General features: G+C 45.3%; 2 protein-coding genes and 3 pseudogenes across 6 annotated transcripts; 2 read left to right on the forward strand and 3 right to left on the reverse strand.

Moving 5' to 3' along the window:
- Positions 1 to 9,920: 9,920 nt before the first annotated feature.
- On the reverse strand, positions 9,921 to 10,039 carry LOC135052235 (5S ribosomal RNA; annotated as a pseudogene).
- Positions 10,040 to 89,115: 79,076 nt separating this feature from the next.
- Positions 89,116 to 89,234, forward strand: LOC135053503 (5S ribosomal RNA; annotated as a pseudogene).
- Positions 89,235 to 122,208: 32,974 nt separating this feature from the next.
- HSPB1 (heat shock protein family B (small) member 1) lies at positions 122,209 to 160,045 on the reverse strand. The gene is made up of 3 exons (XM_063953956.1): positions 159,562 to 160,045; positions 124,370 to 124,433; positions 122,209 to 122,492 (listed from the first exon to the last, which is right to left on the reverse strand). Exons 1-3 carry the CDS (start codon positions 159,956 to 159,958, stop codon positions 122,303 to 122,305), a joined length of 651 nt encoding a protein of 216 aa, XP_063810026.1. The 5' UTR covers positions 159,959 to 160,045; the 3' UTR covers positions 122,209 to 122,302.
- A 114,438-nt stretch (positions 160,046 to 274,483) lies between these two features.
- Positions 274,484 to 923,454, reverse strand: SRRM3 (serine/arginine repetitive matrix 3). 5 transcript variants are annotated; one of them, XM_063953958.1, is made up of 17 exons: positions 923,213 to 923,454; positions 749,895 to 749,925; positions 737,778 to 737,896; positions 640,663 to 640,758; positions 589,838 to 590,091; positions 439,720 to 439,821; positions 396,346 to 396,480; positions 377,693 to 377,773; positions 366,209 to 366,277; positions 362,623 to 362,658; positions 347,095 to 347,145; positions 338,867 to 338,971; positions 335,698 to 335,881; positions 298,674 to 299,005; positions 298,191 to 298,412; positions 286,061 to 286,198; positions 274,484 to 277,735 (listed from the first exon to the last, which is right to left on the reverse strand). In XM_063953958.1, exons 5-17 carry the CDS (start codon positions 590,059 to 590,061, stop codon positions 277,540 to 277,542), a joined length of 1,875 nt encoding a protein of 624 aa, XP_063810028.1. In that variant the 5' UTR covers positions 590,062 to 590,091; positions 640,663 to 640,758; positions 737,778 to 737,896; positions 749,895 to 749,925; positions 923,213 to 923,454; the 3' UTR covers positions 274,484 to 277,539. The 5 variants fall into 5 exon arrangements, with proteins under 5 accessions (XP_063810028.1, XP_063810027.1, XP_063810030.1 ...); XM_063953957.1 differs by lacking the exon at positions 749,895 to 749,925; XM_063953961.1 differs by lacking the exons at positions 274,484 to 277,735; positions 749,895 to 749,925 and adding an exon at positions 277,757 to 279,401.
- LOC135051705 (5S ribosomal RNA) lies at positions 919,469 to 919,586 on the forward strand (annotated as a pseudogene).
- Positions 923,455 to 1,153,433: the final 229,979 nt, after the last annotated feature.

Below are 1,153,433 nucleotides of genomic sequence, written 5' to 3' on the forward strand. Positions count from 1 at the left end.
GCTGCTAATATAGACTGGTTGATAAAGAGATGTCGTAGTATGTATGTATAAAGAAGAAAGAAAAAAAAACCACGGTTAGGTGGTATACAATTATGGACGGACTGCCGAGTGCCGACACAGAGGTAGCCACAGCCGTGAACTACCGTACTGTACTGTGTCTGCTGCTAATATAGACTGGTTGATAAAGAGATGTCGTAGTATGTATGTATAAAGAAGAAAGAAAAAAAAACCACGGTTAGGTGGTATACAATTATGGACGGACTGCCGAGTGCCGACACAGAGGTAGCCACAGCCGTGAACTACCGTACTGTACTGTGTCTGCTGCTAATATAGACTGGTTGATAAAGAGATGTCGTAGTATGTATGTATAAAGAAGAAAGAAAAAAAAACCACGGGTAGGTGGTATACAATTATGGATGGACTGCCGAGTGCCGACACAGAGGTAGCTACAGCCGTGAACTACCGTACTGTGTCTGCTGCGACTGGATGATAAATAATGATATAAAAAATATATATATATCACTACTGCAGCCGGACAGGTATATATATTATATAATGACGGACCTGCTGGACACTGTCTGTCAGCAGAATGAGTTTTTTATAGAATAAAAAAAAAAACACCACACAAGTGAAGTCACACGACGAGTGTTTAACTTTTTCAGGCAATCACAATATAGTATACTACTAACTATACTGGTGGTCAGTGTGGTCAGGTCACTGGTCAGTCACACTGGCAGTGGCACTCCTGCAGCAAAAGTGTGCACTGTTTAATTTTAATATAATATGTACTCCTGGCTTCTGCTATAACCTATAACTGGCACTGCAGTGCTCCCCAGTCTCCCCCACAATTATAAGCTGTGTGAGCTGAGCACAGTCAGATATATAATATATACATAGATGATGCAGCACACTGGGCTGAGCAGTGCACACAGATATGGTATGTGACTGTCTTGTACTCCTGGCTCCTGCTATAACCTATAACTGGCACTGCAGTGCTCCCCAGTCTCCCCCACAATTATAAGCTGTGTGAGCTGAGCACAGTCAGATATATAATATATACATAGATGATGCAGGCATGCAGCACACTGGGCTGAGCAGTGCACACAGATATGGTATGTGACTGAGTCACTGTGTGTACCGTTTTTTTCAGGCAGAGAACGGATATATTAAATAAAACAACTGCACTGCTGGTGGTCACTGTGGTCAGTCACTAAACTCTGCACTCTCTTCTACAGTATCAGCCTCAGGTCAATCTCTCTCTCTCTCTCCTAATCTAAATGGAGAGGACGCCAGCCACGTCCTCTCCCTATCAATCTCAATGCACGTGTGAAAATGGCGGCGACGCGCGGCTCCTTATATAGAATCCGAGTCTCGCGAGAATCCGACAGCGTCATGATGACGTTCGGGCGCACTCGGGTTAACCGAGCAAGGCGGGAAGATCCGAGTCGCTCGGACCCGTGAAAAAAAACATGAAGTTCGTGCGGGTTCGGATTCAGAGAAACCGAACCCGCTCATCTCTAATACAAGCCTTCTAATATATGTATAATAATCACTGTTTCTTGATCATTTCTCACACAGTTTCAAATCCTGAAAATAAAACATCACAATTTGCACCACGTCCAGATCTGAAACAGAAGAAGATATATGTTATCCATGACCTGAATAGCCTAGCACTAAACGAACGCGTTAAGCATTGGCTCTGAGAGATACTTATATGTATCAGTACCCTGTTTTTGCTCGTAGTAAGAAATTACTATTATTAATCACATTTAAAATCTATTTTTCCCTGCATGTGTAGCACCAGCAGAATTTTCAAAAAAAAAAAAAAAAAGTGTGAGACAGAAGTTTGTAAAAGTATATTAAAGCAGAAAATTCCTGGATCTACTAGTAAGTCTTGGTTTCAGAGGTGCCAGCTGGTTCCTTTAGATGGTCTATACAGATGGTCTATACATATCAGTAAATAAATAACCAGTTTATATCAAATATAAAATAAATATTACCACAGCTAATTGGATACCTCCCTTAAATCGCTAGGTACAGTATCTTCTATTAATGAAACAGCTATGTTCCATGGCTGTGTGATCTATTGGTATACAGTATCTGTATAGTAATTCAGTAGTGTCCCAACATACATTTTCACTGGAATTCATACATACATACATACATACATACATATATACAAATATAGAAAAGGGGGAAATACAGCGCCATTTGTGAGACAAAATTACCACCAGATATTCAATATGGTAATACCACCATAAAAACACACCTCCCCTATATGTGGGTGTCAGCCAGCTCCTAAATAAATAACAGCACAGGTATAGTACTGCAGATAAGAGCAATGGATAAAAAGAATGGGGGTTCGGCGACTAGTGTAGTTAAATGTAAACAACAAGTATGACCACTAAAATGGAGCCTAAAAAACAGTTTAAATATAAAAATATTTCTCTAACGTCCTAGTGGATGCTGGGGACTCCGTCAGGACCATGGGGATTAGCGGCTCCGCAGGAGACAGGGCACAAAAATAAAGCTTTAGGATCAGGTGGTGTGCACTGGCTCCTCCCCCTATGACCCTCCTCCAAGCCTCAATTAGGTTTTTGTGCCCGTCCGAGCAGGGTGCAATCTAGGTGGCTCTCCTATAGAGCTGCTTAGAAAAAGTTTTTAGGTTTTTTATTTTCAGTGAGTCCTGCTGGCAACAGGCTCACTGCATCGAGGGACTTAGGGGAGAGAAGTCAACTCACCTGCGTGCAGGATGGATTGGCTTCTTAGGCTACTGGACACCATTAGCTCCAGAGGGATCGAACACAGGCCCAGCCATGGAGTCCGGTCCCGGAGCCGCGCCGCCGACCCCCCTTGCTGATGCCGAAGATGGAAGAGGTCCAGAAGCAGGCGGCAGAAGACTTTTCAGTCTTCCTGAGGTAGCGCACAGCACTGCAGCTGTGCGCCATTGTTGTCAGCACACTTCACACAGCGGTCACGGAGGGTGCAGGGCGCTGGGGGGGCGCCCTGGGCAGCAATGTATAATACCTTTTTATGGCAAAAAAATACATCACATATAGCCCTTGAGGCTATATGGATGTATTTAACCCCTGCCAGATCTCACAAACTCCGGAGAAGAGCCCGCCGAAATAGGGGGCGGGGCTTATTCTCCTCAGCACACAGCGCCATTTTCCTGCTCAGCTCCGCTGTGAGGAAGGCTCCCAGGACTCTCCCCTGCACTGCATTACAGAAACAGGGTAAAACAGAGAGGGGGGGCACTTTTTTTGGCGATATTACTATATTTAAGCTGCTATAAGGATACAACACTTATATAGGGTTGTTCCCATATATATTATAGCGCTTGGGTGTGTGCTGGCAAACTCTCCCTCTGTCTCCCCAAAGGGCTAGTGGGGTCCTGTCTTCAATAGAGCATTCCCTGTGTGTCTGCTGTGTGTCGGTACGTGTGTGTCGACATGTATGAGGACGATGTTGGTGTGGAGGCAGAGCAATTGCCGGTAATGGTGATGTCACCCCCCAGGGAGTCGACACCGGAATGGATGGCTTTGTTTATGGAATTACGTGATAATGTCAGCACCTTACAAAAATCAGTTGACGACATGAGACGGCCGGAAAACCAGTTAGTACCTGCCCAGGCGTCTCAGACACCGTCAGGGGCTGTAAAACGCCCTTTACCTCAGTCGGTCGACACAGACCCAGACACGGACACTGAATCTAGTGTCGACGGTGAAGAAACAAACGTATTTTCCAGTAGGGCCACACGTTATATGATCACGGCAATGAAGGAGGCTTTGCATATCTCTGATACTACAAGTACCACAAAAAGGGGTATTATGTGGGGGGTGAAAAAACTACCTGTAGTTTTTCCTGAATCAGAGGAATTGAATGATGTATGTGATGAAGCGTGGGTTAACCCAGATAGAAAAGTGCTAATTTCAAAAAAGTTATTGGCATTATACCCTTTCCCGCCAGAGGTTAGGGCGCGCTGGGAAACACCCCCTAAGGTGGATAAGGCGCTCACACGCTTATCAAAACAAGTGGCGTTACCGTCTCCTGATACGGCCGCCCTCAAGGATCCAGCTGATAGGAGGCTGAAAACTACCCTAAAAAGTATATACACACATACTGGTGTTATACTGCGACCAGCCATCGCCTCAGCCTGGATGTGCAGTGCTGGGGTGGTCTGGTCGGATTCCCTGACTGAAAATATTGATACCCTGGATAGGGACAGTATTTTACAGACTTTAGAGCAATTAAAGGATGCTTTTCTTTATATGCGAGATGCTCAGAGGGATATTTGCACTCTGGCATCGAGAGTAAGTGCGATGTCCATATCTGCCAGAAGAAGTTTATGGACACGACAGTGGTCAGGTGATGCGGATTCCAAACGGCATATGGAAGTATTGCCGTATAAAGGGGAGGAATTATTTGGCGTCGGTCTATCGGATTTGGTGGCCACGGCAACTGCCGGGAAATCCACCTTTTTACCTCAGACCCCCTCCCAACAGAAAAAGACACCATCTTTTCAGCCGCAGTCCTTTCGGTCCTATAAGAAGCGGGCAAAAGGACAGTCATATCTGCCCCGAGGCAGAGGAAAGGGTAAGAGAGGGCAGCAAGCAGCTCCTTCCCAGGAACAGAAGCCCTCCGCGGGTTCTGCAAAGCCCTCAGCATGACGCTGGGGCTTTACAAGCGGACTCAGGAACGGTGGGGGGTCGACTCAAGAATTTCAGCGCGCAGTGGGCTTGCTCACAGGTGGACCCCTGGATCCTGCAGGTAGTATCTCAGGGTTACAGGTTGGAATTCGAGAAGTCTCCCCCTCGCCGGTTCCTAAAGTCTGCTTTGCCAACGTCTCCCTCAGACAGGGCGACGGTATTGGAAGCCATTCACAAGCTGTTTTCTCAGCAGGTGATAGTCAAGGTACCCCTCCTACAACAGGAAAAGGGGTATTACTCCACGCTATTTGTGGTACCGAAGCCGGACGGCTCGGTAAGACCTATTCTAAATCTGAAATCTTTGAACCTGTACATACAAAAATTCAAGTTCAAGATGGAATCACTCAGAGCAGTGATAGCGAATCTGGAAGAAGGGGACTTTATGGTGTCCCTGGACATAAAAGATGCTTACCTGCATGTCCCAATTTGCCCTTCACATCAAGGGTACCTCAGGTTCGTGGTGCAAAACTGTCATTATCAGTTTCAGACGCTGCCGTTTGGATTGTCCACGGCACCTCGGGTCTTTACCAAGGTAATGGCCGAAATGATGATTCTTCTGCGAAGAAGAGGCGTATTAATTATCCCTTACTTGGACGATCTCCTGATAAGGGCAAGGTCCAGAGAACAGCTGGAGGACGGAGTAGCACTAACCCAAGTAGTGCTGCAACAACACGGGTGGATTCTGAATTTTCCAAAATCTCAGTTGACCCCGACAACACGTCTGCTGTTCCTGGGAATGATTCTGGACACGGTTCAGAAAAAAGGTGTTTCTTCCGGAGGAGAAAGCCAAGGAGTTATCCGAACTTGTCAGGAACCTCCTAAAACCAGGAAAAGTGTCTGTGCATCAATGCACAAGAGTCCTGGGAAAGATGGTGGCTTCTTACGAAGCAATCCCATTCGGCAGATTCCACGCACGAACTTTTCAGTGGGATCTGCTGGACAAATGGTCCGGATCGCATCTGCAGATGCATCAGCGGATAACCTTATCGCCACGGACAAGGGTGTCTCTTCTGTGGTGGTTGCAGAGTTCTCATCTGTTAGAAGGCCGCAGATTCGGCATACAGGACTGGGTCCTGGTGACCACGGATGCCAGTCTGAGAGGCTGGGGAGCGGTCACACAGGGAAGAAACTTCCAGGGAGTATGGTCAAGCCTGGAGATGTCTCTTCACATAAATATACTGGAGCTAAGAGCGATTTACAATGCTCTAAGCCTGGCAAAACCCCTGCTTCAGGGTCAGCCGGTGTTGATCCAGTCGGACAACATCACGGCAGTCGCCCACGTAAACAGACAGGGCGGCACAAGAAGCAGGAGAGCAATGGCAGAAGCTGCAAGGATTCTTCGCTGGGCGGAAGATCATGTGATAGCACTGTCAGCAGTGTTCATTCCGGGAGTGGACAACTGGGAAGCAGACTTCCTCAGCAGACACGATCTACACCCGGGAGAGTGGGGACTTCATCCAGAAGTCTTCCACATGATTGTGAACCGTTGGGAAAAACCAAAGGTGGATATGATGGCGTCTCGCCTCAACAAAAAACTGGACAGGTATTGCGCCAGGTCAAGAGACCCTCAGGCAATAGCTGTGGACGCTCTGGTAACACCGTGGGTGTTCCAGTCAGTGTATGTGTTTCCTCCTCTGCCTCTCATACCCAAAGTACTGAGAATTATACGGCAAAGGGGAGTAAGAACGATACTCGTGGCTCCGGATTGGCCAAGAAGAACTTGGTACCCGGAACTTCAGGAGATGCTCACGGAAAATCCGTGGCCTCTACCTCTAAGACGGGACCTGATTCAGCAGGGACCGTGTCTATTCCAAGACTTACCGCGGCTGCGTTTGACGGCGTGGCGGTTGATCGCCGAATTCTAAGGGAAAAAGGCATTCCAGAAGAGGTCATTCCTACACTGGTTAAAGCCAGGAAGGAGGTGACTGCACAACATTATCACCGCATTTGGAGAAAATATGTTGCGTGGTGTGAGGCCAGGAAGGCCCCCACGGAGGAATTTCAATTGGGTCGATTCCTACATTTCCTGCAAACAGGATTGTCTATGGGCCTCAAGTTGGGGTCCATTAAGGTTCAAATTTCGGCCCTGTCGATTTTCTTCCAGAAAGAATTGGCTTCAGTTCCTGAAGTCCAGACTTTTGTAAAAGGAGTACTACATATACAGCCCCCGGTTGTGCCCCCAGTGGCTCCGTGGGACCTTAATGTAGTTTTGGATTTTCTCAAATCCCATTGGTTTGAGCCACTCAAATCGGCGGATTTGAAATATCTTACATGGAAAGTAACCATGCTACTGGCCCTGGCTTCAGCCAGGAGAGTGTCAGAATTGGCGGCTTTATCGTATAAAAGCCCATATCTGATTTTCCATTCGGACAGGGCAGAACTGCGGACGCGTCCTCATTTTCTGCCTAAGGTGGTGTCAGCGTTTCACCTGAACCAGCCTATTGTGGTGCCTGCGGCTACTAGCGATTTGGAGGATTCCAAGTTGCTGGACGTTGTCAGGGCATTGAAAATATATATTTCAAGGACGGCTGGAGTCAGAAAATCTGACTCGCTGTTTATACTGTATGCCCAACAAGCTGGGTGCTCCTGCTTCTAAGCAGACGATTGCTCGTTGGATTTGTAGCACAATTCAACTTGCACATTCTGTGGCAGGCCTGCCACAGCCTAAATCTGTCAAGGCCCATTCCACAAGGAAGGTGGGCTCATCCTGGGCGGCTGCCCGAGGGGTCTCGGCATTACAACTCTGCCGAGCAGCTACGTGGTCGGGGGAGAACACGTTTGTAAAATTCTACAAATTTGATACCCTGGATAAAGAGGACCTGGAGTTCTCTCATTCGGTTCTGCAGAGTCATCCGCACTCTCCCGCCCGTTTGGGAGCTTTGGTTTAATCCCCATGGTCCTGACGGAGTCCCCAGCATCCACTAGGACGTTAGAGAAAATAAGATTTTACTTACCGATAAATCTATTTCTCGTAGTCCGTAGTGGATGCTGGGCGCCCATCCCAAGTGCGGATTGTCTGCAATACTTGTACATAGTTATTGTTACAAAAAAATCGGGTTGTTCTTGTTGTGAGCCGTCTGTTCAGAGGCTCCTACGTTGTCATACTGTTAACTGGGTTCAGATCACAAGTTGTACGGTGTGATTGGTGTGGCTGGTATGAGTCTTACCCGGGATTCAAAATCCTTCCTTATTGTGTACGCTCGTCCGGGCACAGTATCCTATCTGAGGCTTGGAGGAGGGTCATAGGGGGAGGAGCCAGTGCACACCACCTGATCCTAAAGCTTTATTTTTGTGCCCTGTCTCCTGCGGAGCCGCTAATCCCCATGGTCCTGACGGAGTCCCCAGCATCCACTACGGACTACGAGAAATAGATTTATCGGTAAGTAAAATCTTATTATAAATTTAATGAGAGTACTAAGATAAAAACAAAAATATATATGGAACCTAAAAGAGCATGACGAGCTTACAATTGACAAAAAAAAGTATATATATAAATATTAAAAACAATGAATGCTTAGTCAGAAAGGTATAATATGGTTAAGAACTTATCTCAGTGCAAAGTGGAGGTCTATTTAGGAGATCCCAATGCATTTCGTCCTATCCGGACTTCATCAAGGGGTGATCTGGGACTGGGCTAAATTTTATACCCTCACCTAACAGGAATACATTATGACATCATATCCTGTTTGAGTAATTAGGGATGTAGCATAAGACCAAGGAAAGAGATGCAATAAACAAGTATATAAAGGAATACATCTATCTAAGATGTTAGGTATATGTTACATGTAAAAACGAGCGTCCAGCAATAAGTATACAAGATATAAAATTTCTGGTAAAAGCGGTGACTTCCGCCACACTTCCGGTCACATGCTGATAGTCGCGGCAAACTTCCGCCCCACTTCCGGCACGTCAGAACGCATGACTCTAACAGTCTCAAGATGTACTGCGGATGTCTGGTGGGCTGCTCTCTGCTGGAACGCACTCTGGAACACATATCGCACTTCCTATTTCTCCTACTGTGGCAGCATGTCCAGTGGGCTGCTCTCAGCTGGAACGCACTCTGGAACGCAAATCGCACTTCCTGTTTCACCTACAGCGGCAGCCATTTTCTTATAGATAAACAAATATCAGCTCGAATTGCCTGCCCCATAATATGGATCATTGAGGCTCCAAAGTCACATATTACAAAATAAAAGATTATATCAGTATTTGATGGGTGTAAGACACTAGATATGTTATGAAACTAAGATAATAAACAATGGATATTTTAAGTTAAATATGAGTAGAGACCACTCATAAGTTGTAAAAATATTTGTTTGTGGGTAATTATATTTGAGGAAAACTTAGGATAAATTTAATTTCAAATTTAATACTAGAATTGAGTATTCAAACAAATGTGAAAATAAATATACGGGGGGGGGGGTGTTGGGGGAGACAATGATTTACTATATCATTGAGGTGGAGTCACCAGAGAAAGTGAGTCTTAAAAGATAAAAGGTGATAATATGGAAAAAGATTTTCGCAGCGCAGCGATCAGGTAAAAAAATGGCAAAACTGTGCATGCGTATGCACTGCAATGCGCACGTGCATTGTACGGGTACAAACCGCATCGTTGCTGTGCAATGCTTCTAGCGACAAGTCCATTCGCACAGCCGAACGCAAGGAGATTGACAGGAAGAGGGCATTTATGGGTGTCAACTGACCGTTTTCTGGAAGTGGTAGCAAAAACACAGACATGACAAGGCACTTGCAGGGCGGGTATCTGACGTCAATTCCGGGACCTCTGTCGCTAGAATCATCGTACAGGATAAGTAACTTCAGGGCTGGTCTTGTTTGCACAAAATGTTTTTGTACCACTCGGCTGCACATGCGATCGCACACTTGCAAAGCGAAAATACACTCCCCCGTGGGCAGCGACTATGCGTTTGCACGGCTGCAAAAAGTATCTAGCGAGTGATCAACTCGGAATGAGGGCCAATGTGCTAAGCCTTGTGCATTACGTGGATATCTTAGTGAGTATAGGAGAATTAATATAAGTAGTTAATAGCCTAGGTCCCAAGTGCATGGTGTTACTATACAGTGGGACTATTATGTGCATGTGTTATAAAATATGGTACATAGCTACTGAGTGCAGACAACTGGGACTAATTATACTCAAGGTGTCTTACAATATTACATAATTCGATTAGTCAATTTTCAACGTCATCCGTTGTCCTACAGCACCTGATATTCCCAGGTGTTCTACCTTCCTGGTACTGATCAGGCCCACCACTGCTTAGGTTCCAAGATCAGACGAGATTGGGCGTCACCAGTGTGGTTTGACTGTACATATTGTTGGTAGACATCATGACAACAGAAGACTTATGGTTGATTCTTTATTCATATAATACAAGTGAGAGTACAGGTGCTAAAGATAGGATTAAGTGAACTATACAAGGATGTGTGGAAGAACAATGAAAGAAAGGGGGTGGATTATTACTGCACCTCACAGGAAAGGTGCAATCTCATATCCTTCATTGAGGCCAATAGGATGTAATGTTCGTAGTTGGAATATCCAATACATTTCTCATCTTGAGACTTTGTTTGCAAGGTCGCCTCCTCTCTCCCCTAGGCTGACATGTTCAATGGCCTTGAAAGTTAAATCGTCAGGATTTGAATTGTGTTGGGATCCAAAATGCCTGGGAACTGCACGACTGTCCACTTTATTCTTAATACTTCGGATCTGTTACTGGATCCTCATTTTCAAGGGTCTTTTTGTTTTCCCGACGTATTTAATTTTGCAAGTGCACTCTAACAGGTAAATGACGGACGTGGTGTTACAGTTCATAAAATCCTTAATTTTATATTCCTTGTTCTCATCTGTGTCACTAAACGTCTTTCTATTATGGTGTAAATATTTACATTCATTACACCTGCCGAACTTGTATGATCCTGTGCATTTAAGCATGGGGTCATTCTGGACTGTCCTTTCTGTCAGCATGCTAGGTGCCAACAGATCCTTCAAGTTTCTAGACTTCTTAAAGATGAGCTGTGGTTGGGAAGGCAATATATCTTTCAGCACGGGGTCCATTAGGAGAACGTCCCAGTGGGTCCTGAGCGAGTTTCTGATATGTCTCTCATGTCTGCTGTATGTGGTGATGAAGGCCACGAGTCCTTTTTCTCTTCCCTAGTCTTGTACGTCAGCTAAGCGTCTCTGTCCATAGATCTGGTTTTAGTCATTCAGAATGGTGGTAGGATACTGCTTGTCTTTGAAATGATTACTATATATCTCCAGTTGATCCTCACAGTATTGTGCGCTGCTACAGTTCCTCTTTATTCCGCAAAACTGGGAAGCAGGAATGTTGTTCTTCCACCTTACTAGGTGGTTGTTCTTAAAGTGCAGGTAACTATTCATGTCGACCTCCTTGATGACAGTGCCATTTTCCCCAGTCAGGATCAAGTCCAGATATTTTATGGACTTGTTATTCGTATTGGACGTAAAACCAAGGTTCATTTCATTGACCCCGATGTACTCTAAAAATTAATTAAAAGCTTCCAAAGTGCCGTCCCAGATTATTAAAATGTCATCGATGTACCGACCATAAAAGATTATATTGTCCTTAAAAGTATTAGAATCATAGATATAAATTTTCTCCTAGCATCATTAATTATATTTACTGTTTCTGACTAGTATTATAGTACTGAGAATCTAATTAAAATCTGCAGAATCTGGATTTGGTGACAAATATGGAGGCTGGTAATAGGTTCTGATATTGCAGATCCAGGTGTAGATGTACTAAGCCTTGGAGCGTGAGAAAGTGAAGAGAGACAACCAACCAATCAGCTGATTGGCTGGCACTTATATCTCTCCACTTTATCTCTCTCCAAGGCTTAGTACATCTCCCCCCAGTGTGATGTGAACAGATTTGCAGCTATAATTATGCCACTGTGGCCGGGAGGCCACATTGCCAAAAGTCAGAGGCAATAGTCACCACCTGACTACCTGGGTGTAGGCTGGTTGTCAGGTCCAGGTTTGCAGTGTGCTGAGATTCACAGCCAAGCAATCAACCCACCTGTGAGCTGGAATAAAGCTTTGCTGCAAACAGTGCACAGGGCTCCTGATGCCGGACAAGCTGGCCAGGCGATAGGCCGGGATGGTGGTTAGCATTAGGATGCCAGGACCTGGATGGTCCATAGATCTTATGTATGCTGTCTGTGAGCCAGAGTGGCAAACCTGGTACCATGTCTGATTTATCTGTATGGTGTTTGTGACCTGCGGTAATACCAGACTGGATACCTGTTGTGCAGTGGCTGCTAAACTTATGCGAATAAACACTCCACTGTTTTACCATACTGCTCTACGTGATTCTTCCTACCTTGTGACACTGCTTTAAATAATTTCTTGATTTTATTTGTTAGGTTTATTATATAGTGCAGCATATTCCACTGCGCTGTACAATTGGAACAGCAGTAATAGAACAAAACTGGGTAATACTGTAACAGGCAGACATAGAGGTAGGAATGCCCTGCTCACAAGCTTACAATCTATAGAGAGATAGGCATTGATACACAAGGATAGGTGCTACCTATTGCATAGTGGGCCACTGGATTGCAAAGGTTCTTAATAGTCTGTATGATATTGTCACTCAGCAATGTTGTCCAAGGGTCAGGAGGATTGGAAAGTGAAGAAAGACAAAATACATGAGGTCATGTGGGGATCAGCATGATTTACTGGCAGCCGGTATGCCAGCCGTCAGTATACCGACAGCAGCATCCCGGTCACCAGTATGCCGGCAGGGTGGCGAGCGCAAAGAGTACCCTTGCGGGCTTGCTGTGCTCAACATGCGGTTGGCACAGTGGTAAGCTGTGCTCTTCACAGGTTTTATTCACACTCTGTGGGTATATGGAATAGCCCCTGTGAGCCGGGATTCCGGCTGGAGGCATCGTTGGCTGTCTGGATTCTGGCCTTTCGGTATCCTGATTGCCGGGATCCCGACAGCTGGCAAATTAACTGCATCCCGTTATGTGTACTGTACAGAGAGGTTGCAATTAGATAGGGAGGCATTGAAGGTTATGTGGGTGAGTCCAGAATCTGATAACTTGTCTGAAGAGGTAGGTATAGAAGGTTAGGAGACTAGAGGTGAGTCTCATTGTACGTAAGAGGGCATTCCACAGCGTGGCTGCAGCCCGGAAATAGTCCTGTAATTTTGAGTTGGAACAAGTAATGTGTGTGGATGAGAGACGCAGATCTTGTGCAGAGCAGAGAGGTCAGACAGGGAGATACTTTGAGATGAGTGAATAGATGAATGTTGGTGCAGTTTGGTTAAGTAAAAATATTTTATATACTGTAAAATACCGTTGAATACCGGTAACCAATGGAGGGACTGACAGAGGGGGTGATTCAGACCTGATCATCTACACTGACATGCGGGGGGATGCCCAGCACAGGGCTGCCGCCCCGCATGTCAGGCCTGGCCCCACCACACAAGTACAAAAGCATCGCACAGCGGCGATGCTTTTGTACTTGAAGAGTAACTTCCAGCCAGCGCAGCTCCTTTGTGCTAGCTGGGAGTTACTCGTCGTTGTGATGGTCGCAGCGGCTGTGTGTGACGTCATGTAGAAGCTGCGGCCATCCCTCCACATGGTCCGGCCATGCCTGTGTTGGCCGGACCATGCCCACAAAATGGCGGCCAAACGTCACCATGCCACCCCCTCCAGCCCAGCGACCGCCTCTGCCTGTCAATCAGGCAGAGGCGATCGCTGGGCTACAACAGCCGTCAGCTGTCTGGCATGCGCTGGCACACTGCGGCACCGGCGCATGTGAACTTCTGATCTAATCGCTGCGCTGCGATGAACAGCAGCGTGCAATCAGGTCAGAATGACCCCCAGAGTGGATCTGCAGACGATGAACATCTAGCGAGGTAAAACTGCCTTGCAGCTGCAGGAAAATCACTGAAATCCCACTAGTTTCGTTATCTTGGAACCTATTACAAAACCCCCCATAGCTTTATGACATTTGTGTTTTAGGCCATCCAGATAACCATTGTGTATCTACCATCTTATCTCTGCTGGCAGCTTCCATTTTCTCTGTAATACTGTATTCTTTATTATTGGCTCAAATCCAACCCACAGAGCAGTGCCTTGTAGATTTTGTGAGGTTTTTTTTTTTACCTTAAAACTGCAATGATGGGGGCTGTTAAAAAACAAAAACAATGTACCTGCTTCCACTGGTACTGCCACAAGTACAGTACTTTAGGGGATGAGGTGGTGGGACTTTATATTCCTCTATCTCCCCCATCCTAGAGTCCGCTCTTTCAAAATAAATATGTCTCAATAAAAGTTTATATCTAGTGATCAGTGTGATCGCCAGACATTAATCCATACACTACAGAAAAATAATAGAGACAATGGATGTGTTAGTACCTTACCCGATGTTACAGAAACTATATACAGTATTATCCATATACAGTATGCAGGAGAGGACCATGTCACTCCATAATTGCACCTGTACACGTAGGCTCATCTATGCCTGAAGATGTACACCTTATGCCTTAGTAACTTTTGTCTAGTGATCATCTCTAGAGATCACGAGCTACAGAAGGATTACTGTAAATTTTCCTGTACACGAGCGGGCACCTTTTTTTGAAAGTGGAGTTCCCTCTGTCAAATAGTGCCCTCCCCCTTTGTAGTTATTTTCTGCCAGTCTTTTGTCAAATAAAAAATGAATCTCTTCATTTAATTGTGGTAGAATATCTAATTTCAAAAGTAGTGGACTACCATATTATTCCCACGTATAATAAGGATAATGCATCATTGTTTATAGGAAAGGGAGCAGATATTGTGAAAACCTACACATATAGGATTCTGCTTTTGCTTTTTTGTAAAGGTGGATAAATGTAGCATAAATTAAAAAGTACTTCTTTGCAGATAAAAAAAAATTAGAAATCACTTATGCTTTTAAAATGAAAGGGGGGGGGGTGATTTGTATTTTATTTTTTGCACTGATTTTGTTTTTGGGCTTTCCAGGTACCACGTAGCCCATTTTTTTCAGCCCCCCAATTTCTGCACTGATTTTGTTTTTGGGCTTTCCAGGTAGCCCGTTTTTTGTACGCCAAATTTTTTTCCATTTTCGGGCAAAAATGCATAGAATCCACAAGAAGTCGCTGACCTATGTGTTTTTTTGTGACCGCTATCGGGTAAAAAAATGCAAGCTTATTGTGGATTTGGTTTTTGAAAAAAGCATGGTAAATGCAGGCATTTGGATACCCCCTATGAGCGCCTTCCTGCTTTATTTCATAGAGGAATGAGAGAGAGAGAGAGAGATATTCAGTTGGGTCACCATTATAGGACATTATGATGATTACAAATAATTTTCACTATTTTTGTTAACTTTAGGAATTATGTACAGTATATAGGAGGTTTTATGTACAGAATATATGGGAGGTATATTATGTTTTTACTTTACTATTTACAGTATATATGTAACCCTGTGGGTAAACTAAAAAAAAAAAAATTGGATGTGTCATAAATTAGCCTAAGTAGCTGTAAAAAGTGGTTGTGAGAGATGGAAGGTTCTGGGACACTGGTGATCGGCCCGCGAGGACAGAGGCAGCGAGAGTAAAAGTCGCGAGGCAACAAAAAACGGTTGAAGGTGCGGGTGAAGGAGAGACGGAGAGTAATAACGGCGAGAAGGATAGAGGGGACGGCACAGTGAGAGCAGGGAGGTAAGAGGAGAGAAGCCTCTTCCAGGGACTGAGTGAAGCTGTCAACCCCCGGTGGATCATGAAGCGGTTCGGAGGAGTCACCGAGAAGCCACCTCACAACCCTCTGTGTTAAAGATCCATCAGCAGCTGTGACCTCTGGTGCGATGGATCAGAAGAAACAGTGAAGGTGCTTACCAGCGCAGATCTCCGGTGCTCCGTGGCGGGGTACGAGGGACATGATCGGCCGTGGTTACAGTGGAGGACGCTGGACGGAGGAGTGGCCTCAGAATTGACAGCACCGCTTCAGAAGAATCAGACTGGGCAGCGCCGATCATCCGTCCCCAGCACACGCCCCGTGGGCCGGATAAGACAGGCCACACCAACCCAATGGGGACAGCTGTGACGCAGCAACAGTGAGTGACAGTAAAGGGGGAGTGAGAGGCGGCTCCAGGCACTTCATCACAGGTGAGGAGTGGTCCTGTATAGACAGCATCAAGATAGGAGCTCCCTAAATAAGGGATTCATTACCATAAACCCTGATACATTATACATCAGTAGCATCCCATTTAGCAAACTGACATTGAAAGGGGAAATTATTCCATTTGGCATTATAGACTATACCTCCGTGGTATCCCACAGAAGGAGAGGTTAGCACATCACTTCCATTCATCTTCGTGAAGGGAATTATAGCAGCTCTTTATAATTCCACCCTGGTTCAACCAACCGTGACATTTATCAAGCAAGAGAATACGATACTATTAGTGACTTGAAGTAACAGGATTTTCATATGCTAAGGATATAGTTATTCGGGAAAAAGTTGTAGATTGTGATAATTCAATGGATAGACTTAACCCTGTTAATCCTTAAATAGTCGCATATCCATCCAATATATGGATACCAACTTCCATAAAGGGGGAATGAAGCAGCCCCAACATATATCGCTAGCATAAAATTAACAAGAGGGCCAAGTCAAGGGATGATCCTGGAGAGGCAGTCGGAAAGAGAAGGAGACGCTTTTGTTTGGTGGTAATTAATTGATACATAGTTGCAATAAAAGGGACCCTATAACTGAGAAGCTAATTGAGCCGCTAGCATGACTGTCAATGGGAAGATTGCTGAAGTGAAGAGCAGTATCTAGTAGGGAAGAGGACTGCCCCATTCGATTATAAGCCTCTATCTTCGTGCCAGAGACTTGGTGACATAGACTGAATACGCCATTATTAACTGGATATATCAAACTGCGGAGAGAGAGATTATAATTCTATAGCCGCTGATTATCATCAGACATATCTACTACCACTATATAGTGGGCAGTGTAGTCATTCATTAGAGGACATTATAGAGAGAGATATTGTCCGTTACTACTCATTATTCTACTGAAAGATATAGGCCCTACAGGGTAACATTATCCACCAAGAGGGGGATACGACACTTGGTATTTCACTTTCGTTAACGAGACTATAGTATTGATATGAAGGAATGAACCCTATTCACCTCGGGACTATTTATAGCTTAATTATAATTTACTCTGAAGCCAAATTATAAATGGTAATAGGATATGGATATCCTATGAGTGTAGAACTGTCATGACTACATAAGTTGATTAAGAGGTCCTGAGTTTGAATAAATATTATTATATACCGAACATTTGTACCAGTTTTGGAACCTCCCATATCGACTTTCCAAGATCCTATTTGGTAACAGCATACGTGGAATATAGAGGGACATCTACTACAGGGACAATCGAGGAGCGTTCAACTAAGGAAGCTTGCAATAACTTAGTGTTCTGCTGTAGTCATTAACCCGTGTCACAAGCTTATAACCAGTAGCCGTTAATTGTAAAGGATATCCATCCCGTCTTGATAACGATCCAAGAAAGCGCAAGGTACATCACCATTCCAACTTGAGTGGGACCCCTTCCGGATTTAGTTGCTTTCAGGAGAAGGACTAGTTGTGACATGAATATTACTGGAGAAAGTGAACAAGACTTTTTCCAGTCACCTAGTGTAAATTGATTTAGATATTAAGGGTAAACACTGAGCTCAGTTTTATTGGTACCTAGGTACAACCAGTTGTATTTTTTTGTATTGCATGCAATTGAGCTTGTATAGGCCCAAAAGTTAATTTGTTAATCTAGCCTATGTGTGTCTAAATATATATATTTTGCATTATACTGTTCAACGAGAGAGTCCGAATTCATTGTTTACAAATACTTACCAGGAAGTGGATCCAAGAGACGTCATCCATAGAAGAGCTGAAATACACAGAATAACGAAGGTATTAATAGTAGTAAGAGTAATATTATTGGGTATAAAGATAACTATTCTATCTTTATAGGCTTTCCCAAGCAAGCCTGTTTATGTTTAAAGCTTGGGTGGAGGCACGTAATAATATTTAGTATCGGGGCCCTACTGTCATTACTCGAGGTATCCAGAGGGGTTACATCTGGAGGCACTGCTGAGATTCGAGATCGGAGTCTCCTGTTTGCCGGACAGGTATGATGGAGGGGGTTAGTAAGGAAGATATTTTTCGTTGGTGTAGTGAGAAGGAGATAGATGTAGAATCTAGCTTCGGAATAAGCGGAAATTTGACCAGCGCCAGTGAAGACAGTATACTTACGGCTGTAAAATTTCTTTATGGAGTTAGTGAGACGAGTATTGTGGACCGATGGAAAGGGTCAAAGGGTACTATTACGGCTGTTTTAATTACAAACAAGAACCCACTTGACCCAACTTTGCTTCCCAGTATGGTGGTAGTTGATGGAGTTCCGGGGTGGAAAGTTCATTTGATATGCCCCGAAAGGAAAGATAGTGGAGAAAATTATTGTCCCGCCAGTGAGGAACATGGAACTGGAGAGCCACAGCCTAGATGCTGTTACAATGCTACCAATACTGACTCGGGGACCACCAATCATAATGAGGAAGTTGTGGAGAATCAGGTGGAAACAGTTGTAGACAAGATGGTTAGTTATCTAGAACGATGGCACTTTGAGGGAGGATATCGTCGTCTTAGAATCTTCTCGGGAATCATCCCAGTACCAGCTGGAGAAGAGACCTACGAGTTGTGGAGGGAGGCTGCCACACAGCATTCCGAAGAATGGCAATGCCCTGAACATATCAAACGGCAACGAGTAGTTGAAAATCTCTGAGGGCCAGCTATGGGAGTTATTCAAGCCACCCGAAGGAGTAACCCGACAGCTACTTTGAAAGAATACATAGAAGCACTAGATTTCTCCTTTGGCACTCTGGAGGATGTAGGGGACTTACTAGCGAGACTCAACCATACCTACCAGGAGCCTGGAGAGACCTTGACTCATTATGTATATAGAGTTGATAGATTAATTTACAAAATCGTAGATAAAGGAGGTATTGAAATGGACGCTGTGGACCAAAGAAGACTGATCCAAGTGCTAAAAGGGGCATTAACCAGCAGTACTGTAGCCCAAAAGCTTAGATGCACCATGAATACTAATCAGCCTCCCTCTTTAAATGAGCTGGTAAGAGAAGTGAAGTTGGAGGAGGTGCAAATCGAGAAATGGGAAAGAACCATGAAAAAGGTCAAAATAGTTTTGCCAACTACTGAGCAACCATCTATAGATGAAAGGTTGGTGAAGTTAATAGAGGAGCAAAATAAAAAAATTGAGCAGCTCATAGCGCTACAGACTAATTCCTCTAATAGTCAAGGAATGAATTCGGAATTTGGGAGAGGAATAAGGAGAGACAATAGATTCCCCATCATTTGCTACAGTTGTGGACAATCGGGTCATCGATCATTCGAGTTTCCACTGTATGGAAATAGCAGGAGAGGAAGTAGTAATAACCCAGGTTACCGGAGAAGGCCCTCCCCACCGGAAAACGCCAACGGGAGCGCTGTGAACCCCTCACACACTCCCCAATAATTACAGTACACGCTATGGGGAGTGCTCACTGGTCCACCGAAATTCCAGATAGCCTGATGGGCCAAGCACCTAGAATAAGAGCCATGATCAATGGACATGATTGTACAGTCCTTCTGGACAGTGGCTCACAAATATCTATTGTCTTCGAATCTTGGTATCAGGCTCATTTAACTGATGTACCCATCCATCCTCTGAGTGGTCTTACCATCTGGGGGTTGAGTGAACAGAAATACCCCTATTTAGGATACATAAGCACTCAGATAACTTTTGACCCTGGGTTGATATCCCCTAATGAAATGGTCCCTTTTGTGGCATTAGTTTGTCCGGATTCCCCAGGAGATAATGGAGAGCTGCCAGTAATTGTAGGAACAAACACCAATATGTTCAAAAGCCTCAGCAAATGGTGTGATAGACAAAATTCCAATGACTTAAAACTACAGATAGACATGCACACGACCCAGTGTAGACACGTTGAAGCTAAATCTGAGAGTTGTGCGCCCCTTCCTGAGTCATGGGTGAATAAACTGGAGTCATGTTTCCTAAGTAGTGATATAGATACCCGAAGCAAGAGTCTGTTATTGGAGCAATTGCAGTTAAGGAAAGAGGTATTCTCCCAAAGCGAATGGGATTTAGGAACGGCCAATGATGTGGAACATCGTATTAAGTTAACAGATGATACCCCATTCAGGGAGAGGTCGCGGAGATTGGCCCCTGCGGATTTCGAGGAGGTGAGAAAACATCTCTGGAGTCTGTTAGAAAACCAAGTAATCGCCGACTCGGAAAGTCAATATGCTTCGCCCATTGTAGTGGCCCGAAAGAAGAGTGGAGAGATCCGGCTATGCATTGACTATAGGACACTAAATAGGCGTACAGTGCCGGATCAATATACAGTTCCGAAAGTTGAAGAAGCATTGGACTGTTTACAAGGAAGCCAGTGGTTTTCCGTTTTGGATCTTAGATGCGGTTACTACCAAATCCCTATGAATATCGAAGATAAGGCTAAGACCGCTTTCATCTGCCCGATAGGGTTCTTTGAATTCCTAAAAATTCCACAGGGTATTACTGGAGCACCCGCCACCTTTCAGAGGACAATGGAGAAAACGGTTGGCGATATGTGTTACCGAGAAGTCCTCGTTTACTTAGATGATATCATAGTATTTGGAAAGACCCTGGATGAACATAACGAAAGACTTTTAAAGGTGTTGGACCGACTTCAAGGTCGGGGGCTGGAGCTTTCTATTGAGAAGTGCCAACTTTGTTAATCTACAGTGAAATACTTAGGGCATATTGTTAGCCGAGAGGGGGTTGCCACGGATCCTGACAAAGTGGCCACAGTTCATAATTGGCCCCGACCCCGAAACCTTAAAGAACTGCGGTCATTCTTGGGATTTTGCGGCTATTACAGGAAATTTTTGCCACAGTACTCTAAGTTGGCTAGACCATTAACCAACCTAACTAGAGGGTATCCCCCGATTGCTCAGAAAAGAAAGCCTCTCTCAATTGAGACAAAAGAATACTTCTGTCCTCAAGAAGCATTTGGAGATAGTTGGGATATCGCGTGTGAGGAGGCCTTTATTACTTTAAAAGAGAGCTTGTCTCAGTCGCCGGTGTTAGCGTATGCAGATCCTGAGCTCCCATATGAGGTTCATATTGACGCTTCGCTGGAAGGCCTTGGGGGAGTACTGTACCAATGGAAGGATAAACAACTTAGGCCTATTGCCTATGTTAGTCGAGGTCTATCTGGGAGTGAAAAGAATTACCCTATACATAAACTGGAATTTTTGGCCCTTAAATGGGTCGTCAGTGAAAAATTCCACGACTACTTATATGGAGCTGTATTTACTGTACATACGGATAATAATCCATTGACCTACGTTCAATCAACTGCTAAACTGGATGCCACGGGTCATAGGTGGTTGGCCACTCTTTCTTATTACAATTTCACCATCAAATACCGGGCAGGGGTGAACAACCAGGACGCGGATGCTCTATCCAGGAGGGCCAATAATGAGGTCAGTACCTCTTGTAATGATGGATTGAGGTCCCAGCTGCTATGGTGCGGGGACTATGTCATCAGGTTCGAACCACCACTCAGTTACCAGTGGCTGCGATAGTGGCCACAGGAGCCTCTGTACAATCCATCCCTGCATCCTATTGCTGGTTGAAACCGTCTGCATTGAATGGATTGGAAATAGTACGGCCGGATAAATTATCCCAAGGATAATACATATTGGTCCTATTATACAACATATCGAACAACCCTCTTCCAATGTCCTCAATTCTAGTCTATTTTACGAAACTAAAGTTCTATTCCAACAGATTAATAAGCTAAGGATAAAGAAAGGATTGCTCTATCGAGTCACTAAAAAACCGGAGGGCACTACAAGATGGCAGATTGTATTACCTTCCAAGTACAAGACTATGGTATTAAAGGCATTACATGATAATCATGGTCATTTAGGGACAGAGAAAACCCTAGGACTAGTCACCGAAAGATTCTTTTGGCCATTCATGAATCGTGATGTAGAGCATTTTTGCAGGTCCTGTGGAAATTGTGTGCTGAGGAAAACGATACCCCGGGCTGCAGCCTCTCTAGTCAACATCAAGAGCTCGGGACCATTCGATTTAGTGTGCATTGATTTCCTGTCACTGGAAGGACCGGATGGACGCGACAGCCAAATATTGGTAGTCACCGATCATTTCACCAGGTATGCACAGGCCTATGTAACAGCTAATCAACGAGCAGTGACTCTAGCTCGTACTCTGTGGGAGAAATTCTTCGTTCATTACGGACTACCAGTATGGATCCACTCTGATCAGGGACGAGACTTTGAAAGTCGCCTCATCAAAGAGTTATGTCAATGCTGTGGTATAAAAAAATCTCGGACCACCCCATATCATCCACAAGGGGATCCGCAACCGGAACGGTTCAACCGCACTCTGTTGAATATGCTGGGAACCTTGAATAAACCTCAGAAGCAGAGATGGAGACAGCATATAACCTATCTGGTTCATGCCTACAATTGCACCAGGAATGAGGCTACTGGGTATTCACCTTATCTACTCATGTTTGGCCGAGAAGCCAGGTTACCAATTTACGTGTGTTCGCCGACGCAAATTAATTCTTCTTCCTGGGGTTCTCATTCTCAGTACTTGCGAAAACTCAGACATCAATAACATGAAGCCTACAATTTGGCACGAAACACTGCTGACAAGATGGGAGAGCGGAATAAAAAAAGGCATGACCGGACCGTAATCGAACATCACTTACAGCCTGGAGATCGAGTTCTGATTAAAATGCTAGGTGTTCCTAGAAGGCAGAAACTCAGGAATAGATGGAAGGATGAACCTTATATAGTATTGAAACAACTACCGGATATTCCTGTATATCAGTTAATTCCTGAGAACAGAGAGGGGCCGATATTGACTTATCATAGGCAACACCTTTTGCCTATTGCGCAAAACATCAGGTGGAATGAGTCAGAGGCGACCATGAAACATGGGGGAGGATCCAGAATCCCTTGATCCCGCTCCCTGACTAAGATCTCCAATATTGAGGATAGTGAAGGAGAGCTTGAAACGGAACAGTTTGGACAAGGGGTGTATTACAAAGAGAATGATGGTAGGGATACTAATAATTTGAGTAAGCCGAACCGCGAGCTATCAGAAGTGCAATTAACTACACAAGACTGGGGGATAACCAATATGGACAGTAGCGTAGAATCTGAGTGGGTGGAGGATAAAGTTCCAGAAAAGGATAATATTGGTGGTGCTAGTGAAGTCAGTACCAGCGATGAAGACAGTGCAAACCTGAATAACACTGTGGATAGCCGACTCCAGCATCCAAGACCACAGAGAAAACGGAAACCGCCCAGAATACTTACCTACGAACAACTAGGATCACCTACGGAGGTACCAAGGGTGATACATCCCGTGTGTTAATACCGTGGCCTTATTTTGGATGCGGGATCTGAAGTGATGAGGAACAAGTCTATATAAATGATCTTCATACTATAGGGATGATGATACCGATGCGGTGCATTTCGGAATCCCCAGGGGGAGAATGTAACCCTGTGGGTAAACTAAAAAAAAAAAAAAATTGGATGTGTCATAAATTACCCTAAGTAGCTGTAAAAAGTGGTTATGAGAGATGGAAGGTTCTGGGACACTGGTGATCGGCCCGCGAGGACAGAGGCAGCGAGAGTAAAAGCCGCGAGGCAACAAAAAACGGTTGAAGGTGCGGGTGAAGGAGAGACGGAGAGTAATAACGGCGAGAAGGATAGAGGGGACGGCGCAGTGAGAGCAGGGAGGTAAGAGGAGAGAAGCCTCTTCCAGAGACTGAGTGAAGCTGTCAACCCCCGGTGGATCACGGAGCGGTTCGGAGGAGTCACCGAGAAGCCACCTCACAACCCTCTGTGTTAAAGATCCATCAGCAGCTGTGACCTCCGGTGCGATGGATCAGAAGAAACAGTGAAGGTGCTTACCAGCGCAGATCTCCGGTGCTCCGTGGCGGGGTACGAGGGACATGATCGGCCGTGGTTACAGTGGAGGACGCTGGACGGAGGAGTGGCCTCAGAATTGACAGCACCGCTTCAGAAGAATCAGACTGGGCAGCGCCGATCATCCGTCCCCAGCACACGCCCCGTGGGCCGGATAAGACAGGCCACACCAACCCAATGGGGACAGCTGTGATGCAGCAACAGTGAGTGACAGTAAAGGGGGAGTGAGAGGCGGCTCCAGGCACTTCATCACAGGTGAGGAGTGGTCCTGTATAGACAGCATCAAGATAGGAGCTCCCTAAATAAGGGATTCATTACCATAAACCCTGATACATTATACATCAGTAGCATCCCATTTAGCAAACTGACATTGAAAGGGGAAATTATTCCATTTGGCATTATAGACTATACCTCCGTGGTATCCCACAGAAGGAGAGGTTAGCACATCACTTCCATTCATCTTCGTGAAGGGAATTATAGCAGCTCTTTATAATTCCACCCTGGTTCAACCAACCGTGAAATTTATCAAGCAAGAGAATACAATACTATTAGTGACTTGAAGTAACAGGATTTTCATATGCTAAGGATATAGTTATTCGGGAAAAAGTTGTAGATTGTGATAATTCAATGGATAGACTTAACCCTGTTAAACCTTAAATAGTCGCATATCCATCCAATATATGGATACCAACTTCCATAAAGGGGGAATGAAGCAGCCCCAACATATATCGCTAGCATATAATTAACAAGAGGGCCAAGTCAAGGGATGATCCTGGAGAGGCAGTCGGAAAGAGAAGGAGACGCTTTTGTTTGGTGGTAATTAATTGATACATAATTGCAATAAAAGGGACCCTATAACTGAGAAGCTAATTGAGCCGCTAGCATGACTGTCAATGGGAAGATTGCTGAAGTGAAGAGCAGTATCTAGTAGGGAAGAGGACTGCCCCATTCGATTATAAGCCTCTATCTTCGTGCCAGAGACTTGGTGACATAGACTGAATACGCCATTATTAACTGGATATATCAAACTGCGGAGAGAGAGATTATAATTCTATAGCCCCTGATTATCATCAAACATATCTACTACCACTATATAGTGGGCAGTGTAGTCATTCATTAGAGGACATTATAGAGAGAGATATTGGGGGTCATTCCGAGTTGTTCGCTCGTGTTTTTTTTGTCGCAACGGAGCGATTAGTCGCTAATGCGCATGCGCAATGTCCGCAGTGCGACTGCGCCAAGTAAATTTGCTATGCAGTTAGGTATTTTACTCACGGCATTACGAGGTTTTTTCTTCGTTCTGGTGATCGTAATGTGATTGACAGGAAGTGGGTGTTTCTGGGCGGAAACTGGCCGTTTTATGGGAGTGTGTGAAAAAACGCAACCGTTTCTGGGAAAAACGCGGGAGTGGCTGGAGAAACGGAGGAGTGTCTGGGCGAACGCTGGGTGTGTTTGTGACGTCAAACCAGGAACGACAAGCACTGAACTGATCGCACTGGCAGAGTAAGTCTCGAGCTACTCAGAAACTGCACAGAGAAGTATTTTCGCAATATTGCGAATCTTTCGTTCGCAATTTTGATAAGCTAAGATTCACTCCCAGTAGGCGGCGGCTTAGCTTGTGCAAAGCTGCTAAAAGCAGCTTGCGAGCGAACAACTCGGAATGACCCCCACTGTCCGTTACTACTCATTATTCTACTGAAAGATATAGGCCCTACAGGGTAACATTATCCACCAAGAGGGGGATACGACACTTGGTATTTCACTTTTGATAACGAGACTATAGTATTGATATGAAGGAATGAACCCTATTCACCTCGGGACTATTTATAGCTTAATTATAATTTACTCTGAAGCCAAATTATAAATGGTAATAGGATATGGATATCCTATGAGTGTAGAACTGTCATGACTACATAAGTTGATTAAGAGGTCCTGAGTTTGAATAAATATTATTATATACCGAACATTTGTACCAGTTTTGGAACCTCCCATATCGACTTTCCAAGATCCTATTTGGTAACAGCATACGTGGAATATAGAGGGACATCTACTACAGGGACAATTGAGGAGCGTTCATTTAAGGAAGCTTGCAATAACTTAGTGTACTGCTGTAGTCATTAACCCGTGTCACAAGCTTATAACCAGTAGCCGTTAATTGTAAAGGATATCCATCCCGTCTTGATAACGATCCAAGAAAGCGCAAGGTACATCACCATTCCAACTTGAGTGGGACCCCTTCCGGATTTAGTTGCTTTCAGGAGAAGGACTAGTTGTGACATGAATATTACTGGAGAAAGTGAACAAGACTATTTCCAGTCACCTAGTGTAAATTGATTTAGATATTAAGGGTAAACACTGAGCTCAGTTTTATTGGTACCTAGGTACAACCAGTTGTATTTTTTTGTATTGCATGCAATTGAGCTTGTATAGGCCCAAAAGTTAATTTGTTAATCTAGCCTATGTGTGTCTAAATATATATATTTTGCATTATACTGTTCAACGAAAGAGTCCGAATTCATTGTTTACACATACTTACCAGGAAGTGGATCCAAGAGACGTCATCCATAGAAGAGCTGAAATACACAGAATAACGAAGGTATTAATAGTAGTAAGAGTAATATTATTGGGTATAAAGATAACTATTCTGTCTTTATAGGCTTTCCCAAGCAAGCCTGTTTATGTTTAAAGCTTGGGTGGAGGCACGTAATAAGATTTAGTATCGGGGCCCTACTGTCATTACTCGAGGTATCCAGAGGGGTTACATATATTCTATTTTTGTTCCCGTTAGACATGGCTCAAATTAATTAGTGATTTTGGCTTTGATAACTTCACGCAATCTCTAGATATTATTTAGCATACTTTACATGATGACATTCAAGCCATCAAAATATTTTTAAGTGATTAATGGGCCCAAGGAAAAGATCACAATACAGGGCCCCATTCTCATTTGGTTCTCACATATTCTGTTTCATTACTAAAGATTGCCTTTATGCACTTTACATTATTACTACTTATCAATTTCCCAATAATAATTTGTGACCACAATTTACCATCTGTAAGTTCCATCTGCTTTCTCTGTCAGCAAACTTCAATGTGTCCCTAAACCTTGTTTCTCATTTGCAAGAAGGATATTGGGGCAGATGTATTAAGCCTGGAGAAGTGATAAAGCAGTGATAAGTGCAAGGTGATAACGCACCAGCCAATCAGCTCCAATATGTAAATTGACAGTTAGGAGCTGATTGGCTGGTGCGTTATCACCTTGCACTTATCACTGCTTTATTACTTCTCCAGGCTTAATACAGCTACCCCAGTGTCTTTTCCTTTTACTTTGTTATCTTTGCCCCTGTCCTTTTTTTATTGTTTCAAATTTCTATTCATCAACTAATTTTGTACAGACTCTGTTAGCACTTTAATTTTCTACTATGGTTTTCTTGATGCATAAATTAGGGGTGGCCATCGATCACCGATGATTCCAAATCATTGAGGCTTTATAACCGATGTCAAATGCTTTTGCCAGCGATGGTAGAGAGCCAGACGATTTCCCGCCATCGATGGCACAACATAAACGAATATATATACATTTTTGCAAGATGGCAAGACTTGGAGCAGAGCTCCGCCCCCGACACCAACAAAGCCTTACCCACAGGCTTGTGATTGGACCACGGGTCATTCACTGAAGTAACAGGGATGACTATTGATGAGTGAAACCATCGATGGTTTCCCACAGCATAGTTGGTGACCATCAATGGCCACTCACAGTTTTGCCATTGATGGCAAACACATCGATGGCCATCCCTAGCATGAATTGTTGGATGAAAGCATTTATATGAGACTCATATTGTATGTGTGGCCTAATTGCAAGAGGTATGGTCAAACCAATAGGATGTGGCCTGTCGATGTTGCAATGCAGCTAGATGTGGGAGTAAACAGCATGGTGTCTACCCATTGCATTAAAGTGACAGTGTTAAGCCGGGTACACACTAAACGATGTGTGTAACCAGCGCAGCGATATCACCGGCGATGGGATCCAGCGGGTGCTGACATCAACCCATGAGTACACACTTGGCAATGTTGGTAGCGAAGGAGCAGCAGTGGGGGATGCTGAATTTGACAGCATGGCATCGCTAGCATCATCCCAGATTGAGGTGCATGTACAGCCGACAAAGTATTTAGCTAACGACTCGCAGGAGCATGCATCTTTAATGATCTAGTTCCAATTCATCAGAATCAGCCATGTTGTTAAGATAATCGACTAGTGTGTGTCCAGCTTTAGAATATCCTCCAACCTCTCCCTTCAAAAACAATGGCAGGGCTGAGTAAACCACTGTACAGTGCATGTGGCTTCCCCTTTCAAATAGAGCAATGTGAAGAGGGGACTTACAGATGTGTCCTCATACATGCAGCCTCAGTAGCCCAAGCAGTGGAAGGTGCCTGCCACGAGTGAGCGGACAGGTCCCGTTGTACTACACTAGCATTGGGTGTCTGTTTTTGTTGAAATTGCATCACAACGCGATGCAATTAGGATGCACCAGCAGACTGCGTTAATTAATTTGATATGCAACACTTGTAAGTCTCTGTCCTAGCTAATCTTTATAGGTTTCCTTATCTGCTGGTGTCTTAAGCGCAGTTGCTGCTTGACTGGGTACTGGCAAGCTCAGCCCCGTTTGGTAAAAGAATAGAAAATATTCACCAACTGGACAGTGGAACAACAACTGTAATAAGGGCCTAATTCAGCATGGGTTGTAGTTGCACAACTACAACCCTTTACATGAGCATTCGGTGGGACACCCAGCATAGGGCACGTCTGCCCCGCATGCCGACCCTTCAACCCCTGCCAACATGCAGACGCTTCACTTAGCAGCAAACAAAGTGATCGCTTGTTATGGGTAGCCCTCTGCCCCCCCCCCCTCCCCGCCGGGACTCTGCTGCCGGGACACCAGGGTCAGTATGTAAAAGGGCTCTACCTGGCGTAATATGTAAAAGGGGACTCTACCTGCCGTACTGTGTAAAAAGGGCTCTACCTGGTGTAATGTGTGTGCTACTGTGCAGCGTAATTTGAATAATGGAGATTACTGTGCAGCGTAATATGAATTGGTATTATTTTGTGGCCACGCCCCTTCCTCATGAAGCCACACCCCTATATTTTTTGGCACGCACTGGCCCTATTTAGATAGGGCGTCAATTCTGTTTCTTGGTTTCTTGCACACAGCGCTAAAAGTTCTAGTTACGGCACTGCCAGTAACGACTGCTCTGCTACCGTATCTCCCTGGTGATTGGGACAATGCAGTCCCACTGAAATCAGGATGATTGGTATCTTTCTTTCGAGGAAGATTTTTTCATGTAGTATACTAGCATCCCCATGTCAATCACACTCCTTATTGGGTTGCTACCACCTATTGGGTTGGTTTTGAAGTAATACTGCATTGTGGTGATACAGCTCTGTGCATAAGCTCTTCAAAAACGTTTTGAAAAAGTACCATATGATGAGACATTACACAAGTTGTTTGACAGTATTATCTCATAGTATGCTATGTTCTTTCAGTATGATATAAATAAATGCTGAATATTTAAATTTTAGATCAAGTAATAAAATTACCAGCAAAATGAATCATTACTGCATGCTTATTTCTGTTAAATTAGATTTTCTCTTTGAAAAACATCCACTTACAGACAATACTTCTTTTTTACGACAGCCTTTAAGGACCATAAGTTGGGATTTACCAGTAAAGAGTATAAAAAAAAAAAGTATTAAACAAACATGTAATTTCCCCACATTTCAGATAGCGGTTAAATACAGTACTGTATGTCAGTGATTTACTTCATAGATAGCTTGTGAGGGTCACGCAATTTGGGGAAAACAGGTGCTTGGCATAGAACAGTTAGTAATTAGCCACATGGGTCTGTACAATATATAACCTCATATAATCAAACGTAAATGTATTATCTATCTTCATAACATATACAGTATATTAGATAAATTATCACAAGACAGAGGAAAGCTTATAGCAGCATAATATTAAAAGGGTTTTATCAAGCATGAGTTTCTGCAACGGGGTACACTGGTATTCCACAGGGAATAACATCGGGGGTGTAGAGTAGGATCTTGATCCAAGGCACCAACAGGCTAAAAGCTTTGACTGCTCCCAAGATGCTCAGCGCCTCCTCTATAACCCCGCCTCCGTGCACAGGAGCTCAGTTTATAAGTTGGTGCCTGCAGAGGCACTTTAGTCCTAGATATCATTCTGATATCTCCTGCTGCAGATCCATCACCTCCCCCAGCAGCGCTGTATACTCCCGGGTCCCTGGTTGCCGGGAACTTACAGCGGAGGCTCCGGTTTTTCAACCAGGGCATACACACTAACCGAAGTTCTCCGGGATCGTGTGGCTGCACTCAGGGAGGAGGTAAGAGGGTCCCCCAGACGGGACCCGCTGGAAATCGCAATCTTCCGCAGCCTTTAGGAGGCAGGCCGCGTGCGCTGGCATGGACACTGTGGCAGTACAGGGACCCCACTAGACCACCAGGGCAAGGGCACAGGTCGGATTACGCTATAATCCAGTTTATTAAGGCCCGCAGCACCCGGTGGTAAAGTCCAGCAAGGGGATAAAGTTCTGGCCTGTAGCCCCTCCCCCCGCCCCTGGGCGCCATTTAGAGTAAATGTTTCCGCCCTGGAGCTGCATCTCTCTGTCTCCCTCACTCCCTGTCAGCGTTTGGTCGCCATTACACACAGCTGCGCTGATTCTGGGACTGCTGGGTGATGTCTCCTCTGTAAAGCCGCCTGCATCATCAGCGCTGTGCATTTACCAGGCACTTGAGTATTCTACATGTCGTTTAGACAGTGTTAGTTAAGAACAAGTGCATACTTCAGGGTTATTTAGTACAAGTACCCTGTGATAGTCATCCAGTTTTTACTGTGCATTGATATATCTGTTTATATACATAGCTTTACTAAGTTATAGTATTGCTAGTCCAGTGCAGTTTTATTGTTTGTCATAATTCCTGCATTGTACATGTGACTGTGTGTGTGTGACGTGTGCATATAGCTGCTGGGTGATCTCTACTCCATGTATCTCACTCCTACTGCTATCCCTATATTCTGTAACCTGAGGTGGCTCCGTGCGTCAGGGTTATTAGATAATATAGGAATTTCACAGGATATACGTATTTTGTATTTTTCTTTGTGTTTTTCTGTCACATTTTACCTCAGAAATCCTCTGTTTGTGCTGTCACACTGCATGGGGGATTTGTTTTAGGTAGCAGAGCCTTAACTAGACTTTTTAGTGCCCTGTGCCAGAGAAAGAATTGGCACCCCTTCCCCCCCATTTTTCCAATAGGGACATAAGACGCATGCCTCATGGGGAAGAGCATGAGAAGATTGATCCCAGAGAAAGGCCATTGCATTTGAGCAGATCTATGTAGTGTGCAGCCACACATCCAATCTCTTGCAGCCACACACTACATAGATCAGCCACAATGCTGATCATTTTTTCACAAAGTACAAGGTAAGCTTCAAATAATTAGAATCTTCTAGCTTAGAATTATCCACTTTTTTATGCAAGGGTAGATAGCTCAGTGACAGAAGGAAGGAGAAAGGGTTTGAAATGCCCTATAGTGGTGCACAATTTTATATTAAAATGTAACTTTTATTATGATATATAGTAAAACCAGCGAATATTAAGAAAAAAGTAGAATAGTGTAAATAGAAAGAAAATCGTGATAAAAAAATAGAGATGCTGCGCTTTAGATGTCACCGGATTGACTCATATCTTATTATCAAAATTGATCAATTTATAGTCAGAAGTGTATTGGGAATATATAATTCCTGTATATCTGTAGTTTTACGTCTATACTACTCAGTGGCAAACGCAGGATTTTCATGGGGGGGTTTCCGTAGGTATGTATGTATGTACGTACGTACGTACGTATGTACGTACGATTCTTTATATATATATATATATATATATATCTGTACTGTGTGTACGTGTATCTCTCTCTCTATATATATATATATATATATATAGACTTAAGTGCCTGGCGCGATGCTGTTTCTGCCGTACTAAGGGCAAAAAACAGAATTATGGCAGTAGTTTTGTCGGACTTCTGCTTGCAAGAAGAAATCCTCTACTCGGGTAATAACATTGCGCTGAACTGAATAGCTTCGGGAACTCCTTCCCAGTGCTATTCAATTCACGTAGAATTGAATCAAACCCATTGAGAGGTGCAGCTATGTTTTGCTAGAAGCACAGAATAAGGGTATATTGTTAAAAAGGAAAAAACATATATATATATGTGTATATAAATTTCATGTGGTTCAGCTCTCCCTGTTTAGCAAATACTCGTCCGGGTGCCCTCACAATACATGTGAAGGTAATGGGTCCAAGTGCGGCACTCACATGACCAGGGCCGGTGGAAGGTTTCTCGGCACCCTAGGCAAAACTTAAGCCTACCCCCCCCCCCCTCCTTATTCACGTTACGTTACAGTAGTGGCTCTTATTGATGTTGCGTCACACAGTAGTGCCTCTTATTCACGTTACATCACACAGTAGTGCCCCTTAATCACGTTACATCACACAGTAGTGCCCCTTATTCACATTACACCACAGTAGGGCTCATTTACATTAAACCACACAGTAGAGTCAATTCACATCCTGCCACATAGTAGTACTCCTTATACACATTATGCCACACAGTAATAGTGCCCCTTAGAACACTATATGCCATAAAGTAATGCCCCCTATACATTATGCCACACAGTAATGCCCCCTATACATTATGCCACACAGTAATGCCACTTACATTATACCAGACAGTATGAGACGAAAATCACATTATAGCACACAGTATGTGTTAGGTTCCTGGTGCTCAGAACAAGGGAGATGTTCATGAAGTGAGTCCAGAGCACCAGGACGTAACGCTGGGAAAGGGGAATGGAAAGGGAATAGCCCCTGGCGCCCTAACTCTGTTGTCTCACCCGTGCTGTCAGAAATCCCTTGCGAGACTATGGTTTCTTGAGCCCTTGGCAGCCGCGTTTGAAGGGCGGATTATGTCTGCCCAACTCCGATGCCCCCCGGTCTTAGTGAGAGACAAAGGGAAATCCGAGACAGGATGATAACAAGAGGCCCTCTAACTAAGCAAACAGGCCAGGGGCTACAAGCTAACTAAAAACCTAAAGTATGTGCGGAGAAACCGCCAAAAGAAAATAACAACAAAGGAAATGCTGATCACACGCCGACACAATACCTTTGTGTACCGGCGGTGACAGCATAAGTAGAACCCTCTGCAAAACACCAGGGACAGAAACAATAATGAAATACAGCGGCCTAGGCCAACGGACGCGGCAGAGCCGCTACTCACGGAACCGGTACGAATACTGGCAAACGGACAGGAACCCTCAATGATGCCGACACACACTCTCAGAACTGGAGGACAGGCAGAATCCCAAACGACAGACCGGTGGACACCAGGAAACCAGGAACTTGACCAGGGATAGGCAAAGCCACTGGACCTCAGGACAGGAACGCCTCACCGCAGGACACGGGATCAGACACAGGAATCGACACAGGGACTGACACAGGAATCAACACAGGAAGCAGCTAGTCAGACACTGCTATACAGGAGCTCAGGGACTGGCAGGAACCAGGTCAGACTTCAAGCAGACTGAAAACCAAGAAATATCACCAGCATCTGTGAATTGCAGTCAGCCAGCATATAACAGAGAGGCCTAATTAATAATCTCGTGCAGCTGCCCTCTAGCATGACTCCAAACTGACAAGATACAATTAGCAGCCAGGTGAGGCTGAACACATGGGAACAAGCTGCAATTACACAGACCCACCAGTGGCAGCAGACAAGAGTATTCTAAAACAGAGCAACGGGAAATCCTGGCATGCAAGACAACTTTATAAACATAAAGTAGGAATGAACCACTACCTGTGGTTCATAACAGTATCCCCTCCCTAAGGGTGAGCTCCGAGCACCCCATGACACCCACGGGGAACATAAACAGAAGTAAAACCTAAAATACAGAACAAAAATGCAAAACAGGAATGAGCCACAGCCGTGGCTCATAACATTACCCCCCCCCCCCCTTGAGGAGGGGTCAAAAGACCCCAAAATTCAGACTATCCAGAACAAGGGATAAAAATAAAATAAAACCTGACACACTGGTCTAACAGACAAGAAAACAAAAAACAAGCTGTAGCAACAACTTGTAACAGTGCCCTCCCCTTGATGGTGGCCACTGGACACAAGACAAGGAAAAAAAAAATCTCTTTTTTTTTATTAAGGCAAGAGTCAAAAATTATTTCTTTTTCTTCTTCTTTTTACAAAGCTCTTTAGGTCTGACCAAGGTAATTCCCCAAACATTGTCTGAACTGATGGTACCACCCAGCAAGGCTGCGTTCAAATCAGAGACAGGTCTCTTACCCTTGGGAGCTGAACTTTCTGGTAAAGTACTATTATTAGAAGAAGTCAGAAAAGCACATCCTGCAGTCAAAACAACGGGCTGGGACTCTTGTGCCGAGTTTACAGTATTTGGTGGACTCTCAGCAGACAAGACGGGTGACTTAGAGGAACCTGAACCAATTTCTTTGGAACCATATCTTTTAATAATTGCATCACAGAATGCTAGGGGATCCTGAAGAATGGGATCTTCAGCTTTCATTAGGCTGGTCGCCCACTCAAAAGGCTCTCCTCTAAAAGAATAAATCAGATAGGGCCCAAGGTTTTCTGAAGTGATGCCCAAAAATGGTCTAGACAACATAATAGTGTAATAGTGTTTGAAAAGCGCCAGAAATTGGGCTAAGTCCCCATCAAAGGTTATGGATGTTGAGATATCAGAGTCAGGATCTGTTTCCTTCTCATCTGACTGACTGGAGTGCTTTGCTAGGACCTGGTCACTATTGACCTTACTCGAGGCTGAGACTCTCTGAACCCCACCCGGGGCTGAGACTTTCTGAACCCCACCCGGGGCAGTGACTTTCTGAACCCCACCCGGGGCAGTGACTTTCTGAACCCCACCCGGGGCAGTGACTTTCTGAACCCCACCCGGGGCAGTGACTTTCTGAACCCCACCCGGGGCAGTGACTTTCTGAATCCCACCCGGGGCAGTGACTTTCTGAACCCCACCGGGGCAGTGACTTTCTGAACCCCACCCGGGGCAGTGACTTTCTGAACCCCACCCGGGGCAGTGACTTCCAGGAACCCCGCTGGGGCAGTGGCCTCCGGGAACCCCGCTGGGGCAGTGGCCTCCGGGAACCCCGCTGGGGCAGTGGCCTCCGGGAACCCCGCTGGGGTCAGCACCTCGGATTCTTTTACTGGGACCGGGCCGTTGGCCTCCCTGACTGGGATCGGGCCATCGGCCTCCCTCTCTGATTCGATAATTATCGAAAGTTCTCCCGGGACTATGACTTCCGGGACTTTTGCTGAAGCAATAACGTTCAGATCCTCCACTAATGCTATGCTTCTTAAGTTCTTTCCTGGGGAAGCGACTTCTAGACCCTTCTTTGGGGCTGCATCTCTCGAGACCCCACTTGGGGATATTACTTCAAAGATCCCTTCTGGGGTTTTGCTTCTCGAGTTCCCTTCAAGAACTATGGTTTTAGAGACCCTTTATAGGGTTGCGCTCTTCAAGTCCCTACCTGGGGTAACAGCTTCTGAGACCCCTTCTGGTATGGACACCTGAACTACAATATTTGATGTCCCTCTATAAGCTTGGGCATCGGGTACCGCACCAGCACTCTGGGCATCGGGTACTGCACCAGCACTCTGGGCATCGGGTACCGCACCAGCACTCTGGGCATCGGGTACCGCACCAGCACTCTGGGCATCGGGTACCGCACCAAGATCCTGAGCTACGGGCACCACTCCAGGACCCTGGGCTACGGGCACCACTCCAGGACCCTGGGCTACGGGCACCACTCCAGGACCCTGGGCTACGGGCACCACTCCAGGACCCTGGGCTACGGGCACCACTCCAGGACCCTGGGCTACGGGCACCACTCCAGGACCCTGGGCATCGGGCACCACTCCAGGAACCTGGGCATCGGGCACCACTCCAGGAACCTGGGCATCGGGCACCACTCCAGGGGCTTGCAACTCCGCTTCCACAGGAACCTCAAGAGAGGAGAGAAACATTCTCTTTTGATTCCTGAATCTATAATGGGGCTCCCTTGCCCAAGGACCCCAATTATAGGACAGAGAGCTTTTTAGTGTGGGTTGTGTGACAAGTACCTCTGCCACAGTAGAGACAGGAGTAGGTCTTGTATCCTGACTCAACTTGGCCAGAGGGCAAGACTCGTCACCACACTTTGGCTTGCGCAACTCACAGGTCTGCAGATAGTGGCCTAAACCCCCACAATATAGGCACAAGTTTAAGTTTCTGCGACGCAGACGCTCCTCTTCTGAGAACCTGGGCCGCAGAAAACTTTTAAACCTTTTCTCTTCAATTAAACCAGAGGATTCTCTTGTCACCATACTGTGAACAAGAGTCTCTTTAGAGATAGATGTACTCTCAACGACTTCTGGCAAGATGAGCAAGATTTTAGTCAGAAGGTTTTGCAGTTGCTTTAGGGATTGCTGCAAAACTTCTAGTCGCTCTGGTCTCAAAGCACTTAAAACAGAGTTCAGGGCTGCGAGAGATGCCTACAGGGCTTGCATAGTAGACATAGGAGGATTTAAAACTAGACAAGACAAGACAAGACAAGGCAAGACTAAATTTTTGCTAAACAAAACAAGACTTTTTTTTTTTTTTTAAACACCGGACTGGATTCTAAACACCGGACTGGATTCTGCACACTGAATTCTAGACAGGACTGGATTCTAAACACCGGATTGGATTCTGCACACTGAATTCTAGACAGGACTGGATTCTAGACTAGACACTGGACTGGGCCAAAAAAGAAAAAAAGTTTTATTTCTTTTTTGTGGTATGGCTGGTGATAATGTTAGGTTCCTAGTGCTCAGAACAAGGGAGATGTTCATGAAGTGAGTCCAGAGCACCAGGACGTAACGCTGGGAAAGGGGAATGGAAAGGGAATAGCCACTGGCGCCCTAACTCTGTTGTCTCACCCGTGCTGTCAGAAATCCCTTGCGAGACTATGGTTTCTTGAGCCCTTGGCAGCCGCGTTTGAAGGGCGGATTATGTCTGCCCAACTCCGATGCCCCCCGGTCTTAGTGAGAGACAAAGGGAAATCCGAGACAGGATGATAACAAGAGGCCCTCTAACTAAGCAAACAGGCCAGGGGCTACAAGCTAACTAAAAACCTAAAGTATGTGCGGAGAAACCGCCAAAGGAAAATAACAACAAAGGAAATGCTGATCACACGCCGACACAATACCTTTGTGTACCGGCGGTGACAGCATAAGTAGAACCCTCTGCAAAACACCAGGGACAGAAACAATAATGAGATACAGCGGCCTAGGCCAACGGACGCGGCAGAGCCGCTACTCACGGAACCGGTACGAATACTGGCAAACGGACAGGAACCCTCAATGATGCCGACACACACTCTCAGAACTGGAGGACAGGCAGAATCCCAAACGACAGACCGGTGGACACCAGGAAACCAGGAACTTGACCAGGGATAGGCAAAGCCACTGGACCTCAGGGCCGGAACGCCTCACAGCAGGACACGGGATCAGACACAGGAATTGACACAGGGACTGACACAGGAATCAACACAGGAAGCAGCTAGTCAGACACTGCTATACAGGAGCTCAGGGACTGGCAGGAACCAGGTCAGACTTCAAGCAGACTGAAAACCAAGAAATATCACCAGCATCTGTGAATTGCAGTCAGCCAGCATATAACAGAGAGGCCTAATTAATAATCTCGTGCAGCTGCCCTCTAGCATGACTCCAAACTGACAAGATACAATTAGCAGCCAGGTGAGGCTGAATACATGGGAACAAGCTCCAATTACACAGACCCACCAGCGGCAGCAGACAAGAGTATTCTAAAACAGAGCAACGGGAAATCCTGGCATGCAAGACAACTTTATAAACATAAAATAGGAATGAACCACTACCTGTGGTTCATAACAGTATTCCCTCCCTAAGGGTGAGCTCCGAGCACCCCATGACACCCACGGGGAACATAAACAGAAGTAAAACCTAAAATACAGAACAAAAATGCAAAACAGGAATGAGCCACAGCCGTGGCTCATAACAGTATGAGCCACAATTCACATTATACAACACAGTATGAGCCGAAATTCAAATTATAGCACACGGTATGAGCCGAAATTCACATTATACCACACGGTATGAGTCAAAATTCACATTATAGCATACAGAATGAGCAAAAATTCACATTATGCCGCATGGAAAGAGACAAAATTCAAGGAGAGTGACAGCAGGGAAATAGGAACAGGGAGAGTGACAGGGAAAGTGATAGCAGGGACATAGGAACAGGGAGAGTGACAGAGGGACAGGGAAAGTGACAGCAGGGACATAGGGACAGGAAGAGTGACAGAGGGATAGGGAAAGTGACAGCAGGGACAGGGAGAGTGACAGAGGGACAGGGAAAGTGACAGCAGGGACATAGGGGCAGGGAGAGAGAAAGGCAGCAGGGTAAGCAGTGGCGTAACTTTAGCTCAATTGCCCAGAGGCAAGAAAAATGTTGTGCCCCACTTGCAAAAAAATATTTGTATTTTACTGACCCCTTCCCCTGTGTGAGCCATGCCCCCCCCCCCCCCCCACACACACACACACACACACTTCTCCTGTGTGAGTGATATCACCCTCTTCCTCCTTTTCTGAGCCATGTCCCCCTTCCTACTGTGTGAGACAGGGAAAGGGAGAGAGACTGGGAAAGAAAGAAAGAGATGAGGGAGAGACATGGAGAGAGAGACAGAGATAAGGAGAGAGACAAGTGAGGCAGAGAGGGAGAGAGACCCAGAGACAGAGAGAGAGATGAGTGACAGAGGGAGAGGAGGGAGGGGGAGAGAGAGATGAGGTAGAGAGACAAGGGAGAGAGAGATACGAGGGAGAGAGGGAGATGAGAGAGAGATGGACGAGAAAGAGAGAGAGACAGGGAGAGACAGATGGAGAGACAGACGGAGAGAGAGAGATGAGGGAGGGAAAAAGACGAGGGAGAGACAGAGGCGAGGGAGAGACGGAGATGGGGAGAGAGGGGCGAGGGAGGGAAGAGAGACAGAGAGATAGATGTAGAGACAGGGAGACAGGTACACGGAGGGGGTGATAGAGACAGTAGAGAGAGACAGGGAGAGACATGTAGAGAGAGAAGCGAGGGAGAGAGATGCAGAGACAGGGACAGATACAGGGAGAAGGAGAGAGACAAGGAGAGACAGGGAGAGGGAGATAGAGATGTGGACACAGACAGGGAAAGGAAGAGAGAGAGACAGGGAGAGAGAGACAGGGAGAGGGACACAGAGATGGGGAGAGAGAGAAGCCAGGGAGAGAGATGGAAAGGGAGAGAGACAGGGACACAGACAGGGAAAGGGAAATAGAGACAGGGAGAGAGAGATGAGGGGGACAGACAGGGAGAGATAGGAGGAAGACAGACAGGGAGAGACAGATGGGGAGAGAGAGAAGCGAGGGAAAGGGGGAGAGAGTGAGAGGGAGAGAGACGCAGACAGGGAGAGAGAGAGACAGAGGGAGAGAGATGCAGAGACAGGGAGACAGAGCCTGGAGAAAGAGAGAGACAGGGAGAAAGAGGGAACAGCATACGGTGAGGTGCATGGAACCTTTGCCGCTCTGCGGGACTCTGGGTGATGAAGATGGGCACCAAGGGTGCCACACACTGACGATCCTCCTTATGTGGCTGGGTGGCTGTGATCTCACCTCTAGAGTTTCCTGCACAAGAGCCGCAAAATATCTGCACAGTCCACACTTACCCTCCCTCCTTGTCCGTCATGGTGCTCGCTGGTAGCTGCGTTGCGACGCTTCTTCCAGCCTCGCTGTCCGGACGATGTACCCCTCTCTCAGTCAGGGGGCTGGTCGTGGGGGCAGCTCCTCCCCGTGTCCACAGTCTCCGCTCTGCTCCTCCCGCTAATGTTCCCTGCCTCCCCATGTCTCGCTTATTCCGCAGCCCTCTCAGCTCTCAGGCAGCCACTGAACGGCAGTGAGTGGGTCCTTTTATGTGTCCCCACCCGAGATGAGGTCTTTTAGTGACTCCTTTGCCCTGCTGTGGTTGGTGGCACAGTGGGTCCTATGACCGCGGTGCTACTATTTTAAATCTGTCGCGGACTGGCAGCCAAGCAGGAGCGGTCCGCAGCAGATTTGAAATAGTAGCACCATGGTCAGGAGCGAGAGTTCGGTGCGGCAGGGGTCTTCAGACACAATGCTCGAAGAAGTCTTCTACATCTACAACTACATGTATAGTGAAACTGGTAGCCCAGAGGGTCCCATATTCTGTCCTTGAGCATATATATATATATATATATATATACACACACACATATATATATATATATATATATATACACACACACACATATATATATATATATATACACACACACACACATATATATATATACATATATATATATACATACATACACACATATATATATATATATAATATACATATATACACACATATATATATATATATACACATATATACGTGTGTATATATATATATATATATATTATTGTTGACTGTGTCTGGGACTGTTTGTCATACTGTATATGGTCTGGTCATACTGTCATATGTCATCCTGTATATGCGGGATAGAGCCGGCCAGGGTCAGGTAACTACAAGGGTGCCAGGAGCAGAAGGGCGGCAAACAGCGTCGGCTGAAGGAGCATGGAATGCCGGGGACAGCAATCGGACCTCCCTGCCTACGGCTGCAGGGAGAGGAGGGAGGGATTGAGAATGATGCTGCTGCCTGTCCGTATTTAGGACACAGCAGCATCGCGCTGCTTCTCCTGCTTGTTGCCGCGGTCCGTCAGCAGAGGGGGCGCGGCAGACGCGGCTGGCCGGGGGTGACTGATTGTGGCGGCTGCCGCTGCGGCTGGTCAGACCCGCACTGCGGTCGCCGCTAGCCAGCCCTGCACATGATTTTTAGGTAAAACTAATTCAGGAGGGATGTGCCGCCCTCCAGTGGCCGGCGCTCATAGGCAGCTGCCTAAAGCTGCCTAATGGTAGCGCCGGCCCTGCACATGACTTACAAACTGAGACTTAGGCAGGCGTATATAGTAACGTTTCAGTGCCTATTTATTCACATCACGGTATTTACATCAGACATGTGTGACTATATACGCCTATGCCTATATACGCCTGCCTAAGTCTCTGTTTGTAAGTCTGTGAGTGCCACACCTGGACCCATTACCTCTATATATGTGTGTGTGTGTTCACACACACATACTTATGTACACGTACATACACACAGCATACATTCTAGTGTGCACAGTAACAGCCGGATGTCCCGACTGAGTCCCTGTAGAACTGCAGCAACAAAGTGCCTCCGGACCGAAGGGTCCCATCGAACGGGGGGGGGGGGGGGGGGGGGGGGGAATGCTGGAAGGAGACAGGCTGCCAGAACAGAGAGAGCGACAGAGTCAGATGGCAGATCAAGGACTAGTACTGTGAGTGGGGAAATACACCTTGGACTAGTTGCCCTTTCTTCCACAGCAACTAGTCATTTCTTCCACAGCAAGTAGTCATTACTCTGGACTAATTAACACGCATGTGAGCAGATAGAAACGTATTATACTGGTATAATAACTAGTGATGTGCACCGGAAATTTTTCGGGTTTTGTGTTTTGGTTTTGGGTTCGGTTCCGCGGCCGTGTTTTGGATTCGGACGCGTTTTGGCAAAACCTTACCGAAAATTTTTTGTCGGATTCGGGTGTGTTTTGGATTCGGGTGTTTTTTTCAAAAAACCCTCAAAAACAGCTTAAATCATAGAATTTGGGGGTCATTTTGATCCCATAGTATTATTAACCTCAATAACCATAATTTCCACTCATATCCAGTCTATTCTGATCACCTCACACCTCACAATATTATTTTTAGTCCTAAAATTTGCACCGAGGTCGCTGGATGACTAAGCTAAGCGACCCAAGTGGCCGACACAAACACCTGGCCCATCTAGGAGTGGCACTGCAGTGTCAGGCAGGATGGCTCTTCAAAAAAATAGTCCCCAAACAGCACATGATGCAAAGAAAAAAAGAGGCGCATTGAGGTAGCTGTGTGACTAAGCTAAGCGACACAAGTGGCCGACACAAACACCTGGCCCATCTAGGAGTGGCACTGCAGTTTTCTAGCGAGAGGATGAGTGCTTCCATCCTCATGTGAAGCTGAACCTCTAGCCATGAACATAGGCCAGGGCCTCAGCCGTTCCTTGCCACTCCGTGTCGTAAATAGCATATTGGCAAGTTTACGCTTCTCCTCAGACGCTTTTAATTTTGATTTTTGGGTAATTTTACTGAACTTTTGTTTTTTGTATTTTACATGCTCTCTACTATGACATTGGGCATCGGCCTTGGCAGACGACGTTGATGGCATTTCATCGTCTCGGCCATGACTAGTGGCAGCAGCTTCAGCACGAGGTGGAAGTGGATCTTGATCTTTCCCTATTTTACCCTCCACATTTTTGTTCTCCATTTTTTAATGTGTGGAATTATATGCCAGTATCAATAGCAATGGCCTACTACTATATATACTGCGCACAACTGAAATGCACCACAGGTATGGATGGATAGTATACTTGACGACACAGAGGTAGGTAGAGCAGTGGCCTACTGTACCGTACTGCTATATATTATACACTGGTGGTCAGCAAACTGTGCAAAACTGAAATGCACCACAGGTATGGATGGATAGTATACTTGACGACACAGAGGTAGGTAGAGCAGTGGCCTTCTGTACTGTACTGCTATATATTATATACTGGTGGTCAGCAAACTGTGCAAAACTGAAATGCACCACAGGTATGGATGGATAGTATACTTGACGACACAGAGGTAGGTAGAGCAGTGGCCTGCTGTACCGTACTGCTATATATTATATACTGGTGGTCAGCAAAACTCTGCACTGTACTCCTCCTATATAATATACTGGTGGTCCCCAGTCCCCACAATAAAGCAGTGTGAGCACAGATATATGCAGCACACTGAGCACAGATATGGAGCGTTTTTCAGGCAGAGAACGTATAATACTGGTGGTCACTGGTCAGCAAAACTCTGCACTGTACTCCTCCTATATAATACTGGTGGTCCCCAGTCCCCACAATAAAGCAGTGTGAGCACAGATATATGCAGCACACTGAGCACAGATATGGAGCGTTTTTCAGGCAGAGAACGTATAATACTGGTGGTCACTGGTCAGCAAAACTCTGCACTGTACTCCTCCTATAATACTGCTGGTCCCCAGAATAAAGATATTTGCAGCCCCCTGAAACAAAGTGAGAGGACGCCAGCCACGTCCTCTCACTATCATTTCCAATGCACGAGTGAAAAATGGCGGCGACGCGCGGCTCCTTATATAGAATCCGAATCTCGCGAGAATCCGACAGCGGGATGATGACGTTCGGGCGCGCTCGGGTTAACCGAGCAAGGCGGGAGGATCCGAGTCGCTCGGACCCGTGAAAAAAAAGGTGAAGTTCGGGCGGGTTTGGATCCCGAGGATCCGAACCCGCTCATCACTAATAATAACTGAAGTACAACACTTCTTCCCTTGTAACACTTCCATTTAAACTACGGACAAAATAACTTTAATCTATTTTTTGCTGAATTTTCTATCATACAGGCTGCAAGCCACTGATCACGAATAGATTGTGACAGAATAATCAGCTGTTTTAATGTGCATATATACATTGCAAATTTACGTATGGTCATTGAGTTGCTGTAGAAAGAGTTTTTTAAAACTGATGTCAGAATTTTATTAGGGTGTTTTCTATTTTAATAAACATTGTTTGATTATTGCACATTGTGATTGGACAGCACTTCCTTCTGTTTTCAAATTTACACAGCATACATATTATACAAACACACACCAGACAGAAACAGACACACTTAGAGCATACATACTCACTGTAGACACACACACACAGCATACATACACACATATAGCATACATACACACACAGCATACATACACACATATAACCTACATACACACATATAGCATACATACACACACAGAATACACACACACACATATAGCATACATACTCACTGTAGACACACACAGCATACATACACACATATAGCATACATACACACACAGAATACACACACACATATAGCATACATACTCACTGTAGACACACACAGCATACATACACACATATAGCATACATACACACACACATATAGCATACATACACACACAGCACACACATGCATACATACTGTACACAATACTGCAGTGCAGACACACACTAATACACACATACACAGCATACATACACTGATACACACAAACACAAAGATAGCATACATATACACACAGCCACATACATACTTTTCCATGTGAAACACAGGGCCGGCTCCAGGCCTACTAGCACCCTGAGCGAAAACATGTAAAAGCGTCGTCCCCCCCCCCCCCCCCCCGCCAATGCGCGCGCGCCGAAGGCGCGCGTGCTCCAGGAAAAGTGGGCATGGCCTCTTGGAAAGTGGGCGTGGCCTCATAACTTCATATTATTAGACTATAAATAAATATATTTTCACACACCCTCTACGCACACAATTAGCAGCCTTACACATAACAGCCACAGTAGTGTTCCTTACACACAATGTCTCCAGTATAGTGCCAGATAGACATGATATGCCCCCTAGCAGTGGCAGCTACACACAATATGCCCCCCTAGCAGTGCCAGTTACACGATAGTGTTCACTTTTTAGGGCAGGGAGGGCACATTTTTAAGTTAGGAGGGCAAAATGATGTACATACTGTAATGCTTGGTGCTCATCTACCTACACAGCAAAGCATGGACAGTGCGCGCCGAAGGCACGCAGCAAAAATTTAGGGGCGTTGCTTCGTGGGGAAGGTGCGTGGCCACATAATAGTGGCAATTCGCATTACACCACACAGTAGTGCAGTTAATACACACTGCACCAGGTAGAACCTCCTAGACACTTTGCGCCAGGCAGAGCACGTTAGACACTTTGCGCCAGGCAGAGCACGTTAGACACTTTGCGCCAGGCAGAGCACGTTAGACACTTTGCACCAGGCAGAGCACGTTAGACACTTTGCGCCAGGCAGAGCACGTTAGACACATTGCCTAGCCACAGACGCCTAGCGGGAACACTATATGATATGCTCCCCAGCCGTGCCAGCTACACATGACATGCCCCCCAGCAATGCCAGATATATAAATGGCCACACAGTGCCAGATATGTAGATACAGAAAAGCCCCCACAGTGCTAGATAAATGCCACCACAGTGCCAGATAAATGCCCCCACAGTGCCAGATAAATGCTCCCACAGTGCCAGATAAATGCCCCCACAGTGCCATCCATAAATGCCCCCACAGTGCCATCCATAAATGCCCCCACAGTGCCATCCTTAAATGATTCACCCCCCCCTCCAAATAACTGCGGCGTTGGAGGGTGAGTACTGCTGTCCGGGTCCGGGTGCTGGCGTGCTGGCGGGCGGGCGGCCGGGTGCGGGTGCGGGCGGGAGGGCGGCCAGCCAGGAAGCGTCCAAGGCGCTTGTGTGCGCTGTGTGCGCTGCGCCGGCGTCTGACGTTAGATACCGGCGCCGCTCAGCGCGTATAGCGCACACAAGCGCCTGCAGTGACCAGGGCCGGCTTCATGTTCGAATATGGCGGCGCCAGCGCGCGGCGCCCATTAAGGGTGGTGCCCTGCGCGGCCACTCTATTCGAACATGCCTAGAGCCGGCCCTGGTGAAACATCACACATATCCCCCACCCACAAACAACAGGAGAGTGAGTGCCTCACTCGTTCAGCATAAGTAAGCAAGCCCCGGCATATGACACACCCACCTCTCCTGCTCAGCTGCAGAGGACTGAGGATTTTAATATATTCACTGCCTCAGCGACTCGGCCGGCCAGCTCTCTTGTAAAGCCCCACGTGAGAACTGCCTGGGAGGAGCTGCATGCTGTCTCTGCAGCTAGCTCCCCTTACGTTCTTCCAGCGGCCAACCAACAGCCTGCCTCAACGTAACAGGAGGCAGCTGATGGGAGCCGCAGTTTGCCTGAGGCTACTTTAAAAAAAATAATAATAATCGGTCAGCTGCACAGAAGGATCGGCGGGCGGGGGGGGGGGTTCTAGGTACTCAGGAACCCCCCCCTGCGTGCGCGTATGCTACTGAAGGGAATCCTAGAGTAAATTTCCAAAATGTTTCCAATCCCTCCCAGGATTTAAGAAATACAATCATTCAGGCAGGGTTTACCAGATGTCATTATGTATGATAATGATATAACTGTAATAACTTATTATGTGTGCTGTTGAAATGATTCAAAATAAAGTGATCAAACAAAAATGTGTGTTGTATTTTCACTATTTCTCGGCTGGTGTTGTCATCTGCTCTGCGTGTCACTACCGTCACTTCTCTCAAGGAGCCGACGGATACGCTTGTGGAGGGCTGCTTAAAAGCTATCTATATCCTTGCAGGGGCCGCGCATAGGCCCACCATTGCGGCTACTTGGGACGCAGAAGCTATTGAGGTGTGGGCTCAGGAAATAGAGGCCGAGTTTCCCTCCAATTTTTCTGAACATGCCAGACAATGTCTCTCTTATATTGTCACGGCATCTGATTACATTATAGAAGCAGCTTCAGATGCAGGTATTCTGGCGGCCAAGGCTGTTACGACATCCATTTTGGCTTGCCGTATCCTCTGGTTGCGGTCCTGGTCGGTGGACTTGGACTCTAAGAAAACCCTGGAGGTGCTCCTATTTAAAGGAAACATCCTCTTTGGTGAGGATCTCAACAAGATTGTCGCTGACTTGGCGTCTGCTAAGACTGCATGTCTACCTAGTACTACTCCTTCGGCCCCGAAGGCTAAGAGTACTTAATTTCGTTCCTTTTGCCCACCGGGTAAAGCAAAGGGTCAGGTGTACCCGAAACAGTCTCACACTTCCAAAACCACCAAGCCTAAACGTGCCTGGGCTGCCCGTCAGCCGGCTTCCAAATCTGACAAGCCTGCGGCATGACGGGGCGGGCCTCCCCCTGGGGGATCCCAGGGTGGGAGGCTGACTTCTACAGTTCCTCCAGGTATGGTTGAAGACCACTTCAGACGCTTGGGTACGGGAAGTCGTCACTCACGGATAAGCTATATCCTTCAAGACACGTCCCCCTCCTCGCTGTTGCCTGATGGACATCCCCTCAGATCAGGTGAAGGCAACAACTCTCCATTTAGTGGTACACCGGAGTGGTAGTGCCGGTGCCTCTGGCTCAGAGGAGCAGGGGGTACTATTCAACGCTGTTCCTAGTCCCCAAACCGAATGGTCCTCTCGGCCCATTCTCAACCTCAAATCTTTGAACAAGTTTGTGAGGGTCTCCAAGTTACGTAAGGAGACCCTTCGCTCCATTGTCTTGGCTTTGGAACCAGGGGACTATATGGTATCCCTGGATATACAGGATGCTTACCTGCATATCCCTATTGCCATGTGACATCAGCAATACCTGCGGTTTGCTATTTACAATCTCCATTACCAATTCCGGGCCTTGCCGTTTGGTCAGACTACGGCTCCGGGAATTTTCACCAAGGTCATGGCAGTTATGACGGCTTCACTCCGCCATCGGGGCATCTGGATCCTGCCGTATCTGGACGTTCTGCTGATCCTGGCCAATTCCCCAGAAGTTCTCCTCCGTCATTTGGATCTGACGGTCCAGTTTCTGCAAGCCCATGGGTGGCTCATCAACTGGAAGAAATCATCCCTGGTCCCTGCCCAGAGCATGGTGTATCTGGGAGCGTTGTTGGACACACACACAACCAGAGGTTGTTTTTGTCACAGGAGAAAGTCCTGAAGCTTCAGGACAAGATAAGTTGCTTCCTCTCTCGTCCGCGTGTGTCGATACACTCGGCGATGCAAGTACTAGGCATCATGGTGTCGGCTTTCGACATGGTGGAGTATGCTCAATTTCATTCCCGCCCTCTGCAGAAACTGATTCTTGCCAAGTGTGACGGCCTGCCTCACCGGATCAGGTCTCAAATGATCTCCTTGTCTCCGGAGGTCCATCTGTCACTGACCTGGTGGCTGCAGGACCATCGATTGAGCAGGGGTCGTCCCTTCTGGATCTCCAATTGGATCCTTCTAACGACAGATGCCAGTCTGATGGGTTGGGGCGTGGTGTTGGAGCAACACTCTCTTCAGGGTTGGTGGACCAGTGAGGAGTCTCTCCTCCCGATAAACATTCTGGAATTGCGGGCAGTGTTCAATGCTCTGAAACTGGCCCAGCATCTGGTACTGAACAGGCCTGTTCAAGTACAGTCAGACAACGCCACCACGGTGGCGTACATAAATCATCAAGGCGGCACTCGACGCCGCATGGCAATGTTGGAAGTATCCAAGATTCTTCAATGGGCGGAACGCCATCTGCCAGCCATATCGACAGTGTTCATACCGGGGGGTCCTCATCTGGGAAGCGGACTTCCTCAGTCGTCAGGTCGTACACGCCAGAGAGTGGAGCCATCATCCAGAAATATTTCAACTCCTAGTGGACAAGTGGGGCTTACCAGATGTAGACCTGATGGCGTCTCGACACAATCACAAGGTTACGGTCTTCGGAGCAAGAACAAGGGATCCTCAAGCGGCATTCGTGGATGCAGTGACAATTCCATGGAACTTTCGCTGCTGTACGTGTTCCCTCCGGTGTCACTCCTGCCCAGAGTAGTGAGGAAGTTCAAGCAAGAAGGAGGAATCCTTCTTCTAAAAGCTCCAGCGTGGCCCAGATGGCATTGGTTCTCAGACCTACAGGGTCTCTCGCTAGAGCGTCCTCTTCTGCTTCCGCAACGACCAGACCTTCTCGTTCAGGGCTCTTGTGTTTACCAGGATTTGGCCCGACTGGCTTTGATGGTGTGGCTCTTAAAGCTTCCGTACTGAGGGCCAAAGGATTTTCTGAGGCTGTCATTCAAACTACGTTGAAGCCCCGTAAGCCGGCTTCTGCTCAGATTTACCATAGGGCCCGAATTCTTACTGTGCTTGGTGCGCATCTAATAATCATGACGCTTACAAATTTAGTACGGCCAAACTTTTGGCCTTCCTACAACAGAGCCTGGACTTGGGCCTTCGGCTGGCCTCCCTCAAGGTACATATTTCTGTATTGTCAGTATGGTTTCAGAGAAAAATTGCGACTATGCCTGATGTTCATACCTTCACTCAGGGTGTTTTACCGAATCAACCTCCCTATGTCCCACCTGTGGCTCCTTGGATTTGTCCGTGGTTCTGGAGGCTTTGCAAGAGTCTCCGGACCTTAATTGGCTTACTCTTAAGGTTTTATTTCTGCTGGATATTGCCTCTGCTAGACGGGTTTCAGATTTGGGTGCCTTATCCTGTCGGTCCTCCCTTTCTGATTTTTCACCGTGACTGGGCGGTTCTTCAGACACGACCTGGTTATCTACCTAAGGTGGTGTCTTCTTTCCACCTTAACCAAGAGATTGTGGTTTCGGCCTTTATCTCTCCTGAATTGTCATCCAAAGAGCGGTCTTTGGACGTGGTACGGGCTCTCCGTATCTATGTGAAGAGGACAGCTTCCATTCGAAAGTCTGATTCTTTCTTTGTCCTTTTTGGTTTTCACAAACGTGGAGGGCCTGCGAATATGCAGACCCTGGCCAGATGGATTAGAATGGTGATTGCACATGCTTATGTACAGGCTGGCCTTCCAGCTCCTGCTACCATCAAAGCCCATTCTACTCGGTCTGTTGGACCTTCTTGAGCGGCCCGCCGTGGTGCTATCCTTGAACAATTGTGCAAGGTGGCTACGTGGTCCTCAGAGAACACATTCATAAGGTTCTATGCCTTCGATACTTCCACCTCCCAGGAGCATCTGGACGCTGGGTTGTTGTACCCGCTACAGTGCATCCCCTCCCATAAGGAACTGCTTTAGGACATCCCCGATATTATTCCCTGTGGAATACCAGTGTACTCCACTGCAGAAAAGGAGATTTATGGTAAGAACTTACCCTTGTTAAATCTCTTTCTGCAAAGTACACTGGATTCCACAGGGCGCCTACCCTGACGCACTTAGCTTCTTTGGGTTGGTATGGCATTACCTGCTGATACCTTCTCATGTCGTGAGAATGTGGTGTACGTGGCTACTAACGGCTGTCGTCTCTTTTGCCTGCTACTGCATTGGACTGGTTAACGAAACTGAGCTTCTGTGCACGGAGGCGGGGTTATAGAGGAGGCGGCGTTGAGCATCTTGTGATCAGTCAAAGCTTTTAGCCTGTTGGTGCCTCGGATCAAGATCCTACTCTACACCCCCAATGTTATTCCCTGTGGAATCCAGTGTACCTTGCAGAAAGAGATTTAACAAGGGTAATTTCTTACCATAAATCTCCTTTTACTTACTAAGCTTAAGCTCAAAATCAAAACAAATGGGTAAAAACTAGAGTCTTATTGTACGTGGTAGGGTATTCCTCAGAGTGGGTGCAGCCCGATGAAAGTCCTGCAATTGTGAGTGGGAGCGAGTAATGAGTGTGGATGAGAGACGCAGATCTTGTGAAAAGCGAAGAGGTCGGGTTGGGAGATATTTTGAGATAATCGAAGTGATGAACGTTGGTGTAGTTTGATTAATGGCCTTGTGTGTGAGTAAAAGTATTTTATATTGAATACGGTAAAATACAGGTAACTAATGGAGGGACTGACAGAGTGGATCTGCAGAAGATGAACGTCTAGCGAGGAAGATTAGCCTCGCAGCTGCATTCATAATGGATTGTAGTGGTGAGAGTCTCATTTTGTTAAGACCAGTTAGGAGACTACTGCAATAATCAATGCAGGAGATAATGAGAGCATGGATTTTAGTTTTAGCAGTGTCTTGTGTAAGGTATGGTCGTATTTTGGATATGTTTTTTAGGTGCATGTAACATGATTTTGAGACAGATTGAATGTGCTGAACAAAGGACGGATCAGAGTCAAGGATGACATCTAGGCAGCGAGCTTGTGGGGTAGGGTAGATTGCCGAGTTTTCAACAGTGATAGAGATATCAGGCTGAGATCAGATAGAGATACAGCATCATGGCGAGGGGACCTAAGTCTAAGCACAGAATGCACTTATGTTTCATATACACCTTATACACACAGCCTGAAGGTAATTTTAGCCAAAAATTTTAATAACTTTGTGCATTAAACAAAGTATGTGTGCACATTCACACAATTCATTTATGTTTCATATACACCTTATACACACAGCCTGAAGGTCATTTTAATACAATATTTTTAATAACTTTGTGTATTAAACAAAGTTTGTGTACATTGAGCCATCAGAAAACAAAGGTTTCACTATCTCATTATGACTCAAAAAATTCCGTATTTCGGAATATTCCATATTTCAGAATATTTGGATATGGGATACTCAACCTGTATATACTTAACAAGGGGCCCATACCATGCACTCTCTAACGGTTAGCCAAGCCTCTGTGGTGGCTGGCCACACCCTCTCTGGAGAATGACCACACCCCTAATCATGGCCCCTACCACTGCATTTTCCCAGTAGGTCTTTCATGCCCCAGTCCGACACTGGACACAGAGAGTGACAGCAGGAACACAGAGACAAAGAGTGATGGCAGGGACACAGAGAGAGAGAGAGAGAAAGAGAGAGAGAGAGAGAGAGAGAGAGAGAGAGTGCCGGCAAAGACTCAGGGACAAAAAGAGGAAGCTGGGGCATAGAAACAGAGAGATGCAGCAGGGACATAGGGACAGATAGGCATCAGGAATGTAGGTAGAGAGGCAGCAGGGACTTAGTCAGATGCAGCAGGGATATAGGAACAAAAAGAAAGGCACCAGGGACGTAGAGCAGCATGGATGTAGGGACAGACAGAGAGATAGCAGCAGTGGCGCAAGTAGAAAACATTTCTTAGTGGTACTGTTTGTGCGCTTCCCAAAAACATGGCCACAAGGGGCGTAGCCACTGAAAATGGGGGCATGTCAACACGCCACCCGTTTCTCGTCACTTTGAGAACATTTCCATTCCAAATGCACCTTACATAAATGGTGGTATCTTACAATGGGAAACTATGAAGAACTGTATCCTCCCTGGTCAGATGGCGTCTTCAGTCGGTATTCACTATTCATGTAGGAAATCACATGGTCCGGAATATGCCTGTTCAGGAGCAAACGTAGGATTTACTTGGGGGGGGTTCCGTTATTTAAATATATATGTAAAATATACATATATAGGAATCGGTGTTGGCGGCACTCAGGAAGACTTTTCATTACCTGAGTGCCACCGACACCACTTGCTATATTTAGGCTCCTGGCACCATCGGAAGGCATCGGGGCTGTTATTTACATATGGGAGTGCTGCCACATGGACTCATATATATATATATATATATATATATATATATATACAAATCAGTCCTTGCGCACAAAGTCCTTCAGGCTTCAGAGTTTAAAATGTCCAAAATGTCACTCTGAATCCTCCAATCCCTCTGAGTATCGCAAGAACAACTGGTAAACAAATGGAGAGCGCACTTGTAAGTGGTTAAAAAGTACAATCTTTGCTTAAAATATATGCTCACGCACATTCCCCCTGACGAAGTCCCCAATTGGACGAAATATGTTGGGCGTGGCCTAGACGTGGATGCTGTCACGTCATCTACCGAGACCAGAGCGGACGCTGAGACAAGTCTGCCTTACATCCGGAGCAGCTAAATTGCAGCGATCCATTCATGATGTTCATTTTAAATTTGAATGTACGTGAGAAGATGTTTTAAGTAAAGTTTGTGCTTTTTAACCACTTACAAGTGCGCTCTCCATCTGTTTACCATATATATGTATATATATACACACACACACACACACACACACACACACACACACACACACACACACGTGTATAGCACTGTGTGTGTGTGTGTGTGTGTGTGTGTGTGTGTGTGTGTGTGTGTGTGTGTGTAAAAAAATCAATATACAGTATAACACACACACATACACTGTATAGACACACTGACACACACACACACACACACACACACACACACACACACACACACACACTGTATAGGGGCCAGATGCACACTGACACACACACATACATGTTGTACAGGGGGAGCATACCTTCTCAATCATTATAGGCCAGCTCCCCCTCGTTCAAACGCTGCTGCACTGTGTACTGTGTCCCTCCCCCTGTTCCCATCATGGGGAGGGCTGCTGTGTTTTCAGAGCTTCCGGAAACAGGCAGTGTCCGTGAAGGCTCCCATCAGAGGAGCCTGTAATATCCAGCACGGATTTCTGCAGCAGGAGTGACTGTGACTCACGGTCACTGACTGCAGTCCGCGCTCTACGCCGGCCGCCGAGGGGTGAGTGTGCCGGCTGGAGGAGGCTCTCTCTGTGGCTGCCGGTCCGTTCTCTCTGCTGGTGGGGTTTCTGATGCTGGCCTCCTTCCATCTAGTCCTCCTGTGCGCTGCACGTGCGGCTGCTTCCGGAAGTTCAGGGAACTTTACAACACTAGCAGCGTGCTGAAGCTGTGATCGCAATTGCGGTAGCGGTCGCGGTTTGTATTGAGACAGAGACAAAGCTGTCTCTGAAAACAAGAATTTGCCCTAACAGGAGGGGTTTTCTGGGTACTCAGAGATCCCCGCTGCGTGCGCCACTGCTGTTTGTGTAGGAATATAACCAAAGTCATCGTCATACAACAGACGTTTAACAGACTAATGCCACCTGTGTCACGTTCTACCCCCTGGGTCTCCCAGCCACGCCATCATCTTCCCCTTCATCTCTCAGCCACACCATCACCTCCTCCTGCATCTCTCAGCCACACCATCTTCTTCCCCCTGCGTCTCTCAGCCACACCATCTTCTTCACCCTGCGTCTATCAGCAACACCATCATCTCCCCACTGTGTCTCTCAGCCACACCATCATCATCCCCCCTGCATTTCTCAGCCACACCATCATCTTCTCCTCTGTACCTCCCAGTCACACCGTCATCTCCCCCTGCTACTCTCAGCCACAATGTCATTTCCCACCTGTGTCTCTCAGCCACACCGTCATTTTCCCCCTATGTCTCTCAGCCACACCATAATCTCCCCCTGCTACTCTCAGCCAAAAAGTCCTCTTCAACCTGCGTCTGTCAGCCACACCGTTATCTCTCCCCTGGGTCTCCCAGCCACACCATCATCTTCCCCATGCTACTCTCACCCATACCGTATTCTCCAACCTGCGTCTCCCAACTACACCATCATCTCCCCCCTGCGTCTCTCAGCCACACATCACCTACCCCTGCTACTCTCAGCCTGCCCCCTTAAAAATCTGTGTCTCTCAGCCTTTCTCTTAATTCTGTGTCTCTCAGAACATTAAAGCAAAGCACATCCACTGCGAGACAGGGAGCGTGGCGCAATGTCAGCTCCTTCTTGGCAGCGGCGAAGGGCAGTGGAAGGCGTTGTCATGCCGCGGAGCACTCTGGCCTTTCTTGGTGGCAGCTTAAACAAAACTGACACCCTAATGGCAATTCACGTGGGAGGGCGGCACCTGGCCGTTCTTTGCGGGTTGGGGAGTAGAGCCACGGGCCTAGCGTTATCTGGGTGCAGGGAGAGCTGCGGGCCCTGGAAGTATCTTAGGCCTTATAGCAACTGCACCCCCTGCACCCTCGGTAGTTAAGCCACTGCTAGGATCATTGCTTAATCAGGGCCTTGTCCAAAGGGGACATAATACAATGTCCTAGGGATGCAGAATACAAGGATTTGCAAACTGTCCCTTTTGTATCATCTCACACATTTATTCTGTATACGTATCTTTACTATTATGAATATATCCACCCCTACTCACAATCTCGGCCACTCCCTCGACCTTGTCTTCACCCACCGATGTGATCTCTCTGATTTCTCAAACTCTTCCTTCCCTCTCTCTGACCACCATCTGCTTTCTTTCACCCTCTCATCCTCCTTCCTCCTCTCCACGCCCAGACCCACCACCACCAGATGCAATCTCGGGTCTCTCAACCCCACTTTCATGTTCTCCCTCGAGACTTTCCTATCTCCTCTTTCCACTATAACTTGTCCCAACCAGGCAGCCTCCTTCTATAACTCTTCCCTAACCGCTGCTCTCGACTCTGTGGCCCCCCTCTCCTCTGTCCCCCTCCGCCGCTCCAAACCCCAACCCTGGCACACCAAAGTAACACGATTCTTACAAAATTGCTCACGCTCCGCTGAACGTTCCTGGAGGAAATCTCACTCTCCGCCGGACTTCCTCCATTTCAAGTTTATTCTCTCCTCCTACAGCTCTGCTCTTTCCCTCGCCAAGCAATCTTTTTTCCAAGCACTCATCTCTTCTCAGTCCTCCTGTCCACGCCGTCTCTTTGAAACTTTCAACACTCTCCTTCGCCCCCCTCCTCCTCCCCTCCCATCCTCCCTCACTGCCACTGACTTTGCCTCTTTCATCTCCAAAATTGAGGACATCCAACACGACATCTCCCGTCGTCACCCCTCTGCTACCCCCCTGCCTCCTTTATCCCTCCCCTCACCATTCAAACATGCTCTGGTCTCGCCTATTCTCAAAAAACCCAACCTCAACCCCTCACCACCCACTAACTACCGCCCCATCTCTCTTCTCCCTATCGCCTTCAAATTACTTGAACGACTAGTCTACAGCCATCTCACAAGCTACCTCTCTGACAACTCCATCCTCGATCCACTACAATCTGGCTTTCACCCACTCCATTCAACTGAGACTGCCCTGGTGAAAGTCACCAATGACCTGCTTTCGGCCAAATCCAGGGGCCACTCCTCTCTGCTGCCTTTGACACCGTAGATCATCCTCTCCTCTCCGCACACTCCAAAATGCTGGCCTCTCTAGCACTGTCCTTGACTAGTTTTCTTCTTACCTCACTAACCGCTCCTTCTCTGTGTCTGCCTCCAGCACCACCTCACACCCTTCCATCCTTCCTGTTGGTGTCCCTCAGGGTTCTGTCCTTGGACCCCTTCTGTTCTCCCTGTATACCTCTTCCCTGGGTGCGCTCATTAACTCATTTGGCCTTCAATACCACCTCTATGCTGATGACACACAACTCTACCTCTCATCTCCTGATCTGTCCCCCTCTGTCCTCTCTCAGGTTTCCAGCTGCTTCTCCGCAATCTCCTCCTGGATGTCTGAACTCTCTCTAAAGCTCAACATGGACAAAACTGAACTCATCATCTTCCCCCCATCCAGAGCAACACCCCCGACCAATATCTCCATCATTGTTGACAACACCACCATCTCCCCCGTTCCCCAACTCCGCTGCTTGGGCGTCACTCTTGACTCCTCCCTCTCCTTTGCACCCCACATCCAAGCTCTGGCACAATCCTGTCGTTTCCAGCTACGCAACATTGCTCGTATCAGGCCATATCTCTCCCAGAGTGCAACTAAACTCATCATCCACTCACTGGTCATCTCACGACTTGACTACTGCAATGTCCTTCTCACTGGCCTCGCTTGCTCCCATCTTGCTCCCCTCCAATCTGTCCTGAACTCCGCAGCTAGGCTTATCTTCCTCTCCCGCCGCACCACATCTGCCACTCCCCTTCGACATAATCTACACTGGCTCCCATTCCCCTACAGAATCCTCTTCAAACTCCTCACCCTCACAAACAAGGCCCTCTCTAATTCCACTGCTCCCTATATCTCCAACCTCCTTTCCCTTCATACTACCTCCCGCCCCCTACGGTCGACTAATAACTGTCGCCTCTCCATCGCCCTGGTCACTGCTTCCCATGCACGAGTTCAGGATTTTGCCCGTACTGCACCCCTTCAGTGGAACGCACTCCCCCGCTCCATTAGACTCTCCCTGACCTTGCAAAGCTTCAAACGGGCACAAAAACCCACCTATTCATCAAAGCATACCCTCCCGATGCATAACCCAGTGCTGAAGCCGCACCTCCACCCCCCTGCCTCATGCCGTGAACATCTCAGCTTTGCTTGCATACTGCCATCAGGCTACCTCCCACTTGCCTGCACCTCTTGTCATCTGTCTGTCGCCCCTCCCCACTAGATTGTTATCTCTTCAGAGCAGGGCCCTCTTTCCTCTTGTTATCTAAGCCCTCATCTCGACACATTTCACTCGCAGCTCTCCCCTACTCAACGACCATCTTTATCCTGCTAGTAAAGGCTCATATCCATCTATGGCCACCAGCCTCTAGTAGTACGATGATCACTCCATCAATACTTACATCTTAGCTGTATTATGTCTTGAGAATGTGTGGTGCTCTGTTACCGGCACTCTATTTCTGTTATTTATTTACTGTAATGCAATGTTTTGTCTCCCTGTACTGTCTTTTGTACGACGCTGCGAAACACATGTGGCGCCTTATAAATAAAATGTAATAATAATAATAATACAGGTTGAGTCTCCCTTATCCAAAATGCTCGGGACCAGAGGTATTTTGGATATGGGATTTTTCCGTATTTTGGAATAATTGCATACCATAATGAGATATCATGGTGATGGGACCTAAATCTAAGCACAGAATGCATTTACGTTTCATATACACCTTATACACACAGCCTGAAGGTAATTTTAGCCAATATTTTTATAACTTTGTGCATTAAACAAAGTGTGTCTACATTCACACAATTCATTTATGTTTCATATACACCTTATACACACAGCCTGAAGGTCATTTAATACAATATTTTTAATAACTTTGTGTATTAAACAAAGTTTGTGTACATTGAGCCATCAGAAAACAAAGGTTTCACTATCTCACTCTCACTCAAAAAAGTCCGTATTTCGGAAAATTCCGTATTTTGGAATATTTGGATATGGGATACTCAACCTGTAATAACAACAAATTAGGAGCCAGCACAAAAACAGATTTAATACAAAATCATTCCAACTGATAATGTACATGTTATTTATTGTGTATATAGTATATTTAAAGCGTATGTGAGCACAATGTTGGCTCTAGCTGCAGATGACACACCCCGTTGTTCACAGATGAGTGCATGTGCCAGAAAGCGGGAATATAGACTACCACCTTCCCCCTCCACAGGACCATAAACTATCACCAGCCCACCCTAAACCCAACCCACTCACCAGTGGCAAATTAAGGTCCACATGGGCCTAGAGCTGAAATTGATGAAGGGCCTATTGTGTGCCACCACAGAGAGTGTGACCAGTGCTGTGGCGGTGTGACTAGTGATGTAGTGGGGTCCTGTGCTGTGGGGCAGCATCCAGCGGTGTAAAATCATTTCAATGGCAAGTTAGAATTTGCAGCTCAGGTGGTCTTCTATGTTTGTATGTGACTACTACAGTATGCCTGTATGTGCTCCCCTATGTCTTTATGTGCCCATGTCTGTACGTGCTCCTCTATGTCCGTCTGTGGATATGTCCATATGTGCCTATATGTGCTTCTCTATGTCTTTATGCACCTATGTATGTATGTATGTGCTCCTCTATGTCCGTATGTGATCCTCTATGTCCGTATGTGCCTATGTCTATATGTGCTCCTCTATGTCCGTATGTGCCTATGTCTATATGTGCTCCTCTATGTCCGTATGTGCCTATGTCTATATGTGCTCGTCTATGGTTTGGGTATAGTATCCCGACAGGATGCCGGCAGCCAGAATACAGACACTTCTTGGTAAGTAAACTAACCCTACGCCTTACCCTCTCCCTAACCCTCCCTCAGCCTAATCCTAACTCTCCCCTCCCGCAGCCAAATTCTAACCTCCCCTTCCCACAGCCTAACCCTAACCTTCACCTTAGAGCCTAACCCTAACCTTTCCTCCTGCAGCATACCCCTAACCCTCCTGGGCATACTTGCATATAGGAAAGGAGGGGGGAGGGGGAGAGAGAGGGGGGAGAGAAAAAAAGGTGTGAGGGAGAAAGGGGGCAATAAAGAGATAAAGGGGGGTGAGGGAGGGAGAGATAGAAAGGGGAGAGAGAAGGCGGGCAGACAGAGAGAAAGAGAAAGGGAGACGCGTGGGAGAAGAGGGGGGGCACAGGAAGAGAAAGAAGGGGGAGAGTGCTGAGAGCGAAAGGGGGGAAAGAGGGAGAAGGGTAGAGGAGGAGAGTGAGAGAAAGCGGGAGAGAGAAAGAAGGGGGAGAGAGAGAGAAGGGGGGAGAGAGAGGGAAGAAGTGTGAGAGAGTGACACAGAGAGAGGGTTGAGACAGGCATCCCTATCCCCCCAGTACAGGTGGCTCTATGTACTCCCCCCCACTCCCCTGTCCCTGTGTAGCTTTGGCAACAGCGGGTCCCCCGATCTTTAGCACCGCAAACAGTGGGTCCCCACGTCATCACCGCCACAGCAGCGGGTCCACCCGTCTTCAGCACTGCAGCAGCAGATCCCCCTGTCTTTAGCGCTGCAGCAACGGATCCCCCCCGTCTTCAGCGCTGCAGCAGTTGGTTCCCCCATCATCACTGCCGCAGCAGAGGGACCCCTTTCCATATGATTTTCACGCCGGAACCAGTCACTAGATTATGACGTTGAGCCCCAGCAATAGTCAGCGAGGAGGAGGTAAGAGCAGAGGAGGGGGAGGAAATGTGAGGGAAGGGGCTGGAACGCCTCCTTCTGTTTTGTTTCACTTTCAGCATGTGGCCCCGGTGGAGTGTATGTGGGCACTAGGTGGGGTGGAGGGGGTTAGGGAGTGAGTGGACGGGGCTGTGGATGGCCACTGATGGTGACAGAAAAAAATATTCTTGTCACCAATGTCTAAGCACCGTCTGGGCCTTTATTAATGGGGGGCCTGAAGCTGCAGTTCCACCCGCCCCATTGTTAATCCAGCTCTGCCCCCCACAAAAATGAACTACTCACCCCTCAGGACATGGACTAAACCTTCACACAGTATGCCAATATGCTACCTCTTATACGGCAGTATCACTGGACTCATACACCAGTACCACTGGCATTATACGGCAGTACCATTAGACTTATACGGCAGAACCACTGGACATATATACGGCAGTATCAATGGACTGGAATTATATGCCATTCTGCTGGAATTATACGCCAGTACCACTGGAATTAAACGGCAGGATCACTGGACTTATATGGAAGTACTGCTGAACATATACGGCAGTATCACTGGACTGGAATTATACATCAGTACCGCTGGAATTATACGGCAGGATCACTGGACTTATACGGAAGTACCGCTGAACATATACGGCAGTATCACTGGACATTTACAGCAGTATCACTTGACTGGATTTATACGCCAGTACTGCTGGAAATATACGCCAGTACCACTGGAATTATACGGCAGAACCGCTGGATTTATACGGCAGTACCGCTGGACATATACGGCAGTACCACGGGACATATACGGCAGTATCACTGGACATATACGGCAGTACCATTGGACATATACAGCAGCACAGGGACACCACCACTGGACTGATGCAGGATAACACAGCACCACTGCAATGGACTGGACTTATACAGCAGCACTGGACATATGGCAGCAGAGGACACCACCACTGTGACTGGACTGATGCAGCACAAGTCACTACCACTGGACTGATGCAGCACAACACAGCTCCACTGGACTGGATTTATACAGCAGCACTGGACATATGGCAGCAAAGGATACAACCACTGTGACTGGACTGATGCAGCACATGACACTACCACTGAACTGATGCAGGACACTGAGGACGGAGACACGTCCTCTCTCTACACTCTCCAATGCTGGAGTGAAAATGGCGGGCTCGGATCCGGGCTCGGGTAGTGAAGTCTGGTAGGGTTCGGTTCTCGGGGGAACCGAACCCACTCATCTCTATTTATTTATTTTTATGTATTTTTTTTACAATGGACACTCCCGCTGCTATCTCTCTGCCTCTCACAAGTTACTGTATATTCTAATCAAAGATGCAAAATTTATTTTTCAAAGTATTTCACTTCCAGCCTTTGGCCAGCTGCTGCCTCCACATATTTAGAAGTATGCCACTGCTGTACAGTACATTCTACATTTGACTAGATTCCAGACATATTGCTTTTTATAAACTAAGTAGACTGTTGCTGCCATACTTCTGTCTGTATGCAGACATTTTGCTTAAAAAAACAAAGAAGCAGATGTAGTAACCTGTAGAAGGCATAAGGAAGTTATAAACCAGTGATAAAGCAGTGTTAAGTGCAAGGTGATAATGCACCAGCCAATCAGCTTCTAACTGTTAATTTACATATGGGAGCTGATTGGCTGGTGTGTTTATCACCTTGCATTTATCACTGGTTTATCACTTCCTTATGCCTTCTACAGGTTAATACATCTGCCCCAAAATGCAGTATGCCGCTGCTATACCTTTAACAGTAAGCCTGACATTTCACTTTTTAAAAATAAACAGTCTGCCACTGCTAAGCCTCTGTATGCCAAACGTTGATTATTTTAAAAATATAAGCAGTCTGACATTGCTGATTCTATTTGTATGCCAGACATGTTGCTTGATGTATAACAATCATCTCCATGTCACAAATACATATATGCTGTATAACAGTGAAAATGGCATATGTTGTTTTATCCAACCATTTTGCTTCTGGGTGAGACCCACCTTGGAGTCTTTTCTCCTAAACTGACCCATTCTATCAGCCACTGCTCTGCCTGTATGTTTGATTGGTGTGATAAATTGCCATGCGTTTGTGTAAGGATGTGCCCTGTGGGCACATCCATGCTGCTGTCCCTAACTGGGGGCCGCGCTGGGGCAGCTTGTCTGTCCCCAGCGCGGAGTGTGCGGCGGCGGGGAGCGGCGCGGCGGCGCTTTAAACTTGGCGCCGCTCGGGCCGCCAATCAGAAGCGCCGCCCGCGGCGTTTGAATCTTGGCGCCCTCCGGGAGCCAATCGCGGCTCCCGGAGCGGCAGCCAATCATGGAGAGACGCGGCGAGCCAATCGGCGCTCGCCGCGTCATAGGCCCCGCCTCCGGCGTCTGACGTCAGACGCCGGGCGGGAGCCTGAAGTGGAGGCCGCGCCGAAGAGCGGCAGAAGACTCGAGCGGAAGAAGCGAGGACGGACGTCGGCGCGCCGGAGCGCAGAAGATCCCGGCGGCAAGAAGAAAGAAGACGGGCTCGGAAAAGAAGATGTCCAGCGGCGGCTGGACGCGGCGCGACGACGGCGGCGCCGCTGGCCAGGACGGGCCAGCGGCCGAAGATTGAAGAAGAGCGCCGGAGAGGTCACCAGGGGTGGGAAGCGAAGAGCTGACGAAGCTCCCCCCTGGTGCCTCTTCCAGCGGGTCAGGTAGGCCCTTGTCAGGTGCCCCTGTACCCGCTTTCCCCTTAGACCACCGGGTGTTCGGGCATTAGGCCCGTGGGCACAGTCAGGCCCTCCCGGCCTGTGGGCACGTAGTCGGGCCCTCCCGGCCCGTGGGCATATAGTCGGGCCTCCTGGCCCGTGGGGGCATTTAGTCGGGCCCTCCAGGCCCGTGGCCCAGATAGGCAGGCACTAGGCCTGGGGGCACATGTTGGGCACTAGGCCCCTAAGGTTAGTCAGGCCACCGGCCTGTGGCACCAGTTAGGCGGGCATTAGGCCCGAGGCACAATCCAGGCACTAGGCCTGTGGGGCATTAGAGGGCATTAGGCCCTAGTGGATTTTGGCCAAATAGGTACGATAAGGTGACCTTGGGCACAAGGCCCAGGTCACCCAACGGGCAGCAAGGTAGGCGGGCGCTAGGCCCGTGGGCAAAGTCACGCCTCCGGCCTATGGGCAGTTAGGGGGCGCTAGGCCCAGTGAATCAGCGTTTCCCCGAGGTGAGTAAAGGTGGCACTGGGCGTTAGGCTCAGGCCACCCTGAGAGTACGGTAGGTGGGTGAGCTGTGCGGTCCCCACTACTGGGTGTTCTGAGTCGGGTAGATAAAGGGACAGCACCGTTTTATGTTGTAACTCCGATAGTGTGATATATGTTGTTACCGTGCAGGGCAAATTGCTGTTATGAGGTTTGTGCTAGTTATGTTGCACCACACCCACAGAGCTAGTTTGAGGGCTCTGCTGTTGTAGTTAGTATAGGGTGTGACACTAGGTCAGAGTTAGGCCCTGCACGGCTGTTTCTCTTTGCCTCCTTACAGGGACCTGTAAGTGGAGAAGATCGGAGTGCAAGACTTGTGACGGTGAGTAGCATCCGTGTACGTCTGTCCCTTGTTTGTCCCCGAGCGCCGGAATCGGGATTGCTCACGGACGTGAGAATCCCTTTTCATCACACTACGTGCGAAAGCGCGAGTGTGTGAAATCTGGGTAGCTGAGGCTTTGTGCCGGTGATGACCATTCACCCAGCCGGTGAAGGTCGCGGCCACCCCTGGGGTATCCCCTGTTTCAGCGGAAGAAGGGTCGATACCCCCTTTAATGTAAACCCTTCTCTCCTCAGCTAGGTCGTCGGTCAGCTCCGAGAGGGAATCGCCGTGTCCGGATCCGACTGAAGAATTCCAGGTCCGTTGAAGGTTCCGGTACCTGAAGGTGAGAGAGAGCGGCGCCTGGTGAGTACCGAGTCTACACCTGCACGGCAGCAGGCACCACCACACGCACCCGCAGGCCCCGCACCTCTCACACTTGGCGTAGTCGGCAGGATAAAAGAGACCGGATCACGGACACGATGTGGAACGCCACCAAGAACACCTCCCTGCGGACGGCTCCGGAGAAGACTCACCCCCGGATGTGTGCGGACCAGAGCGACTGGGTGACGGTGTCTGGGGCAGACATCCTGAAGATGGTGCAGCGGTCGGTCCAGCGTGTAAAAGAAGAGCGCCGGGAGAAGGGGCGCAAGAAGGCCGCTGTGACGCCCTGCAAGAAATGTCGGCAAACAGGACACTTTGCCAGCGAGTGTACTTGGCGAGAGACGTCCCCAAAGAAGGTGGTCCAGGAAGCGGACCGAAGACGTCAGAAGGGCCAAGCGAAGAAAGAGTCCCGATGTTTGCTCTGCGGAAACTACGGGCATGAGCACAACAGTTGTCCCTGGGACGAAGAGTTGAGCGAAGACGAGGTTGATTCCCGGTGTGAAAGCTGTGGAGATCCCCGACATCGGCTCCTGGAATGTCCATGGACGGAAGACGGGACGGACTACGAGGCCACGGTGAAGCAGATGACGGAGTCTCGTCAGCAGCTTTGGGATCGGGTGGCTGCAGAGCCTGTGTGTGCGCTCTGCGAGGCGAGAGGACATGCGCTTCCCGATTGTCCGTGGAATGAAGACCGGATGATTGCGGATGGTCGCGCCCAGAGATGGGAGGAGGAAACCAGGGAGATGGAGCGGAAGGCCTTGCTTGAAGTTAGTTCGCAGGTGCCCATTTCCTCTGAGCCGGAACCAACGGGTGAAGATTCCCCAGTGAAGGAGGTGGACCAGGAACCCGTCTTGGAGAAGGTGGCAGTGGCCCTCCCTTGTTGGAAGTGTCGGCGACCAGGACATGCGGCCAGTGAGTGCCCCTGGGAAGATGCCGCGGACCTACTCTGTCCCAGGAAAGTGACCCCAGTAAGGCAGAATCCTTTCCCGCATGAGGCGGAGGTGGACGACTGGGAGGTGGAGAGACCACGCTGCCAGGGAAAGCGTGAAGACCCAGTGACTGAGACGTCCGGAATCTCTCCACGATGGAACCGTCCACGACCAGGACGTGCGGAACAGGAGTGTCCTGGGTACCAAGAGATGCCAGCGGAAGCAAAGGAGTACGCTGAGGAAGTAACGATGCCAGCGGAAGCGAAGGAGTACGCTGAGGAAGTAACGATGCCAGCGGAAGCGAAGGAGTACGCTGAGGAAGCAGAGGTGCCAGCGGAAGCGAAGAAGTACGCTGAGGAGGAAAGTAATACCCCAGTCCAGATATCGGAGGAGGACTCGGACTACGGTGAGCTGTCCGCCGACGAATCCCTCCCAGAACAGATGGAGGACGACTCTGGCGTCGGAAGCGTCGACGAGAGTGACTGGCAGGATCGGGTGGAGTCATGCTCCCAGTTGAATGCCCTCCGTGAAGAGGAGGAGATAGTACTGGAGCAAGAATACCTACCGGGAGTGCCGAAATGGACCGACGTACGGGGACAGGACTGTGATGCCGTGGGAGGACCCGTTCCAGAGGAAGAGACAGGACCTTTGGAGATGCCCCACGAGGAAATTCGACATGTGGTGGCTGTTGCCCGGGAGGAAACGGATGCCCCGGAGGATTCCGCTGTTGGGTGGTGGTCGGTACCACACCCGGAAGACAGGGACGAAGCCACAGACGATATCAGAGGCCAAGAGTGGGTGTCTGTTGTCCCCGTGGAGGAAGATTCCCCTTGGTGGCCAGCGTCAAGCGATCGTGAGGAGATGCCACTCCCCCAGAGGATCCGCCGATGGAGGTCAGGGCGTAAGAGGAACCCGGAGCTGGAGGAGGAAGGATGTGGGGTCACAGCTGGTCCAGGCTGGGCCCCCGAATGCACCCTCGCCGGAAGGACCTTGGAATTCCCTGACCCGCGGACGATGGACGCCGTGAGGAACTTTGTAGGGACTACAAAGGAAAAAGGGGGGGGAATGTAAGGATGTGCCCTGTGGGCACATCCATGCTGCTGTCCCTAACTGGGGGCCGAGCTGGGGCAGCTTGTCTGTCCCCAGCGCGGAGTGTGCGGCGGCGGGGAGCGGCGCGGCGGCGCTTTAAACTTGGTGCCGCTCGGGCCGCCAATCAGAAGCGCCGCCCGCGGCGTTTGAATCTTGGCGCCCTCCGGGAGCCAATCGCGGCTCCCGGAGCGGCAGCCAATCGTGGAGAGACGCGGCGAGCCAATCGGCGCTCGCCGCGTCATAGGCCCCGCCTCCGGCGTCTGACGTCAGACGCCGGGCGGGAGCCTGAAGAGGAGGCCGCGCCGAAGAGCGGCAGAAGACTCGAGCGGAAGAAGCGAGGACGGACGTTGGCGCGCCGGAGCGCAGAAGATCCCGGCGGCAAGAAGAAAGAAGACGGGCTCGGAAAAGAAGATGTCCAGCGGCGGCTGGACGCGGCGCGACGACGGCGGCGCCGCTGGCCAGGACGGGCCAGCGGCCGAAGATTGAAGAAGAGCGCCGGAGAGGTCACCAGGGGTGGGAAGCGAAGAGCTGACGAAGCTCCCCCCTGGTGCCTCTTCCAGCGGGTCAGGTAGGCCCTTGTCAGGTGCCCCTGTACCCGCTTTCCCCTTAGACCACCGGGTGTTCGGGCATTAGGCCCGTGGGCACAGTCAGGCCCTCCCGGCCTGTGGGCACGTAGTCGGGCCCTCCCGGCCCGTGGGCATATAGTCGGGCCCTCCTGGCCCGTGGGGGCATTTAGTCGGGCCCTCCAGGCCCGTGGCCCAGATAGGCAGGCACTAGGCCTGGGGGCACATGTTGGGCACTAGGCCCCTAAGGTTAGTCAGGCCACCGGCCTGTGGCACCAGTTAGGCGGGCATTAGGCCCGAGGCACAATCCAGGCACTAGGCCTGTGGGGCATTAGAGGGCATTAGGCCCTAGTGGATTTTGGCCAAATAGGTACGATAAGGTGACCTTGGGCACAAGGCCCAGGTCACCCAACGGGCAGCAAGGTAGGCGGGCGCTAGGCCCGTGGGCAAAGTCAGGCCTCCGGCCTATGGGCAGTTAGGGGGCGCTAGGCCCAGTGAATCAGCGTTTCCCCGAGGTGAGTAAAGGTGGCACTGGGCGTTAGGCTCAGGCCACCCTGAGAGTACGGTAGGTGGGTGAGCTGTGCGGTCCCCACTACTGGGTGTTCTGAGTCGGGTAGATAAAGGGACAGCACCGTTTTATGTTGTAACTCCGATAGTGTGATATATGTTGTTACCGTGCAGGGCAAATTGCTGTTATGAGGTTTGTGCTAGTTATGTTGCACCACACCCACAGAGCTAGTTTGAGGGCTCTGCTGTTGTAGTTAGTATAGGGTGTGACACTAGGTCAGAGTTAGGCCCTGCACGGCTGTTTCTCTTTGCCTCCTTACAGGGACCTGTAAGTGGAGAAGATCGGAGTGCAAGACTTGTGACGGTGAGTAGCATCCGTGTACGTCTGTCCCTTGTTTGTCCCCGAGCGCCGGAATCGGGATTGCTCACGGACGTGAGAATCCCTTTTCATCACACTACGTGCGAAAGCGCGAGTGTGTGAAATCTGGGTAGCTGAGGCTTTGTGCCGGTGATGACCATTCACCCAGCCGGTGAAGGTCGCGGCCACCCCTGGGGTATCCCCTGTTCCAGCGGAAGAAGGGTCGATACCCCCTTTAATGTAAACCCTTCTCTCCTCAGCTAGGTCGTCGGTCAGCTCCAAGAGGGAATCGCCATGTCCGGATCCGACTGAAGAATTCCAGGTCCGTTGAAGGTTCCGGTACCTGAAGGTGAGAGAGAGCGGCGCCTGGTGAGTACAGAGTCTACACCTGCACGGCAGCAGGCACCACCACACGCACCCGCAGGCCCCGCACCTCTCACACTATGCCACAGTTCTGTCAGTAATTGTAGTCAGACAATGGGGGTCATTCCGACCTGATCGTAGCTGTGCTAAATTTAGCACAGCTACGATCACTGACACAGACATGTGGGGGGCGCCCAGCACAGGGCTAGTCCGCGTCCGCCCCGCATGCCCCACCGCACAAGTACAAAAGCATTGCGCTTTTGTACTTGTAGAGTAACTCCCAGCCAGCGCAGCTCCTGCGGCTGGCCGGGAGTTACTTGTTGCTGTGACGTCACGCAGCCCACCCCAGCACGGTCCGGCCACGTCTGTGTTGGCCGGACCGCACCCCGAAAATGGCTGGCAAACACCGCCATGCCGCCCCCTCTCGTCCAGTGACTGCCTCTGCCTGATTGATCGCTAGGCAACGACAGCCACCTGGCATGCGTCGGCGCACTGCTTAGCCGGCGCATGCACAGTTCTGACCCGATCGCACCGCTGCGAAAAACTGCAGCGTGCGATCGGGTCGGAATGACCCCCAATGTGCTGCAGCCTTTGGCCAATATATGGATATTTTGAATGTGGTCATTAGAAAAGTCACTGGAATAACTGTAAATTCATTTTCATTATATAAATATCAATGTAGAAATAGAAGTAACTATAACAGATTACTGCAGGCAAGAGTCCCCATTTTGCACATTACGTCAGGCAAGAGTCCCCATTTTTGACATTACGTCAGGCAAGAGTTCCCATTTTACACATTACGTCAGGCAAGAGTCCCCATTTTGCACATTACGGCAGGCAAGAGTTCCCATTTTACACATTACGGCAGGCAAGAGTCCCCATTTTGCACATCACGGCAGGCAAGAGTCCCCATTTTACACATTACGGCAGGCAAGAGTCCCTATTTTACACATTACGGCAGGCAAGTGTCCCCTTCTACAAAGAGAGAGAGAGAGAGAAAAGAGAAAGAGTGTGTTATACTCACATTTGCAGCAGCATCCGCCGGCCAGAGGTCCTCTTCCATCCCGTTCTTCGGCCTGCGCCTGCCCGCCTCTCTCTCCTCCTGGCTTGACCACCATGTCCTGGCTCCCCCCTCCTCTCCGTTATCAGTACTCCACTTGGGGGTGGAGTTTCGTTTAATGATGCGTTTGCATCATGACATCACAGTGCAAACGCGTCATTACACGAATCTCCGCCCCCCGAGTGGAGTAGTAATAACGGGGAGGAGGGGGAGCACTAACTAAGCCAGCAAGAGCTGCGGCGGGCGCCCCGTGCAAATGCACGCCTCGCCCGCCCCAAAAAACAGCTCTGCCACAGGCGGTAGGGGGTGCTCTATATTTTGCTCTGCTCAACATGTAGGACATGGAGCAGTAATTTTTGCTAATTACTCCTTTACTGCACAGATACTGGGAGATGGGGCGAGAGGGAGAACACTAAACTGTAGAAGGGGGCATTGGGCTGAATGAATGTGACCCGGTACATGACTTTAAGGGTGGTAGGGGGTGTTTATAAGGCAGGGGAGGGGTGGATAGTGGAGTGGGCTTAATATTCATAATTTTCCGGTGGGATAGCAGCATGCTTTACTGTATATATCTTCAGTTCCTGGAAACAGATTGCTTAGCTTTCAAAGGGATAAAAAAAAACTAGAAAGTCCCATCTTTCAGGAGGTACTGGGGACTTGGGGGATCAGAGTTCAGGAGCTAGCGCAATCCAATAACAAAAATATAAAACTGCATACCAGGCGTGTGGAGCTGGAACAGGGACCAGCTGCTGGAATATCTTGCTCACATCAATATTGATCACAAAGATATCTATATATTTGTAAAGAATTTAGAAGGAAACCACAATGCTAATAGATAAAGCATTGGTTCCCAAACTTGATGCTATGGTACCCTGGGGTGCATTGGGGCACTTGTAGGGATTGGTGGTCCATGACCAATTCAATTAATTTATGGTGATTGATTTGTAATAGGCAAAACCAGTGCTGCGGCCACCAATCATAAAATATGTGGACAAACAAAAGCAAATCCTGTCCCTCACCCATAACTGAATTCTAAAGCTGGGTACACACTTGGCGATATGCACCCAATATATCGTCTGACGAGAAGCAAACGGTATTGTTCATACACACAAGTGATATCGTTCTGTGTGTATGAACGATGTCGTTTGCAGGGAGAATCTTGCATGATGTCACATCTGATGTGATATCAGCAAGTGTGTAACCAGCCTAAGGATGATATATAAACACAATGTATTTCATTTTTTTTCCTGAATTTATCAATAATAAGTAGTTTTTGGCTAGGGGTGTCATGAAATTTTTTTCTAAATCTCTCGGTAGCCGGGATTCAAAAAATGTTTGGGAACCATTGGGATAAAGTGTAATTGTTACATATAAGCAGGGCTGTTGAGAGCCACGCCGACCCCCGGTAAAGGCTTTGGTGCGTGGCTTATTAAGTGGGCGTGGTTATGCCCACTTAATAAGCCACGTTTAAAAATGTGTAAATAATAAAATAATTGCGGGCCGCTTACAATGGGGGGGGGGGGCACCGTTTTAACATTGGGGGGTAGGGTGATGGCACCCGCTTCCTACCTTACTTGTTCTGAAAGTGGGTCCCTCCTCCCCAGCCAGCGCCATCTTCCCAGTGATATTTGGAGAGATGACGCTGGCAACTAGAGAGCAAAGATGTGCCAGAGTCTTGGCTTTCTATGTGTAGTACCATCTTCCCGAAGATATCACCGGGAAGATTATGCTGCAGTACAGGTAGGTGGGGGAGGGGGTTAGCAGTAATTTGTACCCTCTCCCCCTGCCTCTCGGCACCACTGCATATAAGTCAATGAAGACTGAAGAATTGATAATAAAGGCTCCTGGGGCTGCAGCTGAAGGTGATTTCTTTTCAGGTACAGACCCAAAAAATGAATTCCACAATAAATAGCCTGTTATCTATGGTCCTAATTAATGTGTATATGTAATGCACGCAATGGAGCGATTATTGTCAAACTGAGCATGTGCTGTGATCGCACTGCACACTCACCAAGGTGCCGTTACAATCAAGCTTGTACTGAGATTTTTATCGCAGAGTGATTGACAGTAAGGGACTGGGGAGTTAATGGAAAGTGGCGGCAAAAACGCAGGCTTGTCATGGCTACATTCAGGGAGTATATATGCCATCGGCTGCGATCATGCACATACAAAAACATAGCACCTGCATTGCTACTGCCGTGGTCAGTCTGTGTAGCCATAGGGCTACCATAGCAGTTGATGTACCTCATTATTGTGTATAGTCTGCGTATGTGTACGCAGTTGAGTTTGGGATGGCTCCAGTGGGCACTTTCTTCTTTTCTCGGCAAATGGTTCTAGACTGCACACCCTAGTGGTTGTAATGAGAGGCGCTATCTGTGATGTTAATGTATTAGAATGCTTAATATTTGTAGACACTCCCTTACTAACATGTGTAAGCCTGAATCTTCAGTGATGGTCCCTGGGACCAGGGGGATGCTGGGAAGTGGGTGGTCCAGTGTGCAGTGTGCCTGGAGTTGGTGATGGAATAAAAACAGCACAGCAGTGAACTCACACATCTCTGTGTCATGATGACTGGATTTACAAACATATGAACAAAGCATGGTGTCAGAAGAAGTTTAACTTGGACTGCTAGTGCTCTCAGAGTGTGAAAGAATCTTGCAGCAGTCTGTAAGGCTGTGATACTCAGTGTCTGCGAAGCCTGCCATGTGCTTTTCTCTTCAAACAGTGACTAACCATGGATAAACTAGCTCCTCCAACAGGCATGCTGATGTCTGGTAACTTGTCTGAAAACTGGAAAAGATTTAAGCAAAGGTTTAATATATATCTTGCTGCATGTGGAGCTGATACAGAGGCTGACAATACTAAGGCATCCATTTTCCTCCATGTGATAGGAGAGGATGTGCTGGACATTTATAATAGTTTTCAGTTTGCTGAGGGGCAGAATATGGTGCTATCTTCTATAATGCAAAAGTTTGAAGATTACTTTGTGCCAAGGAAAAATGTGACATATGAAAGATATAAGTTTTTCACATGTGATCAGAAGTCTGTAGATGGATTTGATCAGTATGTTACAGAGCTGCAATCACTCAGTAAAACCTGTGAGTTTGGTGATTTAAGGGGTTCACTGATTAGAGATCGTATTGTCTGTGGAATCCCTGATAATGGACTCAGAAAGAGACTGCTGAGAGAGCAAGACCTAACACTAGACAAGGCAGTGACTATGTGCAGATCTGCAGAAATAACTAGATTTCAAGCCAAAACGTTACACAAGGAAGTTGATGTTGATGTACATGTAGTGCAGACAACAGAGCCAAGCAAACCTCCATTCTCAAGAATGAAGCAGTCTAAGCCACAGTCTAATACTGAAATGTATAGTAGATGTGGAAATGCTCACAATCCTAAAATGTGCCCGGCTTATGGTAAAACCTGCATGAAATGTGGTAGACTTAATCACTTTGCCAAATGCTGTAAAATGAAAAGTGAAGCCAAAGTGCATGCTATTAAACAAACAGAGGAATCCTTTGTGGATTGCATTGAACTTTGCAGTGCAGATAAGAAAGAATGGATTGTCCCTTTAACTGTGAACGAGATTGTCATTCCCTTTAAGCTTGATCTGGTGCGCAGGTGAATTTAATATCGTTTCAAGACTATAAGACTTTTAGAGTAAAACCTAAAATTCATCCAGCCAAAGTGAAAGTTACAGGGTACACTGGGGAGGAAATTCCTGTGAAAGGTACATGCTTAGTGACATTGAAATATAAGGGACAAAATGTGCAACCGATTTTAGGATTAAGTTCCTGTGAGAAACTAAGCTTGCTAAAGAAAGTTTTTATGGTGACATCACAAGTAGAAGATTACTGCAAATCGATGTTTACAGAATACAGAGACTTGTTTGAAGGTCTAGGTTGTTTGCCTGGAGAGCATAAAATAAATATAGACATGCAAGTTTCTTCAGTGATACACCCCTGTAGAAAAGTGCCGTTTGCGCTGAGAGAAAAACTGAAACAAGAGTTAAATCGCATGGAAGCCTTTGGTGTGATACAGAAAGTTGATGAGCCTACTGAATGGGTAAGCTCCTTAGTAATTGTTGAAAAGAAAAATGGGCAACTCAGAATATGTCTAGACCCCAGAGATTTAAACAAAGCTATTAAACGAGAACATTTCAAACTACCAACCAGGGATGAAATCATGTCGCAATTTGCGGGAGCAAAATGGTTCAGTAAATTGGACGCATCTTCAGGATTCTGGCAAATAAAGCTAGATGAGGCCAGCTCAAAGCTTTGTACATTTAATACACCAGAAGGTCGATACAGATTTCTTCGACTACCATATGGAATATTGTCTGCTCCAGAAGTATATCACAAAAAGATACACATGATTTTTGAACATATTCCAGGTGTTGAAACAATGATGGATGACATTATTGTCTGGGGATCTACAAAGGAAGAACATGATTCTAGATTGAGACAAGTAATGGAACTTGTCAAGAAAGTGAATCTAAAGCTAAATAAGGACAAATGTGAATTTGGCATGAATACCCTTACCTATATGGGCGACGTGGTCTCGGATCAAGTTGTAAAACCAGACCCAAGGAATATATCAGCCATAGTGAACATGGAACGTCCTAACAACAAAGATGACGTCAGAAGATTCCTAGTAATGATTACTTACTTAGGAAAGTTTATTTCTCAACTCTCTGAACGAACAGCCTCTCTTAGATGGTTGTTGGACAAAGATAACGAGTGGATGTGGTCACATGAACAAGAAGAAAGTTGGCAAAACTTCAAACAGATCATTACAGAGCAACCAGTGCTAAAATTCTTTGATCCTGCGAAAAGAATAAGAACTTCAGCAGATGCTTCGCAATTTGGCCTAGGCTCAGTGCTGTTACAAGAACATGAGGATACATGGCAACCAGTAATCTATGCATCAAGAGCACTGACAAGTGCTGAAACAAGGTATGCTCAGATAGAAAAAGAACTTCTAGCGATCACATATGCATGTGAACGATTTCATCAGTTTGTGTATGGTCAAACATTTACAGTGGAAACTGACCACAAGCCATTGGTAGCTATCATGACTAAATCATTACATGACTGTCCCATGAGAATTCAACGAATGCTTATCAGACTACAGAAATATGATGTACACTTGCTGTACTGTCCAGGCAAATACATGTACATTGCTGATACACTTTCTTGTGCTGTGGACAAAAGGGAAGGTTCCAAAAGTCTGATGGATGAAGAGATAGAAGCCTATGGTAATTTGATCGTAGCTTCTCTAGCAGTGTCTCTTGCAAGACAAGAACAGATTAGGAAAGAAACTGAGACAGATGACACAATGAAAGTGTTGAAAGATATCATTCTGAAAGGTTGGCCAGCAGAAAAACATGCATGCCCGCTGTCTATCCATGATTATTGGATGTACCACAGTGACCTTACAGTTGTCGATGGTATTATTTACAAAGGCAATAGGTTTGTCATACCTGCACGACTAAGAAAAACAATGCTGTGCAAGATACATGAAGGCCACTTAGGAGAAGAAAAATGTAAGCGGAGAGCGCGTGAAGTTATGTATTGGCCAAGAATGAACCAAGACATAGCACAGACTACAGCTACATGTGAATTATGTCTTACGTATAGACCTAAACAACAAGTCAAGCCACTGAGTCCTCACGCAGTGCCAGAGAGACCGTACTAGAAGGTTGGCGCAGATTTGTTTGATTGTAATGGGAAAACGTACATTGTCGTGACTGATTATTACTCTAACTACCCTGAGGTGAAGACACTACATACAACTACTAGTAAAGCCGTAATCAATTGCATGAAGTCAATCTTTGCAAAGCATGGTGTTCCTATGGAAGTGTTCACTGACAATGGTCCTCAGTTTTCCAGTGCTGAATTTAGACAATTTGCTGATGAGTGGGAATTTGTCCATACTACGTCACCACCGCTATCCACGCTCAAATGGGTTGGTGGAAAGTTCAGTAAAAACTGTAAAGAGTCTCATGAAAAAAGCTCAAGAAGGTAAAGAAGATTTCTACAAAACTCTTTTAATCTACCGCAGTACACCTTTACAGAATGGACTTTCTCCTGCACAAATGCTGATGGGAAGGAGGATTAGAGCAAATCTCCCGATACATGATGAACTGCTTAATACACATAACTCAGTGTTGGTCAGACTGAGTAAGGAACGTCAACAGACGAAACAGGAACTGTTCCATGACAGGCAAGCAAAAAGCTTATCTGATCTAAAATCGGGTGACCAAGTCCGTCTCAGAGATCACAAAAAAGGTATTTGGGTGCAGAAAGGTATTGTGCAAGCACAAGTAGCACCAAGATCTTATACTATACGTACAAAGCATGGAACGGAAGTAAGAAGAAATCGGGTGGATTTAAGATCTCAACCTAACCATAATGAAGACAACATGACTGAAGAATACCCTTCATCTGACATGTATGATGATCCTCATAATTGTGAACAAACCACGATTCTAGAAAGGTCCAACATGGTCGATGAAACACAGACTGTGTATGAAAGACCCAAAAGGGAAATACGCAGACCTGAGAGACTCATTGAAACGTGTTAGATGATGTTCTTAATATGACGTTGTTAATTGTTGAATTGAAGCGTACAGGGCTTATCTTTAAAGAAAAGAGGATGTGATGTTAATGTATTCGAATGCTTAATATTTGTAGACACTCCCTTACTAACATGTGTAAGCCTGAATCTTCAGTGATGGTCCCTGGGACCAGGGGGATGCTGGGAAGTGGGTGGTCCAGTGTGCAGTGTGCCTGGAGTTGGTGATGGAATAAAAACAGCACAGCAGTGAACTCACATGTCTGGGTGTCCTGATGACTGGATTTACAAACATATGAACAAAACACTATCTGCTGAGATTTTACGGTAATACAGGGGAAGAAATGGGTGCAGATGCACTATGCAATCATTACTGTAAATTACAATATATAATATATAATAAGAGGTTGTTAGCATATAATTGGCCAATGATATGGGCTTGCTCACTGCGTCGAGGTCACCTCTATCGAGCAAGTCCCTAACACTTTGGGGTTCACATTGGGGCGCAGGGCACCCCCAAATCAGCCCAGCCATGAACCCCCCAAGGCATCACACTAGTAGAAAATCATGAGGTGTAATAAAGTATAGGAGAAGCATAGGTAGTTACTGAGTGTAGAAAGTGTTTTAAAATTAGATATAAAGTGGGTGAAAAAAATATACAGTACATGGATAAAATAACACACATAGGAGGTAGCTAAAAAATAGTGACTATAAGTGTTAGGGTGTGATGCCCCGGAGTGGCCCAGACAGAACAGTTCAGGGGACCCCACGTCCCAATGCTTACCCCCAAATAGACTGACACTATATGAAAATAATAGGACTTACTTTGTATTACGCCTTTGTATTCTTTTCTGGGTGGCAGCTTAACTTGTGATGATTAGCAATTCCATAGCCTTAAGATCTGCAGTTGTTTAGGCAAGTGCGTGCAAACATGAATTAGGCCCCATGTTAACACATTGGTCCGGGAACTTATCGTTGATTCTATGGGGGGGATTCAGATTTATCACACCCCCTAAAGTGACAGGAGAAAGAGGGGCGATATTCAAATGGGCCCCCGTTATCGCGCCCATTACAGTCGGGTTTATTCACGCAAAGCACCTAAACCCAACTAAAGTAATAGGCGCGATCTTGAAAAACCTCTTTACGTGCATTTCAGCTCGGGGGTAGCGAGCTAAAATGTACTTGTCACAGCTGTTGGCAGTAACATTAGAATACTGCCAGTGGGCGCGATCGCGGTCGGGAGGGGGGGAATCTGGCCCTATATGTTAACGCCCAGTAACAGGGTAATTTACCAGGTGAGAAAAAGGGCACTAATTGAATAGCCCAAAACGTTAAACCTGAGGCTACCACGTTTTTTCACACCGGTAAATTACCAGGTCTAATTGAATTCCCCCCATCTCCTATATAATAGCCCAGATCTGTGACTTTGTGACTCATTTGCTAACGCTGGGCGGAGTCACCACAACACTGGGCGGAGTTAGTCAAATGAGTCACAGATCTGGGCAAATCTATAGGAGACTAGGAGCAGAAGCAGATAGTATGGGCATGGCACAGGCAGGGGTGCATACCTCCCAGCTTTCTGCAGGCAGAAGGAGGGACACACATGCAGTGAAAAGGGGCGTGGCAAACAAAAAGGGGGCGTGGCTTCACGGGAGGGCCCCCGTTTTCGTCAGTGAGGGGGCATACCCAGCGCTCTGTGAGCTGCTGGCATGCCTCCAGGGGCAGATTATGAGTCCGGGGGGCCCAGGGCACTTAAGACAGCGGAGCCCTATCTCATTGCTGTGCCTGCTGTAGGGTTGGGGGCGTGGCCTAATCGTGCCCGCGTGGCCATGCCCCCTTATGCAAATTCTGGGATTTTTTTTTTATATGGAATTTTGGCCCCTCAGCTAAGGCTAAATCCAGAGGAGGTGGTCGCTCCCCCCTACACACCCGCACAGGCAGAAGAAAGCAGGGAGACTGCTGCCTCCCTGCAACACCACAGTCCTGCCAACACGCAGCAGCGTGTGCTGACTGTAGCACAATACTGCCGCTGTTGCTGGCAGGACGGGGAGCTTCTGAGCTGGGACAGAGCTACTCCAGCCGGGGGGCCCCCTAAAACTGTGGGGCCCACGGTACGTACCCCCTGGCCCGCCCCCTTAATCCGGCTCTGCTGCCGGAACCCCGGGACAGTTGGGGGGTATGGGGGTGTGTGAGGGGGTATGCCGTACAGACAGACGGGCACCGGCTCACTGTGTGCTTGACCCCCACATCAGCATACTCAGCGGGGTCTTTCTGGCGCGGAGGAGCATCACTTTCTAGCACACTCCACGCTTCTTAGCTGCAGTTTTGTGGGGCACCTGCCGCTGTGCAGGTTCCGTACTGCCTCTGTTATCTCCAGCCCCGGCAACCCCACCACAATCTGCAGCGCTGCCGCCCACAGTGAGGTGCGCCCAGCTCCTTCACACACTTTAGCCAGTGGATAGCGCTGCAGCAGTCCGAGCTGCTTGCAGGCTCCGACCCCCTCCTCCCTCCAGCCGCAGCGTCTCCTGGGAGCTAACCAGTCACTCCCAGTCTCCCCTTACCACAGTGCCCAGCAGCCGCGAGGTCCGCGCCGCATGCATGCTATGACCCCCTCCTCCCTCCAGTCGCAGCGTCTCCTGGGGGCTAACCAGTCACTCCCAGTCTCCCCTTACCACAGTGCCCGCCAGCTACGCGAGGTCTGCGGTGTGTGACTGAGGAGGGGGGGAGGGATGCTGATGGGCAGAGGAAGCAGGACTCCAGCCTGAGAGAGTCAGCCATGCCAAGTCTCCACCAACAGCAGATCCCAACAGGTTGGAGTGGAACAGCAGCAGCCAGCAGCAGTGACTCCGGTAAGACACATCTGTCTGTCACCACTGTTTTTTTCCTAATACCAATCTCTCCCGTGCCCTGTGTTCTGTCATGTCCCCGTCACCCCTGGCCTTACCCTGTCACCCTTATCCTGGCCCTTTCACCCTTATGCTGGCCCTGTTACCCCTATTCTGGCCCTGTCACCCCTGTGCTTGCCCTGTCAACCCTATACTGGCCCTGTCACCCCTGTCCTGGTCCTGCCGCCCCTACCCTGGCCCTGTCATTTCTGTCCTAGCCCCTATCCTGGCCCTGTCACTCCTGTCCTGGCCCCGTCACCCCTGTCCTGGCCCCGTCACCCCTGTTCTGACACTGTAACCCCTGTCCTGGCCCCGTCACCCCTGTTCTGACCCTGTCACTCCTGTCCTGGCCCTGTTACTGCATGCCCTCCAAAAACCTTTTTGGCAGGTACAGTACCCGCAGCGCCTCCAGACCCCTCCTCAATGCACCACACCTCCGCACCTTCCCCTCCACCACATGCGACACTCCACCCCTCCCCCACACGCTGTGCCTCCAGACCTCCTACACCACCCTTGGTTCCCACTCCTATGCCCCTCCACCACCCACAGCACCTCCAGACCCCTCCACCATCCACCCCCCATATATGTCTCCACCCACACCTGCCCCCCTCCACCCGCAGCATCTGCAGTCCCCCCCTCAATCACCCCTCCCCCACCCATGGCACCCCCGCACCTGCCGCGCCTCCGGACCCCCTTCCCCATCCATCGCACCACCCGTACCTGCCCCTCCCCTACCCACGGCGCCTCCGACCCCCTACCCCACCCCCGGCACCCCCGCCCCTTCCCATCCCACAGTACCTACGGAACCCTTCACCCATCCGCAACATCCCCGCACCTGCCCCTCTCCCACTCGTGGCACCCCTGCCACTCCCCCACCTAGAGTGCCTCCGGACCCATCCCCCATCTGCAGCCCCCACTCCTCTGCCCCTTCCCCACCTGCAGCACCTCCCGACCCTTCCCCATCCGCCCCCCCCCCCCGCTTCCGCCCCCCCCTCCACCGGCAGCATCTACAGACACCCTCCACCATCTGCAGTCCCCCCTGCAGGTGCTGTTCACGCCGTCGCAAGGGGCTGCGCCTCCTTCATCATCGCACGCCCTTTCATTGTGCAATATTTAACCACTAACAAAGGAATGCAGGTAATACTCCATATAATACAAATATTGAACCCCAGAAAGGCATGCAAGGGTTAAGGGGGCGTAGCCCCTTGCGATGGTGTGAAGAGCGCCCGTAGGGCGCGATGAAGCACCTAGTAATAGCATAATAGACTGATGACAAGAACAGAGTACTGTAAGATGACTTTAAGAGCTGCTTCCCTTTATCAGCCCATGCATGTATAGTGCAGAACTTTCAAGTAATATCAAACAATTTACTGTAAAAGCTTTTCAGACGTCAAACATAATTCAGTGGAACTAAATTTAAGAAATTTTAAAAAACGTGTTCGATTTTCAGCTTTAGAAGTATTGATTCACTCATCTCGTCCAGTGTTTATGTCATGTTAAGAGATGTTGTGCACGATGTCCACCTACAGGCAGCTATGTGACATGCATATATAGTCACCTGTCTAGCTACTGTAAGCTGTTGGTAGTCACCGTCAGTACTCACATGCCGGTGACAGTGTTGTAAAAAAATCAGTTAATAGTCTTCTATAATATAGGCTACATTCATAAACGTTGGTTTCTGACTGGTTACTATGGCTTGCAGCACATTTACAATGTGTTAATAAATAAGCTTTTGGCACCAATACTAAATACATAAGGGGGTATTCAATTAGGGCTCTTTTTTCGTCTAACTTTTCGCTATTTTTTTGAGCGAATGAGAATTTGTCCTATTCAATAGCAGGCACGTTTTTTCGCCTAGGCGAAAAATTCAGCAGGAGCAAAATCCTAATTGTTTTGCTCCTGCACCAGTGAAAGCGTGGCCCATTTACGCTGATTTTGAGGCATTGTTTGCCAATGCTTTTTCACACAAAAAAAGTGAAAAGGCATTAGCGAAAATGCTTTAAAAACAGGCGAAAATGGCCTGCAATTGAATACACAGGGTGGTGAGTTCGATAGCTCCGAAATTGTCGTAGCCAATTGAATACACCCCTAAAAATGTTTGTGGCTTCCCTGTTCTTCCTATATTTGAAGTGAGCATGCTTGGGTTACTTTGATAATTTGAAGAGACAGTGCTATAAAACATTGTACTGCTATTCAACTGTAAGCAGGACTAAGTCTGGGCTGGGCTGCTCAAGGACATTCACAGAGTTGTCCTGAAGCCACTCCTTTGATATCTTGGCTGTGTGCTTAGGGTCGTTGTCCTGCTGAAAGATGAACCGTCACCCCAGTCTGAGGTCAAGAGCTCTCTGGAGTAGGTTTTCATCCAGGATGTCTCTGTACATTGCTGCATTCATCTTTCCCTCTATCCTGACTAGTGTCCCAGTTCCTGCCGCTGAAAAACATCCCCACAGCATGATGCTGCCACCACCATGCTTCACTGTAGGCATGGTATTGGCCTGGTGATGAGCGGTGCCTGGTTTCCTCCAAACATTACGCCTGGCATTCACTCCAAACAGTTCAATCTTTGTCTCATCTGACCAGAGAATTTTGTTTCTCATGGTCTGAGAGTCCTTCAGGTGCATTTTGGCAAACTCCAAGCGTGCTGACATGTGCTGTATACTAAGGAGTGGCTTCCATCTCGCCACTTTATACTAAGGAGTGGCTTCCATCTCGCCACTTTACTATACAGGCCTGATTGGTGGATTGCTGCAGAGATGGTTGTACTTCTGGAAGGTCCTCCTCTCTCCACAGAGGAATGCTGTAGTTCTGAAAAAGTAACCATCGGGTTCTTGGTCACCTCCCTTACAAGGGCCCTTCTCACCCGATTGCTCAGTTTAGATGTCCGGCCAGCTCTAGAAAGAGTCCCGGTGGTTCCGAACTTCTTCCATTTACGGATGATGGAGGCCACTGTGCTCATTGGAACCTTCAAAGTAGCAGATATTTTTCTGTACCCTTCCCCAGATTTGTGCCTTGAGGCAATTCTGTCTCGGATGTCTACAGACAATTCCTTTGACTTCATGCTTGGTGTGTGCTCAGACATGCACTGTCAAGTGTGGGACCTTATATAGACAGGTGTGTGCCTTTCCTAATCATGTCCAATCAACTGAATTTACCACAGGTGGACTCTAATTAAGCTGTAGGAACATCTTAAGGATGATCAGTGGAAACAGGACGCACCTGAGCTAAATTTTGAGCTTCATGGCAAAGGCTGTGAATACTTATGTACATGTGATTTCTTAGTTTTTTATTTTTTAATACATTTGCAAAAATCACAAAAAAACTTTTTTCACATTGTCATTATGGGGTATTGTATGTAGAATTTTGAGGGAAAAAATGAATTTATTCCATTTTGGAGTAAGACATAACAAAATGTGGAAAAAGTGAAGCGTTGTGAATACTTTCCGGATACACTGTACGCAAAAAGCATGATTCACGTTTAAAAACAGGGCCAAAATGAACCTCTACATAAATGGATATAAATCATTTGTAAGTATGTTGGGAAATAGATTTTAAACCCTTAAATATACTAATTAAAATGAAGATCATAAAATATTGTGACCCTTAATACCCCTATAATCTTTTACCTTGAGTAGCACACACAGTAATGCAATATTTGATTGTAGGAATCTAGTACCATATATGATTGCAGCATAAATACATTTCTCTTGTTAGGTCACTGTTCTTTCTTCTCTCTGCTAGAAAAGATTTGTGTGAACCTGCAAGGAGTGGCACAATTCAACTGCAGCAAAGCATCACATTGGTCTGTTTCCAAATATTTTCATGCAGTGCCACCTACTGGTAAATCACTGCATATACAGTTTCCAAATGTCAAGGAAAATATGCAAATTGAGATGGCAATTTGCAAGTAAATCTAAAATTTGCTATTTTATCACATGAAAATGCCACATGCTCTTCATTGTCATTAAGCTGCTTATAACCAAAATGTGTTATGTGATTCACAGATCCTAATAGCAATTGGTTGGAACTTTATTCTCTCCACTTTATCTCTCTCCAAGATTTGATAAATCTCCCCTCAAAGTATACTTGCACCTGTCATAATCTAGTTACAAAAGATATATCTCCTAACAGGAGAATTGTCACTTCAATGCAGTTCAGCAGTGCCGTAACTAGGCATTTTAGCGCTGTGTGCAAGAAACGACAGTGGCGCCGCCCCCCCCCCATGTAAGACAGGGGCAGTGCGCGCCGCAGGCGCGTGAAAAATTTATAGGGGCGTGGCTTCAGGGGGAAGGGGCGTGGCCACAAAATAATAGCAATTCATACTACGGTGCACAGTAGTCTACATTATTCAAATGACGCTGCACAGTAGCGCCACTATACCAGGTAGAGCCCCTTTTATACATTACAGCAGACAGCGTCCCCCTTTTTACACATTACAGCAGACAGTCCCCCTTTTTACACATTGCGGCAGCCAGTCCCCCTTTTTACACATTGCGGCAGCCAGGCCCACTTTTTACACATTGCGGCAGCCAGGCCCCCTTTTTACACATTGCGGCAGCCAGGCCCCCTCTTTACACATTGCGGCAGCCAGTCCCCCTTTTTACACATTGCGGCAGCCAGGCCCCCTCTTTACACATTGCGGCAGCCTGTCCCCCTTTTTACACATTGCGGCAGCCAGGCCCCCTCTTTACACATTGCGGCAGCCAGGACCCCTTTTTACACATTGCGGCAGCCAGGACCCCTTTTTACACATTGCGGCAGCCAGGCCCCCTTTTTACACATTGCGGCAGACGGTGTCCCCCTTAGAGAGAGAGAGAGGGATATACTTACCTTCTCCCCGCTGACAGGCTCCTCGTGCTGGCATCTCCCTCTCGGTGCAGGCAGTGAGGTGAGAAGGAGGATGAGGGAGGGGGAGCAGGGAGCCGCAGCAGCGCTATTTCATTGGTAGTAAGCGCCGCTGCAGCATCCCCCACTCCTTCCGTATTGGCTGCCTGGCGCTGCTGTGGATGCTGGGATGAAGGAACCGCATCCTAGCATCCATAGCAGCGCCGGGCAGCCAATACAGAAGGAGAGGGGGATGCTGCAGCGGCGCTTACTACCAATGAAATAGCGCTGCTGCGGCTTCCTGCTCCCCCTCCCTGCTCCCCCTCCCTATTCCTCCTTTTCCGCTGCCCGGCGCTGGTCTCTTCTCCCTCCAGCGCGGCGCACGGCGCACACAGCAGAGGCGGCATGTAATGAGTCAATTTGACTCATTAAATGCCGCTGGCCGTGCGCCCTCAGGGCAACTGCGCTGTGTGCCAAGCCCACTTGGCACACACGTAGTTACGTCCCTGGAGTTCAGCACAACCCACATATGCATGTACACACCTTTACTGAAACGCGCCAATGTGAGAATGACCTGTCATACCCCAGTTCCACCTCATTAGCCAAAAGGGTATGACTCTATAGCTGTATTCACGGTGTGGAATGAGATGGAAAACCAGCCAGGGAAATTTATGGATGCAGCCCTAATGTGGATGGGGTTTGTTGAAGGTGTGCGGTTTGTCAAGGGGCATGGCATCCCTGATTTTGAGTTGGACGCAGTTGCAGCCTTCTTGCTGCAGTTGCCTTGGCTGCAGTTGCGTCTGTTCCTTTATGCTAATGCAACGTCCTTTCGTCTTTAGATGCCACTTTTGGTTGCACCATTGAAACTTACACCAGCCCTATGCTAGGTGCAGATCATCCATCTTAGTACAGCCTCCAATGTGAGCAATACAGTATCTCTGTACGCAACCACTTTCAGCAACATGCCCGTGCCACTCCAATTACATGACTATACTATGCTACATGTGAGTCTGGTTAGCCAACCCCCTGTAACAACCTGGGAATGTCCAACTTTATGCTAATGCTCTTCACTGGTGTACATTAGTGCATCCGAATATGCAAGGACTAAGATGTCCACTTTTACTGTCTACAGATGTTGCAATCATGCTTTGTACGTCTTTAGATACCACCAGCGGTCACAAAATTTTAGCTTTCACCAGCCCAATGCTGGAGTATGGCCTACAATGTAAGCAATTCAGTGTTATACCCACCCACTTTCATCAACACGCCCATGTCACTCCAATAACACGCCCACATCTGATTAGCCAACAGTGTAGGAAATCCCAAGAGATTATTAATACACTTCTTGGCACGTGTGTCTGAATCTGGGCTGCAACTCGTGCCCCCCAGCAGTGCCAGCTACACGATAGTGTTCACTTTTTAGGGCAGGGAGGGCACATTTTTAAGTTAGGAGGGCAAAATGATGTACATACTGTAATGCTTGGTGCTCATCTACCTACATGGTAAAGCATGAACAGTGCGCGTCGAAGGCGCGCAGCAAAAATTTAGGGGTGTTGCTTCGTGGGGAAGGTGCGTGGCCACATAATAGTGGCAATTCGCATTACACCACACAGTAGTGCAGTTAATACACACTGCACCAGGTAGAACCTCCTAGACACTTTGCGCCAGGCAGAGCACGTTAGACACTTTGCGCCAGGCAGAGCACGTTAGACACTTTGCGCCAGGCAGAGCACGTTAGACACTTTGCGCCAGGCAGAGCATGTTAGACACTTTGCGCCAGGCAGAGCACGTTAGACACTTTGCCTAGCCACAGACACCTAGCGGGAACACTACATGATATGCTCCCCAGCCGTGCCAGCTACACATGACATGCCCCCCAGCAGTGCCAGCAACACATGACATGCCCCCCAGCCATGCCAGATACATAAATGGCCACACAGTGCCAGATATGTAGATACAGAAAAGCCCCCACAGTGCTAGATAAATGCCCCCACAGTGCCAGATAAATGTCCCCACAGTGCCAGATAAATGCCCCCACAGTGCCAGATAAATGCCCCCACAGTGCCAGATAAATGCCCCCACAGTGCTACGTAAATGCCCCCACAATGCCAGATAAATGCCCCCACAGTGCCAGATAAATGCCCCCACAGTGCCAGATAAATGTCCCCACAGTGCCAGATAAATGCCCCACAGTGCCAGATAAATGCCCCCACAGTGCCAGATAAATGCCCCCACAGTGCCAGATAAATGTCCCCACAGTGCCAGATAAATGCCCCCACAGTGCCAGATAAATGCCCACAGTGCCAGATAAATGTCCCCACAGTGCCAGATAAATGCCCCCATAGTGCCAGATAAATGCCCCCACAGCCACAGTGCCAGATAAATGTCCCCACAGTGCCAGATAAATGCCCCCACAGTGCCAGATAAATGCCCCCACAGTGCCAGGTAAATGCCTCCACAGTGCCAGATAAATGCCCCCAGTGCCACAGTGCCAGATAAATGTCCCCACAGTGCCAGATAAACACCCCCACAGTGCCAGATAAATGCCCCCACAGTGCCATCCATAAATGATTCACTCAGCCGCCCCCCCCCAAAATACCTGCGGCGTTGGAGGGGGAGGAGTACTGCTGTCCGGGTGCGGCAGTGCAGGTCCGGGTGCGGGGGTGCTGGCGGGCGTGCGGCCAGGAAGCCTCCAAGTCCAAGGCGCTTGAGTGCGCTGTGCGCGCTGCGCGGCGCCGGCATCTGACGTTAGACACCGGCGCCGCTCAGCGCGTATAGCGCACTCAAGTCTCATGATGCTGCAGAGCAGGGCCGGCTCCATGTTCGAATATGGTGGCGCCAGCGCGCGGCGCCCATTAAGGGTGGCGCCCTGCGCGGCCGCTCTATTCGAACATGCCTAGAGCCGGCCCTGCCTAGAAGGCTGGGCGGAGAGTGGCAGAAGTGTATGTTTATGGGGCCAGGGGTTAGGGTAGAGTGGTGTGTATGTTCCAAGGGCTGGAGGGTGATTTAGATCTATGGGGCCATGGGGGACAGGGTGGTTAGTATACAGAGGCGGATTGGCCATAGGGCTCACAGGGAAGATTCCCGGTGGGCCGGCCTGTTTTGTTTGAGGACATGAGGTCCTTTTTATAGACATAATGAATAAGATGCAAAATATTTAGCATATATGAAAATTACTTTGCCACTTAGCCTGCGATTGCAGATGATCTAGTGTATGCTCTGTCTGCCTGCTTGGCTGACATATAAGATTGAGTGAATAGTGATTACGATACGGTTGGTGTAATAAGCAAGAAAATATATCTTTCTAAAGAATGATTTAGTTTCCTAAATTCTGAAGGTGTATCATATGATGTGCTCATAATATTTAATTTTATTTATTTTTAACTTCCCCCTTGATGCTGGACATGTCCACTATCTGGAAAGTCTTGGGGGAAGGGTGCTGCTGCCATGGCCCATGGCTAGACCTTACACTTCTGGTGCTGCCCAAGTAGGGCCACTAGTACAAATTTTTCCAGGGCCGCTTTTTGTTCCCAATCCACCCCTGGTAGTATATGTACCTGGGCTAGTAGTTTACTGTATTTCTAAACAGTGGTGTGAGGGGAGGGTGTGTTCCAGAGTCTGAGGGGGTAGGGCAGGTTACAGGTGTGTTCTGGAGGCCATAGAGTAGGGCTGGTTAATTATAGCCCCCACCAGGGCTAGCGTCTGTATTTAAAACTTAAACTCCGGCACCGCTGCTGCTCCCAGCTAATGGCATCCAGAATTGCCAGCTAACCAGAGCAGATGACATCTTTTAGGTTGCGTTCCAGCAGTTCTTCGAAGTGTAACGACCAGAGCCAGCAGCCAGTGTTGGCTGGCCTGGCAGGCAGTGCCAGCCAGCCTGCCGGGATCGGGGGGGAGGGGGGGCATGAGACTGGTCCAGCGGGAACCTGCCTACTACCTTGGTGGCCTACTCTGCCAAAGGTTGTATTTGCTAATGCAAAAAAAAAGTAATCTCCTACATTTCCTTGGGATTCGGTCTCTAGGTCGACACTTTCTAGGTTGTGGGTTACCCACTATTGGTCGACAGTAACTAGGTCGACAGGGTTTCTAGGTCGACAGGGTCTCTAGGTCTACATGTTCTAGATCTACGGGTCAAAAGGTCGACATGAGTTTTTCACGATTATTATTTATTTATTTTTTAACCTTTTCATACTTAACGATCCACATGGACTACGATTGGAACAGTAATCTGTGCCAAGCGAAGCGGTAGCTGAGCGAGGCACTTGCCCGAAGCATGGTGAGTGAAGCGAGCCGTGCGATGGGACACAGTGCACTAATTGGGGTTCCCGGTCACTCTACGAAGAAAACGACACAAACCCCCCCATTAAAAACTCATGTCGACCTTTTGACCTGTCGACCTAGATCATGTCGACCTAAAGACCCTGTTGACATAGAGACTCTGTCGACTGTCGACCAATAGTGGATGACCTAGACACTGTCGACCTAGTTACTATCTACCTTCCATACCACACCCCATTTCCTTTATGTACACTGCAAATACTGCCTGCATCAATTCCCCGCCAAGTTTTCCATCCAGCACCTTCATGAATCATCACCAATGTATAGCTGCAGTAAACATTTTTAAATGTTAGTAGTACATGTGTTTTAGTCCCAGAAACACAATTTAGATCACTTTTCATCAATTTAAATTAGATTTTTTTCATTTTATTTGACCTTTAGTAAATAAACCATTACTGTATCTTCTTATTGCCGCATCATGGACTCCACCTCAACTGTTCTTTTTCTTTTCCTGCCCCTCAGTAGACAATAGGGTGCCCCTAAGATGGCTGCCTCATGTAGTATTTTCAAGGGAAGGATAAATAACCCACTGAATTATCTATTCAGTGGGTATCTTGTTCACTATTCATTTTTTCTTTATATCTCTTATCCCCATGTAGTGCTTATTTGCACACTTTAACCAACATAGTGCAACCAACATGGCTGCCTCGTCTGGTGCTCTGTATAGAATGATAAATGCTTGGACTGATGAACATGCAAGGAACTTGCCAAGTATTTCTATCTCTCCCATTATGTGTCATCAGTCAAAGCATGGCCTGTTCGGCCTGCCTGGTGTAATCCCCGGTAGTGCGCCTAAAATGGCTGCCTCTCCTAGATCCTTCTTGAGTAGAATGAATAATCCTGCAACTAATGACCCAAAATGGCTGCCTCACCCTTTGTATTATCTCAATGGTCTTTGTATTTCATGCAAAGCTAATCCTTTATTATTATTATTATTATTATTATGCTCATATTATCTGTTAAATGCCTTGAGTCCTATTGAAGAAAGCTATATATATATATATATATATATATATATATAAATAAAATAAATAATAATAATAATAATAATAGTTATTATTATTATTATTATTATTATTAGATGTGTCAGACGGCATATAAAAAATATAAAATTCTACATTCCTAACCCTTAACTGTGGTAAATGTAGTTTTAGAAAAATTGTGTATATATAAGATCATTTCACAGAGGAATCCCTGACGTTCCATGCATTATTATCCATCTTCATGCCTGTATGGCATGATGGCATCTAATGCTCATATTCTGCAACTTTGTCCAAATTCAATAACAGTTTTTTTTCTGATTTTATACAGAAATGGGTAGGGCTCACCTAAAAGTGGGCATTTTGGGGCAGATCTGGGCTGCCAAGTTTTGTCCAAATTAAGGGCATGGTTTAGGTAGATTGAGTGCCGGATTAGGCAGATACTTAATTTCATAATTTCTTCTTATTGTTTTACCGATTAGAAGTGAATTTATTAATATATGCACTGTACCCACAAAAGTTAACATTCCATATATTGTGGTGATTTGGAATGTTTTTAACTGTTATTTAACAATCTGGGCCGGGGTCCCAAGCAAAAACCCTTCTCCTATGTGGAGGTTTTCTCCCCCTCTCCAGTAGCCTTATGCTGCCAATGAGGAGTCCAGACATTATGGGGCCACAGTTAGAGATGATATGGAGGAGGTCCTGCTAAGTCTCTCCAGCTTTGCAGGTCCCTCATAAGAGGGTATAGGGCAGTGGTGTCCAAACTCTTTTCTTGGAGTGCTGTTGTAAGAAAAAGATTTTGAACAAAGGGCCTCCTAGCTATAATGTAAGTGTTCTTTGCTAAAAAAAAAAACAAAACAAAAAAAACCCCAACTAAATCTAATAAAAACAATCTTGAAAAAACATATTTTAGATGATTTTGGATTCTCTTTCTATGCCTACTGCAAGGAGATGCATAATATGCCACCCAGCAGTGCCCATGATTCCTAATATGGCACACAGTATGCCCTCAATTGATAATAAGCCACAATGTAATGTCCCCAATTGCTAAAATATCAAACAGCAGGGCTGTAGCTAAGATTGTGTGAACAGTGCAATTGCCCAGGGTGCAGGGCCCTGTGTTGGAAATATGTGTTTACACACGCTTCATAATGTGGCTGAGTTTCTGTATACACCAGTGGATGCCCTAAAACAATTGCCCAGTTACTTAACCAGTGGAGTGGTTTGTGGAAGGAATAATGGGTACAGCTGTACTCACTGTTATAAACGCTAGTTGGAGCAAGCGGAGCAAGGTGTCGTTAAGCTCACAAGTCTGTGAGTGTATGTATAGGTGCACTCTCATTGGTGTACTATCATAAAAATTCTCTACTATCATACCACGCTGCCAATGCCCGATCTCGTCTGATCTTGGAAGCCAAACAGCGTTGGGCCGGGTCAGTACCAGGAGAGGAGACTTCCTGCGAATACCCGGTGTTGTAGAGTTGGGACCATTTCCCTTCATATGTGTTTGCGACGCCAACAGCAGTATCACCACTAAGTCTCTTTTCCCCTTTCCTTTTCCTTTTTTTCTTCTTTTGAGGCTTACTACTAATTTTTGTGGCTTACGTCAGAAAGTCAAGCTCATTTGAATGCAGGAGACCAACCAACTTTGAATAAAGTAGCCCAAGTGGGGCTTACTTATCAAATAACTCTTATGATCACTCCTTGGTTCCATCAACACAGATATTCTGTGCTGGTCAGGGGAATTGGGGGTAAGATTAATCAATGTCTACAACCATTCCAATCACCAAGTGTGATTAAACCAGACCAGAACATTTTTAATAATTCTAATTATCACATTTTTTTCTTTGATATGGATCATTTATATTGGTATTTTTATTACAAATGTCAACATTAAAAGTTATGTTTTAAGTATCTCTCTCTACATGTTATAGGAATTTTCCTTTCCTTTCAAGAGTGCGCCCACACAAGAGCCTTCTTTCTCTCCTTTTCTTTAGTGTATGAAGGTTGCAGGTAGGGGTGTAGGGTTCTGGAACAGTGTTTTGGAAAGCAGGTAAATGCAGGTCTCATCTCTAACACAGTGGTGAGATGATGCTGTGTATGAACAGTAATGAAGCCTCCCTGTAGGAGCAACATGGAGTCTGCACAGTAGTGCACTCCTCTTTCAACAGCTTGCAGGTGGCATCTTTGCTGTCCCATGACACCTGCATTTGGTTTACATGATGTCTAAATGACACCCTGCAGCCAGTAGAGCCACCCAGAGCGCCCTAAAGACAATCTGTGCAGACAGTGATCTACTGTCTTGTAATGGTGCCCCTGCCCAGTGCCGTAACTAGACATTTTAGCGCTGTGTGCAAGAGAGGGCATTGGCACCCCCGCCCCCTTGTATGCAAAATAGGGGCAGTGCGCACTGCAGACGCGCGCAAAACATATAGGGGCATGGCTTCATGGGGAAGGGGTGTGGCCACAAAATAATACCAATTCATATTACATATTATAGTAGTCTCCATTATTCAAACTACGCCGCACAGTAGCGCCACTACACCAGGTAGAGCCCCTTTTACACATTACGGCGGACAGATTCCCCTTTTTACACATTACGGCAGACAGCATCCCCCTTTTTACACATTACAGCAGCCAGTGTCCCCCTTTTTACACATTACGGCAGCCAGCGTCCCCTTTTTTACACATTACGGCAGACAGCGTCCCCTTTTTCACACATTACGACAGCCATATACACCACAGCCCTCCACCAAGCACACATATAGTACACCACAGCCACCTCTCACACACTCATGTACACCAGCCCTGCACTCAGCACACATACAACAGCCCTGCAACCAGCCACCTCCCTCACACACTTAGCCAGCCCAGTCACCTCTATGTCCTGTTAGCTGCAGCGGAGATGGGTCTCTGGACCCAGTTCTGACGGTGTTGGAGCCGGAGGTGCATGTGCTCTGAAGGGGGGCGGGGCTACCACCAGCCGATTTGTGAGGAGCAGAGAAATACAGCATGGTTACCGGAGGATGGGACACACTATTCCCCTTCCTCTCCCTGTGGCTGCTCTTCTGCTCCAGGCTCCGCCCCGTCCCATCTGGACTCGCACATGCGCTGTCCGGATTCACGATGGGGCATTAGGGAATGCGGAGGATCTCTTCACCTTTGCTGGCAGCGTTAGGCAACTATGACGTGCTGCCAGCGGTTCCGCTGCAGCTGTCCCTCTCCTTCACCTTGGCTGCCCGCGATCGCTGCCTCCCTGCTACCTGGCGGAAGTGCGCCAGGAGCAGGGAGGGAGAGATCGCGGGCAGCCAATGTGAAGGAGAGGGACAGCTGCAGCGGCGCCGCCACCAATTAGAGTGCGTTGCTGCAGCTCCCTCCTCCCCCTCCCTCCTCCTCCTCTCCTGCGGCTGCCCCCGGAGCTGCTCCTCACCGGCGGCAGTGCTCGCACACAGTCACAGGCGGCTTGTAATGAGTCAAACTGACTCATTACAATGCCGCTGATTTTAGGCAAAGGATGCGGGCAGTTGTGCCCTCAGGTCAACTGCGCTGTATGCCAGGCTCACCTGGCACACACGTAGTTACGCTCTGGCTGTCGCACTGGAAGCAATTATAGCAAGTAACAGCCCTGGCCAGACCAGTACTCAAATCACATGTGAAGATAACAGTGCGGGTCCCCAGGGCTGCTGTTGCAGTCCTTGAAAACACAGTTTAGTAATAAAAGACTTACTAGCAGTAGTTCTTCTAACACCACGTCGCTAGGCAGCAGCTCCTCCGGCGGCTATGCTTTACAGCTGGGGGCGTTACTTCGACCATCAAACATGAATGAGTGTGTGTTTGGTTGGCTGGGGCGGGGCTTTGAACAACCAGCAGCATGGTGGGAGGTTGAATTGGCAGGGCTTCGGAAGGCCAGTGGATTTGGGCTTCAGACAGCCGGAGGGGTGAGTGGGCGGGGCTTCAGCTGGCTGACTTTTAAGTTCAGACAGCCGAAGGGTTGAGTGGGCGGGGCTTCGAGAAACTAGCGTGCTTTTAAGTTCAGACAGCCTTGGGAAGGTGGGGGGAGAGGGCGAGATGAGCGCAGTGACTAGTGCTGTAAGCTCATATAGCTGGCGGGTTTGAGGGCGGGGCTTCGGTTGTCCAGGGCTCAAATTCAGACAGCGGTGTGTGAGTCGGAGGGGCTTCAGGCACCTGGCACCAGGGTGGGACAGTGTTGGGATTCGGATGGATGCTAGTGGTGACAGGAATTTTTTTTCCTGTCAACACTGCAGCGGATCCTGTGGACCTATTTCCATGGGGGGCTTGGAGCTGTAGCTCCATCCGCCCTATTGTTAATCCGTCTCTGCCTGATTGATGGATAGCACCAGCCATCCACCAGTGTTTAGATACTCCTGCGAACTGTGATTGGTGGATGGCCAGCGCCATCCACCAATCGACACTTGTATCACGCAGCAGTGGAGCCGCAGCATGACCATGGACACTGACAGCTCCTGGGTTGGCAGTGAAATTGTGTATAGCCCAGTGACAGTTAGCGGCCGGGAGGCAGCAGGAGAAAGCTGGCCGCTGCAGTTGTGGCAGTGCGGGAGCCAGAGGAGCAGCCAGAGTGGCAATCAGCGGAGCACACGGGGCAAGAGGCGGCCAATCGGGGTGTATGTGGAAGGTGCGCCCAAAGTGCAAATGCGCTGTGGGCAATGCACCTTCTGCACACACCTAGTTACGGCTCTGCCCCTGCCAACTTGGCCTGACAGAACAGGTTAACAGGTGGGTATAGCATAGAGTTGCTTAGAGCCCTACTCTGGCCCTGCCACACAGTAATACCCCCAACTGATAATATGCCACATAGAGACACTTCATTCATATCCCTTTATATGCCAGTCTCAGAGCCCCTTTAATATCTCAGAAGCCTCTCAATCATACCCCTTTAAAAGCCTGCATTAGAGTCCCCTGGTATAGACCTCTATATACCTCAGCCCTCATCGCCCCCTTAGTCATGGTCCGTTAAACGACCAGAGCCCTCTCAGTCATGCTCCTCTGTATGCCTCAGTCTGTAGAGCCCCCTCATTCCCTTATATGCCTGGCCATATCCCCTCCCCCCCACCACCCCTTATAGCCTTGCCTTACTTACATCACCAGTGATTCTAATCATGCCTGCTAATTACACACAGAAGGGCAACATGGACTGCAGGAGGAGCAGTAGAGAGGGCCAACCAAGCATACATCACCTCCAAACTCTGGACAGAGCTTTCCTAAGGAATCCTGAATGATTGAATGGAGGTCAGATTTCAGCAGAGAGCGGACCATAGTTTGGCTATCTAAGTTATATAGGGGCACATTTATCGCAATTCGCGGATGGGATGTGATCAAGTTTGCAATACGATAATTGAATACAGATGTGTCTCTATACATCTTTGCCTGCGATGCGTCCGCATTGCGGGACAAAGAAGCACCATGTTGTGGCGTTTGCGGATGCACGCTCCTGCGAACACTTTACAAACACAGGAGCAGTACAGCAGCAGCGGCCTGGCAGCAGGAGTAAAAGGCTCCCGATGCCGTGTATAATGAGTGGGGGCCTGGAAGACACTGTGGGGATGGGTAGCAGGAGGATTTACTCCTGATACCAGTATTTATATGGACCATTCTGTGCATGTACGCACATTCCCACGTTCATTAGCATATTAAAGCAGCCATGGTGGTGCGCATCACGGAAACGTCATGCCATGGCTGTAAAAACAGTAAAGATGTGTCCGCACACATCTGTAAATTGCAGGGATGTATCAATTTTCGCATGCAGGGACAGAGCTTGCAAGAAATTTCTGCCCCTGCATATTCATTTACCACAAATCTCAGGGTATTTTTCATGAATAATACCCTGAGATTGAGTTTGCTCACGCGCCACCGCTTCGCAGCATCACTTTACTGCACCGAGGGGGTCACAGCAGGAGCACAGCAATCGGATGACTGGCTGCCCTCACCGGATCATCAATCACAGGGCCGGATTAAGGCTTGGGGGTGCCCGGGGGACTTTAAACAAGGGGGGCCCAGTAGAGGGGGGGGGGGGGGGGCTATAAATAAGATTGTGCATACCTCCCAATATGACCCCTTCCAGGAGGGACAAAATGCTCTTTACATGGACTTCCTTCTTAATATATGATTGTAGTCACCTGTGTTAAACTATTTAATTGATAAGAAAGGTGTTTAAACACAGGTGATTGCAATCATAACTTAAAAAAGAAGTCCAGGTAGAGAGCATTTTGTCCCTCCTGGAATGGGTCATGTTGGGATGTATGGATTATGTATATTAAATTTAGCTTAATGGTGTATATTAGATTTAAACTAAACACCTAATTGAAAGACAACTATTTTATAAAATGTTCTTGTAGTGGAACAAAGACAAATTAAACAACCTTAAAATACACATAGAAAAATAAAATCAAAAGTTTATCTTGTCACATGCAAAAATAGCAGCAGCCTCTGTAGTACTTACACACTGAGAAATGACTCAACACTCATTAGTTAACAAGTTACACAGGACTCAGGCACCCAGGTGTGGAGAGAGCTGTATGTGACACTGGGATCCCACCCTGTGTCACTTACAGCTCTCTCCACCCTCCTATCTCTCCTCTGGTTGGGAACCTCCATCGATAGTTCATGAAACCTGATATTCCTGTGTCTCTGCCTGCACGGCATACTGTCCTGCTCACAGTCACACATTCTGGCTGTCTGGTTCTGCTGCTGCATAAGAGGGAAAGCTAGTGATGTCAGTGTGCTCTGGCCAGGGGTCCCCCTGACAGAGGGGAGCCCGAGGTACAGTATGCCCTGCATCCCCCCCCCCCCTTAATCTGGCTATGACCGGTCACCAGTCCGTGCATGCTGGTATTACTTTTTCTCTGACGTCCTAGTGGATGCTGGGGACTCCGTAAGGACCATGGGGAATAGCGGCTCCGCAGGAGTCTGGGCACAAAAGTAAAGCTTTAGGACTACCTGGTGTGCACTGGCTCCTCCCCCTATGACCCTCCTCCAAGCCTCAGTTAGTTAGTTTTTTGTGCCCGAACGAGAAGGGTGCACAGTAGGTGGCTCTCCTGAGCTGCTTAGTGAAAAGTTTAGTTTTAGGTTTTTTATTTTCAGTGAGACCTGCTGGCAACAGGCTCACTGCATCGAGGGACTAAGGGGAGAAGAAGCGAACTCACCTGCGTGCAGAGTGGATTGGGCTTCTTAGGCTACTGGACATTAGCTCCAGAGGGACCGATCATAGGCCCAGCCATGGATAGGTCCCAGAGCCGCGCCGCCGGCCCCCTTACAGCAGTGACGTGCGGTGGGGTGAGGCAGGTGAGGCAGAGCCTTTCCTATCATACTTACGTTTAAACCAGAGTTTTGACTGACTAAAGTATATGAAAAATACTAATAATTTGTTTGAAATATCTTCTTTGCATTATTCTAATAATTTTTAGAGCCCAATCTCTGGGGTAAAAAGTCTATGGCAGGTGAGGCAGTGCCTCACCTGCTTATCTTTTCCACACATCTCAGATCAAAACTCACCAAACTTCCATGAGTTTATACTGCTGCACCTGTGTATAATGCCCAGATGTACCCTTTGGCTCATATATTGCATGTAAATCTGGCTCTGGGGTCAGCCAGTGCCTCCTGAGCCATTTAGCTCACCGCACGTCCCTGCCTTACAGAGCCAGAAGACAGAAGAGGTCCGGAAAATTGGCGGCAGAAGACGTCCTGTCTTCAACAAGGTAGCGCACAGCACTGCAGCTGTGCGCCATTGCTCTCAGCACACTTCACACTCCGGTCACTGAGGGTGCAGGGCACTGGGGGGGGGCGCCCTGAGACGCAATAAAAACACCTTGGATGGCAAAAAATGCATCACATATAGCTCCTGGGATATATGGATGAATTTAACCCCTGCCAGAATACACAGAAAAACGGGAGATAAGGCCGCCGAGAAGGGGGCGGAGCCTATCTCCTCAGCACACTGGCGCCATTTTCCCTCACAGCTCCGTTGGAGGGAAGCTCCCTGGCTCTCCCCTGCAGTCACTACACTACAGAAAGGGTTAAAAAAGAGAGGGGGGCACTAATTAGGCGCAGTATTAAAAATACAGCAGCTATAGGGGAAAAACACTTATGTAAGGTTATCCCTGTATATATATAGCGCTCTGGTGTGTGCTGGCAAACTCTCCCTCTGTCTCCCCAAAGGGCTAGTGGGGTCCTGTCCTCCATCAGAGCATTCCCTGTGTGTGTGCTGTGTGTCGGTACGTTTGTGTCGACATGTATGAGGAGGAAAATGATGTGGAGACGGAGCAAATTGCCTGTAATAGTGATGTCACCCCCTAGGGGGTCGACACCTGAGTGGATGAACTGTTGGAAGGAATTACGTGACAGTGTCAGCTCTGTATAAAAGACAGTGGTTGACATGAGACAGCCGGCTACTCAGCTTGTGCCTGTCCAGACGTCTCATAGGCCGTCAGGGGCTCTAAAGCGCCCGTTACCTCAGATGGCAGATACAGACGCCGACACGGATACTGACTCCAGTGTCGACGGTGAAGAGACAAATGTGACTTCCAGTAGGGCCACACGTTACATGATTGAGGCAATGAAAAATGTTTTACACATTTCTGATAATACGAGTACCACCAAAAAGGGGTATTATGTTCGGTGAGGAAAAACTACCTGTAGTTTTCCTGAATCTGAGAAATTAAATGAGGTGTGTGATGATGCGTGGGTTTCCCCCGATAACAACTGATAATTTCTAAAATGTTATTGGCATTATATCCTTTCCCGCCAGAGGTTAGGGTGCGTTGGGAAACACCCCCTAGGGTGGGTAAAGCGCTCACACGCTTGTAAGAACAAGGGCTCTACCCTCTCCTGAGATGGCCGCCCTTAAGGATCCTGCTGATAGAAAGCAGGAGGGTATCCTAAAATGTATTTACACACATACTGGTGTTATACTGCGACCAGCAATCGCCTCAGCCTGGATGTGCAGTGCTGGGTTGGCGTGGTCGGATTCCCTGACTGAAAATATTGATACCCTAGATAGGGACAGTATATTATTGCCTATAGAGCATTTAAAAGATGCATTTCTATATATGCGTGATGCACAGCGGAATATTTGCCGACTGGCATCAAGTGTAAGTGCGTTGTCCATTTCTGCCAGAAGAGGGTTATGGACACGACAGTGGTCAGGTGATGCGGATTCCAAACGGCATTTGGAAGTATTGCCTTATAAAGGGGAGGAGTTATTTGGGGTCGGTCTTTCAGACCTGGTGGCCACGGCAACAGCTGGGAAATCCACGTTTGTACCCCAGGTCGCCTCTCAACATAAGAAGACGCCGTATTATCAGGCGCAGTCCTTTCGTTCCCAGAAGGGCAAGCGGGCAAAAGGTTCCTCATTTCTGCCCCGTGACAGAGGGAGAGGAAAAAGGCTGCAGAAATCAGCCAGTTCCCAGGAACAGAAGCCCTCTCCCGCCTCTGCCAAGCCCTCAGCATGACGCTGGGGCTTTACAAGCAGACTCAGGCACGGTGGGGGCCCGTCTCAATGAATTTCAGCGCGCAGTGGGCTCACTCGCAAGTAGACCCCTGGATCCTTCAGGTGATATCTCAGGGGTACAAATTGGAATTCGAGACGTCTCCCCCTCGCCGTTTTCCTAAAGTCGGCTTTACCGACGTCTCCCTCTGATAGGGAGGCAGTTTTGGAAGCCATTCACAAGCTGTATTCCCAGCAGGTGATAATCAAGGTACCCCTCCTGCAACAGGGAACGGGGTATTATTCCACACTGTTGTGGTACCGAAGCCGGACGGCTCGGTGAGACCGATTCTAAATCTAAAATCTTTGAACACTTACATACGGAGGTTCAAATTCAAGATGGAGTCACTCAGAGCAGTGATTGCGAACCTGGAAGAAGGGGACTACATGATGTCTCGGGACATCAAGGATGCTTACCTTCATGTCCCAATTTACCCTTCTCACCAAGGGTACCTCAGGTTTGTGGTACAGAACTGTCACTATCAGTTTCAGACGCTGCCGTTTGGATGGTCCACGGCACCCCGGGTCTTTACCAAGGTAACGGCCGAAATGATGATACTCCTTCGAAGGAAGGGAGTTTTAGTTATCCCTTACTTGGACGATCTCCTGATAAGGGTAAGATCCAGAGAACAGTTGGAGGTCGGTGTAGCACTATCTCAGGTAGTGTTGCGGCAGCACGGTTGGATTCTCAATATTCCAAAATCGCAGCTGGTTCCGACGACTCGTCTTCTGTTCCTAGGGATGATCCTGGACACAGTCCAGAAAAAGGTGTTTCTCCCGGAGGAGAAAGCCAGGGAGTTATCCGAGCTAGTCAGGAACCTCCTAAAACCGAGCCAAGTCTCAGTGCATCAATGCACAAGGGTTCTGGGAAAAATGGTGGCTTCCTACGAAGCAATCCCATTCGGCAGATTCCACGCAAGAACTTTCCAGTGGGACCTGCTGGACAAATGGTCCGGGTCGCATCTTCAGATGCATCAGCGGATAACCCTGTCACCAAGGACAAGGGTGTCCCTCCTGTGGTGGTTGCAGAGTGCTCATCTTCTAGAGGGCCGCAGATTCGGCATTCAGGACTGGGTCCTGGTGACCACGGATGCCAGCCTGCGAGGCTGGGGAGCAGTCACACAGGGAAGGAATTTTCAGGGCTTATGGTCAAGCCTGGAGACATCACTTCACATAAATATCCTGAAGCTAAGGGACATTTACAATGCTCTAAGCTTAGCAAGACCTCTGCTTCAAGGTCAGCCGGTGTTGATCCAGTCGGACAACATCACGGCAGTCACCCACGTAAACAGACAGGGTGGCACAAGAAGCAGGAGGGCAATGGCAGAAGCTGCAAGGATTCTTCGCTGGGCGGAAAATCATGTGATAGCACTGTCAGCAGTGTTCATTCCGGGAATGGACAACTGGGAAGCAGACTTCCTCAGCAGACGCTCTGGTAACACCGTGGGTGTACCGGTCAGTGTATGTGTTCCATCCTCTGCCTCTCATACACAAGGTACTGAGAATTATAAGATGGAGAGGAGTAAGCACTATATTCGTGGCTCCGGATTGGCCAAGAAGGACTTGGTAACCGGAACTTCAAGAGATGCTCACGGAGGATCCGTGGCCTCTACCTCTAAGAAGGGACCTGCTCCAGCAAGGACCCTGTCTGTTCCAAGACTTACCGCGGCTGCGTTTGACGGCATGGCGGTTGAACGCCGGATCCTGAAGGAAAAAGGCATTCCGGATGAAGTCATCCCTATCCTGATCAAAGCCAGGAAGGATGTAACCGCAAAACATTATCACCGCATTTGGCGAAAATATGTTGCGTGGTGCGAGGCCAGTAAGGCCTGACGGAGGAATTTCAACGGGGTCGATTCCTACATTTCCTGCAAACAGGAGTGTCTATGGGCCTGAAATTGGGGTCCATTAAGGTTCAAATTTCGGCCCTGTCAATTTTCTTCCAAAAAGAACTAGCTTCAGTCCCTAAAGTTCAGACGTTTGTAAAAGGGGTACTGTATATACAGCCTCCTTTTGTGCCTCCAGTGGCACCTTGGGATCTCAATGTAGTTTTTGGGTTCCAAAAGTCACATTGGGTTGAACCACTTAAATCTGTGGAGTTAAAATATCTCACATGGAAGGTGGTCATGCTGTTGGCCCTGGCCTGGGCCAGGCGCGTGTCAGAATTGGCGGCTTTATCCTGTAAAAGCCCTTATCTGATTTTCCATTCGGACAGGGCAGAATTGAGGACTCGTCCCCAGTTTCTCCCTAAGGTGGTTTCAGCGTTTCACCTGAACCAACCTATGGTGGTGCCTGCGGCTACTAGGGACTTGGAGGACTCCAAGTTGCTAGACGTTGTCAGGGCCCTGAAAATATATGTTTCCAGGACGGCTGGAGTCAGAAAATCTGACTCGCTGTTTATCCTGTATGCACCCAACAAGCTGGGTGCTCCTGCTTCTAAGCAGACTATTGCTCGTTGGATTTGTAGTACAATTCAGCTTGCACATTCTGTGGCAGGCCTGCCACAGCCAAAAATCTGTAAATGCCCACTCCACAAGGGAGGTGGGCTCATCTTGGGCGGCTGCCCGAGGGGTCTCGGCTTTACAACTTTGCCGAGCAGCTACTTGGTCAGGAGCAAATACGTTTGTAAAATTCTACAAATTTGATACCCTGGCTGAGGAGGACCTGGAGTTCTCTCATTTGGTGCTGCAGAGTCATCCGCACTCTCCCGCCCGTTTGGGAGCTTTGGTATAATCCCCATGGTCCTTACGGAGTCCCCAGCATCCACTAGGACGTCAGAGAAAATAAGAATTTACTTACCGATAATTCTATTTCTCGAAGTCCGTAGTGGATGCTGGGCGCCCATCCCAAGTGCGGATTGTCTGCAATACTGGTACATAGTTATTGTTACCAAAAATCGGGTTATTGCTGTAGTGAGCCATCTTTTCTAGAGGCTCCTCTGTTATCATGCTGTTAACTGGGTTTAGATCACAAGTTATACGGTGTGATTGGTGTGGCTGGTATGAGTCTTACCCGGGATTCAAAATCCTTCCTTATTGTGTACGCTCGTCCGGGCACAGTATCCTAACTGAGGCTTGGAGGAGGGTCATAGGGGGAGGAGCCAGTGCACACCAGGTAGTCCTAAAGCTTTACTTTTGTGCCCAGACTCCTGCGGAGCCGCTATTCCCCATGGTCCTTACGGAGTCCCCAGCATCCACTACGGACTACGAGAAATAGAATTATCGGTAAGTAAATTCTTATTTTTTTTTACTTTTATTGTTACAGTGGTCAGCTTGTGTGTCCATCAGACTCACATGACTGATCACAGTGGCCAGATTCGAGTATAGCCTTCACAGCCAGCAGACAGAGAAGGCTGTGCTAGAGTAGGGGAACCAGAGGGAGGCCCTGGGCTCCCCCCGGTATATTTTTACAATTATTTTTTAATTTTTTTTGTGAATTTGGACAGATCACATTTCCCATTACAAGTATGGGAAATGCAATCTGGAATGTGAATTTAAGGGCTTGGAGGAAAATTTTGCTAGTTCTCCTCCAATTGATCTTTAGTACATTCTGGTGATACTAAAATAATGTGAAAAGGTTGTGAAAACAGTTTTTTTTACATTATTTTAGTAAAAATAATTTTGACAAATATGCCTGGTAGTAATCTTGGTAAGTAGGATAGATTCTACAGTTCCCAAAGCAGACTTTGGTAGACACAGCAATCACTGTAAAAAGAGGAGCTGTAAGAGAAATCAGTGATTATCTGCGGCATCCCTCTTCTTAAATAGGAGGAAGCGGTAATGGTAAAAAGGAGGAAGGGGTTATCACTGTTTCACAGATAGACTTCATTACTCATCTTGATCACATACTCTATACAGTATACTACTTTGATGAAGCCTTAAAAAGGGAATAGACAATTGTACTACAGTAATATTGCAGGGATGTTAATGTTCTTGGTGTCAAATTAAAAAAAGCAAAGCAACTGAAGTGATGTCAGATCTAAATACAGTAAACTTCTCTAAGCTTGCCTGCCAGAATCTTTTGGGACAATCATACAGTCACCTGTCACAGTCTTTTCACATACATTTCCGCACCAGAGTTACAGAAGTGGAAACACTTGACTAGCTTATCACAACCCCCAGTACAACCACTACAAGTGAACAGAGTGATAGGGGTAAATTTACTAACAATTGTGTTTGCCCGAGATTGCATTCTCATCGTGTTTGTCAAATTTTTCAATCACAAAAATGTACTAAAGGCTAGCATTGGAAGGTTGTAAGCTTGTATCAAATCGGATTTACAAACACTAACTATCACACAAATACGAATCAATACATCATCGGCCAAACTAGCATGTAGAGCTGTGCACCGGACATTTTTCGGGTTTTGTGTTTTGGTTTTGTATTCGGTTCCGCGGCCGTGTTTTGGATTCGGACGCGTTTTGGCAAAACCTCCCTGAAAATTTTTTGTCGGATTCGGGTGTGTTTTGGGTTCGGGTGTTTTTTTCAAAAACCCCTCAAAAACAGCTTAAATCATAGAATTTGGGGGTAATTTTGATCCTATAGTATTATTAACCTCAATAACCACAATTTTCACTCATTTCCAGTCTATTCTGAACACCTCACACCTCACAATACTATTTTTAGTCCTAAAATGTGCACCGAGGTCGCTGGATGACTAAGCAAAGCGACCCAAGAGGGCGGCACAAACACCTGGCCCATCTAGGAGTGGCACTGCAGTGTCAGACAGGATGGGACTTAAAAAAATTGGCCCCAAACAGCACATGATGCAGAGAAAAGAGAAAAAGAGGTGCACTGTGGTCGCTGGACGGCTAAGCTAAGCGACACAAACACCTCAATATCACAGGAATTATTCATTCTAATCAATGGTATTATTGGTCCAAATCACTGGAAGAAAATGACAAAATCACTGGAATTATTTGTTCTAATCAATGGTATTATTGGTCCAAATCACTGGAAGAAAATGACAAAATCACTGGAATTAGTCGTTCTAACTTCTAATCAATGGTATTATTGGTCCAAATCACTGGAAGAAAATGACAAAATCACTGGAATTATTTATTCTAATCAATGGTATTATTGGTCCAAATCACTGGAAGAAAATGGTATGGATGGATACTTGCAGTGACACAGAGCTGCAAGATACAGCAATGGCTTACTGTACAACTATATACTGTTAGTCACCAAAATGCTGCACTGTAATACTAGAAGCTATAGAAAAGTATATATATTATTGTATATATCAGTACAGTATACAGTGCAGTATAGAAGCTATAGAAAAGTATATATATATTACTGTATATCAGTAGTAGTACACAGCGGTATAACTGTGACACATGTGTGTCCTGACAAGCAGTATAGAAGCTATAGAAAATGATTTAAAATTATTGTATATATCAGTACAGAGCAGTGTAACTGTGACACATGTGTGTCCTGACAAGCAGTATAGAAGCTATAGAAAATGATTTAAAATTATTGTATATATCAGTACAGAGCGGTGTAACTGTGACCCATGTGTCCTGACAAGCAGTATAGAAGCTATAGAAAAGTATATATATTACTGTATATATCAGTACAGAGCAGTGTAACTGTGACACATGTGTCCTGACAAGCAGTATAGAGGCTATAGAAAAGTATATATATTATTAAATATCAGTACAGAGCGGTGTAACTGTGACCATGTGTCCTGACAAGCAGTATAGAAGCTATAGAAAAGTATATATATTATATACTGGTGGTCCTCAGTCCCCACAATGCAGCACACTGATCAGATATTTGCAGCACACTGAGCACAGATTACGGAGCTTTTCAGGGAGAGAACGCTGCCACGTCCTCTCCGTTCAATCTCCAAAGCACGAGTGAAAATGGCGGCGACGCGCGGCTCCTTATATAGAATACGAATCTCACGAGAATCCGACAGCGGGATGATGACGTTCGGGCGCGTTCTGGTTAACCGAGCAAGGCGGGAAGATCCGAGGCTGCCTCGGAACCGTGTACAATGGGTGAAATTCGGGGGGGTTCGGATCCCGAGGAACCGAACCCGCTCATCTCTAGTTTCAATAGAAATTTACTAAGAATGCATGGTTAGAAACAGAGCAAACTCAGGACAGAATACAAGTGAGCTGCCTGTTTGCAAAAGCCTGTACAGATCACACTGATCTGTGCAGTGTTTCTGTGTGTAAAAGTACTGAAATACCTGTAGTTAAAAAATCTGAAAACAAAATGTGTTAGTTACCCTCAGCCAGAGCCAACCTCTCTGGATTCCTGCCCGGTGACCCCAGCTACCAATAAGGTAGGGGTCAGTTCCCGGGTTTCTGGTGTGACTGGCTGCTATGACAAACAAAAGTTCAGCCCTACACGATATAGGGGTCTGATGGGGCTGGCATATATAAATAGATACTGTATAGATCTATAGTTATACTGTATATATTTGATATATATATATACACAGCATATATATCTTCCAATTCAGCCAGCATTCAATAATAATAAATGGCCCCGGTGCCTTAATCCAGGAAAATAGCATACATCACCAAGAGACGGATAAATGATGGCACTCCAGAGGCAGCTTGTACAGATGCAAAAACCAGGTCTTTATATCAACGTTTCGGGGATTAGACCCCTTTTTCAAGACATACCAGGACAACAGTACAAGGTGACCACTTACCGCCTAATATACCTGTCCATAGTGTTCACGCTTCCCGCCGCATCCCGCACGCCCACCGCGGCCAGCCGGAATTACATCAAAGCCGCACTTCTGGGTTACACGTTACGCTGGTTACCGTAGCAACCCAGTGCTATGCATTCCACAGGAGGTCGATGTCAGTACCTGGGTGGTATCAGCGCTGCGGGGAGAGGACACAGGGCATAAAACACACTGACACTAAGCATAATATTACACCATAAAGACAAGAGATATATACAATATATAAAGCTTAGAGTTAAAAAAATGGGAACAGCACAGATAAGTGCTATATAGTATGCTAATATGTGACATCATAGCCTAGAGTGTTGGTCAAACATATAATACAACACCAATAATATAGTAACAAATTACTTAACCAATTATCTCAAAACATCATATAATACTATTCCAGTTAATTTTGTCATTTAGGCCATTCGGCCACATCGTATTGAGTCTAAAGATCCATCGGGACTCCAGGAGCAAAGATAGGGGGATGTGATCAATCATATAATACCGTAACATGGACAACGTATGTCCTTTTTCTTTAAAGTGGTGAGCCACTGGCTGATCCAGACTTCTCCCGGCCAAATGTATCGCAGAGCGATGGGGAGCCATCCTATCTCGGAATCTGCGTAAAGCCTTTGGTCAGCAAATATATGTAGGCAGGAGCAGGGGTTTGGGCCGAGCTCAGCACTCTTCGTTGGCTCCCTCTCTCTAGCTGCCGTTTCCTGCCACCTGCTCTTCTCCCGGTCTTGTGGCTCCCCAGGTGCCGGGTATCAGAGATGAGCTCTAATCGTGGCATCCCAGCTAGCCCAGCGGAGGGCCACTGAGGGACAACAGGACCTGCTGCCAGCAAGGAGGAGGCACCACTCTTCATTCTGCCAGTGCCACTGCCTGTCATACAGTATGACAGCAGCAGCCGAAAGCAACAGTGGACACAGCAGCAGGTTAGCAGACTGGGGAGAGCACCTCTCCAGCCTGCCCCTATGCTTAGCTCTCTTTTAACATAATGTCATAATAATAATAATTATAATAATTATTATTATTATTATTATTATTATAAACCTCCTATCGGCTGAGGATTGCCCTGTGTTCCTTGTGAGGAAACCACGCTTCACTGGGATGGTGGTTACCCTCTGTGGGATTCAATTCACTCGGGCAGATCAGAATATATAAAAAATAAGTCTTTATTATGACAGCACAACACCATAAAATAGTCACATGTTACAGGGTAATTGGTAGCACATATCCTCCAGCAGCCTCTTGCAGTCAGCATCCATAAGTAGCAATAGAAGTAATCTGTATCCTTACCACTACCTCTTGCTAGACAGTCCTGTGTCCCCCAGCCTGGGGTACTGGCTCACACTGACCCTGTCTTGGTAGGGTTTCCTCTGGTGGCACAACGATGCCCAGCTCAGAGTGTTTCCTGCTGATGTCTGATTCACAGGATCCACCACAATAGACTCTCTTCCATTGAGACCTGCTCTCCTTATATACCTGACTGGCAGATCCCCTCTGGTGCCAAACAGTCTACTCAGGAGGTTGGGTCAGGATATCCCAAGGCTATGTCAGCCAGTATAGTGCTGTGGAGAGCCATTGTACATCCTCTGGGAGTTCTAACCTAATTACCTCCCAGATGACCTGATGACCTAGATACATAACTTGGGCTGGCAGCTAGCTATCTTACCAGTCACTCAGTCATTGTTCTGATTACATTACCAGCAACACCTATCACACCTCACACAATGGACTCACATATGTGATACAAATGGTAATGAACTAGCACAGCTGCCTGGCTCTCCTCATGTCACACACTATGGCCTGTCCTGCTATAGTCACACAGTATGGCAATTGTCTTTATATCTCCAATACATACCATATTGCAGGTAATAGCAAGGACAATAAATACCTAATAACATGAAATAACAGTATACATGATACACCTAGGCTCTGGTGTATATACCTAGACTGGGCCAAGGATTAAAAAGTACATTATACTGAGAGAAACGAGTGATGAATATAAAGGTTCTCAGTCCAAGTCCATCTCGTTTCGTTACATTCCTCAATTATAAAAACCAACATAATACTTAAATATTAAATGAAGACACGGAGACATGGATTTGGCAGAAAATTGTCAGCTATTTATTTAAATGAACTAATGTAATTTAATGACTGCATGAGATATTAAAATTCAAAGTATGGTGGCAACGAAAGAACGGCTAAAACAACCCTAACCCATGAACAAATCCCACTCTATAGAAGCTGAAGCAAACCGTCTTAAACACAAAAGGTATCCACTCAACCATCTTCTTGACTACCCACCCGTAAAGGTGATGAGGCTGCCCCCGTAAAGGCGGTCCAACAGATGTAAACCAGTCAACGAAGGTGAGCGCACCTAAAATCAACCACCAATCGAACTCCAACCAATTTCCTAATCCAAAAACAGGTAACTTGCCGTTCTTTCCCGCCAAAAGCGAGGTTCTGCTTACAGAAAACACGCTCCGCCACCATACCCCTAACTCAAAGTACCCACAACCGAAAACAGATCCTCAATGAATAGACACAATCCTTCTCTAGCTAAGTGAACCCCGTCTGGTTTAAATAAGTAAAAATATCGAAATGTAATTCTTTGGTGCCAAACCACTGTACCTCCACTAGCTAATACAAATTTAGCTACAGATGAATTGACTTTCCTCTTAGCCACATCAATTGCTCTACAATCGATCACTCCTCACCAACATAAATGGGGCACCATACAAGACCACACCACTCTACAAGATGGCCAAGCCCTCATAATCTCTGCCAAATCACGTAGCATAGACAACCGCAGTTCCACTGCCTTCCTTTAACCCAAATCCTTCCCACCTAAGTGAATGACCAAAATCCTAGGCAAACCAAAAAGTCTAGCTTGCTCAAGATGTTTGGCCTTCAGCTCCTGCCACAGCATACCCCTCACTCCTATCCATCTCACATCTGCTGATCTTGGAAAACACTGAGCCCCGCCCGAGGCCATAAACTTAGACGCCCAAAAAATATATGAGTGACCAATCACCCAAATGCCAAACCTATCATCCCGCAAACCTATAAGGAGAGAAAAGGCAAAGAAGAGAAATTTAATTTTGAACAACCAAATAAACAATAACAGAAAATAAACCGCTACTAAATTGAGGATCTGCCAAAGAGAAAAATATTAATAAGGAATAGAAATTTCCTTTGGACAAGCTTCAAGCCAATCTAAGCAACAAAGATACAGCAGGATCAGCCAAAATAATAAATAAGGCTCCCTCAGCTTGTCGACCTTGAAGCCGGCAAGCACCTGCAATGGTATCAATCTAGATACCCAGGAATGACAAACAAGAGAGAGACCCCTCTGTTTTGTCCTCAGCCACAGGTACCGCAAAATGCCTAAACAATGCTCGCAATGAGAACAACAGTTCACTACAACGAAACAAATCTGTGGGCCCCACACACAGGAAGTCGTCAAGATAGTGTGCTATCCCATGACCACCGCAAGAAAACTCACACACCTATGTAAAAAGTTACTAAACCTTTCAAAAAATGCGCATGAAATGGAACACCCTATAGTCAAGCACTTGTCTATGAAGTACTCCTCACCGATGCGGAAACCCATGAATCTAAACGACTCCAGGTGTAAAGGAAGTAAACGGAAGGCTGATTCAACATCAATCTTAGCCATGAGAGCCCCGGGGCCACATCCCCGTACCATACAAAGAGCATCATCAAAAGACTAATAAACCACGAACAATACTCCGGTGGAATAGCATCGTTAACAGATGACCCCGATGGATAAGATAAATGCTGAATGAGATGGAATTTCCCTGGAGCTTTCTTGGGCACAACCCCCACTGGGGAAATGATTAAGTACCCCACTGGTGGCTGTGCAAAGGGGCCCGCCATCCTTCCTATCTGCACTTCCGACTCGACCTTTGCCCGAAGAACCTCAGAAAAATCTTGAGCTGATTGCAGGTTCCTGGAAGCCCGAACAACAACATCGCCCTCAACTGGCAACCGAAAACCAAACTTAAAACCGCAAAAAAGAAAATCAGCGTCTTCCCTATTTGGATACCACCCCAACCATTTGTACATAGCCTCCAAATGTATTGGGGTGCCCTAGTTAGCGGCAGCACCACTTGCTGCCTTACTAGCTGCGCCGCCAGCTGTCTTAGATCCATGTCGCCCAGATCGAAAACAATTGGTTGCGGGGTGGAAACCATTGCAGCGCATGCAGAGGTGTCGAAAATGACACCGCTGACCAAGGGGGCATGCAGAATTCTTGAATGCAAAGCATTTCCCTTTTGACGGAGCTTGCAATGCTAACTGGTCTGATCCCCCAAAGCGCCGTGCGGAAGAAGCCCCAGAACCAGCACACACAGAACTAGCCACAGTGTGCTGAACATCTGACCCTCCCTTAGGGGCCTGCTTCACATCCTGATGCGACCGTGTTACATCCAGCCACACCTCTACATCCTTGCACCCAAAGTCGATGACTTGCAAGCAATAATGTTTTCGCCTGAACTGCTTGTCATAAACCCACCATGCAGTGTCTTTTGACTTACGCTGCATGTCATGAACCAGGTGTATGTACCTGATCACGTTCATATGCTCCTCCAGACGATCTTCTAAATAACAGGCTGCAAACACACAGTACCCCGCCAACCAATTGTCGTAGGATCGGAAGGCTTCAACACCTATGCCATCCTTCGCCTTCACTGCCTTAAACTCTTTCTTAGCATCATCCGTCAGCATAAAAATATCAACATCCTCCCCCCGCTGAATTTTCTTCCTACAGCTCTCGCACAGCCCTCCCAACACAGCTGTGTAATCGCAATGAACAACGCCAGGCAAATTACGACACCTTCTGACCCTACCCTTACTACTAGCAACCCTACTTCTCTTGCTCCGCCTATGCGCCTCACGCCACGCATATTTACAAGCTCTCTTCTTGGCCTTCACTGCGCTACTAGCTGCCGATTCTACAGAAAAGGACGAAGATAAGGAGGAAGATCTTCTCGAACCCCTGGATGAAAATGAAGATGGACTCCCAACCCTCACTGAGGTCCCAGGCCCAGATGATGATGCTTCCCCCACAACAGGAATTTCACAGAGGTCTTCCTCTGCTGCAGAATCTGAAAAAGATGGTAGAGCCGCCTCTGGAGCCGGAGCCCCACTGAAGACAAAGACCCCCCTTGGGGTCCCTAACACCTTCTGCCAGTGCCCTGCCTTCTAATAATGCTGCGGCAGACCCTAAATCATGACAAGTCCGGAAGTACTTAAGAGAGTAACCCGGTCCACTGCTGCAGGAAAAGCTTTTCCACCCCACCCCCCCGGGGACAAAGCTGACATAAAAGGGGCAAAAGCAGAGGCCAGAGCAGACACCGCAGATGCAACAGTAGAGGGGTCAAAGACATCAGATGAAGCTACTCCAGCCCCTACATCCACTTCTACTCCTTCAGAAACAGCAACATCACCCTTGCTCAGAGCACGCTGCCCTGTCTACTTTCTAAGATACCTGGAGCCAGCTGTAACCCGATCCCCTTCACCCCCTCCTGATGCATCTTGCCTAGGCACCCTGCCTCCCCTAAACTTCACCTCTCCTCTAGCTGCAGAGAAAAGCAAATGGCCGCCACCCCCTAACACATCAGCCACATGAGGCTGCTCTACAGTCCTAGTTATACCCTGGGAACTCCTCCTGCTAGACTGCTGAGAGCTCCCAGGTAAAACTGCTGTATTGCGGGTCCTCCGGCATGCACGCCCCCGCGAACCCACAGTAGAAGGGGAATGGTGGCTACCAGGCCTCCTCCTGGGCTCACTAGTCCCCCCAGCCGTGGATGCCTCCGCACCCTGTCTAGAGCCGGCACCATCACAAGCTCTGCCCCTCACGTGTTCTCACGCGCACACCTGCCCACCCGTATCCAGAGGGGGATGACCGCTAGCAGGCTCCCCCACTGCATTTCCGCGTCGGCTGCTTACAGCCACCTCCTGCTGCTCTCTGCTCCCTGCCCCTCCGCGAACCACTGCACCGGAATGATCATCTGGCAACTGCGGGAGCAGAGGGGGAGACGAACCGCCACGCGCCCCCATACACGGGCACCAGCAGCAGTGCCACCAGAAGTCGCAGCTCTGCCAGAACCCCCAGCGCCCAGATGCTGTGAGCTCTGGCCAGTGGGGGCTGCCACACCGGGACCTGCATAGTCCCGGTACAGGGTGGGGGTCCGGCGCAAACATTGAGGTCGGGATATGGCGGCCAAATGCTCCAGACTCAAGTAAATCCCCACAGTAAAACTCCTAAAACTCACAAACACTAACTGCACTAAGGGGGTCATTCCGACCTGATCGCACACTATTTTTTGCAGCGCTGCGATCAGGTCAAAACTCGGCAAAACTGCGCATGCGTATGCATCGCATTGCGCAGGCGCGTCGTACGGGTACAAAGCGGATCGGTGCTGGGTGATAGATTTAACGAAGAATCCATTTGCACAGCCGATCACAAGGAGATTGACAGGAAGAAGGCGTTTATGGGTGTCAACTGACCGTTTTCTGGGAGTGGTTGGAAAAATGCAGGCGTGTCCAAGCGTTTGCAGGGCGGGTGTCTGACGTCAATTCCGGGATCGGACAGGCTGAAGTGATCGCAGCGGCTGAGTAAGTTCAGACCTACTCAGAAACTGCACAAAACTTTTTTGTACCGCTCGGCTGCACAAGTGTTCGCACACTTTCAAAGCAAAAATACACTCCTCCATAGGCGACGACTATCTGATCGCAGCACAGCAAAAAATAGCTAGCGAGCGATCAACTCGGAATTACCCCCTAAAACTCCTGAAATACTGGGAGATATTCTAAGCAATGGGGAGAGCAATGGAAAAAGCCTTTTAATTAGAGCACTGGGACAACACTTACCCAACCTAGATTGAAACAAAAGAGGCTGACCCAGCCCCCTCACCAGACTCAAAATACTACCAACCACCAGAGGTGTAGCAAGGTGTCATGGTGCCTGGAGCGAAGTATGTTTCAGCGCCCCCCTCCCCTGTACTGAATTGGGGGCGTGGCCACCTGGTCCGGTTCTAGACCTTGTGGCACCCAGGGCTAAAGTTTCTTTTGGCGCCCCCCCCCCCCCACACACACCCATACCCCTAGGTCAAACATAATGCCCCCTGTAGTTATGAACCCAGTAGTTGTGCCCCCAGTAGCTGTGCCAGCTGTAGATTTGCCCCTGTAGTTGTGCCCTCAGTAGATTTGCTCCCTGTAGCTGTGCCCATGTAGATTTGCCCTTAGTAGTTGTGCCCCTGTAGCTGAGCCCCCTGTAGATTTGCCCCCAGTAGCTGTGCCCCTGTAGCTGTGCCCCCTTGTGCTGTGCCCCTTGTAGATTTGCCCCAGTAGTTGTGCCTCTGTAGCTGTGCACCCTATAGATTTGCCCCTGTAGTTGTGCCCTCAGTAGATTTTCCCCCAGTAGTTGTGCCCTCAGTAGATTTGCCCCAGTAGTTGTGCCCCCTGTAGTTGTGCCCCTGTAGCTGTGCCCTCAGTAGATTTGCCCCAGTAGTTGTGCCCCCTGTAGCTGTGCCCTCAGTAGTTGTGCCCCCTGTAGATTTGACCCCAGTAGTTGTGACCCTGGAGATTTGCCCCCAGTAGTTATGCCCCCAGTAGCTGTGCCAGCTGTAGATTTGCCCCTGTAGTTGTGCCCTCAGTAGATTTGCCCCCAGTAGTTGTGCCCCTGTAGCTGTGCCCTCAGTAGATTTGCCCCAGTAGTTGTGCTTCCTGTAGCTGTGCCCTCAGTAGTTGTGCCCCCTGTAGATTTGCCCCCAGTAGTTGTCACCCTGTAGTTATGAACCGAGTAGTTGTGCTCCCTGTAGCTGTGCCAGCTGTAGATTTGCACCTGTAGTTGTGCCCTCAGTAGATTTGCTCCCTGTAGCTGTGCCCCTGTAGATTTGCTCTTAGTAGTTGTGCCCCTGTAGCTGAGCCCCCTGTAGATTTGCCCCCAGTAGTTGTGCAAGCAATAATGTTTTCGCCTGAACTGCTTGTCATAAACCCACCATGCAGTGTCTTTTGACTTACGCTGCATGTCATGAACCAGGTGTATGTACCTGATCACGTTCATATGCTCCTCCAGACGATCTGTAGCTGTGCCCCCTGGTGCTGTGCCCCAGTAGTTGTGCCCCTGTAGTTGTGCCCCCTATAGATTTGCCCCTGTAGTTGTGCCCTCAGTAGATTTGCTCCCAGTAGTTGTGCCCCCCGTAGTTGTGCCCCTGTAGCTGTGCCCTCAGTAGATTTGCCCCAGTAGTTGTGCCCCCTGTAGCTGTGCCCTCAGTAGTTGTGCCCCCTGTAGATTTGCCCCCAGTAGTTGTGACCCTGGAGATTTGCCCCCAGTAGTTGTGCCCCTAGTAGCTGTGCCCCTGTAGATTTGCCCCTGTAGTTGTGCCCCTGTAGCTGTGCCCCTATAGATTTGCCCCCTGTAGTTGTGCCCTCAGTAGATTTGCCCCCTGTAGTTGTGCCCCTGTAGCTGTGTCCTCCGTAGATTTGCGCCCAGTAGTTGTGCCCCCTGTAGTTGTGCCCCTATAGCTGTGCCCTAAGTAGATTTGCCCCAGTAGTTGTGCCCCCTGTAGCCGTGCCCCCTGTAGATTTGCCCCAGTAGTTGTGCCCTCTGTAGCTGTGCCCCTGTAGCTGTGCCCTCAGTAGATTTGCCTCAGTAGTTGTGCCCCCTGTAGCCGTGCCCCCTGTAGATTTGCCCCCAGTAGTTGTGCCCTCTGTAGCTGTGCCCCCTATAGATTTGCCCCCAGTAGTTGTGCCCTCTGTAGTTGTGCCCCTGTAGCTGTGCCCTCAGTAGATTTGCCCCAGTAGTTGTGCCCCCTGTAGCTGTGCCCTCAGTAGTTGTGCCCCCTGTAGATTTGCCCCCAGTAGTTGTGACCCTGGAGATTTGCCCCCAGTAGTTGTGCCCCTGTAGATTTGCCCCAGTAGTTGTGCCCCTGTAGCTGTGCCCCTATAGATTTGCCCCCTGTAGTTGTGCCCTCAGTAGATTTTGACCCCAGTAGTTGTGCCCCCTGTAGTTGTGCCCCTGTAGCTGTGTCCTCCGTAGATTTGCGCCCAGTAGTTGTGCCCCCTGTAGTTGTGCCCCTATAGCTGTGCCCTCAGTAGATTTGCCCCAGTAGTTGTGCCCCCTGTAGATTTGCCCCAGTAGTTGTGCCCTCTGTAGCTGTGCCCCTGTAGCTGTGCCCTCAGTAGATTTGCCTCAGTAGTTGTGCCCCCTGTAGCTGTGCCCCCTGTAGATTTGCCCCCAGTAGTTGTGCCCTCTGTAGCTGTGCCCGCTATAGATTTGCCCCCAGTAGTTGTGCCCCTGTAGCTGTGCCCTCAGTAGATTTGCCCCCAGTAGTTGTGCCCCCTGTAGATTTGCCCCAGTAGTTGTGCCCTGTAGCTGTGCCCTCAGTAGATTTACCCCCAGTAGTTGTGCCCCCTGTAGCTGTGCCCCCTGTAGCTGTACCCTCAGTAGATTTGCCCCCAGTAGTTGTGCCCCCTGTAGATTTGCCCCCTGTAGTTGTGCCCTCAGTAGAATTGCCCCCAGTAGTAGTGCCCAGTGTAGATTTGCCCCCAGTAGTTGTGCCCCCTGGTTTGTGCCCCCTGGTAGCGCCGCTTACACACACTAAAGAAAAAAAACAAAAAAACAATACTCACCTGCCCCGCTCCTGCTTGCCATTGCTGCTGCTCCGTCTCCGCAGTCCTGTGGAGTCTGGCCGTGTCTCCACCCGTCTGGCGTCTGACGTCATGACGTCAGACGCCCGTGCATTACGGAGCACGGAGGGGTGGAGGGGAGGAGGGAGAGAGCTGATGCTGCTAAGGCTCGCAGCTGTCAGTGACTGACAGCTGCAAGCTCCGTGCGGCCAGGTTCCGGCGGAGTCGAGCTGCGGCGCCCTGTACTGTCTTGGGCGCTTGGAGCTCGAGCTCCACCGGAACCGCCCTCCCTACGCCCCTGCTAACTACCCCCACCCTCTACTCCTATAGGACAACAAAAAACCAACCCATAATGTCTCCCACAGGCCCACCCCCAGCCTATGAGGTTTAACCCACTCCTTTCCTATGCTGTAATTTAGTTTTCCTTATCACTAAACCAAAAACAAGCCTATTTATTTCAGTATCTCAGTGAGTTAAATATTTTATATAAGACAAAAGACACTATTCTAGGTAGAACAACAAATGTGGGAGCATTAGTTTAGACCTTATAAGTTATGAATTATTTTACATGATTTTAATATATAGTGTAATGTACTAACTACTATATTAGATGATAGATCTACACTGTCTAGATCAGCAGTTTTCAACCGTTGTGCCGCGCCACACTAGTGTGCCGCAAGCGGTTGCCAGATGTGCTGCTGCCCAGGAGATGACTGCTGCCAGGTCACGCTACTACTGCTGAGGGGGAAAAAAAATGTGCTGAAATTACTATGTAGGACAGTGTGTGGTGGGATTACTGTGGGGGGATAATGTGCTGAATTACTATGGGAGACAATGTGTGGTGGAATTACTGTTGCAGGCCAATGTGTGGAATTGCTGTTGGGGGCCAATATATTTAATTACTGTGGGGGCCAATATGTGTTTTTCCCCTTGGGGGGTAATATATGTTTGCTTTAATTCCCTGTGGGGGCCAATGTGTGTGTGGGGTTTTTCACAAGGGGTACTGATGGTGTGCCTTGGCAATTTTTAAAACTTGTTCAGTGCGCCGTGTATTGAAAAGGTTGAAAATCACTGGTATATTATATGGTTATATGGTATATTATATTATATGGTATATCACTGGTATATTATATTAGTGTGAAGAGAAACTTGATTTTGAATATGGGAACATCTTAGATGAGGCAGAGTGCCGGTCCCAAACAATATGGTAGTGTCCGGTGTATGCTCACCCAGCCTGTGGCTGCAAGTTATCTCTGGTAACAATGGTGTCAGTGTCCAATTCCAATGTGCGGGATGGATAGCATACCTTCTCTCCGGTTGGAGACACCCGCACCGATGGATCTGCTGTATATAGCCGCCGCTTCCAGCTTACTGACACTGCACATATATGATGATAAGGTGCCGGACCGGCACTCTGCCGCTGCTCACTTGGCCCGTCTCAGCTCCCGAGTGGTGGGCGTGATTGTATTCAAATACCAGCCGCAAATTGCTCATGAATGGAGCGTTGTAACAGTCCGTGGCTCTGTGGATGTCCGTTTGACCGACAGGGATGACATCAACGCGTTTCGTCCCGTACAAACTCGGGACTTCCTCAAGACTATAGGGCTTGTAATTTTTTAGCCGGGTGCGCCTCTGATTGTAATTATAAACACCTGTTAATTCTAAATTACCATGTATGCCTCATCTAAGATGTTCCCATATTCAAAAGCAAGTTTCTCTTCACACTAATATAATTACCAACACATATAATGAGGGCATGCAAATAAATGGATAAATGAATATATATTAATACATAATAATCATCATAAATATCCATTCTTATACCTTCCATTAAATTCATATCTATCTTAATAAATATAACAACTTTATAATCTCCTGTACTTTAACAAAATGTGTTCAGTGTTATAGAAACCATTTTCTCCACAAAAACATTATATTATATATTCTGCATTTTATATTAATATGAATCCTGTATGGAGTGCACTCACCAGACTGTTAATAGAGCCAGCAGGGGTTTTATTGAGACATCAAGTACAACATCATACACCGACGTTTCTTCAAGGTCCAGATAGGACCGAAACGTCGGTGTATGATGTTGTACTTGATGTCTCAATAAAACCCCTGCTGGCTCTATTAACAGTCTGGTGAGTGCACTCCATACAGGATTCATATTTATTCATGGAAAAAGGTATATGCCTGGACCTATTGAAATTTGAGTGACACCCCAGCAACCTCATGTTTTACTTAGAGATGAGCGGGTTCGGTTTCTCTGAAACCGAACCCGCACGAACTTCATGTTTTTTTCACGGGTCCGAGCAGACTCGGATCCTCCCGCCTTGCTCGGTTAACCCGAGCGCGCCCGAACGTCATCATGACGCTGTCGGATTCTCGCGAGACTCGGATTCTATATAAGGAGCCGCGCGTCGCCGCCATTTTCACACGTGCATTGAGATTGATAGGGAGAGGACGTGGCTGGCGTCCTCTCCATTAGAAATTAGATTAGAAGAGAGAGAGAGATTGTGCAGAGTCAGACAGAGTTTACCACAGTGACCAGTGCAGTTGTTGTTAGTTAACTTTTATTTATTTTAATATAATATATCCGTTCTCTGCTATATCCGTTCTCTGCCTGAAAAAAAACGATACACAGCAGCAGCCAGTCACACAGTGTGACTCAGTCTGTGTGCACTCAGCTCAGCCCAGTGTGCTGCACATCAATGTATAAAAGGCAAAGCTTATAATAATTGTGGGGGAGACTGGGGAGCACTGCAGGTTGTTATAGCAGGAGCCCCCAGGAGTACATAATATTATATTAATTTAAAATTAAACAGTGCACACTTTTGCTGCAGGAGTGCCACTGCCAGTGTGACTAGTGGTGACCAGTGCCTGACCACCAGTATAGTAGTATATTGTTGTATGTATTGTATACTATCTCTTTATCAACCAGTCTATATTAGCAGCAGACACAGTACAGTGCGGTAGTTCACGGCTGTGGCTACCTCTGTGTCGGCAGTCGGAACTCGGCAGGCAGTCCGTCCATCCATAATTGTATTACAATATATACCACCTAACCGTGGTATTTTTTTTTCTTTCTTTATACCGTCGTCATAGTGTCATACTAGTTGTTACGAGTATACTACTATCTCTTTATCAACCAGTGTACAGTGCGGTAGTTCACGGCTGTGGCTACCTCTGTGTCGGCAGTCGGCAGGCAGTCCGTCCATCCATAATTGTATTATTATTATAATATATACCACCTAACCGTGGTTTTTTTTTCATTCTTTATACCGTCGTCATAGTGTCATACTAGTTGTTACGAGTATACTACTATCTCTTTATCAACCAGTGTACAGTGCGGTAGTTCACGGCTGTGGCTACCTCTGTGTCGGCAGTCGGCAGGCAGTCCGTCCATCCATAATTGTATTATTATTATAATATATACCACCTAACCGTGGTTTTTTTTTCATTCTTTATACCGTCGTCATAGTGTCATACTAGTTGTTACGAGTATACTACTATCTCTTTATCAACCAGTGTACAGTGCGGTAGTTCACGGCTGTGGCTACCTCTGTGTCGGCAGTCGGCAGGCAGTCCGTCCATCCATAATTGTATTATTATTATAATATATACCACCTAACCGTGGTTTTTTTTTCATTCTTTATACCGTCGTCATAGTGTCATACTAGTTGTTACGAGTATACTACTATCTCTTTATCAACCAGTGTACAGTGCGGTAGTTCACGGCTGTGGCTACCTCTGTGTCGGCAGTCGGCAGGCAGTCCGTCCATCCATAATTGTATTATTATTATAATATATACCACCTAACCGTGGTTTTTTTTTCATTCTTTATACCGTCGTCATAGTGTCATACTAGTTGTTACGAGTATACTACTATCTCTTTATCAACCAGTGTACAGTGCGGTAGTTCACGGCTGTGGCTACCTCTGTGTCGGCAGTCGGCAGGCAGTCCGTCCATCCATAATTGTATTATTATTATAATATATACCACCTAACCGTGGTTTTTTTTTCATTCTTTATACCGTCGTCATAGTGTCATACTAGTTGTTACGAGTATACTACTATCTCTTTATCAACCAGTGTACAGTGCGGTAGTTCACGGCTGTGGCTACCTCTGTGTCGGCAGTCGGCAGGCAGTCCGTCCATCCATAATTGTATTATTATTATAATATATACCACCTAACCGTGGTTTTTTTTTCATTCTTTATACCGTCGTCATAGTGTCATACTAGTTGTTACGAGTATACTACTATCTCTTTATCAACCAGTGTACAGTGCGGTAGTTCACGGCTGTGGCTACCTCTGTGTCGGAACTCGGCAGGCAGTCCGTCCATCCATAATTGTATTATATACCACCTAACCGTGGTTTTTTTATACCACCTAACCGTGGCAGTCCGTCCATAATTGTATACTAGTATCCAATCCATCCATCTCCATTGTTTACCTGAGGTGCCTTTTAGTTCTGCCTATAAAATATGGAGAACAAAAAAGTTGAGGTTCCAAAATTAGGGAAAGATCAAGATCCACTTCCACCTCGTGCTGAAGCTGCTGCCACTAGTCATGGCCGAGACGATGAAATGCCAGCAACGTCGTCTGCCAAGGCCGATGCCCAATGTCATAGTACAGAGCATGTCAAATCCAAAACACCAAATATCAGAAAAAAAAGGACTCCAAAACCTAAAATAAAATTGTCGGAGGAGAAGCGTAAACTTGCCAATATGCCATTTACCACACGGAGTGGCAAGGAACGGCTGAGGCCCTGGCCTATGTTCATGGCTAGTGGTTCAGCTTCACATGAGGATGGAAGCACTCAGCCTCTCGCTAGAAAAATGAAAAGACTCAAGCTGGCAAAAGCAGCACAGCAAAGAACTGTGCATTCTTCGAAATCCCAAATCCGAATTCCGAGCCCACCCGCTGGCGGTGATGCAGGGCAGTCTGGAGCGACTGCTGATGCTGACATCTGGTCCGGACTGAAGGACCTGACAACCATTACGGACATGTCGTCTACTGTCACTGCATATGATTCTCTCACCATTGATAGAATGGTGGAGGATTATATGAGTGACCGCATCCAAGTAGGCACGTCACACAGTCCGTACTTATACTGGCAGGAAAAAGAGGCAATTTGGAGGCCCTTGCACAAACTGGCTTTATTCTACCTAAGTTGCCCTCCCACAAGTGTGTACTCCGAAAGAGTGTTTAGTGCCGCCGCTCACCTTGTCAGCAATCGGCGTACGAGGTTACATCCAGAAAATGTGGAGAAGATGATGTTCATTAAAATGAATTATAATCAATTCCTCCGCGGAGACATTGACCAGCAGCAATTGCCTCCACAAAGTACACAGGGAGCTGACATGGTGGATTCCAGTGGGGACGAATTGATAATCTGTGAGGAGGGGGATGTACACGGTGATATATCGGAGGATGATGATGAGGTGGACATCTTGCCTCTGTAGAGCCAGTTTGTGCAAGGAGAGATTAATTGCTTCTTTTTTGGTGGGGGTCCAAACCAACCCGTCATTTCAGTCACAGTCGTGTGGCAGACCCTGTCACTGAAATGATGGGTTGGTTAAAGTGTGCATGTCCTGTTTTGTTTATACAACATAAGGGTGGGTGGGAAGGGCCCAAGGACAATTCCATCTTGCACCTCTTTTTTCTTTTATTTTTCTTTGCGTCATGTGCTGTTTGGGGAGGGTTTTTTGGAAGGGACATCCTGCGTGACACTGCAGTGCCACTCCTAGATGGGCCAGGTGTTTGTGTCGGCCACTAGGGTCGCTAATCTTACTCACACAGCTACCTCATTGTGCCTCTTTTTTTCTTTGCGTCATGTGCTGTTTGGGGAGGGTTTTTTGGAAGGGACATCCTGCGTGACACTGCAGTGCCACTCCTAGATGGGCCCGGTGTTTGTGTCGGCCACTAGGGTCGCTTATCTTTCTCACACAGTCAGCTACCTCATTGCGCCTCTTTTTTTCTTTGCGTCATGTGCTGTTTGGGGAGGGTTTTTTGGAAGGGACATCCTGCGTGACACTGCAGTGCCACTCCTAGATGGGCCAGGTGTTTGTGTCGGCCACTAGGGTCGCTAATCTTACTCACACAGCTACCTCATTGCGCCTCTTTTTTTCTTTGCGTCATGTGCTGTTTGGGGAGGGTTTTTTGGAAGGGACATCCTGCGTGACACTGCAGTGCCACTCCTAGATGGGCCCGGTGTTTGTGTCGGCCACTAGGGTCGCTTATCTTTCTCACACAGTCAGCTACCTCATTGCGCCTCTTTTTTTCTTTGCGTCATGTGCTGTTTGGGGAGGGTTTTTTGGAAGGGACATCCTGCGTGACACTGCAGTGCCACTCCTAGATGGGCCAGGTGTTTGTGTCGCCACTAGGGTCGCTAATCTTACTCACACAGCTACCTCATTGCGCCTCTTTTTTTCTTTGCGTCATGTGCTGTTTGGGGAGGGTTTTTTGGAAGGGACATCCTGCGTGACACTGCAGTGCCACTCCTAGATGGGCCCGGTGTTTGTGTCGGCCACTAGGGTCGCTTATCTTTCTCACACAGTCAGCTACCTCATTGCGCCTCTTTTTTTCTTTGCGTCATGTGCTGTTTGGGGAGGGTTTTTTGGAAGGGACATCCTGCGTGACACTGCAGTGCCACTCCTAGATGGGCCCGGTGTTTGTGTCGGCCACTAGGGTCGCTAATCTTACTCACACAGCTACCTCATTGCGCCTCTTTTTTTCTTTGCGTCATGTGCTGTTTGGGGAGGGTTTTTTGGAAGGGACATCCTGCGTGACACTGCAGTGCCACTCCTAGATGGGCCCGGTGTTTGTGTCGGCCACTAGGGTCGCTGAGCTTAGTCATCCAGCGACCTCGGTGCAAATTTTAGGACTAAAAATAATATTGTGAGGTGTAAGGTGTTCAGAATAGACTGAAAATGAGTGTTAATTATGGTTATTGAGGTTAATAATACTATGGGATCAAAATGACCCCCAAATTCAATGTTTTAAGATGTTTTTTAGGGTTTTTTGAAAAAACCACCCGAATCCAAAACACACCCGAATCCGACAAAAAAAATTCGGTGAGCTTTTGCCAAAACGCGGTCGAACCCAAAACACGGCCGCGGAACCGAACCCAAAACCAAAACACAAAACCCGAAAAATTTCAGGCGCTCATCTCTAGTTTTACTGTGAGTGCAGACAACCCTGGTTTTTGTTCTGCATTTTATATTGATATCCAGAAACAGAACTATACCCCACCTATACACTAATATGTTATTCAATTATATATGAACCTAGTAAAGGTTTTTTATTAAAAGCAAGTTTCTCAATTATTCAATGAATCCAACCACATTTACCTATTTTAGTTGACATATAGATAATCAATTGTTAGCACATCGAGCGCACACATTTTGTTGGTTTGCTACTATCCACGTGGACTACAATTCGGAATAGTAACCTGTGGTGAGTGCAGCAGTAGCGGAGTGAGCCACCTTGTCTGAAGTGTGGCAAGCAAAGCAAGCGTTTCTACTGATAGCCAGTCACAGAACATGAAATATACAATATGTGGCAAAAAAAACAATAAAACATGTGTTGACCATTTTAGCTGACCATTGTCATGTCAACCTTTTGTACCTGTCGATCTTAAGTACTGTTGACTTTTCATCAACCTTTTGTAGCTGTCGGCCTATTGCAGGTCGACCAAATGGGGTTGACCTATTGACTGTCTAACTAGACACTGTAGATCTACTATACCAAACCGCCTATGAGCGCAGTGTTAAAATGTACGTATACAGCTGCGTGCATTGTTGCCTTATTGCTCAGTAAGATCTACTTGTCTGCTTGTTAATGAAAAGACACCGATACTTTTCAGGACTTGTCCATGAATTGTGTTCTACTCATATGTAGTTCCATATAAATGGCCATGAGAAACCTGGGCTGAAATGAAATAGTCTGCGAGTTGCAGGCTGTGCAGACTTTGGACCTCATTAAGGGATGGACGCAGATCTTTCTTCCCACATCTGCATCCATCTGCTCACATGCTGGGGGCCGTCCAGCGTGTGTGGTGCTGCCTCACAATGTGTCCGCAATTAAATTACGGACGCAATGATTTAAGGTTGACACCTGCCTGTGTGAAATGAGAGTTCCCACCCCCCCACTCACCTCCACTCGCTCACCACACATCGCGCTGAGTGCTGAGCGGGGGGAGAGATGTGTGCGGAGTGTTCTCTGCTAGATCGCTCAGCACACATCTCTGGGAGAAATCCCCCCCCGTGTGTGTGGCCCTTTACTGCTTTGGGGCTCAGTTACATTTGAATGTTAGTCAGTTTTACGGCACGCCTCTCAGATTGAGCAGTACGCATCCGCACTTATAGGTGTTTACTTTCTCCCTGAAATGCGAAATGAGATACAATCCACAGATAAACGTGTATTCTGCAACTATGATGGTCAAAACTATACTAGTGATTCATTTACGTTTTCAAATCTAGAAACACTACTCTATTCATGGGCAAGCAGGGCTGGCTCTGAGACATCTGTGACTGCTAGTAAATATAAGAAATAGAAAGAAGGCAGATGTTACTTTTATTTTTCTACATTTATTTTTCAGAACTACTTTATGTGTAAAAAGATGTGATTGAAACAGAAGCACAGTGAAATAAATCCGGTCCTCTCATTTCTTGGCAGCCTCCTCCGCTGTCTTTGCCTCGGATTTGGCAATCTCAGCCCGGCTTTGGAAAGTTACTGGAATAGTGATCTCTGCAGACTGGATTGCTGGCTTGGGGAGAGGTGCTTCTACTGTCAGAATACCGTCTGGAGATAGAGATGATGCCACAGAAGAAATATCTACACCTGGTGGAAGACTGAATAAATAGATCACAGTTAATTTTGTTGAAAGATATAAACCACTTGGCAGATACTCCACATGTCATTCCAATATATGCAATCTCTTATCTAAGGGTGTCAGTTACATAAACCCTGCTTGTTATTTATATGCATTGAACAACTGACATGCCCAGTCAAAAAATCCATATATTATATGATTGCTACATTCTCACAGTAACACAGTGATTGCCAACCTTTCTGGTCTTATGACACATCTAGATAAACTTGCAATGTATTGTACATACCACGCCAATAATAGGCCAAATTAGTAAATCAAACAAATTATTGAAACGTTTAAGTACATTTACAGGTATTTTTCTTATGTCACTTCTGAAGTTTGCTCGATAGCTCTGCACCTGTTTACAAAACTGTGCAAAATAGCCCAATTATTTATTACACCTGGCACATTCCTTATCAGAAACTCACCCCTGCTCTCTATACACTGCATGAAATCTTGAAATGATATTTGGGGGTCCCTACCAATTTAGTTGCCCCAAAGGACTTAATGTCTTGCCCATCTTTCCATTTAACAACCCTTCCGAAATACAACAGTGAGAATGATTTTCTGCTCCACAACTGCTGTACCACTCCTGAAATCCCTACACTGGCTCACTGGCTACCATTACATTTAATTCCTTCAGAGACCTCATCTGTTCCTTCCCTTCATACAGCACTGATCTCATATACTCCTTGCCTTTGTAATCTGTTTCCTACCTACACCTCCTCTCTTGGAGCCACCTATCACTGCCACCTCTCAGACATCTCCCATGCTGCTCCCCACTTTTAGAGCTTTCTTCCCTGTGATCAGTCTCCTTCAATCATCTGTTTCTCATGCACTCTCTTACAATTCACATCTTCACTACAACCTATCCTACCCACAACTGGTACTAGTCCCTCTGCATGTTCCACCACCTACAGTGTTGTGTCTACTTTATATCACAAGAGTTCCTATTGTCTCAGTTATGCCTTCTCCCTGTAGGATTTAAGCTCTCACCAGCAGTGCCCCTCCCCCCTCACTATACCCTATGTATCTAGCCCCTGAACCTCATTTATCAACCCAGGTGTAGTTAAGGGTGGTATTCATGTGACCGGCGGTCGGGAGACCGACAGTCACATGACCTCCTCCAGCACCCCGACCCCTCACTATCCCGATGGTCGGCATGCCGACCAACAGGGACTATTTCCACTCGTGGGTGTCCACGACACCCATAGAGTGGGAATAGAACCCGTGGCGACCACAGGTCGCCACCGAGCCCGCAGCGTGGTGAGTGCAGCGAGCCCGCAAGGGGCTTGCTGCACTCGCCCCTCCCCGCCGGGATCCCGGCGTCGGTATGCTGCCGGGATCCCGGCGTCGGTATGCTGACCGGCGGTCTCCTGTCAGCCGTACTACACCCGTAGTTTAAGAGAGGAAGAGGGTCGTGTGCAGTCTCCATCTGTCCAAACTCGAATCTATATTGCAGAGTACACATACTGCTGCCTAGTGTTTGTGATCTACATGCAAAAACAGCAATAGTTTACCCTGCATGCAAAAGCAAAAAATAAAAATGTATTTGCAACCCTTGCATGGTTGGCCAGGTGCACAGTTACTTGCTGTTTTCTGCTTTACTCTCGCATCAGACCAGGCTGTGTATGTGCAGAATGGCCTAAATGTACTGTACCTGGTATGATGAGTGATACAATAATGTGTTTGGGATTTATCATATGACATGTTGAAAAGTATGTGAGCCAGTAGCCAATCCCAGCAGACGGCTGTGCTTGTACGTTGTATATATGCAGGTAATGGTATATTGCATTTTGTTCTGTTAATGGAAAGAATCAGAAGGATAATTATATTGCATGATGGTGGACTACTCACGTGTATTTTCTGGTGAAACATCTGGAAATAAAGCCATGCTCATCTTGTTTTTCCTCATGTTTTCCTACAAGAAAGCAAATATTTATGTATTCAGCATTTCCTTAGAAAAGAGAAGTTATATAATAAAGATAATAACATAAAATTGATAATATATTTCAGTGTTCCTAAATGATGCTCACCAGTGTCGGACTGGGTCGTGAAGGGCTCACCAGGGGAATGCAGTGTCAGGGGCCCATGCTTAGAGGCTTAGCTAACCATTAACGAGTGCATGGTCTGGGCCCCTTGATAAATATATATATAGTAAATACTGCTAGAGCATGCATGATAATATACCAGGTTAATAACAGCAATGCACTGTAGAGAATACACTGTGCAGTATAATGTAACAATGTATAATTCAAGTGCACTGTCTAGAATCAGATCCCTTGAGGAGGGAGTGGGTGCCAAGGCAGCGGGACCCACCAAGGGTTTCCCTTGGACTCCTGTGGGCCAGTCCAACCCAGATGCTCATGGTGCAGGTGTTCAGTATGTTCTGATTCAGCAAGGCAAGATCATTCTTGCTAGGTTTATTAACGTAATATATGTTCAGAACGGGGAGAAAGGTCCAGGATTACTGAAAATCACTGTTGACCAGAAATGAAATATTGGGACTGATGCAGTTGAACGTAAGTCTATATGCTGGGCATATCTTTCTGTTCTCACTGCATAGGCTCCAGAACCAAGTGCTTGTAACTACTGGTGTTGTAAAGTCATATGCAAACCAAATGCATCTCCACTTGCTGCTGAAGCGGAGTAACTGGTCTGCACTGGAACGTTCTCATGTAGAACATACCGACGGAACTGGGTTGTGCATATGCAGTATTCTGTCTGGTTTCTGATGTATCAGGTATAGGACTGGCACAATTATGTTATGATAATGGTGACAACTATGACAAAAAGCACAGGGATAGGGCCAATCCAGCTGCAGAAATATGTACAACGCCGCATATGGGCAAATACTGTAGAAGCATTTAGTTCTATTCATGAAATGTGGGAGCAAACACATCCAGTAAACTCTGCGGTATCTAATAAATAAATGGTTTGGGATTTTCAGCGCTGAAAACCCAACGGCACATGAAAAAAAATAGATATTCACATGTTCGGTGCCCTACGGTAGTCTCCTGGGCTCCCGGTGGGCTCCCCTCCATCTTGCCACTGGGTAGGGGGCTGCTGGGAGGCTCGGGAGGTGCAAGGGCTACTGGGAGATGTAGTTCTTACAGTGACGACTCCAGAGGGGATGACACTGCATGGGAGATGGGGAGGGGGGGGGTGGTCACACATAGCGGGGGTCACTCACACACATACACACACTCATGCACACTTATAACCCTTTTCCACTAGCTCAAAAAACATGGGTAAATGCACGGGGGCGCGCATTTACCCGTGTTTTTTGCAAGTGGAAAAGGGTCCCCCCGTAAAAACCCGGATCAAGTGACCCGTGAATCTACCTGGGTAGGACACGGGAATGATCCGGATAGGGTTGTAGTGTAAACGGGAGCCGTGTTGATGCGACATGGCTCCCGTTTACACTGTATGGAAGGGCGGCGCTGGGAGATTATGTGATCTCCCAGCGCCGCCCATGCCGAATAAGTGGGCGGTAACTAACTGAACCAATCATGATCCAAACAGCACTTTAAATGACATCCACAACAGCAGGAAGGTAATCCTAGAAAAAGGCTGTTAAGCTGAAACGCGTTGGAGACCTGCACACCACAACTACCACAGCACGCTGATACACTCCTTTCTCCGGCTGGAGAAAGTGAGAGACACAAACCCGGAGTCCCATCGCCCGCTCACGTGACAACACACGTGACGCCGTCACCTGGGAGAAACAGACGAGAATACGGAAGGAGCAGAGAGAAGCGGCGCCGACTGCAGAGACGGAGACCGGCGCCCCTGCTTGGACACATCGAGGAACAAGGAAAGCGGACACGGACTGCAGACACCGGCGGCAGACGGACAGTCTCGCCCCCGGCGGTAAGTGAGAGCTCACAGCCCCACATCCGCTATCCACAGACAAAGAACATACGGCATAGTGTGACAGGCGGGACGCCGCAAACTGTCACACTAGAGATACACATGAACAAATCAACCAGAATCACATAGGCTTGCTACACCTATGGTAAAGGTAACCTACTAAGGTATACCTGACATTCAACCCCGGCAGGGGCCCTCTGGGAAGGTATACCACTAGGAAGGTATACCAACAAAGGGTAGTCTGCAAGACACACCTGAAAGTAGCATATGGACACAATACAGAAAGGGCCCTAACACAAGTGTACCACTAAGGAAGGTACACACAGAAAGGGTAGTCTGCAAGACATACCTGAAGAGGGTCCAACATATTGCAATTTTACATTTAATAAAATCATAAAACCAAGTCATGGTCTATAGTTCATAGATATACAGATCAGCAACACTCAATAGATACAGTACGCTCATCCCTGTAGCACATACAGATCCCCCATCTTATCCTTATCATCACCCCAGCCCCACCCGACCCCCTAGAGCGCGCTGACCTACCATTTCCAAATACATGTATAGGAGGTAGGACACCTCCAGGTCAAGCAGCACTCATCCCCCACCTTCCCCAGTGAGCGCATTCTCTCTCTCTCTTCTCTAATCAATCAAGACACATGTAAGAGAACAATGATTGACAATGCCAGAATGAGAAGGAACCAATCGAATAAGTGGGCGGTAACTAACTGAACCAATCATGATCCAAACAGCACTTTAAATGACATCCACAACAGCAGGAAGGTAATCCTAGAAAAAGGCTGTTAAGCTGAAACGCGTTGGAGACCTGCACACCACAACTACCACAGCACGCTGATACACTCCTTTCTCCGGCTGGAGAAAGTGAGAGACACAAACCCGGAGTCCCATCGCCCGCTCACGTGACAACACACGTGACGCCGTCACCTGGGAGAAACAGACGAGAATACGGAAGGAGCAGAGAGAAGCGGCGCCGACTGCAGAGACGGAGACCGGCGCCCCTGCTTGGACACATCGAGGAACAAGGAAAGCGGACACGGACTGCAGACACCGGCGGCAGACGGACAGTCTCGCCCCCGGCGGTAAGTGAGAGCTCACAGCCCCACATCCGCTATCCACAGACAAAGAACATACGGCATAGTGTGACAGGCGGGACGCCGCAAACTGTCACACTAGAGATACACATGAACAAATCAACCAGAATCACATAGGCTTGCTACACCTATGGTAAAGGTAACCTACTAAGGTATACCTGACATTCAACCCCGGCAGGGGCCCTCTGGGAAGGTATACCACTAGGAAGGTATACCAACAAAGGGTAGTCTGCAAGACACACCTGAAAGTAGCATATGGACACAATACAGAAAGGGCCCTAACACAAGTGTACCACTAAGGAAGGTACACACAGAAAGGGTAGTCTGCAAGACATACCTGAAGAGGGTCCAACATATTGCAATTTTACATTTAATAAAATCATAAAACCAAGTCATGGTCTATAGTTCATAGATATACAGATCAGCAACACTCAATAGATACAGTACGCTCATCCCTGTAGCACATACAGATCCCCCATCTTATCCTTATCATCACCCCAGCCCCACCCGACCCCCTAGAGCGCGCTGACCTACCATTTCCAAATACATGCCGCGTCACTAGCAGCATCACCAACCTGGCAATATGCCGGGTTGGTGACTGCTGATGGGAAAGGGGCTGAGCATGGGTTGCAGCCGGGCAGCACCTGTGTCAGGCTCCCGGCTGCAACCCATGCTCGTAGGTTGAAAAGGGGTATTACACACACTTGCAAACATTCACACACGCCACACACTACATACTCACCACTGCTACAGAGGACTAGCTCCCGACTTTGGAAGTAAAAGACCCCGCTTTGGATGGTGCGTAATTACTGACTAATTAAGCTACTTACAAAATGTCAATTGCTTGATTAGTCCTCGGGTGGGAGGGAGATTTGCCGCCAGGGTCCCAGAGCAAGTCCCAGTGATCTTTCCTTAAAATAACGATTTTAGGAAAAATCAGACTTGCTCTGGAGTTGAGAGAAGAAAAAAAAAAGATTAAAAATTACTGTGTCCTGTTTTCAGGGCATCAGTACGTAATCCCGCTGGACGGGATTCCGGCGGTCGAAATACCAACGCCGGAATCCCGACCACACAATCCCGACAGGGGTGGCGAGCGGAACGCAGCCCCTTGCGGGCTCAATGCGCTCGCCACGCTGCGGGCACGGTGCCTCGCTCCGCTCGGCACACTATTATATTCTCCCTCTATGGGTGTCGTGGACACCCACGGAGGGAGATTATGTCGGGATTGTGGCGGTCGGGATTCCGGCATCGGTATTTCGACCGCCGGGATCCCGTCCATCGACCGCATCCCGTTTTCAGTCCTGCAATTGAATACAGATACCCCACAGCTGCAATTTGATTCCTCCCATTCTCTTTAAATACAGTATGTTTGTTCTTTTTCATTAGTTCATCTAGAATCTACTGTTATGTTATAGGCTGTGCTAGAAAAATGACAGAAGCTGATTGGTTGGTACTTTTCTCTCCCCAAGATTTGATACATTTTAACCTATATATACTCCATCACAGTTTTATGGACAGATTTCTTAAAGATTAGGGGCCTAATGTGGTAGTAGGATAGAAAAAGTTCATATGCTATGCCTTCGCTGTGTGCACTTAAGAAAATGTGTATAAACTTGTCTGCTCACTATGGGTGGGGTGCATCAAGCTGTATTTTGTGGTCAAACCCCCAAAAATGCAGTTTTCTGAGGTTTGTCTGCTTACTGCACATGCACCAAGCTCCAGAATACGATACATTCAGTGGTGCAAGTGGGCGGGTACGGGTGGGTACGGCGTACCCGTAAGAATTTAGCCGTGGGTACGCCGTACCCACACCGACGGGCCGCCGCTCCTCGCACCGCCGCTGATGTGAGGGAAGGAGAGCGCAGCCTGTGCCTCTCCTTCCCCTCAGTCTCCGGCGGCTGTCATAGTTTAATTCAGCGCCGATCCGTGAGCCAATCAGAGCTCGCGGTGCGAGCTCTGATTGGCTCACGGATCGGCGCTGAATTAAACTGTGAGACACCCGCCGGAGACTGAGGGGAAGGAGAGGCACAGGCTGCGCTCTCCTTCCCTCACACAGGACGGCAGCGGCCAGCGGCAGCGGTGAGCAGGGAAGGGGGGGGGGGTGTTATACCTGGCACTGGGGGATATCTGGCACTGGGGGGGCATTTCTATCTGGCACTGGGGGATATCTGGCACTGGGGGGCATATATACCTGGCACTGGGGGGCATATATACCTGGCACTGGGGGATATCTGGCACTGGGGGGCATATATATCTGGCACTGGGGGGCATATATACCTGGCACTGGGGGATATCTGGCACTGGGAGGCATATATACCTGGCACTGGGGGATATCTGGCACTGGGGGGCATATATACCTGGCACTGGGGGGCATATATACCTGGCACTGGGGGATATCTGGCACTGGGGGGCATATATACCTGGCACTGGGGGATATCTGGCACTGGGAGGCATAAAGCCTGGCACTGGGGGATATCTGGCACTGGGGGGCATATATACCTGGCACTGGGGGGCATATATACCTGGCACTGGGGGATATCTGGCACAGGGGGGCATGTATACCTGGCACTGGGGGATATCTGGCACAGGGGGGCATGTATACCTGGCACTGGGGGATATCTGGCACAGGGGGGCATGTATACCTGGCACTGGGGGATATCTGGCACTGGGGGGGCATGTATACCTGGCACTGGGGGATATCTGGCACTGGGGGCATATCTGGCACTGTAGGGGCATTTCTGTATCTGGCACGGGGGGCAATGTATATCTGACACAGTGGGGGCATTTGTGTATCTGGCACTGTGGGGCAATGTGTATCTGGCACTGTGGGGCAATGTATATCTGGCACTGTGGGGCAACGTGTATCTGACACTGCGAGGCAACGTATATCTGGCACTCTGGGGGCATTTCTGTATCTGGCACTGTGGGGCAATGTGTATCTGGCACTGTTAGTCAATGTGTATCTGGCACTGTGGGGCAATGTATATCTGTCACTGTGGGGCAATGTGTATCTGACACTGCGAGGCAATGTATATCTGGCACTCTGGGGGCATTTCTGTATCTGGCACTGTGGGGCAATGTGTATCTGGCACTGTGGGGCAATGTATATCTGGCACTGTGGGGCAATGTATATCTGGCACTGTGGGGCAACGTGTATCTGACACTGCGAGGCAACGTATATCTGGCACTCTGGGGGCATTTCTGTATCTGGCACTGTGGGGCAATGTGTATCTGGCACTGTTAGTCAATGTGTATCTGGCACTGTGGGGCAATGTATATCTGTCACTGTGGGGCAATGTGTATCTGACACTGCGAGGCAATGTATATCTGGCACTCTGGGGGCATTTCTGTATCTGGCACTGTGGGGCAATGTGTATCTGGCACTGTGGGGCAATGTATATCTGGCACTGTGGGGCAATGTATATCTGGCACTGTGGGGCAACGTGTATCTGACACTGCGAGGCAATGTATATCTGGCACTCTGGGGGCATTTCTGTATCTGGCACTGTGGGGCAATGTATATCTGTCACTGTGGGGCAATGTGTATCTGGCACTGTGGGGCAATGTATATCTGGCACTGTGGGGCAACGTGTATCTGGCACTATTGGGGTCATACGTGTATCTGCCCCTCCCCCATATGTGTATCACGCCCCCATTTCCATTGGCCACGCCCCATGTGGCATTTGGCCACACCCATTTTTTTGCGCGCGCGCCTTCGGCGCGCGCGCACAGTACCCGTAAGACATTTTTTCTACTTGCACCACTGGATACATTCCAGGCATTGGATGCAGTGGGCAATGCCATCTTTTGATGACGTAGCCCAGTAGAAGCCTGTGGGCTTCTTTTACATTACCCCCTTGAGAGGAATCCAATCGGATCCCTCCCAGCACCCCTGCAGAACATGCGTCACTGGAGACATGAGCAAAAGGACTCCTGGGTCCTAGATCCAGAAATCCTTCTATAGCAAAGGACACCTCTTACCGGGATAGCTGTACTTTGTGATTTTCTTCAAGCATACAGCATTACTAAACACAGTTACGTTAGCGATGAATGGCGGGATGCATTACATTTAAAATTTGATGTATCATGCATCCCACCCTATGTGTTTACTTTGTTTAATGCTAGTCAAAATTGATGGTGCACACTTGCAGCTACCTTGGGCATGGTGACGCATGACAGGGCTTGCTGGGGCCTGCACTTCCCCAGCAAAAATATATATTTCCACACATTACGTAACACCATAACTACAAGAGTCCTAGTGCTTTTAATATGGGCTGATCTTTCCTAGGGCAGAGCTGCTTTTTTTTTGTGTGTGTACCTGAATTCCCTATGGAAGTGGTTCTCCGCTCAACCCTGAAGTTTTCCCAACAGGTCATGTTTTAAGGTTTTTTTCTGTGGAAGCAGGTGGCATAATTACTGATCCAGCAATATGGTTTAACTGACCTGTGCACAATTAAAGAAATCCACAAAACATCACCTGTTGGTGCATACCTCCCAACATGACCCTCTCCAGGAGGGCACAATGCTCTGCTCCTGGACTTTTCTCTTAATTTATGATTGCCGGCAGTTGTTTTGAACAGGTTAATGGAAAAGAAAGGTGTTTCAGCACAGGTGATAGCAATCATAAATGAAGAGGGAAGTCCAGTAGCAGAGCATTCTTTCCCTCCTGGAGAGGGTCATGATGGGTGGTATGTTGGTGTCACGTAGGGACTGGAGTTGAGTACCCCTGTCCTAGGGAATTAAGGGGTTCATTCCGACCCGTTCGCACGCAGCGGTTCTTCGCTGCGTTGTGAACGGGTCGGAATTGTGCATGCGCGGCTTGCGCACTGCGCATGCGCATCGTTGACCGGCAACGGACGCCCAGCGAAAAATAAAAAAATGCAGCGCTGGACGGAAGAAGATTGACAGTAGAGAGGCGTTCCGAGGCGGATACTCACCGTTGGAGGACGTTTTCGGGGAATGGTAAGAAGAACGCAGGCATGTCCAGACGAACGGAGGGCGGATGTCTGGCGTCAGGACCGGGACCTTCATCGCTGGATCCGTCGCACAGGGTAAGTAGCTGCAGGGCTGGTCTTGTTTTGCAGGAACCTTTTTAAGCATAGCAGGGCTGCACAAGCGATCGCAGCCCTGCTATACTAAAATACACTCCCCCATAGGCGGGGATTAGTTGATCGCAGTAGCAGCAAAAAGTTGCTGGCTATGATCAACTCGGAATGACCCCCTAAACCCTATGCTGAACAGGCAAGAGCTGATGGACAAATTAAAGTACAGTTCAATCCCGGGATCGAAAAATTTTCAATCCCAAATCCCAGGATTGAATAAATTGCCCGGGATTGGCCTCCCTAATTACAATGTTTTGCAGCCCAGTTTCTCTGGCACAGATTGAGTAGTGTTTCACTGCGTCCGCAGTCCAAATAAGACACAAATTTAACTAAAAAGTTTCTATGCTACACCACTCAGTGCGGCTCACTCGCGCTGCATGATGTATTGAGGCTAGATGTATGAGGACACATCTGTGTATTTTAGAATTTATCTTTGATATCCTGTTAATATATACCGTGGAATTCATCTGAGCAGCTGTTTTCTGAGGATTTCCCACAAAAATTGTTAATAAATATTCTGTCATTTAAAAAAAAGTTTGATCATATGTCTTATGCATCACTAATGCTCTAGGAAACTGAGACTTCTCTATGCACCTGTTTTAATAAATGTCACAAGTATATTTGTTCAAGTTGTTAATAATGATGTACAGTATACTATTGGTTTGTCCTTGGGAACAAAACTGACAAAATTCTGCAGTCTGACTTTTTTATCAATACCCTCAGATATTCCTGATAACATCTCTTATCTATGATATTTGCGGAGATAATGGATGTGTTTTGGGGAACTCAGATAAGCAGCAGTCCTGGGGAACATAAAGGAAGGAGTTCAGTGATCTAAGGGATTTCCCTCCATACTGCAATTGCTCTTTCTACAGGAAAGAACTGCTAAGGTCTGAAGTTGGTGTTACTGTACTTAAACCCCTTTTCCACTGACATAAAAATCTTATTTGTCTGCGCGTGAATGTGCATCAGCCCAGGACTTTTGACAGTGGAAAAACAAACTACCTGGGACAAAGTCCTGCTACCCTGCTCCCAAACCAGGTTGGGGCTGAGATATGGGAATTTGCCAGGTTGATAGACTCAGCAATTTCCTGAGTCTCAGTGGAAACTGAATATTATCGGACTCAAGCTCTAAAAAGCTAAGCATTTGATAATGGGCCAGAGAATAATCCACACAGCAGTGTGCATTAGTCTGCCTAGCTCAGCAGATACTGGAGATATCTTCTGCATTAGTCTTTTAAAAAAGCCAGGTTACTTCAATCCTGAGGAGCCTAGCTTAACCTTTTACATAGAACACCATGAACCACTCATCAGATTGCTTTAAAAGTTTAATATGATTTTAGTTTCTGGGCAGTGGCACTGGTGGAACTTGCGAGTGGTGGGCCCAGGTGCAAGAATATGCTTTGGGCACTCTCCCTTCCAGGCCCCATGCTGAGTGCATAACCTGATGTCAGCTGCACTGCCCAGAGTCTCCAAAGATGGGGTCGCTGGCAGAGGGTGACAGGCAGAGGATGACTATGAGAGATAGCGGGTGATGAGCAAAGAGTGACAGGTGGAGGCAGACGGTGACCGACAGAACGTGACGGGTGGAGGGTGACGGGAGAGGCAGAGGATAACAGGCAGATGGTGACTGCCAAAAGGCGATGGGCTGAGTTGTCGATAAGATGCAGTGGATGATCAGAAGAGAGTGGCAGGTGGAGGCAAAGTATAATGGGCAGATGTAGAGGGTGACTGGCAGAAAGTGATGGATGGAGGGTGATGGGAGAGGCAGATGGTGACGAGCAGAGGATGACAGGAAGAGGGTGATGGGCAAAGGCAAAGATGCTATGTACTCATTCAGAATAAAGCAGGGGAGGGAAGAACGGGTACCACCTGTGGCTGCAAGTTGTACATGGGCTGCTGGTAACAGGGAAGGCAGTGCACTGCCACCCGACAGGACGTAATCTTCACCCCATCCAGGGTCATTGATCATACCCCACAACTTTTGCTGCTGTAGAGGGAGAACTCTGGGCTGGCTGTCCACTTTGTCTACACCTCTGGATCTGCACCTGTCCTGTACTTCGTTGTGCACACAATACAGGCGGTGAGGGGTAAGCACACTGACTGCAGGCTGCACAGGAGACGGATGACGCTTTCAGTCCCTTTGCCTGCGCCCGTCCCCTAGCTACACCCCTTGTCCAAGACAATACTGCACCGGTAGCAGCTGCTGCCAGCTTCCAGCGCTGTGGACCATCAGTGATACCGATCTGATAAGCGGTGTGGGACCCAGCGGGCCCCTTAAACACCAGGGTCCATGTGCAACGCACTGGCTGCCATATTGTGCCATATTCTTGCTGACTTTTTCTCACAGCTTCTGAAGCGGCAAGGAAAAGTATACCATCAGGAATTCACACATGGGGCAATACCTGCAAACTGAATCACCCAGCAGGCATTTAGGTAAATATGCCCCCAGGAGTAGCATAAAACAGAATACTTGGCACCCGGTAAGATTACTTGTTTATGAAAATTAAAATTATTCTACTTCTAAAGTGGAAAGTTAGATACTTTAAATACTGAGTCATGTTTGTAAGTACTAGTAGTTATTAGAGATGAGCGCCGGAAATTTTTCGGGTTTTGTGTTTTGGTTTTGGGTTCGGTTCCGCGGCCGTGTTTTGGGTTCGAACGCGTTTTGGCAAAACCTCACCGAATTTTTTTTGTCGGATTCGGGTGTGTTTTGGATTCGGGTGTTTTTTTCAAAAAACCCTAAAAAACAGCTTAAATCATAGAATTTGGGGGTCATTTTGATCCCAAAGTATTATTAACCTCAAAAACCATAATTTACACTCATTTTCAGTCTATTCTGAATACCTCACACCTCACAATATTATTTTTAGTCCTAAAATTTGCACCGAGGTCGCTGTGTGAGTAAGATAAGCGACCCTAGTGGCCGACACAAACACCGGGCCCATCTAGGAGTGGCACTGCAGTGTCACGCAGGATGTCCCTTCCAAAAAACCCTCCCCAAACAGCACATGACGCAAAGAAAAAAAGAGGCGCAATGAGGTAGCTGTGTGAGTAAGATAAGTGACCCTAGTGGCCGACACAAACACCGGGCCCATCTAGGAGTGGCACTGCAGTGTCACGCAGGATGTCCCTTCCAAAAAACCCTCCCCAAACAGCACATGACGCAAAGAAAAAAAGAGGCGCAATGAGGTAGCTGACTGTGTGAGTAAGATAAGCGACCCTAGTGGCCGACACAAACACCGGGCCCATCTAGGAGTGGCACTGCAGTGTCACGCAGGATGTCCCTTCCAAAAAACCCTCCCCAAACAGCACATGACGCAAAGAAAAAAAGAGGCGCAATGAGGTAGCTGACTGTGTGAGTAAGATAAGCGACCCTAGTGGCCGACACAAACACCGGGCCCATCTAGGAGTGGCACTGCAGTGTCACGCAGGATGGCCCTTCCAAAAAACCCTCCCCAAACAGCACATGACGCAAAGAAAAATAAAAGAAAAAAGAGGTGCAAGATGGAATTGTCCTTGGGCCCTCCCACCCACCCTTATGTTGTATAAACAAAACAGGACATGCACACTTTAACCAACCCATCATTTCAGTGACAGGGTCTGCCACACGACTGTGACTGATATGACGGGTTGGTTTGGACCCCCCCCAAAAAAGAAGCAATTAATCTCTCCTTGCACAAACTGGCTCTACAGAGGCTAGATGTCCACCTCATCATCATCCTCCGATATATCACCGTGTACATCCCCCTCCTCACAGATTATCAATTCGTCCCCACTGGAATCCACCATCTCAGCTCCCTGTGTACTTTGTGGAGGCAATTGCTGCTGGTCAATGTCTCCGCGGAGGAATTGATTATAATTCATTTTAATGAACATCATCTTCTCCACATTTTCTGGATGTAACCTCGTACGCCGATTGCTGACAAGGTGAGCGGCGGCACTAAACACTCTTTCGGAGTACACACTTGTGGGAGGGCAACTTAGGTAGAATAAAGCCAGTTTGTGCAAGGGCCTCCAAATTGCCTCTTTTTCCTGCCAGTATAAGTACGGACTGTGTGACGTGCCTACTTGGATGCGGTCACTCATATAATCCTCCACCATTCTTTCAATGTTGAGAGAATCATATGCAGTGACAGTAGACGACATGTCCGTAATCGTTGTCAGGTCCTTCAGTCCGGACCAGATGTCAGCATCAGCAGTCGCTCCAGACTGCCCTGCATCACCGCCAGCGGGTGGGCTCGGAATTCTGAGCCTTTTCCTCGCACCCCCAGTTGCGGGAGAATGTGAAGGAGGAGATGTTGACAGGTCGCGTTCCGCTTGACTTGACAATTTTCTCACCAGCAGGTCTTTCAACCCCAGCAGACTTGTGTCTGCCGGAAAGAGAGATCCAAGGTAGGCTTTAAATCTAGGATCGAGCACGGTGGCCAAAATGTAGTGCTCTGATTTCAACAGATTGACCACCCGTGAATCCTTGTTAAGCGAATTAAGGGCTCCATCCACAAGTCCCACATGCCTAGCGGAATCGCTCCATGTTAGCTCCTCCTTCAATGTCTCCAGCTTCTTCTGCAAAAGCCTGATGAGGGGAATGACCTGACTCAGGCTGGCAGTGTCTGAACTGACTTCACGTGTGGCAAGTTCAAAGGGCATCAGAACCTTGCACAACGTTGAAATCATTCTCCACTGCGCTTGAGACAGGTGCATTCCACCTCCTATATCGTGCTCAATTGTATAGGCTTGAATGGCCTTTTGCTGCTCCTCCAACCTCTGAAGCATATAGAGGGTTGAATTCCACCTCGTTACCACTTCTTGCTTCAGATGATGGCAGGGCAGGTTCAGTAGTTTTTGGTGGTGCTCCAGTCTTCTGTACGTGGTGCCTGTACGCCGAAAGTGTCCCGTAATTCTTCTGGCCACCGACAGCATCTCTTGCACGACCCTGTCGTTTTTTAAAAAATTCTGCACCACCAAATTCAAGGTATGTGCAAAACATGGGACGTGCTGGAATTTGCCCATATTTAATGCACACACAATATTGCTGGCGTTGTCCGATGCCACAAATCCACAGGAGAGTCCAATTGGGGTAAGCCATTCCGCGATGATCTTCCTCAGTTGCCGTAAGAGGTTTTCAGCTGTGTGCGTATTCTGGAAACCGGTGATACAAAGCGTAGCCTGCCTAGGAAAGAGTTGGCGTTTGCGAGATGCTGCTACTGGTGCCGCCGCTGCTGTTCTTGCGGCGGGAGTCCATACATCTACCCAGTGGGCTGTCACAGTCATATAGTCCTGACCCTGCCCTGCTCCACTTGTCCACATGTCCGTGGTTAAGTGGACATTGGGTACAACTGCATTTTTTAGGACACTGGTAAGTATTTTTCTGACGTCCGTGTACATTCTCGGTATCGCCTGCCTAGAGAAGTGGAACCTAGATGGTATTTGGTAACGGGGGCACACTGCCTCAATAAATTGTCTAGTTCCCTGTGAACTAACGGCGGATACCGGACGCACGTCTAACACCAACATAGTTGTCAAGGCCTCAGTTATCCGCTTTGCAGCAGGATGACTGCTGTGATATTTCATCTTCCTCGCAAAGGACTGTTGAACAGTCAATTGCTTACTGGAAGTAGTACAAGTGGGCTTACGACTTCCCCTCTGGGATGACCATCGACTCCCAGCAGCAACAACAGCAGCGCCAGCAGCAGTAGGCGTTACACGCAAGGATGCATCGGAGGAATCCCAGGCAGGAGAGGAATCATCAGAATTGCCAGTGACATGGCCTGCAGGACTATTGGCATTACTGGGGAAGGAGGAAATTGACACTGAGGGAGTTGGTGGGGTGGTTTGCGTGAGCTTGGTTACAAGAGGAAGGGATTTACTGGTCAGTGGACTGCTTCCGCTGTCGGCCAAAGTTTTTGAACTTGTCACTGACTTATTATGAATGCGCTGCAGGTGACGTATAAGGGAGGATGTTCCGAGGTGGTTAACGTCCTTACCCCTACTTATTACAGCTTGACAAAGGGAACACACGGCTTGACAAATGTTGTCCGCATTTCTGGTGAAATACTTCCACACCGAAGAGCTGATTTTTTTGGTATTTTCACCAGGCATGTCAACGGCCATATTCCTCCCACGGACAACAGGTGTCTCCCCGGGTGCCTGACTTAAACAAACCACCTCACCATCAGAATCCTCCTGGTCAATTTCCTCCCCAGCGCCAGCAACACCCATATCCTCCTCATCCTGGTGTACTTCAACACTGACATCTTCAATCTGACTATCAGGAACTGGACTGCGGGTGCTCCTTCCAGCACTTGCAGGGGGCGTGCAAATGGTGGAAGGCGCATGCTCTTCACGTCCAGTGTTGGGAAGGTCAGGCATCGCAACCGACACAATTGGACTCTCCTTGTGGATTTGGGATTTCGAAGAACGCACAGTTCTTTGCTGTGCTGCTTTTGCCAGCTTGAGTCTTTTCATTTTTCTAGCGAGAGGCTGAGTGCTTCCATCCTCATGTGAAGCTGAACCACTAGCCATGAACATAGGCCAGGGCCTCAGCCGTTCCTTGCCACTCCGTGTGGTAAATGGCATATTGGCAAGTTTACGCTTCTCCTCCGACAATTTTATTTTAGGTTTTGGAGTCCTTTTTTTACTGATATTTGGTGTTTTGGATTTGACATGCTCTGTACTATGACATTGGGCATCGGCCTTGGTAGACGACGTTGCTGGCATTTCATCGTCTCGGCCATGACTAGTGGCAGCAGCTTCAGCACGAGATGGAAGTGGATCTTGATCTTTCCCTAATTTTGGAACCTCAACATTTTTGTTCTCCATATTTTAATAGGCACAACTAAAAGGCACCTCAGGTAAACAATGGAGATGGATGGATACTAGTATACAATTATGGATGGACTGCCGAGTGCCGACACAGAGGTAGCTACAGCCGTGGACTACCGTACTGTACTGTGTCTGCTGCTAATATAGACTGGATGATAATGAGATGTAGTATGTATAAAGAAGAAAAAAAAAACCACGGGTAGGTGGTATACAATTATGGATGGACTGCCGAGTGCCGACACAGAGGTAGCTACAGCCGTGGACTACCGTACTGTACTGTGTCTGCTGCTAATATAGACTGGATGATAATGAGATGTAGTATGTATAAAGAAGAAAAAAAAAACCACGGGTAGGTGGTATACAATTATGGATGGACTGCCGAGTGCCGACACAGAGGTAGCTACAGCCGTGGACTACCGTACTGTACTGTGTCTGCTGCTAATATAGACTGGATGATAATGAGATGTAGTATGTATAAAGAAGAAAGAAAAAAAAACCACGGGTAGGTGGTATACAATTATGGACGGACTGCCGAGTGCCGACACAGAGGTAGCTACAGCCGTGGACTACCGTACTGTACTGTGTCTGCTGCTAATATAGACTGGTTGATAATGAGATGTAGTATGTATAAAGAAGAAAAAAAAAACCACGGGTAGGTGGTATACAATTATGGATGGACTGCCGAGTGCCGACACAGAGGTAGCTACAGCCGTGGACTACCGTACTGTACTGTGTCTGCTGCTAATATAGACTGGATGATAATGAGATGTAGTATGTATAAAGAAGAAAGAAAGAAAAACCACGGGTAGGTGGTATACAATTATGGATGGACTGCCGAGTGCCGACACAGAGGTAGCTACAGCCGTGGACTACCGTACTGTACTGTGTCTGCTGCTAATATAGACTGGATGATAATGAGATGTAGTATGTATAAAGAAGAAAGAAAAAAAAAACCACGGGTAGGTGGTATACAATTATGGATGGACTGCCGAGTGCCGACACAGAGGTAGCTACAGCCGTGGACTACCGTACTGTACTGTGTCTGCTGCTAATATAGACTGGATGATAATGAGATGTAGTATGTATAAAGAAGAAAGAAAAAAAAACCACGGGTAGGTGGTATACAATTATGGACGGACTGCCGAGTGCCGACACAGAGGTAGCTACAGCCGTGGACTACCGTACTGTACTGTGTCTGCTGCTAATATAGACTGGTTGATAATGAGATGTAGTATGTATAAAGAAGAAAGAAAAAAAAACCACGGGTAGGTGGTATACAATTATGGATGGACTGCCGAGTGCCGACACAGAGGTAGCTACAGCCGTGGACTACCGTACTGTACTGTGTCTGCTGCTAATATAGACTGGATGATAATGAGATGTAGTATGTATAAAGAAGAAAGAAAAAAAAACCACGGGTAGGTGGTATACAATTATGGATGGACTGCCGAGTGCCGACACAGAGGTAGCTACAGCCGTGGACTACTGTACTGTACTGTGTCTGCTGCTAATATAGACTGGATGATAATGAGATGTAGTATGTATAAAGAAGAAAGAAAAAAAAAACCACGGGTAGGTGGTATACAATTATGGATGGACTGCCGAGTGCCGACACAGAGGTAGCTACAGCCGTGAACTACCGTACTGTGTCTGCTGCGACTGGATGATAAATAATGATATAAAAAATATATATATATCACTACTGCAGCCGGACAGGTATATATTATATAATGACGGACCTGCTGGACACTGTCTGTCAGCAGAATGAGTTTTTTATAGAATAAAAAAACACCACACAAGTCACACGACGAGTGTTTAACTTTTTCAGGCAATCACAATATAGTATACTATACTGGTGGTCAGTGTGGTCAGGTCACTGGTCAGTCACACTGGCAGTGGCACTCCTGCAGCAAAAGTGTGCACTGTTTAATTTTAATAATATGTACTCCTGGCTCCTGCTATAACCTATAACTGCTCCCCAGTCTCCCCCACAATTAAGCTGTGTGAGCACAGTCAGATATTATACATAGATGATGCAGCACACTGGGCTGAGCACAGATATGGTATGTGACTGAGTCACTGTGTATCGTTTTTTTCAGGCAGAGAACGGATTATATTAAATAAAACTGCACTGGTGGTCACTGGTCAGTGGTCAGTCACTAGTAAACTCTGCACTCTCTAGTACTCCTAAGCTCCAGTAAATCAAGTGTCTCTGTCTCAATCTCACTCTCTCTCTTCTAATCTAAATGGAGAGGACGCCAGCCACGTCCTCTCCCTATCAATCTCAATGCACGTGTGAAAATGGCGGCGACGCGCGGCTCCTTATATAGAATCCGAGTCTCGCGATAGAATCCGAGCCTCGCGAGAATCCGACAGCGTCATGATGACGTTCGGGCGCGCTCGGGTTAACCGAGCAAGGCGGGAAGATCCGAGTCGCTCGGATCCGTGTAAAAAAAGCTGAAGTTCGGGCGGGTTCGGATTCCGAGGAACCGAACCCGCTCATCTCTAGTAGTTATCACAAAAAGGGAGCAAATACATTTTTTATTTTTCTGTGCAGAGTAAAAACTGACTGCTTTTACATATAGCCCAAAAATTTAATTAGACAGCTTATCTTTTACACTGCAATTTAGAATTAGGTTTGAACACACCCACCCAAATGTAAATCTCTTTACACGTTACATCTGTCCTACCTGCAGTGCAATATGGTTTTGCCCGGGTGTTTGCTATTTTGCTTTAAGCTGGTTACACACTAGGTGATATGTCATCCAATACGGGGCATAGAACAGACATCGAGCATATTGGGTCGTGTGTACACAGTACAGTGCGCTACCACTTGCCGACATCGGGGTTGTCCCATCGGCTGTGTTGAATGACCCGGCAGACAACATCCTGCTGCTGAACGTTGCTATGAACAAAATAGAGCACGAACGTACACTATACCATTCAGTGTGTACTGCTGAACGACATCTCGTCCTGTTGGTCGTACCATCGGCCGTGATCCCGATCGTCTAGTGTGTACCCAGCATCACTTACAAACATGAATAAGGCCCAATAAGAGGATCACACATGTTATGACAAATAGAAACTATTCATGGAAAACCAAAGCAAAAATAAGAATTTACTTACCGATAATTCTATTTCTCGTAGTGGATGCTGGGGACTCCGTCAGGACCCTGGGGACTCCGTCAGGACCATGGGGAATAGCGGCTCCGCAGGAGACAGGGCACAAAATTAAAAAGTTTGACCACTAGGTGGTGTGCACTGGCTCCTCCCCCTATGACCCTCCTCCAAGCCTCAGTTAGGATACTGTGCCCGGACGAGCGTACACAATAAGGAAGGATTTTGAATCCCGGGTAAGACTCATACCAGCCACACCAATCACACTGTACAACTTGTGATCTGAACCCAGTTAACAGCATGATAACAGAGGAGCCTCTGAAAAGATGGCTCACAACAATAATAACCCGATTTTTGTAACAATAACTATGTACAAGTATTGCAGACAATCCGCACTTGGGATGGGCGCCCAGCATCCACTACGGACTACGAGAAATAGAATTATCGGTAAGTAAATTCTTATTTTCTCTGACGTCCTAAGTGGATGCTGGGGACTCCGTCAGGACCATGGGGATTATACCAAAGCTCCCAAACGGGCGGGAGAGTGCGGATGACTCTGCAGCACCGAATGAGAGAACTCCAGGTCCTCCTCAGCCAGGGTATCAAATTTGTAGAATTTTGCAAACGTGTTTGCCCCTGACCAAGTAGCAGCTCGGCAAAGTTGTAAAGCCGAGACCCCTCGGGCAGCCGCCCAAGATGAGCCCACCTTCCTTGTGGAATGGGCCTTTACAGATTTTGGCTGTGGCAGGCCTGCCACAGAATGTGCAAGCTGAATTGTACTACAAATCCAACGCGCAATCGTCTGCTTAGAAGCAGGAGCACCCAGCTTGTTGGGTGCATACAGGATAAACAGCGAGTCAGATTTTCTGACTCCAGCCGTCCTGGAAACATATATTTTCCGGGCCCTGACAACGTCTAGCAACTTGGAGTCCTCCAAGTCCCTAGTAGCCGCAGGCACCACAATAGGTTGGTTCAGGTGAAACGCTGACACCACCTTAGGGAGAAACTGAGGACGAGTCCTCAATTCCGCCCTGTCCGAATGGAACATCAGATAAGGGCTTTTTCAGGATAAAGCCGCCAATTCTGACACTCGCCTGGCCGAGGCCAGGGCCAACAGCATGGTCACTTTCCATGTGAGATATTTCAAATCCACAGATTTGAGCGGTTCAAACCAATGTGATTTGAGGAATCCCAGAACTACGTTGAGATCCCACGGTGCCACTGGAGGCACAAAAAGGGGTTGTATATGCAGTACTCCCTTGACAAATGTCTGGACTTCAGGAACTGAAGCCAATTCTTTCTGGAAGAAAATCGACAGGGCCGAAATTTGAACCTTAATGGACCCCAATTTGAGGCCCATAGACACTCCTGTTTGCAGGAAATGCAGGAATCGACCCAGTTGAAATTCCTCCGTGGGGGCCTTCCTGGCCTCACACCACGCCACATATTTTCGCCAAATGCGGTGATAATGTTGTGCGGTCACCTCCTTCCTGGCATTGACCAGGGTAGGTATGACCTCTTCCGGAATGCCTTTTTCCCTTAGGATCCGGCGTTCAACCGCCATGCCGTCAAACGCAGCCGCGATAATTCTTGGAACAGACAGGGTCCTTGCTGAAGCAAGTCCCTTCTTAGCGGCAGAGGCCATGGGTCCTCTGTGAGCATCTCTTGAAGTTCCGGGTACCAAGTCCTTCTTGGCCAATCCGGAGCCACGAGTATAGTTCTTACTCCTCTCCGTCTTATAATTCTCAGTACCTTGGGTATGAGAGGCAGAGGAGGAAACACATACACTGACTGGAACACCCACGGTGTTACCAGAGCGTCCACAGCTATTGCCTGAGGGTCTCTTGACCTGGCGCAATACCTGTCCAGTTTTTTGTTGAGGCGAGACGCCATCATATCCACCTTTGGTTTTTCCCAACGGTTCACAATCATGTGGAAGACTTCTGGATGAAGTCCCCACTCTCCCGGGTGTAGATCGTGTCTGCTGAGGAAGTCTGCTTCCCAGTTGTCCACTCCCGGAATGAACACTGCTGACAGTGCTATCACATGATCTTCCGCCCAGCGAAGAATCCTTGCAGCTTCTGCCATTGCTCTCCTGCTTCTTGTGCCGCCCTGTCTGTTTACGTGGGCGACTGCCGTGATGTTGTCCGACTGGATCAGCACCGGCTGACCTTGAAGCAGAGGTCTTGCTAGGCATAGAGCATTGTAAATTGCCCTTAGCTCCAGTATATGTATGTGGAGAGAAGTCTCTAGACTTGACCACTTTCCCTGGAATTTTCTTCCCTGTGTGACTGCTCCCCAGCCTCTCAGGCTGGCATCCGTGGTCACCAGGATCCAATCCTGAATGCCGAATCTGCGGCCCTCTAGTAGATGAGCACTCTGCAGCCACCACAGAAGAGACACCCTTGTCCTCGGAGACAGGGTTATCCGCTGATGCATCTGAAGATGCGATCCGGACTATTTGTCCAGCAGATCCCACTGAAAAGTTCTTGCGTGAAATCTGCCGAATGGAATCGCTTCGTATGAAGCGACCATTTTTCCCAGGACCCTTGTGCAATGATGCACTGACACTTTTCCTGGTTTTAGGAGGTTCCTGACTAGCTCGGATAACTCCCTGGCTTTCTCCTCCGGGAGAAACACCTTTTTCTGGACTGTGTCCAGAAACATCCCTAGGAACAGCAGACGTGTCGTTGGGATCAGCTGCGATTTTGGAATATTTAGAATCCAGCCGTGCTGTTGTAGCAGTACCCGAGATAGTGCTACTCCGACCTCCAACTGTTCCCTGGACTTTGCCCTTATCAGGAGATCGTCCAAGTAAGGGATAATTAAGACGCCTTTTCTTTGAAGAAGAATCATCATTTCGGCCATTACCTGGGTAAAGACCCGGGGTGCCGTGGACAATCCAAACGGCAGCGTCTGAAACTGATAATGACAGTCCTGTACTACGAACCTGAGGTACCTTTGGTGAGAAGGGCAAATTGGGACATGAAGGGAAGCATCCTTGATGTCCAGGAACACCATATAGTCCCCTTCTTCCAGGTTCGCTATCACTGCTCTGAGTGACTCCATCTTGAATTTGAACCTTTGTATGTAAGTGTTCAAAGATTTCAGATTTAGAATAGGTCTCACCGAGCCGTCTGGCTTCGGTACCACAAATAGTGTGGAATAATACCCCTTTCCCTGTTGTAGGAGGGGTACTTTGATTATCACCTGCTGGGAATACAGCTTGTGAATTTCTTCCAATACGCCTCCCTGTCGGAGGGAGACGTTGGTAAAGCAGACTTCAGGAACCTGCGAGGGGGAGACGTCTCGAATTCCAATCTGTACCCCTGGGATACTACCTGTAGGATCCAGGGGTCTACTTGCAAGTGAGCCCATTGCGCGCAGAAACTCTTGAGACGACCCCCCACCGCACCTGAGTCCGCTTGTAAGGCCCCAGCGTCATGCTGAGGACTTGGCAGAAGCGGTGGAGGGCTTCTGTTCCTGGGAAGAGGCTGTCTGCTGCAGTCTTTTTCCCTTTCCTCTACCCCGGGGCAGATATGACTGGCCTTTTGTCCGCTTGCCCTTATGGAGACGAAAGGACTGAGGCTGAAAAGACGGTGTCTTTTTCTGCTGAGAGGTGAGTTGGGGTAAAAAGGTGGATTTTCCAGCTGTTGCTGTGGCCACCAGGTCCGAAAGACCGACCCCAAATAACTCCTCCCCTTTATACGGCAATACTTCCATGTGCCGTTTGGAATCCGCATCACCTGACCACTGTCGTGTCCATAAACATCTTCTGGCAGAAATGGACATCGCACTTACTCTTGATGCCAGGGTGCAAATATCCCTCTGTGCATCACGCATATATAGATATATAGAAACGCATCTTTTAAACGCTCTATAGTCAATAAAATACTGTCCCTGTCAAGGGTATCAATATTTTCAGTAGAGATGAGCGGGTTCGGTTTCTCTGAATCCGAACCCGCCAGAACTTCATGGTTTTTTTCACGGGTCCGAGCAGACTCGGATCTTCCCGCCTTGCTCGGTTAACCCGAGCGCGCCCGAACGTCATCATGACGCTGTCGGATTCTCGCGAGACTCGGATTCTATATAAGGAGCCGCGCGTCGCCGCCATTTTCACACGTGCATTGAGATTGATAGGGAGAGGACGTGGCTGGCGTCCTCTCCATTTAGATTATAAGAGACTGAGAGAGATTTACTGGAGCTGACTAGGAGGAGTACTGTTACTGTAGAAGTGTAGAGACTGAGTGGAGAGAGTTTACTAGTGAGGACAGTGCAGTTTACTTTATAATCCGTTCTCTGCCTGAAAAAAGCGATACACAGCACACAGTGACTCAGTCACATACCATATCTGTGTGCACTGCTCAGGCTCAGGCCAGTGTGCTGCATCATCTATTATCTATATATAATATTATATATATCTGTCTGACTGCTCAGCTCACACAGCTTATAATTGTGGGGGAGACTGGGGAGCACTACTGCAGTGCCAGTTATAGGTTATAGCAGGAGCCAGGAGTACATAATATATTATATAGTGAGTGACCACCAGACACACAGTGCAGTTTATTTAATATATCCGTTCTCTGCCTGAAAAAAGCGATACACACAGTGACTCAGTCAGTCACATACCATATCTGTGTGCACTGCTCAGGCTCAGGCCAGTGTGCTGCATCATCTATTATCTATATATAATATTATATATATCTGTCTGACTGCTCAGCTCACACAGCTTATAATTGTGGGGGAGACTGGGGAGCACTACTGCAGTGCCAGTTATAGGTTATAGCAGGAGCCAGGAGTACATAATATATTATATAGTGAGTGACCACCAGACACACAGTGCAGTTTATTTAATATATCCGTTCTCTGCCTGAAAAAAGCGATACACACAGTGACTCAGTCAGTCACATACCATATCTGTGTGCACTGCTCAGGCTCAGGCCAGTGTGCTGCATCATCTATTATCTATATATAATATTATATATATCTGTCTGACTGCTCAGCTCACACAGCTTATAATTGTGGGGGAGACTGGGGAGCACTACTGCAGTGCCAGTTATAGGTTATAGCAGGAGCCAGGAGTACATAATATATTATATAGTGAGTGACCACCAGACACACAGTGCAGTTTATTTAATATATCCGTTCTCTGCCTGAAAAAAGCGATACACACAGTGACTCAGTCAGTCACATACCATATCTGTTAGAGATGAGCGCCTGAAATTTTTCGGGTTTTGTGTTTTGGTTTTGGGTTCGGTTCCGCGGCCGTGTTTTGGGTTCGAACGCGTTTTGGCAAAACCTCACCGAATTTTTTTTGTCGGATTCGGGTGTGTTTTGGATTCGGGTGTTTTTTTCAAAAAACACTAAAAAACAGCTTAAATCATAGAATTTGGGGGTCATTTTGATCCCAAAGTATTATTAACCTCAAAAACCATAATTTACACTCATTTTCAGTCTATTCTGAATACCTCACACCTCACAATATTATTTTTAGTCCTAAAATTTGCACCGAGGTCGCTGTGTGAGTAAGATAAGCGACCCTAGTGGCCGACACAAACACCGGGCCCATCTAGGAGTGGCACTGCAGTGTCACGCAGGATGTCCCTTCCAAAAAACCCTCCCCAAACAGCACATGACGCAAAGAAAAAAAGAGGCGCAATGAGGTAGCTGTGTGAGTAAGATTAGCGACCCTAGTGGCCGACACAAACACCGGGCCCATCTAGGAGTGGCACTGCAGTGTCACGCAGGATGGCCCTTCCAAAAAACCCTCCCCAAACAGCACATGACGCAAAGAAAAAAAGAGGCGCAATGAGGTAGCTGTGTGAGTAAGATTAGCGACCCTAGTGGCCGACACAAACACCGGGCCCATCTAGGAGTGGCACTGCAGTGTCACGCAGGATGTCCCTTCCAAAAAACCCTCCCAAACAGCACATGACGCAAAGAAAAAAAGAGGCGCAATGAGGTAGCTGTGTGAGTAAGATTAGCGACCCTAGTTGCCGACACAAACACCGGGCCCATCTAGGAGTGGCACTGCAGTGTCACGCAGGATGGCCCTTCCAAAAAACCCTCCCCAAACAGCACATGACGCAAAGAAAAAAAGAGGCGCAATGAGGTAGCTGTGTGAGTAAGATTAGCGACCCTAGTGGCCGACACAAACACCGGGCCCATCTAGGAGTGGCACTGCAGTGTCACGCAGGATGTCCCTTCCAAAAAACCCTCCCCAAACAGCACATGACGCAAAGAAAAAAAGAGGCTTTTTACTGATATTTGGTGTTTTGGATTTGACATGCTCTGTACTATGACATTGGGCATCGGCCTTGGCAGACGACGTTGCTGGCATTTCATCGTCTCGGCCATGACTAGTGGCAGCAGCTTCAGCACGAGGTGGAAGTGGATCTTGATCTTTCCCTAATTTTGGAACCTCAACATTTTTGTTCTCCATATTTTAATAGGCACAACTAAAAGGCACCTCAGGTAAACAATGGAGATGGATGGATTGGATACTAGTATACAATTATGGACGGGCTGCGAGTGCCGACACAGAGGTAGCCACAGCCGTGAACTACCGCACTGTACTGTGTCTGCTGCTAATATATAGACTGGTTGATAAAGAGATAGTATACTCGTAACTAGTATGTATGTATAAAGAAAGAAAAAAAAAACCACGGTTAGGTGGTATATACAATTATGGACGGGCTGCCGAGTGCCGACACAGAGGTAGCCACAGCCGTGAACTACCGCACTGTACTGTGTCTGCTGCTAATATATAGACTGGTTGATAAAGAGATAGTATACTCGTAACTAGTATGTATGTATAAAGAAAGAAAAAAAAACACGGTTAGGTGGTATATACAATTATGGACGGGCTGCCGAGTGCCGACACAGAGGTAGCCACAGCCGTGAACTACCGCACTGTACTGTGTCTGCTGCTAATATATAGACTGGTTGATAAAGAGATAGTATACTCGTAACTAGTATGTATGTATAAAGAAAGAAAAAAAAACCACGGTTAGGTGGTATATACAATTATGGACGGGCTGCCGAGTGCCGACACAGAGGTAGCCACAGCCGTGAACTACCGCACTGTACTGTGTCTGCTGCTAATATATAGACTGGTTGATAAAGAGATAGTATACTCGTAACTAGTATGTATGTATATAAAGAAAGAAAAAAAAACCACGGTTAGGTGGTATATACAATTATGGACGGGCTGCCGAGTGCCGACACAGAGGTAGCCACAGCCGTGAACTACCGCACTGTACTGTGTCTGCTGCTAATATATAGACTGGTTGATAAAGAGATAGTATACTCGTAACTAGTATGTATGTATAAAGAAAGAAAAAAAAACCACGGTTAGGTGGTATATACAATTATGGACGGGCTGCCGAGTGCCGACACAGAGGTAGCCACAGCCGTGAACTACCGCACTGTACTGTGTCTGCTGCTAATATATAGACTGGTTGATAAGAGATAGTATACTCGTAACTAGTATGTATGTATAAAGAAAGAAAAAAAACCACGGTTAGGTGGTATATACAATTATGGACGGGCTGCCGAGTGCCGACACAGAGGTAGCCACAGCCGTGAACTACCGCACTGTACTGTGTCTGCTGCTAATATATAGACTGGTTGATAAAGAGATAGTATACTCGTAACTAGTATGTATGTATAAAGAAAGAAAAAAAAACCACGGTTAGGTGGTATATACAATTATGGACGGGCTGCCGAGTGCCGACACAGAGGTAGCCACAGCCGTGAACTACCGCACTGTACTGTGTCTGCTGCTAATATATAGACTGGTTGATAAGAGATAGTATACTCGTAACTAGTATGTATGTATAAAGAAAGAAAAAAAAACCACGGTTAGGTGGTATATACAATTATGGACGGGCTGCCGAGTGCCAACACAGAGGTAGCCACAGCCGTGAACTACCGCACTGTACTGTGTCTGCTGCTAATATATAGACTGGTTGATAAAGAGATAGTATACTCGTAACTAGTATGTATGTATAAAGAAAGAAAAAAAACCACGGTTAGGTGGTATATACAATTATGGACGGGCTGCCGAGTGCCGACACAGAGGTAGCCACAGCCGTGAACTACCGCACTGTACTGTGTCTGCTGCTAATATAGACTGGTTGATAAAGAGATAGTATACTACTAATATTATATATACTGGTGGTCAGGTCACTGGTCACTAGTCACACTGGCAGTGGCACTCCTGCAGCAAAAGTGTGCACTGTTTAATTTTAATATAATATTATGTACTCCTGGCTCCTGCTATAACCTATAACTGGCACTGCAGTAGTGCTCCCAGTCTCCCAACAATTATAAGCTGTGTGAGCTGAGCAGTCAGACAGATATATAATATATATAGATGATGCAGCACACTGGCCTGAGCCTGAGCAGTGCACACAGATATGGTATGTGACTGACTGAGTCACTGTGTGTATCGCTTTTTTCAGGCAGAGAACGGATATATAAATAAACTGCACTGTGTGTCTGGTGGTCACTCACTATATAATATATTATGTACTCCTGGCTCCTGCTATAACCTATAACTGGCACTGCAGTAGTGCTCCCCAGTCTCCCCCACAATTATAAGCTGTGTGAGCTGAGCAGTCAGACAGATATATATAATATTATATATAGATAATAGATGATGCAGCACACTGGCCTGAGCCTGAGCAGTGCACACAGATATGGTATGTGACTGAGTCACTGTGTGCTGTGTATCGCTTTTTTCAGGCAGAGAACGGATTATAAAGTAAACTGCACTGTCCTCACTAGTAAACTCTCTCCACTCAGTCTCTACACTTCTACAGTAAGAGTACTCCTCCTAGTCAGCTCCAGTAAATCTCTCTCAGTCTCTTATAATCTAAATGGAGAGGACGCCAGCCACGTCCTCTCCCTATCAATCTCAATGCACGTGTGAAAATGGCGGCGACGCGCGGCTCCTTATATAGAATCCGAGTCTCGCGATAGAATCCGAGCCTCGCGAGAATCCGACAGCGTCATGATGACGTTCGGGCGCGCTCGGGTTAACCGAGCAAGGCGGGAAGATCCGAGTCGCTCGGACCCGTGAAAAAAAACATGAAGTTCTGGCGGGTTCGGATTCAGAGAAACCGAACCCGCTCATCTCTAATATCTGTGTGCACTGTGCAGTGCACTGCTCAGGCTCAGGCCAGTGTGCTGCATCATCTATATATATTATATATCTGTCTGACTGCTCAGCTCACACAGCTTATAATTGTGGGGGAGACTGGGGAGCACTACTGCAGTGCCAGTTATAGGTTATAGCAGGAGCCAGGAGTACATATTATATTAAAATTAAACAGTGCACACTTTTGCTGCAGGAGTGCCACTGCCAGTGTGACTGACCAGTGACCTGACCACACTGACCACCAGTATAGTTAGTAGTATACTTATATTGTGATTGCCTGAAAAAGTTAAACACTCGTCGTGTGACTTCACTTGTGTGTTTTTTTTTTTTTATTCTATAAAAATAAAACTCATTCTGCTGACAGACAGTGTCCAGCAGGTCCGTCATTATATAATATATAATATATACCTGTCCGGCTGCAGTAGTGATATATATATATTTTTTATATCATTTATCATCCAGTCGCAGCAGACACAGTACGGTAGTTCACGGCTGTGGCTACCTCTGTGTCTCTGCACTCGGCAGGCAGTCCGTCCATAATTGTAATACCACCTAACCGTGGATTTTTTTCATTCTTCTTTATACATACATAGTTACATAGACATCTTCTCTTTATCAACCAGTCTATATTAGCTGCAGACACAGTACAGTACGGTAGTTCACGGCTGTGGCTACCTCTGTGTCTGCACTCGGCAGGCAGTCCGTCCATAATTGTATACCACCTAACCGTGGATTTTTTTCAGTCTTCTTTATACATACATAGTTACATAGACATCTTCTCTTTATCAACCAGTCTATATTAGCTGCAGACACAGTACAGTACGGTAGTTCACGGCTGTGGCTACCTCTGTGTCTGCAGTCGGCAGGCAGTCCATAATTGTATACTAGTATCCATCTCCATTGTTTACCTGAGGTGCCTTTTAGTTGTGCCTATTAAAATATGGAGAACAAAAATGTTGAGGTTCCAAAATTAGGGAAAGATCAAGATCCACTTCCACCTCGTGCTGAAGCTGCTGCCACTAGTCATGGCCGAGACGATGAAATGCCAGCAACGTCGTCTGCCAAGGCCGATGCCCAATGTCATAGTACAGAGCATGTCAAATCCAAAACACCAAATATCAGAAAAAAAAGGACTCCAAAACCTAAAATAAAATTGTCGGAGGAGAAGCGTAAACTTGCCAATATGCCATTTACCACACGGAGTGGCAAGGAACGGCTGAGGCCCTGGCCTATGTTCATGGCTAGTGGTTCAGCTTCACATGAGGATGGAAGCACTCAGCCTCTCGCTAGAAAAATGAAAAGACTCAAGCTGGCAAAAGCAGCACAGCAAAGAGCTGTGCATTCTTCGAAATCCCAAATCCACAAGGAGAGTCCAATTGTGTCGGTTGCGATGCCTGACCTTCCCAACACTGGACGTGAAGAGCATGCGCCTTCCACCATTTGCACGCCCCCTGCAAGTGCTGGAAGGAGCACCCGCAGTCCAGTTCCTGATAGTCAGATTGAAGATGTCAGTGTTGAAGTACACCAGGATGAGGAGGATATGGGTGTTGCTGGCGCTGGGGAGGAAATTGACCAGGAGGATTCTGATGGTGAGGTGGTTTGTTTAAGTCAGGCACCCGGGGAGACACCTGTTGTCCGTGGGAGGAATATGGCCGTTGACATGCCAGGTGAAAATACCAAAAAAATCAGCTCTTCGGTGTGGAGGTATTTCACCAGAAATGCAGACAACAGGTGTCAAGCCGTGTGTTCCCTTTGTCAAGCTGTAATAAGTAGGGGTAAGGACGTTAACCACCTCGGAACATCCTCCCTTATACGTCACCTGCAGCGCATTCATAATAAGTCAGTGACAAGTTCAAAAACTTTGGGTGACAGCGGAAGCAGTCCACTGACCAGTAAATCCCTTCCTCTTGTAACCAAGCTCACGCAAACCACCCCACCAACTCCCTCAGTGTCAATTTCCTCCTTCCCCAGGAATGCCAATAGTCCTGCAGGCCATGTCACTGGCAATTCTGACGAGTCCTCTCCTGCCTGGGATTCCTCCGATGCATCCTTGCGTGTAACGCCTACTGCTGCTGGCGCTGCTGTTGTTGCCGCTGGGAGTCGATGGTCATCCCAGAGGGGAAGTCGTAAGCCCACTTGTACTACTTCCAGTAAGCAATTGACTGTTCAACAGTCCTTTGCGAGGAAGATGAAATATCACAGCAGTCATCCTACTGCAAAGCGGATAACTGAGGCCTTGACAACTATGTTGGTGTTAGACGTGCGTCCGGTATCCGCCGTTAGTTCACAGGGAACTAGACAATTTATTGAGGCAGTGTGCCCCCGTTACCAAATACCATCTAGGTTCCACTTCTCTAGGCAGGCGATACAGAGAATGTACACGGACGTCAGAAAAAGACTCACCAGTGTCCTAAAAAATGCAGTTGTACCCAATGTCCACTTAACCACGGACATGTGGACAAGTGGAGCAGGGCAGGGTCAGGACTATATGACTGTGACAGCCCACTGGGTAGATGTATGGACTCCCGCCGCAAGAACAGCAGCGGCGGCACCAGTAGCAGCATCTCGCAAACGCCAACTCTTTCCTAGGCAGGCTACGCTTTGTATCACCGCTTTCCAGAATACGCACACAGCTGAAAACCTCTTACGGCAACTGAGGAAGATCATCGCGGAATGGCTTACCCCAATTGGACTCTCCTGTGGATTTGTGGCATCGGACAACGCCAGCAATATTGTGTGTGCATTAAATATGGGCAAATTCCAGCACGTCCCATGTTTTGCACATACCTTGAATTTGGTGGTGCAGAATTTTTTAAAAAACGACAGGGGCGTGCAAGAGATGCTGTTGGTGGCCAGAAGAATTGCGGGACACTTTCGGCGTACAGGCACCACGTACAGAAGACTGGAGCACCACCAAAAACTACTGAACCTGCCCTGCCATCATCTGAAGCAAGAAGTGGTAACGAGGTGGAATTCAACCCTCTATATGCTTCAGAGGTTGGAGGAGCAGCAAAAGGCCATTCAAGCCTATACAATTGAGCACGATATAGTAGGTGGAATGCACCTGTCTCAAGCGCAGTGGAGAATGATTTCAACGTTGTGCAAGGTTCTGATGCCCTTTGAACTTGCCACACGTGAAGTCAGTTCAGACACTGCCAGCCTGAGTCAGGTCATTCCCCTTATCAGGCTTTTGCAGAAGAAGCTGGAGACATTGAAGGAGGAGCTAACACGGAGCGATTCCGCTAGGCATGTGGGACTTGTGGATGGAGCCCTTAATTCGCTTAACAAGGATTCACGGGTGGTCAATCTGTTGAAATCAGAGCACTACATTTTGGCCACCGTGCTCGATCCTAGATTTAAAGCCTACCTTGGATCTCTCTTTCCGGCAGACACAAGTCTGCTGGGGTTGAAAGACCTGCTGGTGACAAAATTGTCAAGTCAAGCGGAACGCGACCTGTCAACATCTCCTCCTTCACATTCTCCCGCAACTGGGGGTGCGAGGAAAAGGCTCAGAATTCCGAGCCCACCCGCTGGCGGTGATGCAGGGCAGTCTGGAGCGACTGCTGATGCTGACATCTGGTCCGGACTGAAGGACCTGACAACGATTACGGACATGTCGTCTACTGTCACTGCATATGATTCTCTCAACATTGATAGAATGGTGGAGGATTATATGAGTGACCGCATCCAAGTAGGCACGTCACACAGTCCGTACTTATACTGGCAGGAAAAAGAGGCAATTTGGAGGCCCTTGCACAAACTGGCTTTATTCTACCTAAGTTGCCCTCCCACAAGTGTGTACTCCGAAAGAGTGTTTAGTGCCGCCGCTCACCTTGTCAGCAATCGGCGTACGAGGTTACATCCAGAAAATGTGGAGAAGATGATGTTCATTAAAATGAATTATAATCAATTCCTCCGCGGAGACATTGACCAGCAGCAATTGCCTCCACAAAGTACACAGGGAGCTGAGATGGTGGATTCCAGTGGGGACGAATTGATAATCTGTGAGGAGGGGGATGTACACGGTGATATATCGGAGGGTGATGATGAGGTGGACATCTTGCCTCTGTAGAGCCAGTTTGTGCAAGGAGAGATTAATTGCTTCTTTTTTGGGGGGGTCCAAACCAACCCGTCATATCAGTCACAGTCGTGTGGCAGACCCTGTCACTGAAATGATGGGTTGGTTAAAGTGTGCATGTCCTGTTTTGTTTATACAACATAAGGGTGGGTGGGAGGGCCCAAGGACAATTCCATCTTGCACCTCTTTTTTCTTTTCTTTTTCTTTGCATCATGTGCTGATTGGGGAGGGTTTTTTGGAAGGGACATCCTGCGTGACACTGCAGTGCCACTCCTAAATGGGCCCGGTGTTTGTGTCGGCCACTAGGGTCGCTAATCTTACTCACACAGTCAGCTACCTCATTGCGCCTCTTTTTTTCTTTGCGTCATGTGCTGTTTGGGGAGGGTTTTTTGGAAGGGACATCCTGCGTGACACTGCAGTGCCACTCCTAGATGGGCCCGGTGTTTGTGTCGGCCACTAGGGTCGCTAATCTTACTCACACAGCTACCTCATTGCGCCTCTTTTTTTCTTTGCGTCATGTGCTGTTTGGGGAGGGTTTTTTGGAAGGGACATCCTGCGTGACACTGCAGTGCCACTCCTAGATGGGCCCGGTGTTTGTGTCGGCCACTAGGGTCGCTAATCTTACTCACACAGCTACCTCATTGCGCCTCTTTTTTTCTTTGCGTCATGTGCTGTTTGGGGAGGGTTTTTTGGAAGGGCCATCCTGCGTGACACTGCAGTGCCACTCCTAGATGGGCCCGGTGTTTGTGTCGGCCACTAGGGTCGCTAATCTTACTCACACAGCTACCTCATTGCGCCTCTTTTTTTCTTTGCGTCATGTGCTGTTTGGGGAGGGTTTTTTGGAAGGGACATCCTGCGTGACACTGCAGTGCCACTCCTAGATGGGCCCGGTGTTTGTGTCGGCCACTAGGGTCGCTTATCTTACTCACACAGCGACCTCGGTGCAAATTTTAGGACTAAAAATAATATTGTGAGGTGTGAGGTATTCAGAATAGACTGAAAATGAGTGTAAATTATGGTTTTTGAGGTTAATAATACTTTGGGATCAAAATGACCCCCAAATTCTATGATTTAAGCTGTTTTTTAGTGTTTTTTGAAAAAAACACCCGAATCCAAAACACACCCGAATCCGACAAAAAAAATTCGGTGAGGTTTTGCCAAAACGCGTTCGAACCCAAAACACGGCCGCGGAACCGAACCCAAAACCAAAACACAAAACCCGAAAAATTTCAGGCGCTCATCTCTAATTTTCAGTCAGGGAATCCGACCAAGCCACCCCAGCGCTGCACATCCAGGCTGAGGCAATCGCTGGTCGCAGTATAACACCAGTATGAGTGTATATACTTTTTAGGACATTTTCCAGCTTCCTATCAGCTGGTTCCTTGAGGGCGGCCGTATCAGGAGACGGTAACGCCACTTGTTTTGATAAGCGTGTGAGTTTTATCGGGGTTAACCCACGCTTCATCACACACTTCAATCAATTTATCTGATTCAGGAAAAACTACGGGTAGTTTTTTCACACCCCACATAATACCCTTTTTTTTTTTTGGTACTTGTAGTATCAGAAATATGTAACGCCTCCTTCATTGCCGTGATTATGTAACGTGTGGCCCTACTGGAAAATACGTTTGTTTCTTCACCGTCGACACTGGAGTCAGTGTCCGTGTCTGTGTCTATGTCGACCGACTGAGGTAATGGGCGTTTTAAAGCCCCTGACGGTGTTTGAGACGCCTGGACAGGTACTAATTGGTTTTCCGGCCATCTCATATCGTCAACCGACCTTGTAGCGTGTTGACACTATCACGTAATTCCATAAATAAAGCCATCCATTCCGGTGTCGACTCCCTAGGGGGTGACATCCCATTACAGGCAATTGCTCCGCCTCCACTAACATCGTCCTCATACCTGTCGACACACACGTACCGACACACAGCACACACACAGGGAATGCTCTGATAGAGGACAGGACCCCACTAGCCCTTTGGGGAGACAGAGGGAGAGTTTGCCAGCACACACCAAGGCGCTATAATTATACAGGGACAACCTTATAGTAAGTGTTTTCCCTTATAGCAGCTTAATATATATTAATATCGCCAAAATATGCCCCCCCTCTCTGTTTTAACCCTGTTTCTGTAGTGCAGTGCAGGGGAGAGCCTGGGAGCCTTCCCACCAGCGGATCTGTGTGGGAAAAATGGCGCTGTGTGCTGAGGAGATAGGCCCCGCCCCCTTCACGGCGGGCTCTTCTCCCGGTTTTTTCTGTAATCCTGGCAGGGGTTAAATACATCCATATAGCCCAGGGGCTATATGTGATGTATTTTTAGCCAGTAAAGGTAATTACATTGCTGCCCAGGGCGCCCCCCCCAGCGCCCTGCACCCTCAGTGACCGCGGTGTGAAGTGTGCTGAGAGCAATGGCGCACAGCTGCAGTGCTGTGCGCTACCTTAAGAAGACTGGGAAGTCTTCAGCCGCCGATTTCTGGACCTCTTCTCTCTTCAGCATCTGTAAGGGGGCCGGCGGCGCGGCTCCGGTGACCCATCCAGGCTGTACCTGTGATCGTCCCTCTGGAGCTAGTGTCCAGTAGCCTAAGAAGCCCAATCCATCCTGCACGCAGGTGAGTTCGCTTCTTCTCCCCTTAGTCCCGCGTTGCAGTGAGCCTGTTGCCAGCAGGACTCACTGAAAATAAAAAACCTAACAAACTTTTATTCTAAGCAGCTCTTTAGGAGAGCCACCTAGATTGCACCCTTCTCGGCCGGGCACAAAAATCTAACTGAGGCTTGGAGGAGGGTCATAGGGGGAGGAGCCAGTGCACACCACCTAGTGGTCAAACTTTTTAATTTTGTGCCCTGTCTCCTGCGGAGCCGCTATTCCCCATGGTCCTGACGGAGTCCCCAGGGTCCTGACGGAGTCCCCAGCATCCACTTAGGACGTCAGAGAAATACAGTTTTTTAATATGTTGTAAAACTTTGATTGCAGTTATTATTTCATTCTCATGGATTTAATCATACCTCCTAACATGACCTATTACAGGAGGGGCACAATACTCTGTTCCTGGACTTCCCTCTTAATTTATGATTGCCATCACCTGTGGTGCAGTCCAGGAATAGAGCGTTTCGTCCCTCCCGGAATAGGTCATGTTGAAAGGTATGATTCAGTGTGCTGCTTAGTGCCCTCTTCTGCTGTCACTGACTACATACAGTATTTTGGATAGTTTTTGTAGTCTGTATTATTGCTGGCCGTGCTGTGCAATCTGTGCATTTGGAAACATTTTTTAGTTAACCAAATGACCAAAACTTTTTCTTTTCTTATATTACAGGTTATCCATTCATTATGCACATATGCTTCATGGGTTTTTGATAAACCAGATGTTATTTTTCCCTATATTCCCTTAAAATGAATGGTTAGTTGCACGTACACACTGCATTGCTAAACCAGTTTGATAAGACACTAAGAGGTGCATTTACTAAGCAGTGATAAAAGTGGAGAAGTGAGCCAGTGGAGAAATTTCCCCATCAACCAATCAGCACTGAAGTAACATCTATAATTTGCATACTATAAAATTATACAGAGCTGCTGATTGGTTGATGGGGAAATTTCTCCACTGGCTCACTTCTCCACTCTTATCACTGCTTAGTAAATGTCCCCCTTGACTGATAAGGCCTGCATGTGAATAACCAGTATAAAGCACAACCCATTATTATCAAAGCTAAATAAAACCATATTTTCTCTTTAAGAATATTCTTGCACTTTTGTCCAGTTTATACCTCTGCCAGATTAACATACCTGTGATTTCCACTATTCCATCTTTAGTTTTCACAACCAACTCTTCTGGAGAAAAGTGATTCACATCCAGACTGATCTTCCAGCTATCCGAAGTTTGACGGATCTCTGAGATCCCACTGCTTAGTTGTCGGCTCAAGGCCCTATTGAAATCAGGTACAGCTGCCACAGCAGGTGCTGCAACAGCTGGAGTAGTAGGAGGGACGACATCCATTGACTGGCTTGGAAAGAGACGGACATAACCTGGCCAGCTGGTGCTAGGGAATTGGTGCCAGTCTTCAAGTATTCGTGGCATACCAAATGATTGATCGAACAGTCGGTTTGTGCCTTGGTACCAGTCTCGGAATGGATCCCAGCTTGGGGTGCGGAGGAAAGTGAAGGGTATTCTGCGTTCTGACATGGTCTTGTTCGTCCTGCTTGTCGGTCTATTAGACAAGTTGTCTTTGCTCTGTCTATGCTTCTGTCTGCTGTTGGCTTTTGGAGAGTGCAGCTGCTTTATAGAGAGCAAAGCATTTATTTTTAGCAGCTGGCATGAGTGTTCTATTATTGGAAATAACACACGTAGTTGTGATGGAAAGTTCTCGTGCTTCAGCATAACAATACAGTGACAGGCTATTTATGAATATGTATGTGTCCTCAACTACTGTATACTATAAAAATATACTCCTAAAATGTTTAAGTTGTAACAGATAAAAACATGAGAACTTCTATAGGGATATACTTGTAATACTCCTGTATAGTTTCAAATATTATTGTAATTTGTTAACATGAGATACAGGTATTCACTAGTTCATTAATCTGGGATTTACAGTATGCTGTGTACACAGTGGCCGATATATATCGGCTGTTCATTTGAACAGCCGATATATCGCTGGTCTGTCGGGCAGTGTGTACAAATGATATGTCTGTGAACGATGTTCAGCGCAGCACAGCCGATAGCTGATATACTGTTATCTAAAGATATATTGGCGCATTGTGCTGTGTGTCCAGGCAGTCAGGTGACTGCAGCACACTCGCTGCACAAGCTGGTGGTGATTGAGAGCACAACTGGGTGAGCACATGCAAGTACCCAGTTGTGATATAAGTCACGACTGATCGGGCACTGTGTATGCAAAACACACTACCCGATACGTCTGCAGATATATCTATTAGTATTTAATATTTTGATGGAATGTGACCAAATAATTCTGGTATCCACTACCAGCCAATCAGATGTTTCATTTCATGTCTTCGAATTGTACTAGTTAAATGCCAAATAAAGCCCATTCGATGTTTCAAGTTTACACACAGGGCCACTAAGTGGTGGGTTCCCATGTATAGCTGACATATATACACTTGGGAATAGTAATAGCATTAGCTAGAAGTGGCATTACCAAATGAACACTTTAAAAGAGTTTTATTACCACATTCTAGTGAATGCAAATATCCCAAATTTGGGTTACTATTATTAACTATTTATGCCTCTCACTTTCATGACCCTAGTACATTCTTCCACTAGAACCCAAGGCATCTCTGATTAGGCAAAGTGTTGACATCTGTCAGTTGTTTAGAGAGATAACACAAGTCACTGGGGGTTTCAATGTATAAATAGGCAGTCAGTAGGACAACCACATATGGCTGACATGCAATAGTTCGGTAGGTTCAAAAGGTCAAAGGTAAAAGGTTGACTGTATTTATGGTCGACAGGTACAAAAGGTCGACAGGTTCAAAAGGTCGACATGACAATGGTCAACAAAATATATATATATTTTGAAATTGTTTTTCTTTTTTTCGCCCTTTGCTTCATTTACCATCCATGTGGACTACGATGGGGATAAGAAACCTGTGTTGAGCACAGAGATAGCAGAGCGAGCCACCATGCCCATGCACTATCCCTGGTCATAGACTGTGAAATGGACAAATTTTAGCAAAAAAGGAGATTTATGGTAGACTTACCATGGTTAAATCACTTTCTGCGAGGTACACTGGGTTCCACAGGGAATACATTGGGGTGTAGAGATGGATCTTGATACAGAGGCACCAACAGGGTAAAGCTTTAGGCTGTCCCAGAATGCATTGCGGGGGCCTCCTCTATAACCCCACCTCCAGGCACTGTGAGCTCAGTTTTGTTAACCAGTCCAATGCAGAAGCAGGTAAAAGAGTAGGCAGATGTTAGTCACATAGGACCACGTTCTCACTACAGGAGAAGGGACTAGTGGCTAATGCCATACAAACCCAAAGAAGCAAAGTGCGTCAGGGTGGGCGCCCTGTGGAACCCAGTGTATCTCGCAGAAAGAGAGTTAACCATGGTAAGTCTACCATAAACCTCCTTTTCTGCAGCAGGGTACAATGTGTCCTAAAGCAGTTCCTCAAGGGAGGGGACGCACCTTAGCAGGTATGAGAACCCGGCATCCAAAGGAAGCATCCTGGGAGGCGGAAGTATCAAAGGCATAGACCCTAATAAACGTGTTCACTGAGGACCACGTAGCAACCTTGCACAATTGTTCTGCGGACGCGCCACGACGGGCCGCCCAAGACAGTCCAACAGACAGAGTAGAATGGGCTTTAATAGCAGCAGGACCTGGGAGTCCAGCTTGTGTATAAGCTTGTGCAATCACCATTTTAATTCATCTGGCCAAGGTTTATTTTCAGGCCAGCCACGTTTGTGGAAACCAAACAGTATGAAGAGTATATCTGACCTCCTGATAGAAGCAGTCCTCTCGACATATATATGGAGAGCCCGTACCACATCCAAGGACCGTTCTTTGGAGGACAATTCAGAAGAGATGAAGACTGGAACCACAATCTCTTGATAAAGGTGAAAAGATGACACCACCTTAGGTAAATAACCAGGGCGAGTTCTAAGAACTTGTCGGTCACAATGAAATATCAAAAAGGTTGGACGGCAGGACAAAGCGCCTACGTCTGATACCCTTCTAGCAGAGGCAATAGCCAGCAGAAACAGGACCTTCACTCTGAGCCATTTAAGGTCCACTGACTCAAGAGGTTCAAATGGAAACTCTTACAGGGCATTCAGGACAACAGACAAATCCCATGGAGCCACAGGAGGGACATAGGAAGGCTGAATCAGCAGTATGTCCTGAGTGAATGTATGAACGTCTGATATAGACACAAAATTTATCTGAAACCACACCGATAAGGCAGATATGTGAACCTTGAGGGAGGCCAGAGGAAGTACTAAATCCAGGCCTTGTTGCAAAAAACTCAGAAGTCTGGAAGTACTAAACTTGGAAGCATCATTCTTAGCAGGACACCAGGTGAAGTAAGAATTCCAGACCCTATAATAAATCCGAGCAGAAGCCAGTTTGCGGGTCTTTAGCATAGTTTGGATAACCACCTCGGAGAATCCTTTGGCTTTCAGGAGTGAAGCGTCAAGAGCCACACCGTCAAAGCCAGTCTGGCCAGATCCGGCTAGACCCAAGGGCCCTTAATGAGGAGGTCTGGGCATTGAGGAAGTAGAAGAGGACGCTCCATCGATAGACCATGCAGGTCTGAGAACCAATGCCATCTGGGCCATGCTAGAGTGACTAGAAGTAGTATGCCTCCTACTTGTTTGAACTTCTGTAGTACCCTGGGCAGGAGTGACACTGGAGGGAACACGTAGGGCAGCCGAAAGTTCCATGGAATTGCCAGTGCATCCACAAACGCTGCTTGAGGATCCCTTGTTCTTGATCCAAAGACCGGAACTTTGTGATTGTGTCATGACGCCATTAGGTCTACATCTGGTAGACCCCACTTGTCAACTAGGAGTTGAAAGACTTCCTGATGAAGACTCCACTCTCCAGCGTGTACGACTGAGGAAATCCGCTTCCCAGTTGAGGACTCCCAGAATGAACACTGCCGATATTGCTGGCAGATGGACATATGAAGTGCCGCCAAACGAAGGATTTTTGACACTTCTATCATTGCCATGCGGCATTGAGTGCTGCCTTGATGGTTTATGTATGCCACCATGGTGGCGTTGTCTGATTGCACTTGAACAGGCTTGTTCTGTATCAGAGGCAAGGCAAGAGTCAAAGCATTGAACACTGTCCGCAATTCCAGAATGTTTATCGGGAGGAGAGAGTCCTCCTTGGTCCACCGACCCTGGAGAGAGTGTTGCTACAGCACCGCGCCCCAACTCCTCAGACTGGTGTCCGTAGTCAGTAGGACCCAGTTGGGGATCCAGAAGGGACGGCCACTGCTCAACTGCTGGTCCTGTAGCCACCAGATCAAGGACAGATGAACCTCCGGAGTCAAGGAGATCATTTGAGACCTGATCCAATGAGGCAGGCCATCCCACTTGGAAAGGATTAACCTCTGTAGAGGGCAGGAATGAAATTGAGCATACTCTACTATTTCGAAAGCCGACACCATGAGGCCTAGTACTTGCATCGCCGAGTGTATCGACACTCTTGGGCGAGAGAGGAAGTTTCTGATCCTGTCCTGAAGTTTCAGGACTTTCTCTGGAGACAGAAACAGTCTTTGACTGTGTGTATCCAGCAGTGCCCCCAGGTGCACCATGCTCCGAGCAGGGACCAGCGAGGACTTCTTCCAGTTGACGAGCCACCCGTGGGCTTGTAGGAAATGTATCATCAGTTGCAGATGACTAAGGAGGACATCTTGGGAGTTCGCCAGGATCAGCAAGTTGTCCAGATACAGCAGGATCCTGATTCCCTGATGACGCAGATGAGCCGTCATCACGGCCATACCCTTGGTGAAGATCCGAGGGACCGTGGCCAGTCCAAACAGCAGAGCATGGAACTGATAATGAAGGTTGCCAATAGCAATCCGCAGATACTGCTGATGCGATATGGCAATAGGTATATGCAGATAAGCATCTTGCATATCCAGGGATAAACATATAGTCTCCAGGTTCCATGGGCAGTACAACTGAGTGCAGTGTTTCCATACAGAACGTGGACACTCTCACAAACTTGTTCAGTGATTTGAGGTTGAGAATAGGCTGGTAAGACCCATCAGGTTTCGGGACTAGAAACATGGTCGAGTAGTATCCTCTGCCTCTCTGTGACAGAGGTACCGGCACTACCACTCCTGTATCCAGGAGGGAAAGCACAACCATCTGTACAGCTTGCGCCTTTAACGGATCCAAAGGGATAACCGTTGTGCAGAACTGGCGAGGGGGACGTCTCTTGAAAGAGACAGTGTACCCATGAGAGACAACTTCTCACATCCATGTGTCTGAAGTGGTCATTAACCAGACCTGGATGAATCGTAGAAGTCTGCTTCCCACCCTGGGATCCCCCAGGGGAAGGCCTGTCCCGTCATGCAGCAGGCTTGTCATAGGAAGACGAGCAGCCCAGGATTGTTAGGCCTTGGGCTTAGTGTTTGTTGGGAGCATGAGACAATCTTTGGTAGGCCTGACCTTCACTTTCCCTTAAGGCCGAAAGCAGGGAAAAGTGGCACCTTTTGTCTTCTATGCAGAAGGAGTAGCATTTGGGAGAAATTCAGTCACAGTAGCCGCCGATTCAGATACATTTTTATTAATTAGGTCTTACCCAAATAAGATGTCCCCAGTAAAGTGCAGGGCCGTATTTAGTCATAGCCACGCCCACTTTTGAGCTGAAGAGAGCTCTCCAGGGAGAGCCTGATCCAGTCATCAATCTATTTTGCAGCCCCAAGAGGACGCAATCGTGGTCTATGTACAACACCCGTAAGGGAGTAATAGACTTTAGGCATTCCTCCACACTGTCGGTTCCTACAGTGAGAGGACAGTGGTCAGAGGCAGAGTGGACGACACCCGATGGGTGACACATGAGTTCACTAGCAGTGAATTACCTACTAGTTATATAACTCTGCAGGGGGAGGATATTGAGCTAATGCCCGTTGTAGACAGGGAAATGTCTTCCCTGGATTAGACGAGGAGTCTTGTCTGATGTACACTTAATGGTCAGATTGTGGTAACAGAGTTTTATTTATCCTCTGACATGTGAACATATCAGTTTGCTTAACCACAGTAGGGGAATCCTCTTATCATCAGTGATTTGTAGGATTTGTTACTCAGTAACCACCAGGGCAGTGGTGTCATTTAGCAATGGAAAATCCTTGTCAGAAACACCTAATATAGGGACTGACAGGACACCATGATCCCCCTCTCTTCAGATAAAATATCAGAGAGATTATTGGATAGGGAGGAAGAAGCAGCCCGCTCAGATGACCCGGAGACACGAGAGTGACCTGGAATAGGGTTTTGCCTGACCAAGGAATGAGTCATACACTACAACCCGTGAGGCAAAATTTTCCCGTCCAAAGCGGAGTAACCATGGGGACATCAGAGACTGTAATGTTACAGGTGGTCCCGTAGGGGGCATAAAGCGTTCAACTAGAGTGCCCAGTAGGTTTGAGAACGCAGCCCAGGTTGGCTTCTGATTGATCACAGGAGCTGCGGACTGACTGGGAGATGTATGAGACATAGTACACAGACCATCACACGAACTTCCCCCTCAGGTAGATCCATTGCACATGCTGTGCAGGATGCAGGAATGTCCCCAGATTTACTGCCCTACATGTTAAACATTATACACAAATACAACAGAGAGCGGTTTAGTACAATGAAGCCAGACAGAGTACAATACCTGCGAATAAATCCATTAGTATGTGACTGAGTACCCAATACACAACACCTGCAAATAAATCTGGTAGTATGTGACTGAGTACACAGTAGAATACATGTAATAGGTAAATACTGTGACGCACTATATATTGACCCAGATGCACCTAGTCCCCTAGGGTATAGTATACAGTGATAGATATATCTGGAATACACCGCAGTGAAATCACATAGCAGATGCAGGCACACATAGTCATGTTTGCAATGCAGATAATTATTTTCATGACAAAACTGCATTGGATTATTATATGAACACATATAAATATATATAGATAGATAGATAGATAGATAGATAGATAGATAGATAGATAGATAGATAGATAGATAGATAGATAAAAACAATGCGCTGTCTGAGACCGGGTGTATATATCAGAATACTCGAACAATATATTCTGTCACAGGTACACTTGTTCTTAACTAACGCTGTCTTGATATCGACATGTAGTATACTTAAGTGTAAAACCACAGCGCTGATGTACAGGCGGGTTTACAAAGGAGACCTTGTCCTGCAGTCCCGGAGACCAGTCGCATCTATTTTAGAAAATAGCGCCCAGCGTCTCAGTCAGGGAGTGAGGGAGAGTGTGAGGCAGCTCCAGGGTGGGAACACCAGCAGTAGATGGCGCCCTGGGCCGAGGGAGAGGTTACAGGTCAAGCGCCAGCTCCCTTCTGCTGGACTTCACCACCTGGTACTATGGATTCTTATTAAAATGAATATTAGTATATCCGACCTGTACTCCTTTGCCCTGGTGGATATAATGAGGTCCCTCCTCGGTGACAGTGTCCACGCCAGAGTCGCAGTCCGTCTCCCTAGACTGCGATCAGAATGAGATTTAATGGCAGGTCCTGCCTGGGGGACCCTCTTACCTCCTCCCTTCTGTAGCAGCCATGCGACCGTGTGCCTAGAGCCGAAGCATCTCTGCCGCAAGCACCCGGGAACAGAGCCAGCGGGAGTTTGCGTTGCCACTGGGGAGGTGATGGAGCCACAGCACAGCATGTTACACTGACATATGAAGTGCTGCAGCCCTTGAAGTCTTCTAAAAAGCTTTTTCAGGATTGCCTAGCGCAGTCCCCCTGTTAAGTGACCTGCTTCATGCAGGCACCAACTCTAACACTGAGCTCACAGTGCCTGGAGGCGGGGTTATAGAGGAGGCCCCGCAATGCATTCTCGGACAGTCTAAAGCTTTAGCCTGTTGGTGCCTCTGGATCAAGATCCATCTCTACACCCCGATGTATTCCCTGTGGAACACAGTGTACCCTGCTGCAGAAATATAAATAAAAATACTACGTTGTAGCTGGAGAACAGTGAGCTACTTGGATACCTGTCTTCTGGAATGACCTCCACTGACATTGGGTCCACTATCTATTCCAATACAAGCAATTGTTCAAGAACTTAAATTGTCTTATAAAGGCTATAGGACATTATAGAATCTCCCTTAATGTGCTATTATATATGGCTACATTAGGCCAACTGTGAATTTTATGTCTTCTACTTCATATACATATAACCGCTTTAAACCAAGCTACCTTGTGTAAAGTGTAGAACACCAGAGGCTTGTCACTTGATTTGCTATTGCTTATGATACCTACCTCTGTGGAAGTCCATGTACGGATAAAACATGTAGGGTTGTATCAGACTCAACACCCATTGTCCAATTTCGTTCTGTTCCCACTCTGAGCTCACGCCTGTAAAAAGGTGAAAGTGGGTTCCAACTCCATCTCTCCCAAATTGGCCATGGACTGGTGACATAATTTTTATCCACATGTAAGCAATGTATGCTGTTTTATTCAAGAAATTATTTTCTCTTTTATAAATAAAATATATGGTATATTTTTACTAATTGGCCTTATGGTCCTTTTTGGGCGACTTATTTTTGGTGAGAGGGTATCTCTACAGATTTTGCTCCACCTTTTACCACAGGACAATATTATCAACATTAGAATTTGGAGAGATACTCCCAACATTTATCATCTATAACTCTACAATTGAAAATCCCCTCCATTCATCAACTGTCCACCCTTTAACCACTTAACTGACGATTTATTCCGCCAAAAACCACTCTGAAATTGTCTGTTTTTTTTATGAGTGAATTAGGTGAAGAACATGAATTTAACCCTATCCAAAATGATTTTAGTTAAAAAAAAAGATTTCTTTTCAAACATAGAAACATCAATCGGAAACCTCGTGATGATCGTGGCTTTCATTTTGAAATCTGGGACAGCCTCCAGGTATACAGTGGGGGTCTGGGGGTGGCTTGGGAGGGTTAATTTACACTCCCTGGCGGCTGCCATTGTCTGCAGCCGCTGGAGGGGGGGATCCTTCCATGCTGACCGATCAGCAGTGATCGTCAGCACAGCAATCAGTAGGGGAGAGTGCAGGGAGGCAGGGGGACCTTCCGGTTCCTCTGACAGCAGCAGCAGAGGGAAGTTTCCCTTCCCTGCAGCTTCTAACACTCTCTATCTGACTGGTCGCAGCCTGTGTGCAGAGGTGTAGCTAGGTGCCATGGTGCGTGGAGCAAGGGTGTTTCGGAGCCCCCTGTCCTGTACTGAATTGGATGCATGTTACATTTGAAAAGTAAGAAAATATTTAAAAGTCCTAAATCAGTAACAGGGCTGGTTCTAGACCTTGTGGATCTTGGGCCATCTCAGGGGGAAAGTTTTATTTGGGCACCCCCCTCGTGTTTAAAATAGGGACAGCGTGCGCCAACTGCGCACAACAAAAATTTAGGAGTGCGGCTTCATGGGGAAGCACGTTGCCACAGAATAGTACCAATTCGGATTTCACCGCACAGTAGTGTCCGTTATTCACATTACACCGCACAGTAGTACACTTTATACACTTTACGCCACACACTAGAGCCCCTTATACATGTTACGCCAAACAGTAGAACTGCTTATACATGTTATGTCACAGTAGAGTTATTTTATACAGGTTATTCTACAGTAGAGCCTCGTACACAATATACATGTTACTCTGCAGTTCCTAAAGCAGAGAAAGATGCTATAGCAACTGGAGCAGAGAGGGATGCTGCAACAGCCAGGGCAGAGAGAGGTGCTGCTGCAGCAGCTGGGGTAGAAAGAGGTGCTGCAGCAGCGTGCACAGGGAGTGGTATAGGAGGACAGAAATAACCCTGCTGCACAGCTACAAGCAGACAGTGAGACATTTAAAGAGGGCTTCAGAGCTCCAGCATGTGCTGGCTGTCCTTTGGTGGCGCGCCCACTAACTCGTCTGGTGCCTGGAACTTGCGCTCCATCGGAGCCCCCCTCACTACACCCCTGGGTAACAGGGCAAATTCAATGTATCAGCGAAAAATGGGAATTGCCCTATGCCAACAGCAGAGGCGTAACAAGGGCGGGGTGAAGGAGGCGCGTGCCCTGGGCGCAATGACAGGCCTAGCAGAGGTGGCGCCGCAGGCAACATTATTAGTATTACTGTAATGAGTCAGCCAATCAGTCACTAACACTGACTGCGCTGCGGGCCTTTTAACTAGGAGGAAGCAGTCGGGTCAGAGTAGTCCCTCCCACGGCCTCCTCACCCCTACCCCCCTGGTATAAGGGGGCGGAAGAATGTGCTGAGAGGAATCTGACAGAGCTGCTGGAAGAGGGGCATCCAGGAGGTCGGTGGACCCTGCTGGACAGCAATGTGAATTGGGAACACGTTGCCAACTACTGTGAGTACAGGGGTGTCAGAACGTTTTTTGGTTGGGGGGGCAAGATAAATTCTCAGTATGGCGCCCCTAAATTCTAGCCACCTTAGACAGGTCACTTGTACCTGTACGGAACTCTATGGGCCTAATTCAGACCTGATCGCAGCCGTGCAAAATTAGTTTGTTACGATCAGTTACTCAGACATGCGGGGGGACGCCCAGCACAGGGCTAGTCTGCCCCGCATGTCTGCCCCCCCCCCCCCCCCCCGCACAAGTACAAAAGGATTGCACAACTGCAATGCTTCTTGTACTTGACGAGTAGGTCCCTACCTGCGCAGCCCCTGCGTGCTGGCAGGGAGCTACCCATTGCTGTCCAGGCCTTAGCGGCTTCATGTGGCGTCATGTATCTTGTGACCAACAAGAATTGTGATGTGCTGACCGGAGTTCGGCGGGCGTCCCCGGCTGGAATCCAGCTTGTGCTGTTGAGAGAGACGGTCTGCGGCAGTGGTTATCCGTCAGCGGCGTTTGGTGAGGTGTCTGGTAATCCAGAGGCCAGACATCTCGTTACAACTAAGCGGGTGACCTTATACTGAAATTTATGTGAGCTGTTATTATTGAGTAAAGATCTTTTTAATTATACTCACCTGTGCGCCCTCCATTTTCTTCTTTCTGTGTATATATATATATATATATTTGTTATAAGGGCTCAGTCCAAGGAAGGGTATTGTTACCCCAAAACGTCACATATTAAACAGCACGCCCTGCAGGGCTTTATGCACTAAACCAGCGTTTGTGAGTCTCTGAGTGCCGCCTATGTTTTGGAGAAGATATACAGTATATGCAGGCTAAGCACCTGGAAGGAGGGCGCCTGAGCCAGTTTCACGTAAGACCATAGCGTCGGTTTGTTTGTTAGTTTCTCTCTCTCTCTAAAATGTTATTTGTGTGTTTATATTCATTTGTATTAAATTGCTTTTAAATCAGCGCAGTTAATTTAGATTTTACAATAACTCTGTTTTCCCTGGTGGTCTAGTGTGAAAAAATTCAGCAGGTGCTCACTATTCCCACTATTTAGAGAGCATCTTCCGGCAGCTCTATCTGAAATTCCCTTGTTTTGGGAACCAATAGAGGTCTATGTTGCCATCTCTAGCTGTACCTGTCCAAGGTGTATGATGGTATCTAGCGAAGTCCGGCAGTAAGCGGTAACTTCCTGGATCCCAGTGGACACGTGGGTCAGCAGAGCAGTGAAGAGGCAGGCCGCAGCTGCTGCACACAAATTCAGGGAAGGCGGAGCCGCGGGATGGACAAGGGGACGGAGCTGAGTAAAGGTGGAATCTACAATGGCCATGGATCAGGGTGGTCATTCTGAGTTGTTCGCTTGGTAATTTTCTTTGCATCGCAGCGATTTTCCGCTAACTGCGCATGCGCAATGTTCGCACTGCGACTGCGCCAAGTAAATTTGCTATGCAGTTAGGTATTTTACTCACGGCATTACAAGGTTTTTTCTTCGTTCTGGTGATCGTAATGTGATTGACAGGAAGTGGGTGTTTCTGGGCGGAAACTGGCCGTTTTATGGGAGTGCTTGAAAAAACGCTACCGTTTCTGGGAAAAACGCGGGAGTGGCTGGAGAAACGGGGGAGTGTCTGGGCGAACGCTGGGTGTGTTTGTGACGTCAAACCAGGAACGACAAGCACTGAACTGATCGCAGATGCCGAGTAAGTCTCGAGTTACTCAGAAACTGCACACAGAAGTCTTATCGCAATATTGCAAATCTTTCGTTCGCAATTTTGATAAGCTAAGATTCACTCCCAGTAGGCGGCGGCTTAGCGTGTGCAAAGCTGCTAAAAGCGGCTTGCGAGCGAACAACTCGGAATGAGGGCCCAGGAGAGGAGGAGGTACGCAGCGAAGACTGAGCCTGTAGAGAAGCCATGCTAGACGCTGACAGCGCCACTGCCTGTCATACCATTGGACAGGCGCAGCACCTGTCACATGGTATGACAGGCAGCGGTGCTGTCAGCGTCTAGCAGCAACTGTGGTACACAGCAGAGTTGCAGAGCAGGGAGAGCTCAACCTCGACGCCTCCCTGCTTTACAGACTCTGCTGAGCGGTACACAGAGGGCTCCGCTGCAGCTGGTAGCGGCATGCACAGGCAGGGTATTAAATTAATCCGGGTGGATGGCGCTTTTCTCATGTTTGGGGGGAGCGAGCTGCCCCCTTGCCCCCCCCATTCCGATGCCCCTGTGTGAGTACGACCCATCCAGGTCTGTGGAAGGGATAAGGGATGTGGTGCGGTGGGGTCAAGGATACGGGGCGTCCAGTCTGTGTATTGTTATGCCCAGCCCTGCGACATTGTGTGCGGGATGCTGCTTGGAGGAGATACCCTTGTAACCAGTGCAGCATAATCACTTCCCAGTGCCGGCTGCTGCTGCCCCTATGTCAACCAATAGATCCATGGCAGACAGATAATGGGGGGTTATGATGACACTAGTGTGATAATAAGAATTTACTTACCGATAATTCTATTTCTCGTAGTCCGTAGTGGATGCTGGGGACTCCGTCAGGACCATGGGGAATAGCGGCTCCGCAGGAGACAGGGCACAAAAAGTAAGCTTTTAGGATCACATGGTGTGTACTGGCTCCTCCCCCCATGACCCCCCTCCAAGCCTCAGTTAGGTACTGTGCCCGGACGAGCGTACACAATAAGGAAGGATATTGAACCCCGGGTAAGACTCATACCAGCCACACCAATCACACCGTATAACTTGTGATCTGAACCCAGTTAACAGTATGACAAACGTAGGAGCCTCTGAACAGACGGCTCACAACAATAACAACCCGATTTTTTTGTAACAATAACTATGTACAAGTATTGCAGACAATCCGCACTTGGGATGGGCGCCCAGCATCCACTACGGACTACGAGAAATAGAATTATCGGTAAGTAAATTCTTATTTTCTCTAACGTCCTAAGTGGATGCTGGGGACTCCGTCAGGACCATGGGGATTATACCAAAGCTCCCAAACGGGCGGGAGAGTGCGGATGACTCTGCAGCACCGAATGAGAGAACTCAAGGTCCTCCTCAGCCAGGGTATCAAATTTGTAGAATTTTGCAAACGTGTTTGCCCCTGACCAAGTAGCAGCTCGGCAGAGTTGTAATGCCGAGACTCCCCGGGCAGCCGCCCAGGATGAGCCCACTTTCCTTGTGGAATGGGCCTTGACAGATTTAGGTTGTGGTAAGCCTGCCACAGAATGTGCAAGTTGAATTGTGCTACAAATCCAACGAGCAATCGTCTGCTTAGAAGCAGGAGCACCCATCTTGTTGGGTGCATACAATATAAGCAGTGAGTCAGACTTTCTGACTCCAGCCGTTCTTGAAATATATATTTTCAATGCCCGGACCACGTCCAACAACTTGGAATCCTCCAACTCGTTAGTAGCCGCAGGCACCACAATAGGCTGGTTCAGGTGAAACGCTGACACCACCTTAGGCAGAAAATGAGGACGCGTCCGCAGTTCTGCCCTGTCCGTATGGAAAATCAGATATGGGCTCTTATATGATAAAGCCGCCAATTCTGATACTCTCCTGGCTGAAGCCAGCGCCAGTAGCATGGTTACTTTCCATGTAAGATACTTCATCTCCACCGATTTGAGCGGCTCAAACCAATGGGATTTGAGAAAATCCAAGACTACATTAAGATCCCACGGTGCCACTGGGGGCACAACCGGGGGCTGTATATGTAGTACTCCTTTTACAAAAGTCTGGACTTCAGGAACTGAAGCCAATTCTTTCTGGAAGAAAATCGACAGGGCCGAAATTTGAACCTTAATGGACCCCAATTTGAGGCCCATAGACAATCCTGTTTGCAGGAAATGTAGGAATCGACCCAGTTGAAATTCCTCCGTGGGGGCCTTCCTGGCCTCACACCACGCAACATATTTCCTCCAAATGCGGTGATAATGTTGTGCAGTCACCTCCTTCCTGGCCTTTACCAGTGTAGGAATGACCTCTTCCGGAATGCCTTTTTCCTTTAGAATTCGGCGTTCAACCGCCATGCCGTCAAACGCAGCCGCGGTAAGTCTTGGAATAGACACGGTCCCTGCTGAAGCAGGTCCCGTCTTAGAGGTAGAGGCCACGGATCCTCCGTGAGCATCTCTTGAAGTTCCGGGTACCAAGTTCTTCTTGGCCAATCCGGAGCCACTAGTATCGTTCTTACTCCCTTTTGCCGTATAATTCTCAGTACTTTTGGTATGAGAGGCAGAGGAGGGAACACATACACTGACTGGAACACCCACGGTGTTACCAGAGCGTCCACAGCTATTGCCTGAGGATCTCTTGACCTGGCGCAATACCTGTCCAGTTTTTTGTTGAGGCGGGACGCCATCATATCCATCATTGGTTTTTCCCAACGGTTCACAATCATGTGGAAGACTTCTGGATGAAGTCCCCACTCTCCCGGGTGTAGATCGTGTCTGCTGAGGAAGTCTGCTTCCCAGTTGTCCACTCCCGGAATGAACACTGCTGACAGTGCTATCACATGATCTTCCGCCCAGCGAAGAATCCTTGCAGCTTCTGCCATTGCTGTCCTGCTTCTTGTGCCGCCCTGTCTGTTTACGTGGGCGACTGCCGTGATGTTGTCCGACTGGATCAACACCGGCTGACCCTGAAGCAAGGGTTTTGCCAGACTTAGAGCATTGTAAATCGCTCTTAGCTCCAGTATATTTATGTGAAGAGACATCTCCAGGCTTGACCATACTCCCTGGAAGTTTCTTCCTTGTGTGACCGCTCCCCAGCCTCTCAGACTGGCATCCGTGGTCACCAGGACCCAGTCCTGTATGCCGAATCTGCGGCCCTCTAACAGATGAGCACTCTGCAACCACCACAGAAGAGACACCCTTGTCCGTGGCGATAAGGTTATCCGCTGATGCATCTGCAGATGCGATCCGGACCATTTGTCCAGCAGATCCCACTGAAAAGTTCGTGCGTGGAATCTGCCGAATGGAATCGCTTCGTAAGAAGCCACCATCTTTCCCAGGACTCTTGTGCATTGATGCACAGACACTGTCCCTGGTTTTAGGAGGTTCCTGACAAGTTCGGATAACTCCCTGGCTTTCTCCTCCGGAAGAAACACCTTTTTCTGAACCGTGTCCAGAATCATTCCCAGGAACAGCAGACGTGTCGTCGGGGTCAACTGAGATTTTGGAAAATTCAGAATCCACCCGTGTTGTTACAGCACTAGTTGGGTTAGTGCTACTCCGTCTTCCAGCTGTTCTCTGGATCTTGCCCTTATCAGGAGATCGTCCAAGTAAGGGATAATTAATACGCCTCTTCTTCGTAGAAGGATCATCATTTCGGCCATTACCTTGGTAAAGACCCGAGGTGCCGTGGACAATCCAAACGGCAGCGTCTGAAACTGATAATGACAGTTTTGCACCACGAACCTGAGGTACCCTTGATGTGAAGGGCAAATTGGGACATGCAGGTAAGCGTCCTTTATGTCCAGGGACACCATAAAGTCCCCTTCTTCCAGATTCGCTATCACTGCTCTGAGTGACTCCATCTTGAACTTGAATTTTTGTATGTACAGGTTCAAAGATTTGAGATTTAGAATAGGTCTTACCGAGCCGTCCGGCTTCGGTACCACAAATAGCGTGGAGTAATACCCCTTTCCCTGTTGTAGGAGGGGTACCTTGACTATCACCTGCTGAGCAAACAGCTTGTGAATGGCTTCCAATACCGTCGCCCTGTCCGAGGGAGACGTTGGCAAAGCAGACTTTAGGAACCGGCGAGGGGGAGACTTCTCGAATTCCAACCTGTAGCCCTGAGATACTACCTGTAGAATCCAGGGGTCCACCTGTGAGCAAGCCCACTGTGCGCAGAAATTCTTGAGTCGACCCCCCACCGTTCCTGAGTCCGCTTGTAAGGCCCCAGCGTCATGCTGAGGGCTTTGCAGAACCCTGGGAGGGCTTCTGTTCCTGGGCAGGGGCTGCTTGCTGCCCTCTCTTACCCCTTCCTCTGCCCCGAGGCAGATATGACTGTCCTTTTGTCCGCTTGTTCTTATAGGAACGAAAGGACTGCGGCTGAAAAGACGGTGTCTTTTTCTGTTGGGAGGGGGTCTGAGGTAAAAAAGTGGATTTTCCGGCAGTTGCCGTAGCCACCAGATCCGATAGACCGACGCCAAATAATTCCTCCCCTTTATACGGCAATACTTCCATATGTCGTTTGGAATCCGCATCACCTGACAAAAAGGAGGAGCCATGCTGCAGTTCTGGGCCCAGGACCATGTAATTAACTTGCAATATAATTGTCCTTCACTGAGTGCCCCTGTGACCCTCTCCCTGGCATCACCCACTGCTCTCACTCTCTCCCTAGCGTCACCATCTGCTGTCACCCTGTCCTTGTCTCCCACCACTTCACCCTCGCCCTGGCATCACCCACTGTTATCACCCTCTCCCTGGTGTCACCCACTGCTGTTACCCTCTCCCAGGCATCATCCACTGCTGTCACCCTCTCCCTGTCACCCACTGCTGTCACCCTCCCCCTGGTATCGCCCTCTTCCTGGCGTCACCCACTGCTGTCGCCCTCTCCCTGGTGTCACCTGCTGCTGTCATTCTCTCCCTGTAAACCACTGCTTCTCCCTGTCTCCATCTCCCATCAGGTGTGGAGGTAGGCTCATGCTTTATCAGATTCTGTCTTTTTGAAACCATGCCTCCTCCCTGGTTGGCCCCTTAGCTTTGTCTAGAGCACAGGGATTCCTTTTTTCTTACGTGTGTGTGTGTGTGTGTGTGTGTGTGTGTGTGTGTGTGTGTGTGTGTGTGTGTGTGTTGTTTGTGGGTGGAGGGCAGTGGCGCACCCAGGGGGGGTTTCCGAGCACCCAGAAACCCCCCTCCACCAAAAAAAAATTTTTATTTTTTTTTGCTGCTTGAGTATTATTAATGGCTGTTTAGCGTCCTCTGCAGCCTGCTGTCTTCCTGGTGGCACTTGTAAGTGCTTACTAAAAGTTTACTTTATTTTAATTATAGTACATACAGTATATATCCATGTGCATGCATATATATACACATGGTCAGAGCAATGTGCGGCACTCAGGATTACAGAAGTAAATCAACACCACCAGCGGTCTGTCAACGTTTCAATTTTACTCGAAAATTGTCATCAGGATAAGTAAAACAGTAAAGGAGCTTACCTTATATCCCAGACACCAAAGTGAAGTGAAGTGTGCATCGCTCGTCCGGCGGGGACCCGCTCGGCCGCTGCGGCGCTGGATGATGACGTCATCGCGTATTACGCGATGCACGTCCGTGAACCCATCACCATGGAAACCCGTTGTGTCACTCCTGATTTAAACAAGATAGCATTTGTAACATAGTAGCTGTATTAAACAACAAAGACAAGGATCAAAGACAAGGGCATGTGTAACTGTCATGGGAGCATGCAAGACTGTAATAAATGAAGACAAGTTGTTGAAAAGGATGGGTGCTGCTGCAGATGTTAGGATTCCTACTGTGCGTGATGCTAATATCATGGTGTAGAAAAATATGATGGTGTAGAAAAATATGTAATGCCTCCGTGGTAATGAATCTAAAGTGTCAGTGTATGTATGCTGGCACATATAATGCCATGGAGCTCTACGTTTCTCAGGAACATACTAGGTATTGAGTATCTAGTAGTAATGGATAAGAACACTTATACTGTAAATTAACTACTGCTGTGTCCATATGACTGTATGGACTGTCATGAAACATATAATGCCATGGAGCTCTACATTTCTCAGGGACATGCTAGGTAATGGGTATCTAGTAGAGATGTGCACTTGAAATTTTTCGGGTTTTGTGTTTTGGTTTTGGGTTCGGTTCCGCGGCCGTGTTTTGGGTTCGACCGCGTTTTGGCAAAACCTCACCGAATTTTTTTTGTCGGATTCGGGTGTGTTTTGGATTCGGGTGTTTTTTCAAAAAACACTAAAAAACAGCTTAAATCATAGAATTTGGGGGTCATTTTGATCCCAAAGTATTATTAACCTCAAAAACCATAATTTCCACTCATTTTCAGTCTATTCTGAATACCTCACACCTCACAATATTATTTTTAGTCCTAAAATTTGCACCGAGGTCGCTGGATGACTAAGCTAAGCGACCCTAGTGGCCGACACAAACACCTGGCCCATCTAGGAGTGTCACTGCAGTGTCACGCAGGATGGCCCTTCCAAAAAACCCTCCCCAAACAGCACATGACGCAAAGAAAAAAAGAGGCGCAATGAGGTAGCTGTGTGAGTAAGATAAGCGACCCTAGTGGCCGACACAAACACCGGGCCCATCTAGGAGTGGCACTGCAGTGTCACGCAGGATGTCCCTTCCAAAAAACCCTCCCCAAACAGCACATGACGCAAAGAAAAAAAGAGGCGCAATGAGGTAGCTGTGTGAGTAAGATAAGCGACCCTAGTGGCCGACACAAACACCGGGCCCATCTAGGAGTGGCACTGCAGTGTCACGCAGGATGTCCCTTCCAAAAAACCCTCCCCAAACAGCACATGACGCAAAGAAAAAAAGAGGCGCAATGAGGTAGCTGTGTGAGTAAGATAAGCGACCCTAGTGGCCGACACAAACACCGGGCCCATCTAGGAGTGGCACTGTAGTGTCACGCAGGATGTCCCTTCCAAAAAACCCTCCCCAAACAGCACATGACACAAAGAAAAAAAGAGGCGCAATGAGGTAGCTGTGTGAGTAAGATAAGCGACCCTAGTGGCCGACACAAACACCGGGCCCATCTAGGAGTGGCACTGCAGTGTCACGCAGGATGTCCCTTCCAAAAAACCCTCCCCAAACAGCACATGACGCAAAGAAAAAAAGAGGTGCAATGAGGTAGCTGTGTGAGTAAGATAAGCGACCCTAGTGGCCGACACAAACACCTGGCCCATCTAGGAGTGGCACTGCAGTGTCACGCAGGATGGCCCTTCCAAAAAACCCTCCCCAAACAGCACATGACGCAAAGAAAAAAAGAGGCGCAATGAGGTAGCTGTGTGAGTAAGATAAGCGACCCTAGTGGCCGACACAAACACCTGGCCCATCTAGGAGTGGCACTGCAGTGTCACGCAGGATGGCCCTTCCAAAAAACCCTCCCCAAACAGCACATGACGCAAAGAAAAAAAGAGGCGCAATGAGGTAGCTGTGTGAGTAAGATAAGCGACCCTAGTGGCCGACACAAACACCGGGCCCATCTAGGAGTGGCACTGCAGTGTCACGCAGGATGTCCCTTCCAAAAAACCCTCCCCAAACAGCACATGACGCAAAGAAAAAAAGAGGCGCAATGAGGTAGCTGTGTGAGTAAGATAAGCGACCCTAGTGGCCGACACAAACACCTGGCCCATCTAGGAGTGGCACTGCAGTGTCACGCAGGATGGCCCTTCCAAAAAACCCTCCCCAAACAGCACATGACGCAAAGAAAAAAAGAGGCGCAATGAGGTAGCTGACTGTGTGAGTAAGATAAGCGACCCTAGTGGCCGACACAAACACCGGGCCCATCTAGGAGTGGCACTGCAGTGTCACGCAGGATGGCCCTTCCAAAAAACCCTCCCCAAACAGCACATGACGCAAATAAAAATGAAAGAAAAAAGAGGTGCAAGATGGAATTGTCCTTGGGCCCTCCCACCCACCCTTATGTTGTATAAACAGGACATGCACACTTTAACCAACCCATCATTTCAGTGACAGGGTCTGCCACACGACTGTGACTGAAATGACGGGTTGGTTTGGACCCCCACCTAAAAAGAAGCAATTAATCTCTCCTTGCACAAACTGGCTCTACAGAGGCAAGATGTCCACCTCATCATCATCCTCCGATATATCACCGTGTACATCCCCCTCCTCACAGATTATCAATTCGTCCCCACTGGAATCCACCATCTCAGCTCCCTGTGTACTTTGTGGAGGCAATTGCTGCTGGTCAATGTCTCCACGGAGGAATTGATTATAATTCATTTTAATGAACATCATCTTCTCCACATTTTCTGGATGTAACCTCGTACGCCGATTGCTGACAAGGTGAGCGGCGGCACTAAACACTCTTTCGTAGTACACACTTGTGGGAGGGCAACTTAGGTAGAATAAAGCCAGTTTGTGCAAGGGCCTCCAAATTGCCTCTTTTTCCTGCCAGTATAAGTACGGACTGTGTGACGTGCCTACTTGGATGCGGTCACTCATATAATCCTCCACCATTCTTTCAATGGTGAGAGAATCATATGCAGTGACAGTAGACGACATGTCCGTAATCGTTGTCAGGTCCTTCAGTCCGGACCAGATGTCAGCATCAGCAGTCGCTCCAGACTGCCCTGCATCACTGCCAGCGGGTGGGCTCGGAATTCTGAGCCTTTTCCTCGCACCCCCAGTTGCGGGAGAATGTGAAGGAGGAGATGTTGACAGGTCGCGTTCCGCTTGACTTGACAATTTTCTCACCAGCAGGTCTTTGAACCCCAGCAGACTTGTGTCTGCCGGAAAGAGAGATCCAAGGTAGGCTTTAAATCTAGGATCGAGCATGGTGGCCAAAATGTAGTGCTCTGATTTCAACAGATTGACCACCCGTGAATCCTTGTTAAGCGAATTAAGGGCTCCATCCACAAGTCCCACATGCCTAGCGGAATCGCTCTGTGTTAGCTCCTCCTTCAATGTCTCCAGCTTCTTCTGCAAAAGCCTGATGAGGGGAATGACCTGACTCAGGCTGGCAGTGTCTGAACTGACTTCACGTGTGGCAAGTTCAAAGGGCATCAGAACCTTGCACAATGTTGAAATCATTCTCCACTGCGCTTGAGACAGGTGCATTCCACCTCTTATATCGTGCTGAATTGTATAGGCTTCAATGGCCTTTTGCTGCTCCTCCAACCTCTGAAGCATATAGAGGGTTGAATTCCACCTCGTTACCACTTCTTGCTTCAGATGATGGCAGGGCAGGTTCAGTTGTTTTTGGTGGTGCTCCAGTCTTCTGTACGTGGTGCCTGTACGCCGAAAGTGTCCCGCAATTCTTCTGGCCACCAACAGCATCTCTTGCACACCCCTGTCGTTTTTTAAAAAATTCTGCACCACCAAATTCAAGGTATGTGCAAAACATGGGACGTGCTGGAATTTGCCCATATTTAATGCACACACAATATTGCTGGCGTTGTCCGATGCCACAAATCCACAGGAGAGTCCAATTGGGGTAAGCCATTCCGCGATGATCTTCCTCAGTTGCCGTAAGAGGTTTTCAGCTGTGTGCGTATTCTGGAAAGCGGTGATACAAAGCGTAGCCTGCCTAGGAAAGAGTTGGCGTTTGCGAGATGCTGCTACTGGTGCCGCCGCTGCTGTTCTTGCGGCGGGAGTCCATACATCTACCCAGTGGGCTGTCACAGTCATATAGTCCTGACCCTGCCCTGCTCCACTTGTCCACATGTCCGTGGTTAAGTGGACATTGGGTACAACTGCATTTTTTAGGACACTGGTGAGTCTTTTTCTGACGTCCGTGTACATTCTCGGTATCGCCTGCCTAGAGAAGTGGAACCTAGATGGTATTTGGTAACGGGGGCACACTGCCTCAATAAATTGTCTAGTTCCCTGTGAACTAACGGCGGATACCGGACGCACGTCTAACACCAACATAGTTGTCAAGGCCTCAGTTATCCGCTTTGCAGCAGGATGACTGCTGTGATATTTCATCTTCCTCGCAAAGGACTGTTGGACAGTCAATTGCTTACTGGAAGTAGTACAAGTGGGCTTACGACTTCCCCTCTGGAATGACGATCGACTCCCAGCAGCAACAACAGCAGCGCCAGCAGCAGTAGGCATTACACTCAAGGATGCATCGGAGGAATCCCAGGCAGGAGAGGACTCGTCAGAATTGCCAGTGACATGGCCTGCAGGACTATTGGCATTCCTGGGTAAGGAGGAAATTGACACTGAGGGAGTTGGTGGGGTGGTTTGCGTGAGCTTGGTTACAAGAGGAAGGGATTTACTGGTCAGTGGACTGCTTCCGCTGTCACCCAAAGTTTTTGAACTTGTCACTGACTTATGATGAATGCGCTGCAGGTGACGTATAAGGGAGGATGTTCCGAGGTGGTTAACGTCCTTACCCCTACTTATTACAGCTTGACAAAGGCAACACACGGCTTGACACCTGTTGTCCGCATTTCTGTTGAAATACTTCCACACCGAAGAGCTGATTTTTTTGGTATTTTCACCAGGCATGTCAATGGCCATATTCCTCCCACGGACAACAGGTGTCTCCCCGGGTGCCTGACTTAAACAAACCACCTCACCATCAGAATCCTCCTGGTCAATTTCCTCCCCAGCGCCAGCAACACCCATATCCTCCTCATCCTGGTGTACTTCAACACTGACATCTTCAATCTGACTATCAGGAACTGGACTGCGGGTGCTCCTTCCAGCACTTGCAGGGGGCGTGCAAATGGTGGAAGGCGCATGCTCTTCACGTCCAGTGTTGGGAAGGTCAGGCATCGCAACCGACACAATTGGACTCCCCTTGTGGATTTGGGATTTCGAAGAACGCACAGTTCTTTGCGGTGCTTTTGCCAGCTTGAGTCTTTTCATTTTTCTAGCGAGAGGCTGAGTGCTTCCATCCTCATGTGAAGCTGAACCACTAGCCATGAACATAGGCCAGGGCCTCAGCCGTTCCTTGCCACTCCGTGTGGTAAATGGCATATTGGCAAGTTTACGCTTCTCCTCCGACAATTTTATTTTAGGTTTTGGAGTCCTTTTTTTACTGATATTTGGTGTTTTGGATTTTACATGCTCTGTACTATGACATTGGGCATCGGCCTTGGCAGACGACGTTGCTGGCATTTCATCGTCTCGGCCATGACTAGTGGCAGCAGCTTCAGCACGAGGTGGAAGTGGATCTTGATCTTTCCCTAATTTTGGAACCTCAACATTTTTGTTCTCCATATTTTAATAGGCACAACTAAAAGGCACCTCAGGTAAACAATGGAGATGGATGGATACTAGTATACTTATGGATGGACTGCCGAGTGCCGACACAGAGGTAGCTACAGCCATGGACTACCGTACTGTGTCTGCTGCTAATATAGACTGGATGATAATGAGATGAAATCAATATATATGTATATATAATATCACTAGTACTGCAGCCGGACAGGTATATATTATATATTTATTATGTAATGACTGATGACGGACCTGCTGGACACTGTCAGCTCAGCAGCACCGCAGACTGCTACAGTAAGCTACTATAGTAGTATGTATAAAGAAGAAAGAAAAAAAAAACAACCACGGGTAGGTGGTATACAATTATGGATGGACTGCCGAGTGCCGACACAGAGGTAGCTACAGCCGTGGACTAACGTACTGTGTCTGCTGATAATATAGACTGGATGATAATGAGATGAAATCAATATATATGTATATATAATATCACTAGTACTGCAGCCGGACAGGTATATATTATATATTTATTATGTAATGACTGATGACGGACCTGCTGGACACTGTCAGCTCAGCAGCACCGCAGACTGCTACAGTAAGCTACTATAGTAGTATGTATAAAGAAGAAAGAAAAAAAAAAACAACCACGGGTAGGTGGTATACAATTATGGATGGACTGCCGAGTGCCGACACAGAGGTAGCTACAGCCGTGGACTAACGTACTGTGTCTGCTGATAATATAGACTGGATGATAATGAGATGAAATCAATATATATGTATATATAATATCACTAGTACTGCAGCCGGACAGGTATATATATTATATATTTATTATGTAATGACTGATGACGGACCTGCTGGACACTGTCAGCTCAGCAGCACCGCAGACTGCTACAGTAAGCTACTATAGTAGTATGTATAAAGAAGAAAGAAAAAAAAAACAACCACGGGTAGGTGGTATACAATTATGGATGGACTGCCGAGTGCCGACACAGAGGTAGCTACAGCCGTGGACTAACGTACTGTGTCTGCTGATAATATAGACTGGATGATAATGAGATGAAATCAATATATATGTATATATAATATCACTAGTACTGCAGCCGGACAGGTATATATATTATATATTTATTATGTAATGACTGATGACGGACCTGCTGGACACTGTCAGCTCAGCAGCACCGCAGACTGCTACAGTAAGCTACTATAGTAGTATGTATAAAGAAGAAAAAAGAAAAAAAAACACGGGTAGGTGCTAGGTGGTATACAATATTATATATATATTATATACAATTATATATATATATATATAATATATATTAAACTCATAAACTGGTGGTGATTATTAAACTGGTGGTCAGGTCACTGGTCACACTATCAGCAACTTGCAAGTAGTACTCCTGAGTCCTAAGCAGACAATCACAATATATATTATACTGGTGGTCAGTGTGGTCACAAACAATGGCAGTGTGGCTGGCACTCTGGCAGCAAAAGTGTGCCCTGTACGTTATATGTACTCCTGAGTCCTGAGTTCTGCTCTCAGACTCTAACTGCTCCCCACTGTCAGTGTCTCCCCCACAAGTCAGATAATACAGTCACACTATCTCTCTCTATCACTTCAGCAAGTACTAGTAGTAGTAGTACTCCTCCTAATGCTCCCCAAATTACTACTGTGTCTCTCTCTGTCTCACTCTCTTCTCGAATCTCTATAAACGGAGAGGACGCCAGCCACGTCCTCTCCCTATGAATCTCAATGCACGTGTGAAAAACGGCGGCGACGCGCGGCTCCTTATATAGAATCCGAGTCTCGCGATAGAATCCGAGCCTCGCGAGAATCCGACAGCGTGATGATGACGTTCGGGCGCGCTCGGGTTAACCGAGCAAGGCGGGAAGATCCGAGTCGCTCGGACCCGTGTAAAAAAACCTGAAGTTCGGGCGGGTTCGGATTCCGAGGAACCGAACCCGCTCATCTCTAGTATCTAGTAGTACTGGATAAGAACGCTGATGCTGTAAATTAACTACTGCTGTGTCTATATGACTGTATGGACTGTCATAAAACACATGATTAAGTGGGTGAACTGTTTTTACACCTATAAATGTGAGTAAGAGATCTGATGATAAGTCCCTGATTGTGTTGCATGCTGCTAAGATGGTCAGATAGAAAAATAGGAGATATGTACAAGTTGCATAAGCGGTGCTGAAAAAAGAAGAAAGAAGAAGAAGGCTAAAAGAGAGTAAAAAGGGGAAGCAGAAGAGAATAAGATGATCAGTGTAAAGAAATATTCAATGTTAGTCAAGACCATATTTAGAAAGATCATATTTAGAGAAAACATTTTTAGAAAAAACAGTTTTAGAAAAAAACATTTTTAGAAAAAACATTTTTAGAAAAAACAGGATAGTGGCAATGATTCATTGAGTCCCTTTGGCGTAATTACATCCAATTTATATATCCACCGTGATTCGCATTTTAACAAGGCCTTGTGTCGGTCTCCACCTCTAACGCTGGCAGGTATGTGATCAATCATGCGGTATCGTAAACTCGCCAGAGAGTGTTTGGAAGTCACAAAGTGGCGTGCGACTGGCTGCTCGCTCTTCCCTTTGGCTAAGGCCAGCCTAATGGCCGATCTGTGGGCAGTCATCCTTTCTTTAAACTTCCTCTTTGTCTTGCCAATGTAGGTCAAGCCACAAGGGCAAATGATTTGATAAACCACAAAGGAAGATTCACATGTTAGGTGATGCTTGATGGGTATTTTATAGCCCAGATGTGGATGATGAAAGGTGTCTCCAGCAATAAGATATTGGCACGTTGTGCATGAGCATCTAAAACAGCCCCATTTGCAAGCTATGAACATAACTGGTCTTTCAATTATGGTTCTAGTTGAAATATCTGTTTTGACCAGTATGTCTCTAAGGTTTCTGGACCGGCGATAGCATGGCATGATATTAGTGTCCTGTAAGTTCAATTTATTGTCAGTCTGAATAAGGTGCCAGTGTTTTTTGGTGATTTTATTGGTTTCCTCTGAGGCAACATTGAAGGTGCTTTTCCAAATGAATTTGGGTGATGTAGTGGCCTTGATCTTCTTCTGTAATAGTGTATTTCTGCTCATCGATAGCACTTTCAGTTTGGTCTCATGCAGTTGTTTGGAGTTGTATCCCCGCGAGATGAAACGATTGATGAGCTCATCAATTTGAGAAGCTGCTTTTTTTGTGTCTGAATTGATTCTGTGGATCCTAATCATTTGCGAGTATGGAAGACCCAACTTAAGTCCTTTGGGGTGACAACTCGCGTTATGCAGGAAGGTGTTCCTATCTGTTGGTTTAGTGAACACCGTGGTATTAATGCTTGCATTCTCAATGGAGATCCTAACATCAAGGAAATCTATGGTATGTTGGTCCATTTTATAGACCAACTTAACAGGACTAGAGGATGTATTGTGGGCATCCAATATATCTTGCAATGTTGCTTGCGGGCCTTTCCATATAATAAACAAATCATCTATGTATCTCTTGTATAAGATGATATTGGAAGAAATGTTAACATCAGAGAAGAAAATGTCCTGTTCCACATCAACCATATAGATGTTTGCATAGGTAGGGGCCACGGACGATCCCATGGCACACCCCCTTTGTTGAAGGTAGAACTTGTTGTCAAACAAAAAGAAATTTTTCGTTAATACCAGTTCCAAGAGATGAACCAGAATTTCACTGTGTGCAGGATCCATCTTAAACTCATTCAGCAGGACCTTTTTGACTGCGTGGAGGCCCTCAGGGTGTGGAATAATTGTATATAAGCTGGTGACATCAGCTGTTATCAGCCATGCATCTGGAGGAATGGGTCCTATTTCTCTTATTTGATTAAGTAGAGCTGTTGTATCCATTAGAGTATGAGGGTGTTGTTGTACATACGGCTGCAAAATGGAATCCAGTAATACTGAGGTAGGCTGGAATAATGAACCCCTGGCCGAGATAATTGGTCGCCCTGGAGGGGGATTAATCCCCTTGTGAATCTTAGGGACTGTATATAGGATGGGGACCACTGGGTGTTCTGGGAGTAGCAATTTCATGATCTCCTCTGTGATGATCCCTGCATCACAGGCCCTAAGTAATGCTTCTTTAAGATCTTTCAAGAATATTGACGTTGGATTACCGTTTAGCTTTGTATACACAACCCGTTCCTCCAGTTGATGATAAATTTCCGCCCGGTAATCGCAGATGTCTTGCAGGACGATAGCTCCGCCCTTATCTGCCGGGCGAATGATTACTTGCTTATTACTTGATAAATTATGAAGAGCCTCTGATTCAGATTTGGATAGATTATGTTTAAATGCCTTGTTGATTGCTGTAAGATGTTGTGATTCCAAGTCCACTAAACGCATGTATGTTTTGATACTAGCGTTATTTGATAGTGGATCAAAGGTAGATGGTGGTTTAAATTGCATCAGTTTTGTAGGTATGGTGCTGGAGCTTTGCGTGGGCGACTCCACAAAATGCTCTTTCAGTTTAAGCTTGCGATGGAGTTGATTTTTCGCAACTTGCCAACCTAAATCATCAATTGGGGCTGCCGGAACAAATGATAGGCCTTTGGATAATAAGCTGCGTTCGCTAGAAGAAAGTTCATAATGGGATAAGTTGACAATTACCTCCGCTTGTTTGGCGCGGGTGGTTTCTTTCCACCTGCGGCTGCGTTTGTACTGGCCCCCTCTTCGGGTTGCTTTGCTCTGCGTGGTCTTGCTGTGCGAGTGCCAACTTCTAAAGGGACAGCTCCCTTTGGGCGGTTAGAGGGTAAATCCTGGTCACTATTCGTGCTCTGACCTTCCGCCGATGTTTCTGTGTCCATATCGGTTCGTGGATAACGTCGTCGTCTGAAGAATGGTTTTCTTTTTACACCAGGATCATTACCAGAGAGCCATCTGTAAACTTGATGGTTCTCATAATCCTGGTCTACTTTGTCAAATTTTGCCTTTTTGAATTTAATTAGATCCCGCTTGTAGATGGCTAGTTGGTTCTCAAGTTTTGCCAGCCAGTCATTCTCCAAATCCGCTATCAGTATGGGGAGATGTTTCCCTTCATATTTGTTAATTTTTTCTTTGGAGTTGTCTACCTCCAAATTGGCTTGCTCAATTACCAACAGCATGAGATCTGCTGAACATTTATTCAATATGGAGATCCATTTGCGGCAAAATGCCGGATTAAATCTACCAATAGTAGGACAATTCCTCACCCTAAACCCTCTTGGAATTTTTTTTGCCCGATAATAGTCACTCAATGTAATCGCATGATAGGTGAAATCAATTTCTTTCTTTTTCATGCGAAGCAGGTCTCTGAATATTGCTTCCGGAGCCAAGGCTTCAGCCTGAGTCCATAGTTGTTCTTTGTGCAGTATGGCTTCTGTGTCTGATTCTGAGTAACTGAAGTGTTCCTGTAAAGGAATCAGTGCTGGATTGAATAAGTTCTCATCTCCTTGTAATGGATGCTCCATGTCAACATATATATATACACATGTATATACATACATATAAACACACACACACATGATATATATACATGTGTATATATACGTGTACTGTAAATGATATATATATATATATATGCATGTTTAATATGCTATGTATATGTGTATATATATATATATATATATATGTATATATATATATGTGTATATACGGGTGTAGTATGGTATGCCGGCGGCCGGGCTCCCGGCGACCAGCATATTGGCGCTGGGAGCCCGACCGCCGGCATACCGACAGCATGGCGAGCGCAAATGAGCCCCTTGCGGGCTCGGTGGCGCGCTATGCGTGCCACGCTATTTATTCTCCCTTCAGGGGGGTCGTGGACCCCCACGAGGGAGAAAATCTGTCGGTATGCCGGCTGTCGGGATTCCGGCGCCAGTATGCTGTGCGCCGGGATCCCGATAGTCGGTATACTGAAGACCACCCGTATATACGGTATATATATGTGTAGATATGTGTGTATGTACATATATATATACACAGACACACTAGTTTTACGGACCCAGCATATACTGGGTCCCCTCAGTCCCCACCCCTGTGATTGGCTCCACCCAGTTCTGGAAACCCCCCCATGCAAATCCTGCGTTTGCCACTGGAGGGGTGTTCCAAAAACCCTAGTTATGCCTCAATGGGCCATCATGACACATTCTACCAATGGAATTTGGATTGTGAGCACCAGTTTCTATCTCTCAGTCTTCCCATTTCCATGAAACGTATGGGTAAGAAATTCAAGGTACAGAGAATAATATTCTAATTTTAATATTAGATCTGGATTAATGATGTCAAATCCCTGGTTAACCGCAATAGGCATAGCTCCAGGTCTGAACAATCCATCCTAATATATCTCTGCTCTATAAATATAATAAACCCTCAATGGCTTCTACTAGAGGAAACATTTTTGCTCTCACCAAAACCAGACACACGTAACTTTTATGGCTGCATTTTATATCAGCTCTCTGCTCTACTTCCAACACAGGCTCTTTGCATGTGCACTAGGATTATGTACAACTGTGAGTCCAGGCCGGTGCTTCTTATTAGATGATTAAAGTGTGTGATTCAGAGTTGTATGATTGTAAACCCGACTGTTTACTGATCGGCGCATGCACAGGATTTTGCCAAGGGGTCCTTGACTAAATGCGTTGGAAGTGGCTAACAGGACGTTATGGCGTGGTGACGTCACATGCCGCTCACAGTGCTGTACCTGAGTCAATGGGCTCTTTTGAATTACCATAACTGTGTAAAAAGCCAGGGATCATTTCTGTTGCTGTCCAGAGGTATCGGATGTGTGTCCTTAGGCTGGGAGACAGTACCACACATGCTGTTATATACTTAGATCAGCGGTCCCCAACCCGTTGCTCGCAAGCGACGAGTAGCTCGTCACCATTTCTTTGGTAGCTCGCACGGTGGTGGGTGCATAATATGGTGCCGGCTGTCAGCCAATCAGAGCACGCAAGCTGACTACAGGGGGGCATTACTTGTAGTTGTGAGGCCACACCCACACTTGTGTGACCACACCCACTTTTGCAGGAATGCGCGCACACTGGGGGGATGGGGTAGCTCTTCCAGAGGTTTTATTTTCCGAAAGTAGCTCACACCCCAATTAAGGTTGGAGACCACTGACTTGTATTTGAGCACATATTTAAGCAGGGCCGGCTCCAGGCCTACTAGCACTCTGAGTGAGAAAATTTAAAAGTGCCCCCCCCCCCCCCCCCATGCTCGCGCGCTCCTGGAAAAGTGGGAGTGGTCTCCTGGGAAAGTGGGCGTGGCCTCATAACTTCATATCATCAACCTATAAATAAATATATTTTCACACTCCCTCTACGCACACAATTAGCAGCCTTACACATAACAGCCACAGTAGTGTTCCTTACATACAATGTCTCCAGTATAGTGTCAGATACACATAATGTCTCTAGTATAGTGCCAGATACACATAATGTGCAGTGCCAGATAGACATGATATGCAGTGCCAGCTACACATGACATGCCCCCCAGCAGTGCCAGCTACACATGACATGCCCCCCAGCAGTGCCAGCTACACATGACATGCCCCCCAGCAGTGCCAGCTACACATGATAGTGTTCACTTATTTAGGGCAGGGTGCTGATCACAGGGAGGGCACATTTTTAAGTTAGGAGGGCAAAATTATGTACATACTGTAATGCTTGTTGTTCCCACAACTACACGCCAAAGCATGGACAGGCGCGCAGCAAAAATGTAGGGCGTTACTTCGTCGGGAAGGTGCGTGGCCACATAATAGTGGCAATTCAGATTATACCACACAGTAGTGCAGCTAATACACATTGCACCAGGTAGAACCTCCTATACACTTTGCGCTAGGCACAGCACGTTAGACACTTTGCGCCTGGCACAGCACGTTAGACACTTTGCGCCAGGCACAGCACTGAGACACATTGCCTAGCCACAGGCGCCTAGCGGGAACACTACATGATATGCTCCCCAGCCGTGCCAGCTACACGTGACATGCCCCCCAGCAGTGCCAGCTACACGTGACATGCCCCCCAGCAGTGCCAGCTACACGTGACATGCCCCCCAGCAGTGCCAGCTACACGTGATATGCCCCCCAGCAGTGCCAGATACATAAATGGCCACACAGTGCCAGATATGTCCCCACAGTTCCAGATACATAAATGCCCCGACAGTGCAGATATGCCCAACAGTGCCAGATACATAAATGCCTCCACAGTGCAGACATGCCCCCACAGTGCAAGATACATAAATGCCCCCACAGTGCAGATATGCCTCCACAGTGCCAGATACATAAATGCCCCCACAGTGCAGATATGCCCCCACAGTGCCAGATACATAAATGCCCCCACAGTGCAGATATGCCGCCACAGTGCCAGATACATAAATGCCCCCACAGTTCCAGATACATAAATGCCCCCACAGTGCAGATATGCCCCCACAGTGCCAGATACATAAATGCCCCCACAGTGCAGATATGCCCCCACAGTGCCAGATACATAAATGCCCCCAGTTCCAGATACATAAATGCCCCCACAGTGCAGATATGCCCCCACAGTGCCAGATACATACATGCCCCACAGTGCCAGAACATAAATGCCCCACAGTGCCACATACATAAATGCCCCCACAGTGCAGATATGTCCCCACAGTGCCAGATACATACATGCCCCCACAGTGCCAGATACATAAATGCCCCCAAAGTGCTGCCAGATATACTAATGCCCCCACAGTGAATGCCAGATACTCTAATGCCCCCACAGTGCTGCCAGATACAAAAATGCCCCCACACTGCTGCCAGATACACAAATGCCCCCACAGTGCTGCCAGATACACAAATGCCCCCACAGTGCTGCCAGATACAAAAATGCCCCCAGTGCCAGATAACTGTATCCAAGTGCGGAGAGGAACGGGCGGAGCGCAGTGTTCAGAATGCTGAGGTCTGGGAGCTTTGCTCCCGGGACCTCAGCTACATGCAGGCAGCAGGGGATCGATCTACGGCAGCAGGGACAAGGGACAAAGGACACCCATCCCGCCCTCAACCCCCGGACCAGACTCACCCGTGCGTGACCCACCGCGATGTCTGCGGAGCTGCGGCTGCTCTCCGGCGCCGGTCATCTGAAATATGGCGTCGGTCCTCGAGCCAATCAGAGCTCACGGCCCGGCAACCAATCAGGAGCCACTGCTGCCGGGCTGCGAGCCCTGATTAGCTGATGGCCGGCACCATGTTTGAAATGGGCAGCCACCCTTAAATAGCCGGCGCCCTGTTCGGCCGCTCCAGTCGAACGTGCCTGGAGCCGGCTCTGTATTTAAGTAAAGTGTATTGAAAATGTACTCACTAGTTATTTAAGAGCACATCCTCTTCTAAAACACATCACAAATTAGCATGGGAAAAAGACCTGGGTGTCAATTTAGACGACGGGGAATGGGAAGAAATATGGGAAAACGCTGCCTCTAGCTCTATCTGCGCTAAAATAAAACATAGACGACGGGGAATGGGAAGAAATATGGGAAAACGCTGCCTCTAGCTCTATCTGCGCTAAAATAAAACATTTAGGAATGATTATATCGAAGGTACTATGTACCCTCTAGGTTAAAAAAATGTTCCCGGACTCTTCTGACATAGAGGCATGGTTAACTATTAGAGTGCATAATCTGGGCCATAATCTGGGCCTGTGATTTTCAACCTTTTTTTACGCACGGCACACCAAACAATATTTTAAAATTGCCAAGGCACACCATCAGTTCCCCACAGAAAAAAAAACAAAAAAACACACATTGGCCCTCACAGTAAAAAAAAAAAAATCCACACATACATTGGCCTACACAGAAAAAACAATCACATTGCTCCCCACATAATTCATGTTGCTCCCTACATAAATCCTATTGCTCCCCACATAAATCAATCACATTGCTCCCCACATAAATCCTATTGTTCCCCACAGGTGAAAAATAACAAATATTAGCCCCTTCCTGTCAACTTTCCTCCTCCCTGTCCCTCAGTGGCGGGGGTTCATAGTGGAGTGCTGCGAATACTGAATACCGAGCAGCGGGCGGTCGTGCAGGTGTGGATGTGGGTGGGCAAAGAAAGCTGTGTACGGAGGCAGAAACTGGAAGATGTGTATGCAGGCGGGTGGGCTGGCTGGGTGGTGAGACGAGGCGGCCGTGACCTATGATATCACGCTGCCGCGTCTTCAAGGCACCTCTAAGAAGAGCCCAGGCCAACAGTTTACTTTGAAGGTGCAGGAAGCTGCTCTGGCTCCGCGGCACACCTTGCAACCGGTCGTGGCACACTAGTGTGCCATGGCACACTGGTTGAAAATGCCTGATATAAGGGCTCGAAGTGGGCCGGCACTTTTTTGAGCACTGACCCTCTGCCGGGCCGCCACCGCATCAAGCTGACAGCAGCGTTACTATTTCAAATCTGCTGGTCCACGGCAGATGTGAAATAGTACAGTGCCTGGCTCCCGTCCCTGGACCCCCCTGACAAGTGCACCTGCAAAGCTCGGCTCCCCAGCATGCGAAATTAGGCATTACGCCAAGGCTCCGGCTCCCGTCCCCCTGACAGCTCTGCGACCCAGCTTCGGCTTTCTCCAGATGACAACTCGAGAGGCCGGTTCCCGCTCCACAGCGCAGCTGCCCGGGTCCGGCTCCCATATGGTAATACTCCGGCAACTGGTGAGCAGAGGGGAATTTATAGAAGAGAGTGTCAGGGTGGGGACAGTGTGTGTGTATATATGTGTGAATGTATATGTGTGTGTGTGTGTGTGTGTGTGTGTGTGTGTGTGTGTGTGTGTATGTAGCTGTGTGTATATGTATATATGTGTGCATTTGTATATGTGTGTGTATACTGTATGTGATTGTGAGTATGTACATATATGGCTATGTGTGTGGCATAAAGTGAATTTCGGCTCAAACCGTGTGCTCTAATGTGAATTTCGGCTCATACCGTATAGTATGGGGTCCTACTATTGTTGTGCAAAATGTGTATAAGGGGTGGTAAACTACACTGAAGGCCACGCCCCCTTTTCAGTGACCACACACCTTTTTTGGAGCGCGCCCTCGGCACTCATATAATTACAGCCTTCCCTTTTCCATACCTCCCACTTCAAAATTTCCACTTCGACCACTATATATACATCTATATCTCTCTCACTCTCTCTCTCTCTCTCTCTCTCTCTCTATATATATATATATATATATATATATATATAATACACTGTTGGTGCATGCATGCATGATAATAGGATTTTGGTACTTACCAGATAAATCCTTTTCTTTGAATCCACAGGGGGCACTGGCGTACTCTTGGGGTATGGACGGTACGTTAGCAGGGATAGGCACATTTAAATATTTAAATTAGTAACCCTCCACCCCCTCCTTACTCCCAAATTACCTTAGTGTTTTTTTACTGAGCCGAACAGGAGCGAAAGAGGATGAACAACGGAGAATTACATATAACATTATAACAAACTGACAACTATAAATTTGACACATAACATAACAGACAACTAGAAAGTTGACACGACAATAGATAACAATCACCGTAACATTTGAACAAGTCGGTGAGAATGTGTTACCATAAGATTTACTGAACTTACCACAAGCCAGGTGAAACTGCTCTTGGTGGGTGTCCAGTGCCCCCTGTGGATTCAAAGAAAAGGATTATTTGGTAAGTACCAAAATCCTATTTTCTTTTTCATCACTGGAGTACTCTTGGGACGTACCAAAGTTTCTCCCTTGGGCGGGAGAGCTGATGGGCACCTGTAACACTAGACGGCCAAAGCTAGACGCTGATGCCACAGAATTATGAAATTGCTAAAAGCACAAATATAAACGTGTGCACCAATGACTATGTAGCTGCACAGCAAAGTTGCGTCCTGGAAGTTTCACTACCTGCTGCCCATGATGTTTCCACAGAATGCGTGGAATGCTGAAATAGATGTAGGCGGTTGTAGACTAGCATGAAAGTAAGGTTGACAAATGGTCAGCTTAATCCATCTAGCCAGAGCCGGATTAAAGGGGCATCACAGGGGGTAAATACCCCAGGACCCTCTTCTCTGACTCTCTAAAGGGGCACCACCACCCGCAGATCGGATCTTAATCACCGATCTGTGGCGCCGCAGCAGCTTCACAAACAGCCGTCATACTGACGGCGCACACAGTGCAGTCCTGAGGCTCCCGGCGCCGGCGGGTGTCAAGTGTAGGGTACTAATTGAAAATCTGTGCAGACTCTCACTATATTCAAACTTACTGGCCGCACGGGCCTCAGGGAGGAGGGAGGACCTGGACCAGGGGAGATATCGGGCAGCCGGGCATATCGAGGAACAATCAATGTTCAGAGAGAAGCATACTGCAAGTCGCAGCAGTAAAACATAAACTAGAAAAGTACTTTTTTTTATTATCAATTCCATTTAAATGGACATAGAATATCTGCAGAATATCTAGTGTGTGTGTGTGTGTGTGTGTGTGTGTGTGTGTGTGTGTGTGTGTGTGTGTGTGTATATAATTATATATGTATAAATATATGTATGTGTATATATATATATATATATATATATATACAGGTTGAGTATCCCTTATCCTAAAATTCTTGGGACCAGAGCTATTTTGGATATCGGATTTTTCCGTATTTTGGAATAACTGCATACTATAATGAGATATCATGGTGATGGGACCTAAATCTAAGCACAGAATGCATTTATGTTTCATATGCACCTTATACACACAGCCTGAAGGTCATTTTAGCCAATATTTTTTATAACTTTGTGCATTAAACAAAGTGTGTGTACATTCACACAAATCATTTATGTTTCATATACACCTTATACACACATATATAATACAATATTTTTAATAACTTTGTGTATTAAACAAAGTTTGTGTACAACGACCCATCAGAAAACAAAGGTTTCACTATCCCACTCTCACTCAAAAAATTCCGTATTTCGGAATATTCCGTATTTCTGAATATTTGGATATGGGATACTCAACCTGTATATGTATATATATATATATATATGCGTGTGTGTGTGTGTATATATATATATATATATATATATATATACATACAATAAGCAAATGCCCGGCACTCCCGGGTGCCCTCCGCAGAGACTGATACAATACGTGATGAAAGAAAGCAGCAGCACTCTGTCCAGATAACTTGTCAAACGTGTATTGAAAAAACTACAAACAACAGTGGCACATAACAACCAACGTTTCGGGGTCCTAAGATCCCTTTGTCAAGGCGTGAACAGTGTGAAAGACAAAAGCTCCTTACCTTTATAGCACCCGGTGTGAACCTGCATGTGGAGAAGAGCGGGGCCTGGCGCCGTCAATCGCGGGGACCGCCGGAAGCCCTCCGACGTCTCCAGGAAGTGACGTGGTGTCGGGTGCAGGACGCGGTTGCCGTGACAACCAGCAGCGCTAATCCCGTGGCACCCGCGCCGGCCCTGCAATGTAAACAAGTGTGGAAACCCAAGATTAAAATCCTACATTAAAACTAGAGATGAAAGCAGCACGGTATATAGCTATAAACACCTTAGAGAGAGCTGAGAACAAGCGGAAATTAGTTGAATAAACAAACTGGGTGTGAAAACACACTGAGAAGGTTCAGGACTAATGTACATGGGGCAGATGTAAGCTGAGAGCAGAAGCGTGGAGTGAAAGTATGGAGAATGTTGTGGGGACATGTGTGATCATGGGAAGAGGAATGGCAAAGTGGTGAAGATAGAAGTGGTGAAAGAGATAGTATGGTGAACGAAGAAGACATAACCAAAAGTGTCAAAAGGCTGACAGGGTGGTAAAGATCCGAAGGGGAGGGGGTGTGGGGTGGAAGGGGGGGGTGGGGGGAAGGGGGGAGAAAGGGATAGGGAAAAGGGATGAGTCAAAAGGTGGATAATGGAGAAAATGTGAGTGAAGGGTTGATGAAGTGTTGTCCATGTCATAATGCTAGTTAGGAGTGAAGGTGAAAAGTGAATCGATAGTCGACTGACAGGAATGAGGTGAGTGTCTGTGTGAACTGGATGTGAGGTGTCAGATGAAAGTGGAGCCAAAAAGGCTGGATGTGCTGAAGTAGGTAAGTCCAACAGCAAAAGGAAGAAAGAAGAAAAAGAAGGGGTGATGGTGAGAAGAAACAGAGACGGAAAGGGGCAGGTGTCAAAAAAGAAGAAACGAGGAAGAGAAGAAAGAAGAACAACAAACAAAGAGCAGAAAACCCCTGTGAACAGCTGATTTCTGAAAACCCAGTGAAAGCCTGTATTAATAATACATAAAAGCTATGACAAATATTTTAAAGACTGTTCCACTGGATTTTTTCATTGAGTCCCTTCGGTGGAAAAGTTTCAAGTTTAAATATCCAGCGCGCCTCCAATTTCAGTAATGCGCCACTTCGATCGCCGCCTCTCAGATTAACTGGAACATGGTCGATTATTATGTGCTTGAGTTGGTCTACTGAGTGAGCTTTAGTCACGAAATGCTGCGCCACTGGCTGGTCAGAGTTCCCTTTCTTGATTGCTGCGTTGATGGCCGATCTATGTTGTGCCATTCTGGTCCTGAAGCTGGTGATGGTCTTGCCAACATATCCTAGCCCGCATGGGCAAGTTATAAGATACACCACATGAGTGGACATGCAGGTCAACACATGTTTTAATTTGAACGTGAGGTCTTTAGTTGGATGTTTGAAGGAAGGTCCACTGACCATGTTCCTACAGGTGGTGCAGCCCAGGCATTTGTAACAGCCTGGCTGTTTGGTAAGGAAATGAGAAGGTGTGGAACTGGAGAAGCCGGTGATATCTGCATGCACAATGGTGTCTTTGATGTTTCTGGCCCTCATGAAGCAATTCATAGGCCTTTTGTTTCTGAAACAAGTCAGTTTATCGTCGGTGGCCACTATGGGCCATAGCGCTCGAGTGGCCCGTTGGCCACCGGACTAGAGGTGCAGAACTGGCTTTTCCATGGTATAGTGTTGTCTGTCCTCCTAACTGATGGATGCAGTAACTTCTTCCTGTCCATCTTCATGACCTCACGCTTATGTTTCAGCAGGTCTGCCTTGTTGTAACCTCTCTGTAAAAATTTGTGGATTACTTTATCCAATTGGATCTCCAACGTATCATGGGTACTGTGGATCCTGGCTGTACGTATTAACTGGGATCTGGGTAACCCTTTAATGAGAGGTTTAGGGTGATGACTACTTGCCAGTAGCATCGTATTTTTATCCGTGGGCTTGGTGTATACAGAAGTAAAAATGCTGTTATTACGGATGGTGACTTGCACATCCAAATAATTAATGGTGGAGGCATCACATTGGTAGGTAAATTTGATGTGGACCGCTGCTTGATTAATGTCTTTCATCATATTGGTGAAATCTTCTTGACTGCCAGTCCATAGCATGAAAACATCATCGATGTATCGACAGTACGCAAAAATCTTTTGAGAGTATGCTGGGTTGGTGAAAAAGATTTTCCTTTCCTCCTGGAACATGTAGGTGTTTGCATAAGACGGGGCCACATTACTGCCCATGGCGCATCCCGTTAATTGAAGGTAAAATTTACCGTCGAATAGGAAATAATTCCTCTTTAAAGTCAGTTCCAGTAGGCGTATATATAATGTTCTGTCCACATCCTACATGTTGTTCTGCGCTAGGAAATATGACGCACAACAGGGTACCTGTGGGAACAATGGAAATACCATCCAGTAAATTAAGAAAATCTGTTGTGTCTTTGATATAAGAATGTTGCTTAGTGACCAGTGGTTGAAGAATACTGTCCAGGAACTGTGATATGGGTTGATATAATGAAGATCTGGCAGAGATGATTGGCCTTACCGGGAGGCCTCTGAATGTTCTTGTGTATTTTGGGAACGGTGAAAAAGACTGGTGTGACTGGATGCTCCTGTTTCAGTGTCCGATGCAGTTTTTGAGTGATGTGTTCTTTATCTAATGCTTTGTCAAGAATTAAATCCAGTTTGTAGCCTATGGTGGGATCCAAGGCTAGTTCCTGATAAACTTGAATGTCTGTGAGCTGTCTTAAAGCCTCTGTGCGGTAATCCTCAAGGTTCTGGATTACCAGGCCGCCGCCCTTGTCGGCAGGGCGGAAGATAACATCCCTGGCGTTGCCCAAATTGCGTAAGGCACTTCTTTCTGCCTGTGTTAGATTGTCACGCTGTGTGATAGGAGTGGCATTATAGCGTTGAACCGAATTGTCCAACAGGCGGGAGAAGGTTTTAAGGGATGGATTGGCAGACTGGGGATCAAACCTTGAGGTGGTGTGCTGTCTCACAAACTTGTCAAGAACGGACGTGGATTGTTCTTGAGGTTGATGTTGGAAATGTTCTTGAAGTCGGAGTTTCCGTGAAAAATGATGTAAGTCTCTTTTCCAAATGAATTCATCATGCCTATTGGTAGGAATGTATGACAAGCCCTTGTTTAGCACTTTTCACCTTCACTCCTCACTAGCATTATGACATGGACAACACTTCATCAACCCTTCACTCACGTTTTCTCCATTATCCACCTTTTGACCCATCCCTTTTCCCTATCCCTTTCTCCCCCCTTTCCCCCCCCTTCCACCCCACACCCCCTCCCCTTCGGATCTTTACCACCCTGTCAGCCTTTTGACACTTTTGGTTATGTCTTCTTCGTTCACCATACTATCTCTTTCACCACTTCTATCTTCACCACTTTGCCATTCCTCTTCCCATGATCATACATGTCCCCACAACATTCTCCATACTTTCACTCCACGCTTCTGCTCTCAGCTTACATCTGCCCCATGTACATTAGTCCTGAACCTTCTCAGTGTGTTTTCACACCCAGTTTGTTTATTCAACTAATTTCCGCTTGTTCTCAGCTCTCTCTAAGGTGTTTATAGCTATATACCGTGCTGCTTTCATCTCTAGTTTTAATGTAGGATTTTAATCTTGGGTTTCCACACTTGTTTACATTGCAGGGCCGGCGCAAGTGCCACGGGATTAGCGCCGCTGGTTGAAACGGCAACCGCGTCCTGCACCCGACACCACGTCACTTCCTGGAGATGCCGGAGGGCTTCCGGTGGTCCCCACGATTGACGGCGCCAGGCCCCACTCTTCTCCACGTGCAGGTTCACACCGGGTGCTATAAAGGTAAGGGGCTTTTGTCTTTCACACTGTTCACGCCTTGACAAAGGGATCTTAGGACCCCGAAACGTTGGTTGTTATGTGACCACTGTTGTTTGACGTTTTTTCAATACACGTTTGACAAGTTATCTGGACGGAGTGCCGCTGCTTTCTTTCATCATATATATATATATATATATATATATACATATGCAAATTTGGAACGCACACACCTTCAATCGTTTTGTCAGGGTGCTCGGTCCAATGTTAACATCCAAACGTTGTGACCAAGATCCACAAAAACCAGCACACCTTATGTAGCAATAAACAGTTTACTGAATCCTCATTTTAAAGTGCACCGTGCATAAGATAGTACAAATCGTATACTTAGCAGTTCAATTCACAATGGTAACCCCGCATATTGGCAACTCCAACAGCTGTTTCGGTGCAGCAGCACCTTCGTCAGGGAAAGCCAGCAGTATAACTAACCATCACCAAACACCACACTTATATACACAAAGACAATTAAAAACAATTACATACACCTGTTCATTCTAATCAAGCTGCAAGTCATGTGATCCCATGGTCCAATCCCGGACCAGGGTACTGCCCACCCCTCCGGCGCCATGGTAACAAAATGCAAGTCTGAACAATGTGTGTGCTTAAATGTAAATTATCAACTGATGGAGCATGAGTAGTTCAATCAAATGAATATTGTATACAAAGCACGCCTCACCCACTCTCTCAACAGCTGCAATGGCCGGATGCATCTAAAGCCGGTTACTACCGGCGTGCGGAACTAATCTCATGCGGTGGGGTTGGCGGGGACCCAGTTGTGAGACGCGTCATCCGGAAGTGACGCGATATCGCTGTTGTTGTACCGTTTCCACGGCAGCGGGACGCGTCACCCGGAAGTGACGTAGTCGCGCTGCTATCATGAAGAAAGACCTCCCTAATCAACTGTGTATGTATATTAAAATACACACACACACACACACACACACACACAGAATATGAACAATTGGCGCAGTATATGGGAAGTGGCAAGAAAAATCCCATCACCATCAATCAGTCCACAGGATCACATGACTAGACTGCATATCATAAACTATAAATACATGCTAAATCTAGCAGAAAAATATAAACACAAAGAGTTTTTTTAAACATGACAAAAATGAAATATGATCATGGACATTGTCCCAATAAGGCCAGGCTGACTGTGTCTCTACAGGTAAGTGTGAACTAATAAATCATCACCAGGCTATATCAACATGGAAATAAATATATTACGTCCACCAGACTCATAAAATGACCATTGCAAATCAGAATCTATAGGAAAGGCGTAAAGGACAGTTCTTCATTTAACCCTCTTGGTGTCATCGCATCTAGATTATAAATCCATTTACTTTCTTTTTGTAAAAGAACTTTGTTCCTATCTCCTCCTCTCCGAGCCGGAGGGACTTGCTCTATAGGCATAACTTTCAAGTCCTTTATCGTGTGCTTCGCTGCTGCAAAGTGACGAGCTACTGGCGGTGTGCTGGTATCGATTTTTGTTAGTGCTTTTTTAATGGAACTGCGGTGCATTGCCACTCTTTCCTTAAGCATTCTCTGGGTTTTACCCACATATATCAATTTGCACGGGCACCAAATAACGTATACGACATATTTGGTATCACACGTCATCCGTTGTTTAATTTGATATTTCTTGTCTGTGGCAGGGTTAATAAAAGTGGCCCCGGTATTCATAAAGCTGCAGTTGGTACATCCCGTGCACTTGTACACTCCTTCTTGTAACTGCAGCCAGCCACTTTTAATCATTACTTTTGGACTAATGTCTGAATACACTAGTCGATCCTTCAAATTGGTGCTCCTTTTATAACAGAACAACGGCAAGTTCTTGCAGGCCTGTCCCAGAATTGGATCACTTTGGATAATGTGCCAATGGGAAAGTATTGTCCGTCTTATAGCTCCTGATGTAATGGAGTATGTGCTGGAAAGCATCAATCTGTCGGCTTCCTCTGCCTTCTTTTTAGGAACCAGCAAGTCTTTCCTCTCCAATTGGAGGCATTTTTGTATCGCATCGTCTACCTCCTTCTTTCCATATCCTCTGTCAAGAAATTTCTTGCCCATGTTCACTAGGGCTTCAGGCAATTTATTTGAATCAGAGGTAGTCCTAACCACCCTCACCATTTGTGAGAAGGGCAAACCCCTCTTTAATGGTTGCGGGTGGAAGCTGTCAAATTGTAGCAGTGTATTTTTATCAGTTGTTTTACGAAAAATTTCAGTCATAAACCGCCTTTCCATAATGCTCACCTTAACATCTAGAAATTCAATAGAAGATGGACTACTGTTACAAGTGAATCTGATGGACCCCTCAATACTGTTAAGCCTGGTGATGAATTCGTTCAACTTATCACTACCTCCTGTCCAAATAAAGAATAGATCGTCTATAAAACGACAATAACATTTGACATATTTAGAAAATTCAGGGTCACCGTGAATATGTGCTTCCTCATAGTTGTACATAAACAAATTTGCGTATGATGGGGCCATGTTTGACCCCATCGCGGTCCCGCAAAGTTGCAAGTAAAATGCATTGTTGAATAGAAAATAATTCTTATGAAGTACAATTTCCATGAGGAGCATCAAATATTCTATTGGTGGACCTTTGTAGTTGGTACTGGACGAAATCACCATTCTGATCGCATCCATACCTTCCTTGTGATTAATATTAGTATAGAGACTACATACATCTAGTGTCACCAGCAAACAGCCTTCAGGGGGTATCCCATAAATCTCCAATTTGTTCAAGAAATCTGTTGTATCCCTTAAATAATAGGGGGTATTCTGAACAATGGGTTGTAGGTGCATGTCAACATATTGTGATAAGGGTTGGCTTAATGAGCCCCTAGATGAAATTATAGGCCTTCCCGGGGGTTTGCTTAGTGATTTATGCACTTTAGGCAATATATAAAGAACCGGGACCTTGGGGAAATCTTGGAATAGGAAACTCGCAGTTGACTCATCTATCCAACCATTATGAGTGCCCATGGAGATGATGGAATCTATCTCACGTTTATAGGCACCTGTTGGGTCAAAGGTTAATTTCTTGTAGCACAAGGTATTATTGAGTTGTGACATCACTTCTTCAATATATTCAGATCGGTCAAGGAGAACAATCCCGCCACCCTTATCTGCAGGGCGTATTATGATCTGATCGTTATTCCGTAAATCCTGTACAGCTTTAATCTCCTCAGGTTTTAAATTTTGATATTTCTTTCTCATAGAATTAATAATAGGCAGTGTATCTCTCTTGACCAATCTGATAAATGTGTCAATGGAAGCGTTATTACTCGGTGGATCAAACAAGCTTTTAGGTCTAAACGATCGTTCCCGTGTTTCACCTGTACCTTGTTTACTAAAGAAATCTTTCAATCGAAGTTGCCTATAGAAGCGGTACAACTCAGTCTCCCATTCAAACGCAGTTTGTTTGAATGTCGGTACAAATGTTAACCCTTTTGATAATACGGTCATTTCAGCTGGCGTAAGACTGTGACTAGATAGATTAAACACCACTATCTCCTGTTCCCCTTTGTGTATGTCCTTTCTTGGCCCCTTTCGATGTTTAGTCCCCCCTCTTCTACAGGGCCTTTGCCTCTGCCTACCTTGTATCGACTTCTGGTGTACACTCGATCCCTTAAAAAAGGCTGTCTGCTGGTGGAGGGTTGGTCTGAGTCACTAGGGGAAGTTTGGGAATCAAGGTCCGTATATGACCTGTCACCTCTCCTCCTTCCCCTGTTGCTCTGGCCCCCTCTCCACACTCGCCTGGCACCCGGATTCGTGAGCCAGGAGTACACCCTTAGTTCTTTGTAGTCTTCCTTGACTTTTCTAAATTTGTCTCTCTTAAATGATAATAATTCAGATCTAAAGGAGGAAACACTATCCTCTAATTTGGTGAGCCAATCACAGCCTGCATCAGATTGTAAAATCTCAACACCTGTCAATTCACAGTCAGCCAGCTCCTTCTTGAGAACCTCGATCTCAGTGTTAACCTGTTGAATAACCAAAATCATCAAGTCAAAGCTACAATGATTTAATATAAGACACCACTGTCTACAGAATTCAGCGCTATTGCGCCCAATAGTCGGTTGATTCTTGATACGAAAGCCCCTTGGTATATATTTATCTTTGTGGTATTGTGATAAAGTAAGTCCATGTAATTCTAACTCCGTAAGTCTTTTCTTAAGTTTGAGTAGATCTGAAAAAACTTCTGTTGGACTATCAGTATCAAAAGCCAATTCTTCTGTTGCAGTGAACAATATTTTAGAGATATCCTTTTCCAGGAATCTTTTAGTGCCTGTTAAATCACCGACATCTTTATCCATGACCAAAGGAGGTGTATGTAAAAATAATGTGCTATAGCAAATCCAAATGAATGGAGATCACTTTCATAAAGCTTCTATTATATAACTTAGTGGTGCAGTCCATAAACCACAATGCAATGGTCAATCATCATATGCAAATTTGGAACGCACACACCTTCAATCGTTTTGTCAGGGTGCTCGGTCCAATGTTAACATCCAAACGTTGTGACCAAGATCCACAAAAACCAGCACACCTTATGTAGCAATAAACAGTTTACTGAATCCTCATTTTAAAGTGCACCGTGCATAAGATAGTACAAATCGTATACTTAGCAGTTCAATTCACAATGGTAACCCCGCATATTGGCAACTCCAACAGCTGTTTCGGTGCAGCAGCACCTTCGTCAGGGAAAGCCAGCAGTATAACTAACCATCACCAAACACCACACTTATATACACAAAGACAATTAAAAACAATTACATACACCTGTTCATTCTAATCAAGCTGCAAGTCATGTGATCCCATGGTCCAATCCCGGACCAGGGTACTGCCCACCCCTCCGGCGCCATGGTAACAAAATGCAAGTCTGAACAATGTGTGTGCTTAAATGTAAATTATCAACTGATGGAGCATGAGTAGTTCAATCAAATGAATATTGTATACAAAGCACGCCTCACCCACTCTCTCAACAGCTGCAATGGCCGGATGCATCTAAAGCCGGTTACTACCGGCGTGCGGAACTAATCTCATGCGGTGGGGTTGGCGGGGACCCAGTTGTGAGACGCGTCATCCGGAAGTGACGCGATATCGCTGTTGTTGTACCGTTTCCACGGCAGCGGGACGCGTCACCCGGAAGTGACGTAGTCGCGCTGCTATCATGAAGAAAGACCTCCCTAATCCACTGTGTATGTATATTAAAATACACACACACACACACAGAATATGAACAATTGGCGCAGTATATGGGAAGTGGCCAGAAAAATCCCATCACCATCAATCAGTCCACAGGATCACATGACTAGACTGCATATCATAAACTATAAATACATGCTAAATCTAGCAGAAAAATATAAACACAAAGAGTTTTTTTAAACATGACAAAAATGAAATATGATCATGGACATTGTCCCAATAAGGCCAGGCTGACTGTGTCTCTACAGGTAAGTGTGAACTAATAAATCATCACCAGGCTATATCAACATGGAAATAAATATATTACGTCCACCAGACTCATAAAATGACCATTGCAAATCAGAATCTATAGGAAAGGCGTAAAGGACAGTTCTTCATTTAACCCTCTTGGTGTCATCGCATCTAGATTATAAATCCATTTACTTTCTTTTTGTAAAAGAACTTTGTTCCTATCTCCTCCTCTCCAAGCCGGAGGGACTTGCTCTATAGGCATAACTTTCAAGTCCTTTATCGTGTGCTTCGCTGCTGCAAAGTGACGAGCTACTGGCGGTGTGCTGGTATCGATTTTTGTTAGTGCTTTTTTAATGGAACTGCGGTGCATTGCCACTCTTTCCTTAAGCATTCTCTGGGTTTTACCCACATATATCAATTTGCACGGGCACCAAATAACGTATACGACATATTTGGTATCACACGTCATCCGTTGTTTAATTTGATATTTCTTGTCTGTGGCAGGGTTAATAAAAGTGGCCCCGGTATTCATAAAGCTGCAGTTGGTACATCCCGTGCACTTGTACACTCCTTCTTGTAACTGCAGCCAGCCACTTTTAATCATTACTTTTGGACTAATGTCTGAATACACTAGTCGATCCTTCAAATTGGTGCTCCTTTTATAACAGAACAACGGCAAGTTCTTGCAGGCCTGTCCCAGAATTGGATCACTTTGGATAATGTGCCAATGGGAAAGTATTGTCCGTCTTATAGCTCCTGATGTAATGGAGTATGTGCTGGAAAGCATCAATCTGTCGGCTTCCTCTGCCTTCTTTTTAGGAACCAGCAAGTCTTTCCTCTCCAATTGGAGGCATTTTTGTATCGCATCGTCTACCTCCTTCTTTCCATATCCTCTGTCAAGAAATTTCTTGCCCATGTTCACTAGGGCTTCAGGCAATTTATTTGAATCAGAGGTAGTCCTAACCACCCTCACCATTTGTGAGTAGGGCAAACCCCTCTTTAATGGTTGCGGGTGGAAGCTGTCAAATTGTAGCAGTGTATTTTTATCAGTTGTTTTACGAAAAATTTCAGTCATAAACCGCCTTTCCATAATGCTCACCTTAACATCTAGAAATTCAATAGAAGATGGACTACTGTTACAAGTGAATCTGATGGACCCCTCAATACTGTTAAGCCTGGTGATGAATTCGTTCAACTTATCACTACCTCCTGTCCAAATAAAGAATAGATCGTCTATAAAACGACAATAACATTTGACATATTTAGAAAATTCAGGGTCACCGTGAATATGTGCTTCCTCATAGTTGTACATAAACAAATTTGCGTATGATGGGGCCATGTTTGACCCCATCGCGGTCCCGCAAAGTTGCAAGTAAAATGCATTGTTGAATAGAAAATAATTCTTATGAAGTACAATTTCCATGAGGAGCATCAAATATTCTATTGGTGGACCTTTGTAGTTGGTACTGGACGAAATCACCATTCTGATCGCATCCATACCTTCCTTGTGATTAATATTAGTATAGAGACTACATACATCTAGTGTCACCAGCAAACAGCCTTCAGGGGGTATCCCATAAATCTCCAATTTGTTCAAGAAATCTGTTGTATCCCTTAAATAATAGGGGGTATTCTGAACAATGGGTTGTAGGTGCATGTCAACATATTGTGATAAGGGTTGGCTTAATGAGCCCCTAGATGAAATTATAGGCCTTCCCGGGGGTTTGCTTAGTGATTTATGCACTTTAGGCAATATATAAAGAACCGGGACCTTGGGGAAATCTTGGAATAGGAAACTCGCAGTTGACTCATCTATCCAACCATTATGAGTGCCCATGGAGATGATGGAATCTATCTCACGTTTATAGGCACCTGTTGGGTCAAAGGTTAATTTCTTGTAGCACAAGGTATTATTGAGTTGTGACATCACTTCTTCAATATATTCAGATCGGTCAAGGAGAACAATCCCGCCACCCTTATCTGCAGGGCGTATTATGATCTGATCGTTATTCCGTAAATCCTGTACAGCTTTAATCTCCTCAGGTTTTAAATTTTGATATTTCTTTCTCATAGAATTAATAATAGGCAGTGTATCTCTCTTGACCAATCTGATAATTGTGTCAATGGAAGCGTTATTACTCGGTGGATCAAACAAGCTTTTAGGTCTAAACGATCGTTCCCGTGTTTCACCTGTACCTTGTTTACTAAAGAAATCTTTCAATCAAAGTTGCCTATAGAAGCGGTACAACTCAGTCTCCCATTCAAACGCAGTTTGTTTGAATGTCGGTACAAATGTTAACCCTTTTGATAATACGGTCATTTCAGCTGGCGTAAGACTGTGACTAGATAGATTAAACACCACTATCTCCTGTTCCCCTTTGTGTATGTCCTTTCTTGGCCCCTTTCGATGTTTAGTCCCCCCTCTTCTACAGGGCCTTTGCCTCTGCCTACCTTGTATCGACTTCTGGTGTACACTCGATCCCTTAAAAAAGGCTGTCTGCTGGTGGAGGGTTGGTCTGAGTCACTAGGGGAAGTTTGGGAATCTTGGTTTTTGTGGATCTTGGTCACAACGTTTATATATATACATACATACAGGTACATACATACATTTATATATACATATAGATATGTATCCTCATATGCTGCAATATGCGACTTGTGAGATTAGCGGTGCATGGGCCTAATTCAGACCTGATCGGGCCTAATTCAGACCTATGGGCCTAATTCAGACCTGATCGGTGCTGTGCGTTTTCGCACAGGCAGACAGCCAGACTGCCGATGGCTGTCTCAGCCCTGCAATCGCCTCTGCCTGATTGACAGGCAGAGGCGGGAGGGGGCAGGTTTAGGGGGCGCGGGCCGCGGCAATGGAGGGCGGCCCGTGGCGGCTTCATAACGTCATACGCAGACGCTGCGACCCTCACAGCGAGGAGTAGCTCCTGCCAGCGAGCAGGGAGCTACTCCTAAAGTACAAAAGCATTTCCGCCGTGTAATGCTTTTGAACTTGTACGGGGAGGTCAGGCCTGACATGCGGGGCGGACTAGCCCTGTGCTGGGCATTCCCCCGCATGTCTGTGTGACTGATCGGAGATGTGCTAAATTTAGCACATCTACGATCAGGTCTGAATTAGGCCCAATGTGTCTGGGACTGAGGTGAGAACAGAGAGAAGAGTAGGGACAGAGGTGGGTCAAAGAACGGAGGAGGGATAGAGAATGGGGTGGTGTAGGAGGTGGGAATGGACAACCAAAGGAGAAGTAATTACATTTCAAGTTGGGTACCAAAGTAGGGTGAATCCAATGTTAGTTGTTAATACAGAAAAACAAAACAGTACTACAAACTGGATGGGTTCAACATTCTGCTGGTCAGGATGCTGGCGGACATGCGTCCGACATAGGAATCCCAACACCAGGAGACAGGCGCTGGAAGAGATACATATATATATATATATATAAATATAAACACACACACACACACCGATCAGCCAAATATTAGGCAGCAAATGAACACTCAGTTTGTGAAGTGGATGTGTTGGAAGCAGTAAAATAATGGCCAGCGTAAGAGTCTTAGCGACTTTGACAAGAGCTAAATTGTGATGGCTAGATGACTGTGTCAGAACATCAGGTCTTGTGGGGTGTTCCCAATTTGCAATGGTTAGTACCTACCAAAAGTGGTCCAAGAAAGGCCAATCTGTGAACCGGCAACATGGTCATTGGTGACCAAGCCTCATTGATGCATGTAGGGAGCAAAGGCTAGCCCGTCAGGTCCTATCCCATTCCTGCCTCCACCATCCCATCCTCTGTCTAATCTCCATTCTTTGTCTAAACTCTATCTATCCCGCCTCATTCCCAGAGACATGACGCACTGCTGACTCAATTATTATATATGCAGTGTGTATATAGATAGGTATATACTGTAGGTATAGTAGAACTGCACATCACCGTTGACAAATGGTTGGTTAAGTTAAGACTTTAGAGCAGTGATTTTCAACCTTTTTACTCACGGCACACCGAACAATATTTTAAAATTGCCAAGGCACACCATCAGTTCCCCACAGGGAAAAAAAAAAACACACATTGGCCCTCACAGTAAAAAAAAAATCCACACATACAGTGGCCTACACAGAAAAAACAATCACATTGCTCTCCACATAAATCAATCACATTTCTCCCCACATAAATCCTACTGCTCCCCACATGAATTATTCACATTGTTCCCCCCATAAATCCATAAATACTATTGCTCCCCGCAGCGGGCGGTCGGGCAGGTGTGGACGTGGGTGGGCAAGGAAAGCTGTTTATGTATGCGGTAATTGGAAGATGTGTATGCAGGCAGGTGGGCTGGCTGGGTGGTGAGACGCGGCGGCATCAAGGCATAGGTCACGGCCGGAGCATGACTGATCCTCTAAGAAGAGCCCGGGCCAACAGTTCACTGTACAGGAAGCTGCTCTGGCTCCGTGGCACACCTTGCAACTGGTCGCGGCACACTAGTGTGCCACGGCACACTGGTTGAAAAAGCCTGCTTTAGGGCCTCCCTGTGTTAAGTGCCTCGGGCCCCCCACAGCCTTAATCCAGCTCTGCATCTAGCCATGGTCTGTTTGGAACCTGTCAACCTACTGTTAGGGTCTCCTGCCCTGTGCTGCCACGTCGTCATGGCAACCGGGAGACAAGTGCTAGCGGAGTAACCTGAGCGCAGCTGATACTCCGGTTCGGGTCTTTTGCTGTGCAGTGGTTACAGGCATGGGATCCGGTGCTGGTTTTTGTGCTCACAGTCTGTGAGGTCTGAGGGGGGCGTGGACAGCACCTGCTTTATAAGGCCCCTTCTCAGGTTAAGCAGATGCTGCTGAATCTTTGTTGGTTAGTCAGTTCCTGAAAGTTAGACAGTACTGTGTAGCTTTGTATTTTGTTGTTGCTTACTGCAGATAGGCCTGGGCATTTGGTACTACACTCTGCCAATCCAGACCTAGCAGTAAGACTGGAGTCAGTCGTTTAGCCTGCTGAGGTTCTTTTGCTATTCTGTGAACCCAGCAGGTTTGTGGCTGTACTTTCAGACCTGCCTGCATAATCCTCTCTCACTGTGCAGGGCGTCCATGTGTCAGTTTAGTGGCAGTAAGCTGAACCTGGGCCCTGCAAGTGAGAATTAGGATTGTGGAGACTCTCCTTGTGTCTATTATTCCATCTCTGACCAAGGAGTTTACTGCCACACCCGTTGGTAACCCTTTAGGGTTTTGCTGTTGCCCTTAGCAACAGCATTTCGGGTTCTCTACGTATTAAAACACAACATCTTGCTTTTTCCATCTGAGCATTTCTAATACTAGGGAGACACCCAGTTTCTTAGCCTCTGGGCTTCTCTGTTCACTCTGTGTTGGTTTTGTTACCCTATCACCTTCTGTGTACGTTATGTCATATTTCCCAGTCTGTCTGTGAGTTCATTTGTTTTGCATCCCTCTCTGTTCAGACACCAGTACATTCCTGCAGGCACTGGTGTGTATAACAGTTCAAACACCAGTACATTCCTGCAGGCACTGGTGTGCATAACATATTCAGCAGCCCAATACTCCTGTTGAAATTTTGTGGGAATATGGAGCCTATGCAGATTGGGGCTACCCGCCTCTCCTCGCGTGAGAAGACGCGGAGGAGACAGCAGGGGTTGTGTTTGTACTGTGGGAATAAGGGTCATGTGGTAGTATCATGCCCAGAAAAGCCGGAAAACTTCAGGGCCTGAGGGTGATGGGAAATATCCTGTCAGGCCAGAAGTCAGAATTTCCCAAGAAGACTTTTATCATTCCGGTGACCTTGAAGATCCTCGGTCAAACTGTCAAGACTGAGGCCTTTGTGGACAGTGGGGCCGACGGGGTTTTTATGGACCGCCAATTCGCCCTGAAACACTCTGTTTCCTTAGTACCCTTGGCGTCGGAAATTGAGATTTGTGGGTTAAACGGGGAACCATTATCCCAGGGTAAAATTACCTCTTGCGCTAGCCAGATTTCTTTGTTTATTGGAGCCACACACTCTGAAAAATTGTCCTTTTATGTGACTGTCTGTACTTTTGCCCCATTGGTGTTGGGGTTACCCTGGTTAAGGGCCCACAATCCTCAATTTGACTGGGTCTCTGGGGAGATTCTTAGTTGGGGTACTGATTGTTTCAGGAGTTGCTTGAGCCTTCCAGTCAGGCTCTCGCAGCTAAGTTTGCCAGGATTGCCAGGGTGTTATGCAGATTTTGCGGACGTGTTCTCCAAAAAAGTTGCAGAGGTACTACCTCCCCATCGCCCCTATGACTGTGCCATTGATTTGTTGCCGAATGCTAAGCTTCCCAAGAGCAGGTTGTACTCCCTGTCACGTCCTGAGACTCAGGCTATGGCAGAGTACATTCAGGAGAACTTGGCTAAAGGATTTCAGACCTTCACAGTCTCCAGTTGGGTCGGGGTTCTTCTTCGTGGGTAAAAAGGACGGTTCATTGCGACCCTGCATCGACTTCAGGGAATTGAACCATATCACGATTAAAAACTCATACCCACTGCCTCTCATTTCGGTCTTGTTTGACCAGCTTCGTACTGCCACCATTTTTTCTAAGATTGACCTACGCGGTGCGTACAATCTAATCCGAATAAGAGAGGGGGATGAATGGAAGACTGCCTTTAATACCCACTCAGGGCATTATGAATATTTGGTGATGCCTTTTGGGCTCTGTAATGCCCCGGCAGTCTTCCAGGATTTCATGAACGATGTGCTCAGGGAATATTTGGATAGATTCTTAGTTGTATACTTAGATGACATCCTAATCTTCTCCCATTCCCTGGAGGAACATCGGAAGCATGTACGCTTAGTCCTCCAGAAACTCAGAGACCACCGGCTTGGGGCGAAGCTGGAGAAGTGCGAATTTGAAGTTCAGCAAATCGCATTTCTAGGATATATTATCTCCCCAGAAGGTTTCCAAATGGAGGGTTCCAAGGTACAGGCAGTCCTGGATTGGGTGCAGCCCACTAGTTTGAAGGCGCTTCAGCGTTTCCTGGGCTTTGCAAATTTTTATAGACGATTTATCGCTGGATTTTCGTCTATAGTGGCGCCCTTGGTGGCACTCACTAAGAAAGGGGCGGATGTTGCTCACTGGTCTCGTGAGGCCAAAGTGGCTTTTGCCCGTCTCAAAAGGGCATTTGTCTCGGCCAAGGTGCTGCGACACCCAGATCCAGAGCGTCCTTTTGTGGTGGAGGTGGATGCCTCTGAGATGGGTATTGGGGCAGTGCTCTCTCAGATGGGAGTGTCTGATAATCGCCTTCATCCCTGTGCTTACTTTTCCCGTAAATTTTCGCCTGCCGAGATGAATTATGACGTGGGTAACCGGGAATTGTTGGCTATTAAGGATGCACTCGAGGAGTGGAGACACTGGCTTGAGGGGGCTAAGTTTGTGGTCTCAATTCTCACCGACCATAAGAATTTGGCATATTTAGAGTCAGCGAAGCGTCTCAATGCCAGGCAGGCACGATGGGCTTTGTTTATTGCTCGCTTTAATTTTTTGATAACATGTCGCCCTGGGTCAAAAAACATCAAGGCTGATGCGCTCTCGCGGAGTTTTGCTCCAATCCAGGAGACCACCGAGGAGCCGTTGCCCATTGTGTCCCCATCATGTATTAAAGTGGGCATTACCCAGGACCTCTTGTCATTAGTCCTTAGAGCACAGGAGCAGGCTCCTCCAGACCTTCCGGTAGGTCTTTTGTTTGTGCCTCCTAGGTTAAGACAGCGAGTGTTCCTGGAATTCCATGCCAAGAAGTCGGCAGGTCACCCGGGTATTGCCAGAACTCGGGAGTTGCTATCTAGGGCGGTGTGGTGGCCCTCGGTGGCTAAGGATGTGGATCAGTGGGTTCGGGCATGTGACATCTGTGCCCGAAATAAGACTCCTAGAGGGGTTCCTGTTGGCCCATTACATCCACTCTCTATTCCATCTAAGCCATGGACCCACATTTCAATGGATTTTGTTGTGGACTTGCCCAAATCCTCTGGGATGACAGCCATCTGGGTTGTCATTGACAGGTTTTCGAAGATGGCGCACTTCGTTCCACTGGTTGGGCTGCCATCGGCCAGACGCCTGTCTGAATTATTTATGCTGCATGTTGTGCGCCTCCACGGGTTGCCACTTGATGTGGTCTCTGACCGCGGATCCCAGTTTGTGGCCAAATTCTGGAGGGCATTTTGTTCCGATCTCCAGATTTCTGTCAGCTTGTCGTCAGGCTACCATCCGCAGTCTAATGGGCAGACTGAAAGGGTGAACCAGACCTTGGAGCAGTTCCTCAGGTGTTATGTCTCCAAGTGTCAGACTGACTGGGTTGCTCATCTGTCAATGGCGGAGTTTGCCTATAACAACGCGGCTCACTCTGCTACAGGGATCTCTCCCTTCCTTTGTGTGTATGGGCATCATCCTAAGGCCAATTCTTTTGACCCCCTGGACTCCACGCCTGGTGGTTCCTCTGTCGTTTCGGTCCTTAGAGGTATTTGGAGGAGAGTGAAGAAAGCCCTTGTGTCTGTGTCATTAGTGACCAAAAGGGTTTTTGATAAGCGGAAAAGACCCTGCAGCTTCAAATTAGGAGACTTCGTCTGGTTGCCTACCAAGAATTTGAAGTTGAAACAGCCATCTCATAAGTTAGGCCCCCGGTTCATCGGCCCTTATAAGATCACCAGGGTTATCAATCCGGTGGCATTTCAGTTAGATCTGCCCCGTTCTTTGGGTATCAATAAAACATTTCATTGTTCCCTTTTAAAACGGGCGATTAGTAATCCTTCTTCCAGAGGAAGACCTTCCCCTCTTCTGATACGTGGCCAGAGGGAGTTTGTTGTTGAAAGGATTCTTGACTCCAAGATGGTTCGGGGTCGGCTGTCATTTTTGGTGCACTGGAAGGGGTATGGCCCGGAGGAGCGGTCGTGGGTGCGCAGTTGTGATCTTCATGCCCCCAGACTGATACGCTCTTTCTTCTCGCAGTTCCCCGATAAACCCGGTGGTAGGGGTTCTTTGACCCCTCGTCAGAGGGGGGGTACTGTTAGGGTCTCCTGCCCTGTGCTGCCACGTCGTCATGGCAACCGGGAGACAAGTGCTAGCGGAGTAACCTGAGCGCAGCTGATACTCCGGTTCGGGTCTTTTGCTGTGCAGTGGTTACAGGCATGGGATCCGGTGCTGGTTTTTGTGCTCACAGTCTGTGAGGTCTGAGGGGGGCGTGGACAGCACCTGCTTTATAAGGCCTCTTCTCAGGTTAAGCAGATGCTGCTGAATCTTTGTTGGTTAGTCAGTTCCTGAAAGTTAGCCAGTACTGTGTAGCTTTGTATTTTGTTGTTGCTTACTGCAAATAGGCCTGGGCATTTGGTACTACACTCTGCCAATCCAGACCTAGCAGTAAGACTGGAGTCAGTCGTTTAGCCTGCTGAGGTTCTTTTGCTATTCTGTGAACCCAGCAGGTTTGTGGCTGTACTTTCAGACCTGCCTGCATAATCCTCTCTCACTGTGCAGGGCGTCCATGTGTCAGTTTAGTGGCAGTAAGCTGAACCTGGGCCCTGCAAGTGAGAATTAGGATTGTGGAGACTCTCCTTGTGTCTATTATTCCATCTCTGACCAAGGAGTTTACTGCCACACCCGTTGGTAACCCTTTAGGGTTTTGCTGTTGCCCTTAGCAACAGCATTTCGGGTTCTCTACGTATTAAAACACAACATCTTGCTTTTTCCATCTGAGCATTTCTAATACTAGGGAGACACCCAGTTTCTTAGCCTCTGGGCTTCTCTGTTCACTCTGTGTTGGTTTTGTTACCCTATCACCTTCTGTGTACGTTATGTCATATTTCCCAGTCTGTCTGTGAGTTCATTTGTTTTGCATCCCTCTCTGTTCAGACACCAGTACATTCCTGCAGGCACTGGTGTGCATAACACCTACCTTGACTGCATCATAGAGAACTAAACAATGTATTTGTTTTAAGTACTGTTGATGTTCGGGCTACATAAATGCGAAGCGCACAAACTACACCCAAAGAATCAGTAGTTCCTCAACCTTATGATAAACCGGAACTACAATTAGTTGTTTTATAGAAAAAGAGGATACTACCTTTGATAGAAAAGCGGGATTCGTCCGAAGTTCCGCTCTGTTATCCTGAAACATCAGATACGGTGGCTTTCATGACAACGCACCCAATTCTGAAACACGCCTTGCCAAAGCTACCGCTAATAGAAAAACTGTTTTCCAAATGAGAAACTTAACATCCACTCATTGTAAGGATTGAAAAGTTGAGGACTGCAAAAAAAATCTAAAACTAAATTCAAGTCCCATGGAGCTGTAGGTGGTAACAACAAGGGTTGAACTCTAAGGACACCTTGCAAGAACGTTTGGAGTTGGACTGTTGGCAAAAGAGCCAAATGGTGCTGAAAGAAAATTGATAAAGCAGAGACCTGCACCTTTATTGTCACTAAACGTAGTCTGCATCTAACCCCAATCTGTAAAAATAGCAACAGATGGGATAACTTGAAAGAAGATGTCGAAAACCTCTGAGTTTCACACCAACCAATATAACCTCGCCAAATTCTGTGATAGTGAGCTGCTGTGACAGGCTGACTAGCATGTAACATGGTTAGTACAACCGACTCTGGAATGCCCTCTCGTTAAAAGAGAGTGGTTTCAACACCCACCCCTGTCAAACACAGCCACGCTAAATCGGGGTAAAGAAACAGACCCTGTTGTAGAAGGTCTGGATGTAGCGGAAGCAGTCCCAGATAGTCAGGGAGCAGACCGCGGAGATCCGAGTACCAAGCTCTCAGAGACCAATGAGGCGCCACTAGTATGACTGTCATGGACTCTTGTTTGATCCGCTTCTGCACCAGAGGAAACAGCGGAAACGGTGGAAATAAATAGATACAAGAGGCCATGCTATTGTGAGAGCATCCACTGACACTGCCTTTGGATCTCTTACGCTGGACACACACCTGGCTGTCTGATGATTTTGGCGAGATGCCATTAGATCCACCTGTGGGTAACCCCACCACTGGACCAAGATCTGGACACTTCTAGATGTAAAGCCTATTCTCCTGGATGAAAATCCTGACTGCTGAAATAATCTGCTTCCCAGTTGTCCACCCCTGGAAGAAACACTGCCGACAATAGCAGTTGGTGATACTCGGCCCAATTCAGGATTCAAGGAGCTTCTCATATGGCCATGGGATTTCGAGTCCCTTCTTGTTTGTTGATGCATGCGACTGCCATCGCGTTGTCTGACTGAACAGTCTGAGACTGAAGCATGTGAAATGCGTGTCGCAGCGTGGTGTAAATTGCACTGAGTTCCAGAACATTTAATGACAGTAATCTTTTTCAGTCTGACCAGAGACACTGAAATTGACGATGTAGGACCACTGCTCCCCAGCCTCTGAGACTTGCATCCATCATCAGAATGATCCAATTCCAGACTCCGAACCTTTCTCCCATGGTGAGATTGTGTATGTGGAGTCACCAGAGTAGTGATACTCTGAGCCTCGGAGACAAACACATCATCTGATGAATTTGTAGATAAGTGCCTGACCACTGTGCGAGAAGATCCAGTTGAAAAGGATGTGAGTGAAATCTTCTGAAATGGAGTGCTTCAAAAGATGCCACCATCTTTCCTAACAGTCAACTGCACAAGTGCATAGAGACTATCCATGGTTGAGCACTAACTGCACCAGATGACGAATACATTGTGCTTACTCCTGTGGCAGGTAAATTCATTTATCTACTGTATGCAGAATTCCTAGAAATTGAATTAGTTGAGATCGGACTAGGCTTTGACAATTCAACCATGCTGAACTAGTATATTGTTTATTAGTAAGGCATGTTGAAGGAGTGTTTGTTGAGACGAAGCCTTGATGAGAAGGTCTTCCAAATATGGAACTATTATCACTGCCAGAGACCTGAGATGAGCTATCATCACAGACATCACTTCCGTGAATACACGAGACACTAATGAGAGGCCAAACGGTAGCTTCTGGAATTGATAATGGTTTTGCTGTACAGCAAACCCTAAGTATGCCTGATGCGGTAGCCAAATTGGAATGGGTAAGTACGCATCCTTGAGATCTAGTGAAATCATGAATTCCTGTGGTTGTAGTCCTGCAAATACTGACCGCTGCAATTCCATCTTGAATCTAACATAGTGATTGAGCCCCTGTAGGTTCAACATCGGTCTGACAGAGCCGTCTGGCTTTGGAATTACAAAAACACCGGAATAAACTCCCTGAAGGAAAACTGCTGAACCTACAAGAGACTGAATAGCGGTCTGCAGAACTGCCTTTTTGTTTGCTGACACAGGCAGACCTGTGTTGAAAACCGCATGGGTGGCAGACAATCGAACTCTATTTTGTAACCTTTGAACACTAATTTGTGGATCCACGCATCTGTGGATTTCGTAAACCACGCCAACTGAAACGTTTGAAAGCGTGCTCCCACAACTGAAGATCCGAGACAGGCTGGAAGCCCGTCATGTCACTGGTTTGTCAGCTGGCTTTGTGTCTTTACGATGGTTAGTGATTTGTTGAAAACCACGCCCTCTTACTCAGTACGGTTGTTTCTCGAGCACGGCCTCAAAAGGTGTAAAATATTTGAACGCTGGTCCAGTGTATTTCCTTTTAGAAACTGGTGCGGCCAACGGTAGGAAAACAGACTTTCCTCCAGTAGCCTGATAAATTCACTTTTCCAATTAAGGACCAAATAACATATTGCCAGAATAAGGCAACGCCTCTATTCCACTTTAAAAAAAAACAAAAAACAATTTTTAAGCACAAGCATCGTTAGCATCCAGTACAGCAAATAGGGACAATGTGCAGGACAGATCAATATGAATAACAATATGAGAATTGTTATTGTTAACAGAATAACAATCTTATCACAGGCTATACAAGAATAATCATAAAAAGCATATTACTTGACACAGAAGAGAGATCCACCTGGGGGATATGCAAGGTATACAATATAGAGGCACAAGATGCTTAGCTTCCACTACTCTTAGGCCCTCATTCCGAGTTGACACCACAAATTGGATTCTCATCGAGACTGCCAGACGATACATATGAGGGAATCAGAGAATACCTCACACGCCTGATTGCAAGTATTTTAAAGGGACGTCCACTCAATATATCTTGAACATCTCCCCATTTTCTTATTCCACTGTTTATACATTGTCATTTGGCGCCCAGTACAGTGTTTACCTACTTTTTGCATACTGTTGTTTTATACGGGATAGAGTTACGCCCATATTTCTTGGTCTACACGGTTAAGGCAGCCATCTCCGCGCATTGGAGAGGCGTTCCACCCAATTTCCTCCTCATTCCGAGTTGTTCGCTCGGTATTTTTCATCGCATCGCAATGAAAATCCGCTTAGTACGCATGCGCAATGTTCGCACTGCGACTGCGCCAAGTAACTTTGCTATGTAGAAAGTAATTTTACTCACGGCTTTTTCATCGCTCCGGCGATCGTAATGTGATTGACAGGAAATGGGTGTTACTGGGCGGAAACACGGCGTTTCAGGGGCGTGTGGCTGAAAACGCTACCGTTTCCGGAAAAAACGCAGGAGTGGCCGGAGAAACGGTGGGAGTGCCTGGGCGAACGCTGGGTGTGTTTGTGACGTCAACCAGGAACGACAAGCACTGAACTGATCGTACAGGCAGAGTAAGTCTGAAGCTACTCTGAAACTGCTAAGTAGTTAGTAATCGCAATATTGCGAATACATCGGTCGCAATTTTAAGAAGCTAAGATTCACTCCCAGTAGGCGGCGGCTTAGCGTGTGTAACTCTGCTAAATTCGCCTTGCGACCGATCAACTCGGAATGAGGGCCTTATTTCTTAAGTTTACCAACCAAAATAGGAGGGAGCAACTGCTGTTCGGTGGTTTACTCCCTGGGAAGATTATGCTAGGATAGAAGGCGGGAAGGGGGGGGGAAGGAAAGGGTTGGTTGAGTAGATAGAACATATTATTAACCACTTAGCTGAGCTCAGTCAAATGAAATAAGTAAAGATGGCCCATGAATCATTAGAAAATTACAATTAACCTCAGAACCATAATTACATTTCTACAGATGTAATGAAAGAAGAGCATGAAAGGCCCAAAAACAAGTTATGTACATGCTACATTAGGGAACAAATTTTTCTTAGGTCGACTAAGCATCACAAATTGATGAAAAGACAGAAAACATTATTAGTCGTCCAACTCAGCCAGTTCTATTCCACTTTTTAACTCAGCCTTGGCCTGCCAAGAACGCAACCATAGCGCCCTTCTGTTTGCAATTAGCCCCTGTTGCCGTATACATGGACTTCAGCATGGCCTCCAGCTTGCACACCGATGGGTCTTTAAGCGTCGTTGCAACTGGGACTGGAATAGTTAACGTGTTGGAAAGTTTTTCAACTTATGAATCCACTGGTGGTGGAGTTTCCTGTTTAGTAGTCATAAAAACTCTGACAAACTTCCTAGGCATAGAAAATCGTTTATCTGGATTTTTCCATGGTTCCGTTAACTGCTTAGTAAGAGAATCTGAATAAGGAAAACACACAGTAGCCCTTTTAGTAAATAAAACTGCACATGTGATAGAGGCTCCTCAGTCTCAGCAAAATTTAGTACCTGGCTTACTTCTCTAATGAGATGATCAATGCCCGGGCTATGAGTGACGTCACTATGTGACTCCTGACCCAATTGACTTTCGTCTTTGAGATATAAGATCTGGCATTGATTCATCAGAAGGCAACACAGCTGAAGCCGGTAAATTATGAGACGAACGATGACTACTTTTAGGAATTGAGCTATACATCTGCAAAGTTTGTGACGTATCCTAAGCCCACTTTGGCAGCTCAGACAGTATTAACCTAGAACCAGACCTAGCCGGCTCACAATCTTGTCGCGCAGCGGCCAACTCTGACTTTAACTCAGTCATTATACCTGCCATCATCACCCAAGGGGAATCAGGGCAGAGGTCCATATTTGGACTTAAAGAAACACGACACACTGCAAGTGGAAGTAACACACTACCACAGACATTGCAGACAAGCTGCTTCTTTGATTTAGTATCAGCTTTCATCATGCACTCAGACAGTGATACAATGAAATACAAGTCCGCACGACTCAGTAAATTTAACTGAAGTGTGTAGAATCTAGAAATGCACCTGTGGTACACACTAAGGCCCTCATTCCGAGTTGTTTGCTCGCTAGCTGCTTTTAGCAGCATTGCACACGCTAAGCCGCCGCCCTCTGGGAGTGTATCTTAGCTTAGCACAATTGCAAACGAAAGTTTAGCAGAATTGCGAATAGAAAATTCTTAGCAGTTTCTGAGGGGTGTCGTATGGTATGCCGGCGCTCGTGCTCCCGGCGCCCAGCATACCGGCGCCGGGAGCCCGACCGCCGGCATACCGACAGCGTGGAGAGCGCAAAGGAGCCCCTTGCGGGCACGCTGCGCTCGCCACACTGCCACGCTATTTTATTCTCCCTCCAGGGGGGTCGTGGACCCCCACGAGGGAGAATAGTTGTCGGTATGCCGGGTGTCGGGATTCCGGCGCCGGTATACTGTGCGCCGGGATCCCGACATTCGGCATACAGAAGACCACCCGTTTCTGAGTAGCTCCAGACTTACTCAGCCATTGCGATCAGTTCAGTCAGTTTCGTTCCTGGTTTGACGTCACAAACACACCCAGCGTTCGCCCAGACACTCCCCCGTTTCTTCAGACACTCCCGCGTTTTTCCCAGAAACGCCAGCGTTTTTTCGCACACGCCCAGAAAACGGCCAGTTTCCGCCCAGAAACACCCACTTCCTGTCAATCACACTACGATCAGCACAGCGATGAAAAAGCTTTGTTATGCCGTGAGTAAAATTCCTAACTTTTGTGTAAAATAACTAAGCGCATGCGCTCTGCGAACCTTGCGCATGCGCAGTAAGCGACTAATCGCAATATAGAGAAAATCGGCAACGAGCGAACAACTCGGAATGACCACCTAAGTTCTGTGAAATATGTGCTTCACTGAAATTCATATGAACACCCCTGCCCCCTCCAGTGGCCGAGTGTTGTAGGACTTTCCTGTTAGAAAGAAACAGGAAGTTTAGAAAATGGCGTCCAGCCATGTGCTTTATTTTCATAAATACATTTGCAATAAATACAGGGTCGGACTGGCCCACAGGGGAACAGGGGAAACCACCGGTGGGCCCTATTGCCTGCGGGCCCTCCTCCTCCTCTAGGGTTCAAGTTCCAGACTATCCTAGTTCACTGGATTTATGCATTATACATCTGTTACATTATATTTCACAATAATGTGGTTTATTATATGTTTACCAAAGGGCACAGAACATGTAATGGTTAGCCAAAGCTCTGTGGTGGCTGACCATGCCCCACTGGAACCTGGCTACACCTTTAAGCATGGGCCCCTACAGCAGCATTCCCCCGGTGGGCTCTTCATGCCCCAGTCCAACACTGAATAAATATATACATACAGTACACATAAAGCAATCCCAAATTCCTGCCTTCGAGGCTTTAGAACCTTATATATTCGTGGCCCCTCTCCACTTATGTGAGGAGAATGGTCAGCGTCTCACTTTTGAAAAAGCATTTCAGGGAGATGTGAAAGTAACACCTATCAGCACGGACGTGCACTGCTACATCTGAGAGGCCTGTCATAAAAATGACTTGCATCCAAATGTAAATGAGCCCCAAAGTTAGTAAGATCTACTTATTGAAGAAAAGACACTCATATTTTTCAGGAATAGTTTGTGTATTGTGTTTTAGAAGAGATTCCATATACTGTAAGTGGCCAAGAGACACCTTATTTAAAATGCATGTAGCCATCGTGATCATTGTGCCTTATAACAATGCAGGAAAATGGCACTGATGAACTCATTTGAATGTATGTATCTCTGATTTATTTTTTTACCCCAAGAATGTAAAGTAAAATCAGGGAGATTGCTGGTCTATTCAGGGAGTGAGGGAGATTGCTACTATTTCAGGGAGTCTCCTGCAGAATGAGGGAGGGTAGGCAACTCTGCTTTTGTGACAAAGGACTGCTAGTGTTAACAAGACACACTGCGTGTCTGTGAGGCACGGTGCAGCCCTGCAGGGAGCCTCCAGGTACTATCTCCCCCTTCCCGTAGTGTGCAGAAGCAGCGCAATCTCTGTGAGTTCCTGGTGCTTCACATCTATTGTGGAGCGTTTCCCCCTGTACTGGCGGCCAGCAACAGGGTAGTGTGAGGGAGGCCAGCGGGGGCACCCAGCAGCGATGGTCGCGAGATATAGTGTACTATGGGGGTAATTCCAAGTTGATCGCAGCAGGATATTTTTTAGCAGTTGGGCAAAACCATGTGCACTGCAGGGGAGGCAGATATAACATGTGCAGAGAGAGTTAGATTTGGGTGTGGTATGTTCAATCTGCAATCTAAATTGCAGTGTAAAAATAAAGCAGCCAGTATTTACCCTGCACAAAAACAGAATAACCCACCCAAATCTAACTCTCTCTGCACATGTTATATCTGCCTCCCCTGCAGTGCATATTGTTTTGCCCAACTGCTAAAAAATTTCCTGCTGCCATCAACTTGGAATTACGCCCTATACTGTAATGCTAGGCGGCTGGTCACTGCACCCAGTTATTGCACGCTACTCCATTGCTGCAATTACAGAACTTGCAGCTATACTATCACTGTAGTGTAGTGGCTCACAGCACGTAGGCAGTCTCTGCACTGTACAGGGCGCATAGGTGCAGACACATACACCCCACAGGCACTGCCCGCTCTCTGCATGATAGGAAATCACACAGGACAGGGGACAGAGGAGACACCCACAGGCTGGCAGGGACATTGCCCACTGACGCACAACCCACACACTCCTCTACACAGCGCCTGGCGGCCACACACACACCGCACTCTGACACACTTACACAGCACATGACACACTTTATGACACGCACACGGCGCCATGTCGTTCACATCTTGTGCCCCAGGCCACCCCACTGCTACATGTAGTCTGCAGCCTGAGCAGTCTCCGCCTGACACCAGGATGTGTGCGCTGTGCCGGCAGGGGGTGGGTGTCCTGCCGTCTGGCCCGGCACCTGCTACACTGAGGCTCAGGCATCTGCTGCACCCCCGGGCTACTCACACAGCAGTGCACAGCTCCTCATCCGAACACACTGACCGGACCACCTCTTCCTGTGAGCGCTGCTAGCGCCTCCCCTTCCTGAGAGCGCATTCACGTGCTGCCTCCCCTTCCACACCATATACCGCACATGGCATCCGGCGGGCCATCCCCCCACCTCCTGCTGCTCAGCGCTGCCTCTGCACCGTGTCAGACTCGAGTCTGCACACTGCTATTGAAAAAAATAAAATAAAAGACTTCCGGGTTTGTGGCGAAGTGCCAGTATGCCATACCGCCACATACCGGCCCACTTTGACCACTGAATATATATTTAAATATATTTATATATAGTAGACAAACACTTACATTGGAGTGCTTTACCAGTCTCCTTTAGCAACATACAAGGAACAACAAGTTCTAGAAACAGTAGGGGGGTGCAGTAGCACTTCCGCATCTATATAGTAATCCTGCAGCTGCTGTGCAACTTATTGGGATGCCCACCAACTATGGCGAGAATCTACTGATGCGCCCACAAAGGCACAACATAAATCAGACACTGGGCGCACCATCGGACATTGGAACAACCCTATAGTTACATGGCCACGGGCGCAAGTGGAACTGTGTCTTTCGATGCAGTCCCTGATACATCCGCTGTTGATAGAATGCTCCCCCCCCCCCCCCCCCGCTCCCTTCAGTCACTGCCCAGACCGCCCAGGAACGCCCTTCAAAATTGCATGGATCTCCATGCAATTCTGACCTGCAATAACCATCAGGGTGCAAATGCAGTGCATCTCGGAAGTATGCACAGGAGCAAACATTGGCCATCCACCCAGTGCTGTAGAGAGCTCTGCTGGAAGCGGGTATAATGTTGGTCGCGCGCCCTCATAGAAAACTTTTTTTTAAATATTTGTAGCGCCGTGAAGGGTTTCTGTATGACGATCTGGGAGCCTTGAGCCCCTCAGCTAGGGGCAAATCCAGGGAGTGGGTGTAATCAGTGTGATCACTCTACCCCCACTCACATAGGCAGAGACATATGCTGCTGCTTAGCGTCAGCAGCCTCTCTGGCCTAACTGCAGCCCAGCATACAGCAGCTGGACCGAGGAGATGTCAGGAAATAGAGGGCAGCAGACTTGGGCCACTGCCAGGCCCTTCCAACAAGCTGGGCCTGGAGAATTAGCACCCACTCCCTCCCCTCCCCACCCCCACCCCCCTCTCGGCAGCCCTGCATCCACCTCTGAATCACTCCAAAAGTCACATACACAAAAATGGCAAAAGATTCTGCAGTGTCCATCTCAGAGTCAGACCGTTATAGTAAAACAACCAGTTTGAATTGACGCTATGAAATGACACTACTCTTATGAGGGATGTGCGACTGCTGCAGCTGCCAGTTCAGAGGTAGCACCCAGGTCGTTGTCCCTACGGCATCCTGTACACCAGGGAGGGCATAAAAGGCTTGCTGGCGGGAGTAACTCATGTATTGCATCATGGCACCCTAGGCGTGTGCACGGGGGTGCCTGATGCGCACAGGCACCCCCTAATGTCCGGCACCCCCCACACGCCACGCACAGGGATGATCGCAGATGATCGTGTGGGATTGGACACCGCCACCTGCTGCTCTTTCCTGTCACTGTGCCTCCCCCCTCTGCACCTGCCGCCAGGTCAGGATGATCTGCTAGCACTGGCTGTATATACCGGCGGTCGCACGGGGGGGACTACGTCACTTTGAAACATCCTCCATTCGGGCCATGCCTCGTGATGTGACTCACACCGCGCCTTCTCTTTCCGCCGGCCCGAGCTCTCTGTTTTCTCCTGCCCGTGCTCTCAATACTCTGCGTTTCTCTCAGGAGGAACTGAGCTGCTGTTGGAGGTCACATTCTGCAGGACACTGTCATTGAGACTGTAAGTAACCGCCCAGCGCTGTAGACTGCAGCTGAGCCTGCTCCTGCTGCAGGGGAAAGAGTGGGGCCAGGGCAGGGGGAATAACTTCATCATGTTACACCCTAAAATGAAGTCTCCCCCACCCCCCCACCCCGCCCAAAAAAAAAAGATGTGTGGGTGCACTTGGGAAAAAAAATAAAAAGAGAAGATGGATTACATAAATATATTTGCTAAGTCAAGCATTCAGCAGTTTCGGCTCATACCATGTGGGGTAATGTAAATTTCGGCTCATACTGTGTGGCGTAATGTGAATTTTGGCTCATACTGTTAGTGATGAGCACCGGAAATTTTTCGGGTTTTGGTTTTGGGTTCGGTTCCGCGGCCGTGTTTTGGGTTCGAACGCGTTTTGGCAAAACCTCACCGAATTTTTTTTGTCGGATTCGGGTGTGTTTTGGATTCGGGTGTTTTTTTCAAAAAACCCTAAAAAACAGCTTAAATCATAGAATTTGGGGTTCATTTTGATCCCAAAGTATTATTAACCTCAATAACCATAATTTACACTCATTTTCACACCTCACACCTCACAATATTATTTTTAGTCCTAAAATTTGCACCGAGGTCGCTGGATGACTAAGCTAAGCGACCCAAGTGGCCGACACAAACACCTGGCCCATCTAGGAGTGGCACTGCAGTGTCACGCAGGATGGCACTTCAAAAAAATAGTCCTCAAACAGCACATGACGCAAAGAAAAAAAGAGGCGCAATGAGGTAGCTGTGTGAGTAAGCTAAGCGACCCTAGTGGCCGACACAAACACCTGGCCCATCTAGGAGTGGCACTGCAGTGTCACGCAGGATGGCCCTTCCAAAAAACACTCCCCAAACAGCACATGACGCAAAGAAAAAAAGAGGCGCAATGAGGTAGCTGTGTGAGTAAGCTAAGCGACCCTAGTGGCCGACACAAACACCTGGCCCATCTAGGAGTGGCACTGCAGTGTCACGCAGGATGGCCCTTCCAAAAAACACTCCCCAAACAGCACATGACGCAAAGAAAAATGAAAGAAAAAAGAGGTGCAAGATGGAATTGTCCTTGGGCCCTCCCACCCACCCTTATGTTGTATAAACAGGACATGCACACTTTAACCAACCCATCATTTCAGTGACAGGGTCAGCCACACGACTGTGACTGAAATGACTGGTTGGTTTGGACCCCCACCAAAAAAGAAGCAATTAATCTCTCCTTGCGCAAACTGGCTCTACAGAGGCAAGATGTCCACCTCATCATCATCCTCCGATATATCACCGTGTACATCCCCCTCCTCACAGATTATCAATTCGTCCCCACTGGAATCCACCATCTCAGCTCCCTGTGTACTTTGTGGAGGCAATTGCTGCTGGTCAATGTCTCCACGGAGGAATTGATTATAATTCATTTTAATGAACATCATCTTCTCCACATTTTCTGGATGTAACCTCGTACGCCGATTGCTGACAAGGTGAGCGGCGGCACTAAACACTCTTTCGGAGTACACACTTGTGGGAGGGCAACTTAGGTAGAATAAAGCCAGTTTGTGCAAGGGCCTCCAAATTGCCTCTTTTTCCTGCCAGTATAAGTACGGACTGTCTGACGTGCCTGCTTGGATGCGGTCACTCATATAATCCTCCACCAGTCTTTCAATGGGGAGAGAATCATATGCAGTGACAGTAGACGACATGTCCGTAATCGTTGTCAGGTCCTTCAGTCCGGACCAGATGTCAGCATCAGCAGTCGCTCCAGACTGCCCTGCATCACCGCCAGCGGGTGGGCTCGGAATTCTGAGCCTTTTCCTCGCACCCACAGTTGCGGGAGAATGTGAAGGAGGAGATGTTGACAGGTCGCGTTCCGCTTGACTTGACAATTTTGTCACCAGCAGTTCTTTGAACCCCAGCAGACTTGTGTCTGCCGGAAAGAGAGATCCAAGGTAGGTTTTAAATCTAGGATCGAGCACGGTGGCCAAAATGTAGTGCTCTGATTTCAACAGATTGACCACCCGTGAATCCTTGTTAAGCGAATTAAGGGCTCCATCCACAAGTCCCACATGCCTAGCGGAATCGCTCTGTGTTAGCTCCTCCTTCAATGTCTCCAGCTTCTTCTGCAAAAGCCTGATGAGGGGAATGACCTGACTCAGGCTGGCAGTGTCTGAACTGACTTCACGTGTGGCAAGTTCAAAAGGTTGCAGAACCTTGCACAACGTTGAAATCATTCTCCACTGCGCTTGAGACAGGTGCATTCCACCTCCTATATCGTGCTCAGTTGTATAGGCTTGAATGGCCTTTTGCTGCTCCTCCAACCTCTGAAGCATATAGAGGGTTGAATTCCACCTCGTTACCACTTCTTGCTTCAGATGATGGCAGGGCAGGTTCAGGCGTTTTTGGTGGTGCTCCAGTCTTCTGTACGTGGTGCCTGTACGCCGAAAGTGTCCCGCAATTCTTCTGGCCACCGACAGCATCTCTTGCACGCCCCTCTCGTTTTTTAAATAATTCTGCACCACCAAATTCAAGGTATGTGCAAAACATGGGACGTGCTGGAATTTGCCCATATTTAATGCACACACAATATTGCTGGCGTTGTCCGATGCCACAAATCCACAGGAGAGTCCAATTGGGGTAAGCCATTCTGCGATGATCTTCCTCAGTTGCCGTAAGAGGTTTTTAGCTGTGTGCATATTCTGGAAAGCGGTGATACAAAGCGTAGCCTGCCAAGGAAAGAGTTGGCGTTTGCGAGATGCTGCTACTGGTGCCGCCGCTGCTGTTCTTGCGGCGGGAGTCCATACATCTACCCAGTGGGCTGTCACAGTCATATAGTCCTGAGCCTGCCCTGCTCCACTTGTCCACATGTCCGTGGTTAAGTGGACATTGGGTACAACTGCATTTTTTTAGGACACTGGTGAGTCTTTTTCTGAGGTCTGTGTACATTTTCGGTATCGCCTGCCTAGAGAAATGGAACCTAGATGGTATTTGGTACCGGGGACACAGTACCTCCAACAAGTCTCTAGTTGCCTCTGCAGTAATGATGGATACCGGAACCACGTTTCTCACCGCCCAGGATGCCAAGGCCTCAGTTATCCGCTTTGCAGCAGGATGACTGCTGTGATATTTCATCTTCCTCGCAAAGGACTGTTGGACAGTCAATTGCTTGGTGGAAGTAGTAAAAGTGGTCTTACGAGTACGACTTCCCCTCTGGGATGACCATCGACTCCCAGCAGCAACAACAGCAGCACCAGCAGCAGTAGGCGTTACACGCAAGGATGCATCGGAGGAATCCCAGGCAGGAGAGGACTCGTCAGAATTGCCAGTGACATGGCCTGCAGGACTATTGGCATTCCTGGGGAAGGAGGAAATTGACACTGAGGGAGTTGGTGGGGTGGTTTGCGTGAGCTTGTTTACAAGAGGAAGGGATTTACTGGTAAGTGGACTGCTTCCGCTGTCGCCCAAAGTTTTTGAACTTGTCACTGACTTATGATGAATGCGCTGCAGGTGACGTATAAGGGAGGATGTTCCGAGGTGGTTAACGTCCTTACCCCTACTTATTACAGCTTGACAAAGGCAACACATGGCTTGACAAATGTTGTCCGCATTTCTGTTGAAATACTTCCACACCGAAGAGCTGATTTTTTTGGTATTTTCACCTGGCATGTCAATGGCCCTATTCCTCCCACGGACAACAGGTGTCTCCCCGGGTGCCTGACTTAAACAAACCACCTCACCATCAGAATCCTCCTGGTCAATTTCCTCCCCAGCGCCAGCAACACCCATATCCTCCTCATCCTGGTGTACTTCAACACTGACATCTTCAATCTGACTATCAGGAACTGGACTGCGGGTGCTCCTTCCAGCACTTGCAGGGGGCGTGCAAATGGTGGAAGGCGCATGCTCTTCACGTCCAGTGTTGGGAAGGTCAGGCATCGCAAACGACACAATTGGACTCTCCTTGTGGATTTGTGATTTCGAAGAACGCACAGTTCTTTGCTGTGCTTTTGCCAGCTTGAGTCTTTTCATTTTTCTAGCGAGAGGCTGAGTGCTTCCATCCTCATGTGAAGCTGAACCACTAGCCATGAACATAGGCCAGGGCCTCAGCCGTTCCTTGCCACTCCGTGTGGTAAATGGCATATTGGCAAGTTTACGCTTCTCCTCTGACAATTTTATTTTAGATTTTTGAGTCCTTTTTTTACTGATATTTGGTGTTTTGGATTTTACATGCTCTGTACTATGACATTGGACATCGGCCTTGGCAGACGACGTTGCTGGCATTTCATCGTCTCGGCCATGACTAGTGGCAGCAGCTTCAGCACGAGGTGGAAGTCGATCTTGATCTTTCCCTATTTTTGGAACCTCAACATTTTTGTTCTCCATATTTTAATAGGCACAACTAAAAGGCACCTCAGGTAAACAATGGAGATGGATGGATACTAGTATACTTATGGATGGACGAGCGACTGCCGACACAGAGGTAGCTACAGCCGTGGACTACCGTACTGCGTCTGCTGCTAATATAGACTGGATGATAATGATATAAAAAATATATATATATCACTACTGCAGCCGGACAGGTATATATTATATAATGACGGACCTGCTGGACACTGTCAGCAGCACTGCAGACTCCTAAAGTAAGCTACTAGTAGTAGCAAGAAGATAGAAAAAAAAAACACCACAGGTAGGTGGTATACAATTATGGATGGACGAGCGACTGCCGACACAGAGGTAGCTACAGCCGTGGACTACCGTACTGCGTCTGCTGCTAATATAGACTGGATGATAATGATATAAAAAAAATATATATATATATATCACTACTGCAGCCGGACAGGTATATATTATATAATGACGGACCTGCTGGACACTGTCAGCAGCACTGCAGACTCCTAAAGTAAGCTACTAGTAGTATCAAGAAGATAGAAAAAAAAAAAACACAGGTAGGTGGTATACAATTATGGATGGACGAGCGACTGCCGACACAGAGGTAGCTACAGCCGTGGACTACCGTACTGCGTCTGCTGCTAATATAGACTGGATGATAATGATATAAAAAATATATATATATATCACTACTGCAGCCGGACAGGTATATATTATATAATTAATGACGGACCTGCTGGACACTGTCAGCAGAATGCGTTTATAGAATAAAAACACCACACGACGAGTGTTTAACTTTTTCAGGCAGACAATCACAATATCCTGGTGGTCAGACAGTGGTCACTGGTCAGTCACACTGGCAGTGGCACTCTGGCAGCAAAAGTGTGCACTGTTAAATAATATGTACTCCTGCTACTGCTCCCCAGTCTCCCCCACAATTAAGCTGTGTGAGCACTGAGCACTCAGCACAGTCAGATATACATAGATGATGCAGCACACTGAGGCTGAGCACAGATATGGTATACTGTTACTGTGTCACTGTGTATCGTTTTTTTTCAGGCAGAGAACGTATTATATTAAATAATAATATAATAAAAAAAACTGCACTGGTGGTCACTGGTCAGTCACTAGTAAACTCTGCACTCTCTGAGTACTCCTAAGCTCCAGTAAATCAAGTGTCTCACTCTCACTCTCTCTCATCTAATCTAAATGGAGAGGACGCCAGCCACGTCCTCTCCCTATGAATCTCAATGCACGTGTGAAAATGGCGGCGACGCGCGGCTCCTTATATAGAATCCGAGCCTCGCGATAGAATACGAGCCTCGCGAGAATCCGACAGCGGGATGATGACGTTCGGGCGCGCTCGGGTTAGCCGAGCAAGGCGGGAAGATCCGAGTCTGCCTCGGATCCGTGTAAAAAGGCTGAAGTTCGGGGGGGTTCGGATTCCGAGGAACCGATCCCGCTCATCACTAGATACTGTGTGACATAATGTGAATCTCCACTCATGCTATGTGGCATAATGTGGATCTTGACTCATATTGTGTGGCATAAGGTGAATTGTGGCTCATGCTGTGTGGCATAATATGCATTTTTGACTCATAATGTATGGTGTTATGTGAATGAGGGGTATGGAGACATGTGTGACAAATGCTGGTGTCCTGCAGAGGAGGGGTCTGATGGCATAGAAAGAGGCAGATGTGGCACTGATGGCTCATGCGTTCATTTTAAACTTTACAGTGATACATTAAAACTGAAATGTTCAGCCCCCTAAATATCTTGTACTTTGCAGAGTGGCCCACTCAAAATCATGGTTGTAGATGCTGGGGGGTTCAAGGGGTGGGAGGGTGTAGAGGGAGGGAAATGTATATGCACCTAGGCCCACCACTCTCTAGTTCTGCCACTAGGGGGTCTATTCATGTAGAAAGCGAAAACATAATTGCTACTTATCACTCTACATCGCATCTCTTCGATGCGATGTATAGCTGTGATAAGTAGCAATTCATGTATACTCACCCTTCCGACGATGCGCTGCGGTGTCTGGGGCTCCTTCGTGAGGTCTTCTCCAGCGGTCCCTCCCTGCGATGCGCGGAGTCCAGCGGCGGGTCCCTTTGCGCATGCGCAGTTTGATGACCTCCCGGCAGGCCGCAGTGGTTGCTGGGAGGTCGGGGGGCGGAGCCAGCACGAGGTGCCGAGTAGCGATCAGGGAAGCATTGAGCTTCCCTGACGTCTCCGCACTGCAGTTCAGGTTACGCCGTCCTCAGATGGCGAACCTGAACTCCATGGAGAAGCGGAAAGCAGAGCTTTCCGCACCTTCATGAATTGCACTCACCATACAAAGGTATGGTGATGCGATTCAGGCACAGAGCGGGGGTACCGCTGGAGAAGTCAGAGACTTCTACACGGTAACCGGCTCTGTGAATTGCGGTAAGCAGAGAAAAGCCCTGTTTAACGCAAAACAGGGCTTTTCTCTGCTGCATGAATAGACCCCTAAGTGAGGTATAGGTTCGAGAAGTGTAAGCGATAGGGTGCAGCGGCAGCTAGAGCTGGGTACACACTGGCAGATATATCTACAGATGGTGGTTGTTCATACACACAGAAAGATGCACCAATATATCTTAAAGATATATCTGCTGTTAAATCTATCTGCAGCTATATATGCAGATGGGGATTGTTCATACACACTGAAAGATGCACTAATATATCTGCAGACAGGGGTGGATTGGGAACAAAAAGTGGCCCTGGAAAAATTTGTACTAGTGGCCCCACATGGGCAGCACCAGAGGTGTAAGGTCTAGCCATGGGCCAAGGCAGCAGCACCCTCCCCCCAAGACTTTCCAGATAGTGGACATGTCCAGCATCAAGGGGGAAGTTAAAAATAAATAAAATTAAATATTATGAGCACATCATATGATACACCTTCAGAATTTAGGAAACTAAATAATTCTTTAGAAAGATATATTTTCTTGCTTATTACACCAACCGTATCCCAATCACTATTCACTCAATCTTATATGTCAGCCAAGCAGGCAGACAGAGCATACACTAGATCATCTGCAATCACAGGCTAAGTGGCAAAGTCATTTTCATATATGCAAATTATTTTGCATCTTATTCATTATGTCTATAAAAAGGACCTCATGTCCTCAAACAAAACAGGCCCCACAGGTGCGTCGGCCCACCGGGAATCTTCCCTGTAAGCCCTATGGTCAATCCGCCTCTGTCTGCAGATATATTGGTCATCTGCTGTGTTGCACAGCAGATGCAATATATCTGTGAAAGACGTCTTTCACAGACATATTGCTTGTACACACCTGCAGATCAGCAAAAGATATATTGGACAACCAACTGATTGGCCAATATATCTGCCAGTGTGTACCCAGCATAAAGGTGGGTACACACTATTAGATATATCTGCAGATCAATTGATCTGCAGATATATCTATGTACGGATCGGGCAGTGTGCTGTGCATACACACAGCCCGATCCGTCGGGGGACTGACGTCATGAACTGGGTGGGTGCCCGCTCGCCCCTGCCCAGTTCACCTGTCCATCACCGCCGGCCGCCGCAGCATGTGTACGGGCGGTCGGACGACCGCCCCGTACACACACAGCGACGCGCCAATATATCGTTAGATATATTGGCTGTCGGCTGTGCTGCGCGGCCGACGCGATACGTCTGTGAACGACGGAGTTCACAGACGTATCGCCCATACACACTGGCCGACGGTCCCGCGATGTATCGGCCGTTCAAGAGAACGGCCGATACATTGACCAGTGTGTACGGGCCTTAAGACTCTGGGTTATGCCGTAGTGGACAGTCAGTACCAGCCAGTGTTTACACCATTATGTCTAATTTCTCAGGGGTGTACTATATTTACTTTATTATTAGGAACTAGAGAGAAATCAGATTAAACCATGTGATTTTACTGAATGTAAAATAGTGCTTGATATGTTCCTGGGCGGTGCTAGACACTCCTAAAAGGTGATGGTGGATAGGTACCTTTGGCAGTGCACCCCCTAATAAAATTAGTTGTGCACGCCTATGCATGGCACTACACAACAGCATTTAGGGTATGGCACTACGTCCACAGCAACATCCACATCTCACATCCAGAGTGCCTGCAGTACAAAGTACGCTATCTGATATTATTTTCAGTATTTAAAAACATAGATAGATAGATAGATAGATAGATAGATAGATAGATAGATAGATAGATAGATAGATAGATAGATAGATACACACATGGGGTGATTCAGACCTGATCGCTGGGCTGCTAATTTTTCTGCCCTGCGTTCAGATAGTCGCTGCCCAAGGGGGAGTGTAAATTCGCCGTGCAAGTGTGCGATAAGAACAGACTAATCAGGGCCGGAGCTAATGTCAGACAACCTCCCTGAAAAAGCTTGGGAACGCCAGCGTTTTTTCGGACACTCCGAGTAAACGGTCAGTTGCCACCCACAAATGGCTTCTTCCTGTCAATCACCTTGCGAACGCCCGGGCGATCGGAATTTTCTTGCCATCCTGTCACTGACCGGCGATGGCTGTTGTTGGCCGACACGTGTGCGCATTGCGGTGCATACACATGCGCAGTCTATTGCTGATCGCCCACTGTGCGAAAATGCACAGCAGCAATCAGGTCTGAATCACCTCCACAGAGTATGCAGTATATTGAGTACTGATTTATGGATCGGCGCATGCTCAGGATCTGTGTGGGATTTATATTTCCCTGCCCAATTATGCGTATCTTTTCTCTTGGTTCCTGGGACACAGCTTAAATGACTTGCTTAGGGTTCTACTGAGAATCATTCCTTTTTCAGGGAAATCAGTACACTGAGCTAATACTTCTCTGAATAAAGATTATCTTTCACACAGAAATGTAAGCACCATTACAAAACCAGAAATAATTACATGTCCGTACACTGTGAACTTTGAATAGCTATGAATAAACACCTTAGGATCTACCCATCTAGAACGTTCTACTCCCTTCTGCCAAGCCTTTATATAAATAGAATGTAAAAGTTACTGTCCAGTTCCAGTTTGCTAGAATCTTCTAGAGGGCTCCATCAAATCCTACATTCCAGCTCCACCTAGTGATCAAAAAACGGTACTGGCAAAATTATTTTCTTTTACAATAGATTACAGGTTGAGTATCCCATATCCAAATATTCCGAAATACGGAATATTCCGAAACACAGAATTTTTTGAGTTAGAGTGAGATTGTGAAACCTTTGTTTTCTGATGGCTCAATGGGGGTCATTCCGAGTTGTTCGCTCGTTGCCGATTTTCGCAACGGAGCGATTAAGGCAAAAATGTGAATGCGCATGGTTCGCAGTGCGCATGCGGTTAGTATTTTAACACAAAACTTAGTAGATTTACTCACGCCCGAACGAAGATTTTTCATCGTTGAAGTGATCGTAGTGTGATTGACAGGAAGTGGGTGTTTCTGGGCGGAAACTGGCCGTTTTCTGGGAGTGTGCTGAAAAACGCAGGCGTGCCAGGGAAAAACGCGGGAGTGTCTGGAGAAACGGGGGAGTGGCTGGCCGAACGCTGGGTGTGTGTGTGATGTCAAACCAGGAACGAAACTGACTGAACTGATCGCTATCTGTGAGTAAGTCTGGAGCTACTCAGAAACTGCTAAGAATTTTCTATTCGCAATTCTGCTAAGCTAAGATACACTCCCAGAGGGCGGCAGATTAGCGTGTGCAATGCTGCTAAAAGCAGCTAGCGAGCGAACAACTCGGAATCACCTTCCATGTACACAAACTTTGTTTAATACACAAAGTTATTACAAATATTGTATTAAATGACCTTCAGGCTGTGTGTATAAGGTGTATATGAAACATAAATGAATTGTGTGAATGTGCATACCTCCTAAACTCCCTCCGAAAAAGGGCCGTGGTCTAGGAAAATGGGCGTGGCTTCGTGGAGGACACGCTATCGCGAGCCACGCCTCATTTTTCGTCACTGAGGGGGCATGAACAGCGCTCAAAATATTGGCTACAATGACCTTCAGGCTGTGTGTATAAAGGGGGTCATTCCGAGTTGTTCGCTCGCAAGCTGCTTTTAGCAGCTTTGCACACGCTAAGCCGCCGCCTACTGGGAGTGAATCTTAGCATATTAAAATTGCAAACGAAAGATTAGCAGAATTGCGAATAGACACTTCTTAGCAGTTTCTGAGTAGCTCCAGACTTACTCTGCCAGTGTGATCAGTTCAGTGCTTGTCGTTCCTGGTTTGACGTCACAAACACACCCAGCGTTCGCCCAGACACTCCTCCGTTTCTCCAGCCACTCCCGCGTTTTTCCCAGAAACGGTAGCGTTTTTCCACACACTCCCATAAAACGGCCTGTTTCCGCCCAGAAACACCCACTTCCTGTCAATCACATTACGATCACCAGAACGAAGAAAAAACCTTGTAATGCCGTGAGTAAAATTCCTAACTGCATAGCAAATTTACTTGGCGCAGTCACACTGCGGATATTGCGCATGCGCATTAGCGACTAATCGCTCCGTTGCGACAAAAAAATAACGAGCGAACAACTCGGAATGACCCCCAAAGTGTATATGAAACGTCTGTGCTTAGACTTGGGTCCCATCTCCATGATATCTCATTATGGTATGCAATTATTCCAAAATACGGAAAAATCCCATATCCAAAATACTTCCGGTCCCAAGCATTTTGGATAAGTGATACTCAACCTGTATTATATTATTTTAGTTAATTACATTTTAGTAAGTGCCTTTTTCAAACACCTTTTTAAAATTTAAATTTTTAATTTTGGAAAGCATTTCCTTACACCGGTCCTCAAATGAAATGTTGTGCGAGAAATAGACTCTTATATTAAAAAGTGGGTGCCCCAGGCACGTGCGTAGTAAGTTATGCCGGCGGTCGGGATCCCGGCGCCCAGCATACCGGCACCGGGATCCTGACCGCAGGCATGCCGGCAGCGGGGAGAGTGCAAATGAGCCCTGAAAGGATCATTGCGCACGCCGCACTATGGGCACAGTGGCATGCGACGCGCCCCACGCTATTTATTCTCCCTCGCGGAACCCCAAGAGGAAGAATAGTTGTCGGTATGCTGGGTGTCGGGATTCTGGCGCCGGTATACTGAGCGCTGGGATCCCAACAGCCGGCATACTGAATACCACCCCCAGGCGCTGGCTGGCAAAATTTAGCCTGGGGGGAAGCATGCACAAAGCACTTACCCTTAGTGGCAGTGGAGGAGGAGAAGTCAGAGTGCCGGGTTTTAGACATAGAATGTAACAGCAGATAAGAACTGCTTGGCCCATCTAGCCTGCCCATGTACAGTACCTACACACACAAGGGATAATTTTTCGTCAGGAGCCAATTAACCTTCCAGTATACTGTATATTAGGATTGTGGGAGGTGTAGTATCTATGAAGATAGTTTATGTGCATTAGCTAGATGAGGTAGTGTACCTTTAAGAATCTTCCTGCACAGATGAACATGTGATCAGGAAGTAGAAGGAAAGAGGAGAAGGAGAGCAGCCATGTGGATTTGATGTCCATCTATAACTATGCAAGTATTACTTACCAATAAGAAATAAAACACATAATCTTCATACTGCATATTTCATTGAAATAAAGCATACTTGCCTACTTTCGGAAACCAGTTTCAGAGAGATTCTATACTGTATGAGAGGGTGCATGGCAAGACGCTGAAGGGGCGTGTCTATCTCCACCTATGGGCGTGTCAACTGCCGCTCTGAGTGCTGTCCTGCAGTTGCACACAGGAGTCATTGCCACCCTACACACACACACACACGGGTCAGTGCCACCCCACACACACGTCAGTGCCTCCGTACACACACACTGGTAGTGCCACCCTACACATACACACGCACACACACACATACACGGATCAGTGCCACCTTACACACACACACATGGGTCAGTGCCACCCTTCACAAACGGGTCAGTGCCACCCTACACACACACACATAAGTCAGTGTCACCCTACACACACACACACACATGGGTCAGTGCTACCCTACACACACATGGGTCAGTGCCACCCTACACACACACGGGTCAGTGCCACCCTACCTACACACACACACACACACACACACACACACACACACACACACACACAGGTCAGTGCCACCCTACACACACGTCAGTGCCACCCTACACACACGTCAGTGCCACCCTACACACACACACACGTCAGTGCCACCCTACACACACACACGTCAGTGCCACCCTACACACACACGTCAGTGCCACCCTACACACACACACACACACACACACACACACGCCAGTGCCACCCTACACACACACATACACGGATCAGTGCCAACACACACACATGTCAGTGCCACCCTACACACACACTCATACAAACAGGGGTCAGTGCCACCCTACACACACACATACATACATAGGTAAGTGCCAGCCTACAGTTACACAGAGGCCAATTCCAAACTATGCACACACGCTTTGGGTAGAACCATACACTCACCTTGGGACCAGGCACGCCATCTCCAGCCTCTCGTCCAAGTTCTCAGCCACCTCCTAGCTCAGTCTTCCTGCCAGAGCGGTTCTCCGTGCCTGGCCTGTCACTCCCCTTCCCAGATATCTCACTGCCCGCTGCTCCCAATGTGCAGGGGCAGGGGGGAATGGGGATCCGCTGATGCTGCTGCTGCCGACCCATGTGGTCTCCATGCCTGCCCTGCCTGCACTGGTGAGCGGGAGGGAGATCACCGCTTGTAGGCATTGGTGTGCGGCTACGCATCCAGCGCCGCAGTGTATGGCCGTATCAAACTCCGCCCCCGTCGCGTCAGGACCCAGGGGTCACACATGCATAACCCGGATTTTACATGGGGCTGGAGGATTCCGGGGGATTGAAGGCACTTTCCAGGGCAGCGGTAGACTGGCCGGGGAAACGGGAGCCTCCCGCAGAATGCGGGAGTGTCGGCAAGTATGAAATAAAGAGATGTACAAACTCCAAACAGATAAGGCCATGGTGGAATCAAACCCATGCCCTAAGTGCTGCGAGGCAGTAATGCTAACCATTAGCTGTTTTTCACAGGAAGTGCAGCTTTACAAAAGGGAAGGAAACTGCATAAAAAGCTGAGTGAACAAAATGATAGTTATTTATAAAAAAAAAGGTAACAGTCAAAAAAGCTTCCCTTCAATATGTTTTGTTCTCACCGGGCACTCTGAGGTAGATGTATTATTTGTGTTTATGAGGGAGAAGTGGTATCAGTGCACATTGTATTAATGCAGCGGTGTGTTCAAGGTGACGGGGCATGCTACAAGATAGTACGCCGATATGCCGGCCATGTATAAATGGTCTGTGGCACTCACCATTCCAACAACTGCAGCTATCGATTTTGACAGGTGCAGGTGTCGTTGCTTGGCGCAAATGACTGTCCCTGTCTATCGACTCCGACAACTATGGACTGTGTGTATACAAAACAATAACGTTTTGTTTTGTTTTTTTCAATAACCCCAGGTACTGCTGGGAAAAAATATGACCGGCGAATGCGCACTGAGGCAGGTAAGCCTTTAAGGGGAGCCAATAGTGGGACAGTGTTGATCACTAGACAGGTACTTTAATGCTGTCCCACATCCGCTAGAACTGGTATAATTCATTCCGCCGATATGTAGACCCATTTCACCGCGATCTAGAGGTGAAGTGAGTCACACAGATAATCGCAGCCAGTCCAATAATACATCTACCCCTCTGTATTGGTGTGTCGAGGATGCAGTCAACCTGGGCCTGCACTACATTCTACAGCATCTAGACACTCCCGGTACCTACTTGAGGGTCCTGTTTGTTGATTTCAGCTCGGCCCTCAAAACAATCGTACCCAGCATCCTCCATCCCAAATTACTTTGCCTAGGGGTCCCAGAAGCTACCTGTTCCTGGATAGTAGACTTCCTGACAGATAGGACACAGCAGGGACGTGCAGTCAGGGGAGGCAGTGCCTCCCCTGTCATTACTGATTAAAATAATATAAAGAAGATACTTATGACACATATTCTGTGTCATAAGTATTTGCTTTATATTATCCTAATCGTCCCAGTCCATTGTAAAGTGTTTGGGAGGCACCGATCGTGGTGCCTCCCTGTCAGATAGGGAAAGATATGGGAGCGGGGGGCGGGTGCGGGTAAGGCCTAGCAATGGGCATTAAAAGCCCATTGAAAATACATGGGAAAGCAGCACCATTAGTGGTGCCGCTTTCACACAGGGACGTGCTTTCAACCTATGAAAGCACGTCCCCTGTCAGTCAGGCCACAGTGATTGGCCAGCGGATCCGTCACTGGATCCGCTGTCAATCACTGTTGTGGGTGCGGCGGAGGTGCGGGCGTCGGCGTGGGTGCGGGCGGCGGCGGTGCGGGCGGCGGGGATGCGGGCGGCGTGGTTGCGGCGGTGCGGGCGGCGGTGCAGAGTTTGAGCAGCGGAGCGGTAACCCATTTCAAAAATGGCGCCTCAGCGTCATTTTTGAAATTGAAGATGGCCGCCGCAAGCCAATCACGGCTCGCCGCGTCATCGCTCCGCCCCCTCTGGCTGACTTATATAAGTCAGCGTGAGGGAGCGGCTGTCAGTCCGACGGCGGAGGAGGAGCGGAGAAGAGCTCCTGAAGGTTGAAGACGCCGGAAGTCCTGGATGGGCGGCGGCTATGCAAAAGAGCTTAGCAGCCGCCGCCCACCAGGTGAAGACACTGGAAGCCCTGGGGAAGGCGGCGGCCATGCAAAAGAGCTTTAAGGCCGCTGCCTCCCAGGTGAAGACTTCAGAGAAAGACGCTGGAAGCCCTGGGGAGGTGGCGCCCCCCCAGGTGAAGACGCCTGAAGCCCTGGGGAAGCGGCGGCCATGCAAAAGAGCTTAAAGGCCGCCGCCCTCAGGTGAAGACCCTGTGCAATAAAACTTATTTTTTAAGACTGTGTGGTGTTTTTATTTTAATATTTTCTTTACAGGTGGGCAACAGGTGCCAGCAGGCCATTTATGTCCGGGCATGCTGGCACTTGTGGTTCTCCAAGTGCCAGCATGCTGGGGCAGGCTTGCTGGGACCTGTAGGCCACCTGTAAAGAACAATATTACTATTCTTTACAGGCGGACTACAGGTGCCAGCGGGCCCATTATGTCCGGGCATGATGGCACTTGTGGTTCTCCAAGTGCCAGCATGCTGGGGCAGGCTTGCTGGGATCTGTAGGCCACCTGTAAAGAACAATTTTAACAATGAACCCCGCACCCACCGCCACCAGGGGTGCGGGGCATAGCACTGGGCTATCAGCCCAGTGCTGGTTATTGCTCGGGAGGGGGACCCCATGTTTATTTTTTGGGGTCCCCACTTCCGAGGAATTCCAGCCCTGGGCTGACTGGCTTGGGGGGGTAGATTAATGCTATGGCAGGGGGACCCCATACCGAGTGTCTCCCCTGCTATGGCATTACCTCCCCCCCCCCCCCCCCCCTGGCTGGTTCTGCCTGGTGCTGGTTTTATGAATAAAGGGGGGGCTACGCTTTTTTTTTTCTTCCCCTCTATGGGGGGGGGGGTGTTAGCTGCTTGTGCCTCCCCAGCCACTGACCTCATCGCACGCCACTGGGACACAGGTGGTGAAAACGGGGGAATTCACCTCTCAAGCGCGGTCGATTAGTACAGGGGCCCATCAGGGCTGTGTCTTCTCTCCCCTGCTCTTCTCCATGTACACAAATGACTATACCACAGTCATCGGCCTCATCAAGGACGGGGATGAATCGGCCTATAGACGGGAAGTAGACCAGCTGGCCCAGTGGTGCAGCCACAACAACCTTGAGCTCAACCCCCTCAAAACTGTAGAGTGGACTACAATCTCCCGGGACCTTAAATGGGGGTCCAACGCTGATGCCAATGTTGGGAAAGCGCAGCAGAGGTTGTTCTTCCTCAGACAAGTAAGGAAGTTCAGCATCCTACAGAAGCTTCTACTCCTCCTCTACTCTGCAATTGTGGAGTCGGTATTGTGCTCCTCGATACTGGTATGGTACGGCTCCGCCAGCCTGAGGGACAGATGCAGGCTCCAAAAGGTGGTCAGAACCACAGAGAAGATCATCGGGGCCAACCTTCCCTCCGTCCAGGATCGATATCTGTCCAGAGCTAAAAAGCGGGCAACAAAGATAGTAAAGGACCAGTTACACCCCGGCCACAGCATGTTTAACTTGCTTCAGGAAGGCATTACAGGGCCGTACCCGTCGGGTCCACCAGAAGCCTCAAAAGTTTATTTTCCCAAGCGGTCCACCTGCTGAACTCCTGAACAGTGACTGACTAGACGTACATGTAACTCACTTGTGTCCCTACGGTATACCTATCTGTATTACTTGCCCCCACTCCCCCACCTGCTTATCTGTTACCTACTTGGCTGTTGTATAGCAAACCGAAGACAAATTCCTAGTATACGCAAGTATACCTGGCCAATAAAGCTGATTCTCATTCTGATTCTTTATCAGCCAGGACACACATTATAAAAATAATAATGTATAATAGAGAATATAAAGGGGGGGGGGGGAGCGGGGGCTTGGCAGCAGATGCGGGAGACTTGCCTACCTTTCCGGAAGGCTGGGAGTGGCACCCAATTTTCGGGAGCCTCCTAGCCGTTCCGGGAGGATAGGCAAGTAGGGTGCAAACATGCTCTGGGCATCCTCTCATCACCAGAGATAGTGTGTGGCTCTCAGCACAGTGTGTCTGTGTTTACAATTAGACACATATTTTAAATGACTACATTATACAAATAAAGCAGCCAGTATTTACCCTGCACAGAAACAAAATAACCCACCTAAATCTAACTCTCTCTGCACATGTTATATCTGCCCCCCACCCCCGCAGTGCACATGGTTTTGCCCATTAGATAACAAATTTGCTGCTGCGATCAGATCTGAATTAGGCCCATAGTCTCTATTATATATTATTCCGAGGGGGACCCGACAACGCGTTTCGCGCTGAATCAAGTCATCATAGCTCCGCTCCCCGCTATCCAGAGCCTGTTTCCTTGGCACTGTATAGTGGGGGCGAAGCCATAATGATGAATTTGTGCCACCACGTCCACCGGACACACCCCTTCCTGCCAGATGCGCCCCCTGTTCGCCGACCAGGCTGCCCTCTCCCGGTGGAGGTGACAGCAATGTTGGCAAGTATGGCTTGCACCCCTATAGAGAGCCTGGGCCAGTACTAGGACAGGAAGCTCCCTGCTACAGGGCAGTGCAGGTGTAGGAGCTGTCACAGCTGGGCAGTAATTGGAGGCTACAGGGGATGATGTTTAGGGGGCAACACAGGAGCATGGAAAGTAGTTGCTGCCAGGGCCACTGTAAAGTTTTCTGCTCCTTTCCGCAGGCTGGGGACAGCTCAGGAAAACTTCCCAGGAAGTCAGAACTGAGAGGACAGAGATGGGTGAGACAGGTTGCAGCAGACGGGATGAGGATGACAGGACGAGGAGAAGCAATAGCAGTGCAGCCCGGCATATGGTCTCTCCCATCACCCTTCCTAGGGAACAACTCACACGCTCTAATCCCAAGGGCTCGTGGCAGAACTCGGCCTCCTCCACTCTGCTGACACCCGGTGTCAATGCCAGCAGCAGCAAGAGCTACAATCTATCTTTGCGACAAAGATGGGAGACACAGATCTAGTACTTGAATAGAGCTGCTGACAAGGCAGGGATGAAACAAGGAGTGGGCGGAGACTGGAGAAGAAACCGGGATGCCGGGTATAATAGGCAGAGAGCCGGAGAGTGTGTACGATGCTAGCATTCACTACCTGAGAGGGGGCGGGGACACACATCTGCACTGTACTACTGTCTATCCTTGGACCCCATAACTTTTCGGTAGTGCAGGGGATATTGCCTGGCGAGTACACTGATTCCCCATATTTATAGTTACTATGGTACTATGATGGAGGAGATTTATAGTGACTTAGAGTCCCTCCCCTATATATATATATATATATATATATATATATACAAGGTGATTCAAATTCGCAGTACACCCTTTTGCCACGCTATGTATTCTCCCTCCAGGGGTGTCGTGGACACCCCAAGCGGGAGAATAGTTGTTGGTATCTCGGCGGTCGGGATCTCGGCGCCGGTATGCAGAGTGCTGGGATCCCCACAGCCGTTATATCGAGTGCCTCCTTTTATAAACAGTCCCTAGAAGTATATATTCTTGCATTTATATGCTTTTTTATTATTTGTGTACTATGATTGTTGTTTATAGTAAATATGTATAACCATCTTCTTGTTTCCATAAGAGTTTCTCCACTAGAGGGATAATACAAATAACAAATAATATTTGTATCTCTATATTTGAACCTCCGCCAACGCAGTGTGTTTTATACATACATATATATCTTCTATTGTCTTCCTAGCAGCAGGTGATTTTTTTGATTTCCTGTTTTACCCTTGACTTGCTAGGCAGGATGTGGACTCACTTTTATACTTGAGCAGTCCCCTTCTTTCAATGTCGGTTATGTTCTTTAGATCTACTTTGATTACTTTATGTTCTTCCTTGTCACAGTCTAGCCATGGAAAGTGGAATGTTTAGCTCTCTCCAGTGCATAATGCCTTTGATGTCTGTCACTGGGGAGCTGTTGGTGCCTCTCTTCTGGATGGTTGATGTACAGTAAGCTGCTGCTGTGGCATGTCTGCAGCATCCCCTCTCCCCAGCCCAGCTGCAGTGGGGCCAGGAATGGTTGCCTTGCATGATTAAGCCATACACCTGAAAGTATAAGGGCCCGGCCCAGCTCTCTACGGCCCTGGGAAAAAGGCCATGCAAAGGGGGCAGGGTTGCCAGCTCCAGGATTTACAGCACTACTGAAGGGGTCTGTAAGAGCTGCAGTGTCCATAGGATGCTGCAGTGGCAGTGCAGTAGCGATTCTGGCTGTAGGGTGTGGTTCTGCGCACCAGCACTGCTCGTACACCCCTATTTGTGTCCCTATTTATGGCTCTGACTATAGCTCCTTTTATAAATCTGTGGACATGTCACATGTCATGATGATTGATGACTGGCTTTTTTTCAGTTCCATGTACTGTGGAAAGTCTGATTCTCATACACATTAATTACTCACCAAAATGTTTAGTAAATCGTGAAGGATTTATGTATTCACTTGCAAGCAGTGACTCACTGAAATGAACCAAATTTCAGAATTCATTCACCAATCATTAGCCATATGCGCAAAGGAGGACATGACATAGAACTAACTCATATCTCTTATTTGGATCTTTTCAGAACAAACATTCTGCAGTTTTCAAAATGACCAAAAGGTGTCATCCCTTTAATAGAATTGCAAAAAAACAGTCATTTGAAATGGTGGCTTCAAACAATATTGCGTTATATAGTTCATTGTAAATTGTATTTTTTGGTGCATAATTAAAACTAATTAAAATTAATTGGATCATTTATTTTTGTAAGGTCATACAAATTGCAACAAATAAGCTTCAATTTAAAATGACAGCAATCACAGATACAGTGTGTCCTAGCATTGACCTATCTCTACCTATTTCTACTATTAAATGACATACATGTATTGTTAAGTCATTTTTTAAAATAGGCAAATCAATTTCTGTACTTATACAGTATGTTTCAGGCTTTAAATTTCAACCTATACAGGTCAAAACTATTGAAACGCCAAATTATTGTAGATTTGGTGTCTGTAATGGGTACCACACTGATCACTTACTGGGAGATAAATGTGTATTGGTTTTTCTGTGGAATAAAGCTGAGACGTACAGCCTGCAAACAGTGGGATGCCTCATTCAGATGTGGTTGGAGGTGCTATCACTGCTGCTTACATACAGTAGAAGCAGCAGCAATAGAACTAGGATTGTACACAACAGGAGGCATCACACTGCCTCCGCAGTTTCTTCAAAGAGACCAGGAAATCTTCGTCCCTCTGATGGAGATACTGGTCTCGGCACTCCCCCTATAATGGATGCGGCATATCTGTGTTGGGAAATGAGGTCCGTCCCCGCTTCCATACAAACTGCAGTCTTGTCAATATGGAGACGTCTTCAGTCGTAGTGCATCCAAGGATCCAGGACCCGTACTGCACAAGCACAGTATGTGTCTGGTGCATAAGCAAAGTACAGAACATTGGTTCTTTTCGTCATGCAACTCAGATCTGATGGGAACTGACTTCTGAGTGCTGACACTTCGCATCAAGAATTTCTATGATGAAGCAGAAATTGTGAGGCGATAGCAATTTCTGCTTCATCAACAGGGGGAGGCGCCGGTCAGCATGCTGGGCGGCCTTGCCCATCGATGGGTGGACCCCAGCATGCACTCCAAAGTATAACAAATTCTGCTGATTAGCAGAATTTGTTATCCTTACTGAATAAAGAACTTTAAGAGACCTATTGAACATTGAAACCTAAAGCGGAGTATCTATATTCCTTATCAATCACATGCATTGTTAGTATCATTTGTTTGCACGGGAAAATTGTATTTTCACTTTGTATAAATCTTTTGATTCAGCATATATTTACTGACAGGTACCTGTCAATCAAAGTGCCCATCACTACATTTGCCACCAGAATTGGAGTGTTGATCAATAAATTGCACTGGCAGAAATTAAAGATTGATTACTGCGGTGCATTATTTTTGTTTTTGATCGTAATTAGTGAATGTTACAACTGTTTTACAACTTGCAAAGGTGTTATGCACTGTATACAAAGTGATAATTGCATTATTTAGGAATAGTAATCATGTGTAAGAATATGTATTTAAAACATTCAGGGGTAGATAGTGAAAGTGCAACATGTCCCATTAATTTTGCAGATTGATCCCTCACGCAGAACTCTTGTCTAAATGATAATGTGTTAAAACAACTCCAGCTAAGGGATTTGAATACCAATCCTCTCAAATCCCAAGTTCCCATCACTTGAACCTGAGAGCTACCTTGTCATTCAGTTGCATCCCCTTTTATTTAGTACACATATTTCTCAGTAATGTCATACCTGGGACTCAAACCCAGCACATCAAACATTGGTGTATATTTACTAAAATTTCTATCTCTGCCGATTTCAGCCGAGATCAGTCTCGGCTGACATCGGCAGTGTGTGATTGCAACTTTTTGAGAAAAAAACACGGTAATTTACTAAACTACCGTGTTTTTTCAATTTGAGTTCATGAATGTAGAAGTAACTCGTATTGCCAGCAGTGTTTTATGGGAGAGAATAGTAAAACACTGCCAGATTTAACACAATGAAGCCCAGCCGGATCAGTGAGATCCCTGCAGGGCTGCATTGTGTACAGTATGTGAAATAGTTAAAAGTTCTGGTTGTTAAAATACCGGGAACAAATTGAGTAGGGTTCCCCAGTATTTATACAACCAGCACCAGGCTCTTGGACCAAAAATACGGGGAACATAAGACGTAGGGGTCCCCCGTATTTTTTAAACTCATACCACTAGCTCCACCCACAAGACTGAACTCAATTAACCTTGCGGTTAGCCGCAGTACACAATTTACCCACCATAGATTATAATGGAGGACCGCGATCCTCAATTACAACCAGTGCGCTCCGCCTGATTGACAGGCCAGGAGCGCACAGCCAATCAGGAGAGCGCTATGACATGGCACTCCCTTATTGGCTGCTGGGTCCTCTAGTGACAGCAGTCACGAGGGGTCCCGGCATTCGGGGAAAGGGAATCCATTTGTAAACATGGATCCCCTTTAGTGGCGTGGACCGGGTTTTGTTTGGTTTGGTTTTCTTAACCCTTTTTTTTTAACCCTGTAAGCCTACATGCACAGAAGATGGCCGATCTTCACTGGATTATAGGTGAGTATATTGTTGGGTTTTTTACAGGTACACCAATAGATTCTACTAGACAAGGGGACCGATGGGCTCCGTGCGACACTAGGTAAGTATGTGTGAGTGTGTAAGTGTGCATGTTTGTGTATTAAACTTATACTATCATGGTGTGTGTATCCTGTTTTTAAAAAAAAATTATTTATTTTATTGTGGAACTACAGGTACCAGCGGGCCCGTTAATGCCCCGCATGCTGGTACTTGTGGTTCTCCAAGTACTAGCATGTGGGGGAGGCTTGCAGGGATTTGTAGTTCCACAGCAAAAGACAGTATTCTATTTTTTACATTTTTAAAGGCTATCAGCCCTCCATCCACCGTACAGGGTTGGGTGGGACAGCATCGGGCTTTACCCCTGGCCCTTTTGTGCCTGTAGGCAGAGACCCTTGATTCAAGGGGTCCCCACTCCCCCAGGGAACCCTGGCCGGGGATGACTAGTTGGGGGTAATGCCACGGTCGCAGGGACCAATATAAAAGTGTCCCCAGGCTGTGGCATTATCTCGCTGACTGGTGGAGCCCGGGGCTGGTTTTAAAAATACGGGGGACCCCTACGTTTTCTGCCCTCTGTATTTTTGGAACTAGGACTGGTCCAAGAGCCCGGTGCTGGTTGTATAAATATTGGGGACCCCTACACAATTTCCTTCCCCCCCCTGGTATTTTAACAACCAGGACCAGCTCAAAGAGTCAGAGACTGGTTATGCTTAGGAGGGGGGACCCCACGCAATTATTATTTTTAACTCTTTCAGAAACTTTTCCACAGAGAAGCATGCACGGATCTCACTGATCCGTGCATGATTATCAAAACATGCCAGCCAAAAGCAGTTCTATTTGAAAATTCTATTTTTGTACGAATTCTATGCTTTCCCGGCAGTGTTTGGCTATTGTCGGCAGTGATTGAGAATACAAATTCTTAGTAAATTCCTGTGTTGTATAAAATAACAGCCGCATTAGACTGATGGTCTATTGATTCGTATTTGTGTGGTCGGCAGTGTATCTCAATACGAATGGTCCCAACACTGCCGAGATTTGAGTTTAGTAAATTCCCGAGATGACACTTAGAAAAAAACAACAAACTCGAATGGAATTGGGACCTTAGTAAATTTCCACCATTAAGCAGATAGGTAGTGTGTGGCTGCAGGGCCTTGGATGTGTGGCTGATCTGCTTTCCTGCAATGGTTTAACTGACCATTACAACAATAAGTACGGGAGCTGGCCTGCCTTCCTGTCAGGTGTGGTATGGAAGATCGACAGTGTCTAGGTCGACCACTATTTGTCGACAGTAACTAGGTAGACAGGGTCTCTAGGTCGACGTGGGCTAGGTCAACAGGTCAAAAGGTCGACATGAGTTTTTGATGTTTTTTGGTGTCGTTTTCTTCATACAGTGACCGAGAACCCCAATTAGTGCACCATGTCCCCTCGCATGGTTCAGGCAAGGTTACTATTCCCAATCGTAGTTTGCATGGATCATTAAGTATGAAAAAGTAAAAAAAAAAAAACATTTGAAAAACTCATGTCGACCTTTTCACCTGTCGACCTAGAACATGTCGACCTAGAGACCCTGTCAACCTAGAGATCCTGTCGACCTAGTTACTGTCGACCTAGTTACTGTTGACCTAGAGACCGGATCCCCTTCCTGTCCCACCTCCCACACCACAACAGGACAAAGGACACTGACAGGGAGACCCCGCAGTGTGCTGATGATTCTGGCAGCAAACTAATTCTGACTCATGTTGAGAGTGAAGTGAATAGGTAAACACAGGGAGGGAAGGTTCCAGTTCCATGGAAACCCACCTTCCCCACAGCCTGCCCAGCAGCCATTACATGCAGTATAAAAGACAGAAAGGAGCTGGTGCATATGCTCAGTGGCATCAGATTTTCCTACCAAGTCTGCTGCGAGTGTGTGTGTGCCTATGGATCTGAGTGCTCAATCATTGCACCAAATAGAGAATCTGGGGCTTACCGTGATCATTGTGCCTGCATATGTCTGATAATACTGTATTACATAAGCTGCACTTTGTTTGGGACAGACATTAGCTTACTATATGCTAGTTATGCATCCTTCATGGGCTGGCAACAATCGCTCTAAAATCACACATTGTAAACCCCCTTCCAGAAATCCTGTGTTTGCCCCTGGGACTGCGATCTGCGCTTCCCTCCCTCTGTCCTCTGTTGCTGGATCCCTCCAGTACTCTGACCAAAGTGCACTACTGCGCGGGAGTGGTTTTCTCTTATCTCCTCCATACCGGAGGTAGCCCCTGAGCGTCTCCTGCAAGATATGCATCACACAGTGAGACTCTGCCAGTGTATGCTATATCACCACAACAGGGTATACAGTATTCTGGCTGTATATACAGGTGAGTGCTACATCACCTCCATTAACCCTATATGCTCCTGGCTGGATCTGTAGGAAATACTGCATAGTGTACCTGCTGCATACCAAATAACCCTGCACGTGTTATTCTACCGGTCATTTCTCTGACGTCCTAGTGGATGCTGGGGACTCCGTAAGGACCATGGGGAATAGACGGGCTCTGCAGGAGACTGGGCACTCTATAGAAAGATTTAGGACTATCTGGTGTGCACTGGCTCCTCCCCCTATGACCCTCCTCCAAGCCCCAGTTAGATTTCTGTGCCCGGCTGAGCTGGATGCACACTAGGGGCTCTCCTGAGCTCCTAGAAGAAAGTATAGTTTAGGTTTTTTATTCTGTCTTCTCCAAGGTAGCGCACAGCACTGCAGCTGTGCGCCATTGCTCCTCATGCACACCACACACTGCGGTCACTGATGGGTGCAGGGCGCTGGGGGGGGGGGGGGGGCGCCCTGAGCAGCAATAGTAACACCTTGGCTGGCAAAACTAACACCATATATAGCCCCAGAGGCTATATAGGTGTATATTAACCCCTGCCAGAAACGATAAAATAGCGGGAGAAAGATCGCCGAAAAAGGGGCGGAGCCAACTCCCTCAGCACACTGGCGCCATTTTTCCCTCACAGCTCCGCTGGAAGGAAGCTCCCTGGCTCTCCCCTGCAGTCCTGCACTACAGAAAGGGTAAAAAAGAGAGGGGGGCACAATTTAGGCGCAGTATATATATATTATAGGCAGCTATAGGGGAAAACACTCTGTATAGTGATATCCCTGTGTTATATAGCGCCCTGGTGTGTGCTGGCATACTCTCCCTCTGTCTCCCCAAAGGGCTTTGTGGGGTCCTGTCCTCTGTAAGAGCATTCCCTGTGTGTCTGCTGTGTGTCGGTACTGCTGTGTCGACATGTATGATGAGGATAATGATGTGGAGGCGGAGCAAATGCCTGTGAATGTGATGTCACCCCCTGCGGGGTCGACACCAGTGTGGATGGACTTATGGAAGGAATTACGTGACAGTGTCAGCTCCTTACATAAAAGGTTTGACGACATAGGACAGCCGGCTACTCAGCTTGTGCCTGTCCAAGCGTCTCAAATGTCATCAGGGGCTATAAAACGCCCGCTACCTCAGATGACAGATACAGATGTCGACACGGATACCGACTCCAGTGTCGACGATGATGAGACGAGTGTACCCTCCAATAGATCCACCCGTTATATGATTGAGGCTATGAAAAATGTATTACACATTTCTGATGATACCCCAGGTACAACAAAAAAGGGTATTATGTTTGGTGAGAAAAAACTACCAGTAGTTTTTCCTGCATCTGACGAAATTAAATGAGGTGTGTGAGGAAGCGTGGACTTCCCCAGATAAGAAATTGATCATTTCTAAACGGTTAATGGCTGCGTACCCTTTCCCGCCAGAGGATAGGTCACGCTGGGAAACACCCCCTAGGGTAGATAAAGCGCTGACACGCTTATCAAAGAAGGTGGCACTACCGTCTCCGGATACGGCCGCCCTAAAAGAACCTGCTGATAGAAAGCAGGAAAGTACCCTAAAAGCTATATACACACACACTGGCATTATATTGAGACCCGCTATTGCATCAGCTTGGATGTGCAGTGCTGCTGCTGCGTGGTCAGACTCCCTGTCGGAAAACATTGATACCATGGATAGGGACAATATTTTGCTAACGATTGACCATATAAAAGACGCGGTCTTATACATGCGTGATGCACAGAGGGATATTTGTCGGCTGGCATCAAAAATAAGCGCTATGTCCATTGCCGCCAGACGGGGGTTATGGACTAGGCAATGGTCAGGTGATGCCGACTCCAAACGGCACATGGAAGTTTTACCCTATAAAGGGGTGGAACTTTTTGGGGAAGGTCTCTCAGACCTCGTTTCCACAGCTACTGCTGGGAAATCGACTTTTTTGCCACAGGCTACCCCACAGCAAAAGAAAGCACCGTATTATCAGGTACAGTCCTTTCGGCCCCAGAAAACTAAGTGGGCTAGAGGCTCATCCTTTCTGCCGAGGAGCAGAGGAAGGGGGAAAAAGCTGCAGCACACAGCTAGTTCCCAGGAGCAGAAGTCCTCCCCTGCGTCCGGTAAGTCCACAGCATGACGCTGGGGCTGCTCAGGCGGAATCGGGAACGGTGGGGGCACGTCTCAGGTTTTTCAGCACACAGTGGGCTCTCTCACAAGTGGATCCCTGGGTCCTTCAAGTAGTATCTCAGGGGTACAGGCTGGAATTCGAGACGTCTCCCCCCCGCCGTTTCCTAAAATCTGCCTTGCCGGCAACTCCCTCTGCCAGGGAGACAGTGTTAGTGGCTATTCAAAAACTTTATTCACAGAAAGTGATTGTCAAGGTACCCCTCCTTCAGCAAGGAAAGGGTTACTACTCCACAATGTTTGTGGTACCGAAACCGGACGGTTCGGTGAGACCCATCTTAAATTTAAAAGCCTTGAACACTTATATCAAAAGGTTCAAGTTCAAGATGGAATCGCTCAGGGCGGTTATTGCGAGCCTGGAGGAGGGGGATTACATGGTATCCCTGGACATCAAGGATGCGTACCTTCATGTCCCCATTTACCCTCCGCACCAGGAGTACCTCAGATTTGTGGTACAGGACTGTCACTATCAGTTCCAGACGCTGCCGTTTGGGTTATCCACGGCACCGAGGGTCTTTACCAAGGTAATGGCCGAAATGATGATACTCCTTCGCAAGAAGGGAGTTTTAATTATCCCGTACTTGGACGATCTCCTGATAAAGGCGAGGTCCAAAGAACAGTTGATAGTGGGGGTGGCACTTTCTCAGGAAGTGCTAAAACAGCACGGCTGGATTCTAAACATTCCAAAGTCACAGCTGGTCCCGACGACACGTCTTCTGTTCCTGGGAATGATTCTGGACACAGACCAGAAAAGAGTGTTTCTTCCACTGGAAAAAGCCGAGGAATTGTCATCTCTGGTCAGAGACATCCTAAAACCAGGAAAAGTGTCGGTACATCAATGCACACGAGTCCTGGGAAAAATGGTAGCTTCGTACAAAGCAATTCCATTCGGAAGGTTCCACGCAAGGACGTTCCAGTGGGACCTGTTGGACAAATGGTCCGGGTCCCATCTCCAGATGCAACAGCGGATAACCCTATCGGCCAGAACCAGGGTGTCGCTGCTGTGGTGGCTGCAGAGGGCTCATCTACTAGAGGGCCGCAGATTCGGAATACAGGACTGGGTCCTGGTGACCACGGATGCCAGCCTTCGGGGCTGGGGGGCAGTCACAAAGGGAAAAAATTTCCAAGGACTGTGGTCAAATCAGGAGATTTCTCTTCACATAAATATCCTGGAGCTAAGGGCCATTTACAATGCCCTAAGCCAGGCAAGACCCCTGCTTCAAAACCAGCCGGTACTGATCCAGTCAGACAACATCACGGCGGTCGCCCATGTAAACAGACAGGGCGGCACGAGAAGCAGGATGGCGATGGCAGAAACCACAAGGATTCTCAGATGGGCAGAGAATCATGTGTTAGCACTGACGGCAGTGTTCATTCCGGGAGTTGACAACTGGGAAGCAGACTTCCTCAGCAGGCACGACCTCCACCCGGGAGAATGGGGACTTCATCCAGAAGTCTTCCAAATGCTGGTCAACCGGTGGTAAAAACCACAGGTAGACATGATGGCGTCCCGCCTCAACAAGAAGTTGAAAAGATATTGCGCCCGGTCAAGAGACCCTCAGGCGATAGCGGTGGACACTCTAGTGACACCATGGGTGTACCAGTCGGTTTATGTGTTTCCTCCTCTACCTCTCATAACCAAGGTACTGAGAATAATAAGAAGGCGAGGAGTGAAAACCATACTCGTGGTTCCGGATTGGCCAAGAAGAGCTTGGTACCCGGAACTTCAAGAGATGCTTACAGAGGACCCTTGGCCTCTGCCGCTCAGACAAGACCTGCTGCAGCAGGGACCCTGTCTGTTCCAAGACTTACCGCGGCTGCGTTTGACGGCATGGCGGATGAACACCGGATCCTGAAGGAAAAGGGTATTCTGGAGGAAGTCATCCCTACCCTGATCAAAGCCAGGAAGGATGTCACCGCAAGACATTATCACCGCATTTGGCGAAAATATGTTGCTTGGTGTGAGGCCATGAAGGCCCCGACGGAGGAATTTCAACTGGTTCGATTCCTGCACTTCCTGCAAGCAGGGGTGACGTTGGGCCCCAAATTGGGGTCCATAAAGGTCCAGATTTCGGCTCTGTCGATTTTCTTCCAAAAAGAACTGGCTTCACTGCCTGAAGTTCAGACTTTTGTCAAAGGAGTACTGCATATTCAGCCTCCTTTTGTGCCCCCAGTGGCACCTTGGGATCTCAATGTGGTTTTGGCATTCCTGAAATCACATCGGTTCGAACCACTTAAGACTGTGGATTTAAAATATCTCACGTGGAATGTGGTCATGCTGTTGGCCCTGGCGTCGGCCAGGCGGGTTTCAGAATTGGCGGCTTTGTCTTGTAAAAGCCCTTATCTAATTTTCCATATGGATAGGGCAGAATTGAGGACTCGTCCTCAGTTTCTCCCAAAGGTGGTCTCAGCTTTTCACTTGAACCAACCTATTGTGGTGCCTGCGGCTACTAGGGACTTGGAGGATTCCAAGTTGCTGGACGTAGTCAGGGCCCTAAAAATTTATATTTCCAGGACGGCTGGAGTCAGAAAGACTGACTCGCTGTTTATCCTGTATGCACCCACCAAGCTGGGTGCTCCTGCTTCTAAGCAGTCTATTGCGCGCTGGATTTGTAGCACTATTCAGCTGGCGCATTCTGCGGTAGGCTTACCGCAGCCTAAATCTGTAAAAGCCCATTCCACACGGAAGGTGGGCTCATCTTGGGCGGCTGCCCGAGGGGTCTCGGCTTTACAACTTTGCCGAGCAGCTACTTGGTCGGGGGCAAACACGTTTGCAAAATTCTACAAATTTGATACCCTGGCTGAGGAGGACCTGGAGTTCTCTCATTCGGTGCTGCAGAGTCATCCGCACTCTCCCGCCCGTTTGGGAGCTTTGGTATAATCCCCATGGTCCTTACGGAGTCCCCAGCATCCACTAGGACGTCAGAGAAAATAAGAATTTACTCACCGGTAATTCTATTTCTCGTAGTCCGTAGTGGATGCTGGGCGTCCATCCCAAGTGCGGATTGTCTGCAATACCTGTACATAGTTATTGTTACAAATATCGGGTTTTGTTGTGAGCCATCTCTTCAGAGGCTCCATTTGTTATCATACTGTTAACCGGGGTTCCTATCACGTGTTACATGGTGTGATTGGTGTGGCTGGTATGAGTCTAACCCGGGATACAAAAATCCTTCCTTATTGTGTCAGCTCTTCCGGGCACAGTTCCTAACTGAGGCTTGGAGGAGGGTCGTAGGGGGAGGAGCCAGTGCACACCAGATAGTCCTAAATCTTTCTATAGAGTGCCCAGTCTCCTGCGGAGCCCGTCTATTCCCCATGGTCCTTACGGAGTCCCCAGCATCCACTACGGACTACGAGAAATAGAATTACCGGTGAGTAAAGTCTTATTTTTTTTTATCTACCATAGACTGACCTCCCTCGCACACTGCTGACACCTATTAACCTATTCTGCCAATAACTCAGACATCTGCTTGTGAGTAAGAATCAGTTCACATGTGAGATCATCAGCATGATGTGGCACTCTTCTGGGCATGGTACATTACTACCAGCTGTACCCCCCTAATGGCAGCCCTGTTCACATTAGCAGTGTAAAAAAGATGCATATTTAGCAAATATTGGGGCATATGTAATAGGGTCCAAGTTTGCTGGAGGTGCAGGAAAAACCTACGATTTTTTTTTAAAAGCGCCAATCATTTATAAGGCATGGTTTTGCCATGACAAACTTGGACCCTACTACATATGCCCCTTTAAGTGAAAAAGATAGCGTGCCAAATGGGGCTATTTGACGTGATTTGAAGATAAATGAGTATGGACAGGATACATTAATATACCGACTGTCGGGATCCCGGCATTCAGGAGACCGATGCTGGAATCCCAACTGCCAGTGAAATGCTGCGGGCCGGAATCCCAACAAATGGAGGGTATTCCCACTTGGTGGGTCCATGCCACCAACTGATTGGGAATATAACCTGTGGCGAGCACAGCAAGGGGACTCTCTGCCAAGCTGCCGGGATTCCGACAGACGGGATGCCGCTTTTGGTATAGTGACAGCCGGCATCCATCTGCCGGTAGATCATATGTATTCCGTGTGGACACATCTGTACAGGCAATTTGGCTGGCATAACAAATGGATTGGAATCCTGAATGTTTAAAAACAAAAGTAGAAGTTGAGGCTAAAAATTATGAGATTCATCAAGTAGCAGATTTACAGCGAGCCAACAAAGGCAGCTGCCTAGGGCCTCGTGGTTCATTGAGGGCATTTCCAGGCTCTGGGGGCCTGTTCTGGAGAAGGCAAGTGGGAAAAGATTGGCCGCATGGATGAGTTGGCGGCTTGCTGCAGACTCTATGCGTCTCAGGCTCTGGGGACCAGTGCTGGATAGGGCAAGCAGGAAAGGTAGGTGTGTCTGTATCTGTGCAACTATAGGGGCAGTGTGTGTGTAAGGCTATGGGAGCAGTGTGTATGTGTTTTCAGCTATGGGGGTAGTGTGTGTGTGTGTGTGTGTGTGTGTGTGTGTGTGTGTGTGTGCGTGTGTGTGTGTGCGTGTGTGTGTGTGTGTGTGTGTGTGTGTGTGTGTGTGTGTGTGTGTGTGTGAAATTTCATGCAGATGAGGTTGTGCCAAACTTATACTTCCTTAGGGCCCCATGAGGGGTAAATTCCGCCTCTGGATTAATCAAATTATCACTCTATTATTATATCACACTATTATTAGCACTCACATGAAATAATGGTTGTGTGTTAAAATAATTCCTCCTTTTCTCTGACGTCCTAGTGGATGCTGGGAACTCCGTAAGGACCATGGGGAATAGCGGCTCCGCAGGAGACTGGGCACAAAAGTAAAAGCTTTAGGACTACCTGGTGTGCACTGGCTCCTCCCCCTATGACCCTCCTCCAAGCCTCAGTTAGATTTTTGTGCCCGGCCGAGAAGGGTGCACACTAGGGGCTCTCCTGAGCTTCTTAGTGAAAAGTTTAGTTTTAGGTTTTTTATTTTCAGTGAGACCTGCTGGCAACAGGCTCACTGCATCGAGGGACTAAGGGGAGAAGAAGCGAACTCACCTGCGTGCAGAGTGGATTGGGCTTCTTAGGCTACTGGACACCATTAGCTCCAGAGGGACCGAACACAGGCCCAGCCTCGGAGCTCGGTCCCGGAGCCGCGCCGCCGGCCCCCTTACAGAGCCAGAAGCAAGAAAAGGTCCGGAAAAATCGGCGGCAGAAGACATCCGTCTTCAACAAGGTAGCGCACAGCACTGCAGCTGTGCGCCATTGTTACTCAGGCACACTTCACACTCCGGTCACTGAGGGTGCAGGGCGCTAGGGGGGGGCGCTCTGAGCAGCAATGTAAAACACCTTGGCTGGCATAAATACACCACATATAACCCCCAGGGCTATATGGGTGTATTTTAACCCCTGCCAGATTCCACAGAAAAACGGGAGAAAAGGCCGCCGAGAAGGGGGCGGAGCCTATCTCCTCAGCACACTGGCGCCATTTTCTCTCACAGCTCCGTTGGAGGGAAGCTCCCTGGCTCTCCCCTGCAGTTACTACACTACAGAAAGGGGTTAAAAAAGAGAGGGGGGGGCACTAATTAGGCGCAGTAAAACAATACAGCAGCTATAAGGGGAAAAACACTTATATAAGGTTATCCCTGTATATATATATGTAGCGCTCTGGTGTGTGCTGGCATACTTTCCCTCTGTCTCCCCAAAGGGCTAGTGGGGTCCTGTCCTCTATCAGAGCATTCCCTGTGTGTGTGCTGTGTGTCGGTACGTTGTGTCGACATGTATGAGGAGGAAAATGAGGTGGAGGCGGAGCAATTGCCTGTAACAGAGAAGTCACCCTCTAGGGAGTCGACACCTGAGTGGATGAGCTTATGGAAGGAATTATGTGACAGTGTCAGCTCTTTACAAAAGATTGATGACATGAGACGGCCGGCGACTCAGTCTGTGCCTGTCCAGGTGTCTCAAAAGCCATCTGGGGCTCTAAAACGCCCGTTACCGCAGATGGCAGATACAGACGCCGACACGGATACTGACTCCAGTGTCGACGATTAAGAGACGAATGTGACTTCCAGTAGGGCCACACGTTACATGATTGAGGCTATGGAAAATGTTTTTTACACATTTCTGATAATACCAGTACCACTAAAAAGGGTATTATGTTGGGTGAGAAAAAACTGCCTGTAGTTTTTCCTGCATCTGAGGAATTAAATGAAGTGTGTGATGATGCGTGGGTTTCCCCCGATAAAAAAGTTATTGGCATCATACCCCTTCCCGCCAGAGGATAGGGCACGTTGGGAAACACCCTTTAGGGTGAATAAAGCGCTCACACGCTTGTCTAAACAGGTGGCACTACCGTCCCCGGATACGGCCGCCCTTAAGGAACCTACTGACAGAAAGCAGTAAAATATCCTAAAATGTATATACACTCACACGGGTGTGATACTGCGACCAGCAATCGCCTCAGCCTGGATGTGCAGTGCTGGGGTGGCTTGGTCGGATTCCCTGACTGACAATATTGATACCCTAGATAGGGACAGTATATTACTAACTATAGAGCATTTAAAAGATGCATTTCTATATATGCGTGATGCACAGAGGGATATTTGCCGACTGGCATCAAGAGTAAGTGCGCTGTCCATTTCTGCCAGAAGAAGGTTATGGACAAGACAGGGGTCAGGTGATGCTGATCCCAAAAGGCATATGGAAGTATCGCCTTATAAAAGGGAAGAGTTATTTGGGGTAGGTCTAACAGACCTGGTGGCCACGACAACGGCTGGAAAATCCACATTTTTACCCCAGGTAGCTTCTCAACCTAAGAAGAGCCGTATTATCAGGCGCAGTCCTTTCGGCCCCATAAAGCGGGCAAAAGGCGCCTCATTTCTGCCCCGTGGCAGAGGGAGAGGAAAAAGGGTGCAGCAAACAGCCAATTCCCACAAAAGCCCTCTCCCGCCTCCGCAAAGTCCTCAGCATGACGCTGGGGCTTTACAAGCGGTCTCAGGCACGGTGGGGGCCCGTCTCAAGAAATTCGAGACGTCTTCCCCTCGCCGTTTCATAAAGTCTGCTTTACCGACGTCTCCCTCAGACAGGGAGACAGTATTGCAAGCCATTCACAGGCTGTATTCCCAGCAGGTGATAATCAAGGTACCCCTCCTGCAACAGGGAAAGGGGTACTATTCCACACTATTGGTGGTACCGAAGCCGGACGGCTCGGTGAGACCAATTTTAAATCTAAAATCCTTGAACACTTACATACAAAGGTTCAAATTCAAGATGGAGTCACTCAGAGCAGTGATTGCAAACCTGGAAGAAGGGGACTATATGGTCTCTCTGGACATCAAAGATGCTTACCTACATGTCCCAATTTACCCTTCTCCAAGGGTACCTCAGGTTTGTGGTACAGAACTGTCACTATCAGTTTCAGACGCTGCCGTTTGGATTGTCCACGGCACCACGGGTCTTTACCAAGGTAATGGCCGAAATGATGATACTCCTTCGAAAGAAGGGAGTTTTTAGTTATCCCTTACTTGGACGATCTCCTGATAAGGGCAAGATCCAGGGAACAGTTGGAAGTCGGGGTAGCACTATCTCAGATAGTGCTGCGGTAGCACGGTTGGATTCTCAATATTCCAAAATCGCAGCTGATCCTGACGAAACGCCTTCTATTCCTAGGGATGATCCTGGACACAGTCCAGAAAAAGGTGTTTTCTCCCGGAGGAGAAAGCCAGGGAGTTATCCGAACTAGTCAGAAACCTCCTAAAACCAGGCCAAGTATCAGTGCATCAGTGCACAAGGGTCCTGGGAAAATTGGTGGCTTCCTACGAAGCAATTCCATTCGGCAGATTCCACGCAAGAACTGTCCAGTGGGACCTGCTGGACAAATGGTCCGGATCGCATCTTCAGATGCATCAGCGGATAACCCTGTCACCAAAGACAAGGGTGTCTCTCCTGTGGTGGTTGCAGAGTGCTCATCTTCTAGAGGGCCGCAGATTCGGCATTCAGGACTGGGTCCTGGTGACCACGGATGCCAGCCTGCGAGGCTGGAGAGCAGTCACACAGGGAAGAAATTTCCAGGGCTTGTGGTCAAGCCTGGAGACATCACTTCACATAAATATTTGGAGCTAAGGGCCATTTACAATGCCCTAAGCCAAGCAAGACCTCTGCTTCAAGGTCAGCCGGTGCTGATCCAGTCGGACAACATCACGGCAGTCGCCCACGTAAACAGACAGGGCGACACAAGAAGCAGGAGGGCAATGGCAGAAGCTGCAAGGATTTTTCGCTGGGTGGAAAATCATGTGATAGCACTGTCAGCAGTGTTCATTCCAGGAGTGGACAACAGGGAAGCAGACTTCCTCAGCAGGCACGACCTCCACCCGGGAGAGTGGGGACTTCACCCAGAAGTCTTCCACATGATTGTAAACCATTGGGAAAAACCAAAGGGGGACATGATGGCGTCCCGCCTAAACAAAAAAATTGGACAGGTATTGCGCCAGGTCAAGGGACCCTCAGGCAATAGCTGTGGACGCTCTGGTAACACCGTGGGTGTACCAGTCAGTGTATGTGTTCCCTCCTCTTCCTCTCATACCAAAAGTACTGAGAATTATAAGACGGAGGGGAGTAAGAACTATACTCGTGGCTCCGGATTGGCCAAGAAGGACTTGGTACCCGGAACTTCAAAAGATGCTCACGGAGGACCCGTGGCCTCTACCTCTAAGAAGGGACCTGCTCCAGCAAGGACCCTGTCTATTCCAAGACTTACCGCGGCTGCGTTTGACGGCAGGGCGGTTGAACGCCGGATCCTGAAGGAAAAAGGCATTCCGGATGAAGTCATCCCTACCCTGATCAAGCCAGGAAGGATGTAACCGCAAAGCATTATCACCGCATTTGGCGAAAATATGTTGCGGGGTGCGAGGCCAGTAAGGCCCCGATGGAGGAATTTTCAACTAGGTCGATTCCTACATTTCCTGTAAACAGGAGTGTCTATGGGCCTAAAATTTGGGTCCATTAAGGTTCAAATTTCGGCCCTGTCAATTTTCTTCCAGAAAGAACTAGCTTCAGTTCCTGAAGTTCAGACGTTTGTAAAGGGGGTACTGCATATACAGCCTCCTTTTGTGCCTCCAGTGGCACCTTGGGATCTCAATGTAGTTTTGGGGTTCCTAAAGTCACATTGGTTTGAACCACTTGAATCTGTGGAGTTAAAATATCTCACATGGAAAGTGGTCATGTTGTTGGCCCTGGCCTCGGCCAGGCGCGTGTCAGAATTGGCGGGCTTTATCCTGTAAAAGTCCTTATCTGATCTTCCATTCAGACAGGGCGGAATTGAGGACTCGTCCTCAATTTCTCCCTAAGGTGTTTTCAGCGTTTCACTTGAACCAGCCTATTGTGGTACCTGCGGCTACTAGGGACTTGGAGGACTCCAAGTTGCTGGACGTAGTCAGGGCCCTGAAAATATATGTTTCCAGGACGGCTGGAGTCAGAAAATCTGACTCGCTGTTTATCCTGTATGCACCCAACAAGCTGGGTGCTCCTGCTTCTAAGCAGACTATTGCTCGTTGGATTTGTAGTACAATTCAGCTTGCACATTCTGTGGCAGGCCTGCCACAGCCAAAATCTGTAAAAGCCCATTCCACAAGGAAGGTGGGCTCATCTTGGGCGGCTGCCCGAGGGGTCTCGGCTTTACAACTTTGCCGAGCAGCTACTTGGTCAGGGGCAAACACGTTTGCTAAATTCTACAAATTTGATACCCTGGCTGAGGAGGACCTGGAGTTCTCTCATTCGGTGCTGCAGAGTCATCTGCACTCTCCCGCCCGTTTGGGAGCTTTGGTATAATCCCCATGGTCCTTACGGAGTTCCCAGCATCCACTAGGACGTCAGAGAAAATAAGAATTTACTTACCGATAATTCTATTTCTCGTAGTCCGTAGTGGATGCTGGGCGCCCATCCCAAGTGCGGATTGTCTGCAATACTTGTACATAGTTATTGTTACAAAAATCGGGTTATTATTGTTGTGAGCCATCTTTTCAGAGGCTCCTCTGTTATCATGCTGTTAACTGGGTTCAGATCACAGGTTGTACGGTGTGATTGGTGTGGCTGGTATGAGTCTTACCCGGGATTCAAAATCCTTCCTTATTGTGTACGCTCGTCCGGGCACAGTATCCTAACTGAGGCTTGGAGGAGGGTCATAGGGGGAGGAGCCAGTGCACACCAGGTAGTCCTAAAGCTTTTACTTTTGTGCCCAGTCTCCTGCGGAGCTGCTATTCCCCATGGTCCTTACGGAGTTCCCAGCATCCACTACGGACTACGAGAAATAGACTTATCGGTAAGTAAATTCTTATTTACTGTCACAGTTATTGATATATATTGCATTGCCCAAACATTTTGTTTAGGACTTTTGGCTCTCACCTCAGTAGATTAGACCAGCGATGTGACTCTGACAGGTACTGGAGGATCATTGCACACAGGTTGAAGTGAGTTTCTAGCTCCTGGATCTTATTGGTATCCATGGACAGATACTATGAAATAGCACATGTCAGCAGGCCATTCATGTCAAGATTCTCCTGTAGCTGTGGTCTATTGCAGCAAGGGTGCTGCCATCTTGTCTAAGGTCTAATGAGCACTACCAGCTATTCACAGCATTCATACACAGCACATGACTTAGACATCCAATACTAGAGCTCCTTATTTAAACTACTCACTTCCACCTGTACTTTGCCAGTATACTGTAACAAGTCTCCTAGGACACCTGGTCCCCTGTGACAGAAGTGGTGAGCTCCAGCCTTTGTATCAGTTATCTTCATTATCTACCTGAGTGCTCTCATTGCTGTGGATACAGCTTGTATCTGCATTCACCATTCTGCAGCTAGTGTAACCACTTGCTCCTGTTGTATGTAGGGCTTCTATCAACACCAGGGTGCTGTCTGCATTCTGCTGCTATACCTGTGCTTGCTCCAGTCTGCTTCCAAGCTCCCTGCATGCAGTCTCTTCACTACATACCACCTACAGTATGTTCTTAGCTGCTACTGACTGTCCAAGTTATTCTGCTGCTACTGCATATACACATGTAATAGTGTGTTCACAGACTGATTCATCAGGGACTCATTTAAACACTCAGGTGGTCATTCCGAGTTGGTCGCTCGCTAGCAGTTTTTAGCAGCCGTGCAAACGCTCCCACTGGGAGTGTATTTTAGCTTAGCAGAAGTGTGAACGAAAGGATCGCAGAGCGGCTACAAAATTATTTTGTGCAGTTTCTGAGTAGCTTCAGACCTACTCAGCGCTTGCGATCACTTCAGACTGTTCAGTTCCTGGTTTGATGTCACACACCCGCCCAGCGTTCGCCCAGCCATGCCTGCGTTTTCCCTGGCACGCCTGCGTTTTTCCGCACACTCCCTGAAAACGGTCAGTTGACACCCAGAAACGCCCACTTCATGTCAATCACTCTGCGGTCAGCAGTGCAACTTAAAAGCTTTGCTAGACCCTGTGTGAAACTACATCGGCCGTTGTAAAAGTATGTCGTGCGTGCGCAGAAGTGCCGTTTTTTTGCCTCATCGCTGCACAGCGAACGAATGCAGCTAGTGATCAACTCGGAATGACTACTGTGTTTAACCTAGATTCACCCTCTCTCCTACATTTACATATTGGTTTAACTTAATGAGGAGACTTATCATTCAACCTTCTCATTTCATTCATTCATTCTAGCAATAGCTAGTCTCGCCCTATTTCTTAATATTGGTTATTATCATCTAACTTTTCTTATGGATAGTGGAAGACGCGGCCAAAGGTCACAGGTAATTTGTATCAAGTTCAGTCCAGGCATAAATAATAAGCAGATGGAAGACTTATGCCTTCACCATCAATTGCTGTATCAGATAAAGTCTGGCTGATGAACACTAAAACTTCTCCAAAATTCCCTAATCAATTTATTGGACCTTTTATTGTGTTGTCAGTTCCTTCTTCAGTCACTATCAATGGGACAAAGTCATCCATCCTGTATTTCATGTATCGCAGATTAAAATGTCCACCAGCTTTACTCCTTGCTCTCTGTTTCCCATCAAAATTCAAGGACAGAATGAAAATATAGTGGAGAGGATATTGTATTTCCAAAGACGAGAGACACAGTTGGCCTTTTTGATTAAATGGAAAAGATATGGTGTGGATGAAAATTATATCCTACCAAGCCAGGAGCCCCAGGAAGTTGCTTTTTGAAGAGATGTGTTTTGTCATAGTTAGTTATAGACCCATCTATTCATATTCAATGAGATATAGGTGGGATCTTACCGACCATGATCGCATTCCAAAATGCAATCCTATCGCCTGAATGTATCATGCAGCACAATCAGGGACAGGATCTATGAAAGGAGCCCGTCCCTACGATGTTGTCACAACTGAGGGCCTGAGCTGACGGGAGGCAGCCTCAGTTGTAGGGGCTGAGATGTACCGGAACCTGGGAGGTTGTATCAGACCCCTGGACATGTAAGTAACATGAATAATAACTGCCCGAAGGCGTGACCACGACAACTTGGATAAAAGTCAATGTTGTTTATTATGACAACTCCGCAACACAGCAGCAGTAAAAGAAAACGTAAAAGTCAGCAAATAATAAATACAGTTCCTGGGTACTACAGGATGGCAGGAGCCACAGGGCACTGGTAGTGTGAGATAGTTCTTATGATCTTCTAGATGGAAAGTCCTTACCAGGCCCGACTGTAGCAATGGAGATAACCCAGGATTGTGCCAGCTGGTGTTCCAGGAAAAGCTGGGTTGCTGAAGGTAAAACAGCTGCTGTGGATACTGGCTGGAACCAGACTGTTGTTAGCACGGAGTGGATACTGGCTGGAACCAGTTAAATAATAGATGAACTTGGGAGCGATGAAATATGAACTGAAATGTAGAACTTGAGAGCGGAGAAATAATAATACCGGTGGAGAGTGGTAAAGTGTAGAAAGGACACCGGCCCTTTAAGGGAAGCTGTACTCTGCTGAAAGCTGAGCTGGAAGCAGGTAATGTTGTAGCTGGAAACAGATGAATCCACAATGGATTGGAGAGTCAGGCTACACCGCAGGTGGAATGCTGGTGCGGGTCTCTATGGTGGAAGTCTTGAGACAGGAGCTGGAACCTGGAAGACAATCACAGGAGAGAGACAAACAGGAACTAGGTTTGACAACCAAAGCACTGACGCCTTCCTTGCTCAGGCACAGTGTATTTATACCTGCAGCAAGGAAGGGATTGGCTAGGCAATTATGCAGATTAACAATACTGACAACAGATTGGAGGAAATGATCAGCTGACAGAATCCAAGATGGCTGCGCCCATGCAGACACTTGGAGGGAAGTTTGGTTTGTAATCCATGTGGTAATGAAAACAGTAATGGCGGCGCCGGCCACTGGAGACAGGAGACGCCAGGCTGACAAGTGCACATCCAACCACGCGGACACAGCGGAGGCCGCGGCTGACGTAATCGCCACTCTGACACTCTGCATGCAGAAGCTCAGGGACGGCGGCGGAGGCCGCGGGAGACGCCATGCCAGATGTAATAAGGCGTTACTGTGACAGCGTCTCAGAGAGACAGGAGAGGATGCAGGAATGTGAACATTAGGATAACAGATGGGATCCGGTCCTGGAGCGCTGAGCCAGCCTTAGGAGGCATCTGATGGGTAAGAAATGGCGTCCAGATACCCGGATCGTGACAGCACCCCCCCCTTTAGGAGTGGCCCCAGGACACTTCTTTGGCTTTTGAGGAAACTTGGAATGGAATCTCCGGACCAAGGCAGGAGCATGGACATCAGAAGCATTGGTCCATGAACGTTCCTCAGGGCCGTAACCCTTCCAGTCAATAAGATACTGTAGTTGACCGTAACGGTGACGTGAGTCCAGGATCTTGGCCACTTCATACTCAACGCCTCGTTGAGTTTGGACTTTCGGAGTAGGAGGAAGTGAGGAATGAAACCGATTCAAGATCAGCGGTTTCAACAGGGAAACATGGAATGTCCTGGGTATTTTTAAGAAGGGAGGCAACTGGAGTCTGTAAGCAACAGGATTGATGACTTGTTCAATCTTGAAAGGACCGATATAGCGAGGTGCAAACTTCATACTGGGAACTCTTAACCTCAAATTCTTCGTGGATAACCATACCCGATCACCCACCTTCAGAGCAGGAACTGCTCGACGCTTCTTATCCGCAAACTTCTTGTACCTGAACGATGCCTTGAGCAGAGCTGATCGTACGCTCTTCCAGATATTGGCAAACTGATGCAAGGTGATATCCACTGCGGGAACAGAAGTTGCTGGAAGCGGTTGGAACTCAGGGACTTTAGGGTGGAATCCAAAGTTGGTGAAGAATGGTGTTGAAGAAGATGAAGAATGATACTGGTTGTTATGACAGAACTCGGCCCAGGGAAGTAATTGAACCCAGTCATCTTGAGAGGAGGACACATAGATGCGGAGGAAGGCCTCCAAGTCCTGATTCACCCTCTCGGTTTGACCATTGGTCTGAGGATGGTAAGCCGTGGAAAACTTTAGCTTGACTTGGAGGACTTGACATAAACTTCGCCAGAATTTGGCTGTGAATTGAACTCCTCGATCTGAGATAATTTCTTCAGGAAGACCGTGGAGTCGGAAGATCTCTTGTATGAATACTTGAGCCAACTTGGAAGCTGACGGAAGACCGGTGAGAGGAATGAAGTGTGCCATCTTGGTGAACCGGTCAACTACCACCCAGATGGTATTGAACTTGTTGCACATGGGTAAGTCTGTAATGAAATCCATCGACAAGTGGGTCCATGGTCGACGGGGAACGGATAGTGGAACCAGTTGCCCCGCAGGCGACTGGCGGGATACTTTATGTTGGGCACACTTTGGGCAAGATGCAATAAACTCCAAGACGTCTTTTTTCAGAGTTGGCCACCAATAGGACCTAGAGATAAACTCCAGGGTTTTTTGGATACCTGTATGTCCGGCAAAACGGGAAGCATGGGCCCAATGCATGAGCTTCTTCCTTAGCATCGGCTTCACAAAACTTTTCCCTGATGGGGGCGTAGAGTCCATCCCTACCGTGGAGAATGCCAACGGATTTATAATAGGATGCTTGTCTGAAGACTCTGACTCATTTTCTTGCTCCCATGAGCGGGAAAGGGCATCGGCCTTGCGATTCTGAGAGCCCGGACAGAACTGGAGTTTAAAGTCGAACCTGGAAAAGAAAAGTGCCCATCTGGCCTGACGAGGGTTGAGACATTGTGCGCCCTTCAGGTATAAAAGGTTCTTGTGGTCTGTAAGTATGGTGATTAAATGAGAAGCTCCCTCCAACAGATACCTGCACTCTTCTAGAGCGAGCTTGATGGCTAGCAACTCCTGGTCGCCAATGGCATAGTTGCGCTCAGCTGGGGAGAACTTCCGGGAGAAGAAACTGCAAGGATGTAAATGGCCATCTTTAGCCCTCTGAGATAACACCGCTCCTACTCCAACGGAGGAGGCATCCACCTCTAGGATGAAAGGAGAGTCGATGTCAGGCTGTTTCAGGACAGGCGCAGAGATGAACCTCTGTTTTAAAAGATGAAAAGCTTGCATGGCTTCTTCAGACCACTTGGACGGGTTAGCACCCTTCTTGGTGAAAGCAGTAATAGGCGCCACAATGGTGGAAAAGTCTCGTATAAACTTTCGGTAATAATTGGCGAACCCTAAGAACCTCTGGACCCCTTTGAGGGTTAAGGGTACCGGCCAATTCTGAATTGCTTGTAGTTTCTCAGGATCCATCTCTAGTCCGGAACCGGACACAATGTACCCTAGAAACGGAATGGACTTGACTTCAAAGACGCATTTTTCTAATTTGCAATAGAGATGATTGACACGGAGACGGGACAGAACCTCTTTAACCCAAAAACGATGTTCCTCTAAATCGTTGGCAAAAATGAGGATATCGTCTAGATAGACCACGACATGACGGTATAGAATGTCTCTGAAGATCTCATTGACAAAATGCTGGAAGACAGCTGGAGCATTGCTCAATCCGAAGGGCATGACGAGGTACTCATAATGTCCGTCACGGGTGTTAAAGGCGGTCTTCCACTCGTCACCCTCACGGATCCGGATGAGATTGTATGCACCTCGCAAGTCCAGCTTTGTAAAGATGGTAGCTCCGCTAACTCTGTCAAAGAGCTCAGTAATCAGGGGTAAAGGATAACGGTTCTTGATGGTAATGTCGTTCAAACCTCTGTAGTCGATGCACGGCCGCAGACCACCATCTTTCTTTTTTACAAAAAAGAAGCCTGCGCCGGCTGGGGAAGAAGAAGGTCGAATGAACCCCTTTGCTAGGTTCTCTTTAATGTACTCCTCCATAGAATGCGTCTCAGGCAGAGACAACGGATAAGTTCGGCCTCGAGGTGGAACCTTCCCTGGAACGAGATCAATCGGGCAGTCCCATTCTCTATGAGGAGGAAGGATATCAGCAGAAGCTTTACTGAACACATCCGTGAAATCTTGATATGGAGGAGGTGGAACATCAGACGACCTGGGGGAGGAAGAACAGACAGGCAATACTTTAAACAAACATGTCTCTGCACAGGAGGAACCCCATGCCAGGATTTGCGTAGTCGTCCAATCAATTGTAGGATTGTGAAGACGGAGCCATGGAAGGCCCAGGACCATAGGATGTGTGGCTCTTGGAATCACTAAAAGTGAAATAAGTTCGGAATGAAGAACTCCCACTCTCAGACGAACTGGTAGAGTCCTTAGAGCAATAACAGTATCAAAAATTTTACTGCCATCCACGGCAGTTAAGGAAAAGGAGGAAGGAAGTCTCTCGGTGGGTAGGGACCACCGTTTAACATAGGCTTCAGTAATAAAGTTCCCAGCTGCTCCGGAATCAAGGAGGGCAATGACGTTCCGATAACGTTGAGCAACTTGAAGCGAGACTGGGAGATTACAATCATGAGGAGATGGAGAGGAGATCATTACTCCTAGCCGGCCCTCTCCTGGGCGAGCTAGGGTTTGGAGTTTTCCCGGACGTTCGGGACAGGCATTGATGGTGTGAGACGGAGCTGCACAGTAAAGACAAAGAGACTCAGAGAGGCGTCTTCGGCGCTCAGCAGGAGTTAAACGGGAACGGCCAATTTGCATGGGCTCATCTTTAGATGGTGACAGTTGACGAGGAGGAGGAGCAGAAGATTTTGGAGCAGATGATCTTCCACGCTCAGTTGCTCTCTCTCTGAAATGTAAATCAACTTTCGTGCAGAGTGAGATTAGCTCATCTAACTTAGAAGGTAAGTCTCTGGTAGCTAACTCATCTTTAATAAGCTCAGATAAGCCATGCCAGAATGCAGCATACAGGGCCTCGTCGTTCCATGCCAGTTCGGATGCCAGGATCTGGAACTGTATCAGATATTGTCCTACAGTACGTGACCCCTGGCGTAAACGGAGAATCTCGGATGAAGCTGAGGTTACCCGGCCTGGCTCGTCGAAGATGCGCCTGAATGTTGACACGAATGCAGTGTAAGAAGATAGCAGGGTGTCGGACCTCTCCCATAACGGTGATGCCCAGTCAAGGGCGGAGCCACTGAGAAGAGAGATAATGTAGGCAATTTTTGTACGGTCACTGGGAAAATTGCCAGGTTGTAGCTCAAACTGAATCTCACACTGGTTGAGAAATCCCCTGCAGAATCTTGGAGATCCGTCAAATTTTGCTGGCGTTGGAAGATGAAGACGTGGAGCAGAAATGGGTAAGGTGGGTGGGGTTATAACTGGAGTCACTGTGGTTGACGCACCAGATGCGCCTGATCCACGGAGAGTTGTCTGAATCCCATCCAGCCGAGTAGAGAGATCCTGGAGACAGCGGATGATGTGGCCCTGTGCAGCCTCCTGATGTTCTAGTCGGGCTGCCAGTTCTTGCATCGGCCTGGCCGCTTGATCCTGGTCTCCGGCTGGATTCATTAGGTCAGTGCTTACTGTCACAACTGAGGGCGTGAGCTGACGGGAGGCAGCCTCAGTTGTAGGGGCTGAGATGTACCGGAACCTGGGAGGTTGTATCAGACCCCTGGACATGTAAGTAACATGAATAATAACTGCCCGAAGGCGTGACCACGACAACTTGGATAAAAGTCAATGATGTTTATTATGACAACTCCGCAACACAGCAGCAGTAAAAGAAAACGTAAAAGTCAGCAAATAATAAATACAGTTCCTGGGTACTACAGGATGGCAGGAGCCACAGGGCACTAGTAGTGTGAGATAGTTCTTATGATCTTCTAGATGGAAAGTCCTTACCAGGCCCGACTGTAGCAATGGAGATAACCCAGGATTGTGCCAGCTGGTGTTCCAGGAAAAGCTGGGTTGCTGAAGGTAAAACAGCTGCTGTGGATACTGGCTGGAACCAGACTGTTGTTAGCACGGAGTGGATACTGGCTGGAACCAGTTAAATAATAGATGAACTTGGGAGCGATGAAATATGAACTGAAATGTAGAACTTGAGAGCGGAGAAATAATAATACCGGTGGAGAGTGGTAAAGTGTAGAAAGGACACCGGCCCTTTAAGGGAAGCTGTACTCTGCTGAAAGCTGAGCTGGAAGCAGGTAATGTTGTAGCTGGAAACAGATGAATCCACAATGGATTGGAGAGTCAGGCTACACCGCAGGTGGAATGCTGGTGCGGGTCTCTATGGTGGAAGTCTTGAGACAGGAGCTGGAACCTGGAAGACAATCACAGGAGAGAGACAAACAGGAACTAGGTTTGACAACCAAAGCACTGACGCCTTCCTTGCTCAGGCACAGTGTATTTATACCTGCAGCAAGGAAGGGATTGGCTAGGCAATTATGCAGATTAACAATACTGACAACAGATTGGAGGAAATGATCAGCTGACAGAATCCAAGATGGCTGCGCCCATGCAGACACTTGGAGGGAAGTTTGGTTTGTAATCCATGTGGTAATGAAAACAGTAATGGCGGCGCCGGCCACTGGAGACAGGAGACGCCAGGCTGACAAGTGCACATCCAACCACGCGGACACAGCGGAGGCCGCGGCTGACGTAATCGCCACTCTGACACTCTGCATGCAGAAGCTCAGGGACGGCGGCGGAGGCCGCGGGAGACGCCATGCCAGATGTAATAAGGCGTTACTGTGACAGCGTCTCAGAGAGACAGGAGAGGATGCAGGAATGTGAACATTAGGATAACAGATGGGATCCGGTCCTGGAGCGCTGAGCCAGCCTTAGGAGGCATCTGATGGGTAAGAAATGGCGTCCAGATACCCGGATCGTGACAGATGTGCTATGACAGCTGCCAGAGATTCTGGGCATGTGCGTTCAGCTAAGACCGCACAAGCCCAGAGGCCACATCCAGCGAGAGCCAGCTGGGTGTGATTCATTGGGTTGACCCTAACTAGGTCGACAGTCATTAGGTTGACTAGGTCAACACCTTAAATAGGTCGACATGATCATCAGGTCGATATGTTTATTTTTTTTGGGGTGTCATTGTCTTCGTAAAGTGACCGGGAACACCAATTAGTGCACCATATCCCCTCACATAGCTCGCTTTGTTCGCCATGCTTCGGGCAAGGTTACTGTTCCCAATTGTAGTCCACGTGGATTGTAAAGTATGAAAAAGTATAAAAATGAAAAAAAAAGTGAAAAACTCATGTCAAATATTTCATGTGTTGACCTTTGCCATGTCAACCAATAGTGGCAAACCTAATGACTGTCGACCTAAGTATGGTCGACATAAAGACCGGATACCAGGCCTGCTACAATCGCAAACTGTACCTCACAGGCTACACTGGGCTACCACCATGGCAATAGCTGCAGGGGCCAATATATGGAATGCAACTCATTCCGGATATTGGTAAACCAGACAGCACAGCAACCTCCACAGAAACCTATTGGGGATGCAGCTGTGGGCCACAGTAGAGGGATTGCAGCAGGTATCGGAGATGGTCCCTCCTTCTTACATTCTGGGGATAATTAATAAATGGGCCCCTAAGTGAGCAATTTCAACTCCTGCTGACATGTAGTTTATCTTCCAGATAAGAGGTTTTTGTGCCAATGTATTGCTGTTTATATTCTGTATATATAGATGTGTCCTCATACATCTTGCCTCAATACGCCATGCAGCAGGAGATGCCAGGTGTGTGTGTGTGTGCACTGATAGGACCCATGAAACTCCATTTGCATCGGGCATCTTGTTTTGCCAAAAATGCTTCTTATTTGCATCGCTGTGCGAATAGGACGCACAAGCAGACTCTGCTGATTAAAATGATATGCTGTATTCTCTGTGCATCTGCGGCTGTATCTGTATACAAAATGGTATGTCACAGTATTTTTTAGGAAAACACGGTAACGTACCATTTCGTATGAAGATGCAGCTGCAGTCATACACAGAATCGCATGCCACATTTTAATCAGCAGAAGCTGATTGTGTGTCCAGTTTGTATCATTTTGCAAATAAGACGCATTTTAATAGAAAAAGTTGCATGTAAACACTATCGGCGCTACAGAGCATGCCACGGCATAGAGTGACTAGAAGGGCTCTTTAACGTGCAGGAAGACTAGATGTAAGTGGACACATCTGTACACATATATATATATATTTATATATACATTGAGATAGCCATCTGTAAATGAAATTATATGTGCTTGACCATACATAATCTATATTTGTATTTTACATCACCAGATACCACCACAAATTGTTAGCCCTTCCTTGTTCCCTGCCTCTGCAAGTTTCAATGTTCTTAGTAATTATGAATATTACGGTTTCTGATTTGTGAATTCATTAATAGTAATTAATCATGTAATGAAAAGCTTGGGTGATTACAGATGGCCAATCTTTAGTATATGTCATTTGTGTAAGTGTGAAGCTTGTAGAATCATAGTTATTAGACATACTATGTTTCCAGCAGTAAAAAGAATAAATGTTTTTATCTTCTGAGATGACACGCAGATCTGTGCTTAATGCATGGTCTGGTGAGTCAGTAATACTTTGTGCTAACACTTGTGTTGAGGTCTAATCTGCAGAATACAGAAGACCACTCCACCCTGTTGTGCTGAGCACGTTGGCATACTCATGAATGTCTTATTGTAACAAGGGGCCCAAGTTTGTCCACCCCAAGAACTTGCAGGCAGCTGACAGGCTTCTCAAAATACCAGAGACTTTTGAACCAATCATAAGGGACTTGTCTGAAGAGCTGACTATCGATGACAAATAATAATTGGGACCTGTGACTTCAAATGATGCAATCTGTTTGTTTCTTAGAATTTGGACTGATGTATGTGCCTCATGCGATTTTACAGAAACGTAGACTAATGTAAATATTGAGCCTGAATTCTGTTATGTTACACAACTTTGTGATGAGACCTTTGTGAGGTCTATATCCTTCATGCGTCAAGGGCTGCTGTAACTGCTGTGACTTTTTGCTGACCAGGTCAAGCTTTAAAATTTGGCTCCTGGTATTGGACATTCAGTTATTTTGATTTATCACATCCCTTGGAGGGCACCGGAACAAGTAATTCCTTACATCACTAGTGCCGGATGTTTGCTTTGTTTATATCTTTTCTGTCTTTTTGTTTAAGTAATGACTGTACGTTAGATATACTTCAAACTACAGACACAACTGCTATTTTTGCTAAGTTTTGATAAATGCACCAATTCAACGTGCCTCTACAGCAGTATCATATACAAAATGCAAACCTATTTAACTCCAGGGATTGCTAATGAAAAGGAATAAAGTTAAAATTATAACCTGAATTTATAGCATACAAAAAGTGATCCATACATGGGATATATTCCCTAGCCCGATTTTTAAAAAAATCTATATTTAGTCAAATATTGGCTTATCTATGGCACTGAGTAGACCAGCAGCAACCATTAGATGCAACTTGGGATAATGGGTAATGTCAGCTTGAAATATCTAGGCTACATAATAATAGTTAATATGCCCAGTTTATTAACTAATTTCAATGTAACAATGAATATGTATGGATAAAATTATTCCTCAACAAATATATGTATCCCAGCCTTTAGTTTATAATTTGTTAATGTTTATATGATCTACATGCAGATTTGTATTCCTTTGCAATTCCCGACATATTATTTTCTTGTAAACTATAATGTTGTAAAATGAAACTAATAAGCATTAATCAACGGGGATTAACCTTTATCTTATTACTCCATTAACGTAGACTTAAACCCCCAAAATATTTTTAGATACATTTATTGTCCGTCTTCTCATTGAGTTAAACTCAGAAATTGTTTATTGCATGCTGTCATATTTCTGTGATAATACATCCTCCATCCCTTGTCATTGACTTCAACTGATAACTGTCTTTCAGTCTCCTACAATTATCAGAAGTGATCACATCTCACTGGCAAAGTGTCTTCTTGAGTTACTGTCCCTGACCTTGGAAGAACCAGAAGAGCTAGATTGTCTTCTTTATACTGTGAGTTGAGATATTTGCCATTTCCTTGATGCTTTTCATTTTGAAAACATAAAAAAACAAAAGCCATAGCTGTTAAAACATAGACAAGTTTATGGAAAATGTCAATATCACATCACATTGAGACCTTTCGGAACTTTATGACAGTTACCAAATACAAGATTAGAGATAGACTTCAAATAATATAAGCTATACATTTTTTATAAGAAATAACCATTAGTGGCCATTTGTTTTATGTTGATTTGAACTGTGCATTAACAATGCAATAAAAATGCAAGATATACAAATATGAGACAAATAATTTCTCATATGTGAAGTAATCATCAGTTTATATACGTTACATTTCCTATTATTCAGAAATGTACTGTAGTCAGGGTACTGCAAGAGTAAAGTAAAGTAAATATATTCAACTAGAAGCGGAACCCTCACTGAAAGGACATTTCTCATGTGATATTCCCAAATAACTTATGAGTATAAAAAGTAAAACTGGTATTGGTCAACTGAAGACAACTTGTACAATAAATTTATCTCTGAGAAACTATACAACATATATATAATTCTAATACAACATAAATAAACATAAGTCTTTTGTCCAGTTAAATGTTTCTGCATTGCAGCTTTTTTTGTGATGAAAGTAACTTGTGTTGCAGCCATGTAGCGTCCTCTATAATCACAGGCTTCCGTGCCTTGGTACATGGACTGAACTGTGCATATATCCCAAATTTACAAGGTACTGTAAGCAGCATTCGTGATCTATCCATGTGTACAGAAATATACTGGACAGATTATTTGTTCATTGCGGCTTCAACCCAATAACTTTGTTTTAGAGCATGAAGCAGATAAATACTACAAGGAAGAAAAACATAACGTTTTTTGGAGCCATGGTCTTAAATCATCCTTGATATAAAAAAAAAGGTTATCCTTAATCTTTTAACAGATTGATCTTATCATGTCCATGATTTCTTTTCCAGTTGATAGCTGAAAATCAACAAAGTCTTTATCTAGAAATCAGCAGTTGTTCTTGATGCCAGTAAACTCAAAATAATGTCCTTAAAACAAATAGACTAAATAAATAAATAAATAAAATATACTTTTAAAAAATGCAAACCGCCATTCCCAAAATGGCTAAATAACTTAAAATGGTGGCTGTCATGTATAGAGTGCCTTAATTCTGGTAATATTTAAGTAATGGCATACTTTGTAAACATAGAAAATAGTAAAGGTAATTTTTACACTTATTACATTCTGTAACTCATGTTATTAAATTGCAGATTTCTGCTGATGAATAGCATTCACTTGCATCCAATAATCAAGCTATCTTTTTACGATTTGGGAGAGTGTTTTGTTAGATGTGTTAACTTTGTTTATGTGTTACCACAGGCCAGTGGTACATGATTACATGGTAAGACTTGGGGATGAATTACTGTTGGTAAAGGTTTTTGTTGCTGATGATGAGTCGTAGTGTTCTACTGTCTTCTATTGTATGGTACAGAAAAAATGCACTTTTAATAAAGCTATTATGTCTTTGTACAGTTCATATGTCCTAATGAAGCTTTCAAATTGAACTTTCTGAATAACTTTTCCAAAAACTTCTGATTGATAAACAGGTTAGATTTTTTTAAATTATTTCCTGAACTAGAAAGAGTCAACTAAAGTCTTTTTCAATGCTTAAAATTTATATAAGAAACATAGATGAGGAAACTAATATAGTGCCAAAATATTTACTGAACTTTAGTAGGCAGCATATATATTTAGGGGTGTTTCTAGAGAGGAGGAGGCCCATGTGCAGGCTCTGTCAGGGACCTCTCCTCTCTAGCCGACAGCAGCGCTGTGACTCTGGGAACTAGGGTCCCTAGGGGACCCTGGCACTGTCCAAGAGTCTAGAGTGAATGCGCAGATCTCCAGGAAAACAGCGCGGCTGCAATTTTCCCAGTGATTTTCCCACTGCGCATGCGCAAAACACAGAGGAAATGGTGCTGCACCATTTTCCCAGTGATATTTGCAGCGCTGCTGCTGCGCCGCAGGACACCAGAAGGTATAATGGGTGCAGAGTGTTGTAGTAAGAATGCTGGGTGCTTCAGGGCACTTGCAGGGGTGTCCTATGTTGTGGTCTAGGACCAATTCAAACTATTTTTGGTCAAAGTAATAGGCAAAACCAGTGCTGTAGCATCCAATCAAAATATGTGGGCAAACAGAAGCAAATCCTGTTCCTCACCACATAAGTGAACCTAATGATGACATATGAACACAATTTACTTAATTTTATTTTTGTTTTCTAAATTTCTCCATAAGAAACTTTTGCCCTAGGGTGCCGTGAAAAAAAAAATTCTGATACTCTAGGGCGCATTGATTCAAAAAAGTTTGGGAACCACCGACCTATGGTATAAAGTAATAATAATAATAATAATAATGGCCACCCAATTGCAGAATATGTTTTGTGTCTATATATAATAATAATAATCATAAATACAATTTAGTAACATATAAAAATGAATGAGCAGTATCACCAGTTTTGCAATAAATTACCTGCATGTTACACAGGTCTCATCTTGCGCATGTTGGACTAGTTTTTCTTCGCGCTTACTTTTTTTTACATATATTTAACAAAAAAGATTCAGTTTTATAGGTGCTTTAGTGCCCTATTATAATTCAACTGTGGATTCCCAACTATTCCAACTACTGATTATATGTCCATCACAACTCATTTAAAAAAAAAAAAAAAAACTGATATATTGTTAGAATACTGCACAACCACATCTTAAATATTGTTTATGTGGTTTTAGAAAGTATGGTCAGACAAGCAGCTCTGTTACTTCATTTAGTACTGTGCGACTAGAGAGCCTGCGGCTTCTGTGCTTAGTGGCAAAGGGAAAACATCATATTGTAGACACAATATTCAAAATTAAGGTGAGACTTACATGTTTTGTTTGATCTGTTTAGTAAAGGTAGATTTACACTGGCGTAAACTTATAGTAAATCCTTTGTGTATATATATATATATATATATATATATATTTATTTATATTCTTACACATTTTAACCCTATGAGTCTTCTTGGGCTAACACACAATCTACTTTAGGAAGCAAATATGATTAGTAGGAGAGTTGGCTTGATGTACAGAGGTTTAGAATCCTGCACTCTCAGAGCTGCTCCTGTAGCTAGGACTCCGACTATGGCTGGGAGAGCGGCTCCGAGTCCGGCTATGACTGTAGCTGCTGTAGCTGTCATAACTCCTACTTCGACTGCGACTGTGGGAGTAGCTACTCAAGGAGCTGGAAGATGGGCTAGGACGATAGTAAGGGATTGGGCGCTTCCGGGCACTGAAAGTTAAAGACAACAAATGATAGTTAGATCGCAATTCAAAATACCTTAAGGGACTGAGACAATGACTGTTTAACTACCAGTCTGATTATTTGTTAAGACTAATAGTTAAGAAAAGAAAGTTAGTTAAGAAACAGACATACTGTATGTTAAATTTGAACCAATTAATGTTATATGCTGTTACAATTGTTTGTCTACTTAATAGCATAGTGATAATGGGTGCAAATGTTACCCAATAACAGCTATTTTCAAACTACGGGCCCTAAAATGCTCTGACCGGCTAAGCATCTTGGGAATAGTAGTTCAATAACAGCTGGAGAACGATTTTCAAAGTTTGTTATAAAACATTCAGGTGGACTCAAGTGGTCACTAAGGTGTAATATATAAAACCTGAGATTGTGCTTTGTTTGCCCCACATTATCCACACCCTGGAAATGTAGAAGCAAGTGGTTAGTTGACAATTGAACCTAAAAGCTTGAATAAGTTAGTGTCAAACAAAAAGGGATTGCACTCCAGCTCTTTAAAATGTATGACAGCAAAACATTTCAAATGGATGTTAAGACGAAGGGTTTTATAGAAAGTCTCGTAACAGTCCTTCCAAGAAGTGTAGCGGGTATGCCAAGCAGATGTTTGGTTCTGTTACAGTACCGGTGGCGTTATAATTAGCATACTTACAGACAGACACTCAACAGTGCTGTTAGCCTATACTAACTGAGCAAATTCTTGAAAATTTATTTTTTTATCTGAATTTCAACACAATAAAAATTTATAAAGGTGTTTAACGTTCACAGAAGACGTAGAAGGAGAAAGCAGTGTGATCTTTTCTTTTTCTTACATTTCCATTACTATGTTATTCCATACCTCAGGGTGACAGTGATGCCAATAACATAGCATAAAAGCTATTTGTACCTCTCTTAGAACCGTTTATGTGACAGAGACCAGCCATCTAAAAATGAAAAGATGGAATAAAATGGCATGTCTACTTTTTTCAGCACCTTTTTGACTTTATGCATTTTGAAACCTCGGGCCGGAAATAATGACGCCCAAGATCACCAAAAGTGCGAGATAACAGCCGATCTCAGATGTTTTTCTAAAGAGGCAATCACTTACAAGGCATGGTTTTGTCTTGTAATTGATTGCCCCTTTAAAAAAACAGCTGGGATAATCCACCAGCTCGCACCTCCCATGATCTCAGATGTCATTACACCCGGACCCTGTTTTTTAATTTACATGTGTGGCTGAGATTGAACTGATTTCTCTAACAGCAACAAATCATCTAATATAGTATAGGTTTTTATAATTCATCATCATATATATTACAAGAACATGGGTTGCTTGTCATAACATGGAGTGGAATGCAATGGCTTTTTGTCTTTAAAAAGGTGTCATAGACTGGTAAAAGCTGTGCAGCACATATATCGTAGAGCAGAGAGTATTAAAAGATAAAAGCCGTAATAAGATCCCAATCTGAAACAGACTATACGAAGACACAGACTTTCTGTGAGTTGTTAGTATGTTTGATATAAGGCTGAATCTCTCATTAAACCTGACATCAAAAGAAATGGTGGAACGTCATCTGGAAAAAGGCGGAGTGACAAGGTTACCATAGTAACCAAGCATACTTGCTTTAATGCACGTCACTGGAAGCAGGTCTTCACAAGGAACCTTAACATGGGATGGAATAGCATAAATTTACATGTTAAACATATAGATGTGTGTTCATTAAAACATGTGTAAAATATGTGTAAAACGCAACTCAATGAACTAAACGTTTACAGCAAGATAAACATAGTGTATATTTATAGGCCTATATGAATATACATATATGTCCTTATTTAACTATACATCTGGCTGAACATAATTGGAGAAGCTATGATTAATATTAAATTGGAAAACAAAAAATGGGGGAATTAAAACATTTTCACGGTAAAAATGTGACTTTACTTTGATTTTTATTTGAACACGTTTTTCCCCCCCAGGTAATTCAATTTCCGCCTCTATATGAATAAGATGTTGTAAGCGTTAGATGTGCCAACATTTTTTATAAATATTTTATAAGAATATGTATAAGAAAATAAGAATTTACTTACCGATAATTCTATTTCTCGTAGTCCGTAGTGGATGCTGGGGACTCCGTAAGGACCATGGGGAATAGCGGCTCCGCAGGAGACAGGGCACAAAAGTAAAAGCTTTAGGATCAGGTGGTGTGCACTGGCTCCTCCCCCTATGACCCTCCTCCAAGCCTCAGTTAGGATACTGTGCCCGGACGAGCGTACACAATAAGGAAGGATTTTGAATCCCGGGTAAGACTCATACCAGCCACACCAATCACACTGTACAACCTGTGATCTGAACCCAGTTAACAGCATGATAACAGCGGAGCCTCTGAAAAGATGGCTCACAACAATAATAACCCGATTTTTGTAACAATAACTATGTACAAGTATTGCAGACAATCCGCACTTGGGATGGGCGCCCAGCATCCACTACGGACTACGAGAAATAGAATTATCGGTAAGTAAATTCTTATTTTCTCTGACGTCCTAAGTGGATGCTGGGGACTCCGAAAGGACCATGGGGATTATACCAAAGCTCCCAAACGGGCGGGAGAGTGCGGATGACTCTGCAGCACCGAATGAGAGAACTCCAGGTCCTCCTCAGCCAGGGTATCAAATTTGTAGAATTTTGCAAACGTGTTTGCCCCTGACCAAGTAGCAGCTCGGCAAAGTTGTAAAGCCGAGACCCCTCGGGCAGCCGCCCAAGATGAGCCCACCTTCCTTGTGGAATGGGCATTTACATATTTTGGCTGTGGCAGGCCTGCCACAGAATGTGCAAGCTGAATTGTACTACACATCCAACTAGCAATCGTCTGCTTAGAAGCAAGAGCACCCCGTTTGTTGGGTGCATACAGGATAACAGCAAGTCAGTTTTCCTGACTCCAGCCGTCCTGGAAACATATATTTTCAGGGCCCTGACAACATCTAGCAACTTGGAGTCCTCCAAGTCCCTAGTAGCCGCAGGTACCACAATAAGCTGGTTCAGGTGAAACGCTGACACCACCTTAGGGAGAAACTGGGGACGAGTCCGCAGCTCTGCCCTGTCCGAATGGACAATCAGATATGGGCTTTTGTGAGACAAAGCCGCCAATTCTGACACTCGCCTGGCCGAGGCCAGGGCCAACAGCATGGTCACTTTCCATGTGAGATATTTCAAATCCACAGATTTGAGCGGTTTAAACCAATGTGATTTGAGGAATCCCAGAACTACGTTGAGATCCCACAGTTCCACTGGAGGCACAAAAGGGGGTTGTATATGCAGTACTCCCTTGACAAACTTCTGGACTTCAGGAACTGAAGCCAATTCTTTCTGGAAGAAAATCGACAGGGCCGAAATTTGAACCTTAATGGACCCTAATTTGAGGCCCATAGACAGTCCTGTTTGCAGGAAATGCAGGAATCGACCGAGTTGAAATTCCTCCGTGGGGGCCTTCCTGGCCTCACACCATGCAACATATTTTCGCCAAATGCGGTGATAATATTGTGCGGTCACCTCCTTCCTGGCTCTGACCAGGGTAGGGATGACCTCTTCCGGAATGCCTTTTTCCCTTAGGATCCGGCGTTCAACCGCCATGCCGTCAAACGCAGCCGCGGTAAGTCTTGGAACAGACATGATCCTTGCTGAAGCAAGTCCCTTCTTAGTATCTCTTGAAGTTCCGGGTACCAAGTCCTTCTTGGCCAATCCGGAGCCACGAGTATAGTTCTTACTCCTCTCCGTCTTATAATTCTCAGTACCTTGGGTATGAGAGGCAGAGGAGGGAACACATACACCGACTGGTACACCCACGGTGTTACCAGAGCGTCCCAGCTATTGCCTGAGGGTCTCTTGACCTGGCGCAATACCTGTCCAGTTTTTTGTTCAGACGGGACGCCATCATGTCCACCTTTGGTCTTTCCCAACGGTTCACAATCATGTGGAAGACTTCCAGATGAAGTCCCCACTCTCCCGGGTGAAGGTCGTGCCTGCTGAGGAAGTCTGCTTCCCAGTTGTCCACTCCCGGAATGAACACCGCTGACAGTGTTATCACATGATTTTTCGCCCAGCGAAGAATCCTTGCTGCCATTGCCCTCCTGCTTCTTGTGCCGCCCTGTCTGTTTACGTGGGCGACTGCCGTGATGTTGTCCGACTGGATCAGCACCAGTTGACTTTGAAGCAGAGGTCTTCCTAGGCTCAGAGCATTGTAACTTGCCCTTAGCTCCAGTATATTTATGTGGAGAGAAGTCTCCAGACTTGACCACACTCCTTGGAAATTTCTTCCCTGTGTGACTGCTCCCCAGCCTCTCAGGCTGGCATCCGTGGTCACCAGGACCCAGTCCTGAATGCCGAATCTGCTGCCCTCTAGTAGATGAGCACTCTGCAGCCACCACAGAAGAGACACCCTTGTGTGGAGACAGGATTATCCGCTGATGCATCTGAAGATGCGATCCGGACCATTCGTCCAGCAGATCCCACTGAAAAATTCTTGCGTGAAATCTGCCGAATGGAATCGCTTCGTAAGAAGCCACCATTTTTCCCAGGACTCTTGTGCATTGATGCACTGATACTTGGCCTGGTTCTAGGAGGTTCCTAACTAGCTCGGATAACTCCCTGGCTTTCTCCTCCGGGAGAAACACCTTTTTCTGGACTGTGTCCAGAATCATCCCTAGGAACAGCAGACGTGTCGTCGGAATCAGCTGCGATTTTGGAATATTTAGAATCCATCCGTGCTGTCGTAGAACTACTTGAGATAGTGCTACTCCGACCTCCAACTGTTCTCTGGACCTTGCCCTTATCAGGAGATCGTCCAAGTAAGGGATAATTAAGACGCCTTTTCTTTGAAGAAGAATCATCATTTCGGCCATTACCTTGGTAAAGACCCGTGGTGCCGTGGACAATCCAAACGGCAGCGTCTGAAACTGATAGTGACAGTTCTGTACCCCGAACCTGAGGTACCCTTGGTGAGAAGGGCAATTTTGGACATGGAGGTAAGCATCCTTGATGTCCAGGGACACCATATAGTCCCCTTCTTCCTGGTTCGCTATCACTGCTCTGAGTGACTCCATCTTGATTTGAACCTTTGTATGTAAGTGTTCAAAGATTTCAGATTTAGAATAGATCTCACCGAGCCGTCTGGCTTCAGTACCACAAATAGTGTGGAATAATACCCCTTTCCTTGTTGTAGGAGGGGTACTTTGATTATCACCTGCTGGGAATACAGCTTGTGAATTGTTTCCAATACTGCCTCCCTGTCGGAGGGAGACGTTGGTACAGCAGACTTCAGGAACCTGCGAGGGGGAGACGTCTCGAATTTCCAATCTGTACCCCTGGGATACTACTTGTAGGATCCAGGGGTCCACTTGCGAGTGAGCCCACTGCGCGCTGAAACTCTTGAGACGACCCCCCACCGCCTTTGAGTCCGCTTGTACGGCCCCAGCGTCATGCTGAGGACTTGGCAGAAGCGGTGGAGGGCTTCTGTTCCTGGGAAGGGGCTGCCTGCTGCAGTCTTCTTCCCTTTCCTCTACCCCTGGGCAGATATGACTGGCCTTTTGCCCACTTGCCCTTATGGGGACGAAAGGACTGAGGCTGAAAGACGGTGTCTTTTTCTTTATACGGCAATACTTCCATGTGCCGTTTGGAATCTGCATCACCTGACCACTGTCATGTCCATAAACATCTTCTGGCAGACATGGACATCGCATTTACTCTTGATGCCAGAGTGCAAATATCCCTCTGTGCATCTCTCATATATAGTAATGCATCCCTTAAATGCTCTATAGTCAATAAAATACTGTCCCTGTCAAGGGTATCAATATTTTCAGTCAGGGAATCCGACCAAGCCACCCCAGCGCTGCACATCCAGGCTGAGGCGATCGCTGGTCGCAGTATAACACCAGTATGTGTGTATATACTTTTTAGGATATTTTCCAGCCTCCTATTAGCTGGCTCCTTGAGGGCGGCCGTATCTGGAGACGGTAACGCCACTTGTTTTGATAAGCGTGTGAGCGCCTTATCCACCCTAGGGGGTGTTTCCCAACGCGCCCTAACTTCTGGCGGAAAAGGGTATAACGCCAATAATTTTCTATCGGGGGAAACCCACGCATCATCACACACTTCGTTTAAATTATTTGATTCAGGAAAAACTACAGGTAGTTTTTTCACACCCCACATAATACCCTTTTTTGTGGTACTTGTAGTATCAGAAATATGTAACACCTCCTTCATTGCCCTTAACATGTAACGTGTGGCCCTAATGGAAAATACGTTTGTTTCTTCACCGTCGACACTGGAGTCAGTGTCCGTGTCTGTGTCTGTGTCGACCGACTGAGGTAATGGGCGTTTTAAAGCCCCTGACGGTGTTTGAGAGGCCTGGACAGGTACTAATTGGTTTGCCGGCCGTCTCATGTCGTCAACCGACCTTGCAGCGTGTTGACATTATCACGTAATTCCTTAAATAAGCCATCCATTCCGGTGTCGACTCCCTAGAGAGTGACATCACCATTACAGGCAATTGCTCCGCCTCCTCACCAACATCGTCCTCATACATGTCGACACACACATGTACCGACACACAGCACACACAAAGGGAATGCTCTGATAGAGGACAGGACCCCACTAGCCCTTTGGGGAGACAGAGGGAGAGTTTGCCAGCACACACCAAAACGCTATAATTTTACAGGGACAACCTTATATAAGTGTTTTCCCTTATAGCATCTTAATATGTAATAATATCGCCACAAAAATGCCCCCCCTCTCTGTTTTAACCCTGTTTCTGTAGTGCAGTGCAGGGGAGAGCCTGGGAGCCTTCCCACCAGCAGTTCTGTGAGGGAAAATGGCGCTGTGTGCTGAGGAGAATAGGCCCCGCCCCCTTTTCGGCGGGCTTCTTCTCCCGTTTTTCTGACAACCTGGCAGGGGTTAAATACATCCATATAGCCCCAGAGGCTATATGTGATGTATATTTAGCCAGCATAGGTACTTTCATTGCTGCCCAGGGCGCCCCCCCCAGCGCCCTGCACCCTCAGTGACCGTTGGTGTGAAGTGTGCTGAGAGCAATGGCGCACAGCTGCAGTGCTGTGCGCTACCTTAAGAAGACTGGGAAGTCTTCAGCCGCCGATTTCTGGACCTCTTCTCTCTTCAGCATCTGCAAGGGGGTCGGCAGGACTCACTGAAAATAAAAAACCTAATAAAACTTTTACTCTAAGCAGCTCTTTAGGAGAGCCACCTAGATTGCACCCTTCTCGGCCGGGCACAAAAACCTAACTGAGGCTTGGAGGAGGGTCATAGGGGGAGGAGCCAGTGCACACCACCTGATCCTAAAGCTTTTACTTTTGTGCCCTGTCTCCTGCGGAGCCGCTATTCCCCATGGTCCTTACGGAGTCCCCAGCATCCACTTAGGACGTCAGAGAAATATAAAGAGTATTTTAACAAGTAGGTCCAATTCTGTATAAGCCGATTTCTGAATAATATCGTAAAGCTTATGTTGTGGCATGGCGCTTATTTAGAAGTGACTTGGCCAATGCATATCAACATACACTATAACCTAATAAATACACCCCTTGGACATCTGTGCACTGGAAGAAATTGTATGATACAATTGGTTATCTCCTTTCTATTGCCTGAATAAAAGAGGAAATTGCGACTCACTCTGCCTGCTCATAATAGCTAAGTAGAGTAGAGGCTCTAAAATTCATCATTCATAGAAATTGGTACAGGGAGAAACTGCTGGTTAACTAGATTGTAGCAAATTCAGCGTGTTACAAGCTACCATAGGTACACACAACTTTGTATTTTTTTTCTCATCGCATCAGTAGTTTCAGTAGTGATGAGAATTTTAAGAAATAATGCTAAAAACATTTTAGAAAAAGATGGTTTGATGAATAGAATATTTCTTAGTACAAAACATGTGGATTCAGTATGAATTACCGGCGGGCGGGATCCCAGCTGTCCATATCCCGACAGCGGCATCCCGCCCGTCAGAATGCCGGCAGCGGGGCGAGTGCAAAGAGTCCCCTTTGTGTGCTCACCACAGGATCTATTCCCACTCTATCGGAGTTGTGGACACCTACTGTATAAGTGGGGATAGTCCTGTTTTGCCGGGATTCATAGAAGTGGCACATCATATTCATAACTATATCAAAGGAACATGGCTACATTTTTTAATCGGATCTTTCTGCCATCTTCCTGCCTATAATCATTCATGCTATTTCTGATAATCACATGGACAGACAAGGAATACAAAGCATGCAATTTTTATTTGCAATTTTAAGAGAAACATCATTTATATCATTAACCTTGTAATTCTTCTTGCTTCCATGAAGCTAGGAGAATCCCTCCTTCTCTTCCGAATAGGAGAGTAACTTCTAGAGCGACGTCGAGGCCTTGTTGCTTCTGTATCATTATGTCGTGCTCGGGCCTCACCATCTTTCTCCCTAATAGAAGCAAAAATACTAATTTATTAAATGGACACCTTTTCTTCATGTAGATGGGTTAGAGAAATAACTGGAAATTCAAATGGCTTGTCTTTGACTGCTAGTGAAAGAAACAGCAGTGTCAGGTAAAATAGGATTTTAATACCTACCGGTAAATCCTTTTCTCTTAGTCCGTAGAGGATGCTGGGGACTCCAAAAGGACCATGGGGTATAGACGGGATACGCAGGAGACATGGGCACTTTAAGATTTTAAATGGGTGTGTACTGGCTCCTCCCTCTATGCCCCTCCTCCAGACCTCAGTTATAGGAACTGTGCCCAGGGAGACGGACATTTCGAGGAAAAGGATTTTTGTTAACCAAGGGTGAGATACGTACCAGCTCACACCACAACACACCGTACAACATGGCATTTAACTAAAACCAGTTAACAGCATGAACCAAAAAATCTGCAACAGGCTGATCGAAACCAAAAACACAACCTTTGTGTAACAAAAGCAATAACTATGAACAAGTACTGCAGATAGAGTCCACACTGGGACCGGCGCCCAGCATCCTCTACGGACTAAGAGAAAAGGATTTACCGGTAGGTATTAAAATCCTATTTTCTCCTTCGTCCTAGAGTATGCTGTGGACTCCAAAAGGACCATGGGGTTTATACCAAAGCTCCAGACCGGGCGGGAGAGTGCGGATGACTCTGCAGCACCGATTGAGCAAACATGAGGTCCTCATCAGCCAGGGTATCAAACTTGTAGAATTTTGCAAAAGTGTTCGAACCCGACCAAGTAGCTGCTCGGCAAAGTTGTAGCACCGAGACTCCCCGGGCAGCCGCCCAAGATGAGCCCACCTTCCTGGTAGAATGGGCCTTCACTGATTTCGGTAACGGCAATCCAGCTGTAGAATGAGCATGCTGAATCGCATTACAGATCCAGCGTGTAATAGTCTGCTTAGAAGCAGGAACCCCAATCTTGTTGCAAGCATACAGGACAAACAGAGCCTCCATTTTCCTTATACGAGCCGTTCTGGCTACATAAATTTTCAAAGCTCTGACCACATCGAGAGACTTTGAATCAGCCATGGCTTCAGTAGCCACAGGTACCACAATAGGTTGGTTCATGTGAAACGAAGAAACCATCTTTGGTAGAAATTGTTGACGAGTTCTCAACTCCGCTCTATCCTCGTGGAAAATCAAATAGGGGCTTTTGTGAGACAAAGCCGCCAATTCCGGCACCCGCCTTGCGGACGCCAAGGCCAATAGCATGACCACTTTCCAACGGAGAAATTTCAACTCAACCGTTTGTAAAGGTTCAAACCAATGTGACATAAGGAACTGTAACACCACGTTAATGTCCCATGGTGCCACGGGGTCACAAATGGAGGTTGGATGTGCAGCACGCCTTTCACAAAAGTCTGTGCTTCTGGAAGCGAGGCCAATTCCCTTTGAAAGAAAATTGATAAGGCCGTAATCTGCACTTTAATGGAGCCTAACTACAGGGCCCGCATCCACACCTGCTTGTAAAAAATGTAGAAACCGACCCAGCTGAAATTCTTCCATAGGAGCCTTCTTGGATTCACACCAAGACACATATTTTCTCCAAATATGGTGGTAACGCTTCGCTGTTACCTCCTTTCTAGCTTTCAGTAGAGTGGGGATGACCTCACCGGGAATACCCTTTCGCGCTAGGATTTTGCGTTCAACTGCCACGCCGTCAAACGCAACCGCGGTAAGTCTTGGAAAACGCATGGCCCTTGCTGTAATAGATCCTCTCTTAGAGGAAGAGGCCAGGGATCTCCTATGAGTAATTCCTGAAGATCCAGATACCAGGCCCTCCGTGGCCAATCTGGAACAACGAGTATCACCTGTACCCTTGTTCTTCTTATGATCCGTATCACCTTTGGGATGAGTGGAAGTGGAGGGAACATATAGACCGACTGATACACCCACGGTGTCACTAGGACGTCCACTGCTACTGCTTGAGGGTCCCTCGACCTGGAACAATATGTCTGAATTTTCTTGTTGAGGCGAGACGCCATCATGTCTATTTGAGGAATTCCCCAACGACTTGTCACTTCTGCAAAGACCTCTTGATGAAGACCTCACTCTCCTGGATGGAGATCGTGTCTGCTGAGGAAGTCTGCTTCCCAGTTGTCCACGCCTGGAATGAAGACCGCCGACAGAGCCGCCCAGCGAAGAACTTTTGTGGCCTCCGCCATCGCCGCTCTGCTCCTTGTCCCAGTTTATGTGCACCACTGCTGTTATGTTATGTTGTCTGACTGAATCAGGACGGGCAGACCGTGAAGAAGATGTTCCGCTTGTAGAAGGCCATTGTAGATGGCCCTTAATTCCAGAATGTTTATGTGCAGACAAGCTTCCTGGCTTGACGATTTTTCCTGGAAATTTTGTCCCTGTGTGACTGCTCCCCAACCTCGGAGACTTGCATCCGTGGTTACTAGGATCCACTCTTGGATCCCGAACCTGCGGCCCTCTAGAAGGTGAGAACTTTGGAGCCACCACAGGAGAGAAATCCTGGCCGTGGGAGATAGGCTTATCTTCTGGTGCATGTGTAGGTGAGACCCGGACCACTTGTCCAACAGGTCCCACTGAAAAACCCTGGCATGGAACCTGCCAAACGGGATGGCCTCGTAGGCCGCCACCATCTTCTCCAGCACCCGAGTGCATTGATGAATCGACACTCTTGCCGGTTTCAGAATCCCCTTGACCATGTTCTGTATTTCCAGAGCTTTTTCCATCGGGAGAAAAATTCTCTGCAGTTCCGTGTCCAGAATCATGCCCAGGAAAAACAGCCGTGTTGTCGGAATCAACTGTGACTTTGGCAAATTTAGGAGCCAACCATGTTGTTGCAGAACTGTCAGTTTTTAGTAACTGCTCCTTTGATCTCGCCTTTATCAGGAGATCGTCCAAGTATGGGATAATTGTGACACCCTGCTTGCGCAGGAGCACCATAATTTCCGCCATTACTTTGGTGAAAACCTCGGGGCCGTGGACAGACCAAACGGCAACGTCTGAAATTGGTAATGACAATCCTGAACAGTAAACCTCAGGTAAGCCTGATGTGGAGGATATATGGGGACATGTAGGTAAGCATCCTTTATGTCGACTGACACCATAAAATCCCCCCCTTCCAGACTGGAGATCACTGCTCGGAGAGATTCCATCTCGAATTTGAATCTTTTCAAATATAGATTGAGGGATTTTAAGTTCAGAATCGGTCTGACCGAGCCATCCGGCTTCGGGACCACGAACAGGCTTGAATAAAACCCTTCTCCCCGTTGTGACGGGGGTACCGTGACAATGACTTGCTGTTGACACAGCTTTTGTATTGCAGCGCACACTACTTCTCTTTACGGAAGAGAAGCTGGCAAGGCCGATTTGAAAAATCGTGGGGGGGCACATCTTGAAACTCCAGTTTGTATCCTTGGGCCACAATTTCCAGCACCCAAGGATCCAGGCCTGAGTGAGCCCGGACCCGACTGAAGAGCTGAAGACGTGCCCCCACCGAGCGGAGCCCCAGCGTCATGCGGTGGACTTGGCAGAAGCCGGGGAGGACTTCTGCTCCTGGGAGCTTGCCACAGCCGGCGATCTTTTACCCCTTACCTCTAGCAGCAAGGAAGGAGGACCCTCGTCCTTTTTTTAATTTATTAGACTGAAAGGACTGCATCTGATACTGAGGCGTTTTCTTTTGCTGTGGAGGGACAAAAGGTAGAAAAGATGACTTAACCGCGGTAGCTGTAGATACCAGGTCCGCGAGGTCTTCACCAAACAAAACGCCACCTTTGTATGGCAGAGCCTCCATAGCCTTCTTAGAATCAGCATCACCATTTCATTGATGAGTCCACAACGCTCTCCTAGCCGAGATTGCCATGGCATTGGCCCTTGATCCCAAGAGGCCAATATCTCTCGCAGCCTCCTTTAGATAGACTGCAGCGTCCCTGATATGACCCAGCGTCAAAAGCACGCTATCTCTATCCAGGGTGTCAATTTCAGATGACAAGTTATCTGCCCACTTTTCAATAGCGCTACTCACCCATGCTGCTGTCACAGCAGGTCTGAGCAGCGTACCTGTAGTGACATAAATAGATTTCAAGGTAGTTTCCTGCTTACGATCCGCAGGATCCTTTAGGGCTGCCGTGTCAGGGGACGGAAGTGCCACCTTCTTGGACAACCGCGCTAGAGCTTTGTCCACCGTGGGCGTCGACTCCCACTTTACCCTATCCTCAGAGGGAAACGGATATGCCATAGAAATTCTCTTGGGAATCAGCAACCTCTTGTCAGGAGTATCCCAAGCCTTTTCAAAAAGAGTGTTCAGTTCATGAGAGGGAGGAAACGTTACCATAGGTTTCTTTCCTTTGTACATACAGACCCTTGTCTCAGGCAAAGCAGGGTCTTCCGTGATATGTAACACGTCCGTAATTGCCACAATCATGTACTGAATGCTCTTAGCCAGTTTAGGATTCAATTTGGCATCACTATAGTCGACACTGGAGTCCGAATCCGTGTCGGTATCTGTGTCTGCTATCTGGGTAAATGAACATTTCTGTGACCCTGAGGGGGTCTGAGTTTGTGACAAAACATCTTCCATGGATTGTCTCCATGCTTGGTTCTGAGACTCCCACATTCTGTTCTGCCCCCACACCAGCCTCCTCCTGGGAAGAGCATTCAGCCTCAGACATGTCGACACACGCGTACCGACACCCACTATCACACTGGGCTATAGGGAACAGACCCACAGTAAGGCCCTTCAGAGAGACAGAGAGGGAGTTTGCCAGCTCACACCCAGCGCCTCACCCGGTCTGAAGAATGTACAATGCCCCAGACCTTGCAGCGTTTTTATATATCTCCTATATAATAGCCCAGATCTGTGACTTTGTGCTTCATTTGCTAACGCTGGGCGGAGTCAAAACAGTGGGCGGAGTTAGTCAAATGAGTCACAGATCTGGGCAAATCTATAGGAGACTTGGAGCAGGAGCAGATGGTATGGGCATGGCACAGGCAGGGGTGCATACCTCCCAACTTTCTTCAGGCAGGAGGGACACACGCACAGCAAAAAGGGGGCATGGCTAACGGGAAAGGGGGCGTGGATTCGCGGGTGGACCCGCGATCGCGAGCCACGCCCCTGTTTTCGCCAGTGAGGGGGCATGCCCAGCGCTCTGTGAGCTGCTGGCATGCCCCCAGCGGCGGATTATGAGTCCGGGGGGCCCAGGGCACTTGAGACAGGAACCCTATCTCATTGCTGTGCCTGCTGTGGGTGTGGGGGCGTGGCCTTAATTGCGCCCTCGTGGCCACGCCCCCTTATGCAAATGCCAGGATATTTTTTTATGGGATTTTGGCCCCTCAGCTAGGGGTAAATCCAGACCCCCCCCCCCCCCCCCCACACACACACACACACACACACACGCACACACACCCGCACAGGCAGAAGTAAGCAGGGAGGCTGCTGCTGCCTCCCTGCAACACCACAGACCTGCCAACACGCAGTAGCACAATGCTGCCGCTGTTACTGGCAGGACGGGGGAGCTTCAGAGCTGGGACAAAGCTACTCCAAGCCGCGGGCCCCCTAAAACTGTGAGGCCCGGGGTACGTACCCCCTGGGCCCACCCTTAATCCGTACCCCCTGATGCCCCCCTCTCCCTCTGTCTCCACTAAATAGACGTTGTGTGCATGCTAAGCAGAACAGCGAGTACAGGAGCTTCCCAACTGCCCCCCACCCACCACTGGTCACTGCGACCCCGCGGGTGGGACAGCGGGACAGACCCAAAAAAATGGGACTGTCCCGCTAAAATCAGGACAGTTGGGAGGTATGGGGGTGTGTAGGGGGTATGCCATACAGACAGACGGCCACCGGCTCACTGTGTACTTGACCCCCCCACATCAGCATACTCAGCAGGGGCTCTCTGGTGCGGAGGAGCGTTACTTTCTGGCACACTCCACGCTTCTTAGCTGCAGTTTTGTGGGGCACCTGCCACTGTGAAGGTTCCGTACCGCCTCTGTTATCTCCAGCCCCGGCAACCCCAACACTAGCTGCAGCGCTGCCGCCCGCAGTGAGGTGCGCCCAGCTCCTTCACACACTTTAGCCGGCGGGCAGCGCTGCAGAAGTCCGCGCTGCTTGCAGGCTCCAACCCCCTCCTCCCTCCAGCCGCAGCGTCTCCAGGGGGCTAACCAGTCACTCCCAGTCTCCCCTTACCACAGTGCCCGGCAGCCGCGCGAGGTCCGCGGTGTGTGACTGAGGAGTGGGGGGGAGGGATGCGGACGGGCAGAGGAAGCAGGACTCCAGCCTGAGAGCGTCAGCCATGCCAAGTCTCCACCAGCAGCAGATCCCAACAGGTTGGAGTGGAACAGCAGCAGCCAGCAGCAGTGACTCCGGTAAGACACATCTGTCTGTCACCACTGTTCTGTCCCTAATACCAATCTCTCCCGTGCCCTGTGTTCTGTCATGTCCCTGTCACCCCCTGGCCTTGCCCTGTCACCCCTGGCCTTGCCCTGTCACCCTTATCCTGGCCCTTTCACCCTTATCCTGGCCCTGTCACCCCTATCCTGGCCCTGTCACCCTTATCCTGGCCCTGTCACCCCTATCCTGGCCCTGTCAACCAAATCCTGGTCCTGCCGCCCCTACCTGGCCCTGTCACCCCTATCCTGTCCCTGTCATTTCTGTCCTGGCCCCGTCACCCCCGTCCTTGCCCTGTCACCCCTGTCCTGGCCCCGTCACCCCTGTCCTGGCCCCGTCACCCCTGTTCTGACCCTGTCACCCCTGTCCTGGCCCTGTTACTGCATACCCTCCAACTACCTTTTGGCAGGTACAGTACCCGCAGCGCCTCCAGACCCCTCCCCAATGCACCACACCTCCGCACCTTCCCCTCCACCACATGCGACACTCCACCCCCTCCCCAGACGCTGTGCCTCCAGACCCCTACACCACCAGCCCCTCCCACTCCCCCACCACCCACAGCACCTCCAGACCCCCTCCACCATCCACCCCCCCATATATGTCTCCCCCCACACCTACCCCCCTCCACCCACAGCATCTGCAGACACCCTCCTCCATTCGCGGTCCCCCCCTCACCCACCCACGGCACCTCCGCACCTGCCCTCCACCACCTGCAGCGCCTCCGGATCCCCTTCCCCGTCCGCCGCACCACCCGCACCTGCCTCTCCCCCACCGCGGTGCCTCCGGACCCCCCACCCCACCCACGGCACCCCCGCCCCTTCCCATCCCACACCACCTCCGGAACTCTTCACCCATCCGCAACATCCCTGCACCTGCCCCTCCCAGTGGCACCCCTGCCCCTCCCCCACCTGCAGTGCCTCCTGACCCCTCCCCCATCTACAGCCCCCACTCTTCTGTCTCTCCCCCACCCGCAGCACGTCCCAACCCTTCCCCATCCGAGCCCCCCCCGCATCTGCCCCCCTCCACCTGCAGCATCTACAGACACCCTTCCCCATCCGCAATCCCCCCCGCACCCGCTCATTCTGTACATCGTGCCCTGCAGGTGCTGTTCACGCTGTCGCAAGGGGCTGCGCCTCCTTCACCATCACACACGCCCTTTCATTGTGCAATATTTAACCACTAACAAAGGAATGCAGGTAATACTCCATATAATACAAATATTGAACCCCATATAGGCATGCAAGGGTCAAAGGGGCGTAGCCCCTTGTGACGGTGTGAAGAGCGCCCGTAGGGCGCGATGAAGCACCTAGTATATATATATATATATATATATATGTATATATATATATATATATTCAACACCAAATATGCTGTGCCCCCCCCCCCCCCCCCGTTTTTGCACCCTGTTACTTGTGACAGAAGTGAAGGGCCAGGTCCAGCGTCTCTGCAGCTTGCTGTGAAGAGAAAAGATGGCGCTGTTAAGAGCTGGAAGGATGAAGCCCCGCCCCCTAAATGGCGCGCTTGTGTCCCGCTTATTTTTATACTGGCGGGGGTCTGTATACAGTGCCTGCGCACTGTATACCTCTGTGCCAGATCTTAAAAGAGGTTTTATTCTGCCCAGGGCACCCCCCCTGCGCCTTGCACCCGTGTAGTGCCGTTTGCGAGCGGGAGCAATGACGCGCAGCGCGACCGCTGCGCGGTACCTCTGAGACTGATGTCTTCTGCCGCCTTCACTGAAGTCTTCTTTGCTTCGGTTACTCACCAGGCTTCTCTCTTCTGGCTCTGTGAGGGGGACGGCGGCGCGGCTCCGGGAACGAGCAGCTAAGCTATAACAAGTGATCCAGTGTCCAGTAGCCTAAGAAGCAGAGCCTTTAACTCACAGAAGTAGGTCTGCTTCTCTCCCCTCAGTCCCACGAAGCAGGGAGCCTTTTGCCAGCAGTGCTCCTTGAAAACAATAAACCTAACAGAAAGTCTTTTCTAGAGAAACTCTGTAGAGCTCCCCTAGTGTGTGTCCAGTCTCTCTGGGCACAGAATCTAACTGAGGTCTGGAGGAGGGGCATAGAGGGAGGAGCCAGTTCACACCCATTTAAAGTCTTAAAGTGCCCATGTCTCCTGCGGATCCCGTCTATACCCCATGGTCCTTTTGGAGTCCCCAGCATCCTCTAGGACGAAGGAGAAAAAGGATTGTACATGCACTTCAATGTACATATTTTCAAAGTTCAAGTTCAAATGGTGCATTAAGTTTAAACTGCAGGTATCCCTCACGTAAATGGTGAATTTCAGAATCGGCTCTAGGCATAGGTCATATAGCAAATGCCTAGGGGCATCTGAAAAGCCTAGGGAAATCTGGCTGGCTGGACATTTAAATTCTAACTAGTAGCTTTATTGCAGCAGTGAAGCACCTGTAGCTATATTGCACTGGCGATGGCCAGTGCAATAAAGGTTTCTTTTTGTTCATTGTGGCACACTGTGCGAGTCGTCATGATGTCAAGCAATACCACTGAGACAGGCAGAGCAGAACACAGAAGGTAAGTGTGGCTGCTAGAGATACACTTGTGTGGACTGGGGCCAGTGTGTGCAGGGATCCATTCATGTTGTTTAACATATTATATATGAGGGCAGTTCAACAAGTAAGGTAGCAAGACCTCATTGTGTAAATTTATTCAACTTATTAGTGCGAGATCCATTCTAAATCAGATATATTTATGGATACAAACAACTCTGAATAGCATGCACATGACATGCCCTCAAACACTTTACCTATGGGAGAAGCCCCCATTGCCACCTACTTACACAATACAACCACAAGTGGGATGAATGCAATTACCAGTAGTTGCACATGCTTGGCCACAGAGCATACACAGTTACTAAAAATCCCAGCATCCATCTGCAGCTCTGCATTAGTCCAAAAGTCTGTCTAGGGGTAGGATCCAAAAAATAATAGCATATAAACATAACTTCCACAGTAAATTACAGCTCAGCAAAGCTTAAAAACATCTGAATTTAGACTGCGAAGAAAGAAGAAGAGAAATTTTGCTGCGCCGATGTGTCTCTATTCCTCTAATAAATTAAGCGAAATAGCTTATAACTTGAAAATAAGATCCCAAGTGTCAGAGGTGTGTGCGCTTCTATAAGGAGTAGTGAGTTACTCCTAGATTGATAAACTAAAGAAAAGTGGATATAGAATAGAAGCGCTCAACACTCACTGACCCTGTGATCTAAAATTAATAACAACCAAGGTGTCCTTGGGGATTTTTTTTGAATGTAAAAATATATTTATTATAATACAGTAAAAATTGTACAATAAACCAAATCTATATCTTATCATAAAACCCTTTATCCTCACTGCAATTCTATTGCCAAGAGCTATTCTACATTCACATCAAATTGCAGATGTCAGCTAGATAACTAGCAGCAATATAGTGGTAACAATTGTTGCAATCAGATCTTCAGGCTATCTATTCAACAATGTTGAGTGTATATTCAGACACAATTGTTACGATGTAAAGAAAAGAATTAATGGATGTAGAATGCACTCACTCGCTCTGAATTCAAGAGCTATGTTATGTAACGTCTCAGAGTTCCAGGAGCCGATGACAGGTGTTGGTGAAATAATTGATTACCTCTCCGGTAGGTTGGCTGGTCCCGAGCGTCCTCGGGTATAAGCCAGAAAACTCAAATGAAGCTGCAGAATTTTGAAGCACTGGCCCGTGCTAGCCGGGGTCCCACTGTTAAACCTGCTGTCCCTGGGCGTGCACCGCCCGTTGCAGTCTGTGGGGAAGAACAGGTGTGTGACTGCTGTTGGAGGGAACCCGCTGCAGAGAGAGTACCTTGGTGGAACGCCTCGATCTCCCTGGACTGGCACCGTCCGTAGGATATGTGGGGGGAGAGAGACTGCTGGTGACCACTGGCACTGTGCGGAGAGGAAATTCGGCTGTGTCCTGTCCTGGCTATCGTGCTGATTAATCCCGTGGGAAATGTAGCAGAGCCGTCCGGAGAGTGTCAGAGACAATGATCGGTCAGTGAGGGCAACCGGGGGAGGTTGCCTCACTGAATTTAGACTGCAATTACTAATCTGCAATGTGTTTACTTTTGTAAAGAGCGTATACTGTAAACACTTCAGGAATAGGCGCAACACATGGCTATTCACGTAATGCATTGACATTGAGCGGATGTAAAAAGGACCATGTGCATTGTTTTGCGGAAGTTTCAAAAGAGTTGTCTCAATTGCCTTTTGCTTGCTTTTTTACATGCAGTACTGATTTCTACCACTAAGTGTTTCCACTGATAATGCATGAAACTATATAATAATAATAATAATAATAATTATATATATATATATATATATATATATATATATATATATATAGCGCTCTTTCTCCAATAGGACTCAAGGCGATAAACAGATACATAGCATAATATGAAAAAATTTATAAATAAAATGATGGAAAAATTAATTTCCCGTTCATCGACACCTGGGTACAGTATGTTAAGCTGGTGATGCTATGACAGGAAGATGCACATCGTAGAGTTCCTCATTATGCGAATGAGCCGCGGCCCTGTAAGCCTAAGGTGGTATTTCTTAGGGGACTAGTCTCAGGAGCCTTCATCCAAATAATCAAAAGTGAAATAAAATAAAAATCCATAAGAGGCAAACACAACTTATGGAACCCTATCAATAAATGACACTGCAATGAATGGAGCTGGACAAGCTTATGGCATATCTTTGCTGTGCACACTGCCATATGCCAAATCTACCCAATCTTTACCCAAGTGTAAAGTTAATTTGCATTTTTTAAGCATCTTTGTTTGAAATCTATACACCATCAAACCCAATCTTTTTTACCTTAACACTAACCGCCACTTTAAATCTAGGGTTTTTTCTTGCCGCAGTTGTGTTGGTGTCCACAAATCTCAGGCTATTACATATAGGTCTATGTGTGATCTCCCTTACTCTGGAGAAATAGGGTTTTAATTATGACCTCCAGCAAGGGGGGAATATCGCCACACTTGGGGGCACCCTTCTTTCAAGCAATGTGCCCCCTTAGTAGTAATTATCTTATTTTTCTCTACCACCTTCTCCTGGGAAGCATCTTTCTGCTGGGCTGTCTGTAGTGACAACTAAGCAACATAACTTATGAACATTTTATTCTTGTACCTGTATTGTGCAATAGAAAACTCTACGTTGTGTGTTCATTGGCTTTAAATTACATTTTTCACACATTTGATTATTTGATTATTTATGAAAATATATGTACAGTACTAGACAAGTACAGTACTAGATTTACATGTATAACACAATAATACAATCACTTTTTTATTTAAGTTATAGAAATATCTTTTAATACCATTATATGCAAATTACATGTATTTCTAGGATTCAATAATAAACATATTACCTGTAAGATAAAAAACAGTTTAAGTGAACCTGCACAAATAAAATAGATATCTTCTGTCAGTGGGAAATGTGCCCTCTTTGTTATTTTCAATAAAAGAAAAATAAATACCCATAACTACCACCGTAAATTGTTAATCTAAAATCAACTGACATGATTTAACTAGATATGCATTGCAGTTGGTAAAGTCTTTACCTGTTTAAATTCTTCTTCTGAGAGACCGATCTAGACCTACTTCTTGCTGACCTCTTGTCACGTGATCTTGAACGGGATCGCGAGCGGCTGGAACTCCAGGAGCTGCCTCTGTTACCTGTGCTGCGTGTTGGACTCTTTTTCCTCTCCAAATTTTGTCGAGCATGTTTCACAGATGACTCAGAACAGCTATTTTGTCTACCACGGTGATGCTTGACTTTTTGCCTATGTTATACAACATTCTGATTACTTCCATCCATAATCTTTTAGAACAGATGTAAACTAAATACTTTTGTAGTCAAAACCATAAATTAATGCTTAACACAAAAAATAATGGACTTGTACTGCCTAAATAATGGAAATAAATAATTGACTCATGTACATGAATATTACACAAATTGGTTTTATGCAACAATGATGAAACATTGTTTAATCTTTTATATTACTTAAATATTGTGTTAATATCATGTCATGATGTTGTCTAACCTTTTTGCTGAAGCACCATGGTTCTTTTCTTGTCCAGTGGTCTGTGAAAATACTGATCCTTCAGAATCACTGCTATAGCCTGTACGGCTTCCTGAGTTCACAGAAGACTCTTTCTGAATCCTAGTTCGAACCCTAGACCGTCTATGATGTCTCTCTGATGATGGCGACCTGGAGTGACGTCGATGCTTATCATCTGATGAACATCGGCCACCTTTACTTGATGAAATAGATCTTGGACTCCTAATATCATTGCGGTTATTACCCTTGTGACGGCTAGGAGATGTCTCCACTTTTGAATGTGTCTTTGAAGATGGTGATATCGAATTGAGTCGCTGTAGAGGAAAAGAAAGTGGAAATCGGGGAAAGAGAAAAGACGGGGAGGTGGTTTAGCACGACTTAAACTTTAAATAGCCATAAATGTCAACTCACAGTTGCATACAGCACGTTAACACAGAGATTCTACACTGAGACTATTTCTTTCTGCTTAGCCTTCCGACCCCAACAATGCAGCTCATGCAACTTTGCATGCAAAACGCAACAAAAAATTAAATAAGATAACAGAAAATAATTGTAAAGAGCAGGTGGGGAAGAGATAAATCTAATATTAAGACCTCACGTAAATAAAAACAAAATATAGATAAAGTTATGTAGAATTCAAAATAACATATTGTTTGGATAAAAAAAAAGAAGGAAAATATAAAATAATTAAAATAGTGAGGAGTGAGATAGACATCTGAACAAAACAGCACAAAAACTGGTAGAGATTGAGGAGGGAACAAGGGAAAGTAGAAAAAAAAAGAAATATAATAAAATAAAATTCACAAATGTTACTGAAAGAAAAAAATAAATTGTCTTTTATTCATTTTAGTTTGTCTGTATTCCTTTTTTTCCGGCAGAGTACTGTTGAGCTTTCATCAGCACCCTATGTTTTCAGTTTTGTCACACTGTGATCTTTTTTTGATTTAAGTCCCTCTTGGTTAACATCCACTTACCAAGAAAGTGGCATTTCCTCCTTTAGTAGGTAAGGTATGAAGAGAAGGGAAAAGTGGGGCAACATAAGTGCATCATTAGATTCACAAAAATGCAAGAGAGATAGAGAGAGAGAAAAAAATAATAAAGAAAAAAAAACACACAAACCCACTTCCTGGCCTTGTATTTTGAGAATTGCAGGAGAGGCCAATCACGAGGTTTGAGGGACCTTGATAATTTCAGTGCGGTACCTATGCTAAACTACCTAGTGAACTGTACTGTATTCCCTGGATTGATATGTTCCTCTTGAAAAATGTATTGGATCATACATAATATCCAAAATGTGAATTCTTTATAAGTAACTAATATGGTAATAGTTTATAAATTAGGCAATTTAATTTATATTATCAACAAAAATACAAGAAAAATAAATCAAGAAAAAATGTGGTGTTCATGTTTTGGACATTATTTTTATAACAGAAAAAAATGTCCATCATGCATAAAATGATATACACTGAGATTAATGCATATCTAATATTTAAATAAATTTGAATACAAAAAAAATCAAAATACCTATAAGCTCTAGATTCTATAGCTTATACTACCACACTTTCAACACACTGTACGGATACAACACTATAATAGCAAATATCGCTATCTTGGACTTAAAAAATGAACACTGAAAGCAGAACATGTCAACAGCTTTTGAGGTGACGTGTGAATGTAATGAGAGTACCAGTTCTTAATTGACTTCTTGTGTACCAATTATTGCATACGTAAACTTATTATCAGACAGAATCCTTTTATAACTATATTATGGTACCCCGGAGATATCACTGCAAATACTAGTGCTAAGATGCGTTCTCCTAGGTATTATTTGACTAAGGTGGAATGTGATATACAAAGTTCCTTTTTCGATTACTTTGACTGACACTATAAATTCAGAACTATGCGCCAGGTAATTAGTATATACCTTAGTTTTTATAATAACTTCTTTTAAAATTCCATACACAAATTTTTATATGCAAACATATGAATGCTTGATATAATACATTCCAAATAGACTATAGTGTATTTTGTTCTTTCACCTATGGGTATTTCCATTTGTAGGCTTTAATGTATGCTTCCCATGGTTCACTGCCGTTGAGAAGAGTCACACCTTATGCAGAGCACACATATTATCACAGCTACTCAACATTTTTTCAATATAACAGGAGATTGAGTTTCTATATGAAGCACATCAGAACTTGGAAACAAGCCACGGCTGATACATCTTAGCAGCTTGCCGAGATACACAAGTGTCACATATCACATTTTCAGCACAGTATTCTGGTGTGTCCTAGTTACATCGCGTTGCGACTAAGATGCATTTTCTGCAAAAATAGAATTAAAAAAAGACGACTAACTCTAGCAAAGTCTCACGGAACATGGTATGCCATGAGGGATTAACTGGCTCAACTTTAGCAAAGATGTATGAGGATGTATCCCATATATTATTCATTGTAAATAAAATTAAAAAGGATGAGTTGCTCAATTATTTATTACTTTTTTATATTCCCTACATACTGAGAATCATTGACAATGCAAATATGTCATCATACGACATGCTCATATATATATATATATATATATATACAGTCAGGGCCGGATGAAGGGCCACGTGGGCCTGGAACTGATAATGTTTTATGGGCCCATACTGAGAAGGGGAGGAGCTATAGCCAGTGCTGTGTGGGTGTGGTCAGTGACATGTGGGTGTGTACATTCCCTACACTATCAGACGCACTGGCTCACAAAATACATAAAAATAGAAAAATTGCTACATTTTGGGAGAAAACTAGAAATACAATTTTAATACTTATGATTTATGGCAGATAGGTGGCTTGTTATCATCATACTGTCATGATGTTGGGCCTATTTTTATGTGGAGTCCTGGAGCTGAAGCTCAATTCGCTCCATTGTTAATCTGGCCCTGCTTACAGTACATGCTTACAGAGTGCATACAATTGCCAGGCCTTGCAGCTGTTCTGAGATGGTATAAGAGGGGCAGCAACACCAAGAATAGGACCTAAGCACTGCCTGTCTACTAATACCATGGAGAGTACACAACTAGAGTATATAAGGAGACAGCCTGTCAATTCCTGTCTTTTAATTAAATTATTTTCCTGTAAGCACAAGTGCTAAAAGCAGTGTCTGATTTTATCTGTGGGCAGAACCCCCCCCCCCCCCCCTCTTCCCCTCAGTAAAATCTGCCACCTCAGTGAGACAGTTGCAGTTTGTGACTGCACTGGCTACACTGTGACTGGCAGTGCCCTCCCATTGGAAGTGGTACCTGCCAATCACACACACAACAGGCAGACCCAGGTGAGGTCTTTCCCCCCACAGTCCTATCTGGCGCCGATGCGTCCAAAGAAGCTGGTGTTTTACGCATGTGTGCCCCACTGCCTCTTGTGAGCATGTATTGGTCCCGGTGCCCGCCATCCAATGCACAGGTGCTGTGACCCAGCTGACCGGGTCACAGATACAGGCCGGGCACAGGTAGTGGCAGCCCTCTTCTACAAGCAGAATTTTCAGTGAAAATCCATTATTTTCATTTCCCAACAGGTAAATAATATATCCTGTTTGCTCTGTAATAAATCCATGTGCCCTCTTATACTTTCATGCCTCACTTTATTACTTCCATCCATATATATGTTTTTGCAGGTGCCAAACACCATTAGGATGGACTACCTCAATCCACCCATTCTCCAGCTGAAATTTCTGATCCCCCTCTTTGTGCTCATTTTAGCGAATGCAGCCACAAAGCACAAAAGCAGCTGCAATGACATAATAGATTCTTTATATTTCTGAGCTTGAACAGCAATGCACTGCCATTGCCTGTCTGAAATAATCACATGGAGCAATATTTACCTTTCCTTTGTTATTGGAAGAACTTTGATTAAGAATTAGCTTATAGACACAAACTATAATAAAAATAGTATAATACAAAACTGCTATGTACAAACTATAATACAAAATTATGCATATGCAGTTAAATAGACCAGGGATATATAGCTTCTAAAATATTATTAATATATAATCAACCTGGAAATGTCTTATTTACACCTGCAGAATTCAAATCCAGAAACTATACTCATCAAAACCTCTGTACAAATTGAGGAGGAAGATGGACTCCCACAAAATGGAGGCAGCACGCCTCCCTGCTTCCAAATGGCTGAAAACTGCCAATCACTTGACATCTGCATTGCACTGTGTTCGATAACATAGGCAAAGATGTAGCTAGGTGTCATGGTGCCCGGAGCATGGGTATGTTTTGGCGCCCTCCTCTTATGTTACACTTGAAAAGAAAAAATATATTAAAAAAATCCTAAATTGCTAAATTGGAGTTCATTCTGTTGCATTATTCATAAATACAATACTTAAAGATAATGAGGTGCTGTAGTCTAAATGGGCTCAAAACAATGTGTGAACAGTTGTTTATAACATTTATTATAAAAAGCTAAATCACAAAGAACTTTTAAACAAACACTCATTAAATTAAAATCTTTAACTCTTTTACAGTGAAAATATAATAATAAGTCACAATATACTTTAAAACTAAATGTATTGAATCATTTAAACTCTTTTTTCAATATATTACTTTTCTGGTAAGCTGGGGTTACATTTTAAATAATCAAACTCCTCTGTCCCATAGAACAGTGGTCCTGTTATATGGATAGAAATATTTATGCCAACTTAATCTTTCGCAGCTGCAAAAGTGTCTATTATCGAATCAAAGTTAATGTTTTTGGCAGTCTCATGCTCAATAGAAAGGATACTTAAGCAGAATAAGCGTTCTTGTCCAGTGGTTACTCTGAGATAGTTTTTGATTAATTTTCGCTTACTGAAAGAGCGCTCACATGTAGCAACCGTAACAGGTAAGGTAAGAAATATATGGATGGCAGTAGTGATGTTGTGGAAGGAATCATGGCGTTTGTGTTTATATATATTTTGAAGAAGCTGGAGTGGAGTGAGAGATTGGGGGTGTGGAAATACAACCTTTCCATAACTTTGAAATGCTTCCAATTCACTTAACAGCTCTTCAGAGTCAACATCCTCTTTATACTTCTCACAAAACAGTTGTGCCTTGTGTTTTAGCTCTTCTTTTGTCAGTGAAGCAAGATCAGCTCCATGTAAAAAGGCAAATAACGTGGACACAGACTGCATAGTTGAAAATCTCCAATTCAGCTGGCTTAAAATGGCATCTATGATTTCCAGAACTGACCTTCTCATAGACTCCCTTGCAGAAGGCACTGTATCATCCTTTTGTTCTGATGAGGATTCATCAAAGTGTTTTCTTCTGTTGTAGACTCTTCTCTTAGGGAACGTGGGTGGCACACCAGTTTGGTTGCATATCTTTTCTGCCTCAACTAGCCATCCATCAATGCTGGTTTCATCACTCATTGCCTGTACTGAAGCTGTCAGTCCATGCAAGTGTGATGAGCACTCATTTACTTAAATATCCTGCCTTTGAACAACTTTATTTATCCTATCTATAGTCTTCAATATTTTGTTCCACACCACCATCAGAACAATAAAGTTAAATGATTTTATTTGTTGGGAAAGACGTCTTGCCCCTGATATTGTTTCTGGAGAAAAAGAATTGCTGTTGCTGATTTCCTCACAAGCAGTAATGATGCCGGTGAAATCCTTACAAAGTGCATGTACAGCTTGGGCACAACTAGACCACCTTGTATTGCTCTGAGCCTTAACTGTGATGGATATATGCTCCTTAAGCAGACTCCACCATTTAGTTGAGGATGAAAAAACACAAATAGCCTCAGCACTGTACCAAAAAAATCTGATATCATTGGTGAAACAGGCACTGCATGTGTTCCAACCAGGTTTAATGTATGAGCTGAGTAAGGAACAAAGGTAGCTAGGTTATTTATGTTTCTGAGTCTTACTTGCACTCCACTGTAGGCTCCTGCCATGTTGCTGCCATTATCATAGCCCTGACCATGACAGTTCATGATGTCCAGCCCATCTTTTTCAATTTTATTTAAAATTTCTTCTACAAGGTCTTCCCCAGTCTTTGCAGTGGTGGCTATGAAATCTATAAAGCTCTCCGGAAGTTCACAGGTGCCATCTTCAGTACAATGAACATACCAAATTATTTGGGACTGTTAGTCAGTATGGGATATATCCGGAGTACTGTCAAAAAGCACTACATAGTATTTTGCCATTTTGATCTTCTTGAGTATTGCATTTCTCACTTCACTACCAAGTAAGTTGATAAACTCATTTTGTATCTGAGGAGATAAGTAACTTACTTGGTGCTTCTGGTGTTTCTCGAAATGATATTTTACAATTGACACATGCTTAGATAGCAGCTTCACTAAATTAAGAACGTTACCATCTTCTTTGTGGCCATGCAAAGCTAAATTATTCTCTGCTAAATACATTATGGCATCAAGGATGGCTTTCAGAAACTCTCCATTTTTGTGCTTCACCTGCAATAGCTTTCTGCAAGTCACTATCAATTCCAGATGCTTTTGTAATCCAGTACTGCAACTCCCTCCACTTACATATGTTTATTCTGTGTACTGGGAAACTTTCATGTTCCTGTATGCCGCCTGTATCCCGTTTTGGAATTGGCCATTGCTGAAACTGACTGCTGACCAACTTTACCAAACAAAAGGCAGGGGAAATAAAATCTAGCATTTGTTTTTCCATATACAAGCCATTTCCTTTCCACCATTTCACCGTTGACTGACCATCTGATGAATCAAGTGCTGCAAAATCCTCACCCACTATGCTTACTCTCAGTCACAGCCATTAGACATTTGTTCTGTTGTGGCCCAATCTGGACCAAGATGTCACGCAACTTATTTGTCATAGGATTAGGCCATGTTGTTGGATCTTTTGGATCAACAGATGGACTTAAAGAAGCCAGAATGACTGCAAAGTCTACACTTCCAGATGTCTCTAAATTATCAGTAGCAGCAGCCTGTATGGGGGATGTGGAAGCTTTATCGGTGAGTGCGTGACCTTCAATGGCCACAGTGTGTTCAGAGATGGCGACTCGCATGGCAGGAAGCTGGACTTCACTTGCCACAGTGTGCTCACCAGAGATGGAGGTTCCACTGGCAGGCAAACTGGCTTTACTGGTCACAACATGCTGTGAAGAAAATGAGGTACCACTACTTGAAGCCTGGTCCATCACATCCTCAATCACTAAATCCTTTTCAATGCCTTCACTATGCTGGTTGTTAGGAGGGTTTGCTGTTGTAACCCATTCCTTCATTGATCCAGACATCAATTTTTCTTGTTCTTTTTGTATTTTTGTTTTATTCCTATAGTAAGAGCCTGTTTTTTTCTGTCCTGACATCTTTGTTATATCTGACATGATGAAAATAATAGATTAGATAACATATTACAAAAATAAATACCCTTAATTTAATTACCTAATTAGTACTGTTCAATTTTAGGGCGTGTGAAAGTGTTCATAGTGCTGTACAGAGGCAAAAAGTACAGGGTCATGAATTAATAATTACCAATCAAAAGATGCAGACAGCAACAAGACAAATGAGAAGAGGGCAGCTTGGCTAAAGTGTTTAAGCAAAACTAAGGAGGAATCATGGCTGGTAGATTCAAAGGGGAACATAAATCTCAGCTAAAAATCCCCCACCTCTTGATGATAAGCTCTGGGGCCCACCAAATTGATGGAAGTTGAACCAGTTAATATACAATAATCTACAACAATACAATTAATGCACAAGAATAATAAGTCCTGGATAAATTGATACAATGTGTTACTATGGGGATGTTATGGACCAATCTGATGAGGTTCATCTGGACGCAGTAGATAGGCCCACATTTGCTCAAAAACTGTGCTAAGAAACTTCACTTATACCGTATTCAATATAAAATACTTTCTCATACGTCCTAGAGGGTCACTTCAAGAACCATGGGGTATAGACAGGATCCGTAGGAGACATGGGCACTTTAAGAATTTCAAAGGGGTGTGAACTGGCTCCTCCCTCTATGCCCCTCCTCCAGACTCCAGTTTAGAATCTGTGCCCAGTGAGGCTGGATGCACTCTGAGGAGCTCTACTGAGTTTCTCTGAAAAGACTTCATGTTAGGTTTTTTATTTTCAGGGAGAACTGCTGGCAACAGTCTCCCTGCTTCGTGGGACTTAGGGGAGAGAAGTCAGACCTACTTCTGTGAGTTTAAAGGCTCTGCTTCTTTGACTACAGGACACCATTAGCTCCTGAGGGTCTGATCGCTAGGTACGCCTAGATGCTTGTTCCCAGAGCCCGCCGTCACGCGCCTTGCAGAGCCAGAAGTCAGAAGACAGGTTAGTAGAAGAAAACAGAAGACTTCAGTGACGGCTTCAGAGGTACCGCACAGCGGCAGCGCTGCACGCCATGCTCCCACACTAAGCGGCACTACACGGTGCAGGGCGCTGGAGGGGGGGGGGCTCCCTGGGCAGCATATTAACCTCTAAAAAAGTGACTTGCAAGAGGGGACAAGGTGCCAAACCTCTGTCCAAACCGCCGCCAGTATAAAAATTTTGGAAAATAGCGGGGCTGAAGCGCGCCATTCTGGGGGTGGGGCTTAGTCCTCACAGCTCACATCAGCGCCATTTTCTCTTCACAGAAGCTGCAGAGACGCTGGTCCTTCCTCACACTGCTGTACAAGTAACAGGGTGCAAAACGGGGGGTGGGCAAAGAGAATTTTGGTGCAATATAAGTTATTATAAAAGCGCTGCAGGTCTGGAACATTCTGTAACTGTGTCAGAACCGGGTTTAAGCGCTGGGTTGTGAGCTGGCAAACTCCCTGTGTTTCTCTGACAGGCTTTACTGTGGGTCTGTCCCCTATATGCCCAGTGTGTCTGTGTGTGCTGCGTGCACGTGTGTCGGCATGTCTGAGGCTGAAGGCTCTTCCCAGGAGGAGACGATGTTAGGGACACAAACGGCTGTGGGAGTGACCCTGTTGGCACCGCCGACACCTGATTGGGTGAATGTTTTGAGTGCTCTAAATGCTAATGTGGCTCTGCTAAATAAGAGATTGGATAAATCTGAGTCTCAGAACCAGCCTTGGAAGAAATCCGTAGAGGATGTGTTGTTACAAGTCCAGACCCCCTCGGGGTCACAAAAACGTTCATTTACCCAGCTGGCAGACATGGATACCGACACGGACACTGACTCAAGTGTCGACTATAGTGATGCCAGATTAGATCCAAAATTGGCAAAGAGCATTCAGTACATGATTGTGGCTATAAAAGACGTATTACATATCACTGAGGACCCTACTGTTCCCAATACTAGGGTCTGTATGTATAAAGGAAAGAAACCTGAGGTAACGTTTCCTCCCTCTCATGAACTGAACACGATTTGTGAAAAAGTTTGGGAAAATCCTGACAAAAAGTTTCAGATTCCAAAAAGGATTCCAGTGGCGTATCCGTTTCCCTCTGGGGATAGGGAAAAATGGGAGTCACCCCCCATTGTGGACAAAGCTCTATCACTGCTGTCCAAAAAGGTGGCTCTTCCATCCCCTGACACCGCAGCCCTAAAGGATCCTGCGGATCGTAGGCAGGAAAATACATTGAAATCCATTTATATCACCACGGGTACGCTACTCAGACCAGCCATTGCATCTGCGTGGGTGAGTAGTGCTATCGAAAGATGGGCAGATAACTTGTCATCTGAAATAGATACCCTGGAAAGGGATAGCATTCTTTTGACACTAGGTTATATCAGGGATGCTGCAGTCTACCTAAAGGAAGCTGCGAGGGATTTTGGCCTCTTGAGATCAAGGGCCAATGCCATAGCAGTCTCAGCTAGGAGAGCATTGTGGATTCATCAATGGAATGCTGATGCTGACTCTAAGAAAGCTATGGAGTCTCTACAGTATAAAGGTGGTGTAATGTTTGGTGACGGCCTCGCTGAGTTGGTATCTACGGCTACCGCGGGTAAGTCATCATTTTTACCTTATGTGCCTGCACCACAAAAGAAAGCACACCACTATCAGATGCAGTCCTTTCGGCCCAATAAATACAGAAAAGGCAGAGGGTCTTCCTTCCTTGCTACTAGAGGAAAGGGAAAAGGTAAATGATCACCGGCCGTGGCCGGTTCCCAGGAGCAAAATCCTCCCCGGCTTCTGCCAAATCCACCGCATGACGTTGGGGATCCTCTGCGGGAGTCCGCACCGGTGGGGGCACGTCTCAGTTTCTTCAGTCAGTTCTGGGCTCGTTCAGCCCTGGACCCATGGGTTTTAGAAATAGTGTCCCAGGGGTACAAACTGGAGTTTCAAGACGTTCCCCCTCGCCGTTTTTTCAAATCTAAAAATTGTGTCGCAATCAAGTCATTGTCAGGGTTACCCCGTCGCAACAGGGAGAAGGCTTTAATTCGAGCCTGTTCGTGGTCCCGAAGCCAGACGGCTCAGTTAGACCAATCCTGAACCTCAAATCCCTCAATTTCTACCTAAAAATAAATTCAAATTCAAGATGGAATCTCTCCAGGCAGTGATCTCCAGTCTGGAGGAGGGGGATTTATGGTGTCTATAGGCATAAAGGATGCCTACTTACATGTTCCCATTTATCCTCCACATCAGGCTTACCTGAGGTTTGCAGTTCAGGATTGTCATTACCAATTTCAGACGTTGCCGTTTGGTCTGTCCATGGCTCCGAGGGTTTTCACCAAGGTAATGGCCGAAATTATGGTTCTCCTGTGCAAGCAAGGAGTCACAATTATCCTGTACTTGGATGATCTCCTGATAAAGGCGAGATCCAGGGAACAATTACTGCAGAACATTACGCTATCCCTGACAATTCTGCAGCAACATGGTTGGCTCCTAAACTTGCCAAAATCACAGTTGGTTCCGACGAGACGGCTGTCGTTTTTGGGAATGATTCTGGACACAGAATTACAGAGAGTTTTTCTTCCAGTGGAAAAGGCTCTGGAAATTCAGAACCTGGTCAAACAAATCCTGAAACCGCCAAGAGTATTGATCTATCGCTGCACTCGGATGCTTGGGAAGATGGTGGCGGCCTACGAGGCCATTCAGTTTGGCAGATTCCATGCCAGAGTGTTTCAGTGGGACCTGTTGGACAAGTGGTCTGGGTCCCATCTGCACATGCACCGAAGGATAACCCTGTCTTCCAAGACCAGAATCGCACTCCTATGGTGGCTGCACAGCTCTCACCTCCTAGAGGGACGCAGGTTTGGAATCCAGGACTGGATCTTAGTGACCACGGATGCAAGTCTCCGGGGCTGGGGAGCAGTCACACAGGGGGAAAGCTTCCAGGGAAGATGGTCAAGCCAGGAAATGTGTCTACACATAAACGTTCTGGAGTTAAGGGCCATTCACAACGGCCTTCTGCAAGCGGAACATCTTCTTCGCAACCAGTCTGTCTTGATTCCGTCGGACAACATAACAGCAGTAGTGTACATAAACCGCCAGGGCGGAACAAAGAGCAGAGCGGCTATGGCAGAGGCCACAAAGGTTCTCCATTGGGCGGAAAGGCATACAAGCGCTCTGTCAGCGATCTTCATTCCAGGAGTGGACAACTGGGAAGCTGACTTCCTCAGCAGACACGATCTCCATCCAGGAGAGAGGGGTCTTCATCAAGAGGTCTTTGCAGAAGTGACAAGTCTTTGGGGAATTCCTCAAATAGACATGATGGCGTCTCGCCTCAACAAGAAACTTCAGAGATATTGTTCCAGGTCAAGAGAATCCTCAAGCAATAGCAGTGGACGCCCTAGTGACACCGTGGGTGTTTCAGTCGGTGTACGTGTTTCCTCCGCTTCCACTCATTCCAAAAGTGATAAAGATCATAAGAAGAACAAAGGTTCAAGGGATCCTCATTGTTCCAGACTGGCCAAGGAGGGCTTGGTATCCAGATCTTCAGGAATTACTCATAGGAGATCCCTGGCCTCTTCCTCTGAGGGAGGATCTGTTACAGCAGGGGCCATATGTGTTTCAAGACTTACGGCGACTTCGTTTGATGACTTGGAGGTTGAACGCCGGATCCTAGCCCGAAAGGGTATTCCCAAGGAAGTCATACCCACTCTTATTCAGGCCAGGAAAGGAGTAACGTCTAAACATTACCACCGTATTTGGAGAAAATACGTGCCTTGGTGTGAATCCAAGAAGGCTCCTACGGAAGAATTTCAGTTAGGACGTTTTCTCCATTTTCTACAATCCGGTGTGGATGCGGGCCTAAAGTTGGGCTCCATTAAAGTACAAATTTCAGCCTTATCGGTTTTCTTCCAAAAACAACTGGCCTCCCCTTCCAGAAGTTCAGACTTTTGTGAAAGGCGTGTTGCACATCCAACCTCCCTTTGTGCCCCCTGTGGCACCGTGGGATCTTAACGTGGTGTTGCAATTCCTTCAATCTCATTGGTTTGAACCTTTACAAAAGGTGGAGTTGAAATTCCTCACTTGGAAAGTGGTCATGCTGTTGGCCTTGGCATCCGCCAGGCGGGTGCCTGAATTGGCGGCCTTGTCTCAGAGCAGAGTTGAGGACTCGTCAGCAGTTTCTGCCGAAAGTGGTTTCGTCGTTCCACTTGATCCAACCTATTGTGGTGCCAGTGGCTACTGACGCCTTGCTGGAATCGAAGTTTCTCGACGTAGTCAGAGCTTTGAAAATTTATGTGGCCAGAACGGCTCAGTTTAGGAAAACGGAGGCTCTGTTTGTCCTGTATGATCACAACAAAATTGGGGCTCCTGCTTCCAAGCAGACTATTGCGCGCTAGATCTGTCATACGATTCAGCAAGCTCATTCTGCGGCTGGATTGCCATTACCGAAATTGGTGAAGGCCCATTCTACCAGAAAGGTGGGCTCGTCCTGGGCGGCTGCCCGGGGGGTCTCGGCATTACAACTTTGCCGATCGGCTACTTGGTCGGGTTCAAACACCTTTGCGAAGTTCTACAAGTTTGATACCCTGGCTGATGAGGACCTCATGTTTGGTCAATCGGTGCTGCAGAGTCACCCGCACTCTCCCGCCCGTTCTAGAGCTTTGGTATAAACCCCATGGTTCTTGAAGTGACCCCAGCATCCTCTAGGATGTATGAGAAAATAGGATTTTAATACCTACCAGTAAATCCTTTTCTCTTAGTCCGTAGAGGATGCTGGGCGCCCGTCCCAGTGCGTACTGTATCTGCAGCTATTAGTTATGGTTACACACATGTTGTGTTATGTTTATAGTCAGCCTGTTGCTGATGTTGTTCATGCCGTTGACTTGCGTTGTGTTGAATGCCATGTTGTACGGCGTGCTTGAGGTGTGAGCTGGTATGTATCTCACCTTAGTTTAACAATAAATCCTTTTCCTCGACATGTCTGTCTCCCTGGGCACAGTTCCTATAACTGGAGAGTGGAGGAGGGGCATAGAGGGAGGAGCCAGTTCACACCCCTTTGAAAGTCTTAAAGTGCCCATGTCTCCTGCGGATCCCATCTATACCCCATGGTTCTTGAAGTGACCCCAGCATCCTCTACGGACTAAGAGAAAAGGATTTACCGGTAGGTATTAAAATCCTATTTTTACTCACACACAAGGCCATTAACCAAACTACACCAACATACATCACTTCGCTTGTATCAAAATATCTCCCAACCAAACCTCTTCGCTCTTCACAAGATCTGCATCTGTCATCCACGCTCATTACTCGCTCCCACTCACGATTGCAGGACTTTCTTCAGGCCGCACCCACTCTGTGGAATGCCCTACCACGCACAATAAGACTCTTCTCTAGTTTCCAAACCTTCAAGCGTTCCCAGAAAACTCACCTCTGCACGCAGAGCTTATCAAATTCCAGAACTGCCCACAAAACTTTCATAAACTTTCCTATCAAACTGCATCCACTCTGCACAATCCACACATATCCTGACATGTTTTCACTTTCCTTTCCTCCCGACCCCGGTTCATCATTGGTGTGTGACCACATCATACAGCCCACCAAGAACCTTTGTAATCTGGTGGACAACTATGCAGTAGATAGTACCTATCATTGTGTATCCATGCCTATTTCCCTATAGATTGTAAGCTTGCGAGCAGGGCCTTCCTACCTTTATGACTGTTATTACCCAGTTTTGTTATATCATTATTTCCAATTGTAAAGCACAATGGAATTTACTGCGCTCTATAAGAAACTGTTAATAAATAAATAATACTTTATGCTAATTTTAGAGTTTATCAAAATTATTTGTATTATCAGTATTCTTAGTGTGCACCTGCATTTTTCTTTTTCGTGCTTCCCCCTCTAGCATTTGCATACAGGTTATAAATAATGGCAGGACTCAGCCATCATTTAACAAAGAAAATCTATATACCATAAAGCTATATAAGGCATACCGTCCCTCTCTCAGTGATAGTCTGCAAAAGAAATTATTGATTCGTCCACTGTACTCTTCCAGTTATTTCACATGGGAATCAGATACAGGTAGGCAGTTCTAGAGGGGTCTTTCCAAAAAAGCAAAATAGAATAATTAATCATCTCCCCTTCCAGATTAAGGAGCCTATTTATCAAGTCAGTTTTTCATAAAACTATGCAGATTCTACAGTTTCTGCATAATTTTATGTTTCAATGCTATGTACTAATAGCCTAATGCAGAATATTTCACAAAAATCTCATGCAGAAGACTCATTAGCGCTGTAGGCCACAGTCCCCATTATTATCAATTGGGATTACAAGTTGACTGTTCTACAGATGGAGCCACGCTAATTGTGGCTCCATCTGTGCCTAATTGTGCCCGCCTAGGTGCGCTCATCGCCACATCTGGGGTGCGTGCACGTTCAAGACGCGCACACACCCCATTCACTTTAATGGGAGCGTCTCTGTGCACTCCTGTAGCGGGGCTCGGCACCGGATCGCCTAGTCCCACTGGGAGTGCACGCCTGTGATAAAGCCACACTAGATGCGGCTCCATCTGTATGTAGCAAACCCTATATGGAGGCACAGATGCGCATCCAGAACGCACCTCTTTTCAACTATTTTTTCTTTTGTTTTTAGTGCTTGTTGCTGCGGTGAGTTCAGACACGCAGCTCCTATCGCCAAGTCTCCTCCCCAGCATCTCCTCCAATTGCACGTGCGCTGTGACATCATAAAATCACACGCACAACTCGGGACTCAGGAGCGCGGAGGGAGGAAGCTGCTCACTCTATTACTGAACAGCTGCGGACTGTGCGCCTTCCTATATTTTAGGTGCCCGGAGATTGAGCTCCATCAGAGCCACCCTTCCTACGCCCCTGGATATAGGACCCCTACTGCACATGTGCTGTAGAGGTCCGGCACATGCACAAAGTACCAAACATTGGTATGTTGCACTTTTGACATTAATGTGTCCGGACCTGAATTGGGCTCCTGGTTTGTAAGTAAGTCTCTGCAAAGTAATGCAATAGGGTTTATTGGTTTTGTTTTTTTTCTTTTAAAATCTGAATCACATTAGATACTGTTCAAAAAGACCCATTTATTATTAAACTTACTATGTGTAAGGTAGTTTATTTGTCATGCGTTCATTCGCATGAGACGTGTTTCATAATCTGTAAACAATGGTTCTCAATGTGACGATGTACATTCAGAACTATCCATTGAACAGTAATATGACAAAGTCTGACAAAGTTGGTCCATGCTATAACTTTGTACGATCACACCAAGTGCAGGCAACAACTGCCATCTAGTCACATCAATAGGAGTTGCACATTGTGGCCGCAGCTGGCAGAGGAGAGGGGCAGAGAAACGCGGCTGTGACGGGGGACAATGATTCAGTGCGGCTGCAGCTGTCTATTGGCCGCGGGCTGTGAGTGACGGGAGGAGGGACGGGATCTAAGGAACGAGGTGTCTCTGGTTATGCTGCAGTGAGGAGCCGAACTACAGGAGCAAGCGAGGAGAGAGGCAGCCAGCTGCCGGGTTTAGCAAAGTACAGTACAAAATATATAAATTCCATGGCACTCTTATCTCTCTCACTATCCTGTCTATCTACTCTTTGCCTCCTATCTATCTACCTATCTACTCTATCTGTCTGTCTGTCTCCTCTATTTTTTCTATCTGCTATTTATCTATCTGACTGTCTGTCTACTCTATCTATATGTGTGTGTATATATATATATATATATATATATAATCGTGTTTCTTGACCGGCGCTCCACCTAATAAAGCTGTTACCTGGGTGCCCTCCCACGGACCTCTAGGGAGCAATGCATAGTACAGAAATTTGAGAGGCACTCCACGGATTTTCTAAATAAATCACACGGCCGCCACAGCTTGCTTTGTCAACATTCCAGGTGCTCTTTAATAGCACTTTTCTGTACTATAAATATATATATATATATATATATAAAACAAAAGCCGGCTCTCTGGGATGGATTGCTGCTCCTCTCCTCAATGCAATAAGAACCAGGCGGCACTTGGTCGTTTGCACTACTGCACAGCATAGCACCTTGACAAAAACGCCCACGAGGCGTTGAAACGTTGGTGTTTGAAACTATGTCTGTATTATACATTTGAAAATGATTTAAATACACGCTGAATTGCTTACTAAATTCGTGGAGTGCCGCCTGGTTCTTATTGCATTGAGGAGAGGAGCAGCAATCCATCCCAGAGAGCCGGCTTTTGTTATATTATTGGAGGAAGGCACCCCGGTAGATGCTACAGGACAGTGAGTGCCATTATAACAACTGTATATATATATATATATATATTACAAACATAAACGATATAGCGCTGGTTAATACAGTCTGGAGTATTAGCGCATATGAAATATATATCTATCGAAGTGAAACCACAGCTACTCAATGGATGCTCAATAAGCACTAGATCCTCCTATGAAGTTTCAGGACCGCAGCTCCCCTTTAAACAATCCGAACTCCACTGGAGTATATTTGTGTGGCCAGCACTTTTTAAATAAGCTGTTTAACCCAGCGCACTCCTTTTAACAGCAATCGCTGGAATATATACATATGCCGGAGGGGACACACACACACACGTGACGTCTGCGGGGTCAGTCGGGAGCCGGGACACTGAAGGGAGAGGCAGCTCTGCATCACATACACTCACACTACACCTTGTTCTCTCTCTTACACACACACACTACACCTTGATTTCACACCAACTACACTTTGCTCACACACTCACACTTTCTCTCTCATTGTGTAGGGGCTCTTACTGTGCTGTAACGTCTATAAGGGCTCTTACTGTGTGGTGTAATTTGAACAACAGATACTACTGTGAAATGGTACTATTCAGTGGCCACGCCCCTTCCCTTTGAAGCCATCCCCCTAGATTTTTTACGCGCCTACGACGAGCACCGGCCCTGTTTAAAATATGGGGGAGGGGGGGCGTCGATGCGATTTCTTGCACACAGCGCTAAAATGTCTAGTTACGGCACTGGGCTGTGCACATCATCAATAATTATCTCTATTTACCTCTGTGAGGTGCAAGGAAAATCTGCAGTTTTGGTAATTGTGAGATGCTGGAGAATAGGTCAGATCATCATCTACATTGGCGCTAATTAAATGTGCCCCCACCCCTTTCTCCATAAAGTGTGATACATACAGTAGAAAGTTATGCTGCTTGCTAATTTCGGGAATCTGCTATGGTGTAACTGTGTAACTGACAGTCTATAACAGGTTTGATTTATGGCAATTCTGCCACTTGCAAATCTTATACAGGACTTCAAAAAAATATGTTAAAAAAGTTCATGTTTAAGTAGGCTGACCATATTAGCCCTTTAAACTGGGACGCTCATGAATTACACAGGTTCTGTGGCTGGCTGACTTCAAGCCTGCATGTCACCTGGTTTTAGTCAGTCACAGAACCTGTGTAATTAATGAGTGTCCCAGTTTAAAGGACTAATACGGTCAGCTTGTTTAAGTCCAATTACAAGTTGTTAATAATAGGGATACCGTACACAGAAGCACTAATTAGAGCTGCAAACAAATGTGATATCTCATTGTAAAAAGCTCTATCTGTCTATCTAGCTATCTAACTATACTTCATTGATATATTCATTGATATATATCCCTAAGTTCTAAAAGTAGGGTAACATTTTATGAATGTACCTGTATAATCATCATCATCTCAGATTGCTTTACATTAAAGTCTGTGTAGGAACACAAAGTTTGGGAAGGGATGCTATAGATAGTTGAGTGGTTGGTATCTATATACCGGCGTCCATCATCCCGGCGGTCAGAATCCCGAAAGTGGGATGCCGAGAGCCGGAATGCCATCAGTGGGGCGAGCGGAAAAGAGCCCATGCAGGCTCGTTGCACTCGCCACACTATTTATTCCCCCTCCAGGGGTGTCGTGGACACCCCAAGAGGGAGAATAGGTGACAGTATCCCGGGGGTCGGGATCCCGACAACCGGGATACTGAATGCATCCCATAGGTGAGCGCTTCAGTACTTAAGTTCAAACATTGCAACAGCAAAATGAAAATGAAGTTTAACGATGATATTGTACATGTAGAAATACAGCGTCATTCTCACACTGAAAGTAGGAAGAGGAGTACAGTCCGTGGGTACTTTACATGTAGCTGTACAATGTTTTACCCCTTTACTCCCCTGCTGTTAGATTTGATTGATTTAATTTTGATTGATTCAAAACTAAAAATGACTTAATTTGTTTGACAGGAGGTCAAACAAATTCAGTCATTTACCTACTCATGTTCTGAAGTAAAGGGGAAAGGGATCTCCCCTCTTACGTGGGATCAGACTTTGGAGACAATGGCCATTATTCATTCTTTTTACCCCCTTCTACACCCATTCTGTTTCTGCTGACAGGCGTGGTATAATCATTCCAGCTCGCTACCCCTGGGGTAGCGAGGGCTCCCAACCCTTTATGCAGCTAAACCTGATTACTATGGGCGCGATACCGTGGATCACTGTAGAAAGATTGGGCGTGATATATCATTTGGGCAGCAGTGGGGTTGAGTGGGGAGGGGGGGAAAGCAATGGGGTTGAGTGAGTGCTAGGAGCAGGGCTACTGTGTCTTAATGTATAGGCACACTGGGCAGCTGCCAAGGGCCCAACAATTCTAGTGTCCTTTGCACAGAGGAGCTGGAGGTCGGGGGGATCTGCCCCCTGGGCTCGTGCCTTCTGAGCCTCTTGGGAGGCAGGCTGAGAATGCTGCCTGGTGGCTCTGATTATGAATTACACAGCACAGCAGCATTCTCTACCTGCCTCACAGTCAGATAGTGAATAGCTAGCATGCTGATCGGGGGATGGCTGGAGCTATCCAATCAGAGTGCTGACAGCCATTCATTTTTAAAAAAAAAACATGTTTTTATTGAAGCAACATGTTATACAATGTACATTGTGCAAAATGTAGAGAACAATGAATACAAAGGTCTCATAAAACATTAAAGTTGTTCATACATAAAATATTGTTGTCAGGTTTTCTCTAAAGAAACTATAAGTCTCATTCGTCTCTACCAATAACTCCTGATTCACTGAATAGATATGCCGCAGAGCATTTACAATCCTTCAGCATAGTGTTACTAGATTCAAAGAGCTTTCATTGTCCAAAAACACATCAGAATTATAGAAATACATACAAAATCAAAATTAATAAAGAAAATAAATAAGGTTGTCTGCGCCTGGTCCCCCGTTTCCCCCGAGGCTATGCTGGATTATCCTTTACAAGGTAACTGGTGGATCTCCTCCCAGTGTCCTGGTCATGTACCATAAAGAATTAGTCAGAGAATTATGTAATTGCAATCTTATAGGGGTAGAAAGTGTGGCCAAGTAGCTCTCTCACACCTCAAAAAATGTTTCTACTTTTTTGTCTTTTTCTAACATTACTCCCACCCATTCCATTCTGAATAAGTAGAACAACTTTACTTTGAATAGTGGGATTGAGGGAGACTCCGGCTGAATCCATACTTGCAATATGGTTTTGCGAGCAGCGGCACTGACTGCTAAAAGCAGCTTTTTGCTACCTCTGGACATATTTTGGTTTTTAGGAAAAATGCCAAAGAGTGCCCATTCTGGCGTCAAGGGTAAGTAATTCACTAAATGGTCAGTGACATATTTCTGGACTTTGACCCAAAAGCTCCTAATGAGGGGGCATTGCCAAAGGCAGTGGAAAAGATCAGCCTGAGGTTCCCCACATTTCCAGCAAGCGTGTGAGGATGAAAGACCAATTAGAAATCTTCTACGCGGAGATAGATAAGTTTTGTGAAGTATGTTTAAAAACATCTCCTTGTATCTTGAGGAAGAAAGAGTCTTACACGCATGAGAATGTGCTTTTAATAAATCCTCCAGCTGTATGTGCGGAATATGTGTTTGCCAGGTCACTATACCTTCAGTTCTAGTTGAGTAATCCAAGACTGTCTGAAAATGTTTGTAACCCAGTGAAATGGCCTTTTTGTATAATGGTTCCCTTTTCAACATATCATCTACCGCATTATACCAATCATTCGGAGAAAAATTTTGGTGAGAGATTTAATATAGTGTTGGGCCAACAAAAAGGCAATTGGGTATGGTTCTACCACTGGAAACTTTTCAGCTGCCTCCTGAAACGTTAGCAGTCGTTGGTGCTCACAATCAAGCAAGCTCCCTATGTTAACAATACCACCCACTAACAGCCATTAATTTTATGGAAACATGTGGAGAGACGGCGCAGGGCCGCAGGAGGGATAAGTTATGTTTTTTTTTTATTTATTTATTCCCATGATTGGGTGGGTAAGGGCCCCAGTGCATTGCTTTGTCCAGGGCCTACAATGCTGTTAAGCTGTCCCTTGCTAGGAGCACCTTTGCATTAATGACTGTATCAGGGACGGCAACAGAAGTCTCGGGGCTTGGTACAGTGAGATCTTTGGGGCCCCCTCAGATAATATATATATATAAACATATATACATGTGTGTGTGTGTGTGTGTGTGTGTGTGTGTGTATATATATATATATATATGTGTTTGCGTGGCTGGGCGGGTGTGTGACGTCAAAATCCAACCGCCCAACGTTAGAATCATCGCACACGAAGAGTAAGTCCAGGGCTGGTCTTGTTTTGCACAAAATGTTTTTGCAGGCACTCTGTTGCACAGGCATTCGCACTTCTGCAAAGCGAAAATACACTCCCCAGTGGGCGGCGACAATGCGTTTGCACGGCTGCCAAAAACTGCTAGCGAGCGATCAACTCGGAATGACCACCAGAAACTGCTAAAAGACATGGTGTTACAGAAAGCTGCACAGATCATGTTGTATAAATCATTGAAAAAACAAAAACAAACCATAATAAACAATGTTTTTAAATATGTAGGTTTATAGAGTGATTTTTTTGTTTTTGTTTGCGGGAATAACAAGTGTACCACTTGTCAGAGAGACATTTTGTTTATAATATACTACTAATACCCCTTTCACACCGCACAAATAACCCGGTATCAACCCAGCATATTGCCGGGTCGACACGGGTCGGCGTGCGGTGTGACAAGCCGAAATCCCGGGTCGCCTGACCAGGCAATTCAACCCGGGTATAAAGCAGTGTTATACCCGGGTTGAATACCGGGTCAGTGGCTGCGTAAACGGGCTCCCGAGTCGATGCGACCCGGGACCCGTTTACTAGACAGGGAGAGGCACCGCCTCCACCTCCTCCCGTGCCCCCCACCCCCCTGCTGTTATGGCATATTGCCGGGTTGGGAAAGCCTGCAGCAGCTCTCAATGCCGGATCCCACCCGGAAGGACCCGTTTCCAATTCCCGGGTGGGATCCGGCATTGGCAGTGTGAAAGGGGTATTAATGTGCTAAGCTCCATTACAGTGTGTGTGTATGGAAGACGTTGGGGTGGTGGGGGAGATACATTACCTTATTTTTGTAAAATATGTGTTAGGGAATTAAGATTGTAAACTCCAATAGGTAGGGACTGACATGAATGACAATATTCCCTCAGTGACACAGTGGCTTTATATAATAATAATAATAATAATAATAATAATAATAATAATAATAATAATAATAATAATTATAAGCCACCATATTGTCACAGACTGTAAAATATGTTCTGTGGTAAATATATGAACATGAAATAGATGCCTTTAATGGGAATACATGTTTTATTGGCAGACGGGATGCCGGCTGTCAGTATACCGACAGCGCCATCCCATCTGTCAGAATCCTGGCAGCGAATCCCCTTGCAGGCTTGCTGCGCTCGCCACTCTATGAGCCGGTGGCTTGCTTCACTCACCACAGGTTATATTCCCACTCGGTTAGTGGCATGGACCCACCAACTGAGTGTTAATACCTGGTGGTGGTCGGGATTCCATCCGTCAGTATTTCATCATCTGTCAGGTAAATGCAGTATGATGATCTTGGCTCATGTGGTGAAACCGTGCATAATTTTTTTAGACTTTTTATACTCTCTTCCCTTCTTGTTTGGCCTTTATTTTTTTTTTACTTTTTAACTAACAGTTTATAAAGATTATTTATAACTCAATACTAGTCATCTAAGCTGTAAGATTTCTTCTATTTGGGGGCATATCGATTGTTACACAGGAATTTACCTCCCAGGGTAAGTGCCCAGGATCTATTCAATTAATTCAAGTGACTGCCCCTTTTTATGCAAGTATGCACGGGATTAGCTTCTCCCATGCTAAGAGCCGGGCACGATGCAGTTACTGCGCACCCCTGGCACTTGCGACCAGCCCTGAAGCCCTACTTAACACAAATTTCTGCAGACACCTAAGCAGAGTGCAAGCAGATATCTGTGATAATTACGTCGGGGCAGGTCACAGAAATCAATTGTACAGGCACTTAGCTCAGTAGCTAAATTCCACTGTAACAATTGACTCGCCCCCTTAAAGTCCTCAATGAAGAAATACTGAAGTGCTCCATATCTATATTATCATCTATCTATCTATCTATCTATCTATCTATCTATCTATCTATCTATCTTTTATGTGGAGTAATACAATGTCAGTTAGATTTATACTGTGAACTACGTAAAATGGTTGATATAGCCTAAATATCCTCTTACATACATTAGAGTAGACTTTGGACTGCTAAAATAATATATGGTAAAACTGACAAATTAAGTTTTCCTTACCCAGGGATTCTTATATGTTACTGCACATTATGGGTTTGAATATTTTAAATTATACATATCTTACTGTATATAACAGATTCTAAAAGCACGTTACGATTCATTTCATTTTTTCCATTAAGATCAATTACCAAGCTACAAAAGTGGTGCAAATTACATTTATTATCATGTGCTTGTACTACAGTGCCCCACTGCCCCTTCATAAATTCCACAATCAGATGAGTTCTAAGAAGGTGAAGATTGTGCATTTGGGCAGGCCTTCTATCATTGCGGGGTAGGTAAATTCTTTGACATAGGCGTGCGCAGCACATTTTATTAGGGGGTGCACCATTGGAGGGGTGTGTCTAGCACCATCCACTGGGCACGTCTAGCTCCACCTACTGGCACTCACTGCAAACAAAATAATATAGGGTACAGTGGAGAGAAGCACTGCGTGTAGTCTCTGCTATGCACTAATGAGATGACTCAAGACACAGGCTCTGCAGTGCTGGATGAGATGGCCGATGGTACCCACAATCCCTCAGTGCATGGCCGGCCTATTTGCATACAGGTATTAGTTCTACCTACCCCTATCACAGCAAGTCCAGATTTCAGACAGGACTGTCAGAATCCAGGGAATAAACTTTGCGGGGCAGCATGAAGAACATCAATAAAATGGGAAGGAGGGTTGGAAAGTATGAGGAGCATACTTCCATCTGCCTGCTGCCCGCAGTCAGCCATCCGTGTACATGCTGCTGTGGGGGCGGCCCTGGAGCACTGTAATAGTACTAGCACGGAGGGCAAATGGCGCCTTGTCCCCCAGCCCAGTATGCCTCTGCGACGGTGTGTGACACGCGATCGCAAGCTACAGATGGAGCCACACTATCGCAGAGAGCGTCCCCATCCGGCCGGGCGCACAGGCCCGCGACGGAGACACGCCCCTTTCACTTGAATGGAGAACGTCTCCGTCCACAGGCCCGGACAGAGACGCTCTGAATGAGAGCGTCTCTGTGCACTCCGGGCGTGACTAGGCGGACAAATCGCCTAGTCACACCAGGAGTGCACATTTGCGATGAAGCCACCTCAGATGAGCGCGGGTCCATCTGTAAGTCCTGAGGAAGTGGGAACTGGGCGACGACACACCGTTTTATGCACTGTTTGGGGGACACAGTCCGAACAACGGAGGTATGGGGCCGCGGCGGCTGCATGACATCACAAGCGACCCAAAAGATAGCTGCCCACCGACTGCCTTCGCAGCTAGGCTGCGTAGGCAGGAGGCAACCCTAAACACGGACTTGTCCTGTGCTGGGTGTCCCCCCGCATGTTAGGGTAAAGGGTTGTAGGTGTGTGTTTTTTTCGCACATCTACAACTTAAAGAAATAATACAGGTGCAACTTTAAAGTGAGATTTTTACATTTTTGCCAACAGACCCCTAGAAGAGTAGAAAGAAAGTATTACCTATAATGTGCAAGGCAATCAAATAGTCAAACTTAAAAATAACTCTGCAAATCCACACATTTCTCTTCCCACAAAAGTCTCCATTATAATATCTCTTTTCATGAAAGGTGCACGTTAACTATTTTTATATTACACAAACTGAAGACTACAGCTTAACCATTTAGGAAGATTCATAATAATAATAATAATAATAATAATAATAATAATAATAGTAACATAGAAAATGTAAGTTTGAGTGGAAATTTCTGTATCAAACTACAGCAAGATACATTTTTGCACAATTTTTCTGATGATTCCTTTAAATGAGCATAATTAGTTATACAGTATTTACATTTTCAGCATTTTATATCCCAGGTACAGTATGAATCCTGTTTAAGTAAAATGTCACTAATACAGTACACGGCATGGTAAATGTATTGTGTTACTTTCATTGTCTAACTTTAGGCATTTCTTATTCTTATTTAAGGCAAACTGCATTCATAAGCACACAAGAGACCCAACAGCCAGCAAACTGTCATGAAACCAAAGAAAAAATTAAAACTTACCAACAGATAGAAAACATCTGGAGACTACTGTATATAAATATAGGGTTATGCACACTCCTACTGTTCAGTAAGCTATTACTGTAGACCCATGCCATGGTTTGAAACTGAAAATGGTGACATGTTTGACTTTTGATCATCCACAGTAGGGATGCTATGAGGAAACTGCACAAAGTTTGAAGTCTTAGAGAGTTTGTAAAAATTACAGTAAGACACATTAGTTATGGTATTGTACTGTATCTTACTAAGAAAAAATATCAACTGTATAGAAAAAGCATAAAACCAAAAATGGTAATACACGCAGAAAGTCATTATATAACTGTAGAAGAACTTACAAATACATACATTTTTATATATAACTTATTAAGAACTGTTGCTTTAATTATACATAGTAGGATGTCGAGAATAAGTAAAGTAAAACTATACTGTAAGTAATGTATTTTGTTGTTGTTTTTTAATCAATTTGACAACTTTGAATTATTGATATACCAGTGATCTAACTGAAATTATGTGAAATATGAAATTTAAAGAAATATAAAATTAACATTAAAAAAAAGCTATTGTGGTTCACAGGCTCATCTTCAGATTTTAACGTGCATAGGTAGACAAATACCCACCTTCTTTAATTGTCAGATACAGGAATGGAACAATAACAGAAAAGAATAATCTCCACATTTGGAGTGCAGAATGGAGGAAAAAGACAATGACTCTTTTAGTAATGTGTTTCACATCCCTTCACTAAAATTACTTGTTCCAATCAAATACATCAGCTAATGCACCATACCATATTTTAACTTTGAATTAAATATATTTTAATGCCATTTTTAAGGGAAGGAGAAGGAGGTGAAAAGAAACAGGTATGACACTTTTTGGTTTCATCAAACATTATGTGCATGCAGTGTCACCAGCAAAACAAAGATGTAACAAGTTTAAGGCCTCCTACCAATCTGGAGACCCTCAGAAGGAAGTCAAGAAAGTGAAGGAGAAAGTACAGTAGCAGAAGTGGAAGCCAACCAGAATGAAATGGAAACTTGAAAATCTATTTAAAAGGGAAGTCAACTAGTCCCTCTGTTTGAAACAGTGTACTGCCATATTAGCTCACTGTACTGTGTTACTTGTCGTGTTATTATAGACACATAAACAGTCACACATCTCTAAAACAAACAGGTAGATTACACCTAGACTACACTTATATTACTGGTATTAACTGTATAGCTTGTTGTAACAAAACTGCAGTCATCATACTTTTTTATACCCTAGGTATCAGAGGAATGGAGATAATTCAAATCTTTTTTTATAAAATAACTATCGTCTACCTACTGTACCAGCTTCAATGCAAAAATGAATATTTACATTAAATTATAGGAGAAATGTCACTTAGATTTGATAGATATACAATTTGTATTATATACAGGTGAAACTCAGAAAATTAGAATATCGTGGACAAGTTAATTTATTTCAGTAATTCAACTTAAAATTTGAAACTAATATATTATATAGACTCATTATGTGCAAAGTGAGATATTTCAAGCCTTTATGTGTTATAATTTTGATGATTGTGGCTTACATCTTAAGAAAGCCCGAACATCCAAAATCTCAGAAAATTTAAATATTACATAAAATCAATAAAAAAGGATTTTAAATACAGAAATGTCAGCCCTCTGAAAAGTATAATTATGCATATGTACTCAGTACTTGGTTTGGGCCCCTTTTGCATGAATTACTGCCTCAATGCGGCGTGGCATGGATTCTATCAGCCTGTGGCACTGCTAAAGTGTTATTGAAGTCCAGGATGCTGCAATAGCGGCGTTTAGCTCTTCTGCATTGTTCGGTCTCATGTCTCTCATCTTTCTCTTGGGAATGCCCCATAGATTCTCTATGGAGTTCAGGTCAAGCGAGTTTGTCGGACAATCCAGCACAGTAATCCCACATCACTGAACCAGATTTTGGTACTTTTGGCAGTGTGGGCAGGTGCCAAGTCCTGCTGGAAAATGAAGTCAGCATCTAAAGGCTTGATATATCTCATTTTGGATGTAATGAGTCTATATATTAGTTTCACATTTTAAGCTGAATTACTGAAATAAATGAACTTTTGCGTGATATTCTAATTTTCTGAGTTTCACCTGTAAGTGTTGTGTCAAAATATGAAAGTCTTTAGGTCTTTAGACTCATCGTATCCTAATGGCACAAATGACTGCACTGCAATCCTCACTATATATATGCAAAATGACAGCAAATTTTAGTGCAAAGCAGTTTTTATGGCAGAATAGGCATGTATGCATGTGCCAAGGTACCTTTGTAACTGTACTTGCACTGACATTTTATATGCAGAGTGATTGACAGAAAGGGACCGTTTGGGGGAGTTAACGTGTGAGTGGTGGCAAAAACGCAGGTATATCATTGCCATTTTCAAGACATGTATCTGCCTTCAGCTGCAACCATATAAGTAAAGAAACATGGCGTCAGCAATGCTACTTTCACAGCCGGTCTGCCTAGCCATAAGTTAACCCTAAGAGTTGCTGTTCCACTACATTGTGTCAGTGCTGCATATGAGTACACAATTGTCGAGGATTTTGCAATTGCTCCAGAGGGCGCCTATTATACTGCACAAATATTCTAACTGGTGAGAATAAGCATCAATAGGAAGCTATGCATTTGATAATTTGAACAACCTTAAAAATCCACTATGGGTTTTCAGTAGAAGTGGTTATCTACAGATGTAGCACGTGTCAAATTGTCTTCTAATTTTGGTTACTTTTGTTTTGTATTGCATTCACATTCTGCCACTTTAAGAAAACAAACTACATAGCATCAAGTGCGTTTCCTAAAGCTAAATATTGGACTTCCCTAGAATATTTTTATCTGCCAGTGGATGGAACTTTGATAGAATACTACTACTTATGTCAGAGGGGAAAAAAAAAACACAGGACAAGCATACTACGCTTTGTGACTCAAATGATTATGAATGAATCCCATCTTAAATTAATGAATCAGAATCTTTTGTGGTGTTAGAAGTAATTGTCAATCGTTTGCAGAAATAAAATGAATAAGCAGCTGAATAGTGTAAAGATGCGAGTGACTGACTGACAGTCACTTCTGTTCAGATCAGATGTCCCCAATAATTCCAGTGCTAAACTGGCTGGCTTGGTTTCCACTGTAACCCAGAGGGATCACGTAAAAAACTAGTGAAATTTATTTATTTATTTTATTTTTTGGGGGGAGGTGGGGTGGGAGGGCATACCACTGGGCTAGCAAAGTTGCTGTCCTCATACCCACAGCCCAGTGAGCTCAACTAAAGGGCCTGTGCTCTCAGCGTGGTTAGTAGAAAATGATTATTTCTTGCCAACATGCCTGTCAAGGAATCAGCCCTGTTCTGACCAGTATGGTCTTGATTTTTTAGAAAAAATAAAATAAAAATGTATTGAGTTTTTTTTCAAACACTTGGTTTTGGAAGTGGTGCAGAAAGAAAAAAGGGAAAGGGGGATCAAGCAATAGACCATACGTTAGAGATGTACAAATCACTGCAATGATTACAAAACCTTATATGTAAATAAATTACTACAGGGTGTACCCCATATTGCGCTCCCAGTACAGTTTCTGAGGATTCTAAATGGGATTACTAGTAAACCTAGTAGATAGCAAAAGATGGTAAATCATAGACAAAAAACCTCAGAGGTCAACAGAGGCATTTTAGAGTGGAATGCTAACAGAGACTGGTGGTCATGACACTTGTAATGCACAATATAAAAATACCAAATCTGTACATACTGGAAAAACATTATTCAGAGTATAATGCTTATTCTCGGGGGAACAACCTTTGTGGAAATGCCCAAAAGTCCTTTAACGGTTTTAGAGCAGTGGGATTGAAGAGAGTATGTATTTACTGTAGGTTAGTCTGTCACAGATTTTAATGAAGAAATCACATTGGGAGTCACTTGAATTCCAGACCTCTGTTCTCAGGAGTATATCCAGTGAGAAAAGCAACAGAAATCTTGTTTGTTAGGATTCAATATAGACACAGAGTCTAGAGACGTTTTTACATTGAGCAAGAGGAGTATCTAGGAAGAATTCTTGGTTAGGCAACCGAGAGCCTTCACTCCTCAGCCATGGGGCTGGTTTTTATATAGCAGTAAAACCAAACTTGTTTTCTCCAAATTTTAGTGTAAACAGTACAGTCAGTTACAGTATGTGATGGAACTAGTTGGAAATTTGGGAATGGGGTATACCAATTTCATTATTTTATTTCTTATTGCCAAGTAAAGCATCTGTTGTCTGAGTGGTGATATCTGAGTCACTTGCAAATCTTCACTATTCAGCCGCATTTGTGTTTTTGTTCTGCAAGTAACTGAATTATGCTCAGCCCACTGATGCTGCTGATTCATTCATTTAAAATGTATTTTCCAAATTATTATTCTTATTATTGGTAGCATTTGCAATTTAATATAAACTACTGTACTCAGTACTCACAGCAATTATATTACAAAAAAAATGTATTAATGGTTGATTAATATTAACATTTGCAGTGCACTTGAAATTTGGACATATTCATAATAATAAGAAACTGAAAAAATATCTAAAAATAGTTTAAAAAAAATTAATAAAAGTACTTTATTATAATATATATTTTTTTATTTTTTAATAAATAAATGTAATCCTAAAGATTTTTTTCCAGTATGGGTTCTCTGTTATTGTGATGCTGAGATGTACTTCCACAGTCCTTCTTAAGTACATAGGCTTTGCTCTGCGATAGAGATCACCAAACAGTGGCATGTTTTTTTTATAGATTAAAGGCTTATTTCTTTGAATAAATATATACCATAGTACCGCACTGTTCTCTTTTAAATTGCATATTCTCTTACAAGTGGATATGCCCAACTTTAAAAAACAATTTTAATTATGCTACATTTGTAGTTAGTTTTATGTTTTCCTAGCTAATACAATAAATTAATTTTAAACATTTGTCAATACCAAACATACAAAGTCCATTTTTATATGGAATTCCCAAACTTTGGAATGTTAAAACAGAAGAGGAAAAGAAATTGAAGGACAAGGGAAATTTAATGGACTCATTTGGGGATTGTAGCATGAATGGCTAGTAAAGGCTATAGTGACATATGTATATATATATATGTATATATATATATATATATATACACTGAATATATATTTATATATATATATATATATACACACACACACACACACACACACACACACACACACACACACGTGTGTGTGTGTGTGTGTGTGTGTGTGTGTGTGTGTGTGTGTGTGTGTGTGTGTGTATGTGTGTGTGTGTGTTCATATCTATTAATGACATAGATAAAATATTTTCTTTGCTAAAATAGAGTTATACTTTTATGAAACAGTCACAAAAGTTATTTCTTATTCACTATAAAAAATATTATAATTAAATGAATCAGTTATCTTCCCTTTTAAATTAGCTACAAAAATATAAAAATGTATAGCTTTAAGAAAAAAAATCTCCATTACTACTAAAAAAAAGGCCCACAATGACAGACACACAAAAACAAAACTCTAGAACATCACAGGAAAAAAAGGAAAAATTGCATTTCTGTTATGGGAAAGAAAATGAAGAGATGAATGAAAATACACTGAGATCACTTCTCCCTAAAATAAATTCAAAGTATTACCGCTTTTCAAATGAGAAGCTAAAGAAAAACACAGATGAGATTAAAAAAATATAACTTAATCTAAAGTATATTATTCTAAATACACTAAGCAAGCATGCACTTTTTCATAACACAACCCAGACATTTATAAGGGGCTTTACGAATGCGTAAGATATAGTTTCTCCAAAGTGCAAAAAATGTATTGTGTGGAATCTATTTATCCAGCTTTTAGTGCTAATAAAACAAAAGGACAGCTAAGCATAGCGTATTAGAGAAAGTGGGTGGGTAGAAAAGAGAGAAAGAGGAAGTCTAAATGTATGATACAGTGACGATACAAAGCTTTTGGTATACCCAAAGAGCGAGCATGAATCAGAAAAGTGTAACATAAAAAATAGAGAAACAAAAATAATAATAATAATTAAGTTATAAATAAACAATGATTGAGAAATAGACAAATAATTTTACACTGTCAATATCTTGAGTCATATTTTTGGTCTGTGTTTCCTAGTCATACATATGGAGTCATATAAAACTAAAATAATAACTATACATTATTTTATAATGGTTATAAAAAAGAAAATCATTAAGTGGTAAGCATACTGTTAAACAGTATTTTAATATTGCATCTTGCCATTTACAATTCCTTTCTAGCAAGATGACTGTCATGTTAATCTTAAAAAAGCACGTCATTCATGATGCAGATTTAACATTGTATAATCTGTACAACTGTATAATACATAGGTATATAGTAACACATTATTGCATTATTTTATTTCTAGGATACATTTGCACAATACTCTAATTTAACATATGGCAGTTTGATCACACGATACAGAGAATGCACCGGCAAGGTAGCCGTATATTTTTGTTGTTATGCTTATATGGTTATCCCTATTATAAAGCAGAGAGTGACAGGCACTTTTCAAGAGCTATTGTACTTGGCTTTATGGCAATTTAGATTTTCAGGTTGTTTTCTACGCTCCCATTACTTTCATTTATTTACCAGTATAGATCTTCCTAAAACTTTTTTATATTGATTTATCTTTCTGGCTTTGTTTGCTATGACTTTATATCATCTGACAGAGTTGTTTATTTCAATTGCACTTGCTTCAACACAAATTCCCTTATTGAAACTATTGTATCTGATGCAGAAAATGTTGTGGAGCTACGTAGTTACAGGGCAATGTTAATAAATACTGCTGGTAACATATGGAAAGAAAGAAAGAAAGAAAGAAAGAAAGAAAGAAAGGAAGAAAGAAAGAAAGAAAGAAAGAAAGAAAGAAAGAAAGAAAGAAAGAAAGAAAGAAAGAAAGAAAGAAAGAAAGAAAGAAAGAAAGAAAGCAGGGAAGATAAACCAATGTATTTAGTAAGGCCATGAGGAGCACAGAAATTAATATATTAAATGAATAGCTTTTCTTGGGTCAAATGTGAATCCATGTCAGTTTCTCCATTGTTGTTGGACATACCAAAATTGTTTTGCAGGTGTTAAACTAAGGAAGGAACCAAGAGATCTTTAAATGATACTCTGCCATTATAAATGGGAAATGTTAAAACATCAATTCTCACAATTATAATAACAAACAGGAATTGTTTTCCTTTCCAAAAATATACTATTTTCAAGCGTTAAGTTTTCCTGTATTCTCCTTGCGTAATCACCCTATAACATGGGGGGGAATGTATAGAACTATGGAGATACTGGAGAGTAGCTAAGAAGTTAATACTTTCAGTATGAATCTCTAAACGATGATATTGTTTAAGGGTTTCTTTCTAGAGTCTTTATATGAGAGGCTAATTATAATAGCCTGCGAGCTGCCAGAGGTGTGGGGCTTTGTGCGAGTCTGCCCATATTTTTAAAGCAACACTCATTTAGAAGGCAAAATCAGGTTGGTTTTGCAGTGTAAATGATTGACGCTTTAAAAATATGGGTAGACTCGTACAAAGTCCCACACCTCCGGCAACTCGCAGGCTATTACATTTAGCCCGTGGTCTCACTTAATGGTGTTCTGTTAATGGGCACATCTATTGTAACATTGGTTGCAGCATTAAGGGCATCTGGATGTCATGTGTTATATGTTACTGCATTATATTTTCCACGCCCTGTCTTAGTGTAATTACCTTGTGTGATTTTCATAATAAAAACATAAAAAAAAGTGTTGTTGTTTTTTTAAATAAATCACTTCTCAAATAACAATGGGAAGAGTCCACTGTCAAAATGCAATTATTATTTCCACTTAGTAATAGTGCATGAGGATCCAAATGCTTTTATTTGCAAACAGTGATCTCAGGCTGGGAATTTTCTCTCTCTCTGCATATACTCTGCCCCCACTACACTCTTGCTGCTTGTCGGGTTGGTATATATACTGTGATATTGGTTCCCCATTAGCAAATTGACTAATTAAGCAGGTCGGTGACATTACCTGCAGACTGTCTTTTTCTTAATTACTTTGGCCCTTGTAATTATGAGAGCTATGGTGAAGTTCCTTTATGAACTAAATAAGTATTATTTATAATATACCAACATATGCCAGAGGGTTCACAGTATTGATTTTTACCAATTAGAGTAAAAGAAAAACAATTCAGCTTGACAGGGTCCATATGGTATACTGCAAGTTGTTTTTTACACAACAGTACTAGATTTCTGGCTCTTCAAATTACATTTGCTTCAAACCTGTGCTTGAAACATTTAGTGATATACAGCTAGCAGAGAAAAGCAAATCAATACATTTACAAGCAGAATTTGTTTTGGCCATTGAAGAAAGGGTGCTTGAAAGATCCATACGATGGTACTGATGGTCATGTATTTGTCAAAATTCTAGTATACAGTACATCACTATTTTATTTATTATGATTTGGCCACATTTGCCTAAATAATATGTAGGTTAGTCATCCATCATTCATACAAACTAACCATGTGTCTATTTTTGTGTACTGGAAGAACCTAACTACTAATTTATTATTTGAGTTTGTGGCTTTTTCCCTATAGATGTGAAACCAGGAAATCAAGCATTTCAATCTTCAAATTTGGAGTCTATGAGCAGGATGATCTTGTTTGATTAATGAGTGATAATTGAGCAGTTGTTGATCCCCACCCAACCTAAGACAGGTGCATGTGATTGGGTCATTCATGGGAAATGGGTACGGTATCAACAGCCTTGCAGCCTGTTTTAAACAGATCTAGTATTAAATAAAGAAAATGGCATCATAGGACCATTACTGCCCACAAGTACTCTGGTGCAAGCAAGGGAAAATAAACTTTTTTTTTTCTCATTTTAACTCTTTCATTTGCACACAAAACAAAATGTAACATTTTGGGTAGTGTCATTATTTGCCTGCATGACTACATTATAAAGGAAAACTATAACTGATGTATTTTGAAACATATATGAATTTTTCAATTCATACATACGGGTCAATCCAAATAGCTGTGAGTTGCAGAATGCGAGTTGCCGTTTTCTCTGCAAATTTGCATTGCAAATTCATTTTACAAACCAATTAGAAACTCACAATGAACCAGGCAGAGTAAACTTGCATTTTTTCCATTCGCACTTCACTGAGAGATGGTAGGGGAAATCCTTATTTTAAGGTTAAAATGCCGTGACACAGTGCAGAACCCTTTGAATACCCCCCAAATTACTAATTAGGCAAGTTTCATTGTTTATGTACTGTATTATGTTTAGCATCTTGCATCCTAATGAAGAAAGAGTGCTATATAAATAAAATTATTATTATTATTATTATTATTATTATTATTATTAGTTACAGATGGAGCCACGCTCAACTTGGCTTCTCTGCTGCGCCTAGGCACACCATGGTTAATCCTATTAAAGGCCAAGATAAAGATGGCTCCATCTGTATATGCCAATTTTGGGGCTTTAAAAAAATGGCCTCAGATTGCTCTAAAATCATCTTTTTCATTGCTTTATGCACTCCAACTTTAATCAGAGTATTATTATTATTTTATTAACAATAATAATTGCTTTTTATCTTTATCACCTCAGAGTACCCCAATAGCATCTTTTCTACAGCTTTTTGTTGCATTTTTTTTAAAGTTGCTTTTGATTTTTGATTTTTTAAATGCACAAAACAGCCATTAAACATTGTTTATAAACCTCCAGTACTTTTCTAATGCATACTAACAGCCCTCTGTATGATTCTGCAAACAAAATTGTCACTTTTTCGGGGTCTAGGAAAGTTACCCCACTTTTTCATGTACATCTCTCACATCACATTTGGCAGACAATTTGCAAACTTCCACTGGGAGTACAGCAAACTGGCATTTTTAATTGGATTGGATAATTCTCGGGTGCGCGCATTCATGTGAAGTCTGCGAGTTTCATGAAACAAACTTGCAACTTGCACCCAAATGGATTGACCCCATAGTCTTTGTTAAATACACTGTTTTTCTTTTATTTGTAATTTTATTATAAGTATCTTCTCTAGTATTTTGATTTTAAAACCTTTCAGTTGGCAGGTGACAAAATTATTGCTATCAATGAAGAGAATTAATGTAGTTTAAAAGCAGAAAAACAAAATCACTCCAAAAATACTGAACATCATCAACATGTAGGTTTACTTTTTTTGTAAAATAGGAATTAGTTCAATTTAATTTTACACAATGTTTAAAAAATAATAGGTTTCATTTAAAGGTTAAGAAAAATAATTGCATTTTGGAATATTTTTGTTTGACACAATAACCAAGATCCCACCATTAAAATGGAGGCAATTGCATTTTTTTTTAATGACAGTATGTAGTACTGTATGTAGTATTCCTTAAAGAGGTACAAATATGGAAATCACTATTTATATCTTGCCTGACATAGACTGAACATCCAATTTGTATGTGTTCTTATATTTATTTCTAAGTATGTGGTTTAAAGTAATTTATGGCACCTGAATGTTTATAGTTTCATATTTAAACATAAAACCATGTATTTTAAATATGGAGTATACATACTGTACACAGTATTTTATATGACATTAGAGGTAAGCAGTGCTGTATCTGAAACTGTAATAATTCAATGCATCAAGGTGTCTGTGCTGATTGATGTGCTAGAGAAAGTCCTACAATGAGTCAGTGGAGCTGTATTTGTAAACCAGCATGAAAAATGGCACCCGTACAAGCACGGATAGATATATATATATATATATATATATATATCATAAATATGTGATGTAGGAAGTACTTTATAAATATTTACTCATGGTAATTTCCCTTGTGGTATATAAATGCATACTCCCTCCATGCTGCTATCAACAGTAAGCACAAAATGGCTGAGGCTAAACAGAGGCATCACTGATTGCAGTGACACCCAGTGCGGGAGGGTACATTAAGTGCACGGCAAAACCACGCTCGGCAAAAAGGGAAATGGTCCCACTGTGAAAGGGCATGGCCTCGCGGGCAGGGGGTGTGGCCTCATGGCCCTGAATCCCATTTCGTGACTCTGGGGTCCCAGAGGTGCGGTCTGCCCCAGGGTACCAGTGCAAGTGCAGTGCCGGTTCCTGCACAGTGACAGGAACCAGGTGCTGCACGTAATATCATCCTACTCCTGTCACTGATGAGGAGTCAGCACTTTGGTGACACCACTCGTTGTGACGCCACTGATGCTAAATACTGAATGCCACCGGTAGCAGATGTCATAAATGGGACAGCAGTATACTAAGTTCAGTAACACACCTTCAATGAGTGGGAGACAATTCTGTTTACACTAGCATCTTAAGGTATACTATTTTCCATGTCAATTTTACTGTAGCCAGGTGAAAATAAATACGTTCTTATATAGAGTAAAATGATTCGCCACATGAAACAAAATTCCAAGATGCTATCTGGTGATTGGAGGGGAAGCTTGCATTCACTTTTACTAAAACTTAAATCTAAGATTACATTCAGACATTTTCTTATCTTTTAAAAAATGCTATAGGCCCAGTGTAGGTAACATGTAGCACTCCAGCTGTTGTGGAACTACACTTTCCAGCATGGCCTACCGCAGATTTTGCTAGGATGTGCTGAACCTGTGGCAGGGCATGCTGGAATGTGTAGTTCCGCAGAGGTTGCAGTGCCATACATTGCTTACCCCAGGCCTAAGGCATTAATTTCTCTCAGGCCACATTTAGGCGCATACAAAATGAGGCAGCACTTGGTTTAGTTTTAGTAGCATTTTTGAATCAAAGCACTTGATATGTACCAAAATGAACATCTAGGAATTACTTTAAACTATTTGTTTATGGAATTCTAGATCTAGTTTCTCTAAAGACTGGTCTCCTTACTCCTTAGTACTTGTAACAGGCCTATAATGGTTTAGACATGATATGTGGAGTGCAGGACCAGGGGAGTGTTAGATCACATACTGATAGAGCAGAAAGAGGACGGCAATGAGCCTAGAGTAAGAGCATATAAAAAGGATACATAATGTAAACCAAAAATGTGTACATACATCCAAATGTTTCTCTAGAATGGTGCCATGCCCTTGACTGTGGTGACCATTGTGAATGCCACTCTTGTGCCCATTCTGGTGTGGCGTGGCAGCTCGGCTGTGACCGGTGCATGAAGAGGATTGGCTGCGGCTGGATCTGTGGCTAGAAGGTTTATGATCTTCCTGCCTATGCTTGGGGCTTTGTCTATAAAAGAAAATACAATATGAATTATTTATGATTTCAGTACAGCCAAGAAAATGTTTATTCCAGCGCTGTCAATGTTTGGACACAATTCCATCATAAAAACATAAAGCAACAGATATATTTCAAATAATGTCACTAAATCCAATTTTAAAAATTCAATTTTACTTGAAGCAATGCACTTACAATAATGGTATATAGAAGATGAGTAGCTACCACAGTACATGTGACCAGTGTTTCCTATGTGCTTATCTCTAGTACTCATTAGTGCAGATGCTGCCGAGGATGCCGTAGTATGCATAACACTAATTATGTATGTAGCAGTATGATGAGCAACTATCCCGATGGATAATTGCTGAGTAATGTTATTATAGTGTTCCTTAATCAAAATGCTGTCAAGTTTTAATACAGTAGCACACCAACAGACCTATCATGACAGAATTCCCCCATGTTTATTAGCAACCTGTCATTATACAGGGTGATTCAATAGTCGCAGTAGACCCTTTTGTTTCACAAAGTGTGCAGGACATGGGAAAACTAAATACTTCAGTAAGGTATGGGTGAGGTAGGCTATCTTTTAGGGTATGTACCGAACATGGGCGCCATCTTGAAATCGGGCATCTTGAGTAAGGTTTCCCATTTCCTACACAGTTTTTGAAACAAAAGGGTGTACTGCGACTTTGACAAGTGTGTTCTGCGACTTTTGAATCACCCTGTATTTTGTTTCAATGCATTTTGCACAGGTCAGAATGTACTGACTGAAAACCCTTCCAACAGATGTTTTTTTTTCACCTTTAACTAATAAAAGTAAATACAGAGAGGCAAGTTGTATCTTCACATGACACAGACTGCCATACTGTATATTAGGTTATAATGATTTTGGAATTATATGGCCACCTTTACGCCTTCTGCCGAAGGTATGAGAAACATATGGAGAAAGGGGAGACAGAATTTTCTATAGCAGCTGCAAGTAAAAAAAAAAGCCTCTTACTTTTTAATCAAAAGGATGACAATGTAATTCCGTAAAACCCTTGTAGAAGTTATTTGTGTTGCTACCCTGTTAGAATGACATTCATATTTGTCCATAACTCCAAATGTTATATAGAAAAATAGATGAGAGTGCCTGTTGGAGTGCCACTTATTCCTGAAAAATGTGACATTTGTATCTATAAAAAGTACACTTTGTCAGTACCCTTTGTCACATATTCCACTGACTATATTACAGTTAGTGGTGTCTTGGTTGCTATGCTGTATATCCACAACACTTGAATTACTATTACTCGCTGAAGATGCTTATAAAAAGGTTGCATTAAGTTAGTAAATAAAAACACTGTTTACTTGGAATCAGAGGGCTTGCCATCCAGCGTTGAGATTTATTTCTGCAAAGGGGTTCTCTGTTTTTCTCTTTCCATACTGTATTACCAACTTTTCTTGAAAATGCTGTAATGCTACAGAATCAACTACAGCTATAATGCTTCTTTTTTTTCTAACTGCTCTTTATTGAATATTAACACAATGTATATACGATAGTACATATAGTTCAAGAAATGGATACAGTAACGAACATGTACTGCAATAATGACATCAGGAGCATAACAAAATATCATGCTCAATTCTCCGTCTTTGACACACAGAAAAAGCTATAATGCTTCTTAATGCTGTATTTCTCACAATAAAATTATATACTGTACTTAAAGTTGACATTTAAATCATCCTAATTATATCATCACTGAATTATACCCATTCTGTGTGTGCACTTTCTACATCTGCTGGCTAATGAATACTTACCCCCCCCCCTTCCTGGCATTTGGTAGTGTAGAATCAGGACAGCGGGTTATGGCCCCAGCACAATACAGGGGATGTAGAAAATGCAATTTTCAGGGGAATAGCTACAAAACTCCCCCCTGCCTTCTGCAAATCGGGTACAATCTCCTGATCAACAAAATTCACTCTGCGCTATTTCTGTAATTGATCAGACTTATGAAAAGAGTGTAAACACATGAATCTCCTAATCACTTGGCAGTTCCCTCAAATTTGGATTGTCCAGCTGAAATTCAGATGGTTGGCAGAGATGAACATACATGCATCATATGTTTCCCTGGCTCTAGTGAGGATCAACAGATTAGTGAAACAAGTCTTTGAATTAAAAGTCCTTTAGGCAAAAATGGATCAACTTCTTTCAAAATGACCTAATGTGTGTTTCTAAAGATGGTCAGTCAGGCATCAAAACATGAGCAGAAGAACAAACTTTTTTCTTCTCCAAGTTCAGTTAGCTATAAACATATAATATCCATATGTATTTAAGGCTCAAACATATAAGGTTTATTTAAACATTCACAGTAAAGATTTTATATATATATATATATATATATATATATATATATATAAAATCAGGGTCAGACGGGCCCACAGGGGTACCAGGGAAACCACTGGTAGGCCCCACTGCCTGAGGGCCCACTCCTTCCTCTAAGGATCAGGTTCCAGACTGTGCCCTTGTATTATACATGGTAGATACGTTGCATTACACTGCACTAGACTATTGTGTATTTCAAGCCTCTGTGGAGGCTGGCCACACCCCCTTTGTAAGATGGCCACACCCCTAAGTATGGGCCCCTGTATATAATAAAGGAATCTAGAGATATCCTCCTTCAACTGCTACGTATTCCACAGAACCACGTCTGCTTCATCAGGTACTTATGGAGTACTGCTTTCATACAGTACATTGTATGGATTATAATTACAGAAGGCTTCAGAGACTGAAAAATATACTGGGAACTCTGGTTACATATGGTAATGACACATAATACTGTACTGATTGTATTACCACAAGTGCTTGATTTCTGATAATCTTCCACTCACAGTTTACAATTATAAAAGCAACATACAGTTCTAAAGTTTTAGGTTCCTTGCACATTGGCATTGAAAACCAATGAAAACTTGTAGAAACTCCCATTGGACCATAGTATGAGCCAAATCTCTGTAGCCTACCTGCATGGTGATTTGGAGGTACTGTAATCAGAAGAAGGCGAAGCACTATGAGAGCTACAGCTGCTGTGCCTGTGGGTTCTGCGTGTTGTTGATCCGCTATGAGATCTGCCAAATAATATTTGGGTAATGAAGAAACCGATCCACAATATTTTAAGTTATCAAAAACATATTTTAGTTAAATATTAAGATAACATGCAGTTGTTAAATTGAGTTGGAGTTGTTGTTACTATCTATCTATCTATCTATCTATCTATCTATCTATCTATCGGATTTATATGATGATATCTTAAACAGTACATTCTGTTACTGGATGTACATGATGCATGGGCATATATCATTACAATTTATGTGGTCAAGATATGTAAAATGATGAACTATTGTGTTAACTGTTCAGTGTATCTATATATTTAGCATACTGTGAAATTGGTAACTGCTAAAATAAAGAAATAACTTCTTGAAGATATTTCTATAAAGTCTGCTTATGAGTGAGCTAACAATGTAATGGTAAAAGTGCAGCTCTGCATCATAAGGATCAAATTTGGTGATCAAGAGTCAAATGCTGCAAAGAGGCTTGGGAGGATACGGATGGAGTATGGATCCTTAGACTTTGCTTTAAGTGGGTCATTAATCAATTTTGTGAGCTCTGCCTCAGTGGGAGGAGAAGCTCGACTGCAGAGAACGTGATATAGATAGTTGTATACAAGTCACTCAAGAAGTTTGTATACGGGTGGAGGGAAATAGGGAGAAATAGGCTTGATCGAGAGATAGTTTCTTTATAATTAAGAAGATTACAATGTGTTAAGAGCATTGAATAGTGATAGAATGTGTGACTTAATGCATGTTTAAAGGATGCAAATGTGCCAGTGGAGAGAGTCAGGTTAAAGAGTAAGCTAGGTTGGGACATGCATTGGGGCAATGGAGTTGGGGAGTTGGCGAGAGAGATGATAAGTGCAGGGAATTTGTCCTTGGTTACTGGGAACAATGATATATACAGTAGATGGATTGGGAAGTGTAGCAGAAGGTTCATGAGGGTTCGAGCCGGAGAAAATATCTTAAATGATTTGTATTTTTAGTACAGGGGGGTGATGGCAGTGGTAAATGGAACGACTTAAGGTGGCTAGAAGATTTACACCACAGAGTTAAACTTCACATTTCAGACCATGGATCAGGATCTTAAGTGCCTTGGCCACAAAAAAACCTTACTTGAGCTCTGAACTGAACAATACTTCTATCAAAAATGATCTTGCCTTAGAAAATAAAATATGAACCTCACTCAAATTACAAAAATATTTTCCCCTCTCAACAAAAATTCTACACCTTAGGAAATAGAGCCAGTAACTTTTAAGCTCACAAATATAGAGGGGAACAGGCGAAAAATAGGATTTGTCAATTGCATAATATAGCATAATAAATGTGGAGGTAAATTTACTAAGCAGCGGCTTTTGTAAGCCACCACTACTTTAATTTCTACGTACATGTATATTAAAAGCAAAACATGGCATGTTTTAGAACAATCACATTCAAACTACCGATTATAGGGCCTAATTCAGACCTGACCGCTAGCAAGCGATTTTTGCACTGCTGCAATCAGAAAGTCACAGCCTACAGGGGGAGGGTATTTTAGCTGTGCAAGTGTGCAAAAACATGGTAGCAGAGCTGTACAAACAGATTTTGTGCAGTCTCTACGCAGCTCAGGACTTACTCAGCCGATGCGATTACATTAGCCTGTCCGGGACCGGAATTGACGTCAGGAACTCTCCCTGATAACGCATGGACAAGCCTGCGTTTTTCCAGACACTCCCTGAAAATGGTCAGTTGACACCCACAAATGCCTTCTTCCTGTCAATCTCCTTGCGATCGCCCGTGCAAACGAATCCGTCGCACAAACCCATCGCTGAGCGGCGATCCGCTTTGTACCCATGCAACATGCCTGCGCATTGCGGTGCATACGCAGGCGCAGTTTGGACCTGATCGCCCCCTGTGCGTGAACGCACAGCAACGATCAGGTCTGAATTATCCCCATAGTTATAAACAAATGTTAAACTGTAATTTAAAAATGTATCTGGAAGGCTAAGAAACCTTGTCTCACTAGAAATTGTCTGTTCCTCCCACTGAAACAGGGAGGGTTAGCTTTTCAACATTTAGAGAAGTACCAGATTGCCTGACTCTTGTTTCAATTAATGGACTGACACTCAAGCACACCTCAAAGACCCTGGGTTTCTTTAAAATAGGATTTATTCCCAATTTCTCCTTTGACAGATTTACTTTGTTACCCTTCAAAAATGGACCTACATTATAGATACATCTACACTCCCTATTATTAATGCCAACCTCTGTGTCTGGGATAAAATTACTAGCTTCTTATATGCTTTTACTCTCCAGACACTACAAATTTCCATGATTGTTTTATGCAAATTCAACTAATCTTAATTTGCAGATTTAGCAGAGCAGGTGTATTACTCACTTATATCAGCTCTGTGAGAATTATAACATACTGTATAAAAGAAATTATAAACAATTATATAACCTTCAGTGACCTTTAAAAAGATGTAATAATACATCACTGGCTACATTCTTATTATATAAAAATAATACAGGTGCTAATACACAGCTGCTGTTTAAAAAATAAAACAATAACATTTAAGATATTATCACAGATATACAGTATACACAGGTCAACCTGGGCTATAACAATAATGTTGTGCTGTGGCCACAGAGCTATGCTAAAAACATTTCTTCAAGATCATTTTTTAAATCGTAAGTTGTAAAACACTTTGGAAATGGTAACATACATGTAATATAACTAACGATCAAACACCTCAATTATATAATGCACCTTTAACGTGTAAGCATGTTATTTAGTAGTAAAATTCCATTCCATTCATTTGGAAAAGCTGCTAGGACAAAGATACACTAGTAGGAGCTGCACAGATACTGTATTAGTAGGATCATACTATGGGCTGTGCACAAGAATCTAAAGGGGTCAAAGTCCAAGCTGCATGTATGGACTTTTTACAGCAAGATTCTACCTCTGTCATTCAATGAAAGATTGGAGTTTGATTACAGTACATAGCAAATACAGACCTCCTAAGTGTTCCTATTTAGGTGGTCAGAAGGTTGCGGACATGTCCTGCTCACTGACCCAGGACAAAGGGTGGTCAAGCACAATGCTGACCACACTCCTCCTTCTCATGCACACTCACTACGGCACACACATTCTTGTCCTGAATCCCCAACAAGAAAACTCAGGAGGTATGTTAATTTGCTGTAAACCAGAGTATCAAAGGAGGACTGGAGAGAAGCACCATAGACCCAGTGAATCCATTATTATGCCATCTGGACTAGGAAACGGAGTTGTGTACAGTGTAAAATATAGTAAGGGTAAATTATAAATATATATTATGGGAGAGGAACAAATAAGTGTCGAAGAGGGTCCATTTTGACTTTCAGGAGGACCCGCATAAGATGTTTTTGGAACAATAAATGGAAAGAATGAAGGTAAAGGGGTGTGTTCAATGCATGTCGGATCCTTTCCGACGGAAAGGATCCAACAATGCAGTATTCAATTCTCGGCCAAATCGTGTCGGATTTGGCCATTCCCGACAATGCCAAGTCGACTTTTTTTAAAGTCGGATTGACATGGGTGGTCATTCCGAGTTGTTCGCTCGCTAGCTGCTTTTAGCAGCATTGCAAACGCTAGGCCGCCGCCCTCTGGGAGTGTATCTTAGCTTAGCAGAATAGCGAACGAAAGATTAGCAGAACTGCTACTAAATAATTTCTTGCAGTTTCTGAGTAGCTCCAGACCTACTCCTAGATTGCGATCACTGCAGACTGTTTAGTTCCTGGTTTGACGTCACAAACACGCCCTGTGTTCGGCCAGCCACTCCCCCGTTTCTCCAGCCACTCCTGCATTTTTACCTGGCACGCCAGCGTTTTTTAGCACAACTTGGAATGACCACCATTGTCGGAAACGGGGCTAAAACCTGTCGGATTTGGCAGCGGAATCCGACAAAATACGCCGATCCACGTGTTTTCCGACAAGTCGGAATTGCCTACCTGTCGGAAAAACGTCAGCCCGATTGAATAGGTCGGAACACTATCCGACCTAAAAAAAATCGTAAACTGACGTCTTTCCGAAAAGACGGCAGTTCCGACTTCAATTGAATACCCCCCCAAAAGGGAATGTAAAAAATATAATTAAATTCTAGTACACTTGATATTTGGGAATAGCAATTAATAAGGGGAAAAACCCTATGTATTTACATTTTTAATAATTTAGTTATTTCTTCATTTTATTTTGAAATTCATTTCATTCACCTGACAACAAAAACACAATCAAGTAATGTATTTGATCAATAAACCGATGGGTAAACCAATTTACTTACTTTTTTTAAAGTTGAAAATTATTGGGAAAATTATGTTGCAATGGATTGTGAAAATGTATCTTAGCATGACTTTTATAGACAATACATACTGTATCATATTTTCATTCACAACCCAGGCCATTTTATTGTAGGCCCTGGGCAAAGCAATGCATTGGGGCCCCTACACACCCATTCACAGGAACCAATAAAAAAATAATAATAATAACATTCCCCTCCAGCAAACCTGCTCCGTCTCTCCACATGTATCCATAAAATGAATGGCTGTCAGCACTCTGATTGGATAGCTCCAGCCATCCACCAATCAACATGCTAGCTATTCACTACCTGACTGTGAGGCAGGTAGAGAATGCTGCTGTGCTGTGTAATTCATAATCAGAGCCACCAGGCAGCATTCTCAGTCTGCCTCCCAAGGAGCTCTGGAGGCACGAGCCCAGGGGGCAAATGCCCCCGGCCCCCAGCTCCCCTGTGCAAAGGACCCTAGAATTGTTGGGCCCTACGCAGCTACCCAGTGTGCCTATAGGTTATGATACAGTAGTCCAGCACCTAGAACTCACTCACCCCACTACATCCATAAAGTGAATGGTTGTCAGCTGTGAAAACCATACTTCCAACACTGGTTCACAATGGTAGTTCATAGAGACAAACAGTACATTCCACTGACACTATTTTGAGAGCCTACAGTTTCTGGCATGACTATTTGAGCAGCATGGTGGTCAACATCTCTAAGTCATAAAGTAGCTGTGGGGTTATGTGAGTTGAATTCTGATTAGGGACCTAGTGGTGTGCGGAATGTTCTTTCTATGATTGCACGGGGTTCGTCCAGTTCTTCCCACAATACAATAGTTACCAGTTGGTTAAGTGACTGCTGACTGAAATAGTCTCTAACTATGAGCTGCTTCAAGGATGCACAGTTGCCTGTCCTGATGATGGTCCCTAGTGGACCGAAACGTCGACATTGCACATATGCACTTTCTGCTATGTATTTTTTGTGAGTATATTGCCTATCAATAAAGAACTTTTTTATTCTTCAAATGGTGAGTACGCAATTTAAATGAATTTTATATATACTGTATATATATATATATATATATACACATATATAGGAGAATCATCCACGGCACTGCAGGACTTGCAAATAATGAAAGATTTAATGGCAACGTTTCGGGACACAAAGTCCCGTCGTCAGGCTACAACAGATTTGTGTCCCGAAACATTGCCAATAAATCTTTGCTTATTTACAAGTCCTGCAGTGCCGTGGATGATTCTCATTTGCTGGGGGATCTGGGGAACTATATATATATGGTATATGGACCACCATCCGAGTGGGGATTTCGGTTGGTAGTCGATTCCACCGCAAATTGACTTCCTCCCATATATATGTCATCACATAAAGTGCTGTACTCCAAGAATGGCAATCAGCACCACTTAGGCACCATTATTTCTGTCATCGTTTCAGTGCTTGTAATTAAGCAGCACTTTATAGAGACCATTTCAGTCAGCAGCTACTCCCCTTTGACAAAATCTGCACTGGCTCCCATTTCCCTACAGAATCCTTTTTCAAACGCTTCACCTCACTTACAAGACCCTCTCTAACTCCCTAAATCTTCAAACTCATCTCCCTACATACTCCCTCCTGCCCTCTACGGTTGACTAATGACTGTTGCCTCTCCTGTACCCGGTCACTGTATCCCATGCACAAATCCAAGATTTTGCCCGTGTTGCCCCCCTTCACTGGAATAATCTCCCTCGCTCTATTAGACTCTCACTGACCTTGTAAAGCTTGAAACGACCACTTGAAAACCCACCTGATCATCAAAACGTACCCTTCTGCCACATAGCCTAGACTCAAGGATGCTCCCCAACTCCCTGTCTCATGCCTTGGTCATCTCTGCCTTGCTTACTTCCTGCCAGCAGGCCACCTTACACTTGCTCGCACCTTATGTCACTTGTCTCACCCTCCCCTTAGATTGCAAGCTCCTTGGAGCAGAGCCCTCTTCCCTCCTGTTCTAACAGCCCTCTTCTCTCACACTTGAATTACAGTTCTGTCCTATTTAGCGACCGTCTATACCTGCATCTCCCCTCACTCGTTACCATTTATCTCTTCCAACAGCTGCCTGCCCCTAGTAGTACTCCGATTACTCCTTTGCTTCCTTACATCTCAGCTGTATTGTATACTGAGGCTTGTGGTGCAAATTGTTACCCGTGCTCTGTTTTAGTTTTTCTGTTACTATAATGTTACATTCTGTGTACCCTATATTGTTCTAATGTGTGTCAAATGTAAGGCTCTGCAAACCACTTGTGGTGCCTTATAATAAATAAAATGTATTAGTAATAATAATAATAATAATAATAATAATAATAATAACCAACCAACCAACCAACCAGTAATTATTGTATTGTGTGACGAAACTGGATTGCCCATATGAACCCCATGTAATCATGGGGAGAGCCTCATGCAATAATGGGGAGAATATACAGTACTCCACACCACTTGGTCCCTGAATATATATATATATTTAATGTAGCATAAAGTCCGGCACTCAGCTAATTGCACAGAAGGTGCTCTGGTGACCTCTATGAGCCCCAAAACATTGGGATTCTATTGTGATTTTAATATATTCGATTTCGAAGATCTAAGTGCCGCTGATTTTTCCACCTGTTACATATAAATTATATGTAGCATTCGGCTCTCCAGTACTTCTAGAGCAGGGATGGGGAACCTTCGGTCCTCCAGCTGTTGTTGAACTACACATCCCAGCATGCCCTGCAACAGTTTTAGCATGGCCAAATAGCAAAACTGTAGCAAGGCATGCTGGTATGTTTCATTCAACAACAGCTGGAGGGCCAAAGGTTCCCCACCCCTGCTCTAGAGTGTCGTTGCTAGGTGCCCTCAAGCAGTATAGTGTAAAAAGTCACACTGTGGGCTAGATGCATCATCGTTTGGAAAGTGCTAAAATGGAGAGTGAGAGTGCCAGCCTATCAGCTCCTAACTGCCACGTCACAGGCTGTTTGAAAAATGGCAGTTAGGAGCTGATTGGCTGATACTTTCACTCTTCATTTTATCACTTTCCAAGCGATGACGCATCTGGCCCTACAAAGTGGCAGCACTCACGGTCATAAACATAAGTAACATGCCAATCTGCTTCTATTTTTCAGTTTTGTAAAACACTTGTCAGAAATTATATATATATATATATATATATATATATACACAGATCTATTAGTGTATATATATATATATATATATATACACTAATAGATCTCATGAAACACACCATAGAGGACAGGCAAGCACCACCTTACCTGCTGCTGTGGCTATTTTTCAGGCCATTTAGCAGTCTGGGAGAACAGCCAGCTCACAATTTCCCAACATGCTGCAGTTCCCCCTTGATTTAGCTGTATGGGGTGCTATCTGCCGCGTATGTAAGCTTCGGCAGGGTGGGAGAATGGAAGTGTCACTGGCAGCTCTACGCTTCACTTTGGCCGCTGTGAGCTCCAGGTGGGGGTTGCTATCAGCGACGGCTGCAACCTCCAGCGGGTAGGGGGTTTTGAAGGTGCTATCTGCCGTGAGCCCTTACAATCGTGAGGCCACTGGGCAACTGCACATAAACCCACTACTGTATGTACAAAGTATGGCAAAACGGATATACTCATCTTAAAAGTAATAAAAGTAGAATATGGCATATCTTACTTGCTTAGTATAATGACTGTGTTACTACTGACTTTAAATGTGTATATTGCAACTCTAATCAACAAAATCTGAAGTGATAGATGAAAAAAAAAAGCTGGCAGTTCTGTTTTAGCATGATATGGCAAGCATACAAAACAAGTGAACATCCTTACCTCTTTATGTCTTTAGATTTATCTTTTCTTTTGTTCTTGAGGCTTCTAGATCTATGAAGTATTGATAAATACAAGTCAGATTGATATATACTGTAAAACATACTCATCCAGGTATGAAACAGGAGAGAAGCTATGTGATACATTTCAGTGGAGACACAATACACAAAATTAGATTAACAGATTCAAAGTTTACAATAAAACAAGATTAAGAACATGTTTGTTCACAATTGTATGTGACTTTAATAATTTATTTCAAACCTATGTACATTAGTCCACAATAGATGTTTTAAGGGCCATATTCACGGGCCGATTTGGGGAGAGATGTGTGCTGAGCGAACCGCTCAGCACACATCTCTCCCCCCGCTCAGCACAGCGCGGTGTGCTGAGCGTGCGGGGGGAGACGGGTGCAGTGAGTGACCTGCTAGATTAGCCTGCATGGAGGCCAATCTAGCACCAGCGATAGCGATGCGCGGGGCTGCGCATCGCTATCGCTGTGAGGGGTACACACGGAGTGATCACTGCTTAAAATCTAAGCAATCTAGTCTAGTCGCTCCGTGAGTACCCCCCTTTAGATTTGTCTTATCTACAGTAGTAATCAACAAATAATGGGCCTAATTCATGTTTGTATGCAAATGCAATTGTGATTTTCTAGGCTACGGAACTGCTAATGTTACCAAGTGAATCTGCTGCCCATAAAAAAAAAACAGACGCCCATCAGAGCTATTGAAAACTAATTCGCAACTATGTACACATTCGCAGCCTATAAGCAAAAATGAGGAACATCGGGTCTAAGAGATGGATTATGGTTACACAGACTGGGCATGGCAGTAGCGACGCAGACGCCATGTATTTGTACATACGAGCCCACAGCTGATGGCAGATACACGCCCCAAAAACGGTGATAACATGCCTGTGTTCTTGCAACCACTCCACCTCCAAATAGTCACTTCCTGTCAATCACTTTGACATTATATTCTCCTTGCAAGTGAGATTGCAGTGGCACCTTGACGCAAACGCAGAGCGATCACAGCACATGCGCAATCAACCGATAATCACTCACATGTGTGAACATCAGCCACAGCGTACAAACATGAATTAGGTCCTATACTATATGTATTGCCAGTGAGTACAAGTCTGCATTTCCCATTCATTCAGTGGATATGGAGTACAATTGAAAGAGTGATAAATCTCTAAGTCATATTTACTAATAAATGTCAAATCAAGAACTGTGTAACCACTGCAGTTTCTGCTCACACTGACGAATATCACTATATTATGCTAAAGCATATTATTCAAGCATGAAGAGAGCTAACTGATGTGCTTGCAGACAAAATAATATAGATAAAAATATGAAATGGATAGTGAGAAATGGTCATTTTAATCTATATTCAGCTGCGAGCTAGGCCGATGAGCAGGGTCATCTTAACATATGGGCACCCTGGGCGGTGCCCAGGCCCCCACGATTCTAGTGTCCTTCAAACCAGGGTGGGCTGGGCCAGGTGATATCTAGTGTCTAGTGGTGCCTATGGAGCTTCTTGGGAGGCACGTAGCGAATGCTGCCTGGCTGCTCTAGTGTGCGGCTGCTCACTCTGTGCATAGTACAGCTGGCTGAAAGGCAGGCAGAGAAAGATGCCAGACAGCATTCCCTACCTGCCTCCCAGCCTGTAGCCAGACAGTGAATGGCTGTCAGCATGCTGACTGGTGGATGGCTGGAGTTATCTACAAATCAGAGTGCTGACAGCCATACACTGTATAAATACGCATGTGGGGGGGCCACAGAGGCCCCAGTACATTGCTTTGCCCTGGGCCTACAATGTTGTTATGATGGCCCTGTCTGTGGGCAGGGTGTCATGTGCTACCAGGGCCAGGTCACTTATTGCATGTTTTGACCCAGTTTGCAAAGTAGTGCTTGATGCGTTTTTCGTGTCCTCACTATTCACTGATCAAGCATTGGTCCCACAGAGTTCCTGTAGTCTACATGAGTTCAACAGGACCAATATTGCGATGGTAAGTACTCAGTACTTGTTTATTATATGGACTCCACAATACAACACCAGCGCCACTTCTATCACTTGAACTGCATCTCTGAGGTGATGATTAAGGCAGATTTGAAACAGCAGTTCAATTGGAATATGAGTTTCTGGTGATTGTCAGTAACATCTATCTAATTAACTATTACCAACACAAAATAAACTTTATTTAAATAAATCAAGAAAAAGAAAATTATATATTTTCCTACACACACATATTGCGCTATATATAACTAATAAGTACATTTCTTTATAATTATTAGAATAATTATTTGTAATATTTAATTGAAACAGTATTGCATAAAATAAAGTGCTTTATTTTACAAATAAAGGGCGGGATGTAATGAAATCCGAGTTCGCCCGACGTATGGGAATCATTTACAAGGCAAAACCATGCCTTGTTACCGACCACCCCTTTAAAAAAATGGCCAACCTGGACGTCAGGCAAACTCGGACTCCATTACATCCCGCCCAGAGTCTTTTTTTTTTTTTTTGGGGGGGGGGACAACCTTTTGTAGTAATGCCATCTGAGATTCGCGTTACTAGAAAAGGGAGTACCGCCTTGATGCTTGATAGAAAAAAAGCTTACCCAACGAGAATAATTGCCAGTGAAAACCCCATAAATACATAATGTGAAACTCTAGTAAGCTACGTATTTTCTACAGCTACAGCCTCCTACAAGACTTATTAATCAGCCATTGTGTTATTTGCCTAAACCCACTTTTAAAGGATGCACTGCTATTTAAGGGACAGTACTGTTTGCGTTCTCTGCCAGGCTAATATTTTCTAGTCAGCCTCTGATGATTCCTATTTTCTTGGGCCTCCTATATTCCATCACACAGTAATGAAAACAGAAAGTCAAACTGTAGGTGGAACTCAGTAGAAGCTAACTCTCCAAATACTATACAATGACATGTTAATCAGACAACTGTATGTTCTACTAGGGATTCCAATTCCTGAACCATTTGATATTTTGGGAATTCCGGATTATGGGGATCCAATTTCAGAAACTCGGGTATAATCCAGGAATGTGAACAAAGTGGTTAAAAAAATCAACACATTCTGAAAAATTATATATTTAACTGTTCATGACAACATAGTAAAGTATTTTTTTTGTTTTGTTTTTTGTTAGATGCTTGTCCTACTGTTTTCCCAGTTTTATATACTATGTCTTCTCCCTGCCATCTATCTTCCCTGCCCTGTGCTACCTGCTATCCATTCCACCCTGTCCTCCCTGCTATCCAGCCCCCCTCTCCTTCCTGCAATTCATCCCACACATCTTCATTCTATTCTTCCCCTCTCTCCTCGCTGTTACACATAATCACCCTCTCCTTCCTGCTATCTACCACCCACCCCACTGCCATCTCTGATCCCCTGACCCTCCCCTTTTCTCCACATTCACTTACCATAACCATACACAGTGGGAGCAGTGATCAGAACGGTCTTCTTCCTGGCACTTTTCTGCCCCATTTGCTAGTCCTGTACAAGGCCTACATGTAGTAGAAGAGCTGGATCACATGATGTGGCAGCTCTTAAGGGGACATGTAGCAGTGATAAAAGTGGAGAAGTTAGCCAGTGGAGAAGTTGCCCATGACATCCAATAAGCATTGACGTAACATTTCTAATTTGCATACTATACAATTGTACAGAGCAGCTGATTAGTTGCCATGGGAAATTTCTACACTGGCTCACTTCTCCACTTTTATCACTGCTTAGTACATGTCCCCCGTAGTGATAAGGTCACCATTCAGCTCTCTGCCAGATTATCGATGACTAACCACCTCAGTGGTCTGCTACAGAACTTTGCCTCTTCTACTGCAGCTAGCAGAGGTCTGGACAATGTGCTCTTTAACAAGAACAAGAGCACCTTAATCCACCGCCGCCCAACGACACTCGCCTCACTTCCCCATGATCCAGTTCTCGCCACTTAGGTTTAATATATATAAAGTTGAATCATCTTTTTACATACGAAGGCAGAGGCGTAGCTAGGGTTTTCGGAGCCCAGGGCAAGATGGAAAATGGCGCCCCCCCCAAAAAAACAAAAAAAAAACCAAAAGAAGCATGTGCGCGCGCCTTCGGCGAAAAAAATGGGCGTGGTCACGCTCCAGAAGGGGTGTGGACACGCACCAGAAGGGGTGTGTCCACTGGAAATGGCCCACAGTGCCAGTTACATTGCCCCACAGTGCCAGATACAATGCCCCACAGTGCCAGATACATGCCCCACAGTGCCGGATACATGCCCCACAGTGCCAGTTACAATGCCCCACAGTGCCAGATACATTGCCCCACAGTGCCAGATACATTGCCCCACAGTGCCAGTTACATTGCCCCACAGTGCCAGTTACATGCCCCACAGTGCCAGATACATGCCCCACAGTGCCAGTTACATTGCCCCACAGTGCCAGTTACATTGCCCACAGTGCCAGTTACATGCCCCACAGTGCCAGTTACATTGCCCCACAGTGCCAGTTACATTGTCCCACAGTGCCAGTTACATGCCCCACTCAGTGCCAGATACATGCCCCACTGTGCCAGTTACATGCCCCACTGTGCCAGTTACATGTCCCACTCAGTGCCAGATACATGCCCCACTCAGTGCCAGATACATACCCCACAGTGCCAGATACATGCCCCACAGTGCCAGATACATGCCCCACAGTGCCAGTTACATTGACCCACAGTGCCAGTTACATGCCCCACAGTGCCAGTTACATTGCCCCACCGTGCCAGTTACATTGCCCCACAGTGCCAGTTACATGCCCCACAGTGCCAGTTACATGCCCCACTCAGTGCCAGATACATGCCCCACAGTGCCAGTTACATGCCCTACAGTGCCAGTTACATGCCCCACTCAGTGCCAGATACATGCCCCACTGTGCCAGTTACATGCCCCACTCAGTGCCAGTTACATGCCCCACTCAGTGCCAGATACATGCCCCACTGTGCCCCCCCCCCCCCCCCCCGGTCAGTCACCGCTTGTTGATATGTGAGGGGAGGAGAGCGCAGCGCAGCGCCTCTCCTTCCCCTCACCGCTCCAGGTCTCCGGCGGCTGTGTGGCGCCGGTTCGCTAGCCAATCAGAGCTCACGGACCGGCAGCCAATCAGGAGCCGGTCCGCAAGCTCTGATTGGCTAACGCCGCCGGAGACCAGACACACGCAGCGCTGCTGGAAGCTCTGCTAGTGCTGGCAACGGCGGTGAGGGGAGGGAGAGACGCTGCGCTCTCCTCCCCTCACATTTCGGCGTGACGGGGGCGAGTGGGGCATGATGCCCTGGACGGCGGCAGCGACCCCCTCTCCTGGGCCTGCCAAGGCGCCCAGGGCACGTGCCCCACTCGCCCTACCCTTGTTACGCCTCTGTACGAGGGTATCATAAAAGTAAGTTTCCTAATACCAGCACAGAAAAATGAAATATACAGGATGCAGCCAGGATCCCTGGTAGTGGCATCCTGATGGTAAAAATCCTGATGGATCCCGATGGTAAATACTGGGATAGGATTAGACACCAGGGGGAGGGTTAGGGTTAGGCTGTGTGGAGGGGGGGGGGGGGAGGGAAGGATTATGGTAAGGGTTAAAATACTTACCAGGATCCATTGTGATTTTGAACGCTGGGATGCCGCTGTCACTGATAGGATTTTAGCTGCCGGGATATCATACCCGAACCAAAGAAACAGTAAGACATTTCTGAAAATAATTTTTGATTTACATACCTTTTAGTTACACTACTTATCAATATAACCACCATTAGGGTTTAAACACCTGTCATAATGTGACACCAGTTTTTCAAAACCAGTAGTGTAGAAAAACAACAACAACGTGTCTTTGGATCGGAGTACCGATTTCACTTAGTCTTGACTTCATCATCGCTGTTGAAACATAAGCCACCAAACTGTCATGTGAGCACTGGAAACAGGTGAAAATCGCTCAGTACAAGGTCTGGGGAGTATGGTGGATGACCCAAACAAAAGTATCCGTACTTTACAGCTTGGCATGATTTGCAGTGGTACGTCCATAACTTAAGGTCACTCAGATGACGCTGGCTGCAGTGAGAGTGGCTGGGAGTGGAATATGTTGCCAACATACCCAGAGAAACATTCCTCCAAGCCACTCAGTTAAGCTATTTGCATAACTGTGTTTTCCCCCTGCAATAGAGCAACTTTTAGGTTACCCCCCTTTAATATGTTACAAGTGGCCTTGAGACCAGTGTTCTAAACACCTGAACACATACACACACAAATACATAGTGTTGAGGCTTATACACCAATGCTCTAAAACCTCTGATGTACAGAAAAATATTCGGTAGAATGTAATTTTCCAGAGGTATTCATACAAGTCAAAGTGAGATTCCTCTAGTGCAAGTTATTTCTACCCCACCCCTGAAAGCTTGAGTTCTTTAATAAGGATTTGTGAACAAATGGGACATAGACAGACAGTACTTAAGGGCAGGGGCGCTTTAAGAGAGGAGGATGCTTGTGTGCAGCCTCCTCCGTTCGGGCCCCCTCATCTCTGCCCGGAGCGCTGTAGAGGGGCTCAGACTCTACTGCACATGCGCAGAACGCTGTGAAAATGGCCGCAGCGCCATTTTCACTGTGACTTAACTCTGCTACTGCCATCAGCTAGGGACTCTGGAGGGTGAGTATTCAAAAAAATGGATGCAACGTGTGCGGTGGGCCCCCCCCCCCCCCCCCTCTGGACTCAGGGATCCGTGTGCACCGCACACATTGCACCCATTATAAATACACCAGTGCTTAAGGGGTTATTCAGGTTTGTTAGAAAAAAGCACACTAATGGGCAAAACCATGTTGCACTGCACATGTGCAGAGAGAGTTACATTTGGGTGGGTTATAATCAGGGGCGTTTCAAGCGAGGAGGGGACCCCCGTGCAGCCTCTGCTGCGGGCCCTCTTCTCTCCAGCAGTTTGTAGACTCTGGCATAAGGCCAGAGTCTACTGAGCATGTGCAGGTCTCTGAGAACAAGGTGCCCGCGCCTTGTTCCCAGGGACATCTCCAGTGCGCATGCGCAAATCACTCAGAAATGGCCACGGCGGCCATTTTCCAAGTGATTTGTGCCCGCACTACTGGGACTCCGGAGGGGTAAGTATACTATATGGGTGCAGTGTGTGCGGTGAATGCACTATCATATAGCTAGCCCACCGCAGCACCTGCTTTTGGTGAGAGACTGATATAAGTCTGATGCCCGTCATGCACTGTGTCACTTTAAATATGGTACTGTGATGAATGAGAATTGCGCTGTTAATTTGCACCATGTCACTTTACCTATGTATTTACATTTGTGTACTTTTCATGTGAAATACGACTGTATTTAGTTATTGTATCCAAGCTGTGTTGGATTGTTTTAATAAAATATTATTATTTTTTATATAAATCTCTCTGTATCAAAATATCCAGGGAAATCCGGCGCCTCTATATATATATATATATATATATATATACTTCTCTTTGGTATGCATGGTAATTTGCAAAAGCCCAGAGATGTTGTACAAATTGAAGCTAGAGACGGACAAGCAATACAGTATCACACCAGCAGCTTTCATTAGGCCAAACTGGCACAGTGGCATACTGTAGGTGCTATCACTTGAATTTTAGTATCTTGGATAACTCTAATTCCACATCTTGATACAATATATCCCATAAAGGATTGTTTTCATTCCTTTTCATTCCAAAATATTTTATCTACTGAGAATTACCATTGCAAAAAATGTGCTACAATATATAATATATAGTTTTAATCACTTTTCAAATGAAACATTCTAAGAGATAAAAACAGAAAGTCCATTGGTCTAATACAGGGGTGGGGAACCTTTTTTCTAACAAAAGCCATTTGGATATTTATAAAATCCTTCGGGGGCCATACAAAAATTATCAACGTAAAAATTAGCCTTCCCCCAGTAGTTATGCCCCAAGTCAGTAGTTAAGCCCCCAGTCAGTAGCTATGCCCCCAGTAGATATACACCCCAGTACATATGCCCCCAGTCAGTTGTTATGCCTCATTATATATGCCCCCAGTCAGTTATTATGCCCCATTAGATATGCCCCCAGTCAGTAGTTATGCCCCCAGTATATATACCCCCAGTCAGTTGTTATGCCCCAGTAGATATGCCCCCCAGTACATATGCCCCAAGTCAGTTGTTATGCCTCATTAGATATGCCCCCAGTCAGTTATTATGCCCCATTAGATATGCCCCCAGTCAGTTATTATGCCCCATTAGATATGCCCCCTAGTAGCGCCGCTTACACACACACATAAAAAAAAAAAAGAATACTCACCAGCCCCGGTCCTTCTTCCGGACCGCTGCCCTTCGCCTGGCCGCCCGCTCCTTGGCACTATGGGAGAGCAGTCATGACGTCTCTCCCATAGTACTGTACAGCCTCACACGCACACTGCCTGAGCCGGAAGCCGGAGCTCAGGAGTGAGCTCCTGCCTCCAGCTGCTGCTGAGGGGAAGGAGTCGGGAGCCTGCTGGTAACAAAATCTCAGCTGGCGCCCGGCATCTCCATCAGTTAGGTAAGCCTGGCTGGGCTGGATCAAGTGGCTTTGCGGGCCTTATACGGCCCGCGGGCCTGAGGTTCCCCACCCCTGGTTTAATAGCAAAATATTCTCATTTATACTGTATATCACGTTTACCTGCAGACCGGTACCACAATGCCTGAGCACACGCCTACATGTCCTTCTACATACAACACAATAAGTGCTGTTGCACTACACACTTTTTCAGTTGCCCACTCCTCACATTAAGTAGACATTTCTTTTGTATGAAAGTTCCAAGGCTTACTTTAATCTGATTTTTATTTCAGCCTCATTAGGAAGATAATGGAATACTGGAGGTGATTCAGGGGTGGACACATTTGCAACAGCAGCTTCAACAACATATCAATCACTAACTGCGCCTTTATGTTAATGTCATGGCTGATAGGCATGAAGTCCGCATATGCACAAAGACGCACCATCGCTTTGACATTGGTTGCACCATTGGACATTGCAGCAATCCTATAGTTGCTCAATATATCCATCGGAACATGGCCGCCGATGCCAGAGGAACTGCATCTTTCGACACAGTCACCAATACGCCCCTAACACCACCGATAGCCAACCCAGTCACCGCACAGTAACGCATGAATCTCCATGGAATTGCGATATGCACCCTTGGCAGTAACCATCGGGACACATATGCAGAATTAAAAAGTTCATTTCATCCTCCTCAGAAGTGTTAGAGATGTATGTAGCACTGATCATGGTGTCTTTTCAATACATACCTCCCAACTGTTCTGATTCCAGCGCAACAGTCCTGCTATTTGGACACTGTCCTGCCATGCCACCCATGGGTCGCAATGTCCCGCGGGCGGGGTAGGGGTCAAGTTGCGAGAGACTGCGATCACCACTGCTCTGCTCTGGTGCAGCTGGTGATCACTACATAGATGCCGTGCGCTTACAGTGCAGGGAGGTGAACAGGGAGCTTCCCAGCTGCTCAGGGAGTGCTGGGCACGCCCCCAAACTGACGATTACAGGGGTTTGCACTGCAAAGCCACACCCACCACCTGAGACAACGCCATTCCACCTGAGGCCCCGCTTTCAGTTCTTCAACAATTGGGAGGTATATCAATAGGAAGATATGTCTTGCTGCATCCTTGGGGGCAGACAATACAAATGACTCTATTAGAGCACAAAAATTACATGTTACACAGGATGCTAAATAACAGTTAATTTAATTTATGATTAATTATTGAACTAATTCCAAACAGATATGAAATGCCATCTTACTACAAATTACTGGATGAGTAGATGGATTTATATACTGAAAAAAACAAAAATTATCACAACACAGTAATTAAATTCAAATTTAGGGGGGTATCCAATTAGCCGTGGTAAATTACTGCGGATAAATGATTCCTGGGGGGCTATCCAATTAGCCGTGAAAGCCGGCAGTGTCAGAGATTTTTTATACCGGTCTGCAGACTGGTGAAAAAAATCCCTGATAACTGACCCGTTTTCGCTATCACGACCACGAGAAAATATGGATCCGGAAACTTATGCTGCATCCATGTGTTTTTTGCACAAATAAATGGGATACAATCGAATTGCCTGGTAAGGACCACCTGGCAAAATTAGCAGTAAAAGACCTTTTTTTGTTTGTGAAAAATTTACGGACACTATTGAATTCCCCCATAGCCAGAAAATGTGCTCATATCATATTTACTCCTTTTTAGGTCAGTGACTTTGGCAATGCTTTGCTGAAAGCCAGGACACATCTGCTGAGGTTGAATGCTTCTATCTGCCCATACACCAGTGCTCAATAAACACTCCTTCAGCATATTCTAAACAGCTCAATTTGGAAAAATTGTATGATTAAATAAATGAATAAAACAAAACAAACCTATATGCCAAGAATAATGCACAAACTAATGCAAACTGTTAATACAGAACAAATGTTTGCCATAGTTAATATATTTTGTAGATTAAAAAAAACTGCACAAAAGAAACAGTGATTAAAAATTATGAAACTTTGCAGTCCTTTAGGATGTTAGCAATAACACAAAAATTTAGTTTTTTTTTATTGTTATGTCATAATGTAACATGACTGCTTTAGCTCACCTCGCTATTGGTATAACGTGCATAATCACATTATTATAAATCAGGACAGTTGGGACGTATGGACTGTGGGGATGTAGTCATGTGACCGGCAGTCGGGATCCTACCGGGTCACATGACCGACGCTGGAATCCCGATCTCTGGCCAGCCCGACAGTCGACCAACAGGGGCTATTCCCACGACACCCATAGAGTGGGAATAAAACCTGTGGCGACCGCAGCGAGCCACCGAGCCCGCAAGGGGCTTCCTTGCCCTTACCTCCCCCCCCCCCCCCCACCTCCTCCCACCAGCAAACTGGCGAACCGGGATTATGGGGTCGGTATGGTGACCTCTGGGATCCCAAACACCGGTCTCCCGATACCAACTCGTACTATGGACCTTATTCAGTAAGGATTGCAATTTCTGCTAAAAAGCAGTTGCTGAGATCAAATAGTTGCCGCCCAGAATTAGAGAAAAAATGGGCATTGCAGAAATTGTGAATGCATTGCAATATGCGGGGTGATCACATAACCATACGCAATTCCCAGAACATCGAAGATTTTTCCTATCTGCACCAAGCAAGGTCATCCACAATTCTTGTGACACAAGAAGAAGTGGTCATCGCTGACATTAGAGACCCATCCTAAAAATGCCTGGGCACACCTGCGTTTTTTCAGACACGCATAGAAAACGTCACGTTTCCGCCCAGGAACGCCTGTCAGTCAAACAGCGGCAACATTGTGATCAAGATGTGTACACAATTTCTGTTGCTATTTTTACTCGCGTGTGCGCAATGCGAATGCTGCGCATGTGCAGTCATTCGATAATCGGGCAGCTTACGATTTGCAAATTTTGCAATCCTTACTGAATGAGGTCTTATGTGCCGTCATGGCCACCATTGGAGGGGAGTGTGGGGTACAAAAATATGGAACCCAGACTAACAGTGCTGACAATCCTAGCCAATTACTGCTTCTTATTCACAAGCAGAAATCATTTTTGCTTTCTTTGGATTATACTCCAAAACGGGAATGCATTCCATACAGTAGCTGGAAACACTATTAATTTCAACTATAAAAAAGCCTAAAAACGATTGTACTTAGAATGATCTAAAGTGTTATTTGTATAGTGGTACAGTGAGAACGCCTAGCTATGGTAAATATCCATTGTATTATAAAATATCTTGTCCTGTCTTTCTGTCCACATGCTTCACTTGTACTCTAAAAAAATGATTACAAGCAGCGCTGTTCTACCACTGCCTTAGCACAAAATGACTACTACATTTATCACTGACCAATGCAGCTCAACTACCAGTGGCGGCTGCTGCCCCAGGCTGCAGCTCCGACCACACATTCAGGGGGCAGCCGGTCAGCACATATAAACATACATGTGATATTGTATGTAATACATGTGCTGGCTGTCTTACCCAAGGATCAGCTGGCTGCTGAAGCATAGGAGACATCACTCTGCTTACTTACAGTATATCATTTTCTATAAGCCTGCTCCCGACCCCTGTGAGCCAGTGGGAGTCAGGGGGCGGGTTTATAGAAAACGATAGACATGCAGAGTTATGTCTCCAGTGAAGTGGCGGCAGGTCAGTGATACACATAGCCATACCTCCCAACTGTCCCGTTTTTGGCAGGACAGTCCCGTTTTTTTTATGGTCTGTCCCGCTGTCCCACACGCGGGTCGCAGTTTTCTGTAGTGGGAGGGGGCAGTTGGAGATCCCCCCGTCACTCGCTGCTCTGAGCAGAGCAGCGGTGGATAGATACTGTGCTGAGGGACAGGGGGCATGACCAGCAGCTCTCTGAGCGCTGTTCATGCCCCCATAATGATGAAAACGAGGGCGTGGCTTGCGATTGTGGCACTAGCCGTGAGGCCATGCCCCCTTTCTGATAGGCAACACCCCCTAAATTTTGGCGCGCGATAATGTCCCTCCCTCGTCTGCAGCAAAGTTGGGTAGGCATGCATAGCCCTGGGTAAGGCTAGCCAGCACATGTATTACATACAACATCACATATCTGTTTGTATGGGCAGCACAGACGGTGTAATGGTTAGCATTACTGCCTCACAGCACTGAGGTTATGGGTTCGATTCCCACCATGGCCCTAACTGTGGGGAGTTTGTATATTCTCCCCGTACTTGCGTGGGTTTTCTCCGGGTACTCCGGTTTCCTCCCATGATCCAAAAATATACTGGTAGGTTAATTGGCTCCCTACAACTTAACCTTAGCGTGAATGTGTGTGCGTGTACGTGTGGTAGGGAATATAGACTGTAAGCTCCAAGGGGCAGGGACTGATGTGAATGGCCAAATACTCTCTGTAAAGCGCTGCGGAATATGTGTGCGCTATGTAAATAACTGGTAATAATAATAATAATAATGTGCTGACTGGCTCCCCCTGCAAACTGTGGTCGGAGCCGCAGCCCAGGGGCAGCTTCCGCCACTGTCAACTACTAATGTTTCATTAACACCAGTGGGTCAAATGCTATGTAATGGAAAAACGTGCATTTAGCTCCCTATACAGAGCTGTGTGTTAACACAAGATACACCAAGGTCTGCATTGGTACAGTAGCAATTTATTTTCAGGTTTAAATGTATATTTGCAACTAGAAGCAACGTGCCCCCATAGTCAGAGCAGCTCTACACTGAGTATACCAGTACTCTTTATAAAAAATAAAATGGCAACACCACCCCCATTAATACACCCACAAACAGTGCTGCCATCTTACTGCTGATAACAGTAAAATCCAGGAACAATTAAGTGTGGGGTTCCCTTGAGATTGCCAAAGGGACCAGTCTTCCCAAACACCTCAGGGCAGTTGGTGGAAATAAATTTTGCCATGGGACTTGTATCTACGGGGTTAACAGGACAAGCAACTTCAGTTTAACTGTTTATTTTGACTTTACAAACTGCTCTTATTAATACAGGGAGCTATCATGTATATCTAGATACAGTATACTCTGCAAGCTTGTATCTCTAAACCTTAGTGTGCGGCGGTTGAAAAGGGAAGCACTTCACGAAGCAGTTAACATTTTTTTCCTCAGACCAGTCTTGAAATGAATGGTGCTATTTGTTCCTCTTTTCAGGTACCCTATTTTCCAATTACAGGCAATTTTCTGTTATACTTATCATCTCCTCTGTCATTTACTCCCACCCTTTCTTTTGTAGACTGTTGTTTAACTGTTAAATGTGTGCCGCCTTCTCCTCTCTGTATGTTTTTCAGTAAGTGCTAGAAACTGCTGGCAATAAAACATCCAATGACCTTGACACCATAAAATGAACAGCTACACACACTTGCAATTGTAGAGCCTTTATATTAGCTCAATGAGGCATAGACCATATGGATAAGCAAGGCAAACAGTGCACATTGCTCATCTTATTAAGCACTTCTCCTAATAGTAGGTACTAAATTATATGGAATGTAAGTGTATTCCATCATTTTCTATAGTGCCTTATCCAATGCATTGTGGGTGTGGACATAAGGGGGGTAATTCAGACCTGATCACTAGAGTGCGTTTTTTGCATCCCTGCGATCATCAGGTAGTCGCCGCCTACGGGGGGAGGGTATTTGCTGTGTGCAGGTGTGCGATCGCATTTGTTGGAGAGCTGCACAAACATGAGTTTGTGCAGTCTCTGCTCAGCCCAGGACTTACTCTGCTGCTGCGATGATCGGGGCCGGAGCTGACGTCAGAAACCCTCCCTCCAAACGCCTGGTTCCTCCTGTGTTTTCACAGACACTACTACAAAGCCACCCACAAATGGCCTCTTCCTGTCAGTCACCCGTGCCATCACTTTTTTTGCACCATCCCGTTGATATGCACCGATGCCCGGTGCAGGTCTGAATCACCCCCATGGTCCCTTTACTAGAGCGGACTGTAAAATTTAGCACAACTAATTACTATCAAACTCTTACATCTTCCCTATTCCCTAATCCAGTATATCCAACATAGACCACTAACACCAGGGAGTATATTTACTAAAAGCCGATTTTGATCAATTTTGTGTTTAAGGGTCTAAATCATACTTTTACTAACAGATGATTTTTGACATCGTTTAAAAAAAAAATTTCAAAAATCATCTATTACGAAAAATTTAATCAAGACTCTGAAAAACCAAATTGACCAAACTTTAACTAAACACCGTCCAAACATTGGGCAAAAATCAACCCATATCTATTTTTAGTAAATATTCCTGTATATACCACATTTATTAACAAAAAATTTTTTACATATATTTTTTATAGGATTTCAAAAATCATCTGTTACTAAACGTGTGATTCAGACTCTGAAACACAAAATCAAACCAACATCGACCAAAGACCAATATTCGATCAACATCGACCCAAATATCAACTTTTATTAAATATACTCCCATACCTGGATTTCTTGACTATCTGGATGGCTTTTGCAAAACAATGCATAACTATAATTATACATGACAGTATTTGTGCGCTAGTGCACTCCACCTTTATACAAAGACTACTTTTCTTCTATATACCTATTAGTCTTGGAAGCTAAAAAATATGTATAATCATAGCATATAGCACATATAGTTATATAAAAACAAAAGCTCACCTTCTGTATTCTTCATAGGATAATAATGAGACAACAGAATAAGGTAATACAGGGTTAACCTCAATAGCAGCCTTCAATATAAGCTCTGACTTGCAGTTTTGGTTAATCCTCCAAAATAGTGCAAATTGTAATTTGGGGACTGCAGTACAATGATCACCTTAGATAGGGCAATGCATTCTTCCACAGGTAAATCAGGTGCACAACAGAGTTACATATTTTATATGTGTCCTGGCAGTGGGAATACCAGCCGTAAAACCATCTAGCATATGATGATGATTATATTATTATTATTATTATTATTATTATTATTATTATTATTATTATGGTAATTACAAGTTCCTCACCTGTGTCTTCTCTTCTTTCTGGACCCTGAATTTGACCTTTGAATAAAAAAAGAAAAAGCGTCTTTAAAACAAAAAAACAAATGGAGCAAATATTTGATGGATTTTAAGTGAAATAGTAACTTTTGCTTTATTTTATATTATAGCGATTTTACGTAGTACTAAAAAATAAACTGTTAATAATGTTACAATGAAAATAACATCAAACTTTTACTCCTAAAGAAAATGTTTTGACGATAAAACAAAGCAAAGTTTAGTTTGTACTCAAGTTTAACGTGTTTCATCATGAGTTGTCTTTAAAAACAAATGTATCTTGGCTCCACAAAGTAAGATCCCATTTCTATCAGCAAAAAGCAAATCCCCAGACCTGATTATCATATTATGCAGAATGTGATAGCCGTGTTCATTAGAGATCCATCAGCAGTATATTTCACTTACAAAGCACACTGCTGTAATTGCCTGAATGGGTATGCGACAGAGCGTTTATTCACTTTCTAAAGCAAATGTGTAGCAAAGGGTAAAAATAATGACAACAAATCTGAGAAACCCAAAGTCACTACAGTTATCCTGTACAGCAGAAAAGTCATAAGGAAACCAAGGTAAGCCCTTTAATGAGGATGACACATGCTGTTACATTACACAAGATCTAGGGAATAGAACAAGTGAACAGGAACAGTTTCTTTTAATTGATTGCGGCATCCATGGAAGGATTGGAAACAGTCTGCCCTGCTTCAACATACATCATCAATGATGTTATCACATAATAACAAGAAAATATTAACTCCACTATATGAACAGCACAAAGTATAGGGTCATGAGCAATGTTTCCCCGCTGTTTCCATTTATCTAAATATTCATATTCTATGTATATGCTACAAAATGTTCACATTTACCCATAGTAAATACGTAAGTAAATCGTATTTGCATATCCTGGTCTGGAGAGTCCTACAAGCCACACTTCCTGCAGGGGTCAGTGTAAGACCTTCTGCAGTGCTGGAAATGTCTATCCGTCATTTTTTTTTATAGTGTTTGTTTTCTGGAGTGAAATTGTGGATCCATATATAACCCTCCCGGGTGTCGATCAATGGGTCGACCATAATTAGGTCGACAGTCAATAGGTCCACCCCATATAGTCAACATGCAAGAGGTTGACAGGGTCAACATAATCAATTGATCGAAATGTAAAAGGTAGACACATGAAAAAGTCAACAGTTACAAAAGGTTGACACAGTGAAAAGGTCGACATGGAAATGTTTTCTGGGTGCCATTTATAATTTTAAACCCCATGTTACCCCGATTAGCATTCCACCTCACTAGCCACACTTCGGACAAGGTGACTCGCTGCGCTCAGCACAGGTTACTATTCCCAGTTGTAGTCCACATGGATGGTAAATGATTAAAAAGTTGAAAATATGAAGAAGAAAAAATCTTGTTTCAACAATATGTGTCGACCATTTGAACCTGCTGACCTTTTGTAATGTATATTGGGTGACAGAGTACCTATAGCGCTTCACTTGGGTATGAGCTACCCTTTCAATACGTTTATGGGGTACCCTACCTCACTTCAGTGAATATATAGAAATACATTGGTCGAGTATTGAATGTGGCGCTCCCCAATTGCTGACATAGGATAATTGTAGTCAATATGTAAAATTAATGCACAACTTGTAAAAATATCACACCAGGCATTATGTGATAAAACATAAATACAGAAGGAGTCCAACGAGGATATACGTGTGTGTTCCGAAACGCGTTGACTACATCCCCCAGTTCGACGGTCTTACCATCACCTGGACCAGAGGAGTGATACCTGCCGTAGTGAGGATTTTAAGATCTGGGAGCAAATGCAGGACAAGTCCGGACTTCCCTGCATAAATCATCACCTGCAGCTCCCCTACGTATATCCTCAGTAGGACTCCTTCTGTATTTATGTTTTATCACATAATGCCTGGTGTGATATTTTTATAAGTTGTATGGTATTTAGGATATTAAAGTGTGCATTTATTTTACATATTGACTACAATTATCCTATGTCAGCAATTGGGTAATGCCACATTCAATACTCGACCAATGTATTTCTGTATGTTGACCTTTTGTACCTGTTGACCTATTGACTGTCGACCTATCACCCGGATTCCAACCTTCACTTGACAATCTAGTTTATTTAGTCCAGTGGTTCTCAACTCCAGTCCTCAAGTACCACAAACAGGTCATATTTTGTGGACTTCTTTAACCATGCACAAGTGAGTTAGTAATTATTAAACCTGCTTCCACAAACAGAAGTTCTGAAAACATGACATGATGGGAACACTAGAGGATTCAGAGTTGAGTTTGAGAACCATTTATTTAGTGCATTTAAATTACATTTCAAATAGTGAAAGAGCACTCTTCTCCACTAAAAAATATTTTTTATATGACATGCCTCTAAAGGGGTATACACATGGGTCGATTACAGCCATGATCAAACGGAACGACACATTGTGTACATCGGTCCGTGTGTATGACCGATGCAGATGGCGATGCGCGCACCTGTGGTCGCTAGCGACAGCCCCTGATCTTTTGAACATGAATGAAGATCAGGGGCTGGCTTTAGCGATGCCATGCTGCCGAATGCAGCATGGGCCGTGCGCCCCCCCCCCGCAACGCCGTTCGCCGCTGCCGGCATCTGCAAGTGTGTATACACCCCTCCCGCCGGGCACGATGTGATCGTGCAGTGTGTGCCCAGTTTAAGAAATAAGGTTTATGCAATAACCTGATCTCGAAGCTAAGTAAAATGTACATGCAAATAAATAATGGATTGAAAGGAATTCAGTTCAATGAAAGAAGGTTAGGCACCAAAGTTGCAGAATAAGCATATTATTTTATTCATATAATACTTCGTTAAACAGAGAATTTACTGTATGTTAATGTAAACCAGTTTCTAATGACCAATCATCAAAAGGCATAGGTGGCAACACCAATTACATGAAGCTGTATGACTGGCTGGTCTATATTCTGAGCAGGAAATTCTACCATGTGTATTACCAGAATTCGATAAGGGGGCACAGTGTTCGAGGGGGGGCACACTAGTACTGTGCTACTTATCAATGGCAGGAACATTTCTGGTTTTTTCTAATCAATTACTTTCTTCTATTTAATTTATCTTAAACTGAAATGTCGTTTAGATGAAATGATTACATGGTGGGAAAAGTTAAGAGTGTAATGTTTTCTTAAGGAATAATTGTTGCATAGTCTTTTCTGTCATTACTGAAGATGATTTAAGCTAGGTACACACTGGGACAATGTGTACCCAGTCGATATTTCAGCCCAGGTGGGGCAACATATTGGATCCTGGGTGCACATTGGGCGACATTCATTACTCATGCTGCGGTCGCTAGCGTTATCGCCCAGTTGGCCATGCAGCAGGACTGGCAGGACCGACCGGGCGATGTCGCTAATGACCACGGGCACCCATAATTTGGGCATACACTCTGGGTGATATGCCCAATTTGTCAGGCCAATATTGTCTTAGTGTGTACTCAGCTCCACAATGACAGATCTTTGTATTATTTTTGTCATTAAGTAATAAGCACATTTGCGCTAATATTACCTGTCCCTTTTGTGCTTTTTGCTGCTTTTCTTCTTCTTTTCTTTCCGCACTGGTGATGAACTATCACAGCTAGGAAAAAGAACAGACGCTACAGGGTTAATTCTCTGCCTAATTCCCATTCACTAACAATGCATTTACAAAAGAATCCCTTAAATGACACATAAATGACAACTTGCACACACAAATGATCGGCATTCAATCTTACAGGTACATTTTCAGTTACAGATTTAATAACATGTTTCTAACTATTTGATTGCAGGTATTAGGAAAGAGGTTGACCATATTGGGAAAACCATCTTTTCTAATAGCACTTTGGTGGGCAACCTGATAGACGATAAAGCAGGATACATCTGGGAAATTAGCCTTATTTATTTACTTATTAATTAACAGTTTCTTATATAGCGCAGCATATTCCATTGTGCTTTACCTTTATATCTTACATTGTGCGTTCTTAGTAAAAGCCGTGAGGTGAGGGAAACCCTCTGTTTCTAGCTGCGCCCACTCTTGCTGGGTATGTACCAGCACTATTCTCATCTATTCACATTTTCTCATGAGACTCATGCTATTTCCATCACTATTCCCTGGTATGACTCTCACTTTACGTGACTTACTAACTCATTTCAGTGAAACTCTGCTGTGGCCAAGACTCTTGGCTGAATCCTTGCAGGAATACCACAAAAGTTCAATTGTTCTCATTGAAGTTTACAGTATTTAAACAAGAAACATGCTTATGTGAATTGTGCAGTACGTACTGTATAATAGAACAAGATCAAACCTAGTCACACCTTCTGCCACTGGTGTGGTATGTTAGGTCGACATGCAGCATGTCGATATGCTTAGCATGTCAACAGGGACCAATCGAAAATTATCATGCTTACAGAGATGAAATGTTTATATGACAGAATGTTGACCTCCGGCACTCATGTAAGCAGCAGTTTCAGTGAGTAATTCTCCCCTATCCCAAACCCTTATCCCTGCCCTTAACCCTCCCCATAGTGCCTATCCATGGGTTACGGTCATTAGGTCGACACAACTTAGGTTGACACTCATTAGGTCGACCACTGAAGGTCAACAATGCAATTAGGCCGACATGCATTAGGTTGACATGGACGTTAGGTCGACATGTACTAGGTCAACAGGGCAAAAGGGCGACATGAGTTTTTGACATTTTTTTTTTCATACTTAACGATCCACGTGGACTACGACTGGAATGGTAATCTGTGCCTAGCACAGCGAGGCACCTTGCCCGAAGCATGACGAGCGAAGCGAGCCATGCGAGGGGACACGGTGCACTAATATGGGTTCCCCGTCACTTTACGGAAAAAACGACAGTAAGTAGAAAGTAACCTCACCGCTGACCGCAAAGTTCCCACCATTGGCTACAATGGAGCGCATAGGCGCTACATTGTACCTGTGCCGTGTGCTTCCTGACAGACACTACAGGAGCACACAGCCAATCAGGAGAGTGCCACGACGTGGCGCTCCCTGATTGGCTGAAAGGACCCTCTTTGACAGGAGTCAGGGGGGGTCCTGGCAGTCGGGGAAAGGGGTCCCATGTGTAAACATGGGGCCCCTTTCAGTGCGTGGTCGTGTTTCCGTTTTATTATTTTGCCAAGTACGTGGATTATACAAAGAACAGAAGGTACACTGGATTATGTGAGTATAATTTTTTACACAGGTACCCCTAGGATTCTACATGGAGAAGAGGACCGAGCCTCGTGGGAACATAGGTAAATATGTGTGTATGTTGGTGTGCATGTATGTAATAAAGTTGTACTGTCACGGTGTGTGTGTCCTGTTTTTATTGGGGTATTTTTTTAGTAGTAGTACTACAGGTACCAGCGGGCCCGGTTTTCCACCGCATGCTGGTACTTGTGGTTCTCCAAGTACCAGCATGCGGGGGAGGCTTGCTGGGACTTGTAGTACTGCTACTAAAAACAATATTCACAATTTCACACAAGGCTATCAGCCCCCCATCCGCCGCCCTTGGATGGGGGGGACAGCCTCTGGCTTCATCCCTGGCCCTTGGGTGGCTGGAGGGGGGGGACCCCTTGATTGAGGGGGTCCCCACTCCTCCAGGGTACTTCAGCCAGGGGTGACTAGTTGGGGTTTTAATGGCACGGCCGCAGGGACCGATATCAAAGTGTCCCCCGGCTGTGGCATTATCTCCCCAGCTAGTGGAGCCCGGTGCTGGTTTCAAAAATACGGGGGACCCCTACGCTTTTTGTCCCCTGTATTTTTGGAACCAGGACCAGGCGCAGAGCCCGGTGCTGGTTGATTAAATATGGGGGAACCCCTGTCATTTTTTCCCCCATATTTTTTCGACCAGGACCGGCTCAAAGAGCCCGAGGCTGGTTGTGCTTAGGAGGGGGGAACCCACGCAATTTTTTTCAAATTTTTTAAGACTTTAATCAACTTTTTAAGGTACACAATGAAGCCCTGCACGGATCTCACAGATCCGGCCGGGATTCCTTGTGTTTTGTCAAGCAGTGTTTTACTCATCACTCCCGTAAAACACTGCCTGATATTACGAATCACATCGACATCGGAAAAAATGATTGTGCAAAACTCTGTAGCTTAGTGAATAACCGTATCAGGATTCAAAAAGTTGCAGTAAAATGCACCCGATACCATTTGAGTTGAAAAACCCATAAAAACGGCAAAAACACGAATATTAGTAAATAAACCCCCATGTGACCAGATACTCTTCCTATAATCATACAATGTAAGTATTTTAATGAGTTTTTGCAAACATAGTTATCTTTCTTGAAATATATGCCATTTTGCACTAGATACTGTTGAATAAAGAGCTCAAAGTATAGATTTAATTACATGTGGCTTTGGAGACCAATAATAAGTTTCAAGATAATTTTACATCATATATATCTAGGTAGGTACTAAACTAGGATTCAGTATGATATGCTGACGGCCAGGATGCCGGCCGCCAGTATACTGACAGCGGGTTCCCTCCCACCAGTATGCCAGCAGAGGGACGAGCGCTAGAAAGCCCCTTGTGGGCTCGCTGCGCTCGCCGCACTGCGGGGACGGTGCTCAGGTTATAGTCTCCCTCTATGGGTGTCGTGAACACCCACTAAAGGGAGAATAGCCTGTGTCGCCGGTATTCCAGCATCAGCGTTTCACCACTTGTCGGGGTTCCGGCGTCTGTATTGTGATCGCCGGGATCCCGAATGGCGGTATGTTAACCGATTCCTGTAAACTACTGTATACAATATAACGTTTTATGGAAGCAAATATAGTAAATCACATAATTTGTAGGGATTCTAAAATGCATATTTATTCTTTTCAGGTGATACAAAACTCATTCATAAGCCGAATGGATGGGAACTGTTAATTCATTCCTTCATGGGCCCTCATTCCGAGTTGATCGCAAGTAGCAACTTTTTGCTGCTCGTGCGATCATCTTGACGGCGCCTATGGGGGAGTGTATTTTAGCATAGCAGGCTGCGATCGCTTGTGCAGCCCTGCTATGCTAAAAAAGTTTCCTGCAAAACAAGACCAGGGTCAGACTTACTAACCCTGTGCGACGGATCCAGCGACAAAGGTCCCGGGATTGACATCAGACATCCGCCCTCCAAACGGTCAGTTTACGCCCCGGAACGCCTCCCGCCTGTCAGTCTTTTTCAGCTGGCGGCGTGGCAACGACATGCGTGCGCAATGCGTCTGCCGCTCATGCACAGTTCTGACCCATCCGCACGCTGCGACAAACTGCAGTATGTCGGAGTTACCCCCATAGTGTGAGAACTAAAAGGTGTAGTCAAATATCCTCTGTAATATGGAGTATAACACTATTATAGTATTAGTATAATACCATTGGCGTACTCACGGGGGGTGCCTGGTGCACACAGGCACCCCCTAATGTCAGGCACCCTACTCACCAGTAACGGACCCCGCTATGCAGGTCCAAGGGGCACCGTGACATGCCCGAATCTAAGGAGCCGGCACTACAGTGATCATCAAACTGAAAATAAACTACAGCTCCCAGCAGCCCTTGCTGCCGGAAGCTGTAATTTATTTTCAGTCTGACGCTGTATAGTGCGGTGCGCAGGGGCGGATTGGGCCTCTCCAAATGTCCCTGACCCTTAGTTGCCTTCCGGGCAGGGAATCCTGCCCACCCCCCCGCCATCCTGGCGCCACACCTGCACCACATACCCCCAAGGTTCGTGGTGCTTGGCGTCATGACTATACTGCAGCAGGGAAGCTCCCACTTTGTTAGGGCTGCTTCCAGGAGGACAACTGCGACGCCAAAGCTTCCTGACTTCAGCGTGATGCCTGGCCTCATTGTCCACCAGATCTTGACTCCCAGAAGGTGAGGGCAGCTGGCCGGAAACAGAGATATAGAAGGGGGAGGGACAAACACACACATAAAGACATAGGGGGGGGGAGATGGGCACAGAGAGACAGGGGCACAGAGAGACATAGAAAGAAAGGGGGGGAGGTGACACAGAGGGGTAAATGTATGAAGCAGTGATAAGTGTGGAGAAGTGAGCCAGTGGAGTAACATTTATAATTTGCATACTATACAACTGTACGGAGCAGCTGATTGGTTGCCATGGGCAACTTCTCCACAGGCTCACTTCTCCATTCTTATCACTGGTTCATACATTTACCTCAGAATGAGTGGAGTGGGATGATGAAAGATGCAGGAACATGATGGTTTGGCAGAGACACAGTCGTGAGATGATTATATGGCTGAGAGCTGATGGGGGAGATGATGATGTAGCTGGGAGACGACACAGGGGGACTGTATGGCTGAGAGGCAACGCAGGGAAGAGATGATGGTGTGGCTGAGAGATGCAAGGGGGAGGCTCATACTGTGTGGCGTAACCTGAATTTTGGCTCATACTGTGTGGCGTAACCTGAATTTCGGCTCATACTGTGTGGCGTAATGTGAATTTTCGGCTCATACTGTGTGGCGTAATGTGAATTTCTGTGAGGTGTAACGTGAATTTCGGCTCATACTGTGTGGTATAACATGAATTTCGGCTCATACTGTGTGGCGTAACCTGAATTTTGGCTCATACAGTGTGGCATAATGTGAATGTCAGCTCATACTGTGTGGCGTAAAGTTAATTTCAGCTCATACTGTGTGGTGTAACCTAAATTTTGGCTCATACTGTGTGGCGTAACCTGAATTTTGGCTCATACTGTGTGGCATAACCTGAATTTCGGCTCATGCTGTGTGGCATAACCTGAATTTCGGCTCATACTGTGTGGCGTAACCTAAATTTCGGCTCATACAGTGTGGCTTAATGTGAATTTTGGCTCATACTGTGTGGTGTAATGTGAATTTCGGCTCATACTGTGTGGCGTAATGTGAATAAAGGGCACTACTGTCAGTAGCTGGTGAGCATGGGGAGATGTGTGACATATGCTGTTGTCCTGCAGAGGAGGGTCTGATGGCATGGAAAGAGGCCAATGTGGCTCTGATGGCTCATGTGTAAACTTAAAATGTTACTTCTGTTATGTTAAAACTCAAATGTTCGGCCCCCTAAATCTCCTGTATTTTCAGAGTGGCCCACTCAAAATCAGGGTGTAGGTGCTAGGGGTGCAAGGGGTGGGATGTGTGTGCGTGGAGGGGAATGAATATTGACCTAGGCCCACTTGCTAATTCTGCCACTGGGTCAGGGATAGGTTGAGGAAGTGTAAGCAACGATAGGGTGCAGCGGCAGCTAGGACTCAGGGTTATGCCATAGTTGACAGTCAGTACCGGCCACTGGTTGCATTATTATGTTTCATTTTATTTATCTGGGGTGTATTATATCTACTTTATCATTAGGAACTAGGGAGAAATTAGATTAAGCCATGTGATTTTACTGAGAGAATGTAAAATAGTGCTAGACACACCCCTCCGTCGGTGCACCCCCAATAAAATTAGCTGCGCACGCTTATATATAATACTAGGCAGAGCAGTGATTGACAGGTGACTCCCAACTGTCCCCCCCCCCCCCCACCGCGGGACACTGCGGCCCGCGGGTGAGACAGCGGGACAGTCCCAAAAAAAGGGGACTGCCCTGCGAAAAACGGGACAGTTGGGAGGTATGCAATCATTCTCACATCACCTCCTGCATCACACATCTGAGACCTGCATGCAGGAATTTAAGTTTTTAAACATCCCTTACATTCTTGCATTTCTCGCTTGCATAAAACAAAAATGTTACTAGTAATTAAAAAATACCACAAACATTATGTGTATAAAAGGGATGTAGTTATGGGACCGACGGTCACAATAACTCCCCCTGCATCCCGACCTCTCATAAGACGCTAGTCGGCAAAGCTGAGCATGGCTACATCTGTATGTTACCTTATACTGCACAGGACTTTGGTATATTCACTACAGTGCATCGCTGTTATTAATCTGGTGCATTATCATGCATGCACTAGCAGTATTTTTACTATATATATTTATCAAGGGGCCCAGACCATGCATTCTCTTATGGTTAGCCAAGCCTCTGTGGCAACTGACCACACCTCCTCTGTTGACTGGTCACATCCCTACACATGGGCCCCTACCACTACATTCCTCCGGTAGGTCTTTCAGGCCCCAGTCCGACACTGTATGGAGCTGTAGTTGTTTTGTCGATTCTACTTTTATGGTCAAGCATCAGCATGCAGAAGAAGATTGTAAGATAACTGTACTAAGGGCCTAATTCAGACCTGATCGCTGCTGTGCATTTTCACACAGCAGCCAATCGGGTCTGAACTGTGCATGCACTGGCGCCGCAGTGCGCCGGCACATGCCAGACAGCGCCTGGACCGTGCGGACGGCAGGCCGCGGCGGCTGCGTGACGTCACGCGCAGCCGCTGCGACCCGGACAGCAACGAGTAGCTCCCTGCCAGCGCGCAGGAGCTGCGCTGGTAGGGAGCTACTCGTCAAGTACAAAAGCATTGCCACTGTGCGATGCTTCTGTACTTGTGCGGCGGGGCAGAGCCAGACATGCGGGGCGCACTAGCCCTGTGCTGGGCGTCCCCCAGCATGTCTGAGTAACAGCTACGATCAAGTCTGAATTAGGCCCTAAGACCATTACAAGACAAAGACGATTAACAATTAAAGCAGAAAAGAAAACATTACCATTATAGTAAATAGTGGCTACAAATTATACAAGTTACAATACAGTGCCACCTACTGCCTCTCCAGTATAGTGACTCAAACAAAGCATTAATTAGCTAGGTCCTGCTGTTATATTCCATCACTTCTCAACAGCTCAGGCTAAGGTACAAGTGTAATAGACTGCGATTTGCAGGATTCAGCGCAATTCCATCGAGAAAGTCATTTGACTTAAAGCAGCAATTCATTTAAAGGAAAACTTAGTTTTATCTTTAAATTGATTGCAGCTTTAAATCAATTGACTTTCTTGCCGGAAAATTGCTCCAGCTTCCACAGGTCGAAGGGTATTACATTTGGCTCTTAGTTCACTAATTTCATTTTTCCCTAATGTTTTGTGGTGACTTTTCCCAGGTAGAGATTTTTCAATATAAAATTCCCACATCTGTTGCAAGGTCAGGTCTTGTAGCGATGTAAAGCAATTTTCCTAATGCTTTTATATATTGATTATTATCTGCTAGTGCAATACCTTGGTAATTTATTTACTTCAAGTAGTTAGTTTCTATGGAAGTGCTTAGAGATTATGTGTCTTGCATTTCAAAACCCCAAAACATTAATTTTGGCACCCAAAGCATAATCAGCGATAAGGGGCTGCCGGAGCCGCGATACCACATGGAATCGGGGACTTTCCCCACCGATCCCATGTGTTTTTGTGAGATCATGGGTCTAATTTCGGCCAATCAAAATGGCCTCTAATTGGATACCGTGATACTGACCCTAAGGCTTAATGTTTGTGAATTGGAACATTTTGTCCAGACTCACATGCACATATGGATTGTTATTGGGCCTAATAACACGATGGCCTTGCGAACAGGTAAATAGATTATTTTTTTTATGTTATTATTTAGTTATAACAATAAGCAGAGCAGTACTGCCCCCTATAGCTAATAAAGTATAGCATCAATGTATAGATGCTATATGGTTTGGATACATTTCAGGGGAGACACCACCACTAATCTCAAGGGGGATAAAAGCTTGTGATGTGTCACACATCTTGGCCTCTTTGTAACTGGAGTTGATACGGATTGATGGGGAATGAGAGCCTCATATTAAAAAGCTTTACTGTAAAAGTGGGAAAGTCCCTATATTGTAAAGAGCTACAGAGAAATGTAGATTTACATTATCTGAACTCACATCAGCCATTTAAGGAGCACTCCAGGAAGCAATGTGGATACTGAAGTGTAAAGATTTCTGGAAAGAGGGGGAAGCCTTAGTTCAATGTAATAATCCCAGGAGAACATCTGCAGAGGCAGTATTGTATAATGCAGTGGTTCTCAAACTGTGTGCCGTGGCACCCTGGAGTGCCTCAGAGCATTTGCAGGGGTCCATGACCAATTCAAATTATTACAAGTCAATGTAATAGGCAAAACCAGTGCTGGTGGCTGCCAATCATAAACTATGTGGACAAACAGGAGCAAATCCTGTTGCTCACCACTAAACTGACCCTAAGGATGACATATAAACACAATTTACTTAATTTAATATTTCTTTCTAAATTTCTCAATAAGGAACTTTTGGTCTAGTGGTGCCATCAAAAAAATTCTGATGCTCCAGTGCGCCGTGTTTCAAAAAAGTTTGGGAACCACTGGTATAGTGGCTATAAATACCCCAATGTTCTTTAGGCAGAAAACAGAGTTTATGTGATGACGGAATAAGTCTGCTATTCCAGGAGAAAGGGTGCATAGAGAGCCAAACATACAGGGTCCCCACAAACATGTGACATTATGACAAGGGGGCATTGCCACTGGGATGAAAACAAAGTGCACGGAGCATCCTGTGTATGCTCGGATCATCTGAGCGTGGAGATCCCGTCGGCGCATCCCAGCCAGCTGCAGCCCCACTGCATGAAGCATCTGAGCGGGTTGGGCCCGTCTGCGGGTTAGTGACTCGCTATCTCCCTGTGGACGCCCCAAGGCACTCCTACGATGCCACTCGCAATCAGGAACAGAAATATAGTGCTATGGATTTTTTTATGATAGGGGGGCCCCAAACCGATATCTTGCCTAGGGCCCCATGAGGTCTAAATCCAGCTCTGCTGGTATGCATGTTCAAAAGGGAAATACTGCTTCCAAAAACAGACTTACATCCAACTGTAAATGAGCTCCTATGGATTTGAAAACAAATGATTTTTCCTAAGCTTTTAAATGATACATTTTATTAGCTACTTAATACTGATTTTCTCCAGACATAAGTAATGATGCACTGTACTGTCCATAAATCGAATAAATACTAAAATGTCTGTTTAGCTCGTTTGTTATTTCCATAATACTTATGACTAGCAATGAATGATGTTCACAATGCAGTAAAAAGACTGAGTAATAAAATGTATCTTATTGCTATCTTCATGTCTATGGTGATGCAAGTATTAAATATTAGATCCTGGAGCTTCTTCCTCTATCCAGTGATCTGTGGCTACTGCAGCATGAGATCACACCCTGCATTACAGTTTTGCAAGATAGATACTTTATCATGTGGAAGCCAAAAGCATAAGCACTTAAGCCATTTAAGAAATGCTTGTTAGCAACAGAAACAAATATCTGCAGAAGCATTCCAATAAAATAACTAAAACTGGCAGTGTACAAAGGGGGTCATTCCAAGTTGATCGCTCGCTAGCAGATTTTAGCAGCCTTGCAAACGCATTGTCGCCGCCCACTGGGGAGTGTATTTTAGCTTAGCAGAAGTGCGAACGCATGTGCAGCCGAGCTCTGCAAAAACAGTTTGTGCAGTTTCTGACTAGCTCTGAACCTACTCAGTGCTTGCGATCACTTCAGCCTATTCATGTCCGGATTTGACGTCATACACCCGCCCAGCGAACGCCCAGCCACGCCTGCGTTTTTGCAAACACTCCCTGAAAACGGTCAGTTGACACCCAGAAACGCCCACTTCCTGTCAATCTTCTTGCGGCCGCCAGTGCGACTGAAAACTTCGCTAGAACCTGTGCACAACCACAATGGGCTTTGTACCCGTACATCGCTTATGCGCATTGCGGAGCATACGCATGTGCAGAAATGCTGATTTTTAGCCTGATCGCTGCGCTGCGAACAACGGCAGCTAGCGATCAACTCGGAATGACCCCCAAAATCCACATATTGTACAAAAACAGATAAGGTGCTGTCCCATGCATCTTTACACATAACAAACCCTACACAAAAATGTATGCACAAAGGTTTGTTGAACTCAGCAAGCCACAAGCTGTATGCCTTTTACCCCTTTTTCACTGACATGAAAATCCCATTTTTTTTCACATGAATGCGCACATACCTGGGATTTTTGGCAGTGGAAACAGCTAAAAGTCAAATATCCCGGGTAAAGTGACCTGGGATTTTTACCCTGCTCACAAGCAGGGTTTTTAGCGGCCTTTCCCGGGTGAGTTGCATTGGAAACAGCTCTTACCCGGGATTTTCAACACGGGAATTTCCAAAAAGATGCTGATTGGTTCCTCCAGGGGGCTGGTAGCTTATGTCATCGCCCAGGGACCAGAGCAGACGCTGGGAGAGGCTTGAGTACATGCTGGTCGCTGTTGAGAGCGCTAGGCACAGAGCTGGTCACACCGGCTACAGATTGGCCGCTGAGCACAGTTAAAAGTACACAGAGAGGACGCTGGAGAGGATAGTTTACATGCTAGTCGCTGTTGGGAGAGCTGGGCACACACAGGGTACAGATTGGGCACAGGTGACAGAGCACAGAGAGAGTGCTGGTCGCACAGAGAGAAGGCAGGAGAGTTGCTATGACAACACAGGTTTTATTGTGGTTTCCTGGGTTTTCCCTTATTCAGTAGAAACGATGTCAACCTGGGAAAAATCCGGGAATACAGTGCAATGGAAAAACGGAGATTGGAGAGTAAGAGTTAGATTTTGGTGGAAAAGCAGTATTAAGATACACATTTCAATGTGAGAGAGATGAATTTAGATTCCGAATTCAATTATTTCTTATAGCAAATAAACAACGCTCAAATTTCCTAATTTCTCCACAATTCATGATCAATTCTCCAAAATGTACTGCAACTTGCTTGCACATAGGGCATTAAGTATGTAACTTATTGTGCCTGTGCAGTTTTTAGGGGGGTTAAGACTGAAGGGGTACTAAGATTCGACTATTACTTTAGATTTCATGACAGAAATCATGTTCAGAACTAGTTATTGACAGAGTCACTATTTATTCTTGTCTATAGACACCATCTCCCCATTTGTCTAAAAAACGAATTAGAAAATTCAGGCTACTGCATTGCGGTGCTGCAGTAATAGCTTCTAAATGCTGCTATTTATCATTAGCTTCTCATGGTGACTCTGTAGTAGCTGGTTATTCTGCTTAAATACAGTCACACCGCAAACACTACAGAGATGGATAAAACAAAGACTCACCGGCTCCTCTTACGTCCAGATTTCTTCTTCTTCCTTTTCTTTGGGGGTGGTGATACCGAGCTGCTCAGTCTTCTGCTTGCTCTGGAGAAAGACACATGCACCGTAAAAGTTTAGGCCAGCACTATGGGAAATATGACTTATTATACAAACAACATAGGTTGTGAAGTGTACTCAAGAAAAGTCTTTCCAATGACCTATAATGTTGAAATATAATCGTCCTCTACCTTCTACTGATAAAGTGCACATATTTTCATTGTATCCTGATATGCAGAATATTCTTATATATTATTAGTGTAAATCCCAGAGAACATGGTAGATATATAATTTCTTTGGACATGACACAGGCGTGTTTCCATATTGAAAGCGAGTTCCAGAAATTGCTGCAACGGGCTTTCACCCTATGGGAAGGTAGATGTAGCATCACAAAGTGACTACGTGTCATCTTCTCATTCAGCTGCAGATATGTAAGTGTATTGGTACATCCACTAGTAGGTGATGAACATTGGTCAGCATTTGTAGCTCTGACTTGAACTTGCCCATAAACGATTGTTCACTATGAGCACAAATTTGCAATCTTTTAAAAAGTAATTGCAAATTATCTAAGCTTTTAAATTGCGAATGTGGAAAAACCCCATAGCATCCACAGATATATGAGACGATCTGGATATATCAACCAAATATGCAATGTTAAAGTAGTGTTTGCTAATTGCCCTGTTACAGCACATAAAGGCATAAAGAAGTGATAAAGTGGTGATAAGTGCAAGGTGACTATGCACCAGCCAATCAGCTCATAACTGTCAATTTACATATTGGAGCTGATTGGCTGGTGCGTTGTCACCTTGCACTTATCACCGTTTTATCACTTCTCCAGGCTTAATACATCTGCCCCATAATAACATATGTTTAGCTGGATATCTGAAAGGAATATAAAAGATATATCCCCTATTCTTCCCAACCTTCTCAACAGATTTCTATCCTTTTATGAAAATCTAATTCTTCCACTCCCATCCCAGCCCTCCTTTCTATTCTGCTTATCCTTTAGTGAGCTGCATTAATAATGAAAGTTATTACACGGCAGAGGGTAGACATTTTTCAGCATTTAAAGCATTTAATCAAGACCCGTTAAAAATCAATCATCTTCAGCAGCACATAGTGAGCAGATTTATCTAATCTCCCCTGTGACCAGCAATTTACTGCTTCAATTCCTGCATCTTACAGGAAGACATTAAAACAGACATCTGCAATGGTCAGGCATTGGGTAACTTGTCTTTGTGACCTATTCACCTGAAGGCCTATTTATAAAAGTCTGTTAGAAGAATATTTTTGACATCAGGTACATCTGAAAAACAGCTCACAAAGAAAAAGATGCGCAAAAAAAGATTATCTGGGTTTGTCATAAAGTCTGCTTCGGTATGAATTGCTTTTACTATGCTATTCTGGGTGTCTCAGTAGCAAAAGAACACAATTGACATTGCTAGAAGCAACATTATTTTAAAGTGTGTACATTTTCAAGCAATCACTGCATCCCTGATATGTCAGAGCTACACAGCATTATCTGTGCCATCTGCCTAAATTGCCATCCTGCTCGGTGTCTTGTGAAAGAGCTGTAAATGCAACAAAGTACTCTGCCTTGGCGAGGATTGCTGCCAGCGTTGTATGATGGTGCCCACAGACATTTCAGAAGCACTCTGGCTAATGGCTTTGTGGGAATACTTTACGCCTCTTTGAGCAATTTCGTTTTCATAACTTCTTGCTTCCATGTTACTGGGAAGGTGAAGTGGTATTTAGCATGACTTGTCCCGGACTAGTAAGCGAGAATGTGGATAGTGGGGGTATGATGACAGTAAGGAAAGTTTTTATCCCTTAAAAAATAAAATAATTTCCTTTAACCAATCTGGGCTTGATTCTGTGCCTACATATGTGAGCACCAGCGCATGCAGCTAGGGTTACTACTTTTCATTTTCATGAACAGGAAACGTGATCAGGGAGCGTGACTAAACACCAGACTAGGGTGTCAACCATTTGCCAAATTAAAGACCATTATCAAAGAAAGAGCCTCCCCACACAGCATTATATGAATCAAAGCCCCTTTATGCCATTATATGCCAATGCAGAGCCCTCCTCATACCCGCTTATAGAAATTGAAGGTAAGTGTGGACATTTTTACAGAATATGGAATGTTGTTTTATCACCACTTTGTCTTTCAACCACGTGTAAAAAATATTCTCCTTTTTATATAAATACAATAGAGATGTAGATGATCAATCTTTCAAGCAAAGTACAACATTGCCTCCAAACAGAAAAAAAGATTAGAGAAACTGTCCCGTGCGCAAACAGCTGCCAGTCAGTGTAACACTTCTAGATGTATCCTTTTATCCTCCACCAAGAATACAGGTAACAGAAAAAAATGAAATAAACACTTAACCAGCGCTTTTCCAATGAACCAATGGATAATTTGTTCTCATTAACCGTTCCGTTTAGGAAGTATGAGATATGAAAGAAAGAAATAGAAGATATATAGTGTAACACAGTTTTAACATACACATATAACAGACAATGGATAAAAATGTTCTATGATGAACATAAAAGTGCAGTGCATGGCATAATAAATTATTTTAGGTGGAGGCTTTCCAGTCAAATGCTAACGATGGATAGTTACCAGATGTGTTAGAACTGTGGATTAGACAGTTCAAATCACGCTCAAAACAGGTAATCCCAGGGTGTCCCCGCTGTAGGATCGTCAGAGTTTCCAGCAATGTTCCTGTATAACAAAGACGGCATCGCCTCCTCCACCAACGCGTTTCTTCCCCTAACTGGGGTCTTTATCAAGGTGTGAATATCACACCTTGATAAAGACCCCAGTTTGGGGAAGAAACACCATGCACTGCACTTTTATGTTCATCATAGAACATTTTTATCCATTGTCTGTTATATGTGTATATTAAAACTGTGTTACACTATATACCTTCTATTTCTTTCTTTAATATCTCCTACAGTACTTACTAAACGGAACGGTTAATGAGAACAAATTATCCATTAAAAGTACAACATTGCCTCAGTACTTCATACCAAAACAAATTAGTACGAGACTATTATTTACAAACAAGTACAGTATAATGGTAAAATATATTTTTAAAAAAGGGTGAGAAAAAAGTGTTGAGATAGAGAGATAGTGTTGGTGGAGGTAAAAATTGAGAGAGAGTTTGTTGTGGAGACAGATATAAACATGTTATAAAAAGCCAGACACTGCTGGGCATTACAGATAGTTCCCTATGTTACTGAGGACATGCTATTATTTCTATTGATCTCACTAAGCAGAATTAAACTTCCCACCCATACACACTACAGTCATCCTCCCAGAGATGCTGCCCCCATCCTTCCAGACATGCATCCCCCATCCTCCCAGACAGGCTGCCCCCATCCTCCCAGACATGCTGCCCACATCCTTCCAGACATGCTGGTCCTATCCCCCCTGACATGCTGCCTCTATCCTCCCAGACATGCTGCCCACATCATTCCAGACATGCTGGTCCTATCCTCCCAGACATGCTGATCCCATGCTCCCAGACCTGCTGCCTCCATAGACACGTTGCCACCCATCCTCCCAAAAACAGACTGCTCCCATAGACAACTGCTCCAATAGATGTAATGCCGCCATAGACACACTGCCCCATCCTCCCACAGACACATTGTCCTTTTCTCTCATAGACACTGCACCCATAAACACACTGTCTCCATCCTCCCATTGACATACTGCCCCACAAAAATAATTCCTCCATTCTTCCATAGACAGACTGTCCTCAGAGACACAATGCCTAAATCCTCTCATAGTCTAGACCACAGGTTCTCAAACTCGGTCCTCAGGACCACAAACATTTCATGTTTTCCAGGTCTCTTCACAGAATTACAAGTGGAATAATTAGCTCCACCTGTGGATATTTAAAAATGTGTCAGTGAGTAATGAATACAGTACATCTGTGCTCCTGCTAGGTGACCTGCAAAACATGAACTGTATGGGGTCACATGCAATGTTTCTCTTGGCTAGGCTGAGCCTCAGGTAGTAAGTACCTGGTTTGTAAAAAGAATATACATCCCGCTCGCGGTTCCATGCATCGCTCATCTTCTCTTTGGTAAGGGACTGTGTGACTGAGTGGGTGTGCCTGTGGCCACAATACAGAGAAATACGAGGAAAAGGAGGCTTTTGTAGGGCAGGTTGGAGTTGTAACATCCTGGACACCACCCATCCAGAACTCTGCAGGCTCTGAACTTTGGATAGTACTGCTGATTTTCAGACTGTCCTGAGGAATCCCGGATGGGTTGCAACCCTACTGTCAGCCTATACTGTATGTGTAACTTTGTGGCTTTGTATCTTTGTGCAGACATCGCTCCACTCACTGGTTTTATAGCTGCAGCCACAGCTGTCAGTATTGGCACTTGCACGCACCCCATGTATGGTGCAATCTGAAACAGCCATCCCATCTTGCATGCCTTACATAAGCACAGAAGTTGGGCGACATGTCCTCCATACTCTCACAAGGTATCTGCACGTTAACCCCCCAGTTGCCACCCACAAACGCCCATTTCACAGACCGTGCATGGAGTAAACTGTATGCTCTTGTATCCTCCGTCAAGGTGTGTATGCATGGTGTGGTGAATGTACAATCTGTGAATGCTTTTACATGTGCAGTCTGCTGATAATCACAGAAATGCATCTGTTTTTCATCTTTTGTCTGACTCAGAATCAAGCCCATTATGTCTAGCATTTAATGCTATAAAGATGTATTGTATACGAGTGTGGAAACTGTTTACAACATTAGTTTACAGGTTATAAAGAAATGTTTTGATAGCAAAACTTCCATATTTATTAACCTACATTTTTGGACATCTGAGAATTTCGGAGTGGTTCAATATATCTCCAGAAAAAGTCACTATAAGTAACTGCAACAATTAAATTCACTTTAGAACTTAACAATTAAGGTATCAATATTAACCAGATCTTTAGGTTTTATGCCTTCTAAGTATATATTTTATCAAGACCTATCCCTATAAATTTGCCAATGGTTAATTGGAAAAGGTTGACGTTCAACAATTATCTACAAAGGTTAAATCTAAATTACTTCAAATTATTAGTACGAAAGTGAGAGCATTCCACAAGAAGAGGGGATATAAAGTCCTTAAAATATAAGCTTATGGGTCATATTGGCTAGTAACTTTAAGGAAAAAAAAATCACATGCAATCCTTTGCATGTTGATAGGCAATCACAAAAAATAGAAAATGTAATATTTTGCCTAATTTACAGTATACAGCCATCCAAGAAAACCACTGAGGAAAAGAAGTTGGGAAATGAGGAATGGGGAAAACTACACTACCAGTGTAATGTCATTTGAAATTACTTTGATATTATGTTGTATGTTATATTGTAATAGAGAGAATGTGTTTGGCATATAGTATATGATTGGCATATAGTATGTGATTGACATACTGTACAGTTTGTGACAAGTGTGATATTAACAAAATTGTCAGACATGTCAACTAAACAATTGTCTCAATTGTGCAGAAATTACAAAACTATTTTATGTCAGTCATTTTAATGTGCTTACTTTATCATCCAGGATATGAATAGCCTACTGTTTAAATATAAGACAGGAGCTATATTAGGTAACTGCAGATAAGACGTATAAATATAACAAGATAATTATTGCAATTACGGTATATATAGTTTTTATCTAATAATTAATGTTCAATTGGAGACTTTGAAAAGAAGGGATTCATTAACTTAGAGTTGATCTAAATCTAAAAAACATAATGAAATAATCTATTAGTAATGATTGGAATAGTGTAGAATTATAGCTTACTAAAATGCATGGTATACCTGCTAACTGTACACCGAACAGCAATTATCGACAGTAACAAATGTGCAAAAATGTCTTATCTGCAGCACTATCAGTATAAAATTAAAAATTTTAAACCTAGTATTCATCTTATAACCCTTGTTTCATGTGAAGAAATGTATAGTGAACTAAGAGTATGCCTGGGTTAACACCCCCGCAACCCAATGGCTCCAGTCTGTTCCCCCTCTTTACAGGATGCAGCTGTACCCAGCAGGATAGCTGATTCCATGACTGGACAATTACAATCAATGGGAGAAATAACCTGGGTTGAGGTATCCAAGGAGCTTAACTTTAGATAGATAGATAGATAGATAGATAGATAGATAGACATATAGATAGACAGACAGACAGATATTGGATATAAATATAGATAGACATAGATACGATAGATAGATAGATAGATAGATAGATAGATAGATAGATAGATAGATAGATAGATAGAGACACGTGACAGGAGCAAGATTTGTAGGCGAGGTTTCCATATATGTGCATTGTATTATATATATATATATATATATATATATACAGTATATTTTCTTTTTGTTGGGTCTATAATTTGTACCTTCCCCCACTGCAGACACGCGCACACACCTTTTTCTAGGCTGGTCAAATTATTAATTGTAAAAAATAAACAGAACAACTTTTACTGTGTCGCTGCAGCCCCATACCTGCTGTCGGGATCAGTATGATTGACCACCGGAGAGGATGCCAGCGGTCACAATCCCGATGCCGGAATCCCGAAGTGTGAATTCCCAACTGGGGCAAGGTAAGTATGCTCCCTCTTGTACCCCACCCCCTAAACCTAACCCTCCCTTCCCGCAGCCTAACCTTAACCTCCTTCTTTAGTGTCTAACCCTTACATCCCCACGGTAGTGCCTAAACCTAACACCCCCTTCCCTGCAGCCTAACCCTCCCCCCTTAGTGGCTAAAACTAACCTTCCCCTGGTGGTGTCCAACCCTAACCCCCCCCCCCCCCCCACACACACACACACACACACACACACACACACAGCCTAACCCTAATCCATCCAGGGGCCACCTAAACCTAACCCGCCACCCCTAACCCGCTCACTATACAATAGATACTGAAGACACATCTCTGGTTTCCCTATAAACCTTTAGAGCTGCTGAATAGTTCAGGCAGCTTATATAGTCAAAGTGCTTCCTACCAATATCTGGATGATTACGTAATATGTAATGTGTGAGCAGTAGCTGCGGAAGAGGAGAAAACACTGTTGTTTAACCGATGCAGTGCTGGAGGGGACAGCCACGTACACTATCTTAAATGAAAGGAGTTAATGATTTAGAATAACTTCTAGAGAGAAACAATCAGTGCAGGATTAGCAGAGAAGATGCTCCTGTGCCCCAAATCTTTCTCTTAGAATTAATTAAATTTTTTTGAGAGAAGCTGTCCGAGATGAATTTTCAGATGTAGCATAACTGGTGAAATAAGAGAACTGGAGGTACTGTAAGTAAGAGGGTATGACTGACAAAGTGTGCGCATGCAAGACATCTTAAACGTAACTTTACTGTATATAACAGATTTTCTATCCATTTTGTTCTACAATTAAAAGAGAAAAAGTATTATCAAAGTTTGTGCCTTGTATTTGACCATGGTGGTAAGTAACGGTCATACCATCTGAAGTGTGAAGGAGTTGATAGGCATCTTTTAACCTGCTACTGAGTCTTTAGCTGGTTTCATCATGAACCGTCTTTTGTTCTGTATCTTCCAAGACAGAGTTTTTTTCTGCAATTCAAGGTCATTTACTAAACACAAAATATGTGTCTGTGACACATATTTCTATTTGCACAGATGTGGGCTGAAGTGTCTGACTTGTGCATAACAGAGCACTGTCTCAGTTGGAAATGCCCCTATAAAAGTGCTGTCAGCTACAATTTGTTGGTTTGCAGGTCTAGCTGGAAATATATGTGGTGAAAATAAAAAATAATAATTAAAAATCAATACTCCCACCCTTTACGGCCACCCCATTAATTGCAACGTTCTCATATCAGGTAAGGTCTAATTTAGCCTCATTTATCTCATAAATTAGCCGTATGACTATAAGATGAGGAAACATTGGGGTATTTGAATATTTCTATTACATTAGTTGAAATGTAGAAAAAAACACCTCAGAATTCCTCCAGCACACAATAATGGACCAGTAAATGAGATTTACAGTGTATATGATAGTAGAAATGCAGAGATCTCAGTTACATATATTTGCAGATATGATTAAGCCACCAGCCACTTAACGGTGTGTCTGATATGGTTCTCCTAAAACTCAGGTGCGTAACCACAAATGTGTGGGCCCCATAGCAACATTTTGAAGGGGCCCGTGTCACAATGCTTTTAGAGAGACACCTCTCTGCAGCAGCTGTTTATTTTAACAACTGCCATAATAGTGCCCTAGTTCATTTTCTGAGCTACAGTAGTGCTTTATTTAATGTTATGCCCCATAGTAGTGCCCTACTTCATTTTGTGAAACCATAGTAGTGCACTAGTTCACATGATGCCACATTGTAGGGCTGCCAATACATATTATGCAACACAGTACCCCCCCCCCCCATTTCACATTATGACATACAGTGTCTTCACCTCATATTCTGCACATTACAATACCCAAGTTCATATTATGTAATATAATGCCCTCCATTTCATTTTATACTATATTACAAAGATCAGGTCAAGAGACATACCTAAATATATTGAAGGTCTCAAGGCAATAGTTTATAAGCGCCCCTATGCATCACCCAATGGTGAAAAATGAATATAAGCATGATGACAGGGAAGGTGGGCCCCTCCCAGCTCTGGTCCACATAGCAGCTGCACTCCCTGCACCTATGGTAGCTACACCCTTGCTAAAACTACATAATAGTATCCACTTTGTAAATTTTATTTAATGATTCCTTATAGTGTTCTGGGGGAATTCTATATTGTTTTTTTCTTAGCCCCTGGCTATCTGTGATGGACTAACAAATCAATTTGAGCAACTTGCCATATTTGTGTACCATTAGTTGAAATGTTACATAGTTACATAGGTACATAGTTGTTGAGGTTGAAAAAAGACAAATGTCAATCGAGTTCAACCTGTATTAGAATTTTTATATTGATTAAATGCTGTATCCCTGGATATTTTTTTCTGCTAGAAATTTATCTAATCCATTTTTAAACTTATTGATTGAGTCCACCATTACTACCTTCTCTGGCAGAGAATTCCAAATCCTTACTGCCATTACTGTGAAGAACCCTTTTCTCTGTTGTGTATGGAATTGTTTTTCTTGTAACCTCAGGGGGTGTCCTCTTGTCCTATGTAGTGATTTTTTTATAAACAAATCGTTTGATAAATCCTTGTATTGTCCCTTAATGTATTTATAAATATTAATAATGTCTCCTCTCAGTCGCCTCTTTTCCAGTGTGAACATACCTAACCTTTTAAGTCTTTCCTCACAATCCAGTGCCTCTAACTCCATAACCAGTTTAGTGGCTCGCCTCTGAACCCTTTCGAGTTCCAAGATATCTTTTTTATAGTGAGGTGCCCAAAACTGTACACAATATTCCAGGGGTGGCCGCACCAATGATTTATACAGTGGTAGGATTACACTCTCATCCCTTGTATCCATACCCCGTTTTATGCATGCTAACACCTTTTTAGCTTTTTTTGCTGCATTTTTACATTGCGTTTATTATCGATGAGCACTCCCAAATCTTTTTCAACTACTGTTATCCCTACATTTTCCCCATTTAGTTTATAGGCTGCCTGATTGTTCTTAGTCCCAAAGTGCATAACTTTACATTTGTCTATATTGAACCTCATTCTACATTTATTCGTCCAGACCTCAAGTCTAGATAAGTAATCCTGTAGAAACTCAACATCCTTGTCTGAATTAATTACTCTACATAGTTTAGTATCATCTGCGAAAATTGACACTGTGCTTTCCAGTCCCTCTGCCTAGAAGTGTATTAAACGGGAAAGTGTAAAGGGTGCCTTATTGAAACTATAAGTGAGGCCTAACTTAAGGGATGATTTAATATCACAGGGAACAAAGGGGCATATTCATCATCCTTTAAATGTCACAATTTCTACACTCCCCATGGGATGTACAAATTGTGACATTCATCAAACTCTGGAAATTATTTTTTTTCTGGAGTTTAAATGTGAAAATGTTTGCCATCCTGATATGATAAACAGACCCCGAATCTCTTCACAACTGCACACATGTATGAGCTTAGCTTGTGATCAGTAAGTAAGACCCTCGTCACACTAGAAGATGCAAAAGTGTAAACTGCTGCATGCAGTGTACCTTTGGATGGCACCCCAACAAAATTATAAACTGTTGCATGCAGTGTACTGTTGGTGGCACCCCTGCCGCCCCCTCAGGCTTTACTGTTAGGCTCTACTAGTTCTTACATTATTAGGTGGGAGGTAGGCATCGGAACATCCTTGGAGCTTCAGACTGGGAGTATGGCGCTTTGCTGTAACCTCATCATAGTCAAGCCATACTGCCCAACATCTATTAGAGTAGATTCGAGACTCAAGCATGCTCCCAAAAATGAGGCATGGCTTCTGTGAAAGGAGGAATGGCTTCATGGGAATGATGCGATCAGAAGTCACAGCCCCTTTTTTGTCATTGTGGGGGCATGCCTAGCTCTCTGTAAGCTGCTGGCCCTGCCCCCTCTCTTCTCTCCCAGTCAATAGTTGCATAATGTCTGTTTACTGCTGAGCAGCGAGTGACAGGGGTCCTCCCAACTCTCCCCCCAACCCCATCATGGGACAATGCGGCCCAGGGGTGAGACAGCGGGACAGTCCAGGAAAAATTAGACTGTCCTGCGAAAATCGAGACAGTGGGGGGGAGGGGTATGGTCAAGCACCACACTCCGAGTGCAGCATTAGTATGGAGGAGCAGTAGCCAGCTTCACATGCACAGTAAGAAGATGCTTCATTGTAGGCCCTATACTAAAAACACTGCATGCCACTCGTTTAGTGTTCTAGACACCTGCTAAACATTGACCTTTATTCTCTTAACCATGACCTGTTCCTCCAACTATCTTGCCTACTTATATTTTCTACTACAGAACTATGCGGAGACCAGATAAGCTACTGCTGACTTGCTTTAGGTTTAAATTACAGTAATTTATTCAAACTTGCATAAGAATTTTTTCAATACTCCTCGAAAAATAAGGTGATATGTATATATGAACATGTATTTATCTGAAGTCCAGTGCCTCTTGTGCGGCATACAATAGTTTTTGTTCTTTTTATTCTGACATTTGGTGGGTAATTATCAGTAATTAAAAAGTGCTTTTTGTTGTTGATTCCAATTCTGTTATTATACTGAAAACTAGTATAGTACTACATAAAGTCAAATAAAATGGTTTAAACCATGGTGAAACCGGTGCAACAATAAAATAGAGGTGGGATTAACACAAACAGACCAATAGCTGGCTGGACAAGGGGTTTATTTTTGTTCGTATTTTTATTTAAAATGAGCACTAATTTCAGAATTCCTTAAATAATTAACAAGAAAAAAATAAATAACAGGACAGTGCTTTCAAAGAATGCAGAGATCAAATATACAGTAGGGATGGCCAGGATCCAGAGTGTAGAGTGCATTGCTGGATATCAGTAAAAGGGGTTATAACAATGTATGACCCCACTCCTAAAACACACTGGGGTTCTTTCATGTCCCAATGGGTGGTAGGAAAGCTTATCGAACCTATGTTTTACGTATAATGGTCGTGTAGTTCCTAGACCTCATGACCAAAACAACTAAAAAAATTTCCTTCATTCCGTCCTTCATTACACTGCATGGCACTGCATGCAATACATCCGGTTGGCCATGCAAAATGGCCGATTGGCAGATATTGCTAACGTCCGCAGGAACACGCATATTTTCCATACACACTGAAGGATTCAGACGGAAACAACATGTCAGGCAGATATCGCTCCAGTGTGTACCCAGCTTTAGACCCCTCTTCCTCAACCAATGGATAGGATTCATGGGAAACGTAAATCTAAGTGGATGTATGAGGTAAATGTGTCATGATTCGGGGTCAGATTAGTGGCTTCACACTATCATTTGGGTTTTACACTACAAGCAACAGGAAAAAGGTTTGGATTATGCTACGCCAAGGGCTGCCATCAGAAATTGTGGGGCCCAGTACAGATGTAACAGGTAGCAGGGGCCCCCTTATACTCTCTCCAGCCTTTTGGATGCAGAGGTCCAACGAGCCCTGGTACCCGGAGCAAGTACATGCTATGATGCCCCTACCAACATAACATATATATCTATGTCTATACTATAGTAGTTCTGCACTCACGTTGTCTTATGCCTATATACCTATATACATAGCATTTGGTATGCAGATAGAGCTACAGTGACACATAGAATATAGGCATACCACACAATTTTAATCAGCAAAGTCAGCTTATGTAGCTTGTTTGCATAGTGATGTGAAGAAGACACATTTTCAGGGCGAAAAGCACAAAAAGAAGTTAGTAAATGCGCTCACAAGCAGGTGAAACCAGAAGGGCTGTTTAATGTCACTGCAGCAACAATGTGGGAGAAAACATCTGTATAACAACAATCAGTTTCACTTGCAGTGAAATCAAGGACACTCAGTTGTCGTTTTGGTCTGATCACAGACCTTTGTCAAGGTATCACAACCAGTCAGAACATTGCTTCCAGTAGCTATTAACCAAACAACACCAGGACAGCCTGACACATTTTACTCCCAATTCAGGGGCAGCAGTGCTTATATAGCCATAGACATCCAGGATAATAGCACAACACTGACAGTGGCAGAAGCGAACTAACCCACTGGTTGGCCACTCTTGGACACACAGCATCAAAGCCGGAGTTCTGGTTATATCACCGTATACCATATATCTGAACCCAGAAGTGCATTCTGGTACTTGTAGTTTCATTGCTCCTAACCTAGATTATTACATTTGACTATGGCTTTATCTTATAAATTGGGACAGATATGTTTTATTTCTTTCTTTCTTATTATTCTTTTTCTCCATATGCATTTTATCAGCGTGCAGAATTATATATTTTTGGGCCATTTTAATATATGACAAACTACTTGATATAATTGCATTCATATGATTTTCTATAAATCACATCAATGTACAGTAAATTAGAAGACAATAAATACATATATTTTTATACATATGTGTCTTGATTGACTGCCCTATCAGTGGGACATTTACTTTATTTTTGGTTAGTTATTTCATTTCATAACTACTGTTTATTTTATTCAGTGCAATCCCTACTTTTTTCTTCTTTTTTTATACTTTATTAGCAGGCCAATATGGTCAAAATATATCTGACTGACTGACTAACTTACTTTGATACAGTATCTTGCACAGGGCACCAAAAAGTCAACTTACGGCTCTGCTGTAGGCGGAAAATGGGCACTTGAAACCTTTAGAAGAGGTACCGGCTGTCGGGATCCCAGCATTCAGGATACAGACGCCGGAATCCTGACAGCTGGTAAAATGCCAGAGGCCAGAATACCGACTGCAGCCCGGTATTCCCACTCGGGTGGTGGGTCCACGCCACCACCCAAGTGAGAATATAACCTGTGCCCAAAGAAAGCCGAGCGCAGTGAGCCCTGGATTCAGGCTGGCGGGATGTGCTGTGAGTATACTGACAGCCGGCATTCCGTCAGCCAGTATCACGTATGTATACCCTTTAGCAATTACTCCTTTTGGTCTCCTAAATTCAAATGTCTGCTCAACATGTCTGCAATTCTAATGTGTAATTCTTCATTCTGTCAAGTCTGATTCATTCAAAAGATACTTTCTATTGTATGATCTTCCCAAGAAATTCCATAACAATCAGTCATATAATTTTCTTCAGAGAAACTGTAGAATTGCTTTTCTAGCCATAGCTCTCAGCTGTCCCAAATATAGACAGGAAAATCCAGATTTAAGGGGACTGTTCCATCATCCCCCGCCAAGCAAGATTGAGTGGTGTGTCCTGCTTGCCACAATGGGCATATACCTGCCGATGGTTTGTAAGGCAATAAGAAGGGAGGCAAATTGAGGGGTGGTCTAGTAATGCAAACGCACTATGCATGCGGAGGGACAAGAGATGCCCCATTATGTTGTGGCCATGACCCAGTATGAGTTGTCCTATTCACTGACCATGTTGGGAGGCATGAATAATAATAACAATAATAATAATAATAACTATTATTATTTTTCTTATTGCATTTTGTTTATAAGGTGTCACAAGGATCCTGTAGTGCCACAAAGGGGAAAGGACTGACAGTACGACGAATACAGACAATATATAAATTCACATAACTATATCATTAAAGTATGCACTTAGCATACATTTCTGACCTCACCATGAGATATTGTCCTTCTTGCCTCTTAGGTCTCTGACTGGTGTCTCACCTCCTCTTCAATTAACACCTCTCAACCCCTACGACAAGACTTTTGCTGTGCTGCTCCCATTTAATGGAATTCCATTACAAACCAGACCAGACGGACTCCAATTTTCGGTGTTTCAAGAGCTCTTATAAAAGACAATTCTTCACTGTAGCCTATACTTTCACCATTTAAAACAACTTCAAACTACTGTACTATCAATTACCATCCCATGGGTCCTCTAGCTCATATTGTCTTTGCATTATTACTGTATTTCCTTCTAGATTGTAACTCTCACAAGAAGTTCCCTGTCCACCATTTTTCTCCTATCAGCAAATTTTCTATCAACCTAATACTGTATGTCCTCGTTCTGTTTCTAGGTACTGTATTATTGTAAAATGATGATGCAAACATTGTTTTAGCTTGATGTGTGGGGGTGTAATTAGATTTCACGGAATGTGTATGGGATTAATGAACAAGATGGCATAAAGAAGCATAATTATGCATAAGCTGAGAGGAGGAGCTGGGCTGAGTTATGGTGTTCTTAGCAATATACCAAAGAGGCTTAATATTGCAGAGCACGGTAATAATATTTACTTTTGCAGTGATGCTGTACAATGATAACTGAACAAAAAACAGGAACAAATGGTCTCCTGTAGTATTTTCAACAATTTTAGAACAATGGAACAAATAGTAAAATGTTAACTTGGTGAATGTGATTTTATTTAGATTTATTAAACTATATTTTAAAGTTTTGTGTGTTTGTGTCATTAATTATTAATCCTTTGATATTATGTGCAGAAGTCATAGGGATTATCGGCCATTATGCTGGGGTGATAAAGCTGAAACTTCACTGGTCCTACTCTTGGTAATTGCTCTTAGGGGGTAGGGTCACAGGCACTTTTCAGAATGGGGCTGCTAGCCTTAGGATGGAGGGAAAAGGGCATGCTTTTTATGGCTACTCTCCACATACTGCAGCTCCAGCACTGCACTGACTTTCATTATATATGGGAGAACCCACTGCCATAGTCTCCCTGTTATAGTGAAAACCAAATAGTAATTGAGCTGAGAATTTTTACAGTGGGTAGGTTGCCTGTGTTTAAGTTTTATTTTTTCTTTACACAATGCATCATTTTTTAATTTTAGTAGAGGTAACTGTTAATCACATGCCGTACTTAGTATTCTGCTACGGAAATTTTATTTTTGGAAGTGACTGATCGTTATGCGCAGACAATGGATGCTGCTTATCCATTCATTTTCAAATTAATTTTTTTGGTGGTGTGCAGATGTGCTACAAGGTGGAATCTATGGGTCAGGAGCCTCTGAGAAACCACTTTCCAAACAGATCTGACATAAGTAATAATGGTAAATATAGGCACTACACTTTCATTTGTATACTATAACCCATATAAATGAGAGAATGGGTTAACCATATCAATTTGTGTCAGCCTAAAAGCAAAATAACTGTTGTAGCAGGAGTGGTGCAAACAGGAGATTCTGGAGTCGCTGGTTATAACTAATTGAGAATGCAGTCTAAGATATATAACATAGGCCAAATGCAATTGTAAAGCGCAAAGGAATATGCTGCGCTATATAAGAAACTGCTAATAAATAAATAAATAAATCAACAGTGACATTGTGAATCATACACTTAATAGTCTGTAATAAACACAGGTGAATATATAAAAATAAAAAAGGCTACCACTAGCCTGTGTTTTCTGTTCCATGTTGCTAAGGACTCTAATATATGTGTTCATATATTGCTATGTTGAAACTTAAATGACTTTATTGTCACATGTTGAAGCTTTAATAAAAGTAAATTGTTTAAAATATAAAAAGGCTACTATTTATTGCTTACAACAGATCTCTTCTCAGGCATAGACAAAGGTGTCAGTTAAGTAATGTACAAATGTCTGGAGCTTTGCAATTGCAATCCTTAGCAATGCAAATGCAGTAGGAGGTGTTACACACCTCCTTGCTGCATCTGCGATTGCAGCACCTGCGGCTGGAGTCGCAGTCTGTGATCAAACATTGCAATGGTCATCTGTGATGGCAAGCTGAGTAACCCTCAGCTTACTCAGGCTGGCCGTTGCAGGGCGGCTTTTGAGATCAATGAAACTGCATCTTGCGACACAGTCCTTGGCCTCGCTACTCCCGTAAAATTGGGGCGATGCGCCCCCATTTGTGGAAACGCTGGGAACCCCCCGTCCTTCCCCATAAACGCTTCTATCTGTCAATCAGGCAGAGGCGTTCGCAATATGCACATGTACAGAGAACGGGACTTGCACTTGCGCAATTTCCATATTATCGGGAAACTGCGCTGAGGATCGCTCCAGCTGAATGAGGGCCTTAGTTTCTTTCACAGTTTCAGTAAAAAAAATTATGGCAAAGAAATAAAAAGTGCAATAAAAGTATAATAAAAATGGAACAGGAAAAAAATTAAAAAGATGCAAAAATAAAGCATGGAATGAAACAAAATAGTCTTACAATAGGGCTTATTCAGATGTGGTTGACGTTGTTTGTTGGTACTTTGCAATGTCGGATGCAGCCCGATCGCTAGTAATTGACAGTCTGATGCCATTTGGGGGTGGGGAGGGGGCGGCGATGGCCTCTGTTTCACCAGACGGAGGTGCGTCCTTGCCCTTTAGGGGGAGGGAAGAGACCAGCATCTCTGTCAGAGGACGGAGATTTCCTGGCCTCTTGGTAGGGTCATGCAGCAGGTCCATGTTGCCAGGGATCCGATACTGCGTCCTACGTCCTAGGGAACAGCTCGGCTCAGTAATGCAGCAAGAGGCGTGACGCCTCCTGCCGCATTACCATATTAGAGCTATTGCTGCTGCTTCTATGTAGGCAGCAACTATAGCAACTCCAACCACATCTGAATGAGGGTCAATACGTCACTTTGCAACACATTTCATGGATAGGTAAGGTCCCTTAGGCAGTGCTATATATTGTGTGCTAATAATAACACTAATGCATAATATTTAATTCTACACAATTACTTAATCAGATCAATTAAGATATAATGGGAAATATATCACACAGTTAATAGAGAACAAAAATTACGCAGTTTTCCTATAATATAATATAATGTACAGTATATTGATCAATAGATATAATAAATGCAGAAAACTATATACTAACACTTAAATCGCCTAAATAACACAAATGGAGAGCACAATTTACTAACTCTCAAATTGCCTAATGTAAGTTTGCAGTGTTGGAAGTACTGTAGCAACTAAATAAATAAACTGTTTTTAACGGAAGGTAAAATACGATCAACAGATCAACACTAGATGGTCATTAGTCAGTAGGTTGACAGGTTCAAGAGGTCAACAGAGTCAAAAAGACGACAGTTAAATGGTTAACATAGACTTCGGTCATCAGGGTCAAAAGGTCAACACAAAAGAGGTTGACACATGGTTTTGCACTTGGGAGTTGGTTAGGGTTAGGCACCAGCGGAAGGATTAAGGTTAGGTGTTAGGGGAAGGGTTAGGGTTAGGCACCAATGGAAGGATTAAGGTTAGGTGTTAGGGGAAGGGTTAGGGTTAGGCACTAGCGGAGGGTTGGGTCTAGTGTTAAAATAACACTAAAAATGTGTCTATCTTTGTCGACCATTTGCACATCAAACGTTTGACCCTGTCGACCTACTGACTGAATAACATCTGCTGTCAACCTATTTACTGTCTAGCACTGTCTTTATTTTCTTGTTACTGCATTCTAATTGATCTGAATCATAACACTAATAAATAATATTATTCATTGTTATAATTGGCATGTAAACACTACAGATTTTACTTTTATGTGTTCACCTGTTATTATTGCCAGCTGTTAATTATATGATTCATACATTAATGTTGATTGAATTTATACATTTTAGTAGTTTATATTCTCAATTAGTTATACCCAGCAACTTCATAATCTCCTAATTGCCACCACTCCTCCTACAACACTTATTCTAGCATTCAACCAACACAAATTGCAGGCTAACCAAATCTCACATATATACGGCTACAGTAATATACAGATTAAGGTGTAGTGCTTAGGTTTACCTTTATTACTTGGGACAGATTAATTTGTCATTATTTTAATTCATTGTATTAATTATTTATCATTACCAACATCTGTAATTTAGTAAAGGTCGTTGTTTCTCCCTGCAACCTCATATATTTACAAAGATTCAACTGCAAAATATGCAAAAATACAAGGGATAGCAACTTATGAATGATTGTTTAACGTTAATATGATGCATGAAAAAGTCGTGCTGCATGGGCTACATGATGACAGTAGAATCACCCAGCATTAACGATTTGTTGTTTGCTAAATCTATAGTTATTGACTAACGTGGGTTAAAGGTTGGTGTGCATAGATTGTTATTACCTGTAATCCCTCTGGTTATTATCATCTTGATAGCAATCACTGTGACAGTCACATTCCAAGGTGTAGCCTTCCCCATACACTGAATACTCTGTGGTACTCTCTTCGCCAGGAACCACATAATGGTTTTTAATTACTCTGGTAAAAAAAAAAAATTATAATAATTATTTTTTTTCTAAATCATTATTTTTTTTCAATATTGTATACTACAACATTGAAAGCAAAATGATTCCAAAGTATGGACTAGTAGATCAGATGAGCATTGCAAGGCTTCATGAAAAATGTTTTGCGGTAACAAAATATATGGTCTAATATGTGTAATATTCACAGCATTATCTACCAAGGGATGTAGGGGGTCATTCCGACCTGTTCGCATGCTGCTGTTTTTTGCAGCGCAGCGATCAGGTCACTACTGCGCATGCGTATGCACCGCAATGCGCAGTCGCGTCGTATGGGTACAAAGTGGATCGTTGCTGAGCGATGGATTTAACGAAGAATACATTCGCAAAGCGATCGCAAGGTGACTGACAAGAAGAGGGCGTTTATGGATGTCAACTGACCGTTTTCTGGGAGTGTTTGGGAAAATGCAAGCGCGTCCAAGCGTTTGCAGGGCGGGTGTCTGACGTCAATTCCGGGACCAGACAGACTGAAGTTAGTTCAGACCTACTCAGAAACTGCACAAAATGTTTTTGCAGAGCTCGGCTGCACAGGCGTTCGCACACTTGCAAAGCGAAAATACATTCCCCTGTGAGCAGCGACTATCTGATCGCAGTGCTGCAAAAAGTAGCTAGCAAGCGATCAACTCGGAATGACTCCCATAGTCAGGACCCCAATGGTCGGAATCCCAACACTTACAATGCCGACGGATGTCCTAGGTGAGTATTACAGTTAGGGTTAGTTTTAGGGTTAGGCTGTGGAAAGGAACGGTTAGGGTTAGGCTGCAAGAACGGTGGGAACAACAACACTGAAACATTTTGTGGTAGTACAGAAGAACAGTTGTGTAACTTTTACTGTTCATTCTATATTTGCCCATTAACTGTTACATGTTACTCAAGTGGAATTTGGCCGTTAGAGTTCACAGTCCTACCTCAGCTACACCACACAGCATAATGATTTAAACATTGTTATCCTAGCTCTACTCTTAGGATCAAATATTGCTTATTTTGATTTATAAGCAATTTTTTTTACTAGTCTACTATCCCATGGAGCATAATTTAGGTTCTGATGGAATTTTATGATAATTGAATCTTCCATATAGATTACAAATTCTGGAATTACCTACAGTAACTACGAGAGATTGACAGAGGGGCTTGGAGAAGTACATGGGGTAAATATAATAGCATGCAAACATCAGGCAATCTAAAATGCAAATCCAACCTGGTTTTACCTTTTAAATGATTGCTACTTTAAAACATTGGAACATGCCGATGCCTGCAGTTCAAGGTCTATTACATTTACCCCTATAAAAAAACTAGAGATGAGCGGGTTCGGTTCGTCGAGATCCGAACACCCCGAACTTCACCCATTTTACAGAGGCTGCCTCGGATCTTCCCGCCTTGCTCGTTTAACCCAAACGCGCCCGAACGTCATCATCCCGCTGTCGGATTCTTGCGAGATTCGTATTCTATATAAAGAGCCATGCGTCGCCGCCATTTTCACTCGTGCATTGGAGATTGAACGGAGAGGACGTGACTGCGTTCTCTCCCTGAAAAGCTCCGTAATCTGTACTCAGTGTGCTGCAAATATCTGTGCTCAGTGTGCTGCAAATATCTGTGCTTAGTGTGCTGAAAAAATCTACGTTCTCTGCCTGAGACGCTCCATATCTGTGCTCAGTGTGCTGCAAATATCTGTGCTCAGTGTGCTTTATTGTGGGGACTGGGGACCACCAGTATATAATTATACTTATAGTAGTACAGTACAGTAGGCCATTGCTGTATCTTGCAGCTCTGTGTCACTGCAAGTATCCATTCAATATCTGTGCAGCATTTTTGTGAGCAGTATATATAGTATTACAGTGCAGTATTTTGGTGACCCAACAGTATATAGTTGTGTACAGTAGGCCATTGCTGTATCTTGCAGCTCTGTGTCACTGCAAGTATCCATTCCATATCTGTGCAGCATTTTTGTGAGCAGTATATATAGTATTGCAGTGCAGCATTTTGGTGACCCAACAGTATATAGTTGTGTACTGTAGGTCATTGCTGTATCTTGCAGCTCTGTGTCACTGCAAGTATCCATTCCATATCTGTGCAGCATTTTTGTGAGCAGTATATATAGTATTACAGTGCAGCATTTTGGTGACCCAACAGTATATAGTTGTGTACAGTAGGTCATTGCTGTATCTTGCAGCTCTGTGTCACTGCAAGTATCCATTCCATATCTGTGCTGCATTTTTGTGAGCAGTATATATAGTATTACAGTGCAGCATTTTGGTGACCCAACAGTATTTAGTTGTGTACAGTAGGTCATTGCTGTATCTTGCAGCTCTGTGTCACTGCAAGTATCCATTCCATGTCTGTGCTGCATTTTTGTGAGCAGTATATAGTAGGACAGTGCAGCATTTTGGTGACCAGCAGTATACATATATAGTACAGTACAGTAGGCCATTGCTGTATCTTGCAGCTCTGTGTCACTTCTAATATCCTGATCAGTGCTCAATATCTGCTGCATTGTTGTGACCAGTATGTATACTGTACTGTGCGACGTGTGTTATACACCTGGTGATTATACATCCTGTAATCTGTTCTGAGCGATGTGTGAGATACACCTGGGGATTATACACCCTATATTATTATTATTATTATTATCCTTTATTTATATGTCGCCACAAGGGTTCCGCAGCGTCCAATTACAGAGTATATAAATAATCAAACAGGAAAACCGCAACTTACAGTTGATGACAGTATAGGACAAGTACAGGGTAAATACACATAGTTACATCAGCAGATGACACTGGAATAAGTATCAGGTGGCAGAAGACTGCTGGATGTGGTAGTTGTAAATTATTAAATTAAGACAAAGGATAAGCACATGAGGGAAGAGGGCCCTGCTCGTGAGAGATTACAATCTAAAGGGGAGGGGTAGACAGACATGGGTGACACAGATGGGGTACATAGAGAATGTGGAACAGAGAGTTAGGATGAGATTTGGCTGGGTTTGGTGAAGAAGTGGACCCCCTGAAGGCACAAGTCAATACTTAACATTGCAACATTTTACTGGGCTATGCAGGAGAAAATTAAAAATAGGGGAAAAAAAAAAAGAATCGATAACTTCTACCGCTTTCAAAAAGGTCAATGGAAGCTGAAATAATGGACAACTACCTCATGGAAGCCAGATACAGTATACCAAACAGTACTTAGCAGAGTTAGGAATGAGTGCTTATGAAATGCAGTAACATTTTGTCAAAATATTTCAGAAACTGCATGGCTGGTCTCTTGCACTCTTTTGCTCTAATACACCACCTGCTTTAGGATTTATATTCAAAAACATTATGTCTCCATAATCCCAAAAACGTCAGTCTTCTTGGAAAGTGGTTTGTTCCTTTGTAAGAGAAAGAGAACTAACGTTCTCAAACAACGGTTTCTCAATTTCTTTTTCCTCTGGGAAGGGACTGTGTATTCGCAGGAATATCTGAGCATTTCTGTAATCAGAAAGCAGCGACTTTCTACAAATGTTTACGAATAATTCCAGTGATTTTGTAATTTTCTTCCAGTGATTTGGACCAATAATACCATTGATTAGAACGAATAATTCCTGTGATTTTGTCATTTTCTTCCAGTGATTTGGGCCAATAATACAATTGATTAGAACGAATAATTCCTGTGATATTGAGGTGTTTGTGTCGCTTAGCTTAGCCGTCCAGCGACCACAGTGCACCTCTTTTTCTCTTTTCTTTGCATCATGTGCTGTTTGGGCCCAATTTTTTGAAGTGCCATCCTGTCTGACACTGCAGTGCCACTCCTAGATGGGCCAGGTGTTTGTGCCGCCCTCTTGGGTCGCTTTGCTTAGTCATCCAGCAACCTCGGTGCAAATTTTAGGACTAAAAATAGTATTGTGAGGTATGAGGTGTTCAGAATAGACTGGAAATGAGTGGAAATTGTGGTTATTGAGGTTAATAATACTATAGGATCAAAATGACCCCCAAATTCTATGATTTAAGCTGTTTTTGAGGGGTTTAAAAAAAAAAAAAAACCACCCGAATCCAAAACACACCCGAATCCGCCCAAAAAATTTCAGGGAGGTTTTGCCAAAATGCGTCCGAATCCAGAACACGGCCACAGAACCGAATCCAAAACCAAAACACAAAACCCGAAAAATTTCCGGTGCACATCTCTAAAAAAAACTAAAATAATTTTTAGATATACTTAAATATTTTGTATGTATTGTACAGTTTAGTGTTTTGTTTAATTAATGTTTAATTCACTAATGAAATTATTTATTTGATGGACTATTAACTAAAAACTAAATTGCATCGTATAATAATCGAAAATAAAACCTAGAAAACATAGGTCTGCAAACAACAACATAGGCCTGCAATGATGCAAATAAATTGAAAATCAGAATCACTCTCAGTTCCAATTAGTTTGGATAGTCAGAGTTCTACTGTAGATTATCCTATTTGTGCACTATATAATAATGTAATTAACTATTCCTTATCACATCCCTAAATCATTATTCATAGCCTACATAGGTTTAGTGTCTGCTACATCTGGAAAAATAAACCGCCTCGATTGGCGTTTTCTCACCTCTCTAGGTCCAGACGTAACGAGCTTCTGTAATTTGTGTATCACTCTGCAAGTGTGATTGCTCAAATGAGTGACCGGGTTCTCCCCTCAGGGACTAAACTATGGGTTCACCTTGAACAGGCACTGCTACCACATTACCCTTTTAGGAATCTTCCATGGACAGCTGCTCACATTTGCAAACTCCCATCTGATACACCCCAATCAATAATCGACCCCGTTATGGTGTGGGATCTTATGCTAGTCAGATCTCAATGCCTTGCTGGTACACAGTCCCTACGAGCACTGTCTTGACTGCTCCCAGGCCTAATGGTTATGCATTGGCTGTCTAGTGGGATGATGTGCGTAGAGGATCTTCTAAGCAACTCATCTCTAATCCCCTTTTCACATTTACAAACCCAGTATGGTCTCCCCTCAAAATACTTTTTTCACTTATTGCATCAGTCATTTGGTTAAACTATGTGGCCCTATTTGCCGCCCATTTTGGCCAAATTTGCCCGGGGTAATGCCAGGGGACATATTCATTTTGGTATACTCATTGCCTTACCGGCAATACTACTGTGGGAAATGGATATACGTATAACTTTGACATATTACGTATTACTTTCACGTACCAACAATGGGAATAATTTTATTTGAAGGCACACCAATTGTCATAATCATTTAGAGCTCAAATACAAAATTCTTCACCATTTATACCCCAACTCAATTACACTCTACGTGGCCGACCCAATCCAAATTTTGGTGGCGCAACTAATTTGGAAGTCGGTAATATTTATCATATCTTTTGTGGTTGCCCGTTTCTTTGACCCTTATGGGCTCTGACCTGGTATATAAGGTTTTGAACAATAATCTACCACCATCTCCTGTGCTCACTCATTCCACAGTTATCAATCAGACATGCAGAATGCAGACAGCTATATTTTGGGGCATATTCTTATTGCCACTAAAACTCCTATAGCTCAACATTGGATATACCCGCATCCCCCATCTCTTTATAGGATTGTCCATAAAGTCCACTATGCCTTTTTAATGGAAACTCTGAATGTTCTCTACTCTACATCTACTTTCTCCCCATTAAATAGTTTAGATGGCATGAGTTTCATTTTGATGGAGAGGGGACTGAGTTATTGCTAAGATCTGATCCTACCATAGATTAGGTATCTAGCAAGTTCTATGACTTTCTATATGATGAACAGTCGCGCAAATGTGCACGCTTTGAATAATGGTTAGGTGTGCTCTGGAAATGTTATTAGGTATGTTGTTTGTTCAGCCTCATATTATACGCTCATATGTGCATTTTGTATTGTACCCTTATCCACCACCCCCCCACCCCCAACTTTTTTATGCTTTTATTCTTCTGTCTTTACCTTCCCTCAAAACCTCCTATTTATTGCTGTAAGGTTCTTGAAAAATTCAATAAAGACATTTATGAAAAAAACCCGTAATGTAATGAAGTGTCATACACAAAAGAAAATAGTGTCTGGACGATAGGCAGTTGTCAGCCTGTCAGCTCTCCCCTGGTCAGGCTTGAACGATCAGCTCAGCAGCTCCACCTCCAACATTGTACTTGGCTTAATACGGACTGGCTCCCAGCACACACATGATATGTGCAGTGAAGGGGAGCCCAGCAGCCACCAGGGAAGGACCTTGTCAAAGTCAGGTGCTGTGCAGAGCCAAATCCACCACGTGGATGAATGAGAGTTGTACTGCCGGTGACTGAGAAAGACAGAGCACCCCGGCTACAGGGTGTCCATGCTGTATGGCTGGTGGGTGGCAGTGGGACCGTGCGAGAGGAATCGGCTAGCACCTACTGGCTCTCTGGCTGGCTGTAAGAGTAATTTGATACATGCTATATGGCTGGCAGCAGGGCTTGCCTGGAAAGGGGGGCAGTATGGGGAGAGGGGGGGGGGGGTGCTGATAAGTGTGTCCAAAGAGGATGGTGAGCTGCTAAGTGTGCCCAGGAAGGGAGAGGGGGCTGAATGCTACTGACATGTGGGGAATGGGAAAGGAGGCTGAATGCTGAGGAATGGGGGAGTGTGCGAGGAGGATGAAGCTGGCATAATGGGAGTGGGTGAGTGAGAGGGGATGTAGTTAATATCCCGGCAGTCGAGATCCTGGTGCTCAGAATACCAATGCCAGGATCTCGACCGCCGAGAATACCGACAGCTGCACCAGGGCTATTCCCACTTGTGGGTGTCCACGACACCCATAGACTGGGAATAGAACCTGTATCAAGCGCAGCGAGCCACCAAACTGCAACGTGGTCGCCCCGCTGCCAGCATTCTAGCGGACGGGATCCCGGTGTCGGTATACTGACCTCCGGCATCCCGGCCACTGGGATTCCATCCCCAACCCAGTGAGATAGCTAGCAAGGGAGAGAAGGAGGCTACTGGCTTAAGGTGAGCTAGTGGGTTAGGATGCTGATGTGGGGTGTATGAAGAAAGTGAAGGAGGCTGGCATGAAGGGGGAGGAGGCTGAATGCTGCTGGCATAAGGGGAGTGGGTTAGAAGGCTAGCATGAGGGGAGAGTAGGAGGCTGGCATGAGAGGAGGCTAAATGCTGAGGAATGAGGGGAGTGGGTGAGGAGTAGTGTTCACGCTAGGATTATTTTAGGGCAGGGTGCTAATCACTGGGAGGGCATACCTTTGGCATGCATGCACTACCCAGGAAGGGGGCATAGCTTTGTGGCAGGGGTGTGGCCACATGACACCCCCACCCCCTTTCCATCACTCTGGGGATTTTGTCATTTAAAAGTGGGCAGAGCACTGCGCTAAAATAGCCTAGTGGGAACGCTTGTAAGCCACACTGTAGGATCCCCAATTCATAGTATTCCACACAGTAGGCCCGACAATTCATTGTTAAAAAGATTTCATGCTGCAAGCATCATGTACACAGCATAGTTGCTGCACAGTTAATGCAAGATACATATGCCCAAGGATTGGGCTGCTCTGTACATGTACACAGGGGTGGGGCTGCAATAAACATGTGCCCATTTGTGAGGCTGCATGGTGGATGCACTATACTTGTACCCAGTAGTGTGTGGCACACTGGTATCTGGGGATGCACGGTGGTGTCTTGCATTTTCAAGGGAACACAGCCATATACACCAAGCATAGTAACAGACTATAGTCACAATAAACATTACACACAGTAACAGAACAGACCCTACTCGTGGACACCCCAGCCCTGTGTAAGACAGGTACTGTACATGTGGGCCAGTGATCCCCCCACTATGACGTTGGTATGCTGAAAGAGCTGCCGATACTGACCACTAGGACCCATATAATGGATCAGGTCATCCCACAATAATCTCTGGGAGCTGTCACCACAGGGCTTTTTCTCCACTGCCATTTGTCCACACAGCACAGGATCCCAGCAGTAAAGATCTCACCCTCCTCGACTGTCACCAGGACAACTGTACTGTAATATCACTGCATTGCTTTCTTCTATTACCGGTAGGATGTAACACCGCAGTGAGTACAAAATACCCAGGCCCGGGCTTGCTGGAGGGGCATGACGGGAGTCCCGGTCTGCTAAATCCCCCGCCCCCGTACACCTGTGCTGTGGCCGCCGGTGATGCCATGTTTCTGGTGGTCTCTTCAGGAAAATGGCTCCGCACATAGAAACCAAAGACTCTGGCACTTTGCCAGAGTCTCTGCTCTTTGGTGGCTAGTGTCCTCTTCCCAAATATCACTGGGAAGATTGCACTGGCCAGGGAGGAAGGACTTGCTTCAAGGTCAAGTAAGGAAGGAAGCAGGTGCTGTCCACCACGCCCCCCGCCCCCTAATTATTTTTATACTAACAAGAATCATCATGTCCCTTTTTGTAAGCCATGTCCCCTTTTTCCGGGGCGCGGCGTGGCTCTCTACACCCCTGGCTGCAGGGGATGTAGTATCAGGGAATTAAGTCATAAGTCATAGAAGTCTGAGGGATTTTGAAATGTATAGATCATAGACATTGCTCAGGAGCATAGTTACCATGTTTCCTGCCAGTACATGGGATGTTCCCAATCTCATTAAGGGGTCAGTTATCAGTTATTGGGTTTTAGACCAATAATAATTGTGATTATTATTGGAGCTTTTTGTGGCAAACCCTGTATCATCAAACTCCTCCCTGTAATGAGTAAAAGTAAAGCGATCACTTAACGTTTATTTTCTGGGCCGGCCGCGCTACTGCAGTCTACTGGCCGTGCAAGCGTGAGTGGAGAGTGCTGGAGAGTACTTTTTTCAGGCTGAAGTCTATAGGTTACATATATGGCTAGCTACCAGGGGACAAGATCGGGCACGTAATTTTGGCAATAAATAAGTTTGCTTTTGCAATTGAAAATAGAAGACCTACAGTACATACTGTATATTCGGGTGGAACAATATTTGCGGGTACCCCATAAATATTAATCTACAGTATGCCCCTAATACACATGCATTAGCTGCTCAGCAAATTGCTAATTTTGAGTTGGCTTCCATAAAAATTAAAATAAAATATATGATATATATGCAATACACTGTAAATGGAATATTGTTTATATGGTGTCAGTTCAGGTATCTGTTTAATGTGCAGTTGTGAATAGTTGACAGATTTGATTTATGAATTATAACAAAGTCTTTATAATACCTGTATAATACAATTGGGACCTGCACTAGAAAAAGACAATGACATATTGTTTAATTCAAGATTTATGTCCCATTGCAGAACTGTCCACATGTGAGACCATAAGAGTTTACAGTTATGCTAATTTAGAGCTATGGTAGCACAGAAGCCACAGATTTGTCCTCTTTATATTAATATGAAATGGACTGCCAGTATTATAAGTACCTGCTATATTAACTGTTAATATCTGTGTCATACTGTATGCAGGAACATCTATTATAATAAATAAACTGTTACCAAAACCTTGATTCTTGTTGGAGTAATTAGTGTATCTACAGTACATTGATTTTCATTAACTGAAATCATACTTGCTTGCTCGCCCAGAAGTTGTGGGAGACTCCCAGTTTTTCTGGTAGTCCCCCGCACCTCTGGAAGATTAAACAGCTCTTCTGCATGAACATGACCGTAGTGAAGCAAGCAGGATTGCAGCACCATATGGAGGAGTGTGGCTTACTGACACAATTCAAGTCATTTAACTGCATCCTCTCCCGCGGACCTGCCAATCAAGGCACTTTGTCATGGTTGGAGACAAGGCCTAATGACGTGAGTTTCCAGCCCTGTCCCCCAACTGGCCAGCAGTGTCTCCTCTTTCAGCTTCTCCCGGAGAGGAGGCAGTGAAAATTGGTAAGAGTATTAAGTGCAAAAGATGGTCAAGTAAACTAAAACATGCAAATGTTACTATAAATGCCATCGTTTAAAGCACATATTGTATTTATTTTTAAACAGTGGAATTAGCTGTCCAAGATAATGATAAAAATAGTATTTCAAATTTCACACATGAAAAGGATGAGATCATAAAATGTAGAGATTGTAGATAGAATTCATAATGATTATTTTATACACAGGGCCAAGCGAAAGCATGAGAGGCAACTGCCTGTTACAAATACAACACTGAATACAATCATTATTTCCTACTTCAAAAGACTAGTCTGAAAACTGTGCCTTCAGTGTGATCATCACTGGCAATGAGGAATCCTTATTATTCCATGGCTTGTTAGAGTCATTTAAAGCTACCATACACACAAAATCATAAAATACAGTACGTGCCCTACTCCAGTACTTGGCAATGCAAATGTAAATATGCCATGTTGATGTGCAGAAGCTTAGAAAGAAGGGTGCAATTCATCATTTTTTTATTGGGTAGAATAACAGTTTTCCCTGTCACTACAGACACATTGTCCAACAAATCTAATCTCTGTAATGAAACTTGTATTTATAAAAATTACTTCCAATTTCAACTGCTATTCCACTGGGGAATGAAGTGGTAGGAGCCCAAGCTAAGGAGTGCTGCCAGTCATCAGAAGGGCGAGCGGGTGGGGGGGGGGGGGGGGGTTGTGGATAGCCACCACAGCGGGACTTGGCCAACTATTAGAGATGCTATAGTCACCCTTTAAAGAACAGAGTTTATTTATAATGGAAGTGACAGGATTGTTTCATCAGCACCCAATTTGATTGGCTGGAGGGCTACTCTTGGGCGGGAAATGAAAAAATTTTTTTTTAGTGCGGTTGTAACTAATGCATGCCCAATGGAGCAATTCAATTGTTGCTCCAATTGGGCTAGAGTGCCACAGGCACCCATTATTTCTGCTCGCACCCCCCTCAGATGACAAGCAGAAGTCAGTGCAAAGTCCATCTTTTGGGCACCCGATCAACGGGGTCCCCTCTTTCAAATTATATAGCCTCCATAATATTTGTCTGTTGATGAATTGTGATTCCAATTGAAAAAAAAACCCAACATCCTCTGCACTCTCGCGGCAGCGAGTGACAGCACGTGACCTGTGACTGCACGTCACGCTGCGCGGGGGAGCTGGGCCCTGATCCCTCACTCCCCGGGATTGGAGCTTCCAATTTTGGTACTGAATCCCAGAAGTTTTTGGGCCTAAATCCTGGGACCACACTGATCCCAATCCCGGGATTGGCCTCCCTACATCTGTGCTTTGTCTTTACCCTAGATTATATAATTTTTTTCTCACAATTATTCAATTTTTTTCCTCCTTTGTGATAAATTTTACATCTTATCTTACAGTGTGCTAGGTACTGAGGACTACAGCATACTTGCCTACTCTCTCGGAAAGGCAAGGAGGCTCACAAAGACTGGGTGGCGCTACCGGCCACCTGGATGAGAGGGCAAGTGTCAGAGAACTGGCTCTACCCACCACCCAGCTGCCCGATTACTAAGTGAAGTGGGGGGACCAGACGGACATTGACGTGATTTGTGCTGAAATGCATCATCGTAGGCACGTCCCCCAGTGTAAAAATCTGGTTTTGGTTCGGATCGGATCCTCAAATTTGGATTCGGATTTCTGGAGACCTGAACTGCACATCTCTAATGTAAATATATGGGTTGATACAAAAATAAATTGTATGTCACTCGAAAACCTTACCCGATGGAGAAATGTCAAATTTTTGAATTCAAGCACAAAAAATACTGTAAGAATTAGATAGAAGAAACAGATATTTTCATCCTTATCACATTTTTTCCCCCCAGTGTAATTTGTCATATACAGATGTGACATTTTTCAGCTTACCCATGATGCCTACCCTCCTTCACCCTGCGGAGACTCCTGATTCCCTGCAGAGTCTCCTGCTGCCCCGCAAAGGTCAACAAAACCCCGGATTCCTCACTGCCCAATGGTGAGTCTGGACAAGTCGGAGGCGGGATCTGAGCACAGTTGTGGAGCAATCCGGAGATGTCAGTACGGAGGCAGCGGCAGCCCCACACCACTACCTCCGTCCTCTGCTCCACCTCAGCCTAGACAGGAAGCGTGTTTACTTTCACTTCCTGCCTAAGGCTGAGCTGCCAGACAGAGCAATTGGAGGTGCAGCAGCAGGACCTGCCCCAGCCACACACTGATTGCACAATAAACAAACAAGAGCTGGATGAGAAGGGAGGCAGAGACATAGAGAATGGGGGCTCAGGGGACAGATGTATAGGGGCATGAGAAAGCAGAGACATGGGGTGGTTTTCAGTCATCATTATACCTTCCTGCAGTGCTGGCTGCTCCTCCTCCCCGCCAAAAGCATCCCCACTATACTATATATCATACTTACAGATCTGCTGACTGCCCTATCCGGGAGGGAGCAGCCAGGTCAAGACAGTGGGGGGCAATGCATGAGGGGGTGTAGCAGGGATGAATTATGGCGTATATGGGTAAAACAGGGGGCGTGGCACGTTCACATTGTGGCCCTGTCCCCACCAAAGCAGAGATTACCAGCGTTGCAAGGCAACGGGCGGGCCATGATGCTGCAATTCAGTGTGAATTGCATCACTGGACACCTGGACAGCCAACCTCAGACTGTGGCATGGTGGAGTTGCTGGGGAGAGGGATGCAGGCAGATGGCGCCCATCCGGGAGACTTGGCCACTCTTCTGGGAGGCTGGGAGCGCCAGTCGATTTTCGGGAGCCGTCCGGCTGTTCCGGGAGAGTAGATATGAATGCTATATACATATATATATATATATATATATATCCTGGCTCATCATAATTCATTCAAATGATACATCACGCCCAATCTCCTTTCTAAAGTGATCCCCGTTATCGCACATTTTGCACCCATAGTAACCAGGTTTAGCTGCGTAACGGGTTGGGTGCCCTCGCTATCGCGGGTTTAGCGAGTTGAAATGATTATACAGGCCTGGGCACGCATATCACCGAAAGCGTCCCCGTCCAGTCGGGCACGTAACCATGACGGAGACGCGCCCCTTTCACTTGAATGAAGAGCGTCTCCGTCCACGCACCCGGACAGAGACGCTATGAATGGGAGCATCTCTGTGCACTCCCAGTGTGACTAGGCAGACAGATCACCTATTCACGCCAGGAGTGTTCGTTTGCGAAGGAGCCGCCTCAGATGAGCGCGACTCCATCTGTACCACGCCTGTCAGCAGACACAGAACAGGTGTGGAAGGTGGTGATAAGAATTGAATACCGCACAATGTAACAAATTGATAATTTATTTTATCACAATATACACGAGATAAAAATACCATATAATTAAATATATAAAGTATCTGTTTAGCAGTAGCAATTATCAAAAAAAACTGGGTATAAAATGACAGTTCCAGGTTAAACAACATAAAATAAGAATTTACTTACCGATAATTCTATTTCTCGGAGTCCGTAGTGGATGCTGGGGTTCCTGAAAGGACCATGGGGAATAGCGGCTCCGCAGGAGACAGGGCACAAAAGTAAAGCTTTACGATCAGGTGGTGTGCACTGGCTCCTCCCCCTATGACCCTCCTCCAAGCCTCAGTTAGGTACTGTGCCCGGACGAGCGTACACAATAAGGAAGGATTTATGAATCCCGGGTAAGACTCATACCAGCCACACCAATCACACTGTACAACTTGTGATATAAACCCAGTTAACAGTATGATAACAGAAGAGCCTCTAAAAGATGGCTCCCTACAACAATAACCCGAATTAGTTAACAATAACTATGTACAATTATTGCAGATAATCCGCACTTGGGATGGGCGCCCAGCATCCACTACGGACTCCGAGAAATAGAATTATCGGTAAGTAAATTCTTATTTTCTCTATCGTCCTAGTGGATGCTGGGGTTCCTGAAAGGACCATGGGGATTATACCAAAGCTCCCAAACGGGCGGGAGAGTGCGGATGACTCTGCAGCACCGAATGAGAGAACTCCAGGTCCTCCTTAGCCAGAGTATCAAATTTGTAAAATTTTACAAACGTGTTCTCCCCTGACCACGTAGCTGCTCGGCAAAGTTGTAATGCCGAGACCCCTCGGGCAGCCGCCCAAGATGAGCCCACCTTCCTTGTGGAGTGGGCCTTTACAGATTTAGGCTGTGGCAGGCCTGCCACAGAGTGTGCAAGTTGGATTGTGCTACAGATCCAACGAGCAATCGTCTGCTTAGACGCAGGAGCACCCATCTTGTTGGGTGCATACAATATAAACAACGAGTCAGATTTTCTGACTCCAGCTGTCCTTGCAATATATATTTTCAATGCTCTGACAACATCCAGTAACTTGGAGTCCTCCAAGTCACTTGTAGCCGCAGGCACTACAATAGGCTGGTTCAGATGAAATGCTGACACCACCTTAGGGAGAAAATGCGGACGAGTCCGCAGTTCTGCCCTGTCCGAATGGAAAATCAGATATGGGCTTTTGTAAGATAAAGCTGCCAGTTCTGACACTCTCCTGGCCGAAGCCAGGGCTAGTAGCATGGTCACTTTCCATGTGAGATATTTCAAATCCACATTATTTAGTGGTTCAAACCAATGAGATTTGAGAAAGTCCAAAACAACATTGAGATCCCACGGTGCCACTGGGGGCACCACAGGAGGCTGTATATGCAGCACTCCCTTAACAAAAGTCTGGACTTCAGGAACTGAAGCCAATTCTTTCTGGAAGAAAATCGACAGGGCCGAAATTTGAACCTTAATAGATCCCAATTTGAGACCCATAGACAATCCTGATTGCAGGAAATGTAGGAATCGACCCAGTTGAAATTCCTCCGTCGGAGCACTCCGATCCTCGCACCACGCAACATATTTTCGCCAAATGCGGTGATAATGTTGCGCGGTTACTTCCTTCCGTGCTTTAATCAAAGTAGGAATGACTTCTTCCGGCATGCCTTTTTCCTTTAGGATCCGGCGTTCAACCGCCATGCCGTCAAACGCAGCCGCGGTAAGTCTTGAAACAGACAGGGACCCTGCTGAAGCAAGTCCCTTCTCAGAGGTAGAGGCCACGGATCTTCCGTGATCATCTCTTGAAGTTCCGGGTACCAAGTTCTTCTTGGCCAATCCGGAACCACTAGTATCGTTCTTACGCCTCTTTGCCGTATAATTCTCAATACTTTTGGTATGAGAGGCAGAGGAGGAAACACATATACCGACTGGTACACCCAAGGCGTTACCAGCGCGTCCACAGCTATTGCCTGCGGATCTCTTGACCTGGCGCAATACCTGTCCAGTTTTTTGTTGAGGCGAGACGCCATCATGTCCACCATTGGTCTTTCCCAACGGGTTACCAGCATGTGGAAAACTTCTGGATGAAGTCCCCACTCTCCCGGGTGAAGGTCGTGTCTGCTGAGGAAGTCTGCTTCCCAGTTGTCCACTCCCGGGATGAACACTGCTGACAGTGCTATCACATGATTTTCCGCCCAGCGAAGAATCCTTGCAGCTTCTGCCATTGCACTCCTGCTTCTTGTGCCGCCCTGTCTGTTCACATGGGCGACTGCCGTGATGTTGTCCGACTGGATCAACACCGGCTTTCCCTGAAGCAGAGGTTCTGCCTGGCTTAGAGCATTGTAGATTGCTCTTAGTTCCAGAATGTTTATGTGAAGAGACGTTTCCAGGCTCGTCCACACTCCCTGGAAGTTTCTTCCTTGTGTGACTGCTCCCCAGCCTCTCAGGCTGGCGTCCGTGGTCACCAGGATCCAATCCTGTATGCCGAATCTGCGGCCCTCCAATAGATGAGCACTCTGTAACCACCACAGAAGAGATACCCTTGTCCTTGGAGATAGGGTTATCCGCTGGTGCATCTGAAGATGCGACCCTGACCATTTGTCCAACAGATCCCTCTGGAAAATTCTTGCGTGGAATCTGCCGAATGGAATTGCTTCGTAAGAAGCCACCATTTTTCCCAGGACTCTTGTGCATTGATGTACAGACACCTTTCCTGGTTTTAGGAGGTTCCTGACAAGCTCGGATAACTCCTTGGCTTTTTCCTCCGGGAGAAAAACCTTTTTCTGAACCGTGTCCAGAATCATCCCTAGGAACAACAGACGTGTTGTCGGAATTAACTGGGATTTTGGAATATTCAGAATCCACCCGTGCTGTTTTAGCACTTCTTGAGACAGTGCTAATCCCATCTCTAGCTGTTCTCTGGACCTTGCCCTTATTAGGAGATCGTCCAAGTATGGGATAATTAATACGCCTTTTCTTCGAAGAAGAATCATCATCTCGGCCATTGCCTTGGTAAAGACCCGAGGTGCCGTGGACAATCCGAACGGCAGCGTCTGAAACTGATAGTGACAGTTCTGTACGACGAACCTGAAGTACCCCTGGTGTGAGGGGTAAATTGGAACGTGGAGATACGCATCCTTGATGTCCAAGGATACCATAAAGTCCCCTTCTTCTAGGTTCGCTATCACTGCTCTGAGTGACTCCATCTTGAACTTGAACTTCTTTATGTACAGGTTCAAGGACTTCAGATTTAGAATAGGTCTTACCGAGCCATCCGGCTTCGGTACCACAAATAGAGTGGAATAATACCCCTTTCCTTGTTGTAAAAGAGGTACCTTGACTATCACCTGCTGAGAGTACAGCTTGTGAATGGCTTCCAAGACCATCACCCTGTCGGAGGGGGACGTTGGTAAAGCAGACTTCAGGAAACGGCGAGGTGGATTCGTCTCTAGTTCTAACCTGTACCCCTGAGATATTATCTGCAGGATCCAGGGATCTACCTGCGAGTGAGCCCACTGCGCGCTGAAATTCTTGAGACGACCCCCCACCGCCCCCGAGTCCGCTTGAGAAGCCCCAGCGTCATGCTGAGGCTTTTGTAGAAGCGGGGGAGGGCTTTTGTTCCTGGGAAGGAGCTGCCTGTTGCTGTCTCTTCCCCCTTCCTCTGCCTCGTGGCAGATATGAATATCCCTTTGCTCTCTTGTTTTTAAAGGAACGAAAGGGCTGCGGTTGAAAAGTCGGTGTCTTTTTCTGTTGGGGAGTGACTTGAGGTAAAAAGGTGGATTTCCCGGCTGTAGCCGTGGCCACCAAATCCGATAGACCGACTCCAAATAACTCCTCCCCTTTATACGGCAAAACTTCCATATGCCGTTTTGAGTCCGCATCGCCTGACCACTGTCGCGTCCATAAACTTCTTCTGGCCGAAATGGACATAGCACTTACCCGTGATGCCAGTGTGCAGATATCCCTCTGTGCATCACGCATATAAAGAAATGCATCCTTTATTTGCTCTAAAGACAGTAAAACATTGTCCCTATCCAGGGTATCAATATTTTCAATCAGGGACTCTGACCAAGCTACCCCAGCACTGCACATCCAGGCTGTCGCTATAGCTGGTCGTAGTATAACACCTGTATGTGTGTATATACTTTTTTGGATATTTTCCATCCTCCTATCTGCTGGATCTTTAAGTGCGGCCGTCTCAGGAGAGGGTAACGCCACTTGTTTTGATAAGCGTGTGAGCGCCTTGTCCACCCTAGGAGGTGTTTCCCAGCGCGCCCTAACCTCTGGCGGGAAAGGGTATAAAGCCAATAACTTCTTTGAAATTAGCATTTTTTTATCGGGGGCAACCCACGCTTCATCACACACCTCATTTAATTCTTCTGATTCAGGAAAAACTATAGGTAGTTTTTTCACACCCCACATAATACCCTGTTTAGTGGTACCTGTAGTATCAGCTATATGTAACGCCTCCTTCATTGCCAAAATCATATAACGTGTGGCCCTACTGGAAAATACGGTTGATTCGTCACCGTCACCACTAGAATCAGTGCCTGTGTCTGGGTCTGTGTCGACCGACTGAGGCAAAGGGCGTTTTACAGCCCCTGACGGTGTTTGAGGCGCCTGGACAGGCACTAATTGATTGTCCGGCCGTCTCATGTCGTCAAACGACTGCTTTAGCGTGTTGACACTATCCCGTAATTCCATAAATAAAGGCATCCATTCTGGTGTCGACCCCCTAGGAGGTGACATCCCCATATTTGGCAATTGCTCCGCCTCCACACCAATATCGTCCTCATACATGTCGACACACACGTACCGACACACAGCAGACACACAGGGAATGCTCTTAACGAAGACAGGACCCCACTAGCCCTTTGGGGAGACAGAGGGAGAGTTTGCCAGCACACACCAAAAGCGCTATATATGACAGGGATAGCCTTATAATAAGTGCTCCCTGTATAGCTGCTTTAATAATATATTTTTGCCACAATTTTGCCCCCCCCTCTCTTTTTTACCCTGTTTCTGTAGTGCAGTGCAGGGGAGAGCCTGGGAGCCGTCCTGACCAGCGGAGCTGTGTAAGGAAAATGGCGCTGTGTGCTGAGGAGATAGGCCCCGCCCCTTTTTCGGCGGGCTCGTCTCCCGCTCTTTAGTGGATTCTGGCAGGGGTTAAATATCTCCATATAGCCCCCGGAGGCTATATGTGAGGTATTTTTAGCCAAATTAGGTTTTCATTTGCCTCCCAGAGCGCCCCCCTCCCAGCGCCCTGCACCCTCAGTGACTGCCGTGTGAAGTGTGCTGAGAGGAAAATGGCACACAGCTGCAGTGCTGTGCGCTACCTTTAGAAGACTGAGGAGTCTTCTGCCGCCGATTCTGGACCTCTTCTCGTTTCAGCATCTGCAAGGGGGCCGGCGGCGAGGCTCCGGTGACCATCCAGGCTGTACCTGTGATCGTCCCTCTGGAGCTAATGTCCAGTAGCCAAGAAGCCAATCCATCCTGCACGCAGGTGAGTTCACTTCTTCTCCCCTAAGTCCCTCGTTGCAGTGATCCTGTTGCCAGCAGGACTCACTGTAAAATAAAAAACCTAAGCTAAACTTTTCTAAGCAGCTCTTTAGGAGAGCCACCTAGATTGCACCCTTCTCGGCCGGGCACAAAAATCTAACTGAGGCTTGGAGGAGGGTCATAGGGGGAGGAGCCAGTGCACACCACCTGATCGTAAAGCTTTACTTTTGTGCCCTGTCTCCTGCGGAGCCGCTATTCCCCATGGTCCTTTCAGGAACCCCAGCATCCACTAGGACGATAGAGAAACCATAATTAGCCCATCTGAATGGCATTCAAATGTGTAAACATAAAGCATGACAAGTAAAATCACTTAGTTTGCAAAGAACAAATATAATGTAGTGCTGGAGATGAATAAGCCGCAGGTCGTGTATAGCAGAGTATCTACGGATAATACCCTGCTTGTGTCTCCTAGGCAATCCAGATAAAGGTGAGTTGATTCCACAGGTAGGTTTAAGCATGCACAGGATCAGGCCAATGCGTTTCAAGACTCCTGGGGGTAAATTTACTAAGATGGGAGTTCTATTTCAGATGGGATGGGATAGCAACCAATCAGATACCAGGTATTATCTTCTAGAAGGTGCTAGATAAATGAGAAGTCTGGTCTCTTCTTTAAGGCATGATGTATTTATTATATGGTGGTATTTTTATCTCATGTATATAGTGTGATAAAATAAATTGTCATTCAAGGAGTTATTAACCATTTACTCACACACAACATCAGAGGAAGGTGTACGCATAATAGCATTTCCCACAAATACCCCTCTTGCAGCTCATATGTATTATAGTTCACACAGGTATGGCTGTCTAGGTCGACCAGCAAAAGGTCGACAGTGTCTAGGTCAACCTCAAAAGGTTGACAGGCACAAGGTTGACACATGAAAAAGGTTGACATGGGGTTTTTATTTTTTTGCATTGTTTATTCCGTAAAGTGACCGGGAACCCCAATTAGTGCACCGGGTCCCCTCGCATGGTGCTACCGCTGTGCTCGATACAGGTTACTATTCCCAATCGCAGTCCACTTGTATCGTAAAGTATGAAAAAAGTTGTAGGAAGTGTAATGTCGACCTTTTCCTGTTTCGACCATTGTCAGGTTGACAATTTCTTCGGGTCGACCTTTTGACCATGTCGATCTAATGCCTGTCTACCATTAGTGTGCGACCTATTCCATGTTGACCTAGCATCCAGAAACCGTTCACACTGGGTAGCGCCTATCTCGACACAACTCCAAATTCTTATATACAGTATATATAACCTGCCAATAGTTGCCTACCCACCCCTGGACTTTTCTCCTGGGCTGCTTTAGCATCGTTATCTGGCTGGGTCCTGGCTGCAGAGCACTGCTGACCCCTGCTGCTTTGTGTGATATCAGTGTGTAGCCCTGCTGTTAATGTAGGTGCGATGTCAGTGTGTAGCCCTGTTGTGCAGTGTGTTGCCCTTCTGTGTAATGTAGGTGCGATGTCAGTGTGTATCCCTATTGTGTAATGTAAGTGCGATGTCAGTGTAGCCCTGCTGTGTAATGTAGGTGTGATGTCAGTGTGTAGCCATGCTATGCAGTGTGTTGCCCTGCTGTGTAATGTGGGTGCAATGTCAGTGTGTAGCCCTGCTGTGTAATGTAGGTGTGATGTCAGTGTGTAGCCCTGCTGTGTAATGTAGGTGTGATGTTAGTGTGTAGTCCTGTTGTGCAGTGTATAGCCCTCCTGTGTACTGTAGGTGTGATGTCAGTGTGTAGCCCTGCTGTGTAATGTAGGTGTGATGTTAGTGTGTAGTCCTGCTGTGCAGTGTGTAGCCCTGCTGTGTAATGTAGGTGTGATGTCAGTGTGTAGCCTTGATGTGTAATGTAACTGTGATGTCAGAATGTAGTCCTGCTGTTTAATGTAGCTGTTATGTCAGTGTGTAGTCCTGCTGTGTAATGTAACTGTTATGTCAGTGTGTAGCCCTGCTGTGTAATGTAGCTGTGATGTCAGTGTGTAGCCCTGCTGTGTAATGTAGCTGTGATGTCAGTGTGTAGTCCTGCTGTGTAATGTAGCTGTGATGTTAGTGTGTAGCCTGCTGTGCAGTGTGTAGCCCTGCTGTGTAATGTAGGTGTGATGTCAGTGTGTAGCCTTGATGTGTAATGTAACTGTGATGTCAGTGTGTAACCCTGCTGTGTAATGTAGCTGTTATGTCAGTGTGTAGTCCTGCTGTGTAATGTAACTGTTATGTCAGTGTTTAGCCCTGCTGTGTAATGTAGCTGTGATGTCAGTGTGTAGCCCTGCTGTGTAATGTAGCTGTGATGTCAGTGTGTAGCCCTGCTGTGTAATGTAGCTGTGATGTTAGTGTGTAGCCTGCTGTGCAGTGTGTAGCCCTGCTGTGTAATGTAGGTGTGATGTCAGTGTGTAGCCTTGATGTGTAATGTAACTGTGATGTCAGTGTGTAACCCTGCCGTGTAATGTAGCTGTTATGTCAGTGTGTAGTCCTGCTGTGTAATGTAACTGTTATGTCAGTGTGTAGTACTGTTTGTGTAAAGTAGGTGTGATGTCAGTGTGTAGCCAGTACTGCGCTTTGTAGCTTAGTTTTCACCTGCCACTGCAGGACACACCCCTAAGTGACATTAGATACACCCCATATGTGGAATTAAGCATACCCCTTGGGTGGAGTGTGGCACGCCTCCTCAACGCATTGTGCATTTTAGTGCAAGCTACTATCTCCCTGAAACTACTTTTCAAACATAGGGCCTAATTCAGACCTGATCGTAGATGTGCGAAAAAATGCATACAGTATTACGATCAAAAACTTTGACATGCGGGGGGACGCCCAAATCTAACTCTCTCTGCACATGTTACATCTGCCCCACCTGCAGTGCACATGGTTTTGCCCATTAGAGGTACAGTAAATGTTGTTTTGAAATCAACCTTGAATTAGGCCCATAGGCATGTATGCACCAACCTGAGACAGCATAACTGTATCTTTTTAATTAAAGCATCGAAAAGTTGAAGTTTGCGCTGCTTCATAAATTGATTGACTTTGGTGTCCACATAGTGGGCTATGGCAACTGTGTTGAACAGTGCAAGAAATGTAACAGTGGAATCAGTTTACCTGTTTGTAGTTCTAGAGAAGCTGTAATGCATACTTACCTACTCTCCCGGAAGAGTGGGCAGGTCTCCCGCATCCTGCACGCACCCTAGTGATGTGAGCAGGATGGAGAGATAACCTCCCGCATTCACGGGTCCATCGGGCGGAGAAGGGGTTAAAATGACGCAAATCGCTTAGTGATGTCACAGTCCAGCCCCGCCCCCCGAAGACACTGCTGCGTCTCCTCTCCGGGCTTCTCCCGGAGTGGAGAAATAAAATGTAGGTAAGTATGCTGTAATGACCCTTTTTTCTAGCCAAAAGGCAGGTGAAAGTGGTTATCACCGCTTATTAAATAGACCAACTTAAAAATCACAGCTAGGGCTAAGAGGTTTTACTTTTATTTTGACTAGATTAATATTCATGTTTATTTTGTGCAAAAGCAGGAGTTTATCTGCACAGACAAGGACAGAAAGAAGTATTAACTTCTAGAAAGGATAATCTTCCTGCACATGAGGAGTCATAAGAAAGGATTTATGAAGCCATTATTGTGTTATGTTCAAATCTTACAGTAGAACATGCTTGGGGTTATTCTGGCTGCTGTATGATTATTGTCTTATTGAAAAAAATATACTTCTCACACACACACCCAGACACACACACACACACACACACACACACACACACACACACACACACACACACACACACACGCACACGCACACACACCATATATACAGTAGCATGTAGAACTCCGAATAACAATTAAACAACTATTTTGTTTGTTAAAACCAAATGATCTAGCAACATCTAGCAAAATTGTCAGAGGGCCTTATTCAGATTGGATTGCAAAATTTGAGAATCGCAATCCAGTCGATTATCGAACAACTGCGCATGCACAGTGTTTGCTTTGCGCATGCACTAGGGGAAATAACAACAGAAATTGTGTACAGACCGCATTGCTGTGTAGACACTGCTTGACTGACAGGAAGCCGGCGTTTCTGGGCGGAATCCTGACGTTTTCTGGGTGTGTCTGAAAACACGCAGGCTTGCCCAGGCGTTTTTAAGGAGGGCCTCTGACGTCAGCGATGACCACTTCCAGCCTCTTGCGTTGCCAGAATTGTGGATGACCTTGCCTGGCGCAGATGGGAAAAATCTTTGTTGTTCCGGTAATTGTGTACAGCTTTGCGATCAGACCGCACATTGCGATGCATTCGCATTTTCTGCAATGGGCGTTTTTTTCTCTCTTTGTGGGCGTCAACTATTTGATCGCAGCAACTGCAATCCTTACTGAATTAGGTACAGAGTTTGTGCAGTTTTTATGTCTGCCTGCATCTGTAAATGTTGGATGGCACTGTAGAGTAGTAATGAGTATATCTCAATGCATGCGGTGTGCTTCTGGAATTTAACATCCCTGTATTCTCTTAGCAAAGTTGTGTAGATAAAGTTAATTCCTTATGTACATAGGGGCCTATTCATGCAGCAGAGAAAAGCCCTTTACCGGTGATAATAGGACTTTTCACTGCTTACGCCAATTCAGAGAAGGGGTTACCATAGAGAAATCTCTGATTTCTCCAGCAGAGACCCAGCTTCGGTTCAGGATCACTTCACCATACAGTAGTATGAGACGAATGATACGTAGAAGCACGGAAAGCTCAGCTTTTCATTACGCTTCTCAAAAAAAAAAGTGACATATCAGGATGGCATAAGGAGGCTCCTGATGGGAGAAGAACAGCAGAGACTGCTGTCCTCCTGTTCTCTCCGCCCCCTTCTGTTAGAACAGACAATCACAGGTGCCCCATAATCTGCCTCTGCTCTCCCAGAAGTTCAAGTGACCTTCTTATTGCTCACTGCCCTTGCCTCCACTCTGTTACATATGCCAGGTTACCTCTGATTGCTGACTGCATGCTGCCTCCACTACCCACTGCTACTGCTCTTGTCCCATCAATCCGTGTCTGCCGCCACTTGTGAAACTGCCAGTGCATACGCAATAAGAATAATACATAACGGAATCGCAGTATTTCTGTAAGGCTCATTTGGACAGCAAATTTATCAATTTTTATCAATTTTATCAATTTTATCAATCAAATTTACCGACAGTTTATCGGAGGATCGCTGGACAGGTAAGTTTTCCTGAATGGCTACCAAACATTACTATATATCATAGTTACATAGTTACATAGTTGTTGAGGTTGAAAAAATACAAATGTCCATCGAGTTCAACCTATATTATAATTTTTTATGTTAATTAAATGCTGTATCTCTTTAACTTTAAAATAAATTATTCAAAATCGGTGGCCTTGAATCTTAATGCCCCGCCTGCCATGGTGTCAGGACTTAAAGCAGCACTCCCCTTCACCTGGCACACCTCTCACTTGAAGTACTTAGGGATTACCATTACCAGGGATCTTTCCCGTCTCTTCGATTCTAACTTTACCCCCCTCCTAACTAAACTTCGTGCAGACCTCCAGTCTTGGACTTCCAAGTCCTTCTCCTGGCTAGGCAGACTAGGTATTCTCAAGATGAACTCCCTCCCTAAAATCTTGTACCTATTACAGACCCTACCGATCAAAATTCCTTCCACATGGTTCCGGGAGGTCCAACTGCTATTTAGAGAGTTCATATGGGGGGGCAAGAGACCACGCTTGAAATGACTTGGGACTCTGGAGGGTCGGACAGCTGATGGATGGGGGTGGGGTTGTTTCCTTTTCGAACCTGCAAGAGAAATTGCATTTGCTGCCCAGAGACTTTTGGCGTTATCTGCAAGTGCGCCACTTTTTGTTGTCTCAGGGCTATCCGGGTGGGAGACCCCCGGCCCTCACGCCGTTTGAATGCCTTTGCGACAGTCCGTCGCCTCCGCCCCACTCCATCTCCCTGATATACAACCTTTTATTGACAGACTCCAGCTCAACTCTTCCTCCCTTTACCAAGACGTGGGATAGAGATCTCGGCGAGGCGCTTGGCGAGGACGTTTGGGAGAAAATATTCAAACTGGCCCATGCTTGCTCCCCTAGTACACTGGTAGTAGAGACCCAGTACAAATTGATCTCTCGGTGGTATAGATGCCCTGATATTCTTTCTAAGATGGGTCTTGGCCTCCCCAACACTTGTTGGCGCTGCTCTTCTGGCCCCGGGAACCCGCTCCATATATGGTGGTCGTGCCCCTTGCTCCAACCCTACTGGAAGGAGATACTTTCACTTTCTGCTGAAATCATGGGTGACGAGATACCAACGGATCCCCTGTTTTAGCTGTTTCACTACTCGTCCAAACCCATCTCGGGCTATAAACACTCCTTATTATGCCATCTCAACAATGCCGCCAAGGCGGTGATTCCTATCCGCTGGCGATCCTCCTCCCCTCCAACTGTCAGAGACTGGTTGAATAGAGTAGATCTTTATATGGATTTGGATGATATAATGACATCTGATGATGGGGGCTATTTATCTTTTAGGGATACGTGGGCTCGATGGTTACTTTTTAAGGATTCCCCAACCTTTAGGTCCATCCTCGCCTCCAGTTCCCCCACGGCCTCTTAGACATTTCCTCACCTCGATATACTGCTCTTGTTATGGGATAAGCAAGAGACTCGTGCTGTGGACCGGGTGATTTTGATTCTGATTCTGACTCTTGTTCTTGTTCCTTCCCCCCTTCTTTTTCTCCTCTATCTCTTTCTGTATCTTTTCTTGCTTCTTCTCCTTTATCTTGTTCTTGCTTCAGGTTTAACACGGTTAACAAGATATGTTTGATTATTGAATTATAAAATTTTATGTGTTCGAGCTGTTATAAAACATTGAGTATATGCTCTCCTGTTGTTGACCACGGGAGCTAGACAGGCTTGTAGTTGATCACGTTATTATTTTTTATTGCGACTGTCAGTATGTCAACCAATGTTATTGCTACTAATTTTTTCAATAAAAATATTTTGCACTAAATGCTGTATCTCTGGATATTTTTTTCCGCTAGTAATTTATGTAATCCATTTTTTTTTTTTTAATATTAAATTTTTATTGAGTTTTCATACAAATGTATAATTGCAGTTACAATCAAATTGGTAAATGAGAAATAAAACCAAAACAAAAAAGAAAAAAAAAAGGGGAGAAGACATGTACACAACAGAACTAATAAGACAGGGGGTAGGAAGGGTAGATATCAGGGACATCTTAATACAACAATAGAATCAGAGTATGAAGAAGGGGAAGAGGTCTGAAACCTGTAATAAGTTAGGGGCCATCTTGAATCGGAGAATTAAGCACAGAAAGGTCAGGTAAATCCGTTAGGGCACCGGATATACCCATTTGGCCCGATCTCTCCTTATATAGGAACCACTTAGACCATTTCTTTCTCATAGTGGGTGCCCCTGGGGAAGAATCATCTCCTGCGGTCTCAAACACATAGTGTTGGTGAACCTTTTGTTCTATCATCGATAAGGTGGGGACGACCGCCGATTTCCATTTGGAGGCAATGGCGGCCTTAGAGGCTATGAGAATGTGGCCCAAAAGATATCTGTCACAGTTGGACATTTCGCCACGGTAGTAGTGAAATAGTGCCAATAGGGGGTCAGGTAAGAGGACTACTCCCAGGACCTGGGAAATGAAAAGGAATACCTCCCTCCATAACATCCGGATTGCCGGGCATAGCCAAAAAAATATGAAGGATATCTCCCACCATCCCACAGTTCCTCCAACAACTAGGGGAGACATCGGGCCAAATCTTATGCAGGCGTGCCGGTGTGAAGTATACCCTATGGACCAATTTGTAATACATTTCACAGTGATTTACACATTTAGAAATTTTAAAACAAGATTGAAAGATAGCCTTCCAAATATCTTCAGTGAAGACCGCAGGGAGGTCTTTTTCCCATTTAGTCTGAGAGGGAAATACCCCATGTCGGGACTCAGTCACAAGATATTGGTACCATCTGGAGATGCCTCCCCTATTACCGCTAGGCAACAGAAGGGACATCAGCAATTTAGGGAGGCCGACATGGGGGACTCGGTTGGGAGAACAACTTTGGAGCCAGTGCCTCATCTGCAGATACTTATGAAAGTCTTGCTTAGGTATCTGAAATTGTTCTTGGAGTAGGGAAAAAGGGACTAAAACACCGTCTCGAAGGACATCCTGCAAGGTGGAGAGGCCCTTGTCACGCCAATGGTGTAAGTGTAAGTCTGGGATCAAGGTGGCTATGGCGTGGAGAGACAGTTGGGGGGAGGGCAGAGCCCCGGCAGGGAGGGATCTAAGAACGGTTCTCCATGCTAACAACGTTGCTTGGACCGCTGAATTTTCAGCAACTCTGGGAGGGATAGAAATGGTAGGCAACCAAAACAAGTCCGACAGTATAAAGGGGGATACGGCACTCCGTTCCAAGGATACCCATGGTTTAGGGGTGTCTTGGGTGAACCAATCTCTGGCCTGGGTGAGTAAACAAGCATTATGATATCTCTCTAAATCCGGGTATGCCACTCCCCCATCACACTTCGGAGCAGTCAAGGTGGATTTCGCTATTCTCGGTTTTGAGCCTCCCCACACATAATTGGATAGCAATCTGTTAAATCTATTACAGATATCTTTAGGGAAGGTCCTGGGGATGGTACGGAAAAGATACATTAATTTAGGTAAGAGAACCATCTTCGCAGCTGCCACTCGTCCAACCCAGGAAACCTCCTGCATCATCCAGTCTTTAATAAATAGCTCAAATGTTCGGAAGAGGGGGTCATAATTACATCCCATTAAGTCCCGCCCTCTGGATATCTGCACACCTAAATATTTAAGCGACCTTAGTTGCCATGCGTATTTATAATCTTTCTTTAGACGCCCAAGAGCGCCATCCGAAACATTCAGAGGGAGGGCCTCAGTCTTAGTAGTATTCAGCTTGTAGTAAGATACCGCTGCATATGAGTCTAAGAGAGAGTGTAGATGTGGTAAAGACGATTCAGGCTCACTAAGGCATACTAAAATATCGTCAGCAAAAAGACAAATTTTATGGTGCGTCCCTCCCACCACTGGACCAACAATGGAGTCTAGCGCCCTAATTCTCTCCGCCAGGGGCTCTATAGCCAGCACAAAGATGAGGGGTGATAAGGGGCAGCCTTGGCGAGTCCCATTAGTGATATTGAATGTAAATGAATTGCACCCATTGGTGAAAACCGAAGCCGAGGGCGAGGAATACAGAGCCAAAATAGAGTCAAGTATCCTACCTGCAAATCCAAAGCATCCCAGGGTGGCCCGTAAATAGTCCCAGTGGAGCCTATCGAATGCTTTTTCTGCATCGAGAGAAAGGAGCAAGAGAGGTTCACCTCGAGTCTGGTAGCGTTCAATCAAATTGATAACCCTACGTGTGTTATCTGATGCTTGCCGTCCCAAAACAAAACCTACCTGGTCAGGGTTTATCAAACCAGATAAGAGTGGGGATATCCTATTTGCAACCATCTTAGCGAACAACTTAAGGTCAGTGTTCAGTAGTGCTATTGGGCGATAGTTCTGGACCACTGCAGGGGATTTACCTGGCTTAGGGATGGTAACTATCCGGGCCTCTAACATCTCTTTCGGGAAGCATGTGGAGTCCGAGGCTTCATTGAAAACTGACAGCAAAAGTGGGGCAAGGGTTGGTTTAAAGGTTTTGTAAAAGTTAGAGGGATACCCATCTGGGCCAGGGGCCTTATTTACTGGGCAGGAATCAATAACCGCCTCGACTTCCCTGAGCTCCCATGGCAAACTAAGGGATTCATGGGTCTGAGAGTCAATAGTGGGGAGTGACAACCCTTCCAAAAACCCAGCGATGTCTACCAAAGAGGGCTGAGAGGTATCAGGATCATCTCTGAGGTTGTACAGCTGCGAGTAATATTCAGCAAACGCATTAGCTATCTCTACCGGGTCCGTTACTTTAACCCCTGAAGATGTATGGACAGCATGTATACGTTCCTTAGCTCTGCGTCCCCTTAGTTTACGCGCCAGTAGACGTCCCGCTCTATTACCAAGTCTATAGTATTGTTGATTAAGTCGTAACAAGTTACGATGAACTTCAGATAACGCAAATGTATTCACCTTGTCTCGGGCCGCAAGAAGTCGCTTAAATAGGGCTTTATTATCAGGGTTACTTTTATGTGCAGATTCCAGTCGGGCAGCCTCCCTTTCGGCTGAGGCGTGTCTGTTTCTATATTCACGTTTGAGTCTAGCCGCGATTTGGATTGCAGAACCTCTAACCACGGCTTTCAGAGAACACCAATGGGTGAAAACGGATGTTTCTGTGGGACAGTTAGTAGCTAAATATGAGTCTAAAGATTGTTGGATGGCCTGTCGTGCCTCAGGGCGAGCTAAAAGATACGGGCCCAGTCTCCAGGGGCCATGGGGGACCACCCTCCTATCGGCATCCCAAACTATAACAAGTGGCGCGTGGTCTGACCAAGACATAGGTAATATATCCTTACTGATAGCTGCTAACGTCCACTTATCCACTAATGCTAAATCTATTCTAGAGTACGAGCTATGCACGTGGGAAAAGAAAGTGTAATCCCGTTCTGTAGGGTGTTTGGCTCTCCATACATCATACAGTGCATACTCAGCTAACAATTGACCAAATTTGCCTGAGGGATCCTGGGTCGGGCTGCCGCGAAGAGCTCTGGTTGGACGAGAGCGATCTCTATTGGGGTCCAGCACCATGTTGAAGTCTCCAAGGATCAACAGGGCACCTCTAGTATGCTCCTGAAGAATTCTACATAAGGTTCTAAGAAACGCTATTTGTTTGGTATTAGGCGCGTAACAGGAGACCAGAGTGGTCTCTATATTATCTAGCCGACCCACTAAGATTAAGAATCTCCCGTCAGGATCTTCATATAAGGAGGACAGAACGAACGGGCAGTGTTGTGCTATAAGGATAGCCACGCCGGCTTTCTTGGAGGGTCCATTTGCAGTGTAGCAATGGGGGTAACGTGAATTAGTGAAGAGGGGGGGGGTTTGACTCTGAAAATGGGTCTCCTGAACTGCTACCACATGTGCTTTAAGCTTATAAAAATAGTTCAAGGCTACTCTTCGTTTTTGGGGAGAGTTAAGCCCTTTGGCATTAATGGAGACTATCTTCACCATATTCAGCTACAAATAGAACCGATGACACCGATGACCGGTATCTGTGTTGAAATCGATATACCTGATGGGAAGGGGGAAATACATTGGAGGACATGAGGGGAAACATACAAAAAGTAAAAAAACAAGACAAAAAACAAAACAAAATAGAACTAAATCGATCTCCCATGAGATCGCAGCCAGTCGCCATACTGTGGTGACTGTGTAGGCTAAAGGAGGGGTTAGTGGCATAACTCCCACCCACCGCCATTCTATTTTACCATAAACCAAAGAATATATGGACGTCATGGTAACATAGGAGCAGATGAATGTACCTCTGTGCATACGGACCCTTAAGATCAAGTAAAGCGGAACAAAAAGGAAAAACGTTCCATCATGGGAACGGAACAAATAAATCTAACATTAGAACATTAGAACCAGTCCAGTGACTCATTCTGCGTGTCAAGCTCTTAAACTATCTCAACAGGCCGACATTAATATAAGCAGTTATGTCCGGGGAGGCGCCAGGCACAGCATCCCAAAAGAGGGGGCAACTGATAAAGCAACAGGAGTGATCAGTGAAATTCTTCCAAAACATGGGCACTTCTCCCGCTATACTCAGCGCCTCCCCCGACACACCACGGCCCCTCGTAGGGGTAAAGGCAACATTGATCTAACAAACCCCTTTATCTGGAGAGTCACTGGAGTCATAACAGTAAGAACATAACCGCTATCTAAGGTGTCCGACCCGAAGCAGGCATCCTCACTTCACCGACGACCAGTCCTGCTGAAGTCGACGTGGAGAGGAGTCCGCAGTGGGTTCTGCAATATTCCACGACTTGAGCAACTTTTCTCCTTCATCTGTAGTAGAGATAGAGACAGTGGAGCCATCTCGATGAATCAGCAGCTTGGTGGGGAAACCCCAGCGGTATGGGATATCAGCCTTTCTGAGGGCCGCAGTGATCTGATGGAATGATCGCCGTTTGAAGAGAGTGGCTGCAGACAGGTCACCAAAGAGTTGAAGTCCTTGAAGGGCTGAAGATGTATTAGACTCCGGTCTAGATGCTTTAAGTAAGGCCTCTTTAACGTGAAAGTAGTGCATCTTCATTAGGACGTCTCTAGGTGCATCGCCTGGGGCCGCTCTGGCCTTTGGTAACCTGTGCATACGGTCGATGAGGAAGTCTGTAGATGGAGACTTAGGCAATAAAGCTTTAAAGAGGGCCACCGCGTAATCGTGTAGACTGCTGTGTGACACCGACTCTGGGACTCCGCGTAATTTAAGGTTACTGCGACGCGATCTGTCCTCCAGATCTGTGACTTTGTCCCGTAAAAGCTTCACCTCTGCTTCTAATGCATCATGAGAGTCCAGCAGGCCATTATGGGACCCCACGACTTCTTCCATTTTGGTTTCCAAGTGGTCCGTGCGGCCACCCAGGTCATCTATTGATTGTTGGCATGCCGTCAACGTTGTACGGAACTCCGCCGCCACCTCCTCCTTAAAGCGGGACAAAAGTAGTTTCATGGTGCCCACAGTGAGGGCCTCACCGTCACCAACTCTATCCAAGGTCGTAGCAGGCGGAGGTTTCTCCAGCAAGGGAGGGGTCTGGGGGGCCGCTCCTTTTGTAGAGGGCCCAGCGACATTAGAGCCAGACATTTTCGGAGAGGACTTGAAAAATGAAAGCTGCTGTGCAGGCTTTGACGGTTTGCTGCGCCTAGTGGGCATGATAGGGCCCAGAAGAAGATAGCTCAGCGGTTCCAAACACGGAAGATGGAAAGATCTGATGGCTCCACTTTCTCAAAGACTATCAAGACATCACGTAGATTATGGCAGGGGCAGGAGAAATCTCTTGATTTACATTGACATGAGCAGGGTTGACAGGGCTATGAGGCTAGCCATCCTCTCGTCGATAAAGAATGCCCGGCAACTCCGGGTACATACACCGGGGCGAATCCCGCCCACCAGGAATTATTCTGGCCAGAGGGGGGATGAGACGGCAGGGTCTGGGACCGATTCTCTCCTGTTCGCCCTCACGATCGTGGTATGTCGGGGCCCCACCGTTTGATCTGCAGATAACTGGAGGCCGCAGGAGGCTGTGCCAACCCCCAGCACCACCCGGCAAGTCACCCACAGCCGTATGCGGCCACCCAGAGGGACAGGGCCGCCACCGGGCCCTCAAGCGTCTACGGGAGGACCAGAAGGAGGCGGAGGTCTTCGTCGCCTCTAGGGGGCGGCTTTCTCTTTGAAATATATATAAGCGGCGCTGGTGTGTCCAGAATTCACGGGGGGGGGGGGGGGGGTATCTGTAGGGTATCTGTGGTAGGAGCCGCCAAGAGCCGCTGAACTGAGTTCCAGACAGGCAGAGGGAGGGGGGAGGGGGGGCGGCTGCACCAGCGGTCAGACTCCCGCTGCACGAGACGGGCGCTCAGTAGGGTTCCACGGGGAGGGGGGAGAGGAGTGCTGTTGGCTCGTCCGAGCCTTGCCCTGAAGTCTCACTCACCCGGGGGCCGCCTGTCCTCGCTGCGGCTGTACTTTCCTCCGTGTGCGGCACCCAAGATGGCCGCCGCTCGTGTGACGGAGCGCGCGGCTTGTCTCCGATCCAGGCCCGGAGCACCCCCCGCAGCTTGGTAAGGGGCACTGGGCAGGCTGCAGTGGGGGTCCCGGCTGGAGCAGGGTCCAGGCGGGCCTCTCGAACGTCCCGGGAGGGTAACCGTACGGGTCGCGGGTAGATGTTTAAATTGAGGCCCCGGCTTCTGAGCAAGGAGTAGGCCGCAATCCGCGGGAGCCAGGATACCGGCTCCCCGACTCCGCAGCACTACTTCCCCGCTCTCTTGCTAGTCCGGTGCAGCAGCCAGAGGGTCCAGGGTGGAAATATTAAACGGGAAGGCTTTTTTTTTTATCTTTAAACTCTCAGATCCCTGAGAGCTCTTGTGAAGTGCTGCCTTCTCCTTCAGCCTCCAGGCCACGCCCCCTATCTAATCCATTTTTAAACTTATTGATTGAGTCCACCATTACTACCTTCTCTGGTAGAGAATTCCAAATCCTTACTGCTCTTACTGTGAAGAACCCTTTTCTCCGTTGAGTATGGATTTTTTTTTTCTTCTAGCCTCAGGGGGTGTCCTTGTGTCCTATGTAGTGTTTTTTTGGGGTAAACAAATCATTTGATAAATCCTTGTATTGTCCCTTAATGTATTTATAAATATTCATAATGTCCCCTTTCAGTCGCCTCTTTTCCAGTGTGAACATATCTAACCTTTTAAGTCTTTCCTCACAATCCAGTGCCTCTAACCCTTTAACCAGTTTAGTGGCTCGCCTCTGAACCCTTTCGAGTTTATAGTAAGGTGCCCAAAACTGTACACAATATTCCAGGTGTGGCCACACCAATGATTTATCCCTTGGCATGATTACACTCTCATCCCTTGTCTCCATACCCCGTTTTATGCATGCTTATTATACCTTATTAGCTTCTGTTGGTGCATTTTTACATTGCGTACTGCTACCAAGTTTATTATCGATGAGCACTCCCAAATCTTTTTCACATACTGTTATCCCTACATTTTCCCCATTTAGTTTATAGGTTGCCTGATTGTTCTTAGTTCCAAAGTGCATAACTTTACATTTGTCTATATTGAACCTCATTCTCCATTTATCCGCCCAGACCTCAAGTCTAGATAAGTCATTCTGTAGAGACTCAACCTCCTTGTCTGAATTAATTACTCTACATAGTTTAGTATCATCTGCGAAAATTGACACTGTGCTTTCGAGTCCCTCTGCTAGGTCATTAATGAATATGTTAAACAGCAGTGGCCCGAGTACTGAACCCTGCGGTATTCCACTGAGTACTGAAGCCCATTCAGAGTACATCCCATTAATTCCCACTCGCTGTTCCCTAATAGACAGCCAATTACTCACCCAAGTACTAATAGTGTTTCCAACCCCAAGCTCTCTTAGTTTGAGAATTAGTCTCCTATGTGGAACTTTGTCAAAGGCCTTAGGGAAGTCCAAAAAGATCACATCCACTGCTTGACCCTGATCAATATTATCGCTTACTTTCTCGTAGAAGCTTATTAAGTTAGTTTGACATGACCTGTCCTTCACAAAGCCATGTTGAGTCCTAGTAATAACCTTGGAGGTAACCAAGTACTCTAGTATGCTATCCCTTAATATACCTTCTAGTATTTTCCCCACTATAGATGTCAAACTTACCGGTCTATAGTTCCCAGGGAGCGTTTTAATACCCTTTTTAAATATTGGGGCTACCTCTGCTATACGCCAGTCCTTTGGTATCATTCCTGATCTAATTGACTCGCTGAAAATCAAATATAAAGGTTTCGATATCTCTACGTTGAGTTCCATAAGAACCCTTGGGTGGAGTCCATCCGGCCCAGGAGATTTATTTATCTTAATTTTACTTAGTCTCTCCAGGACTACACCTTCGTTTAACCAAGTACCAAGCAACGGGTTGTTTTTATAGTTTATGTTATGCTCTACTCTCGTCAACCTGTCCTCTTACGTGAATACTGATGAAAAGAATTTATTAAATACATCCGCTTTTTCCCTACCATCATTAATCAAGACATCCAACTTGCCCTTTAAAGGCCCAATATTCTCCCTTTTTAACCTTTTACCGTTTATATACTTAAAGAACTTTTTTGGGTTTGTTTTACTCTTCTTTGCGATTTGTTTTTCGTTTTCTATTTTAGCTGCTCTGATTGCTTTTTTGCATTTTTTTATATTTTCCTTGTAGAACTGGAATGATTCCACCGTTCCATCACGCTTAAATGCTTTGAAAGCACGCCTTTTTTTATCCATTTGTTCCTTGACCTTATTATTAACCCACATCGGTTTGAATTTCCTACTTCTGTTTTTGTTGACCTTGGGAATATATAAATTAGTGTACTTATTGAGCGCAGTTGTAAAAATGTTCCACATTTCAGCTGTATTCTTACCATGAAATACAATTTCCAAATTGATGTCCTTCATTGTTTGTTTCAGCAATATGAAATTAGCTTTCGTAAAGTTAAAAGTCTTAGTTAGACCTTTATATTGTTGTTTTTGGAAGCTGATATCGAATGTGATCATATTGTGATCGCTATTTCCTAGTGTCTCCCCTACTTTAGTATTTGTTATTATTTCCTCATTATTAGTTAGTACTAGGTCCAGTATAGCCCTTTGCCTAATTGGTTCCTCGATTACCTGGGACAAGTAATGATCTTTTAGCAAGTTTAAGAACCTGTTACCACTAGCTGTATTTCCTGTTTCGGTGTTCCAGTTTATGTCCGGGTAATTAAAGTCCCTAACAATAATGACGTCCCCCATACCTGCAGCTTTTTCGATTTTCTGCAAGAGTTGTAATTCGTCAGACACACTAATATCTGGTGGTTTATAGCATGTCCCTATTAAAAGTCTCAACCCATAATGACTCTATGTTATCTCCAGTCCCCTCATAAATAACCTCCTTTAAATATGGTTTTAAGAATGGTTTAACATAAGACAAACACCCCCTTCCTTTTTATTAGTCCTATCTCTCCTGAAGAGGGTGTACCCCTCAATGTTTGCAGCCCAGTCCTGAGAATCGTCCCACCCTGTCTCTGTAATGCTTATTATGTCATATTGGTCATTAAGGGCAATTATCTCTAATTCCCCCGTTTTACTTGTTAGGCTTCTCGAATTTGCAGTCATACAGTTAAGTTTAGTAATTCCCTGATCTGCAAGCTTTGTTGTAGATAACGTTTCCTTAGGAACCTGGGTTTCCCTTAAATTACCATTGCTGACTATTTTTCCATCAATATGATGTAATATATGTAATATATGGTGATATTTTCTGGCAGTCAATGTACATTAATAGACCCCTTACCAGTCTTACTGTCAATGCAGTGGCAAGCTGTAGAACTGACCACTGGCGTCTCAGGTTAGTATAGCAGTCCAGCCTTACACTCCTTATAGTCCAGGGTGACAAGCCTCCTTCAATATGCCTGATTAGTCTACACTGTAGAATGTGCATGATCTTCAGTATGGGCTGTTCGAGAGGGAAATCCTTTACGGTGCTTTGTAACTACTGTCAATCAGTCCTTAGATGCTTGGAGTTCTTGAGACTCAATAATAGCAATCAGCCAGGAGAGGAGGGGAGCCAGGCCGTGAGGCACATCATCCATTGTGGTACATGGCCTTCCAATTCTAGTATTATGAGCCAGGGCAGAGCACACAGGGCATCTCGCGCTGGGCTATGGCCATGGAGGACACCATTACCATTATAATTTAACAGTGGAGCACACTTGTGGCACTACAAGTTTAAGTATGCACTTGACCTATGTGTCTGTAGTTCTACAATCGCCAGCATGCAGAAATACTTATAGATTGTCAGTGCATGGCTGCACTTGCAGTACCAAATACTGTGCACTATATTCTCACAGTATTGTCCTAGTAGTCAATTGGCAGTGGTACTAGGAGCAGCCCAGGGCTAATCAGCATTAGACCTGTATTCTTTATGTGCTGGGGGCTCAATCATTTCTGGAGGCCCCTCTACTAGGGTACCTACCGGTTGTAATGCTGTTTAGTTTGGGCTTGGGAATATATTTATTTTTACATACTTGCAACTAACCTGTCAGTCCAGGTACATTACAAGTCACCAGGATTCCACACATGCAAACCATAGTTGTCAACTTTATAATGTTCCCCTCCAAAAGAGTTCCTGGAGGGAAGATGCACATGATCCTCGTAGGAAAATGCAAATCATGGGTCCAGGGAGGGGCCAAGATTATGTGATTGCTGAGAATTGCATCATAGGATGGGATGTGGGAGTGTGACCTACACTTCCAAGATCTCATGGCACTCTCCAAAAATGTGTGAGTCTTCTGGATGTTCCGACAGACTAGGCAAGTACAGATGTGTCCTCATACAGTTTTGCTGCAGTCACGCCAAACAGCCCCTCTTGGCACGCCAGGTCGTGTAGGAATCTTCTAGCACCAGGCATCTTTTTTGTGTGTCTCTTTTTGCTAAAAATGCGTCTTGGATGCAGGAGGAGACTGTGCTGAAATATGACACTTGTATATATATATGAGACCGAGTCTCTGAATCTGTATATAGAGTGCTACTCTCTTCTGCTCGTTATCCATAGGCGTGCACAGATGCCGACACTGGGGTACTGCTCCGGGACTTCCCCCGTCCACCGCATTATGGTCTACTCTCCCCCCTGTCCAGGACATAGACTGCTTATCTGGGCGGCCCAGGTGAGCAGTCTACGTCCCAGACAGTGTTGGACTGGGGCATGAAGGGCCCATCGGGGGAATGCAGTGATAGGGGGCCCATACTTATAGGTGTGGCCAGCCTACAAAGAGGGTGTGGCCAGCCTTCACAGAGGCTTGAAATACACAATTGTCTTGTGCAGTGTAATGCAACATATCTACCATGTATAATACACGTGCACAGTCTGGAACCTCCTTAGAGGAGGGGGTGGGCCCTCAGGCAGTGGGGCCCACCGGTGGTTCCCCTGTACTCCTGTGGGCCAGTCTGACCCTGGTCCCAAAGCAAGGGGTGGAGGAGGTAGTCTGTTACCCAGCGGCAGGGTGAAGCCACGGAGCGGCACCCCCGCGTTGGCATCTGCGCACGCCTATACAAGTGTCATATATCAAATAAATCAGCATAGTCTCCTCATGCGTCCTATAGTCGCATTGTGTTGCGAATAAGATGCATTTCCAGCAAAAAAATTACGCCTAACGTTACAGAGTTGCGCTGGACCTGGCAGCTCACTCACACTAGGCATCTCGCGCTGCATGGCGTATTGAGGCTGGATGTATGAGGACAAATCTGTATGATGTAGGCAAGTACTGAATGATGCAAACTGAAGTGTTAACTTGGATGTTTCACATCTGGTTTTACCATGCTGTCTGGACAAAAAGTCAAGCAGATTAGGGGTTTGCAAAGCAACACACGTGACATGCAGTTTCAGCTTTCATCTTTAATATATATCATATAAGTACATCTTTAACTTATTCTTCCTACAAAAGGTAAATAGTGCATCTACAATTTGATAAGTGGCTGATAAGAAGGAATATACAAAATGCAAACCTTAATATATGTACTAGGGAATCACTTTGCCTGATGAATTGCTGTAGACAGCGGGCAGAGAATGAAAGAATGTCACTCTCCTGCTTGCACTCAGAGGGGGTCATTCCGAGTTGATCGCACCAAGCAACTTTTTGCTGCTGGTATGATCAACTAATCTCCACCTACGAGGGAGTGTATTTTAGCTTAGCAGGGCTGCGTTCGCTTGTGCAGCCCTGCTTAGCTAAAAAAGTTTTGTGCAAGTGAAGAGTAAGGCTGGAGCAACTTACCCTGTGCAACGAAGGCCCCGGCTTTGACGTCAGACATCCACCCTCTTTTCGCCTGGACACGCCTGCGTTCGGCCGACCACTCCCCAAAAATGGCATCCAAAGGTGAGTATCCACCCCGGAATGCCTCTCCGCTGTCAATTCTTCATAGTCAACGTCGTTGCCTGGCAACAGCCGTCGCCGGGTAACGACGCGCATGCGCATTACGGCCCCCGCGCGTGCGCAGTAGTGACCCGGTCGCAGCTGTGCGGACGAAAGCATGCTGCGATCGGGTCGGAATGACCCCCAGAGTGCAGTAACATACATGTGCACATCAGCCTGACCGATTCTTCAGAAACTTGATGGCAAACCATATCCAGAACAATTATAATATTATACATAGGGGGTTTTTTGTTTTGTTTTTTTTGTCTCCAGAAAGGACATACCAAGCAGGAAAGTACAAGAAAACAACTCAGTCCATTATCATTAGTCACAATTTCAGAAATAGCAATAGGCATAGGATAGGGTGGGAGCCATACATTTATATAAGGGTGCAGGGTGGCACAAATGATTGACTTGCGTTTGATTCACTTCGATTGATCAATCGTTAAATAATGATGTCTCCCTGAAATCATTCAACTTGGTTTATTGAACTTGACATATCAGATCCACATCACCCAGTGTGTACGGGGCTTAAGGTATCTGTGGGCAGTGACTTTTACCAAGAGACAGAAATTGTTTACACTTACCTTACAGAAACTTAAGGTCATATTTTACCTTAAATAATACAGTAGTTCTAGTGGGTTCGGAATGAATTACCGATGGCCGGGATGCCGGCCGTCAGTATACTGACAGCGGCATCCCAGCCACCAGTATGCTGGCAGCAGGACGAGCGCTAGTAAGCCCCTTGCGGGCTCACTGTGCTCGCCACAGGTTATATTCTCCCTCTATGGGTGTCGTCAACACCCATAGAGGGAGAATCACCTACCTTGCCGGCATTCCAGCACCGGCATTGTACCACTGTGTGGGATTCTGGCATTGGCATTGTGATCGCCCGGGACCCCGTACGGCGGTATCTTAACCGCTTCCCGTTCTAGCAGTAAATAATCATTGCCAGAAGAAAGGTGGGCAACTGTTTAGTGATCTACCTCACATTTTCCCAAAGCAATTTAGGACAGCTGTAAGGAATCTGTCACAGACACAGACCCAGTGTCCATCATTGTCCATGCTGTAGAACTGTCAGGGGAGTGCGGGAATGAGTGGAGGCAGGCTGGCCTGTGAGATAAAGCAGGGGAGTGAAGGTTTCTTTGACTTTCCCCTGTTTACAGCAAATCATGATTCTTGCTGCCTAAACCACCGGCTTTCGCTAGGTGGCAAGACACCCAACGAACAAGCATATTTCAGCAACACGACATGCTGTAAGATATATATAAGAAGTAAAAATGTAAGTATTACTGCTGATAACTTAGGGGGTCATTCTGACCAGATCGCTCGCTGCCGTTCATCGCATCGCAGCGATCAGGTCAGAAGTGTGCATGCGCCGGTGCCATAGTGCGCCGATGCATGGCTGACAGCAGACGGCTGTCGTTGCCTAGCGATCGCCTCTGCCTGATTGACAGGCAGAGGCGGTCGCTGGCCAAGCGGGGGCGGTACAACGGCGTTTGGCCGCCGTTTTGTGAGCGCAGTCTGGCCAACTCAATCGTGGCCAGACCGTGCGGGGGGTGGGCCACAGCGGCTGCATGATGTCACATCCAGCCGCTGCAACCCGGGCAGCGACGAGTAGCTCCCGGCCAGCGCGCAGAAGCTGCACTGGCCGGGAGCTACTCCTGAAGTGCAAAAGCATCGCCACTGTGCGATGCTTCTGCACTACTGTGGGGGGGGGGGGGGGGGGGGGTGGCCTGACATGCGGGGCAGACTAGCCCTGTGCTGGGTGTCCCCCCCGCATGTCAGTGTGCCTGATCGTAGCCCTGCAAAGTTTTGCAGGTCTACGATCGGGTCTGAATTAGGCCCATTGTTCTCAGTGGGCAAATATTTTACAACTTTCAGTTTGCTCTTTCAGAAATATTGTAGGTTGCAGATTAAAAAAACTGAAAAAGTTAAATAACTTTAAAATCAACATTAAGCCCTGGCTAAGTAGCTTCTGTAATTTAGTTGACATTTTAGGGTAAAATAAATATTGTGCATTTCAGTAAACAATTGCCTTTAGCTACAATATATAGAATAGAGATTGCAATGTAGACTGTTTTATTTTGTTTTCAAGATTTAGTGGCTAAATTTATGTTGGAGAAATCAGTGGGTTGTGATACTTTTAATTAACTAATATATCAAAGTATGCATTCCACTTCATTCTAAGGGTGTGCAGTGCAGTCTTATTAGGAGGCCTAGGCTAACATTAAATAAAGCATGTACTTTGCAAGGAAACAAAAAATGTATGTAAAACGATATAAAACTATTGTACCAGGTTGAAGTCTGATCATCCTCTCCCTCTAATAACTGAGTATTATCACAAAGGAAAGATCAAATGTTTCCCTATGCAGGGATGTAAACAGGGCTTATATAAGATAAACTTAGACATTTATGAAAACTGGTGAACATAATATAAATGCACTAGCCATATACCTGCTTTTATATAAGCTGCACCAGAAAAACAAAACGCAGAATCTGATTGATTGTTGACAGTTACAGAACGCTTTTTCTTGCCTACAAGTTTTTATAACTTACTTCCATAGATTCTTTTCTCGCACATCTACGATCAAGTCTGAATTAGGCCCAGTATTCATAACCTTGGGCACTCAAAACAAAAACATGCAATGTAAATTATGTCGTATAGGATATTACAAAAACGTACTTAAATTATCAAAGTGTCAATTTGTTTCAAGGGAATGCAACTAAAAAAGGCAAAAGTGTGTTTTCTAACAAGTTTCCTTATTTGATGTATCTGTATATTATTTTTATTACACACTTTTATGGGATACAGTCGGGATCCCGGCAGTCGAAATACCGAAGCTGGAATCCCGTCAACAGTCAAAATGCCGGCAGTCGAGATCCCGATTACCACTAGGGTGATGATCCACGGCACCATCTGGGGAGGAATCGAGCCCGAAGTGTGGTGAGCGCAGCGAGCACGTGAGGGGACATGCTGCGCTCGATGTCAGTATTTTGACTGCCGAGATTCCGGCGTTGGTATTTCGACCGCCGGGATCCTGACTATCAGGAAATCTTACTGAATCCATTTTTATTCAGGTGCAATAATATACATGAAAATTTTTATTTCACCAATTATTTACATATGCAATTCTTCACTGTCCTCACCTTTAAAGCAAAATAGATGTACAATATATAAGAGCTCCAGTTTATACTGCTGTTTAATATACTAGTTTACTGACTGCTTTGGCCAGTTACAACCACTCACCTCTCCTCAGATGTGACAGCAGCTCCCTGACACTGTGGGTACTCCCAAACCAGTATCTTGCCTACGGCCCTATAAGGTATTAGGGCCTAATTCAGCATAGATTGCAATTTTGAGATTTTGTAATTTGTCTAATTATGGAAGACTGCGCATACGCTGTTACACACTGCACATTGCGTATGCGTTTGCAATTTTAAAGCGGTGCGATTGTACATTGATTGACAGGTAGTGAGTGTTTAGGTGTGGTAACAACTGTTTGTGGGTGTGGTGGCAAAAACGCAGGCGTGTCACGGCCGTTTGGCAGGCGGGTCACTGACATCATCTGTGATAACTTTCATTCAACAGCATGTGCAGATTTGTGGATGCTCTGTTTTGGCGCAGATTGAATTTACTCCTTCGATGTTCCTGATTTTGCATATGGATTGCGATGCATACGCAAAACTGAAGTTGGCACTTTTCTATTTCTGGGCGGCAACTACCTGCGCGATTCTTTGCAATTGAGATTGCAAAAAAAATTGCACTATTAGTAGCAATAGCGATCCATGCTGAATGACAGCCTTACTCCAGCTCTAAGTGGATAATACTGTAGTTATAATTTTTATATGAAAATTAATAATACAGTGAAGAAAAATTTAAATAAGCACATAAATTAAAATTGAATAAAATTAAAAAAATAATAGAAAATTAAAAGTGAAATGACATACTTAGTAGCACTTAATAATGACATCAGAGAATGCAGTCTAATATAGAGCATAAATTATTGGTGTATGAACTACGGTTTCCAGACTTTAGGTCTTCAGCTATAGTAACGGAATATTGTTTATTTTGTCCCCAATACATTGTATTGCTCCATGACCCTTCCAGATGTGTGCTCCATAATTGGGGAAATAGGGGAGATGTATCAAGCAATGAAAAGAGTGCACAAGTTGAAAAGTTGCCGATAGCAACCATTCCGTTGCAAGGTATTCGTATCAAGTACATTCTATTACATAAGTAAGATGCTTATTGTTTGCTATGGCAACCTGCATCACTTCTCCACTCTTTACATTGCTTGAGGCATCTCCCGCCAGTATCAGAAGTGCATGGTCAGTGTCAGCACACTCTGCCTGCTCAGTAGTCACTATGAGTGTGATGTACTGGGTGATTGCAGTGCAAGGGGGATCTGTTGTATGTGGATCTGGTGTGGATAACCCAACAGGTAACTTGGGACTAAGGGCCTGAGTTTTAGGTGGACACAACGCTGATGTTTGCAGAGTTGGACGATGTTTTTGCTACTGCGTATATGCGTCATGGTAGCACTGTGCATGTGTAATTCATAAGCAAGTGTAATGCAGCCCATACATCTAAGCGGTGATTACAGGATGTCAATCTGGTCCGCCGATCGGCGCTCCGAATCGCCAAATGATGAACTCTAAAGATCAGTGGTTTCTCCGGGAAATAGTAAAATACAATAATTGAAAATCCCTGACTCTCCAATTCCGATCATTTTTGGGACAGAATCAGTGAATCAAGATCGTCCAGAATGGGGAATTGCTGATGTATGGGCCGCTTTAGATGCAACTAATTCAGCAAGAAAATATAAAGATACAGTTTCTTTGTGTGCCTATGCACAACAGCAATGTGAGTACTTTACACTAAACAAACGGGCTTGTAAAATTACATTATAGGTATGCTTACATCTGACGTCCATGTTGATCTTCTCTTGTCAGCACCCCTTCTTTCTCCATGAGCATTTGCCGAAAAGTCCCTACTTTCTGACGGATTTCCTCCTCTGAGTACCTAGAAGAAGAAAAAGAACAACAGTTACTAGAACTTGTGGTTTATAACCTGAGATGCTGATGCAGAGTTAGGAGCAAAGCACAGAATAAGCACATTTATACTTGGGAAAAAAAATATGAGCCTGATTCAGAGATGGAAGTAGTGAGCATCGCTGTTCCGTCTTTGGATGCAGCAGCGATGCTTACATAATCTAATGCAGGTGGCGTCACTAAGAAAAGGGGAAAAGGACACCTCCTACATGCAGCGCTGATCCAAGTGCAGCACCCAAAAACCACTATCGCAACCATCAGCCACTAACCTGGCCACACCTACAGGATGGGGAGGACTTGCCCCCGTTTTGTAGAATGGTCCCCTTCACCGCTCCGCCCCCAAAACGCTGCTGCATGTCAATCATGCTGTGGCTAAAGAGGGACTCCAGTGTTCACAAAGGACTCGTTTTGCTGCAGAACGGGATCTGCTCGTGCGCAGATCCACAAACATCGAAGAAGTAACTAAACCATCGGGTTTACAGTATATACATATGTATTTTGAGGTTTTATTGTTCTAATGTAGACCACTGTGAATGGAGGTGTTGCAGATCAGTTACTTTGGCCAAGCACGATCAGCACTAGTCCCTGCTCAGGTCTACTTGTAAAATGCTACCAGATCAAACTTATATAACAAACCATTATCTATGATCAAGGAATGTCATGAAGTTTGCTGCAAAATACATCTCACATCAAAGCTATGGTTATAGCTAGAGATAAGCGGGTTCGGTTCACTGAGAACAGTACCCTACCGGACTTCACTTCCCGAACCCGGATCCGAGTCCGGCTCTGGTTTTCCCACTCGGAAACCAGAACGAGGCAAAACATCATCATCCCGTTGTTGGATCCCATATAAGGAGCCGCGCGTCGCCGCCATTTTCACTCCGGCATTGGAGAGTGTAGCTAGAGGACGTGTCTCCGTCCTCAGTGTCCTGCATCAGTACAGTGGTAGTGTCTTGTGCTGCATCAGTCCAGTCACAGTGGTAGTGTCCTCTGCTGCCATATGTCCAGTGCTGCTATATAAGTCCAATCCAGTGGTGCTGTGTTGTGCTGCATCAGTTCAGTGGTGGTGTATTGTGCTGCATCAGCCCAGTCACAGTGGTGGTGTCCTCTGCTGCCATATGTCCAGTGCTGCTGTATAAGTCCAGTCCATTGCAGTGGTGCTGTGTTGTCCTGCATCAGTACAGTGGTAGTGTATTTCGCTGTATCAGTCCAGTCACAGTGGTGGTGTCCTCTGCTGCCATATGTCCAGTGCTGCTAAATAAGTCCAGTCCAGTGGTGCTGTGTTGTGCTGCATCAGTTCAGTGGTGGTGTATTGTGCTGCATCAGTCCAGTCACAGTGGTGGTGTCCTCTGCTGCCATATGTCCAGTGCTGTTGTATAAGTCCAGTCCATTGCAGTGATGATGTGTTGTCCTGCATCAGTCCAGTGGCGGTGTCCCTGTGCTGCTGTGTATGTCCAGTGGTACCGCCGTATATGTCCAGTGATACTGCCGTATGTGTCCAACGGTACTGCCGTATAAATCCAGTGATACTGCCGTATATATGTCCAGTGGTACTGCCGTATAAATCCAGTGGTACTGGCGTATAAATCCAGTCCAGTGATGCTGCCGTATATGTCCAGTGATACTGCCGTATATGTCCAGTGGTACTGCCCTACAAGTTCAGTGGTACTGCCATATAATTCCAGTGATACTGCTGTATAATTCCAGTGGTACTGGCGTATAAGTCCAGTGATACTACCTTATAAATCCAGTCCAGTGATGCTGCCGTATAAGTCCATTGGTGCTGCCATATAATTCCAGTGATAATGCCATATAATTCCAGGGGTACTGCCGTATAAGTCCAGTCCAGTGGCACTGGCATATAAATCCAGTGGAACTGGCGTATAAATCCAGTCCAGTGATACTGCCGTATATGTCCAGTGGTACTGCCGTATAAATCCAGTGATACTGCCGTATATATGTCCAGTGGTACTGCCTTATAAATCCAGTGGTACTGGCATATAAATCCAGTCCAGTGATACTGCCGTATATGTCCAGTGATACTGCCGTATATGTCCAGTGGTACTGCCATACAAGTTCAGTGGTACTGCCATATAATTCCAGTGATACTGCTGTATAATTCCAGTGGTACTGGCGTATAAGTCCAGTGATACTAGCGTATAAATCCAGTCCATTGGTGCTGCCGTATAAGTCCAGTGGTTCTGCCATATAATTCCAGTGATAATGCCATATAATACCAGGGGTGCTGCCGTATAAGTCCAGTCCAGTGGTACTGGCATATAAATCCAGTGGTACTGGCGTATAAATACAGTCCAGTGATACTGCCGTATATGTCCAGTGGTACTGCCGTATAAATCCAGTGATACTGCCGTATATATGTCCAGTGGTTCTGCCGTATAATTCCAGTGATAATGCTGTATAATTCCAGGGGTACTGCCGTATAAGTCCAGTCCAGTGCTGCTGTCTTGTGCTGCATCAGTCCAGTAGTGGTGTCTTGTGCTGCCATAAGTCCAGTGGTGGTGTCCTGTGCTGTATATTATTTACTCCAAATAGAAGAGTTATATACATTACTTATATTATTATCCAAATAATTTTCAGGGTTTGCCCTGTGTGGTGTAGGAGTACGCTAGCCTGTGCTGCATATTATTATAATAGCTCCAAATAAAAAAGGGTTATTATCAAAATTAACTTTACAGGCTTTGCCGTGTGTGTGTGTGGTTTAGGAGTACGCTCTCCTGTGCCACCAATATTGTTCGTGTATTACATCTGGGCAAATTCCAGCATGTCCCATGTTGTTTGTGCCCCACACTTGTGTCGCTTAGCTTACTAATACAGCTACCTCATTGCACCTCTTTTTGTTCTTTGCATGATGTGCTGTTTGGGGCCTAGTTTTTTAAAGTGCCATCCTGTCTGCAACTGTGCAAGATTGGCCAGGTGTTTGTGCCGCACACTTGTGTCGCTTAGCTTAGTCATACAGCTACTAGAGATGAGCGGGTTCGGTTTCTCTGAATCCGAACCCGCCAGAACTTCATGTTTTTTTTCACGGGTCCGAGCGACTCGGATCTTCCCGCCTTGCTCGGTTAACCCGAGCGCGCCCGAACGTCATCATGACGCTGTCGGATTCTCGCGAGGCTCGGATTCTATCGCGAGACTCGGATTCTATATAAGGAGCCGCGCGTCGCCGCCATTTTCACACGTGCATTGAGATTGATAGGGAGAGGACGTGGCTGGCGTCCTCTCCGTTTAGACACTTGATTTACTAATTTTGGGGAGCATTAGGAGTACTCAGTAGTGTACAGTGCAGAGTTTTGCTGATAGTGACCAGTGACCACCACTTTTATTTATAATCCGTTCTCTGCCTGAAAAAAGCGATACACAGCACACAGTGACTCAGTCACATACATACCATATCTGTGTGCACTGCTCAGGCTCAGGCCAGTGTGCTGCATCATCTATATATATTATATATCTGTCTGACTGCTCAGCTCACACAGCTTATAATTGTGGGGGAGACTGGGGAGCACTACTGCAGTGCCAGTTATAGGTTATAGCAGGAGCCAGGAGTACATAATATTATATTAAAATTAAACAGTGCACACTTTTGCTGCAGGAGTGCCACTGCCAGTGTGACTAGTGACCAGTGACCTGACCACCAGTATATAATATTAGTAGTATACTATCTCTTTATCAACCAGTCTATATTAGCAGCAGACACAGTACAGTGCGGTAGTTCACGGCTGTGGCTACCTCTGTGTCGGCACTCGGCAGCCCGTCCATAATTGTATATACCAGTGACCTAACCGTGGTTTTTTTTTCTTTCTTTATACATACATACTAGTTACGAGTATACTATCTCTTTATCAACCAGTCTATATATTAGCATCAGACACAGTACAGTGCGGTAGTTCACGGCTGTGGCTACCTCTGTGTCGGCACTCGGCAGCCCGTCCATAATTGTATATACCAGTGACCTAACCGTGGTTTTTTTTTCTTTCTTTATACATACATACTAGTTACGAGTATACTATCTCTTTATCAACCAGTCTATATATTAGCAGCAGACACAGTACAGTGCGGTAGTTCACGGCTGTGGCTACCTCTGTGTCGGCACTCGGCAGCCCGTCCATAATTGTATATACCACCTAACCGTGTTTTTTTTTTTTTTCTTTATACATACATACTAGTTACGAGTATACTATCTCTTTATCAACCAGTCTATATATTAGCAGCAGACACAGTACAGTGCGGTAGTTCACGGCTGTGGCTACCTCTGTGTCGGCACTCGGCAGCCCGTCCATAATTGTATATACCACCTAACCGTGGTTTTTTTTTCTTTCTTTATACATACATACTAGTTACGAGTATACTATCTCTTTATCAACCAGTCTATATATTAGCAGCAGACACAGTACAGTGCGGTAGTTCACGGCTGTGGCTACCTCTGTGTCGGCACTCGGCAGCCCGTCCATAATTGTATATACCACCTAACCGTGGTTTTTTTTTCTTTCTTTATACATACATACTAGTTACGAGTATACTATCTCTTTATCAACCAGTCTATATATTAGCAGCAGACACAGTACAGTGCGGTAGTTCACGGCTGTGGCTACCTCTGTGTCGGCACTCGGCAGCCCGTCCATAATTGTATATACCACCTAACCGTGGTTTTTTTTTCTTTCTTTATACATACATACTAGTTACGAGTATACTATCTCTTTATCAACCAGTCTATATATTAGCAGCAGACACAGTACAGTGCGGTAGTTCACGGCTGTGGCTACCTCTGTGTCGGCACTCGGCAGCCCGTCCATAATTGTATATACCAGTGACCTAACCGTGTTTTTTTTTTCTTTCTTTATACATACATACTAGTTACGAGTATACTATCTCTTTATCAACCAGTCTATATATTAGCAGCAGACACAGTACAGTGCGGTAGTTCACGGCTGTGGCTACCTCTGTGTCGGCACTCGGCAGCCCGTCCATAATTGTATATACCACCTAACCGTGGTTTTTTTTCTTTCTTTATACATACATACTAGTTACGAGTATACTATCTCTTTATCAACCAGTCTATATATTAGCAGCAGACACAGTACAGTGCGGTAGTTCACGGCTGTGGCTACCTCTGTGTCGGCACTCGGCAGCCCGTCCATAATTGTATATACCACCTAACCGTGGTTTTTTTTTCTTTCTTTATACATACATACTAGTTACGAGTATACTATCTCTTTATCAACCAGTCTATATATTAGCAGCAGACACAGTACAGTGCGGTAGTTCACGGCTGTGGCTACCTCTGTGTCGGCACTCGGCAGCCCGTCCATAATTGTATACTAGTATCCAATCCATCCATCTCCATTGTTTACCTGAGGTGCCTTTTAGTTGTGCCTATTAAAATATGGAGAACAAAAATGTTGAGGTTCCAAAATTAGGGAAAGATCAAGATCCACTTCCACCTCGTGCTGAAGCTGCTGCCACTAGTCATGGCCGAGACGATGAAATGCCAGCAACGTCGTCTGCCAAGGCCGATGCCCAATGGCATAGTACAGAGCATGTCAAAACCAAAACACCAAATATCAGTTAAAAAAGGACTCCAAAACCTAAAATAAAATTGTCGGAGGAGAAGCGTAAACTTGCCAATATGCCATTTACCACACGGAGTGGCAAGGAACGGCTGAGGCCCTGGCCTATGTTCATGGCTAGTGGTTCAGCTTCACATGAGGATGGAAGCACTCAGCCTCTCGCTAGAAAACTGAAAAGACTCAAGCTGGCAAAAGCACCGCAAAGAACTGTGCGTTCTTTGAAATCCCAAATCCACAAGGACAGTCCAATTGTGTCGGTTGCGATGCCTGACCTTCCCAACACTGGACGTGAAGAGCATGCGCCTTCCACCATTTGCACGCCCCCTGCAAGTGCTGGAAGGAGCACCCGCAGTCCAGTTCCTGATAGTCAGATTGAAGATGTCAGTGTTGAAGTACACCAGGATGAGGAGGATATGGGTGTTGCTGGCGCTGGGGAGAAAATTGACCAGGAGGATTCTGATGGTGAGGTGGTTTGTTTAAGTCAGGCACCCGGGGAGACACCTGTTGTCCGTGGGAGGAATATGGCCGTTGACATGCCAGGTGAAAATACCAAAAAAATCAGCTCTTCGGTGTGGAGGTATTTCAACAGAAATGCGGACAACAGGTGTCAAGCCGTGTGTTCCCTTTGTCAAGCTGTAATAAGTAGGGGTAAGGACGTTAACCACCTCGGAACATCCTCCCTTATACGTCACCTGCAGCGCATTCATAATAAGTCAGTGACAAGTTCAAAAACTTTGGGTGACAGCGGAAGCAGTCCACTGACCAGTAAATCCCTTCCTCTTGTAACCAAGCTCACGCAAACCACCCCACCAACTCCCTCAGTGTCAATTTCCTCCTTCCCCAGGAATGCCAATAGTCCTGCAGGCCATGTCACTGGCAAGTCTGACGAGTCCTCTCCTGCCTGGGATTCCTCCGATGCATCCTTGCGTGTAACGCCTACTGCTGCTGGCGCTGCTGTTGTTGCCGCTGGGAGTCGATGGTCATCCCAGAGGGGAAGTCGTAAGCCCACTTGTACTACTTCCAGTAAGCAATTGACTGTTCAACAGTCCTTTGCGAGGAAGATGAAATATCACAGCAGTCATCCTACTGCAAAGCGGATAACTGAGTCCTTGACAACTATGTTGGTGTTAGACGTGCGTCCGGTATCCGCCGTTAGTTCACAGGGAACTAGACAATTTATTGAGGCAGTGTGCCCCCGTTACCAAATACCATCTAGGTTCCACTTCTCTAGGCAGGCGATACCGAGAATGTACACGGACGTCAGAAAAAGACTCACCAGTCTCCTAAAAAATGCAGTTGTACCCAATGTCCACTTAACCACGGACATGTGGACAAGTGGAGCAGGGCAGGGTCAGGACTATATGACTGTGACAGCCCACTGGGTAGATGTATGGACTCCCGCCGCAAGAACAGCAGCGGCGGCACCAGTAGCAGCATCTCGCAAACGCCAACTCTTTCCTAGGCAGGCTACGCTTTGTATCACCGCTTTCCAGAATACGCACACAGCTGAAAACCTCTTACGGCAACTGAGGAAGATCATCGCGGAATGGCTTACCCCAATTGGACTCTCCTGTGGATTTGTGGCATCGGACAACGCCAGCAATATTGTGTGTGCATTAAATATGGGCAAATTCCAGCACGTCCCATGTTTTGCACATACCTTGAATTTGGTGGTGCAGAATTTTTTAAAAAACGACAGGGGCGTGCAAGAGATGCTGTCGGTGGCCAGAAAAATTGCGGGACACTTTCGGCGTACAGGCACCACGTACAGAAGACTGGAGCACCACCAAAAACTACTGAACCTGCCCTGCCATCATCTGAAGCAAGAAGTGGTAACGAGGTGGAATTCAACCCTCTATATGCTTCAGAGGTTGGAGGAGCAGCAAAAGGCCATTCAAGCCTATACAATTGAGCACGATATAGGAGATGGAATGCACCTGTCTCAAGTGCAGTGGAGAATGATTTCAACGTTGTGCAAGGTTCTGATGCCCTTTGAACTTGCCACACGTGAAGTCAGTTCAGACACTGCCAGCCTGAGTCAGGTCATTCCCCTCATCAGGCTTTTGCAGAAGAAGCTGGAGGCATTGAAGAAGGAGCTCAAAGGGAGCGATTCCGCTAGGCATGTGGGACTTGTGGATGCAGCCCTTAATTCGCTTAACAAGGATTCACGGGTGGTCAATCTGTTGAAATCAGAGCACTACATTTTGGCCACCGTGCTCGATCCTAGATTTAAAGCCTACCTTGGATCTCTCTTTCCGGCAGACACAGGTCTGCTGGGGTTGAAAGACCTGCTGGTGACAAAATTGTCAAGTCAAGCGGAACGCGACCTGTCAACATCTCCTCCTTCACATTCTCCCGCAACTGGGGGTGCGAGGAAAAGGCTCAGAATTCCGAGCCCACCCGCTGGCGGTGATGCAGGGCAGTCTGGAGCGACTGCTGATGCTGACATCTGGTCCGGACTGAAGGACCTGACAACGATTACGGACATGTCGTCTACTGTCACTGCATATGATTCTCTCAACATTGATAGAATGGTGGAGGATTATATGAGTGACCGCATCCAAGTAGGCACGTCACACAGTCCGTACTTATACTGGCAGGAAAAAGAGGCAATTTGGAGGCCCTTGCACAAACTGGCTTTATTCTACCTAAGTTGCCCTCCCACAAGTGTGTACTCCGAAAGAGTGTTTAGTGCCGCCGCTCACCTTGTCAGCAATCGGCGTACGAGGTTACATCCAGAAAATGTGGAGAAGATGATGTTCATTAAAATTAATTATAATCAATTCCTCCGCGGAGACATTGACCAGCAGCAATTGCCTCCACAAAGTACACAGGGAGCTGAGATGGTTGATTCCAGTGGGGACGAATTGATAATCTGTGAGGAGGGGGATGTACACGGTGATATATCGGAGGGTGAAGATGAGGTGGACATCTTGCCTCTGTAGAGCCAGTTTGTGCAAGGAGAGATTAATTGCTTCTTTTTTGGGGGGGTCCAAACCAACCCGTCATATCAGTCACAGTCGTGTGGCAGACCCTGTCACTGAAATGATGGGTTGGTTAAAGTGTGCATGTCCTGTTTTGTTTATACAACATAAGGGTGGGTGGGAGGGCCCAAGGACAATTCCATCTTGCACCTCTTTTTTCTTTTCTTTTTCTTTGCATCATGTGCTGATTGGGGAGGGTTTTTTGGAAGGGACATCCTGCGTGACACTGCAGTGCCACTCCTAGATGGGCCCGGTGTTTGTGTCGGCCACTAGGGTCGCTAATCTTACTCACACAGCTACCTCATTGCGCCTCTTTTTTTCTTTGCGTCATGTGCTGTTTGGGGAGGGTTTTTTGGAAGGGACATCCTGCGTGACACTGCAGTGCCACTCCTAGATGTGCCCGGTGTTTGTGTCGGCCACTAGGGTCGCTAATCTTACTCACACAGCTACCTCATTGCGCCTCTTTTTTTCTTTGCGTCATGTGCTGTTTGGGGAGGGTTTTTTGGAAGGGACATCCTGCGTGACACTGCAGTGCCACTCCTAGATGGGCCCGGTGTTTGTGTCGGCCACTAGGGTCGCTAATCTTACTCACACAGCTACCTCATTGCGCCTCTTTTTTTCTTTGCGTCATGTGCTGTTTGGGGAGGGTTTTTTGGAAGGGACATCCTGCGTGACACTGCAGTGCCACTCCTAGATGGGCCCAATGTTTGTGTCGGCCACTAGGGTCGCTAATCTTACTCACACAGTCAGCTACCTCATTGCGCCTCTTTTTTTCTTTGCGTCATGTGCTGTTTGGGGAGGGTTTTTTGGAAGGGCCATCCTGCGTGACACTGCAGTGCCACTCCTAGATGGGCCCGGTGTTTGTGTCGGCCACTAGGGTCGCTAATCTTACTCACACAGCTACCTCATTGCGCCTCCCTTTTTCTTTGCGTCATGTGCTGTTTGGGGTGGGTTTTTTGGAAGGGCCATCCTGCGTGACACTGCAGTGCCACTCCTAGATGGGCCCGGTGTTTGTGTCGGCCACTAGGGTCGCTAATCTTACTCACACAGCTACCTCATTGCGCCTCTTTTTTTCTTTGCGTCATGTGCTGTTTGGGGAGGGTTTTTTGGAAGGGACATCCTGCGTGACACTGCAGTGCCACTCCTAGATGGGCCCGGTGTTTGTGTCGGCCACTAGGGTCGCTTATCTTACTCACACAGCGACCTCGGTGCAAATTTTAGGACTAAAAATAATATTGTGAGGTGTGAGGTATTCAGAATAGACTGAAAATGAGTGTAAATTATGGTTTTTGAGGTTAATAATACTTTGGGATCAAAATGACCCCCAAATTCTATGATTTAAGCTGTTTTTTAGTGTTTTTGGAAAAAAACACCCGAATCCAAAACACACCCGAATCCGACAAAAATAATTCGGTGAGGTTTTGCCAAAACGCGTTCGAACCCAAAACACGGCCGCGGAACCGAACCCAAAACCAAAACACAAAACCCGAAAAATTTCAGGCGCTCATCTCTAACAGCTACCTCATTGCACCTCTTTTACTTCTTTGAATGATGTGCTGTTTGGGGCCTGGTTTTTTTAAGTGCCATCCTGTCTGCAACTGTAGTGCCACTCCTAGATGGGCCAGGTGTTTGTGCCGCACACTTGTGTTGCTTAGCTTTGTCATACAGCGACCTCATTGCACCTCTTTTACTTCTTTGCATGACGTGCTGTTTGGGGACTAGTTTTTAAATCTGCCATCCTGTCTGCCACTGCAGTGCCACTCCTAGATGGGCCAGGTGTTTGTGCCGCACACTTGTGTCGCTTAGCTTAGTCATACAGCTACCTCATGGCACCTCTTTTACTTCTTTGCATGATGTGCTGTTTGGGGCCTAGTTTTTTTAAGTGCCATCCTGTCTGCAACTGCAGTGCCACTCCTAGATGGGCCAGGTGTTTGTGCCACACACTTGTGTCACTTAGCTTAGTCATACAGCTACCTCATTGCACCTCTTTTACTTCTTTGCATGATGTGCTGTTTGGGGCCTATTTTTTAAATCTGCCATTCTGTCTGACACTGCAGTGCCAATTCTAAATGGGCCAGGTGTTTGGGACGCACACTTGTGTCGCTTAGCTTAGTCATACAGCCACCTCGGTGCAGCCTTTTGGCCTAAAAACAATATTGTGAGGTGTTCAGAATAGACTGGAAATGAGTGGAAATGAAGGTTAATGAGGTTAATAATACCGTAGGATCAAAATTACCAACAAATTCTTTAATTTTAGCTGTTTTCATGTTTTTTTCAAAAATCATCTAGATCCAAAACCAAAACACGAAAGGGTGGTTTTGGCAAAACCAATCCAGATCCAAAACACGAGCATGGAACCAGAACCAAAACCAAAACACAAAACATGAAAAGTGCCCGCCGCACATCTCTAGTTATAGCTTGTCATTTTTATTGAAATAGACAGATTTACAGGTCTTTTCTATAAAAGCGCTTAAATAAAATGACTTCTTTGTGATGGATTTAGGTGTATGGTCAGTAGACCATTCAGCTACTGTCACAACTCCTACAAACAATATGGTAATGTGAGAACTGTGCAGACATGAAAAGAACTGTCCATTGTGCTTTTCTCTGAGATGGCATGAGACAGGCTAGAACCATACTTCCACTAAGATGGCCATTCCTGTGTGCACTCATAGCAATCAATCTCTAGATTGAAAAAGAAATTAAAGTACACAACAGCCTCAATAGTCACGCTGTGTTGTTTACAAGGCTTGACATGCTTTATACGAGAATGGTTCTGTCCTGCAGTGTGTTATTTAGCAGTAGTAGTGGCACAACAGTAAGTTTTCAATTATTGAGAGCATGTACACGATGGCGGGAAACAGAGCTGGAGCTTGCTACAGTTACTACTGAAATAAAACACATTACACTTAAGAATACAGATGCAGCCATGCTCATCTTTACTACAATGCAGAATGATGCAACACGGCTTGGGGTATGGCATGCCAGGTAGCAACTATTCACAGCCTGGCAATCGCTAGTCGTAGTTAGGCACGCCATGCAGCATGCCGTGATGCAACATGCCGCATCGCAGTAAGATGAGCATGGCTACATCTGTATGTGTAAACTGCAAACACCACTCAATCAGATACATGAGAATCAATAGGAACAGACCTCAAGAGAAGAAATGAATAAGAACATGAGGGCTGCATGTGACCCCTTTATGGGCTGCATGTAGACTACAGAGGTCCATACATAAGCAATCACATACTATATTAATGATTCACCAAGTCTGCATTCCCCCCCCCCCCCCAGATTTAACGATTCTCCAGTCCATCAATATGCAACAATACATGCAGATATTTTTTGTTTCAAATCACGAAAGTGCCCATTTTAATAGTACAACACTAATAACAGTCTACTAATCGGCTGATTTACCATACACTTGAAGGAATATTTACTAAAGTGCAGGTTTATAGAAGAGAGTGGAGATGTTGTCCATAGCAACCAATCAGATTCTAGCTATTACCTTTTAGAGGGTGATAGAGAAATAAGTAGAATCTGATATGTTGCTATGGGCAACATTTCCACTTAGAAATATTTCCACTATAAACCTTAGTAAATATACCCCTAGCAATATACAGCTCCAGATGGTGAGTGAAATCCAATATGTTGGACAACCTGATAAACCAATTCAATCACAATTTGGTGAACCACGTACATTGCCCATTTTTTTTACGCAATTATCTGTGAAACACATAATTGCCCCAACTGATTACAGATGTATGGGCCCCAAAACACTAATGTCAACTGTAAGGCCTTTTACACTTTATTTGACACTCAGATGTCGTCTTTTGTAATTGCACTGAAAGCTTTAACAGCTACCACACTGCAAGTCCCATATGCACTATAGACTGAAGGTCAGTGGTACCTATGCGTCAGCTACCAACCAAGACACAGAAAAACCTTCAGTGTGAATCAGTATAACACATCAGACACGTGACTAAGTCCTAAAAGGCAATTTATTGTGGTCGTGCAGGGTTGGTATCTGGCTCCAAACCAAATTCCAGTAGACAAAAATATACCCAGAAGCTTTATAAGGCCAGTTTATTTTAGAACACTATGCCATACCTCCTGAACCATCCTGAATTCAGTGGGACAGTCCCTATCTGAATGCCCCATTCCATTGTCACAGTTGGGACTGCATTGTCCCGATCTGCCTGTAAATCAGGAGTCATGACCATTCACGCCGCTCAGCATATAAGAGCAGCAGTAAACTATTGGTGCACACACCTGCCACTGGTGAGTGCAACATAGAACGAATGGTAGGAGGGTGACTAGAGAGGCATATGGAACAACCTAGAGCTTTTGAGAGCTAGGAATACCCTGGGGGTGTGCACACATTCCCTCTGTGACACAGACATTCACCCTAATCAATGTGGCCATGTGCACAGTCCCGATCAACTTGCCCCCCAATCCCTATCAGCTTGCTCCCCAGTGTTGGGAGGGATGTGCTAGGCGATGGCTATATTGTCTATCATAGCAATAATATAAGCAGTCTTTAGCATGAATTTCTCTCTCTTCACCGCAATCTGCAATTCATCTATATGGAGCTCTAGTTTTGAATAATCCAGGTGCTCCTTATTTCCCCAGCTTTTTGTCCGTTGTTTACATATCCAATTTTGCACAGCAATCATGAATCAGAAGTGGTCGAAAAAAAGAAAACAAAATATATACAATATATTTATATATTTTTTATGTAGCGGGGAAAAAAAAGTATAATTCTACAACCATAATATATACTTATTCATGTGTAAACTTGGAGTATAGCTAATAAAAAATGTGCACATTCAATTCAACATATAGTTGTTTCTATGCTTTCAGTAAATGTGTAATTTTCATGTCTTTGAAATAGCAAGCACAAATCCTTTTAAAATGATGGACTGAAATGGCTGGTTGACGCTACCATAGAAACAGTTCAGCACAAACAAGAAAAATAACTGCATACCTCACCACAAGTAATGACTAATGTGTATGAATGTACTGTGTGAAGCCTTGCATATCAGCATGAGTAACTCTTAGTCTAGAACGGTGATGCAGCTATAGAAAACAAACTACAATAAATAAGGCCAGTCTACAAATAGTGTCTATTGTAATTGTCACAGATGTTTTTTCCTGGATGAACAAGAGAAAAACATTGTGAATTAAGGTGAATCTAACTTAAAATGTAAAAAAAAAAATACATAAAAAAGTTGACTAGAAATAGAAGGTAGAGAATGCTTTGGATATATAATTATGACATTCTTCTATAACTAAAAATGTTGTGGAGTGAAAGTGTTGTTGTATTTGTATTCAATAAGGATTTAGCAAAGTTCTTTTATCGCCAGTAGCATTCCCTTGATGTATAGTGTGATGCCCTATCAAGAACAAATATATCCAATTTCACTGGTATCCTGATTACTGTTCTACAGTAAGATGGCTGACAGTAAGTACTGTATGTTGAGATGGTCAATGAACAAGGTAATTAGGTCAACAGTGTTTCGACATGCATTTTAAGGTTAACAGGTTCAAAAGGTCCACATTGAAAATGCCGGCGTGCTTTTTTTTGTTGATTTTTAGGGTTAGGTTTAGAGTTAGTACTAAATGAACAAAAAATGTTGATGTTTGTGTGTCGACATTTTCAATATTAACCTTTTGAACCTATCAACCTAAATGCATGTCTTAGAGCATAGACATAGAATTTTAAAGCAAATAAGAGACACTTGGCCCAAGTACACGCAAACACTTACACTCTCGGGTTAATTTTTTCCGGAGCCAGTTACCCTACCAGTATGTTTTTGGATTGTGGGTGGAAACGAGAGTACCCGGAGAAAACCCACGTAAGTATGGGGAGAATACTCCATACAGTTAGTGCCGTGGTAGGAATCAAACTATGAGCTACAGTGCTGACCATCCGTACAGCTCTTAACATATAAGCTGTCAACATAATGACCATAAGGACATGCTGCCGATCTTCTTGTGTTGACCATCTTAATGTAGACCACTCATATCACACCCATTTTCACCATAAATAGTGCTTTTTTACCTTTAGTAAATAGACCCCCTAATTTCTCTTCAAACAAACAAGACCAGCTCTATCTGAAGTTCTCACACTCATGCTATGACATAGGGGCTGATTCAGAAGTGGAAGTTCAGTGAAAGTTTAAAGTTGTTTTTCTGTGGCTTGTTGTCTTTACTTATAGGTTATTGGGGAATTCAGAAACACAGTCCATTATACTGATATAATCTAATAAAAGAAATATAAGCGCGCTAAAGATCCAATACTAATTTGTCTATTACCACTGTAAACCAGATGCGGTTTCCAAAATTGATGCGCTGACTCTCATATCAAATAAATACAATACAATAAAAGGAAGCACTGTCATTTTATAAACTCATTTTACTTTGAACAATGAGAAAATGAGGTATGTGACAATAAAGATAGCTATGCCTCATTTCCTGTGTCAAATATGTACTTTTTATACCCAAACCATATACATCCAATTTGTCTGTTTGTTCATTCTCCATAACATGTCCATTGCTGCTCAACCAATACTGTGTTTAATCAACCTTAATATTGTTAATATATGCAATTGTGTTATGTTATCTGTTAGCCTTTAGATAATGTATTTATGTTAGACCTAGTTTCCTATTGTTTTCATACACCACAGTGGACACAAAAAGGTTGAGTCATATAAGGTACCATTGTACATGTTTGTTTACTCCCTACTGTCCAAAAGTGGGCTGACCAGACAGGGTGGCTCTCTGGCTGATATAATTACCTTGATTAGAATATGTATTGTATTTCAATGCTGTAAGATCCTAAGTCACAGAGGTCACACACACCCCAGCAATATGAAGCTTCTGGAGGTATAAGTAGAGCTACCCAGAGAGCTGAGGGGAGATTCTTTTTCCCTAGGCTAAGAAGTAATGTTCTGCCAGGGATCTGCTTGGGGACCCATTATATTGGATTTATCTGGGTCTCTGTATTGCTAGAAGAGACTCTCTGCTCCCAGACTAAGAAGTAATGTTCTGTCAGGAGATTGTGGTGGGAATTGTAATATGGAATTGAATTACAGAAGTGTGCTGAGCTGTTTATAACCCATTCTGTTCAATAAACCATGGTTGGTCTTTCATCTACCACCATATGACTGAGTGATTTGGAACCTGGTATCTTCACACAATATAAAATACAATCTAACAAAAGACATATGCACATCTATCTATCTATCTATCTATCTATCTATCTATCTATCTATCTATCTATCTATCTATCTATCTATCTATCAAAGGCAAATTCCACTGACTCATCATAAAATCTCCTGAACCATAAGGACAAGAAACTTGAAATTTGGAGTGGCTTGCTTTTATGACATAGGCACCCACTAAACAAAGGTGTTTTTTTTTAAATTCCACCCACAAAAGGGTGAAAAGTGGTGAGATAATTCCCCCCTCGCAGAGGAGAGTTAAGACAGCCCACCCAGCCAGGGCTATAAAGAATGCATGGTGCTGGTGATACCAAGTCGGAGAGGGGTGAGGATGCAATGCTCTGTTCCTGGGAGGACGCTCCATTATTCAAATAGGGGAGCCACATCAACTGCCACCCATAAACACTGTCAAACATCACTGAGTGTGGCTCCCCTATTTGAATAATGGACTGCTCTAAAACTGCCACTGGCAAGGAAGTGCAGACTTATGGTTCAGGAGATTTTGTGATGAGTCAGTGGTATTTGCCTTTTATACAGTATATATAGATTTCAGAAATAAGTACTTTACCAACAATTTCCAGTCAGGAGAGGATAGTGTCTATTTTATTAGAGGTTAACCTGTCACTTGAGCTAAACATTGCCGAACCTCTCAGAGAGCAATAAGAGGAAAGTAGACATATTTTGTCTATTAAATGCATTAAAGGAAAGCTTGATAGTCAGCAACTGCTTATCTGCTGTGTAAAGGGTACCGACAGCTCTCCCAGTGACCTTAAGTCTTTACTTTTTAACCTAGGAGCCCTAAGGAGAGTGAGAAACTAACTAAAGAGACCTAGGGCACTTTGGAATAGAGTCAACCTATCCCTGCAAACCTTTAATATTTAACATACAACGGGCGGAGCTTGGCCTGTCATCCCAGCATTTACAGCACTGAGCAGGGCAGCCTCAGAGGCTAGACTGGGCAGAGAAGGTGGCAGATTATTCTCATCAGCGTCAGCTTTTTGACAGCATCAATCCAGGGAAGGCCCACATAGAATTGTGGCCTAACAATGATTGGCAGCAACGGGCGGAGCATGCCCTGTTGGAAGTCTAATTAGTTTACCAGGAAAACCTTCAAAATTAAAGTTATATGCACGGAAATACTTGAAATTCCGTAGCGAAGCACGGGTATTCAGCTAGTAAATATATAACAAAAGATCCTAATCCTTAAAGGCCAATTCTGAAAGATTTGGGTTTTTCAAAAGAATATCTCAAAGCTGGGAATGTGGTAATTCTTAGTAACATCAAAATGTCACCACTCATAAGATAAACAGTTGCTATTCAACTACGTGGTAAAATTTGCACATATTGCTGTATTCCACAAACAGTTGACCAGCAAAGTGGTTCTCAGACTCAGTCCTTAGGAGCCCAAACATTTCCAGTTTGTCAGGCCACCTACGCACAGATGTGGTCATTACTCACTGACACATTTCACTTGTGATTCTGTGAGGAGACCTGGAAAATATGAACTGTTTGGGGTCCTGAGGACCAAGTTTGAGAACCATTGGACTAGCATAATGTTCAAACACAATTAAACCAGCTATGAAATTGTGACCAGTGAATACATTTTAAGCTTCAATTAGTTGATGTTAGTTGGAATTTACTTGAAACCCCTAATTCTGTCACACATTGGGGTCTTAGCCTCTCGTACCATGTCTGGCAGTGTCATATCAGTTAAACATCCCATCGATCCAAGTAAACAAAACAACCCATCAGCAAGTGCGCAGCCATGCTGGATCCTGTCAGGTGACTCACCTTTCCATCTGAGCATCCCAGCCATGCATAACTGATCAGCTCCATCAATGAGCATTACCTGCTCCCTTTTTAGACCTGCACACCTGTGTCCAGCACATTGCCAGAACAATGTGTTTCTCTCCAGATTTAGTTCTTGGCTCTGGACTTCAGTGCTTCTGCATTGTTCCTGTCTTTGCTGCTGTTTTCATCTTGTGCTCTGCAGATTGCAGTCAATGCCAGTATTGTGTGTCTGACTTACCTGCACTTTGCTCTCATCATACCCAGTTCTGGGGCTGTGATCAAAGTGTTTGTCCCAGGTCTGTGCAACTGCTGCAGTTGGGAGTCCTGAATTATCCATTCCTGGTTTTCAGTTCCCAAGTCCTGAGTCTGATTCTAGGTCCAGTATTATATTGTTCTGAGTTCTGCAAGGTTGTCTGAGTTCCAGTAATGGGTTCTAACCCCATAGGCCTGGAACCAGGTTACAGGGTTGAGTTCGCCACAGGCTGTTCTAGATTTCCACGTTCACAGTTTCATGTTTCGGCTCCTCTTCAAAGGATTCCAACCAAACCACTAGTGTACTCTGGATACCAGTTTCTGCTACATAAGCAAGAATCTCATAAAGACTTCACGTTTCACTTATGCTGCAGTTACGCCCAAGGGTCCCGAAATTGGTCATCATACATCTGAACTTGTGACAAAAGCCAAACAATAAAAGTCACCAATACGCTCAAGCAACCAACTGCAACAGAATGGGGCTTCTCTCACTTCAACAGTATTTATTCATGGTGAGAGGATATTTACCCACAGTTTCTCCATCATACTGTTTAAGTTGAGGGCAATACCATTCTGTTGCAGTTGGTCTGCTTCAATGCATTGATGACTTTTATTGTGATTGCTGTGCAGATAGTCAAATTAGTTTTTTAATTTCTGTGAATTATGTTTTTTTTTTAAATATTTGCAAATTATTTAATGCAATCCTGGGATTATAATGTATATTGTAATATTATGCAAGGAACTGCCACTGTAGCAATAATAATACAGGGTGAGGCATCGCATCACTCGGCAGGTCATTTCCGGCGTTATCGCTGCAATTTTTTGAGGAAGCTCACTTTCTGGCTGCGTTAAAAAGCAGAATTTTGGGCAGAAAATAATCCTCATCAGCTTTATGAAAGGCCTCTACACAGTCAATGGGGCTACCTGAAAGATAAGGTCTACAAACATCGGCTAAGAACCCTTAATGAAGTGAAAGCTGCTATATGCCAATAAATGACTATATCATTTTCAAAACCAATTAAAAAATATACTAAATTCCTGCACTTTTAGATTATGTACTAAAATTGTGAATAGCATTTACCATGACTTTTTTTTGTTAACCTTTTCAATCGGGGAGGTTTTTGCCTCACCCTGTATGACTTCTAAATGTTATTCTTTGGTTACATACAGTGGGTTTGGTATGATTTGCCGGCTGTCGGGATCCCGGTAGTCAGGAGACTGACGCCGGAACCCCGACAGCTGGAATGTTGGCAGCCAGCACAACAAATCCTGCACTCACCACGCATTGAGCCCTTTGCTACACTATTATACAGTATTCCCCCTAGGGTGGTGACATGGACCAGTGAAATTCCCCAGTGGGAATTCCGAGCTTTGGTCGGGATTCCATCCGCCGGCATTTCACTGGGTGTCGGGATTCTGGTGTTAGTATCCTGAACTCCGGGATCCCAACAGCCGGGAATTTAACCGCATCCCCATACAGTATGTAATACTATTTGTAACGTACTTTACACTGTGCAAATTCATGAACATTTTAATAGCTGTAATGTCAAGTTAAAACACTGTCCCAAATATACCATTTAGTACAGCAACAAACGTAACTACAATTTTAAATTTCTAATAAATAGCAAGTTAATTAGGGTTATTTTAAGACTAGGAATAGTTATCTGGTGTTATTTTAAGACTCAGAATAAAAATATGGATTTTGAAAACTCCTGTGCTAAACAAAACCCCAAACATTAGCAGAGGAATGTGAAAAACTGACAGTCAACGTGACTTTGTCATGGAACAGCTCTGAGAAGGTACGCTTTTTGGAGCATTGTAAGTTAGGCCAGATCTCAGTCTCCAGACCCTTCACTGAGAATAGTGGGGAGGACAGACTATAGAGTTAGTTGGACTCTTGCAGGAGATATCTCTATCTCTTGTGTTAGGAATAGTTTAAATTGACCTAATACCTAAACCATGTGGATATAGCCAGTGCTTTTTTTATGAAAAAGGTGCCAATCCTAATCTAAACTTATCTGCAAGTTGCTGAAGGTCCCATGGCCAGGAGACAACCTCCCTGGTCTATAAAGAAGTAGAATTAAATTGATGAAACAATTTTAGGAGTGTTGAAATCATACCAGCGATGACATGATTCTAAAGATGGTCCAAGTCATTCTTATCTGCCGTCAAATTCTATGTTTCTATGTAACATGATGCCATTGGGGGCTATCAGGAAAAAGCACTGGTTATATCCTTCATAAACATACCCCTACAGTATATCTTTGTGCAAGCATCAAAAGAAGTGCCACGTTAAGTGCAGATTGGTTGAATACGTACATTATTCAGACAACAGTCAGATGATACTACCATGGTAAGTTCATGGTCAGCTTTCACGCTAAGACTATTCTGTACGGGTTCAGTATGGTATGCCGGCGGTTGGGCTCCCGGCGACCAGCATACCGGCGCCGGAAGCCCGACCGCCGGCTTACCACAGTGTGGCGAGTGCAAATGAGCCCCTTGCGGGCTCACTGCGCTCGCCACGCTATGGGCACGGTGGCGCGCTAGGCGCGCCACGCTATTTTATTCTCCCTCCAGGGGGGTCATGGACCCCCACAAGGGAGAATAAGTGTCTGTATGCCGGCTGTCGGGATTCCGGCGCCGGTATACTGTGCGCCGGGATCCCGTCAGTCGGCATACTGAAGACCACCCTTCTGTACTGTAGGTGAATTATCATCTAATACAACAAAGAGCAACACATACAACTTATACCATTTCATTGTCAGAGTAACATTTATGTCATTTGAAAACACTTTACGTAGAGTTATGAACTATTTCTATTCTAAATGCTGTTTTAATATCTTCTAGATTGCTGCTTTTTACACTATAAATTTTTTACAGAGCTATGTAGAGTTTAGTAAACATTGCGAACACACATTTTTATGAAATGGTAACAAATATTGCCAGCTGCCTGGATTTTTGTAATCATGATATTTAACACAGTTAATTAGAATTGTGGCCAGCAAACGGATATCAGACATTAATAATAGATGCATTTTCCCCGGTTTAGGTTGCCAAGAGTTCTGTCTTAGTTTTAGGACCAATAGCTGGTTATTAAACTAATAAAACCTGCAATTGTGCATTGTTAGGTACCCACACATTCTGGCACTGTTTTACATGAAAATTACATCTGTGCTGCTATATTTGTTGACATTAATTCTAAATAACATTTCAACTTGATATTTTCATCTCAAGGGCATCTATCTATCTATCTATCTATCTATCTATCTATCTATCTATCTATCTATCTATCTATCTATCTATCTATCTATCTATCTACCTGCCTATCTATCTATCTATCTATCTATCTATCTATCTATCTATCTATCTATCTATCTATCTATCTATCTATCGGTCTATCTATCTATCTATCTATCTTTCTATCTATCTATCTTTCTATCTCTCTATATACATTTTTAACTTCAACATATGTACCATATTCTTTCCTATGATATCAGTTCTGTGTCACCTGTTTACTGCAATGATTTGTTACTGAGGCACTAAATCCTTCATCCCATGTCTCATTTGCCTTACTAACAGAATAACTGTGGGTCTCTCTCATTTGGCGGAATCCCTGGTGATGATGATGCCTCCCATCATTTATGGACAAGAGATTTAAGGTTGATAACTACCTAAATCTCTTTCAGAAATTGATTGATATGACATCTATTCAATTATTCTCCAGGCATGCCACAGCAAAAAAAAGTAATTTACTCCTGACTGGAGATAACTGCGTCTGGGATTAAAATGGTGCTCTCGGAAGAGCAGGGTATAATGACAGTATATTACTGCATGATTCCAAAAATGTGTAGCGCTTACAGTGCCAAAAGGCGGGATCACCCATCAGCCATTCCTTTGAGTTTGAACATAAAATTTCCATGCTGGTGACTGAGAACATGAGAACGTAGTAATTAATATCCGAAACACCATATAGTTGGTTTCACATTAATTCTAAAAATAATATATGCGGCATATGATGTTGATATTTCAGTCATACATAATTATGCTCTGCCACTTGTGCTCAGAATATTTCTGGAATATTCCACATACTAAATAGTTAACAGTAATAGAAACAAAAAAAGAAATTAATTTATTCCCAACCTCATTCTCAAGCTAACTTAATTGTCCTGTCTCAGAGTTAAGACAGAGACCGTCACACTTTCAGATTATCTATCCAGTCTGGCTGGTTGGAATGAAAATCTGGTCATGTATGAGAGCAAAAGACAATCAATCATTTGCTCCCAAATGCTGGAAAACTGAGAAATTGACATTTGGACAAACTGGTTAAAACAAACTGATTTAACCAATTTCTGAATGACCATTTTTGTCTGTTTTCCAGTGTTTGGGAGAAAATGGTCGATTGTCATTTGCTCTCATTCATTACCAGATTTTCGTTCCAACAAGCTAGATTGGACAGATAATTTAAAAGTTTATAGGCCTCTTAAGTCTTGTTGTATTTGTTTGTTTCTTTTAACTTTAGCTTATTTTATAACTTTATAGAACGTATAAAAATATAAAATATTAGAGATGTGCGCTGACCACCGTATTTTGGGTCTGTATTAAGTTTCAGTTTTGGTTCTAATTTTGCAAGACTACCCTCGTATATGTTTTGGTTTTGGATCTGTATTTTTTTTTTAAATGTTAAAAACATGTAATGTAATTTGGACCTGTTTTTGTTCATACAGTATTATTAACCTCAATAATATTAATCTCCATTAATTTCCAGTCAATTTTGACCACCTCACAGCTCATAATATTGTTTTCACCAATATTGGCCAAAGGTGCAGTGAGCTTGCTGGTTACTAAGCGACACAGCAGCTGCACAAATACATGGTAGTTTATAGCACATCCAGGGCCGGCTCCTCCATTAGGCAGCTTTAGGCAGCTGCCTAGGGGTGCTGGCCCTTGGAGGGCACCACTGAATTCATCAAGCAATAAATTGAAGGATGTCTCTGTACGAGACATCCTCCTTTTACACTGCACTTGCTGCAGTTCTAATCAGGTGACAGCTGCCGCTTTCAGGCTGCGCTTCCTCCGTGCCGACATGTGTATCTTCAAGTCATGTGAAGGCACATAGGAGGCAGATGTAACTATGGCTCCCGAGGGGCGCCTCCACGGTCGCTCCTCATAGCCCTGATGCACCACCTCCAGGCCTCTGGATCCCGTCTCTCCAGCAGCAAGCAGAACCTGACTGCATGTCTGCACCCACCTGCATCGTTTTAATGCTGCTGCCAACTGTAAGAGGAACCATGCCAATGATGAGGGAAAACAACATAAGGTAAGTAACCCATGGGGGACCACAGAAGGTGGGGAGGTATGGGGGGGGGGGGGGGGGGGGTGTTGCACAGCACATTAGAGAAAACACAGGAACATAAAAATATATGTAGGTGCATATATAATATGTATGTATTAAATATGCGCACCAGATGTATATCACTGAGCATAAAAGTGAATTTGGCCTCAGTGTCCTATTCGATTCCTAACATGCCACCTAACATTTATACATATTAGAATATATATTTTCCTTTTAAAAGTCCTTGAGTGTCATCCCTTTTACCTGTCTATGTATAATGATACCTCCGGGAGGTGGTGCGGCGGGGCGGTTTGCAGATTAGGGGGCGCTAGGCTGAAACTTTGCCTAGGGTGCAGAGAGACCTGAGCACATCTATGAAACATTGCCACACAGCAGAAAAGAAACGTGGTGCAAGATGGAATTGTGCTTGGGCCAATTCAAGTACTTCAGCGACATAGACTGACACTTTTGTGGCTGAAGTGTTTAGTTTGTTTGGGCCCCCACAACACAACCTATCAATGAGCTTAAGGCAGCTAACAATGTTGTTATTTTAATGATCTATTCTCTACAGTGTGAAGATGTCATTATCATCCTTATCAGTGTTAACATCATCATCATCATACAATGTTAACTCATCCCCGCCTGAATCTACAGAAGTCTCTGTACTTTGACGTAATTGTCGGGAAAGGTCTTCCTTATGGAAATTGTAGTTCATTTTTCTTAACATCATCTTTTCCTCATTTTGAGGAAGTAGTTTCCAACATCGATCATTAACAAGGTTCCCAGCTGTGCTGAAAACTTTCCATTTTATAACTCTCCAAAGCTTACTACATCTGCCTCTGAGTCACCGTAGAGCTGTCACTAATGTTGCAAAATTATTTGAGACTTGACCAGATGTCAAAATGTCATGTCACGCTGGTGGGCTAAGTGGACTTATTCTCATCACCAGTGGATCTCTGGGAAAAGGTTAGTTTTTTTCCTGGCAGCAGCAGTAGTACCTGGTTGCTGCTCTTGCTCTTCTATTGTCTGATCATGATCCATATCAACTCACAGCGCTAATATTATTAATGCGGCGGCACGGCACCTACTGAGCATTATTCTAACTTAATGCCACTATCTGGCCCTGAACACACACAAGTTTAAAAAATATATATACTTGTATATCTTTTTGTTTTTTTACAAATGACAATAATTTCACACTGACACAATGCTTATATTGGTAAAGTAGTGGCACGGCACCTACTGAGTACTAAGGTAACACAGTGCCACTGCCTGGCCCTGAACACACACACATTTTAATTTTTTTCCATTTATCTTTGCTTTTTATTTATTTTTTTTGTTTATGTTTTTTTTACACATTGCGACTCACACAGCACTGAAATTATTAACGCGGCGGCACTTCATCTACTGAGCATTATTGTAAACAATGCAACTACCTGGTTCAGAACACACACAAATAAAAAAAAATAAAAATGACAAATTCACACAAGATCAGTAGATCACTGCTCCTAAATGACTTTTTTTTTTTTTTATTACACACAGACTCCGTCCGGTGCCACTGCACTCTGCTCCCATTAGACTAAGTTCGGAGGCTGTGATCAGAGTGTGTGTGTTCTAGGGCTGTGTAACTGCTGGAGTTGGCAGTCCTGAGTTCTCCTTTCAGTTCCCAAGTCCTCAGTCTGATTCCAGTTCCAGTATTATATTGTTCTGAGTTCCTGTAGCATGGTTGTCTGAGTTCCCAGTAAAAGGTTCCAACCCTAAAGGCCTGGAACCAGGTTACAGGGTTGAATTTGACAGAAGCTGTTCTAGATTTTCACGTTCACAGTTTCCTGTTCCTATTTAAGCTTGACTACTCTTCATAGGATTCCAATCAAACCACTAGTGTGCTCTGGATACCAGTTTCTGCTACATGAGCAAGAATCCAATAAAGACTTCACGTTTCACTTATGCTGCAGCTACGCCCAAGGGTCCCGAGATGGAACGTCATAAACCTGAACTTGTGACACATTCAGTCAAACAATAAAAGTTGCCAATACACTGAAGTAACCAGTTGTAACAGAATGGGGCTGCCCTCACTTCAACAGTATTTACTTATGGGGAGAGGGTATTTACCCCACAGTTTGTCCATCATACTATTTAAGTGAGGGCAATCCCATTGTGATGCAGTTGGTCTGCTTCAAGACACTGATGACTTTGATATAGCTGTGCAGATAGTCAATTTAGTTTTTTAGCCAGGATAGCAAAGCTCTTATTAACTGTTTTAAATTAAAGTTGACATAAAGTACAAAAGATTATTAAACTACATATTAAATGAATGTGAATATTATGTCCAAGAAAAAGTTGTTTTTTAAAATAAGGAAAAATAGTTTAGCTAGACAAAGTGTCATTTACTTTCCTGCTGTTTTGTTAAAGTGTGGCACATGAGATATTCAGCAAATGGCATGTAATTATTTTAATGAGTGTCCGTATGAGACATTCACATTCTGTTAAAGTGGAAACTTGCCAAATTATTCTTGTCCGTTTTTTGTCTGTACTAACTGAATATCCTGTTTACTATCTGCTGAAGGCTAATTAACGAAACACTTTTTGGCAGACCCTATACTGTAGTTGGTATATGTGGCAACGCTGTGTGATGGAGGTCAGTCCACTTGATAGATAACTTACCCAGGCTTTTGATTATTAACCAGGGTTGCAGGGTGACACAGTGCACAATGCACATACAGTATAATGGATGTTCCAGATCCACCAGAAATGTATGGGACAGCACAAACAGTGTGCGGACAAACAAGGGCACACACCGTGTGTGTATACATACAGAAGGCTGTGAACTATACACTCACTGGCATATGTACAGCGGTGGTGGTACAGTGGAATGTGCAGTCACTGGCCTGTGTAATGCTGTCTCTCTCTGTTATGGAGACTCTTAAGGGCACATACCTTCACTATGGAGGATGGAGTTGAAGACACGTAGTATGGGCTCGCAGGTGCAGTAGAGTACAGGTTGGAGGTCACACCTCATGCAGTTTGGGGTCCTAGTGCCGCTGGACAGAGAGAGTGCAGGGCATTATCTCTTAACAGTACTTACAAGTGTAAGTAGTCTCGTACTCACTGCTTGTAGCTACATTACTATGTAATTATTTACTACTGGATTCTATTTTTTGTTTGCTTTAGCAACATCAAAAAAATGCGTTCAAGAAAATAGATAGGCGCATTGAGAATTCTAAATGTGTTTAACTCCCCTTAATAAAGGTTTTTAGTTTGCATCACCATTAAAAAAAATATTTTCTACATGTAAAAGACTGTTAATAAAGTTATGAAATGGTATGAATCACTGCAGCATGTAATTAGGTAAAACATGCATATAGGGTATATTGTGCAGATGTATGAGAAAATGAAGTAAATGGTAAGCTAGGATGGCATACAGTACAAGTGATTTGATGTATAGAGGCTATTTCACTATGCTGTCATGCTGGAGGTATGGGGTCTAATTCAGACCTGGTCGCACGCAGGCTATTTTTTGCACTACTGTGACCAGGTAATCGCCGCCTTCTGGGGAGGGGGTAAGCTCTTTGCAGGGGTGCAATCGGCTGTGCAGTGAGCTGTACAGCCCAGGACTTACTTAGCCGCTGCGACGATCCGGACAGGTGGTGACGTCAGGAATCCACCTCCGGAATGGCTGGGCACGCCTGCGTTTTTCTGGACACTCCCAGAAAATGGTGAGTTTGCTGCCCACGATCGCCTTCTGCCTGTCAATCTTCTTGCGATCACCGCTGTGATCGCTTTCTTCGTTAGATTTGTCGGTGCCGGTGACGGCCGTTGCCAGCGGCCGACGCGCTTGCGCATTGAGGGCCACACGCATGTGTTGTTCAGACCCGATCACACGGCTGCGACCAAATGCAGCGTGCGATCGGGTCTGAATGATCCCCATAGTGTACTGAGGAAGACTTTTGTACTTACAAGAATGTTACCAAACTTGCAGCTGGGGGTTGATTATGAACTGGGGAACTATGGTGTAAAGGACTTGAGGATTGTGGGTAACTGAGAAACATGACACAAACTAAGCAAAATACACAGAACAGTTGCCAACCTACCAATAACATACCAATACATACTGTTCCCATGCAATTACAGATATACAGAGACAAAGGGTGGTATTCAAGTCTTTTCACCCCCTTCCACACCTGTTCTGTTTCTGCTGACGAGCGTGGTATCATCATTACAGCTTCCTGCCCCCGGGGTAGTGAGGTGGCCAACCCTTTATGCAGCTAAACCTGATTACTATGGGCGCAATATGTGCGATAACGGGGATCACTTTAGAAAGGAGATTGGGTGTGATATATCATTTGAACACCACCCAAAGTATAATGAAAGTGGAATTTTGCATGTGGATGTAATGTAAAACACTGTCTTTTTAGTATATTCTATCTCTAACCCTAATGCTGACCTTAACGGTAACCCTAACACTAATGTTAACATTCTTTTTACATTTTGCAGTTGTTTACATTTATCCATGTCGATATCATGAACGTGGACCGTCTGATGTCGACATTCTTATTGGAGAATGCCGTCCCGCTTAAACGGGACTCTAAAGGGGTAAGTATTAAAATATGGTTGCAGGTTGAGCAGTGTGGGCCCTCTGGACCACACACCCTGCACCCACTATACTGTAGATACGCCACTGGGGGCCAACAGTTCCTGCTCTATACAGAAGCCCCATTTGATTATAATCATGGGGAAGTGGTAAGTTATTGTATGGATTTATAGCTTCCTATTGGTGCAGTTGTACCCACCCAGGTTGCACATACGCCAATGTGTAAAACTGATGGTTGCTCAGTGGTGCATTTTGAAACTTTATTCTTATATACAGCATATGTGGAAGGAGTGGTCGTATATACAATATATATATATATATATATATATCCCAAAAATGTATGGTGCTCAGAGAAGAATACAGTGGCTCTAACTAATTAATTTTGTCAATGGTTACTCCAAATACTATAAAGGTTTTTGTATATGGCCTGTGATTTATTACCCTTCATAATCGGACTGCTACTACAAGCAGAGGCGGATTTAGGGGTGAGGGCACCCTGGGGACAACAGTAACAGCTGCCCTCCACCTGCCTAAATTTATTATTTTTATTGAGTGTTTACAAGCCCTCATTTGATGATAGCCAATTTAATAGAATAATGGGGGGGGAAAAAACACTATGACTTTTTTTTATAATTATGTATACATATTTACTAAGTAGATCAGCTTACAGGGGTAGTCTGTGCATGTCCTACCCGTTTACACTCCATTCAAGATGACATATGGTACAGTACAGTGGAAATATTTTGTAGTTATGGGCCCTACACATTTGTCGATCCATCGCCAAGCTGCCCGACGGCGGTATACGGACGACGGGCAACCTGGTGGCGCGGGGGATCAGTGACGGGGGGAGTGAAGTTTCTTCCCTCCCCCCATCACCCAGCTCCATAGCAGTGCAGGCTAATATGGACGAGATCGCCCATATTGGCCTGCTTGCACAAGCGACGGGTCACCAACGACGAACGAGTGCGGGGCCGCGCATCGTTCATCGCTGGAGCCTCCACACTGAAAGATATGAACTGTATCTTGTTCATTAATGAACGAGATCGTTCATATCTTTCAGTAACATCGCCCAGTGTGTAGGGCCCTTCACTGGTACTGTTTGGGCTGACAGTACCAACACAAGCATCCAAGTGCCGCCCCCAAACAAGTGTCACCCCTAGGCACGTGCTTCATGGAAAATTTGCCACTGACTACAAGCTAATGTACTCCTGTCAGTGTTAAGACAAGAGCAAGGCAATAGTAACTGCCAAGTGTTCTTGCCTTGAATTACATATGAAACTGTATATGCAAAATAAGTGGATTATAGCAAATGTTTGTATTTATCCTGTACTGTAAGTAGAGAATCATCAGTATCAATACTGGTAAATAGACTCTTTAATATGCATCCTGTGTGCACCCATTCTCTTGTATTTCTAAGTAGATAATCTTAATAGATACACTAGTAGGGCGTCCTAATGCTCAGTGTAAGACATTGATTAAAGATTCATTAGTTCTATATTGCTTGACTGACTTCAGTCAGGGCTGACTTCTCACTTAACACTCTGTCAGTTCTTTGTCACGTAACCCTGACACTCTGTACATCGCTCAGTAGTGCTAATGCTTCTAGTGTGAACGTCAGCTCCCTAAGAACATAAAGAAAGGAAAACCTTGCTAGTACACAAATGCATGTATCTGCCTATATTTTCTGTGATGTATCCTCTTTTGTCTTGGTCTTCTGTCTTTGTTCCTTTAGAAGGTATACTATAAGACTGCCACTACATACTGTAGATACTTATTTATATATTTCCTATTTGTCTCTACAGAAAATCACAATGCATCCAACTCATAGTTGCCCATTCTCCCTCATTCTGCAGGAGACTCCCTGAAACATCTGCAATCTCCCTGACTCCCTGAATAGACCTGGAATCTCCCTGATTACACCTGACCCCCATTATGTAGCTGTTACATTCTTGGGGGGGGGGGGGGGGGGAATAACTCAGAGATACATACTGTACATTCAAATGGAATCATCAGTGCCATTTCCCTGCATTGGTTACGGTATAAGACACAATGATCCCTATGGCTACATTCATTTTAAAAAAGGTTTCTGATGGCCACTTACAGTATATGGAAGCTCTTGTAAAACACAATACACAAACAAATCCTGAAAAAAAACAAAACATTGCCTTTTCTTCAACAATTAGATCTTAGTAACTTTGGGGCTCATTTACATTTGGATGTAAGTCATTTATATGACACACCTCTCAGATGTAGCAGTACACACCCGCACAGATCGCTGTTACTTTCACATCTCCCTGACATGCTTTTTCAAAAGTAGGCAAGTGTGATCCAACTAGGGGCGTTAATTAACACTGCATCGCCCCATACTGTACCAAATGCGAAGGGGCCCTGCAATTCAGTGATTCTCTAGATGTAGATTTCAGGCTACACTTAAGTATGAATAAATGTACGATGATATACTGTATGTATCCAAGATTGGTATACATATGAAAGCTTTAGGAGTTATACCTCAGTGATACGAATGTCAAGGAAAGTTATTGTCTTAGTTCTATTTACTAGGGTTATAAAGGTATATACAGTAGTGTTGTATCCTATCATTGTCAAAGTACTAACAGACATGGGCATAGCTATAGTGAGTGCTGGGGGTGCCATTGATATGTGGCCCAGGGGCTAATACTGGCCATAAATGCTACGATTATCTGGCTGATCCTGGGGGTGCAGCACCGATATCACGGCCAATGCACTGTGAGATCTCTCGCAGTGTATTTCTGTTATATCTGCAGTGACAGATAAAACACTTGTTGGTCTGACAGGCATTTTATCTGCCTGTGTATGCCCGGCATTTTTGGTGGCTAATTTTGTGTAATGATGCAGATGATTAATGTTCCTAAATTAAGGCAGGAATTGCAGTTAATGGATTTTGAGGCATGTGATGGGAAATGTATGTTAAGGAGCATACACACAGGTGGTCATTCCGAGTTGTTCGCTCGCTAGCTGCTTTTAGCAGCATTGCAAACGCTAGGCCGCCGCTCTCTGGGAGTGTATCTTAGCTTAGCAGAAGTGCGAACGAAAGGTTAGCAGAACTGCTACTAAATAATTCCCTGCAGTTTCTGAGTAGCTCCAGACCTACTCCTAGATTGCGATCACCTCAGTCCGTTTAGTTCCTGGTTTGACGTCACAAACACGCCCTGCGTTCGGCCAGCCACTCCCCCGTTTCTCCAGCCACTCCTGCGTTTTTACTTGGCACGTCTGCGTTTTTTAGCACACTCCCTGAAAACGGCCAGTTTCCGCCCAGAAACACCCACTTCCTGTCAATCACACTACGATCACTCGAGCGATGAAAAAACGTCACTCGAGCTTGTGCAAATCTCCAAAGCTTTGTGTTAAATTACCGAACGCATGCGCGCTGCGTACCATGCGCATTTTCCACCTAATCGCTCCGTTGCGAAAAACGTCAATGAGCGAACAATTTGGAATGACCACCACAGTGCGATTCTGCCTATAGGCAGATTTGTACTATGCGATTTCCCTTGATTACCCCAGAGCCATAATCCACTGATATTGACTATATACAGTACATGGTGTGATTTTGGCTCTGTGCGGTTTTTGCCATGGTCTCTTTTGACTATACTATGTACTTCATTATACACTTTATAGTAATAATTTACCCGCCTGCACAGTCTATTTTTACTTGCAATGCCGACCCTGCGGGAACGCGCATCGGCATCGCAAGCTGTTCTCCAAAAGAAAACGTTATTTTCTTTGAGAACATAATTGGTTACAAAATTCTCTACATGGCACCTTTTCCAGCACGACAGGGAACCCTCGATCTATTGATACGCCAAGAAAATCATGTCAACATGAAGCCTAAGATTTCAGAAGCAAGCATCTTGAAAATACAATCAGTTAGGAAACTGTAACATTGAAACTACTTCCTGTATAATGCCAGTTAGTTTAACACTTGGCTGCTAAGTAGTAGGATCACTCCAATTGCTTGCAAAGGGTGTGATCAGGGGCACCGACAGCCTCGCTAGGCCCCAGTAATGGGGGGAGGGGTAGAGACAGGGGGTGCATGCCGCACAGGGGGTGCTAGTCCCCTATGCGGTGGGCAGCAAATGGCAGGTGGCAACAGCAGTAGTAAAGGAAGGGGAGAAGGAAGCGGCAGCGGGCAGGTGCGATTGCACACATAACACAAGGGGAGAGATGACTGGCTTCTGCCTCACTCCCTAGCGCATCAAACACAGCAGCGTGTGCCTCTGCAACAGGGAGAAAGGCGATAGCGGGTAACAGGCCCAGGCCAAGAGTACCCCCCCATTCTCAGCGACACTGGGTGCAATGTGCAATTGCCGCACGTTTCAGTGTTAGCAATGGCACCTGATCTTGCACCCTTCGCAGGCTGGTGTCAGTCCGAACTCGCACCAAATTGCTCAGAGCACTTTTGGGTGAGTTTGGGTCACAATAAAGTGCGGTCACTGCTGCGATGACTTGCACCCGCAAAATCATCATGGCTTATTGGATTGACCTCATACTGTTTATTATTATGACACCACAGCTTGCAAGAAGTCTTATGGTGCCCATACACTTGTGAGATAATCGGTGCCAACCTTCAATTTCGGCCGGATCTGTGAGAGAAATCGAAGGATTGCATGCACATTTTAGGTACCTTGCGACGCGATGCGCGGGCACGCCACTCGAATTTCGCATCTCAAGATAGTATGTGCTGCACTTAATGTTTATCGAATCGCAGTATGATCGCATGTGTGTTTTTAAAACACATGCAATATATCGCACTGCGATGTGCGATGGGCACCCGCCAGGAGCGGCCAGACTCCGCTCCCACTTGGCAGTGACGTGCTCATCACGTGATTACCATGCAATCTATCGCATGATCGCATGGTAATCACTTTGGCAGTTCAAGTGCGATTTTTTTCACACCTGAACTGCCGGTGCAATGCCCGCGATATCGTGGCGCGTGGCATCGCACAAGTGTATGGGCACCATTAGTCTACTTCAGACTGGTCTATATATACTTTATGTTTATGATCTTTACAAATCTTTGTTATGTAGAGATCTGAAAATATCCTTTAGGGCAGTCATCTTTGCATTATTAATTGAAGACAATACAAAATTAACATAGACCACTAAGAAAACAATGATATTAAAGATCAATAGTGAGTAATACAATATTGATTCCTCAAACAGATCTTAAGGGTGTATTAAACATGTGGTCCTCCAGTTGGGTTGGATATGGGTGACCGGCGCTTGGGATCCCGCCGGTCACCATACCGACGCCGGGATTCCAGGAATTAGAATGCCGGTGGGGGAGGGGGTGAGAGCAACAAAGCCCCTTGCAGGCTTGCTGCAGTCGCCACGTTGCAACGGACATGGAAATCCAAACACAAGTAAACACAAGTACCTTCACGAAACACAACTTATGAATCTGTGAAACTAAGACTGCAAAGTGTAATCCGGTGTCAATCAGTACTCAACAGAAAACCATAGAGAACATTGCCTAATACACTGCGTATACAGGGCTGTTTCTAGCCAATTTGGCTCTCAGTGCTAATACAAAAAAAAATAATTGCCCCCCCCAAGAGTTATGGGGGAAGGGGCGTGGTATAGCAGAAAATGGGTGTAGCCTCTCTGAAATGGGTGTTGTCTTGCGGAAAGTACTACCTTACACCATATTATGCACTATACAGTAATATCCCTAGCACCATATTATGCCTCACACAGTAATGCCCCTAGCACCATATTATGCCCCACACAGTAATGCCCGTAGCACCATATTATGCCCCACAAAGTAATGCCCTTGTACCTTATTATGCCCCACATAGTAATGCCCCTTGCACCATATTAAGACCCACATAGTCATGCCGATTGCACCTTAATATGTCCCACACAGTAATGCCCCCTAGCACCATGCCTCACTTACTGTAAAATTGGCACTGTACCTGCTCATTGTCAAGGAGTTGTTTAATACTGCTAGCCTGCTCCTTCCGCTGCCGCCTCATCTCCGGCACTACTGTGCCATTTTCTGCCGCCTCCTGCTCCCAAAATGGCAACCTCCTCGTCTAGCATCCCTAAAAACTGTCCTCTATCAGGTTGCAACTGTTTTGGGAGGGACGTTTTCATAGTACTGTATTCTATAAGGGCGGCCAGGCTGCATAGAATACTGCAGCAGTGTGCTCACAATGGCTGCGGGCCGGCGCCCAGTGCAACTGCACGGCTGGCCGGCCCTAAAGCGGTACTGTGTGTATAATACAGGTCATTTACAAACTGCTATATACAGATATGCAGAGCATTTATTTTTGCCAAATGTGCCTGGTAATCTCACATGTAACAAGGAGCATGCACACATTCTTATTTTCTGCCGAATATTTTGATAATTTCCAGCCAGGGACATTTCAAGAGAGAAGAGGCCCATGTACAGCCTCCTCCGTCCGGGCTGACTCCTCTATAGCCTGCAGCACTATAGCGGCTCAGACTGTAATACGCATGTGTATGTGCATACGCACCAAGCAGCAGCACAGCTCCCACAGCACTAAAGAGTCTATTCATGTAGCAGAAAAGCCCTGTTTTGCGGAAAACAGGCCATTTCTCTGCTTCGTGCTATCCATTGAGCAGGTTAACGTGGAGAAGTCCCTGACTTCTCCAGTAGTAACTCTGCACCGTGGCTGAGTCGCATCACCATACTCTAGTATGGTAAATGTGATTCATGAAGGAACAAAAGCTCAGATTTCCACTTCTCCATGGAGTTCAGGATCACCATCTCAGGATGTAGCAACCTAAACTGTGGTGCGGTGACTGCCGTGAAACTTAATGCTTTCCTGCTCTCTGCCCGGCACATGTGCTGGCTCCGCACCCTGACCTCCAAGCAGCCCTTAGGGCCTCCCGGGAGGTTAGCTTGCACAGAGGGACCCACTGGCTGACTTCAACATCGCTGAGGGGCACCGCTGGAGAAAACAGCGTCGCTGGAGCCCGGGATACCGCACTGGTTCACCGGAAGGGTGAGTATACATGAACTGCTACTTATCACAGCCATACATCGCATTGGACCGTATTCATTTTTCGTTTCATACATGAATAGACCCCTAAGGGAGAAGACACAGCGTCTCTCCCACACAGCGTCTCTCCCACACAGTGCAGGAGCCAAGAGCCGGAGGAGGGGACGGCATACAGCTGAGAGCAGGTACGGCTGCACACCCCTCCTTATGCTTCTGATTTCCAGTTCAGGCTTCAAACATTCATGGCAGAAAAATAAGTTTGTTACTTGGGGACAACTACTTTTTATAGCGCAGGGTCATTCACATTTTACTTTCTCACAAACCATGCATACACAGGGATTTCAAATATTTTAGTATCAAGAACTAGAAGAGTGAACTAGAGATATGGAAAAGGGTCAGCCAGGGAATAGATGGAAACAAAAGCAGGCATACCAAGATACATTGGGGCTAATTCAGACTGGATTGCTGCAGCGGCAGCGATCGCAGTCTGAATCTTTTTGTGGAGTGCGCACGCGCAGCAGCCGCACTGCACGTGCGGACCCGGGAGCCCAGTGAGATGCTATGAGCATCTCTGGGCTGCGGTCGCCTCTGCATGATTGACACCCAGAGGTGTGTCTAGACCGTTGGGCGGGCGGGCCGTGGCGGCTGCGTGACGTCACACGCAGCCGCTGCGAACCATTATGCAGTGGGTAGCTCCCTGCCAGAGATCATGAGCTGCGCTGGCAGGGAGCTACTCGTTAGGTACTAAAGTATTGCCGCCGTGCGATGCTTTTGTACATGTGCGAGGGAGGAGAGGGACTGACATGTGGGGCGGACTAGCCCTGCGCTGGGCTTCCGCCCATATGTCAGAGTAACTGGTCGTAGATGTGCTAAATTTAGCACATCTACGATCATATCTGAATTACCCCTATTGTTGGGCAGCTGCAGTCAGCAAGGATCCAGCCAACATAACCCATCGTGAGAAAAATTTTGCTCACTCCATAATCAAAAGCTAAGTCATACCGACATCTAAAAGTGGGAGGGCATTTAAAACAATAGGGGAATGGCATCACGAGTAATAATAATAATAATAATAATAATAATAATAATTACAGAGCTGCATAAAAAAAGGTTACGTGAAATATCTCATATAGTAGGGCAGCTTACACAAATGTATCTTTTTGTATCTTTTTGTACCTATTACCAATGCTGCAGAATAGGTACAGTAATTACCACTTGGATCAAGTGAAAGACTGCCTGAGGATGATGGTAGGTTTACGGCACCCAAGCACTCTAGCCAAGGAAATTCTGTGCTTGTACCTGCCAGCAGCATTAGGGTCTATGCAATGCAGGAGCAACTACAAATTGTATAAGCCCCCTCATGCTTTGCACCACTGTATCTGGATGACCCATCTAGTAGTGTACATTAACATACACAACTAACCTCCTTACCCTTCTGCACATCTAGCATGAAAAGGTGTAAACATGTTCAATGGGTCACTTTGGTAGTATGTAAATGCACTTTTAATCTGAAGTAAAACACATGTCCCCCCAAAGCAGGGTGTATTGGGGAGTTTTTGAGAGAAGCTTTGGCTGGTCGAAGGCAGGACTTACTATGTCCTGATTCTGCATGTCTAAATGTTGGGAGGTATGGCCAAATTGTACTCACTCAATCACATCAATCACATCAGCAAAAGACAGTGATCCACGAGTTAGCCACGTTGTAAGTCCCATATTTTAATGTCATTATGTCAAGCATTAATATTTTCTGTTTGGTAGATAGCACTCACTGCATTTTAATGAATCCCTGAAGAGCTCTATAGTAAGTCACTCCCATTCATTACCATTATAATGTTCAAATGTTTGAAATCATATAAAGCATAAATACAGAGGTTAAATGCCTACAAATTTCAAATCAATTATATAGCAATTACATTAGGATAGAAATATCTTCAGAGAAATTATATCACTTAATATTGTTCTCATTGTCAAGATGAACTTGAGTATAAAACACAATGTCATGAGCAGAATGATGAGCTGTGTGAGAATGTATGATTTTAAAGCAGGCAAATCCATTATTGCTTGTTCTCTAGGACAGACCTGCCTGATATCCCAGAACAGACAAGAGGCTCCTGATTCTCGGGTGGTGCTTCTGGACACACAGAAGAATATTCAAGTCTCCCAATCCAGAGTTGCTACTGTCCACATCCCTCTGGCGCCTTCCCACTTCCCTGAGTGAAGTGAGCAATCCAGGTGGCAGACTGCTTTGCAATACTGGTAATCATGCCACATGCACCGCCAACCCACCTGTATGTATCAAAGTGAATTCAAATTTGAAAAGCTATGTTCCTGTGGTAAGTAGAAAAGTTGAAAATTGGCCTTAGCATATGACAACAAACACCATCTATAGTAAAGATTAAAATGTATTTTTCTTTTAAATATTCAAAGCTATTATGTTGAAGAAAGAAAATAAAGTTGAACATGGTACAGACAGCATCAACAGGTGTTAGGTTTAGGCACCTAGGCACTCCACCCAGGGAGGTTAGGTTTAGGCTGCGGGGAGAAGTTAGGGTTAGGCTGCGGGGAGGGAGGGTTAGGCACCATTGGGGAAGGGGTGGAATGGTTAGGGTTAACTGCAGGAAGGGAGGTTAGATGTAGGCAACACCCGAGGGAGCTTATGGTTAGGCTGTGGGGGGAAGGTAAGGGTCAGGCTGTGGGGAGGGATGGTTAGGGTTAGGGGGGTAGCAGGTTAGGGTTACCATACTTAGTGTCGGAGTCCTGCACGTTGGGATACCGCTGTCTGTATTCTGACTGCCGGCATCCCAAGCGATGGGATCCCGATTCCAAGCCGTCAGAACAGGGTGAAATTTGGATAAAATTACAGTAGATGTGTGTGTATGGGTAGGGATTTTTATTATACCAGATGTTTTGACAGGTGGAGAAAATGTATTCAATCTTCTGTTGACATCAAGATATGCTATCTGTGCTAGGCTAGGAGGAGCAGCACAAAGATTCCGGGTAGGGATAAGAAACATGGCTTTTACCCCTTCATTTTCTTTAAATTCTACAAAAAGATAGCAAAAACTTATGGTGCCCAAACATTTGTGCGATGCCCCGCGACGTAACATCGCGGGGCATCGCACCGACAGTTCAGGTGCGATTTCATCGCACCTGAACTGCCAAAGTCATTACCATGCGATCATACGATAGATCGCATGGTAATCACGTGATGGGCACAACACCACCGAGTGAGTGCGGGTTATGGCCGCTCCCGGCAGGTGCCCATCGCGCATCGCAGTGCGTTATATCGCATGTGTTTTTAAAACACATGCAATCGCACTGCGATGCAATAAATATTAAGTGCAGCACTTACTATTTTGTGAAGCGATATTCGAGCGGCATGCCCGCGCATTGCGTCGCATGGTGCTCAATATGTGCATATAATCATGTGATTGATCGCACAGATGCAATAGAAATCAAAGGATTGTACGCCATATTGTATAAGTGTATGGGCTACATTAGCAGAAACCTTTTCTGGTCTTGATAGATTTGAAAAAAATAACACTTTTCGAGAAAAACATACAATGTTTGACGATAGTTTTTACATTTTTGCGGCAGATATCTAATGCAGTTTAATATCTAACAGTTTAATACATCCGGTGGGATGTAATGGAGTCCGAGATTGCCAGAGGTGCAGGATCTCGGCCGATCTCTACATTTTTTGAAGGGGAAAACACTTACAAGGCAAACCATGCAATCTCAGACTCCATTACATCCCACCGATAATGTAAAAACTAAATTAGCATGAAAACCATGTGTAAAGTGCCTTAAGCCGGGATCACATTACCCAATAGATGCAGCTGATCTGTTAACACTTCCAATCCAACAAATTGATTATTGCTTTGCGGCGCACATGAAAACATTGAGCAATTTCTTGCTCAATGTGTACTTTATTTTGATCTTTAAAATGTGATTGGGGGGTTGATATCTTCTGATAAGAGCTGTTCTTCGCGATCTCCAGGGGGCCCTATACTTCTAGGTTTATGACCCGGGAGACGTTCTGTGCATGTGCAGTGATGGGACGGCCACATGGCATGCTGGGAGGGATCCTATCAGATCCCTCACACCAGTGGTGCAAGTGGGCGGGTACGGGTGGGTACGGCGTACCCGTAAGAATTTAGCCGTGGGTACGCCGTACCCACACCTACGGGCCGCCGCTCTTCGCACCGCCGCTGATGTGAGGGAAGGAGAGCGCAGCCTGTGCCTCTCCTTCCCCTCAGTCTCCGGCGGGTGTCATAGTTTAATTCAGCGCCGATCCGTGAGCCAATCAGAGCTCGCGGTGCGAGCTCTGATTGGCTCACGGATCGGCGCTGAATTAAACTGTGAGACACCCGCCGGAGACTGAGGGGAAGGAGAGGCACAGGCTGCGCTCTCCTTCCCTCACACAGGACGGCAGCGGCCAGCGGCAGCGGTGAGCAGGGAAGGGGGGGGGGGGGGGCATGTTATACCTGGCACTGGGGGATATCTGGCACTGGGGGGGCATTTCTATCTGGCACTGGGGGATATCTGGCACTGGGGGGGCATTTCTATCTGGCACTGGGGGATATCTGGCACTGGGGGGGCATTTCTATCTGGCACTGGGGGATATCTGGCACAGGGGGGCATGTATACCTGGCACTGGGGGATATCTGGCACTGGGGGGGCATTTCTATCTGGCACTGGGGGATATCTGGCACTGGGGGGGCATTTCTATCTGGCACTGGGGGATATCTGGCACTGGGGGGGCATTTCTATCTGGCACTGGGGGATATCTGGCACAGGGGGGCATGTATACCTGGCACTGGGGGATATCTGGCACTGCGGGGGCATTTCTATCTGGCACTGGGGGATATCTGGCACTGGGGGGGCATTTCTATCTGGCACTGGGGGGTATCTGGCACTGGGGGGCATATATACCTGGCACTGGGGGATATCTGGCACAGGGGGGCATGTATACCTGGCACTGGGGGATATCTGGCACTGGGGGATATCTGGCACTGGGGGCATATCTGGCACTGTAGGGGCATTTCTGTATCTGGCACGGGGGGCAATGTATATCTGACACAGTGGGAGCATTTGTGTATCTGGCACTGTGGGGCAATGTGTATCTGGCACTGTGGGGCAACGTGTATCTGACACTGCGAGGCAATGTATATCTGGCACTCTGGGGGCATTTCTGTATCTGGCACTGTGGGGCAATGTGTATCTGGCACTGTTAGTCAATGTGTATCTGGCACTGTGGGGCAATGTATATCTGGCACTGTGGGGCAACGTGTATCTGGCACTATTGGGGTCATACGTGTATCTGCCCCTCCCCCATATGTGTATCACGCCCCCATTTTCATTGGCCACGCCCCATGTGGCATTTGGCCACACCCATTTTTTGCACGCGCGCCTTCGGCGCGCACACACAGTACCCGTAAGACATTTTTTCTACTTGCACCACTGCCTCACACCAGCGCTGTGGAGAGAAGCCCATAGGCTTCTATTAGGTAACACCTGCAAAAAGCTGGCGTTCCCCTCCAGTGGCAAATGCAGGATATGCATGGGGGGGTTTCCAGAACTGGGCGGAGCCAATCACGGGGGTGGGGACTGAGGTGACCCAGTATATGCTGGGTCCGTAAAACTAGTGTGTGTGTGTGTGTGTGTGTGTGTGTGTATATATCTACACACACACATATATATATATATATATATATACATACACACACACATACATATACATGGGTGGTCTTCAGTATGCCGGCGGTCGGGCTCCCCGCGACCAGCATACCGGCGCCGGGAGCCTGACCGCCGGCATACCGACACTTATTCTCCCTCGTGGGGGTCCACGACCCCCCTGGAGGGAGAACAGAATAGTGTGGCGCGCGTAGCGAGCCCGCAAGGGGCTCATTTGCGCTCGCCACACTGTTGGTAAGCCAGCGGCCAGCCTCCCGGGAGATCGTAGTGAACCCATATACACATATACATAGCATATTAAACATGCATACATATATATATATATATATACACACACATACAGTACACATATATATACACATGTATATATATATATATCATGTGTGTGTGTGTGTGTGTGTGTGTGTGTGTGTGTTTATATGAATGTATGTATGTATGTATGTATGTATATACATGTGTATATATGTAGGCACATGGATATATATGTACTATAATTAAAATAAAGTAAACTTTTATTGCACTTGCAAGTGCCACCAGGAAGACAGCAGGCTGCAGAGGACGCTAGACAGTCATTAATAATACTCATGCAGCTAAAAAACAAAAACAAAAAAAATATATTTTTTTTTTTAGTGGAGGGGGGTTTCTGGGTACTCGGAAACCCCCCCTGGGTGCGCCACTGCCCTCCATGGTGGTGCCCTGAGGGCCAGCTGTTAGTACATTCGGATAATGCGGTAAACGGGAGTTTTACTGCATTTCCGGTTAGTACATTCCACCCACAATGCTTCGTTTTTGAGTGCGGAAAAAAGAACCTGATAAAAAATTCTCACAAAGGCATAATATACGATCAAGCAGGGCCGTAGCTAGGTGTGTACGGAGGGGGCACCGTGCATAGCACTGCAGGGTAGGGGGCGCTGTTGGCAGGACTTGTCAATTATCTGTTTTAATTACTTTCACTTGCAACTTCCCCCTTTTTGAAGCCCAGCATCTCCTGACTTACCCCGTCTCCTACCCCCACCCGCTAATACCTATACAGCATTCATGGACTTGACTTGATAGCTTTTTGTTGTTCAGTCGCACTGTCCTTTATTACATTTCAGGATGCTGATGTGCCCTTGATCTGTCCTTGCATAGAAAGCTAGAGAATTCCAAGCTGGAGATGCTGACATATCTGGGATTTAAACCCACTGCCTGTGGCACTGCAGTCAGACAATCTACTAATTGAGCTATCTGTCCTTGCATAGAAAGGTAGATAATTCTAAACTAGAGAATTCTAACTATTTGAAGATTACCTTGGACTTTTTGAAAAAATGATCAGCATTGTATCTGAGCAGATCTATGTAGTGTGCGGCTGCAAGAGATTGGATGTGTGGCTGCACACTACATGGATCTGCTCAATTGCAATTCTCATTATTATTTTTTTACAAAGCACCAGTAGCTTTATATAGTTCTTATAGTTTTTATGCAGGATCAAATAGCTCAATGAGTAAGGTGTTTGATTCAACAGGTTATAAGTTTGAATCCTGGGTATGGCAGTATATTGAAATGTGTTATTTAATAAAGGGTATTGTAACTGAATAACAACGATCTCTCAAGTTAAGTGCATGAATGTGGTCCAAATCCATTTTCTTGCAGTGGTCTATTAATGTGTGTGTATTATATATATATGTGGGAAGGGACATCATAGCATGGGCTTTCTCTGGAATCAAGCTTGTCATGCCCCTTCCAAACGAGGCATGCGTCTAATGTCCCTATTCTCTCTGTGGCACAGGGCACCAAAAAGTCTAGTTACGGCTCTGCGCTCAAGCAATAGAAAATGCACCTATCAGTGACAAAAGTGCATTCACAATCAGCCATTCCCAAGCGGATTGCTAGTGCTGACAATCAGCTTATCATTAATGCATTTACATGTGCAGGTGATGTCCTGCAAATAATACGACTTTCTTGTGGGTACGTGCCAGTCTGCATGTGTTTTCCATCCCATCCCATAATTATCAGAAAATACTGTAAATTCACTGATATATGAACTTTTCTAAAAAATTGGAAAGAACCTTTCTCCGTAAAAGTACGGTGACAAGTAACAGGGAGGAAAAGATTATTTCATTTGGTGCAGCTCTGATTCATGCTCGCATAAATATGGCCGGAAGGTAAATTTTTAAAGCTCTCTTTGAAGATCAGCATGACTGAGCAACGTGAGGAGAATAGAAACGTTCCCTGGCTTGATATTCTGCTCTGTTCCGTTAGATGAAAGGAATAATAAAGAAAGTGTGGACTGCAGCTTTTGATAGGTTTTGGAAAATACTTTGGTGCCAACTAACCCATGTGCTGCCAGGAAGACAAGTGATTCTCATTACTACAAAAGAATACTTTGTGTCCAAAACACTCTAATAGTAAGAAGGTCTTGTTCAACTTTTTCTGCTCCAAGAATTGTGATTAGGGGGCATACATATGGAGCCGCTCATCTAAGGTCGCTCCATCGCAGACGTGCACTCACGGCGTGACTAGGCGATCCGTCCACCTAGCCTCACCGGGAGTGCACAGAGACGCTCTCCCAATCGCTAGTGACGGAGACGCGCCCCATTCACTAGAATGGGAGAGTGTCTCCGTCCGTGGAGCATGTCTGTGATGGAGACACTGACGGAGGCGCGCGCCCCGGATGGAGACACTCTCCCATTCTAGTGAATGGGGCACGTCTCCGTCACTAGTGTGGCTCCATCTGTATCTATAATTTTTGTGGTCTATTCCTTGAAAACATCTGTGGGAGTACCTACAAATATTAAAGATCCACCAAATGTATGAAGGAGGGACTGCAGCAGATATCTCCGTATATTCTGATAGCAGTTGCCAGGGGCTGCAAAGCTGCCGGATTTACAAAGCATTTCACACTTTGGCACCTGCTGCTAATGCCATCTGATGATGGCGATAACCGCTGTGGCCTATTTTGCATAAATTACTGGGAGATGGTCCCTTTTGAACCCTCCCTGGCAATGACAGCTACACGTGTAGTCACTAGTCAGCAGACTGCCAATGCACAGAATGATCTGGGCTCCCAAAGGAGAAGTGAAATTATCGCTTTTGTGATCATTTCACTTCTTCACATTTCAGGGACAGGCTCATTTCAGGGTCCAGGTCCCTGGATGTTATTAATAGTACATTTAGACAATCTATGGGGGTCATTCCAGGTTGATCGCTAGCTGAAAATGTTCGCTGCACTGCGATTAAGGAAAAAAATCGGCACTTCTGCGCATGCATATGCGGCGTAATGGGCACGCGCTACGTACTTTCACAACAAACGATGTAGTTTCACACAAGGTCTAGCGAAGCTTTTCAGTCGCACTGCTGGCCGCAGAGTAATTGACAGGAAGAGGGCTTTTCTGGGTGTCAACTGACCGTTTTCAGGAAGTGTTCGGAAAAACGCAGTCGTGGCTGGGCGAACGCAGGGCGTGTTCATGACGTCAAAACCGGAACTGAATAGTCTGAAGTGATTGCAAGCGCGGAGGAGGTCTGAAGCTACTCTGAAACGGCACAATATTTTTTTGTAGCCGTTCTGCGATCCTTTAGTTCGCACTTCTGCTAAGCTAAGATACACTCCCAGAGGGCGGCGGCATAGCATTTGCACGGCTGCTAAAAACTGCTAGCGAGCGATCAACTCGGAATGACCCCCGATATTTTCTTAATGGCGTGAACAGCAGCAATAAGAAATTATAATTGTTGGGTCTAAAGCATGATAGTTAGTAAATATGCCCCTAGGTAACCAGAAATTTTTAGTTAGTGTTTTACCTCTGGGATTATTATTATAGTACCTTCAATTATGTACAACTTAAATGTTGGGCTCTGCTTCTGTAAGTCTTGTGTCTACAGGCCGCGCTGGAATTAAATTGAGATGATTAATAAATATATAATTGTGTCTACTGCTGGTAGGTGTCCGGTTAATCTTAGCAAGATGTTTAGAAGCTGAGAAGCAAACTGCTAAAGAGAGAGTATGGGAAAGTAAGTAGTTACAGAATTACAAAGCAGGAGCTACAGTATTAAGGTAAGGAAAATGGCATTCTGGCTACAGCTCCCTACTATTGCTCAGCTATTACCAGTGAAATGGAAAACAACATTATGAAATGAACTATTCAGAATAGTTTTAGTTTTAATAGGATTTAAAAATATATATGAAAATAGGGGTTGTGCTATATTTTGCAGACATTCACAACGTCAATGTTCATTAGGTCAACGCGTGAATATCAACATGGTTGTAATGTCACAATGACCATGTCAACATGTTCATAATGAGGACATTCAGCAAGTCAAAAATTAAGTGATGGTTGAATCACAAAAAAAGACTCCTGGCATTACAATATGATAATACAGGTTGAGTATCCCATATCCAAATATTCCGAAATAAGGAATATTCCGAAATACAGACTTTTTTGAGTGAGAGTGAGATAGTGAAATCTTTGTTTTCTGATGGCTCAATGTACACAAACTTTGTTTAATGCACAAAGTTATAAAAAATATTGGCTAAAATTAACTTCAGTCTGTGTGTATGAGGTGTATATGAAACATAAATGCTGTTATGCACACCAGTGCCTGCAGGAAAGTACTAGTGTCAGAACTGTTATGCACTCCAGTGTCTGCAGGAATGTACTGGTGTTTGAACTGTTATGCAAAACAAATGGACTCACAGACAAACTGGGGAATATGACATAACGTACACAGAAGGTGATAGGGTAACAAAATACACACACAGTGAACAGAGAAGCCCAGAGGCTAAGGAACTGGGTATCTCCCTTGTATTAGAACTGCTCAGATGTAAAAAGCAAGATGTTGTGTTTTAATACGTAGAGAACCCGAAATGCTGTTGCTAAGGGCAACAGCAAAACCCTAAAGGGTTACCAACGGGTGTGGCAGTAAACTCCTTGGTCAGAGATGGAATGATAGACACAAGGAGAGCCTCCACAATCCTGATTCTCACTTGCAGTGCACAGGTTTAAGCTTACTGCCACTAAACTGACCCCTGACACCTAGCACAGTGAGACAGGATTAGACAGGCAAGTGTTAGAATACAGCCGCAAACTTGCTAAGTTCACAGAGTAATAACAGAACCCCAGCAAGCTAAACGACTGTCTCCAGTCTTACTGCTAGGTCTGGATTGGCAGAGTGTAATACCAAATCCCCAGGCCTATTTGCAGTAAGCAACAAACAAATACAAAGCTACACAGTACTGGCTAACTTTCATGAACTGACTAACCAACAGAGATTCAGCAGCATCTGCTTACCCTGAAAAGAGGCCTTATAAAGCAGGTGCTGTCCACGCCCCACTCAGACCTCACAGACTGTGAGCACAAAAACCAGCACCGGATCCCCTGCCGTGCACAGAGCCTATAACCACTGCACAGCAAAAGACCCGAACCGGAGTATCAGCTGCGCTCAGGTTACTCCACTAGCACTTGTCTCCCGGTTGCCATGACGATGTGGCAGCACAGGGCAGGAGACCCTAACAGTACCCCCCCTCTGACGAGGGGTCAAAGAACCCCTACCACCGGGTTTATCGGGGAACTGCGAGAAGAAAGAGCGTATCAGTCTGGGGGCATGAAGATCACAACTGCGCACCCACGACCGCTCCTCCGGGCCATACCCCTTCCAGTGCACCAAAAATGACAGCCGACCCCGAACCACCTTGGAGTCAAGAATCCTTTCAACAACAAACTCCCTCTGGCCACGTATCAGAAGAGGGGAAGGTCTTCCACTGGAAGAAGGATTACTAATCGCCCGTTTTAAAAGGGAACAATGAAATGTTTTATTGATACCCAAAGAACGGGGCAGATCTAACTGAAATGCCACCGGATTGATAACCCTGGTGATCTTATAAGGGCCGATGAACCGGGGCCCTAACTTATGAGATGGCTGTCTCAACTTCAAATTCTTGGTAGACAACCAGACGAAGTCTCCTAATTTGAAGCTGCATGGTCTTTTCCGCTTATCAAAAACCCTTTTGGTCACTAATGACACAGACACAAGGGCTTTCTTCACTTTCCGCCAAATACCTCTAAGGACCGAAACCACAGAGGAACCACCAGGCGTGGAGTCCAGGGGGTCAAAAGAATTGGCCTTAGGATGATGCCCATACACACAAAGGAAGGGAGAGATCCCTGTAGCAGAGTGAGCCGCGTTGTTATAGGCAAACTCCGCCATGGACAGATGAGCAACCCAGTCAGTCTGACACTTGGAGACATAACACCTGAGGAACTGCTCCAAGGACTGGTTCACCCTTTCAGTCTGCCCATTAGACTGCGGATGGTAGCCTGACGACAAGCTGACAGAAATCTGGAGATCGGAACAAAATGCCCTCCAGAATTTGGCCACAAACTGGGATCCGCGGTCAGAGACCACATCAAGTGGCAACCCGTGGAGACGCACAACATGCAGCATAAATAATTCAGACAGGCGTCTGGCTGATGGCAGCCCAACCAGTGGAACGAAGTGCGCCATCTTCGAAAACCTGTCAACGACAACCCAGATGGCTGTCATCCCCGAGGATTTGGGCAAGTCCACCACAAAATCCATTGAAATGTGGGTCCATGGCTTAGATGGGATAGAGAGTGGATGTAATGGGCCAACAGGAACCCCTCTAGGAGTCTTATTTCGGGCACAGATGTCACATGCCCGAACCCACTGATCCACATCCTTAGCCACCGAGGGCCACCACACCGCCCTAGATAGCAACTCCCGAGTTCTGGCAATACCCGGGTGACCTGCCGACTTCTTGGCATGGAATTCCAGGAACACTCGCTGTCTTAACCTAGGAGGCACAAACAAAAGACCTACCGGAAGGTCTGGAGGAGCCTGCTCCTGTGCTCTAAGGACTAATGATAAGAGGTCCTGGGTAATGCCCACTTTAATACATGATGGGGAAACAATGGGCAAAGGCTCCTCGGTGGTCTCCTGGATTGGAGCAAAACTCCGCGAGAGCGCATCAGCCTTGATGTTTTTTGACCCAGGGCGATATGTTATAAAAAAAAATTAAAGCGAGCAAAAAACAAAGCCCATCGTGCCTGCCTGGCATTGAGACGCTTCGCTGACTCTAAATATGCCAGATTCTTATGGTCAGTGAGAATTGAGACCACAAACTTAGCCCCCTCAAGCCAGTGTCTCCACTCCTCGAGTGCATCCTTAATAGCCAACAATTCCCGGTTACCCACGTCATAATTCATCTCGGCAGGCGAAAATTTACGGGAAAAGTAAGCACAGGGATGAAGGCGATTATCAGACACTCCCATCTGAGAAAGCACTGCCCCAATACCCATCTCAGAGGCATCCACCTCCACCACAAAAGGACGCTCTGGATCTGGGTGTCGCAGCACCTTGGCCGAAACAAATGCCCTTTTGAGACGGGCAAAAGCCGCTTTAGCCTCACAAGACCAGTGAGCAACATCCGCCCCTTTCTTAGTGAGTGCCACCAAGGGCGCCACTATAGACGAAAATCCAGCGATAAATCGTCTATAAAAATTCGCAAAGCCCAGGAAACGCTGAAGCGCCTTCAAACTAGTGGGCTGCACCCAATCCAGGACTGCCTGTACCTTGGAACCCTCCATTTGGAAACCTTCTGGGGAGATAATATATCCTAGAAATGCGATTTGCTGAACTTCAAATTCGCACTTCTCCAGCTTCGCCCCAAGCCGGTGGTCTCTGAGTTTCTGGAGGACTAAGCGTACATGCTTCCGATGTTCCTCCAGGGAATGGGAGAAGATTAGGATGTCATCTAAGTATACAACTAAGAATCTATCCAAATATTCCCTGAGCACATCATTCATGAAATCCTGGAAGACTGCCGGGGCATTACAGAGCCCAAAAGGCATCACCAAATATTCATAATGCCCTGAGTGGGTATTAAAGGCAGTCTTCCATTCATCCCCCTCTCTTATTCGGATTAGATTGTACGCACCGCGTAGGTCAATCTTAGAAAAAATGGTGGCAGTACGAAGCTGGTCAAACAAGACCGAAATGAGAGGCAGTGGGTATGAGTTTTTAATCGTGATACGGTTCAATTCCCTGAAGTCGATGCAGGGTCGCAACGAACCGTCCTTTTTACCCACGAAGAAGAACCCCGACCCAACTGGAGACTGTGAAGGTCTGATAAATCCCTTAGCCAAGTTCTCCTGAATGTACTCTGCCATAGCCTGAGTCTCAGGACGTGACAGGGAGTACAATCTGCTCTTGGGAAGCTTAGCATTTGGCAACAAATCAATGGCACAGTCATAGGGGCGATGGGGAGGTAGTACCTCTGCAACTTTTTTGGAGAACACGTCCGCAAAATCTGCATAACACCCTGGCAATCCTGGCAAACTTAGCTGCGAGAGCCTGACTGGAAGGCTCAAGCAACTCCTGAAACAATCAGTACCCCAACTAAGAATCTCCCCAGAGACCCAGTCAAATTGAGGATTGTGGGCCCTTAACCAGGGTAACCCCAACACCAATGGGGCAAAAGTACAGACAGTCACATAAAAGGACAATTTTTCAGAGTGTGTGGCTCCAATAAACAAAGAAATCTGGCTAGTGCAAGAGGTAATTTTACCTTGGGATAATGGTTCCCCGTTTAACCCACAAATCTCAATTTCCGATGCCAAGGGTACTAAGGGAACAGAGTGTTTTAGGGCGAATTGGCGGTCCATAAAAACCCCGTCGGCCCCACTGTCCACAAAGGCCTCAGTCTTGACAGTTTGACCGAGGATCTTCAAGGTCACCGGAATGATAAAAGTCTTCTTGGGAAATTCTGACTTCTGGCCTGACAGGATATTTCCCATCACCCTCAGGCCCTGAAGTTTTCCGGCTTTTCTGGCATGATACTACCACATGACCTTTATTCCCACAGTACAAACACAACCCCTGCTGTCTCCTCCGCGTCTTCTCACGCGAGGAGAGGCGGGTAGCCCCAATCTGCATAGGCTCCTCAGAAAATTCCTCAGAGTCTGAGGTTCCCTTGGGAAGGAAGGAAATCTCAGTCTCCCTTTCAAGCCTACGCTCTCTCAGCCGTCTATCCACCCGGATGGATAACTGCATGAGCTGATCCAAGCTATCAGGCAAGGGATATTGTACCAGTTGGTCCTTTATCTGGTTAGAAAGACCTCTTCGGTACTGGTGTCTCAGGGCTGGGTCATTCCACTGGGTATCATGGGCCAACCTCCGAAACTCCGTACAGTAAACCTCAACTGGCCTTCGCCCTTGCTTAAGGATCGAAATCTGAGCCTCGGCTGAGGCCGTCTTGTCAGGGTCATCATACAACATGCCCAGTGCCGTAAAAAAAGCATCAACACTTTTAAGCGACGGACAGTCAGGCTGCAACCCATATGCCCAGACCTGTGGGTCTCCTTGTAGCAAGGAAATCACTATGCCCACCCGCTGAATCTCCGACCCAGAAGACTGAGACCTAAGCCGGAAGTATAGCTTGCAGCTCTCCTTGAAACAAAAGAACTGCGAGCGATCTCCAGAAAAACGATCCGGGAGATTTACTTTCGGCTCCTTAACCCCTGCAGGTGCTGCTGCTGCGGGAGCTCCGCCAGCAGCCTGGGAGGTGTGCATTTTAATGGACAAATCATTAAATTGTCGAGTCAGGACCTGCACCTGATCGACCACCTGTTGCAACGTATTTTGAGGGGTATGCTCCATATTCCCACAAAATTTCAACAGGAGTATTAGGCTGCTGAATATGTTATGCACACCAGTGCCTGCAGGAAAGTACTAGTGTCAGAACTGTTATGCACTCCAGTGTCTGCAGGAATGTACTGGTGTTTGAACTGTTATGCAAAACAAATGGACTCACAGACAAACTGGGGAATATGACATAACGTACACAGAAGGTGATAGGGTAACAAAATACACACACAGTGAACAGAGAAGCCCAGAGGCTAAGGAACTGGGTATCTCCCTTGTATTAGAACTGCTCAGATGTAAAAAGCAAGATGTTGTGTTTTAATACGTAGAGAACCCGAAATGCTGTTGCTAAGGGCAACAGCAAAACCCTAAAGGGTTACCAACGGGTGTGGCAGTAAACTCCTTGGTCAGAGATGGAATGATAGACACAAGGAGAGCCTCCACAATCCTGATTCTCACTTGCAGTGCACAGGTTTAAGCTTACTGCCACTAAACTGACCCCTGACACCTAGCACAGTGAGACAGGATTAGACAGGCAAGTGTTAGAATACAGCCGCAAACTTGCTAAGTTCACAGAGTAATAACAGAACCCCAGCAAGCTAAACGACTGACTCCAGTCTTACTGCTAGGTCTGGATTGGCAGAGTGTAATACCAAATCCCCAGGCCTATTTGCAGGAAGCAACAAACAAATACAAAGCTACACAGTACTGGCTAACTTTCATGAACTGACTAACCAACAGAGATTCAGCAGCATCTGCTTACCCTGAAAAGAGGCCTTATAAAGCAGGTGCTGTCCACGCCCCACTCAGACCTCACAGACTGTGAGCACAAAAACCAGCACCGGATCCCCTGCCGTGCACAGAGCCTATAACCACTGCACAGCAAAAGACCCGAACCGGAGTATCAGCTGCGCTCAGGTTACTCCACTAGCACTTGTCTCCCGGGTGGCATGACGATGTGGCAGCACAGGGCAGGAGACCCTAACAAATGCATTCTGTGCATAGATTTAGGTACCATCACCATGATATCTCATTATGGTATGCAATTATTCCAAAATACGGAAAAATACCATATCCGAAATACTTCTGGTCCCAAGCATTTTGGATAAGGGATACTCAACCTGTAATAATAAAAAATAAAAATGCCCAATTTAAATATGAAAACTGTATACAAGATAACAGCCACATATACATTGGTGCTAATAAACAAATGAATTATATTCCTAGGTAAGTGAAAAGTAATTATCCAATTCCACTGCTTCCAATAGGGAAGATCCTTTCATAGGCGAGACTCCTTAAAAAGTATTGTGTCCTGTATGACGTCTCAAAAGAAACAAAAAGATGTGCAAAAGTGTAAATCTGATAAGATAACAACTGAAGAACCAAATAACATTTAGAGACTCCTACCAAATAACATGGTCTACACACTCTGGTAGACACTAGCACATGCAAGGGAGAGGGCCTTGCCCATTCCGGGTTCTAGCTTTCCACTGCACAACTCCACCCTCTGTTATTGGTCCTGGGGTCCCCTTAGGTGCACATGTAAAGCAGGAGAAAACTACCAATAGTGTAGTACTGTTGTTTGATTTAATAAAAGCACAGAGTAGCCAGGTGGGTTTCAAGTAACCACCACTTCCCCTCCTCATCCATGCGTTTCAATAATCTTTTTCATTGAAACGCTTTGTGTCTCCCCTCAATCCCCTTCACATACAATCTCTTCCCTTTACAAAATGTTACAAAGTACATTATCTGCATCCAATCCTTCATATGCTCTTGCATGGGAAAAAGACCTAGGCTTCACAGTTTCAAAGAAAGACTGGGAGAACATTTTTCTCAAAGCTCACTTAAGTTCCATATGTATACAAACTAGAGAAAGCCAATATAAAATATTAATGCGATGGTACAGACAACTTTCACTTCTTTATGCTATGTACCCCTCTATCTCTAATAAATGCTGGTGTTGCTCCTCCGCAATAGGAACTTTGCTCCACAAATAGTGTGATTGTCCTTGCTTAAAGGCCTTTTGGGACAACGTACTTAAAATTTCCCAAGATATATTGGGCGTCCACACTTCCATAGACCCTGCATTCTGGATGTTGGGGCACGCCTCAATCTCAGTGTCTATGTATGAGAAATCTCTAATACGTCATTTTAGCAACGCAGCCCGCTCAGTTATACCTGCTTTATGGAAATCTTCATTACCCCCTACCCGTAAAGAATGGTTCTCCAAATTAGACTACTTTATGATTATGGAAGGTATACTTCTATCTTCTGCAAACAGATCCTCAGAATTGACAGCTACCTAGTTCCCATGGCTTGAGTATAAAACCACGGATGCATATAAAAAATATATTTCTAAAATAATGGCTCCTACTTAATTGTACAACTTTCAAATGTGTTCCTTCTCATCTTGCCTTTCTTTTCCCTTTCTCTCCTTTTTTCTTCTGTTTTCTTTCTTGTTTTTTTGTTTTTTTTTAATGTTCTCATACTTAAGTTGTTTGTAATGTCTGCATTGTACTATACCAGATGTTTATTGTGGATATCGTCTTGGCTGCTTTTGATGAAACGTTATTATTTCACTTGTCAGTTATGCAGAGATGACCCATCATTTGTGACTGTTCTTCCACCCAATGCATTTAACTTTTTCAATAAAAAAAACATTGCTAGAAAAGTACTACAGTAGGTTCTTCAACGTTGCATGTGTGAACACAGACCAGGGGCCAGATGTAATGCCGCTTGAGTTTGGCGGAATGCGGGATGCCAGATGAACTCGGACGTTTTTTTAAAGGGGCAATCACTTACAAGGCAAAACCATGTCTTGCAAGTGATTGCCCCTTTAAAAAAAATTACGCGTTCGGCCGGCATCCCGCGCGTCACCAGAACTTGGGTGGCATTACATCTGGACCATGGTCTCTGTTCAAACATGCAACATTGAAGAACCTAGCACTGTTCTAGCATTATGATGTATAAGTGAGATGAACTACAGTACTTGAAAAATAATTAAGAAAAGTAATAGCCCTGAGTCACCTGACTACATGCTGTAGGTGACATAGCAAATGCTTTATACATTAGAGAAGAGATCACATTTCCATCTGAAGCTGTCAGGTTACAAGGGCCTGTTTTGGGTTCTTTTGATAGACTGTCTATAGGGGTATCCATTTGGATGGTCGACAGTCATTAGGTCGACCACTATTGGTCGACATTAACATGGTCGACATGGACACATGGTCGACGCATGAAAATAGTGAAACATGACAGGTCGACACATGAAAAGGTCGACATGACCTTTTTTTTTTTTAGGATTTTACTTTTCATACTTTACCATCCACATGGACTACGATTGGGAATAGTAACCTGTGCCGAGAGCAGCGGTAGTGGAGCAAGGCACCTTGCCCAAAGCCGGTCGCCATGCAAGGGGACACGGTACACTGATTGGGGTTCCTTGTCATGTTATGGAAAAAATTACACCAAAATCAGTTCAAAAATCCATGTCGGCCATTTTCATGTGTTGACAATTAGTCCATGTCGACCATGTCAATGTCGACCAATAGTGGTCGACCTAATGACTGTCGACCTTAACATGGTCGACCATTCATACCGGAACCGTCTATAGCAGGGCTGGCCAAACAGGTCCTCGAGATCTACCAACAGTTCACATTTTCCAGACCACCTAGCTGTAGCACAGGTGTAGTCATTACTAATTAAGATGTGCTGCATTCATTCCTAACTGACAATTCTACAGATCTCCAGGAGGCCTGGAAAACATGAACTGTTGGTAGATCTCGAGGACCGGTTTGGCCAGCCCTGGTCTATAGGCTGCCCTTTAACAAATGGAAGGGCAGCATATACGGATTTCTAGTTTTGAAAATCACTTAGAGGTTATATTATGGAGACTTTAAATAACCTATTTATGTACTGGAGCATAATGGCCAGACTCCGTTATCAGCCTGCATAGAACTGTTATAGGTACAGTATGTAAATTCCAAAAGAGATGATTTGTATATCTTTGCCCCTAGTACCCAGTGCACTCTTTGGTTCAGAATGGTATTGAAGGATAGTACCAAACAATTTCTGCATGTTCACATGCTGGTAGTTACCAAAGTAATTAAAATGTGAGCAATATTTTGTTACATCTGAATAAAAACTACATTTGAACTTCCATCAGGGATTAAAACAGCTGGTCAATGAGGACATAGCACAAGCCTGAACAGCTTGGCTGGCACACTTGCAGTGATCGCTCATTCTGCATTATTATTCTAGAGAAAACGTTAACATTAATACAGAAAAAAATCACATTTCTGGATAAGCTTTCCTTGCAGGCATTTCCCTTGAGAAATGTATTCTTTTATAGATAAATATTCAATGAAATCGTAAAGAAGGTTAAAGAAAACCAATACCAATAAAGCAGATGATAGCGAACTATTTCAATACTAATGGAATAGTACAATAGGGCACAATGAGCTCTTAAAACTCAGTGTAAAACATTTATTCCCACTACGTGATAGCAAAAAAAGAAAAATCCCAAACTATAAAATGAAACATTCTAACTTGGTGTGGGAATGGGCAAATAACTGTACTAAGTAAAGGCCCCCATACATCTAAGTGCCAATTCCTCGATCCGATTAGAATAACCGATCGGACCAGCCAATTGCCCATTTCCCTGACCCAGCAATCAGGAAATTGGGACTTTGCAGCAATTTGTCTGTAATGTAAGGGGGTCATAACACATAGAGATTACTATAACATAATGTCACCTCAAATTATTCCATGGAATGTTTTCTGGAGAAATAGCTGTGAAATGATTGTATAGCAACACAAATTCTATGAAGATCGGAATAATGTCCACAAACACCTATCTTTAAATTGCACCAAATAGCCCCCTTTTCCGTACCACGGAATTTGTGGCTTAGCCATGCCAAATTGCTAATACTATGTATGTAGTATATTATAAGCAGACTAAAATGCATAAATGAGGTATAAATAGCAAAACTGAGGAAAAAGTACACAATCTAGGGTAGAATTAACGCTCTAAGGCAGACTTCGTCAATTTAAAATGTATGCTCTCATCCTTCAGTGCTGCCCTTTCCCTCGCTAAACAATCATACATCAAAATTCTCATCTCTACCCAGTCTTCCAACCCCCAGCGCCTCTTTGCCACTGTTAATTCCCTCCTCTGCCCACCACCACCTCCTCTCTCTTCCTCATTGTCTGCTCTTGACTTTGCCACTTATTTCACATCCAAGATTGACTCCATACGTCAGGCCATCGCATACCACCAGACCAACAACCAGTCACCACCCATCCCTTGCCACCCCTCCCCTTTCCTCTCACCAACTCTGACATCTTTCTCCCACGTATCTGGTGAGGAAGTCATGGCTCTTATCCATTCCCCCCCACCACCACCACCTCCCCACTTGACCCTATCCCCTCCCACCTCCTCCGCTACCTCTCTCCTTCTGCCTGTTCCCATCTTGCACACCTTCTCAATATATCCCTCTCATCAGGCACTGTCCCTCTGCCTTCAAGCATGCTCTTGTCTCCCCTATTCTTATAAACCTACCCTTGATCCAAACACCCTCTTCCACTGTCGACCCATCTCTCTCCTCCCTTTTGCCTCCAAACTCCTTTCGTGAATTGTCTATAATCGCGTCACTGCCTTTCTTTCCTCTCACTCACTGCTTGACCCATTCCAGTCTGGTTTCCATTCTCTCCACTCCACTGCCCTCGCAAAAGTCTGCAATGACCTCCATTAAGCCAAATCTAAGGGCCACTACTCTTTGCTTATTCTTCTTGACCTCTCTGCTGCTTTTGACACTGTGGACCACCCTCTCCTTCTGCAAATCCTTCACTCTCTTGGTCTGCATGATACTGCCATCTCCTGGCTGTCCTCCTACCTCTCTGATCATTCCTTCTCTGTCTCCTCTCATGACACTACCTCCCCCCCAGTTCCACTAAGTGTTGGTGTCCCCCAAGGCTCTGTTCTTGGTCATCTCCTTTTCTCTCTCTATACGTCCTCTTAAGGTGACCTCATTAGTTATTTTAACTTCCAATATCACCTCTATGCTGATGACACTCAAATCTACCTTTCCTCCCCTGATCTCTCCCCGGCTCTCCTCACTCGTACCTCCAACTGTCTCTCTGCTATCTCTTCCTGGATGTCCCAGCGCTTTTTTAAACTCAACATGTCTTAGACTGAGCTGATTATCTTCCCACCCTCCCGTACAACCTCACCTCCCACAATCTCATTATCCATTAATGGCATGACTATCTCCTCTAGCCCCCAAGTACGCCATCTTGGCGTAATCCTTGACTCCTCCCTCTCCTTCATACCACACATTCAGCACCTCTTATAAACCTTTCATTTTCATCTCAAAAACATTTCCAGGATCAGACTCTTTCTCACCCAGGATGCCACCAAGACCATAATTCACTCACTGATTATTTCCAGACTGGATTACTGTAATCTCCTCCTAACTGGCCTTCCTGACAATTACCTCTCTCCACTCCAATCTATTCTCAATGCTGCAGCCCGGCTCATCTTCCTCACCAAATGCACTACATCCACCTCCCCTCTCCTACAAGCCCTTCACTGGCTTCCCTTCCCTTTCAGAACCAATTCAAACTTCTCACACTCACTTACAAAGCACTCACCCACTCCTCTCCCATTTACATCTCTGACCTTATCTCCTTTTACTCTCCCACCCGTCCTCTTCGCTCTGCTACTGCACGCCGACTCTCCTGTCTTCTGATTACTTCCTCCCACTCCTATCTCCAAGATTTTTCATGTGCTGCTCCCTTTCTCTGGAATTCTTTACCTCTCCTCCTCAGACTCCCCACCTCCCTACAGAACTTCAAACAGGCTCTTAAGACTCACTTCTTTACCAAACCCAGCCAAATCTCATCCTAACCCTTTGTCCCATGCTCTGTCTACCCCTGTCTGTCTGCCCCTCCCCTTTAGAATGTAAGCTCTCACGAGTAGGGCCCTCTTCCCTCATGTGCTTATCCTTTCTCTGACGTCCTAGTGGATGCTGGGGACTCCGTAAGGACCATGGGGAACAGCGGCTCCGCAGGAGACTGGGCACAGCTAAGAAAGATTTAGGACTACCTGGTGTGCACTGGCTCCTCCCACTATGACCCTCCTCCAGACTTCAGTTAGAATCCTGTGCCCGGCTGAGCTGGATGCACACTAGGGGCTCTCCTGAGCTCCTAGAGAGAAAGTATATTTTAGGTTTTTTATTTTACAGTGAGATCTGCTGGCAACAGACTCACTGCAGCGAGGGACTAAGGGGAGAAGAAGCGAACCTACCTAACTGGTGGTAGCTTGGGCTTCTTAGGCTACTGGACACCATTAGCTCCAGAGGGATCGACCGCATGGAACCGGCCATTGGTGTTCGGTCCCGGAGCCGCGCCGCCGGCCCCCTTACAGAGCCAGAAGCAAGAAAAATCCGGAAAATCGGCGGCAGAAGACATCAGTCTTCACCAAGGTAGCGCACAGCACTGCAGCTGTGCGCCATTGCTCCTCATACACACTTCACACTCCGGTCACTGAGGGTGCAGGGCGCTGGGGGGGGGGGCGCCCTGAGAAGCAATAAATACACCTTGGCTGGCAAATATATCACAATATATAGCCCCAGAGGCTATATATGTGATAAATACCCCTGCCAGAATCCATAAAAAAGCGGGAGAAAAGTCAGTCGAAAAAGGGGCGGAGCTATCTCCCTCAGCACACTGGCGCCATTTCTCCCTCACAGCTCCGCTGGAAGGAAGCTCCCTGGCTCTCCCCTGCAGTCTACACTACAGAAAAGGGTAAAAAAGAGAGGGGGGGGGCACTAAATTTAGGCGCAATATACATATAGCAGCTATAAGGGGATATAATTTAGTTAATCCTTGATTTATATAGCGCTCTGGTGTGTGCTGGCATACTCTCTCTCTGTCTCCCCAAAGGGCTTTGTTGGGTCCTGTCTTCTGTCAGAGCATTCCCTGTGTGTGAGCGGTGTGTTGGTACGGCTGTGTCGACATGTTTGATGAGGAGACTTATGTGGAGGAGGAGCAGGTGCCTATAAATGTGTTGTCACCCCCTGCGGGGCAGACACCGGAGTGGATGGATTTGTGGAAGGAATTACGCGAAAGTGTCGACTCCTTACATAAAAAATTTGACGACATGCCAAATGCGGGGCAGCCGGCTTCTCAGCCCGTGCCTGCCCAGACGTCTCAAAAGTCATCAGGGGCTCTAAAACGCCCGCTACCTCAGATGGCAGACACAGATTTCGACACGGATACTGATACCAGTGTCGACGACGAAGAGACTAATGTAATGTCCAATAGGGCCACTCGTTATATGATTGAGGCAATGAAAAATGTTTTACACATTTCTGAGGTGACCCCAGGTACCACAAAAAAGGGTATTATGTTTGGGGAGAAAAAACTACCAGTAGTTTTTCCCCCTTCTGAAGAATTGAATGAAGTGTGTGAACTAGCGTGGGCTTCCCCCGATAAAAAATTGGTAATTTCAAAAAAATTACTAATGGCGTACCCTTTCCCGCCAGAGGATAGGTCACGTTAAGAAACACCCCCTAGGGTGGATAAAGCACTTACGCGCTTATCAAAAAAGGTGGCACTGCCGTCCCAGGATACGGCCGCCCTAAAGGAACCTGCTGACAGAAAGCAGGAGGCTCTCCAGAAAGCTATATATACACACACTGGTATTATACTGAGACCAGCTATTGCCTCAGCATGGATGTGCAGTGCTGCAGCTGCATGGTCAGACTCCCTGTCAGAAAACATTGACACCCTAGACAGGGACACTATATTGCTAAACGTAGAGCATATTAAAGACGCTGTCTTTTACATAAGAGATGCACAGAGGGATATTTGCCGGCTGGCATCAAAAATAAGTGCACTGTCCATTTGTGCCAGGAGAGGGTTATGGACCCGGCAGTGGACAGGTGATGCAGATTCTAAAAGGCACATGGAAGTTTTGCCTTATAAGGGCGAGGAGTTGTTCGGGGATGGTCTTTCAGACTTAGTGTCCACAGCAACAGCTGGGAAGTCAGCATTTTTGCCACATGTCCCCTCACAACCAAAGAGAGCACCGTATTATCAGGTGCAGTCCTTTCGCCCCCAAAAGAGCAGACGGGGTAGAGGCGCGTCCTTTCTGCCCAGAGGCAGAGGTAGGGGAAAAAACCTGCAGCATACAGCCACTTCCCAGGAACAAAAGTCCTCCCCCGCTTCTTCTGCTAAGTCCGCCGCATGACGCTGGGGCTCAGCAGGCGGAGCCAGGTACGGTGGGGGGCCGTCTCAAAAACTTCAGCAATCAGTGGGCTCGCTCACAGGTAGATCCCTGGATCCTTCAAGTGGTATCTCAGGGGTACAGGCTGGAATTCGAGACATCCCCCCCCCCCCCCCTGCCGTTTCCTCAAATCTGCCTTACCAACGACTCCTTCAGAAAGGGAGGCTGTGTTAGAGGCAATTCACAAGCTGTATTCCCAGCAGGTGATAGTCAAGGTGCCCCTACTTCAACAAGGACGGGGTTACTATTCCACAATGTTTGTGGTACCGAAACCGGACGGTTCGGTGAGACCCATTTTAAATTTGAAATCCTTGAACACATATATATATAAAAAAATTAAAGTTCAAGATGGAATCGCTCAGGGCGGTTATTGCAAGCCTGGAAGAGGGAGATTACATGGTATCTCTGGACATCAAGGATGCTTACCTGCATGTCCCCATTTACCATCCTCACCAGGAGTACCTCAGATTTGTGGTACAGGATTGTCATTACCAATTCCAGATGTTGCCGTTCGGCCTGTCCACGGCACCGAGGGTATTTACCAAGGTAATGGCCGAAATGATGATACTCCTTCGAAAAAAGGGAGTTTTAATTATCCCTTACTTGGACGATCTCCTGATAAGGGCGAGGTCCAGAGAGCAGTTGTTGGTCGGCGTAGCATTATCTCAGGAGGTGCTACACCAGCACGGTTGGATTCTGAATATTCCAAAGTCTCAGCTGGTTCCGGCGACACATCTACTGTTCCTGGGGATGATTCTGGACACAGTCCAGAAAAAAGTGTTTCTCCCAGAGGAGAAAGCCAAGGAGCTGTCATCTCTAGTGAGAGGCCTCCTGAAACCAAAACAGGTGTCAGTGCATCATTGCACGCGAGTCCTGGGAAAGATGGTAGCTTCCTACGAAGCGATTCCATTCGGCAGGTTCCATGCCAGAACCTTTCAGTGGGACCTGTTGGACCAATGGTCCGGATTGCATCTTCAAATGCATCGGTTGATAACCCTGTCTCCAAGGACCAGGGTGTCTCTGCTGTGGTGGCTGCAGAGTGCTCATCTCAGAGAGGGCCGCAGATTCGGCATACAGGACTGAGTCCTGGTGACCACGGATGCCAGCCTTCGGGGCTGGGGTGCAGTCACACGGGGAAGAAACTTCCAAGGACTTTGGTCAAGTCAGGAGACTTCCCTACACATAAATGTTCTGGAACTGAGGGCCATTTACAATGCCCTAAGTCAAGCAAAGCCCCTGCTTCAAAACCAGCCGGTTCTGATCCAGTCAGACAACATCACGGCAGTCGCCCATGTAAATCGACAGGGCGGCACAAGAAGCAGGACGGCGATGGCAGAAGCCACAAGGATTCTCCGATGGGCGGAAAATCACGTGTTAGCACTGTCAGCAGTGTTCATTCCGGGAGTGGACAACTGGGAAGCAGACTTCCTCAGCAGGCACGACCTCCACCCGGGAGAGTGGGGACTTCATCCAGAAGTCTTCCAACTGATTGTAAACCGTTGGGAAAAGCCACAGGTGGACATGATGGCGTCCCGCTTAAACAAAAAGCTAGAAAAATATTGCGCCAGGTCAAGAGACCCTCAGGCGATAGCTGTGGACGCTCTAGTGACACCGTGGGTGTACCGGTCGGTTTATGTGTTCCCTCCTCTTCCTCTCATACCCAAGGTACTGAGGATAATAAAGAAAAGAGGAGTAAGAACTATTCTCATTGTTCCAGATTGGCCAAGAAGGTCTTGGTACCCGGAACTTCAAGAATTAATCTCAGAGGACCCATGGCCTCTGCCGCTCAGACAGAACCTGCTGCTGCAGGGGCCCTGTCTGTTCCAAGACTTACCGCGGCTGCGTTTAACGGCATGGCGGTTGAACATCGGATCCTAATAGAAAAGGGTATTCCGGAGGAAGTCATTCCTACGCTTATTAAAGCTAGAAAAGATGTAACCGTACAACATTATCACCGCATATGGCGAAAATATGTTGCATGGTGTGAGGCCAGGAAGGCCCCAACGGAGGAATTCCAGCTAGGTCGATTTCTGCACTTCCTACAGTCAGGGGTGACTATGGGCCTAAAACTGGGTTCCATTAAGGTCCAGATTTCGGCTCTGTCGATTTTCTTCCAAAAAGAACTGGCTTCACTGCCTGAAGTTCAGACATTTGTCAAGGGAGTGCTGCATATTCAGCCTCCTTTTGTGCCTCCAGTGGCACCGTGGGACCTCAACGTGGTGTTAGGTTTCCTAAAGTCACATTGGTTGAGCCACTCAAAACCGTGGATTTAAAATATCTCACGTGGAAAGTGGTCATGCTTTTGGCCTTGGCTTCGGCAAGGCGTGTGTCAGAATTGGCGGCTTTGTCATGTAAAAGCCCCTATTTGATTTTCCATATGGATAGGGCAGAATTAAAGACTCGTCCCCAGTTTCTTCCTAAGGTGGTATCAGCTTTTCACTTGAACCAACCTATCGTGGTGCCTGCGGCTACTAGGGACTTGGAGGACTCCAAGTTACTGGACGTAGTCAGGGCCTTGAAAATTTATGTTTCCAGGACGGCTGGAGTCAGGAAGACTGACTCGCTATTTATCCTGTATGCACCAAACAAGATGGGTGCTCCTGCTTCAAAGCAGACTATTGCTCGCTGGATTTGTAGCACAATTCAGTTTGCGCATTCGGTGGCTGGCCTGCCACAGCCTAAATCTGTAAAAGCCCATTCCACGAGGAAAGTGGGCTCTTCTTGGGCGGCTGCCCGAGGGGTCTCGGCTTTACAACTTTGCCAAGCTGCTACTTGGTCAGGGGCAAACACGTTTGCAAAATTCTACAAATTTGATACCCTGGCTGAGGAGGACCTTGAGTTCTCTCATTCGGTGCTGCAGAGTCATCCGCACTCTCCCGCCCGTTTGGGAGCTTTGGTATAATCCCCATGGTCCTGACGGAGTCCCCAGCATCCACTAGGACGTCAGAGAAAATAAGATTTTACTCACCGGTAAATCTATTTCTCGTAGTCCGTAGTGGATGCTGGGCGCCCGTCCCAAGTGCGGACTGTCTGTAATACTTGTATATAGTTATTGTTAACTACAAGGGTTATTGTTGAGCCATCCTTTGAGAGGCTCTGTTGTGTTCATACTGTTAACTGGGTATATTATCTCGAGTTATACGGTGTGATTGGTGTGGCTGGTATGAGTCTTACCCAGGATTCAAAATCCTTCCTTATTGTGTCAGCTCTTCCGGGCACAGTATCCTTACTGAAGTCTGGAGGAGGGTCATAGTGGGAGGAGCCAGTGCACACCAGGTAGTCCTAAATCTTTCTTAGCTGTGCCCAGTCTCCTGCGGAGCCGCTGTTCCCCATGGTCCTTACGGAGTCCCCAGCATCCACTACGGACTACGAGAAATAGATTTACCGGTGAGTAAAATCTTATTTTTCTTACTTTAATAATCCTCAACTGCCCAAATACTGCAGTTTTTTGGCCACCTTGAAACTTATCTCTATGTCGTCTACTGATGTAGTTATGCTTAGTTATCCTGTACTTGTCCTATATTGTGTTCAACTGTAAGTCACTGTTTTCCTGTTTTGATTATGTGCATATGTACTCTCTAATTGGGCGCTGCGGAACCCTTGTGGCGTCATATAAATAAAGGATAATAATGCCAATTCCTTTCCTACAAAAATACTAATCCTAAGTACACAGTACACTATAAGCAAAGTAAAATGTGAAGTTATGGAAAAATAACTGAATGAGTAGCTGGAGCGCTACGAATAACACTTCAAGCTGAGTCTCCCCAGGCATCATCCCTTCTATAAAAACAAACAAAAAAACAGCGGTGCAGACTATTTTTTAATCATAATAATGGACACTGTTTGTCATGCCACATGTAAATTGATATATACCACCTTGTCCATCTTCTCTTATTGTAAAACATACAGGGAGTAATGAAACAGGATGTGGTTGTAGTTCCGGGGAGCCACAGAAGCCAGATTAACTATTGTATGCTAAAATCTCTAGGGCTAATGCTGGGCTTTGTGCATCTGCAAGCAGAAACCCATGCCACCTAATGATTTTATGCTGCCTGTCTCACCCATTATCATTAGTATAACACTCAGTTGTTTCAGATTTTCAAACAAAATTGCATATAAGACAAAGAAAACCTGAGTAAACACAAACTACAATTTTAAATGATCATTTCATTTATTGAACGAAAAAAGTTATCCAACACTAACTGGCTCTGTGTGAAATAACAATTCCCCCCTTAGTTGCTCATTCATCCAATGAATTGATAATTGGGTTCAATGAGACTAGACACAATCAGCCTTGATTACTGCTAGCCCTATTGAATCTAAACATTACTTCTCTCAACAGGCAGCACAGAATGCTGCAGTCAAAAGAAATTTCAAAAGATAGTAGAAAGAGAGTTATTGAAAAATATCAGTTTGGAAAAGACTGCAAAGTAATTTCTAAGGCTTTTGGATTCCAGCGAATCACAGTGACAACTATTATCTCCAAATGCCGAAAACTTGGCACAGTGCTGCAATTTCCCAGGGATAGCTGGTCAACCAAAATTCCTTCAACACTACATCGACTACTCCCAGTAAGTCACAAAAGAACCCAGATAAACCTCTAAGGAACTGCAGTTGCCTCAGTTATACCCCTTTTCCACTAGCTAAAAAACCTGGGTTTTTGCACGGGGGCGCGCATCAATCTGGGTGTTTTGTCAGTGGAAACAGCAACAGCTCCCTCAGAAAAAAACCTGGGTCAAGTGACCTGGGAATCCTACCCAGGTAGCTGCCTGGGTTGGACATGGGAATGACCCGGGTAAGGGTGTAGTGTAAATGGGTTACCCGGGTCATCCGACCGAGGACCTCCTCGACCGCAGTGTCTTGCGTGCGGACGCGAGGTTGGGGGGGAGAGCACATGCTGTCAGCGCTGCTGTCTGTCCTACTATGCAGACAGCAGCACTGGCCGGGAAAGTGTGTGACAGAGGCTAGGGGCAGACCAGCAGCTTCCAGAGTGCTGGGCTTGCCCCCAGCATGATGGTGGGCAGCTTCAAATTCTGGGCATGGCTTAATGGGACTGAGGCCATGCCCCACGGGTCCCGATCTGCCGGTTTTCCCGGCACATGGAGATTACGTCATCTCCAAGTGCCGGCCAGAAAACACTGCACCCGGGTGCAGTGAAAACGGCGCCTATTCCCAGGTCGGCGCCGTTGTGGAAAAAAGGTAATGTCTCGAGCCTGACCTGGCTTGGAACCGTTTTCCAAATCCAGGGTCAGATCCGCGACTTTAGTGGAAAAGGGGTATAAATGTCAGCATTCATAATTCCACCATAAGAAAGAGACTGAGCAAAAATGGTATCCATTGGAGAGTTGTGAGGTGAAACCACTGTTAACCAAGAGGAACATAAAGGCTTGGCTCACATTTGCCCCCAAAAAACCCACATTGATAAACCCAAAGATTTTTGGGCTAATGTTCAGGGACTGATGAGTCCAAAATTTAACTTTTCTAAGAGACATAGGTCCCATTACAAGTTAATACAGCATTCCACAATAAAAACATCATAACCACAGTCAGACATGATGGTGGTAATGTGATGGTGTGAGGTTGCTTTGCTACTTCAGGACCTGAGCAATGGGCAATAATTTATGACCTTATGAATTCTCTATGAGAAAATTCTGAGGGAGAATGTACAGTTTGTGATATGAAGCTCAAGTGCAGTTGGGTTATACAGCAAAACAACGATCTGAAGCATAAAAGCAAGTTCACCTCTGGATAGCTCAAAATAAACATTATTAAAGTTTTGGAGTGCCCTACTATATGTCATGAGTTGAATCCAATTGAGATGCTGTAGCAGGACCAGAAATGAGCAGTTCATGCTTGACCAGCTTAGTTAAAGCAATTCTGCAAAGAAGAGTGGGACATAATGACTCCACAGCAATGAGAAAGACTGATCTTTAGTTATCGGAACTGTTCAGTTGCACCTCAGCGCAAGAGGTCCATCAGAAATGAGCTCTCTTTCCCGTACGTATGAGAATTGTATGGAGATTTAGATACACACTGACAACACTACTATGACACTCCCATGGTCAGGGTGGTTACGTGCGATCATGTAGAAGGCAATATGTATACAGGGTTGGACTGGCCCACAGGGGTACAGGGGAAACCACTGGTGGGCCCCCCTGCCTGAGGGACCACCCCCCTCATCTAAGGAGATTCCGGACTGTGCACTTGTATTATACATGGTAGATATGTTGCATTACACTGCACAAGACAATTGTTTATTTCAAGCATCTGTGAAGGCTGGCCACACACCCCTTGTAGGTTGGCCACACCCCTAAGTATGGGTCCCCTATCACTGAATCCCTCCGGTGGGCCCTTCATGCCCCAGTCCGACACTGTATGTATACTAGCTGCAGTGCACCTATGCATTTAGAAGGGAATTATCTTTATTACTTTGTGTTTGGCCGACACTTTCTGATGGCAGCCCTGATTGGGGGTGCTCATGTTATAGTCCCCTATGACTGGAAAAATGCCTTGCGTAGACATATTTGTTTTGTGAATTGACTATTTAAAACCTCATATTCTGAAAGACATTTTTTTTGTTCAGACTTTAGCTGTCATTATTGCTTTCTGGAGAGTTTCGTAATAATTACAATGACTGGTAAACAAAATAAAACCTATAAGTACAAGAAAACCCATATAAGCAAGACAACACCTACAAGACTAGTAATTTGTATTTTGGTAATTTAATTTTCAATATGGTTTATAACTTTATTACCCTTTACATGAAAAAGGCAATTCTTCCATTCTTAATACTTAAATAGAATAATTCCTCTAAGAAGATAACACTGCATGATATGGTATGGTATCTACATATATTTTTAATCTGATATTATTACTGAAAATTACAGTACCTATTATTCACTGGATTATTTTGAAGAGCATTTTGCTTTTGTTTTAGTTTACAAATAGGAATACCTGAGGATAAATGGATTAAAAGTGGGGAAAATACACTAAAAGTTTAGATTCAATGTCCTCGAACCAGTTGTATAATTACAGCTGCTCCTGGGGAGTTTCATAGTAGAGATGTGCGGGTTTGGATTTATCCGGTTCTTAGCACTAAAAAGTTCAGATTTATCTTATTGGCTATCCAAAACACGTGACATCCGAGAGCCATTAAGATGCTGTTTTGAGATCCAGGTAAATCCGAACCAGCACATCTCTACTAATATTATATATATTTATATATATATATATATATAGTGAGAGAGAGAGAGAGAGAGAGAGAGAGATTTTATGGAAATACAGCACCACAGTTGGTGTAAAATGAACCTTAAATAAGTCAATTTGACTGAAAGACACTCCCTGTTGTATTAAGGGTATCAGCTAACCCCTAAAATGACAGCATGGGTAAAGTGCTGTAAAAAGTAACATACTGTATAGCAAAAGGAATAGGGGTAAAAGTGACCAATGGTGTCAAAACTACAGTATAATGAGATGAACAATAGTATTTGTTAGAGATGGGACCATATAGCCAATGTAACATTTTTATATAGACAATTATAGACAGGATAAAATATACATGTATTTTTTACTATAAAAGTGCTATGTATAAAACACTTTTATGACAAAAATCAGTAAAAAAATGAATAAGACTAAAAAATATATATAAAGGAAAACAGATTTTGGAGTCAATGAAGTACATTTTTAGGATAATCAGAAGATTGCTTATCTGAGTATAGGAGGTCAAAGAGGTGGCCCAACATGCTTCATCAGTGCGACTTCATCTAGGGGTTATATATATACTTTTTTTATATATTTTATATATATATATATATATACACACATACACATAAATGACTCTGATAAACCTTTAACTAAAATTGATAAACCAGCATGTCCTGTTAAACCAAAATCTAACTTTGACCCCTATTCTTCCAACATAGCCATAAAAGCTTTCACTAGAACTGTCACTAATTGTATTGATTTATGTGAAAAAGAAAATGTCACTAGCACCATGAATTTATCACCTGCTGAATGGCAGGCATTGCGTGATCTTGCGACCTGTAATGACATAACAATACGCCCTGCCGATAAAGGTGGGGGCATTGTGGTGCAAGACTTATGTGATTATAGAGATGAAGCTTACAGACAGTTATGTGATGATAATGTGTATACCAAGCTAGAGGCTGATCCCACTGCTATGTATCTAAGGGAGCTTGAGGATGTCTTGCTGTCTGCGGTTGAGGCTGGACATATTACTGAATCTGTAAAGAATGCTTTGTGTTGTAATTATCCACGGGTACCCGTATTCAATATGCTTCCCAAATTGCATAAAAACAGTGAGAAGCCACCTGGCAGACCCATTGTGTCTGCCAGGGACTCCTTGTACTATCAAGTATCCAAATATCTTGACTTTTACCTCCAGCCGGTAGTTCAGAATCAATCTACATATCTGAAAGACACGACAATGTTTTTGCATAAACTCAGATCTTTTGGTGTTATACCTGAAGACTGCTGGCTAGGCACTATTGATGTAGTAAGCCTATACACTAGTATTCCTCATGACAGGGGACTCGAGGCTGTACGAAGTTTGATTACCAATAACACCCTCTATCTTGGTCCTAATGTGGATTTTTTCTTGCAACTTTTGAGGTTGGTTTTGGAGAGAAATTATTTTATTTTTAACAATGAATTTTTCCTGCAGACCCGGGGTTGTGCGATGGGATCTTGTGTCGCACCAACCTACGCGAATGCTTTCATGTTCCTAGCTGAACACCAATTGTTCTTTGATGACCAGGACCTGGCCAATCTCATACCCCTATATACAAGATATATAGACGACGTGTTCCTCCTATGGAGGGGCACAGAGGAGGAATTCACTAATATGATGTCACTGGCCAACACTAGGGACAGACACATCAAGTTTACGTGGAACATTCAAAAGGAAAACATACATTTTTTAGATGTAGAGGTAAAAATACGTGGTGTTGACTTCAGTACATCTATTTACCAGAAACCCACTGATTGCAACAATATGCTGCATGCCTCCAGCCACCATCCGAGCTCCCTTAAAAGAGGTCTCCCCTATTCGCAATTCTTACGGGTTCACCGCATTTGCAGTGATCCTGTTGATGAGGTGAATAAAATGGAACTTATGACTAAAAAATTTTTAGAAAGGGGGTACAGCAACAAGGATTTACAATCAGCTAAAATTAAGGCACTCAAAGCACCTAAAGTAAAGAATATCACCTGTCCCAAACCTAATAAAATAGACACTACCATGATTTGGGTCAACAATTACACGGTATCTACTAAGACCATTGTCAGTACCGCTAAAAGGGTTTGGCCAGTAGTCCAAGCAGACCCAGACCTTGCAGAATTGTCTGAAAGTGCGTTACTACCTTGTTATACAAGGGGTAAAAACATCGGGGACCATGTGATACATGTTGACATTGCTAACATGTCACCCACATATCCTAAACACTTCATGACTAAAAAACCAGGAAACTACAGGTGCTTAGGTTGCACTACTTGCACCTATCTGGACACCGGCAATTATATCAGGCATCCACATAGTGGTAAACAGATCAAATTAAAACATGTTTTTACTTGCACCAGCAAATATGTGATCTACTGCATTAGGTGCCCTTGCAGCTTATATTACATAGGCAAAACGGTGTGCCAGTTCAAAGAAAGAATGGCACAACACCGCAGTGCCATTAAGCAGATATTGGAAGGGAAAAACATAGATCAGCCTGTTGCCAAACATTTTAAAACTTGCAAGCACAGTCTCTCCTCATTACGCTACATGATGTTGGACCATGTCAAGGAAGATATCAGGGGGGGTGATAGAGGAAAGATCCTTCTGCAGTTAGAAATTAAATGGATACATCTTTTGAATACCGTTTCCCCGCATGGACTGAATGAAATGATTTCCTTTAATTGTTTCTTATAATGGTTATGTTGCTATTTTTTGTAGTATTGCTGTAAGATCATTTATAGTAATGTCCGTTTGTACAATGTATCATTGTAACCATGGTAACGGTTTTTACTTTCACTTTCATTTTCACTTTGTCCCAGTCACTGCTCAGGCGCCGTCTATTGGTGATGACGTCAGCAGCAGCAGCATGGGGAGTGTTTTTGCACTTACTTTCACTTTCACTTGGTGTTTCTTAACTGCATAAAGGTAAGCTTGATTTCTTGCATTTGTTATATACCTGACGAAGGATAATAAATCCGAAACGTTGTATTCAACCCAGGAGTGTCCGGGTTTCTTATTTGAATTAAGTCCACGAGTGCCGCCTACATACCATACTTATATACACACATACATATATATATACACACACATACATACTTACTTACATACATACATACACACACACACACACACTAGTTACTAGCCCGTCAAAATGATGGAACAACATAACCGTAATGTCAACACCTGAATGAAGCAACACTTGAATTGCTCTGTCGGGCACCATCTTCTGGCCGCCGACACGCATAAAAATGCGTGGTTCAAAAGTAGAGCAATGTGTTAACTTACATTTATTGGTTAAATTGAACAAAATGCCAGCATAATCTTTATGTTTGCTAACCGAGACTTGCAGGGCACATTGTATGTACCGTGCATGTGTGTTTGAGGGGCACAAAAGAGTTAGTGAGCATCCCAGAAGACCTTGTATATCAAATGCAAACAAAAATATGGGAACAATTTAGAAAATTGTTCAAACTGACCATCGACTCAACATCCGAATTATAGCAGAAATGGTAAATATCGACAAAGAAACTATTAGGCAAGTTTTGTATCAAGATCTTAACAGGACAAAAGCCTGTGCTAAGATGGTACCAAGGTTTCATAGCAAAGAAAATCAGAAGCAAAATTTGTATAGATATTTTGAATCAAATTCAAGCGGATGAAACATGGATCTTCGAGTACAATCCTGAAACAAACGCAAGTACATGCCCTGGAAAACACCATCATCATGAAGAATGAAGAAAGCAAATCCAAATTCAAAGCTATGTTAATTGTATTCTTTTATATAAAAGGGTGTTATTTTGGCAGAATGGGTATCAGAAGTAGCATCAGTGAAACAACATTACTGAAAAAATATTCTAGCAAATTTGCGGAATTGCATCGGAAGAAAGAGGCCAAAGTTGGTGAAAAATCCCTAACACTGCACCAGCCCACACAGCTCTCTCGGTGAAGCAGTTTTTGTCAGAGAAACAGATTGCAGAGCTAGAACACCCTCCATACTCACCAGACCTAGCACCATACACCGTGTCACTTTGACTAATGGAAAATAAGAATGCAACGGTGTGTGGATGCAGAAGGGGAGTACATAAAAGGAAATGGAGTTAAAATGTACTTAATACAATTAAACATAAATTATAGCATCAGTCTCGTTATGTAATAGCCACACCTTGTATGTACCACACATTACATGCAGAGTTACATTTCATTGCACTTATGCTGAATAAGCTATGAAGAGTATAGATTGTCAGAGGAGTTTAAAATGATTTACTATACAAGTCTTGCAATATAGCTGCTCATCTAGCTTGTAAGATCATTCATTGCACGAGGCCACATTTCTTTCTGTTACTGTTTCAGTCTGGCTATTTAAAAAGGCAATTCCTCTTCAGCTGCTCCATCTAAATCATGCACTTCTGTTTCAAAGATAAAACTGCAGAGAATCAATAAAATTTGAGGTCCCTATTTCTGCCGGATCCCCCCTTCATTTATTCCAGCTGGATTTCATAGACTTCTAAAGTGTGCAATCAATCATTAAATGCCAAAATGAGAAAAAGCCAAGGTGATTGATAGATATAGTGCTGGATAAACATGCTTTGAGAGCATGGAGATTTTATTAAGTGGCTACAAGTGTTTATTGCATCAGTTATTTGTTCTCATTGTCTACTTGCCTCCTTACAGAGGCATCAGCTACAGACGGTAGCGATTATTTTATAGCTTACGGAAGGCGTAAGATAGCTGTGATAACTAATATAATTTATACATTTTAACACTATATATGAGTCATTACACCAAAACGACATGACTACGACCCTCCACCTATGACTTATAGGATTTGCTTCAACATTTCTTGATGTATACGCTGAAGCCAGGGGTGGATTGAGTCAGAAAACCAGCCCGGGAAATTTCTAGAAGCAGCCCTAATGGGGGTGGGGTCTGTAGAGGGGGTGGGGTCTAATGATGGGCCGAGCATACATTTAGGCGCAGTTCGCCGTGTGACAATATCCTTAGACATAAAAATGGCTTAATCTTGTATGATGTATTTGATACAGGGGTGAAAGCATAGGTAAATAATGTATCTTTAAATCAGCAAGATCTTAAAAATAAAGGAGGTGTTTTCTTTTTCCAACATAAATCACTGTGCCAGGCTAATAGACGAAAATTGGTATTTACCATTTTACCCCTCACACACTCACCTGGCCGCTGTCTCTTAAAGCTACTCAAGAGTGCAGAGAAACATCATTGCCATCAATCCAGCAGCAGTTACATAGTTACCTAGTTGTTGAGGTTGAAAAAATACAATTGTCCATTGAGTTCAACCTATATTATAATTTATTTATTTTTTTGTTAATTAAATGTTGTGTCCCTGGATATTTTTTTCAGCTAAGAATTTATCTAATCCATTTTTAAACTTATTGATTGAGTCCACCATTACTACCTCTCTGCTTGGCAAGATGTAAATTCTACAACTCAACAATGGTCTTAGAGCCTAATTCAGACCTGATCGTAGCAGCAAATTTGTTAGCAGATGGGCAAAACCATGTGCACTGCAGGGGGGGGGGGGGGGGGGGGGGCAGATATAACGTGCAGAGAGAGTTAGATTTGGGTGGGTTATATTGAGTCTGTGCAGGGTAAATACTGGCTGCTTAATTTCTACACTGCAATTTAGATTTCAGTTTTAACGCACCCCACCCAAATCTAACTCTCTCTGCACGTTATATCTGCCCCTCCCCCCCTCTCCCCCTGCAGTGCACATGGTTTTGCCCACACACAGGACATAGGACACACATAGCTGATCACTGGAGCCCCATCCTCCTGTTTAGCTGCTGTAGCCGCTGGGTTCCTGCTCTACCCGTTGCACTCCCCTTTTCCTCCTCTCAGCTCCCAATAGCTGCTGGGCCAAACCTGTCAGGATTGTCACGACAATGTCAATTCGACTTTTTTAAAAGATTGAGATTGTCGGAAACGGGGCCAAAACCTGTCTGATTTGGCCCCCTTTCCAACAGAAGCACGCGGATCGGCGGCTATTCCACCGATCCACGTGCCTTCCGACAAGTCGGAAAGCCCAACTTGTTGGAAAATTCTGGGGTCTACTGAATAGGTCGGAACCCCTTCCGACCTAAAAAAGTCGACGGCAGCTTTCAACTGCAATTGAAAATACCCCATAGGTATGCAGTCAATGTATCCCGGCGTTTAGGAGACCGATGCCGGTATCCCGACAGCCAATGAAATACCGACGCCTGGAATCCAGACAGACCCTTGGTATTCCTACTTGGTTTGTGGGTCCACGTCACCAACCATTTGGGAATAGAACCTGTGGTGAGCACAGGGAGCCACAGGGCCCGATGTGTGACTCGCTGCTGGCAGATGGGATGCCACTGTCGGTATAGTGACAGCCGGCATTCCGTCTGCCGGGATATCATATGTATCCCAATACATAGTTATTGTATAAACATCTATTATGACCTTCCTTATTCTTCTCCAATCTTTATCAACTATTTTGAGAAATTGAAACAAGATTATATGGGAGAAAAAACATGGAAAAAAAGGTAGACTAAATCATAGGAGAACGTAATGAAAAAGCACTGAGCAACGTTCTATATGGGGTTTTGATTCTAGGCCCCTTGCTTGAATATTTGTAGTTCAGAGGCAGAGCAAATCTGAACCTTTTAAAACCATGAGGTACTGTAAAGGAACAAATGTAATTATCCAACATATAATTTTTACATTACTCCACTGTTTCAATGTTCATGTTCCACAGCTTCTCCTAAGTGTTCTAGAGAAAGCTCCAAGTACATGGACATTTTCTGAACAAGACCATGCTCTTTAATGTACTTCACTTTATCACAGAAGAATAAGAGCTAATGCACAAATGTGAATTTGTGAAATGCACAGCAGACATCCAAATCTGTCACAATATATGTACATCTATTCATTTTATAATCTCACATTAAATACATTAGAATGCTAAACATTATAAATGTCAATCATGACAAACTAGATTTGTCAAAACGGCACATACTGTATGCACATGACATAAAATTTAAGGATATTTTTCTTGTGCGTTTTTTTTTTTTTTGTACCTTTGTACCTGAGAAGAGTTCAATATACTGTACATGGTACACTAAAACATTTTCCTCCCATACCATATACTTGTACAGTATGTAGACACTGGATCACTATGTCTTTACTCATTTCCTTTACTGTATACTACTGGTTCCAATAGTTCATAGGGGCTAGGGCTTGCACACTAGTAGTTCTTCAACAGTCAGAATGCCCCCCATTCTTTTAGGAAATTTAACCCTCTGCTGACCAGGCTGATGCTCATGGCTGCCATCAGAAATTGTGGGGCCCAGGACTGACAAAAAGAAAGCCCCCCAAAAATAAATAAATACATAAATAAATAAATAAATAAATAATTGAATAAAATATTAAATACATTTATATATATATATATATATATATATATATATATATATATCTGTATATATGTATATAAAAATATATATATATATATATATATATATAGTGTGTATATATATTCCTGTGCACATTCTTTGAGAAACACTGTATTATGCCCTCCAAAGTAATGCCCCTTGCGCCATAATAAGCCCCCCACACAATTATGCCCCGTCTCCATATTATGCTCCCCACAGTAATGCTCCTGACACCATATTATGCCCCCAGTGTAATGCCCCTGTCACCATACTATGCCTCACAGTTATGCCCCTGGGGTTTTGCTCATTGACAGGGGTTCTGCTCATTGTCAGGGGAATGGACGCCGCCACCATAACAGGTCTGCTGTTCCAGTGGTGGCTGCCAGACCCTTTCAACCTTTTGAAAATGTCCATCTCAAAATGGCTGCTGCCTCCTCTAGTATTTAAAGTAACTGTCTCCGCTGAGGTGGCGGACATTTTGGGAGGGACATTTTCAATACTAAGAGCGGGGGTCCTCTGAGTAGCGGGTGCCAGACAGATGCGGCTGGGCCCTCCACTCTCTATGCGAGCGGCCGGGCCCGGGAAAGTTGTGCCCCCAGCACCCCCCCGATGGTGGCCCTGCTGATGCTAGTTCCATTATGAAAAGTATTACCCCACGCTGTCCTCCATTTATAGTATGACCATTTCATCCTTGAACAGACTGATGCTGTTACAGTTTTTGAGGGGTGGAAAGATCGGGTGTGGTATGTTGGATAGACTAGACTTAGGTTAACAGTGTCTAGGTCGACCACTATTGGTCAACAGTAAGTAGGTCGACATGGTTTCTAGGTTGACAGGGACTATAGGTCGATATGTATTAGGTAGAAATGAAAAAAGGTCGACATGAGTTTTTCACATTTTGTAGGTTGACAATGGTACAGTATTCAGAAAATGTGACCCACACCTTTACTTTACAACGATTCCTCTCCATGCCCCAATCCTCGTGTCCAGATGTAGATAATGTGCTGCAGGTGCAACTTACTCAAGACTACATATCCACATTTTATTTACTGCCTATGAGAAGGAAACTAAACAGAATTTTACTCCTGAGAGTTGGGCTCTAAATGTCCCCTAACATATGTATTGAATTTGTAAATGTAAATGTGTGTACCTTTTGGAACTGAAGATTGCACTTATAGGTCTATGAGTAATCATGACTACCTGAGACAAAGGGCTATAGTTACTAAGCAGCAAGTTTTCAAAGTTGCAGATTTGTAGAGCATTTAAAGTGAGAATAATATGTTGCATTCATTATTATTACAACTTTAAATCCTGACTACTCTCCCGGAGTTTAAGGTGGTTTCCATGACTCTGGGGAAAAAAAGACCAGTCTTTTACATGTCGCTGGCTGTTGACCCCTTCCCGAGTGATATGCTAGGTCCAGGTGACTTGATGATGCAACACGCATTGAATCGTGTCATGATGGCCCTGCCCCCCACTGTACAATGCCATGAATCACAGCTTTATATAGCGGAGATCAGAAAAACACCCATGATGATGCTATAGTGGTGTCAAACCCTCCCACAAATCTCCCAGCTTACATGGCAGAAAATATAATAGAAACATAGAATGTGATGGCAGAGAAGAACCACTTGGCCCATCTAGACTGCCCCTTATATCCGTTAGGTAATCTCAACCCTTATTGAACCTTAGTTCTTTGTAAGAATATTCATATGCCTATAGTAAGCATGTTTAAATTGCTCTACAGTCTTAGCCTCTACCACATCTGATGGGAGGCTATTCCACTTATCCACTACCCAGTAGCGGATCTTGCCACGGGCAAGCAGGACTTTTGCCCGGGGCGCCGCACCATGGCAAGATCCGCTGCTGCTGTGCCCCCCGTTGGTCGCTCTGTCCCGCTGCCGCTGCCGCTGTCCCCCGCTGCCCCCCGCTGTGAAGGGAACTAGACGCGTAGCGTCTAGTTTCCCTTCATGGAGAGGACCTTTACTGTGCGGTGCGCGATGACGTCATCGCGCACCGCACAGCAAAGGTCCTCTCCACGAAGGGAAACTAGACGCGAGCGTCTAGTTTCCCTTCGTGGAGAGGACCTTTGCTGTGCGGTGCGCGATGACGTCATCGCGCACCGCACATCATTTCACTACTGTACAGGGGGCGTAAATGACCACGCCCCCTGTACGAAGCCACACCCCCTTTGCCCGCCCGGGGCGCTGGAAGAAGCAGAACCGGCCCTGCCACTACCCTTTCTGTAAAGTAATTTTTCCTTAAATTTCCCCTGAACCTACTTCCCTTCAGTTTCAGTGCATGTCCTCAAGTTCTAATACTTCTATTACTTTGAAGAATGTTTCCCTCCTGGTATATTTGAAACTATCTATCATACTATCTATCATGTCCCCCCTTTACCTTCTGTGCTCCAAACTATACATGTTAAGATGTTTTAGACTTTCCGGGTAAGTTTTGTGATGTAGGCCATGCACCATTTTAGTTGCCCTTCATTGTACACTCACAGTTTTCCAGATGAGTCCTTACCAAATGACCTATACAGTGACATTATTACTTCCTTTTTCCTAATACTGATTCCTCTCCCTATGCAACCAAGCATCTGACTTTCCTTTTTCATTGCTCTGTTGCATTGCTTTCCTGCCTTTAAGGCACTTGAAATAGTGACTCCTAAATCCCTTTCCTTCTCAGTATTTTCCATTATAGTAAATACTATAATTATCCTTTGGGTTTTGCATATTTTAGCATTAAACTGTAGTTTCCACGTTCTTCACCATTTCTCAAGTCTACCTAGGTCATCAATCATTGTTTTACCCCTCCCAGTGTGTCTACCCTATTGCATTTCTTTGTGTCATCTGCAAAATGGCATACTTTCCCTTCAATACCATTTGCAATGTCACCAACAAAGATATTAAAGAGCACTGGTCCAAGTACAGATCCTTGGGGAACTCCACTGGTAACATTTCCCTCCATAGAATGCACTCCATTTACTACAACTGTCTGTTTCCTGTCCAGCAACCAGGATCGTATCCATTTAAATGTTTTATTGAGTTTATTTAGCAGGCTGCGATGTGAGACAGTGACAAATGGTTTACTAAAGTCTAGATATGCTACATCTATGACACCCCCACCCCCTCCTGATTTGTTTGGCATGATCTCCCACTAGTAAATCCATGATGTTTTGGATCCTGTAAGTTGTTTGATTTAAGATATTCCACAATGCTCTATTTTTATATTTACTTTCCCTACTACTGATGTAAAGCTTACTGGTCTTCCTTGCTTCTACTTTTGTGCAATGGTACTACATTTGCACTTTTCCAGTCCTCTGGAATTGCACCTGTATCTAATGACTGGTTGAATAATTCTGTTTATGGTGTTACCAGCACATCTTTTAACATATTTTAGCTATTTAGTATCCTTGAATGTATCCCATCTGGCCCCATTGATTTATTCAATTTCAGTTTTCAAAGTTCTGTTAGAACCTTCTACTCTGTAAATGTACTTTCATCTACCTTATTTTTAGGAATGTCCTTGCAACTTAACTGTTGCCCCTTTCCTTCTCCTTCTGTAGTAAATACTGAGAAAAAAAATATTTATCTGCTATTGCCTTGTCTCCCTATGAGCCGTACAGAAAAAGAAATGTAAAGATGGAGCTTCACTTCAAAGGTGCAGCAACCCAACAGTCAGGACAGTCACCTTAGTCCCTTAAAAACTTTTATAGTATTCTCGTATTTGCTGTGGTGCGCTCCCTGGGTCAATAAACGACAATTTTTTTCTCTCAATCCAATGATAAAGGGTATATGTTCATCAGCACTTTGTCACAGGGAAACCAAACGACGTAAAATAATTCAAATATCTTCTCTCTCAATATACGAAGGGCCCAAATCTTATAGGAACCGAAGGGCCCAAATCTTATAGGAACCGAAGGGCCCAAATCTAATAGGAACCGAAGGGCTCAAGTTTTTTCTCCAGAGCCGGCCGGCCACAGCTATCATTAGCAGACCCTATTGCTTGGGGGAAGGAGCTAGCAGAAATACCTACCAGTGAGACAAGCTTAGGATAAATGCTGCTTGCTGAAAGTTAACACTGGGAGAGGTTCCTATAAGATTTGGGCCCTTCGGTTCCTATAAGGTTTGGGCCCTTCGGTTCCTATAAGATTTGGGCCCTTCGGTTCCTATAAGATTTGGGCCCTTCGGTTCCTATAAGATTTGGGCCCTTCGTATATTGAGAGAGAAGATATTTGAATTCTTTTACGTCGTTTGGTTTCCCTGTGACAAAGTGCTGATGCCTCTTAAATATTATCTTTTAAAATATGAATTTAAATCTGCAGTCGATTAATATCCGTAACTTAAGGGTTTAAAAACCTAGGACTGTTCTTAGAAAAAAAGAGTTACTTGTGGCAACTACGGGGGATATCTCGCTGTTAGGAAGCACTAAAACAAATAATTTACTGTAAGTTAAAGATTGATTATCACTGCAGCATGAACTGTCATGACATATGTAGTAAAAAACTGCTCAGTAAGACTTATTAGAATCTGCACTGCAGTTAAATCATTTCTATATGAATGGACCCAGAATGTTTTACTGTATTTAATCTATCTAACCTGGCTGTTCAATTGATTGTTATTTCAAAGCTGTAAACCCATTCAGGGTGATGTAATTAAGAAAGCTTAGAGCTGCGCAGCATGTTTGGGAGGCAGTTTCATTGTGTTTCTTTTATTTGTTCCAAATCAGCCTTTTAATAGGTTTCCAAAGGTTCCATAAAAAGTGGAATGCATGCACCGTGCTTGGCTTGTGTCCCAGTGTTAAGCTATAGAGCATTGTGCTCTGATAATGTAATACAACAAATAGTTTTATTAATTTAAACCCTTGCTATCTTATTAAAACAATAATCCAAGACTTTACTATTGATGCAGCCGCATTTAATTGCTTTACCCTTTTTATATCATTCTGTTATGAGGTATATGAATATTTCTTTAAGTTAGTCCTCTAGAAATTATACACGGTTGAGTCACATTATTATGGCCACCAGCTAATAGCCAGAGCAACCAATGTGTGCAGCACGGACAGCAGCTAGACAGGCTGAGTGTGACTCAATAAGGTGCTGGTAGGTTGGCACAGGTACATTTCGACGGTGAGCTACTCCACTGTAGCATGTTTCCATGTGGGTTACATACAATTGTGGCATTTATCCATTCACAATACACCTTCACCGCAGCAGCACGTGAACAGTTCACAAACTGCGCAGTTTCATAAATACTGCCACCATTGGCCTGAAAGAAGATAATCATCCCTTTTTTGCAGCCTGGATAAATTGCCCCTTTACCCATGACAGCAACGAGTGATATATGTGCAGATGGCCTAACGCACACCTTATATAACCACCAAGCCAGCGCACGACACGTGACATACTTTATGGGCTACGCGCTGCAACGTCAAATGTAGGATGTGGTCATAATAATGTGACTTGACTGTGTATAAGATGACTCTCTCTGCACATGTTATATCTGCCCCACCTGCAGTGCACATGGTTTTGCCCAACTGCTAACAAATTTGCTGCTTCGATCAACTCTGAATTAGGCCCATTATCAATACCTGACAGTCCTTAGCAACAACAGTAACCATGGAAGCAATATTATGAATAACTGACAGTCCTTAGCAACATCTGTAACCATGGAAACAATTATTGCAGTACAAAGGCTTCAACAGGCAATTTCAGGCAGAATTCCTAGGTTAGGTGTCAATAGTAATTATAGTAACTAGAAGTACCCAGCAGGGCCGTTTTTACAGGCGTGCGAGCCGTGCATTTGCACGGGGCGCCCACCGCGGCTCATGCTGGCAGCTGCTGCCTTCAGTTTTTTGCTTACCCCCTCCCCTCCGTTTTACTCCGCTCGCTGGGCGGAGTTATGCATTTTGACGCGATTGCGTCCAGACATCATGACGCCGTGACGTCATGACGTCAAACGCCGGGGGTTTATGTAGACGCCGCGGAGGAGCGGGTGGGCGCCATTTTAAAAGTGACAAATCCGTCACTCAGGAAGGCGCCAGGGGCAGGCTGGTGATTTGGCTGCTGATGGTCGTGGAGCGGCTGCGGAGGAGTAGCTGGAGGCCGCATTTCAAAGGTAGCGTAGCAGCACTGACTCACTGACTGCGCTTATTCTGCAGCCAGCAGAGTTACTTTATGGGATTCCATGCTGCTCTCGGGGTTGCCTCACAATCAGACTGCTGGCTTGCTGGGTTTTTTTCTTAGGATGGATTTGTGTATTTTTCCAGGGAGGGTAGGGGGGGGGGGGGGGGGGGGGTGTAGGTAAATGGAGGCTATAGATAGGAGCCTGCAATGTATTTCTCCACCCTTTTTTTTTTGGGTGGAGGGGGGGATGAATTGCAGGCTCCTATTTATAGCCTCCATTTACCTACCCCCACTCCCCCCCCCCCCCCCCCCCCCCCCCGGAAAGACACAAATCCACCCTGAAAAAAAAAACACAGCAAGCCAGCAGTCTGATTGTGAGGCAGCATGGAATCCCATAAAGTAACTTATTTTTAAATAATGGCAATGTCTTTATTTTCCAGGGTGGGTTTGGTGTAGTGCATTTAAAAAAAAAAATAAGGGTGGTGTGCACGGGAGCCTGTAACTGTAATGTCACCTTGTTTTATTTTAAAGGGGTGGGGGATTGTTTGATATATGCAGCCATTGCTGCTTTTAGGGTTTTTTCTTCTTTTTTTTTTTTTATTCCAGGGTGGGGTAATGTGTTTGGAACGCACTACCCAGTGCCGTTTCTTGCGGCGGGCGAGCCGTGCAACTGCACGGGGCGCCCGCCGTGGCACTTTACGGGTCTCAGATTCCCCCCTCCTCCCTTTTCCCGAGTACTCCTGCTCGGGGGGTGGAGTTTTGCGGTATGACGTCAACAGCGGCAATCCGCGAAACTCCGCCCCCCGAGCAGGAGTACTCAGGAAAAGGGAGGAGGGGGAGCCAAGCAAGCTGTTAAGAGGAGGCGCCGGCAGCTGGCGTGAGGAGCGGGGAGATCTTCTTCACATGTAAGTTGTTCATCTCTCTCCCCCCCCCCTCCCTCTCCCTTTCCCCCCCCCCCCACTTGACACTTACCTGCCGTACTGTGTAAAATAGGGACACTTTCCTGCCGTACTGTGTAAAATAGGGACACTTTCCTGCCTTACTGTGTAAAATAGGGACACTTTCCTGCCTTACTGTGTAAAATAGGGACACTTTCCTGCCTTACTGTGTAAAATAGGGACACTTTCCTGCCGTACTGTGTAAAATAGGGACACTTTCCTGCCGCAATGTGTAAAATGGGGACACTTGCCTGCCGCAATGTGCAAAATGGGTATCCGTGCCTGTTGCAATGTGTAAAATGGGCACCCGTGCCTGCCGCAATGTGTAAAATGGGGGCATGTGCCTGCCGCAATGTGTAAAATGGGGACATGTGCCTGCCACAATGTGTAAAATGGGGACATGTGCCTGCCGCAATGTGTAAAATGGGGACATGTGCCTGCCGCAATGTGTAAAATGGGGACATGTGCCTGCCACAATGTGTAAAATGGGGACACTTGCCTGCCGTGCTGTGTAAAATGGGGACACTTGCCTGTCGCAATGTGTAAAATGGGGGCACGTGCCTGTCGCAATGTGTAAAATGGGGGCACGTGCCTGTCGCAATGTGTAAAATGGGGGCATGTGCCTGTCGCAATATGTAAAATGGGGGCATGTGCCTGCCGCAATGTGTAAAATGGGGTCGCGTGCCTGCTGTAATGTGTAAAAGGAGGACTTTTTTTTTTTTTAACCTGTGGTGGCTGGGATGATGAGATCAGATGAGGACACGCCCACCTTAACAAAGCCACGCCCATTTTAAAGAGGCCACACCCCCTTGTCGGGATCGCGCGCGCATGCTTTTCCTCTTTATATCTATGGGGGGGGCACATTTTTTTTTATGTGAATGGGGGGGGGGGGGGGGGGGGGGGGGCGCATTTTTAAATCTCGCACTGGGAGCCAAATTGGCTAGAAACGGCCCTGGTACCCAGCCTAATGATTTAACATTTAGAAAACACATTTTTGTGTGGAATTGGACTTACAACTCAATGTCTGTCTTGCACTTCCACATCATATTTCAATGTATTTTTCAAATTTGTAACAGGCAGTCTTTTACAAACACACATAAAAAGATCGTATAGCACTTGAATTGATTAGGGCGTATACAAATAAAGATATAGTGAAAAAATAAATGACAAATGTTTAAATACATACAATGGGGCTGATCATGAGTCACACGCAATGTTCACATAAGTTGGTGATTTTTTTCCCTTCAAAATGCGCATGCTTCTAAATCCCTAAAAAGTTGCCCACAGCGGGTGTCTCACGAGGTCTTCGAACAGAGTTGCAGGACCAATGGAGCAGCATGGACTCTGGAATGTATTGGAAATTCCATGGTGGTGACTGGGAGCAAAACAAAATGGTGCTTCTGATGATTGCTACTGCAGCTGATGGTCACAGTGGGTGTGCCAGCTCTTCCTCAGCGGTTGCAGCAGCGCCTGACACAGAATAAGCTGCTACTGTACATGATTTACAGCTGCAGCAACCACTAAACTAACACTTAAAATGCCAAGGCTTAATTCATGCCACACACATTAACATTTAAAAAAAGCAATATTTCAATGCGTGCTTTCCAAAATTAAAAAGATTACATTTGGATGGGGTGTGTTCAAATTGAACTCTATATTACAGTGTAAAAATAAAGCAGCCAGTATTTACCCCGCACAGAAACAATAATAACCTACCCAAATCTAACTCTCTCTGCACATGTTACATCTGCCCCACCTGCAGTGCAACATGGTTTTGCCCAATTGCTGACTTTTTTGGTTTGCTAAGAACTCTGAATAACCCCAGTAATTGAAAAAAACTTTCCTTTGCATACACCATATACTTGTAACAAAACCTATTGGTGTAGTGTAGCACCTTAAAATAATTAGCCTATTATTTGTACCACAGACGCAATAAATTAGTTTTAAATATGCACAAAGTCGCATATGAAGCACAACAGAACTTGTCATGGAAAAAAAACTGCGGAAGCTGCATCATAGCACTTTGTATACAGATTCAGACTCATTTTCACACATGTCATATATTAAATTAATTAGTGCAGGCTTGTTAAGTGGTTTTGTTGCATCTGATTGTTTAATTTGTGCCACTATAGCTGGGCATACACTATACAATGATCTGGCAGATAACCTGTGGTTGGAATTAAAACCTGGCAATGGATAAGAGCAACTGACAATCGCATACCTCCCAACATGACCCTCTCCAGGAGGGACACAATGCTCTGCTTCTGGACTTCTCTCTTAATTTGTGATTGGCAGTACCTGTATTGAACAGGTTAATGGATAAGAAAGATGTTTCAGCACAGGTGAGGGCAATCATACATTAAGAGGGAAGTCCAAGAGCAGAGCATTCTGTCCCTCCTGGAGAGGGTCATGTTGGGAGGTATGCAATCGACCATTTGCTCACAAACACTAGAAAATGGACAAAACCTGTCTGTGATTGAACCAATTTGTAAAAACGCAAGGTTTTGTCCAATTTCCAGTGTTTGGTAGCAAATGGTCGATTGTCAGTTGCTCTCATCCATTACCAGGTTTTCAGTCAAACCACAGATTTCTGACAGATAATTGTATAGTGTAAGACACTCATTCAAACGAAAAAGATGCTTGGCGCAAGCTGAGTCTTACAGAGCCTGGTAGGTGACGAGGACACATCTGTATACAATTTGACTGTGAGTGGTCCTAATGTAAAGCTCTCAATGTGGTATACGGCTCATGCGCTCTCCTACATTTCAGCCAGTATTCATCAGTGAATGAGAAGTGCTGTCTCTAGACTGTAAACTCTTGTGAAAAGGGCCCTCTCCACCTCTTTGTCATTATATAATTACGTAATCTGTGGAGTTCATTATGTATATCTGTAATAACCCTTTCACACCGCACAAATAACCCAATATATTGCCAGATCGATGTGCGGTGCGAAAGGGGTAAGTCCCGAATTCCCGGGTCACCTGACACGGCATTTCAACCTGGGAATAAAGCAGGGTTATTGCCGGGTGTTTAGTGGGTCAGGTGCAGCATGAACGGGTTGCCAGGTTGATGCAACACGGGACCCATTCACAGTATAGGCAGAGGCGGCATTAGAGGGACAGGCAGTGCATGGAGATGATCTGATCTCCAGGCGCCGCCTTCACACACGTCACCGCTGATGTCACCAAACTGGCAATTTGCTGGGTTGGTGCCGCCAGAATGAAAGGGGTCTCAACCGGGTCTCACCCAGGAAGGACCCGTGTACAGTTCCCGGTTTTACCCATGAACTCAAATCGACCTGGGCTTTTGCTATGTGTGAACAGAAACAACCCAGGTCGAAATCCCGGGTCGACAACCCTGCTCTGTACAAGGGGTTTTCCCGGCTATAACCCGGATCACCTCTAGAGTAAATACATCCATCTCGGGTTTTTAGACCAGAGTTAGAAGAAAGTGTCTAATTGGCTGTTTGGCTAATGGCTATGACATAACCCAGCTAAGTTTAGACTATTACACAGCAGACTATGCAAATGCTGTATAATTACAGGAAGTTCACACACAAGAGGGGCAGTCCTGAAACTGAGGAATGGTAATGCTGCCTGAAGGCTGTGTTAAGTGTAATAAGAGTGGGAGCACCTTAGTAAGAAAAAAGAAATAAAATATTTAAATATCAAATAAAACCGCATATTTGCCATTAACAAACAGCACAGACTGAATAATATATATGAAAGTGTCAAATTTAAATACATATCAAATTCCAGGGAAGACCCGGATTCAGTGTGAATGCATCTGACCCAAGAGTTTCCCGGGTTTTTGGCGTAGTGTGAATGGGGGACTCAGACTGAAACCTGGGAAATTTCCAGGTTGTTAGACCCGGGTCATACCCATGTATTTCCCAGGTCTTATGTCTGAAAAGGGTATGAGTCAGTTGTGCTCCTGTATGTAACAACAATGGGAATGATTCAGAGTTGTACACAAATGCCCGTCGCAGCTGCAATTTAGTGAAAATCTGCAAATGTTGCAGTTGCCAAGATTTATATTGAGACGCACACTGGAGGCATCTCGGACCTGCTGATTGTGTAAAAACAGCGGATGCACACTGGTCAATATTTGACCTCAGTAACCTAATGATTGTGCAGCATGGCTGACAGAAGTAAGACACAGGAGCCATGGTAACTGCATATGGGATCTCAGTCTCAAGCTATGATTTGCCCCCAAAACATGTCTGCATATGAGCCACCTCTCCCTCATTACCTTCCACTAACACACCTTCACTTTCTCTCATGCTGCGACAGCAGCTGCAAAACCATCATGGGACATGTGCAGTTACTGTATACCACTCATATCACTTATACCACTCATATCCTCACATGTTTTCTCTTTCTTTACTTTCCCATCCTCCTGACCCCTAGCCAACATTGCTGTGTGACCATATCATACAGACCACTAAGAACCGTTGCAATCTGATGGACCGCTATGCAATAGGTAGCACCTATCCTTGTGTATCAATGCCTATTTCCCTACAGATTGTAAGCTTGCAAGCATGTCCCTCATACCTCTACGTCTGTCTGTTATTACCCAGATTTGTTCTATTACTGTTGTTCCAATTGTAAAGTGAAACGGAATCTGCTGTGCTATATAAGAAGCTGTTAATAAATAAATAATAATAATAATAATAATAATAATAATACCTATGTGCAGTGTCAAAATATCACTTCACAGCGTACAACATCGACAACATCTCTAAACCCGGCCCTCTGTCTTCCATCCCTTGTAAATTGTAATATGTATAGTGCTGCGGAACCCCTGTGGTATTTATAATAATAATAATAATAATAATAATAATAATTTTATTTATATAGCGCTCTTTCTCCAATAGGACTCAAGGCGCTTAACAGATACATAGCATAATATAGTACAGAAAATAATGAAGTACATTTTCATAAAATACAGAAGCATGAAGATACTAAAAGGGACATTATGGAAATGCTTGAGTAAACAGAAAAGTCTTGAGTCTACTTTTGAAGGATTCTATAGTTGGGGCCTCTCGCATTGTGCGGGGAAGCGAGTTCTATAGAGTCGGAGCCGCATGACTAAAAGCTCGACCCCCAGATGAATTACGGTAGATTCTAGGTACTGCTAAAAGTCCTTCATCTACAGATCGCAGTAATCGAGTGGGGCAGTAAGGGGTCAGAAGCTGTTTCAGGTACCTTGGGCCTTGGTCATGTAATGCTTTGAAACTCAGTAAGCCAATCTTGAAGATGATTCGCCATCGTACAGGCAGCCAGTGAAGGGAGTAGAGGATGGGTGTTATGTCGCTAGAACGGGGCTGGTTGGTTAATAGCCTGGCAGCTGTGTTTTGCACCAGATGTAAACGCTGCAATTCTTTTGCTGGTAGACCAAGGTAGAGGGCATTACAGTAGTCTAAACGAGATGATACAAATGCATGTATGACTTTTGGCATATCATCTGAGGGAATTAAGTGCTTGATTCTGGCTATGTTCCTCAGGTGAAAGAATGAGGATTTGATTGTGGCTGATATCTGATGTTTAAGTGTCAAGCCACCATCCAGGACAACGCCAAGATTCCGCACACGATCACTGGTCTGTAATTCTGAATCCCCGAGTGTAAGTCCAGTTGGTTGGCTATGCTGCAGTCTTGTCCTTTGATGTTGCGGTCGTATCATAAGGACCTCTGTTTTATCCGGGTTCAGTCGCAGCCAACTGGCGCTCATCCACTCCTGTAGTTCAGCTAGACAGCCATTTAGGGTTGCTATTGGGTTATCAGTGCCCGGAGCAAAGGACAAGTACAGTTGTGTATCATCTGCATAGCAGTGGTAGACCAGGCCATGGCGCCTGATTATTTCGCCCAATGGGAGCATGTATACTGCAAAAAGCATGGGGGATAGTATAGAACCTTGTGGGACACCACATGGCAATGGCACTGGTGGTGATGAGTATAATCCAGATGATACTCTCTGTGACCTGCCTGTGAGAAATGATTTGAACCAGCTTAGGACTGTGCCATCCAGACCACAGAAATGTATCAGTCGCTCAATCAGAAGCCCATTTGATAAATAAAAGCTACAGATGTGTCCTCTTACATCTTTGCTCTGTGCGTTATGTCGTGTTACACATACCGTGTGAGTGCCGTGTGACTCCGCAGCACCAAGCGACTTTTTTTGAGATTTTTTTTCTATGAAAATTAGTTTTACAATAGATGCAATGTAGTACAATAGGACACATGAGCAGCTTCTGATGATAAAATAATATGCAGCACATTGGGACAGATATTCCTTTTTGTACCTTCTCAGAAATATGTAATTGTATGGATGCAATAAAATAGACAACAAAAATAATTTGTAACAAAATAAATGTAGTACGAAAATAGACGGAATACTGTACATACAATATTTTTATTACAAAACTTCAAAATGCATAATGTAATTCCACAAAATAATTTGTGTCCAATAAATGTGATATTACAGAAACAACAAAGCATGCTTTTGTTATATAAAATAAATCTCAATATTGTTCATTAATGTCTGCCATACAGTATTACATAATAATTTCTGTCCATTTAAATTCTTTCAATATAATAGATTTAGCTCACAGATTTTTTTCCCCAAGCAGCCAATGTCAAAAATTAATTATATTATGAGTTTATTAGGGAGTGTAAAGGCTTCTAGCACTAGCCCCTCCCCCACCGCCTCCTTCCAATAACATCACTCCTGTCCTTTTTTACTGGTTCCCGACTATCACTCAAACACTCCTCCAGTTTCTGGAAATTACATCAAAGGCCTCACAGCTCCCGCTGTTTATTTCGTGTATGAACTGTGACAAATACTCACAGTTATAATTGTCTCATAACTCCATTTCACATTCTGTTTACTACTGTAAATGTCGTTTTCATAAAATGGAATAGCAAGTTAAGCTTACAATTAGGATGGCCAGGTCTGCCATGTATGATATATTTCAATACGACTCACAAACTGAATAACAGCTGCAGGCAAAGTTGTCTCTAGTGGTTAAAAAATTACGGGCCTGTTTCGCATAAAAATGCACTCCGCAGCGTTTATGCAATGCCGCTACAAACTCCTTTCCTTGCGTACATCCGTTTGGGCGAATCTGCAAGGACTGAGAAGCCCACTGTCAGTGTCCGAGCACGCTGCTGTAATGCTGCTTGGTGAGTCCTTTGATGCAAGAATCCGTCGTACCATTGAAACTTACACCAGCCCTATGCCGGTATCCGGTCTCTAGGTCGATCACACTTAGGTCGACAGTCATTAGGTCGACCACTATTGGTCGACATGCATTAGGTCGACATGGTCTATAGGTCGACATGAGTTTTTCAAATTTTTTACTTTTTCATACTTTACAATCCACGTGGACTACCCCTGGGAATGGTAAACTGTGCCAAGCGCAGCGAGGCACCTTGCCCGATGCATGGCGGATGAAGCTAGGGGACACAATGCACTTATTGGGGTTCCCGGTCACGTTGCAAAGAAAACAACACCAATTTTTTTTTTAGCTCATGTCGCCCTAATGACTGTGTTGACCTATTTCAGGTGTTGACCTAGTCACTGTCGACCAATAGTGGTCAACCTAATGACTGTCGACCTACAGTGTCTTGCTAAAGTATTCACAGCCCCTTTGAATTTTTCATGTTTTGTTGCCTCACAACCTGGAATTAAAATGGATTGTTTGAAGGTTTGCATCATTTAATTCACAGAACATGCCTACAACTTTGAAGATGTTTTTTTTTATTGTGAGCAAACAACAAATAAGACAAAATAACAAAAAACTTCAGCGTGCATAACTATTCACCCCCCTAAAGTCAGTACTTTGTAGAGCCACCTTTTTGTGGCAATTACAGCTGCAAGTCGCTTTGGATAAGTCTCTATGAGCTTGACACATCTTGCCACTGGGATTTTTGCCCATTCCTCAAGGCAAAACTGCTCCAGCTCCTTCATGTTGGGTGGTTTCCACTTGTGAACAGCATTCTTCAAGTATGACCACAGATTCTCAATTGGATTGAGATCTGGGCTTTGACTAGGCTATTCCAACACATTTAAATGTTTCCCCTTAAACCACTCGAGTGTTGCTTTAGTAGTATGGTTCGGGTCAAGGTGAACCTCCGTCCCAGTCTCAAATCACAGGCAGACTGAAACAGGTTTTGCTCAAGAATATCCCTGTATTTAGCACTATCTTTCCCTCGGCTCAAAACAGTTTACCAGTCCCTGCTGCTGAAAAACATCCCCACAGCATGATGCTGCCACCACCATGTTTCACTGTTGGATGGTGTTCTTGGGGTGATGGGATGTGTTGGGTTTGCGCAAGACATAGCATTTTCCTTGGTGGCCGAAAAGTTAAATTTTAGTCTCATTTGACCAGAGCACCTACCTCCATACATTTGGGGAGTCGTCCACATGACTTTTGGCAAACTCAAAACGTGGCTTCTTATTTTTAACACTAAGTAATAGCTTTTTTCTGGCCACTCTTCCATAAAGCCCATCTCTATGAAGTGTACGGCCTATTGCGGTCATATGCTCAGATACACCAGACTCTGCTGTGGAGTTCTGCAGCTCCTTCAGTGTTACCTTTTGTCTCTGTGCTGCCTCTCTGATTAATGCCCTCCTTGCCCAGTCTGTGAGTTTTGGTGGCCAGCCCTCTCTTGGCAGGTTTGTTGTGGTACCATGTTCTTTCCACTTGAAGATGATGGATTTGATGGTGCTCTGGGGAATCATCAAAGATTTGGATATTTTTTATAACCCAACCCTGACTTGTACTACTCAACAACTTTGTCCCTGACTTGTTTGGAGAGCTCCTTGGTCTTCATGGTGTGATGCCTCTTGCTTAGTGATGTTGCAGCCTCAGGGGCCTTTCAGAAAAGGTGTGTTTATTCTGACAGATCATGTGACACTTAAGGGGGGTACTCACGGAGCGATCACTGCTTAAAATCTAAGCAATCTGACTAGACTGCTTAGATTTTAAGCAGCAATCTCTCTGTGTGTACCCCTCACAGCGATAGCGATGCGCAGCCCCGCGCATCGCTATCACTGGTGCTAGATTGGCCTGCATGCAGGCCAATCTAGCGGGTCGCTCACTTCACTCACTGGGTGAAATGAGCGGCCCCCCGCTCCCCTCGCACGCTCAGCACACATTGCGCTGTGCTGAACGGGGGGAGAGATGTGTGCTGAGCGGTTCACTCAGCACACATCTCTCCCCACATCTGCCAGTGAGTACTGGCCTTTAGATTGCACACAGGTGGACTTCATTTCACTAATTATGTAACTTCTGAAGGTAATTGGTTGCACCAGAACTTTTGAAGGGCTTCATAGCACAGGTGGTGAATACATATGCACATGACAATTTTCCATTATTTATTTATAAAAATTATTTTTTATATAAAATTTTCTCATTTCACTTCAACTTAGACTGTTTTGTGCAGATCCATCACATAAAATTCAGATAAAAAAAAAAGAAAAAATTACAGGTTGTAATGTAACAAAATAGGTAAAAAGCCAACGGGGGTGAATACTTTAGCAAGGCACTGTAAGTGTGGTCGACCCTATGATCCACACCCCCTTATGACAGGTGCAGTTTCTCCATCTGACTGGCCTCCTATACCTGTGCCTGTGCGTCTGGGAACACAGCAGCTTACAATGACATGCCAGAGACACTCCCATAACACTAAATGCACCATTTATAAGTGCTACTCCCAGTACTTTCCTGCAACATTTCTGATACCATCTGACCCGATTGCAACAGCATTTTTGTGGGTACATTGTGTGTAGCACACACGACAAACTGCTATTAGGGTATGCTAAAACTGTGGCAGGGCATGCTGGGATGTGTAGTTCCACTAAAGCTGGAGGGCCACATGCTGAGCACCCATGTTCTCAAATGTCCTAAAGATGACTTTTTGGTCACTTTGCTGTCAGTTTTGACTTTAGTAAATAGCTTGAAAAACAGATGGAAAAACAACCAAATACGCAAAATGGAACTTTTAGGAAATATACCCCTGTGATACAAGACTGAGGAAATAGCAGCACAATGAAGGAAAAACTAGCAGGAAAAAGTAGCAAAATTGAATGAAATGTACACAATCCAAGGTAAACAGGCAAAGGCAGATCCAAAACAAATGATTAGTGCCATGCTTCATTATGCTTAATGTGTGACTTTATATCAATTCCTTTATATAAATTCCTAAGTACCTAGTACACTACTTGCGACCTAAGATGCAAACTAACGAAAAAGTAGCACAATGAAGGAAAAAGTAGCAGAAAAAAGTAGCAAAGCTGAGAAAAAATGACACAGCACGGGAATCACACCTGGTGTGTATTGCGTCAGCATACTGCCGGCTGAATGCTGGCGGGAAGGCGAGTGTATCAAACCCCTAGCAGGGTGGCCGCGGGCACGGTGGCGACCTGCGGTTGCCACGGGTTCTATTCCCTGGGGGCGGGATGTAGGGGGTGGTAATGAAAGATGACTGCAGACACAAACCATTGTTTTTTTCTCCAAATCATCTTAGTAAGATTTTAGCTCTTGGAAATGTTATTTTGTCAGACAGAAATAGATGGCATAAGTTTTATCCTAAAGTCTATATAAAAGTTTTCTTGTCAAAAGAGCAGTTAAACTGCAATACACCAAAAATTGTCAGCACTCACAATGTTCACTTGCCGACCGTCGGGATAGTGAGGGGGTGGGATGCAGGGGGTGGTAATGGGACATAACTACATCCCATCACACCAGGTGTGCAAAAGCGATAGCTGTATGAACACACATCTGTATCTTTACAGCAGTGTGGGGTTATTATAGCACCAAAGGAGAAGGAGGAGTGGGAGCATCAAAGGATGTATGGTCTGAGTCTGATAAATAATTGCATGGAAGTTCAGAAACTGCATAATGCATTGCCAATGTTCACGTATTTGAGTGATTGTCTTGCCACTGCGCACGCTCAAAATTTCCTAAAATCTTATACTGTGACCCAGTGTGTACGTCAAAGGCACTACTTATCCCAGGCTGGCAATAGCCACGCCCAGCAAAGCTGAAGAGGTTTTTCTGGTCTCTTAGCAGGTCCATAAGTTCCAGTAGTATACTACTGTATGTACGGACAAATGTCAGGCTCCCAGTAAGAGAGAAAAAGCTTGAACTTCGGAGCGGGGTTTACGCTGGGTCTGCAAGAGGGGCTCTAGATTGGTATATCCTGTACCAGCACAACTATAAGCATACAAAATACAGTACCAATTATAAACAGGGCCATCACAGTGCTCAATAATTGTCCTGGCCAATGTAATTATCAGTACTGGAAATTCTGGCAATCATTGCTTTATAAATGTTACTATTAATAAATTGTTTTTAAAGAATGTATATTTCCAATGAATATGAATTCACAAAAGTCTGCATTTAATATAATTAGAATAATCTTAGCGTACACAAAGCTAGGTTTTGCATAAACATACAGTAGCTATGCCATAGTTGCCTACCCTCCCTCATTCTGCAGGAGACTCCCTGAAATAGTAGCAATCTCCCTCACTCCCTGAATGGTTCCTCAAACTCCCTGAAAAAAAAAAAGAAATCATAGATACATACATTTAAATGGTATCATCAGTGCCATTTCCCTATATTGGTTATAAGACACAATGGGGCAGATGTATTAACCTGGAGACGGCATAAGGAAGAGATAAACCAGTGATATGTGCAAGGTGATAAAGGCACCAGCCAATCAGCTCCAATATGTAAATTAACAGTTAGGATCTGATTGGCTGGTGCCTTTATCACCTTTCACATATCACTGGTTTATCACTTCCTTATGCCACCTCCAGGTTAATACATCTGCCCCAATGATCCCTATGGCTACATGCATTTTAAAGGTCTTTTCTTCAACAAGTAGATCTTACTAACTTTGGGGCTCATTTACATTTTCATGACAGGCCTCTCAGATGTAGCAGTACACGTCTGCGCTGATAGGTGTTTCTTTCACAATCTCCCTGAAATGCTTTTTCAAAAGTAGGCAAGTATGAGCTATGCTTTTCAGAGCAAGCCTCTCATATACTGTGATTAGAGGACTGAGGAAAATGGAATGACCTTCAAAGATGACTGCAGAAACAAACCATTGTTTTTACCCCAAATCAGTAGGATATTAGCTCCTTGAAATGTTATTTTTCAGACAGAAATAATAAGATTTTACTTACCGGTAAATCTATTTCTCGTAGTCCGTAGAGGATGCTGGGACTCCGTAAGGACCATGGGGAATAGACGGGCTCCGCAGGAGATAGGGCACTTTAAGAAAGCTTTGGACTCTGGGTGTGCACTGGCTCCTCCCTCTATGCCCCTCCTCCAGACCTCAGTTAGGGAAACTGTGTCCAGAGGAGATGGACAGTACGAGGAAGGATTTTTGTAAATCTAAGGGCGAGATCCATACCAGCCACACCAATCACACCGTATAACTTGTGATAAACTACCCAGTTAACAGTATGAACAACAACATAGCCACGGTTCAACCGATAAACTATAACATAACCCTTATGTAAGCAATAACTATATACAAGTCTTGCAGAAGAAGTCCGCACTTGGGACGGGCGCCCAGCATCCTCTACGGACTACGAGAAATAGATTTACCGGTAAGTAAAATCTTATTTTCTCTAACGTCCTTGAGGATGCTGGGACTCCGTAAGGACCATGGGGATTATACCAAAGCTCCCAAACGGGCGGGAGAGTGCGGATGATTCTGCAGCACTGTTTGAGCAAACAGGAGGTCCTCCTCAGCCAGGGTATCAAACTTATAGAACTTTGCAAAGGTTTTAGACCCCGACCAAGTAGCTGCTCGGCACAACTGTAATGCCGAGACCCCTCGGGCAGCCGCCCAAGAAGAGTCCACTTTCCTAGTGGAATGGGCCTTAACCAATTTCGGTAACGGCAATCCTGCCGTAGAATGCGCCTGCTGAATCGTGTTACAGATCCAGCGAGCAATAATCTGCTTTGAAGCAGGAGCGCCAACCTTGTTGGCCGCATACAGAACAAACAGAGCTTCAGTCTTCCTGATTCTAGCCGTTCTGGTCACATAAATCTTCAAAGCCCTGACCACATCCAGGGACTCGGAATCCTCCAAGTCCCGTGTAGCCACAGGCATGACAATAGGTTGAAAGTGATGGATAAGATCTGAGCGACCAATGGTGGCAGCAAATTAAAAGGACTGCTAGTTTTCTTAAAAGAAGGGGGTTTATTAAGGAACAGAAAGATGTTTTATATATAAAAAAGCTTATAAAAACACACAACTGGCCAAACGGGGTTGCAACATCCAAGGTGCTAGATATTAGCACGATGGAACCCTAGGCACATAAAAATTAAAAAACATCAAAATTATTCTAGCAAGAAAACAATTAAAAATTTATACAGGGCACGTAAAAAGTTTGAAAACAAATTGGAAAGCATGGGGTTATTAAAAAATACAATTCAAATGTTAAAATCTAAAAACATGGAATTGATGAGGGATAAATGAAAGTTGGAATGCAATTAAAATAATGGAGATGGATATGAGTAGCTTAACTGAGGATTCAGTAGTATCAGGATTCACCCAACGCGTTTCGTCTGGTCTGACTTCATCAAGGGGTATCATATAAGTGGGACAGATCATCTATATATACCATTATGGGTGAGGAAGTGATTAATTACCTCACTTCCTGTAATTAACCTCACCAAGGATTAGGGACCTAGTAATACATATTCATTGCACTAGTTGCATAGATGGACACTTGGGCATGTAAAACGCCATGTTTGCGTTGTAAAACAAGTGTTACAAAGTAGTTTAAAACTTAAAAGAAGTCTCTAGGTGTGGACTTCCGGTACGGGACGTCGCTGACGTCATTTCCGCCCCACTTCCTGTGTCCGGGAGCCTATGACAATAGGTTGGTTCATATGAAAAGATGAGACCACCTTTGGCAGAAATTGAGGACGAGTCCTCAACTCTGCCCTATCCACGTGAAAAACCAAGTATGGGCTTTTATGTGATAAAGCCTCCAATTCTGAAACACGTCTAGCCGAAGCTAATGCCAACAGCATGACCACTTTCCACGTGAGGTATTTCAACTCCACAGTTTTGAGTGGTTCAAACCAAGGTGACTTGAGGAAACGTAACACCACGTTAAGATCCCAAGGCGCCACCGGAGGCACAAAGGGAGGCTGAATATGCAGCACCCCCTTCACAAAAGTTTGTACTTCAGGAAGAGAGGCTAATTCTCTTTGAAAGAAAATGGATAAGGCTGAAATTTGGACCTTTATGGACCCTAATTTTAGGCCCAAAGTCACTCCTGTTTGAAGGAAGTGAAGCAGACGGCCCAAATGGAACTCCTCCGTAGGAGCAGCTCTGGCCTCACACCAAGAAACATATTTCCGCCCTATACGGTGATAATGTTTTAACGTCATGTCTTTCCTAGCCTTGATCAGGGTAGGAATGACTTCCTCCGGAATTCCTTTTTCCACTAGGATCCGGCGTTCAGCCGCCATGCCGTCAAACGCAGCCGCGGTAAGTCTTGGAACAGACAGGGCCCCTGCCGCAGCAGGTCCTGCCTTAGAGGAAGAGCCCACGGATCTTCTGTGAGCAACTCTTGCAGCTCCGGATACCAAGTCCTCCGTGGCCAATCTGGAACAATGAGGATTGTTCTGACCCTTCTCATTCTTATTATTCTCAACACTTTGGGTATGAGAGGAAGAGGAGGAAACACATAGACTGAACTGAACACCCAAGGTGTCACCAGAGCGTCTACCGCTACCGCCTGAGGTCCCTTGACCTGGCGCAATACCGCTTTAGCTTTTTGTTGAGACGGGATGCCATCATGTCGATTTGAGGCAGTCCCCATCGATCCGTGATCTGTGCGAAGACTTCTTGATAAAGTCCCCATTCTCCCGGATGCAGGTCGTGCCTGCTGAGGAAGTCCGCCTCCCAGTTGTCCACCCCCGGGATGAACACTGCTGATAGCGCGCTTACATGGCCTTCCGCCCAGCGTAGAATCCTGGTCGCTTCTGCCATGGCCACTCTGCTTCTTGTTCCGCCTTGCTGGTTTATATGAGCCACTGCCGTGACGTTGTCCGACTGAATCAGAGCCGGTTTTCTCAGAAGCAATTCATCCGCTTGACACAGCTCCCTCTCTGACGGGGAAGCCGGCAGAGCCGATTTGAAAAACCGGCGAGGAGGCAAGTCTTCGAATTCCAGCCTGTATCCCTGAGAAACAATCTCTAATGCCCAGGGATCCGAAAAGAATATACCTGATGGCGCAATCAATATAAATAATGTTGTATATAATATAATATCTGTCACCTTGTGATCATATGACAAATGGTTTTATTTCGTCAGACCTCAGAAGCCTGTCTCTAATGGCTTCAATATAACAAATACAATTTATAAGGAAAAGAGGTCGCGCTATAGAACCAATTAATTATTCCACACCATTTCCAATTAAAAATATTTATTTAAAACATATAACCATGTAAAAACATAAATGTATATTTTATTCCTAGAGTATTAAGATTTGGTGTGGTCACAACACCCTCGACTGCATACCAATTATAAATTAATATTTCTCATTAATAAAATGTGCTGAATAGTATAATGTCCAGACCGGCAATATATTATGCCACAATTTCAGTCTGTAATAGGATCCTTTATGTTAATTTGCACCCAATGATAGTAGGACACTGATGTTTTCGTCCAGACACTATGCACCACAATTGTAAAGATCACAGGTACCTTTGCTCACTCTGTCCCTTGTGCTTGTAATACGGGACCTGTTTGCAAGTTTGAGGAGCTTATATGTGTGACCCGAGCGTCCCCGGGATTACACAGTATAAAGGACAACTGTTACCTGCGATTTGTAGCGGTGTGGTGCATGTACATATGGCAGTTTCTGTGTCCGTTTAGCAGGATGAAGAAAGGTTTCCGTACGGGCAACCCGACAGTTCCCACGAGGGGGCAAATGCTGTTGCTCAGCCCGCTCCAGCGGTCAGCCACCTCGCTGCTCCGGCTTCCAAAGAACACTGTTCTCTCCGACACCGTGCGATGGTAACTTCCACGGTTTGCTCGTAGCAGGTGCCAAGTGCTCTGGAAATGCCGGGAGAAGGTCTGAACCATTCAGCAGTCAGCGATCACTTAAACAGGGAGTCCTAGACGCGTTTCGTAACATCCAGTTACTTCTTCCACAGGGCGTTGTATATGGCCCTCAACTCCAGGACGTTGATGTGGAGACAAGTCTCTAGATTTGACCAGAGACCTTGGAAATTTCTTCCCAGTGTGACTGCTCCCCAGCCTCGGAGGCTTGCGTCCGTGGTCACCAGGACCCAGTCCTGAATGCCGAACCTGCGAACCTCTAGCAGGTGAGCACTGTTCAGCCACCACAGGAGAGATACCCTGGTCCTGGGAGACAGGGCGATCCTTTGATGCATTCGTAAATGGGACCCGGACCACTTGTCCAAGAGGTCCCATTGAAAGGTCCTTGCATGGAACCTGCCGAAAGGGATGGCCTCGTATGAAGCCACCATCTTCCCCAGGACCCGCGTGCAATGATGCACTGAAACCTTTTTTGGTTTTAATAGGTTCCTGACCATGGCTATGAGCTCCTGAACCTTTTCGATCGGAAGAAAAACCTTTTTCTGGTCTATGTCTAGAATCAGGCCCAAAAAGGTCAGACGCGTTGTAGGGACTAGCTAGGACTTCGGTATATTGAGAATCCAGCCGTGTATCTGCAACGTCTTCATGGACAGAGACACGCTGTCCAGCAACTTCTCCCGAGATCTCGCCTTTATGAGGAGATCGTCCAAGTATGGGATAATTGTGATCCCCTGCCTGCGCAGGAGCACCATCATTTCCGCCATTACCTTGGTATAAATCCTCTGGGCCGTGGAAAGCCCAAACGGCAACATCTGAAATTGGTAGTGACAGTCCTGCACTGCAAATCTCAGGAACGCCTGATGAGGGGGGAATATCGGAACATGAAGGTATGCATCCTTTATGTCCAGGGACACCATCCAAACCCCCCTCCAGGCTGGCGATGACCGCCCTGAGTGATTCCATCTTGAACTTGAACCTCTTCAAGTACAGGTTCAGAGATTTTAGGTTTAAAATGGGTCTGACCGAACCGTCCAGTTTCGGAACCACAAACAGGGTTGAGTAATATCCCTCTCCTTGCTGGAGATGAGGAACTGTGACAATCACCTGTTGAAAATACAATTTTTGGATTGCCGCCAACACTAGCTCCCTCTCTGACGGGGAAGCCGGCAGAGCCGATTTGAAAAACCGGCGAGGAGGCAAGTCTTCGAATTCCAGCCTGTATCCCTGAGAAACAATCTCTAATGCCCAGGGATCCACCTGCGAGTGCACCCAGACGTGGCTGAAAAACCGAAGACGAGCCCCCACTAGATCTGCCTCCCCCCGGGAAGCCCCAGCGTCATGCGGTGGACTTTGCAGAGGCAGGGGAGGACTTTTGCTCTTGGGAACTAGCTGTGTGCAGCTTCTTTCCCCTGCCTTTCCCTCTGGTAACAAAGGACGATCCCCGTTCCTTTTTGTTTTTATTGGAACGAAAGGACTGCATTTGATAATGAGGTGCCTTTTTTGTATGCTGCGGGGGGACATAAGGTAAGAAATTCGACTTACCAGCCGTAGCCGTAGAGACAAGGTCCGAGAGGCCGTCTCCAAACAACTCCTCCCCTTTGTAAGGCAAGGACTCCATATGCCGCTTTGAATCGGCATCTCCCGTCCACTGTCGGGTCCACAAGAACCGCCTAGCAGAAATAGACATAGCATTTATTCTGGAGCTTAATAAACAAATGTCTCTCTGAGTATCTCTCATATACAAGGCAGCATCTCTGATATGCTCTATGGTCATTTGAATAGCATCCCTATCTAAGGTGTCAATCTCCGTAGATAAGGAATCTGCCCATGCCACAACTGCACTACACACCCAGGCCGACGCCATAGCCGGTCTAGCACTAGTACCTGAATGAGTGTAAATGTGCTTCAAGGTAATTTCCTGCCTGCGGTCAGCAGGTTCCTTGAGGGAAGCCGTATCCTGAGAAGGCAGTGCCACCGTTTTGGACAAGCGTGTCAGCGCCTTGTCTACTTTAGGCGAAGATTCCCAGCGTATCCTATCAGTTTGTGTAAAGGTGACTTCAGGCTTTTTCCCTTTATACATGTGTACCCTCGTGTCAGGGACCGGGGGTTCTTCAGTAATATGCAAAACCTCTTTAATGGCAATAATCATGTACCGAATACCTTTTGCCACCTTCGGCTGTAATTTTGCATCTTCATAGTCGACACTAGAGTCAGTATCTGTGTCGGTATCTGTGTCATCGATCTGGGATATGGTGCGCTTCTGAGACCCCGAAGGGCCTGGCGCCACAGGGACAGGCATGGACTGGCTACCTGACTGATCCCTAGCTTCTGTCTTGTCTAACCTTTTATGCAATAGATTGACATTTGCATTCAAGACATTCAGCATATCCACCCATTCCGGTGTCGGCGTTGCCGACGGCGACATGACATTCAAGCACTCCCCCTCCACATTAAGAGAGCCTTCCTCGTCAAACATGTCGACACACACGTACCGACACACTTCACACACACAGGGAACCCCTTTCCTGAAGACAGTATCCCTGTCAAGGCCCTTTGGAGAGACAGAGAGAGAGTATGCCAGCACACACCCCAGCGCAATGATCCTGGAGACCAACACAAAATGTTTTTCCCCAGCAGCGCTGTATAATATGTTATCCGCCAATTATGTGCCCTCCCCCCCTCTCTTTTAAACACCACTTCACCGTGTGTAAGCAGGGGAGAGTCCGGGGAGCTTCCTCTCAGCGGTGCTGTGGAGAGAAAATGGCGCTGGTGAGTGCTGAGGGAGAAGCCCCGCCCCCTCGGCAGCGGGCTTCTGTCCCGCTCAAACTTACAAAAATATAGCGGGGGCTCTTTTATATACATGTACAGTGCCCACCTGTACATGTATTGTATTTTGCCATAAGAGGTGTTTATATTGCTGCCCAGGGCGCCCCCCCCTGTGCCCTGCACCCTTACAGTGACCGGAGTGTGTGAGGTGTATGGGAGCAATGACGCACAGCTGCAGTGCTGTGCATTACCTCCGTGAAGCTGAAGGCTTCTGCCGCCTGACGACTTGTCTTCTGTTCTTCTAGCTCTGTGAGGAGAACGGCGGCGCGGCTCCGGGGGTGGACGCCCAGTAAGAACCTGCATTCACCCCCTCTGGAGCTAATGGTGTCCAGTAGCCGAGGAAGCAGAGCCTATCTTTGACAAGAAGGTCTGCTCCTCTCTCCTCAGTCCCTCGATGCAGGGAGCCTGTTGCCAGCAGTGCTCCCTGTGAAAAAGTAGAAAAAGTAGAGAAAAAATCCAAACAAAAATGCTTTTAGGCAGAGAACTCAGGAGAGCTCTCTGCATTGCACACATCCTGCTCTGGGCACTGTGTAAAAACTGAGGTCTGGAGGAGGGGCATAGAGGGAGGAGCCAGTGCACACCCAGAGTCCAAAGCTTTCTTAAAGTGCCCTATCTCCTACGGAGCCCGTCTATTCCCCATGGTCCTTACGGAGTCCCAGCATCCTCAAGGACGTTAGAGAAAGATGGCATAAGTTTTATCCTAAATTCTATATAAAAGTTTACTTGTCAGAAGATCAGATATACTGCAATACAACAACCATTGTCAGCACTCACACAGTTCACTTACAGAGTGTCTAATAAGTTAAGTGTTATTCAGCTAAAAATAAGATTTTAAACCTACCGGTAAATCTATTTCTCCTAGTCCGTAGAGGATGCTGGGGACTCCATAAGGACCATGGGGTATAGACGGGCTCCGCAGGAGATAGGGCACCTAAAAAGAACTTTGACTATGGGTGTGCACTGGCTCCTCCCTCTATGCCCCTCCTCCAGATCTCAGTTAGAGAACTGTGCCCAGAGGAGATGGACAATACAAGGCAGGATTTAGCAATCCAAGGGCAAGATTCATACCAGCCCACACCAATCATACCATGTAACCTGGAACATTCATAACAAGTTAACAGTATGAACAAACTACAGTAACGGTCCAAGACCGATGTCAACTGTAACATAACCCTTATGTAAGCAACAACTATATACAAGTCTTGCAGAGTTTCCGCACTGGGACGGGCGCCCAGCATCCTCTACGGACTAGGAGAAATAGATTTACCGGTAGGTTTAAAATCTTATTTTCTCTTACATCCTAGAGGATGCTGGGGACTCCGTAAGGACCATGGGGTTTATACCAAAGCATCCAATCGGGCGGGAGAGTGCGTATGACTCTGCAGCACCGACTGAGCAAACGCTAGGTCCTCATCAGCCAGGGTATCAAACTTGTAGAATTTAGCAAAAGTGTTTGACCCCGACCAAGTCACCGCTCGGCAAAGTTGTAATGCCGAGACGCCTCGGGCAGCCGCCCAAGAAGAGCCCACCTTCCTAGTGGAATGGGCCTTAACCGAATTTGGTACCAGCAATCCAGCCGTAGAGTGAGCCTGCTGAATCGTATTACAGATCCAGCTAGCAATAGTCTGCTTCGAAGCAGGAGCACCAATCTTATTGGCCGCATACAGGATAAACAGAGCCTCTGATTTCCTAATTCTAGCCGTCCTGGCTACATAAATTTTTAAGGCCCTGACTACGTCCAGGGATCTAGAATCCTCCAGGTCACTTGTAGCCACAGGCACCACAATAGGTTGATTCATATGGAACGAAGAAACCACTTTAGGCAAAAATTGCGGACGTGCCCTCAATTCAGCTCGATCCACATGAAAAATCAAGTAGGGGCTCTTGTGTGACAAAGCCGCCAATTCTGACACTCGCCTTGCTGATGCTAAGGCTAACAACATGACCACCTTCCAGGTAAGAAATTTCAACTCAACCTTGTTAAGCGGTTCAAACCAGTGTGATTTTAGGAACTGCAACACCACGTTCAGGTCCCATGGTGCCACTGGAGGCACAAAAGGGGGCTGGATGTGCAGCACTCCCTTTACAAACGTCTGGACTTCTGGAAGAGAAGCCAATTCCTTCTGAAAGAAAGTCGAGAGGGCCGAAATCTGTACCTTAACAGAGCCTAATTTCAGGCCCATATCCACTCCTGTCTGTAGGAAGTGGAGAAGACGACCCAGATGAAAATCTTCCGTAGGTGCGTTCTTGGTCTCACACCAAGACACATACTTTCGCCAGATACGGTGATAATGTTTTATCGTCACCTCCTTCCTAGCCTTTATTAACGTAGGGATGACCTCTTCCGGAATCCCCTTTTTCGCTAGGATTCGGCGTTCAACCGCCATGCCGTCAAACGTAACCGACGTAAGTCTTGAAATACACAGGGCCCCTGCTGCAACAGGTCTTCCCTCAGAGGAAGAGGCCAGGGATCTCCTGTGAGCATCTCTTGTAGATCCGAGTACCAGGCCCTTCGAGGCCAGTCTGGGACAACGAGTATCGTTCGTACTCTTCTTCGTCTTATGATCCTCAACACTTTTGTGATGAGAGGAAGAGGAGGAAACACGTAGACCGATTTCAACACCCACGTTGTTACCAGAGCGTCCACTGCTATTGCCTGAGGGTCCCGAGACCTGGCGCAGTACCTCTGAAGTTTTTTGTTGAGGCGTGACGCCATCATGTCTATTTGAGGAGTTCCCAAAGACGTGTTACGTCTGCAAAGACTTCTTGATGAAGTCCCCACTCTCCTGGATGGAGATCGTGTCTGCTGAGGAAGTCTGCTTCCCAGTTGTCCACTCCCGAAATGAAGACAGCTGACAGAGCGCTTACATGATTTTCCGCCCAGCAAAGGATCCTTGTGGCTTCCGCCATCGCGACTCTGCTTTTTGTCCCGCCTTGGCGGTTCACATGAGCCACTGCTGTGACATTGTCTGATTGAATCAGAACCGGTAGGTTTCGAAGAAAACTCTCCGCTTGTCAAAGGCCGTTGTAAATGTTCCAACACATTGATGTGTAGACAGGACTCCTGGTCTGACCAAAGACCCTGAAAATGTTTTCCCTGTGTGACCGCTCCCCATCCTCGGAGGCTCGCGTCCGTGGTAACCAGGATCCAATCCTGAATTCCGAACCTGCGACCCTCCAGGAGGTGAGCACTTTGCAACCACCACAGGAGGGACACTCTGGTCCCTGGGGACAGAGTATTTTCCGATGTAAGTGCAGATGGGACCCGGACCACTTGTCCAGAAGGTCCCATTGAAAAGTCCTTGCATGGAACCTTCCGAAGGGAATGGCCTCGTAGGCCGCCACCATTTTCCCCAGAACTCGAGTGCATTGGTGAACTGACACCCTTTTCGGTTTTAGCAGGTCTCTGACCATGTTCTGTATGTCTTGGGCTTTCTCTATTGGGAGGAAGACCTTCATTTGTTCCGTATCCAGTATCATACCTAGGAATGGTAGTCGAGTTGTCAGAATCAACTGTGACTTCGGTAGATTTAGAATCCAACCGTGTTGCTGGAGCACTCTCAACGAGAGCACCACACTGTTCAGCAATTTCTCCCTTGATCTCGCTTTTATCAGGAGATCGTCCAAGTATGGGATAATTGTGACTCCATGCTTGCGCAGGACCACCATAATTTCCGCCATTATCTTGGTGAAAATCCTCAGGGCCGTGGAGAGTCCAAACGGCAACGTCTGAAATTGGTAATGACAATCCTGTACAGCGAATCTCAGGTATTCCTGATAGGGGGCATATATGGGGACATGAAGGTACGCATCCTTTATGTCCAAAGACACCATAAACTCCTCCTCCTCCATGTTGGCTATTATCGCTCTGAGAGATTCCATTTTGAATTTGAATCTTCTTATGTACAGGTTTAGGGATTTCAGATTCAAAATAGGTCTGACCGAACCGTCCGGGTCGGGACCACAAATAGGGTTGAATAGTAACCTCTTCCCTGCTGGTGCAGGAGAACCTTGATTATCACTTGCTGTATACACAGCGTTTGAATTGCAGCTAACACTACATCCCTTTCCGATGTGGAAGCTGGTAGGGCCGATTTGAAAAATCGGCGCGGGGGCACCTCCTCGAATTCCAATTTGTAACCCTGGGAAACTATTTCCAACACTCAGGGATTCAGGTCCGAACTGACCCAGGCCTGACTAAAAAGTCGAAGACGTGCCCCCATCGGTACGGACTCCCTCAGGGGAGCCCCAGCGTCATGCTGTGGGTTTTGGAGCAGCCGGGGAGGACTTTGGTTCCTGGGCACCTGCCTAAGAAGGTGCTCTCTTGCCTCTGCCCTTACCTCTGGCGAGGAATGAGGATCCCCAACCTCTTTTGGACTTGTGCAACCGAAAGGACTGCATCTGGTAGGGTGTTACTTTCTTTTGCTGTTGGGGAATATATGGTAAAAAATTTGATTTACCTGCTGTAGCTGTGGAAACCAGGTCTGTCAGCCCATCCCCAAACAATACATCACCCTTGTAGGGTAGTACTTCCATGTTTCTTGGAATCCGCATCACCCGTCCATTGGCGAGTCCATAAGGATCTTCTCGCCGAGATAGACATGGCATTGGCCCTAGAAGCTAGCAATTCAATGTCCCTTTGAGCATCCCTCAAAAATAAGACTGCGTCTTTAATATGGGCTAGAGTTAGGAATATAGTATCCTTATTCATATTATCAAATTGATCTGTCAGCTCATCTGTCCAAGCTGCAATTGCGCTACACACCCATGCCGACGCAATTGTCGGTCTTAGCACAGCACCCGTATGAGAATAAATACACTTTAAGGTAGTTTCTTGCCTGCGATCTGCAGGGTCCTTAAGGGCCGCTGTGTCAGGAGACGGTAGCGCCACTTTCTTGGACAAGCGCGTCAGGGCCTTGTCCACAGTGGGGGGTGATTCCCAAATCTACCTGTCCTGCTTAGGGAAAGGGTATGCCATATAAATTCTTTTGGGGATCTGCGGTCTCCTATCCGGAGTCTCACAAGCTTTTCCAAAGAATTCATTTAATTCATGAGATGTGGGAAAGATAATAATCTGTTTCTTTTCCTTAAACATGTGTACCCTTGTGTCGGGGACCGAGGGTTCATCCACAATATGCAACACATCCCTTATTGCCACAATCATACACTGAATGGTTTTAGTCACCCTAGGGTGCAATTTTACTTCGTCATAGTCGACACTAGAATCAGAATCCGTGTCGGTAGTAGTGTCTTGTGTTAAGGGACGCTTTTGAGACCCCGACGGGCCCTGTGAGTCGGTCCAATCTGAGGATTGACCCCCTGATGTCCCCCCTAAATCAGCCTTATCAAGTCTTTTATGTAAAGATGCCACACTTGCATTCAACATATGCCACATGTCCATCCAATCTGGAGTCGGCACAACCGACGGGGACACACCACTCATTTGCTCCACCTCCTCCTTGGAGAAGCCTTCCGCCTCAGACATGTCGACACACACGTACCGACACCCCACACACACAGGGATTTACCTATAAGGGGACAAAACCCCAACCAGGTCCTAAGGAGAGACAGAGAAAGAGTATGCCAGCACACACCAGCGCTTAAAAACACTGGAAAAAATATGTCCAGATAGCGCTTTTTTTTCTTTCTATATATAATATGCCAATTCTCACTCACTGCGTCGCTAATGTGCCCCCCTCCTCTTTTTTCCAGCCTGTGAAGTTCAGCAGGGGAGAGACCAGGGAGCCAGCGTTTTCCTCATGCAGCTTCTGTGGAGAAAATGGCGCTGGTTAGTGCTGAGGATCAAGCCCCGCCCACCCGACGGCGGGCTTCGGTCCCAGTGATTTTTCCATAAAATGGTGGGGGATCATAGATTTACTGCCTCCGCAGTCTAATCCAACTGTATTTGTGCCAAAATGTGAGGTGTATTGCTGCCCAGGGCGCCCCCCCCTGCGCCCTGCACCCTTCAGTGCTGCTCTGTGTGTGTGTGTGACTGCGCGCCTTACCTCATGAAGATCTGATGTCTTCTGCCGCCTAAGATGTCTTCTGCCTTCTCTGTCCGGCTTCTATCTTCGGCATCTGTGAGGAGGACGGCGGCGCGGCTCCGGGACGAACCCCAGGTGAGACCTGTGTTCCGACTCCCTCTGGAGCTAATGGTGTCCAGTAGCCTTAGAAGCAGTGCCCAACTTGACAAGCCAGCTCTGCTTCTCTCTCCTCGGTCCCACGATGCAGGGAGCCTGTTGCCAACAGGACTCCCTGAAAATAAAAAACCTAACAAAATTATTTTTCCACAGAAAACTCTGGAGAGCTCTCTGCAGTGCAGCCATTCTCCTCTGGGCACAAGATCTAACAGAGGTCTGGAGGAGGGGCATAGAGGGAGGAGCCAGTGCACACCCATAGTCAAAGTTATTTTTAGGTGCCCTATCTCCTGCAGAGCCCGTCTATACCCCATGGTCCTTACGGAGTCCCCAGCATCCTCTAGGACGTAAGAGAAAACAAATTACACACAGAACAGCACACACTACTTAGAAACACTGATGGTCTCATTTGTTAAACTGCAAAAGTGCTGAACGTAGCATGAGCCAAAGAGAAGTGCCCTTGTCGTGAAGAGCAAATTTCCTGAAATCTCATTACAAAAGCTGAAATCATTAAGGTCTCTCTGAGGAACAGTGCAGACATATTGCCTTTCAACTGGGCAGGTATGTCACTGGAGACTGTGGAGAGTGTAATATAAATAGCAATTTCACTTGTGGTTGATGATTTCAGTGGCTCCTCCATGATCAGATCTTCATTGATCAGGGGTTGCGCAGGAGTACATTTGTCTGTCTTACTAAACATGAAACAGTAGAGCAAACATGTTTATGGGATACAAAGCATGGGGCAGGGGCATTTCAACAGAAGAGGGGGCCCATGTGCACCTCTGGGTGGGCCCCCACCTCTGTATTGTAGGCTCTGGCATTGTGCCTGAGTCTACTGTGCATGTGCAGGTCTCAGGAAACATGGCGCCCGCCATGATCCAGAGACCAACTTTGGTACTGTGCATGCGTGGCGGCCATTTTGGCTGTGAATTCCGCCGCGACCGCAGCACCCGACTCCGGAAAGGTATTAAAATGGGTGTGGTGTGGGCCCCCTGGATCCAGGGGCCCGTGTGCACCGCACACACTGCACCCATTATAGAAATGCCAATGCATGGGGGCAATTACCTCGACATTGCATACATAGAACTAAATATAGAGTATATACACCCAAATGAGGCATACCTCCCAACTGTCCTGATTTTTGTGGGACAGTCATGCGGTGTCCTGCAGTGGGGGGTGAGGGGGGGGGGGCAGTTGGGAGACCCTCTCTCGTACTGATCTGCTTAGCAGAGGATCTTAGCACATGCACACAGCATCTATTCACCGGCGAGAGGGACAGGTTGCATGGCCAGCAACTCAAAGAATGCTGTTCATGCCCCCGTAGTGACAAAAATGGGGGGGTGGCTGCAATCGCGGCACTTCCCGTGAGGCCACACCCCCTAAATGCGAGGACATGCCCCCTAATTTCAGGCGGAGCAGATGTACCTCCTTGGGACTTCAAAACGTTGAGAGGTATAATGAAGCTGGACCACCTTATCTGTACATTTGGTTTCATAGTCATCATCACTATCAATGCGCACTTGCACAATGCCTATCTTTTATTAAAAAAATGAACTTGAAAACAGGAATACTACATATATATTTACATATACGCACAACTGTGCACAGTCAGCAATTCTGTAGACACGCCCTCACTAGACTGCATGTGCAGATGCGACTAAATTACATACAAACCTCAATCGCCCACAAGGGGCATAGTCTCGGCTGTGGAATGTGATAACATGCAATAACCACCAGCAAACTGACTTGTGTTCAACTCTGCATTTGCCCTATGTGCCCCCCACAGTTTCCATTGAGGCAATAGCCCTGCACTTATCAGCACAGAGCTGGTGCCTCTATGGCAGGTTGACCACAAGTTTATGGTCACCATGTTATGATACAAAACAGTCCTGGGTGTCTAGCACCAGTACTAGTTGAGGATTTTGTGGGTGAGGGTTTGCTGCAATCTTTGCTTCTTTTGTTTTATTCATTCAAAATTTTATAGATTTAGTCGGAAACAGCTTGGTCCAGAAGGCTGTAATCTTGAAAATATTTATGTTCTTTCTATTAGCACATTCAAGACAGTCAGGCTGACACTTGATGCACTGCACCATTTCTATCTTTCCAATGTTAGGTTTCGACAGATTTGGGCCTTTGATGATTTGGGCCTATGATTGGGCCTTTGATGATTTGGGCCTATGATTTGGGCCTTTGATACATAACAAGTCACACACCAAACAGCATAAAAAGGGTTTCACAAATCCATAGTTTAGTAAATCCGAAACTTGGATCATCACATTTATTGAAAATACTGTAGCAGATTTTCATGTATTTACACAAAAATCATGTGCTTACAGTAGCTTTCTATCTGCCCATGGTGTGCTACTATGAGTTATTTCTCCAGAATATTACTACAGATTGAGAACAAGTTAATATATACTAGGGATCTGCCTGCTTACAAATAACAATACAATGAATATTTCTTGATAAGTAGAACTGCACCATATAAGCTAAAGCTATTTTCCCCTGTACTGTACATAAAGCTTCTCCAGGGTGTTTCAGGGACAAAATTCCATATTTACTAAAAGTCGATTTAAAAAAAAAACCATGTTGATGTTAATTGATTTTTAAAGTCTACAGTCATGCAGTTTTTATTAGGTCCAAGACCAAGAATTGCTAACACCAAGTATTGGAAATGCTTCAATTTATCCACTGTCAGATGACTATAAATATGTTTAATTCACGGAGAAAGGTGAGACAGGCATGTCCTGGTGAGCCCATTACTTAGTGTGGGCCCCTTACACCTGTATCTCCCATACCCTCCTGATGGCATCCTTTACTGCGGCTGCACCTCCAGGCCCCGGGCAATAGCCCAACCAGCCCACCGCATCAGCCGTCCCTGATATTGTAGTATGTACGGATAAAATTAATTACATTGAGTAGAGCAGAAAATAATAATATCAACTACAGCTGGAGTTCTGCAGAGATGTAGTTTCAGGATCCCAATCTCATATAAATAGTGGTCAATACAAGTGGTCAATTCAATTAGACACCACTTAGTTGTGTCCACAAATGAGTGTGGCTATATGCCATACTTACAGTACCACCACAGGGCTGCCTACAAATATCCACAAGTCTGGGGCAAGGGCATGGACATTGGCGGTGTTTCCACGCTATTACAATGGCAATTCTCCACCCTCACACCTAATTAAATTGACCCCTAAGTGTATAAACAGAGCATACATCAAAGCCTTTAGTAAAAGCATATATGGCATTAATACCACACAGCTGTACAATATGGGTAAAACCGAGCATGGGCATATTTCTTTTCTGTTATGTTGAACAAGAATCTGAACACACAAGTACTGCTGTAGCTTAACTGGCAGGAATGCAGGTTTGCAGAACAAAAGGTCCCAAGATCAAGTGCTGTGGAGTGCATCAGTGCCTTCTAATGTGTGACAGTGACATATGTAACACACGGATCCACCATAAATAAAATTGAGCTTTTTAAGCTTCTGGGCATATAACAGAAGTGATAGGACCCCTCAGATGCAGTCACTGTAGCAGCAGTCCTGCCCGATATCATGATAGAGCCACACCAGCAGATGGACTATCAGGCCATGGAGAATGATAAGAAAAAAGTGACTTCATCCTAGACAAATGCACCTTAAAAGTTCTAAAATGTGGCAGCTAAAAAAAAAAAAAGATTTCATATTTTTTATGACATTGAAGACAAACCCAACTGAACAATTGTCATTCCATGTTCATGAACTTATTATCAACTGCTACTTTTACTTTTAGGGAAGTAGAATAAATTATCAATTTCAACCACTTGGTCAATCCCCAAAAGAGATAAAAAAGCAAGGTTCTTTTGAAAAGAAGATCCCTTTCAGACATGAATTTGTACAAAGGATGCCTAGGCCGACTTTCATTTTGCTTACAGACTTTATGATTTATTTAAACATGCCTTCAAAGTTTCCTTTTTATTTTACAGTCAGTTCCGTAAATTCTTTTCCTGTTAATCTGTCAGCATGCATGCACTTGGTAAAAGGCAGCATGTCTAGAATATAGAGAAGCCTCCGTCAGACACAAGCTCCCTCTGGTGACCCAATTAAGCTGCATAAAGCTTGTTTTCAACCATCCTATGGTCACATAAAACCATTTGGATTTGTGTGAAATACACTCTGTAGTGGGAAGTATAAAATGAAGTAGGCTTTGAAGATTCTTTGCTTCGGTCCATGTGTGTGCTTCAGTAATAATCTTTTTATACTAATAGGAATGAAAGCGTGCCAGTAAAGCTTTCCATTTGTTTCTAACCCACACATATGAAACATACTGTTAGTTATGAAAATATTTACTAAAAAGTAATGAAATATTTTCTATAAAATAAATATGCAAACAACAGGTTAAAATAATCCTGCCATGCAGCTCTGAAGAATGTAACATTAATAGCTACACCCTGAACACAAGCCTAATGGCAGTGTTCACTTATTAACACAAATGCCATTGTAGACTACTCAACTATGAAATTGCACGCCCTCTCTGTATTATTCTCTTTCATTTACATCAGACAAATGGGCTGTTCTATGGGCTGTAGATCCTACACTAACCCATGTGATTATTCATTAGCATTCCGGATTATTCATAATTTTTTTGCATTGGTAGATAGAGAACTGGGATGGGGGTGTTGCTGTGACATAGGGGGTGTGTTTATGCACATGGCTGGATTATCCATAAGGCAGTAAGGGCATAGGCATTTTTTTTTTGTTTTTTTGAAGACATGAAAAACAATGATTCTCTAACCCAGGGCCTAATTCAGATTTGTATGTAAACCACATGCTGACCGGTGTCTAAAAACATAACATTGGTTGTGATGGTGATCCGAGGAGGACGCAGTACTCGGATCTCACAAATGTATGCAGGAGGCGTCTGCAGGAGATAGACACCTAGTACATGCATTTTCATTACATGGTATTGCACAGCCGCTTCCTTCCAGCTGTGCAATTCCTTGCAAAAATGAATAAGGCACCCCAGTCTCTGGCTGCACATCAGGGATGAGGAAATGATGGGGCATACTCACAGGGTTGTGTCTAGATCCCCTTCAGTTAATGCAGCCTCAGACAGAATCAGACCGTGTGAACCATGGGAAATACCATATGAACCGGATGACAGGGGGATGAGCAAGGTTCAGAACATGGGTCTCAAAGTATAACATGGGACCCATAGTGTACCTTCGTGGTCTGATGATGTCAGAGGCTACATTACCTGAAGAGGATCTAGCCACTGCCATACTTCACAGTCACAGCAACTCCTTCCTGCTGCTTCTCTACTGTGATATACAGTACCTGGGGAAGGGGAGGAGGGTCAAAGGATCATGTGCTAAGCCCTGATTGGAGTAGTCCACCACATATGCTCATCTGACCTGTTCAGGGGGTGGGGCTACACCAGTTGCTCTTCAACTCTTCAGGCCAGGCAGCACAGAAAAGGAGGGAGCTGCTGGTAGGCTTCCCATCAAGGTGAGAGGAAGAGGGACTACAGGGAAATACACTGTTGTGTGCCTCAGTATGTCTGGTTATGTGTAACTCTGCCTGTATGTGCGAGTGTTTGTCTATATGTAACCCTGCCTGTATATGTGTGTCTCTATTTCTAACCCTGCCTGTATGTGAGCCTTTATATTAACCCTGCATGTGTATTTATGTCTTTATCTGTAACCCTGCCTGCAGTGCTGGAATAAACCCTATGGAGGCCCTAGGCAGTCAAAATCTCGAGGCCCCCCTCACAAATTATCTTTCAATAAGTTTTTTTATTTTACCAACCAATAGTCTACGATCTGGAAACTGTAATGTGAATCCGATGTGTATGTTTTATATACTTTAAGTTCAGAATTCAATTAGCCCCAAAAAGCCAATTTCATGGTAAAAACCGTGAATATACTGCAAATCAGAAAAAGTGCCTATTCAATTGTCTGTGAAAATGGATTAGTGGTAATTTTACTGCGAATTTCAAGTCACACCTCTGAGCATGTGATGAACTTTGGGAAAATCCTTATTTTAATTTTAAAATATCTGGATTTGCTTCAGTAACCCTGGGACACCCCCTGAATGATTAATTAGGCACTTTTAAATTATTTTTAATTGGCCAATAAAGTCATGTCATTTTGGTAGTAACAAAATTTAAAATGAAGGAAATTGGGGTGCAAGATATGTGACAGATATATTGGGGTGCTTTATGAGTGGGACAAGTCTTTTCAGGCTTGCAGGTGGGAGCAATCTATTTTTTTTTACTTTTTTCAAAGTGGCACAAAATGACCCAAATATATACTTATACCCATCTTTAAGTACCCCCAATTTAATTGTAGCACTTAATTTAATGTAAAACACTTGACTCATGTGAAGATTTACCCATGTTTCACTTTTCACTGCCACCAACTATTTTCACGGTAATCCTGTTATTCACAAATTCCCTTTTTTCCCTGGGATGGTAGGCAGAAATCCCATATTTGTTAGACGAGTAGTCCTATGACGTGGTGGGATAGACTTCAAGTCTACCTATTGTAGATGAATCACATCAGACAGTTCTTCGGCAGCATAAAAATAAGTGCCACATTCTCGGTAGAACAGGGTAACAAAGAAACTAAAGTTATTGTTGATTGGTGCACCCGGAAGGCAGGGCATTCACACTGCTTCAGCAGAGGGGGCCACCAAAACTATTTGTAATTGGATTCTGGATTTTTTATTGCAGTTTATTATTGTAAGTAGACTATTGCTACTCAAAGATGGACTAACACATTATAAAGAATACAAGGCACAGATAAACTTCTATATTTTTTCTGCATAAATATAAAGGTGATCTGTGCCTTGTATTCTTTAAAATGTGTCTGTCTTTATATATTTATATCACAGGTGGATACGTTTACTGGCACAACAAAGTGTTACATTTGTTGGTTACTGTTTCATAATATGATAACTGTGCCTTGATACTTTGTTACAATAATACCCCGTTTACACCACCAGAATATAACATGGGTTATTGCTCATGAACGTGCATAACCCATGTTGCTGCTCGGTGTAAAAGGGGTGGTGTTCAGTTTGCCGGCTGTTGGGATCCTGGCGCACAGTATACCGGTGGTGGAATCCCGACACCCGGCATACCGACACCTTTTCTCCCTCTTGGGGGTTCACGACCCCACTGGAGTGAGAATAGATAGCGTGGCACGCCACTGTGCCTGCAGCTCATTTGCGCTTGCCCAGCTGTCTGTATGCCGGCGGTCGAGATTCCGGCACCGGTATGCTGGCCGCCGGGAGCCCGGTCGCCGGCATACCATACTACACCCTGTAAAGGGGTCAAATTGGAATAATCCGGGTGGATTGACCCAGTATTCCAACTCGGGTAGTTTGCAGGGTTGAACACAGGCTCAACACAGCAAACTGTGTTGTGTAAACGGGAGCTTCCCCTTTACAGTGAATGTATGGGTGGCGCTTAGAGATCATGTGATCTCCAAGCGCCGACCCCGCTGCGTCATCAGCAAATTCACCAACCTGGCAATATACCGGGTTGGTAAGTGCGGTGGGAAAGGTGCCTGAGATGGGTCACAGCCGGGTAGCACCTGTGTCAGGCTCCCGGCTGCGACCTGCAGTATTTGGTAAAAAAGCGGTATAAGGAATGCTAAACTGAGCTGCCTGTTCTATATGCATTAGTTACTATAGTGAAGGTAAAATATGCTGAAAGACACCCACAGCGGAGGTCAGTCGGGGCGCCGGTGCAGGTAGCACATGATGACGTCACTGAGACTCTCCAATGGGTGGTAGTCACATCGTGTGGTACACTGGGTGATCTATCTCTATTTAAAGGTATGTTTTGCATTTATTTTGTTATATGTCCTGACGAAGGAGGTTAATCCTCTGAAACGTTGATGAGTTGGACAGGCTGGATAGAGAGAAGGTTATAAGTTCCAGGAAATTAGCAGATGCTCTGAATTCTAACCAACAAATCAGGTAGCAGTAAAATCTACATTCCTGTCAAAGGAGGCCAAGGCAATATCCTCCACATGTACTAGTTTATTCTGCAAATCCAGTCAAAAATAAACGAAAGCAAAGGAGGTTTACATTTGACAGGGATAACCACCTTGGTCACATTATTAAAATGCTTCAAGATAGACTTCTTGTATATGGAAATAAGGCAGAGAGTAATGGTCAGGAACCAAAAATCTGGAATGGAAGGGTTCCCATCGCCAAAACAGTCCAAGAAACAGTGATAACCTTCTGCCAAAACAAATTACATTTATGGCATTCCCACCAGATGTGCCAGGGGCTCCCAGAGGAATGGGCACAATGCCAAAAGATATCTGGCAAGCCAGAAAATATCTTGGAAAGAACACTAGGGTGTCTTTACCATCTACAGAGGACCTTGTACTGAGTCTCGGGGTCTAATACACTTTGCCTGGCAGCATACATTGTGGACACAGGAAAAAAAGGGTACCCAAGAAAGGAACAGAGGGTCTTAAACTGCATTAAGCCCCTACCCAAAGAGTTGCTTTTCTGCTTCCAACGGTAATGTCTAAGCTGGAGATAGGTCTAATGGTCCCTGTCTGAGAAAGAGAGGGCAAGGATGGAAAACTCAGTACTAAAAATCTGGCATAGTATGATAAACAAACCTACCACAAAAGCCTGGGGTATCAGGCCTGCTGGGAAGTCAACATATGTAGATAAAGGGGACAGTTTTTTTCCACTGGGGAGGGTAGGAGCAAGTGTAGGATGTGTTATAACAGGCAAGACTAGTGTCCAGGACAAAGATGATATTTTCTGGTTCTGGAAGTATTCCTCTATTGTAATTCATTCTCTGAAAATCATGGGCTTTTTTATGGGCTTTATGGGCTTTCAGATAATATATAATATACTGCTGTGTCATACTGCTGTGTTATAATATATAACACAGCAGTATGACACAGCAGTATGTAAAATAAAAATAAAAACTGTAAAAACAGTCAAAATAAAAATTTTGATTTTGTCAAAGAGCCAACTTTTTAAAATGTTGAAAAAAAAAAACCTACAAAATTGTTCATACCAGTGGTGGATCCAGGGGTGGGGCACTCGGGCCCGTGCCTCCCCTGTCATTTGTGGCCCCATCCGCCCTCCCCCCCCCCTCCGCTTGTGTCACTGAGACACGCTGCCGCTCAGTCCGGCGGCAGCGTGTCTCAGCTGTCAGGAGGAGAGCGCGGCTATCTGGCGGCGTGTTGCGGACTTCAAACCAGCCGCCGGTTCGTGAGCCAATCAGAGCTCGTGGACCGGCAGCCAATCAGGAGCCGCCGGTCCGCGAGCTCTGATTGGCTCACGAACTGGCGGCTAGTTTGAAGTCCTACACGCCGCCAGACACAGCTGCACTCTCCTCCTGACACCCTCAGAGCCAGCCGGGCAGAGAAGCAGCAGCAGCAGCGGTAAGCAGCTGCAGAACTGCTGTGGGGGCATTTGTATACCTGCTGTGGGGGCATTTGTATACCTGGCACTGTGAGGGCAATTGTATACCTGGCACTGTGGGGGCAATTGTTTACCTGGCACTGTGAGGGCAATTGTTTACCTGGCACTGTGGGGGCATTTGTATACCTGACACTGTGGGGGCATTTTTGGATCTGGCACTGTAGGGGCATTTTTGGATCTGGCACTGTGGGGGCATTTTTGGATCTGGCACTGTAGGGGCATTTTTGGATCTGGCACTGTGGGGGCATTTTTGGATCTGGCACTGTGGGGGCATTTGTGGATCTGGCACTGTGGGGGTATTTGTGGATCTGGCACTGTGGGGGCATTTGTGGATCTGGCACTGTGGGGGCAATTGTGGATCTGGCACTGTGTGGATCTGGCACTGTGGGGGCAATTGTGGATCTGGCACTGTGGGTGCAATTGTGGATCTGGCACTGTGGGGGCAATTGTAGATTTGGCACTGCACTATTGGGGGCATATGTCTGTGTATCACGTCTCATTTTAATTGGCCACACTCACTATATGACTGCGGGCATTACTACAGGCAACATTACTACTGGGGGCAATAGGGGCATTGCATAAGGGGCACCACTACTATGGGGTCTATATAAGGGGCACTACCAGTACAGTGGACATTGCAAAATGAGCGCTACAACTGTGGGCATTGTTTCTAAGCGCCACCTCACATGCACCGAAGCCGAACGCAAATGTACTTCCCCTTCCATGGTGCCCCCCCTATCATTTTTTTCTGGATCCGCCCCTGGTTCATACTGTTAATAAATCTCCAAAGTTCTAATATGGGATCATCTGCTGCAAGAGGTTTCCATTTCAGAAAGGGTGTACATAAGACCTGTTGGCATTAATGGATTCACCTTACACAGAATATCTATCATAGGAATCTATAAAAAAAAAAAATGCTAAGTCAGACAGAACCCGAGATATCTGGCTAGAAAGAGCAATTAACAGGCTTGGATGGGGACCACTGCTTTGAAGTCAGATATCTCCGGTTCCCCAGGTCCGAATTTCAAAAATCTAGTACCACTGGAAAAAGGGGTCCCTCATCTATCAGCCTAGGACACTTATACTCCTGGGGCCCTTAGGTAACTGCCCATTGAGCCCATATGAAAAGACAGCCCTGCCTACATCTAGCCTTAGTACTCCATACAGCACGAGATGCCTGGTGTGAGTGAGCCTCCAGGTCCAGTGCAATTGTGCTAGTGTCTGGACTTTTTTTTTTAAGCCTGAAAATGCATCTTAGTCAGACCTTTAATATATGTTTTACATATCAGTGAACAATGTATCACCGAGCACAATAACAAACAGGGCCGGCAACAGAAATCTTGGGGCCCGGTACACTGATATCTCTGCGCCCCCCTCCACCCCGAGATCAAACCTTCCCCCCTGACCCACACATCTGATGCACACTCCAGCCAGCACCCACCATTACACAGCTAATGGCTGATGTGACAGTGTGACACCTCTTAGGGGCGTAGTGTGACACCTCTCAGGGGCGCAGTGTGACACAGAGACACACCCTCCCCAACAGCCGCAATGTGCACCACAAACAACTACTTTGTGCATCACACCTCCTAGCAACACTGACTTTGTCTGGCCTGTGGCTCCCATTTTTCATGTCACATGTAAACAGCAAATGAGTTTAAAACAGAGCACTACAACTAATTGCAACATGGGTGCCAAAGTTACTCACTGTGCAAGTAAAAAACATGGCACTGACAGTGACTCACCACCAAAACACAATCCTGTCCCACAGGTTCCTATCCTGTCTTTCAGGCCGCTGCTGTGCTGTTCCCTTTCTCCTGGAGTGGTCTTCCCACAGCCTACCTGTTCCTCAATGGAGGATACGATGCCACAGCAGGCAGGGACAAACAGGGAAGGGCAGGTGAGCAGTGCTGAGCATAGCGTCATGCGTCACACGACATGTCTCAGGTCAGACACAGGGACTGCTGGGAACCAGGGGTTATGGTTACCGACGCCAGAGGCCGCCGCTGTACTCTTAAACATATTTTTACATGTGATGCATCCATGTGCGGGCCGATGCGCATAATATGGTTTTACTGTCAATGTAGAGTTATTATTACATTATGCTGCTAGTGTGCCCCCTGCACCCTCAAAGCCTCAGGGCCCGGTACAGGGGTACCCTTTGTACCCCCTCTTTCCGGGCCTGATAGCAAACTTTAAAGTGTTGTACCAGCAATGTGGTCCATCCTGATGTGACCCTCTATTGTATTCTAAGCGCGCACAGGATCCTGCCCTTTGAAGTTAAACTTCAGTTACTCTGTATTTGCACTTTAATTATACTGACAGGAGCTACATTCCTGGCCCCATAGCTGCAGTACCCCCTGCAACTGAGGTAGTTCTGCCACCGCCTGCAAATCTATCAGGTTGTTATGCTACAACTAGTATAATTGGTTGTGAAGTTATTTTTATAGCATAACTCCCAACTTCTGTTTGTCGTAAGGAGGGACATTTGCGCGCGACCGCCTGAAAAGGGTGTGTAGCCTATGGAAAGGGGCGTGGCTTCATGGAGGGCCCACGATCGCGAGCCACGTCCTAGTTTTTTAGTCACTGAGGGGGCATGCCCAGTGCTCTGTGAGCTGCTGGCATGCCCCCTCTCCTCCTGTCTCAACTGAATAGACGCTGTGCGCATGCGCACAGCGTCTATTCACAGCTGCTCGCAGGTGGGACAGTCCCAAAAAAATGGGACTGTCCTGCGAAAATCAGGACAGTTGGGAGGTATATTATAGTCATACTACAAAAAGATCATTACAGAAGCTTGCACTTGTAAAGCTAAATGTTTTTGTATTGGGAGATTTTCAGGACTGTTTTACTCTATTATGACTTGTTAGCTTAAAACATTTTATTAACTTCTAGAGATTTCTGATGACTGTAAATGTGAGTGGGTGTAATTACTAGTTTTTGTTTGCTGTTGGTTTTACCAAATAACTGTTGCTTTTAGCAAGAATATAATGCACAGGCAAAAAAATAAAACATAGACTAAATATTATAAATATGACTCACTGCAAAAGAAACAAACAAAAACAAAGCATACCCTGCACCCACCTATTCGCACATTAGAGGGTCCGTCCAACCAGTATAAAGTCTAATATGTTGATTAGCCACACTAATATACTAATCTGACTGCTGGGAAAAGCTCTGTACCTCCAGTGTCACCCCCACAACTGATGTACTGTATGTGCATGCACTTAGCACTTAAAGCTGGTAAGAAATTAGATCACAGATGTGCAAATATCAGGCAGCAGGTACAACATACAACCCTGTCATGTGATTAGCAAGGGGTGGTCTTCAGTATGCTGGCGGTCGGGCTCCCGGCGACCAGCATACCGGCGCCGGGAGCCCGACAGCCGGCATACCGACACTTATTCTCCCTCGTGGGTGTCCACGACCCCCCTTGAGGGAGAATAAAATAGTGTGGCGCGCGTAGCGCGCCACCGTGCCCGTAGCGTGGCGAGTGCAGCGAGCCCGCAAGGGGCTCATTTGCGCTCGCCACACTGTCGGTAAGCTGGCGGCCTCCCGGCGCCGGTATGCTGGTCGCCGGGAGGCCGGCCGCCGGCAGATCGTAGTGAACCCATTAGCAAGCACTATGGACTAGTTACCATATTGATTCCCAGGCAAAACAAGAAAAAAAGAGAGAATTATGGGGCTCCTGTAGAATTGGGCACACTTTGCCCTGGACATACTGTGTCTCAGAGGAATGTAGTTACAATACCGACGCCTGTATCCCGACCCCTCAATATTCCGACAGTCGGCATGACTAACAGCTCACCACCGAGCCAGCAGCATGGCGAGTGCAGTGAGCCCACAAGGGGTATCGTTGCTCTCGCCCCCCACCACACCCCCGCGCGCCGCATTCTAAAACCCAGGATCCCGGCGTCGGTATGGTGACCAGCGGGATCCCAAACGCCGGTCACCAATACCCAACCAATCTCAGATGCACAATATGCCCACCTATAAATTATTTCCTATGTTGTCATCATAATGTAACCACAATAAAAAAAAAAAAAAAAAAACGAAAAGAAACAACTCGTGTGACAGGTTTGTTTGGTTTTTAATGTGAATTTACTTTGATAAAAGACTGATAAAACCGCAGGCCAGGATTCCGTCCGTCAGTATTCCGACCGCAGGATCCCGGTCACGGGTATGCCAGCAGCAGGATGAGTGCTAGCAAGCCCCTTGTGTGCTCGCTGCGCTTGCCGCACTACAGGCACGGTGGCTCGCTTCGCTCGCCATAGGATTTATTCTCCCTCGATGGGTGTCGTGTGACCATACCATACAGCCCACCAAGAACTACTGCAATCTGGCTGGACCATTATGCAACAGATAGCACCTATCCTTGTGTATCAATGCCTATTAACCTGTAGATTGTAAGCTTGCGAGCAGGGCCCTCCTACCTCTATGACTGTCTGTTATTACCCAGTTTTATTTGACCACTGTTGTTTCCCATTCCCAACAGAATATGCGGCACTATATAAGAAACTGCTAATAATAAATAAATGAAGAATTTTTTTAATGGTAGCAAAATATAATTATTAGTGAGTTAAACAATTATCCACTACACACACACCCTTAACATCATAATCCCAATAGGCAGCCTTATCCTACTGGTAAGAAATGATGCCCCATTGACCACTTATCTTATCTCACCTTATTGTCAGATGGTGAAGCTTCCATCCCTACTGGCATTTTATGAAATTTACATGGCAGCTCCATGTCTGCCTACTCTCCCGGAAGTTGTGCATGACTCACGTTTTTTCATGTAGTCCCCCAACCTTCAGAAGAGTATGCAGCTCTCCCGCATCCTGCCCTCTTCTTAGTGAAGCGGGCAGGTTGGGGAGATAACCACCAGAATTAGGGCGCTGTATGGACAGGCTTGGCTTAATGATGTAAATTATGTAGTTTTAGACCCACCCGCTCCCCGCGGACTCACAAATAGAGGGAGTATACGCACCATTCAATCATATGTGCTGCGGATACGAACGCAGTTCATGTTCACAGGTACACTAGTCATGCCCACTTTCTCGCACATATCGCGGCAAATAAGAGCGTGGACACATCTGTATATGGCAAAGGACTGGAGCACCCTAAGCCACTAGGCCCCACAACAATGGCACCCCCTACACCCACTATATATATGTGCAGACTGTTTTGAAGCTCTACATACAGAATTCTGCTTTTTACTATTTAAAAAGGGTGAATTAATGCTAATGGCAAGAACTACAAAGTATTGTTTTTGTGGTATATTCACTTATGCAATTTCAAGAAAAGAAAACATCTTTTTGGCCATTTTGGTCATATCTTATCTGACATATTTGTAAGGGCAAAAAGACTAATGAACTTTTTCTTTAAATGCAGTCTTCGGAAAATAAAACAATAGTGGTATTGATGTTGAAATGTGACAAGTATGGGGCCTGATTCAGGTCCGGCGCATTAATGTCAAAAGCACAGACTACCGATGTTTGGTCAGTTGAACATGCGCCGGACCCCTACTGCACATGTGCAGTATAGGTCCTCCGCCATTGGGCACAGTACAGCTGCAGATGTAAGGCGATTGACAGTCTGCAGTCGTTTGGGGGTGGAGAGGAGGAGGAGGCTACGGCCACCATTTTACAAAATGGAGGCAAGTTTATTCCATTTTGTGTCAGTGCCAAGGCCTGGGTCTCCGTCTTCCAACAGATTTCCTGGTCTCTGGGATGGAGCTGCTCTGGCCCTGGGGGTCACTCAGCCAGCTGATGGTGGATCACATATACACGCAGGAGGAATCTACTTATACCAGATACCTCCTGCTACATTACCATATAAAAGCATAGCTGCTTCCAAGAAAGCAGAAGCTATGCTTACTCTGCCCACATTTGAATATGATCCATGCTGCAGAAAATGGGCTCAGCACTGCAGTGCGAATACCTTCAGTAGCGAAAGTATGAAACAGAGGGGTGGTCTTCACTTTGCCGGCGGCCGGGCTTCCAACGACCAGCATACCGACGCCGGCATACCGACACTTCTTCTCCCTCTTGGGGTCCACGACCCCCCTGAAGGGAGAATAGATAGCGTGGCGCGCTCACCCAGCTGTCGGTATGCCAGCGGCTGGGATTCCGGAGCCGGTATGCTGGTCGCCGGGAGCCCGACCGCCAGCATCACATACTACACCCGAAACAAACATAGGAAAGCTTTTGCCAGAGAAACAGGGTAAAAGCAATAACTGAGTACCCGGTGATTACTTCCATGGGCTGGAGTTTATCATAAATTTGCTTGAGAAATTGATTTGACTTGCATACAGTATGTCATTAACATTTCAATTCCAAACAATTATTTGTTTTTACTTTCTCTGAAACTAAGAAAGGTGACCAATTTAAATACTGTCTTTTCTGTATGACTCGCTAATATGTAATTTACAAATAAATAATAATAAAAAAATATCCTGTCCATATACTGTAGGTATATTTACAAACTTATCATGAAATATTGAACAACTGCATGCAGAAAATAGGATTTTGGTACTCACCGTTAAATCCTTTTCTCCTAGTCCGTAGAGGATGCTGGGGACTCCAAAAGGACCATGGGGTATAGACGGGCTCCGCAGGAACTTAGGCACACTAAAAGACTTTAGACTGGGTGTGAACTGGCTCCTCCCTCTATGCCCCTCCTCCAGACCTCAGTTATAGGAACTGTGCCCAGGAGAGATGGACAGTACATGGAAAGATTTTTGTTTAACTAAGGGCTAACCAAAGTACCAGCCCACACCAAATACATTCCGCACAACCAGAATAACACCAAAACCTTATAACATTTAAATGTAAAACCTCCAGCAACCAGCTGTAACAAACCAACGTCGTGTATAACAACTCAACAGTAAGTAGAATCTCATAATGCAAGTAATAGTCCGCACTGGGACGGGCGCCCAGCATCCTCTACGGACTAGGAGAAAAGGATTTAACGGTGAGTACCAAAATCCTATTTTCTCTTACGTCCTAGAGGATGCTGGGGACTCCAAAAGGACCATGGGGATTATACCAAAGCTCCAGAACGGGCGGGAGAGTGCGGACGACTCTGCAGCACCGACTGAGCAAACGCCAAGTCCTCCTCGGCCAGTGTATCGAACTTATAGAATTTAGCAAAAGTGTTCGAACCCGACCAAGTAGCTGCTCGGCAAAGCTGAAGTGCCGAGACCCCTTGGGCAGCCGCCCAAGATGAACCCACCTTTCTGGTAGAATGGGCTTTTACTACCTTCGGCACCGGTAACCCCACCGAAGAGTAAGCCTGTTGGATCGTATTACAAATCCAGCGAGCAATAGTTTGTTTCGACGCTGGATGTCCAAGCTTGTTTGCCGCATACAACACAAACAACGCTTTAGTTTTCCTAGTAACGGCTGTCCTGGAGACGTAAACCCTTAACGCTCTTACCACATCTAGCGATTTTGGAACCGCCCCAACATCCGAAGCTACCGGAATGACAATAGGCTGGTTAATGTGAAATGACGAAACCACCTTTGGTAGAAATTGTGGACGAGTCCTCAATTCCGCTCTATCCGCATGAAATATCAAATACGGATTCTTATGCGATAAGGCCGCCAACTCCGAAACTCGTCTGGCAGATGCCAGCGCCAACGGCATAACCACCTTCCAAGTGAGAAATCTTAATTCAACCTTCCGCAAAGGTTCGAACCAGGAAGACATAAGGAATCGCAGGACAACCTCAAGGTCCCATGGGGCTACAGGCGGTACAAACGGTGGATTGATATGCATCACGCCTTTCACAAAAGTCTGCACCTCTGGAATGGTAGTTAATTCTCGTTGAAAGAAAATCGACAAAGCTTAAATCTGCACCTTAATGGAGCCCAATTTCAGGCCTGCATCTACCCCCGCCTGTAAAATATGGAGAAAACGACCCAAGTGAAAATCCTCCACCGGGGCCTTTTTAACCTCACACCAGGAAACGTATTTCCTCCAGATACGGTGGTAATGTTTTGCCGTAACCTCCTTCCTAGCCTTAATGAGAGTTGGAATGACCTCCCTGGGAATGCCCTTGCAAGCTAAGATCTGGCGCTCAACCTCCATGCCATCAAACGTAGCCGCGGTAAGTCCGGAAACACGCACGGACCCTGCACCAACAGATCCTCTCTTAGAGGAAGCGGCCAAGGATCGGTCACCAACAAGTTCTGAAGATCCAGGTACCAGGCCCTTCTTGGCCAGTCTGGTGCGACAAGAATTGCCTGAATCCTTGTTCGACGAATGATCGCCAGCACCTTTGGAATGAGAGGAAGAGGAGGGAACACATACGCCGACCGGAAGATCCACGGAGACACCAGGGCGTCCACCGCCGTGGCCTGTGGGTCCCTTGCCCTGGAACAATATCTCGGGAGCTTCTTGTTGAGCCGAGACGCCATCATGTCTATCATCGGAATTCCCCAGCGATCTGTCACTTCTGCAAAAACCTCTTGGTGCAGAGCCCACTCTCCCGGATGAAGATCGTGTCTGCTGAGAAAATCCGCTTCCCAGTTGTCCATCCCTGGCAGGAAGACCGCTGACAATGCGCTGAGATGTTGTTCCGCCCAGCGAAGTATCTTTGTCGACTCCACCATTGCCGCTCTGCTTTTCGTTCCGCCTTGACGGTTTACATGGGCCACTGCTGTGATGTTGTCTGACTGTACCAGAACCGGATGACCCTGGAGATGACTTCTTGCTTGGAGCAGGCCGTTGTAAATGGCTCTTAACTCTAGAACATTTATGTGGAGACAGGCTTCCTGGGGCGACCATTTTCCTTGGAAATTTCTTCCTTGGGTGACTGCGCCCCAGCCCCGGAGACTTGCATCCGTTGTCAGAAGTACCCATTCCTGGATACCGAAGCGACGTCCCTCCAGGAGGTGATTCACTTTTAACCACCATAGGAGAGAGATTCTGGTTCTGGGGGACAGACTGATCTTCTGGTGAATGTGTAGATGGGACCCTGACCATTTGCTCAGCAAGTCCCACTGAAATACACGGGCGTGAAACCTGCCGTAAGGAATGGCTTCGTACGCAGCGACCATCTTCCCCAGAACCCGCGTACAATGATGTACTGACACTCGTGACGGCTTCAGAAGTTCCCTGACCATCGTCTGCAATTCCCAAGCCTTTTCTTCTGGAAGGAATACCTTCTGCACCCCTGTATCCAGAATCATGCCCAGAAACGTAAGGCGAGTGGTCGGAATCAACTGTGATTTCGGTAAATTTAGGACCCAACCATGTTGTCTCAGAACCGATAGGGACAACTCCACACTCCTCAGCAACCATTCCTTGGACCGCGCCTTTATCAGGAGATCGTCCAAGTACGGGATAATTGAAACCCCTTGTTTGCGAAGCAGCACCATAATTTCCGCCATGACCTTGGTGAAAATTCTCGGAGCCGTGGAAAGGCCAAACGGCAACGTCTGAAATTGGTAATGAGAATCCTGCATCGCAAACCTGAGGAAAGCCTGATGCGGGGGATATATTGGGACATGTAAGTAGGCATCTTTTATGTCGACTGACACCATAAACTCCCCCCCTTCCAGGCTGGAGATGACAGCTCGAAGGGATTCCATCTTGAACTTGAACACTTACAAGTATGGATTGAGAGATTTTAAATTTAGAATTGGTCTGACCGAACCGTCCGGTTTCGGCACTACAAAGAGGCTCGAGTAGAACCCCTCCCCCCTCTGAGGAGAGGGAACGGGAACAATGACCCTCTGCAGACACAGTTTTTGAATTGCTGCTAGCACTACCTCCCTGTCCGGAAGACCAACCGGTAATGCCGAAATGAAGAACCGGTGAGGGGGCATCTCCCGATATTCCAGTTTGTAACCCCGAGACACGATCTCTAGTATCCAGGGATCCAGGCCTGATTGAAACCAGACCTGACTGAAACCTTGAAGACGGCCCCCCACCGGTTCGGACTCCCCCAGGGAAGCCCCAGCGTCATGCGGCGGGCTTGGCAGGAGCAAGGGAGGACTTTTGGTCCTGGGCGTTTGACCCTGCAGGAGATTTCCTTCCCCTCCCTCTACCCTTTGAGGCGAGAAAGGACGAGCCTTTTCCACGCCTGTATTTGTTGTGACGAAAGGACTGCATCTGTGGATGTGGTGCCTTTTTCTGTTGTGTGGGAACATAAGGGAGAAACGAGGACTTACCCGCAGTCGCGGTCGAGACCAGGTCAGCCAAGCCGTCACCGAATAGGACAGTACCTTTGAATGGTAGTGCTTCCATATTTTTCTTGGAGTCGGCATCCGCGTTCCATTGATGGATCCACAGGGCCCTCCTGGCTGATATCGACATGGCATTGGTTCTTGAACCCAAGAGACAGATGTCCCTTGCCGCATCCTTCATGTAATCTGCAGCGTCCTTAATATAACCAAGAGTTAGCAGTACATTATCTCTATCCAGAGTCTCTATATCATTTGCTAAACTTTCAGCCCATTTAGCAATGGCACTACTCACCCATACCGACGCCACAGCAGGTCTGAGCAATGCCCCCGAATTAGCGAAAATGGACTTCAGAGACGTCTCCAGCTTGCGATCCGCCGGATCCTTGAGAGCTGCAGTGTCGGGAGACGGAAGCGCCACTTTCTTAGACAAACGAGATAAAGCTTTGTCAACAGTTGGAGATGTTTCCCATTTTTCCCTGTCGTCAGAGGGAAAGGGATACGCCATGTAAATTCTCTTGGGAATCTGCCATTTCTTATCCGGCGACTCCCAAGCCCTTTCACAAAGAGTATTCATTTCATGAGAGGGAGGAAATTTTTCCTCAGGTTTTTTACCCTTGAACAAGCAAATCCTTGTTTCCTGTACTGCAGGTTCATCAGAAATGCGCAAAACGTCTTTTATAGCTACAATCATGTACTGAATGCTCTTAAGTAAACGGGGATGTACCGCTGCCTCAGTGAAATCGACGTCGGAATCGGAATCCGTGTCAGTATCAGTATCTCCCACCTGATTAAACGGCCTCTTTTGGGATCCAGATGGGGTTTGAACCTGAGACAAAGCCTCTTCCATGGACCGTCTCCATACCTGGGTCTGCTCCTCAGACTTATCTAACCTTTTTGACAATGAAGTTACACTGGAATTCAGTGTACTCAGTAACGTCATTAAATCTGGAGCCGGCTGCGTCGACATTCCCAAGTCGAGCCCTGCATCCACTCCCCCATCCTCCGGGGAATAAGCCTCAGCCTCAGACATGTCGACACCGAGTACCGACACCACCCACTACCTAAACACAACTCTGCAAGGTGACAGGCCTACAATAGAAGCTAGACAAGGGACACAGAGGGAGTATACCAGCCCACACCCCGGCGCCTATATATCGATACACACGATATATATATATATATAGCGCTGTTTACACTTAATAATCACCCGATCTGCGGCCCCCTTCTAGTAAAATTGCCCCCGTGTTACATGAAATAGCAGGAGCGTGGAGGTCCTCCGCAGCGTCTCCTCTCTGGCCTCGTGGTGGAGCGAAAATGGCGCCGGTGATCTGCGGACCGAAGCTCCGCCTCCTTCCCGGCGGGCTCCGGCCCGCCAAATTTAAAAGTGCAAAAACTGATTTTACATGCCGGCGGGGGTCTGCGGTGAGTGCCGCAGCACTCACAATCAATATGCCGCTTCTGGACCTCAGGGACATGCTGCCCAGGGCGCCCCCCCCCCAGCGCCCTGCACCCAGTAATATACCGTTGGTGATGTGTGTGGGAGCATGGAGCACAGCGTGACCGCTGTGCTGTACCTGTCGTCTCTGAAGTCTTCTGCCGTCCTGAAGTCTTCTGATCTTCTCATACTCACCCGACTTCTTTCTTCTGGCTTCTGTGAGGGGATGGACGTGGCTCCGGGAACAAGCAGCTAGGCGCACCAAGTGATCGAACCCTCTGCAGCTAATGGTGTGCAGTAGCCGAGAAGCAGAAGCCTTGAAACTCACAGAAGTAGGTCCTGCTTCTCTCCCCTCACTCCCACGATGCAGGGAGCCTGTAGCCAGCAGGTCTCCCTGAAAATAAAAAACCTAACAAAAGTCTTTTCTAGAGAAACTCATTAGAGCTCCCCTAGTGTGTGACCCATCACTCCTGGGCACAAAGTCTAACTGAGGTCTGGAGGAGGGGCATAGAGGGAGGAGCCAGTTCACACCCAGTCTAAAGTCTTTTAGTGTGCCTAAGTTCCTGCGGAGCCCGTCTATACCCCATGGTCCTTTTGGAGTCCCCAGCATCCTCTAGGACGTAAGAGAAACACCATTGCAACGGTCAAATCAGTAGCATGGCGCAAGGAACATATACTGTATGCTGTAACCCAGAGCAACCGATTTTGCAATTCCTTGCACCAAACCGATCAAGGTAAACAAGTGATCAATTGTTATAGGTAACATTGCATTTATTCTTTTAAGTAAACTTTTACTTCTATGCATATATTTCCTTATAACTATTACCATGTGAAATTATTAGGATTGCAATACAATGCACTGAGAAGAGGAATCCATCACGAAGGGTAAATAGCTGAAATGACCCAGAAATAATTAGGGGAAGTCATTGTCATTTATTGAATTAGGGAGATTGAAAAGTTAACAAAGAAAAAGCTTGATCAATAATGGCAAAAGCTGTAAGAACTAATGGATCTGAACTGCAGCCACCGTCAGGCTGTTAAAGAAAGGAAGCTCCAATAAAATGAACACAATGGTCTCATGAGGAAAGGTCAAACGTACTGGCGCTCAATATTCCCTGAGAGTGCTGGAGTCAGCCCCATCTTTTTCTGTAGATTGCAAAATATCAATTCATTATTGTTAGCACTGGTTTGCAATCAACAAGATACTAAGCATGAGATTATGGAAGTCGTGTTGAATAGAAGCCTGTATTGATATATTTTTTATTATAAAAGTCAGTAAATGTGTAAAAATAAAAGACCATCTTTCCTATTTTTTTTTTAAATAATTTGTGCATACAGTAATTTCACCTACACATGGTGTGCTGGCAATTGGGGATGAGCACATTATTTCTTCATAAAGGTGTGCAGACTTTGTATATAATGCAGTAGGCATCCTGGCAGTCAGAATCACATGGCTCAGGCTCACAATGCCAGCGGCGGGATCCCGACAAATCAAAATGTTGACAATGGCTAACAGTAAGAATGAGGAGAGGATAGGGTTAGGCTGCCAAAGGCGATGGTTAGGGTTAGGCTGCGGGAAGGGGCGGGTTAGGGTTAGTTATAGAATACAGCATAGCCAGTATTTTCATGTCGGAAATTCCACTGCCGACATTCTGGCTGTCAGGATTCTGACGATCGGGACTCCATACCCAACCCTCACACAGAACTATACATACTCAAACTTTCTGTTGTTTGTATAAAGGGCTTTGGAAGATTTCAATGGCACTGACAGGTGGGAGGTGTGAGGGGCTTAGCCAGATGAATCATATTATAGCCCTGCACCCCACTTCTCAATGCCACAATATGCGATGAGTCCATGATGACACAGTTCACATTGTTGTCATTAAGTTCCTGGACTTTTAGCCCATCAAGCTTTTTTAGTTGTAAACATTTTTATTACAACACCTCAGAGGTGGTTAAATGTTGAGGACATCCTTTTGCTTAGGCTAAGCCATACCCCTCAAAATCTGCAACTCTGAATGTGGGACTCCATTGCGAGGCGAAGCCTCAAGTGCCCGAAAAAAGGGTTGTGGCCTGTGGAAAATGGGGCATGGCTCCAATTTTCATCACAGTAGGGGCATACCCCTAGGCTCTCTGTCTCCCGCTGAACAGACAGTGACAGGAGCCACCCAACTGTCCACACCTCCACCACGGGACATTGCATCCCGTGCAAGGGACAGCAGGACAGTCCCAGAAAAATGGGTCCGGCCTGCGAATACTTGGGAGGTGTGGCTAAGCACATTTTATACAGTAAGTGCATTAAAAGGGGCACATAAACCAATGTAAATACATATATAAATATATATGAAATGGTGAAACTTGATCTGAACGATGCCTCAAAGAAAACTGTATTGTCAGAAGTTACAAAATATATAAATGACAGTAAATCAGAAGGAGGGTGTTTATATTAAGGGGGTTGTGTGAGGTTTATAAACATTTAAACATAACATTTAAAACAGGTCTCTAATACAAAGCATTTTCTGTAATTGCATAAACAAACTAGTCTTGGGGCCTCTGTGTGGTAGAAGGGTGCATATCTTCTAAAATAATACCTTCATTTGCATCTCTGTTGTAGAGTAAATGATTATTGATAGTTGATTCAGAACATAGACCTAGGAGTCAATGATTAATGTTCTCTCTCTTCAACAAGAAGGAAACAAAAATACCTGAAATTCCATACAATTACTTTGATGTGCAGTTTACAATCTGAGACACTGACTCCACAGGAAGCAAAATGTAGACTTTTTCAGGCTTGAAAGAGATAACAGTATTTAGTGTGTATTGAGGAGATATACTAATCCAAGTAGGAACCCATTTAATGTGTGTGATAACTAGTTTTTGCCTAAATTCACAATGTGAAAATGTAACATTTATTTCATGCAAATTTAAAATGTGTCTATTGCCAGGAGATGGGCTCTGATGAGAGTGATGAGAGCCTGAGCCAGTCCTGGTGCTATCACTCTGCTTCCTGGATCAGGTCCTCAGTAGCTGATGTGCATGTGGAGCTGCCGGACGGCAAATGCGCCATCACTGGCCGATGGATAGAGGTCTGGATGGCATTAGCTGCTGGGCCAAGCTCCAGAATGGCTTGGTAAATTCAACTGCACAACAGCCCACAAAGGAGCAGGATGGAGGGACAGTGGTACATATTGGAGAGACTGAACCTGCTCTATGTTAAATCCCGGGATCCTTAATATTTGTGTTACACCCCCCCCCCCCTCACGAAAACACCCACAAATGTTCTTTTATAATATGCCCCATTGTCTCAGTAGCATTTCAGCTACAAAACTGACTTTCCTTTCTAGTGAACTGACTAGTTTGTTAAACTGCGTGCATGGTCTGTTTATCTTCAGCATAATAGTGGCTGGGGGGACCCAAGGAAAACGTCATCTTGCATTACTTTAAAAAATGCTTAGCTTTGCCTGCTTATGTGGATTAAATTGCCATTTCACTGCCTATTTTAGGCTACGGAACGTTTCTTGAATGTTTTGCATTTCAAAATCTTGTGTGCCAAGCATACGAAAATACAGGGGATGCAGAATCATATGCAACTTAATTACGTCTCTGTTTGTGGCTGAAGTGGTGTAACTGGCTTTTAAACATGGAGTTGAGCGAAAGTTGAAATATATAGTTATGCATACTTTTTTTTACATTTTTAGATGGCTAAGGGATAGGGCTGATGCAAGTACGAATAGGACGGTTTGACTGTAGAGATGTATACACCTCTGCATACAGGCGAATATATGTGGTTGTAATTAAATGTAACTTGCGTTCAACGCTATATCAGCCCCTCCATCTATTTCAGTTGCATCTAATGACAATTTATTGTATAATTAGGAAATGCTGGGATTGTGTACGTGAAACTGTATTTTATATGAAATTGCCATTCTACTATCTAGCTCGGCTGGTCTTTCTTTTTCATTTGAACCCGATGCCACCTTCCCGTACTATTAGGAAATGCTTGGCATTATCCACCTGTATTCTTTATTAAACTGCCATCCTACTACCTAGCTGACACTTTAATTTCATCTGTTTCAATTACAATGTCATCTAACATAGAAACATAGAATTTGACGGTAGATAAGAGCCACTTGGCACATCTAGTCTGCCCCTTTTTTACCATACTTTTACCTCAAACCTTATTTGATCCTTATTTCTTTGTAAGGATATCCTTATGTCTATCCCATGCATGTTTAAATTGCTCTACTGTCTAAGGGGTCTATTCATGAAGCAGTGAAAAGAGTGGAGAAGTAGGCCAGCAGAGAAGTTGCCCTTAGCAACCAATCAGCTGCTCTGTATAATCTTATAGCATGCAAATTATAAATGTTACCTCAACGCTGCGCTGCGATCAGGTCACTACTGTGCATGCGTATGCACCGCAATGCGCAGGCGCATCGTACGGGTACAAAGCGGATCGTTGCTGTGTGATGGGTTTTACGAAGAATCCATTCGCACAGCCGATCGCAAGAAGTTTGACAGAAAGAAGGCGTTTGTGGGTGTCAACTGACCGTTTTCTGGGAGTGGTTGGAAAAACGCAGGCGTGTCCAAGCGTGTGCAGGGCGGGTGTCTGACGTCAATTCCGTCCCCGGACAGGCTGAAGTGATCGCAGCGGCTGAGTAAGTCCTGGGCTACTCAGAAACTGCAAAAGATCTTTTTGTACCGCTCGGCTGCACAGGCGTTCGCACACTTGCACAGCTAAAATACACTCCCCTGTAGACAGCGACTATCATATCGCAGCGCTGCAAAGAAAAATTGCTAGCGAGCGATCAGGTCTGAATTAGGCCCCATGTTCAAAACCACTGCTTAGAAAACTCCCCTCTCTGCTCATATATGCAAAATAAAACATAATTGTAATATACTGTAACTGTCATTTTAGGGGAGTTCATTTATGTAATTAAAAGGCTAAAACAGGAAAGGAAACAAGTGTTTCAGTTGCTGAAGTACAATTTTATGAACCATTAATTGAAGCCTTACTGAGAAAATGTGCTCTGTTAGAGCTTACACCACATGGTGGACAACCTGCAAAGTACATACAAATTGAATCCTTTTGACTTAAATGGCAAAGAAAAAGCAAATGCATATTAGGTTGACAAATCACTCCACTTTAAAATGGCTTATTTCCACATGCTAAGGTCATGACGTCAACACATAGATTAGTGTATATGCTTAGCAAAAATACACTGCATCCACATGAAAGTATTGTAAAACCATTAAAAAAACATTTATTTGTTCACTGCTTTGGTGAATAAGTGGAAGAAAAAAGAATAAAAATGTAATTTAATTTAAAAAAAGGTAATTAACAAATAGGTATAAACTAAAATGGGACATACATGATGCATGGGACAGCTACACAAATTCAAATGACATACTTCTCCAAAATATCAAGATTTTAGTGGGTCTTAAGTTATACGGTAATGCTGCCCATACACCTAAAGATTTATTGTCAGAGCTGGCTGTTTGGAACGAAAATCTGGTAAAGGATGAGAGTAAATGACAATTGACCATTTGCTCCTAAATGCCATAAAACTGACAAAAACAGTCAGACAAATTGGTTAAATCTAATGTATTTAGCCAGTTTGTCTGATTGACCATTTTTGTCTGTTTTCCAGGGGATCCGGTCTGAAGATACACACTGTCTAGGTCGACAATGTTTAGGTCGACCACTATAGGTCGACAGTCAATAGGTCGACAGGGTTGGAAGGTCAACAGGGTTGCTAGGTCGACAGGTAAAAAGGTCGACATGCGTTTTTACATTTTTCTTTCTTTTTTTACTTTTTCATACTTAACGATCCACGTGGACTACGATTGGGATGGTAATCTGCCCGAAGCATGGCGAGCGGACACAGTGCACTAATTGGGGTTCCCGGTCACTCTATGAAGAAAACGACACCAAATACTCATGTCGACCTTTTGACCTGTCGACCTAGCACGTGTCGACCTAGAAACCACGTCGACTTTCCAACCCTGTCGACTTAGTGACTGTCGACCTAGACACTGTCGATCTAATGATCCACACCCGTTTTCCAGTGTTTAGGAGCAAATGGTCAATTGTCGTTTGCTCCCATACATTACTAGATTTTCATTCCAACCAGCCAGAGCTGACAATAAATCTTTAGGTGTATGGCCAGCTTAAGGAATTGGGCCTAATTCAGACCCGATCACTGCAGCGGCAGAGATCGTAGCCTGATGCCCTTTGAGCAGTGCGCACGCGCAGTGCACCCAGTGAGATTGCCTCTGCCTGATTGACAGGCAGAGACGTTCACGGGGCGGGAGGGGGCGTGCCAATGGCGTTAGAATGACGTCGGTGGGGCGTGGTCAGAACCATTGCGTGGCGGGTAGCTACATGGCGGGTGCGAAAGCATCGCTGCCGAGCAATGCTTTCACACCCGTGCGTGGGGGGTTTAGGGGGGTAGGGCCTGACATGCGGGAAGGACTCCCCCCACATGTCAGAAAATCTGATCGTAGATGTGCTAAATTTAGCACATCTACGATCAGCTCTGAATCACCCCCGTTGCTACTAAGCAATTAAGTTTTGATATAACAACAATTTCACTTTCTGGAGAATCGCCCAATAATAGTTTTTTATGGACCCAGGTTACACTGCTGTAAATACAGAAGAGGAAACACTACTGGGAACACAGAAGAGAGGGATCGCATGACTGGTATGATGGACGCAGATGGGGGAGGCTGATGATCAACGCAGAGGGGGAGGCTGATGATGGACGCGGAAGAGTAGGCTGATAATTGATGCAGAGGGGGAGGCTGATAATGGATGCAGAGGGGGAGGCTGATGATGGATGCAGAGGGGGAAGGCTGAGGATGGATGCAGAGGGAAAGGCTGATGATGGACGCAGCTAATGATGGACACAAAGGGGGTTGAGGATGGGCACAGAGGCATAGGCTGATGATGGACACAGAGGGATAGGCTGATGATAGACACTGAGGGGGCGGCTGCTGATGGACACAAAGGGGAGGCTGATAATGGGCACAGAGGAATAGACTGATGATGGACACAGGGGAGAAGGTAGAGAAACAGTGAGGGGGGCAAGCTAAGAGACACAGAGTGAATGGGGTGCAGGCTGCGAGACACAGAATTAAAGGGGGCAGGCTGAGAGACACAGAATTAAAGGGGGCAGGCTGAGAGACAGATTTAAAGAGGGCAGGCTGAGAGCAGCACGGGTAGACGACGTGTGGCAGAGAGACGCAGGGGGGAGATAACATGTGGCAGAGAGACACAGGGGGGAGAAAACATGTGGCAGAGAGACACAGGGGGGAGAAAACATGTGGCAGAGAGACACAGGAGGGAGATGATGGTGTGACTGAGAGATGCAGCAGGGAGATGATGGTGTAACTGAGAGACGCAGCGAGGAGATGGCAGTGTAGTTGAGAGCAGCAGAGGAGAGATGATGGTGTGGCTGGGAGTAGCAGAGGAGAGATGATGGTGTGGCTGAGAGTAGCAGAGGAGAGATGATGGTGTGGCTGAGAGTAGCAGAGGAGAGATGATGGTGTGGCTGAGAGTAGCAGAGGAGAGATGATGGTGTGGCTGAGAGTAGCAGGAGGGAGATGATTGTGTGGCTGGGAGATGCAAGAAAGAAGGTGATGGTGTGGCAGAGAGACAAGGAGGAAGATGATGGTGTGACTGAGAGACGCAGAGGGAAGATGATGGTGTGGCTGAGATACGCAGAGGGGGAAGATGATGGTGTGGCTGAGATATGCAGAGGGGGAAGATGATGGAGTGGCTGAGAGACGCAGGGGGGAAGGTGATGATGTGTCTGAGAGACGCAGGGGGTAGAAGCTGCCACAGGTGGCATGAGTCAGGTTAACCTCTGTTGTATGACGATGACTTTGGTTATATTCCTAGACAAATAGGCATCTTCTTGTCCATGTGATTTCCTACATGAATAGTGAATACTGATTGAAGACGCTGTCTGTCCGAGGATACATTTCTTCAAAGGCTCCCCATTGTGAGAAACCACCATATATGCAAGGTACATTTGGAATGGAAAGGAATGTTCCCAGAGTGACGAGAAATGGGTGGCATGTAATGTTGACATGTCCCCATTTTCAGTGGCCACACCCATTTTTTTGTGCATGCCTTAAGAGCGCGCACACAGTACCACTGAGACAAGGGCCCTCATTCCGAGTTGTTCGCTCGCAAGGCGATTTTAGCAGTATTGCACACGCTAAGCCGCCGCCTACTGGGAGTGAATCTTAGCTTCTTAAAATTGCGAACGAAAGATTCGCAATATTGCGATTACACATCTCGTAGCAGTTTCAGAGTAGCTTCAGACTTACTCGGCATCTGCGATCAGTTCAGTGCTTATCGTTCCTGGTTTGACGTCACAAACACACCCAGCGTTCGCCCAGACACTCCTCCGTTTCTCCAGCCACTCCCGCGTTTTTTCCGGAAACGGTAGCGTTTTTTCCCACACGCCCATAAAACGGCCTGTTTCCGCCCAGTAACACCCATTTCCTGTCAATCACACTACGATCGCCTGAGCGAAGAAAAAGCCGTGAGTAAAAATCCAAACTTCATAGCAAATTTACTTGGCGCAGTCGCAGAGCGGACATTGCGCATGCGCACTAAGCGGAAAAACGCTGCGATGCGAAGAAATTTTCCGAGCGAACGACTCGGAATGACCTCCAATATTTCTACTTGCACCACTGATGGTATCTGTAAGTAGTAGTGAATAAAAAGGTACTATGTGGCTAATTCAGTAAGGATAGCAAATTCTGCTAATTAGCAGAATTTGCTATCCTTTGGATCGCATGCTGGGTGCCGCCCAGCATGCTGACCGGCGCCTCACCCCCTTGATGAAGCAGAAATTGCGATTGCCTCGCAATTTCTGCGTCATCGTAAAAATTCTTGATAACTCCTTCCGGCGCAGGACATCACGCAGCCACCGCGATCGTACCCCCGGCATGCTTCCATTTGCACCGCACCGCTCGCGTCGCTCTGGCCCCGCAAAGCTCCATCTCCTCCCTGGAAATGGAGCGTTGCCCCCCCCCCCCCCGCCCCACGACTGCCTCTGCCTGATTGACAGGAAGAGGCGATCGCATGTTCTGCGCCCCCCCCCCCCACAGAAAGTGAGGCGCATGCGCAGTACGGGCTCTGTGCATGCGCCCGCGGGCCGACCGCAAAAATTCCGTTAGGATCGCATTTACTATCCAACCTGAATTAGCCGCTATATACTGTACAGTATTTATGGATGGGCGAGAGGTATATCAGTGGGTAGGTGTAGTACATGGAGAGTTATTCTAAAGACAGAGGCACTGTTGCAATGAAGCCTACTCTATGCAGGATATGTAAATTTCTATCAGGATGCAAATGTGGTTTCTACTGTTAAAATGCTGAGATAGTCCCTCCCCCAAATCTTGGTTGGTTTTTTTCCATTGGGAGCGCCCAAAGCATTTTTTTGCACCTGGACCCACCGCACTCTAGTTCCACCACTGGCCCTCATTCCGAGTTGTTCGCTCGCTAGCTGCTTTTAGCAGCAGTGCAAACGCTAAGCCGCCGCCCTCTGGGAGTGTATCTTAGCAGAAGTGCGACTGAAAGGATAGCAGAACAGTGCTGAAATTTTTTCAAGCAGTTTCGGAGTGGCTGCAGACGACCTACTCCTTCCTTGCGATCACTTCAGTCTGTTTAGTTCCTGCTTTGACGTCACAAACACGCCCTGCGTTCGGCCAGTCACTACCCCATTTCCCCAGGCACGCCTGCATTTTTACCTGACACGCCTACGTTTTTTAGCAAACTCCCGGAAAACGGTCATTTACCACCCAGAAACAGCCACTTCCTGTCAATCACTCACCGATCAGCAGAGCGACTGAAAAGCGTCGCTCGACCTTGTGTAAAACTGCATAGTTTTTTTGTGAAAGTACTTCGCGCGTGCGCACTGCGGCCCGTACGCATGCGCAGAAATGCCGATTTTTAGCCTGATCGCTACGCTGCTGTCGAAGTCGAAAAATATTGCAATACACACATCACGTACAAACTACACACAGATGGCCTCTGTGCGTGTACTTGTTCTGCTGTGCGTGCACATATTCGCAATTTGCGTATGGTCGCTCCCACGGTCCTGCGCTTTAGCGCGTGGTATGGGTATTTACGGTAGAGTTTGTGAACGCATGGAAAAGCCATCAAAACACATTACATATTTTATCCAAATAGTGCACAATGTACACAGTCTCCCTGCATCACACCAGTAAGTTACAACAGTTTAAATGGTATCAGAACAAAGGGATTCACCTTTACAGGATAGGAGGGGACAGAACAAGGTTAAAAGGTGGTGTTTGGTATCCAGCTGTAGGGTATTTTAAGGGTAATATTCTGGTGTTGGTTTGCAGAAGATCGCACGCTCCTGCGAATAATTATGCGCATGAGCAGAATATAGATATAAACTGTATTTACTGTACATTTGGTATGCGGCGGGAACCCAGAGGAGACCACCCACAAGTGCATCTGGAACAGACATCGCCCACCTATTCAAACCAACCTATGACCTCTCCTGTACTGTAAATGACCATCCCTGTGTCCAACGGACAAAGAGATTACAGTATCCATTGTGTTAAGTTTTAGAAGATTGTATAAAAGAGCCAGCTGCATGCCTGGTCAAACACAGACTCTCAAGGTCATCTACCCTGATGACTGAGGACCAGACTGGGAAGCACAGGCGAAATCAAACAAGTATGTACCATTGACTGTAGCCATTATTCTATTGTATTGCAGTGGCGCACCCAGGGGGGGTTTCCGAGCACCCAGAAACCCCCCTCCACTAAAAAAAAAAAAAGTTTTTTTTTTTTTTTTTTTTAGCTGCATGAGTATTATTAATGGCTGTCTAGCGTCCTCTGCAGCCTGCTGTCTTCCTGGTGGCACTTGTAAGTGCAATAAAAGTTTACTTTATTTTAATTATAGTACATATATATCCATGTGCATACATATATACACATGTATATACATACATACATACATATAAACACACACACACACATATGATATATATATACATGTGTATATATATGTGTACTATATGTGTGTGTACACATATATATATATATATATATATATATGTCAGTGACGTGCGGTGGGGTGAGGCAGGTGAGGCAGAGCCTTTCCTGTCATACTAACGTTTGTGCCAGAGTTTTGACTGCATAAAGTATATAATAAATACTAAAAATATGTTTGAAATATCTTCTTTGCATTATTCTAATAATTTGTATAGCCAAAACTCCGGAGTAAAAAGTATATGGCAGGTGAGGTAGTGCCTCACCTGGCTAACTTTTCCGCACATCTCTGATCAAAACTCACCAAATTTCCAGGAGTTTATACTGCTGCAGCTGTGTATAATGCCCAGATGTATGCTTTGGCTCAAATATTGCATGTAAATCTGTCTCTGGTGCTAGTCAGTGCCTCCTGAGATATTTAGCTCAACGCACGTCCCTGATATATGTATGCATGTTTAATATGCTATGTATATGTGTATATGTATGTTTATGTATGTATATATATATATATGTGTGTGTAGATATATGTGTGTGTAGATATATATATATATATATATATATACATACACACACAGACACACTAGTTTTACGGACCCAGCATATACTGGGTCACCTCAGTCCCCACCCCCGTGATTGGCTCCGCCCAGTTCTGGAAACCCCCCCATGCAAATCCTGCGTTTGCCACTGTATTGTATTGTTTTGTTATTGTAACCCCCTTTCAGTAATTATATGTTGGTGTGTCGGAACCCGGCATTTTAAATACAAACTGGTGTCGTATTTCCTTTCCCTGCTAAGGTTATAAGTGTATTACAATTACATGTGTAGCTGTTAAGGGTTCACGAAGTGTCTTTGGGTGTGTACGCACTGAGTGTACTTTGTACAGCCAGCGCAGCGTTTGTACGCAAAGTACGTACACGGTATGGGGCTCTGTACGCTAATGGTGTAATAAGTACTTAGGTTGAGGATTAAGTATAGCAGCCGCAGCGGCTCCATTTAAAAGTGTATTGAATGTCTTGTTAAAGTGTAGCTTTTAGTCCTGAAAGTAAACCAGCGTTTACAATTGGGGGCATCGTCCGGTTTTCACATGCTCACAGCCTAACAGGTCATAGCAGACTTAATCTATCAGCAAAGGGCGGAAAGTTATCCTACGTAACCTTTTCTTGGTCGATGGATATGCTGAAAACCCTATTTGTGTGCTATTAGATTGCGTCTGCTCTGTCTGGTCTGCAGAGGTGCTGATAGAACCCGTAAAACAGGAAAAAAGCTATTTAAAAATCTGTGAATTTTTTTGGTGCCAAAAAAAAAGCGTACACAAACGGCACTGATACTTTGCATGCCCTCTCACATTGTTGCAGCAAGATTCAGATTGCTAGATTCATTTAGATCTGTGTGAAATCGGATACATTTGTTGCTATATAGTTAAAATTGAAATAACAGTATTTAAGGAAGTAAGTGTAAAGACACAAACGCAGGTCTGCATAAAAGTTTATTCAGAACAAGTTGTGTCTAGTGGGCAATAGTAATTAGTATTGTTCACATTTATAGAGTTGTATGATTTGTTTTATTGTGGATGCACGGTTTTGTACACATGTCTCGGACAAAGTACAGGACTGCGCACGCAGCGTAAAAGACACGCACGGTCGCGTGTTTACGCAAAGTGCGTAAGAGTGTGGACGATAAGTACAAATTACACAATAGTATGTTCAGTTAAAAGGTGGGACAGTAGCTATGCTACAATAGCACATAACTATCCGGTTTCTAAAGCAGATTAGTATAAAACTTTTGTTTAAACTGTATTGCCTCTGGTGGTAAAGCTGCCGATCAGAACGAGTGAAAAATTTTCTGTACAGAAAAACAAAGTGTATTTGGATGAGTGAAAGCAGGAGCGAGTGAGTTGAACCCCGTGGAATTCGGGATCCCGTCGTTCGGTACACCAAGTAAGTGGAGGCTTGGTGGCGTGAGGCGGCTGACTCACGTTAGTATAGACTGAAATACGCAAATTGTGAGGAGATTTGCAAAGGAGCATAATAGGGAATTGTGCATTGTGTAGTATTGAAGTAAAAAGGTTTTTTGTTACGCTCCGGCTGAGGGTCGCAGTTTGTACATCGACTCGTGGTCGTACAGCAGCTGGGTAACAAGTACCTAGACGTCGTGCGATTGGACTGCATGTTTGTGGGTGCAATACATAGCGCAACTTGATACCCCTTTTACGAGCTTTTGCGTAAAATCGTGGTATCATTAGCGTCGTGTAGAGCATACGCAAGCGTGATTTGTGTATAAAAAGTTCATAGGGAGTTTTCGCTGGTCTCTCTCAGGAAAATCTCCAGCAGTGGACATTTGCTGGAAAGGGTAAGTCACTCCTAACACTTCCAGTAAATAGAAATCTTAGGTCGACCTCACTGGGTACGCGGTGGTCACTATTGGAGTGAGTCCTGGTACTCGGTGGAGAAAGAGTGGGTGAAAGCGCTTTAAGAACTTTCACCGTCTATTCGTGTAGTGCAATTGGGGATTGCGTAAAAGGAAAAAGTCCGCGATGGGATCCAATTGCACAAGCGGTGGACGTATGGTAGCCAGGGTTCAGGTTAAAGAGCCGCAGCCCAAGGGTTCAGCGAGGTTTGTTATGTGTGGAAAATATGGTCCACACGCTGAAGACTTTTTGTCTGAATGGGTACGTATGACTGACAACGATAGGGTATCATTCCCTAGGGTGGGCAGCTTTGAACCAGAGGTATTGCAGAATGTAGGCAGTAAAATATGTCTGCTTAAATCCAGAAAACAAAGGATTAGACATAACGAATGTTTAAAATTATGGCAACAAGAGGGAGAAATGCAAAGGGAACAAACCCGCAAAACAGGTTCCAAACCTAGCAGGAACAAGGACACAAACACACCATTATCGACACAGGTCGAGAGGGAAGAGATGGCTACAGTCAATGGTATATCTATGAATGATAGGATAATGCAAGAGAAATGTATTAACCCTAATTTTTGCAAGATGTATCCTGTTTTTAAGTCTTTTCAAGGTTATAGGTCACAGGAAGATGAAGGATCCAGCCAAATCGCAGCTCTCATTCAGGCAGTCGCCTTGCAGGAAACTCAGGTGGGGCCTGTCCATCCAGTTAGAGCAGTAACAGTATTCCCTACTGAAAGAATGGGTGAGGTCACAGCTACCGGTAAGTGTGAGACAGGTCATTACACAGAGACAACAACACCTTACAGCAAACAGATTAGGAACGGAATGGTAGGATTACATCCTGTCTTGGAAATAGTAACTCCCAATGGGGGAGCCGATAGTCAGGGAGAAATCCTCACCAGAAATAATGCATTGTATTGCCCGTGGTCCAGATCTGAGCTGCGGTCAATCATTTCAGAATTCCCCGATCCCTGGAAGCATTTAGCCAGATGTCAGAAGTTTATCAGAGATCTGGGTAATGCTCATGAGCCAGCTAACAAAGATTGGCGGATAGTTTTGCAAGCGTGCCTACCCCCTAATATTGACACCCAAAAATGTATCACTGATTGTAGATTAGAGTCGGATAGTCCTATGACTGATGAACACAATCAGGAGAACGTGGAGCGAATTAACAGGCAACTAGAGTTGTATTTCCCCACTACTGTTAAGTGGAGAAGAATTTTCTCCATAAAACAGAGAGAAAATGAAATGGCGTCTGAATATTTCCATCGGGCTCTGCAAATAATGGATAGATACATTGGGATATCAGATACAGGGAACAATGTGAATTACAGGGAGGTGGCTGTCTCTGTGCTAATGGACGGACACAATAAGACAGTAAGGGACAGGGTACAAACATCTTTGCCTAATTGGAGAGGGGCCACAGTAGCTTGTCTTAGAGGGTGTGCAATTGAACACCACAAGAATATTGCTAGGCGCAGAAAACAACAGGAGGAGAAGCTGATGACAATAGGTCTACAGGCTCTTGCAGCAAAGCCTCATCAGCCTAAACCCCAAAACCCTGGTTATAAGAAAAGACCGATAATATGTTACATTTGTAGAATTAAAGGGCATTTTGCCAGAGACTGTAAGAGTAGTAGAACACATAGCCAATATAGACCCCTAGACAGAGAAAACAAGCCACATTATTAAACACATAGGCGGGATCAAGGGACATATAGTAAGGAATCACGAGCCATATAGGAAACAGATTCGGTTAATGGGAAGAACGGAATAAATGCAACTTTACCCTTACAGTTCAAACGCCACATGCCTACTCGGTCCTTCAGAATTCAGCCCAAATCCAGTATATCTCACCAGCATAAGGACACAAGGACACCAGTATTTATGCAGTGTGCCTGGTCATGCACTAAGGGTAGAGAATGAGAATACTGGTGAAGGGAGACTGTTTACAGACACCAATATGCATGATGGTGTGACAGCCTGTGGTAATTGCCAAACCTGACATTTCCAAACCTGACATTTTCTTTTTTTATTTACTATTTTTCCCCTCTCTTCTCTCATCCAGAGAAGATTTACTTCACACAACTAATAACACACGATAGAAAATTAAAATGCAAAATTTGTGTTCCCTACAGGAAGGGGCAGTCTGGAGGGCAAAGGGGTATGGCCAGGAGTCCTCAGGACTGTGGACAGGTGGACACGGAAAGCCAGTAGCCCCCAGAGAATATCTTCCAAGTCTAGCTGAGGTGGCATACGGTCTGACTCATCTAGGCAAAGAGGGTATGTGCAGGCTGATGAGAGCCTACTGGTGTGCGCCAGGATTCTTTTCTCATGCAGGTAAGAGAGACATGTTTTACTTGCTTGAGGAAGAATATTGGTAAGACAATACCAACAGAGCCATCCCATATCCCTCCGACAGACGGACCTTTTCAGGTAATACAAATCGACTTCATACAATTACCACCCTGTAGGAATTTGAAATATGTGTTAGTTTGTATTGATGTATTTTCCAATTGGGTAGAAGCGTTCCCTGCTGCCACAAATACTTCTACGTTCACTGCAAAGAAAATTGTGCAGGAATTTGTGTGTAGATATGGTATCCCTAGAGTAATTGAAAGTGATAGGGGTACCCACTTTACAGGTGAAGTCTTTCAGGTCAATGTGCAAACTGATGGGAATTAATAGCAAGCTGCATACTCCATACCGTCCACAGGCGAGCACAAAGGTAGAGAGAGTGAACAGCACTATTAAGAACAAGCTGAGCAAATTAATGGCTGAAACTGGATTGTTGTGGCCAGAAGCTTTGCCACTAGTGTTGTACAGCATCAGAACCACTCCCAGGTCTCCACTTAACTTATCAACCTTTGAAATTCTTTTTGGTCGACAACCTCATGTAATGATAGACCCCCAGGATGATTTGAAATGTAATAATGAAGTGACTGTGAAATATTTGGTTGGGGTGAGCCAGCAGCTGAGAAATCAACAAAGAAATTTAAAGCTGGTGATTCCTGACCTACCGAACAATGATTGTCATGACATTGAGCATGGGGATTATGTGATGATTTGAAATTTCTTACGCTCAGGTTGCCTCATATACAGGTGGGAAGGACCATATCAAGTCTTGTTAACCAGCACGACAGCATTGAGGGTCGCCGAAAGAGAGACTTGGGTCCACTCGTCCCACTGCAAGGTCGTTGACCCGGAGAGAACTCGTGACAAAGTAGTTTGGTAACTGTGCTTTTAAAGTGAACTGTGTGTTCAAAGAGCAAGGCAAAAAGACACTAGAGTGTTTGCTCCGGGAAAGTTGAGAGGCAGGACTGTTGAAAGGCACCTGAGCACGGAGAACAACAAGATCTAGGACGGTTGTCGCACCATTTTCTTTTTTTACCTCCCCCTGCATTTTCCTTTCTTATCTCCTTCTTATTTTCCTATCGATCACAAGAGACTGCGTTTCGGGTTCTGTTAGTAATTCTGTTTTTGATCAGGACAATTTGTTTTAGTGACGGTCCCAGAGAGGTCGAGCAGGGATCTGGAATGGGTTCTGATGGCGAGTACGAATTTGTAGGATCTCAGGAGCAGCACATCACTCGAGTAAAGGCTGGCATCAGTAAGCGCTCTGGTAATCATGGAGCTCGGAGGAACTGTGAAGGGTTATTGTCTGATGAATATTGTATTTGTAGGAATTGTGAGAATATAGTAGAGGATGGGTGCATCCAGAGATGTCAGTCCAACCTTAATATCGACATGGACCGCCATCCGTTGAGTGATTACCACTCACTAGTGGGTAAGGTCTTAAACCAGACAGAATGCTGGATGTGCTCACAGGTACCTCAAGGTCAGAGTAAGTCAGGATTAGTACCATACCCTTTAGCAATAGATGAGGTACTCGAATTACGGGGTGGGAGACCGGTGGACAAGAAATTCAATATCTCTAGGTCCCCTAGTTTGAAGCTCCACCAGTATCATGTAGACAGGTCCTTGTTGTGTTTTAATATTTCCAATTACCGAAAACCGGGAAATTGGGAAGTGATGTGGAATAACCAGACAATTACTTTTTCACACAGAGCTGATAGGATACCCATAGACTCTGAACTTGTACGCCAAATAGCCAACAGTGGGAGGTATTTTCGGTATAGACTCTGGTAGGTATACCCGTGGAAGCAAGACCATGTGGGTTGGAAAGGTATCGTCAAGGTACTGTGCTCATATCATCCAGCCCGATACTTGTACTGAGCAGATGGGAGAACTAGGGATTGGTTTCTTTACTTGGAAAATTTGTAATATGGTGATGTTATATTTTGTCCCCTATGTTCTCCCAGATGATGTCTATTTCATATGTGGGAGGAAAGCGTACAAGTGGCTTGCCCCGAGCTCAGAGGGATTGTGTTATATTGGGAGAGTACTACCGGAGGTCATGACCATAACCCATGATAAAATGAAAGACGTTCACCGCAGTGCTCAGGCTCCTTATACTGATACTCACTATGAACACATCATCAAGAGACACCTCATAGATAGGACAGAGCACGCAGCCTCTGATTTGATCCACGAATCCACCGGGATTCAGTTCTTTCTCGCATTAGACATCACCCGTACTGCCAGAGGAACTATAAATTATAAGTATATCCATGCGCTAACGAACTTGATAGATAATATCACTGAAATGTATGATGACACCTTCAGGTATACGGGAAGGGAGTTACAAGCCTACAAGAAGGAACTGATCCAGCACAGGATGGTCCTTAATTATGTCACAGCCGTGACAGGTGGGTACTGTGTTACTCTGGCAACTCAATATGGTGTGAAGTGCTGTACGTATATTACAAACAGAACTGATGATCCCACGGAGATCATCGATCAGAAGATGGACGAGATCTTGCAGTTGAAGTGGGAGTTCAGGAGGAAGCACAACCTTACCTTAGCGACTGTGAGTAATGAACTGACCGGCTAGGTCTCATGGTTGAACCCACGCAAATGGTTCTCAGGTTTAGGAGAGTGGGCTCAACATGTCATTATAAGTGTGGGGAAGTTTCTCCTTTGTATCCTGGGAGTCATCATAATTATTGGTTTGATATTTAGGTGTGTTCAAATTCTAATGCGGTGCAAGCACGGCACAAATTTGATGAGTCTAAGGAGCGAGGGCACTGTTACAGCAGCAGATTTAATTAACGATCCATCCATAGAGACAGTGTTATGATAAGGATTGCAAATTAATTTCATGGCCTGTTTCTTTCACCCGTTTTTCTTTGTCTCCCCCTCTGCCCAGATACATCCAACCGGAAAAGACGTCAGCCCTACCCAAAATGTTTATGTGAATGTATTCTTATATATATGTCTTATCTTCATCTCTTCAACCTCCAGTTAATGGCACACATAGTCGACAGGTGATATCCACATATACTAGCACTCACATATGTTCCCCCTCCATGTATCAGCAACTAAATGTGCACCCCATTTGTTGGAACAAGAAGCTGAAAAGAGCTCGGTAGTGTTTGTTGGCCCATTTACAGACCCTTAATACGGGATGAGAAGGATTTAATGTATACTTTGCAAAACCTCGAAGCTTATTACATATACGGCACGATGATACATGCCCCTCAGACATGGATTCATACATACATGCTTTTTACTATCTCATTAGGTCATACATTTCCCACCTACAACTCTCCCCCGACCATCCAAGCTTCTGTATATATTGTATAGATATTTTCCTGTTTATTGATTAGGTAGTGGCAGTTATTGGTGACTGCCAAAGGGTGGACTGTCGAAGTCGAAAAATATTGCAATACACACATCACGTACAAACTACACACAGATGGCCTCCGTGTGTGTACTTGTTCTGCTGTGCGTGCGCATATTCGCAATTTGCGTATGGTCGCTCCCGCGGTCCTGCGCATTAGCGCGTGGTATGGGTATTTACGGTAGAGTTTGTGAATGCATGGAAAAGCCATCAGAACACATTACATATTTAATCCAAATAGTGCACAATGTACACATAGTCTCCCTGCATCACACCAGTAAGTTACAACAGTTTAAATGGTATCAGAACAAAGGGATTCACCTTTACAGGATAGGAGGGGACAGAACAAGGTTAAAAGGTGGTGTTTGGTATCCAGCTGTAGGGTATTTTAAGGGTAATATTCCGGTGTTGGTTTGCGGAAGATCGCACGCTCCTGCGAATAGTTATGCGCATGAGCAGAATATAGATATAAACTGTATTTACTGTACATTTGGTATGCGGCGGGAACCCAGAGGAGACCACCCACAAGTGCATCTGGAACAGACATCGCCCACCTATTCAGACCAACCTATGACCTCTCCTGTACTGTAAATGACCATCCGTGTGTCCAATGGACAAAGAGATTACAGTATCCATTGTGTTAAGTTTTGGAAGTTTGTATAAAAGAGCCAGCTGCATGCCTGGTCAAACACAGACTCTAAAGGTCATCTACCCTGATGACTGAGGACCAGACTGGGAAGCGCAGGCGAAATCAAATAAGTATGTACCATTGACTGTAGCCATTATTCTATTGCATTGTATTGTTTTGTTATTGTAACCCCCTTTCAGTAATTATATGTTGGTGTGTCGGAACCCGGCATTTTAAATACAAACTGGTGTCGTGTTTCCTTTCCCTGCTAAGGTTATAAGTGTATTACAATTACATGTGTAGCTGTTAAGGGTTCACAAAGTGTCTTTGGGTGTGTACGCACTGAGTGTACTTTGTACAGCCAGCGCGGCATTTGTACGCAAAGTACGTACACGGTACAGGATTCTGTACGCTAATGGTGTAATAAGTACTTAGGTTGAGGATTAAGTATAGCGGCCGCAGCGGCTCCATTTAAAAGTGTATTGAATGTCTTGTTAAAGTGTAGCTTTTAGTCCTGAACGTAAACCAGCGTTTACACTGCGAACAACAGCAGCTAGCAATCAACTCGGAATGACCCCCATTGTTCCGTTTGTTTTTTGTTGTTTTTATTTTAGCTTGTTAGGGTTTTTTTTAGTTTATTTTTATTTTATTTTACTGTTAATTGTGAACATTTTTGTTCCCCTGCATGATAAATTGGTAAGCTTTATTTTATGTTTGGCAGTTTCATGATTTCTATATATTTATTTTAAAAGTAAGATACAAAGCCCACTTGACTTTAAGTGGTGAAGTTCTGATGCTGAGCACCATATTGTCAATGAGAATTAATGTTTGTTTTAAATTATGCTTAGAATTCCTTCTTGCGTGATATAAAGAGTTTGGGGACTTGCCAGTCTATGTAATTACTGTGTGATAGTTGAGCTTTGAATTAGATAATTGCTTACATAGCAGTCCTGCTATCTCTTATTTAATTGAGCCTTTGGAAAAATGCATTCATTGTCTGAACAAAGTGCTGTGTATTGGGGCAATTAGTCTGAATCATTTATGATGTGATACTTTAAAAAAAATATTTTGGATGTCAAATACAACAAAAAAAGGACATTTTCTTATTATCTTTGTAATGTTTCTTTTACACCTGTTCGCCAAATATTCAATAGATGACAGACAATGGCATATACACTAGTAGTCTTGGATAAATGCCTCAGTTAATCCTCTAGTCTAGGACTAACATATTAAATTGCTTTTATTAGGAAATATCATGTTATGTAAAGATGAGGTCTTTAAACGTATATGTTATAAGAATAATACAACCACTGTTCCCTCTAGTGTAAGCTGGGGTCCACCGAGTCCGCAGCGTGGCGAGCCTGCAAGGGGCTTGCTGCTCTCGCCATCCCCTGTCGGGATTTCGCTGCCAGGATCCTGGCGTCGGTATGCTGACCGGCGGTCACGCATCTGGAATTGGTAGTATTGAAAATTTTACCTTAAAGCAAGACTCTAGTCCTGGCCAATCTGTGGCTCTCCAGCTGTTGTGAAACTACAAATACCAGCATGCCCTGGCACAGTATTGCTATTAGGGAATGCTAAAACTCTGGCAGGACATGCGAGGATGTACAGTTTCACAGGATGGCCAGGCCTACTCTAGTCTAACAGATTGTGACTGCAGCCCTTCATGGCGAAGTCCTCATTAGATTGACATTTTAAACATTTCTTTTGCAGTCTTCCCATTTAATAAGGCACACTTAGGACAATTTTTTTTTTGTTCAAACTGGAATAAACACCCAAATATCCACAGCAAAGATGTATTTAGAGTCATGCTGAGAGCAATGTAATGTATCCACATGCATGTACTGTATGTACAGTAACTGACATAACTGCTCTTGCATATGCATGGAAGTAACCCTTTGGCCGTGTCAAGGTAGTTAGTAGGTTAGTATGGCATTTATTCTGTGCATGGTACTGTTATAATATACAAGTTCACTATCGTACAGTAGGTCTGAGAGGTTAAAATGTTTGTTATATGTAGGGCCAAATTACCCCAAGGGCCTGGTTGGTCCTAGTGGCCTATCTGCCACCCCTTGCCAATCAGTTAAATGCTTTTTTATTTTTATGTTTTACAAAAATTTTAAATGGACTAAAGCAGGCAAAGGATTCAGGAAGAAGTGGGCAGACAGAGAGGTTCGATCTTTCCACTACAGGTTCGGTCTGCCCAGAGGAGGACATGGAAAATCCTTGGTGGGCCCCACTGACAGAAGGCCCCTTCCCCTTCCCTATGGGTCAGTTTCCATATTGTGCACTTTATAAACACATTATCAGAGAATCAGAGGCCGGACACACCCTTTAAGCTGTGGCCCCTACTGCCGCTTACCCCTGAGTGCCCTGCATGTCCTCGCCCAAGATGCCACCCGGCGGGTGTTTCACGTTTAGTTGCACAGCTGCAGGTCCTTGAACTATACTGACAGATCAGCAAGGCTGGTCCTTCCTGCTGCTCTATCTCTAGTGACTTATCACATGATGATAGGCATCAAGGGTCAGCATGTGCGTGAGCATATCCTCAAAAAGAAAATGATTAAGTAATGACGGATACCTACAGCTTAAAAAAGCCCTTGGGGCGATGTATGAACTTTCTACAAAGGACATGTGGAGAAGTTGCCCATAGCAACCATTCAGATTCTACCTATCGTTTATCAAGTACGTTCTACAGAATGATACTGTAGCTAGATGCTTGGTTGGTACGGGCAACCTGAGTACTGTTTAGTTGTAGTGCTTAAGCTGTACAAAATTCCAGAACTTTTATTGTGTTTTTTTCAATTTTACTTCATTTGACCTCATTTATCCATAAAATATAGCTTCATTGTGACTTTAACAAGGTGTAATAAACACATATGCAGAAAATGACTCACCCCTGCTCCTCCATCATTTCTTGTAGCTCCATGCACTTGAGTTCTACCCGTCTTTTCCGCTCATGGTCTAAGATTTCCCTGTGGGCCTTCTTGACAGGGCTGGGTTCTGTCACTCTCACTTCTTCTTCAGGTTTATGCCAGGTGCCTGAAGCACTGGGCTGACAAAAGCCATTGGCAGATTCCTGCGGAGATGGAATCCTGCCGCCATTGTTGCAAACAGACATTGCAGTGCTGCTACACAGTTCTTTTTCTTCCTGTGAAAATGCAAACAGATTCATTTGAGCTAACTTGTATTTCTTATCTTTCCCACACCTTTGAAATAAGAATGGTAAAAAGAAATTAGTCTCCATGCTCTGAGCCGCTCTGTTAAATTAAAACTGACGGCTTAATGGGGGAAGAGCTGTACTAATCTGCTTTTCTGCAAGAGAAGAACCAACACTGCCAACCAAGCAGTACACGCAACATTATAAAAGCATCCAATGCAGACACAGAAGTCAGTTCTCATATATTAGGGATTTGTGAGAGCTGACCATGCGTATCACACTGTGAGATAGCCTTACACCCCAACAGGAGCAAATTGTAATAGCTAATTGGAAAAGAAGCATGGGCAGTATTAGAGCTATTATGCACGTTGTAATGTAATTACAGACACACCTTAGGAGTATTGGTGAGAGTAAGCTACTATTAGCTGTATTATTAAACACTGCAGCCTGCATTAAATTTCTTTGCTTAGCATAAACAAAACATAAACAAAAATTAGATTACTGCGCAATGAAACAGCTGGAGCACTAAGGTGATAAAAAAAATCATGCTGGAATATTATTTGAGTTCTGGGAGAAAATCCATCTATCAAACAAAGACCTTTCAATGCTTGTGTACGAGTCCTTATTATTACTAGCTTGTGTTGTATTCGAAATCAGCTTTTTTTGTTGTTGCTGAAGACACACAAATCAGTATAAATATAATTTGGTTAAAGAAAAGAAGACATTTACGTTTTTGGACTGTAACACCCATTTAATAGATGTCATTAGCACTGTTCCCAAATGTTATGGGTAGGTGGGAAATTTGGGTTTTGCTAGTAGAACCTGGCCCCTAGCGTTTTCAGACATACACTAACCACACACCAGCGCAGAATTAATTGACTATTATCCTAGGTGTTATTATACTGTAGGTTATAAATCCCACTAAGTGCAAATTTACATGTACAGTGCAGAACTTCTTAGTTCTGTGAAATGGCCTGCTGCAAAACTGAGTTCATGCAACATATATCTGGACCTATGCTCATCTCTAATGCTGCCATATCTCATTATATAATAAGATCAGGGCCGCCATCAGGGACTGCAGTACCAGGTCTGGACAGAGAGGGAGCATACATCTGCAGTTACAAACAAGGATATCTGTATTAGTAATGTCCTCAACAAAATGGCCGCTGCCACAGAGGAGGCAAAAAAATGACAAAATGGACGAGCGAATACATAGCAACACAAGGAATCATCACGTTTAAAGTCAGAGAGAAGGCAACATTATGTCTGCCGGATCATGGCAGGCTAATTAGCAAACCGGGAAACTCCTGCTGACAGTATTGAGGCAGGGCTACAGTCCCTATATGTGTGAGAGGGAGGTGTCTGGGGTATACTATATGTGTGCGAGATGGAGGTGGCGGGGCAGGGCTGAGTATATATGTATGAGAGGTAGGTGACTGGGGTATATGTGTGTGAGAGGGAGGTGGCAGGGCTGAGTATATAAGTATGAGAGGTAGGTGACTGGGGTATATGTGTGCGAGACAGGTGGCTGGGTATATATGTGTGAGAGGTAGGTAGCTGGGGTATATATGTGTGAGAGGGAGTTGGTTGGGGCAAAGCTGGGTATATATGTGTGAGAGGTAGGTGGTTGGGGTGTACATGTGTGAGAGGGAGGTGCGTGGGGCAGGGCTGGATATATGAGTGTGAGAGGGTGGTGTGTGTGTGTAAGAGAAAGAGGAGGAGCTGTCATGAGGGTTTTATGTATCATACTGAGGTGGCTGAGGCAGGGCTAGGGTATCATATGATAGATTGATAAGTTATAATAACACCCACAGCCCAACTAAAAAACAGAAAAAACAAGAAATGGTTTAAGCACCAATTGATGCCCTACTTCCACTGTAGCTCCATCCACATTATCCACAAATCCAACCCCTGGCGGGATGACCCTGCCTATATTCTCAGTGCTGGGACCCACAATTTCTGATGGCAGCCTGAACAAGATGCTACAGAATGCTGCTATATTTTGACAAACCGAGTTACATTTGCCTATGGCAGAGTTTCTCAAACTACGTCATTACACTCCAGGTTTTAGGTATATTCATGCTTGAGTACAGGTGACTTAATTACAGCATACTTGCCTCTTTTAGATTGGCCGGGAGGCTCCTGAAAATTGGGTGATGCTCTTGGCCCCCCAGAAAGGTAGGTAAGCCCCCCAGAGTTGCCTGCAGACCCTCGCCCCCCGCACTGCTTGTGAAAGTGGGTGGTCTAGGGAGGCCGATGACGCTATTCGTAGTGAATCACGTCATCGTAGTCTTCCCCCCACTTTGCACTCACGTCTCCACACCTCCGGACTGCTCCCTTTTTCAGAGCCCCACCCCTTTTCCATAGCTCCCCTCTGTTCAGCCAACTTGGCTGCTCCCTCCCTCTGCTTTAGGAATTTACTTTCTCCAAAACTTTACTGCAAGAAGTGCAGCTGCTTAAGGACCCAAAGATGACTGGGGCCAGGGAATGTCAGACCACTCTACCATGCTCACCAGTGATGTTCCAGGTGGGGCTTCATTATGTATGCACTTGGACGCTGCACTTTCAGTAGACCCAAGTGGTTGCCATCGGGATGGGTGGACCACCAACTCCCCCTAATTTGCTATGGGCTTGGCAAAATAGTAAATGGATGGTACCCCCAGTGCGTGCTGAAGGGAATCTCTCTCTGTTCATAATTATGTATTATCATGCACAGGTTATACAAACGCATCCAAGATGACCTCATGGATCTCTAGTACACAGAGATAACTGATTAAAAAAATTGGTGCCTGAGGATAAGTTGATGTTACGAAAATAAAAATCCTCAGCACACTGCTATAAACCACCAGAACCATTTTATTTGAACGTAAAATGTTGCACATATATTATGATAAACAAGACCACTAAAATGGCACTGCACTCTAAGGGGGTATTGAATTATCACCAATCCGTTTTCAGCGGGTGAAAACAGCCGGATATCGCGATTAATGACCGATGGTATCCTATTACAGGCTGTTTTCATCTGCCAAAAATTGACCCACCATCACGCGAAAACACATGGGATCGGGGATAAGTCCCCGACCCGGCAGCCGCTTATCGTGGAGCATAATCCGGGATAAGTGCCGGCATCGTGGGGAGGGACCCGGCGCATCGGTGCTAATAGGATAGCCCTTGTCGATACAATTACCCACAGTCATCAACACACAGGGATGATAATAATCAGAGGCGTAGCTAGGGTTTTCGGAGCCCAGGGCAAGATGGAAAATGCCCCCCCCCCCCCCCAAAAAAAAAAAAAAAAAAAGCACACCAAAAGAAGCAAGTGCGCGCGGGGCGAAAAAATGGGCGTGGCCACACACCAGAAGGGGTGTGACCACTGAAAATGGCCCACAGTGCCAGTTACATTGCCCCACAGTGCCAGATACAATGCCCCACAATGCCGGATACATGCCCCACAGTGCCGGATACATGCCCCACAGTGCCGGATACATGCCCCACAGTGCCAGATACATGCCCCACAGTGCCAGATACATTGCCCCACAGTGCCATATACATGTCCAACAGTGCCAGTTACATTGCCCCACAGTGCCAGTTACATTGCCCCACAGTGCCAGTTACATGCCCCACAGTGCCAGATACATGCCCCACAGTGCCAGTCACATTGCCCCACATTGCCAGTTACATGCCCCACAGTGCCAGGTACATGCCCCCCAGTGCCAGTTACATGCCCCACAGTGCCAGTTACATTGCCCCACAGTGCCAGTTACATGCCCCACAGTGCCAGATACATGCCCCACAGTGCCAGTTACATTGCCCCACAGTGCCAGTTACATGCCCCACAGTGCCAAATACATGCCCCACAGTGCCAGTTACATGCCCCACAGTGCCAGTTACATGCCCCACAGTGCCAGATACATGCCCCACTCAGTGCCAGATACACGCCCCACTGTGCCAGATACATGCCCCACTCTGCCAGTTACATGCCCCACTCAGTGCCAGTTACATGCCCCACTCAGTGCCAGATACATGCCCCACTGTGCCCCCCCCCGGTCACTCACCGCTTGTTGATATCTATGTGAGGGGAGGAGAGCGCAGCGCAGTGCCTCTCCTTCCCCTCACCGCTCCAGGTCTCCGGCGGCTGTCTGGCGCCGGTTCGCTAGCCAATCAGAGCTTGCGGACCGGCAGCCAATCAGGAGCCGGTCCGCAAGCTCTGATTTGCTAACGCCGCCGGAGACCGGACACAGCAGCGCTGCTGGCAGCGGCGGTGAGGGGAGGGAGAGACGCTGCGCTCTCCTCCCCTCACATTTCGGCGTGACAGGGGCAAGTGGGGCATGATGCCCTGGCCGCCGCCGGCGCCCCCCTCTCCTGGGCCTGCCAAGGCGCCCAGGGCACGTGCCCCACTCGCCCTATCCTTGTTACGCCTCTGATAATAATAATAATATTACACATCTTTATATGTTGTCATAATCTGAATATAATAATTAATGATATATCACTCGAAAGGCTCATCAGAAGGAAACAAATAAATGCAAATAAATTGCTGCTCAGACTTTTCTGAGCAGGAGAAAGCAATCTGAGTATCCCCAAATGCTGCTCTTACAAAAATGCAATTACCGTTGTCATGGAAACAGTCTCTGACTGACCTAAACCCCAGGCTGTGATGTCAGATTCAATACTAGCAATGTTCCCTGGGGATAACTGGATCGGTGCTCTTCTCTTCCCTGAAACTCTTAACCTACTGAAAGCCTTGAGAATACTTGTTAAGTAAAATAGAAGGAAGGTTGCTGCGTGCCACAAGTGACATCTCCCTTCCACTCTTATTGTTATTAAACTATTTGAAGTTATTAAAAATGTTAAATAAATATAACAAAACAATTTCCGTAAAACAAATTAAGGACACTACTGTATAATAATATGTTAAGTGTTGTGTAAAAAATTGCATCTTGCTACTGTCTAAAACATGACATGTAGACTAATGGGAAAATGAAAATGCTTAATTACAATGAAACCAGATATCAGGGGCTATGCATTCATTTTTCTCACACTCAGTCCTAAGATTCCCTAACAGGTTATGTTTTCCAGATCCGCTGTGGATCTTTTAAAATGTGACAGTAATGAATACACCTGTGCATCCGCCACTGTAGCTGGACAGGTTAGGAGTCCTAAGAACAGGGTTTAAGAACTCCTGCATTAGTACATCACAACTAGATGCTGCAATCAAGGTACACATTTTTTTAAAACACAAGGCAAGATGGCACCAAAGATACCTACCGATATAAATCGCTGTTTCTAATCAAATATATTAATTGAAGACATGTATATAACTTTAATCCATTTGTTATTAGACTTCTCTTAGCTCATTTGCATATACCCCTTTAGACCGCCTGAGGCGGGTTGCACCCGGGAGCCTGAGACGGAAGCTACCAGGGTGCGACCCGCTTCAGGCGCCCCGCCGCCACTGTCTGCAACCCAGCACATGATCTCCAAGCGCCATCCGTCCACACACAGTGAACGGGAAACGGGTCACATTGACCCGGCTCCCGATCACACCGCACAGCGACCCGGGTTGAACTTGAGTTCAACCCTGGTCGCTACCAGGGTTGAAATACCGGGTTGCTCGGTATATTTCCCCTGGCACCTTTCAGACCGCACATGAACATGGGTTATGCGCCAATAACCCGTCTTCATAGCTGGCGGTCTCAAAGGGGTATTAGCCTCTTTCAAATAACCTACATAGGCATTTAATAAACTCTGAATTAATAATCGCCCCTTTAAAACCAGTGGCATAATAGACAAAAATATATGATTTTGACAAATAGGAGCTCATTAAATCTCTACCTATGTAGCCTATATGGATTGATCTAAGACTTTTTGTGATTGTGAGAAATTAAGAGAGAATTTGGTTGGGATGTAATGCCGGTCGAACGTTTTTGTTTTTTTTAAAGGGGCAATCACTTAAAAGGCAAAACCATGCCTTGTAAGTAATTGTCCCTTTAAAAAAAAGTCAGAGATCGGCCAGCATCTCACACCTCCTGCGATCTCGGGCGTTATTACATTCGGCCCTAAAAACTTTTTCAGTGGGCAACAGTATGCTTCAGTCTTTTAGTCTTACAGTCTTAAAGACCCCATCAGTAGACAGTTGTAGTCATCTCCTGAATCCATGCAAATACATGTTAGGAAACCTATTAGAATTCCTAAAAACTGAACCTTTATGCTGAGAATCTGTGTTTACATTGCGGTAGTCTGAGAATTATGTATTTAGCTGGCCAAAAAATATTATTGAACCATTAGTACAACTTTGAACAAGTTGTTGCCACGAAGCCAAGTCAATAAGACAAACACTTTTCTCCCTGGCTCAAGTATTAACATATGAAGCCATTCAACTATAAATGATTACATTGCCATAATCTTTCATTTGTTTGTTTCACCCAAATTATCCATTATTTTACACTTTATCATTCCCTACTGAGAACTTGAAACTTAACTGTCATCAAAGGACCGCAATACAGAGGATTCTTGGATGTGCGCAATAAAAAGAAGAGAGATCAAATTACTTTCTAATTACTTACTAATCAAGCTTACAATCAGAAAACTTTTTCCTCCCCCTTTAATTACTAAATTGCTTGAGAGAAATTTAAGAACATTATAAACCAGCCACAGACAGACACCATAGAGCTATTGCCAATTTTTAGACTGTAGACATAGAGCCTGATTGGCTGTAGAAATGGCTGTGTGAAGTTGCAAAAGCCAGATTTACTACATTAAGTTAATACGAGACTAATAATGGTGCTTGCACCAGTTCCATGCTAAGTGCAAGAGATCTGTCAGAAACAGGCTTTCATTCTCTGTACACATAACTGAGAATGGCAAGGCTCTTTAACTACAGGCCCATGATACTCCCATGAAACATATCTCTTGTGTGTTGCCGCCCAGTCGCTGCCCATTTTCAGCCCATTTCATGCAAAGTGAGATCCAGCATAGACAGTGGCCCTGAGAGGGATGGGGAGCGGGTACTCTTTACTCAGGTCAGGTCTGGTTGGAGAGGCCCGGCGGGGACCAGGGTATGCTGCCCCCTTCCCACACGCACACACTTCCTATTTCAGACATCGGCACTTTGGGCAGGGAGAGAGAGGATTGGCTGCAGCAGCCTCTCTCCCAGCCCAGCACAAGACACTGGCAAATGTGCCCATGTGCTGTATGGGAAAAAATGGTGTTTGTTTTCGTGAGGAGAGATCAGTCTGACTCAGAACCTGGCCCAAAGTCTGGCTCTTCACTATAAACTTTAAGCACTACCCTCTCTCAAACTAGGTCAGAAGTTTATTTAAAATGTAATCTCAGTTTAACCATGTTGCTTTCCTCTTAGAGATTCCAGGCTCTATGACAACAGATGTAAGTTTTCACTTTTCACTGCTTAAACCATTTCACGAAAACCACTTTCCAGATTGAATTTTGATTCTGTTGGCACAAATCATGAAGGAGAAGAATAATTTATTGTACAGAAATAGAATAAGATGTCTGCTTAAATGGAAAGAATATTGGTTAACAGAAAATTCTTGCCAGCCAACACAAAATGTCTAGATTAACTGGAGGGTTTCACCTTAAATATCTTAATAACATAACTCATCCAAAGAACACTCTCAGACATATTTATCACAATCGGCATCTCAGATGTGGATGTGATAAATTAAAAAAACTAAAATGTTGGCCGGGAACTTCACTTCAGCTGACTGGGGTCACGGAGAGAAGGAGCCGAACACCGATCCCTGGCAGCATGCAGGTAAGTTTTATTTTATTATTTAACTTTTTTGTTTCAATGATCAGCCTGTGGTCTATTTTAGAGCATTTAGAGCACTGTTCTGCCTGCCAGAGGGAAGCCTGTATAATGTCCTTATTATGATAGGTTCCCTCCGGTTTCTTTTTTTTTACAATTTAATTTTAGTAAATTTGGGCAGATCACATTTCCCATTACAAGTATAGCGAATGTGATTACGCAAAAAAAAGCAAATTTAAGGGCTTGGAGGAGATTGTTGCTCAGTTGACTGAATTATTCTAGCTATTGGGGGTAATTCCAAATTGATCGCAGCAGGATATTTTTTAGCAGTTGGGCAAAACCATGTGCACTGCAGGGGGGACAGATATAACATTTGCAGAGAGAGTTAGATTTGGGTGGGTTATTTTGTTTCTGTGCAGGGTAAATACTGGCTGCTTTATTTTTACACTGCAATTTAGATTAGATTGAACTCACCACACCCAAATCTATCTCTCTCTGCACATGTTATATCTGCCTCCCCTGCAGTGCACATGGTTTTGCCCAACTGCTAGAAAAAATTTCCTGCTGCGATCAACTTGGAATTACCCCCATTGGACAGTGCCTTGACTTTGACTTGTGTCCAGATCAGTGTTAGGGCGGGATGCACTAAGAAGCGGAATATATTCCGCCACACATTGCATATAGCATATGCACTAGTACTGCAAAGGACAGCTCTTCCGATAAGACCTGGAAGTCTGTCTGCGCATGCGCAGAGTGTTGCAACAGCTGCGGGAGATGCTGGGAGGGGTTCACTACGGCTGGCCGGCGGTCGGGCTCCCGGCGACCAGCACCCCGGCGCCGGGAGCCCGACCGCCGGCTTACCGACAGCTTGGCGAGCGCAAATGAGCCCCTTGCGGGCTCGCTGCGCTCGCCACGCTACGGGCACGGTGGCGCGCTACGCGCGCCACACTATTTTATTCTCCCTCTATGGGGGTCGTGGACCCCCACGAGGGAAAATAATTGTCGGTATGCCGGCTGTCGGGCTCCCGGCGCCGGTATACTGAGCGCCGGGAGCCCGACCGCCGGCAAACAGAAGACCACCCGCTGGGAGGGATCCGATTGGATTCTTCTCACAGCACAGTGCAGAAAGAAGCCCATAGGCTTCTATAGGGTAACGCCAATAAAACCGCACCGAAGCCCGGGGATAGAATTGTGGTAAAAACCCCATTCATTTTTCCTTTAGTGCATCCTGCCTTTAATGCTATCCAGATATTTCAGCATGTTCTAGATCCACTCCCTGAATTTCTGCGTAAGCCAGTCCCTGTATCCTTCCTTGCCAAGTTATTATGTTCCTGCCCAGTAATATAGCTTCTGCTATTGCTGCTGAATTGTGACTTCAGTCACTCACTATACCATTTACTGGCAGTGGCGAATTTCCCATTAGTCACGTACCTAGAGGCGACACTTACTGGGGATGGCACTAGGATACTTGTTTTATTACTTTCAGTCCAAATAAAAATAACTACAATATATTTCCACAGTACCGTACCATATGCAGTCTTGAGTGGAGTGTGTACAAGTAGGACATGTGCAGACCATAGTTTTCAAACCTCCCGCATTCTGCAGGAGATTCCCTGAACTAGCAGCAATCTCCATAAAGGTCCATAGGAGCGACGTCGGCTAATGTTTCTCCTCCCGGGCCGGCCGGGCGGCGGCCGACTGTACACACTGAGCGATATGACAGCTCATATCGCTCAGTGACGTCACGCCTCCGCCAGCCGTGCATGCAGGTCATGGACGACTGTCCAGATCCCACATGCATGCCCTACCAACAGCGACGATCGTTGCCGACCCACGGGGCCGCGCATCGGTCGTCGCTGGCGGCATACACATTTGGCGATAAAATGAGCGACATCGCTCAGGGATGGGGAAAATGAGCGACGTCGCTCATTTTATCGGCAAGTGTGTATGGGCCTTAACTCCCTGAATAGACCAGCAATCTCCCTGATTGTACCCTACCCCCATTATGTAGCTGTTACTTTCTTGGGGGAATACATACATTCAAATGGGATCTTCAGCGCCATTTCCCTGCAGTGGTTGTAAGGCATAATGATCCCCATGACTACATGCATTTTAAATAAGGTTTCTCGTGGCCACTTACTGTATATGGAACCTCTTGTAAAACACAATACACAAACAAATCCTGAAAAATATCAGTGCCTTTTCTTCAACAAGTAGATCTTACTAACTTTGGGGCTCATTTACATTTGAATGTACAGTAAGTTAGTTTTATGACACACCTCTCAGATGTAGCAGTACACGTCCGCGTTGATAGGTATTACTTTCACATCTCCCTGAAATGCTTTTCAAAAGTAATATATAAGGTCACAGCTCATATCTTGTATTATTATATTACATTAATATGAGTGCCAAATGAGTGCTTACTATATAACCAAACCATGATGATATTAAAATGGAGGGGATGGGGGGAGATGGGGTGCAGCCATTACTGTTGTCCCTAGGGGAAACCTGACCGCTAAGTTCACCCCTGGTTACTGGCTTTTCCTTGATTACGGCTCTGTTCCACTTTTTGGTGCTGATTCTACCTTTACCAAGTGCCAAAATGTTTCTGACCATTCCTTGACCAGACCTAAGTCTGTCTTGCTATCTAGGTATTGTGCTCTGTCTTCAGCAACTGTGAAATGAATATATTTATATTGTGTAATTGAGGAAAGAAGGTCCATGAATAGGAAGTTATAATAAACATATAAAAACTTCAATAAAGGTAGCAAAACTAGTAATTCTGGTATAAATAGCTCAGGTAGGACCATGGCATGACATTTACTTTGTTGCACAGTACAATACTTTTTCTGCAGACCCTGCAAATATACACACATCTAATGTGGAGGAGTCACCTGAGAGCAAAGAAAAGACATGTACAGTACCAAGGAGTGCGATGAGAAGACTATAACGGCTGGATTAAAATGATATCGCACCCGCCATCTCCCGTCTAAAGTGATGGGAGATAGAGGGGCAATTTTCAAATGTGCCCCGCTATTGCGCTGATCCCGCTCATTCCAGTCTGGTTTAGGTGCATCAAGCGCATAAACTCAATTAAAGTAATGGGCGCGATCGTGAAGAGACCCGTTTGGGCGTCCAAACGGGTCTCTTTACATGCATTTCAGCTCACTACCTCGGGAGGTAGCGAGCTGAAATTAAGTTGTCGCGCCTGTCGGCAGTAACATTAGAATACTGCCAGCGGGCGCGATAGGGGGAAGGAGGGAAGGTTGAACATTTGAATCTGGACTTATTCGTACACAAGTGCAAATCCAAGCTGTTGCTAGATCATTATTTCAAAAAGGTAATTGATGTATAGTATGAAAGATTTTAAGGGAAGGGCATACCCACGGCTTGCATCTTGTCTGCAGACTTGATATGTTCTGGCTCTGTCATGTTACTTTATTAATATGATTATTTGTGAAGAAACCTGGTTCTACTTTACAGCATATGAGAAAGTCACCCCTGTGCATCTAAGCAAGTAACGTGGTATTCATATCTTAAGAATGTAAGTTGTATTGTTCCTGTTATTGTGTATGGATGCTTTTCAGCTTTTTGTTTTTCCATGTTAGTCCTACTTCCTATGAGGCACCAGTAAGGAAGCACATATTTCTAAGCATAAATAATCAGTGCAGAGATTCTCTGTTCAGCTTTTTTGTTTCTCCCCTGTGTATGTTTCTGTACCATAATGGTGAGGATGGGCATTTCATACATCTCCTCAGCCAACAGACTTTGCCAATAAGTCCACAGGTTCATTCACCTATGTTCAACACCACTCAGTCACATTTCTATATAAGATTTATTCTGTGATGATGAAAAAATAACACTTTTTTTTTTATAATGAAATACATGGATATATACTATTTAATTGCTTACAATATTGTAAATAGTATATACCTTGTTTACATGGACAAAATACTGAAACAATTAAGAAAAGTAATTAACTTGAAATTGCTGAAGCTTTGAAAACCCCCTCCTACATCCACTCACTAATGTCTCAAGAGTGCAAGCAACTCTTCTCTCTGTACTGTATATCTATTTCTTACTTACCAGTTGTGTCTTATCTTGTTGAGCTTCAATAAGCCAACCTTATTCGTTATCCACTGACACAGTTACAATTAAAGAAGCTATGGAGGGAATTATATTAGCCGCAGTGGTTATTCAATTGTCGCAGATAGCCGGCATTATCGGGATTTTGTTTCACCTGCCAAGAGGCAGGAGAAACAAAATCCTTGATAAGTGCCATTTTTTATTTTGCGGCTGCGAATGCGAAAACACGTTGATCCGTGAACTTATCCCAGATCCTGTGTGTTTTTGCATGAAAATGGGTAAATTTTCCCCCGCAAAAAAAAAAAACATTGGGTAAATTAAATTGCCAGAAATAAAGCACCGGTAAAAAAATAGTGAAAATGACCGTTTTGCTGGGGGGATGGGGGGGGGGCGGGGGTTAGCGGGAAAAATTACCACGGCTAATTGAATTCTCACCTGGGGTACTGAGCAAATGAATAAACAAAACACAGTGTTGCAAATAAAAAAATATTCATGCAGAGTATATACTGGCTACTTTTGCATGTAGCCCACAAACGCTCAGCATTTTTATTTTTACACTTCAATTTCAGTTTGGACACGACCCTCCCAGATCTAAACCTTTCTGCACAGTTATATCTGCCCCACCAGCAGATACAAAGTCACTGTACCTGCTTCTTTGGCTTTGCTCCCTACTCAGAATCGGCCCCAATCTGTCTAAACCTTCTGTACTTTTATCATGTAATCTATCTAATATTCAATAGGTACACCAGATATTTTTCTAAATGTCTAAAGGGCATATTTATTAAAGTATATTGGCAGAATATTCTCCAAAAACATTCATTTTCATAGGGTACCCACAAATATAAAGCATCCCCAGGATTCAAGAAGTATCTCCAATATCTGCCACGATCCTTCCATTCCCAATCAGAGAGCAGTCCTGGCCCAGTTAGCCTATAGTAGCCTTTGGGCTCCTATACTGCAGATTATTTTGGAGACTGTTCCAGCTATACATGGGCAGTAAGCGCACAAACGCCAAATGCCAAACCAAGAAGCAGAGGGACAATATAAACGATCACTCTGTTTCCAGCTCTTCGCCAGGTCAGGCTCTTCTCAGAGCCTGTGTCCCAGTAAGAGCTTCTTCCTAAATATATGGGAAAATCTTCATTTTCAGGTTGTGAATTTAGACGATGTCATATCTACACTGCATTTAAAATGCAGAATATGTTAAATAGGACTCTAAGAGGTATATTTACTATGGTGCGGGTTTATAAAAGTGGAGTTATTGCCCATAGCAACCAATCAGATTCCAGCTATAATCTTTTAGAAAGTGCTAGATAAATAAGTAGAATCTGATTGTTTGCTATGGGCAATGTCACCAATTCTATAAACCCGCACCTTAGTAAATATACCCCTAAAACAGATGTTGTGCTCATTAAAGCCAAGAATATATTTTCCCTGTGAACTTACCAGGATTGCAGTTTCCTACGGTAATTGGTTGGCACATGCAGCATGCAGGGCATAGATTCACTTACAGTAACCCTGATAAATAACCAGAGATGCTGGTTTGGTGCAATTTATCGCAAAACTCTATCCAGGACTGCAGAACATTCCTCTGGGGAAACCTCATCAGGACAAATAGGGCTGACTTTACAATATATTTTGTTAGTTTCACATACTTACAATAAGGATAGCTCCAACTATTGACCTATTACAATTTGTTAATCCTCCAGTAGAATCCACCTCAGACTATTTATGGGGTGGCTGAAATAAACAAACACATAATAATAGCCAGCTATGGGTGGTCTACGTGTGCAAAAAAAAGTATAAGTTGTGTAACCTGATAACATGAAAAGTAGATTTATGTATCAGAGCGTGTTAGTCTACATTTGTATTAGTTTTGATCCTCTCATAATAAAAAAAACAACCCTATAAATAACCAATATTTTCTGCAAACTGGTTGACTTTCCATTTCTTCAGTAGCTAATATAGATTAGTTTTACATGAAGTTGTAATCAGATGAAATGCGTTGTTCCTGTTTCTGGTGACACTGTCACCCTTATTTTGGATCTGAGACTTTATACTGGGTGGTTGGTTCCTCCATGACCAGGAGTTCTTCTACCATTATTAGATAAGCTTTTCTACTTTGTTTATATGTACAGGCATTTTATTAAGTACTTGAATAAAATCTGTTGATGTATACTACACTAAAGTATTTTTAGATAATTTTTCCTGAGGTACACTAGAAATCTGTAAAAAAGGCAAGAAGACTTGTGGGAGCCTACGTTTATAAAGATACATGCTCAAAGAAACTATTATTGGCTGAACATCCTATTACACTTAAAGGTGTGACACTGCGTGTTCTCAGACCCTCTTAACTTACTTGGTGCTGCCGATAAACACTGACTGGTTTGTCTATACAGGCCAGTCATCTCAGGGTGTTCTTGTTTATTCAACTTCATAATAATGTTCCTGCTGCACGGGTTTAGCCATCTTGCCTGAGGTCAGCTGATACTATTGCAGCCAGTCAAAAAAGACTTACTTCTCACATGACTCCAGCATCCAATCACAGTGTAGTGAGCCCTATAAAAACCATTCCCAAACACATGTGCTCTGCCAGTTCAACTTGTCTGAAGCCTTCACCTGGTCTTGTGTGAGAAACATTCCTCCGTTCCTGAATTAACTGCTTCTGTTCTATTACTTTCCAGTGGATTCAGAGTGCTTCTATTTCTGCTACTGAAGATTCTATTTGGATTCAACTCTCCATTCTGCAGCAAGGATTCATCACCATTACTTCTGCTGTAATCAGTGCTGATCCTTATCACCAGTGTGCTGTCTGCTCTTTGCAGTTCTACTAGAGTCTCCAGCTACAGTCTGCTTTTTCAGCATCCTGCATGCAGTCTCATACATGCTATTATACAGTACCTGTGAAATGAACTATCACCATTGACTGCCTCCAGTTGCTCTACTACCACAGCAGATACACATAACTCTAATTTCTAAAGCGCTCACATGTTCAAGACTTAACTGTATAGTTACCACTGCCAGGTAGCATATTTTAGCTCAGCCTAGGTTTTATATATTCTCCTTTGCTACACCAGTGTGTTTGCTGCCTCCTGCAGCTAAAACTGTGCATTACTACAGTCTGCTATACCCAGCCTCCTGCATCCAGCTTCCAACACGAAACCTCCTTTGGGTTCACAACTGCTACTGTCTATTCAAGTTATACAGTTGTCATACATATCACTAGTGTGTACTAAGGCAATCTGGTGGTCATTCAGAGTTGTTCGCTCATTGCCGATTTTTGCTATGCTGCGATTTGCAGCTAAATGTGCATGCGCATGGTACACAGCGCGCATGCGCTAAGTTATTTCACTAAAAACTTAGCAGTTTTGCTGGTGTTCGTACAACGCTTTTCAGTCGCACTGCTGATCGGTAAATGATTGACAGGAAAGGGGCGTTTCTGGGTGGTAACTGAGCGTTTTCCGGGAGTGTGCTAAAAAACGCAGGCGTGTCAGGGAAAAATGCGGGAGTGTCTGGAGAAACTAGGGAGTGGCTGGCCGAACGCAGGGCGTGTTTGTGACGTCAAACCAGGAACTAAACGGAATGAGCTGATCGCAATCTAGGAGTAGGTCTGGAGCTACTCAGAAACTGCAAAGAATTATTTAGTAGCAGTTCTGCTAATCTTTCGTTCGCTATTCTGCTAAGCTAAGATACACTACCAGAGGGCGGTGGCCTAGCGCGTGTAATGCTGCTAAAAGCAGCTAGCGAGTGAACAACTCGGAATGAGGGCCTCTATACTGTGTTTACAAACATTCATATATCCAAGTCTGTAGTTTAAACCAGTCCTACCTGTGGTCCCAGTCTTGTGCCAAAGACAAATAAAGTATCTGACAAAATGTTTTGGAGTACACCAAACACAAAACACAGCAGAATGACAAATTGATGAGCACACAAAATTGACATTGTGATCTGCAGATATATAAGAAGTTGTAGGATTTTATATTATTTACCATGTTGATACACTATGTATGACCTTTTGTTTTTGTTTTAGTTTTAACTTAAAACTAAATACTAAATACAATACAGTGGGAGAAAACACAGTATACTAACAGCACATAATGACAAACTAGTTCAGTTAACACTGCAGAACTGTAAGAAAAAGTAATTTGTCCCCAATGTTTACTGGAGGCATTCTAAATTCCAGAGCACATCATTCTAAGTTCAGAATAGAAAAGCTGTAAGTGAAATTATTGGCACATGAAAAATGAAGACACTGCAGTGACAATTTAAATGATGTTGGTGAAAGCAGAATATTTAATGCTATTTTTAGGAAAGCGTTGGTGAAAAGCTGTGACTGTCAAAAACAATGAATAAAACATGGAAACACAGAATCTAATACTAGATATAACATCCAGTATACCTACATTTCTAATTTGTTTCAACATTTCTGTCTAACTACAGTCTGAGCATTAATTAGAATTGAAATTGGCAAATTATTATGGCTCACTAGTTTTATGACCATTGGATAGTAGGCTACTATTTAATCAATTCCTAACTGCATCAGTGAATTAAGGGGGTGATTCAGACCTGGTCGCTGGGCTGCTAACTTTGCTGTCCTGTATTCAGATAGTCGCTGCCTCCAGGGGGAGCGTAAATTTGCAGTGCAAGTGTGCGATCCCATGTCTACGGCGAGCTGCAAAAATCCACTGTGTGCAGTCTCTGAGCAGCCCAGGACTTACTCCAGTGCGATCACATCAGGCTGATCGGGGACGGAGCTGACATCAGACACCCTCCCTGAAAACGCTTGGGAACGCCTATGTTTTTCTGGACACTACCTGTAAACGGTCAGTTGTCACCCACAAACAGCCTCCTCCTGTCAATCACCTAGCGAACGCCCATGCGATCGGATTTTTCACACCATCCCGTCGCTAACCAGCGATGCCCTTTGTTGTTATCTGACGAGCATGTGCATTGCGGTGCATACGCATGCGCAGTTAGTACCTGATCGCCCGCTGTGCGAAAATGCACAGCGGCGATCAGGAATGAATCAGGCCCTAAGTACTGTAGAGTCACTTGCTATAGCACACTGTCGAAGTCAAAAATATTATATAGAGAGTACATGCAATCAATCCAGTGTCCTGTCCATCCTAAGTTCATAAGGAACCCGGTATCTGTGAGATGATTTCCTCTACCTGTGATGGACATGCATCTAGAACAGTGAAATGTAACATTAGTCTTCGTGGGTGTCTAACATACTTTGTACTTCCTGAGCGGGAGCACATTATATGTATATCATATCTAACAAAGCTCCTGTTAAGTTAATCAGGGGCCATTTCTGCTAGGAAAAAGAAGCAAAAGTTTAGAGGCCCCATCTTAACCCCAGCAGGTTTTGTCAAAGGGTAATGTTGCATTTATTTTGTTCTTCCCTTTAGCCGAATCTGTGTTTTCTATATGGCAGTTAGTATCTGATCGCCCACTGTGCGAAAATGCACAGCGGCGATCAGGAATGAATCAGGCCCTAAGTACTGTAGAGTCACTTGCTATAGCACACTGTCGAAGTCAAAAATATTATATAGAGAGAATATGCAGACTACACACATATGAGTCGCTATGCTTGCAAATACGCGCAGCAAGCACAGCGAAATATGGTAACACACGCATTTACACAGACATGCCACAGAGATGGATTCGACACATATTTCATACAGCACATAATTATAACATATCAAGCGCCAGACATCATAATGATTTAAAATTATATAATGGAGTAATGTCATGTATGCGTATTATTGGAGCAGAGCAAGATAGACATGTCATATTTGGTATTAAAGCAACTAGATTAATGTGTAGATTCATTTGATACTTGTTATTAAGTTGTAGGACATTGCTATGAGTAGTTATGATTAAATGTATGAAAGCTAAAGTCACTCTTAATTAGAACAATAGACATTTCCAAGCAGTTGGTGGACAGGAAACTCAGGCCAGCCCTTTTGATGTCTTCAAGGCTGAACCTGGTTAGCATACGAACAGACCAGTGACTCATCATGAATGAGAAAGTTCCCTCCCTTAGACTAGATGTGTGCACTCCCCCAAACTAGGTAGCACATTGCTGATCAGACACACAGGAGTTAGTTGCTGTCCCAGACGATGGTGGAGATGTTGCCAGACCAGTTCCTGTATTTATTTACAGAGAGAGAAAGAGTGATATGGAGGGAAGAATTTATATGAGAAAGATATGGTAATTGTATCGCTGGCCTGTAACTGTATGTATTTTGTATTAACTGCTTACTGTATAAATTGTAACCATGTAACTATACGTATACTGTACATTGTGATATATTGAATACATATCCTTTTAATAACAAATATATACATCAATGAGCTTTGGAACTCAGATAATGTGTGGGTGTATTCTTTTCTCTTAAGGGATGTAGTGTTTTGAGATGTACAGCGCACTTTTATCGTATATGGTAATAAGATGCGCCTGGCGTCTGCAGTATATATTAGAGCAGGCATTTTAAATATTTGTTAGAAAGCAATTTGGTATTTACAACACTCTCAGGGTTTATAGCTATATACAAATGTGTCTGAGTACACGTGTCTGTTCCTGTAACTGTACAGATACCAATGTACAGTATTTACATGTTCTAAACATTAATTGATCTATATTACTATTTGGCAAATACAGGGGCATCTTAAGCGAGGAGGGGGCCCGTGTGCAGACTCCAGGTGGGCCCCCTCCTCTCCATAGCGCTGTAGGCTCCGACACTGAGCCGGAGCCTAATGCGCAAGCGCAGGTCTCCGGAAACATGGCGCCCGCCATGTTCCGGAGACAAAATTTAAAGTGCGCATGCGCGGCAGCCATTTTGGAGTCGATTTTGTGCTGGACGGAGGCGGCTGCAGCATCTGACGCTGGACTCCGGAGAGGTGAGTACTAAAATATGGGTGCAATGTGTGCGGTGTGGGGCCCCCCCTGGACCCAGGGGCCCGTGTGCACCGCACACATTGCACCCATTATAGAAACGCCAATGGGCAAATATGAAAAGTAGTGATATGCCCTTTTTTATGCTAGAAAGAAGTTTCACAATTAATTAGAACTAGGCAGCTCATGGCACAGGAGACACGTTTCCTGTCAAGCCCTTACTTTACCAACAGGACTGCATTTTGCTACCAGGACAGCACATGCCAAGCAAAGCAGAGTGTAAAGATCTGCATAAAATTGATATTCAAATAAAAAACAGTGGTGCAGTTAGATGTATGTGAGATTATCAGGCTCAGTGGTTAGTAACAAAATCTCATGGAGTGTGAAAGTCATATAATATATTTCATTGTGAGAGCTTTCTCCTCATTTAAATAAGCTAATATACATTAAACCATAAAACTAGTCAGCGGTGATATTAACAGAACTTCACAGTAATTATTAAGTATACTTATCGGAACCATTTCTTCAATTTACTATTCATATTTAAATGACCAAAGTATATAATAAGAAATAAGCAATTACTGTTTCGTCGCTTGGTATTAAGACTAGCATGGCAACACAGCCTGCATGAATCTCTGGATGCCCAGGCCCATAAAGGGATGTTATTACATTAAATGTTAATTAAAGCACCGTGGTAAAGGACAGTTCCATGAGAAGAGGTGAATGAGAAGGTTACTTGTATACACTATATATGTATTTGTTCTTTGTATAATTTAACGCGTGTTTAAATGGATTTTTACTATTTAATAAAATGACATTTAAATTTACTGTTGCTTAGAAACAGACAACTGTCTTCATGTTCCTATATAATTTACAGGCTTTCAGTATAACACTACTATTGTATCAGTATTGCATGTGACTTAGAATCAGGCCCAGTGTCTGCAGTTCAGTACAGGGAATACAGATATTAACGGTGAAACCTGACATATCACGTGCCTTTGCCATGTGCACCATGCGCCTTTTAAAAAAAATGTTTTTGACTGCATACTTCTACCACTCCGTGTGGTATTCCTGTCAGGTGTACATCCACTGATTGCACACCCTGTCAGCAGCATCTTACGTAGTGCACTTGAGATGGGCGCCTCGGATAGTTCCTCCGCGGGCAGGATGTTCCTTATGTGGATTGTTCCATACAGGTTATATCATACGATTATACAAGTGTCCATTTTCCCATATATGCATTGGGCCTGTGCATGGCTCACCTCCCACAGTATAACCTTCGCAGTATGCCCAACATGGCTGCCTCATCTGGTATGTCTATGGATGGGATGAAAAATACATGGACCTGATAGTTTTGTTGGGACCCTACGTTAGGATGCTGCAATCACCCCCATTTTCTGTCATCTCTTCTAGGGGTAGACTATACCACACAGGGTAATCCTACTCAGTGCGCCCAAAATGGCTGCCTCACCTGGTACCTTGTGAGGGTGGAATACACAACCCGTGGAAGTTCTTACCCAAAATGCCTGCACCAATCCTGCAATATGATTACTCTATGAGTTCTAGGTTTTCACTTTTATGTCTGTGTGGCTTGTGTATTGCTGTATTAATCTTCTGTATTACGTGCATTGTTTTAATGTCTGTAAAGCGCCTTGAGTCCTGTTTGGAGAAAGTGTGCTATATAAATAAAATTATTATTATTATTATTATTATTATTATTGCGCTAAATGGACTTGATTCAGGTTTGTAAGCAAAGCAAAAAAGCACACACCTGGGCAAAACCATGTGGACTGTAGGTGGGGCAGATGTAACGTGCAGAGAGCGTTAGAGTTGGGTGGGGTGTGTTTAAACTGAAATCTAAACTGCAGTGTAATATAAAGCTAACATTTGTGGGCCTCGTGCAAAAACAGCCAGTATTTACCATGCACAGAAACAATATAACCTACCCAAATTTAAACTTCTCTGCACGTTACATCTGCCCCATCTGCAGTGCAACATGGTTTTGGCCAGTTTTGTGAGTTTTTTTTACTTTGCTTACAAATCTGAATCAGGCCCATTGTAAGCTGACATCTTTTGAATAATTCAGAGCAATATACCCACACTTACAAGGACACGTACAAGAGCTAACGGTTAGGTAGAGAACTCACTGCATCTAGGTAAGTAAGAGAAGATAAGTCACACGAAGGGCGGTTCAGCACTTAATGGGTGACCACACAGTGTCAGAGTTGATGAAAGGGATATGAGAATAAGGTAGTTCTAAGAGTAAAACATGAGGAATAAGGACTTTGCCCATGAGGGCTTACACACAAAGAGGAGTGGTGACCAAGGATTACTTTCAAAGTATACCCCCCCCCCCCCCCCCCATCCCACCCACAGACTACTGTTAAGGCTCTAAATATAATGTATACTTGCCTACTCTCCTGGAATGGCTTGCCTGCCACCAGGAAAAGTATTTAAGTCTCCTGAAGTCTACCCATGTCCAACCGCCCACTCCACTAGTAAAGTGTGCGTTCCAAGCAGCCGATGACTAAGTTTGCTTTGAACTGCACCATCGTAGCTACGCTCTGGCTTTATAATGTCAGCAATCTTGGCATTATATAGAAGGGGCGGGATCATGATAACGCAGTCGATCTGTCAAGCCCGCCGCACCATCCACCTATGCTGCTCCACTCCCCCTGCTGTGCTGACTTTACTACACCCTCCTGGAGGAAACAACCAGAAAGTCATCAAGTATGAGATAATGGCTCCTCCTCTTCAGCCATTTGGTAAATATCATAGCCTGTGAACTGCAAGCATCAGCAGGTTCCCGTCAAGTCTGCTCAATGTTTTAAAGTAATGTAAAACTAAACAAGCTTAGAGGCCAGTTGGTGGTTAAGGTACTTCATATACTTGCGTAGTTTCTCCATTATTTGCTAAAACACATTGCCAGGGACCTCTGTCTGAGTCCCTTCCCCCAACCAAATTTACATACTGTTTTGTTAACTATGGGGTAGGCTGCCTACTGGAGAGAGAAAATATATATTTTGTTGTTTTATTTATACTAATGTTTTTTTTTTTTACACATTATTTTGCACATTTAGAAATTTGAACCAGTCTCCGGAGGGGGTGTGGCCCACTGCCACAGAGGATTTGCTGACCATCAGAGAGTACATGGTCTGGGCCTCTTGATAAATATACACAGTATAGTAAATACTGATAGGTCATGCATGATAATGTAACAGATTAATAACACCAATGCACTGTAGAGAATACACTACAGTCCTGTGCAGTATAAGGTATCAAATGTATAATGTATAATTCAAGTGCACAGTCTGGAACCTGATCCCTAGAGGGTGAGGTGGGCCCCCAGGCAGAAGGGCCCAGCGGGAGTTTCCCATGTACCCCTGTCAGCCAGTGCAACCCCCGGGGGGAACACATGTATTGCACCGTCCAGAGAAACAAATCATTACACTGTGGCTGCAAATGCCACCTTGCAGCTAACTACACCTCCATGCAACCAGACGCAGACAAACATAATGCGACTAGTCTTTTGCATTACATGCCACACGGAGGATAGATGAGCACGGCTACATCTGTATAATGGTAATAGGGGGTATGGTGTGGCATAATGTGTATTAGCAGCCCTATAATATGACATAATGTGAAAAAGGGCACTATGGTTCATAAAATAAGGTACTACTATGGTGCATACCATTAACTAGGTCACTACTATGGTTCAGAAAATGAACTAGGGCACTACTATGGGGCATAACATTAACAACTGCTGCTGAGAGGTCTCTCTAGAAGCATTGAGACAGGGGCACCTTCAAAATGCTGCTATGGGGCCCACAAAGCTCTGGCTATGGCCCTGATTGAATTATATGACAAGCTGCAAATTCAAAAGGACCTAACTGCACAGCCTGTTGCGGAACATTATGCCATTTTGTGCAGAGATCCTCAGAGTGGCAACATGTAATTTGCAACATGAAATTTGGCTGATGCTTGTGTGTGATTTACCTGGAGGCGATTTGTAGAAAATGTGGGTGGGCAGAACGGCTGAGTGCTGCAGAATGACCTATGAGTGTGTGATTGTGTCCATCTAACACATTACCTACTTTGTAATGTCAATCTCTTTTTAAATCTTTCCTGTTCTTTGCAATAAAGAAATATGAGGTCAAACGGCTGAAACAGGCAAGAAATAGTGTGCTAATTCATTTTGAATACAAGTTAACAAAGCTTAAGAAAAGTGACTTACTTCAATGCCATTACCCTTTATTTTGCTATTATTATACAAAAGCACTTATTCATGTCAGACAGTGGTGTGGTGGAGAAGATCTACAGCACATAGATAGACAGCCATTAAGTTGCCCCCATATCGTCGACATGCATTAGGTCGTCAGGATCAAAAAGTCGACAGTACAAAGTACACAATGGGTAAGGTCGGCAGGTACTAAAGGTTGACAGGGTCAAAAGGTTGATATGATAATGGCAACACAAAAAAAGTTGACACCATTTTTTTTTTAGGTATTTGGGTGTCATTGTATGTTTAACCATATCTGAGCACAATTAGTGGAAGCGTGTACCATCGCTGACTCGCTTTGCTCGCCACGCTTCAAGCAAGGTAGCTTGCTCCACTAACGCTGCGCTCACCACAGGTTACTATTCCCAATTGTAGTTCACGTGAATAGTAAATCAAGCAAAAGCAACCTTTTGACCATGTTGACCTTGTGTACCTGTTGACCTAATGTATGTCGACCATAGGCACAGCAGCCGATCAGGTCTGAATTGCACATGCGCTGGCGCCGCAGTGTGCCGGCGCGTGCCAGACAGCCGATGGCCGTCTCAGTCCTGCGACCGCCTCTGCCTGATTGACAGGCAGAGGCGTTCGCTGGGCGGGAGGGAAAGACCGGTGGCGTTTGGCCGTCGTTTTAGGGGCGTGGTCCGGGCAACGCAGGCGTACCCGGATCATGCGGGGGGGCGGGCCACGGCGGCTGTGTGACATCACACGCAGCCACTGCGACCCTCACAGCGACGAGTAGCTCCCTGCCAGCGTGCAGGAGCTGCGCTGGTAGGGAGCTACTCATCAAGTACAAAAGTATTGCCGCTGTGCGATGCTTTTGTACTCGTGCGGGGGGTCGGACCTGACATGCGGGGCGGACTAGCCCTGTACTGGGCTTCCCCCCACATGTCAGGGAAGCTGATCGTAGATGTGCTAAACTTAGCACATCTACGATCAGGTCTGAATTAGCATACCTCCCAACTGTCCCGATTTTCGCGGGACAGTCCAGTTTTTTGGGGACTGTCCCGCTGTCCCACCCGCGGGCCGCAGTGTCCCGCGGTGGTGGTGGGGGGCAGTTGGGAGGCTCTGTCTCTCGCTGCCCTGCTTAGCAGAGCAGCGGTGAATAGACGCTGTGCGCATGCGCACAGCATCTATTCATTGGAGACAGAGGGAGAGGGGGCATGCTAGCAGCTCACAGAGCGCTGGGCATGCCCCTTCAGTGACGAAAACGGGGCGTGGCTCGCGATCGCGGGTCCTCCCGCAAAGCCACGCCCCCTTTTCTTAGGTCACGCCCCTTTTCGGGAGCGCGCCCCTTCGCCGCGCGTGTGTCCCTCTTTACAGAAGGGAAAAGTTGGGAGGTATGAATTAGGCCCTATATCAGGTCAATCTATTGACTGTGAAAAAGACATTGTCGATCTATATACTGGAACGTGTTTATCTGAGAGCAAAGTGTGTGTAGAAATATACACATATTAACATGTCATTAGGCTGATGCTGACAGCATGGCAACTACTAGTATTTCCACATACAGATGTCTGCACCCTCATTGATTGTCTTGTGTTTCATTTCTGAAAATCAATGTGTTCTGCAATCCACGCACTTGTTACATCTAACTACTACAAATTGCATCGCTTTTCCATTACTCTGAGCTAATCTACAGCGTGAGAGTTATAACAGGCAAATACATATAAAAGTATCTTTACACTAGGGAAAATTAGTTAACCTTACTTTACTAATCTATACTTGCAAATACGCTTATTTTGCCCTCAATGTTTGCAGTTTCCTGATTGCTTTGTTATCCTTAAGGGAAGAAGTACAGTACACATGATTTTGATCATAACAGTGAACTTTTGATACTCAGTATTTAGGTTGCAGATTGAATCTAGTGCTGGCCATGTGATTTGCTCACCGTACATCTATTTAAGCAGTGCCAGATTAAGGTCTTAATGGGCCTGGAGCTGAAATTTTTGAAGGGCCTGTTGTGTGCTTCCTCAGGGCTGTGAAGGGGGCTACGGATATGGGTGCGTGACCAGTGCTGTATTTAAATATATATATGCGTGTGTGTATGCGTGTTTGAAAATAAAATAAAAAATCTATCTATTTATATATCTTTATCTCTCTCTATATCTATCTATCTATCTATCTATCTATCTATCTATCTATCTATCTATCTATCTATCTATCTAGAGAGGAGAGAGTCACTGGGGGGAATTTATTTTTTGGGTGCCTATAAGTAATGGGTGCCCAATGGAACTATTCAATTGTATTGCCATGACTGCATGATTGCTGCTCACAGTCTCTTGAGGTGGTGAGCAGAAATCTGTGAAAAATTGGATGTTGGAGCGCCCAAACTGCTGTTTTGGCAGCATGACCAATAGTTTAGACTAGTTTAGACTAGTTTAACCACTTTACGCAGTTTTACCAAGTGCTTCTAAGTGATAAGCAATAGGTGCCCATGGACTTCACTTTCATTTGCATTACAATTGAATAGCTCTGTCGAGCTGCCATTAATTATGGGCATGCAAGAAACAATTGGATTCAACTCACTAAGGGGGTCATTCAGACCTGATCGCACGCTAGGATTTTTTGCTGCGCTGTGATCAGGTCAGAACAGCGAATGCATATGCACTGCAATGCGCAGGCGCATCATACGGTTACAAAGCGTATTGTTGCTGAGTGATGGATTGTATGAAGAATCCATTCGTACAGCCGATCACAAGGAGATTGACAGAAAGAAGGTGTTTGTGGGTGGCAACTGACCATTTTCTGGGAGTGGTAGGAAAAACGCAGGCGTGTCCAAGCGTTTGCAGGGCGGGTGTCTGATGTCAATTCCAGGACCAGACAGGCTGAAGTGATCGCAAGGGCTGAGTAAGTCCTGGGCCACTCAGAAACTGCACAAAACGTTTTTGTGCAGCTCAGCTGCACATGCGATCACACACTTGCAAAGTGAAAATACACTCCGCCATAGGCGACGACTATCTGATCGCAGCGCTGCAAAAAGTAGCTAGCGAGCGATCAACTCGGAATGATCCCCTATGTCAAAGGACACAGTATGTCTAATAAAAATAGATATGTAAGTGTGTGTGTGTGTGTGTGTGTGTCTATGTATGCATGTATGTATATATATATATACCAAACAGAAAACCCAGCACTCTCCTAAGCAGCTTCATTCACCTTAATGTTTTAATATATATATATTATATACACACATATATACTATGCTGTGAGGGCATCTGTGAAGCTTAACCTGTTACTGGGAGTGCCATACCGAAAAAAAACGCCTCACCTCACCTCAGGAGGATCAGTCCGCCTGCCAGGCCCGGGCCACCTTCATGGAGAATCCTGCTGTCAATGCTGCCAGTGCTTCGTGGTGCAGTGGTGGCAAGGCGGCACACTCAGAGCCGGCCCTAACCAGTTTGATGCCCAAGGCAAGATTCTAGCTGGTGTACCCTGGCATCACCCGCTAGTTCCGCCTCTGACCAGCACCCTTCTCCCAGCATCGCACCCATCACCCAACAGTACAGATCACAGCAGCAGCCAGCAACACCCATCACCCCTCATAAAGGGGAACAGAGGGATAGAGAGACAACGGGGTGAGAGAGAGAGAGAAAGAGAGAGGAGAGAGAAAGGGACACAGACAGCAGGATAGAGAAAGCAGGGTGAGAGAGAAGAGAGAGGTGAGAGGGGGAGAAAGAGAGAGGGGGAGTGGGAAAGGGTTGAGAGAGAGGGGGAGCAGGGTGTAAGAGGGGAGGGAGAAGAGAACAAAAGAAAGAGAGAGATAGGTAGAAAGAAGATTAGAGAGAAAGAAAATAGGGAGAGAGAGAAAAAGAGAGAGAGATGAGACAGAGGGAGGGGTGAAAGGAGAGAGCAGGGGGGAGAGAGAGAGAGAGAAAGACAAAGAAATAAAGAGAATGAAAGAGTGGAGACAGAGAGGAAGGATGAGATATAAGGAAGGGAAGGAAAGAAAGAAAGAAAGAAAGAAAGAAAGAAAGAAAGAAAGAAAGAAAGAAAAAGAAAGAAAGAAAGAAAGAAAGAAAGAAAGAAAGAAAGAAAGAAAGAAAGAAAGAAAGAAAGAAAGAAAGAAAGAAGGTTGAGATAGGTGGGTGAGAGATTTGAAAGAGGGAGAGGGGGCAGGGGAGAGAGAATGAGAGGGAGAGAAAAGAATGAAAGAGAGAGAGAGAGAGAGAGAGAGAGAGAGAGGTGAGACAAAGGAGGGGGTGAGAGAACAGGGGAGGGGGAGAGGAAAGAGGTGACAGACTGTGGGTGAGAGAGAGAGAGAGAGAGAGAGAGAGAGAGAGGAGAGAGAAAGGGGAGAGAAAGAGAGGTGAGACAGACAGCAGGGTAGAGAAAGCAGCGCGAGAGAGAGTCGAGAGGAGGAGAAAGAAAAAAAGACAGAGAAAGAAAGAAAGAGACAGACGGTTGTTAGAGTGGGGGAGCAGGGTGTAAGAGAGAGGGAAAGAGAGCAAAAGAAAGCGAGGGAGAGAGGGTTAGAGAGAGAAAGTATGAGGGAGAAAAAGGTGAGACAGAGAGGTAGTGTAAGAGAGAGTGGGATGGGGTGGAGAGCAGGGGAGAGAGACAGGGAGGATGAGAGATAAAGTTGAGTGAGACAGGGGACAGAACAAGAGAGAGGAGCAGGGTATATAGAGAGAGGGGGGACAGAGAAAGTGAGAGAGAAAGAAAGAGAAAGACAAAGAAATGACAGAAAGAAAAGAGAACGAGAGAGAGAGAGGTAAAAAGAGAGAAAGAGCGAGAGAAGGGGTGACAAAGAGGGGGGGGGGGTATAGAATGAAAGAAAAAGAAAGAGGGAAACAGTGGGAGTGAGAGAGACCAGGGTTGAGAGAAGGGAAAGAAAGAAAAAGAGAGAGGTGAGACGGATGGAGGGTTGAGAAAGAGGGGGTACAGGTGGCCCTGTGTACTTAGCTCTGTCCCCCTGCCCCCAGTACATGTGACACTGTGCGTCCCTCCCTTCAGTGAAACGGCACTGTGTACCTCGGGCAGTAGTGGGTCCCCCCTCTCATCAGTGACGGTAAAAGCGGGTCCCCTTTCTTCTCCGGCAGCAGTGGGTCCCTTATTCTGTTTTTTGTTGGATCATGACGTCGGGCAACAGCGTCAGAGAGGGGTAAAAAAGGTGAGTGCGCCTGGATTGGCTGGACCACCTCCTCCTGCTAGTACTGCTGCATGCCCCTTCATGGCACCACACTGCCGCTTGAAAAAAAAAAAGTGGCAGAAACAACATGGGGTGGCTCCGACAGTGCCTCCAGTCACCCCACACAGCCTGTTACCCCAGTCACCCCCCTCCCCACACACACAGCCCACAGCCTGTTCCCCCCAGCCACACACCCCCTCCCAGCACATACACAGCCTGTTCCCCCTAGTCACACACACACATACACACACAGCCACCCCCAGCCAAGTCGTCCCCCCTCCCCTCACACTCACACGGCCTGTTACCCCCAGTCACCCCCCCCCCACACACACACACACACACAGCCTGTTACCCCCAGTCACACACACACACACACACACACACACACACACACACACACACACACAGCCTGTTACCCCCAGTCACCCCCCACACACACAGCCTGTTACCCCCAGTCACCCCCCCCACACGCAGCCTGTTACGCCCAGTCACCCCCCCCCCACACACACACACAGTCACCCCCCCAACACACACACAGCCTGTTACCCCCAGTCACCCCCCCACACACACACAGCCTGTTACACCCAGTCACCCCACACACACACAGCCTGTTACCCTCAGTCACCCCCCACACACACGCACAGCCTGTTACCCCCAGTCATCCCCTCCCCCACACACACACACTGCCTGTTACCCCCCAGTCACACCCCCCCACACACAGCCTGTTACCCCCAGTCACCTCCCCCCCACACACACACAACCAGTTACCCCCAGTCAACCCCTCACACACACACACACACACACACACACACACACACACACACCCACCCTGTTACCCCCAGTCACCCCCCCACACACACAGCCTGTTACCCCCCAGTCACCACACATACACTCAGCCTGTCCCCTCCCCTCCCCCCACACACAAACACACATGTATTCTGTACCTGTGACCTCCAAGTCCCCACAGAGGAAGCAGTGAGGGGCAGGCCACACACAGACTACTGCCAGGAACCAAGCAAATTCGGGGGCGTGGCCTAACATCGGACCCCCGAGGCCACGCCCGTTTTTATGAAGAAAACCATAGCATGCAGCATTATAGCACCTGGCTGGAGGCGGAGCTACCCGGGACTCCGGAAGAGAGGAAGAAACACTGACTGGTGTCACGTCATTGCCTGTGCGGCGCAGGGAGGGTTAGTGACCCCTTCCACTTCGCCGCCCTGTGTATGAAGTTTGTGCCTGCGGTGGCCTTTGTGCGTGGGTGCCACAGGAGGAAGGGAGGTTACAGCCCACTATCGGAGGGCAGGAGGTCGGAGGGTGGCAATTGCAGGCTGCTGTAGCAGGAAAAACGTGGGCCTATTTTGATGGGGGTGGGGGGCCTCGAGCTGCAGCTCCATCCGCCCATTGTTAATCCGGCCCTGTATTTAAGCAGTGTCGTCAAGCAGTAGATTATATTCAGTCTCCCATGAAAAACAGCAGGTAGGACTGAGCCATAAAATAGAGATCTCTACTTAAAATTGGCAGGTCAGTGGTTGTGTTATACTGTAACTGCAAGGGTTTTCTCCAGGTAGCCAGCAGCCTAACGCTATTGGCAAAAGGTCACAGTAAAGGGTGCATGAGGGGCCAGCGGTGCACGTATATAGAAGTTTGACCGGCAGCGCCTCTCTGGTCACTATTGTGAGATGAGATAAGCTCTTTTCACTGCATTACGGCACACTAATGCTGCAGACCGCAGTCCCAATCATTCCAAATGGGACAGGCCCCAATTACCATGCTCAAATACATTGGAGTTCGGCCTATTAGCTTACTCCATCTTTGGATCCTTCTCCAGAAGCTGGACTGTGCAAACGGCTGTGCTTGCACAGGATCTTGCTGCAGGGGGTGTGGTATGGCTGACCGTCAGTCAGGAGACCGCCGGTCAGCATACTGACACCGGGATCCCGGCGGGGAGGAGCGAGTGCAGGAAGCCCCTTGCGGGCTTGCTGCGGTCGCCACGGGTTCTATTCCCACTCTATGGGTGTTGTGGACACCCACGAGTGGAAATAGTCCCTGTTGGTCGGCATGCCGACCGTCGGGATAGTGAGGATGCGGGATGTTGGTGGAGGTCATGTGACCATCGGTCACATGAATACCACCCCCTGCAAGGCATATAGGACGTTTTTCGTGGTTGTATTGAGTTTGTGGCTAAAGGCTTCACAATGGGGGAAAGTTGAATAAATACATTCAATAGGTATAACAAAACCTGTCCACAATGTTTATTTATGTTTATAGTGTGGGTCTATTCAGCTAAAACAGTATATACAGTCATTTCTCTAGTTATTTATGTACTGTATGTGAGGTAACACAAGCATATGAGATCCAAAAACAGCATTTATACTGTAGGGTCATGTTTGTGTCGCATTAATTACCCATATTCAGGTAGAATGTGAGTTATCTAATTACACTAGAATCAGGCAAGGAGTGGTCTCGTGTGTAGTCTCTTTGCAGTTCCCATCTCTCTCGCTGGTGCAAGAGTAGAATTTCTGTGATTTCTCTATTGCAAGCGCAAATCTCCAGGGAAATGGATTTCTCCAGAGAAGTTAATACATACTTGCCTACGCTCCCAGAAGTTGCGGGAGATTGACGATTTTTTGGTACTTTTCTGAACCCCCGGAAGAGTAGGTGTATATCTCCCACAACCCGCCCACTTCCTAGTGAAGAGAGCAGAATGGAGATAATAGGTGGAATCTCAGGTCCATAGAAAGGCTAAAATGTTGCATAATTTTGACTCGCCCCACCCTGCAGACCTGTGAATTGCAGCATTTTAGCACAAACAGGGGTGGGGCCTAGTGATGTGGAGAGCAGAAGCAGCAGCATTTCCTTTCTGCATTTCTCCTGGAGAGGGGCTAAATAAAGTTGTCAAGTATGGGTAAATATAATGCATGGATGCAGGCCTGAGTGCACCACACAGACATTACCCACTATAGATCTGTCCATGACTAGAATGTGATAAAAACATCTGGCACCCAAAATCCTGAAATACATATGACTACACCATGGAGTTGCTTTTGTCCACGTATGGACATTTAAGAAGAGAAGGATATATTGTTAAGCAAATATTTCTAAATATCGAAGTAGCCACCAATGCACCTTTTGGAATAAAGTGATTTCACAACTGCAGAATCTCTTCTTCCAATACCTACAAATACGCCATTCTTCCAACATCAGAGTAGTACGCAAACCGCCGGGTTTGCTTACTACTCTCAATCAGGAACCTGTGGCCATATTATCTCCAGTTCTTGCTATTGTGTCAGTTCTTATTGTGGTAAGAAGTGAGGAAAAGAGATACAGTTAGCTTTCCTGGTTAAGGTTAAGCACTTATATATAGAACACCCTACATCTGCAACTTTTAGTCTGATCCCATATAGAACCTCTGGCTATATACTGTTCAATTTGTGCCAAGTAAATAACTGCACAAAAGTTAAATTATTATTTAGCCCTAGATAATATATATATATATATATATATATATATATATATATATATATATATAATGCAGCACTTTAGTGGCATACAATAAGAATAAATGTAAAAAAGCCGGAGCCCTCCATAAGTAACAAGGTAAATCCCTGTCACCACATATTCATAGCCCAGTTAGGCGGCGCTCACAGCTACTGAAAAGATGACAGGAGTCTTGTTTCCGCTGTCTACCTGAGCTATGTATATAAATCTCCTATATATTTGTCTAAATCTGTGACTCTGTGCCCGTAACGCTGGGTGGAGTCACAGCGGTGGACGGAGTCAGCGAGTTTCTGCTCCTGCTGCCTGTCCATCTCTCTCTCTCCCCTCCCCCCACCCATCAGCAGCTCTGATTCCCCGGCCGCGGCGCCGGCCCAACAACAACGGCTGATGCCGCCCCCGGCATACACATTAGGAGGGACGGGTGGCGCAGGAGAAGGCTCTCATAGCCCTCCCTGCGCGGTGTACACAGACCCGCCGCCTCCTCCGCACAAATCCCGCTGTCAGCTCTCCTGCTGTGACAGGAGGCGAGTGCTGCAGTGACGTCATCTCCTGCAGCACTCTCCTCCTGTCACACAGCCGGCACACACTCTCCAGTCTCCGGGGGCTGCCAGCATCTACAGGCAAGCTGGAAACACCCCCGGAGCGAGAGAGAACAGACCCGCGAGGCCACGCCCCTTTCACAGCAGGTCACGCCCCCTTTTCGGCCGCGGGGGGGGGGAGAGATGTGTGTAACAGTAATGCTGAAATGCTGACCCAGTGACGCCTCTGGACACTGTACTGTTTACCAGCCTGCAGCAGCCGCCCACAGCCCCAACGGTGAGTCCCTCTGGCCATCCTACCCACTGTTTCTATGTCTGCTCGCCACTTTACACAAGTCTCCTCTTCTGGTGCCCTCCCCCTCCACTACTTTCCCCCCTCTCTTCATCAGCTTCCTTACTGGGGACCATCCCTGCCGACCCACGTCTCTATATCCCCTCCCTACCACCCCGCGTCTCTCTATCCCCTCCCTACTGCCCCGCGTCTCTCTATCCCCTCCCTACCGCCCCGCGTCTCTCTATCCCCTCCCTACCGCCTCGCGTCTCTCTATCCCCTCCCTACCGCCCCGCGTCTCTATATCCCCTCCCAGCCGCCCCGCGTCTCTCTATCCCCTCCCTACCGCCCCACGTCTCTCTATCCCCTCCCTACTGCCCCGCGTCTCTATATCCCCTCCCAGCCGCCCCGCGTCTTTCTATCCCCTCCCTACCGCCCCGCGTCTCTATATCCCCTCCCAGCCGCCCCGCGTCTCTCTATCCCCTCCCTACCGCCCGAGGCTCTATATCCCCTCCCTACCGCCCCGCCTCTCTCTATCCCCTCCTCCCTATGCCTCTGTATCTCCTCCCTACCATCCGCGTCTCAGTATCCCCTCCCTACCGCTCTGCGTCTCTGTATCACCTCCCTACCGCCCCGTGTCTCTGTATCCCCTCCTACCGCCCCGCGTCTCTGTATCCCCTCCCTACCGCCCCGCGTCTCTCTATCCCCTCCCAGCCGCCCCGCCTCTCTGTATCCCCTCCCTATCGCCCCGGGTCTCTCTATCCCCTCCCTACCGCCCCGCGTCTCTCTATCCCCTCCCTGCCGACCCGCGTCTCTCTATCCCCTCCATACCGCCCCGCGTCTTTCTATCCCCTCCCTACCGCCCCGCGTCTCTATATATCCCCTCCCTACCGCCCTGCGTATCTCTATCCCCTCCCTACGACCCTGCGTCTCTCTATCCCCTCCCTGCCGCCCTGCGTCTCTCTATCCCCTCCCTACCGGCCCCCTTCTATCTATCCCCGCCCTACCGGCCCGCGTCTCTCTATCCCCTCTATCCACTCATACAAATATTGAACCGCAGCAAGGCGTGCAGGGGTTAAGGGGGCGTAGCCCCTTTCGACGGTGTGAAGAGCGCCCGTAGGGCGCGATGAAGCACCTAGTATATTATATATATATATATATATATATATACACGGCGGCACTCCAAGAAAAAAATAATAGAGACTGCTAGTTACGGAAATGTTTCAACGCCCATAAGCGCTTCTATCAGCGCATAAGGGCGCTGAAACGTTGCTGTAACTAGCTGTCTCTATCGTGTTTTTCTTGGAGTGCCGCTGTATCTACAGTATATATGTGTTTTCCGTCCTGCCCGTCAGCAGCACGGTTTGGAAGGCACCCAGCTGTATTACTTGTGAGCCCGTGAGTGCCGGTATTGGGAGCGTATATATATATATATATATATATATATATATAGATATATATATATAGATATATATATATATAAATAGCTTGACAGAGATAGATAGATAGATAGATAGATAGATAGATAGATTAGTTTTAAAATAGTGATATTGGTTTTGTTATGCATGAGCATTGGATTATGGTATGATATGCGCTGAGTCAGCAAATTTAGTTGTTCTTGACTTGAAAGCATTGTTCTGACCTTTAATTTTAAAGGCAGTTGTTGGTGTTTGTTGCATTATCCCTTAGGCAATCTACTATATATGGAAATGTGTCCTAGGTGAGGTGAATAGTGGTACTGTCTTTATGACCACAGAGGAAACAGGACTGTATTCATTATTTAGCTTTATAGAATTTTAACTAAAAGGTACTGAAATGATGTACTAGGCAGTCTGTTATGTTACAAACCCCCTTCAAACTGTATAATCTTTTGCATTTAATTTACAATCTATTGTACTGCTAACAGTGCCGTAACTAGATATTTTAGCGCTGTGTGCAAGAGTCAGCATCGGCACCCCCCCCCCCGTATATACAAAACAGGGCCAGTGCGCGCCTTGGGTGCGTGGCTTCATGGAGAAGGGGCATGGCCACAGAGTTCCCTTTAACACATTATGGCAGGCAGAGCACCCTTTTACACAGTACAGCAGGTAGAGTCCCCCTTTTACACAGTATGGCAGGTGGAGCTCCCTTTTGCACATTAGGCAGGTAGAACTCATTTTTACACATTAGGCAGATAGAGCCCCCTTTTACATAGTACAGCAGGTAGAGCCCCTTTTATACAATACGGCAGGTAGAGTGCCCCTTTTACACATTAGGCAGGTAGAGTCTCCCTTTTACACATTAGGCAGGTAGAGCTCCCTTTTACACAGTACGGCAGGTAGAGCCCCCTTTTACACAGTACGGCAGGTAGAGTCCCCCTTTTACACAGAACGGCAGGTAGAGCTCCCTTTTACACATTAGGCAGGTAGAGTCCCCCTCTTACACATTAGGCAGGTAGAGTCCCCCTTTTACACATTAGACAGGTAGAATTCCCTTTTACACATTAGGCAGGTAGAGCCCCCTTTTACATAGTACAACAGGTAGAGCCCCTTTTATACAATACGGCAGGTAGAGTCCCCTTTTTATACAGTACGGCAGGTAATCCCCTTTTATACAGTACGGCAAGTAGAGTCCCCCTTTTACACAGTATGGAAGGCAGAGTCCCCCTTTTACACAATACGGCAGGTAGAGTTCCCTTTTACACATTAGGCCGGTAAAGCTCTCTTTTACACATTAGGCAGGTAGAGCTCCCTTTTACACATTATGGCAGGCAGAGTCCTCCTTTTTACACATTACGGCAGCAGAGTCCCCTTCTTTACACATTACGGCAACTGAGCCCCCCTTTTTTTTTACACATTAGGCAGGCAGAGTCCCACTTTTTTTTACACATTACAGCAGCAGAAACCCCCTTTTTACACATTAAGCAGGCAGAGTCCCCTTTTTACACATTAGGCAGACAGTCCCCCTTTTTTACACATTCGGCCAGCGTGGTAACTAGACATTTGGTGCCCTGTGCCAAAAAGAGAATTGGTGCCCCCTTTCCCCACACATTTAAAATATGGAAGTGTACGCCGCAGGGATGTGGCTTTATGGAGATGGGGCATGGCCACAGAATTGTAACAATTCACATCATGCTAGATTCACAGTAGCATCTGTCAGTCACATTATGTAGCATCCGTCGGTCGGTCACATTACTCTGTGCAGCAGCATCTGTTGATCACATTACACAGCGCAGCAGCGTTCGTTGGTCACATTACACTGCCCAGTAGCGTACATCAGTCACATTACACTGCACAGCAGCATTCGTCAGTTACATTACGTAACGTCCGTCGGTCACGTTACACAGCGCAGCAGCGTCCAACGGTCACATTACACTGCACAGAAGCGTCCATTGGTTACATTACCCCGCACAGTAGCGTCCGTCAGTCACATTACACCGTACAGTAGCATCTTTCAGTTACATTACTCCACATAGTAGTGTTCGTCAGTCACATCACACTGTACAGTAGCGTCCATCAGTCACATTACACCGTACAGTTGCATCTGTCAGTTACATTACTCCACATAGTAGTGTTCGTCAGTCACATTACACTGTACAGTAGCGTCCATCAGTCACATTACACCGTACAGTTGCACCTGTCAGTTACATTACTCCACATAGTAGTGTTCGTCAGTCACATCACACTGTACAGTAGCGTCCATCAGTCACATTACACCGTACAGTTGCACCTGTCAGTTACATTACTCCACATAGTAGTGTTCGTCAGTCACATTACACTGTACAGTAGCGTCCATCAGACACATTACACCATACAGCAGCGTCCGTCAGTTATATTACATAGCGTCCATCAGTTACATTACACCGTACAGTAGTGTCCGTCGGCAGTGCCAGATTAAGGTACACATGGGCCTGGAGCTGAAATTCATGAAGGGCCTAATGTGCCGCTGCAGGGGGTGTGGCCAATGTTGCAGGTGATTTTTTTTTTTGAGGGGGCATGTCCAATGGTGTGTGGGCCCTACTGTGTCGGTGGTCTGCACCTGGCATGGCATGTGCTATGGGGTGCAGACAGCACTATGAAGAGCATGCTGGATTGGTGATGGTCTATGGTGGGGTCATCTCATAATATTACTGATATTATATATATATATATATATATATATATATATATAGATAACTATATATATATATATATATATATATCTAGCTAGGGAGATGGGACAGACCTAGGAGAGGAGCCTGGCCTTAAAAGATAGTGTGAGGGGAGGGAAAAAGGATGGCACACCAGTCGGGGGTAGGGAAAGGAGGGGAGGGCAGACTGGGGTGATAGTGTATGGTGGGAACATCTCGTGTCATTACTCTGAGATGGTACAGAAGAAAAAACATTTTTATATATATATATATATATATATATGGATGGGTTGGGTATGCATGACCCGCATCCCGTCAGCGGTATGCCAGCTGGCGCAAGTCACCCCTTGCAGGCTTGCTGTGGTCACCACAGGTTCTATTCTCACTCTATGGGTGTCATGGGCACCCACAAGTGGGAATAGTCCCTGTTGGCTGGCATGCCAACCGTCAGGATTTTCAGGGGGCGGAATGAAGAGGGAGGTGCTGTGACCGGCCGTCACATAACTTCATCCCATATATATATATATATATATATATATAATAGTAATTTCGGAGAGCCTGTCCTCCTGAATGCATGCAAAATGGGAGGGAGGGCATGTGCCAAAATGGCTCTTACAGACAGAACAAAGAGAAGAGTCAAGAACTTGCAGGATTGGCCGGGGAGGGGGGTCTATTTGTGAAAAAGAGCGTGGTGGTGGTGATGGGGACTGAACAGGTAAAGAAAAGAGGATGAGCATCAATCACAGTGGTGGGCAGGGCAAACTAAAATGTCCTGGCAGGTGGTTCCTTTGCCAGTGTAGTTTAAGCACTGCCCACTGGTTCCTTGGCAGAACTCTTGCTAGCTGCTCTGCTTTGCCTGCTGGAACTTCTCCTTGCTGCTAAGCTGCCTTTTCTGAGCTCAAAGGATTAGTGTGCGGGGACAGGTCTGGTGGGTGACAGAGCGAGTGTGGAGGGACAGGTCTGGTGTGTGACAGGGTGAGGGTGTGGGGATAGGTCTGGTAGGGGACAGGGTGAGGGTGCGGGGATAGGTCTGGTAGGGGACATGGTGAGGGTGCGGGGATAGGTCTGGTAGGGGACAGGGTGAGGGTGCAGGGACAGGTCTGGTAGGGGACAGGGTGATGGTGCAGGGACATGTTTGGTAGGGGACAGGGTGAGGGTGCAGGATCATGTCTGGTAGGGAACAGGGTGAGGGTGCTGGGATAGGTCTGGTAGGGGACAGGGTGAGGGTGCAGGGACAGGTCTGGTAGGGGACAGGTCTGGTAGGGGACAGGGTGATGGTGCAGGGACATGTCTGGTAGGGGACAGGGTGAGGGTGCAGGATCATGTCTGGTAGGGGACAGGGTGAGGGTGCAGGGACAGGTCTGGTAGGGGACAGGGTGCAGGAACAGGTCTGGTAGGGGACAGGGTGATGGTGCAGGGACATGTCTGGTAGGGGACAGGGTGAGGGTGCAGGATCATGTCTGGTAGGGAACAGGGTGAGGGTGCTGGGATAGGTCTGGTAGGGGACAGGGTTAGGGTGTGGGGATAGGTCTAGTAGGGGACAGGGTGAGAGTGCGGGGATAGGTCTGGTAGGGGACAGGGTGCAGGGACAGGTCTGGTAGGGGATAGGGTGAGGGGACAGGTCTGGTAGGGGACAGGGTGAGGGTGCGGGGATAGGTCTGGTAGGGGACAGAGTGAGGGTGTGGGGATAGGTCTAGTAGGGGACAGGTTGAGGGTGCGGGGATAGGTCTGGTAGGGGACAGGGTGAGGGTGCGGGGATAGGTCTGGTAGGGGACAGGGTGAGGGTGCGGGGATAGGTCTGGTAGGGGACAGGGTGAGGGTGTGGGGATAGGTCTGGTAGGGGACAGGGTGAGGATGTGGGGATAGGTCTAGTAGGGGACAGGGTGAGAGTGCGGGGATAGGTCTGGTAGGGGACAGGGTGAGGGTGCGGGGATAGGTCTGGTAGGGGACAGGGTGCAGGGACAGGTCTAGTAGGGGACAGGGTGAGGGTGCGGGGACAGGTCTGGTAGGGGACAGGTCTGGTAGGGGATAGGGTGAGGGGACAGGGTGAGGGTGCGGGGACAGGTGTGGTAGGGGACAGGGTGCGGGGACAGGTCTAGTAGGGGACAGGGGTAGGGTGTGGGGACAGGTGTGGTAGGGGACAGGGTGAGGGTGCGGGGATAGGTCTGGTAGGGGACAGGGTGAGGGGACATGTCTGGTAGGGGACATGGTGAGGGTGCAGGGACAGGTCTGGTAGGGGACAGGGTGAGGGTGCAGGGACAGGTCTGGTAGGGGACAGGGTGAGGGTGCAGGGACAGGTCTGGTAGGGGACAGGGTGAGGGTGCAGGGACAGGTCTGGTAGGGGACAGGGTGAGGGTGCAGGGACAGGTCTGGTAGGGGACAGGGTGAGGGTGCAGGGACAGGTCTGGTAGGGGACAGGGTGAGGATGCAGGGACAGGTCTGGCAGGGGACAGGGTAAGGGTGCAGGGACAGGTCTGGTAGGGGACAGGGTGATGGTGCAGGGACAGGTCTGGTAGGGGACAGGGTGAGGGTGCGGGGATAGGTCTGGTAGGGGACAGGGTGATGGTGCAGGGACAGGTCTGGTAGGGGACAGGGTGAGGGGACAGGTCTGGTAGGGGACATGGTGAGAGAGTCTGTGCAGGCAGGTATGGGCACAGGTACAGCTCCCCCCTCCCCCCCCCCCCCCATTTTTTCCTTTCACAGCAACCCCCACCCCACAATATTAACCTTACATTGGTAACCTCCCTTCAATATTTTCTACCACATCACAGTACTTATTCACAGTGTCCTCATCACAGGCAACGCCAGCAAACAATAAAATTACCTTGTAATAAACGCCCCTGCGCCTTCACCAGCTCCCCTGGCAGCCTGGACTGACGTGACACTGAGAACACTGGAAGAGTGGAGATAAGGGAGGCGGAGCTGCTCGGCCACAACACAAACACAACGGCCAAGTACGAGTGCCTCCCGTTCGCAGCCAGCCATGCGCATGTGGCTGCGGATGGCCATCAATATGTGACATATAGCAGTCTGAGGGGGGGATTGTCAGATGGCTACCCGACGTGCCCCCGGCCCAACCAGCCCCTGTGATTCCTAGCCCGGCTCCAGCCTGGAGCTGAAAGCTGGAGGCAGAGCTTGGCTAGAATAAACCCTAGATGCACGGGGGAGGAGCCTCATGCTGGTGCGGGCCGTGCATCTGGCTGCCCCCCCCCCCAACCCTGAGTCCGCCACTGTGGCAGAGGGGAGTATGACGGCCGCTGACAGCTTGTGAGTTGTGACAGGAAAAAGTTTTTTCCTGTCACCACTGTCAGTCTCCTTGGGCCTATTTTCATGGGGTGGCCTGGAGCTGCAGCTCCATCCGCCCCATTGTTAATCCGGCCCTGTCCGTCGGTCACGTTACACCGAACAGTAGCGTCCGTCAGTCACATTATACCGTACAGTAGCATCCATCAGTTACATTACGTAGCGTTCGTCAGTCATATTACACCGTACAGTAGCATCCATCAGTTACATTACGTAACATTTGTTAGTCACATTACACCGTACAGTAGCATCCGTCAATTACATTACGTAGCGTCCGTCAATCACATTACACCGTACAATAGCGTGCATGTAAAGAGAGAGAGAGTGAGAGTGAAACTTCTTACTTATCTATTCAGGTGCCGGCTTCTGTTCTGTCCCCTGGAAGTCCCTCTCCACACAGCACACACTGCAAGACGGGTGGCCCGGGGGGAGGTAGTGATCAGAGCGCATAAGATGCACTCTCTCACTGCCTGCTGCTGTAATCTACATACAGCAGACAGACATTGGGGGAAGGCATGATGAAGTAAGTGGGTGTGGCTTTGGGTGGCCTCTGTCTGTGATACGAGGCGCTGCGGACGGATATGGGGAGCCAGAAGGGGGCGGAGAGCTGCAGCACTGGTGGTCGTGGCAAGGTAGCATAGCACTGATTGTTAAGGGAACGCTGCAGCAATTGTGGGAGAAGGGCTCAGGCGTACCTCACCGATCACTGCTGCCAGCGCTGCAGCTAGCGACAGAGGTCGCGGCCCCATGGTTTCTGCTGGCGGTCCTGCTTTCACAGTGCTGTTGCGCTATGTGCCAGGCACCGCTCGCCCATAGGTAGTTATGGCCCTGACTGCTAAGCAAGAGGCTTTTTGTGACTGATTAGTAATAATAAGCAATAACAGTCGTAGTAATAGTAAAGTGATTTGGTACAATACATGCTGTATCAGGGCGGTGCGACATGTGCTGTGGCACAGAGCATCACAAGGCAAGGGACGCTGTTTGGCGGCAGCAATTAATATTCTATTTTAATTATTCTCACTTGTCATCCTTGGCATCTCCTATCCGCACTTATTTCCTCCCTCACTGACCATCCTTCCATTTTGCAAACGTATCTTTTGAATTTTTCTACTGCACATTTACAGTGCTTATTATGCGCAAGTACAGGCAATGCTGAGGCATACACAACTAAATAGAATCTCCACTGGAGGCTAAAGAGGCACAATTGTATGTACACTGATACTGATGACAGCTACAGTATGAAACCCTACATATATGAATGGCCTGGTCATACTTACCTAATCTCCCAGGCTCTCAGAACAGTGTGTGGTCCTTCCACATCCTGTCCTGTTCTGAGTGAGGTGGGCAGGATGGAGAGAAAGTTACAAATCGCAGGGCCGTGGGAGGTGGCAGGTATTCTATGATAATCGCATCATTATATTCCTGCCCACTCTTCAGAGACCTGCCATTCCCAGCATTTTGTATTGAGTATAGCAAAGCCTAATGATGTAAATAGTTCGGCCCATCCCCATCACCAATGACCTTCATCTCTTATTTATGCTTATCCTGTTAAGTATGGGTTCGGCCACAGAGATGTACAAGTCTGCATATGTGCATATTTTTGCATTTAATTTGATACACACAATGTGGGTGCAATTATGGCTGCCTTGCATTCAACTCAGCATCAGACCCACTGTGTGCTGAATATATTATAGAACGCAACTTATCCATTCACTTTATGGCTCCTGCTTCCATCACTAGTTCCTAGTCAATTGATAGACTACCTTTTCATGCATATTGATTCTCCAAGTAAATGGTTGGCACAGCGAGGGTGACAGGTAACACACCCTGCAACATTACTCGTAGAAAACAGTTGAACTATTCTTAGAAACCCTTTGGTGTAAAACTACACATAAATAGTAATTTGTGTAACATTGAACCCTAGAGCTTAATATATCTTACGCTGATACTAGATCAATAAAAAGAATGTTTACAGCCTCCCGGTGTTATTTAACAGAATTCAGCTATATCTAATCATTATAATGCAACTAATAACAGCACTGTGCATGGATTTAACGTCCCTTTTTAATCTCCTTAATAATTCTTTCCATGAATTGGGAAGAATGGTGTTTAGAAGCAGCCTTTTTAATGCATGGAACAAGCTCCATATACCTCAGGCATCTCCTCGACTGACAGTAGCCTTTGGATAATGGTCCAGCTTCCTTCCAAGCACCTGATTACTTAATTAGAGTGATTTCATTTCTTATTACAGTGAAATCACTCACCATTGTCTTCATGGCTGTAACGAGCAAGAACTAGAGAGAAGTGCCAGCAGGGAGAGTGAAACAGCTGTATATACAATATGTTCTACTTTAGAGCAACAAAAGAAGAGGAACTGTAAAATCGTACTATCTTAAGATTGCAAGAATTTCTCGTACGTCAAAAAAAGCAAAAAACAATCTTTACTGTTTACAAGTTAATCATCTGTGTCGTACTGTATCTTTATACTAATAGGTGATGTGCACAAAGTCAATGTATCGTGTTCTTTCATTAATTAATTTACTAATATGTGGAGCTCCTTGAGCATTTTAACTGTTAATTTGTGCTTCAGAGTACATTGTCTTTACTAATGCTAACATATAATTATGCTCAGTAAAATAATATGATAGATGCAGTGTTTTAAAATTATACCTCTGAAAGGTCCATTAAACCTTAAAATAAAGTTGGGTTGTATAAGAAGATAATATGAATCTATGCTATGCAGAGCAGAAGTGATAGAGTCATACCGCCCAAGTTACTGATTCACAGGGTAAAGGTGTACGAGGGAAGGAAAGAGCCCTCAAATTGGCAATGGGTACATCAGCACGGTTGGGAAATGTGAGAAAGGATTCTAGTGACCATTATACAACATACAGAGCATTTTACTGATCTCTATACAATACAGTGAAAATTCTGGCGATCACAAAACAATACAGAGACCATTCTGACAGAAAAACAATACATAGAACATCTTAAAAACTGATTTACAATACATAGTGACAGATTCAATTAGGTACAAAGATCTTGTATGGAATCCTGATTTCTGCTCTAATCACCATAAACTGCGAGCAAAAATCTGTTAGAGAGACATATCCTGGCGGGCTCGTGGGTAAATGAACTGGTCACATAGAGGATCTTATTGATCAATATACAACACAGACAACGTTCTAGTGACAAATATAAAATAGAGAGAGCATTCTACTGATCTCTATACAATATAGAGTGACTTCATTATGGGGGTCATTTCGACCCGTTTGCACGCTGCAGTTTGTCGTAGCGGTGCGAATGGGTCGTTACTGCGCATGTGCGGCGGACGCATTGCGCATGCACATTGTTGTCCGGCGTGCAGCGACGCCGCCAGCGGAAAAAGTGATTGCAGCGGTGATCGCAAGAAGACTGACAGGCGGGAGGCGTTCCGGGGTATCAACTGACCATTTTCCAGGCGTGGTGAGGCGAACGCAGGCGTGCCCAGGCGTTTGGAGGGCGGATATCTGACGTCAATCCCAGGACCTTCGTCGTTGGATCCGTCGCACAGGGTAAGTAAGTCTGAACCTGGTCTTGTTTTGCAGGAAACTTTTTTAGCATAGCAGGGCTGCACACGCGATCGCAGCCCTGCTATGCTAAAATACACTCCCCCATAGGTGGCGTCAAGATGATCACACGAGCAGCAAAAAGTTGCTACTTGCGATCAACTCGGAATGAGGGCCTATGTCACCTTAGTAAACTGGTGACTTTTATACAATACCAATTTTGTTCTGTGCGCTTGAGTAGCAGTTTGGCTGTGCCAAGATGCTATTATACTCATATCATAGGTAGTTCCCAGTACCATGAGGAATACCTCCCAACATCTATAGTGGCCGAAATAGGAAAGCATTGCACTCAAGAAGTGTGCCTGGCCATGCCTAACGGGGGCAGGGTTAAGCTTCATGCGGATGTGCCCAGTGCTTCTGACACACTGGACCTTGGCCAGGTGTGCTGAATGTCTTCTCTTTCAATGACCATTTACCTCTGCTCAAAAAGGACTTCACTACCCAGCTGCCAAGATGATCTGGACAATGTAGTCCCGATTGGGAAAATGAGACAGAACCCTGCAAGCAGAATTGTCCTACTGAAATTTGGCAGTTGGGAGGTATAGTGTAAAAATACATTGAAAATACTGTAATTTCCCTGGCTATTCATGTAGAAAATGAAAAGAATTGTTACTTGTCACTGTACATCGCATCAGTTCGATGCGATATATAGCTTTGGTAAGTAGCAATTCATGTATACTCATGTATACTCATGTATACTAACTTTTCCGGTGATATGTGATCCAGTATCCAGGGCTCTGGTGGTGACATCTTCAGCTGCAGTCCCCTCTGCGCAGAGTGAAGTCAGCCAGCGGATCCCATAAGCTACAGGGGCTGTTGTCAGGGGGCTAGTGCCAGGTGCCGGACAGAGAGCAGGGAAGCATTGAGCTTCCCTGTCTCCACACCGAACGGAAGTTCAGATTGTGTCATCCTGAGATAGCGAATCTGAACTCGATGGAGAAGCGAAAAGTAGAGTTTTCCATAACTTCATGAATCGCACTCACCATACAAAATTATGGTGATGCGATTCAGGCACGGAAAAAGGGTGCCGCTGGAGAAATCAGGAACTTCTCCACGGTAACCCGCTCTGTGAATAGCCCAAAGCAGAGAAAAGCCCTGTTCTCCGCAAAACAGATCTTTTCTCTGCTTTATGAATAGACCCTCTCTATACCATCAAACAAGCCAATATGACTCGCTTCTTCTTAAAAGCATCAATCAGCTCCTCTGAATATGGTTACATGTGACTCACCTGGAGTAGACCTAGATGGCCAGAACTTCATGAGGAAACCAGTTTTTTGTATGTCATTTACAAAGTGTTCTAAAATAATGATATCATGTGTAATTGCTTCTGTAGCAATTAGATATATGTTTAAGGATTGTGCTAAATTATATAAATTATCTTGTATGTAAATAATCATGAAAGTAGGTTTCAATACCCAAGGCAGAAATGTTTGTGAAATTTGCAGTGAAACCTGTGTAATTGGCAAGAAGAAAGGCATGTATCCTGTACTGATACTGTAGCAGTATTTGCTTTCTCAATAAAATATTATTATATACTGTGTGCACATATTACATACAGCAGTTGGTACTTTTCTATTTAAATTTTATGATACCGCCTGACTTTTCAAGTCTGCGAATCAGGACAAGGGATTCAATTGCGTCATAATCAGGTGTAACAACAGATGCGTCCACATACACTTAATCATGCCAAATATCCCCATTTACTGCGCCATGGACTCCTAGCTGTGCCAAAACTCTAATCCTAAATACCTAGCACACTATTAGGTATAGTCAATTGAAGTCAGATCCATTCCGACATTCATTTGTTGGAATGGATCCGACAAGGGATATTCAATGCCATCTCAATTCAACTTTAAAAAAAGTTGAATTGAGATGCGGGAGCTAAGACGGGGAGAGCCACAGGCAGAAAGGGGAGAGCAGCGCTGCAGCAGCGGCTATAGCAGCTTAGCCGGAGGATGTGTCACAGCTGCTGCTCACGGCAGCATCCACCCGGCTCCAGCAGGTCTCACTTGCTGGAGCCGGGTGGACGCTGCTGTGAGCAGCGGCTGTGACACATCCTCCGGCTACGCTGCTGTAGCGCTGCTCTCCCCCGTCTCCCCGCTGGCCTCCCCCCTCTCCTCCTCATGGCTCCCTCATCTCAATCCGACTATTTTTAAAGTCGAATAATTTGGGGTTATATTGAACCGGTTGGAACCCCTTTCTGACCTAAAAAAGTCGAAAACTGCCGTCTCTTCGACAGACGTCAGCTTTCGACTTCAATTGAATACACCCCTATAAGTGACCTAAGTCCCAAACAATAGCACAATAAAGGAGTAGCGAGCAGGGCCGGACTGACCATCTGGCAGTATGCCTTCCAGCTGTCTCCTCAATAGGAGGGTTTCTGTAAGATGCAGCTGCGTTGTTATGTCATGACGTCATGTTGCGCAGCCACGTATTTATATATGGTGAGAGACATTGGCGCGAGGAGCTGAGGATGTGTGAGCAGTGTTACAGATGTCCCACGAACAGAACAGACGGTGTTATTGTTAGCATTACTGCCTCACAGCATGAGTTCAAGTCCCACTATGGCCCTAACTGTGTGGAGTTTGTGTATTCTCCCCATGCTTGTGTGGGTTTCCTCTGAGTACTCAGATTTCCTCCCACAATCCAAAAATGTACTGGTTGGTTAATTGGTCCCAGACAAAATTAACCCTAGTGTGACTGTGTGTGCATGTACTTGTGGTTTGGAATATAGTTTGCAAGCTCCACTTGGGCAAAGACTGATGTGAATGGGCAGGTATTCTCTGTAAATATTATCTTCCTTGTCTCCACTCAGCATCTCCTTTCCTACTATTTTATACAGTGTGTGCCTTCCGCTTCCCCACTTCTCATTACTCCAGTCTGGCCCCTCTCCTGCATCTGATCCCCAGGAGGTTGCCTCTTCCTGACACCTACCGGAAACCTCTGCCATCTCTCACTCAGCACCTCTTTCAAGTGCAGCATTCCACTCCCTCCATCTCCACCATTCCTCAGTCAGCACATCACACACCAGCCCTTCTCAGCATATCCCTCATAACTTTTACTATTTTTTTAACCATTTTATTTACATAATTTAGTTCTATTTTAATTGTACTGTCATTTTATTAGTAGTATTTTTATTAATTAACTATTTTTATTTTATTTTATTTTATTCTACATTATCTATATTCCATTTTATATTTGTATACCTACATTTTTATCAGGTCTAACACTACCACCACCACCACCACCACCACCACCACCACAGCAAAACACACCCACATTGCTAGCACTCCTATTTATTAAAATCAAGTCCTTAGGCCTCATCTTTGTAAGGTTTGTGCATTGTATAGTTATGTTCTCCCCTTTTCCTTCATACCTTGTTTAGCTGGGGTATAAATATTTCTGTAAAATGTTTAATAAGACGACTACAAGAAGAGCCATTTTTATCACCATTGACTATTTGTTTAGCTATAACCTACTGCTCTTGGAAGTGTAACCATTCTGGAGGTTCCCTCTACTGTCTCTAGTGCTTTGCTTAGGTGTGCAGATTTCTCTGTATGCTATGGCATATGCCACACATACTGTATGGACTTTTTCTATTGAGATGCCAGACTGAAGGATTAGTGTGTATGTGCAGCAGTGCAGATTGCTATGCAATAGGTATGCATCAGGTACACTCATGCTGTCAGAGCTTCTGTGTGCTATAATGTGTAAGGGGCATTACTGTGTGTGGCATAATGTATAAGGGGCATTATTGTGTGTGGCATAATGTGTAAGGGGCATTACTGTGTGTGGCATAATGTATAAGGGGCATTACTGTGTGTGGCATAATGTGTAAGGGGCATTAATGTGTAGCATGTCATACAGATATAGCCAGGCTAATGATTGCCACAATACGTTTGCAGATGCATAGGCATTGGAGCAACCACTAGCTGCACCTATTCACACCTGCGACTAGGCAATGCAATGCGTATAAATCGCGAGTGTGAATATACGCAAGTGAACACCAGCATATTAGCGCATTGCAGCAACCTAGTCACAACTGCGACTACAGATGAAACCACGTTTACCTAATGTGGCTCTATCGCAAACATGCACTCCCGGCGTGGCTAGGCAATCTGGCGCCTAGCCGCGCTACGGGAGTGCACAGAGAGGCTCCCATTGTATTGAATGGGGCGCGTGCGTGTGAGACGCTGCGATAGGTGTGTCTCGGAGGGCGTGCTGCAGTGCAGATGGAGCCACGATTAGGGGCTTGTCCGGCACTCCCTGTGCAGCTGGGCAGCCCTCCGTCTCAACTCCCTGCACTAATTAGATGCTGTGTGCATGCACATGACATATATTCATTGATCACTCGCTGCTTTGCAGAGCAGCAGTGGTCAAAGGCACTCCCAACCTTCCCCCCCTGATCGCGGGACACTGCAGCCCGCAGGTGGGACAGTGACTAGCAGGACTGTCCTGCTGGAATTGGGACAGTTGAGAGGTACATAATATGTATAAGGGGCACTATTACTGTGTGGCATAATGTGTGAGGGGCATTACTGTGCGTGGAATAATGTGTAGTATATTTCTGTGTGTGGCATAATGTGCAAGGGTTATGTAAGGGTCATTACTGTTACCTGTAGTTTAATGTGTATAAAGGGCACTTCTACTGTGTGGTATAATGTGCAAGGGGCATTACTTTGTGGCATAATGTGTAAGGGGTATTACTGTGTGGCATAATGTGTTATAAGGGGCATTACTGTGTGGCTTAATGTGTTATAAGGGGTATTGGACTTTTAATGTGTGGCATAATGTGTTATAAGGAGCATTACTGTGTGGCATAATGTGTTATACGAAGCACTACTATTGCATGGAATAATGTGTATAAGGGGAACTACTATTGTCTTGTATAATGTGTATAAGGGGCACTACTACTGTGTGGAATAAGGTGTATAAGGAGTACTACTAATGTGTTGAATAAAGTGTATAAGAGGCACTACTGTGTAGCATGATTGGGGTTATTGAGGGTCCTTAGCAGTTTTTGCTAAATTGCTCAGGATCAATCGCATGCTGGGGACCGCCCATCACAGGGCATGGCCACCCAGCATCTATGACTCTGCCCTGCCTTGCCATTGCAATTACATTACTCAAATAGAGGATGACTGGTGCCATGTTTCTGATCGCAGGAAAGCAGGTGACGTCATCAGGCCACCCAGAAAAGGCCAACGTGGTGCTGCCACCCCCGAATGACCACCGCCTGTCAATCAAATTGCATTTGCATACTTCCCAATGTGAATGCCCATGCACGCGCACTGCAAATGCTATGCATGTGCAAATGGCCAAAATCGGCTGATCTGAATGTTCACAGTCCCAGCGTCTACCTCTGAATAAGACCCAATGTGTATAAGGGGCAATACTGTATGGCATAATGTGTATAAGGGGCACTACTTTGTGATGTAATGTGAATAAAGGAGACTACTGTGTGATGTAATGTGAATAAAGAAGACTACTGTGTGATATAATGTGAATAAGGGGCACTAGTATGTGGCATAATGTGAATAAGGGGTACCTTCAGTGCATGCTGCCACCATTAAAAACAATGTTCTTTATGTACACAGGGCACAAAAATGTTTATTTACAGCTCTGCTTTGGTGTGCACACGTGTCCTCCCCTGTGCTCAGCACCCTGCCCTAAAATTCCTACAGTGAACACTATCTAAACTATTACAACTGTTAAGCTATGACTTGCTCATTTGGTTAAATGTCTTCCTTTTTCTTTGTGTGTGACCTACACCAATGAATTGCTAGCTTTACCTAACAGAACCAACCAAATAACAAATGTCTGACCATAGCAAATTTGTACTCTCTGCAGGATGAGCTCTGTTGTGTGTATTTTAATACAGAGAATGATGTACACTTGTATGTTGTTCTAATATTAATTATATTTGTAAGAGCATAGATTAGGAAGTAGGAGGAGTCAGGAATAGTAAGCGGAGGAGTCTATGCCAGGAGCCATATGCTGACACCGAGGTGGGCTTGTGTGCTTTAAATGCCATGGCCTATTTTTAGTCTCAGTCCGGCCCTTGTAGCAAGTTTGAGAAAAGTCCTTTGCAATAAAAATACTAATCCTAAGTACCTAGGGCCTTATTCAGTATCAGTTGAAGATGCGTCCAGACGTCCGAGCGAATGCACACGCTCGGGGCCCGTACTGCTCGGAGATGAGATTGCATCTCAGTTATGCGAACACCTCTGTCTGACTGACAGACAGAGGCGCTCGCAAGGTGGTCAGGGCGGCAATGCAGCGTTGCGCAAAAATGAGTCCGTTTTCAGGGCAGCCATGTGACATCAGACATGGATAACTGCGACAAGAAACTGCAGAGCCAGGGAGGTTTCCCTGATTTAGCGATGCAATCGCAATTAAATTGTGATCACAGGCCGCCATTAGCATGCTGAGTGGCATTGCCCTGGGCTGGGTGGGCCCCAGCATGCTTCTGATAGCAGTTGCAGTTTTGCTATATTAGCAAAACTGCAACTGAAGCTGAATCAGGTCCCTAGAACACTATTTGTGACTAAGTTGCAAAAGTAAGAAAAAAGTAGCACAATGACATGAAAAAGTAGCAGGAAAATTTAGCTAAGTTAAAGCAAAATTGAGGAAAAAGCATGCAGTATGAGAATTGTGCCTGGCGTCTTCCACCGTATGGTGCAAAAGGGGTAGGGTTACAGGGACACCTTTGTCCATCAGGATGTAGCCACAATCCCGGTTGGTCCTGATTCCACAAGTAGTAGATGTGGATGCTGACGGGTGCTCCTTCGGTGCTGCTCCTACTGGTGGCAGGTGCTCCTGACATTTAATGGATGTTTTGAGGAGGGCTAGGGTCTGTGGGCATCCCTTGAAAGACATGTCATGCCCCATCGTGATGTGCCACACCCCAAAGTGGGATGGCAATGCCAAATTTTCATGCGCATTGTTGCATGTTCAATTAGGGGCTATTAAATGTTGGGAGGGATGATAAAATATTTCATAAAAGCTTGTGTGCAAGCAAAGGAATTTCTCTCTGACTGGGCATGTGAAGAGCTAATGTAGTACATACAAATTACCTTTTTAGTGCTGTGAAAACTGAAAATCTTCTCTGAATTTGGAGGTCAATTCATGCTTTTGGTGAAAGCATATATTTCCTCATATTCTTTAAATACCTGTAGATATAAAAGACATTGTAAATTACAATATCCAACCAATAAATATATGGGCAATTAGTAAAACAGAAATTAGACAAGGTACAGTATCTTAAGGCATGTGAAAATCTTGTAAATCAATTTTTCCCCCCATATATTTGCAAATGTAATTGCTTGTTAACCACTGTTTTTATTAATGTCCAAAATAAATGGCATTCCTAAAATAAGAATTTACTTACCGATAATTCTATTTCTCGGAGTCCGTAGTGGATGCTGGGGTTCCTGAAAGGACCATGGGGAATAGCGGCTCCGCAGGAGACAGGGCACAAAAAGTAAAGCTTTAGGATCAGGTGGTGTGCACTGGCTCCTCCCCCTATGACCCTCCTCCAAGCCTCAGTTAGGATACTGTGCCCGGACGAGCGTACACAATAAGGAAGGATTTTGAATCCCGGGTAAGACTCATACCAGCCACACCAATCACACTGTACAACCTGTGATCTGAACCCAGTTAACAGTATGATAACAGCGGAGCCTCTGAAAAGATGGCTCACAACAAATAATAACCCGATTTTTGTAACTATGTACAAGTAATGCAGATAATCCGCACTTGGGATGGGCGCCCAGCATCCACTACGGACTCCGAGAAATAGAATTATCGGTAAGTAAATTCTTATTTTCTCTATCGTCCTAGTGGATGCTGCGGTTCCTGAAAGGACCATGGGGATTATACCAAAGCTCCCAAACGGGCGGGAGAGTGCGGATGACTCTGCAGCACCGAATGAGAGAACTCCAGGTCCTCCTTAGCCAGGGTATCAAATTTGTAGGATTTTACAAACGTGTTTGCCCCTGACGAAATAGCCGCTCGGCAAAGTTGTAAAGCCGAGACCCCTCGGGCAGCCGCCCAAGATGAGCCCACCTTCCTTGTGGAATGGGCATTTACATATTTTGGCTGTGGCAGGCCTGCCACAGAATGTGCAAGCTGAATTGTATTACACATCCAACTAGCAATAGTCTGCTTAGAAGCAAGAGCACCCAGTTTGTTGGGTGCATACAGGATAACAGCAAGTCAGTTTTCCTGACTCCAACCGTCCTGGAACCTATACTTTCAGGGCCCTGACAACATCCAGCAACTTGGAGTCCTCCAAGTCCCTAGTAGGCGCAAGGCACCACAATAAGCTGGTTCAGGTGAAACACTGACACCACCTTAGGGAGAGAACTGGGGACGAGTCCGCAGCTCTGCCCTGTCCGAATGGACAAACAGATATGGGCTTTTTTGAGAAAAAAAAACCCACCAATTTGACACTCGCCTGGCCCAGGCCAGGGCCAAGAGCATGGTCACTTTTCATGTGAGATGCTTCAAATCCACAGATTTGACTGGTTTTAAACCAATGTGATTTGAGGAATCCCAGAACTACTTTGAGATCCCACAGTGCCACTGGAGGCACAAAAGGGGGTTGTATATGCAATACTCCCTTGACAAACTTCTGGACTTCAGGAACTGAAGCCAATTCTTTCTGGAAGAAAATCGACAGGGCCGAAATTTGAACCTTAATGGGCCCCAATTTGAGGCCCATAGACACTCCTGTTTGCAGGAAATGCAGGAATCGACCGAGTTGAAATTTCCTCGTGGGGCCTTCCTGGCCTCACACCACGCAACATATTTTCGCCACATGTGGTGATAATGTTGTGCGGTCACCTCCTTCCTGGCTTTGACCAGGGTAGGAATGACCTCTTCCGGAATGCCTTTTTCCCTTAGGATCCGGCATTCCACCGCCATGCCGTCAAACGCAGCTGCGGTAAGTCTTGGAACAGACATGGTACTTGCTGAAGCAAGTCCCTTCTTAGCGGCAGAGGCCATAAGTCCTCTGTGAGCATCTCTTGAAGTTCCGGGTACCAAGTTCTTCTTGGTCAATCCGGAGCCATGAGTACAGTTCTTACTCCTCTACGTCTTATAATTCTCAGTACCTTAGGTATGAGAAGCAGAGGAGGGAACACATACACCGACTGGTACACCCACGGTGTTACCAGAACGTCCACAGCTATTGCCTGAGGGTCTCTTGACCTGGCGCAATACCTGTCCCGTTTTTTTTTTGTTTTTTTTTTGTTCAGACGGGACGCCATCATGTCCACCTTTGGTATTTCCAAACGGTTCACAATCATGTGGAAAAACTTCCCGATGAAGTTTCCACTCTCCCGGGTGGAGGTCGTGCCTGCTGAGGAAGTCTGCTTCCCAGTTTCCACTCCCGGAATGAAACACTGCTGACAGTGCTATCACATGATTTTCCGCCCAGCGAAAAGTCCTTGCAGTTTTTGCCATTGCCCTCCTGCTTCTTGTGCCGCCCTGTCTGTTTACGTGGGCGACTGCCGTGATGTTTTTCCCACTGGATCAATACCGGCTGACCTTGAAGCAGAGGTCTTGCTAAGCTTAGAGCATTATAAATTTACCCTTAGCTCCAGTATATTTATGTGGAGAAAAGTCTCCAGACTTGATCACACTCCCTGGAAATTTTTTCCTTGTGTGACTGCTCCCCAGCCTCTCGGGCTGGCCTCCGTGGTCACCAGCATCCAATCCTGAATGCCGAATCTGCGGCCCTCTAGAATATGAGCACTCTGTAACCACCACAGGAGAGACACCCTTGTCCTTGGATATAGGGTTATCCGCTGATGCATCTGAAGATGCGATCCGGACCATTTGTCCAGCAGATCCCACTGAAAAGTTCTTGCGTGAAATCTGCCGAATGGAATTGCTTCGTAGGAAGCCACCATTTTTACCAGGACCCTTGTGCAATGATGCACTGACACTTTTCCTGGTTTTAGGAGGTTCTTGACTAGCTCGGATAACTCCCTGGCTTTCTCTTCCGGGAGAAACACCTTTTTCTGGACTGTGTCCAGAATCATCCCTAGGCACAGCAGACGTGTCGTCAGGATCAGCTGCGATTTTGGAATATTTAGAATCCACCCGTGCTGTTGTAGCAGTATCCGAGATAGTGCTACTCCGACCTCCAACTGTTCCCTGGACTTTGCCCTTATCAGGAGATCGTCCAAGTAAGGGGTAATTAAGACGCCCTTTCTTCGAAGAAGAATCATCATTTCGGCCATTACCTTGGTAAAGACCCGGGGTGCCGTGGACAATCCAAACGGCAGCGTCTGAAACTGATAGTGACAGTTCTATACCACGAACCTGAGGTACCCTTAGTGAGAAGGGCAAATTTGGGACATGGAGGTAAGCATCCCTGATGTCCCGGGACACTATATAGTCCCCTTCTTCCTGGTTCGTTATCACTGCTCTGAGTGACTCCATCTTGATTTGAACCTTTGTAAGTGTTCAAATTTTTTAGATTTAGAATAGGTCTCACCTAGCCTTCTGGCTTCAGTACCACAATATAGTGTGGAATAATACCCCTTTCCTTGTTGTAGGAGGGGTAATTTGATTATCACCTGCTGGGAATACAGCTTGTGAATTTTTTCCCATACTGCCTCCTTGTCGGAGGGAGACCTTGGTAAAGCAGACTTCAGGAGCCTGCGAGGGGGAAACGTTTCGACATTCCAATCTGTACCCCTGGGATCCTACTTGTAGGATCCAGGGGTCCTGTACGGTCCCAGCGTCATGCTGAGAGCTTGGCAGAAGCGGTGGAAGGCTTCTGTTCCTGGGAATGGGCTGCCTGCTGCAGTCTTCTTCCCTTTCCTCTATCCCTGGGCAAATATGACTCTTATAGGGACGAAAGGACTGAGGCTGAAAAGACGGTGTCTTTTTCTGCAGAGATGTGACTTAGGGTAAAAACGGTGGATTTTCCAGCAGTTGCCGTGGCCACCAGGTCCGATGGACCGACCCCAAATAACTCCTTTAAATGCTCTATAGTCAATAAAATACTGTCCCTGTCAAGGGTATCAATATTTTTAGTCAGGGAATCCGACCAAGCCACCCCAGCTCTGCACATCCAGGCTGAGGCGATCGCTGGTCGCAGTATAACACCAGTATGTGTGTATATACTTTTATATGATATTTTCCAGCCTCCTGTCAGCTGGCTCCTTGAGGACGGCCCTATCTATAGACGGTACCGCCACTTGTTTTGATAAGCGTGTGAGCGCCTTATCCACCCTAAGGGGTGTTTCCCAACGCGCCCTAACTTCTGGCGGGAAAGGGTATACCGCCAATAATTTTCTATCGGGGGGAACCCACGCATCATCACACACTTCATTTAATTTATCTGATTCAGGAAAAACTACAGGTAGTTTTTTCACATCCCACATAATACCCTCTTTTGTGGTACTTGTAGTATCAGAAATATGTAACACCTCCTTCATTGCCCTTAACGTGTGGCCCTAATAAGGAATACGTTTGTTTATTCACCGTCGACACTGGATTCAGTGTCCGTGTCTGTGTCTGTGTCGACCGACTAAGGTAAACGGGCGTTTTAAAACCCCTGACGGTGTTTTTGAGACGTCTGGACCGGTACTAATTGTTTGTCGGCCGTCTCATGCCGTCAACCGACCTTGCAGCGTGTTGACATTATCACGTTATTCCCTAAATAAGCCATCCATTCCGGTGTCGACTCCCTAGAGAGTGACATCACCATTACAGGCAATTGCTCCGCCTCCTCACCAACATCGTCCTCATACATGTCGACACACACGTACCGACACACAGCACACACACAGGGAATGCTCTGATAGAGGACAGGACCCACTAGCCCTTTGGAGAGACAGAGGGAGAGTTTGCCAGCACACACCAAAAAACGCTATAATTATATAGGGACAACCTTATATAAGTGTTTTCCCTTATAGCATCTTTTTATATATTTCTAACGCCAAATTAGTGCTCCCCCTCTCTGTTTTAACCCTGTTTCTGTAGTGCAGTGCAGGGGAGAGCCTGGGAGCCTTCCCTCCAGCCTTTCTGTGAGGGAAAATGGCACTGTGTGCTGAGGAGATAGGCCCCGCCCCTTTTTCGGCGGGCTCGTCTCCCGCTCTTCAACGGATTCTGGCAGGGGTTAAATATCTCCATATAGCCCCCGGAGGCTATATGTGAGGTATTTTTTGCCAAAAAATAGGTTTACATTGCCTCCCAGGGCGCCCCCCTCCCAGCGCCCTGCACCCTCAGTGACTGCCGTGTGAAGTGTGCTGAGAGGAAATGGCGCACAGCTGCAGTGCTGTGCGCTACCTTAAGAAGACTGAGGAGTCTTCTGCCGCCGATTCTGGACCTTCTTCTCGTTTCAGCATCTGCAAGGGGGCCGGCGGCGAGGCTCCGGTGACCATCCAGGCTGTACCTGTGATCGTCCCTCTGGAGCTAATGTCCAGTAGCCAAAGAAGCCAATCCATCCTGCACGCAGGTGAGTTCACTTCTTCTCCCCTAAGTCCCTCGTTGCAGTGATCCTGTTGCCAGCAGGACTCACTGTAAAATAAAAAACCTAAGCTAAACTTTTCTAAGCAGCTCTTTAGGAGAGCCACCTAGATTGCACCCTTCTCGGCCGGGCACAAAAATCTAACTGAGGCTTGGAGGAGGGTCATAGGGGGAGGAGCCAGTGCACACCACCTGATCCTAAAGCTTTACTTTTTGTGCCCTGTCTCCTGCGGAGCCGCTATTCCCCATGGTCCTTTCAGGAACCCCAGCATCCACTAGGACGATAGAGAAAACTAAATAGGCATATTATACAGCCCTTACTTTGCAGCAAATATACATGTTGGATTTACTTATGGACAAGTATAACACAAATCTTTGGAAATTAGTTCCTGCTTGTGTGGTACTATGGGGGTCATTCCGAGTTGATAGCTCGCTGCAGATTTTCGCAGCGCAGCGATCAGGTGAAAAAATGGCATTTCTGCACATGCATATCCACTGCAATGCGCAAGCGCGATGTACGGGTACAAAGCCCTTTGTGGTTGTGCTTAGGTTCTAGCAAAGTTTTTCTTTGCACTGGCGGCCGCTAGAAGTGTCGAAGTCAAAAATATTACATAGAGAGAACATACAGACTCCACACATATGAGTCGCTATGCTTGCAAATACACGCAGCGAGCACAGCAATATATGGTAACACGCATTTACACAGACATGCCACAGAGATAGATTCGACACATATTTCATACAGCACATAATTATAACATATCAAGCGCCAGACATCATAATGATTTAAAATGATATAATGGAGTAACGTCATGTATGTGTATTATTGGAATGTAGCAAGATGGACATGTTGTATTTGGTATTAAAGCAACCAGATTAATGTGTATATCAATTTGATGCCTGTTATTAAGTTGTAGCTCATTGCAACAAGTAGATATGATTAAATGAAGGAATATGAGCCAAAATTCTAAAGTGAACAAAATATCTTTTGAAGACCTGAAACTAGTTCCACAGCATGGCCCTGGGGGCAGACACATGTGCCAGCAACACAGGACAAAAGCCCTCACTCTGACCAATGAGCCGTTGAGTTCTTGAGGTCTGGCCTCTGGACCAATAGAAGGAGACCGAAACCAACAGACTGAAAACTCCCACTGAGTGATTTAGGCAGTTTCTAGGACTTAGAGAGTGAGTTGCTGTTTTGTCCCAGACGATGGTGGAGTTGCTGCCAGTCCGGTGCCTACATGATTTTACAGAGAGAGAGAGAGTGATATGGAGGGAAGACTTTATATGAGAAAGATATGGTGATGTATTTCTGGCCTGTAACTGTATGTATTTGATTTAGTTTGTATTAACTGCTTACTGTATAAATTGTAACCATGTAACTATATATATACTGCACATTGTGATATATTGAATACATATCCTTTTAATAAAAAATATATACATCAATGAGCTCTGGAACTCAGATAATGTGTGGATGTATAGTTTTCTCTTAAGGGATGTAGTGTTTTGCGATGTACAGCGCACTTTTATCGTATATGGTACTAAGATGCGCCTGGCGTCCGCAGTATAAATTAGAGCGGGCATTTTAAATATTTGTTAGAAAGCAATTTGGTATTTACAGAAGATTGACAGGAAGGACTATGTGTCAACTGACCGTTTTCAGGGAGTGTTTGCAAAAACGCAGGCATGTCTGAAAAAACACAGGCGTGGCTGGGTGTACGCTGGGCGGGTGTATGACGTCAAATCCGGACACGAATATGCTAAAGTGATCACAAGCGCTGATTAGGTTCAGAGCTACACTGAAACTGCACAAACTGTTTTTGCAGAGCTTTGCTGCACATGCGTTTGCACTTCTGCTAAGCTAAAATACACTCCCCAGTGGGCGTGGCATAGCATTTGCACGGCTGCTAAAACTAGCTAGCGAGCGATCAACTCGGAATGACCCCCTATATACTGTAGCTTTATTTCATTGCTTGTTCTTTTTATTGCAATTAAATGACTCAACGAGCTAAGAAATAAAACGACTGTGTGGCAGGCACCGTTATATAGGCACCAAAAAAGTTAATCTAGCTAAATACATCTATGGACAATGCTGATCACTTATTGTCCATCTGAATTCTGTGCAAAAAAATTGTATCTTCATTAATGTACATACTGTAGATGGCACCTTAGAGTAAAATGTAAATATTCTGTGCTGTGCTATTTATGTACTAACTGATCTCTATACTGTTGCTAAGAAAAGCTTGTATTATAGAAAATCTTCCCCATGGTACAACTGTTGGCATACACAACCGTAAATGTATTATAATTCCTTGACAATCAGCCGGATCAGCCAAATGCAATATAATTAAGGAACAGGAAGGAGGGCACTCCATATGAATGGTTATTAAGGATCAGCTTAGCTCACTACCAAGAGAGAGAGATAGAGACAGCACATACAAAACTGAATGACATAGCAAGATAGTGATTTACTGTAGTACAATATACAATGTCAAATACTGTTTGATGTGGCTTTTTTTTTTACGCATGGCTAAAAAAATTAAATAGCCATTACTTGCCTGCACTCCTGCAATTTGTGGGGGACTCACAAACTTTGGGATAATAGACCAACCTCCTGGATTGTATATTAAATGGAATGTGTATACAGTATGAAATAATGAAAAACACTTGCAAAATCTATTCTAGTAGCAAAGTTATCCATGAGACAGAAAACAACTAGATCCCACTCATCGTTACCAGCATGCTATACAGTATACTGTATGCTTAGATTGTTAGGCTGTAAAAATGAGATCAGCAGGTTGCCATCTAATCTCACAAAGTTTGCAGGGCTCTCCTTCAATCTATTGCAACATACCATATGACACAGGCCTCCTGATGGCAGAAGGAACACTGAGCTTTTCTAAATGCATTGTCTACTCGGACTGATTTCTGATTTCTTCACTCAGCTTGGCAGTGATAAGGGGGGTCAACAGAGCTGGCCCTAGGCATAGGCAAACTAGGCAATTGCCTACGGCATCTGGTATGCCTAGGGGCACAAGCAGCTTCTGCTGATTAAAATGATATGTAGCATGCCTATATTCTGTGTGTAGCATTTCGTATGCAGATACAGCCACAGTCGCACACAGTATATAGACATGCTGCATATCATTTTAAGCAGCAGAAGCTGCTTGTGCATCCTAGCCACGGGTGGTCTTCTGTATGCCGGCGGTCGGGCTCCCGGCGCTCAGTATACCGGCGCCGGGAGCCCGACAGCCGGCATACCGACACTTATTTTCCCTCGTGGGGGTCCACGACCCCCATAGAGGGAGAATAAAATAGTGTGCCGCGCGTAGCGCGCCACCCTGCCCGTAGCGTTGCGAGCGCAGCGAGCCCGCAAGGGGCTCATTTGCGCTCGCCACGCTGTCGGTAAGCCGGCGGTCGGGCTCCCGGCACCGGTATGCTGGTCGCCGGGAGCCCGACCGCCAGCCAGCCGTAGTGAACCCCTAGCCACATAGCAATGCAAATAAGATGCATTTTCATAAAAAAAAATAGGCACCCAACGTTAGCAGAGCTGCCAGTTGACTCACTCCAGGAACTATATGTGTCATTATGTGTATAGGGCATTAATAATGTGTAACATGTGTAAGGGGCACTATGTGTGTCATTATGTGTATAAGGGCATTAATAATGTGCGGCATATGTGTAAGGGAAATTATGTGTATAAGGGCATTAATAAGGGTTGGCATAATGTGTAAGGCGCATTATGTTTATAAGGACATTAATGATGTGTGTCATATGTGTAATGGGCATTACTGTGTGGTATTATGTGTATAAATGCATTACCAATGTGTGGCATTATGTGTTTAAGGTGCTCTACTGTGTGGCGTAACGTATAGAAAAGGCACTAATGTGAATAAAGAGCAATATGGTGTGGTGTAATGTGAATAAAGAGCAATATGGTGTGGTGTAATGTGAATAAGGAGTAATTCAGTATGATGTTATGTGAATGAGGGGCACTACTGTGAGGAGTAACGTATATAAGGTAAACTGTGTGATGTAATGTGAATAAGGGACGCTATCGCATAATAAATTGTGAATAAAGTTGTACTACTGTGAGGCATAATTTGAATTGGGGGTACTATTGTGTGGCCATGCCCCTTGCCAGCAAAAACACATACCTTTTTGGGCTGTGCGCCGAATGTGCGTACTGTTCTTATTTCAATTACAGGGGGTAGGAAAACAAAAAAAGGACTGCTATGGGTGAGGGGTGATGGTGCTGGAAAGGGGTGCAGGGTCAGAGGCGGAACTAGCGGTGGTGCTAGGGGGCACCAGCCAAAATCTTGCCTAGGGCATCATATTGGTTAGGGCCGGCTCTGGGGTTCAGCCAGGAATGATCACAATTTCAGATGTGTGCAAGCAATTCCGTGTCAAAGGAACATTTCCAACACAAGTCTAACTTCTACCAAAAAAGAGACATACTCAGAAAAATATTTCTCCTTGGGTATTAAAGTATAGAAACCATATTTATTACTAATGTTAACGGTATAACTGAAATTAATGAAATGTAATGAAAAGATTACTAATAATCAGGGGCATATTAAGAGAGGAGGGGCCCATATGCCCTATCCGGAGAAGTGGCAGAGCAGGCATTTTCCTGGTGATTTTCCTACGGTGCATGCGCAAAATGCCAGGAAATTGACAGCTGCACCATTTCCCAGTGGTTTCTGCAGTGCTGCTGCTGCCGACGCGGAGACTCTGGATGGTAAGTATTAAAAAAATGGGTGCCAGGTGTGTGGTGGTCACAGGGCCCCCCCTGGACCCCGGTGGGCCCATGTGCACCACACACACTCCACCCATCATAGATACGCCAGAGATTGGGCCTCTTATTGAACTGGCTGTTCATCCATTGGTGGTTAGTAAATATTTGCATTTCTGTACTGCGCGTGTGACAAAATGCATCTGTGATAAGATATGACTTGTAGTCACCAGGAGAGGTAGAACAGGGTCAGGCAAACATTAGTTGGATACACTAAGGGTGCGTACACTGGCAGCAGTCTCCCTGGAGATGCAACTTAATAAGAGTTATATGAGGGTATATTTCAGGAGGCATATCCTTTGCAGGTACAAGAGGCCTGGAGTATGGAGACATGCTAATGATGATAATACCAGCAGCACTTTGACTGGCTGCTTTCTTATTGATCCCTCCAGCTTATAGTACTTGACTGATTAGTGTTGCAGCCATATTATGTCAAGTTAAATATGCGTACTGAGATAACTTGTCCCTTCCATTTGGACTACTGCAGTAGACGAAGGATATGGATGTGTATTGATAACACTGTAAACACAATCTTTTCTCTTGTCTATCTATCTATCTATCTATCTATCTGTCTGTCTGTCTGTCTGTCTGTCTGTCTGTCTCTATCTATCTATCTATCTATCTATCTATCTATCTATCTATCTATCTATCACTCTACAAAAAAATATAATATTTAAGAATAGTGTAATACAACTTTTATAATTCCAAGAAAAAAACAACAACAGTCAAGTTGCTATCATGGGGCGTGTACCACCTGACACAGAAATACTGCTGTGGTTTGAATTGGATATACAGTATCTTGAGATATTACATTAATGTGGTTTTTCCATACACCAAAGAATTTGTTTAATTAATTGAGTTTGTACTTACAGTAACCAACAAGTGCTTTGAGTCTGAAAACCTGAAAGCCAGCAGTAGCTACATAAGCACTTACAGTCACAGTAACAATTTTCTGGTTGCAAAATTTATTGGCAAAATGCTAAAAACTTTAGCAGGAAGAAAGTGGTTCTAATTGTGTTTAGAAAAAATAAAGATGCAAGTTGATATTTTAAACTACTTTTAACCTCAAAACTACTGTTCAGAAATAAATAAACAACTAATTAAGGAAATGATAACACCTTTCAGGAGAGGGAATTCCCTGGCGGGAATTATTCAATTGTTTCTTCCGATAGGCGCGAGTGTTGCAGGCGCCCATTATTATAGCCTGCAGCCTGCTAAGGTGGAAAGCAGATATTCATGAAAAGTCTGTGAAAGATACATGCTATATGCATCAAAACCCGATCCATTTGGGCAGGACATGCACTACAAGTAATATAATAGGTGCCCAGTTACTCACACCTACCGGCACAAACAATTGAATATCGCCTTGTCACTTTAGAGGTAAGATTGGGCCAAAAGGGCATGAAAAATGATTGAATTCCCCCTTAGTGTAAGGACTAATTTAATTTAAATATATTTTGAGGAAACTATAAAAATATATATCCAAAAATGACAGATTTTAGCTGATTAATTATATTTATAAAACATGGAAGAAATTAGACCACTTTCATTCAAGTTAGCTTATATATCTGCTTTATGGGTTAAATCATGTACAGGGTTTCTGTAGAACTCAGTTATTATGTATAATATCAATGTAATGTAATTTAAATTATAACAGACATTGTGCATGGATCGAAAGGTCTGTGAACAATACAGTGCAACAAGATGCATTACGTCCAGTGTTGGATTATGAGGTTGTCATAGTGGCTCCAGCCATTGAAAATTATTATATACATATTTCAGTGCAGAGCACATTACTCAGTTGACATCAAAAGCAAAGCATCTTTAAAAATAACTGCAGTACAGACTTGAATTAGGACGCATCCAAGCCCACAATGAAATATGAACACACATTTGAAATGTAGCCCCCTCCCCACTGCAGTCCAACATGGTTTTGTCAAGGTGCAAAACTGTACCTTCTAGCTGGATGTACTCACAAATGGTGCCCATTATATTAATCAACTTATAATCGTTAAATCCCATGAAGTGATCTCTACCTGGAAATGCTATTCTAATGATATGGAAAGAGATATTAAATTGCTTTTGAAATTTCCTTCAAGAACACCTTGTATTTTGGGAATAGCTTGTTTTGCAAGCAATGTCTTCTTGATATTGATGCATTTGCAGATAGAAATGTTTTGTGCCAAGCTGCAGGACATTAAATAATGGGCAACGTTGAATAACCATCAAGGTGTTAGATGATGCTGCAGCAAAGAAGCACACAGTTTGCCAAGTGATACCAGGAACAGCTATTAAATCATTTCAGTGCCACAATACACGGAGATATAATGTACAGCACATCACTTGGGGTTTCTTTTGGAGTTGAGAGTAATTTTGCAGCCCAAACATAGATGTAAAATGCAGGCCGCAAAACTGCACTCTTACATCTGTATTTTAAGTTTCCCATGTCTTAGGATAAATGCACCTTGAAATACTGTGTAAGCATGCAGCGCATCACAAAACACTTCAAGTTGATGATGATATCTCATATGCAGCCACATGAAGATACGTACATACAGCAATCATTATCATCCACCTGATGATGGTGACTGAAAACTGAAATTTGTAAAAAAATAAAAAGGATTAAATGACTGTAAAATGTACATAATGAAATCACTCACTTCATTGATACTGTACCCCCTATTAGGGTGTATATGCAATTATCCAATCTAGCTTTCACTCAGTGTAGCCGTCCTGTTGCATACATGCAGACAGATTTTCTTTTTCTTTTTTTTTCTACTTGAAGCCCGAGGTGCGTGGCTTCATCACCCAGTGACCTGTGTAAAAAATCGTGCTGGGGGCATAGGACTTGGACCCTCTCCAAAAGGAAAAAGGGCCCCGTTGCTAACCTAACCCTCAGAGCCAAAAGGCCTAGAGGGAAAAAGGGTCTTCAGGTCCCCCCTTGCCGAAGCGCAGGGGAACCCCTTGAGTCCCCGACCCCAGGAGCCAAAAGGCCCCTTAGGGGGCAAGGGTCTTCAGACTTCCCTCCGCCTCACGGCTCGGGGTCGTCCCTTTCTCCCCAGGGTTGGCCGAAGCTTCCCCCCGGGGAATGAAGAACCTTCAGCCCTCCCCAAAAGGAGAGGGCCTCAGCTACATGGGGAGAAGGTGGCCCATAAGGGTCTCACCTAAACCCGCCAAGACGTGAACACACACACGAAAACATGCAGACAGATCCCCTACTTGTAAATCGCATTGCTGCTTCTAGCACAGCAAATCTATTGTCAAACTACAGAAGACAAACATAAGACGATCCTTAAGGATTCAGGGAGGGAGCTCTCTGACTGGCTATGCATACGTACTAGGGGCAGCCCAGCAGCTGGGGAAGCGATGTGCACGCCCCCAGTGTGACATGAAATTTGTCATGTGTGACCACACCCTCTTTTCATGTGTATGCTAAATACTTGTGAATGAGGATCCAATCCCCACATCCCAAATGTTGCTCTAAAGTGCCCCAGGCCCCCAAAGCTTTGACCCTCCGTGTAATTCATCCATGTAGTCAGCAATGCCTGCTTACTGGAGCATCTCCTCCATGACCCCCATCTAACACAATAAACTACTCAAGTCTTCCTCAACCCCCCCCCCCCCCCCCCTTCCACACTAAATTATAAGCTCAGGAATCAAAATTGGCTGCTGATTGGTTGGGGGACCAGAGATGGACTTGGACCAGATATGGGTCCAAAAAAGTTGTTTTACTTTCAATTTCTTTCTTTGATTTGTGTATGCAGCTATATACAGGTTGAGTATCCCTTATCCAAAATGCTTGGGACCAGAGGTATTTTGGATATCGGATTTTTCCGTATTTTGGAATAATTGCATCCCATAATGAGATATCATGGTGATGGGACCTAAATCTAAGCACAGAATGCATATATGTTACATATACACCTTATAACCACAGCCTGAAGTTAATTTTAGACAATATTTTTGATAACTTTGTGCATTAAACAAAGTGTGTGTACATTCACACAATTAATTTATGTTTCATATACGCCTTATATACACAGCATGAAGGTCATTTAATACAATATTTTTAATAACTTTGTGTATTAAACAAAGTTTGTGTACATTGAGCCATCAAAAAACAAAAGTTTCACTATCTCACTCTCACTCAAAAAAGTCCGTATTTCGGAATATTCCGTATTTCGGAATATTTGGATATGGGATACTCAACCTGTATCACTCATCATGTCCTCATACTGTTTTTACATTCTAAGCTTTTTGATTATCAACTCTTCGTTTTAGCTCATTTATTTCATTTCTGATTCAGAAGATACATGATGCAACAATGATGATGATTGGTGTATTTCTCCATTATCATTATTGTAATTAGTATTATATTTATTATACATTATAAATATACAACTAGATCTATACCAGTTGCCCTTAAACTTAAATGTAGCCCTAATGAATCATTTTCAGGTATATAAAAAAAAACTGCACCTCTCCACGGACAGTCCTGTCCTAACATCACAGCAGCTTACTCGTTTAGCCTCGCGCACATATTAGTAAAAGAATATTAGTAAAAGTGTTTAATAAGGCCCATGGCTGCAGGTATTCTATGCACGCAGCCTTTTAAATTACATTTCCATCTCAATCGAGGCAATGACCTTCTGTGGCATTTTGAACTTTAATAGAAAAGTCTGAATTATCCACAAGCCTCTGCAAGTACTCGTGGAATAATGCCATAGCAGCTTCTGCTTCTAAATACCAGCTTATATAAATGTCTCTGCAAACTGCTTCTATAATGTCACTTTCTTTAGCAAGGAGTTTGTACATTTTAACATCCAATCATTCTGACTATTAAATCAATTTCCCAAATTTGCACAGGAATGAAAGGGTAAAAAACAAAACAAACTGAAAACCAGGAATGACAGATGAGCAAGAAATTAATATCTATAGGTTGGCATGAACTGATTAGTCAGCTGTGTCACTGCACCAAAGTTCTTGGCACTCACTGTTGTATCTATTTTTTTTTTTTACTGCAGCAGAAATCAATGCAGTTGATAAATCCCGAAATCTGCTGTTGCATGACATGAAGATGAGACAACTTGTTCCCGCTGAACCAAGCTGGTCAATTATTTTTAGGGTCAATATGACTTCATTGATCTCATCCTCAATTAATCAAATCAAGTTCCTACTCTGCAGTACAACTGAGAGTATTCACTGAGAAAAATAGCCAGATTTATTCGGACAAAACGTTTTTGGAATTGGATGTAATGAAACAAAAACGTTAATACATGTTTAGAGAGAAAAGACATATTGTATGATTATATTTACATATACAGTACATGCTTTAAATAAAGCATGTTAAAAAAAATTGGAATTATAGTAACTGCTGCATTTACATGTCTGAAAAGTGTTTTCCTTTTTCTTTTAAGGTGGATACACACTGGCCGATATATCGGCCGTTCTCTTGAATGGCCTGTCGAAGTCAAAAATATTACATACACACCACATGCAAACACCAAACAGAGTGGCCTCTGTGCGTGCGCGTAGTCGCCGTGCGTATGCATACATGCACGCTACGTACACTGGTTCACGAGCCTTGCGTATTGGCGCGTGGTATGAGTATATATGGTAGCATAAGCATTCGCACAGAAAAGCCACAAAGACATATTCAATATTCTATTTATATAGTGCATAATTTACACATAGTCTCCACACACTTTTCCAGCAAGTTATATATACTCAAAAGATAGAACAACAGAGTTATTCAGGGTTACAGGATGTGAGAGGATGGAGCAAGGTTAGGACTTAATGTTTGGTATCCAGATGTGCAGTATTTTGAGATCTACATTCCGGTTGCTATTTGCAGTTTATCGCATGTTTCTGTGCATAGATATGCGCAGAATTGTAATATTCACAAACTACTGTAAATACTGTACTCTTGATATTCGGCGGGAACGCAGTGGCGAACACCTGCAAGTACACCTGGACCAAGCATCGCCCATTCATTTAAACCAACTTATGACCCCTCATGTACTGTACATGACCTGCCCTTTGACCTATGAAAGAAGAGCTTACATTCCCCATTGTACTGTATTTGGACACATTGTATAAAAGAGAGTCCTCCTGGCCAGGCTCAGTCAATTCTCTGAAGGTCATCTTGCTAATACTGAGTCCTGGATCTGGGAGCGCTCGCGAACAAACGTATGTACTATTGGTTGTAGCTCTTCTCTGTAATATTGTTGTATCTTTTATCTATATCTTTTGAGTAAATACTGTTGATGCGTTGGACCACAACATTACATTTAACTACTGGTGTCGCATTCCATTCTTGTTTGGGGGATAAGGTGTATTCAGCCACACTTGTTGCTGCATTGTGCGCATAGCATGTCGGTGTGTATACGCAACGTGCATACATATCTTAGCGGTTATTTGCTTATGTTTAACGGCCGCAGCGGTCTGAACCACAGTGTGATACGGTATTGCTTTTCCTTGTAAGTTAATCGAACTTCACAGTTGGGGGCTCGGTCCAGTTCACCTCATATTCGCGGACTTGCAGGGCCTAACAGACTTTGATCTAACAACAAAGGGTGGAGGACGCATCTAAAGTAAAACAATTTCTGTTGTTGTGTTAAAACTACCTAATGTTGTTAAACTACGTCTGTCCTGTATAGTCTCAGAGGTGCTGGTGCGAACCGAGGGACAGCAAGGAAAAGCTATTCTGTTTTGGTTTTTTTGTGTGTTACTTTTGGCGCGAAAACGCGCACAAGCGTACAGATATTTTGCATATAGTCTCATATATTGTTGCCATAGGTTGTAGTAGTCATTATAGATCTGCATAGAATCGGATAAGTTATTTGTTATATATATATTTATTGTATTTGTTTAGTGGGTACTTGTAAAAGTACATACAAAACTTGGTCCTGGCCTAAAAGTTTGGGTAGCATTCAACGGAAGTTATCCACGTGGGTGACTTTCAGGATGTGTAGGGAACAAAAGTGTATTGTGTATTAATCGCAAAATATTTGCATTTCATAAGTGAAGCTCCGTTCCGGCCTAGAAGTTTAGGTAGCACGTAGCGGAAGCTTTCCGGCAGGGGACTTCCGGTGCTCAAAGGGAACGTGGAAGCATTTATCTATCTGCTACAATACAAATAGTGTTTTTTTTGTATTACTAGTGTTGCGTAAGAGAGTGTGGCAAGCTGCGTGCAAAATAGGATTTTAATACCTACCGGTAAATCCTTTTCTCTTAGTCCATAGAGGATGCTGGGGACTCCGTAAGCACCATGGGGTATAGACGGGATCCGCAGGAGACATGGGCACACTATAAGACTTTAAATGGGTGTGAACTGGCTCCTCCCTCTATGCCCCTCCTCCAGACCTCAGTTAGAAAACTGTGCCCAGGGAGACGGACATTTCGAGGAAAGAATTTATTGTTTAAACACGGTGAGTGTCATACCAGCTCACACCACGAATATACCGCAGAACGTGGCATTCAAAAGAATACCAGTCAACAGCATGAAAAATACACAGCCACATGCTGAGAGAATATGTAACACAACCAGCGTGTCAACACAACCAATAAAAAGACACCACCTGCCATGGCATGCACAACATCAGCAACAGCCGAGGACTCCATCAGCCAGGGTATCAAACTTGTAGAGCTTAGCAAAAGTGTTTGAACCCGACCAAGTATCCCCTCGGCAAAGATGAATCGCCGAGACTTCTCGGGCATCCGCCCAAGAAAACCCACTTTCCAAGTAGAATGGGTCACCACCGAATTCGGTAACGGCAATCCAGCCGTAGAACGAGCACGCCGAATCGGATCACAGATCTAGCGTGTAACCGACTACAGAGACGCGGACGCCCCAATCACGCTGGGAGCATACCGGACAAACAGAGCCTCTGTTTCCACAATCTGAGCCAAATTGGCGACATAAATATTCAAAGCTCCGACTACATCGAGAGACCTTGAATCAACTCAAGTAACCACAGGCATCAAATAGGCTGGTTTCTGCGAAACACCTAAACCACTGTTGGCAGAACTATTATCTGAGTTCTCAATTTCGCTCTAACCACCTGGAAGATCAAACAGGGGCTCTTGTGAGACCCAGCCGCCACTTCCGACACCCGTCTTGCGGACGCCAAAGCCAAAAGCATGACCACTCTCCAAGAGAGAAAATTTAACACAACCTTTCAGAAAGGTTCCAATCATTGTGACACAAGAAAACTCAACACCATGTCAAGGTCCCACGGTGCCAATGGGGGCACAAACGGAGGTTGGATGTGCAGTACTCCTTCCACGAAGGTCCGAACTTCCGGAAAGGTCGCCAATTCTTTCTTGAAAGAAAATTAATAAGGCCAAAATCGCTCTTGAATGGAGCCTAACTTTCGGCCTGCACCCACACCTGCTTGCAAAGAATGGAGAAAAATGACCCAACTGAAAGTCTTCCGTAGTAGCCTTCTTGGATTCACACCAAGACACATATTTTCTCCAAACACGGTGGTAAGGCTTTGCCGTTACTTCTGTTCTAGCCTGAAGAAAAGTGGAAATGACTTCACTGGAAATACCCTTTCTGGCTAGGATATGGCGTTCAACCGCCACACCGCCAAACGCAGCCGCGGTAAGTCTTGATACACGCCCGGATCTAGCTGTAACAGTTCCTCACATAGAGGAAGAGGCCAGGGATCCGCTATAAGTAAATCTTGAAGAACTGGATACCAAGCCTTCAATGTTCAGACCGGAACAATGAGGATCGCCTGAACCTTTGTTCGTCTTACGTTTATCACCTTCAGAAGAGTGAAAATGGAGGGGACACATAGACCAACTGAAAACACCCAAGGTGTCCCGAGGACGTCCACTGCTATAGCTTGAGTGTCCCCTGACCTGGAACAATATTCCTGAGATCTCTCGTTGAGGCAAGACACCAATATGTCGAATTGAGGCACACCTCAAAGGCCTGTCGCTTCAGTGAAACTTCTCAATGACGACTGTATATCTCTCGGATGGAGATCGCATCTGCAGAGGAATCTATTTCTCCATCGTTCACATCCGGACCGAAGACTGCTAATATAGCGTTTACCAGTCCTTTCACCCAGCGGAAAACCTTTACAGCATCTGCCATTGCCGCTTTGCTCCATGTTCCGCCCTAGCGGCTTATTTACACCACAGCTGTCAAGTCGTCCGACAGAATTAACACGGCAGATCACAAAGCATATGTTCATTGAAAATATCTCTTAATTCAAGAAAGCTTATTGCCGACAAGCTTCCCAGCTTGATCTTTTCCTCTGGAAATACTTCCCTTGCAAGGACTGCTCCCCAGTCTCGGACACCAGGATCTCATCCTGGATTCAAACCTTCTTCCCTCTAGGAGGTAAGAACTGAGCAGACACCACAGGAGCGATATCCTGGCCATTAGGATTATATTCTGGCGCATGTCCAGGTGGCCCCGTGAAACCACTCTGGCATTTGACCTGCTCACTGAAAAGCCTCTTAGGCCGCACCATCTTCTTCATCAACAGAGCATATTGATGGATTGTCACCGCAAATCTGATCCGACTCTGTATCCTCAGGCCTCTTTCCACAGGAATACACAGAAGTCAACCGTTCAGTAACTACTCTGATACCCACCTCCGACATCTGCGTCGTTGGGAACAACAGCCATTCCCTATGTTGAAGAACAGTCAGAGAGAAACAAGGATTTGCACCACTTGTTTCTTGACCTCGCCTTAATCAGGATAGTGTCTCAGTACAGAATAACAATAGCTCTTATTATTGAAAGAACCCATCATACTGCCATCACTCCGGTGAAATGGCAAAGACAATCATGGATATCACCCCAGGTAAGCCGAACGCGGAGAAACACGCATTTAACTCATTTTCTACCTTTACGTGCTGGAGCTCTCTGGTCTGAGAGAATCCATCCTATAGGACAACCACGTAAAGAGAAATTTTATTTATTTATTTATTTATTTATTTTTTCTTTCACACAGGGACAACGCCCTGAACCTGACGCAACACTGGTATGGCGTTGCGTACTACCTCCCCTTCCAGAGGGGAAACGGCAAGATCTATTTGAAAAATCAGTGAGGGGAAACATCTGTAAACGCTAGAATGTCCCCCTTTGTATTCTATACTTAACTCACAGGTCCTAGTCCATTCCCGGACTGATTGAAAAGTAGTAGACGAGCTCCCACCGGAGTAGGCTCCAGCCAGATAGACCAAGGAAGGTTGGTGATTCCGCACCAGTCATACACAATTACATGTGTTTTTATGGACCAGTATTCATATATGCAGAGATAATCTCTAATTAAAGTCTGGTGGTGCACCCAGAGTCAGAAAGCAGCTAGAGCAAAAATGGATTAAAGAAGACTCTTGTTTGGGTGCACTGTTGTTCAAGTTATAATGATATTATTAAAAAATTAAGTTTATTATGCCTCGTTAAAATAAGTTCAGTATCCACTCATTCTCCCCATGGAGTTGGTACAAAAAAGAGAAAGAAAAAAAGAAAACATAAGCAACACAAATATATTAATAAAGTAAAAATTATGGTATGTTCTGGTTTGATCTATACCCAATATAGACTGGCATAGGGATGTAGGCACAGTCGTCATACATCTGTCTTATGCCTTACCAGTACAAGCAATGCTTGTTTTAATGGGACCTGAGTAGGTCATGCACGAATAGATACCTATTACAAAGGGAGTATCTATCACATATATCCGCTGTCACATCTCATCCTCTAGTGTTTAGAGTGCTCTGTCGACACATATGCTTATCTCACTAATTGAAATATTTAATCAGCACCCCCCCCCCCAAGGTTCATGTGCTGATTAAATATTTCAATTAGTGAGATAAGCATATGTGTCGACAGAGCACTCTAAACACTAGAGGATGAGATGTGACAGCTGATATATGTGATAGATACTCCCGTTGTAATAGGTACCTATTCGTGCATGACCTACTCAGGTCCCATTAAAACAAGCATTGCTTGCACTGGTAAGGCATAAGACAGATGTATGACGACTGTGCCTACATCCCTATGCCAGTCTATATTGGGTATAGATCAAACCAGAACATACCATCATTTTTACTTTATTAATATATTTGTGTTGCTTATGTTTTCTTTTTTCTTTCTCTTTTTTGTACCAACTCCATAGGGAGAATGAGTGGATACTGAACTTATTTTAACGAGGCATAATAAACTTTATGTTTTAATAATATCATTATAACTTGAACAAGAGTGCACCCAAACAAGAGTCTACTTTAATCCATTTTTGCTCGAGCCAGATAGACCCAGCGACATGCGGTGGATGTGGTAGAAACAGAAAACGACATCCACTTCTGCGAACCTAACACGGCTGCAGAACTCTTACCTTTTCACCTTCCACTATCTGCACAGAAAGGGGAAAAAAAGAACGGACTCAAACCAGTTAAAATGATTGTAGCCCACAACAGAATGTGTCACCAACCGTTGTGAAGGAGTCTAACTCACAAAGTTAGATTTACCAGTACTATCCGCCGAGACTGACTGAACAGAGGCATATCTCTCGGAGTCAGCCTCAGCATTCCCCCGGCCACACCTCCTGTGTTCGCACGGTAGCCTGCCGCAATGTTATAGAGAAGAATCAACATAAGGAACATCCCCTTTCTTTTTAGGGTAATACTATTGGATGCCTTTCCGAATATAAACACTCCCCCATGTGCATGTAATGCAAATAACTCCAAAGCATAGAAATAAAATATCACTTAGCTTCCTGTGTACGATCCTTTGTGACAGGGCCCCGTGTCGACCAGGAGTTGACTTTCACAGTATTCTATCCACGGCGTGAAAAGAAAAAACCTTCGGACTCCATGTGAGGATCTGAGACCAACTCATCACAGCCGACCTAGAGCTTTATCAACAGAGCGACCAGCACATGAGAAGGAATACTTTATATATATATATCATACAAATAAGCGGATTGTCCGGAACCATCGGGTCCCTAGTGACATTAATGTGTTCTGAATGTGTATGACCATGTACTGAATGCTCCAATAGTGGATCTAACAGGAAACCTTATGGTCGACAGAAAACCTAGTATTCGTCGACAGCAGGGAGTAGTAACCGGGCAAAATAACATTCTTGCGACCCCGAGGGGTCCGAGGGAAGTATACATAAATAATTTTAATAACACTCCCCCACACATACTACCATGTCTGTGCTACAGCATGTTAATTTACACCCAGTAATAACAGTTGGTGCCGACAGGGTCACCCACATACTACTGTGTCTCCCATGGTTCCGGTATGAATGGTCGACCATGTTATGGTTGACAGTCATTAGGTCGACCACTATTGGTCGACATTGACATGGACGACATGGACACATGGTCGACACATGAAAATGGTCGACACATGAAAGGTCGATATGTGAAAAGGTCGACATGAGTTTTTTAACTTTTTTGGGTGTCGTTTTTTGCGTAAAGTGACTGGGAACCCCAATTAGTGCACCGCGTCCCCTCGCATGGCTCGCTTCGCTCGCCATGCTTCGGGCATGGTGCCTTCGCTCCGCTGCCGCTTCGCTCGGCACACTTTACCGTTCCAATCGTAGTCCATGTGGATCGTAAAGTATGGAAAAGTTCACCAAAAGAAAAAAAAGTTAAAAAACTCACGTCGACCTTTTCATGTGTCGACCTTTCATATGTCGACCATTTTCATGTGTCGACCATGTGTCCATGTCGACCATGTCAATGTCGACCAATAGTGGTCAACCTAATGACTGTCGACCATAACATGGTCGACCATGTGAACGGATACCGTCTCCCATACAGTGTTTACTTTTGACAAGCATACAACTACCGACCTGCTGATACTGCATCTACTGAATCAAGTACCAACAGGCGTCGGCGATGCCGACAGTGATCCCCACAGCTGCTTGTGACAGAGCACCCACTCATGTCGACATATGTTGACTAAAAGCTATAGTGGGTAAATCTGACAGGAACTCACAGAGATATATGCACAACAACAATGATTATACGCCCATTATCGAAAATAGTGCTACATTTCTCTTTATATAGCACTAAAACACTATGTTCCCCCTCGTTTGCTGCTTTGGCGGGGACATGGAGAAAAATGGCGCTGAATCTGTTGTGAGGGCTAAGCTCCGGCCCTTCTCGGCGCGCTTCAGCCCCGCTAATAAAATATCCTTTAAGCTGGTGGGGGTCCATATATGGTACATACATACTGTATACCTGCTTTTTGCCACACTCAAAGAGGCATATATTGCTGCCCAGGGCGCCCCCCCTGCGCCCTGCACCCTCGTAACGCCGTTGGTGTGTGGGAGCAATAGCGCGCAGCGCGACCGCTGCTGTACACTGGCAGAGGTATCGCACACGGTGCCCGGGCACCGAATATGCCTCTCTTGCCAGCGATTTTGACCCTCAGTAACTTGCTGCCCAGGGCACTCCCCCCCAGCGCCCTGCACCCTGTGAGTGCCGTTGGTGTGTGGGAGCATGGAGCGCAGCGCGACCACTGCGCTGTACCTCCATTACTGAAGTCTTCTGCCGTCACTGTTGTCTTCTTGTCTTCTAATACTCACCCGGCTTCTTTCTTCTGGCTTCTGTGAGGGGGGTGACGGCGCGGCTCCGGGAACAAGCAGCTAGGCGCACCAAGTGATCGAACCCTCTGGAGCTAATGGTGTCCAGTAGCCTAAGAAGCAGAGCCTTTAACTAAGAAGAAGTAGGTCTGACTTCTCTCCCCTCAGTCCCACGATGCAGGGAGCCTGTAGCCAGCAGGTCTCTCTGAAAATAAAAAACCTAACAATAAAGTCTTTAGAGAAACTCTGTAGAGCTCCCCTAGTGTGTGTCCAGTCACTCCTGGGCACAAAGTCTAACTGAGGTCTGGAGGAGGGGCATAGAGGGAGGAGCCAGTTCACACCAATTCAAAGTCTTATAGCGTGCCCATGTCTCTTGCGGATCCCGTCTATACCCTATGGTCCTTACGGAGTCCCCAGCATCCTCTAGGACGTAGGAGAAAGTAAGCAGCGATACACACTTGCGTACGCAAGTATACACGTGTCATAGTAAAATAATACGTGGACGCGTATAGAGCGACGCACGGGTACACACGTGAACGCACAGAAAGCAGGAAACGTGAGTGCATATTTACGCAAGCGGAAGTTAGACGCATAATAGAAGTCAATTTTAAGGTCGGATAAAAGAATTATAGTTAAACATTAACAAGTAACTATCCGATTTTAGTAGTGATGAGCGGGTTCGGTTCCTCGGAATCCGAACCCCCCCGAACTTCACCCTTTTTACACGGGTCCGAGGCATACTCGGATTCTCCCGTGTGGCTCAGTTAACCCCAGCGCGCCCGAACGTCATCATCCCGCTGTCGGATTCTCGCGAGATTTGGATTCTATATAAGGAGCCGCGCGTCGCCGCCATTTTTCACTCGTGCATTGGAAATGATAGTGAGAGGACGTGGCTGGCGTCCTCTCACTTTGTTTCAGGGGGCTGCAGTGCAAATATCTTTATTGTGGGGACCAGCAGTATTATAGGAGGAGTACAGTGCAGAGTTTTGCTGACCAGTGACCACCAGTATTATACGTTGTCTGCCTGAAAAACGCTCCATATCTGTGCTCAGTGTGCTGCATATATCTGTGCTCACACTGCTTTATTGTGGGGACTGGGGACCACCAGTATATTATATAGGAGGAGTACAGTGCAGAGTTTTGCTGACCAGTGACCACCAGTATACGTTGTCTGCCTGAAAAACGCTCCGTATCTGTGCTCAGTGTGTGGCATATATCTGTGCTCACACTGCTTTATTGTGGGGACTGGGGACCAGCAGTATTATATAGGAGGAGTACAGTGCAGAGTTTTGCTGACCAGTGACCACCAGTATTATACGTTCTCTGCCTGCAAAACGCTCCATATCTGTGCTCAGTGTGCTGCATATATCTGTGCTCACACTGCTTTATTGTGGGGACTGGGGACCAGCAGTATTATATTGGAGTACAGTGCAGAGTTTTGCTGACCAGTGACCACCAGTATTATACGTTCTCTGCCTGAAAAACGCTCCATATCTGTGCTGCATTGTAGTATATAGTAGGAGTACAGTGCATAATTTTGCTGACCACCAGTATATAATAAATAGGAGTACGGTACAGAAGGCCACTGCTCTACCTACCTCTGTGTCGTCAAGTATACTATCCATCCATACCTGTGGTGCATTTCAGTTTTGCACAGTTTGCTGACCACCAGTATATAATATATAGCAGTACGGTACAGTAGGCCACTGCTCTACCTACCTCTGTGTCATCAAGTATACTATCCATCCATACCTGTGGTGCATTTCAGTTTTGCACAGTTTGCTGACCACCAGTATATAAAATATAGCAGTACGGTACAGTAGGCCACTGCTCTACCTACCTCTGTGTCGTCAAGTATACTATCCATCCATACCTGTGGTGCATTTCAGTTATGCACAGTTTGCTGACCACCAGTATATAATATATAGCAGTACGGTACAGTAGGCCACTGCTCTACCTACCTCTGTGTCGTCAAGTATACTATCCATCCTTACCTGTGGTGCATTTCAGTTTTGCACAGTTTGTTTGCTGACCACCGGTATATAATATATAGCAGTACGGTACAGTAGGCCACTGCTCTACCTACCTCTATGTCGTAAAGTATACTATCCATTCATACCTGTGGTGCATTTCAGTTTTGCACAGTTTGCTGACCACCAGTATATAATATATAGCAGTACGGTACAGTAGGCCACTGCTCTACATACCTCTGTGTCGTCAAGTATACTATCCATCCATACCTGTGGTGCATTTCAGTTTTGCACAGTTTGCTGACCACCAGTATATAATATATAGCAGTACGGTACAGTAGGCCACTGCTCTACCTACCTCTGTGTCGTCAAGTATACTATCCATCCATACCTGTGGTGCATTTCAATTTTGCACAGTTTGCTGACCACCAGTATATAATATATAGCAGTACGGTACAGTAGGCCACTGCTCTACCTAACTCTGTGTCGTCAAGTATACTATCCATCCATACCTGTGGTGCATTTCAGTTGTGCGCAGTATATATAGTAGGAGGCCATTGCTATTGATACTGGCATATAATTCCACACATTAAAAAATGGAGAACAAAAATGTGGAGGGTAAAATAGGGAAAGATCAAGATCCACTTCCACCTCGTTCTGAAGCTGCTGCCACTAGTCATGGCCGAGACGATGAAATGCCATCAACGTCGTCTGCCAAGGCCGATGCCCAATGTCATAGTAGAGAGCATGTAAAATCCAAAAAACAAAAGTTCAGTAAAATGACCCAAAAATCAAAATTAAAAGGGTCTGAGGAGAAGCGTAAACTTGCCAATATGCCATTTACGACACGGAGTGGCAAGGAACGGCTGAGGCCCTGGCCTATGTTCATGGCTAGTGATTCAGCTTCACATGAGGATGGAAGCACTCATCCTCTCGCTAGAAAAATGAAAAGACTTAAGCTGGCAAAAGCACAGCAAAGAACTGTGCGTTCTTCTAAATCACAAATCCCCAAGGAGAGTCCAATTGTGTCAGCTGCGATGCCTGACCTTCCCAACACTGGACGGGAAGAGGTGGCGCCTTCCACCATTTGCACGCCCCCTGCAAGTGCTGGAAGGAGCTCCCGCAGTCCAGTTCCTGATAGTCAAATTGAAGATGTCACTGTTGAAGTACACCAGGATGAGGATATGGGTGTTGCTGGCGCTGAGGAGGAAAATGACAAGGAGGATTCTGATGGTGAGGTGGTTTGTTTAAATCAGGCACCCGGGGAGACACCTGTTGTCCGTGGGACGAATATGGCCATTGACATGCCTGGTCAAATTACAAAAAAAATCACCTCTTCGTGTGGAATTATTTTAACACAAATGCGGACAACAGGTGTCAAGCCGTGTGTTGCCTTTGTCAAGCTGTGATAAGTAGGGGTAAGGACGTTAACCACCTCGGAACATCCTCCCTTACACGTCACCTGCAGCGCATTCATCATAAGTCAGTGACAAGTTCAAAAACTTTGGATGACAGCGGAAGCAGTCCACTGACCACTAAATCCTTTCCTCTTGTAACCACGGTCCTGCAAACCACACCACCAACTCCCTCAGTGTCAATTTCCTCCTTACACAGGAAAGCCAATAGTCCTGCAGGCCATGTCACTGGCAAGTCTGACGATTCCTCTCCTGCCTGGGATTCCTCCGATGCATCCTTGAGTGTAACGCCTACTGCTGCTGGCGCTGCTGTTGTTGCTGCTGGGAGTCGATCGTCATCCCAGAGGGGAAGTCGGAAGACCACTTGTACTACTTCCAGTAAGCAATTGACTGTCCAACAGTCCTTTGCGAGGAAGATGAAATATCACAGCAGTCATCCTGCTGCAAAGCGGATAACTCAGGCCTTGGCAGCCTGGGCGGTGAAAAACGTGTTTCCGTTATCCACCGTTAATTCACAGGCAACTACAGACTTGATTGAGGTACTGTGTCCCCGGTACCAAATACCATCTAGGTTCCATTTCTCTAGGCAGGCGATACCGAAAATGTACACAGACCTCAGAAAAAGAGTCACCAGTGTCCTAAAAAATGCAGTTGTACCCAATGTCCACTTAACCACGGACATGTGGACAAGTGGAGCAGGGCAGACTCAGGACTATATGACTGTGACAGCCCACTGGGTAGATGTATTGCCTCCCGCAGCAAGAACAGCAGTGGCGGCACCAGTAGCAGCATCTCGCAAACGCCAACTCGTTCCTAGGCAGGCTACGCTTTGTATCACCGCTTTCCAGAAGAGGCACACAGCTGACAACCTCTTACGGAAACTGAGGAACATCATCGCAGAATGGCTTACCCCAAATGGACTCTCCTGGGGATTTGTGACATCGGACAACGCCAGCAATATTGTGCGTGCATTACATCTGGGCAAATTCCAGCACGTCCCATGATTTGCACATACATTGAATTTGGTGGTGCAGAATTATTTAAAAAACGACAGGGGCGTGCAAGAGATGATGTCGGTGGCCTGAAGAATTGCGGGCCACTTTCGGCATTCAGCCACCGCCTGCCGAAGACTGGAGCACCAGCAAACAGTCCTGAACCTGCCCTGTCATCATCTGAAGCAACAGGTGGTAACGAGGTGGAATTCAACCCTCTATATGCTTCAGAGGATGGAGGAGCAGCAAAAGGCCATTCAAGCCTATACATCTGCCTACGATATAGGCAAAGGAGGGGGAATGCACCTGACTCAAGCGCAGTGGAGAATGATTTCAACGTTGTGCAAGGTTCTGCAACCCTTTGAACTTGCCACACGTGAAGTCAGTTCAGACACTGACAGCCTGAGTCAGGTCATTCCCCTCATCAGGCTTTTGCAGAAGAAGCTGGAGACATTGAAGGAGGAGCTAAAACAGAGCGATTCCGCTAGGCATGTGGGACTTGTGGATGGAGCCCTTAATTCGCTTAACCAGGATTCACGGGTGGTCAATCTGTTGAAATCAGAGCACTACATTTTGGCCACCGTGCTCGATCCTAGATTTAAAACCTACGTTGTATCTCTCTTTCCGGCAGACACAAGTCTGCAGAGGTTCAAAGACCTGCTGGTGAGAAAATTGTCAAGTCAAGCGGAACGTGACCCGTCAACAGCTGCTCCTTCCCATTCTCCCGCAACTGGGGGTGCGAGGAAAAGGCTAAGAATTCCGAGCCCACCCGCTGGCGGTGATGCAGGGCAGTCTGGAGCGAGTGCTGACATCTGGTCCGGACTGAAGGACCTGGCAACGATTACTGACATGTCGTCTACTGTCACTGCATATGATTCTCTCACCATTGAAAGAATGGTGGAGGATTATATGAGTGACCGCATCCAAGTAGGCACGTCAGACAGTCCGTACGTATACTGGCAGGAAAAAGAGGCAATTTGGAGGCCCTTGCAGAAACTGGCTTTATTTTACCTAAGTTGCCCCCCCTCCAGTGTGTACTCCGAAAGAGTGTTTAGTGCAGCCGCTCACCTTGTCAGCAATCGGCGTACGAGGTTACTTCCAGAAAATGTGGAGAAGATGATGTTCATCAAAATGAATTATAATCAATTCCTCCGTGGAGACATTCACCAGCAATTGCCTCCAGAAAGTACACAGGGACCTGAGATGGTGGATTCCAGTGGGGAAGAATTAATAATCTGTGAGGAGGGGGATGTACACAGTGAAAGGGGTGAGGAATCGGACGATGAGGAGGAGGTGGACATCTTGCCTCTGTAGAGACAGTTTGTGCAAGGAGAGATTGATTGCTTCTTTTTTGGTGGGGGCCCAAACCAACCAGTCATTTCAGTCACAGTTGTGTGGCAGACCCTGTCGCTGAAATGATGGGTTTGTTAAAGTGTGCATGTCCTGTTTATACAACATAAGGGTGGGTGGGAGGGCCCAAGGACAATTCCATCTTGCACCTCTTTTTTCTTTCATTTTTCTTTGCATCGTGTGCTGTTTGGGGACTATTTTTTTGAAGTGCCATCCTGCCTGACACTGCAGTGCCACTCCTAGATGGGCCAGGTGTTTGTGTCGGCCACTTGTGTCGCTCAGCTTAGCCATCCAGCGACCACAGTGCACCTCTTTTTTTCTTTGCATCATGTGCTGTTTGGGGACTATTTTTTAAATCGACCATCCTGTCTGACACTGCAGTGCCACTCCTAGATGGGCCAGGTGTTTGTGTCGGCCACTTGGGTCGTTAGCTTAGTCATCCAGCGACCTCGGTGCAAATTTTAGGACTAAAAATAATATTGTGAGGTGTAAGGTGTTCAGAATAGACTGGAAATGAGTTGAAATTATGGTTATTGAGGTTAATAATACTATGGGATCAAAATGACCCCCAAATTCTATGATTTAAGCTGTTTTTGAGGGTTTTTTGTAAAAAAAACACCCGAATCCAAAATACACCCGAATCCGACAAAAAATTTTCAGGGAGGTTTTGCCAAAACGCGTCCGAATCCAAAACACGGCCGCGGAACCGAATCCAAAACCAAAACACAAAACCCGAAAAATGTCCGGTGCACATCACTAGATTTTAGACAGATTACTGAAAATCTTATTATAAGTGTAGTACCTCTGGGGCAAGTTATCGACCAAAGGGAGTGATTTTTTTTCTGTACAGAAAATCTATATAGGTTAAAAAACATAGGTAAAAGTAAGCATACCTTACATTGTGAGATGTCATATCAGCAGATATAGTTGCTATCTGAAAGGTTTCTACAAAGCAGAGATCTTTCAGCCAAAGCTCAGGGACGTCACAAAGGCTGTTTGTGATGTCACATGATCAGCATACTGAGGTGGAAAAATCACATCCTGCTTGCATTTTACCATTGCTGTATATGTTTAGAATCTTTGATAGACAAGCTAGAAAATAGTACTGTACTCTAGCAATAATAGTGAGCATGATCAAAGCAAAACATATACAATTAAGCATTATGGTTTACTGAAGTCCTATTTATTATCATTTTCGACCTTTTCGATTATACTACTGCTTTACAACTTAACTAAAAACATTTAGGTTAAATATAGAAATATTTTATATTATGATTTTTAGAAACTATTTACAGTACTTGAGTGATGGATGCTGGCAAGGATACCACTATGTTTTTTATCTCTGCTCGGAGCATCACTGCCACTCTTATTTCAATTACAGCAGCTTGCAGTGAACTTCCTGACCCTAATTAATGTGACTTCTTTCAGTCAGCGCTGTCTAACTCCTGTTGCCTTAACCATTATCATTTTCCAAGCTTCAGATTTCCTGCATCTACTGTACCACTAGCAGCTCTGAAGAATATCAACTGTCTGTCCTGCCAACCAGAGATGAGCAAAATGTTTAAAGCTTTTCTCTTGAGTATTCAACGCGTTCCAATACTGTCTGCTGAATTCTGCGCATTTCTCCACTGGATTTTACTTGCAGTATTCTGTGCAAAATTCCCAACAAAGTATATGATCCATCTGGATATGAATTCCAACTACAGAGCAGAATGAATTTCACCACTGCAAAATGAAAATGTACAAATACAGAGCAGAATGGTTTTGTATTGCTGGAACTTTGTACAAACTGGCCTCATTCAATGCACGTGAACTTTAGTAATTTCTAAACTAATGTGCAGACTTTAATGCTATTTTGTGAACATTTTTCACATCTGCTCTTTTTTATTCATAATCTTGTGAAACATATCGTTGCACCTGCTATTCTATAGGCATAATTCACGTGATTCATTATCAGCAAATTGTACATTACCTTGCCTCTCATTTTCCAACTTACAGTGCATCCGGAAAGTATTCACAGCGCTTCACTTTTTCCAGATATTGTTATGTTGGTAATATTGTTATGTTAATACATTTGCAAAAATCTCAAAAACTTTTTTCACAATGTCATTATGGGGTATTGTATGTAGAATTTTGAGGGGAAAAAATATTTATACAATTTTGGAATAAGGCTGTAACATAACAAAATGTGGAAAAAGTGAAGCGCTGTGAATACTTTCTGGATGCACTGTATATCTGCAGATACCCAGTAACCTCCCTCCTGCTACTAACCTCCCACCATTGTGGTTATTTATTGCTCTTGTTTGTTTTCCTTGACAACATATGTTTAAACGTTCTATGACAAAGTACTTAGCATTCTTCCAATGTGTTTAAATATCCATGCCAAGCTTATCTGTGTTTTGTAGGGCATACTTACCTACTTTCTGGCAGCTCTCTCCGGGAGAGAGAGCTGCCAGGACGGCTCAATGGAGGCGCTGGGCTGGAAAATTACAAGAGGAGGGGTCGGGAAGGAGGCGGAACGGGGCGTGGTGGAGGAGGGGCAGAGGTGGAACGAGGGCGGGGTTACATAGTTACACCGTTAAACCAAGCCCCCCGCTCTGTAATGCCGCTATAACTGGCATTTTACAGCAGGAGGCGTGACTATGATGACGTGATTCAACAAGAATCGCGTCATCTACTGTCTGGACCGCCCACTTTACTCTCAAAGTGGGCGGCCGGGCAGGGGGTAACTTAAAAACCAGGAGACTTGTCTGCTCTTCCGTGGGGCCGGGAGGGTCACCCGATTTTCGGGAGCCTCCCGGCCATTCCGGGAGAGTAGGCAAGTATGTTGTAGGGACAAGTACATCATTATTTTTTATTTAGAATCCAGTGTCATTCCTGAATGCTGAATTCTTTTTGCTTACACGTTGTATACGTACATTTATCTTACAACCTTGTTTATTTCAACTTAAGTGTTATTGTGTGTTGTCAAGACAGCTAGCTTTTTACAAAAAAACAGATCTAATATGTCCCTTAAGAATATTGGGGGTCATTCCGAGTTGTTCGCTCGGTAAAAATCTTCGCATCGCAGCGATTTTCCGCTTAATGCGCATGCGCAATGTCCGCACTGCGACTGCGCCAAGTAAATTTGCTATGCAGTTAGGATTTTTACTCACGGCTTTTTCATCGTTCTGGCGATCGTAATGTGATTGACAGGAAATGGGTGTTACTGGGCGGAAACAGGCCGTTTTATGGGCGTGTGGGAAAAAACGCTACCGTTTCCGGAAAAAACGCAGGAGTGGCCGGAGAAACGGAGGAGTGTCTGGGCGAACGCTGGGTGTGTTTGTGACGTCAAACCAGGAACGACAAGCACTGAACTGATCGCAGATGCCGAGTAAGTCTGAAGCTACTCAGAAACTGCTACGAGGTGTGTAATCGCAATATTGCTAATACATCGTTCGCAATTTTAAGATGCTAAGATTCACTCCCAGTAGGCGCCGGCTTAGCATGAGCAAATCTGCTAAAATCCGCTTGCGAGCGAACAACTCGGAATGACCCCCATAGTTGTACGTGACATTTCTCATTCTGGTAGCTAATTTATGTGATCATATGCATCCTGTGTAAAAGGACTGTCCTGGGAAGAGAGGGGTATATGGGATCTCTACAGAGCAAGTATGTGGCTTGTCCAATTAGCTGTAAGATTGTTGAGTCTAAAATGAATGCGCCTATTGCGCCCAATTACGGCTAATGCGGCTCTGCGCATTCCTGATACATGTGCCATCCATTTGACATAAAACTTGCGCTGTAATATTTTGCTGTTTATAGAAAGCCGGTAAATGCTATAGTTAAATTAGGGGTGCATGTAAATGCCTTTAAGCTGATGTTTAAGTCATTTTTAGCCATTTTAAACATCTAGTTCCACTAGCAATGTTAAAACATATGTCCCATCAATACAACGTCTCCATGTATCTTTTCCACATTTTTTACATCATTATTCTGCAGAATATCACCATAAAAATTACATATACAGTACAGTGCTTTGCTAAAGTATTCACCCCCTTTGCATTTTTCATATTTTGTTGCCTCACAACCTGGAATTAAAATGGATTGTTTGAAGGTTTGCATCATTTCATTCACAGAACATGCCTACAACTTTGAAAAAAAAATGTTTTTTTTTATCGTGTCGCAAACAACAAATAGGACAAATAACAGAAAACTTCAGCGTGCATAACTATTCACCCCCCTAAAGTCAGTACTTTGTAGAGCCATCTTTTGCGGCAATTACAGCTGCAAGTCGCTTTGGATAAGTCTCTATGAGCTTGCCACATCTTGCCACTAGGATTTTTGCCCATTCCTCAAGGCAAAACTGCTCCGGCTCCTTCATGTTGGATGGTTTCCGCTTTTGAGCAGCAATCTTCAAGTCTGACCACAGATTCTCAATTGGATTGAGATCTGGGCTTTGACTAGGCCATTCCAACACATTTAAATGTTTCCCCTTAAACCACTAGAGTGTTGCTTTAGCAGTATGCTTCGGGTCATTGTCCTGCTGGAAGGTGAACCTCCATCCCAGTCTCAAATCACAGGCAGACTGAAACAGGTTTTTCTCAAGAATATCCCTGTATTTAGCACCATCCATCTTTCCCTCGGCTCAAAACAGTTTCCCAGTCCCTGCTGCTGAAACACATCCCCACAGCATGATGCTGCCACCACCATGTTTCACTGTGGGCATGGTGTTCTTGGGGTATTGGGATGTGTTGGGTTTGTGCGAGGCATAGCATTTTCCTTGGCTGAAAAGTAAAATTTTAGTCTCATCCTATTAGAGCACCTTCCTCCATACATTTGGGGAGTCGTCCACATGCCTTTTGAGAAACTCAAAACGTGCCTTCTTATTTTTAACACTAAGTAATGTCTTTTTTCTTGCCACTCTTCCATAAAGCCCAGCTCTATGGAGTATATGGCTTATTGTAGTCACATGCGCAGATACACCAGTCTCTGCTGTTGAATTCTGCAGCTCCTTCAGGGTTAACTTTGGCCTCTGTGCTGCCTCTCTCATTAATCCCCTCCTTGCCCAGTCTGTTAGTTTTGGTGGCCAGCCCTCTCTTAGCAGGTGTGTTGTGGTACCGTGTTCTTTCCATTTGAAGATGATGGATTTGATGGTGCTCCGGGGGATCATCAAAGATTTGGATATTTTTTTTATAACCCAACCCTGACTTGTACTTCTCAACAACTTTGTCCCTGACTTGTTTGGAGAGCGCCTTGGTCTTCATGATGTGATGCCTCTTGCTTAGTGGTGTTGCAGCCTCTGGAGCCTTTCAGAAAAGGTGTGTTTATACTGACAGATCATGTGACACTTATACTGAACACAGGTGTACTTCATTTTTACTAATTATGTAACGTCTGAAGGTAATTGGTTGCACCAGAACTTTTGAGTGGCTTTATAGCAAAGGGGGTGAATACATATGCACATGCCAATTTTCAGATTTTTAATTATAAAAATTATTTTTTATATACATTTTTCTAATTTTTTTTATCCTTCAATATACAGTATTTTTATTAAGTTTTACATATCAAACATGAAAATGAGAAAATATCAGCAGTACACAAAAGCATACATCAATCAGATTGAGCAACATCAGAAAGACATAGAGCGTATATCAAAAAACAATTTCCAAAATATTGTCTCAATTAAATCAAACAGCATGTTGACCAAACTAAAACACATCCTGCCGAGGCAGCATCAAACAGCAATATACAAATAAATCAGAAGTGCAAAGAGAAAGAAATAGCTAAAGAGGTGGGAGAAAGAATTTAGAGAGACAAGAAAGGAGGGGGGGGGGGGGGGGGGGGGGGATAGAAGGGAATTCTCAATTCATATAAGAGAAAAGAAAAAAGGAATTCCACCTGTGAGGCCATGAACCATTATGATACAAGTAAAAGGTTCAGAAGAAAAAAAATAAAAATAAAAACAAATTAAGAGATGAGTATACAAGCGTGGGCCTCAGGTCACATGCAACTGGTATGTCTGCGAGGACTTAAAGTTAAGCCAGGGGTACCATGTAGTTAAAACCCTGGTGGTTTTCAGGTGTCAACCGTAATTCCTCCATAGACATATACATGTCGATCCTAACAAACCACTCTTTCACAGTAGGCGGGGAAGTACACCGCAAGCGAAACGGAATCACCGCCTTGGCTGCACTATTGAGGAACTTTACTAGAGACTTCTTGTTTGTGCCTATAGGGCCAGGGAATATGTTAAGGAGCGGGTTCAGAGAGGACATCCGGCCCCCCTATCATCCTAGAGAGAGAGATAACTGTGGTCCAAAAAGGCCATAAAGAATGGCAGTCCCACAAGATATGGATCGGGGAACCTATACCATTGTTACACCTCCAACACATGTTTGGTACCCCAGGAAACATTTTGGCCAATGTCTGGGGGCATCTATAGCATTGTGTTAGTACCTTAAAGTGAGTTTCAATTACAGAGTAGCTAACTGAGCTGGCCAAAGTGGCCTGAAAGTATTTATTCCAGTCCTCCCCCACCAGGTCGATGTGCAAATCAAGGCCCCAATCTCTCATGTATTTAGGGAGATCTAGAACCTGTTTTCAATTAAAAACCTATAGCATTTGGACAGAAAATATGCCGGATGGAATATGTTCTCAAAAATAGTCACAGATCTAGTGGCGCCTGAGCGAACTGGGCCTCCCATTACAAAATGTTTCCGTTTAAGGTATTTCCAGATCTCAGCTGGTGTGAGATCCCATTTTGCCTGCAAGATAGGGAAGGGAATCACCTCTCCGTTTTCCACCAGTTGGCCGACATGTAGAACCCCATGTAATTTCCAGGAATCAAAACCTCAACCTGAAATACCCGGAAGAAAATCAGGGTTATGGAACAGTGGGGTCAGGGGGGAAAGTTTCGAAGACACATACGGGAGGTTCCACAATCTATTCCATCATGCAAGTGTAGGGCCAATAGTGGGGTGAGAAATAATCAGGATTTTGGACCACCAGGGGTACTGGGCAATCAGAGAGGGAACTGACACTTTTTCTATAAGAACCCACTGCTTAATATCCATTCCATTATTCTATGAAACATGATTGCATTGCAATACAAGGAAAAATGAGGTAGCTGGAGACTCCCCATATGTTTACGTCTAAAGAGAATGGCATGTTGGAAACGCGGTCTCTTATTAGCCCATACAAAGTCTCTAACTGCATTATGCAATGCTTGAAACCAAGACTTCGGGACATGGACTGGGAGTGTCTGGAGAAAATAAAGCACCGTGGGCAAAACATTCATTTTAATCACGCTAAGTCTGCCTAGCCAAGAAAGTCTTTTGTTATCCCAGTCCCTAAATTCCGAGCAGAGGGTAACGAGCAATTTTTTAAAGTACTCGTCGAAGAGGCGCGTACGATCAAAATGGATAGCGACACCCAGGTACTTAATACTAGTGGCATGCCAGGTAAACGGGAATGAGTTAATAAGACCCTCTACTGATTGAGATGAAGTCGACACATTCACTGCCACAGACTTTGAAAAATTGATTTTAAAGTTGGATAGGGAACAAATCCTATGAAATTCAAGCATCAGCTTGGGAATTGAAACAGTGGGGTTTGAAAGGACAGTCATTAGATTGTTCGCGAAGAGCGCAAGTTTGTATTCATCTTCCCCCAATGTAAAACCGGAAATATTTGGGTTAGGTCTAATAGTACTAGTCAGAGCCTCCATGCACAATATAAATATAAGAGGTGAAAGGGGGCAGCCCTGTTGTGTACCATTCCTAATAAGGACCGGCTTGGACAGATCCCCATTAATTTTGATCCTTGCGGTAGGGAAACTATAAAGTGCTAGAATACGATGAAGAGATACGGTGCCTAGACGTCTCAGGACCCCTTCCATGAAGACCCAGCTTATCCTGTCAAAAGCCTTTTCAGCATTAGTAGACAGCTACACTACAGGGGTATGGCCTATAGAGGCCAAGTGTATTAAGTCTATTATTTTAGTTGTGTTGTCCCAAGCCTCCCTCCCGGCACAAATCCCACGTGAGAGTATAAATTTCAATCTGTTTGCTATCAGTTTGGCAAACAATTTGGTATCTGTGTTGAGGAGTGATATCGGGTGGTAGCTTGCGCATTGGGCAGGGTCCTTCCCTTCTTTTGGTATAATCTTAATGAAGGCTTCTAGAACTTGGGGCGAGAAACCACAATCAGCGGAAACCTCATTAAAGGCTGTCAGCATCTTCGGTAAAAGAACGTCTTTAAAAGACTTATAATTCAAAACAGTAAAGTCATCAGGGCCCGGGCTCTCCCCTGAGGATGTCTCCTTTAGGGCCTGTTCCAGCTCCGGGAGAGGAAAAGGGGACTCCAGCCAAGCGTTATCATCTTCAGACAGCCACGGGAGTCCCGCCTCACTAAGATATGTGAACGACGGCTGTGAGGCGGTGAACGACAGCTGTGAGGGCGGAACTGTTGTGACTGAGAAACCGGAAGTGACGGAGTAGCGTAGGGTGCGCACGGCGGCTGTGAGGCCGTGTGGTTATAGCGGGATGGATAGATAGATAGATAGAACGGTGGAGGAGTTGCAGGGGGGAACACTGGTAGATAAGGAGGATCAGGTAGACAGCTGGGTCACGGTTAGAAGGAAGAAGATCTGCCAAAACCCAACAAATTCGCCCGATTGGATGAAGATTTTGGGGAGGATAGTGATGAAATGACGGAACCGGAGGAGACTGTTCCCTCTAGCAACCAGAGGAGAGGTCCCACCAGTGCAGATGGAAAAACAGATAGTGAGGCACCTAGTCACATTGTGGTGGTAGGGGATTCTATTATCAGGAGGACAGATAGGGCAATCTGCTACCGGGACAGTGATCGCCGTACAGTCTGTTGTCTTCTGGGTGCTCGGGTACGGCACATCGTGGACCGAGTAGATAGATTTTTGGGAGGGGCTGGTAAAGACCCGGCGGTCTTGGTGCATGTTGGCACCAATGACAAAGTTAGTGGTAGGTGGGATGTCCTTAAGAAAGACTATAGGGAATTAGGCAAGAAACTTAAGGCAAGGACATCTAGGGTAACATTCTCCGAAATATTACCAGTGCCACGCGCTAGCCCAGGGAGGCAGAGGGAGATTAGGGAGGTAAATGTGTGGCTTAAAGACTGGTGTAGGAAGGAGGGGTTTGTATTCTTGGAACACTGGGTGGATTCTCAGTCAGGTGCCTTCTTTTTTGTTGCGATAGATTGCACCTGAATGAGGAGGGGGCTGCGGTGCTGGGGGGCAGGATGGTTAGAAGGTTGGAGGAGCTTTTAAACTAGGAGCCTGGGGGGAGGGTTTAGCTATAAGCTACGGGTCAAACAGTGAAAACAGTAAAGATGGGGTAGGGATCAATTTGGGGGAGGAGTAGGGCGGAGCGTAAGATCAGCCGGCAAGGGCAAAGGTATTTGCATGGGTATTGGTACAGGATTTACTGACACAGGTATTGCCCACGATATTCCCAATTTATTACTTAATGATGATTATGGCTCAACAATTTGTTTTATAGAAAATGATGTTAGGTCAAATAGAGATAGTAATGAGAAAGGTTCTATTAATTATGATAGGGTGGAAAGGGAGGGATGAGAATAACAGTCGGTAAGGGTAATTCTAGAAAGACACTCGTACATATAGATAAGATACCATTAAAACAAACGGGCAGGGGAAATACTAAACTAAAATGTATGCTTGCGAACGCAAGAAGCCTATCAGGTAAAATGGGAGAATTGGAATGGCTTGCACCAAAGTATCAGTATGATATTATAGGTATTACGGAAACATGGTGGGACGACTCTAATGACTGGGATGCGTATTTGGAGGGATATTCTCTTTTCAGGAGGGATAGGGATACCAAATGGTGAGGAGGGGTATGTCTCTTTGTTAAACCATCTCTTAAACCATACTTAATAGATGTAATTTATGTAGGGGACTGGAGATAACGTGGAGCCGCTATGGGAGATGTAATTTATGAGGGGACTGGAGATAACGTGGAGCCGCTATGGGAGGCACTGATGCAAAGAAACTAGTCACTGGCACGTGCTATAAGCAACCAGATATTAGCATACATGAGGAGGAACAATAATAATTTAATGATAATAATTTTATTTATATATAGTGCTCTTTCTCCAATAGGACTCAAGGCGCTTAACAGATACATAGCATAATACAGTACAGAAAATAATAAAATACAGAAAAGCTTTTCATAAAATATAGAAGCATGTAGATACTAAGGGGACATTATGGAAATGCTTGAGTAAACATTAAAGTCTTGAGTATACTTTTGAAGGATTCTATAGTTGGGGCCTCTCGCACTGTGTGGGGAAGTGAGTTCCATAGAGTCGGAGCCGCATGACTAAAAGCTTGACCCCCAAATGAGTTACGGGAGATTCTAGGTACTGCTAAAAGTCCTTCATCTACAGATCGCAGTAATCGAGTGGGGCAGTATGGGGTCAGAAGCTGCTTCAGGTACCTTGGACCCTGGTCATGTAGGGTTTTGAAACTCAGTAAGCCAATCTTGAAGATGATTCGCCATCTTACAGGCAGCCAGTGAAGGGAGTAGAGTATGGGTGTTATGTGGCTAGAATGGGGCTGCTTGGTTAACAGCCTGGCAGCTGTGTTTTGCACCAGCTGTAAGCGGTGCAATTCTTTTGCTGGGAGACCAAGGTAGAGGGCATTACAGTAGTCTAATCAAGATGATACAAATGCATGGATGACTTTTGGCAAATTGAAAAAGCTGCGGAAATGGGGGACATCCTAGTGTTAGGAAATTTTAACTATCCTGATATAAACTGGAGTAACGATTCAAGTATAAAAACTAGGAGCAGCAGATTCTTAAATACATTAAAGGATCAATACTTGATTCAATTAGTAGAGGATCCAACTAGAGGTAAAACTATTCTGGACCTAGTTATTACCAATAATGTGGACATTATATCAAACATTAATGTTGGGGAGACCTTGGGAAACAGTGATCACTAAATGATTACATTCGACATGGGATAAACCACAATATTTAACTTTAATAAAGCTAACTTCAATATGCTAAGACGGGCACTAAACAATATTGACTGGGAAGTTTTGTTTCAAGGTAAAGACACAATGGAAATGTGGGATGCTTTAAAAGGGTTGCTTGATAGCAATATTCACAAATTCATTCCCATGAGCAGCAAACGCAGGAGTACTAAACACAAACCAATGTGGCTTAACAAGGAGGTCAAAGTAGCACTGGCTAAAAAGAGGCGTGCTTTCAAAACATTTAAATCCAATGGTGGGGAGGAATCATTCCTGTATTATAAGGAATGCAACAGAAGATGCAAAAAAGTAATAAGAGCAGCGAAAATTGTAAATGAAAAGCAAATCGCTATAAACAGTAAAACCAATCCTAATTTTTTTTATAAGTACATAAAAAGTAAAAGGTTAAAGAAGGAGAGCGAAGGCCCATTAAAAAATGAGCAGGGAGCTTTGATAAACGATGGCAAAATAAAAGAGGAAATACTGAACAATTTATTTTCCCTCAGTAATCACCAGGGAGAATCAGACGGTGAGAGTAGAGCATAACGATAGTGAAGATAATGACTCTTGGCTTGATACTCTTTTAAGTGAGGAAGTAGTCCTGGAGAGACTAAGCAAAATAAAGATTAATAAATACCCAGGCCCAGATGGCATTTATCCGCGGGTTATTGTGGAGCTTAGGTCACACCTAGCAAAACCCCTACTCTTGATTTTCTATAGTTCTATTAGATCAGGCATGGTACCAAAGGAGTGGCGCATAGCTAAGGTAGTGCCCTTATTTAAAAAGGGAACTAAAGGTTAGTTTAACCTCTATAGTGGGTAAAATATTGGAAGGAATTTTGAGGGATAGCATAGAAAATTATCTGCATACTACTAAAATTATGAGCAAAAGTCACCATGGGTTTGTAAGGGGCAGATCATGTCAAACTAACTTAATTAGCTTCTACAAGGAAGTGAGCGAGAAGCTTGACCAGGGAAAAGCAGTGGATGTAGTCTATTTAGATTTTGCAAAAGCCTTCAATACAGTGTCTCACGGGAGACTGATCATCAAATTAAGGGAAATTGACCTAGGATATATTATTTGTACATGGATAAGTAATTGGCTGGATAACAGAGTACAACGTGTAGTGGTAAATGGGATGTTTTCTAGCTGGGCACCAGTAGTCAGCGGAATACCGCAAGGGTCCGTACTTGGCCCGTTACTGTTCAATATATTTATCAATGATCTAGGAATAGCCTGGAAAGCACAGTGTCAATCTTTGCAGATGATACTAAACTGTGTAAGGCAATTAATTCAGAAAGTGATGTGGATTCTGTACAAAATTATTTATTTAAACTTGAAACCTGGGCGTCTAAATGGAGAATGAAGTTCAATATAGAGAAATGCAAAGTTATGCATTTTGGGATAAAAAACACATTTGAATCCTACACTCTAGATGGGGAAAATATAGGGGTAACTGTGATGGAAAAAGATTTTGGGGTGCTCATAGATAATAGGCTTAACAACAGTGCACAATGTCAAAATACTGCAAAGAAGTCAACTAAAGTGATTGCGTGCATAAAACGGGGCATTGAGACGAGGATGTAATCCTGCCGCTGTACAAATCTTTGGTGCATCCCCACCTGGAATATTGTGTTCAATTTTGGGCACCATATTATAAAAAAGATATAGGAAAGCTAGAAAGAGTTCAAAGGCCAGCTACTAAATTGATTAAAGGGTTAGAGACTCTGGAGTACGAGGAAAGGCTTACTAGGTTAAATCTGTATACACTAGAAAAGAGGCGTCTAAGAGGAGACATTATTAATATCTTCAAATATGTAAAGGGTCACTATAAGGACTTAGCAGGGGATTTGTTTATTAAAAGAACTCTGAATAGGACACGTGGGCACTCGTTGAGGCTAGAGGAGAGAAAATTCCATACTCAACGTAGGAAAGGGTTCTTCATGGTAAGGGCATTAAAGATTTGGAACTCCCTGCTGGAACAGGTAATAATGGCGGACTCTGTAAATACATTTAAAAACAAATTGGACAAATTTCTAACTGGAAAAAGTATCCAGGGCTATAGCTCTTAACATAGTGATATTATATATCTGGGAGTGGTAAGAACCATAGTTGTCAATTGATACTAAACCATTACTTCAGCAGGTGCATTATAATATGCACAGCTTAGCACAGAATACAGATTGAACCCGATGGGCATTTTGCCTCTTTTCAACCTCACTAACTATGTAACTATGTAACTAAATCCCAGATATCCAAGAGAGCAGCAGGGGACCCAGGGCCCTGAAGGTTGTACAACTTGGTATAGTAGGAGTGAAATGCGTCGGTTATATCTCTGGTGAGGGTATGACGTGTCCCATCTCCATCCTCAACCATTTGAATATACAATGTGGTCCTTTGGGCACGCAGCGCTCTAGCCAATAACTTCCCCGGTTTATTCCCCCACTGAAAATAAACTATTTATACAGAGCCTATAATCCTTTTTGATGTCCTCAAACAACAAAGCATTAAGGGCAGATCTGGTCTCATTCAACTCAAGCAAAACTGGAGAGGACAGCCCTGCCTTGTGCGCAGTCTCCAAAACTTTGAGTCTCCTCTCCAATTTCTCCTTTTCCAGAATTGAGCCAATCTGGATAAGTTTCCCATGCAGGACACATTTATGTGCCTCCCACACCGTGACTCCGGAGACATCTGGCATCTCATTAACTACAAAGTAATCATCCATAGCTTCAATCAGTTTGGGCTTATACCTAGGGTCCATTAAAGTTTGATAGTTTAACCACCAGGTACATTGTTTAACATGAGGACAGGCCGTCTCCAGAGTCAGGAAAATAGCATGGTCGGACCAGGTGATCAGCCCTATGTCAGTGGACCGGATGAGATGTAAGAATCTATGGGGCAATAAAAAGTAATCAATCCTAGAGTATATGCTATGTGGCCTAGAAAAAAACATATAGTCCCTATCTCCCGTGTGCTGAAGCCTCCACGTGTCGACCAACAGGTGTTCATGTTGGGCACAGCGAACCCCACGATGCGAATCTAGGGAAGGTCTGACTGGAGGCCCAGAGATATCCACCTCAGGCTGAAGAGACCAATTGAGGTCACCCCCTAAAATCGGGATACCCTCGACCAGCGAGTATATCCAATTCAGCAAAGTCGACAGAAACTTGGGTTGCAACTGGTTAGGAACACACACATTCACAAAAGTATATTGCTGAGCAAACAGTTTACATTTTACCAAGAGTGTTCTGCCCTCCAAACAGGCTACTGACAACACATCAGTAAAGGGTAACCATTTGGATAATAAAATGTCAACCCCCAAGGACTTATTTTTGCAATTATTGTTATAAAAGGAAATTTGGTAGTCTGGGCGGTACTGGATTTAAAATGCGTCTCCTGGAGAAATGCTACATCGGCCCTAAAGGTGTTAAGGTCTCTGAGCAACCTAGAGCGCTTTTCTGGTACATTCAAGCCCTTCACATTGAGAGAAACAAATGTAATGGTTTCCGCTCTGGGGTTATCCGCCATTTTTAAAACTAAAAAGGGCATCAGCACTTCTGGGATGGAGAGCCGGGTGACACCCAGTGCACACTCTGCACTACTCCCCCAGTGCTGGAGGTATGTCCGTTCGAAAAGGGATGTGTCCTAGCAAAGGGGGCATGGCCTCATGCGGATATCCGTTCCATCACTCCAGGGACGTGTCCAGCATCCCCAGAGATACTGGCTGCCCCAGGAGACTGGGCTATGTGTGTGCCAAATATCACACTGCAGCACCCGGCTCCTATCACTGCAGAAGAGCGGGCACTTTGGTGTCAACCCTCCCTCCCCTCCCTCCTGCACCCGGTTTGTGTCGCCACAGCACAGCTCTAGGCCTCCACATAAAAGAAGACCCATCATCGGTCACAAATCATTAGAGTTAAATTTGCATTTCTATTTTCCTTACAAATTATGCCATTGTTCTACTTTTACTAACTTGGGACTGATAGTGCACTAGTGCAGGATGTGTTCATGCCAAAAAGGCACTGGTCACACCCACACAGCACGGGCCAGAGCTCCTCTCTTATCACAACAGGCCCTTGACCATTTTCAGCCCCAGGCCTATGTGGTTGTTAATCTGGCCCTAGAGGCTCACGTAAAAGGAAGAAAAATAACCATAAAAAAACAGAAGTTGAAAACGAAAACTAACCCCAAAACATTTCCTTTTTCATTTTTGTTGCAAAAACAAAAGACACATTACTGCTGATGAAGGACAAGAACATAGCTTGTCTCTGCACAGAAGGCTAGTTAGGCATATGATGCTTATACTGTAGGAAAATAATACAATTCATATGCATGGAAACCCAATTATTGTTAAGTGCATGTGAGGGTGATTTTTGCATCCATACATATATATATATATAATGAATCAATAACTCAACTTTTAGGAGTACTGGGCAGAGGCCAATATGCATGGAAAAAATCTATATCTTGGGAAACTGTGAACACATGGGAGCCCTAACAGAATATAGTATAGCGTTTAAAGAAAACCAGTGTAATCATATAACTACAGTCTATGATTAGTTTTAGTGGGGGGCTTTTGTATATTCACATTTTCTTGTTGACAAATCCATGCTTCTCTCTTCAAGCGTAATGCAGCTGCATGTGTGCATAAGTAGCAGCAATTACTTTGTTACTCACAGGAAGAGCAGGGAAAACAGGGGGTCATTGTGACCTGATCCCACCCTGCCGTTCATCGCAGCGCAGCGATCAGGTCAGAAGTGAGCATGCATCGGTGCCGTAGTGCGCCGGCGTATGGCTGACAGCCAACGGCTGTCGTTGCCTAGCGATCGCCTCTGCCTGATTGACAGGCAGAGGTGTTCGCTGGGCGGGAGGGGACGGCACAGCGCCGTTTGGCCGCCATTTTGTGGGCGCAGTCTGGCCAATGTAGGCGTGGCCGAACCGTTTTAGAAGACGGACATCACACGCAGCCACTGCGACCCGGGCAGCGTTGAGTAGATCCGGCCAGCAAGCAGGAGCTGCGCTGGCCGGGAGCTACTCCTAAAAGTGCAAAAGCATTGCCTCTGTGCAATGCTTTTGTACTTCTGCAGGGGGGGGAGAAGGTCGGGCCTGACATGCTGGGCGTCCCCCCACATGTCAGTTTGCCTGATCAAAGGCTACGACCAGGTCTGAATTAGGCCCACAGTACACTACAGGCTGCTGTAATAAAGCCAGAATGGCATTTCCTGGTGATTCGTTACATCAACTTGTATCAAAAAGGTCTTACACCCATCATATGCTTGCAGCACTTCAGGAACTAGATTCAGGCTTATTTTTTAAAGGACAATGTAAACCACTTTGAGCTTAACAGTGACACCTACATCCATCCCAGGTCGGTACAAGCATTTCTGCTTACCTCTGCTAAAAGTCTCCTGCCTGTCGTTTTATGTCATGCATAAGGGCACTCAGCAAAGTATATGCCACTGACCATATTATTAAATTCCGTAGCAGGAGAGCAATCAAATACTGTAGCAAAGGTGGAAGAAAAATTCTTCTAAAAGTGAATTTACACAGCATGATCTTAGGGGATATAGTTGGAATCCCGGCGATCGGAATCCCGGTGGTCAAAATACCGCTGCCGGAATCCCGACCGCCAGAATACCGGCAGAGCCACCACAGCTATTCCCACTCCTGGGTGTCCATGACACCCATGTAGAGGGAATAGAACCTGTGGCGAGCAAAGCGAGCCACCGAGCCCGCAACGTGGCAAATGTAGCGAGCCCGCAAGGGGCTTTGTTACACTCGCCCCCTGCCGGCATTCTGACGGTCGGGATTCCACCATCTGTATTTTGACCGCCGGGATTCTGACCGCCAGGATCCCGTACCCAACCCGATCTTAGGTACTGGATAATGTGGTTAAAATAAACTTATTGCTTGTACCGATGCTTGTGCATGAACTATATGTAAGTCCAGGTTTGGTATACAAGCTGGGTACACACTAGATCAATATTGGCCCAATATGTAGTTTCTGGCCAAATTGCCCAATGTGTTTGCCCAATACACGAGTACCTGTGGGTGCTAGCAACGTCGTCCCTGCTGCGCGGCCAACTGGGCGATAACACTAGCGACCTAGTTCTATGTAAATAAAGGGCAGAGTGATATGTAGCTCCGTCTTTGATACATTGTCCTAATATGTTCCCAGGATCTGATATGTCGGCCCTTCGGACTGACATCTCTACCGCTCAGTGTGTACCCGGCTTTAGAGGCCCATTATAAAGTTTGTTTCCTGAACTGTGTGGTATTATCTGATGAAATATTATTGTTCTGTTGCATATTTAGGGGGTGAGGAGTTTCCACTTGCACATAAACCACATTTCCACGTGGGACAGCAACTTTACAGGATGTGGCAGCAATTCTTATAGATCTGTTCCTCCCCTCCCTTGTCCTCAGTGCATGGTCGCCTTCAGTGCCAGATTAAGATCCACATGGGCCTGGAGCTGCTATTTATGAATGGCCTATTGTGTGCCTTGGTGAGAGGTGTGACAAACGATGTGGGGGTGAGACCAGTGTGGTGTGGGTTTGGTCTACATAGGGTGTGTGGCCTGTGCCATGGGTGTGACTATCTCCATGGAGGTTATAAATAGTGCCTACCTTCGAATACTTAATAGGTGGAGCTATAACAAGAAAAAGTTTGTGACCAATATATAATGCAGAGCCATCAATGACTGCCATATGATGCAGAGAGTATCTCCATGACCGCCATCTAATACAGAGAGCATTGCAGAGTTTGCCATATGATACAGAGAGCATTGCATGCTTGATGCCATATAATACACCAAGCATCCAAGTGATCTCCACACACTTCAACGAACATTGCAATAATTGCCATATTATATAGAGGACTCCAACAACCAATATAAATTGCAGTGGACATCACAGCCAGGGTGTGTGACACAGGGCAGTGCGGGGTAAGAGTAAGAGGAGATGACTATGTGGAGACTGGTTGCTGCTATGGATGTGAGCAGGTCTCTGGATGAAGGGACACTATGTAGGGGTGAGGGTCTCTGGATGAAGGGACACTGTGTAGGGGTGAGGGTCTCTGGATGAAAGGACAGAGTGTAGAGATGATGGTCCCTGAATGCATGGACAGGATGAAAGGGTAAGGGTCCCTGGATGCATGGACGGGGTGAAAGGGTAATGTCTCAGGATGCATGGACAGGGTGAAAGGGAAATGGTCCCAGGATGCATGGACAGGGTGAAAGGGTAATGGTCCCTGGATGCGTGGACAGGATGATAGGGTAATGGTCCCTGGATGCATGGACAGGATGAAAGGGTAACAGTCCCTGGATGCATGGACAGGGTGTAGGGGTGAGGGTACCTGGATGCAGAAACAGGGTGTAGGGGTGAGGGTACCTGGATGCAGAAACAGGGTATAGGGGTGAGGGTACCTGGATACAGAGACAGGTTGTAGGGGTGCGGGTACCTGGATGCAGAGACAAGGTGTAGGGGTGTGGGTACCTGCATGCAGAGACAGGGTGTAGGGGTGCGGGTACCTGGATGCAGAGACAGGGTGTAGGGGTGAGGGTACCTAGATGCAGAGACATGGTGTAGGGGTGCAGGGACCTGGCTGCAGAGACAGGATGTAGGGGTGATGGTACCTAGATGCAGAGATAGGATATGGGGATGAGGGTAGCTAGATGCAGAGACAGGATGTAGGGGTGAGGGTACCTGAATGCAGAGAAAGGGTGTAGGGGTGAGAGTACCTAGATGCAGAGACAGAGTTTAGGGGTGAGGGTACCTGAATGCAGAGAAAGGGTGTAGGGGCGCTTGTACCTGGATGCAGAGACAGGGTGTGGGTGTGAGGGCACCTGGATGCAGAGACAAGTTGTAGGGGTACGGGTACCTGGATACAGAGAAAGGGTGTAGGGTTGAGGGTACCTGGATGCAGAGACAGGGTGTAGGGGTGCGGGTACCTGGATGTAGAGAAAGGGTGTAGGGATGAGGGTACCTGGATGCAGGGACAGGGTGTAGGGATGAGGGTACCTGGATGCAGGGACATGGTGTAGGGGTGAGGGAATTGAGATGCAGGGACAGGGTGTACGGGTGACGGTATCAGGATGCAGAGACAAGGTGTAGGGGTAAAATAAATGGAGGGACAATACAAAGCTCCCATAGATAATCCTGATAAGCGTCATAGGCTGCCTGTGCCCAGTTATGTGTAATAGTTTAAATCAGACCATCATGTGAGAGGGTCCCTGAACTAATGGCTAGGGGGGCTGAAACACCTGATGATTGTGTTCTTACGCACTCTCGATTGCAATGTTCCATGCAGATGGTCAGCTAAGCTCCAGCTTACTCAGCTGACCGATAGATGCATGGACTGCGAGGCCAGGAAGTCATGCAGACTCCTGGCGCTCACCTCCCAGAACGCAGGGGAACACTGGCCTCCCCCTGCCCCTTTCCCACCCCCTCATTGCCGCTACCTGGCAATCAGGCAGCAGCAGAGAGTAAGTGCAGGTAAGATCGGAAGGCTTGTTCTGTGCATGTGCAGAATGGACTTTGCACAGCCGCTGATTCCCAATAATCAGGAATCTGCGTGAGGCGCAAGAGCTGCATCAAGCTCTGAATCAGGCCCATAGGTGGTCATTCCGAGTTGTTCGCTCGTTGACGATTTTCGCTATGCTGCGATTTGTTGCTAAATGCGCATGCGCAAGGCACGCAGGGCGCATGCGCTTATTTATTTAACTAAAGACTTAGCAGTTTTGCTGTTGTCTGTGCGACGCTTTTCAGTCGCACTGCTGATCGGTGAGTGATTGACAGGAAAGGGGCGTTTCTGGGTGGTAACTGAGCGTTTTCCGGGAGTGTGCTAAAAAACGCAGGCGTGTCAGGGAAAAACGCGGGAGTGTCTGGAGAAACGGGGGAGTGGCTGGCCGAACACAGGGCGTGTTTGTGACGTCAAACCAGGAACTAAACGGACTGAGCTGATCGCAATCTAGGAGTAGGTCTGAAGCTACTCAGAAACTGCAAAGAATTAATTATTAACAGTTCTGCTAATCTTTCGTTCGCTATTCTGCTAAGCTAAGATACACTCCCAGAGGGCGGTGGCCTAGCGTGTGCAATGCTGCTAAAAGCAGCTAGCGAGCGGACAACTCGGAATGAGGGCCATAGTACAGTATGCATACATACACATAGGGGTACATGCAATTGCGGTCGAATTGCCGCAAATGTCGAAAAACGGGGCATTTTCGACACAAAAAAATGATTCGACAATGCAATACAGTACTTTTCGACAAAAAAACGGCCGTTTCAAATTCGACTTTTTGTAATTCGACAGTTGTCAAATTCGACATGTCTGCAATGGTAAAAACGCGGCTTTTCGACAGAAGTATATTAAATTGAAGAATGTCGATTCGACAACAGTGCTTTTCGACAGTCATTTCGTCAATTTCAGTCCGCCTCATTTTGCTGGCGGGATCTAATAAAAAATTTGAAAAACATGTTTTCTTGTGTGTTTTTTTTATTGCTAATAGCATATCTATTTATATTAGAAGGGATTATGTACTTGGTTTGTCTATTAGGAGCCACAAGTATTATTTATATATTTTATAAAAGAATATATATTTATTTTTTTACTGACTAAAATAATATGGAAAGATCAGAGCATGTTTTTCAGTGGGAAGGGGTGGGAATGTGTAAAAAATCCTGAAAAAAATGCGTGGGGTCCCCCCTCCTAAGCATAACCAGCCTCGGGCTCTTTGAGCCGGTCCTGGTTGTAAAAATACGGGGGGGGGGGGGGAATGACAGGGGATCCCCCGTATTTTCACAACCAGCACCGGGCTCTGCGTCCGGTCCTGGTGCCAAAAATACGGGGGACAAAAAATGTAGGGGTCCCCCGTATTTTTAACACCAGCACCGGGCTCCACTAGTCAGCGAGATAATGCCACAGCCGGGGGACACTTTTATATCGGTCCATGCGGCCGTGGCATTAAATCACTAACTAGTCACCCCTGGCCGGGGTACCCTGGAGGAGTGGGGACCCCTTAAATCAAGGGGTCCCCCCCTCCAGGCACCCAAGGGCCAGGGGTGATGCCCGAGGCTGTCCCCCCCATCCAAGGGCTGCGGATGGGAGGCTGATAGCCAAGTGACAAAAATAAAGAATATTGTTTTTTGTAGCAGAACTACAAGTCCCAGCAAGCCTCCCCCGCAAGCTAGTACTTGGAGAACCACAAGTACCAGCATGCGGGGGGAAACGAGCCCGCTGGTACCTGTAGTTCTACTGCAAAAAAAATACCCAAATAAAAACAGTACACGCACACCGTGAAAGTAAAACTTTATTACATACATGCACGCCGACACACACATACTTACCTATGTTCACACGTCGACTCGGTCCCCTTCACCAGTAGAATCCATGGGGTACCTGAAAATAAAATAATACTCACCAAAATCCTGTGTAGATCTGTCGTCTTCTCCTTGTAATCCACGTACTTGGCAAAATAATAAAACGCATTTACCCGGACCACGCACTGAAAGGGGTCCCATGTTTACACATGGGACCCCTTTCCCCGAATGCCGGGACACCCCGTGACTCCTGTCACAGAGGGTCCCTTCAGCCAGTCAGGGAGTGCCACGTTGTGGCACTCTCCTGATTGGCTGTGCGTGTCTGAGCTGTCAGACGGCACATAGCACTATGCCGCTCCATTATCTTCAATGGTGGGAACTTTGCGGTCAGCGGTGAGGTTACTCGCGGTCAGCGGTTTGTATGTAATAAGGTTTTATTGATTTAAGGGGTCCCCACTCCTCCGGGGTACCACGGGCAGGGGTGACTAGTTAGTGATTTAATGCCACGGCCGCAGGGACCGATATAAAAGTGTTCCCCGGCTGTGGCATTATCTCGCTGACTAGTGGAGCCCGGTGCTGGTATTAAAAATATGGGGGACCCCTCAGTTTTTTTGTCCCCCGTATTTTTGGCACCAGGACCGGACGCAGAGCCCGGTGCTGGTTGTGAAAATACGGGGGATCCCCTGTCATTTCCCCCCCCCCGTATTTTTACAACCTGGACCGGCTCAAAGAGCCAGAGGCTGGTTATGCTTAGGAGGGGGGACCCCACGCATTTTTCCCCAGGATTTTTTACACACTTTTGTGCCGTCCATGAAGTCAAATCCAGGACGCACACTATCGTCAATTGGTCCGTTTTTCGACAGCGGGACTGTCGAATCCGTTTATTGAATATGTCGAATTCGGGTCCCGGCGGGAGGGTGTCTGACTGTCGAATTGTGTCGAATTTAAAAATGGTCGAATTCCGCAATTGCATATACCCCATAGTATACATAGAATACATAGCATGCATGCATTAGTGTATAGTATACATATATTTATACATATAGCACACATACACATAGGGCGAGATTCAATTTCAGCTTGCTCAAAAGTAGTTCCATTAGTAGCTCACCTTGTATGGGACTCTCACTGCAGTGTGATTCAGTGGGGAAATTTGGGAGTAGGTGTCAGGTAGATAAGGCGCAGAGTGGTGGAGGGTCGGCAGCGAGGGGACGAGGGGCGTTTGGGCAACATTATGATGTGTGATTGGGTGCAGGGGGAAAGGTGGGCCCCGGAGGCAGTGTGGGCCCTGTAGCAACCGCACTCCCTGCATCAATGCACCACCTGCAGCCTCTAATGCTTACTACTTTCAAGGCCACTCCTGTTGTTTATTTTGTAGCCAGTGCAGGGGTGGGCAGTTATTTCAGATAGGGGGAGGGGGTCGCTTAGCAGGTTTTGGAGAATGTGGAGTGTCACACATGATGGACTTGACTTGAGTGCCTGGAGGGTCACATTCCTCTTCCAGCCCAACATCAGTAACTTCGTCCTTATGAAACCCCACTTTTTTTCCCAAGTACAAAGTTACTTGCACCCCCCTCAATCCCATTACCCCTAGATTTGTTCCTCAGTAGTCTGACTTCATGTCCTCTCTCCAACTCAGCAGGGAGCAAGGTCTCCTCTCCTCTCAAATTGCCAGGATGAGCTCTGAATCCCCCACTCTGACACTTCTCTAGAAGACTGCCGAGTGCTGCCGGGACTTGGCTCCGCCCACCGAGAGCTGCAAGGACTGTCTGGAGCTGCAGTTTTTCCCTGCCCACCTGGCAGCAGTAAAGATTGGGGCTGCATCAAATGGCCCGAACCTAACTGCCTTGCAGCCACATACAGGCCGCGGTCGGCATTTTGATCACCTGTACACCAAAGTTACCATGTGTAGTCCCGGCCACATAGTAACAGAGGTTGCTGTGTGTGACCTGCTGCTTTCTACTCCTGCCAGCGCAGCAGCCGCCTACAGCACTGTCTGTGAGAGTACAGGGGCGAACTTCAGCCGGCCGGTTTGGGGGTCCTCTCTGCCTATTTTCAATGGGGGGACTGGAGCTGCAGCTCCATTCACCCCATTATTAATCCGACCCTGGTCGCCTTATACTGCCGACTGCATGTCGTGCGTGCCATTCCACAAGTTCAGGAATCAAGAACCAGATGGAAGAAGGTAAATATGTGGGGCAAGAAGAATTGAATGTAATTTGAGTAATGGCTGTGTCCATAACCATGGAATAGTGCTTTAACCCTTGCACAGACTGTAGGGTTAATGTAAAAAAATATTACTTTGCACAGAGAAACAGAAAAACAGCCGCTCCTGTTACCATTGCGAAGTAGGTATTGGCTTCTCTGATTTGTACTAAGATTTGAATAGCCGAAGAGGGTGAACTAAAACTCACCCATTGCACCCATTTTGCATATTGCATACTGATGGCCTTCGACACATGGGCGAAAGCCATCAGCCAAATAAATAGCCCCATATGCTAAATGCTCAAAATCCACATGACTTCTGTTGAACCTCTGAGCCGCATGGGAATTCTAGAAGATACTGGACCTCTGTTCTCTTATGCAGTTTGCTGGACTAAGCTGTGTCATGAAGTCCAAAAAGAAGTGCAAGAGCACAACTCCAATCCAACAGGTGCAGAACGTTCAGGAGCCCTTCCACATATAAAATGTATACAAGCGAAAATAGATTAAAAGACACTCTGGAATATTATAAAGCAATGCAACAGGAGACAATGCGAGAAGTCAACTTTCATGGGTTCTCACCCTGAAAGTTGACTTCTCGCATTGCTTTATGCTGTTCAGGGGTGCCTCTCAATCCGTTTTCGCATATATATACTGTGTGTGTGTGTATATATATATATATATATATATATAGTGATGTGCACCGGAAATTTTTCGGGTTTTGGGTATTGGTTTTGGATTCGGTTCTGCGGGCGTGTTTTGGATTCGGATGCGTTTTGGCAAAACCTCCCTGAAAATTTTTTGTCGGATTCGGGTGTGTTTTGGATTCGGTTTTTTTTTACAAAAAACCCTCAAAAACAGCTTAAATCATAGAATTTGGGGGTCATTTTGATCCCATAGTATTATTAACCTCAATAACCATAATTTCCACTCATTTCCAGTCTATTCTGAACACCTCACAATATTATTTTTAGTCCTAAAATTTGCACAGAGGTCGCTGGATGACTAAGCTAAGCGACCCAAGTGGCCGACACAAACACCTGGCCCATCTAGGAGTGGCACTGCAGTGTCAGACAGGATGGCACTTCAAAAAAATAGTCCCCAAACAGCACATGATGCAAAGAAAAAAAGAGGCACAATGAGGTAGCTGTGTGCCTAAGCTAAGCGACCCAAGTGGCCGACACAAACACCTGGCCCATCTAGGAGTGGCACTGCAGTGTCAGACAGGATGGCACTTCAAAAAAATAGTCCCCAAACAGCACATGATGCAAAGAAAAAAAGAGGCGCAATGAGGTAGCTGTGTGACTAAGCTAAGCGACCTAAGTGGCCAACACAAAGACCCAAGTGGCCGACACAAACACCTGGCCCATCTAGGAGTGGCACTGCAGTGTCAGACAGGATGGCACTTCAAAAAAATAGTCCCCAAACAGCACATGATGCAAAGAAAAAAAGAGGCGCAATGAGGTAGCTGTGTGACTAAGCTAAGCGACCCAAGTGGCCGACACAAACACCTGGCCCATCTAGGAGTGGCACTGCAGTGTCAGACAGGATGGCACTTCAAAAAAATAGTCCCCAAACAGCACATGATGCAAAGAAAAAAAGAGGCGCAATGAGGTAGCTGTGTGACTAAGCTAAGCGACCCAAGTGGCCGACACAAACACCTGGCCCATCTAGGAGTGGCACTGCAGTGTCAGGCAGGATGGCACTTAAAAAAAATAGTCCCCAAACAGCACATGATGCAAAGAAAAAAAGAGGCGCAATGAGGTAGCTGTGTGACTAAGCTAAGCGACCCAAGTGGCCGACACAAAGACCCAAGTGGCCGACACAAACACCTGGCCCATCTAGGAGTGGCACTGCAGTGACAGGATGGCACTTCAAAAAAATAGTCCCCAAACAGCACATGATGCAAAGAAAAAAAGAGACGCAATGAGGTAGCTGTGTAACTAAGCTAAGCGACCCAAGTGGCCGACACAAACACCTGGCCCATCTAGGAGTGGCACTGCAGTGTCAGACAGGATGGCACTTCAAAAAAATAGTCCCCAAACAGCACATGATGCAAAGAAAAAAAGAGGCACAATGAGGTAGCTGTGTGCCTAAGCTAAGCGACCCAAGTGGCCGACACAAACACCTGGCCCATCTAGGAGTGGCACTGCAGTGTCAGACAGGATGGCACTTCAAAAAAATAGTCCCCAAACAGCACATGATGCAAAGAAAAAAAGAGGCGCAATGAGGTAGCTGTGTGACTAAGCTAAGCGACCCAAGTGGCCAACACAAAGACCCAAGTGGCCGACACAAACACCTGGCCCATCTAGGAGTGGCACTGCAGTGTCAGACAGGATGGCACTTCAAAAAAATAGTCCCCAAACAGCACATGATGCAAAGAAAAAAAGAGGCGCAATGAGGTAGCTGTGTGACTAAGCTAAGCGACCCAAGTGGCCGACACAAACACCTGGCCCATCTAGGAGTGGCACTGCAGTGTCAGACAGGATGGCACTTCAAAAAAATAGTCCCCAAACAGCACATGATGCAAAGAAAAAAAGAGGCGCAATGAGGTAGCTGTGTGACTAAGCTAAGCGACCCAAGTGGCCGACACAAACACCTGGCCCATCTAGGAGTGGCACTGCAGTGTCAGACAGGATGGCACTTCAAAAAAATAGTCCCCAAACAGCACATGATGCAAAGAAAAAAAGAGGCGCAATGAGGTAGCTGTGTGACTAAGCTAAGCGACCCAAGTGGCCGACACAAAGACCCAAGTGGCCGACACAAACACCTGGCCCATCTAGGAGTGGCACTGCAGTGACAGGATGGCACTTCAAAAAAATAGTCCCCAAACAGCACATGATGCAAAGAAAAAAAGAGACGCAATGAGGTAGCTGTGTAACTAAGCTAAGCGACCCAAGTGGCCGACACAAACACCTGGCCCATCTAGGAGTGGCACTGCAGTGTCAGGCAGGATGGCACTTCAAAAAAATAGTCCCCAAACAGCACATGATGCAAAGAAAAAAAAGAGGCGCACCAAGGTCGCTGTGTGACTAAGCTAAGCGACACAAGTGGCCGACACAAACACCTGGCCCATCTAGGAGTGGCACCGCAGTGTCAGACAGGATGGCACTTCAAAAAAATAGTCCCCAAACAGCACATGATGCAAAGAAAAAAAAGAGGCGCACCAAGGTCGCTGTGTGACTAAGCTAAGCGACACAAGTGGCCGACACAAGCACCTGGCCCATCTGGGAGTGGCACTGCAGTTTTCTAGCGAGAGGATGAGTGCTTCCATCCTCATGTGAAGCTGAACCACTAGCCATGAACATAGGCCAGGGCCTCAGCCGTTCCTTGCCACTCCGTGTCGTAAATGGCATATTGGCAAGTTTACGCTTCTCCTCAGACGCTTTTAATTTTGATTTTTGGGTCATTTTACTGAAATTTTGTTTTTTGGATTTTACATGCTCTCTACTATGACATTGGGCATTGTCCTTGGCAGACGATGTTGATGGCATTTCATCGTCTCGGCCATGACTAGTGGCAGCAGCTTCAGCACGAGGTGGAAGTGGATCTTGATCTTTCCCTATTTTACCCTTCACATTTTTTTAAGCAGTGTGAGCACAGATATATGCAGCACACTGAGCACAGATATGGAGTGTTTTTCAGGCAGACAACGTATACTGGTGGTCACTGGTCAGCAAAACTCTGCAATGTACTCCTCCTTTATAATACAGCTGCTCCCCAGTCCCCACAATTAAGCAGTATGAGCACAGATATATGCAGCACACTGAGCACAGATATGGAGTGTTTTTCAGGCAGACAACGTATACTGGTGGTCACTGGTCAGCAAACCTCTGCACTGTACTCCTCCTATATAATACAGCTGCTCCCCAGTCCCCACAATTAAGCAGTGTGAGCACAAATATATGCAGCACACTGAGCACAGATATGGAGTGTTTTTCAGGCAGACAACGTATACTGGTGGTCACTGGTCAGCAAAACTCTGCACTGTACTCCTTTTATATAATACAGCTGCTCTCCAGTCCCCACAATTAAGCAGTGTGAGCACAGATATATGCAGCACACTGAGCACAGATATGGAGTGTTTTTCAGGCAGACAACGTATACTGGTGGTCACTGGTCAGCAAAACTCTGCACTGTACTCCTCCTATATAATACAGCTGCTCCCCAGTCCCCACAATTAAGCAGTGTGAGCACAGATATATGCAGCACACTGAGCACAGATATGGAGTGTTTTTCAGGCAGACAACGTATAATACTGGTGGTCACTGGTCAGCAAAACTCTGCACTGTACTCCTCCTAAATAATACAGCTGCTCCCCAGTCCCCACAATTAGGCAATAAGCAGCACAAATATTATTAATAAACGGAGAGGACACCAGCCACGTCCTCTCCCTGACATTTCCAATGCACGAGTGAAAATGGCGGCGACGCGCGACTGCTTATATAGAATCCGAATCTCGCGAGAATCCGACAGCGGGATGATGATGTTCGGGCGCGCTCGGATTAACCGAGCCATACGGGAGAATCCGAGTATGCCTCGGACCCGTGTAAAATGGGTGAAGTTCGGGGGGGTTCGGTTTCCGAGGAACCGAACCCGCTCATCACTAATAAATATATATATATATATATATATATATATATATATATTGTGAGATGATCGGGGTAAGGATGCTGTCTCCTGGGGTAGATGGATGTACTTTCTTGCATCAGTCCAAATAGTGACATGTCAGTCTAGAATATTTGGTGCAAATAGCTTCAGCTATTTTTATTTGCAGCAAAAGTAAAACGAAACATAAACATAAAGCCTAGCCCGTCTGGCCACTAACTATACACAAGGTTTTCCTCTCTATGTTTGAGAAGGACCTACTGTCCAGCTCACCAAAACAGCAGTTCAACATAGCACTTACTTCAGGAAGTAATAGTGTCTCTCTCAGCAAGCCAGCAGCTTGGAGAGAGACTTCCTGTCCAGACTGAAAGGCTTTTATTACACCAATGCAGGTGTTAGCATTAATTAGCTTTCTGTGACATTGGGCCTAATGAATGGAGACCACCCTCTGTCTCAATTCACCCCTCAGAACCCTTTAACTGGCCTTTACTAAAAGCCCAAACTCTAATTAAGTCTGTTTTGCCAATCCCGATCGCCGGCATTCCGGAGGGGGGCAAAAGCAAATGAACCCCTTGTGGGCACGGTGGCGCGCCACGCTATATATTCTGCCTCCAGGGGGGTCGTGGACCCTCAAGAGGGAGAATAGTTGTCGGTATGCCGGGTGTCGGGATTCCGGCACCGGTATACTGAGCGCCGGGATCCCAACAGGTAGCATACTGAATGCCACCCGTTTTGCACTGCGGTGAATCCTTTGAGCAATTAGCGTTCGAGGTTACTTCCTAAAAATGTGGAAATGCTGATGTTCGTAAAAATGGACTACAAATTCCACAAGGAATACCTTTCCTGCCAATTACATTACAGTACAGAGACTTCCCTAATGTTTGATTCCAATAAGGGTTTAGCTAATATTGGGGCATATGTAATGAGTGATATTCTTGCTATCACTCATTAGATGTTAAATGGTGCTTCAACCAATCAGCTCCTGTCATTTTCAAACACATTACAGTTAGGAGCTGATTGGCTGGAGCACCATTTAACATTTGTAAAGAGTGATAACAAGAATATCACTTGTTTTTAATTTGCCCTATTGTGTGATGATTATATTAACAATCATGAGTCCGAGGAATCAGATGAGCAGAATGACATGTTCCAATTGTGGAGATGATTAACAACACTGCCTTAAGACCATTGTTAGCTTGTTTTGTGGGGACCCAAACAAACCAAGCACATCAGTACCAAAAGTGTCAGTCCCTGTCACTGAAGTGCTTGGTGTGTTAAACTGTGCATGTCTTTTTTAATATACAACATAACGGTGGGTCGGAGGTCCCAAGGACAATTCCATCTTGCTCCACTTTTCATTATGGGCTGTATTTCTGGGGGCATTGATGACTTTTTTTTTGCATAGACAAACATTTTTATTGGTTATTGCTCTAATACATTACTAATTTGCAACACATTTTTTAAACAGAAATTACTGCCATGTCCCGTTGCCTAGTCATTGCTAGCAAAGATATTGTTTTTTTTCTTTGTGTCTACCAAGCCGTCCTGTAGCCTTCCTCACTGGAACCCTGCTCACCTTCCTATGTAAAATGATTTATATAATGAACATTAGTTTGTTTTGTACCTGTCTTCTCTTTGTTGTTTCTCCCTAGCCTTTTCCGTTTTTCTCACCCCTTCTTTTTATGTTTATCAGCTATGGGTATTTGAAAATCTTGCTCTGTAAACAATTTGATGACTTAGGAAACATCTGTATTAAATCCTACATGTTTTTATTGATTGAAATCTGTTGTTTCCCTGAAAAAGAATAAAAAAAAATATTAAAAAATTACTGCCTTGTGTCGCTGCTCCGTTGCTTAGTTTAGCCAACCAGCCTTTAGTCAATATTGGTGAACAATATTGTGAGCTGTGAGGTGTTGGAAATTTTTAGAAATTCATGTTATTTAGGTTAATAATAATGTAGGAACAAAAACAGCGCCAAATTACATGATTTTAGCAATAAAAAAATAAAAAATAAAAACATTTGAGAGTGGTTTTGCCAAAACAGGCAAACAAAAAACTCCACTGGGGGCGGTTTGGCAAAACCAAAATACGCACATCTCTAACAATAATCAAACATGCAAAAACACTCTTGTGCAGGTTCTGTAGGAACAAATCTAACTAAATTTGCAAAAAAAAAATTATATTGGTACCGTATATACTCGATTATAAGCCGACTTTTTTAGCACGTTTTTTTGTGCTGAAAAAGCCACCTCGGCTTATAATCGAGTCAGCGTTAGGAGGGACACGGAGAGCGCAGCGCGCGGCTCTCCTGTGTCCCTCCTGCATCTCCGGCGGTGTGTGTGTTAAAGGAAGTGCACGAACCGGCACTTCCTTTAACATACGCCGCTGCCGCCGGAGATGCAGGAGGGACACAGGAGAGCCGCGCACTGCGCTCTCCGTGTCCCTCCTTCAGAAGACAGTGCGGGAGCGACGGAGGGTAAGTATCTAGCACTGTGGGGCATATCTGGCACTGTGGGGCACATCTGGCACTGTGTGGCACATCTGGCACTGTGGGGCATATCAAGCACATCTGGCACTGTGGGGCATATCTGGCACTGTGGGGCATATCTGGCACATCTAGCACTGTGGGGCATATCTGGCACTGTGGGGCATATCTAGCACTGTGGGGCATATCTGGCACATCTGGCACTGTGGGGCATATCTGGCACTGTGGGGCATATCTGGCACTGTGGGGCATATCTGGCACATCTGGCACTGTGGGGCATATCTGGCACATCTGGCACTGTGGGGCATATCTGGCACTGTGGGGGCATATCTGGCAGTATGAGGGCATATCTGGCACTGAGGGCTGTGTACGGCTAGAGCTGCATTTCCCACCCTAGGCTTATACTCGAGTCAATAAGTTTTCCCAGGTTTTTGGGGTAAAATTAGGTGCCTCGGCTTATATTCGGGTCGACTTATACTCGAGTATATACGGTAAATTATTTGGGGTAATCATGTTTTTTTTTATTTGACAATTGTGACACAAAACATCTAGAATATTGCAAAGCTTATCTAATTGGTAGTAGCTCATTATTAATTGTTAACATCTTACATATGGTAAAACCTAATACTGAATAAATCAAACCTCAATATAAAATATATGAATAAAATAAGTTAATACAAACACCTCAGAGTGACCACATTTGATAAATATTACAATTGACTGTCGCTACTTCTAAAATTCATATATAGTTAATCTTATAAACCATCTATCATTGTCCACAATCAAAATTACCTCGTAGTCAAGAGGGTCTATTTATTGATTGAATATGTAAAAAAGTATGTTTAAACGAGAACCTATAATATCGAGTACGGATAGTAATGAATAGAGATTTAAATTACCACCGAAACCGAAGGGTTTTTTTAAGTGCGGCAAAGAAAGATGTACAACATGTTCATATGTTGATCATAAATGCGTCAATATCAGCTCACATGTGACTAAAGAGAAATTTGAGATAACCAGCTATCTCAATTGCAGATCAAATTATGTTATATACGTGATCCAGTGTCACTGTGGGATCCAATATGTAGGTAGGACGATTCGCCCCCAACATATGCGGTTTTTAGAACAAAGGCGAAATATTTTGAAGGGTATTAAAACACATACCCTCCCCAATCTTATTTCTTTTTGCCAAAAGTGGATTCTGAAGGGCCTTACGATAAGAGCAATTGAGCAGATCAAACCCACTACTGGGGGGTGGGGGGGTAGCAGGTTCAATAAGCTCTGTAAGCGGGAGGCCTTTTGGATCTTTCAACTACAAACTTTATCTCCACATGGTCTTAATGATACAGTGGAACTTAACAATATCTGATCGGTTCGTAATTTGATTAATTGGGGTGCCAACCGGTGACACTCCAGGTCCCTAAGGGTTACTGCAACTTGGTGCTCCATTGACAACCTTTAGTAAATATACATTTAGGTGTCATAGATTATAGTCCAACTTATGTAGGGATTCTATATCCCTCTAATCCTCCTCCTCCTCTCTTCGTGTCTAGCTTGAATGTCTATATACAATTGTAAAGGGTACAGTAGATTTTTATTACCATTTGATCAGTCTACTGATAGGGTAAGTGGGATACCAGCCGGTGATACTCCAAGGTTCATGAGGGTCACTTTAGCATGTTACATCAACAATAAAAAAAAATTAAGAATTAATATTTTGAGGTAGTCTATAACAGAGCCCTATTCATATATATTCACATTCTATATTCCTTCTAATCCTCCTCCTCTTTCTCTCTCTCTTATTTATGTTAATTTATGTTTATTTTAGGTTAGTATATTAAAGGTATTATAGGTGTTAGTTTATAGGTAAAAATTGATGGTTAACGGAACAACATATCCCAATTGTGGAGAACATCCGCTGGGTAAATGTACTTTACTTGATAAAATAGAGATTGTTGGTCCTTCTTATTATTTTACTATTCCTTAGGGTTAAAGTAAGTTATTCTTGGTCAAGGTGATCAATTATTTTAGTATTAGTTTATAAGATCACATAAGTTCACTAATATAAATTTGGTAACAGGGTCCATAGACGGGCGACAGACTTGTCCTTAAGATGAGTTTAAATATATCTCTCTTTAGGTACGGCCTGCTGTCCCCTCTGTCGGCCATATTAAACAATTTGATGTCATAAATTTTAGAAATCTCCCATCATGTGGGATCATTACATTAATATTATATTTACTGTACAATTCACCTTCCTTTTTTTGTGTTTTGATATTGAATTTTTTATACAATAATTAAAATTAAAATAAATAGATAAATTAATTATCTATATGTTTGTTTATTTATTCATTCAACTCCTGAGAATAGGATACTGTTTTTAATCGTGGTCTATATACAGGTGTTTGTTTTTCACTACTGTCATGTCTGTGGAGGGAACCTCTACATGGATGTGTATATATATTTATGCACTTTATACATTTTATATCTTATATCCTTTATTTATTTATGTTTACGGATGATTTAATAGAATTTTGTGATCCACTAATTTATTTATTTATTTATTTATTTATTATTTAGGTCATACATTTATGTCATTTTATGTTTGGAATGTTGGTTTCATTTCGTTTCAACTCTGGTCTGTGAAGCTGATCTAAGTGAAATATCTCAGCTGTTTGCACTAATCAATTATCCCAGACCTTTAAATATGGCTGGGTAAGGACTTCCTTTAACTCTTCTTTCCTTTGATGAAACGACCAGTGGTGAGGTCGAGAAACGCGTTAGTTGTCATTTTCCTGAGTGACCCCTTGTTTCAGACTGCCTACCAAGTTGTCTCCAACCCATTGCCAACACAAGTTACCTACAGCCGTCATCTAATCAGCTGGAAGCAGCCACTGTTTGTACGATCTCTGCCATACAAAGGAATATCCAACTGCACCGTCTGGGAAGCACCCAGACAGTGCAACATACGGCGGCTCTTGAAATCTCAAGCCATACAGCTTCACTAACATCCCGGCCATACAGTCATCTGAATTAGCGGCTATATGAGATATCGAAACCGTTCGGACAAACTGAACCTTTTAGCTGTATAGGTAACGGATGGCCGCACTGCACGTCTCAGCCACATAGAGACATTGAAATCACACAGATCTCCAGCATTTACTGCGGTCTTGTTTACCTGAGGTACACAGCTAAATACAAAAAAGACTGGTATCAAGTGAGTGCGCAAAGATTATGGTGCGGCTAAACACAACTAAATACAAAAAAGACTGGTATCAAGTGAGTGCGCAAAGATTTATGGTGCAGCATGTTGGGAGCCGTGAATTGCATAGAAAGCCATCCGATGACATTCCTGTGATGTTTGTTTGACCAAAAAAAACAATCTAACTTTATCCAGCATTCCAAGCATTCCTGCATTTCTTCCATCCTCTATCAAGCATCTCCCTTTCTTTAGATGCGCTACAAGCGTATCAGTCATAATCCTCCACTGCTCATGATGCAGAGCAGAAGCAGAACAGAATACTTTACACCCAGCATCTAGGTTTGCTGCCACCCTACATAAGCCCTATTGCCTGTTATTTAGTTGGCATGACATCTTTGAAAGTACTTGACCACAGTGCCATCAGCAGATAATCTCAACCCTTTTTGAACCTTAATTCTTTGTAAGGATATTCATAACCTTCAGGAGATCCCAGAGCCGCAGACCACATCCGCGGCGGGGTGGATATAAAGAGAAGAGGTCGGAAGAAACAAAGGGAATTAATCAAGAGGAGGAGCACTCTAAAGAAAACGGGTGGACCCATTTATGACATGCTGAAGACACAAGTGGTTCACAGGAATGTATACTGCTGAAGTGTTTCTTTGATATCAAATTCATAGGAATTTATGTGATTTCTATATGTAGTTAGAGGAGCGCCCCATATCATTTTCACCAATTTTCTGTTTCACCTGAGGTACACGGCAGAATGAATCCTCATAGCCATACAGGTATTTTTATTGACGGCTAAATTTAACACTATATGATCTTGTGGGCTCTGGACAAATCAGCATTTTTCAAAGATATGTGAGTTTGTTTACACAGATCACTAATTAGGCTGGCCAGCCATAAAGGTGCTGTATTTATTTATAATCTTTACTCACTAATTCCACTATACAGATCTATGAGGCAATAGATACTTTGAAACTGATACAAAGTAATTTTATCTGGATCAATTGCAACTTCAAAGGGGCTGTTTTACATATTCAATCAATAAATAGACCCTCTTGACTACGAGGTCATTTTGATTGTGGACAATGATAGATGGTTTATAAGATTAAATATATATGAATTTTATAAGTAGCGACAGTCAATTGCAATATTTATCAAATATGCTCACTCTGAGGTGTTTGTATTAACTTATTTTATTCATATATTTTTATATTGAGGTTAGATTTATTCAATATTAGATTTTAAAATAAAATATTAATTGATTCTTCCTTCTGCGCACGTATTGGTACTTGTTTGTTTCTTTGTATTGTACTCCATTTTGAGGGGTTGGCAATTTCCCCGCCTCCCAATTTGTGCAGCAATAGGAAGTACCCCAGAGTCTAAGGTTATGGGCGCCTTCTCTCTTTCTTCTTTTTTGATTTACATATGGTAATGCTCAGGGCCAGATTGCCCAACTGGCATTTCAGGCAAATGCCAGAAGATCCAATGGGCTGGTGGTCCGGTCAACAGAGAGCCGGGAAGACCGCGTGCAGTGCAGCTTCCGGCTCTCTGGCTTGTGCCCCGCTGCTGCCTGTAGTGCCCCATTGCTAAGCAATATGGGGGCATGCCGCGAGTCCACGCCCCCCAACTCGCGTCACGCCCCAATTTGCAGTGCCTGCGCGCCCCCTTTCACGTGCGCGCAAACAGGTGCCAGGGCCGAAAAGAGGTCCCAGTCTGTCCCTGGTAATGCTTGTAGTGTTATTTAAAAAGCATTTAAATGGTAACTAATAATAGCAAAAAAAATGAATGCTAGTGTGTGTTGTGTGGTTCAGTAAAATGATACAATAAACGAACATTATGGAATTATTATTATTTTTAACCGAGCAGCTTGCTTTTCACACATAGAGCGCAGAATGCCTATATAATTTTATTATATAAGATCTAGTGTCACACAAGGGTATGCCAGTTTATATATTGAAGCTTATACAAAACAATTGCTTCTGTCAGTGTAATGTTTTAATTTGCCACCTTGCCATTTGTAATACATCCTATATCTGATCTAGTAATAGAATAGTAATTAGTGTTCAATATAAATTCCTTTGTCAAATGTTAAAAACAAAACATGTACGACTAGAATCAAATTTTGAAGCAGTTCAATGAGAAGTCAGGTTGAATAATGAGAAGGAAGCTGTATTATGTGCATGGAGCGTGCTTTTAAATTCTCCCATTCACCATCACAAACCGAATCAGTAATGATTAAGAAGTCATTATGGAATAATTTAGACCATGCAAAAGAAAGTCAGAGGCAGTAATCTTTGATGAACAGCCCCCTGTGCCCACGAAGAACAGGTCTTAGCTCACTCTTGAAGGGTTTAATGAAACTTGGTAGACAACCACTTTGAAATTTTCGGATGCATACAAGTAACAAGGGACTAATTTACAGAACTAATTAAGGCAATACCTCTACAATGAGTTGTGCATGGTATTTGAATTTACATAGCTGAAAGATTTCTGTAATCTAATAGTTATTTTTCTGATATCAATTGTAAGATTACTAATAATAAGGTCACAACCTCTTGTAATAAAGTGCATTAAATAATATCTTATACCCCTTTCAGGCTGTATATCAAGGGTCGATCCCGATAGCCGTACACAGGTGCTTCGCGGGTGCAAGCTACTGAGTCTCCTTTCACACTGGCGTCTCTAGCCTGGTTTAATGCCGGGTTGGTGACGTCAGCAGTGACACGTGCAGAGGCGACGCTTGGAGATTAAATGATCTCCAAGCACCAACCGTCCATACAGTGTGAACAGGAAACGGGTCACATTGACCCATTCACAGCGCACAGCGACCCAGATTGAAACCTAGCGTGCCAAGAGGGGTTCTGTGGCGTGACTGTAGCAAAGATGTATGAGGACATATCTGTACCTACCCTCTCTCCCAGAACATATGGGAGTCCCCCTCAAGAAAAGGTGGCACTTCTGCATTCCACTGTGTATATATATATATATATATATATATATATATATACACTGCTCAAAAAAAAATAAAGGGAACACTTAAACAACACAATGTAACTCCAAGTCAATCACACTTCTGTGAAATCAAACTGTCCACTTAGGAAGCAACACTGATAGACAATCAATTTCACATGCTGTTGTGCAAATGGAATAGACAACAGGTGGAAATTATAGGCAATTAGCAAGACATCCCCAATAAAGGAGTTGTTCTGCAGGTGGTGACCACAGACCACTTTTCAGCTCTTATGCTTTCTGGCTGATGTTTTGGTCACTTTTGAAAGCTGGCGGAGCTTTTACTCTAGTGGTAGCATGAGACGGAGTCTACAACCCACACAAGTGGCTCAGGTAGTGCAGCTCATCCAGGATGGCACATCAAAGCGAGCTGTGGCAAGAAGGTTTGCTGTGTCTGTCAGCGTAGTGTCCAGAGCATTGAGGCGCTACCAGGAGACAGGCCAGTACATCAGGAGACGTGGAGGAGGCCGTAGGAGGGCAACAACCCAGCAGCAGAACCGCTACCTCCGCCTTTGTGCAAGGAGGAACGGGAGGAGCACTGCCAGAGCCCTGCAAAATGACCTCCAGCAAGCCACAAATATGCATGTGTCTACTCAAATGATCAGAAACAGACTCCATGAGGGTAGTATGAGGGCCCGACGTCCACAGGTGGGGGTTGTGCTTACAGCCCAACACCGTGCAGGACGTTTGGCATTTGCCAGAGAACAGCAAGATTGGAAAATTCGCCACTGGTGTCCTGTGCTCTTCACAGATGAAAGCAGGTTCTCACTGAGCACATGTGACAGACGTGACAGAGTCTGGAGACGCCAAGGAGAACGTTCTGCTGCCTGCAACATCCTCCAGCATGATTGGTTTGGCAGTGGGTCAGTAATGATGTGGGGTGGCATTTCTTTGGGGGGCCGCACAACCCTCCATGTGCTCGCCAGAGGTAGCCTGACTGCCATTACGTACCGAGATGAGATCCTCAGACCCCTTGTAAGACCATATGCTGGTGCGGTTGGCCCTGGGTTCCTCCTAATGCAAGACAATGCTAGACCTCATGTGGCTGGAGTGTGTCAGCAGACCTGAATCCAACTGAGCACATCTGGGACATCATGTCTCGCTCCATCCACCAATGCCACGTTGCACCACAGACTGTCCAGGAGTTGGCGAATGCTTTAGTCCAGGTCTGGGAGGAGATCCCTCAGGAGACCATCCGCCACCTCATCAGGAGCATGCCCAGGCGTTGTAGGGAGGTCACACAGGCACGTGGAGGCCACACACACTACTGAGCCTCATTTTGACTTGTTTTAAGGACATTACATCAAAATTGGATCAGCCTGTAGTGTGTTTTTCCACTTTAATTTTGAGTGTGACTCCAAATCCAGACTTCCATGGGTTAATAAATTTGATTTCCATTGATAATTTTTGTGTGATTTTGTTGTCAGCACATTCAACTATGGAAAGAACAAAGTATTTAATAAGAATATTTCATTCATTCAGATCTAGGATGTGTTATTTTAGTGTTCCCTTTATTTTTTTGAGCAGTATATATACTTTTGGCTTTCCTAGCTTTATGTCATCGGTACTCAAAAATACTTAGCTAACCTCTACAGATATTACAGTACTAGTGATATGGATTTAGTGTTTCACCCTTTTCTTTTTATGATATATATATATATATATATATATCATAAAAAGAAAAGGGTGAAACACTAAATCCATATCACTAGTACTGTAATATCTGTAGAGGTTAGCTAAGTATTTTTGAGTACAGATGACATAAAGCTGGGAAAGCCAAAAGTAGTGTTCCCCAAAATAATGACTGAAATAAATTGTCAGTGCTAAGGTATAATTTCCTTGAACTCAACAGACCTCAGGGAGACCTACAGTCACATGACCTTCACCAACATCCCGCCCCCTTACTATCTCCACAGTCGGCTTGCCGATCAACATGGACTATTTCCACTTGTGGGTGTCCACGACACCCATAGAGTGGGAATAGAGCCCGTAGCGACAAAGGTCGCCACCGAGCCCGCAAGGGGCTTGCTGCACTCGCCCCTGCAGGGATCCCGGCGTCGGTATGCTGCTGTGATACCGGCGTCGGTATGCTGACCGGCGGTCTCCTAACCACTGGTCAGCCATACCACACCAGATTAAACAGTTGTAATTTGACAAATGAATACGTTTGTCATCAAAATAAATAAAACTGAATCAAATTTTAGCTTTTTCTCATTTTCTTTCTAAAAAATGCATGTCGTGTTTTAGACATGAAGAGACACAATTTGCTTGCAGGGAGTCATCTTGTGCTGCCTGCAATAACAGTAGTTTAGCCAAATGTGTCAAGAAGCTGTCAGTGGCCGTCACTGTGCCAGCTTCATAGGACCAGAAGATGCCTTTTAAAAGAACACCTTAAAAAAACAAGAAAAGTTCAAAAATAGCCACAGAGACAAACCAGGCAGCCACACTGCACATTCATAACACATATTACGGAGATTTCACACTGTGATTTGTGAGTTTAACAGAAAGGTAAATGTTATCCTAACACCGTGGGATTGAAAAGTGAAGTAGAATGATTAGGGATGAAAATTCTTAAAATTTAAAAAATAAATTATAATTTACTAAAGGGCACATTGGACCCTCAAACTGACAGTAGTGTAAACAGAGTAAATATATGCATAACTTAGAATGCAGATAATGCAAATATGTCTGGCTAGAAGGCCAAGGCAAATTCAGGGGTATGGTATATGGTCGTCATTCATCATGAGAATGTTGACATGGCTGAAATGTCGACATGCAACAAACTGACATGATTAGCATGTCGACATTCATCATGTGGACACTGCTGAAATGTCAACATGACAGAATGATTACAAACTGTCTCTGGTGGCCCACTGATCACTTACCTACTTCCGGCAGCAGTGGCATCTCCAGTGGCGGTCCTGACAGTCACGTGTGGAGCAGTTCCAGTGCACACCACTGATTGAGCAGCGGTTCTGGTAAGTATTATTTTCTTAACCCTAATCTCCACCTCTGTCCCTTAGTGCCTATCCCTAAAATCACCCAGCCTAACCCTAGCCTACCCCTACTGCCTAACCCTAACACTATCGTCCCACAGACTAACCCTTAGGTTGACAGGCTGATGTCGGGATTTCACAAGTCAACATTTCAAATGTCAGCATTGTGAGCTTGTCTACATTGTAAGGACGTTGACATGTTGCATGCTGACATTTCAGCAAGGTCAACATTATAACTGCATCCTATTTGCAGCACGTCACAGTTAAGGCTATGGCAAGGGGAAAGGCGTTTCCGCTATTATTACTATGTTTTGCAACTATGCATTACTACTTTCCTTTAGTAGTCATTGGGCAAACAGAACAGTGTATAAAATGACCTTAGTGATTAGAGTAGGGCAAACTTCCTCAGAGATAAAGGGGTCTATGCACTAAGACTTGGGGGTCTATTCACGAAGCAGTGAAAAGAGTGGAGAAGAAAGCCTGTGGAGAAGTTGCCCTATGGCACCCAATCAGCTGCGCCGTACAATTGTATAGTATGCAAATTATAAATGTTACTTCAATGCTGATTGGTTGCCATAGGCAAGTTCTCCATTGGCTCACTTCTCCACACTTTTAACTGCTTCATGAATAGACCCCTTGGAGAGAGATAAAGTGGACGGAGATAAAGTACCAGCCAGTCAGCTCCTAACTGTCACGTTACAGGCTGGGTTTGAAAAATGGCAGTTTGGAGCTGGTTGGTTACTTTATCTCCGTCCACTTTATCTGTCGAAGGCTTTGTAAATAGACCCCATAGTAACTTGGGGTAAAATCTAACTTATTTTTAGTACACATGTTAAGATTTAATGTTAAAATTGGTTTTAATTCTGGTGACTAAGACCATGATATATGTTTTACATACTCAGTGGATGAGTGCATCATCATCTGGAATACATCCCACCTGTTAGGAAATTTATTTTACACTAACGGGTGAAGATGATTACTCAGTACCAATAAGTTAAGAGTTACATTGGCCTTGCCTTCTAAATGAATAAAGCCTAGCATAGAACGCACAGCACACATCTCTCCCCCCGCTCAGCACTTAGCGCAATGTGTGCTGAGCGAGGGGGAGTGTACAGGCGGGGGATGCTCATCGCACCCGCTGGATGAAATGAGCAATCTCACTAGATTTGGCATGCATGCATGCCAAATCTAGAGCCAACGATAGCCACATGTTCAATTTATTTCGATCTATACTTCTCATATTTTAATTTCATCAATTCTTTTCATCACCTTTATCTTTAGGGTCCTCTCCTTTCTTCATTTCTCACTCCTTCATATTCTTCTCTTAACCCTTACCCTAAAACTATCGCCTACTCCCACGTCATCTCTCAGAAGCACACTTGTCATTCATAGTCAGCACTTTTACCATATACCTATATATTCAAATATTTATGCACTTATTAAACTTATTATACTTAGAACCACTATATATATTGGTTAATGGACTGCTATGTGATTGGAGAATAGATATCATAGCGGTTTAAAAATAACAAATAGAAACATAACAACAGGAAGTACAGTATGTAAATAGCACTGATATACAGTTTTGGTCATAAGTTTACATACCCTAGCAGAATTTGTGATTTTCTGGCCATTTGTCAGAGAATATGAATGATAACTCACAAACTTTTCTTTCACTCATGGTTAGTGGTTGGGTGAAGCCATTTATTGTCAAACAACTGTGTTTACTCTTTTTATCATAATGACAACAGAAACTACCCAAATGACCCTGATCAAAAGTTTACATACCCTGGAGATTTTGGCCTGATAACATGCACACAAGTTGACACAAACGGGTTTGATTGGCTACTAAAGGTAACCATCCTCACCTGTGATCTGTTTGCTTGTAATCAGTGTGTGTGTATAAAAGGTCAGTGAGTTTCTGGACTCCTGAAAGACCCTTGCATCTTTCATCCAGTGCTGCACTGACGTGTCTGGATTCTGAGTCATGGGGAAAGCAAAAGAATATACAGATGGAGCCTCCCTCATCGTTGCTGTTTCTCCGCCTAAACTGAGGATTAGTCACACCTAAGCAATAGCTCAGGTTTTCAGTTGTTGAAAGGACAGGCGCGTTGAAGATTGACTAGATACGCAGAATGCAATACACATCTTCACCACTGGGTGGCTAATGCTCCAATAATCCAGTACTGTGGAGTGAATAGCGACGGATTGATCTACAAGCTCTGGCAAATGGTCAGTGATGACTGTAATGTTATTGTATACTGTACACACAGACCAATGGTCAGACAGAGAGAGTCCATTTAAAAAAAGAAACCAATAAATCAATCAAGCGAACGTGTTAAAGCAATGGTCCATTGACGTTAGGGTAATGTGAGCGTCCAAGTCCCATAGACTAATCAATAAATAAAAAAAGTATATACAGACGCAGGCGAACGTGTTAAAGCAATGGTCCATTGACGTTAGGCATACAGTACTGTATGTGAGCGTCCAAGTCTCATAGCCAATACAACAAAACCCATGGGAAGGGATCATTGCTTACATTACACATGAGCTTGTGTCTCTTTCACCAGGCATCGTGGACAAGCGGTGTAGCGCCCCATGCTCAGAGTCCCGAGTTCGATACCCAAAGTGTGAATGCCTTTGTTTTGTTTTCTTCTTGACACTTTTTCTTAATTTTTTTTATAAAAACGGGGAGAGATAAAAGCTCCTCCATAAGTTCCTGGATGTCAAATCACTGTGCTTAGCATCTCTGTACAGTATTTGCTATTTCAGTACTAAGTAGCCAAACAGCTTGTAAAGTACTCTACTCTAAAGGCTACAACAGCAAGTGTTATCTTTATAAGTATAATGTGGAGAGATAAAAGCTCCTCTCTAAGTTCCTGGATGCCAAAACACAGTGCTTAGCATCTCTGTACAGTATTTCCTATTTCAGTACTAAGTAGCACGAGCAGCTTGTAACGTACTCTGCTCTAAAGGCTACAGTGGCAAGTTTATCTTTATAAGTATAATGTGGAGAGATTAAAGCTCCTCCCTAAGTTCTTGGATGCCTAAACACAGTGCAAAGCGTCTCTGTACAGTATTTTCTATTTGAGTACTAAGTAACATGAGCAGCTTTTAACGTACTCTGCTGTAAAGGCTACAGTGGCAAGTCTTATCTTTAGAAGTATAATAGAGAGAGAGAAAAGGTCCTCCACATGTTCCTCGATGCCAAAATACAGTGCTTAGCATCTCTGTACAGTATTTTCTATCTAAGCAGAGACCTCGCACCTCATGCAAGCTGGTCGGACAATTGGAGGGGACCTGACACACGGCTGCTTGCCGTTTCCCTTTGCGGTGTCACATATTAGTGGTTGGCCCGCCCCGAAGGCCAAGAGTCTCCTCTTTTGTATGGTACCGGGTCTCGAGTCTCTGGGACACCCAGAACCGGAGATATCAGGGTGCAAAGTGGACCCATTTTCCCATAGACTATAATGGGCCCGTTAATGCAGACCCACCATGGGTTCCAACGCTTGCTGTTAGCCTTGTGGGGGTCACAGAAATTTGAGACCAGTATCCCCTGGCAGCTAATCGTCTTCCCTTCAATTCCAACACAGTTCTGAGCCAATTAGACCACCAGAACCGGAGATATTAAGCTTCAAGTCCATTTTAATATAATTTAATAGCTCACATAAACCTAACATCAATGGGCCATTGCTATAACACGATTGTTTGCGTCTGTATACACTATTTTTATTTATTGGTTTATCTACGGGACCTCATTGCCACAGTGTAATTTAAATAGCATAATGATATGCTTGTACAGCATTGCCCACACATTGTACAGTAAAGTAGTTCTTGCGCAATAGTGTACTGTATTTCAATAGAGACCACACGCATGCGCAATGGTGATTTTAAAAAGCGACATCTGGTGGATGATCACAGGTATTACACTCACCGGTAATGGCAAACACCATCATAAACTCTCTGAGCCTCCCTACGACTAGGCACACTGCCTTGTGCCCAGGCAAGCTGCGACTCCGTGATCAGGACTAACGCCATAAACAGCACAGATGAGTGAGGCTCCATCTGTACACACACACATCAGTGCTATTTACATACTGTACCTCCTCTTGATATGTTCCTATTTGTTATTTTCAAACTACAGCACTATGATATCTATTATCCAATCACATATTAGTCTTCACCATTAACAGTCCTATCTCAAGTCCTTTCCATCCCCCACCATCTATGGATCATGGCTGAAGTACCACAATACTCTGATAATCTAAATTCAGTAGTTGCAAGTAGTGTCCCATGACTACCTGCAATGCAACATTAGAGCCTCCAAAAACCTTTACTGTTGCAATCAAGCGCTCAGAGCTGTAGAGTTCTTGAATTTGGCACCACTCCTGCATTTGTCAAGAACTTGGTGAAAGGTCATTCATCTAACCAAATTGCCTTCCTCCACTGCTTAGTAGATCATTGCCTTTGCTCCTTTGAATGCACATTATTGCTGTGTACATTTAATTAATGCAAACATGTCACAATCTCAGCACTTTTGCTCATTGCTACCCTTTGCTGATGATATTTATTCCTAGGAGCCCTGGCTGTCATATTAGAACAGTGAATTGAGCATTTGTTTTGTGATTAAAGCTTCTGCCAAATGCTCGACAATCACCTCTCTCACAGTCACGGAGGTTTCACCTTGCTGCCATTAGAGTCATAATCATAGACAACCAGAGTAGTCCAGCATTTTTATCCATGACCTTGACGATGTTATTTGCTTAATTAGAATGGGTTCCACATGGCCTTTCTTCCAATATGCCTAATATCCCTCATTCATCCAGGCTTTTCTATTTTTTGCCCTCTACATGAACATTTTTTATGTTCGATAAAGAAAATAATTCTACAAAAGTATGCATGCAAAATTGTTCCAATGCTGTACACAGGTACCAGCTAGTGATTTACCCCATGACAGGTTTATTGTGTTTATTGAGTATAACCACTTCATGAAGAGGGCAGAATTAGCACTTAACAAGCTATGGTTTACCTCATGTGTAGTGTATGCCAGTGGTTCTCAACCTTGGTCCTCAAGTACCCACAACAGTTCATGTTTTCCAGGTCACCTAGCAGTTGAACAGATGTATTCATTACTCACTGACACATTTTAAAAGACCCACAGGTGGAGCAAATTATTTCACTTGCAATCCTGTGAGGAGACCTGGAAAACATGAACTGTTGTGGGTAGTTGAGGACCGAGGTTGAGAACCACTGGTGTATGCAATACTTTAGACAAGCGGCAGCATCTACCATTTTACTGTAAGCCTGGAGGCCCTGCAGCGCAGGTCAGCACCAGTCTGTGGTATATACAGTAGGTATAGTGTTACAGTACTTTGCACTTTGGCAAGTTTTAGAATAAATAGAAATAGAATAGAGTAAAAAATAGAGGTAGGTTAAACAAATGTTTTTTTTCCTTTTTCCAAACACCTAAAAGTTGTGATTATTGATTTTCCACATAATGTTCTTCTCAAGGAGAATAATATTTTATTACTTGTAATGATGGAAAGAAACAATCCTTAAAATAAATACAGGTTTTCTCATCACAGCAATAAGCCATATTGTACAGAGTATTCAATGACCTTTCCTGCTGGAATTGGTGTCTAAATAGAATGTAAGTAATAGAACAATAAGCAAACACAGCTTAGCCCAGCACAGACATGAAGGATCAGCTGCAAAGTAGATTAGACAAACATAAATGCACTTTAAACAACCTTATGTGCAGTACTTGACAAGTGTTTCTAGCTACTTTATAATGTTGTTAGTTATTTTGTGTATTTTTCCATTTACAGTCATTTATGTGGAAAACAATAAATTAAGAAATATGAGTAAACAACTTGGAGTAAAAAAAATGAAAGGTTTATAAATTTACAATGAACAGCAGGACCTCAATGCAGTTCTAACTAGGGCCCTCATTCTGAGTTGATCGCTCGCTAGCTGCTTTTAGCAGCAGTGCACACGCTAGGCCGCCGCCCTCTGGGAGTGTATCTTAGCTTAGCAAAAGTGCGAACGAAAGGTTAGCAGAACTGCGCGTAAAATTTTTCATGCAGTTTCTGAGCAGCTCGAAACTTACTCCTACCTTGCGATCACCTCAGTCAGTTTAGTTCCTGCTTTGACGTCACAAACATGCCCTGCGTTCGGCCAGCCACTCCCCCGTTTCCCCAGGCATGCCTGCGTTTTGACCTGACACGCCTGCGGTTTTTTAGCACACTCCCGGAAAATGATCAGTTACCACCCAGAAACACCCACTTCCTGTCAATCACTCACCGATCAACACAGCGACAGAAAATCGTTGCTCGGCCTTGTGTAAAACTGCATAGTTTTGTGTGAAAGTACTTCACGCGTGTGTACTGCGGCCCGTACGCATGCGCAGAAATGCTGCTTTTTCACCTAATCGCCGCGCTGCGACCGAAAGCAGCTAGCGATCAACTCGGAATGAGGGCCTAGATTAAGTCTAAATATGTCCAGATTACTCATTTATAGAGGGAATATTTATTACATTAGAATAGGGGACAATTTAAGTGATTTAAAACATTAAATAATTGTAACTATGTAAATGTAAATAATGAATATTGGCGCACTTCCCTTTCTTATGATTTAACCCATAATTGTTGGTCCAGTTGCATCAGAATGTTTTAGGTTCGGGGGGGGGAGAGAGAAAAGGGGGGGGGGGGGCGAGGAGGGGCATATCATTTCATTTTGATACCCCTAAATTGCTGAATGTTGCCCCCACAGGGGCACCAGGAGTAGCCCACCACACCGACTACAGTACTTGATGACAGAGATCAGTAAGCTTCAGGGGTTTTTGCTGATTTGGCATCTATACAGATGGAGCCATGCTAATCGTGGCTCCGTCTGCGCCACAGCATGCCCGCCGAGGCCTGCCTATTGCAGCATTTGGGACGTGTGTGAGACGCACCCACGCCCCATTCACTGCAATGGGAGCATCTCTGTGCACTCCCGTAGCGCAGCTATGCACTGGTTCACCTAGCCGCGCCGGGAGTGCACGTTTGCGATGGAGTCGCATTAGATGAGCGCGGCTCCATCTGTAAGCTGACATCGCTGCTCTCTCCCAGTCACCTCATTCACAGACACAACACTGACACAGCGCTACCGTGCTCTAAGAACACATGCAGCCAATAGCATGTCCGCACACAGACAATTTATAAAACAAGCACCAGGAGAGGAGAAGGAAGGACATCTGCATGCTGACAGGAGTTGTGTGTTTCGGTTCTCTAGAAATCCAAAGCCACCTGAATTTTATGGATCCGAACGGAATCAAAACACGTTTCGAATTTCCAGAGGCGATCCAATCCAAACCAAGTTCTGGTTCAGATCTTGCCGCGGTTTGGAATTTGGATTTTAATTCCAAATTTGGGGTCTTGGATTGCAAAAATTACATGATTTTAGCTGTTTATATCGATTAATATCAATAATCGTCAATTTTTTTAAATCAGTTTCTAACCGAAGCTAATACCGAATCCAAACCTATATACTTGAGAGTGATTTTGACAAAACCAAAAGCAACACATTATGATGAATTAGAACCAAACCAAAACACGGGGGTCTGCTCACAAACGTAAATATGTATCTTTTGCAACAACAAAAAAAGAAACAGCCAATTATAAATGATCTCCAATGTATCAGTGGTGACACCCGGTGTGGCCAAGAGCCCTCCTGGTGAAAAGGGGGCCTGACTTAGATGGAGGGAGCATGGCCTCACAGAAGTTCCTGTTTGCGTCACTATGGGTCTTGGCCTCACAGGAGGTCCCCTTCCCCCAGATACATCACTTTGGGGGTATGCCCAGCATCCGGAGAACTTCAAACTTCTCTAATAAATCAAAAATACTCACTTGTCTCTCTCTCTTTCAAAAATAATACATTTGCTTAACTACACACAAATCATGACATACAGTATGTATTAAAAAGAAAGCACCAATCAGCATCAGCACTGCTTTCAGAAACAGCCAATCATAAGTGATTTGCTAGTGTTGGTGACTATAATCGCCATCATCTGCTATTTGCACCTGCGATGACGATCTGCAAATAATATGTCCTTCAGAGGGGTATATGGCCAGACTAGATGGGCCAAGTGTTTCTTATATGCCGTTAAATTCTATGTTTATGCATCTGTGTAAATGTCTCATTTGGATGAATGTGCGCTTACTCAAGTTAAAATTCCCCATCCCTTCTCCATCCAGTAGACAGACAGGCATCAGTGCCACAATTTGCACAAGTGCCTATATATGTTAAGCTAATATGCGTAGGACTCACTCTGAACCAGGCCCATTGTATTTTTGGATCAATACTGACAATAATTCATTTTATTAATTCCCCAATAAAGATAGATTCACAAGTTTAAAACGCCTTCCGTGCATTTTTGTAATGTTTGCCTTGCTTTGATGAGGCATTACAATTATAGGTAAAGTTGCGTTGCATCAATTAGGTGTTGATCTATAATACTTTAATGCAAATTTTAATCCGGAAGCCCCAGCCTTTTGTAGTCCAGTGCAATAAAAAAGTTAATGATTGCTAAAAGATTAAATCCATTTCTACCATTTCTATAGAGTCCGCGCCCCAATTTCCAAGTTCCAAATCAAATTAGACAGAAGGGTTCATTTACTAATATTATATTTAGAAGGCAAAATTTATAATGAATCACTGGCAATAAAAAAATAGCTTATATTTAATTGTTGCAAGTTACACCTAAGTATCCCAAACTCCGTCATTACAGCCCATGTTTTAAGGATATCCATGCTTGAATCCACATTGTACAAACAAACTGACTGAGATGCTAATTAAGTCGCCTGTACTCAAGCATGGGTATCCTTAAAAATTGGACTGTAATGGCATTTGGGAACCTCTGAGTTGGACAATGAACTAGGGGGGTAATTCCAAGTTGATCGCAGCAGGACATTTTTTAGCAGTTGGGCAAAACCATGTGCACTGCAGGGGGGGCAGATATAACATTTGCAGAGAGAGTTAGATTTGGGTGGGTTATTTTGTTTCTGTGCAGGGTAAATAGTGGCTGCTTTATTTTTACACTGCAATTTAGATTATTGCAGATTGAACTCACCACACCCAAATCTATCTGCGATCAGTTCAGTCAGTTTCGTTCCTGGTTTGACGTCACAAACACACCCAGCGTTCGCCCAGACACTCCTCCGTTTCTCCTGCCACTCCCGCGTTTTTCCCAGAAACTGTAGCGTTTTTTCACACACTCCAATAAAACGGCCAGTTTCCGCCCAGAAACACCCACTTCCTGTCAATCACATTACGATCACCAGAACGAAGAAAAAACCTCATAATGCCGTGAGTAAAATTCCTAACTGCATAGCAAATTTACTTGGCGCAGTCGCACTGCGGACATTGCGCATGCGCATTAGCGACTAATCGCTCCGTTGTGAGAAAAAAATAACGAGCGAACAACTCGGAATGACCCCCAAAGTTCCTGCTGCGATCAACTCAGAATTACCCCCTAAATTATGTGACTGGCTGCTATGGTTTATTGCACAATTTTCCTTCTCCTGCAGTATATGTAATAATAACAACCTCAATGACAATTTAAACCCAGAAATTACATTGCATACTATAGGTAAAGCATACTGTACACATAGTAAAACAAAATGTTCAATCTTTCCCCATCTTTTAGCTGCAGACTTGTGAATTTCCATAAAGTATCCCTTCTCACTCCATTGCAAACTGTTATAGGTATTTTTATTTAGTTTCATTTATTTGAAGCAACAAAATAAGATTTTTCAGCAGCATGCATTTAAAGCCGGGAATACTGAAGCAATCTGTTGTAAGTTTTTATTTATAATCCATCTAAAAATAGAAATAGAAACTACAACTGAACAAACTTTCATTGCATATATTTTAATGGGCATTTTGAAACAATGTATCAGAAGAGCATAAATCTGTCTTGCTCCCAGATTAAACATCTACTGCAAGCATTCATGTGTGAGTGTACGGGACTATTCTGTTGTGAGAGCTCTTACTCTTAGGAGTATAGTTACTAAAGGTTGATTTAATCTATTTCCATCAATTTCAAACTGATTCAAATCGATCTCAATCAATGTTGGACTTCCAGAATTAAAACACATTATTTACTAGTTTAAAATTAATATTAAAAAGTCATCTGTTAGTAAATCACACATTTACTAACAGATGACTTTTTAATATACATTTTTCAACTAGTAATAACCCTGGAATCCCAACATCATTTGAAATGTATTTTAATCGATCTGAAAAATGTATGGAAATTATCCCTCAGTGCAGTGGGGTACCTCGGGGCACTTGCAGGGGTGCCATGGGTTAGTGGTCCAGGACGAATTCAAATTATTTATGGTTAATGTGATAGGAAAAACCAGTGCTGGTGACTTCCCATCATAAAATATTTGGACAAATAGAAATCTAGGGCCAAATGTAATAGAGTGAGAGGTTCAGAAAGTGAGAGATTTGGTAAGGTTTTTCAGTTTTTTTTTTTAAAGTGGCAATCATTTACACTGCAAAGCCAGGTTGATCTTGCTGTGTAAATGATTGCCACTTTAAAAAAAACTGAAAAACCTTACCAAATCTCTCACTTTTTGAAACTCTCACTCTATTACATTTGGCCCCCTGTGTCTCACCACATAACTGCCACTGAGGATGACATATAAACACAATTTACTAAATTTACTATTTTTTTCTGAATTAATAAGAAACTTTTGGGATAGGGGTGCCGTGGATAAAATTCTGATACTGCAGGGCGCCATTATTAAAAAAAATATTTGGGAACCACTGCCTTAAGGGGGGTACACACGGAGAGATCCGTGCTTAAAATCTAAGCAATCTTGCTAGATTGCTTAGATTTTAAGCACGGATCTGCCGTGTGTATGCCCTCCAGCAATAGCGATGCGCGGCCCCGCACATCGCTATCGCCGATGCTAGATTGAGCTGCATGCAGGCTCAATCTAGCGGGTCGCTCACTTCACCGTTGTGTGAAGTGAGCGGCCCCCCGTCGGCTTTCCCCCTCGCTCAGCACATTGCGCTGTGCTGAGCGGGGTGAGAGATGTGTGCTGAGCGGTCTGTGTTAAGATCGCTCAGCACACATCTGTCCCGTGAGTACCCCCCTTTAGTGCATTTGCAATTGACCTCTATAGCTAATCTATAAGTTATGATTCCCTGGAGTTTGCTACCACAACAGGAGATCCTGCTGAGATGGGTCATACAATGGCTCAGCAAATCCTCTTAGATATCATCAGGAAGAAGGCACCAGTAATTATGTTCCATCCCCATTTTAACCTTAATAGCTCTATTTAACAATAATGCAAATTACAATGATGATAGCTCAATTGTGTATAAAGGCTCTTCTTAAAACGTTAGTGTCTTCTTTTGTTTTAATTAAGCAGCACACCATAGTTTAACTGTTTTATTTTTGTTCTAGTCAGAACACTGCAATCAGCAGCTACAGTATCCAGCAGTTCCTATCAGCATAAGCATTTCACTTTCCTGTAATGCTAAGGAAATTGAGTGCGCTGGCAGAGTGGAATTGATTTTTCTTCTATTTCGGTGGTCAAATGGAATGACGCAACATTTTCAAAGCAATGCGCACACAAATAGCACTTATAGTACATGTGGCCCTGAACGGAAGTCAAACTGCAACGTGCATTTTTTTGTGAATTACTTTTTCTTACAATTTTTTATTTTTCAAAGCGACTGATAAGAAATGGTAAGGTCAGATATATCTTTACAGCTGAAAAACAGAAATGTAAAATCAATAGCATTAATGCTCACCTCAATTCTAAGGAGGGAAAAAGAAAAAAAAAGTGAGACAAGAATGAGGCAATCTCCTGACATGACCAGCTACATCCCTAAACTACGACTGAATCAATTTGGTAAGCCCATTCACATTTGGCTGGTGAAAGGACTGCCTAGTGAAAATCTGGTCATTGGAAGTATGGGTGGTTTAATGGGCAGCATAGTGGCACAGTGTTGCACCACCTGTGTGTTTGTATGTCATTGCAGGTTTCTTACCACAATGAGCATGGTAAAGATCCCACTGGCAATCTCAGATATGCCCCTTCCCCCCCAACGGCTGTGCTGGCAGCACCACGGAAGGCTGCATCTATACACAGCTTCTGAGGGCCCCAGTGGTCTCCCTGCTGACCGGACCATTTCTGGGTGTGCAGGGTGCTCCACTCTCCTTCTCTCTGTGGAAGCACTGCTGTTGCTGAGGAGATGCACAGCCCCACCCCCATCCCCTGCCATAGACGGCGCCATGCAATGAGGGCAGCAGTGGCCTGGGATGCAAGGCAGGATCCTCAGTGCTGGCATCAGCTGAGAGGGGGCCGGATAAGCTGGTGGGTAAGTCCAGTGGATGAATGGCTGCCACCGATGTTATATAGGTGCTGTGTTACCTTATAGGGGTCTGTATACCAGTGTTGAGTTTTATCATAACATGTACTGTATTTAGCAAAGAACAATAAATACTAGAAGTTTATAACATTGGTGGTCATTCCGAGTTGTTCGCTCGTTGACGATTTTCGCAACGGAGCGATTAAGGCAAAAATGCGCATGCGCATGGCACGCAGCGCGCATGAGCTAAGTATTTTAGCACAAAACTTAGTAGATTTACTCACGTCCGAACGAAGAATTTTCATCGTTGAAGTGATCTGAGTGTGATTGACAGGAAGTGGGCGGAAACTGACCATTTTCTGGGAGTGTGCGGAAAAATGCAGGCGTGCCAGGATAAAACGTGGGAGTGTCTGGAGAAACGGGGGAGTGGCTGGCCGAACGCAGGGCGTGTTTGTGACGTCAAACCAGGAACGAAACGGGCTGAGCTGATCGCAGTGTAGGAGTAAGTCTCGAGCTACTCAGAAACTGCTAAGAATTATTTATTCGCAATTCTGCTACTCTTTCGTTCGCACTTCTGCTAAGCGAAGATACACTCTCAGAGTGCGGCGGCCTAGCGTGTGAAATGCTGCTAAAAGCAGCTAGCGAGCGAACAACTCGGAATGACCACCATTGTTTTGTAATGTTAAAACTAACTAACTTTCGAGCACCCCTTGTTATGTACAGAGAAATTAATTTAAGCCATTAATCAATTACTTCAGTTTTCATAATAATTTGCTATAATGTTTTTGGACTGTGTCAAATAAATTGGAATGTATTTACTTAAAAAAAAAAAAAGTGTTACCAGAGCACTGAAATACATCAGACTTACATGTGGGGTACATACACTGGTACACAGAGTGTTGGTTAATCTAGCATGCATTTTAAAGAGTGTTTCAGTAGCATGTTCAAATTGTTTTTGTCATTGCCAATAAATCAGATTATAACTGTCAGGTAATATCCAAGTGCTGGGTGACTGACAGGGCAGCAGGCAAGCATGAGTGGATTGGCACTTATACACAAATATACTCATATCTTCTCCTATGTCATGTTTTTGAAATCACATTTCCATACCAGGAACAAGCATGTTTGACCCTAATATGCCAGTTTTGAACTTTTTGATGTACAGTAAGTGTAATTTATCTTAAGTAACCCATTGTGCTTCTATCATACTACATGATCTCCACCCATTATTCTCTTTGCATATTATTTTATAGATGCTGCCCTTGAGGAAGGGTAAAGAGATGAGCTGCAGTTGACGCTGTTATAGGACATTATACTGGAGTATAATTATATTTATTCTCTATAGACACATTTGTGCTATTATATTTTTGAGGTGACTGATATACAGTATATTATAAATATGTTATATATTTATAGGTATCATTTTCTTATATAGTCTATCTAAATCTATATACAGTATAATAATAATACATGCATTTACTAGCAGGGAGGCATAAATGTAAGACGTCAGTGACGAAAATAAAGGTGAAAAGATGGAGGGATAACACAGATTAAAAAGTATGTCCATGGTTTATACATTTCACAGAATAAAGCAATTTATACATTTCACAGAATAAAGCAACACCATAAATGTAGGCTATTAATCTGAGCCACACAGGGAAAATGGTCCATAAGACAGGAAAGAGACAAGAGCACAAGTATCCAGTAAAATAAAAAAGAATAAAGATTTGCAGTATATGGTTAGGGATTAGAGGAGGGGCATCTACTTTACCTCTGTGTGCTTCCATCCATAAACCAGGATGTTCTGGTGGGATACACTCATCCAGCGTTCACTGCTAACCAGTCCTTTTCTTGGGACAGATATAAGCTGTTTTATTGGACTTTGCTACATTTCTGTACATGTTGGATAGTGCCTGGGTATTGCAACTTTTTATTCCAAGCTGTCATTCCAGAGAATTGATGATTCCAGCTGCTGTTCCTATTGCGTCTTGAAGATTACTCAATTTATTTGTCTGTTTAACAAGAAGGGGCTAGCTGCCAACTTTTGACGTGGGGTGCAAATACAAAGTGGCCAGACTTTTCTTGCAGTGCATACCAATGGAAAAATGTGAAAGACAAAAGCCTTTCAAGCATGGTGTGTATACAATGAGTGTGGTTTTATATAGCCAATAAAAATTTGGAAGAAGAGTTATTAGCAAATACAACATAGTTCTATAAGGCATGACTAGTATTTAATGCTAAACAATGCAAAACAATCTAGATACCATATAGTAGAGGCCTGCATACAATACAGAGACTATTCTAATGGATGCCATACAATAGAAAGATTATTCTAGTGACTGCCATACACTACAAATACTATTCTAGTGATTGCCATACAATACAAAGATTATTCTAGTGATTGCCATACAATACAATAAACAGGACATCATAATGAACCCCAGACATAACGTATACTATAGTGGTCAATAGCACACTATAGTATATGTAATATCTGCAATGCAAAGAATATCTTAGTGATACCATGCAATACAGAGAGCTGCTAGAACTTATTATATTAAAGTCTACAATAATACAACAACAAAAGGACTAAGGGGTACATGTACTAAGCAGTGATAAAAGCTGATAAGTGAGCCAGTAGAGAAGTTGCCCATGGCAACCAATCAGCTACTCTGTATACGTTTATAGTATACAAATTATAAATGTTACGTCAATGCTGATTGGTTGCCATGGGCAACTTCTCCACTGGCTCGCTTCTCCACTTTTATCACTGCTTAGTACATGTCCCCTTGAGTATCTAAATAACAATAGCAGAGAGATAAAAAGTAAGTATAGGATCATATTCATGTGAAATATATCCTAGAAAAGGCCATGGCTACTAAATAATCTGATATATTTCAGAAAGTTACACTTTAAAATATTGTTACACCCATTTCAGCAAAAGGCTTCTTTTCAATCTATTGCTGACACGTGCTAGGGTATGTTGTAAGAATGCCGTCATTCAGAATGTCAACATGGACGCTATGTCGATAGTCAAAACAATATGGACAGCTGATGTCAGTGTTACAGTTAGGCTTAGGCTGCTATTAGGGTTTGAATGCAAATAAAACACTAGGTTGACAATGCAGCCTGTCAACATTCACAAGGGTAACATTCTGGCAATGTCAACATTTTGTAAATGTTAACATAACGTCTATAGAGACATGGTAATAGCGACATTCTGAATGTTGATATTTTATACCACACCCAATTGATAGAGTAGGGGTAGGCAACATTTTCCTCCTTAGGTGCCAGACGTTCAACATTACAAGCCATAAAAGTTCCAGAGTGCCACCACAATTACAACATAAACATTTACAAAATGAATACGTCAGTGCTAAAAATGTTAGTGGATTCTCTGACCTTGCTTTTTTTATTTTTTTTTAGCTACTTTGCTAACGTTAGGTTGACAATGTGTACTTTGGAGCCAAAGACATGCTTCAGAAGTTTGTTCTGTTATCTGACGTTGAGCAGGACTATGTTTCACTCACCAGGGGCCCAGGCTTCATTGGGAATGCCAAGCTTTGGTTGTTTGGTTGGCAGAGGGTCTAGTATGGCAAAAGGCTCTCCTCTGTGAGGAAAGAAGTACAGTAGAAGAAGAGGGGAGGAGCTCCCCTAGTAGGAGAGGGACTGACCCCATAAGAGACACTCAAAACATCCACGGATTGCTTCCCCTCGTGCTAGAGACCAACGCATACCTTAAAAAACGTGTTCATGTTCATGCATTTGCAACATTAGCATAATCCACTCTTCCTGCTTCTGTACTCTGACACTGGTTTGTTGAAAAAGTCCCAATTCAGAAACACACATTGTTTTAAGAATTACATTTTACAAACTGCAGGATGCTAATGTATAGACCCTACACTTGCGCCTCAGCAATGATTACAAGTAGTTTGGTGGACATAGGGGCTAAATCAGAGGTGGACGCTAATGGCACTGTTGCTTCATCTTTGCACGCAGAGGCTGTGTGAAATTATGCAAAAGCAGTCTCAACTAAACAGATGCCCACTTAACGCCTCTGTGATCCGCTGCTGCATCTGAAGACACAGCATTGGATCAACTGCATGAACATCACACATCTGAGTTAACCCTAGGCTACTCAGAATGTCTGGCAAAATCATATTGCCAGGGCCAGTGAAGCTACATAATAGGAAGCAGCCAATGGCTTTAGCATGGCCAGAAAACACACCTCAACCCCCCATTTCCTGGAACACTACCCATCACATGCTGGGGAAGCTTAGACCAGCAGCATCAATGTAGACTGAAAAACATAAGCACTTGGCTGGGGGTTATGATCTCAATTGCCTTTCAAGGCAGTATTTGTCTGGCGTTTGTATGTTCTCTGCATGTTTGCATGGGATTCATTTGGGTCTCTGATGTGAATGACAGATATTCTCTTTACTGCATAATTAGGTGGCACTTTATACTGTAAATACAAAATAATGATAAAATGGTGTGATACACGTGCCCGGCGTTCGGGTGCCTAACCCTAACCTTCCCACCCTACTGTCTAACCTTAACCCTCCCTTCCCTGTAGCCCAACCCTAACCTTCCCATTGGTGCCTAAACCTAACCTACCCTCCCCGCCCCGTGGCCTAACCCTAACATTTCCTGGCATACTTACAATCGAGATGCCAGCTATCGGGATTCCAGCGCCAGGATTTCGACTGCCGGCATCCTGCCCGCCAGCATCCTGAGCCTATCCCGCCCGCCAGCATCCTGAGCCTATCCCGCCCGCCAGCATCCTGAGCCTATCCCACATCCCGCCCGCCTGCATCCTGAGCCTATCCCTAATAAAACTTAAGAAAGCTGGCACCATTCCAACAGTACTGTCCAGACATTATTTTCATTATTAATAATTTCAATTGTATTTCCTGCACAGTTCAATAAATTACAATAAATATAGTACTGTATGTGCCAGGTTTTCAACTGTCAATCAGACCCCTGAGAGTGACACAAGTCCCCTGGTGAGTCCGCACTGGAAGACCATTATACTCACAAGACAGCTTTCTGCCCTGGTCGGTAAATACTTTCAGCCATCCACCAAACCCCACCATTGTTAAAATGACCCCTGGCATCCATTAATCAGTGCGCTACCAGCCTCCTACTGGGTAGCTTATGGTGGCAACTAGCATTAGAGAGGCCAAGTGACCATAAGCAGTGCAGGAAACAAAATTAAAGCATCTCAACCCGTGAATGATAATGGGGAATATTGGTAATCATAGGGTGGGATCTTTGCAGCATAAGTAAAATTAAAAGAGGGGATATCAGAAAAACAAAGAAAATGATAAACAAATCTAATTTTAATGAAATAACAGATCTTCACATTCCCTTGTTCACTAAATTAATAGAAAATATGTTATCTTTTTAATTCACTGGGTAGCCAATTGGAATAAAATAAAAACATAAAGTACAGTGAAAAATGCTCACTAGAATGATTAATGAATCAGCTGACCTGCACTGTCAATTGAATCTTGGTTGTTTTCCCATGCTAGCCGCTTGTGCTTGGCTGAATGGCTAGTGAGAGAGACGGTCAACTGAGGACACTTTCACTTAGTACTCAAGCAGTTATGTTTGTGTCACCTGATATATATCTATATCTAGTCCATCCAATATGATTTTTAATGAGCAACGCGGCATGAATCTATGGAAGTGGGAGTACCAGCTATACGAGTGTATATCTATATCTATATATATATTAATCGATCGATCGATAGATATTTATGTTATAATGAATTGATAAACAAAGGCATTTCAGTGAATCTTTTATATAAATAAAACACAATTTAACCCTGAGATTCAAGTTAGGAGACAATGGGGTTTGTTTACAAAGCACCGTGTTGTAAAATCCAGCGTTTATGATCCTGTTTATACTGTACTCTGTATTTAAAAGTGCAATACTGTTACTAGCCGTGCCTTGCTAGCAGGGCTGTTTCTAGGCAATTTGGCTCCCAGTGCGAGATTTAAAAATGTGCCCCCCCCCTCCCCCAACAAAATGCCCCCCCCCCATAAATATAAAGGGAAGGGGGAGCTTGGCATTGTTAAAATGGGCTTGGTCTCATTAAAATGGGCGTGGCCTTGTCTGGAAAGACTACCTTACACCCCAGTTTTTGACCCTGCACCAACAGATCATGGCAACCACAGGTAAAAAAAAAATTCTACCATATTAAGCTCCACACAGTAATGCCCCCTGCACCATATTATGCCACACACTGCAATGCCCTTGATACATTAAATCCCCATTTTACACATTACAGCAGGCAAGAGTCCCCATTTTACACATTACGGCAGGCAACTGTCCCGATTTTACACATTACGGCAGGCAAGTGTCCCCATTTTACACATTACGGCAGGCAAGTGTCTCCATTTTACACATTACGGCAGTCAGAGTCCCCTTCTACAAAGAAAGAGAGAGAGAGAGAGAAAGTTATACTTACGTTTGCAGCGGTCCTCCTGCTTCTCGCTCTTCGGCCCGTCTCTCCCTCCTCCTAGCTTGCTGGTAGGCTTCCCGGGCGGCTCCCCCTCCTCCCTGTCATCACTACTCCGTTCGGGGGCAGAGTTTCGTGTAATGACGCGTTTGCATCTTGACGTCACGACGCAAACGCGTCATTGCACGAAACTCCACCTCCAGAGTGGAGTAGTAATGACGGGGAGGAGGGGGAGTGGCAAACTGAGCCACCTAGAGATGCGGCGGGCACCCTGTGCGAATGCACGCCTCACCTGCCGAAAGAAATGCAGCGTTCCACATGTGTGTGCTTGCAATTTCACGGTTTCTATTTTTTTTATAAAGGGCGGATGGGAGCCATCAATGCCATCTTTTTTAATTTATTTTAAAGGGTGGGTGGGGGGTTTGTGTGATATATGCAGGCTTTGTGGAATTTTCTGCTCCTTTCCAGGAAGGGAAAGGGGGCTAGAGGTAATTTATATAGGAGCCCACAATATTAGTTTCTCTTTTTTTCTTTAAATTGTGATGCACAAGGGAGCCTCTAATGTCACTGTTTATTTTAAGGGGCCATTGCTGCTTTTTGGATTTTTTTTTCCAGTGTGGGGTTTGGGTGGGGTAGTGCGTTCCAAACGCATTACCCCACCCTGGAATTAAAAAAAATCCAAAAAGCAGCAATGGCTGCATATATCAAACAACCCCCACCCCCAAACTTTAAAATAAAATAAGGTGACATTACAAGATCCCTTGCACACCACCCTTTAATAAAAAAGGGGGGGGGGGGGTGACATTGAAATGGCAGGCTCCCAATCATGACATGCACTACCCCCCCCCCCTCCCCACACACACACACACACAAAAAATGAAATAAAAAAAAGAGAGAATACTCACTGCGCGGTCGGTGGGTCACGGTGTGAGTGCTGCCTGTCCATCACGGTCCTCCTCCCCTAATACCGCTGCAGCCCGCGGGCCACACGCACCCTTTGAAAAGCCGTCTCCAGCTCCAGTGACTCCTCCGCTCCATCAGCCTGAGCCGCCCTGCCCTAGCACCTGAGTGACGCACTTGTCACTTCTAAAATGGCGCCCACCCGCTCCTCCGCAGCGTCTACCTTTATAAAGTTAAACCCCCGGCGTGTGACGTTATGACATCACGACGCAATCGCATCAGAATGTATAACTCCGCCCAGCGAGCGGAGTAAAAAAGAGGGGCGGGGGGAGGCAGGAGATTGAAGGCAGCAGCTGCCAGCAGGAGCCGTAGCGGGCACCCCATGAAAATGCATGGCTCACACGCCTGTAGAAACGGCCCTGCTTGCTAGTAAAAGCATTGCCCTTTTAAATATCAAGCATAAACATGAACAGTAGCACTGGGTTGGCTTTGTAAATAAACCACATTGACCTGTTGAGTTGGGTTCAAAGTGTCTATCAGTACAAAAGCACAGTTGGGAGATATATGTTATATACTGTATTGGTGATAGCATTGAATTGGTACCATCTTGCAGAATTTCTACACTAAATGGTGGAGTGTAAAGAAATGTGCTGTAACCCACATATAAAAATAATCTAACATTTTTTCTAGTGCACTTTATAAAATGAAAGAATTTGCTTCATTTGTTCCTATGGAAGGAAACATTTGCAGTTTATTTTCTTTCTAAAATACATAAAATGCTACAAATAAGCCATGCTAGCCTTTGTCCCAGAATAATAATGCTGCTTTCTACCAGTATAGTACATCTACTTTCTACCAGTATAATATATCTACTTTCTACCAGTATAGTATATCTTCTTTCTACCAGTATAATATATTTATTTTCTACCAGTATACAGTAGTATATCTTCTTTCTACCAGTATAATAGATCTACTTTCTACCAGTATAGTATATCTTCTTTCTACCAGTATAATATATCTACTTTCTACCAGTTTACAGTATATCTTCTTTCTACCAGTATAATTTACTGTATCTACTTTCTACCAGTATAGTATATCTTCTTTCTACCAGTATAATATATCTTCTGTCTACCAGTAAAGTACTGTATATATATGCTTGATACCAGTATAGTATATTTTCTTTCTACCAGTATAATATATCTACTTTCTACCAGTATAGTATATCTTCTTTCTACCAATGTAATATATCTACTTTCTACCAGTATAGTATATCTTCTTTCTACCAATATATATACTTTCTACCAGTGTAGTATATCTTCTTTCTACCAGTATCATATATCTACTTTCTACCAGTGTAGTATATCTTCTTTCTACCAGTATAATATATCTACTTTCTACCAGTACTGTATATCTTCTTTCTACCAGTATAATATATCTACTTTCTACCAGTGTAGTATATCTTCTTTCTACCAGTATAATATATCTACTTTCTACCAGTATAGTATATCTTCTTTCTACCAGTATAATATACTGTATCTACTTTCTACCAGTATAGTATATCTTCTTTCTACCAGTATAATATATCTTCTGTCTACCAGTAAAGTACTGTATATATATGCTTGATACCAGTATAGTATATTTTCTTTCTACCAGTATAATATATCTACTTTCTACCAGTATAGTATATCTTCTTTCTACCAATGTAATATATCTACTTTCTACCAGTATAGTATATCTTTTTTCTACCAATATATATACTTTCTACCAGTGTAGTATATCTTCTTTCTACCAGTATAATATATCTACTTTCTACCAGTGTAGTATATCTTCTTTCTACCAGTATAATATATCTACTTTCTACCAGTACTGTATATCTTCTTTCTACCAGTATAATATATCTACTTTCTACCAGTGTAGTATATCTTCTTTCTACCAGTATAATATATCTACTTTCTACCAGTGTAGTATATCTTCTTTCTACCAGTATAATATATCTACTTTCTACCAGGATAGTATATCTTCTTTCTACCAGTATAATCTATCTACTTTCTACCAGTATAGTACTGTATATATGCTTTATACCGGTATAGTAATTTTCTTTCTACCAGTATAGTACTGTATATATGTTTTTTACCAGTATAGTATATCTTCTTTCTACCAGTATAGTACTGTATATCTGCTTTCTACCAGTATAGTGTATCTACTTTCTACCAATATAGTACTGTATATACGCTTTCTACCAGTATAGTATATCTACTTTCTACCAATATTGTACTGTATATATGCTTTCCACCAGTATAGTATGGTATATATGCTTTCTACCAGTATAGTACTATATATGCTTTCTACCAGTATAGTATATCTACTTTCTACCAGTATAATATATCTACTTTCTACCAGTACAGTGCCGTATATATGCTTTACACCAGTATAGTATATCTTCTTTCTACCAGTATAGTACTGTATATCTGCTTTCTACCAGTATAGTATATCTACTTTCTACCAGTATAGTACTGTATATATGCTCTTTACCAGTATCGTACTGTATATATGCTTTCTACCAGTATAGTATATCTACTTTCTACCAGTATAGTACTGTATATATGCTTTCTACCAGTACAGTACTGTATATATGTTTTCTTCCAGTATAGTACTGTATATATGCTTTCTACCAGTATAGTATATCTACTTTCTACCAGTATAATATATCTACTTTCTACCAGTACAGTGCCGTATATATGCTTTATACCAGTATATCATATCTTCTTTCTACCAGTATAGTACTGTATATCTGCTTTCTACCAGTATAGTATATCTACTTTCTACCAGTATAGTACTGTATATACGCTCTCTACCAGTATCGTACTGTATATATGCTTTCTACCAGTATAGTACTGTATATATGCTTTCTACCAGTATAGTAAATCTACTTTCTACCAGTATAGTACTGTATATATGCTTTTTACCAGTACAGTACTGTATATATGCTTTCTACCAGTATAATAAGAACTCTGCCATCCATTGATGTTGCCATGGCTACACAGTATGTAATACCTCTTGTGCTGCCCATGTCAGGCTACTTCTACAAAATTTTACAGGGTCACTTTTAGTTCCCATCCACCCCTAGTGTCCCTAAATAGGCACAAAATAGGTACGTTGCCGCTTTGCAGTGGAACACATACAAAAAGGGATGTAGTGGTGTCAGGTTGGGTGCTTGTAACAAAACATTGAAGACATTAGGCATCTTCCAAGGAATGTGCTGACTGCATTTGAAGTGCTAGACTACCCACAACCATGGCTGTTCCACTTAATAACATGCAGGTCACAAAGGCAGAACAGAATTCTGTGCCCTCTATCCTGTACATCTTACCATTTGAGGGGAGGAGATTGCAATGTTCACAATTTAACATATAGACAGACCCAGACCCACAGCTGATTTAGGTATACAGCCTAGCAGAGTGCCAACCAGAGCTCTACACAAACATCACCCAGATAGATGCTCTGTCTTTTCTGTTGTAAGGGTTGGCCTTGAGAGAGCGTACTGTGAGTCAAGGGGGAAGAGAGGTGCTGAGAGTACATTATCAGCCGGGGTGGAAGGGGAGGGGGGGGGGTGATGCTGAGAGAGCACCATGACCTGGAGACAGTGGTGCTGAATGTGACCCCCCCCAACCCATGAACCCTTTTTAGGGGTGAGTAGCATCAACAGCACTGCTAATGCACCTCAGTAGCAGTCATGGACCTTGGAGCCATCTGAAAGACTTGCCAGATCTAGGTATTACCCTAATGTGTTATTTCATCATAGCACTGTAAAATACACCCTAAAATAAATTTATCCTAATCTTAGTTTAGTCGACAATAGGGTGTGTTTGAAGACAATAACACAATCCTCATGTCTTATATAACGATATAATACAATCCATATTCCCTTAACAATATAATTAGGGTCAGACCAACACGATGTACAGGGTGAACTACAATGCGACTCCTCTAATGGGAGAACAGGTGAAGAAAAATTGATTTCTATTTTAAAACACTTTAAAAACAATAACATGTCCAAACACATCCTGGTAGGCAGACAGGTCCACTGTTGTCATTTTAAGTTGTCAAATGTGACAAAGAAGTGTCTTACCCATATATATACAGGTTGAGTATCCCATATCCAAATATTCCGAAATACGGAATATTCCGAAATACAGACTTTTTTGAGTGAGAGTGAGATAGTGAAACCTTTGTTTTTTGATGGCTCAATGTACACAAACTTTGTTTAATACACAAAGTTATTAAAAATATTGTATTAAATGACCTTCAGGCTGTGTGTATAAGGTGTATATGAAACATAAATGAATTGTGTGAATGTAGACACACTTTGTTTAATGCACAAAGTTATAAAAAATATTGGCTAAAATTACCTTCAGGCTGTGTGTGTAAGGTGTATATGTAACATAAATGCATTCTGTGCTTAGATTTAGGTCCCATCACCATGATATCTCATTATGGTATGCAATTATTCCAAAATACGGAAAAATCCCATATCCAAAATACCTCTGGTCCCAAGCATTTTGGATAAGGGAGACTCAACCTGTACTACAAAGCATTACTACTGCATAAAATAAGACTGATATTTACAATGACCTCTTGTACCTATTTAGCATCCTAACAAAAAGGCAATGTTATGTAAACATTTGTCACTACACAACTTGAATATGCTAAGTTCTAATACTGTTCCATTTGATTTATTTATTAATAGAAAAGTCAATGCACATTATAATTGACTTTCTATTAATATTTTATTAACGGAGATGACAGTCCTAAGAGAATAGGAAACTAAAAGCACAAGGACAAAAGCAGCAAACAGTTTCACATGATTGCTTACAATGTATTAAAATTAGCTTCACTTTAATGTATTTTGGTTTTGATTCCCTCCCTTAGAGGCACCAGTTGTGCGCTAATCAGCCTGAGATTGGTATTCTGTTTGTTTTAGGGGGTCCCATACTTATGAGCACTAAACAGAGTAAAAACCAGCCAAGATTGTTTAACTATTGATTAAACAATCAGTATGGATTGTGTAATGGTTAGCATTACTGCCTCACAGTACTAAGGTCATGGGTTGGAGTTCCACCATAGCCCTAACAGTGTGGAGTTTGTATATTCTCCCCATACTTGTGTGGGTTTCCTCCGGATACTCCGGTTTCCTCCCACACTCCAAAAATATACTGGTAGGTTAAATGGCTTCCAATAAAATTAACCCTAGTGTGAATGTGTCTGTGTGAAAAGGCAATATAGATTGCAAGCTCCACTGGGGCAGGGACTGGTGTGAATGGCCAAATATTCTCTGTAAAGCGCTGCGGAATATGTGTGCGCTATTTAAGTAACTGGTAAGAGATAAAATAAATGACTTACTTTTTTTACTTTAAAAGAGAGTTCTGTGAAAACATAGCCAGCACTATTGTCTACGGGTGAGCCTACAGTATAATTAAGAAATTATAAGAGTAGCAGTATTACATTGATAGATTATTGCTTATCACTGATGCTTTGTAAATTACTGTTTGATTCTCCCCTCATTGCAATATATTTGTCACCAGTGGCAGATTGGCCATAGGGCTTACCAGGAAGATTCCTGGAAGGCCGAAGTGTCTGTGGGGCCTGTTTTGTGTGTTGTCATGTGGCCCCACCCCCCACATGACAGGCAGTCCACTGCACTCACTACAAGCATTGCCCCCATTCATTATGTTATACCATCTCTGCAGTACAAGAACTCTGCCATCCAGTGATACTGCCATGGCTACACGGTATGTAATACCTCTTGTGCTGCCCATGTCAGGCTACTTCTACAAAATTTTACAGGGCCACTTTTAGTTCCCATCCACCCCTAGTTTCAAACACAATTGCAGCAAAAGATGCATGAAAGGCTGCAATTACATAAAATCAGACCCTATGAGTAGGGATCCCACCTTCCTCAACAGACCCCACCCTCTTTACAGACCGCACCCATTAGGTCCTGCTTCCATAAATATCGCGGGCTGGTTTTCCATCCCAATCCGCCCCTGTTTGTCATATTTGGTGAATTCTCACAGATTCTCAATTCATTTATAAGTCACTAAAATTCTGCACAGGGTCCGTATGCTGAAAGGCCCCAAAGCAATCTTTTCTGGCCAGTTTGCTTTAAGGATCAAAAGACAAACTTGCTAATGTGTACCAATACTGCAGCTTCTATAGGTGGTGGAAAAGAGCAGTAAAAATTTCACTGTACTGTATACAGATGTATCCTCATACATCTTTGCCTGCAAAGAATCCCGGCATAGCGTAGCGTTCGCGGTAGTGTGTATGCATGCACCCGATCCAATAAGGAGAACGTGCTTTGCGGTCGCAGGCAGTGGGACTAGGATGCTCCTGCTGCCATACAAAGGGAGGGGGTCTCAATGGCAGTGTATGGGCACGGGTACCAGGATGTTATGTACCACCGCAAAAGCGAATAGTAGCAGATCAAAGAGTTGGTGACAGTGTGCATTCCTGCAATTCAATAACATGCCATGCTGCATTTTTCAGCCAAGATGTGTGAGGACACATCTGTATACAACACTATGGGGTCTATTCAAGCCCATGCAAGTAAGTGCAGCTATACATCACACTTATGGTATCTCTAGACAAAATTAGGCCTCTTGTGGCTTATTGAATCGACCCCAATATGTTGGCATAGGATATTACCAATTACATCATAGGGCAGTACATAATAATTTGAGATATGAGTGTATTGCATTGGCCAGTTGCGTGCTGGATCTCATATCTCATAAACCACTTGAAGACATGTTTGTGCATTATAAAAATGTATAAAACTCTGTTTTAATTAGAGCACATTGTATATTTAATAAATATCTGATCTTTCTACAAAACAAAACAAAACAAAACAAAGCAAATGTCTGGTAGTAGCCATAGAAGCCCCCCCCCCCCCAAAAAAAAAAAAACCAAATAATGGCAATCCATAGTATGGAATATTCAGCATTGTAGTTTTGCAAAGTTTTAACTTTTCTGCAATGCAGTTTCATACTTAACTGCTTGGAGTGCAGTGGATCCATATCCATTATCCTTTTATGGTTCAGCTTTAGTATTCACTATTTAAAAGTGCTTTCCGCCAGCTGCCTCATCACAGTGATTGGCATGTGGGGTTCTCAAATAAACTGTTCATTTGATTACCTTGCTAGGCAATTGGCATCTGTTCTTATTCATACTAGACTTAGGAGGAAGTCGAACACTTTCTAAATCTGTTATTTACAGATTCATTGACTTGAAAGATATCAATCAAGTGGATTGGCATTTTTTTAAGATGAAAATAAAATGAACAATTTAGTTATAGAGTTCTAAAATGTATAAAAAAATAAAAGCATATTCAAAAAATGAGAGTCGGATATTTTTTGTACATAGAGGTTGGCTGACAAGTGTAGTCAGAGTCATTCTTACTTACATCCCTGAAAAATCCTGGGAAACTCTATATATTGTGAAGTCCTCAATGACTCAGAATTCTACCCCTATCCTGGTAAAATGGGAAGGGTGATTCAAGATAGTCCCGCCAATTGGTGCCATGCCACTGTGCAGCCATTGTGCAAGATTGTGCATGATGATGATATTTGCACTGGTACTGATCACCTGCATCACCCTCTGAGAACGTCGGGAGGCACGATTAGTAAATTTGGTGACTATACTAAGGGTAGGATGTACTGTGCCTTCCTCTAGGAAATGTCTTCCTTCATATCCACTATTATATTAATTTGCGCTGCAGTACTAGAAGAATATGAAATTATATTCATTATAAAAACACCCAGTAAAACATATCATCCAACAAATGTAAGAAGTACTTATATGGAAAAGCAAGTAGAAAGAGAGGACAAACAAGTAGTGTTTATTAACATACTGTACTGACTTTACTTTCAATAACCCTATTCTCAAATGTTTTTACACCCCTATTTCCAATAAAACAGTGATAGAAAATAATTTATCACCACAATTTACTACAAAAATATCACTGTGTAAACTTACCTATGAAGTTCAGCAGCCGGCGTAGCAGGTCCACACAGCACAGTGGAATTGGAAGCTTGGACATGTGCTTCCACTTTCAGAAATGAAACAGCAAAATGTACTGCCACGGTCCTTCTTCTCTGTAAGGATAGATAAGGAGAAGAGGTGTGTTTTCCATCTTTAGTACATACACCCTTTATTTTTAAAGGTTATAATAAAACAAAAAGAATGAGCAACTACACCACCAAATGTATATTTTATAGTTGTTAAAATATAGGTTGGGGGTAATTCTGAGATGATCGCAGCAGGATTTTTGTTAGCAGTTGGGCAAAACCATGGCCCTCATTCCGAGTTGTTCGCTCGCTAGCCGCTTTTCGCAGCAGTGCACACGCTAAGCCGCCGCCCTCTGGGAGTGAATCTTAGCTTAGCAGAATTGCGAACAAAAGATTCGCAAAATTGCGAATAGAAATTTCTTAGCAGTTTCTGAGTAGCTCGAGACTTACTCTGCCACTGCGATCAGTTCAGTCAGTTTCGTTCCTGGTTTGACGTCACAAACACACCCAGCGTTCGGCCAGTCAATCCCCCGTTTCTCCAGCCACTCCCACGTTTTTTCCAGAAACGGCAGCGTTTTTTCACACACACCCATAAAACGGGCAGTTTCCGCCCAGAAACACCCACTTCCTGTCAATCACACTCCGATCACCAGAACGAAGAAAAAACCTTGTAATGCCGTGAGTAAAATACCAAACTTCTTAGCAAATTTACTTGACGCAGCCGCAGTGCGAACATTGCGCATGCGCAGTTAGCGGAAAATCGCACCGATGCGAAGGAAAATAACGAGCTAACCACTCGGAATGAGGGCCCATGTGCACTGCAGGAAGGGCAGATATAACATGTGCAGAGAGAGAGTTAGATTTGGGTGTGGTGTGTTCAATCTGCAATCTAAATTGCAGTGTAAAAATAAAGCAGCCAGTATTTACCCTGCACAGAAACAAAATAACCCACCCAAATCTAACTCTCTCTGCAAATGTTATATCTGTCCCCCCTGCAGTGCACATGGTTTTGCCCAACTGCTAAAAAATTTCCTGCTGCGATCAACTTGGAATTACCCCCATCGTTCAAGCAATTCCTTAAAGGCCATTTATTTAAGACAAATAGCTCATGAGCTGTATAAAATATTTCCAAAATAATTGATAATAAAAGAAATATGAAGAGCATTTAGTGTACAATGAGATTGCACCCAGATAGGATTCCCCATATTAGACTTGGATTGTGACTCTGCATATTAAACTTTGAACCAAATATAAAAAGCAAAACTGAATAACCCCTTGCGCTAATTAATTGAAGGCAACATGACATGAAAACACACAAGTTAATTAATTAAGATAATTTTAATGTCTATAAAATCAATCATATATGAGTTAACTAGACACAATCATAAAAAATTGAGTTAATTAGTATGCGCATACAAATAAAAAAGCTAAATGCTAGACCTACTATTTGAGCATAAGAGGTGGATCATATAGCTACTTGTGATCACAAAGGACTGATTCAATAATCATAGGTTGACAATGTCCTGAATTTTCTTCTCAAAAAAGGACAGTCCCATTAGATGTGCTCATATAAATTTGTTTAAGTAAATACCAAATGTTAGGTTGAACCAAATAATCAAATGTGGATGGTTCTTTTACATGTGATAAAGCTATCCAGACAACATGGAGGAAATAGGTATATCACCCGGGGCTTGGTGCACGGCAAGCACCTATAGAAGAAAGCTCCCGTCTGCCACAGTCCGTGAGTGGCGTACTCCGTCTCCCACTGTGTCAGGTTCTCATGCACACACCTTATATCGCTTTGAGAGATAGAGGTTGGTCCGGCTCCCGGAGCTCTGCGCACTGCAGGCGCTGATCAAATGGTTTTGCTCCCGTCTTTAAGCCGCCGCATATAGCGTCCTCCCGTCTCCCGTTTAGCAGTCTCGAGCAGCGTTGCACATCAATAAGGACCTAGATGCAATGTCCACTGGGTCACAAAAGGGCACCTTCGCTGACGCGTTTCGCTTCTAATTGAAGCTTCCTCATAGAGTAAAAACTTTATGACAATAAAGCCCTTTTTAAATGACAGCCTCATACTCGATTGGTGCAATCATCCACCTAAAAAAGTAACACCTGTCTGAGATCCACCTCCTGATCCACCTCCTTGCTCACCTATTCCTTAATTAAAAAATACACACTAACCTTTCATATGCCCGTCTGTCTATATACACATCTTACAGAGATAAAAAAATGATGGTAATATGTATAAATACATGAATAAATATAATATATTATATATAAGAATGATGGAGCATCCTATTTTTGTCCAATAATTCATCATAAACCATAATAATGGTAATTACAAAATATATTTAAAAAATATGGTGTAATCCTTTCACATCACATTAGGTCATAGACCATCCGGGAATCGAACTAGTTACTCTAGCTGTGGTAAACTGATACTCTACCTTGAAGCTATTTGACTTTTTGATATATCTCAGCGTTTTTAATAGAGATGATAATAAAATGGTAAGTATAATAAACAAATGAGGAAACTCATGTATTTGCTTTGTTCAAAAACAATTCGTTATATACTCAAGGGCAATCTATACGGCATATACTCTCAAAGTGCACATATATATACATGCATACGCACCAATTCAATCCACATATAAATACACGCGCACAGTAAAGATAGCCCATCTACATAATCCCTCTATTCCTTAGATGTCATTAGCTATCAGCAGTACACGATCCTGTGACCTCAAATCTATGAGAGCATTCCTATACCTCTACTCTATATGTTCGTGCCTAGATAACGAACCCAAGATGTATTTTAATTTATTAAAGGCTAACCACTCTAATTTGTGCAGTTTTTTTGAAAAATAACTCCCAATAAAAATATCTTTTAACCGGTATATATGAGTTTGTTGGTCCCCTCCTAAACGCGCAACCTGGGAATGGCCTGTAACTGCTGGACCGCCACTCCCTCCCCACTTCCAGGAGGATTCCACCAGCCTCTAATTGGCGAATGATTCAAAATCTATGCACTCATTCAGCCCTGCAGGAGCCAATGTTCTTAATTGAAATATCCACAGGGCTTCTTTCTCGCACAACTTGCGGTACCTGTCACCCTCTCGGATTGTGGTCTTAACATGTTGAACCCCTATCACAGCCAACCCATCAATCTTACCTTGATGGACATTAGAAAAATGTTGGGACACACTGTGATTGGGAAATTGTTTGAGAATGTTTAGTCTATGCTCTCTAAACCTAGTTTTAAGCGAACGGGTAGTGCGACCCACGTACTGTAGGCCACAAGGGCACTGCAGCACGTAGACGCAATACGTGGTATCACAGTTAATAAATTCACGTATCTCGAATCTCTCTTTTGTAGTGCTGGATTTGATATTCTTGACCCTATTAGCTATAAAACCGCATGTAATACAGCGGTTTTTCCGAAATTTAAAACAACCTACTATAGGGGTTGTCAACCATGAGTTACCAGCGGGGGCTACTACTTTATTTTCCTTTTTTCTCTTCAAAATGCTTGGCACTAATATGTTTTTTAAACTCTTATTTTTCTTAAATATAATTCTGGGGGTCTCTGTAATTGTTGATTGTAATACGGCATCCTGTTGTAAAATTTTGAAGTTACTTTTTAATACTTTTTTTATTTCATGCGATTAACTGTTATATTTAGACACATAACACATTTTAATCAAATCACCTTTATTCTTAGTATCAAATTTATGTGATTTCTCCTTTATACTTATTAATTGTCATTAATTGTTATTAACTGTCATCTCTACTTTTGTATGAGCTGTCTTCACTAGGGCTTCAGGATAACCTCTATCCATAAAGTCCTTGGCCATATTATCAGCTTGAGTTCTATAATCCCCTACAGTAGAACAATTCCTACGAAGTCGGCTGAATTGACTAAACGGCACATTTTTTAACCAAGGTTTATAATGATTACTAGAGTAATGTAAAAAATTATTTGTATCAATAGGTTTTTTATAGTTTTTTGTAATAATCTGTCCGCCCTCAGAGGAGATAGTGAGATCCAAAAAATTAATAGTGTCTCTACTATATGAGTGTGTAAACTTCAAATTATAATCATTATCATTAAGGTGAGTGACAAAATTACGTGCAGAAATCTCATCCCCATCCCAAATAAAAAATAAATCATCGATATAACGGCCATAGAATACTAGGTTCGCGCCATAGGGGCCCCCCCATATGAACTGATCCTCAAACATGCCCATGTAAATATTAGCAAAGCTGGGCGCGAACCTAGTACCCATGGCCGTCCCTAATATTTGGAGGAAATATTCACCTTCAAATAAAAAATAATTGTGCTCTAAAATGAATGTGATGGAAGAAAGAATAAATTCTTTGAGGTTTCTTGGAAAACCCACATCCCTACTGAGGCATTGATCCACAGATCTTACTCCTTTTTTGTGTGGTATGTGTGTATATAACGCTTGAACATCCAATGATATGAAAGCGTAATTAGATTTCCATTCCAAATTGCCAATGGAGTTCAATAATCCAGTTGTATCTCGGATGTGGGATCTCAAAGAAACAACAAAACTCTGTAAAAAATAATCAATATACTGTGATAAATTAGAAGTTAGGGACCCTATACCAGAAATAATAGGACGACCAGGGGGTGCAGTGAGGGACTTGTGAATCTTAGGAATGTGATAAAAAATCGGGATAACAGGGTGTTCTATAAACAAAAATTTATATTCATCTTTAGAAATCACTTCCTCCCCGAGGGCATCATCCAGTAATCTTCTAAATTGAATTTGAAAATTCAATGTAGGATCATTTTTAATTTTTGCATAAAAATCAGTGTTAGATAGTTGGTTATAGGCCTCAGACAAATAATATTCCCGTTCTAATAAGACAACCCCCCCCCTTTATCAGCACTTCTAATCACTAATGATTGGTCACTTTCCAGTTCCTTTAGTGCCAGTCGTTCCTTCCTGCTTAGGTTGGAGAATCTAGATTTTTTGGCACAAATATTTTGAAAGTCATCCATGGTTTTTTTATAAAAATACATTATTGTACTTGATTTATGGTTAACTGGATTAAAGGATGATTTTTTCCTAAAGGGGGTTCCTTTTCTAAAACCACTCTGATTATCTCCTATATCAAACACCTTCACTGGTGTATTGGTATTTTCTACATGGTTTTCATCCCATAAACTCTCTAACTGTAATAGACATTCCACATACATTTTATCTAGAACTATAGGTGACATTTGATCATCTCTCAATTTCTTAGAGGCAAAATACCTCTTTCGACATAGATCGCGTGTAAAGTGATTCAGTTCGACAAACAGGTCAAATAAATTCGGGCCCTGCGTTGGAGCAAAGTTCAGGCCCTTTTTTAGGAGAATAATCTGTTCATCTGATAGCTCCCTGTTTGTCAAATTGAATATACCGCGTTTGTCTAATACAGTCTGGCCTTTCTTATGTGACCTCCTTCCACCTCTTCTTCCTCTTGGTCTCTTTGTCTTTTGGAAGTATCTCTTGTTAGAGGTGTAAACCTGTTGTGTGTTGTGATTAGCCCCTGTCTTGGATTTCCCCCTAAAAAATTTATTTATTTATTTATTATTTATTTATTTATTTATTTATTTATGATGGTCAGTTGTATGGTCCTGATAATCTGAACTATACCGACGGGGTCTTCTTCCACTAAATGTCCTAGTGTATATTGGAGTATCACTCCTGGGGGTATCTTTCACTCTAGGATCTCCCCTAGAGGCAGGTGACCTGTATTGCTGTCCTTTATAGCTGTATTGTTTTCCATTCCTTTCAAGGTCCGACTGGGGTCCAAATGTCCCCTGTCGGCCCCTGAAGTTAGTGGAGGGTTGATGTTTTCTATAAGTACGAACTTTCCCATCTTTATAATCGTTATCATCTCTCAACAGTTTTTTATTTTTTATTTCTACTAACTCTTTTTCAAATTGTTCTACTCGTTTATTCGTATTTTTAACTCTTTCTGAAAAAATGGGTAGATCCTTATACTTAATCAAAGTACCCTTGATTTCCTCTATTTTCTTACCAATCTCGATAACTTTTTTCTCTCTATAATTAACTAATAATTCAATCAATTTAAATGAACATTCATCAAGGCTACGATCCCAATTTGAGAGTAATGTAGGATCATCCTGTATCCCTAATGTTTTAAATATCCTTAATCCCCGTGGGATCTGTTTACTGGACAAATACTTTTTTAGTGAGACACTGTCCCACCAGTGTCTCATTTCATCTTTTAATAATTGCTCTAATTTAAAAAAACCTTATATCACCTCCCCATCAGTATGGTTAATATTCACCATAGGTTCATTTTCTTCATCTAACTGAACATATAGCTCTCTTCTAGACAGACGGGCATTAAAACAAGTGAATTCAGCCATGTTTGCCTCAATTAAGTATAGATATACAAAGGTATTTTTGTTAAACGTTTACAGCAGCCGGACAAAAATAGACTGCCCGGGATTGCACACTCCCAGTAAGTCTTCCACAAACACTCAAAATACTAATACTAGTGTCTGGCGCTATTAATAATAATTATGTTAAAACAGTTGTGGATGGGTGTCTAGATCTATACTCACACCCAATCCACACAAGACAATCTAAACTTGCTCACGCAACTCATGCAATCTGAATAGCCGCAAACAGGGTATAGTGGAATGTGGATGTGGCCAACACGATCTCACCTGATTGAAACCAGGTGTACCAAAACTGAATAACCCCTTGCGCTAATTAATTGAAGGCAACATGACATGAAAACACACAAGTTAATTAATTAAGATAATTTTAATGTCTATAAAATCAATCATATATGAGTTAACTAGACAGAATCATAAAAAATTGAGTTAATTAGTATGCGCATACAAATAAAAAAGCTAAATGCTAGACCTACTATTTGAGCATAAGAGGTGGATCATATAGCTACTTGTGACTTTGTGACCACAAAGGACTGATTCAATAATCATAGGTTGACAATGTCCTGAATTTTCTTCTCAAGCCCTAATGAAGACAGCTCATACAAAAGTAGAGATGACAGATAGGAAACAATTAATAAGTATAAAGGAGAAATCACATAAATTTGATACTAAGAATAAAGGTGATTTGATTAAAATGTGTTATGTGTCTAAATATAACAGTCAATCGCATGAAATAAAAAAAGTATTAAAAAGTAACTTCAAAATTTTACAACAGGATGCCGTATTACAATCAACAATTACAGAGACCCCCAGAATTATATTTAAGAAAAATAATATAACATATTAGCGCCAAGCATTTTGAAGAGAAAAAAGGAAAATAAAGTAGTAGCCCCCGCTGGTAACTCATGGTTGACAACCCCTATAGTAGGTTGTTTTAAATGTGGGAAAAACCGCTGTATTACATGCGGTTTTATAGCTAATAGGGTCAAGAATATCAAATCCAGCACTACAAAAGAGAGATTCGAGATACGTGAATTTATTAACTGTGATACCACGTATTGCGTCTACGTGCTGCAGTGCCCTTGTGGCCTACAGTACGTGGGTCGCACTACCCGTTCGCTTAAAACTAGGTTTAGAGAGCATAGACTAAACATTCTCAAACAATTTCCCAATCACAGTGTGTCCCAACATTTTTCTAATGTCCATCAAGGTAAGATTGATGGGTTGGCTGTGATAGGGGTTCAACATGTTAAGACCACAATCCGAGAGGGTGACAGGTACCGCAAGTTGTGCGAGAAAGAAGCCCTGTGGATATTTCAATTAAGAACATTGGCTCCTGCAGGGCTGAATGAGTGCATAGATTTTGAATCATTCGCCAATTAGAGGCTGGTGGAATCCTCCTGGAAGTGGGGAGGGAGTGGCGGTCCAGCAGTTACAGGCCATTCCCAGGTTGCGCGTTTAGGAGGGGACCAACAAACTCATATATACCGGTTAAAAGATATTTTTATTGGGAGTTATTTTTCAAAAAAACTGCACAAATTAGAGTGGTTAGCCTTTAATAAATTAAAATACATCTTGGGTTCGTTATCTAGATTGTCTTGTGTGGATTGGGTGTGAGTATAGATCTAGACACCCATCCACAACTGTTTTAACATAATTATTATTATTAATAGCGCCAGACACTAGTATTAGTATTTTGAACCAAATATGGCTTAAAACATTTAATTCGGTAAACAATATGGTTTAACTTTGCACACTTGTCTCCAGATATAACTAGCTGTATACAACCTACAGTACTGTCAAAGAGGTTGTGCAAATGTAGAAAATTATGTGTTATGTGCAACCATGAGATAGACAGAATGTAGCCTATTCCCACAATGTGGTACATGTGTATCAATGTAAATAATGGGATTTCTGCAATTTATATTGTCATCATAAGTAATATAAAACTACAGTATGGTGTCCTCTAAGCAATAATGACTATGGTGTCCTCTTACTAAGTTGTGATTCAGTGGACAAATATGTTACTGTTAAAATTCAGTGACATTTCCAAAACCTATGATTTCCCCAATGGTATGAGGGATAGGGAGACAACTAGAGATTATATTTAAAGCAACCTTGGAATTTAATACTTTTAATTCTGACTCCCGTTGGCAACAAAGACCTCTGGGGGGCCATAAATGATCATGGAATGTAGGCATAGCCCGTTGTATTAGGCTAGGAGCCATTATATAATGGCACCTATAAGGGGGAGAAATATGCATAATTTGCCCAGATTTCTCATGCTTAACCACTTAACTGACGATTAATTTCGCCAAAAACCGCTCCGAAATTGTCGGGGTTTTTTTATGAGTGAGATAGGTGAAGAACATGAATAATTAACCCTATCCCAAATGATTTTAGTTAAAAAAGAAAAAGAAAAAAATAATATTTTTTAAAGATTTTTAAACATCGAAACATTGATTGGGAACATCGTAACCATCGGAACATCGCGACCATTGGCGGCTTTCATTTTGAAAGCTGGGACAGCCTTCAGGTATACAGGGGAGGTCTGGGGGTGGCTTGGGGAGGTTAATTTACACTCCCCAGCGGCTGCCATTGTCTGCAGCTGCTGTAGGGGGGGAACCTGCCGTGCTGACCAATCAGCAGTGATCGGCAGCACAACAATCAGTAGGGGAGAGTGCAGGGAGGCAGAGGGACCTTCCGGTCCCTCTGGCAGCAGCAGCGGAGGGAAGTTTCTCTTCCCTGCTGCTGCTAACGCTCTCTATCTGACTGGTCGCATCCTGTGCGACCAGGTCAGATAGAGCACTTGCAGGCATGGTCGCATCTGATACAACCATACCAGGCAAGTGGTTATAAGGGAACTGGAATTAGTATTCCCAGCCCACAGATGGGTAGTAACAGAATTTCTCATAAATACTGTTTCATAATTTAGCCTCTTAGTGTCCATTTCTTCTGCTCATCACCCATCACCCATCACCAGAGTTTATTTGTTTATGTATTTATTTATTACCAGTCATTTATATAGCGCACACATATTCCGCAGTGCTTTACAGAGAATGCTTAGCCATTCACATCAGTCCCTGTCCCAGTGGAGTTTACAATCTATATTCCCTATCACATGTACACGCACACACATTCACGCTAGGGTTAATTTTGTTTGGAACCAATTAACCTACCAGCAAATTTTTGGAATGTGGGAGGAAACCCATGAAAGCATAGGGAGAATATACAAACTCCACACAGTTAGGGCCAAGGGGGAATTGAACCCATGACCTTTGTGCTGTGAGGCAGTAATGCTAGCCATTCCATGCAGGGGCGTAGGGAGGGTGGAACAAGTAGAGCTCGAGCTCCAGGCGCCGCTGGGGACAGAAGGCGCCGGCTCACTGCACAGCTGAGAGCCGGGATCTCGGGCAGGGGTAGGAGGAAATGACTAGAAGAGAGGGAAGGGGTGGCCACCACACTGCCTGCATGTTGCAGATCACTGATTGCACAGTGCAGGGAGTCCAGTGCAGTGTGGTGTGTTGTTAGGGAAGAGGGGAGGTTTGAAGGCTTGTCAGAAGAACTTTCCTGGCTGTCAGGGATCTGCATTCAGTGATCTAGAACATGCAGGCAGTGTGGAGGCCACCCCTTCCCTTTCCTCAGTCCTTTCCTTCTACCCACGGAGGTCCAGCCTGTCAATCACATCGAAGCTCCGCCCCTCCAGGCTGGAACGAGGAGCTGCTCTGCTGCTGGCCTCTTGGTGAGAATTACTGTGTGTTTATGTCTGTGTATACTGTGTGCTTATGTGTATATGTCTGTGTTTGTGTGTAAATGTGTGTGTATATGACTGTGTGCTAATGTGTATACATGTATGTGTGTGTTGTGTATATATATCTTTGTATACAGTATGTATGAGTATATGTGTATGTTTGTCTGTGTGTATATGTGTATATCTGTGTGTACATGTGTGTGTTTGTGTGTGTGTGTGTGTGTGTGTGTGTGTGTGTATATCTGTGTATACTGTATTTGCGTGTTTATGTATGTCTGTGCCTAAATGTGTGTGAATCTATGTATGTACATATGTATATATGTGTGTGTGGTGGTGGGTGGTTTGGGGCGCCGTGACATGACCCTGCTCCGGGTGTCATATCTCCATGCTACGCCTCTGATTCCATGCATTACTGCTCATTGCTAATTATCTCATGCAGTGGTGAATTTTGGCACCTCTTGTTGGAGGACGGCACTTGGGTGTTTGGTTTAGTACCATCAGTCTGAAATTTACTAATAACTACAAAATATTTCCTCTACTGTACCATACATCTTGAGTAGACAGTAAATGTATAGGACATGCACAGACTGGCCGTTTACTGTCCTTCTTAGTAAATATATACATAATTAAAAATAAAAAAAAATGTCATAGTTATTGGCTTTTATTAATATTATTATTATTATTATTATTATTATTAGGTTTTATAACCAAACAATTAAAATATTAAAATTGGGCAGAAGGGGGTGGCCATTACTGTTGGGCCTAGGGGCACTCTAACCCCTAACTCCGCCCCTGACCACTTGCTGTTATCAGCAGCAAAATACAATAACCTTTGTTAAACAAATAGGTAAAGCAGGTATACTATTTATTTTTTCATTTCCATGGAGATAAGAAGAAAGAAATGTAAAAGCAAATATTAACATAGTAACATAGTAACATAGGTAATGAGGTTGAAAAGAGGCAAAATGCCCATCGGGTTCAACCTATATTTTATACTAAGCTGTGCACATTATAATGTACCTGCTGAAGTAATGGTTTTAGTACCAATTGACAACTATAATTCGTATCACTCCCAGATGTTTAATGTCAATATATTAAATGCCTTGGATACCTTTTTCAGTTAGAAATTTGCCCAATCCGCTTTTAAATACATTTACAGAGTCCGCCATTATTACCTTCTCTGGCAGGGAGTTCCAAATCTTTATTGCCCTTAACGTGAAGAACCCTTTCCTACGTTGTGTACGGAATTTTCTAGCCTCAGCGAGTGCCCACGTGTCCTATACCGAGTTCTTTTAATAAACAAATTCCCTGCTAACTCTTTGTAATGACCCTTTACATATCTGAAGATATTAATAATGTCTCCTCTAATACGTTTGATCTGTGTGGCATTTATATGTTCTCTTTGTGTTTGTGCAGGTTCCCCTTGGGTCCAAAACAATAATGTTATTTTTTTACATTAAATACATTGTACCATTTTTTCAAAAGTTGATTCCCTGTATACTAACTAGATGATCTTGATGTAAGTGATAAGCAAATTAGAGTTTAACTAATATTTATCATTATCACTTACCTACTGTATACAATGGCAGCATCCTTCTCAGTGACAGGAGCCAAGTGCTGCAGAATAATGTCACACAGCAGCACCCGGTCACTGCGAGGACCCGGTATTTGGGTATCATCCCTTGGAAGGGTGACACCTGGGTGAGGTCTGCACCCCTTGCACATCCCTTGTGATGCCTCTGTATCTATATACTGTATAAACCTAATATTAAACAGTGCTATAAAGAGATATCAATTAATTTTCAATATTCTTTCAACTCTTGAATCTTACTCTGTAAATTCCTAACCACATACGCACTATAGTTCCTTTCTGTCAGCAGATAACTTACCTACCAGTATTGTTTTGGATCCAAGGAGAACCTGCACAAACACAAAAAGAACATATAAATGCCACACAGATGGAACCCTGGTCAGAACTGAAGCAATAGACTCCCAGAAATGAAACTATACAACTAACCACGGTTCCCCTGTTGCTAGACTAGCAAATTAAGCGGGGGCAATTCAGTATTTGGGGATGTGTGCCAATGTGGACATTGCTGAGAATACTGGTAGAAGAGCATCACAGATTGTCCTGCACATCTCTACAGGCTCCTTAGGAAATTATGTGATGTTGGCTGCTGCAATATGCCAGAGAAATGGCAGACCAGCATTTTTCTGAGACAGAGAAGTCTCCAACTGTTCTAGGATGGCAACTAAGCATATCTATGTAGTGTAAAACACATTAAAATCCCCTGCACACACTACATACTGTAGATCTGCTTATCTGCAATGGTTTTAAACCGACAATTACAATATAGTTAGAGAACGGCTCTCAGGATCCAACTCACACCTAATTGGATTGACCCCAATGGGGTTGGATTACTGCCAACCTATTACACATTTCAATGCCATAAGCTGGGAGACAGTGAAGCAGCAGATGTGTCTGGTGAAATGGTTGTTGTAGAATTTAGCCTCTTTAAACATATTTGCTGTTGTTGATATATTAAAGACTATAATTCTGTAACTTGTAAGGTCCTCCACTAAATCCAGATAAAAAGTACAACTATCGCTAAAAATTATATATTTAATGTAACAACTTGTTTAATAAAATTACAAATTTGTAAAGGGTTAATCATTGTAAATGTTTAAGTAATTTCTTTATAACCTTTTCATCTATTCTTGGACTGTAAGGAAAAGAGACATAAACTACTACTTCATCCAATATACAGTAAATCACCTCTAATATTTATGTAAAATGTTTAACTCAATCTCATATTACACAAACACACATATGTATACTATTAGCTGTTTTGTAGGGATGTAGTTAAAATTCCGGCTGTCGGGATCCTCGCGTTCAGGAGACCAACAGCCGGCATTTTAGCAAGAAACGGAAGCCGGACACCTACCCGGTATTCCCATTCAGTTGGTAGGTGCACACCACAAACCGAGTGTGAACAGAACATGTGGCGAGCGAATCGAGCCACCGGGCCCCAAGTGCGGCGAGCGCAGTGAGGGGACTCGCTGCTCTGCTGCCGGGATTCCAGCAGACGGGATGCCGCTGTCGGTATACTGACAGCCGGCATACCGTCTGCTGGTATATCATACCGGGTCTGTTTTGTATACATCAGTTTATATTTTACATCTAGGACTCTTTAATGTGACAAAAACCATAAAAATCCATGATGTGATCCCCTGACATAAATGATAAATCTAACCAGTAGTGTACTTCATTAGGGTGTACCCTGTAGTATTGCTAAAGCAGCATATGTCTGCATTGCTTCAAGTCATTGTGATTAATCAGTCTGGTGGCTTCAGCACACCTTGTCCTGTTTAACCTACAATGCTCCAATGTAAGACAAAACAAGAATAGCTTTTGCATTTAACTCATCTATTCTTAAATCCATTCTTCCTTACTTTAAATCAATTAATTATGATGGTAAAGTAACTACAGGATGATATGTTAAATTATATACTTAGGTTTCATACGTTCCACATTGCAATAAAGTTCAGCAGAATTATTCAGCTTCAATGTAAATAGAATTAGATTGCTGACATTTTATAAATGACAGCATTGAAATTATATTCCAAGAATGAAATATCCATACAGTATACTTTGCTGATCTCTTTAGCTGTAGTTGTGTTCTAATTAACATGTGGCTAACTAAATTGTCATAAAAGATCACCACAATTTACAATTTAGGTCACTAATAATAAAGCTACTATTATCATATAAAAATAACAAGCTTGCTACTGTAAAGTGTTAAAATGAAACTGGCTTGCGGCAGATGGCTCGGATGACATGTATGACTGCCATTAGCTAACCAAACGGGAGGGGAGTTCTAAATCTATCTGTCTAAATTATTTATTCTAATAGAGTGATCTAATCTCTTCCCCAGAAAATCCTATGAGGAACAGTTGAAATTTTGCATTTCCTGCCACCTAATTCATTTAAATGGTTGGGTGCAGTTTTAAACTCAATATTTTGGCCAAAGCTACAAATTAATTACATGGGTAACATCACTAGTAAAAACAATGTTGATTATTTTTTCATTTTCTTCTAAAGGCATTTTCGGCAGTTCAAAAACTGTGACTTGTTCTTGTTCTTTTTATGATTCCCAGTCTGTAGTTCTCTTTCTGATTTCCAGGGGAAAGCTCATCCACCCTGTCAGGAGAAAGCACATCCTCCACAAGCAACCTGCATACAGCATACTGTAATACTGATCCCTATACTTCCACCGTGGGCGTGTGGGTCTGGAGATGATGTGTTTACAGGACGCAGAGCATGTGGTTTACGCTAGCATTAAGTGGAAATATTCTACATATGATGGACTCAATGAAGTATCCTGAAAATAGATTTGCACAAACAGTAAAATCCAACTAATGAATCCAAAAATAAGCCAACAATCTCAGTTGACCTAATTAGCAAGGTGATTTGAGGGAAAGCATGCATTTCATCTACTCTTCATAGTATAAAACCATTAAACCAAAGTCAAGATTTTGCATATACTTGGCTATCCATGGTATAAAATGTGAATGCTGGATAATTATTTCATTTCCTTTCACGAGTAGCCTCTATATTGACATTACATACACCAGTCATGCAGCTAGACTTCTGGTCTATGCTTTCATAGCTTTATATTTATAGGTAAATAGAATTAATGTATTATTGACAATGGAAGTTGGGAGAGATGTATCAAACCTTTGAGGGACATAAAGTGGAGAAATTGCCCAGAGCAACCAGCTTTTGTCATTTTATAGACTGTGCCAGATAAATGATAGATAGAAGATTATTGGTTGCTATGGGCACCTTTTTCACTTTACCTCTTTAGAAGGTTTGATACAGCTCTCCTAATATAAGTGAAGTTACAAACATGATCATTATCCAACAAAAATATGCATCTATTGAAAATGTAATGAATCCATGGTGAAGACGATATGGCGACATTTCTTAGAAACATTACAAAGCCACAAAGGTTCCACAATGCTGTACACAGTCCAAAACTACATAGAAGAGCACAACTGACAGATATACATAATTACTGAACAGATGTGTCGTCAAACACCTTTTCTCTAATCGTGCCAAATAGCTCTGCATGGCGTACCATGGACATGTCAACCCAGCCATGCCAAGCAGTTTGTTTTTTTCTTAAAATTTGCAACTTATTCTCACCACTATTATGTGAAAACTATATTGCAAGCATACACGGACCACTGGGGCCAGCAGTGGTTGTACTTCTGTGTATGACTTAGTAACTGTTACGATTCCTGTACTCCAGACTGGAGAAGATCTTATGGCAGAGATCTGAGTACAGGAATGAAATACAGGTTGTGGGAGCTGGAGAGCCTAGTAACCCCTGGCGCCCTAACTCCGTTGTCTCGCCCGTGTTATCAGAAATCCCCTGCGAGACTATGGTTGCTTGAGCCCATGGCAGCCGCGTTCGAAGGGCGGATTATGTCTGCCCAACCCCGATGCCCCCGCAGGTCTTAATGGGAGACAAGGGGAAGTCCGAGACAGGGAGATAACAAGGGGCCCTCTGACTAAGCAACCAAGCCAGGGGTTACAAGCTAACTTAACTAAATCAAAAGGTATGTGCGGACTAGCCGCCAGGGAAAAGGACAACCAAGGATCCACGGATCCGACACTCCTATCCGGCACCGCTGGACACCAGAGTGGATCTTGTGGAAGCGGAATCCTCCGCAAAGCACCAGAACTCAAAATAAACACAATAATAAATAGTAGCGGACAAGCCGCAAAACACGGCTGCGCCGCGACTCACGAACACCACCAGATGTTAAAGGTGCTCGGTCAGACTCCAGGAACAGATGGTAACTTCCGAGTACTGGATCACTGAGAACAGGAACAAACGAACAGACCGGGACTGGGAACTCTCTCTGCAGCAGAATCAGGCAAACAGGAAGCTATCACCGGCGTCTGTGAGGAGTCCTGGGAGTGCTTTTAACAGAGAGTCTTCCAATCAGCTGTTTGGAGGCTGATTGGATTAAATGCCATGCAGCTGACAAGCTGCATGGCCAGGGAAACAGATGAGTGATAATTACAACATGCCGTGCAGCTGCATGCTACACAGCCAGGAAACCAGTGATGATATAAACTTAGACCCAGCAACGGGGAACACGATCCGACAGTGGCGTCCCCGTTGCTAGGCGCCGGCCGCACTGACGAGCGGACCCTCGGCGCCTAACAGTACCCCCTCCTTGAGGAGGGGTCAAGGAACCCCTAAATCCGGGTTTCTGAGGAAATTCTTGAAAAAATGCCCTTTTGAGCCTTGGGGCATGAAGGTCCTCATCTAGGACCCACGACCTTTCCTCAGGACCATAACCTCTCCAATGCACCAAAAAATAAAGCCGACCCCGGGACAGCTTGGAATCGAGAACCTTCTCAACCACGAACTCCTGCTGACCCTGTACATTAACTGGTGATCTCCCCTGAGGTTTTTTACGAGGAAATCTGCTAGATGAAACATATGGTTTGAGCAAAGAGCAATGGAAGGTATTTCCGATTCGTAACGTTTTTGGTAGCTGTAACCGGAAAGCAACTGGATTGACTTTTTTGATAATGAGAAATGGTCCAATAAATCTAGGACCCAATCTGGCTGAGGTTTGTCGAAGTTTGATATTGCGAGTCGACAGCCACACCCTGTCTCCTACTCTAAAAGTGCACGGCCGCCGGAACCTGTCCGAAAAATCTTTTTCCTTGAAAGCTGCTTTTCTGAGAGCTATGTGCACTTTTTTCCAAATAAGTTTAAGATGAGAGGTCAGGGCCAGAGAGGAGACAGAGGAATGTTGGAAAAAAGAATTAGCTCTGGGGTGGAAACCAAAAACTGCAAAAAATGGAGACACATTGGTAGAGGAATGACAGGCATTATTATAAGCAAACTCTGCCAATGGAAGAAACTCAGACCAGTCATTTTGGAGTTTGGCCGAGTACAAACGCAAATATTGTTTTAAGGATTGGTTCACTCGCTCAGTCTGTCCATTTGATTGTGGATGATAACCGGAGGTTAATGATAATTTCATTTTTAACGAAGCACAAAAAGACTTCCAAAACTGTGCAATGAATTGTGGACCCCTGTCAGAAACAATATCAGTGGGTAACCCATGGAGTCTGAAAACATGACGGAGGAACAAGACTGCCAATCCCTGGGCAGATGGCAATCGGGGAAGACCAATAAAATGAGCCATCTTACTAAAACGGTCCACTACCACCCATATGACTGTGCATCCAGCTGACAGAGGGAGATCCACCACAAAATCCATGGAGATATGTGACCATGGTCTAAGAGGAACATTCAATGGCATAAGTTGACCAATAGGCAAAGAACGGGGAACTTTATGCTGTGCACAGACCTGACACGAAAAAACAAACTCTTTAATGTCTTTAGAAAGACCAGGCCACCACACTGCGCGGGATACCAATTCAAAAGTTTTAGCGACTCCCAGATGCCCTGCAACTTTGCTATCATGAAATTCCTCCAAAACAGTTGCTCTCAAAAACTCAGGAACAAAAAGACGACCAGCAGGAGTATTTCCCGGAGCTTGATGTTGAAGCAGCTTCAATTGAGAAAAAACATCCTGTGTGAGACCTGCCTGAATGACTGAAGGCGGAAGTATGAGAGTAACAGGACTGTTGTCTTGAGCTGGAAGAAAACTGCGTGAGAGGGCATCTGCCTTAGTATTCTTGGAACCAGGTCTGAAGGTGATAATGAATTTGAAACGAGTGAAAAATAAAGCCCAACGAGCCTGTCGGGCATTCAGTCGCTTAGCTGATTCAATGTATTGAAGATTTTTGTGATCTGTCAAAACAGAAATGGTATGGGTCGCTCCTTCAAGCCAATGTCTCCACTCCTCAAAAGCCCATTTAATAGCCAGCAACTCCCGATTACCAACATCGTAGTTGGATTCAGCAGATGAGAATTTCCTGGACATAAAGGCACAAGGATGTAACTCAAGGGAATCTGGATCCTTCTGAGAAAGGATAGCCCCTACACCAACCTCCGAGGCATCTACCTCAACGATGAAAGGCAATTCTGGGTTGGGATGTCTAAGGACAGGGGCTGAGACAAAGGCTTGTTTCAAGGCCTGAAAAGATACTTTAGCTTCACATGACCAATTGGTAGGATCTGCTCCCTTCTTAGTGAGTGCCACAATGGGAGCAACTATGTCAGAGAAAGAGTGAATAAACCTTCTGTAGTAGTTCGCAAACCCTAAAAAGCGCTGAATTGCTTTTAAGTTGGTGGGTTGCGCCCAACTCAGGATGGCTTGGAGCTTCTTAGGTTCCATTCGGAATCCCCGAGGGGAAATAATGTACCCTAAAAAGGATACCTCCGTGACGTGAAATTCACACTTCTCCGGTTTGGCATACAAGTGATTTTCACGTAATTTCTTAAGTACCTGACGCACCTGGGTAACATGTTGTTCTATAGAGTCAGAAAAAATCAAAATGTCGTCTAAATAGACCACAACGAATCTTCCCAGAAACTCACGGAGCACATCATTAATGAGATCCTGAAAGACTGCCGGAGCGTTAGATAGGCCGAAAGGCATGACCAGATACTCATAGTGACCTGATTGAGTACTGAATGCCGTTTTCCACTCATCCCCCGATCTGATTCTAATGAGATTATATGCTCCTCTCAGGTCAATCTTGGAAAAAATAACAGCCGAACGTAGCTGATCAAAGAGGACAGAGATCAGAGGCAGAGGGTAAGTATTCTTTACTGAGATTTTATTCAGGGCTCGAAAGTCAATGCAGGGTCTGAGGGAACCATCCTTCTTCTCTACGAAGAAAAAACCTGCACTTAAAGGGGATTTAGATGGCCTGATAAACCCTTTCTCAAGACTTTCTTTCACATACTCATTCATGGCCACAGTTTCAGGACCAGACAATGCATATAACCTTCCTTTAGGCAACGTGGCACCAGGAATTAACTCAATGGTACAATCATAAGGCCTATGGGGAGGCAAAATATCCGCATTGCCCTTGGAAAACACATCCAAAAAATCTTGGTACTCTCCAGGAATATGTGCGGGCCTGGCAGCAGCTACTCGGATAGGAAGTGTAATACATTCTTTATCACAGATGGTACTCCATTGTAGAATCTCCCCAGACTGCCAATCTATGATGGGATTATGAAAGGCCAGCCAAGGGTGACCCAGAACCACAGGAACTGCTGGACAATGGGTAAGAAAAAACTCAATCTTTTCAGAATGTAGAGCTCCCACCGAGAGCAAAACAGGAGGTGTACATAGAGAAATAACCCCATTGGCTAAGGGACTCCCATCTAAACCATGCATGGTGATACACCTACTTAAGGTTAACTGAGGAATACCTAAGGCCTTGGCCCATGTTAAGTCCATAAAGTTTCCTGCAGCTCCACTGTCCACAAAAGCAGAGACCGAGGAACCGAGGCTGTCATAAGAAACTTTAGCAGGAACCAATAGTGAATTATTTGAGGAGATGAGCTGTAGACCAAAGTGAACCCCCTCACTATTCACTTGGTCAGGAAGTTTCCCGACTTGTTTGGGCAACTACGGGCAAAATGTCCCTTACCTCCGCAGTACAAACACAGACCAGAATTTTGCCTCCTGGTTCTTTCTTCCGGAGACAATTTGGAGAGACCAATCTGCATAGGCTCCTCCATGTCTATCGGAACGGAAGAAACACAGGGAAAAGAAACTACAGATGCCCCTTTCTCAGTCCTCCGCTCTCTGAGCCGACGATCTATTTTAATAGAGAGCTCCATGAGTTTATCAAGGTTCTCAGGAGCGGGATACTGAAGGAGGCTGTCTTTTATAGATTCAGATAAGCCGAGGCGAAACTGACTGCGCAGGGCAGGATCATTCCAGCCACAGTCGTTCGACCAACGGCGAAACTCCGTACAATAATTCTCTGCAGGATTCCTACCCTGTCTTAGAGCACGCAACTGACTTTCTGCGGATGCCTCTCTATCAGGGTCGTCATACAATAGCCCTAAAGATTTCAAAAAAGCGTCTACAGACGATAAGGCCGGATCGTCTGTCTTTAAACCAAAAGCCCAGGTCTGAGGATCCCCCTGAAGCAGAGAAATTATAATTCCAACCCGCTGAGCCTCCGTACCTGAGGAAACTGGTCTTAAACGAAAATACAGTTTACAAGACTCTTTAAAATTAAAAAACTGTTTTCTATCCCCAGAAAAACGGTCAGGCAGATGCATTTTTGGTTCAGGGATGACCCTCGGGGAAGTCCGTAACAGATCTTCCTGTGAGCTCACCCGGAGGGACAGATCCTGAACCATCTGGGTAAGTTCCTGAATCTGACTAACCAAAAACTGGCCAGGATTTGGCCCAACACCGGTGGGATTCATGAGGCCGACAAAATTCTCCCTACTGGATAAGTGAAAAAATTAACTCCTGTTGAAATTTTTTCTTTTGTCTGGCCGGTGATAATGTTACGATTCCTGTACTCCAGACTGGAGAAGATCTTATGGCAGAGATCTGAGTACAGGAATGAAATACAGGTTGTGGGAGCTGGAGAGCCTAGTAACCCCTGGCGCCCTAACTCCGTTGTCTCGCCCGTGTTATCAGAAATCCCCTGCGAGACTATGGTTGCTTGAGCCCATGGCAGCCGCGTTCGAAGGGCGGATTATGTCTGCCCAACCCCGATGCCCCCGCAGGTCTTAATGGGAGACAAGGGGAAGTCCGAGACAGGGAGATAACAAGGGGCCCTCTGACTAAGCAACCAAGCCAGGGGTTACAAGCTAACTTAACTAAATCAAAAGGTATGTGCGGACTAGCCGCCAGGGAAAAGGACAACCAAGGATCCACGGATCCGACACTCCTATCCGGCACCGCTGGACACCAGAGTGGATCTTGTGGAAGCGGAATCCTCCGCAAAGCACCAGAACTCAAAATAAACACAATAATAAATAGTAGCGGACAAGCCGCAAAACACGGCTGCGCCGCGACTCACGAACACCACCAGATGTTAAAGGTGCTCGGTCAGACTCCAGGAACAGATGGTAACTTCCGAGTACTGGATCACTGAGAACAGGAACAAACGAACAGACCGGGACTGGGAACTCTCTCTGCAGCAGAATCAGGCAAACAGGAAGCTATCACCGGCGTCTGTGAGGAGTCCTGGGAGTGCTTTTAACAGAGAGTCTTCCAATCAGCTGTTTGGAGGCTGATTGGATTAAATGCCATGCAGCTGACAAGCTGCATGGCCAGGGAAACAGATGAGTGATAATTACAACATGCCGTGCAGCTGCATGCTACACAGCCAGGAAACCAGTGATGATATAAACTTAGACCCAGCAACGGGGAACACGATCCGACAGTGGCGTCCCCGTTGCTAGGCGCCGGCCGCACTGACGAGCGGACCCTCGGCGCCTAACAGTAACAAATCTGTGTATTTAAAGTTTCTGATAGTTTTCTGGTAATTGCTGAGTGTCCGTAGGCATTCCTCCCATCATGTTTTGTTATGCTTAATCTGTGACTTCATACATGTTATATTATTACCTTTGTAACAAGAGTAGCAACCTAGTGTCCCCAGTACAATATGAGTGGCTTTGTATTTGGCTACAATGTAACTAAGAATTAATATTTTAAAAAGTACACTTTGCCACCCATGATGACACATCTAAGTAGAGCCTTGGTCTTGTGCCATATGGTAAAAAGACCCTAGGTGCATGATGACACATCTGTATATAGTGACAAAGACAGAAAGAGGGGTTGAAGGTGGACACAAATGGGGAGTGGGGAGCACAGTTGGGTATTGTGGAGGATGGAGAGTAAGAGGAGGGGTGGTAGACTTGGCTAAAGAGATGATTTTAAGAACACATTTGTAGGCAAGGAGGCTGGATGAATGTTTGATAGTCTTCCTGCTAGGATGCGCATAGGCATCTATTCACATAGCGGCATTACAATGGCACATTCTGCGCTTTAAAAATTGCCCTGCTAAAACAGGCTATAGATATATAGGGTGTACACACCCGCCGATGAACTACAGATTTATTGTTTGTCTCTAGAACAAACAGTATTTCTAGTGTGTACCCAGCATAGGTGTACACACGACGTGATGCGCAGTACAGCCTGACATTGACTATTCGATGTGGCCGGAGCCTGTGGTAATTTACCGCAGGCTAATTGATTCTCCAGGGCTATCCAATCTGCCCTGAATGCAGCCCGACACCAGCACTCATCAGAGATAATTTTTAGGGACCTGCTGACAAAGGGGGTAATTCCAAGTTGATCGCAGCAGGACATTTTTTAGCAGTTGGGCAAAACCATGTGCACTGCAGGTGTGGCAGATTTAACATTTGCAGAGAGAGATAGATTTGGGACGGGTGGGTTATTTTATTTCTGTGCAGGGTAAATACTGGCTGTTTTATTTTCACACTGCAAATTAGATTGCAGATTGAACACACCCCACCCAAATCTAGCTCTCTCTGCACATGTGATATCTGCCTCCCCTGCAGAGCACATGGTTTTGCCCAATTGCTAACAGAATTCCTGCTGCGATCAACTTGGAATTACCCCCAAAATCCCTGACAAGTGCCCTGTTTTCACAATCGCGGCAGTGAGAATAGTGGTCTAATTGGATCGCACGCCCCCCCCCCAAAAAAAAATAATAATAAGATTTTAAACCTACCGGTAAATCTATTTCTCCTAGTCCGTAGAGGATGCTGGGGACTCCGTAAGGACCATGGGGTATAGACGGGCTCCGCAGCAGACATGGGCACCTATAAAGAACTTTTAGTATGGGTGTGCACTGGCTCCTCCCTCTATGTCCCTCCTCCAGACCTCAGCTAGAGAACTGTGCCCAGAGGAGATGGACAATACGAGGAAAGGATTTTGTAAATCTAAGGGCAAGATTCATACCAGCCCACACCAATCATACCATATAACCTGGAATACACATAACCAGTTAACAGTATGAACAAACAACAGCAACGGTCCAAGACCGATTCCAACTGTAACATAACCCTTATGTAAGCAATAACCATATACAAGTCTTGCAGATTTTCCGCACTGGGACGGGCGCCCAGCATCCTCTACGGACTAGGAGAAATAGATTTACCGGTAGGTTTAAAATCTTATTTTCTCTTACGTCCTAGAGGATGCTGGGGACTCCGTAAGGACCATGGGGTTCATACCAAAGCTCCCAATCGGGCGGGAGAGTGCGGATGACTCTGCAACACTGACTGAGCAAATGCTAGGTCCTCATCAGCCAGGGTATCAAACTTGTAGAATTTAGCAAAAGTGTTTGACCCCGACCAAGTCGCTGCTCGGCAAAGCTGTAATGCCGAGATGCCTCGGGCAGCCGCCCAAGAAGAGCCCACCTTCCTAGTGGAATGGGCCTTTACTGAATGTGGTAACGGCAATCCAGCCGTAACATACGCCTGATGAATCGTGTTACAGATCCAGCGAGCAATAGTCTGCTTGGAAGCAGGCGCGCCAATCTTGTTGGCTGCATACAGAACAAACAGAGCCTCTGTTTTCCTAATTCTAGCCGTCCTGGCTACATCCAGGGACCTGGAATCCTCCAAGTCACTCGTAGCCACAGGCACCACAATAGGTTGGTTTATATGGAATGAAGAAACCACCTTAGGTAAAAATTGAGGACGAGTCCTCAATTCCGCTCTATCAACATGAAAAATCAAGTAGGGGCTCTTGTGAGACAAGGCCGCTAATTCTGACACCCGCCTTGCAGATGCCAAGGCCAATAACATGACCACCTTCCAGGTGAGAAATTTCAACTCAACCGTGTTAAGGGGTTCAAACCAGTGTGATTTTAGGAACTGCAACACCACGTTCAGGTCCCATGGTGCCACTAGGGGCACAAAAGGAGGCTGGATGTGTAGCACTCCCTTTACAAAAGTCTGGACTTCTGGAAGAGTAGCCAATTCCTTCTGAAAGAATATCGACAGAGCCGAAATCTGTACCTTAACAGAGCCTAAATTTAGGCCCATATCCACTCCTGTCTGTAGGAAGTGGAGAAAACGACCCAAATGGAAATCTCCCGTAGTAGCATTCTTGGTTTCACACCAAGAGACATTTTTCCGCCAGATACGGTGATAATGTTTTGCCGTCACCTCCTTCCTAGCCTTTATTAGAGTAGGTAGTACCTCTTCCGGAATACCCTTCTCAGCTAGGATCCGGCGTTCAACCGCCATGCCGTCAAACGTAACCGCGGTAAGTCTTGGAACATGCAGGGCCCCTGCTGCAACAGGTCCTCCCTTAGAGGAAGAGGCCAAGGATCTTCTGTGAGCATCTCCTGAAGATCTGAGTACCAGGCCCTTCGAGGCCAGTCTGGAACAATGAGTATTGTCTGTACTCTTTTTCGCCTTATGATCCTCAACACCTTTGTGATGAGAGGAAGAGGAGGAAACACGTAGACCGATTGGAACACCCATGGCATTACCAGAGCGTCTACTGCTATTGCCTGAGGGTCCCGGGACCTGGCACAATACCTCCGAAGCTTCTTGTTGAGGCGTGACGCCATCATGTCTATTTGAGGAACTCCCCAAAGACCCGTTATCTCTGCAAAGACTTCTTGATGAAGTCCCCCCTCTCCTGGATGGAGATCGTGTCTGCTGAGGAAGTCTGCCTCCCAGTTGTCCACACCCGGAATGAAGACAGCTGACAGAGCGCTTACGTGATTTTCCGCACAGCGAAGAATCCTGGTGGCTTCTGCCATCGCGACTCTGCTCCTTGTCCCGCCTTGGCGGTTCACATGAGCCACTGCTGTGACATTGTCCGATTGAATCAGCACCGACAGGTTTCGAAGAAGACTCTCCGCTTGTCAAAGGCCGTGGTATATGGCCCTTAATTCCAACACGTTGATGTGCAGGCAGGACTCCTGGCTTGTCCATAGTCCTTGAAAATGTCTTCCTTGGGTGACTGCTCCCCATCCTCGGAGGCTCGCGTCCGTGGTTACCAGAACCCAGTCCTGAATGCCGAATCTGCGACCCTCTAGGAGGTGAGCACTTTGCAGCCACCATAGAAGAGACACCCTGGCCCTGGGGGACAGTGTTATCTTTTGATGTAATTGTAGATGGGACCCGGACCATTTGTCCAGAAGGTCCCATTGAAACGTCCTCGCATGGAACCTGCCGAAGGGGATGGCCTCGTAGGCTGCCACCATTTTCCCCAGAATACGAGTGCATTGATGAACTGACACTCTTTTTGGCTTTAGCAGGTCTCTAACCATGTTCTGGAGGTCCTGGGCTTTTTCCAACGGTAGAAAAACCTTCTTTTGTTCCGTGTCCAGAATCATACCTAGGAACGCTAGTCGAGTTGTTGGAACCAACTGTGACTTCGGTAGATTGAGAATCCAACCGTGTTGCTGGAGTACTCTCAGAGAGAGTGACACGTTTCTCAGCAATTGCTCTTTTGATCTCGCCTTTATCAGGAGATCGTTCAAGTATGGGATAATTGTGACTCCTTGCTTGCGCAGGACCACCATAATTTCCGCCATTATCTTGGTGAAAATCCTCGGGGCCGTGGAAAGCCCAAACGGCAACGTCTGAAACTGGTAATGACAATCCTGTACAGCGAATCTCAGGTACTCCTGATGAGAGGGATATATGGGGACATGAAGGTAAGCATCCTTTATGTCCAGTGACACCCTAAAATCCCCCCCCTCCAGGCTGGCTATTAACGCTCGGAGCGATTCCATCTTGAATTTGAATCTTTTCAAGTACAGGTTTAGGGATTTTAGATTTAAAATGGGTCTGACCGAACCATCCGGCTTCGGGACCACAAAGAGGGTCGAATAGTACCCTTTTCCCTGTTGGTTCAGGGGAACCCTGATAATTACTTGCTGTTGACACAGCATTTGAATTGCAGCTAACACTACATCCCGCTCTGGGGTAGAAGTTGGTAAGGCCGACTTGAAAAATCGGCGTGGGGGCACCTCTTCGAATTCCAGTTTGTAGCCGTGGGAAACTATTTCCAACGCCCAAGGATTCACGTCTGACCTGACCCAGACCTGGCTGAAGAGTCGAAGGCATGCCCCCACTGGTGCGGACTCCCGCAGGGGAGCCCCAGCGTCATGCAGTGGGTTTTGTAGAAGCCGGGGAGGACTTCTGTTCCTGGGTACCAGCCGAAGCAGGTGTTCTCTTTCCTCTACCCTTACCTCTGGCAAGGAAGGAGGATCCCCGACCTCTTCTGGACTTTTGCGACCGAAAGGACTGCATGTGATATTGTGGAGTTTTCTTTTGCTGTTGGGGAATAAAAGGTAAAAAGGTAGATTTACCCGCGGTAGCTGTGGAAACCAGGTCCGCGAGCCCATCCCCAAACAACACGTCACCCTTATAGGGTAAAACCTCCATATGCTTTTTCGAATCCGCATCACCCGTCCATTGGCGGGTCCATAAAGATCGTCTCGTTGAAATAGCCATGGCATTGGCTCTGGAACCCAGCAACCCAATGTCCCTTTGAGCGTCTCTCATATACAAGACTGCGTCTTTAATATGGGCTAGAGTTAACAAAATAGCATCCCTATCTAGGGTATCAAGGTCAGCCGACAGGGTATCTGTCCAAGCTGCAACTGCGCTACATACCCATGCCGACGCAATTGCCGGTCTGAGCAAAGCACCAGTATGTGAATAAATAGACTTTAATGTAGTCTCCTGCCTGCGGTACGCAGGGTCCTTGAGGGCCGCTGTGTCTGGAGACGGCAGCTCCACTTTCTTGGACAGGCGTGTTAAAGCCTTGTCCACAGTGGGAGAGGATTCCCAACGTACCCTGTCCTGTGTAGGGAAAGGGTATGCCATATTAAATCTTTTGGGAATCTGCAGCCTCTTATCTGGAGTCTCCCAAGCTTTTTCAAATAACTCGTTAAGTTCATGAGATGGGGGAAAGTTTATTATCTGTTTCTTTCCCTTAAACCTGTGTACCCTCGTGTCTGGAACAGAGGGTTCATCAGCAATATGCAACACATCTCTTATTGCAATAATCATACACTGAATACTCTTTGTCACCTTAGGGTGCAATCTAGCTTCATCATAGTCGACACTGGAATCAGAGTCCGTGTCAGTATCTGTGTCCACAATTAGTGACAAGGGACGCTTTTGAGACCCCGACGGGCCCTGCGTGTCGGTCCAATCCGAGGATTGACCCCCTGATGCCTCCCTGGATTCAGCTTTATCTAGCCTCTTATGTAAAGATGCCACACTTGCATTCAACATATGCCACATGTCCATCCATTCCTGAGTCGGCACTACCGACGGGGACACACCACTCATCTGCTCCACCTCCTCCTTGGAGAAGCCTTCCGCTTCAGACATGCCGACACGCACGTACCGACATCCCACACACACAGGGATATACCTATAAGGGGACAAATCCCCAACCAGGCCCTTAGGAGAGACAGGGAGAGAGTATGACAGCACACACCCAGCGCCAAACTGACACTGGAAAATCCAGACAGCGCTTTTATATTATTATATAATGCCAATCTTCCTACTCACTGCGCTCCAATGTGCCCCCCTCCTCTTTTTCAGCCCTCTGAAGTGTTCAGCAGGGGAGAGTCCGGGGAGCCAGCGTTCTCTGCAGCCTCTGTGGAGAAAATGGCGCTGGTTAGTGCTGAGGGATCAAGCTCCGCCCCCTCCAGCGGCGGGCTTCGGTCCCTCTTCAATTTTAATAAAATGGCGGGGGATCATCTATTTGCAGCCTAATGTGACCTTTTTTTGACCAAAAACTAGGTTTATTGCTGCCCAGGGCGCCCCCCTCCCCCCCCCCCCCTGCGCCCTGCACCCATCAGTGCTTTCTGTGTGTCTGTGTGTGGGAGCAATGGCGCGCAGCTTACCGCTGCGCGCTTTACCTCATGAAGATCTGAAGTCTTCTGCCGCCTTTGACGTCTTCTTGCTTCTCATACTCACCCGGCTTCTATCTTCCGGCTCTGTGAGGAGGACGGCGGCGCGGCTCCGGGATGAACCCCAGGGTGAGACCTGTGTTCCGACTCCCTCTGGAGCTAATGGTGTCCAGTAGCCTAAGAAGCAGAGCCTATCATTTAAGTAGGTCTGCTCCTCTCCCCTCAATCCCACGATGCAGGGAGCCTGTTGCCAGCAGTGCTCCCTGAAAATAAAAAACCTAACAAAATTATTTTTTCCACAGAAAACTCAGGAGAGCTCTCTGCAGTGCACCCTTCTCCTCTGGGCACAGGATCTAACTGAGGTCTGGAGGAGGGGCATAGAGGGAGGAGCCAGTGAACACCCATACTAAAAGTTCTTTATAGGTGCCCATGTCTCCTGCGGAGCCCGTCTATACCCCATGGTCCTTACGGAGTCCCCAGCATCCTCTAGGACGTAAGAGAAAAGACATTTGTGGTCAAGTCCCATTTTTTACTGCCTGAAAAATTACAGCGGGAAATTGAATTACCCTTACAAATCTAATTGTGACGCATGAAAACACAGCAATACAAGAAAATCAGCTATAGATAAATTAATGTATATAAACATTTTGAGCAAGAAACAAACCTGACAACACCACTCAAAACAGATTCAGGTTTTCCTTTGCAGCTCTGCTGATAAATGCCTGTAGAGCAATACTGCCAAAAATAGACGGACATACTGTATGATGTTTCTTATAAGCTACATGAACAGCAACAACTTTATCATAATAACCAAACTGCAGTGCATGGTGTTCTTTTATGAAATTCCTAAATTCAATTTGAAGCAATACATCACTGCTTGTAATATAGTGTTGCTGCAGTACGTACAGTATCCATGAAGGTCATTTTGAGGTGACAAGTGGTGTACATCACTGTGAGAACTTACTGCACTTTCTTCTCTTTACATTTTACCTACACCAGCTTATTTCTCCCCTGTACAGATGATTTACCTTATGCTTTATATTGTGGATTCATTTCCAGTTTTTCTATGCTTTTTCTTCTTTCCAGGGCATCTTTATAGAAATGTATTATTTTTTCTGATCGCCTGCTGTTCTTCTCACTTTACTATCACAACTCATTTGTTATCACCTATCTTTTAGCAGAACTTTGTATGCAATGACAGATATGGGAGTAGAGACAGGTGCAAGTGTAAATTAGAGGCTGCGGGGAACAATAGTGTTTAATGCTGTTTTCAAGGTTCTTGTATGCTTTGCCAGATACTAAAGTGTACTCACCACATAATTTATGCTCTACATTTAAAGACTCTTACATTACACTATCACAACATGTTAATCAAGGACTGTTGCAAACTAAAACTAAAGTACACGATTGTAATGTGTATATATATAAATATATTTACGTCGTATTTTACATAAAACACATGCTCTCTGTATTATTTATTGGTCAGTATAGTGCTCTTTGTATTGTAGATCTGTCACTAAGATGCTGTTTTTATTACATGGTGGTCACTAGGATACTGTATGTATTGGATATAAATCAATAGGAAAATTTAGGTATTAGATGGTGGTTCCAAGAATGCTCGCAGAAACATATTTATGTCACTATGATGATCTCTTTATTGTATGGTTGCCGCTAGACTACAATATTGACTGCTGTCAATATTGTGTATTGCTCAGGATATTCTTTGTGTTGTATGTTACTAGGATGTGCTAACTTCTGAGTGCATGTAGACAGAGGTGATGTGATTTATTAATACAGTAGTCTGCTTGGAAATGTATTTTACTTTAACTATTTTGTATTGGCTCCACCTACAGCTGATTTGGCCTGACATGAATTATGACCATGAGGCCATGTTCAAAATTCATTGCAAGTACACTTTAAGAGGTATATTTACTAAAGTGTGGGATTCTACAAGTGGAGATGTTGCCCATAGCAACCAGATTCTAGCTAGTATCATCTAGAAAGTGTTATATACATGATAAATAGAATCTGATTGTTTGCTATGGGCAAAATCTACACTTCTAGAAACCCACACTTTAGTAAATATACCCAGTGCTGTAAGTATGGCGGTACGGGGCGGTACTGCGTGGCGGTACGAAATTGCCAGCCGGTACACAGAACCGCTGGGCCGACCATCATAGCCGCTGCTGTGTCAGAGAAGGAGAGGAGAGCACAGTGCGGTCCCTCAGTGCTCAGTCCGACTCTGGTCTCCGGCGGCGGCGTGTATCTTCTCAAGTGAGGCATTGATTCGTAAGCCAATCAGAGCTCACGGACCGGCAGCTGTGGCTCCTGATTGGCTGCTGGTCCGCAAGCTCTGATTGGCTAACAAACTGGCACCTCATTTGAGAATATACACGCACTGTGGGGGCATATGTGTATCCTGCACTGTGGGAGGGGGGGCATTTATGTATCTGGCACTATGGGGCATATGTGTATCTGGCACTGTGGGGCATTTGTGTATCTGACACTGTGGGGCATTTGTGTATCTGGCACTGTGGGGCATGTGTATCTGGCACTGGGGCATTTGCCTATCTGGCACTGTAGGGCATATGTGTACAGTATCTGGCACTGTGGGGGCATATGTGTATCCAGCACTGTGAGGGCATATGTGTATCTGGCACTGTGGGGCATATATGTATCTGCAATTGTGGGGTATAGATGTATCTGGCACTGTGAGCATTTGTGTATCTGGCACTACTAGGGTCATATGTGTATCTGGCCCCCCATATGTGTATCATGCCCCCATTTTAATTGGCCATGCCCCGTGTGGCATGTGGCCACACCCATTAATGTCACGTAGCTCCTTCAGCGTGCGCACACAGTATCGCTAAAAAAAAATTTCTACTTGCATCACTGAATAATAAGATTTTACTCACCGGTAAATCTATTTCTCGTAGTCCGTAGTGGATGCTGGGGACTCCGTAAGGACCATGGGGAATAGACGGGCTCCGCAGGAGACTGGGCACTCTATAAGAAAGATTTGGTACTATCTGGTGTGCACTGGCTCCTCCCTCTATGCCCCTCCTCCAGACCTCAGTTAGGATACTGTGCCCGGAAGAGCTGACACAATAAGGAAGGATTTTTTGAATCCCGGGTAAGACTCATACCAGCCACACCAATCACACCGTATAACTCGTGATACTATACCCAGTTAACAGTATGAAATATAACTGAGCCTCTCAACAGATGGCTCAATAATAACCCTTTAGTTAGGCAATAACTATATACAAGTATTGCAGACACTCCGCACTTGGGACGGGCGCCCAGCATCCACTACGGACTACGAGAAATAGATTTACCGGTGAGTAAAATCTTATTTTCTCTAACGTCCTAGTGGATGCTGGGGACTCCGTAAGGACCATGGGGATTATACCAAAGCTCCCAAACGGGCGGGAGAGTGCGGATGACTCTGCAGCACCGAATGAGAGAACTCAAGGTCCTCCTCAGCCAGGGTATCAAATTTGTAGAATTTTGCAAACGTGTTTGCCCCTGACCAAGTAGCAGCTCGGCAAAGTTGTAAAGCCGAGACCCCTCGGGCAGCCGCCCAAGATGAGCCCACCTTCCGTGTGGAATGGGCTTTTACAGATTTAGGCTGCGGTAAGCCTACCGCAGAATGCGCCAGCTGAATAGTGCTACAAATCCAGCGCGCAATAGACTGCTTAGAAGCAGGAGCACCTATCTTGTTGGGTGCGTACAGGACAAAAAGCGAGTCAGTCTTTCTGACTCCAGCCGTCCTGGAAACATAAAGTTTCAGGGCCCTGACTACATCCAGAAACTTGGAATCCTCCAAGTCCCCAGTAGCCACAATAGGTTGGTTCAAGTGAAAAGCAGATACCACCTTAGGGAGAAACTGGGGACGAGTCCTCAATTCTGCCCTATCCATATGAAAAATCAGATAAGGGCTTTTACAAGACAAAGCCGCCAATTCTGACACACGCCTGGCCGAAGCCAAGGCCAATAACATGACCACTTTCCACGTGAGATATTTCAGATCCACAGTTTTAAGTGGTTCAAACCAATGTGATTTTAGGAAATTCAACACCACATTGAGATCCCAAGGTGCCACGGGAGGCACAAAAGGGGGCTGAATATGAAGCACTCCCTTTACAAAAGTCTGAACTTCAGGCAGTGAAGCCAGTTCTTTCTGGAAGAAAATCGACAGGGCCGAAATCTGGACTTTAATGGAACTCAATTTTAGGCCCATAGTCACTCCCGACTGTAGGAAGTGTAGAAAGCGACCCAGCTGAAATTCCTCTGTTGGGGCCTTCTGAGCCTCACACCACGCAACATATCTTCGCCAAATACGGTGATAATGGTTCGCGGTTACTTCTTTCCTGGCTTTTATTAGCGTAGGAATGACTTCCTCCGGAATGCCCTTTTCCTTTAGGATCCGGAATTCAACCGCCATGCCGTCAAACGCAGCCGCGGTAAGTCTTGGAACAGACAGGGCCCCTGCTGCAGCAGATCCTGTCTGAGCGGTAGAGGCCATGGGTCCTCTGATATCATTTCCTGAAGTTCCGGGTACCAAGCCCTTCTTGGCCAATCTGGAACCACGAGTATCGTTCTTACTCCTCGCCTTCTTACTATTCTCAGTACCTTTGGTATGAGAGGCAGAGGAGGGAACACATAAACCGACTGGTACACCCACGGTGTCACTAGAGCGTCCACAGCTATCGCCTGAGGGTCCCTTGACCTGGCGCAATATCTCTTTAGCTTTTTGTTGAGGCGGGACGCCATCATGTCCACCTGTGGCCTTTCCCAACGGTTTACCAACAGTAGGAAGACTTCTGGATGAAGTCCCCACTCTCCCGGGTGTAGGTCGTGTCTGCTGAGGAAGTCTGCTTCCCAGTTGTCCACTCCCGGAATGAACACTGCTGACAGTGCTAGTACGTGATTTTCCACCCATCGGAGAATCCTTGTGGCTTCTGCCATTGCCATCCTGCTTCTTGTGCCGCCCTGTCGGTTCACATGGGCGACTGCCGTGATGTTGTCTGACTGGATCAGTACCGGTTGGTTTTGAAGCAGGGGTCTTGCCTGACTTAGGGCATTGTAAATGGCCCTTAGTTCCAGAATATTTATATGTAGGGAAGTCTCCTGACTTGACCATAGTCCTTGGAAGTTTCTTCCCTGTGTGACTGCTCCCCAGCCTCGAAGGCTGGCATCCGTGGTCACCAGGACCCAGTCCTGTATGCCGAATCTGCGGCCCTCTAGAAGATGAGCACTCTGCAGCCACCACAGTAGAGACACCCTGGTCCTTGGAGACAGGGTTATCATTTGATGCATCTGAAGATGCGATCCCGACCACTTGTCCAAGAGGTCCCACTGGAAGGTCTGAGATAGTGCTACTCCGACCAGTAACTGCTCCCTGGACCTCGCCTTTATAAGGAGATCGTCCAAGTATGGGATAATTAAAACTCCCTTTTTTCGAAGGAGTATCATCATTTCTGCCATTACCTTGGTAAACACCCTCGGTGCCGTGGACAGTCCAAACGGTAGTGTCTGGAATTGGTAATGGCAATCCTGTACCACAAATCTGAGGTACTCCTGGTGATGAAGGTAAATAGGGACATGCAGGTAAGCATCCTTGATGTCCAGGGATACCATGTAATCCCCCTCGTCCAGGCTTGCAATAACCGCCCTGAGCGATTCCATCTTGAACTTGAACTTTGTTATGTAAGTGTTCAAGGATTTCAAATTTAAAATGGGTCTCACCGAACCGTCTGGTTTCGGTACCACAAACAGTGTGGAATAGTAGCCCCGGCCTTGTTGAAGTAGGGGTACCTTGACTATCACCTGCTGGGAATACAGCTTGTGAATGGCCTCTAGCACAGCCTCCCTGCCCGATGGAGTCGTCGGTAAGGCTGATTTGAGGAAACGGCGGGGGGGCGGTGCCTCGAATTCCAGCTTGTACCCCTGAGATACTACTTGAAGGATCCAGGGATCCACCCGTGAGCGAGCCCACTGATCGCTGAAATTTTTGAGGCGGCCCCCCACCGTACCTGGCTCCGCCTGTGGAGCCCCACCGTCATGCGGCTGATTTGGAAGAAGCGGGGGAGGACTTTTGGTCCTGGGAACCGGCTGTGTGTTGCAGCTTTTTCCCCCTTCCTCTGCCACTAGACAGAAAGGACCCGCCTTTTCCGCGCCTGTTTTTCTGGGGTCGAAAGGACTGTACTTGGTAATACGGTGCTTTCTTAGGCTGTGAGGGGACATGGGGCAAAAATGCAGACTTCCCAGCCGTTGCTGTGGAAACAAGGTCTGAGAGACCGTCCCCGAATAACTCCTCACCCTTATAAGGCAAAACTTCCATGTGCCTTTTAGAATCTGCATCTCCTGTCCACTGCCGAGTCCATAAGCCTCTCCTAGCAGAGATGGACAAAGCACTTATTCTAGATGCCAGCCGGCAGATCTTCCTCTGTGCATCTCTCATGTATAAGACCGAGTCTTTTATATGCTCTATGGTTAGCAATATAGGGGTATATTTACTAACATTCGTAATTCTCCCGATTTGGTGGGAGAATAATCACGAATGACATCGAAAGTGTAAAACTGCAACTTTTTGAATTTGTTACGACGGATTTACTAAGCTGTCGTATTCGGGTTTTTCTTTTGTTCCGATGTCGATGTCATTCGTGTTTTTTTTTAAATTTTTACGGCAGTGATTAGCAAAACACTGCCGACTTTTTTACAATGAATCACGGCCGGATCTGTGTGATCCGTGCTGGGGTTCATTTTTTTTTTTTTTTTAAATTAAACACTGTAAAATCCAAAAAACCTAAAGTGACGTCACCGCTGAGCAGAAAGTTCCCACCATTGGTTACAATGGAGCGCATAGGCGCTACATTGTAACACTGCCGTGTGCCGCCTGTCAGACAGTACAGGAGCACACAGCCGATCAGGAGGGTGCTACAACGTAGCGCTCCCAGATTGGCTGAAGAAACCCACTTAGACAGAAGTCAGAGTGGGTTTCTGGCATTCGGGGAAAGGAGTCCCATGTGAAAACATGGGGCCCCTTTCAGTTCGTGGCTCGGCTTTCCGTTTTGTTATTTTATTCAAGTACCTGGATTACAAATGGTTGCCCCGAGGACCCTGGGACCCGGGATCTGGTGAGTAGAATTTATTCAACAGGTACCCCTTGGATTCTACTGGAGAAGAGGACAGACCCTCGTGTGAACATAAGGTAAGTATGTATGTATGTTTGTGTGCATGTATGTAATAAATCTTTACTTTCACGGTGTGTGTCTTGTCTTTTTTGGGGTATTTTTTTAGTAGTAGTACTACAGGTACCAGCGGGCCCGTTTTTCCGCCGCATGCTGGTACTTGTGGTTCTCCAAGTACCAGCATGCGGGGGAGGCTTGCTGGGCCTTGTAGTACTGCTACTAAAAACAATATCTTTTCATTATCACAAAAGGCTATCAGCCCCCCCATCCGCAGCCCATTGGATGGGGGGGGACAGCCTCGGGCTTCACACCTGGCCCTTGGGTGGCTGGGGGGGGGACCCCTTGATTGAAGGGGTCCCCACTCCCCCAGGGTACCCCGGCCAGGGGTGACTAGTTGGATATTTGATGCCACGGCCGCAGGGCACTATATAAAAGTGACCCCCGGCTGTGGCATTATCTGTCCAGCTAGTGGAGCCCGCTGCTGGTTTTAAAAATACGGGGGACCCCTACTCTTTTTGTCCCCCGTATTTTTGGAACCAGGACCAGGCGCAGAGCCCGATGCTGGTTGCTTAAATATGGGGGAACCCCTGTCAATTTTTTCCCCATATTTCTGCAACCAGGATCGTCTCAAAGAGCCCGAGGCTGGTTATGCTTAGGAGGGGGGACCCCACGCAATTTTTTTAAAGAAAATAACCACTTTCCCACCCCTTCCCACTGATATACATGCACGGATCTCATGGATCCCTGCATGCCTATACAATCACGGATTAAAAAAGCAGGTCTGTTTTTTTTTAGCACTTTTTTACGAGTTGTAATTTTTCACGGCAGTGTTTGTTTGTTTTTTGCTTTGCACTTCTTAGTAAATTACCGAGATTCATACTTAAACAGCCGCGTTTTGACCGATGGTGTATTCATTTGTATTTTTTTTGTTGGACTTCCATAAAATTACGAATGCCCTCATCACTGCCGTGATTATTGCTTAGTAAATTACCGAGATGACACTTTGATGAAAAAACGGCATCTCGGTCAAAATCGGGACCTTAGTAAATTTACCCCATAGTGTCTCTGTCTAGGGTGTCAATATTTTCCGACAGGGAATCTGACCAAGCAGCAGCAGCACTGCACATCCAGGCTGAGGCAATAGCTGGTCTCAGTATAACACCAGTGTGTGTGTAAATAGATTTTAGGATAGCCTCCTGCTTTCTATCAGCAGGTTCCTTTAGGGCGGCTGTATCCGGAGACGGTAGTGCCACCTTTTTAGACAAACGTGTGAGCGCTTTATCCACCCTAGGGGGAGTTTCCCAACGTGACCTATCCTCTGACAAGAAAGGGAACGCCATTAGTAATTTTTTTGAAATCACCAATTTTTTATCGGGGAAAGCCCACGCTTCTTCACACACCTCATTCAATTCCTCAGATGGGGGAAAAACTATAGGTAGTTTTTTCTCCCCAAACATAATACCCTTCTTTGAGGTACCCGGGTTTATATCAGTAAGGTGTAATACCTCTTTCATTGCCTCAATCATGCCACAAATGGCCCTAGCGGACATTAAATTTGACTCATCGTCGTCGACACTTGCTCCGTGTCGACATCTGTGTCTGCCATCTGAGGTAGTGGTCGTTTCAGGGCCCCTGACGGCCTTTGAATCGTCTGGGCAGGCACGAGCTGAGAAGCCGGCTGTCCCGCATTTGGCATGTCGTCAAATTTTTTATGTAAGGAGTCGACACTTGCACGTAATTCCTTCCATAAATCCATCCACTCAGGTGTCTGCCCCGCAGGGGGTGACATCACATTAATAGGCATCTGCTCCGCCTCCACATAAGTCTCCTCATCAAACATGTCGACACAGCCGTACCGACACACCGCACACACACACAGGGAATGCTCTTACAAGGAGACAGGACCCCACAAAAGCCCTTTGGGGAGACAGAGAGAAAGTATGCCAGCACACACCAGAGCGCTATAATAATACAGGGACTAACTGAATTATGACCCTTTATAGCTGCTTATTATATTAAACTGCGCCCAAATTTAGTGCCCCCCTCTCTTTTTTACCCTTTCCGTAGTGTAGACTGCAGGGGAGAGTCAGGGAGCTTCCTTCCAGCGGAACTGTGAGGGAATAATGGCGCCAGTGTGCTGAGGGAGAAGGCTCCGCCCCTTTTTCGGCGGCCTTTCTCCCGCTTTTTTCTGTAATTCTGGCAGGGGTAATTACCACATATATAGCCTCTGGGACTATATATTGTGGTTATTTTTGCCAGCCAAGGTGATATTATTACTGCTCAGGGCGCCCCCCCCCCAGCGCCCTGCACCCTCAGTGACCGGAGTGTGAAGTGTGTATGAGGAGCAATGGCGCACAGCTGCAGTGCTGTGCGCTACCTTGGTGAAGACTGATGTCTTCTGCCGCCGATTTTCCGGACCATCTTCATGCTTCTGGCTCTGTAAGGGGGACGGCGGCGCGGCTCCGGGAACGAACACCAAGGACGAGTCCTGCGGTCGATCCCTCTGGAGCTAATGGTGTCCAGTAGCCTAAGAAGCCCAAGCTAGCTGCAAGCAGGTAGGTTCGCTTTTTCTCCCCTTAGTCCCACGATGCAGTGAGCCTGTTGCCAGCAGGTCTCACTGTAAAATAAAAAACCTAATTTTAAACTTTCTTTCTAGCAGCTCAGGAGAGCTCCTAGTGTGCAACCAGCTCGGGCCGGGCACAGAAATCTAACTGAGGTCTGGAGGAGGGGCATAGAGGGAGGAGCCAGTGCACACCAGATAGTACCAAATCTTTCTTATAGAGTGCCCAGTCTCCTGCGGAGCCCGTCTATTCCCCATGGTCCTTACGGAGTCCCCAGCATCCACTAGGACGTTAGAGAAATACCAATGAGTTTCCAGCCTGACCCTGTATTGCAGTGACCAACACATTTTCCTCAAAAGTACCAAAAACTGAACCCAGTAACATTTTACCTTACATTTTACACAATACCAGCAGCTGCTCACACATATAATACTCAGACTCATTCCTATTTGTCTGCTGGCTAAAGTGAGCATGATTACTTAAATTAACTGTAACCTGAAACAGAAAAACTTGAAATGGAAAGCACAATCGGAAACACAAGCAGTCTGTGTTTGATAATGTATAGTGGATGTAATTCAGTTGTTGTCATCAGTCTACAGCCACCATGGCGATAATAGTAGGGAGAAGTATAAGGAGATGTGAGCTACAAACTATCTGTTACTCTCTAGCACACTGGGGGTCATTCCGACCTGATCGCACACTGCAGTTGTTCGCAGCACAGCGATCATGTCGGAACTGCGCATGTGACGGCGCCGCAGTGCGCTGGCGCATGCCAGATGGCCGAAGGCTATCGTTACCTAGCGATCGCCTCTGCCTGATTGACAGACAGCGGCGTTCGTTGTGCGGGAGGGGGCGGCACGGCGGCGTTTAGCCGACGTTTTCGGGGAGCCGTCCAGCCAACGCAGGTGTGACCGGACCATATGGGGGGCGGGCCGCAGCGTCTGTGTGACGTCACATGCAGCCGCTGTGACCAGGGGCAGCGACGAGGAGGAGGAGCTACGCTGGCCGGGAGTTACTCTTCAAGTACAAAAGCATTGCCGCTGTGTAAATGAATCCGTCCTAAAAAGGAGAGAGGGAGACGGCCCCAACCCTCCAGCTCCCTTTCACATGTGGCTATAATGGGTGTAACATTAAGGCTATATGAAAGCTTAAATCTTTCAGAATCTGTACCCCCAAACATGTAATGGACTTTGAGGCTCACCTGATGAGCAAGTCTCAAGCTCAAGCTGGTCTCATATAGCCCTGCTGAATATAAAGAGCGACTGACTTGTGGATGCTGATCGTGAATCCAGAGACCCAACCAAAATCTGAAAGTTTCTGCAAACGGGGCTGAGAACCAGCGGTGATGCCTTGTAATATCAACCAAGTCTACAAAAATCACAGCATGGGGTCCAGTGCTAGATTAAATAGAAGGGGAGAAAGCAGGCAGCCTTGACGGGTCACTCTACTCAAATTGACAAAGAACTGTGTGAGTCTCCTGCCCTTCCTATTTAAACATGTATATTACACCCAGGTGGATGGAATAGCACAAAATGTTTGCACACAACCAAATACACACAGAATACTGAACTTAAATGGTACATTTAAGTTCAGTATTATGTGTGTATTTGTTTGTGGGCAAACACTTTGTGCTACTCCGTCCACCTGGATGTAATATACATGTTTAAATAGGATCACAGGATACTCACGCAGTTCTTTGTTCATTTGTTTATGGTTTTAAGGGTTTTGGATGAATACCCTTTTCTGTGGAGTTACCAGCTGCACATCCTATTTTTAACAGCGTACTATATAACCACCCCCCTTTTTTCTCATGGGTCACTCTACTCATATAAAACAGGTTGCTACGGGTACCATTAATTAAGAGGGAAGTTGTAGGGGATGCATAAAGAAAATGGATAAAATAAAAAAAATCCTCACCAAAATACCTCTGTCGCAGGACTTCATACAAAAAGGACCAAGAAACTATATGGAATGCCTTATTAGCATCCAGGCTAAGTGGTATACTAGAGTAAAAAGGAGACTGAGATGAGGCAATGGCTGCGATTGCTGTTCTTATTCCCTTAACCGAGTAACATCCCAAAACGAATCCAAGTTGATGGTCCGTCAAAAGAACAGAGAACAAATTGTAGTTTACTGCCCATTATTTTAGCCAAAAGTTTAAAGTCTAAATTTAATATCCCATTTTTTAACAAAATGCTGAATTGTGTCTATGTAGTAGATGTTGGAAAAGCTCAAACAATATAGGAACAAGGTCCTGTAGGAGGATCTTATAATATTGTGCTAAGAACCCATCAGGTCCGGAGGACTTTTTAAGTGCAGAAAAGAAAACACAGCTTGTATCTCATCAACTGTGATACCAGAATTAAGCAGGTCTTTCTGGAATAGGGATAATTTGGGGAGTCGTAATTTAGTAATTTGGACAGTCCATCAAGGGGAAGTCCTGTGGAGAGGCTGTATATAGGCAAGTGTAGTACATATGGAACAAAGTAATAATATCAGCGGTATTAGTAATAGGACTTCCAGTTGCAGGCTGTCGTCTATAAAAGTGATTCTTAGAATAGTCTAAAGAAGTTTTATCCTAAGATAACAAGAAGCTCTCCAGAATTTGCCTATCTTGTTTATAGGCGTGAAAGGAGGCGTCATCAGACTTCTTAGCATGATTAAAAAGATAGAAAATAATAAAACCCAGAAGGACCGCCTTCAATGTTTCCCAAAATAATATTGAGGAATCCCTATGTTCTGAGTTGTCTTCCTGATATTCAGAACATTTATATTTAAGGAAATTACGAAAGTCTTCAGAATTATAGAGAAAGGCAGGATGTCTCCAAGAGCGAGTCCCTTTGTTAATACTAGGCATACGAAGAGCTACAGAGATCAGCGTATGGTCAGATATCAGAATGTCTGCGATATCAGAGTCAACAATGTCTGTCACTAATCCGTCTGCAATACGAATGTAGTCTATATGTGATAAAGACCTATGAGCCCCTGTATAAAATGTAAACGATCACCCTGTGGGATTACTCAAACGCCCATAATCTACTAGAACATGGCAAATTGTAAACCTGGATATAGGATTATCCCTTGACAATGAGAAAATAAAGAAATGAGAAGCACAGGAGATTTGTCCAGAGCAGAATCTGTAATTATAATAAAAACATTCCCAAAAATGAGGTTTGGACAGTTCCCTTGCAGTAAAAGATGAGAAATGGAAGAAAAACAAAAACAGTTTGAAGAGTATTGGGAGAATAGACATTCAGTACATTATATTTGTTAGTATGCCTTTGAATAGTGAGTAAAAGAAAGAGGCCTTCAGGATCTACCACTTTCTTCAAGACGGCATAAGGTAAACGATGTTGTACCACTATGGCTACCCCTAGCTTTAGTGCGATAGAGAGCTAAAATACAACCTCTTATCCACAGGGTTGTAAGTATACAGACGTCTCCCTCTCTCTAATGCGTTTCCTGTAGAAAGCAATATCTGATTTTTGCTGCTTTAAATTCTCAACAACTCTCTTCCTCTTAACGGGGTATTGAGTCCTTCTACATTCAAAGAAGTCAGATTAAATGAGTGCATCATTGGCGGGGTCAAAGGGAGTGGTATTTAAGAGGGTATAGGTGATCTAGCACCATTAGGAGGGAAAATTAGAAACGAGAAGGAGGTACTTAAATGGTGAGGCCATAAATTCCCAACAGCCCAATGATGGCCTCACAGTACAAAAACAAATAAAGGCCTCATCGTGCCTTGAAGATAACACCCTCAGATATAAAATATGTAATAGATAGCATAAAAAAATAACATTGACAAATAAAAGTCCACTATGGACATGCATACAACCATTTTACAGTATTTTCCAAACAAAAAAAGATAACGGAAGGTCTGGTAAACAAGGCCAGTACTGACGAGAAGTGCAGTAAGAAACCATAAAAACAAAAGCATCATCTTCAAGGTCACCAGTACGTTGCTCTAAGGTGTCAATTCCAGCAGTTTTTTTCAGAGATTTTTAGCTAAAGCAAAATCAAGAGAAGCTTATATAAGATCAAGCTTATTATCTGTGGTACAGATGTGTCTTCATACATCTTTGCTGCAGTCACACCTCATGGCACGCCAGGTGTATCGTTGGGTGTTTTTTTTCTTCTTTTTCCCCCCCAGAAAATGCATCTTATTCACAATGCGACTAGGCGCACAAGGAGACTGTTCTGATTAATAAATGGCACTTGCATATCTGTGTGTGACAATTATATCTCCACAGTACAGTCCACACATATCATCCACATATCTTCTCTTTCTTCACTCTCCCTTCCTCCTGACCCTGGTTCATCACTGCTGTGATGTGATATCATGCAGCCTACTGATAATCTTTGCAATCTGGTTGACAACTATGCAATAGGTAGCACCTATCCTTGTGTATCAATGCCTGTTTCCCCATAGATTGTAAGCTTGCGAGCAGGGCCCTCCTAACTCTGACTGTTTGTTACCCAGTTTTGTCTTCTCATTGTGTCCAGTTGCAAGGCGCAATGGAATATGCTGTGCTATATAAGAAACTGTTAATAAATGATAATAATAAATAATAATAACTAAATAAATCAATCAATCTGTATACCAAGTGCTACAATGTAGAAGCCGCAGTTTTTTTCAAATACAACTTCTGTTTTGCTCCGTATACAGACTCAGTCACAAGCATCTCGTTGCGTGGCGTATTGAGGCTGGATGCATGAGGATACATCTGTATGTAGAAGTGATTCTGCTTGAGACTGAGAGGGAGTACTGACTGGTGTAGACCCTTGAGTCTGTTGATGGGCAGGGGTAGCAGAATCTGATTTGCCTGTACGATTTGCCTGTGCGCTGCTTATTTTTAACCATGTCAGCTGCTTGTGATGTAGGGGATGACCTGGTATTACTAGGCGTGGAAAGGAATTTATCCATGCCCCAAGGGGCATTGGTCAGAGTATGGTACCAAAAGCAAACCATTAGAAAAAAAAATAACAAAAAGAAAAAAAAATGATTATCATTTTAAAAATCAACCAATCAAGTGGAAAAATAGGCCGTCAAAAATGTGGGAAGTGTCATTTACAATAAAATATGTACTGCACAATTCACCAAAACAAATAAGAAAATGATCACATGTACAAAGGAGAGGCCACAATGTGGCACTAGTGGTATACATACTGTATATACTGAACTTATAGTGCAACAGAGAACAATATATGTATATATACAGTATATATATATATATATATATATATATATATAAAGATATTAAAAGGAGGTTAATAAAAAAAGGTGCAGAAAAAACCTACAGACATTGTTAGTATTCAGGAAAATAAGATTTTACTTACCGGTAAATCTATTTCTCGTAGTCCGTAGTGGATGCTGAGGACTCCGTAAGGACCATGGGGAATAGACGGGCTCCGCAGGAGACATGGGCACTTTAAGAAAGAATTTAGATTCTGGTGTGCTCTGGCTCCTCCCTCTATATCCCTCCTCCAGACCTCAGTTAGAGAAACTGTGCCCGGAAGAGCTGACAGTACAAGGAAAGGATTTAGGAAATCCAGGGCAAGTCTCACACCAGCCACACCAATCACACCGTATAACTTGTGATAAACTTACCCAGTCAACAGTATGAACAACAACAGAGCATCAGTTCAACCCTGATGCAACAATAACATAGCCCTTATTGCAGCAATAACTATATACAAGCATTGCAGAAGAAGTCCGCACTTGGGACGGGCGCCCAGCATCCACTACGGACTACGAGAAACAGATTTACCGGTAAGTAAAATCTTATTTTCTCTAACGTCCTAGTGGATGCTGGGGACTTCGTAAGGACCATGGGGATTATACCAAAGCTCCCAAACGGGCGGGAGAGTGCGGATGACACTGCAGCACCGATTGAGCAAACAATAGGTCCTCCTCAGCCAGGGTATCAAACCTGTAGAACTTTGCAAAAGTGTTTGAACCTGACCAAGTAGCAGCTCGGCATAGTTGTAATGCCGAGACCCCTCAGGCAGCCGCCCAAGAAGAGCCCACCTTCCTTGTGGAATGGGCTTTTACTGATTTTGGATGCTGCAATCCAGCCGCAGAATGAGCCTGCTGAATCGTGTTACAGATCCAACGAGCGACAGTTTGCTTTGAAGCAGGAGCACCCAGCTTGTTGGATGCATACAGGAGAACCAGTGACCCCGTTTTCCTGACTCTAGCCGTTCTGGCTACATAAACCTTCAAAGCCCTGATCACATCCAGTAACTCGGAATCCTCCAAGTCACGAGTAGCCACAGGCACCACAATAGGTTGGTTCATATGAAAAGATGACACCACTTTTGACAGAAATTGTGGATGGGTCCGCAATTCTGCTCTATCCATATGGAAAACCAGATAGGGGCTTTTATGTGACAAAACCGCTAATTCTGACACACGCCTAGCCGAAGCCAAGGCTAATAGCATGACCACTTTCCACTTGAGATATTTTAACTCCACCATTTTAAGTGGTTCAAACCAGTGTGATATCAGGAAACTTAACACCACGTTAAGATCCCAAGGTGCCACTGGAGGCACAAAAGGAGGCTGAATATGCAGCACTCCCTTACAAACGTCTGAACTTGTGGTAGAGAAGCCAACTCTTTTCGAAAGAAAATGGATAGGGCCGAAATCTGGACCTTAATGGAACCCAATTTTAGGCCCCAATTCACTCCTGACTGTAGGAAGTGAAGTAAAGGCCCAGCTGGAATTCCTCTGTAGGTCATTCCTGGCCTCCCACCAAGAAACATATTTTCGCCATATACGGTGATAATGTTTAGCTGTCACGTCCTTCCTAGCCTTTATCCGCGTAGGAATGACCTAGTCCGGAATGCCCTTTTCTGCTAGGATCCGGCGTTCAACCGCCATGCCGTCTAACGCAGCCGCGGTAAGTCTTGGAACAGACAGGGCCCCTGTTGCAACAGGTCCTGTCTTAGAGGAAGAGGCCACGGGTCCTCTGTGAGCATCTCTTGCAGATCTGGACACCAGGTCCTTCGTGGCCAATCTAGAACAATGAGGATTGTACTCACTCCTCTTTTTCTTATTATCCTCAGCACCTTGGGTATGAGAGGAAGAGGAGGAAATAAATAGACCGACTGGAACACCCACGGTGTCACCGGTGCGTCTACAGCTATCGCCTGAGGGTCTCATGACCTGGCGCAATACCTTGTAGCTTTTTGATGAGGCGGGATGCCATCATATCCACCTGTGGCAGTTCCCACCGACTTGCAATCTGCGTGAAGACTTCTTGATGAAGTCCCCACTCTACCGGGTGGAGGTCGTGCCTGCTGAGGAAGTCTGCTTCCCAGTTGTCCACTCCCGGGATTAACACTGCTGACAGTGTGCTTACGTGATTCTCCGCCCAGCGAAGAATTCTGGTGGCTTCTGACTGAATCAGAACCGGTTGGTCGCGAAGCAGGGTCTCCGCTTGACGTAGGGAGTTGTATACGGCCCTTAGTTCCAGGATGTTGATGTGAAGGCAAGTCTCCTGACTTACCCACAGAGCTTGGAACTTTTTTCCCTGTGTGACTGCTCCCCACCCTCGGAGGCTTGCATCCGTGGTCACCAGGATCCAGTCCTGAATGCCGAATCTGCGGCCCTCGAGTAGATGAGCACTCTGCAGCCACCACAGGAGAGACACCCTGGCCCTGGGGGATAGGGTGATTAACCGATGCATCTGAAGATGTGATCCGGACCACTTGTCCAGTAAGTCCCATTGAAAGGTCCTCGCATGGAACCTGCCGAAGGGAATGGCCTCGTATGATGCCACCATCCTTCCCAGGACTCGAGTGCAGTGATGCAATGACACCTGTTTTGGTATTAATAGGTTCCTGACCAGTGTCATGAGCTCCTGAGCTCTCTCTATCGGGAGATAAACCCTTTTGTCTAGAATCATGCCTAGGAAAGTCAGATGAGCCATAGGAACCAACTGCGACTTTGGAATATTTAGAATCCAGCCGTGTTGTCGTTACACTTCCAGAGAAAGTGATACGCTGTTCAGCAACTGCTCTCTTGATCTCGCTTTTATGAGGAGATCGTCCCAGTAAAGGGATAATTGTGACACTTTGCTTCCGCAGGAGCACCATAATTTCCGCCATTACCTTGGTGAAGATTCTCGGGGCCGTGGAGAGACCAAACGGCAACGTCTGAAATTGGTAATGACAATCCTGTACCGCTAATCTGAGGTACGCCTGATGAGGTGGATAAACGGGGACATGAAGGTATGCATCCTTTATGTCCAGAGACACTATAAAATCTCCCCCTTTCAGGCTTGCTATGACCGCTCTTAGCGATTCCATTTTGAACTTGAACCCTTTCAGGTATATGTTCAGGGATTTTAAATTCAATATGGGTCTGACCGAACCGTCCGGTTTCGGGACTACAACATGGTCGAATAATAACCCCCTCCTTGTTGAAGGAGGGGAACCTTGACCACCACCTGTTGAAGATACAATTTGTGAATTGCAGTTAACACTATTTCCCTCTCGTGGGGGAAGCCGGCAGGGCCGTCGGTGAGGGGGCATCTCCTCAAAGTCCAGCTTGTATCCCTGAGACACAATATTGCCCAGGGATCTAACAGGGAGTGAACCCACTTGTGGCTGAAATTACGAAGACGTGCCCCCACCGGGCCTAGCTCCGCCTGTTGAGCCCCAGCGACATGCGGTGGATTTTGTAGAGGCCGGGAGGACTTCTGTTCCTGGGAACTAGCTGTGTTGTGCAGCTTCTTTCCTCTGCCCCTGCCTCTGGCAAGAAAGGACGTACCTCGGACTTTCTTGTTTCTTTGTGATCGAAAGGCTGCATTTGATAATGTCGTGCTTTCCTAGGCTGTGCAGGAATATAAGGCAAAAGATCAGAATTACCAGCGATAGCTGTGGAGATCAGGTCCGAGATCCCTTCTCCCCACAATCCTCAGCCTTCCATATGCCTCTTAAGTCGGCATCACCTGTCCATTGCATATCTACAGGACACGTCAAGCAGAAGTCGACATAGCGTTGACTCTAGAACCCAGTAGACTAATGCCTTTTTGGGCCTGTTTTTTATATATATATATATATATATATATATCTTAAGACAGCATCTTTAATATATATATCTATATATATACATATATATATATATATATACATACTAGGGTCTCAATCTCTACTGATAAGGTACCTGTCCACGCTGCTACAGTGCTATAAACCCATGCCGACACAATCGCCGGTCTGAGTAGTGTACCAGAATGTGCACGCTATCTGCAGGATCCCTGAGGATAGCTGTTAAGTCAGGGCTACCGTTTGGGCAAACGTGACACCCTAGGGGAAGATTCCCATCGTATCCTGGCCCTAGTAGGGGAAGGATACTCCTTGAGAATTCTTTGTGGGAAGCTGCAGCTTCATGTCTGGAGATTCCCGCTCTTTTTCTTCATGAGAGGAGGGAAATTTACCTCAGCTTTCTTCCCCTTAACATGTGTACCCTTGTGTCAGGGACAGATGAGTCATCAGTGATATGCAAATCATCCTTTATTACAATAATCATATATTGAATACTTTCCTGCCATTTTGGCTGTAACTTTGCATTATCGTAGTCGACACTGGAGTCAGACTCCGTGTCGATATCAGTGTCTATTATTTTGGATAGTGAGCATTGTGAGACTCTGAAGGTCTCTGCGACATAGGGACAGACCTGTGTAGATTCACTGTCTGTTCTCTAATCTTTTGTGCAATAAATTCACCTTAGCACTTAATTACACATATCCAAACAGGTGTCGGCGTTGTCGACGGAGACACCCCTCACACACATATTTGCTCCATCTCCTCCTTAGGGGAGCCTTTTACCTCAGACATGTCGACACACACGTACCGACACACCACACACTCAGGGAATGCTCATCTGAAGACAATTCCCCCACAAGGCCCTTTGGAGAGACAGAGAGAGAGTATGCCAGCACACACCCCAGCGCTATTAACCCAGGAATAACACAGTAACTTAATGTTAACCCAGTAGCTGCTGTTTATAATGATTTTTGCGCCTAATTATGTGCCCCCCCTCTCTTTTTACCCTCTTCTACCGTGTATCTGCAGGGGAGAGGCTGGGGAGCTTCCACTCAGCGGTGCTGTGGAGAAAACCATGGCGCTGGTGAGTGCTGAGGAAGAAGCCCCGCCCCCTCGACGGCGGGCTTCTGTCCCGCTTAAATATACATTTTCTTGGCGGGGGCTCATACATATATACAGTGCCCAACTGTATATATGTGTACTTTTGCCAAAGAGGTCCCAATTGCTGCCCAGGGCGCCCCCCCCCCTCCTGCGCCCTGCACCCTCTACAGTGACCGGAGTATGTGAGGTGTGTGTGGGAGCAATGGCGCACAGCTGCAGTGCTGTGCGCTACCTCAGTGAAGACTGGAGTCTTCTGCCGCCGATTTCGAAGTCTTCTTGCTTCTTATGCTCACCCGGCTTCTGTCTTCCGGCTCTGTGAGGGGGACGGCGGCGCGGCTCTGGGATCGGACGACGAGGGTGAGATCCTGTGTATGATCCCTCTGGAGCTAATGGTGTCCAGTAGCCTAAGAAGCAGGACCTATCTTCAGAGAGTAGGGCTGCTTCTCTCCCCTCAGTCCCACGATGCAGGGAGTCTGTTGCCAGCAGAGCTCCCTGAAAATAAAAAAACCTAACAAAATACTTTCTTACAGCAAGCTCAGGAGAGCTCACTGAAAAGCACCCAGCTCGTCCGGGCACAGATTCAAACTGAGGTCTGGAGGAGGGACATAGAGGGAGGAGCCAGTGCACACCAGAATCTAAATTCTCTCTTAAAGTGCCCATGTCTCCTGCGGAGCCCGTCTATTCCCCATGGTCCTTACGGAGTCCCCAGCATCCACTAGGACGTTAGAGAAAAGGGGAAAATTATGCAGTAGAGGAAAGGGGCTTAAGTAGCGTTTGGTCCCCTGGGCACTGATCATTTAAACGGGATCAGTATGATTTGCAGATGGACGAGATGCCGGCGATTAGAATACCGACAGAGGCATCCCATCCATCAGAATCCCGAGAGCCCCCCAGTAAGCCCCCTAACCCTCCTCTGCCCCCTACCCTAACCCTCCCTTGTGGGTGCCTAACCCTCCCCGGTGGTGCCTAACCCTAACCATCCCTGCTTTGTGACTAACCCTAACCCTCCCTTCTCCGCTGCCTAAACCTAACCCTCCCAACTTGATGCCTAACCCTAACCGTCCCTCCCTGGTCCCTGGTCCCTAATCCTAACATTCCTGGCCCTGCAGCCAAACCCTAACCTCCCTTCTTCTGACTAAACCTAAACTCTCCCCCACCCCCCTCCCCACGGCAGCACGCCATCGCATCCCGCTGTCCGGATGATCGGGATGCCGACTGTCGGTAATGTGACTCCGGCATACCGTGCGGCGTTGGTATCTTGATGACATTCCCTCCTACTTCGGGATCCCGGTGTCGGTATATCAACCGCTGGGATCCCGTTTGTCGGGAAGCTAACTGCTTCCGATTTAAACTGGTGTTTAAATTTTAAGTTTGTTTGTCCTTGACAGTAGTTTTATATATTATGTCATTGATATATTATTTATATTCATCTCTGTTGCACTCTGCAGCTCTAATAGGTTTTCATCTTTGATGTTACTTATGGCTGTGATTATTTGTTGAATAAATCAAATAAATATCAGTTCTCCTTTGTGGTGAGTAAGAGATGTTTTAGTGATAGCTCTTATGTCACAGATTATCACACCAGACCATTATTTAAGGTTTAAACATTCACATTTCCAAACTCCAGAAATACAGCGCTTTGTCCCAAGTTGTTATTTGTGAAGTGAATTGGGCAACGGCTGCTGTTTATGAATGCCCTTTGGTGCCACCCATTAAATACTTTCTGCCTGATAAAAAAATAAAATGCACTGTCAGAAAAGTAGGAAAATCCTCTTGGGGAAAAACTTTGTAAGGTGCAAAGATTTGGAATTCAGGAGTGATGGGAAGCAGGTAAATTGTCTACCTGGATCTACTGCTTAGATGGATCACAGGTACATTCTACATATTGCTACAGCAACAAAACAAATTACATGGACAGACAAGATAACATGGAAGAACTGCTGGAGTTCTAGGAATCTAGTTATCACTCTTAGACATGCAGTAAAATTCAATTTACCGCTGCTGTCTAATTCAATTAGCTCCAATAGCCAGGAGGCAGGAAAAAAAAAATCACTGTGCAAACACGAAAACACATGGATACGAGAACTTATCCCGTTTCCATGTGTTTTTTGCATGAAAACGGGTTAGCACACCCGCTAAAAAAAGGGGCCGCAATTGAATAGCCCAATGCCACCAACGGGCGAAACATTGCGGTAAAGTCACGTGGTTTTTTTGCGGGTGTGCTTACCGCATGTAATTGAATTCCCCCCTTAGTGGGATGATACAATGTCAGCCACATTTGCATCCAAAAACTAAGCTCTTAAAAGGAGCAGATAAAACCAGCACATTTACAAGCATATGCTGAGGATCACAGATCACAAGCTGCATCGTGCGCTACCTCAGTAGCATATGCACCAGATTTACATTAAGCATAAATACAGGCTTATATACATATAAATATATATATAATCTTATACAAGCAGGTCATGAGCACAAGAAATTATTTTATTTTTGCATTTATTTTGATAGTGAAACTGTCATTGATATAGTTATCTCTCTACCTTCTTTAGTGACCTTCTCTATCTCCTGGTGACAGCAGCTTCACAGCCAAAGATTATGGGGAATAATCACAGCGGCTCTGTTTCCAGCAGATGGTAAAGAAAAACATCAGAGATAGAGCTATTCCAATCTGGTGGATAACTACATTACTACCTGTGCAGTATGAAAGCAAAAGCATTTTCTGGAACCAGAAGAGAAGGAGGTTCAATTAAGTTTTGGTTGACTTTCTACAATGACTGATTCATGTTTAGTGTCTCCCTCCTCTGTCTTTCACTGTTCCAACAGCCAAGCACTACTAGTGTCTGCACAGAAACCACTCCTCAATGACTGCTTTATTATTGACTGCTGATAATGCTGCTGCCATTAGAATATGTACGTAGTTAGGACCGGTGCACGGGTGTTCGGTGCCTCCCTGCAAACTATAAATTTGCGCCCTCCCTCCCATACTTAATAAAGGGACAGTGCGTACCGAAGTCGCACACCGCAAGAAACGGGAGGGGTGTGGCCACACAATAGTACCAATTCAAATTACTCCACTAAGTAGCACAATTTGTTCACATTACACCACACATTGGGGGTCATTCCGGCCCAATCGCACACAGTGGTTATTCGCTACGGTGTGAATGGGTCGGAAATGCGTGTGCGCAGGACGCACTGCGCACGCGCGTCGTTGCCGCCAGCGAGAAATGGGATCGCATCGGCGATCGCATGAAGACGGACCGGCGGGAGGCGTTCACCGTTTTCCAGGCGCGGTGAGTCCAACGCAGGCGGATCCAGGCGTTTGGAGGGCGGATGTCTGACGTCACAGCTGAGAACATCATCGCTGGATCCGTCGCACTGGTGAGTAGCTGTAGGGCTGGTCTTGTTTTGCTTTAAACTTTTTTAGCATAGCATGCTACAATACACTCCCCCATAGGCGGCGTCAGGTTGATCGCACGAGTAGCAAAAAGTTGCTACGTGCGATCAACTCGGAATGACCCCCATAGTGCACAGAGGGGACTCGATGCGCCTCAGTCGGTATTCCAAATGTCAGAATTCCCGCATTGGTCTCCTGACTGCTGGGATCCCAAACGTCGGTAAATCATACCAAATATGTCTTGTCAACAAATTTGGCAGGCTGGCAGCTGGGAGTGCAGTGCTTAACTTACTGTACTGCCGGACACGGACCTGCTCTGCCTCCGACGTGCACGGCATCACTGGTGTGTGCGGTTGAGCTCCCTTTCTGCTGGGTGGGAGCTTGGAGCCTCTTCTCGCTCTAACAGCTGTGCCAGTGGGCTTTCTGTTTTGCAAGCCCGACTGGCGACCCGGCAGTGGGGGGAGGTGACGGGGGGAGTGAAGTTTCTTCACTCCCCTCATCACCCGGCTCCATAGCACTGCATGCTAATATGGACAATCTCGTCCATATTGGCCTGCATACATAAATGACGGGGCACCAACGATCAGATAGATAGATAGATAGATAGATAGATAGATAGATAGATAGATAGATAGATAGATAGATAGATACTGTATATATATATATATAGACAGACAGACAGACAGACAGATAGATAGATAGATAGATAGATAGATAGATAGATAGATAATCAAACATGAAAAGAAAAATCACTTTAGTTCCTCTGTACTGGTCCCGGGCAGACTCACTTTTGTTCCTGAGTCCTGTCAGGTGATGAGATGGCTCCGTCCATGGAGACGGGGGCATCTAGTGGCTCCTGGCAGTACTGCAGTCAGCATTAACTGCAGCTCTCTGCTCTCAAAGCCGTCCTTTGTCCGTCCTGTCCCCACACCTCCTCCTGCTAGCGTCACTGCGCTGACACAGGATGGGAGGAGGTGACAACAGCGGCGGGGCTGGAGTGGGGGGACTAGAAGATCCGTGATCCAGGCTGCCGCACAGTGCACAGTGAAGGGATGCAGAGCAGGGAGAACACCTCTCCTGCCTGGCGTCTACCTGCACTGCATCCCTTCACGGAGCGTGTTCCGCCGGCTCTGTACGTAGTAGCCTTATGTATTAACTCTTATACACAACTCTTTGTAACCTTACATGGGCAAGGCCATTTTCACCTTCTGTTTTACGTCTATAATTGGTTTGTGAAATGATTCCTCAGTGTAGAGGACTGAGTAGTATGTAAAGGCTCCATCAATTAAGATAATAATAATAATAGTAGTAGTAGTAGTAGTAGTAATAATAATAATAATAATAATAATAATAATGAAAAATACATTAGATATTTGGCTTTAAGTTAAATAAAACCTTCTATAATAGAGCAGATACAATATCATTTTTTTGCAAAAAAATTATATATATATATATATATATATATATATATATAAATAAAATATGACCATATATATATATATATATATATATATATATATAAAAAAATAAAATATGCCCACAGAATTATACAATGTAATTTATGTAATATAAATTAAGAAAGTACCTATCAGTTTTGAAAGTGCGTTTACAATTAGCCTATCAAAAGGGGTTATTGACTGCATGTCACTGGCCTAGACTGAGGGTGTTGTGAACTCGGGGATTCTTTCCGATGGTTGGGAAGAGGAACCACAACTGAGCCGGAAAAGGGGAAGCCTAATATAGGACTTCCTCATACAGGACGAGGACAGTGGAGTTTGATGAAATATTGAAGTGTTTTATTGCAGGGAAAACAACTTAAAGTCAAATGACAAAAGGAATAAATGAGGGAAATGTCCAGACCCACTGAAGGGTTTTATGAGCAGGATAAGAGATGCTGGTAACTGAGGAAACTGTGGGTGATGTTTGAAAGTCACTGATAACTTATAAATAATGATAAAGGCACAGATGGATAAAGAACTTGTGAACGGTGACAGAGACGCTGATGATGTGAAGAACTGAAGTGCAGGGGTTTTAGACGCTGTTAATTTGTAGAACTTGAGAACGGTAACTGAGACGCTGATGATGTGAGGAATTAAAGTGCAGGGGTTTTAGACGCTGTTATTTTGTAGAACTTGAGAACGATAACTGAGACGCTGATGATATGAGGAACTGAAGTGTAGGGGTTTTAGATGCTGTTAATTTGTAAAACTTGAGAACGGTGACTGAGACGCTGATGATATGAGGAACTGAAGTGCAGGGGTTTTAGACGCTGTTAATTCGTAGAACTTGAGAACAGTGATTTAGGCCCGCAGCCACGCTGATTCCTAGGAGCACTGGTGACTGGACCGCGGAGAGATATACCAGCCGCTGAGTACACTGGAACCGGTGCAGCGAACTGGCAGACTGGAAATGCCGGAGACACTGGAGTACAACTGCAGAGATCCTTGCCGGGAACAAGAGCGCTGGCATCTACGTCAGGGAAAGACGATACTCAGGCACTAAGGCTCCGTCCGGCGTCTGACTTTGAATTCCCCGCCACCGCTGGATTGGCGGAGCGGTCAGATGACGTCACCCGCCCCCCCCCCGTCCACGTGAAGCCGGGTGTCATGGCGGCGCCCATGCCTCGGAGAACAGCCGGGAGCCGCGCCAGCCAGACGCCGGAGCCCGTGGCCCAGCGAAGGCAGAGGCCGCAACACCGACCAGCAGACACGCAGGAGTAAGCGCGGCGAACGCCGCCTCTGGTGTGTGACAGTACCCCCTCCTCCAGGAGTGGCCCCTGGACACTTTCCAGGTTTCGTTGGATGTCTGGAATGGAACATCCGCACCAGTCGGGGAGCCGTAACCTCAGTAGCTTTGACCCAGCTCCTTTCCTCGGGGCCAAAACCTTTCCATTCCACCAAATACTGTAGATTCTTGTGAAGATAGCGAGAATCAAGAATAGCTTTGATCTCAAAGTCCGTACCCTCTTCAGCCTCTGCAGAGGTTGGTCTTGGGGACTTGGAATGAAACCGGTTCAAAACAAGAGGGCGAAGAAGAGAGACATGGAAGGAATTTGGTATCCGGAGATGGGAAGGCAATCCCAATTTGCAAACAACCGGATTCAGGACTTGTAACACGGGATAAGGACCAATGAACCTTGGAGCGAACTTCATAGTGGGCACCTTTAAACGAAGATTGCGAGTAGAGAGCCATACCCTGTCACCAACCTTGTATTGAGGAGCTGCCCGTCGCTTCCTATCCGCAAAGAACTTATAGCGATCGGAAACTCTCTTGAGATTGGCATGGACTCGACTCCAGATTTGACTAAAATGCCGGAGAGTAGAGGCTGCAGCAGGAACTTCTTCTGGAGGACAAATGGGTAATTCTGGAACTTGGGGATGAAATCCGTAATTAATGAAAAATGGAGACTCACCAGTCGAGGAGTGATATAGATGATTATGGGCAAACTCGGCCCAAGGCAACAACTCCACCCAATTATCTTGTGATGGGGAGAGGTAAACACGGAGAAAAGTCTCTAGATCTTGATTGACGCGTTCAGTTTGCCCATTGGTCTGTGGATGGTAAGCAGACTGTCGAAGTCAGAAAAATGTCTCAATGCACACTGCCATATTTGCACCGCACACTGGTCCGTGCTGCGCGTGCGTACGCTCTCCCGTGGAGGCGCATACCCGCAATAGCGTGCACACGCAGGCGCGGTATGCGCATTTACGGTAGAGTTTATGTGATCGTAGCGTGCGACTCATTCGTTACAAATGTTCACAATTAATGTAGTTTATAGATTATGGTCCCTTTGATAGATTCTGAAAGTTTGGTTAATATAGAATGTCCCTGAACGGAGGAATCCCTCTTTGTATTGTGCGAAGGATCTAACAGGGGTCATACAGCAGTGTTTGGTACCCATCGGAAGAGTATTTAAATAGCAATATTCCGGTGTTGGTTTGGAGCAGATTAATCGCTCGTGCGAATAGTTATGGACATAAGAAGTTATGTCCATTTATTTATTTGTCCTTACTTAGTCATGCATCTGAACAGTTGGAGACAGGCATCAGTAGGTCTCAAATGTCTCTTTGACCTCAGGAATCCCCCAAACAATAGTTTGCATGTTAAGAGGGCCTCATACCTACACATGCATAAGGTAAACACAGGAATAGTAATTGAAGATCAATTGTACTCCAAATCAGTATCTTTCCCGCAGACGGAGTACAATAGTCTTTAATTACACTGAGCTTTGAGACTCAATGAGGAAGGCCAACACCTGTGTTTACAAATGGGGCTGGATTTGTATACAGGAGAATGAGGGCTGAGATGTCATTGTCTCAACTGAAAGTGGACATCATGAATATAGAACAAAACCCAGACAGGATTCTGGGTTTGTATTCGCCAAACAATACCCCCTCCAGAAGACAGGAATGTGTTAGTTATCACCCATTGTTTTGCATAACCAGGGCCACTGATATGAATCAACCTATGACCTTTGTTATAATGCGAAGCCGAGTTCCTGCGTCCAATGGACAGTGAGACTGTAGGGACCAATAGATTGCATTGTGTGAGTAGCATAAAAGACGGGTCAGTGACATCCAGCCTGCACTTCTCTTCAAACTGTTATCATTGCTGATAATCGGGAAGCTGGCTGTCCAGAGGCGCTTGCGATCGTTACCCTTTGTGCGTAAGTTCTCTCCATAATCATTGTCTTTCTGTGAGCCAAATTCTCTCTCTCTCTCTCTCTCTCTCTCTCTCTCTCTCTCTCTATCTCTCTCTCTCCTCTTTTCTCTTAAATACCTCATAGTATTATAGTATTGTATTGTATTGTATTTAGGTCAGCGTAGTATTGTCTTTTTGTATTTATTGTTTAGTTCTGTGGTTAGGAGGTCTCTGTTATATTGTAGCGTATCATATGTACTGTTATCCCCTTTTACAAGTATATTAGATATAATACAGTTAATAGGCTTTGGAAACCTAAACCAGTATCTGTGTATTTACTATAGTGTTAAGTGTTCACTTGAGCTTCGGTGACGCTCAAGCAGCTTTGTAGGTAGTCAGGTTACACAAGGTTGCACTTACACCCTGTACTCACATTAAGGTATTCTGTGTATTTCATCGGTATAAGGTTTTAACATAAAGGTATAGTGTTGTGAGCGTCTGCACCGCTGGTGACCTCCTCATGGTCTCTAGCGTATGCTACGTTACAGCGAATCTTTTCCCCTAGACATAACCAATAACGTGTCCTGTGATCACTGGGCCGTGAGCGAACGTGACGCTTGAGCGTCTCGCCTACGGCTGAGCGATCGTTACGCAAATAGCGTATCATTACGGTATTTCTTAAGTAAACAGCGTACAGTGTTCTTAGCTTCATAAAGGGTTGATTATACGACAAAGGAATTTAGCATTGTCAATTGCGGGCTCGTCCGGTCCTTTTCACATCTGCACTAGGTAGATCAGCAGACATTATCCCCCAGCAAAGGGTGGGAGGTTGTCTCGCAGTTGCTGACGGGATAAGCGTCTGCTTCGCTTAGGTAAAGAGTGCTGAAGGAATCCGGTAACCGGAAGTAAGAACAAAACGCTTGTGTCTTTTTAAAACTGTTTATTTTTCTTTTGTCTTGCGTACGCACGCATATATCTGCATTTCTGTTTCATTTTCGTATATCACTATTCCTGTCTGCCAAATTTTATAGTTGATAGAAAGGGCTAAAAGGAGATTTGCTGTTATTTAATAAGTAGAGGTAATAGTTAAAGTATAGAACAACACACGGCTTGTCCGAGAGACGAGGCAGCCAGTGTGCAGTGTGGATTGCGGTAGATGATCAGGGATCATCTACATTGATAAAATATATATTGTGTTACGGTGGATCCTTTGCATTGCGTACACGTGTCACTAACAAAGACTAGCGTACGCAATCCGAAAGGCAGACGCACGCAGCGTACATTACGCAACGTAGCGTCTGGTTACGCCCACGTAGCTCAAGTTGTGATAAAGTTGAATTAGCGCAAAAGCGATAAGTAGCGCAAAAGTGAAGTAACGCAAGGCGATAAATAACACAAATTGATTTCAGCTTTCCAAAACTTAGTTTAAATACCTTGTTTTACTGTAGTACCTCTGGGGAGAGCTATCAGACTACGGGAAATGATTTTTCTGATCAGAAAACTATAAGAATGATAGTGGGTTGAAAACGGTATGAGTGTATTGAATCCCGCTTTGTGGACTTTGTGATCTATGTGATAATCCCGCTTTGTGGACTTTGTGATCTATGTGATAATTTGTGATCTATGTGGAATGTGATGAGCACGATCTGAGTGAAAACGTGCAACAGAGTGTGATAAAGTTTTCGTTGTATTACGCTCTGGCTGTTTTGGAGCACAGTAGGGAGACTCCAATGATCCTACCATTTATGGGCAACAAGTGTCTATAAGTGGTACGATTGGACCGCACGGTTGTATGTGTGACCAATAACGCAACGTGATATGAGGTCGTATATCCATGCGTAAATCTTGCCCTCATACGTGTTGTAGGGAGCACATGCAAGCGTGATTTGTGTAAAAGAAAAAGGAAGGGAATTTTCTCAGGAAAATCTCTAGAGATAGGGCCTGCAACGGCTACACGTGTCTGCTAGAAGGCGGACCGGAGATACCCGGAGCAGAAGAAGTTCAGTGGAAGAGCTTTAAGGATTTCCAACGAAGTTCTGTGTTTGGTGCATTTTAGGAAGTTTTTCTGTGTTAAAAAGGTCCACAATGGCAGCCAAGTGCACAACACAGAGACGGTCGGAGGTCAGGATTCAGACTCCAGAGGCTTGCAGACCCCGAGGGTCTGCTCGGTTAGTAATGTGGGGGAAATATGGTCCCCACTCTGAGACCTTTTGTGATGAATGGACACGAATGACTGCGGGGGATAAGGCACCATTTCCCGGGATAGGTAGTTTTGACTCAGAGGTGTTGCATAATTTAAGGCGAAGGATATGTCTCGTCAAATCAGCAAAGAGACGAATCAAGCATTATGATTGTTTACAAATATGGCAACAGGAGAGTGAAATGCAAAGAAATATAACTTACTTACCTAACTTTCATCTTGAGAGAGGAGAGGTGGCAATGGAGGGGATTGTGGTTGCGGAGAGAAGCACAAGGGTGAACAATAAAAATGCTCTTAGCAACAGTAGTACAGATAATAAGAATAAGTGTAATAAATGTAACCAAGATAATTGTAATACTGTTGAATGTACAACTATTAACCCATGCAAGTCGCACCCCATGTTAAACTTTCCTCAGGAACACCAACCAGAAAGTGAACCAAGAACGATGTCGGCACCTCTTTCAGAAGCCATCACACAAGACGTCCAGGTGGACGCGACCCAGTCGGTAAAAACTGTAATCAAACCCCCTAATGGAGGGTCAGGTGAGGTCGTGTTCACAGGTATGTATGGTAATATACATCACGCACAAACAAATGTACCTTATATCCTAGAACCAATTCAGAATGACATTACTGGACTTAATCCTGTTAGGGTAATTGCAGTACCAAATGGGGAAACTGACTCTTCAGGAATCACTCCTGTCAGGAACATCGCCATGTACTGCCCTTTTTCCCGAACAGAATTAAGAGCAATTCTGTCTGAATTTCCTGATCCCAGGAAAGACTTAGTTGCTTGTCAAAGGTACATTAGAGTGCTAGGACAGACTGCAGAGCCAAGTAACAAAGATTGGAGGACAGTGTTGAGGGCATGTTTACCCCCCGATGTTGATTCATTGAAATTTATCACTGATTGTAAGCTAGATGAGGAAGTGCCACTAACAAACAAGTATAACCAAGACAATATAAAAAGAATCAATCTACAGTTAAAAGAATATTTTCCTACAGTAGCGAAGTGGAATAAAATCTATACAATAAGACAAAAAGAAGGTGAATCCGCAGAAGAGTATTTTCACCGGGCTCTGCAGGATATGGCTAGGTACACTGGTATAGATGACATTGAAACTAATGTACACCACAGAGAGGTAGCTGTGTCTGTATTAGCGAGCAACTTGAAAGACACACTAAAAATTAGGGTACAAACTTCAATACCTCATTGGAGAGGTATCTCGGTGGCGGCATTAAGAGAGTCCGCTATCGAGCATGACCGAAATATCCAAAGAACCAGGGAAGCGCAGGGAGAGCGGTTGATGACACTGAACATCCAAGCACTAGAGGATGCATCAAGTCGACCGGAACCCCAGGCCCCTAGTACATGGAGAAGGCCAAGGATTTGTTACCATTGTAGAAGAGAAGGGCATTATGCCAGTAACTGTAATAACCCACATAAAGTTAGACCCCCTAGACATGAAAATGAGCAAAATTACAACACACACCATTACAATCAAGGATCACATAGGCAGGAAAGGTGATTATTAGGAATGGAGGCAAGCCTGAGGTAACGGTTAATGAAGTGGGAGGTCATTCACTGAAAGACACAGGAATGACCAGGTGAAAAGTTGTAAATGTATTTGTGAAAAATGTTTTTTTTTCTTTCTCTCTCTATCCCCATCTCTGACGAGTATTGGTAAGAATTCACACATTGCATATTCGCCTGGTCCTTGTAGAAGTCTACCAAACCCCAGCATGACCTATCCACCACAATGTATTCTGGCCAGATACAGACAGTGGAATAATGCAAGTGCTGGTGGGGAGGGACTGCTCAAGGAGACCATTAGACACGTAGATACGACAGCCTGATAGTCTGACAATGTTTTTCTAATACTAACAATGTTTTCTTACAAATGTTTAAAAATGCTTTGTTTCTCTTCTCTTATTGGTGGTTATTGTCGGGTTATGTAATGTATATATGCACATGAATTGTTCTCTATCTCTTTTGTTTTTTTTATTTTCTCTCTCTTCTCACTCATGTTTCCATGGTTTAAAGATGCCATGTCACCCCTCAGTTGGACCAATGGTAATGCCAGATTTTTGCTCCTTACAGAAAGATCGTCGGTTAGGAAGGAATATTGCATCACCAGAATGATCGTTTTTGAAGACTGAGAGACAACACCTTTGAGAGGACAGCAGAACAAGAAGAACAACAAGACGAGAGAACTTATTATCGTAACGAGTTCTCTCCCCCTCAAATTGATTTTTTTGTACCCCATTACAAATTTCTTCTTTTCTCCTCCTGTAAGATGGACTTGCCCCAAGAGACTGTGATATGGATTTTTCCCGTTAACCATGATGTTGACCAGAGCAGTCTGTTTCGGTGAGAGTACCAGTGAGGTCGAGAAAGGATCCAGAAAGGTCCTGATGACTGAGACGGAGGTGTAAATTTCCAATAGCCACCCAATCACCAAGCAAAGGCGAGTACCGGGCACGATCTAACAACCATGTTATTTGTAAACAACTGTGAAGGAATGTTAGTTCAAAAAGAAAGTTGTATCTGTAGGCTCTGTAACAAAGAAATGCCAATCTAGTTTTAATATCCATATGGACCGGCATCCATTGAGTGACTATCACTCTCTAGTGGGTAACGTGTTAAACAAAACAGATTGTTGGGTATGCTCTCAAGTACCTCAGGGTCACAGCAAGTCAGGGCTAGTACCATTTCCTTTAACGGTAGGGGAGGTACTTGAGCTAAAGGGTGGGAGACCGGTGGACAGGAGGTTTAATATCTCCAGCCCTCCTAGTTTGAAGCTCCACCAATACCATGTGGATAGGTCCCTCTTATGTTTTAACATCTCCAATCCTAGAAAACCGGGAAATTGGGAAGTGTCATGGAGCAACCAAACCATGACCTTTTCACATAGAGCAGATAGAATGCCTACAGATACAGAGCTCGTACGCCACATAGCCAGTAGAGGAAAATCTTTCCGGTATCGATATACCTTAGGAAATAGGATTACTAAAAGTTGGAGAGGTATCACCAGGATACTGTGCACATATCGTACAAACCGATACGTGCATTAAGCAGATGGAAGAATTAGGGTCAGGGGATTTCACCTGGAAGGTTTGTAACATGGTCATGTCCTTCTCCGTCCCATATGTTCTCCCCGATGATGCATATTTCATATGCGGGAGAAAGGCGTACAAGTGGCTTGCCCCAAACTCTGAAGGATTGTGTTATATTGGAAAAGTATTGCCTGAAGTGATGACTGTAACACATGACAAAATGAAAGAGATACACCGTGGTGCCCAAGCTCCTTATACTCACACTCACTACGAGCACCTTGTTAAAAGACAACTGTCAGAAAGGTTAGAGCATCCGGCCTCTGGTCTTATCCATGAATCCACCGGGATTCAGGTTCTGGTAGCGTTAGATTTCACTCGTACCGCTCGAGGAGTGATGAATTATAGATACATTTCCGCACTCGCCAATTTGTTAGATAATATCACTGAAATGTATGATGACACGTTTAGATACACTGGAAGAGAACTCCAAGCTTACAAAACAGAACTAGTTCAGCATAGGATGGTTCTTAATTACCTTACAGCAGTAACAGGCGGATATTGTGTTACATTGGCAACACAGTACGGCATAAAGTGTTGCACGTATATCACCAATAGCACCGAGGATCCGGTAGAGGTCATAGACCAAAAGATGGACGATATTCTGCAATTAAAGTGGGAATTTCGTCGAAAACACAATCTCACCCTTGCTGCTGTAGGTAATGAGCTGACTGGTTGGGTGTCATGGTTGAACCCGCGAAATTGGTTCTCCGGTTTGGGAGACTGGGCTCAAGGAGTCATAATGGATGTTGGAAAGTTTCTCCTATGTATCTTGGGTGTCGTTATATCGATTGGATTGATATTTAGATGCGGGCAGGCTTTAATGAGGTGCAAACAAAGTACAAGAGTGATGAGCTTGAGGAGTGAGGAAACTGTAATTAACCTAGATTTGATTTACGACCCAATGTTAGAAACCATGACGTAATGATGTAATGAGTATACGGTCCGTCTTTCACCCATTTCTATGTTTTCCTCCGAGGTACAAAGACCCACGTAGACGAAGGATTTGATGAGCCAAGGGGCCGACAACGGAAAGATGGAAAGAAGAAGAGCAGACGACCTGATATACAAGATTTTGATGGACAATGCCATGGGTACCCCAGTTTCCCTAGGAACTTTAAAATCACGCTAGCCCAACATTTTTTTGTAAATCCATGGACGTTGTTTGCTTTACTCACGATTTATGAGCAAAAGCACAAAGAAGAAGACTCCAATCAACCGACACCAATCAAGACCTCAATCGACGAATGTACATTTCCCTGACATAGAATATCATTGCATTTTCCATAAGTGTTCTTTATCTTCATCTCTACAACCCTCAGGTAATGACACACATAGTCGATAGGGAATACAGGCACAGATATCAGCAACCACATACCTCCCCCATTCATGTATCATCAACTAAAATGTGCATCCCCATTTTGTTACAACTGAAAGCCGAAATGAGCTCGGTAGAGTTTGACAGCCCATCCACAGACCCTTAGTACGGGATAAGAAGGAATTCAAATGTATACTTCGCAATACCTCGAAGCTTGATTTACCACACGTACGGCACGATGATACATGACCCTCCAAACATGGACTCATACACACATGCTTCTGCTTTCTCACTAGGTCATACCCTTTTCACACCTACTCCTCTCTTCTTCCTTACCCCACCATGGAAATCAATTAACCCCTGACTTACATTTTTCTCCTTAAATATTTTGTGGCAGTTATTATTGACTGCCAAAGGGTAGACTGTCGAAGTCAGAAAAATGTCTCAATGCACACTGCCATATTTGCACCGCACACTGGTCCGTGCTGCGCGTGCGTACGCTCTCCCGTGGAGGCGCATACCCGCAATAGCGTGCACACGCAGGCGCGGTATGCGCATTTACGGTAGAGTTTATGTGATCGTAGCGTGCGACTCATTCGTTACAAATGTTCACAATTAATGTAGTTTATAGATTATGGTCCCTTTGATAGATTCTGAAAGTTTGGTTAATATAGAATGTCCCTGAACGGAGGAATCCCTCTTTGTATTGTGCGAAGGATCTAACAGGGGTCATACAGCAGTGTTTGGTACCCATCGGAAGAGTATTTAAATAGCAATATTCCGGTGTTGGTTTGGAGCAGATTAATCGCTCGTGCGAATAGTTATGGACATAAGAAGTTATGTCCATTTATTTATTTGTCCTTACTTAGTCATGCATCTGAACAGTTGGAGACAGGCATCAGTAGGTCTCAAATGTCTCTTTGACCTCAGGAATCCCCCAAACAATAGTTTGCATGTTAAGAGGGCCTCATACCTACACATGCATAAGGTAAACACAGGAATAGTAATTGAAGATCAATTGTACTCCAAATCAGTATCTTTCCCGCAGACGGAGTACAATAGTCTTTAATTACACTGAGCTTTGAGACTCAATGAGGAAGGCCAACACCTGTGTTTACAAATGGGGCTGGATTTGTATACAGGAGAATGAGGGCTGAGATGTCATTGTCTCAACTGAAAGTGGACATCATGAATATAGAACAAAACCCAGACAGGATTCTGGGTTTGTATTCGCCAAACAATACCCCCTCCAGAAGACAGGAATGTGTTAGTTATCACCCATTGTTTTGCATAACCAGGGCCACTGATATGAATCAACCTATGACCTTTGTTATAATGCGAAGCCGAGTTCCTGCGTCCAATGGACAGTGAGACTGTAGGGACCAATAGATTGCATTGTGTGAGTAGCATAAAAGACGGGTCAGTGACATCCAGCCTGCACTTCTCTTCAAACTGTTATCATTGCTGATAATCGGGAAGCTGGCTGTCCAGAGGCGCTTGCGATCGTTACCCTTTGTGCGTAAGTTCTCTCCATAATCATTGTCTTTCTGTGAGCCAAATTCTCTCTCTCTCTCTCTCTCTCTCTCTCTCTCTCTCTCTCTCTCTCTCTCTCTATCTCTCTCTCTCCTCTTTTCTCTTAAATACCTCATAGTATTATAGTATTGTATTGTATTGTATTTAGGTCAGCGTAGTATTGTCTTTTTGTATTTATTGTTTAGTTCTGTGGTTAGGAGGTCTCTGTTATATTGTAGCGTATCATATGTACTGTTATCCCCTTTTACAAGTATATTAGATATAATACAGTTAATAGGCTTTGGAAACCTAAACCAGTATCTGTGTATTTACTATAGTGTTAAGTGTTCACTTGAGCTTCGGTGACGCTCAAGCAGCTTTGTAGGTAGTCAGGTTACACAAGGTTGCACTTACACCCTGTACTCACATTAAGGTATTCTGTGTATTTCATCGGTATAAGGTTTTAACATAAAGGTATAGTGTTGTGAGCGTCTGCACCGCTGGTGACCTCCTCATGGTCTCTAGCGTATGCTACGTTACAGCGAATCTTTTCCCCTAGACATAACCAATAACGTGTCCTGTGATCACTGGGCCGTGAGCGAACGTGACGCTTGAGCGTCTCGCCTACGGCTGAGCGATCGTTACGCAAATAGCGTATCATTACGGTATTTCTTAAGTAAACAGCGTACAGTGTTCTTAGCTTCATAAAGGGTTGATTATACGACAAAGGAATTTAGCATTGTCAAGACGAAAACTTGAGTTTTATTTGTAGGGCCATGCAGAGGGCTCTCCAGAATCTTGCCGTAAACTGTACCCCTCGATCCGAGACTATTTCCAGAGGTAACCCGTGCAGGCGGAAGTGTTCCCGAATGAATAACAAAGCCAACTTAGAAGCTGATGGTAATCCGGTCAACGGAACAAAATGTGCCATCTTAGAAAATCGGTCGATAATCACCCAGACGGTGTTATGACCCTTAGAGAGAGGCAGTTCAGTAACAAAATCCATAGAGATATGAGTCCAAGGCCTCTTAGGAATGGACAATGGGTGCAACAACCCCGCAGGAGGCAGACGAAGAATTTTGTGCTGAGCACATTGAGGACACGAGTTGACATATTCTTGAACGTCCTTCTTCATAGTGTCCCACCAGTAAGATCTTCGTAGAAATTCCCACATCTTTTGAACTCCCGGATGGCAAGAAAACTTGGAAATGTGAGCCCACTGCAACAATCTTGGTCGAAATTTAGCTGGCACAGACATCCTTCCAGGAGGAGGACCCAACGCAGTGGGAGCCACAGAAATAGAGACAGGACTGAGGATCAACGCTTTTTCAACGGAATTCTCCTCATCTGAAGCCATTAAGGAACGGGATAGGGCATCCGCCTTGGTGTTAAGAGTTCCAGCCCGGTACTTAATGACAAACGAAAATCGAGCAAAGAAGAGCGCCCATCTTGCTTGACGGGGATTCAAGCACTGGGCCATTTTAAGATACAGTAAATTCTTGTGATCCGTGAAAATCGTAATTGGGTGTTTAGCCCCTTCCAAAAGATATCTCCATTCTTCTAAGGCAGATTTTATTGCCAACAGCTCTTTGTCTCCAATGGTGTAATTTAATTCAGCAGGGGAGAACTTGCGAGAATGGAAACCACATGGATGTAACTTCCTATCCGAAGCGTACTGCGAAAGTACGGCACCTATGCCTACCGTAGAAGCATCAACCTCCAGGAAGATTGGTTTTAGAAAGTCTGGTTGCTGAAGCACCGGAGCGGTCATAAAGGCTGCCTTCAACTGGGCGAACGCTGCTACAGCTTCAGAGGACCAATGGCTTGGGTCAGCCCCCTTCTTGGTTAGGGCAGTAATAGGCGCCACAATAGTAGAGAAACCCCTTATGAATTTCCGGTAGTAATTTGCAAACCCTAGAAACCGTTGTACTGCTTTCAAGGAAAGAGGCTGAGTCCAGTCCCGAATAGCCGAAAGTTTCTCCGGATCCATACGCAACTCCGTACCTGAAATAATGTAGCCCAGAAATGGAATAGAGGGGACCTCAAAGGTGCATTTGGAAATCTTGCCGTAAAGATGGTTCTCTCGCAACCGGAGTACCTCCTTAACTTGTATTCTGTGCTCAGTGAGATTCTTCGAAATATCAGGATATCATCCAAATATACCACCACATTTAGGTATAACATGTCCCGAAAGACTTCATTAATGAATCCCTGAAAAACAGCGGGGGCGTTGCTGAGGCCAAACGGCATTACCAGGTACTCATAATGCCCGTCCCTAGTATTGAAGGCCGTCTTCCATTCGTCCCCTTGTCGGATACGTATCAAGTAATAAGCTCCCCTTAAATCGAGCTTAGTGAAGACTCGAGCTCCGCGAACTCTATCGAAAAGCTCCGTGATGAGCGGCAGAGGATACTTATTCTTAATGGTGACTTCATTTAGACCACGATAATCGATACATGGCCTCAGGCCTCCGTCTTTTTTCTTCACAAAGAAGAAGCCTGCTCCCGCTGGGGAAGTAGAGGGGCGGATGAATCCCTTCTGCAGATTAGACTTGATATATTCTGACATGGCTTGAGTCTCAGGTACTGACAAGGGATAGGTACGACCTCGAGGTGGCATTTTCCCCGGAATGAGCTCAATAGGACAGTCCCAAGGTCTATGCGGTGGTAACTTATCGGCCGCCTGTTCCGAGAAAACATCTGTAAACTCCCGATAAGCCTCTGGAATAAGCTCTACATCCGACTTGGACGATGCACGAAGCAGGTAGACAGGAGTAAGACAATTCGAGTGACAGAATGGACTCCAAGAAATTATCTGTGTCGACCTCCAGTCGACGTGAGGGTTGTGAACCTTGAGCCAGGGAAGACCAAGGACGAGATCGTGAGACATCTCCTGAATAACAAGGAACTCCAGATGTTCTTGGTGCAAAGCTCCCACTTGCAGCTTGATTGGCATTGTATGACTTGTAATCAGAGCTTTAGGAATTTGGGTACCATTAATAGCAGTTATCGTAATAGGTCGTTCGACCGACTGTAATTTCAAACCCAGATTCTGGGCGCAGGAAAGGGAAATAAAATTCCTCGCAGCTCCTGAGTCCAACAGCGCCTTAACGGTTTTGACTTCAGACTCAGAAAACAGAGATACAGAAAGCAGACAGTCCACTGCCGGAGAAGATTGAGAAACAACCCCTAGCTTAACTTCTCCGGATCAAGCTAGGACTGCCCGTTTCCCGGGCGAGACTTGCAAGACTTGAGGAAATGATCCGCGGCTCCACAGTAGAGGCAAAGTCTACCCTCACGCCGACGCTCTTCTGGGGACAGCCGAGACCGATTAATCTGCATGGGTTCATCTGGACTGGAATTAACTGTTTGCTTAGAAGGAAGAGATCGGAGTCTCAACCGGTCTGGCCGACTACGTTCACCACCTCGTTCCTGCATACGAAGATCCACCTTTACACAGAGTGAGACCAACTGTTCCAAGGAATCTGGCAGATCTCTAGTAATCAATTCGTCTTTTAAACGATCCGAGAGCCCGTTCCAAAAAGCAGCCCGAAGGGCATCATTATTCCAGCTCAGTTCAGAAGCTATAGTTTGAAAGTGAATTACATACTGTCCCACTGTACGAGAGCCTTGTCGAACTCGGAGCAAGTCAGCTGAGGCAGCAGTCGTCCGGCCAGGCTCGTCAAAGATCCTTCGGAACGACGTAATGAAGTTGGTATAACTAGAGACTAACGGATCTAATCGCTCCCACAACGGTGACACCCACTCCAACGCTGAACCCTCAAGCAAAGAGATAATGTATGCCACTTTAGACCGATCAGTAGGGAAGTTATGTGAGAGGAGTTCGAAGTGTACCTCACACTGATTGAGGAATCCACGGCAATTTATCGGATTCCCGTTATAACGAGGAGTGGGAAGCTGAAGCGTGACCTGGTTCCAGACAAGGAGGGAACATTGCCAGATACAACCACTGGAGCGGATACTGGAACTGGAGCTGGGACCACTGAAGCCAGCGAAGTCTGGATTTGATCCAGACGGCCAGATAACTCCTGGAGATAATGCATCACCTGATTCTGTGCTGCTTCCTGACTCTGTACTCGGGAAACCAGGTCCTGCATGGCGCTTGCCTCGGGCTTCCGATTCCCCGGGTCCATGGGCCCTGAGTATACTGTCACTGGCCTAGACTGAGGGTGTTGTGAACTCGGGGATTCTTCCGATGGATGGGAAGTGGAACCACAACTGAGCCGGAAAAGGGGAGGCCTAATATAGGACTTCCTCATACAGGACGAGGACAGTGGAGTTTAATGAAATATTGAAGTGTTTTATTGCAGGGAAAACAACTTAAAGTCAAATGACAAAAGGAATAAATGAGGGAAATGTCCAGACCCACTGAAGGGTTTTATGAGCAGGATTAGAGATGCTGGTAACTGAGGAAACTGTGGGTGATGTTTGAAAGTCACTGATAACTTATAAATAATGATAAAGGCACAGATGGACAAAGAACTTGTGAGCGGTGACAGAGACGCTGATGATGTGAAGAAATGAAGTGCAGGGGTTTTAGACGCTGTTAATTTGTAGAACTTGAGAACGGTGACTGAGACGCTGATGATGTGAGGAATTAAAGTGCAGGGGTTTTAGACGCTGTTATTTTGTAGAACTTGAGAACGATGACTGAGACGCTGATGATATGAGGAACTGAAGTGCAGGGGTTTTAGACGCTGTTAATTTGTAGAACTTGAGAACGGTGACTGAGACGCTGATGATATGAGGAACTGAAGTGCAGGGGTTTTAGACGCTGTTAATTCGTAGAACTTGAGAACGGTGATTTAGGCCCGCAGCCACTCTGATTCCTAGGAGCACTGGTGACTGGACCGCGGAGAGATATACCGGCCGCTGAGTACACTGGAACCGGTGCAGCGAACTGGCAGACTGGAAATGCCGGAGACACTGGAGTACAACTGCAGAGATCCTTGCCGGGAACAAGAGCGCTGGCATCTACGTCAGGGAAAGACGATACTCAGGCACTGAGGCTCCGTCCGGCGTCTTACTTTGAATTCCCCGCCACCGCTGGATTGGCGGAGCGGTCAGATGACGTCACCCGCCCCCCCCCGTCCACGTGAAGCCGGGTGTCATGGCGGCGCCCATGCCTCGGAGAACCGCCGGGAGCCGCGCCAGCCAGATGCCGGAGCCCGTGGCCCAGCGAAGGCAGAGGCCGCAACACCGACCAGCAGACACGCAGGGGTAAGCGCGGCGAACGCCGCCTCTGGTGTGTGACACTGCATAAGTGCTGTTATGTGCAGTCAAAATGGTGGATGGCCACATTCCCTGTCAAACACTGTTTGACAAACATAAAGGTGTTATATTTTAGGAAAGATGACTATAGAGACGGAAATAGGTAAGAGGTTCTTTGGTTCAGTAAAGACATTTGAATAGAATGCAGGAGTACTGGGAAAAATTAAGTACAATTCGATAAAGCAACAGCACTTTGTGTCATGCGACTTAGAAATGAAATGGAAAAGAAAGCCATCTCATTCTCAAAGGAGGAAGTAAAATTGTAAAGGCAAAAAAAGATTGCTTTTAAGAAATATAAGCAGACTCAGAAGAATAAGGATAAAGAAGAATATTTGGTTAAGCAGAAGAAGGCTAAGAAATAAATCAAATATGAAAAGACTCATACTGCATATAAAATGGCACAGTCGGTTAGTAAAGTGAATAAACCCTTTTTTAGATACTGTATATACATGCATGCATGAAGAATAACAAAATGAGGACTAGTAATGGTACAGAGTGGGAGAGAGAAAGTTTGGTTGAGGATAGGGATGGCCATCGGCCATCAATAGTTGCCAAATATCGATGGCTAACTACCGATGGTCGATGGTTTTGCCATCAATGACAGAGAGCCAATGGTTCCCTGTCATTGATGGCTGAGTATAACCAAATATTTTTAGTTTTTTTTACTGATATGGAGCTTAGCCCCACCCTGGCTCCCGCTAAACCCCACCCCCAATTTTTTATTGGCCAGCACCTCCCAGCGATGGCCACTGAGTGGTGCAACATATTAAGCCCTGTGAGTGTCGCAGCTGCTACATTTATACCGTCTGAAGAAGCAGGCAGTGCTCTCATGAAATGCGTAACAAGTTATGAAGCTATGCAAGTTCTCTGTATGGTGTATCTGATGGTCTTCTGTTTATTACGGGTGAAATTGAATCAGGACCCTGTGATGACTACTAAATTAACTACTGGTTTTAAAGAAACTGCGCTACAATGGATATTGCTTTTATTTCTTTTAAATGTCAAGATAAGCTATTATATGTTATGGTTTTCCATGCAGGTAAATGTTTTTATGAAATTATTTTAGGAATAAAATCAGTAGCCTGTGACAACTATTGCATAAAAGAACTGCTACTGATTCTTCATTTAATGGAACCTATCCCAGAAAGGATATTGGTTTTTTTCTGGATTTTAAAGAGAATCTGGACTCTTCTTGTTATCATTTCTAGGCTGCAAAACAACAGAATAGCTAAAGAATTCTAATACAACTCTACATGTATTTTAACTGAACTTTGAGTACTTAAAAAATATTACACCAGCCAGATAAATGAGACAGATTTGAGCTAGTTCCCAGCTCTATTAGTAGAAAGCATGTGACTCACATAGCAATTAAACATTAGAGATCTGATGCAGAGTTTGAAATAAATCATCAAAAGAAACATGAGCTAAGAAATAGCATAATTGTGTCCATATTTTTGCAGACTCAAGATGCTACCTCTATGGGTAGGATATGTGCTATACAAGATGCAAAAGTTACACCTCTCAGGACATATTTGTACTAACTTTACTTTGCCTATGTGACACTGGGGGTCATTCCGAGTTGTTCGCTCGTTGCCGATATTCGCTATGCTGCGATCTGTTGCAAACTGCGCATGCGCAAGGCACGCAGGGCGCATGCGCTTAGTTATTTAACTAAAAACTTAGCAGATTTGCTGTGGAATCTGCAGCGCTTTTCAGTCGCTGTGCTGTTCGGTAAATGATTGACAGGAAAGGGGCGTTTCTGGGTGGTTACTCAGCGTTTTCCCGGCGTTTGCAAAAAAACGCAGGCGTGTCAGGGAAAAACGCTGGAGTGTCTGGAGAAACGGGGGAGAGGCTGGCCGAACGCAGGGCGTGTTTGTGACGTCAAATCAGGAACTAAACGGACTGAGCTGATCGCAATCTGTGAGTAGGTCTGGAGCTACTCAGAAACTGCAAAGAATTATTTAGTATCAATTCTGCTAATCTTTTGTTCGCACTTCTGCTAAGCTAAGATACACTCCCAGAGGGCGGCGGCCTAGCGTGTGCAATGCTGCTAAAAGTAGCTAGCGAGCGGACAACTCGGAATGAGGGCCACTGCCTCTTACCACCCAGTTTCACTTCTTCGGCTATATAGGAAAATGCACCCAACCTGTATATGACTGCACAGCTGTATTTGTGTCTGAGCACGCACACTATACATTAGTGCTAGATGGCGTACCTTTAGCTCTGCAGCAACCCTTAGATCGGGTTGGGTATGTGAGACCGGCAATCTCCGTAGGTATCCCGGCAGCGGAATGCCGGCGGGGGAGGCGAGCGCAAAAGCATTGCGGGTTCTATTCCCACTCTATAGGTGTTGTCACAGTTAAGCAGCTCTACCATAAATATGACCCCTTGCTACCGTTAGAGCTGGGGGCCACTTTGCAAGGAATGTTAAATTTGTTTATTTTTTATACTTTATTTTTTCATGTAAAAACGTGTCCAATGCTCTGAGTTGCCTGTTCAGTACTCTCAGTAGCATGTTGGGAAATGTTTCGAGCATAAGTGAGGTGTTTAAGTACTTGTGGGAGTAATGACAGCAGTTATACTGTATCATTGCGCAGTGGTGCAAAAAATGATTAATATTAGATTTGTGTTGGTGGTAGAGGTAAATGGTAGAAGAAGATGAGGGGTACACAGACACAGAAAAGGGAGTTAAAGAGACAGATGGAAGACATATAGGCACATACAAATTTAGAAACAAACACAAAGATGGAAAAAGAAAGGCCAAGACACGTACATGTACCCACCAGAGCCGTAACTAGATATTTTGGTGCCCTGTGCCAGAAAGAGAATTGGTGCCCCCTCACATTAAAGTTGGGACAGTGCTAAACATATAGGCGTGTGGCTTCATGGCGAAGGGCATGGCCACAGAATAGTACCAGTTTACATTACACCACAACACAGTAGCGTCCCTAAGTCACATTAACCCGCACAGTAGTACGCATTACACACGTTACGCAAAATAGTAGAGCCCCTTATACACACTACGCCACACGTTTTAGAAACCTAGAAACACCGAATTTGACAGCAGATAAGAAACATAATAAGAATAATAAGTGTTTCCAAAAAACAATATGCAGACATAAGAAATCTACACGAGAAAAATGGATATGAATAACTCATAAGAAAAGGAACACTTATATACCTAAAAATTGAGCTTGATTAAAAAAAATTAAAATACTTGCTATAAAAAAAAATTCAGCTTTAGATAATAACAGCTTTATAATGCTGGCTACAAAGGGGGAAGCAAGTCCACACATGTATTAATATTCTCAATATTAAGATCCTCAAAAAAGCCCCGTTACACTGACAGCAGCACTGTGTCAGTAATACACAGCCCATCACCTACCTGGCAGCCCCCAACTCCCTGTGACACTGGTGATACCACACAGCCAGCCGGCAGCACCCCCCTACATGTACCACACACTGCCTCTGCTCTTACCGACACTGACAGGAGACATGCACTATACCCAGGCACACACTGTTACACCATCACAAATGTACACAGCTATGACAGCATCCTGGGGTCCACTCCCGCGGCTGCTCTTCTCAACTTCTACCTGGCTCCTCTGTCTGCGTGTGTGTGGCAAGACAAGTCAAGCACACAGGCAGCACAATCCAGTGTACAGCAAGGACACAGAGCAGCACAGTGGCACCCAGCAATTGCCCATTAGCAGCGGTGCACCTGGCATTATAACGGGGATGGGGAGCCCGGCAGAGGTACATACAGTAGCGGGTACGCAGGATTTTTTCCCGAGGCGCTGCCTTCCGGAGGGCGTTGCCGCCGTAGCAAGATCCGCTACTGGTGCCCCCCGGTTCTCAGCAGATGCGGTACACGATGAAGTCATCGCTCACTGCACGGCATTGTGGGAGCGGCACAGACACTAGGGGTCATGATTGACCTCTAGTGTCTATGCGGTGATATGGGAGAGACGTCATGACGTCTCTCCCATAGATCAGAGGAGCGGCGCCGGCGGCCGGAGACGGAGGGCAGCAGTGGTCGGGAATCAGGATCAGGGATGGTGAGTATTAATTTATTATTTTTATTTTTGTAAGCGCCACTACTCTACTGGGGGCACAAACGGGGGCACAACTCTACTGGGGGCATAAATGGGGACACAACTCTACTGGGGGCACAAACGGGGGCACAACTTTACAGGGGGCATAACTGACCATGCCCCTTTATGAAGCCACGCCCCTATTTTCGCCCGGGGCGCCACAAGGGCTAGAACCGGCCCTGGGTGCATACATAGGTGGATGGATGTGGACGATGCGCTAAGCACCGTCTGCCACCCCTACTTACTGCCCTGGTACCCACAGAGTGGGATGACTAGCCCTGCAGGCGACAACTGTTACTGAAGCCGTTGAGTGTCCAGCGGCACTGCGATGCCATACAGTGAAGAAACTAAGTAAACTACAGCTCCCAGCAGCCCTTACTGCTGAGAGCTCCCGACAGTAAGGGCTGCTGGGAGCTGTAGTTTAATTAGCGTTTCTTCACTATAGTGCGGGCTGTGCCACCGGACACTCACCGGCTTCAGTAACAGTTGTTGTCGCCTGCAGGGCTAGTCTCAGGACCAAGAGGGCACACAGGTACTGCGTGCAGGGGCGGATTGGGATGGAAAACCAGCCCGGAAAATTTCTGGAGGCAGCCCTAATGGAGGCGGGCTCTGTTGAGGGGGTGGCGTTTGTTAAGGGGCGGGAACCCTCCGCAAAGGGCCTGATTCTGAGTTGCATCTTTTTGAAAGACCTTTCCGAGACTCAAAGCGTGAGTTGTGTTACACTGCTAGCACAGAGTAAATGTCACATATAAAGCTTGCATCATAACACAGGTATCTTCAGTTGGTCACAGCCAACACTAACAAGCGGATCAGTGAATGCTAACCTTCAGGGAATATCTGCATATTTTCAATTCCACCTAAATGAAATGGACTTCTGCTTGATTCTTATGCTACATTTAAAGAAGTGCATTGGGTCTGCACAATTCGAGGAACTCATTTGGTCGGTTCACAGCACACTTTGAATGTTTGAAAAGTCGGTTGAGTGTATGTTTTTTCCTGTCTATTAGATAGGAAAAAATTGACACCCAACTGACTTTTCAAACAATTGAATACCCCCCTATGACCAGAGTGTTCATCTGCCTCCAGATTGTCACCATGTTCCCAAAAAGCATTAACACTGCATTTTCCTTAATGGGACATTAGAGATCATTCAGTATGCATACCACTGTGTGTCTATGACTAATAAAAAGTTTTTTTCACCCGCAGTGCCCTATGTCATGCAGATAAACGGATAGCTCTGCATGTTAAATAGACTCAATACAATTAGCAAAGCATAAAGAATGTCTAAAAATTTAATTATTCAGAGGGTGTACTATTACTATATAGACATAAACATACATACATACATACATACATACATACATACATACACAACACATGGCACTGCTGCATAGTAAGTGATGCTGGGATATCTGAGGAGCCACTCTGAAGTTGGGATCCTGGCAGGACGGGAGAGTTAGGTTTAAGCTGCGGGAAGGGGGGGGGGGAGGAATTAGGATTAGGCTGCAGGGCGGGGATTAGAATTAGGTTGCAACAGGGAAAGTTAGGGTTAGGTTTAGTTTACATTAGCACCCCTATCTGAATTTCAGGCAGTTGGGATATGCCTATGTTGGCATCCTGACTGCCAGTATCCCGTACTTAACCCCACATAATACCTGGCACAAGCCTCCGCATATGTGAAGAAAAGCACTCAGCAATAGCATGCACAGAGATTTAACAGAATTTACAAAAAATATTTGGAAACCAAGGCAACAAAGGCATGAGAAGGTTGTATATGGATGATGCTATGAATATAATAGAGACCATAAATATTTTACTAAATATACAGCATGTTAAAGTCATAGACATTAAGTGGTTTATAGACAATAATGCAGTTATATGGGATCCGGTCAGGATCCTGGCAGTCAGGATCCCGGCAGTCGAAATATCGACGCTGGACTTTCAACACTACTCAGAATGCCGGCGCTGGGATCCCGAAACTGATCACCAGAGCCGTAACTAGGTGTGGGCAGTTGGTGCTTTGCCCACAGCGCAATTCCCCTGTGGGCGCACCATCCGCTGTCTGCATACACCATTAGCCGGCCCCCTACCTTCAGACACATGCTGCGTTGGCCGCTGTGTATATTACAGCAGGCAGCGCTGATCAGGCAGTCTTTACCCGTGTACTCGCCCCCTCACCTGTTCTTGCCAAGTGTGTGAACACTTCGAGGAGGACAGCAGCGGAGAACTGCTGCTTAGGGTGCAGCAGATTTCAGGGTAAACACAGCGCTGGCAGAGCTGATCGGCTCTTCATCAGCCAACAGGAAAGCAAGCTGAGGCAGGTCCGCTTTGAAGCCTGTTATCTCCGCTCCTATACGGCTCCTAATCACGGGACAGGTATCTTTGTAAAGGTGAGACTCTCTAGTTTTTGGGGGTACCAAAGGCAAGTCGGTGGACCACATAGAAGCAGAGATAAATAGCATTAAAGTCGGCGGCATTGACCCGGGAATTGCGGGGAAGGGGGGTGGAGGGATCATTAGGGGGATAGGGGTGTTTGCTGCAATATTCACTTGCTGATGGCCGGCGGGAGAGGAGGTGACAGTGTGCTTTCGGAGGGGGAAGGTTGTGTGAATGCATAATAAATGAGTGTGTCGGTAAGTATGGGGAATCGGTGAAAGCCGGACCGGACCAAATTCCGGAACGCCAGACCGGATCAGCTCCCTGCAGCGACCTCACTTGCAGGGCTGACAGCCTCCTAGCAGTGCGGGAGCAGCAGCAGCAGCTTCGTGCGGGAGCCAGCAGTAATCTCTCCCTCCCCACTGACAGCCCGTCTGCGGACCCGCCCCCCCGGACGGGGACGCGCTTTCACAGCTCCCCAGCGGCAGAGGTCGCTGCAGGGAGCTGATCCGGTCCGGCGTTCCGGAATTTGGTCCGGTCCGGTTTTCACCGAATCCCGTAAGTATGTGTGCCAGTTAGGGACGGGCATGGGTCAGTAAGTTGTGTCTTCTGTGTGTCTGTAAGGGGTATCTGTGTTAGTAAAGTATGTCTATCAGTTTGTATGTATAATAATGTGCAAGTAATGTCAGTAAGGGGTGCTTGTGTCAGTAAATGGTATATATTTTAAGGGGTGTCCATGTCTGTGTGTTTGTGTCAGTAAGCAATATCTGTCACTAAGTGGTGTCTGTGTCAATAAGTGTCTGTCAGGAAGTGTGTGTCTCTCAGTAAGATGTGTCACTAAATGTATCTGTGTCAGTCAGCTTTTGTGTCAGTGCATTTGTGTTAGCAAGTGGTATCTGTCAGTAATGGGTAACTTTGTCAGTAAGTGTTGTCTGTGTCAGAAAGCAGTATCTGTGTTAGAAAGTGGTGTCTGCCAGTAAGGTGGCTGTAGGCAGGGCAGTAACTAGGTGTGGGCGGATGGTGCCTAGTACACAGCGCACTTGTGCTGTGGGCACACCATCCGCATACACCCCCATTAGCCGCCACCAGCTGCAGTGCTGCCTGCTACCTTTTTTTTAACTGTAGTGTTGCGTCCAGCTCCCTCTGCCAGACGCATCGCTGCTGATATACAATAGCCGTCAGCGCTGGGCAGCAGTCTCTGTCTCCGCTCCTCCCCCCTCCTCTTCCACTCGTGCAGCAGCCCAGTGTCTTTCCAGCATACAGGCTGGTCCAGGGACACACCTCCTCCCAACAGGGAGCCGCACAGGGGATGCCGGGAGGACGGGTTTGAACAGGGTCATCCCCCGCCACTGCCGCTATGGCTGCCCGCACTCCCAGGAAGAGGAAGCTCGGCTCCGCCACCGCTGCTGTCGGGTGAGTGCACTGCTGCCACCATTACATAGGTACCTGTATGCATGTCTCTCCGCCATGTGCTCAGGCTACACTCCCAGTACTGGTGCTTAGCTGCTGCTGCTCATGTAAATAAAGCCACAGCATCTCTAATCCTCTCCCACCTTTCTCTCCCTCTCCCAGCCCTCTCTCTCTCTCTACCAGCCACATTTCATTCTCTCTCCCTCCCAATCCTATTTCTCCCCCCTCTCTCTCTCTCTCTCTCTCTCGTGACTCTAGCTGCCGTAATGTGTTATAGGGGACTCTAGCTACCGTAATGTGTGATAGGGGCTCTACCTGGAGTCATTTGTAAAATGACTGGTATAATGTGTGTAAGTGGCGCTACTGTGCGGTGTAATTTGAATCATGGAGACTATTGTGCAGCTTAATATGGCTTAACATGATTTGGTATTATTTTGTGGCCCCCGCCCCTTCTCCATGAAGTCATACCCCTATATTCTTGGCGTGCAATGGCCCTCCTATAAATATGGAGGGGGGGGGCGCCGATGCTGTTTCTTGCACACAGCGCTAAAATGTCTAGTTACGGCACTGCTGATCACTATCCCGCTGCCGGGATCCCGAACTAGGTTTTGACGAGCCGCCCAAGAGGTAAGCTGACGGGGGCAGGTAGATAGGTTTAGGCTGCGGGAGGAGGGTTAGGGTTAGGCTGTGGTGGTGGGGGGGGGGGGTTAGGCAGCGTGGAGGAGGACATAGAACTAGGCAACCCTGGGGAGGGTTAGGGTTAAGTTGGGGGGGGAGGGTTAGGGACCACCTGGGAGGGTTAGGGTTAGACTGCAGGGGAGGGGAGGTTAGGGTCAGGCTACGGAGGGTTAGGGATTGGTGTCGGGATCTTGACCTTTGGGATGCCGCTGTTGGTATTTTGACTGCCGGCATCCCTAGTGCCAGGATCCCGATACCATCCCATGATACAGCATTTAAAACATGTATATAGCGTGTGATGTACATTGCAAAGGTGGAGAACATAAGTGTCATTTACACATAATACATATAAAAAAAATGCTCTGTGGAAAATGTATATAAATAATATACATATACAGTAATAAAGCTTAATAAATATGTACAAACTAATAGTTGCCAACAAACTTAAGTACAGCAATCTGCCATGTGTTTGACATGTACTTATTTCAAAGTGTACACTTCCAACAGTCACAGTTTTACTTCTACATACATCCAGCATGGTTTCTTTATTTGGGACAGGTGCAAACGCATATATATATATATATATATATATATATATGTATATATATATATATATATATATATATATTTATTTATATAGCTTGTGCATACACATACAGTAGTACACACACAGCATACATACACATGGCAGACCAGCACATGGCAAACTTACAAACACACACAGCATACATATACATACATATCATACATACCCACAGGGCATACTTACTTACAAACATACACGCACACACACACACACACACACAAACACACACACACACAGCACACATATACACACACATATCATACATACCCACAGGGCATACTTACTTAAAAACACACACAGCATACTGTACATATCCGCACACACAAACACAGACACACACAGAGCATACTGTATATGCACATATAGCAAGTATACTGTGCTTACACAAACCACAGGCTGCTGAAGAGAGAAGCGGCCTGGCCTCCGGAGTCTGAAAGAAGTCATGTGGGTGCTGCCGGTGGGGGCTGTTGTCAGCTGCTCCCTCTCCCAGGCTGAGCCCCCTGCTCCAGGAACTTCCGCTGACTCATCAGTGAGTGCAAGGAGGCTGTTGGACGGCCAATGTATCTGACCGCGAAGCCGCAGTAAGGCAGGTTGACAGGCTTAGGTTCCGCTTTGCGTTCTGCAACGGAGCGCAAATACCAGAAGAAAGGGGCTAGGCCGGCGGGCAGGCAATGTGTGCCGGCCGGCAGGTGACATAAGCTTGCCGAGCACATGGAAGGATGTCCCGGTGGCCCAATCCGTATTATCTCATTCTACCCTCTGGTTGCAGGTGACACCACCAGGCGGTGCCCATCCTCTGCCGACGCCCCTGAGGAGTGCCATCCTGGCCAAAGGATAGATACACCCCTGGTTGGATATGGTGAACTGCAGAGGTTTTACCGCATTTAAAATGTACTAAAGATCTGAGGTGGAGCTGGCGGTACTCTATAGAAGTCTATGGGCTTCTTAGCGCATCACGCTGTGTGATGGATCCGATCAGATCCCTCCCAACATGCCCCGCGGCTGCCACGTCCTTCTGTGCATGCGGAGACGGCCTCACTGGTCATAAACTCGGAAGTCCAAGGTCCGGAGTGCATTGCAAATGTCATATCTTATTGGGTGAGCTGTCATTTGCAGAACTAATTGCATATGTTAGTGCACTGCATATGTGATTAGTATCGATGCGATGTGTGGCAGGATGTACACCACAAGGTTAGTACATCACACTGAATTAAGTATGATTTAAATCAGTTGTTGCTTATTTAAAATTTGGAACTAAGGAGGTCATTCCGAGTCGTTCGCTCGGAAAATTTCTTCGCATCGCAGCGTTTTTCCGCTTAGTGCGCATGCGCAATGTCCGCACTGCGACTGCGCCAAGTAAATTTGCTATGAAGTTTGGATTTTTACTCACCGCTTTTTCTTCGCTCAGGCGATCGTAGTGTGATTGACAGGAAATGGGTGTTACTGGGCGGAAACAGGCCGTTTTATGGGCGTGTGGGAAAAAACGCTACCGTTTCCGGAAAAAACGCGGGAGTGGCTGGAGAAACGGAGGAGTGTCTGGGCGAACGCTGGGTGTGTTTGTGACGTCAAACCAGGAAGATAAGCACTGAACTGATCGCAGATGCCGAGTAAGTCTGAAGCTACTCTGAAACTGCTACGAGATGTGTAATCGCAATATTGCGAATCTTTCGTTCGCAATTTTAAGAAGCTGAGATTCACTCCCAGTAGGCGGCGGCTTAGCGTGTGCAATACTGCTAAAATCGCCTTGCGAGCGAACAACTCGGAATGAGGGCCTAAGATTCTGCCCACGTGATACTGATCACAGACTGGGATGCATAGAGGGGGTTATTCAGAGATGGACGTAGTGCCTACGTTCGCATGCAGCGGCTGCATCCATCAGGTCTGTGCACGCACACAGGTCATAGTCAGGGTCGGTTCAAGCCCTTGTGGCGCCCCGGGCAAAAAATAGGGGTGTGGCTTCATACGGGGGCGTGGTCTGTTATGTGCTAACTGCAAAGTACTGAATATGGATAGATCAGCGATAATCTTATCAAGATGACCACTGTGAATTCTGATTTTGGGAAGTCTTTGTGACGAATATGATGTCACTACTATCAATGTGGAATTACTGGATGGGTCCCAGCCACCTCCATTGTCCCTAGTTATCCTTCATGCGCCCCTCCATCTGGAGTCCAGACCCTCGACCAGATATCCAGTATACAAATCACAACTTTGCCGTTGCTGTAAATATAAAGGGTGGAATGCACAGTCCCTTCCTCCTCTGTTGGCTCCTTCCACTCACACCGACAAGAGCTATCACTTCTTCTGCTCTGGCTATGGGAGCACGGAGCAGCACATAGCTGGAAGACCTGGTTCCTGATCACCAACAGGTAGTAATTGTGCTGGATGCTGGAGAGATGGGGATTGTTCTATATCATTATTCTGAGTGACAATCTGAGATTCTTAATACCTTCAGCTACGGGAAGGGGGGTTTGAGTGCTGCTAGGGTGCTGGTAGTAAATGATGGAGGTGTCTGGGTGCTGCTGGAGTGTTGGTATTAGGGAGGATATGGGTGTATGGGTGCTTATGGGGTGTTGCGTGTGAATGAAAGGGTGGGTATCTGGGTGTTGCCAGGGTGCTTGCAGTGAATTACTGGGGTGCACTAACCTCTATGTCGCCCCCAGGTGCATAATGTGAATATACGCCTATGTCCACCCTCCGTAAGTTTTTGGTATATATATTTTTTTTAAATAGAGTTTGTTTATTCAAAAAAGGAGCACAAATACAGACATATCGATAGACATGGGAAATTGAATAATACAGTACAGGCAATGCAACAGGTTATAGCATACGTGATCTCGAAAAAGTAAAGTATATTACATCACATGTGCAAATTCAGCCCATTCTATTACTACACTCACGGTGCAATATAAAAAGGAAAATAAACATTCTAATGTCTGTAAACAGGTCAGAACTCTCATATTGAATATTTTAATTTTCTCCCCAGTTATTTACCAATTACAGCTCCAACTAGTAAGCCAGAACATAGCCTACCAAAATTTCTATAACATAAAAAAAGAAAAAAAGATATAAACAAAAAACAAAAACACAAAAAAAAAAAAACCCCATCAAGGAGCAGTGTTACAGTACAATTAGTGAGGTATATGAAGTAATGAAGAATGAGTAATATCACATCTTGGCCTTGTATGAACCTAGGACCCCCTCCGCCCCCAGGGCGCAATACTCTCATAGCACAAGAGAAGGGGAGGAGTATACAGAAGTAATCCAAGGGGACCATCATTTCTCATATTTGGAAATAGCATTGTTTTTCATGTATACATAGCGGTCTTTAAGGAGAGTGTCATTAACCAGTGCCTTAAAGGCTGATACAGAAGGGCAACGCGGGGCCATCCATAACCGTGCGATGCACACTTTGGCCAGGGCACAAATACTACGAGCATAAAGGCCCTCCCATCTGGACCCCGAAGCAGGACCCCCTATTCCCAGTATACAGAATCTCGAGGTCAACATACTCCCAGGCACCTGAATGGACGGACACTCCCACACAAGGTGCCAAAAGGACCCCCCATCAGCCCCACATTTAGGGCAAACAGCTGTATTGTCGGCCCCAAACCTGGTCAACCGAGCCGGTGTCATATAGGATCTGTGCAAAATAAAGAGCTGTATTTGTTGAAATCGGAGTGACTTAGTCACCATACCCGGGTATTCCAGGGCAAGCTCCCAGTCCTCCTCGCCTATGGGGCCCAAATCACCCTCCCAGCGCTCACGGAGTCCCGAGAGAGGGTCTGCGTGAAGTATCCCCGATAGGTACGAATATGTAAAAGAAATCACCCTAACCCGTCCCAGCGAGCTTAAAAAGGTCTTTATGGGGAAATGAAGGAGCGTCAGGGGTGAGTCCCGAAATTGCGATTGTAAGGCGTGTCGGAGTTGTAGGAATCTAAAAAAATGAGAATTAGGTAGACCAAATTCCTCCTTTAACTGCTGAAACGATTTCAGCGTATCATCACTGTACAATTGAGATATGGAGATAATGGAGTATGGAGCCCACACCACCCCACCCTCAAGAGCCCCCAACTCGGGTAGTGAAGTAGAGTGCCAGAGGGGAGTATCCGGGTCCAAGCCATCAAACCCAAGCATATTTTTCAGAGCAAGCCAGATCTTCATGGCCTGGAAGACAACAGGGGGAGAGTACCGAGACACCTTCCCACTCAGCAAAACCTGCACCGGAGAGAGGCACGGGTAGTAACACCGGAGAAATGCCCATTGTAAAGTACCGGAATCCCCGCCCTGTATCCAGGTACTAAGGTGAGACAACTGGGACGCAAAGTAGTACAATTGAAAGTTGGGCAGGGCTAAACCACCATCAGCCTTCAGCCTAGTGAGAGTATTCAGCTTTATGCTAGGCCTTTTGTTGGCCCATATTAAGGATGATAATATACCATTCAGTTTCCTAAAAAAGGACGGAAAGATATATACCGGGGATTGCAGGAGAATGTATAACAGTTTGGGTAGAATTATCATTTTAATTAGACTAACACTGCCGGTCACTGTCAACGGAAGCTTGCACCAAGCTCTCGACTTGCGTATAATCAGTTGCGTCAGTGGGTCCAAGTTCAGGGGTATAAAATCAGAAGGGTTATTTGTGATTTGAATTCCGAGATATTTAAACTGATCTGTCCAGCATAGCGGCAAGGGGAGCTTCGGGACCAAGGGTGGGGGGCCAATGACGGGCATAATGAATGACTTGGGCCAGTTGATACGGAGACCATAAAAGCCGCCGAATTCCTCAATGACCTGCAACAGAATAGACATGTCAACAGCATAATCATGTAGGAATAGCAGCAGGTCATCCGCATAAAGGGCAATTTTGTCTATACAAGGGCCCGTGTTGATTCCACCAATGTCCGGGTGTGTCCTAATCAGGCAGGGCAAAGGCTCTATGGCAATAGCAAATAGGGCAGGAGAGAGGGGGCACCCCTGTCTAGTACCCCGAGACAGGGTAAAGGAGGACGAAATATAACCATTTACCAAGATCCTGGCACACGGATTTTGATATAGCAGTCTGATCCATTGTATGAAGTTAGGGCCGAAGCCCATACATTTCATAACTCCAAACAGGTAGGACCATTCAACGCTATCGAACGTCTTAGCCGCGTCCAGAGAGACCACGACCGAGTCCGAGGGGAAGGTATGTGGAGCTTGCAGAATAGTATACAGCCTGCGCAAATTAATAGACGTGGACATGCCTGGCATAAAGCCAGACTGGTCCTGATGTATTATGGACTTAATAACCGAGTTGAGCCGAACTGCCAGAATTTTTGCCAGGATCTTAGCATCAGTAGAAATAAGGGAGATTGGCCTATAGGACTCCAAGAGGCGGGGGTCCTTGCCGGGCTTCGGCAGCACTATAATAACAGCCTCGGACATTGAGGGGGGAAGTTGATTAGCAGCAAACGTGTCCGTGAACATGGTAAGCAACTTGGGGCCAAATAACTCTATATGTGTTTTATATAGCTCAGTGGGGATGCCATCACAGCCCGGAGATTTGCCACTGGGGGACATGCCCACTGCCGCAGACACCTCCTCCAGAGTCAAAGGTGCCTCCAGAAAACTGCAAGCCTCGTGGGAGAGTCTGGAGAGGGGCACACTATCCAAATATATGTCCAAGTCTGCCGCAGAGCACGTCAGGCGAGACTCATATAAATCCTTATAGTATGAAAGGAACAATTGCGCAATGTCTGGGGTGTTGTCTGCAATGGAGCCATCAGGACCAGACATCTGCACAACCGTAGACCCAGGCCGGTCATAATGTACCAAGCGGGCTAACAAGCTTCCCGGTCTATCCGTCTGCATATACAAGTCAGTGGCCCAAAACAACAGGGAGCGCGCATTTTTATCTGAGAGATGGGCCAGCCATGCCGCCTGAGCCGTCAGCCACCGCGTCTTAAGTGCAGAGGTGCCCTCTGCCAGATAACGGATCTCGAGGTCTCTAAACTCTGATTAAAGTGTCCTCTCCTTCTCCCTACATGACAATTTATGTGCAGCGATTTTGCCGATCAGTGTACTGCGCAGAAAGGCTTTAAATGAGTCCCATATATGACAGGAGCCGGGGGCCGAGCCCACATTATCCGCAAAAAAAACCTCCCACTTTAATGTCAAGTCCGAGCAGTCGCCCAACTGAGCTAACCAGGATGGATGTAACTTCCAATACGACTGTCCCCTCTGGCACTCCACCTCCAAAGATAACAGCAAGGGTGAATGGTCGGACACCCCCCGCGCCTCATAGTGAACATCTAGAATTCTGGGCAGAAGCTCAGGGGAAACCAGGGCCAGATCGATTCTGGAGAATGAGCCATGTGTGCAGGAGAAGCACGAGAACTGTCTAAGTACGGGATGCCGTAACCTCCAGGCGTCTACCCACTGCATATTACTCAGAAAGTCTGCAAATTTAGACGGGGTACCACCCGCCCCAAGAGCCAAAGGGGACTTCCACCTATCCAGGGAGACATCAAACACGTTGTTAAAGTCCCCTAAGCAATCAACAGGGGTATGGGGGGAGGAGGCAATAAATGAGGTGGCTTTCTGCAAAACATCATATGAAAAAGGTGGAGGGACATAAACTGACAGCAGGAAAAAATTTCGAGAATTCAATTTGCATTCCAAGAACACAAACCTACCACAAGGGTCAGTATTTACCGTAAGCAATTCAAACTGGACAGATCTTTTGATCATAACTGACACTCCTCGGGAAAAGGAGGAGTGAGAGGAATGATACGCCCATCCCACCCAAGGCCTGCGGAGCGACATCAGTCTATTACCTTCTAAATGAGTCTCACTCAGACAAACAATGTCCGGGTCATATTTCCTAACCATTTTGAGTACCAGGGATCTCTTTACTTTAATATTGATACCCCGGACATTCCACGCCAAAAATTTCAAGGCAGGCATGGTACCCAAGTGGTTATCCGGGACACATCACAGAAACACTGCGCAGGGTGATTAAGGGACCTCGGAATCAAAAATGCCTGCACCCCCACCCGCCTACACCATACATTATCCCGAAGACAGTGTCGTCCACAGCCCCCGGGCCACAAGCCTATCCGGCCCAAACAGCACATCAATACCTCACATAGAAGAAAAAAACAAAAAATAAAAATATAGAAAACAATAAACTGAAGAAAAAAAAACAGAACCCGCATAGAAACCAACAATACCCAGACACCAACCCCCCTCTCCGTATACCTTCCCAAACAGTGGCATACACATATCCCTAACAAACCCAACCCTGGAGATCCAAGTGCCTACGGCAAACTAATGCGTAGCGTAAAAACCTAGAGTCCCGATACAAAAAGAAATCCTAGAGGTATGTAACACAACGCAACAAAGTCCAGAACCACCGTAACAAAGGGGTGCTCCCCGGACATATACTTGCATGTAGAAGGCCCAAGTAGAAGGAAGATCAGGATATCAGTCCGGAGCAAGTTGACGGTTGCCTGGAGCATATCTGTCCAGCCAGGCCGCCGCCTCCCGTGGAGAACTGAAGAACTTTGTTTCCCCGCCTGCGACCACCCGCAATCTGGAGGGGAACAACATCGAGTAGGGAAGATTCAGGTCACGTAGACGCCGTTTAATAGGCAGAAACTGGGCCCGGTCTTTCTGGACGTCAGCTGCAAAATCTGGGAACGCCGACACCCGAACACCATTCCGAAGCAGGGGGCCCTTCGTGCGACCCAGGCGTAACACAGAGTCCCGGTCTTTATAATGTAGAAATTTGGCAATGAAAGTTCGTGGTAGGGCTCCTGGAGGTAAAGGCCGGAAAGGAACCCTGTGGGCCCGCTCCACCGCAAACTGGGAGGTGAAGGATTCCACACCATACGCCTCTTTGAGCCAGGATTCCAAGAAATCTTCGGGGTGTGCCCCCTCTTCCCTTTCAGGCAGGCCCACAAACCGCACATTGTTTCTACAGAGGCGCCCCTCCATATCCAGAAGCTTGGTCTGTATTGTTGAAACTTGCTGAGAGACCGCCGACACGGATTGCTTTAGGGGGGCCACAGAGATCCTCCAGATTGGAGACCCGCGTCTCGGCCTCACCCACTCTCTCCCGGATTCTCTGGACATCCTGACGTAGTAAAGAAAGATCGCACTGCACCTTCTCCATTTTGTCCGACAAGCGTTGTTCGCTGCCCGCAATCGCCTCCAGTATGTCACGATCCGGGTATCTGGACCCCCATTACTTACCCTTCAGATGCCTCCTAAGGCTGGCTCAGCGTTCCAGGACCGGATTCCGCTGTTCCTGAGTTTCCACATGCAGAATGTCAGAGTGGTGATTTCATCAGCCGCGGCCTCCGCTGTGCCCGCGTGGTTAAATGTGCGCTTGTCAGTCTGGCGTCTCCTGGCTCCTGTGGCCGGCGTCGCCATTACTGTTTCAATTCTCACATGGATTACAAACCAAACTTCCCTCCAAGTGTCTGCATGGGCGCAGCCATCTTGGATTTTGTCATCTGATTATTTCCACCAATCTGCTGTCTGTATTGTTGATTTGCATAATTGCCTAGCCAACCCCTTCCTTGCTGCAGGTATAAGTATGCTGTGCCTGAGCAAGGAAGGCGTCAGTGCTTTGGTTGTCTAACCTAGTTCCAGTTTGTCTCTCTCCTGTGGTTGTCTTCCAGGTTCCAGCTCCTGTCTCCAGACTTCTGCTATAGAGACCCGCACCAGCATTCCATCTGCGGTGTAGCCTGACTCCCCGATCCATTCTGGACTCACCTGTTTCCAGCTACAACAATCACCTGCTTCCAGCCCAGCTTCCAGCAGTGTACAGCTTCTCTTAAAGGGCCGGTGTCCTTTCTGCAGTTTACCACTCTCCACCGGTATTATTATTTCACCGCTCTCAAACAATCACCTGCTTCCAGCCCAGCTTCCAGCAGTGTATAGCTTCTCTTAAAGGGCCGGTGTCCTTTTCTGCGGTTTACCACTCTCCACCGGTATTATTATTTCACCGCTCTCAAACTCCAAACTTCATTATTATTTCATCGCTCTCAAGTTCGTTTATTATTTAACTGGTTCCAGCCAGTATCCACTCCGTACCAACAACAGTCTGGTTCCAGCCAGTATCCACAGCAGCCGTTTTACCTTCAGCAGCCCAGCCTTTCCTGGAACATCAGCTGGTACGATCCGGGGTTCTCTCCATTGCTACAGTCAGGCCTGGTAAGGACTTTCCAACTAGAAGATTATAAGAACTGTCTCACACTACCAGTGCCTGTGGCCCTTGCCACCCTGTAGTACCCAGGAATTGTATTTATCCTCTGTTGACTTTTATGTTTCCTTTACTGCTGCTGTGTTACGGAATTTGTCATAATAAACATCATTGACTTTTATCCTGGTTGTCGTGGTCACGCCTTCGGGCAGTTATTCTACATGTTACTTACATGTCTAGGGGTCTGATACAACCTCCCAGGTTCCGTTACATCTCAGCCCCTACAACTGAGGCTGCCTCCTGTCAGCTCAGGCCCTCAGTTGTGACACAGTACCTGCTGAATGGACGGAGCGGGGGGCTGCACAGCCGCGCCCAAGTCGGCCCCAGCCAGGGGATCAGGGCGGGGGGAGAGGATGCTTTAGGAGATGGCTGCACCGGCTGGGTGGCGGACTGGCGGGCAAACTTCTCCAGCTTGGCCGCAGCCGCACTTTGACCGCCTTTCACCATATTAGCGCGCTGAGATCACCAACCGGGCACAACACGGATCCAATCAGGCTCAGCCGGCTCGCAGGTCCCAAGTATTCAGTGCCAGAGGGCCCAACAGTGAGCGGGCGATGTAGTATCAAATGCTCCCCAAAAACAGTGGTAACTAGGAGGGGTGAACCAGGAGGTCCCAGGGGTACAGGAAAGGGCAGTGGACCAAGGCAACGTGTGAAGGCAGGATAATAGGGAGCCGGGCAGCGCACCCACAGGCACTACAATCTGTCCCACAGTCTCAGTGCAGTATAATATGAAACAGAGGGGAGGAAGCTGCTTCCAAGATGGCCACCGGGCCCACAGCCTCCCCACACCCCCAGCAGCTCAGCTCAGCACAGAATTCCCAGGCAAGGAGCAGTGGAAGACAGTATCCCCGGGTATTGGGGAATGCGGCGGGCTCCAGACAGCGTATATTGCGGGGTGTTTCGCCGCGGGGATGCGCCCGCGTGCACCCGCGGCAGCGTGGCTATGCACCGCCAAACTCGAGGCCGGGGATGCTCCTGCGGCCTAGGCCAGAAACTTGAGCGGCAGCCGGCGCGAACAGAAAACACTCTGCAGAGACAGCCGGGGGACGTTCACCGCTGCCCCGAGCGCTCAGAAGTCAGAATATGCGGCACAGGCTCCGGAGCAGGGGCCAGGAGAGGTAAAAGGATTAATTAGCCGGGGAGCTCCTGTGCTCTGCTGCCTACCCGGATGCCGCCGTGGCCACGCCCCAAGTTTTTGGTATATTTAATTCATGCATGGCTAATTGTCATGGACTTATACACTCAGTGCTTCTTTCTTTCTTGTATTTGGTTACAAAAATGGTTGAAGGATAGATGACAGAGGTTTGTAGTGAACTTAATATATTCAAAACAGGGAAGTCACTTATGGATCTTTACTTGGTCCTCTTTAATATCTTTGTTAGTAGAATGTGTACTGTATGAAAGAATATGGGGCTGGTTCAGATTTGGAATCAAGGCAGAAAAAAAGTTTTTATCTGGAATTTTTTTTTATCAATGCAAGGGGAGAAAATAAATGTATATTTTTTCTGTGCAGGAGAAACACTGTCTGCTTTTGCATGTAGTCCACAAATGTTAGACAACTGTTGTTTTTACACTGCAATTTAGATTTCAACCCCACCCATATCTAAATCTCTCTGCACGTTACATTATTATTGTTGTTATTATTATTATTATTATTATTACATTTTATTTATAGGGCGCCACAAGTGATTTGCAGCGCCATACAAAGGACAAAACTTAGCATTACAGTAAATAAATAACAAAAATAGAGTACAGGTAACAAAGAGCACCACAATTCTCAACACATAATACAGCTAAGATGTAAGTAGCGAGGGAATAATCATCGTACTACTTGGGGCTGGCGGCCATAGATAGAGAGGAGCCTTTACCAGCAGGAGAAAAAGCGGGTAAAGATGGTTTAGGAGTAGGGGAGAGCTGCAAGTGAAATGTATCAAGAAGAGTGCTTTGACAACAAGAGGAAAGAGGGCCCTGCTCTGAAGAGCTAACAATCTAGTGGGGAGGGGCGACAGACAGATGACATGATGTGCAAGGAAGTGGGAGGAAGCCTGTTGGCAGTATGTAAGCAAAGCAGAGATGTTGAAGGCATGAGGCAGGGGGATGGAGGAGCAGCCTAAGAACTAGGTTATGCATCTGAGGGGTATGCTTTGATGAATAGGTGGGTTTTCAGTGCCCGTTTGAAGCTTTGCAAGGTCGGGGAGAGTGTAATGGAGCGGGGGAGCGCGTTCCACTGAAGGGGTGCAGTACGGGCAAAATCTTGAACTCGTGCATGGGAAGCAGTGACTAGGGCAGAGGAGAGGCGACGGTCACTGGTCGACCGTATTGGGCGGGAGGGAGTATGAAGGGAGAGGAGGTTGGAGTAGGTAGCAGTGGAATTAGCGATGGCCTTGATGGCCTTGTAGCGATGGCCTTGGGTGAGGAGTTTGAAGAGGATTCTGTAGGGGAATGGGAGCCAGTGCAGATTTTGTCGAAGGGGAGTTGCAGATGTGAAGCGACGGGAGAGGAAGATGAGCCTTGCTGCGGAGTTGAGGACAGATTGGAGGGAAGCGAGGTGGGAGCAAGTGAGGCCATCTGCCCCATCTACAGTGTAACATGGTTTTGCCCAGTCGGTTGTTTTTTTTGATTTGCTTCCACATCTGAATAACACCCAATATGCATTTTTATAGCAGATTATAAATCCAGGGGTGTGGGTGTGATTAAAATGATTAATGAAGAAAGTACATTAGAGGATTGTCAAAATACTGGTTTAGTGGATTAAAATACCAGAAGTGCAGTGCACAGGAATAATCTTTATGTAATTGCTGTGCTGTACACTTAAGTACAGAAGAAAAGTACCCAAGCACCTAAACATGAACAAAACCCAGGAAATGGCTGTGGAAAGAGAGCTGGAGAGGTACCTGTCTAAAAGTAAGGTGTAAAGAGCTAGAGAGGTAGTTGTGCAAACACAGGAAAGCTGTCAGGTAAATAACAGTAATGCAATTTGCAGAGATATGAGTACAGCGTTAGACTGCTGATGCACAGTCTGTACCAATCAGTGATGTCTGAGCAGGGGGAAGATTTGCATCCAGACACAAAAGACAGAAGTATATAAAAGAAGTCACATAATGCATTGGTTTCCTTTCAGTTTCTTATGGTATATCTGCGTCTGTTGCTTATAATTTATAACTATAAATAGGAAAACTTCCTATAGGCGATTATAGATTAAACTATGCAAAGAGAAATTAAACTTGCATGAAAGTAGATCTACGGTATGCATAGGGGGTTGGGTTCGGGATACCAGCAGTCGGGATCCGGCGGTCAGCATGCCAACGCCGGGATCCCAGGTGCCAGAATGCCGGCAGGGGGGGGAGCGCAACAAAGCCCCTTGCAGGCTCGCTGCGACTGCCACAACGTGTGCTCCCATGAGTGGGAATAGCCCTCGGCCCCCTACCGGCATTCTGGCGGCTGTTATCCTGGTGTTGGTATGCTGACCGCCGGGATCCTGACCACCAGGATCGTGACTACATTCCTGTACAGGATCAGTATATGCTTTATGGGGCAGCAGCATTATGGAGATACATACTGTAATTGTAAAGGAAGTTATTGTCGTTTTCTGACAGCTCATCATTCATTATTGCTGCAAGTATAACTTACTCAGTTGTCAATAAATGTAAACCAGCTGTCTCCCATATACAGCTAAGTGAACTAAATTATTGTTTAGCTGTCAAAATACAACACGTACAGTCCCCTGGCTAATGTGCCACCCTGTTCCAGTGCATAGCTGCGCAATGGGTTATTTACCCTGAAGGGTTGTTATGATTGGTTATCCAGGGAAGTGGAGATTTTGTGTGAATAGTGTGTGTGCGCTCAGGGGGCAATGATGCATGCTTGCAGCAGTAAAAGACAACACAAGAATTCACAATAAACATAGATTCACTGTATTCTATATGAGCACAGTAGATCCATTGGGACTCAAAAGATTAAGAATCACCTAGGGAATGTTCTAGAGAAGTGCTGGATTTAGAGGGAGGGCTTGAAATATTTAATGTTGGGTGTATGTATGTGTGTATGTCTGCACGCACTGGGGTATGTATAATGAGTGCAGTGTGGGCCCCACACTGCAGCCATTTCTTTAATACTCACATCTCAGGAGTCTCCCGTCGGCGTTGGCAAGCGCACAAATAATTTGTGCATGCGCAGTAGAGAAATCTCTGGGAAAATGGCCGTCGCACCATTTTTCCGGAAATCTGTGCATGCGTATTAGAGTCTGAGCCCCTAGTGCTCAGACTCTATAGCGCTGCTAGAGAGGAGCAGGTCCGGACGGAGAAGGCTGCACGTGGGCCTCCTCCACTCTTAGAACGCCCCAGCTACACGTACTGTATGTATGTATTCACTGCTATCAGATAGGAAACAATCCCTAGAATAAACTTTAGTTTATTACCATTTATAACAATTTGTCTTTGGCAATGTTCTTGCTTTTTAAAACTGTACAATTAATTGTATGTTTCCTTGTTAAATCACATAATGATATAGGACTAACAAAACTGGAAGACTAAAATACGGGGGGTAATTCTGAGTTGATCGCAGCAGGATTTTTTTTAGCAGTTGGGCAAAACCATGTGCACTGCAGGGGAGGCAGATATAACATGTGCAGAGAGAGTTAGATTTGGGTGTGGTGTGTTCAATCTGCAATCTAAATTGCAGTGTAAAAATAAAGCAGCCAGTATTTACCCTGCACAGAAACAAAATAACCCACCCAAATCTAACTCTCTCTGCACATGTTATATCTGCCTCCCCTGCAGTGCACATGGTTTTGCCCAACTGCTAAAAAAATCCTGCTGCGATCAACTTGGAATTATCCCCACTGAGGGGAAAGATCACCACTTGTGTATGTCTCCAGAACATGTGAAAATGAAATAAAGCATGTTGTTACAAAATGTAAGACTGAAGCATACATTGCGTGCACAATGGATCTATGAAAAAAAAAAAAAAATTATACAGTTAGTGCGCTGCATCCCCTGCCTCCCCTAACGGCACGTCCCTGGTATAGGGACGTGCAGGCTACGTGTACGTGTGGCTTTTTACATATTTTTTTTATATTTTTTAATATATTTTTTTAATGCTGCCTGCAACGTTTTTCTGTTAACTAAAATCTCTATTGGTAATTCATTTTTCTGTGATTAAGCTTACTCATGTACCTCCCCACATACCCTCTTTTTCCAACATATGTGATTTTTTTGTTTCATGTCTAACAGCAGAATATATGTGTTTTTTTACTTTGTGGACAATAGTCACAAAAAAAGCAATTCATCTGTTTAAACTTTTTTTCTATCCCGTTAGGAGAGCAAAACAACACCCTTAAATAACCAATTGGTAATGTCACTAACTGTTTTGAAACTTATATTGGAATATCTACACATTTAAGATTAGAGATACAGGTTGAGTCTCCCTTATCCAAAATGCTTGGGACCAGAGGTATTTTGGATATCGGATTTTTCCGTATTTTGGAATAATTGCATACCATAATGAGATATCATGGTGATGGGACCTAAATCTTAGCACAGAATGCATTTATGTTTCATATACACCTTATACACACAGCCTGAAGGTAATTTTAGCCAATATTTTTAATAACTTTGTGCATTAAACAAAGTGTGTCTACATTCACACAATTCATTTATGTTTCACATACACCTTATACACACAGCCTGAAGGTCATTTTAATACAATATTTTTAATAACTTTGTGTATTAGACAAAGTTTGTGTACATTGGCCCTCATTCCGAGTTGATCGCTCGTTATTTTTCATCGCATCGCAGTGAAATTTCGCTTAGTGCGCATGCGCAATAGTCGCACTGCGACTGCGCAAAGTAACTTTGCTATGAAGATAGTTTTTTTACTCACGGCTTTTTCTTCGCTCCGGCGATCGTAGTGTGATTGACAGGAAATGGGTGTTACTGGGCGGAAACACGGCGTTTTAGGGGCGTGTGGATGAAAACGCTACCGTTTCCGGAAAAAACGCAGGAGTGGCCGGAGAAACGGGGGAGTGTCTGAGCGAACGCTGGGTGTGTTTCTGACGTCAATCCAGGAACGACAAGCACTGAACTGATCGCACAGGCAGAGTAAGTGTGGAGCTACTCTGAAACTGCTAAGTAGTTTGTGATCGCAATAATGCGAATACATCGGTCGCAATTTTAGGATGCTAAGATACACTCCCAGTAGGCGTAGGCTTAGCGTGTGTAACTCTGCTAAATTCGCCTTGCGACCGATCAACTCGGAATGAGGGCCATTGTGCCATCAAAAAACAAAGGTTTCACTATCTCACTCTCACTCAAAAAATTCTGTATTTTGGAATATTCCGTATTTCGGAATATTTGGATATGGGATACTCAACCTGTATAAACTTTGTATTTACAAATACTTTGAGGGTAATTCCAAGTTGATCGCAGCAGGATTTTTGATAGCAATTGGGCAAAACCATGTGCACTGCAGGGGAGGCAGATATAACATGTGCAGAAAGAGTTAGATTTGGGTGGGTTATTTTATTTCTGTGCAGGGTAAATACTGGCTGCTTTATTTTTGCACTGCAAATTAGATTGCAGACTGAACACACCACTCCCAAATCTAACTCTCTCTGCACATGTTATATCTGCCTCCCCTGCAGTGCACATGGTTTTGCCCAATTGCTAACAAAAATCCTGCTGCGATCAACTTGGAATTACCCCCTTTGTCTCTATCTTCTTGTTATAAACAGGAAATTTCCTAACTACCACTATAAATTATTTCCGTACCCCATCTCTCGCATCCACTGTCCGCTATAGATATATATGAAAGTGGACAGCAGAAGTGGGGGTACCCCTATTTCTATCCACTAGAGAACCCTCTCATCCATTGCCTAGATACCAAGTTCTCTGCAATACAAATGTAACATATTATTGCATAACTGTCATGAATAACTCAACCGAGAATATCCAGAGAAAATCATGTGTAACTATATTAGTGAATAATCACAAAATTACTAGCAAAGAAGTTTATTTAGCAGGACATCACCCAGTACCAAGAGAGCCACCATCAAATAGCACATCATTAATGACATAAAAATGAATGTCCTGATTTGACATATGTACTCCTGATACACACAGAGATATTATATATACTTCTGCTTTCTAATATTTTCACCTTAGGCGCACTTGAATCTGCGTTACATAGGCCCTCATTCCAAGTTGTTCGCTCGCTAGCTGCTTTTAGCAGCATTGCACACGCTAGGCCGCCGCCCTCTGGGAGTGTATCTTAGCTTAGCAGAATAGCGAACGAAAGATTAGCAGAATTGCTACTACATAATTCTTTGCAGTTTCTGAGTAGCTCTGGACCTACTCACAGATTGCGATCAGCTCAGACCGTTTAGTTCCTGGTTTGACGTCACAAACACGCCCAGCGTTCGGGCAGCCACTCCCCCGTTTCTCCAGACACTCCCCCATTTTTCCCTGACACGCCTGCGTTTTTTTGCAAACGCTGTGAAAACGCTCAGTTACCACCCAGAAACGTCCCTTTCCTGTCAATCACACACCGATCAGCAGTGCGACTGAAAAGCGCCGCTGAAGCCACAGCAAAACTGCTAAGTTTTTAGTAAAATAACTAAGCAACAAATCGCAGCATAGCAAAAATCGGCAACGAGCGAACAACTCGGAATGACCCCCATAGTTAGGAACACGATTGGTGAATACATACAGTATGGTATTTTAACCCAAACATAAACAACATTGTATTCCTCGCAAGGTGACTGTTTTTATACAAAAGTCCGCGTAAATTCATTTTATGATTAAATCTAATAAAAGTTAATTTTTTATTAAATTCTTCTAAGTAAAGTGTGTCCCAACACAGAGTGTATCTTTTCTTCCTTCAATCAATATTCGTTTCAGGTCAGACTTTATTTAAAAAAAAAAAACCCAACCCTACACTGTAAAAGGGCAATCTTAACATATGGATTCAATTCTAGAGGCCTTCGAGCAAAGATAGACTGGACGAGCTTCTTGGGAGGCAGGTAGCAGGTAGATGCCCGGCCGCTCTCATTGTGGATTATACAACTCAGAGGGGCCATGCAGCCTACAGTCAGTGCCCCTCAGCCTACAGTCAGACAGTGAATGACTGTCACCATGCTGATTGGTGGATGGCTGGTGTTATCCACCAATCAGAGTGCTGACAGATAATCACTATATGACAACATGTGGAGAGAGATGGCGCAGGACCACAGTAGGGGTAAGTGATGATTTTTATAAACTTATTTCTGTGAATGGATGGGTAGGGGCCATGCTAACTGTAAAAACAAATTAGGAAAACACTCAAATACATGAGCAAGGCAAAATGACAATAAGAAATACCACATGCACACACACTGATTTGGAATGAACTTCAACAGAACTAAATAGTACAAATGTTGGGCACCACCTCATAGTGACGTCACCGGTATGTACAGCCCACTCTTAGCCCTCACTCGCAATGCTGAGTACTTCCAAAAACCTTCTAATGCTTCCAAAACCTGTGGCCCCACATCTCACATCTTACATGTGCTTTAACCTTACAGTATCTCCATTTGGCGTTTTGTCGACACATGATAGAAGTCTACATACGTGAAACTACCAACTTACTCCAACTTCCTACTTCCAAACAAACTCTCAGCTGGTACTACTGCTCTTCTCTGCAGCACACCATCACCTGAAACTCACCTACAATTACACATACCTGCACATATATGTATTGAGGGATAAATATGATTGTCATTAATGAGATGTACGATTTTTACATTTTTTAACCATAAAGACGCATTACATTGTTCATCATGCTGGGTGACCATATCATGCAGCCCATTGAGAACCTGGCAGGACTATTATGCAATAGGTAGCATCTATCCTTGTGTATCAATGTCTATTTCCCTATAGATTGTAAGCTGCGAGCAGGGTCTTCTTACCTCTATGTCTGTTTGTTATTACCCAGTTTTGTTTTATTGCTGTTGTTCCAATTGTAAGGCACAACACAATATGATGTGCTATATAAGAAACTGTTAATAAATAATGAATGCGGGCTTGGTTCAGATATAGACGCAATCATACAGCTGCTGAGACTTTGTACGCATTGGCTGTGCGATAATATGCTAATATAGAAGGAGGCCTCTTGTGTAAATAAACGCCCAATGCAGGCTTCTGTGATCCAGAGACTCGCCTACTCTTCCGAAGCTGCAAGGGAAAAATCTGAGTCTCCCGCAGCTTCCGGGAGGGTAGGTAAGTATGTTTTTGTATTTATATGACTTTCCTGGGAGCTCTACAGCAGGCATGTCCAAACTGCGGCTGTTGTGAAGCTATATATCCCAGCATGCCCTGACACAGTTTTGCTGTCAGAGAATGCTAAAGCTGTGTCAGAGCATGCTGGGTTGTGTAGTTTCTCAACAGCTGGAGGGCCGCAGTTGGACATGCCTGCTCTACAGTATGTCGGGCGACTTTACCTTGTCATCCACGATTCAGCCTGATTTATTCTCTTCCTATTCTTTTACGAAGATTACGAATACTAAACAGCATTTCTCTGAGAGGAAAACATTTCTATTTTTATGTTCTTTTTTGCTTTTAGCTGTATTAAGCACAACTTGGACATGAAGGATAAATAAACACACGCATTTCTATGAAATTCATCAGGCCTGCATAAAAAAGAAAATACAATGTGTCTTAATTCCCCATTCACATTGGTCAGGTGACTAATACTATATGCTGTGCTTTTTCCATCATACAAGAAATCACAGGATAGAAATCTAATTGGGAGCAGGGGAGGAATGTTTCTAGCAATTATATCTGACTGCTGGAAAACAATATAAATGAAGGTTGGCCTGCAAAGACAGACTGCTGATGCAAGCACGTATAAATAGAAGTTAACCATCAGCAGTCTAAATAAAGAACAAAACTGCCTCATATATATATTAGTATAAACATACATGCTGTAAGTCTCATTTACTATAACAAACCAGATCATCTTTTATTATCTTCTTAATCAACATGTTTGCAGCTGTAGGCTAAAGAGCGTTCTAAAAGGACATTATTCACAGATAAAGATATTGCTATTTCATTAATCAACACTGCTTATGGGAAATGTAGCCCGGTCCCAGTGCTCTCAATTAAGCATGCCTGATGCACAACAGATGTCAGAAAAGCCAAGATAAACTCCATCTTGTATTACTATCATTTTACTAAAAAGTACAAACATATGGCATATATACAAAAACAAAACAAAAAACAACAACACCCAATGCTGAAATTATCCGGTGGATGGTTACCCACTGATGCTCCAGGTTCCTGCTACTGCCATCCATACTGCCATTCAGGAGAGGCTCTGGAAATCTTTCAAGGCCTTTGCCATGTATTTAAAGAGCCCTCCAGGTTTACAATGCTGGGACTACTGCAGCCCACATCCTTGTATGGTGCTTATTGAGCAAAGGACACTATTTATTGGTGAGTCATAATTCTTGAGTTAATTTAATAAAACAATTTATTGTCATCAAACAAAACAAGAAATAAATTGTTAAACGAAATTACAAGTGGTAGAAGAACGGACTGAGTTGCCACGTGGACTGTATAATGCCAAGCTCACTGTCTTGTTCACATTTGCTATTAATGAGACTCAAACTCTCATGATTATTGTCTTCTTCATATTGAGAGTTTTATTCTCCACTACATTCTTCAGGGTTAATATAAAAGTTCTCCTTAATACCTGTAGCTTCAGATTCAGGGCCCTAGCTTTGGTCCATGGTCTAAGAGTATGTCTTATCAGGAGAAGCATTTTCCAATTTCATATATCAGTTTGTGTATAGTAGGGATAAGTAAGAGAAACATCTCTTTCCAACCATGGGGGTCATTCTGAGTTGATTGCTAGCTGCCGTTGTTTGCAGCGCAGCGATCAGGCTAAAAATCAGCATTTCTGCGCATGTATATGCACCGCAATGCGCAGGCGCGTCCTACAGGTACAATGAGCATCGTGGGTTTGCAAAGAGTCTAACGAACATTCCTGTCGCACGGTCGAATGCAGGAAGATTGACATAAAGTGGGCATTTCTGGGTGTCAACTGACCGTTTTCAGGGAGTGTTTAGAAAAACGCAGGCGTGGCAGAAAAAACGTAGGCGTGGCTGGGCGTTCACTGGGCGGGTGTGTGACGTCAAAAGCCGTCCCTCCGTCGTTAGAATCAACGTACACGAAGAGTAAGTCCAGGGCTGGTCTTGTTTTGCACAAAAAGATTTTGCAGGTGCTCTGCTGCACAGGCGTTCGCACTTCTACAAAGCAACAATACACTCCCCAGTGGGCGGCGACAATGCGTATGCACGGCTGCTAAAAACTGCTAGTGAGTGATCAACTCGGAATGACCCCCCAATGTTAGCTGATGATCTTTGCAAAGAGTATAACTTTTAGGAGTATATTTACTGAACTAATCTTGTGGGAAATCACCCAAAAATGGATGTTACCTGCAAAATGTAAGCATCCTTAGGATGTATGACAGGGGTATCTATTGTATGATATCTGCTTAGATTCAATCACAATAGTAGCACCCATAGGCTTCTATAGCGCTTCTATACTGTGAGATTTACCAAGCTCCAGAATGCGAAACATTGTGGCTCTTGGCTGGGGTAGCTTAACTTATCTTTAGATGGTGTTAGCCATTGTAACATATAAGGCACAGCTAACACATTTTACAGGGAGAGGGATCCAACGAATCCCTTCCCGGTAATGGCTGCTTGCATATGTGCAGTCTGATGTCCCGCAACAGCCAGTAATAATGCAATCACTTTACACATTGCAGGGATGGTTCCTATTGGAGCCCCTATCCCTGGATGTGTTTCTTAAGGGATGTAGTTATGTAACCGACGGTCACATAACCTCCCCCTGCATCCCAAACACTCACAATACAGACAGTCGGCATGCCGACTAGAAGGAACTATTCCCACTCGTGGGTGTCCATGATACCCACAGTGTGGGAATAGAACCTGTGGCCTTATTCTAGATGCCTTAAAATTTAGCAAAAACACTGCTAAGAATTAGTATCATATCTGTAAACTTGCATTGTTTAATATTACTCATTTATTTACTTGATATTAATCACTGCTTATTTAGACTGTCTTCAGATATTTCTATAACTATTGTCGCCTCATACGTTACTACTACACATTATTGTCCAGTTAATCCTTATCTACCAATATATTCTGAGCTTGTTATTAAATTTTTCCACTATATAGTTACATTATTCGCCAACGTTTTCAGCTTTAGTTTATTAGAGATCAAACTTGTAATACATAACCACTAATAATTAGGCTACCGGTCTATAGTATACTGTAGCATATACAATCTTTTAATAAACATGCTTTGGGGTCTATTCATGAAGCAGTGAAAACTGTGGAGAAGTGAGCCAGTGGAGAAGAACCAATCAGCATTGAAGTAACATCTATAATTTGCATACTATAAAATCATACAGAGCAGCTGATTGGTTGCCATGGGCAACTTCTCCACTGGCTTACTTCTCCACACTTTTCACTGCTTCATGAATAGACCCCTAAGTGTCTTATCCCCTATACCTGAAGACTGTGCAACTGATCTTGAGTCACACGCAAAATAGCTGTTATTGAGGGTAGCCGTGGAAGTCTATTTACCAACGTATGCAAATGTGAGACGCCATGGGACTAAGGTGGGGGTTCGAGCATGTGCAAGAGGAAAGCCATAGCGCCTACTGATTTTACACTGCTGCAACTGTCATCAATAGTATGTCATAATTAGTATGTGCACATTCACCAGCGCTATGCTAGATGCAAGAGATCCATCAGAAGCAAACTTCCCTTCCCCTATACTTGCATTTCAGATTCTCACAGAGCTTTTTCTCCCATAAGACAGGGCAGTACATGTAACTGCATAGTTACTGCCCTGTTCATGCCCTGAAACAAACTATTTAACTGAAAGACAAATCTGGCCAATTTCTGTCCGACTCAGAATTGGACGGAGATATGCGAAAATGTGTAAATGCGCTATATGCAATAGTGTTCCCCCTAGGATGCGCGCTGGGCAGGGCGCAGTGGTTGTGGGGCAGTAGTTGCGCACGTGTTTGAAAAAGGATGATGCAGCTTGTTGGGGAGGGTGGTGCGGGCCCGCCGGTGTCACTATTGGGGGTGGTGTGGCCCCCTCAGTGTCACTAATGGGGATGTGCCCCAGGAGTCAGCATCATTAATAGGGGCGTGTACAGCACTTACGAAGGTGAAGGGCTTCTCCCAAGCTGTCCCTTTAATGTGAATAGATACCGTGCACGTGTGCATGGCATCTATTCATGCAGCAGCCGCATGGCACCAGGCAGGCGTTTTTATCAGGGTGCCTCTAAAGGGTTAGGGCGCATTTTGTCCTTTAAAAAATGGCAAGGCGCAGCACCCTTCTAAAACAGCCTAGAAGACTATGCATAAACTCATCATTTGCAGCAGCGCATGTGAGATCCATCTGACTCACAATCACACCCAGTGGTGGTCATTCCGAGTTATTCGCTCGTTGCCGATTTTCGCTATGCTGCGATTTGTTGCTAAATGCGCATGCGCATGGTACGCAGCGCGCATGCGCTTAGTTATTTAACTAAAAACTTAGCAGTTTTGCTGTTGATCCTGCGGCGCTAACTGAGCGTTTTCCGGGAGTGTGCTAAAAAACGGGGGAGTGGCTGGCCGAACGGAGGGCGTGTTTGTGACATCAAACCAGGAACTAAACGGACCAAGCTTATTGCAATCTAGGAGTAGGTCTGGAGCTGCTCAGAAACTGCAAGAAAATAGTTAGTAGCAATTCTGCTAATCTTTCGTTCGCTATTCTGCTAAGCTAAGATACACTCCCAGAGGGCGGCGGCCTAGCGTTTGCAATGCTGCTAAAAGCAGCTAGCGAGCGAACAACTCGGAATGAGGGCCTGTGTCTTTAAGTTGTGAGAAGTTATTTACAGTCAGCTAAAAATAAGGGTGTAATCAACTACAGTAGTATATACCACCGAAGAGCTCAGTAAGCATACAATAATTACAAAATACATATAAAGAAATTATATTTATTACAGTACAGATATTAAATATAAAACCTATAATATGTAATGTATCAAAATATTTAGTCAGGGTTTCTCAAAGTCAAGATACTAATGAATTACACAGATTCTGTGGTGGCAGACTTCAAGCCTGCATTTCACCTGGTTTTAATCAGCCACAGAACCTGTGTAATCCAAGAGTGTCCTGAATTTAAGGTAAGCCTACAATAGGAGCATCCGGTGACAAAGGGACTACATGTTACTGGAGGCCACTGAGTGTCATATTTATGGAACCACTTCTACCGGGCGTACTATACATTTGCAAATAATACCACTGGATTAATAAACATATATGAAATAAATTATGTAGTTCAGTCTCTTATGTGTTCAAAAACATCATGTAAATAATGGGAAAGAATGTGAGCAGTTACATGAGTATTCACCCATACCTTCTAACAGTGGCGTCACAAGGCGGGTGCGGGGGGTGCGGCCCGCACCCGGGTGTGACGCCTGGAGGAGGGTGACACTAAATGTCAGCTCCTCCGCACTGACAGGAACCAGGTGCTGCAGTGAGAAAGTCTCCTACAGCACCCGGCTCCTGTCACAGAAGAGGAGCCGACAGCGGACGGAGACTGGCTCTGGGGGAAGCCCAGCATCCCCGGAGATGCTGGGCACGCCCCCAGAGTGACGATTCCGGGATCCCCATGAAGCCACGCCCCTAAGTACAAGGCCACGCCCCCCTTTTTGCCGCGATCGCGGCAGGAGATCAGGGGCGCGCACCGGGTGTCACCACACCCGGTGACGCCTCTGCCTTCTAATACCCCTTTTTACACCGCCAGCTTTTTGAACGCGGGTTATTGCACTTGAGCGCGCATAACCCGTGTTGCTGTGCGGTGTAAAAGGGCCCATTTGAAATAATCTGGGTTGAGTATTCCAACTCAGGTAGCAAGCAGGGTTGAACACATGTTCTATCCGGCTCGCTGTACTGTGTAAACGGGCATCCAGGTCAATGCGACCCGTTTCCCGTTCACTCTGTGTGGATCATTTGATCTCTAAACGCGCCCCCCCCGCGTGTTACCAATGACGTCACCAACCTAGCAGTATGCGGAGAGGGGACTGAGGCGGGTCGCATCAGGAAAGCACCCGTGTCAGGCTCCCGGGTGCGACCCGCCTCAGGCGATATAAAAGGGGTATTACTTTGTATGATACACAGTCGAGTCACATTATTATGGCCACCTCATACATTTTACGTTGCGTGTAGCCCATGAATTACGTCACATGTTGTGCGCTGGCTTGGTGTTTATATAAGGCGTGTGATAGGCCATCTGTACACATATCTCTCATTGCTGTCATGGGTAAAAGGGGCGATTTATCTAAATTGCAAAAAGGGATGATTATCAGCTTTTGGTCCAACTGTGGCAGTATTTCTGAAACAGCGCCGTTTGTGAACTGTTTGAGTGCTGCTGTGGTGAGGGTGTATTGTTTGTGACTGGATAAATGTCACCACTGTATGTAACCCACATGGAAACTGCGGAGCACCACATGCCATTGATGTGAGAGGTGAACGTCAGCTACTAAGGTGCGTGAAGACCAATCGACATGCTACAGTGGAGCAGCTCTCCGTCGACCGTGTATACCCATTCCTTTACTGCAAGCCTGGGTTTAATTATTAAATGTTTGTATGTTTGTAAACGTACTGTACTAGGGATCCGGTCTTTAGGTCGACAGTAAGTAGGTCGATAATGTTTTGGTCGACCACTATTGGTAGACAGTAAGTAGATCAGGGTTTCTAGGTCGACAGGGTCTTTAGGTCGACATGTTCTAGGTCTACAGGTCAAAAGGTCAACATGAGTTTTTCACTTTTTTTTTCTTTTTTTGAACTTTTTCATACTTTACTATCCACGTGGACTACAATTGGGAATGGGTAACCTTGCCGAAGCATGGCGAGCGAACCGAGCCATGCGAGGGGACACGGTGCACTAATTGGGGTTCCCGGTCACTGTACGGAGAAAACGACACCAAAAAAAAATATCAAAAACTCATGTCGACCTTTTGACCCGTCGACCTAGACCCTGTAGACCTAAAGACCCTGTCGACCTACTTACTGTCGACCAGTAGTGGTCGACCCAAACATTGTCGACCTACTTACTGTTGACCTTACATACCACACCCCTGTACTAAACCAAGTAACCAGTGGAAAAACTCTCATAAGGAGAATATGTCTCAAACCTTTTTATCTCTCTTAAGGTTTGATACAAGGTATGAAAACACTAAACTGAAGTTAATATCTATGGTAATATTCCAGATCAGGGGTAGGCAACCGGTGGCACTCCACCTGCTGTTGTGCTACATATCCCAGCATGCCCTGCCACAGTATTAGCATCTCCTAACAGCAAAACGGCAGCAGGCATGCTGGAAGGTGTAGCTCCACAGCAGCTGGAGTGCCACAGGCTGCCTATCCCTGCTCCAGACTAATCTGATACCAAGACAATAAAAATACCAAACAAAAGGATGAAACACTAACTAACAAGTAGAAGTGACTAGTGGGATAAAAGCACAGCAGGAAAAAAACAACATGCCAACAACAGTAAAACAAACAAATGCAGTATGAAGTGTAAACGTTAATCTTTTTTAAAGTATTTTAGAAATATGAAACAAAAATCATCTATTTGTAAGTTACAATGGAAAATCAGTACTGGACCAACCCTTAACCAAGAGCTCTCAGAAATTTTCTTTTTAAGATAATTTATGATGGGGCAAAATTCCCAGACTGTACCATGATTGAACCAGCACAACTGGTCCCTGCACCTGGATTCTGAAGGTACAAAGCTATCGTGTAGGCAAGCTGTGAGCCTCAGCTTCTGAAAGGGCATTCAGAGCACCAGCAGTCATGTGCACGGCTTTCTTTATAGCAATAATAAAAGAAACCATACTGAAATACAGCAATATTCACCCTCCACAGGGATTTGTACCAGTGTTGTGGACCCCTGAGGAAAGATGACTCTTCACATAGCCAAATGTACTCTGAATTCAGAATAAATACATTAATAAACACTAACTCTCTAACAATATTTTAAATCAAATAAAAAGTGGAAAAATATGTGTCTCATTTGATTTAAAAAAAAAACGGGAAAAAAGCAAAACATAAAACAAAACATTTTTTTTTTTTTTTAACTCATGCTGCCATGACTGGAAAAGAGACTAATTTAAAGGCATAGTATTATATGAATATAATACCTCAAAACTAAACATTATTGTTACTCAGTTCGGGGTGGAGATGGCTGCTAATTTGTTTATTAGCGTGGACCTTAAAACCTTACAATTGTTTATCAGCATATTGGGCCTAATTAAGGCTGGATCGCAAATCACGATCCAACTGGAATTTTTAGGATCGGCCCACGGGCTCATGCGCAGTGTCCGTCCTGCGAATGCGTCCGCACTTTCTATGGGGGAGCCGCAGAAAATGCGATCGCCTCTGCCTGCCAATCTTGCTGAGGCGGTCGTGGGGCGGGCAACGCTCCATTTCCAGGGAGGGGACGGAGCGCTGCGGGGGCAGTGTGGCGCGAACGGGGGGGCCCAGGCGGCCGAACGGGGGCGTGATCATGGTGGCTGCGTGACGTTACACGCAGTTGCCGCAATCAGGAAGATGGTGATGGGTCTCCTGCAGGCGCAGCTAATCTGCGTCGGCAGGAGGCTTCCTTAGTTTCTGCTAACAAGCAGAAATTGCGATTGCATCGCAATTTCTGCTTGTTCAATGGGGGAGGCGCCGGTCAGCATGCTGGGTGGTCTTGTCCAGCGATGGACGGCCCCCAGCATGCGATGCAAAGGATAGTAAATTCTGCTAAATAGCAGTATTTGCTATCCTTACTGAATTAGGCCCATTGTTTGATTTGCTTATAACAGTTTACATAATGATGATTTATTTTGGCTCATGCTGCGCTTCTGGCAGTGCGTATGAGTAATCCTAACCCCTAACCCTCCCCTAGTCTCTAACCCTAACCTCTCATCCATAGCCTAACCCTATCCCTCACCCGAGTGCCTAACCCTAACCCTCCCCTCTTGTAGCCTTACCCTAACCTTCTACTGCCAGACCATGCAAGGTGTAATTGTCAGTTTCAATCCAACTAAGTAGATCTATGTAGTGTGCAGCCGCATATCTAATCTCCTGCAGTCACACTCTACATAGATCTGCTCAGCGGTAATGGTTTATATTGGCAATAAGCTTCATGTTCTTAGAATTTGCAGACTTCTTACGCAGGAGCAAATAGCTCCATGTGTTAGGTGTCTGACTACAATGTGAGCGGTGTTGGGTATACCATTGTTTAGAAATGTGTGCGTACTCCCATGATGGCAGCCCTGTGTATGACTGGTTATCCACGGCAGCTCCTAGTTACTTTTAGTAGGGGAACTGCCCCTACCCCAGTACCCGGAGAGGAGACAGCCAGCCCCGGGTCCAGACACCTTTGCAATGGATCTGGCAGGTGCCAGGATGGGCACAAACCCCCGGCTTTTATGGTCTGCATTGGCTGCAGCCCATAGAAGCTGGATTGGGCTGCGCGAAAGGCAGGGAGTGGCTTCCTACAGGAAGCTAGCTATCTACTTAACGCAGCCTGGTCTGGCAGTCCCAGAAGGAGGAAACACCTCCCAAAGGGACTGCCTGTAGTGTCTGTGATTGACAAGTAGGACTGCCAGTTACAGTGAAAATAATGCAGTCACGGACCACACCTGGCTCTTTTACTGGGGGTGGGGGGCTGCAGTACTGCAGTTTGCTTAACACAGTGATTTTTTTGGCCTGTAATCTGTGTATTTACATAATGCAGGAAGGTTGCGTAGGAAACAAAAAACTTGCAAATTTCTATAATGCAGTGGCAGTTAAGCGACATCGTATACTGGTCATATATTAATTTAAGGTATTATCCAGTTAATGGTAATAACATAAATGGTTTGAAATATTGCACAGGAAAAGGGATAAGTAACATAAGAGAATATATGTCATGCTATGCCATTCAAGCTGAGCACAGTGATAGGAAGTACACTCCACTTGGTCAGATTCTGCTATGTGTATGTTACTATAAGAATAAGTGGACTCCCTGGGAATTGTTCTCGTTTTCATTGTAAAGGTTGTAGTGTGTTCACTGGGAATTGTCATTCTAGAAATTTGATTTGATATTGGAAGACGAGGAAATGTAATAAAAACGTGGTAAAATAGCTTGGAATAAGTACTTACACCTGTCAGAAAAGCACCTACATTGTGAGGTTATTGTGTTCCTATTTACTTTGTCAATTTTACATTTTTACAATTATGTTTCAGCATTACTTTCTATTATCTATAATAATGTGTATATTTTGATATAAATTTCCTGATTTGTCAAGCAATTCAAAGTTCTTTACATTTCATAAAGCTTAATGGCATCTACTAAATAATAACTTTTTTATTGATTGATAGACTATTTATCAATAAGAGTACTGCATGTCATTATTCTTCCTACAATCGAGACGGTATCCCTACAACTCATTTATTATTCTTTATTTATACGGCACCACAAGGGGTACCAACAAAGTACATATACAGAAACAGAATGTGGAAAATTAGAAAAAAGTGACTAATAGTACAAAATATTGCAGGACAAGGACATGGTTTATAAACACTGCTGCATCGTCAAATACTCAAGCAGCATGGCAGCAGCACCCAAGAGTTAGGTGCTGTTGTAGGGAGTAGGGCGTAGATAATGATAAGAAAGCAAACGCACATGAGGGCGCTGCACATGAAAGCTTACAGTTTAAAGGAGAGGGGCAGACAGACAGGGGTGACACAAATGGGGGAGATAGTTAGCAAGGAGCATGGAGCAGTAGGTTAGGACAAGAGCTGGAAGGCTTTGATAAAGAAGTGGATCTTAAGGGCCGTTTGAAGTTTTGTAGAGAGGGGTAGGGCTTGTAGGAGAGGGGAGGCAGATGTAGTACATATAGAGAGGAAGACGAGATAGGCAGCAGTATTAAGGACAGATTGGAGTGGAAGGAGGTGAGCACCAGGGAGGCCAGACAAGAAGAGGATACAGTCAGGGCTGCTGAGAGCATCCATGGGCCCAGGTACCAAGGGTGGCAAATCCGAGGAGGCATGGCCACACCCCTAAGAAATTTCTATAATAGTGTTTCCAATGCCCTAAAGCAGTTACTCATCCCCCCCTCCTCTTCTTAGCAGATCTAGGTACAATTGTCCAATTTAGAGATGACCAGTGAGAGGATGAGGGTCTTAGTTGACTCCAGGGTTATAATAAAGACACCAAATGACAATGGGGTTCCAAATTAATGTCTAAACTGAACACACATCTGACAGAGGATGAGTATAGACTAATAAATACTTATCGCATGGGTCCATCCTTTACGACTGAGAGCACAATGTTTTTCTCCTGCTGTATTCCATATATCCAATGAGGACTACAACAGCTAAAATTCCAGGAGACAATGGTTCAAACAGTTGGTATCAGTGCGATTTTACCCAAGGTTAAATTCTCTACACCAAATACTTAGGATACACAGTGTTCTGTACACTATATACATTTCTTATCTTTCTCTGTACCCACAAAATGCTCTACAATTTAACGAATAGAGAATCACTGGAATTACCAATCTTTCTATATACCTGCCAGAAATGGCAAGGGCATTATTTAATAATACTATAAAGACAAGGTATTGGAAGTGATTCTGGCACAGAGTTTTATAGTACAGGTTGAGTATCCCTTATCCAAAATGCTTGGGACCAGAAGTATTTTGGATATCGGATTTTTCCGTATTTTGGAATAATTGCATACCATAATGAGATATCATGGTGATGGGACCTACTGTAAATCTAAGCACAGAATGCATTTATGTTTTATATACACCTTATACACACAGCCTGAAGGTAATTTTAGCCAATATTTTGAATAACTTTGTGCATTAAACAAAGTGTGTATACATTCACACAATTAATTTATGTTTCATATACACCTTATACACACAGCCTGAAGGTCATTTAATACAATATTTTTTATAACTTTGTGTATTAAAGTTTGTGTACTTTGAGCCATCAAAAAACAAAGGTTTCACTATCTCACTCTCACTCAAAAATGTCAGTATTTCGGAATATTTGGATATGGGATACTCAACCTGTAAAATGTGGAGAAACATCTAATGTTAAAATATACTGTACATCAGCGGTAATCTGTGGGGTTTCAGAGGGAAAACTAAAGAGGAAAGAAAAGTAGAGATAACACAAATAACGAAAGGATTTTTTGACATGGTAAAATAAAATATATAGTAGAAATTGAGCCAGTATACTGTAGCCAGTATGTACATGTTGAGTCCAGAGCCGGCCCTAACCAATATAATGCCCTAGGCAAGATTTTGGCTGGTGCCCCATAGCACCGCCGCTAGTTCCACCTCTGACCCTGCACCCCTTTCCCACCACCATCAACCCTCACCCATAGCAGTCCTCATTTTGGTGCTCCTACCCTCTATATTTTAAATATCCCAAAAAAGGGCGTGTTCTTGCTGGGAAGGGATCTGGCCACACAATAGTACCCCCAATTCAAATTACACCACACAGTAGAGCAACTTTATTCACATTATATCATGCGATAGTGTCCCTTATTCACGTTACATCACACAGCAGTACCACTTTATCTTATATACGTTACTCCTCACAGTAGTGCCCTTATTCACATTCCATCACGCTGAATTGCTCCACATTCACATTACACCACACCATATTGCTCTTTATTCACATTAGACCACCCAGTAGTGCCCTTCTATACGTTATGCCACACAGTAGAGCACCTTATACACATAATGCCACACATTAGTAATGCCTTTATACATATAATACCACACAGTAATGCCCCTTACACATATGCTGCACAATATTAATGCACTTATGCACGTAATGACACACATAATGTCCCTTACACATATGCCACACATTATTAATGCCCTTATACTCATAATGACACACAAAGTGCTCCTTACACATTTGCCACACATTAATAAATTTATACACATGACACACATAATGCCCCTTACACATATGTCGAACACTATTGCACATCCAACCCACCCGCACACGGCACTCACACGGCCTCTAATATTGTGACCTCTGCCTGGATACAGATGTGTCCTCACATATCTTTCCTCCATACGCCATGCAGCAGAAAATGCCTGGTGTGAGTCAGCTGGCAGCTCTAGACCAGCTCTGCTAACGATGGGCGCATTTTATGCCTGAAAATGCATCTTATTTGCATTCCTATGCAACTAGGATGCACAAGCAGCAGCTTCTGATTAAAATTATATGTGGCATGCCTATATTCTGTGTGCGACTGTGGCTGTATCTGCATACAAAATTATATGTTGCAGTGATTTCCAGAAATACACTGTAACATAGCATTTCATACAGTCGCAGTCACACACAGAATATAGGCATGCCGCATATCATTTTAATCAGCAGAAGCTGCTTGTGCCCCTAGGCATTCCAAATGCCCTACGCATTTGCCTAGTTTGCCTATGCCTATGGCCGGCTCTGGTTGAGTCTATGTGAATTATTTAAGGAGCTTTGGGTTGTAAAACCTGGTGCTTCTAATTGTGTTTATGCCTGAAATTTAAAAAGGCAACGCTTTTACTAGCAAGACATGGCAGTAAAACTATTGTCCTTTGACATTTTGGCCATAAACATGATCAGAAGCACTAATACCAGGGGTGGGCAATTATTTCAGCTGGGGGGCCGCTTAACACTTCCAGTGAATGTTCGAGGGCCACACACATGGGCGGGGACTAATATGAATGACAAATATTTGTAGGAGTAAGTCCTGGGCTGCGCAGATACTGCACAAAGTAGATTTTTGCAGCTCTGCGTACACATACGATCGTATACTTGCACGGGTGAATTTACATTCCCCCTGGGGGCGGCGACTACCCGAACGCAGGACAGCAAAATTTGCAGCACAGTGATCAGGTCTGAATCAGCTTCTTAGTCAGCAGTTGCTGAAAAATAAGACCCGTTATAGGGCCCAATTCTGACCCGGTCGCAGCTGTGTATTTTCGCACAGCAGATGATCGGGTCTGAACTGCGCATGCATTGCAGTGCGCAGGCACGTCGGTACGCCGCGCTGGGGAGCGTCGGGCAGTGATGGGATGGTGCGAACAAAGCGATCGTACAGGCGATCGCAAGGTGATTGACAGAAAGAGGCCGTTTGTGGGTGGTAACTGACCGGTTTAGAGGAGTGCACGGAAAAATGCAGGAGAGACCAGGCGTTTGGAGGGAGGGTTTCTGACGTCAGCTCCGGCCCCGATCATCCCACTGGAAGAGTAAGTCCTGGGCTGCGCAGAGACTGCACAAACTTCTGTTTCTGCAGCTCTCCTGCACATGCGATTACCCTCCTCCCCCTGTAGGCGGTGACTACCTGATCGTAGCAGTGCAAAAATCACACCCTAGCGATCAGTTCTGAATTAGGCCCATAGTTTTTTATATATATATATATATATATATATATATATACACAAAGTGTAGTAATCCCGGCACTCCCTCTCCAAATGGCAATGTGCTGCAGTGCCCTCCTAGAGAAACAATGCTGATCCTCAATATAATGGATGGAGACAGGCGGCACTCAAGCAGACTCAAATAGAGTGAAAAAAGCGGTCCGTTTATTGATCCAATATGGATCAATAAACGGACCGCTTTTTTCACTCTATTTGAGGCTGCTTGAGTGCCGCCTGTCTCCATCCATTATATATATATATATATATATATATATATATAACTATAAAAACATAGTATTATATACATATATATATATATATATACATATGTATATATATAACTGTAAAAACACACACACCATGTGTGTAGCCCCCTCAGCGATAGCGATGCGCGGCCCCGCACATCGCTATCGCTGCTGCTAGATTGCATGCAGGCCAATCTAGCGGGTCGCTCACTTCACCCGCTGGGTGAAGTGATCGCCCCCCCTCGTCTCCCCCCGCACGGTCAGCACAGATCGCGCTGTGCTGAGCGGCAGGAGAAATGTGTGCTGAGCGGTTCGCTCAGCACACATCTCTCCCAAATCGGCCCGTGGGTACTTGGCTTAAAAAACATATCCAGTAATAAAAAAAATAAAAATAAAAAACTGCTGAAACAAACAAACAAACAAACAAACAGCATCCTGTGTAATGCTGTTATCAATCGTATTCACAGCTCCCCTCTCCCTTAAACCCATATAGTAGTCTCTACCCCCCTTCCCCCACCCCTGAACCCACATAGCAGTCAATACCCCCCTTCACCCCTTCCCCTGAACCTATACAGCAGTCTCTACCCCCCTCCTCTCCACTCTCCCTCCTCCTCCTCCTCTCCCCTCCGCCCTCCTCCTCCTCCCCCCGCCCCCTCCCCCCCCCCCCCGTACTCATATAGCAGCTTTACCTTAGATGTGTTTTTTTCACTGTGGCAGATCTGCTGCCCAGATTATCCACCTTCCCTGCCAGATCCGCTGCCCGCTGCGCTGCGCAGAGCCGCTGCTGCTACCCGCTGCACTCTCCTGCCGTGGCTCCGCCCCTATGCCGCCCAGCGCCTGATGTCACAGAGGAAATCCCGGTCAGCAGACCGGGTATTTCCTCAGCGGCGCTGCGTCTCGGAGCTTCGTAGCGCAATGACAAGCGGCTCAGCCGGGCCGCTTGTCATTGCACAGTGGTATGGGACAGCGGGCCAGGCAGAATCGGTTCGCGGGCCGCATCCGGCCCGCGGGCCGCATGTTGCCCACCCCTAACTAATACAGTACTTCATAAAAAAAACAGTATGCTGAGTGATACTGTACCATCAGAAAAAGAAGATTAATAATTGCAATATATCCCTAATACCATCATCAGATTGGGTGATTAAAGCAAATACTGTAGAATATATTAGTGCTTGAAATGATTAAGACTGTAATAAACCTAAAAATACATGTGCTTACCAGCAACACTAGATGCACACATTAAAATGTACTGTAGCTTTTTTAAAAGCATAAACAATTATCTGAAATACTGCAGATTGTAAGAGCCTGTAGATGTATTGTAGCTTGTAAATAATGGATTATTCCTTTTTTTTTATCATTATATTTTGTTTTGTTCTTAATGGTTGTCCTCTTTCTGTTGTCTTCTTTTTGTTTCTGAATGTAGTAGAAACACAACCAGACTTTAAATTGAAAATGACAGCATGTGGTAACATGAGGAGGACCCAGGTTTCTCTTGTGTGTCTCATCAGTATGAAAATAGGGCATTCTATTTCGATAAATGTCTACCAGAAGCTCATCAATCTAACCTATGCCAGAGAGAGGTGTAGGAAATAGAGAACATTGTGAATCCTTGGAGAGTTGTGTTTTGTATCTAGACAATTAAGGCAGGCAAGACTCGAAATAGGTTGAAGGTTGCTGTATTTAAGAATACACTAGTACTTTCAGGTTTGTTTGGTTTGGTTTTTTAGCATATTCCCTGGCCAAAAACCATTGAATTTTGTGGACCGATTTATTTCCCTGCTCATCTGTGTGTATCCAATACAAAAGAAGACATATATAAAATAAAGATGCCCAGTTTAATAACTATTATTTAAAAAAAAAAAGTTAAAATACTGCAGCAAAAAAGATGTCAGCAAACATAAATACTATTGGTTTAATATAAATATGTACAAGAACACCCAGGGGCATATTCAATTGAGCATAAGAATTTGGCAGACTTTTTGGACCTCGTGACCGCGGTTATGTGCGCTCCCTATACCCACAATATTTCATTTTACAAAATGGGTTGCAAAATGTTTTTTGTGACGAACACCCGCGGGGTGGAAGACCTTTTTTTCTGTTAAAACAACACTCAGCAATCACTTTGGGAGGGGTATCTCCGGCTCAGACTAAAAATGCTGCTGATAAAGAGAACCGGCTGGTGGGTTTGCTGACACTGCCTGACCTTCTGACACTGCCTCACATACACACAGACACCAACAGCACCCCATACACACACAGACACCAGCAGTGCCCCACACACACAGACACCAGCAGATCCCCACACATACACAGACACCTGCAGTACCCCACACACGAAGACATTAGCAGCACCCTCCATGCACAGAGACACCAGAACCCTACACGCACACACACACTAGCACCCCCCACACACACAGGCAGCAGCCCCCCCCCCCTCCCACACACACACACCAGTAGCACCCCACACACACAGGCACTAGCAGGGGGCCCCTCGCCACGTACACACACATCGGCAGCACGCCCCACACACATACAGAGACACCAGCAGCACTTCCCACACACACAGACACCAGCAGACCCCCCCCCCTCCCAATTACACACAAATGCAAAAAACAACCCAAACGCTTTTGGTAGAGGGCATTCGGGTAATTATTATATAAAGTTAAAACAAAGTATTCTAATATACTGTAGTCAAAAAATATAAACCCTAACAGATGACTGAACTTCATCTCCCAACCCACCGCTAAGCACAAGTCTCTCACCCACACTCATTACTCCCTCCCATTCACAATTTTAGGACTTTCTTCGGGCTGCAGCTACTCTGTGGAATGCCCTACCACGCACAATAAGACTCTCCTCTCCTCTAATCTCAAAACCTTCAAGTGTTCCCTGAAAACTCACCTTTCCTGGCCATTACGCAATAGATAGCACCTATACGTGTGTATCAATGACTATGTCATTGTAGATTGTAAGCTTGTGAGGCAGGGCCTTCCTACCTATACTGTATGACTGTTTGTTATTACCCCGTTTTGTTTTATCACTGTTGTTTCCAATTGTAAAGCGAAATGGAATATGTAGTATTATATAAGAAACCATTAAATAATAAATCATACATAAATGAAAACCTACAATGAGGAAATGGTTTGGGATTAAAATGTCGGTGGTTGGGATGTCAGCACTCAGAATACCGACCATGGCATCCCGATATTGTAAATCCCAACAGGGGAAGGTAAGTATATTTACCTTCTCCCAATGGCCCCCTCTCTTTCAGCAGCCTAACCCTTACCCTCCCCAGTGGTGCTTAAACCTAATACCCCCCTCCCTGCATCTTAAACCTAACTCTTTTGGGGGTGCCTAAACCTAACCCTCCTCCCCACAGCTTAGCCCTAACCCTTTCCCCACAGCCTAAACCCAACACCCCTCGCAGCGTACCTGTCAGATGGGTCCGCAGACGCTAGTTCTGGATACTGGCGCTCAGGATTCCTGTGCCGCTTGTGACCCTGTTTGAGATGCCGGTGTAGGTATTCCGAGTAGTGTCGGGATTCATCTGCCGGGATCCTTACCGGATCACAGAGTGGTTAGTTAGTGGTGTTGGTTGTTACCATTATCATAATTTCGTTTTGTTGCACCAGGTCTCCAGTACGCATAAGAGATACGGCTCCTGACAGGTGTATACAGTATGTGTCTGCGTCTAGAGCTACCTCAGTTACAATTATATGATCACGTCTTTACTGCAAACAAGTCTACAACCCTGTGCTGTGTAGCAATAAGCACCTAGATTCTGTAAGAGAAGCACCACACCTTCTTAACAACACTAAACACAAATATACTGAACCATAGCACAGACTGTCTCGATCCTGTATAGGTTTTATATATGATGTTTGATCTATCAATACTCCACTACAATTCACATTTAAATAAATATGATGGGTGATAAACTACTGTAAGTTCATATCACCATAGGAGGTTCTTTATCTTCATGGTTTCATGGTTTCACACTCTCTGCATTTTCCTCTATTCCACATATTATCGGGGAGAACGCAGTATCTGATTTGGACAAAGAAGCCTCTACATGCAAATGTACAAGTTTAATGAATGTGAGTTTACCTGATGCTGACTGAATTTTGAGAATCCCCAGTGTTACACTAGGGGGGATATTCAATTAAACCCTGCGCCGGCCCATACAATAAGCAGGGAATACCCTGCACGCGAATGCCTGATGTTGGATTGAACCTCTCAGCAAATAGGCAAAATCGGGGGTTTGCACGTGGGGAAATGCCATTGATTCCACAGTTTACACGGAATCCATCGGTTTAAGCGCCTGAGACCCCAAGTTTAGGCGCAGGAAAAATGCTATTTAATAGAATAGCCTTTCTCCGCACCACAGGATTTCAGCTGGCAGTACCCCCCACTAATAGGTTTTATATTTTTATTACTTGTGTGAATATCATCTGATTGGGATATTGAATGAACTGACAACAAAGTATTATCTCGCTGCAAACACAGGACTGGGGCAATCTGTGCGGGTGCAGTATGAGTGGCCGGCGGCCGGGATCCCAGGGGGCAAGCATACTGGCGCCGGGATCCCGAATCCGGCATACCGACAGCTGGGCGAGTGCTATTTATTCTCCCTCCAGCGGTCGGAATCCCGGCGCCGGTATGCTGGTCGCAGGGATCCCGGGCAGCGGCATACTGAAGACCACCCATCTGCGCCATGGTTCAGCAACTCTTTACTGCACTCAGTCTAGACTTGCCCATCCTGTCCCTTCCCTGTTCTACCTCTCCAAACAAGTAAGATGCAACAACATTTGCAACTAGGTGCAACTTTGGAACACACATTGTAGAAATGACTTACTGTAATAAGCGGTAATGTGCATGGCTAAACAATGTGACAGTACAAATATAATTTGGCGGTACAGATTTAATTCAACCCATAAAGACCAAATTTACTTTGCACAGTGTCGCACTCTGATATCTGAAAGGTAACACATAACTAAAGATATGTTAAAATTCTCCTACTTCGGCATTTCATATGTCAGCATGAAGTCAGGCATCTTCTTGGCAGCTGAGAAAACTCATGAATAGTAATGAAAGTGTAAAAACATGTACAGACAGGGGAATGGTCGCTGCGCTCGTCAGAGCTTCCTGTGACATCACCAAACTGCCGGCAGTACATTCACTCTGCGTTCATGGGATTAGTGGCAGGAAATCTTCCCCTCAACAACAGCTAATGTAAGGAAGGCCTAAGGAAATTATATCACAGAGAAGCAGCTGCACAGTTTGACAGCTGACTTTTATACACATGGTACGTGTGTTTATAGGTGTACACAAGGCTTTTACTAAGGCTATACTATTAACGCTAGAGTTATTATAATGGTATATCAGGTACACTTAATACAGAGATATAACAACTCTGTATTTATGTTAGTTAACTCAATTTGGGCGGGATTTACTAAAAGAAAAATTTGGTAAAGCCCTCAGGATTCTTACCGCATTTTCAAATGTACTAACCCTTGGCTGCCCGCTTTTTGATGTGGAGGGTATTGCCAGCTTTTTATGCCGCTACCCTATAGAAGCCTATGGGCTTCTTACCGCATTCCGACGTATCCCGCCACCTCCGCCGCTCATTCCATCCCCCCCCCCATACCTGACTGCAGGCCAGGAGACCCCCTCTCCTCTGGACCACCAGGTATTGCAGGGGGCCTCTGACATCTACCTGCAATACTAATCGCATATGTTAGTACATATGCAATTAGCATTGCTGTGATGGCCCGTGATTAGCCTTAGTAAATCCCACTCTTTATGTTTTTGAAAGTGTTTTTCGCCATCCACTTCTCATTTGTTTTAGCCCCCATCCGTGAAACTTAGGGGCCTTACCTTGTGTAGCATCGCTTGCCATACTAAATTGATGGAATGTGATTCTCACCAATTGTCTTACTTTGTATTAATTAAAATTTGTGGATAGAACAAATCTTTAAAATACAATAAAAAAATAAATTGTGTGGTTCATGTCATGATGTGAAGTAGCAGGTAGTGTTCCTGCAAAATGGACTGGAACATCTGTGACACACTTACAGTTCACTGTGAACATGTTCCCTGAAATTACATTTACATTTTGCGTCTCACCAGAGCAGTATCTTTAGGATAGTTATAGTAAATGCTTTAATTTGTCAAAAACAGAAATTAAAAAAAGTAATCCTCTGCTGAGTCCCTATACCAGGCTTTCCCAACCACGGTCCTCAAGGCACACCAACAGTGCAGGTTTTAGTGATATCCAGGCTGCAGCACAGATGGTTAAATCAAAATAACTGAGCTACTAATTAAGTCACCTGTGCTGAAGCCTGGTTATCACTAAAACCTGCAATGTTAATGTGCCTAGAGGACCGTGGTTGGGTATGCCTGCCCTATGCGCTCACACTCTTGTTATCCAAATGGGAAGGAAACGAATCAGATGAATAACACAGAATTCTCATTCATAAACAAGTCTATTACAAGTACTTCTTTCCTCTCTTATCAGCAAATTCCTGATACACTGAGACCTGTCTTTTCAATGCTTTTTTTTTTTTTTTCATAAAAATATAGTGGATTAGCTGGAGTACCCGGCGTTGTCCGGGATTTTAAGAATGTCTGTTTACAAAAATAAATTTACATATTAAACACACAGTATAAATAACATTGTAGATAGCTGAATACACGTGCTTTGCTACGGGATGAGGATGGTAAATTAGACTGATAGTTGTTCGTTAATTTACGTTGGTTGGAGTTCTAGTATATAGGCATATCTTGCTTCCCTGACGCATTTTGTGTACTGGCCCCCTTTTTGGTCCCCCAAGGAACCCTGCTCTTCCCACTATACAAATCTCAGTCTGTGGCTTCCTGCTGCCTCTATTCCCCTCCTCACATCATGTCAGTTCCCCTGTGAAATTATCGATTTCTTTGCAGTTTCTTATATAGCGCAGCACATTATGTATCTCCTGATATACTCTGTGCTGCTGGGGGACCATGCAACTTCCACTATATAATTCTCAGTGTGTGGGTTTGTGCTACCTGCATTTCCCTCCTCACATCATGTCACTGGCCCTGTCATCTATGACATATCATGCATGTCCTGATATAGTGTGTGCTGCTGCCTCACCCCTAGGCGTGCTAGGGGTGTCTTACCCCCGCAGTGTTTGTTCACAGAGTGTAAGTCATCTGTGTATCAAGTTTGTTGTAAATTGGTCCAGGCATTCGGGAGTTATGCTATCTCCTGAAATACGCTGTGCTGCTGTCCCACCGTTAGGGGTGTCTAACCCCCCAGAGAGTTTGTTCCCAGATTGGAAGTCAGATGTGTACCAAGTTTGGTGTAAATTGCTCCAGGCCTTCCACAGTTATGCTGTCTGCTGACATACTCTGTGCTGCTGCCCCATCCCTAGGGGTGCTAGGGGTGTCTGGCCCCCACAGTGTTTGTTTCCAGAGTGTAAGTCATATGTGTACCAAGTTTGTTGTAAATTGCTGCAGGCATTCCAGAGTTATGCTGTCTGCTGAAAAACTCAGTGCTGCTGCCGCACCCCCTAGGGGTGACAGGGGTGTCTTCCCCCCACAATGTGTGTTTCCAGACTGCAAGGCATATATGTACCAATTTTTTAGTACATTGCTCTAGCAATTCCAGAGTTATGCTGTCCCCTGATATACTCTGTGCAGCTGCTGCCCCCCCCCCCCCCCCCCCACACACACACACACCCACCCAGGGGTGCTAGGGATTCCTAATTGTTTTAGTTGCCTCGGCCGTGTTTTAATACGCTCGTATGTAAAATTTCACAATCTTCGCTTGTAAACTGTGGATTTGTATAGAAAGATGGAAGGACAAATTTTCGCATTTATATAGTAGATTGTCTTCTCTGCACTATAGCCAGGGCTATATTAACAAAGGGGCGGTTGGGACTATAGCTCCATGCCTGCACATAAAAAATGGCCCAGCGTTATAATGGCAAGATGATGTCCAGCCGCCCAGCTTGCCACATGGTCGGCCATATACCATAGTATTAAACTTGTACTTCTAATTTTCTGACAAAATTATGCAATTTTTCTGCTTATACATATTTAGGGAGACATTGGGGCTGATAGTGTACACTCTGACATGGCAGTGATGTGATGTCAGGGGCGGCAGGATATTTATAACCAGTTGCGGAGGACTGCAGCCCCCCCCAAGGTAAAATCTGCAACCCCCTTCTCTGTTAGTGAGTCAGATGCAGTCAGTGACTGCATTGGCTTCAGTGTGACTGGCAGTGACTTCCTATTGGAAGTCCTACCTGTCAGTCACAGACACTACAAGCAGTCCCATTGGGAGGTGTTTCCTCCCTCTCGGACAGCCAGAGCAGTCTGTGATAAGCAGAGAGCTGGCTTTCTGTAGCAAGCTACTTCGCGCAGCCCAATTCAACTTCTATGGTTCGCAGCTGATGCAGTCCACAGAAGCCTGTGGTTTGCGCATGCATAGTCGCACAGCAGCAGCTGCGCATGCACCGGTCCCGGTAGCTAATAGATCTCTTGTGCAGGTGACGGGATCTAGAGCTGGCTGGGCACGGAGGTAGTGGCAACTACTAAATGTAAAGGTGCATACACACTGGGCGTTTTTGCTCAGCGTGCATGCACAGCGATGATCGTGAACATCGCTGGTAGGAAAACAGCTCAGTGCATACACACCGAGCTATTTTCCCTGTGCCCAGCGATGTTCACAAGGGGGAGTGAAGCACTTTCCTCAGTAGGAGACTGTGGAAAGTGCTTCACTCGGCTGTTCAAACAGCCCGACGGATAACGGCGGCCAGCGATGATGCGGGAGCGCGCATCAGTGATAATCGCCCGGCCATACACACTGGCCGAGTTTGAGCTCAAAGTAGCTCAAAATGCCAGAAGTGAGATACTTTGATCCCAAAATCGTCCAATGTGTATGGGCCTTAAGTAGGAGCTGCCACTGTTTATAACTTATAAAAATTATTTTTGTATTATTCATATTGTCTTTGTATTATTCTTTTTATAGACAAAACTCACCACCAAATCATATACAGTATGTGTATGTGTAACTCTGGCTCTGATAGTAGACAGTGCCTCCTCATTGACCTTGCTGAACTTAACTGCCACTGTCTGTCTGTCTGTCTGTCTGTCTATCTATCTATCTCTATTCATCTAACATTATTTTCATATAAAATGTAGGTTCAAATAGGCATACCGTACATAGGTGGTCATTCTGAGTTGTTCGCTCGCTAGCAGTTTTTAGCAGCCGAGCAAACGCTATGCCGCCTCCCACTGGGAGTGTATTTTAGCTTAGCAGAAGTGCGAACGAAAGGATCGCAAAGTGGCTACAAAAAATTTTTGTGCAGTTTCAGAGTAGCTTCAGAACTACTCAGTGCTTGCGATCACTTCAGCCTATTCAGTTCATGGTTTGACGTCACGAACACGCCCTGCGTTCGCCCAGCCACGCTTGCGTTTTTCCGAACACTCCCAGAAAACGGTCAGTTGACACCCAGAAACGCCCTCTTCCTGTCAATCACTCTGCGGCCAACAGTGCGACTGAAAAGCTTCGCTAGATCTTGTGTGAAACTACATTGTTCTTTGTAATAGTACGACGCACGTGCACATTGCGCCGCATACGCATGCGCAGAAGTGCCGATTTTTTGCCTGATCGCTGTGCAGCGAATGAAAGCAGCTAGCGATCAACTCGGAGACCCCCATTGAGAGGTGTCATGTTAGCAGATACAGTTAAAATCTGACAGTTTTCTACAAAGCAGTGACCTTTCTGCCAATGCTAAGTGACATCACAAAGGCTGTTTATGATGTGAGCAAGTCACATGATCAGTATACTGAGGTGAAAAATCACATCTTGTCTGCATTTTACCATTGCTATCTATTTATAATCTCTCTATTCAGGGCCAGATTAACACTATCTATAATGATCAACGCAAACACGTTTACTGTATGTAAGTACACAGTATCAGTTGTGCAAGGCACCTTTGTTGTGTTACTGGAAAGTTCTTATTCTACCCTGGCATAACAGCATACAGAAAACTGGTGGGAAACTGGCAACACTCTCATGTGGATAGCTTCATAAGTGTAGGTGGAACTTACTCAACCGCTGCCCACACAGCTTCTGCCAAAAGAGCTAACAACTATTATTTCAATCAGCAGAAACTAACCACAGAAGAAAAAACAGCGTTGATATTGACTTTGTTAAATGCTAGTCTTCAGCTTATTAGACACCTATACAATCAACAAGTCGTTCTTTCGATTCCCAACCCTATATCTTGTTTTATCAGAAGCATAAAGGTTGAATCTGAAGAACACTTTTCACGTACAGCTTAATTTTCATCAGATGCGATGGTACAATATCAGACATAAAGTGAAATGTGTAAACACTTTAGACCATTCTGTCCTGTCAAAGTCGAAAAATATTGCAGTACACACATCACGTACAAACCACACACAGATGGCCTCTGCGTGTGTACTTGTTCTCCCGTGCGTGCACATACTCGCAATTTGCATATGGTCGCTCCCGCGGTCCTGCGCGTGGTATGGGTATTTACGGCGGAGTTTGTGAACGCATGGAGAGCTATCAAAACACATTACATATTTAATCCAAATAGTGCACAATGTACACAGTCTCCTTACACCACATCAGAAAGTTATAGCTGTTTAAATGGTTGCAGAACAAAGGGATTCACCTTTGCAGGATAAGAGGGGACAGACTAAGGTTATAAGGTGATGTTTGGTATCCAGCTGTAGGGTATTTTAAGGGAAACATTCCGGTGTTAGTCTGCGGAAGATCGCATGTTCCTGCTGATAGTTATGTGCAGAAATAGAATATAGATATAAACTGTATTTACTGTATATTATGTATGCGGCGGGAATCCAGAGGAGACCACCCACAAGAGCAGTAAAGAAAGACATCGCCCACCTATTCAAACAGACCTATGACCTCTCCTGTACTGTAAATGACCATCCCTGTGTCCAATGGACAAAGAGATTACAGTATCCATTGTGTTATGTTTTGGATGAAGTGAATAAAGAGAGCCTGCAGCAGGCTTGGTCACACAAGACTCTCAACACTTTCAACCTGATAGCGGAGGACCGGACCGGGAAGCGCATGCGAATATTCTCACGTATGTACATTGACTGTAGCCATTTACTCTGTTGTATTGTAGTGTATGAATTGTATTGTTAACCCCCTTCCAGATATATACTCTGTGGTGTCGGAACCCAGTTTTAACTACAAATCGGTGTTGTGTCCTCTTTTCCCTGCTAGGGTTTAAAGCGTATTACATTACCTAACTGTATAAGGTTTAAAAGTGTATTGATAAGGTGTGTACGCGCTGCGGGTACTTTGTACAGTCAGCGCTGCATAAGGTTTAAGGTGTAACATCACTGCATTGCATTGCTGCATAAGGTTTAAGGTATAATATCATTGCATTGCATTACGGCGAAGGTTTAAAGTGTATCTAAGTGTGTGTAAGGTATATCTTTCATTCCTGCATATCCTTTTTAATAACAAATGTATACATCAATGAGCTTTGGGACTCAGATAATGTGTGGGTGTATTGTTTTCTCTTAAGGGATACAGCGTTTGCGATGTACAGCGCACTTTTATCGTATATGGTAATAAGATGTGCCTGGCGTCTGCAATACATATTAGAGCGGGCATTTTAAATATTTGTGAGAAATCAATTTGGCATTCATAGACCAATACTTCTCCAGCAGCAGTGCAGCCTTTGTGTCTTTTCAGCAGATATTTTTTCTCCTACGTCCTAGAGGATGCTTGGGACTCCGTAAGGACCATGGGGTATAGACGTGATCTGCAGGAGACATGGGCACACTATAAGACTTTGAATGGGTGTGAACTGGCTCCTCCCTCTATGCCCCTCCTCCAGACCTCAGTTAGACTCTGTGCCCAGGAGTGACTGGACACACACTAGGGGAGCTCTACAGAGTTTCTCTAAAGACTTTATTGTTAGGTTTTTTATTTTCTGGGAGACCTGCTGGCTACAGGCTCCCTGCATCGTGGGACTGAGGGGAGAGAAGTCAGACTTACTTCTTCTTAGTTCAAGGGCTCTGCTTCTTAGGCTACTGGACACCATTATCTCCAGGGGGTTCGATCACTTGGTTCGCCTAGCTGTTTGTTCCCGGAGCCGCGCCGTCACCCCCTCACAGAAGCCAGAAGAAAGAAGACGGGTGAGTATTAGAAGAACAGAAGACGTCAGAAGACTTCAGTAACGGAGGTAAGCGCAGCGGTAGCGCTGCGCTCCATGCTCCCACACACCAACGGCACTCGCAGGGTGCTGGGGGGGGGGGAGCGCCCTGGGCAGCAGTTACTGAGGGTCTTGGTTACACTGGCAAGCATATTCGGGGCCCGGACACCGAGTACACCCCCGCCAGTATACAGCAGCGGTCACGCTGCGTGCCATTGCTCCCACACACACCAACGGTTACATGGGTGCAGGGCGCAGGGGGGGCGCCCTGGACAGCAATATATATGTTATTTGTGGAGGTATATAGTGCCTAGACACTATATACGGTCCCCTGCCTGCATAGAAAACTTTATTATAATGGGGCTGAAGCGTGCCAAAAAGGGGCGGGGCTTCGCCCTCACAACAGTGTTCAGCGTCATCTGTCCCCGCCAAAAAGGTGTACAGTACAAACGTAGGGGGGGGGGGGGGGGCACAGAGTTTTTGGTGTTATATTGAGGGATATATAGCACTAGTTTTTAGAAATGGGCGTATGATCATGGTTGTGCATATTTCTCTGTGTGATCCCTGTCAGATATACCCACTATAGCTTTTTAGTCAACACATATGTCGACATGCATGAGTGCTCTGTCACAAACAGCTGTGGGGATCACTGTCGGCATCGCCGACGCCTGTTGGTACTTGATTCAGTAGATGCAGTATCAGCAGGTCGGTAGTTGTATGCTTGTCAAAAGTAAACACTGTATGGGAGACACAGTAGTATGTGGGTGACCCTGTCGGCACCAACTGTTATTACTGGGTGTAATTTAACATGCTGTAACTGCCTTATACATGTATATATATTTATATGTATGGTACGGTTCCATGGGCCTGTAGCTCGAACACAGACATGGTAGTATATGTGGGGAAGTGTTATTACATTATATATATATGCTTCCCTCGGACCCCTCAGGGTTGCAAGAATGTTATTTTGCCTGGTTACTACTCCCTGCGGTCGACGAATACTAGTTTTTCTGTCAACCACAACGTTTCCTGGTAGATCCACAACTGGGGCATTTCAGTACATGGTCATACACATTCTGAACACATTAATGTCACTAGGGACCCGACGGTTCCGGACAATCCGCTTATATGTTATATATGTATATATATATATATATAGTTAGGATATGTGTGATAAATTGTGTATTACATTATGTCTATTTATCATATGATTTAAAACGAATGCTGCAGTAAAAGTATTCCTTCTCATGTGCTGGTCGCTCTGTTGATAAAGCTCTAGGTCGGCCGTGACGAGTTGGTCGCAGATCCTCTCAAGGAGTCCGAATGTTTATTCTGTTCCCGCCGCGGATAGAATACTGTGAAAGTCAATTCCTGGTCGACACGGGGCCCTGTCACAAAGGATCGTACACAGGAAGCTAAGTGATATTTTATTTCTATGCTTTGGGCTTATTTGCATTACGTGCACACGGGGGAGTGTTTATATTCGGAAAGGCATCCGATAGATTTACCCTAATGAGAGAGGGGATGTTTCTTATGTTGGTTCTTCTCTATAACATTGCGGCAGGCTGCCGTGCGTATACAGGAGGTGTGGCCGGGGGAATGCTGAGGCTGACTCCGAGAGATACTGAAGTTTCTTCCTGGGATGGTGTACCGCTGTTGGGGGATGCCTCAGCTCAGTCAATCTCGGCGGATACTACTGGTAAATCTAACTTCGTGAGTTAGACTCCTTCACAACGGTTGGTGACGCATTCTTTTGTGGGATGCAGTCATTTTAACCGGTTCGATACCGTTCTTTTTTCCTTTTCTGTGCAGATAGTGGAAGGTGAAGAGGTAAGAGTTCTGCAGCCTTGTTAGGTTCGCAGAAGCGGATGTCAGTTTTCTGTTTCTACCACATCCACCACATGTCGCTGAATCTATCTGGATGGAGCCCACTCCGGTGGGAACTCGTCTACTACTTTTCAGTCAGTCCGGGATTAGACTAGGACCTGTGAGTTAATTATAGAATCCAAAGGAGGACATTCTGGAGTTTACAGATGATTCCCCTCACTGATTTTTCAAATAGATCTTGTCGTTTCCCCTCTGGAAGGGGCGGTTGTACGCGACGCCATGCCAGAGTTGCGTCAGGTTCAGGGCATTGTCCTGCTGTCCCTGTGAAAAAAAAAAAAAAACCTAAGGGGTTTAAATGCGTTTTTCTCCGCATTCAGCTTACCTGGGTGGATGTCCAGGGTTGTCTTTGCCATTTCACCGGAGTGATGGCAGTAGGATGGTATGCTTTCAATAGTAAGAACCGTTGTTACTCTGTACTGGGGCACTCTCCGGATTAAGGCGAGGTCAAGACGCAAGTGGTGCAAATCGTTGTTTTCTCTCTGACTGTTCTTCAACACAGGCGAAGGCTGTTATTCCCAATGACGCAGACGTCGGAGGTGGGTATCAGAGTAGATACGGAACGGTTGAAGTTCTGTGGAAAGAAGTCTGAGGATCCAGAGTCGGATCAGATTTGCAGTGACAATCCATCAATATGTTCCGTTGATGAAGAAGATGGGTGCGGCCTAAGAGGCCTTTTTCGGTGAGCGAGTCAAATGCCAGAGTGGTTTTCACGGGGCCAGTTGGAAATGTGGTCCGGGTCTCACCTGCACATGCACCGGAATATATTCCTAAGGGCCAGGATATCACTCCTGTGGTGTCTGCTCCGTTCTCACCTCCTAGAGGGATGAAGGTTCAGAATCCAGGATGAGATCCTGGTGCCCATGCATCCAGATCTCTGAGACTGGGGAGCAGTCCTTGCAAGGGAAGTATTTCCAGAGGGAAAGGTCAAGCTGGGAAGCTTGTCTGCAATAAGCTATTTTCAATGTACATATGCTTCGTGATCTGCCCGTGTTAATTCTGTCGGACGACTTGACAGCAGTGGTGTAAGAAGGCCGCTAGGGCGGAAAAAGGAGCAAAGCAGCAATGGCAGAAGCCAAAACAGGTTTTCCGCTGGGCGAAAAGACTGGTAAACGCTATATTAGCAGTCTTCGTTCCGGATGTGAACGACGGAGAAATAGATTCCTCTGCAGACGCGTTCTACATCCGGGAGAAATGCAGTCGTCGAGAAGTTTTCACTGAAGTGACAAGTCTTTGGGGAGTGCCTCGAGTGGGCATGTTGGCATCTCGCCTCAACGAGAGATCGCAGGGATATTGTTCCGGGTCAGGGGCCACTCAAGCTATATCAGTGGACGTCCTCGGGACACCTTGGGTGTTTTCAGTCGGTCTATGTGTCTCCTCTGTTTTCACTCTTAGGTAGGTGTTAAACGTAAGAAGAACAAAGGTTCAGGCGATCCTCATTGTTCCGGTCTAACCAAGGAGGGCTTGGTATCCAGTTCTTTAAGATTTACTCATAGAAGATCCGTGACCTCTTCCGCTACGTGAGGAACTGTTACAGCAAGATCAGGGCGTGTATCAAGACTTACCGCGGCTGCGTTGACGGCGTGGCGGTTGAACGCCATATCCTAGCCAGAAAGGGTATTCCCAGTGAAATCATTTGCACACTTCTTCAGGCTAGAACAGAAGTAACGGCGAAGCCTTACCACCGTGTTTGGAGAAAATATGTGTCTTGGTGTGAATCCAAGAAGGCTACTACGGAAGCTTCAGCTGGGTCGTTTTTCTCCATTCTTTGCAAGCAGGTGTGGATGCAAGCCTAAAGTTAGGCTCCATTCAAGTGCGGTTTTGGCCTTATAAATTTTCTTTCAAGAAAGAATTGGCGACCTTTTTCGAAAGTTCGGACCTTCGTGGAAGGAGTACTGCACATCCAACCTCCATTTGTGCCCCCATTGGCACCGTGGGACTTTGACGTGGTGTTGAGTTTTCTTGTGTCACAATGATTGGAACCTTTCTGAAAGGTTGTGTTAAATTTTCTCTCTTGGAGAGTGGTCATTCTTTTGGCTTTGGCATCCGCAAGGCGGGTGTCGGAAGTGGCGGCTGGGTCTAACAAGAGCCCCTGTTTGATCTTCCAGGTGGATAGAGTGAAATTGAGAACTCGGATAATAGTTCTGCCAACAGTGGTTTAGATGTTTCGCAGAAACCAGCCTATTTGGTGCCTGTGGTTACTTGAGCTGATTCAAGGTCTCTCGATGTAGTCAGAGCTTTGAATATTTATGTCGCCAATTGGGCTCAGATTGCGGAAACAGAGGCTCTGTTTGTCCAATGTGCTCCCGGCGTGATTGGGGCGCCTGCGTCTCTGCAGTCGGTTACACACTAGATCTGTGACCAGATTCGGCATGATTGTTCTACTGCTGGATTGCCGTTACCGAATTCGGTGGTGACCCATTCTTCTTGGAAAGTGGGCTTTTCTTGGGCAGATGCCCGAGGAGTCTCGGCGATTCAACTTTGCAGAGCGGATACTTGGTCTGGTTCAAACACTTTTGCTAAGTTCTACAAGTTTGATACCCTGGTTGATGGGGTCCTCATGTTGCTCAATCGGTGCTGCAGAGTCGTCCGCACTCTCCCGCCCGGTCTGGAGCTTTGGTATAAACCCCATGGTCCTTACGGAGTCCCCAACATCCTCTAGGACGTAGCAGAAAATAGGATTTTAATACCTACCGGTAAATCCTTTTCTCTTAGTCCGTAGAGGATGTTGGGTGACCGTCCCAGTGCGTACTGTATCTGCAGTTATTGGTTATGGTTACACTCTTGTGGTGTTTCTTTTCTGTCAGCCTGTTGCTGATGTTGTGCATGCCATGGCAGGCGGTGTCTTCTTATTGGTTGGATTGACACCCAGGTTGTGTTACATATTCTCTCAGCATGTGGCTGTGTAATTTTTCATGCCCTTAGCTGGTGTTCTATTGAATACAACGTTCTACGGCATGTTTTGAGGTGTGAGCTAGTATGACACTCACCCTGTTTAAACAAAAAATTCTTTCCTCTAAATGTCCGTCTCCCTGGGCACAGTTTTCTAACTGAGGTCTGGAGGAGGGGCATAGAGGGAGGAGCCAGTTCACACCCATTCAAAGTCTTATAGTGTGCCCATGTCTCCTGCAGATCCCGTCTATACCCCATGGTCCTTACGGAGTCCCCAGCATCCTCTATGGACTAAGAGAAAAGGATTTACCGGTAGGTAATAAAATCCTATTATACAGAGCTCGCCGCAAAGCTAGGCCCACCTGACTCCTAGCATGCCCCTGTGAGCTGTGGCCACGCCCCCCTTTTCACGCGCACACGCGCCTGCACAATGGAATGCCAGGGTTGCTTCACGGCCCCAGTCCATCCCTGGCAGGGGCGTCAGAATGTTTTTAGGTTGGGGGGGGTGCAAAATATAATCTGAGGTTGGCGCCCCTAGCTTCCCAGCACACTGTGACAGTGGGTGAAATGAAAGGCATATGTGTTGCTGCATCATTATGATTATTAGCATTACCAGCAACATACTAAGCATGGGATCTGGTTTGGATCCCTGCATCTGAAATACGCAGTAATCCCGACACTGTTCGGAATGCTGGCGTTAGGGTTATGCACCCCCAGGGAGGGTTAGGCTATGGGGCGGGGAGGGTTAGGCTGCAGGAAGGGGGGGGGGGGGAGTTAGGCACTAAGGTGGATGGTTAGGGTTAGGCTGCGGGGAGGGAATGTTAGGCACTACTAAGGGGGGAGGGTTAGAGACTAAAGAGGGGGGGGGGTTAGGGTTCGACTGCAGTGAGGAAGGGTTAGGGTGAGGCTGCAGGTAGAGAGGGTTGGGGGGGTAGAGGGGGAGGGTTAGGACACTTAACTCCCAAATGTCGGATTCTGCACATGGGGATGCAGCCTTAGGTGTTCTGACCGCCAGCATCCCTATACCATCCTATAAAAAGCATATGCTACTATTGTATGAGTAAAATAGTAATACATTTTTGTAAAAAGCAGCTTGTTCCTCACTTCTCACAGAGTGAACAGTGTGCAGGAAGTTGAATAATATATACTGTACCCTGGCTGGTCTCTGTGTCAGCTTGACAGCTCAGCCCCACATACATAATAGTGCTTGGGTAAGCACTGGCTGGTTTCTGGTATATTGCTAAACTTGCAAAAGCAGGTACCTTGCAGTGGGCGTCCTCCCCTTAATTTTTTAACTGGGGACGTCATGAGATCATTGCCGGCATGGTGACATCAGCGGTGATGCGTGCTGGGGCGGCGCTTGGAGCCATACAGTGTGAACAGGAACAGGTCGCACCCCGTTTACACTGCACAGTGATCCGGGTTGAAGCCATTTTCAACCCTGGTCGCTACCAGGGTTGAAATACTAGGTCGCTCGACTTTGGATATTTCCCCTGGGCGCTTTCAGACCACACAGCAACCAGGGTTACTGTGCGCTCATGTGCAATAACCCGGGTTACAAGCTGGTGGTCTGATACCCCTTTCACACCGCAAATATATCCCGGAATATTGCGGGGTTGAGCCGGCTCGACTTAGGTCGAGGTGCAGTCTAAAAGCACCCCTTTTGAATATCCCGGGTCGAGTAACCCTGCATTTCAACCCGATATAAAAGCAGTGTTATACACGGGTTGGATCCAGCTCAATGTGCACTCTAAAGTGTCCAACCTGGGTTATTCAACCCTGCATTCATGTAAAAGTGCTAATTGGCTGTTCTTTGTGTGCCTTGATGATGTCAGGAGCCTGAGCCCTGCTACACAGGAGAGCATTAAGACAGAGAGCAACAGAGAGCATTAACAGAGCATTAGCAGAGATTGCTAGGCAGCTTACTGCATACCTCCTAACTTATGCAAAGTACAAAGAGGGACCTTTGCGTGTGCCCGAAAAGGGAGCATGGTATATATGAAAGGAGCATGGCCTTGCGACAGAGCCTAGATCACGAGTCATGCCCCCTTGTGCCATCACTGAGGGGGCATGCCCAGCGCTCTCTGAGCTGCTGGCATGCCTCCTCTCCCTCTGACACCTGTGAATAGACGCATGTGCACAGTGTCACGATCCGGGTACTGAGACACCATTCTCCCTTCTGGATGTACGTCCTCCATAGGCCTCTGCTGCCGCTCCTGTCTCGCTGACCGCCACGCGCCGCTGGGCGCATGTGATTCTGCTACTGCGGCCTTCATCGCCATTGTTATGCCTGTCCTATAGTACTTAATTCCCCTTCCTTGTGTGTTCATGGGCGCAGCCATGTTAGACTCCAGTCACATGTCATTATTCCTCCTATCCACAGTGCTGGAGCCTTGTCATAATTGCCAGACCAATCCCTGCTATGCAGCAGGTATAAATATCCTGTCCCAGCTCCCAGAAGATTGTCAGTGCTTCCATTGTCATCTGTGATTCCAGCCTACAAGCTTCACTACAGACTTTCTCCTGCAATTCCATTCTGCAGTTCAGCCTGACTTCCCTGGTGATTACACTCTGCTGTGTAACCCGACTCTCCAGTGTTAACCCCCTACAGCCTACTTTGGGTTCCTGTGTTTGAACTTTTGCTTTACAGTAATCATCCTTCATTCCTCAGTTCCAGCGCACTCCAGCTTCTTTTCTCATCTTCCAACGAACCCCAGCTTCTTTACTCATCTTCCAGCGAACCCCAGCTTCATTACTGATCTTCCAGCGAACCCCAGCTTCATTTATTGTTTACAGAACTTTCCTACATATTCCAGGTTACTGGTCTTTACCAATTGTGCACCTAATTATCACGTGTGACTTTCTATTATTCTTTTGCACGTTATTTGACTTTTTATTTAATAAAAGCACTTAAGGCATTTCCAGTTGTCGTGGTCACGCCCTCGGGCATTCATTGCTACTGTCATTACGCATGTCCAGGAGTCACATAGCTCCTCCTAAGTTCAAATACCTGTCAGCCCCTACAACTGAGGCTCCCAGTCACGGTCTCCAGCCCTCAGTTGTGACACACAGCATCTATTCACCGCTGCTCTGCTAAGCAGAGCAGCAGTGAGAGGAGCCTCCCAACTGCCCTCCCACCCCCTCCTCCACCGCGAGACACTGCGGCCTGCAGGTGGGACAGCGGGACAGTCCCAAAAAATGGGACTGTCCCGCGAAAATCGGGACAGTTGGGAGGTATGTTAAAGATGCAATTGTGTATAAAAACATAGCTCTGTCATCCACGATTCTTGCAATTCTGTGAGCTGTCCCCACCCTCTCCTTTTGTCCCCTTCTGACACCTCATCTTTCCGAGCCAAAAAAAGTCCATTTAAAATAACATCCATGGTGTTTTAATTGCTGACCTGGGTTGAGTTAAAAGAAGCCAACCCTGCAATAACCCCGGGTTGAAAGTGTAGTGTGAAAGGGTCTGACCCGTGTCCAACACGATCTCAAAATACCGGGTCGGACCCGGGTTTGCGGTATGAAAGGGGTATTAGTTGCGGGATTTATCACGCGACTATATGTCAGCTAATTACTGTGCGTCACTGAGAAAGGCTATTAAATGAAATAGCCTTTTCCCTGCGCCTAAAATTGGGGACTACAGCGCTGAAAGTCACTGATTCCACATACACTATGGAATCAATGGGTTTTCCCTATGTGACCCCCCACCCACGCACACGCACACAACTGTACTATTTTCTCACAGACATTTCTTTGTAGCTCCTGAATCTGCAAGGTAAAGTACACCATCGGGGATTCACACGCACTGTAATCTCCGCTTATTGCTGAATCGGACAACACGGCTAATTGAATATGCCGTATAGATACAATAATTTATAACACATTGAGGCATGGCTAGGATTCTGTAGGAATAAACAAAGACATTTTCAGCTGTTCTTCATTCTCATGGATTTCTCCATAAAGGTCAAAGGAAGTTTTTTCCATATTTACCTGCAGAGAGCACTTAACAGAAATGATCTTTAAAAATCCCATAAAACAAGTCTTCAGCAGCATTACTTTAGATGAAATCGATTTTATTGCAAACTAGCGAGAACAATTATTTAGCAGATGCTATATGCATGACTGGAAATCATATGTGCTTTGTATTTAATGTGTCTGGCAGAATGCTGAACTCCAACATACAGTTTTCGTGATGTACTACCCACCAACAATATGGCTCCTGAGAAAACGATGACTACACGGAATTAAGATGTTTTACATAGAAGTTCAAACTTGTACTGTAATGCTACAGAGTTTGCACGCTTAAATGCAATAAGCTTTTAGCATACAGACTACATATTGATAATATATTGATTTAAACTATTGTTTAGGTTACGTTGCTCAATTTGCTACTGTATATCCATATAATATTGCACAAACGACACACATTTAAAAGACAAAGGGGGTCATTCCGAGTTGTCCGCTAGCTGCTTTCGTTCGCAGCACAGCGATTAGGTGAAAAAGCAGCACTTCTGCGCATGCGTATGGGGCGCAGTGCGCACGCGCGTCGTACTTCCACAAAGCCGATGCAGTTTCACACAAGCTCTAGTGATGCTTTTCAGTTGCACTGCTGATCGTTGAGTGATTGACAGGAAGTGGGTGTTTCTGGGTGGTAACTGACCGTTTTCGGGGAGTGTGTGTAAAAACGCAGGCGTGCCAGTAAAAACGCAGGAGTGGCTGGGGTAACTGGGGAGTGGCTGGCCGAACACAGGGCGTTTGTGACGTCAAAACAGGAACGAAACAGTCTCAAGTCATCGCAAGGTAGGAGTAGGTCTGCAGCTACTCTGAAACTGCACAATTTTTTTTGTAGCAATGCTGTGAACGTTTCGTTCGCACTTCTGCTAAGCTTGGATACACTCCCAGAGGGCGGCGGCCTAGCGTTTGCACTGCTGCTAAAAGCAGCTAGCGAGCAATCAACTCGGAATGAGGACCAATATACTATAACAGTAAAACGAAGAAAACTACTGGATTTCCAGTGACGCTCATGGTATTTTAAGATTTATTCCTGGAAGCTTTTCTTCTGCACTGATCAGTACCTCATCTCTTGTTCTGTGTTCTAAATGCAACATTGTTATCTGACTTTGTTATGTACTGTATGCCGCACAAGTGAATATATTTTGAAGGTGAATATTTAAAATACCAACTCCTAGGATACATTTCTTGTATCATATCTCTTTGAAAGTAAGAACTTGAACATATGTTGGTGTTTAAAACCATTTGCTAAAAGCCTAGATAAACCTTGTACTTTGTCCTTTATTTTAACAGTGTTCAAAGCCCATTCTAAAAGCGTCCCTGCAGCATAGTGTACTGCGTACTTCATGAGTGCTCCTACATAACTCCATTATAGCGGTCAGAATGTTTACAGGTACCACTGGGTTTTTTCATGCAGAAGTTAAAAAGGGTGGAGAGGTGAGCCAGTGGAGAAGTTGTCCATGGCAACCAATCAGCATTGAAGTAACATTTATAATTTGCATACCATACAATTGTACGGAGCAGCTGATTGGTTGAAATTGGCAACTTCTCCACTGGCTCACTTCTCCACTCTTTTCACTGCTTCATGAATAGACCACCAAGTGATGCAATGCGAACCAACTCTTCTCAGAAAGTGTGTGTTTACAGTAGAGATGAGCGCCTGAAATTTTTCGGGTTTTGTGTTTTGGTTTTGGGTTCGGTTCCGCGGCCGTGTTTTGGGTTCGAACGCGTTTTGGCAAAACCTCACCGAATTTTTTTTGTCGGATTCGGGTGTGTTTTGGATTCGGGTGTTTTTTTCAAAAAACACTAAAAAACAGCTTAAATCATAGAATTTGGGGGTCATTTTGATCCCAAAGTATTATTAACCTCAAAAACCATAATTTACACTCATTTTCAGTCTATTCTGAATACCTCACACCTCACAATATTATTTTTAGTCCTAAAATTTGCACCGAGGTCGCTGTGTGAGTAAGATAAGCGACCCTAGTGGCCGACACAAACACCGGGCCCATCTAGGAGTGGCACTGCAGTGTCACGCAGGATGTCCCTTCCAAAAAACCCTCCCCAAACAGCACATGACGCAAAGAAAAAAAGAGGCGCAATGAGGTAGCTGTGTGAGTAAGATTAGCGACCCTAGTGGCCGACACAAACACCGGGCCCATCTAGGAGTGGCACTGCAGTGTCACGCAGGATGGCCCTTCCAAAAAACCCTCCCCAAACAGCACATGACGCAAAGAAAAAAAGAGGCGCAATGAGGTAGCTGTGTGAGTAAGATTAGCGACCCTAGTGGCCGACACAAACACCGGGCCCATCTAGGAGTGGCACTGCAGTGTCACGCAGGATGTCCCTTCCAAAAAACCCTCCCCAAACAGCACATGACGCAAAGAAAAAAAGAGGCGCAATGAGGTAGCTGTGTGAGTAAGATTAGCGACCCTAGTGGCCAACACAAACACCGGGCCCATCTAGGAGTGGCACTGCAGTGTCACGCAGGATGTCCCTTCCAAAAAACCCTCCCCAAACAGCACATGACGCAAAGAAAAAAAGAGGCGCAATGAGGTAGCTGACTGTGTGAGTAAGATTAGCGACCCTAGTGGCCGACACAAACACCGGGCCCATCTAGGAGTGGCACTGCAGTGTCACGCAGGATGTCCCTTCCAAAAAACCCTCCCCAATCAGCACATGATGCAAAGAAAAAGAAAAGAAAAAAGAGGTGCAAGATGGAATTGTCCTTGGGCCCTCCCACCCTCCCTTATGTTGTATAAACAAAACAGGACATGCACACTTTAACCAACCCATCATTTCAGTGACAGGGTCTGCCACACGACTGTGACTGATATGACGGGTTGGTTTGGACCCCCCCAAAAAAAGAAGCAATTAATCTCTCCTTGCACAAACTGGCTCTACAGAGGCAAGATGTCCACCTCATCTTCACCCTCCGATATATCACCGTGTACATCCCCCTCCTCACAGATTATCAATTCGTCCCCACTGGAATCCACCATCTCAGCTCCCTGTGTACTTTGTGGAGGCAATTGCTGCTGGTCAATGTCTCCGCGGAGGAATTGATTATAATTCATTTTAATGAACATCATCTTCTCCACATTTTCTGGATGTAACCTCGTACGCCGATTGCTGACAAGGTGAGCGGCGGCACTAAACACTCTTTCGGAGTACACACTTGTGGGAGGGCAACTTAGGTAGAATAAAGCCAGTTTGTGCAAGGGCCTCCAAATTGCCTCTTTTTCCTGCCAGTATAAGTACGGACTGTGTGACGTGCCTACTTGGATGCGGTCACTCATATAATCCTCCACCATTCTATCAATGTTGAGAGAATCATATGCAGTGACAGTAGATGACATGTCCGTAATCGTTGTCAGGTCCTTCAGTCCGGACCAGATGTCAGCATCAGCAGTCGCTCCAGACTGCCCTGCATCACCGCCAGCGGGTGGGCTCGGAATTCTGAGCCTTTTCCTCGCACCCCCAGTTGCGGGAGAATGTGAAGGAGGAGATGTTGACAGGTCGCGTTCCGCTTGACTTGACAATTTTGTCACCAGCAGGTCTTTCAACCCCAGCAGACTTGTGTCTGCCGGAAAGAGAGATCCAAGGTAGGCTTTAAATCTAGGATCGAGCACGGTGGCCAAAATGTAGTGCTCTGATTTCAACAGATTGACCACCCGTGAATCCTTGTTAAGCGAATTAAGGGCTGCATCCACAAGTCCCACATGCCTAGCGGAATCGCTCCCTTTTAGCTCCTTCTTCAATGCCTCCAGCTTCTTCTGCAAAAGCCTGATGAGGGGAATGACCTGACTCAGGCTGGCAGTGTCTGAACTGACTTCACGTGTGGCAAGTTCAAAGGGCATCAGAACCTTGCACAACGTTGAAATCATTCTCCACTGCACTTGAGACAGGTGCATTCCACCTCCTATATCGTGCTCAATTGTATAGGCTTGAATGGCCTTTTGCTGCTCCTCCAACCTCTGAAGCATATAGAGGGTTGAATTCCACCTCGTTACCACTTCTTGCTTCAGATGATGGCAGGGCAGGTTCAGTAGTTTTTGGTGGTGCTCCAGTCTTCTGTACGTGGTGCCTGTACGCCGAAAGTGTCCCGCAATTTTTCTGGCCACCGACAGCATCTCTTGCACGCCCCTGTCGTTTTTTAAAAAATTCTGCACCACCAAATTCAAGGTATGTGCAAAACATGGGACGTGCTGGAATTTGCCCATATTTAATGCACACACAATATTGCTGGCGTTGTCCGATGCCACAAATCCACAGGAGAGTCCAATTGGGGTAAGCCATTCCGCGATGATCTTCCTCAGTTGCCGTAAGAGGTTTTCAGCTGTGTGCGTATTCTGGAAAGCGGTGATACAAAGCGTAGCCTGCCTAGGAAAGAGTTGGCGTTTGCGAGATGCTGCTACTGGTGCCGCCGCTGCTGTTCTTGCGGCGGGAGTCCATACATCTACCCAGTGGGCTGTCACAGTCATATAGTCCTGACCCTGCCCTGCTCCACTTGTCCACATGTCCGTGGTTAAGTGGACATTGGGTACAACTGCATTTTTTAGGACACTGGTGAGTCTTTTTCTGACGTCCGTGTACATTCTCGGTATCGCCTGCCTAGAGAAGTGGAACCTAGATGGTATTTGGTAACGGGGGCACACTGCCTCAATAAATTGTCTAGTTCCCTGTGAACTAACGGCGGATACCGGACGCACGTCTAACACCAACATAGTTGTCAAGGCCTCAGTTATCCGCTTTGCAGTAGGATGACTGCTGTGATATTTCATCTTCCTCGCAAAGGACTGTTGAACAGTCAATTGCTTACTGGAAGTAGTACAAGTGGGCTTACGACTTCCCCTCTGGGATGACCATCGACTCCCAGCGGCAACAACAGCAGCGCCAGCAGCAGTAGGCGTTACACGCAAGGATGCATCGGAGGAATCCCAGGCAGGAGAGGACTCGTCAGAATTGCCAGTGACATGGCCTGCAGGACTATTGGCATTCCTGGGGAAGGAGGAAATTGACACTGAGGGAGTTGGTGGGGTGGTTTGCGTGAGCTTGGTTACAAGAGGAAGGGATTTACTGGTCAGTGGACTGCTTCCGCTGTCACCCAAAGTTTTTGAACTTGTCACTGACTTATTATGAATGCGCTGCAGGTGACGTATAAGGGAGGATGTTCCGAGGTGGTTAACGTCCTTACCCCTACTTATTACAGCTTGACAAAGGGAACACACGGCTTGACACCTGTTGTCCGCATTTCTGGTGAAATACCTCCACACCGAAGAGCTGATTTTTTTGGTATTTTCACCTGGCATGTCAACGGCCATATTCCTCCCACGGACAACAGGTGTCTCCCCGGGTGCCTGACTTAAACAAACCACCTCACCATCAGAATCCTCCTGGTCAATTTCCTCCCCAGCGCCAGCAACACCCATATCCTCCTCATCCTGGTGTACTTCAACACTGACATCTTCAATCTGACTATCAGGAACTGGACTGCGGGTGCTCCTTCCAGCACTTGCAGGGGGCGTGCAAATGGTGGAAGGCGCATGCTCTTCACGTCCAGTGTTGGGAAGGTCAGGCATCGCAACCGACACAATTGGACTCTCCTTGTGGATTTGGGATTTCGAAGAATGCACAGTTCTTTGCTGTGCTGCTTTTGCCAGCTTGAGTCTTTTCATTTTTCTAGCGAGAGGCTGAGTGCTTCCATCCTCATGTGAAGCTGAACCACTAGCCATGAACATAGGCCAGGGCCTCAGCCGTTCCTTGCCACTCCGTGTGGTAAATGGCATATTGGCAAGTTTACGCTTCTCCTCCGACAATTTTATTTTAGGTTTTGGAGTCCTTTTTTTACTGATATTTGGTGTTTTGGATTTGACATGCTCTGTACTATGACATTGGGCATCGGCCTTGGCAGACGACGTTGCTGGCATTTCATCGTCTCGGCCATGACTAGTGGCAGCAGCTTCAGCACGAGGTGGAAGTGGATCTTGATCTTTCCCTAATTTTGGAACCTCAACATTTTTGTTCTCCATATTTTAATAGGCACAACTAAAAGGCACCTCAGGTAAACAATGGAGATGGATGGATTGGATACTAGTATACAATTATGGACGGGCTGCCGAGTGCCGACACAGAGGTAGCCACAGCCGTGAACTACCGCACTGTACTGTGTCTGCTGCTAATATATAGACTGGTTGATAAAGAGATAGTATACTCGTAACTAGTATGTATGTATAAAGAAAGAAAAAAAAAACCACGGTTAGGTGGTATATACAATTATGGACGGGCTGCCGAGTGCCGACACAGAGGTAGCCACAGCCGTGAACTACCGCACTGTACTGTGTCTGCTGCTAATATATAGACTGGTTGATAAAGAGATAGTATACTCGTAACTAGTATGTATGTATAAAGAAAGAAAAAAAAACCACGGTTAGGTGGTATATACAATTATGGACGGGCTGCCGAGTGCCGACACAGAGGTAGCCACAGCCGTGAACTACCGCACTGTACTGTGTCTGCTGCTAATATAGACTGGTTGATAAAGAGATAGTATACTCGTAACTAGTATGTATGTATAAAGAAAGAAAAAAAAACCACGGTTAGGTGGTATATACAATTATGGACGGGCTGCCGAGTGCCGACACAGAGGTAGCCACAGCCGTGAACTACCGCACTGTACTGTGTCTGCTGCTAATATAGACTGGTTGATAAAGAGATAGTATACTCGTAACTAGTATGACTATAAAGAAAGAAAAAAAAACCACGGTTAGGTGGTATATACAATTATGGACGGGCTGCCGAGTGCCGACACAGAGGTAGCCACAGCCGTGAACTACCGCACTGTACTGTGTCTGCTGCTAATATATAGACTGGTTGATAAAGAGATAGTATACTCGTAACTAGTATGTATGTATAAAGAAAGAAAAAAAAACCACGGTTAGGTGGTATATACAATTATGGACGGGCTGCCGAGTGCCGACACAGAGGTAGCCACAGCCGTGAACTACCGCACTGTACTGTGTCTGCTGCTAATATATAGACTGGTTGATAAAGAGATAGTATACTCGTAACTAGTATGTATGTATAAAGAAAGAAAAAAAAACCACGGTTAGGTGGTATATACAATTATGGACGGGCTGCCGAGTGCCGACACAGAGGTAGCCACAGCCGTGAACTACCGCACTGTACTGTGTCTGCTGCTAATATAGACTGGTTGATAAAGAGATAGTATACTCGTAACTAGTATGTATGTATAAAGAAAGAAAAAAAAACCACGGTTAGGTGGTATATACAATTATGGACGGGCTGCCGAGTGCCGACACAGAGGTAGCCACAGCCGTGAACTACCGCACTGTACTGTGTCTGCTGCTAATATATAGACTGGTTGATAAAGAGATAGTATACTCGTAACTAGTATGTATGTATAAAGAAAGAAAAAAAAACCACGGTTAGGTGGTATATACAATTATGGACGGGCTGCCGAGTGCCGACACAGAGGTAGCCACAGCCGTGAACTACCGCACTGTACTGTGTCTGCTGCTAATATAGACTGGTTGATAAAGAGATAGTATACTACTAATATTATATATACTGGTGGTCAGGTCACTGGTCACTAGTCACACTGGCAGTGGCACTCCTGCAGCAAAAGTGTGCACTGTTTAATTTTAATATAATATTATGTACTCCTGGCTCCTGCTATAACCTATAACTGGCACTGCAGTAGTGCTCCCCAGTCTCCCCCACAATTATAAGCTGTGTGAGCTGAGCAGTCAGACAGATATATAATATATATAGATGATGCAGCACACTGGCCTGAGCCTGAGCAGTGCACACAGATATGGTATGTGACTGACTGAGTCACTGTGTGTATCGCTTTTTTCAGGCAGAGAACGGATATATTAAATAAACTGCACTGTGTGTCTGGTGGTCACTCACTATATAATATATTATGTACTCCTGGCTCCTGCTATAACCTATAACTGGCACTGCAGTAGTGCTCCCCAGTCTCCCCCACAATTATAAGCTGTGTGAGCTGAGCAGTCAGACAGATATATATATAATATTATATATAGATAATAGATGATGCAGCACACTGGCCTGAGCCTGAGCAGTGCACACAGATATGGTATGTGACTGAGTCACTGTGTGCTGTGTATCGCTTTTTTCAGGCAGAGAACGGATTATAAAGTAAACTGCACTGTCCTCACTAGTAAACTCTCTCCACTCAGTCTCTACACTTCTACAGTAACAGTACTCCTCCTAGTCAGCTCCAGTAAATCTCTCTCAGTCTCTTATAATCTAAATGGAGAGGACGCCAGCCACGTCCTCTCCCTATCAATCTCAATGCACGTGTGAAAATGGCGGCGACGCGCGGCTCCTTATATAGAATCCGAGTCTCGCGATAGAATCCGAGCCTCGCGAGAATCCGACAGCGTCATGATGACGTTCGGGCGCGCTCGGGTTAACCGAGCAAGGCGGGAAGATCCGAGTCGCTCGGACCCGTGAAAAAAAACATGAAGTTCTGGCGGGTTCGGATTCAGAGAAACCGAACCCGCTCATCTCTAGTTTACAGGTGTATATACTTAAATGTTTTTTTACCAGGCTTTAAAGACATGTGTGGAATTTGATATTAATGCCCATGTATACATGTCCAAATATATCTATCAACTATCTACTGTATTAGAACAACGGCCCTCATTCCGAGTTGTTCGCTCGCTAGCTGCTTTTAGCAGCATTGCACACGCTAAGCCGCCGCCCTCTGGGAGTGTATCTTAGCTTAGCAGAATTGCGAACGAAAGATTAGCAGAATTGCGAATAGAAATTTCTTAGCAGTTTCTGAGTAGCTGGAGACTTACTCCTACATTGCGATCAGTTCAGTCAGTTTCTTTCCTGGTTTGACGTCACAAACACACCCAGCGTTCGCCCAGACACTCCCCCATTTCGTCAGACACTCCCGCGTTTTTCCCAGAAACCCCAGCGTTTTTTCGCACACGCCCAGAAAACGGCAAGTTTCCGCCCAGAAAACGGCAAGTTTCCGCCCAGAAACACCCACTTCCTGTCAATCACAGTACGATCACCAGAACGATGAAAAATCCTCGTTATGCCGTGAGTAAAATACCTAACTTTTGTGTAAAATAACTAAGTGCATGCGCTCTGCGAACCTTGCGCATGCGCAGTATGCGACTAATCGCAATATAGCGAAAATCGGCAACAAGCGAACAACTCGGAATGACCACCATCATTAGCATCTCATATAATGCCTGCCATACCCACTAAGTGTGATGTTGGAATGATATTTACATGGGATATGTATCAGACTTGCCTACTCTCCCGGATTCTGCGGGAGACACCTGGTTTCTCAGGTAGTCCCCCGCAGCCCCGGAAGAGTGGGCACCCCTCCCGCATTCTGCCCACTTAATAGGAAAGTGGGCAGAATGGGGAGCTAAACAGTGCTGAATCGAGGACCCGACGGAGGGGGGGGCTTAATGATGCGATTATATGCTAATCGCGTCATTGAAGCTCCACCCATATGCAAATACCGCCCAATCACGGTATTTGCTTGTGCAGTGGGTGGGGCCTGATGACATCATTCACCCGGCCCCACCTCCATCGCCGCCCACCTGCTTCTCCTCTCCGAGTATCTCCCGGAGAGGAGAGAAGAAAAGTAGGTAAGTATGATACACAGAATAAGCACATTTCATTGAAGAAACATAAATCACCAGAAACGCATAAAATGGCACATTTATCATAATCTGCATATGAAATGCGCCTGTGAGACGAACATTTTGCCAGGACTCACAATGCAATATGTATAAATATCGCAATAATGTATTCATATTCATGTGCTGGGATAGAGCTTGTGAGAAAGCTCTGTCCTGGCGAATCACCTCTCCATATTATTTTCTATTGCCTATGAAGGCGTTCACAAATTCAAAAGTCTTCATATCCTGGCAATATTTCTGCATATTTTTGACATTAGCATCCAGAGATAGATCTGGGGATCATAGTGGCAGCGGGACACGCAGGTAAGTGTAATCATAATTTTGCTTTTATTCAGCTGTTATAATAAAAAAAACTTACATAAGAGCTGTCCCAAGGGATTAATGCAGCATGGACCGTTCACTCAGACACAGAACACTGCACTTGCTGTGCACTCACGACAGGGGAGAGGGGGAAAACGGTGAGGAATCTGCAAAGATCTCTTTCTGCCTGCCACAGCACACAGGAGAATGGCGAAGGGATCTTCAAAGATCACATTCCTTCTTTGCCGGGCACAGTACACAGGAGAATGAGAAAGGGCTCTGCATAGATCATACTCCTTCACTGCGGGGCACAGCACACAGAAGAACGGCAGAGGGATCTTCAAAGATCACACTCCTTCTCTGCTAGGCACAGCACACAGGAGAACAGGGAAGGGATCTGCAAAGATCACATTCCTTCTCTGCCGGGCAAAGTACACAGAAGAATGGGAAAGGGATCAGCAAAGATCAATCTCCTTCTCTGCTGGGCACAGCACACAGGAAAATGGGGGAGGGATCTGCAAAGATCACACTCCTTCTCTGCCGGGCACAGCACACAGAACGGGAGAGTGATCTGTAAAGATCACATTCCTTCTCTGCCGGGCACAGTACACAGGAGAATGGGTGAAGGGATCTACAAAGATCACACTCCTTCTCTGCTGGGCACGGGAGGGATCTGCAAAGATCACACTCCTTCTCTACCGGGCACAGCACAAAGGAAAACAGAGACGGGATCTGATCACACTCCTTTTCTGCCGGGTACAGCACACAGGAGAACAGGGAAGGGATCTGAAAAGATCACATTCCTTCTCTGCCGGGCACAGTACACAGGAAAATGAGGAAGGGATCTGCAAAGATCATACTCCTTCTCTGATGGGCACAGCATGCAAACAAATGGGGGAGGGATCTGCAAAGATCCCACTCCTTCTCTGCCGGGCACAGCACAAAGGAAAATGGGGGAGTGATCTGCAAAGATCACACTCCTTCTCTGCCGGGCACAGCACAAAGGAAAATTGGGGAGTGATCTGTAAAGGTCCCTCCATCATCTGAAGAACGTGACAGTTTAGTGTGACTCCCTCTGATATTACTTCACAATTTGTCAATGCTAGATCTGACCTGATCACAATTTCCATTACAGGCAGTGGCGTCGAGAGGAGGGGGGGGGGGGGTACTAATTAGCTGAGCCGAGGTCTGATAGAGGGGCCCAGTGGGTGCCCAAATACCCGCCCTCTTACCGGGCTGAAGCAGCTGCTAATCTTCTCCTCAGCCCTGCACATTATGCTATGTGTTGGGCTGCAGTAGGGTCAGGGAGGCGCTTAAAATACCATATTTTTTTTTGTATTTTTTTCCCCAAGGTGCATAGCCACATCTCCTGTAATTAGGCTACACCCCATGAAAAGTACCTGGGCCCAGCTAGGCTCTCTGCTATCCTGATTACAGGCATTGTAAATGCAATCGGTATTCTAATTAGAAGCTAATTTTAGGGCATGGAGGTTTTTGCAAATGCATTTAAGTCAAACTAAAATAATATCAGTTTACATTATTCTTTTAGTAAAAAAGAAAAAAGAAATAAATATGCCCCAAAAAACTAATATCTACTTAGGGGAGCCAAGTAGATATTGACTTACTAAAGCAAAATTTTCTGCTTAGCTTTGTTCACTGGCCATGTTATTTTACACACTGGAAAATGACAAAAGCTTTCCTAATATATCTGCTAAAAGGAAAACACTATGGCCATATACTGTTTGACCTTCCACCTAGTAGTACAATCTATTGATTCTTGAAAAACATCAATATGCTGCACGCACAATCTAACACTTTTATTCAGCATCACAGTAACTCCAGGTCATGGCTATTCATCTGTCTGCAGTACACTATATTACGTAACATTTTCAAAAAGGAAAAAGAATATTTTCTATAATACTGTATATCCTTTGTTGTAATATATACAGTATTCTTGATGAAAGATAGCCAAAAATCTAATATTCAAAGTATACCGAAATCCAAGGTTTTTGAGCGTGACTGATACAGTGACACCTTTGATTTCTGATGATTTAATGTACACAAACTTTGTTTCTTGCACAAAATTATAAAAATATTATGTAAAATTAACTTTAGGCTATGCGTATAAGGTGTATTTGAAACATAAATGCATTTTAGATTTAACCTTGGTTCCATCCCCAAGATATCAAAAGGCCCATACACACTAGCCAATTTTGAGCTCAAAGTAGCTCACTTTTGGCGTTTTGAGCTCAAACTCGGCCAGTGTGTATGGCTGGCCGCGCATCAGCGCTAGCCGCCGCCGGCCATCGGGCTGTTTTACCAGCCGAGTGAACCACTTTTCACAGTCTTCTACTGTAGAAAGTGCTTCACCTCCTGTAAACATCGCTGGGCCAGCTGAAAATCGCTCAGTGTGTATGCCCTGAGCTATTTTCCTGACATCGATGCTCACATCATCGCTGTGCATACACGCTGGGCAAAAACGCCCAGTGTGTATGGACCTTAATTCTGATATGCAAATATTCCAAAATATAAAAGTAATTTGTTTATTGCAAAATAATTGAGCATAGCCAATACTGCAATTTTGTGACAGTGAAATCATTTCAAATAAAGAAAATTGTGATAAAGAAAGAAGCAATAAAATGTTTCTTATAATCAAGTTACCCCATTGTCGCTAGAAATAAACTAAATATGTTTATTCACTGCTTTTCTTTCTGTAACAGTGAACTTTGCTGATTAGATTATCTACTCATCTTTATTAAGGGAGGAACTGTATCCTTCTGCTACCACTTATTCACTATGATTAAATATTTGTAGCACAGAATGGCTTATACTTCTTAATAGGGAATAAGATCTTGTATTTTAATCTCTGTATCTTTACGTTTTAACTTATAAATAGTTCAGTAGAGGACTTTAAATACAAAAATAGTCTGATCACAAATGTACTAGACTACTCAGACAGCTATGTTCTAAAAAATGGAGGTAAGTCACAAAGCATACTACAAGGAGCAAGTTTATTTCCCGCACTGACGCCTCCACATACCAGAGGGGTTTAGTAGAGAGGTAAAACCATTTAATTAGGTATACTGTACTTCAAAACTGTAAACATAACATCAAAAGTACAACCTCCTACCATTCATATTCATACATTTTATGACTTTAGAGCCATTTCTATTTTTTTTCCCTGTAAAATACTGTGTGGTTTACCCATGTTTCTGATTCTTAAATTAATCACGAGAGTGAGGGGTCATTAAGGTTATTAAATGTGGCACTTATGTCTGTGAAGCTTTTTTTTGTACATTGTCCAAGGTTCACCTAAAACTATACTGAACCACTGTACAGAAGTGCAAACAGAAAAGTGAGTTCCATTAAAAGTATAAACTGAGGGGGGCGTGGCCTGGCTGGCGAGCAAGGTGACTCTGTGATTAGTGAGCTTGTGCTTTCTACCCTCAAAACTCGCCTTTAACGGTGCTTCACTAAGATTTATAATTCACTCTGTACTCCAAACACTCTTACCCCAAGACCTGAGAGCGGCGGGAACGTGCTGTGGAGCCGAGAGATAGCTTCTGCTGTCTACGCGCGTTGCGGCCCTTCTGCATTCACAAAGCCGGGACCTCGGGTATCGGGACACACTGAGCCGCGTCTGAGGTAAAGTGCCGGTGTGCGTCCCCGTCTCCTGAGCCTACCAGCCATTTGGGGCAACTCCTGTCTGCTGCTCCGGAGATCTTAACACCGATCTGCTCCAGTCTTCCAGCTTGGGTGAAACAATTTATGGATTGTGGACCTAAAGGAATCTATAAAAGGCCAGGATCTACTTAAGTTCCTACTGTCTGACTTGCCACCCCTACTTGGAATCCCAGAGGAATCATCATCTTTGGAAATTGAAAGAGCGCACAGACTGGGTCCCCCGCGAGACTCTAACCACTCTTGCCCTTGGACAGTTATATTTAAATACTTGAACTTTCGCCACAAAGAAATGATATGGTCAGCGGCCAAAGCAAAAGGCACTCTTCAATGGGATGGTCAGAGACTTTTTGTCTTTCAAGACTACTCAGCAGAATTCTCCAGAGCTCATCGTGAGATGTCTACTGTGTGCTCCCAATTAGTAAAATCTGGTGTCAAATTTGCCCTCCTTTACCCGGCAAGATTATGCATATTCTCAGCACAAGGACCTGCGGACTTTACAAATGTAGAGGATGCAAGAGCCTTCCTTAAACGGGACACAGAGTCCTCGAGTTTAGAATCCATGGATCAAAACGACTGAAAGAGCAAGTTTTGCTAACTGTTTACTGACTGTTTCTCTGGTCCCGTATACTAGGATTTCCTGTTCGTAACTAGTGTCTACCTTTAAATGAGGCTGAGATGCCTTTTCCCACCTTATGTTGTTTGTTCCATAACAGTATGGGTTGTTTATTACTTCTTTTATGCAGTTTACTTATAAGTAATATAGTTACTTACTCTGTTTTGAGCTTCTCCTCGTGGGTGGAAACCGTAATATCTCTTGTCCAGCGTTGGGAGATGCTCATATTTTCTCTTTCCCATTGGTGGGTTTACTCCACAGTTGCTATGTGTAATCGTAATGTGGTTATTATTGCCTACAACTTATCTTTGGTATTTTTGTACTATTTTCTTCTGTCTTTCTTCTTCTTCTCTTTTTCTTCTTTCTCTTTCCTCACCTACTCACTCGCCAGTGAACTGGGAGGACATTTTCTTTATTGACGTATTATTGCTGAATTTGTCATTGTTTCTGAGAATGATGCACTTTCTTTTTGCTTATTATTGGATGGTGAGTGTCAGGGTAATTGGCAGACTAAATTTTTGTGCTAATTATGGCCTCTCATGTTAAACTGTATTCTTGGAATGTGAGGGGTATAAACTCCCCCAGCAAACGTCGGCGAATCCTTACTTATTTGAACAAAGTGAAAGCTGAAGCTACTTTGTTACAAGAAACCCATCTAACGCCTGACGAACACGTACAACTTAGTATGCTTTGCCATCAGCTCATTGCATCATCTTCTATCAACTCAAAAGCAAGGGGAGTGGCCATCCTTGTCCGAAAAGGTCTCATTTATGACATTCACCATCAGATTATTGACACTGCGGGTAGATATATTATCTTATATATAGCTCTTGATGGTTCTAGATATATTTTGTGCAGGGGTGTATCTTCCTATTGGCCAGGATGGCACTTGCCAGGGGCGCCAGCCAAGAGGGGGGGGGGGGGGGGCGCCGCCCAGTAGTGCCACCCGCGCCAGGGGGTGGAATGACTTAGTAGTTCTCACTTAATACATCCCTTAGCAGTGCTCATCCACTGCCAGACTCAGAAGCGTATTGCACTCTGACACTCTCTGTGACTACGGTCACAATGAAGGCGAATATAGCCGGTGAGCAGGGCACTTCCAGGTATGGGGAGGGGCGAGGCACCTCCTCTTCCTCATCCGCTCCCCTTCTCATTGGTCCCACGCGGTCTGTCACCAAACAGCAGCCACTACAGTCAGCACCAGTTAGCAGTGCAGCATGAGCATACCTGTACATTTTCTACGGTACTGTAGCTGCACTGCATGGTCTATCGTGGCAGTCTGGATCACAGGTTACAAAGAGCTCTGTATGGAGAGGTATCTAGACCAGTGACTGCCTGTCCAGCTGTGTTGAGACTACAAGTCCCAGCACACCTTGTCAATTGGATTTTCTGTGACATGTATTGCAATCACACCTAGAGAGGGGTTTTTAACTCTAAGTATGTGTGTGTATATATCCCCTTGGTGCCCCTGTCCACACCCTCCTTGTAATTCCCCCTTAGTGTCACTGCCCGCACCATCCCTGTAACTGCCGCCTCAGCGACCCTGCTCATACACTACTGTAATTCCCTCTCAGTGTCCCTGCCTGCACCTTTCTCATTATTCCCCCTCAGTATCCCTGCCCACACCCTTACCGTAATTTCCTCTCAGTGTCCCTACCAGCACCCTAACCGTAATTCCGCCTCAGTGTCCCTGCCCGCACCCTCCCCATAATTACTCCTCAGTGTCCCAGCTGGCACCCTCCCCGTAATTCCATCTCAGTGTACATGCCTGCACCCTTCTCGTAATTCCTCTTCAGCAGGGCCGTAACTAGGTGTGTGCCAGCGGTGCCTGGCACACAGCGCACATGCACTATGGGCACAGTACCACTGGTAACACCCGTAGTTCCGCAAATCAATGTGAGCCTGCGGTAGTTAAAGCCATGCTCCCACCCTCGGAAACATGAGCTTACAGTACAGCCAGACCACTCTCCCCCCCTCCACCAGAGGTTATAATGAGCCACGGCAATACTGCCCGATTCCCTCCGCCACCGCCGCCACCACCGTAGATTAAAGTGAGCTGCGGGTTGCTGTAGTGCCTGATCCTCCCCTCACCTCGCACCCGCTCCTGCCAGAGTTACAATGCAGTGCATACAACGGCAACCCGGCAGTCATGTCCTCACCCTCCTACCTGGAGGTTACAGTGACGATCTTCTGCACTCCTGTAGACCTGTACTCCCAGGGGACATGCCAGCTGAAAATCTCTAGCTCTACAACCACACACAGCGGCAGTGAGTGGCCAGCAAGGTCCTGGACTGCACCTAAGCTGCCCCTCTGCACCAGCCTGTGCTTGTCAGTGAGCGGCCTGGTCTCCGGGCAACGGATTGACAGTGTCCCATGAGATCAGGTTCATGCAGCAGCCACTCAACTACAACTGGGTGAGCAGAACAGCAACAAGTGGTGAGGACTCTTCATGCCAGCCCTTAGAAAGGTGAAAGGAGAGAAATGCCTGGGTCCTGATGCTGTTGAACTATAAGTCCCATCATGCCCTGACAGACATTACATGATAGAGCATGCTTGGACTTGTGGTTTCACCATAGCTGGAGAGCAGACATTGCCTACTTCCGATTTCTCATGATTTTTGTACAGGGCCGTAGCAAGGTGTGTGCTGAGTGTGCTCGGCCCACAGTATATAGGCACTGAGGACAGAGAACCACATGTAATGTGTAAAAGGGAGCTCTGTCTGCCGTAATGTGTAAAAGGAAGCTCTGCCTGCCATAACATGTAAAAGGGAGCTCTGCCTGCCGTAATGTGTAATAGGGGCTCTACCTGGAGTAATGTGTAAAATTGGGCTCTACTTGGTGTAATGTGTGTAAGTGACGTCATTTGATTAATGGAGGACACTGTGCCACGTAATATGAATTGGTATTATTTTGTTGCCACGCCCCTAACACATAAAGCCACACCCCTATAGTTTTAGCGCACACCTACAGCGCGCACTGGCCCATTTTAAATATGGGGGGGCACTGAGGCTGTTTCTTGCACACAGCACTAAAATGTCTAGTTACGGCACTGCTCCTCAGTGTCCCTGACTGCACCCTCCCCATAATTCCATCTCAGTGTCCCTGCCCGCACCCTCCTCGTAACTCCCCCTCATGTCCCTTCCCGCACCCTCTCTGTAATTGCCCCTCAGTGTCCCTGACCTCAGCCTCCCTGTAGCCCCTCCCTCTCATTTTCCCTACCCAAACCCACCCTGTAATTCCCCCTTAGTGTCCCTGACCTCCATCTTCCTATGACTCCCCCCTCAGTGTCCCTGCCCACACCCTCCTGTAATTCCACCTCAGTGTCCCTGCTTGTACCCTCCCCATGATTCCCCCTCTGTGTCCCTGCCCGCACACTCCTGTAATTCCCCCTCAGTGTCCCTGCCCACACCCTCCCTGTAATTACCCCTCAGTGTCCCTGACCACAGCCTCCCTGTAAGCCCTCCACCTCATTGTCCCTACCCGCACCCTCCCTGTAATTCTTCCTCAGTGTCCCTGACCTCAGCCTATCTGTAACTCCCCCTTCTGTGTCCCTGGGTGGGGGAGGTGGGGGGCGCCAGTTCCTTACTTTGCCAGGGGCGCTCAGACCCCTAGATATACCCCTGATTTTGTGTAATGTCTATGCGCCTACAGTGTACGATAAATCCTTCTATTTAGGGATTGCAAATCTCCTTATTCAAACACTCCAATTATCATGGGAGGTGACTTGAATTTAGTCTCTTCTTTAGTTTTGGATAGAAAGAGTGTTTCCTCTCAGAAATGCCATCTCCTAAAGTTCAATTTAAACTACATAGCGACTCAACTAGACCTTATAGATATCTGGAGATTACGCAATCCCATTGAATTATAGTATACATGTTATTCTGCCATGTTTAATTCCTTTTCACTCCTAGATTATTTTTTTATTTCTAATAGTCTGTCCACCAGAGTTATTGACTCTGACATAGACCCCATTTTAATATCAGATCACGCACCCATCTCATTAACTATACAACCTAAATTTACACTGGGATCCTGCTCCCATTGGAGATTCCCAGCTAAAATGGGAGTCTCAAAAATTTCAATCCATGTTAGCACTGCTAACTAGAGATGAGCGGGTTCGGTTTTACTCGGATTTACTCGGTTCTCAAAACGGCATCTTATTGGCTCACGGGTGTCACGTGTTTTGGATAGCCAATAGAAAAAATCCGGATAAAACCGAACTGGCGTTAATTCTGGCGTTAAATCCGAACCCGCTCATCTCTAGTTAGCAGCAGCTTGGGATTCTTACCAATTTAATAACTCTAACTATGAATTTGATCCAAACTGCCAAGGTGGTATTGAGGGGAGATATTATTGCCTTTGCAGCTAAGTTTAGAAGGGAACAAGACGCAACATACCGCAAAGCTCAATCTGTGCTTACCTCCACTTTTCAGACTTTCAAAATATCTCTCACACCTGACAATAAAAATAAATATTAAGAAGTGAAGCAACACTTTGACCAAGTTTTGACACAAATGGATAGATTTTTAGCTGCAGGCAAACACAATATATTTCAATTTGGGAACAAATCTAGTCGCCTATTATCTAACCTCCTTAGAACGAATGATGGTCCTCATCACATTGCTGCCCTACAGGATGAGAATGGTACCACACAATTCGATGGGAAAGTGATATCAAATATTCTCCACACATATTACAACAATCTCTATTCCCAAGATCCTATTAACACTGAAGCTAAACAAGTAGTTTGGCAGAAGGTATCTTTACCACAAATTTCCTCGGAACACTCAAATGCTCTCATAACCCCATTTACTACTCAAGAAGTATTAAATGCTATTAAAGCTCTTAAAAATGTAAAAACACCGGGCCCTGATGGTCTATCTGGTGAATTCTTTAAGCTCCTCTCCCCCAAAATAGTTGTCTCTTTAACATCTTTTTGTAATTTTATCATTTCCTCTCATTCTGTCCCTCAATACTTTAATTTCGCAAAAGTCTGGGTCCTACATAAGCCAGGGAAAGATCCTATATTGCCTTCCTCATATAGGCCCATAGCGTTGCTTAATGTTGACTATAAATTATTTACCAAGATTATGGCGGATAGAATGAAGATAATGCTTCCTGAAATAATCCACGAAGATCAGACCGGCTCCATATGGGGTAGGCACTCTGTAACTAACATAAGAAATTTTTTGGCTATCCTACAGTCCTTGAAGTCGTCTCGTATGGGTGATCCTGTATTCTTACTGTCCTTAGATACTGAAAAAGCATTCGATTTAGTAACGTGGGATCACTTGTTTGAGACACTCCAACGATTTGGTTTTACTCCCCAATTTATACATACTCTACAAATCATATACCATAATCCCCCCACTCAAATATTTGTAAATAAATACCTCTCTACTCTCTTTTTCACCCAAAGAGGGACCAGACAGGGATGCCCTTTATCCCCTCTGCTATTTGCAGTCGCCTTATAACCACTTGCTATTGCCCTAAGACAATTTCCGACTTTTACATCTCATCTCATATCAGTGAATGGTGTGGAATCTAAATTGAGTTTGTTCGCAGACGATATGCTCCTCTTCATAATAAATCCCATGACCTCTATTCCAGCCTTTTTAAGACTAATCATGAGTTTGGCTCATTTGCTGGATATCTAATTAATGTACATAAATTTGAGCTATTGCCTCTGAATTGTACGAAGGAGTCCCCGATACTTCCTAGTCTTTCCTCTCAGCTTACTTTGACTCTAACTAAATGTAAATATCTAGGAGTCTTTATCCCCCTCAATTATCACTGTTATATTCATTTAATTACACCCCACTTATTCAAAAAATGAAAACCCAGTTGGAGAATTGGATGGATCTTCCACTTTCTCTAATGGGTAGGATTGTAGTGGTGACCTTCCCTAAATTAGCATATTTACTTCAGATGCTTCCTATTGTGATTTCAAATAAAGATGCTCTGGTATGCTCTAGACTATTTTCTACATTTATCTGGAAGGGTGGGAAGCCTCGTATGCCCAGGGCGTGCACTTATCTTAATAAACAGAAGGGAGGCCTGAGTGTACCCAATATTCTGATATTTGCTAGAGCAGCTTTATTCCATTTCTCTTCTGACTTGCTCTTGCGTCAAGGCCTTTTTACTAATTTGGCTCTGGAGGAGGCCTTATTTTATCCCTACTACAAAGCAACACTCCTTCATACGCCCTTAGCCGATATCCTAAAAGAGATCAAGTCCAATATTTTCTTTAATAATAAGTATAAAGCTTGGTTGGCTACACATATAAACCTTAAAAGCGACCCATTTTCTACCCCGTATATTCCCAGTTGGGGAAACCCCAAAATCCTTCCATCCTTGCAAGTCAAAACATTTTACACCTGGCATTGCCAGGGAATTAGCGCCATTAAAGACATCTTTGACCCTGGTGGACAGCTCCTCTCCTTTACTCAATTGCAGGAAAAATTCTCTATCCCGCATAGTTTTTTATGTATCTTCAGGTTAGACATTACATTAACACCCTAGTAGACCCTCTTGGCAAACTATTGCCCTCTCCCATCATAAATAATACTCTTGTTTTTTGTTGTATCCATTCATTCAAAATCAGATACCTCTACACCGATCTTATAGCAGATAATGCACCTCGGGGCTGCTTTCTCTCAGCTGGAAAAAGGAAGTCCATGATATTCCAGACATCACTGACATTTTGGTAAATACTAAGTTGACACTTAAATACTTAAGATCATCTAGACTTCAGGAGATACATATCAGAGTATTAAATAGGATGTATGTATCGCCCTCTCAACGGAGACACTTTAACCCTTTGGAGATGGGATTATGTCCTAAGTGTTCAGTTCTTGAAGCCAATTTTACACATCATTTTTGGTCATGTGACAAAATAAAGAAATTTGGTATAAATTTCTTGGATATCTAAATAAAACGTTCAACCTAGACCTACCTTTATCAATTACACCAATGTTATTTTTTAGATTTTTCTACATGGCTCTTACAATTTGACATTTCCCTTTTAATTCCGATATTAACATACCTAAACAAATAATTTTATCTCATTGGATCTTTCCCACAGCTCCGACAATAAAGGAATGGGAATGTGCACTTCTAGAAGTACTTTTCCACGAGCATCGTATGGCCACTTTTAGTATTGAAAAAGGAGTAGACCTTTTTCACAAGAAATGGGGTGCCTTTATAATTAGTTTGCCGAATCTGAAAATTATTTGATAATACCTCCTGGTATACGTTAAACCTTATCTCTAAAGATTTGAATGGAGATTCACGCTCTTTAAGACAATAAATAATTCTCCCGCTCCTAGTTCTGTAAAAATATTAAATAATGTTATGTTAAATGGAACTTGTCTTCTTTTATTTTCTAAACCTCCCAGCTCCCCTCTCCTCTTCTTTCTTCCTTTTCTTTCCCTTTCTCCTCATCTTTTACTTTTTTCTTTTAGTTATTTATTTTTTATTGTTTTTGTTCAATGCTGCAATTGAATTGTTATATTTCTCATAATGTTTTGTTTGCAGTTGCTTAGGCATTACCTCCTTTTTTCTGTTACTTGATCTAAAAAAAAAAATACAGCCATGATGTACTGTGTTTCGAACTCTGTGAATAAGATACATTTCTTTATCATCATTTTAGTATATTTTTTGTGTTCTGAGATCTACCTGTATCTTGAATTTTGAAATCTTTTGACTGTCCAATAAAAAGACTTTATTAAAAAATAAGATTTTACTCACCGTTAAATCTATTTCTCGTAGTCCGTAGTGGATGCTGGGGACTCCGTAAGGACCATGGGGAATAGACGGCTCCGCAGGAGACTGGGCACACTAAAAGAAAGATTTGGTACTACCTGGTGTGCACTGGCTCCTCCCTCTATGCCCCTCCTCCAGACCTCAGTTAGGATACTGTGCCCGGAAGAGCTGACACAATAAATCCCGGGTAAGACTCATACCAGCCACACCAATCACACCGTATAACTCGTGATATTTAACCCAGTTAACAGTATGAAATACAACTGAGCCTCTCAACAGATGGCTCAACAATAACCCTTTAGTTAGGCAATAACTATATACAAGTATTGCAGACAATCCGCACTTGGGATGGGCGCCCAGCATCCACTACGGACTACGAGAAATAGATTTACCGGTAAGTAAAATCTTATTTTCTCTGACGTCCTAGTGGATGCTGGGGACTCCGTAAGGACCATGGGGATTATACCAAAGCTCCCAAACGGGCGGGAGAGTGCGGATGACTCTGCAGCACCGAATGAGAGAACTCAAGGTCCTCCTCAGCCAGGGTATCAAATTCATAGAATTTAGCAAACGTGTTTGCCCCTGACCAAGTAGCAGCTCGGCAAAGTTGTAAAGCCGAGACCCCTCGGGCAGCCGCCCAAGAAGAGCCCACCTTCCTCGTGGAATGGGCTTTCACTGATTTAGGATGCGGCAACCCAGCCGCAGAATGCGCCAGCTGAATTGTGCTACAAATCCAGCGAGCAATAGTCTGCTTAGAACCAGGAGCACCTATTTTGTTGGGTGCATACAGGATAAAAAGCGAGTCAGTTTTCCTGACTCCAGCCGTCCTGGAAACATAAATTTTCAAGGCCCTGACTACGTCCAGTAACTTGGAATCCTCCAAGTCCTTAGTAGCCGCAGGCACTACAATAGGTTGGTTCAAGTGAAAAGCTGATACCACCTTAGGGAGAAACTGGGGACGAGTCCTCAATTCTGCCCTATCCATATGGAAAATCAGATAAGGGCTTTTACATGACAAAGCCGCCAATTCTGACACACGCCTGGCCGAAGCCAAGGCCAATAACATGACCACTTTCCACGTGAGATATTTGAGATCCACGGTTTTAAGTGGTTCAAACCAATGTGATTTTAGGAAACTCAACACCACATTGAGATCCCAAGGTGCCACAGGAGGCACAAAAGGGGGATGAATATGAAGCACTCCCTTTACAAAAGTCTGAACTTCAGGCAGTGAAGCCAGTTCTTTCTGGAAGAAAATCGACAGAGCCGAAATCTGGACCTTAATGGAACCCAATTTTAGGCCCATAGTCACTCCTGACTGTAGGAAGTGCAGAAAACGACCCAGCTGAAATTCCTCTGTAGGGGCCTTCCTGGCCTCACACCACGCAACATATTTTCGCCAAATGCGGTGATAATGGTTTGCGGTTACTTCTTTCCTGGCTTTTATCAGCGTAGGAATGACTTCCTCCGGAATGCCCTTTTCCTTTAGGATCCGGAATTCAACCGCCATGCCGTCAAACGCAGCCGCGGGAAGTCTTGGAACAGACAGGGCCCCTGCTGTAGCAGATCCTGTCTGAGCGGTAGAGGCCATGGGTCCTCTGATATCATTTCTTGAAGCTCTGGGTACCAAGCTCTTCTTGGCCAATCCGGAACCACGAGTATCGTTCTTACTCCTCGCCTTCTTATTATTCTCAGTACCTTTGGTATGAGAGGCAGAGAAGGGAACACATAAACCGACTGGTACACCCACGGTGTCACTAGAGCGTCCACAGCTATCGCCTGAGGGTCCCTTGACCTGGCGCAATATCTCTTTAGCTTTTTGTTGAGGCGGGACGCCATCATGTCCACCTGTGGCCTTTCCCAACGGTTTACCAACAGTTTGAAGACTTCTGGATGAAGTCCCCACTCTCCCGGGTGTAGGTCGTGTCTGCTGAGGAAGTCTGCTTCTCAGTTGTCCACTCCCGGAATGAACACTGCTGACAGTGCTAAGACGTGATTTTCCGCCCATCGAGAATCCTTGTGGCTTCTGCCACGCCATCCTGCTTCTTGTGCCGCCCTGTCGGTTTACATGGGCGACTGCCGTGATGTTGTCTGATTGGATCAGTACCGGCTGGTTTTGAAGCAGGTGACTTAGGGCATTGTAAATGGCCCTCAGTTCTGTTATGATTCCAGTACTCCTGACCGGAGGAGATCTTATGACAATGGCCAGAGTACTGGAAGGGAATGCTGGTTACGGGAGCAGGAAAGACTAGTTGCCCCTGGCGCCCTAACTCTATTGTCTCACCCGTGCTATCGGAAATCCCTTGCGAGACTATGGTTTCTTGAGCCCCTGGCAGCCACGTTTGAAAGGCGGATTATGTCTGCCCAACTCCGGTGCCCCCCGGTCTTAGTGAGAGACAAAGGGAAATCCGAGGCAGGATGATGACAAGAGGACTTCTGACTAACAACAGGCCAAGGGAAACAAGCTAACTAACCAAACCTAAAGTATGTGCGGAAAAACCGCCAGGTAAAAGGACAACCAAAATCCACTAGTCCATTACTCCTACCCCGCACCGCTGGATACCAGAGTGGATCTGTGGGAGCGGAATCCTCCGCAAAATGCTCCGAAACACAAATAATAAGTAATAAATAATAAAGCGGCCAAGCCGCAACACACGGCAACGCCGCGACTCACGAACACCACTGGATGCTTAAACGGTGCTCAGTCAGGACTCCAGGAACAAGATGACGACTTCCGAGTGCAGGACAACTGAGGACTGGAAGGACCGGATACAGCAAGACTGGAAACACTCTCAGCAAACAGAGACAGCATGCAGGAAGCTATTACCGGCGTCTGTGTGAGGCACTGCAAGAGCATATAAGCTGAAGCCCTCCAATCAACTGCTGACAGGGCTAATTGCGTGGATGCCGTGCAGCTGCCTTGCTGCACGGCCAGGAAACAGGTGCCCTACTTAATTTAAATGGACCCAGCAACGGGGAACGCGGTCCGCCAGTGGCGTCCCCGTTGCTAGGGTCCGTGCGGCTCCGTGCGCCCGGCGTCTAGCGTTGCCAGGGAGCCGGCGGCTGTACGCGTACGGCGTCCCTGGTTGCTAGGCGCCGGGCCGCACCGACGAGCGGACCCCGGCGCCTAACAGTACCCCCCCCCTTGAGGAGGGGTCAAGGAACCCCTAAAGCCAGGTTTCTGAGGAAATTCCCGAAAAAATGCCCTCTTGAGCCTCGGGGCATGGAGATCCTTATCCAGGACCCAAGACCTTTCCTCTGGACCATAGCCTCTCCAGTGCACCAGAAAATAAAGCCGACCCCGGGACAATTTGGAATCGAGAACCTTCTCCACCAAGAACTCCTGTTGTCCCTGTACATCTACTGGAGATTTCCCCTGAGAGATCTTCCGAGGAAATCTACTGGAAGAAACGTATGGTTTCAACAGGGAACAATGGAACGTATTTCCGATCCGGAGAGCTCTTGGTAAAAGTAACCGGAAAGCAACTGGGTTGATTTTTTTAATAATATGAAATGGTCCAATAAATTTGGGGCCCAATCTAGCTGAGAATTGTCGAAGTCTAATGTTACGAGTCGACAACCATACCCTATCTCCCACCTTAAAAGTGCAAGGACGTCGGAGCCTGTCAGAAAAAAATTTCTCTCGAAAGGCCGCTTTTCTGAGAGCAAGGTGCACTTTTTTTCCAAATGACTCTGAGATGAGAGGTTAAGGTTAGCGAGGAAACTGAAGAATGTTGAAAAAAAGAATTAGCTCTGGGGTGAAAACCAAAAACTGAAAAGAATGGAGACACATTAGTGGAGGAATGACAAGAATTATTGTAAGCAAACTCCGCCAAAGGAAGAAACTCGGACCAATCATTCTGGAGTTTGGCTGAGTACAAACGCAAATACTGTTTTAATGATTGGTTAACTCGCTCGGTTTGCCCGTTGGATTGGGGATGGTAGCCGGATGTTAAAGACAATTTCATCTTTAATGAAGCACAAAAAGACTTCCAGAATTGTGCAATGAATTGTGGACCCCGATCAGAAACAATATCAGTGGGAAACCCATGAAGTCTGAAAACATGGCGGAGAAACAAAACAGCCAATCCCTGGGCAGATGGCAGTCGGGGAAGAGCAATGAAATGAGCCATCTTGCTAAAACGGTCCACTACCACCCATATGACTCGGAATCCGGCTGACAGAGGAAGGTCTACCACAAAATCCATGGAAATATGAGACCATGGCCTGAGAGGAACATTTAAGGGCATAAGTTGCCCGATAGGCAAGGAATGGGGAACCTTATGCTGTGCACAGACCTGACAAGAAAAAACAAACTCCTTAATGTCTTTAGAAAGACCAGGCCACCATACTGAGCGGGAGACTAATTCCAAAGTCTTAGAGATCCCCGGATGCCCGGCAACTTTGCTATCATGAAACTCAGTCAAAACAGTAGCTCTCAAAAACTCAGGGACGTAAAGACGACCAACAGGAGTATTTCCAGGAGCTTGATGTTGAAGCTGCTTTAACTGGGTAAATAAATCTTGTGTGAGGCCTGCCCGAATGACTGAAGACGGAAGCATGGGAGTAACAGGACTGTTATTATGAACTGGAAGAAAACTGCGTGACAGGGCATCCGCCTTGGTATTCTTGGAACCTGGCCTGAAAGTGATAATAAACTTGAAACGAGTAAAAAATAAAGCCCAACGAGCCTGCCGGGCATTCAGCCGCTTAGCTGATTCGATGTACTGAAGATTTTTGTGGTCAGTCAATACTGAAATGGTATGTGTTGCTCCCTCAAGCCAATGCCTCCACTCCTCGAAAGCCCATTTAATAGCCAGTAACTCCCGGTTACCAACATCGTAGTTGGATTCAGCGGATGAGAATTTCCTGGACATAAAGGCACAAGGATGTAGTTCCAGAGACTCCGGATCCTTTTGAGATAGGATAGCCCCCACTCCAACCTCCGAGGCATCAACCTCAACAACGAAGGGCAATTCTGGGTTGGGATGTCTGAGGACTGGAGCTGAGACAAAAGCTTGTTTCAAGGCCTGAAAGGATAACTCAGCTTCACGTGACCAATTGGTAGGATCCGCTCCCTTCTTAGTCAGTGCCACAAGGGGAGCAACCAGGTCGGAAAAAGAATGAATAAATCTTCTATAATAATTCGCAAACCCTAAAAAGCGCTGAATTGCTTTTAAATTGGTGGGTTGCGCCCAACTAAGGATGGCTTGGAGCTTCTTAGGTTCCATGCAGAATCCCCGAGGGGAAATAATGTACCCTAAAAAGGATACCTTCGTGACATGAAACTCACACTTCTCCAGCTTGGCATATAGATGATTTTCACGTAATTTTTGAAGAACCTGACGCACCTGGGTAACATGTTGTTCAATTGAGTCAGAATAAATCAGGATGTCGTCTAAGTAAACGACCACAAATCTTCCTAGGAAGTCACGGAGCACATCGTTAATGAGATCCTGGAAAACTGCTGGAGCGTTAGACAAGCCGAACGGCATCACCAGATACTCGTAGTGACCCGACTGAGTACTGAATGCCGTCTTCCACTCATCTCCAGACTTGATTCGGATGAGGTTATACGCTCCCCTTAGGTCAATTTTAGAAAAAATCACAGCCGAACGCAGCTGATCAAAGAGGACCGAAATCAGCGGCAGAGGATAAGTATTTTTAACTGAGATCTTATTCAGGGCTCTAAAGTCAATGCAAGGTCTGAGTGATCCATCTTTTTTTTCCACAAAGAAGAAGCCTGCACTTAAAGGGGATTTAGATGGCCTAATAAATCCTTTCCCTAGGCTCTCCTTAACATACTCATTCATGGCCGCAGTTTCTGGCCCGGATAAAGCATATAACCTTCCCTTTGGCAATGTGGCACCAGGAATTAGCTCAATAGCACAATCATAAGGCCGATGGGGAGGCAGAATGTCCGCATTGCCCTTGGAAAACACATCAACAAAGTCCTGGTATTCCACGGGAATGGGTTCAGGAATGGCAGTTGCTATTCTGACGGGAAACGTAATACATTCCTTATTACAGATGGTACCCCATTGTGAAATCTCCCCCGACCGCCAATCAATGGTGGGATTATGAAAAGCCAGCCAAGGGTGACCCAGAACCACTGGAACTGCTGGGCAATGGGTAAGGAAGAACTCGATCTTTTCGGAATGAAGAGCTCCTACCGTAAGTAGTACAGGGGGTGTACAGAGGGAAATAACCCCATTGGACAAAGGACTCCCATCTAAACCATGCATGGTGACACACCTACCCAAGGCTAACTGAGGAATGCCTAAGGCCTTGGCCCAAGTTAAGTCCATAAAGTTCCCTGCAGCTCCACTGTCAACAAAAGCCGACACCGAAGAACTGAGGCTGCCAAAGGAAACTTTAGCTGGGACTAAAAGGGAGTTATTCGAGGAGATAAGCTGCAGACCGAAGTGAACCCCCTCACAATTAACTTGGTCGAGGCGTTTCCCGACTTGTTCGGACAATTACGGGCAAAATGTCCCTTACCCCCACAGTACAAACAAAGACCAGAGTTTTGCCTTCTGGCTCTTTCTTCTGGAGACAGCCGGGAGAGACCCATCTGCATGGGCTCCTCTACGTCCTCAGGAATGGAATATACACATGGAGTAGACCTGACAGGTGCTCCTTTTTCAGCCCTCTGCTCTCTGAGACGACGATCAATCTTAATAGAAAGCTCCATGAGTTTATCGAGAGTCTCAGGAGCGGGATACTGAAGGAGACTGTCTTTTATAGACTCTGATAAGCCGAGGCGAAACTGACTGCGCAGGGCTGGGTCATTCGAAACTCCGTACAATAAACCTCTGCAGGATTTCTACCCTGTCTGAGAGCGCGCAACTGACTCTCAGCGGATGCCTCTCTATCAGGGTCATCATACAAAAGCCCTAAAGACCCCAAAAAAGCATCTACTGACAACAACGCCGGATCCTCTGCTTTTAAACCAAATGCCCAGGTCTGAGGATCCCCCTGGAGCAAAGAAATAATAATCCCGACCCGCTGAGATTCAGTACCTGAGGAGATCGGTCTTAAACGAAAATAAAGTTTACAGGATTCTTTAAAATTAAAAAACTCTTTCCTATCACCAGAAAAACGGTCAGGCAAGTGCATTTTTGGTTCAGGGACTACCCTCGGGGAAGTTCGTAAAAGATCTTCCTGCGACTTCACCCGAAGGGAAAGATCCTGAACCATCTGAGTAAGTTCTTGAATCTGGCTGACTAGGAGCTGACCAGGATTTGGCCCTAAACCTGTGGGATTCATGAGGCCGATAACTCTTACAAAACTGAATAAGGAAAAAATTAAACCCTGTTTTAATTTTAAGTTTTGGTATTGGCCGGTAATAATGTTATGATTCCAGTACTCCTGACCGGAGGAGATCTTATGACAATGGCCAGAGTACTGGAAGGGAATGCTGGTTACGGGAGCAGGAAAGACTAGTTGCCCCTGGCGCCCTAACTCTATTGTCTCACCCGTGCTATCGGAAATCCCTTGCGAGACTATGGTTTCTTGAGCCCCTGGCAGCCACGTTTGAAAGGCGGATTATGTCTGCCCAACTCCGGTGCCCCCCAGTCTTAGTGAGAGACAAAGGGAAATCCGAGGCAGGATAATGACAAGAGGACCTCTGACTAACAACAGGCCAAGGGCAACAAGCTAACTAACCAAACCTAAAGTATGTGCGGAAAAACCGCCAGGTAAAAGGACAACCAAAATCCACTAGTCCATTACTCCTACCCAGCACCGCTGGATACCAGAGTGGATCTGTGGGAGCGGAATCCTCCGCAAAATGCTCCGAAACACAAATAATAAGTAATAAATAATAAAGCGGCCAAGCCGCAACACACGGCAACGCCGCGACTCACGAACACCACTGGATGTTTAAACGGTGGTCAGTCAGGACTCCAGGAACAAGATGACGACTTCCGAGTGCAGGACAACTGAGGACTGGAAGGACCGGATACAGCAAGACTGGAAACACTCTCAGCAAACAGAGACAGCATGCAGGAAGCTATTACCGGCGTCTGTGTGAGGCACTGCAAGAGCATATAAACTGAAGCCCTCCAATCAACTGCTGACAGGGCTAATTGCGTGGATGCCGTGCAGCTGCCTTGCTGCACGGCCAGGAAACAGGTGCCCTACTTAATTTAAATGGACCCAGCAACGGGGAACGCGGTCCGCCAGTGGCGTCCCCGTTGCTAGGGTCCGTGCGGCTCCGTGCGCCCGGCGTCTAGCGTTGCCAGGGAGCCGGCGGCTGTACGCGTACGGCGTCCCTGGTTGCTAGGCGCCGGGCCGCACCGACGAGCGGACCCCGGCGCCTAACAAGTTCCAGAATATTTATGTGTAGGGACGACTCCTGACTTGACCAAAGTCCTTGGAAATTTCTTCCCTGTGTGACTGCCCCCCAGCCTCGAAGGCTGGCATCCGTGGTCACCAGGACCCAGTCCTGTATGCCGAATCTGCGGCCCTCTAGAAGATGAGCACTCTGCAGCCACCACAGCAGAGACACCCTGGTCCTTGGAGACAGGGTTATCAGCCGATGCATCTGAAGATGCGATCCCGTCCAAGAGGTCCCACTGAAAAGTTCTTGCATGGAACCTGCCGAATGGAATTGCTTCGTAGGAAGCTACCAATTTTCCCAGGACTCGCGTGCAGTGATGCACCGACACCTGTTTTGGTTTCAGGAGGCCTCTGACTAGAGATGACAGCTCCTTGGCTTTCTCCTGCGGGAGAAACACTTTTTTCTGTTCTGTGTCCAGAACCATCCCCAGGAACAGTAGATGCGTCGTAGGAACCAGCTGCTACTTTGGAATATTCAGAATCCAGCCGTGCTGTTGTAGCACTTCCCGAGATAGTGCTACTCTGACAACAACTGCTACCTGGACCTCGCCTTTATAAGGAGATTGTCCAAGTACTGGATAATTCTTTCGGCCATTTGGTAAATACCCTCGGTGCCGGGGACAGACCAACGGCAACGTATGGAATTGGTAATGACAATCCTGTACCACAATTTTGAGGTACTCCTGGTGAGGAGGGTAGATAGGGACATGCAGGTAATCATCCTTGATGTCCAGTGATACCCTGAAATTCTCCAGGCTTGCAATAATCGCCCTGAGCGATTCCATTTTGAACTTGAACCTTCGTATATAAGTGTTCAAGGATTTCAATTTTAGAATGGGTCTCACCGAACCGTCTGGTTTCGGTACCACAACATTTTTGGAATAGTAACCCCAGCCTTGTTGAAGGAGGGGTACCTTGATTTCACCTGCTGGAAGTACAGCTTGTGAATTGCCGTCAGTACTAACTCCCTATATCCGAGGGCAGCAGGCAAGGCTGATGTGAGGTAACGGCGAGGGGGAGTCGCCTCGAACTCCAGCTTGTATCCCTGTGATACTACTTGCAGAACCCAGTGATTCACCTGTGGGCAAGCCCACTGGTCCCTGAAGTTCCCGAGACGCGCCCCCATCGCACCTGTCTGTGGAGCCCCAGCGTCATGCTGTGGACTCAGAGGAAGCGGGGGAAGATTTTTGATCCTGGGAACTGGCTGTCAGTGCAGCTTTTTCCTTCTTCCCTTGTGCAGAAAGGAAACGCCTTTGGCCCCCTTGCTTTTCTGAAGCCGAAAGGACTGTACCCGATAATACAGTGCTTCCTTAGGGTGTGAGGAAACCTGAGGTAGAAATTTTTCTTCCCAGCTGTTGCTGTGGATACGAGGTCCCAGAGACCATCCCCAAACAATTCCTCACCCTTATAAAGCAGAATCTCCATGTGCCTTTTAAAGTCAGCATCACCTGTCCACTGCCGGGTCTCTAATACCCTCCTGGCAGAATGGACCTTGCATTTATTCTGGACGCCAGCCGGCAAATATCCCTCTGTGCATCCCTCATATATAAGACTACGTCTTTAATATGCTCTATGTTAGCACCATATTCTCCCTGTCTAGGGTATTAATATTATCTGACAGGGTATCAGACCCTGCTGCAGCAGCACTATTCATGCTGAGGCAATTGCAGGTCTCAGTATAATACCTGAGTGTGTATATACAGACTTCAGGATAGCCTCCTGCTTTTTATCAGCAGGCTCCTTCAAAGTGGCCGTATCCTAAGACGGCAGTGCCACCTTTTATGACAAACGTGTGAGCGCCTTATCCACCCTAGGGGATATCTCCCAACGTGACCTATCCTCTGGCGGGAAAGGGTACGCCAGCAGTAATTTTTTTATCGGGGGAACCCACGCTTCTTCACACACTTCATTCACTCATCTGATGGGGGAACAAAACACCGGCTGCTTTTTCTCCCCAAACATAAAACCCCTTTTATGTGGTACTTGGGTTAATGTCAGAAATGTGTAACACAATTTTTATTGCCGAGATCATGCAATGGATGTTCCTAGTGGATTGTGTATATGTCTCAACCTCGTCGACACTGGAGTCAGACTCCGTATCGACATTCTGCCATCTGAGGTAACGGGCATTTTTTAAGCCCCTGATGGCCCTTGAGACGCCTGGGCAGGCGCGGGCTGAGAAGCCGGCTGTCCCACAGCTGTTACGTCATCCAGCCTTCTATGTAAGGAGTTGACACTGTCGGTTAATACCTTCCACCTATCCATCCACTCTGGTGTCGGCCCCACAGGGGGCGACATCACATTTATCGGCATCTGCTCCCCCTCCACATAAGTCTCCTCATCAAACATGTCGACACAGCCGTACCGACACACCGCACACACACAGGGAATGCTCTGACTGAGGACAGGACCCCACACAGCCCTTTGGGGAGACAGAGAGAGAGTATGCCAGCACACACAAGAGCGCTATATAATGTAGGGATTAACACTATCACTGAGTGAATTTTCCCCAATAGCTGCTTGTATAAACAATATTGCGCCTAAATTTAGTGCCCCCCCTCTCTTTTTAACCCTTTGAGCCTGAAAACTACAGGGGAGAGCCTGGGGAGCTGTCTTCCAGCTGCACTGTGAAGAGAAAATGCGCCCAGTGTGCTGAGGGAGATAGCTCCGCCCCTTTTTCGCGGACTTTTCTCCCGCTTTTTTATGGATTCTGGCAGGGGTAATTATCACATATATAGCCTCTGGGGCTATATATTGTGATTATTTTGCCAGCCAAGGTGTTTTTATTGCTGCTCAGGGCGCCCCCCTCCAGCGCCCTGCACCCTCAGTGACCGGAGTGTGAAGTGTGTATGAGGAGCAATGGCGCAAAGCTGCAGTGCTGTGCGCTACCTTGGTGAAGACTGAAGTCTTCTGCCGCCGATTTTCCGGACCATCTTCATGCTTCTGGCTCTGTAAGGGGGACGGCGGCGCGGCTCCGGGAACGAACACCAAGGACGGGTCCTGCGGTCGATCCCTCTGGAGCTAATGGTGTCCAGTAGCCTAAGAAGCCCAAGCTAGCTGCAAGCAGGTAGGTTCGCTTCTTCTCCCCTTAGTCCCTCGTTGCAGTGAGCCTGTTGCCAGCAGGTCTCACTGTAAAATAAAAAACCTAACATATACTTTCTTTCTAGGAGCTCAGGAGAGCCCCTAGTGTGCATCCAGCTCGGCCGGGCACAGAAATCTAACTGAGGTCTGGAGGAGGGGCATAGAGGGAGGAGCCAGTGCACACCAGGTAGTACCAAATCTTTCTTTTAGTGTGCCCAGTCTCCTGCGGAGCCGTCTATTCCCCATGGTCCTTACGGAGTCCCCAGCATCCACTAGGACGTCAGAGAAAAAAGTATAAACCGAGACCAAAAGTCCACCAACTCTGAGCTGTTGCAAAAGAGAATTTCTTTTACATAATGAAATCGGCTATGTCACCCTCACCAAGGAAAGATGCTAAAATTTGCCCTGTACAAAGCTGCTTCTCATTTAAATGATCTTGCCCTGCTAACTGAAATACTGGGGTGTACTACGAGATAACAGCGCTCGGGATCCCGGCGCCCAGCATACTGGCATCATGATCCCGACCGCCGGAATCCCAGCAGCGGGCGAGCGCAAAAGAGCCTCTTGCGGACTCACTGTCGTGGACACCCCAAGAGGGAGAATAGTTGTCGGTATCCCGGCAGTCGGGATTCCGGCGCCGGTATGCCAGGATCCCAACAGCCGAGATATTGAGTGCCTCCCGAAATACTGTTGCACTGCTCTGGAACAGTATAAGCATTTTTACTTTATAAGCAATGATTCTACCCCACTACTCCTCTCTTGAATTCAGGGCCAAATGCAGGATTTGTACATGGGGGTTTCTGAATACGTAATTTAGGAACCAAGCATATACGTTTGCAGTTTATTATTTTAAATATGTAACAAGTTTTGTTGAGTCCATAATGTTTTTTCTTCACACAGTATTATCTAGTGATATCAGTAGTACGTACATTTAAAAGGGCAAAGTTTTTTGTTTTAACATATTCTAAAATAACATTTTACCTGCAGTGAAGTTAGCTATCTGTCACACAGTGTGTGTTTCAGGTACGCTCAGCACTGCAGTAAGAATGCAGCAAGCTACATTTACCATAGAGACCGGTGTCAGACACACTGACAGCGTTCAACCTCTTTCTCCAGCGGATCTGGCAGCTACAGACTCTCCTCCTACTTCAGTTGTGTGTTGGGAGCCTCCGGATGACATAGGGGAGAAACTCAGCATATAATTGGTCTGTTCTCCTGGTGCCTGAACTAGTTTAATTTCTTTCCTCTTCTAGCAGTTCAAAGCAGTGCACAGGCAAGCTGTACATTCAGGCCCCTCCAACAAGCCCAGCCCAGGTAATTAGAATCCGCCCCTCTTGGCGCCCCAGGCTGTGAAATCGTTTTCAGCACCCAAGGAGAATTTCTGTTCAGCAGAAACTCCCCTCCTCTTCCAAAAGAGTGCTCCCAGAGTTCTTCTGCAAATATTGTTGCACAAACCAATGTACCTAATGCCTAAATTGTGACATAGCAGGAAGAAGGCTGTTTTTTTTTGCTGCGCCCTTTCTGTTGTGAGCTTTATAAATGGCATACAGACTATAACAGTCTGGGGCTAGACCACTTGATATTCACAGTTTGCATAACATTTCCAGACCTTTTCCTTTTGAACAATCCAGCAAGAGTTTCATAAATACATTTAATAATTCTATAGACATTTAATGTTTGTTAAATGCTTGCTGACTGACCATTATTCAATAGAGCAATTCTGGACCAATTAGCAAATATCTGAATTTCAGCTGAATTTTTTAGTCTGTAAAATCTATTTGTCCATGGCACATTATTTTAATTATTTTTGCCGAAACTACACAACATTGTGCTAGGTACTGGCAAGATATTACTTGTGAGACAAAACTGTATTATTTTGTGTGTTGCTACGACGAAAAAAAAAATCTGCACTGATTCTTTAAAATAAACATCGTCAGAGGCTTAACATTCACCATCTGTTCTTCTACCAATTATTACTGCAGGAACAACACACATCTAAGACATGCATAAGCAACAGACAGGAAAAAAATATCGGAGCTGCTTGCAGCAAAAGGAAGCAAAAATGTGGTCTGCTTTGCTTCATAAACTCCTTTATCAAAAATGCAATTTCACAGATAGGTCATAAGTAAATTTCCCAAGTTTTAGCAACATTAAGCGCACCCTGCTATCTCTCATATTTCATGTGACCAATGCAGGTACAGTCTGTTCCCTTACGCTCATTCAGCATCCTCCGTAACACTACCTACTCACAGTAGTGCGCTTAGAAAAATAACAAATATGTTGCTGGAAAATTACACAAGCAAAGAAAAAATAAATGACAAAAGAAAAATGAAATAAAAGGTTAAACTGCCAGCTATTAGACACAGCTGAGTTAATTGTGATATCATTGACTTAAAAACTGTCTCCACATATTAAAATCTCACTATAAACTCCCATTTATAAAATGAGAAAAATGATCAGCATTCCCAGAAGGACTTTGTTTCACATGGTGTATCTAATCTGCATTTCTGCATTATTTCAGATATGTCTGGTTTTCAATGGAAAGCAAAAATAGCACCTTTGACTATAATGTTCTTTTAATTTTAGTGGGAAGTAAAGCAATCTAGTACAATTTATTACAGTATAAATGAATAAAAACAAAACATATTTTGGAAATATAAAAGACACAAAATGAAATTGCTTTACAGCAATACTGAACAAATGATGATATTCAGAGAGATATTAATTCCGCAATAGTTTTATTAACAGAATGCAGTTTCAGATATTGCAATGGATACCTACTTTGGAAGGATTATACAAGACCCACACTTCAGCACTGAAAAGAAGACCAGTGGCACATGGCTATATGGATGATCTATAGAATGATACACAAGATTTAACTTCTTCCGTGGAATTGATTATTTTATGTTTTCAATTATTGTCAGCTGATTTTGGCTTTTATGTTTAAAGTGTACTTTTTAAAATTGGTTCTAAGCATTTTATTTAAGTGAAATAGTAGCATTGCTCTGTTTCCTGACTCCCACCATATTCCCAAGGTCACTTTCACTTCCATGTTCATTTTTTTTTCTGCGCATACAATGAAAATACAAATGTTATCTTTACAAGAATGTACAGAAAAAACAATAATCTATCTTAAGGGTAAGGAGACTGGCTCAGTCATCTCACGGACCAAACTCAGCAAGGCCCTGATCATTACTATTAATGCTGGAACAGGACTTGGAGTGACAGATTATAATACCAGCTGAGTGCCCAGTAACAATTACACTTCACAGGAACCCGATCAGTGAAACACAGTGTTCAATCCAACAAAGCACAGGTTGCTCTAATTGGAGCCAAGCTGCAGTACACATGTAACATATATACTGTATATCATCAATGAAACTACAGTATATTATCAAAATTCCTTTAAAGTGGAATAAATGAAAAAATAAGATTTTACTTACCGATAAATCTATTTCTCGTAGTCCGTAGTGGATGCTGGGGACTCCGTCAGGACCATGGGGATTAGCGGCTCCGCAGGAGACAGGGCACAAAAATAAAGCTTTAGGATCAGGTGGTGTGCACTGGCTCCTCCCCCTATGACCCTCCTCCAAGCCTCAGTTAGGATACTGTGCCCGGACGAGCGTACACAATAAGGAAGGATTTTGAATCCCGGGTAAGACTCATACCAGCCACACCAATCACACCGTACAACTTGTGATCTGAACCCAGTTAACAGTATGACAAACGTAGGAGCCTCTGAACAGACGGCTCACAACAATAACAACCCGATTTTTTTGTAACAATAACTATGTACAAGTATTGCAGACAATCCGCACTTGGGATGGGCGCCCAGCATCCACTACGGACTACGAGAAATAGATTTATCGGTAAGTAAAATCTTATTTTCTCTGACGTCCTAGTGGATGCTGGGGACTCCGTCAGGACCATGGGGATTATACCAAAGCTCCCAAACGGGCGGGAGAGTGCGGATGACTCTGCAGCACCGAATGAGAGAACTCCAGGTCCTCTTTAGCCAGGGTATCAAATTTGTAGAATTTTACAAACGTGTTCTCCCCCGACCACGTAGCTGCTCGGCAGAGTTGTAATGCCGAGACCCCTCGGGCAGCCGCCCAGGATGAGCCCACCTTCCTTGTGGAATGGGCCTTGACAGATTTAGGCTGTGGCAGGCCTGCCACAGAATGTGCAAGTTGAAATGTGCTACAAATCCAACGAGCAATCGTCTGCTTAGAAGCAAGAGCACCCAGTTTGTTGGGTGCATACAGGATAACAGCAAGTCAGTTTTCCTGACTCCAGCCGTCCTGGAAACATATATTTTCAGGGCCCTGACAACATCTAGCAACTTGGAGTCCTCCAAGTCCCTAGTAGCCGCAGGTACCACAATAAGCTGGTTCAGGTGAAACGCTGACACCACCTTAGGAAGAAACTGGGGACGAGTCCGCAGCTCTGCCCTGTCCGAATGGACAATCAGATATGGCTTTTGTGAGACAAAGCCGCCAATTCTGACACTCGCCTGGCCGAGGCCAGGGCCAACAGCATGGTCACTTTTCATGTGAGATATTTCAAATCCACAGATTTGAGCGGTTTAAAATGTGATTTGAGGAATCCCAGAACTACGTTGAGATCCCACAGTGCCACTGGAGGCACAAAAAGGGGGTTGTATATGCAATACTCCCTTGACAAACTTCTGGACTTCAGGAACTGAAGCCAATTCTTTCTGGAAGAAAATTGACAGGGCTGAAATTTGAACCTTAATGGACCCCAATTTGAGGCCCATAGACACTCCTGTTTGCAGGAAATGCAGGAATCGACCGAGTTGAAATTTCTTCGTGGGGCCTTCCTGGCCTCACACCACGCAACATATTTTCGCCACATGTGGTGATAATGTTGTGCGGTCACCTCCTTCCTGGCTTTGACCAGGGTAGGAATGACCTCTTCCGGAATGCCTTTTTCCCTTAGGATCCGGCGTTCCACCGCCATGCCGTCAAACGCAGCCGCGGTAAGTCTTGGAACAGACCTGGTACTTGCTGAAGCAAGTCCCTTCTTAGCGGCAGAGGCCATGAGTCCTCTGTGAGCATTTCTTGAAGTTCCGGGTGCCACGTCCTTCTTGGCCAATCCGGAGCCACGAGTATAGTTCTTACTCCTCTACGTCTTATAATTCTCAGTACCTTGGGTATGAGAAGCAGAGGAGGGAACACATACACCGACTGGTACACCCACGGTGTTACCAGAACGTCCACAGCTATTGCTTGAAGGTCTCTTGACCTGGCGCAATACCTGTCCAGTTTTTTGTTCAGGCGGGACGCCATCATGTCCACCTTTGGTCTTTCCCAACGGTTCACAATCATGTGGAATACTTCCCGATGAAGTCCCCACTCTCCCGGGTGGAGGTCGTGCCTGCTGAGGAAGTCTGCTTCCCAGTTGTCCACTCCCGGAATGAACACTGCTGACAGTGCTATCACATGATTTTTCGCCCAGCGAAGAATCCTTGCAGTTTCTGCCATTGCCCTCCTGCTTCTTGTGCCGCCCTGTCTGTTTACGTGGGCGACTGCCGTGATGTTGTCCCACTGGATCAATACCGGCTGACCTTGAAGCAGAGGTCTTGCTAAGCTTAGAACATTGTAAATTGCCCTTAGCTCCAGTATATTTATGTGGAGAGAAGTCTCCAGACTTGATCACACTCCCTGGAAATTTTTTCCCTGTGTGACTGCTCCCCAGCCTCTCAGGCTGGCATCCGTGGTCACCAGGACCCAGTCCTGAATGCCGAATCTGCGGCCCTTTAGTAGATGAGCACTCTGCAGCCACCGCAGAAGAAACACCCTTGTCCTTGGAGACAGGGTTATCCGCTGATGCATCTGAAGATGCGATCCGGACCATTTTTCCAGCAGATCCCACTGAAAAGTTCTTGCGTGAAATCTGCCGAATGGAATCGCTTCGTAAGAAGCCACCATTTTTCCCAGGACCCTTGTGCAATGATGCACTGACACTTTTCCTGGTTTTAGGAGGTTCCTGACTAGCTCGGATAACTCCCTGGCTTTCTTCTCCGGGAGAAACACCTTTTTCTGGACTGTGTCCAGAATCATCCCTAGGAACAGCAGACGTGTCGTCGGAAACAGCTGCGGTTTTGGAATATTTAGAATCCACCCGTGCTGTCGTAGAACTACTTGAGATAGTGCTACTCCGACCTCCAACTGTTCTCTGGACCTTGCCCTTATCAGGAGATCGTCCATTTTCTTTGAAGAAGAATCATCATTTCGGCCATTACCTTGGTAAGGACCCGGGGTGCCGTGGACAATCCAACCGGCAGCGTCTGAAACTGATAGTGACAGTTCTGTACCACGAACCTGAGGTACCCTTGGTGAGAAGGGCAAATTGGGACATGGAGGTAAGCATCCCTGATGTCCCGGGACACCATATAGTCCCCTTCTTCCTGGTTCGCTATCACTGCTCTGAGTGACTCCATCTTGATTTGAACCTTTGTATGTAAGTGTTCAAATATTTCAGATTTAGAATAGGTCTCACCGAGCCGTCTGGCTTCAGTACCACAATATAGTGTGGAATAATACCCCTTTCCTTGTTGTAGGAGGGGTACTTTGATTATCACCTGCTGGGAATACAGCTTGTGAATTGTTTCCACTACTGCCTCCCTGTCGGAGGGAGACGTTGGTAAAGCAGACTTCAGGAACCTGCGAGGGGGAGACGTCTCGAATTTCCAATCTGTACCTCTGGGATACTACTTGTAGGATCCAGGGGTCCACTTGCGAGTGAGCCCACTGCGTGCTGAAACTCTTGAGACGACCCCCCCACCGCACCTGAGTCCGCTTGTACGGCCCCAGCGTCATGCTGAGGACTTGGCAGAAGCGGTGGAGGGCTTCTGTTCCTGGGAATGGGCTGCCTGCTGCAGTCTTCTTCCCTTTCCTCTATCCCATGGCAGATATGACTGGCCTTTTGCCCGCTTGCCCTTATGGGGACGAAAGGACTGAGGCTGAAAAGACGTTGTCTTTTTCTCCTTTATACGGCAATACTTCCATGTGCCGTTTGGAATCTGCATCACCTGACCACTGTCGTGTCCATAAACAACTTCTGGCAGATATGGACATCGCACTTACTCTTGATGCCAGAGTGCAAATATCCCTCTGTGCATCTCGCATATATAGAAATGCATCCTTTAAATGCTCTATAGTCAATAAAATACTGTCCCTGTCAAGGGTATCAATATTTTCAGTCAGGGAATCCGACCAAGCCACCCCAGCGCTGCACATCCAGGCTGAGGCGATCGCTGGTCGCAGTATAACACCAGTATGTGTGTATATACTTTTTAGGATATTTTCCAGCCTCCTATCAGCTGGCTCCTTGAGGGCGGCCCTATCTGGAGACGGTACCGCCACTTGTTTTGATAAGCGTGTGAGCGCCTTATCCACCCTAAGGGGTGTTTCCCAACGCGCCCTAACTTCTGGCGGGAAAGGGTATACCGCCAATAATTTTCTATCGGGGGAAACCCACGCATCATCACACACTTCATTTAATTTATCTGATTCAGGAAAAACTACAGGTAGTTTTTTCACACTCCACATAATACCCTTTTTTGTGGTACTTGTAGTATCAGAAATATGTAACACCTCCTTCATTGCCCTTAACAAGTAACGTGTGGCCCTAAAGGAAAATACGTTTGTTTTTTCACCGTCGACACTGGAGTCAGTGTCCGTGTCTGTGTCGACCGACTGAGGTAAAAGGACGTTTTAACGTCCCTGACTGTGTTTGAGACGCCTGGACAGGTACTAATTGGTTTGCCGGCCGTCTCATGTCGTCAACCGACCTTGCAGCGTGTTGACATTATTACGTAATTCCTTAAATAAGCCATCCATTCCGGTGTCGACTCCCTAGAGAGTGACATCACCATTACAGGCAATTGCTCCGCCTCCTCACCAACATCGTCCTCATACATGTCGACACACACGTACCGACACACAGCACACACACAGGGAATGCTCTGATAGAGGACAGGACCCCACTAGCCCTTTGGAGAGACAGAGGGAGAGTTTGCCAGCACACACCAAAACGCTATAATTATACAGGGACAACCTTTATATAAGTGTTTTTCCCTTATAGCATCTTAATATATATAATCATATCGCCAAATAAGTGCCCCCCCTCTCTGTTTTAACCCTGTTTCTGTAGTGCAGTGCAGGGGAGAGCCTGGGAGCCTTCCCACCAGCATTTCTGTGAGGGAAAATGGCGCTGTGTGCTGAGGAGAATAGGCCCCGCCCCCTTTTCGGCGGGCTTCTTCTCCCGTTTTTCTGAGACCTGGCAGGGGTTAAATACATCCATATAGCCCCAGGGGCTATATGTGATGTATTTTTTAGCCAGAACAAGGTATTCTCATTGCTGCCCAGGGCGCCCCCTGCAGCGCCCTGCACCCTCCGTGACCGCTGGTGTGAAGTGTGTGACAACAATGGCGCACAGCTGCAGTGCTGTGCGCTACCTCATGAAGACTGAAAAGTCTTCTGCCGCCGGTTTCTGGACCTCTTCACTTTTCGGCATCTGCAAGGGGGTCGGCGGCGCGGCTCCGGGACCGGACTCCATGGCTGGGCCTGTGTTCGATCCCTCTGGAGCTAATGGTGTCCAGTAGCCTAAGAAGCCAATCCATCCTGCACGCAGGTGAGTTCACTTCTTCTCCCCTAAGTCCCTCGTTGCAGTGAGCCTGTTGCCAGCAGGACTCACTGTAAAATAAAAAACCTAAAAACTTTTTCTAAGCAGCTCTTTAGGAGAGCCACCTAGATTGCACCCTGCTCGGACGGGCACAAAAACCTAACTGAGGCTTGGAGGAGGGTCATAGGGGGAGGAGCCAGTGCACACCACCTGATCCTAAAGCTTTATTTTTGTGCCCTGTCTCCTGCGGAGCCGCTAATCCCCATGGTCCTGACGGAGTCCCCAGCATCCACTAGGACGTCAGAGAAAATAAAATAGGTATTTTACAACTAAATGTGTGACGTGTCTAATTCATACTTGTCAAAGTGATCAGTATTATGTACTAACTCCTCCCAATCACTTCACTGTTAGCTGTTATAATGAGCTCTCACAGACAATGGTGCGGCTGTTCACAAAATGTTGAGAGCAAAGAAAATTGTATAGTAATGGAAATACTTTGCTTGAATTGTCTGATTATAAAAATAGTGTCCATTCCCTGACAACACTCAATGACCTGTATAAAAGCACTCTATGAGCTTTTGCCTTTATATTCTCACAGAGCTTCGTAGCGACATAACTTGCAGAAAAAGGTTCATTATCCCATATGCAGTACATCTCTACAGTATGTATCTCTTCACTTGTTTGAACTCTTTGACAATGTGCTTGTGTGCCTTTCGTTATACCCATATGTAAGCATATATAGAATTTTCGTTTGGCAGTTACATAATTTGAAGACATAACAATACTTTGGACTGGATGCAGTCACAACCTACACAATGGAACTAGCCATCATGTATAGTGTTCAGTGAGCCTATTATTACAACATATTGTATAGCTTACAACAGTGCAAGTAATATGATACCGCAAAGCTACACAGATCCCTTAAGGTTCAGACAGTATGCACTATCTGACCATAAAGTATAAGTTTCATTAAAAATCTGAGATTATTCCTGCATCCAGTGAAATCACATAGTATATATTACACCATCAGAGCCGGCCCTAGCCAATTTGATGCCCTAGGCAAAATTTTGTCTGGTGCCCCCTAGCTCTGCCGCTAGTTCTGCATCTGTACCTGCAACACTCAGGTATGCACAAGCAGTATAGGTGATGTCAGGTTTCTGTGAAGCAGTCTTCCAAAATACACATAAGAAGCCATCCAGTAATAACCTTATATAGTCAGTAAAAATGTCACAGGTCCAGGAATTGCATTTACTGGGCTTCTGCTATCTGTCTGAGGTCTCACAAGTCAGGGGCATTCAAGCATGTCAGAGGAAGTTTAAGGCACAGTGTGCATTTTTTTTGACAAATGTAAACAGCAGTGTATGCAAGTACTGATTGAATACATTTGGAAAGTAACAGTTAGTTTGCGGACTGTCCCTCTCAGCATGAGATGCTGCAGGGACATGCTTGGATGCCCCTAGACATGCTTGAATGCCCTAGGCAAATGCCTAGCCTGCCTATAGCTAAGGCCGGCTCTGTACACCATATTGTCATTATGTTGCTCAGAGCTACCAAAACCAGGCTACATACTGATTTCAGCCCCTTCATTTGTCAAAAAGAACAAATAAAATTGGTTAAAGTAATATGAGCCCTTTAGTGACAGCTGAGACCTTGGTGGGAGCATAGGTTGCATAATCCAGCTCTAGAACTAGTAAATACATATAGTTGCAAGAGAGTATTAAAATGTGTTCATGCCTTGTGTAGACTGCCATTCTCAATATATATTTTTTTTGCATACATATTTGTATTTTGTAGCATAGATGCTCTTTTTTTTAGTGTACTGGCATTTAATGAAATACATAATTTATTACAAGAACAACAGTAGATGTTCCCTAACCTTATAGCTAGATGTCAGCATTGTGAATCTCCTACATTTGAAAGAACCCAACAGAACTATACCCCAGTCATGTTTACAGATTCTTATTGGTTGAATTATTAGTACTGGCTCCTTACTGGACAGGAGTGTCATTAGTACTAACTCATTACAAAAAAAAAAAAAAAAATCAGAAACTTTGTGAACATAAGTCCTTAAAAGAAAGAAGTATTAAAGATCTGCAATGTAAAACTCATTTTTTCAAAGGATTAGATGCAAATACACAATAGTCATGTTTTCTAAATTAGGAAAAGGTGTTACCTATTTTCCATACTAATAAATCCAATGTCATACTGCCTGTTTTATCTAAAACAATGCTGGACAAAATCTTATTTTCCAATTATTGCATGAACCCTATCTGAAGATCTATAATGTAACCAGTCATGGAACAAGGCTTGTAGTTCCTACAAGTTCAGACTCATATACACAAGTTATTGAGCCCCTTATACTGTATTCTACTTCTACTGGTTGCTAATATTTATACAATGCATTTTTTGCTTCCAATACTGGACTATTACATAGTCGGAATTGAATGGGCATGTGCTTAGGTCACCTTAGCCACCAGGACATTGTTGATTGTTTTTGATTAGACACCATAATTTCAAGTATATGAACTAGAGTGCAGGGCAACAGCAGCAGAGCGCAAATAAAGCTACAGTAGTCAAAGATGTCTATGTAAGCTACATTACCTATGGCTGCATAGAAATGTAATACATAGAAAGATAAAGCACTAAAACATGACACTAAAAATAGCATTTTAGCACATAGAATGAAGGGCACTGTGCAGTACCCACAAAATATTTGCATTTGACAATATGGGGGTATACGTGCCCAGCGCTAGATCATGGACATGTCTGTGAATAGAGAGGTTAAGTTTCAGAATAATATTATATACTCACCTTGAAAACAGAATTTGTAAATTACAAGAGAGTAGGCAATTCTTAAAGCTGCTAGTTAATTAAAGAGTGCAGTTCTGCTCAAAATGGAACAGAGCTAGCCTCCGCCATATTAGATGGTTTTGGAAGAATATTACATGGTTTTGTAGGAAGGGTTCATGTAGGAGGGAGTATAACTACACACATGCAGTATTGTCTTATATTGTTCACTGTCAGGAGCAACAGCCATTTATTCTTACTCTTGTCTCCCACTTACCTACGTCCAACTTGCACACTCTACTATAATGAATCTGTAATGAATACTATCTACAGAAGAGTGACAAGTCATATTAGAAGATAAAAACAACATATTTCACTGTCATTTTGTGGGACTAAACTGCACCTTCAGAATAATGTGTAGTCTATGTACTAAAGTAAACACAAAGGAAAGAGTTAACTATTTTTGCCCTCTTGCATGGCAATCCACCAGAGGACATACTTGAAGCAAGTTTCTGCATATGGCTGCGAATATACTATTTTTTTGAGTTCTTTAGAGTAATTTTTGACCCCCCTTTACGATCAACTCTACATCAGCTCAAACTTTCTATTGAGGATTAGGTCCAGATTTTAATGATTTATCACTAAAACTGTATAACCCCATATACTAAAATTCAAATATTTGTCTGTAAAGGACCATTCATTCTGTGTGCTATTATTTGTACCATTTGCGATTCCCAATCTCCTCATTCAGGTTTTTAGTGTCTTTGGGGAACATGTACTAAGCAGTGATAAATTTCCCATGGCAACCAATTAACTGCTCTGTACAATTGTATAGTATGCAAATTAGAAAAGTTACAAGAATGCTGATTGGTTGCCATGGGCAACTTCTCCAGTGGCTCACCTCTTCACTTTTATCACTGCTTAGTACATGTCCCCCTTTATCGCTAAGGTTTCTCAAAGAGAGGATTTTAGAAATATTTTTATCCTTTTAAAACAATAGTCATGGATGTGTAGTGGGGCTTTTCCTGCAGGTGATAGATATGTATATATAGCTGCCTTTAGGGATGAATGGTCAAGTGTCCCCTCAGAATCGTGATATATGGTAAATAGTAATGTATGTGTGTCTAGACCATTAGATTTAAAAATCTTAATGTTGAATATCATAGTAAATAATGATAATGATGATATAGGAGCCTGGGCCACTAGGACAAAAAAAGCATTTAGCTAAATTAACAATTTATACCTTGTCCACTAACTCAATCAGCTAAAAACAGATATGGACATTTACAAATTTAATTAAAAGCAAAAATGAACCTCCACTGTATTACATTATGCAAATCAGTAAATTCATAAAGCCGTAAGATGATAATTGAAGATATGTATTGGCAACGTTGCAGCTTCTGGGCTGAGCCTGGTCTCCAATGCTGCTAAATCAGCACTATTTCATCATTATAACTGCAGCAGCTCTGGTAATAGGATATTTAACATGACTGCTTAAACAGTACCCAATGTACTGATCCATAACCAACGGTTCTGACTGCAATATATACATTTTTAACATCTCAAAACAGTTGGGGTTTATTTTTGTATTTCAAAGACTAATACTTTTTAACTGTGTTGAGCTCAATAGTAAAACAAATCATGTTACTTTATTTTAAGCTTTGCTTTCCATGCAGTTCAATCAAAATAGACCACACAAATGTAGATGTTTAGTACGTTAATTTTGGGTAAATACTTCTATTTCATTCCCAGAAGTATACAAACCTTTCTGGAAATCCCTCTGTATATACGCTTTGTGTGATACTTTGGGAAATATGTGGACACAACCATCTTCAGCTATCCTGCATGCTACTGGACTTCTGGAGAGATAGTGCACGTCTTCCATTGCCACCTGCTGGGGCTGCAGTGATTTCCTGGGTGATATACCATCTGTGTTGTCCTATGGATTATATTACATGCTTATGTTCTTTTAATTTCTTGTAAGTTTTATCGGTGTATTAAAACCAGTGCGTGTTTTTAAAATAATACTACACTATGGTCGTTGTTTAATGGTGCCTCGTATTTCCTAATTCCATTCAATTGGAGAAAGAGGCATCTATCATTGCAGGTCTCTTTGGACACTCACTTATTGTGTTTGAATTATTGGTGATTTGAGGAACGTCTAGAGTGCAAACTGTCTCACCATCTCATGAGGATCTACCTACTAATAAGGGTGAATGAAAAATTTACCAGCAATTTTTATTTTACATGATAATTTTGATGAGCGCTAATTTTCAAGTGTAATATTTCTTTTTCACTATTGTTCACTCTTGAAGTGTGGGGTCACTTCTATTTACACTAGATATAGCTGCACTTCAAGTTTCATTGCGCATATCATTGGATACAACTGTTACAAATATGTATGCCAGAAAAGTTAAAACATCATTCATATCAAGTCTGCTGCCTATTTTGGTCCACTCCCTTCATTAAATGTAGTTTCTGTTCTCTACAATACTGATTTTTAGAAACTCATTTATGTATCATGAGAGCAAATGTTCACTTCCAGTGTCCTACTGCCATATTTTATTGTCTTAATTACATTGGTTTTTGTGCACTTCTAAATCATTTCCCATATAGGAGAATGCTGGAAAAGAGAATGAGAGAGAATGCTGGAAAAGAGAATGAGAGAGAATGCTGGAAAAGAGAATGAGAGAGAATGCTGGATAAGAGAATGAGAGAGAATGCTGGAAAAGAGAATGAGAGAGAATGCTGGATAAGAGAATGAGAGAGAATGCTGGATAAGAGAATGAGAGAGAATGCTGGATAAGAGAATGAGAGAGAATGCTGGATAAGAGAATGAGAGAGAATGCTGGATAAGAGAATGAGAGAGAATGCTGGATAAGAGAATGAGAGAGAATGCTGGATAAGAGAATGAGAGAGAATGCTGGAAAAGAGAATGAGAGAGAATGCTGGATAAGAGAATGAGAGAGAATGCTGGATAAGAGAATGAGAGAGAATGCTGGATAAGAGAATGAGAGAGAATGCTGGAAAAGAGAATGAGAGAGAATGCTGGAAAAGAGAATGAGAGAGAATGCTGGATAAGAGAATGAGAGAGAATGCTGGAAAAGAGAATGAGAGAGAATGCTGGATAAGAGAATGAGAGAGAATGCTGGAAAAGAGAATGAGAGAGAATGCTGGATAAGACAATGAGAGAGAATGCTGGATAAGAGAATGAGAGAGAATGCTGGAAAAGAGAATGAGAGAGAATGCTGGAAAACGTAATTCATTTAATACAGCACATAGAGTGACACATGGCCTCATGTAGAGAAGGACCAAAACATAGGCAGAAAACACCCATATTAAAAATCACATTTACATGCAATGTTCAATCGGATTCATCTCAGGGGTATCCAGTTTTTAGGATTGACAGCACCTAGGTCGACACTTATTAGGTTGACCGTTATTAGCCTACATGCATTAGGTCAACACGGTCAATAGGTCGACATGGCAAAGGTGGACACATGAAAAGGTCAATGAGTTTTTTACTTTTTATAAATTTTTTTAAAACTTTTTCATACTTTACGATCCACATGGACTACAGCGAGGCACCTTGCCTGAAGCATGGTGAGCGAAGCGAGCCATGCGAGGGGATACGGTGCACTAATTGGGGTTCCCCGTCACTTTATTAAGAAAATGACACATTTTATTAAGAAAATGACACAAAAAATATATAAAAACCTCATATCGACCATTTTCCATGTCGACCTAATGACCGTGTCAACCTATTTCAGGTGTCGAACTAGTCACTATCGACCATTAGTGGTCGACCTAATGACTGTCGACCTAGTTACTGTGGGCCCTATGATCCACAGCCATCTCAATATGCTTTACAACACTAGCATATGCTTCACGTTTGCATAAGGAGTACTAAGCATACTAACCATAGTGTATGGGGGTTTGTGGGTTATAGGGCAGGTTTTTTCCTTAAGGAAAAAACCTGCCCTATAACCCACAAACCCCCATACACTCTCTCATCTGGAAAAACCATCTCAGACTATCATGGTACCGATTTATTAGAGTACAGAAAATAGAAGTGTTTCTTCCTCTCTTTTCCCTCCATTAACGGCCCACTGCCATACTACCCTGAATACGCCCGATCCTGTCCGATCTCGGAAGCTAAGCAGGCATGGCCTGGTCAGTACTAGGACGGGAAACCTCCTGAGAATACCAGGTGCAGTGGGCCCCCGCATGCTCCACCCTTCTCACATTCCTCTTGAGTTCTACCTTGACTAACCTTAGAATCTTGCTTATATTGTCCTACCATTGATATCCTTAATTCAGGCATGCACAGTGATCTCTTGGATACCCTGGATCCTAAGAAACCATTTGGTATCCTTCACCATCCCTCTGATATTTTCACCTTCCTAATTATCTTGTACCTCATTTGCTAAAAAGGTTAAATAAGATTTTTACTCAATCAGATAACATCATACACGAGTCCCATTTTCTTGTCCATAAGTTTCAAGGATTAATTAAAGGTTATGTTTTAATATTTTTCATTATACATACTATTCCTATCATAACAAATGAGTGCTCCCAAACAAGGGTTTTTTGTCTTTCTCTCCTGTCTTTTCCAATTATGTTCAAAATGTCAACAGACAAATTCCCAACTGGTACATATTGTCAATACCCAATTTTACGCACAAATTTAACCCCAATTCCAACCCTATACCCAATTCTAACCCTATTCTCAACCCCAACCCTAAAATTAACACTGACAACATTTTTTGACTGTATCTACATTTCATATGTTAACATTTTGGGTGTGTCGACATTGTGCAGGTGTCGACATTTTAGTCATGTTGACATTATGATATTCAACATTATTTTGGCTGTTGGCATTGTGATTGTTGACAACATAACAGGGTGTAAGATGAGGCACATGTCCTTTCCTGTACAGTATGTGTGTATGTATGTGCGTATTCATTATCATATCCTGTAAAGCACTAGAAAATTTTTTGTTTACTAATTCATTATTGAAAAACATAATTTCACTGTGATCTGTAGCTGAACGTTTTATTGTTTTTCACACAATCCTTGAGAAACTGTTTGGCATTTTTAACCACTCAATGAACATAATCATTAATAAAGTTTAAAGTGTTTCCAAAGCTAATGAAATACATTTGTAGGCTGTACAGTTGTCAATTCACATAATTATGACATTTGCAAAAATATCCACTGCAATATTATTTTGCAATCAGTGCAGAAGTTTTATTTCATGTTGGAATGTTAACTCAGGAAAAAGACTAATGTCAATATAATATACAGAATGGCGTTATATCTGCAGTTAAGCATAGAGGGCAAACAGAGTGTGAAAATAGCAATATGTGTCTTCTATTATTTAAAAGATCATTAAAAATGAATACACCTGTATCACAAAAGAAAGCAGCAGTGATAAATTGTGTTAAACCTAAACTAGATGAATAGATAGACAGCTACAGTATATAGACACTCATCATTTTTGTCCAAAAATTTAAAAAATAGTGTTTTTCTTAAAAACATGACCATTCTACAGTAGCTATTAACTGTTTATTCAAATAAAGAAACCAAGAATAAATATCTGTAAGATGTTCTCTATATCTCATAAAATAGTACATAGAAGGAAGTATAGGCATGTATACATCGGCTTGTTGACAGGAAACATGTCGTTGCTATGTGTCACAATATCAGTCACAATCAATAGCCCAACTGCATTTTCCCACTCATCCAGATATAGAAAAATAGTGTGTATAATAGTAAACATTTATGTAGGCAATGAAAGTAGCACTTCTGTAACTATTTACTAGACAGTGAAAATAGACACAGACACATAAAACTACGTAATAACTACCAAAATCATTCTTTGATTTTTCACACAATAAAAAACAGAACCAACAGCCACAGACATCGCCATAAGAAACAAATTTGATCATTATATCTAAAATACCACTGGACAATAGTAATTATGTGACATCACAGAACCAGCAGTGTTTCTAAAGTCCGATACAAAATGAGCTGTAATAAAATAACTGACGACTATAAAAAAATATATAAAAGGTTACACTCAGCAATTCAAAGTTAATGGCACCGTGAAATACACTTTATATATTATTGATAATTAGAGCTATATATGTGTAATATTCTCAACTGAGTAACAATGTTCCATATTATGACATTTTACTGATAATCCATTTAACATGCCTTTAATATGCAAAGTGTCAAAATGTTTCTATTAAGAAGCAACATAATAGTAGTCTGTCCTAACTACAAATGCTAAACTTCTGTAGTTACATATGCATGCTATTGATTTAGATGGTTGAATCCAAAACTTGTTATATGTTTAAATAACATTTTATATATATATATATATATATATCATCAGGCAAGGGCAAGGACATGGCACTCACGGCAAAATCAACTCACATCACACCATCAATATTATTGGCAACGTTTTCAGTGGTCTGCGCCACTGTCGTCAGCCTGACAACAGTGGCGCAGATCACTGAAACGTTGCTAACAATATTGATGGTGTGATGTGAGTTGATTTTGCCGTGAGTGCCATGTCCTTGCCTGCTACACGTTTTATATACGGGGGCACCGTCCGATTGTGGATTACAGCTTTTTGGAGTGCTGTACCTGCTTCTGTATATATATATATATATATATATATAATACATACAATGGTATGCAATAAAATGTTCATGTTAGCCATTAATGTAAAGGCGATGTATATTCTGGTATTCTAATTAGTTAAACTACTTATACTGAGTATTTTATACAATGCTAACAGAATCTATATAAGACACTTTCTGGCTTAAAATACTGTCTAGTTTTTACACCAAAAATTACTACATGGCATGTAGTAAATAAGCAGTATCTGGTTTAAACGTCTGCCTGATAATTAACAAAAAGATGAATATATTATGGACATCTATTTATTGCTAATCTAGTAATGGACTACTAAGTAAACATACCAGCACAAACTAGCACTTTCAAATATAAGATACATCTAATTATTGTTACTGAAATATTGCCATTGCCAATAAGCACATAAGAACAGTGTACTTTAATACACAATATTAGTATTTATTTCCTATATAAGTGATATAAATTACAACTGTACTATGCTATGGTACAAATATGGTACTTTATGGATATAATTTTACAATATTACATCACTTAATAAGCACATATCTAACATCTAGGATATATATTTCCACCAGAAAGTGCAGCTCCACAAGACTAGTGCCCTGGTTAAATTGTGAGGAAAGCTGGGATTATATAGCTGGACAAGCAAACAGGAAAGGATCCATCGTGGACACATTGCTTCAGTCACCGCACATTCATTTCAGAGACATTTAACTTTTCCTGTATCAGCATGGTAACTGCATCTCATACCCTCTCCTGCTGTTTTGTTATTGAGGATTCTCATCACCTACTATCTATTTTGTCACAAAAAAAATGCGTTTAAATAATTTAGGCTGATACATGATACCCCTCCCTCTTCCACGCCATCTGTTCTCCAAGCATAGCCATAAGGTCAAGGAACCCACTCTCCACATTGCAACTGACTCTGCAGCCTTGCATGCATGTAAGCAAAGCTATGTCAACGCAGATCACCTGTGCCCCCATAGCCCTAGTAGGTGAGGTAATCACCGTGCCCATCTTCCCCCAGCTCTTTGTTAAAACTGCATCAACAGCGGCAACAGGGGTGTGCAATGGGCTGAGCACAGGCTGGAAGGTGCAGCAGTGTTCTCTGCACTGCACAACATGGAGCATCCGTCACATTGCAATATGCGTAAGAGGGACCATAAGGTTCCTGTCTCTCACCTGTAAGCAGGATCCTTTCTCCTGGCTGTAGGTTGAAGATGCTCAGCAGCAGCAGTGTTACTGTCAGAGATGCCCGTCTTCTGCCGCACCTGTATATATCGCTCTTTTATGCTGCTGCTGTTATTGGGTGCTCAGCTGTCAGGTGTCGGGCGCAGCTGTCGCCGGGATGAGAGTGCAGGCATGGGAGCGGGTTGCACGAACAGTCTCCTCTAGAAAAGCCCTTGTCGCTGCTGAAGTGCTGGACAGCTCATTACCATAGACATACTCCAGAGCAGCCGAGCGGCTCAAGAATTGCTGTCCCTCCACAGCGCCACCTACCAGCAGGGAGTGCTCAAGCATCAAAACAGTGTGCTAGCGCCGTAATTCTGCCGCACCTCAGGGTATCAATTAGCGATAATGGGAAACTGGAAAACCAATGTTATACAGCCCTCTCTGCACCTACCTAGCAAGGCACAGCATTACTGTTGTCATAAACTCAGTAGTTTCTTTTAGTTGTGTTTTTTTTTTTTTTTAAAGAAATCTATATATGTATTTATTATGTGTATATGTAGAACACAGATGCAATCAGGGCTGGTTCTCGGCCTTTTTGCGCCCCGGGTGGGTAGTATGGGCGTGGCTTCATACAGGGGGCGTGGTCAGTTAGCCCCCTGTACAGTAGTAGCGCCGCTGAAATGCTGTGCTGTGCGCGATTATGTCATCGCGCACCGCACAGTAAAGGTCCTCTCCGCGGAGGGAAACTAGACGCTACGCGTCTAGTTCCCTGACGCCCTTCACAGCGGGACGCAGCGGCAGCGGGACACAGCGGGGGGCACAGCACTGCAGTAGTGGATCTTGCCATGGTGCGGCGCCCTCCGGATGGCGCCGGCGCCCTCCGGAAGGCGGCGCCCCGGGCAAAAGTCCTGCTTGCCCGTGGCAAGATCCGCTACTGGATGCAATATATAATAAGTGGCATGCGGTGGGGTTCCTGTCAGACTAACGTTCGTGCCAGTGTTTTGACTGGGATCAGTATGAAATCCCGCTGGATGGGACCCCGGTGGTCGGAATCTCGACACCTGAATCTCGACCAGCACAATCCCAACAGGGGGGCGAGCATGCTGCGGGCACGGTGCCTCGCTACGCTCGGCACACTAATTTATTCTCCCTCTATGGGTGGACACCCACAGAGGGAGAATATGTCGGGATTGTGCCGGTCGGGATCTTGACCGCATCCCTTTTGACTGTGTAAAGTATATGAAAAATACAAATAATTTGTTTGAATATATTCTTTGCGTTGTTCTAATAATTTTTATAGCCAAAACTCTGGAGTAAAAACTCCATGGCAGGTGAGGCAGTGCCTTTTCCGCACATCTGTGTTCAAAATTCACCAAATTTCCAGGAGTTATACTGCACCTGTGTATAATGCCCAGATGTACCCTATGGCTCATATATTGCGTGTAAATCTGGCTCTGGGGCTAGCCAGTGCCTTCTGAGCCATTTAGCTCACAGCACGTCTCATATATATATATATATATATATATATATATAAACACACATAAATAGCTTATGCCTGATGCCATTCAAAGTACAGATATGCAATGTGGGCAGCACTCCTGGATTGGAAAAAATAACATGAAGTCAAACAACCTAGAATTCTTGTTATTTTTTTATTTGATTAAAAGAATATTTATTTTATAAAGATTTCTTAATTTTCTACTATAATAATTGAGATTAAAAATATGGTCATCTAGCAGATGGAATTGTTGGTAATGGAATAGTCAACACAAAGGGATATTCAATTAGCCCCGAAGAGACATCGGAAGTAAAATCCCCCAATGTTTCTTCGGGTATTGCGGTCGGGCTATTCGAATAGCTTGTCTGTTAAAAAGTGCATTTACGGAGGGGCGTGGCCTAGCTACCATACAGGGTGGACGTGCTTCCTAGTAGCTCCCGGCCAACGCCAAATATATCCCCTTCCCAGCCCCACCTGAAAAACCCTACAGGCACAATATCATCTTTAGAAGCCTGCGCCGACCCCCTGAAGCGAGCTGCGGAGCCGGCGGACACCTTGTGTGCCCGTGCAGGTTGCGGCCTAAGCAGGAGGAGAAGCCGGGACCTCGAGCCTGACCAGAGCCCGAACCGGAAGTCACGCGCGGTGGGCTGAAGCTGCACTGGGCGCCCTCCTGAAGATCTCTGGGGATCGACTGATCATGCCAGCTCCCCTGTGCCTTCCCCTACCGCTGACGGAGCTATACCGCGACGTAGGGGAGCGACGAGAAAGCTCCCGCGAACCGCGGCCTACTCCCCCGGCTAGACGCCTGGATGTGCAGCGGAGACGCTCCTGCCTGGCCTCGCACAGCCAGACTCCGGACCATCACAGCAAGAGGACGGCTGGCTGGTTAGCGGTGGGGACGCAATGAAAAAGCAGGTAAAAAAAAAAAAACCGACTGGGGGACAACACACTCTGGCGACCACCTCTCACATTATACAGAGGCTCCGGCACGAGACACTGAACCCTGCACAGAAACCATCAGTGCCAGACTACATACATTCTCCGGTCGGCCCAGTAGATTATATCCGTCTTTATTTCACAACACCCCCAGCATTAGAATCTGATACCTGCAGGCAGCAGACATCTAACATCCACCATCTGATATCTGATACCCTGCCATATGGTAGTTACTGTCCGGAACACCCCACCGACTATCTCTCATTAAAGGCAAAGCGGGTTACGGGTATTACCCACACAAAATACGGACCACCCACCCTGGCCTGAAAGCCCCATTATCCCCTCGGCTTTCGGAACTAGGCCCCTACCTCCGGTGGCCACACAGAGCGAACCAGCCTAGACCCAGGGTCGCTCTCCCCCCCCAACGCGCCCACCAGAATGCACACAAGCAGTGTGCACGAAATGACGACAGCCATCTTGGGTCTCGTGAAAAACATTGACCCAGCTGCCTGAGGGATCCTTGGCCACCCACAGCACCCCACAGTGCCCACTTGCCAGCCCCTTGGATCCCATACTACCAATTGACAGACTCCCTTGCCACACCTACGTGGCAACAATCCACATCGGCAGACCAAATTTAAAAATCGAAACAAAATTGAAACAGGAAGTCCTCCAGGTACCGCGCTGGTCGCTGCCTGGGCCCAGGCCTTGCTGTCATCACAAGTAGATCACCATCTCCCATTTCCCACCATTCCTTACCATACCTATATCGACCAAATCCCCCAACATGGAGAAATATGTGGCCAAAACTCCACGCACAAATAAAAACTCTCAAAACAAAAGTAAGTCGACGGCCAAAGACAGAGACCTCAGCCCTATTCGGCAAGGATCTCCAAGTTCACCAGGCAAGAGAGCTAATGACGACACGACACCTCCTGACGTTCATGCTAGCCCATCTTCAATACAGAGGGCCAGAGAAATATCAGACATCATCTCCCCTTTACTGGGTGCAAAACTAGCACCCCTGATGGAGGCTATTCAATCGGCAGCAGCTCAACTGACTCAACACACTCAACGCCTGGCCGAAGCCGAAGACCGCATATCTACCTTGGAAGATGATTATCAAACGGTCCAATCCCAACAACAAACACACGACAACACCTTGGTGGCCATGACCGATAAGATCGAAGATTTAGAAAATCGGAATCGCCGGAACAACCTGCGCCTGATTGGTCTTCCAGAAACCGTCAGACAGACAGATCTACTGGACTTGGTCACTCGCTGGCTCCCCACAACCCTCAATTTGCCCCCTTCCCCCACCTCCTACCTGGTGGAACGAGCTCACCGCATAGGCCCTGACAGGCAATCTTCGCAATCCTCTCAGTCACGCCCTAGACCGGTAATTTTTAAGCTACTAAACTACCTTGACAAAGTGAAGATAATGGCAGCCTACCGCAAACAATCTGACCTACGATATGGGGAATCCAAACTTCTTTTGTTTCAGGACTTTTCCTTTCAAGTCTCAGCACAACGACGGGAATTCTCCCCTATCTGCAAGGAGCTCTACGCTAAAAACATCAGATTTGCTCTCCTATACCCGGCAAAACTGAGAATCTCCCATGCCGGCAAGCCACATCTCTTTGACACTCCAGATTCCGCTCGGAATTTTCTCAAGTCTCTATCCTCACTACAATCTAATTCTCGAATGGATGATGCCGATTGACTCTCCTAGACTTAAGTATCTTGCTATGTTGCTCTCTTTTTTCTCATTTTATAATGGATAGCATATTATTGATTGTTCCTATACGATTGTTGCATATGGGTTTAAGGGGGAGTCCTCCACACCTACTGCAGACGCAGGGAAGGTGGGGCTCCTCCATTCGAATTAGTCAATCTATTCAATTTCGTCTGTCAATTTTCCCCCCCTCCCTTTCTTCTAATCAGACCAGAGTTTCTGTTACAGATAGACGGTTATTATTACTGTCTTCTTGGGTTCAAAAATTTAAAAATTGTTATGACTGGTGGTATACACCGCTTCGATTACTGTTTTTACTTGCATTGCATTGATTTGCTGTTGTATGTATATTCTAACTCAATTAGCCTGCCCAACACATTATTTTTGTCCTCCCCTTGCGTGCTGGGATGGGGGTCTGGACGTTCACTTGTGGCTTCTCCCTCTGCATTCCATTAGACTAGGCATTGGATAATGCCAGCCCCTAGGGTCGCAGGAGCATCTACGGATGGCTCAAAGACGTCTTAGGCTGGTCTCGTGGAACGTAGAAGGCCTGAATACGCCAATCAAGAGGAAAAAAATTCTGACCCATCTCAAAAAATGTCATCCTGACATAGTATTTTTACAGGAGACACATTGGCGTCTTAATGACCCCAATACACTAAGAGATAACTGGGTTGGAGACTTCAGAAGTGCTTCCTATACTACTAAAGCAAGAGGAGTGCTTATCTTATTTCATAGATCTTTGAATTATAAAATCAAAGATGACTGGGTAGACCCCGAAGGCAGGTTTTTGTTTCTAAAGGTAGAGATCGAAGGAGAGCTCTTTACGGTAGCGTGTCTCTATGGCCCTACTGGACCGAGCGCTTCCTTCTTCTCGGATATATTTGTTAAGTTGCAGGACTGGATGGAGGGAGTTTTGATTGTAGGGGGTGACCTTAATATTGTTATGGACCCGCTACTAGATGTTTCCAGTGGCCCCAGACAACTAAAATGCGACAGATCCATACCACCCTCCCTATCCTTAATGCAGGAATCTTTACAACTTCTGGACCCTTGGAGATTTCTCCACCCTGACTCTAGGGAGTATTCATTCTTCTCACACCCTCATAAAATATTCTCCAGATTAGATTATTGGCCAATATTATAGCCAATATCCTCATATCCGACCACGCCCCCATTACCTTGACTTTAACGTTAACTACACCCCGACAATACTCTTCTGTCTGGCGATTCACTGAATACCTCGCCCATTCTGAAGACTTTAAACTCTTTTTGTCACAATTATATCTCAATTACACTAATGATAACGCAACACATATCAATGACATAAATCTCTTCTGGCAGGCCTCTAAACCTGTTCTTAGAGGGCAGATCATCGCATATGTTACCGCCAGAAAAAGACAACTTCGAGAGAGGATGGCAGAGGCGTCTCTCCAGGTTGCCTTGGCATATTCCCACCTGTTGGCGGATCCGTCCGAAACCAACAGGAAAACATATAAAGACACCAAATTAGTGCACGATACCCTCTGTGCTGAACAAGCCAAGTTATTTCTCTCCTTCCAGTCTAACAAATACTTTCGCTGGGGCAATCGCCCAGGGAAACTATTAGCAAACATGGTAAAAACCCACACGACACCAAAACATATTTCCTTAATTAGAGACGCAGATGGACCCCCCCAGTAACACAGGAACAGATTAGCAACTCATTTCTGGCCTTTTATGAAGAATTATACACCGCACCCCCCGATCACCCTGATGCTGGAATGGACTTTTTGACTCAAGCTAATCTCCCCAAGCTCTCTGAGAGCGATAGAGAGATCCTTACCAATCCCGTCACAGCAGCAGAATTAGAATCAACCATCAAATCCCTAGCAAATGGGAAATCCCCAGGCCCCGACGGTATGTCAGCGGCCTATTACAAACGACTTCTACCACATTTAAGTGAACACCTTCGACAATTATATAATGCGCTCCTGTCGGGAAACCCTGCACCGCCAGGCTTTAATACGGCTCGAGTCATAGTTCTCCCCAAACCTAATAAAGACCATACCTTGGTTTCATCCTACCGACCAATCTCATTACTAAACCAGGACTTTAAAATATTCACAAAGATCCTGGCCACCCGTCTCCAAGTGATCCTACCCAAATTGTTGCACCCTGCACAGACGGGATTCACGCGAAATAGACACTCAGTACACAATGTACGTACATTGCTGGCAGCCATGCACAAAACACATAATTCATTAGAACAGGAGAATATGGTCCTGAGCTGCGACGCAGACAAGGCCTTTGACCGAGTATCCTGGGCTCACATAGCCAGATTGCTTAGACTTCAAAATTTTGGTCCTGATTTTATTAAGATTTTTCACATCATTTACCAAACACCCCAAGCCTTTTTAACGGTTAATGGTCACAATTCGAGACTGTTTTCCTTATATCGAGGTACCAGACAGGGATGCCCTTTATCCCCCCTTTTATTTAACTTGGCTTTAGACCCCCTCCTTCGCCACTTCTATAGAGAAAACAGATGGCACGGTATAACATTGGCTGACCATGAAATCAAATTCTCAGCATTTGCAGATGACATCTTACTTTACTTTAGCAGCCATAAAAAGGCCATACCTTGCCTACTCAACATTTTAGACACATTTGAACTAGTCTCTGGCTTTAAAATGAACCACTCCAAAACAGAAGCCTTGGCCTTCTTCCCATCTATGAAAACAGGCTGGGGAGACACTTTCCCATTTCACTGGGCTACAAACAATTGTATTACTTATCTAGGGATTTTATTCCCTGATCACCCCTCCAAGCTATACTCTTTTAACTTCCCCCCACTGTTTACTAGGACATATACAGACTTTGCCAGATGGACCCACCTCCCTCTCACATATACTGGCAGAAGTCACTTATACAAAATGATAAGCTTTCCTCGCTTTCTTTATGTATTACAGATGCTCCCGCTGATTCCACCCAAACACATACTAGCTCAACTAGACAAGGCACTGTCCAAATTTATCTGGGCAGGTAAACACCCAAGATTCTCACTATTCAAATTACGCCAACCACGATCCCTTGGGGGTTTAAATCTACCATGCCTCCACTCATACGCCTTGGCAGCTAACTACAGGATTGCTTTAGACTGGATCAGCGGCCGAGACACATATGCCAACTCACAGCTGGAACAATCCTTTACCCCCTCTCAGGCCTTGGTATCCCTGCTACACACCGCACCCACCTCCATGCCACCCTATGTGACAGATAACATACTGGTCTCCTCTACCTGTACAGCCTGGCAACAGATTCGCTCACGACTCAAAGTATCAAAACATACCTCACTATTCCTACCTCTGTGGGGTAATCCGGACTTCACACCTCACACCTCATCACACATTTTTCAGACTTGGTATGGGGGCGGCTTAAAATATATACACCATTTTTTACATCCCGAAACTCTGACCTTACTTACACACTCTCAAAGTATGACACGCTTTCCATCCCTACAAATCCCATTCTTCCCCTTTCTTCAAGCATGCAGCTATGTACAAAAAGTTACATCTCTTTTGTCTACGCAAGACATCACCCATACCCTAGACAAAACTTTACGACTCACCCCAAATAATAACTTCTCCACAGCACTCATATATACACACTCACGCACCTTACTAAATGTGGAATCCGGCTCAGTGGGCCTCCTGAAATGGAAACTGGAATTCCCAGATCTCACTATGAAACTGATCTTGGAGGCTAATATTTTCTTAGATAAAACACTAGGCTCAGTATCGTACTCAGAAATGCACCAAAAAATCTTACAGAGAGCATATGTCACCCCCAAGTTACGATATCTCATCGGAGCAGCCCCCTCATCCCACTGTTTCAAATGTACTGCCACAGAAGCAGACCTTGTTCACTGTTTGTGGTCATGCCCCAAGGTATATACACTTTGGCAGGCACTCCAATCATACATCACGGCTGACCTACAGATACAATTTACTATCACAAAGACGTGGGCATTCTGGGGCATATTCCCAAAACCACCAACCACAAGTTTGTCTAAGGGGCAACGCATTTTATTAATTAAACTGGCGGCCGCTACCAAAAAGACGATCCTTTCAAAATGGATCTCCACCGACCCTATTCCTATCTCACTATTACACCCTAGAATCTCTCACCTATTCCATTTAGACTGGACCAACACTACCTTACAGAAAGATAAACTGACCGAAAAGTACTTCCAGATTTGGTTACCCTATGTCCGGACCCTCCCTCAGGTTGCAAGGGAAGCCTTACGGAAATGTTTCAAAGACACCAAATGGTACTTATTAGAGACCCTAGACTCCGTAGCACCATTCTGAACACGGGACTTCATGTCGTCTCCATTCATCAGCTAGTCCTCGAACAATGTTGATATTGAAATACCTCCTCTACTATTTCTCATGCTATTATTACCTCGGGCTCACATAAAGTATAACTGTCATTACTACTGTTAAATGTTTATGTTACAGTGGCTATGTAATGCATGATATACCATTTTGTACTATTGTCGCACCAACAGTCAATAAAATTTGTTTAAAAAAAAAAAAAAAGTGCATTTACACCTGAAAACACACAGGTTCAGTGAAACCTGTGTGTTGTCGGGTAATATTCGGATGAAAACAGGGATGTTATCGTGGATTATGCTTCGCCTGCTGGAGATAGGTGAAACAAAATCTCAGATAAGGCGCATCATGCGCCGGCTTATCGGGGCTAAATAGATAATCCCCCGGCGAAACTTTACACCCGACAGTAGGTGCGGGTAATTTAATATCCCCCACACTGTAGCTCTATATAATTGTGTCTTGTCTGGTATCATTTCAATGAATATTACATTTACTATCAAGGATCAACATGACAAGACACAAGTTCTGATTTTCACAAGGGTTTTCCCTATATTTTTCTTTTACCAACATGTTCATATTCTATGTACAGTATACACTTAGGCTATGTAACGGGACCCTTAATGTTGTAGATGCCAGTTTACCCATGTGTCTGGATGTTTGTTTAGTCAAGTGAATAATTTCCCTCATTTTTGGTGGCAAATACTGTAAAGGTAGTAAAGTTATACTTCCATGTGGATTACCACAATTAAAAATATCAGTAAGGCTTCAAATTAAAAATTATATGTGAAATTAATGGTCTTCAAGTTGAGAAACAAAAAGTAGTCCTTTAGTATGTTTGTAGATGAGACAGTCACATAATAGTATACTTAAAAATACACTGTTTACAGCATAGTGTCCATTTGTTTTAATATTATTATCATTAATTGTATGAGAAAAAGGACTGTGCACACAGGCTGATACTGGTCATCTGCCAACTGCATTTATGTGCATGACTAATAATAATTCTTCCTACTTAAATTGGACATTCTGGTTAATTATAAGCCTGTTTGAGACAGTAAAATCAGTTCTGCAGGTTGAGTCTCCTGTATCCAAAAATCCAATATTCAAAATATTCTGAAATGCAAAATGTTTTGAACATGATTGAGATAGAGACATCTTTTCTTTCTGATGGTTCAATCTACACAAACTTTGTTTCATGCATAAAATCATTACAAACTACCGTCAGGCTGTGTGTGTAAGGTGGGTATGAAACATAAATGCATTTTGTGTTTAGACTTGGCTCCCACCCCCAAGATATCTCATTATAGTATGCAGTGGTTGAAGTGGGGAATTTGAAATGGGGGTATGGAATATTCAAAGGGTGTTGCACGCTCTAGAAAAGGGGGTGCATTTGAAAAGGGGGCATGGTCACACAACAGGGGGTGTGTCCTTAAGAAGAAGGGGTGGTGAGGCACACAGGGAGAGGTAGTGGGTGACAGGGAGGCTGAGGGTGTCAATTTGTGACAGTAGGAGGCATAGGGTGGCGGGAGAAGCATAGGGTGACCTGCAGAGGCAGAAGGTGACAGCAGAAGGCTGGGGTTGACAGCAGGACATGGTGAGTGACAGCAGGAGGTACTGGGATATAGCAAGAGGCTGAATGTGACTGGGGAGGCTGTGGGTGACAGCATGAGCCAGAGGGTGGCTGGGAGGAGTAGAGGGTGACTGCAGGAAACAGCGGGTGACAGGGGGAGGCAAGGGGTGACAGGGATATGTAGTGGGTGACACTGAGAGGCAGTAGGTGACTGCGGGAGGGAATAGGTAGCAGAAGGTAACTGGGAGAGGCAGTGGGTGACACAAAGTGGCAGAGAGTAGCAGGAAGAGGCAGAGGATGACTGATAAAAAAGTGAGAGGCAGAAAGTGACTGGAGAACAAGCACACTACTTTCACACTGGCCACTGGTGACCGGGACAGGTGGTACTGCTGCGGGGCACTGACAGGCAGCCATGGGTGAGCACAAAGTGGTTTTACAGAGGCAGGCGGGCAGCACTACAGGTCTCCGGAGCTTGTGGCTGTTCCACATACTGCACGGCACACTGCAATCCACTTCCCCTCCGTACAGTCGCTTGCAACACCTTCCGGGTCAGTGCAGTCGAAGTGCCATACGACTGCATACTGGCTCACTGTGAATACTATTAGTATGCAAATATTGCAGAATATGGAAAATCCAAAATACTTCTGGTCCCAAGTATTTTCGGATATCGTAGACTCATCGGGGGGAATTCAAATGTTTGAAAAGTCGGTTGGGTGTCTGTTTTTTCCTGTCTATTAGATAGGAAAAAACAGTCATCCAACTGACTTTTCAAACATTTGAATTCCCCCCTTCATGTACTATGTCCAGTTTAAGTTATCATTGTCAAAAAAGGACTGTAAAAAAACATTATTTTTTACTCAGCTTCACTAAATATATAAATATTATGTCATACCTATCAAGTTCTTCCAAACAATTGTTTTGTATAAGGCAACTTGCTGCATATTATAGGATTAGTGTTCCTTAAGCTTCCTTTGTATTCTAAATGTTATTCCCAATAACAGTTTCTATAATGCATAAATAAAATTAATGAACAACTGCTTGGCTTCATTTCTGCTAATGTAATTGTAAATATCATCTAATATTCTGTATATGTTGCAAGTAAATTATGTTAGGGATACAGGGATAGATGTGTCACTAATGGCATATGTTATATTGATGATTCTGCCCAACAGCAATGTCTTACTGGAAATACTAAGCAGCATTGGCAGACACAAGGCTGCTGTAATGGACTAAAGGTACAGTATGTGGGACAAACTGGATTACATTCTTTAATTCTTATCATTCTGACAATGACTCAAATATAGTGCAACAACAGGTTGCTTTATCTGCATTACATTAGCTGCATAAGCACGGTACAGTTTCTAGCTCACTGATTCCTAATATAGTTAATTTACTGTTTATTCCAGAGAAACATTGGGGGTAATTCCAAGTTGATCGCAGCAGGAATTTTTTTAGCAGTTGGCCAAAACCATGTGCACTGCAGGGTGGGGGGGAGGGGGGGGGGGCAGATATAACATTTGCAGAGAAAGTTAGATTTGGGTGTGGTGTGTTCAATCTGCAATCTAATTTGCAGTGTAAAAATAAAGCAGCCAGTATTTACTCTGCACAGAAATAAAATAACCCACCCAAATCTAACTCTCTCTGCAAATGTTATATCTGCCCCCCCCCCCCCCCCCCTGCAGTGCACATGGTTTTGTCCAACTGCTAAAAAAAATTCCTGCTGCGATCAACTTGGAATTACCCCCATTGTGAGCCTGAGTCAGTTAGGGGCAAATAAAAATAGGAGCAAACAATGAGCAATTTTCTCCTGGAGCAATCCATGTTGCAATGCAAAGGGAGCAAATGCAATTATGATTGTTTAGGAGTCTTAGGACACACCTCTTACTAATTCTAAATCTATATTTACATTTTAAATCTGCCTCCCCTGCAATGCAACATGGCTTTACCAAGAATCAGAGTGCTACTTTTATTATGTGCTCCTTAACTCTGAATCAGACTGTGCTCTAACAATAGTGAAGAGACTGAGGCAGCAAAAGACAGGCTTTAAAAATGTACATACTTCATTTTGACATTTTTAATTTTAAAATGTTGCACTATACATTACAATATTTATTTATACACAAACTGTTTGAATCTACTCAGTGGTACTTAATCCGACAGCTTGATTCACACCATTCATGACATATATCTCTATACTGCGGTTCACAATAGCTTTGCACTGTTAGTTGAGCCTACTGTCAAGCACAGTTTAGTCATGTGCCCCCCCATCCCTGTTCTTCCCATTCCCTGTCTCTTTTACTTGTCAGTTTGTTTTTATGTTAATTCAGTCTTTTGCAGTCCATTGAGATTTCTTTGTAAATTATAGACAGATATATATGTGAAATTATAATTGACATGTTTGTACAATTAGTGACGACACGCTTGTCAATACTTTCATACAATCTTTATTGTACTTTCCAATCATTTTGTGCACTTACACATTCTGCTATACATCTTTATATTGTACTGGAATTTTACTTCAATATGTCTGTCATACATGTATTATACTACTCACATTGTATGTCAATTTCATAATTTGAAAATTAATAAAATGTTTAAAAAAACAAACAAAAAAACTATGTTTATTTTTTATAATGGATCAAATGCTATCTGAGGCAAAAGTATACCTCATCCCTGTCAGCTTAGTAAAACAAGACATATCTGCTGCTTTTCAAATGATATCCTTCTATTGTAAATTAGGTCACCATAATTACCTACTTTCTTTGTCTTTTTTTAGCCACTGAGAGTATTATATTTCATGCAAAGCCAATTAAGCCTATGTTATCTTGTATTTAGTTAACTAGAAATTGTGAAGATTCTTATGTTGTGTCAGGAATCACTCTGTAGATGATATCATTGTCAATACATTTAAAGGTAGTTCCACAAGTTTGTCTATCTGACTTTTATGTGATCAGTGTGGGGACTTATCCTGCCTCAAGGTACCCTCTTCAGCCAGATATTGCCCACTGCTGACGAGTCCCATAGTTAATCACTGTAAATATGATGAGACAAGGTCATGTTGACAGCTTCATATAATAATTTCTTATGGATACTTATCCTTTACTCATGTCAGCTATGTGTTGTAGCCCAAACTCTAGGATTAATGCATTAATTTAAAGTGCAAATCAAAATGGGTATAGTATCTACAGATCAAATCTCCATTATTAGTCTCAGATATTCAGCTATGCAAATATAAAAAATAAACACCCTGAATGACAAGTTCATATTACACTTATTACTGCCCTCACTAATAGGAAAATGTATGAAGTAGTGATAAGAGTGGAGAAGTGAGCCAGTGGCACTGGCATTTCTATAATGGGTGCAGTGTGTGCGGTACTCACGTGCCCTGAGTACAGAGGGGGCCCCCACCGCACAAGCTGCACCCATTTTGTGAATACTCACCCCTCCGGAGTCCTGCGGCAACGTCCACGGCGGTGTTAAAACTCTGTGAAAATGGCCCAGCGGCCATTTTCACGGAGTTCTGCGCATGCACAGTAGAGAAATCTCAGGGAAAATGGCCACCGCACCATTTTCCCAGAGATCTGCGCATGTGCAATAGAGTCTGAGCACTCTAGTGCTCAGACTCTCCCCGCTGCCGGCAGAGAGGAGGGGGCCCAAACGGAGGAGGCTGCACCCGGGCCTCCTCCTCTCTTAAAACGCTGCTGGCCAGTGGAGAAGTTGCCCATGGCAACCAATCAGCTGCCATGTATAATTTTATAGTATACAAATTATAAATGTTACTTCAGTGCTGATTGGTTGCCATGGGCAACTTCTCCACTGGCTCACTACTCCACTCTTATCACTGCTTCATACATTTACCCCTAACTTCCATATGTTGCTACATTACAAGGAATTGAGTCAGTTCCTTCCATAGTAAAAATTTTATCAATCATTGTGTTTCACGATTAGAAAGTTAAACATTTTTTGCTAAAAAAGAACAGTACTGTAATTTTACCTCTGCTTCTATAGCAGGAAGACTTTGCTAAATGACCCTTATGAAGTGCTTGTCCCTCCTCTCATTTATATTCCCTAGTTTGGATGAAATGTGCAGTTCTTTCATAAAATGAAGCTAATGATTAATAACAGCCTTTATTTCGTAGTGGCTGATGTATGCAGATGTCTATGTATTGTAGGACAATTTACAGGCATAATGAGCACCTGGTTTCAGAAAACAGTAATTTAATCTGCTGTTTAAATAGGTAAATAGTAACCAATAGTAAGACTTCTCAATAAATCATATTGGGCAATAAATCTTCCAAAGGTAGGACTGTCAGCAGTAACTACAATTTTTATTTTTTGCACGTGTTAATATATGTCAGATAATGTGAGCCCTACAGTCATGCAGTAGCTTCTCCTGTGATCGGATCTACCACCAGGATTGATGCTAGATGCAAGTGGGTAAAGGACCTCTGACATCAGGGGAAAGAGCAAGGCCGGTAAGATAGCGCTTTCACTATCCGTCAACAACTACTCCCTTTAGTAACCCGGGGCTAGTGAAGTGGTGCAAGCCACCAAGTCCAAAGACTGGCAAGCGTACATTTTGGGCCCCTTGTTCTGACCTTGCTCCTCCCCCATCTTGTGACAGGTCACGTGGTGGTGACATCAGAGGTCCTTTAGCCAACTTGAATTTAGCCATAACCTTACCACCGGGGCCACATACAGCCCAACAAACAGGACACTTCCTATTCTCCATGGACCCGCCATGCATATTTTCACCTTCCCACCACAGCCTACTTGCATACTTCTTGTAAATCCCTTTTCTTCCATTTGCAAGGCTAATAATAGTAAACAAAGGGCTTATCTAAGTAAATATTATGGTCAAAAATCATAATTAACCATTATGTGAACACATTGGGAGTAATTTTCCCCTGCCCAAACCTGCCTAATTCTCACTTAAAGGTTAAAAGCACTTTAAGGGAGAATTGCATAATTTATTTCTTATTAATTTTATGACTTATTTTTACAAAAGGTTTTTAATTGTCTACAGATTTCAGCTATAAAAAAACTAGCCTCAAAACACCATGTGACGTGAGATGCCTGGTCCCGTGCAACTCTGCTAGCGCTGGGCATATGTTTTCTAAATTTTTTACCTTGAAAATGATGCACCAGGAACTGTGCTGATTTGATATGCGATACTTGTATTTACATATGTGTGCGACTGAGTCTGTATATGAAACACATAGGAACTTGGCGTGAAAAAAAGCTGCGGCCGCTGCATCTTAGCACTTCCTATACAGATTCAGACTCAGTCACACACAGGAAAATTACTGACATTGTCAGAATGTTGACATTTGGGTTAGACTGTGGCAGGAGGTAATGTTTAGGCTGCAAGGGGGAGGAGGTTAGGGTTAGGCACTAGAGGGAGGGTTAGGTATAGCGGAGAAATCTTACCAGAATACCGGAGGATCAGAGCTCTGATCCAGAAGTGATGGTAACATGACCCAGAAGGCGCCTCTGGAGCCGCTACAGCCGTCAGGAGCAGATAAGTCACCGCTGGGTCACCAGGGACGATATGTCGACATCCTAATATGTTGACATTTCATCACTGTCTACATGATAAACGTCAACATTGTCAATATTGACATTATGGCTGTTGATATTTCGTTCCCAAATACATGAAAACAAAATGTAATTTAGCTTGCCAAAATCTTTTATATTGAGGTCACTTGTACAAGTTCAAATATTTTTAATGATTCTTATATGTATCTACCTGCTAACATTCACATCTAACAGCGTTGCAATATCAATTATACTTTGCTTGCATCAGTACTTTTTCCCTATATGTTGTCTGTTTCTCATTTACTTTATTAAGGGGTCAATTCAATTACATGAGACTAAAATTGCATGCTGAGACACAAAGTACTGGCAATGTGCAGTGTGCACATCTCCTAGATATACTGCATGGGTAGGCTTACATGCAACCCTATGGGGTTGTGAGGTAAAATACACAATGTAGGGGCAATGTAGGGTGTCCTAGCTAATGTTGTTGTACTACAGACCCTGATGTACCTGTACCAGTGCCGGATTAAGGAGTATGGGGGTGGGCACAGGTGGTACGTCACCTCGGGCCTCCTCCCTCTTAAGGGGCCCCTGGCCGTTGATTAGCAGCAGCAGTGCAGCAGGACTGTACTGGAAGCCTTTGAACTGTAGCAAACTGAAGGGGGAGTAATGGAGTAGAAGCAGGAGGGCAGGGCTACACGGCACTCAGTCAGTGCTAGGCCAGCAGCATGGGGAGAGAGGAGGGGATGAAGGAGCTACTACAGACTGTGACTGTACCTACCCTGTAAGGTGAGAGGGGTGCTCAGGATGCACATCACTGCAGGCCCCCTCTCTCTTAGGGGGCCCCCGGACATTGTTTACAGCAGCAGTGCAGCAGGACTGTACTAGGAGGTTTTGAACTGTAGCAAGCTGAAGGGTACGTAGTGGAGTAGAAACAGGGGGATGGGACTACATGGCACTCTGTCAGTGCCAGGTAAGCAGCATGGGGAGAGAGAGAGAGGAGGGGATGGAGGAGCTACTACAGACTGTGAGTGTGCCTACACTGTAAGCACTGTAAGGTGAGGGGGGGGGGGGGGGCACTATATTGTCTGTGTATATTGCTGTATGTGTGTGATTATGTCTCTGTGTGTGTATAAGTGGCTGACTGTATTAAAGTTTGTGTGGATTAGTGTCTGACTATGTGTGTGTATTAGTGCCTGATTGTATTACTATGTGTGTGTATTAGTGCCTGATTGTATTACTATGTGTGTGTATTAGTGTCTGTGTGTGTATTAGTGTCTGCCTTTGTGTGTGTTTTAGTGTGTGACTGTATGTGTGTGTATTCATGTATGACTGTATGTGTGTGAATAAGTGTATCTGTATGTATGCATGTAATTATGTATATACACTATGTGACTGTATGTATGTATATATGTGTGTGACTAGCGGTGGCTGCTGCCCCAGTGCCATCCAAAAGCTGCAGGGGGGAGCTGGCCAGGACATATGAATGCACATGTGCAGTTGTAATATCTGTCCTATCTTCCTACCCCGGGAAACAGCAGCCGCCACAGCATGGAAAACAGTGCCTGTCAATAGTCATTTAGCCTACCCGCGGGTAGAGCAACGTGTTAACAAAACACCCACCAAATCTTTCCGTATGCTAACCGATGCTTATAGGGCAGATTGCATGTGATGTTCATGTGTGTTTGAGTGGCACAAAAGATTTAGTGATGGTCGTGAGGGTGTCAAAGATGATGAACGTCTCACAAGGCCTTGCACATTAAAAATAAACAAAAATGTTGAAAAAAAATTAGGCAGTTGTTCAAATTGACCACCAACTCAGCATCTGAATGATAGTAGAAATAGTAAACAATCTTAACATGATAAAAGTTTGTGCTAAGATGGTTCCATGGCTTCTCAGTGCCGAGCAGAAAGAAAATCGAAAATAAATTTGTGCAGACATTTTGGAACAAATGCGGATCTGCATTTTTTAGATAAAGTTATTACCTGTGATGAAACATGGGTCTTCCAGTATCTAAGACAAAAGGCCAGTCCATGCACTGGAAAACACCATCAGCACCAAGGATAAAGAAAGCACGTCAAAGCAAATCCAAATTCAATGACATGTTATTTGTTTTCTTTGATATCAAGAGTGTTATTTTGGCAGATTGGATATCAGAAGTTGCAACAGTGAATCAATACTCCAAAAATGTACTAGAGAGAGGCAAGAAGTTGTGAAAAATGATTTGATCCCCCATCAGGACAATGCACCAGGCCAGACTGCTCTCTCTGTGAAGTAGTTCTTGACCGATAAATAGATTGCAGTACTAGAACACACAAAATACTCGCCAACCTGACACTGTGTGACTTCTTTCTCTTTCCAGTCAAATCTGTACTTAAAGGATACTGTTTTTCATCATTTACTGAGGTAAAAAAGAGAAGCATGGAGCTGTCGAGACAGCTTACAGAGATATCTGGGACAGCTGGCAGATAATAAGCTACAACATGACTTAGACCTATGTAAAATAAGAATGCAGTAGATGCAGAACGGGAGTACATAGAAGGGAAAGGGAATTAAAATGTACTTAATATAATTAAACATAAATTATAGCATCAGTGTTGTTATTTGATAGCCACAGGGGCAGAGAGAGCCACTGGGGCCCCGGTAATGGATGTGGGGGTGTGGCCTAAAAGGGGGCATGTCCACACCTCCTAGAAATAATAGAATTTTAAAAATGTATAATTGCAGGACTGCGAAGTGGCCCAGTGCCTTCCACACAGGGCGCCATTCTAATGCGTTGTGGAAACCAGAACCTCTTCTGGTTGTGGCATACAGTGCTAGGACTTATGTATCCCATAAGCAGATCTGGGCTTTCATTCCAAGACTAGGTCCAGCTCAGAGTCAGCTTGACACATCAGGCAGAGGTGGAACAGGCTGATGGCACCAACAGCTCTGCATTTGCTGCCCTACTGCGATCATAGCGCTCAACTAAGTTCAGATCGGAAGGTAGCATATACAGCTGAGCCTGCAGCAAGGACTTGGGGCATAAGGCAATAACAAAAATGGCCGCTGGAAGAGGGCTGCAGTCAGGGGCGGATTGGGAACAAAAAGCGGCCCTGGAAAAATTTTCACTAGTGGCCCCACATGGGCAGCACCAGAGGTGTAAGGTCTACCCATGGGCCGTGGCAGCAGCACCCTCCCCCCAAGACTTTCCAGATAGTGGGCATGTCCAGCATCAAGGGGGAAGTTAAAAGGAAATAAAATTAAATATTATGAGCACATTATATGATGCACCTTCAGAATTTAGGAAACTATATCATTCTTTAGAAAGATATATTTTCTTGCTTATTACACCAACCGTATCCCAATCACTATTCACTCAATCTTATATGTCAACCAAGCAGCAGACAGAGCATACACTAGATCATCTGCAATCACAGGCTAAGTGGTAAAGTAATTTTCATATATGCAAATTATTTTGCATTTTATTCATTATGTCTATTAATAGGACCACATGTCCTCAAACAAAACAGGCCCCACAGGTGCGTCGGCCCACTGGAAATCTTCCCTGCAAACCCTATGGCCAATCCACATCTCTGGATGCTCTCTTCTTCAAATATGGGGTCACAATAGCTACAAAATACAGTATTCCTCAGACAATAGCCTATCACATTACCTCCGAACTCCGTAACAACTAGACCTTTGATTTTTCTCTGGCTTTAACAAACTGATCGGCTAATCCTGGGATCCTATAAGGAAATCACTCCTTCCTCCAGAACCAGTTCCAGTCCCACACTCGACTCCTCATGAAAAACCTCGCGAAAATAGAATGTCCTGAAAAAAATGTTTGTCAGCGGGAAAGAGAGAAAAGAGAAATAGAACAAAACAACTCTTGTTCATAGCAAATCAATTACAACGACTGGTCTTTCTGTGATCCTTTAGCATGCTCAGGTAGTGTTCAACAGTGCCGCCTCTCAGTCTTCACGGAACAGACTCTCTGGTGATACTTTTGCGATCTCACTCCATTTACGAGTTCCTTCCGGACTACCGACTTTCCTGCAATGGGAATCGTGGACCAAAGTCTCTCGGCTACTTTCACTGGGATACTGCTGTCAACAAAACTTGGTACGGTCCTTCCCACCTGTCTATTAGGCAACCTGAGCGTAAGAACAATCACACAGTCTCTTGGTTCACAATCAAGACAGTTAGTATTGGCATACCAGGAATCAACAGTTAAGAGTTCTTTTGTCAAGTTCTCAAATGCTGGCTCATCTCGATAAGGTACTGTACTGTCACCTCATTGATGTATTTCAGATCATTGTGAGGATCAATCATGACATGAGGTTGTCTTCCAAAAAAACAAAAAGACACAAAAACCAAAACCAAAACAAAACTTTTGAAGAGGGTGGTTCGTTAAGTGAAGATCTGGGAGTGGTTCCGATGCTACATAATACTAGTGGCAGTGTCTATGATCACTATAGTCCAATTTCAAGCTTTGCTCCTACTCCTAGGTGTACCATTATCTACACACAAATTTCTGAATTTTCTTTGCGGTAAACACAGCAGCATCCGTGGCAGCAGGAAATGCCTCTACCCAGTTTGAGAAAACATCAGTGCACACCAATACATAACAATAATTCCTAAAGGGTGTTAACTATACGAAGTCGATTTGTATTACCTGAAAAGGTCCGTCTGCAGGAGGGATATGGGATGGCTCTGTTGGTATTGCCTTACCAATATTCTTCCTCAAGCAAGTAAGACATGTCATTGCTTTCTTACCTGCATGAGAAGAGAACCCTGGTGCAATACAGTAGGCTCTTACCAATTTTCACATACCTTCCTTACCCTAGGTGAGTCAGACCATATTCCGCCTCAGCTAGGCTTGGGAGATATGCTCTGGGGGGCACTGGCTTACCGTTTCCATCTGTCCAAAGTCCTGAGGACTCCTGACCATATCCCTTCACCTTCCAGACCTCCTTTTCCTGTAGGGAACACAAATTTGTATCTTAATTTAACTGTTGTGTGTTTGCAATGTAGAGTACCATGAGCATAACTCAAAAAAAAACATCTCTAGAGGAGAGAAAGAAGAAGAAAATATCAGGTCTGCGTTCACCAACGGGCATATCAGTGTCTATACAAAATTTCCCTTCACCAGTATTCTCATCCTTCCTCCACCCTTTGTGCAGGACAAGGCACACTGCAGTAATACTGGTGTTATCGTGCTGGTGAGATATACTGGGTTCGGGCAGAACTCTGAAGGACCAATTAGGCATGTAGTGTTTGAACTGTAATCGGGGCCATGTATTGTACCACCCTGTGTGAACGCAAAAGATGAAGAGGAAACTGTGGAGAAACAGAATAGAGGTTGGTGACAGATGAGTTTGTAGAGGTGGAGAAGATTTTATTAAAATGACAACTGGATTGGGCACTATGGGGAATTGATTCTCAACTATCTTGTTTATCCCCCTTAGATCCTGCACTAGCCTGTAACCCCTCCCTCACTCTTTTTCACTGGGAAGATGGGACTATTGGCTGTGCTGGATGTCCTGACTAGGATGCCGTGCTGTAGCAGCCGCTCTATGACGGGGTACACTCCTAATTCTACCTCTGGCTTTAGAGGATACTGAGGGATTTTATTTGGAGCTATCCTGCAACCTTTTATTTGTACTACTACTGGGGCTACATTCGCCATCAATCCAGTGTCCTGTTCATCTTTGGTCCAAAGGGAACCCGGTATTTGTGAGATAATTTCCTCTACCTGTGATGGACATGAATCTAGAACAGTGTAATGCAACATTAGTCTTTGAGGGTATCTAACATACCTTGTACTTCCTAAGCGGGAGTACAATATATGTATTTCACATTTAACAAAATCTCTGTTATGTTAGTCAGGGGCAATTTCTGTTAGGAAAAAGAAGGAAAGGAAATGGTTTAGCATTGTAGGGGCCCAATCGTAACTTCAGCAGGTTTTTTCAAAGGGTAATGTTGCACTTCTTTTGCTCCTCCCATTTGCCGAATTAGTGTTTTCCAGTGATCTTATCCAGACGGAGAATTTTCTATTACTGCAAAAGACAAAAAAAAATAATTAACAAGCTTCTAGGTCATGCGAAGTATTCATTCAATCATTCTCATCCCGTACTAAGGGTCTGTACGTGTCCAACAAACATTTCCGAGCTCATCTTGACTAGGGGCATTACTAGGAATGAATACTTCTTATATGGTAACTAAAAGAAATACCCGGGGGTTACCCTGTCTCTGTCCGCTTTCCTACTGGCAAATACTAATGTGCGGACAGGTTTTTCTCCATTTCTGACATTACTTTCTTGATTTTTATTTTATTTTTGGGTTTTACTATATACAGTATGTACACGAATGACACCATACTTACCAGTTCCACTGGTCTCAGCCACTTCCCCCGCAGGCTACTGCTCTTCTTTTACCAGTTGTATACTCCTCTGAGTACATGAGAAATGGCTGAAACCAATCAGGTCGCCTTCTCCTCCTAAATAAAACTTCGACATTCATTAGTACATATATAGGTTACATTCATATTTTTCATATTTTTTATTATTTTCTATAGTTTGTATGCTGGCCGTAACTGCTTCCACATCTACATATGGCGGTGTACTTGCTTTCTCTTTTTCTTCCTACTTGTTTATTGTTGCTACAAGTTCAAACAGTTCTTATATTTCTGTTCTTGTCTTATATGACTTTGGTTAGACATACCACCTGCAATACCAAACTCACCAACCCCAGGAAATGATGCCCTATCATCAGCAGTCATACGTACCCATTCATTGCAATAAGCCTCTGCGTGTGGACCATATATCCCACACATAATAACTAAAAATTCCCACAAACACCAAAATACACAATGCAAGCAGACGGTGAAAGTCTCTCCGAGCGCCTTTCACTCGCTCTCGCCCACACTGGCAAGTACAACGATACACTGTCGATAGTGGATCGCAATGTACCCAACTTAGGGCTCCTATAAGACCTTACAGCACTCTCATTTCTTTCAGTGGAGGTTCTGCTGGAATATTTTCCTGAGAGAGGCAGCGAAAAATTCCTTTTCGGTATCTTTCCACTGGAATTTTTGTAGTATGAAAAACAGAGAAATTAAATAACTATTGTTCACCCTTTCCAATGGACCTCCACCAGGGATATTTCCCGACGTTATCAAAGAAAAACCCCTTTGCCTATACGATCATGTCTGTGTATGCTTTTCCACAGAGCATATGATACAATGGTATCACGTTGTGCTGTGTAGAACACACGGACGTGCGATTCAATCGCACAGCCTATAGATACTAGTTATTTATATGCCCTACGATTGCTGTAGACCACCTAGAACACCTAGACCACTCTAGACCACCAAGCTTTGGGACACCTAGACCACCTAGATCACCTAGACCACCTAGTTCTGATCACGCAAGGTAGCGAACCATACGCCACCGGGCCTCTACTAACCCAGTGATTCCACGGGACCCAAATTTCCGGGGTTCAGCTCCACTCACTCCTGCTTTCAGTCACTCAGATACACCTTGTTTTTCTTTTCTGTACAGAAAATACCACTCCCTTCGATTGATGGTTTTAACCCAAAGGCAGTACTGTTTAAACAAAGTCTTACGCTAATCTGCTTTTGAAATCGGATAGTTATGTGCTATTGTATTAAACGTATACTATCCCGCCTTTAATTGAATAACTATCGTGTGATTTGTACTTTGCGCCCACAATCCTACGCAACCTTGCATAAACACGTGACCGTGCATGCCTTTTACGCCGTGTGTGCGACCCTGTACTTTGTCTGTACCATGTGTACAAAAGTGCGTCCACAATAAAACAAACCACACAGTCTCTATAAATATGAGCAATAAAAGCTACTATCGCTCATAAACACAACACCCAGTTTTTCTGTATAAACCTTTAACGACTAGGCCAGAACTGCGTTTCATGTCTTTATAATTACTCCCTTAATACACTTATTTCAAATTTATCTATATAGCAAACAAATGTATCCAATTTCACACAGATCTATAATGACTAATATATAATTTAAATGCTATGATTCAGATTGGATAGATATCTTGCAGAACATACACTGATATAAATCTACACATAATTATAATGAAAAGATATTTGCTTTGCCCTACTACAAGAAAGTAGTTACACAGGTTAATTTGCATTTCAATGTCTATCCTAGTAAACAGACTCCACAAGTCTTTGAAGAAAAGAAAGAAAAACAACAAACAAAACCTCTCTTTCCTTATTCTGTCTGTGTGCAACCCCCCACTTGATGTAAGGTAATTACCCACAGACAAGAAAAAAAAACATTCACTTATCTCACCATTTACTCTCAGTAGGCCCAATTGAAACTATTTGTAATTGATTATGGCATGGGTTAAATAAATTCATTGGTAACTCATAAATGGTGCTGGATTTGTAGATATGTGGAAACTTTGTGACAAAGGAAGCTGATTGTTCTGAGCAGACTGAAAATCAGCTTTTTAGAAAGTGACCTTCCTAAAATGGCCACTGCTCCTCCCCCTTCCACATCCATGAGGTTTACACAAGATGGTGGACACGCCATGTGGCTAGGCCAAAATGGAGCACAGTCCATGTGGCTCCTTTGTCACAAAGAAATCACACTCCATACAGGCACCAATGTTACTTTACACAGCTATATCATGGCTATGCAGAAATTTTTAAATGTACTTTAAATCTACTTAACAGATAAACTATCCAATCTGAATAAACACAATATGACTTATTTGAACTTTGTTTTGCAACAATAAAAATACGTTTTAGCATTTTAAATATTGTGAGAAACACATTGTCCCTTGAATTTCATATCAGCGGCTTACTGGTAACACAACAGAACACATGGATGTGATTCGTCAGTGTCACGATGCGTCCATCGTTAGCTGGTCAATCACAGCGGCACTTGTACAGTGCATCATCAAAAACGTGATATCGCGGACGCGCCCCCATCTGTAAATGTCAAATTGCTTCCTAACAAATATTTAAAATGCCCGCTCTAATATATACTGTGGATGCCTGCGCATCTTATTACCATGTGCTATGAATGTGCCCTATACATCGCAAAACAATGCATCCCATAAGCAAAAATAATACACCCACACATTATCTGAGTTCCAAAGCTCATTGATGTATATATTTGTTATTAAAAGGATATGTATTCAATATATCACAATGTACAGTATATATATATATATATATATATATAGTTACATGGTTACAATTTACACAGTAAGCAGTTAATACAAACTAATTCAAATATATATATGGGCAGTAATACATCACCATATTTTTGCTCAAATGCTCACTACGCTCCATATCACTCTCTCTCTCTGTAAAATCATGCAGTCACTGGACAGACAGCATCTCCATCATCATCTGGGACAAAAGAACAGCCAGTTCTTGTGTCTGCAATCAGCTATATACTATGTAGTATGGGGGAGTGCACAGACTAGTCTAGGGGAGGGAACTTTCTCATTCATGATGAGTCACTGGTCAGTTCATATGCAGGCAAGGTCCAGCCCTGACGGTGCAATTACAGGAGATAGCCACTGGTCAGGCATGCTGTCTTCCAGGAAATCCATTGTTCTAATAAGAGTGACTTTAGCTTTCATACATTTAATCATATCTACTTGTTGCAATGAGCTACAACTTAATAACAGGCATCAAATTGATATACACATTAATCTGGTTGCTTTAATAACAAACACAACATGTCCTTCTTGCTTCGTTCCAATGATACACATACATGACGTTACTTCATTATATAATTTGAAACTTTATGATGTCTGGTACTTGATATGTTCAAATTATGTGCTGTATGAAATGTGTTGAATCTATCTCTGTGGCATGTCTGTGTAAATGCGTATGTTACCATATATTGATGTGCTCACTGCATATATTTGCAAGCTTAGCGACTCATAATGTGTGGAGTCTGTATGTTCTCTCTATGTAATATTTTTTTGACTTCGACACTACAATGGTTCATAAAATAAACTAGGGCACTATTATGGGGCATACAATTAATAACTGCTGCGGAGAGGTGTCTCTCATGAGGCATTGGGATAGGGGCCCCTTCATTATGTTGCTATGGGGCCCACAAAGTTCTGGTTCCGCCCCTGCTGATTCATCACTTCAGGACATGAAATGATAGCTCCTTAGGCAATTAGAGGTATTATCATTAGATAAGGACATATTTCCATGAAGTGATGTCAGAAGCTGAAAAGTAGATCATTTTATAATATCATTACAAGTACCTCTCTTTGCTGGGAAAAATAAAAAGCTCCATGGAGGATGTATTTTGAAGTATTTACTTCACTAAACAATGAACTAGGAAATAAATGCTCAGGAAATCAGCTACTTGATCATTTATGAATTTTCCCCTGGATGTGCAACACAAGAGTTATCAACTGAATAGAGATGTACCCAGGGCACAGTTGGCTATTGTCATAGAATTAACAGAAGAATCCTGATATATTTTTTTAAATATAAATCATATCATCATGGTGAAAAGCTGGATTACACCATGGGAGGGGAGGGGGTAGGGAGTTACAATGATGTGATTCATGCCCCTTGTCCCTGGATTTCACTATTCTAGATGCTAGGAAGAAAAAGTTGGTAAGCACAGTGTTTGTCCTGGAGTTATTATTAAAGGTATGGGGTAAACCATGTTGTAATGTAAGTTTGTTTCTTTCTTTCTTTCTTTCTTTCTTTCTTTCTTTCTTTCTTTCTTTTTCAAGCACACATGCAAAATACAGGCTACCTTAGCATGTAGCACAGTTTTACTTTGACACCATGGGGCTCATTTATCAAGCCTTGGAGAGTGATAAATAGCAGGGAGATAAAGTACCAGCCAATCAGCTCCCAACTGTCATGTTACAGGCTATGTTTGAAAAATTACACTTAGGAGCTGATTTGCTGGTACTTTATCACTGTGCAATTTATCACTCTCCAAGGCTTGATAAATCTGGGCATATGATTTTAAATTGAGCTAACACTTCTAACTCTAAATATGTCAGCACATTTTAAGCCCAGCACAGCATGGTTTGGCCAACATTTTAAATTGTTGGATTCCTCATTTTAAATAGTATATGATGTGTGATATGTTGCAACATCTCCTAAAGAACAATTGTTATAGTCCAGTTACGATGAATTGACTGAAAGGAGTGAAAGTCGAATTCTTGTAAGGAATAAGCCCACTGAGCAAGCTAAGTAAGGTGAGTAGGGGTTTACTGAGTAGATGAAGTCTGCTGTTGTGGAAGCATCTTTGGCTCTTTGCCTATCTTTGGAGGAAAAGGACAATATAAAGCAGGAAATATAGTTCTGTTGACAGTCAATACTGTACGTCAACAGTATTATGTCTACAGAAAATTGCAGCTACATTTGTAATGTCATTTAAAGCATCGTTTTTAAAGTTATAATGCTGACATAATTACAATACTTAAATTAACATCACAACCATGGGGGTAATTCTGAGTTGATCGCAGCAGCAAGTTTGTTAGCAATTGGGCAAAACCATGTGCACTGCAGGGGGGGCGGGCAGATATAACATTTGCAGAGAGAGTTAGATTTGGGTGGGTTATTTCGTTTCTGTGCATGGTAAATACTGGCTGCTTTATTTTTACACTGCAATTTAGAATACATCCCACCCAAATCTAACTCTCTCTGCACATGTTATATCTGTCCCCCCTGCAGTGCACATGGTTTTGCCCAACTGCTAACAAATTTGCTGCTGCGATCAACTCAGAATTAGGCCCTATGTCGGCAATCTCTTGTGGATAAATTCACTGTCGCCAGCATAATTGTCAATGAGCCAAATGCCTACCTCCCACTATTTCCTGTTTGGCACTGGGGCCAAGTGCGGGTGCACAGGAAAACGAAGAATGGCCACGCATCACAGGCATGACCAGTGCTTAGAACTCGGATAATTACTTGACCTGTTACCCTCCCCTGAAAATATCATTTGCATGATGTGTTTGCCATGGCTAATGCACACTGCACCCACTCACCACATTCCTGCTATGCATACTTCCACAACTGCAGGCAGGTCTGATTGGGATAGAGGGACAATGCACAAAAATTAGGATTGTCAATGGCGATGTCTGCATAGAGTGCTATCAGAGAGTGCACTGAGATTGGCATTGCCACGACAGAAGTTGGAGGAGGATAAAACAAGATAATTGGCAATACTTCAAGTGGATAACATGCTGACAGAGAGGATGTCCCTGGACTACCAATTACACTGTTTAAAAGGGATGTGATGGAAGTACCTTCAGAGCTGCTGAATTCGTGTCTACAGTATTCTGGAAATGATACATCTTGGATCTGGATTCTAACTCTCTCTTTTTATGATCCTGACAAAATGTAGAGACACAGTACAATATCTATCTATCTATCTATCTATCTATCTATCTATCTATCTATCTGTCTATTGTATTATATATTATATTATGTAGTATATTATACATATCTGTGTGCAAATTTACAGTATATGCAGTAACTCTATGACAATCTGTGTACTTGCATTTCATCAGCATCGCTTTTAAATACTGCCTCTGATCGCTTTTGGGCATTCACCTTAAGCCATTACAACTTTTACCTTTGTTTCCTGAATTATTAGTTGTTGAAACCTCAGTTCCATCTTTTTTTTTAAGTCATGAAAGTAATAGAGTATAAGGGCATACATTATTTCACGTGTCATCTGTATATTTTAATGATTCATATTCATTGTTTTAGAAGAGACAGCATTTATTAAAAAAATGGGCTCATTCACTCAATGGTTTCTTATTACTTTTTACATATGTACTCTGTGTAACGTATTGCAAACTGTGCAGTGTGAGCTGGAAAGACACAGTAACCATAAGAATCTATGACTTTTAGATAGCTGGGCCCGTGCATATACTGGCGACCAATTTTTATTCAGTGTTTCTTGGCTGCATTTGCTTTCAAAAGGCATTCCAAAAACACCCTGACTAAAACCTTAGGTATGTATCAAAGTCAGGGTGAGCCCTGACCAATTTTGTGCCCTAGGCAAGATTAAAACTGGTGCCACCCCCCCATGAGTGGCCTAGCACCTGCCTATCTGGTCCCCACTGGCAGGGGCGTAGCTAGAACTTTGTGGACCTCAAAGCAACTTTTTGAAGTGTTCCTGTCCCAATGCTTCTAGGGAGACAATTCTCTGCAGCAGTTGTTAATTTTATACCCCATAATAGTGCCCTAATTTATTTTATAAAACATAGTGGTGCCCTAGTTCACGTTATGACCCTTGTAGGGCTGCCAGTACATATTATGCATCCCAATACTCCCAATATATATTATGACATAGAATGTCCCCAGTTCATAGTATGCAACATTACAGTGCCCCCAGTTCATACTGTATTATGCCACATTACAGTGCCCCCAGTTCATATTATGCCACACTATAGTGCCCTCCAGTTCATTTTATACCCCTTTACAAGTCTGGGGCATTACAGTTCCATGGATCATAACTAGATAAATCATATGCCCCAAGGCAAAATTTTGTAAGGGCGCCTATGTATCTTCCAATGGTGAAAAATGTATATAACACAAGTAACAGTGACAGGAAAGGTGGGGCTCATAGCAACTGCAGTCCCTACAACTATGGTAACTAAGCCCTTGTATATAACATATGTAACTGTTCAGGAAAGATGGGTCCCTCTCAGCTCTGGGCCTCATAGCAGCTGCTCTCTCTGCACCTATGGTAGCTATGCCCTTGCCCACTGGCCTAAAGCCTGAGTATGGCCTACGGGCCTAATGCAGACACTCTGGTAGTCTAAGGTGGTAATTTGAGGAAACGGTGTACCACTGTGACCTTACCCACTCTGGCGACCGTGGCGACCTTTGTGCCAGCTCTTCCCCACATGGGGTCAGTGTTGCTTCTCATCTTGCCAAGCCCTGGATGTTCTTTTTCTATTGATGCTGGCTTGACTTCCCTGGCTACTTGACTCTCACCAGACTTTACCTTAACAGCAAGGTCCAGCATTAGCTCTTTTGCAGGAGAACATTTGTCACCAGGACATAGGCATCTTGGAATCTACTGGCTTGGACTATCGTCTTCTGTCTTCCTTTGCTTCCTCTTACAGTCTTCTGTTTACCGATGTATTTGATCTTCCCACCAGGTCACCTCTTCTGTGCAGCATCTTCCGCACCTCTTAGGCAGTTCTTCTATAATACCCCTTGGCTAATAAAAGCCAGAGCAAGTGGGTGGGGCTATGACGTGGTGAGCTGCAAATGACTTTCTGCAACTACTCTAGATTGGCTGCTGGTCTGCAAGCAGTGATAGGCTTTTGGAAAAGCAGTAGTGGTTCCACTATTGGTGCTGGGATACGATGTCCGTTATAGATCTCCACATGGTGGCTCTGCCTAGACCACCTTTGGGCTCACCCTCTGGATCTAGATCACTGTAGACAGTCACATATGCCCCAATCAAAGAGTGACTTTCTATTTTAATTTTGTTTTGATAATTTCTTAAATTGTATGCAGTTCCAAAACGCAAATCACATTATTTATTAATTTGTGAATTGCCTAAAATCGCATTCAGTGTGTGTAGTTTTAAAGAGGCACATTACTAATGTGAAATTTTGTAAGCCACAACAAAGTGAACGGTTCCATATACTGCTGATGTGGTTGCATAAAGTCCTTTTACTGTAGTTCAAATAAAAATGTGACTTAAATCAAATTTTGACACACTACCTATGCTAACAACTTCATTATTCACATCATTTGAGTTGAGTACAACTTAAACTTATAATCAGACATCTTTTTGTTGGAATCATAAGTAAAATGTATGTGACTTAAACAATCTCACCAATCAGAAATGATTCTAAAAATTGTCCTGTGATTTTCTCAGCAGCTGTGTAAACCAGTGTACTTTTTCTTTGAATCCTAGGTTGTAAAACCACCATTATTATCCGCCTGTTTGAAAACATGTTTTGATGCGTGGCCTCTACTCTGATAAATTGCTTGGTTTGAAAAATGCACAAAAATACACATTTAAAATTGCAATGTCTGCAAATTTGTATGTATCCTCACTTGTTATTTAAAGACATCTTTACATGCTGACCCAGCTTTGCAGATTTTTGTAGAATACTGTAGAATCTGAGGTACAAAGTCCCATCAGTTCAACAATGAAAGCAAATGTCTGAATAGTGGCTACAGTATTCTTTATTCTCCATTTGCATATCAATGTGTATTGCATGGTCATTATTAAATAGTGTGTGTTTTTTTATGTTATTCATTCCAAATATAATAAATATGTGATCCACTTAAGCACTAGAGATGCTCAAACTGTTTGGAAACTGTTTCTCCATATGGCTTATCAAATGAGAACAAAAGTAGGAAAAATCATGAGAGTTTTAGATTAATACATTTTTTTGAGCAAATCGAACAGGTTGTGAGCTGTGTGTGAGCTAGTTTAGCCATATTCGATCTGGCTTGACCATGTTAGAGATGATTTACAAAGTTATACATTTTAATTGTTTTAAAATGTGAATGGTGAACCTTGGATGTGGGTTACAAATAAAAACAAATAAAATATATTTTTAAGTATTATTAGTATTAGCATATTAAAATATTAATTTTCACAGGAAAACTGAATCAACGTCCACTGGAGAGTGTACTGTGAACATCATTGAGATGTTCAATAAGTTAAAATCATTTGACGTTTGGAGCTGCACACATAGCCAGATGAGGTGTGTGTGTGTGTGTGTGTGTGTGTGTGTGTGTGTGTGTGTGTGTGTGTGTGTGTGGGAAGTGGGGGGCAGCACATGAGATACTGTACCCTGGGCCCTCCTCTGTCAGGGTGCCTCCTTGTCAGAGCATAGGGACATCTCTAGCTTTCCCTCTTGTGCAGCAGCAATACCAGGCAGCCACAATGCGTGAAGGACAGTATGCAGTGCAGGGAGAGACATAGGAATATCAGGTTTCATGACCTACCAATGGAGCTTCAGACCAGAGTAGAGATAGGAGGGGGGAGAAAGCTGCAAGTGACCCAGGGATCCCAGCTTCTCCTCCTCACCTCTGTTGGAATACCTTTCTTATCAATTAAATAGTTACACACAGGTGATACCAATCATATATTAAGAGTGAAGTCCAATAGCAAAGCAATTTGTCCATCCTGGAATGGGTCATTTTGGTAGGTATGCATAATATACCCCAACCACCTTCCCCTGGGTCCCCCTGTTTAAGGTGCCCTGTGCTCCCCCAAGACTTAATCTGGCCCTGGCTACACAAAACTTTTAACAAAACCACTGAAGGCTTAAGGGGGGTACTCACGGAGAGATCCATGCTTAAAATCTAAGCAGTCTGACTAGATTGCTTAGATTTCAAGCACAGATCACTCGTGTGTAGCCCCATCAGCGATAGCGATGCGTGGCCCCGCACATCGCTATCGCCGCTGCTAGATTGAGCCTGCATGCAGGCCAATCTAGCGGGTCGCTCACTTCACCCGCTGGGTGGAGTGAGCGGCCCTCGTCCTCCCCCCGCATCGCTCAGCACACATCGCGCTGTGCTGAGCGGCAGGAGAGATGTGTGCTGAGCGGTTCGCTCGGCACACATCTCTCCCGTGTATACCCCCCCTTAGTAAATATGCTCTAATTTGATTTAGGTTCAAATGCTTTGACTAAAGTAGATCCACATACAGTAGTACTAATTGCCATTTTTACAGTGAAGAACATCCCTTTAGTGTGTAACTGAAAATACTGAAGCAGTTTACTTCTACTACTGCTGGTAACAAACTTGTTGCTATGTTTATATTCCACTTAATGCACAACATTATATATACCATGTGTATAAAGCTACATTTAGATTGTCCTCTAAGAGGTAAAATAGTATCTTTTAGCTAATTTACCAAAAAACACTTTACAAAATAATGAATTTCAGAATACTGGCATCTGTCATGCTGAGAGATAAGTAATAAACAAACATCTTTTATATTTATTAGTGATGAGCGGGTTCGGTTCCTCAGAAACCGAACCCCCCCGAACTTCACCCATTTTACACGGGTCCGAGGCACACTCGGATTCTCCCGTATGGCTCGGTTAATCCGAGCGCGCCCGAACGTCATCAGCCCGCTGTCGGATTCTCGCGAGATTCGGATTCTATATAAGGAGCTGCGCGTCGCCGCCATTTTCACTCGTGCATTGGAAATGTAAGGGAGAGGACGTGGCTGGCGTCCTCTCCGTTTATATTGTTGATGCAAATATTTGTGCTTATTGCTTAATTGTGGGGACTGGGGAGCAGCTGTATTATATAGGAGGAGTACAGTGCAGAGTTTTGCTGATCAGTGACCACCAGTTTTATCCGTTCTCTGTCTGAAAAACGCTCCATATCTGTGCTCAGTGTGCTGCATATATCTGTGCTCACACTGCTTTATTGTGGGGACTGGGGACCAGCAGTATTATATAGCAGGAGTACAGTGCAAAGTTTTGCTGACCAGTGACCCCCAGTATTATACGTTGTCTGCCTGAAAAACGCTCCATATCTGTGCTCAGTGTGCTGCATATATCTGTGCTCACACTGCTTTATTGTGGGGACTGGGGACCAGCAGTATTATATAGGAGGAGTACAGTGCAGAGTTTTGCTGACAGTGACCACCAGTATATATAGCAGTACGGTACGGAAGGCCACTGCTCTACCTACCTCTATGTCGTCAAGTATACTATCCATCTAGATTCTATACCTGTGGTGCATTATAGTTTAGCAGTTTGCTGACAGTGACCACCAGTATATATAGCAGTACAGTACGGAAGGCCACTGCTCTACCTACCTCTGTGTTGTCAAGTATACTATCCATCTAGATTCTATACCTGTGGTGCATTTTAGTTTTGCAGTTTGCTGACAGTGACCACCAGTATATATAGCAGTACGGTACGGAAGGCCACTGCTCTACCTACCTCTGTGTCGTCAAGTATACTATCCATCTAGATTCTATACCTGTGGTGCATTTTAGTTTTGCAGTTTGCTGACAGTGACCACCAGTATATATAGCAGTACGGTACGGAAGGCCACTGCTCTACCTACCTCTGTGTCGTCAAGTATACTATCCATCTAGATTCTATACCTGTGGTGCATTTTAGTTTTGCAGTTTGCTGACAGTGACCACCAGTATATATAGCAGTATGGTACGGAAGGCCACTGCTCTACCTACCTCTGTGTCGTCAAGTATACTATCCATCTAGATTCTATACCTGTGGTGCATTTTAGTTTTGCAGTTTGCTGACAGTGACCACCAGTATATATAGCAGTACGGTACGGAAGGCCACTGCTCTACCTACCTCTGTGTCGTCAAGTATACTATCCATCTAGATTCTATACCTGTGGTGCATTATAGTTTAGCAGTTTGCTGACAGTGACCACCAGTATATATAGCAGTACAGTACGGAAGGCCACTGCTCTACCTACCTCTGTGTTGTCAAGTATACTATCCATCTAGATTCTATACCTGTGGTGCATTTTAGTTTTGCAGTTTGCTGACAGTGACCACCAGTATATATAGCAGTACGGTACGGAAGGCCACTGCTCTACCTACCTCTGTGTCGTCAAGTATACTATCTATCTAGATTCTATACCTGTGGTGCATTTTAGTTTTGCAGTTTGCTGACAGTGACCACCAGTATATATAGCAGTACGGTACGGAAGGCCACTGCTCTACCTACCTCTGTGTCGTCAAGTATACTATCCATCTAGATTCTATACCTGTGGTGCATTTTAGTTTTGCAGTTTGCTGACAGTGACCACCAGTATATATAGCAGTATGGTACGGAAGGCCACTGCTCTACCTACCTCTGTGTCGTCAAGTATACTATCCATCTAGATTCTATACCTGTGGTGCATTTTAGTTTTGCAGTTTGCTGACAGTGACCACCAGTATATATAGCAGTACGGTACGGAAGGCCACTGCTCTACCTACCTCTGTGTCGTCAAGTATACTATCCATCTAGATTCTATACCTGTGGTGCATTTTAGTTTTGCAGTTTGCTGTCAGTGACCACCAGTATATATAGCAGTATGGTACGGAAGGCCACTGCTCTACCTACCTCTGTGTCGTCAAGTATACTATCCATCTAGATTCTATACCTGTGGTGCATTGTAGTTTTGCAGTTTGCTGACAGTTACCACCAGTATATATAGCAGTACGGTACGGAAGGCCACTGCTCTACCTACCTCTGTGTCGTCAAGTATACTATCCATCTAGATTCTATACCTGTGGTGCATTTTAGTTTTGCAGTTTGCTGACAGTGACCACCAGTATATATAGCAGTACGGTACGGAAGGCCACTGCTCTACCTACCTCTGTGTCGTCAAGTATACTATCCATCTAGATTCTATACCTGTGGTGCATTTTAGTTTTGCAGTTTGCTGTCAGTGACCACCAGTATATATAGCAGTATGGTACGGAAGGCCACTGCTCTACCTACCTCTGTGTCGTCAAGTATACTATCCATCTAGATTCTATACCTGTGGTGCATTTTAGTTTTGCAGTTTGCTGACAGTGACCACCAGTATATATAGCAGTACGGTACGGAAGGCCACTTCTCTACCTACCTCTGTGTCGTCAAGTATACTATCCATCTAGATTCTATACCTGTGGTGCATTTTAGTTTTGCAGTTTGCTGACAGTGACCACCAGTATATATAGCAGTACGGTACGGAAGGCCACTGCTCTACCTACCTCTGTGTTGTCAAGTATACTATCCATCTAGATTCTATACCTGTGGTGCATTGTAGTTTTGCAGTTTGCTGACAGTTACCACCAGTATATATAGCAGTACGGTACGGAAGACCACTACTCTACCTACCTCTGTGTCGTCAAGTATACTATCCATCTAGATTCTATACCTGTGGTGCATTTTAGTTTTGCAGTTTGCTGACAGTGACCACCAGTATATATAGCAGTATGGTACGGAAGGCCACTGCTCTACCTACCTCTGTGTCGTCAAGTATACTATCCATCTAGATTCTATACCTGTGGTGCATTTTAGTTTTGCAGTTTGCTGACAGTGACCACCAGTATATATAGCAGTACGGTACGGAAGGCCACTGCTCTACCTACCTCTGTGTCGTCAAGTATACTATCCATCTAGATTCTATACCTGTGGTGCATTATAGTTTAGCAGTTTGCTGACAGTGACCACCAGTATATATAGCAGTACAGTACGGAAGGCCACTGCTCTACCTACCTCTGTGTTGTCAAGTATACTATCCATCTAGATTCTATACCTGTGGTGCATTTTAGTTTTGCAGTTTGCTGACAGTGACCACCAGTATATATAGCAGTACGGTACGGAAGGCCACTGCTCTACCTACCTCTGTGTCGTCAAGTATACTATCTATCTAGATTCTATACCTGTGGTGCATTTTAGTTTTGCAGTTTGCTGTCAGTGACCACCAGTATATATAGCAGTATGGTACGGAAGGCCACTGCTCTACCTACCTCTGTGTCGTCAAGTATACTATCCATCTAGATTCTATACCTGTGGTGCATTGTAGTTTTGCAGTTTGCTGACAGTTACCACCAGTATATATAGCAGTACGGTACGGAAGGCCACTGCTCTACCTACCTCTGTGTCGTCAAGTATACTATCCATCTAGATTCTATACCTGTGGTGCATTTTAGTTTTGCAGTTTGCTGACAGTGACCACCAGTATATATAGCAGTACGGTACGGAAGGCCACTGCTCTACCTACCTCTGTGTCGTCAAGTATACTATCCATCTAGATTCTATACCTGTGGTGCATTTTAGTTTTGCAGTTTGCTGTCAGTGACCACCAGTATATATAGCAGTATGGTACGGAAGGCCACTGCTCTACCTACCTCTGTGTCGTCAAGTATACTATCCATCTAGATTCTATACCTGTGGTGCATTTTAGTTTTGCAGTTTGCTGACAGTGACCACCAGTATATATAGCAGTACGGTACGGAAGGCCACTTCTCTACCTACCTCTGTGTCGTCAAGTATACTATCCATCTAGATTCTATACCTGTGGTGCATTTTAGTTTTGCAGTTTGCTGACAGTGACCACCAGTATATATAGCAGTACGGTACGGAAGGCCACTGCTCTACCTACCTCTGTGTTGTCAAGTATACTATCCATCTAGATTCTATACCTGTGGTGCATTGTAGTTTTGCAGTTTGCTGACAGTTACCACCAGTATATATAGCAGTACGGTACGGAAGACCACTACTCTACCTACCTCTGTGTCGTCAAGTATTCTATCCATCTAGATTCTATACCTGTGGTGCATATTAGTTTTGCAGTTTGCTGACAGTGACCACCAGTATATATAGCAGTACGGTACGGAAGGCCACTGCTCTGCCTACCTTTGTGTCGTCAAGTATACTATCCATCTAGATTCTATACCTGTGGTGCATTTTAGTTTTGCAGTTTGCTGACAGTGACCACCAGTATATATAGCAGTACGGTACGGAAGGCCACTGCTCTACCTACCTCTGTGTCGTCAAGTATACTATCCATCCATACCTGTGGTGCATTTCAGTTGTGAGCAGTATATATAGTAGTAGGCCATTGCTATTGATACTGGCATATAATTCCACACATTAAAAAATGGAGAACAAAAATGTGAAAGTTAAAATAGGGAAAGATCAAGATCCACTTCCACCTCGTGCTGAAGCTGCTGCCACTAGTCATGGCCGAGATGATGAAATGCCATCAACGTCGTCTGCCAAGGCCGATGCCCAATGTCATAGTAGAGAGCATGTAAAATCCAAAAAACAAAAGTTCAGTAAAATGACCGAAAAATCTAAATTAAAAGCGTCTGAGGAGAAGCGTAAACATGCCAATATGCCATTTACGACACGGAGTGGCAAGGAACGGCTGAGGCCCTGGTCTATGTTCATGGCTAGTGGTTCAGCTTCACATGAGGATGGAAGCACTCATCCTCTCGCTAGAAAAATGAAAAGACTTAAGCTGGCAAAAGCACAGCAAAGAACTGTGCGTTCTTCTAAATCACAAATCCCCAAGGAGAGTCCAATTGTGTCGGTTGCGATGCCTGACCTTCCCAATACTGGACTGGAAGAGCTTGCGCCTTCCACCATTTGCACGCCCCCTGCAAGTGCTGGAAGGAGCACCCGCAGTCCTGTTGCTGATAGTCAAATTGAAGATGTCACTGTTGAAGTACACCAGGATGAGGATATGGGTGTTCCTGGCGCTGGGGAGGAAATTGACAAGGAGGATTCTGATGGTGAGGTGGTTTGTTTAAGTCAGGCACCCAGGGAGACACCTGTTGTCCGTGGGACGAATATGGCCATTGACATGCCTGGTCAAAATACAAAAAAAAATCACCTCTTCGATGTGGAATTATTTGAACACAAATGCGGACAACAGGTATCAAGCCGTGTGTTGCCTTTGTCAAGCTGTAATAAGTAGGGGTAAGGACGTTAACCACCTAGGAACATCCTCCCTTATACGTCACCTGGTCCGCATTCATCAGAAGTCAGTGACAAGTTCAAAAACTTTGGATGACAGCGGAAGCAGTCCACTGACCACTAAATCCCTTCCTCTTGTAACCAAGCTCCTGCAAACCACACCACCAACTCCCTCAGTGTCAATTTCCACCTTACACAGGAAAGCCAATAGTCCTGCAGGCCATGTCACTGGCAAGTCTGACGAGTCCTCTCCTGCCTGGGATTCCTCCGATGCATCCTTGAGTGTAACGCCTACTGCTGCTGGCACTGCTGTTGTTGCTGCTGGGAGTCGATCGGCATCCCAGAGGGGAAGTCGGAAGACCACTTGTACTACTTCCAGTAAGCAATTGACTGTCCAACAGTCCTTTGCGAGAAAGATGAAATATCACAGCAGTCATCCTGCTGCAAAGCGGATAACTCAGGTCTTGTCAGCCTGGGTGGTAAGAAACGTGGTTCCGGTATCCACCGTTAATTCAGAGGCAACTAGAGACTTGTTTGAGGTACTGTGTCCCCGGTACCAAATACCATCTAGGTTCCATTTCTCTAGGCAGGCGATACCGAATATGTACACAGACGTCAGAAAAAGAGTCACCAGTATCCTAAAAAATGCAGTTGTACCCAATGTCCACTTAACCACGGACATGTGGACAAGTGGAGCAGGGCAGACTCAGGACTATATGACTGTGACAGCCCACTGGGTAGATATATTGCCTCCCGCAGCAAGAACAGCAGCGGCGGCACCAGTAGCAGCATCTCGCAAACGCCAACTCGTTCCTAGGCAGGCTACGCTTTGTATCACCACTTTCCATAAGAGGCACACAGCTGACAACCTCTTACGGAAACTGAGGAACATCATCGCAGAATGGCTTACCCCAATTGGACTCTCCTGGGGATTTGTGACATCGGACAACGCCAGCAATAATGTGCGTGCATTACATCTGGGCAAATTCCAGCATGTCCCATGTTTTGCACATACATTGAATTTGGTGGTGCAGAATTATTTAAAAAACGACAGGGGCGTGCAAGAGATGCTGTCGGTGGCCCGAAAAATTGCGGGCCACTTTCGGCATTCAGCCACCGCGTGCCGAAGACTGGAGCACCAGCAAACAGTCCTGAACCTGCCCTGCCATCATCTGAAGCAAGAGGTGGTAACGTGGTGGAATTCAACCCTCTATATGCTTCAGAGGATGGAGGAGCAGCAAAAGGCCATTCAAGCCTATACATCTGCCTACGATATAGGCAAAGGAGGGGGAATGCACCTGACTCAAGCGCAGTGGAGAATGATTTCAACATTGTGCAAGGTTCTGCAACCCTTTGAACTTGCCACACGTGAAGTCAGTTCAGACACTGACAGCCTGAGTCAGGTCATTCCCCTCATCAGGCTTTTGCAGAAGAAGCTGGATACATTGAAGGAGGAGCTAAAACAGAGCGATTCCACTAGGCATGTGGGACTTGTGGATGGAGCCCTTAATTCCCTTAACCAGGATTCACGGGTGGTCAATCTGTTGAAATCAGAGCACTACATTTTGGCCTCCGTGCTCGATCCTAGATTTAAAACCTACGTTTTATCTCTCTTTCCGAAAAAAGTAGGTTAATACTGCGCTAGAAAGTATATAGCTGCTCCGATTTGAAATTGGTTAGAAAGAGTGATATGGGAGCGCTAGTGAGTATTAAATATACCTGCAAATTAAAAACAAATTATTTAAAACAATTACTTAGCATTGAAAAATGCTGCTGCTGTATTGCAGAATGTTTACACTCTTTTTTGAATGTTTGGTTGGGATACTGGACGGCCGGTATGGAGGTTGCTGGTGTCAGAGTTTCCGTGTCTTTTGTGGGCGGGGAGGTGGAGTCCCTATCTATCTAGCCCTATCCTACCTTCCTTCCCTGCGACGCTGGTTACTCGTCCGGGCAGTCGTCCTCCGTTCCTGGCGTGTTTCACAAAACCGGAAGTGATCGCTCCGTGACTTCCGGTTTGGCGTACGTCCGGTTTCCCAGCATCCAACGCGTTTCATGACTGGGCACTTCGTCAAGGATGATTGTTGTTCCTGTTTGGGTAGGCTTTATATATGGTAGTCCTCATAAAAACTTTATTGACAAAAACGGAAGTCCTTACCGGAAGTGACTTCATAAAAAAGCGGGTAGCACATGTTCTATTACTTTGCAGTGTATTTAATAGGTAAAAAATGAAGTGTATGTGGAAAATTATGAAAATGTATATGAAGATAATTTTCGTGTGGATTATTGACTTATTCTTTTGAAGGTGAAGGTTTTTTTTATCTCAAGAAATAAAAACTTTCATTTATAAAAAAAACTTTCAGTTCTATGTCTATATTCAAACCTCGTGGTGTCATTGTTGCCAGTTCATATATCCACTTCGTTTCTGTTTTTTTCAGATCGGTGACTATATCTCCTCCTCTCCAATGAAGTTTTACTTGTTGTATAGCTGTACATTTCAGATCAGTGGGATTCATTTGATGTTTTTCTTTGAAATGTTCAGGGACACTGTGTGTTTAACCTTTTCTAATATTGTACAGATGTTCTGCAACACGGATTCTTAATTTTCTCTTTGTCTGTCCCACATACTGCATGCCACATGGGCACTCCAGGAGGTATATGACTCCTTCTGAGTCACACGTCAATTTTTGTTTTATAGAGTATTCTTTATTTGTTTGATTTGATTGGAAAGCTGTAACAGCTTGTGTAGATCTAGCCTTTGTTAATTTACAACAATTACAGTTGAGACATTTAAAAAAACCTTTCGTTTCATTTTTTTTCTATTTTATTATTTTCCACTGGAATATAGCTTCTTGTTAATTCTTGTTTGAGATTTTTCGCTCTCCTGTAAATAATTTGTGTTTTTTTTGGGAGAAGTGTTTTCAGTTCAGTATCTAGTTCGAGTATATGCCAGTGTTTGGATATAATTTTTTCAAAATCTTGACGATTGGAGTAATATTGTGTAATGAAAGCTGTTTCCATTTTTCTTTTGTTCTCTTCTTTGTTGTTGTATGTAATGGTTTCTTTTCTATCTGTCTGATTTTCTCAAATTGTTGTAGCAGGATTTTTTCATTATAGCCTTTTTCTGAATATTTCTTTACTAGTGTTTTTCCTTGTTCTTGGAAAAGGTTGTCTTCTGTACAATTCCTACGAATTCTTCTAAATTGGCCACTCTGTATATTTTTTACCCAATTTCTATGGTGGTTACTACTATACGGTAGTATGTTGTTGCCATCAACTTCTTTCCTGTAGGTCTGTGTTTGAAGTTTTCCATCTTTTATATAGATCTTTCTTTCTATTTTTTCTATTGTATTATTTTCCACTGGAATATAGCTTCTTGTTAATTCTTGTTTGAGATTTTTCGCTCTCCTGTAAATAATTTGTGTTTTTTTTGGGAGAAGTGCTTTCAGTTCAGTATCTAGTTCGAGTATATGCCAGTGTTCGGATATAATTTTTTCAAAATCTTGATGATTGGAGTAATATTGTGTAATGAAAGCTGTGTCCATTTTTCTTTTGTTCTCTTCTTTGTTGTTGTATGTAATGGTTTCTTTTCTGTCTATCTGTCTGATTTTCTCAAATTGTTGTAGCAGGATTTTTTCATTATAGCCTTTTTCTGAATATTTCTTTACTAGTGTTTTTCCTTGTTCTTGGAAAAGGTTGTCTTCTGTACAATTCTTTTTGTATCCAAATGGGAGGATGACAACATCTGGATGAATAACCCCTACAGAAAGAACATCATTAGCTGGCACCGGTATATAGATGATCTCTTTTTCGTTTGGGAAGGTTCCGAAAGAGAATTAGAAGATTTCATCAGACATATGAACAACAACGAAATAGGTTTAGAATTTACAACTAATACTAGCAGGTCAGAGGTCAACTTCCTCGATTTAAAGATCTATATAAAAGATGGAAAACTTCAAACACAGACCTACAGGAAAGAAGTTGACGGCAACAACATACTACCGTATAGTAGTAACCACCATAGAAATTGGGTAAAAAATATACAGAGTGGTCAATTTAGAAGAATTCGGAGTAATTGTACAGAAGACAACCTTTTCCAAGAACAAGGAAAAACACTAGTAAAGAAATATTCAGAAAAAGGCTATAATGAAAAAATCCTGCTACAACAATTTGAGAAAATCAGACAGATAGACAGAAAAGAAACCATTACATACAACAACAAAGAAGAGAACAAAAGAAAAATGGACACAGCTTTCATTACACAATATTACTCCAATCATCAAGATTTTGAAAAAATTATATCCAAACACTGGCATATACTCGAACTAGATACTGAACTGAAAACACTTCTCCCCAAAAAAACACAAATTATTTACAGGAGAGCGAAAAATCTCAAACAAGAATTAACAAGAAGCTATATTCCAGTGGAAAATAATACAATAGAAAAAAATGAAACGAAAGGTTTTTTTAAATGTCTCAACTGTAATTGTTGTAAATTAACAAAGGCTAGATCTACACAAGCTGTTACAGCTTTCCAATCAAATCAAACAAATAAAGAATACTCTATAAAACAAAAATTGACGTGTGACTCAGAAGGAGTCATATATCTCCTGGAGTGCCCATGTGGCATGCAGTATGTGGGACAGACGAAGAGAAAACTAAGAATCCGTGTTGCAGAACATCTGTACAATATTAGAAAAGGGTTACAAACACACAGTGTCCCTGAACATTTCAAAGAAAAACATCAAATGAATCCCACTGATCTGAAATTTACAGCTATACAACAAGTAAAACCTCATTGGAGAGGAGGAGATATAGTCACCGATCTGAAAAAAACAGAAACGAAGTGGATATATGAACTGGCAACAATGACACCACAAGGTTTGAATATAGACATAGAACTGAAAGTTTTTTTTAATAAATGGAAGTTTTTATTTCTTGAGATAAAAAAAACCCTCACCTTCAAAAGAATAAGTCAATAATCCACAAGAAAATTATCTTCATATACATTTTCATAATTTTCCACATACACTTCATTTTTTACCTATTAAATACACTGCAAAGTAATAGAACATGTGCTACCCGCTTTTTTATGAAGTCACTTCCGGTAAGGACTTCCGTTTTTGTCAATAAAGTTTTTATGAGGACTACCATAAATAAAGCCTATCCAAACAGGAACAACAATCATCCTTGACGAAGTGCCCAGTTACGAAACGCGTTGGATGCTGGGAAACCGGACGTACGCCAAACCGGAAGTCACGGAGCGATCACTTCCGGTTTTGTGAAACACGCCAGGAATGGAGGACGACTGCCAGGACGAGTAACCAGCGTCGCAGGGAAGGAAGGTAGGATAGGGCTAGATAGATAGGGACTCCACCTCCCCGCCCGCAAAAGACACGGAAACTCTGACACCAGCAACCTCCATACCGGCCGGCCGGTATCCCAACCAAACATTCAAAAAAGAGTGTAAACGTTCTGCAATACAGCAGCAGCATTTTTCAATGCTAAGTAATTATTTTAAATAATTTGTTTTTACTTTGCAGGTATATTTAATACTCACTAGCGCTCCCATATCACTCTTTCTATCTCTCTTTCCAGCAGACACAAGTCTGCAGAGGTTCAAAGACCTGCTGGTGAGAAAATTGTCAAGTCAAGCGGAACGTGACCCGTCAACAGCTCCTCCTTCACATTCTCCCGCAACTGGGGGTGCGAGGAAAAGGCTAAGAATTCCGAGCCCACCCGCTGGCGGTGATGCAGGGCAGTCTGGAGCGAGTGCTGACATCTGGTCCGGACTGAAGGACCTGCCAACGATTACTGACATGTCGTCTACTGTCACTGCATATGATTCTGTCACCATTGAAAGAATGGTGGAGGATTATATGAGTGACCGCATCCAAGTAGGCACGTCAGACAGTCCGTACGTATACTGGCAGGAAAAAGAGGCAATTTGGAGGCCCTTGCACAAACTGGCTTTATTCTACCTAAGTTGCCCTCCCTCCAGTGGGTACTCCGAAAGAGTGTTTAGTGCAGCCGCTCACCTTGTCAGCAATCGGCGTATGAGGTTACTTCCAGAAAATGTGGAGAAGATGATGTTCATCAAAATGAATTATAATCAATTCCTCCGTGGAGACATTCACCAGCAATTGCCTCCAGAAAGTACACAGGGATCTGAGATGGTGGATTCCAGTGGGGACGAATTAATAATCTGTGAGGAGGGGGATGTACACAGTGAAAGGGGTGAGGAATCAGAGGATGATGATGAGGTGGACATCTTGCCTCTGTAGAGCCAGTTTGTGCAAGGAGAGATTGATTGCTTCTTTTTTGGTGGGGGTCCAAACCAACCAGTCATTTCAGTCACAGTCGTGTGGCAGACCCTGTCGCTGAAATGATGGGTTCGTTAAAGTGTGCATGTCCTGTTTATACAACATAAGGGTGGGTGGGAGGGCCCAAGGACAATTCCATCCTGCACCTCTTTTTTCTTTCATTTTTCTTTGCATCATGTGCTGTTTGGGGACAATTTTTTTGAAGTGCCATCCTGCCTGACACTGCAGTGCCACTCCTAGATGGCCAGGTGTTTGTGTCGGCCACTTGTGTCGCTTAGCTTAGTCACACAGCGACCTTGGTGCGCCTCTTTTTTTCTTTGCATCATGTGCTGTTTGGGGACTATTTTTTTGAAGTGCCATCCTGTCTGACACTGCAGTGCCACTCCTAGATGGGCCAGGTGTTTGTGTCGGCCACTTGTGTCGCTTAGCTTAGTCACACAGCGACCTTGGTGCGCCTCTTTTTTTCTTTGCATCATGTGCTGTTCGGGGACTATTTTTTTGAAGTGCCATCCTGTCTGACACTGCAGTGCCACTCCTAGATGGGCCAGGTGTTTGTGTCGGCCACTTGTGTCGCTTAGCTTAGCCATCCAGCGACCTCGGTGCAAATTTTAGGACTAAAAATAATATTGTGAGGTGTGAGGTGTTCAGAATAGACTGAAAATGAGTGGAAATTATGGTTATTGAGGTTAATAATACTATGGGATCAAAATGACCCCCAAATTCTATGATTTAAGCTGTTTTTGAGGGTTTTTTGTAAAAAAACACCCGAATCCAAAACACACCCGAATCCGACAAAAAATTTTCAGGGAGGTTTTGCCAAAACGCGTCCGAATCCAAAACACAGCCGCGGAACCGAATCCAAAACCAAAACACAAAACCTGAAAAATTTCCGGTGCACATCACTAATATTTATAAACTAATGGTTTGGTGTGCTTTCATCATCATCTCAGCAGCACTGGACAGCCAGTATATGGTATTGTGGAACGAAAATACAAACTGCTGAATTAAACTGGAGCCTGCTGATTATAAAGAGGCTTAGGTACATGAAAATAGTGTTAGATAAACATTAACAAAATAATATTACTAAAGAAGACCTTGAACAAGCAAACATTTGTGGAATAGGGGCATGAGTGGATTAAGAAGGAACATGGTTAATAGTGTTAACAGGAGAAATGCAATCAATAAGAATAATGATGTAGAGTGGTCAAAAGTGCTTGAGATATGCCTAAATATAAGATATGTAGGTGCTAAAGTACTGTAGGTCTCATCCTACAGTAGATGGTTGAGAGATGAAAAAGCATCTCCATGTGTTAAGGAATTATTTGATAGAGCAAAAATCTGACACTAAAGTAGCATTCTCCAAACTGTGGATAACCACTTTAGTTCATATGAATCCCACTTTTTGGCAACCCCACCAGGTTGGCTATGCATGGGAGTGTTGCAAAGTAAAGCGGATAGTGTGGGGACTTGATGCTGTGATCGCAACAGTGTGGTTTCTTCACACCCTGCAATACAATGCTGCAATTACCATCATTGTAAAGGGTGAACCGGGGCCACAATAACACGATTCAGTGTGAATCAGGTCATCAAGCTGCCCGGGCCACCCACTTCACTGCTTTTTGGGGTGTCTGGGAGAACCACTCAAGATTCGGAAGTTTCCCAGACATTCCCGGAGAGTAGGTAAATATGCTTTAGTTCAGGGGTCTTCAACCTTTAAGACAGTGTGGGCCACATAAAAAAATGAAACGAAGCCGAGGGCCACTAAGCTATACTGCGGTATTTAGAATCTAAATTTTAATTTATGATTGTAATGAGACCTTTTCTAGACTCATAAGACCATAAAAAAGACTTCAAAAGATAATTATTGTAATTTAATGAATGAAACATGGTCTACTTTACCTTTGTTATTATAATAAGTTCATATCAGTGGGAAACTTGGCATTGTTTTTGCTTGGCCAGCTTGTCGATGTTGGCATCAATGTTAGAAGTCGCTATGCGCAGAGTATTCTCAAGATGTTGGTCTGTAAGCACTGAACTGGACTCATACGGCAGTATCACTGGACTGGTGGGTATAATGTGGGCATGCTTTCACAATATTGCTGCTGTCTGTCTGTGATGGGGGGAGGGAGGGTATGATAGCGCCTATGTCAAGACATAGGTGCTATCATACCCTCCCTCCTCCCCATCACAGACAGACAGCAGCATTGTCAAAGCATGCTCCCTGCCATCTCTGCTCTTAATACTTAATACACCCCCTGCTGGGTCCCCCGCCACGCCCCCTGCCCTCAATACTAATTTATTCACTGCCATGCTCAGGCTGCCGCACCCCCGTCCCCGCCGCTCCCGCACGCCGGGTTCCTGCACTGCCCCCTGCCCTCAACACTTATACACTTTTATTCTCCTGCCGCAGCCCCCCCCCCCCCCGCGCCGGGTCCCCGCCGCACACAGCCATGCTCAGGCTGCATACATGCTGCCGCACCCCCTCCGCTCCCGCCCGCCGGGTTCCCGCACTGCCCCCTGCTCTCAATGGTAACTTGCCGCACCCCCCCCCAGCCGGGTCCCCGCCGCTCTCACCCACCTATTCAACACTGCAGGCAGAGGGAGACACAGGGAGGGAGACACAGTAAGGGTGACCAGACCACTGACCAGCCTAAGAGGAGCTACTCCCCTTCTTCACAGGCAACCAGTGACAGTGCGGGGGAGTCACATGACTCCGGGAAAGGGAAATTTTTTTTTTTTTTTGTGTTCATATGTGCGCTGCGGGCGGGCGCGTCGGCGGGCCATGGAAACCATAGCAGCGGGCCACCTGTGGCCCGCGGGCCACGGGTTGAAGACCCCTGCTTTAGTTATAGCAAGAGAGTGGTTTCAGGCCACCAATTGCATAATTTCCTGAATGAGGTGGGTACTGGCAAAGTTAGGCCTGTGCCCAATAAATAAGCTTAATGATTAAAACTGTCATAATGTTTGAACCCATCACCACTACAGCTGACCTGTTGCAAAATACAGAACACCCTTGTGGGGACCTTCTGAGATCACCTGCCTAGGAGCAATTCATATAGCAACTGCAGTAACATTAAGTGGAACATGCCACAGGGATCGGAGGCTCTGTCAGAAGACAATAAAGGAGAGAGGTGGTTTGGAGGGAAGCAAAGCAGGAGATAGCTCCAGAATGAGTAAGTAAAGCTCAGAGAGAAAGGAGAGGCTGCAGTTGTACAAGGTAATACCCCTCTGGCCTACCATGGTGGTCGATGAGATCCAGAGGCACAGGAGCTGGCACAGTCTTTTGGGTAACCCTAGCTGAGACAGGGGCTTTGACAAACATATGTAAAAAAAGAAAAAATTGTAAGATACCTCAAGCAAGCTTGGCACAGGCATTGTGTTTTGCATAAATGATAGCCAGACCTGGTGAGATTAACAGGTCTACGCTCCAAGACACATTTGTACACTACAAATTTCTGAGAGTATGGATACACTGTGGATGGAAGAGAGTCATTGAATGTTAAAGGGGTTAATAAAATATTTACACGCTAGCTGTGCGTTCAGGGAGTGTGCAGCAAGAATTGAGGTTGAGAGTGCGCTAGGGTATAACACTATGGGTATGCTAGTGGGACACGTAGTGTCATGCTAGAGTTTGTTTGTGGAACCGGTGTCAGAGAAAATTCTATATAGTTATCTGGGGGTGTATGTGTAAATCTGGCAGGCCTGAGGGAACCTCCTGACTTGCGGAAAGGTGCTTCACTGGCTGCAAATCGAACCTGGGTCTCGGCAGAGAGATGCCATTGCCCACTAGACCACCATGTACTTCAGTGTTGGTGACAAGATGATGTATGTAACAGAGAAGAGTGTGGCAGTAGATTAACTAGGCTTATTACTGGATTGATACTTTTGGTGAGAAATTACACTCTCCTTGGTAACTGTAATTCGAGATGCTAGAATGGCAGAACTTGGCAGTGTAATGACCAGGCTTAAACTGGGTTGTGGCTGTAGTCCAGGATCTGGGAGCACTCAGATGATAGCAGGACTGGATACAGACTGAACAATGAGAAAGATGGTAGCTGTGGATAACCAGGACCGGAATCTGTGAAGCAGAAATGAACTGGAATTTCCTGTGCAACCAGAGTTATTGTTTGCACAGGAATGGAGCAGGATCAGGAATCTGTACAGCATACAGGAGGAAAAATGGACAAGCATGATATCATATAAATGCAGCAGGAGCACAGCTTTAGCTTCACTCAGTAATGACTAAAGCTGGCCATACATCTGAAGATTTATTGTCAGATTTGGCTGGTTGGAACGAAAATCTGGTAATGGAGGAGACCAAATGACAATTGACCATTTGTTCCCAAACAGTGGAAAACAGACAAAAATGGTAAATCAAACAAATTGGTTAAATTCATTTGACTTAACCAATTTGTCTGAATAACCGTTTTTGTCAGCGGCATTTAGGAGCAAATGGTCAATTGTCATTTGATCCCATCCATTACCAGATTTTTCTCGTACCAACCAGCCAGATCTGACAATAAATCTTTAGGTGCATGGCCAGCCTAAGATACACATTGTACTGGTGATAGCTGGGACCCAGAGGCTAGAATATATAACCCAGGACCAGCCAGGATTGGTTGAGCAGTGTCAAGTGGTATGGGATGGCTCAGGCTGGCTGCCATAGGCTGTATTGTGGTCAGGTGATTGGGATAGCAGTACTCTGTGTCCGTCTGGCTGTGGACTGCGGCCTAGAAGGCAGGAAACAATGAAGTCTGCATCCCCTTGGGATGATAGTGGATGCATGTACTATACCCAGAGAGCAAGTCAGCTAGCGACAATAGCAGTATGTGGCCCAGTGGCAGGAGTAACAAGCCTGGGTTGTGACAAATACCCCTTAGGGAGTTCAAGGGACAGATCTAGGGGAATTACAGGAAACTGAATGTGACCTGAGTTTGGAGGCTCCGATAGTGGTCTGTCAAGTGATCACAACAAGTAAACTGCTAAACCAGGGGTGGCCAACCAGTCAGAGACAAAGAGCCAAGAAATCTTGTTAGGTACATCAAAGAGCCGACTTCGAGCCGAAGGCGCACATGCAAAAATGGGGTGTGACCTTGTGCCTGCTAGGCCACGCCCCTGGTATAAAATACATTGAAAAAGACAGATCCAACATAAAATACAATGAAAAAGCCATTTCTACATCAAATAATTGAAAAAGCCAGATCCGCATAAAATATATTGAAAAGCCAGATTCACATAATACACTTCAGTTCTCCCATGTGTCACTCCAGCCAGCACCCGCCTGTGTCACTCCAGCCAGCTCCCCCGTGTGTATTTGGCTCCCTCAGTTCTCAGTCTACGTAGTGCTGCTGCATGTCTGGCTGGTGTGAAGCGGTTTACAGATCTCTTGTGGTCACGTGACTTTGAGTGCTGGGAGCCACATTTGAATGAAGAAAGAGCCGCATGTGGCTCAAGAGCCACGCGTTGGCCACCACTGTGCTAAACTATCAGTTTAGAAAAGGCTTCACGGTAGGGATGGCTATTGACCATCAATAGTTAACAGCCATCAATGGTTTTTCACCTATGGTTTTGCCATCAATGGTGGAGATTCGATGGTTCTCTGCCATCAATGACAGAGTGGAAGCCGAGGGTTTTATATTTTTCTGTCAGGGCTGGAGTCACTGAATTTAGCCCCACACCCTGGTTGTTTACTAAGCCCTCAGGGTGGGGGGCTAATTTTCCCACAGACTGTCACGCCTCTAGCAGGAGTGGCTATCAATGGGTGCAAACAATCAATGCTCTCAGCTCCCGACACAATTTTATAATAGTATGAAAACAGGGATTGAGGATATTGAAGAGTCATGGCAGGCAGACGTACTGGATAATGGGGATTTGGGGTCATATAACAAGAAAAATAGTACAATATGAAGTGGCCAAATAAATATGTCAGTGAAAGGCTGTTAAGTAAGGTGGTTTTTATGAGCTTTTCCCAGTAGTGTTGGCAGTGGAATTAGGGGGCAGAGATTCCAGAACAAGGAGGTATATTTTAGTTGCCATAAGATTGGTGTGCTTATAGCCATTAATAAATGTGTGCCTTTGTATACTCTACATAATTAAGCCAAATGGTCACTGTACTTCTCTATCTATGTGAATTTATATATCTTCTGTATAAGCATGTACTTATGTATCCTGTTCTCAGTTTTATCTCTTCTACGGCACTAAGGAACACTTGTGGTGCTTTGTAGATAAAATATATCATATTTTATTAGAAATAATAAGTTATCTTCAATATTAATCATTAATTTGCTGAGGAATTTAATGTTTATATGTTTTAAGGTAAATATTGACATATATGCAGAACATGTGTCACAGATGGGGGTTCCATGTGCTAGTGTCAGAGACTTACAAACACAGGGGCAGGGGCAGATTACTTGAAGTAATAAAAATATGATTGGATGGTCACTGAAAAGTAGTAGATGCTGTCCATATGGTACACTATGGAAGGGATGGAAACCTTGGTATCACAATGACACAATAATGAATGCATAGGTTGGCTATCCTGTATTTGGTTGACCTGTTCTCCAAATGATAGCTTTAACTTTGCAATAAGATCTTATGTCCCATTTTTTTTCTTTACTGTAGCTAATGCATGAAGAGGTACTAGGAGTACTGTGTTGTCTAAAAATGCCAACAATGGACCGAATATCTTCCTCTGGCTATGAGGTGAAGTTATTTAATTTGGTTTTCTCATTGGCCTTTTTGGGGCAGTGAAGTTGAATGAGCTGGTGTGTAAATCTAAAATCAGTAACACTGGTCTTTATTGGTGTGACTGTCACCAAAGGAGAGGGTTATTGTGCTTACTAAATACATTAGACATGTTTTCATGTCTGCATGTATTTTGTTTACCTTGTATGTCCCTGTTTTAGGCATGCCCTGATTTCCTTATGGTCTGCAGAGCCCTGGATGACTTACAAATCAGTAACAACAAAAGTAATCATAGTAATCCCTGCCTACTGAAATCTCCAGGATAAGAAGACCAATCCAGGGATCAGGATCGGTGGGATCTCGGGATTTCTGCCAGGGATTGGAGCCTCCAACCCCGGGATCTGCGGGATAAGGTTGCACATGCGCACATTTTTTTCTTTTGCTGGCTGTGCACGGTGTGATGTTAGAGAGGTTACACTGCGCAGACCCACGCCAGCCAACAATTCAGCTGTGTCTGCCTGTTTAAGCGGAGGACTGCCAGTGCCAGTTGGCCACATGGTGGACTGTTGATAGTGTGTCACACTTAGTGATGCCTGCCCTATGGCTAAAGAGGGGCTCAAGGGCTCATCACTGCTGGGAGTCGGGGCTAATTGGGACAGGATGGGAGTGCACTGGTAGACAGTGAGTGTCGATGCCCTGGGCTTACCCTACCTGGACTCTGGAGGACTGCACTGATTTTTCTTACTATGGGGCGGGACTGGCTGAGGGGCCATGAAAGAAAGTTATTTTATTCCTGTGGGGAGCTGGTGGGGGCATGGAAGCTTTATTTTCTTCTGGTGGGGCTGCAGAACCATATTTTCATTGATCAACTCAATCCCAGGTATCCTTTGAATTCCGGGATTGAGATTTTTTTCAATCCTGAATCCCAGAATTGAAAAAAATGAGGCGTGATTGGCTTTCCTTTTCCAGGTTATATGCTCTCCTCAATGTAAAATGCTGTTATTTTCAAGGGTACCTGTCGCAACACATTTATTTTACAGGCATTTTGCTATTATTCTATTAAATATGCACATCACTAATTACTTCTGAAACATTTTATATAATAATGTGTTACACGTGCTATTCCAAACAAATCAATTCATCCTGCTTCTTATTTAGGCAGTTTATTGATAAACATCTCTGATTGTCAGAATATATTGCAAAGTAATTTAGTACACTCAGGTGTCATTCTGGTAAAAATCTTATTTGTGTTTCCATCTCAACATCAACTTTGATTTAATTTGTCCATTTCAACCTTGAACAATCAGAATAATCTTATTTAAACACATCCATCTGCGAGGTGCTCCCAGACAGAGCAATTTGTCACCCTGATTAGAGACCTATTTTGTGAGGATATTTGTGACTTTTATACGACTTTACCTCATGGACTTGAAGAGTAATATATATATATATATATATATATATATATATATATATATATATATATATATACATATATATATATATATATATATATATATATATATAAATAGATAGATAGATAGAAAGATAGATAGATAGATAGATAGATAGATAGATAGATAGATAGATAGATAGAAATTATGCAGAACTTTGTAGTGATATTCACAAGATGAATATAATTTGTTATTTTAAGAGTTAGATAAAAGCATAAAAACATGTATTAGCTTCATGTGTCACTATAATATAATATGAAGTGTCTGGAGTTTTATGCACCTGCTTCTGCCCCTTACACGTAACACTGTTCAATACCTGACTTTGCAAAACACAATTTTCGGTCAGAGTAAAATCTACCATTATACCTGGTGCTATGAGCAAACATCTCCTTCATGAGTCTCTGGGGTAGATTTACGAAAGCTTCTAAAACAGACAGACAAGTGGTGGTATTGCCCATAACAACCAATCAGATTCTGTCTTTCATTTTGTAAAATGCAATAGAGAAATGACAGACAGAATCTCATTAATTGATATGGAGAACACCACCACTTGTCATTTTAGAAACTTTAGTAGATGTACCCCAGTGTTTCTTTTTCTTTAAAGTACAATACCGCCAACTGGTTTGCCACACACTTTTGGTTCTCATTGGTCCCCATATCCCCCTCTGTACCGTGATTAACTTCAAATTCAGCAATAAATGTTTCGCTTTTTTCCCCCTAAATAAATTCCATACTTAGGGCAGGATGTACAAAGGGCAGAAATGCAGGCAAAACAGCAGAAATCCCTTTTTCAGAGTTTTAGCCACATTCCTATATGTACCCATCTCTGGAATGAAATACATTCTGGAGTTTGGACCCAGTAGGCGTCGTGCAAGGCTTAAAGTGGTCCTGGAGAAGTAGTGGAACTTATTTCTCTCTCCACCTACCTCTCCCCCTCTCATCAGGAGGAGCCAGGGCCGGTGCTAGTGTTCAGCACCCCCTGCAAATTATAAATTTGTGCCCTACCTCACATACTTTCTAACAAAAAAAAACCCCCACTGCTGATTGGCCACAGCTGCAATTCTACTGAAAGTGATGTGCTCTGTTGCAACTGGCAGCTTCCTTGTACAGACACTGCTGGGTCCTAGTGCCTGCACCCTATGCAATTTCACGGCTCGCCTGCCCCCCAGAAATGGCCCGGCATAGGTGGAGCAGCCAGAGAGAGTACAGAGTCTCCTTCTTAATCAGGCAGTCACAGCTGCCTGTACTTAGTTTCTGTGGCCTGGTAAGGTGGGCAAACAGATTCAGAACTGGTTCCACCTACAATTACAATGATGGAACACATTTCTGCCCCGTTCTGACCGAATTTAACCCCTGGTGACACCATCTTTAGATGGCATTACTCAATAGAAGCCTATCATGTCTATGAGCAGAAGGACTCCCGGGTACTAAAAGCAGAAGTCCTTCGATCACAAAGAACAGCTCTTATCGTGGAGAACTGTCCTTTGCAATTTTAAATGCATTTGTAGGTACATACCGGAGTTATTAATGCTGGTATGTACCCAATACGTGGTGGGATGTGTCATATCATAGATGCGATGCTTAATACATCCCGCCCTGTCAACAAAGTAATAAAGAACTAAGCTCTACCAATCTAGCCCTCAAACTTAAATTTCTCTTTGAGCAAATTTGTAAATAAATGTAAGATAATATATCTACCTTAATATTAAATGGACACCTTTCATTAGTTAGAGTTATTAGAGTTATAGTTTTTTTACATAAACATCCCAGTTTGACTGGAAAGGGGACAGATATCATAGCAAGCATGCTCAGAACGTAACTGGGTAGCAAGCAGTACTCTAACGGGTCCTGGCTCCATGACAGTTCTTCTAATCTGCGTCTAAATGACTTCATTCAGGTCCAGTTGGATGTACTGATGTTCGGTGCTCTGCACGTGCGCAGGACCCATTCTCTGCCATTGCATGGCCTCTGCGATTTAACTTTTTTAGTCAATAATGCCAGCTGGCACAGTTTATTGTTATCCTTAATTAGCAACTCTCAATTACATTCTATCACTGCTCTTAGTTTTAGCTAACTTTTATATAACTGCCACAGGACAGTGATTCACAAACTTTTTTTTGGATCACAGCACCCAAGAGTATGAGCATTTTTCACACAGCACCCTTAAGCCAAAGGTTTCTTATCGTGAAACTTAGCAAAAATGATTAAATCAAGTAAATGATTATTAACTGTCATCCTAGGTTAGTATATATGATGGTAGACCAGGTTTGCTTCTTTGTCGACATATTTTATGATTTGCAACCTATAGAACTGGTTTTGTCTGTCATGTTGACCAAAAAGCATTTCATGTGGTACTTGATACCAACCCTTGGCATCCCTGCAAGTGCCCTGCGGAACCACAGGGTGCCATGAGGCATATCGACACAGTAAAGTCAGACTAGGTCAGGGAGGGGAACTCAGGAACAGGGACAGAAACTAGGAACAAACACAAGGATGGTAGAACCAGAGCACAACACAGGTAAGGCAGAAACAAGGAATGGAAGACAGGGGCAGCAGTAACATGGTACAGGAACCCCAGGGTGCCACGATACTCAGTTTGGGAAGCACTGCCTTTGGAAATTTATATTTTATTTGATTTAACAATTGGCAATATATATTAGCTTGAACAATAAGCACAGTCATATCTTCCTGATTTTCTTATAATTTATTCCATATTCCACAGCATCCTATATAAGAAAAGGTTAATGCTGCTCCTCACCTCTGTTGGGGGAACTCAAAACTAAATTTCCTAAAACATATTATAATTTATTTTTATATTATACTATACAGTCCACCGTTAAAGTGAATGAATATTGGAAGAAGTGTGTCTGTACCCCTTGATAATCCATGATATAGAAGAGACCGCACCATCATCAATCCCTCTTGGATATATCCTTACTGTATTAACGATGATAAACAGCAATTCATTCCAATGTTGCATACACCTCCTCCACATAGTCAGATCATCAAATCCATTTAAAAGGGGTTCCCCAATGGCATTCCTTATATAGATATTATGTGGAGAAAGAAAACTTATGATATTGTAATACTGTAAAGGTATTTGTTATATATAAAAAAGTATCACACTCACATAAACAACACTTTCAAAATAGATAAAATAGAGGTATCCACAGTATGAGTTATAGTATCTCTAGGTAGCTTACAAGAAAGCCCAATAAAGGGAGTATGTTAAATTGTAGAGTATAGTCCTGGGTGACACTCTTCCTTTTTAAACGAAATAATTACTAGAACATATGTAGTAAAAATGAGAAATGCTGCTAAGACATGCTGCTAAGGTTGCAAATAAAGGAGACTTCACCCTACATGCCCGAAACGGAACACTGTGTTAGTAACACACCCGCTCGTATCTCATTCATATGTTCACTATACCAATGAAATGTACCACTATTGCACCCAAGTGAGCAGTTCAATATACAGGTGTGCCCTTCATGGGATGAAGTTAATATACCGGCTGTCGGGATCCTGGCATTCAGGAACGTGCCCTTTCACAGTTCAAAAACTTGTATAGATGTAATCACCATTTTCTAAGGTAGTCCTTTAATGAAATACAGTCCTCATGGGAATTCCCTTGATACCATTCATAATGGGGTTCAGTTCACTTCATTTAATTCACTTTAAAACCATGACAAATCTTGCTTATTCTAAAACAAGATGGGTATCCCCTTTTCCTTTGTGCTTACTGCGTTTCAGGTAGGGAGAACACAACAAACACAATAGTAGTGCAGAGACTCTTACAAGATTAAAAGCAGTTTAACACCCCATTATAGGTGGAATAATTTCTGAAAATCCTGTATTTATATATAAGAAAGCACCATCATTAAAAAATTAACTGGTAAAAAGTAGTCTGGAAGGTGATCTGAGACAAGGTATACTCTTCCTTTTCTTGGCAATACTCCAGATGTTTCACTTGGTAGATTCAGGAGCTATAATAAGCCGATAAGAATAATAATAATCCACTTGGAGTTCAAGTTTCTCTGTTTTTCAAAATTGGTGTTGAAAGACATCCCAACCAGTCCTGCCACCATAGGGTAAGGTGCAAGACTTCTGGTCAAAGAATCAAAGATGGAACGTAACCTGCATTCCACATATGCAGAACTGACACGAACAGGTCAGGATGTTATTACATAATTTTACTTATACCGGATGTGATTTTATACTTTCATAGAAACATATGCTTGAGTTCCATCTCTTACTTCGCATTCCGTAAGGTAATTATTTGGTTGGAACATCATTACTTTATCACCTCTTTTTAATAGACATCAACTCATTTTTATTTTGAGATATACTGTATGGCTACATAAAATGAATAAAAACAATTACACTGGCGTATAAATTCAGTGATACTGTCGTATAAATGCAGTCCAGTGATACTGCCGTATAATTCCAGTGATACTGCCGTATAATTCCAGTGGTACTGGCGTATAAGTCCAGTGATACTGCCGTATAAATTCAGTCCAGTGGTACTGCCGTATAAGTCCAGTGGTACTGCCATATAATTCCAGTGATACTGCCGTATAACTCCAGTGATACTGCCGTATAATTCCAGTGATACTGGCGTATAAGTCCAGTGATCCTGCCGTATAAATGCAGTCCAGTGGTACTGCCATATAAATCCAGCGGTACTGACGTATAATTCCAGTTTATACTGCCATATAATTCCAGTGATACTGCCATATAATGCCAGGGGTACTGGCATATAAATCCAGTGATACTGTTGTATAAATGCAGTCCAGTGGTACTGCCGTATAATTCCAGTGATACTGTCGTATAATTCCAATGGTACTGGCGTAAAAGTCCAGTGGTACTGCCGTATAATTCCAGTGATACTGCCATATAATTCCAGTGGTACCGGCGTATAAATCCAGTGATACTGCCGTATAAATCCAGTCCAGTGGTACTGCCATATAAGTCCAGGGATACTGCCGTATAAGTCCAGTCCAGTGGTGCTGTTTTGTGCTGCATCAGTCCAGTGGTGGTGTCATGTGCTGCCATAAGTCCAGTGGTGGTGTCCTGTGTTGTATATTATTTACTCCAAATAAAAGGGTTATATACATTACTTATATTATTATCCAAATAATTTTTACAGGGTTTGCCCTGTGTGGTATAGGGATATGCTCGCCTGTGCTGCATATTATTGTAATAGCTCCAAATAAAAAGGTTATTATTATCCAAATTAATTTTACAGGCTTTGCCATGTGTATGTGTGTTTAGGGGTACGCTCTCCTGTGCCACCAATATTGTGCGTGTATTACATCTGGGCAAATTCCAGCACGTCCCAAGTTGTTTGTGCTGCACACTTGTGTCGCTTTGCTTAGTCATACAGCTACCTCATTGCACCTCTTTTTCTTCTTTGCATGATGTGTTGTTTGGGGCCTATTTTTTAAATCTGCCATCCTGTCTGCCACTGCAGTGCCACTCCTAGATGGACCAGGTGTTTGTGCCACCCACTTGTGTCGCTTAGCTTAGTTATCTATCCACGTCAGTTCAACCTTTTGGCCTAAAAACAATATTGTGAGGTGTGAGGTGTTCAGAATAGACTGGAAATGAGTGGAAACTAATGTTATAATACTGTAGGATTGAAATTACCCCCAAATTCTGTGATTTAGCAATTTTTATGTTTTTTTCAAAAATCATCCAGATCCAAAACCAAAACACAAAAGGATGGTTTTGGCATAACCAATCCAGAACCAAAACACGAGCATGGAATCAGAACCGAAACTAAAACACAAAACACGAAAAGTGCCCGTCGCACATCTATAACTGAAAATCAACTGAAAAATAACTGAAAACCAAAATTGACTTTTAGTAACTATACCCCCAAGTGTTTCCTGCTGCATGGCATATTAAGGCTAGGTCTTAGATGATAAGTCAAGATATATAGATAAGATAAGAATAATTTATTGTCACTGTAACATAAACATGTATAGTGAAATTACATGCAGTTCTCATATCATGTACACCAGATAATACATAACATTTAGCAAAGTTGAGAATTCAAGCTAACAATCACAGAAGGGAAGAAACTATTCCTTAACCTAGTGGTACGACATCTTAAACATCTGTAGCGTCTCCCCGATGGCAAGAGGGAAAAGAACATATTACAGGGGTGACCCCTATCTTCAATAATCTTAATTGCCTTCGACAGAATCCGTGCAGTGAGTACATCCGCCAACCTAGGGAAAGGTTGGCCAATGATCCTCTCTGCAGATTTAATCACTCTTTCCAAGGCAACAAGATCAGAACACTTGGCGTTACCATACCACACCATGATCGCGTAGGTCAGCAATCACGCAGCGGTAGAAATTAACAAGAGTTGATTGCTGCAGACCTGCTGCTCAGAGCTTCCGTAGAAAAAAAAGACACTGCTGAGCCTTCCCAACCACTGACGTGATATGCAAGGACCAAGATAAAGCCTCTGTAAATTTAATCCCCCAAAATTTCACATCAGTAACCCTATCCACCTCCTCACTGTTCAATATCAACGGACAGATGCTTGTTTTTTTAGATTCCTAAAATCTATCACAACCTCCTTGGTTTTCTTACCATTTAATAACAGGCCATTTTTTACCCCCCACTCAGCGAGTCTTCTCACTTCCTCTCTATAACTACTCTCACCTCTGCCAGTTATCAAACCCACTAGAGTGGTATCATCCGCAAACTTTATCACAGAGATTGTTTCCGAATTAGACTCACAGTCGGAGGTATTTAAAGAATATAAGAAGGGGCTTAGAACACAACCCTGCGGAACTCCTACGTTTAATATCAGTTCCGAAAACAAGTCCGAGCCCAGTCTGACCGTCTGCGGGCGATCTGTCAGGAAATCCAACAGTCAATTACATATGGCAGTATCATATCCGATCTCTAAAATCTTTTTTACTAACACCGCTGGCACTACCGTGTTAAAGGCGGAACTATAATCCACAAAAACAATCTAGCATAGGAGTCTCTATTTTCAAGATGACAAAGAACCCTATGAAGCACCATAAGCGCTTCGTCTTCAGTTGATCTATTCGACCGATAAGCAAATTGATTAGGGTCAAATCCCGATGGGATGACGCTTTTTAGATATATTATAGATCATGATGGATCTTATTTTATTCCATTCTATTTCTATATATTTGCATCAAATTCATTCTAATCTATTTTCTCTTTGTTTGAATACATTTCTTGTCATGTAATTGCTAAACTGCCTATTGGTTTCGAAAAGGGAGTTTTTTTTAATCAAGGTTTATGATGTTTTAATAACCATTACTTTGTGTTTAGCTTGTTTAAAATCAGGTGAAGAAGGCTAAATAGAGCATTATTAAGAGTATCAAATACATTTAACTAATGAAGCTGGTGGTTCATATGAAATGTCAAGACCGGACACTAAGATACTTGATAAGTGATCCAATTTATCCTAATTTTTATATAGCAAATGTGCAGAAATATCTTATAACTGACAGCATATTCACTGCAGAGTCAAAGTCTCCCTCTTATCAGATATCAACACAGAATATAATTTTAAAGCAAGATTGTACTAAGAACATCAGGTCGTTGTGGTTATACAATTACATAAAGAAGCAGATTCGGCTCAATAGATTGTCAGTGTCAGCGCATTCTAAAATAAAACTTCCTGTACTCTTCTACAAACTTCTTGTCCCTTAAGGAATACACTGCAATATCAGTATTTGTAATTATACCTTAATCAACCTTTATGCAAATGTATTTCTTAACTCTTTACTGTATGTCCCAGAAACATGACTTTGAGGGTTTAGGCTTTTTTGCAACTGCACCTCTCCAACCACTTCAACCTCTTTGCTTCAACATTATTACACATTTTATTATTATTATTATTATTATTATAATTATTATTAATAATAATAATAATAATAATAATAAGAAGAAGAATATATCATCCAAAGTTCATATACATGAACAACCAATGAAATAAAAAAATGAGCAAGTACAGGATCCATAAGAACAAAAGAACATCCCCGCCAATATCACCTCCAATTATCTGAGATTTGTCCTATTTAACATATTTATTGCTGTGGGGAAAAAACGACCCCTTAAACGGCTAGTCCGACAAAGAATAGATCAATGTCGCTTGTTAGAAGACAACATAGAAAAGATCTCTAGATTTGGATGTGATAAATCTCCCAGGATGCTTTTCACCTTGGTGAGAAGCCTTTTCTCATATACATCCTGAATGCTGGATAGACGAACTCCAATAGCTCTACTCACAGTTTTTACTCTGTAGTTCAGGTTCCAAACCACACCACAATTCCATATGTAAGAACACTTTTCTAAGAACACACAAGTAAAAGTTAACCGGGATTTCCTTACACATTCCTGACATTCACATTTTCCTCAGAAAAAAACAACCGTTGTTGGGCTTTTTTAATAACACATTGTGTGTGGACACTCCAAGACAAGTCTTTGGAGATATTACTACCCAGGAATTTGAACGACTCGACTGTCTCCACTTCCTGACCATTTAAGATTAATGGGCAGAGTGGCTGTTTATGCAATTTCCTAAAATCTATAATCATTTCTTTTGGTCTTTTTTACGTTTAAAATTAAATGACTCAGATCTATACACTGACTCATTATTTGTACTAATGAGTCAAAATAATGGGGGGGAGGTTATTCAATTGTTTGAAAAGTCAGTTGGGTGTCTGTTTTTTCCTATCTAATAGACAGGAAAAAACAGACACCCAATCAACTTTTCAAAAAATTGAATTCCCCCAATGACATTCTGCCTTTCTCCTGTCTCAGCCCCGCCCCCTCCCATCCCACTATGCTAACCCACTTACGTTCACAGCCCTCTTCTCTCCTGACGTGTGTGTACACAAAAGACATAGGGGGTATTCAATTGTTTGAAAAGTCAGTTGGGTGTCTGTTTTTTCCTATCTAATAGACAGGAAAAAACAGACACCCAACAGAGTTTTTAAACATTTGAATTCGCCCCATAATGTGCACAGCACGCACAGTGGGTGCTAGAGAGCATGCCACACACATCAGAAATTCTGGTGCCTGGAACTCGCAAAATAGGCAGCCCCCCCCCCCCCCAAATGCCCACTGTTTCATGTAGCTCCGTCCCCTTCTCATGACCGAGATCTGGCACTGTCGCAGGAGAGGGGAGAAAAGCTGCAAGCTTCTATTGAAAAGTCTGTACCAAAATGGCCGCCGCCTCAAAGGAGACAGTTATTAACGATACTAGAGGAGCCTCCTCTAGTTTCTTTAATAACTGTCTCCACTGAGGTGGCGGCCATTTCTTGAGGGATATTTACAATAGAAGCTTTCAGCGTCCTCTCCCCACCTTTGACAGCCAGAACTCGGTAATGAAAAGTGGGCGGAGCATCGCGGTGGCAGACAGTGGCATGAGCGGCCCAGGCCCTCTCTGTCAGAGAGGCCAGGCCCAGGACATCTGTTCCCACAGCATCCCCCTGATGACGGGCCTGCACACACATGTCATAGCCATGATTAGGTCACACAAATGTGCGTGACCTTCATTTCCAATTTCATAATTGTATATCACTGGGGTTTTATTTCCTCTTTCTTTGGCTTAACTCTGTTTTTAAGAGAGGTTGAACGTGTTGGATCTGCGGGTTTTTTTTTTTTCCTTACTGTGAAAATTTATTTAGATCAGCTGAGAATCTGCTCTAATTTATATAGTTGTCATATTGGTAGAGATTTCAACAGTGATGATTGACGCTGTATCTTCACATTTATATTGATTTTGGTATAAAATACACCTTTAAGCAGTAATATTAAATAGGTTTTCAGATACTGTGATTTCTTTGTTTTGTACAAAAATCCTGGACACATATTGCCATACTGTAGATATATAAGAAATATATGGCAAGCTTTTGATGCCATGAAGGGGTTAATGGTCCTGAGAATCAACCATTTATTTTTGTGTAAAGACCAGGGAAAGCAGCTTATAGCATTACAGCAATAAGCTGCACACAGCATCTCAAGGGACAACTGGAAGGAGGGAGGCAATGTATTTATGGCACTATCTGTCAGTCAGATGTTGCAGCAATGGACACCTCTACAAGCTTCCTGTAAAAATAACTCAGCTTTTTTCATTCAGCCCCAGGCTCTAAATTACTATTATGTGACACAGAATGCAACAGAAAACTTTAGTATGAAACTTAAGATTTAGAAACATCAACCATTATTTCTGCTTAATTCACAAGCTGCCAAGTTCATAATGGTTAATGGTTTCTAATTAAGAATCTAAATAACACAGCGGGAATAAGTCATGACTCCACAGATATGTATTGAGAAAAATAATTTTATACCTCAGAGCTGAAATTGATGTAAGGTAAGGTACAGTATTTCAGTTTCCAAAGACATGTCCCTTTCTGCAACAGCCGGTCAATTAATTTCCTCATAGGCTCCAAATATCATAACTACGGCTAGCAGTCTGGATAAAAGATTTGGGGGAAATGTTATTTACATTGCAGTCTATTCCATATTTGGTACCCCCATTGTGCTGCATGATGCCATTGATGATGCTCTTTCCATGGTCCTAAAATTCCTTGACCCAGCTCACTGGCTGCTCACTCTGACCATGTGGGAGCAGTAGGTACAGGAGAAGAAATGTTCTTCACCTACTGTACTTCTTTCATTGGGGACTATTTTTCAAAGTGATGAAAATGTTGCCATAATATGGAGTAGAAGAGGAGCTGAACACCCATGGCAGGAATGTACCTGCATTCAGTTTTCACCTATTTAAAACTGTGATATTATAGTAACTTGCAAATGTATTTAACCCTCTAAAAAAATCAACATATATTTGTTTGCATTACAAATGACACATGTACAGTATTTTTTAGTGCCAACCAATGGAACCTTAACTACTTCACTGTTGATGACGATTTCCTTATACTGTAGGCTGGAGAACAGCATTACCCTCTTAGCCCCCTCAGTTTGGCACCTCCATAAGCCGGCATCAGGGCACCCTCAGTATTGCCCCTTAAAATGCCATGTTTAAAGACAATCAGTCCTGCCTGTTTATATGCCAGCCTCCAAGCCCCTTCAGTCTTGCCCCTTTAATTGTCAGCCTCAGAGCCTACTAAGTACTATCCAATATAATGCCAGCCTCAGAGGCCCCCTCATGACCTTACTTACCTTCACCACTGGAGTACTCCTCTTCAACAGCTGCTCATCTGCTCACCCAGCTGTCTCTCTTTCTGCCTGTCACCTTCTGTAAGCCCATTTATTCTTGGCTGCCTGACACCACACTCATGGAGTAATCATTGGAGGTGGCTGCTGGATGGACTTGAGGTGGAGCAGCAGAAAAAGCTGGCCCAGTAGTAAAGTCACAAGGCCCTGCAGCACCCACCAGCCTCTGGACAGAGTTGTCTGGAGGAGCCCAGACCTGGACAGGGGGCACATTTTAGCAGGGGACAGGCAATGTTTGGCATTGCGGGAGGTAGTTTATCTGCCCCTGTTCTAACTATATGATATTTAAAACCATTGCAGTTCAGTGGCGTAGCTAGGGTCTTTTAAATCTTTAGGCATAAACATATCGATGGAGCTAAAATTGTGTGTAGGTGCTGTTCACTTGCAGTATACTGTTCTTAAATCCTTCAATATTCGTGAGTGGTACACCGGAAAACACACCCTCTTAATTAAGAACTTACATTAGGGTTCTCACCCGCAGGCCAAACAAGGTATCTTTAACCGCCTGATGTAATTTCTTCAATATAGATAAGTATAATTTCTTCAATATAATATAGTAAAAAGTCTATGGTAGGTGAGGCTGTGCCTCCCCATGCCTACCTTCTCTGCACATCTCTGATCAAAACTCACCAAATTTCCAGAAGTATATACCACTGCACCTGTGTATAATGCCCACATGAACCCCTGGGCTAATATATTGTGTGCAAATCTGGTACTAGCCAGTGCCTCTCTAGCCACTTACCTCATCATACATCATTGTAAATGTATGTAAGGGGTGTGGAGGATAATATAGAACATACAGGTGGATTGATGAGGAACACATTAAAGAACAAAGGAGTGGGGTATAGTAGCATAGTAAACGACATACAGACGTGGTGTGAAGCCCAATAAAGAGCATACAGACAGGGAGGAGAGGATGTATGCGTTTGTGGATTACAGCGAAGAACATGTAGACAGTTGATATGTGGGTGAACACAAGTATATGGGGTTGGAGGAGCACAACATAGAACATATAGGTGGGTCATACCACACAGGCATATACAGATACAGATGTGCATGCAGGAATATGGAAAGAGAAAACTACAATTATTTGTAAAATTTAAAGAATTATCTAAACAGAATATATATGATGACTGCAATAGTAATGTACAGTAATTATAAAGGCGATCTTGCATGAGGTATGGGGTTTGCGGTACCTATTTTCACTTCCCCTTCTGTCAGCTAAGCAGATCTATGTAGTGTGTGGTAGCAGGAAATTGGCTGTGTAGCTCCATATCGACCTCTCTGTTCCACCTCTGATCTGTGTCTCTCTTACCCTTTTACTATAAAATCCTCCCACTTCCAAAGAAATAATAGCATACTGTAAATGGGAGGCTTTTTCCACGGAAGCCAAAAAGATGTTGGAATTGGAGATGTGTGCAGACCACTGTGTTTTGGTTTTGCAAACCACCTTCAAGTGTTTTGGGGTTGGTTTTGAATCTGGGTTCATTTAAAAATCGATAAAAATTGATAAAAACAGCTATTACCATGTAACTTGGACCTGTTTTTGTTCCTAAATTATTAACATCAATAACATCAATTTCTAGTAATTTCCACTCAGTTTTGCCCACCCCATCATACAATCTCTACCAGAGCTTACATGTCTGCAGTGATTTCCAGAACCTCAACACTGAGGGGTAAATTTACTAAAGATTGATTTTTAATTGATTTCAAATCTATCTAAAATCATCCAACATCGAAGGGTGTTCCAGGGACAAAATTTCATATTTACTAAAAGCAGATTCTTTGTTGATTTTACAAATCGACTGTTAGTAAATTTCCAATTTGAATCAAGCATTTTGAAAAACATTAATATTTCCCTCAAAGATTTTAGAGTGATTTTTACCTTTAGTAAATATCCGATTTGCAAAATCAACCAAAAATCAACAAAAAATCTTTGGAAAACACAAAATCAGTCAAAATTGACCATTAGTAAGTCTCAATTTGATACCTAGCCTATGCCAAGAACAACCTGATAGCTCACAAATATAGACCTAACAAAAGGATATTAGTAAATGCCATTAACAGACAGGATGAAAGAAAGTACATCTTTTTCTGCAACGGCTGGACTTTTTCAAAACAAAATGTTACTTTTTCGTTTATATGATCCACAACCACAGTTCAGGGAATCGTAGATATAAGTCCTCACATATATTATGCTGATGCTTTTCTTAATTAGAAGTAGCACATACCTGGGCTACAAGCAGTGTTGGACTTTATCCATAAGGCAGGGTTGACAGCCAACCTAACAAGTGCTGTATAAGATTAAAAGAGTTAAAATAGCCTATTTGCAACATAGGAATAGATTTGGTAAAATCCTAACATAATAAAATTGAGGCTATTCAAATTGCGACTCTTACATCTACAAAAGAGACAAGTTTATTCCAAATTGTGCCACCTTAGCTGTACCTTTAAAATACAGTACAATACCAAGAGAATACAGTAATTATAAAGTGAAACAGCATATTTTGTTCAGAGTACAGTAAGTAACCTTAGATATCTGGACACTGTTGGCAACACCAGTCTAGAGAAACCATGATTATTTGAGTAGAAAAAAAAAATAAAAAAAAAATGCCATTATCCAATTAAATGTGCATTAGAAATGCTCAGGTATTGTCTCTTATGGGCAAAACTGCTAAATGAATTGCTATTGTTTGGTGTTATTATGTTACTCAATGGGTAGGGCGTTCTAGGCATGAGTTGGAAATTTAAGTTTGAAAATCACAGTAGAGCACAGGTTTGGAAGACAGCTAGCAAATGCAGATTCACTGTCCTGAGTTTATTTTGTAAAGAAGGCAAGTAGGTCAAAACAGGAGGGAGGGATATGAGTTAGAACCACTGGGAAAGATGTAGATGATCTATATTCATGTCCCAGTTTTCTATCTTGTGCTTTTTAAACTCCAGACTGTAGAGGCTATCAATCAATGAACCAGATGATCCAAATGTATTCTTCTTTACTCAAAGGCAAAGACATATACAGAGACTGCTACCAAATATATGTGCAATCTTTCTTATCACTAGGTCAATTAAATGAGCAAACACATGATATACACATATTCTAATTAGATACATAACAGGATGCATGTGACACTCTTGTAGTAAAGCCACTAGTAAAGTACATATATTTAGGCAGGTGCAACATAAAAAGTGAAACAGTTAAATATCTATGCAGGGCATCTAAACAAAGCTATATCCAGTAACATTTATCTATCTATTGCATATTCTATATATGTATGCCTTTACATTTATTCTACATCCCTCTAAACAAGTAAAACAGTGTTAAGCATCCCCCCCCCCCCCAACCAGCACAAGCATTAAATTTATAGTCTCATACAGTATTTTGTACAGATTCCACATATGATAAAGAGCCATTACACAATTTTAATATCCATCACCAACAGGGGCGAAAGGATTTCAATAGGGGGGTTTCAAAAGCTTGATTTTAGAGTATGTGTGGCCATCCCATGATATAAATAGCACTTAATAAGTGATAATCTTCCTTTTACAAAGTGCAAATAAAACAAGTGGTCAAGAAAAAGTAAAGCACCCCATAAAAAATAACAAATATAATATAATATAACCAGTAGGAGACAGAACTGAGCTTTGTAAGCATTCACTAGTTAAAATCCCATCAAAATGACGGACAACAGTGACGGATTATAGTGTGTGTGTGTGTGTGTGTGTGTGTGTGTGTGTGTGTGTGTGTGGGGTGGGGGGAGGGGTCGCTACTCACATAGGAGCTGCAGTGTTTCTGGAAGTCCTGCTGCTAGGAGCCGGGGCTCTGTCATGCTGATGGTTTAGTACTTTATACATCAGTACTGGCACGTGTAAGCTCACCAGTCCCCGCACATTAGCCACCAGCAGCTGGCTGGAGGGGTCTGAGCATAGCTTGTGCGGGGTGTGGGGCAAGCACAGGACCCCGCCCCTCCACCTGCATGCAGTATATATAAGGCAGTTGAGTTGATAATCTGCCTCCTCACCCGCATCATCTGCAGCCTCAGTGCTGACCCCTTCTCCTCCTGGTAGCCACTCTGCTCACCCCACACAGGGTCTCACCCCTTCCTGCCAGACTGATTCACCTTCTTTCCCCGCCTGTAAGTGGCCACATGTGTCCCCGGTGCCTCCATTCTGAGTGCTGTGGGACAGTTTTCTGGCTTCTACATCCGTTTCTTACGTTCACAAACCTACTGGGTACTCTGGTGGAATGCCTTACGTCACCTATCGGACCACCTGTACCATTACAGCCACAAATTGTCCCTATAGTTAATCCGCCTTGCGCAGTAAATTTGTCTAACCAGTTGAAGCAATTAACTCATTCCTTGGTCAGGCAAAAATCTACTCCAGGTCACTCTTGTGTCTCTGAGTCATCTAAGCGGGCTGCTTCCTCCTCACAATCAACTAATCTCTCAGATGTTTCATCTGAAGAGGAGAGGGAGCATGCTGTACTGTCAGACACTGAATCAGGTGTTTCTGATGAGGATTCTCCATTGCAAATTGATGTCCCTGCCCTTGTGGTTGCTATTAAGTAAATCCTACAAATCACTGATGATGAGGATTCCACTACTGTGGCTAAGAAAACTGATATGTTCAAACGGCAGAAGGCGGTTAAAAATCTATTAACCCATTCTGACCATTTGGTGGACATCAGGCAGAAACCCAGGGAAGAAATTCCCATTGTCTAAATGGGCCATGGCTCGCTATCCTCTCCCTGCAGAGTCATGTAACAAGTGGGAAAATTCACCGCCGGTGGATTCTAATGTCACCCGCCTAGTGGTGTCATCCACTCTGCCTGTCACCACTGTCACTTCACTGAAGGAACCGACAGATAAGCGTGTGGAGGGATGCCTGAAGTCTATTTACTCCCTTACAGGTGCTGTACCTAGACCCACTATTGTGGCCTCTTGGTCTGCAAAAGAAATTGAACCATGGGTTCAGGCATTAGAGGAAGAGCTGCCCGGGGATATACCTGTATATGACAATGCCAGACAGTACCTGTCTCACATTACCACCGCTGCCTATTACATTCAAGAGGCGGCATCTGAGGCAGGTGTATTGGCAGCCAAGGTGTCAACTACGTCTGCCTGGCTCGCCATATTCTGTGGTTGAGGTCATAGAAGGTGGACCTAGACTCCAAAAAGACCTTGGAGGTACTCCACTTTAAGGTGTACATTTTGTTTGGGGAAAACCTAAATAAATTGTGTCTGAATTGGCGGCTGCTAACACTGCCTTTCTCCAAAATACTAATCCTTCTGCACAGAAAGCTAAAGGCACTGCTTTTTTGTTCCTTTCGGCCTCAAGGGAAAGCAAAAGATCAGGCATACCTTTGCTCCCAAAACCACTAAGGCCAAGGCAAAGCAGTCCTGGGCGGCCCATCAGCCTGCTTCTAAACAAGACAAGACTGCCACATGACAGGGCGGGTCTCATCCTGAGAGGACTCCAGGGTGGGAGGCTAACTTCTGCAGTTCACCCAGGTCTGGTTAAAGACCACTTCAGATGCATGGGTGCGGGAAGTTGTCTCTCACGGGTACGCAGTCTCCTTCAAGAGACGTCCCCCTCGCAAGTTTTGCACCACGGTTATCCCTTCAGATCCGTTAAAGGTGCAAGCTCTGCAAAAGGTTGTGGGGTCCTTCCTGAATACAGGAGTGGTAGTGCCGGTTCCTCTGGCCCAGAGAGGCAGAGGTTACTACTCGACCCTGTTTCTAGTTCTGAAACTCAATGGGTCTTTCCAGCCTATGCTCAACCTCAAATCACTGAACAAATTTGTGAGAATGTCCAAGTTCCGTATAGAAACACTGCACTCAATTGTACTGGCTATGGAACCCGGAGACTTTATGGTGTCTCTGGATATACAGGATGCATACCTGCATATAACTCTTGCATTGTAGCATCAGCAGTATCTGCGGTTTGCTATTAGCAACCTCCACTATCAGTTCCAGGCTCTGCCATTTGGACTGGCTATGGCTCCTCGGATCTTCACCAAGGTCATGGCCATAATGACGGCCCATCTCTGTTACCAGGGAGTCAGGATCCTGCCGTATCTGGACCACTTGCTGATTCTGGCAAAATCCCACAATGTCCTCCTCAGTCATCTGCATCTAACTGTAAGGTTACTACAAGCCCACGGGTGGCTCATCAATTGGAAGAAACCTCAATCAGCATTCGTGGACACACTGGCAATTCCATGGGACTTTTGGCTGCCTTACGTGTTTCCTCCATTGTCATTCCTGCCCAGGGTCCTGCGGAAGTTCAAACAAGAAGGAGGATTTATCAGACCTGCAGGGTCTATCGACAGAGCGCCCTCTTCTACTTCCTCAGCACCCAGACGTCCTCATACAGAGCTCTTGTCTTTATCCGGACCTGACCAGGCTGGCTTTGACGACATGGCTCTTGAAGCATCACTCCTGAGAGCCAAAGGATTCTCCAAGGCGGTCATCCAAACTATGTTTAAAGCCCGTAAACCGGCTTCAGCTCGGATTTATTCCAGGGTCTGGAATTCTTACTTTACCTGGTGTGCTGATAAGAATTATGATGCATACAGATTCAGAACTTCCAGAATTCTGGCTTTTCTGCAAAGAGGCCTGAACTTAGGCCTTCATCTGGCCACCCTCAAGGTTCACATATCTGCCTTATTGATATGGTTTCAGAGAAAAATTGCATCTGTACCTGACATACATACATTCACTGAGGGTGTCTTACGGATTCAGCCCCCCTGTGTCCCTCCTGTGGCTCCATGGGATCTGTCAGTTGTCCTGAATGCCCTGCAAGAGTCTCTATTTGAACGTCTAGAGACATAGGACCTTAAATGGCTCATGGCCAAGGTCTTGTTTTTACTGGCTATTACCTCTGCCAGAAGGGTGTCGGACTTAGTCTCATTGTCCTGTCGTCCACCCTTTCTAATATTTCATTGTGACCGGGCAGTTCTTAGAACTCGCCCAGGTTATTTACTTAAGGTGGTGTCATCTTTTCATCTTAACCAAGAGATTGTGGTTCTGGCCTTTATCTCTTCTGATTTGGACTCCAAAGAGCGGTCTTTGAATGTGGTACGGGCTCTCCATATATATGTGGAGAGGACTGCCTCAATCAGGAGGTCAGACTCCCTTTTTGTCTTGTTTGGTTTTCACAAACGTGGCTGGCCTGCGACAAAGCAACCCTTGGCCAGATGGATTAGAATGGTGATTGCACAAGCTTATGTGCAGGCTGATCTCCCAGCTCCTGTTGCTATGAATGCCCATTCTACTCGGTCTGTTGGACCTTTTTTGGTGGCTCGCCATGGTGCGTCCGCAGAACAATTGTGCAAGACAGCTACGTGGTCCTCTGCCTTTGATACTTCCGCCTCCTAGGATGCTTCCTTTGGATGCCGAGTTCTCATACCCGCTAAGGCACGTCCCCTCCCTTGAAGAACTGCTTTAGGACATCCCGATGTTTCCCTGTGGAAACCAATGTAACCTGCTGCAGAAAAGGAGAGTTATGGTAGACTTACCATTGTTAACTCTCTTTCTGCGAGGTACATTGGGTTCCACAGGGCACCCGCCCTGACACACCTAGATTCTGTGGGTTTGTATGGCATTAGCCGCTGGTCCCTTCTCCTGTCGTGAGAATGTGGTTCTATGTGACTGAAATCTACCTTCTCTCTTACCTGCTGCTGCATTGGATTGGTTAACGAACCTGAGCTCACAGTGCCTGGAGGTGGGGTTATAGAGGAAGCTCCAATGCATCCTGGGACAGCCTAAAGCTTTAGCTGGTTGGTGCCTCTGGATCAAGATCCACTCTACCCTGATGTTTCCCTGTGGAACCAATGTACCTCGCAGAAAGAGAGATAACAATGGTAAGTCTACCATTACGTTCCTTTTTTTCAAGACTTCTCACCAATTTAGTGATCATTGTATTAATTTTGCTGTACTGTACACATAATAATACCCCTTTCACATTGCAAAAATAACCCGGTATCGACCCGGTCGACGCCGGTCAGTATGCGATGTGAAAGGGGCCTTGGAGAATTCCCGGGTCGTCTGACCGTGTAATTCAGCCTGGGTAATAAGAAGGGTTATTCCCGGGTTGAATACCGGGTCAGTCGCAGAGTGAATGGGTTGCCGGGTCGATGCGACCCAGTACCCATTCACAGCATAGGGAGAGGCGGCGCGGAGATGAGCTCATCTCCCAGTTCCGCCTCCACCCCCGCCGCTATGGCAACCGACCCGGCATATTTTCGGGTCAGACAGCAAACGAAAGGGGTAGCAGAGTCTCCAATGCCAGATCCCACCCGGGAAGGACCCGTTTCCAATTTTTGGGTGGGATTCCACATTGGATATGTGAAAGGGGTATAACTGTACCCATATAAACTACCATGGGTGATAACCCACAGTCAGCTAAAACACATCTCATACTCTCTAATATGGAAAATAGCAACCACAGTAAGTTACTAGCCACAAATATTATCCACGCCATCTAACATATATTGAGAATATTTTGAAATATGAATATTGTGTATGACCTTAGTTTTCTCAAATTTAAATGTGCTCTGTTTCCTTATCTATGAGAAGGTATACAGCCTAGTGTGGCCCTTACAGCTCTCTATAGTGAGGAGGAACTACTCAGCTTGCTGGGGAAACATTTAATCACCCAGAAATGTAATGTGAAGCATATGAGAACGATTGTTAAGATGGGGAATATCATTGCAAATTTGTCTCAAAAAATATGCATCAAAGGAGAAACATAACTTTCATATCCAATGTCAAAATTATTTATTAGTTCGATATATAAATATATATATAAGCTAATCCATATGACTATGCAATTCGTCTTTTGGTATTATGTCTACAAGATGTAATAAAGATCTAAACTCATAAACCAACGTAATGTCCTGGGTACATCAGTGGGTCATCAGCAGGCATACATCCACCCCCAGTACACAAGGTGTTAGTTAGTGGCTTAAGCTGGATACACACTTAGCGATATGTACCCAACCCGATATCGTTGTCGACAAGACCCTGCATGCGGCAAGTGCACACACACTTGCCAAAGCCGGGTTTGACAGGGGGTCTAGTGTGTATCCAGGTTAAGATTTCAGCAGGGATGTCCAAGGTCAGATGGTCAGATTTAACGCATTTCAGATACTCAGTTTCAAAAGTGAGTATTTCTACTAAAATAGGAAGTTCTTATATACCCAAAATGTGCATCAAAACGCTCTTAACCTTTAATTCACAGTTGATACTAGTGATGAGCGGGTTCGGTTCCTCGGAAACCGAACCCCCCCGAACTTCACCCATTTTACACGGGTCCGAGGCATACTCGGATTCTCCCGTATGGCTCGGTTAACCCGAGCGTGCCCGGACGTGATCATCCCGCTGTCGGATTCTCGCGAGATTCGGATTCTATATAAGCAGCCGCGCGTCGCCGCCATTTTCACTGCATTGGAAATGTTAGGGAGAGGACGTGGCTGGCGTCCTCTCCGTTTATTAATAATATTTGTGCTTATTGCTTAATTGTGGGGACTGGGGAGCAGCTGTATTATATAAGAGGAGTACAGTGCAGAGTTTTGCTGACAGTGACCACCAGTACACGTTGTCTGCCTGAAAAACACTGCATATCTGTGCTCAGTGTGCTGCATATATCTGTGCTCACACTGCTTAATTGTGGGGACTGGGGAGCAGCTGTATTATATAGGAGGAGTACAGTGCAGAGTTTTGCTGACAGTGACCACCAGTATACGTTGTCTGCCTGAAAAACACTCCATATCTGTGCTCAGTGTGCTGCATATATCTGTGCTCACACTGCTTTATTGTGGGCACTGGGGACCACCAGTATATTATATAGGAGGAGTACAGTGCAGAGTTTTGCTGACCAGTGACCACCAGTACACGTTGTCTGCCTGAAAAACACTGCATATCTGTGCTCAGTGTGCTGCATATGTCTGTGCTCACACTGCTTAATTGTGGGGACTGGGGAGCAGCTGTATTATATAGGAGGAGTACAGTGCAGAGTTTTGCTGACAGTGACCACCAGTATACGTTGTCTGCCTGAAAAACACTCCATATCTGTGCTCAGTGTGCTGCATATATCTGTGCTCACACTGCTTAATTGTGGGGACTGGGGAGCAGCTGTATTATATAGGAGTACAGTGCAGAGTTTTGCTGACAGTGACCACCAGTATACGTTGTCTGCCTGAAAAACACTCCATATCTGTGCTCAGTGTGCTGCATATATCTGTGCTCACACTGCTTTATTGTGGGCACTGGGGACCACCAGTATATTATATAGGAGGAGTACAGTGCAGAGTTTTGCTGACAGTGACCACCAGTATATATAGCAGTACGGTACGGAAGGCCACTGCTCTACCTACCTCTGTGTCATCAAGTATACTACCCATCCATACCTGTGGTGCATTTCAGTTGTGTGCAGTGTATATAGTAGTAGGCCATTGCTATTGATACTGGCATATAATTCCACACATTAAAAAATGGAGAACAAAAATGTGGAGGATAAAATAGGGAAAGATCAAGATCCACTTCCACCTCGTGCTGAAGCTGCTGCCACTAGTCATGACCGAGACGATGAAATGCCATCAACGTCGTCTGCCAAGGCCGATGCCCAATGTCATAGTAGAGAGCATGTAAAATCCAAAAAACAAAAGTTCAGTAAAATGACCCAAAAATCAAAATTGAAAGCGTCTGATGAGAAGCGTAAACTTGCCAATATGCCATTTACGACACAGAGTGGCAAGGAAAGGCTGAGGCCCTGGCCTATGTTCATGGCTAGTGGTTCAGATTCACATGACGATGGAAGCACTCATCCTCTCGCTAGAAAAATGAAAAGACTTAAGCTGGCAAAAGCACAGCAAAGAACTGTGTGTTCTTCTAAATCACAAATCCCCAAGGAGAGTCCAATTGTGTCGGTTGCGATGCCTGACCTTCCCAACACTGGACGGGAAGAGCTTGCGCCTTCCACCATTTGCACGCCCCCTGTAAGTGCTGGAAGGAGCACCCGCAGTCCAGTTCCTGATAGTCAAATTGAAGATGTCACTGTTGAAGTACACCAGGATGAGGATATGGGTGTTGCTGGCACTGGGGAAGAAATTGACAAGGAGGATTCTGATGGTGAGGTGGTTTGTTTAAGTCAGGCACCCGGGGAGACACCTGTTGTCCGTGGGACGAATATGGCCATTGACATGCCTGGTCAAAATACAAAAAAAATCACCTCTTCGGTGTGGAATTATTTCAACACAAATGCGGACAACAGGTGTCAAGCCGTGTGTTGCCTTTGTCAAGCTGTAATAAGTAGGGGTAAGGACGTTAACCACCTAGGAACATCCTCCCTTATACGTCACCTGGTCCGCATTCATCAGAAGTTAGTGAAAAGTTCAAAAACTTTGGATGACAGCGGAAGCAGTCCACTGACCACTAAATCCCTTCCTCTTGTAACCAAGCTCCTGCAAACCACACCACTAACTCCCTCAGTGTCAATTTCCACCTTACACAGGAAAGCCAATAGTCCTGCAGGCAATGTCACTGGCAAGTCTGACGAGTCCTCTCCTGCCTGGGATTCCTCCGATGCATCCTTGAGTGTAACGCCTACTGCTGCTGGTGCTGCTGTTGTTGCTGCTGGGAGTCGATCGTCATCCCAGAGAGGAAGTCGGAAGACCACTTGTACTACTTCCAGTAAGCAATTGACTGTCCAACAGTCCTTTACGAGGAAGATGAAATATCACAGCAGTCATCCTGCTGCAAAGCGGATAACTCAGGTCTTGTCAGCCTGGGTGGTGAGAAACGTGGTTCCGGTATCCACCGTTAATTCAGAGGCAACTAGAGACTTGATTGAGGTACTGTGTCCCCGGTACCAAATACCATCTAGTTTCCATTTCTCTAGGCAGGCGATACCGAAAATGTACACAGACGTCAGAAAAAGAGTCACCAGTGTCCTAAAAAATGCAGTTGTACCCAATGTCACTTAACCATGGACATGTGGACAAGTGGAGCAGGGCAGACTCAGGACTATATGACTGTGACAGCCCACTGGGTAGATGTATTGCCTCCCGCAGCAAGAAAAGCAGCGGCGGCACCAGTAGCAGCATCTCGCAAACGCCAACTCGTTCCTAGGCAGGCTACGCTTTGTATCACCGCTTTCCAGAAGAGTCACACAGCTGACAACCTCTTACGGAAACTGAGGAAGATCATCGCAGAATGGCTTACCCCAAATGGACTCTCCTGGGGATTTGTGACATCGGACAACGCCAGCAATATTGTGCGTGCATTACATCTGGGCAAATTCCAGCACGTCCCATGTTTTGCACATACATTGAATTTGGTGGTGCAGAATTATTTAAAAAACGACAGGGGCGTGCAAGAGATGCTGTCGGTGGCCCGAAGAATTGTGGGCCACTTTCGGCATTCAGCCACCGCGTGCCGAAGACTGGAGCACCACCAAACACTCCTGAACCTGCCCTGCCATCATCTGAAGCAAGAGGTGGTAACGAGGTGGAATTCAACCCTCTATATGCTTCAGAGGATGGAGGAGCAGCAAAAGGCCATCCAAGCCTATACATCTGCCCACGATATAGGCAAAGGAGGGGGAATGCACCTGACTCAAGCGCAGTGGAGAATGACTTCAACGTTGTGCAAGGTTCTGCAACCCTTTGAACTTGCCACACGTGAAGTCAGTTCAGACACTGCCAGCCTGAGTCAGGTCATTCCCCTCATCAGGCTTTTGCAGAAGAAGCTGGAGACATTGAAGGAGGAGCTAAAACAGAGCGATTCCGCTAGGCATGTGGGACTTGTGGATGGAGCCTTAATTCGCTTAACCAGAATTCACGGGTGGTCAATCTGTTGAAATCAGAGCACTACATTTTGGCCACCGTGCTCGATCCTAGATTTAAAACCTACGTTGTATCTCTCTTTCCGGCAGACACAAGTCTGCAGGGGTTCAAAGACCTGCTGGTGAGAAAATTGTCAAGTCAAGTGGAACGTGACCCGTCAACAGCTCCTCCTTCACATTCTCCCGCAACTGGGGGTGCGAGGAAAAGGCTAAGAATTCCGAGCCCACCCGCTGGCGGTGATGCAGGGCAGTCTGGATCGAGTGCTGACATCTGGTCCGGACTGAAGGACCTGCCAACGATTACTGACATGTCGTCTACTGTCACTGCATATGATTCTGTCACCATTGAAAGAATGGTGGAGGATTATATGAGTGACCGCATCCAAGTAGGCACGTCAGACAGTCCGTACGTATACTGGCAGGAAAAAGAGGCAATTTGGAGGCCCTTGCACAAACTGGCTGTATTTTACCTAAGTTGCCCACCCTCCAGTGTGTACTCCGAAAGAGTGTTTAGTGCAGCCGCTCACCTTGTCAGCAATCGGCGTACGAGGTTACTTCCAGAAAATGTGGAGAAGATGATGTTCATCAAAATGAATTATAATCAATTCCTCCGTGGAGACATTCACCAGCAATTGCCTCCAGAAAGTACACAGGGACCTGAGATGGTGGATTTCAGTGGGGATGAATTAATAATCTGTGAGGAGGGGGATATACACAGTGAAAGGGGTGAGGAATCGGAGGATGATGATGAGGTGGACATCTTGCCTCTGTAGAGCCAGTTTGTGCAAGGAGAGATTGATTGCTTCTTTTTTGGTGGGGGCCCAAACCAACCAGTCATTTCAGTCACAGTCGTGTGGCAGACCCTGTCGCTGAAATGATGGGTTCGTTAAAGTGTGCATGTCCTGTTTATACAACATAAGGGTGGGTGGGAGGGCCCAAGGACAATTCCATCTTGCACCTCTTTTTTCTTTCATTTTTCTTTGCATCATGTGCTGTTTGGGGACAATTTTTTTGAAGTGCCATCCTGCCTGACACTGCAGTGCCACTCCTAGATGGGCCAGGTGTTTGTGTCGGCCACTTGTGTCGCTTAGCTTAGTCACACAGCGACCTTGGTGCGCCTCTTTTTTTCTTTGCATCATGTGCTGTTTGGGGACAATTTTTTGGAAGTGCCATCCTGTCTGACACTGCAGTGCCACTCCTAGATGGGCCAGGTGTTTGTGTCTGCCACTTGTGTCGCTTAGCTTAGTCACACAGCGACCTTGGTGCGCCTCTTTTTTTTTTTTTGCATCATGTGCTGTTTGGGGACAATTTTTTTGAAGTGCCGTCCTGCCTGACACTGCAGTGCCACTCCTAGATGGGCCAGGTGTTTGTGTCGGCCACTTGTGTCGCTTAGCTTAGCCATCCAGCGACCTCGGTGCAAATTTTAGGACTAAAAATAATATTGTGAGGTGTGAGGTGTTCAGAATAGACTGAAAATGAGTGGAAATTATGGTTATTGAGGTTAATAATACTATGGGATCAAAATGACCCCCAAATTCTATGATTTAAGCTGTTTTTGAGGGTTTTTTGTAAAAAAAACACCCGAATCCAAAACACACCCGAATCCGACAAAAAATTTTCAGGGAGGTTTTGCCAAAACGCGTCCGAATCCAAAACACGGCCGCGGAACCGAATCCAAAACCAAAACACAAAACCCGAAAAATTTCCGGTGCACATCACTACTATTCATATTATCAAACCCAGCAATTGCCGCCACTTGTTTGCATTCTATTTGCATTCCAAACACCGGATCCAATATGGCCACCATTCTTTATAAAGCGGATAATATGTACTGTAATCCAGCAATGGCCACTGCTTGTTTGCTTTTCATTTGCATTTCAAATACTGAATCAAGATGGCTGCTGGCACATGTAATGAATAATTTTGTACTGTTTACTATTATCAAATCTTTAAATAGTACAAAATTGAACAATGCATTACATGTGCATCTAAAGACATAATACAGTATATCTATTGGAATGCGAATGCCGTCTTTTTTATGTAGGAAAGACAAGCAGAATGCTAAACACTCCCCTTTGAACATGTATACAATATCAATAAAGGATTAGATTCGCACACAGTTTCCTCTCATGTTAAAATGCAACATAAATGTAAAAAGAGTGAGAGAAATAATTTTTGGGGTGTCCAGTTAGTTAATACTACATGGAAAAATAGAGATCTAGAGAAACAATTGGAACAAGTGGAAACTTAAAGCTAGTACCCTAAGTACTGAACAGGCAATATGAAATCAAATGGTTTTTATTGTAGGTATTTACATATATTTTTTCTTTTTTCTATCTGTTTATTGCCTTAATAATTAACCAGTGAGGATATGGCTGGTAACCAGTATCTAAGGAGGATGAAGCAAAATCTATTTCTTCGTTGCTTTGTAATTAAAACATTGGTGGAATATAATGGTGTCTATTCACTATGCATCATATCTGCTTCTCCACAATCTATTAATCTTCCTGTATCCAGCATCGGAATCAAGTGGAATGCATGTTTAAGGCCATCTTAAATACCTGGAACACAAGTGGAATGCATTGATAAGCTCCACTGGCCATTTTTGATTGTGCTGTCCCAATGGCCATCTTGATTACATCATATCTTTTTTATTAGGAATGGCTGCAATACTAGATCTGGTATTTGAAATGCAAATGGCTCACAAACAAGCAGCGGCCATTGCCAGATTGCTTCATATCTGCTTTACAAAAGAATAGCAGCCATATTGGATCTAGAATTTGGAATTCAAACAAGCTGCGGCCTTTGTCGGTTTTGATTATATGAATAGTATCAGCTGTGAATCAATGGTTAAGGAGGGTTTTGATGGGTGTTATATGTAAGGTTATATATAAGGACTTCCTGCATTAGTGGCCATACACACTTTTGAAAATGGACATAGAATCCAAAGTGCATAAAGTGGGACCATCTGACCTTGGACTACTGAAACCTAAGACACTAATTACCACCTTGTGGACTGGGGATGCATTTATGCCTGCTGATGATTTTCTGATGTACAGTACCTGGAACAATAGATAGGTTTATGAGTTTAGATATGCATTATACCTGGTAGGCATAATACCAAAAAAGGAATTGCATTGTCAAATGAATTGGCTTATACATTTATATTTTATTATCTATGCATGTTTTATTATTGTTATTAAATTTTGCTGTATTGCGCTATTGGGGATTTATTTTATCTTTAGAGGTTAATGAAAATTTCCGTATGGTGTGGTTTTCCAAAAAAACACTAGAGTAGAGGTTAATGTCCTTTTCAAGACTCCACAATGTAAGGCTACTCTGCTAATATGGGACACTTATGTTAACCTCAGATTAGAGCAGTAGCCCCCGACCTAAAGTAGGCTGACCTTGACCACTGTTCTACATCTACCCAAGCAAAAGATTTTGCTTGATAACCCATTATTGATGACATCTTGGAAAACTTGGTATGCCATACACCATAAGTATCTGGACTGGTCTAATTGCTTCGATTTGGCACAGACTAATCTCCAAGTGGCAGACATGCTATTTCCTTGAAGTACAAATTATTACAAAGAAAATTTGACTTAACAATACAACAAGCTTTCCTCTTGCATGTGATACCATTGGCGGAATCCAGACACATGATGGAATTCCAACATCAGTACGCTGAAAGGGGACAGGACACCAGTGACGGAATCCTGACTGTCGGGATACTGATCGTCCAGACGGTGGGGCGGGTAAATACTACACCAGGGATGGGGGGGTTTGGTTTGGGTGCTGGGGTGGAGGGCTAGGTTTAGGGTGTACCGCTGGGGTGGGGGGTTAGGATAAGGCTGTGGGAGGAGATAGTTTGGTTTAGGGTGTGGAGAGGGGGGTTAGGTTTAGGCACCACCCGGGGAAAGTAGGGTTAGGTTGCCGTGGGGAGGGTTCGGTTGAGGTTAGGAACCTAGAAGGGAGGGTTAGGGTTAGAGTTGGGTAGGGGGAAAGAGGGGAAGTTAGATTACTTACCACCCCGTCGGGATTTCGACTATCACGATGCCGCTGTCGGTCCCCCTGACCATTGGAATCCTGACAGCCGGCATTTCAAACCCACCCTTTTTAAATTATGTAACCTTGGCATCTGAATCGGCATTACTCCCACCTCCCTTATAATGACAGAAGGGGGTTAAAATGTATTACTATGAGGATGCGAGCAGTATTGTGTGAGATCGGGCTGCCGTAAAGTGCGGCTATTAAAACGCTGATTCATCTGGGCGAAGACATCACCTGCAATTGAATTCCCCCCTATAATCCAAAATCCATTCCTTCTTAAGCATACATTTTATGAAACCCTACTTATTGAGTCTCCTTTCACTTTTCAGCATGGTCTGCTCACCTAGGCAACATAAGCTGTCCTGTTTAATAAAGATCATGAAATAGTATAATTTTATACTCACCATAGAGTCCTAGACTTTAGAAGACTGACAAAATATGCCCAGCAGATTACTAGATCTCATGCCAAGTGTACCATAGTATTTGGTATGGGTGCAATAGGGACCAGAACCACTACAGCAGCAGTCACTAAATGCTCCAACTGACCCATCGGTAGAACATTTGTTTCCAGAGTGGGCTATTTTAGGAACACTCAAGTTAGACACAAACAAAGAGCATGGTTTTGCCTTGTAAATGATTTCCCCTTTGAAAAAACGTTTGAGATTGGCCACCATTTCTCACCTCTGGCGATCTCGGGCGTCATCACATCCAGCCCCTAATATCTTTATTCTATATGTATTTAATTTTATTATTTTTTATTGAATCAATTGACAATAAACATGGTACAACATAAAACGTGTTTATTCAGTCAAGAAGATCCAAAATGAAGTAATACAAAAGACTGATTAAGCTTAGGTACAACATTGACAGGTAGTCATGTTCACAAAGGTAAAAAGACTGACGTTGGTAGGCCCACAAAGATGACATGACAAGCAAGTATAAAAATGACAAATGAGGCTTGAACGCAATAAAATAAGGTTCACTCGCATCTCCTGCCCCCATGGTCACACTGAAATTGGAGGGTCGCCCTCAATAATTCATAGAAGATAACAAGAAGTGTTACACAAAGAGTTTTGGGTCTGTATGGCTGTGGAAAGTGTCACAATAAAACTCGCTCCGACATTTTAAAAAAATTTTTCGGCTTTAGCCTCCTTCTTGCGCTACCTCAACCCCTGCCATACAGAAGAGATAAAATTGTTTTGTTTTAAAAAGAGATAAAGTAGGGGGCTCAGGATGTATCCACACCTGTAGGATAGACTTACAGCAGCTGCGCTGATAGCCAGTAGTAGTTGTCTACTTCCCTTTGAGATGTGAAGCCCTCTCGGGAGAATGCCAGATAACACCTGTTCAGGAGTTAATGACATATAGTTAAACAAATGTTCCTGGAGGTAATTGAGCACTTGCAACAAAAATCATGAATTACCGGACAGGACCATAAACAATGGAATAGACTGTCTTGGGACTGGCCACATTTGAAAAAGGAGTGAGTTGTTGAAAGCCCAATCATAAATCTCCTATGTGGAGACAGGTAGTATCTACAGTGGGGCAAAAAAGTATTTGGACAGCCACCGATTGTGCAAGTTGACCCACTTAAAAAGATGAGAGAGGTCTGTAATTTCCATCATAGGTACACTTCAACTGTGAGAGACAGAATCTTAAGAGAAAAAAACTAGGAAATCACATTGTATGATTTTTAAACAATTTATTTGTGTATTCTTGCAGAAAATACATATTTGGACAATCAAAAAGTTTAACTACACACTGTAGCAGGTATTTTGGCCCACTCTTCCATGCAGATCTTCTCTAGATCTGTCATGTTTTGGGGCTGTCGCCAGGCAACATGGACTTTCAACTCCCTCCACAGATTTTCTATCGGGTTGAGGTCTGGAGACTGGCTAGGCCACTCCAGGTCCTTGAAATGCTTCTTACGAAGCCACTCCTTAGTTGCCCAGGCGGTGTGTTTGGGGTCATTGTCATGCTAGAAGCCCCAGCCACGTTCCATCTTCAATGCTCTTACTGAGGGAAGGAGGTTTTTGCCCAAAATCTCACGATACATGGCCCCATTCATCCTCTCCTTAATACGGATCAGTCGTCCTGTCCCCTTTGCAGAAAATCAGCCCCAAAGCATGATGTTTCCACCTTCATGCTTCATAGCAGGTATGGTGTTCTTGGGATGCCATTCATCATTCTTCTCCCTCCAAACACGGCGAGTGGAGTTTATACCAAAAAGTTTGATTTTGCTCTCATCTGACCACATTACATTCTCCCAATCCTCCTCTGGATCATCCAGATGGTCACTGGCAAAGTTTAGACAGGCAAGGACATGTGCTGGCTTAAGCAGGGGGACCTTTCGGGCGCTGCAGGATTTCAATCCATGACGACGTAGTGTGTTACTAATGGTAACCTTTGTGACTGTGGTCCCAGCTCTCTTGAGGTCATTGACCAGGTCCCCCCGTGTAGTTCTGGGCTGATTCCTCACTTTCCTCAAGATCATTAATACCCCACGAGGTCAGATCTTGCATGGAGCCCCAGGTCGAGGGAGATTGTCAGTGATCTTGTATTTCTTCCATTTTTTAATAATTGCACCAACAGTTGCTCTCTTCTCACCAAGCTACTTGCCTATTGTCGAGTTGCTCATCCCAGCCTTGTGCAGCTCTACAAATTTGTCCCTGGTGTCCTTAGACAGCTCTCTGGTTTTGGCCATTGTAGAGAGATAGCAGTCTGACTGTTTGAGGGTGTGGACAGGTGTCTTTTGTACAGATAACCTGTTGAAACAGGTGCCATTAATACAGGTAACGAGTGGAGGATAGAAAAGCTTCTTAAAGAAGAAGTAACAGGTCTGTGAGAGCCAGAAATCTTGCTGCTTGGTAGGTGTCCAAATATTTATTTTCCACAAGAATATACAAGTAAATTGTTTAAAAATCATACAATGTGATTTCCTGGTTTTTTTTCCTCCAGATTCTGTCTCTCACAGTTGAAGTGTACCTATGATGGAAATTACAGACCTCTCATCTTTTTAAGTGGGTCAACTTGCACAATTGGTGGCTGTCCAAATACTTTTTTGTCCCACTGGTATGTAATCTATTCAGGAACCTCTCTGTCTACATGGTAGAGGAAAAAATTAGAGATGAGCGGGTTCGGTTCCTCTGAATCCGAACCCGCCCGAACTTCAGGTTTTTTACACGGGTCCGAGCAGGCTCGGATCTTCCCGCCTTGCTCGGCTAACCCGAGCGCGCCCGAACGTCATCATCACGCTGTCGGATTCTCGCGAGGCTCGGATTCTATCGCGAGACTCGGATTCTATATAAGGAGCCGCGCGTCGCCGCCATTTTCACACGTGCATTGAGAGTCATAGGGAGAGGACGTGGCTGGCGTCCTCTCCGTTTAGAGAAGAGAGAGACACAGTATTTTGGGGAGCATTATTAGGAGGAGTACTACTATACTGTATACTACTATACTACTTGCTGCTGAAGTGATATTTTATACTAGATTAGATAATAGATAGTGTGACTGTAAGTGTATTATCTGACTTGTGGGGGAAACACTGACAGTGGGGAGCAGTTAGAGTCTGAGAGCAGGACTCAGGAGTACATATAACGTACAGTGCACACTTTTGCTGCCAGAGTCAGTGCCACACTGCCATTGTTGTGACCACACTGACCACCAGTATAATAATATATTTTGTGATTGTCTGCTTAGGCCTCGGAGTACTAGTTGCAAGTTGCAACGTGACCTGAAGTGACCACCAGTTTAATAATCAATCACCACCAGTTTAATATATATATATATATATATATAATTGTATATAATATATATATATATATAATATTGTATACCACCTACCCATGGTTTTTTTTTTTTCATTCTTCTTTATACATACTACTATAGTAGCTTACTGTAGCAGTCTGCGGTGCTGTGCTGACCTGACAGTGTCCAGCAGGTCCGTCATCAGTCATTACATAATAAATATATATAGTACCTGTCCGGCTGCAGTACTAGTGATATTATATTGATTTCATCTCATTATCAATAATTTATCATCCAGTCTAGACTCTATATTAGCAGCAGACACAGTACGTTAGTCCACGGCTGTAGCTACCTCTGTGTCGGCACTCGGCAGTCCATCCATAATTGTATACCACCTACCCGTGGTTTTTTTTTTTCTTTCTTCTTTGTACATACTACTATAGAGTATAGTAGCTTACTGTAGCAGTCTGCGGTGCTGCTGAGCTGACAGTGTCCAGCAGGTCCGTCATCAGTCATCATTACCTAATAAATATATTATCTACCTGTCCGGCTGCAGTACTAGTGATATTATATATACATACATATATATATATAGATTTCATCTCATTATCAATCATCCAGTCTATATTAGCAGCAGACACAGTACGTTAGTCCACGGCTGTAGCTACCTCTGTGTCGGCACTCGGCAGTCCATCCATAATTGTATACCACCTACCCGTGTTTTTTTTTTTCTTTCTTCTTTGTACATACTACTATAGTATAGTAGCTTACTGTAGCAGTCTGCGGTGCTGCTGAACTGACAGTGTCCAGCAGGTCCGTCATCAGTCATCATTACCTAATAAATATATTATCTACCTGTCCGGCTGCAGTACTAGTGATATTATATATACATACATATATATATTGATTTCATCTCATTATCAATCATCCAGTCTATATTAGCAGCAGACACAGTACGTTAGTCCACGGCTGTAGCTACCTCTGTGTCGGCACTCGGCAGTCCATCCATAATTGTATACCACCTACCCGTGTTTTTTTTTTTTCTTTCTTCTTTGTACATACTACTATAGTATAGTAGCTTACTGTAGCAGTCTGCGGTGCTGCTGAGCTGACAGTGTCCAGCAGGTCCGTCATCAGTCATCATTACCTAATAAATATATTATCTACCTGTCCGGCTGCAGTACTAGTGATATTATATATACATACATATATATATATTGATTTCATCTCATTATCATCCAGTCTATATTAGCAGCAGACACAGTACGGTAGTCCACGGCTGTAGCTACCTCTGTGTCGGCACTCGGCAGTCCATCCATAAGTATACTAGTATCCATCCATCTCCATTGTTTACCTGAGGTGCCTTTTAGTTGTGCCTATTAAAATATGGAGAACAAAAATGTTGAGGTTCCAAAATTAGGGAAAGATCAAGATCCACTTCCACCTCGTGCTGAAGCTGCTGCCACTAGTCATGGCCGAGACGATGAAATGCCAGCAACGTCGTCTGCCAAGGCCGATGCCCAATGTCATAGTACAGAGCATGTCAAATCCAAAACACCAAATATCAGTAAAAAAAGGACTCCAAAACCTAAAATAAAATTGTCGGAGGAGAAGCGTAAACTTGCCAATATGCCATTTACCACACGGAGTGGCAAGGAACGGATGAGGCCCTGGCCTATGTTCATGGCTAGTGGTTCAGCTTCACATGAGGATGGAAGCACTCAGCCTCTCGCTAGAAAACTGAAAAGACTCAAGCTGGCAAAAGCACCGCAAAGAACTGTGCGTTCTTCGAAATCCCAAATCCACAAGGAGAGTCCAATTGTGTCGGTTGCGATGCCTGACCTTCCCAACACTGGACGTGAAGAGCATGCGCCTTCCACCATTTGCACGCCCCCTGCAAGTGCTGGAAGGAGCACCCGCAGTCCAGTTCCTGATAGAGATGAGCGGGTTCGGTTTCTTTGAATCCGAACCCGCACGAACTTCACTTTTTTTTCCACGGGTCCGAGCGACTCGGATCTTCCCGCCTTGCTCGGTTAACCCGAGCGCGCCCGAACGTCATCATGACGCTGTCGGATTCTCGCGAGGCTCGGATTCTATCGCGAGACTCGGATTCTATATAAGGAGCCGCGCGTCGCCGCCATTTTCACTCGTGCATTGAGATTGATAGGGAGAGGACGTGTCTGGCGTCCTCTCCATTAGAATAGAGATAGATAGATTAGATAGAGAGAGATTGTGCAGAGTCGCAGACAGAGTTAGTTTACCACAGTCAGTGACCAGTGCAGTTGCTAGTTAACTTTTATTTAATATAATATATCCGTTCACTTCTCTCTGCTATATCCGTTCTCTGCCTGAAAAAAAAAACGATACACAGCACAGTCAGTCACACAGTGTGACTCAGTCTGTGTGCACTCAGCTCAGCCCAGTGTGCTGCACAGTCATCAATGTATAAATTAAAAGCTTATAATTAATTGTGGGGGAGACTGGGGAGCACTGCAGGTTGTTAGCAGGAGCCAGGAGTACAATTATATTAATTAACAGTGCACACTTTTGCTGCAGGAGTGGTGACCAGTGCCTGACCACCAGTATAGTATTGTTGTATACTACTAATATCTCTTTAAATATCAACCAGTCTATATTAGCAGCAGACACAGTACAGTGCGGTAGTTCACGGCTGTGGCTACTAGAGATGAGCGGGTTCGGTTCCTCGGAATCCGAACCCGCCCGAACTTCATGTTTTTTTTCACGGGTCCGAGCGACTCGGATCTTCCCGCCTTGCTCGGTTAACCCGAGCGCGCCCGAACGTCATCATGACGCTGTCGGATTCTCGCGAGGCTCGGATTCTATCGCGAGACTCGGATTCTATATAAGGAGCCGCGCGTCGCCGCCATTTTCACTCGTGCATTGAGATTGATAGGGAGAGGACGTGTCTGGCGTCCTCTCCATTAGAATAGAGATAGATTAGATAGAGAGAGAGAGATTGTGCAGAGTCGCAGACAGAGTTAGTTTACCACAGTCAGTGACCAGTGCAGTTGCTAGTTAACTTTTATTTAATATAATATATCCGTTCACTTCTCTCTGCTATATCCGTTCTCTGCCTGAAAAAAAAAACGATACACAGCACAGTCAGTCACACAGTGTGACTCAGTCTGTGTGCACTCAGCTCAGCCCAGTGTGCTGCACAGTCATCAATGTATAAATTAAAAGCTTATAATTAATTGTGGGGGAGACTGGGGAGCACTGCAGGTTGTTAGCAGGAGCCAGGAGTACAATTATATTAATTAACAGTGCACACTTTTGCTGCAGGAGTGGTGACCAGTGCCTGACCACCAGTATAGTATTGTTGTATACTACTAATATCTCTTTAAATATCAACCAGTCTATATTAGCAGCAGACACAGTACAGTGCGGTAGTTCACGGCTGTGGCTACCTCTGTGTCGGCACACGGCAGGCAGTCCGTCCGACCAGAATTGTATTATTTATTATTATATACCTACCACCTAACCGTGGTTTTTTTTTCATTCTTTATACCGTCATAGTGTCATCCTAATTGTTACGAGTATACTACTATCTCTTTATCAACCAGTGTACAGTGCGGTAGTTCACGGCTGTGGCTACCTCTGTGTCGGCACACGGCAGGCAGTCCGTCCGACCAGAATTGTATTATTTATTATTATATACCTACCACCTAACCGTGGTTTTTTTTTCATTCTTTATACCGTCATAGTGTCATCCTAATTGTTACGAGTATACTACTATCTCTTTATCAACCAGTGTACAGTGCGGTAGTTCACGGCTGTGGCTACCTCTGTGTCGGCACACGGCAGGCAGTCCGTCCGACCAGAATTGTATTATTTATTATTATATACCTACCACCTAACCGTGGTTTTTTTTTCATTCTTTATACCGTCATAGTGTCATCCTAATTGTTACGAGTATACTACTATCTCTTTATCAACCAGTGTACAGTGCGGTAGTTCACGGCTGTGGCTACCTCTGTGTCGGCACACGGCAGGCAGTCCGTCCGACCAGAATTGTATTATTTATTATTATATACCTACCACCTAACCGTGGTTTTTTTTTCATTCTTTATACCGTCATAGTGTCATCCTAATTGTTACGAGTATACTACTATCTCTTTATCAACCAGTGTACAGTGCGGTAGTTCACGGCTGTGGCTACCTCTGTGTCGGCAGTCGGCAGGCAGTCCGTCCATCCATAATTGTATTATTATTATAATATATACCACCTAACCGTGGTTTTTTTATACCACCTAACCGTGGCAGTCCGTCCATAATTGTATACTAGTATCCAATCCATCCATCTCCATTGTTTACCTGAGGTGCCTTTTAGTTCTGCCTATAAAATATGGAGAACAAAAAAGTTGAGGTTCCAAAATTAGGGAAAGATCAAGATCCACTTCCACCTCGTGCTGAAGCTGCTGCCACTAGTCATGGCCGAGACGATGAAATGCCAGCAACGTCGTCTGCCAAGGCCGATGCCCAATGTCATAGTACAGAGCATGTCAAATCCAAAACACCAAATATCAGAAAAAAAAGGACTCCAAAACCTAAAATAAAATTGTCGGAGGAGAAGCGTAAACTTGCCAATATGCCATTTACCACACGGAGTGGCAAGGAACGGCTGAGGCCCTGGCCTATGTTCATGGCTAGTGGTTCAGCTTCACATGAGGATGGAAGCACTCAGCCTCTCGCTAGAAAACTGAAAAGACTCAAGCTGGCAAAAGCACCGCAAAGAACTGTGCGTTCTTTGAAATCCCAAATCCACAAGGAGAGTCCAATTGTGTCGTTTGCGATGCCTGACCTTCCCAACACTGGACGTGAAGAGCATGCGCCTTCCACTATTTGCATGCCCCCTGCAAGTGCTGGAAGGAGCACCCGCAGTCCAGTTCCTGATAGTCAGATTGAAGATGTCAGTGTTGAAGTACACCAGGATGAGGAGGATATGGGTGTTGCTGGCGCTGGGGAGGAAATTGACCAGGAGGATTCTGATGGTGAGGTGGTTTGTTTAAGTCAGGCACCCGGGGAGACACCTGTTGTCCGTGGGAGGAATATGGCCGTTGACATGCCAGGTGAAAATACCAAAAAAATCAGCTCTTCGGTGTGGAGGTATTTCACCACAAATGCGGACAACAGGTGTCAAGCCGTGTGTTCCCTTTGTCAAGCTGTAATAAGTAGGGGTAAGGACGTTAACCACCTCGGAACATCCTCCCTTATACGTCACCTGCAGCGCATTCATAATAAGTCAGTGACAAGTTCAAAAACTTTGGGTGACAGCGGAAGCAGTCCACTGACCAGTAAATCCCTTCCTCTTGTAACCAAGCTCACGCAAACCACCCCACCAACTCCCTCAGTGTCAATTTCCTCCTTCCCCAGGAATGCCAATAGTCCTGCAGGCCATGTCACTGGCAAGTCTGACGAGTCCTCTCCTGCCTGGGATTCCTCCGATGCATCCTTGCGTGTAACGCCTACTGCTGCTGGCGCTGCTGTTGTTGCCGCTGGGAGTCGATGGTCATCCCAGAGGGGAAGTCGTAAGCCCACTTGTACTACTTCCAGTAAGCAATTGACTGTTCAACAGTCCTTTGCGAGGAAGATGAAATATCACAGCAGTCATCCTACTGCAAAGCGGATAACTGAGGCCTTGGCATCCTGGGTGGTGAGAAACGTGGTTCCGGTATCCATCATTACTGCAGAGCCAACTAGAGACTTGTTGGAGGTACTGTGTCCCCGGTACCAAATACCATCTAGGTTCCATTTCTCTAGGCAGGCGATACCGAAAATGTACACAGACCTCAGAAAAAGAGTCACCAGTGTCCTAAAAAATGCAGCTGTACCCAATGTCCACTTAACCACGGACATGTGGACAAGTGGAGCAGGGCAGGGTCAGGACTATATGACTGTGACAGCCCACTGGGTAGATGTATGGACTCCCGCCGCAAGAACAGCAGCGGCGGCACCAGTAGCAGCATCTCGCAAACGCCAACTCTTTCCTAGGCAGGCTACGCTTTGTATCACCGCTTTCCAGAATACGCACACAGCTGAAAACCTCTTACGGCAACTGAGGAAGATCATCGCGGAATGGCTTACCCCAATTGGACTCTCCTGTGGATTTGTGGCATCGGACAACGCCAGCAATATTGTGTGTGCATTAAATCTGGGCCAATTCCAGCACGTCCCATGTTTTGCACATACCTTGAATTTGGTGGTGCAGAATTTTTTAAAAAACGACAGGGGCGTGCAAGAGATGCTGTCGGTGGCCAGAAGAATTGCGGGACACTTTCGGCGTACAGGCACCACGTACAGAAAACTGGAGCACCACCAAAAACTACTGAACCTGCCCTGCCATCATCTGAAGCAAGAAGTGGTAACGAGGTGGAATTCAACCCTCTATATGCTTCAGAGGTTGGAGGAGCAGCAAAAGGCCATTCAAGCCTATACAATTGAGCACGATATAGTAGGTGGAATGCACCTGTCTCAAGTGCAGTGGAGAATGATTTCAACGTTGTGCAAGGTTCTGATGCCCTTTGAACTTGCCACACGTGAAGTCAGTTCAGACACTGCCAGCCTGAGTCAGGTCATTCCCCTCATCAGGCTTTTGCAGAAGAAGCTGGAGGCATTGAAGGAGGAGCTAACACGGAGCGATTCCGCTAGGCATGTGGGACTTGTGGATGCAGCCCTTAATTCGCTTAACAAGGATTCACGGGTGGTCAATCTGTTGAAATCAGAGCACTACATTTTGGCCACCGTGCTCGATCCTAGATTTAAAGCCTACCTTGGATCTCTCTTTCCGGCAGACACAGGTCTGCTGGGGTTGAAAGACCTGCTGGTGACAAAATTGTCAAGTCAAGCGGAACGCGACCTGTCAACATCTCCTCCTTCACATTCTCCCGCAACTGGGGGTGCGAGGAAAAGGCTCAGAATTCCGAGCCCACCCGCTGGCGGTGATGCAGGGCAGTCTGGAGCGACTGCTGATGCTGACATCTGGTCCGGACTGAAGGACCTGACAACGATTACGGACATGTCGTCTACTGTCACTGCATATGATTCTCTCAACATTGATAGAATGGTGGAGGATTATATGAGTGACCGCATCCAAGTAGGCACGTCACACAGTCCGTACTTATACTGGCAGGAAAAAGAGGCAATTTGGAGGCCCTTGCACAAACTGGCTTTATTCTACCTAAGTTGCCCTCCCACAAGTGTGTACTCCGAAAGAGTGTTTAGTGCCGCCGCTCACCTTGTCAGCAATCGGCGTACGAGGTTACATCCAGAAAATGTGGAGAAGATGATGTTCATTAAAATGAATTATAATCAATTCCTCCGCGGAGACATTGACCAGCAGCAATTGCCTCCACAAAGTACACAGGGAGCTGAGATGGTGGATTCCAGTGGGGACGAATTGATAATCTGTGAGGAGGGGGATGTACACGGTGATATATCGGAGGGTGAAGATGAGGTGGACATCTTGCCTCTGTAGAGCCAGTTTGTGCAAGGAGAGATTAATTGCTTCTTTTTTGGGGGGGGTCCAAACCAACCCGTCATATCAGTCACAGTCGTGTGGCAGACCCTGTCACTGAAATGATGGGTTGGTTAAAGTGTGCATGTCCTGTTTTGTTTATACAACATAAGGGTGGGTGGGAGGGCCCAAGGATAATTCCATCTTGCACCTCTTTTTTCTTTTCTTTTTCTTTGCATCATGTGCTGATTGGGGTGGGTTTTTTGGAAGGGACACCCTGCGTGACACTGCAGTGCCACTCCTAGATGGGCCCGGTGTTTGTGTCGGCCACTAGGGTCGCTAATCTTACTCACACAGCTACCTCATTGCGCCTCTTTTTTTCTTTGCGTCATGTGCTGTTTGGGGAGGGTTTTTTGGAAGGGACATCCTGCGTGACACTGCAGTGCCACTCCTAGATGTGCCCGGTGTTTGTGTCGGCCACTAGGGTCGCTAATCTTACTCACACAGTCAGCTACCTCATTGCGCCTCTTTTTTTCTTTGCGTCATGTGCTGTTTGGGGAGGGTTTTTTGGAAGGGCCATCCTGCGTGACACTGCAGTGCCACTCCTAGATGGGCCCGGTGTTTGTGTCGGCCACTAGGGTCGCTAATCTTACTCACACAGCTACCTCATTGCGCCTCTTTTTTTCTTTGCGTCATGTGCTGTTTGGGGAGGGTTTTTTGGAAGGGACATCCTGCGTGACACTGCAGTGCCACTCCTAGATGGGCCCGGTGTTTGTGTCGGCCACTAGGGTCGCTTATCTTACTCACACAGCGACCTCGGTGCAAATTTTAGGACTAAAAATAATATTGTGAGGTGTGAGGTATTCAGAATAGACTGAAAATGAGTGTAAATTATGGTTTTTGAGGTTAATAATACTTTGGGATCAAAATGACCCCCAAATTCTATGATTTAAGCTGTTTTTTAGTGTTTTTTGAAAAAAACACCCGAATCCAAAACACACCCGAATCCGACAAAAAAAATTCGGTGAGGTTTTGCCAAAACGCGTTCGAACCCAAAACACGGCCGCGGAACCGAACCCAAAACCAAAACACAAAACCCGAAAAATTTCAGGCGCTCATCTCTAGTGGCTACCTCTGTGTCGGCACACGGCAGGCAGTCCGTCCGACCAGAATTGTATTATTTATTATTATATACCTACCACCTAACCGTGGTTTTTTTTTCATTCTTTATACCGTCATAGTGTCATCCTAATTGTTACGAGTATACTACTATCTCTTTATCAACCAGTGTACAGTGCGGTAGTTCACGGCTGTGGCTACCTCTGTGTCGGCACACGGCAGGCAGTCCGTCCGACCAGAATTGTATTATTTATTATTATATACCTACCACCTAACCGTGGTTTTTTTTTCATTCTTTATACCGTCATAGTGTCATCCTAATTGTTACGAGTATACTACTATCTCTTTATCAACCAGTGTACAGTGCGGTAGTTCACGGCTGTGGCTACCTCTGTGTCGGCACACGGCAGGCAGTCCGTCCGACCAGAATTGTATTATTTATTATTATATACCTACCACCTAACCGTGGTTTTTTTTTCATTCTTTATACCGTCATAGTGTCATCCTAATTGTTACGAGTATACTACTATCTCTTTATCAACCAGTGTACAGTGCGGTAGTTCACGGCTGTGGCTACCTCTGTGTCGGCACACGGCAGGCAGTCCGTCCGACCAGAATTGTATTATTTATTATTATATACCTACCACCTAACCGTGGTTTTTTTTTCATTCTTTATACCGTCATAGTGTCATCCTAATTGTTACGAGTATACTACTATCTCTTTATCAACCAGTGTACAGTGCGGTAGTTCACGGCTGTGGCTACCTCTGTGTCGGCACACGGCAGGCAGTCCGTCCGACCAGAATTGTATTATTTATTATTATATACCTACCACCTAACCGTGGTTTTTTTTTCATTCTTTATACCGTCATAGTGTCATCCTAATTGTTACGAGTATACTACTATCTCTTTATCAACCAGTGTACAGTGCGGTAGTTCACGGCTGTGGCTACCTCTGTGTCGGCACACGGCAGGCAGTCCGTCCGACCAGAATTGTATTATTTATTATTATATACCTACCACCTAACCGTGGTTTTTTTTTCATTCTTTATACCGTCATAGTGTCATCCTAATTGTTACGAGTATACTACTATCTCTTTATCAACCAGTGTACAGTGCGGTAGTTCACGGCTGTGGCTACCTCTGTGTCGGCACACGGCAGGCAGTCCGTCCGACCAGAATTGTATTATTTATTATTATATACCTACCACCTAACCGTGGTTTTTTTTTCATTCTTTATACCGTCATAGTGTCATCCTAATTGTTACGAGTATACTACTATCTCTTTATCAACCAGTGTACAGTGCGGTAGTTCACGGCTGTGGCTACCTCTGTGTCGGCACACGGCAGGCAGTCCGTCCGACCAGAATTGTATTATTTATTATTATATACCTACCACCTAACCGTGGTTTTTTTTTCATTCTTTATACCGTCATAGTGTCATCCTAATTGTTACGAGTATACTACTATCTCTTTATCAACCAGTGTACAGTGCGGTAGTTCACGGCTGTGGCTACCTCTGTGTCGGCACACGGCAGGCAGTCCGTCCGACCAGAATTGTATTATTTATTATTATATACCTACCACCTAACCGTGGTTTTTTTTTCATTCTTTATACCGTCATAGTGTCATCCTAATTGTTACGAGTATACTACTATCTCTTTATCAACCAGTGTACAGTGCGGTAGTTCACGGCTGTGGCTACCTCTGTGTCGGCAGTCGGCAGGCAGTCCGTCCATCCATAATTGTATTATTATTATAATATATACCACCTAACCGTGGTTTTTTTTTCATTCTTTATACCGTCATAGTGTCATACTAGTTGTTACGAGTATACTACTATCTCTTTATCAACCAGTGTACAGTGCGGTAGTTCACGGCTGTGGCTACCTCTGTGTCGGCAGTCGGCAGGCAGTCCATCCATCCATAATTGTATTATTATTATAATATATACCACCTAACTGTGGTTTTTTTTGCATTCTTTATACCGTCGTCATAGTGTCATACTAGTTGTTACGAGTATACTACTATCTCTTTATCAACCAGTGTACAGTGCGGTAGTTCACGGCTGTGGCTACCTCTGTGTCGGCAGTCGGCAGGCAGTCCGTCCATCCATAATTGTATTATTATTATAATATATACCACCTAACCGTGGTTTTTTTTTCATTCTTTATACCGTCGTCATAGTGTCATACTAGTTGTTACGAGTATACTACTATCTCTTTATCAACCAGTGTACAGTGCGGTAGTTCACGGCTGTGGCTACCTCTGTGTCGGCAGTCGGCAGGCAGTCCGTCCATCCATAATTGTATTATTATTATAATATATACCACCTAACCGTGGTTTTTTTTTCATTCTTTATACCGTCATAGTGTCATACTAGTTGTTACGAGTATACTACTATCTCTTTATCAACCAGTGTACAGTGCGGTAGTTCACGGCTGTGGCTACCTCTGTGTCGGCAGTCGGCAGGCAGTCCGTCCATCCATAATTGTATTATTATTATAATATATACCACCTAACCGTGGTTTTTTTTCCATTCTTTATACCGTCGTCATAGTGTCATACTAGTTGTTACGAGTATACTACTATCTCTTTATCAACCAGTGTACAGTGCGGTAGTTCACGGCTGTGGCTACCTCTGTGTCGGCAGTCGGCAGGCAGTCCGTCCATCCATAATTGTATTATTATTATAATATATACCACCTAACCGTGGTTTTTTTTTCATTCTTTATACCGTCGTCATAGTGTCATACTAGTTGTTACGAGTATACTACTATCTCTTTATCAACCAGTGTACAGTGCGGTAGTTCACGGCTGTGGCTACCTCTGTGTCGGAACTCGGCAGGCAGTCCGTCCATCCATAATTGTATTATTATTATAATATATACCACCTAACCGTGGTTTTTTTATTGCGCCTCATTGCGCCTCTTTTTTTCTTTGCGTCATGTGCTGTTTGGGGAGGGTTTTTTGGAAGGGCCATCCTGCGTGACACTGCAGTGCCACTCCTAGATGGGCCCGGTGTTTGTGTCGGCCACTAGGGTCGCTAATCTTACTCACACAGTCAGCTACCTCATTGCGCCTCTTTTTTTCTTTGCGTCATGTGCTGTTTGGGGAGGGTTTTTTGGAAGGGCCATCCTGCGTGACACTGCAGTGCCACTCCTAGATGGGCCCGGTGTTTGTGTCGGCCACTAGGGTCGCTAATCTTACTCACACAGCTACCTCATTGCGCCTCTTTTTTTCTTTGCGTCATGTGCTGTTTGGGGAGGGTTTTTTGGAAGGGACATCCTGCGTGACACTGCAGTGCCACTCCTAGATGGGCCCGGTGTTTGTGTCGGCCACTAGGGTCGCTTATCTTACTCACACAGCGACCTCGGTGCAAATTTTAGGACTAAAAATAATATTGTGAGGTGTGATGTGTTCAGAATAGGCTGAAAATGAGTGTAAATTATGTTTTTTGAGGTTAATAATACTTTGGGATCAAAATTACCCCCAAATTCTATGATTTAAGCTGTTTTTTAGGGTTTTTTGAAAAAAACACCCGAATCCAAAACACACCCGAATCCGACAAAAATAATTCGGTGAGGTTTTGCCAAAACGCGTTCGAACCCAAAACACGGCCGCGGAACCGAACCCAAAACCAAAACACAAAACCCGAAAAATTTCAGGCGCTCATCTCTAGTTCCTGATAGTCAGATTGAAGATGTCAGTGTTGAAGTACACCAGGATGAGGAGGATATGGGTGTTGCTGGCGCTGGGGAGGAAATTGACCAGGAGGATTCTGATGGTGAGGTGGTTTGTTTAAGTCAGGCACCCGGGGAGACACCTGTTGTCCGTGGGAGGAATATGGCCGTTGACATGCCTGGTGAAAATACCCAAAAAATCAGCTCTTCAGTGTGAAGGTATTTCAACAGAAAAGCGGACAACAGTTGTCAAGCCGTGTGTTGCCTTTGTCAAGCTGTAATAAGTAGGGGTAAGGACGTTAACCACCTCGGAACATCCTCCCTTATACGTCACCTGCAGCGCATTCATAATAAGTCAGTGACAAGTTCAAAAACTTTGGGCGACAGCGGAAGCAGTCCACTGACCAGTAAATCCCTTCCTCTTGTAACCAAGCTCACGCAAACCACCCCACCAACTCCCTCAGTGTCAATTTCCTCCTTCCCCAGGAATGCCAATAGTCCTGCAGGCCATGTCACTGGCAATTCTGACGAGTCCTCTCCTGCCTGGGATTCCTCCGATGCATCCTTGCGTGTAACGCCTACTGCTGCTGGCGCTGCTGTTGTTGCTGCTGGGAGTCGATGGTCATCCCAGAGGGGAAGTCGTAAGCCCACTTGTACTACTTCCAGTAAGCAATTGACTGTCCAACAGTCCTTTGCGAGGAAGATGAAATATCACAGCAGTCATCCTGCTGCAAAGCGGATAACTGAGGCCTTGACAACTATGTTGGTGTCAGACGTGCGTCCGGTATCCGCCGTTAGTTCACAGGGAACTAGACAATTTATTGAGGCAGTGTGCCCCCGTTACCAAATACCATCTAGGTTCCACTTCTCTAGGCAGGCGATACCGAGAATGTACACGGACGTCAGAAAAAGACTCACCAGTGTCCTAAAAAATGCAGTTGTACCCAATGTCCACTTAACCACGGACATGTGGACAAGTGGAGCAGGGCAGGGTCAGGACTATATGACTGTGACAGCCCACTGGGTAGATGTATGGACTCCCGCCGCAAGAACAGCAGCGGCGGCACCAGTAGCAGCATCTCGCAAACGCCAACTCTTTCCTAGGCAGGCTACGCTTTGTATCACCGCTTTCCAGAATACGCACACAGCTGAAAACCTCTTACGGCAACTGAGGAAGATCATCGCGGAATGGCTTACCCCAATTGGACTCTCCTGTGGATTTGTGGCATCGGACAACGCCAGCAATATTGTGTGTGCATTAAATATGGGCAAATTCCAGCACGTCCCATGTTTTGCACATACCTTGAATTTGGTGGTGCAGAATTTTTTTAAAAACGACAGGGGCGTGCAAGAGATGCTGTCGGTGGCCAGAAGAATTGCGGGACACTTTCGGCGTACAGGCACCACGTACAGAAGACTGGAGCACCACCAAAAACTACTGAACCTGCCCTGCCATCATCTGAAGCAAGAAGTGGTAACGAGGTGGAATTCAACCCTCTATATGCTTCAGAGGTTGGAGGAGCAGCAAGAGGCCATTCAAGCCTATACAATTGAGCACGATATAGGAGGTGGAATGCACCTGTCTCAAGCGCAGTGGAGAATGATTTCAACGTTGTGCAAGGTTCTGATGCCCTTTGAACTTGCCACACGTGAAGTCAGTTCAGACACTGCCAGCCTGAGTCAGGTCATTCCCCTCATCAGGCTTTTGCAGAAGAAGCTGGAGACATTGAAGGAGGAGCTAACACGGAGCGATTCCGCTAGGCATGTGGGACTTGTGGATGGAGCCCTTAATTCGCTTAACAAGGATTCACGGGTGGTCAATCTGTTGAAATCAGAGCACTACATTTTGGCCACCGTGCTCGATCCTAGATTTAAAGCCTACCTTGGATCTCTCTTTCCGGCAGACACAAGTCTGCTGGGGTTGAAAGACCTGCTGGTGACAAAATTGTCAAGTCAAGCGGAACGCGACCTGTCAACATCTCCTCCTTCACATTCTCCCGCAACTGGGGGTGCGAGGAAAAGGCTCAGAATTCCGAGCCCACCCGCTGGCGGTGATGCAGGGCAGTCTGGAGCGACTGCTGATGCTGACATCTGGTCCGGACTGAAGGACCTGACAACGATTACGGACATGTCGTCTACTGTCACTGCATATGATTCTCTCAACATTGATAGAATGGTGGAGGATTATATGAGTGACCGCATCCAAGTAGGCACGTCACACAGTCCGTACTTATACTGGCAGGAAAAAGAGGCAATTTGGAGGCCCTTGCACAAACTGGCTTTATTCTACCTAAGTTGCCCTCCCACAAGTGTGTACTCCGAAAGAGTGTTTAGTGCCGCCGCTCACCTTGTCAGCAATCGGCGTACGAGGTTACATCCAGAAAATGTGGAGAAGATGATGTTCATTAAAATGAATTATAATCAATTCCTCCGTGGAGACATTGACCAGCAGCAATTGCCTCCACAAAGTACACAGGGAGCTGAGATGGTGGATTCCAGTGGGGACGAATTGATAATCTGTGAGGAGGGGGATGTACACGGTGATATATCGGAGGATGATGATGAGGTGGACATCTTGCCTCTGTAGAGCCAGTTTGTGCAAGGAGAGATTAATTGCTTCTTTTTTGGTGGGGGTCCAAACCAACCCGTCATTTCAGTCACAGTCGTGTGGCAGACCCTGTCACTGAAATGATGGGTTGGTTAAAGTGTGCATGTCCTGTTTATACAACATAAGGGTGGGTGGGAGGGCCCAAGGACAATTCCATCTTGCACCTCTTTTTTCTTTAATTTTTCTTTGCGTCATGTGCTGATGTGGAATGTTTTTTGGAAGGGCCATCCTGCGTGACACTGCAGTGCCACTCCTAGATGGGCCCGGTGTTTGTGTCGGCCACAAGGGTCGCTTATCTTACTCACACAGCTACCTCATTGCGCCTCTTTTTTTCTTTGCGTCATGTGCTGTTTGGGGAGGGTTTTTTGGAAGGGCCATCCTGCGTGACACTGCAGTGCCACTCCTAGATGGGCACGGTGTTTGTGTCAGCCACTAGGGTCGCTTATCTTACTCACACAGCTACCTCATTGCGCCTCTTTTTTTCTTTGCGTCATGTGCTGTTTGGGGAGGGTTTTTTGGAAGGGCCATCCTGTGTGACACTGCAGTGCCACTCCTAGATGGGCACGGTGTTTGTGTCGGCCACTAGGGTCGCTTATCTTACTCACACAGCTACCTCATTGCGCCTCTTTTTTTCTTTGCGTCATGTGCTGTTTGGGGAGGGTTTTTTGGAAGGGCCATCCTGCGTGACACTGCAGTGCCACTCCTAGATGGGCACGGTGTTTGTGTCGGCCACTAGGGTCGCTTATCTTACTCACACAGCTACCTCATTGCGCCTCTTTTTTTCTTTGCGTCATGTGCTGTTTGGGGAGGGTTTTTTGGAAGGGCCATCCTGCGTGACACTGCAGTGCCACTCCTAGATGGGCACGGTGTTTGTGTCGGCCACTAGGGTCGCTTATCTTACTCACACAGCTACCTCATTGCGCCTCTTTTTTTCTTTGCGTCATGTGCTGTTTGGGGAGGGTTTTTTGGAAGGGCCATCCTGCGTGACACTGCAGTGCCACTCCTAGATGGGCACGGTGTTTGTGTCGGCCACTAGGGTCGCTTATCTTACTCACACAGCTACCTCATTGCGCCTCTTTTTTTCTTTGCGTCATGTGCTGTTTGGGGAGGGTTTTTTGGAAGGGCCATCCTGCGTGACACTGCAGTGCCACTCCTAGATGGGCCCGGTGTTTGTGTCGGCCACTAGGGTCGCTTATCTTACTCACACAGCTACCTCATTGCGCCTCTTTTTTTCTTTGCGTCATGTGCTGTTTGGGGAGGGTTTTTTGGAAGGGCCATCCTGCGTGACACTGCAGTGCCACTCCTAGATGGGCCCGGTGTTTGTGTCGGCCACTAGGGTCGCTTATCTTACTCACACAGCTACCTCATTGCGCCTCTTTTTTTCTTTGCGTCATGTGCTGTTTGGGGAGTGTTTTTTGGAAGGGCCATCCTGCGTGACACTGCAGTGCCACTCCTAGATGGGCACGGTGTTTGTGTCGGCCACTAGGGTCGCTTAGCTTAGTCATCCAGCGACCTAGGTGCAAATTTTAGGACTAAAAATAATATTGTGAGGTGTGAGGTATTCAGAATAGACTGAAAATGAGTGGAAATTATGGTTTTTGAGGTTAATAATACTTTGGTATCAAAATGACCCCCAAATTCTATGATTTAAGCTGTTTTTTAGTGTTTTTTAAAAAAAACACCCGAATCAAAAACACACCCGAATCCGACAAAAAAAATTCGGTGAGGTTTTGCCAAAACGCGGTCGAACCCAAAACACGGCCGCGGAACCGAACCCAAAACCAAAACACAAAACCCGAAAAATTTCAAGTGCACATCTCTAGAAAAAATATGACATGTCCTAGTATGGGCCTTTAATAAATCAGCTACCTGCAGGCCCGGGAGCTGTGAAATCCATGTCTGAGGGCCCTTTTTATAAATATCGTTTGATTGGACTGGCTAAAAACAATCCTCATCAAAGAAAAGCAGATCCAAGCAACAAAAGATACCAGTAAACAACAACCTTTATAAAAACTGTATTTTCCCTTACTGCTCCCTCTTTTTCTTCAGTCTGATCCTCCTAATCCTTAAATTCAATAAGTGTTTTTTTTTCATGTTCATGTTAATTCTTTAGCCCTACTAATCCAGAAGAATACCATTTGACCACAGATAATAAAACATTTTCTCATCTTAGAGAACATAGGAGGAAAATAATTTACTTGATAAAGAGCTAAATTGTTCTCAGTCAGAGATATTCCTAACATCTTAATTGATAGCTGTGCAATGAAAATTGGGAAGCTTGACAAATCTTCTGTGCTGAATTTCAGAGAGGGAGAGATTTAGCACAATTTATTTATAGTCACGTTCCATGAAAAAACTGGGGAGTGAAATTCTGTGGTAGTTAGTGTTTTGTTACCAAATAGGCCCATTTTAGGTTAAATATTGCCTTTTTTAAGGCTTCTGTTACAGGATTCACCAATTTCTTATGATTAATTGAGACACACAGTCAAGTTTTCAGTTAGTTAACTTACACATACAGTACAGTAGCTGAGGCATAAATTCATTAGAATAATGAAATCGTCCATGCTTTTCACAAAGAGGTGTAGCTAGCCCCTCCCCTGTACTGAATTGCATGCATGTTACATTTGAAAAGAAAAATATTTAAAAATACTAAATCGGTGACAGGGCCAGTTCTAGACCTTGTGGAGCTCAGGGTAAAAGTTTTCTATGGACGCCCTCACAGAGTAGTACCCCTTATCCACTTTACGTCACAGTGGAGCAGCTTATACGCTTTGTGCCACACAGTACAACAATACTTGTTACTCTGCAGCTACTAATGCAAAGAGAGGTGCTGTAGCAGCAGCTGGGGCAGAGAGAGGTGCTGCAGCATCAATTTAGAGAGAGGTGCTGTTGCAGCCGGGGCAGAGAGGGGTGATACGACAGCCAGGTCAGAGAGAGGTGCTGCAGCAGATGGGCTAGAAAGAGGTGCTGCAGCAGCTGGGGCAGAAAGAGGTACTACTGCCGCAGTTGGGACAGAGAGAGTTGCCGGGGCAGAAAGAGGTGATACAGCAGCAGGGGCAGAGAGTGGTGTAGCAGGATAGAAGTGACCCTGCTTCACAGCTACAAGCAGACAGTGAGACACATAAAGAGGGCGGGCAGATCTGCGGCATGTGCCGGCTGTCAGTGTCTCCTGCCCTGTTCCCTACCTACACTCCGAGTCCAAGTCAGTGTGTGCCCCCTCTGCTTCTCCTCCTGCTGCTCTGCGGCTGCCTGTACAACGGCCCGTGGCAGCGGTGCGCCCTCTAACTTTTCCGGCGCCCGGAGCTCGCGCTCCACTGGAGCCATCCTCGCTACACCCGTTTTCACATGAACTATGGGGGTATTTCAGACCTGATCGCTGCTACAAATCGCATTGCAAGTGGCATTTTTTTGCTTAATGTGCACGCACAAAGTCACGAGTGTGCATGTGCTGGCCTCGCTGTGTGACAAATGTGCAGGCACATGAAATTTGTGAATGCTGACAGGCAACGACAACAAAGAGGCGTGGTGAAGGCGCTGCAGGGGCATGGCTTCGCAGGCTAATGAAAAGGGGTGTGAAGGTGGGTGTCTTGCAGGGGAGTGTGCTATGGGCTGCAGGTGTCGTTTGTACACGTCTGCAAAGCAAATCGCTGTCAGCGCATACTGGACGTTCGCAGATGCCGAGAAAGTCTAGGGCTGCGCACAGCATGCAAACACTCAGCACGCGGGTATCCTGTCAGAGCTCTCCCAACAAGTAATTGCAAATCAAACACACCTGTTAGCACTGCAAATGCCTCAACAGCTCATTGCATCTCTAGCTCTCTCTGAAATGGTATGTAGGGGGTAATTCAGAGTTGATTGCAGCAGCAAATTTGTTAGCAATTGGGCAAAACCATGTGCACTGCAGGGGGGGGGGGGGGGCAGATATAACATGTGCAGAGAGAGTTAGATTTGGGTGGGGTGTGACTAAACTGAAATCTAAATTGCAGTGTAAAAATAAAACAGCCGGTATTTACCCTGCACAGAAATAACCTACCCAAATCTCTCTCTGCAAATGTTATATCTGCCACACCTGCAGTGCACATGGGGGGTCATTCCGAGTTGATCGCTAGCTGCAGTTGTTCGCAGCGCAGCGATCAGGCTAAAAAACGGCTGTTCTGTGCATGCGGCACAATGCGCACACGCGTTGTACAAGCACAACGAAAGATGTAGTTTTGCACAGGGTCCAGCGAAGCATTTCAGTCGCACTGCTTGCCACAGAGTGATTGACATGAGGTTGGCGTTTCTGGGTGTCAACTGACCGTTTTCAGGGAGTGTTCGGAAAAACGCAGGCGTGACTGGGCGAACGCTGGGCGGGTTTGTGACGTCAAAACAGGAACTGAACAGTCTGAAGTAATCGCAAGCGCTGAGTAGATTTTGAGCTACTCTGAAACTGCACAATAAAACTTTGTAGCCGCTCTGCGATCCATTCATTCGCACTTCTGCTAAGCTAAAATACACTCCCAGTGGGCGGCGGCATAGCGTTTGCATGGCTGCTAAAAACTGCTAGCGAGCGATCAACTTGGAATGACCACCATGGTTTTGCCCAACTGCTAACAAATTTGCTGCTGCAATCAATTCTGAATTACCCCCATAGTCTCTCACTCCCTGGATATGTGCAACACACAATCTACACACGTTTGTTTACAACTATTACATGTGTACTGCACATGTACTACATGTGTTGTTTGTCAAGCAATGTAGCAACTACAGTGTTTTTGGTGGAAAAAAAACCATATTTGAATATTGCATTATTACATTGTTTTCGTTTTTCAAACTTTCCTTTTTTTAAAATTCTGTCCGTCTACTTTAATATCTTTTTTTTTTTTTTTAGTTGGTGCAATTGTATACATCAAACAATCACAAATATCATACCCTACATTACTTTGGACAACTTCTACTTGTACACATACATAGCAGTAAATATTGTAAGATGTAATTTGTACTTCAAGATAGATTTTGAAACATAGCAAACAAACATAAACTGCTCAAAACCCACCTATTCATCAAAGCATACACTTCCGATGCAGAACCTAGTCCTGAGGCCGCTCATCCACCCCCCTGCCTCATGCCTTGAACATCTCTGCTTTGCTTACATACTGCCATCAGGCTACCTCCCGCTTGCTTGCACCTCATGTCATCTGTCTGTTGACCCTTACCACTAGATTGTTAGCTCTTCAGAGCAGGGCCCTCTTTGCTCTTGTTATCTAAGCCCTCTTCTCGACACATTTCACTCACAGCCCTCTCCTACTCAGCGACCATCTTTACCCGCTTTTTCTCCTGCTGGTAAAGGCTCATCTCCATCTATGGCCACCAGCCCCTAGTAGTACGATGATCACTGACTCGCTACTTACATCTTAGCTGTATTATGTCTTGAGAATTGTGGTGCTCCTTGTTACCTGTACTCTATTTTTGTTATTTATTTACTGTAATGCTAAGTTTTGTCTCCCTGTAGTGACCTTTGTACGGCGCTGCGAAACACTTGTGGCGCCTTATAAATAAAATGTTATAATAATAATAATAATAATAATAATAATATATAATAGTCTTGGTTGCTATAGGCAACATCACATATTAAAATGAGCTACCGTCTTAGTATATGCAGACAATAGTGTTTAGAGTGTGCTGCAGTATGTACTTACTGTCTCCTCTCTTCTTGGGGTGTGCGGACAATTGGTCCCACTGCAGTCACTGCATCAGTGATCTCTCTCCAGATATGGTCCTTGGTCCCAGCGCCCATGTTCTTATTTCCAAAATGAATTTTCTCAATGGCTTGTGGGACAAGAAAGTCCAACTTCCTCCTGCCAAATGGGGGTTGGCGTCTTCTCTTTTATTTCCTTGGCTGCGATGCAGTAGCCTGTGAACTTGGCCCAGCTTTCTCTTCAGTTTGTGGGCCTGATTGTTGTATTTGGATAGTTGGCCCAGAATCTTCCTCAGTTTGGCCCACATCTTCCTCAGCCAGGGAACTGACACCAGCCTCTTGTTGTGTTTGTTGCCCAGTAGATGGGGGTACTTCAATACTGGGTCCTGCTCCTCTCTCCTCTGCATAGCCAGCTTCTTGTTCCTGTGCCATTTGGTTTAGTCTTTCTTGTATTTGTCCTTGTCTTTCCTTTATTGCTGCATATTGTGCTTTTATTTGCTGAATCTCCAGCGTTATCTCTGCGTCCGAGTACATGACACTTGGAGCATGTGCGTATGGTTCAGGGGGTGTCATATTATACCTGCGTATGCATGCTTTGTGTAGATTAGCACAGGGATCAATTGTATGTATATCTGCTAGTAAGTATATGCATGTTCATAGGTATGTGTTGTGTGGTGGGGTGTTGGTTTCTATGTGTGTGCTTATTATGTTTATTTCTCTTTTTCCTGAGGGGTGCATTTTTAGTTAATTTTTTTGTGCCAAATTAGGCTTTTTTGGGGGGTTCTTTTTTGGCCCTTGTAGCAGTTTGTTTGCATTTATATATATATTCCATAGACAAAAAACCTTACGGTTTCACATGTCCGATTAAGGCTTCTTAGACCTGATCGAAATTTCAGAAACCTGTTGTAACTCTTCCACTCAAACTCCAAAAAGCAATGAAATTCCGATCATTAAGGCTGACGCCTTAATGGACGTGTTCCTTGCGCAATACAGATATGGTATGCCATCACAGCCTGTGGGTAAGTGCAGATTCAGCACTCTCACAGAGTGAGATTGCTGTCACTCACACAATGGTGGAGCTGCTAATTCACAGATTTGTGTGCTCATTGGAATACACACATGCAGTCTATGCAACTGAAGGTCTGAGCAGTTATGTGGTGCTCCCATCCCACACAGTGCTCACAACCATCCCATTCGGTCACCACAACAATCCCACCATTTTACAACATCCTTCTAACTCCATACATCCATCTCACTTAGTATACACATTTAACTCCCTCAAACATCTTGGTTAATTGCTAAAACTATAATACCCCATCTATGGTCTATGCATCTACACTTACTTCCACTATTCACTTCCATGCTGCCATGTCTTCCCCAATCCCTACTGCTGTGTTTTCCCATCTGTGCTAGTCTGTACTAACTTATCTGTCCCCACCTGTGCCTTGTCTGTATCACCGTTTCCTTCTCTCTGTGCTGCTCAGTGTTTCCTCTTCAACATCACTCTGCCTCCTCCAGTACATGGCAGACTATCTTCTCTCCCATCTGTACCAGTTTTCTACCCATCGGTGCCAGTGTTTTCAACCCATCTGCACCATTTCCCCCATCTGCACCGCTCTGTCTCCCTTCCCATACTTGTTTCTTAATCTACCCCCTATCCACACCACTCTAACCCTATTCATATAGCTGTCATCCTGAAGGTAAGTTTCGTGGATCCCTATCCAACCCACCCAAGGATTAGGCCTAGCTGCCACCCCCCAAGGGGAGGTAAAAATACTTATCCCCTCCGATGTTGGGACTGTATTCCCCTCATCCATGCTGCTCTGCCTTCCTCATCCATGCCATTTCTTTCCATCTATACTGCTCTTACACCTCCCACATCTGTGCTGCTTTTTCCCCCTCATCCACACGGCACTGTCCACCCATCCACGCAGCTGTCTCCTCCCCATCTGTGCAACTGTCTTTCCCCCATCTGTCTTACACCCCCCCCCCCCTATCTGTGGGGGTAATTCAGAATTGATTGTAGATGTGCCAAATTTAGCACATCTACAATCTTTAACTCTAACATGCGATGTGACGCCCAGGACAGGGCTAGTCCGCCCCACATGTCAGGCCCTCCCCCTCCTCTCACTGGGCTCCCGGGTACGCACGCACAGTGCGGCCATTGCGCATTCGCACCCCACAAACTAATTTAGACTGCGGTCGCTGCATTCTGAATTATCCCGTGTTTCTTTGTCCCCCCCATCAATGCTACTTAGTCTTCCCTCGATCCACACCCCCCCATCCACCTCTGTCTCTTCCCTCCAATCAACAACACTTTTACCTCATCCGAGCAGCTTTGTCTTCCGCTCAGACCTTCAGTTGCATAGACTGCATGTGTGTATTCCAATGAGCACACAAATCTGTGAATTAGCAGCTCCACCATTGTGTGAGTGACAGCAATCTCACTCTGTGAGAGTGCTGAATCTGCACTTACCCACAGGCTGTGATGGCATACCATATCTGTATTGCGCAAGGAACACGTCCATTAAGGCGTCAGCCTTAATGATCGGAATTTCATTGCTTTTTGGAGTTTGAGTGGAAGAGTTACAACAGGTTTCTGAAATTTCGATCAGGTCTAAGAAGCCTTAATCGGACATGTGAAACCGTAAGGTTTTTTGTCTATGGAATTTCATAGCTTTTTTCAATTTATTTTTTTAATTCAGAAATGTAAAAATTTCACTGTAAGAATAAACATTTGATTTTTTGAAATATTTAATGAAAATGTTTGTATAACATCACTGTTCTGTGCAAAATGCAAAATTTATTTTATTTACTAAACAGAATTGTTATACTTTTAACTTTGGTCAAAATACTTTGCTGCCTTTGCAGATGATGCAGGGAGGGGGTAGGTGGCAGCAGCCTGTGACTGAGGCTGCATGCATGTGCTTATATATAGATGTGTGGGTCAGGTACTGTGTGTGTATATATATATATATATATATATATATATATATCTATCTGTGTGTTTCAGGTGCCGTGCGTATATGTGTGTGTTTCAGGTGCCACGCATATATATGTGTGTCAGTTGGCGCGCACATATATGTGTGTGTCAGTTGGCGCGCACGTATATGTGTGTCAGTTGGCGAGCACATATATGTGTGTGTCAGTTGGCGCGCACATATATGTGTGTCATTTGGAGAGCACATATATGTGTGTCAGTTGGCGAGCACATATATGTGTGTTTCAGGGGCCGCGTGCGCGTGTCAGGTGCCGCGCATGTACATGTGCCCATGTGTGTGAGTGGTGCCATTGCGCATGTATGTGTGTGTCAGGTGCTGCGTGTGTATATGTGTGTGTGTTAAATGCTACGTCTGTGTATGTGCCAGGTGCTGTGTAAATGCTATGTGTGTGTGTGTCAGGTGCTGTGCATATATGATTGTTTCAGGTACTGCGTGTATAGATGTGTGTGTCAGGTGCTGTGTGTTTGTGTGTGTGGTGCCGCACGTGTACATGTGTGTGAGAGGTGCCGCGTGTGTGTCAGGTGTCGCACGTGTATGTACACGTGTGTGTGTCAGTTGTGTGAGGTGCCAGGTGTTGTGCGTGTATATGTGTGTTAAATGCTACATGCGTTTATTATGTGTGTGTGTGCCAAGTACTGCGTGTGTATATTAGTACGTCTGGTGCTGTGCCTGTATATGTGTGTGTCTGGTGCTGCGTGTGTATGCATCAGTTACCACATGCGGGTTTGTGTCAAATGTTGTGCGTGTATATGTGTGTGTCAGGTGCTGCACATGAATGTGTGTGTGTGTCAGGTGCTGCGCATGTATGTGTGTGTGTGTCAGGTGCTGCACATGTATATATGTGTGTGTTTGTTAAATGCTATGTCTGTGTATATGTGCATGTGTGTAAGGTGCTGCGTAAATGCTACGTGTGTGTGTGTCAGGTGCTGCGCATATATATGATTGTTTCAGTTACTGTGTGTAAATGTGTGTCAGGTGCTGCGCATGTCTGTGTCTGTGTCAGGTGCTGCGCGTATATATGTGTGTGTCAGGTGCTGCGCGTGTATGTGTGTGCCTGGTGCTGTGTTTGTATGCGTCAGCTGCCGCGTGAATGTCAGATGTTGAACATGTATGTGGGTGTGAGTGTCAGGTGCTGCGCATATATGTGGGTGTATCAGGTGCTGCGCGCGCCTGTGTGTGTGGTGCTGCGTGTGTGTCAGTCAGGTGACGCGTGTGTACGTATACGTGTGTCAGGTGTGTGAGGTACCACGTGTTTGTGCCAGGTGTTGTGCGCGTATATGTGTGTTAAATGCTACATGCGTATATATGTGTGCGTGCCAAGTACTTCGTGTGTATATTAGTGCGTCTGATGCTGTGACTGTATATGTGTGTGTTTGGTGCTGCGTGTGTATGCATCGGTTGCCGTGCGCGGAGGTGTGTCAGGTGTTGTGCGTGTATATATGTGTGTGTAAGGTGTTGCGCGTGTATATGTGTGTCATGTGCTGCGCATGTATGTGTCTGTGTCAGGTGCTGCGCATGTATGTGTGTGTGTGTCCGGTGCTGCGCGTATGTGTGTGTGTCTGGTGCTGCGCGTATGTGTGTGTCAGGTGCTATATGTCTGTGTGTGTCAGGCGCTGCATGTTTAGATTAGTGTGTCAGCTGTTGCACACATTTGTGTGTGTCAGGTGTTGCGCGCATGTGTGTGTGTGTCAGGTGTTGCGCGTGTCAGGTGTTGCGCGTGTATGTGTGTGTGTCAGGTGTTGCGCGTGTATGTGTGTGTGTGTGTCAGGTGCTGCACGTGTATATGTGTGTGTGTGTCAGGTGCTGCACGTGTATATGTGTGTGTGTGTGTGTCAGGTGCTGTGCGTATATGTGTGTGTGTCAGGTGCTGAATGAGTATGTGTGTGTCAGGTGCTGCGCGTTTATATGTATGTGAGTGGTAGGTGCTGCGCGTGTGTGTGTGAGGTGCTGCGCGTGTATGTGTGTGTGATGTGTGTGTGTGTGTGTTAAATGCCACGTGTATATATGTGTCAGGAGCTGCCTGTGTATGTGTGTACAGGTGCTGGGTGTCAATGTGTGTGTCAGGTGCTATATGTCTGTGTGTGTCAGGCACTGCATGTTTATATTAGTGTGTCAGCTTTTGTACGCATTTGTGTGCGGCAGGTGTTGCGCATGTATATGTGTGTGTGTCAGGTGCTGCGCGTGTATGTGCGAGTGTCAGGTGTTGCATGTGTATATGTGTGTGTTAGGTGCTGCGCATGTATGTGAGTGTGTGTCAGGCCCTGCTAGTATATATGTGTGTGTCAGGTGTTGCGAGTATATATGTGTGTGTGAGAGTCAGGTGCTGTGAGTGTATATGTGTGGTGGGTTCTGTGGGTGTTAAATGCCCTGTGTGTGTTTTCAGTTGCTGCATGTGTATATTAGTGTGTCTGATGTTGTGTTTGTGTGTATGTGTGTGTCAGGTGCTTCCTTTGTGTGTGTCAGGTGTTGCACGTGTATATGTGTGTCAGGTGCTTCGTGTGTGTTAAATGCCGCTCCTCCCCCAACACACACATTCCGAGCTCTCTGGATCTGCTCTCACTCCTGAGGAGCGCTGTCTTCCACAGATGCTGGCAGGTTGTCTTTCCCCTGCCTGTCAGCGGCTCTGCTGTAAGCATTCTTCCACGACTCAAGTCAGCATGCACTGCTTGTATGACTGCAGATCAGTGGTTCCCCTCAGACCCCTATATAAAAAAAAATAAGAATTTACTTACCGATAATTCTATTTCTCGTAGTCCGTAGTGGATGCTGGGACTCCGTAAGGACCATGGGGATAGCGGCTCCGCAGGAGACAGGGCACAAAAGTAAAAGCTTTAGGACTAGGTGGTGTGCACTGGCTCCTCCCCCTATGACCCTCCTCCAAGCCTCAGTTAGGATACTGTGCCCGGACGAGCGTACACAATAAGGAAGGATTTTGAATCCCGGGTAAGACTCATACCAGCCACACCAATCACACTGTACAACCTGTGATCTGAACCCAGTTAACAGTATGATAACAGAGGAGCCTCTGCAAGATAGCTCCCAACAATAAAACACCCGATTTTTGTAACAGTAACTATGTACAAGTACTGCAGACAATCCGCACTTGGGATGGGCGCCCAGCATCCACTACGGACTACGAGAAATAGAATTATCGGTAAGTAAATTCTTATTTTCTCTGACGTCCTAAGTGGATGCTGGGACTCCGTAAGGACCATGGGGATTATACCAAAGCTCCCAAACGGGCGGGAGAGTGCGGATGACTCTGCAGCACCGAATGAGAGAACTCAAGGTCCTCCTCAGCCAGGGTATCAAATTTGTAGAATTTTGCAAACGTATTTGCTCCTGACCAAGTAGCTGCTCGGCAAAGTTGTAAAGCCGAGACCCCTCGGGCAGCCGCCCAAGATGAGCCCACCTTCCTTGTGGAGTGGGCTTTTACAGATTTTGGCTGTGGCATGCCTGCCACAGAATGTGCAAGCTGAATTGTACTACAAATCCAACGAGCAATCGTCTGCTTAGAAGCAGGAGCACCCAGCTTGTTGGGTGCATACAGGATAAACAGCGAGTCAGAGTTTCTGACTCCAGCCGTCCTGGAAATATAAATTTTCAGGGCTCTGACAACGTCTAGCAACTTGGAGTCCTCCAAGTCCCTAGTAGCCGCAGGCACAACAATAGGTTGGTTCAGGTGAAACGCTGACACCACCTTAGGAAGAAACTGGGGACGAGTCCGCAGTTCTGCCCTGTCCGAATGGAAAATCAGATATGGGCTTTTGTAAGACAAAGCCGCAAACTCTGACACTCGCCTGGCCGAGGCCAGGGCCAACAGCATGGTCACTTTCCACGTGAGATATTTTAAATCCACAGATTTGAGCGGTTCAAACCAATGTGATTTGAGGAATCCCAGAACTACATTGAGATCCCACGGTGCCACTGGAGGCACAAAAGGGGGTTGTATTCCCTTGACAAACGTCTGGACTTCAGGAACTGAAGCCAATTCTTTCTGGAAGAAAATCGACAGGGCCGAAATTTGAACCTTAATGGACCCCAATTTGAGACCCATAGACACTCCTGTTTGCAGGAAATGCAGGAATCGACCGAGTTGAAATTCCTCCGTGGGAGCCCTCCTGGCCTCACACCACGCAACATATTTTCGCCAAATGCGGTGATAATGTTGTGCGGTCACCTCCTTCCTGGCTTTGATCAGGGTAGGAATGACCTCCTAGGGAATGCCTTTTTCCTTCAGGATCCGGCGTTCAACCGCCATGCCGTCAAACGCAGCCGCGGTAAGTCTTGGAACAGACAGGGTCCTTGCTGAAGCAAGTCCCTTCTCAGCGGCAGAGGCCACGGGTCCTCTGTGAGCATCTCTTGAAGTTCCGGGTACCAAGTCCTTCTTGGCCAATCCGGAGCCACGAGTATAGTTCTTACTCCTCTCCGTCTTATAATTCTCAGTACTTTTGGTAAGAGAGGAAGAGGAGGGAACACATACACTGACTGGTACACCCACGGTGTTACCAGAGCGTCCACAGCTATTGCCTGAGGGTCCCTCGACCTGGCGCAATACCTGTCCAGTTTTTTGTTGAGGCGGGACGCCATCATGTCCACCTTTGGTTTTTCCCAACGGTTCACAATCATGTGGAAGACTTCCGGATGAAGTCCCCACTCTCCCGGGTGGAGGTCGTGCCTGCTGAGGAAGTCTGCTTCCCAGTTGTCCACTCCCGGAATGAACACTGCTGACAGTGCTATCACATGATTTTCCGCCCAGCGAAGAATCCTTGCAGCTTCTGCCATTGCCCTCCTGCTTCTTGTGCCGCCCTGTCTGTTTACGTGGGCGACTGCCGTGATGTTGTCCGACTGGATCAGCACCGGTTGACCTTGAAGCAGAGGTCTTGCTAGGCTTAGAGCATTGTAAATTGCCCTTAGCTCCAGTATATTTATGTGAAGTGAAGTCTCCAGACTTGACCACATTCCCTGGAAATTTCTTCCCTGTGTGACTGCTCACCAGCCTCTCAGGCTGGCATCCGTGGTTACCAGGACCCAGTCCTGAATGCCGAATCTGCGGCCCTCTAGTAGATGAGCACTCTGCAGCCACCACAGAAGAGACACCCTTGTCCTTGGAGACAGGGTTATCCGCTAATGCATCTGAAGATGCGATCCGGACCATTTGTCCAGCAGATCCCACTGAAAAGTTCTTGCGTGAAATCTGCCGAATGGAATTGCTTCGTAAGAAGCCACCATTTTTCCCAGGACCCTTGTGCAATGATGCACTGACACTTTTCCTGGTTTTAGGAGGTTCCTGACTAGCTCGGATAACTCCCTGGCTTTCTCCTCCGGGAGAGAAACCTTTTTCTGGACTGTGTCCAGAATCATCCCTAGGAACAGCAGACGTGTCGTCGGGATCAGCTGCGATTTTGGAATATTTAGAATCCACCCGTGCTGTTGTAGCAGTACCCGAGATAGTGCTACTCCGACCTCCAACTGTTCCCTGGAGTTCGCACTTATCAGGAGATCGTCCAAGTAAGGGATAATTAAGACGCCTTTTCTTCGAAGAAGAATCATCATTTCGGCCATTACCTTGGTAAAGACCCGGGGTGCCGTGGACAATCCAAACGGCAGCGTCTGAAACTGATAGTGACAGTTCTGTACCACGAACCTGAGGTACCCTTGGTGAGAAGGGCAAATTGGGACATGAAGGTAAGCATCCTTGATGTCCAGAGACACCATATAGTCCCCCTCTTCCAGGTTCGCTATCACTGCTCTGTGTGACTCCATCTTGAATTTGAACCTTTGTATGTAAGTGTTCAAGGACTTCAGATTTAGAATAGGTCTCACCGAGCCGTCTGGCTTCGGTACCACAAATAGTGTGGAATAATACCCCTTCCCTTGTTGTAGTAGGGGTACTTTGATTATCACCTGCTGGGAATACAGCTTGTGAATGGCTTCCAATACCGCCTCCCTGTCGGAGGGAGACGTTGGTAAAGCAGACTTCAGGAACCTGCGTGGGGGAGACGTCTCGAATTCCAATCTGTACCCCTGGGATACTACCTGTAGGATCCAGGGGTCCACTTGCGAGTGAGCCCACTGCGCGCTGAAACTCTTGAGACGACCCCCCACCGTACCTGAGTCCGCTTGTAAGGCCCCAGCGTCATGCTGAGGACTTGGCAGAAGCGGTGGAGGGCTTCTGTTTCTGGGAAGAGGCTGCCTGCTGCAGTCTTTTTCCCTTTCCTCTACCCCGGGGCAAATATGACTGGCCTTTTGCCCGCTTGCCCTTATGGGGACGAAAGGACTGAGGCTGAAAAGACGGTGTCTTTTTCTGCTGCGAGGTGACTTGGGGTAAAAAAGTGGATTTTCCAGCTGTTGCCATGGCCACCAGGTCCGATAGACCGACCCCAAATAACTCCTCCCCTTTATACGGCAATACTTCCATGTGCCGTTTGGAATCCGCATCACCTGACCACTGTCGTGTCCATAAACATCTTCTGGCAGAAATGGACATCGCACTTATTCTTGATGCCAGAGTGCAAATATCCCTCTGTGCATCTCGCATATATAGAAATGCATCCTTTAAATGCTCTATAGTCAATAAAATACTGTCCCTGTCAAGGGTATCAATATTTTCAGTCAGGGACTCCGACCAAGCCACCCCAGCGCTGCACATCCAGGCTGAGGCAATTGCTGGTCGCAGTATAACACCAGTATGTGTGTGTATATACTCTTTAGGATATTTTCCAGCTTCCTATCAGCTGGCTCCTTGAGGGCGGCCGTATCCGGAGACGGTAACGCCACTTGTTTTGATAAGCGTGTGAGCGCCTTATCCACCCTAGGGGGTGTCTCCCAACGCGCCCTAACTTCTGGCGGGAAAGGGTATAATGCCAATAATTTTTTAGATATTAGCAATTTTTTATCGGGTGAAACCCACGCATCATCACACACTTCATTTAATTCATCTGATTCAGGAAAAACTTCGGGTAGTTTTTTCACACCCCACATAATACCCTTTTTTGTGGTACTTGTAGTATCAGAGATATGCAAAGCCTCCTTCATTGCCGTGATCATGTAACATGTGGCCCTACTGGAAAATACGTTTGTTTCTTCACCGTCGACACTGGAGTCAGTGTCCGTGTCTGTGTCGACCGACTGAGGTAATGGGCGCTTTAGAGCCCCTGACGGTGTTTGAGACGCCTGGACAGGCACTAATTGATTTGCCGGCTGTCTCATGTCGTCAACAGTTTTTTGTAAAGTGCTGACACTATCACGTAATTCCTTAAATAAGACCATCCAGTCAGGTGTCGACTCCCTAGGGGGTGACATCACTAATACAGGCAATTGCTCCGCCTCCCCACCATTTTCCTCCTCATACATGTCGACACACGCGTACCGACACACAGCACACACACAGGGAATGCTCTGATAGAGGACAGGACCCCACTAGCCCTTTGGGGAGACAGAGGGAGAGTTTGCCAGCACACACCAAGCGCTATAATATGTATAGGGACAACCTTACAATAAGTGTTTATCCCTTATAGCTGCTATTGTAGTTTATCTAGCCAAATTAGTGCCCCCCCTCTCTTTTTTACCCTGTTTCTGTAGTGCAGGACTGCAGGGGAGAGTCAGGGAGACGTCCTTCCAGCGGAGCTGTGAGGGAAAATGGCGCTTGTGTGCTGAGGAGATAGGCTCCGCCCCCTTCACGCCGGCCTTTCTCCCGCTTTTTATGAGGAAACTGGCAGGGGTTAAATACATCCATATAGCCCAGGAGCTATATGTGATGTATTTTTTACCAATATATAGTGTTATCATTGCGTCTCAGGGCGCCCCCCCCCAGCGCCCTGCACCCTCAGTGACCGGAGTGTGAAGTGTGCTGAGAGCAATGGCGCACAGCTGCAGTGCTGTGCGCTACCTTATCTGAATTACGTCTTCTGCCGCCGATTTCTGGACCATCTTCATGCTTCTGGCTCTGTAAGGGGGCCGGCGGCGCGGCTCCAGGATCCATCCATGGCTGGGCCTGTGACCGATCCCTCTGGAGCTAATGTCCAGTAGCCAAGAAGCCCGATCCACTCTGCACGCAGGTGAGTTCGCTTCTTCTCCCCTTAGTCCCACGCTGCAGTGAGCCTGTTGCCAGCAGGACTCACTGAAAATAAAAAAACCTAAGTATAAACTTTTACACTAAGCAGCTCAGGAGAGCCACCTAGATTGCACCCTTCTCGGCCGGGCACAAAAATCTAACTGAGGCTTGGAGGAGGGTCATAGGGGGAGGAGCCAGTGCACACCACCTAGTCCTAAAGCTTTTACTTTTGTGCCCTGTCTCCTGCGGAGCCGCTATCCCCATGGTCCTTACGGAGTCCCTGCATCCACTTAGGACGTCAGAGAAAATAAAAATTATATATATGTACCTTACACTTCTTTTTCACTTCTCACGCCTTGACAAAGAGGTTGGATACCCTGAAACGTTGGTGGAACATGCTGTGATTTTTCTCAAATACACATCGCTTGTTGTAAGACCTCGAGTGCCGTATTATTTTTCCATTTTATTACAAGTTACTTACTGAGGGCACCGTGGCGCATGAGTTACCAGAGGAGTGTCGGGCTGGGGGACTGGACGGGGGGCGGCACACAGGGCACAGGACTGTACGGGGGATGAACACTCAGGGCGCATGTGACTGTACAGAGGGGGGGCAACACGCAGGGCAAAGGGGACTGTATGGGGAGGCGGTACGCAGGACGCACGGGACTGTATGGGGGGTGACACGCAGGGCACAGGGGACTGTACAGTGGAGCAGGGCGCAGGGGATTTTACAGGGGGTGACACACAGAGGACTGAGGGGGTAGGGCAACATGCAGGATGCAGGGGACTGTATGGGGTGGTGACACGCAGGTGCGGGGGACAGTACCAGGTGTAAGCGACATGCTGGGTGCAGGGGACTGTACTGAGGGGGTCAACACACAGGCTGCAGGAGCCTGTACACAATGAGGGCAACATGCAGGATGCAGAGGACTGTATGGGGGAGCAGCACGGGACTGTACGGGTGGAGGGGCAACATACAAGGGAATGTACAGCGTAGGGCGACATGCAGGGGACTGTACGGGGGTGTGTGTGTGACTTGAAGGGAGCAGGGGACAGTACCGAGGTAAAGCAACACGCATGGGACAGTACTAAAGGGGGGCGACATGCAAGGCACAGGGGATTCTATGGGGGGTGACACACAGGGTGCAGGAGACAGTACCGGGGGAAAGAGACACTCAGGGAGCAGGGGACTGTACTGAAGGGAGGACTGTGCGGGGGAACGGCAGGCAGGGCGCAGGGGACTGTACTGAAGGGAGGACTGTGCGGGGGAACGGCAGGCAGGGCGCAGAGGACTGTACTGAAGGGAGGACTGTGCGGGGGAACGGCAGGCAGGGCGCAGGGGACTGTACTGAAGGGGGGACTGTGCGGGGGAACGGCAGGCAGGGCGCAGGGGACTGTACTGAAGGGGGGACTGTGCGGGGGAACGGCAGGCAGGGCGCAGGGGACTGTGCGGTGGGGTGACAAACAGGGCATATGAAACTGTACATGGGGCAACACGGAGGTCGCAGGTGATTTTACAGGGAGGGGGGAAACGCAGGGTACATGGGGACTATACGGGGGAGGTGAAACGCAGAGCACAAGGGACTGTACGTGAGGTGACACACAGGGCTCAGGGTACTGTATGGCGGGGGTTACATGCAGGGCACAGGGGACAGTACCAGAGGAAAGCAACACGCAGTATGCAGGAGACTGTACTGAAGGGGGCAACACACAGGGCGCAGGGGACTGACTGTACAGGGGTGGGCAACACGCAGGGCACAGGGGACTGTACAGTGGGGGTGACACATAGGGAGCAAGGGACTGTACCAGGGGAAAGTGACATGCAGGGCACAGGACTGGGTGAAAGCGACCTGCAGGGCGCAGGGGACTGTACGGTGGCGACAGGCAGGGTACAGAGTACTGTATGCGTGGGGGGCAACACGCAGGGAAGTGTACAGGGGTAGGGTGACATTCAGGACGCAGAGGACTGTACGTGTAAGGGGCATACTTTCCTACCTGACCCTCTACATGAGGGAGAAAATGCTCTGTTCCTGGACTTTCCTGGTAATGTATGATTGCCATCACCTGTGGTGAGCTAGGTAATTGATAAGAAAGGTGTTTCACCACAGGTGATGGCAATCATACATTACCAGGAGAGTCCAGGAACAGAGCATTTTCTCCCTCATGGAGAGGGTCAGGTAGGCAAGTATGGTAAGGGGGGGTGTGGCACGCAGGGCACAGGGGACAGTAGGGTGCATCAAACGCCCTGACATTCGAAATGCTTGCTGTCCCTATTCTTAAAATGTACCTTTTAGCATAGAAACAACTGTGCAAATTTTTTTTGATATACGATTTGACTTAGGTGGTCCACCTCCACACCCAAAAGTTGTCTGTATTTTGGTACTAAAGCACGTGTACTGTATTTTTCAAAACAACTAACTTTAGCAAGACGAAGCCAACTTTTGTATGTGTGCTATGAATGCGTGTCTCACATTGATTTAAGAACATAAGAACATAAAGAAAGGGAACAGCATGAAGCCTCATGTGCCTGTTGTGGCTGTTCCCATCCAAATCATTAATCAAATCATTATTTCTTTTTCAGATAAAATAAATAGAAATTTGTAGAAATAAATAGAAATAAAATAAAATAAATAGAAAAATAGAAATAAATAGAAATCTTTCATCTTCAGGGGCATGGTGGGCCACATAAATATCATCTCAGAGTCTTCAAAATTTGTATGCAATATATCCTTAGCAATTCTAAAAAATGTAGCATGGGGACAAATAATTTTACTTGCTTTTAAAAACTCATGGGGCGTTTGATGCACCCTAGGGGACAGTGCCGGGAAAAGCGACGCACAGGGCACAGAACATGGGGAAAACAACACGCAAGGTGCAGGAGACTGTACTGGGGAGTGATACCTAGGGTGCAAGGAACTGTATGGGGGGCACCCAGCGGGGGGGGGGGGGGGGGGTTCCAGGGTACATAGTACGGGGGGAGGAGCGGGGTAGCCAGGCACACAGAAGGGAAGAGGCGCAGGGAAGCCGGGAACACAGAACGGAGGAAGGAGCGGTGAAGCAGGGCACACAGAACCAGGGGGGCGGGGGAGGGTAGCCAGGCACACAGACTGGGGGGGGGGACCGGGCACATAGCACGGGGGGAAGAGTCGGAGAGCCAGGCACACAGTACGGAGGGGGGGTTTGCAAGCACACAGCACAGGGGGGAGGAGCCAGGCACACAGCGAAGGTGGGGGTTTCCGGGCACACAGCACGGTGGGGGGAGCTGGGTACACAGCACGGGGGGCACACAGCACATGGGGGAGGAGCGGGGGAGACAGGCACACAGCGGGGAGGCGGGGTTTTCCGGCCACACAGCACGGGGGAAAGGCGGGGTAGCCAGGCACACAGCAGGGGGGGGAAACACAGAACGCAAATAGTACTTGATAAATAGGCCCCTAATAGCCATATAAAATAACTAAAATAACTCTTTTCCGGTGGTGGGTTGTGAGAGACTCAACAGGATACTTTTGTGGCCGGGGATCGGATCCACTCGGCTATGGCGGCCACAACTGCATAATTGTATGTGCTGCAGCGCCATCAGGGGGAAATGTCAGTGCTATGCGCCTAATTGTGGTCAGCTGACCGTGCATATGCAGAGAGGCACCAGATCCTGATATAGCAGCCATAAGAAACGCTAAACCCAATAATTAGTAAATACGCCCCTTAATGAGTAGACAATCGCCTATGCTTTCAATTGCATGTTTTTTGTTGTTTATATACCATCTAGTAGCATTTTCATTCACATCGCACAAATATCCATATGACAAAAATATTCATTCACATAAAAGTGACGTTATAAAGTCGTCATAATCTCACTTAGGGAGAGATGTACCAACCCTTGGGGAGAGATAAAGTGGAGAGGTTTCACAAAGCTTCGTCATTTCAAAAACTTTTTCAGCCAAAGCCACGGTCACCTCGGGTAGGCAGAGCCGGCCCTGACTATTTTGATGCCCTAGGCAATATTCGGGCTGGTGCCCCCCTGCTTCGTAGATAGTAGGTGACAGGGAGACATTGGCGGACAGCAAGATGGTTGATGACAGGGATGGTGACACTGGGTGACATGGTGAGGGTGACAGGGAGATGATGACAGGGAGACATTAGGTGACAGGAGGAGGGAGACCGGGATATAGAGGGTGACAGTGAGACGATGACAAGGAGATAGAGGGTGACAGGGAGACATTGGGTGAGAGGGAGTGGATGACAGGGAGACATTGAGTGACCGGGAAACAGAGAGTATCAGGGAGACATTGGGTGATAGGAAGAGGGAGACGGAGACAATGGGTGATAGGAAGAGGGTGACAGGGAGATAGCGGGTGATAGGAAGAGGGTGACAGGATGATAGAGAGTGACAGGAAGATAGTGGGTGACAGGAAGAGGGTAACAGGGAGATAGTGGGTGACAGGGGAGGCAGTGTATGATAGCTGTGAAGTGGTTACAAGGAGTGATAATTGTAAGCTTACTTACTTCTGGGGCCGGGTGCGAGATGGACTGGCTCTTTCTGCCTAGCCTCAATCATCATCCCTGGTGGCACCGCCTCCCATCAGCATCAGTCTGTCAGTCCCAAGGGTCCTTAGTCATGGCCCATAGAGCAGCGTGACAGTGTAGTTATGAGTCCAGGGACAGATTGTGGACTATAAGTGGCCCTGGAAAAATTTCGGTCACATGGGCGGTGACAGGAATACATTGTCAGGGCGAGGGTGACATGGAGATAGTGAGTGACAGGGAGGGAAACATTGGATGTCACCCACTCTCTCCCTGGAGCCAACACCCTAACTGCAGCCAAACCCTATCCCCACCCTAACTGCTGTCCAATCCTAACCACAATCTAATCCTACCCCTACGCTAACTGCAGCCAAACCCTAACCCCAGCTAACTACAGCCTAACCCTAACTGCAGTCTAATCCTAACCCCCACCCTAACTGCAGCCTCATACTAACCCCAGCTAACTGCAGCCTAACCCTAACCCCAGCTAACTGCAGCCTAACCCTAACTGCAGTCTAATCCTAACCCCCACCCTAACTGCAGCCTCATACTAACCCCACCCTAACTGCAGCCTAACTCTAACCCCAGCTAACTGCAGCCTAACCCTAACTGCAGTCTCATCCTAACCCCCACCCTAACTGCAGCCTCATACTAACCCCACCCTAACTGCAGCCTAACCCTAACCCCAGCTAACTGCAGCCTAACCCTAACTGCAGTCTAATCCTAACCCCCACCCTAACTGCAGCCTCATACTAACCCCACCCTAACTGCAGCCTAACCCTAACTGCAGTCTAATCCTAACCCCCACCCTAACTGCAGCCTCATACTAACCCCACCCTAACTGCAGTCTACCCCTAACTGGTGTGTGGGGGAGGGGGTGATCGGTAATGCTGTAGATGGAGGGGTTAAAGCTATGAGGGAAGAGAGCAGAAAAGGGGAACTCATGTAGGCGAGGCAGGGCAAAGGTGCCGCAGATGGGGGTGATGGTTGGTGTTTGCTGCTGTGAGGGGAGCAGGAGAGGGGAATCTTTGTGGGGGAGAGGTGGTGTTGGGTGGATGCCTTTGTTCTGTAAGTAAGAGTTTGGAGCTGTGAGGGGAGTGAGAGCTGGAGAGGGGAAACCATGTGGGAGTGGAAGGGGGGGGGTGTTGGAGCTGCGAAGTAACAGATGAGAGGGGAGTCTGTGCAGGGGAGTGTCGGGGGGTAGGGAGGGGGTAATGGTGCACAGAGGGGATGGGGGAGGGTTTTTTTGGAGGTGCCATGGGTGGGGGATGGGTAGGAGCAGTGGAAGGTACAGAGAGGACCAGAGAGAGAAACCTGTGCGGGGGAAGGGGGAGGGTTTTTTTTGAGGTGCTGTGGATGGGTAGCAGGAGTGAGGGCACACACAGAGAGAACTAGAGACAGGAGCCTGTGTGGGGGAGGAGGGGGGGAGGGGGTTACGCAAATATAGGATAGGAAACAGGAGTGATAGCAGAGAGGACTGGAGACAGGAGCCTGTGTGGGGGAGGAGGGGGTCCTGCAGATGGAGGATCGGGTGATGCAGCGGATGTGGGGTGGGTAGCAGGACTGACGGCACAGAGAGGACAGGAGTATGTATGGGGGAGGAGGGGGTTCCGCAGATGGGGAATCGGGGGGTGCAGCAGATGTGAGGTGGGTAGCAGGAGTGAAGGCACAGAGAGGACAGGAGTCTGTGTGGGGGAGGAGGGGGGGGGGTCGGGGGTGCTGCAGATATACGATAGGTAGCAGGAGTGATAGCACAGAGAGGACAGGAGTCTGTGGGGGAAGAGGGGGTCCCACAGATGAGGGGTCGGGGGTGCAGCGGATGTGGGGTGGGAAGCAGGAGTGAGGGCACAGAGAGGACAGGAGTCTGTGTGGGGGAGGAGGGGGGTCCCGCAGATGGGGGATCGGGGGTGCAGCAGATGTGGGGTGTGTAGCAGGAGTGAGGGCACAGAGAGGACTGGAGACATGAGCCTGTGTGGAAGAGGATGGTGCCGCGGATGGGTAGGAGGAGTGAGGGAACATGGAGGATTGGAAAGAGGAGTCTGTGTGTGTGGGAGGGGGGATGTCAGGGGTGCCGCAGATGGGGGAATGGGTAGCAGGAGTGAAGGCATAGAGAGGACTGGAGACACTCACCGCTGTCAGTAGGGGCTGTTGGGAACTGGTGAGCTGACAGATAGATGCTCCTCCAAGCTGCCGGTTACAGGTGGCGGCACGCCTGTCAGAATAGTAATGGTAGAGGCTCCTTCCCAGCTGCGCGTTGACAGCGGCTCTGACGGAAGGAATGGGAGCGGGGCATGGACATCTGGAGAGCCGGTGCAGTGTATGTAGCTCTGCACAGATGCCCTAGGGCCGGCTCTGCCCCCGCCTGCCGGTCTGAAAGCCTTCTCCAGACAGAAGCTGTGTTTTCACGGATCATCATCTCTGGCTTTCTGTACAGATTGCTCAGAGCTCTTTGAAATATAAAGTATTTTGGCTGCGGCTGCTGACACTGTGGCCGTGACTCGGGTGGGGGGGGGGGGGGGGACAGCTGCTGACACTGTGGCCAGGACTCGGGTGGGGGGGGGGGACAGCTGCTGACACTGTGGCTGTGACTCGGGTGGGGGGACAGCTGCTGACACTGTGGCCGTGACTCGGGGGGGGGGCTGCTGTTGTCACTGTGGCTGAGACTCGGGAGGGGGGGGCTGCTGCTGTTACTGTGGCCGGGACTTGGGAAGGGGGGGGTTTGGCATGGCTGCTGTCACTGTAGGGGGGGAGGAGAGCGGGGGCGTGGCTGCTACTAATGGGAGCTGGGAGGAAAGAGCAATGCTGCTGCTGTGTGTCCCGGTTATCAGAGTGTACAGGCCGGGGGCTGCAGACTTACATGCAGCAGTCAACTCCGTGCGGGCCAGGCAGCGATCCTCCTGTTCTCTTCTTGCCTCTCCCATGTTGCATTGCGCTCATTTGAACTGAGTAGTGCCGCACGCAGCGGGCACTGACGGAATAACTTTTTATTCAAATGATGCCAGACCTATTACACCTCTGAGGAAGCCCCAACCAGCCCCAAAACACCCCCCAACCATATTTATTACCATACACAGGTCTAATTACTCTCTTAGTCACACAATTCCGACCACAGGTCGGCCATGTTTATGCTCTCAATTGAAGCCTGTCTGTGTTCACCCCCTGCTGGCGGCCACTGCGCAGCCGCAACAAATTGAAAAGCCCTATCTGTATAATGGGGCATATTTTACTTAATTAAAAAAAATCTGTAACTTTCTGAAAAACCACAACCCCAAAAGGCACTACACTGGGACATACTCTATCTAATAAAACAAACCCCAAGTCTTAATTCGTCCTCTATCCTGAGTTATGCCTTCCCAAAAATCTCCTCATTCACTCTATAGGAAAACCATGTCAAAAAGCCATCAAGGAAGTAGCAGAAAAAAACTGACAGTTGGAACTTTAGGTTACTCCCAATTCCTCAGATTTTATTATTTTGCCCTGAAATTTGGCATGCAGCACCGGGTGACGATTCTACGCACCCATGCCAAATTTCAGCTCTGTACGTCCAATCAGTTTTGAGGTGTAGCCCCTCAAACACCATGCCCCCATCTCAGAAGTTCCCTATGGGAGAATTCCGTTTGTTCGATTCAGCCTTAATATAAGGGCACGACTGTGCCCTTATAATATATATATATATATATATATATATATCTGCTGGTAAGTATATGCATGTTCATAGGTGTGTGTTGTGTGGTGGGGTGTTGGTTTCTATTTGTGTGCTTATTAAGTGTTTTTTTCTCTTTTCTTCTCAAGGAGCTTCGTTTTTGTTTATTTTATGCCCAAAGTAGGCGTGTTAAGTTTTTTTGCAGCCTTTTGACATTTTTTTGGTGTGTTTTTTTCATCTGGTAAGTATATGCATGCTCATTGTGTTGGTGTGGTGTGTGTTGTGTTGTTTTGTTTGTGTTTTACTTGTATTGTATATTTGTTAAATTGTATACAATGTTTCTTTCCTCCTGTTGTGACAATTTAGAGATTGATTACACCACATCTGTAAGTGTTTGTAAGAAATTATAATTGGTTGACAAGAATGTTTGGTACCAATCATTGGATTATGAATTAACACTCTGTTAAATGTGTAATTCAGTTGGCAACGGCAGCATACCTGTATGCGTTATACGGTGAACCCCAACCTGCCCCTCATCTTCAAAGGCAAAGGAGATGTGCAAGGCCTAGTATCTTTCAAACCTGTGTCACCCTTTTTGGAATGCCAGCGCTATAGACTGCCCCCTCATGTCATCCTAGAAACTCTCAAGAAGAGAGTGATCTAGAGAGTACAATTCGGCATCCTACAGCAATTCCACCACTGACACAATTCATTGCTGTCTTACGTTTTTGTGCCTCAGGGTCCTACCAGCATATAGTTGGAGTCCTGAGAGGCATCTCCTAGGCCTCATTCTCAAGGATCCTGAGGTGCGTCATTGCTGCATTCCTCAAAAATCTAAGCAGTTCATATCAATGCCATTGGATGTGGAGTCCCTAGCTGTGTTGAACCGGCAATTCCGTGAAGTGGGTCACTTCCCACATGTTATTGGGGTAGTGGATGGTACACAAGTTCCACTTGTGGCACCAACACATAATGAAATAATCTTTAGGAACAGAAAAATGTTCCACTCTTTGAATGTAATGGTGATCCTTTCCCTGAATGCCCGGGACCCAGGAGGTGCCCATGATGCCCACGTGATTCGGCAATCAGGGATATGGAAAAAATTAAGCATGTTGGAAGGCCAAGATGCGTGGATCTTGGGTGAGTTTGAGACAGATCATGTAATAAAGTTTCAGTTGTGTTGTATAATTGTTAAACATATTTATGTGGTTTTATTTTGTGTTTTTCAAGGAGATCGTGGATATCATTGCACCCCCCGGCTCATGACCCCTTACAGCACAACAACAACAGGACCACAGTCGGCATTTAATTCCACGCTTACAGCCACCAGACAAGTGGTGGAGCACACGATTGGGTTCCTAAAAGGCCGTTTTCGGGTGCTCCACCGCACTGGTGGCGACCTCATGTATTCTCTGGAAATGGTTAGTAAGATAGTGGTCCTGTGTGTAATACTGCACAATATTGCAGTAAGGAGGCGTGTGGAGCTGGCCCAAAACCAAATTTTGGGCTCAGAGGATGAGGAGCCAGGGGTTGGCCGTACATGGAGGCGCGGCTCCAAAATTCGACTAGGCCATGACCTTAGGGACAGAATAGTGGCTCAATATTTCAGGTATGTTTGAGTTATGAGCAAGTCAGACAAGTGTTTATTGGTGGTTAAATCCAATTATTTTTTTGGGAGATATTTGAATATTTATCTTCTCAAAAAAAAAAAAAACCAATAAACATTGGTGGTAGATTGTAAGTTTTTACATTCTGGATTTGTGTGTAAAATATTCCTATTTACAGCAATGTTAGTTGCTGTAGCTAAAACATTTGATATGCTTTTTTGGTTTGAAATTATTCATCTCATGAGTTAATGAACACCATTAGTTCTTTTAATGAACAATGAAGCTATGTGTTTTGTAAGCAATTACAATTACTATTAATTGTGTTTAAAATATGTTGCATATGTGTAGTTTGTAATTTTTTTTATCCCTATTTTTTGGAAACTATAGAATGAAACACAAATATCCTGCAATATATAGTTAAGTGAGGAACATACGTTTGGTAAGTAATTTGCTAATACACTACTTACAGTACCATACACTCGCAATTGCATTTGCAACTGAGAACACAGACCATACTGTTAATGTACATTAATAGCAATAAAGCTTATTTGTATTTCTGAGCACCAACCATTCAACAGCAGACAGACAGTATAAATATTTGCAATTATGTTTAATATGCCATAGGCACCATGCGAGCTGCTGCGTTTTCACTCAGGAAGCTGTGGCTCCTGACCTCAATAATGGACTGCTGTGTAGGCTGCACGGGCTCCTATGTCTCAAACGCCCATAAGCGCACAGAGGTGCACCAAAAGCTGTATGCGAAGCTCCGCAGCAGGCGGACCATCATCCAATTAGAAAGGCGGTGGTCTGACCTGCGCTGAAGGCAGCCATGGTTGCTTGCAGAATTATTATGGTTGCTTGCAGTAAATTCACGAACGTAAGTGATGCATACTGTAGCATTTGTGTGCGCATCCATAAGTGTGTGTATGTTGTTTAGCCTGTAGATCTGGCAAATGTATGTTGGTATGCATAGATGTTTGTTTGGATGTATAAACTATTTCTGTGAATTGTATGTTGACTACTGTACAAACATTAGATCTGACATACTGGGCCAGATGCATCATCGCTTGGAAAGTGATAAAATGGAGAGTGATAAAGTACCAGCCAATCAGCTCCTAACTGCCATTCTTCAAACACAGCCTGTGACATGGCAGTTAGAAGAACCTGATTGGCTGGCACTTTTTCTTTCTCCATTTTATCACTTTCCAAGCAATGACGCATCTAGCCCACTAATATGTATTATTTTGCATACCAGTAATAAGTTTGTGTTTAATTGTAGTAAAATAATGTTTTATTTTGTTATGTAGTAGGTTTCATGTTGATTATTGAGTAGGCTTTTTTATTTTAATACAAATGGTTTGTAAAAAACAAAAACTGTGTTCCTCTCTCCTTAGGAAGAGCAGAAAGAAGAAGTGGGTGCCACCCACACCCATTCTCCCCCACTCAACCTCCCTCTCCCTCTAAACCTCCCTCTCCACCTCAGCAACCATCCCCCATTCAACCACCCTCTCCCCTTCAACCACCCTCTCCCCCTCAGCAACCAACCCTCATTCAACCACCCTCTATTCCAGAGATTTTCAACCTTTTACAACTCGCGGCACACTGAACAAGATTTAAGTATTGCCAAGGCACATTCAAATATAATGGCGATGCATGGTGCAGTTGCATGTCCTAGGATGTCATGTTGCAGCTTCTCCATAGGTAACGCCTGAGCCACATCTGAGAAAGCCAGAAGAGCCCAACACTGCCCGGGTCCAAAATAAGAACTGTCTCTGCATCCACTAAACCCACCAGTATTGATCGTTCCAGGGCCTCGGTAGCGGCAAAACACTGACGGGCCTGGCTGTGCTTCTATGGCGGCACACCTGGAGACTGCTCAGGGCACACTAGTGTGCCACGGCACAGTGGTTGAAAAACACTGCTCTAGTCTATATTGCATAATGACTGAAATAATTTATGCTAAATTAATAAACATCTTTTTCAGATGCTGAGTTTGGAGTTCTCAATGCAGACATAACAACAACAGCCCCCGGTGGTGATGAAGAGGAGGAGGAGTATGGCAGTATGGAGGAGAGTAAGTTTTTATTTAGTTTTACTTTATAGAATTTATTTTTTAAATGACAAATTATAAATATACTGCAACATATGTCTTCGACCTGCGCCTATCCAGCTGCTGTGGAACTGCACAGCCCAGCATGTCCTGCAACAGGTTTTCCAATTGGCCATGATAAAATTGTTGCAGGACATGCTGGTATGTGTCTCTCTCTCACTCCCATCTCACTCTTTTTCTTGCTCCCCTAAAGGGGAGGGGGTGCCCTTTCAAGATTTTTCTATGGAGCCCAAACAGTTCTAGTTCGCCCCTGGACACAAGGCTAAGTACATGTTGAGGAACAAGTTATCCCTCTATTCTTCCTGTACTCTTAATAGAGATTGTGAATTAATCTACAAAGTAATTATGTATTTAGCTCTGTAATGTGAATTAATTAGCTGTAACAGTGTTATGCAGGGCCGGTGCAAGGTTTCTCGGCACCCTAGGCAAAACCTCTGCCTACTCCCTGCCCCCCCCCACATCCTCACCCTTCTGTTGAATAGAAACAAAAACCCACTAAGCATGACATGTTGATGCCGGCGGGCGTGACATCAGCATTTCAGCTCGCCATGCCCGGAGGCACCAAAATGGGACTTTTCGCATTGCGCCGGACAGTTTAGTCGGTGACCCGACTGATTTGGGAGCGATCAGTGTGAAAACATGTGACATTTGTATATCGCCCCTGCAAACTCCTGTTACTTTAGATGGGAGATAAGGGGCGGCAACATTTGAATTTCGCCCTTTATATCTTGGGTCCAGGCACCCCTAAGCCTCTTGCCCCCATAACATTGACACTCCTTGCACAGAACACCCGGCACCTGTTACCAGCAAACCGTGGAAGTTACAATCACTCAGTGCCGGAGAGAACAGTGTTTTCTGGAAGCCGGAGCGGCTGTGCGGCTGACCGCTCGAGCGGGCTTTAGCAACAGTGTTAGCCCGCTCGTTGGAACTGTCGGGCTGCCCGTACGGAAACCTCCCATCAGTGTGATTCATCCTGCCATACGGACAGAAGCCGCCAACTCATTGCACCACACCGCTACAATCCACAGGTAACAGTTGTTTATTACACCGTGCAATCCCGGGGACGCTCGGGCTACACTTAAAGCTCCTCAAACTGGCAAACAGGTCCCGTATTATAAGCATAAGGGACAGAGTGAGCAGAGGTACCTGTGATTCTTTACATTTGTGGTGCACAGTCCTTGGACAAAAATATCAGTGTCCTCTGGACTCTATCATTGGGTGCAAATTAATACGGAGGATCCTATTACGGACTGAACTTGTGGCATAATTTTTTGCTAGTCTGGACATTTTACTATTCAGCACACTTATTTTTATGAATGAGAACCATCTTTTTATAATTGTTATGAAGTTGAGGGTGTTGTGACCACACCAGATCTTAATATCACAAAAATAAAATATATATATGTTTTTATATGGTTATATGTTTTAAATAAATATTTACAATTGAGAATGGTGTGGAACAATTAATTGGCTCTATAGCGCGACCTCTTTCTGATTCAACTCCTTGCACAGAGCTGTCTTTTACATTGGACATAATGTGCAGTTGCCTATGGCACCAAAAATTATAGGGGCCCACCCGTGGATATCACCAAGGGCAAAGCAGGATTTTTTTTTATTTTTTATTTTTTTTTTTGGGGGGGGGGGGGGGTTCCAGAGATATATAATTATATATATATATTTATATATATATATATATATATATCACAGAGCGAGAGAGAAAGGCAAAGGGGGACAGAGAGTGGGAGGCATGGGGAAGAAAGAGAGGCATGGGGGAGAGAGAGGCATGGGCACAGAGAGTGGCATGGGGTAGAGACAGAGAGAGAGAGGGGGGAGAGAGAGAGGGAGCATGGGGAGTGAGACAGAGCAAGAGATGCATGGAGAGAGAGAGGGGCACAGAGGAGAGAGAGGGGGGCATGGGGAGATCGAGTGGTAGTGCAGGCAGGGGGCAGGATGTAGGTAGTAGTAGGAAGGGGCAGGATGGGAGTAGTAGTGCAGAGCAGGGGGCAGGATGTAGGTAGTAGTGGGAAGTAAGGGGCAGGATGGGAGTAGTAGTGCAGAGCAGGGGGCAGAATGTAGGTAGTAGTGGGAAGTAAGGGGCAGGATGGGAGTAGTAGTGCAGAGATGGGGGCAGGATGTAGGTAGTAGTGGGAAGTAAGGGCAGGATGGGAGTAGTAGTGCAGAGATGGGGGCAGAATGTAGGTAGTAGTGGGAAGTAAGGGGTAGGATGGGAGTAGTAGTGGGAAGCAGGGGGAAAGCTTGGTGTAGTAGTCATGAGGTAGAATGGGAGTAATAGTGCATAGAAGGGGGCAGGCTGGGAGTAGCAGTGTGGGAGAACGAGAGATGTTGGGGTGAGAGAGACATGGAGAGAGAGCGAGATGTGGGGGAGAGAGAGTGGGAGGGGTAGAGTGAGATGACAGAGAGACACAAGGGACTGATAGGGATTGAAACCTGCAAGGCTGCATGCTGCTCCACAGTCACACGATTAGCTGCAATGTCCAGTTCTCGCCTCCTCTGCCTTCTGAGATGAGTTCCTTGTGCGGCCACACTGCTGTCACTCACTGTCTGACTGCGGGCCGCGCGGTGCTTTACTGTCTGACAGTGACCGCGGCTACCCACCGGAACTCCCGCTGCGCCAATTTGTCCCCATCAGAATAGAAGACAGGCCGCTGTGCCCGCCCACCTGCACCACCCAGCAGATCACACGCGGCTGTCAGCTCCCGGCTCTGAGTGGGAGCTGGGAGATGCATGCTGCAGTTCCCCAACGACGTTTACCATGATTGGGGCATACACAGCTGCAGTGCCAGCTCCTCGATTCAACAAATAAAAAAATCAGTCAGCTGCGCCGATATATCGGTGTGCAGGGGGGGTTTCCAGGTACTTGGAAACCCCCCCCCCTGTGTGCACGTATGATCACAGCCACCAGGATTAATAGTACCGCCCCCACCACTGAAAGTAACCATCACTGCCACCCATTGTATGTATATATTAGAGATGAGCGCCTGAAATTTTTCGGGTTTTGTGTTTTGGTTTTGGGTTCGGTTCCGCGGCCGTGTTTTGGGTTCGAACGCGTTTTGGCAAAACCTCACCGAATTTTTTTTGTCGGATTCGGGTGTGTTTTGGATTCGGGTGTTTTTTTCAAAAAACACTAAAAAACAGCTTAAATCATAGAATTTGGGGGTCATTTTGATCCTAAAGTATTATTAACCTCAAAAACCATAATTTACACTCATTTTCAGTCTATTCTGAATACCTCACACCTCACAATATTATTTTTAGTCCTAAAATTTGCACCGAGGTCGCTGTGTGAGTAAGATAAGCGACCCTAGTGGCCGACACAAACACCGGGCCCATCTAGGAGTGGCACTGCAGTGTCACGCAGGATGTCCCTTCCAAAAAACCCTCCCCAAACAGCACATGACGCAAAGAAAAAAAGAGGCGCAATGAGGTAGCTGTGTGAGTAAGATTAGCGACCCTAGTGGCCGACACAAACACCGGGCCCATCTAGGAGTGGCACTGCAGTGTCATGCAGGATGGCCCTTCCAAAAAACCCTCCCCAAACAGCACATGACGCAAAGAAAAAAAGAGGCGCAATGAGGTAGCTGTGTGAGTAAGATTAGCGACCCTAGTGGCCGACAGAAACACCGGGCCCATCTAGGAGTGGCACTGCAGTGTCACGCAGGATGTCCCTTCCAAAAAACCCTCCCCAAACAGCACATGACGCAAAGAAAAAAAGAGGCGCAATGAGGTAGCTGTGTGAGTAAGATTAGCGACCCTAGTGGCCGACACAAACACCGGGCCCATCTAGGAGTGGCACTGCAGTGTCACGCAGGATGTCCCTTCCAAAAAACCCTCCCCAAACAGCACATGACGCAAAGAAAAAAAGAGGCGCAATGAGGTAGCTGACTGTGTGAGTAAGATTAGCGACCCTAGTGGCCGACACAAACACCGGGCCCATCTAGGAGTGGCACTGCAGTGTCACGCAGGATGTCCCTTCCAAAAAACCCTCCCCAATCAGCACATGATGCAAAGAAAAAGAAAAGAAAAAAGAGGTGCAAGATGGAATTGTCCTTGGGCCCTCCCACCCACCCTTATGTTGTATAAACAAAACAGGACATGCACACTTTAACCAACCCATCATTTCAGTGACAGGGTCTGCCACACGACTGTGACTGATATGACGGGTTGGTTTGGACCCCCCCCAAAAAAGAAGCAATTAATCTCTCCTTGCACAAACTGGCTCTACAGAGGCAAGATGTCCACCTCATCTTCACCCTCCGATATATCACCGTGTACATCCCCCTCCTCACAGATTATCAATTCGTCCCCACTGGAATCCACCATCTCAGCTCCCTGTGTACTTTGTGGAGGCAATTGCTGCTGGTCAATGTCTCCGCGGAGGAATTGATTATAATTCATTTTAATGAACATCATCTTCTCCACATTTTCTGGATGTAACCTCGTACGCCGATTGCTGACAAGGTGAGCGGCGGCACTAAACACTCTTTCGGAGTACACACTTGTGGGAGGGCAACTTAGGTAGAATAAAGCCAGTTTGTGCAAGGGCCTCCAAATTGCCTCTTTTTCCTGCCAGTATAAGTACGGACTGTGTGACGTGCCTACTTGGATGCGGTCACTCATATAATCTTCCACCATTCTATCAATGTTGAGAGAATCATATGCAGTGACAGTAGACGACATGTCCGTAATCGTTGTCAGGTCCTTCAGTCCGGACCAGATGTCAGCATCAGCAGTCGCTCCAGACTGCCCTGCATCACCGCCAGCGGGTGGGCTCGGAATTCTGAGCCTTTTCCTCGCACCCCCAGTTGCGGGAGAATGTGAAGGAGGAGATGTTGACAGGTCGCGTTCCGCTTGACTTGACAATTTTGTCACCAGCAGGTCTTTCAACCCCAGCAGACCTGTGTCTGCCGGAAAGAGAGATCCAAGGTAGGCTTTAAATCTAGGATCGAGCACGGTGGCCAAAATGTAGTGCTCTGATTTCAACAGATTGACCACCCGTGAATCCTTGTTAAGCGAATTAAGGGCTGCATCCACAAGTCCCACATGCCTAGCGGAATCGCTCCCTTTTAGCTCCTTCTTCAATGCCTCCAGCTTCTTCTGCAAAAGCCTGATGAGGGGAATGACCTGACTCAGGCTGGCAGTGTCTGAACTGACTTCACGTGTGGCAAGTTCAAAGGGCATCAGAACCTTGCACAACGTTGAAATCATTCTCCACTGCACTTGAGACAGGTGCATTCCACCTACTATATCGTGCTCAATTGTATAGGCTTGAATGGCCTTTTGCTGCTCCTTCAACCTCTGAAGCATATAGAGGGTTGAATTCCACCTCGTTACCACTTCTTGCTTCAGATGATGGCAGGGCAGGTTCAGTAGTTTTTGGTGGTGCTCCAGTCTTCTGTACGTGGTGCCTGTACGCCGAAAGTGTCCCGCAATTTTTCTGGCCACCGACAGCATCTCTTGCACGCCCCTGTCGTTTTTTAAAAAATTCTGCACCACCAAATTCAAGGTATGTGCAAAACATGGGACGTGCTGGAATTTGCCCATATTTAATGCACACACAATATTGCTGGCGTTGTCCGATGCCACAAATCCACAGGAGAGTCCAATTGGGGTAAGCCATTCCGCGATGATCTTCCTCAGTTGCCGTAAGAGGTTTTCAGCTGTGTGCGTATTCTGGAAAGCGGTGATACAAAGCGTAGCCTGCCTAGGAAAGAGTTGGCGTTTGCGAGATGCTGCTACTGGTGCCGCCGCTGCTGTTCTTGCGGCGGGAGTCCATACATCTACCCAGTGGGCTGTCACAGTCATATAGTCCTGACCCTGCCCTGCTCCACTTGTCCACATGTCCGTGGTTAAGTGGACATTGGGTACAACTGCATTTTTTAGGACACTGGTGAGTCTTTTTCTGACGTCCGTGTACATTCTCGGTATCGCCTGCCTAGAGAAGTGGAACCTAGATGGTATTTGGTAACGGGGGCACACTGCCTCAATAAATTGTCTAGTTCCCTGTGAACTAACGGCGGATACCGGACGCACGTCTAACAACAACATAGTTGTCAAGGACTCAGTTATCCGCTTTGCAGTAGGATGACTGCTGTGATATTTCATCTTCCTCGCAAAGGACTGTTGAACAGTCAATTGCTTACTGGAAGTAGTACAAGTGGGCTTACGACTTCCCCTCTGGGATGACCATCGACTCCCAGCGGCAACAACAGCAGCGCCAGCAGCAGTAGGCGTTACATGCAAGGATGCATCGGAGGAATCCCAGGCAGGAGAGGACTCGTCAGAATTGCCAGTGACATGGCCTGCAGGACTATTGGCATTCCTGGGGAAGGAGGAAATTGACACTGAGGGAGTTGGTGGGGTGGTTTGCGTGAGCTTGGTTACAAGAGGAAGGGATTTACTGGTCAGTGGACTGCTTCCGCTGTCACCCAAAGTTTTTGAACTTGTCACTGACTTATTATGAATGCGCTGCAGGTGACGTATAAGGGAGGATGTTCCGAGGTGGTTAACGTCCTTACCCCTACTTATTACAGCTTGACAAAGGGAACACACGGCTTGACACCTGTTGTCCGCATTTCTGGTGAAATACCTCCACACCGAAGAGCTGATTTTTTTGGTATTTTCACCTGGCATGTCAACGGCCATATTCCTCCCACGGACAACAGGTGTCTCCCCGGGTGCCTGACTTAAACAAACCACCTCACCATCAGAATCCTCCTGGTCAATTTCCTCCCCAGCGCCAGCAACACCCATATCCTCCTCATCCTGGTGTACTTCAACACTGACATCTTCAATCTGACTATCAGGAACTGGACTGCGGGTGCTCCTTCCAGCACTTGCAGGGGGCGTGCAAATGGTGGAAGGCGCATGCTCTTCACGTCCAGTGTTGGGAAGGTCAGGCATCGCAACCGACACAATTGGACTCTCCTTGTGGATTTGGGATTTCAAAGAACGCACAGTTCTTTGCGGTGCTTTTGCCAGCTTGAGTCTTTTCAGTTTTCTAGCGAGAGGCTGAGTGCTTCCATCCTCATGTGAAGCTGAACCACTAGCCATGAACATAGGCCAGGGCCTCAGCCGTTCCTTGCCACTCCGTGTGGTAAATGGCATATTGGCAAGTTTACGCTTCTCCTCCGACAATTTTATTTTAGGTTTTGGAGTCCTTTTTTTACTGATATTTGGTGTTTTGGTTTTGACATGCTCTGTACTATGCCATTGGGCATCGGCCTTGGCAGACGACGTTGCTGGCATTTCATCGTCTCGGCCATGACTAGTGGCAGCAGCTTCAGCACGAGGTGGAAGTGGATCTTGATCTTTCCCTAATTTTGGAACCTCAACATTTTTGTTCTCCATATTTTAATAGGCACAACTAAAAGGCACCTCAGGTAAACAATGGAGATGGATGGATTGGATACTAGTATACAATTATGGACGGGCTGCCGAGTGCCGACACAGAGGTAGCCACAGCCGTGAACTACCGCACTGTACTGTGTCTGCTGCTAATATATAGACTGGTTGATAAAGAGATAGTATACTCGTAACTAGTATGTATGTATAAAGAAAGAAAAAAAAACCACGGTTAGGTGGTATATACAATTATGGACGGGCTGCCGAGTGCCGACACAGAGGTAGCCACAGCCGTGAACTACCGCACTGTACTGTGTCTGCTGCTAATATATAGACTGGTTGATAAAGAGATAGTATACTCGTAACTAGTATGTATGTATAAAGAAAGAAAAAAAAACCACGGTTAGGTGGTATATACAATTATGGACGGGCTGCCGAGTGCCGACACAGAGGTAGCCACAGCCGTGAACTACCGCACTGTACTGTGTCTGCTGCTAATATATAGACTGGTTGATAAAGAGATAGTATACTCGTAACTAGTATGTATGTATAAAGAAAGAAAAAAAAACCACGGTTAGGTGGTATATACAATTATGGACGGGCTGCCGAGTGCCGACACAGAGGTAGCCACAGCCGTGAACTACCGCACTGTACTGTGTCTGCTGCTAATATATAGACTGGTTGATAAAGAGATAGTATACTCGTAACTAGTATGTATGTATAAAGAAAGAAAAAAAAACCACGGTTAGGTGGTATATACAATTATGGACGGGCTGCCGAGTGCCGACACAGAGGTAGCCACAGCCGTGAACTACCGCACTGTACTGTGTCTGCTGCTAATATATAGACTGGTTGATAAAGAGATAGTATACTCGTAACTAGTATGTATGTATAAAGAAAGAAAAAAAACCACGGTTAGGTGGTATATACAATTATGGACGGGCTGCCGAGTGCCGACACAGAGGTAGCCACAGCCGTGAACTACCGCACTGTACTGTGTCTGCTGCTAATATATAGACTGGTTGATAAAGAGATAGTATACTCGTAACTAGTATGTATGTATAAAGAAAGAAAAAAAAAACACGGTTAGGTGGTATATACAATTATGGACGGGCTGCCGAGTGCCGACACAGAGGTAGCCACAGCCGTGAACTACCGCACTGTACTGTGTCTGCTGCTAATATATAGACTGGTTGATAAAGAGATAGTATACTCGTAACTAGTATGTATGTATAAAGAAAGAAAAAAAAACCACGGTTAGGTGGTATATACAATTATGGACGGGCTGCCGAGTGCCGACACAGAGGTAGCCACAGCCGTGAACTACCGCACTGTACTGTGTCTGCTGCTAATATATAGACTGGTTGATAAAGAGATAGTATACTCGTAACTAGTTGTTAGGGTCTCCTGCCCTGTGCTGCCACGTCGTCATGGCAACCGGGAGACAAGTGCTAGTGGAGTAACCTGAGCGCAGCTGATACTCCGGTTCGGGTCTTTTGCTGTGCAGTGGTTATAGGCTCTGTGCACGGCAGGGGATCCGGTGCTGGTTTTTGTGCTCACAGTCTGTGAGGTCTGAGTGGGGCGTGGACAGCACCTGCTTTATAAGGCCTCTTTTCAGGGTAAGCAGATGCTGCTGAATCTTTGTTGGTTAGTCAGTTCATGAACGTTAGCCAGTACTGTGTAGCTTTGTATTTGTTTGTTGCTTACTGCAAATAGGCCTGGGAATTTGGTATTACACTCTGCCAATCCAGACCTAGCAGTAAGACTGGAGTCAGTCGTTTAGCTTGCTGGGGTTCTGTTACTACCCTGTGAACTTAGCAAGTTTGCGGCTGTATTCTAAGACTTGCCTGTCTAATCCTGTCTCACTGTGCTAGGTGTCAGGGGTCAGTTTAGTGGCAGTAAGCTAAAACCTGTGCACTGCAAGTGAGAATTTGGATTGTGGAGATTCTCCTTGTGTCTATCATTCCATCTCTGACCAAGGAGTTTACTGCCACACCCGTTGGTATCCCTTTAGGGTTTTGCTGTTGCCCTTAGCAACAGCATTTCGGGTACTCTACGTATTAAAACACAACATCTTGCTTTTTCCATCTTAGCAGTTCTAATACAAGGGAGATACCCAGTTCCTTAGCCTCTGGGCTTCTCTGTTCACTTTGTGTGTATTTTGTTACCCTATCACCTTCTGTGTACGTTATGTCATATCCCCCAGTTTGTCTGTGAGTCCATCTGTTTTGCATAACAGTTCAAACACCAGTACATTCCTGCAGACACTGGAGTGCATAACAGTTCTGACACCAGTACTTTCCTGCTGGCACTGGTGTGCATAACATATTCAGCAGCCCAATACTCCTGTTGAAATTTTGTGGGAATATGGAGCATACCCCTCAAAATACGTTGCAACAGGTGGTCGATCAGGTGCAGGTCCTGACTCGACAATTTAATGATTTGTCCATTAAAATGCACACCTCCCAGGCTGCTGGCGGAGCTCCCGCAGCAGCAGCACCTGCAGGGGTTAAGGAGCCGAAAGTAAATCTCCCGGATCGTTTTTCTGGAGATCGCTCGCAGTTCTTTTGTTTCAAGGAGAGCTGCAAGCTATACTTCCGGCTTAGGCCTCAGTCTTCTGGGTCGGAGATTCAGCGGGTGGGCATAGTGATTTCCTTGCTACAAGGAGACCCACAGGTCTGGGCATATGGGTTGCAGCCTGACTGTCCGTCGCTTAAAAGTGTTGATGCTTTTTTTACGGCACTGGGCATGTTGTATGATGACCCTGACAAGACGGCCTCAGCCGAGGCTCAGATTTCGATCCTTAAGCAAGGGCGCAGGCCAGTTGAGGTTTACTGTACGGAGTTTCGGAGGTTGGCCCATGATACCCAGTGGAATGACCCAGCCCTGAGACACCAGTACTGAAGAGGTCTTTCTAACCAGATAAAGGACCAACTGGTACAATATCCCTTGCCTGATAGCTTGGATCAGCTCATGCAGTTATCCATCCGGGTGGATAGACGGCTGAGAGAGCGTAGGCTTGAAAGGGAGACTGAGATTTCCTTCCTTCCCAGGGGAACCTCAGACTCTGAGGAATTTTCTGAGGAGCCTATGCAGATTGGGGCTACCCGCCTCTCCTCGCGTGAGAAGACGCGGAGGAGACAGCAGGGGTTGTGTTTGTACTGTGGGAATAAAGGTCATGTGGTAGTATCATGCCCAGAAAAGCCGGAAAACTTCAGGGCCTGAGGGTGATGGGAAATATCCTGTCAGGCCAGAAGTCAGAATTTCCCAAGAAGACTTTTATCATTCCGGTGACCTTGAAGATCCTCGGTCAAACTGTCAAGACTGAGGCCTTTGTGGACAGTGGGGCCGACGGGGTTTTTATGGACCGCCAATTCGCCCTGAAACACTCTGTTCCCTTAGTACCCTTGGCATCGGAAATTGAGATTTGTGGGTTAAACGGGGAACCATTATTCCAAGGTAAAATTACCTCTTGCACTAGCCAGATTTCTTTGTTTATTGGAGCCACACACTCTGAAAAATTGTCCTTTTATGTGACTGTCTGTACTTTTGCCCCATTGGTGTTGGGGTTACCCTGGTTAAGGGCCCACAATCCTCAATTTGACTGGGTCTCTGGGGAGATTCTTAGTTGGGGTACTGATTGTTTCAGGAGTTGCTTGAGCCTTCCAGTCAGGCTCTCGCAGCTAAGTTTGCCAGGATTGCCAGGGTGTTATGCAGATTTTGCGGACGTGTTCTCCAAAAAAGTTGCAGAGGTACTACCTCCCCATCGCCCCTATGACTGTGCCATTGATTTGTTGCCAAATGCTAAGCTTCCCAAGAGCAGGTTGTACTCCCTGTCACGTCCTGAGACTCAGGCTATGGCAGAGTACATTCAGGAGAACTTGGCTAAGGGATTTATCAGACCTTCACAGTCCCCAGTTGGGTCGGGGTTCTTCTTCGTGGGTAAAAAGGACGGTTCGTTGCGACCCTGCATCGACTTCAGGGAATTGAACCGTATCACGATTAAAAACTCATACCCACTGCCTCTCATTTCGGTCTTGTTTGACCAGCTTCGTACTGCCACCATTTTTTCTAAGATTGACCTACGCGGTGCGTACAATCTAATCCGAATAAGAGAGGGGGATGAATGGAAGACTGCCTTTAATACCCACTCAGGGCATTATGAATATTTGGTGATGCCTTTTGGGCTCTGTAATGCCCCGGCAGTCTTCCAGGATTTCATGAATGATGTGCTCAGGGAATATTTGGATAGATTCTTAGTTGTATACTTAGATGACATCCTAATCTTCTCCCATTCCCTGGAGGAACATCGGAAGCATGTACGCTTAGTCCTCCAGAAACTCAGAGACCACCGGCTTGGGGCAAAGCTGGAGAAGTGCGAATTTGAAGTTCAGCAAATCGCATTTCTAGGATATATTATCTCCCCAGAAGGTTTCCAAATGGAGGGTTCCAAGGTACAGGCAGTCCTGGATTGGGTGCAGCCCACTAGTTTGAAGGCGCTTCAGCGTTTCCTGGGCTTTGCGAATTTTTATAGACGATTTATCGCTGGATTTTCGTCTATAGTGGCGCCCTTGGTGGCACTCACTAAGAAAGGGGCGGATGTTGCTCACTGGTCTTGTGAGGCTAAAGCGGCTTTTGCCCGTCTCAAAAGGGCATTTGTTTCGGCCAAGGTGCTGCGACACCCAGATCCAGAGCGTCCTTTTGTGGTGGAGGTGGATGCCTCTGAGATGGGTATTGGGGCAGTGCTTTCTCAGATGGGAGTGTCTGATAATCGCCTTCATCCCTGTGCTTACTTTTCCCGTAAATTTTCGCCTGCCGAGATGAATTATGACGTGGGTAACCGGGAATTGTTGGCTATTAAGGATGCACTCGAGGAGTGGAGACACTGGCTTGAGGGGGCTAAGTTTGTGGTCTCAATTCTCACTGACCATAAGAATCTGGCATATTTAGAGTCAGCGAAGCGTCTCAATGCCAGGCAGGCACGATGGGCTTTGTTTTTTGCTCGCTTTAATTTTTTGATAACATATCGCCCTGGGTCAAAAAACATCAAGGCTGATGCGCTCTCGCGGAGTTTTGCTCCAATCCAGGAGACCACCGAGGAGCCGTTGCCCATTGTTTCCCCATCATGTATTAAAGTGGGCATTACCCAGGACCTCTTATCATTAGTCCTTAGAGCACAGGAGCAGGCTCCTCCAGACCTTCCGGTAGGTCTTTTGTTTGTGCCTCCTAGGTTAAGACAGCGAGTGTTCCTGGAATTCCATGCCAAGAAGTCGGCAGGTCACCCGGGTATTGCCAGAACTCGGGAGTTGCTATCTAGGGCGGTGTGGTGGCCCTCGGTGGCTAAGGATGTGGATCAGTGGGTTCGGGCATGTGACATCTGTGCCCGAAATAAGACTCCTAGAGGGGTTCCTGTTGGCCCATTACATCCACTCTCTATCCCATCTAAGCCATGGACCCACATTTCAATGGATTTTGTGGTGGACTTGCCCAAATCCTCGGGGATGACAGCCATCTGGGTTGTCGTTGACAGGTTTTCGAAGATGGCGCACTTCGTTCCACTGGTTGGGCTGCCATCAGCCAGACGCCTGTCTGAATTATTTATGCTGCATGTTGTGCGTCTCCACGGGTTGCCACTTGATGTGGTCTCTGACCGCGGATCCCAGTTTGTGGCCAAATTCTGGAGGGCATTTTGTTCCGATCTCCAGATTTCTGTCAGCTTGTCGTCAGGCTACCATCCGCAGTCTAATGGGCAGACTGAAAGGGTGAACCAGTCCTTGGAGCAGTTCCTCAGGTGTTATGTCTCCAAGTGTCAGACTGACTGGGTTGCTCATCTGTCCATGGCGGAGTTTGCCTATAACAACGCGGCTCACTCTGCTACAGGGATCTCTCCCTTCCTTTGTGTGTATGGGCATCATCCTAAGGCCAATTCTTTTGACCCCGTGGACTCCACGCCTGGTGGTTCCTCTGTGGTTTCGGTCCTTAGAGGTATTTGGCGGAAAGTGAAGAAAGCCCTTGTGTCTGTGTCATTAGTGACCAAAAGGGTTTTTGATAAGCGGAAAAGACCCTGCAGCTTCAAATTAGGAGACTTCGTCTGGTTGTCTACCAAGAATTTGAAGTTGAGACAGCCATCTCATAAGTTAGGGCCCCGGTTCATCGGCCCTTATAAGATCACCAGGGTTATCAATCCGGTGGCATTTCAGTTAGATCTGCCCCGTTCTTTGGGTATCAATAAAACATTTCATTGTTCCCTTTTAAAACGGGCGATTAGTAATCCTTCTACCAGTGGAAGACCTTCCCCTCTTCTGATACGTGGCCAGAGGGAGTTTGTTGTTGAAAGGATTCTTGACTCCAAGGTGGTTCGGGGTCGGCTGTCATTTTTGGTGCACTGGAAGGGGTATGGCCCGGAGGAGCGGTCGTGGGTGCGCAGTTGTGATCTTCATGCCCCCAGACTGATACGCTCTTTCTTCTCGCAGTTCCCCGATAAACCCGGTGGTAGGGGTTCTTTGACCCCTCGTCAGAGGGGGGGTACTGTTAGGGTCTCCTGCCCTGTGCTGCCACGTCGTCATGGCAACCGGGAGACAAGTGCTAGTGGAGTAACCTGAGCGCAGCTGATACTCCGGTTCGGGTCTTTTGCTGTGCAGTGGTTATAGGCTCTGTGCACGGCAGGGGATCCGGTGCTGGTTTTTGTGCTCACAGTCTGTGAGGTCTGAGTGGGGCGTGGACAGCACCTGCTTTATAAGGCCTCTTTTCAGGGTAAGCAGATGCTGCTGAATCTTTGTTGGTTAGTCAGTTCATGAACGTTAGCCAGTACTGTGTAGCTTTGTATTTGTTTGTTGCTTACTGCAAATAGGCCTGGGAATTTGGTATTACACTCTGCCAATCCAGACCTAGCAGTAAGACTGGAGTCAGTCGTTTAGCTTGCTGGGGTTCTGTTACTACCCTGTGAACTTAGCAAGTTTGCGGCTGTATTCTAAGACTTGCCTGTCTAATCCTGTCTCACTGTGCTAGGTGTCAGGGGTCAGTTTAGTGGCAGTAAGCTAAAACCTGTGCACTGCAAGTGAGAATTTGGATTGTGGAGATTCTCCTTGTGTCTATCATTCCATCTCTGACCAAGGAGTTTACTGCCACACCCGTTGGTAACCCTTTAGGGTTTTGCTGTTGCCCTTAGCAACAGCATTTCGGGTACTCTACGTATTAAAACACAACATCTTGCTTTTTCCATCTTAGCAGTTCTAATACAAGGGAGATACCCAGTTCCTTAGCCTCTGGGCTTCTCTGTTCACTTTGTGTGTATTTTGTTACCCTATCACCTTCTGTGTACGTTATGTCATATCCCCCAGTTTGTCTGTGAGTCCATCTGTTTTGCATAACAGTTCAAACACCAGTACATTCCTGCAGACACTGGAGTGCATAACAGTTCTGACACCAGTACTTTCCTGCTGGCACTGGTGTGCATAACACTAGTATGTATGTATAAAGAAAGAAAAAAAAACCACGGTTAGGTGGTATATACAATTATGGACGGGCTGCCGAGTGCCGACACAGAGGTAGCCACAGCCGTGAACTACCGCACTGTACTGTGTCTGCTGCTAATATATAGACTGGTTGATAAAGAGATAGTATACTCGTAACTAGTATGTATGTATAAAGAAAGAAAAAAAAACCACGGTTAGGTGGTATATACAATTATGGACGGGCTGCCGAGTGCCGACACAGAGGTAGCCACAGCCGTGAACTACCGCACTGTACTGTGTCTGCTGCTAATATATAGACTGGTTGATAAAGAGATAGTATACTCGTAACTAGTATGTATGTATAAAGAAAGAAAAAAAAACCACGGTTAGGTGGTATATACAATTATGGACGGGCTGCCGAGTGCCGACACAGAGGTAGCCACAGCCGTGAACTACCGCACTGTACTGTGTCTGCTGCTAATATATAGACTGGTTGATAAAGAGATAGTATACTCGTAACTAGTATGTATGTATAAAGAAAGAAAAAAAACCACGGTTAGGTGGTATATACAATTATGGACGGGCTGCCGAGTGCCGACACAGAGGTAGCCACAGCCGTGAACTACCGCACTGTACTGTGTCTGCTGCTAATATAGACTGGTTGATAAAGAGATAGTATACTACTAATATTATATATACTGGTGGTCAGGTCACTGGTCACTAGTCACACTGGCAGTGGCACTCCTGCAGCAAAAGTGTGCACTGTTTTAATATAATATTATGTACTCCTGGCTCCTGCTATAACCTATAACTGGCACTGCAGTAGTGCTCCCCAGTCTCCCCCACAATTATAAGCTGTGTGAGCTGAGCAGTCAGACAGATATATAATATATATAGATGATGCAGCACACTGGCCTGAGCCTGAGCAGTGCACACAGATATGGTATGTGACTGACTGAGTCACTGTGTGTATCGCTTTTTTCAGGCAGAGAACGGATATATTAAATAAACTGCACTGTGTGTCTGGTGGTCACTCACTATATAATATATTATGTACTCCTGGCTCCTGCTATAACCTATAACTGGCACTGCAGTAGTGCTCCCCAGTCTCCCCCACAATTATAAGCTGTGTGAGCTGAGCAGTCAGACAGATAATCAGATATATATAATATTATATATAGATAATAGATGATGCAGCACACTGGCCTGAGCCTGAGCAGTGCACACAGATATGGTATGTGACTGAGTCACTGTGTGCTGTGTATCGCTTTTTTCAGGCAGAGAACGGATTATAAATAAAACTGGTGGTCACTATCAGCAAAACTCTGCACTGTACTGAGTACTCCTAATGCTCCCCAAAATTAGTAAATCAAGTGTCTCTCTAATCTATTCTAAACGGAGAGGACGCCAGCCACGTCCTCTCCCTATCAATCTCAATGCACGTGTGAAAATGGCGGCGACGCGCGGCTCCTTATATAGAATCCGAGTCTCGCGATAGAATCCGAGCCTCGCGAGAATCCGACAGCGTCATGATGACGTTCGGGCGCGCTCGGGTTAACCGAGCAAGGCGGGAAGATCCGAGTCGCTCGGACCCGTGAAAAAAAACATGAAGTTCGTGCGGGTTCGGATTCAGAGAAACCGAACCCGCTCATCTCTAGTATATATATATATATATATATATATATATATAAAAAAAATATATATATATATATATATATTGTGCTTTAGTGATAGCATTACTGTGTCACACAAACACACACAGACACACACAGACACTATATATCCATATATACATATACTATATATCCATATATACATATATATTTATAACTAACTTACTTAACATGTACCAGTGGGGTCAGCAGGATGAGAAGCCACACCAGAGAGCCAGGTCACTGTCAGCAGCCACACCAGAGAGCCAGGTCACTGTCACTGATGGGATTGGGAGCCAGGTGTATCTCTTTGCAGTGCAATTCACGGGTATGTGGATAGGGGGCGGGGCCAAATGCAACAATAGGCGGGACTTAAATTGGGGTCCGTGGCTGCTGTCTTTGTGGAAGATAAAACATTTCGGTTTGTCAGGGATGGATTGGTGGGGAAGGTGGGGAGAGGGGGGCGGGCGTTTGGTAAGTCCCCCTGGCTGCAGCTGGTGCCAGCATCGTGTGAAAAGACAACGGACATCCTTTTTTTTTTTAAGTGTCTCAGCGGCGCCCTCCAGTGGCTGGCGCTCTAGGCAGCTGCCTAAAGCTGCCTAGTGGTAGCGCCGGCCCTGGTGTTATGTATTAACTGTGGTCTGTAGTTTATAATAAGAATTTACTTACCGATAATTCTATTTCTCGTAGTCCGTAGTGGATGCTGGGGACTCCGTCAGGACCATGGGGAATAGCGGCTCCGCAGGAGACAGGGCACAAAAATAAAGCTTTAGGATTAGGTGGTGTGTACTGGCTCCTCCCCCTATGACCCTCCTCCAAGCCTCAGTTAGGATACTGTGCCCGGACGAGCGTACACAATAAGGAAGGATATTGAATCCCGGGTAAGACTCATACCAGCCACACCAATCACACCGTATAACTTGTGATCTGAACCCAGTTAACAGTATGACAAACGTAGGAGCCTCTGAACAGACGGCTCACAACAATAACAACCCGAATTTGTTTGTAACAATAACTATGTACAAGTATTGCAGACAATCCGCACTTGGGATGGGCGCCCAGCATCCACTACGGACTACGAGAAATAGAATTATCGGTAAGTAAATTCTTATTTTCTCTAACGTCCTAAGTGGATGCTGGGGACTCCGTCAGGACCATGGGGATTATACCAAAGCTCCCAAACGGGCGGGAGAGTGCGGATGACTCTGCAGCACCGAATGAGAGAACTCAAGGTCCTCCTCAGCCAGGGTATCAAATTTGTAGAATTTTGCAAATGTGTTTGCCCCTGACCAAGTAGCAGCTCGGCAGAGTTGTAATGCCGAGACCCCCTGGGCAGCCGCCCAGGATGAGCCCACTTTCCTTGTGGAATGGGCCTTGACAGATTTAGGTTGAGGCAAGCCTGCCACAGAATGTGCAAGTTGAATTGTGCTACAAATCCAACGAGCAATCGTCTGCTTAGAAGCAGGAGCACCCATCTTGTTGGGTGCATACAATATAAACAGTGAGTCAGACTTTCTGACTCCCGCCGTTCTTGAAATATATATTTTCAATGCCCGGACCACGTCCAACAACTTGGAATCCTCCAAATCGTTAGTAGCCGCAGGCACCACAATAGGCTGGTTCAGGTGAAACGCTGACACCACCTTAGGCAGAAAATGAGGACGTGTCCGCAGTTCTGCCCTGTCCGTATGGAAAATCAGATATGGGCACTTATATGATAAAGCCGCCAATTCTGATACTCTCCTGGCTGAAGCCAGGGCCAGTAGCATGGTTACTTTCCATGTAAGATACTTCAACTCCACCGATTTGAGCGGCTCAAACCAATGGGATTTGAGAAAATCCAAGACTACATTAAGATCCCACGGTGCCACTGGGGGCACAACCGGGGGCTGTATATGTAGTACTCCTTTTACAAAAGTCTGGACTTCAGGAACTGAAGCCAATTCTTTCTGGAAGAAAATCGACAGGGCCGAAATTTGAACCTTAATGGACCCCAATTTGAGGCCCATAGACAATCCTGTTTGCAGGAAATGTAGGAATCGACCCAGTTGAAATTCCTCCATGGGGGCCTTCCTGGCCTCACACCACGCAACATATTTTCTCCAAATGCGGTGATAATGTTGTGCAGTCACCTCCTTCCTGGCTTTTACCAGTGTAGGAATGACCTCTTCCGGAATGCCTTTTTCCCTTAGAATTCGGCGTTCAACCGCCATGCCGTCAAACGCAGCCGTGGTAAGTCTTGGAATAGACACGGTCCCTGCTGAAGCAGGTCCGGTCTTAGAGGTAGAGGCCACGGATCCTCCGTGAGCATCTCTTGAAGTTCCGGGTACCAAGTTCTTCTTGGCCAATCCGGAGCCACTAGTATCGTTCTTACTCCCTTTTGCCGTATAATTCTCAGTACCTTTGGTATGAGAGGCAGAGGAGGGAACACATACACTGACTGGAACACCCACGGTGTTACCAGAGCGTCCACAGCTATTGCCTGAGGGTCTCTTGACCTGGCGCAATACCTGTCCAGTTTTTTGTTGAGGCGGGACGCCATCATATCCACCATTGGTTTTTCTCAACGGTTCACAATCATGTGGAAGACTTCTGGATGAAGTCCCCACTCTCCCGGGTGTAGATCGTGTCTGCTGAGGAAGTCTGCTTCCCAGTTGTCCACTCCCGGAATGAATACTGCTGACAGTGCTATCACATGATCTTCCGCCCAGCGAAGAATCCTTGCAGCTTCTGCCATTGCTGTCCTGCTTCTTGTGCCGCCCTGTCTGTTTACGTGGGCGACTGCCGTGATGTTGTCCGACTGGATCAACACCGGCTGACCCTGAAGCAGGGGTTTTGCCAGACTTAGAGCATTGTAAATCGCTCTTAGCTCCAGTATATTTATGTGAAGAGACATCTCCAGGCTTGACCATACTCCCTGGAAGTTTCTTCCCTGTGTGACCGCTCCCCAGCCTCTCAGACTGGCATCCGTGGTCACCAGGACCCAGTCCTGTATGCCGAATCTGCGGCCCTCTAACAGATGAGCACTCTGCAACCACCACAGAAGAGACACCCTTGTCCGTGGCGATAAGGTTATCCGCTGATGCATCTGCAGATGCGATCCGGACCATTTGTCCAGCAGATCCCACTGAAAAGTTCGTGCGTGGAATCTGCTGAATGGAATCGCATCGTAAGAAGCCACCATCTTTCCCAGGACTCTTGTGCATTGATGCACAGACACTTTCCCTGGTTTTAGGAGGTTCCTGACAAGTTCGGATAACTCCCTGGCTTTCTCCTCCGGAAGAAACACCTTTTTCTGAACCGTGTCCAGAATCATTCCCAGGAACAGCAGACGTGTCGTCGGGGTCAACTGAGATTTTGGAAAATTCAGAATCCACCCGTGTTGTTGCAGCACTAGTTGGGTTAGTGCTACTCCGTCCTCCAGCTGTTCTCTGGACCTTGCCCTTATCAGGAGATCGTCCAAGTAAGGGATAATTAATACGCCTCTTCTTCGCAGAAGAATCATCATTTCGGCCATTACCTTGGTAAAGACCCGAGGTGCCGTGGACAATCCAAACGGCAGCGTCTGAAACTGATAATGACAGTTTTGCACCACGAACCTGAGGTACCCTTGATGTGAAGGGCAAATTGGGACATGTAGGTAAGCATCCTTTATGTCCAGGGACACCATAAAGTCCCCTTCTTCCAGATTCGCTATCACTGCTCTGAGTGACTCCATCTTGAACTTGAATTTTTGTATGTACAGGTTCAAAGATTTCAGATTTAGAATAGGTCTTACCGAGCCGTCCGGCTTCGGTACCACAAATAGCGTGGAGTAATACCCCTTTCCCTGTTGTAGGAGGGGTACCTTGACTATCACCTGCTGAGAAAACAGCTTGTGAATGGCTTCCAATACCGTCGCCCTGTCTGAGGGAGACGTTGGCAAAGCAGACTTTAGGAACCGGCGAGGGGGAGACTTCTCGAATTCCAACCTGTAACCCTGAGATACTACCTGCAGAATCCAGGGGTCCACCTGTGAGCAAGCCCACTGTGCGCTGAAATTCTTGAGTCGACCCCCCACCGCTCCTGAGTCCGCTTGTAAGGCCCCAGCGTCATGCTGAGGGCTTTGCAGAACCCTGGGAGGGCTTCTGTTCCTGGGCAGGGGCTGCTTGCTGCCCTCTCTCACCCCTTCCTCTGCCCCGAGGCAGATATGACTGTCCTTTTGTCCGCTTGTTCTTATAGGACCGAAAGGACTGCGGCTGAAAAGACGGTGTCTTTTTCTGTTGGGAGGGGGTCTGAGGTAAAAAGGTGGATTTTCCGGCAGTTGCCGTGGCCACCAGATCCGATAGACCGACGCCAAATAATTCCTCCCCTTTATACGGCAATACTTCCATATGTCGTTTGGAATCCGCATCACCTGACCACTGTCGCGTCCATAAACTCCTTCTGGCAGATATGGACATCGCATTTACTCTCGATGCCAGAGTGCAAATATCTCTCTGAGCATCTCGCATATAAAGGAAATCATCCTTTAATTGCTCTATAGTCAATAAAATACTGTCCCTATCCAGGGTATCAATATTTTCAGTCAGGGAATCCAACCAGACGACCCCAGCACTGCACATCCAGGCTGAGGCGATGGCTGGTCGCAGTATAACACCAGTATGTGTGTATATACTTTTTAGGGTAGTTTCCATTCTCCTATCAGCTGGATCCCTGAGGGCGGCCGTATCAGGAGACGGTAACGCCACTTGTTTTGATAAGCGTATGAGCGCCTTATCCACCCTAGGGGGTGTTTCCCAGCGCGCCCTAACCTCTGGCGGGAAAGGGTATAATGCTAATAACTTTTTTGAAATTAGCATTTTTCTATCTGGGTTAACCCACGCTTCATCACATACATCATTTAATTCCTCTGATTCAGGAAAAACTACAGGTAGTTTTTTCACCCCCCACATAAATGATAATACCCCTTTTTGTGGTACTTGCAGTATCAGGGATATGCAAAGCCTCCTTCATTGCCGTGATCATATAACGTGTGGCCCTACTTGAAAATACGTTTGTTTCATCACCGTCGACACTAGATTCAGTGTCTGTGTCTGGGTCTGTGTCGACCGACTGAGGTAAAGGGCGCTTTACAGCCCCTGACGGTGTCTGAGACGCCTGGGCAGGTACTAACTGGTTTGCCGGCCGTCTCATGTCGTCAACTGATTTTTGTAATGTGCTGACATTATCACGTAATTCCATAAACAAAGCCATCCATTCCGGTGTCGACTCCCTGGGGGGTGACATCACCATTATCGGCAATTGCTCTGCCTCCACACCAACATCGTCCTCATACATGTCGACACACACGTACCGACACACAGCAGACACACAGGGAATGCTCTTATCGAAGACAGGACCCCACTAGCCCTTTGGGGAGACAGAGGGAGAGTTTGCCAGCACACACCCAAGCGCTATAATATATATGGGAACAACCTTATATAAGTGTTGTTCTTTATAGCAGCTTAAATATATCAAAATATCGCCAAAAAAAATGCCCCCCCTCTCTGTTTTACCCTGTTTCTGTAGTGCAGTGCAGGGGAGAGTCCTGGGAGCCTTCCTCACAGCGGAGCTGAGCAGGAAAATGGCGCTGTGTGCTGAGGAGAATAAGCTCCGCCCCCTATTTTGGCGGGCTTTTCTCCCGTAGTTTTAGATAACTGGCATGGGTTAAATACATACATATAGCCTCAATGGCTATATGTGATGTATTCTTTTGCCATAAAGGTATTAAATATTGCTGCCCAGGGCGCCCCCAGCAGCGCCCTGCACCCTCCGTGACCGCTTGGTGTGAAGTGTGTGACAACAATGGCGCACAGCTGCAGTGCTGTGCGCTACCTTCATGAAGACTGAAGAGCCTTCTGCCGCCTGTTGCCGGACCTTCAATCTTCAGCATCTGTAAGGGGGGTCGGCGGCGCGGCTCCGGGACGAACCCCAGGGTGAGACCTGTGTTCCGACTCCCTCTGGAGCTAATGGTGTCCAGTAGCCTAAGAATCCAATCCATCCTGCACGCAGGTGAGTTGAAATTCTCTCCCCTAAGTCCCTCGATGCAGTGAGCCTGTTGCCAGCAGGACTCACTGAAAATAAAAAACCTAAAAACTTTTTCTAAGCAGCTCTTTAGGAGAGCCACCTAGATTGCACCCTGCTCGGACGGACACAAAAACCTAACTGAGGCTTGGAGGAGGGTCATAGGGGGAGGAGCCAGTACACACCACCTAATCCTAAAGCTTTATTTTTGTGCCCTGTCTCCTGCGGAGCCGCTATTCCCCATGGTCCTGACGGAGTCCCCAGCATCCACTTAGGACGTTAGAGAAAGAATGTTTTACTGCCACTACTCACACTGCACACACTTGTCCTGCATGTGGCTATCTATAGGACTGAATTGGTTTATCATTATGTAAGTGTGCAGCTTGTGACCAGTATTTACTGGTGTTGGTTAATAGATTACGGTACAGTGTTGCAAGTAGTTTATCTGTTTCTTGGAATATGGGCCCTCATTCCGAGTTGTTCGCTCGCAAGCTGCTTTTAGCAGCTTTACACACGCTAAGCCGCCGCCTACTGGGAGTGAATCTTAGCATAGTAAAAATGCGAACGAAAGATTCTCAAAATTGCGATTACACACCTCTTAGCAGTTTCTGAGTAACTTCAACCTTACTCGGCATCTGCGATCAGTTCAGTGCTTGTCGTTCCTGGTTTGACGTCATAAACACACCCAGCGTTCGCCCAGACACTCCTCCGTTTCTCCAGTCACTCCCGCGTTTTTCCCAGAAACGGTAGCGTTTTTTCCCACACGCCCATAAAACGGCCTGTGTCCGCCCAGAAACACCCACTTCCTGTCAATCACACTCCGATCGCCAGAACGAAGAAAAAGCCGTGAGTAAAATACCTAACTGTATAGCAAATTTACTTGGCGCAGTCGCAGTGCGAACATTGCGCATGCGCACTAAGCGGAAAATCGCTGCGATGCGAAAAAAATTACCGAGCGAACAACTTGGAATGACCCCCATAATTTGATTGTATAGTTTAGTAGCTAGCACATACTATAAGTGATAAATTATGTTTGGAATTATGGCAGGAAAGTTAATAATCAGGTGAACAGTGTGTGTATATAAACAACAGATTACATAAAGCACCACGCAAGACGGTTAATTGAATACCTCCCCTAATTATACTTGCCATAATGCTTAATCCTAAACCTGTACTGTCAACATTGTGACTGTCAAAATGTATAATGTCAACATAGCCAGGGACGTAACTAGGTGTGTGCCGATGGTGCCTTGCCCACAGCTCAACAGCACCATCTGGCAGCACACCCCCACGTACAGCCGTTGTATTAAGTGAGGGAGTAGTGTAAGTACCGCGGTCTGCTGGCGCCTGTCTCCTGCCACCTCTGTAAGGGACGGGGAGCGGTGCCGCAGGCGCCATTTAGAGTTACACAGGCTCCGTGCGGCATTCCGCCTGTGAGACCCACCACTGCAGGCAGTGGGAATGCTACTGTCAGCTCCCGAATATGAGGCGCCGCTGCCTGTGGTAATTCCATCTGTGAGAGCCTCCGCCGCCGCCTGTGCAATGGAGAAGACCTGCATCTGAGCCACTGCAGGGAGTGGGAGCGCTACTGTCAGCTCCCATATATGAGGCGCTGCTGCCTGTGGTAATTCCAGCTGTTAGAGCCTCCGCTGCCTGTGCAATGGAGAGGACCCGCATCTGAGCCACTGCAGCTCGTGCTGATTCCGCATGTGAGACCCGCCGCCAGCAGAGGACTGGAGAGGGAGCGTGTGTAAATGACTGTCTGTGCCTAGCTGGATTGCGGATCACCACCACAGGTGACCGACCACCCAGACACACACACACACACACACACACACACACACACACACACACACACACACTCTCTCTCTCCCTGCCTGAGAGACACACTCTCGCTGCCTGAGAGACACACTCAGGGCCGTAACTAGGTGTGTGCCGGCGGTGCCTGGCACACAGCGCATGTGCACTGAGGGCGCAGGCCTGCCGGCAACACCAGCAGGTCCGCGCTGCTCAGTGTGTCCGCAGAAGTTACTGTACCTCCTGCAGTGGTCGTCAGCGACAGATCAGATCCTGTGCCTCCTCCTCATCTGCCATGCCGCCTATCGGTGCTTGCAGTATCAGGCTTTTCCCTGAAAGGGGGCATGGCCACAGGTCCATGATTAGGCCACGCCCCCGACTTTACTGTTTGGTCTGTCTAGGGTACTTTACATCCCTCTCTGTTCTCCTGGAGGTAAGGTAACACAGTGGCGATAATGCCGATTTATTACCTTATAACATTCACTATAAATGGGTAAGAGACTCAGTACGCAATTGGCGTATGGGGTACCGTAAGGGTACGCACTTAGCGTAGCAGACGCTTAGCCGTGGTCGAGACGCACATGCGGCACGCTCGCTCACAGCTTAACGCTTAGTGTCGAGCACGCTATAGGTGGTCGACTACCGTAACGCTACGCTACTAGCGTAGCATATGCTCGTGACCACGAGGGGAACACGAGCAGCGCAGACGCTCACGGGATGACACTCAGTAAACCTTGTATGCAACACAGTGAAAGATTGAGTTTGTACTGTAAACCTTACTACTGAAATACTGTAGCGATATAACGCTGCTTAACCTTGTTAATACTAAAGCTGCTTGAGCGATTGAGACGCTCCGATTACCCTCTGCAATGTAATAAACACACAATACCTTGCTAAGGTTCCAACACCTTTACTAACAATATCTAGCTATGTAAAAAGGGGAAAACAGTTAACAGTTCATACACTACAGGCTAACATCAATATCTAAGCAGAATAACTACACATAAACATACAATAGCGGCACAATCGCAAACAATAACATACAATGAGAGAGAGAGAGATCGTGGCAGAATACAGTCAGAGATTTAGAATGGTCACAGAGAATAACTTACACACACTGGGGAATGATTCGCTGCGCAGTCCTGGTACCAGCTCCGAGTTAGTCAAGATGAAAACCGTTTGTGAAGAGAAGACTGAGCTGGCCAGGCTGGCTGTTTCTTATATACACTGCGTACAGTATACTACAAAGGGACCTATAATCTCATTGTTCATTGGACACAGGAATGTCTCCTCGCATCACAACAAAAGGTCATAGGTTAGTTTGAACAGGTGGGCTGTGACTATATCAAACTGCTCAGGTGGGAGGGAATCTCAGAATTCCCGCCGCATGGATAATGAACCGCAAATATAGTAAATGTCCAGAAACTACTAATAGACATAACTATACGCAGGAGCGATTAATCTTTACCTAACCAGCACCGGATTGTTTCTAATAAAATGTTCTTTAGTTAGGTACCAAACACCACTGCTCAAACCCTGTCTGACCCTTCGTATCATGCAAAGAGGAATTCCTCTGTCCAGGGACCAGTTACAATAAACAAACTTACAGTTACTATTAAGGGGAACATTACCTATAAAACATACTATTTGGATTTACTATGTAACGATTGAGTCGCCCACCAGACGCACACAAACTCTACCGTAAATGCACATACCACGCGCCAATGCGCACGGCCGTAGAAGCTCCATTACGCAACTGCGAATATGCGCACGCACGGGAGAGAATGTGCACGTGCAGCGGGCAAGCGCATGGGGTGAATATATGGCAACGTGTAGCGTGATATTTTTCGACTTTGACAGTCCGCCCTTTGGCAGTCATCAATAACTGCCACTTCCTAAAACAGTTCAAAAAAGAAAAATATATGTCATCATGTAAATACCATTTTATGATTGGGTAAAGGGAGGAGAGGAGCAGGTGGGAAAAAGTATGACCTAGTGAGATAGTAGAAGCATGTATGTATGAATCCATGTTTGAGGGGTCATGTATCATCGTGCCGTACGTGTTTTAAATCAAGCTTCGAGGTATTGCGAAGTATACATTTGAATTCCTTCTTATCCCGTGTCAGGGATCTGTGGATGGGCTGTCAAACTCTACCGAGCTCTTTTCGGCTTTTGGTTGCAACAAATGGGGAGCACATTTAGTTGATGATACATGAAGGGGGGGTATGTGAATGCTGATATATGTGTCTATATTCCCTATCGACTATGTGTGTCATTACCTGAAGGTTGTAGAGATGAGGATAAGAAACAATCGTTATAAATGCAGTCGTAAACTATGTGAGTTTAAATAAACAGTCGCTGATTGAGGTCTTGTCTGATGTCTTGTCTTGATGTACATGTTGTCTGATGTCTCTCGGTGCTTTTGCTATAAATAGCGAGCAAAAGTTGTTCCATTGTCCATAAAGTTACAGTCTCTAAAGTATTGGGCTATCGTAAAAGTTAAAGTCACTAGGGAAATTGGGGCTTGTAGCATAGTTCATAAATGGTCTGTATAAAAGAGGTTGTCAAATTCTTCTTCCAAGCGGATGTCTTTGTACCTTGGAGGAAAACAAAGGAGAAACGGGTGAAAGAAACGGACCGTGGAATCACATTTTCATCACAACATTGTCTCTATCGTTGGGTCATAAATCAAATTAGTTGTTGTTATTACAGTGTCTTCGCTCCTTAAACTCATCACCCTGGTATTACTTTTACACTTCGTTAAAACCCGAACGCATCTAAATATCAGGCCAACCAATATGACGACTCCTAGAATACACAAAAGAAATTTCCCTACATCCATAATAATACCTTGGGCCCATTCTCCTAAACCAGAGAACCAATTTCGTGGGTTCAACCATGACACCCAACTGGTCAGCTCATTACCCACAGCAGCGAGTGTGAGATTGTGTTTCCTTCGAAACTCCCACTTTAATTGTAGAATGTCATCCATCTTTTGGTCTATGACCTCGGCTGGGTCCTCCGTGCTGTTTGTAATGTACGTGCAGCATTTTATTCCATATTGAGTTGCTAGGGTAACACAATACCCGCCTGTCACAGCTGTGAGGTAATTAAGAATCATTCTATGCTGAACCAGTTCTGTTTTGTAGGCTTGTAACTCTTTCCCAGTGTACCTGAATGTGTCGTCATACATTTCGGTGATATTGTCTAATAAATTTGCAAGCGCAGATATATATCTATAATTTATCACTCCTCTGGCTGTACGAGTGATATCTAACGCGAGTAGGAATTGAATCCCGGTGGATTCATGGATCAGATCAGAGGCTGGATGCTCTGTCCTCTCTATCAGGTGCCGTTTAACGACGTGCTCGTAATGAGTGTGAGTATAAGGAGCTTGGGCACTGCGGTGAATATCTTTCATTTTGTTATGAGATACAGTCATTACTTCAGGCAGTACTTTTCCAATATAACACAATCCCTCTGAGTTTGGGGCAAGCCACTTATACGCCTTCCTCCCGCATATGAAATATGCATCATCGGGGAGAACATATGGGACGGAGTATGACATTACCATGTTACAAATTTTCCATGTGAAATCTCCTAACCCTAATTCTCCCATCTGTTTAGTACACGTATCTGTTTGTACGATATGTGCACAGTATCCTGGTGATACTTCTCCAACTCGCATGGTCCTACTTCCTAGAGTGTACCTATACCGGAAAAATCTTCCATGGTCGGCTATCTGGCGTATAAGTTCTGTGTCTATGGGCATTCTGTCGGCTCTGTATGAAAAGGTCATGGTTTGATTACTCCATGACACTTCCCAATTTCCCGGCTTTCGGGGATTGGAAATGTTAAAGCACACTAAGGACCTATCCACATGATATTGGTGGAGCTTCAAACTAGGAGGACTAGAGATATTAAACCTCTTGTCCACCGGCCTCCCACCACTTAGCTCAAGTACCTCTCCTACAGTTAAAGGGAATGGTACTAGTCCTGATTTGCTATGACCTTCAGGTACTTGAGAGCATACCCAACAGTCTGTCTGGTTTAACACTTTACCCACTAAGGAGTGATAGTCACTCAATGGATGCCGGTCCATGTGGACATTAAAACTGGACTGACATTTCTTGATGCACCCATCCTCAACTATATTGTCACAATGCCTACAGATGCAGTTCTCTTCAGCTAACATTCCTTCACAATTCCTTCTATTGTCAATGCTACCAGATCGTTTTCTGATACTCGCCTTTATTCGGAGATTATGTTGCTCTTGGAAATTTACGCCTCCATCCTGGTCATCAGAACCCATTCCAGATCCTTTCTCGACCTCCATGGTACTCTCACCGAAACAGACTGCTCTGGTCAACATCATGGTCAACAGGAAAATCCGTATCACAGTCTCTTGGGGCAAGTCCATCTTATAGGAGGAAAAGGAGAAATTTGTAATGGGGGTACAAAAAAAATTACTTTGAGGGGAAAGAAAAATGTTACGATGTCTTATGTCCTCTAGTCTTGTTGTTCTTCTTGCTCTGCTGTCATCTCAAAGGTGCTGTCTCTCAGTCTTCCAAACGAACATTCTTTTGATACAATATTCCTTCCAAATCTGCGATCTTTCTTTAAGGAGCAAAAATCTTGCATTACCATTTGTCTAACTGATGTGTGACATACCATCTTTAAAACATAAGAACATGAGAGAGAAGAGGGGAAAAAAAAAAAAAACGAGAGAGAGAACAATTCATCACATTTTTCATTAAACAACAAACAAAAAAAAAACATTGTCAGATCTTCCGTTCACCATCAGGCTGTCACACCAGCACATCCATTGGTATCTTTGCGCAGTCCCCTCCCCACCAGTATTTCCACACTGCACCCTTTTGTGCCTGGCCAGGACACACCGATGTCGGTAGGTCACACTGGGGTTAGGTAGACTTCTGCAAAGATCAAGTAGCTATGTGATGTTTGAGTTCTGCCGATGAACGTCAGAGATGGGGAAAAAGAAACATTTATAGATAAATTTACAACGTTTACCCGGCCGTTCCTGTGTCTACAAGGAACTGACCTCCCAATTTCATTAACTATAACCTCAGGCTTACTATCAGTCCTAATGATCACCTTTCCTGACTGCATCTTACAGGTGCGGCCCAAAATTCTTCTTATGTGATCCCTGATTACAATTTCGTGTATCATGACTTTGCTCATGTTTTTGTCTAGGGGGTTGATATGACTTTTGTATATTTCTTGATCTACAATCTCTTGCAAAATGTCCCTCTTTGTGACAATCATAACAAACTATCACATTTGAATTTCTCACAGGGGTTTGGTGCTTAAGCTGGTGTGGCTTCGTTGTCAGGGCTTGTATACTGATTGTCATTTGCTTACTGCCCTGTGACTCCAGGTGTCTTTTGATGTTCCATTCAATTATAACATCATCTTGTGTTGGTTCTACAATATGAGGTACATTTGTTTGTGCGTGATATATAACACCGTACGTACCTGTGGACACGACCTCACCTGACCCTCCGTTAGGGGGTTTGATTACTGCCTTTACCGATTTGGTCGCGTCCACCTGGATGTCTTGTATGATGGCTGCTGGAAAAGGTGCCGACATCGTGCTGGGCTCACTTTCTTGCTGGTAATCCTGAGGGAAGTTTAACATGGAGTGCAACTTGCACGGGTTAACAATTGTACATTTAACAGTTTTACTTTTATCTTTGTCACATTTGTTACTTTTATCATTAATACATTTGTTACTTTTATCATTAATAATACAGTTGCTAAGTGCATGTTTATCATACCCCAGTGTGCCACTCTCTGTAACCACCCTTTCTCTTGTTGCCATACTTTTCTTACCACAGTGAGAGTCAGCTGTATAAGCTAATCCTCCTAGTATTTCACCTTCCCGTTGCCATAACTGTAAATAATCATAATGTTTGATCTGTCTCTTTGCAGATTTAATGAGACATATCCTTCTCCTTAGATTTTGTAACACCTCGGGACTAAAACTGCCTACTCGTGGGAACTTTTCCCCGTCATGCACAGTCATTCTTTCCCATTCATCGCACAAAACCTCTGTGTGTGAACTGTATTTCTCACACATGATATACCTTGCCGACCCGATTGGTCGGTTTACTAAGTCAACCTGAACCGAGGTTGATCGCCCCCTACCTGAACAACTGGCCCCCATCTTTGCAGGTGTTGCTTTCACTACCTCTGACCTTCAAATCAGGATCTTCAGCGAACCCTTACAAAAACCAAGATGTCCGGGGTAGGCCGGCGGCGGAAGTTTACCGAGTACCTCCACTCACTCGCCCACGTCGACCAATACGCCCACACACTGCCTTAGCGCTGGCGTACTCAACCTAGGGCCCCTGCGACCTGAACCTCTATTTACTGGAACATGTGGGTGTGATCCGAAGAGCACTTAACCCTTTCCAGTAACTATTGGTTGTTAGAGAATTCCCGAGTGACCAGCGAACCTCCCTTAAAATAAAAAAAATTACACAAATCACGTTAGAATGTACAAATAGCGTTTATGACCCCTCTAGCGTACGCAAATGGTACTGGGTCAAGTTACTAACTAATGCACACAATTACGTGCGGTACAATCATTCTGCACATAAGCAACTAATCTTATGTGCGGAGCGACCAGTGGAATCGAAAATTGTGGCTGCGAATTCCTTCAGCCAGAGCTTAATGGCCCATATGGGTACTGCACCAACCCTTCCTGGTGCTGTGCTCCTTTATCTATAGCGGACTTCCTAGTCTGCTGTACTTGGACCTCCTGGTCTGTGACCTCCTGGTCTATGCTACAGTAGACCTCCTGGTCTGCTATACTCTAATGCTCTTCTTTTAATATGTTTAACAAGGGATGCCTCCCAAGCCACCGTGCCGTCACTTACACGTATGTACCTCACGAGAACTCGATGATTTCCTGTGGTTCCACCCAAAATTTAGAAACTTATATATATGTATACACACTCTTTCACCTCATATACTCTTTACTTTCGTTTCTGCGCAGAAATCACTTTCATTCAGTATCGCAGGCTAATCCCGAGGAGTTGCAACTAGAGAAGGATCTATTAGCTTAAAATTTAGGACACTGTGATTTGACTTGCGCTATTATCGCGTTGCCTCCTTATCGCCTAACTAAAACAATACTATCGTGTGATTTGTATCACGTGGGCGTACCCAGACGCTCCGTTGCGTAATATACGCTTCGTGCGTCGGCCCTTGCTTCGCGTACGCTAGTCTCACCCTTTGTTAGAGACACGTGTACGCCAGCCGGGTATATCCACAGAAATACAACTAACGCGTTTATCAATGTAGATGATCTTCAACTGTAATCATCTACCGAGCACCATACAGATCTTTCCTTGTATCTTTAGGCAAAGCCGTGTGCGTGTTTTACAAATTACTCCTTAACGTATTAATATTACTTTTAACTACCAATAGCAACAAATCTTTCTCAGCACGTTATCAATTGTGAAATGGCAAACAGGAAAGTGAGGTGTGAAAATACACAAATGAAAAAAGAAATACAGGTGTGTGCGTGCGTGCGTGTGTGCGTACGCAAAACAGAAATAAACAGTTTTAAAAGACAATAGCGTACTGTTCTTACCTTCCGGTTCCGGATTCCACCAGCACTCCTTCAGCGTAGCGAAACAGACGCTTATCTAGCCAGCACTACTGTATCCCTCACCATCAATACGGATACGAAGGGATACTGCCTTCCCGCCCTTGCTGACAGATAAAGTCTGCGTTCGCTAGTGCGGATATGTGGAGGACGGATGAGCCGCCAATTGATAATGGCGATTTATTACCTTATAACATTCACTATAAATGGGTAAGAGACTCAGTACGAAATTGGCGTATGGGGTACCGTAAGGGTACGCACTTAGCGTAGCAGACGCTTAGCCGTGGTCGAGACGCACATGCGGCATGCTCGCTCACAGCTTAGTGTCGAGCACGCTATAGGCGGCCGACTAGCGTAGCGTACGCTCGTGACCACGAGGGGAACACGAGCAGCGCAGACGCTCACGGGATGACACTCAGTAAACCTTGTATGCAACACAGTGAAAGATTGAGTTTGTACTGTAAACCTTACTACTGAAATACTGTAGCGATATAACGCTGCTTAACCTTGTTAATACTAAAGCTGCTTGAGCGATTGAGACGCTCCGATTACCCTCTGCAATGTAATAAACACACAATACCTTGCTAAGGTTCCAACACCTTTACTAACAATATCTAGCTATGTAAAAAGGGGAAAACAGTTAACAGTTCATACACTACAGGCTAACATCAATATCTAAGCAGAATAACTACACATAAACATACAATAGCGGCACAATTGCAAACAATAACATACAATGAGAGAGAGAGAGATCGTGGCAGAATACAGTCAGAGATTTAGAATGGTCACAGAGAATAACTTACACACACTGGGGAATGATTCGCTGCGCAGTCCTGGTACCAGCTCCGAGTTAGTCAAGATGAAAACCGTTTGTGGAGAGAAGACTGAGCTGGCCAGGCTGGCTGTTTCTTATATACACTGCGTACAGTATACTACAAAGGGACCTATAATCTCATTGTTCATTGGACACAGGAATGTCTCCTCGCATCACAACAAAAGGTCATAGGTTAGTTTGAACAGGTGGGCTGTGACTATATCAAACTGCTCAGGTGGGAGGGAATCTCAGAATTCCCGCCGCATGGATAATGAACCGCAAATATAGTAAATGTCCAGAAACTACTAATAGACATAACTATACGCAGGAGCGATTAATCTTTACCTAACCAGCACCGGATTGTTTCTAATAAAATGTTCTTTAGTTAGGTACCAAACACCACTGCTCAAACCCTGTCTGACCCTTCGTATCATGCAAAGAGGAATTCCTCTGTCCAGGGACCAGTTACAATAAACAAACTTACAGTTACTATTAAGGGGAACATTACCTATAAAACATACTATTTGGATTTACTATGTAACGATTGAGTCGCCCACCAGACGCACACAAACTCTACCGTAAATGCACATACCACGCGCCAATGCGCACGGCCGTAGAAGCTCCATTACGCAACTGCGAATATGCGCACGCACGGGAGAGAATGTGCACGTGCAGCGGGCAAGCGCATGGGGTGAATATATGGCAACGTGTGGCGTGATATTTTTTGGCTTTGACAGTGAGAACAGTGGAGGGTCAGGAGAGTGAGTGTGTGTGGTTTGGGGGGAACAGACTGTGGGTGTAGGAGGGGCAGGGTGTGTGTGTGTGTGTAGGAGACAGTTTGTTTTTGTAGTGACTGGAGGGGTCAGGGTGTGTGTGTGCGTGCGCACGCGCTTCAGGAACAGGCTGTGTGTAGTCACTGAAGGAGACAAACTGTGTGTGTGTGTGTGTGTGTGTGTGTGTGTGTGTGTGTGTAGTGACTATGTGTGTAGTGATCTATCTATTCTGTCTACCTAATGTGTAAAAGGGGGACGCTGTCTGCCGTAATGTGTAAAAAGGGGGGCACTGTCTGTCGTAATGTGTAAAAATTGGACGCTGTCTGCCGTAATATGTAAAAGGGGCTCTACATGGTGTAGTGGCGCTTTTGTGCGGCGTAATTTAAATAATAGAGACTACTGTGCACCGTAATATGAATTGGTATTATTTTGTGGCCACACCCCTTCCCAATGAAGCCATGCCCCTATATCTTTTTTAGCGCGCCTATGGCGCGTACTGCCCCTATTTTGCATGTGTGTGTGTGTGTGGGGGGGGGGGCGATGCCGTTTCCTGCACACAGCGCCGAAATGTCTAGTTACGGCACTGGACACACTCACTCACTCTCCCTGCCTGAGAGACTCACTGACCCTCCCTGCCTGAGAGACTCACTCACTCTCCCTGTCTGAGACACACCCACACACCCGCCTGCCTTATGTGTAAAAAGGGAACTCTGCTGCCATAATGTGTAAAAGGGGGACTCTACCTGCCTAATGTGTAAAAGGGGACTCTACCTGCCGTACTGTGGGGGTCATTCCGAGTTGATCGCTCGCTAGCTAGTTTTAGCAGCCGTGCAAACGCTATGCCGCCACCCACTGGGGAGTGTATTTTAATTTAGCAGAAGTGCGAACGCATGTGCAGCCGAGCTCAGCAAAAACAGTTTGTGCAGTTTGTGAGTAGGTCTGAACCTACTCAGCGCTTGCGATCACTTCAGCCTATTCGTGTCCGGATTTGACGTCATACACCTGCCCAGCGAACACCCAGCCACGCCTGTGTTTTTTCAGACACGCCTGCGTTTTTGCAAACACTCCCTGAAAACGGTCAGTTGACTCCCAGAAATGCCCCCTTTCTGTCAATCTTCTTGCAGCCATCAGTGCAAAACAACAAATGCCTTTATACCCGTACGTTGTGCGTGCACATTGCGGTGCATACGCATGCGCAGAAATGCCAATTTTTAGCCTAATTGCTGAGCTGCAAACAACGGCAGCTAGCGATCAACTCTGAATGACCCCATGTGTCATATGGGGACTCTACGTGCCGTCAGTAGCGGCTCTTGCCATGGTCAAGCAGGCTTTTTGCCTGGTGCACCGCTACCCTGAGGGCGCCGCTGCCGCCGTGGCAAGAGCTGCTACTAATCCACCCTCTCCCTCCCCGGCCCCTGGGCAGCCGGTGTCGCTGACTGACGCTAGAGGTCAAAATTGACCCCTAGTGTCAATGCGGCGCTGCTATGGGAGAGACGTCATGATGTCTCTCCCATAGAGAGGAGCCGGCACCCAGAGACAGCAGCAGCAGTGGCAGCAGTGGACCAGAAGCAGGAGCGAGGCTGGTAAGTTTTTTTTTTCAGGGTATCAAAGCGGCGCTACTACAGGGGGCACATACTGGGGGCACAGCTACAGGGGCACATACTGGGGGCACAGCTACAGGGGGCAAAGTTACTGGGGGCAGTACTATAGGGGGCACAGCTACTGGGGGCACAACTACAGGGGGCACATACTGGGGACTCTACTACAGGGGACTAGGGAACTTGGGGCTTGTAGCATAGTTCGTCAATGGTCTGTATAAAAGAGGTTGTCAAATTCTTCTTCCAAGCGGATGTCTTTGTACCTTGGAGGAAAACAAAGGAGAAACGGGTGAAAGAAACGGACCGTGGAATCACATTTTCATCACAACATTGTCTCTATCGTTGGGTCATAAATCAGATTAGTTGTTGTTAGTACAGTGTCCTCGCTCCTCAGACTCATCACCCTGGTACTACCTTTACACTTCGCTAAAACCCGAACGCATCTAAATATCAGGCCAACCAATATGACGACTCCCAGAATACACAAAAGAAATTTCCCTACATCCATAATAATACCTTGGGCCCATTCTCCTAAGCCCGAGAACCAATTTCGTGGGTTCAACCATGACACCCAACTGGTCAGCTCATTACCCACAGCAGCGAGTGTGAGATTGTGTTTCCTTCGAAACTCCCACTTTAATTGTAAAATGTCATCCATCTTTTGGTCTATGACCTCGGCTGGGTCCTCCGTGCTGTTTGTAACATACGCGATTGGCGTATGGGGTACCGTAAGGGTACGCACTTAGCGTAGCAGACGCTTAGCCGTGGTCGAGACGCACATGCGACACGCTCGCTCACAACTTGCTACGCTACTAGCGTAGCGTACGCTCGTGACCACGAGGAGAACACGAGCGGCGCAGACGCTCACGGGATGACACTCAGTAAACCTTGTATGCAACACAGTGAAAGACTGAGTTTGTACTGTAAACCTTGGTTTTGTAATGTGAGCACAATGCAATGCTAATTAACCTCTATTGTATGAAAGCCTCTTGAGCGATCGAGACACTCTGAATACTCTCAGCAATGTAATAAACACACAATACCTTGCTAAGGTTCCAACACCTTTACTAACATTATCTAGCTATGTAAAAGTTAAAACAGTTAACAGTTCATACACTACAGGCTAACATCAATATCTAAGCAGGCTAACTACACATAAATATACAATATCATCACAATCTTATACAATAACAGAGAGAGAGAATATGGCAAATACAAACAGAGATTTAGAATGGTTACAGAGAATAACTTACACACACTGGGAACGATCGCTGCGCAACTTCTGGTACCAGCTCCAAGTTAGTCAAGATGAAAACCGTTTGTGGAGAGTGAGAGAGCTGCCCAGGCTGGCTGATCTTATATACACTGCGTACAGTGTACTACAAAGGGACCTATAATCTCATTGTTCATTGGACACAGGAATGTCTCCTCGCATCATAACAAAAGGTCATAGGTTAGTTTGAACAGGTGGGCTGTGACTATATCAAACTGCTCAGGTGGGAGGGAATCTGAAGATTCCCGCCGCATGGGTAATGAATCGCAAATATAGTAAATGTTCAGAAAATACTAATGGCCATAACTATACGCAGGAGCGATTAATCTTTACCTAACCAGCACCGGATTGTTTCTAATAAAATGTTCTTTAGTTAGGTACCAGACACAGCTGCTCAAACCCTGTCTGACCCTTCATACCATACAAAGAGGAATTCCTCTGTCCAGCGACCATTTACATTAAACAAACTTACAGTCATTATTAAGGGGAACATAATCTATAAAACATACTATTTGGTTTTATTATTTAACTTTTGAGTCGCCATCTAGACGCACACAAACTCTACCGTAAATGCACATACCACGCGCCAATGCGCACGGCCGTAGAAGCTCCATTACGCAGCTGCGAGTATCCGCACGCACGGGAGAGAATGTGCACGTGCAGCGGGCAAGCGCATGAGGTGAATATATGGCAACGTGCAGCATGATATTTTTCCGACTTTGACAGGGGGGGGGGGGGCGCAGCACTGACATGCGGGGTGGGATAGCCCTGTGCTGGGCGTCCCCCTGCATGTCAGTGTGAATGATCGTAGCTGTGCTAAATATAGCACAGCTACGATCAACTCGGAATGACCCCCATTGTCACAAATTGTAGACAGAAAAAAATAATAGCTAAGGTTTAATGAGCTTGAAGGGAAGAGAAGACTGACTGACTGCTTCGGCCTCTCTCCCCAGCACACAGTAGCATATGCCATGTGCTGTGCTGGGGAGAGAGGCTGCTGCAGTAGCCAGTCCTCTCTCCCTGCCCAAAGTACCTCTGCAATGGGGAAAGGGAGGCAGGGAGAGGGGGGTGTAACGGGACCCAGGGCCCCTCCCACAGGCTTTAAGAGTACCCACTCCCCTCCCTCTCGGCGCCATTGAAAATAGTACAAGAACTACTTTAAATACACAGCATTGTAACTAAACTTGAAAGAACATAAAATTTAAATATTTAGCCCTAGCATCAAATTTCTATTTTCACATTTGTTTACAAGCACACTGACATTATAAATATGGTAAATACATAATTTCAATCGCAAGTGGGGCTGATATCTATGTGTAGACAAAATAGCTGAAATCTACATTTAAAGCCATTATATTGGAATGATGATATATAAAAATATATGTACGTGCCTTGGTGTGTTCCTTATACTAACATAGCTTTTTTTTTACTATGGTACTTTCACATCACAGTTTATATAAATCTTGTTAAACCTGGGCCAGAGTGTATATATACAGTACATCTGCAAAATGGAGATATTTCATGCTCTCTGCATAGTTTAATAAGCATGCCCAGGGAGAAGAGACGATATCAAGAAATCCATATTTCAAGTCTTGTTTGACTGCTATAGAGACATGTATCTCAGTTTAATAACCTTTCTACTAATTTAAAAAGTATTGCACTCTGAGTACATTTATGCTTAGTGTAAATCAATATAATTCACAGAAATAGCACAGGCATAGGCTATTATGTGGGAGGAATGGCAATAGATGTCGTTTTATTAGTGGGACTTATTTAGCCTACATGCACACTGGCAGTTTCATTTTTTTTTTCTTTCAGCACATTTAAGAATGCATAGAATAACACTTATACAGTAAACAGCATTTTGTTTCTGCTTTTGATAAGTGCTTTATGGGGCTATTTACAAATTTCCGAAAAAACCCTATCTGTAGCAAATACAGCTGTTTTCCCCAGAGATAGGTTGGCTATTTTTTGCCATTTATCAAATGAAATTCAAACTGTTATCTCCAGCAAGGATCTATATATTTAAATGAGTTCCTCCTTTCAGAGCCGTAACTACACTCCCCCCCCCCCCCCCCCCCAATTTTTCCAATAGAGACATTATGGTATATTCATTTGAAGTCTGATCCATTCCGACATTCATTTCTCGGAATGGATCCGACCTGGGCTATTCAATGCAATCTCAATTCGACTATTAAAAAAGTCGAATTGAGATGCGGAAGCTGAGACGGGGGAGAGCCGCGGGCAGATGGGGGAGAGCAGCGCTACAGCAGCAGCTATACAGCTGCTGCTGTAGCGCTGCTCTTCCCCGTCTGTCCGCGGCTCTCCCACATCTCCCCCCCCACCCCGTCTCTGCCTCTTCCCATCCCCGCATCACAGCCGCCGCTCACGGCAGCATCCACCTGGCTCCAGCAAGCGAGGTGTCGCTTGCTGGAGCCGGGTGGGCACTGCTGTGAGCGGCGGCTGTGACACATCCTCCGGTGCTGTTCTCCCCGTCTCTGGTGTGGCTCTCCCCATCTCCGGCGCTGCTCTCCCCGTCTCCGGCACTGCTCTCCCTGTCTCCGGCGCAGCTCTCCCCATCTCCAGCGCTGCTCTCCCCGTCTCCAGCGCGGCTCTCCCCGTCTCTGCTCCCGCATCACACTTCAACTTTTTTTAAAGTCGAATTGAGATGGTCGAAAAGGGGGCCAAAACCTATCTGTTTTGGCCCCGTTTTCGACAGAAGCATGCAGATCGGCAGCTATTCCGCCGATCCACGTGCTTTTTGACAAGTCAAGTTCCTCGACTCATCGAATAATTTGGGTTAGATTGAAAAGGTCGGAACCCCTTCCGACCTAAAAAAGTCGAAAACTGACGTCTTTTCGACAGATGGCAGCTTTCGACTTCAATTGAATATACCCCATAAGGTGCATGCCTCGTGGGGAAGGGGCATGAAAAGAATTATCCCATAGAAAGCCCATGCTATGATGCCCCTTCCTATATAATACACACACATTTATAGACCACTGCATGAAAATGGATTTGGACACAAATCCTCTTTATACCACATTCATGCAACTAACGTGAGAGCTTGTTATTCAGTTACAATACCATTTCAATATACTGCCATACCCAGAATTCAAACCTATAACCTGTTCCTATTCCATTCCTATCTAAAATAATAAAACAATTATCCAAATAAATTGTAATGTGATTGACCAATTAAGTGATCAAACTCTGCAAAATTAGGAGTTTGTCAACCTAATTGCACAATAACATTCAGCAATTAAGCCAACAAATATATCAGTTTAATATATTTGTTGTCCTATTTGCTGAATTCCCCGAAATGTAATAAATGTAAATTCCTGACTGACATACTGTACATTACACAGTTTAGCATATATGCTTCATTATTTGGAAATTGTTAAAATGGGGAGTGATAAAGTAACTAAACAATCAGCTCCTTACTGTCATGTCCCAGCCTTAGGTTTTTAATTGTCAGTTAGTAGTTGATTAGCTACTAATTTATCACTCTTCATTTTAACAATTTATAAGTGATGATACAGTACATCTCTACAAATAAGTAATTTGCCTTTTACAGAACACAACACACAAAATGTGGATGATAAAGTGTTTTTTATTTTATTTTTACTTTAAATTTTTTTTCCATTAATTAATCAATCAATCAATCAATCAATCAATCAATCTTCTGAGCGATATAATTGCCTCCAGTAGGCCACGGCAATGCCTCTCCATCCCAGCCACCACTCTCCGCATTTCTTGATTGGGATCTGCAACAGCAGCATCTGTAAAGAATGTTTGTAAACAAAACAAAATTAATTTCTCACACTACGCAATATAGAAGCAAGGCAGAAAGCACACTTCAACAGCTCACTGGCTAGGTCAGGGATGGTGATCGTTTGTCCCTCCAGCTGTTGTTGAACTATACATACCAGCATGTCCTGCAATTTGGTTAAAATATATGGCCATGCTAAAACTGTAGCAAGCCATGCTGGGATGTGTTGTTCAGCAACTTCTGGAGTGCCAAAGGTTCACCATTCCTGGTCTAGGTCCTGTGTCAGCAACCTGCGGCTCTCCAGCTGCTGTGGAACTACATATCCAAGCATGTCTTGCCTCAGTGATAGCATGCCTTAATACACAAACTGTGACAGGGAATGCTTAAATGTGTTTTTCCGCAGCAGCTGCAGGGACACAGGGCCTAATTCAGAGTTGATCGCAGCAGTAAATTTGTTAGCAGTTGGGCAAAACCATGGGGGTCATTCTGAGTTGATCGCTTGCTAGTAACTTTTTGCTATGCTGCGATCAGATAGTCGCCACCTATGGGGGAATGTATTTTCACTTTGCAAGTGTGTGAACGCTTTTGCAGCCGACGGCACAAAAAGTTTTTTTGTAGTTTCTGAGTAGCTCTGGACTTACTCAGCTGCTGCATTCACGTCAGTCTTTTTGGTCCCGAAATTGACGTCAGACACCTGCCCTGCAAACGCTTGGACACGCCAGTGTTTTTCCAAACACTCCCAGAAAACGGTCAGTTGATACCCACAAAAGCCGTCTTTCTGTCAATCACCTTGTGATCGGCTGTGCGAATGGATTCTTCGTTAAATCCATCGCCCAGCACGATACTCTTTGTACCCCTACGATGCGCCTGCGCATTGCGGTGCATACTCATGCGCAGTTTTGCAGAGATTTAACCTGACTGCAGCGCTGCAAAAAGTTGCTAGGGAGCGATCAACTCAGAATGACCCCCCATGTGCACTGCGTGGGGGCAGATATATGTGCAGAGAGAGTTAGATTGTGGGGTGTGTTCAAAATGAAATCTAAATTGCAGTGTAAAAATAAAGCAGCCAGTATTTACCTTGCACAGAAACAAAATAGCCCACCTAAAGCTAACTCTCCCTGCCCATGTTATATCTGCCCCCCCCCCCCCCCCGTAGTGCACATGGTTTTGCCCAACTGCTAACAAATTTGCTGCTGCAATCAACTCTGAATTACCGACACAGTTTGAAAACACATTGTATATAAATTAAACAACCACTTACAAATAATATGATTTAAAACTGATGCTTACTCTCCACCAATGCCAGCAACTCCTCCTCATCTCCATCTGGAGCCACAGCTGCCCACTCTCCCTCATTTTCAGCAACATAAGAGGGGGTTGGAGCTTGGATGAAGGAAGGGTCTTAAAAGGGGGTGGTAGGTTGGATGGGGGAAGGGTCTTGAAAGGGGGTGGGAGCTTGGATGGAGGAAACTGTTTGAAAGGGGTTGGGAGGTTGGATGGGGAAGGAGGATCAGATTGAGAGGGTGTGGGAAGTTCAAGGGTGTTTAGAGTTTGAGTGGGGGAGGATGGTTGAGAGTGGGAGGAGGTGGATGAAGATTGATAAGGGGCGGGTGGTTGAGAGGGGGAGGATGAAGATTGATGGGGGGTGGGTGGTTGAGAGTGGGAGGGGGAGGAGGAACATTGATGGGGAGTGGGTGGTTGAGAGTGGGAGGAGGAGGAGGAGGAGGAGGAGGAAGATTGATGGGGCAGGTGGTTGAGAGTGCTTGGAGAAGGAGGAAGATTGTTGGGGGAGGGGGGGTTGAGAGGGGGAGGAAGATTGATGGAGGAGAGGGTTGAGAGAGGGAGGAAGCTGGTGGTCCTGGCAGTTGCTGTGTCTGCCTTTGTGCTCTGCCTAAGGAGAGTGAAACACAGATATGTTAGTATTAGTGTTCATGAACAATTGGAAAGAAGCATTTTATTTTATTTTTTTGTATTTTCACATTTATTTACTTTATATTTTGTCCTATGGTACCATTGTGTAATCATTCAAATAACATTCTAAATATTTTTTTTTTGGGGGGGGGGGGGGCTCATATACATTTGTAACCAGTGTTTTTTATGTAAAATAAATAAAAATTTATGTTAAATTTATTGAAAAAATTGCCTAACACATACTATGTATGTAGTAGGCATACAACTATCTTTGCCTATATACAGGGTTGGTCTGGTCCACAGGGGTATACGGGAGTCCACCGGTGGGCCACACAGCCTGGGTCCCCCACCTCCACCTCTCGGGATAATGTTCCAGTCTGTGCACTTGAATTATACATACTACATATGTAAACGTATGTAACCAAGGACTATTTTTTTGTTCCCCAGTGCATTCTTGTTTTTATCATGCATGCACTAGCAATGTTTACTGTATATATTTATCAAGGGGACCACTCCATGCACTAAAATTGTTAGGCAAACCAATGTGGTGTCTGGCTACACCCCTAAACATGGGCCCCTACCACTGCATTCCCCGGTGTGCCCTTCATGGTCCAGTCCGAGACTGCCTATCTACATACACTACAGCCCTTTTTTATTTAATAAATATTTTCCATGCTAATATTGCTGTACATCTAAATGCAAAAAAACACACTCATGCAAACACAAATGGTAGTGTGGATTACTCACTTGCACTTATTTGCTGGCGCAGCTGCACCAGCAAATGGGGCTGACGGTGGTGGAGGTTAGACCACCGCCACTCCAGCTAGATGATGGTCTTCCTTGTGCGGACCCTCGCATGCAGTTTTCTGCGGACCTCCGCGTAGGCCACATGCTTTGTGGCGTTAGACACATATGAGCCCGTGCGGCTTACGCAGCGGTCCATTACCGCAGTGAGGAGCTGCAGCTCCCTCATACTGAACACAGCAGCTCACATGGTGCCAATGGCGTATTAATCACAGATGCTAATATTTATACTGTGTGCTTACTGTTGATTGGGTGTCATATCTATTGATAAACTTTACTGATATCATTTTATTTTGACAGTGTGGTATTTGTGGGCCATTTGCGTACGCATTTGCGACTGGACGCTACAGTCTGCAAAAAATCTCTCTGTACCAAAAAAAAAAAAAACCTCACCAAAATTGTGCTCATGACTCAGCTAACCAATCCAGGATTGTTGAATTAGTGTGTTTATGTGTACATGTTGAGGCATAAAACTGGGGGGTGCAAGGTTATCCACGATCTCCTGAAAAAACACAATACAACAATAAGTATAAAATATGTGCAACATAAAAAATTTAAAAAACAAATCACAACATGAGGCCAGTCCAACTCACCCAATATCCATGCGTCTTGCCCTTCCAACAGTCTTAATTTTTGCCATATCCCTGATTGCCGAATTACATGGAAATCAGGGTACCGGGCATTCAGGGAAATGATCTGGAGCGATGGGCCACAAACAACCATCACAATCAAAGAATGGAACATTTTGCGGTTCCTAAAGATTTCTTCATTATCTGTTGGCACCACAAGTGGAACATATGTCCCATCCACAACCCCAATAACGTGTGGAAAATGACAACCACCTTCATGGAATTTTTGCTTCAACAAAGCTAGGGACCCCACATCCAATGGCATTGTTATGAACTGCTTTACTCACTTAAAAAAAGCAGTAATTACGAACCTTAGGATCCTAGAAAATGCTGCCTGGGACACTCCAACCAGCACTCCCATCACATGCTGGTAGGACCCTGAGGCGCAGAAATGTAACACAGCAAGGAATTGTGTCAGCAGGGGTGTATCTAAGGGTCTGAGCGCCCCTGGCAAAGTAAGGAACTGGCGCCCCCCCACCTCCCCCACCCAGGGACACGGAGAGGTTAGTTACAGATAGGCTGAGGTCAGGGACACTGAGGGAGAATTACAGGGATGGTGCGGGTAGGGACAATGAGGTGGAGGTCTTACAGGGAGGCTGAGGTCAGGGATACTGAGGGGCAATTACAGGGAGGGTGTGGGCAGGGACACTGAGGGGGAATTACGGGGAGTGTATGGGCAGGGACACTGAGGTGGAATTACGGGAGGGTGTGGGCAGGGACACTGAGGGGGGAGTCACAGGGAGGCTGAGGGTCAGGGACACTAAGGGGGAATTACAGGGAGGGGTCAGGTATGGAAAATGAGAGGGAGGGGCTACAGGGAGGCTGAGGTCAAGGACACTAAGGGACAATTACAGGGAGGGTGCGGGAAGGGACACTAAGAGGGAATTAGAGGAGTGTGCGCAGGGTCGAACTGGCCCACCAGGAAACAGGGGAAACCACCGGTGGGCCCAATTGCCTGTGGGCCCTCCTCCTCCTCTAGGGATCAAGTTCCAGACTATCCTAGTGCACTGGATTTATGCATTATACATTATACTTCACAATAATTTGGTTTATGATATATTTACCAAGGTGCACAGAACATGTAATGGTTAGCCAAACCTCTGTGGTGGCTGGCCATGCCCCCAGTGGAACCTGGCTACACCTTTAAGAATGGGCCCCTACAGCAGCATTCCCCCGGTGGGCCCTTCATGCCCCAGTCCAACACTGAGTGTGCGGGCAGGGACACTGAGGGGGGAGTCACAGGGAGGCTGAGGTCAGGAACACTGAGGGAAAATTACAGGGAGGGTGCAGGCAGGGACACTGAGGAGGAATTACGAGGAGGGTGCGGGCAGGGACCCTGAGATGGAATTACAAGGAGGGTGCGGGCAGGGACACTGAGATGGAATTATGAGGAGGGTGCCGGCAGGGACACTGAGATGGAATTACGGGGAGGGTGCAGGCAGGGAGACTGAGGGGGAATTACGAGTAGTGTGCGGGTAGGGACACTGAGAGGGAATTACGGGGAAGGTGCGGGCAGAAATACTGAGGAGTAATTATGGGAAGGGTGCGGACAGGGATAATGAGAGGGAATTACAGGAGTGTATGGGCAGGGTCACTGAGGGGGCAGTTACAGGGATAGTGCAGTCAGGGACACTGGGGGGAATTACAAGTAGGGTGCAGGCAGGGACACCAAGGGGATATATGCACACATACATACAGTTAAAAACCCATCTCTAGGTGTGATGGCACTACATGTCCCAGCAACTCTAGTTGACAAGCTGTGCTGGGACTTGTAGTCTCAACATAGCTGGATAGGCAGTCACTGGTCTAGATACCTCTCCATACAGAGCTCTTTGTAACCTGTGATCCAGACTGCCAGGATAGACCATGCAGTGCAGCTACGGTACCACTGACTGGTGCTGATTGTAGTGGCTGCTGTTTGGTGACAGACCGCGTGGGACCAATGAGAAGGGGAGCGGATGAGGAAGAGGAGGTGCCTCGCTCCTCATCATACCTGGAAGTGCCCCGCTCCCCGGCTATATTCACCATCACTGTGACTGTAGTCACAGAGAGTGTCAGAGTGCAATATGCTTCTGAGAGTCCAGCAGTGGATGAGCACTGCTAAGGGATGTACTCAGTGAGAACTACTATGTCATTCTACCCCCTGGCTCGGGCGGCACTGCCGGGCGGCGCCCCCCCTTGGCTGGCGCCCCTGGCAAGTGTCATCCTGGCCAATAGGAAGATACACCCCTGTGTGTCAGTGCTGGTATTGCTGTAGGATGCCGAATTGAACTCTCTAGATCACTCTCTATTATTGAGAGAGTTTCTAGGATGACATGAGGGGTCAACACCTCATCATCCGGCATACCAAAAAGGGTGACACGGGTATGGAATATGCTAGGTCTTGCACACCTCCGTTGTCTTCGAGGATGATGGACAGGTTGGGGTTGGCCGGCAACGGCACACAGGTATGCTGCCAACACCATCTTAAAAATTAAAAAATTCAGAGTATTAAAACAACATTCAATGTTTTTTTGACACAAATAGCCACACAAAAAAATTAGTTTAGTAAAAAAAAAACACTTACAGCTGTTGGATAATCCATCTCTAATTGCACACCAGGAGGAAAGGAACATTGTTAGCATATAAAATAATGTATTCAATTTCTAAACAAATACAACCACAAAAACACCTCCTCAACAAAACAATGTATACTTACAATGAGCATTTATATACTTACCCAAAAAAAGGGTAAAATGAAAAAAAAAAAAACATGTACCAATTGTGTATGCATCACCTGTGCTGATTTACACAAAGCATGGATACGCAGCTATAAAAGACCCCACCCAGATCCATACGCATATGCCACCAGCATCATGGATCCTGATCCAATTGCAGAAGAAATGCACCAACTAAATGAACAACTCAAAGCAATCTTAAAAAGAATACGACAAATGGCATTACTAAGAGCACAGCAACAAACACCTGGCACTGCAGAGGAGGGAGGTGCAGGAGCCAGTAGTGAAGTAACTCCATCTACTGCCCAACAAACACAACAAGAGGCTGGTGTGAGTTCCCTGGCCGAGGAAGATGTGGGCCAAACTGAGGAAGATTCTGGCCCAACTACCCAAACCCAACAATCAGAGCCACAAAGTGAAGAGGAAGGTGGAGATAGTTCTCAGGCTACTGTATCGCAGGCAACATCTAAAAAGAAAAGATGCCAACCACCATTTACAAAGAGGGAGTTGGCCATTCTGGTTCCACAAGTGATTGAGAAAATACATTTTGGAAATAAAAATATGGGTGCTGGGACCAAGGACCGTATCTGGAGGGAGATAACTGACTCGGTTAATGCGGTGGGCCCAATTGTCCGCACACCCCAAGAAGTTAGAAGATGGTAAGTACATACTGTGCAATACTGACAAACACTATTGTATGCATTAACTAAGATGTAAGCACCATTTCCTAAGTCATGTTGCCTATAGCAAGCAACCAATACTATTACACATGTGTAACCTTTGAGAAGGTGAGACAAAAGTGAACGACTCAATATTCGTTTGCTAACTTTAAACATCTATCTAGATGTAAAGTTTACATAAATTAAGTTTTTGGATTTAGGTATGTGGCCAAGTTTTGCAACTGACAATTGGTGGAATGTGTACAAAAAGTATGCTACAAATGTACTTATGTTTATTTTCGTTTCCTTTCGCCCAACCAACAAAATATATGTAGTTTGGCTGACTTCAAGTCCCGCCTGAAGCAGAAAAGGTCTGCATATTGGAACGCTTCGAGGGCAACAGGGGGAGGGCCACTCCCTGAGAGTGTTGAATATACAGACCTGGAGGAGCAACCGCTGGTCTGTGTGTCCTTCGAGGAGGTGGCAGGTGTGTCAGAAATGGACACCGACATACCTGCAATGGAATGTCCACATGCCTTGGAAGGTAATATTTTAAACATATATTGACAACTGTTTACTGTATATATTTTTAAACTGCTTTTAAACTGTTTTATATTTTTTATTTTCCCCTTCGATTTTTCCAAACACAGCACAGGAGGTGCAGCTCGCTGAGGCTGAGGAGGGGGGAAGTAGTGACTCCTCCATTGTGGGTCATGAAAGTCCACCATCCCAGGCCCACACTGCCCCCCCCCCCCAGAGCAGTCTCCCAGAGCTTCTGAGTGAGATAGCCAGTCATGGAGTAATTAACACCAACTTATATGACCAGATGCTCCGGGAAGTCCGTGAGCTGTCCTCCAGGGTCAGTGACCTGACTTCTAGTGTGCGACAAGGCATGTGCACATCACCTCCTCTGTCCAGGACCTCAACACCACTATAGGGCAAGGCATACAGACCATCGCTGCCCTCCTTGGCCACAGCCTCAGGGAGGCAACAACACCTGGCCCATCCCCTACCCCTGCCCAGGAACAAGATCCCACTGTGCAGGGACCTCGAAGAACAATGCGCAGACCTACCACAGAGCAACAACCCCTTCAGGTGGGGACTAAAAGGGGGAAAAAAAATCTCTCCAGATATGGACACATTTCCCAGCGCCCATGCTCTTTATATTCTAAAATGCTTTCTTAATGGTTTGTGGGACCAGAATGTCAAACTCCTTCCTGCTGAATGGGGTTTGCCGTCATCTCTTTTATTTCAGTGCCTGTGATGCATTAGCCTGTGAACTTGGTCCACCTTCCTCTTCAGATTGTTGTATTGATATTTGGGTTTGGGTATTGTGACTAGTGATGTGCACCGGAAATTTTTCGGGTTTTGTGTTTTGGTTTTGGGTTCGGTTCCGCGGCCGTGTTTTGGATTCGGACGCGTTTTGGCAAAACCTCACCGAAATTTTTTTGTCAGATTCGGGTGTGTTTTGGATTAGGGTGTTTTTTTCAAAAAACCCTCAAAAACAGCTTAAATCATAGAATTTGGGGGTCATTTTGATCCCAAAGTATTATTAACCTCAATAACCATAATTTCCACTCATTTTCAGTCTATTCTGAACACCTCACATCTCACAATATTATTTTTAGTCCTAAAATTTGCACCGAGGTCGCTGGATGGCTAAGCTAAGCGACCCAAGTGGCCGACACAAACACCTGGCCCATCTAGGAGTGGCACTGCAGTGTCAGACAGGATGGCCCTTCAAAAAAATTATCCCCAAACAGCACATGATGCAAAGAAAAAAAGAGGCGCAATGAGGTCGCTGTGTGACTAAGCTAAGCGACCCAAGTGGCCGACACAAACACCTGGCCCATCTAAGAGTGGCACTGCAGTGTCAGACAGGATGGCACTTCAAAAAAATACTCCCCAAACAGCACATGATGCAAAGAAAAAAAGAGGCGCACCAAGGTCGCTGTGTGACTAAGCTAGGCGACACAAGTGGCCGACACAAACACCTGGCCCATCTAGGAGTGGCACTGCAGTGTCACGCAGGATGGCACTTCAAAAAAATACTCCCCAAACAGCACATGATGCAAAGAAAAAAAGAGGCGCACCAAGGTCGCTGTGTGACTAAGCTAAGCGACACAAGTGGCCGACACAAACACCTGGCCCATCTAGGAGTGGCACTGCAGTGTCACGCAGGACGGCCCTTCAAAAAAATACTCCCCAAACAGCACATGATGCAAAGAAAAATGAAAGAAAAAAGAGGTGCAAGATGGAATTGTCCTTGGGCCCCTCCCACCCACCCTTATGTTGTATAAACAGGACATGCACACTTTAACGAACCCATCATTTCAGTGACAGGGTCTGCCACACGACTGTGACTGAAATGACTGGTTGGTTTGGGCCCCCACCAAAAAAGAAGCAATCAATCTCTCCTTGCACAAACTGGCTCTACAGAGGCAAGATGTCCACCTCCTCCTCATCCTCCGATTCATCACCCCTTTCACTGTGTACATCCCCCTCCTCACAGATTATTAATTCGTCTCCACTGGAATCCACCATCTCAGGTCCCCGTGTACTTTCTGAAGGCAATTGCTGCTGGTGAATGTCTCCACGGAGGAATTGATTATAATTCATTTTAATGAACATCATCTTCTCCACATTTTATGGAAGTAACCTCGTACGCCGATTGCTGACAAGGTGAGCGGCTGCACTAAACACTCTTTCGGAGTACACACTGGAGGGAGGGCAACTTAGGTAGAATAAAGCCAGTTTGTGCAAGGGCCTCCAAATTGCCTCTTTTTCCTGCCAGTATACGTACGGACTGTCTGACGTGCCTACTTGGATGCGGTCACTCATATAATCCTCCACCATTCTTTCAATGGTGAGAGAATCATATGCAGTGACAGTAGACGACATGTCAGTAATCGTTGCCAGGTCCTTCAGTCCGGACCAGATGTCAGCACTCCCTCCAGACTGCCCTGCATCACCGCCAGCGGGTGGGCTCGGAATTCTTAGCCTTTTCCTCGCACCCCCAGTTGCGGGAGAATGTGAAGGAGGAGCTGTTGACGGGTCACGTTCCGCTTGACTTGACAATTTTCTCACCAGCAGGTCTTTGAACCCCTGCAGACTTGTGTCTGCCGGAAAGAGAGATACAACGTAGGTTTTAAATCTAGGATCGAGCACGGTGGCCAAAATGTAGTGCTCTGATTTCAACAGATTGACCACCCGTGAATCCTGGTTAAGCGAATGAAGGGCTCCATCCACAAGTCCCACATGCCTAGCGGAATCGCTCTGTTTTAGCTCCTCCTTCAATGTCTCCAGCTTCTTCTGCAAAAGCCTGATGAGGGGAATGACCTGACTCAGGCTGGCAGTGTCTGAACTGACTTCACGTGTGGCAAGTTCAAAGGGTTGCAGAACCTTGCACAACGTTGAAATCATTCTCCATTGCGCTTGAGACAGGTGCATTCCACCTCCTTTGCCTATATCGTGGCCAGATGTATAGGCTTGAATGGCCTTTTGCTGCTCCTCCATCCTCTGAAGCATATAGAGGGTTGAATTCCACCTCGTTACCACCTCTTGCTTCAGATGATGGCAGGGCAGGTTCAGGTATTTTTGGTGGTGCTCCAGTCTTCTGTACGCGGTGCCTGAACGCCGAAAGTGGCCCGCAATTCTTCGGGCCACCGACAGCATCTCTTGCACGCCCCTGTCGTTTTTTAAATAATTCTGCACAACCAAATTCAAGGTATGTGCAAAACATGGGACGTGCTGGAATTTGCCCAGATGTAATGCACGCACTATATTGCTGGCGTTGTCCGATGTCACAAATCCCCAGGAGAGTCCAATTGGGGTAAGCCATTCTGCGATGATCTTCCTCAGTTGCCGTAAGAGGTTTTCAGCTGTGTGCGTATTCTGGAAAGCGGTGATACAAAGCGTAGCCTGCCTAGGAACGAGTTGGCGTTTGCGAGATGCTGCTACTGGTGCCGCCGCTGCTGTTCTTGCTGCGGGAGGCAATACATCTACCCAGTGAGCTGTCACAGTCATATAGTCCTGAGTCTGCCCTGCTCCACTTGTCCACATGTCCGTGGTTAAGTGGACATTGGGTACAACTGCATTTTTTAGGACACTGGTGAGTCTTTTTCTGAGGTCTGTGTACATTTTCAGTATCGCCTGCCTAGAGAAATGGAACCTAGATGGTATTTGGTACCGGGGACACAGTACCTCAATCAAGTCTATAGTTGGCTCTGAATTAACGATGGATACCGGAACCACGTTTCTCACCGCCCAGGCTGCCAAGGCCTCAGTTATCCGCTTTGCAGCAGGATGACTGCTGTGATATTTCATCTTCCTCGCAAAGGACTGTTGTACAGTCAATTGCTTACTGGAAGTAGTACAAGTGGTCTTCCGACTTCCCCTCTGGGATGACGATCGACTCCCAGCAGCAACAACAGCAGCGCCAGCAGCAGTAGGCGTTACACTCAAGGATGCATCGGAGGAATCCCAGGCAGGAGAGGACTCGTCAGACTTGCCAGTGACATGGCCTGCAGAACTATTGGCTTTCCTGGGTAAGGAGGAAATTGACACTGAGGGAGTTGGTGGTGTGGTTTGCAGGAGCTTGGTTACAAGAGGAAGGGATTTACTGGTCAGTGGACTGCTTCTGCTGTCGCCCAAAGTTTTTGAACTTGTCACTGACTTATGATGAATGCGCTGCAGGTGACATATAAGGGAGGATGTTCCGAGGTGGTTAACGTCCTTACCCCTACTTATTACAGCTTGACAAAGGCAACACACGGCTTGACACCTGTTGTCCGCATTTGTGTTGAAATAATTCCACACCGAAGAGCTGATATTTTTTGTATTTTGACCAGGCATGTCAATGGCCATATTCCTCCCACGGACAACAGGCGTCTCCCTGGGTGCCTGACTTAAACAAACCACCACACCATCAGAATCCTCCTTGTCAATTTCCTCCCCAGCGCCAGCAACACCCATATCCTCATCCTGGTGTACTTCAACACTGACATCTTCAATTTGACTATCAGGAACTGGACTGCGGGTGCTCCTTCCAGCACTTGCAGGGGGCGTGCAAATGGTGGAAGGCGCAAGCTCTTCCCGTCCAGTGTTGGGAAGGTCAGGCATCGCAACCGACACAATTGGACTCTCCTTGGGGATTTGTGATTTCGAAGAACGCACAGTTCTTTGCTGTGCTTTTGCCAGCTTAAGTCTTTTCTTTTTTCTAGCGAGAGGATGGGTGCTTCCATCCTCATGTGAAGCTGAACCACTAGCCATGAACATAGGCCAGGGCCTCAGCCGTTCCTTGCCACTCCGTGTCGTAAATGGCATATTGGCAAGTTTACGCTTCTCCTCAGACTCTTTCAATTTTGATTTTTGGGTCATTTTACTGATCTTTTGTGTTTTGGATTTTACATGCTCTGTACTATGACATTGGGCATCGGCCTTGGCAGACGACGTTGATGGCATTTCATCGTCTCGGCCATGACTAGTGGCAGCAGCTTCAGCACGAGGTGGAAGTGGATCTTGATCTTTCCCTTTTTTTTTAACCTCCACATTTTTGTTCTCCATATTTTAATGTGCACAACTAAAAGGCACCACAGGTGTACAATGTAGATGGATGGATAGTATACTTATGGACGACGAGTGACGACACAGAGGTAGGTACAGCAGTGGCCTACCGTACTGCTATATACAGTATAGTGGACCTGGTGGACACTGTCAGCAGACTGCTAAACTAGTACTACTAGTATAAAGAAAAAAAGGCACCACAGGTATACAATGTAGATGGATGGATAGTATACTTATGGACGACGAGTGACGACACAGAGGTAGGTACAGCAGTGGCCTACCGTACTGCTATATACAGTATAATGGACCTGGTGGACACTGTCAGCAGACTGCTAAACTAGTACTACTAGTATAAAGAAAAAAAGGCACCACAGGTATACAATGTAGATGGATGGATAGTATACTTATGGACGACGAGTGACGACACAGAGGTAGGTACAGCAGTGGCCTACCGTACTGCTATATACAGTATAATAAATGGACCTGGTGGACACTGTCAGCAAACTGCTAAATTAGTATAAAGAAAAAAGGCACCACAGGTATACAATGTAGATGGATGGATAGTATACTTATGGATTACGAGTTACGACACAGAGGTAGGTACAGCAGTGGCCTACCGTACTGCTATATACAGTATAATAAATGGACCTGGTGGACACTGTCAGCAAACTGCTAAACTAGTATAAAGAAAAAAAGCCACCACAGGTATAAAATGTAGATGGATGGATAGTATACTTATTATTATTAATGGATGACGAGTGACTGACGACACAGAGGTAGGTACAGCAGTGGCCTACCGTACTGCTATATACAGTATAATGGACCTGGTGGACACTGTCAGCAGACTGCTAAACTAGTACTACTAGTATAAAAAAAAAAGCCACCACAGGTATACAATGTAGATGGATGTATAGTATACTTATGGACGACGAGTGACGACACAGAGGTAGGTACAGCAGTGGCCTACCGTACTGCTATATACAGTATAATGGACCTGGTGGACACTGTCAGCAGACTGCTAAACTAGTACTACTAGTATAAAGGAAAAAAGGCACCACAGGTATACAATGTAGATGGATGGATAGTATACTTATGGACGACGAGTGACGACACAGAGGTAGGTACAGCAGTGGCCTACCGTACTGCTATATACAGTATAATAAATGGACCTGGTGGACACTGTCAGCAAACTGCTAAACTAGTATAAAGAAAAAAAGCCACCACAGGTATACAATGTAGATGGATGGATAGTATACTTATTATTATTAATGGATGACGAGTGACTGACGACACAGAGGTAGGTACAGCAGTGGCCTACCGTACTGCTATATACAGTATAATGGACCTGGTGGACACTGTCAGCAGACTGCTAAACTAGTACTACTAGTATAAAAAAAAAAGCCACCACAGGTATACAATGTAGATGGATGGTAGTATACTTATGGACGACGAGTGATGACACAGAGGTAGGTACAGCAGTGGCCTACCGTACTGCTATATACAGTATAATGGACCTGGTGGACACTGTCAGCAGACTGCTAAACTAGTACTACTAGTATTAAAAAAAAAGCCACCACAGGTATACAATGTAGATGGATGGTAGTATACTTATGGACGACGAGTGATGACACAGAGGTAGGTACAGCAGTGGCCTACCGTACTGCTATATACAGTATAATGGACCTGGTGGACACTGTCAGCAGACTGCTAAACTAGTACTACTAGTATAAAGAAAAAAAGGCACCACAGGTATACAATGTAGATGGATGGATAGTATACTTATGGACGACGAGTGACGACACAGAGGTAGGTACAGCAGTGGCCTACCGTACTGCTATATACAGTATAATAAATGGACCTGGTGGACACTGTCAGCAAACTGCTAAACTAGTATAAAGAAAAAAAGCAACCACAGGTATACAATGTAGATGGATGGATAGTATACTTATTATTATTAATGGATGATGAGTGACTGACGACACAGAGGTAGGTACAGCAGTGGCCTACCGTACTGCTATATACAGTGTAATGGACCTGGTGGACACTGTCAGCAGACTGCTAAACTAGTACTACTAGTATAAAGGAAAAAAGGCACCACAGGTATACAATGTAGATGGATGGATAGTATACTTATGGACGACGAGTGACGACACAGAGGTAGGTACAGCAGTGGCCTACCGTACTGCTATATACAGTATAATAAATGGACCTGGTGGACACTGTCAGCAAACTGCTAAACTAGTATAAAGAAAAAAAGGCACCACAGGTATACAATGTAGATGGATGGATAGTATACTTATGGACGACGAGTGACGACACAGAGGTAGGTACAGCAGTGGCCTACCGTACTGCTATATACAGTATAATAAATGGACCTGGTGGACACTGTCAGCAAACTGCTAAACTAGTATAAAGAAAAAAAGCCACCACAGGTATACAATGTAGATGGATGGATAGTATACTTATTATTATTAATGGATGACGAGTGACTGACGACACAGAGGTAGGTACAGCAGTGGCCTACCGTACTGCTATATACAGTATAATGGACCTGGTGGACACTGTCAGCAGACTGCTAAACTAGTATAAAAAAAAGCCACCACAGGAGTGTTTTTCAGGCAGACAAACGTATACTGGTGGTCACTGTCAGCAAAACTGTGCACTGTACTCCTTGCTATAGCTGATCCCCAGTCCCCACAATTAAGCAGTGTGAGCACTCAGCACAGATATATCATGCAGCACACTGAGCACAGATATGGTATGGAGCGTTTTTTTCAGGCAGAGAACGGATAAAAAAAAACTGGTGGTCACTATCAGCAAAACTCTGCACTCTACTCCGAGTCCTACAGCTGCTCCCCAATCCTCCCCACAATTAGTGGTAAAACAAGCAATCAACTGTCTCTTCTACAATTATAAACGGAGAGGACGCCAGCCACGTCCTCTCCCTATCAATCTCAATGCACGTGTGAAAATGGTGGCGACGCGCGGCTGCTTATATAGAATCCGAATCTCGCGAGAATCCGACAGCGGGATGATGACGTTCGGGCGCGCTCGGGTTAACCGAGCCATACGGGAGAATCCGAGTATGGCTCGGACCCGTGTAAAAAGGGTGAAGTTCGGGGGGGTTCGGTTTCTCGGAAACCGAACCCGCTCATCACTAATTGTGACCAGAATCTTCCTCAATTTGCCACACATCTTCCTCAGCCAGGGTAATGAGACCAGTCTCTTGTTGTATTTGTTGGACAGTAGATGGGGGGACTTCACTACTGGGTACTGGCATCCTCTTTTCTGCACAGGCATGTGTTTTTTCTACTGTGCCATGTTATGTACTATTTTTAACCTTATACTTTGTGTTTTTGAGAACATACATGTAATCTTGCTTTGTTTAGATTAAAAATTATACCCCCTTACACTTTGGTATTAAATGGTGTGTTTCTTATTGTGGGCCATGGTAATGTATTTGATTGATGCAAAATAAGCACATGCTATTTTGTATGTTTGTGTGTATATAAAAAAACATACTATGAGGCAAATTTGTGAAGATGGCAGCTTGAATGAAGATGTTATGTTGCCTATAGAAACAACCATTATTATACTTCATATATATATATCTAGCTCATTCTACAATATAAGATCAGTAATATGTTTGGTTACTATGGGCAACATGCCATCTTAAATCAAACTCACATCTAACCTAATTAACCCAAAGGAATGTATTAGCTAAAGCATGAGTTAATAACATGATAAGTATACAGATGTGGATAAATCCACAGGGAACCAGCGCTCAAACCCTATTTGTAGTGGTGAATGTACGGTTATAAAGTGAAACTAAAATCAATAATGAAAAAGCAGGTAATATACTTAAGGTTGTTTATTCTAAGATGCTGAGATACTTTCTTTCCCAACAGGTATAAATTCGGTTTAAAAGTCAATCAGTGATTGGGGCACGCTCCTGGTTTGAGCTTAAATTCTGAAGTGCAAGGTTCAATTGAAAGAACAAATGCTGTAATCTTTGTAAAGTCGAAAAAAAAAAAAAAAAATGCCACAAAAAAATATTAATGATAATATGTACTAAAGTCCAAACGGTTTACAAGTCTATACAGACAGCGGCGTCCCGCTAATCTGTGCTCTGAAGTGAAGGATTCTCTTGTGAAGTGATGAACAGTTGACAGCGGTAGTGTATGCTTTGGTTAGAGTGGAGAATAAGGACCCTGGACTGGCGCTATTCCTCCTGCAGCACGTCCCACAGTAGAGCGCCCGAATCAGGCCCGCTCTGTGGGGCCGCTGACCTGGGGTGTGCGCCTGTCACAGAGGCGAAGTGGACCCGGCCGGAGCTCTCCTGTCCTCTTCTGTCCAATGTGGTATAGATGGGTAGCTCCAACGCGTTTCGACCTGTTAGGGTCTTCCTCTGGGACTCCCAGAGGAAGACCCTAACAGGTCGAAACGCGTTGGAGCTACCCATCTATACTACATTGGACTGAGGACGAATATTCACTACAAAGAAGGACAGTACTGCTTATCCTTTCCGCAAACCATCCGGTCACGTGATCCTGAGTTCCGGAAGCAACCGGTTGCCAGGCGACGGAAGAAGCCCGAGACAGCGGAGAGTGGAAGGCGGAGGGGAAGGGAGAAGGTAAGTCCCTGTAGGAGGAGGAGAGGCGCAGCCAGCCGCTCGGAGAGCTCCGGCCGGGTCCACTTCGCCTCTGTGACAGGTGCACACCCCAGGTCAGCGGCCCCACAGAGCGGGCCTGATTCGGGCGCTCTACTGTGGGACGTGCTGCAGGAGGAATAGCGCCAGTCCAGGGTCCTTATTCTCCACTCTAACCAAAGCATACACTACCGCTGTCAACTGTTCATCACTTCACAAGAGAATCCTTCACTTCAGAGCACAGATTAGCGGGACGCCGCTGTCTGTATAGACTTGTAAACCGTTTGGACTTTAGTACATATTATCATTAATATTTTTTTGTGGCATTTTTTTTTTTTTTTTTTTTCGACTTTACAAAGATTACAGCATTTGTTCTTTCAATTGAACCTAGCACTTCAGAATTTAAGCTCAAACCAGGAGCGTGCCCCAATCACTGATTGACTTTTAAACCGAATTTATACCTGTTGGGAAAGAAAGTATCTCAGCATCTTAGAATAAACAACCTTAAGTATATTACCTGCTTTTTCATTATTGATTTTAGTTTCACTTTATAACCGTACATTCACCACTACAAATAGGGTTTGAGCGCTGGTTCCCTGTGGATTTATCCACATCTGTATACTTACCATTTAAGGGGGGGTGGGACACCCCTCATTACCAGCAGCACACCCCGCCTCAGATTAACACCTCAGTGCGCAGAGAACCCATTTCTGTATATCTTAATAACATGATAGGTTAGGGTGCATTATGTTGGGAATGTTGGTATATGATTAAAAATGTAGTAATCCATGAAACATGGCACGTATGTGGGTTATATAAATACAGTATGTGCTTTTGGGATGGACAATGCAGCTTGATAGACAGCTCCAAGCAATTTGTCAGCTGTGTCAGCGTCCGGAGTCTTACCGGTACGCTGGGGCCGCGGGGCTGGCTTCCTTGGCGTTGTGCGGGCAGCGGCGGAGGTGGGCTGCTGCGCCGGATCCGTGGGCAGCAGTAGCGGCGGTGAGGGGGTCCGCTCGTGGTGGCGGGACGCCGCTACAGCGGGTCGCTCTTGCTGAACCGTTGCTTGGAGACCAGGGGCAGTGAGCAATGTGGCTTTGCAAAAAGGTCTGCATTACTGGGCGCCGCCATGTTGGAGACCAAGTTTTAAGCATAGTTCCTGTTTCCTGTTTCTTCCAGCCAATCCAGGGGAAGCTCTCCCTATAAAAGGGGGCTGGTTTAGGACAGGGATGCCAGTGCTTCAAGTTACAACCCTGTTGTAGGTGCTTTAGCCTGTGCTCCCAGGATTCCTGCTGTATCTTGGTTCCTCCTGATCCTGCTTGGTCGGTTCTCTGTTGCTGCTGCAGCCCTGCCGTTTCTAGCCTGCTACTGCCTGTGGAAGCGCTCCTGGAAAACCCGGTCCAGTAAGACTCTTTGGGCACAGTCGGCCCCGGGTCTTCTGCCTCGTCTTTCAAGCCACACTCCACAGATCTCCTTCACCAGCCACGCCTTTGTACCACTGACCACAGCCTGCAGATTATTATCTTCAAGCCTCGTTTTCCAAACCACAGTCCACAGTCCTTGTCTCCAGCCACGTTTTCAACTACCATCCACAGTTCCACAGTTCATCATCTACAGTCTCGTCTTTAGAATCACAGTCCGCAGTTCTTCACCTCCAGCCACGTCTTTAACCATTGTGCTTCAGCCTCGGTTCTCTACCTCAGCCCTGTACATAATAAATACTTTCCATTGACTCTCAAACCTCGCCTACGTTCTTCATTGCTCCGTGTCCCATGCGAAGGAACTATATTCAGCCCCCTCATCTGGTTTATTCACAGCCTGCTACCTCCTCGGGCAAATCTCAGCTGCCGGATCCTCAAACCCTGCCAGACGTGACAGTAAGCACTGGCCCAATGGATTCGATGGGTGATCAGGCCTAAGGAGGGGATTCAACTGCAGATATCTGGTCTCGCTTAAGTAAGCAGGAGGCCACACAATCTCGAATCGTGCAGTTCATGCAGAGTATGTCCGAACATCTCGATTCTCTCTGTGTTGCCATGACGGCCCCTCAAGTATCTACAGCTGCTCCCACATTGGAACTTCCGGTCCCGCTTCCTCCTGTACCAGTACCACTTCCACGTTTGCATTTGCCACCTCCCAGTAAATTTGATGGGAATGCAAAACAATGCCGCGGGTTTCTTAACCAGTGCGAAATCCAGTTCGAAATACAGTCGGCCAACTTCCCATCAGCACGAACCAAAGTAGCCTATATAATTTCTTTACTTTCCGGGCAAGCGTTGGAATGGGCTTCACCTTTGTGGGAGAGGATGGATCCCATCTTATCTAACTATCCAGAATTCATGGCCACCTTTCGAAGAATCTTCGACGAACCGGGCAGGACTTCTGCCGCCTCATTGGAGATCCTGTGCCTGCGTCAGGGCACGCGTACGGTCAGTCAGTACGTGATCCAGTTTCGCACCCTTTCCTCAGAACTGAACTGGAACGAGGAGGCTCTCATTGCAGCTTTCTGGAACGGTCTCTCCGAAAAGATCAAAGATGACCTCGCAACTCAGGACGTGCCTGATAAGTTGGATAAACTAATTTCTTTATGCAGTAAGTTAGATTTGAGGTAAAGAGAACGCTGTATGGAGAGGTTGCGGTCAGATCGCCCTAAGCCTAGAGTTGTTCTTCCACCAATACCATCATCACCAACTGTGGAAGAACCCATGCAGATTAATCGCTCCCACCTCTCCAATGAAGAACGTCAGAGACGGCGACAAGGGAACCTCTGCCTGTATTGTGGTGCATCTGATCACTTTGTTAAAACTTGCAGTCTACGTCCGGGAAACGCCAGCTCCTAGTTTGTGCTGGAGAGGTCAAGCTAGGAGAATTCTCAGAATTACATACCAAGAAAGAGTCTGTCCTCTTAACCCAATTGGAGCTCCCTTCTTCTTCTCTTCTCATCCCTGCACTACTCGACTCCGGAGCAGCCGAAAGCTTCATTATGTCAGCTCTGGTCAAATGATCTGGAATACAAACGGTTCCTTGCTGTTACCGCAGTGGATGGAAGTTATATCCCAGAGGGTATTATATCCTTTCGTACTATTCCTCTCAAAATGAAGGTCGGAGTTCTCCATTCAGAAGAAATCTCTTTCCTTGTAATTCCTAAAGCCTTTCATGAACTAATCCTAGGGTTTCTATGGTTAATCAGACACAATCCCCACATTGATTGTTAAACTATGGATGTTCTCTCTTGGGGACAAGACTGCTTTCAGAACTGTTTACCTTCTGTTAGACCTCTCTGTTCTTCCAACCCTTCCAGCCTTCCTGTGGAGTACCAATCTTTTCAAGATGTTTTCAGTAAGCATGGGGCGGACACCTTGCCTCCGCATCGTACTTGGGATTGTCCCATTGAGCTAGTACCCGGTAAGACTCCTCCCCGAGGTCGAATTTACCCTCTCTCACTTTCCGAGACACAGGCCATGTCGGAGTATATACGGGAGAACTTGGAGAAAGGGTTCATCAGGTCTTCTACATCTCCGGCCGGAGCAGGGTTTTTCTTCGTCAAAAAGAAGGATGGGGGGTTGCGGCCCTGTATTGACTATAGAGGTCTCAATGACATAACAATTGAGAACAGATATCCGTTACCTCTGATTCCAGAACTGTTCGACCGTGTTAAAGGAGCTACTGTATTTACTAAGTTGGACTTACGGGGGGCCTACAATCTTATACGTATTCGCCCAGCTGACTAATGGAAGACGGCATTTAATACCCGCGACGGCCATTACGAATACCTGGTAATGCCTTTTGGCCTATGTAACGCCTCAGCCGTCTTTCAAGAGTTAGTTAACAAAATCTTCAGAGATCTCCCCTATGACTGCTTGGTAGTGTATCTGGATGACATCCTAATTTTTTCTAGGGATCTGAAGACCCACCGGGAACAAGTCAAAGAAGTGTTAACTCGTTTACAAAGGAATCAGTTATTCTGTAAATTAGAGAAGTGCACCTTTGAAGTACCCACGATTCCATTCCTCGGTTACATTCTTTCAGGGCAGAGGTTACAGATGGACCCCGCTAAAGTCCAGGCGATTCAGGATTGGGCACTTCCAGCTACCATTAAAGGAATTCAACCTTTCCTGGGGTTTGCTAACTTCTACCGAAGATTCATTCAAAATTATTCTTCTGTCATAGCTCCTATAACCGCATTAACTAGGAAGGGAGCCGATCCTGCCAAGTGGTCTCCGGAGGCTTTGGAGGCTTTTTCATCTTTAAAGGAGGCCTTCACGACTGCTCCAGTTCTTCGACAACCCGATCTCAGCCGTCCGTTCTTGGTGGAGGTTGATGCCTCTACTGTAGGAGTAGGAGCAGTATTATCCCAGCTTTTCGAGGACAAGAAGGTCCATCCTTGTGCGTTCTTCTCGCGAAGATTCTTCCCCGCTGAACAGAATTACGCTATTGGGGAACAGGAATTACTGGCAATTAAGTTGGCCTTTGAGGAGTGGAGGTATTTGTTGGAGGGAGCTCAGCATCCAATTTCGGTGACCACGGATCACAAGAACCTCCTGTATCTACAGTCAGCCCGATGTCTGAACCCACGCCAAGCAAGATGGGCACTCTTCTTTACCCGTTTTAATTTTAAACTCAGTTACCGACCAGGTTCCCTCAACAAAAAGGCAGATGCATTATCTCGCTCCCTAAGTTCAGAAGAACCCTCTGACCGTTTAAAAGAGCAATTTATCCTGGAATCCACCTCTTTTTCTGCAACTAATACCTCTCCACTTCCTCCTCCAGGGAAGATCTTCGTTGCACCAAATCTTCGCAAAAAACTTCTTACATGGGCTCACTCCTCCTCCTTTATGGGCCATGCGGGCAGTCATAAGACACTTAAATTCATTCAGCGCTCCTACTGGTGGCCTCATCTCAGGACTGACGTTTAGGAATTCGTAGCTGCCTGTCCAAAATGTGCCCAGCACAAAAGTCCCAAAGGTCCACCAGCCGGGTTACTCCATCCTTTGCCGGTACCACTAAGACCATGGACGCATATTTCTATGGACTTTATTACAGATTTACCTATGTCTGGTGGGCGGAACACCGTATGGGTCATAGTTGACCGATTCTCTAAAATGGCACACTTTGTTCCTCTGGCTAATCTTCCATCTGCATCCCAGTTGGCAAAATTGTTTATAGAGAGATCTTTCGACTCCATGGTCTACCCCAGGAAATCGTGTCTGATAGAGGTCCTCAATTTGTGGCCAGGTTTTGGAGATCCCTATGTTCTGCTCTTGGCGTGAAATTAAACTTCTCCTCAGGATATCATCCTCAAACGGATGGTCAAACAGAGAGAGTGAACCAGGATCTGGAGACTTTTCTGTGTTTATTCATGTCCTCCTCACAGGACGACTGGCTGGACTTCCTCCCGTTCGCAGAATTTGCCCATAACAATCTTTATCACTCTGCCACAAAATCTTCTCCATTCTTCATTAATTATGGTTACCATCCAAGAGTTCCTGACTTCCAACTTCTGCCTACGCTCGAGGTTCCGGCCGCAGAGTCAACACTTCGTCAATTTACTGAAGCCTGGAAACAAGTTCACAAGACTTTACTCAAGACATCCAAGAGATATAAGACCTATGCAGATCTGAAACGAAAAGCTGTACCAAGCCTTAAGGTAGGAGATCGGGTTTGGGTTTCCACACGTAACCTAAGATTAAAGGTTCCTACAAAAAAGTTTGCTCCCAGATTTATTGGGCCTTACCCAATCGAAAGAGTGTTGAATCCTGTGGCTTACAAAATGAAATTACCGTTAAGAATTCCTAATGCATTTCATATTTCTCTCTTAAAACCACTGGTACTTAATCGGTTCAGAGCCGCTCTGCCTAAATCACCCAAGATCCAATCAGCACATGGAGATGAATTTGAGATTCACAAGATCCTCGATTCTCGCAGACGTTATGGTCGCATCCAGTACCTTGTTGATTGGAAGGGGTATGGGCCAGAGGAGAGATCTTGGGTAGATGCAGAGGATGTCTATGCTCCAAGACTTCTTCGGACATTTCATGCCAAGTTTCCAACTAAACCACATAGGTGTCCGGAGTCCACCTGCAAAGGGGGGGGGGGGTACTGTCAGCGGCTGCTGCGCCAGATCCGTGGGCAGCAGTAGCGACGGTGAGGGGGTCCGCTCGTGGCGGCGGGACACCGCTACAGCGGGTCGCTCTTGCTGAACCGTTGCTTGGAGACCAGGGGCAGTGAGCAATGTGGCTTTGCAAAAAGGTCTGCATTACTGGGCGCCGCCATGTTGGAGACCAAGTTTTAAGCATAGTTCCTGTTTCCTGTTTCTTCCAGCCAATCCAGGGGAAGCTCTCCCTATAAAAGGGGGCTGGTTTAGGACAGGGATGCCAGTGCTTCAAGTTACAACCCTGTTATAGGTGCTTTAGCCTGTGCTCCCAGGATTCCTGCTGTATCTTGGTTCCTCCTGATCCTGCTTGGTCGGTTCTCTGTTGCTGCTGCAGCTCTGCCGTTTCTAGCCTGCTACTGCCTGTGGAAGCGCTCCTAGAAAACCCGGTCCAGTAAGACTCTTTGGGCACAGTCGGCCCCGGGTCTTCTGCCTCGTCTTTCAAGCCACACTCCACAGATCTCCTTCACCAGCCACGCCTTTGTACCACTGACCACAGCCTGCAGATTATTATCTTCAAGCCTCGTTTTCCAAACCACAGTCCACAGTCCTTGTCTCCAGCCACGTTTTCAACTACCATCCACAGTTCCACAGTTCATCATCTACAGTCTCGTCTTTCGAATCACAGTCCGCAGTTCTTCACCTCCAGCCACGTTTTTAACTATTGTGCTTCAGCCTCGGTTCTCTACCTCAGCCCTGTACATAATAAATACTTTCCATTGACTCTCAAACCTCGCCTACGTTCTTCATTGCTCCGTGTCCCATGCGAAGGAACTATATTCAGCCCCCTCATCTGGTTCATTCACAGCCTGCTACCTCCTCGGGCAAATCTCAGCTGCCAGATCCTCAAACCCTGCCAGACGTGACAAGCTGTAAGCAATGTGTACACAGAAAGAGGCAAAGTATTGTTGAATAAAAAACATTCAAAATGTGTACGTTTGCTTAACAAACAAGACATGTTGTACATGTGCAATACACATGTAATTGATAATAAATAGTTGTGTTGGTTGTGAGTTGAACATACTGTATACAGTGGTGGTAAAAATACCATTTGCAGGGAGTGTAAAAGTACATACCATCTCAGAGAGTTAGAGATGCAATGGCCTGTTCATGCGTTTGCATTAGAGATGAGCGGGTTCGGTTCTCAGAGATCCGACCCCCCCCCCCCGAACTTCACTACCCGAGCCCCGATCCGAGCCCGGCTCGGGTTTTCCCGCCTGACTCGGAAACCAGAACGAGGCAAAATGCCATCATCCCGCTGTTGTTTCTCGCTGGGTTTGGATTCCATATAAGGAGCCGCACGTCCCCGCCATTTTCACTCCGGCATTGGAGAGTGTAGAGAGAGGACATGTCTCCGTCCTCAGTGTCCTCAGTGGTAATGTCTTGTGCTGCATATGTCCAGTCACAGTGGTTGTGTCCTCTGCTGCCATATGTCCAGTGCTGCTGTATAAGTCCAGTCCAGTGGTGCTGGGTTTTGCTGCATCAGTCCAGTGGTGGTGTCTTGTGCTGCATCAGTCCAGTCACAGTGGTGGTGTCCTCTGTTGCCATTTGTCCACTGCTGCTGTATAAGTCCAGTCCAGTGGTGCTGTGTTGTGCTGCATCAGTCCAGTGTTGGTGCCTGGTGCTGCATCAGTCCAGTCACAGTGGTGGTGTCCTCTGCTGCCATATGTACAGTGCTGCTGTATAAGTCCAGTCCAGTGGTGCTGTGTTGTGCTGCATCAGTCCAGTGTTGTGTTTTGTGCTGCATCAGTCCAGTCACAGTGGTGGTGTCCTCTGCTGACATATGTCCAGTGCTGCTGTATAAGTCCAGTCCATTGCAGTGGTGCTGTGTTGTCCTGCATCAATCCAGTGGTGGTGTCCCTGTGCTGCTGTATATGTCCAGTGGTACTACCGTATATGTCCAGTGGTACTGCCGTATATGTCCAGTGATACTGTTGTATATGTCCAGCGGTACTGCCGTATAAATCCAGTGATCCTGCTGTATAATTCCAGTGGTACTGGCATAAAAGTCCAGTGATCCTGCCGTATAATTCCAGTGATCCTGCCGTATAATTCCAGTGGTACTGACGTATAACTCCAGTGATACTGCCGTATATGTCCAGCGGTACTGCCATATAATTCCAGTGGTACTGGCGTATAAATCCAGTGATCTTGCTGTATAATTCCAGTGGTACTGGCGTATAAGTCCAGCGATCCTGCCATATAATTCCAGTGGTTCTGGCGTATAAGTCCAGTGATCCTGCCGTATAATTCCAGTGGTACTGGCGTATAAATCCAGTGATCCTGCCATATAATTCCAGTGGTACTGCCGTATAAGTCCAGTCCAGTGACACTGCAGTATATGTCCAGTGATACTGCCGTATATGTCCAGCGGTACTGACATATAATTCCAGTGATCCTGCCGTATAATTCCAGTGGTACTACCATATAATTCCAGTGGTACTGCCGTATATGTCCAGTGATACTGTTGTATATGTCCAGCGGTACTGCCGTATAAATCCAGTGATCCTGCTGTATAATTCCAGTGGTACTGGCATAAAAGTCCAGTGATCCTGCCGTATAATTCCAGTGATCCTGCCGTATAATTCCAGTGGTACTGACGTATAACTCCAGTGATACTGCCGTATATGTCCAGCGGTACTGCCATATAATTCCAGTGGTACTGGCGTATAAATCCAGTGATCTTGCTGTATAATTCCAGTGGTACTGGCGTATAAGTCCAGCGATCCTGCCATATAATTCCAGTGGTTCTGGCGTATAAGTCCAGTGATCCTGCCGTATAATTCCAGTGGTACTGGCGTATAAATCCAGTGATCCTGCCATATAATTCCAGTGGTACTGCCGTATAAGTCCAGTCCAGTGATACTGCAGTATATGTCCAGTGATACTGCCGTATATGTCCAGCGGTACTGCCATATAATTCCAGTGATCCTGCCGTATAATTCCAGTGGTACTACCATATAATTCCAGTGATACTGACGTATGTATATATATATATATATATATATATATACCCTGCTGCAAAGCGGATTACTGAGGCCATAACAACTATGCTGGTGCTAGATGTGCGTCCGGTATCTGCATTAGTACAGTGGGACTGCAGTTCTAACCCTAGATGGGCCAGGTGTTTGTGCCGCACACTTGTGTCACTTAGCTTAGCCATACAGCTACCTGATTGCCCTCTTTTACTTCTTGGCATGATGTGCTTTATGGGTACTATTTTTTTTTAAGTGCCCTCCTTTCTGACCCCGCAGTGCCACTCCTAGATGGGCCAATTGTTTGTGTCACTTAGCTAAGTCATACAGCTACCTCATTGCACCTCTTTTACATCTTTGCATCATGTGCTGTTTGGGGCCTTTTTTTATATCTGCACTCCTGTCTGACACTGCAGTGCCACTTCTAGATGAGCCAGGTGTTTGTGCCGCACACTTGTGTCGCTTAGCTTATTCATAGAGCAACCTTGGTGCACCTCTTTTTCATCTTTGCATCATGTGCTGTTTGGGGCATGGTTTTTTAAAGTGCCATCCTGTCTGACACTGCTGTATAAGTCCAGGGGTACTGCTGTATTAGTCCAGGGGTACTGCCGAATAAGTCCACCAATTGCAGAATTTCTGAAAAATGACAGGAGATGCTGTCAGTGGACTGAAAATTGTGGGCCACTTTTAACATTCAGCCACTGCATGCCAATACTAGATGGTCCAGGTGGTTGTGTCGCTTAGCTTAGTCATACAGCAACCTTGGTGCACCTCTTTTTCTTCTTTGCATCATGGGCTGTTTGGGGCCTATTTTATAAATCTGCCATCCTGTCTGCCACTGCAGTGCTACTCCTAGATGGGCCAGGTGTTTGTGCCGCACACTTGTGTCGCTTAGCTTAGTCATACAGCCACCTCGGTGCAACCTTTTGGCCTAAAAACAATATTGTGAGGTGTGAGGTGTTCAGAATAGACTGGGAATGAGTGGAAATTAATGTTATTGAGGTTAATAATACCGTAGGATGAAAATTACCCCCAAATTCTGTGATTTTAGCTGTTTTTATGTTTTTTTCAAAAATCACCCAGATCCAAAACCAAAACACGAAAGGGCGGTTTTGGCAAAAACAAAACACGAAAATGGAATTAGAACCAAAACACGAAAAGTGCCCGACGCACATCTCTAGTTTACATTGCAAACAGCTGATCTATTGGCAATAATTAGCTGGGTGCACCATGTCAGGAACCTGTGCCGAGCGATTGCTAGCTGTGCGCAGCCCTAGACCTACTCAGCAGCTGTGAACGCCAAGTATGTACCTACAACGATCAGCTTTGCAGCAGTGCAAAAAACACGCCTGCAGCCCTTAGCATACTCCCCCACAAGGCGCCCATCTTCACGCACCTTTCCGCTAGCATGCGAAGCCTTGCCCCCGCACCGCCTTCAACATGCCTCTTTGTCGTTGCATGGCTGCGAACACAAAATCCATGTGTATTTCTGCACATTCGTCGTACAGCGGACCCTGCACATGCACATACGGCGTGTCGCACATGCGCATTTGGCAAAAATCCGTGGCTTGCGATGCGAAGATTTGCTGCGATCAACTGTGAATCACCCCCTATATTAACTGGACACTGGAAGAAGCCCATTTCTTCCCCTATTCCCCAAGCGCATTTATTACATACTCCTAGGAGTATGTTACACCCCCCCCCCCCCCGGTGTGTTGTCTAATATCTTGTTCCATGATGTTTACAGGGCTTGGCGTTCAATAAACAAACAATTTGCCTGCAACTTTACTAGTTCTCCTTATACAACAGGGGTGGCCAACCAGTCAGGGACAGAGAGACAAAAAATCTTGTTAGGTACGTCAAAGAGCCGACATCAAGCCGAAGGCAAATGTGCAAAATTGGGGTGTAACCTTGTGCCTGCTAGGCCACACCAATGGTATAAAAGGCAATGAAAATGCCAGATCCACATAAAATACATTTTAAAGCCAGATTCAACATAAAATACATTGAAAAAGACACTTCCACATAAAATAATTAAAAAATCCAGATCCACATAAAATATATTGAAAAAGCCATATTCACATAATACACTTCAGCTCCTCCATGTGTCACTCCAGCCAGCTCCCCCATGTGTTAATGGTTCACTCCAGCCAGTGTGAAGGGGATTACCACTTTCCCCTCCACGGAGCGACGGGCGGCAGAGCGGCGGGCGGCGGAGCGGCGGGCGGTTTCCAGTCTGGAGGGGCTTGCATCCGAAAGGATTCAAGCCCCTCCAATCCCAGCGGCGTATTTCAAACGGCGCGCCAAGCGCGAGCCAATCAGGGCTCGCGCCTCGGCCGCCAATCAGAGCTCGCCGCGGCGAGCCAATCGGGGCTCGCCGCGTCATAGCTCCGCCCGCTCCCGGCGCCATATAAGAGGCGCTGCGGAGCGGGACCAGTCAGTCGGACGGCGGACGAGGACAGAAGAGGAAGAAGAGCTCCTGCGGAAGAAGACGTCGGCGGAGAAGAAGACATCGGCGGTGCGGAAGAAGACGTCGGCGGTGCGGAGGAAGACGTCGGCGGAGGCACCCAGGAAGACGGAAGACGGCGACCAGCGGCGGATGTCCGGCGGAGAGTGCTGCAGCGTGTGGAGAGCAAAAGAGCTAACGAAGCTCCCCGCTGCAGCCTCTCCCTCCGCGACAGGTAGGCGGCCCTGGGCCACCTCTACCTATATATAATCCTCCCTAAAGCACCAGGGACAGGCACTAGGCCTGCGGGCAGAGTCAGGCCCTGTCGGCCTGTGTGCACGTTAGGCAGGCCTCCGGCCTGTGCCCACTCCAGGCCCCAGGCCTGTGCCCTCCCTCCAGGCCTCAAGCCTGTGCCCTCTCTCCAGGCTCCGGCCTGTGCTCTCTCCAGGCCCCAGGCCTGTGCCCTCCCTCCAGGCCTCAAGCCTGTGCCCTCACTCCAGGCCCCAGGCCTGTGCCCTCACTCCAGGCCCCAGGCCTGTACCCTCACCCCAGGCCTGTGCCCTCACTCCAGGCCTCAAGCCTGTGCCCTCACTCCAGGCCCCAGGCCTGTGCCCTCACTCCAGGCCCCAGGCCTGTGCCCTCATTCCAGGCCCCAGGCCTGTGCCCTCACTCCAGGCCCCAGGCCTGTGCCCCTCCTTCAGGCTCCTGCCTGCGCCCTTCCGGCTGGAAGTGGGCTGTGCAGCAGCTCTCGAGGGGTCAGAGGTTGCTGTTTGAAGCCGACCGGCCCCACGCGGTGTATGACCCAGGGGATTGGAAGTGTGGAGTAACGTTCCCGTCCCACACGTCGCCATCCCCCGGTCATCGGAAGTGGGCCAGTCTGTTCCAGACCCCCGCCCTCCCTTGTGAACCGAAGGCACCGGCTGGTGTCCAACATCCGGAAGGTAGGACTAGTAAATCGGGGTATACTGTTAGGCCGGGGAAGTGTTCCACTGACTTGCCGGGTAGTGCACGTGTTAATTAGTACAGTCTCCGTTGATTGGGGCAGAACCAGTAGCCTCCAGTTGTTTGAGTTAGTTTGTTAGGCAGGCGTAGTTGGCTGTATCGTTGTTAGCCGTAGAGTAGCCTGCAGGTAGGGAGGTTGTTCTTCTTGTCCCAACAGGAGTGGAGAGGTGCGACAATCAAGGTGACCCGCAAGTTGGAAGTGAGTATTACCCTGTGTCTGTCTGTCGGTCATCCCCCCTGTATACCGGTCCGGAGGGTTTGCTCGCGGACGCGAGGACCCCCCTCTCACCACACAACGTGCGAGAGTGCGAGTGTGTGAGAATTGGGTAGCTGAGGCCTATTGGCCAGTGATGACCTTCCGCCCAGCCGGTTAAGGTCGCGGCTACCCCTGACGTGTCCCGTACTCCAGGCGGAGGTCGGGCGTACGTCTCAACCGACATATTCCTCTCTTTCCAGACCCCTGTCGTCCGCGGTGAGGTGGTGTCCGCCCTGAGGAGTGGTCTCGAGAGTGAAGTCTCTGGCGTGCCTGGAAATCGTCTGCGGCGGCGTTGCACAGGTGGGTGGAGTGACGACACCTGCACAGCAGCAGGCGGTACATCCTTGTTAGCCGCTCACACCAGCACCCTCCTGTGTCACTCCAGTCAGCTCCCCATTGTGTCTCTCCTGCCAGGATTCTCCTTTGTCACTCCAGCCAGCTCCCCATTGTGTCACTCTTGCCAGCACCCTCGTGTGTCACTCCAGCCAGCACCCTCCTGTATCACTCCAGTCAGCTCCCCCATAATGTCTCTCCTACCAGGATCCTTCTGTGTCACTCCAGCCAGCTCCCCCTTGTGTCACTCCAGCCCACCCTCATATGTCACTACAGCCCAATATCTGGCTCCCTCAGTTTTCAGTCGCTGTAGTGCTGCTGTGTGTCTGGTTGGAGTGCACCGGTTTCCAGGATCTTTTGAGGTCAGGTGATTGAGTGTCGGGAGCCACATTTGAATAAAGAAAGAGCCGCATGTGGCTCAAGAGCCACAGGTTGGCCACGGCTGTTATACAACATAATGCCAACTTCACTTACTAGAAAGTTTGGGGCATTTCAGCTATACGTGATGTATTCCACCCTGGAGGTTCAATGCTAACGTTCAATGGGGGTCATTCCGAGTTGATCGCTAGCAGCTTTCGTTTGCTGTGCAGCGATCAGGCAAAAAAAAAGGCACTTCTGCACATGCGTATGCGGCGCAATGCGCACGCACGTCGTACTATTGCAACGAACTATGTAGTTTCACACAAGGTCTAGCAAAGCTTTTCAGTCGCACTGCTGGCCGCAGTGATTGACATGAAGAGGGCGTTTTTGGGTGTGAACTGACCATTTCAGGGAGTGTTCGAAAAAACGCAGGCGTGCCAGGAAAAACGCAGGCGTGGCTGGGCGAACGGAAGGTGTGCTCGTGATGTCAAAACAGGAACTGAATAGTCTGAAGTGATCGCAAGCGCTGAGTAGGTCTGAAACTGCACAAAATTATTTTGCCGCCGCACTGCTATCCTTTCGTTCGCACGTTCTGCTAAAATACACTCCCAGTGGGAGGCGGCATAGCGTCTGCACGGCTGCTAAAAACTAGCGAGCAAACAACTCGGAAAGACTGTGTAGGGCATCCTGTGTGCCAGAACAGTATAAACTCACCGGACTGGGCATTTTAGCATGTCAGCCAAAGCATCACTGTGGCTTGTCAGGGGTTAAGGCTTTTGGGGGTGGAACATTGTGTATGTGCTGTTTGGATTTGATTGGTGGTGATAGAGTCAGGGGTGGTGCTGCTAGGGATGTAGGAATTCAGCCTAGAAGTTTCTGCCTCTTTCCAGTTTTATCGTTGGACTGATAAGTAGTGTTATTCTGTACTGTATTATTATTAACTGGTTTACTCTGTGTTTTCTATCTATTTTCTGCTCCATTTCTCTCTCTCTCTCTCTCTCTCATACGTATTCTCTTGCTTCTCTTACTTTATATTTCTTTACCTTCTTTTCCTATAATTATTGTACTGAATATGTCCAGCAGGCTGTTAGTGCCGGCTGACACGGCGCGGGTCTGCTCGCGCGCTTGGCAGCCGTTGTTTAATGCCGGGCAGGCTGAGTCAGGCCTGAGGCGCGGGGGACAGAGGTGACAGAGGTGACACGGGCGCCCGGGGGCGGGCTCGCCCTCCGGCGCGTGTGCAGCCACCGGGAGCGTCTTCGGCGCCGGCCGCAGCAGACGGCTCAGTAGTGGCATGGGGCGACAGCCAGCAGGCCGGGGTGCTCAGACAAGTGCTCCGTTGCTGGTGTGGGCCGCCGAGCTGCGGGGTCCAGGGAAGTGCGGCGCCTGGCCGGGCTGGGGAGCGCGTGCGCTCCTAGCTGGCGAAACAGGCCGCACTCATCTCAAGGGGACTCAGGGTAGTGCTGACAGGAGGTCTTCGCGAGATAGTCTAGCTCCTTTAGCAGTTTGTGCCGGGGAGCCCACTCATGGCGCTACTGAGACAGATGCCAGACCACTTCTGAGGATGGGAGCGCGCAGGGCTTAGGCGCGTGCGGTAATGCCAGTAATAGGCGGATTAGGTGGCGCACACAGGCCAGGATTAGCTTGTCGTAGGGCCCTTCGGCAGTAGACTGCGTGGGCTCATTGGGGTCCTTGATGCCGACGGGGTATACCCGGTGTTGACATCAATACGTTTATCTGGTTGCCTGGGCCTGGTTTCCGGCCTGAGCGGGGTGCCTGCGTACGGGAATGATGTCTCTTTTGTTTCCACAGAGCACAGGTCGCAAATCGCCATGGACAGAGGGGTAGCGTCCGTACGTGGGCAATGCGCAGCAGCGTCTGTGGCCGTGGCTGCGCAGGATGGTGAGTCTTCTTAGGATCTGGACTGGTCCAGGGAGAGTGTGGGTAGCCTCGGTAGTGGAGTGGACTCTGGTACCCGGTCCTCATCCTCGGGTGCAAGCAGGTGTACGGGTAAGAGCTCCACTCAGCGCAGTAGGAAGAAGCACATACGGCGGGTTATTTACTCTTCCCTGGCTTACTCGGGACCGGTTACGGGACGGTCGTTTATTACTATATTCACACTGACCAGTGATTATAAGAGCGTTGCTAGCAGCGATGAAGATTGGACAGGGGGCAGATACCTTCCGTTTTTATTAGAAGGGGGTTAGATGGATGTGTATATTTGCGGTTTGTTGCTTGAATTTTTTCGGCCCTGGGAATATAGGAGGGTGACGCGCTACCGATCTCTGATTCATATTAGTTTCACTACATATTGGGGATAAGCGGAGACAATACGATGAGGTTTTTATAGGTTAGCAACATGGGTGCGGCATTTTCTCGTTACCCAGGTCGCTGGAGCAGCGACTGAAGGTTACGGCTTTATAGTTGTGGGAAGCTGCCTGGCCCGTGGTGCTATAGCTTTAGGGCTGGCCCGTCGCGTGCGGGGAGTGGTAACTGCTTTGCAAGTTTGCATGTCACATTGGCCAGTGTGAGTTGGAAGGGAAGTGTCGTTTCGGCACTCCGTCATTAGGTGTGGCGGGGAGCCACGCTATCTAAGGCTGCAGCAATCCAGCGACAAAAGGGGGCTGCTACGCAGTCGTTTTGGCTGAACCGCGGTCTTCTGGGCTCCATTGTGGGGTAAGGCTCCCTCTCCGATTAAATAGCTCACGCTTTTCCCCGGGCGGCGTAGATATCCGCGTCAGGCCAACGCGTGGTTGCTGCGACCAGGTTTTACTGTTGGCTTCCCCTTACATATTGCTAGTCAATTCCGGTCTGTTTCATGTGGCACTTAAGCTCTGCGCGTATTTCCCGAACTTTTCGAAGGCGGCGGTCTCTGCTGTGGTTCATTTCGGACGCATGGTGGGGCCTGTCGGGTGGCTCTCAGTTGGGACTTCATGCTGTCTTATACTGGGTTTACAAGAGGCCTCGGGGAAGCCGGGAATTATGCACTACCTGGAGGAATTTATTTTAACCTCCCCCCGAATTCGGATCGGTATGTTTCTGCTAAACTACTTGAATGGTTTGAGGTTTTTCGAGTGCCTATTGCGGGGAAAAGACAGAGGGTCCTATGTTTTCTTTGGTGTATTGGGGTATTCAAATTATGCACTACCTGGAGGATTTTTCTTTTACCCTGCCCCATTCGGATTGGTAGGATTTTGCTACACTGCGAGGTTTGTAGCGTGACAATTGCGGGTGAAAAGATAGAGGGTCCTATGTATTCTTGGTGTATTGGGGTATCCATATTGATACTCCGGCGGGTCTTTGCAGGCATACAGAAGATAATATGCGCCGTCTCCATGATGGGGTATTGTTAGCGCTAGTTACAGGCAAACGCGCTCTTCAGACGGCGCTATTTAGAGTGAGTTCGCTTGACTTCACCGGCAGGGTGTTTTTGTAGGGATTTAAAAGCTAAAGTAGGAATTAGAAGTCTGCGGCATTTTGAGATTATTTCATGGGATTTGTAGGAATTGCGCGTTTGGGACGCCTTTCTTTTCCAATGTAACGGGGTATGTATTGTAGCTACAACCGGCTGTGCCCAGTACGGTCTTGGAGTTTTGACGGACGCAGCAGGGACCTTTTTCGCTTTGGCGCTTACTCCTCGGATAGGGGGTGCGCTACGAGTTAGCCGGGGGATTGGATTGTCCATAGCTTAACAGTAAACTGGGGTTGCTCTGCATTTTCCTATTAGGTTGGCATTGGAAGAATGCTTTGGAAGTATGGGACCACTGCCTGTGCACTGAGGAGGTTAGATTTGTGTGTGATGACATGGGCGTGGTCTTTGCCATGTAGAGACAGAGGTCTACTTCCTTGCCGGTATTTAGGGTTCTTGCCCAAATAGTTTTGACACGTTTGTGAACATCACGTTGCCGCTGGGACCTTTCGCTTTGGCGCTTATTCCTCGGATAGGGGGTGCGCTGCGGGTTAGCCAGGGGATTGGATTGTCCATAGCTTAACAGGAAACTGGGGTTGCTCTGCATTTTCCTATTAGGTTGGCGTTGGAAAATGGCATTGGAAGTATGGGACCACTGCCTGCGCACTAAGGAGGTTAGATTGGAGCGCACAGGAGTTGTCTTTGCCATAATGAGAGTTCTACTTCCTCGCAGGTATTTAGGGTTCTTGCCCAAATAGTTTTGACACGTTTGGTGAACAACATCACGTTGTGAGCCAAACATGTTCCGGATGTCCGTGACGGAATGGGTGATGCCCCCTTTCCCGTTTGAGGGGTTACGCTTTGGCCGGTTAGCTCCCTTGGCATGTTCTTGGGGTGAGGAAGGTCCTGATTCTGTGCGTTCGGTACCTGACAACATATGCGACTTATTTGGCTTTTTAGGGAGCGCTGGAACCGTGTCCTGCAGGAAAGGGGCCATAAGGGTAAGACCTTTCCTGAATTAATTTTTGTCTTCGTTTAGCGATTTTATGTCAACGGATCATCGCGTACGTATGTCGGACGGGTGCTTGCGGGCATATCACGCTTTTGCGTCTTCACAGGGAGAGGGACTTTACTATGTCCTTTTCCTGGTGCTGTTTTCTTGTTGAGGCGGGTTTTGGGGTCACTGGGGAGGATCAGCTCCTCGGACTGCGAAGTTCACCTTTTCAGGATGGTTTTGTGTTGGCTTATCGTGGTGCGTTCAGGGTGAGCGAGCTGGTGGCGTGCTCCCGTGCTGCAGCTTCGCCCATGCTGACGAGCATGGTTTATGGTGCAAGATTCAGCATCCCAAGACCGACGTAGTGGGCAGGGGGCGGTGGGTCCGTGTGGGTCGGGCCATTATACACCACATTTGCACGGTGGCAGTGGCCAGGGCTCATTCAGGCTTTCTGCCTAATTCGCCTGACGGGGAACTTGTTCATAGTGATGGTTCCCCACTTACTAGGTACCATTTCCTGTCGGTAGTTGGAGCGCTGTTTATTGGACCTGGGTCTGTCACCGGTCGATTATGGGACTCACTCTTTCCGCATCGGCGCTGTTTCTGCCGCCGCTGTGGCGGGTTGGTCTGAAGTCGAGATCCGGGCACTGGGTAGGGGGAGGTTTGGTGCAGTTAGATGCTATATCAGGCCTTCCCCTGGCAGTGCGCCCCTTTGAGGATTAGCCGCTCGTCGCAATCGCCTTTGCGATTGTGGGGGCCTTGAGGAATTTTTGTTTTACCGTCGGTTTTAATTGCGGCTTTTGCCGGCTGACGGATATTTTGTTTTTGCCTCAAGTCAAATTGGGCGACCCAACTCCCCCTCCCTCCCCATCATCCTGTCACGGTTAGGTTTTTTCAGCCTCATGTTAGGTAAGAGTTTCCACTTATTCATGCCTTTATACACAATTCTTTTACAGAATGGCGGCTAGATACGCTTATTGTTTGGTTGATTGGCCATTCTTAGTTTTACTGGCTATCCATTTCATCTGTGGCCAGTGATGTTGAGAGGTTCCTGGAGCTGCAGCCCATGCACTGGCTGGGGGCGCAGGGGCCTCTGGTGGGACAGTTTCTGCGAATGGTTGCTGTCGGCTGTGGTTAGTTTGGGTTATACATTTTTTCCTGATTGTGCATTGTGAGGGCAACGATTTAGGGCGTAGGTCTAGCCTAGCATGCGCTGTGAAATTCGGCGCTATCCTTTGCAGTTGATGACTGACTGGCCTGCTTGTATTGTCATCTATTTGGACATAGTGCCCCGGAGGGTTTGACGAGGAGCTTTTAGCCCAGATGCGATTGAGCTGTACTGGTCAGATAGGGTTCACCTGTCAGCTGCAGGTCTGCCCATATTTTGAAGACATCATCTGAGTCTCGAGGTCCTGTTTGTTCATTGAGTTTAGGGTTTTTGGTGGCGGTGGCAGGTTTGGAGGAACCTGGCAGTTGGCCGGTTCAGAACGGTTATTTAATTTTGATTTATTAGGTTTCATTTGCTTAAGTTTTGGAATTGAGTTTTGGTTAATTTTATAATTTTACTATGGGCATCACCGTACCAGGTGAGCCCATATGCTATTAGTTGGGGAGCAGCATACGTGGATATTGGGGCTGGTGGCCCAATTTCTTATTCCGTAGGGGCGGAATTTAGCTCTGTCCTTACGAGTTGTGTTGTGGCAGGGATATTGGCAGGAGGTCGACCCCTGGCCATGGAGGAAAAGGCAGATGGCCTATAGTTGCATTGGATTCGGGATGGTCAGGGATGGTGGCAGAAGGCCGATTCCTGAACATCTGGGCAGAAGGCCGTCAGGGGTGGTGGCAGAAGGCCGATCCCGGAACATCTGGGCAGAAGGCCCTCCAACATTTAGGATATTATTTCAATGGTAATTTTGAGATATTTTATTTTCATGTGCTGTCTGCTTTATGCTATGTGTGATAAATATTTTAACCGTTCTTCTCCCCGCCACCTTAGTTAGAGAGGGAGTTTTTCATCCAAGTTTAGATTTAATAGGCCTTCCTCTCAGTCAATAAAAGCCGACCCCTTTCACGCCACATTTGATTGTCAGTCATTATTTATTTAGATAAGTGGGCTTGAATGATGTGCGGATGCATCTGGACGTGTGAAGTTTAAGACTGTGTAGGGCATCCTGTGTGCCAGAACAGCATAAACTCACCGGACTGGGCATTTTAGCATGTCAGCCAAAGCATCACTGTGGCTTGTCAGGGGTTAAGGCTTTTGGGGGTGGAACATTGTGTATGTGCTGTTTGGATTTGATTGGTGGTGATAGAGTCAGGGGTGGTGCTGCTAGGGATGTAGGAATTCAGCCTAGAAGTTTCTGCCTCTTTCCAGTTTTATCGTTGCCCACCCTCCCGCCCTGTGGGAGGCATGTTTTAAAGTTTTAATACGATTTGTTTGTATCGGCTATTTGGTGGCCGGTTCAGAACGATTATTTAATTTTGATTTATTAGGTTTAATTTGCTTAAGTTTTGGAATTGAGTTTTGGTTAATTTTATAATTTTACTATGGGCATCACCGTACCAGGTGAGCCCATATGCTATTAGTTGGGGAGCAGCATACGTGGATCTTGGGACTGGTGGCCCAATTTCTTATTCCGTAGGGGCGGAATTTAGCTCTGTCCTTACGAGTTGTGTTGTGGCAGGGGTAGTGGCAGGAGGTCGACCCCTGGCCATGGAGGAAAAGGCACATGGCCCATAGTTGCATTGGACTCGGGATGGTCAGGGATGGTGGCAGAAGGCCGATCCCTGAACATCTGGGCAGAAGGCCCTCAGGGATGGTGGCAGAAGGCCCTCCAACATTTAGGATATTATTTCAATGGTAATTTTGAGATATTTTATTTTCATGTGCTGTCTGCTTTATGCTATGTGTGATAAATATTTTAACCGTTCTTCTCCCCGCCACCTTAGTTAGAGAGGGAGTTTTTCATCCAAGTTTAGATTTAATAGGCCTTCCTCTCAGTCAATAAAAGCTGACACCTTTCACGCCACATTTGGTTGTCAGAGTCATTATTTATTTAGATAAGTGGGCTTGAATGATGTGCGGATGCATCTGGACGTGTGAAGTTTATGACCACCAATGACCTGTGGGAGAAATACCATCTGCCACACAGTCATTTTTGTATGTTTTTACAAACACAGCATTTTATCCAATCACTTTCTCTGCCAATGTCTACTGAATAAGGGGAGAACCCCCTTTTCCACACTGTGTTTTCCTCATTATCTAAATATCACAGACTTAGGAATTTATATCATATCCTCATTCTCACGGCCAAAGATAAGCTTTGGAAGTGCTCTATGGCAAACTGGTCCGTTGATATCCCTAATGCCACAATACCTGAGATTTTACTAAATCACTACGGATCTATTTTAAAATATCTGCACTCAGACAAATTGCAAGAGACATGTTTAAAATGTATTAGCCGATCATATATCTCACCTGCTCAAAGAAGACATATGGGGGGTCATTCTAACCCGATCGCTCGCTGCAGAGACCCAGAGACCCCTCCTGCCTGCTGATCCATCACCGCAGCCACACTGCTGTTTTTGCTTTTTAACACAAAGGTGACACAGTGTCTGGGAAAGAACACAAGGCGGGTGACACAGTGACAGAACACAGAGGAAGGGTGACAATGGCTGGGAAAGAACACAGCGGGGGTGACAATGGCTGGGACAGAATACAGGTGTGGGGGTGACACTGACAGAACACAGGGGGAGTAACTGGGACAGAACACACGGGAGTGACAATGGCTGGGACAGAACAGGGGGGGTGACAATGGCTGGACAGAACACAGGGGGGTTAAAATGGCTGGACAGAACACAGGGGAGTGACAATGGCTGGGACAGAACACAGGGGGGTGACAATGGCTGGACAGAACACGGGGGGGGGGGTTGACAATGGCTGGAAAGAACACAGGAGGGGTGAAAATAGCTGGACAGAACACAGGGGAGTGGCAATGCTTGGACAGAACATGGGGGGGTGACAATGGCTGGTCAGAAAATGGGGGGTGACAATGGCTGGACAGAACACGGGGGGTGATAATGGCTGGACAGAACATGGGGGGGGGTAACAATGGCTTGGACAGAACACAGGGGAGTGACAATTGTTGGACAGAAAACGGGCGGGGGGGGGGGGGTGACAATGGCTGGACAGGACATGGGGGATGACAAGGGCTGGGACAAAAGTAAAAGGGTGTGTGTGTGACACAGTGACTGGCGGTGGCAATGGCTGGAATAGAACACAGAGGTAGTGTGCGACACTGACAGAACACAGAAGGCGCCTACCTGCTCTGCACTGCATCCCTTTGCTGAGCGGTTTCCGCCGGGCCTGAAAATGCTCCTTCTGTATTTTCCCTTATGTGTCCCCCCCTTTTCTATTTTCTTTTTTTTCTTCTCTCTTTATTAATTTTCATCTTTCTATCTAAAATGAGAATTTTTTTTAATGTTTATTCTGTATATGTCTAATAGCGTTGACAGTATGTTTTTGTATAGATGGTGGGATCCGGTCTCTAGGTCGGCAGTAACTAGGTTGACACTATCTAGGTCGACCACTATTGGTCGACAGTAACTAGGTCGACAGGGTTTCTAGGTCGACAGGTCAAAACCCCCATAAAAACCTCATGTCGACCTTTTGACCTGTCAACCTAGACCATGTCGACCTAAAGAACCTGTTGAAATAGAGACCCCAGTTACTGTCGACCAATAGTGGTCTACCTAGACACTGTTGACCTAGTTACTATCTACTTGCCATACCACACCCATAAAAAACAGCATTCCGTACCTGCTGGTCGGATACAGTGCAGATCAGACACTGTGAGGGTAACAGTGCAGGTTGGATGCAGACTGGGTCGAATACAATTCACATTAAAGTGTGGGTTAGATACAGTACAGGTGGATACAGGGCGGGAGGGGGGCTGGACGGCGGCGTTAAGCCGCCATTTAGGGGGCGCGGTCCGGCCAAAGCAGGCATGGCCGGCCCGTTGGGGGGCGGGGGGAGGCGGCTGCGTGACATCACACGCAGCCGCTGCGACCCAGGGCAGGAAAGAGTTTCTCCCGGCCAACCGACGGAGGTGCGCTGGCCAGAAGTAACTCCTGAGATGCAAAAGCATCGCCGCTGTGCGTTGCTTTTGCATTTCTGCAGTGGCGGGGGCGGCACAGACATGCGGGGCGGACTAGCATGTCTGAGTGCCTAATTGCAGCTGAGACAAATTTAGCAAAGCTACAATCAACTCGGAATGACCCCCACTGGGTGTAATTTAGAGTTGATCGCAGCAGCAAATTTGTTAGCAGCTGGACAAAACCATGTGCACTGCAGAGCAGATATAACATTTGCAGAGAGAGTTAGATTTGGGTGGGGTAGATTGTTTCTGTGCAGGGTAAATACTGGCTGCTTTATTTTTACACTGCAATCTAGATTTCAGATTGAACACGCCCCACTCAAATCTAACTCTCTCTGCAAATGTTATATCTGCCCCCCCCCACCTGCAGTGCACATGGTTTTGCCCAACTGCTGACAAATTTGCTGCTGCGATCAACTCTGAATTACCCCCACGGTGCGAGATACAGTGCAGGTCGCATACAACAATAGTGCCCTTACTGTGGCAGGGGGTGTCGGTGTTGTCCTCAGTGTGGGGATGTTTTCTATGCAGGGGTGCCAGCAATGTGAGGGCGTCGGCGGTGTCCTCAATGTGGGTATGCCAGCGGTGTCGGCAGTGGAGGGTGATGGAGGTGTCCTCAGTGCGGGAGTGTTAGTTGTGTTGGCAATGCGAGGGTGCCAGTGGTGTCCTCACTGCGGGGGTACGGCAGTGTCGGCAGTGTGAGGGTGCCGGCGGTGTCCTCAATGTGGGGGTGACGGAAGTGTCAGCAGTGTGAGGGTGTCAGCCTTGTCCTCATTGTTGGGTATGCCAAGTGTTGCCAGCAATGCAAGGGTGCCGGTGCTGTCCTCATTGCAGGGGTGCCGGTTGTGTCATTAGTGCGGGTGTCCCAGCGGTGTGCTCAGTGCAGGGGTGCCGGCAGTGTTGGTGTCCCAGTGGTGTCCTCAGTGCAGGGGTGCCAATGGTGTCCTCATTGCAGGGGTGCCAGCAGTGTCAGCAGTGCAGGTGTCCCAGTGGTGTCCTTAGTGCCAGGGTGCTGACAGTGTCAGCAGTGCGGATGTCCCAATGGTGACCTCAGTGCAGGGGTGCCGATGGTGTCCTCATTGCAGGGGCTTTGGCATTGTGAGTGTCCCAGTGGTGTCCTCAGTGCAGGGGTGCTGGTGGTGTCCTCATTGCAGAGGTGCTAACAGTGGGACTAATTCTGAGTTGATAGCAGCAGCAAATTTGTTAGCAGTTGGCCAAAACCATGTGCACTGCAGGGGGGACAGATATAACATGTGCAGAGAGAGTTAGATTTGGGTGGGGTGTATTCCAACTGAAATCTAAATTGCAGTGTAAAAATAAAGCAGCTATTATTTACCCTGCACAGAAACAAAATAACCCACCCAAATCTAACTCTCTCTGCAAATTTTATATATGCCCCCCCTGCAGTGCACATGGTTTTGCCCAATTGCTAACAAATTTGCTGCTGCGATCAACTCAGAATTACCCCCAGTGTCGGCATTGCAGGAGTGCCAGTGGTGTCCTCAGTGCAGGGGTGCTGATAGTGTCCTCATTGCCAGGATGCTGGTAGTGTCTGCAGTTGAGGTGTCCTAGTAGTATCCTCAGTGTAGGAATGCAGATGGTGTCTGCAGTGGGGGGAGGGGTGTATGCAAAGGGGCACGGTGACTGCAGCGGGGAGTTTCCGTCAGTGTTGGCAGTGCGGCGGCGGTGTCCTCTGTGACAGATGGCTCCCTCAGCCAATCAGCGTCAGCCTATTAAATTCAATGGGTCTGACGCCCGAAGAAAAACCCATGAGATCCAACAACGGGATCTCGAGGTTTTGCCTCGAATAGGCTAAAGTTCTGGTGGGTCTGGTTCTCTCAGAACAGTACCCGCTCATCTCTAAAATAGGATTTTAATTACCTACCTGTAAATCATTTTCTCGTAGTCCGTAGAGGATACTGGAGTCCACATTAGCACCACGGGGTATAGATGGGTCCACTAGGAGCCTTGGGCACTTTAAGAAATCAATAGTGTGCACTGGCTCCTCCCTCTATGCCCCTCCTACCAGACTCAGTCTAGAAACTGTTCCTTAGGAGACGGACATATCCTAAGGAAGGATGTAACAGATCAGTGGTGAGATTCGAACCAGCACACACAAACAAGAGGAAAGCCATACTAACCACCTTGGACAGGAATAGCAAGAGCTGAACCAACAACAATACTGAACTAAGTAACAGTGCAGGAAACACGAAGCACCGGGCGGGCACCCAGAATCCTCTACGGACTACGAGAAAAGGATTTACCGGTAGGTAATTAAAATCCTACTTTCTCTTACATCCTAGAGGATACTGGGGTCCACATTAGTACCATGGGAATATACCAAAGCTCCCAAACCGGGTGGGAGAGTGCTGCAGAACTGATTGACCAAACTTGAAGGTCCTCAGAGGCCAAAGTATTGAACTTGTAGAACTTAGCAAACGTGTTCGAACCCGACCAAGTAGCTGCTCGGCAGAGCTGTAAAGCTGAGACACCCCGGGCATCCGCCCAGGAAAAACCCACCGACCTAGTAGAGAGGGCCTGTACTTTAGGAACCAGCAATCCTGCCGATGAATAAGCCTGCTGGATAGTAAGCCTGATCCAGCGAGCAGTAGACTGCTTTGAAGCAGGACACCCAATTTTCTGGGGATCATAGAGAACAAACAGCGAGTCAGATTTTCTGTGATGAGCTGTACGCTTCACATAGATCTTCAAAGCCCTCACAACATCCAAGGACTTTGAGGTAGCAGAGGCGTCAGTAAGCACAGGAACCACAATAGGTTGGTCGATATGAAATGCAGATACCACCTTAGGAGAAATTGCTGACGAGTTCTGAGTTCAGCTCTATCTTTATGAAAAATCAAATAGGGGCTTTTGTGAGAAAACGCCCCCAGTTCCGACACACGCCTTGCGTAAGCTAAGGCCAACAGGGTAACAGTCTTCCACGTAAGAAACTTTACGGCAACCTCCTGTAAAGGCTCAAACCATTTTGATTGTAGAAACTGCAACCCCACGTTGAGATCCCAAGGTGCTGAGGGAGGTACAAAGGGCGGTTGGATATGCAGAACACCCTTCAAGAACGTCTGAACCTCAGGGAGGGACACCAACTGTTTCTGGAAGAAAATGGATAAGGCCGAAATCTGGACCTTTAAGAAGCCCAAACGTAGGCCCGCATCCACACCTGACTGTAGAAAAAGGAGAAAACGTCCCAGTTGAAATTCCACTGTAGGAAATTTCCTGTTTTCACACCACAAGACATATTTTTTTCAAATACTGTGGTAATGTTTAGATGTTACCCCTTTCCTGGCTTGGATCAGGGTTGGAAAAACCTTGTCTGGAATTCCCTTCCGGGCTAAGATAAGACGTTCAACCTCCATGCCTTTTTAGTCTTTTGAGAATTCTGGGGATCAATGGAAGAGGTGGAAACACATGTAAACCATCTGGTAGACCCATGGAGTCACCAGAGCGTCCACCACCACTGCTTGTGGGTCCCTTGACCAGGAACAATACCGCTTGAGCTTCTTGTTGAGACTAGAGGCCATCATGTCTATTTGTGGAATTTCCCACCGATGTGTCAAGGACTCGAACACCTGCGGGTGGAGGCCCCACTCTCCTGGGTGGAAGTCGTGTCTGCTGAGGAAGTCCGCTTCCCAGTTGTCTACTCCCGGAATGAAGATTGCCAACAGTGCCACCGCGTGTCTTTCTATCCAGAGGAGAATCCTTGCTACCTCTGACATTGCTGCTCTGCTCTTCGTTCCGCCCTGTCGGTTTATGTACGGTACTGCCGTCACATTGTCTGACTGAACTTGAATGGCGTGATCTTGAAGAAGATGCGACGCCTGTATTTGGCCCTTAGCTCCAGAACGTTGATCGGAAGGATGGTTTCCTGACTTGAATATTTTCCTTGGAATTGTTCCCCTTGGGTGACTGCTCCCCAACGTCTGAGGCTTGCATCTGTGGTTAGCAGAATCCAATTTTGAATCCCGAACCTTCAACCCTCGGTCAGGTGAGAAGTCTGAAGCCACCACAGAAGAGAAATCCTGGCTTTTGGCGACAGATGTATCCTCTGGTACACGTGAAGATGCGATCCGGACCAGTTATCCCAAAGATCCAGCTAGAAGGGCCTTGCATGAAACCTTCCGTACTGCAGAGCATCGTAAGCAGCTACAATCTTCCCCAGAAGACGAATGCACTGATGCACTGATATCCAAGTTAGCTTCAGGACATCCCGCACTATTGACTGGATTACCAATGCCTTTTCCAACGGAAGGAATACCTGTTCCTCCGTATCCAGTATCATCCCCAGGAACGGAAGCCTCTGTGTTGGTTCCAGGTGGGATTTTGGTAGGTTCAGAATCCACCCGTGATCCTGGAGTAGTCAGGATGAGACGGTAATGCTTTGCAACAACCTCTCCCTGGCCTTTGCAACAACCTCTCCCATGCCTTTATCAGTAGATCATCCAGGTATGGCATTATGTTCACTCCCTGTTTGTGGAGAAGGAGCATCATCTCTGCCATGACCTTGATGAACACCCTCAGTGCTGTGGAAAGGCCAAATGGCAGGGCCTGGAACTGGTAGTGACAGTCCTGTATTGGAAACCTTAGATAAGCCTGATGAGTATGGACTCAATCTTGCAGTCAGCCGTATCCTTGAAGGAGGCTGCGCCTGGGACAGGTAAAATAATTTTACGTTACAATCTAGATACTGAGTCGTCCACTATCGGTGGATTTTCCCATTTCTTCCTATCATCTTGAGGGAAAGGAAATGTGGTGAGCAATCTTTTAGGGATTTGAAACTTTTTCTCTGAATGTACCCAAGTTTCTACAAAAAGAGAATTTAACTCTTTTGAAGCAGGGAAAGTAAATGAGGGTCTCTTTTTTACATTAAAATAAGATACTTCCTCTTCTACTGTTACTTTTTCTGACATCTGCAATACATCCCTAATGGCCTCTATCAGAGCTTGCACCCCTTGAGCGAGAGCTGCACCACTCCCAGCCCCCCGCCACTCCCCCTCCAGTTCCACCTCACCGTCCCCTGTATCTGATGCCTCGTCATCAGTGTCAGCCTGTAATATCTGGGCCAGTGTACGCCAGGGATGTGCGGTGAGCTAAATGGCTCAGGAGGCACTGTCTAGCACCAGAGCCAGAATTACACACAATATATGAGCCAAATGGTGCATGTGGGCATTATACACAGGTGCAGAAGTATAAACTCCTTGAAATTTGCTGAGTTTTGATCAGAGATGTGCGGATAAGATTGGCAGGTGAGGCACTGCCTCACCTGCCATAGACTTTTTACTCCAGAGTTTTGGTTATAAAAATTATTAAAATAATGCAATGAAGATATTTCTAACATATTGTTTGTATATTTCGTATACTTTATACTATAAAAACTCTGGCACAAACGTAAGTGTAACAGGAAAGGCTCTGCCTCACCCCACCGCATGTCACTGGTGTACGCTTTTGTGGATAAATGGAAGGGGTTATAGGGGCAGGTGTGGGAGCTGAATCTTTATGCATCAGGTCCTTCGCAGACTCTCTCAAATACTGTGTCTCCTTCTCAGTATAGGATAGTTTATTAGAAATATTAGTAATCATCTTCCTAATGGAGTCCAACCAAGGAGGTTCGGACCCAGTAGCCTGAGCATGTGTACTGTCCTGAGTACACTGTATTGATCCCCATGGGGAGAAAAACATTCTGCTGTGCAGGAAACATCTTGGACATTGTAATGTGAGATATACACACACACACGCACAGGAGAATACATACCTCCCAAGTTTGCCCTTGCAGTAAGAGGGACACACGCGCGGCTTCGCCGCGCGCGCTCCCGAGAAGGGGACGTGGCCTACGAAAAGGGGCGTGGCTTCACGGGAGGACCGCAATCGCGAGCCACGCCCCCATTTTCGTAACTGAGGTGGCATGCCCAGCGCTCTGTGAGCCGCTGGCATGCCCCCTCTCCCTCTGTCTCCAGTGAATAGATGCTGTGCGCATGCGCACAGCATCTATTCACCGCTGCTCTGCTAAGCAGGGCAGCGAGAGACAGAGACTCCCAACTGCCCCCCCACCGCGGGACACTGCGGCCCGCGGGTGGGACAGCGGGACAGTCCCCAAAAAACGGGACTGTCCCGCGAAAATCGGGACAGTTGGGAGGTATGAGAATATGCAGTAACACAATTCCACGCAGAACCTTTTAGAGTGACACAGAGGAATGAGGAAAACCAGCCACACAGCACCCCTTTAGCTAACAAATAAACAGCCAGGCACAGACTAAATACCCTTAATAATCTTCTCTCCTCCCCTTCTATAACCCCCTGGTACCACTGAGGTAGTCTGGAGTTGATGTGGAGGGGCAGCACTTCCCTGCCAACATTTTCTGTGTGAGCTGCAGAGAGAAAATGGCGCTGGTGAGCTGCTGGATCCGCTCATAGTGAAGGCCCTGCCCCCTTAATGGCGCGCGTTCTTCCCGCATTTTATACTGGCCTGAGGTACTTTTTTGCTTACAAGATGGTTAGAACCCCTGTAAGGCTGCATTGCCAGTGTTCTGGGTATCTGGTGACTGTCAGCTCACCCCTCAGCGCGATCACACTGCAGTGTGTACTGAAAGTCTGGAGCCGCGGCCTTGCAGCGCTGCCCCCCACCCATGTGCCGCCATTTGCACTGGTGACCCACTTGCCGGAACACTAGCATTATACTCACCACTCTTCTTACTTCTGGCTCTGTTAGGGGTAGCGCGTGCTGCGGGTTTGTACGCTCGCCGTGGTGGGGCTTGCGAATAAGACTCTCAGGAGCTTAGTGTCCTGTCAGCAGAGTAACGGGACCATTAACTCTTTAGGAAGTTGGCCTGTTCTCCCACCTAAGTCCCACGAAGCAGACAGGCTGCTGCCAAACAGCACTGTCTGAAAATAACAAACAGAAAAAATAAATGTAGAAAACTCTTCAGTAGCTCTCCTAAGCGTGACCGGCTCCTTAGGGCACATTTTCAAAACTGAGTCTGGTAGGAGGGGCATAGAGAGAGGAGCCAGTGCACACTGTTGATTTCTTAAAGTGCCCAAGGGCTCCTAGTGGACCCGTCTATACCCCATGGTACTAATGTGGACACCACTATCCTCTAGGACGTAAGAGAAATATAAGTATGCAAAATGAATGTCTGTCATTTGTAACAAATCACTTGCATGGTTATACTCTTCACCACATATAGTGGCTGTGCCTTTCTCTTTTGTCAGTTGCTTAATGCTAATGCTGCTGCAAATCCCTTACCTGATGTACATCTGTGCTTGTGCATGCATAAGGTGAGATGCACACTTTCAGCTTTTGCAGACGCTGCAATACTACTTGGTGCGTCATGATCGGTCGCACCATCAAAACTTGCACCAACCCTGTGATTGGTATGACACCTACAGTATGTGAGCAATTAAGTGTCTGTATACACAAATACTTCAGCGACACACCTGCGACCAGAGGTGTAGCTAGGTGCTATGGTGCCCGGAGCAAAAGTATGTTTCGGCGCCCCCTCCCCTGTACTGAATTCGGTGCATGTTACATTTGAAAAGAAAAAATATTTAAAAATACTAAATCGGTGACAGGGCCAGTTCTAGACCTTGGGGAGCTCAGGGTAAAAGTTATCTTTGGACGCCCCCATGTTTAAAATAGGGACAGTGCGCAACAAAGGCGCGCAACAAAAATATAGGGGCATGGCTTCATGAGGAAGGGGTGTGGCCACAGAATAGTACAAACTCACATTACACTGCACAGAATTATCTGTTATTCATATTACACCACACAGTATTGTCTGTTATTCACATTACACCACACAGTAGTACCCCTTATACACTTTACGCCACAGTGGAGCAGCTTATACGCTTTATGCCACACAGTACAACAATACTTGTTACTCTGCAGCTACTAATGCAAAGAGAGGTGATGTAGCAGCAGCTGGGGCAGAGAGAGGTGCTGCAGCATCAATTTAGAGAGAGGTGCTCTTGCAGCCGGGGCAGAGAGGGGTGCTACGACAGCCAGGTCAGAGAGAGGTGCTGCAGCAGATGGGCTACAAAGAGGTGCTGCAGCAGCTGGGGCAGAAAGAGGTGCTGCTGCAGCAGTTGGGACAGAGATGGGGAGATTCAATTGTTTGAAAAGTCAGTTGGGTGTCTGTTTTTTCTTATCTAACAGATAGGAAAAAACAGACACCCAACCGACTTTTCAAACATTTGAATTTCCCCCAGAGAGTTGCCGGGGCAGAAAGAGGTGATGCAGCAGCAGGGGCAGAGAGTGGTGTAGCAGGATAGAAGTAACCCTGCTTCACAGCTACAAGCAGCCAGTGAGACACATAAAGAGGGCGGGCAGAGCTGCGGCATGTGCCGGCTGTCAGTGTCTCCTGCCCTGTTCCCTACCTACACTCCGAGTCCAAGTCAGTGTGTGCCCCCTCTGCTTCTCCTCCTCCTACTCTGCGGCTGCCTGTACAACGGCCAGTGGTTTAGCAGGTAGAGGGAGCGGGCAGGCAGCAGCGTGCCCTCTCACTTTTCCGGAGCTCGCGCTCCACTGGAGCCACCCTCGCTACACCCCTGCCTGAGACACTTTCATTACACAGCCAAATAACAACCACCTCCCTGCATCTGAATAGCCACTTCCCAGTCACTGCCCAGGAACGCTCAATGCAGTTTCAATTTTCAATAAAACTTTCAAATTAAATTCCCAATGCAGTGAAATGAATACCTTTATAAAGGATGGCCTTGTATAGATAGAAGGCCAAACAATAAATTGAAATGTAAAACAGCAGGATATTCCTGTATGTATTTAATTATACAGTAGGTAGAGTCAGAGTCTAGCGAGGGTGGCTCCAGTGGAGCGTGAGCTCCGGGTGCCAAAAAAGTTAGAGGGCTGCGCACTGCCGCCCACCACCCCCTTCCCTCGGGCCACTGTACTGGCAGCCGCAGAGCTGGAAGAGGAGAAACAGAGGGGACGCACACTGCCTCAGACTCAGAGACTAAGTAGGGAACTCGGCAGGCCAGGAGACACTGACAGCTGGCCAGAGCCGGCCCTAACCAATATGATGCTCTAGGCAAGATTTTGTCTGTTGCCCCCTAGCACCACCACAAGTTCTGCAGGAGATGCCTGGCATGAGCAGCTGGCAGCTCTGCTAACGACGGGCGCTTTTCGTTTATGAAAATGCATCTAATTTGCATTACTATGTGGCTAGGATGCACAAGCAGCTTCTACTGATTAAAATGATATGCAGCATGTCTATATTCTGTGTGCGACTGCGGCTGTATACACTGTAATGTAGCATTTCATATACAGATACAGCCGCAGTCATACACAGAATATAGGCATGCTGCATATCATTTTAATCAGCAGAAGCTGCTGGTGCCCCTAAGCATACCAAATGCCCTAGGCATTTGCCTAGTTTGCCTATGCCTAAGGCCGGCTCTGCTGCCACTGCAGGCCCCGGAGAATTGATATTCTCCCTTATTATATTTTCCTGCCTAACATTCTGGGCTCCTGATATGGGAGAGGCTAATATACTGCCTCTCTCCTGGAGCCCTGCTGGATAAATAATGATGCCCCCTGCAGCCGTGCTCCCCCCTTCCCCCAGCTCCTGAAGCTGTGGGAGGAGGGCTAACGGCCGCCATGTTATTTGACATGGCGACGGGGGCGGGGCTTTTAGCAGCAGGGGCCGATGCACCTAACCCGCTGCTTGCTATTAATGGAGGCCGGGGTGTGTGCTCGTGGTGCTGGCCGTCATGCCTGACAGCCAGGTCCGCAGCACAGAGGGAGAGAGAGGCGGGTGAGCGCTCACCGCTGCCTCTGGCCGAGCAGCGCGGGCGCTGGGGACTGCCCGCCTGGCTCCCCTCACAACGTAATGCCATGCTCCTCTCAGCGCCGGAGAGGCAGCGGCTGCAGTGAGAGGCTTAGATGCCTCAACCAGCCAGCCGGGAGGGGGCGCACTGCGGCGGGGGCGAGGTATACCAAGTAAATAGAAGCTAACAGAGTTACCTCAGTACAGGACAAGAAAATTAACAGCCTTGACTAAATTAAACACTTATGAAATTAACTAAATAAAAAACAGCTACACCACAATAATAACTAATTTAAAGATGAATAACAAAAACCTAAGCTATAATAACAACCTAAGCTATAATAACAACCTAAATAATATTGATAACCCTGCAGAGTGATACCAGTTACATTACCAGTGCTGGGATCACAAAAATGGCAAGAGGAATCAGATTACCTCAGCCCTCACTTAAATAAACTAATATAACCCGCCTACCTAAACCCTTCTCATTGGATAACTTATTTGATTGACAAACTTCAATGACCTATCAACTAATATCAACACAAAAACCAGATCTATCTAGCTTAGTTACATAAACAAACAGGGTGCTTATATTCACTCTATCCTATGCAGTCTTTCGTTCCTTTTTTACCTCACCGCACGTCCCTGAATAATTAGTGATTCAATTGAAGATCCCCTATCAGGAAGAGGTAACCTCTCTCAGTATAATTGGGTTATTTGCATGGTTATTCAATCACAGTCTGACAACTTCAAGGAGTAGCAGAAGCACACAACTTTGTACTGTAGGTGACTTGGAATTACATGAATTTATCTGCTTGTGGATATCTTGCTGTAATCAATCCTCCATATGATTTATTCTTCTTGCTAATGAAACACAATTTATTATATGTGCATTAATGTGTAATTCTAAACAAATTAAGTATAACATGATAATAAATAGTGTTGATTTTAAGGAACAAGACACAAAAAAATGTTTTATTATATTACTACACATAAAGTAGTTATAGGCAATATTCACTTGGTACCTCCAGTAAGGGCTATGATGTGCCTTTGGATGCCCTCCAGCTTCTATGTGGCATCTAATCAATCACTAGCTAGAACACCGGTATCTTGCAGAATGAAGATTGTGCATTTATATAGTAATTCAAAAGAAGATGGCATCAAAGCAGATGCAGACAGAATTTGGACAACAAGAGGATCAAGTGGTCTATAGTTGTCACTAACCAGACACATGCTGTGTGGATGTACAATTTCAATTTTAGGTAAACATTTAAAAATAACTTTAGAGGCGACCAAAGCAAATAAAGAATAGCAACTGTTAATAAAGCCTATTACCCATACAACAGTAACAGTTTATTATTATTATTATTATTATTAATAATAATAATAATAACAAGACAGGATTTATTTTTAGACTTTATTTTTTGTGCTGCAAAATAAAACTAGCTGCGGCTACTTGACTCGTGTTCTATTAATTGGCTGCTGCAATTAATAGAACACCAAGAGATGGCCCTGCTTTCCAGTAGACTGATCTACTAACCTGATCTAGCAATAGAAAGAAGTAGTATTTTATAGTAAATTTGGTTAAAAAAAAACAACAACAAAAAAAACAGGTAACCAAAGTAGGGACTGACAGAGCGGAGCAGCAGAAGATAAACATTTTGCAAGGAAGATCAGTCTGGCAGATGAATTAAAAATAGACAGTAGGGATGAAAGTCTGGGGAAGACCAGTGGAGACTACTGCAGGAAATAGTAATGGGCGTATTTAGATGTTTCTCTTAAATGTACAGTATGTAACAAGATTCATAAAAACAGATTGCATATTGAGAACCAAGACATTCAGAGTCAAGGATGACAACCAGGCAGCAAGCTCTTGAGGGGTAGGGTTGATTATCGTGTCATCAACACTGATAGAGATAGATACTACTATTATTAATTTTGTTTTGAAAATAATGAGTTTGAGGAGGCTAGATGACAGCCGAGATGAAATGGAAGAAAGACAATCAGTAACGTGGGCCAACACAGATGGTGGGCATGGGTTGGGTTCGTGTGACTGGCAGTCGGAAGACCGCCGGTCACCATACCGACGCCGGGATCCCGGCTTTTCGATGGCCGGCGGGGGGGGGGTGTGTGCAACGAAGCGCCTTGTAAGCTCGCTGCGCTCACCATGCAGCGGGCTCGGTGGCTCATTGCGCCTGCCACAGGTTCTATTCCCACTCTATGGGTGTCGTAGACACCCACGAGTGGGAATAGTCCCTGTTGGTCGGCATGCTGACTGGTGGGCTATTCAGCGTTCGGGATCCTGGCTTCGGTGTTGTGACCGACGGTCACATAACTGCATCCCGTGGGAAGAGGTAATAGCAGAAAAGTGGTAACTCTTCGGGCACTCCCTTCAAAAAATTGTAGAAAGAACTGATCTTTAAAGTAGAATCCATCTGTTAATTCCTAGCAGTAATAATATCCAATAGAGCATGAAATTAAAAAATAAATAAATGCTGTAATACAGCTAAATTGGTCTCTGTGTATAGATTCCAACCAAGGTCAGAATTTTTTTTTTTTTAAATAAGTAAGGTGAGAAACTGCTTCAACGGGTTAATCTTTCCTATTTATTGTGCTTACTTGAAAACCCTTTAGGAAGATGAAAGAGGATACACAATAGTGTAATACTCTCCTGGTAGGAAATTGAATTATAAAACATAAAATCAATGTAATGAATATAAGCAAAGATAAAAAAAATGTGTTCTTGTACCGAAATATACAGCAGATGGGCATTATATATTATGTATAGTGATTTCCGAAATTCCTTCCAGGTACAAATACAATGATTCTTCCGATGTGTCGGTTCACAAGTAAGGTTCTTTAAGATGAAGAGTGACCTGGTAGCAACACACAGTCAAATCCAATGTATTTGAAATTGTTCCTGCATGTCTTTATTCATGCATGATGGTGTGGTGACATCTGGGGCCTCTTATACCATAATAACGGAACACTTCTAGTTTTCAGCATTGGAATCAGAAGTACTTTAAATACACATCACATATACAGTATAGAATAATGAGGCAGATGTATGAAAAACTTTCTAACGAACGTTATATGCCTGCTGTCGTATCACCACAATATCATGGTGATACACCCTGTACCTCTGCCACATTGGGCCAGATGTGTGAAAGTGCGCTGTGGTTCCCGCTGACCACAGCGCACCTTAAGGCAGCATTTAGCGCTGCATCCATATGTATGACCGGCGTGTTAGCGCTGTATGCCCTGGCCGCCGTGCGCCCCCGCCACTTACCACTTCTCCGCAGTACTGGATGGGAGACGAAGAGCAGAGGCAATGTATGATTGCCTCTGCTGTCACTTTTCGTCTCTTGTGGATGCCGGGCATAACGCCTCCCCCAGGCAGGCGATGAGTGCCAAATGTGCACTCGCTGAGTGTTTTTTTTCTTTTTTCCAACAAACTTTACTGTTCGTGGCCAGTAATCTGCTGGTCCACAAACATCACCGCGCATGCGCCGGGGGCCTCCTGTGGCGCAGACAGGAAGCAGGAGAGAAGTGCGCATGCGCACAGACTGCGGCGCTGAACCCGGCCGAGCCGATGTGGGAGGTGCGCTACCGCGGGACAGGTAGGATAACGCCCTCCCACATCGGCGGGGGCCTTAATCATACATTGTGACGGCGGCTGCGGGCGTATCACCATGATAATGTGGTGATACGCCCCTGGACACATAACATCCATTAGGACGTTTTTTCATACATCACCCCCAATGTACTATACAGGCCCCACGCCGATGTGGGAGGGCGCTATGTCATCTTCCCGGGATATGCGTCCTCCCACATCGGCCACACTGATATCACTGCTAGCTGTACTAGCGTGCATGCGCCGTCACCTCAGCTCCCAGTGAGCCCTGCGGTGTGAGCCGGCGCATGCGCGGTTAGGCTGTGAGGACGCCGCACGGTGTCGGACATTGAGCAGACATGGGGGTGATGACAGAGGCTGCTGGGGAGACGTGTGTGGCGATGCACAATAAAGTTTTTTGGAGGACAGAAAAAAAAAGAAACAATAACGCCAGCTGGGAGGAGGTGAAGAAAGCAAGGAGGCATAACGTATCGAATGACGCAGTGTCCCCGATGATACATGAGGTACAACAGCGACTCCCTATAGACGGCAGTGCATCCCTACACATGCAGACTACATAATCGGTAATACAATTGCTGCTATGTGCGCCCCATAAGCAATCGTTAAACCACCAGTCATACATTCAGGGGAAGCAGTAACAACGGGAAATAACGTGCGCTATGTGCTAAATGCACATAGCGCATGTTCTTACATCTGCCCCACTCTCACAAGATTGATCCATAGGTATAGTACAAGGACAAATAATACAAAGATATCCTGAAAGTAGAAAGCGCTGGCATCATCAGTGTTTGTGGACAGATGATAATCGATTGCCCCACTTCCAGTGGCGGTAACTTCCGGTTTTGTAGTGCTTCACTTTAGGGGCGTACCTAGAGAGGAGAAGGCCCGTGTGCAGGCTTCATCAGGGCCCTCTCCTCTCTAGCCGGCAGCAGCTCTGTGACTCTGGGCAGTATGGTCCCAGAGCCTAGAGCTGTCCCAGAGTCTAGAGTGCATGCGCAAATCACCGGTAAAATAGTGCAGCGCCCATTTTCCCAGTGATTTTCCTACTGCGTATGCGCAAATTACCAGGAAAATGGCGTCATGCCATTTTCCCAGTGATTTCTGCAGCGCTGCTGCTGCGCCGTGGGAGGGTAAGTATTTAAATTAATGCTAAATTAAGGCTAGTCATCATTCCTGTAATGCAGGAGATATCACTAAAATCTCCTGGCTACAGTTCTCCCTTCAATATTTTCCACAGCTCCTATACTGTAATTCTGTAATTCATCAAGCTCTGAAAAAGCATTTTTGCAGAACTTGGTGGTATTACTGTATGCAGTGGCAAACGCAGGACTTCTAGAGGGGGTTTTCCAAATGTAATCCACAGTCTACCACTCTGCAGAATATTGAATACAGTATTAATATGTAACACTATAGACGGTCTATAGTATAGACTGTATCAAACATTTAATTAATATAAATAAGATAAGTGGTCACGAAAAATGTTGGACATACCATAATAAATAAATACGCAAACACAATGGAACCAGTACTACACTTTCTAAGCACACATTCTTCCACCTCATGGTAAGGCTCCTGTCTCTTCTTCCTGGTAGCTACTCTCTGGTCCAGTGCACTGATTGAGTGCTCAGTGCCACACACAGCAAACTTGATAGAAGAAGTTGCTACCACTGGGCATGTGTAGCAGCTCTGCTCTGTCTCTTAACTTGCATGATGTGGCAGCAGCTCTAGTAATCGTATTATATACTATTGCTATTGTAAAAATTTGAGCCAATTACCAAGAGAAGGGGCGTTTCCGGGCCACCGGAAACCCCCCCTGCATTTGCCTATGGTATGCCATCATTACAGTATCACCATTATAGTATACACTTTAGCACTCACCAGTGCTAAAATGTATAGAGCAAGCACACCTGATTAGCGACACACAAGCTCATATGAACATCTGCTGGTTCTACATAGCGTATGGAGCACCTACACACCAGACACCCACTGCTGCGACTACTGCTGCAGTGACCCCCCCACTCCCTGCTACCCTCTTCAGTACGGAAAAGCGGTTACCTCCTTCCCGGCTTCAACCGTTAACAGCACTAAGCCGCCAAGGACCGTGATCGGGACGCAGAGTGAGATCACATATGCAAAAATCATATATAAGAAGCTGACCTCTGACAATACTAATGTCATATTCTTTTCCTATTGGACATCTTTCTAGGGATATCGATGGTGTTCCGTAGATATGTTAGATTCTTTGTGACAAGGGGTTGCAGATGAAAGTTTGTGAAAGAGGATAGGTTAGTAGTAAAACTACTAGTGTCAGCAATCACAGGTCTGCCCAGGGGATTCGTAGAACATTTATGTAGTTTGGTTAAGAGGTAGTGTATATTACTGGTGTAAAGGTCTTATTTATTAAAAAGGTACAGACAGGGCCACGCTAGTCGTGGCTCTGTCTGTAAATGGGGGCGCCCGGGCACGCCTAATGCCGAGAGCATCTCCGTCCCTGTAAGCACGAGCCCGTGATGGAGACGTGCCCCATTCACTAGTATGGGAGAGCGTTTCCGTCCAGGGCACGCGCGCGTCCATAACAGAGAGACTGACGGAGACGTGCCCCATTCTAGTGAATGGGAGAGCGTCTCTGTGCACTCCCAGTGGGGCTAGGTGGACGTACCGCCTAGTCATGCCGGAAGTGCACGCCTGCGATGGAGCAGCCTCAGCTTGAGTGATGGTACCATTTTCAAAGAACTTGGTTTTACCAATGGTTTTACCTTATTATGTTTAATCTAATGACTAGGATAAATGTTTAATTCTTGATGTGTCCTTGTCTTTCAGTGGTCTTTGGATTTTCTTTTCACAGTCCACCTTGACCATCAAAACAATGCCCCCTATCTTATCTGTTGGTTTTATGACCAGGTTCTGATCCTTCCTGCAGTTCCTCAAGGCCTCCTTCTCTTGAAGTATCATCCCCAAACAGATGATATGGAATTACAAAAGAGCAGATAAATTTGCCAAGAGACATGCATAGATTGTAAAAAGTAGGGGAGCCTAGGATTAAGTCTTATGATACTACAACTGATAGAGTAAGCGAAGAGGAAGTGGATCCAGATAAAGAAACACTGAAAGAGCAAAATGATAAGTAGATTGAGAACCAGGATAGGACTGTGTCCCAAACACCTAGGGATTATAGGGGGTAATTCCAAGTTGATCGCAGCAGGATTTTTGTTAGCAATTGGGCAAAACCATGTGCACTGCAGGGGAGGCAGATATAACATGTGCAGAGAGAGTTAGATTTGGGTGGGGTGTGTTCAATCTGCAATCTAATTTGCAGTGTAAAAATAAAGCAGCCAGTATTTACCCTGCACAGAAATAAAATAACCCACCCAAATCTAACTCTTTCTGCACATGTTATATCTGCCTCCCCTGCAGTGCACATGGTTTTGCCCAATTGCTATCAAAAATCCTGCTGCGATCAACTTGGAATTACCCCCATAGTGTTTACTTTGTATGATAAGACAGTTATCAACTTCAGAAATAAAATGTATCTATATCATTAGTAAAACACCCCTGCTACAGACAAAAATGATCTTGTGATTAGAGTTACAACTGTAATGAGGGTTACTGATGGGAGAGATGTGTGCTGAGCGATCTTAACACAGACCGCTCAGCGCACATCTCTCCCCCCGCTCAGCACAGCGCAATGTGCTGAGCGAGGGGACGGACGGACGGGGGGCCGCTCACTTCACACAATGGTGAAGTGAGTGACCCGCTAGATTGAGCCTACATGCATGCTCAATCTAGCACCACCGATAGCGATGTGCGGGGCCGCGCATCGCTATCGCTGGGGGCATACACATGGCAGATCCGTGCTTAAAATCTAAGCAACCTAGTCAGATTGCTTAGCTATTAAACACAGATCTCTCCGTGTGTACCCCCCTTAACAAGTACAAATAATCTATAATAAAAAAGTGGAGCTTAACAAAAAATATTTATAAAAATGTTCTTTGTATGAGGTGTCTCTCACATTATATAGAAGGAACTATTCAGTCCTAATAGCAACTCTAGCCACTAGCAATAGATCTGTCTGTTCCCAGACACAATTAGAGGGGTTCACTACGGCTGGCCGGCGGTCGGGCTCCCGGCGACCAGCATCCCGGCGCCGGGAGCCCGACCGCCGGCTTACCGACAGCTTGGCGAGCGCAAATGAGCCCCTTGCGGGCTCGCTGCGCTCGCCACGCTACGGGCACGGTGGCGCGCTACGCGCGCCACACTATTTTATTCTCCCTCTATGGGGGTCGTGGACCCCCACGAGGGAAAATAAGTGTCGGTATGCCGGCTGTCGGGCTCCCGGCGCCGGTATACTGAGCGCCGGGAGCCCGACCGCCGGCAAACAGAAGACCACCCAATTAGAGTGGATGCTTAGTTCCCCGAATTCCTACTACTGAATGACACACTCTCCGGTACAGCACTGTTCAGTGGATGTAAACGCCACTAAAGGGGGGTACTCACGGAGCGATAATCTAAGCAATCTGACTAGATTGCTTAGATTTTAAGCATGACCGTGTGTACCCCCCACCGCGCATCGCTATCGCTGGTGCTAGATTGGCCTGCCATGCAGGCCAATCTAGCAGGTCGCTCATTTCACCCACTGGGTGAAATGAGCGCCCCCACGCTCTGCACACACCGCGCTGTGCTGAGCGGTGGGAGAGATGTGTGCTGAGTGGTTCGCTCAGCACACATCTCTCCCGCATCGGCCCATGAATACGGGCCTTAAGACCACGGCATGCAGTAAGCAGAGGCGTAACTAGCACGGGGCGAGCAGTTCATGTGCCTTGGGCGCCATGGCAGCCCCATCAGAGGGGGGCGCCACTGGCACCTGCACGGCCCGCTCGTCCCATGCGACAGGGATTACGCCGGCGCTACCCGGGGCACTCTCACTGTCTCCCTGGCCCCGGCTGCTGTGCCTGTCACACTGTACAGGCAGCGGCAGCTAGGAGCCTCCCCCTACTCCCACCCCTGCAGTGTCTCCATATCGCGTGCGTGGCCTCGGAGGTGCTGGTGAGCAGGCCGCAGCGGTTTACTGTCAGGAGAGGAGGGGGGGTGCGGGACAGTGTGAGTGCGTGTGTGTTAATTGTGTGTGTGTGTGACAGTGTGAGTGTGTGTCAATTTGTGCAGTCCAGTGTGTGTGGGGGAGGGGAAAGTATGAGAAAGTGTGTGTAGTCTGAGTGGGTGTGTGTGGGGTTTGGGGGTGGCCAGTCTGTGCGTGTGTAATCTACAGTCTGACTGTGTGTGTGTAAGTAAGGGGGTGGGGCGGCCTGTGTGTGTGTGTTGAATATTGGCTTTACACCTATAGGTATAGCATTAGTACCATTTACCACAGAGGCCTTTTACCGAAGAGGTATATGTATTAAACCATGGGCACTGAGATGCCCTTCTCACTCACCATGCAGCTGGGTGGCTGAGCCGGGCGGGTGGAAAGCCAGCAGCAGGGGCAGCATGCCGGATATCAGCATCCGAGGGTGCGGGCTGCAAGGCGCGTGCGGAGCCCAAAGCCGGAGATCGGCAGTATGTTGACCGGCAACAAGCGTCTTCTGCTTCCGCGTTCAACATGCTGCCGATCTCCGGCTTTGGGCTACGCAGGGTTCGGGGGATGGGTGTCCTCTGCGGTTGTACTGCAGCTCCGTGGGGTGCAGGCTCCGGAGGCTCTCAGCACTGTTGAATATCCAGCTGCCTGAAGTATGTACAGCCCGCACCCTCAGCTGCTAATATCCGGCATGCTTCTTCTGCTGTTGGCTGTCCCCCCGCCCTGCTTGGCCACACAGCTGTACGGTGAGAAGGGCATCTCAGTTCCCGAGGTTTAATACATATGCCTCAGTAAATGGCCTCTGCGGTAAATTATACTAATGCTTACCGTGGCAGTAACAGCGGTGAGGACGGCGCACATCGGGATCCTGCAGCAGGAGAGAAGATCCCCCTTTAGGAGCGCAGCAGACCACACTGAAAAGGGTGCATCCCCAGTGTGGTGCTCTGCATCCTGGGTGGCGCGGAAGATGTGGAGTGTCGGAAGTGGCAGAAGCGCCGCAGGGGCGCCATTACTGATCTTGCCCTGGGCTCCAAAAACCCTAGTTACGCCTCTGTCAGTAAGTGATCATAAAATCAGTAAGTAAATGTTTCCAGGTAATTCTTCCGGGTGTACTACGAGTGGCCGGCACTCAGAATCCCGGCACCCAGCATTCCGGTGCCAGGATCCCGACCGTCGGAATGCCGGCAGCGGGCCAAGCACAAAAAAGCCCCTTCTGGACTCGCTGCGCTCACCACGCTGCAGGCAGGGTAGCACACTATGCGCACCATGCTATTTATTCACCCTCCAGGAGGGAGATTAGGTTTTGTATACTGGCGGTCTGGATCCCGGCGCCGGTATACTGAGCGCCGGGATCCCGACAGCCGGTATATCGAGTGCCTCCCATTCTTCCTGCAGAGGATTTAACAAAGCAAAATTGCATTGTGCAATCCAGAAATCCTGCAGTGCTTTCCTGCTAACATTCTTTGTGCAATCCTGATACCCTAGAGTGCTATACAGTTATACCAATGTCATGCTACCCTAATATTCTGTTAACGTTTTGTGGATTCCTGCATACCTGCTTGGTGCAGATCGGTACTTTATTATCCTGAATTCTATTCTGAGGATCCTGCATACCTGCACCCTCTATATTTGCGGACTCTTGCTACCTGTACCTGTGCAGCAGTACCCTGCTATTGCTGTCTCCTCTAAGTTGTGATAATTAAATTAAGCACCTGTTTCTACTCTGCATGAGATGTAGTATTCGGCCATCTAGCTTCACTAATTCTTCAGTTACCACATATAGTCCAAAGGGCCCAGACCCAAATCTCAATCCTCCTAGTGCTGTAATACAACAGAGCTGTGTAGAAAAGTCATACACAAGGGCTCATGTACATGTAGATGCATGTTAACAAAAGCACAGGTGTAAAATGTGTCCAAAAAACAAAGACAAAATTCTGGGTGTATGATGTGCCAGAAGCATCTGCTAAACCTGGCACATTTGTGCCAGGTTTAGGCCAGGAGGAAAAAGTAGCATATGTACTTGGTTTATGGCAGGAATAATACAAATATAGACATGTGGCGTAACAGTGTTAATGATAAATGCTAATGTAATATTCCCAATTTGTGCACAATTAGTGTCTGATCAATGTTATTATTAAAGCTGAAACTTGTATTTACCATATAAAATGCAATTAATTGCATACACAAACAGAAAATACAAGTACAAATTAAATACATTTTAATACAATCATCCTTTGTATTCCTCTATAAAATCTCAAATGGAGCTATTCTTAGCTGTTGCAGTGTGAAGCCAAATATGAGTGTAGTATGTCAGTGATTTCATATACTATAACAGACACACTGGGGTTTTAGGGGCATATTCATCATGGAGAAATTGTGAAATGAGAATTTGTAGCTTTCAGTTCTCGCCCTTTCATGTCTCATTTTTTTCACTATTCATCATGCCTCTCTAATACAAATATCACTTCTGAAAAACTGCTATTTTTGTGAAGCAGTTTCTTGCAAAAGTACTACTTCTCCCCCTGCAGCTGAGGTGTCCATAAGAACTTCTTCACACTGCGCATGCACATTTAATTTTTTCCCGCTGTCCACACCCTCCCTCCCCCAGCCCTCCCCTCATCCACCCCTCCAACACCTTATTGCTGGGTTTATCTAGGCGCAGAGGTTGCGCTGCAGCCCCTCCCCCAGCCAGCACCTTATTTCCAGGTCAGTCGGGCCGCAGAGGTCGTGGCTTGTGAAGAGATTCGGGGGTTGTTTGGCATCACAGGAGGGGTGAACAGCTTCACTTTCAAACTGATGAATGTCCTAATTTCTACATCCCCATACTATAGTACAGGTAGTGTGGAAATTATGACAAATGAAGTATAATGAATATGCCGCTTATATATTATTAGCAGGAGGGGCACCAGATGCAAATAGCCAATCAGAAGCCGATCAGCATCATTTTCTGTGTGAATATTGTACCAGGGTTTTAGTAACCTCAAGAGGAAAACCTTTTGACAGATGCATATGCATCTGAGTCCTGGATGGGCTCACTTGCAATTACATAAACACGCTCTTACTGAACTTCATCTACGCTTGTTTGCCCCCTCCTATCCCATTTCACCTCTCTAAACTTAACAAGTCATAAGTGCACAATGCAAATGAATCTGCATGTAAGCAGAAGCAAATCATGCATGCCAATATGAAAAAGTGTACATTTCCTCTCTACAGCGGCAGCCCCTAATACTGGCAAATGGATGTGTACAGTACCTATTATGCAATAGGAGGATGAATGTGCCTATTTCTGCAAGTCCTTGTTTAAAAGTTAATGTAATGCTGCAACTGAAAAGCTGTACTGTAAGCATACCTCCCAACATTTGGATGTGCAAAATAGGTACAGAAACGTGGATGTGGCCTTATTTGAAGGAGCGTTGTATCATGGCTAGCCCCATTTATATCACTCTGGGGGTCATGCCCAGCACTCACGGAGGTATTATACTGCCCCAAGCTCTCCCTGGCCCACACTCGCATTGTGAACAGATGCTATATGCATGTGCATGGCATCTATTCGCCCACTGCGAGAGCGCTCTCGTTCTGATCTTTATGTAAATATATGTTTTTCTCTTGGCTATTAACTTGCTAGTAAA

This window comes from Pseudophryne corroboree, chromosome 2 (genome assembly GCF_028390025.1).
Source record: "Pseudophryne corroboree isolate aPseCor3 chromosome 2, aPseCor3.hap2, whole genome shotgun sequence".
Classification (NCBI taxonomy): domain Eukaryota; kingdom Metazoa; phylum Chordata; class Amphibia; order Anura; family Myobatrachidae; genus Pseudophryne; species Pseudophryne corroboree.

Bases quoted from the DNA above. Each gene is read 5' to 3' on its own strand.
- HSPB1 (XM_063953956.1), bottom strand. From the start codon at position 159,958: ATGTCAGAACGCAGAATACCCTTCACTTTCCTCCGCACCCCAAGCTGG. The intron at 124,434-159,561 runs GTATGTTAATCT...GCTTTCTTGTAG, and splicing joins TGGAATAGTGGAAATCACAG to GAAAACATGAGGAAAAACAA. The intron at 122,493-124,369 runs GTGAGTAGTCCA...CTATTTATTCAG, and splicing joins TGTTTCACCAGAAAATACAC to TCTTCCACCAGGTGTAGATA.
- SRRM3 (XM_063953957.1), bottom strand. From the start codon at position 590,061: ATGTCTGTTTGCAACAATGGCGGCAGGATTCCATCTCCGCAGGAATCT. The intron at 362,659-366,208 runs GTAATATTAGCG...TTTTATTCAAAG, and splicing joins AAAAAGCACAAAAGGGACAG to GTCAAATTCAGGGTCCAGAA. The intron at 277,736-286,060 runs GTTAATGATATA...TTTAACTTTCAG, and splicing joins GAAGCAAGAAGAATTACAAG to TGCCCGGAAGCGCCCAATCC.